At 39.4% G+C, this 1,153,433-nt stretch overlaps 11 protein-coding genes, 1 non-coding gene and 2 pseudogenes across 20 annotated transcripts; 4 read left to right on the top strand and 10 right to left on the bottom strand.

The window, feature by feature from the left end:
- Window positions 1-49,090: 49,090 nt before the first annotated feature.
- SLC26A3 (solute carrier family 26 member 3) lies at window positions 49,091-74,607 on the top strand. Its single transcript, XM_068972926.1, has 20 exons — window positions 49,091-49,221; window positions 49,701-49,840; window positions 51,077-51,187; window positions 51,674-51,846; window positions 53,652-53,816; window positions 55,352-55,504; window positions 56,246-56,328; window positions 59,790-59,937; window positions 60,049-60,162; window positions 60,270-60,347; window positions 63,500-63,595; window positions 64,792-64,898; window positions 66,185-66,254; window positions 66,343-66,435; window positions 67,987-68,082; window positions 68,396-68,629; window positions 70,062-70,116; window positions 72,557-72,699; window positions 72,823-72,891; window positions 74,584-74,607. Exons 1-20 carry the CDS (start codon window positions 49,091-49,093, stop codon window positions 74,605-74,607), a joined length of 2,283 nt encoding a protein of 760 aa, XP_068829027.1.
- A 7,229-nt stretch (window positions 74,608-81,836) lies between these two features.
- Window positions 81,837-95,214, bottom strand: CBLL1 (Cbl proto-oncogene like 1). Of its 2 annotated transcripts, none has more exons than XM_068972767.1 (6): window positions 95,202-95,214; window positions 90,267-90,434; window positions 87,252-87,352; window positions 86,779-86,862; window positions 85,720-85,793; window positions 81,837-83,137 (listed from the first exon to the last, which is right to left on the bottom strand). In XM_068972767.1, exons 1-6 carry the CDS (start codon window positions 95,212-95,214, stop codon window positions 82,099-82,101), a joined length of 1,479 nt encoding a protein of 492 aa, XP_068828868.1. In that variant the 3' UTR covers window positions 81,837-82,098. The 2 variants fall into 2 exon arrangements, with proteins under 2 accessions (XP_068828868.1, XP_068828869.1); XM_068972768.1 differs by having other exon boundaries at window positions 87,252-87,349.
- Window positions 95,215-118,485: 23,271 nt separating this feature from the next.
- On the bottom strand, window positions 118,486-177,751 carry SLC26A4 (solute carrier family 26 member 4). The gene is made up of 20 exons (XM_068973067.1): window positions 177,588-177,751; window positions 175,696-175,835; window positions 163,963-164,073; window positions 162,021-162,205; window positions 161,344-161,508; window positions 154,571-154,723; window positions 154,388-154,470; window positions 150,787-150,934; window positions 148,850-148,963; window positions 139,528-139,605; window positions 139,291-139,386; window positions 137,830-137,936; window positions 135,743-135,812; window positions 129,969-130,061; window positions 128,526-128,621; window positions 127,662-127,892; window positions 125,884-125,938; window positions 122,406-122,554; window positions 120,294-120,377; window positions 118,486-118,509 (listed from the first exon to the last, which is right to left on the bottom strand). Exons 1-20 carry the CDS (start codon window positions 177,749-177,751, stop codon window positions 118,486-118,488), a joined length of 2,346 nt encoding a protein of 781 aa, XP_068829168.1.
- A 30,341-nt stretch (window positions 177,752-208,092) lies between these two features.
- On the bottom strand, window positions 208,093-256,734 carry LOC138079906 (B-cell receptor-associated protein 29). The gene is made up of 8 exons (XM_068972678.1): window positions 256,687-256,734; window positions 256,125-256,231; window positions 250,482-250,582; window positions 241,929-242,079; window positions 240,363-240,498; window positions 235,608-235,716; window positions 215,780-215,880; window positions 208,093-209,698 (listed from the first exon to the last, which is right to left on the bottom strand). Exons 2-8 carry the CDS (start codon window positions 256,214-256,216, stop codon window positions 209,666-209,668), a joined length of 723 nt encoding a protein of 240 aa, XP_068828779.1. The 5' UTR covers window positions 256,217-256,231; window positions 256,687-256,734; the 3' UTR covers window positions 208,093-209,665.
- LOC138080498 (small nucleolar RNA U109) lies at window positions 232,570-232,697 on the bottom strand. Its single transcript, XR_011144962.1, has one exon. It is a non-coding gene; the product is annotated as a small nucleolar RNA U109 (small nucleolar RNA).
- A 2,320-nt stretch (window positions 256,735-259,054) lies between the features above and the next one.
- On the bottom strand, window positions 259,055-269,424 carry DUS4L (dihydrouridine synthase 4 like). The gene is made up of 6 exons (XM_068972677.1): window positions 269,309-269,424; window positions 264,996-265,117; window positions 262,918-263,035; window positions 261,734-261,856; window positions 260,517-260,743; window positions 259,055-259,814 (listed from the first exon to the last, which is right to left on the bottom strand). Exons 1-6 carry the CDS (start codon window positions 269,422-269,424, stop codon window positions 259,555-259,557), a joined length of 966 nt encoding a protein of 321 aa, XP_068828778.1. The 3' UTR covers window positions 259,055-259,554.
- A 5,482-nt stretch (window positions 269,425-274,906) lies between these two features.
- On the top strand, window positions 274,907-550,512 carry COG5 (component of oligomeric golgi complex 5). Of its 8 annotated transcripts, XM_068973069.1 has the most exons (22): window positions 274,907-275,000; window positions 281,335-281,474; window positions 284,382-284,439; window positions 290,563-290,617; window positions 290,717-290,786; window positions 306,344-306,464; window positions 394,188-394,318; window positions 418,359-418,524; window positions 437,174-437,286; window positions 438,471-438,548; window positions 458,340-458,421; window positions 479,354-479,558; window positions 486,684-486,845; window positions 488,999-489,098; window positions 509,580-509,690; window positions 511,134-511,196; window positions 518,806-518,909; window positions 522,014-522,251; window positions 527,970-528,046; window positions 538,884-539,010; window positions 539,503-539,582; window positions 548,732-550,512. In XM_068973069.1, exons 1-22 carry the CDS (start codon window positions 274,907-274,909, stop codon window positions 548,844-548,846), a joined length of 2,490 nt encoding a protein of 829 aa, XP_068829170.1. In that variant the 3' UTR covers window positions 548,847-550,512. The 8 variants fall into 8 exon arrangements, with proteins under 8 accessions (XP_068829170.1, XP_068829172.1, XP_068829171.1 ...); XM_068973071.1 differs by lacking the exon at window positions 486,684-486,845; XM_068973070.1 differs by lacking the exon at window positions 511,134-511,196.
- GPR22 (G protein-coupled receptor 22) lies at window positions 338,909-341,912 on the bottom strand. Its single transcript, XM_068973398.1, has 2 exons — window positions 341,837-341,912; window positions 338,909-340,234 (listed from the first exon to the last, which is right to left on the bottom strand). Exon 2 carries the CDS (start codon window positions 340,208-340,210, stop codon window positions 338,909-338,911), a length of 1,302 nt encoding a protein of 433 aa, XP_068829499.1. The 5' UTR covers window positions 340,211-340,234; window positions 341,837-341,912.
- HBP1 (HMG-box transcription factor 1) lies at window positions 549,771-580,575 on the bottom strand. Its single transcript, XM_068973078.1, has 11 exons — window positions 580,548-580,575; window positions 571,024-571,207; window positions 568,752-568,980; window positions 564,659-564,794; window positions 564,196-564,307; window positions 563,996-564,108; window positions 561,730-561,886; window positions 560,914-561,058; window positions 554,371-554,688; window positions 551,870-552,011; window positions 549,771-550,792 (listed from the first exon to the last, which is right to left on the bottom strand). Exons 1-11 carry the CDS (start codon window positions 580,560-580,562, stop codon window positions 550,775-550,777), a joined length of 1,569 nt encoding a protein of 522 aa, XP_068829179.1. The 5' UTR covers window positions 580,563-580,575; the 3' UTR covers window positions 549,771-550,774.
- A 9,410-nt stretch (window positions 580,576-589,985) lies between these two features.
- PRKAR2B (protein kinase cAMP-dependent type II regulatory subunit beta) lies at window positions 589,986-702,572 on the bottom strand. The gene is made up of 11 exons (XM_068972643.1): window positions 702,269-702,572; window positions 677,249-677,284; window positions 632,636-632,688; window positions 624,982-625,065; window positions 606,833-606,939; window positions 603,502-603,655; window positions 598,526-598,627; window positions 596,848-596,922; window positions 594,436-594,501; window positions 594,166-594,304; window positions 589,986-591,912 (listed from the first exon to the last, which is right to left on the bottom strand). Exons 1-11 carry the CDS (start codon window positions 702,570-702,572, stop codon window positions 591,779-591,781), a joined length of 1,254 nt encoding a protein of 417 aa, XP_068828744.1. The 3' UTR covers window positions 589,986-591,778.
- Window positions 702,573-768,135: 65,563 nt separating this feature from the next.
- LOC138079692 (large ribosomal subunit protein uL22m pseudogene) lies at window positions 768,136-768,748 on the top strand (annotated as a pseudogene).
- A 61,563-nt stretch (window positions 768,749-830,311) lies between these two features.
- On the bottom strand, window positions 830,312-860,686 carry PIK3CG (phosphatidylinositol-4,5-bisphosphate 3-kinase catalytic subunit gamma). Its single transcript, XM_068973080.1, has 10 exons — window positions 858,692-860,686; window positions 855,013-855,078; window positions 854,676-854,901; window positions 853,173-853,276; window positions 850,626-850,772; window positions 848,996-849,086; window positions 847,951-848,081; window positions 846,861-846,972; window positions 845,212-845,369; window positions 830,312-830,590 (listed from the first exon to the last, which is right to left on the bottom strand). The coding sequence occupies exons 1-10, from the start codon at window positions 860,684-860,686 to the stop codon at window positions 830,312-830,314; spliced, it is 3,309 nt and encodes a 1,102-aa protein (XP_068829181.1).
- A 180,175-nt stretch (window positions 860,687-1,040,861) lies between these two features.
- CCDC71L (coiled-coil domain containing 71 like) lies at window positions 1,040,862-1,041,694 on the top strand. The gene has a single exon (XM_068972330.1). It carries the CDS (start codon window positions 1,040,862-1,040,864, stop codon window positions 1,041,561-1,041,563), a length of 702 nt encoding a protein of 233 aa, XP_068828431.1. The 3' UTR covers window positions 1,041,564-1,041,694.
- Window positions 1,041,695-1,057,655: 15,961 nt separating this feature from the next.
- LOC138080360 (large ribosomal subunit protein eL31-like) lies at window positions 1,057,656-1,058,026 on the bottom strand (annotated as a pseudogene).
- Between the last annotated feature and the right edge of the window lie 95,407 nt (window positions 1,058,027-1,153,433).

Below are 1,153,433 nucleotides of genomic sequence, written 5' to 3'. Positions count from 1 at the left end.
TCTTCCCTGCAAATAAAGTTTCCATGATGCCACATTCATTTGGTAAGAATATGAAAGGAATACAGGGCACAGAAACAAAGGAATATGCAAGAGGCATATTTTTTAAAATATTTATTTATTATGTGGCCATACCATGTGGCTTGTGAGATCTTAGTTTCCTGACCAGGGTTTGAACCCGTGCGCCCTGTAATGAACCTGCAGAGCTATAATCACTGGACCACCACGATTCCCTGCCAAAGACACTTTGATGCATAAAACTGAAGCGGCAGTTCAATTCCAATTTCACCTCACGTATGCGTGCTACGTTGCTTCAGTGTGTCTGATTTTTTGTGACACTATGGACTGTAGCCCCCCAGGCTCCTCTGTGAGATTCTCCAGGCAAGAATACTGGAGTGGGTTACCATGCCTTCCTCCAGGGGATCGTCGCAACCCAGGGATCAAACCTTGTCTCTTATGTCTCCTGCATCGGCAGTCTGGTTCTTTAACACTAGTACCACCTCATTGAAACCAAAGCGCACTGTTAGCCTGGTAGTACATCCTATCACCTGAATTTCCCCCAACTCTACTCCCCTGGACTCTTTCCACGCCTCCAACAGTTATCTTCTTATTTCCCCTCTGACTAGATCTTATCTCTAGATGTGGTGTCAGGAGTACATGAAGTTAGCGTGCCTTGCTGAGGTCAAAGCCCTGAAGACCTGACAATTCTTGACTCTGCCACCACTCCACCACCACTGTCTCACCTGTAGGTGACCTTGGGATTTCACCAGGAGAGAAGCAGAAGCCAACTTTAAGAGCGGGGAGACGCTCCCTGGCTAAAGGCTTCGCTAGGCTGGCTGGACAGCCAGAACAGTACAAGGGACTGAGTAACACCCTACCATCTCCCACACCCTAGTTTGGACTTGGCAAGTGTTAATAATCCTCCTCTTTGGAGTTTACCTCCAGAAAAATGTCAAGGTTCCTCACTCCTTCTTTGGGCAGCTCAGGCTTCCGCTTGGAAGATGAAAGAGACAGATAGTTACTAAAATGGTTAATCAGTAATTTCAAGCTAATTGACATGTGACCTTGACAGCACTTCATGAAGGATAACCTGGCACACAGTAAACACTTAAAAGAGATAGCCATATCCTGATAAAGGCCACGTGATTAACACATTGCTGCAGTTATGACAAACTCTATTTCTCCTGCACCTTAAGAAACGTGTTCACCCATACTAAAGTAGGCAAAAGATTTTTGGCACAGTTGGCCTGATATGTGGCCTTCACCTCGAGCTATTGAAAACAATGGCAACTAGGTATTAACTGGTAAGCATGAGTCAGAGCCTGGGCTAACCACTGCGTCTCATTTATTCATCTTGCCTACCCTACACAGTAACCCTGTAAGGTAGGTTCTATTACCATTTCTATTTTAGAGATGAAAAAGATGAGACAAGAAGAAGGTTTGAAACTTGTGCATTTTATACCCCTAATAAGTGGTGAACGTGGGAGTCAAACTCAGGGAGTGTGATGCCAGATCCATGCACTCATCCCATTTAAATTACTTAGTGTCATCTATATTTGCTGGCACTAGAGGGGATCTGGTGTGCTTTCTTCCAGTCCCCTGAATTGGGCTGAAGTGAAGTGAAGTTGCTCAGTCCTGTCCGACTCTTTGCGACCCCATGGACTGTAGCCTACCAGGCTCCTCCTTCCATGAGATTTTCCAGGCAATAGTACTGGAGTGGATTGCCATTTCCTTCTCCAGGGGATCTTCCCAACCCAGGGATTGAACCCGGGTCTCTCGCATGGTAGACAGACGCGTTACCATCTGAGCCACCAGGGGAGTCTGAATTCAGGGCAGTAGAAGGTAAACGGGATGCAGCCATCATGGAAAACTGTATGGAGGTTACTCAAAAAGCAAAAAACTAAAAGGAGAACTACCATATGCTCCAGCAATCTCACACCTGGACATATATCTGGACAAAACTGTAATTCAGAAAGATACATGTACCGTTATGTTCATAGCCACACTATTTACAATAACCAAGACATGGAGACAACCTAAATGTCCATGACAGATGAAAGGATAAAGAATATGTGGTATGTATTATATACAATGGAATACTTGTTGCTGTTGTTTAGTCGCTAGGTTGTGTCCAATACTTTTGGGACCCCATGGACTATAGCTCACCAGGCTCCTCCTATGAGTAGGATTTCCCAGGCAAAAATATTGGAGTGGGTTGCCATTTCCTTCTCCAGGGGATCTTCCCGACCCCGGGATCGAACCCCTGTCTCCCACACAGGCGGGCAGATGCTTTCCCACTGAGCCACCAGGTTAGCCCATAAAAAAGAATGAAATAATGCCATTTACAGCAATACGAATGGACCTAGAAATTATCATGAAATAAGTCTGAAAAAGAAAGACAAATACCATATGATATCACTTATATATGGAATCTAAAATATGGCACAAATAAACTTATCTATGAAACAGAAATAGACTCACAGACATAGAGAACAACAGACTTGTGGTTGCCAAGAGGGAAGGTAAGTCGGGGAGGGATGGAATTTGGGATTAGCAGCTGCAAACTATTATTTATAGAATGGATAACAGCAAGATCCTACTGTATAGCACAGGGAACTATATTCAATATCCTGTGATAGAGACTTCGCTGGTGGTCCAGTTGTTAAGATTCTGCACTTCCAATGCAGGGGGAACAGGCTGGAATCCTGGTCATGGAATGAAGATCTCACATGCTTCACAGCATAGGCAAAAAAAAAAAAGATAAAATAAAATAAAGGCAAATTGTTTCACAAAAAGAATATCCTATGATAAACCATAGTGGAAAAGAACAGGAAAAAAGATTGTGTGTGTGTGTGTGTGTACAACTGAATCATTCTGCTGTGCAGCAGAAATTAGCACAACATTGTAAATCAGCTATAATTCAATCAAATAAAACATTTTTTAATTAACTGAAAATCACAGGAGAATAGAGGTGATCTGGTGACTGGGAGAAGTGGAGGGAGGACTCTTGATTTCCCCTCGTGTACAGCTCTCCACTGTCATTCATGGATGTTTCTCCATCCAGGATTTCTGCCTATCCAATTTTTGACTTTTGGATTGTAAGCATTGTGCCAAATATGGGAAGAAATAACTTTTTAAAATCACGAAGTTTGGTTTCATACTGCTAATGAAGTGTGTGAAAAGAAAGGGTGTGTTCCACCTCCGTTAGTTTGGAAAGGGGCAAAAACACTTGCCTCACTCCCTTACTCTACACTCTGCGCTCAGTTCACACACAAAAGGATGAACATGGCAGTAACTTTCCAGCTCCTGATCTTTTACTGTCCCCCTCGATCTCTCTTCTGGGTAACTGATTTAATCAACATACCAAGCATATACCACACAGACATTCCAGAAGTTTTGAGCTTTGGAAGCTGTTAAAAAGTTAACAATGAAATTATTAGACCATTTGTCACTACTCTTAAGATTGTCTTAGGAAAAAAAAACCTTTTTGCATTGGTGAAAGCAGACTATGAATGAGGGATTGAAGAGCCTAGTCCAAGTGGACTTGGACGTACCCTGATGGAGAAAGAGGAGCTAAGGAAACAGTCATTCTTCTCATCTGGGGCATCTGAGGAGTTGAGACAGGGGAAGATATCCACAGTTTATGAATCCCTCCATGAGCCAGGCACTGGGCTAGGAGCTTTTACAAATATTTTACAACTTAATTGTTTATAATTTTATAGCTAAAAGCTAACACCTTCTAGCATAGTCTTCTAAGTACTTTGAAAATCCCATGGATGGAGGAGCCTGGTGGGCTCCAGTCCATGGGGTCGCAAAGAGTTGGACACGACTGAGCGACTTCACTTTCACTTTTCACTTTCATGCATTGGAGAAGGGAATGGCAACCACTCCCATGTTCTTGCCTGGAGAATCCCAGGGACAGGGGAGCCTGGTGGGCTGCCGTCCATGGGGTTGCACAGAGTCGGACACGACTGAAGCGACTTAACAGCAGCAGCAGTAGCTCATTTAAGAGTCACAACAACCAGATAGAGCAGATTCTGTTGTCCTCACTATAAAACATGGGGAAATCAAGTCATTAAGCAGTTAACTAACTTGGCCCCATCACTTCATGGGAAATAGATGGGGAAAGAGTGGAAACAGTGGCTTACTTTATTTTTGGGGGCTCCAAAATCACTGCAGATGGTGACTGCAGCCATGAAATTAAAAGATGCTTACTCCTTGGAGGGAAAGTTATGACCAACCTAGAGAGCATATTAAAAAGCAGAGATATTACTTTGCCAACAAAGGTCTGTCTAGTCAAGGCTATGGTTTTTCCAGTGGTCACGTATGGATGTGAGAGTTGGACTGTGAAGAAGGCTGAGTGCTGAAGAATTGATGCTTTTGAACTGTGGTGTTGGAGAAGACTCCTGAGAGCCCCTTGGACTGCAAGGAGATCTCACCAGTCCATCCTAAAGGAGATCAGCCCTTGAAGGGCTGATGCTAAGGCTGAAACTCCAATACTCTGGCCACCTCATGCAAAGAGTTGACTCATTGGAAAAGACCCTGATGCTGGGAGGGAATGGGGGCAGGAGGAGAAGGGGGCAACAGAGGATGAGATGGCTGGATGGCACTCCATCACTGACTCGATGCACATGAATTTGGGTGAACTCCAGGAGTTGGTGATGGACAGGGAGGCCTGGTGTACTGCGGTTCATGGGGTTGCAAAGAGTCGGACACGACTGAGCAACTGAACTGAAGTGAACTTGCCCAGGGTCCTACAGCTGGTATGTGTTAGAATAAGGAATTAAACCTAGTTCCAGAAACACAGCTCTTCCTCTCTGGACCACATTACCTCTCAGGATGCTCAGAGAGGTTACCTGGTGCAATGTTGCACAGCTAGAATGGCAGAACCAGGGCTCAGAGCCCAGGTTTGTCTGGCATCAGAATGCATGCTTCCTACTATACTTTTCTGCCACCTACGCCTACTACATCTTTCCTGTTTGATCTTGTGATCGCAGGGAAGTTTTCATCCTACCCTCGAGGAACAAATTCAGATACACCGCTTCCTCTTTTGTTTCTCTTCTCTCTGCTTCACCTCTTCCCTCCACTTTCCTCTCCCCCTTTCTCTTTTTCTCTGGTAATTTTTCCTTTCCTTGTTTTTCCTCCTTCTTTTTCCCCGTTTCCTCCTAGAGTCTGCCAGGTAACGCACAGAAAGGGCAAGGAGGAGATAAGAGGTTACTAAGCTTTGACCTCACTAGTTTAAGCCCAACTTACCAAGGTTAAGAATAATTGCAATCTGACCAGAAGTTAAAATGAAAAATTAAATGTTTATCTCAAGAAACATGTACATGGAGAATTGGTCCAACTGTTGTGACAAATGGGGCATTTTGAATTTTAATACATTCAACCTATTGACAAATTAGATGGATCATTACGTGTTCACTGTATTGTTTAATGATTCTATCAGGGGGTTAGTTATTGATGTCAGTGTTCAGATTAACCAAATTACACAGCCTTACACTTAGGCTAGATCCTAGGAAGCCAGTAGGCTCAGACGTACAGAGTGCCAACAAGTTTCCGGTTTATTGGCCTGGAGACAGCTACAGTTTCTAAGACACCCACAAGTGCTTCAAATAAAGGCATGTATAGAACTCATTAACACCTCAAAGACTCCATAATACTAATTCACGTCATAACCTTTTTGGTATATTATACAGTGTGTGTGGATCACAATAAATTGTGGAAAATTCTGAAAGAGATGGGAATACCAGACCACCTAACCTGCCTCTTGAGAAATCTGTATGCAGGTCAGGAAGCAACAGTTAGAACTGGACATGGAACAACACACTGGTTCCAAATAGGAAAAGGAGTACATCAAGGCTGTACATTGTCACCCTGCTTATTTAACTTCTATGCAGAGTACATCATGAGAAATGCTGGACTGGAAGAAGCACAAGCTGGAATCAAGATTGCCGGGAGAAATATCAATCACCTCAGATATGCAGATGACACCACCCTTATGGCAGAAAGTGAAGAAAAACTAAAAAGCCTCTTGATGAAAGTGAAAGGGGAGTGTGAAAAAGTTGGCTTAAAGCTCAACATTCAGAAACTAAGATCATGGCATCCGGTCCCATCACTTCATGGCAAATAGATGGGGAAACAGTGGAAACAGTGTCAGACTTTATTTTTGGGGGCTCCAAAATCACTGCAGATGGTGACTGCAGCCATGAAATTAAAAGACTCTTACTCCTTGGAAGAAAAGTTATGACCAACCTAGATAGCATATTCAAAAGCAGAGACATTACTTTGCCGACTAAGGTCCGTCTAGTCAAGGCTATGGTTTTTCCAGTAGTCATGTATGGGTGTGAGAGTTGGACTGTGAAGAAAGCTGAGCGCCAAAGAATTGATGCTTTTGAACTGTGGTGTTGGAGAAGACTCTTGAGAGTCCCTTAGACTGCAAGGAGATCCAACCAGTCCATTCTTAAGGAGATCAACCCTGGGATTTATTTGGAAGGAATGATGCTAAAGCTGAAACTCCAGTACTTTGGCTACCTCATGCGAAGAGTTGACTCATTGGAAAAGACTTTGATGCTGGGAGGAATTGGGGGCAGGAGGAGAAGGGGATGACAGAGGATAAGATGGCCGGATGGCATCATTGACTTGATGGACGTGAGTCTGAGTGAACTCCGGGAGTTGGTGATGGACAGGGAGGCCTGGCGTGCTGCGATTCATGGGGTCACGAAGAGTCAGACACGACTGAGTGACTGAACTGAACTGAAAATCACTGTAGAAGGTGATTGCAGTCATGAAATTAAAAGACGCTTACTCCTTGGAAGGAAAGCTATGACCAACCTAGACAAGCATATTAAAAAGCAGAGACATTACTTTTGTCAACAAAGGTCTGTCTTGTCAAGGCTATGGTTTTTCCAGTGGTCATGTATGGATGTGAGAGTTGGACTATAAAGAAAGCTGAGCCCTGAAGAACTGAAGCTTTTGAACTGTGGTGTTGGAGAAGACTCTTGAGAGTCCCTTGGACTGCAAGGAGACCCAACCAATACTTCCTAAAGGAGATCAGTGTTCATTGGAAGGACTGATGTTGAAGCTGAAACTCCAATACTTTGGCCACCTGATGCAAAGAGCTGACTCATTTGAAAAGACCCTGATGCTTCTTAAATGGATGAGATGGTTGGATGGCATCACTGACTCAATGGACATCAGTTTGGGTAAACTCTTGGAGCTGGTGATAGACAGGGAGGCCTGGCGTGCTGCAGTCCATGGGGTCACAAAGAGTTGGACATGACTGAGCTACTGAACTGAACATTATGTATTTCTTCTCCTACTCAAGGACTAGATCTGTCCAGGACTCTGATAGTGATCTTCTCTTCTCCATCTGCTAATGCTGTTTCATGCCTTCAAGTCCCATCTCCTGCTGATGATCTCCAGATCAGTGTCTATAGATTCTCAGCAACTCTAATTATTTCCCTGAAGTCATTACTTTACTATCCTTCTGGCATGTGAAATTGACCTGGAACTAGATTCCTAGAATTTTCCCCATACAATTCTGCTAATAGTATGTCTCCACCACACAGCTAAAATCCTTCATTCGTTCTGAGTCCTCCCTCTCCTATATTCCATATTCAGTAGGTCTCCAGATTCTTCAGGAGATTCTTCTCCAGGTCTTCCAGATTAGTTCAAATACCAAGGAGATGTCTTCCAAATATCTCCATTTCTCTATTCCTACTGTTATGGCCTCCGATTTTCATCTCTTCCAGGATTACTGACAGTCTTATGCATCTGGGACAGAGTGTGTCTTTGTCTCCCTGTATGTGTCATTTCACAGTCTCTAAGTTAGTTACATCTGTCTTGTGCACCTTGAGATACAGTTACAAGCAGCACTGAGCTGGCCTCACCTCACTCTAGTCCACTATTCATGACACTGCAGAACTTTATTTCCCACACATAAGTTATCCCTGTATTTCCATTAGTTTCCTATCACTTACAGAAAAGGTGAAGCACATTGATATGACATGCAAGGCACTTCACAACTTGTTTACAATTTAATTCTCTCCCTCCCTCCTTATTTTCCATCATTCTTCTCCATCTACCTGACACTCCAGCTGAATGAACTCGGATGTTCCTGAACATGCTGCTGGGGCCAGTTCAGTTCAGTCACTCAGTGGTGTCTGACTCTTTGTGACCCCATGAACTGCAGCACGCCAGGCCTCCCTGTCTATTACCAACTCCCAGAGTTCACTCAAATTCATGTCCATCGAGTCAGTGATGCCATCCAGCCATCTCATCCTCTGTCGTCCCCTTCTCCTCCTGCTCCCAATCCCTCCCAGCATCAGGGTCTTTTCCAATGAGTCAACTCTTTGCATGAGGTGGCCAAAGTACTGGAGTTTCAGCTTCAGCATCATTTCCTCCAAAGAAATCCCAGGGCTGATCTCCTTGCAGTCTGAAGGACTCTCAAGAGTCTTCTCCAACACCACAGTTCAAAAGCATCAATTCTTCGGCGCTCAGCTTTCTTCACAATCCAACTCTCACATCCATACATAACCACTGGAAAAACCATAGCCTTGACTAGATGGACCTTTGTTGGCAAAGTAATGTCTCTGCTTTTCAATATGCTATCTAGGTTGGTCATAACTTAGGTGACCCCAAAACACGCCTCAATGGCATATTGATTATTCTGAATTAAAGTTACTTAAGAAATGGTCAGTGCAAGAGGGACACTCTGACCTTCCCATCTCCCTCAAAGCAGGAAATCAATCTCTCATGTGAAAAGTACACTCACTGTATCTGGAGGTAAAAGGATATCCCTGTCACCAGAGGTTGAGGACTCAGGCCAAAGGGACTTACATACACAAAACTTGCTGCTTCTTTAATTTATTAACCCATTCCCAAACTCTGTTTAGATGCGTCACTAACTTCAAACCCCAAACTTAAGTTTGTCCTGTCAATTCCTCACAAATGCATCGTTTCTTTGTCTAAAAAGTATAAAACCTGCCTGTTTTGGTCAGTTCTCAGGTCTCATTTCTATAATACCTCCATATGCATGAATTAAAATTCATTTCTTTTTTTTTCCTGTTAACCTGCCTTGTGTCCACTTTATTAGGTCCAGCTACCAGAACCTAAGAGTGATAAAGGGGGATATTTTTCCCTCCACAATAATGCCATACTCTGTTTATCCCTGGGTCTTTTTTTTTTTTTTCTCTCACTATTCCACATGGTATGTGAGATCTTAGTTCCCTGACCAGGTTCAAACCTGTGCCCCTTGCAGTGGAAGTGCAGAGTCTTAACCACTTAACCCTGGCAGTCTTCCACTGCCAGGGAATTCCTATCCTCAGGTCTTCACACATGCTGCAGTTCTGCCAAGAATGACCTCCCCTTGCTCCAGCCCTAGCAGTGCCTGGAAAATGTTTCCTTATCTTTCAAAACCCAATTCAGTGTCTCTTCTGGGACACCTTCCCAGACAGCTCTTTTCTCTGCAAACATACACCATCTGGATCTCCACAGAAGATGTTGTTTTTCAAGGATTTATTTACTTTTGTCACCATTTATATTGGTTTCCTGGGGCTGCTGTACCAAATTATCACAGACTGGGTGGCTTAAAGCAACAGAAGCATACTCTTTCACAGTTCTTGGGGCCAGGTGCATATACCTGGACTAAGATAAGGTGTCAGCAGGGCCACACTCTCTCCAGAAGTTCTAGAGGAGAATGTGTTCCTTGCCTCTTTCACCTTCTGGGGGCCGCTGCCATCCCTTGGCTTGTGGCCTCATCACTTCAATCCCTGCCTCCACCTTCACATCATCTTCTCCTCTGTGTGTTGTAAGCTCTCTCTCTACTTTCCTCTTATAAAGATAATGTGATGGAATTCAGTGCTCACCTCACCTGGACAGTCCAGTCTAATCTCTCCATCTCAAGATTCTTAATCATATCTGCAAAGACTGTTTTTCTAAATAAGTTAACACTGAAAGGTTTAAGAATTTGGGTCTAATATTTTGGGGACCAACATTTAGGTCACTATGCTGTCCCAATAGTCTAGGACTTCAGAACAGGTAGAGGATATGTTTTATTCCTTTTTTATTCCCAGCACTAATAGAAATTCAATACTTGTTTACTGGATGACTAGGGAGTAAACAGAATTCAACATTCTCATCTTATAGATAATGGCTGTTTATTCACTCGACAAAGCATTTATTATTATATACCAGATACTACGACAGGAAGTACAGTGACAACACAAAACAAACATGACTCGTCTCATAGAACTTATATTCTAGTGAAAGAAATAAGCATTTTAAAAAGGGCAGATATTGGGACTTCCTTGGCAGGTCAGTGATTAGCATTCCAGGCTCCATTGCAGGCATCATGGGTTCAATTCCTGGTGAGGGAACTAAGAATATCAAGCCACACACTGAGGCCAAAGAAAGAGGGGCAGCTATTACAAAATACATAATTATGGAGTGTAATCAGGGTCAAGAAAGGAAAGAGCAAGGATCAACAAGAAAGAAAAAGGAGTGCAGATCAGCAAGTGCTTCTCTATGGAAGTAACATTGTAAGCTGAGATCAAAGAATGGATAACTGGAGAGTGAAGAGTCAGGGGTGGGGTGCAATTATTCCAGGCAGAGGGAACAATATATGCACAGGTTTTTTGCACTGTAAAGAGCTTGGTGAATCCAAGAAACAGGATCCAGAGAGGCTGGAAGGTAATCATCTACAGGCAAGAGAGGGAAGATGTTGGCAGGACACATCATGCAGGCTTTGGGCCTTCTTAACAATTTTGAATTTATCCTTTATTTATTTATTTTTAATTTTTATTATTATTTTTTAATTTTTATTTTTACTTTATTTTACTTTACAATACTGTATTGGTTTTGTCACACATCGACACGAATCCACCACAGGTGTACATGAGTTCCCAGACATGAACCGCCCTCCCACCTCCCACCCCATACCATCCCTCTGGATCATCCCCAAGTACCAGCCCCAAGCATCCTGTATCCTGCATCGGACACAGACTGGCGATTTGTTTCTTACATGATAGTATACCTGTTTCAATGCCATTCTCCCAAATCATCCCACCCTCTCCCTCTCCCTCAGAGTCCAAAAGTCCGCTCTACACATCTGTGTCTCCTTTGCTGTCTCGCATACAGGGTTATCATTGCCATCTTTCTAAATTCCATATATATGTGTTAGTATACTGTATTGGTGTTTTTCTTTCTGGCTTACTTCACTCTGTATAATTGGCTCCAGTTTCATCCATCTCATTAGAACGGATTCAAATGTATTCTTTTTAATGGCTAATACTCCATTGTGTATATGTACCACAGCTTTCTTATCCATTCATCTGCTGATGGACATCTAGGTTGCTTCCATGTCCTAGCTATTATAAACTGTGCTACGATGAACATTGGGGTACATGTATCTCTTTCTATTCTGGTTTCCTCAGTGTGTATGCCCAGCAGTGGGATTGCTGGGTCATAAGGCAGTTCTATTGGCAATTTTTAAAGGAATCTCCACACTGTTCTCCATAGTGGCTGTACTAGTTTGCATTCCCACCAACAGTGCAAGAGGGTTCCCTTTTCTCCACACCCTCTCCAGCATTTATTGCTTGCAGACTTTTGGATCACAGACATTCTGACTGGTGTGAAGTGGTACCTCATTGTGGTCTTGATTTGCATTTCTCTAATAATGAGTGATGTTGAGCATCTTTTCATGTGTTTGTTAGCCATCCGTATGTCTTCTTTGGAGAAATGTCTATTTAGTTCTTTGGCCCACTTTTTGATTGGGTCGTTTATTTTTCTGGAATTGAGCTGCATAAGTTGCTTGTATATTTTTGAGATTAGTTGTTTGTCAGTTGCTTCATTTGCTATTATTTTCTCCCATTCAGAAGGCTGTCTTTTCACCTTGCTTATAGTTTCCTTTGTTGTGCAGAAGCTTTTAATTTTAATTAGATCCCATTTGTTTATTTTTGCTTTTATTTCCAGAATTCTGGGAGGTGGATCATAGAGGATCCTGCTGTGATTTATGTCTGAGAGTGTTTTGCCTATGTTCTCCTCTAGGAGTTTTATAGTTTCTGGTCTTATGTTTAGATCTTTAATCCATTTTGAGTTTATTTTTGTGTATGGTGTTAGAAAGTAATCTAGTTTCATTCTTTTACAAGTGGTTGACCAGTTTTCCCAGCACCACTTGTTAAAGAGATTGTCTTTACTCCATTGTATATTCTTGCCTCCTTTGTCAAAGATAAGGTGTCCATATGTGTGTGGATTTATCTCTGGGCTTTCTATTTTGTTCCATTGATCTATATGTCTGTCTTTGTGCCAGTACCATACTGTCTTGATGACTGTGGCTTTGTAGTAGAGCCTGAAGTCAGGCAAGTTGATTCCTCCAGTTCCATTCTTCTTTCTCAAGATTGCTTTGGCTATTCTAGGTTTTTTGTATTTCCATACAAATCTTGAAATTATTTGTTCTAGCTCTGTGAAAAATACTGCTGGTAGCTTGATAGGGATTGCATTGAATCTGTAGATTGCTTTGGGTAGTATACTCATTTTCACTATATTGATTCTTCCAATCCATGAATATGGTATATTTCTCCATCTATTAGTGTCCTCTTTGATTTCTTTCATCAATTGTCTCTGCCTGCTGATTTGAAGACTGATTGAAACAATCAAGCAAGGAGAGGGAAGGCATGTGGGGAGGCCACTGGAGGGGTCCAGGGAGAGCTGCAGCTGGCTTGGACTAAAGTGATAGCCCCTGGTAAGGAGAGAAGTGCACAGACTGGAGATATAATTGGAAGTACAATAGATAAGCTTCACATGTTAAACCAGAAATGGGGTGTGTGTGTGTGTGTGTGCGCGTATGTGTGTCACCACGTAAAAATTTTACACAAAATAATCAAAGACCTAAATGTAACAGCTAAAACTACAAACAGAAAAAACTCAAGGATAACTCTTTATCACCCGGATTTGGCAATGGATTTATAGATGTGACATTTAAGGCATAAACAACAAAAGAAAAAATAGCTAAACTGGACTTCATCAAAATTAGAAACCTTTTAAAAATAATTTGGAACCCCCAAATTTCTAATTACACTGAGAAATAATGATGTCATAAAATGGCATGAAAAATCTTAGGAAAGAATAAAGGTATTGAATACAGAGGCTGGTAGAGATAAGAATTTGACTTGACAAAAGAATGAAAGCATAATATTCCAAATTGTCAATGGGTGGGATGGCAGGAGAGGGGTAGTGTCTGCTTCTGTTACCAAATAAACACACAGAAGTTTCATTGCTTAAGGATTTGGGGTGGGGGAGCCACAGGGAAGAAGAGCCTGCTATTGAGGAGGGCTGAGCATTGAAGACAGATGCTTACTTGTTTTTAATTCTATAATTTTCTCAACTGTTCAAAGTCAGGTCTAGTTCAGCAGTTTTAAAAAATAGTTCAGTTCAGTTGGGAAGTCCTGTTCGGCTCTTTGAGACCCCATGGACTGCACCACGCCCACCTTCCCTGTCCATCACCAACCCCCAGAGTTTGCTCAAACTCATGTCCATTGAGTTGGTGATGCCATCCAACCATCTAATCCTCTGTTGTCCCCTTCTCCTCCCACCTTCAGTCTTTCCCAGCATCAGGGTCTTTTTCAAGGAGTCAGTTCTTTGCTTCAGGTGGCCAAAGTATGGGAGTTTCAACTTCAGCATCAGTCCTTCTGATGAATATTCAGGACTGATTTCCTTTAGGATGGACTGGTTGGATCTCCTTTGCAGTCCAAGGGACTCTCCAGAGTCTTCTCCAATACCACAGTTCAAAAGCATCCATTCTTCAGTGCTCAGCTTTCTTTATAGTCCAACTCTCACATCCATACATGACTACTGGAAAAACCATAACTTTGACTAGATGGCAAAGTAATGTCTCTGCTTTTTAGTTTGCTGTCTAGATTGGTCATAGCTTTTCTTCCAAGGAGTAAGTATCTTTTAATTTCATGGCTGCAGTCACCACCTGCAGTAATTTTGGAGTCCTGAAAAATAAAGTCTGACACTGTTTCCCCATCTATTTGCCATAAAGTGATAGGACCGGATGCCATGATCTTAGTTTTCTGAATGTTGAGTTTTAAAAGCCAGCTTTTTCATGCTCTTCTTTCATTTTCATCAAGAGGCTCTTTAGTTCCTCTTTGCTTTCTGCCATAAGGGTGGTGTCACCTATGTATCTGAGGTTATTGGTATTTCTCCTGGCAATCTTGATTCCAGCTTGTGATTCATCCAGTCTGGCATTTCACATGATGTACTCTGCATATAAGTTAAATAAGCAGGGTGACAATACACAGCCTTGATGTACTTCTTTTCCTATTTGGAACCAGTCTGTTGTTCCATGTCCAATTCTAACTGTTGCTTCTTGACCTGCATACAGATTTCTTAGGGGGCAGGTCAGGTGGTCTGGTATTTCCATCTCTTGAAGAATTTTCCTCAGTTTGTAGTGATCTACACAGTCAAAGGCTTTGGCGTAGTCAATAAAGCAGAAGTAGATGTTTTTCTTGAACTCTCTTGCTTTTTTGATGATCCAATGGATGTTGGCAATATGGTCTCTGGTTCCTCTGCCTTTTCTAAATTCAGCTTGAACATCTGCAATTTCACAGTTCATATACTGTTGAAGCGTGGCTTGGAGAATTTTGAGCATTATTTTACTAGCATGTGAGATGAGTGCAATTCTGTGGCAGTTTGAATATTCTTTGGCATTGTCTTCCTTTGGGATTGGAATGAAAACTAAACTTTTCCAGTCCTTTTTCAGTCCTGTGGCCTGAAAACTCACTGCTGAGTTTTCCAAATTTGCTGGCATATTGAGCGTATCACTTTAACAGCATCATCTTTCAGGATTTGAAATAGCTCAACTGGAATTCCATCACCTCTGCTGCTGCTGCTGCTGCTGCTGCTGCTGCTGCTGCTGCTAAGTCGCTTCAGTCGTGTCCGACTCTGTGCAAGCAGATAGACAGCAGCCAACCAGGCTCTGCCGTCCCTGGGATTCTCCAGGCAAGAAGACTGGAGTGGGTTGCCATTTCCTTCTCCTCCATCACCTCTACTAGCTTTGTTTATAGTGATGATTCCTAATGCCCACTTGACTTCACACTTCAGGATGTCTGGCTCTGGGTGAGTGATCACACCATTGTGGTTATCTGGGTCATGAAGATCTTTTTTGCATAGTTCTTCCATGTATTGTTGCCACCTCTTCTTAATATCTTCTGCTTCTGTTAGGTCCATCCCATTTCTGTCTTAGGACAAATGCTCAGTCTGATTTTTACTGAGTGCATAAAGAACGACAGCAGAGCATAAGCAAGATATGGGGCCAATCTAAGAAAGATTTCCAGCAATCCCTTCATTCATTATTTCTGGTTCAGACATGAAAAAGGATTCATCATGCCTTCAGCTATTTTTTCTACCTAGCGAAAACTAACATTTGTCAAGCACTTATTTTACACTCAGGCATTACATTAAATATTATCCATACAATATCTTCTTTTATCCTGTCAAATATCCTACTAGGTAGATATTATTTACAAACTCACTTTGTTTTATTTGCCTGTTTTTTAAATTTTTATTGAAATATATTTGATTTACAATGTTGTGTTAGTTTCAGATGTACAGCAAAGTGATTCAAATATATATATATACACACACACATATTTTTTAGACTTTTCCATTATAAATAAGCTGGACTTCATCAAAATTAGAAGATAAATTACATTAAATTACAAGATATTGATAATAGTTCCCGGTACTATAAAACAGGTCCTTGTTGGTTATCTATTTTATATATAGTGTATATATGTTAATCCTAAACTAATTTATCTCCCTCCCTTTCCTGTTTGATAATCATAAGTTTGTTTTCTATACAAGCTCATTTATAAGTGATTAAAGCAGAGCAGTGAGTAAACAGCTTGTTGAAAGTCAGAGAGCACAGCCTGAATTGGAACCTGGGAAGTATGATTTCAGAGCATTGCTCTTAAAGCCACTTTCCTGTATGGTCTACTCTTTACTTTTCAGTGATTTAAATTTTACTTAGCTTCTCTAAAGAACACTAAGATATATAATAACAAGTGAGAAAATATCTTTTCTCTCAGAGATTCATGAAAATTCTCCATTTGAAAATTACTATAGAAAATTATTTAAAATAATCAGTTTATAACCCAAAGAATAAAAGCAGGTGAGTCAATACTGATATAAACACTTGGATAACTGAAGAGATAGAGGAGAAGGACTAGCTCTTCCTTACAGAAGATTTCAACTAATATTGTAGGAGAAATGAGGGAAATAGAAAATCATCATTAGAATACCAGAGTAATAAATACTGTTATTTACACCATAGGCAAGATCCACAAATTGATACTAAATTAGCATGTGCAGGTCAAGAAGAAACAAGATATTTGCATAACCCCAAATTATCTTCTTCCCAATCCCAACAAAAAGTTATTCATTATGAAGGCAAAAGTAGAAAAGAAATGTTAACTATACAGTGGAGAAATTTGGCAGATACCATCTTAACCTCATGATCAAGGTTAATGTTATCAGTAATAAGATGTATCTGTATCATGTACCCCAGTATGATACAGGAAGAGACATTACTTCTATGAGAGTCTTCCCAATGATGCATAACCTCTATCTAAGCCTAATATCAAACAATATCAGAAAATATCAGACAAACCAAACCAAGGGATGTTCTGAATAATGGACCAGAATCTTTTAAAAGTCTCAAGGTCATGAAAGATAAACTATCACAGATTGAAATAAACAATCCTTATGGCAGAAAGTGAAGACAAACTGAAGAGCCTTTTGATGAAAATGAAAGAGGAGTATGAAAAAGTTGGCTTAAAACTCAGGATTCAGAAAAATAAGATCATGGCATGTGGTCCCATCACTTCATGGCAAATAGATGGGGACACAATGGAAACAGTGAGAGATTTTATTTTTTTTGCACCCCCAAATCACTACAGATGGTGACTGTAGCCATGAAATTAAAAGACACTTGCTCCTTGGAAGAAAAGCTATGGCCAAACTAGACAGCACATTAAAAAGCAGAGATATTACTTTGCCAACAAAGGTCCATCTAGTCAAAGCGATGGTTTTTCCAGTAGTCATGTATGGATGTGAGAGTTGGACTATAAAGAAAGTTGAGCACTGAAGAACTGATGCTTTTGAACTGTGGTTTTGGAGAATACTCTTGAGAGTCCCTTGGACAGCAAGGAGATCCAACCAGTCAATCCTAAAGGAGATCAGTCCTGAATATTCATTGGAAGGACTGATGAATATTGAAGCTGAAACTCCAATACTTTGGCCACCTGATGCAAAGAAATGACTCATTTGAAAAGACCCTGATGTTGAGAAAGATTGAAGGCGGGAGGAGAAGGGGATGACAGAGGATGAGATGATCGGATGGCATCACTGACTCAATAGACATGAGTTTGAGTAAACTCCAGGAGTTGGTGATGGACAGGGAGGCCTGGCGTGCTGCAATCCATGGGGTTGCAAAGAGTCGGACAAGACTGAGCAACCAAACTGAACTGAATATTTTGTCACAAGTGAAAATTACATGGCATTCAAATGTTAGTACTCATCAGTAGTTTTATTGGTATACAGCTATGCTTGTTTATTTGCATATTGTCTATGGCTGCTTTCAGCTCCCACAGCAGAACTGAGCCTTTGTAATGGTGATGCTATGGTCCACAAAGCCTAAAATATTTATTATCTGCTCCTTTACAAAAAGTGTGCTGAGCCCTGGTATACGCGGTTGCCCACATCAGCTCCTTATGGGTATACAGTTGTGCATCAAAAACACTTTTCTTAGTGCTACAAAACAGGTCTGTGTTAGTCACAGAATCATAATTTCATGCCTATTTTATAGAAACTTGGAAAATGTTAATTGAATAAATTATGTAAACATCTAAATTGTCCATTAAAGATTCCCACAGTAACCCTACTGTCTTCACATTATGTGTAGAAGGATGTTTCTACATAAGGATTACAGCAGTCTTCATATTTGTCAATCAAGCTAGTACCAAAGATTGTAATAGATTGTGCAGCTTGTGTCTGCCTCCTTTTCTCCTTCCCTTTCAACCTCCCTCCATTTCTTCCTTTTTCCTCCTTTTCTTTCCATTCCAGCTTCTCCACAGCTCCAAGAAGAGTACAGCCACCTCCACCTGACAAAGATGTCCCCAAAGATGCAGAGATGTCACTATGCACAGTCTCTAAGAATTGTAAGGAACCGTTAGGAAGCAAAATGCTTGAAAAAGTGGTTTAACAAATCACTGAGTAATATTTTCTTATGGTATCAACTTAACCTAACCCTGAGCAGACACTACATGGTTAATTCAAGAACAATATGTATAGAATCACCAACATGTATGCTCACAGGGCAAGTACAGGATGAGTACATAAATGGGATTGACAAACAAGTGGTAAGCATATGCACTAATAATAAACATTAAATAAACTAATAAACATTTATGGAACACCTACTATGAGTTCCATAAATGTGATAAACATATGCACGAATAATACAGTAATAATTAGTATTACCCTCACAACAAATCTATAAGGTAGATACTGTGGTTTTCTCTGCACAATGAATACAGGAGCCAAAACCTAGAGATGTCAACCTACCCAAGGGCACATAACTCATAGGTAACAGTCAGGATTCTAAGCTAGGTTTGTCCATGTCCTGGGATAACCTTATTAACTGTATGACTGTGTCCATTCTCCCCCTGCATATGTATTTTCATGTTGCATACTTTTCTCTCATATGTATACAACGTTCCTCCTACAGTACCTAGGGCATATCAAGGGCATGAATGAGTCAGGGAGCAGGTGAGAATGTGAGTTTGGGATTGTTATACCAGAAAGAAGTCCAAAAAAAAAAAAAAAAGAGAGAGAGAGAGTTAATATTCAGCTTCCAATACCCCCAAATCAGATTTTCAATTCCTTAGCGCAACAGGCTTAAAGGCAGACTTTGCCAAGAGAAAAGTATTTTTCTAAATTATGTTACCTCTTCAAGAACCGTATCTGGAAGACTTAAGCACAACTTTAACAGAGGTGTAGGTAAATCAGAAAAGCCTCCTGTCTCTTCTCTCAGTGGCCTGTGGAGAGAACAGCAGAGTTAGAGAGTCAGGGAGAGATGCTGCAAAAGACCCTGAAGCTGGGAAAGATTGAAGATAAAAGGAGAAGGTGGGCAGCAGAGGATGAGATGGTTGGATAGCATCATCCACTCAACGGACATGAATTTGAATAAATCCCAGGAAATGATGAATGACAGGCGGCATGGAGTGCTGCAGTCAATGGGGTTTCAAACAGTCAGACATAACTTAGTGTCTGAACAACAACAACAACCTTCCCTCTCTGGGCCAATGCCCCTGTGAGAAGAGTAATAGTAGATAAGGTGAAGGGAAAGCCTGGATTTGAGGAGTTTCTGCTTTCTGCTGAGAGTGCTGAGAGGTGGAACTGCCTATGAATTGCCCTGCAGCCACGTGGAGGCCACCATGTTGACATAAAGTCAGGAGGTGGCGCGGTTAGACAGCAGGAAGGCCCCACTCCACTTTCCACAAGGTTGTCAGTTCACACATGATATTTTAGGGGTTGGGGGACAGGGATGTGTGTTATGGATATGAGTTTAGAGACTGGTTGAGGAATTTTCCAAAAATGTTGGTGTGCAAAGGCCCCTCCGGCCCAGTGAAGACCAAGGCAGGGTCCAGGCGTTAGCTGTGGTAAGGGCGGCCTAACCAAGCCAAGAGAGAAGACCGCTCCCCCACTTCAGCTCCGGACACTGGTGGAGTACTGGGGTGCTGGTCCACTACCCTCAGCAGTTGCCAGTCCAAGCTGTGGCTCTGAGGACCCCTTCTCCATCACAGACACTCCCTCACACTCCACACCCAGTCACCCAAAGACTTAGCACCATCTGGAAGAGGGTGATAGAAGTCTGACAGACTGAGCTCCGTTCCCAAAGAAACTGAATGTGTAAGTCTAAAGACACTATTCAATGAGACTAAAATAGTTTTGTTGAATGCAAAGTAGAATTTTCCCCACTAATGTGTATACTATGGGAGGTTATAAAGGCTAGCATACAGGTTATAGGTTAATCGTGAGGGATTATCAAGGATCTCAAGTAGGTTATTTTTCATCATCAAAAAATCTGGGCATAGTGTGAGTAAATTTGTCCAACTCCACAGCCTGAGCTCTAAACCATCACATTTTACTGCTAGTATATGCTAATGGTAAAGGTTTGGCTAAAATCTTAGGAAAGTGAAAGGTTTTAACATTCTCCAAGTATATTTCTTGGCTGAAGTGGGGACAGAGGGTGTATAATCTGTTTATATATTATTTTATATAATAAATAATAATACCTTTCTCAATGAGCAGCTATGAGAATTGAGGCTTAGAACAGAGCCTGGCAGGAAGTGCTACATGTTTGCTATCATTTTTATTTTCTATGGTAATTATGATAAATATTGTTGGCTGACTCTCTAGCATCCATATGTCCCTTCCTCCCAGTGAGTAGCGACCACACAGTCTAAGTGGAATTAAGCCCAACCCCAGGCATGGGTCCTGATTACTGAATGCTGCTGCTGCTAAGTCGCTTCAGTTGTGTCCGACTCTGTGCGACCCCAGAATGCAGAGTAAATCAGCCCCTTCTCAGAGTGATTGGTTTACAAGTAGGCAGAGATCCTAAGTTGGTTCAACCAGAATAAAAGTTGGGGCTTCTATCTGATGTTTTTGGGGAAAAGTTCTCTCTTTTCTTTGTATAGTATAGTGAATGAACTTGTGATTTAAAATTGCACCAGCCAATTTTGGTATTATATTATTTAGGATCTATTAGGGACGGGGGAGCCTGGTGGGCTGCCGTCCATGGGGTCGCACAGTCGGACACAACTGAAGCAACTTAGCAGCAGCAGCAGCAGCAGTGGGTCTCAATATTTTTTGGTTTAAGGATCATTTTGCATCCTTAAAAACTGAGAACCACAGAGAGCTCTTTTATGAGAGTTTTTATGTATGTGGATTACATTTATCAGTATACACTGTATTAGAAATTAAAACTGAGAATTTGAGAACTATTAACTCATGTAAATAATAATAAAAATATTTCTTTGAGATTAATCTAAAGATCATAGTTTTAAACTTCAAAAAAATGACATTTCCAAAACAAAAAAATCAGTGAGAAGAGTGGCATTTTTAAAACCTCTTTAGTATTCAGCTTAATGAAAGACAGCTGGATTCTCATAGCTGAGGTGCTCAGATTGATAAGATGTCTATCCTCTGGAAAACTTCACTCTTTGTTTGGGATAAAGGCAAATAATGTCCAAGCATTTGTGTCAGTTTCCTGTGGTTACTGTAATAACATAAACTTAGTTGCTTAAAACAACAGATTTTACCTTCTACTAAGTCCAAAATCAGCTTTGCTGGGCTAAAAACACAATGTCATCAGGGACGGTAACTTCTTGAGGCTCAGGGCTCCCCAGCTCCTGGTTAGGAATCCAGGTGCCGAGCAGGAGGCAAGCAGCAGCCTGAGTCATCACTGGCATATTACTGCCTGCACCATACCCCCTACTGTTCACATTATCGCCTGGACCTTCCCCTGCTCCACACCTCTGTCCATGAAAAAAATTATTTTCCACAAAATTTGTGCCAAAAAAGTTGGGGACTGCTGCTCTAGTGGACACTCCATTTCCTTACCTTTGCCAGCTTCTAGAGGCTGCCCCGGAGAAGGCAATGCCACCCCACTCCAGTACTCTTGCCTGGAAAATCCCATGGACTGAAGAGCCTGGTGGGCTGCAGTCCATGGGGTCGTGAAGAGTCGGACACGACTGAGCGACTTCACTTTCACTTTTCATTTTCATGCATTGGAGAAGGAAATGGCAACCCACTCCAGTGTTCTTGCCTGGAGAGTCCCAGGGACGGGGGAGCCTGGTGGGCTGCCGTCTATGGGGTCGCACAGAGTTGGACACGACTGAAGCGACTTAGCAGCAGCAGCAGAGGCTGCCCACATTTCTTGGCTTGTGGCTCTTTTTTCCCTTCTCCAAAACCAGCAAATCTGAATCATCACGGCTTCTCCTGTGACTCTGCTCTCTTGTAGCCCTCAGTGATTATGTATATATCCCACCTGGGTAATCCAAAGTAACTGCCTCAGCTTAATAGCCTTAACTTAATAACAGATGCAAAATCCCTTTTTGTCATGTAAAGTAACATAGTCACAGGTTCTAAGTATTAAAATATCAACATCTTTAGGGGACTCATTATTCAGCCTACAACAGCATTATTACAAAAATAGACTTGACCTCAGAGATCCACTAAAATGGTCTCAGGGATCCCAGGGATTCTAGATGGTTGCTCAAAATAATAGTAATGGTATAAACCATGGGTCTGCAACCTCTGGGATCTAATGCCTGATGATCTGAGGTGGAGCTGATGTAGTAATAATAGAAATAAAGTGCACAATAAACGTAATTTACTTAAATTAATCCCGAGACCATCCCTACCCCACCCACATTTGTGGAAAAACTATCTTCCATGAAACCAGTTTCTGGTGCCAAAAACATTGGGGCCCACTGGAATAAACAAAATACCCCATATTTTAGTTAAGGCATAAGCAGGTCAAAACTTTCATGGAAGTTCCAGTTTCAGGGACCCAGGATCCTTTCCTCTGATTCTGTCATGATCTGTAGGATTCAAGATAGTTTTGTCCTCACAAGTGTTGCCTTCCTCTGTATTAGTTCAGTGACTTGTTACGATGAAGAAGGATCTATCCACTTCCCCACCCCCGCTTCTAAAAGTAAGACTGAGAAATCACTTACATCCCTTCTGCTCATATCCTGTTGGCCAGATCTGGTCTGTTCATGTAGTCACATCCAGCTCCCAGGGGCCTTGGAAAAGTAGCTATGGCGGGGTCATCATGGACCCAGCTAAAAGTTCTACTAGAGTTGAGTAGTCTCTACTGCAGTTCTCGTAAGGAAAATCTAACCTGATGATGAAGGACAGCAGAGCCAAACACATGAAGCCAGACCAAACCTTAACTGAATCCCACCTCTGAGTTTTTCAACTACTTGGGCTATTACTTTTTTTTATGATAAAACCTATTTGACTTGGGGTTTCTATAATTTGCAGTCAAGAGCAATCTGCTTCAGTAACTGCATAGTATTTTCCTAATCAAAAAGTGGGAATACAGGATTTTATAGTTTCGTCTGAACTACAAGAACAGTGAGACAGGTGATTAGAAATTGGAGTCATGGCAAAAAGAAAAAAAAATATTCAGGGGTAGAGGGTGAGATACTTACTAGTTATTAATCCTAGTTGCAACACAGGCTACTCATTAGCTGAAACTCCAACCATAGAATTTTTTAAGATGATCTGAACAGCATGGATTACTGAATCAAACTTTTTTTTACCTGGATAAGCTGTACAATTATAAAGTGGCATCATTCAATATAAAGCTAAGGATGTTATTGGGGCTGATGCAGTCTTGTTATGGTATCAGGAACCTGGACTCCTTCCATCTCGTTCTACTTCCCTAAAGTAGCTGCTGGTATCCACACAATCCAGACCAGCACACCATCACATCTCAAGTCTCCCTAGCAAGAAAAAAGGAAAGGAAAATCATTCCCTGGCCCTCTAAGGGGCATGAATCATTGTCAAGGAAAATCATCTATCACTACTAGTCCTTTAGGTTTGACAAAATACATAAGAACATAGATAAGGATGATCAATTACATAATTTCTTTTGAATTTTAAAATACTGTTTTATTCTCATAAATAAAATATTGAATTACAATAGATATGGGCAAATGTTGAGACAAAGGCACATTTTAGGCATTCAAACAATTTTGGATAGTGAGATACAACATTGGATAATAAGAGACAAATCTTAGCAAACTTATTAGGAAATTGCACCCAAATAGTGAGATTCTGATTTGTTAAATGAGCCGCAGATCTTGAATCTGGTACCCATGAAACTCACAATAGATATGGGGATGTCATACTCCTGGATGTTCATACTCTTGGATGTCAAATTTTTCCCTATACAGACACAGAGAAAGAAAATGTCTAAAAACCTGCTGCTGCTGCTGCTGCTGCGTCGCTTCAGTCGTGTCCAATTCTGTGCGACCCCATAGACGGCAGCCCACCAGGCTCCCCCGTCCCTGGGATTCTCCAGGCAAGAATAGTGGAGTGGGTTGCTACTTCCTTCTCCAATGCATGAAAGTGAAAAGTGAAAGTGAAGTCACTCAGTTGTGCCCGACTCTTCACAACCCCATGGACTGCAGCCTACCAGGCTCCTCCATCCATGGGATTTTCCAGGCAAGAGTACTGGTGTGAGGTGCCATTGCTGAAAACCTGAATAGGAGAAAATAAGTTTTCTCAGGTTAACAAGGAAAGCAGGAATAAAGACAGAAATGAACATTTGCAGGCAGGCAAGTTTAACAAAGTGTTCCTAACCTTCATCCCTGAGCCTGGTCTCACTTAATAGCCTTCTTTTCTTCCCTCTTTGCCCCTCCCACCTGAGGCATGAGGGATCTTAGTCCCCCAACTAGGGGTCACCCTGCACCCCATGCAGTGGAAGAATGGAGTCTTAACCACTGGACCGCCAGGAAAGCCCTTCATGTTCCTCACTGAATATCTATTAAGATAGCACGTTTTTGGAAAGGGACCTCAGTCAAAACTTCTTTTATGACAACACTATGTTGGAGAGTGAAAAGAGAAGCCAGTGGGACCGAACACAATTTGGAATTTTTTCAAAGCTCTGCTGCTGCTAAGTCACTTCAGTCGTGTCCAGCTCTGTGCGACCCCAAAGACGCCAGCCCACCAGGCTCCCCAATCCCTGGGATTCCCCAGGCAAGAACACTGGAGTGGGTTGCCATTTCCTTCTCCGATGCATGAAAGTGAAAAGTGAAAGTGAAGTTGCTCAGTCGTTCAAAGCTCTATAAATGTTCAAAGAAGTAGAAGATGATGTTTGGGGTTGATAGCAAGTTTAAATTAAATGTAAGCTAAATAATTTTTGAGCTAACAGTTATGTCTCTATGGTTCACAGTAGTCTGTCCTCTGATCATGGCTGTGATACGTGCTGGGTTAGCTTAGATCAGAAATGCGCAACGGTAAAATACATTTTAATGTTACTGGAACAAAAGAGAAAAGCCGACAGGAGTCCTGTTTCCTATTTTGAGAAACAGAGCAATGGAGCAAAGTCAATTATTAATTAGGACTAGTGAATTTTGTCAAGAAAAGACCTTTTTCAATAAAAGAAGTCATTTTTCCTTCCCTTTCATACCCAGTTGCCCATGATTTATGTGTTCTTTCCGTCTGTTTCTAATATGTTGGTAAGGAACGCAGTAAAGTTGGCAGTACTTGCCTATTCAATCTCTTCATAATAAGCTCAAAAAACATCCAATGGTGATAAATACTAACCATACTAGAAGAAGCAGTTCTTAAACTTACAATGGGCTGTTTTATTCAGAAAGGCATAATAAATCATCAGATTGTGAATCAAATCTGATTTTCTCACAGGAACAATGCTACAAGAGCAGGGTTATGCTTGTAACCAGATGCCTCATGCTATACATGGTTTTTTTCTTTGAAAGAAATGACTGCGGTATCACATCTAATCAATTCTGAATTATATGCCTATATACAATGTGTACATAAATCAGTTGCCAATGCAGTCCAATAATCAAAGTATAAGATCTGTATTTATTCATGAAGTCCTATAGAGAATTTTGGCAAGATGAGCAGGGAGGCTTTGACAGAACAGTTGAGCATTCCTGGGAATGACTGTTCTTTAGACTCAGGAGACAGAGAGGCTCCTGAGAAATGAGCTATGTCCAGTGAGGTAAGCCTCACACACTAGAATGGGGAGCATGAGGCGGGGAGAGAGAACCCCCTGTCACGTGAGGCTCTCACGCCCTCTAGTCAGGGGGGCATGAGGAAGGGAGAGAGAACCTGAGGTCTTAAACGCATGGTCACACCAGATGGTATCTCCTTTCACTCATGCGTTGGTTGCCTTTGAGAACCTCTCCTATAAAGCTTCTCTGCTTCATTCATTTTACCTACTACTGGGTCCTCTGTTGAGCAGTAGAAATAGCCACGTCTCCCTCTGCCATGAGCACATGTGGAGGAAAAATGGGATGTTTGCATCACATCCATAAAACCCTTTAAAAGTCTTCAAAGGTCAGTGCTATTTAAACAGATACAAAAGGTAAAAGGTTCTTATAGTTTCTCCTCTTATCTAAATCTATCAATAACAAAAAATTCCATCTTTACTATCTCTTGATTGGCTTTGCTTGTTAACAAGTAAACTTGGGGTGGTGGAAGGGGACTAGCATTTTTATTCTGTATATTTCCATCAAATGTATATATATATATATATATATATTTTTATTTTTTTTTTTTTTTTACAATGTGCATGTGTAACTTTGTGCCACAGGAAATAAAAATAGAAGATGAACCTGAGAAGGACACTATAGAAATGGATTGACTAGGGCCAAATTAAGGGAAATTTTAAAAGAACATGAGATAGATACGATAAAGCAAGATTTTTTTCCTTCTAGTTTTATTGAGATGATGTATCAGTTTAAGGAATACAGCAAATGATGTGACTTGCATACATCACAAAATGATGACCACAGTAAGTTTAGCGAACATTCATTATCTCGTGTAGCTACAAAATTAAAGAAACAGAAAAAAAATTTTCCTTGTGATGAGAATTCATGATTTACACTCTAAAAACACTTTCATATATAATGCACAGCAATATTAATTATATTTAGTGTGTTATACATTACATACCTAATACTTATTTATCTTATAAATGGAAGTTTGTACCTTTTAACTACCTTCATCCAATTCAATTTCCTCCCACCCCCACTTCTGGTAACCCCAAATCTGATCTCTTTTTCTATGAGTTTGCTTATTTGTTTTTGAAGCACAATCAACTTACAACATTATATTAGTTTCTGGTATACATTTCAAAATTATCACCATAAGTCTGGTTGTCATCTGTTACTGTACAAAAATATTACATAATTATTGACTAAACTGCCAACATTTCAGACTTGTGACTCATTTATTTTGTAACTGAAAACTTGTACCTCTTAATTCCCTTCCCCTATTTCTCTCCTCCCCCCAGTTTTCTCTCTTCTAACCAGCACTTTATTCTCTGTGTCTATGATTCCATTTCTGTATAGTTGTTTCATTTGTCCTTCTGTTTTGTTTTTTTAGATTCCACATATAAGCCATACAGTATTTGTCTTTTTCTGTCTGACTTATTTCATGTTTTCACAATGATAAGATTTTACTTTTTTAAATGACTGAGTAGAATTCCATTATATATATATGGACCATATTTTGTCCAGTTCACCTATTGATGGACACTAAGGGTTTGCTTCTGTATCTTGGCTATTGTAAACAATGCTATAATGAATATAGGGGTGCATATATCTTTTCAAATTAGTGTTTTCATTTTCCTCAGATTAAAATCCAAAAGTGGAATCCTGGATTGCATGGTAGTTCTACATTTAGTTTATTGATCAATCTCCATGCTGTTTTCAATAGTAGCTGTACTGATTTACATTCCCACCAAGAGGGTATGAGGGTTCCCTTTTTTCCAGATCCTTGCCAATACCTTTTATTTGATGTCTTTTTGATAATAGCCATTCTGACAAGTGTGAGGTGATAACCTCATTGTGGTTTTGATTTGCATTTCCCTAATGATTAGCCATGCTGAGCATCACTGAGGGTGATGGGCAAAGCTGGGTCAGATTGCTGGCTAGGGGGGCCCCTGGGGTCTCAGGACTAGGGCTAACCTACTGCTAAGTGAGGCTGGGTCCTGAGTCCTCTGGTGGGCAAGGTCAGATTCTCTGTGTGGCCAAGGTAGCTGAGGGAATCCAAGGTTGCCTTTCTGCTGGTGGGTAGGGCTGTGTCCCCACACAGCTACATGCTTGGCCTGGGCTAAAGTATTTCCTTCCTTCCAGTATGAGGGTTATTATTTCCATTTTGCATATGAGGAATTTAAGTGGCTTGCCCAGATTCTCACAGGAAGTGAGTGGCAAAGAATCAGGACCAGGGCAGTCAGTCTTAACGGAGGGGGAAAGATAAGCTGTGACAATGGAAAGAAGGAAAGGGACTTGCCAAAGCAAAAATGAAAGAAGTAAAGGCTGATTCTCAGCCTTCAAGCTAGGTTCATCAGAGTGATGTGCACAAAGTGGGGAGAACCAGGAGATGCATCTGTAAAAAAGAATGAAGTTATTTTATTTTTCAGTATTATCATACTCTAGATTCTTATGTAATTGCCTTGAATGGTATAGTTTTAAGATAGCTTTCCAGAGATGCCTTATTCTTTTTAAAAGCCATATCGTATATCATTGTATGGACATACTATATTTAATCAGTCTTTCCTGATTAATATTTTACCTGTATTTAATGGGATTGCTTTGGTAGGTTGCTGTTGCTCCTATTTTTTAGAATTTATTTCATTGAAGTATGTTTGATTTACAATGTTGTGTTAATTTCTGTTGTACAGCAAAGTGACTCAGTTGTACATATATCAGTATTAGTTTTCATATTCTTTTCCAATATTGTTTATCAGAGAATATTGAACATAGTGCCCTGTGCCATACAATAAGACCTTCTTGTTGATCTGTTCTCTCTATAATAGCTTGCAACTGCTAACCACAAGCTGTCAATATACGTCATTCCCCCACCTCAAACCGCCCCCTTGCTATTACTGTCTGCAACTACACAACATTCCTGCAATGCAAATTCTTGTATGTAATTATTTTTACTTATTTACAAATACATATCACTAAGCTAAGTTCTTAGAAGAATTAGCTCAAATAATATTTCCTTTTAAATTTTTAATAATCTTTTAAATGTTGATAAGTACTGCTAATGGAGAAGGCAATGGCACCGCACTCCAATACTCTTGCCTGGAAAATCCCATGGACGGAGGAGCCTGGTAGGCTGTAGTCCATGGGGTCGCGAAGAGTTGGACACGACTGAGTGACTTAACTTCACTTTCATGCATTGGAGAAGGAAAGGGCAACCCACTTCAGTGTTCTTGCCTGGAGAATCCCAGGGGCAATGGAGCCTGGTGGGCTGCCATCTATGGGGTCACACAGAGTTGGACATGACTGAAGCGACTTAGCAGCAGCAGCAAGTACCGCCAAATAAATAACACGTACTAATAAACACCTGTATTCACAGAGCACAGATGGCCCTAATTCTCCACACTGTCATTAGAATGAATATTTTCAAGACTTTTGTCTTGGCAGACTAATGCAGGAATAATGTGACTGTATTGTAATTTTAAGTTCTGGATGAAATATTAGACATTCTGAGTTTCGGGAGCTGCAGGGTCACTTAAAGGGAACATTCATGTAGGTAGCTAGGAGTACAGGATCTGCATTTGAATGAGTGGGAAGTCAGCATAAATGTTGATTTTGGAATCACAACCTTGCAAAGAATAAAGTTCTCTCCAGACTTGAGGTTGCTGGAAGGAGAGGTGGTGAGATGGAGTGGGAGTTTGGAGTTACCATATGCAAACTATTATATATAAAATGGATAAACAAGAAGGTACGTGTGGCCTTCCCAGGTGTTGCAGTGGTAAGGAATCTGCCTATCAGTTCAGGAGATGCAAGAGATGCAGTTTCGATCCCTGGGTCAGGAAGATCCTCTGGAGTAGAATCCTCAGTATTCTTGCCTAGAAAATTTCATGGACAGAGGCATCTCTGTCTGATTTGACAGACAAATGAAAATGGATTAATTCAGTCTTATTATTATTCAGGTGTTGTGACTCTTGTGGACAACACATTATAACATTTACTCTTTACTAGAAAATTCTAGTGTTAGTCGCTCAGTTGTGTCCGACTCTTTGCAACCCGTGGACTATAGTCCACCAGGCTTCTCTGTCCATGGAATTCTTCACCAAGAATACTAGAGTGGGGCAGCCATTCCCTTCTCCAGAGGATCTTCCCAACTGAGGGATTGAACCCGGGTCTCCTGCATTGTAGACGGATTCTTTACCAGCTAAGTCACCAGGGAACCTTGATGAAGGTGGTACAAAACCCAGTCAGCCTTTAAACTCCCCTAAAGACGAAGTTGACTCATATTCAAAATATTAAATAATGTTGGCAATAAAGTAGAATATAGTTTCCAAATGACCAGTTTGGCCATCCCATCCCAATATACTCTGCACACTCATTCTTTTACTGGGAGTCCCACCTCGGAAATGAAGACAAGCCATGGGAGGGAAGTTGAAAATGATGAGGATGCAAGGTTGTAATGCTATATTTAAACACATAAAATGCAATCCTCCAGTCCAATATTGCTATAAGAAATCTTATACTACCACACATAATAAAATGAGTTGAAATAACAATAAACGATAAAGGAAATATGACTTATCCTTGAAATGAGAGTCATGAACCCTAGGTGACTGTTTCAAATTTGTACAAAGTGTACTTCCTGCAAAAGTTTCAGAATCACCTCCCACTCCCTTTTTCTACCACCCCTTCCTCTCCCCATTTATATCTGAGGATGACTTTGCCTCCACTTGGTCACTCTAATCGAAAATCTTCCAAAGGATTATATTCTACAGGATTGCTTCTTGTTTCCTTCTGTATTCTTTTCTAAATCTGATTGGTGATTACTGGTTTGTTTTATTCTTTTCTCTCTGTTCTAAAATTTGAGTTTCCCTCTGGGGTCTGTCTCATCTTGACACTAAGAGGGATAAATAGAGATTCATATTACATCAGGAATTATTTTCCTTGATGGACTGGAATCCTTTTGGGGTCAATCTTTGTGAAATGCAAGACAGTCTCATTTCCTAACTCCTCAAGGAAACAGAAAAAGATGATCTGCATGGGCTAATTGGAACTTTTGGCAGCCTGGGGTTCTATTAGAATCAGAATGATTTGATGTCTAGACATAATAGTCGATCTCAGGGAGGTGAACTTTTGTTATTCTCTCCATGACCAAGAGATTTGCCTCGTGGTATAACTTCTTTCCACTTTATCAGTGATGACTGGGGATGCACCTGCACTATGCCAGGAAATTTGTTTTGATTTATTCAGGCAAACACTTGAATGGTCAACTTAGAAGAAGAGTAATCGAATTAAGTGCTTAATGTAATGAGTCAACTCACTCTTGTCTGTGCACCACACACCGCACAGAACGCACATACTGACATCACTGGCCAGTCAATGCAGCCACAACATGAATCCTATTAACTCCGCTCTGTAATTGTTCATATTTCTTGTCTTTTGAAAATCTGATGAAAACTGGACAATCTTCCCTGAAAAATTCACACCCACACACACACACACATTTCTGTAGAACTTTAATAGAATCCCTGAGTTCTAATCACAGATCTGGAGGTATTGCCCAGAGCACCAGGATTTAGATTGAGTTTGAATCATGAAAATTTTATCCAGAGGTTTTTATCACTAGTAGAATTCAATACAGCTCAAAGATCGTGCCTTTGGTGTTGTAGAGTCAGGTGATTCCAGGTTACTAAAAATAATAACAGCTATTTAAAAGCATTGTGAGTCATGAGATATCACACCTGAAACAACCCTGTGGCTAGAAAATAGATGGATTAGGAGAAGATGGAGGTCAAATCACTGATTTTTTTTTTTTTTACAAATACTAATTTTCTTCTTACTGGAGAAGGGAATGGAAACCCACTCCAATATTCTTGCCTGGAGAATTCCATGGACAGAGGAGCCTGGTGAGCTCCAGTCCATGGGATCGCAAAGAGTCTGACACGACTGAAGCAACTAAACACGCAATTTTCTTCTTAAGCAATTTTTTTTTTCACTTTAAATGAGAAGTAGAATAAAAAACATTTTATCTCAATCCAAATTTGTAGCTAAGGTCAAACTAAGATTTAAGCACAAATTTGAAACTGGCTTTCTATTAAAACAGAGGTAAGTATTAATAGTTATTATATAATATTATAATTATATAATAGGTAATTATTATACAGTCATATAACAAGTATAATAATCATGATTATTATAACTGCATAATTATGATAATATAATATAATAATTCTAGTCTTTCATATTTATACTTTACATCAGTATGTTTATTTACTTGTTTATATACTCAACAGCTTTAACTGAATGCTGTACTAGGTACTAGAGATAGAAAGACAAATAAATAATAAAACACAGCTCATCTTCAGGAAGTGGGAGAATGTTGAAAAAACAGAAGTATTTAATTCAAGGCATCAGGTATTTAATTAAGAGAATAAAATTTGACAGGAGAGAAAAAGGTTCGTTTCCTAAGATATATCTATATCAATACATTTGTTATGTTAAACCTCAGCTGTTACTTATTTTTTTAAAACTGCCTCGATGTTACAGTCATGCAATGGCTATAAAAATAGCTTGCTAATATATACTATTAAAGGTTTATGTAATGAAACTTGGGCAAACTTTTTGAGAAATAGTCTTTATTTTGTTGTTTGAGGGGGAAACTTTTGCTTCTTTTTTTTCAAGATATAACCCACCTAATGGCTAAAACTGAAAAGATCAGTTATACTAAATGTTGACAAAGCTGAGGAGTAGCTGGAATTCTTATACATTAATGATGGGAGATTAAATTGGCAAAACCAGTTTGGGAAAACAATTTGGCAGTTTCCTATAAAGTTAAATATATTTCTATCCCCTGACTCACCAATCCACCTAGATTTTCACCCAATAGAAATTAAAACATGCATTCAAAAAAGACTTGTACATGAAAGTTTATGATGCCCCAAACCTGGGGAAAAAATGCAAATGTTTATCAAAAAACAGAATGTATAAACAAATTCTGGTATATTCATACCATGGAATATTATTCAAGAAGAAAAAAGAATGGGCAACTGATACATGTACAACATAGATGAACCTCAAAAATATTATGCAATGAGACAGAAGCTATATACAAAAGCAAAGATACTGTAAGTGCCACTTATATAAAGTTCTAGAACAGGCCAGTCTAATTGAAGATGATAGAAATCAGAACAGCATTTGCCTCTAGGGGTTGGTTGAGGTTGACAATAGAAAAAAGAGCAGAGAGATGTAACATTGCTGGCTTTGAAGATGAAGTAGAGGTATGAGACAAGCAATGTGGGTGGTCTCTAGAAGCTGGAACAGGTAAGGAGATAAGAGTCTCCTCTAGAGCACCCAGAAAGGAACACAGACCAATCAACACCTTGATTCTAGATCAGTGAGCTCTATCTCACACTTCTGACCTATAGAAGTATGAGATAATAAGTTTGAGTTGTTTAAGCCATTAAGTTTGTGGTAACTTGTTACAGGATCACTAGAAAACTAATACAACTGAGTATATGCATTTGTCAAAACCCAGCAAAATACACACTTTAGACCTGTATGTTTCACTGCATGTAAATTATATCTTGTGATGGATTGAATTGTGTCACCTGAAAAGATATGTTCAAGTCCTGGCTCCCAGAATTTCAGAATGACTGTATTTGAAAATAGGATAATTGCAGATGTAATTAGTTAAAATCAGGTCATAGAAAATAGGATGGACCCTTAATCCAAAGTGAATATCATCCTAATAAAAAGAGAAGGGACTTTTCTGGTGGTCCAATGGTTAAGAATTTGCACTTCCAATGCAAGGGGCATGAATTTGATCCCTAGTCAGGGAACTAGGATCCCACATGACACGGCCAGAAAGTAAAAATTAAAAAAACAAAGAAAGAAATTAAAAATAAAAAGAGAAGACAGAGACACACAGAACACCACGTGTTGACAGAAGGAGAGATGTGAGTGAAGCAGCTTCAAGACAAGAAATGCCAAGGACTGAGGTCACCAGAAGCTGGAAGAGGCTAGGGAGAGTTCTCAAGTTTCATAGGGAACATAGCCCTGCAACACCTTAAGTTCAGACTTTTGGCCTCCAAAACTGTAGGAGAATAAATTTCTGTTGTTTTAATCCACCTAGTCTGTGGTACTTTGTTAAAGTGGCACTAGAAAAATAATGCATATTTTAAAAGAAAAGAAAGAAATCTGCAGTAAAAAATAATATATTACAGATTCAGTTGAAGCCCTCTTCATAGTCCTTCCTGCTCCCACCGTGAATATCCTCCCTCTTAACACAGAGTTAACCACTATCCTTAATTTCTTATTTATCATTCCATTGCTTGTTTTTATATATTTGCCACGTATCTATGAATCATAAGCATTCTGTGTGTCTTTAAACTTTATATGAACAGAATCGTATTTATTCTTTCATACTTTTTTCCACTTGATTTGCGCTTGTCAGATACATTTGTGTCATCGTGTGTAGCTCTGATACATTAATTTTTATTATGCAGAATTCCACTGTATGAACAAAGCATAATTTTTTATTCATTGTCTTGTCAATAGACTTTTGCTGCTATGAACATCTTTGAACACATGTTTCTTAAAAATATATACCTAAAGAGTAGAATTGCCAAGTCTTAGAAATTGTGTATCTTTAGCTTGATAAGACAGTGCTAAGTGTCTCTCTGAAGTGATGCCCCAATTTATATTCACACCAGCAGTACAAGAGTTCCTATTGCTCCACATTCTCTGTAAGCTTAGGCATTTTCAGGCATGTCAGGTAAAAGAAATCTCAGTTCAGTCACTTAGTCTTGTCTGACTCTTTGTGACCCCATGGACTGCAGCACGCCCACCTGCCCTGTCCATCATCAACTCCCAGAGCTTGCTCAAACTCAGGTCTATTGAGCTGGTGATGCCACCCAACCATCTCTCCCTCCATTGTCCCCTTCTCCTCCTCCTTTCAATCTTTCCAAGCATTAGTTCAGTTCAGTTCAGTCGCTCAGTCGTATCTGACTCCTTGCGACCCCATGAACCACAGCACGCCAGGCCTCCCTGTCCATCACCAACTCCTGGAGTCCACCCAAACTCATGTCCATTGAGTCAGTGTTGCCAACCAACCATCATCCTCTGTCGTCCCCCTCTCCTCCTGCCCTCAATCTTTCCCAGCATCAGGGTCTTTTCAAATGAATCAGCTCTTCGCAATAGGTAGCCAAAGTATTGGAGTGTCAGCTTCAACATCAGTCCTTCCAATGAACACCGAGGACTGACCTCCTTTAGGATGGACTTGTTGGATCTCCTTGCAGTCCAAGGGACTCTCAAGAGTCTTCTCCAACACCACAGTTCAAAAGCATCAATTCTTCAGCACTCAGCTCAGATCTACCATGCAGCAAATGAAGCTTAAGGACCTCCCATGAACTTAGACTTCTTCAAGAGGCACATAATTAATTTTATATTTGTAATTTTATATTCTTTTTCTTAAAATGAGCCTCATAAATTCCATAAGCTTCAAGTTCCACCAAATCTAGCTCCACCCCTACTGATAACAGATATGAAATGGATCTCATTGTACTTTTAATTTACTTTTTCCTGATTGCTAGTGAAATGGAATATCTTTTCATATGTTAATTGGCACTTCAAGTTTTCTGTAAGTTGGTGTACTGGGTTTTGGGGCTTCCCAGGTTGCTCTGTGGTAAAAGAATCCACCTGTCAATGCAAGAGACACAGGAGACATGAGTTCCTTCTCTGGGTTGGTAGGATCCCCTGGAGAAGGAAATGGCAACCCATCCAAATATTCTTGCCTGGAAAATTCCATGGAGAGGAGCCTGGTGGGCTACAGTCTATGGGGTCACAAAGAGTTGGACACGACTAAGCACACTAGGCTTTTGCCTTTTGTCTTATTGACTTGTAGGAGTTCTTTATATATGCTGGACATTAATCCTTTTTAATTGTCCATTTTGGAGCTTGTCTTCACTATTGTTCTAGTATCTTTCATGTTTTAATTTTAGTGAAGTAGCAGGAAATGGCAACCCACTCCAGTGTTCTTGCCTGGAGAATCCCAGGGACAGGGGAGCCTGGTGGGCTTCCGCCTATGGGGTTGCACAGAGTCGGACACAACTGAAGCGACTTAGCAGCAGCAGCAGCAGCAGGGTTCATTAATCTTTTTCTTTATGTTGAGCACATATTTGTGACTTGTTTAAGAAATACTGCTAGCCCAAGATTATAATGGTATTCTTTTTTCTTATGAAGGTTTTCAAGACTTGCTTTTTACATTGATATCTTTAGTCAACTTGAAAAATTTTGTGTGTGTATGGTGTGAAATTTGATCTAAATTTGATTTGTTCCATGTGGATCACCAGTTGTCTCAGGACAAATTATTGAATGTTATTTAATAATGATAATCTTTTCATGACTGAAATACATCAACTGTATATCAAATTTCAATATGTTTCTGGGCCTTCTGTTCCATTGGTATATTGGTCTCCCACAGCACAATAGAGCACTGTCATATTTACTAAAGTTTTGTAATAGGGCTCTACATCTGCCTGAGTAAGTCTCTCTGCTTTTTCTTCTTCAAAATTGTCTTGACTTTCTTGGTTCTTTGTACTTTTATATAAGTCTTATGATGAAGATTTCCTATTAAAAAAACCTTTAGATTTTCATTGCAATAGCATTTAATATAATTAACTTGGGAAAAAATCTTTGTGATACTAGGTCCTCACATCCATGATGTATGGCTTTGTATTTTTCTCAGATTTCCTTTTTGTGTGTTAATGATGTTTTGCCATTTGTGTCCATAAGGTTCTTATATGTCTTCAGATTAAAATTTATTCCTACTTATCTTCATATCTTTTATTGCTATTACCAATGGTATCTTTCTATTATATATTTTTTTATTTGGTTATTGTTAGTATACAGGAATGCTTTTCTCTTAAATTCTTTTGTAAAAAAATTGATTTATTTTTAAATGGAAGATAATTGCTTTACAATATTGTGTTGGTTTCTGCCATTCATCAACATGAATCAGCCATAGCAATACCCATGTCCTTTCCCTCTTGAACGTCCCTCCCACCTCCCACCCTATGTAACCCCTCTAGGTTGTCACAGCACCAGGCTGAGTTCCTTGTGCTATACAGCAACTTCCTATTAGGCATCTCTTTTACACACAGTAATGTATATATTTCAGTGCTACTCTCTCAATCTGCCCCACCCTCTCTTGCCCCAGTTGTGTCCATAAGTCTGTGCTCTATGTCTGAGTCTCTACTGCTCTGCAAATAAGTTCACCCATTTTTCTAGGTTCCATATATTTGTGTTAATAAACAATATTTGTTTTACTCTTTCTGCTTTTACCCTGAATAAGAGGCTCTAGTTTCATCCACCTCATCAGAACTGAATCAAATTCATTCCTTTTTATGGCTGAGTAAAGGAATTCTTTTGACTTGTCTTTGTTCAGCTTGTATCCAAAAACCTTACACAACTTTTATTTGTTCTGAAATAAATAATTTTTAACTAGATCAGTGGTTCTGAGATTTTATCTTTACTTGCAATGTTTTCCAGTTCTTTCAGCAACCAAACCTAAAAACACAATTTGATCAATGCACAATAGTTCTGAATAAACACTGTACATTTTTTGAAGTATAATTGATGTACAATATTATATAAATTTCAGATGTACAACTTAGTAATTCAATTTTTTAAAGGCTGTATTCCATTTATTGTTATAAAATTGGCTATATTCTCTGCATTATACAATCGACATATTGTATAATATAATTTATTTTATACATAGTAGTTTGTACTCTGTATATTTTTTAAAACAAAAGCAGCCATTTTGTGTTTTAAATAATGCCATAACTCATTCTGTTGCACAGTTAGTGCATGTCTGAGCCAAAGTTAAAAATACAGGTTAGATTAATTTAGAATAAACATTAATGAGTTTTTCAAATTCTTTTGGAATTCCAAAATTGTACCACATATAACTCATTCATTTAACCATCGTTCAACCAGTTCTGTGGTAGATTCTTTCTAGGTATTGGGGATAGAGTCACGAATGAGATAGTCAAGATCACTGCCTGTATGGAGCTTTTACTCTAATGAGGGAGCCAAACACTAAACAAGCATTCACAAAAAAAACCTGCTTATTTTCCAACTATGACGCTACACTAGGAAAGTTGGTTAGTCGCGTCTGACTCTTTTGCGACCCTATGGATTGTAGCCCACCGGGCTCCTCTGTCCATGGAGTTTCCCAGGCAAGAATACTGGAGTGGGTTGCCAGTTCCTTCTCCAGGGGATCTTCCTGACCCAGGGATCAAACCTGTGTCTTCTGTATTGGCAGGCACTGGCAGGTGGATTCTTTACCGCTGAGCCAGCAGAGAAGCCCCACATTATGAAAGTACAAGACACTACGAGAGAATATCATGAAAGGAGTTCACTTAGATTTAGGAGTCAAAGAAGTTCTCTTTGAGGAAGTGATGTTGAAACTAGTTAACTGTCAGACAGAAAGGAAACAGCCAGGCAGAAGCAGAAAGAAAAGAACACTAAAGCAGCGGAAACCATGTCTGAAAGGGGCAGGCAAATTCAGGGCACTGAAGATGTCCCTGTGGATGGAGGGAAGAAAACAATAGGCAGAGCAGAGCTAAATAGGGTTGTGGAGTTGGGCAAGAGTTATCATGCAAGACTTTGGAGGCCTTTTATCCTAAGTACTCCCATTAGCTTTCTAATGAGACCTAGCATGAAAAAAATCATTCTAACTATTGGGTAGTGAGAAGACTGGAAGGGCTAAGAAAGGAAGAGAGAAGTACAGCGCGAGTCTATTGTGAGAGATGGTGGTGATTTAGGCTAGGAGGCAAGAGTGAGATGAAAATTTGTAATATATTTTGGAAGTAGATTGAGCAGGACTTGGTGATGATGCATTGGCTAGGGGTTGTGTTTGCATGAGAAAGTAACATGACTCTTGGATTGCTGACATGAGTAGAGGGGGTGTTCTTTACTTGAGTGGAGAAGATTAGAGATGAAGCATATTTTCGAGGAAAGATCAAGGGTTCAGATCTACATGTGTCAAGTGTGAGATGCCTGTGGGACTTCCAGAGAGATACCAGGTACACAGTTTAAATATGTGGATCTGGAGGGCTGAGGTTAGAAACATGAAACCCTCAGAGCCGTGGGACTCTTATTTAGTGTAGAGAGAATGACATGGGGTGGGGGGTGGGGGGCTGCTGCTGCTGCTGCTAAATCACTTCAGTCGTGTCTGACTCTGTGTGACCCCATGGACGGCAGCCCACCAGGCTCCCCTGTTCCTGGGATTCTCCAGGCAAGAACACTGGAGTGGATTGCCATTTCCTTCTCCAATGCATGAAAGTGAAGTTACTCAGTCATGTCCGACTTGTAGCGACCCCATGGACTGCAGCCTACCAGGCTCCTCCATCCATGGGATTTTCTAGGCAAGAGTACTGGATTGGTGTGCCGTTGCCTTCTCCGAGGCGTGGCAGGCAGGTGGGGGGGAGGACCTGGAACTCTCTACAGAGAGCTTGCACTTGCCCCTGAACAAATGTCTCCTAGAGTGGCAGAATACAAAGAAACTATAAGGAACTAAAAATAAGTACACACATGCACAGTTGGGGCAAATTATGAATAATAAGATACAAAGGCCACAAACCAACTGCCACTTCCAAGGTGCTGGGAATAAAAGCAGCGTACTACTATGCATGACTCCTGCAATAGCACAACCAACGGGGTGGGCAGACCACCTAAGCTAGCCCTCTGGTCTGACCCAGATGTATCAACTCACCCCTACCTTCACCCCATTTAAGGAACCAGCCCACCCTTCTCAGGGAGCAAGCAAAGGAACCCGTTACTTGTTCTCACTCCCTCGTGTAGCAGCACGAATCCCAGTAAAGCTTGCCTGAATTTCTCACCTTGTCTCTTATCAGTTTCTATTGATTCCAGAGTCCAAGGACTCAGACTGGTAACAAGAAGAAAAGGGAATCTAGGACAGAAGGGAATGCCAAGCAAGGAGTTGGATAAAGGTGGAGTTGGCAAAGACGCATCAGGTGAAAAATGGAGACAGGTGTGATGAAAAGAATTAACATTTTAAAAAGAGAGAATTCCTTGGAAGAGTAGTCAGCACATCAAATGCTAAGAGGTTGTGTAAGATAAGGATTTAAAATAAGATGAGGATTCAAAAACCCAGTGCTGAACCACTGGGTGCAGCAACATAGGGTTTGATGCTCTTAGTAGGAGCAATGGGCCGGACATATATTAGAGCCAAAACAGAGGCCTGTTGCCTGGAGTTAGGAGAGCTTCCTAACAAGGACCTTTATCACACCACAAGTTAGCCTGTACACCACTCTCTTGCAGCTCATGAACATTCCATGGAGTGACCCAGCCAAGAAGTAATACCTCTGAACTCCCATCCAAACTGCTAGGAAAAGTGTTAGGAAGATAACCCTCACTGAGATTTTTTTTTTTAACTGCTACATACACATCTGCTGTGTAAATCTCTGCAAACCTATGAAATGCACACACACACACACACACATACAAGTGCAATGAGAGGTATAATCTCACAAGGAACTTGAGGAAGCTGTTGTAATCATCCCATCTGCTGATCAGAGTCTCAAAGGTCAAGACGACACTGGAGTCTTTCCATTGTTGTAAAAGTTAATGAAAGTTAATTATTAAAGCTGACAGAAAGGTGATTTCCCCACTGCCTTACATAACCTATATATAGTCATCAATATACATATGGATGCATGCAGAACCTATAAAACTAAGTGGATGGACACTGCCTTTTAGAACTGGGCTATATTCCACCATCGCTGAAGGGCCTCAATGACTGTGTATCAGGTAGGAAATACATTTATGATTATTTTACTCAAATTGGTTTTCTGTTTCTTGCAAATGGTATATTTTCTGACTAAAACATATTCAAAAGTTAGGGTGGCATTCTTGAGTTTATTCCATGATCAGGAATATTTTTAAATCATACCTAACAATAGGCTTATGTATAAGGAAGTGGCAACCCACTCCAATATTCTTGCCTGAAAAATTCCATGGACAGAGGAGCATGGCAGGCTGCAGTCCATGGGGTTACATGACTGAGTATGCATGTATGAGGAGGGTGGAGGTAGATGGGTTGGTAGCAATAAACTGGTAGAACTAAAAAAAAAAAAGAAATATATATATATATATATATATATATATATACCTAACAATAGGCTTAAAATGTTTGTCTGTAGCCATAGCAATGTGATGTAAATATTTGAATAGATTTTGATATGACATTTGAGTAAACGTCTGTATGCATTTTTAGGACTTAAAATAACCCTTTCAATGATAGCAAGGTTTTTGTATTCATTATTCCCATATTCCTTTTATTCTACACCCAAATCTGATTTTATTAGTAGACCATCTGTTCTGAAGTTTAGCAAATAAAGCAGGCTTTTAGGAAAGGTTTTTCCAGAAGATAGGATGATCTATTAGAAGGTGTTGAGAAAAGTCTTTTGGTCCAGAAGTGAGGAATTTAAGTGCCAAACTCCCCAAATAGTCCAAGAAGGGAAAATGGGAGTGGAGCTGCTGCTGCTGCTAAGTCACTTCAGTCGTGTCTGACTCTGTGCAACGCCATAGACGGCAGCCCACCAGGCTCCCCCATCCCTGGGATTCTCCAGGCAAGAATACTGGAATGGGTTGCCATTTCCTTCTCCAATGCATGCACGCATGCTAAGTTGCTTCAGTCGTGTCTGCCTCTGTGCAACCCTACGGACAGCAGCCCACCAGGCTCCTCTGTCCACAGGACCCTCTGGGCAAGAATACTGGAGTGGTTGCCATTTCCTTCTCCAATGGGAGTGGTGGGGTGCAAAAAGGGAATAGAAACAAGTAGGACATACAGTAAAAAGGAAGAGAGAGAAAAAAATTGCCACTGGAAAGCAGCAGAGTGTCATATGCCACGATTAATACTATACTGTGCAGCAGTATTTTTCCTATGGATTACCAGCCCTAACAAAAAATTCATTTCATTCTTTAAAATGTCAGAAGATTACACAACATTCTCCTAAATATGAGCATGGGAAACAACTTATTAAATTTCTGGATTAAATAATTTTCTTTTCCAAAGAAAATTGTCATTCAGAAAAACAGTTTAATGAAAGTTGGCCACATAAAGATAATTTCTACTGAGAAATGAGGAAGCAACTATTTCATTTCAGACAAAAGTAGTTTTAGAGTGGGTTAGTTTTACAGCGGGTTAACACATATCTTGCCTCCTCCATCTTGATAAATGAATGAGTAAGTATATAAATAAATGAACAAATGTCTCAATGTCTACTAAACAGCTTATATTTGACTAAGGAACAAAATTCACAAAATCAGAATGGATGTTTTTAAATTCCTGAATAAATGAGTAATAACCTGGTTCAGCTTCTCTCCATGATGGAGGTCCTTGGTTCTCCAAACAAGAAGAAAAGAGTCTTCCTCCAGCCTCTGTTTCACTTTATTGGGTAGTAAAGGGGAGAATAATCAGGTTCACTTCAATGAGATTGAACTCCAGGCTACCTGGGCTCACATTTTGTGTATATGATATTGAGAGTGGGAGCGTGGCAGAGGGGACAAGAGGACAAGAGCATGTATGTGTCTCATCTGGAACTCTGTCCTCTTGTCTCTTAGGGATTCAGGGCTCATGGGCGCCCCTACATCAAAAGGCAGAGAACAGTACATACTGGAAAGAATCATTTACAAGACCTGGCTTCTTGTCCTAGCCCTGTCACTTGCTTAGCCGCGAAAATTGGGAAAGTCTTCTATTTTCTCTGATCCCAATTTCTTGATCTGTATGTTAACGATAATAATTTCTACCTTCTCTGCTCAAGGGAGAAAAGTGAAAGTGCTTAGAAAAATGTAAAGCCTTAGAGAAAGTCATGGGATTCTCTTTAATTTTGTCAGCTTCATGGGTCTGAGATGCCTTCTTAACAACTTAACACTTAACATTTTTCAAAATAGTTCATCCTTTTGGCCAACAAAATCCTCTGTTTCAGTATTTGTCTCACTAGCCTCTGAACATGATGTCTTAATCCCCCATTGCTTTCTTATCTTTTTCAAACTTATCTGTTCTTTAAGGCCTAACACAATTCCTAGATGAAATCTTTCTCAGTGCCAACCCACACTCACATCCTTTCTTCTTTCAATTTGTTATCTGTATCACTCATATTGGGCACTCCTTCTATGCAAGTAAACTTTGGAATTTAGAACTACATCATTTCTCTATCTCTTGTTTATCGTTCAATTTATCTCAAAAAATCTTCCTGAGTAATGACTACTTTAGAGGTACTCTGCAAAAGGGAAAGAAATGATTAAGTTTGGGCTTTGTCCTTGAGGAACTGAGTCTTACTGGCAAGAGAAACTTATAAACAAATAATGACAATACAGTTTACTATGGGAGAGAAATCCATACCAGGTGTGTACAAAAGGAAATGATTAACTCTTTTTAGAGGATTCCATGAAGTCTTTACAGCATCGTCATATCTTATACAGTTATGTTAAGAAGTTTTCCTAACAAACAATAGAATAATAAATGCTTGTTGAAGGAGCAAGTCATTGGTCATTGACAGCCAAGTATTTTAAAGGATGAATTGGAACTTACCAGGTGTTGGAGGAGAAAAACACAGGTAAAGGAAAAAGTGCATCCAAAGGAATGGGGGCGAAGGGATGTTAAATATCATTTGTTTGTTAAGAAACTTCTGTAATTATGAAGGAGGAGTTAAGAAACTTGTGAGATAGGCCAGAGCCAAAATATGCAGGGCCTTGTATACCATGCTAGGAAGCTTAGACAGGGAGACAGTTTAACATTACATTGAAATAAATGGGTGAGAACGGAAAACTGCCAATTTTGGAGAAGTTCAGAATAAATATGAAGTCACAGAAAAGATGTTAGCACTAATGTTTTCAGACAGGTTCCAGCTGACTGTGTCATGTAGAGTCTATTGGTCAATATTAAACTCAGTCCTGAAACTCTTACCTATGCAATTAAAGCTAAGAGGGCTCTCCTTATACACCTTAATTTCAGCCTTTACAATGGCCCTTGGTTGTTGTTGTTCAGTCGCTAAGTACTGTCTGACTCTTTTGCAACCCCATGATTTGTAGCCCACCAGGCTCCTCTGTCCATTGCATTTCCCAGGCAAGAATACTGGAGTGGGTTACCATTTCCTTCTCCAGGGAATCTTCCCCACCCAGGGATCGAACCCGCATCTCCCACCGTGGCGGGCTGCTTCTTTATCACTGGGTTGTCTGGGAAGCCCTTACAATGCCCCTACAAGGAAGGTAATGACATCCCTTTTCACCTTGAGAAAAACTAAGGATTGAAGCACTTGCCCAGAGCAACTCAAACTATGGCCAAGTAATGACATGAAGGCGGGTCTACTAAGCTGCCAAATTCTCACTTTTTTCAGCTGCACCTCCTGACTGAATTAGGCTTGACTTAGTTTCTCAGCAGTAAGACTGATAATAATGATTCCCAATAAAAAGAGCTGTCAATAACACTAATAATGTTTAGTGCCTGAACTAAGATGAAAACTGAACTAAGTTCCTAGAAGGTGTTAAGACCACTGTAATGCAGTTACATAAGCAAACTTCTTGACTAAGCAATACAGTTCAGTTCAGTCACTCAGTCGTGTCCAACTCTTTGTGACCCCATGAATCACAGCACGCCAGGCCTCCCTGTCCATCACAAACTCCCAGAGTTCACCCAGACTCAAGTCCATTGAGTCAGTGATGCCATCCAGCCATCTCATCCTCTGTCGTCGTCCCCTTCTCCTCCTGCCCCCAATCCCTCCTAGCATCAAAGTCTTTTTCAATGAATCAACTCTTCACATGAGGTGGCCAAAGTACTGGAGCTTCAGCTTCAGCATCATTCCTTCCAAAGAAATCCCAGGGCTGATCTCCTTCAGAATGGACTGGTTGGATCTCCTTGCAGTCCGAGGGACTCTCTAGAGTCTTCTCCAACACCACAGTTCAAAAACATCAATTCTTCGGCGCTCAGCCTTCTTCACAGTCCAACTCTCACATCCATACATGACCACTGGAAAAACCATAGCCTTGACTAGACGGACCTTAGTCGCCAAAGTAATGTCTCTGCTTTTGAATATGCTGTCTAGGTTGGTCATAACTTTTCTTCCAAGGAGTAAGAGTCTTTTAATTTCGTGGCTGCAGTCACCATCTGCAATGACTTGGGAGCCCAAGAAAATAAAGTCTGACACTGTTTCCACTGTTTCCCCATCTATTTCCCATGAAGTGATGGGACCGGATGCCATGATCTTTCTTTTCTGAATGTTGAGATTTAAGCCAACTTTTTCACTCTCCACTTTCACTTTCATCAAGAGGCTTTTTAGCTCCTCTTCACTTTCTGCCATAAGAGTGGTATCATCTGCGTATCTGAGGTGATTGTTATTTCTCCCGGCAATCTTGATTCCAGCTTGTACTTCTTCCAGCCCAGCGTTTCTCATGATGGACTCTGCATATAAGTTAAATAAGCAGGGTGACAATACACAGGCTTGATGTACTCCTTTTCCTATTTGGAACCAGTCTGTTGCTCCATGTCCAGTTCTAACTGTTGCTTCCTGACCTGCATACAGGTTTCTCAAGAGGCAGGTCAAGTGGTCTGGTATTCCCATCTCTTGAAGAATTTTCCACAGTTTATTGTGATCCACACAGTCAAAGGCTATAGTGTAGTCAATAAAGCAGAAATAGATGTTTTTCTGGAACTCTCTTGCTTTTTCCATGATCCAGCGGATGTTGGCAATTTGATCTCTGGTTCCTCTGCCTTTTCTAAAACCAGCTTGAACATCAGGAAGTTCACAGTTCAAGTATTGCTGAAGCCTGGCTTGGAGAATATTGAGCATTACTTTACTAGCATGTGAGATGAGTGCAATTGTGTGGTAGTTTGAGCATTCTTTGGTACTGCCTTTCTTTGGGATTGGAATGAAAACTGACCTTTTCCAGTCCTGTGGCCACTGCTGAGTTTTCCAAATTTGCTGGCAATACAGGATGCTCTTATATTCTTGCCCACCGAACTAGAGTTGTGTGCATCATCCATATTATTTTAGCAGAAAAAACATCCAAGATATTTTTCTATAGCCATTTGCTTTGGGACTCTTTAGAGAGCCCACACCCTCAGGATCCTCATTCCAACCCCATTACTTTTTTCTGAATAATATTTATTATTTTCATCTGTGCTAGGTCCTCACTGCTGCGTGTAGGCTCTCTCTAGTTGAGGTGAACAGGGAGCTACTCTCTAGTTGGGGTGCAAGCGCTTCTCATTGCAGTGGCTTCTTTTTGTTGCACAGCACAGGCTCTGGGGCAGGCAGTCTTTAGTAGCTGTGGCTTAGGATCAGTAGTTGCAGAGGCTCCAGACTGCAGGCTCATTAGTTCTGGTGCACTGGTTTCTCTTTGGCTGTGGATTGGGGTCCCTCTGAAAGTGTCCACTGGACCCATTATTCTGCTTTTCTCCCACCTCTCTCCCAGGTGTAGCTATCAAGACATGGCTGTATTTCCCATTGTCCAAAGACCTATTCATGAAAATAAGGCTGGCTTACTTCTGGTTTTCCACTGACTGGCACAGCGGTATTTTGAGATCTGGCTCAGGGTGGAGTCAATGACAGCCAACTTTGTGCAAGGGTGGTGGAGGTATCTACCGTGACTGGGGAGAGGCCAGGAAATATTCAGCACACCTGCTTGCCTCCTGGATTCAAATGACCACCAATTAAAGAAAAATACTAGCATCACTTATGCGCATCTTGTTTCAAAGTAGTTTCCCACAGGAAGGGCAGACGCTGAAAGAACAAAACACTGAATGGATAAATGTATAAATGCTGAGATATGCAAAGGTTAGGGCTATGGCCACTTTTCAGAGGAGTGGGGCAGGCAGAATGGAGGTGGCCAGGTAGCTGGAAGCCCAGTGGTGACACTTAGTTTTCCACAGCCCATTGTGGATGCGTGGAGTTTAAGGAGATTGGAGGGGAATGGGTAATGTACACGACTCTCCCTAATTCCTATAAAAATCAAAGTGTTATTAATAAATCAAAATAGTTAAATTGGAAAAAGCTGAACTCTATAAAATAATTCCAGGACTAAATTTGTGCTTGGGGCGGAGGTTGGTGGCAGGGAATGCAGAGAAAGACAAACTTGTATGCCTAAGTCACAGGACCAAAGAATGTAGGTATATGTATATATGTATATGTGTGTCTGTGTATGTAATTGGTATGAAATAAACCCAAAAAATTAAAAAGAACACATCATAGGAAAGGAGGTAAGAGTGGAAATGTATACAAATGAGACTTAAAGTTCAAAAATCATTAGGAGAAAAAGTGCCTAAGAATGAATTTCAATCCCCCAAAACCACTGATACCTTAACGAACCCAGAGAAAAATCTGAGGCATGAAGATAAAACAGAGATGAAAAGGTTGTACATTAATATGGGTGTCATATTTGAAACTGGAATTGTTACTCTAGGCACCAATAAAAAAAGTTTTCCAAGAATTTCTGAGGTAAAGGTAACATGTTCAGGTTGTTTTGTTTTTAAATTAAGAAAAATCACTTTTGAATTCCTAACTAAATTAGGTCATTCTCAAGAATCCCAGAAATGACGGACTGGGGAATGACATTAATTTATGAGTGTCAGGAGCTTTTTCTAGCAGAGGCACCATAGGGGTGGATGATTCGGTGGCTCAGATGGTTGGTTACATGGGGACCATGAGGCAGCTGCTTTCGGGAGCAGTGATGCCCGCCTAGGGAAGAGCCACAAGATGGGAATTGTGGCCCTCAAGCTCTCTCACTCTAAATTCTGTAAAGATTTCTTAAGCAACCCTGACTCTTGCCCTCAAGCACTCCCTTTGTAGACTGAGCCTTTGACCCACAAAAGAGCCAGACATGGTCCTCCTCAGGGAAGGAAGCCTCATAGAGATGGAGATGTAATCATATCTGCCATCCTTGTCACTAGCAAAAAAGATTAGACCATAACGTAACAGAGATAAAACATATAACAGCAAAAGGAAGGAGGAAAAAAAAATAAAATGACCAAGGGAAAGAACTAATGTGTTTCCATCAACAACCTGGTGAAAATATGAGTAAAGCAACAAAATGGTGGCTTTTTTTTTTTTTTTGTCCATGGCAGCATCTGCCATAAATAGAATGCACAGTACCTGAGTCATCTTCATTCTAAGGTTGGCTAGACTGGGGACATTCCGGGCAACCCAGTGGTTAAGACTTGGGGCTTCCCCCACAGGGGGTATTGGTTCAATCCCTGCTTGGGGAGCAAAGATCCCACATGCCTTGTGGGGCAGCCAAAAAGGAAAAGAGAGAGAAAATTTATTTATGGGACTTCCTTGCTGCAGTCCACCGGATCACAGAGTCAGACACAACTGAGTGACTGAACTGAACAGAACTTGGCTGTCCAGTGGTCAAGGCTTCGACTTCCAATGCCAGGGCATGGGTTTAATCCCTGGTCAGGAAACTAAGAGCTCACGTGCCTTGCAGCCAAAAAATCAAAACATAAAACAGAAAGAATACTGTAACAAATTCAACAAAGATTTTTTAAATGGTCCACATAAAGAAAGAATAGCGAAGAGGGTCTCACAGTCATAACAAAGTTCACAGGGACTCAAATGCTAGAGGTCAAGCCAGAGGTTGAGGCAGAAATGATAAGAAAATAACTTGAATGGGCAATATGCCTTGAAGTTCACAGATTAAAAGCATTTTAAAAGATATTACAAAAATTCTGATGGATCAAATGGAATAGCCTTGGTTCGAGTTATCAGCAATGAATAGACTTTGATTTAAATCTTATGTGGCCCAGTATCCACAATGCCATAACTTTGGGAACTTTGCTGAAAAAAAAAATTTGAGTAAATTCTTTTCTTGAGCTCTTGCTTTACAAATCAAAAATGCACTGACTAGTTAGTAAACTGAGTCACTCACTTCCTATTGTTCTTTGGCAATCTTTTAAAAATCAATCAATCAAAACCCTTGTTTACTTACCCAATGAATCCATGTCCAGCTCATTGCAGTAAAAAGAGATATCACTGTCACAAAACACAGTCTAGGTCCCTTAATCCAGCCTCTTTTGATCTCAAAAGGTGGTAACATTCAGTTCAGAGCTCACTCATCTGTAAATTGCATCACATTATCTCTGAGTTATTTAAGAAGCAAGCTGTGTTTGGTTTCAGGCATTTTAACCTGCTAAAGGCACGAAGCGTTTGCCACATAGTTTCAAAGGTCTTCCACTTACTACAACCGTCAGAGAAAGCAAAATGATCGAACCCATCGGGAATCAGTACGTTGTGGCCAGGCCAGTGTATTCTGCAAATGCTTTTGGGGAAGAACATAAGAAGAAACACAGACATCATAAGACACTTCTGGATCATCTCAAAAAGTTGTGCCGGTAAGATGTTTTCTAAAGAACTGGTATTAGGAGTAAATGAAGCACTTTCTCTGAAAATTTTAAGCTTCCAAGTTCTTTCTAGCCCAGTCTCCAGAGTCAGTCTTTCCATCTTTGATTTCCAAACCTCCTACTCCAGGGCTAGATAGGTAGTCTCTGAAATGAACACCATCTCAGCTCTCGACACAATCTTTCCATATCAGAAAACTGAGATGAGGACAGAGGAAAATTTTCTGTCAACTGTTGTACAAGTCAAGCTGAGGATGACAAATAAGTTCTATTGTAGCTAAAGAAAAGAAGTATTTTTCTTAAAAAAAAAAAAACCCTTTGGTGGTAGTCAGGGCAGCTAGTACATGCAAAGAGGTGAATATTAGTGGGAAGATTAGTGCAATGATATCATCTTTAACAAATTTCCATCTACAATAGGTACTAAACTTAAAATTGGATATTAATTAACTGACCTGTGGTTTTCATTGTTACAGCTGTTCTGCACAAAAGGCCAAGAAAATTGCCTTCTCGTTGTTCCCCATAGCATCTTGGTTGCCAGCATATCGCATAAAGGAATGGCTCCTCAGTGACATTGTTTCTGGAGTCAGCACAGGGCTGGTGGCTGTACTGCAAGGTAACTTTTTTTTGAGATGTAATTTATATATCATAAAATTCATCCTTTTAATGGGTAAATTCGGTATTGGGTTTGTTTGTTTGTTTGTTTTGGATATTTACAAAATCTTGTGCAACTAAGGTTGTGCAACTGTCATGGCTAAATAATTCTGAGACATTTTCACCATATCCATCCCCCCAGATCTCTTGCAAATCACTTCCCATCCTCCCTCCACCCAGCCCCTTGGCAAAAACTTTCTGTCTCATTGGAGTTATCTATTCTGGACGTTTCATGCAAACAGAATCACAGAACATATCAATCTTCTGTGTCTTGTTTCTTTCACTTAGCATAATGTTTGCAAGTTTCTCCCATGATGTACAAGTCCTTCATGCACTTTTATGGATGAATAAGATCCTACTCTGTAGATACACCACATTTTGTTTGTCCGTTCATGAGTTGATGGACATTGGGTTGTCTCCACCCTGTGGCTTTTATGAATAACACTGATACTATTATGAACACTTGCACACAAGTTTTTGTGTGAACGTATGTTTTAATCCTCTTGGGTATATACCTAGGAGTAAAATTGCTGTGTCATATAATAATTCACTAGCAATGGTGAAGATTCAAAGTCCTCCACATCCTTGTGAACACTTGTTACTGTCTGCCTTTGTTATTTTAGCTATCCTACTGAGTATGAAATGGTATCTCACTGTGGTTTTGATTTGCATTCTTCTAATGACTAATGATGTTGAGCATCTTTTCATGTGCTTACTGGCCATTTGTATATCTTTGGAGAAATGTCTTTTTAAATCTTTTGTATATTTTAAAATTACGTTATGTGTCTTTTATTTTTGAGTGGCAATGGTTGCTTACACATTCTGGATAATAGACCTTTATCCAACATATGATTTGCAGATAATTTCTCCCTTTCTGAGGGATGTCATTTCCCTTTTTCATAGTATCTTTGAAGTACCCATTTTTACATTTTGATGGAGTCCAGTTTATGTGTTTTAAATTTGGCCGCTTATGTTATAGGTGTCACTAAGAAACCCTTGCTTAATTCAAGGACACAAAGGTTTATACCTAAGTTTTCTTGCAATAGTTTTATAGATTTAGCTCTTACATTTACATCTTTGATACATTTGAGTTAATAAAACAAGTTTTAAGGTGCAATCTTAAATACTAGAAGACCCTAATTAAAACTTCTATGATCCTTTGCATGAAATAAGAACACTGATGCTTGTATATTTACAGGTTTAGCATTTGCACTGCTAGTCACCATCCCCCCAGGCTATGGGCTATATGCAGCCTTTTTCCCAGTCATCATCTACTTTTTCTTGGGCACTTCTAGACACATATCTGTGGGTAAGTGAATTACTGGGCTAATTAATGCTCATTGCTTTTTCTTTACGAATGACGTTCGCCATGCATTGTAGTATGCGTGCTAAGTTGCTTCAGTTGTGTCCGACTCTTTGCAAACCTATGGGCTGCAAAGGCTCCTCTGTCCATGGGATTTTCCAGGCAAGAATACTGGAGTGGGTTGCCGTGCCCTCCTCTAGAGGATCGTCCCAACCCAGGGATCAAACCCAGGTCGCTTATGTCTCCTGCACTGGCAGGCGGTCTCTTTACCACTGGCACCACCTGGGAAGCCCCAGTCATGAATTGTATCAATTCCATATTGTGCAACATCCAGAAGAGGAGTCATAATTTCTTGTAATTACAAATTAGAACTGAGGCTTGGGAAGGAGACCAGAACTCCAGATGGTAATCTTTCTACATGCTACATTTTGGTTGAAAGACAACTGTGCTATGAGGAAGCATAATGACCACAATTCACCCTCTCTTTATTAGGTCCATTTCCAGTTCTGAGTATGATGGTGGGAGCAGTAGTTGTGAGATTAACCGCAACAGACAATACAGCTGATTCAACATTCACTAATAGCTCAATGACTAATGATTCATCAATAGATGAGCAGAAGGTGATAGTGGCTGCAACAGTTACAATTCTTTCTGGAATCATCCAGGTGAGCATTTGTCCCATAATCTACCCTCCCCAATCTATGTGTCCTGACTGGTACACATCTTTCTGGTTTTTCTCCTTCTTGCCACCCCTCCCAACTCTTCCTGTTAGTTGGTGTGCCTCCCTCAGTGGCCCACTGGAAATAATTTAAGAAGAGTCACTCATGGCAACCATAAGAGGAGGGACAGATCCACTTTTCGAAGAGGAGTGAACATGGGTCTGGAGAGTAGGAAATATGAGAACATGGAGGCACATGTGATGACAAGTCAATGCTGAACTCAATAGAATACCTGGGAATTGATACACTCACAGTTCTTACTAAACAGAACTGTATGCAAGTAATAGAGAAACTGGAAGCTTGGAAATTTTTTCTCATTTCACATTGTGTGTGTGTGTTCAGTCACATCATTTGTTTCTGACTCTTTGCCACCCCATGGACTATAGGCTGCCGGGCTCTTCCATGGGACTATCCCAGCAAGAATACTGGAGGGGGTTGCCATTTCCTACTCCAAGTGATCTTCCCAACCCAGGGATAGAACTGGTGGCTCCTGCATTGGCAGGCAAGTTCTTTACCACTGAGTCAACTGGGAAGCCCAATTTCTTATTGAAAGTGAAAGTGTTAGTTGCTCAGTCGTGTTCAACTCTTTGTGACCCCATGGACTCTGTCCATGGAATTCTCTAGGCAAGAATACTGGAGTGGCTTGCCATTTCCTTCTCCAGGGGATCTTCCTGACCCAGGGATCGAACCTGGGTCTCCCACATTGCAAGCAGATTCTTTATCATTTCAGCCACCAGGGAAGCCCTGAAGCTTACCATCTGAGCCACCAGGAAAGCCCCAGACGGTAAAGAATCTACCTGCAATGTAGGATAACGGGGTTCGATCCCTGGGTTGGGAAGATACCCTGGAGAAGAGAATGGCTACGCACTCCAGTATCCTTGACTGGAGAATTCTATAGTCCACATAGATTAGGGAGGGGCTTAAAGACTTACTCCCAAGCCACACCCCCACCACCATGACTGGATTGTAAAAAATGTCCCTGTTCTCAAGATGTTAGATAGTGATAATGTCAAACGCCTCAAGGTGTTGCCTAAAGACAAAAGTGAAAAAAGAGTCAATTTAAACCAAGACAATAGTGATATGTCAGTTCAATGATGGGGTCTGAGTGCATCTCCGATTCTAGTGCTTTTGCAAACTCACAGTTCAGGTTGCATTCTGGTGACAGGAGTGGAGAGTCAGGCCAACTTTCTATACCCATTTACATTATTGCAAAATCCTAATGCTTTGGAGAAATGAATCAGTTTTGCCCTCAGTTAAAATCAAGCAGTTTTGATGTCATAAACAGTTATGTATTTTCCAACAAAAGTTGACCAACTTGTTTGAGGGAATCTGAATGGATGCTTGCCCATGCATGCAACAGCAACCAAAAAAAAGTAACTGACAATTCCCTGGGAAAAATTATGAGGACTGATGTTAGATAAAATTCTGCTATGAAAAGTTTATGGGGTGAGTCTCCTAAAAATACTTTGCCTTCAAAAGAGGGAAGAAAAGAAACATGCTAGTTCTTGGAGGTATACTGAAATGATGTGCTATTTGAACACCATGTAACATTTGGGGCTGCGGCGGGGAGGAGGGAAGCAGAGGGAGGTACCTTAATGGGAGGTGTTCCAAGAGGCTGAGACACTTTTTTCTTCCAGACCCAAGAGTGGAGGCTGAACCTCCACAGTTTGAACCATTTCAGTGGTTGATCTTTCAGATTGCCGAGGTATATTGTGAATCTACACTAACAAGGCTCTGTCCTCTCTTTGCAGTTGCTGATGGGGGTTCTACGGCTGGGCTTCGTGGTGATTTATCTATCTGAGTCCCTAATCAGTGGCTTCACCACCGCTGCCGCCATTCATGTTGTGGTATCCCAGCTCAAATTTATGCTTCAGCTGACAGTCCCCGCACATACCGATCCATTTTCACTTTTTAAAGTGAGTATTTTTTTTTGCTTCAAAGATAAGGAATACACGAAATTCACTATCATGTTTCCCAGAGAACTTTCTTTTTGTGCCTTTGCTACGGGGCTTACTTAACAACTTCCAGGAAATCAACAGGCTGAGAAATGTATTCACATGAAGAAAAAGTTAGTGGCAAAGAGAACAACACTGAAAATCTTTCACAACTCCCATGAAGCTGATGTAAACAACAGAAATTACGTATCACTTCTTCTAGGTTTGACTCTTCAGTATATTTCAAAAGAAAAAAAATGATGGCGCACATGATGAAAAGCTTTGTCCCGAGTTTTAAAATCTTTCTCAAAATCTTATGTTGAAAGAAATGTGCTAATTGGATGGCACTGCTTCCCTATTTCTAAAAAAGCAGGTCTTGTTTTTTTAGAATTGAAATTCTTCTGACTCTTATGTATCCTTGTTTATAAAGCAAAAGGAAATTGGCCAATATGTAAATAGAACAGTGGTTTTTCTCTCCTCTGGAGGATGTACTTTAGAACAAACAGTGTTCTTAGTGCCTCTGAATTTATATATTTAAGTCCTCACTCGTTTTTCTTTTGTGAGTCTAGCTAAAGGTTTGTCTCCTCTGTTTATCTTTTCAAAAAGCTAGCTTTTAGTTCCATTGATCTTTTCTATTTTTTTTTTTTAGTCTCTGCTTAAATTCTTCCCTCTCTGTTCTTTGTTATTTCCTTCTTTTTCCTGACTGTGGGGCTTGTTAGTGCTTCTATCAAGACAGTGTTTGGGAGTCTGAGGCAAAACTTGCTCCAAGTTGGAGCCAGACCTCTCTCACTCCCATTCAGAGCTATTCCAGAAGTGGAATCTTTAGGGAGTCATTTGGGATCCAGTCTGGGCCTGCTTGAGCTGTCCAGATCCCATAGATATGGAAATCCAACTGGCCTTGAGAATTAAGACTGTAAACAGTGCACAGCTAGCCAGGAAACTATTTTCCAAAGTGACAGAGAGAGTCAATGAAGCAATATCAGGGGTCTGAACCTTAATTTAAAAAGCCAGGAATTCAGGGGAAACATGCTAAGAAAAACTGTCAAAGGTGAAAGGTGATTCCCTGGACAGAGCAATAGTGTTGATTATGAAATGAAAAATGAAGTATACATATAGCTGATTCACTTCGTTGTGCAGGAGAAGCTAACACAGCATTGTAAAGCAATTTTATTCCAATAATAAAAACAAGAAACAACAAAAAAAAAAAACGATGGCAATGACACCTAAGAGTAGAAGAGACCAGTTCTAAAAATGTGAAAAGCATTCCAGAAAATCTGACACCAGATGAAGAGCATCGCTAAACCAGTGTGATGACAATGCTACGCTAACTTACTCTTCTCATATCTCCATGCTAGTCTCTACAATTACTAGTGTCTAACATGAGCAGAAGAGGCAACTGCTATCCATCTGTCAGTCCTTTCATGACTTAAGTTTATTTTTATGCATTTGGAATTAAATGTTGTATCCAAATTACACATTAATATAGCACTTGGGTTTTTTAATTTTTATACTTTCAGGTCCTAGAGTCCGTATTCTCACAAATAGAGAAGACTAATATTGCAGACCTTGTGACATCCTTGGTTATCCTGGTGGTAGTATTTGTGGTTAAAGAACTAAATCAGCGCTACAAAGCCAAGCTTCCTGTGCCCATCCCAATTGAGCTCATTGTGGTAAGTGATCATCTTCTGCTTTCCTTTCATAATTCGTTTGCCTTGTGTTTTTTTTTTAATTTCTTTTTTAAAAATTAATTTATTTATTTTAACTGGAGGCTAATTACTTTACAATATTGTGGTGGTTTTCGCGATACGTTGCCATGAATCAGCCACGGGTGTACCTGTGTCTCCCATCCTGAACCCCTCTCCCAACTCCCTCTGGGTTGTCCCAGTACACTGGCTTGGAGTGCCCCGTTTCATGCATCGAACTTGGACTGGTGATCTATTTCACATATGGTAATATACACGTTCCAATGCTATTCTCTCAAATCATCCCACCCTCACCTTCTGCCTTGTGTTTTTATGTTGAAAGCCCTCTCTATCTGTAAATTAGGAGGTTTTAGTGAGACAGGCAATCTCTCTGCAGTTTCTGGTATGATATTTAGTACGGTATTTTTCTTCATTCATACTTTAATAACTTGCTTTGATGATTTGAGGTTTATTCTTTCCATGTAAGGCAAGAGAGCTGCCCTCTGAAAAGCCTGGTGATAGACTCATTGGAATGAAGCTGTGGTTCTGTTTCAGCAGTACATTAGAATTGCCTTGGGACTTCTCAAAAAGTAGCCAAACCTGAGCTTGAGATTCCTATGTAATAAGTCACAGGGTGGCCTTTGGCAACGGTACTTTTTTTTTTTTTTCCAAAGCAAGATTCTTAGTGACATCTCCCATTTCTAACTTGGGCAATTTGCAACTTTGCAGACTGTGATCGCAACGGGTGTGTCCTATGGCTTTGACTTCAAAACCAGGTTTAATGTGGCTGTGATTGGGGAGATGAAACCTGGGTAAGTGTCTATCTCATGACGGCATCTCCAAGCACCAAGAGAGTTGGCAGTAGTGACAGAGGACTCTAAGCTGAAATGCATTAACCCTCCTCAGCACTCTCCCTGTATCTGGCATCCATCACGCATCCCGGAGGAAGGCTCACTTCTGTCCTTCTAGGAATAAGTCACGAAGGACATCAGGTCTGCAGTTCTTAATATCAAAAAGTGTCTCCAGGTGAAAGAACTCACAAATCAGAGAAGGGACTCACACGCCCGTAAAAGCAAGATAGTAGAAGTAGAAAAAGAGGTTAAACTTGTTCCTTCTCGTAAAAAAGAACCGAGAGAAACCAGATTTCCCTGGCCATTAATTACCATAAACACTATGTAGTGTTTTGTTTGAAGTTACTGGAGCCAAGTTCCAATAGTTCAAAGGAGACACTGAAGGAATACCTGCCACACACTGCTTGAGCAATCCAGATGGGCACACTCTGTCCTTTCTCAAGATCAAGTTCAAAACAAGCCCAGAGCAACTCTTACTGCTCCAAAAGGCTGGGAGGTGCAGCTTTTACAAGGAGTCTGAAAATGTAGTCCATTGCCTTTATTCAGTTGTTGAGAGAGATCCAGTTTTGTGCTCTCTCCTTTCTCTGTCTTCTGACCATTACATCAGTTTCTTCCAGCTTGCTTACCAAGGAAACGTTGTATTCCTGGTAACGAAATGAAATGAAAATGAAACAAAAATGAAAACCTTCCCTCCTTTCCATACCTAGGAATATTTAAGAATTATTCTAGGAATAAGAATTTATATGCATTTCATTGTTGACTTAAAAATAACTAACTTCTAATAGAAAGTGAAAGGTGAAAGTGAAGTCGCTCAGTCGTGTCTGACTCTTTGGGACTCCATGGACTGTAGCCTACCAGGTTCCTCCATCCATGGGATTTTCCAGGCAAGAATACTGGAGTGGGTTGCCATTTCCTTCTCCAGGAGATCTTCCCGACCCAGGGATTGAACCGGGGTCTCCTGCGTTGTAGGCAGATGCTTTACTGTCTGAGCCACAAGGGAACTTCTATTAGAAGCAAATATATATTTTTAAGCAAAAAATATTTTTATCACCAGATAAAAATGTGTTATACTTGTGATATTTAGATCACAAATATCACTTTAAATGGTAGAAATTAGGCTGAAGTTGAAAGACTATTTCTAGGGTTTCTCTCTACTCTGCAACTTTCAAGTGATTATACTTTATCTTGTCAGAAGATTTTGGAAATAAAAGATAAACTTAAGATCACTGAATTACAGTGACATTACTTAGCAAATGTATTTTAAATGTCAATGGACTTCTTTCCATAGTATGTGTGGGTGAAGAAGGGGGTGACATATTTATAGATCATCACACCCTACAGACAGGCAGTGTAGCCCAGTAAGCAAATTCATGCTTTCTAGAGGCAGAGTGCCTGGAATTTACTCCAGACTCACTTTCTGACCTTGAGCAAATAATTAAACTCTGTGCCTTAATATCTTTGGCTGTAAAAAATGGGGCTAAAACTAGTCATTATTACACAGGATTCTTGTAAGGATTAAGTGAGTTAATTAATGCATGTGATATCCTGAAGTGCCTGGCCTACTGTAAGTATTCAAACTGCACTACTGCTATTCTTAATTTATCACCTAAATTACTGTGCCAGACACTTTACATGCTTTTTACACTCCCACTTCTTCTGAGTGATGATTGAGTGGACATTTTAAATGCCCATTGGTGTTTGCAAATAGAATATAAGTGAAAGATAATGATTATTAATTATTGCTAATCTGCTATTAATGAATATGACATCTTAGAAGTGACTTTGTGAAGTCATGTACACTGAGGGCAAATACTTGGCTGAAGGAGAGAGATCATCGAAAGAGTAGACAGAACACCAAGGATATATTCAGATTCCAGAGGGACACTGTAATAGTAGCTAAGAGGCACTTTGTACTTTACAATGTGTGAATAGTATTCACATTCATTGTTTTATTTTATGAAGAAAAGAGAACAAGTGTTACTATCAGCACTTTACAAATGAGGAACCTGGGTGAGGAGCACAGCCAGGAAATCAGTCCAGTTTTCAGGCTGCAAACCCCCATCACATCATTCTGCCTATGGCATTAGAACAAAATAATAATAGCAGGCTTCTGGGTATTTTGGTATAAAATGCAAATTGTATCACTCATTTTATATTTTACATATATAATATTCCTAGCTAACTTTCTGATTTATAAAAGCTGCAGAATATGAAATAATAGTACTCCTTCAAAATTAGAGCTAAAACTGTATTAACACTTACAAAACATGAACAGCAATTAAAAAAGAATTGAATGGACCCAGTTAACCCAGTTGTAATAAGTTTTACATCAGAAACAGATGTTTATAGGAGCTGAACATTTTAGTAAATTTATTTAACTGCTCTAAGTCCATGCGGTATAAACACAGACATATCCTCTGTGACTTCAGTGTTTCCCTGACATAATCCCACTTTAAATGGAAGCCCACTCTCCATCACAGCTGCAGTTGGCTGTAGCCGATTAGTGGAGCTCAGGGCAGAGTCCAGCGCTTGTTTGCTAAGAGTTTGCCATGAAAGGTTATTGTTATCAATGGAGGGAAATATATCTTGCTTTCCTTGTCTCAGAACTGTATTTGCTCAAAGAGCCTTCATCCATGGATAACTATTGGCGGTATCATGAGTGATGCTTTGTAAACCAATGTAACAATACAACTGGGATCTGAGATGTTTTGCAGGAAGCTTATATTGATCTAAATGTACACTGTAATGCAGCTATACTAGCAAAATCATATCAGATTTATCACTATCATTGGACTAGTTTTACAATCTTATATCAAATCCAGGCAGCATTGCTTTTCAACATTAAGATAACAGATTGCAAGGTATTCAGTGGTGCTAAATTCTTGCTAGTCATACTTGAAAGGCACAACTCAGCCTAGAACGCATTCATTCATTCATTGACTTGCTCAACAAATACTGACCACCTGATATATGCTGTGAGAAGTGTTTGATTCTGGTCATAGAACAGTGAACTAGTCATTGTCCCTGCTCTGGGTCTGGGTGAGAGTTTCCGGTTGGGAGGGCAGGTGGAAAGAGGAGGAATCAAATACTGGAGAAGCACAGACAATCTCGCCTAACCCTGACCTTGGGGATGAGAAATGACTTTCTGGAGGGAAGGATGGGAATGAAGGGAATGGTTCAGGCAGAGGGAACAGCAACTTAGAAGCTCCCAAGGTGGGAGATGATGGGTGATGAGAAACAAAGAAAACTTGGTATAGCTGGAGTCTAAATTCTGAGAAATGGTAGTAATTAAGCACGATGTGGAGCAAGGGGTCATTGGGGCCTTGCTAAGGAATTTGGATTTTTTCTTGAGGATACAAGGATGCTGTTGAAGGCTTCTTACCAGGTGGGCAACATTCTGACTTGCTTAATTTCAATTTCAGGTTTCAGGCCCCTGTCACACCTAGCAGGCAGACTTTCCAAGATACCATTGGAGACTCCTTTGGCATTGCCATTGTTGGCTTTGCAGTGGCCTTTTCTGTGGCCAGCGTCTACTCCCTCAAGTATGATTATCCCATTGATGGCAATCAGGTAAGTATACAACTGACAATGGGTCTAATTAGGCAACTTGAACTGCTACTTTGCATACATAATATTGATGGTGCTGCATCTAAAAAAGATTCCTCCTTGCTCTCCTGTCAGGAGTTGATCGCCTTGGGAGCGAGTAACATATTCGGTGGATCATTCAAAGGATTTGCAGCAAGTACTTCTCTCTCCAGATCGGGGGTCCAGGAGAGTACAGGAGGCAAAACTCAGGTCCTGGGGGGTCTTTGCTAAGAGGCCCATCTTTGCATGAGTCCCTGGGGATTTGGAACCCTGGGGGAAAGTTGAGTTTGTGATGAGAAATGTTCTCGTCTCCACAGATAGCTGGCCTTCTCTCTGCTGTCATCGTACTGATTGTCATTGTTGCCATCGGATTTCTCTTGGAGCCTCTACAAAAGGTAGCACTCATCCCTCGGGCTGACATCTCTCTCCTTTGGATGATGAACAGAGAACTCTGGTTCTTAAACTCATGAGGCATAAACTAAACTAGGGAACATGAGTATCTACAAACTCTCAAGTACTTCTTAGCCAATATTCTATGGGCCAAAAATATTTCTTTCTCTCTTGGTACTACTTTATAAATGTTAGGAATGCAAATACCCAACAACGCTACTCTTAAAACTCTGCACTGCCTTATCAGCTCTACTCTGCTGATCAACTCTACTCTTGAGCCTCTATGTGTTTACCCCGGATATGATTAATGTTTAGGTTGGAAGGTACCCTGGCACTGAAGTTTCCATATGGGTTGACTAAAGTGAAGATTTTCTTAAAGGTTGATGCCATTGAGGCCTGTATGGAATTCAGAGAATGGCACTACCAACCACACAACTTGTTCTTAGGAGTACGCCCTGCGGCTCCCAGAGTGTGGTTTGACTCCAAGACCAAAACGGTCAAACTGATGGATGGGAGCAAACGGTTAGACTTTGACCTTGCACCTTTACCCTCATGCTCCTCTGTCTGCCTCTCCAGAATTGCTGTAATTTTTGAGGATGTAGTTTTATGCTTTGTCCACCACTGCAGTACCCAGGTTACAAAAATAGCAGCAGGCCCTAGGAAACACAGGATCTGTAGGAAACCAAATGATGGTCAATATATTGTTCTTTGCAGTGTTACTGTGATTTTGAGGTGGTACAGAGGGCACTGGCTCTAGTCCTATAGACATTCTTCTAATCCTGCTCTGCTGCTTATTATCTCTGTGATTTAGGCAGATCATTTAACCTCTTGAACCTCAAGTTGCCCATTTGTAAAATAGAGAGGGAAATAGCACCCACTTCACAGAGTTGTTGTGAAAATTAAATGAAATAGGGCATGTGAAGTATTAATATTTAGTCCAGGGTGTGGCACATGATAAACACTTAACCAATGATACCCTTTATTGGGAAGATTATTATTGTTGTTATTCTAAACATCCAATTATACCTCTGACTACAGAGGACACAGACATAGGACACAGTCCACCAAAGTCTGTTGGTTTTTATGTAGGCCTTTTTCTTTGTTGGTTGGTAGCTGGAACATGAGTTTTATCCCAGGTTTCTGGTGTCCTGATATGGTTATCCCAAACCTGGCCAAACAGTGCACAGTACTTGTTGTCAAAATTATGCATTTTTATTGTGCTAACCTGATTTCCAAAGGAATGGCATAAAAAGAGTCAAAAAGTCACCCCTAAAGAAATATTATGTGTAAGAATTGTATATCTCAATAAAAATAAATGCACACACAACCCCCCTACATAGAGAATTCGGCCCGGTGTACTTCTTCCTGTGTGTATCCTTGGTCTCTACCTCACCCACTTCAATTTGGAGAAACTAAAAAAAAAAGCAATTGCCACTTAAAATCCTATCTCTTTCGTAAATAAATGACACCAACAACACTGGCCAGGATGTTAATCAAAGGCCCTACTTTGTAGAGGATCCATCTGACAATTACTTCTTAGATCACTGTGTCTATAATGTTTTTGTTTCGTCTAAATAACTGGTCTGTTTTATCATATGAAGGCAAAATAACCTTTCATGATAGCTAAGAATGAATGCTCCTTAAGCACTTATTAAGCATCAGCGGAGTTCTAAGCGTTTTTTAGATAGTTAACCCTTAGGATCAGTTACAGTCAGGACAGCCAGTTCCTGGTAAATGATCCCCCCTTTCCCTGTCGGTGGCTTCTCAATGCTCTGTAATCTTTATTTTTTTTAAGGAGTTACTGCGTATGTATTTCATTGTAAACTGTTACAAATTTTTTTAATTTAAAAACATTTTAATCGACGTATAGTTAATTTACAATGCTGTATTAGTTTCATGTGTACAGGGAAGTGATTCAATTATATATTCTTTTTCAGATTCTTCTCCCTTATTGGAAGATACTGAGTATAGTTCCCTGTGTTATACCGTAGGTCCTTCTTATTTGTGGGTGTTTAGTCACTAAGTAGTCACTAAGTAGTTTAAGTCCGACTGTTTTGAGACCCCCATGGATTGTAGCCTCCCAGCCTCCTCTGTCCATCGGATTTCCCAGGCAAGAATACTGGAGTGGGTTGCCATTTCCTTCTCCAGGGAATCATCCTGATCCAGGGTTCGAACCTGAGTCTTTTCATTAGCAAGCAGATTCTTTGCCACTAAGCCACCAGGGAAGCCCCTTTGTTATTTACCTAGTTTCAAATTGTTTTTCCATGGAATACTGACTAGGTACGAATTAATGAAAAGAAAAAAATAACATGTCTCCTTTGCAAGTTGCACTTGACTTGTTTTATACTAAAGTTCCCCAAAGCAGGAGGCTTATTGTACAGAGTTCCGTGAACCATTCATCCAGCTCCCACAGGGGTGGCATCTTACACAGCTACAAGGCAATATCAAAACCAGTACATTAACGCTGGAAGGACAGGTGCTGAAACTGAAGCTCCAGTACTTTGGCCGCCTGATGCAAACAACTGACTCACTGGAAAAGACCCTGACGTTGGGAAAGATTGAAGGCAGGAGGAGAAGGGGACGACAGAGGATGAGATGGTTGGATGGCATCACCAACTCAATGGACATGAGTTTGAACAAGTTCCAGGAGTCGGTGATGGACAGAGAAGCCTGGTGTGCTTCAGTCCATGGGGTCAAAGAGAGTAGGACACAACTGAGTGACTGAACTGAACTGAGCTAAAGCTTTGAATTCTATTCCAAGACCCCCAAGCTCCCTGAGGTTTTTTTTTTTTTAAACAAAGAGCAACACCCACTCCCTACTACAGTAAATAGACACACACTAGACTATCTCTGATTAGAAAGAATTGCTTTCAGTCACAGGTCTTCAGATCTGCCTTTCTGTGTCCCCAGGTACAGATGAGTAAGTGCTATCAGATGGCACGTTCCTGTCACTGTAGTGGAGCCAAAATCATACCTGGGGATAGGTCAGAGTTCCAGGGCTGCTGTGCTATGCATTGGCATTGTACACAGGAAAAGGGTGTATCATTTGATAGGCTCTGAGGCCCTTGAAAGGATTCACTTATCTACAGCCTTCACCTTTGCTTCTATATGGTTATTGGATTATCTCAAAGTACATCTGCTCTTCATGTTTCCACAGTCTGTCCTGGCAGCTTTAGCACTTGGAAACTTGAAAGGAATGCTGATGCAGTTTGCGGAAATACGAAGATTGTGGCGAAAGGATAAGTATGATTGTGTAAGTAGAGGTGATATTATCTGAGAGAAGAATTGGAATTGCATTTTAATGCTGATGTAAAATGTCTATTTATATTGTAAACAAAGGGAAATCTTGTTCCTATCTACCTGTTCAAATAACCTGCTTGTTTTCTTTGCTATCTTGAAACTGCACACTCTAATGATTATTCTCTGGGATTTTAATGAAAAATGATGAGTTACTTACAAGTAGGAAATAGTCCATGAAGCACAAAGAGACCACTTCTTAGATCTCTTCTAAAAATTCTTGCAGTCAACTCTAATGCCACAGAAACTCTGAATCTTACGGTATTCATTGCTTCTGGTCTTCATTACCTCGTATGGCAGTGTCCAAAGAAGAACCCAAATTCTGAACATTCCTTTTGGAAACACTCTGTAAAGCCTCCCCTCATTCTCAACAAGCCTTGCTCTGAGAAGCTGTGTCCCTACATTATATCAGGGTCAACGTCTGTGGTGTAAAAAGGCTTGTTAACATAGCCTATGGTTCTTAACAAGCATAAAGTAATAAGCCAGGTTTAGTTTTGCTGCTGCTAGATCAGTGTTAGGGACTTTTACACGTCTGAGACATGCTAGGAGTCTGATAGAGATAAAAGTGTTAGTCGCTCAGTCATGTCCAACTTTTTGTGACTTTATGGACTATAGCCCACCCACTAGGCTCCTCTGTCCATGGAATTCTCCAGGCAAGAATACTGAAGTGGGTAGCCATTCTCTTCTCCAGGGCATCTTCCTGACTCAGGAATCGAACCCTGGTCTCCTGCATTGCAGGCAGATTCTTTAGCAGATGGGCTCCCCAGGGAAACCCCCAGCAGAGATAGTAGTCTTCATTAAATCAGCAGACCAAAAGTAAGATATTAGTCCAGATTCTCCCGATTAATAACAAACAGCAACTGGTTCTGGAATTTTAGCTGGGACAGATTCAGTCATTTCCTTAACTGGTTCAGGGATGGGGTTAGAAAATGGATACACTCTCTCGGGATTTTTAGAAAGATTTGCTTGTGCTTCTGCAGCATCTGAACCTGAGCCAGCAGAATGACCGGAAGGCAGCTCCCTTCTACTGTGTACTCCCGACCTCCGCTTTGGACACTAGAAGTTCATGCTTTCTTATACCTCTGAACCTAGGACACTGTATTTGAATCAGAGTAGTAAACGGTAATGTATGTGTTGCTCTTTTTTTGACAGCTAATCTGGGTCATGACCTTCATCTTTGCCGTTGTCCTGGGGCTCGGTTTGGGCCTGGCAGCTAGCGTGGCATTTCAGCTCCTGACTATCGTCTTCAGGACTCAGTTGTAAGTGCTCACTGTGGTCTGCATCCTTGCAGGCTTTGACTTGCCTGGGTCAGAGGAGGAAAAAACCTGTCACAGGTTAGGGGGAAAGCACTTTAGTTGATAGGTATGCAAATCTATCAAGACTGGCCAGACTGGGACTTCCCCTGGTGGTCCAGTGCTTGATTCTGCACTTTCAGTGCAGGGGGTGTGGGTTTGATTCTTGGTTGGGGAACTAAGATCCCACAAGCCTTACCATGCAAACCCCACCCCCCTAAAAGAAAAGAAAAGAAGATTGGCCAGTCTATTCTGCCTCACTCCAAGACCTGAAGGCAAAAGATGGCCCAACCTTACATCAGCCGAATCTCACCAGTTGTTGGTCTGCTTCCTTCTTTGACAATTCAAATAAATCATAATTCTCTAAGTCTGTTTACCCAGCTGTAAACGGGAAGTAATTCTGAGCGAGTTTACTGTCTTTGCCTCAGACTTGTTAAACACAGGGCAAGTGTTCCTGAGAAGATTCTGAGATTCTGTGTGTCTGAGGGAGGGTTGTTTCTCTGGGCAAGTTGTTAGATTGGACTCCCACCTGGAAATCATGAAGCTGGATTTAGAGAACTTTTCAAAGGCCCCTTTCAACTTAAAATGCCACAAAAGCCACTTAGAAGTCTTGATTTTTTAACAGAATTCAAACAGATTTCCTCTCCAAACATCTTCTGGATTCTTAAATTTGTTATAAAACATCACCACCATGTGGTCACTCAGCCTTTGATGGATCATATGATGTGACAGAGAGAGAAGGCTTCTTGGGATCTAAGGTGTCCTAGAATAGAAGGTGCTATCATACTTAACTCTGATGGACTGATGGAATACATTTACACGGAGATGTTCCCACACTCTTCTATTTACTTGTATTTTCATTCATTTCTTGGGGACTCATCAAACATGAGACAAATTGAGTGGTTGTAGGCAAGTCATAATAGTTCTCTATGTCCTCATCCATACAACAAGGTGATTGTATCTGCCTTATTTCACCCAATAACTGTAATATTCAGAATCAAAATGGCAAAGGCATATGGAAGTGCTTTGTAAACTGGATGTGGGAGATGGGAGAGGAGGCACAGTTTCGGAGCTGTGGGAGGGTCAGTCAAACAAGGTGTTTGCCCTCCAGGGCATGATGGCATGAGAATTTTCCAATCTTTAAACTTTGGATAAGCGAGCCTGCTTTGGGTTGCTAGGAAAACACCAGCGTTAGCCTTATAGGCTTAATAAATATGCATGAATGATTCACTTGGTGTTGATTTTCCCTACAGTCCCAAATGCAGCACCCTGGCTAATGTTGGAAGGAGCAACATCTATAAGAATAGAAAAGATTATTCTGAAGTAAGCTTCATTTTTTTACTCTTATTTGCTAAGTAATATTAACATAAATCGAATGGGCACCATCTAATATGATTTATCTGCCTTACAGATATATGAACCAGAAGGCGTGAAGATTTTCAGATGCCCATCTCCTATCTACTTTGCAAACATTAGTTTCTTTAAGCAGAAACTTATTGATGCTGTAAGGTTTGGGGTTATTAATTTTTTTTAATTCCACTGAATACCTAGGAATGAAACGCTTATTCTATAACAAGGAGGAGGGTCACTGATTTCACAAATACTGCAGATGGGTAGTGTTCATATTTTTGTATCTTGTCCCAGGTGGAACTATCTTAATAGGGGTCCATTAACATGTTAGGAAATGAGACTTTTTATCTAAGTTCCCATATAGAGACTCTTTTCATTATATATTGCTGTAAAGTAAAAAGATTTACCATAAGATAGATGGTCTCCTATAGATTTTCCTTGGGAATCAACTTCAGAAACAATAGGAGTCTTTAATGTTTGACTGCATCATTGAAGAGATTCAGGATAGCAAGTGAATACTTAAAAATGAATAAATAAAATATAAATGAATATTTAACACTAAATAACAACTAGTGTCCCTGGTGGACTGGAAAGAAGCTGACAAAAAAGCAGACTTTAAGGTTAAGAAACAAAAGCTCAGCACTCTTTCACGTTCCTTCTGGTCCGCTCTGTCCCTCACATAGAGCTTGCCTTACGCCCTAACTATTTTTAGTCATCTGTTATACATCAAATATCTTTCTACCCAAGTTTTTTTTTTTTTTTTTTACAAAAATGGGATCAGATTGTCTATCTGGCTTTAGATACTGTTCTTTTCACTTAATCTAGTATCTTTTCATCTCACTACATTTTTTGGTCAAGGGTTTTTTATTATATAATTTGATCCTCCTTATTACTCTGGGCTTCCCAGGTGGTGTTAATGGGTAAAGAACCCTCCTGCCAAAGCAGGAGACATAAGAGATGAGGATTTGATCCCTGGGTCAGAAAGGTCCTCTGGAGGAGGAAATGGCAACCCACTCCAGTATTCTTGCCTGGAGAATCCCATGGACAGAGGAGCCTGGCAGGCTACAGTCCATGGAGTCGCGAAGTCGACTTAGCACGCACACATGTACTTATTACTCTGGAGCTAAATATTACTGCGGTAAGAACACATTTGTTTTGGAAAGGAAAAAAATGAAGGTTACCCTCATATCTAACACTAAAATTATAGAAAGTTCATATAGTAGATATTATAATTCTATAAATTCTAATAGAATAAAAAATATCTAGAAGCAGGATACTAATTAGATACCACTCATATTCAACAAACGGAAAAAAATAAAATGAAATTCCCTAAGGGTTGTGTGGAAAGAAAACAAAAACTTCAAATAGTTTCGATCCATTTGTGGATACTCTAGGGATAAAACCTGGATGGTACAGAGGTTTTTCAATGTTAGTTAACTGCATACAGAATAGCAGACCATAGGTCTGATACAATGCCCTCAATGATGATGTTAAATTTTGAATTTCAAAGCAAATTTAAATTTTAATGTAAATATCTTTCATATATGTCCCAGTCCCTCAACCCATCCCATTTAATTATGCTATAATTATCCCATTTAATTAAGTAGAATTATGCTATAGCTAGAATTAGGTTATATAAGCAGAATTATGCTATATAAGTAGCAGAATATTCAGCATTCTTGTAACACAGCAATGGGTTTTTCAGATTGGCTTTCGTCCACTTCGAATTCTTCGCAAGCGCAACAAGGCTTTGAAGAAAATCCGAAAAATGCAGAAGAAAGGCCTGCTACAAGTAACACCAGTAAGTTCTTTCCCACATTTCTACGTATTACAGCTAAAAGCTTAGTAAAAGGTAGTTCAAGTGGTTGGTTCCATTTCTTTTAATGAAATGGCAGATAAACAAAGTACTTCATGTGTCAATTAGTGTCATGTTTTTAGAGGTCTCTTTAAAATTGTATTCTCCAGGGAAAATTTCTATTCTCCAAATAAAAGAATTAAAATCCCATCACTTGAGCCAACTTTGACTCTATGCTTCAGAAATTCACTGGTTAACCTTAACATTCAGTGCTTTTCTTGGTCACAGTTTTTACGCATGTTAGTATCCTCTCTTGCAGAAAGGATTTATATGTACTGTTGATGGCTTTAAAGATTCTGATGAAGAGCTGGACAATGATAAGATTGAAGAGCTGGATCAGCCCATCAATACCACAGACCTGCCTTTCCAAATAGACTGGAATGCTAATCTTCCTCTCAACATTGTGGTCCCTAAAATCAACCTCCACAGCCTCATTCTTGACTTTTCAGCAGTGTCATTTCTTGATGTTTCTTCAATGAGGGGTCTCAAAACGGTAATTTTTTTCTGAATGAAAACAACTAATCAGTGACTACAGGTTAAAAAAAAAGTTGTATTTGTGGATGGATGTTCCTTTAGATAACACATGCATGCTTAAGCAGAAGTAAAATTTAATCTTAGAATATTTCATGGAGGGAGTGCAGGTGGGGTGTGTTTGGTGGACTCTTTAAAGTGCATTTCCCATGAGACTGCATATAATTTCTGACATATGCTTATAGGCAATGCTGCTCACAATCCTATTAAATTCCAGTTCTGCTGTGTTTCAAATCCTTGTGGGTTTGAAAATTGTCCTGAAACAGAGATCTTGCAAGAAAGTAGAATAGTGGTCCTTTTATTTGCCAATGAACTTTAACTTGGCTATATAACAATTTGTCTTTTTTTTAAGTTAGATATATGAAAGAATATATGTCATGTATGATTTTAAAAAACAGAACTGTAACAATCTGGTTGCAAGCTGTTTCCTTACCACAGGTTTGTCAATGTTTCTAAAAGAGTTTCTAACAGAAATGTCGAAACAGATATAAAGAAAATTTAAGAATGTTAACATCCCCCTCTTTTGCATTTTTTTAAACAGAAATCTGCCTACATAAAAACTGAGCTAAGATCTATTAAGTATAGGTGAACTGGATATAAAATTAGAAAACAGGATTAATTTTATCTCCTTCAAACTTAACCTTTTAAAAAAATCTTAGTATCACATGACCTTGGAGACTGCTTTTTCTTCGTTTGCTTTTGTCTATTTTTGTTTTGAAGGAGAAAATACACATAACATTTATTTTTTGATCTTGGCATATAGCACAAAAGACAGGGACTCTACCTTAGGTTTTCTGAAGGTCCTAATTCTTACTTCAGCCCAGCAGAGCCTCCAGAAGTTTTTACTGATGATAATAGTGATATTAATGATCACTATTGATATTAATGTAAACAGGACAAGCTACTTTCCTTATCTTTTATAACCTTACTCACATCACTACTGGCATTTGTTCTGAGCCTCGAGACCAGGAAAATGGATAAAGATTCTTTGGTGCTAGACACATTCAGGCACTATGGACAGGAATAATGAACAACATATGGGTTATGGGTTTTTTAAAACGTTTATATATATAGAAAGCTCTCGTAAAGATCATTCCATAGAAGAAACTGTTTAAAAATTACATCAGGGTTCCTCTTTTGAGTCAAAGCAGACATTTTTTCGTTATACTTCCTTCAAGAATGATCGTCTTTGACTGAAGAGAAGAGTTCTTTCCTTTAGACTTCTGTCATAGAGCCTTGTTATTAATTCTAGTATCTCTATAGTATTATCTCTTTTAAAAATGTAAAGGGCTCTGAAAGCAACATATTAGCATAAGACACAATTATGATAGTTTTCTTTACGTTTCTGACAAGCGAAACTGTTCCCTAAGAAAGATCTGCTTTCTTTTTAACAGATTCTGCAAGAATTTATCAGGATCCAGGTAGATGTGTATATTGCTGGAACTGACGGTAAGTTGTTCTATTTTTATTTTCTGACAATCCCTTTACTGCTAGCTCTCAATCTACACAGCTTCTCCTAAGAACAGGCATTTATTATGATCACCAAGAAGGTCTAATTTGTAGATTTCCAACAGCAATCTCCAGGGAAACAGCATCTTTATATTTGAGTTGTGTTGATACATAATTGACTTTACAATTTTAATTCTAGTTTAACGGGCAGCAAAGGAGTGAATGTGTAGCCTAAGTTTACTCTAAACTTCCTAAAAAAGTAGGTTTACTCTCTTCCTTGCCTCCATTGAATTAGCAGCCCATAATTACCTGGTCTCTGCTTCACTTCACTGATGAGGCTGCCCTTGCCAAGGTCATCAATGATATCACGGTGATCAAAGATCAACCACCCCCATCCCAGCCTCATTCTCTCAGAGCTTTAACAGCGGGCTCTTTTTGGCCTCTGTCTCCCTGACTTTGGAAAGACCTGTCTTCTGAGTCCCTTCCCACCATTCTCAGAGCTCTGCAGTATCTCACACTGGCTCCTAGCCACACTGCTATCTATGTTAATGAACCCACAAACTGTATCTCCAGCTCAGACCTTTTTTCTGAGCAGCAGACCCGTGTATTCAACCATCTGGATGTCCTCCAACTACCTAAGATACACATATTCAAAACTAAATATACACATCCCCCCAACTACTACTTCTCCTTTTCTATCTTGGTCACTACATCACCACATACCCACCCAGTTGCCCGAAGTACAAACTTTGGAGCCATCTTTAATCTCTCCTCCCCATTCCTCTATATTCGGTGAGTCACCGTGAATATTTAATATTGAATCAGTCTCTTCCTCTCCATTTCTACAGCCTTAATCTAGCTCCTTATCCTTCCTCATCTAAGTCCTCTGAAAGAACTAATCAGTGTCCTTGTCCATCCCTAGAATGTTCTCCCATCCCATTTTCTGACTCATCTCATTAATCTTTCTCATGAAGCTTATAGTCCAGTGGGAAAGCCTGATAATAAACAAAGATATTTCAGGTAATGATAAATGCTGTCAAGAAAAAAATCAGGGTTGAGACATAGAGCCACAGGGGTAATGCTATTTTACACAGGTGATTAAGGATGTCCAGAAACTCAACATTTGAGCAGAGACTGGAATGAAGTGAAGGAATCAATCTTTAAAGTGTCTTGGGAGAAAGCATTTTAGGGAGGTATGAAGCAGGCATTAATTTTTGCTCTGTACTGGCTCCTGTCCATAAAATCTACAGATATACCCTAGTTTCAAGGGTTCCTTATAATTAAAAATATCCTCTTAATCTCAGTAATCCTTTAAACAATTTTACTCTTCCATCATCCCAGGTCTCTTGAAAGCATCTCATCCTGCTGCCTCTGCTGCCTGGCACCCCTCTAGGCCCTTAGCTAAGGTCGTCACCCTTGCTCACTGAATGCCACCTGCATCCTGACAACCGCAGTGCCCTCATCTCCCTCTGCTGCAGTTACTGCAAGGTCTTGTCCTTGCTGAAAGTTTCCCTGTGAACAGACTTCCCCACCTCCATGCTTTCATACCTTCCCTTCCTCCTCTTGCCCCAAATCCTAGGCATTCTTTAAATGGTATCTGCTTCATTAACTTTCCCAGAATCCTGCCAAGTGGAAACAATGTTTACCCTTCTCTCTCTGAATTTCCACGGCACATGATGTGTGACCCTCTTATTCATTTGACAACAATGTGAGAACCTACTATATTCTAGGCATTATTTTAAGAACCAAGAAAACATTAATTTTAAAAATTAGATTGCTTCCTGCCTCTATGATTCTACTTTTCATTAAGATAATATATATGCTCTGTCTTCCTCAAGGGCAAGATTCATATCTAATTTATCTTTTGATGCTACCCAGCCAGAGCTTTGCATATAATAGACATGAGGCAATATTTGATTGACTGATCTGAGCCAACGATGCTGGTTAGTTCTTCCAAGAATAGAAGTAATTCCTCAAAGATTACTGGAGAGGTAATGGAGGGAGCCAAGGATGATGTTTTCTGATGGTATCCAGCAGCTTTGGTAAAATGGACTACAGTAAGCTAATTGGTAAATCCAGAACCATGACATTGGTCCATGACTATATGTTCTATTTTGGCAGAATCTCCATTTTTAGTAATAAGCCACCTTTGAAGCTCCTGTTATTAACAAGAGAAATTAACCCACAAGGCTCCTGCCTAACAGTGTTTCTCATTTGATCCTTTTTGGTATTTCACATGCAATTTTATTACAAAGATGCCCTTCAGTTCCAGAAGATGTTGTACTAATGGTACACTAATATTGTACTGCTGCAACTCCCAAACACTTTACCGAACACCAGTGAAACGCACATTTGAAAACAGACATTCAAGTCCCCAACCTCAAGGAGAAGCCCATGGTCAAACACTTAACTTCTGTTATTCTTTCTTGCCTCTCTTCAGATGACTTCATTGAGAAGCTTACACGGTGTGAATTTTTTGATGATGAAGTCAAGGACTCAATATTTTTCTTAACAATCCATGATGCTGTTTTGCATATTTTGATGAAGAAAGATTACAGTACTTCAAAGTTTAATCCCAGTCAGGTATCAACTTTTGGGCAACTTTCATGTTTGTATAAACAACCACCAGTACTTCTTAAATTTCTCTTTATTTTTCAACATTAAAAAGCATATTTCTAATTCTTAATTCCATCCTGGTTTTCTCAGGAAGTAGAAGCAAAATCTGATGATTTCACCATCAGTACAAATGGAGGGTTACGTAATCGGGAATGTCAGGTAAGAATCTTCAGCAGGTTTATGTATACATAGACAGTATGACGAAGAACTTTCAAAATGCTGAGGCCTCTTCCAGCACGCCACAGAAAGTCCAGCACCTGTTTGAGCCTCTGTGCCTCATTCCTAGAAAACTGAAGCAATCCCCATCTAATAGGGACATTAGCGGAAAATAAACTCAGATCAATACAAAAAGAGATGGAAAACAGTAACACTAGACCTCTTATTGCAATAATGAGCATATAGAAAGAGAATGTTTTATGTTTTCAAAGTATTTACAACCAAGATCTTATTCTGGTCTTGTCATAATCCATGAGGCAGAGAAGGAAATACTATTTCCACCTACAGATGAATTCATGATGGAGCTGAGAAGCTAAGTACACTTCCTGACCCCTAGAGGCATGGGAAGCCCCTAGCCAGTATCTAGCTCAGTGCTGAATGTTAGGTTCCTTCACTTCCTTACTAGAAAGAGTTGCCAAATCATTTAACTGTATAGTGCCATTTCATTCTAGAACATTCATTTCTAGAATATTCAGTCCTTTAAAGGTCTGTCCCTAGTTTGGGAAAAGCAGAACTACAAATCAAAATGAGTATCCCCTATAAAGCAAGTATATGGTAAATGCCTTACATTCATGATACAACACGCAAAGAAGATATCTTCATTTCACAAATGAGGAAATTAGAAGGGCTCAGAGAGTTAAACTAATTTGCTTAGGGTCATGCACCAAATTGACAGCAACAGGATCTGAAGCAAGATCAGTCTGATGTCAAGATCTATGCTCTACAGACTATATTATACTGGCTCTATCCTTTGGTGAAAAACTACAAGGAAGAAGCCAATGCTTGTCTTCTCTCATATGAAGAAAGGTCTAAGAAGCGTATCAAAAAGGAATTTAAGTTAGAAGCAATGTATAGCATTAAGATAACCCTGCGTGATTATTAAGAGTTCAAACAGAAAAACCTTAGATAAAAGAGCCATTCCAGAAACCTTGATACACCTGAGGGGTGAGGGGAACCATAATTCTGCTTCCTGGGGCTGTTTTCCAGGGAAATTCACTCCTAGCACCGTGTCTGAGGACTCTATAAAGACAGCCTTACCAGAAACCCTCTGCCCAGCAGCTGGACTCAGAATTGTCACCAAGTTTTAAGGGATAAAGTAAAGGAACAGAATTTCAATCCAATGTCTGATCAAAGCTTTAGAATCAACTGTCAGACAGAATATAGTCAATACCATCCTGTATCTGTTTCTCTATATTTTTTAAAAAACAAGCATTTAACACAAGCCCCTTGTATTACTTAGAGGAAGATAAATTGGTGGTTGTGGTTATGCCACCAGTGGTGATTCATGTAAAAGCTGAGTGTCCCTAGCCAGCACACATAAGCCCTTGGAGTTTGTGTGGCCCCTGAAACAAATGTGAAGAAATAATTACTACAACACATTATATTATTTTGGTTAAATTAGGCCTTTGAAAAATACACTTCTACTACAACATGGTATCACATGGGTCTACATTAACCAAATATCCCTGGAAGATGTTTGATCATTAAAATTGAAGACAAATTTGTTGGTGAATCCAGTAAATTCTAGCTCCCAATTTTAATCAGATTTTACTCCTTTTACATACAAGATATGACTTTTAAAAGGGATAGAACTTAACAAGTCTTTTAAAACAAAAACTTTCTCTCTTCTTCCAGGTACCAATTGAAACAAAATTCTAAACAAAATGTAATTCAGAGATCCTCATCCCTCACATAAAGAAGAACTTTATACCCAGAAAGTTATTGCTAAGTTCATACATTGTATGAAGAGTATTTCTGACAGAAGTTATGTTTCAAACTTTGGAACGAGATTGTTCTAGCATGGTATATTTTTCACATATCTAGTAACCAATTATGTAAATGCTTTTAATTTTCTACTTTGTAGATTTATCAAAAGAAAATTATTTTGTTTATAAGTATTTTTATAGCACTGGCAGATTTCCATCCAAGCCACTGCTTTTGTGCATAGTTTGCAGTGCGTCTGCACCACTGCTTTGAATCTTGTAATTTATATAGTTCATACTGACATATACTCATTTAAAAAAATCAACTGTACAATAGGTGTGTCTTGCTTTATTAAGTTTCTTATTAGCTTTCTGAAACATGCTGAGTCCTCTTTACAGTGATCTGACTGGAAACCTGCTACATGAGAATCCTTCTAACCTTTCGGCAATGAGACTTGTATTTTATAAATTTATTTATTTTATGTAACAGAAATTAAACATCATCACCAACAGTAAAAGATTCAGTGGCCTCTGTTCAACATAAAGCCACTCTGTTAACGGGAAAAGTTGTCCCAATTGTTTTAGATCTCACTTCTAAATGTTTGTGAAAGTACTCTTTCATCCTTTATTAATAGTCTTACTGAGAGGGCTTGTCTACTTGACTTAAAACCAATTACAGAAAAATAAACGCTTATTCACATATCTTCTCTTAATTAAAAACTAGAATCTCAACACTTTTTATAGCAACCTCCATCACAATCCATTCAACCATAACATCTTGAGGTTCACTTTCCTCGTCCTTAAATGTTTTATTTTCTCTGAGGCCTCTAAGGTGAATATGCTGAGTAAGGGGTATGCATGGAGCTGGAGCTGGACCTTGACTTGCCTGCCTCGGAGCAAATACTGGAAATTGACTAGGACAAAAACTCTGATCTTTTATTTAGGAAGAGGTCAAGAGATTGGTGCTGGGAGATAAAAATAAAACTTACACAAATCAGAGCAAGACTGAAGGGGAGAGGACATCCAATGATCAACTGGGAGACAGAACCACTTGTCAAGAAGCAGCTATATTACTGAAATTACGAAAGGTTGGCACTCATCCATGCCAAGCAGGTTTATCTTCAAAATCATTTTCTAATACTAACTTGTGCATGTGATACATATTCTTGTTTAAACACAGTAATTTCTCATTGAGAAACATAATGTCTTAAATGCAAGCTGGACCACCCACTGCGTAAGCAAGAGAACAAAGAGGAATATTTCATATTTGCCTGCCATTTTTACCTGGACATCTACAGGCCAAAACTGATCTACTGATCTTCTCCCCCTCATCAGCTCTACTAGCATCTTTCCACCCCAGTTAATGGCAACTCCACAGTCTTCCAGCTGGTCAAGCTGAAATATCTGTCAGGAAATTCAGCTGACTCTACCTTGTATCTAGAACCAGCTCATTTAACTCTCAAAAAAGTCCCCATAAGGTAGGTTCTATGTTTATCCTCATTTTTCAGAAAAGCAAAATAAATCAAGGCTTAAAGATTAAATAATTAGTCTGAATTGCATATACTTGCTAGTTCTATAGGTAGTAGAACCAGAATTCAGTCCAGACAGTCCTGACTCCAGAGCTCAGGCTCTTAATCTTCAGGAAATATTCTCTCTCCAGAGAAACAAAAACCTATCTAAAATCTGATCTAGCACAAGGCAAGACTAAACTCAGGAACAATAGATGCATTCTACAGATATGTTCCAAAGTCACTTATTTAGCATTGCACAATTAAATATACCCAGAAAAGCAATTAGAAAACATTAATTCCAGAACCAAACAAATTATCTCATTATGGTTGTATATATATTCCATTTTTGTAATATTTTTTAATTTTTTTTTCCACCTGGCCACCATATTTTGAAAAAGAACATAAAATTTTTTGAGGAAAACTTAGGGACTACTAAATTTAGGGGTTAGAATATAAGCTCCTAATTGGTAGGGATCTTATCTATTTTATTCATCATTGTATACCTGTGACCATCATATAGGTGTTCAATTTATATGTAGAAATTGAACCCAATCATTACATTCCTTTGCTCAGAACTTCACAATGGCTTGCTATGTCGGAGCAGTAAGGTCCAAGTCTTTACAATGGCCTAGGAAGCCTGTGATCTTTCCATTCCGCTGTCATTACCTCTCTGACTTCTTCTTACTACTCACTCATTTGTGCTAGGCTTCTTTAAGGCCTTCATAGATTCTGTCCTCTGCTTGGAAAGTTCTTCCACATATAATATATGTGGTTAACTCTTACTTACTTCAAATCTTTGCTCAAATGTCAACTTTTCAATGAGTTCTATCCAGACTGCTAGATTTAAAATCGCAAACCTATCAACACATTATTCTTACTTTCCCTTTAATCTTATTTTCCTGACAAGTGTGATTTTATCACACTTCTAGCATGTTATATAATTTAACGAAATTTGCTGGGCTTTCCTGGTGGCTCAGAGGTTAAAGCATCTGCCTTCAATGCAGGAAACCTGGGTTCGATCCCTGGGTTGGGAAGATCCCCTGGAGAAGGAAATGGCAACCCACTCCAGTATTCTTGCCTGGAGAATCCCATGGACGGAGGAGCCTGGTGGGCTACAGTCCACAGGGTCACAAAGAGTTGGACACGACTAAGCAACTTCACACACACACACACACACATTGGTCATCTGTCTCTAAAGACTTGTGCATCCCAAGTGATTAGAATGGTGTCTGATCAAGTATACATATCATGTATCATTTATATGCAAAACCTAAAAATAGAAAAAATGAACTTATAAGCCAGAAAGAGAACAAACTTAGTTACCAGTGAGGAAGGGCAGTGAAAGCTGCTCAGTCTTGTCCAAGTCTTTGCTACCCCATGGACTACAGAGTCCATGGAATTCTCCAGGCCAGAATACTGTTGAGTGGCTGGCCATTCCCTCCTCCAGGGGATCTTCCCAACCCAGGGATCGAACCTGGGTCTCCTGCATTGCAGGCAGATTCTTTATCAGCTGAGCCACCAGGGAAGCCCAGGAAGGGTAGGGATATGTACAGACTGGGAGCTTAGATCAACATGTACACACTGCTATACTTAGAACAGATAACCAACGAGGACCTACTGTATAGCACAGGAGCTCTGCTTAACATTCTGCAATAACCTAAACCAGAAAAGAACTTGAAAATGGATGCATGTATATATGTAACTGAATCACTTTGTTGTATACTCAAAACTAACTAACACTATTAATCAACAATACTCCAATATAAAATCTTTAAAATTTGAAATGGCATCTAGCATATAAATGAATATATTCCACATGGTGTATGTTCAGTACATATCTGAGTACAGGCCACAAAATACTACATTTACCATGGATTATTAAGGTGCTTAACCAGAGCATGAAGCCTATTATTTAGTTGTCAGCTCTGCAACTAACATGATTTGTACACCAAAGTTATAACAGTGGTTATCTCTGGAAGGGAAAATTACGGTAGTGATCAAGGGGATCTTTATTTGTAATATGACATATTTCTCCCCAAAATTTAATGCTTGTATAACTGAAATGAATACAAATTTTAAAACAAAAAAAAATTAAAAGGTTTTGAAAGCAACACATAGGAAGAAGAGTAAAAGGGAGTAAGATTTTCAATGTGAAGACAGAGAACAATTTCAAAGGTAGATTAACGGGAAAAAGTGAAAGTGTTAAGTCACTCAGTCATGTCCAACTCTGTGTGACCCCACGGACTGTAGCCCACCAGGTTCCTCTGTCCATGGGATTCTCCAGGCAAGAATACTGGAGTGGGTTGCCATTTCCTTCTCCAGGGAATCTTCCCAACCCAGGGACTGAACCTGGGTCTCCCGCATTGTAGGCAGACTCTTAACCAACTGAGCCACCAAGAAAGACTAGATTAATAAGAAACAGACTTAAATACAGTATTAAAGTTGGTGCTTACAACTAACTTAAAATAGGATATTCTGAAGACACAGGCTAGATTTTTAGAAAGATGTGGTCCTGACCAAGTGATAAAAACTCATGACCCACCATTGTTCATTTAAATCCTGTGATTGTGTAATGCCTAAAATTTCAAATGGGAGATGAGGAAATTAAAGTTTAATATTAAAATGTTGCTTTAAGAATTCTGCCTTAACGCTTTTCCCCTCAAAGACAGAAAACTGAAGGGGCATGAATCAAAACAAAAAATGTTTGAAAATTCAAATATTTTTATTAGTATTATTACCAAGTATTTTAACTGGCTTACCTCTCTTTCCCCTTTAAGTCTAGTATATCCAATATTGCTTTATTAGATTGTGCATATACTGTAGTAAGTAAAGTCTGCTTGGTCTAGGCCACAACTGAACAGATTACAATTACAAATCAGTAAAGAAAAATAAATCCACTTCAGTTAGAATATAGTATGATTATGTCAAGCGTCAATTAACATCAATATACCAATTTGATGGTTGATCTAATAATCAGAAAAGTGTATTTTTGTTTCAGGTACTTGAGATTTTTCCACATACTTTTTTTTTTCCATTAACGTTTTTTCAAAAATAAGTTTACATGGTTTTTCCAAAAAGTCGTATGAAAGAGACCCTTCCAGTACATCAGAACAAAGCCAAAAGCAGCTCTGTATACTTCATATCATAAAATGACCTATTTCAAGTTTAAAAATATGGTCAAATTATCTTTTCCATTTGTATTAGTGTTAGTCTCTTATGCAATAACTTGAGCAAGTGGTTTTTTACAGGGCAAAATGAATATTAAGTAGTTTCTTACAATCTTTGCAACTGATCATTTTCTCCAATACTATATATTATACTTTGAACAAGCATATCACTTTAGAAATACTAACATTCACCCTGCTGGTTAATCTCCAAAAACGTGAAATTTTGCTGTAAAAGTTGTATCGACGTGGAAAATTCTGCAGTCTCCCAAATGTGTCATCATTAGGTAAAAACTCACCTAGGCAAAATAGTATTTATGCTTTCATTTTATTGTTTTTAAGAATTAAACTGCCACCTCAGTAGTCTTTTAAGAGCAATATAATGAAACATACATACATTTAATTTAGACTTACGTCCATCATAGCTTCAAAGGCTTCCCTGAAATAAGGCTGGGATTCACATCTTTTTCCTTAAGGAAAGAAACACTAACAGTAATTTTGTTATCCTTCTACCCACCCACCCTCATTCAAACAATAACTAGATGAATTCAAGTCTAACACCATTTAACAACAAAAAAAAACTGTCTGCTACAACACATTTATCTGAACTGCCTCCCTGCATAACACATATTTCTTTAACCTAACCAAAAAATTTTAAAGCCTACGAGACTTAACATGTGGAATTTTACCGTGATAACATTTTTTTGTTCAATACATTCAATTCTAGTGAATTTCAATTAAATCAGGTGAGCTCTTCATAAATAGCTGAGAAGCTTTAAAGTGAGTTTTGTTATTTCCTATTACATGAAACCAAATTATTGGTACTGAATTTTCAATAATATTTTAACAGCTCCAAAGAGGGCCATTAAAGGTAATCAAGTCTGCACCAGTCCAAGTACCTACAGTAATATGACAGACACACTCACCACCATTTCACACTATTTCACTCCTATGCTTCTAATAACAATTTCTCATTAGAAACACCGCATTAACACTGAACTCTCAAATTGCTAGGTGTGAAAAATCACGTACTTTCACTTAAAGAAAAAGTGTATTATTTTCAGCTGGTCATGGTTGAAAGGGCCATTTATATTATTTCAGCTCTAAATTTATAGATGACTTTGCATCAGATTATCTAAAGTGAGAAACTGCTTTGCCTGTTCCTGACAGAATTAAATGGTAAATTAGCCATCAGTTCACCTCTTGTCAAAAAGAAATGTTCTAAATTTATACACTACAAACTATTTAATAATAAATGGTATCTGTATACTACACATTTCATGTTTATGTTATGCACCATTTTAGGGGGGAGGAAGTACTTCACAGGGGTGTATTCAAAGGATATATAGTAATATCCTAAGAATGTTGATTTATACATATGAATTCTGTATAAACTGTAAGTGGTCATCTTAGCTGGACTGTAACAAGCCCCTAGAATGCAAAAGCTGACTCCGAAGGCACCTTATAATGCATTGAAATTCACAATTTAGACATTACTTTTCTCTTCAATACAAAATCATCTGGTAGTCTTCACTGTTGACTCTATGCTAAAAAAATGTTCCAAGTTTTAGACTGCTTAACCAATAAAAGAAACAGGAAGTCAGTAATAGTTTTTAAATGTTAAGTTAGAGAAAAACACCTTATCATACAGTAATGAAACCTGAGCAACGCAAGTATGTGATTACAAGAACATCCTTCATTAATACAGTATTCAAATTCCTCCATGGCATTCAAATTATACTTTAAAACCCAATAAACAAGAATCCACTTAAGCACAGGATCAAATTCTACCATGAAATGAGGAATTACATAAAGCCTATTCAGCCCTAAATATTTAGTTTCAGACAATGAGCAGAGAGGAACACACTTCATCTAAAGAATACCACTTATACAGTTCTATAAAATGTTACTTAAGGTTAATAAGTGTGATGCATATGACTCCAACCATTCGGTAAAAAGCATTAATGAGTAACAGCATCCCCAACAGCTTGGAGCCTAAAGAGTTGATTACTTTGGCCCTTTCTTTCCAAAAATACAAGCAATGCCTCTTAACATTACAGACATAAATATTCTTAGTACTGGAATTTCAATGTATTTTGGTGCTCCTGAGGCTGCCTATAAATGAAAAGGCATCCAAGTGAAGTGCATTATATACCTAATATACCTCAAAATTTCAGTGCCTAAAATGTGAAATAATTTTCTACCATTTAACAGTCTGCCTTACAGTAAATTCTATTAGATTTTTACTTTTAGGATTTTATTGTAACTTTGGGAAATTAGTGGTAAAACATATGGTTTAAAAAACAGTATGTGGCTGCACTTAAGTTCACATAAAAATAGTATTTTTACAACCATATTGAAGTTTAATCCTTTTACACAGGTTAACAAAATGTATCACAAGAAAAACTTAAACATTGGGTTTAACAAAAGACGTACTTTTGAAAGTGAAACAATGGAAAAATGTTTTCAATTTTTTTTTTTTTTTTTTTTTACAAATGGTCACCTCTGGGTCAATTTACCACACTAGGGGAACAAAGTTCTTAAAATATAGCTGTGCTCAACTGAGCCACTTAACTGCACTACAGTATAGTACTTGAAATCAATCCTAAGGTCAAGATTTAAAACCATTTTAAGAGACAAGACCCTAAGTGTTGTACAGCCACCTCAGCAAGAGGCGCTTTTCCTTCCCCGAACAGTCAAAGCTTAAAGAAAAGATTGACTATACATATAAGTTTTGTTTCCTCATCATATCATCAGTTCAGAATACTATTATCATTGGTAATACGGTCTATATCTTGTCTGATCTGGATGATGTGGTCCAGGTAGTGGGGTTTGAGAAGGCGGACCCTGCATTCGTGGAGGAGGAGGTGGCCCTCTCGGTGCAGGCCATATACCAGGACTCATTCCCCCTGGTTGTGTAAATGGAGGGCTCAGAGTTCCTTGATCTTCAGTGAACTGGGGTAAAGAGTTGGGATTGTAATGGTGAGGAGGGGGTGCAGTTACAGGTGGACCACCATGTTGAGGTGGGGGAGGTCCTGGAGGAGGATGATTCATATAAGGTGGCATCTGGGCAATAATATGTCCAGGGGGAGGGGTAATTGGTGGTGGAGCAGAGGTCATTGGTGGAGGTGGAGCTTGGCTATACACCAAGTGAGGAGTACCTGCAGCCTGGGGAGGATGTGGCATTGGATGGCTTATTGGTGGTGGAGGAGGTGGGGGTGGTGCATAATGTTGCTGTGGAGGCATAATATGATGAGGGTGCGAGACCACTGGTTGACCCTGATATTCAGGATGATGGTGAGCAGGTGCGGGGGCAGGAGGTGGTGGTTCTCTAGCACCTGGATTTGAGTCATCCTGAATAGGGACAGTTATTAAATTGCTGTGTTTTCTTGTTGAAATACGAAAGGTTTCCTGACTGACTGAGCGAGGTGGAGGAGGAGCCATGGACAATTCAGCTGGAGGAGCACGGATATCCTCGTGTGGCTGATTATAGTGCTCGTGGGGCACATGTTGCAAAGGAGGTGGTGGCATCATGATGTGCTGCTTTGGCGGAATATGGCTCATATGGTGCTTGTCTGGCGGCATGATAAAGCGATCGGGGATTTCAGCTGGTGGTGGGGCAATAGGAGGAGGATGAACATTTTCAAGTGAAGCCCGGGTAACAGGTTTTCCAGCTCTCATATGGCGGTGGTTGATATGAGCCTGTAAGTCTCTCTGAGACAAGTATGTTCTCTTGCACCCTTGAACAATGCTACACATGAAGAGAGAACCTCGTGTACACTGCTCAATTCGCTGCACAGGATCACTACAGCTAAATCAGAAGGGGAAAAAAGTTTGATTTACTAAAAACAGACTATAAAAATAAGGCACTAAATTTCAAAGATATGACTAGTTTTAAATTTTAATATGGAAAACATTGCAAAAAGTTCACAATTAAAAGTTATAGTTAATGTAAGTGAACCTTTAATCTTTTCCACTTTGTGGTTTGTTTGCTATTAAGCATCAGCATTTCTGTCAACATCAAAATTCTTAAGAAAAAAATTTAAAGTGTTTATCAAACAGAGTAGGTTTGAAGCAAAACCCTTTTCTTACCAAGATTTAGAATTTATCTGATTTCACAAACAATTCTATGTTTTGATTCCGTGTGCAAAAAACCCCAAAACTCCAGGAAGGGCAAACCAAAGGATCTTGTCAGAATCACAAAATGCAAACCTGTAGAGTATTTATTGACCAGTAAGCAATTTTCTGAGCAAATAATACTACGTAGAAGATACTAAGTGAAAGGTGTTGTAAGAACTACAAAAATAAACAGGATCATCCTAACCATCAAGGTTCTTAATATTAAACAATATTTTAAATTCAAACCATGAATGCCAAGAGTCCTTTCAAGGAGGGGGTCTTCCTGAATTGTCAGACAAATCTACTACTACAAAGTATTACACACTCCTACTTTTCTAAATTATAAACACTAAATTTAACTCAATTATTTTCTTAATAAGTCAGGGTCAAATTGTAACTATTCTTCATCTGCTGTTTTTTAATCCACTTTTGCCTTTAGAAGGCTTCTTGAAACAACAGAAAGAAGACTTATCTAGGAATTGGAACTGGGACCTAGTATTGGCTGAGATCTTGGAGAAGTCATTTAAACTTTGTTTCTTTATCTGTAAAATGGGTTATAACATCTAATCTAACTCATAATGCTTTTATATAGACTTCACCCTACTTAAAAGAACATTTGAAACATCAATGAAACAGTGAAAATGACAGGTCTTAATGATTAGTTAAGCACTAAACACGTATAAGCTATCATCATTGAATATGTGGATCAGGTCATATGACCTGTATCAAATGGCTCCATATTATTGATTTGGAGTAGTGGCTGGTGTTTCTTCCTCACTGTAGGCTGGTACTACTTCTTCATACTTAGGAGGCTTCCCTTTAGTGGCCATTTGGCACACTTCTCATTTTTTGCTTCTAATTTGCTATAAACTCTGAAATAGCTCCACAGTAACAGGATTGGGAGGTGGGGTGTATTTCTTTGGGTGATGCTTAAGCATTAGTATATAATATTTACATTAATTAGGGTTGTCATTTCTTCACTTTCTGACCCAGGTCTGTTAATCCAGATAAGCTTTTGTTTTAATATCCCTAACAGCCAACCAGTGATATGCTTACTGAAGTTACACTGAAAAACTTGAAAACTAAATTCCCTTTTAAATATTAACATCAAAACACTTACATAAAGGAGAAAACCTTCTGATGTCCTCTACATGGTGTTTTACAACATCCAAAATCCCTTATCTCAATGAGGCAATCAAATTTACTATAGAATTTAAGTGGATGTACACTGTGTTGGAAAATCAGGCACTACAGAAAATGAGGCAAATAGTGAATATGCACTGTCAATTTCCTAATTCTTTTGAATTTTAATTCTATTGAGAAAATACTCTTTAAACTCACACTATAAAATTTATAATATATGACTTTAAAGGCCTAATAAAATATGCTAAGAGAATTAGTTCTTACTGGTTTGTGAATGAATCTTCATTCTCTCCCACAGATGCTAATCTTCCCACACCATCAAAGAAAACTATCCCTTACAACTGTCCACAATTTTATCAACTAGTATTACAACCCTTGGGATAGGTTCTAACTTAGGTTATAAGTGACCTAGAAAGCCTACAGTTGTTCCCAAAGAAGTTTCTCTCAAGGTTTTTCTTAAATCTTCTATCAGGGGTTCTGAATTGATATAAAAATTCATAGTTTATTCTGGATCCTTACCATTCCCAAAAAGATCACTATCGATCAGCACCTCCCTATGGTCTTAATTTGTCTGAGCCTATCTTAGAACATGAAGGTGTTCTAAGATGTACTCAAGACATAATCAGATTTGAAGTCAATAAATAAAGAGTTTATACTTACATAGTACTTGCTATCTGCTACTCATTTACTTCTAATAATAACCCAGGGAGGTAAGTACTATTATTAGCTCCATTTTACAGATAAAGAAATCATCTATGTGACATAGTTAATAAATCACAAAATAAAGATTTGAATCCAATAATTCTAATTCCAGAGTCTTTGCTCTAATTCACTACGTGATACTACCTGTCTAGCATCCCATTAAAATAAGAAAGTATTTTTGGTTTACAATGCTAACTTTGTGATGTATTTAATATTGTTATTTTGGCCAATGTGAATTAACTGATAATAACTAATTAGCCCTATCCTAAGGAGAAGGTTATAGTCAACTCTAGGTTCACAGAGAAACATTTGCCAGGTCTACACACTTGACATCTTGCCAATGGTCTATATCATATCCTCACCTTTAACCTAGATCATAAATCATTATATCACAATCCTTATTATTTAAAAATTTAATGATGATCTTACCCCGGACACATCTTATCTCCCTTTTTTTCATGTAAAATAGCACAGTCATAGCAAAACACATGCTTGCATGGAATCTGCAAACAGAGACATGTTACAGTTAATATTCTAGAGCAAATTAAAATATTTCGATAAAAAGCAACAGTGAGCACAGTGACCTAGACATGGAAGGTACTTGAGAACTGTTGGTTAAAATGAACATATATTAAGTACTAGTTACATAAAAGCAACAGTTAACCTTCTTCAGTCACAAAGCTCTTTGTGAGAATGCAATGAAAACTTCGGCCCTTCCCCAAAAAACATATACATGCACATTCATGGTTCCTACAGGTTAAAAGCTCCTGAAGAATACTGTACAACGTTTCACCTAATCCTATCATCTCCACAAAGTATTTCATGGCAGTGAAAGAACACGTATCCTCTACATTTAATATAAGCAGCCTTCTTCCCTGGTAGTCTTAAGTTAATGAACTTACAAATATTTAAAATAAATCAGAAGGACACAGTAAAATAATGTTACACTATTTTAAAACTCACAATTCATTACTGTTATTTAGTTATGCCACACAGCAAAGCAACAGTGCAGAATCCACGGCTTCTACCACCACAGATTTAACAGTTAATTCAATTTTTTTCCAACAAAAATGTAAAACTATCTTTTCATATATGAAAATTACTATAAAATTACAGTATTTTAAGTGCTTAGAATACCCAGAAATCATAAATAATATTTAATTCAGTTTTATATTAAAAATTTTAGCCTTTAGAAATAACTAATTCTGTTAAAGAAAAAAAATTTTTTTCCTTAAGGATCAAACCATTCAAAGAAATTAGTTTCAGAATTCGTTTCCTTAATTAATATTTTATAAGCAATCCAAGAATCTGTCAAGATAATTTTATTAAATGCATATTATCCCCAAACTTTCCCTAGCTATTTTATACTTATTCATTATAAACTTTATTGTTAAACAATAATAAATCTATCTACTTAAATTTCAGAGTTCTCATCTCTACACAAATATATAAATTTATAAAAACAGAATTTAACTTAGTTATACTTACCATTCGCCCATAAATTTTAATAGGTAATCCACATTTGTCACAGAAATGAACTGGAGTATCATCCTTTTCACCTAAGATGTTTATCTGTTGAAATGATAAATTAAAATTTCCTTAAGCATTTCTAAAAATTATGTCTATAAATTACACAATGAATTGGTTAGTATAAAAGTTACTAAAACAATTAGAAATGAATATCTTTTGGTATAATACCACATATGCCACATTATCTGGGCAACCATCAGTTTTGGGTTTTTTCCCCCTTTGACAGTGTTATTACTTATTGATTTTACTTGACATCACTGAAAATTACTTCAGATCATTTTTGGAAATATGGCATTAACAAACGATTTATGGGTAATGAAAGATATAATTATAATAAAAGTTCACACTATTCTTTATGCAATCTAAATTGTCCTAATAAAGCATTTAAAATATTTTATTGTTCTAATAAATTTTTTTATTTTTACTTATACCTGAAAGTCCCAAAAAAGGTGTCCAGGAAATCTTCGTTGATTTCCAAACAGTTCACCCCCTTTACAGTCATACCGTTCTTCTTCATTATAATCAAATCCTTCTGAGGAAACAAAATGTTACCTATTAACTTTTTACATCTCAAATTTCATTTTGGAAATACAGGTACACAGACCTGTTATTTCTATTTTGTACATGGACAAAATAGACCTGTTCACTGACACCTTTCAAAGCTCCTCTAAGAACAGCATAATCAAGTCTTACTAAACAGCTGCTAGAAATGTAGTCCAATTCTCATGCCTGAGAATACTGCAGTACTGGAGACCATAGCAACACACAGAGGCCGAGCTAAGAAGGGATCTCTGATCTCTTCCCTCCTATTCAAGAGCTCATATTAACCCACCAGACTATTTCTGGTATAAAACTACTAATAATCACCATCATGATTATTACACAAAAGATACTGATTGTCATTTATTCCAATCATCTATAAAAGTGGTATTACATTGTAACTGGTATTAGTGCCAAAAGATTAACAAAGAATTCTGCAGGCTTTCTTCTTATGACTTAGAAAATTAGGTAACCTCTTCTTCAACTTTAAACTGAATCTGATTTTAGAAATCTCAACATACTTATACTTCATCATTTCAATTAAAACCTTTCCTTGGTTATTCACCCGAATAGCAAAATTTATATCCTACCTACAAGTCTCCTCCCCTACACTGTATGTAGCAGTATCAATAAACTTCAAGATAAAGATCAAATAGGCTCAATTTCTCTGACCTGATTAAAAAGTTGATGGCAATCCTCTCATCTTATACAAAAGAAAGGAAAATCAGTGAACAGTCTGATGGGGATTCTCAGTAGAATTCAATTACCTAAAGTAAAGCTGAGAAGACAAATCTATCCCTCCAATATGCCAGGCTTCTCACGACTTTTGGCCCTAGAACTGGTTAACATCTGCAGACAGACACACAGGCACAGATGCAATAATTTCTTGAAGCTGATACTGATACACCAGTGTACTGCTATCTAATTACCTGCAAAACCAATGTAGAGTTCTTCTAAGTTCCATCTGAGTGACCCTAGGCTCTTAGATGGCCCATTTATACCTTATAAAAGCTGCTGTCATCGAAAACTCAAAATAAGGAAAGTTAATTTTTCTACTTATCTAAAACTCAGAAAATTATTGAGCAGAACAAGAGCTAAGAAAATCATGAGCACATTATCATTATCCAGAGTGGTTCAACCTATACTCCCATCATTAAACTATACATATATCTGTATAGATAACAAAGCAGCAGCTGCTGCTCCATCAATAACCTAGGGTACTCTGTCTTTGGCCTTTCTAGTTTTAAAATAATTTTTTGAAACTATACAGTAATGTATAAATAAATTATTGTCTAACAGTAAAACAATGCAAAAAAGCTAAAATCCCCTTTCTAGCCCTTTCCTCTCAGATATCTCTTCATCCCCTCCCACTTCAAGTCACACCCCATTTTTGTTTTAACAACCAAATATACATCCATAAAAGTTCCAAAGCCACGATCAGCAAACTTTATCTGCCTAAAGACCAATTAAGTAAATACTGCCATACCTGCAATTACTCAACTATGCCAATATAGTGTGAAAGCAGCTATGCGTGGTGCGCCCTAAGCTCAGTCATGTCCAACTCCTTGTGACCCCAGGGACTATATACAGCCCACCAGGCTCCTCTGTCCATGGGATTTTCCAAGCAAGCACACTGGAACAGGCTGCCATATCCTACTCCAGGGCATCTTCCCAACCTAGGGATCAAACCCGAGACTCCTGCATTGGCAGGTGGATTCTTTACCACTGACCCACCTGGGAAGCCTGAAAACAGCCAGACAATACGTAAAAGAATGGGCATGCATGTGTTCCAATACAACTTTATTGATAAAACACAGCACTGGATTTGGCCCATAGGCCATAAAAACTGTTTTATAATCGAGAAATGGTGAAAGGCCTTTCTAAGGATGACATAAAACCCAGAAATTCAGTAGAAAAGACTGAATGTCTGACTACAAAGAATTGTCAAGCTTCTCTACAATAAAAATTTTATACATAAAATTCAAAAGACAAATAGAGAATATACACAACATATAACAAAAGCCAATTTTGTTAATCTATAAAGAACTCATAAAAATCAAGAGAAAGACAATCAAACAGGAAAAAAATGGAAAAGGATATGAACAGATAGAGCCTAGAAAAAAGAAATGACCAATACTATGGAAACATACAGCACCACTCATAAATTAAAGAAATGCGTATCAGTACAAAAATCTGCAAAGGATAATAGTACCAATACTGGTGTGGGAGTATAAAGTGATGTACTATTTTTTAAGAACCATTTGACAACATCTATTAAATTCTAAAATGCATAAATTCTAAATCCACCAAGTTCTAAAATGCCCAAATTCATGCAAAATTTAAGTTTCAAAATACACATACTAAGGTGTGTATTCTACAAAACATACATACTAAATAAATAAGGACACTTATTGCAAAATTGTCTTTAACAGCAAAATGTTTTAAAAAATTGTTAAAATAAATTATGGTATATCCATAAGTGAAATACCTAAACCCATCTTCTTAAATAAGATATATCTGAATCTGAGAAAGTGGAATCTCACATGCATCTTACAAAAAAGGGGGGGGGGGGTGCCAGTTATAAAGCAACTATGAAAATGTCATACCAGGGATTATTTGAGGGGAGAATAAAAATGGGAGGACAATTTTACTTTAGTATCATGTTTTCTGTGATACTGTTTAGATTTTTCTAAACAATAGACAGTGTTACTTTCAACAACAAAAGAAAATAAAACAATATTTATAAAGGGATAGCAAGTAAAATATGCCAAAATGAGAAGTCAAAAGACTGAAGAAGAGAATATTTAAGATAAAAAAAGAAGTGGCTAAAAGTAAATAAACTCACATGGCTTATTTGGTGGAATCAGATATAAAAGAAAGACTTTTGGACCTGTTAAACACATTACCTTCATCACCAGCTGGAGCCTTTGCAGGCATCCTGTTTAGAGTCCTTGGAGTTCGAGGTGAAGCTTTGGCTTTGTTCCCTTGTTTGGAGATGAGCTTTATAGGAATTCGTCTTCGAACATCAAGACCACCCAATGATCCAGAACTATTAGTGCCTTGTAACTCATTGTCTATGTTAGGAAAAAAAGTTGTAATTTCTTTTAGGTTTTCTTTTTGAAGGTTATTCTGCCACAGGTATTAAAGCAATATACCCAACATCATGAAGGGCTGAGTATCTGATTTTAAATACTATGCTATGTAAGTTCAAGTACTAATTTTCTCTATTTTGGATAAACTCTTAAAGCAATGTTTTTTAAGACATGGAGCCCTTTAAAAAGTTGACAAAAGTTACAGAACCCCTCCCTAAGAGGATGGACAATAAAATTTTCCATGTAATTCCAGAGGGGTTTATAGAAACATAAAATCCTTCATGAGCCTAAGGTAAGAAGCTCTGTCTAGCAACTGTAAGATTGTTTTTTTTTAAAAGAAGGAATAAAAGGTAAAGAAAGAACAGCAAAAAGAAAGAAAACCATCATTTCCATCAAGCATGCAAAGTAGGCACTCAATGAATTCAGTAATCTGCATCAGGACAATCAATACTGGAAACACAAACTAACACTGACAATGGTAGAATTACATAAAAAATACCCGGAAAAAGGAGTTAGTTTTAGGGATGTGATTATCCTGTTCGGTGTAAAATAGTTTTTCTAAAAAGCATTCAGGAATATAGTAAAAATTACCACACAATTTAGTAGTAAACACAGACACTAATGTACTATTACATTTCCAGATGTACAGGTGACTGCGTTATTCTTAGTCAGCACTGTAATGGTAAATTATAGGTGAGGAGGATGCAAGATTTCTATACTTCAACTAGGCCTAAACAACTGACACTTTCTATGTCTCTGTTATTAGCTTACGAAATAAATTTACTCATATCCTATGAGTAATATGAGCATTATTTCATAGAACTGACTCTATTTTAAGATTAAAAGCCACCTTTTTTTCAAGTCCATGACATATTACAATCCAGAAAATATTTACCTTTATCTGCTAAAAGCAGAAAGGCAAATGTCCTAAAGTAGGAAATGCAAATAATTTAAAATAGTAACATTTTAAACATGACAATTAGTGAGCAACGCTATGTAACTGCCACTGCAGGAGACAGCACAGAGACATAACCAAACTATCCACATGAAATTCACTAAAGCCAAATTTGGAAGTAGTATCCTACCCAGCAGTAATGATCTCTAAGGATACTAGAATAACACATAGATTTGCACTCTTTCTCAATAATACACAGAACAAAATTCAAAATCAGTCCTTAATTATTAATTTAAATATCTTTCAGTCTGCTTTCTAACATTATTTTCATAACAGCTAATCTGCAAAAAAAAAAAAAAATCATGGGAATGGGAATACATGGACAGTTAAAAGTCTTAAACTAGGATAAATCCATCTTGATTTAACTCTCAATACTTCACAAATGTATCAACAATCAGATAATGCTTTCATCTGCTTTCACTCCAGTTGCATTTAGTTGCTAAATATCTACAAGCAATGAAGTAGCAAAAAGATAATAATGTATTTCATCTGCTTTGACTCTAGCTGTGTAAAGTACCTGCAAACAATGTAACAGCAAAAAGGTATGGCAGAATGAGTTTTTTTTTTTTTTTTTTTTTTGCTTGGAAGGTATTCCTGATTTTTCAATGAATTAAAAAAATAGCAAGTTATCAGAGACAGTTCAATGTCATCTTTCCCAAAGTAAAAGGACTCTGAACGGTTTTTCCTTGGTGAACAACACTTCATTACTACAAGTCCTTTTCACACTACCCTAGACATCCGAAGTCACAATTATGACTTTCAAGAGCCTGCTGCCCTCTAACATCTTGCAGTCTGCCTCAGACTCCAAGTTCAAGCTGTTAACAGTGACATCACTCTGGGTTTATCCTGGGGGGTTTTATTATGAGTCAAAATATACAGTATATATGCAATATATTCAACAATATATTTAGTTGAATATCACAACTAAAAACCCTAAAACCCTAACAATGAAAAGTCCTTGGATATTATAGAGAGTGAGAATTAAGGATGTAACCACTCATATGAAGTGAAATCCACTGTAAAAGGCCTAATATGGAATACTGTATCATATAGGTTTTTAAAAGATTTGTGCAGAATTTTATCTTGAATTAAAGGAATCAAGAAATATTTTTACAAAATTTAGGTTACAGTTACAACTAAGTGCTAACTTTTAGAATGGCCAAAGACTCAATCAAGTGTTAATTAGGAGTTTCTTGAAGTAATTTTCTATTACAATACTACAGGATAGCCTTCATTTTATGACAGACAATTTCAGCACGTTCACAAAACCAGTCATTTTTGCATAACATTCGAGAGTTCCATCAATCTCCCCAAGGGCCTTTTTTAATCCTTTGATATTAGAATTTTCCTTTTGAGATGGCTATCCTGCCATGTGTTCAATTTACTGGCTATCTGGCACACCCTCATTTCCCAATGATTTTATTTGTGATTCAATTACCAAATTCACATTTATGAATATCATGAAAACTTGAATATTTTGTAAGGTCTGTAATCACAATCAGTATACAACATTTAATACCATTTTCTGACATGAAACTGGTAAGGACACTGCCTTATAAGGAAATTAACTAAAAAAAAAAAAAAAGAAAAGAGGTTCATGTTAAGCAGCAGGGATATCTGAGCAGGAACTATTTTTTCAAGAGGTCAGTTCATTAGTGAGTATTTTCATGTTAGGATGACTTTTACTTTCTTAGGCAAACTTTTAACTTAGAAAGTAGGATAATAAATACTCAGATACACACCAACCCACATTACAATTTCCTAACATAACATTTTTAAACTGTGAAAAGTGCTTGACTCTCAATTCCAGTAACAGGTTCAAATGAGAAACATTTCGCTAACGTGGCACGTTTGCTTCTCTAACACCAAGATTTCATGGTTTCAATTCTATAAAAGCTCCAAACACTAGAGTTCCCTAGAGCCTGCTGCTAGGCCCTCTTCTCTACTGTTTTCCCGTTCCTTAAGTGATCTCATCCATCCTCATGCCTTAAAATCATTCCAAACAAACTGCCCTATGATTTCCACTTGACATCTCCCCTTCTATGTCCCAACAAACACCTCATCCTTAGCAGTTCAAAGTCTTGTTGCCAAATTCCCATTTGTCACCTCTACTCCATTAAAAAAAAAAAAAAAAAAGGTATTTTTCTCCCAAGTCTTCCAATAAAGGACACCACTCAAAAACTAGAACCCTACGCACCTTTTCTTTCTCTCACATGCCTCCAAACCAATCCACCAGGGCCTGAGTCCTACCACCAAAATATTTACTGAATCTGCCCATTCCTGTTTTTACTAAACCAAGCCACCGTCACTAAACCAAGCTTCCCTTCTGGTCTACTGCAATCACTTCCTAAATTTTCTATTTATCTTGCCTCCTTCTCTTACACCATTCTTCATACAACAACCTGTTATACTTTAAAAAGAGATTATGTTCCTCCTCTACTTCTGTTCAATGGCTTCATACTGCACTTAAAATAACACTCAAATCTTTTCCATGGACTTCAAAGTCTTGCACCACCCGACTCATGCCTTCCTTACCAATCTTATCTTAGGGCTCTTTCCCTCTATGTAAGTGCAGCTGATTGGTTTTCTCTACATTTCCTCCCTCAGAGTCTTAGTACCTGTTATAAACATTTTCCACTTGATTTATGCCAAGCTGGATTCCTTTCATCCATCAGATCACAGCTTACAAATGTTACTTTCCTAAAAAGACTTCCTGACCACCGTCTCTGAAGCTTCTACCTTCCACAGCCCCATGTCTTCTTCAAAGCCCTCATAATAATCTGTATTTCTAAACACTTGTTCATTGTGGTTTTCCCAATAGAACGTAACTTCCCTGAGGACAGGGACTCAGTTCACCTTGTTTATCATTCCACCTCCAAGCCTAGAAGAATATGTGTATATACATACGTGTATGTGTGTGTGTATACATACACACATAACGTGCGTGTGTGTGTGTATATATATATATGAAATTAGGTAGACAGTTGATGACTGAGGAATCCTAACTAATACGTGATACTGGAAAAAAGCCTTTTATCACCCTACTAGTAATACAGCTGATAAACTGAACGGAGCAGTATCTAACTCCAAATGCACTCATTCAACATCCAAAAACTGCAAGGGAGCAAAAGACAAAAAACACTTAAGAAAGAATGGAGCCATTCTTACTTGGAGAAAGTGATGAGAATATCTTGATTTTAATCTCAAGACTGGTGGTTAAGGACCACAGATGAAGCGCGGGGCATGCTACAGGCTTAAGCAGAAAAGCTGCTCCCGGTATCATTCCAAACACCATATCCAACTCCCTTGTCCCACCTCTAGTCCAAGAAACACCGGAGAGACAACGACAGGCAGTGACCATCGCAGCACCCGCCCAAAGCTGATTGAAACAGCAGGAAGTCTCTAACCCACTCTAGCACATCGACTCGCAGCGTAATGACACTTCCCAGACTCTCTACCCGCCAGTCCCCATAACGTAGGGCAGAGCACCCAAAATGAGGGGGAAAACTGCCGGCGCTCTCTCCTCTCCGCGAAGCCCGCGCCCCCCGCGGTGCAGGCTCCGGGCTCAGGAGCTGCCGTTGCCGGCACCGAGGCTGTAGGTACCACATCGGAGGGTAGGCCAGGAAGTAGCAGGCCCTGGCCGGAGACGGGAAGGGGGTCTGTGAGATTCCTTCCTCGCCGCCACACCCCAGTGCTGTAAGGCGAATGTAACCCCTCTATGTTCGCTGGGCGACCAGTCCCAGGCCGGCCAAGGGGGCATGGAAACTGGACCCCCACTGCCTCCGCCTCCTTACCAGTGTGATCCATGATTCGACTCGCAGGGCACAGTGGGAGCGGAAGTCAACCGCGCCGGAGTCGCAGGGAGCGCGTGCGCGGTACCTTCCGGAGCCCGGGAGGCGGAAGTGTGATCAGGTGGAACCAGGTTGGTTCCCTCCAAAAGTTCCCTTCTCTCGCGTCCGCTAGCCGACTCCGGTGAGGGAGTCAGGCTCAGTTCGGGCAGAGAGAGAAAAAGCGAGTACGCGGGGAGCGTCAGTGTAGAGGCTGCTAAGGGTTCCTCTCATGTGCTTCCAGAGGAAGTAGCCTTTTAATGTGGAGCGGAGACTGACGGGAACGGGGGAGGGGGAGAGCCGGTAGTAGCCGGAGGACTAAGCTCGCGGCAGGTAAGGCAGCCGCCGCGCCCCGCCCCCCCCGCTCCCCCCGACCCCACGCGGAGCTTTGCCTTCTGGGACTTGTAGTGCGCCGGGACCCTGGTGCCGACCTAGCCCAACTGCGCAGGCTCAGCCGTTGGGCTGTCCCACCCCGGCGGGCGGAGTAACGGTTTGGAATCCCCCAGAGTCCGCGAGCGACGTTCTCCAGCACCCCCGGTCCAGGAAGAGTGTAAACACGCGCGCTCCGGAAAGCGTCCTCCAGCGGGAGGTTGCCTAGGGGACGGTTGAGCTGTGTAAGGCTCCCAGCTAGAGAGAAAAGCTCTGTGCATATATATCTACATTTTGCTTTGTCGTGATGAGCTGCACAGACCCACGCAGAAGCTGACTTGGGTATCTACCCCGGTTCCCATCTCAAGTTGCTAACAGCTGAAACCCATTTCTAACGCTTGATTAGCATTCATTTTCTAGGGAAACCTCCCCCTCCCCCTAGAACACCTGTCCTAAGGAGCGTACGCGGGGCCAGGTGGAGGACGGATGCAGCGCAGCCGCCTCTTACAAAGGTCAGCGGGGACTCCAGAGCGGAGTAGAGCTGAGGATGGGGAGAGGTTAGGGCTGGCCGCGATGGAGCCGTGAAAAAGGGGAAAGGCCTAAAATGAAAAGACAAGTTACCGCCACGGGCAGTACCTAGTTCCAGTTCTTGGTCCCAAGGGTTGGTGGTTGCTGCAGCTTTCATCGTCCTCAGTCGAAACAAAAGACAAGTGCCAAAGAGTGATTCCTGAGGACCTTCTGGGCCGTCTCCACCTCGCGACCCTGGCGCATGTGTCTACTCCCTTCTCCAGCCCCTCACACTTGATGCTCTCGAATGAGTAGAAAGGAGCACAATTAGTGGAAAACACAAGCTGGGGAGTCAAGGGATTTGGGTTCTATTCTTGTCGTCCCTCGGTGACGACATCATTACCTTGTGTTATGCACGCTTTCAGTGCCAGAGTTCCTAGATCAATTAAAGATTCTTGTGTCGACCTCTTAGAGAAGCGGTTTCATGGTGCTGAATTCGGAGTCAAGTATGTGTAGTGATGTGCTCCATCTGTATAGCTAACCAGTGAGAGCTTGGAATAATATGATGAGTAATACTGTAAGTGTTCTGTGTTATTTGGTGAATGTTTTGGTGGGATCTTTTAAAAGACTTACCGTTTGTGCAGTTTAATAAACAAGTTTTTAGGTGCATTCACAACTAATGACAATTGTGATTCAGAGTTACACTTGCTTTTGTTAAAATGTATGTTTCTGTATCCCTAAGTGGTTTTCAAGATGCTTTCAATTGCTGGGCATTTTTTGTGTTTCGCAAGTTGGGGGAAACAACCTTTCTTCCATAGCTCCCTGTTTCTCTAAATACAATATTGATATGAAAATCAAGCATTTTCCACCAGTTTTGTGTGTAGAAGAAAAGTAGTTGTCACCTAGAAAGTGTTTTGTTTTTTAAATTTTTTCGATCTTCATATTTAACCATCAACCATCCTTCAGATGAGGTCAGTTGCATTCAGGGTGGTATGGCCATAGACTCAGCCATACTTCAGATTGATGCAGATGCAGGTTCAGAGTAATAATATTAGTGTCTGCTGATGCTATTTAAAGAATTAGAATTTTTTAAAATGTCTTCAAACTGTGTTTTATGTAATTTAATATGTAAGTCAGAAGTTGCGTCAACATTTTATGGTGCATCAAGTTATGAAAATTTACTAAAAGGAAACTTACATGTTTAGATTTCTTATTGCTAAAATGTTAGGTAAACATTTATTTGATTTGACCTCGTGCTTTTATGCATTTCTATAGCATCTGTGCTCTATATTCACTTTTCCCTTAACTATAACCTCACTTTACTAGCACAGTGGCAATATGACAAATTAATTTCTTCCTCTAAAGTGATAAGAGAAACTGTATATAACATTGTATTACTGCCCTCTGGTATCCGTTGTTGTTAACCTTTGTGCTGTAAGCAGTCACAATTTTACTGAAAGTCAACATTTATACTTAATTTATAGCTTGGTACTATCGTAAGGTTTATAAAAATGAAACATTATGGTAATGGACAATCAGAAGCACTAAGGTGTATATCATATTTTCATCTTATTGACAGACATCTGCTAGTCAGTGCTCTTCAAGGTGTTTTGATGACCTTGCATTTAAATACATAGCACTATAGGATGTGTGTCAGAGAGCTTGAGACTCCTCAATGCCAGATCAAGGGCAATAACTTTCATTTCTTTAATGCTTTTTTTTTCCCCCCTCACTGCATGTATTATGGAATCTTAGTTCTGGAACCACTTATCAAATCCTGCCCCCTGCGGTGGAAATGCCAAGTCTTAACCACTGGACCACCAGTGAGGGCCCTCCTTAATGCTCTTTTAATTGTAACACTGTAGTGCCTAAGACCACAGAAGGAAAAAAACATAAATAATGGTTCCTATATGCAGAACCATATAGCCTAGCATTTATAGAAATAATTAAAAACATGGAATTACATTCTGTGTCTTTCAGGAGAATGCAGTGCTACCTACATTCAGAGAAAATTATGAGCTGAGGGCAGTTAGGTAGACTGACCTTATCTTGATGAACAGGATAGCATTTGAAGGTGAGAGAAATGAAAGAGGCACATCAAACCGGAAAGAGCAAGGCCACAGAGGTCATAACTTCTATAGGGAACAGGGATCAGCTTCACTTTGGTCCGTGTTTGGGAATACTGAAAAATAAGGTTTGAGTATAGAGAACCTTGAAAGGATTTCAGAGTAACAGTTCAGAAAGAGCATATAGACAAAACCTAGCATGTTATGTTTATAAAAAGAACACAATTCAGCAAGGTAGATTCAGAAACAATGAGCAGATCTTAAGTGTGCGTAGGAGGAAGTCAGTACTATTAACCTGTAAGAACAATTGACCAGGAAGCCTGAGACTCCCTGTGATGGCCAAAATGCCAGCAAGTGTGAGTGATCTGTTAATAAGAGAACCGATCAGGACACTGTCCACTAAACGTGAACAAGTTTGATAAGTAGATATGAATAGGAAAGGTAGTGGACTATAGTGATAGATATATGGACTTGGACGTTACAAACTGGGTTCTAAGCCCAACACAGCTGTAAGACTTTAGACAGATTACCTAATATCGTGGCTGGCTGATTTCATTTATAAAGTGGGAATGGTAATAGTACCTACCTGTAGGGCTATTTTGAGAATTAAATATTGTTTTCTATCTAAAGCAGTTAGTACCTACTGGCACCCAGTAAGCCCTCATAAAATGATAGTTTTTATTACCAGAGTAGTTCTATATTCATTGCTTCATGAGGTGATTAAGTGAGATAACAATATAGCACCTGGCCCATTATTAAATGAGTGTTAAATGTTAGCTGCAATTTCATTATTGCCTGTAAATATGGATTGGAGATAGGTTTTGACGATAAGGTCAGTAGGGCAGTTTTACACCTCCTAGCCTACTGATGCACACACCAAGCAAGCCTGATGTTTAGCCAAGGCTCTTTGACTTTTGTTTATTGGAGTAAATTGAGTGATCGGCCTTTAAGCGTCATTAGCAGACTTAACTAACTCCAGCCTCTCATGGTTCCAGCTTTCTCCTCTCCCTACCAGCTGCTGAAATGGCCCAAACATGTTACCACAGCTGAGCCTTATTAACTATGGCCCCCAGCTTTCCAAAAACTATCAAAAACTGGGCAAGAGACAGATTTGGGGAATAAGAAGGAAGCAAGACTACAAGGACTGAACATTACTGATTGAAGGCACTTCCCCACTCTGTCCTTTGAAGCCTGGCGATGTATTTACCCATTTGGATAGGAACGTTTGTTCTAGAGAACCTCTGCAGCCTTCCTTCTCTTCTGAGGACAGTTTTGCAGTGGATATCCTTTCAGCTTATAGGCCTGCTCCTCCCAACCACTCCTCTACTAAAAGATTCTTGTCTTTTTTTCTCTCCACGTCTCTGTTCAGCTCACACCTAAAAGAATGTTTAGCGGTTTTACACTACTCTGAGCAAACAGTGTGTCATACTAGTACATGAAAACAGTTTTTTGACCATAGATTTAACACCCACCTGTCCCTCAGGTGAGAAAAATACTAGGCCTGAATTTGCAGTTCTTACTCCCACCTTAAAACCTACCTACCCATCAAGGCTTCTGTTCATGTGCCATTTTCCCCATCAAGGTTTCTCTGACTCTTGCTTCCAATAGATAATATATATAGTAGAGAAAGAACATGAGCTTTGGGATGAGGCAAAATGGGGTTCAAATCTCAGCTCTTGCTGTGTGATATTGGAAGATTACTCAAGCTCAGTTTCTATGTCAGTAAAATGGTGACAGTAACATTCCTTGCAGAACTGGTCTGAAGATCATAGGAGATCCATCTGTGAAGGCTTCTTATTGCTTGCTAAATAACAGGCCCTCAATAAATGTTTGTTTCCGTCATTCCTCTTGGTAATCACTGCTCTTTCAGATCCATGTTTAGGACATCACTGTCTTTATTCATACTTTAGAAACGTTTTATCCAAGTCTGCCCCTAGAAGACAGCGTCCATTAGTAGCTCATATCTGTAGAATATACAGTATTTAGCAGAAGGCACAAAAATATTTGTTGACTTATTGCAGAATGCCATCAAACATGATATGAGCCTGTCAAAAAAAATTTAAACTTTTGACCACAAATGGATATGGCAAACAGCTGGATAAAACCTTGCAATAAAAAAACAACTGCAATAGAATGGCAATGACCACTAGAATTGTAAAGAATTAGTGACAATTTATTATACCAATTTTCACAGTTCATTCCATAAAATGAGCAAAGAACATTTCATTCCAGAAGACAACAACCCATATCTGCCAACATGAAGAAACTCAAGCAGTATAGCGAGCCTGAGGTTTTCTTGAGTGAGAAAAAAAAATATCTTAAATAGTAATGCATATATGTGGAATCTAGAAAAATGGTACAGTTAAACCTATTTGCAAAGCAAAAATAGATATGTAGATGAAGAGTACAGACATATAAACACCAGGGTTGGGGGAGGGGGAATGAACTGGGAGATTGGGTTGACATATATATACTATTGATTCTATTTATAAAATAGATAACTCAGGAAAAACCACTGCGTGGCACAGGGAACTCTGTTCTATGCTCATTGGTGACCTGAATGAGAAGGAAATCCAAAAAAGAGGGGATATATGTATTCATATAGCTGATTCACTTTGCTGTATACCAGAAACTAATGCAACATTGTAAAGCAACTATACTCCAATAAAAATTAAAAAAAAAAACTGTGTAGGTGTGTGCTTGTTTAAACGTATACACGTTTTGTTGTTCAGTTGCTAAGTCATGTCTAACTCTTTGCAACCCTGTGGACTGCAGCATGCCAGGCTTCCCTGTCCTTCACTATCTCCCAGAGTTTGCTCAAACTCATATCCATTGAGTCAATGATGCCATCCAGCCATCTCATCCTCTGTCGTCCCCTTCTGCCCTCAATCTTTCCCAGCATTGGGGTCTTTTTCCAATGAGTCAGCTCTCCACATCAGGTGGCCAAAGTATTGGAGCTTCAGCTTCAGTATCAGTCCTTCCAATGAATATTCAGGGTTAGTTTCCTTTAGGATTGACTGGTTTGATCTCCTTGCTGTTCAAGGGACTCTAAAGAGTCCTCTCCAGCACCACAGTTCGAAAGCAACAATTCTTTGACACTCTGCCTTGTTTATGGTCCAGCTCTCACATCTGTACATGACTACTGGAAAAACCATAGCTTTGATTATATGGACCTTTGTCAGCAAAGTGATGTCTCTGCTTTTTAATATGCTTGTCTGTGTTTGTCATAGTTTTCTTCCAGGGAGCAAGTGTCTTAATTTCATGGCTGCAGTCACCATCTGCAGTGATTTTGGAGCCCAAGAAAATAAAATCTGTCACTGTTTCCATTTTCCCCCATCTATTTGCATAAAGTAATGGGAATGGATGCCATGTTCTTAGTTTTTTGAATGTTGATTTTTAAGCCAGCTTTTTCACCATTAATTGGTCCTAGCTGTATGTCAGTTGGCACAGGAGCTAGGGGGAATGCAGTACTGATGGAGCAAAGGCCGTGCAAAAAATGGACACACAGGCCTTGCATTGAATATAGGCTACTGTATTGTCTTTATGAAAGTATCGCTACTGATATACTAGGTGTAAAGAGAGAGAGCTGAGCAAGCCGTTCAGCTTGTAATAATAATTATTTCTGTATAGACTGATATTTCACAGGAGATCACGAAGTCGCTCAGTCGTGTCTGACTCGTTGCGACCCCATGGACTGTAGCCTACCAGGCTCCTCCGTCCCTGGGATTCTCCAGGCAGGAATACTGGAGTGGGTTGCCATTTCCTTCTCCAGGAGATCTTCCCAACCCAGGGACTGAACCCGGGTCTCCCGTATTGCAGGCAGATGCTTTGCCATCTGAGCCACCAGGGAAGCTCAGACTGATATTTAGTGATTCCCAAAATTTTGTCCTTGTGTTTTTTTTTTTTTTTTTGTATTGTTGGAAAAGTTTTAGTTGGAATTTTAAAAACTTGTCATCCATATAGTTTGGTGAGCTGAATCATTAATGAACATAAGTTAAAAACTGGTAAATTTAGACAGAGTTCTAGAATTATGAACATACAGTGTTCTTTAGTATTACCACCATATCACAGTATGTTAACTACTGCAGTTGATAAACCTTCTGATTCCACTCAGGTAAGAAGTTTAAATCTGAGGTCTATTAATTATGCACTGTATTTTTGTAACAGCATTTTCCCTGTTGGTCAATATTTCTGTACAAATCTCTAAGAGATAATATAAGTCACATGGCCATTATCACACCTCAGTCTCTTGAGAAAGTCAGTGTCATGGGGGAAAAAGGGATAGGACTTTTCTAGATTAATAAAACTGAGGAACTATAATAACTAAATGCAATTCTTGCAGCTTCATTGGATCCAAACTCTGGAAAACAGCTATAAAAGGTATTAGGGAAGTTTTAATATGGATCGGCTGAAAGATGACATAAGGGAGTTATTTCTTCAGAGTAATAATTGTATTCTGACTAGGAGATGCATGCTGTCATAGCTGGAGATTGGATATCATGTCAGCAAGATACTTTAAACAAAATATATAGCTAATAGGCATAAAGTCATATAGATAAAAATATATAGCTAATAGGCATAAAGTTGTATAGATAAAAATATATAGCTAATAGGCATAAAGTCATGTAGATAAGGCAGATGAGGCAATTAATGAATCTAGGTGTGGTGTACTACTGTCTTTCCATTTTGCTGGTGTAAAAAATACATAATAAAAAGTTGGATAAATGCTCTGGAAAGACTCATTTGCAATATAAATAAATGTGCACGAAAGAAATTAAATATCTGGTACTATGGACTGAATGTGTTCGCATCTTCTCAAAATTCATATATTGAAGCCCTAAACCCCAATGTGATGGGGCCTTTGGAAAGTAATTAGGATTAGATGAGGTCATGAGATTGGGACCCTGATAATGGGATTAGTGCCCTTGTCAGAAAGAATCCACTCGCCAATGCAAGAGATGTCAGTCCCTAGGTTGGGAAGATCCTCTGGAACAGGAGATGGCACTTCACTCCAGTATTCTTGTCTGGAAAATTCCATGGGAAGAGGAACCTAGCGGGCTACAGTCCATGGGGCCACAAAGAGTCAGACATGACTGAGTGACTGAGCAAAGAGACAGCTGAGAATTTGTTCTCTCTATTCACGTGCACACCCCAAGGAAGGCCATGTAAGCAGACTGCAAGAAGGCAATGAGCTTGAGATCTCTCAGCAGAATCCAACCATGCTGACACCCTCAGAGACCTCAGAGGTCCAGGCTCCAGAACTGTGAAGAAATAACTTTCTATTGTTTAAGCCACCCCATCTAGGATATCCTGCTATGGTGGCCCAAGCTGGCTAAGACTGAGTTTGGTACCAGTGAGTGGGGTGCTGCTGCCACAAATACCTAAAGTTGTGAAAATGGGTGATTGGAAGAGGCTGGCAGAGTTCTGAGATGTGTACTAGGCATACAGACATTAAGAAGAAAGGTAGAATGTTATTGCACAAACATGCTTACAGGAAAAGGCAGTCCTCATTATCAAACGGTAAAAAACCTGGCTGTGCTGTAGTGCTTCGTGGAAGGTAGAACTGACATTTAGCAAAGGAGATTTCTAAGCAAACTATTGAAGGGGCAGCTTGGTTCTTCCTGACTGCATATAGTAAAATGCAAAAGGAAAGAACTGAATTGAAGAAGGAATTGTTAAGCAAAGAAAGGAGCCAGAACTTGAAGATTTGGAAAATCTTCAGCCTATTCATATTACAAAAAAATGAAAAAGCTTGTTCTGAAGAGAACACTAAGGCTATGGCTGAACAACCATCTGGTAGAGTCATGGACTCAGAGGCCATCTCAACAGAAACCAGGCAGAAAGATGGGATTATACAACAGAGACTGCCAGTTTGAAGTAAAACGAATAGACAAGATGGGATGGAATGAAGGAAGGTGGTTGAACTTGGATTTCAGAGGGTGGGACCATGAAACTATCCTTCAAGAAGCAAGAAGGATCCCTTAGGTGACTACACAGATTCTCAAGGCTGCCATGCCCATCACAGGTCCAGTGCACCCAAGGCAAGGCTGCCTCCGTCTTGTTTCAAAGGGCAGGACTGCCGTTCAGCAGAGCTGCATAGACAGGTCCCTCCTAGAGAGCCATGAGGGCAGGGCTGTCCCACTGAGCTGTGGGGCTGGAGGGCAAGAGCATCAAACCAAACAGCCGTAAGATCTAATGGAGGGAATTCCCTGGTGGTGCAATGGCTAAGACTAGGGGCTCTCAATGCAGAGGGCCCAGGTTCGCAGCGGCTAAGACTCTGTGCTCTCAAACCAGGGATGGAACCTGCTGGGGGAACTAGATCCCACACGCTGCAAGTAATAATCCTGCATGTCACAACGAAGACCTGGGACAAATGGAATTTGCCTTGTGGAGTTTGGACCTGCTTGATCCTTCCTGGAGAAACGCTGGGCTGGAGGAAGCACAAGCTGGAATCAAGATTGCCAGGAGAAATATCAATAACCTCAGATATGCAGATGACACCACCCTAATGGCAGAAAGTGAGGAAGAACTAAAGAGCCTCTTGATGAAAGTGAAAGAAGAGAGTGAAAAAGTTGACTTAAAGCTCAACAATCAGAAAACTAAGATCATGGCATCTAGTCCCATCACTTTATGACAAATAAGTGGGGAAACAGCAGCTGACTTGATTTTTCTGGGCTCCAAAATCACTGCAGATGGTGATTGCAGCCATGAAATTAAAAGATGCTTGCTCCTTGAAAGCTATGACCAACCTAGACAGCATATTAAAAAGCAGAGATATTACTTTGCCAACAAAGGTCCATCTAGTCAAGGCTATGGCTTTTCCAGTAGTCACGTATGGATGTGAGAGTTGGACGATAAAGAAAGCTGAGCGCAGAAGAATTGATACTTTTGAACTGTGGTGTTGGAGAAGACTCTTGAGAGTCCCTTGGCGTGCAAGGAGATCCAACCAGTCCATCCTAAAGGTCAGTCCTGGGTGTTCATTGGAGGGACTGATGTTGAAGCTGAAACTCCAATACTTTGGCCACCTGATGCGGAGAGCTAACTCATTTGAAAAGACCCTGATGCTGGGAAAGAATGAGGGCAGGAGGAGAAGGGGACGACAGAGGATGAGATGGTTGGATGGCATCACTGACACAATGGACATGGGTTTGGGTGGGCTCCAGGAGTCAGTGATGGACAGGGAGGCCTGGTGTACTGTGGTTCATAGGGTCACAAAGAGTTGGACACTACTGAGCGACTGAACTGAACTGATCCTTCCTTCTTAACTACTTCTCCCTCTTGGAATGGAAGTGTCTCTCCTGTGCCTGTCCTACAACTATATTTTGGGAGCACTTGTTTGGTTTTACTGCTGGAGAGGAATTCTGCCTCAGGATGAATCCTATCTACATTTTCACTTGTATTTAGATGATATTTAGGTGAGACTCTGGACTTTAGACATCAGAGTTGGGAAGTGTACTGAACTTCTCACTAAGAGGCTAGAGAGATATATACTTTTCCTTCATCTGGAGAAGGAAATGGCAACCCACTCCAGTACTCTTGCCTGGAAAATTCCATGGACTGAGGAGCCTGGTGGGCTATAGTCCATGGGGTCGCAAAGAATTGGACATGACTGAGCGACTTCACTTTCACTTTCATCAGGAAAGAATGAGTCCAGATGGCCTGGGTGGAATCTGAGCTTTCTAATTGGATATGGCGGGAGGGAAAGTGCCAGTCTTCGCCCTACTTCAGCTATCCCATTTATAGTGTTTGTTTATCTCTTGCAGTGAAAGACAATAAAAGTGATGGCCTGGCCCACCTGTATTCTTGCTTAGAGCACCAGAGGAATTCAGAATGAATCCTATCTGCCCAGTGTCCAGTGCAGGACATATCTTTAGTCTCTTTGTATTGCCCCAGGGGATAGCTGAGCTGCTTTCTTGGAACCTATCAGTCATCTCCCAGGTGCTAAATCCACCACCACCATCCACTCACCTCCCAATGTATTAACACGTGGACCCTGAAATTTATTTCCTGAACAGCCTCAGTCTCCATAGTCTGCAAAATGGTGTTGGCTGTTTCCAACTAATAAATAATAAGCATGTAGTGAATGTTATCCAGATCATCACCACCTTTGCCAGGTAGATAAAAATCCTGAACTCAAAGCTGTTTCAGAGATGATGTCCACTAGATGGCACTAGTCACAGGTAAATAAAGTCTCACATACATACTGTCTGTCTTCCATCAAAAGTTTGGAAGTCCTAAGGAAAGAGAAAAGTGTGGTAATAATAAGTGTGGTAATAAGGCAATGTGCATATATTGTGGCCCCAAAACTAAGCATTTGATCCATAATAATTATTAAAGCAGTTGTCCAAAATAGTTACAGGTCAAAATGTGTTCTGGTTTTTGATTCCCAGACTCCAGGAGATTCTAATGAAGTGTATCAAATCTCGACCATTTGAAAGATAATTCTCTCCATTTAGCATCTTGTAATTGCTATCCTCTCCTTTCTTTGCTTTGCAGCCACAGTTCTAGACAGGGCAGTCTCCCTGGCTCCCCTTCCTGTCCTCTCTTTCTATGCCCTCCCTGCAATTAGACCATTTTGCCAACACCCAATTGCAAATACCCCCACGCCAGTTACCAGTGAAATTCCTCATGTCAAGATCTTTGGGTGGTTTTTGGCGCTGATCTAAGAAAGCCAGCTGCAATATTTGATTGCAGCTGTTAGCATTTATCCAGTAATTACCTAGCACCTGCTGTGCATGAGCACTATGATGTTTAGCTAGATAAGGCTCTGTCTTGAGGGTGCAGCCAGGTTAGAACATTCATCAGAGATATCAGGCCCTGGGCTTGGGCAGGTGAGCCCCACTATTTGGATGAATAAGACAGCAAGCTCTGATAAATGTGCCCACTTTGACTCACTTCTCTGCATTGCAATCTGCCTTTCACACCACTTGCTCAAATATTATTTTCATCATATTAAATATTCCTTATATTTATTTATTTATTTGGCTGTGTCTGGGATTAGTTGTGGCACACAGGATGTTCTTTGCAGCCTGCGAACTCTTAATTGCAGAATCTAGTTTCCTGACCAGGAACTGAAGCCTCCTTTCTTCCCACCCCTGCATCGGGACCAGGGAGTCTTAAGCCACTGAACCACCAGAAAAGTCCCTCATCATATTCTTAACAACTCTCCTATCAACATAGCATCTTAAAATTGCTGAAAATAAATTTTAGGAGGAAATGATCCTTCCTTAAAGAGATCCCTTTGCCCCTTCCCCCGTGTAATGACACAGTGAAACGGCACCTTCTGTGAGCTGGGAAGTGAGCCCTCACCAGACACTGACTCTGCCAGAGCCATGATCTTTGCCTTCCCGGTCTCCAGAGCTGGGAGAAATGACTGTGTGTTGTTTACAAGTTACTGAGTTTTTGGCGTTTTTGTGACAGCAGCCCAAACAGGCTAAGACAAGCACCTATGGCTGAGGGAGAGCTGCTTTACATAGTATGGACAAAGAAGGCCTCTGAGAAGATGCCGTTTAAGCTGCAACATAAAAGTTGCAAAAGAGGTCATCTTTAGAAGACCCTGGGAGGAAGCCTCCAGGCGGAGAGAACAGTAAGCGCAAAGGCACCACAGAACTTGGAATGTTGGGAAACTGAAAGGAGAGCCATTTGCCTAAAGGTTTGTGAGGACAGTGGCTAAAGAGGAGGCCTTGTTTTATCAGAGGGGAGATCTCACTGAAGCATGTTTAAGAGCTAACAGAATTGATTCAGTAAACAGAGGAATTGAGGTTCAGAAGGGATGGGGCTCCACCATGAAAGTGGAAGCATTTGCATTGATAAGAGCAGAAATGTGCATACTTTTTAAAACTTTTAGTCTCCTTTCCAGACCCACCTTTAATTTTCACTGTCAGCAGGATTCTATCCATGACTGTCTCCGAGTCAGCCTCTGTAAATCTTCCTTATGTAGACACTCTCATGCCTACACCACTCTTGTGGACTTCTCATATCCAACTCCAGGTAGATATATTTTAATCTCTCAAATTATAGCTCCAGCCCAGACTTGTCCTCTGACCTGATTTAGCTGCTTATTTGACATTTCCACTTGGATAGAGGTATCTTTAATGTATGCAGAATACATTGGGATTCTTGAGTGGTTGGGATTCTTCTCCATACACAAAACAGCACACTGCAGAGGGTCGTTGGTGCTCATTGAGGACCCACGTTCCACCTCTCCTCTGACCTCTACCCCCATTCTTCAGTACAGATCTTTGAAGTGTCTTTATGCTTATGTAAGATACAATAGTAAGCATTACTAGAGTCACCGGCACTTCTGGCTCTCCTTCCTTTCCTAGACATCATATTTATTTATATAAAAGGATTATGTTTATCTGCCTCCTTGAAGGTAGGCTTAGCTCTGGCTCTTATGTTAGCCACTGAAATGCGGTTGAAAATTACATGTGCTGCTTCCGGGTAGAAACTATTTAAGATTAGGTGTTCAATTCTCCTTGCTGTCTTTTTTTCCCCCCTTCTTTGTTTTAAGGTTATCATTTGTTGAGATAAAGATACCTAAGATTAAAGCAACTTGCAATGCTGAACCATCACGTGGAAGAAAATTGCCCAGAGAGTCATTTGGACATGCAGCAAACTTTGAGCAAGAGGAAAACAATAAAAAAGAAGAAGAAGAAAAAACCCTTTGTTATATAAGTCACTGAGGTTTTGCTTTTTTTTTTTTTTTTAGTTCTCATGTGTGTGTTCAGTTCAGTTCAGTCGCTCAGTCGTGTCCGACTCTTTGAGACCCCATGAATCACAGCACACCAGGCCTCCCTGTCCATCACCAACTCCCAGAGTTCACTCAGACTCATGTCCATCGAGTCAGTGATGCCATCCAGCCATCTTATCCTCTGTCGTCCCCTTCTCCTCCTGCCCCCAATCCCTCCCAGCATCAGAATCTTTTCCAGTGAGTCAACTCTTCGCATGAGGTGGCCAAAGTACTGGAGTTTCAGCTTTAGCATCATTCCTTCCAAAGAAATCCCAGGGCTGATCTTCAGAATGGACTGGTTGGATCTCCTTGCAGTCCAAGGTACTCTCAAGCCTGTCTGTATTTTGGGGTTACTACGTATAATATGACATACCCTGACTGATTAAAAAAAAATTAAGAAAATTCATTGTTTAAGGCAAATCTCTTCTAGCCACTACTTCAACTAGCTGGGCACTCCTAAGCCTCTTTTAACTAGAAATTCTGGAGCTGCCAGTGCTCCCAAACTGTCCGTCTTCAACTCTCCCCAATTTGTTTTCATCACCATCTACTTTGTCATTCAGTCCTAAATCCAAAAACACAGATCAGCTTAATTCCTCCCTGTTCCTCACTCCCACAGTCTGATCACTGGATTTTTTTACGTCTGTCTCAGATTTGTCCCAGACATCTACATTAGCTTTCTTCCTATTCCTGTGTCTAGTCTTAGACTATATAATACCTTCAAAATCAGAAGTGAACAGATGGTCTACAAAGCTTCTTCCTCCTGCCCTTGCCCCCAGTCACCCCTAGTCCCTCTTCCTGAAGGCACCCAGGATGACCAGATCCTGTGTATTCCTTGAGAGATACTCTCTGCACATAGAAACAAACAATTCACCCAGAGTAATCTTCTGAAACCAAAGCTGGCCATCCCTTTCCCAGCTAAAAATCTTCCATTTACAAACTCTTGAGTATCTAGGACCTTCCTCCATCCTGCCGATCTTTCAGTCCCAAATGACCACTTCTCAGCTGAGCTTAATCCTGCCTCAGGGCTTTTCTTGACCTGTTCCCTCCGCAGGAACAGTTTTCCCCCAGGTCTGTGCTTGCTAGTTCCTTCCTCAAGCATTACCTCCCTGGAGAGCACACACAGCCTTCCCAAGCCAGTCATCCACCATGACAGAAGGCCCTTTGTGTGTCGCCTTCAAGCCTCTACCACAAGTAAAGTTGTCAGCCTCTATTTACCAGGCTCTTGGCCTGTTTATCGACCATCTCCCACATTAGACTTAAGCCCAGGAGGATAGAGATGGGCTCAGTTTTGTTGCCCACTGAATGTCTACCCAGCTTCTAGTTCCATACATGTCACAGAAAAGGCACTTGATGAATAAGGAGCTGATGGAAAAGCTAGTACCCTGAACAAAATAAAGGAAGATGAAACTAAAAAGAAAGTAGCCTCAGCTCTTTAAGCAGGCAGATCAGGCCTGCATGCTGTTTCTCCTCCAGATCTTCTTCCTGAGCATCTTCTCGCTGAGTGGTTGGCTGTATCTCTGGTTGGGCCACCACTCAGTGTAGAGGAGAGGTGGTGAGGGAATAAGAAAGCAGGCTTCATCCCCACAGCTTGGAAGCTTTCACTTCTTCCGGAGCAGGTAGCACAGAGTACTCGTTTGCACACTTGTATTTTGTCACAGACATTTAACAACTGCTTTAAACATAAATATTAAGCAATCACTTCCTCCTTTGTTTTAGGGACCAAAAGTTCTTTTTTTTTTTTAAGAAAAAAAAAAAGCAGGTAAAACCAGAAAAGACAGGGACTCCTGCATAGAAACAGCAACATGTTTGTTTATGAAGAAACATTGACTCCTCAATCTCAAGAAGTATCTACTTCTGCCTTAAATGTTTTAATATAGCACATACCTTCCTAATCATAAAAGCAATGCCTCATATCATTGTAGATGATAGAATTCTGAAATTGTCTTTAAAAATCCCTAAGCTTAATCCTCCATCTGTTACTCTGTCCTTGGAAACCAACAACAAGAGCTTCATTCATCTCTACTTTAATTTCACCTTCTGAATTTATTTCTAGGTATCCAGGTCAGCTGACTGGATTAGCTAGGTAATGTAACCCAGCCCATTTTGCTTTTATCTCTTACCAGAGTTGAGGATAGACAAAATCCAAGCTTCTTAATGTGGCATACGAGGTCCCTCGTAATCTGGCCCCAGTCCACCTCTCAGCTTTATTTCTCACCACTTCCTTCCTTTACCCACTTAACTGGGAGCTTACTGGAGAAAGGGCATAGGCACATCAATTGTTCTACTGGTCCAGACCGCTCCTATTCACCTGAATACTTCTGTGCCAGGGAATCAAAGGATGCCCAGGCCTCCTTTTGTATATGGTGTAAGCTTGGGGGAGTGGGTTAAAGGATCCTGAAGTGCTATACTCACCATGAATTGTTGAGCTCAGAAGTGAATTCACCTGGAAGCGATCGGGCTGACTACTCTGATCAGGACCCATCCTCAGGTGTGTAGCAATGCCACCGAGTTCACAGGTCTTTTGAAGAGAGCTGCAATGAACTGAATGTGTCCCTCTCCCAAATTCCAATGTTGAAACTGTAGCCCCAGAGTGATGGTATTTGGAGGTGGGACCCTTGGGAGGTAGTTAGGTCAGGAGAGTGGAGCCCTCATGATGGAATTAGGGTCTTCCTAGTAGGGAGCTAGCTACATGAGGAAACAGTAAGACAACACCTGAGTGTCCTCTATAAACCAGGAAGAGGGCATTCACTGACCATGCTGGCACAAGATCTCAGAATTCTAGCTTCTAGAACTGTGTGAAATAGAAATAAACTTTTGTTGTTTAAGCCACTCCATCTATGGTAATTTGTTATAGTAGCCTGAACTGACTAGGAAAAGAACCATACCTGTTCTCCATACTGAAGAGTCTCTGCCAACTTGTAGTACTGGTTGGTCAAGGACTTGTATCCTTCTTTTACATCCAAAGGGTGATTTTCACATGCTCCTCCTGTATGGCCCAGAGCTCCTCCATGCTGGGATAGTCATGAGTAAAAATGGAGAAAACTTCAAGTACATTCTAAAGTGGAATATTTGGTGGTCAATGTATCCTGGCCACAGGAAGTGTGTTATCAGAGGTGCTCCTCCAACTCAGAACGTCCTTGTTCAGTCTGGAGTGGTGGGATGTGGAGACATATATCTGTGCTTTTTTTTCAAGGCCCTTCAGAAGGAATTGTGTGTTCATGATACAGCTATGCATCTTGATTTCAATGGTGTGTACGTGGAGCTATGTGTGTGCATGCGTGCTCAGTCACTTCAGTCATGTCCCACTTTGCAACCTCATGGACTAGCCTATGAGGCTCCTCTGTCCATGGGATTCTCCAAGCAAGTGTACTAGAGTGGGTTGCCATACCCTCCTCCAGAGGATCTTCCCAACATAGGGACTGAACCCACATCTCCTGCAGGTCCTGCATTGACACACAGATTCTCTACCACTAGCACCATGTGGGAAGCCCCACATGAAGTTATACTTGGGATAAAAATAAGCTCTATGGTTTGTACCAATGTCAATTTCCTGGGTTCTGTATTGTACTGTAATTGTGCAAGATGTTAACATTGGGAGAGGCTGGGTGAAGGGTGCAAAGGAACCTTGCTGTACATGTCTTTGCAAATTCCTGCAAATCTATAATCATCTCAAAATAAAAGGGTCTTTTTTTTTTTTTAAACATAATGGGGAGGGATTCAGAATACTGGAGCACTTGGTCTAGAACAGTGACATGGGTTGGATCTTGCGCACAAATATTTCCTCTGTGTCTAGGCCTAAAGATGTTCCTGAAGAAAGAGATGAAGTGGGGTACCTTAGCAGATTTAAAATTAGTATAAAGTCTAGATAGGTCTTCAGCTTCTTGGAGCTCTGTGAGAATACTAGTGAATCCCCAGCTGCTTTTCTGAAGACCTGTAGGGAGAGCAGGCAGACAGGCAGGTGAGTTGTGTAGACCACAGGAACAGGCCAGAAAGCCCAGGACTTCCCTGGTGGTTCAGTGGTTAAGACCCTTTGCTTTCAATGCAGGGGATACAAGTTGATCCCTAGTTGGGGAACCAAGATCCCAAGTGCCATGTAGTGCAGCCAAAAAAAGAAAAAGAAAAGGCAGTTAGTCCAAAAAGAAAAATACACAAATGAGTCGGGTCAATGATTCCCTTGAGTATTAAATGATAATAAACATCTGAGGTGTTCAATTTCCTTAGTCATCAGACAAATGCAAATTAAAAACACAGTGTGATCCTAATACACAGCCACAAGCATAGCTCAGATGAAAAAGACACACAAACCAAGTGTAGATAAAAACATGTAGCAACTGAAACTCTCATATATGATGCAAGTGTGAGTCAGTGCAACCACTTTGGAAAATGGTCTGCCGTAGATACCTATTGCAGTATCTACTGAAGTTGGACATACGTATTGTTGTTGTAGTTTAGTCACTGAGTCGTGTCCAACTCTTCTGCAACCGCATGCACTGCAGCCCTTCTGGCTCCTCTGTCCCTGGGATTTCCCAGGCAAGAACATTGGAGTGGGTTGCCCTGTCTTTCTCTAGGAGATCTTCTCAACCCAGGGATGGAACCCCCACCTCCTGCACCGGCAGGCAGGTTCTTTATCACTGAGCCACCAGGGAAGCCCTGAACATAACCATATGACACAGCAACTCTGCTCCTAAGTATATAGAGTAGTCTGCATATGTTTACCAAAAAAATGTAACAATGTTCTCAGCAGCACTGTTCATGAAAGCTAAAAACTGGAAACAACCCAACTATTCATAAACAGTAGAACAGATAAATAAGTGGTGGTAAATTTATACAGTGGGATGTGCTGTGCCATGCTTAATCTCTCAGTCCTGTCCAGCTCTTTGCGACCCCATGGACTGTAGCCCGCCAGACTCCTCTGTCCACAGGGACTCTCCAGGCAAGAATACTGGAGAGGGTTGCCATGCCCTCCTCCAGGGAATCTTCCCAACCCAGGGATCAAACCCAGGTCCCTTGCATTGCCAGCAGATTCTTTACCATCTGAGCCACTGGGGAATCCCAGACAAAAGAATACTGTTTAACAATGAGAATTAATGAAGATTGTTATATACAATAACATGGATGAATCTTACATTTGTAATACTGAGTGCAAGAAGACAGACACCAAAGAGAAAGGGAAACAATCTTATGATTTTGATAGAAATCTTTCCATTTTGATTCCATTTATATGAAATTCAAAGGACAAGTGTTAGAAGTCAGGACAGTAATCATCCATTGAGGCAATTACTGGGAGAGAGCAGGAGAGGGCATCTGGGGAGCTGGCTATTTCCTGCTCCTTGATCTGGGTGCTGGCTGCACTAGTGTGCTTATTTTGTGAAAAATCATGCAGTACCCTAGGCTTTGCATCATTTTGATGTGTATTCGTACCAAAAAGAGAAGTTTGCTTAAAATAATGAAAATCATTGCACAGAACAAGCTGGAAATCATTGGGTAAGAATTATAAGATTGAACTGAGATATTTATGTGACATTGTTTATTGCATCAATAAGTCTTTTACAAAAAGAAATTACACCCAAAACAAATGGAAATAGAGCTATGAAGAATACATCAAAATGATGGCTGATAAGAATACTGAACCACTGCACAGCACAAGAAACCAGTGACAAAATATACTTGCAAATTATATGATCCACTGGAGTTATTATTAAAAATATATAAACATTTCATACAACTCAATATCAAAAAAACAACCCAATCAAAAAAAAATGGGCAGAAGGGCTTCTCCGGTGGTCCAGAGGTTATGCATCTGTCTGCAGTTACAGGGGACATGGGTTTGATCCCTGGTCCATGAAGATCCCACATGCTGTAGGGCAAGTGAGCCCATGGGCCACAGCTACTGAGCCCACGCATCACAGTTACTGAAGCCCCCATGCCTTAGAGCCTGTGCTCTGCAGCAAGAGGAGGCACCACAGTGGGAAGCCTGTGCATCACAGCCGAAGAGTAGCCCCACTCATCGCAACTAGAGAAAGCCCATGCACGGCAATAAAGACCCATTGCAGCCAAAAAGAAAGGAGGGAAGGAAGGAAGGAAGAGAGAGGAAAGAAACTGGGACCTAAAAGGTAAGTATTTTTTTAAAAAATGTGTAGAAGACCCAAATAGACATTTTGTCTAACGAAAACATACAGATGATCAATAGGCACATGGAAAGATGCTCAGCATCGTTAACCATCAGAGAAACGCAAACCAAAACTACGGTGAGATATCACCTCATACTTGGCAGAATGACTATCATGAAAAAGACCACAAATAACAAGTGCTGGTGAGGATGTGGAAAAGAGAGAACATTTTTACACCGCTGGTGGGAATGTAGGTAAGTGCAGCCACTGTAGAAAGCATTATGGAGGCTCCTCCAAAAATTAAAATTAGATCTACTATATGACCCAGAAATTCCACTGCTGGGTATTTATCTGAAGAAAATGAAAATACTAACTCGAAAAGAACATGCACCTCAGTGTTCACAGGAGCATTATTTGTAATAACCAATATGTAGAAGCAACCTACGTGTCCAAGAATAGATAAAGAAGACATGATATAGATATATATATATACATGAGTAATATTTCGTTCATTTTTTCATTCTTTTTTTACAGCTGAGTAATATTCCATGATATCATGGATTATATATATATCATGGAATATTATGATATATATATATCACTCAGCTGTAAAAAAAGAATGAAAAAATGCCACTGGAGCAACATGGATAGACCTGTTAGGTATGGTGCTTAGTGAAATAAAGACAAAGACAAAAACTGCATGTTATCACTTATATGCGGAATCTAAAAAATAAAGCAAACAAATGAATATAATGAAATAGAAGCAGACTCACAGATAAAGACAAAAAATGAGGGGTTACCAGTGGGGAGAGTAGAAAGGTAGGCAAAATAGCAGTGGGGACTTCTGAGGTAAAAACTACTATGTATAAAATATATAAGCTGCAAGGGTATATTGCACAGCACAGGAAATATAGCCAGTATTTTATAATAACTTTAAATAGAGTATATTCTATAAAAATTTTGAACCAGTATATGATATACCTGAAACTACTATAATATTGTAAGTCAACTATATCCCAACTAAAAAAAAAAGTACTGGCACACTTAAAATTTAGCATTTTTATTATATTTAATAGTTTCATTCAGAAGGGACACATCAGAGTAGTTTAAAAGGTAACATTATTTTTCATAAAAAATATGTGCAAATATTTCTGTATGTACATGATTTGACTTTTTCACTTATTGAAATTCATATACAATAGTAGAATCTTATCCTATAGGTTAAAAACATAACAAAAGCTTTAATTTCAAGTAAAATTTCTACTGAAAATATAGAATTAAAATTACGTTTACTATTCACAAGATGCATAAAGAGACGAAATTACTAGAGTGTGCTTGGGAAACAAGTCAAATAGACTGTGGTCTTATATAGCCACAAATGGACCCAAGATCTTACAAAACTCTAGCCTTTAAAATATAACTTTGGTATTTCCTTTGACTTTAAAAAAAAGAGAGAGCAGTGCATATTTCCTCTATTGAACAGAGGTATTCATCCATTTTCTGCAAGACTATTACATTCAGTCTTTAGAGCTATGACTTGTTGCCATTATAGAAAAGTATTACTGTAAATTGTAATGAGATAACATTACAATCCTGGTTATGCTGTACCCAACTAGGTGAGAAATCTGTCCCCTATCAGTTAAAGACAGTATAACTCATGAGCATCAAAGACTATTGTAACATCACAGGCCACTATAACTCACTGAAATTCTAACATGTAGTGCGGGTAGAAGGAAGAGAAGGATGCTTTTTAGTCAGCCAATTTGATCTGATCACTAATGATATCTCTTCAGAAGTAGATAGAGACCTCATTTCTGATTATATTTAAGAAGAAAACCAGAGATAAGATATGCTGCCTTTGGATAGCCAAATGCCATTAGGAACTCCACACATCTGTGCCAGAGGTACAATACCATTCTCAGTCAAGTTAAGACATTATCTCAATTGAAAACCTGAGTATTTTTCTCTAGAAATGAAGTACAACTTCATTCAGTCCAGTGTAAAATACATGCAACCAGTCCACAGGACCAAAGCCGATAGATTATACACAATGCCTGGAAATTGTTGGCCCTCAGAAAAGGTTCAGGAAAAAATATTTTTTGGCTTAACATATGGATTTTTTGAAACATCTATTTTCAATGTGTATATTCCAAACCAACGTTTTTCCTTTGATACTGGGCTCATTTAGAATGCTTTGTCTTCATATATATATATACACATAAGCAGTTCACTTTTCAGATTTTTTGAAAGGTGTCTAGAATTTAGTTAAAGATCACTTCACATACTTGCTAACATTTTAACAAAAAATATAAACTTGTTTTAGTCACCATGGTCTTATGAGCATATTAAAATTGATTTTTGTTCAAAATAACACAATTTTTTGTTAGATTTTAAATAGACCATACTTAAATATACTCTACACAATGCTCATTTCTATGCTGCTAAGTCAGTTCAGTTGTGTCCGACTCTGTGCGACTCCAGAGACGGCAGCCCACCAGGCTCCCCCGTCCCTGGGATTCTCCAGGCAAGAACACTGGAGTGGGTTGCCATTTCCTTCTCCAATGCATGAAAGTGAAAAGTGAAAGTGAAGTCGCTCAGTTGTGTCCAACTCTTTGCGACCCCATGGACTGCAGCTTTCCAGGCTCCTCTGTCCATGGGATTTTCCAGGCAAGAGTACTGGAGTAGGGTGCCACTGCCTTCTCCACATTTCTATAAACTAAGGTAAATTAAAACTGTATTTTTCAAGTGAGCTTTGCTTATATCAAAAAATAATATCAATAAACCACAATAATCTTATCACTTCACTTCTCTGAGTCAATTCTATAGCTTTTAAGTGAGCATTTTCCTTTATTCTAGTTACATATCTGGTCACATACAGCAATACTTCATTAACCAAATTTGTATTTTTAAAACTTTTTGGATGCATTTACCAAAAGGAATTTCTAAAGACCTTTACTGATAAGTACACTAATAATTCTATTTCAGCCTTTACTCACTGTGACCTTACACTGTGATCAGAGCAGCTCATAGGTATCAAGGTCAATCAGAAATAGATTTACAGGATAATCATTCCTGACTCACCTGCCCACAGAGACTGTTGGGTGACCCTTACCCCAGCTGCACAGAAGTACACATGTACCCACATGAACACTCCTAGCAAATCTGTTGTAGGAGCAGCAGTATGGTTCCCTCAGATCCTGCAAACCGCTAAACCCTGTTGACCATGTTGCACATTTTAGAAATAAAATACTCATTTTATAATTAAAGCCTAGAAACAATCTTTGTGCTTCTCTTTCCGTGGTTAAGAGGTTAAAAAAGAAAGATTTTTAAAAGTCTACTGGGAAAAGAATGAGTGTTTCAAGTTCAAAGGAAATAGTCAATGCAGAAAATATTTGCATAGAATTACATGGTGGGGAAATTCTGCCACGCAGTCAGTCTTTGCTTAGAGTGACCTCCTGAGCTCAATTTCAGGAAGCAAGTCTTCGAATAGCCTGTGGAAGCAAGGGGGAAACAGTGTTGATGCAACAGAATTCTCCTTAAGTCTACCTAATCTTTTTTGCAAATATGTCTCTGTAGTGTTGTTTGCTTACATTTACTTAGGCGTATAGCACCACGATGAAAGTAGGGTAAAAACTTAATTTTGTACCTCATCATATGCTAATTGGATGTAGTTTAAAAACAATCATTACTATTTCTTGAGCACTTACTATGTACAAGACTGTTTTATTCCTTTACATGTACCCATTAATGGTCACAACTCTGTAACGTATTATTTCTATTTTACATGAAGAAACTAAAATGAAGTCAGGATAAGTAAATTGTCCCAGGCTACTCAGATGGTAAGATGCAGAATCAGGGCCAGCACTCAAGTCTGTTGGTCTAAAGTTCAGTCCCTTAAAACCACTCTGCTTTACAGTTTCCTTATCTACAAGGGCCCTACCTGAATGATGCTTTTATGGGGCATCAAAAATACTTCTACAGTGTGGCAACTTCTTAAGTTCCAATTGTGATATATGAGTTTTCATTCAACTAACTTGTCCCTATAGCCTTAATCATAAACTAGTAAGCTGGAAGGACTTCACAGCTTCATAATGACATTCCTGGGCTCATTAAGCTGATGGGCTAAAATGCAGAACCCCTGATTTTCACTCTACTTAGTGATTTCTTCCCTAAAAATCTTCTCTGCCGGTAATCTAGCAGAAGATACGTAGTTCTGCATTAAGGTCAAAACCAATTCTATAACTGTAAATGGGGTGCCCACCTAGACCACAGTTCATGTGAAAATGCTCAAGTCTTTAGTGGACCCCTGCTCAATAGAAGCAAAAAATTTGATGTAGCTGTTATGAAAATAAACCCATTCTTAAGTCACAGTAATGTAAACATCTTGATGAGACCACGGGACATCACAGTTGACCCTGTCTGGGATTTTGTATCCCCTTCTTGTTCAGGGAAGAACTAACAAATTTCTTATCTGTGAGGAACAATAAAGAGAACAGAAGGAATCTCACTCAGGGTAGAGTCTGTTATAAACATGAAAGCTGCTCTCAAATATTTAAGGACTGTTCAGAGAAGGCAACCAGAATGATCTCAGTCCACTGGATGATTCTGAGAGGAAGGGTGAATCTAGTTTGTAAGCACAGCTGACACCTGGAGCCTTCCAGCTGTGTAGCAAACCCCCTTGAAAAGCTACTAATTGCCAATGTCTAGAAACATTCACACAAAAGCTGAGAGAACATCCTTAGAGGTGGGGTAGGAAGGATGTCTGCAGAGCTGAGGATGTGGGGCTACTTGATTTTGAAACATCTTTCAACTTGAATCTGTCTTGTTCTAAAGCCATCATCAGTCAGAGGAAGAGGTTCCTACTGTCCTCTTTGTCCCTAAGAGCTGGAAAACTCGAATGAACTTTTTGGCCAACTCAATATTTCTGAGGCTTATGGAACTCCTGGCTTAAAAATTCCCTCCATTCACCTTTCTCCTATCCCACTGGCCTTAGGTCTCTGAAAGAGAAAGTGTGCAGAAGTTTAGGTATAAAATCAAGACAAATGTGTGGGCTGCTTCCAGTTGCTGATCACATCTGTAGGCTTGAGGCAAAAGGCACCTCCCCATCCCCTGGTACTTAATGTCTTCAATAGAGAATCCTCGTTTTCCATTTTACCCTTTTTGTATTTTCTTAAAATTATTTTCCCTGGATAGTTTTTATCAAATATTTTTAATACTACAAGTATTATTCTGTTTAATTCAAATTCTTTTCTTTGAACAATAACAATGATCATACCTCATCTTGGACATCAAGTTCTTCTTCGATCATTTCTGCTTTCATTAATTCAAGAGGATCTTTACAGTCTTGGATGAGGGCGATCTTGACAAAGAGAACACAGAGACTATTTATTAGAAGTCTAATAGCATCAACCTACCTGGTTCTTCACTGAAAATGATTTGCAGCTTTGCTGGTGTCTCTCATCTAAAATCTGCATACTTCAAAATCCTTTTCAGCTTTCTGGTTCTTTCATATTTCCCACTTAGAATTCTCCCTCCACCATTTTTTTCACATTGAAGTGTGAGCTGGTATAGTTCATTGTCTAACCTTCTTCGCAACTCTTCCCCAACCTCTGAAGTGTACACTTAGCAAGTCATCCAGTTAGCCTAAATGATTCTGCAGTCAATGGTCATTTTCTTTCAATAACCAAGCTAAGAGCACTTAGTAAAGCATTGAGCATTCAGGGAACTCGAAGTGAAGGGCTCCTGACTGACGACAATAAACAATCTCAAGTTGAATTGAATGGGAATTAATTTTATTGGAGATAGAAACCAACATCTATGGATCAAGTAGGTTATTCAGGAAAATTCTGCTTTTTAGCCATAATGTGTAATTTAGTCTAAACACAAAAGAAACCAGTAACAATCTGGACTTTGTCTTACCCATAAAGCATATTCCCAAAGCAACTCTAAATGTACATCAAGATAAGAGTAACATTTCATTTTAGCTACTTTTAATCTCACAAATAAATAACTCAATTCTCTTTACACTATCCTGCTTTGTTATTGTTACCTATGGGGAAAACAATAAATTAATTTTCAGTTATATTAAAAAATTTTTTTTCATTAATTTATTTATTTGGCTACATTGGATCTTAATTGTGGCTCACCAGCTTTTCTCTTGTTGCGGCACAAGTACTCAGATGCCTCGTGGCATGCAGGAGCTTAGTTCCCTGACCGGGGATCAAACCCATATCCCCTGCATTAGAAGGTGGATTCCCAACCTCTAGACACCTGTGAAGTCCTTAGACTTTTTAAAAAATGTTTACAGGTTTTCAAAGCTGAGCATCTTGAGTGTAGCACCTTTTTTTTTTTTTTTAAGATCCATATCTTGGTATTTAGAAGTAGTATTTTTTCCAACAGCATTAAGTAGAACAATCTTTCTACTAACAATAGGTGAATTTAATAATTTACTAATTGTTTTCTAAATTAGTTTCACTTCAAATAGTAACTTTCAATCTACACTAATAATCTACTTATCTGACTTTTAGATAAAAAGGAAGCAATTTAAAATATAGTGGACTGTGTTATCAGAATAATTATTATTGTTGTCATTTTTATAGACATTTGTTTTAGTTTCCCAAATTCATGGTGAGACGGTCTATGAGAGATGACATTCTTGTATCAAGCAGTAGGCCCAGCCCAATGACACACATCAGAATCCTCAACTGTCCTGGGTATTTTACAGGAAAAATGATAAAATAAGGCAGCCTATGGGAAGTCAGGGTCTATCTTGTTTTTTGGAGAATAAACTCTAGGATGATTTGTGGCTTTCAATTTTTTTTTCTTTTTTCAAAGATCATTTATGACCTAATGAATCCTATTTAAAAATATTGATAGGAAATTTCCTGGCAGTCCAGTAGTTAGGACTCCACACTTCCAGTGCAGGGGGCACAGGTTCAATCCCTGGTCAGGGAACTAAGATCTCACAGTCACACGGTACGGCCAAAGGGAGAAAATACTGATAAGAGTTTACAGACTGCTGAGAATTTAAATTCCATTTACATACAAATCACAGACGATCCAAGGTTTGGTGCCTTTTTTCTTAAAAGTCATTACAGCTACTACCTACTTATATTAGTAAACCCCCACATTGTCGAGTTAATAATGTACCAGTTTCTACCAGGTGCTTTCCTATAAAGTGTCCCATTTAGTCTTCATATCTACCCAGCAAGGGGAATGTTTTACTCCCATTTTACTAATGAGAAAACTGAGGCTCTGAAAAGTTAAGCAAGTGGCTTAAAAACTTCACTGGGCTGGGATTCAAATTTAGGTTTGTGGAATTTTCTGCCATTTACAGAAACCATGGTCGTTTAGGAAAGCTATGTACGTAGAAAGTTTCAATGTTTACCGTTTCTAAAATGGAATCTTGAACCTCTTGAGATTTCACCTGGTTCTGGAGATGGAGGACAGCATCATGAACAGTCATAAAAAATATGTCCTTCCTGATGTTATTATCATTAAAGAAACCACATTTCTCCAGCTTTTCTATCACATGATCTTCAAAAGAAAAAGATAATGTTTAGTTCGTCTCTAGGAAAAGATAATTCTTATAACATCAACCAATGCTAAGTTTTGGAACCTCCTCCTTTTAAATCTTTTTTTTTTTTTTTTCTCATTTCCAGAATGTAATCCTGCTCTGTCAGTTTCTTTCCCAGTAGCACATGGAATGGTGACACCATAACTGGTTGTGGTGTTAATAGACGGTCTTGTTTCCCAGCCATATCTCTTTTTCCAGGGAACCCATCCTCCTGCTGCCGGGAGTCTGGCTGCTAACAGTTCACAGCTGTACCCTTCTCTGGAGAACATTCTTTGGCCAGTGGGAACTCTCTCACCTGAAGAAGGCCTAGGAGGTTTTACCCCCTCCCTTGGGTGGCCCGCAGCCATAGCTGGACTGATCTGGAGGTAAAAGGGCCAGCCCCCCACCCCTTGCCTCAAGAAAACCATCAGGTGCTCTTGAGGTATTCTCCCTGTGAAACCAAGCTAAGTAGATTCTGACGCCATCTCTTTATCTTCTCGTCCTGCCCTATCCTGCTCCTCTCAGTCCTTGATGAATTTTCCAGGGTACTGCCTTAATAAATCACTTGCGCTAGAATCCTTATCTCAGGCTCTGCTCCTAGAGAACTCAGTCTAACCACTACTATTCCTATACACCACTTGTACATCGACAGACACAGATTCGTGCCCTGCAAGTTCCTCTAGTTCTCAGGGATATGAGTCATTTCCAGCTCTGCTCTCCCCAGGACACTTTTTTGCCCATTGATCCTCCACTGCTAAAAGGACATAGGTTTCCAGGTGTTACCAGCTCTACGACACAAATTGGAAGTAATCTTTCCAGATTTAAAAAGACCTTCAGAGTAATTGTTTAATGGGTAGAGTTTCTGTTTGTGGCAATGGTATTTTTGAAAATAGGTAGTTGTGGTGATCTTTGGGACACACAGATCTTTCTAAATTAGTGTTTTTGTTTTTTTCCAGATACATACTAAGGAGTGTAATTGTTGGATCCAGTGGTACTTCTGTTTTCAGTTTTTTGAGAAACCGCCAAATTGTTTTCCACAGTGGTGGTACCAATTTACATTCCCACTTACAGTGTACCAGGGTGCCCTTTTTCTCTACATCCATACCAACATTTTTAACTGTAGACTTTATAATGACAGAAATTCTGACAGGTATGAAATGATATCTGATTGTTGTTTTGGTTTGCATTTCTCTAACAATTAGCATTGTTGAGCATCTTTTCATGTGCCTGTTAGCCATCTGTATGTTTTCTTTAGAAAAATGCCTGTTCAGGTCTTCTGCTCACTTTTTTTTGATTGGGTTGTTTGGTTTTTTGATATTGAGTTGCATGAGCTATCTGTATTTTTTCCAAATATTTTTTATTGAAGTATAGTTGATTTACAATGTTGCGTTAATTTCTGCTGTACAACAAAGTGATTCAGTTTATACATATCTATATCACAGAATATTGAATATAGCTCCCTGTGCTATACAGTAAGCCCTTATTGTTGATCCATTCTATACATAGTAGCTTGCATATGCTAACCCCAACTCCCAACTCATTTCTTCCCCACCCCTCATTCCAAGTCTGTTCTCTATGTCTATAAATCTGTTCTGTTTGTAGAAAGTTTCATTTGTGTCATATTTTAGATTCTGCACAAGTGATATCATATAGTACTTCTCTTTCTATGACTTACTTCAATTAGTAGGATAATCTCTAAGTCCATCCATGTTGCTGCAAACAGCATTATTTCATTCTTTTTATGGCTGCATAGTATTCCATTGTGTATAGGTATTAAACCACATCTTCTTTATCCATTCATCTGTTGATGCTCATTTAGGTTGCTGCCATGTCTTAGCTATTGTGAATAGTGCTGCTATGAACACAGAGCTGCACGTATCTTTTGAATTATAGTTTTGCCCAAGAGTGGGATTGCTGAATCACATGGCAACTCTGTTTTTAGTTTTTTGAGGAACCTCCACTCTGTTTTCCATAGTGGTTGCACCAACTTACATTCCCACCAACAGTCTAGAAGCATTCCTTTTTCTCCACAGCCTCTCTAGCATTTGTTCTTTGTAGCTGTCTATATGTTTTAGATATTAACTCCTTGTCAATCACATAATTTGCAAGTATTTTTTCCCACTCAGAAAGTTGTCTTTTCATTTTGTTGATGGTTTCCTTCGCTACACAAAAACTTTTAGGTTTAATTAGGTCTTGTTTTATTTACAATAGCATGGAAACAATGTAAGTGCCCATCAACAGATGATTAGATTAAAAGATGTGGCATAAATGAAATGGAATATTATTCAGCTATAAAAAAGAATGAAATTCTGCCACTTGCAGTAATGTGGATGGACCTAAGGAATATTATGTTTAGTGAAATAAGTCAGACAGAGAATGACAAATGCTTTATGATATCACTTATATGTGGAATCTTAAAAAAATACAAATGAATGTGTATGCAAAACAGAAACAGATCCACAGATATAGAAAACAAACTTACGGGACTCCCTGGTAGTCCAGTGGTTAGGACTTCACCTTCCAATGCAGGAGGTTTGGGTTCAATTCCCGGTCAGGGAGCTAAGATCCCAAATGCTTCATGGCCAAAAAACAGAACATAAAACAACCGAAGTGATATTGTAACAAATTAATGAAGACTTTTAAAAATGGTCCACATCAAAAAAAAAAAATACCACTTAAAAAAAAAGCAATAAAACAAACTCCTGGTCACCAAAAGGGAGGTAGAAGGACAAATTAAGTATATGAGACTAATTGATACAAACTACTAAGTATAAAATAGATAATCAACAAGGAAATCCTGTATAGCACAGGGGATTATAGCCATTATCTTGTAATAACCTATAATGAATTATAATCTGAAAAAATACTAAATCACTATGCTATATACCTGGAACTAATATAATGTTCTAAACCAACTAAACTTCAATTATAAAAAAAAAAACAATAACAACAGCAACAACAAAAAATGTGCAGTAAATGTAAAATACACACTGGATCTCAAAGATGTAAACAGAAGCAAATAGTGTAAAATATCTCAATAATAAATGTTATACTGACCAAAAAAAAAAAAAAAAAAAAGGAAAGAAAGCAAGAAAGGATAGTTGTGATTAATTGCACAACACAGTGAATGTACTTAATGCCACTGAATTAGTTGTATTCTTAACTAAAAGCGCAAGTCTTATATCTCTTTTACCACAATAAAAATAGTTTTTGGAAAAAAAGCCCTTTGGACATTATGTACTCACATTCCAAGGTAGGAGAAAAGGCTTAAAGAAAAGTCTTATAGATAGATACGTATATATGCAATTACCTTGAAGTGATGCAAAGTACACATTTACATCAATTCTTTGGAATTCTTTGACAATCTAAAAATTTAAAAAGGAGAATTTGTAACAATGAGTAACTTTACCTGCCTATAACTCAGTAGCATTCAACTACTTGCTCAGGAGAAACTCTGAACACTTTTATGGTGAATCAGAAGTCTGAAGAAAGTTCATTGTTGGAAATTGGAAAACCACCAAAGTTTCAACATACAGTTATGATGCTTAGGATGAAAAGACCATGTCTCAAGAGGTGGCAACATCCAGTGCTCAATAGCCCAGCACTGGATAGCACACAAGAGCTTCGTAAATATTTGTGGAAGGAAGGAAAGAAGGGATAAAGAAGGCTTCCTAATGCAACCTCTGCTGGTTGGAGAGAAGAGTAAGAGTTTATGTCTCTGAGTGGAAGAGATATGGCTGTGGCTATGCGGCCACCAGACACCAAGGGTAAACACTGACCTAGAAACCAGGGCCTCTGTATTTTGACTGTAGCAGTGTCAGTACAGTGATTGTGCTCTTACACTATAGTTTTGCAAGGTGTTACCACTGAAAGAAACTGGATAAGTGGTACTGAGGATCTCTCTGTATTATTTCTTATAGTTTTATGGGGATCTACAGTTATCTCAAAATAAAAAGTTTAATTAAAAGAATTAAGATGGAAGACCTATGGACAAAACAAAAGACCCATGGACAATAATAAAACAGAGCTTAAATTTTCTGGGGAAAAAAGATCAAGACCTCTATGCAAGTATAAAGTCTGGAGTTTTCAAAATTGTCACTTTAGCATTTGAAAGCAACAAGAAGCCCCAGCTAAGTTAAACCTCAGTTGAGAGTAGTTTGACATTATTACGTAAACCTGATTGTCGGTGCCTTGAACTTGCCTGCTTTTCTGCCCAATCCTCTTGATACCTACATGAGGCTTCACTTAAACTTGACACTCCTGGTCAAGTTGACATCATTAGTCTGTTTTGAGCACTTAATACAATTGTTATTTAAAAGATTATTTAACATTTTCCTTGCCCCCTAGATCGCTTAGTCCCAGGAGGGTAGAAACTATGGCTACTTCATAATTATTAATAGTTTCTGGTCCCCAGCCAAGTGCTTGGCACATCTGAGGTATTGCACATCTATTTGTTAAATGAATCACTGAACTTGAGCTTGCATACCTGCTTTCTGATAAGAACGTTTCTGTCCCGCATGCTCTTCATTCAACTCTTTGACTGCCTAGATGTCTGGCCTACTTCCTGCAGATCTAACCTTGATAATGCCTGGCTTTTCCAGCTCTACCGTGTTTCTCATTCTGCTGCTGTTCACATAACAGATAAAAACATAATACTTAAATTTTGCCCATTTTTCTTTTCATATTCCATGTATATTCTCAGGAAATGAAAATGTAACAAATGGTAATACTTGCTGACAGGTGACCATGTGCCAGACACTCTTCATTCTTCTCATTTAATCCTCATAACAAGCCTATGAAGGAGGTACCATCACTATCCCCACATTCAGATGGAGAAACTGAGGTACAGACAGATTAAGCGATTTGCCCACAGTCACACCACTAATAAGTTGTAGAGCCAGGATTCAAGCCTAGGGAGTCCAGCTCTGCAACCCATGCTTTAAGAATACATTCCATTGCAAAAGCATCCCCCTAGAAAAATTACAGAACCCGTGCAATCAGTTACCCTTCTGCAACACCAGGAAAAATAGTAATCGTTTTACTATTACCAAAGCTCCAAATCTGTAATTCGAAACACCAGAACCTTACCACACGCAATGATCTCACTCCAACAACATCCAAGAATGAGACGGCTCCACAGTCAAGTACGAGGCTATGGATTGGCACTTTGGGAACATTCACTTTGACTGGAAGCTCAGAGTTCCAATCCACTTGGATCTCTATTTCCTTGGTTGGGATATCAGGTTCTTCTGGATTTTCAATATCTTCATCAGGCTCAAAAGCATTATTTGATGAACCAGCACCACTTATAATGCCATTCTAAACAAAGAAAGCATTGCCAACTTAATTACCAATTAGCTGGGATGTCTTTCAACAATTAATCTAAAATGACTTAACAGTCCTACAAACTGTTCCTTGGTAAGCAAAACATCAAGAGGATGAACTCTTAGGGAATAAGATTTACCTCAGCCCAAATTTTGATGTTCTCTAGGAAGAAAAAGGGAAGAGCAGTGAAGCCAGGAAATGCTTGATTTCTGGAAGATGGTGGAACTTAGGCAAGAGATATATTGGCAGGAATGGTTGAATGAAAGGTAATACCGTAGCTCTAAAAGTCTATAAACCTATAACTGTCTTCTATTGTGAATAATTGTCTAGTATTGAATTAGCACTTGTTTTGTTCCTTTCAGTAAAAGTAAGATTTATTTCATGAAAGAGGAAGATAAATCACACCCTGTGTTTCCAAGGAGCTCTGCTGATGTCATTTTATTCTTTCCCATTCTCTCTTGCCTGAAAGAACAGCTCAGCTGTTCTCTGACATACGTGTGTCATCCGCCTGTTCACATCTGGGTACCAAAGAGAACACATTTAATTTTGGACAATCTAACTGCTCTAATGTCATCTGAGAAATGAGAGAATTTCAGAGGGGGAGTGGAAAGGATGACGTTGCCTTACCTTTGTTGCTCTTAACTGCCCTTTCTTGATGAGCTTTTGTATTTTTCTCAGTGCTTTCAGCCTCTTATTATATACTCTAATGGCATCAAATCCAACCTTTGGAAATAAATGTTAAGTTAGTTAGAACATTTGGTTTCTAATGGGCTCATTAATGACTGTTTTTACCTGGAAAGGCTATTCTCAAGCAGTATTACTCCCTTTTCCTGCTGCTGCTGCTGCTAATTTGCTTCAGTCGTGTCCGACTCTGTGTGACTCCATAGACGGCAGCCCACTAGGCTCTCCCGTCCCTGGAATTCTCCAGGCAAGAACACTGGAGTGGCTTGCCATTTCCTTCTCCAATGCAGGAAAGTGAAAAGTGAAAGTGAAGTTGCTCAGTCGTGTCTAACTCTTCACGACCCCATGGACTGTAGCCTACTAGGCCCCTCCATCCATGGGATTTTCCAGGGAAGAGTACTGGAGTGGGTTGCTATTGCCTTCTCTGTACTTCCTTCTATATCCTGCCAAAAAAGAAATTCTGAGGTCTGATAGAGGTCTCCACTACCAGGCCACCCTAACCCACCCACCCAGAGACTCAGGGAAAGTGAAAGTGAAAGTGAAGTCACTCAATCATGTCCAGCTCTTTGGGACCTCATGGACTGCAGCCTACCAGGCTCCTCTGCCCATGGGATTTTCCAGGCAAGAGTACTGGAGTGGGTTGCCACCTCCTTCTCCAGAGACTCAGGAAAGGTAGTAGTATATTGAAGACTCTAAGACTGTAAAAAAAAAAAAAAAAAAAAAACCAGCAAAAAATAACCTTTGTAGCTTTAAGTCTTAACAAATTTCCTTAACATAACAAAGCCCTCTTGTTGCAAAATTTAGGAACATTCCTTTGAACCTTAGGTTAAACACTGATCTAGAGGCAAATTCCACCTTCAAAGCATAGCATAGAATTCAAGACCAGAATTCCCTGTTTATATAACCCACTTATACTTCTTACCCTTTATTCCAACTGCCCCTCACCCCTTACCCAATATACATTCCCACATTTTCTTCTCAGCTCACACAGTTCCCAAACCCCTGCATTAATCTCCTTCCTTCTGCCCAACTGCCATGCAAAGCCCGATTGCTGACATCCAAAGCCTGACATGGATCGCTCCCTTCCATGAAATCTTAACACTTATTGTCTACACTTCTTATTTGGAACTTACTCAGATTCTGCCTGGAGACATCTCTTGTGGTTTTGTCCAGCACAATTATTGCTACCTGAATTTTAACATATGTGTTATTATTGGTTTTTTCCTGTCCCCAAATATTAACAGATTAAAAGTTATTTGAGGGCAAGGGTTTTATAATTATTAATGCCCTGTACAAAGGGAACATGGCATAGGGCCAAATAAATACCTGTAAAATGAATGAAGTCTCAAAGGTGGTTAGAAACCAAATTTCTAGGGATAAAATACTTACTGTGGACTTGATACATTTTTTCAAACCATCAACGTTGCCATAAAAAATAGGGCTAGAAAATCTCAGAATCTTCACACCTTCAAGTTCTTCAATCTAGTATTTAAAAAAAATTGTATGAGTTTAAATCATTTAAATATTCAATTAAGCTTTTGGCTATTCAGCTAGGAGCTGAGTTAGAATTGCTCCAAGGAGCTAGGCAGTGGCACTCAACTTTCCTTGAATAGGGCCTAGATCACAGTTGGGAGACAGAGTTACACAAATTCCTGAACTTCCACAGTCACAGAGAAGGTCAGAATAGAAACAGTCTTAGAAAGCAATTATTCAGCCCTCTAATTTCCAGATGACAAAACTGAGACTCCAAAACACAGATACTGTATATCCCTGTAATCCCACTCCTGGGGCACGGATCCAGAGAAAAACATGATCCAAAAAGAGACAGGCACCCCAGCATTCACTGCAGCACTGTTTACAACAGTCAGGACGTGGAAGCAACCTGAATGTCCATCGGCGGAGAACGTCCATCGACAAACAAGATGCAGCACATACATACAATGAAGCATTACTCAGGCATAAAAAGACTGGGAGAATGCCATTCGTAGCACCATGGATGGACTTAGAGAGTGTTACACTGAGTGAAGTCAGTCGGTCAGAGGAGGAGAAATATCCTATGACGTCCCTTATAAGTGGAATCCAAAAAGAAATGATACAAATGAACTTACGAAACACACTCACAGACTTTGAGAATGAGCTTATGGTTGTTGGTATGGGGGAAGAAGGAGGGGGCAGGGATAGTTAGGGAGTTTGGGATGGGCATGTACACACTGCTATATTTTAAATGGATAACCAGAATTCCATAGCACATGGAACTCTGCTCAGTGTTACATGGCAGCCTGGATAGGAGAGGTGTTTGGGGGAGAATATATACACATATATGTATGGCTGAGTCTCTTTGCTGTTCACCTGAAACTATCACAACATTGTTTGTCAATTGGCTATGTCCCAGTACAAAATGAAAAGTTAAAAAGAAGTGAAACTGAGGCTCCAAATCATCATATGAATTGCCTCAATTTCATATGACTGGCCTTCTCCCCATCTCCAACTATTTCAAAATAGTGAGGGGAAAAAAAGGAGCAAAATTTAAGGGACTTGCAGGAACTGAAGCCTATTATGATATTTGCTTGTTCTGGAGAAGGCAATGGCACCCCACTCCACCATTCTTGCCTGGAGAATCCCAGGGACGGAGGGGCCTGGTGGGCTGCAGTCCATGGGGTCGTGAAGAGTTGGACACGACTGAGCGACTTCACTTTCACTTTTCACTTTCATGCATTGGAGAAAGAAATGGCAACCCACTCCAGTGTTCTTGCCTGGAGAATCCCAGGGATGGAGGAGCCTGGTGGGCTGCCATTTATGGGGTCACACAAAGTTGGACACGACTGAAGTGACTTAGCAGCAGCAGCACCCTGACACAGAGGCCAGACAAAAATTGAACCTAACAGAATCATGGACTTTTCTACCCTTGAGGAATCACAGCAGTTTTCATCCAGCCCCTTCAGATGAGAAAACTGAGGCCCTGAGAGGCTGACTGACTTGTACAAGGTCTCCACAAGTTAGAGCCTAGAACTCAGAACCCCCAACTCACCAAAGGTTCCCTGCCTCAGACCATCATAGAATCATTTCTAGCTCTTGACAACACCTGGCTCAACACAACTGCCAGAGATTGTGAAAATAAATGAAGTAGCAGCTACTGGAATTTTAGATTCAGTATCTAATACCTAAAAAAATTTTTTCTTTGCTTTTAAAAACTATTTGTCGCTAAAATACATGTTTTCTTTATTTTGTTGTTTCTTTCTTTACTTTCTTTCACGGCAGGTCTACTTCCCACCATTAGAAATGTTTTAAATTGAGATAAAACTGGTATATAGCACTATATTAGTTCTGTATATGCAACATAATAATTCTATATTCATATACACCACAAAATGATCACCACAATAAATACCCTCTTCGCCCCCCTCATCCATTTCACCGAAACTCCAACCCCCTTCCCCACTGGTAATCACCAATCTGTCCTTTGTATCTGTGATTTTTGTTTCATTTTGTTTTTATTCATTTGTGTTGTTTTTTAGAATCTATACCTCTAATGGTATTTGTCTTTCCCTGTCTTCTTTCACTTTTCATAATAACCTTAAGATCCATCCATGTGGTTACAAATGGTAAGATTTTCTTTTTTATCACTGATTAGTATTCATGTGTGTATGTGCGTGCCCACGTGTGTGCGCATGCTCATTTCTTTATCCATTCATCTATCAGTGGACACTTAAGTTATTTTCATATCTTGGCTATGGTAAACAATGCTGCAGTGATCATAGGAGTGCATACATCTTTCTGAATTAGTGTTTTCATTTTCTTCACATAAATAGCAAGAACTGGAATAGGTGATGATGTTTGGAGCTAACGTCCCTTCTTTTCTTCTAGTTTTATGGTTTCAGGTCTTATATTCAAGTCTTTAATCCATTTTGAGTTCATTTTTGTATATTATACAAGATAGTGGTCCAGTTTCATTCTTTTGCATATGGCTGTTCAGTATCCCTAACATCACTGACTTCTGCTTTATTGACTATGCCAAAGCCTTTGACTGTGTGGACCACAAAAAACTCTGGAAAATTCTTAGAGAGATGGGAATACCAGACTACCTGACCTGCCTCTTGAGAAATCTGTACACAGGTCAGGAAGCAACAGTTAGAACTGGACATGGAACAACAGACTGGTTCTAAATCGAGAAAGGAGTACGTCAAGGCTGTATATTGTCACCCTGCTTATTTAACTTATATGCAGAGTACATCATGAGAAACGCTGGGCTGGAAGAAGCACAAGCTAGAATCAAGATTGCCAGGAGAAATATCAATAACCTCAGATGTGCAGATGACACCACCCTTATGGCAGAAAGCAAAGAAGAACTAAAGAGCCTCTTGATGAAAGTGAAAAGGAGAGTGAAAACTTGGCTTGAGGCTCAACATTCAAAAGACAAAGATCATGACATCCGGTTCCATCACTTCATGGCAAATAGATGGGGAAACAGCAGAAACAGTGTCAGACTTTATTTTGGGGTGCTCCAAAATCACTGCGGATGGTGACTGCAGCCATGAAATAAAAAGATGCTTACTCCTTGGAAGAAAAGTTATGACCAACCTAGACAGGATATTAAAACCAGAGACATTACTTTGCCAACAAAGGTCTGTCTAGTCAAAGCTATGGTTTTTCCAATAATCATGTACGGATGTGAGAGTTGAACTATAAAGAAAGCTGAGCATCGAAAAATTGACTCTTTTGAACTGTGGTGTTGGAGCAGACTCTTGAGGGTCCCTTGAACTGCAAGGAGATCCAACCAGTCCATCCTAAAGGATATCAGTCCTGAATGTTCATTGGAAGGACTGATGTTGAAGCTGAAACTCCAATACTTTGGCTAGCTGATGAGAAGAACTGACTCATTTGAAAAGACCCTGATGCTGGGAAAGATTGAAGGAATGAGGAGAAGGGGACAACAGAGGGTGAGATGATTGGATGGCATCATCAACTCAATGGACATGAGTTTGAGTAAACTCCGGGAGTTGGTGATGGACAGGGAGGCCTGGTGAACTGCAGTCCATGGGGTTGCAAAGAGTCAAACATGACTGAGCAACTGAACTGACTGAACTGAATATCACCAATTAAAGAGACTATCTTTTTTCCATTGTATATTCTTGTTATAAGCTGTCAATATAACTGTGAATTTATTTCTGGGCTCTCTATTATATTCCATTGATTTATATGTATTTTGATGCTAATACTATACTTTTTTGATTATAATAACTTTGGAGTAGAAAGGGGAAATATTTATATGATCTGAAGAGAAACCAGAGTATATGGCAATAGCTTTATAGCAGAGGGCTTCCCTGGTGGCTCAGAGGTTAAAGCATCTGCCTGGAATGCTGGAGACCTGAGTTCGATCCCTGGGTCAGGAAGATCCCTTGGAGAAGGAAATGGCAACCCACTCCAGTATTCTTGTCTGGAGAATCCCATGGAAGGGAGGAGCCTGGTAGGCTACAGTCCATGGGGTCACAAAGAGTCGGACACGACTGAGCGACTTCACTTTATAGCAGAACTTGAAATCAAGGAGCATGATGTCTCCTGCTTAGTTCTTTCTCGAGATTGCTTTCGCTACTCAGGGTCTTTTGTGATTCCATAGATATTTTACAGTTATTTGTTGGGCTTTGCTTCTAAATATATACCTGGTTAATCTACCTTTACTATATTTTCCTTTACCAGTGAGATTTTTACTTTTATATGTTTTCTTGTTGCTAGTAAGTAGCTGTAGATTGGGTGTGTCCTTAGGGGGAGGGGAGTTCAGAATCTTCCTACTCCAGAATCCATCTTGGACTACCCCTTTGAAATTTCTTTCTCTGTTTTTTCATCTTTGTTCCCTCTTGTCACTTAGCAATCTTTTTTTTTTTTGGCAGGGAATATAAGCCCATCAATGGAATGTTCATTTTCTTCATTTTTGATTTTCTGTATTATGTATTATTTCTTCCAATGCCAAGGATAAAGATGTCAAATAAGGTTCTTTGTGACAGAGAACATGACTTCACAGGGATTTCAGAGAATTTCATAAAGGATAATGATAACATAGAGAAATAGAAATTTTTTTCCTCTTGCTGCTTAAAAATTTTTTTTATTTCATGGCTTTCAACCCTATCACTGTAATATTTCTGGGTATGGATTTTTATGTGTACATTAACTGGGTTCAGTGGGCATTCTGGATTTGTACATATTTTTCTTCTAATTTGGGAACATTTTGATACTTATTCAAACATTTTATCTTTTTTTTTCTCTTCTCCTTTTTGGGGACTGCTGTTACTCATATGTTGATATATTTTATTTTGTCCTAGAGGTCTCTGAGGCTGTCTTTTTAAAGTTATAACTGACATATTAGTTTCATATGTTCACATTGTACATATTATGTACAACCTGATATTTGTATATATTGCAAAATGGTCACCACTATAAGTCTAGTTAACATCTGTCACAATATGTAATTACAAATTTTTTTGTGTGGTAAGGACTTTTTAAGATCTATTCTCTTAGCAATTTTGAGATATGCTATATAGTATTATTAACTTTGGTCACCATACTGTATATTACATCCCCGTGGCTTATTTTATACCTGGAAGTTTGTGTCTTTTGACCCCATTCACTCAGAGAAATAGAATTTTGATTCAACTTTTGGAAATAATTGAATTGCCTGTTTTTTAAAAACTACCTCTTACAGTGGTTTGACATTAAAATGACATCTTAACTAGCATGAACAAAATGCATATCAGAGAGCTTCCATGGTGGCTCAGAGGGCTTCACTGGGGGCTCAGACACTAAGGAATCTGCCTGCAGTGAGGGAGACCTGGGTTCAACCCCTGGGTTGGGAAGATCCCCTGGAGGAGGGCATGGCAACCCACTCCAGTATTCTTGCCTGGAGAATCCCTATGGACAGAGGAGCCTAGCAGGCTACAGTCCATGGGGTCGCAAAGGGTTGGACACAACTGAGCAAGCACACACAGGATATCAGAGGGCACACTGGAACAGAAGTTTTCCTAGTATGCCCAGTATCCTTATGGACTTTCCCAACAGAAGTAGCCTCCCTTTTCGGCTACCTTATCCCTAACACACTAGAAGAGAAATATGTAACCTCTGAAAATCCAGCTTAGCAAACCCAAATCTAGCCAGTGTCTCCCAAGGGCACTTACATTTTTGTAATTCTTGGTGCTTTTGTAGATGTCTGTGCTGGGGATACTTCCAAGGCTGTTCCAAGATGGACTAAAAGAAGAAAAATTAAGGTCAGGATTTTTTGGAACAGGCATATTTTAGAATAAAACATTAGAAGAAATGATAGAATCCAAAGAGCGCATAATTTGGATGTCTTGGGACTCTGTCCTTATTGCAGATGACATTTTCTGGTAGCTAACTCTGAAGTGAACAGCTGGTATTTGTGCAAGCCTGGGGGTAAAAAATGAAGTGTGCCTCTTTTCCAATGCCTGCAAGAAGTAATGAGCATCGTACTTTCATATGTGTGGCACTTTATAGGATAAGCAAAGAGTTTCACACATGTTAAATCTTATTTGAGCCCTGAATGGTCAACAGTATTATCCTCATTTTTAAGGGTGAGTAAACTGAGGTTTAGAGAAGTTCAAAAAAGCTCTGGAGGGAAGAGAAGCACAGCCTCTATCTTTAACCTGTGGGTCTTCATGGTTTGGCACAGTGCCTAGATCTACCTTGTGAGTTATAGCAACTTTCTGATGAAGTATGGGAAGTCTGCAGTGGTCCAATTAGTCTCATTTCATAGAAATAGGAGCCTGGGAGGACCAGATTGTTGATTTCCTGTTCCTGATGCAATCACATAAATTCCAGGATTCCTCAACTGTGACTAGGGACATATGCTAAATACTATGCCTAACAAAGAATGTCTGTTTGGGGTGCTCTCAGCAATGTGCTCTCTGGCCCAGGCTTATAATTACTGGAAATTAAATCCTGGGGAGGATACTGCTTTTGGTTGGGTCAAAGCCCCATTACCAAATCTGCAGGTAAAGGGTTTCATCCATTTCTCCTGGGCTTACTGTGCCATGCTGATTTTTACCTTAAAGCTCAGAAACTGTGTGGTCTTTCTCTAAAAACCCTTCTCCCCATCAATCACACACAAGTTACAGTAAATACGGAGGCAGCCAGAACTCAGAAGACATCGTCTTCCAAGGAGAGTTTCTGGGGTGTTTCCCAGAAGAAAACTGGGTGCTTTGGGAGCTTGAGAAGTCTTTCAGGCCCCTGGGCAACCACTTAAGGGTGTTGAGACGGTAAACACAAGCTTTTGGGTAGGCTCCAACATGCCAGGGGAGGGAAGGAGAACTGCTTGGTGGAACAGGAAAGATGGGCCCAGGCTAAGCTATAGACATCTGTGTTAGGTTTACCCAGGTTTTTCATTCCTTTGTGACCCAAGTGCAGGCCAAGAAGGAGCCAGAAGCCTGGGAAGATAGCAGAGGCTTCGAGAGAAGCTCTCTTCAACTCTCTGTTCAGAAAATGCCAGAGACATAGAAAGGTACCTACCGAAGGCTTCTCAAGAGTCCAAATGAAACAAACACACCTCCAAGCTGCCTCATAGATTGTTTTCCATTACTTTGAACTGTGTCTCTGCTGCTTTCACTCTCTACATGACCTGATTATATCTATTTTGCATTATTGGTATGGCTTATTAGGTACATACCTTATTTGGCAGATTTGAATGAATTTTGGCTACAATCAACTGTCTTAAAGTCTCCTATTCTGGGTTATTACATAACTTCTGGGTTACTAGCTTCAAAAGAAAATGAGCCATAATATATTTAGCAGCTGTCTGGGCCGAAGACTTGGGTCCCCAGGGCCTCTTAGACTTCATCTCATTTTAAAAAGAAACTACACGGCAACCTCAGTCTTTTGCTGATCATGTATCTTTCAGTCTTACCATGACTTGGAGGTGAACCTAGCAGTAGGGCCTGTGAGTAAGTGCATAGATTTTGGGGTGGGATACATCTTTGAAATGCTGGCTCTGCAAAATACTAGCTGTGTGATCTTAGGAAAGGTTCTTAACCTACTGAGTTTCAATTATCTTCCCTATCAAATGAGAATAATAAAACATATTCACAGGATTTTTTTAAAGACTAATTATGATAATGTCTAATTTGTAGAAGCACTAATAAATAGTCACTACTGTGAAAGGGAGTAGTTTTATGATACTTATCAAAATTGTATCAGAAATTTCAGGGTGTGCTGTCCTGTTTATCGGTACCTTGGATCTTATATTACTCACAATTGAACTCTCAGGACCACGGTGAGAAATCCGAACACAAGGCCAGCTAGTAAACCGAGGTCCAGTCCCAGAATGATGGATGCCATGCATGTAAATACCCAGATAACCTAGGAAAACATGAAAATGAAAAATGCTAATTCATCAGGTACCATGAAGTGGGTGACTACCTGTAAAAATAATATCAATTGTCCATGAACAAATCACAGCTTTGTAAAATATTCTGACATCTTTACACACTTTGAGTGGAAATTGGACTTCCAAATACAGGCCAACTGTCCCATTAAAATATTTTTAGATTTAATTTTTGAATAGGTGATATATTATTGTTTTAGTCACTGAGTTATGTCCAACTCTTTGCGACCCCATGGACGATAGTCCACCAGGTTCCTCTGTCCATGAAATTCCCCAGGCAAGAATACTGGAGTGGGTTGCCATTTCCTCCTCCAGGGGATCTTCACCATCCAGGGATCAAACCCCTGTTTCCTGCATTGGCAGGCAGATTCTTTACCACTGAGCCACCAGGGAAGCCCTGATATATATTAACATAGTTCAAAATAAAATTGGTATTAAAAAGGTGTGCAGAGGCACTTTCTTGGAGGTCCAGTGGTTAAGACTCCACACACCCACTGCAGGGGGTTCAGGTTTGAATTCTGGTTGGGGAACTAAGATCCCGCAAGCAACATGGTGTGACCAAAAAAATGTGCAGTGAAAAATCTTGGTTGCAACCCTCTCCTTTCTCCATTCATTCCCATCCTCTTTTCTCTCTTACATTCTCTTTTATTTCTGTGTGTGTGTGTGTGTGTGTGTGTGTACACATGTGCACATTTTTCACCAGCATTTTTTTTTTGCATATACCACTGCAAAACAGATTATTTTCCTTTCTTTTAGTGTGTTATACACACTCTTCAATTTGGACCAGTCTGTTTTTACTTAACAATTTGTCTTGGAGATCTTTCCGTATAGACAGATAGGGAATTTTTTCCCATTCTTTCTATCTGTTTTGGTTCAAATTATAGCAGATCTCTGAAGGGTTTAGCTTCTTCTTCTTCTTTTTTGTTTTTACAATTCCTCAGAAGAGTTGTAAAGATTATTTTAATCAAAATTATAATCAACATAGGGTTTTGCATTTTGTTTCTGCTTTGTGTTTTATTTGTCCTTCTAGATTAGAGGGTTTTTTTTTTTTTAATTTGTTCTTTGGCTTTAGAAGGCCAGTGGTTTATGAAGGAGCTCATATAGGATTCTTGTACAAAATGGATCTTCCCAGAGATATAGGACCTTCACAAATTGTAGCTCATGTGGAAGACTTCACAGTTTTGGCTTATCCACAAAATTCTAATTACTGCTCTGCTTCCCAAACTGCAAGTAAGACTCAGGAGATAAGGGGACATAATATTATGGCACAAAGCACATAAGTAATTCCTATTTCAGAAAAAAAAAAAAAAAGGATGGCAAGCAACTTACAGCATCAGTCTTATTCTGCCTCCACAGATGAGGAACATCACACACCTGCATAAACATCCCCTTCAGATTGGCAATTACAACAGCTGCCAAGACCGACTGCCAGGAAAGATGGGGAAGTCCAGGTTATTCAGTGAAATGGTTTGCCATTTGATGACTTTTAAATCCCCTGCTATTTCTTGGGTAGCAGAGCAGTGAAGGGAAAGTAAGCAGTCAGTGTGGCAAGAAGCAAGGTTATACCTTCTGCAGGGGTTCCAGCAACTTCCCCAGGGCAACGATGGCGATCATCACAACCCCAGCTGAGATGATGCCAGCGACCTGAAAGACACACACATCTCCCATAGTCAGGGTCTGTGCTTCCCACTCTGAATATGTGTTTGCTGCACGCATGTGTGCAAGAGCCTGTTCATGGGCACACAATGCTCCCCTAGCTCCCTCCTTCTGCTCAGTCCTGTTGAGAGAAATAAGAATTATTTGCTAAAACCAAATACATTTAGTAGCTATGGCAGAGAAAAAGAAAATATGGGGGCTAGGTCTGCTAGAGTAAAGCTAGTTTGGCTTGATTGCACTTGGGTACATGGCAGACCTCTATTTTTTGGTGTCAATTTAAGAGGTCAGTATTCCAGGAAACCCAGCCCATCCTTGTTCCTGGACAACAGAACCTTGAAGCATTCTTGGGAAATAACTTCTCATAGCACATAATTGATTCTTCTGCATTATGGAATCGGCAACCTGATAACGATTCTAATAACATTTTGCAGGCACGGTTGCCATGATAATCTCAGAGAAAATAAATTCACCAGTCCTGCAGATTCAAAAACACCACATGAGTCTGTTGAGAGGCAGGACCATGTCACCAGCATCCTCCTACAGCAGCCCGTGTGACGGGGCCAGTAGCAGGAGTAAAGGAAGCTTCAGAATCTTCACCTTCACTGGCAGAAAAGCTCTCCCAGGATTCACAACTAGCTAGGACAGAAGCTGAGGGGGTGGGGACTATGCTGTGGTATGATTAGATGACCAATGGATTCTCTGCTGAGACAGCTGGGGCCTGGCCAAGGTGAAGCCTAGAAACTCTAAAACAAAGGAGAGGAGAGAGGGAGCCAGAAACCAAGCGAGCAGACAGGAAGCAGTAGAGGTGGGTGCATTGGGCCCTGGTGCTGCCCAACGCACAATGCTTGCATTCAAGGAGACACATAAAGCCAATACAAATAAAAATCCAAAAACATAAGGAAATGTCATAGCCATACTCATCCACTCCATCTGGCAAATTGATCAGTCATGTTCAGAGGATAGCTAGGCTAGCCTGAGGCCATATTATGTATATGATACACTGAAAAGTCTGTTCTGTCCATCCACACCCCCATTTCTAGGTAATCTGTATCTTGCAGCACCACACGTCTAGGTTCCCAGTACCTTAGTGAGATTTTCCCCCCCTCTCCTATCTAAGCAGAGAATCTGGTATCTTTCCTTCATCTTTCCCTCCTTTCTTTCCTTCCTTTAGTTCTGTGGAATTACTTAACTAATATTTATTGTCTATCATGAGCCACTTGCATCTCACTGTGGGCTCTGTGGATTGGAGAAAGAGATGGAGATTTGGGAACAGGGACCAAAGCCAGCTCGAGGGTGGCCACCTACTCACCAAGGATAGGGAATAATTAGCCCTCAACTATAATGTGGTCCACTGGAGAAGGGAATGGCAAACCACTTCAGGATTCTTGCCTTGAGAACCCCTGAACAGTATGAAAAGGCAAAATGATAGGATACTGAAAGAGGAACTCCCCAGGTCAGTTAAGTGTCCAATATGCTGCTGGAGATCAGTGGAGAAATAACTCCAGAAAGAATGAAGGGATGGAGCCAAAGCAAAAACAATACCCAGTCGTGGATGTGACTGGTGATAGAAGCAAGGTCCGATGCTGTAAAGAGCAATATTGCATAGGAACCTGGAATGTTAGGTCCATGAATCAAGGCAAATTGGAAGTGATCAAACAGGAGATGGCAAGAGTCAACGTCGACATTCTAGGAATCAGCGAACTAAGATGGACTGGAACGGGTGAATTTAATTCAGATGACCATTATATCTACTACTGTAGGCAGGAATCCCTTAGAAGAAATGGAGTAGCCATTATGGTCAACAAAAGAGTCCGAAATGCAGCACTTGGATGCAATCTCAAAAATTACAGAATGATCTCTGTTCGTTTCCAAAGCAAACCATTCAATATCATGGTAATCCAAGCCCATGCCCTAACCAGTAATGCTGAAGAAGCTGAAGTTAAACGGTTCTATGAAGACCTACAAGACCTTTTAGAACTAACACCCAAAAAAGATGTCCTTTTCATTATAGGGGACTGGAATGCAAAAGTAGGAAGTCAAGAAACACCTGGAATAACAGGCAAATTTGGCCTTGGAGTATGGAATGAAGCAGGGCAAAGGCTAATAGAGTTTTGCCAAGAGAATGCACTGGTCATAGCAAACACCCTCTTCCAACAACACAAGAGAAGACTCTACACATGGACATCACCAGATGGTCAACACCAAAATCAGACTGATTATATTCTTTGCAGCCAAAGATGGAGAAGCTCTATACAGTCAGCAAAAACAAGACCAGGAGCTGACTGTGGCTCAGATCATGAACTCCTTATTGCCAAATTTAGAATTAAATTGAAGGAAGTAGGGAAAACCACTAGACCATTCAGGTAAGACCTTAATCAAATCTCTTATGATTATATGGTGGAAGTGAGAAATAGACTTAAGGGCCTAGATCTGATAGACAGAGTGCCTGATGAACTATGGAATGAGGTTTGTGACACTGTACAGGAGACAGGGATCAAGACCATCCCCATGGAAAAGAAATGCAAAAAAGCAAAATGGCTGTCTGGGGAGGCCTTACAAATAGCTGTGAAAAGAAGAGAAGTGAAAAGCAAAGGAGAAAAGGAAAGATATAAGCATCTGAATGCAGAGTTCCAGAGAATAGCAAGGAGAGATAAGAAAGCCTTTTTCAGTGATCAATGCAAAGAAATAGAGGAAAACAACAGAATGGGAAAGACTGGAGATCTCTTCAAGAAAATTAGAGATACCAAGGGAACATTTCATGCAAAGATGGGCTCAATAAAGGACAGAAATGGTATGGACCTAACAGAAGCAGAAGATATTAAGAAGAAGTGGCAAGAATACACAGAAAAACTGTACAGAAAAGATCTTCACGACCCAGATCATCACGATGGTGTGATCACTTACCTAGAGCCAGACATCCTGGAATGTGAAGTCAAGTGGGCCTTAGAAAGCATCACTAAGAACAAAGCTAGTGAAGGTGATGGAATTCCAGTGGAGCTATTTCAAATCCTGAAAGATGATGCTGTGAAAGTGCTGCACTCAATATGCCAGCAAATTTGGAAAACTCAGCAGTGGCCACAGGACTGGAAAAGGTCAGTTTTCATTCCAATCCCGAAGAAAGGAAATGCCAAAGAATGTTCAAACCACTGCACAATTGCACTCATCTCACAAGCTAGTAAAGTAATGCTCAAAATTCTCCAAGCCAAGCTTCAGCAATATGTGAACCGTGAACTTCCAGATGTTCAAGCTGGATTTAGAAAAGGCAGAGGAACCAGAGATCAAATTGCCAACATCTGCTGGATCATGGAAAAAGCAAGAGAGTTCCAGAAAAACATCTATTTCTGCTTTATTGATTGTGCCAAAGCCTTTGACTGTGCGGATCACAATAAACTGTGGAAAATTCTGAAAGAGATGGGAATACCAGACCACCTGACCTGCCTCTTGAGAAACCTCTATGCAGGTCAGGAAGGAAGAGTTAGAACTGGACATGGAACAACAGACTGGTTCCAAATAGGATAAGAAGTACATCAAGGCTGTATATTGTCACCATGCTTATTTAACGTCTATGCAGAGTACATCATGAGAAACGCTGGGATCAAGAATGCCGGGAGAAATATCAATAATCTCAGATATGCAGATGATACCACCCTTATGGCAGAAAGTGAAGAGGAACTAAAGAGCCTCTTGATGAAAGTGAAAGAGGAGAGTGAAAAAGTTGGCTTAAAGCTCAACATTCAGAAAACTCAGATCATGGCATCTGGTCCCATCAGTTCATGGGAAATAGATGGGGAAACAGTAGAAACAGTGTCAGACTTTATTTTGGGGGCTCCAAAATCACTGCAGATGGTGACTGCAGCCATGAAATTAAAAGACGCTTACCCCTTGGAAGGAAAGTTATGACCAACCTAGATAGCATATTCAAAAGCAGAGACATTACTTTGCCAACAAAGGTTCATCTAGTCAAGGTTCTGGTTTTTCCAGTGGTCATGTATGGATGTGAGAGTTGGACTGTGAAGAAAGCTGAGCACCGATAAATTGATGCTTTTGAACTGTGGTGTTGGAGAAGACTCTTGAGAGTCCCTTGGACTGCAAGGAGATCCAACCAGTCCATTCTAAAAGAGATCAGTCCTGGGTGTTCTCTGGAAGGAATGATGCTAAAGCTGAAACTCCTATAGTTTGGCCACCTCATGCTAAGAGTTTACTCATTGGAAAAGACCCTGATGCTGGGAGGGATTGGGGGCATGAGGAGAAGGGGACGACAGAGGATGAGATGGCTGGATGGCATCACTGACTCATGGACATAAGTCTGAGTGAACTCCAGGAGTTGTGATGGACAGGGAGGCCTGGCGTGCTGCAATTCATAGGGTTGCAAGGAGTCGGACACAACTGAGCTACTGAACTGAACTGATGGGGACTAAGACTAATTTTGGTTACTATTTTTTAAATCTCCCAGGGGACCCACTACCTGTACTTTATAAGGGAAAATTACTTGTTTGACAGGAAATGCTGTATATTTTTTATCTATGAGCAGATTCCATTGCTAGACAATTAATTCTTCTGTTAAGTGAGAGGATAACCAGGGCTGGAGAATAGTTTGTCATCAGAATTACTTTTTCATGAATCATTAGACGTCAGATGGGGATGAGAGAAAGCACAGGTTGCAGTCTTGAGCATCTATAGATGTGCTGAAAGCAGTTGATATCCACTGACACTCATGATTCCATCCATTCATTCAGCAAATATATGTTTCTTATGTGTCAGATACAATGTATGTGTCATAAGTACTAAGGCATTATTCTTACCTTGAGAACTTAATGACCGGAACAATCAACAGTCAACATGTATGTGCCAGAATTTTACAACCATTTGCTTATTTAATCTATACAATAAAAACCATATGATTATCTCAATAGATGCAGAGAAGGCCTTTGACAAAATTCAACATCCATTTATGATAAAAACTCTCCAGAAAGCAGGAATAGAAGGAACATACCTCAACATAATAAAAGCTATATATGACAAACCCACAGCAAACATTATCCTTAATGGTGAAAAATTGAAAGCATTTCCCCTAAAGTCAGGAACAAGACAAGGGTGTCCACTTTCACCGCTACTATTCAACATAGTTCTGGAAGTTTTGGCCACAGCAATCAGAGCAGAAAAAGAAATAAAAGGAATCCAAATTGGAAAAGAAGAAGTAAAACTCTCACTGTTTGCAGATGACATGATCCTCTACATGGAAAACCCTAAAGACTCCACCAGAAAATTACTAGAGCTAATCAATGAATATAGTAAAGTTGCAGGATATAAAATCAACACACAGAAATCCCTTGCATTCCTATACACTAATAATGAGAAAGTAGAAAAAGAAATTAAGGAAACAATTCCATTCACCATTGCAACAAAAAGAATAAAATATTTAGGAATATATCTACCCAAAGAAACTAAAGACCTATATATAGAAAACTATAAAACACTGATGAAAGAAATCAAAGAGGACACTAATAGATGGAGAAATATACCATGTTCATGGGTTGGAAGAATCAATATAGTGAAAATGAGTATACTACCCAAAGCAATTTACAAATTCAACGCAATCCCTATCAAGCTACCAGCCATATTTTTCACAGAACTAGAACAAATAATTTCAAGATTTATATGGAAATACAAAAAACCTCGAATAGCCAAAGCAATCTTGAGAAAGAAGAATGGAACTGGAGGAATCAACTTGCCTGACTTCAGGCTTTACTACAAAGCCACAGTCATCAAGACAGTATGGTACTGGCACAAAGACAGAAATATAGATCAATGGAACAAAATAGAAAGCCCAGAGATAAATCCACACACATATGGACACCTTATCTTTGACAAAGGAGGCAAGAATATACAATGGAGTAAAGACAATCTCTTTAACAAGTGGTGCTGGGAAAACTGGTCAACCACTTGTAGAAGAATGAAACTAGATCACTTTCTAACACCGCACACAAAAATAAACTCAAAATGGATTAAAGATCTAAATGTAAGACCAGAAACTATAAAACTCCTAGAGGAGAATATAGGCAAAACACTCTCAGACATAAATCACAGCAGGATCCTCTATGATCCACCTCCCAGAATTCTGGAAATAAAAGCAAAAATAAACAAATGGGATCTAATTAAAATTAAAAGCTTCTGCACAATAAAGGAAAATATACGCAAGGTGAAAAGACAGCCTTCTGAATGGGAGAAAATAATAGCAAATGAAGCAACTGACAAACAACTAATCTCAAAAATATACAAGCAACTTATGCAGCTCAATTCCAGAAAAATAAACGACCCAATCAAAAAATGGGCCAAAGAACTAAATAGACATTTCTCCAAAGACATACGGATGGCTAACAAACACATGAAAAGATGCTCAACATCACTCATTATCAGAGAAATGCAAATCAAAACCACAATGAGGTACCACTTCACACCAGTCAGAATGGCTGTGATCCAAAAATCTGCAAGCAATAAATGCTGGAGAGGGTGTGGAGAAAAGGGAACCCTCCTACACTGTTGGTGGGAATGCAAACTAGTACAGCCACTATGGAGAACAGTGTGGAGATTCCTTTAAAAATTGCAAATAGAACTACCTTATGACCCAGCAATCCCACTGCTGGGCATACACACCGAGGAAACCAGAATTGAAAGAGACACATGTACCCCAATGTTCATCGCAGCACTGTTTATAATAGCCAGGACATGGAAACAACCTAGATGTCCATCAGCAGATGAATGGATAAGAAAGCTTTGGTACATGTACACAATGGAGTATTACTCAGCCATTAAAAAGAATTCATTTGAATCAGTTCTGATGAGATGGATGAAACTGGAGCCGATTATACAGAGTGAAGTAAGCCAGAAAGAAAAACACCAATACAGTATACTAACACATATATATGGCATTTAGAAAGATGGCAATGACGACCCTGTACGCAAGACAGGAAAAAGACACAGCAGTGTATAACGGACTTTTGGACTCAGAGAGAGAGGGAGAGGGTGGGATGATTTGGGAGAATGGCATTCTATCATGTATACTATCATGTAAGAATTGAATCGCCAGTCTATGTCTGACGCAGGATACAGCATGCTTGGGGCTGGTGCATGGGGATGACCCACAGAGATGTTATGGGGAGGGAGGTGGGAGGGGGTTTCATGTTTGGGAACATATCTAAGAATTAAAGATTTTAAAATTAAAAAAATAAAATAAATAAATTTATATGGAAGAGAAAAAAAAATATAATCTATACAGTGTCCCTGTGAGGTGGATACCATGATTACTCCCCATTGCATACGTACTGAAACTGGGGCTCCAACATGAAAAGTGCAGGAAAAGTCAAACAAGGGAAGACTTGCCAGTTTAGTTGGTTATTAGTTCCTGGATTTTAGTCCAGACACATAGACTTTTAACCCCAGAACTTAGTATACATTTCAGTAATGAAATACCAAGTGATTTCTGTGCTTGCTTCATTCTTCAGTACTGAAATCCTGGCATCCTTCATTCCTAAATATAATACATGCCAGTGTGTGGCAGGGAGTATTAGCTTACCAGAACAGCATTATCCCCAAACCTTCTGCCAAGGGATCACTTTGCATGGGCATTCTTGAGGGGAAAGGAAGGGGGAGAGGGCTGTCCCCATCAGAGCCTGGAGTTAGCAGACAGTGAACATCAGCTCTTGGGGATCTGCCTGCACCCACTTATAGCCATGTGCCTTGGGGAGCTTGTCAGGTCTCCATGTCCAGTGGAAGCCGCAGAAAACTTCACTGCTAACAGTTGCCCCTGAACACAGGAGCAACTTTGGCAATCACCTCCAACCTCTTCCCCTTAACCACAGATCTCCGGTTATGCTTCCTATTTGAGGCTGTATTGTTTTATTTGCTCTCTCAGAGCTAGAAATGTGTTCAGAAAAATGGAGAAGGAAACTCAATCTTAAATAGGGTAATTCTGAAAATTAAAAGTAAATGTTTGTTCATCAGGAGCCAAGAAATTGGAGAAGGCCAATTCCTCTGACTCTGTCACGAAGGTCTGTTATGAATGGGAAAGGAGCATCGTGGGCACCTTGGAGACAATTCAGACTCTCCTTGGGCCACTCACAGTTGGAGTCATTCATTTTCTCAGTTACTCTCTTTTTTATATTTATTTGCATCTCTACCTGAAAAAGAAATCCTATTTGAAGACTGTGTGTAGATTGTATGTGTTAAACTATTTACTTTGGATTGTTGCTCCTTATAGTCTCAAAGTACTATTTACTCTTAAATAATAGTTCTTTCCGTGTTGGGAGGAGAAAACTCCCCAGGCGTAATAGAAGCACAATCCCTGAGCCTGCCCCTCACCCTCATCCATTTGGTTTGGCATAGCTGACTCACGTCCTGCTGAAAAGGATGGCCTGAGTACAGATCCTGAGCTATCTGGCCTAGTGAAGGAGGAGTTTTCCAGAGATTGACTGGGATGCTGGTTTGGGGGAAGGCCACAACTTAAAATCACAGTTAAAGGCAAGATCAAACCCACATTCAGAACTTCAAGAACAAAAGTCTTTCTCAGGAAGAAATGACAAAGTGTTTAGCAGAAATATGCTTAGCTAGCAAACTGTGGTTCTGTTGGATGCAAGGCCTCTGGAGGAAGTTCCTGATCCTTGGTAAAGGAAATGTAAATAGACAGCTTTTCATTTTCCTGAAAACAGAATAACTCATTAAGCCACAAAGAGATCTTACTAGGCCTTCTCTATTTCCAGATAACAAATAGAAAAAAATCAGCACCTTCATTATCAACTGTTATCATCCCTGCAAATGCAAGTAAGTGGAGCTATCTGCCAGCTGGGCAACGACACAAAAAGGTTTGAGACTTACTGCATCATAAAACTATAAAGAGGTTTACAGGGAGGGGGTAGATCATCGCCACAGAGACGGAGAGGTCCCAGGTGGAATCAGAACAGGATGTGCAAGTTTACTTTTCTCAAAGGCTAATGGTCCTGAGTTCTTTTGCAAGCCTTTCTGAGCCACCGTTCCCCTGACTCATACTTTACATCATTCTAGCTTTCACTTTTCACTTTCATGCATTGGAGAAGGAAATGGCAACCCACTCCAGTGTTCTTGCCTGGAGAATCCCAGGGACGGCAGAGCCAGGTGGGTTGCCATCTTTGGGGTCGCACACGACTGAAGAGACTTAGCAGCAGCAGCAGATGGATATTACCACACCGCCGCCCCGTACCTGTGTCTTTCCCCCAGTACTCTCCTGGACAGCAGTGCGGGACAGGGCAGTGGTAGCCACAAAGCAAGAGAATAATCCAGAGAAGATGTTGCTGATTCCAAAGGCGATGAATTCCTAAGAGAGAGAGAGAATGAATGGTAGTGATGCTACAAATCAAATCTTTGGAAGACTCTTGTCCAGCAAAGAGCATTAAGAAAGCAAACTCCCAAGCCCAGCCTGCCTGGGAGTCCCAGTTTAATTCTTACCATTAAAGGTGCTTGGAAACCTTGAAAGACATGTGGAATCTGGGCTCCGTAAAGCCTCAGAGAGGCTTCATTGCCCTCAACTCTTCTGAAGACTGACGTATCTTTTGCTGAAATGCTTTATCTTACTTTCTGGTGAGTGGCCTATCTGCAACTCTCACATAAAATATTTTTTCTGAGGTTGGATATTTGCTAGGAAGTATCTTATGACTTGGAGAATGATTATTCTGAGGGCTAATCATTTAATTGCTGTAATTGCTATGCTGTGTTTATAGACACAAGCCAGACTTGCAGATTTGCAAGCAGTGGAAAATCAGCGTGGTAATGGATCAGATGCTACAAAACCCATCTTGTATCTGTTACTGGTATCCCCTGCTTTTCAAAAGTTTGCTTTACACCAGTTGGCGTTTATAAAAGATCTGTCTAAGTTAGTTACTTGTTTTTGCTAACTCAAAGAAATCTCAAGAGAATTTTTGCTATTATGAAAAAAGGGAGAAAAATGTTTGTTTTTGCAGCAACCCCTCCCCAAGCAGAGAGAGTAGCAGCACTAAGCTCCTTCCTGGGAAGCTACACTCAGCATCTCAGCATCTCAGCACGGAGCCACCATTGCTCTGAACTGTGTTTGTGAGCACCTGTTCATCTCAGTGTATTTTGTGCATCCGTTTGCAAGATGTGTCTTAAGGTAACTGCTTCTTCACTTTACTGCCATTTCAGCTTAAGAAGATTTTCATAGGAACTCTCTCTTTTGGATATGGGGGAAACCTGTAATTAATTGCACAATAAACTACCTCAGTTTGAAGTGGTCACAACTATTATCATTGATGTTTGTGGCAATCTTTTGCCATATTATAGCTGCCTTTGAAAAAATTACCAGGAAAAAAAATTTTTTTTAATTACCAGGAGATACTAGATTACATGAAGAATTCTTATTCCAACTTGCTCCTAATACGTTAAGCTTAAATGTTATTTATGATCTAACTGAATTAAGTTTTTAAAAATTAGGATTACTTTGACTTTTTTCTTAAAAGGCGTGATGCAAACAGCACAGGGAATATAGCCAATTATTTTCTAAGAACCATAAATGGAGTATAACTTTTAAAGCTTGTGAATTGCTATGTTGCACACCTGAAACGTATAGTACTTCAACTATACCTCAATTAAAAAAATAAATCTTTTAAAAATGTAAAATAAAAAAGAGATGTATCTAGCTAATATAACACGTGGAGCTTTTTTGGATACTTAGCCAAACAAATCAACTGTTCAAAAAACTTAAGACAACCTAAAAACTGGCTAGATAGTTGATGTTATTAAAGAATTATTATTCATTTTTTTAGTTGTGATATGATATTGTGGTTATCTACCTAAAAACTGACTGGATATTAGATGATATTATGGAATTATAGCTAGTATTTCTAAAAATATAATGGTGTATCATGCATATGTGTTTTTTTTTACATTCTTATCTTTCAGATATATAATAAAATATGGATATATAAACAACAAAATATATTTTTAAAATGAAGTGATACAGCATGCATATTTCAAAATAACTTTAAATTAGCAGACGCAGGAGAGAAACCAACTCAGTAAAGATGGATGGGAGAAACCAATCCCTTCTTTAACAGACAACAAATTCTTTCCCATATTTTCTTATTTTCAGTCCTACAAACCAGTTCAGCCAAAAGGTGACCATACCTGGTTCCCATCGATGGTGTAATCATGCTTGATGGCGTATACTTTTCCTACAGACACTGCAATGGCATAAGCGACCACAGAGATGGAAAACGATGCAGTCAGCATCTCAGAAAACAGACTCACAGATGGCATTGCCGGAGGCAAAAACCTAGTTTTTAAATGAAAAATGCTGTGACAATTTGACTACAATGCTCTTCCCCCACCTCAGCAAATGCTGCATCGACCCAGCCACAAGTCAGACATGAAAGAATTTAACCCAAGAGGACAAGAGGTACATAAGAAGGATAAGTAGTGGCACCTGCTTTTACAATTCTGTCAGAAGTTGGTGCTCTCTCACTGGCTGATTGCTTTGTCCCCTATTTGAGAGACTAGGGATGCTGCCTTATCCACACTCTGACAAGAAAAACCTGTCATTACTGATTTTTGAATACCGCATAATCCTGTGCAGCACCATCTCACACAGTAGTGTTTCTCCTCACAGCTTCATCTTAGAGGTCTCTGATGTGTTTAATATCAAAGGTCTTTGATATCTAGGATATCTTTAAAAGATATCCTAGCCGTTAAATGAGATTTACCCTGTACAAGAAGCGGTCAGGTCTGTTACACAGACAAAGAATGTAAGATGCTGAAACAGCGAAGTGGAAAATCCTTATCGAAGAGCCATGATACTTAAAATCTTCTTGGGTACCCCCAAAAGAGTAAATGTATATGGTTATCAGAATGCTCCATCGTCACTATAGTTGTGGGATCAAACAGTTACTATTTACAAAACCAAAGCTACTCACCAACCATATAAAGAAATAAATTTACAAGTTTATAAGTACACAATCATGCCCAAGTATGAAAATCAGAGAGGATTCCTTTCTTGCGCCGCATCTTAATGATCATCCGTATGGCCAGTTCCCTGGCCAAAAATAATAAAAATAATAATCTTCCTGACCTACCTCATACCTGAAGCTCCTTTCATAGGAAACTACACTTTTTCCCCCTATAGTTGGAAGTGGTAATGTAGAAATAAGGTTCTCATAGAAATCCATAGAAATCTAGAACCTGCTAATATCTTAATATTATCCAAAGTATTATCCTAAATCTACTATCCTAGAAATTGTTGAATCTACCTTTCTCTCTTTGTTGATTAGGGAACTGAGGCCCAGAAGAGTGAAGTATTTAGTAGGTCCGAGTGTGAATGTTAGATATGAGATGATTTCCTGAGTAGCCAGATCTGATTTGCCCTCTTAGAGCCTGCTGGTTAAGAAAAAGAGTTAGTGAGAGAATAGGGGGCCCTGGTTTGGGTGAATCCCAGTGGGATGCTCAGAAGCTGACCACACTTGGAGAAACTGTGTATTTGGCCAAGAAAGGCAGTCAGGGAGTAGGGCAAGTGGTTATGGTTTGGGGGACGGTGTCACTGGACACTGAGCAATACTGACTTATGGCACTGACTCTCAATGGAATTAAAGAAAACTGCCAGTAATGGCTGTGCTTTTACTCCCTTCTTGGGGGATTGACATGGGGAGGAGATGAAGAGGTGGGCAGGCACAATCTATATTTTGTTTTGTTTTGTTTTGTTTTGGCTGTGCCACACAGCATGTGGCATCTTAGTTTCCTGGCCAGGCATAGAACCCACGCCCCCTGCATTGAAAGTGAGGAGTCTTAACCATTGGACTGTCAGGAAGTTCCACAACCATTCTTTTTGGTCCTCTTTCTTTCATCCTACTCATCTCATGCTCCTTTCCTTGTCCTTTTCCAATCTCTCCACATCATGGTTTCTTTTTCAGTTTTTGTTAATGTTATTATACTTATTTCTGGGGTATCAAAAAGCTGAACAAGACAAGTGAGATCACTACCCTGTGGAAGAGCTTATATATATCCTGGGTGCCAGGCAGGTGAGGCAGACGGACCAATCACAACAGGTGGTCTGTCAGAGCATTCAACTTGACTAACCCAACAGCAAGAGGCCAGAGATCCATTTTCAGCAGGAGAGCATCCAGGAAATCTCCTGATAGGGCCAGAAAGGATCACTTGTGGCAGCAAAAAGGAGTGCCCAAAATCTAGTAATAGAACCTGGACTTAGGGGACGGGGCCTTTGCCATGGACCTCCTCCAAGAGTTACACCTTAGGAAACCTGACAACGTCGATCTATAAAATATATTTTTAATGTAGCTGTTTGTAACTACTCAAATAATCTAGTTGTTAGGGTGAAAACACTGTAACTCAAGCAGCCACACTGTATCTTTTTATTACTAAATTTATACCAACATTAGGATTCACTATCAAAATGTTGATCCTCTAATGTAAAGTTTCCCAAACTTACCTAATCATTAGAATCATGTGAAGCCCCTTTGAAAAATATTAATTAGGTTCAGGATGAGAACCAGGAAGGAATTCGTGTTAACAAGGCCTTGTGTGATTCTTAGAAAAAAGTGAGTTTGTGAAACACTCGAATGGATGATACATAAATTAAGCCCCATGTAGCCAGTTGTAACTTTTCTTTCCTGTTTTTTAATAGATTAGAAGAAATCATGCAATTAATCTAATGTCATGGCAGCAGTTCCCTGTGGAATAAGCCCTGGGGCTGGGCTGGGCAGTGGAATTTCTATTAAGAGCATGAAAAACACAGTGTTAAGGTCCCTCAGCTAGTATTTAATGGAAGGGAAACCAGTACTTGTCATCTAATAGCAAGTCTAGTCATGAATGCTGTAAGTTAATGTTATAAATCTAATAAACATTTGTGTTTCTTTTTCATTGTCATATGATCAAATTATGCTATAGGGCCCTTGGTCCACTCTGCACTTTATGAGGGATCTCACTGGTGTTTTACAAGAAGCTGAAGTTGAGATTTCAGTGATTTGTCACTATCTTTGTGTCGCTGGCTCAGATGGTAAAGAATCAGCCTGCAACGCAGGAGACCTGGGTTTGATCCCCGGATCAGGAAGATCCCCTGGAGAAGGGAATGGCAACCCACTCCAGTATTCTTGCCTGGAGACCTCTATGGACAGAGGAGCCTGGTGGACTACAATCACAGGGTCACAAAGAGTCAGACACAACTGAACGGCTAACACTTACACTGTAGGAGAACCCCCCTCCGCCCCAGGGCCACAGAACTAGATGATGACAGAGGACAGACTCTTAGTTCCTTACTCTTTTAATTCACCAAATTGCCAAAATATCAAACCTTCCTTAAAGATCATGCATTTTATTTATAGGAAAAAATGATATAATTATTATCTTAAGCTGATTATATGGAAGAGAATTTAGGCCAGATCTCCCTTTTTCTTTAAGCAGATTGTTCTCGGTACAATAAGCGTTACACACCATGATTCTGCTTATACTGTAATTGTATATGTGAGTTTAAATCAGGAGTCTGGAGTTAACCGTGCATGTCCTGCCGTGTTTTAAGAATGTAAAGAAAAAGAAAGAGCATATAGTGCTGCTTTTAAACAAATGACTTGATCTTTACCTGATAGTTTGCACAAATGGGATATTTCTTTAAGATCATACACATGAGACTATTGAAGGATCAGCAGTGAAATGAAGCTTGTTTCATTTAAATAGGAAGTACTGACAATGTATTATTAATGCCTAAGAGGAACTCCATACTCACCCACTTGGGATGGATTTAACAATACCAGCATTATAGTTTTTTTCCAGGTCAACTCCATATGAAATGGCAGTAGCTGCTATTGTCTGAAATAAAAGAAAAGAGGTTTTAAAAAAGTTCATTTGAACAGTTCCTTTCTTACAAAGCTAATTAATGCTGAATTTTCTAATTACACATTCTACTTACCACAATCACTTCTATAGGAATAGGGACTGGGATTTTGTGTTTAAATCGATCATTTAATTCCTTAACTGCCATACAGATGATAATGGTGAGTAATCCAGCAATGAAATCAGCAAGATTAGTGTTACCAATATTTTGAAAAATCTCAATCAGTGTCTGTAAAAAAAATAATTTCATATACCTCCTGTATGAAAAATCATATCATCATCAAAGAGCACTTAAGAATTTCATGTAAAATTAAAAAAATTTTAATTTGTGTTTGTTAATACAGACACCATTAACGTCCAACTCTTGCAATATAAATACCAAGTTGCTAATGATGGTTAACTTGGAGTGGCAAAAGTATGGGTGATTTCTGCTTTCTTATTTTAGCTTATCTGTATTTTTTACAATAAAAATCAGATCTTTTAAAAGAAAGTATATCATTATATACTGTCTTTTGCTGGCAGAAAAGCTTTAAAATTTTATACCTTAAGTAGCTTTACAGGTGCTACTAAGTGACCTAATTTTCATCATGTTATATGTATTATTGAGATTAAAAACAGAAATCAAAAGTCCTGGTTAACCAATATTTTAGGTAAAATTCTTCACTAAACATGAATGATACAGATGTTAATAAAAATTCCTAAAATTCTTCATAGGTAGATACATATGGACTCATCCATTCCTTATGGCAAAAAAAAGCTATTGAATTGATATATAGGTCAAGTAGAAATTTTTGGAAATTAATTTGATACTTAGTTCAAACTTGAACTATGATCATTTAAATAAAACTCTTTCAAAAAAAAAAAAAAGCAAGAGAGTTCCAGAAAAACATCTATTTCTGCTTTAGTGACTATGCCAAAGCCTTTTACTGTGTGGATCACAATAAACTGTGGAAAATTCTGAAAGAGATGGGAATACCAGACCATCTGAGCTGCCCCTTGAGAAATCTGTATGCAGGTCAGGAAGCAACAGTTAGAACTGGACATGGAACAACAGACTGGTTCCAAGAAGGAAAGGGAGTATGCCAAGGCTGTGTATATTGTCACCCTGTTTATTTAACTTATATGCAGAGTACATCATGAGAAACGCTGGGTTGGAAGAAGCACAAGCTGGAATCAAGATTGCCGGCAGAAATATCAATATCCTCAGATATGCAGATGACACCACCCTTATGGCAGAAAGTGAAGAGGAACTAAAGAGCCTCTTGATGGAAGTGAAAGAAGATAGTGAAAAAGTTGGCTTAAAGCTCAACATTCAGAAGATGAAGATCATGGCATCCGGTCCCATCACTTCATGGCAAATAGATGGGGAAACAGTGGAAACAGTGGCTGACTTTACTTTTTGGAGCTCCAAAATCACTGCAGATGCTGATTGCAGCCATAAAATTAAAAGGTGCTTATTCCTTGGAAGGAAAGTTATGCCCAACCTAGACAGCATATTAAAAAGCAGAGACATTACTTTGTCAACAAAGGTCCATCTAGTAAAGGCTATGGTTTTTCCAGTGGTCATGTATGGATGTGAGAGTTGGACTATTAAAAAAAACTGAGTACAGACTCTTGAGAGTCCCTTGGACTGCAAGGAGATCCAACCAGTCCATCCTAAAGGAGATCAGTCCTGGGTGTTCACTGGAAGGACTGATGTTGAAGCTGAAACTCCAATACTTTGGCTACCTGATGAGAAGAACTGACTCATTTGAAAAGACCCTGATGCTGGGAAAGATTGAGGGTGGGAGGAGAAGGGGACGACAGAGGATGAGATGATTGGATGGCATCACTGACTCAATGGACTTGAGTTTGGGTGGACTCCGGGAGTTGGTGATGGACAGGGAGGCCTGCTGTGCTGCAGTCCATGGGGTTGCAAAGAGTTGGACATGACTGAGCAACTGAACTGAACTGAACTCTTTCCAAGTGGACATAAATCCAGCTCAAGAAAAATTAGTTTTGTTTTGTAAATAGGGTGTTTCTGGGAATCAAGGGAGATTAGCAAGGAAGACTCTCAATAGAGAACAATAATATCTTTGTTATAGGAACTTCCACAGAAGGCATGACTTTAGAAGGTTCTTCCAGACAAGTGAAGGTTACTTTCCTTTGAATGAGTCCTTTTATAGATATATATTTTATATGAAGATAAAAGATTACTTCAAATAATTATAACAACAATCTGGCAACAGTTATGTATAGTGATCACCAAGTAATATAGGAGTCATCTTGCCAACAACCTCATTCTTTGGAAAACATTCAAGAGTAAGGGATGAGAGGAGAAGCCACTGTGTAAGCAAAATATATTCTACCAAGTGCTTGAACTACAGTTCAAGAATCTGACTTGTGGGAAGCCTCTTGGATTTTCACTGAGTATGCTTGTCCTTGCTTTAAACCCAATACTAGCATGTTTACTCTGAACACTTTCCAGAGTCAGTAAAAATTGCTAGAGGCATATACATTGATAGTAACAAGATGAAGCCAGTGATAGCAAGGTGAAAAAGAAAACAAATCAGAAACTATACAAGCAGACACAACAACTCAAGAATTTAAGGCATCTACCATAGCAGTACAGGCTTCCCATGTAGTGCTAGTAGGAAAGAACCCACCTGCCAATGCAGGAGACATAAGAGACGTGGGTTCAATTCCCTGGTCAGGAAGATCCTCTGGAGGAGGAAATGGCCACCCACTCCAGTATTCTTGCCTGGAGAATCCAATGGACAGAGGAGCCTGGCCGGCTATCGTCCATCAGGTCAAAAAGAGTCAGATACGACTGAAGCAACTTAGCACACTTAGGGCTGAGTATTACAGCCCTAAATAACTTGGAGTCTTGAAGGTATTGCTATCCAGTTCTTTATATAATCAAATTTTCTGATGATGACCCTCATTAATTCATTAGCTAAACATAATACTTCAATTAACTGTCTACACAATAAAGGTTTACTTTCAACGCAAGATGGAAAAATTCAAACTTAAGAACAATATGAACAACTATCCCAATCCTAATTTTCACCTTACAAAAATGATCACTATAGGATTCTCATGTAATCTATGAGACGCACTTAGACCTTCGAATAAAAAGCATCTGTGACTGTATTAAAAATGTAATATGAAAAAAATAAAATAAATGTAATGTGAGTTGCAAAAACCAAAATCAGTTTACATTACACAGTTACATCAAACAAGGCTTATGAATGTATCAGTTGCCTATATTGAATATTTATTCAGAATCTCTTAGGAAAAGTTATACAAAAGAAAACTTAATATATGTGGAAATAAAACTCACCCATATAAACTGAAGTAGTCAGATTGTATTAATACTCCAAGATACAGAAACGTGACTTAAGAAAGCACTGAAAAGTAATTCTAACTTATTAATAGTTTAATAAATTAAAGTAAAATACTAACTAAAATATGTTTAAAATATGGATACACTTGTGATTCCATATTTTAGCCTAGTATTCTGACCAGGCAAATCAAGATAATAAAACTTTTCAGAAATGGGTAATATTTTATTATATTTCCTACTATGCTTGGAGAATTTTAGAACCATTTCATTTAAAGAATTTCTTCCTACTGGGTGTATGAAGCCATAAGTTAAAAATTATACCTGTATTACATATGAGGAAATTCATTAGTTAACTTTTGGTGTCAAATTTATTTTAATTCATCTTGTCTCTATGAATATAACAAACCCCTTGCTGTCAGGAATTTCCTCCTACCAGAACTTCGGTGCATATATAAGATCAACCTTAAAGTGTTACTTTTGTTTTATAATGGCTTCATTTTTACATACGGAAGCAAGTTATAAGTAACGAATCTGATCAAGCTTGGGGGTAGCTTTCAAAACTCTCACCATCTGGGCAGAATTTTTCAATGTGGTCTTCATTCTTGTTAGGAAAGAAATGGGGACACAGAGCCAACTTAGTCAGCAAGGAGAAAGACTTCCCTTGTCTATCAAGATGAACCATTCAGAGTGAATGGTAGGAAAACATAACCACTTTGAAATGGACTGCATGATTTACTTACATAATTGAGTAGCTACACAGTAGCTTGAGTATCACTAATTCTGAATTCTGCCAACACCTTGTCATTTTCCTTCTGTAGCCTCTATCTTTTTTTTTTCTTTTGGCCACACAGTATGTGGGATCTCAGTTTCCCAACCAGGGATAGAACCTGTGCCCTCTGAACTGGAGATATGGAATCTTAACCACTGGGCCACTAGGGACATCCCTCTCTTCTGCATCCTATGCCTAGCATCTCTGGCATTTGTAAAATGAAGTTTCTATTTTTCTTTCTTTTCCATTATTTCCTCCTCCAATTATTTATATTCATCATTTCCTTTTTCTTTTTCTTTTTTTTTTTGAGAGAGGAGCAGGCAGATGATCCAAAGCACAAGTTTATAACAAAAGGGATGTTAACTCCGTTCCAGGGAAATCTATCTTACAACAATCTTACAATCTTTCCTGGAGGAATCCACAAATGCCCTGCATTTGTTGAAGGATTCTTTCATGAATAATCACAACCGGTAATATCATGAGCAGAATTCTCTGTTCAGGTACTGAGCGGCTCTTTCAACTCTTATGCAATTATTTCCAGACCTGCTGTTTCTTCTTTTTTCAGAAAAGCAAGCTTATATTCACCCTCACACAAGGATGACTGAAGTATCTTTATCCAACTTGGCTGACCTGGGAGGAATGGCTTGCAGAATTCTCTAACACATTCTAACCTGAGGCTTCAAGAATAATGTTCAACACAACATAAGGCACATAATAGTTTAATAATTATTTTTGACCTTGTTCTATCTAGCATTTCCTAGTTTACTTTGGTCTCTGTTGAAAGTGGAGTTATTTCCAGCAAGCTCTATCTTAAACATGTCCTAAGAGACCAGAAAAAACTGTGAAATTTCATTCCCCCCATCTTCAGAAGTCCAACAGTGACCAAGGACCCAGATTACCTATCAGGCTAGGCCTCCTGTTATCTGTGAGGATGCAGGCCTAGCAATATTCATACAAGGAGGTGAGCACACTCAGTCAGGGGTGTCTTGGTGGATTCAGGAGTCAATGGCTTTGTACAAGGAGTGAGAAGTCCCTGGCACGTGGCAGGTTTCAATAAATACTTATTGAAAAGATGAATGGATGACAATAAAGGGATAGATGAATGAACAGTTGATAGAGAAAGTAAGAAAGCAAAACACAACAACAAAAACCGCAGTGCGTAAGCACTGCAAAAGTGAGAGAACCTGTCAGAAAAAGGCAGTCAGATGATCTCAAAGCAAACCTAGGACTTGGTAGGGAAAAAGAAGTCGAATATGACATGCCCAGAATCACATCACATTTAATCACAGGATCGTAAGTGGTAGACCCAAGACTCCAAAGTTCATAGTCTTAATCACTATGTTAAACTGCCTCCTCTACCTCGTCCTGGGCTTCTCTAATGGCTCGGCAGGTAAAGAATCCACCTGCAATGCAGGAGTGGAGAAGGCAACGGCACCCCACTCCAGCACTCTTGCCTGGAAAATCCTATGGACAGAGGAGCCTGGTGAGCTATAGTCCAAAGGGTTACAGAAAGTCAGGGATAATTGAGCTATTGGGCAAGTATGCATCTAGTCCCACTGCTCAGCATAGTATCTGGCTCATAATAGACACTTGGTAATATTTGTTGAATGGATAAAGTAATGCTAATGTTTAATGGAACTACGGCAATGCTGCAAACTTCAGCAAACCCTTGACCACCTCACAATTTTTAGATAGGTGTGCACAGCCTTACCTCATTTTAAAAGAAATTAAAGGTCATTAGAATACACGGGTCATTAAAGGACTCCATTCTTAATGCTAGCTCATTGTATTTGGTATCATTCTCCCCAAGCTAGAGTGACATCATGTTACTATTATCACCATTTTTCAAGCATCAATAATATGCCCTATATAGAACACATATTTAGATCCAAGAACTTTTTCAAATCTAATTAGTGTGAAATACATCCTTCTTTTGCATCTCTTTTGCATGTTGAATCATCTCTGAATCTAACGTTCCTTTTCATCTATAATTGCTGGGACATTTACATTATGCATTTTATGGACTCTCAGAGTTAAAAAAGGCTTTAGAGATACATCGCCAATCATTTCATTTTATAAATAAAAAAGAAAAGAAGTCTTGAGATGTGAAATAATAAATAATTTCAGCTTAGTTCCCCAACCAGAGATTGTACGCACCTCCCCTGCAGTATAAGCAGAGTCTTAACCTATGGACTGCCAGGAAAGCCCCTCAAAATAACACTGTTTTTCTGAGTACTTTGTTATTCACCAGCCCTTAGGGCATGGGCTTCTCATACAGCCTTATTTAACTTAATTTGTGGATATTATTACCAACTCCATTTTGCAGGGAAGGAAGCAGAGGCATAGCAATTTGCTCATGCAATAGAGCAAATAATAAATAGCAGAGTCAGGATATATGTGAATCTTGGTCATCCAAACTGAGTTTTCAGCCACTATCCTACACCCTGTGTCCAAAGTCACTTCGCTTGTCAGAGGCAAGGTTGAGAATGGAACTCAAGTGTGCTGCTTCCCAAACCCATCTTCAGTATAAAACTTTGCTTTTATTAATACTTTGAAGATTGATGACACTTCTGAAACCATACTGACCCACTGAAAACAAGGATTTGCAAACTCTGCCTTCTTCAGCGTGACTCCTGCTTCTTCAAGAGAAGAATGTTTCCAATGGCTCCCAAAGCGTGACATGGAGGAGCTTACACTCTCCAGACTCAGGTTCAATAGGAAAAGTGAGCCATCCCTGGAGGGAAGCAACACTTACATAGATGATGGAGAGAATTCCATTATAGTTTTTGGTTGAAACATTGAGGACGATCTTTAGCTGTGAGACCAACACTTGGAAGGCAGCAGCTGTTGTGAATCCACCAACCAAAGGATCTGCCAGATACCTCACTATGAATCCAATCTGCAAACCTCCAAATATCAACTAGAACAAGAAGGAAGGAAAAATTAAATGCTTGCCTGGGAGAAGGACCAACACTTTTGAACTGTTAATGAATTAAACTTAATACCAACTAAAACTCTGGCCCTATCTCTCCCATCCACCATTCTAAGATTTGAAAAACATGTGTAGATAGATAATAAGAAAATTCCATGTACGTTTTCTTCCTGTGACTTGTAGGTTTCATGGCTCCAGTGACCAGAATATTTTTTGTCTCTTTATGGGTTCTGGCACAACTCCCTTCTCCTATTCTCATTCTAATCACACATGTTCCTCTGTCTTATTTTTTATGTCTCTGACTTTGATGATTAAGTGAGCCTTCATAAGTGGAGGCTTGCTGACTATTTTCGCATCTGACCTAAAACAGTAAAAAAAAATAGCTTTGAGAGTCTTAAACTGATTTGTTTTGCTTTTAAGTGAATCTTGAAGTCCATGTGATTAACAGTTTTTTCAGATACAAATCCTGCCAACCTCTATATCACTTGTAAGCCCATTACCTGTATGATTCCAACCAAAAGAGTAAGGGTGCTCGCAATCAATACTCTTGCTGCATCTCTAGCTGCAAAGTCTATTATGGTGGTATTCAGTGCAGTTCCATTACTGCTGGATATGAGAAAGTGTTCGTCGGGGGCCATGCTCAGAACAACAGATCCCACCATTAAACTGACCACTGGGAAAGGTCCTGGGGGAAAAAAATCATTATCAATTAATAATTATTAATCACTTGTAAATCAACTATACTTCCATAAAAAAACTAAAAAATAATTATATTATTAATTGCAAATGTTTAGGTTCAACATGTCTACACAGGATTAAAGATGCATCTGAAGTAATTAGCTGTGATTGAGAAAATACTGTTTGTTCACAAAAGAAGCTAAAAAGCAGATGTTTCAAGGCATTCATGACCCAGTAATGAGCAAGAGAGACGTGCAGGTGGGTCACCATAATACAGCTTTCAGACACTTTGCAAGTACACAGGGAAGGCTGTCTAAACTGTGTGTGATCTTCTTGTGTATGGGTAGGAATAGGGGGATGGAGGGGGTAGTTGTCAAGAAAGGTTTCCCGGCAGAAATGGCATATTAGCTGAATCCTTACTTGTTCCATCTTATATTTATTCCATGTAAGTTTATTTCCTAGAGCATCCAGTGTCCTGATCTCTGTGGAGCTGAGGACCTTGATCAATATCACAAGGTCAAAATTTGGTTAAAGAAATAGCTAAAGTAAAAAACAAACAAAAAAAAATAGCAAAGGTAGTGTAGAGTTTCTGTTTTTCTTTTTCCAAGACAAATTATTTTTTCATAGCAAATATCACTCTGTAGGCTTCTACATTTCAAAAGTACTTTTCTTTCAGCAGCTGCTGTATCACTGCTGCTGCTAAGTCGCTTCAGTCGTGTCCAACTCTGTGTGACCCCATAGACGGCTACTGATATTTTTATCTATGATGATGAGGATCTTATCCTTTGGTCATGGAAGGCTTTGCCAATTAGGACTCAGTACCAAAATCCAGTAACCTGAAGTGTCTAAATGTATAGAATAGCAGAGAGAGAAAAAAAGTCAACTTCCATGTTCCTTACCTTGTCATGCATTTGGTACTAATCAGCTCTCCCGGGTAAGGAAGTTCTTTTAATCAATAATCTCCTTCTGATCTCCCTTTATAGACAAGGAAATATTCCAGACACTGGGGGAAATATTATACGACTAAGGATAAGGATAAGGGTTGGAGATAGAGCAGTAGATGGCTCTATTTGTTTCAAGAGGATTGCCCAGGTAGACATGTCTAGCCAGCAGATGGATGTAGGCGAAAACTTATCTCAAGTATAAATGTCAACGTTGCAAAATAGCATTAAAACATTCATTTACTAGAACATTCTAGGAGAAGAAAATTCAAATTTCAGGAACATCAGGAAATAAATCTATTTGGGGCTATACCAAGAAGGAAAGCCAAGCTTAGTTTCTAAATTGTTTTGGCACAATGTTCCCAGTGTTCAAATATTAGTGACTTAAAATAACTACGTTCTTTAATAAGACAATGAATATGTATTTGATGAACATAATTTAGTAAAGCTAATTTAATCTAGTAAAACAAGTTCAAAGACCTCTTCAAGATTATTTTCCATTATCATTTTTCATTTTAGAACACTTTCTAAATAGAGTCAAATGTATTAACATTTTTGAAAAGCCAAACATGCTAAGATTTGAATGTAGTCTATAATTTCTTAACCATCTTTCAATTTTCTCCTCTTCATTATGAAAAAAGTTGGGTGTAAAGCCACCTAATAGCATAGTATTTTGAAAGCTAAGAAGAAACCTTTGCATCACTGAATAGGAAAAGCCCTATCTTGCTAGAAAACACTAACAAAGAAAGGGAAGCAGAACACACATAATACAGTCCAAACATGTTCAATGTGAACAAACAGAATTGTATATGCTTATAATTACCAACTGAGATGTGTCTTGATGTTCCAAAAATAAAGTACGTCAGGATAGGAAAAAAAGCAGAGTAGAGACCATATCCGACAGGAACAGCAGCTAGTAGAGCATACGCCATGCCTGAAAATACATCCAAAATGGTCAAGTTCAGAAACAAACTTTGTGTCTACTGTACAGAGAAAAGCCTTTTCATAGGTCTCTTTAATTTGAAGCTCATCTTGAATGATCTCCTTACTTTGAGCATGGTCTGTGGCTATGCTAGGATGCAGAATGTGACTCAAATCACCTACTCAAAAGAACTGACACAACTGATCAGTCGGGGAAAAGCTGTCGATTAAAAACTTGATCAATTCTGTTCAAAGGTCTAGCCTGGCTTTGTCTGAATTCAGTGTTTCTATGTGTAATGAGGAACAGGTACTTTCTCCTTTCTTGTTGGGGAACAGAAGTTAGATCCAAAGAAAGAAAAAAATCTGCCCTTTGCACATAGGAGATCACACCTTCGCTAGGCTTCGCCAAGTGGTTTCTGGGTCCATGAATGTCACCCTGTATGGAGAATCTCAGCCTTCCCTCGTACGTGGGGGTTGGAAGGCAACAATGTGTTGGGGTTTGGGAGTTTTGTTTTGGGCCTTAAACAATGAACATTTATTTCTTAGAGTTCTGAAAGCTAAGAAGTTCAAGATCAAAGTACCAGCAGATTCAGTGTCCGGTGAGCACCCTTTCCCGGTTTGCAGATGGCTGCTTTCTTGCTGTAACCTCACACGGCACAGATTTCCTAAGGTCACTAAGCCCACCAAGAAGACTCTACCTGATTGCCTTCCAAAGGCATGTGTGTGTGCTTAGTTGCTAAAGTAGTGCCCAACTCTTTGCAACCCCATGGACTATAGCCTGCCAGGCTCCTCTGTCCGTGGGATTTCCCATGCAAGAGTACTGGAATGGGTTGCCATTTCCTTCTCCAGGGTATCTTTCTGACACAGAGATTGAACTAGAGTTTCCTGCATTGCAGGCAGATTCTTTTACCACTGAGCCACATGGGAAGCCCTACCTCCCAAAGGCTTCCGACCTCCAAATACTATCATACTGGGGATTAAGTCTTCAAGAGATGAATTTTGGAGGGATACAAACGTTCAGTCCTTAGCACTTTCCTTCTCCTGTGGGTTGTTTTTTTAAATACTTCATAGGTAGTCAGCATATCTTCTACCTCCCCACATGTCACTCACTCACAATGACAGAACATCAAGTTCTTTGACCTTTGGGTCATTAATAAAGGGTTACATGTATAACAGCTTTTTTAAAAAGTTATGGAAGCAGCTTAGATGTCAATAGATGAATGAGTAAAGAAGTTGTGGTACATATATATATTGTAGAATATTATTCAGCCATAAAAAGGAATGAATTTGAGTCAGTTGAACTGAGGCGGATGAACTTAGAGCTTGTTATACGGGTAAAGTAAGTCAGAGGGAGAAAAATATTGTATATTAATGCATATACAAAGAAAGGCAATGCCAAAGAATGCTCAAACTACCGCACAATTGCACTCATCTCACATGCTAGTAAAGTAATGCTCAAAATTCTCCAAACCAGGCTTCAGCAATATGTGAAGCGGGAACTCCCTGATGTTCAAGCTGGTTTTAGAAAAGGCAGAGGAACCAGAGATCAAATTGCCAACATCCGCTGGATCATGGAAAAAGCAAGAAAATTCCAGAAAAACATCTATTTCTGCTTTATTGAATATGCCAAAGCCTTTGACTGTGTGGATCACAATAAACTGGGGAAAATTCTTCAAGAGATGGGAATACCAGACCACCTAACCTGCCTCTTGAGAAATCTGTATGCAGGTCAGGAAGCAACAGTTAGAACTGGACATGGAATAACAGACTGGTAGCAAATAGGAAAAGGAGTACCTCAAGGCTGTATATTGTCACCCTGCTTATTTACCTTATATGCAGAGTACATCATGAGAAACGCTGGACTGGAAGAAACACAAGCTGGAATCAAGATTGCCAGGAGAAATATCAATAACCTCAGATATGCAGATGACACCACCCTTATGGCAGAAAGTGAAGAGGAACTAAAGAGCCTCTTGATGAAAGTGAAAGAGGAGAGTGAAAAAGTTGGCTTAAAGCTCAACATTCAGAAAACGAAGATCATGGCATCTGGTCCCATCAGTTCATGGGAAATAGATGGGGAAACAGTGGAAACAGTGTCAGACTTTATTTTTTGGGGCTCTCAAATCACTGCAGATGGTGACTGCAGCCATGAAATTAAAAGACACTTACTCCTTGGAAGAAAAGTTATGACCAACCTAGATAGTATATTCAAAGGTAGAGATATTACTTTGCCGACTAAGGTCCATCTAGTCAAGGCTATGGTTTTTCCTGTGGTCATGTGTGGATGTGAGAGTTGGACTGTGAAGAAGGCTGAGTGCTGAAGAATTGATGCTTTTGAAAGTGGTGTTGGAGAAGACTCTTGAGAGTCCCTTGGACTGCAAGGAGATCCAACCAGTCCATTCTGAAGGAGATCAGCCCTGGGATTTCTTTGGAAGGAATGATGCTGAAGCTGAAGCTCCAGTACTTTGGCCACCTCATGCGAAGAGTTGACTCATTGGAAAAGACTCTGATGCTGGGAGGGATTGGGGGCAGGAGGAGAAGGGGACGACCGAGGATGAGATGGCTGGATGGCATCACAGACTCGATGGACGTGAGTCTGGGTGAACTCGGGGAGATGGTGATGGACAGGGAGGCCTGGCATGCTGCGATTCATGGGGTCGCAGAGAGTCAGACACAACTGAGCGACTGAACTGACTGAATGCATATATATGGAATCTAGAAAAACAGTGCTGATGAATCTATTTTCAGGGCAGGAATAGAGACGCACAGAGAAGGCAATGGCACCCCACTCCAGTACTCTTGCCTGAAAATCCCATGGACAGAGGAGCCTGGTAGGCCGCAGTCCATGGGGTCGTGAAGAGTTGGACACGGCTAGTGACTTCACTTTCACTTTTTACTTTCATCCATTGGAGAAGGAAATGGCAACCCACTCCAGTGTTCTTGCCTGGACCATCCCAGGGATGGGGGAGCCTGGTGGGCTGCCGTCTCTGGGGTCACACAGAGTCGGACACGAGTGAAGCAACTTAGCAGCAGCAGCAGCAGCAGCAATAGAGACACAGGCAAAGAGAACAGATTTGTGGACACACCAGGGGAAGGAGAGGGTGGGACGAATTGAGAGTAGCTCTGAAACATATACATCACCGTATGTAAAATAGATAGCTAGTGGGAAGTTGCTATATAACACAAAGAGTTCATCCCCATCCTCTGGGACAACCTGGAGGGGTGGGTTGTGGGGGCTGGTAGAATAACAGGGAAGTTTGAGAGGGAGGGGATATATGCATACTTATGGGTGATTCCCATTGTTGTATGACAAAAACCAACATGACATTGTAAAGCAAGTATCCTCCAATTAAAAAAATATATATTTTTTAAAGTGGCAAAAACTTAAATTGGTGCCCCAAATGATGTTTTATCCCTGTCTCAAATCAGGGAAGTGGTTAACTACACTATATTTCATATACTGTAATCTATGAAATGAAGTTGATGTGCTGTATAGAAATAACTTACTACTAATAGTAATTTACCTCTCTCCAGTGCAATATAGTCCATATAAGAAATAAGTGAGAAAAGGCAGAATTCAAAATAGTGGTCAGGGAGCACGCTGGAAGTCCAGTGGCTAGGAGTCAGTGCACTCACTGCTGTGGTCCAGATTCAATCCCTGATCAGGGAGCTAAGACCCCACAGGCCAAGCAACATGGCCAAAACAACAGCACAAAACAGTGATCAGCACGCACGCTTCCACTTTCGTTAAAGTAAACATGCTTGTTGTATGAATTTTAAAATGTGGGAAGATTTCATACAATTTAGACATGTAAAAAGCATAATATAATAAACACCCAAGTATCTAACATCTAGTTTAAGAACTAGATCATTGCCGTACAGTTGAAACTTTCTGTATACTCTTTCTCAATCACATCCTTTTTCCTCCCTCCACCCTCAGGAGGCAACACTCTTTTGAATCTAGTGTGTATCATTCTCGGACATTTTTTTATACTTTTAAATAGATACTTATTTATGTGTCTGGTAGGCTATTTATTAAAATTTAGGTTTAGTGGACCATCTACAGGGCAGAATCAAAGGAGACTTCTGAAGAGGTATTTTTCATGTTCCTTATAATGTATTTTCTAGTTTCCCACAATAAGCATTCATTCATTCAACAACTATTGATTATGTACCCTTCATATGCCAGGCACTGTTCTAGGCTTGGGGGAATGTGGGAGTAGACAAAACAAAGTCTCTCCTTAGAGAGTGTGCAATCTAGAAAAGTCTGTATTACTGATGCAATTGTTTTCATATATAAATTACAGCAAGCAATCATCTCAAGGACATAGAATAGAAAGGTGAGGTCACAAAGGGAAGACAAGAAAAGAAGGAGCAAGAACAAAAGCAAAAAAAAAAATCCAAATTAAAAAATATTAGAAAAGAAAAGAAGGAGCAAGGAATGAGAACAGCCTATTTCCTATGTACATTTTTCAAGTCCTTCTCAAATTTCCACTTCCCTAAACTGGGCTCTGCAGTCCTCACAGATCTGGAGAAGGGGGGCTTTTTCAGTTTTCACATAATATCCTATTTCAGGACAACTGCTACTCAAATATACTGTAATCATATTGTAAGGGAATTTGGTACAACAATTTTGAAATTATACATAATTTGTAAAGAAATTTGTCATTGATTTAAACTATGGGATCTCTGTGTTGGTGCTCCTCCTATGTAGGACGGTGGCATGTATTGATAAAGGTGGTGTTAACAAACATTCAGAAGCATCTAGAAGGCATAAGTAGGAAGTAAGAGAGCAGGTCCCCATATCTATGAATAAAAAATAGCAATAATAGGGCTGCATCGATTTCTTGCTGCCTGGAGGGAATTTTTTGTTAATAATAAAAATGAAAAACATCCCATGGCAGCACTCACCTTCTGAGATGGACCACACTCTGTCTGTGGAGTGTGTTTCTCTCTAAATAAATCCACTTCTTAGAAAAAAGCAAAACAAAACCCATGATCCTTAGCATTTCTGGCTTCTCAGTAACATTACTGATGAGTTTTTTTCTACCCCTTAGCAGCCCAGCCAGTGGATAATCGCGGCCTTTGCCATCCCTAGAAACTGCAGCTCTGAAATCTCCTTTTTGAGCCTCCTTTTCTCCACCTACAGCCACATAGCCTTTCCGCTCACCTATCCAGAATCTTTAGTGCAACATTTTTTTGTCCTCATGAGGCTTCTAACCCATGAACTGATCCACTATCCTTAGCACCCTCCCATCTTCACTCGCCTCACTGTCCCTAGAATTTTCACGAATATTTTGTCCTCATGAGGCTTCTAACGCATGAACTGATCCACTATCTTTAGCACCCTCCCATCTTCATTTGCCTCACTGTCCCTAGAATTTTCACGAATATTTTGTCCTCATGAGGCTTCTAACGCATGAACTGATCCACTATCCTTAGCACCCTCCCATCTTCACTCGCCTCACTGTCCCTAGAATTTTCACAAATCCTCTGGATTTCTTTGCTTCACTCTCTCTCTCTTTCTCCTGTCTTCTCTGGTAAATCTCCAGTCTGGCCAAACTCAAGCATCACCCTTTTCCATGCCAGCATTCAAATAGCTGAATAACTGAACTAAAGACGTCTACATTTGGGCCGGCCAATTGCATGCAAATTTCATGATAGCAAGCCCCCAGATGGAATGCCACACTGCCTGGCCATCCAATTACATTTCGTCAGCAAGTGTGCTTTCCCTCTCCTCGAGACAGCTACTCAGACTTCCTCCACTTTCCTCAACCTCTCCATCCCCCTTCTCAGACATGGTTCAGAGATGAACCCTAGACTTCATCCAAAACCTGGAATCCATGAGATGCCCATTGTTTTTTTTACAATGCAGTGCTTTTCTCCTTTGAAAATGGAGGAAATATCCCACATATCTTTAAGGAGTAGCCTTCCCACTTCTATCCTTGTACCCATCTATACTTGTCCCTTCTTGTCACTTCTCTTGCTTGTGGACCACAGATTTTTCTATCAGCTAGGTCATTCCCAGTGGGTTACATCTATGTTCTAGTACCTCCTATATTAAAGAAGAGAAGTGAAAAGCAAAGGAGAAAAGGAAAGATATAAGCATCTGAATGCAGAGTTCCAGAGAAGAGCAAGAAGAGATAAGAAAGCCTTCCTCAGTGATGAGTGGAAAGAAATAGAGGAAAACAATAGAATGGGAAACACTAGAGATCTATTCAAGAAAATTAGAGATACCAACAGAACATTTCATGCAAAGATGGGCTCAATAAAGGACAGAAATGGTATGGACCTAACAAAAGCAGAAGATATTAAGAAGAGGTGGCAAGAATACACAGAAGAGCTGTACAAAAAAGATCTTCACGACGCAGATAACCACAATGGTGTGATCGCTCACCTAGAGCCAGACATCCTGGAATGTGAAGTCAAGTGGGCCTTAGAAAGCATCACTATGAACAAAGCTAGTGAAGGTGATGGAATTCCAGTGGAGCTATTTCAAATCCTGAAAGATGATGCTGTGAAAGTGCTGCACTCAATATGCCAGCAAATGTGGAAAACTCAGCAGTGGCTACAGGACTGGAAAAGGTCAGTTTTCATTCCAATTCCAAAGAAAGGCAATGCCAAAGAATGCTCAAACCACTGCACAATTGCACTCATCTCACATGCTAGTAAAGTAATGTTCAAAATTCTCCAAACCAGGCTTCAGCAATACGTGAACTATGAACTTCCAGATGTTCAAGCTGGTTTTAGAAAAGACAGAGGAACCAGAGATCAAATTGCCAACATCTGCTGGATCATCAAAGAACCAAGAGAGTTCCAGAAAAACATCTATTTCTGCTTTAGTGACTATGCCAAAGCCTTTGACTGTGTGGATCACAATAAACTGTGGAAAATTCTGAAAGAGATGGGAATATCAGACCACCTGACTTGCCTCTTGAGAAACCTGTATGCAGGTCAGGAAGCAACAGTTAGAACTGGACATGGAACAACAGACTGGTTCCAAATAGGAAAAGGAGTACATCAAGGCTGTATATTGTCACCCTGCTTATTTAACTTACATGCAGAGTACATCATGAGAAATTCTGGGCTGGAAGAAACACAAGCTGGAATCAAGACTGCTGGGAGAAATATCAATAAACTCAGATATGCAGATGATACCACCCTTATGGCAGAAAGTGAAGAGGAACTAAAAAGCCTCTTGATGAAAGTGAAAGAGGAGTGTGAAAAAGTTGGCTTAAAGCTCAACATTCAGAAAACTCAGATCATGGCATCTGGTCCCATCACTTCGTGGGAAATAGATGGGGAAACAGTGGAAATTGTCAGACTTTATTTTTTGGGGCTCCCAAATCACTGCAGATGGTGACTGCAGCCATGAAATTAAAAGACACTTACTCCTTGGAAGAAAAGTTATGACCAACCTAGATAGCATATTCAAAAGCAGAGACATTACTTTGCCAACAAAGGTTCATCTAGTCAAGGCTATGGTTTTTCCTGTGGTCATGTATGGATGTGAGAGTTGGACTGTGAAGAAAGCTGAGCACCGATAAATTGATGCTTTTGAACTGTGGTGTTGGAGAAGACTCTTGGGAGTCCTTTGGACTGCAAGGAGATCCAACCAGTCCATTCTAAAAGAGAGCAGTCCTGGGTGTTCATTGGAGGGAATGATGCTAAAGCTGAAGCTCCAGGACTTTGGTCACCTCATGTGAAGAGTTGACTCATTGGAAAAGACTCTGATGCTGGGAGGGATTAGGGGCAGGAGGAGAAGGGGACGACAGAGGATGAGATGGCTGGATGGCATCACGGACTCGATGGACGTAAGTCTGAGTGAACTCTGGGTGTTGATGATGGACAGGGAGGCCTGGTGTGCTGCAATTCATGGGGTCACAAAGAGTCAGACACGACTGAACGACTGAACTGAACTGAACTGATATTATAAGTAAAATAAATCCTCCCATTACTTTACCATTGTCTTTTATGCCTCTGGAGCCGTTTCTCTACTCTGCTTCATGGCAAACCTTCTTAAAATATTGCATGTGTTCCATCACCAAGAGTATTTCACACTACAGACAGGCCCCCCTTCCACCCATCCTTTAAAATAGAGCAGAAAACAATTCCTGTCTTGGTTTTGGAACCCACATCCTTCAGATTGTTCTTTTTCTCTACCTTCCTGAGCCCAACATCATGTTTCTTTGCGGCCCCTCCTCCTCTGCCCTGACTTTAAGTACTCCAGCCTGGTTCTTCTCCCCATCAACCTTTCTGCCTAGGTAGTCTCAAGGATTTCCACTCCTTTGAATATTATCTCTAGAGGGGTGCTTTCCTGACTTTTATGTCTAGTCCAAACCTCTCCAATGACCTTCCTGCTTCTAGTAGCTCCAGCTCTATATCTGGCATCTCAAATGTGACACGTGCAAAAGGAAACACTTGGTTTTCCATCCCAATTCTGCTTGTTAGCCAGTCCCTATCCATCAGTATGTTACCGGTGATTCCTGCTCCAAAATATATTTCAGATTTGTGCAGCTCTGCCTGCTACTTGATTAGCTTCAAGCTGAAATGTCTCTCCTCAGGGCCAGGACTAGGGAGAGGCAAGTGAGGTGCCCGGGGCACATTATTTAGAAGGTCCCTGGAGGACTCACTTACCTAATTTTAATCCTGGCCCTGCCTAACCTTATCTCCTCCTGTTCACTCCCCTAAACCTCTCTCCTCCACCCATACTGGAATTCTTCCTCCCTTGAAAATACTATGCTCTATTTGACCTCAGGGACTTTGCATCTTTGCCTGGTACACCCTGCTTACTGTTTCTTACCTGGCTATCTCCTTCCCATCCTCCCAACCCTGATTAAATTTCATCGCCTCAGAAAGGCCTTCCTTGACCATTCTATCTAAGACAAACACTCCCTCCCCAAATTAACCCGTATTAAAGCCAAAGAATTGATGCTTTGGAACTGTGGTGTTGGAGAAGACTCTTGAGAGTCCCTTGGACTGCAAGGAGATCCAACCAGTCCATCCTAAAGGAGATCAGTCCTGGGTGTTCATTGGAAGGACTGATGCTGAAGCTGAAACTCCAATACTTTGGCCACCTCACGTGAAGAGTTGACTCATTGGAAAAGACCCTGATGCTGGGAGGGATTGGGGGCAGGAGGAGAAGGGGACGACAGAGGATGAGATGGCTGGATGGCATCACACGACTGAGCAACTGAACTGACTGAACTGAAAGCCTATTTGATCAACCATAATAGATATCACAATCTGTAATTATTTTTCTATTTATCTGCTTATTTCATTCCTGAAGTCTCCCACTTAAAATGAGTGCCATGAGGTCAGTATCCATGCCTGTTAGTAAACCACTGAATCCCCGTGGTTGGACTATAAATATCGGTGGTGGTTTAGTTGCTAGTGAAATCGCTCAGTCATGTCCGACTCTTTGTGACCCCATGGACTGTAGCCTACCAGTCTCCTCAGTCTATGGAATTTTCCAGGCAAGAATACTGGAGTAGGTTGCCATTTCCTTCTCCAGGGGATCTTCTCGACTCAGGGATTGAACCCCGGTCTCCCGCATTGCGGGCAGACGCTTTACCGTCTGAGCCACCAGGGAAGCCCCATATCCAGCTCTTGTGACCCCCTGGACTGTAGCCCGCCAGGCTTCTCTGTCCATGGGGTTCTCCAGCCAAGAATACCGGAGTGGGTTGCCATTTCCTTCTCCAGGGGATCTTCCCGACACAGGAATAGAACCGGGGTTTCCACATTGCAGGCAGATTCTTTACCTACTGAACCATGAGGGAAGCCCATCCTACAAATATTAGATGAATGGGTTTATGAATGAACCACATTAACCTCTCAGATATTCACCATACAAAGATAACTTCACAGAGATCATGCTTCTGGAAAGCGCTATCACTCATAAAGTGAGGAACTGTATCCTTTATAAATTAAGACCCTGGGAATTAGATTCTGGGTTCAAATCCCACCTCCACCACTTACCAACTCCATGACCTTGAGCAGAATTTAATAGATTTTTTGACTATTGAAAAAGAGCTATTAAGAGTTGTCGTGAGGACTAAAGAGATAACTTGCCAAAGCCCTTAGCATTGTGTCTGATACTTAAACAAAACTCAAGTTAAAATTAATTTGTATAAGATACCTGTCTAGGAACACTTGCAGGACCCAGCTTGAAATACCATTTTTCATATATAAGGATGATTCATTATTCAGTCCTCTTCACTAAATGTTTACCAGGCTAAACATGAACTAGACAGTTCTCATCCCCCAGAAGCCAGAGGAGGTTGCCACGCCACAGTTCTTAAGAGTCTACTGTGTACACTTGGCACCACTTACTGTATGAACCACACCGTCCTGTCCAGCCCTCCCATCCACTTCCGTGACTGAGAATGCAGGCTGCTGCTCCACACGGGAGCCATGGAACATCCTCCTTCTCTGTGGGATTCTCCCTGGCTTGCTCAGAGTAATCCTGAGAGTTCTATAGGCAAATTTTGGTTCAGGACATTGCTCAACCACTGTTACTAACTTCTCAAATAGTCCATTTCAAGCCATCTCTCTACCCACATTTCTACCCCATCATACTTCCCATCACTTCGCAAAGTGAGACTTAACCTTCAGGGAAACAGCTCTGATGCCTCTTCCTCCAGGAAGCCATTCTCAGTCCCCTAAGGCCAGGTTGAGTGCCCCTGTGTACACTCCCTTCCCAAGCAATATTACCCCTACCCCTACAGTCAGTCCTTCCATTGAATCGTTGTCTGTTTCCTCATTGGACTACGAGCTCCTTGAAAGCAAGTGGTGCATCTTATTCATGTGAGAATACCTAGAGGCTGGCACCTACTAGATACGCCACGAAATAATAATAAGTAAAGTAGATTTTTGTTTTCATAGTCCAGAGGTTTTGTGAAGTTGAGGTGAGGGCAGCAGCAAGATGATGAGGATAGGGTACAAAGGAAAATGCCCATAATGCTATTCACTAGCTCTGCAACGGAGTTCCAAGATGTTCATGGAAATAAGGCTTAAAGGAAGTTTTAAAAATATCCTGTGTTGGGACATTCTGCCAGAAGATCAAAATACAGAGATGGATTTCAAATGGGGAGGGAGAGGCAAGAGCAGAAAAACCATTTACATGTAGTCTAGGCTAACATACTTCCTTCCCTTTCCTTTAAGAGAGTTTCAAATGGCATGTCAAGACCATATATGAAATGTAAATAATTTAATGAATTGCAATTATCCTTTTAAAAATCTAAGCCGAATAAAAAATATTAGAGAGTATTACTTGTAGTGAGGATAAGTATTATTTCACAAAACTTGAGATGCATGTGTACATATCATGATGTCATATAGATTTCTTACTGTGAGCTGTGACCACTGAAAATTGGGAAACAGCTGCTTAGGTGACAGGGCTCTAGTTGGAGCCAAGCAGATAGAGAAGCAACAGGGTTTCCTGAGAAGAGAAGTGTAAGGAAGATGAGGAAGAAGGGAATCTCACCACTAAGGGGCAGGCTCTAGAGGAAAGACGCAGGCTATGATGGGTGAGCAAGCCTTTGGTGCAGACCCATGGGAGGGAGGGGGGAGTTAGGAATGGCTGCTGGAGGCTGTGATTCTTCATCACTTCGCAGCTAGACCACAATCATCTTACCTTGAAGTGTTCCCACTAGACCAGTACTAACTCCCGAAATGATATCACTAAGTAGCCATTCCTTGATCTGGTATTTGGGAAGCCAGTCCAAGATGGGCAGGAGAGTCTTCACCATGCGAAGGGTTCTCTTTCTTGAACAACTGTCAAAAGGCAAGAAAAGGAGATTTCCAATCCAATCTTGGTCACAATCCACTGCAAATCACAAAGTTTTGAACCGAAGTCTGCTAATGTCTCTAACTATTTAGAAAAAAGCATAGGAATTGCATGAAAAAAATACTAACAGTGAAGTGCTTGCCATGTCTTTGCCAAGAACTCTTTTTACCCTTTTAAATGCACTGTACTAGAAAACACAGGATTAAGTGTTAACCACCCCATCCCCTTAATCCTCTGAGAAAATATCCCCAAATAGGAACCCATTTTCTGGTCCAGCCACAGATTGATCAGTGTGGAGTCTTTAAATGGAGATTACATTTGGACTTCTAACCTAGGTGTCTTCTTTTTCTTTCAAGAAACAAACTCTGTATATTCTGGCAATAGGAGAGCTTGGAGCCAGTTCTTACAAAACTCTTAACATGATGAATACATATCTTGTTGTATCTTACTACCTACTTTTTAAAATTCAACAACCTATAGGTAAAAGAAAAAACATATTTTGGGCTTCCCTGGTTGCTCAAATGCTAGAGAATCTGCCTGCAATGCAGAAGACCCAGGTTCAGTCCCTGAGTAGGGAAGATCCCTTGGAGAAGGGAATGGCTACTCCAGTATTTTTGCCTGGAGAATTCCATGGATCGAGGAGGGAGCCTGGAGGGCTACAGTCCATGGAGTCGCAAAGAGCTGGACATGACAGAGCAATTAACATTTTTAGTTTTTCAAACACTATTTGACTCTTGATTCAAATAAATTATTTTAAAAATTACATTTGTGAGACAATTTGAAATTTTTTTGACTTAATTTTTTAATATCAAGGAATTGCTTCATTCTTGTGTGTGATAATGGAATTGGGTTGCATTATCACATACAAAATGATAAGAGTTCCTAAAGATAAATACTGAAATAAATAGAGTCCAAAGGAAAAAAAAAAAAAACCCACTATGTGGAATTTGCTCCAAAAAAAAAAAGAAGTGGAGTGGGGCAAGTATGTGGTAAGACAAGATTAACTTTGACTTAATCATCCTTGAAGCCATGTGATGGGTAAAAACATGGGAGAGGGTTCATTGCACTACTGTGCCTGCTTTTGAATATATTTGAAATGTTTTTTAAACGGTTTGAAATGTTTTAAGAAAAGAAAAAAGAAATCTAGCAGCAGCTGACAATTCCTTCTGTTTGCGATATCTACTTACGGAGGCCCGAGTGGGTTTAGAGACTGATGGAGGTTCCTCTTGGAGAGCCCTACTTCCTGGACAGTGGACAACTCAGAGCACAGCGTGCTCTCTCGTGTTTCTCGCCTTCATCCATGCCTCTGAGTGTCATTCTTCCTGGATGAGCTTAGGGCTTTCAAGGACTCTTGGTCAGGTGACGAGTTACCCACTACCTCTTTGTAGTAAAGTCCCTTGTTCTCCCACTCTCCTCAGCCTAGCCTTCACAAGAAGACCGTAGGGACCCGCTGTACCCCCAAGGCACGCTCCAGGTGCCCTCAAGAGAGCAGCACAAAGGGACGGCGCTCCCCGAACACTCCCTCTCCAAAGTTGAGTTTCCGAGACTAGGGTCGATTCGGGCCGAGAGTGATGGAGCCACCTTCCCACCAGGGAGGCCAGAGTCCGTGACCTGACCGAAGCGGTCCCTGCAGGGCGGGAGCGGCATCCCACTCTCCGCCGCTGGGCATGCCGGCGGGTCTGCGCGCCCACATTCCGGGATTCACTGCGCCCCTCGCCCCGTCCGCCGCGGGCGCTAACCTGCAGCCCTGGGCCAGGTTCTCTCTCAGCGTCTTGCGCTCTTTCGGGCGCTGCTCGTACTGCTGCTGGAAGGCGAGCTCGTTGTAGACCGGCCGCGACACCACATAGCTGCAACTGTACTCGGGGAGCGGCGGCGGCTCCAACCTGTCGCCCGGCGCTGCCATGACCTGCGAGGCGGAGGGCGACGAGCAGGGAGGAGATGGGGCGAGGGAGGAGAAGAGGAGGTGAAGATCGCTAGTTAGCTGCCTCCCGGCCCCACCTGCTGCACCTGATCCCCGGGAGAGGGGTCCGCGCTCTGCCACACTCTCCGCCCAGGCCCGCCTCGGCTGGGCGCGCACCTCCAGCCTGCAGGAGGCCCTGAGGACCTCCGGTCCCCAGCCTACATCTGCTGCTCGGGGCTCCGGACTCTTAAGAGAGTGAGTCCTGCGCTGGGGGGCTGCCGGAGCCAGACCCAGTCCCCTCGGATGAGCAGCCAGGGCGCTGTCCGCGTCCTGAAATCTCCCCAAACCCGGGCTGGGGCCCGCGACGCGCGCGCGGCGGGCAGGAAAGGGCCCTTGTGAGCGTCCGCATCTCCCTAAACCCGAAGCAGCGCGCAGAGCCAGGAGAGCCCTGGGAGAGAAGCACAGCCCCCCGTGCCGGACGTGGGGCCTTCAGGCCACGTTCCCCGGATCCCAAGGCTGCGCGCACGCTGCAGGAAAATTCCAGCAGCCGGGCGCTCTCTCCCGGGGACAGAACTTTGGGGAGTGGAGTGTCTCACACCTCGGCGTGTTTCCTAGCTTCCTTCTTGCTCTCAGCTTCTCAGAAAGACTGTACTGTCCCCTGCCGGGCAGCTCCGTAGCGTGTCCACCCCCGCCCCCTCCACCCCCCGCCACCTCCACTAGTCCCATCCCCAACCAGCGATGCCTCCCCAGGAGTTAAGGCAGGGCGGCGTGGCGTGCGTTGCAAGCGACGATCTCACCTGCTTCGACTCACGACCAGCCTGGAATGCCCCCGGGACAGCCGTTCCGCCGCCTTTATAGCGCTCTCAGAAGGCAGTGAGACGTTTTATTTACTGAGCAACAGAGACACCTTAGTCCAAAAAAGGGACACACAGGCAGCGGTCTTTACCCACCTCTACCCCTCCCTAATTCTTTCCCTTTCCCGAAACAGGAAGGCTGAGAATCTTACTGGCTCTCACCCAAGAGCCACCCAAATCCACCGCCCCTCAATTACTAACGTGGGCTACGAGGTCAGGGGCGGAGCAGGCCCTGGGGAGCTTGTTACAGGAGACCAGAGCCCAGCGTGGAAGAAGAGGTCTGTGACTGCGAGGAGCGCTGGCCTTGACTCCCAGGTTGTATGAATCCGGAAGCTCCACAGCTCGACACACAGCTCTCAAACCAAGTGGGGAGGAGAAAAGGAGCAGTGGCCAGTTTTGCATTTAATAAGGCTCTGGATTTCTGGAAGGTCTTTCTTTGAAAGTACTCAGTGAGTGGTGTTTGTAGACAGTTCAGTAATTTATTCATAAAGCTTAGATACCGAACTTTTCTGTGCTTATGTGTGTTTTACTTCACAATCAAAATCAAGTGCCCAGGTTTTCTTATTTGACTGACCCTTTGGTTCTTTTATCTTTCTTCTCATTCGTCTGAACTGTGAAGGGGGGAATATGCTGAAGTAAACAAGAATCAAGACTAGAAGGGCGAAACTGGGGAGTAGGAATCTATCCTATCTCTTCAGTACTTTGTCTTCTGCTAGGATGAATCTTGTTAAAGCCGACTATTCTGGTTAGATGAGGGGAGGGAGAGTTCAGTAAACAAGAGAATCCTCTCCTGATTATCAACACCAGCTTTCAGTTACCCAGCTGGAAAATTCAGATAGTGGTCATTTCATAAGCATAAAGAAACAGAATCCTCTCAGGAGAACCCTTGGTGTAAATCCCCTGAAGCTGTATTTGACATGGTATTACCATGTGTGTGTTTTTCTGAGGAATGAATAAATCAGTAGCTTTCAACAGATCTTCCAAAGCTCGTGTCATTCATTCATGTCCAACTCTGTGACTCCATGAACTGTAGTGCTCCAGGCTTTTCTGTCCACGGGATTTTCCTGGCAAGAATACTAGAGTGGATTGCCATTTCCTTCTCTGGGGGGCGGGGGGGAATAAGCTGGCTCAGTGGTAAAGAATCCGCTTGCAATGCAGGAGATGCAGGTTCCATTGCTGAGTAAAGGTGATTTCCTGGAGAGGGAGATGACAACCCACTCCAGTATTCTTGGCTGGGAAATCCCACGGACAGAGGAGCCTGGTGAACTACATACAGTCCATGGGGTCACAAAGAGTCGGAAATGAATTAGCGACTAAACAACAAGAACAACAGACCAAGGTTAAGAACCCTTGAAGATACAACCTAAAAAGAAAATTCAAGGACTTACCTGGCTGTCCAGTGGTTAAGATTCTGTGCTTTCAAGGAAGATGTGGTTTTGATCCCTGGTTGAGGAACTAAGATCCCACATGCTTCATGGCCAAAATAAAAAAAAAAAAAAAAAGGAAAAGAAAATCCAGGTCCTTAAGTTTAGAATTTTTATCCATCTGCAGAGAATAATGTATTTGTATATAGGATTCCCCTACCCCGAGACATTTGGCAATGTCTAGAGACATTTTTGTTTGTCATGCTCAGGGGATGCTACTGAGATCTAGTAGAAAAAGGCCAGGGATGCTACTAACCATCCTATGATAAAGTTTTCAATCCCTCTAAGTTTCTACATGTTATTTGAATGTACATTTATTAATAAACCATTATGTATACTAAATATATGCATATCTCTCCATATTTATAGTGTGCATCCATTTTCTGTAAGTAGCACATTTATCATTGGATATCAGATTCAACTACACTGAAATAGAGGCAAGTTTTTTAATGTCTCCACTCCTCACACCCCCACAGATACCTTCAAGATTCAGTTAAAGCTCCTTCTCCTTCATGAACAGTGCTTGATGCTCTCAGGATTAATCCAATTACTTCTCTAAATTCTCTGGACAGCTTATCTGAACTTCTCCCTCAAGACACCTCTTGCTATCTACCTTAGGACCATACTTTTATTTACATACAAGTTTTATCTCCTTCACTAGACAAAACATCATGAGGGCAAACATGATGACTCCTTATATGGCCTATATTACCTTCTATAATGTATTCGAAAAAGATAAATCTTTGTCCCAAACATATTTTTTTAAATAACTAAAAATTATACTGTGTATTGGTCAACAGCTTTTATTTTCTTTGCAGTCAAGGCTGCGTCACGGATATTTTTCCAAGTGAGCACATATAGAAATTCGTTGATTTTGCTAATAGCTGCCTAGGATTTCACACTGTAGCTCAGTTCCATGGTAACTCCTCTAGATGATTCACAATTCTTCAATGATTTACCTTGGGGGCATTCTGTGCAAATATAAATGTAAACCATGTCCCATTCTGACAGGCTGTTCTGTTTGCTTTCACTTGCTGTTCTGAACATTTTTTAGTCTACTTCGTTCAGCTGTGGACTACTTTGTATCAGAACTTGGTGATCATATGTTGATGGCAGCAATTCAAAGGAACAAGGGTCTCAGAAGGACAGAGGACAAAAAAAGCTATCAAATAACACCAGGAGTCAATGGTGTAACTTTCCTTGGAGAATAGACGGGAATTCTTTGAAATGCATTTTTCTAGGTAAGGATTCAGTTTTAACAATTATCAAAATATAATAAGACTTGCATGTATCTGGATGAATATAGTGCCTTTTTTTCTTGGTTATTTGTTAAATGCCTTTTCTACTGAAGAAATAAGTGGTGCATGGACAGAATGGCCTCTCCCTTACAGGTTTCTATAAAAATATAGAAATACTTCTCTCATTGGTCTGAATTTGACCATCCTTTAAAAACAGAGAAGAGTAGGAGGTGGTAACAGCTGGCTCTCTCCACCCAATGTATTTGTTATATTAAACACCTCAAATTACTCACTTTAGAATTCACCTGTTTCACAGAGGTGGGTGGTTCTTATTTACCAGAATTTAATCATTTCCAGAACTTCTTTCCAAAGAGATAGATGTGTCATTTCAAAATACATGTCAGACAATATTATCGTTACTTTCCAGCACTTATTTAGCAGTTAATGCTGATTTAAAAGGCATTTTCTTATTTATATCCTTTCAGCATTTGGAGTGTAAGACAGAGTCCTCTATAAGATCTGCACACTCATTCATTCATTCATTCACTCATTTATTCATTCAAGGATTTATTAAGAATTACATTGGCCATGATACAATGATGAAGAAAGAAGTATTGGCCCTCATCTCATACCTGTAGGTGCAGCAAACATTTCTACATGGTCACAAAGTATATTACGTTTCACTGATTCTAAAATGCACATTTTTTGCAAATCAAAACTACCATCTCATGCTGGTCAGAATGCCTGCTATCAAAAAGTCTACAAACAATAAATGCTGGAGAGGATGCGGAGCAATCCCACTGCTGGGCATACATACCAAGGAAACCAGAATTGAAAGAGACATGTGTACCCCAATGTTCATCGCAGCACTGTTTACAATAGCCAGGACATGGAAGCAACCTAGATGTCCATCGGCAGATGAATGGATAAGAAAGCTGTGGTACATATACACAATGGAGTATTACTCAGCTATTAAAAAGAATGCATTTGAATCAGTTCTAATGAGGTGGATGAAACTGGAACCTATTATACAGAGTGAAGTAAGTCAGAAAGAAAAACATCAATACAGTATATCAATACATATATATGGAATTTAGAAAGATGGTAACGATGACCCTATATGCAAGACAGCAAGAGACACAGATGTAAAGAACAGAATTTGGACTCTGTGGGAGAAGGTGAAGGTGGGATAATTTGAGAGAATAGCATTGAAACAGGTATATTATCATATGTGAAACAGATCGCCAGGGTGCTCAGGGCTGGTGCACTGAGATGACCCTTAGGGATGGGATGGGGAGGGAGGTGGGAAGGGGGTTCAGGATGGAGATCACGTGTACAATCATGGCTGATTCATGTCAATGTATGGCAAAAACCACTACAATATTGTAAAGTAATTAGCCTCCAATTAAAATAAATAAAAAATAAAATAAAATGCACGTTTTTCACATTTTTATCAGGACTCATAATTGATGATGTGTTATAGTTCAATTAGCACTTTTTTTCTTAGTGGTTCATAAAATAATTGTGAGTTTTACAATTATTGGCATTATAGAATTGATAAAATATGAATATATGAAAAATCATAAGTGAGCTATATTTTTGAGTGATTTCCTGTTATATGAGAATGATTTGAGTTCTATGTTAGCCTAAATTGAGAGCAGTCAGTCTTGCTAACTTTTTCTGGTCTTGAGGGCAAATTTTTACATAGTTTCTTCTTCCTCTTTTTTTTTAACTTAAAAATTTCTTTAGTCAGAAGAATGGAAAAATAATGGAAATATACAAATAATGCCCCAAAGTCTATTTTTAAAAGCAATCTAGATTCTGATTTTTATCATTTTCTACCTTTGAATTGTAATGTTTGTAGCTTATTCCTTAATTTTTTTTTTAATGTAGAATTGAATTGACTCACTTCTGTTTGGATGCAGCCTTTGACCCACTGTTAATCACATTTCAAACAGAAACCACACCCTCTTCACACTGGCACTGGTGAAAAATCAGTTGCCCAGGGAAATCATTTTTCCCTGGGAAATTCAACTCTGATCCTGAGTTTTATTTTTATCTCATTTGTTAATTTTCTCAAGACAATGGATGCTAAGTTTCTGCCATATTTAAACAGAAAAAGAACTTTAACTTTCTTTTTCTCTGATCTCTCCTCTGAACAACTGATTTGGCTTGCTTTCAGTAATCATACAGCTTTATACACCATTGTTTTCTATTTATTTCCTGTATGTTACCTTTTTCCTCCTCTCCAGATATAAGATCTGCTCCTTAAAGTCAGAAATAGTATCTTATATTTCTTTTATGGTATTAAAAAATTACACATAGCCTGTAGTGAGCAACTTGGAAAATAGAGCAATCATTTCTTATTGCACCACCCAAATGGTCTCTGTTAAGTTTTTTGCTTATTTCCTTTTTGCTTTTTCTCCCTATGTGCACACATGTATATATTTCAAGCAGGTAAGATTACAATGCTAGTCTTAATGCTAGTCTTGTTTTGTATCTTTACACAATACCTTGGCAAATTATGACAATGTAATAAATAAGAAAATATTTGTTAAATTATTGATTGATTTATCATTTAATGATAGGATCTTGAGAAACTATTAGATAGAAATAAAACTTGTTAAAAAAAGAAGAGAATTTAGGCTTCTAAAGGAAAATCATTAAACAAAAGAATTCTTTCCAAACCAGTGTAGCAGTCCATTCCAATTTAAAGCAACTTCTGTTGTCAATAAAAATTTATTTGTATATAATTCAATAAATTTTCAGATAGTGGAGGAAACACCACATTCTTTAATATAAATCCAAATTTGATATTGTTTTAGTAAAATTATCTCTCATTAGATAAATGAAATAATGACACTTTTTTTAAGCAAAGAGTAATTTGAGGGCCCATTCAAGTTTTTATGATATTTGTCTTTCTCTTACTTCACTTACTATGATAATGTCTAGGACCATCCATATTGCCACAAATGACATTATTTTATTCCTTTCTATGCTGAATAATATTCCATTCTATATATCTAATACCACATTTTCTTTATCCTTTAACTTTTAAAGTTATCTTTGCACACCTATTCTGTGAACATGGTTTGTCAATGGAGGGAGAAAGGGAAACTTGAGAAATGTTTCAAGAAAACACTAATGTGCTGTGTTATCCTGAGTTGGATGTTTAAGTAATTCCATCCATTCATTCATCCATAGATACATAGATACATTTATTGATTCAGTGAATACTTATTGTCAAACACCATTTTAAGTTTTGGGGATACGGCACTGAACAAGTCTGAAGAAGTTTCTGCCCTCAAAATGTTACCAAACCAAAACATGTTCACAGTAAAGCCAATCTGCTGACATGGGGCTGTGATGAAGGGAAGAGCAGTGTTTCTTGCAGGCCCAAGCAGAGTCCAGGCAGCTGAAGTTTAAAAGGCCTGAATGCGGGGTTTCCCTGGTAGTAAAAATCCATCTATCAATGAAAGAGACAAGGTTCGATCCCTGGTGGGAAGATCCCACATGCCGCGGAGCAACTAAGCCGTGTACCACCACTACGGAGCTTGGGTTCCAGAGTCAGGGGGCCGCAACTGCTGAAGCCCCTGTTCCACTCGAGAGAAGCCGCTGCATCACACCTAGAGAGTAGCCCCTGCATCACGCCTAGAGAGGAGCCCCTGCATCACGCCTAGAGAGGAGCCCCAACTAGCTGCAACTAGAGGAAAGTCCAGGCAGCAGTATAGACCCAGCATAGCCAAAAAGATGAATAATAAAGCAAATTTTTTTTAAGGCCTAAACTCTCCAAAGGTTTTCAGGGAAAGCTTTTTAGGGAGGAGGTTCTAGGGTATGTGATCAGCTCATGGAAATTCTTCTGACTAGTTGGTGATGAAATAATCCAGAAACAATATCATCAGCCTTCTGATTCCAACCAATCTGAGGTCTATGTGCTTGTGGGCAGCATACAGTAAATTTCTTCTGCCTGGTGAGGGGTTTTGGTATGTGTGAAACAGCTCAAAGGACATGACTCAGTATATCATCTGTAGCACTTGAGGAGGAACTAATGGTCCTTGTCTTTGTTTAATGACTAAACTATTATTATTTGTCTTGTTTGACTTGTTCTTTCTGCATTGTCTCACTTCTCTAATTAAATTCATTCCTTGATTAAAGTTTTTCTATAGACTGAGCAACTAAACACAGCACACAGGCAAAAGGCAGGCAGAGGACATTGGTGGGGCGTGAGGGAGGCAGGGGCTGTTCTGGGAAGGCCTATAGCGTGCTGCTCGGTTACAAAAGAATTTATAGGCTAGTTGATGACAGTCATATACACGAATAAGTAAATCAGATAATACTCTGTGATGATAAAAATCTGTTAGAGAAACAGAACAATGTCATGTAAAATCACTGGTGGGCAGTGATAGCAGAGGGAGGAGAAAGGCTTTTTTTTTTTTTTTAAGGGTTTAATAATTATTTTATTTATAAATTTCCACCAATTCTTGCCATTCATATTATTCTGGCTATCACAGATGGATTAATAGCATTATATTTATCTACATGAAAATTAGGGGGAAAAAAGACATACAAACTGTATGAAAATGACACCTTAAAGCTCATATTTACAGTACTCTGTAAACACACAGGCCTATTAGCTGAAGTCAGCTCTTGTCCTATCGCCATCCAGCTATACAGTCTTGGGCAAATTATTTGTTTCCTCATTTTAAAATTACCTATCACCTGACTTTTCTAACTCATAGACTCAATTGGATGCATGCAAAAATACCTCTAAAAATACCATGCAGTTTAAGTGTGAAATAAGTTACCATAAAGTGCTTTATTTATGACTAGCCTTCCTCTTTTTAGAGTAACACTATTCATAGGAGAAAGGCTTTAAATGGAGTGGTCAGGAAAGTCCTCTCTCTCAGAAGGTGACCAGCCTTCTGGAAAAAGCAAACTGCAAATGCAGAAACTCAAAGTCAGGAAGGAGTCTGATGTGCTTGAGAAACTAAAGGGGAGGCAGTGTGGTTGAGATCCTGATAATGCAGACCTGGAGATACCAGAGTGAGAGACCTCAACAGCACGTGAAAATGACAACTCGGCACTTGGGGAGAGAGAGGGCAGACAGGTGAAACAAGGCCAGTGCAAGTTCCTGAGAGACCACCGGAGGAGGGAGAGGGGCTTTCTTCTTCTCTAAAATGCAGATAATCGAACTCAGCTGGTGAGGGAAAAAAGAAAATACTTTGAATGGTTTGGAGAACTATTCTCTCAATAAGAGGTTTTTGGTAGCTATGTTTTAAAATAACATATATCAAGTAAAGGGGAAAAATTAATGATTAAAATATATGGACTTCTCTGGTGACACAGTGAATAAGAATCCACCTGCCAATGCAGGGGACATGGGTTCAATCCCGAGGCTGAGAAGATCCCACATGCTGCGGAGCAACTAAGCCCGCGAGTCACAAGTACTGCGCCTATGCTCTAGAGCCTGCACACTGCAACTAGCGGCACCCGTGCATCTGGAGCTTGTGCTCTGCAACAAGAGAAGCCACTGCAATGAGAAGCTGGAGCACCGCAACAAAGAGAAGTCACTACCCCCCCCCCCCCACCTCCGCATCTAAAGAAAGCCCTGGCACAGCACTTTAGACCCGGTGCTGAACTCTCCCCACCACCACCAAAATGTGTCCTCCCTCTTGTTTCTAATTATTGCATGTGTGATTAATAATTTTATTGTTTTGGGATACTGGTAATGCCTTACGCTCAGGAAGTTTTCAGTTATCAAGGTAACTCCTGTTGATCTGAACAGAAATTGATCCAGTTAATCACACTAGCTTCTTTTGGTAGAAAACAACAGCCTATTGTCTGAGGCCATTTATCTTTCTTTTGTGGGGGAGGGGCGCTGGCTGACAGCTGCCTTGCTCTATAAAGAATATGCTTTCAAAATTCGTTCCTACCCCTACTGATTTACAAAATAGTAACAGCACAATTAACCCTAGAATCCACTGTTTAATTTTTCATTTAAGAGTGAATCTTAAATATCAACAGAAAGAAAGCCTGTCAAGGGACAGACAGATTGAAGAGGAGAAAAAAAAGAGGAAAGGATGAAGCTGAGGGAGGCTGAAGAGACAGAATCAAAGGACTGGGATGGGAGAGAGAGATGGGAGGGGAAGACTCATGACGTTTTTTCCACTGGATGAACTGAAAACTCAACTGCTTTTGAGCAGAAGTATTACCTTGAGGTGAATATTGTTATTCCCATTATATAGATAAGGAGATATACACAGTTAAGTAATTTGCCAAGGGTCACACAGCCTAGCTGAGCTGGAATCTGAACCCAAGCAGTTTGACTCCAAAAACCACTCTCTTAACTTCTGTAAAAATATCCTGGGGCTTTAGCAACACCTGCTCACCTCCCCACCCCCAACCATAGCATAGAATTTCTAGTTGTGTGTTAGCAGCCTAGGCTTCATGGTCCCTCTGCTAGTTTCAGCTTCTAATACTCCCCTTTTGATATGATATTTAGACATATGATTTACACAGACAATGGTATACCGTGGGATACTAACAAGGTGGGTTAATGTATAGGATATATAATGTATAGGAACACAGCAAGAAACCCAGAGTGTATTGTAGATGAAAAAAAAATGAGGTGCAAAAAAATGTGTAGAGTATACTCATATTTGCATTCCTGAAGGGCATATACATTTGCATATGATCTTTCAGAGTCCTAGGAAGAGTGAGAACACACTGAGACAGAGTTAATGAAGGCACTGTTTACAGAAGTGTGAGGTAGGCTTGAGGAAAACCAATCAGGCTTGGTGAAGCCCCTTGGGGTTACCTGAAGGGAAGTGTTAAAAATCTGGAGAAAAGCGCAGTCAGCAGTCCTAGCCTAAGGGAGCGGTGAGGAAGGAGCTGTTGGCAGACCCAGACTGTGGTTGGAGAGGGTTGCTCCACAGGTACTGGGGCTTTCAGTACGGGAATAGGGCCTGCTGGTTCCAGGTCCAAGGAGGAAGGAGCTAAGGACATACGCACCTCTACTTCTTCCCTCCCGTCTGATTGTCCTGCTGGTAGGGACTTCCCCAACCTCCCTTCTCCATTGCCCAAGTTCTACAGGAAGAAGTTAGAGAGCTGAGAAACCTGTTACCCATAAGGTTAGTCTCCAGGGCACACAGCAGAGCAGAGAAAGCTGCAGAGAAGATAGTGGGGCGGGGGGGTGGGGGTGGGGTGGGGTGGGGGTGGGGGTGGGGTGCCATGGAGACTCCATATACATAAAAGTAAAATGTTTCTGGAAAAATTCACAAGACATTAGGGCCTGATGGAAGCAAGGGTGCTTTTTTTTTTTTTTCCCTCATGGCTTGACTTTCAGGACCTCAGTTGCCTAACCAGGGGTTGAACATGGACCCTTGCCAGGCCAAGCCCTAACCACTGGACAACCAGAGAATTCCTGCAAGGGACTTTTTAAAAAGTATACTTTATTTTAGAGCAGTTTTATTTTATTTATTTTTGGCTGCGCCACATGACATATGGAACTTCCCCCACCAGGGATTGAACCTGTGTCTCCTGCAGTAGAAGCTTAGAGTCTTAACCACTGGACCACCAGGGAAGTCTCAGAGTAGTCTTAGATTTACAGAAAATTTAAGAAGATAATATGAAGAATTCTCATATTAACATTCACCAAAAGTCAATAGTTGGTTCAGATTTCCTTAGCTTTTAGCTAACACCTTTTTTGTTCCAGGATACTGCATTGCATTAAGTTTCATTAGGCTTCTTTAGAAACTAAGCAGGATCCTGTGGGGCCCTCCTGGATACAAAAGCCCCTCTAAGCCCCTCATTTCTGGTTTGTTGAAAAAGATCTGGTCTCCTAGACCTTCCCTGAGTTTCAAAAGGCAGACTCAAACAATTCCTAATTCTGGAAGGGAGGGAATGCAGAAACAAAGAAAAAGTAGTCAAGAAAAATAGTTCAAGGATAGCTTCCTTTTCTAATGTAAATCTGTGCTGCTCTGTTCCCCCTTACTCCTTCCTCTGGGTCTTGGAGTTGCAATAGGAGGGAAAGGGGCAGGACACAACTTTTGTAGCCCAAGGACACAACATAAACCACTTAGAACCAAATGGGACCAAGAACAACAGACTGGTTCCAAATCGAGAAAGGAGTATGTCAAGGCTGTATATTGTCACCCTGCTTATTTAACTTATATGCAGAGTACATCATGCACAATGCCAGGCTGGATGAAGCACAAGCTGGATCAAGATGGCCAAGAGAAATATTAAGTAACCTCAGATATGCCGATGACACCACCCTTATGGAAGAAAGAAAAGAGGAACTGAAGAGCCTCTTGATGAAAGTGAAAGAGAAGAGTGAAAAAGTTGGCTTAAAATTCAACATTCAAAAAATGAAGATCACGGCATCCAGTCCCATCACTTTGTGGCAAAGATGGGGAAACAATGGAAACAGTGACAGACTTTATTTTCTTGGGCTCCAAAATCACTGCAGATGGTGACTGCAGCCATGAAATTCAAAAGACACTTGCTCCTTGGAAGAAGAGCTATGACCAAACTAGACAGCATGTTAAAAAGCAGAGACATTCCTTTGCCGACAAAGGTCTGTCTAGTCAAAGCTATGCTTTTTCCAATAGTCATGTATGGATGTGAGAGTTGGACTATAACGAAAGCTGAGCACTGAAGAATTGATGCTTTTGAACTGTGGTGTTAGAGAAGACTCTTGAGAGTCCCTTGGACTGCAAGGAGATCTAACCAGTCAGTCCTAAATTCCTGAATATTCATTGGAAGGACTGATGTTGAAGCTGAAGCTCCAATACTTTGGCCACCTGATGCAAAGAACTAACTCTTTGGAAAAGACCCTGATGCTGGGAAAGACTGAAGGCAGGAGGAGAAGGGGATGACAGAGGATGAGATGATCAAATGGTATCACCAACTTGATGGACATGAGTTTGAGTAAGCTCCGGGAGTTGGTGATGGACAGGGAAGCCTGGCGTGCTGCAGTCCATGGGGTTGCAAAGAGTCAGACACGACTGAGCGACTGAACTGAATTGGGACCAAGATGGCAGACAAGACTAGAACTTAATCCTCAGTCAGCAAGTGAAGTGACACACTCAGAGGAGGAATTCCAAGGCAAAGTCAAAAGACCAAGAAGTGGGCAGTGGCGCAAATCCTGGAATTCTCCACCCTTTCCCAAAAATAGTTGGAATAATCCTCCCACTCATTAGCATATGAAATTACCCAGCGTATTTCCTAGTTGTACTCTCCCCCTGCAATGGCCCACACTCTGGGGTGTGCTTCTCTTTGAATCTGAATAAATCCACTTCTTACCTATCACTTTGTCTCTCACTGAATTCTTTCTGTGATAAGACATCAAGAACCTGTGCTTCATTAGGTCCAGAAACTAGGTACCATGGGTTTTGGCTGGATTCAAGTCCCAGCCATGTGGGTTTGAGTCCCAAACTGGGATTTGGCTGGGTTAGAGTCCGAGCACATGGGTTCAAGTCCCATTTAATGGTAAATGGTTTCAGAGTCACTATGAACACTAAATCCCCATACCTGAGGTTAAACCCCAGTAAATCCAGACCTCATGTTTACAGGATAGGCCTCTAAAGACTCATGATGCCTGATGAAGAAGCCTGGAAGAGAAAGAAGAAAGAAAAGGAGTCAGAAATTTATCTTTCTCAGTATGATATAATGTTGAGAACTTCTCTGGTGGTACAGCGGATAAGAATGCACCTGCCAATGCAGGGGACGTGGGTTCAACTCCTGGTACAGGAAGAGCCCACACACCTCAGAGCATCTGAGCCTGTGCACCACAACTACTGATGGCTGCGTGCCTAGAGTCTGTACTCTGCAACAAGAGAAGCCACCACAGTGAGAAGCCCACACACCTCAAGGAAGAGTGGCCCCCCTCGCCACAACTAGAGAAAGCACAGGAACAGCACTGAAGGCCCAGTGCAACAAAAATAAAGAAATAAATAAGCTTTATAAAAAGATAATGTTGACAAACAAGTACAATTGCTTCATTTTTATGGTCTCAATGATGCTGAAATACATATGAATAAAAATAATGAGAAAATCATTCAAAAAGAAAAATAGTTCAAGGATAAAGCAGAGTCCTAGTTCCTCTTCAAGGGATATACACAACAATTTGAAGCATGTCGTTGAGCTCCTATGCAGAAATTGAGACCACCCCTCACTCCCCCACCCCCACCAGGTGGAGGATGATGCCTACTTGGAGAGCCTAGATTGGCTGGAACCAGAAAGTTGATGATTGAGTTTTCTGAAACACTACCCTGTTACCTCACCACCAACCAATCAGAAGGAAGTCATGCACCCTGCCTCCCCCTAGCCAAATGCTAACTTTAAAAACCCTTCCCAGGGGGAATTCTGGAAGGGTTTGAGCACAGACCACCCATTCTCCTTGCTTAGTATCCTGCAAATAAATGCTTTCATTTACTACTTTCATTCACCACAACCCCGTGTCAATAGATTAGCTTTGTTGTATAGTAAGTGGACCCAAGTTCCCTTTGATAATACTCTGCTGTGACAGACTTCCCTTGGTTTTGATGACCTTGACAGTTTTGAGGAGTGCCGGCCAAGTATTTTGTAGGTTGTCCCTCTATTGGAATTTGTCTGGTTTTTCTCATACTTTAACAGGTGATATGTTTTTGGGGAGAGGAAAACCACAGAGGCAAATAGTCATTTTTATCACCTATCAAGCTTACATAGTATCAGCGTGACTTACTGTTGATATTGACCTTGAGCACCTGGCTGAGGTGGTGTTTGTGGGGTTTCTCCACTGTAACATGACTCTCTCCCACCACCATTCCCCTTTCTATGCTGTACTGCTTGAAGAAATTCACTACATGCAGCCCACACTTCAGGAGTAGGAAGCTAAACTCCATCTCCTCGAGGACAGATTATCTACATAAACTATTTGGAATTATTCTGCAAGGGAGATTTGTCTTCTCCTTTCCCCACTTATTAATTTATTCAGTCATTTCTTGATGTCTTTACGGATTATGTGTTTTTACTTTATGTGTCTATGTGCTCAGTCGCTTCAGTCCTGTCTGCCTCTTTGTGACGCTATGGACTGTAGCCTGCCAGGCTCCTCTGCCTATGAAATTTTTAAAGCAAGAATACTGGAATAGGGTGCCGTTTCCTTCTCCAGGGGACCTTCCTGACCCAGAGATCAAACCTGCATCTCCTGCTTTTCCTGCACTGCAGTCCGATTCTTTTCACTGAGCCACTGGGGAGGTCCTTGCCTTATAACCCAATGCTACTTTATTTGTTGATTACATTGTTCCTGCTTGGTTATTAGGAGATCTTCAATGTCAATGTGCTCCTTTGACATGCCCCATTAATGTAGGGTGGTTTTTTGTTTTTGGAGCATTCTCTTACTTTCTGGCATTACAACATGTTCCAGGCTTATATTATACATTTTCTGTGTCAGTCCTGAAATCAACCATTTCTCCAAGGAACTCTGGTTCACTTTATTGGGAAATGGTGATAGAAACCAAGATGTAGGTAATGGTTGTGCTCTTTGCTAAAGGAATGTCATTGCTTACAGGCCCTCTCAGGTGACAGAACAAAGAAACATATTTATTATATTATTAAATAACATTTTATATTATATATTATGAAACATATTATGTACCAGTTCAGTTAAGTCACTCAGTCCTGTCCGACTCTGCGACCCCATGGACTGCAGCATGCCAGGCCTCCCTGTCCATCACCAACTCCCAGAGCCTTCTCAAACTCATGTCCATCAAGTTGGTGATGGCATCCAACCATCTCATCCTCTGTCGTCCCCTTCTCCTCTCGCCTTCAATATTTCCCAGCATCAGGGTCTTTTAAATGAATCAGTCCTTTGTATCAGGTGGCCAAAGTATTGGAGCTTCAGCATCAGTCCTTCCAATGAATATTCAGGACTTTCCTGAATGATTTCCTTTAGGATTAACTGGTTTAAACTCCTTGCAGTCCAAGGGACTCTCAAGAGTCTTCTCCAACACCACAGTTCAAAAGCATCTGTTCTTCAGCACTCAGATTTCTTTATGTTTCAACTCTCAAATCCATACATGACTACTGGAAAAACCATAGCTTTGACTAGACAGACCTTTGTCAGCAAAGTAATGTCTCTGCTTCTTAATATGCTGCTTAGGTTGGTCATAGCTTTTCTTCCAAGGAGCAACCATCTTTTAATTTCATGGCTGCAGTCACCATCTGCAGTGCTCTTAAGTGAAAGTGAAGTCGCTCAGTCGTGCCCGACTCTTTGCGACCCCATGGACAGTGGCCTGCACCAACCTCCACTGTCCATGGGATTTTCCAGGCAAGAGTACTGGAGTGGGTTGACATTTCCTTCTCCAGGGAATCTTCCCGACCCAGGGATCGAACAGAGGTCTCCCGCATTGTAGACAGACACTTTACCGTCTGAGCCACCAGGGAAGTCCGCAGTGCTCTTGGAGCTGAAGAAATAAAGTCTGTCAGTTTCCACTGTTTCCCCATCTTTGCCATGAAGTGATGGGACTGGATGTCATGATCTTCTTTTTTTTAATGTTGAGCTTTAAGCCAGCTTTTTTCACTTTCCTCTTTCACTTTCATCAAGAGGCTCTTAGTTCCTCTTTGTTTTCTGCCATAAGGGTGGTGTCATCTGCATATCTGAGGTTATTGATATTTCTCCTGGCAGTCTTGATTACAGCTTGTGCTTCATCCAGCCTGGCATTTCACATGATATACTCTGCATGTAAGTTAAATAAGCAGGGCAAAAATATACAGCCTTGACGTACTCCTTTCCCAATTTGGAATCAGTCTGTTGTTCCATGTCCAGTTCTAACTGTTGCTTCCTGACCTGCATACAGATTTCTCAGGAGGCAGGTCAGGTGTTCTGGTATTCCCATCTCTTTCAGAATTTCCCACAGTTTGCTGTGATCCACACAATCAAAGACTTTGGCATAGTCAATAAAGCAGATGTTTTTCTGGATCTCTCTTGCTTTTTCAATGATCCAGAGGATTTTGGCAGTTTGATCTCTGGTTCCTCTGCCTTCTCTAAATCCAGCTTGAATATCTGGAAGTTCTTGGTTCATGTACTGTTGTTGAAGCCTGGCTTGGAGAATTTTGAGCATTACTTTGCTATTGTGTGAGATGAGTGCAATTGTGCAGTAGTTTGAACATTACCTGGCATTGTCCTTCCTTTGGATTGGAATGAAACTGACCTTTTCCAGTCCTGTGGCCACTGCTGAGTTTTCCAAATTTGCTGGCATATTGAGTGCAGCACTTTCACAACATCATCTTTTAGGATTTGAAATAGCTCAGCTGGAATTCTATCATCTCCACTAGCTTTGTTTGTAGTGAAGGCCCATTTGACTTCACACTCCAAAATCCCTGGCTCTAGAAGGGTGATCACACCATCGTGGTTATCTGGGTTATTAAGATTGTTTTTGTATAGTTCTGTGTATTCTTGCCACCTGTTCTTAATATCTTCTGCTTCTGTTAGGTCCATACCATTTCTGTCCTTTATTGGGCCCATTGCATGAAATGTTCCCTTGATATCTCTTTTTCTTGAAGAGATCTCTAGTCTTTCCCATTCTATTATTTTCCTCTATTTCTTTGCATTGATCACTGAGGAAGGCTTTCTTATGTCTCCTTGCTATTCTTTGGAACTCTGTATTCAGATGGATATATCTTTCCTTTTCTCCTTTGCCTTTTGCTCTCTCCTTTTCTCAGCTGTTTGTAAGGCCTCCTCAGACAACCATTTTGCCATTTTGCATTTCTTTTTCTTGGGGATACTTTTGATCACAGCTTCCGAGATACAAACCTCCATCCATAATTCTTCAGGCACTCTGTCTATCAGATAGAATCCCTTGAATCTATTTGTCACTTTCACTGTATAGTGTAAGGGATTTGATTTAGGTCATAACTGAATGGTCTAGTGGTTATCCCTATTTTCTTCAATTTCAGTCTGAATTTGTCAATAAGGAGTTCATGAGCTGACTGTGGCTCAGTCTTGTTTTTGCTGACGGTATAGTGCTTCTCCATCTGACTATTAGGCTTCAAAGAATATAATCAATCTGATTTCTGCGTTGACCATCTGGTGATGTCCATGTGTAGCGTCGTTTCTTTTGTTGTTGGAAGAGGGTGTTTGCTGTGACCAGAGCATTCTCTTGGCAAAACTCTGTTAGCTTTTGCCCTGTTTCATTTTCTACTCCAAGGCCAGACTTGCCTGTTACTCCAGGTATCTCTTGACTTCCTGCTTTTGCATTCCAGTCCCCTATAATGAAAACGACATCTTTCCTTAGTTTTAGTTCGAAATGCAGTACTTGCGTGTAGTCTCAAAAACAACAGAATGATTTCTGTTCGTTTCCAAGGCAAACCATTCAATATCATAGTAATCCAAGTCTATGCCCCAACCGCTAATGCTGAAGAAGCTGAAGTTGAATGGTTCTGTGAAGACCTACAAGACTCTAGAACTAATACCTTAAAAAGATATTATGTATATAGACATATATATATAATGTTTCTATATGTAACCATCTGTAATTATTAAGCTAACATGTGCATGCATGTATGCTAAATTGCTTCAGTTGTGTCCAACTCTGTGCGACCCTATGGACTGCAGCCTTACAGGCTCCTCAGTCCATGGGATTTTCCAGGCAAGAATACTAGAGTGGATTCCCATGCCCTCCTCCAGGGGATCTTTCCAACCTAGGGATCAGACCTGTGTCTCTTACGCCTACCTACACTGGCAGGTGGGTTCTTTACCACTAGCACCATCTGGGAAGCCCATTAAGCTAACATAAGTTTGAGCGACTAAGCACACATACACAAGAAACTAATACTTTTATTTTGCAGTATTTTGTGCAATTTGAGTTTATTTTTTTAGTCCCATATTTTAAGTTTTCAGTTATTTGAAAAGAAATAATATAGGAATTCCCTTGTGGTCCAGTAGTTAGCACTCCACTCTTCCATTGCAGGGGCCATGGGTTCCATCCCTGAGCAGGGAACTAAAATCCCACAAGCCATGCAGTACAGCCAAAATAATAATAATAATAATCATAATGTTTGAAATTCCCTAGTGGTAAGAAAAATTGTACGTATGTATATATATCTGTCTTGATAGTTGTGGATTACTAGATACAAAAAAAAAGTTCTATCAGAAAGACCATATAATCAAAATTTTGTGAATTAAGGTTTTAACAATATATTAGGAAAACTAAGTGATTAAAATGGCTTATATGAGTTATCCTTTTATAAAGTAGAAGAATGATCCCCCTTTGTGTCCATATGTTGCACAAGAACTTCCACACAGTTCAAATGGAATTTGTTATCTTCTTTCAACCCCATTATTGAACCTGTGCCTCTTTCAGTGTCTTCCACCTTGATGAATAGATTACCCCTAAGGCAATAGCCTCCTATCAGATCTCCCTCCTTTTCTTCTTGCTCTTCTCAAAAGTCATTCTCCAAACCAGTCAAAAACAGTTCTAGAAATGCAAATCAAGTTAGATCTATCCTTAGCTAAAATCTTTTAAAATAACTCTTCATTGCCATTAGCCCTCTCCTCTTACACACCTAAGATACTGATCTCTCTTTTATCTCTGAGCTTGGAGGTCTGCTTCTTCCTCTACTTGGAATTCCTTCCCACTTTGGCCATTCCCAGCTTCTGCCTTGGTTTTGTCGTTCCTTTCATGAATCCTTCCCCAGGAGCCAAAAGCAAGGTTAGATGATCTCCCTACACTGGTCCTAAGCAGTCTTACCACACTGAAGGGTACTTGTCTGAATTCACTATTAGACTTTAAACTCTTTTGAATGTAAGGACTTTATTCAGAGTGTAGTGAAGTCAGATTGAGTTTCAGCCAGAGCTCTGTTGTTTTCTACCTTTGTGATGTTGAACAGTTTAGCTTTCCCTTGATTGTCTTATAGTTTAAAAAATAAGGTTATGTGAGAATAGTACCTAATTCATTATGTTAGTGTGAGAATTAAACGCACTGCCTGGCACATAGTGAACACGTGATTAACGTTAACTCTTATAACTGAGTTTTGGAGCCTTGAGGAGCAGTTTGAGTTAGATCTTGGTATATTTTGAGCTTCATTTCAAAAAAAGGTACATGAGTGTGTGTATATGCTATTTGATGTTGCCAGGAATTGCTAATTTTATCTGTCAAAAATTTCTTCCTAGCACGCTCTTTTGAGTCATGGATTTTGGCTTTTAAGTAAGCTAAAGGTTGTTAATTGGGAGAATGGCCAGAAAAACTTATCCACGGCTTTTGAATCACACGTTGAGCAAATCTGGCATCACAAGTGTCAAGCTGCCTTCTGTTTCTAATCACTTCTCTTTCTAATTTAGTTTCTCCCACCAAAAGGGATTATAATTGATTTTCATTGCAGAGTCCATGGAAGATGTCACAAGATGTAAAGGCAATTATTTTCCAGTAGATGGAACCCATATTTGCTGAACGATGCTGCTGGCTTCATCCCAAATGCTAAGCAGTGGCAATACTTCCTAGATTGAGACGACGTGCCATTTATCTGGAGGAAATGCACACATCTTGGCTGAGAGAAAGCTTTCTTCTCCCTACATCTCTGAAATTCCTTTTTTTTTTTTTAAAGTGGCAGCGCTTTATTATTTATGAAAACCTCTCCAACAGCATAGAGGTCAATGGTCTGGGCCACAAAGGCTTTGAATCCAATTCTTGTCTCAAGATAGACTTCCCTCAGGGAATTGCACTTTCCCCCCTATACTCTGAATTTTCTTTTTCTTCCCTCCCTTCATTTCTCAGCATGTATCCTTTCCCTCCCTTTATTCTAACCTTAAGAGAACAGCCGCCCTTCTCTTAAGTTTCCATATTCTGCTCTTCCAATCATGCTTTTTATTTTAGTTTTTTAATTTTTTGAATGTATTCCACTCATGCTTACCATTTTCTAAGCTTAGGCATTTCTCTCTGCTTTGAAATTCCTATAAAAAGAAGAATCTAGAAATGAGTTTTTGTCATCAAAGCCAATATCATGAAAAATAGCGAACATTTACAAAAAGAGGAAAATTGCAAGTGCAGAAAAAAAACAGTGCTGTTCTCCCCTCCTCTCTATCAGAAATTGACACATCAAGCTTTTGCTCATCAACTTCCTCTAGGACATCTCCCAGCCTCTCCCTTGGATTGAATGCTCCTTCTTTGGAGATCTTATTATATATATATTTTTTCTACCACACATTTGACATCATCTGTAGTTGAGCCAGTTCCTTCTCTCTCTGTGTGTTAATTCCCAGTAGAAATAGGTTTCTTGAGGGCAGAAGCTTATCTCTGTGACCCTGGGAAAGTTTCCTAACCTGTCTCACAGGTATAAGGAAATAGTTATCTTTCATGGTATTGTTGTGATGATTAAACTCAAGAGAACTTCCTGGACCTTGGTAGTTCATTCCTTTCTCTTTCTGCTTTGGTTTTGTGGTCCCCTCCACGGTGCTCATGCTGGATTCCAGGGATGGGATTTGGGTTTGAGACCCTGCTCTGCCATTCCTTGGGAAACTCCGAGACTTCTTTTTCTTGCTTGCAAATTGGGGATAATAAAAGTATTTGCATCATAGGATTTCTGCAATAATCAAATGAGGAGTGGGTAAAGCAATGAAAAGTTAGCATACAGTGAGTACTCATCCAATGTTGGCTGTTACTATTATGATGATACTCAGTGTAGATTTGGTGCCTAAAAAAATACTTAAATTGGGGAAAAATTCATAGCACAGTCCTTTTAATAGATCAGCAGAGGTAACCTTGGTCACGATTTTCTACTCAATGGCTGTCTTCTATTTAGTTTGCCAATTCATCTGACACCTGGACCTTGTAAACCATTTGCTGGATCAGTTCAAACCTCATTCATGTAATAAAAATCAAAAATTGTTTGCAAGACAAAAGCCAGAACGAATTAGTAAGTGAAATCATAATCAAATAGGAAAGGTGTTTAACAGAGGGTGAATGAGAGATTCCCACTGGTATACATCTTCTTTAAAATCTTAATTAGAGTTCTGGAAAAGGCAAAGTCATATGCTGATATAATGTTAATCTAATTACACTAGGAACAAATGGAGATGCTAATATGGGAGCAAGACCAATATAAACAAATCTAAACGAGGCTTTCTTTCAAAGAGCTCGTAATTAAAACATTATAAGGCGTATTATAAACATCGCCTTCATCTCCACAGTACTTCTAGAAAAGTGAATTAGATTCCTAAGTTAGCAATATTGTTTTCTTTTTTTAATCAGTATTCTGATTTCAAGAATTGACTAGTTCTACAAGGGTGCTTCTCAGGCAGCACTAGTGGTAACAACTAAGCACCAGCACTTACCGCATGCAATATCTAACTTACCTGAAAAAACCCAATCACTTATACTTAAGAGGAAACTGAAGCTCACCGTGGTTAAATGATTTGGCTAAGGTTACACAGCTAATATGTGCTGATGGCGGCGTTTGGAGAGAAAAGGCTCCAAATCCAACCCAAAAAATGAGGATTCACGTCATTATAATTCTGTTTTCTATTCAGAATGAACTACACGGCAAGCTTCTATTACTTTTTATTTCCTGGACTTTTTTTGGATGTGTTCCTTTGAGGTTTTTGATTTTTTTTTAAAGGTTTATGTATTTATCTTGGGCTTTGCTAGGTCTTTATTGTTGAGCATGGGCTTTCTCTAGTTGCAGTGAGCAGGGGCTACTCCCTAGCTGCGGTGAGTGGGCTTCTTATCACCGTGGCTTCCCTTGTTGTGGAGCACAGGCTGTAGGGTGTGCAGGCTTCCATAGCTGTGGCGCATGGGTTCAATAGCTGTGGCGCACAGGCTTCGTTGCTCCTGAGCATGTGGGATCTTTCCAGACCAGCGATCGAATCTGTGTTCCCCGCACTGGCAGGCAGATTCCTAACCACTGGACTACCAGGGAAGCCTCTTGCTTTGAGTTTTTATTTTCTTGGGTATTTTTTAGTTTCCTTCTCTTGTGTTATTTGCCTAGTTTTCCATGACCACTGAAACATCACCGTTTAACCTCAAACACTCCTCCAGCATAATCAAAGTCTCCTTTCCATATGTTCCTTATATCCAGTATATTCATTCACAACAGGAATTTGATTAACAGCATCTTCCTGAAAAAGCCTCTCCTAGTCATCTGAGCTGCTTCCTAGCTAAGAATCTTCCTTCACCCTCCTCCTGCCCTCTGTCTCTCGCTGAGCTCATCTGTTTTCCTGGTTCCTGGCTTCCACCTTTTCAGCTTACTCATCACTTAGGTGGAGCACATCGTCTGGACGCAGTTCCCTGACGAGGGGTGTGTGGGAGGTAAAGTTTTTGAGAATTTAAGAGCCTGAAAACGTTTTTATTCTTCCTTCATACTTGATTTATGGTTGAGTATAGAATTCTGGGTTAGAAATGCTTTTCTCTCAGACTTTCGAAAGCTTTGCTCTATCATCTTCTGCCTTCCAGATTTCCTTTTGAGAAGTTTGGATTCCCTTCACCTTTGTGTGTTGATTTTCTCACTTGAAACTTGTCGAATCTTCTCTTTGGACTCAGGTCATTTGGGTGGGTCTATTTTAGGACAGTTTGCTAGGGATATGATGATATGATGGGCTCTCCTCTGTTTCTCCCGAAAAGGGCTCATTTTTTATTTTCTGCAAAAAAGATTTTTTTTTTATAGCTTCCAGTTCTGATTTTATGGGTGTATTGAAATAAGAATCCAGTTTTTCTGAAGACATTGAGTTGTTATTATTTTTACTGTACTTTTCTTTCTCCTGAATATTTTGTATTTTCATCACATTTTTTTTTCCAGCTTGTTTTTTTGGTTTCCATTTTTTCATATCAGAGGCTTTTCTTATTAGGTCTCCTAAGATTTGATTGCCTCCTTGTATTTACAAGTAGGGGCCTCAAGAGCTGCCCAGAATTTCTGAGCGAAAGGATGGGGTGTCCTGCAGGGAGAGTTGATGGGGAGCCCCTGATGTCTACACTCATGGCTGTGTCATAGTCTTTCCTCCAGGGTCCGAGAGAGCCCCACCTAGAAAAGACTTGTTTGGTCTTCTGCCTGGAAGTGAGGGACTGGCTGCTGTCATGGTGGGTTGAGGAAGAAGTTCTTCAATTAGTATGACGTGTCATTTACTTAACTCACGTGTTTTCTCTTTCGGAAAAAGATTTTCTGCTTTAGCCTCTTCAAACAGATGGATCATCTCTGTTGGGGTGAGGGAGGGCCATCTCCCAACAGGCCAAGAAGACTGGGGCATCTAGGGATCTAAAGGCTTTTCAAGCAGCTTTCAACGAACCCTCCTCGTTTCAGCCTATGCTTGCCCTCCTTTGCCGGGAGTAGCTGATGCCATCACTCCCAGAGCTTCTGTTATTTGGCCCTTTTCTTGACTTGCCCCATCTCCCCCCCGCTCCTCCCTCCCCGGAAAGTAGAATTCATTCTTTTTCAATTCTACCAAGTCAGTACGGCTTGTTCATCTGCTCTGCAGCTCCTAGAACATTGGTGCTCTTCCTTCTCATTCTCACTGTATTCTTAGAGGTGTATGCTTTTAAAAACTTTCTTTAGTTTTAGCGCAGTTTAGGAGAGAGTAAAAGTGTGTGTTCAATCAGCTATCTTTTTGAAATTCTGTTTTGTTTAGATAAAATCCTGCATCTGATATCTTCTAGTGTTGACAAAATTTTGCAACTGCCTTCATTAGGGAAAGCCAAAGGCAGGAGGCTCTGGGCATGGTGAGCTTGGGTCCTGCTCTGTTTCGGTTTTGAAATGTACAGCTGCGCTTTGGATTGCCTCATAGTCTAATTAAAAGTACAAATTCTCCTGGGAACTATACACAGTATTTTACAATAATCTTATAAGGGAAAATAATCTGAAAAATATGTATGTATAACTGAGTCACTTTGCTATATACCTGAAACTACACATTTATTTACACATTGTAAATCAACTAATACTTCAATTAAAAAAATAAAATTCCCTCTATACTCCAGCACCCCTCCCATACCCCACCAAATTCTCCACACTAAGAACTAATAAAATGTTAAGGGTATCTGATTACAAATCACACTTTCAAAAGTACTTGGCATTCACATAGTTTCCTCACTGTGGTAGTTAGAACAATAAAGTGAAGTGAAAGTGTTAGCCACTCAGTCATGTCTGACTCTTGCAATCCCATGAACTGTAGGCTGCCAGACTGCTCTGTCCATGGAATTCTCCAGGCAAGAATATTGGTGTGGGTAGTTATTCTCTTCTCCACGGGTTTTTCCTGTCTCAAGGTCGAACCCAGGTCTCCTGCATTGCAGGCAGATTCTTTATCATTTGAGCCACAAGGGGAGCTCGGATAGAAAAATAACACCCTCCTCCCCTAAAGATGACTATATTCTAATCCTCATAAACTGTTAAGTGTGTTAAATTATGTGGCAAAGAGGAATTAAGGTAGCAGGTAGAATTAAATCAAAAGAAGATGGTAAACAAATCAATTGCCTTTAAGATCAAGATTATCCTGGCTTTTCTGGGTAGGACACCATGTAACCACTGCTGCTGCTAAGTTGCTTCAGTCGTGTCCGACTGTGTGTGACCCCATAGACAGCAGCCTGCCACACTCCCCCGTCCCTGGGATTCTCCAGGCAAGAACACTGGAGTGGGTTGGCATTTCCTTCTCCAATGCATGAGAGTGAAAAGTAAAAGTGAAGTCGCTCAGTCGTGTCAGACTCTTAGCGACCCCACGGACTGTAGCCCACCAGGCTCCTCCATCCATGGGATTTTCTACTGGAGTGAGTTGCCATTGCCTTCTCAGACATGTAACCACAAGAGTCCTTAAATGTAAAAGGGGGAAGCAGAAGACCAATGTCAGAGTGCAACATGACATGAGGACTCCACTGGCCGTAACTGGCTCTGAGGATAGAATGGGGCCAGACAAGTGCAGAGCTCGAAAAGGTGGGAAAGAGGTCATCCACTAGAGCTTCCAGAAGGAACTCGCTCCTGCTGATATTTGGATTTTAGCTCCCTTACACTTGGAAGAAAAGTTATGACCAACCTAGACAGCATATTAAAAATCAGAGACATTACTTTGCCAACAAAGGTCCGTCTAGTCAAGGCTATGGTTTTTCCAGTGGTCATGTATGGATGTGAGAGTTGGACTGTGAAGAAAGCTAAGCACCGAAGAATTGATGTTTTTGAACTGTGGTGTTGGAGAAGACTCTTGAGAGTCCCTTGGACTGCAAGAAGATCCAACCAGTCCATCCTAAAGGAAATCAGTCCTGAATATTCACTGGAAGGACTGATGTTGAAGCTGAAACTCCAATACTTTGGCCACCTGATGAGAAGAACTTACTCACTGGAAAAGACCCTGATGCTGGGAAAGATTGAAGGCAAGAGGAGAAGGGGACAACAAAGGATGAGATGGCTGGATGGCATCACCGATTCAATGGACATGAGTTTGAGTGAACTCCAGGAGTTGGTGATGGACAGGGAGGCCTGGTGTGCTGCAGTCCACGGGGTTGCAAAGAGTTGGACACAACTGAGCGACTGAACTGAACCATCATTGCAGACTTCTAATCCCCCAGAATCTTAACAGAATACACTTGTTATGAGCAACATTTGTGATAATGTATGGCAGCAGCCCTGGGAAACTAATATACATATTATGAAGTAAAACAGCGATTGTGATGCATGTTCCACTAAATTTTGAAAAAGTTGATTACATTAACTTTTCCCTCTCATTTCTTGCCTAGAGGCAGATTCGCTTATTTTAATATTTACTTACTTGGCTGTGCCAGGTCTTAGCTGTGGCATGAGGGATCTTGGATCTTAGTTGTGGCATGTGAAATTTTGTTGTTGTTTAGTTGTGGCATGTGGGACCTATCTAGTTTCCTTACTAGGGATTGAACCCAAGTCCCTTGTATTGGGAGCACGAAGTCTTAGCTACTTGACCACCTAGAGGTAGATGTGTACGAGTTAATGAAGTTTAAGCTTTGGGCCTCTCACCTGACGTAGGTACCCTTGGAATACTGGAGTGGTCGAGTGCATCCAAGAAGCATTCCTGATAAATCGCCCAGGGAGAACTTAGTAGAAAGGGAGCTGGGACTCCAAGGCTCTAGCAACTTGTCATTTTTGTTCTTATTCTGAAGAATTCTCATGTTCAAACCTAATTTTGCTTTGGTAACTTTATATTGTTTTTCTTACAGAAATTTCCACAAATTTTATCTGCTCTGGGCAACCCCATGCCCCACCAACTGTAGATGTGGCCCTACCCTTGCCTCTCTTATTTTTCAAAGAGTGAGAAATATCACACATGCACAAGTGCACATATATATTTTAATCATCATGAAAGGAAAAATAAGAGTGGCAATAAAGGTTCAAGTGGATACTAAAACATCCCAGACCCAGGCCCTTCCACAAGATCAAATCTGCCAATGGGATTTGAAGGGAAATATGTCACTGGTCTGGAACAGGGATGTATTAAGACAGTTGGTCAAAATTGTAATTAATTTTGTTGTAATCTTCAAACAATAGGACATACTCTAAAGACAGGGGATGGGAAGAATTATCTGAAGAGAATCTGATACATTAGAAATAGAATTAAATTCAAATAAACATTTATTGCATTTCCATGCAAATCAGAGGCTGGGCTTTGCCTGGGGCAGGAGAAGAGCTGGCAGGAGAATGACAACCCAAAGTTGTCAGGAAAAAGTTCTTGGAAACTGCCTTATGGTGCATTTTCATTGTGTAGGACTAGGGGGTCCACTTTTCAAGCATATTTATAAATTCTCCTTTCAGATTATCTTTTTCTCCCTTTCTCTCTCTCCTTCCTTCTCATTCTCTTTCCTTCCCTCCCATTCCCTCTCTCCCTCCCTTTTCTTCCTCTCCTTTCCCCCTTTCTCTTTCTTTCCTTTCTCTCTTCCTTCCTTCTCTCTTCTTCTTTTCTTCACAAGGGCAAATTTCCACTGGGTACCAGTTTCTGTATAACTATTCAGTCACATTCTTCCAGAAGTTGTTTTACTTCATCTAATCCTCTAAGTCCCTGAGGTAGACTCTTGGTGGTGGTTTAGTTGCTCAGTCCTGTCTCTTTGTGACTCCATGGACTGTAGCCCACCAGGCTCCTCTGTCCATGGGATTTCCCAGGAAAGAATACTGGAATGAGTTGCCATTTCCTTCTCCAGAATCTTTCCCCAATCCAGGAATACAGCCTGTGTCTCCTGGATTGGAGGTGCTCTCGTGCATCGCAGGCAGGTTCTTACCCTGAGCCACCCCAGGTGGTGAGGTAGTCTTTCACTTTAAAAATGAAGAAACTAGGAGTCAAACTGGGATTTGTTTTCAGGTGATTTATGCATGTAATAATTATGCTTGTCTGCTTGGAGAGCATTTTCTGCCTGCAGAAAAATTTCTCATCAAATGTCCCACAACAGGGGATGGGTCACATGCTCTTTGTCGCAGGACAGTGGCTTTCATCTCTTTTTCGTCCTCACATAATGGGTGGTTATGGCACAGTCCTGTTGCTTGGGTGGGTAATTCTCAATGATGTAGTTAGCAGTGAATGGGGCATATGGGTATGACAGTATGTAACCTTAAAAAACCCTGACCCATCAGGTGATGGGTGATGTTTACACACCCTATTGGAGGTCCTGCTGTAGAAAAACATATATTGATGTGGAGGAATAAAAGCAGGTCATAAAATAGTATGGTATGATTTCATTTTTGCAAATATTTGTATATATATATATTTGTATGTAAGAGCATTAACGGAACTGTATTTTTGTCTGTTTTGTATGTTGTGTGCCAGTTTTGTTTCAAGAAAAAAAAACCCAAAAAAAAAAAAAAGCTTTCAGGAAGTAAATCCTTGTAGAGTGTTATTTCAGGAAGCCCTTGGCTGAGATGTGGCAGGAAGTCATCAGTGCACTGAGAATGAGAATGAAATTCTTTATCATGGGTGTTGCTTCAGGAAGAACAAAGTGATAATACAGTATGGAGAAACCTGGTTGACCAGGAATGCATCTGGCTTAGGGAGCAAAGCCAAAACTTCAAATATGTTCTTTGCTCAAATTTAGAACACCGGCGACCACGAAGAACAAAAAACCCTGTAGAAATTTTAGTCTCCTAATTTTGTCATAATCAGAAGTCAAGCTCTTATGTTGCGTGTGTGCGCACACAAGGGGTAACTGAATGCTCTTGTCTGTGTGCTTCGTCCTTCTTGTGGTGAAAGTCACAATAAAGATAAAAAAGGAGAGACCAGAAGTCTACTTCCCTTGTAAATTCTTGCTGTGTAAAATGCACAGATATTGTTGGGGCACACTGCATGCTGCTGATGGACTAATAACAGTTAAGTTAAATGTAAAAAGCTGGACTGCAGAGAAAGTAGAGGATGTAATTTAAAATCATGATCCAAATGTAAATGGCAGGCATGATGAGACTCTGAGTAGGAAAGAGATGGGCGGTCCCTCCCATCTACATACCACCAGAGCTGAACTATTAAACAATAAAATGCAGTAAATTGTTATTATTTAGTCACCAGGCCGTGTGCGATTGACTCTTCTGTGACCCCATGGCCTGTAGCTTGCCAGGATCCCCTGTCCGTGGATTTTCCAGGCAAGAATACTGCGGTGGGTTGTCATTTCCTTCTCCAGGGGATCTTCCCGGCCCATGAAGATGTCTCCTGCCCATGTCTCAGCCCAAGTCTCCTGCGTTTCAGGCGGATTCTTTACCACTGAGCCACTTGGGAAGCCTCGGTTAACTGATTTAAGGAATGCTAAAACAAAAAGCAAATTGAATTCTCACTAGTGGGGGTCAAGAACTCTAGGAAGGGTACGCTGAAGAATAAAAGAAATTCAAAAGGGCTTCATGGACTTCAGATAACTCATTCTAGACATGAGCAAGGCATAAAAAGCCCGCTGTATTTATACATTGCATCATGGGTCCTCAAACACATGGCGCCACATATGTTGGTTGGACCAGGCATGGCCATTCAGCTCTGGTGGTATGTAGATGCGAGGGACAGAGAAGGCAATGAACCAGATGGGAATGCAGAACCAGACCAAGCCACAGAGGTGGCGCAGGATAATGGGAGCAGGTGCATCCAGGAGGCTATAGCTGTGTGGTCTGACGAGGCAAGGCTCTCAGCAGAGCCCCACCGGGACTGCAGCGTGGGAGTTCACAGATCCAGGCAGGTTGGTGGCATCAAGACAGCACAATAGGAAGCAGTTAAATTCCGGGCTCTAGATGGGAGTTCCTAGTAATCTAGGTACCAGGACAGGGGCCCAATACAGAGTCAGACAAGCAATGAAGATGACTAATGCCAAATTCTAGATGCTCAGCTAGAACTTTTTTCTTTTCTTGGCCACACTGAGTGGCATGTGGGAATTAGTTCCCCAATCAGGGCTCAAACCCATGCTCTTTGCATTGGAAGTGCAGAGTCTTAACCACTGGACCGTCAGGGAAGTCCCTCAGCTAGAGCTTCTTAAGTGTGACTTTCTATTACTTGGAAGTTCAAGATACATTTGCAAGTAGGGAGAGAATCTGACAAAACTCGTAACTGATAGAAAAGGGCAAGTGTAACCCTTCTGTCTGAACCTCTAATACAGCCTAAGATATAAGGAAGTCATTACTGACAGGAGGAACTTGCAATTCAACTAGGTCTGTGTTTATTTATAATAGGATTTGCTAAACACCCTCACTGAGGCCTTCAGCGTGGTGTAAAACAGACACACTTGGGAGCCAGACTCCACGATCCAAACCTTGGTTAGTACATGGCAGTATTTTATTTAGCAAATTATAGCTAATTTGTGTATAAAAACAGGAGTAATACCTGGGGAACCAGGACACCTAAATTCTAGACTCAAATCCTAGCCCTGGATCTAACTACTCATGTTAACTTGGGAAAACTGCGTACACTTCTGAGGACTGTTTGCAGACCCGTACGACTGAGATGAGGACTAAGACTACCTGATTGTATAAAGTGCTTTCTGGGAATCTTTCAAATCCTTATGCTCTTCAAAGAGCACCTGGTCTTTCCCTTTGCTGTACAGTCTGCACAACTTCTGGGAATCACTGTGTTATCTCAATGTATATATTAATCCCGACCTAAATGTTATGATTCCCATTTCAGAGACGAGGAAATGGAAATCTAGCAAGTTTGATTTATCTGTGCTAAATTAGTGGTGAGAATAGGATTATTATTTGGTTCTGTCAGTTCTAAAGCGGTGTAATTTCTGTTTTTCTGTATGCTATTCTGTCATTAGACTCGATTTGCTGACCAGGCCAGGATCATAAATACTCAGAATCTGTATCTCACTCTGGTAGGCTGGCACTTTGGTATTTTTAAGTTGCTACTTGTTCAGTTCTCTCCTCTTGTCAGCATTCCCTTGCCTTGTTATTTATGGTTCTGTCAGCCCATATGGCCTAACTCCCATTTCTTACTCTGTTAAATGTCTCCTACATGTCTGTTTTCTAGCAGTGACTCCTTTTATCTGAAATAAAATTTTTCTTATGTACTTGCTCATTTCTCATGTACTTGCCACGTTACAATGAAAAAAATTAATTATGCATGAAGTTGGTGCTAAAATGATCATAATAAAGGATAAAACAAACATCAGGGAAGTAAGACTCCAGTAATTATTTTCCATTTTCTTTTATATCTAGGTCTTTAAGAAACAAGGAAGATAGCTTTCAAGTCTAAACACTGGAGCGACCTAAATCACATTAATATAACAATCATCCTCTCCTAAAGGAAACTAAATGAATATATGAATGGAAAATAGTATTTAATATGTAGCTTTCAGAATATAGAAACATCTCAGAGAAATTGTGACACCAGTGTATGTATATATGAGGTAATATCTGTATAATTTGCAACTCTCACAGCAATGGGAAACATTACTTTTTGGATACATTATACATAAACTTTCTATCTCAAGAACTCCACATTGTTGTAAAATTATTTCAGTTCAGTGCTATGGCAGTTATACAAATAGATGTAAACTCCATTCCCAGATGAACATTAAAAAAGCAGAATGCCTACTAATTATGTGTTAACATAAATGTCAACAAAAATAGTTTAACAGGTGCAGAATCACAATACTGAAAATATAATTATCAATACAGCTGTCTTAAGAGAGTTAACTAGTACCATCAGGCTTAAAAAGAAGCACTTATGGTCACTGTTTTCACGTTTCACTCTTTCAGCCACCACACACCAGTGTTACTATCAGCATCTAAATAAAGTGTTTAACATGCTTATATTTTATTTAAGAGCTGGAATACAGGCTTTACAATATATCTGAAACATCATCAATACTGTGATAACGCCATTATGATAAGTCCATGTGTATGGCATTAAAAAAATAATGGCTGGTCATAGTAGGTTTTTATGAACTGAATTTTAAGTTTTCTAGAGGCTAACATGATAACAAATTTTTCTTCTTGACATGGTATATTCACAATCTTCTTTCATAAAGTTCACAGGCATTTCTTGTCTTTCCCTGCACGATCCTGTAAGAAAAAAACATGACTTGGGTAGTTAGAGAAACAGATTCATAAATATGACAAGGACTTTTAAAAAACATTCTTTCAGTTCTGGTTTCCTCGGTGTGTATGCCCAGCAGTGGGATTGCTGGGTCGTATGGCATGGAAGCAACCTAGATATCCATCGGCATATGGATGGATAGGTAAGTTGTGGTACACATACACAGGAATATTACTCAGGTATAAAAAAGGATGCATTTGAGTCAGTTCTAAAGAGGTGGATGAAACTGGAGCCTATTACACAGAGTGAAGTAAGTCAGAAAGAAAAACACCAATACAGTATATTAATGTAAATATATGGAATTTAGAAAGATGGTAATGATGACCTTATATGCAAGATAGCAGAAGAGACACAGATGTAAAGAACAAACTTTTGGACTCTGTGGGAGAAGGTGAGGATGGGTGAGCATTGTATGTATGTTACCATATGTGAAATACATGACCAGTCCAAGTTTGATGCATGAAGCAGGGCACTCAAAGCTGGTGCACTGGGACAACCCAGAGGGATGGGATCGGGAGGGCGGTGGGAGGGGGTTCAGGATGGGGGACACACGTACACCCATGGCTGATTCATGTCAATGTATGGCAAAAACCACCACAATATCGTAAAATAACTAACCCCCAATTAAAATAAATTAAAAAAATAAAATCATTCTCTTTTCTGTGTATAGCTATTAATTACAAGGATAATCAAATGAAAATACAAAGTCTCATATTTAAAAAAACTACAAAATGTGTAGTTTTACTTGAAAAAGTGTTTAAAAGGAAAAGAAATAAAACTCTTGTTAAATTAATCTTTTCCCTTGCTTTAATCTATTTTGCTTTCATTTCACAGGTTATACAAGGAAAACAAAATTTCTGAAATTCCCCTCTTGCAAACCTATTTAAGATTTTTGGCAAAGAAAGAATGAAGGAAACAAAAAAATCCATATGGGTGGCTTTTTTGTTGTTGTTCTTCTGACATTTGCCAATAAAACTGGCTTCTCAAATTATACTCTTTGCTGATCATAAGACGACTATAATACATCATTTAAAACTGGAGGAAAATGGGATATAAATTAACTGTAAGAGATCATTTTATTGAGAAAAATAAAACAAACAATGGAGGTGTGTGGTTATTGCTGCAACAGAGAAGCTATCAAGCTCTCTTTTGGGCTAAGCATTCTTACTTTCATCTGGGCAACTTCAGTAACATTAACTTAAAGCAACTGAATCAGAGGACAGCATTAGAGGAGGCATCTGAACTGTTAACAAGGTGTAGCTCTTATGTGTTCACATATATCTTACCACTTTTGATAAAAATCGTAGCTTTAATGGAGCTGCTACCCTGACGAGTCCCTTAAGCAAAGGGTGATTTTCCAAAATGAAACTTTAAAAGTGGCTAGTGTTGACAAGTCTGTGCTATCAACCTGAGTACGCTCTGTGCTTTTTTTTTGTTTTCTAGAAGATAGTCAGGGCAAACAAGGAAAAGCAAAGACTACATGTTTTGAAGGTACTGTTTTCTAATATTTATTTAGTGCCTATAACAGGGAGGGGATCAGATGGGGAAATCCAAAGAGGCTTAAAAGATATAAAGTGACATTTGTTTAAACAGAGAAACAGGTTTCCCTTCTTCCATCTGTTTCCTTAATATTTTAACAGTTCTTTATATCATGATCTATTTTATCTAAAGTAAATAAAGTATATAAGACTAAAGTTTAGTTTCCCTAAGAAACTTTATGATGTAATTCAATTATTGAAGTTGGTCTGACATCAGAAGTAAAATTCATGAAGGACAATTTGGCACAGCTTTTTACTGTGGCTAGTCTAGAGCAATCTTGTGCTTCTCAAGTGGGTTCAGAAGACGAATATCAAAATGGTTCTGGCAAAGAAAGAATGAAGGGAACCGAAAAACCTATGTAGGTGGCCTTTTTTTTGTTCTTCTGATATTAGCCAATAGAACTGGCTTCTCAGTTCTGGCTTATACTGGCTTATACCCTTTGCTGATCATCAGATGACTATAATACATCATTTAAACTGCAGGAAAATGGGACAGATATTAACCATAAGAGATCATTTTCTGCACTAAGAAAAAAATATCACCAACAACAGAGTTGTGTGGCTGCACTGAGGAAACTATCAAGCTCTCTTTTGTACTGAGCATTCATGCTTTCAAAACAACTTCAGCAACATTAACTTCAGGACAAGTCAGAAGACAGCATTAGAGGAGGTATCTGAATAACAAGGTTTCCTTTGTGTTTTTACATGTATCTTATTTTAGAAAAAAACACAGCTTTAATGGAGCTGCTACTCTGACAAGTCCCTTAAGCGAAGGATGATTTTCCAAATGAAATTTTAAAAGTGGCTAGTGCTGACAGGTCTGTGCTGCCAATGACCCTGTATGTTCTGTGTTTTCTTTTCCAGAAGAGTGTCAGAGCAAACAAGGAATGGCAAAGACTATTAATACATATTTCCAAGGGACTGTTTTCTATTTTTTTTAATTTAGTGCCTATAACAGGGATAGCTCAGTGGTAAAGAATCCACTTCCAATGCAGGAGACATGGGTTTAATCCCTGGGTTGGGGAGATCCCCTGAAGAAGGAAATGGCAACCCACTCCAGTATTCTTGCCTGGGAAATCCTATGGACAGAGGAACCTGGCAGGCTACAGTCCATGGGATTGCAAGAGCTGGTCACGACTTAGCGACTAAACCACCACTACCACCGTAACAGGGAGTGGATTGGATGGGGAAATTCAAAGGGATTTAAAAGATGTAAAGTGGGATTTGTCTACAATAGAGAAACCAGTTTTCCCCTCTCTCATCATTAATATTTTAAGTCCTTTATTTTAAAATTATTTTATTTAAAATAAATCAAGTATATAAAACTGAAAAGTTGTTTCCCAATGAACTTTATGATGTAATTCAATTATTGAGGTTGGTCTGACAACAGAAGTAAAATTCATGAAGGACAATTTGGCACAGCTTTTTACTGTGGCTGGTCTAGAGCAATCTTTTGCTTCTCAAGTAGGTTCAGAAAGTGAATATCAAAGTGTAAGAGTGACTTTTAAGAAAATAGTTCTCATATAATGACACCTAAATCTCAGAGTATTATTCAGGCTCTCATATTGGATAATGAGGGGTTAAGTATAGGTGAATGGGAAAAAAATGTGTCCAATTAAGAAATAACTTCCCTACAGCAGTAGATATAATGGTCATCTGAGTTAAATTCACCCAACCAATCCATTTTAGTTTGTTGATTCCAAAAGCCACCACAGTCAAGAAAAGAGTCTGAAATGCAGTACTTGGATGCAATCTCAGAAAGAACAGAACAATCTCTGTTTGTATCCAAGGCAAACCACTCAATATCACAGTAATCCAAGTCTATGCCCTGACCAGTAATGCTGAAGAAGCTGAAGTTGAACGGTTCTATGAAGATCTACAAGACCTTCTGGAACTAATACCAAAAAAGGATGCCCTTTTCATTACAGAGGACTGGAATGCAAAAGTAGGAAGTTAAGAGATACCTAGAGTAACAGGCAAATTTGGCCTTGGAGTACAGAATGAAGCAGGTCAAGGTATAACAGAGTTTTGCCAAGAGAACGCACTGGTCATAGCAAACACCCTCTTCCAACAACACAAGAGAAGACTCTACACATGGACATCACCAGATGGTCAACACCGAAATCAGATTGATTATACTTTTTGCAGCCAAAGATGGAGAAGCTCTATAAGTCAGCAAAAACAAGACCGGGAGCTGACTGTGGCTCAGATCACGAACTTCTTATTGCCAAATTCAGACTGAAATTGAAGAAAGTAGGGAAAACCACTAGACCATTCAGGTATGACCTAAATCAAATCCCTTATAATTATTTAGTGGAAGTGACAAATAGAATCATGGGATTAAATCTGATAAGACAGTTCCTGAAGGACTATGGATGGAGGTTCATAACTCAGAGGCTGTGATCAAAACCATCCCCAAGAAAAAGAAATGCAATGGTTGTCTGAGGAGGCCTTACAAATAGCTGAGAAAAGAAAAGATGTGAAAGGTGAAGGAGAAAAGGAAAGATATAAGCATCTGAATGCAGAGTTCCAAAGAATAGCAAGGAGACATAAGAAAGCCTTCCTCAGAGATCAATGCAAAGAAATAGAGGAAAACAATAGAATGGGAAAGACTAGAGATCTCTTCAAGAAAATTAGAGATACCAAGGGAACATTTCATGCAAAGATGGGCTCAATAAAGGACAGAAATGGTATGGACCTAACAGAAGCAGAAGATATTAAGAAGAGGTGGCAAGAATACACAGAAGAATTGTACAAAAAAGAGCTTCATGACCCAGATAATCACGATGGGTTGAGTGACTCTCAGTAACATATATTTTTTAGGGATTAAGAGAATCATTGGCTGCTGCCACAATGGGATATTCAGCAATGAAGGAGTCTTCCTGCTGCTTCTCCATCTAGGGATCTAAATGTTTCTGACACCTAGGCAGAGTCCACTGGTGTAAGGTACTCATCCTTATTGCCTATACTCTGACCTCACACATGGGAAGGTGAAAAAGCTCTTTTTCCAGGCGAGAGGCTTCTAAAGTGGTTCTCCACTTTCCATGGAGGATCTTGAAGGATGCAAAGGAATAATTCTCATCTCATCATGCCATGATGAAGCCAACAATTTCAGGACCTCTGTTTTAGAGATGGGGAAAGGGTGGTCTTGCTGAAAATATAACTGGTTTCTCCAGACCCTGTGACCTGAGCTTTGGGTGTCCTGGGTCTGGAGCACATAAGGTATCTATCTGTCTCTGGCTGTCCTATTGTCAAAGTAGGTTAGTTAAACATGAAACTCGGCTGGGAATAACAGATTGCCAATGTGCTTTGGACCTTCTCTTGACTGGCTCTAATCAAGACCAGAGTGCCTGGATAAGAGTAATTCATTATTTCAAGAAAATTTCTACAGAGGAATTAATATCGATAATGGTGATAATTATGGTAAAAGCTCTCATTCCTTGGGTGTTTACTGGCCAGGTACAATGCTAAGTGGCCTACACATTTTCTTTAATCCTCCCAACAAGCTGGTGAGCCAGGTGCTATTATTGTTCTGATTCTACAGATGAAGAGAAGTGAGCCCCAGAAGGGTGACATAAACTGCTTGGGATCACAAAGCTAGCATGAGAGTTATTCCTGTTGTCCGACTCCAAGGCCTATGAGTAGCGTGCTTGCTTGTCTTGTACCAGGCACGTTGCTAGACCTTGAAGATACAGTGACCACTGACAAGCAGGGAAATGAGTCTTGGGACTAAGGTTTCTTGTACAGTGAAATAAGTGTAGAGCTGTAATTGCTAAAAAGCCTCGACTGAAGGCCACAAACGCTACCAAATTCTAAGGAAAAGACCAACCTGAAAGCAGAAGAGCAGAGACAGTCCATTTTGGGAGGAACTAGGAAAGCCAGGGTTGCCTCTGGAATGGGTGGGCTGGCAAATCAATTCAGGTTATGACCTGGTTGCCCAAGAGGGAAGGAAGATAAGCCCATTCCATGGGAGAAGGTAGGGAACTGGCTCTTGCTGAAGTGAAGGGGAAGAGAAAGAAAATCATGGCCCCAACTTTGTGACTTCAACGACAAAACGGTTTTCCCTATTTCCATCTTTCAACTCAACTCTGGAGGAAAAACATATTTGAATGCTTCAGGGTTTGTCCTAAGATGTTTAAAACATCAGGACAGAAGAGTAGTATGATGTAGGCCTTCGATTTTTGGTTGTATTTTGACATGCATATGGCAAACATGCCAAATGTCAAAACTAAATTATTCAGGACCAGCCTTTTTTTCAATGTTGCTCAATTCTTTTGCTTAAAACATCACCACAACAAGAGTGCTGTAAGTTAGCATGCTGTAAATCTCTATGTCATGATTATCTTGCATATTGATGTCCCAGTCTTAAGCCTCCAAGTAAAAATTGGCTTAATCATTTAGCAAAGTCAGAATTAAAAACACCTTGACTTGGGAAGGTGAACAGCCCAAATAATTGACTTAAGTAATTATTTTTTAAAAGCTGAGGCTCATAAAGTGGATGTCACCTACCTGAAGTCCTGAGTGTTCTCTCAGGAGCCGGTCATACTCTTTTGAAAGTCTCTCTGATTGCATCTTCATTATCATCACATCATTTTGTGCCTTAGAAAGGGCTAGAGAACATTGAATAGAATTAAAAAATCTTGGAATTTGAAATTATTTCAAATTTATGGGAAAGTTGCAAAGAGAACCCCTTTGTAGCCTTTGATATTGTATTCTTTCTGTACAAACACAATTATTTTCTTGAACCATCTGAGATCAAATTACAGACTTCATGCCCCTTTACCCTTAGGAAATCACTGTGTATTTCCTAAGAACAAAGATATTCATAGTATAGTTACAAATTTAGGAAATTCAACATCAATATAATACTTTTTATCTGATCTACCATCCATTTCCAATCTTCGCAACTGTACCACTTATGTCCTTTTTATCATTTTTTTCAGTTCTAGTCCAGATATCTAGTCCTATATTTAAGATTATCATTAAGATGTCATATCTCTTTAATTTCCACTAATCTGGGATAATTCATTAGCTTTCCCCCTTGCCTTCTTCTCCCTACTCGTCAATGACACTGATATTTTTAAGAACAGAGCCCCCTCTTTTTAATAGAATGCTTTCCATTTTGACTTTGCCTGATGTTCTCTGATTAAATTCAGATTATACCTCCCTCTTACATGCAAATATGACATAATGTTGAATATACGTTGATGTTGAATGTATCTCAAGGTTATCACATCCAAAGGCCCATCTGTCTCTGTTTTTTCCATTTTTACAGTTATTTTCCTCCTGTAACTAAGAAGTGGTGAGACAATTAAGGCTATGAAATGACACCACCTTATGGCAGAAAGCGAAGAGAAACATAAGAGCCTCTTGATGGAGGTGAAAGGAATGAAAAAGCTGGCTTAAAACTCAACATTCAAAAAACTAAGATCATGGCATCCGGTCCCATCACTTCATGGCAAACAGACGGGGAAAAAAATGGAAACAGTGACAACTTTATTTTCTTGGGCTCCAAAATCACTCCAATCTGTGAATGCAGCCATGAAATTAAAAAATGCTTGCTCCTTGGAAGAAAAGCTATGACAAACTTAGTGTATTAAAAAGCAGAGACATCACTTTCCTGATAAAGGTCCATATAGTCAAAGCTATGGTTTTTCCAACAGTCATGTATGGATGTGAGAGCTGGACCATAAAGAAGACTGAGTGTTGAAGAATTGATGCATTTGAACTGTGGTGCTGGAGAAGACTCTTGAGAGTCCCCTGGACAGCAAGGAGATGAAATTAGTCAATCCTAAAGGAAATCAACCCTGAATATTCATTGGAAGGACTGATGCTGAAGCTCTAATCCTCTGGCCAACTGATGCGAAGATCCGATTCACTGAAAGACTCTGATGCTGAGAAAGATTGAGGGCAGGAGAAGGGGGCGACAGAGGATGAAATGGTTGGATGGCATCATAGACTCAATGGAAATAAGTTTCAGCAAATTCCGGAAGACAGTGAAGGACAGGGGAGCCTGGCGTGCTGCAGTCCATGGGGTTGGGACATGACTGAGTGACTGAACAACAAAACATCCTGTTTCTTGTCAAAACTTCAAGCTTATATTCAGCATCTACAGATCATTCTTTCCCAAAACCTATCTTTGTTATGATGATTGCAAACTAGTGATTTTCCAACTTCACCATTCAATCCAAATTTATCAGTCAGCACTGGAGTATAGAGTCTTCCTTTCTTTCATATCCATCCATCCACCATCAGTATGAACTAGAAATAGATTCCTATTTTTAAAAATGATTTATAACTCATTAATATACTTAATTTCCCCCAGGTCTGGCCAGGGGGAACCCCTTTCAGGCTGGCATTTATGTCCCTTGACTATGCCCCCAACAGTTTCTGGCACAAGATATTCCAGATTTACCCTAACCTTTCCCAGGTTCAGCTTGGACTCAAGCATTACCAAATAGAACTTATCAGAAGGGTCTGCTTTTGAAAAAACTGAGGGTGGAAAAAATATTTTATCATTTTTACTAAGAGATGGGTGACCCTATTTCCTTAAGAATGATCACTTTCTTATACAAAGTAGAAAAATATGGGGTATATAAGTGGCGTTTAAAGACATTACTTCAACATCTAAGTCAACACTTTGTGTAGAAGCCAGTGAGCAAATGTGCAGAAGGGAAGAGTTGTGTAAGATGGACTGGAGAAATTCTGGGAATCCTGAACTAGCTCTACATACAATTCTGCACATGCAGCCTTCAGAAGTTCTGTATTTGTAAATCTTTGAGGGTAGGATTTGAGGAAAGAAAGTGAGATTTATAAAACTTAAGTCACTTTTTTTTGCAAAATGAAATTAAATTTTAGGTTCTCTTTGATGGTCTTCCCTCCTGAGAAGCCATCATATGGGTATTTTTATATATAAATGTGTAAGTCACTATCAACTGAAGTGTCTTTTGTATCAATACTTTCTTGACTATTTTGTCTAATTAAACTCTGCATTGTTCTACATCTGCGCTGTCCAATAGGTAGCCACTAGCTTTATATGGCTATCAAGCACTTTATTAAAAAAATTTTGTAATTGGAATATAACTGCTTCACAATGTTGTGTTACTTTCTGCTGTACAACACTGTATGAATTGGTTATATGTATACGTATGCTCCTTCCCTCGTGAGCCTCCCTCTTACCCCCTCCATCCTACTTCTCTAGGTCATCACAGAGCACTGGGCTGAGTTCCCTGTGCAACACTTTTAATATGGCAAGTGCAACAGAAGAACTGGGTTTTAAATTAAATTTAAATTAAATTCTGATTTAAATAGCCATACATAGCTAATGGCTAGTGATATTAGACAGCTCAGCTTTATAGTTTCCTCACATTACTTCTATAGATCCATAAATTTAAATTCGGTATTAAGAACTGAATTTGACAACTTTAATGTGTCACTTAGTAAAGAAAGGCATGGGTTGGATGTGAAAGAGAGATTTCTGGTAGTTAGATTTCATAAGGACCCATAGCCACAACATAAAGATAATGCATTAGTTTTCAATTTGGGGATAAGGCATTTCCTAGAATATACTCATGGAGAAGGCGATGGCACCCCACTCCAGTCCTCTTGCCTGGAAAATCCCATGGACGGAGGAGCCTGGTGGGCTGCAGTCCATGGGGTGGCTAACAGTTGGACACGACTGAACGACTTCACTTCCACTTTTCACTTTCATTCATTGGAGAAGGAAATGGCAACCCACTCCAGTGTTCTTGCCTGGAGAATCCTAGGGATGGCAGACCCTGGTGGGCTGCTGTCTATGGGGTTGCACAGAGTTGGACACGACTGAAGTGACTTGGCAGCAGCAGTAGCAGCAGAAGATACTCGAAAAAATAGAGCATGGTGTCATCTCCAGGACCTTCCTTACTAAACATGTTTAAGAGTCTTGAGTATATAAAGAGCAAAGAAGATTCTACAACTTAGTAATATCTGAGTAGTCTGTAATAGCGGTTTTAAAAATGTTGATCAGGAGCTTGTATTGAACAGTTCTTAATGTTAAAAATGACTTATACTTACATTTCTGACATGAATAAATTAATTAGATTTAATAAATCATATATCAACTCATTAAAAATACTATTACAACTTTCTTATTAAAAGATACTATTTTCTTATGAATTGTTAGGAGAAAGAATGAATCAGGTGACCCTATGAATCTGTCAGAAAAGCTAGAAACCATGTGTATAGCCTATTCAGAAGTTTCTTCTGATTATGAAGAAAGTACAAAGATATAACAAAACAAATGCAGGCAAATCCTGTTTTTCTAGCACTTATCAAGCCAAGGCATGACCTGTGTTTCTTATTTTATTTTGTATTTCAGTGGATATTAGTAAACCTAATGATTACTAGCTTACTGATTTACTCCAATTAGGACAGGCTGTTACTGTCTAGGAGTCTTCTGGACTGTTTTCCAGTCCTTTCTTTACCTCTCATTTTATAAAAACTACAATATTCTGTTTTGGTTGTCTTCTACCCACTTCTGGAACTGCCTTTATGACTAAGCGATTACATAAAGTTGTTATCTGACATTTGAATATGCTTCTTGTTTTATTTCAAACCATGTTATTTTGGAAACAGCATATATAGGGAAGACATCAGATAAGGAGGCTTGAGGTGATACATCTAAGTCACTATTTCAATTTTCCCATCTGCCAAAATGAACTATCACTTTCCAGTAGTGGTATGGAAATGTTAAGATATTTCATGAGATTACTGGACAGGTTCAGTTATGCTCACTGGGAACTTTTAGAGGCACAAATCATTAATATAAAGAAAAACTCTAACTAATATTACAGTGACATGTAGTAAGCCAAAATGTTTGTGTAAAACGACATGTAAGCAGGCCAAAAATATCTGTGGTTTTCCAAGTGACAAACTTACATTTATTGAGCTATTTGCACAGTTGGGAAGTTGGTGAGACCGATGCACTGTGTAAATGTATCACTATGATTTCTATCTGAGATAACAGACAGTATCAACTAAACTCTGCCAGGAACATAAAAAAAACATTTTTAGACCCACTGGCAAGAAAGCTCAAGGTGGCTGCGGTATACGAGGTATAAGGACTGCACTAGAGGAAAACTAATTTGAAAAGTGTTCATACATCTGGTTCTATTTTTGAGAACTCGAGAGTGACATACCAGACTATTCAGTATACTTACTCCTTATATGTACTGTTCCTTTACAGGGATCATCACTGGACCATTAATCTACAGTAAAAATTTCAAAATTCTTGGAAAGGACACACAAACATCTGTTCAGTAAGGGATGTAAGTTGTGGTTTTAATTATATTATGCTTGTTTTTGTATGTGACTATCTTGTCAGGTATATGCAGGTAAGGTCTGTTTTATTTATTACTTCAAACATTACCTACGTTCTTTTAACGCCACACCCATATGTCGATAAGGTGTGTTGGTTCTACCTCCTCTCTCTCTCTCCGATCTATCCACTTCACTCAGTCACTATCACCACTCTCTTCATCTCTACTGAAATGGATTCCTCACCTTGTTTCCTGGCCACTCTAGTTCACTGTCCACAGTGATGTCAAAGAGACTGCTCACTCCTATGCCTTAAGAACCCCACAACAGTGCCCCTCAGATGTAACATGTAAACATGGCACACGAGACCCTTTATGATGGATCTGAGACCTACTTTTCAACTTGTATCACTGTCTCCATCTTATTTTACGGTCCAGTCACAGTGAGTTCCTTGCAGTATTTCAGAAAGTACTACTCTTTCAGTTACATGCTCCTCATTTTCTTAAAACATCCTTGCTCACTCTTTTAACCTCCTTGCCTGACTCATTCTCTCCTACTTCATCTGGCTAATTAATATTTATTCTTTAAAATGTCAAGAAATTATTCTTGATCTCTTCTGTTGGTTTCTATTTAACCTTGAGCTTAATTTTATTATATCACTTATGCTGGAGTGTAACTATATCCCTGGGCTTCCCTGGTGGCTCAGTGGTAAAGAATATCCTTGCAATGCTGGAGATGTGGGTTTGATCCCTGGGTCAGGAAGAAACCCCTGGAGAAGGAAATGACAACCCATTCCAGTATTCTTGCCTGGAGAATCCCATAAACAGAGGAGCCTGGCGGGCTACAGTTCATGGGGTTGCAAAGAGCTGGACATGACTTAGCAACTCAACAACAACAGCAAACTATGTCCCCAGCAGATTGTGGACTACTCAAGAAACAAAGCTGGACTTTCCTGGTGGCCCAGTGGTTAAGAATCTGCCTGCGAATGTAGGGTATATGGGTTTGACCCCTGGTCCCAGGAAGATTCCACATGCCGCAGAGCAACTGATAAGCCTGTGCGCTGCAACTACTGAGCTCATGTGCCACTCTTGAAGCCCCTGCACCCTGGAGTCCATGTTCCACAACAAGAGAGCAGCCCCTGCTTGCCACAACTAGAGAAAGCCCGAGTGCAGCAACCAAGACCCAGGGTAGCCAACAATGTTTTTAAGAACTAAAATAAAAAAAAAATGAAGCTGTGTCTTGTCTTTCCATTTTGAGCACCCAGCACTGTGCCTAGTGTTTGTTGGGTATTTAAAATATGTTCCTTGAAGGAATTAAAGAGCCGACAAATGAAAAGTCTAAGCTTTAAGCATGTGAAAAATCCACTTGTGTGTAATCAGTTCAGTTTTGAAAATATGATAAATGTCAGGTAAACAATGGAGGACCATTTTAATCACTTGATAGGAATTTTGGTTTCAACTAAACCCAATTATATCTTTAATGAAAAAAAATTCAGGCTAGCTGGAAATTCACAAAGCAAATGGACTACTCATGATATTTTGATAAAAATATAATTGTCGCAAATATCTCATGCTAATTTAGAATTAAAAACCAAAAGTAAATACTATCACAGAATTGAGTTAAAAAAAAAAACAGAAAATACTTATTTTAGTAATGGGGCAAGATATATACAAGATAAGCCTGGAGTATCTTATAGAGTTAGAATGATGTACTCAAGAAAAAGATAAAACAACAACAACAAAAAAATCCACGATGATGAGGATACATCAAGGAGATACAGGAGTCAACTGAAGGAGTTCTCAATGACTAAAGCTGAAAAAAATGACCTGAGCAACAAAACAAGTAGTATTAAATTATAATCTGAAGTATAAAGTGGATATCCATGAGTTTTTCTGATATAAATAAATAGGGGTACGTAGACAAATCTGTGCAGAAGAGCTTCAATCATTTATTCAGATACTCTGTCCTCAAGGAGATAGGGCATGACCCCCTACTACTTCTTAATCTTAGGCCACAAATAGTGACTTTCCTTCCAAAGACTACACTGTGGAGATAAGGGTTTACAAAAGTAACTTTTTTTAGTGAGGTAGTGTCAAATACTACCTCAACCAAAAAATCAAGGTCAACATCAATAGTGTAAATCATGTTGATAATATATTCTTAAAATCATGTAGTAAAATGGCATTCTACCTCTGTGACTTTCCTCTCAAGTCCCATAACCCCAGTCTAATCATGAAAAATAGCAGATTCCAATTGAGAAACATTCTGCAAAAAGCCAGTACTTCTCAAAACTGTCAAGGTCTTCAAAAATAAGTCTGAAAAACTACTGTAGCCAAGAGAAACCTAAGGAGATATGAAACTAAATGTAACGTGGTATCCTGAATGGGATCCTAGAGTACAAAAAAGATCTCAGGTGAAAACTAAGGAAATCTGAATAAACTATGGAGTTTTTCAATAATAATATATCCATGTTGATTCATTAATTATATAAATATAACATATTAATGTAAGACATGAATATTAGGAGACACTGAGCATGGGGAATATGATAATTCTCCGTACTATATGCCTGTTGCTGCTAAGTCGCTTCAGTCGTGTCCGACTCTGTGTGACCCCATAGATGGCAGCCCACTAGGCTCCCCCATCCCTGGGATTCTCCAGGCAAGAACACTGGAGTGGGCTGCCATTTCCTTCTCCAACTATATTGCCTACTTTTGTATAAATCTCAATTATCCCGGTGGCTCAGATGGTAAAAGAATCTGCCTGCAATGCAGTAGACCCAGGTTCAATCCCTGGATGGGGAAGATCCCCTGGAGAAGGGCATGGCAAGCCACTCCAGTATTCTTGCCTGGAGAATCCCATGGACAGAGGAGCCTGGTGGGCACAAAGAGTCAGACATGACTGTAGCAACTTGGCACACAGCACACACATCCTAACATCAAGTTTAGTTTTAAAAAATTACAGTGGGAAAAAAGCCCACACAAAATACATATATATGGGACAAGATATAATAAAATTCATTAGGTTGTAAGTAATATCTTAGTAAGAACCTATCTAATATGATTTTTTAAATTCGTTTGCTTAAAGAAAGAAAAACTTAAATTTTTCTTTAGTGTAAAATCTTCTGATGTTTTAAAGTTATTATATATTTTAAAAACTCACCAAAGTGGTAATATTAAAAAAGTCACTGAGTGAGGAGTGAGGAAGGAGAGAAAAGCAAAAAATTTAGTAAAGCATGGACTTAATACATTTCAAGAATAACAAAAGTATAGGTTTCTTCATCTTCATGAGTAAGTCTTACATATAAACGGTTTAAGTTACTTAGGAGGGTTGAGGGACAGTATGATTATAAACATCTTAAAGAAATTTAAAGTTAGGGTTTGTAAAAATAGTTTTTATGAAATCTACATTAGAGTCAGTATGCACAACAAATATAGAAGGGTGGTGAGAATTAAGCTCCTTAACAATGATGATAAACCTTTACTACTTACATCAAGAATATGAAGAAGGAAAGTTTCTTCCAGTCTCTAACTAGTAAGAGTTCATGAAACCTAAGAGCCCCTCCAAAGATTCCTAGTCTTCACAACTAGAGAAGATGAAGCTGTTACACAGATGAAACTGCCATAAGACAAGGGAGTCATCCATTCATCTATCCATTCATCAACATATGGAATGCCTACTAGGCATCAGACTTTCTACTAAGTGAAAGGGTCTTTGTTCTCATAATACTCATTTTCTAGTCTGGGAGGAAGACACTCAGTAAAGAAGCCAACCAACCAACCAATAGTAAGTGATAAATATCACGCAGAAAGTTTGAACAGAGTGCCAGGATGGAGTACATACAGCCACACAGAGATGGAGTACTCAGGAAAAGTTTCTCTGAAGTGGTGAAATTTAAGCTACTATCAGTTCTGTCTGCTAAGGGCACCTAGAAGCAATGACACCCCAGCAGCACACTGAGGGTCCAGATCTTTCTTTCTATATACCATTCTTCTCTGTAAGGCTCACTAGAGAAATGGTTGGAGAAGGCAACGGCAACCCACTCCAGTACTCTTGCCTGGAGAATCCCATGGACGGCGGAGCCTGGTGGGCTGCAGTCCATGGAGTCGCTACAACTCGGACACAAATAAGCAACTTCACTTTCACTTTTTACTTTCACCCATTGGAGAAGGAAATGGCAACCCACTCCAGTGTTCTTGCCTGGAGAATCCCAGGGATGGGGGAGCCTGGTGGGCTGCCATCTATGGGGTCGCACAGAATCAGACATGACTGAAGCGACTTAGCAGCAGCAGCAGCAGAGAAATGGTTGATTCAAAGGATGGAGGAGGAAGAGTACAAGATAAGCTTGGAATATCTAAAGTTACACCAGAATGGAAACGCTTACAGAATGGAGGCATGACAAAATGATAGGGAACCCAGCTTGAAAAGACTCCCATTGGCCAAATCTGAGATAATTGGAACAATAAAATAAAATCTACTGAATATATTAAATAGGCAAATCAATAAATAACTGTGGGAAAAATGAAAAAGTTCCTCCTTTAACAACAGAATGGCATTTAATAAATGGAGAATAAGGAAATTAGAAAATCACCATTTGGAAACTGTAAAAATAATAAGGAAAATATAAAGAGAGAGAAAAGGATAGGGCAAATCATTTGGGTAACTGAGTGAGGACTACAGGGCTTTTCTTGGTAGTATTTCTGTGTCTCTTCTGTGATTTGAATTTATCATGTCTGAATAAAAAGTTAAAAGGAAAAAAAAAGTCTGCTGTGAAGCAGATCAGAGAAATGGGGCAGTAAGTGAAGGAATATGAAACAAAAGGTTTTTAACTTTTATTTTTGGGGATAGGAGGTGAGGAAGTAATTGCAGAAAACAAGAGCGCTTGAGAAGGATAATGGGGTTGAGAGTCACAGCAGGAGAAGAGGGACTAAAACTTGTAACCCAATGACATTCAGAGTTTGAGTTCAGTTGGGGGAGGATGGTAGTTTTGGTGGTAAGAAGATGAATTTTTTTTTAAATTAATTCTCTGAGTTCAATGAAGTAGGATGGATTTAGAATTTAGAAGTGAGATGAAAAGATCTAAAACAGGTCTGGAGAGTGAAAAAGTGAAGAATTTAGAGAAGTGCAATAGGACTGTCACAGTGTTTAGGGACCGTTTGAATGCAGTGACTGTATATTTAAAATAAGAAGCTGGTTCTTTCAGCCATGTTGAGATGCTTGTGTGCAGGTACAAAGTAGATGGATAAGTAGACTATCACCAAGGCTCAGACCTTGAGAGACACAAGGGAAATAGACGACGGGGGTTGGGGGCGGGGGGACATGGGAGGAGAAAGGAGGTAAGCAGTTTGCAAGAGCCTCATTATGATGAACCTTGAAATCTAAATTGGGTAAGGAGGGAAGAGAAAGCATCAGTACTTGGGGGTGAGATTTGTTAGTATCTGTTAGCAACCAGGCCTTGAATACTGTATGTACGCTAGGGACAAAGAGTTGATTTAGATGTGGCCCTGCCCTCCTAGAGAAGGCAACGGCACCTCACTCCAGTACTCTTGCCTGGAAAATTACATGGACAGAGGAACCCGGCAGGCTTCAGTCCATGAGGTCATGAACAGTCAGACACGACTGAGCAACTTCACTTTCACTTTTCACTTTTGTGCACTGGAGAAGGAAATGGCAACCCACTCCAGTGTTCTTGCCTGGAGAATCCCAGGAATGGCGGAGCCTAGTGGGCTGCCATTTATGGGGTCGCACAGAGCCAGACACGACTGAAGCGACTTAGCAGCAGCAGCTGCCTTCCCAGCACTTACAATCTAGTAAGAAAGATAAAAAATGAAAAATAATTTCTACAGAGTACACTACTAAATACATATCTACACAGAACTATGGAGGTCCAGAAGGAGGCCATTCAACCCAGCTTGAAAGGAGGCAGTTTCAGGGAGGCTTCTTAGAGGTGGTGACAGGGAAGCTGAAGGATGAGGGCAGTAGAGGCAGACAGACCTGCAGTCAAAAGGGTCAAAGGAGAAAAATGATGAAACACCACTGTTAGGACAACTACATGCTCCCATATTTAAAGAGTTCAGTTCAGTTCAGTTCAGTCGCTGAGTCGTGTCTGACTCTTTGTGACCCCATGAACCGCAGCATGCCAGGCCTGCCTAAAATTAAGACTGGACAAGGGTGGGGGTGGCAAAACTGGAGATGATGCTGGGGGCAGATCACAGAAGACCACGTGTGCCTTCCTGAAGTGCTCTTATAAGGGCAACAGGAACTAATACAGAGTTTTAAACACTGAAGACGCCAAATCAAATTGATGGTGTTGACCCTCTAGTGGCAAAGTAAAGATGCCAAATTAACAGGAGTGACATGCTTTAGAAGACTGCTTGCTTCGCACGAGAAGGAGTAAGATATTTTTTGGAATGGTAACAAAGGGGCAAAAATAATTATACTAAAGAGTAAACATTAATGAATAAAACAAAAAATAGCTCTATTTTTCATATGCAGAGAGAAAGGGGAAATGAATGATTTTGTGTGTGTTAGGTATTCTTCTACCTATTGTTAGGTATATGGTGCCTGCCCCTATCCTCTGGGGGACTATGAACATGAATGAGGTTTGTGGGTGAAATAAGCTATGATGATACTTTTAAAGATTACTGGGACTCTGGACCAAGGAACCAATGAGCAGGCTTTATAATTTAATAAATAAAATCAGACCTATGTTATGCTCTTGGCAAAAGAAACAATAAATACATAAAGACTTCTTTCATGAATCTTAAGTTAGGTTGCTAAGTAATATATTTAAGAAAATTTTGGCTCTGTTGCTTAGCAAAGAATAATTACAAATTATATAAATATGCTGGTTTTGCACTTGAAAATCAGGTGTATGTTTTAGGCAAAGCACTGTATCGGTATAGCTTATATATACTGCTTCGAAGAGTATGTTTTATAAAGCAATCTCATGTGAAAGCAGAAGCAACATGTGAAATCTCTGATTTACAAATCATCATGTATGCAGAACTGAAGGAATCAATTGACTCTGACTATAAAAAATATATATATAGTTTTACTATATATAAGCATACATAATTCCTTAAATTATCTGATCAACATTCATTCAACGAGTACTTAGGTGTATAGCAAAATTTATAATAATATATATTAAAGCAGAAATCAATCTCTTCAATATCATCTCATTTATACTGAAAAAGGTATTCTTTATTTAAAGACCCTTAACAGGAGTCAGTAAGGGCCAGATTGCAAACATTTTTAGCTTTCTAGGCCATGCAGCGTCTGCCCAGTTTGCTTAACTCTGTACCCAGAAAACATGTAAATGATTGAGCAGGGCTTTGTTCCAATAAAATTTAATTTCTAAAATCAAGGCAGCAAGCTGGAGTTGACCCATGGGCCACCGTTTGCTGATCCCTAAACTAAAACACACTTGTAAGTCTTATCAGATTCTCTTAGATTATCAATTTATGCAAAAGAACTATAAAATAAAGTAGCAGAACATGAGAGGAGAGGACTCAAATTACACTTGAAATTTTAAGAAACTGCCTAAGAAGTTCCCCATTTATCTATTTTTCCTATAGAAAGAACAAATACTATATAGATACAGGATGCTGCAATGAGATTTTGCTTTAGGAAGGAGAGGTTTTCTTCCTTTTTCAGCTCACTTTCCTGGCTGAATGCTTCCCATCCATTTTGAAAGTATCTTTAGAGTAGAGTTGTCCAGTTTAATTTCTGTACTGCATGCGGCAATTACACAGAAACCTGAAACAAACTGATTCAATCAATATGTCTATCAACATATTCAGAGAATTATGCTTGATTACATTTTAATCATCTGAACATTCCATTATTTGGTATGCATTTAACACTCTCTACTCCAGTTTTTTTTTTTTTTCCAGTAAACTAACTCATATGTCACACAGAGGAAGGAATAATTTGTAGTCACTTCATGTATGTATGTTGGCATTCATCAAGGTTATAATCTCTCCAGGGAAAAGAATATTTTCTCTTGCTGTAATGCCCCTTTGTAGAGCTAATGAAAGCTTTTCTTCAGGTAGCATCACTTATGCTTGCTGGCTTCCCGGGTAGTTAAGCTGGTAAAGAATCCACGTGCAATGCAGGAGACCCCAGTTTGATTCCTGGGTCAGGAAGTTCCCCTGGAGAAGGGATAGGCTACTCACTCCAGTATTTTGGGGCTTCGCTGGTGGCTCAGATGGTAAAGAATCTGCCTACATTGTGGGAGACCTGGGTTTGATCCTTGGATTGGGAAAATCCCCTGGAGGAGGGCACCATTCCAGTATTCTTGCTTGGAGAATCTCCATGGACAGAGGAGCCTGGTGGGCCACAGTCCATGGGGCCACAAAGAGTCGAACATGACTGAGTGACGAAGCACAGCACACATTGTCAGTGCTATGAAGGTCATCCTTGAGTTTCTGTCTTCAGTTACTATTTTCCCTGGAGCTATTCCTCTTGCTCACTGTATAACAATTATATAGTTTATTTTACATGAAAAGGGCCTGGAAACAGATAAGAAGCTCACAAAATGGAAAACATTACAACTAAATGGGAATGTGACAGGGAACCAAGCAGGAGAACATATCACTATGACATATTTGTTCCAGGAAATAGTCCACAGCAAGAAAGTCTCCTTCTTCTGGTTTGATAATAATGCTAACTGCATGTAGAGATAATATACACTAATCAATGGCAATATACCCTTTATTTAAAAATTAAAAAAACAACCTAAGAGTTAAAAGCTGACTAAAGGGATGGGTCATATATTTTATTTGATTTAAATAACTGATATATTGTTATTAACATATAGTCTATGGCAATATCCATCAAATAATCTATGCTATTTTTTAAAAATATGGACTTTGCTTCAAAGGAAAAGAAGGAGATATTAAAGAAGCAGAAATTTCCAGATAAGTAAACAGAGGAGAAAACACATGTGTTTTCTTACTCAAAGCGTAAAAACATTTGTTAAAAGGTCATAAAGCAAAAAACATAATATGACTAAACCTACCAATTTTTTAAAAAGCACTGCAAAATTAAAAATAAGATGGTGGCTTTGATATAAGTGCAAGTTAAAGATAGTTGAGTTTACACCCACAAGAATTTGCAACTGTAAGATATGCTTAGTTTGGACTTTGAGAATTTATTTTTAGCTAGATAGATGGCTCAAACAGTTAGTTTGCAAGAAACTAGAAACCCCACAGTTTTAAATCTGTCTTATTCTTGTTTAAGACTCAAGAGGCAGAAATACAGGGTTACTGATATACAGAATAGTAATTTTTCTGTAATTTTCTCTTATCTCTATCTTCAGTTTCTCTTGTAAAGCACTTCAACTATTTTTACTCTCTGGTCCCCATGTTAGCTATGACTTGTGTATTACTGGCTTTAGAGGACGATGATTAAAAAAAAAAAACAAAACTCAAACATGCTAAGGGTAGAGAAGCTGGTCTGTAAAAGGAAATGCTAGAATGTTATTTCTTTTCAAGGTAAGCCATGGTGAAATGGAAGCATTTATCCAGGAACAGAGTTGAGTAAACTAGTTGAGAGTTGAATAAAATAACTAGTTAATAAACTTGAAGTTTAAATAGGATTAGAAGATTCTGCTTCCTGATTCAAATCTAAGGTCCCCGTTATATGCTGCCAATACTTAGGTACACAGAATGGGCCTTTACACTCAGTTTCTGTTCTACTTGTATAGACTTTGAGTAACGTTTAAAATTTGCTTTATCTCCAGCAATAGCACTCCTCTGAAGAAAACTAAAACACCAATTAGAGAACATAAGATACATGTACCTCACTGTAGCATTAGTTACAACAACCAAGATATGGAAACAACCTAATCACCCATCAATAGATAAATGAGTAAAAAAAATGTGACACACACACACACACCCCCAAACACACACCATGGCATATTTGTTGTTGTTTAGTTGCTAAGTTGTGTCTGACTCTGTGATACCACGAACTGTAGTCTGCCAGGTTCCTCTTTTCATGGGATTTCCCAGGCAAGAATATTATTATTACTCAGCTATAAAAAAGAATGAGATCTTGCCATGTGTTACAACATGGTTGGACCTAGAAGGGTGTAATGTACAACCTAGAAGGTAGGCTAAGTGAGATAAGTCAGACAGAGAAAGACCAATACTGTATTATTTCACTTTTATGCGCAATAAAAAAGACAAACAAATGAACAAACATAACAAGGTACAAAGTTATATATAGAGAATAAACAAGTGTTTGCCAGGGGTGAGGATGGGGGAGGGGGAAGTTAAGGAGAAGAAAGAAACAGGTGAGGAGATTAAGAAGTACAAATTTCCAGACTTCCCAGGTGGTCTAGTGGTTAAGACTCAGCCCTTCCACTGCAAGGGGCATAGGTCAGATCCCTGGTTGGGGAACTAAGATCCTGCATCCTACATTATAACAATAACAATAATAATAATAATGATGATGATGAGAAGCCTAGAAGAAACTTAAAAAAAAGGAAGTACAAATTTTCAGTTGCAAAATAAATGAGCCACAGGTATGAAATGTACAGTGTGGGGGATACAGTCAATAATTATGTGTTATCTTTGTATGGTGACATGGTCATAAGACTTATTGTGGTGATCAGTTTGAAATGTTTAAAACATCACATTACTATGTTGTGTTAAAGGAACTAGTATAGTGCTGTAAGTCAATCACACTTCAAAACACACTCATAGAAAGAGAGCCGAGTGGGGGAGGGGGAATTAGAGGAAGGCAGTCAAAATGTGCCAACTTTCAGTTATAAGATAAGTAAGCTCTAGGGATGTAATGTGGAGAAGGCAATGGCACCCCACTCCAGTACTCTTGCCTGGAAAATCCCATGGACGGAGGAGCCTGGTGGGCTGCAGTCCATGGGGTCGCTAAGAGTCGGACAAGACTGAGCGACTTCCCTTTCACTTTTCACTTTCCTGCATTGGAGAAGGAAATGGCAACCCACTCCAGTGTTCTTGCCTGGAGAATCCCAGGGATGGGGGAGCCTGGTGGGCTGCCATCTGTGGGGTCGCACAGAGTCAGACATGACTGAAGCGACTTAGCAGCAGCAGCAGCAGCAGGGGTGTAATGTACAACATGATTAATACAATTAACACTGGTGTGTGTTAGTTTTGAAAGTTGTTAAGAGAGTAAATCCTAAGAGTTCTCAACACAAGAAAAAAATTTTTTTTCTATTCTTTAATTTTGTAATGAGATGAAGGATGTTCACTAAACATTGTGATAATCATTTCATGATGCATGTATTGATAAATCAAATTATTAAACTGTACACCTTAAACCTGCATGATATGTGCTCAGTTGCTAAGTCGTGTCTGACTCTTTGTGATCCTATGGACTATAATCTGCCAGGCTCCTCTGTTCATGGAACTTCCCAGGCAAGAATACTAGAGTAGCCTGCCATTTCCTACTCCAGGGGATCTTCCTGACCCAGGGATCGTACCGGTGTCTCCTGCATCTCTTGCACTGGTAGGTGATTCTTGACCACTGAGTCACCTGGGAATCCCATACCTTAAACTTATACAGTGCCATTTGTCAATTATATTTCAATAAAACTAGAAGAAAAAAACATAAAAATTTGCTTTATCCTCAATAGGTTGCTTTTTAAGGATAGTTATGCTCCATGTTAAATGATGTTACAATGAATAAGTTATTTGAATCAGTTTCCCTGGTAGCTCAGCTGGTAAAGAATCCACCTGCAATGCAAGAGACCCTGGTTCTATTCCTGGGTCAGGAAGATATGCTGGAGAAGGGATAGGCTACCCACTCCAGCATTTGTGGACTTCCCTGGTGGCTCAGCTAGTAAAGAATTCATCTGCAATGTGGCAGATTCTTACATTCCACCTTACAATGAATGTTATTTGAATAGTTCCCCCCAAAATTGCTGATGGAAAGAAAAAGAAAGGGAAGATAAAGAAGAAAGAATAATGGCAGGGTCAAGGAATTTGCCTCAGTCACTTTTTTTTTTTCTTTTCCCTTTATGAAGGAGACATACACTAGTACTCAACTTCTACTGTTAGACAGCCAGCCCTGAGAACTTTCAATGTAGCATGCTACGGATACTTCTGCTCCTAAAGGAATGAGGAAGAGACATTTTCATGTACAATTCAATCACACTTAAAATCATTGCCTGGATGCATGCAATGACTGAATGATACATATTTCCTCTAGTTTCAAGAGTAAGTACTGAGAAGGTATTAAGAGTAAATCCTGGGAAGCTCTCCTGGGAAGAATCTTTTGAAGTCAATCTCCTTGGATATCAGAAAGTTTCTGCTACATACAAGGTCTACTTTTATTATGAGGGCTTGTGAACTTTGTAAATTCTTCAGAGCTTAAGTTCTCATTTTTCATGGCAGTGCCCTTTCCCAATTACTCCACACACTGGGACATCAGAGCTACCATTAAACAGATCATTAAAAATGACAGATCAGGTTCTTACACCTGACTAAGTTAGTCTTGAGTGTAAATTGGATGCTTGGGGACATGCATGCTCTCTCTTTGGCTCACTAGGGTCATATGACTGCACTGGAGCACAGGTCATTTACTAACTAACTGGTGAAAAATGTGAGCTGGTGTTTAAAAACTGATGGAGGTTTTGGCACTGCTGATAGAGTGAGTGCTCTTAATACTGCTTTCAGATACTTTCCCAATTTGGATTGAATCAGTTTAAATAGACATTTGTATCTGTGCTTTACTTCCACTAATATATTTGGAGAAAATGTTTCACCAAGATTATAAAGAAACACTAAGGGTAAGACCATGCATAAGGACAATATTCTATTTACTTCTTTAAAAAAATATACCACACTGCCTTTCTACTCAATTTTTAAATATAAGAGAACTTCCTGAAACATTTCTTAAGCACCATTAGTCTTAATGCTCTCAATTTTTAGAAATCTATGAATATTATTTGAATGGTACTATATACAAAGCATTGTGCTGCTGAACTCATCCATACCTTGAACTACTAATTTATTTCTTAGTTCTTGTCTTAACAAATTTGACTGGTATAGGTCAAGAGAACACAGCCAAGGTTATACCTCCATTAGAAATGGAACTTGGATCTTCTCAAGGTCAGTAACAATGTTATCTAAAATAAAATGTGTTCATAAAATACTACACTCCTTGCAGAAACCAAACAGAACGTACTCAAACAGGTAAAATCTGCTTTACTTCCACCTTGATTCACTTTGAAAGTAGTTCTGCAGTCTATACTTCAAATAGGAAAATTGCAATCACTTGTTATCCGATCATAAACAAAATGCCTATATTATAAAAGAGTTCATCTTCAAACATCTGAATTGTCAAAGAAATATTGAGCTTCTTTATATTACTCAAAATAACACTGAGTTTAGGGTTATATATCCAACTTGTGAAGTTAAAACTCAAAATACATGAGTTGGATTTTTAAAAAGCAAAGGGAGGAAAAAACTAAGCTGGCCAGGGTTAAGAGAGGAAGTATGGCACACAACCTCCTCTTGTCTGCCTTTTATTTCTGTCCTACTCTGCTTACAACTAAAGGAAAAGGATTCTTGGCAGATATTAAAAAAAGCAGGAATTTAAAATAATTTTTTAAACTAATTAAAGGTATTTTGGAAATAGTCCCTTGCATTCTTCAGAAGGATTACCAGCAATATTTTGTGCTGGGTAAAAAAAGAACACTATTTCTCTTCTGAAATGTCTGATTACTAAATTTATTTTCATACAAATGTTAAAACTTCGTGATCATGTTCCAAATTATTTGGAACTGCAGAAAAGCCAAAAGTACAACTATGAGAAGATTTAGAATTTTGAGCTATACTATACCAAACACACCATCTACCACTTTGTCTGGAAGAGTAAATTATTTTTTAAGTTACTGCTTCTAAATGATTTTTTTTTACTTTAAATAAGAAGTAGGAAAGTGACTATACATTTTATATCAGATGAAATACCCTACGGATTTTTTTAAGCAATTAGCTTTTATCTTCAGGCTTTCCATTTCAAATGCAAATACATCTTGATGAACTCAACTCTGTCCAAACAATATACATAATCAACAATAGCAAGGTGTATTACAGAAAATTATACTGGGGCCTATTCTTTTTAATCTAAACTTACAAATGGCATAAAGTATTTTTATTCAATTACTGAATGTTTTCCAATTTATTTCCAACACAAAGCAGTGGAAGAGATCTGAAATTGGAGAAGGCCTATGCATTGATCACTATCTTGACTCTGCCTGAGAGGTTCCCAGTATTTGGACAACATCAAGGACTATCTGTCATAAGCTGGAATGTTGCTCAGGGGTCAAGCCATCACCTTTGAGGCAGTTTCTTGGATGACATCAGATTTAGAACTTTTCAGTGCTATGCAGCTGCAGGCAATAATAATTTGTTCCTTGTCTAAGAATAAGAAGATACTAAAAGAACTGTTTTTCAAAAAAACAAAAAATGCAGAAGAAATAGCTGCCTTCAGGGAAATGGGAGTTGGGATGTCCTACCCCAAGTCCTTACTGCAATGTATTTTGGAATCAGACACTGAACTCTACTGACATCCCAGTCTGTGGCTTACTCTGTCCATATCATTTCTTTCAAGGAACATTTTCCTTATATCTGGCAGGTAGAAAATATTAGGGCTTATCTCAAGCCCTAATATTATAACCTTATCTTATAACCAAAACTTTTCCCCTGTCATTGCTTCTTTTAGCAGCAATGTACTATGATGAAAAACTGTGATAATTTTCCAAATGTGTTTACAAGCAACTTTTCAGGAACATAGGTCTTTTGCTAAGGCAGGAACATTTGTATTTACAACACAGATCTGAAACACCTACATGTTTGTCTGTAAAACAGAGCATGTTTCTCATGGCTGAAACAATGTTTTATCTTCATATTTGAGCAGGAATTTGTAAATAGGTCACCCTTGGTATTTTAGCCAGAAGAACATGTAGCCACTGTTTTGTTTTAGCAAAAGCAGTGAAGTTTAACAGCATAAAATATGATACTTCTACTTTTGCGCAGGCATACAACGTTACCATCTGAAGCCTTCTTTAATTCAGTTTTCAGTTTTTCTTTGTCTTCTTCTAGTTTTTTATTTTCTGCTTCCAAAACGTGTTCTTCTTCCTTGCCATAGTTTTTCAAGAGCTATCAGAGAAGAGAGTTATAGAAAGAAGTAATCTTAGATTGTAATAGCCAGACTTTTTTTTAGGAAAAGAGCTAAATAACATTTTAAATTATTGGCCTTTATTCTTTGTCCTTTTTAGTGCTTTATACTTTTTTACAATGTAAACTTCTGTTAACAGAAACCTGGTTTTTGGCAAACACACACACACACACACACACACACACACACATACACACACTTTTTTCTACAATTGAAACCTCTGCAATGAAAATAACAAGAGTTTCTGGCTGGGCTACAATTAAAATTATATTTTCAGAAGTATTCAGATAAAACATATCTTTTCTTTAATATGTGATGTTAATCTAAGGAAAAAATAGTTCTGAGGATAATATTAATTGGAAAGCCTTTATGTTCCAACTGCAGAGCGGTCTACTCAGACTAGTTTTATATTGATGATTTGTAAAAAAAAAAACATGTTTTCAGGATAGAAATGGGTAAGTGGAGTATGACAGGGCCACCTCTATGCTTGGACAATTCTACCTAATTTACATTGAATGGTCTCCAAATTACTTTTATCCAGTTAATCTTTCATAATATTCTTTGTATTTTCAAATCTATTCTGGCTTTTAAAGTGTTTGTTTTATGTTTGTAGCTTATCTTTTATAGGCAAGAAAAATTAAGATCTGAATAGTAAAATATTTGATTAAAATAAAAACATCATGGGGTAAAAATTTCATAGCCTGGATGGAAATCATCAGTGTTAATAGAAGTAAGTAGCTGACATTAAAAAGAACATTTTCAGATGTTTAGTTAAAGATGTTAAATTAATGTTTGAAAAACAGAACATGTACATATTGACATGGGTTATTTGACTAAGTAAAAAGGCAGCAATTTGATACAGAAAACCTCAACAGTCAGGAAAAAAAAATTAACTCAGGACAATTTAAAATAGACTGACATAGAAAAGAATTTCTACTGCAGGGTGATTTCTTTCCTAATGTAAACTGACATATTAAAACACTGATATTAAACAAAACAAGACGATGTTCTACTTAGCACTGCTACTACTACATGCAAATATTCTACAATACTATGTAGTATAAGGAGTAAAAATATAACAGAAATACAATCTTTTGCTCTCAGGTTAACTCAGGCTTGAGGAGAAGGCAATGGCAACCCACTCCAGTACTCTTGCCTGGAAAATCCCATGGATGGAGGAGCCTGGTAGGCTGCAGTCCATGGAGTCGCTAGGAGTTGGACACGACTGAGAGACTTCACTTTCACATTTCACTTTCATGCACTGGAGAAGGAAACGGCAACCCACTCCAGTAGTCTTGCCTGGAGAATCCCAGGGACGGGAGAGCCTGGTGGGCTGCTGTCTATGGGGTCGCACAGAGTTGGACACGACTGAAGCAACTTAGCAAACTTAGGCTAGTGGAAATGATGAGATGAACATAAATACTGTAGCACAAGATCAAATACAATACTGCTGTGCTACAACAGAGATCAGGCAGATCAAAGGAGGGATTGAAACTCAAATGAATATGTCATCCCAAGAATACTTTTTTAAGAGATAAAGAACTGAAGTACTTACTAAAACTGAAGAAGTCTCATATCTTTAACATTTAAAAAAAAAACATTTTTTTTTTTTTAAGAGCAGAGACTAGGAAAAAAAAATCCCTCTGAATTCTACAGGTCTGTTGACCACTTCAACGCAATCCTTGCTATACTTCACTTGAATTCATTTCGCACAGTCTTCAGTGATTATCCAAATCGGAAGAGAACCAATGAATTACAGGAAAGCTTACACTGACTGCCTGAATTAATATGCCACTGACTTGGAAAAGTTGAATTTGGTGTTGGTCTTGTAAATAAGCTTTCACTAATGCACCTATAAACCTGTTCAACTTTATTATTGAATTATTATTATGTGTAACTTGATGCTGGAGAAAGACCAAGAGCCCTGGAATCTGAAATGCTATAGCTACCAGCTACAGTGATGCACATGTAAACTGTCCTGCCCACCTTACCCCACCAGGGTAAGTGGCTCGGAGAAAACAAGTAAGCAGTAAAGCTCCAGCATTGTTATTTTAAAGCAGGCATATATAAGTTAATTGGTCTTTCATAAGTATTTCATTAACTGAATATCATAGCAGAACGGGGTCCCATGCACCATCTGCAAGTCATTTCATGGGCTAGCATATGATCAAAGGGAACTAAACAATGTGGTTAAGAGTGTGGATTCTAGAGGAAGGCTACCTGCCTGGATTCAAACCTTAGTTCTGTCTCTTATTAGTGGAATGATTTTATATAAGTCACTTAACCTTTCTGTGCCTCCATTTCTTCATCTATAAAATGCAAATATTAACAGCACCAACCTCTTAGGGTGGTTGCAACAATTCAAAGAGTTAATACCTTACTGTAAAGCCTGTGAACAATGTGAGCTATTATTTATAAACTTGACACCCAGAACAAATGTGGTGACTTGCCCCAGATCACAATGCTAATTAATTACTGGCACCCAAATCTCTTGAACTTTAGGGTAAAACACTTTCCATTAGATAATGTGTCTCTTATAGAGAATGAAGAGATGTTTTTACCATTATAAAATGAGATCAAAGGACAGAAAATGAAGCAAATAATATTAACATACAAAATAAGTCTGACTGTATTGCTGAAACAATGGTGACATACTGTTTGTCTCTGGACACAGAAACACTGACACAGCTTAATGACCAACTGAAAGTTACATGATGTCTATGGACCAAAGCTTTTTTCAAAACAGAACAAAAAAAAGTAAAAATACAAACCAGTGCTTATTCTTTAAATGTTTCCTTAAAAGATGCTGTTAAAATCTACCCAAAGAAACATTTCTGAATCCTATTTGTGTAGTGGTAATAAGGCAGACATCGTAAATAAAACATGGGTTTTTGAACAGGTGACCATGATACTGTAGCATCAAAACTATTTTTTTTGCAATGAGTTTTCCCTTATTTAATAGGTGGTGGAGAAGACTCTTCAGAGTCCTTTAGACAGCAAGGAGATAAACCTTGTCAATCTTGAAGGAATCAACCCTGAATATTCATTGGAAGGACTGATGCTAAAGCTGACGCTCTAATACTTTGGCCATATGATGTGAAGAGTCAAATCATTGGGGAAAAAACTGATGCTGAGAAAGACTGAAGGCAGGAGGAGAAGGGGGTGACAGAGGATGAGTTGGTTGGATAGCATCACCAACTCAATGGACGTGAGTTTGAGCAAACTCCAGAGACAGTGAGGACAGGGAAGCCTGGCATGCTGCAGTCCATGGGGTGGCGAAGAATCAGACACGATTTAGCAAATGAACAGCAACAATAGTTTTAGAGAGCTTTATATTGTTCTAGTTAATAGGTAACTCTTTTAGAATAAAAGGTGATGCTTAGAGTTCTTTCTGTAAGAGGCTGGGCTTTAGGATTTGGGTAATTCTCTACTGTTAGACTTACAATGCTTTTTATGTGAAAGCCACTCAATCTTGTCCAGCTCTTTGCAACCCCATGGATTATGCAGTCCAGGAATTCTCCAGGCCAGAATACTGGAGTGGGTAGCCTTTCCCTTCTCCAGGCGATCTTCCCAATCTAGGGATCAAACACAGGTCTCCCACGTTGCAGGTGGATTCTTTACTAGCTGAGCCACAAGGGTAGTGCAAGAATACTGGAGTGGGTAGCCTATCCCTTCTCCAGCAGATCTTCCTGACCCAGGAATTGAACTGGGGTCTCCTGCATTGCAGGAGGATTCTTTACCAACTGAGCTATCAGGGAAGCCCTTACATAAATATAATTTGATGTAATTTATAATTGATTGCACTTCATTAATCTGTAATAGGGAAATAATCTTATTGCATTATGTTAGGAATTATTTAAAAAAATGTTTCACTTATGAATGGTTCTTTTGACTTTTTTTCCTAAGAGGCAGAATTAGGAAAACTTATAGGTTATAGGGCTTAACATGAACTGAAAACACTCAAGCTATGAAATCTGACTCCTAAATTTTAAAGTTAAGAAAAAAAATACCCAAAGTAATTTTTGTATCTTCCATTTTCTCATTTGTTCTTTTTACTTAACATGGAAAACATCAGTAAATGATTTTCACTCTCCCTGAGTAGCAGGGGAAAGACAGCATAGGGTTCTCAAAGAATTATTAGCAACATAACCCAAATTAAGAGACTGAAAATATTATATGCCATCTTCAATCTATATCAACTATTTTTCTCTGCTTCTTATATAAACATTATTTAAAGAAACACACACACACAAAGTCTTAACAGTAATTTAACTGAATGGGAAATGGAAACTTAAGAGAGACTTATTAAAACTTGCCTTATGTTATAAAGTAAAATTAATGGTAATAAAGGAACTAAAATTCATATTCTCAGAACTTTTTCTCCTTGAATCACAGGAAGTAGGTCCAATGGCATTAATCTACTACTGAGGGAAACTGTGAGAACTCAGGAATCTAAAGATAATAAAATACTTCTGGAACAATCATACTGTAGAATTCTGTTATTTATGGTCATTTTCTGCTTATAAAATATAAAAATGCTCTTTTTGAGGCTGAAAAAAAATATACCACCCCTTGGGAATACCAAAAAACATTTACACCAGTTTTTTTTTTTTTTTAATTTAAATACCCGTTTCAGTCTTTCATTTTCTTCCATGAATTTTTTGGCAGCCTGGTTAATGTTTTCTGCTTGACGTTTAAGTACTCCTTTGTTTGACAGCTCTTTTGCCAGCTGAGTGATAAGGGTAACCAGACGTCTCAACACTCTAAGAAAATAAAAAAAATGTCAGAGTAGTGTATAACTAGACTAATCCCCAAGAACTGTGACTTTAAGCACTAATCATTCAGTTACTCCCCTTCACGTGTGGGTGTGGTAGTATTTAAGCAAGGGAGGATGTTTAAAGAAGTGTGTGTTCAGTCACTCAGTCATGTCTGACTCCCTGTGACCTCATGGACGGTAGCCTGCCAGGCTCCTCTGTCCATGGCATTCTCTAGGCAAAAATACTGGAGTGGGTTGCCATTTCCTCCTCCAGGGTTTAAAGAAGACAAATACATAATCCAAGTCCTAGTTAAAAGAAGGCTGTGTCTCATTTCTTTGAAATTTTTGCCAGAAGACTAACTTTTAGAATGTGGGTTCAGTGGGACTTACTTATTTTTCTCTGAAGAGGACTTTGGCCAGGAGGAGAAGAAAGAGAATTTTGGACATTGTGGCAGGGCCAGTAAGAAATTATCCCCCTCAGTTCAAAATCTGCTATGTAAAGAGCACTGTGCAGGATTTCCCTTGTGGTCAGTGCTTAAGACTTGAGCCCCCGTGCTTCCAATGCAGGGGCATGGATTCAATCCCCGGCTGTGGAAATAAGATCTCACATGCCTCTTGGTCAAAGTAAATAAATAAAAAGAGCATTGTGGAAGGCTGTGGCTAAACCTAAAAACTACTCTCCTACTTCTATTGATGAGTAACCTCCATTGTTACTAATAGTAATTGTTATCTTCAAGTATCCAATTCAAGAACTGCTAAGTGTTAATTACTATGCCAGGCATTGGGGATATAATTGGAAACAAGACAATGGCTCTGCTCTCAAAGAGTTTAGGCTTTAGTTGGGGAGGCGAGAGTTAAAACAGTATTTAATTACAACCATGAGTAATTAAATGACACTTGGAAGAAAAGTATACACACTACACATTCTATGGGAGTGTACAATAGGAGACCTACCTACTTTGGGGGAAATGATGGTCACAGGTCTCAGCTTACCTGAGAAAGGAGCTACGGATGAGTAGAAATTAACCAGGGAGAGAAGGAAGGGAAGAGTGTTTTGGCAGAAGGAAAAGTTAGTGTGAAGACCCTGAAGTAGGAAGGAGTTGGGTACGCAAAAGGAACTCAATAAATATTTGTTGCAATAATGAATGAATGAGTTAAGGAGCAGCAAAGGACAGTGTGGGTGCAACGGTGGTATATGTGTCAGAAAAGAGTACAAAAGGAGGCTCCAGAGAGCAGCAGGGGTGAGATCCTGCAGGACCTTATGGGCCTATCCAACCTACAAGCCAGGATTATTATTTGTTATTTGGGTCTGCCATCTGAGTTCTTTCAAATAAGATGTTACTGTGTTAAATAGTACAGAAGAAAAATCTACACTGTAGGTGGAAAAAATGAGAAACATAAATCATGTTTTAAAATTGTGCTTTAAAGAAAACTTACAGCCAGAAAAATAATGAAAATCCAGAAATGTAAAGATTTCTTTGAGACCTGAAGAGTTTCATTTGTGTATGTTCATAGGCAGCAGGTCTGCTGGCTGAGCTCTTCTCAATAGTATGAGTTGAGGAATATTTTCTTACTTCTCTCACAGCATCTATTAAAGAAAAAGAGGAAACACATTGCTTTTGGCTTTTAAGAATATAAGATTATTAATATAATGGAAAGCAGATTTAGCCCAAGTGACCTAACTTTTAGATAATGAACTTTAGTTAGGGGGTCTCTTTATAATACATGGGAGGATATTATGTTCAAAATAGATGCCAGTGGTAAACCTTGAATGTAACAGTATTTTGCTTTTTTACTATTCATCTAGGAGTTACCATCACTGCACTGTCTCTAGTATCTAGCTACACTGCATTAAAATTAAACCTACTGACAATAACATATATAGGTCATATGCCATTACAATCAATTCCAGGCTAACCCATTTCTCTTATGCACTAGCATTTTTATTACATCTACTATAATTTTTTACAGTGGAAGTGACAAATAGATTCAAGGGATTAGATCTGGTGCCTGAACTATGGATGAAGGTTTGTGACATTGTACAGGAGGCAGTGATCAAGACTATCTCCAAGGAAAAGAAAACAGCAAAAAGGCAAAATGGTTGTCTAAGGTGGCCTTACAAATAGCTAAAAGACGAGAAGAGAAAGGCAAAAAAGAAAAGGAAACATATACCCATTTAAATGCAGAGTTCCAAAGAAAAGCAAGGAGAGATAGGAAAGCCTTCTGCAGTGATCAATGCAAAGAAATAGAGGAAAATAATAGAATGGGAAATCTCTTCAAGAAAATTAGAGATACCAAGGGAATATTTCATGCAAAGATGGGCACCGTAAAGGACAGAAATGGTATGGACCTAACAGAAGCAGAAGATATTAAGATGAGGTAGCAAGAATACACAGAAGAACTGTACAAAAAAAGATCTTCATGACCCAGACAACCACGATGGTGTGATCACTCACCTAGAGCCAGACATCCTGGAATGTGAAGTCAAGTGGGCCTTAGAAGCACCACTATGAACAAAGCTAGTGGAGGTGATGGAATTCCAGTTGAATTATTTTAAATCCTAAAAGATGATGTTGTGAAAGTGCTGCACTCAATATGCCAGCAAAACTGGAAAACTCAGCAGGCCACAGGACTGGAAAAGGTCAGTTTTCATTCCAATTCCAAAGAAAGGTAATGCCAAAGAATGTCAAACTACTGCACAATTGCACTCATCTTGCACACTAGCAAAGTAATGTTCAAAATTCTCCAAGCTAGGCTTCAATAGTATGTGAACCAAGAACTTTCAGACGTTCAAGCTGGATTTAGAAAAGGCAGAGGAACCAAAGATTAAATTGCCAACATCCATTGGATCATCGAAAAACCAGGAGAGTTCCAGAAAAACATCTACTTCTGCTTCATTGACTACACCAAAGCCTTTGATTGTGTGGATCACAACACACTGTGGAAAATTCTGAAAGAGACGGCAATACCAGACCATCTGACCTGCCTCCTGAGAAATCTGTATGCAGGTCAAGAAGCAATAGTTAGAACTGGACGTGGAACAAAGGACTCTTTCCACTGGGAAAGGAGTGTGTCAGGGATGTATACTGTCACCTTGCTTATTTAATTTACATGCAGAGTGCATCATGTGAAATGCTGGGCTGGATGAAGCACAAGCTGGAATCAAGATTGCTGGGAGAAATATCAATAGCCTCAGATATGCAGATGATACCACCCTTATGGCACAAAGTGAAGAACTAAAAGCCTCTTGATGAAAGTGAAAGAGGAAAGTGAAAAAGCTGGCCTAAAACTCAGCATTCAAAAAGTAAGATCATGGTATCCAGTCTCATCACATCATGGCAGATAGATGGGGAAACAATGGAAACAGTCACAGACTTTAATTTATTGGGCTCCAAAATTACTGCAGATGGTGACTGCAGCCATGAAATTAAAAGACGCTTGCTCCTTGGAAGAAAAGCTATGACCAACCTAGACAGCATATTAAAAAGCAGAGACATTACTTTGCTAACAAAGGTCCATCTCGTCAAAGCTATGGTTTTTCCAGTAGTCATGTATGGATGTGAGAGTTGGACTATAAAGAAAGCTGAGCACCGAGAACAGATGCTTTTGAACTGTGGTGTCAGAGAAGACTTTTGAGAGTCCCTTGGACTGCAAGGAGATCAAACCAGTCCATCCTAAAGGAAAGAATGCTGAATATTCATTGAAAGGACTGATGCTGAAGCTGAAACTCCAGTACTTTGGGGACTGGCCACCTGATGTGAAGAACTAATTCATTAGAAAAGACCCTGATGCTGGGCAATATTGAAGGCAGGAGGAGAAGGGGATGACAGTAGATGAGATGGGTAGATGGCATCACCGACTCAAAGGCCATGAGTTTGAGCAAGCTCCTGGAGTTGGTGGTGGACAGGGAGGCCTGGTGTGCTGCAGTCCATGGGGTCGCAGAGTCGGACACGACTGAGTGACTGAACTGAAGTATTACTCTTTAAAAAAAACCTGAAATATAGTTGATTCACAATGTTTCAGGTATACAGCAGAGTGATTCAGTTATATAGTTATCTTTATTTCTTTTTCAGATTTTTCCCATTATAGGTTATTATACTGAATATAATTCTGTGCTATACAGCGGGTCTTTGTTACTTACCTATCTTATGTATAGGCTACTATTATTTTAAATTATTGAGATTTTAGAAGTATTTGGTTACACTGAGATTTCTACTGGCAAAGATTTGTTGAAATGGGATTGACCTATGGTAGTATATGATCCCTCAAGTGTCCTATGGATGGAACCTGTTACTGATAATGTTCAGAGAGCTGCTCATTTGATACTTTCAGTTCTGTTAAGTCTCAGATTCAGAGGAATCACTTTTTTCTAGTAGGAGACAGATTTCAGATTATAGCATCTTTATTTGGTGTACTCTTCATCATTGGATTCTTGTAGTTTCCTGGGAAGGTATCTGCCTTTGATGTTACAAAGACCAGTGGAATATAAGCAAGTTCGGCTGCTCCTTTCATGTAGTCATAAGCATTTCTAGGGAAGAGTTACTGCCATATAGGAAAGAGATTATAGTTGAAAAACAGCTAATTTTAACCCCTATTTAATTTTTTTAACAGCACTTTGAGCTAAAACTCACATAACATTTACTCTTAAAAGTGTATTTAGTGGTTTTGAGTATATTCACAAAGTTGTGTAACCAACACCTGAATATTTTCATCAACCCAAAAAGAAAGCCCATATCCATTCTTGCCCTCCCTGCACCTCCTGGCAACCACCAATCTACTTTCTGTCTCTATGGATTTGGCTATTCTGGACATTTGATATAGATGGAATCATATTTTATGTGTTCTTTTGTGTCTGGCTCCCTTAACCTCGCTTAATATTTTCAAGGTTCATCTATGTTGCAGCAAGTTACATAGATGAACTTGCTTTATTACTTTTTATAACTGAATAATTCTCTGTTGTACAGCTACACCACATTTGGTTTATCCATTCAAGAGATGATGGATATTTGGATTTTCTCCATTTTTTAGCTATTATGAACCATGCTGCCATGAGGATTCATGTACAAGTTTTTATACTGACATGTTTTCATTTCTCTTAGTATATAACTATGAGTGGAACTGCTGGATCATATGGATCTACAGTCCATAGAATTGCAAAGAGCTGGACATGACTGAAGTAACTCAGCACGCATGCATGGTAACTCTATGTTTAACTTTTTGAGGAACTGCCAAACTCTTTTCCCAAAGCAGCTTTACCAGGTTACATTTCCAGTGTAATGTAAATTGGGATGGTTCCTATTTCTCCACATCTTCATCAGTGTTTGTTATTATCTGTCTTTTAGATTATAACTATCCTAGTGAGTATGAAGTGGTATTTCATTGCAATGATAGTGAGTTTTCCAACTGAAAAAAAAAATCGTTTATTTCCATTTTCTTTAATTGCTTCTAACAATGTTTTTGTAGCTTTAAGCATTGAGATCTTGTACATCCTTTATAAAGTTCTTTTCTAAAAACAAGAAGTTTTTAGGTTTCCTGTTGTACTTATAAAATTAATTTAAAAATTTCAATTTTGAATTGTTGCTTATAGCATAGAAATGCACTTCATTTTGTATATTGACCTTGTATTTTGCAATGCACTACATTTCTTTGACATAGTATTTTTCTTGTAGACATTTTAGGATTTTCTAAATTATCGTGTCATCTTCAAATGACTGTTTTACTTTTTAATTTAAAATCTTAACGCTTTGTATATTTTTCTTATCTTAATATTATCTCGGTTAGAAAGTCTATTACTTAATTGAACAAAAATAGTCAAAGTGAACACCCTTGCCTTGTTCCCAATCTTACGGGGCTAAGTTTCAATATCTGACTAAGGATGATGCTAGCTCTAGGCTTTTGTAGATGCTCTTCATCAGAACGAGGGAGCTTCCTTCTATTTGTAATTTGCTAATTAAAAATAATTCGATGTTTGTATATACTGTAAAATAGTTATAAATCCATCACCATACAGTTACAGAATTTCTTTTTTCTTGTGATGCAAAATTTCTTTCAACATCTACTCTCCTAGCAATTTTCAAATGTGCAATAGAGAATTATTAACGAAGTCACCATGCTGTTCATTATATCTCTATGACTTATTTATTTTATAACTGGAATCTTATATGTCTTGACTCCCTTCACCTATATTGCCCACCCCTACCCGTGGCAACCACCAATCTGTCCCCTGTATCTATGAGTTTGATTTCATTGTTTAAGATTCCACATATGAATGAGATCTTACAGTATTTGTCTTTCACTTAGCATAACGTCCTCAAGGTCAATTTATGTGGACACAAAAGGCAAGATTTCCTTTTTTTCTGGTTATTTCTAAGATTGCCTCAAAACAATAAGAGCATGCCAACCACTATAAAAACAACTGAAAAAAAAAAAGTCTTTATGAATTATTTTGAGCAGACCAGAGGAACCAGACAGTACTTTGAAGTCATTGTTGTTTTCCTTGTTGTTTAGTTGCTAAGTCGTGTCTGAATCTTGTGACCCCATGAACTGTAGCCCGCCTGGCTCCTCTATCCATGGGATTTCACAGGCAAGAATACTGGAGTGGGTTGCCATTTCCTTCTCCAGGGGATCTTCCCAACCAGGGACAGAACCTGTGTCTCCTACATTGGCAGGTGGATTCTCTACTTTACTGAGCCACCTGTGAAGTGGCTACTACTTGGCAATTAAACAGGAATAATACTCCTGGATCCATTATGCAGAAATGCTAAAGATTAAGCAGTACTACCCAAGAAAAACACAAACCCATTTGTAGAATGCACTGCTTGCATAATAATAAAGAAACTGTGTCTGAAAAGTGGGATGGGGGGCAACAATAAGAGGAGGATGTGACTCTTGGTCAATTTGGAGATCATCTTTTTGTGGGATCAGTTCTGTAAGTGTTCAAATTCCCGAGAAGCATTTCTGCTGACACTAAATAAACTCTCCTGGATTTCCTACTTCATTTCTGCCTGTTCCAACTTGCTAAAACATACTTTTCAGTTAGTATTGGCTCTAGGAATATAAACATCTAGTAATGACTATTAGACCAACAAGAAAAAAATTCCAAAATAAAAGATGAATTATGCTGAGTAATTCAAACCTACTGGGTCTGCATTATTTGCACCAATGTCATTTTAGTGGATGAGAACAGTGGACTACGTACTTTACATATGTAACTGCATGTTATTCTTTCAACACCTCAGTGAAGTAGGTGTTATTCCCCTGTTGAGAGATGGAAACACTGAGGCTTCATGGGTAAGTTCCTGTTTGACTGTCTTTATCATCCAGGGTTAATGGCCCCACATTAATCATCCATGATGTTCCTATTCTCTGGGAGTTAATTACTTTCCCTGCCCATAGATCTAGGCTCCTGCCAGCAGCCATGATTCTGCTCTGTGATCCTGGCCCCTGGCCATAGCTTCTCAGATGAGGATTGGATACCCAGTGTTAGCTGGTCAGATTTTTTCTTCCTTAGAATTGGAATTTAGAAATGGCTAGTTAATCCTCCAATATGGCTGGCATGACAAAACTTAGCAGCTGTATATAATTCTGGCCTGGAAATTGAGTATCAGAGCCTGCAGAGATAAGGAAGAAGAAGTAGACCGAGGGAGAAATACAGGGACACTAAAAGGACACTTCACTTCCTATGAATTTGGCTTCCTTCATTTTTCGGGCCACACTGAAACAACCCTATATTTTAATTTTCCCTTTCATGCTCAAGTGAGCTGATGCTGTTTTCTGATTTATGTAACCAAAAGAACCTTGGCTAAAGTTGTCATTCTTTATATGGCTATGTGGCAGTTTTCAGTAGAAACTCTTATGATAATTTTAGAGTTAGAAGGACACAGTACACTCTTAGAGCTACTAAGAGCTGAGGAGATTATTTCTTCTCTCTATTTTGCAAATGGCTAAACCAAACTCAGAGAGATGAAATGACATTCCAAAGGTCATTTAGTTAGCTGGTGACAAAGTTGGAACTTGGTTTTCCTTATTGTTTTTCACCTGCTTGGTGTGATTTTTTCTATGGCTAGAGATTCAATCAGTAACATTAAGAACATACCATGAGACAAACACAATTTGAAATGAATGAACTGCAAATCCATTCACATCCTGATGCACTGACTTACTCATACCTTCTCATGCCATTTATTTCCAGTTTATAAAGAGGATTCCCCTGCAGAGGTTAGTAATATGGAAGATGAGAAACATTTTCTCACAAGAGCGTGGCACACATGCTGGTTATGGCCTCAGGCTGACACGTGGGAAACCTGCCTAACTCAGAACACAACTCTGAGTGAATTCTGAGGGACAACACACTGCAGTGGTATCAAAAGCTGAATTGCCAAGAAGTAGCTGGGTGTTCTCTGACAAGTTACATAATCTCTCTGAGCTCAGTTCTTAAAAGCTCCTAAAAAGCATGGCAATTTACTCCTAAAAAGCATGGCAATTATTTTGACTCATGGAATTTCTAATTTGACAAAAACCTTAAAAGTCTACTTCAAGAGAAAAGTAGTGTCTGGGATGTTGCAATACCTCTGCCAGCATCTGGACAAACATAAAGGAGGCCTGTCACCAAGGGACAGGATTTATACCCATGGCAAGAAGCTGAATCACCCTGGCATCAAGGGAGATATTTTGACTATTAAGAGTTTTCTACTGAAGACCTATAATTAAATGGGGAAATGATGGAAAAACCTGCACGTTTTTGAGACAGACATCGAACCCCTGACTAGGTGAAAGAGGTTAACTGTATGCTGCAAACAAGCATGTAGACCCTAGACTGGCTGGAAACAGAAGGTTGATAATGCTGACTCCCACCTGCCTCCCACCAACCCCTGAAAGGATGTCCACAAGCTGATCACGCCCTCTTTGAAACATTACTATAAAACTCCTCACTACCCCTTCTAGGTTGGGACATGTAGTTTGGAGGGCATTAGCCCACTGTGGCCCCCCCTGCCTAACAAAGCAAATAAAGCTATTCTTTTCCACTTAAAAAAAAAGTCTGCTTCTAATTTCTAAGGTATTTGTTATGAAAATTTCAAACATACTGAAAAACTAGTACAATAAACATCCATATTTCCACTACCTAGATTTAACAATTGTTAGCATTTGCCATACTTGTTTTTTTTTTAATCAACTGAAATTAAGTTGTAAATATCATGAGACTTTACTTCTATGTATTTCAGCATGCAATGCCTAAGCATAAGGATGTAATCCTATGTAACAAGTGTTGCTAAACTTTTTCTGTAAAGAGCAGGTTGTGTATGTTAGGCCACATGGTCTCTGTTTCCACTACTGCACTCTGTAGTTGTTCATACATAGATGACACATAAACAGAATGGCATGGTATGTTCCAATAAAACTTTATTTACCAAAATAGGCAACTGGTCTGCAGGTTATAGGTTGCTGACTTCTTTTATATAATAATAACATTGATATCATAAATTAAGTTAACAAAAACTCCCTAATATTATCTAACAAACGGTCTATATTCAAATTTTTGCTGTAGGACGCAAATGTCTGTGCTATAGTTGTCTTTCAGCCAGGGTCCAATCAAGATTCACAGCCTGCATCTAAAACTTCTTTTGAGGGCCATTGCTCTGTTTGTCTCCCAAACAGTTAAACCTGTGCATAACTAAGACACCACAATAACAAAGGACTGTATATCTGCTAATTCTGCAAACTAGGCTATGCATCGCAGCATTTAAATCTTAAAACAACATAAAAGAGATTAAGAACCACTGTACTCTGATGCAATTTATGCTTGTATATATATAACTAATAATATCTATCAACATATCAATTATCTACTCCACATACTATCATATACTATATGAAGTCAACTGTATACCAATGGCAGCATCAAATTAATTAAAAGCCAATCAATAATAATTCATTAATGATAATATAAAAAATTATAGTTAAGCTTAGTCAAAGGAGGACGCTAGTACTTACCTAGAAACAGAACAATCAATAGGATTATAATAGTAAGAAAGGCCTTGTTCCAGAAACTTGCAATTTTACCCCAAACGCTAAAGGAAAATATCTTCTGCCATCTGTAAAGCAATACAATTGCATCAGGTGTAAAAAGTCAAGAGAACACTTTGAGATACTTTCTAAATACTAAATTAACATTTTGGCAATTGTGTAGTGAGTGAAAAGAACTACGGAAATTTAATTTTTTGTCATGTAAGAGAACTGTCAATTCTTATCAATAAGAATATCTCATGAAATAAAGAACAACTTTCAAATTTAATAATAATCCCACATTTGATTATTTTCTGTCTGGTGTCTTAAATATTCTTAAGTAAAAGTAACTTCTAAAGTAAATACACATGATCAAAACCTTAAATAGGAATTCTCACAGTAAAAATGTTAAATTACTGATAGAACTTATCACTTTATATCATTTTCCTTATCAGGATAGTAACTCAGAAATAACAAAGATCTATTGTTCTAACAACTAATAACATTTCAGGGCTAAGGGGTCTGACTTTCTACACTATTTATTTTTATAATTAAAAAAATAGATGAAGTTTCAATGTCTATTCTGAGTAAAAAAGTTTTTCTACTTTTACCATAAGGAAATTAAGAAAATCATTGGGCTATTATACACACATTGAATCACTGAGCTATTACATACACATTAAATCACTGAGCTGTTCTACAATGTGTGTGTAATACTGTGTACTACATACATAGTAAAGAGTAAAAATCTTAAATATATAGCTTGAAAGGGAATTCCCTGGTGGTCCAGTGGTTAGGACTCTGCACTTTCACTGCCGAGTGCCCAGTTTCAATCGCTGGTTGAGTAACTAAGATCCCACAAGATGCATGGCGTGGCAAAAAAGGAAAAAAAAAACCAAACATATATATCTATATATATATATATCTATATATATATATATAGATATATATATATCTTCAGGGATTTTTATGTGTGTTTATACCCAAGTAATTATATTCAGATCATTACTTGAACACAGAGAAAATGAAATAGGGAAACAGTCCAGATGGAATGAACAATATGAGCAAAGACACATAGGTAAGAAAGCATGAGTTATCAATGGCAAAGAGTGACAAAGTAATTTATCACACAACTGAAAAGGTAACAAATTTCACACAAGGGCATTTTAAATGAGTAACACATTAACTGAGTCCAAAGGAGATATATAAAGATAAGCACTTAAGTAAACTTCCAATTTCCTTTCATGGACCACAGCCTTTTAGTGGTGTGTGGGCCACTACACAAGTGTAGTGTGAAGTTGCTCAGTCGTGTCCGACTCTTTGCGACCCCATGGACTGTAGCCTACCAGGCTCCTCTGTCCATGGGACTTTCCAGGCAATAGTCCTGGAGTGGATTGCCATTTCCTTCTCCAGGGGATCTACCCAACCCAGGGATCAAACCTGGGTCTCCCGCATTGCAGACAGACGCTTTACTGTCTGAGCCACCAGGGAAGTCCTCACACAAGTGTAGGGCTTGTGTAATTCAATGAAGCCATGAGCCATGCCGTAAAGCGCCACCAAAGATGGACGGGTCATCGTGAAGAATTCTGACAAAACGTGGTCAACTGGAGGAAGAAATGACAAACCTCTCCAGTATTCTTGCTGCAAGAACCCCATAAACAGAATGAAAAGGAAAAAAGGATATGACACCGGAAGATGAGCACCACTCACCACTGCTCTCCTGGTTGAAAGGTGTCCAATATGCTAGTGGGGAAGAGCAGAGGGCAATTACTAATAGCTAAAGAAAGAATGATGAAGCTGGGCCAAAGCAGAAATGACGCTCAGTTGTGGATGTGTCTGGTGGTGAAAGTAAAGTGGGATACTGTAAAGAACATTGCATAGGAACCTGGAATGTTGGGTCCATGAATCAAGGTAAAATGGACGTGGTCAAGCAGGAGATGCCAAGAGTGAACATCCACATTTTAGGAATCAGTGAACTAAAATGGATGGGAATGGGTGAATTTAATTCAGATGACCACTGTATCTATGTGGGCAAGAATCCCTTAGAAAAAAGGGAGTAGGCCTTCAGAATCACCAACAAGAGTCTGAAATGCAGTACTTTGGTGAAATTTCAAAAATGAGAGAATGATTTCCAAGGCAAACCATTCAACATAACAGTATTCAAGTCTATGCCCCAACCACTAAATGCCAAAGAAGCTGAAGCTGCGTAGTACTATGAAGACCTTCCATAACTAACACCAAAAGAAACAATATGCTTTTCATCACAGGGGACTGGAATGCAAAAATAAGAAGTCAAGAGACACCTGAAGTAATAGGCAAACTTGCCTTGAAGTACAAAATGAAGCAGGGCAAAGGCTGACAGAGTTTTGTTAGGAGAACGCGCTGGTCATAGCAAACACCGTTTTCCAACAACACAAGAGATGACTCTACACATGGAATCATCAGATGGTCAATACCAAAATCAGGCTCTTTATTTTCTTTGCAGCCAATGATGGAGAAGCTCTATGCATGCTCAGTCGCTCAGTTGTTTCCGACTCTTTTGCTACCCCATGGACTGTAGCCCCCCAGGCTTTTCTATTGCAGCAAGTGAGTTCAGTAGTTGTGGCTTGCAGGGTATAGAACGCAGGCTCAGTAGTTGTGGTGCATGGGTTTAGTTGCTCAGTGGCATGTGGAATCTTCTCACACCAAGGACTGAACCCGTGTCCCCTGAACTGGCGAGCAAGATTCTTATTTACTGTGCCACCAGAGAAGTCCCTTAAGATTATGTTTTGAAAACAACTCTAATAATAACCTGAAGTTTGTGGGGAGACAGAGTTGATATGGATGCAGTTTCTTTTGCCTCTTTGATTCCTACTCCAAGAATACTGTTCAAATTTTACATTACAAAAATTTGTATTTTTACAAAGAGAACTAGCAATACCTTGCTGCTAAGTGCTAAGTAGCTTCAGTCGTGTTCGACTTTGTGCGACCCCATAGACGGCAGCCCACCAGGCTCCCCCGTCCCTGGGATTCTCCAGGCAAGAATACCGAAGTGGGTTGCCATTTCCTTCTCCAATGCATGAAAGTGAAAAGTGAAAGTGAAGTTTCTCAGTCGTGTCCGACTCCTAGCTACCCCATGGACTGCAGCCTACCAGGCTCCTCTGTCCATGGGATTTTCCAGGCAAGAGTACTGGAGTGGGTTGCCATTGCCTTCTCCTTGACCTAGGTCCTAATGTAAATTCACATTTCAAGTAAATCAACAGTATAAAAGGGAACACAAAAGGAGACCCACCCCCACCAGAGGGAACAATTAGCAGTTTATAAGGGTTGATTTAAGGAAGAGCTAATAACAGCTACTATATAGCGTCCTTACTATACTTCCCTTCTAAGCACTTTTACATGGCTTAGCTCATTTAATTACCACAACCACCATACGAGGTGGATGCTAGTATTACCTCCATTTTACAGATGAGGAAACTGGCCAGAGATGGTAAATAACTTGCCCAAAGTCATACAGTAGCATGCAGAGTTTTGATATAATCCTAGGCAGTCTACTTTGAATATGTGTCTTTCACTAGTGGGTTATGTGAGAAAAAAAAGAGTAGATTGCCAAAGTATGAAGCCTTTTCTTTGAAGAGTAAGGTGATTACACATGTAAAAGGATAAAAAGATGTGAATACACACAAGGACACATTGTAAATGATCTGTGGACATACATATATACACATACACCATGTTTTTCTAGTGTATATTTGTCCAAGAGGATATATTTATATAATGTGTATACATGTACTCAAATCTACCAAATAGCTACTTTATCAGGATAGAAAAAAAAATATATTTAATAAAAAGAAAAAGATCCATAATCTAGAAACCATTTTGAGGGAGAAAAGATCAACTGACAAAAAAACAATTTTTTTCTGCAAATCCTAAAGTTTTCTGTTAGATGTTTATAAATTACATCTTTCTTTCTCTTAAATATAGGCTTCTACTGTTGCAAGTATTACCAAAAAGTTGAAAAGGGTCTTACTGAGGATCTGAAACAAAATCAACAGGATGAGAGACAAGGTGATGAAACAGAAAGAGCACTAGACTGAAAGGCAGATTCTTGTCTTGAATCTGCAAAGCTCAACTAGATGACCTTAGGCCACCTTCTCATAGAATGAACAGGTTGAATAAAGTTCAAAAATCTCAACGTCCCCCTCCTATAATTCTATTTTTTCTTTCATAAGCAAGAAAATAGTGATGGCACAGCTGAGAGATAAAAATGGAAATGAGTAGAGATCCAGGCAGGTAAGAAGAAAGTTAAAAGTTGTGGAAGATTACTGGACCCTGAAGATGAACCAACCTGTCCACAGGGCAGGAAGAGAAACGCAGATGCAGAAAACAGCCTTGTGGACACAAGGTCAGGGTGCGGGTGGGGTGAGGGGTGAAATCGGAGACTGGGATTGATTTATATATTCACTACCACTCATCAAGTAGCTAGCTAGTGGGAACATGCGAAAGCACAGGAAGCTCAGCTCAGTCCTCTGATGATTCAGATGGGTAAGAAAAGGGGGTGGGGTGGGAGAGAGGCCCAAGAGGGAGGGAACATATGTATACATACAGGTGACTGACCACAATATTGTAAAGCAATTGTACCCCAATAAAAAAAAAAAGATAAAAACTTTCATAAGTCTCTTCAAGTCAAGGACTCTGACTAAATTTCAGTGGGTTATCTGTAGGATCAATTAATGAAAGATTTTCTTTTACATGAACAAATGTGTTGCAATATTTTTACACAAGAGTATTTCATCATTCACACTGCCAAGTCTGGATCTAACACCGAACTCCTAAAAAGTAGGTTACAATAGGGGTGGAGAGAGTTAAGGGTACAACTGAAATCCTACTGAAAGACCTTTGACGGTCTTTTGCTAAGAAACTAATGTTAAGGAATGGTTCTGATACTTTGCATATTCAGCACTTTTAATTTATACTCATTAATTCTGCATGGGGATAAAGTAGTAAAACTGCCATTAAATGAATACAAATAAATTATGTAAAACCAAAACTAAGAATCATTTATTGGCTTAAGTTTCCAAATTGTCTTTCCACTGCCCCAGTGAAATATTTCTGCATCATGGTGTACTGTAAACATCATTTATCCATTTACTTTTATTTGGCTCACTATTCTAACTCAGGGCAATAAAAGTAAAAGCTAACAAGACATGTAAAAAGGATGACCATCACTTTATGACATCTATAATTAACAGAACCAAAAGGAAGGGGGACGAGGACCTTCTCCTTTCAGAAGGGAGGGGGAAAAGTTAGTTGTACATATGTGTGTGCTCATTCACTCAGTCGTGTCTGACTCTGTGCTATCCCATGGACTGCAGCCCACCAGGCTCCTCTGTCCATGGAATTCTCCTGGCAAGAATACTGGAGTGGGTTGCCATGCCCTTCTCCAATTTGTACGTATAATAAAAAGCTTTATGAAGTGATACTTTAATATGGTCATTAGCTATTACTTAATTGCCGTGTGAATTTATTTTTAAAGAGCGCCTTTTATTGAATCAGCACTGAAATTCTTTTAAGAAAACTTTTTCCGTCACACACTCAACAGTCTAAAGAGCGCATCATATATGTTGCTGTAACGATTTGGAGGGTTCCTACCTCTGAGGAGGAATAAAAGGTAGACAGAAGATTAAAATGAGTCCTATTTCAGCGTAAAGAAAAGTTGCAACTGCCGCCCATTGGAGTGTCATTGTTTTTCTTCACACCTAAATAGAGAAACACTTATTTCACTCAGTTGCCTTTCAAAGAAAATTCGGTTTAAGGAGAGGCCCTTGGGGCGCGAGGTTTCCGTCCTGGAGGTTTCCGGGGGTCCGACACTCCCCTAAATGGGAGGCGCCCGGCAGTGACCCGGCGCGGGGAGGGGAAAGAGAGGAAGGAGCCGGTCGAGCGTGGGCCCAGAGGCCCGGGTCGGCACCTCCCCGGCGAGCCTTACGGAACCGGCCAGGCGCCACCGTGGTCGCGCTTTCGGTCCAGGTTCACGGCGTCAGCTGCCCAACGCCACCCTCCGCTAACGCCCAAGCCCGGTCCCCACCCCCGCCCCAGCTTCGCTCCGCGAACGCGCCAAGGGAAGGGCAGGCCCCGCGGACCAACCGCGGCGATAGCAGCGCGACCCCGCGCCCCACGCCGCCTGGAGGCCCGCGGGGCTCTCGCCCAGCCTTACCCCGCCTGCGGCCGCCTGGCTCCCCGCGCTGCTCCGCGGCCGCCGACGCGCGGGACGTCACACGCCGCGGCGGGGGGAGGGGAGCGTGCCCCACCCCCGCCAGCCCCGCCGGACCCTTCCCGAGCTTCGGCCTCGGGTGCGGGCCCCCGCTGACACGCCAGGCGGTGCGGACGCGATGAGGAGCATTAACTGGTTTCTAGTTGGGCGGTGGAGTTACGGGCTGACGGAGACTCTTCGATCTGCTGCTTAGGGGCTCCCAAGGGCAACGTCTTCTGAGGAGCCAGCTTAACATTTCTAATAAAGTGTGATTTGGGTGGAAGGCGTGCGGTTAACCGACGTTTTGAAAGAGCTTGTGGGGTCCGGCGAGAGAGAGTGGCATCGGGGCGAGCGAGTTAGACAGGGTGCTGCCAATTTAGTGACCGTGGTTAAAACACTCCTTCCTGGTCCGTAGTTTACTGTGGACAATTTCGTTGGCCGGAACAAGCTAGAAGTTACATATTAGAAAGGCCAGGATCTGGTGATTGTGCCGCATTCTCTGAAAATGTAGGGGAATCGGTAGCGTCCAACATTTCGTGTAAGGGTTTCCCCTTTTGTCCATGGGCTCGGAAGAGGAAACACACTTTGGAAAGGTAGCCGTGGGTACGGCTACCTTTTTTCAGTTACTCTTTTCCGGCATTCAGATTACGTGAATACACTCAAATTATGACAGTTTTTTACCCCAATATTAACAACATATTAGAAATGGACATCAGACTATTCTCCTGTAGAGGATTATTTTGGGAACATTAAATAAATGGTAAAAATGAGGTGGTTACTGAATATAAAAACATTTAAGTCAGTGTTTTCTCTTTGTCACAAATACAGACAACATAGGTTGACAGAGGAAACAAAAAATGAAGCGCGTTTAGAACTCCTTGCCCTTTACTCTATGCCATTGTCCTCACAACATGTAATTCACCTCAGAGTTACTTAACAAATTTAAAAATGACTACGTTTTGACTACAACTCCCTGTGTGCTAATATGGTACTCATATTTAATGAAAAACAGTTATCTTTAAAAACCCATTAACTGGAAAATGAAAGCACAGAGTGTACCTTAAAAATATTCCAACAGGGTGCTTATGTTAAAATGGACTTCTCTCATATTCCCAAATTCGTGAATCAACCAGTTCTAGATAACTGCTTGTAAGTTTTTTATGTTGGTGATATAGACCACTATCTTATAGAACTGTTTTTAATAAATCGAGGTAATTCTTGCAGTGGCACCTTCACCTCCAACAAAATTTCATTAGCAGTATCTCCAAACCATGAACTTTTAAAAAATTTTTCAATTTTTTGGCTGTGCCATGCCACTTGGCTTGTGACAATCTTAGTTCCCTGACCAGGAGACTGAACCAGCACACTTTATAGTGAAAGCTGGGAAAACTAACCACCGTACTGCCAAGGTATTCCCTAAGCCATGGAGCTCTAAAGTTAAAATTATCCTCAACTGCTGGGAGGCATAAAAATAACATTACTAAAAATGTTAGGAAAATTAGGTTTTTAAATAAAACCTGGTTACTCTTCTTCACGAAATAATATTTCAGGTACACAGTTGTCTTTTGGTATGTGTGGGGCATTGGTTCTAGGACTCTTGCAGGTACCAAAATTTGTGGATGCTCAAGTCCCATATATAAAATATTTTAGCACCAAGGGCCAACTGTGTAATTATCTCTAGACTATTGACCAAATTTTTTATTTAAGATGTAGGAGATAGAAATTAACAGTATCATTTATATATAGGACTGATGCTGAAACTCCAGTATTTTGCTACCTGATGTGAAGAACTGACTCATTGGAAAAGACCCTGATGCTGGGAAAGATTGAAGGTGACAGAAGGGGACGGCAGAGGATGAGATGGTTGGATGGCATCACTGACGTGATAGACATGAGTTTGAGTAGGCTTTAGGAGTTGGTGATAGACAGGGAAGCCTGGGGTGCTGCAGTCCATGGGTAGCAAAGAGTCAAACCTGACTGAGCAACTGAACTGATATTTACCAAGCTCTCAATCTTCTAAGAATTTAGAAGTCTTGAAATGTAACAAATATAATGTCATTTAAAGAATTTCACAGCATCTTAGCTTTTTTTAATAAAGATTTTTTATTTTTGATGTAGATCATTTGGGGTTTTAATGGCTGCGAGGCATTAAAGGTTGAGATCTTGGCTTCCAACCAGGAATTGAACCTGCACCTCCATGCACTGTAAGGAGTATTAACTACTGGATCACCAGGAAAGTCTCCCTTAGTTTTAAATTACAGAAAACATCACATCTAATTAATTTGTTACATACAATTTAAAACAAATACCATAAGGTGTGTAATTCATGAATTAGGAAGTAGTTTAATTTTCCAACCAAACTTTGAATTTAAGCCCTGAAAGCAATTCTATACAGAATTTTTTTCCTTTTCATTTCATATAGATGTTGGCATTTGCTGTTTCACTTTTCTGTACTGATTTTCATTTAAAACACTTCATGTTAACTAACAGATACCATATGAGCCATATTTTTAGTATTAAAAAAAGTTTTATTTATTTAAAAATGTTAAAAACGTGATTCCTTTAGGAAAAAAATTCTCACATTTTAATTCATAATAGGATTCAGAGCAAGGTCTGTCAATATTTGAAACACCTAGGATCTTTTTTAAAATTAAAATTTGGGTCTACCCTAGAGATCTACTGAACCAGAATCTATCTCTGAGGATGTGGTCTAGGAGTGATTTTTAAAAATTCTGTCAGGGCATTGTTTTTATATTAATGTTTTAGAGTCACTGATTCAAAGTAAAAACCAAGATGTGACCTTCGATGGTTTCATTGCAGAAAGAAAATAATTCACGAAGTCCGGTCAATCCCATAATGGTCTGTAAGATAATCTAAGACTGCTGATGTGCTTGACAAAGCATTAAATATTCTTTTTTCCTGCCTTGAAGTTATCTTTTCCATCATATACATTAAATGTTGATGGAAACACATATAAGGAGTTCCAAGTTCAAGAGCAATGTCAACCCAGTCCCAGATGCATTTCAGTGGGGTTTCCTCATATCCAGCAAACATGGCCGGGTTTGCTAAGAGTCCTCTTGCAACCATCACACCTACAAATTAAAGCATATTTCATTTGTCCACACATTAAGAACTCATGGTTATGGGGTCAAACTCAATGAAACAGACTGACAATATTAGAAAATAATTTATTACCAGATTTTACAATGCCCTTAGTCTCATTCTTATTAAACAATTCATTTTTATACTTTTTATAAACCAATCAAGTGTAAATGCAACTTGTAAGACTTTCTTTTTTAACGTTTTAAATACTTCTACATTAAAAATTAGTTTTGGGTTTTTTTTCAGGGTAAACCTGGATTGTTATAAATAGGATTTGCTTAAAGTTAAGTTTATTTGCATTCTCTCATGTAGCAATAGGTATCACAGGGCTTGATATGCCAAAGTTGAGGCGGATAATGAAGCTGCATAGCAGTCTGGGGTTTCTTTGGCTCCTGTAGCCACTCTTCCATTCACAAATTCTCATTTCTATTCTGTAGGCTCTACTGGTCACTCAGTGGATGAGACGGTGGCAGAGAAGTACCTGAACTAATTCCCCCCAATTAAAATAATCTGTTGTTCCTAAGTCAAAGGATTAACATTTTAGTAAACTGCTTAGCTTAAATTGGTACAACAGGAAAATATGGCTCCATTTGAAAGAAAAATAATGAAAACCACATTAACATTACTCTCCCACCCCCATTTTTTAATTTTTCTAATTAAAAAACAAAAAAGTCAAAGGACTTAGTTCTTACCATCTGTCCCAGTAATATGCCACACATTTTCTGCTTCTTTTAAGCTTCTGATGTCTCCGTTCGCAACTATAGGTATAGACATACTTTCCTTAATTATTTTAATGGCCTCATAGTGAACTGGCTGATGTCTTTCCTCAACAGTTCTTCCATGGACTGTAATCCAGGAAACTCCTGTTGCTTCAGCCTTTCGACAGAGATCTACAGTTCTTGTAAGGTCATCATGGATCCTATAATTTCAAAATCATATCTATCTTTTTACAGCACACAAATCTTAATTAATGCTAATATCAATAAACAGGACATTATTTCATCTACTACATTATTTAGTTTAGTTATGCTGTTCATATTATCACCACATACCACTATCAGTAAAGTTTTGTTCAGCTATCAGTTCCCATTCAAGATCTTGAATTTAGCTATTTCACCATTGGCAATAACAGGATGACAAAGAACTGTTACCTAGTGGCTCTTTTTTGGCTTTGATAACTGAAAGATTCATCACAGTACTATCACGGATGCATTGAAAGTTGCTATGTAATATTTGCTGTGCATGCTCCAATCCACAAGTGGGAGAATTATAATAATTTATCAAAATGTTTTTAAGCTGTCACCAAAAAACTATAATTTTTCATTTTTGATGTGAAATTTTAGTGCAAATATTATTCCTATTTTCTACTCTTGGTATCAGAAATGTTTCTTAGCATTAGTTATTTCAATAGTATGTGGAAAGAGTTGTTTCTTTTGGGAGTGAGTTTTTTAATAATAAAGGGCTATTTTCATTTTTGTTAAATAAGAAGAAATTGTTTTAAATTATAAATAAAAATTATGGTATCTATTAATTCACTAAGCATCTTTGTTTCAACATTTTCATATTCTAGATGCCTATGTGGGGCTTCCCAGGTGGCTCAGTGGCTAAAGAATCCGCCTGGCAATGTAGGAGACATAGGTTTGATCCCTGGGTCGGGAAGATCCCCTGGAGGAGGGTATGGGAACCCACTTCAGTATTCTTGCCTGGAGAATCCCATGGAGGAGGAGCCTGGTGGGCTATAGTCCATGAGGTCACAAAGAGTCATACATGCCTGAAGCAACTGAGCATGCACGCAGATGCCTGCATACTAAAAGGAGACATCTCCACATCTTCAGACAAAAGGAATATTCTTTTATTTCCTGAGTAATGGATGGACTATCATACCAAGAGATTAAAATATTACCTTTACCTTATTTTAATAGATACTGAAAATCTGGGGTTTTCCACTTGATTTCTTACTTGTTTCACCATGTCTCGAACAAGCTCTGGCTTGTTTATTAAGCAAGCTCCATAACCTTCTGCCAACGCCCACCTTCATAAAGTAAACATAACAACAAATAAACGGCAAACAACTGGAAGAGAAGATGCAATTCTAAAAGCACAGTAAATGCATTTATCTATTTCTCTACCTAGCAATCTGGAATGGAACCATAATTTTTAAAATTCATAGATCCAACATTTATAAGTGTATCAAGATTAGGAAAACATGTTCCCAGATCAAGAAGTGTTTAGGGGAAATGGTTTTCACTGGCAAGTGAGAAAATTAAAGTTCATTCAACCAAAACAGATTTAAGTATTTGTAATTAACTGTAATTACTTCAGATTTTTTCAACTCCAAATGTGATGTTTATTATACATAACAAGAAGTTTTATTAATCTTAAGAGTAGAAAGATATTTTTGGCTTACAGCATTCCAACACCACTAAACAGCTTACTGAACTCTACTAATGAGTATACAAACATGTCTAATCTGATTTGGATTATTCTATATGTATACAACCTTGGCTTCATTCTTTGAACATATTTTGAATTATTGACAGATAATCTAGTATGGTGCCAAGAGGTAAGGATATTATCATCAAATTAAGCACATTCTATCAACACCCAGTTACTCAGACTCAACCAAGTGACTGTAGTATAAGAAGAAAAGGTAATTATAAGAAGGTATTCTTACAACTAAAATTAAGTAAGAGAAAACAAGTGGTGATCTCCGAAATCATAGAATCACAGTGCTTGAAGCAAGTATGTCTAACACAGCAGTAAAAATACATTTTAGGAGTTGTTATAACATCAGAGTCTCACATAACTACTTTATGGATGAGGTTCAAGGCAGATGCACACATAAAAAAATTCTAGTGGTGAGGTGAGACAAAAACTTGTCAAGGGTCTATACATTGTTGCAGCCATCAGAAAATATCTTTGCTTGTGTATTTCTAACTAATATTTCCTTAGTTTTTCTTGCTGCTTAGAGCTCAAGTTCTTTATGTCTATTTTCCTTACTTTTCAGTTTTTGGAATACCAGAATGATAGTTTACCATGTTCACTAGTTTTTCCTAATCTTTTGAGAATTTTTCCAACTTCTTTGAGCTTTACCTCTGAGGGCAACCACAGTTAATGTCTATTCCATTCGCATAAGGACAGACTATACGAGCAGCATCAGATAAAAGTCTTGCATCATTAGCAGCAAACTGAACAATCAATGGGCAATCACCTGATAAAATGAATAGCTCAACATTAAAATTTACAGAAACACACACACACACGAGATAACAAATTTTAATGTTTGTACAGGATAAAATTCTATTTTTAGACTAAGAAGCATGTGTTCAAACCATATAGCATTAAAATAATTTAAAATATTTTAAATTATTACAATTTAATTTAATTGCAATTATTATTGCAATTTAGACTTGGTACAAATTCAAACAGTACAAAATTTGATAAAATGAAAAGTATAACACTTTTGCCAAACAGACTCCTTTCCTAAAGGTGAGATTATACTGCATTCTAAAACATTACGAAGACCTGTAAAATTTAAGCAAATGTGAACATTCTAAATACATTACTATCTCTATGGTGTTTTCCCCTGATGTACCTGAGATCTATATGCAGACCTATTTTCTTGTTTTTAGTGCATATTCCACTATGACGGTGAACTACAGACTGTTTTTTATTTGAGACTCTTGCAAACAATGATGAAGATACTTTATATACATATTTTTGTGAGTATATTCATGAAGTAAAATCCTAGGAGTATAACTCCTGGGCAGGTATTAACATCTTGAAAGATACTATAAAATTTTCTTAGAAGAGTTTACCGATATACATATACACCAATATGGATGACAGTTCTGGTTTCCTTACAACTTATCCTACACTGTATATGTAACAACATATTTTTTATTTGTAGCCTTTCTCTCCATACTTTTTGCAGAGTTCTCTATGTGCAATTTTTCTTTTGGTTGCTCCCTTTTTATTATTTAAATTTAAAAATAAAACAATTAGCTCTGCTATCTTATCATAAGCATAAAATTTTCTCCAGTTTTTAGTTTGTCTTTGAGTATTATCTGTGCCCTTTCCTTACTCCTGAGGATATAGGTAGGGTTCTTTCTGTTTCGTAAGTTGAGAGTTATAAAATTTCAATTTAACAATCATTTATTGGTCAAATGTATTTTCAGTGCTGGGCTAGAGGCTGAGGATACAAATCCACAAGAAAAAAATTCCAACCCTCAAGAAGCCCATAGTCTAGTGGGAGAGACAGACACGTAAGGAGGAAATCACAGTACAGTACGATTAAGTACAACAAAAAGTCTGTGCTTAGGCAATGGACATAAATGGAGTGTGATTAGGAGAGTTCCTTGGTCACAACTTTAGAGCATTAAGAAGTATGAAGTGTCCTTTCCCAAAGAGACAGGGATAAGGGACAGGCCTGACTAAGAAGGATACTCTAGGTGGAGCAGTGTGAGAGATTAGGGCATGTTCAGGGACTTAAAATAACTTAGTATTTTGAAGAATAAAGTCGGTGGGCCATGGAGAAAAACTGATGGAAGATAAAGCTGCAGAAAATGTGTTCAGTGTTCTAGATCATGAAGAACTTTCTATTATCTACACGTGCTGGAATTTTCCTCTTTAGGTCAGTGGCTCTCCATCTTTAGCAACCTCAGAAGCACCTGAAGAGCTTTTAAAAACACAGATTGCTTGTGACATACCCAGAGTTTCTGATTAAGCAGGCTTGGAGTGGAGTCTAGAATTTCCATTTCTAATGAGTTTTCAGATAATGCTGATGCTAAGTGGTCTGGGAAATCACTTTGAGAACCACTGGTTTAGGTGATGAGAGGTCTAAGGAAGATTTTGAGTTAGGGAAAAGAAGTGATCAAATTTAAGTTCTAGAGTGCTCACTTGGAGCTGTCTGCAGGACAGTTTGGGGTGGGATATGGCTGGTGGCAGTGAGACAGGAATCTGCCAGGTGACAGAATGGGGCCCTGAATGGAGGCTGACTTACACTTTGATAAATTATTCATAGTTTACAAGGCGCTGAGGAAAAACACATTAAAGATTTTAAAATAAACTCCTCAAATTCTGTTGTCTGATTAGACAAGAGTGTTGAGTATTTTTGTTGTTGTTTTGTTTTTTAAGTTTTACAAAGACAGCAAACTCTGGCTTTCACATACCTTGATTTGTGGTAAATTCACTGTCTCTGGCTTTTGCAGATCTGACAAAATCAGCAGCAACTATCATTGGTGTATAGCACAGATCACAATCGTATTTTCTGACTAGTGTTCTAAAAGACAACCTGTGAGCATATAAAACTTTAATTAGGCATTCAGAAAGCATGATAATCCTATCTTCTTCAGAGTTTAGTTATTCATTAAATATTAATAAAAGTTCTGTTACAGAAAGATGCAGTAGATGTACTCTTCCTATCCCTCCTGCTTAGTGTAACTAAAAACTCTGGATATTATATACAAAACAAACATAAGCAAACTCTGAAAGGGGGAGAGAAGAGAGCAGACAGGCTAGTGACCTTGGGCAGGACCTAAGGAATGACAATGGTGAGTTCTCCGAGTTTTGTTTTTCCCTCAAATATCCTAGGTTTGAAACTGAAGAAGCTGGCAACCTGGAAACAGCAATGGATGCAGACAAAAACATCCCCAGCAAAAGCCCGCTCATTTCACCCCAAGGACCAAGAAGGGTGCAGCTTAGCAAGCTTTTAGGTAATAATGACTCTACGCTGGCCCAACACCAGAGAAAAATCTGTGGCCTGCACCTCCACAAGTAAAGCTTGAGTAGGGAGCCTTGACTTCTAGCCTTCCAAAGCTGTCACAAAGTACTCTAACACCCCTCCACAGTGGTGTTAGGGAATGCCAGGTAGGAAACTGGAACTTTAATCCTTGCTGGCCAGAAACAAGGAGGCTACCAGTGGAGACCAAGTGGGGAGCCTGGAATTCCACACCAACAGTGCAGCAGCAAGGCAGCCTTCTCCCTCACCCCGGGAACAGTGTCAGAGAATGCTTAGTGAAGAGCCAGGCCTTTCATCATTGCCCAGCAGTTACCAGGCCACCCCCTGCATGTGGAGCTGGAACTCTTAGCCCTGCTCAGTGGTAATGAGGAGCCTTATGCCCCTGGGGTGTCAAAGGAGACCAAGTGGAAAACCTAGACTTCTACCTCTACCTAAGAGTAATGAGGTGGTGCTTTCTCATCCTTCCCCTGCTGTGGTGGTATCAGAAAAAGCTAGTTAGAGCAGAAGTTTCAACATTCAGAATCAAGCACTGTAATCCACCATATTAACAGGCTAGAGAAAAAAAAATCACATGACTGTATCAACTGATGCAGAAAAAGCACTTGACAAAACAACATTCAGGATTAAAAACTAAAACCTCCCAGAAAAACAGGAATAGAGGGAACTTTCTCAAGTTGATGAGGAACATACACAAAAAATTCTACACTTCATATGATACTTAAAGGTGAAAGAATACTTTCCCCACCAGATCAAGGACAAGGGAGAGATGTCTGCTCTCATCATTCTTATTCAGCACGGTGTTGGAACTTTAGGCAGTGCAATGAGCCATGAAAATGAAATAAAAGGCATCAGACAGAAAGGAAGAAGTAAAACTATCTCTATTTGCAAGTGACATAACTACTTAGATAATCCTAAGGAATTTATAAGAGGAATGTCCTAGAAGCAATAAGTAAACATAGCAAATTCACAGAATGTAAGAATAAAACACAAAAAGCAGTTTTACTTCTATATACCAGCAATGAACACATGAGCACCACAATTAAAAGTATAATAACTGAGTGTAAGCCTTACAAAATATGGACAGAATTTGTATGCTGAAAACTATATAACACTTAACACTAATGAAGGAAATCAAAGATCTAAATAAATGGAGAGATACTGTGTTTATAAGGAGACTCAACACAACAAGGAATTCAATTCTCCCCAAATTGATATGCATATTTAATACAATTCTTATGAAAATTCCACTAAGATTTTTTTTTGTAGGTAGAGAAAAGATCATCCTAAAATTCATTTGGAAAGGCAAAGAAACTAAACAGTTAAAACAATTTTGAAAAAGAAAAGTGGGATTTATCAGATTACTTAATTTCAAGATTTATTACAATAAACTGCGGAAAATTCTGAAAGAGATGGGAATACCAGACCACCTGACCTGTCTCTTGAGAAATCTGTATGCAGGTCAGGAAGCAACAGTTAGAACTGGACATGGAACAACAGACTGGTTCCAAATAGGAAAAGGAGTACGTCAAGGCTGTATGCATATTGTCACCCTGCTTATTTAACTTATATGCAGAGTACATCATGAGAAACGCTGGGCTGGAGGAAGCACAAGGTGGAATCAAGATTGCCGGGAGAAATATCAATCACCTCAGATATGCAGATGACACCACCCTAATGGCAGAAAGTGAAGAGGAACTAAAAAGCCTCTTGATGAAAGTGAAAGAGGAGAGTGAAAAAGTTGGCTTAAAGCTCAACATTCAGAAAACAAATATCATGGCATACAGTCCCATCACTTCACGGGAAATAGATGGGGAAACAGTGGAAACAGTGTCAACTTTATTTTTCTGGGCTCTAAAATCACTGCAGATGGTGACTGCAGCCATGAAATTAAAAGACACTTACTCCTTGGAAGGAATGTTATGACCAACCTAGACAGCATATTAAAAAGCAGAGACATTACTTTGCCAACAAAGGTCCATCTAGTCAAGGCTATGGTTTTTCCAGTGGTCATGTATGGATGTGAAAGTTGGACCATAAAAAAAGTTAAGCACCAAAGAACTGATGCTTTTGAACTGTGGTGTTGGAGAAGACTCTTGAGAGTCCCTTGGATTGCAAGGAGATCCAACCAGTCCATCCTAAAGGAGATCAGTCCTGGGTGTTCATTGGAAGGACTGATGTTGAAGCTAAAATTCCAATACTTTGGCCATCTGATACGAAGAGCTGACTCATCTGAAAAGACCCTGATGCTGGGAAAGATTGAGGGCAGGAGGAGAAGGGAACCACAGAGGATGAGATGGTTGGATGGCATCACCGATGCAATGCACATGGGTTTGGGTGGACTCTGGGAGTTGGTGATGGACAGGGAGGCCTGGCGTGCTGCAGTTTATGGGGTCGCAAAGAGCTGGACACGACCGAGCGACTGAACTGAACTGAATTGACAGTAATCAAGACTGTGTGGTACTGGTAGAGGGACACATAGATCAATAGACCAGAGAGTGCAGAAAAAGAACCATATAAACATGCTCAGCTGAGTTTTGATAAAGATGCAACAGTAATTCAATAATGGAAAGATAGCCTTTTCAACAAATGGTGCTGGAATAGACAACTGTCAGCAAAAACAATAAACCAACCAACCTGAGCCTATGTCTCATACTCACATAGAAATGAGGAATTATGAACTTAAATGTAAAACGTAAACTAGAAGACTTTAAGAAAAAAAAGGACACAATCTTTAATATCTAGAGCTACATAAAGATTTCTTATACTTGAAAACAAAAGCACAATCTGCAAAAGGAAATATTGATAAGATGGACTTCATCATTAAGTAAAAACTTTTGCTCTGCAAAAGACATGGTAAGAGAATGAAAAGACAAGCTACATGCCAGGAGAACACATATGTAAGCCACCTATCTGACAAAAGATCTGTCTATAAAATAAAAAGAGCTCTTAAAACTCAAGAGCAAGCAAAACTGGGGCAACAAAAAACCAAACAATCTTGATTAAAAAATGGGCAAAGGGTTTGAAGAGATTTCTCCCAAGATACCCAAATGGCCAATGAGCACAGGGAAAGATGCTTAACATCACTAGAAAAAGACAAATAAAAGCCACAATGAGATAATTCACATTCATTAGGATGGCTATTAAAACAATAACAACAACCCCCCAGAACAGTAAGTGCTGATGAGAATGCTGAGAAACTGAAACTCTTGTGCACTGCTGGTAGGAATGTAAAATGGTGTAGCTACTATAGTAAACAGCAGGGCAATTCCTCAAAAATTAAAAACAGAATTGCCACATAATCTAGCAATTCCACTTCTGGGCAAATACCCCAAAGAACAAAAAGCAAGGTCTCAAAAGATATTTATATATCCTTGTTCATGGAAGTATTATTCCCAAGAGTCAAAAGATGCAAGCAACTCAAGCTGGGCTGAATGAATGAATGGATAAACAAAATGTAATATATACACACAATGGAATATTATTCGTTCTTAAAAAGGAAGAAACACATGGGTGAACCTTGAGGATTACGCTCAGTGAAATAAGCCAGTCTTAAACAGACAAATACTGTGGCCACTTAGATCATACACATGCCAGGCAGGTAACAGCATCAGGACTCAAGCCTGTATCCTAGTCCCAAAGCTAGGCATTTGAAGATCCATGTGGTGGGGTGGTCTTACTTTTTAAAAAGTCAGAGCATAAAAAGGAAATCACACCTAAGCTCATTGACCATTTAACAACACTTACTTTGAATATCGCACCATTGGGGCACAGACTTTTACCAGCTGCCCAGAATGAAACATTTCTATAGGATCTTTTTTTCTTTCTTGACATGATGTAGTTTGTATGCAGTCACTCTTCATGAAAACAGATTTGTTTCAAATCTGAAAAAGACAATTAGTTTGCATGGAGGAAGGCACTTTCACTTGAATCTCATCATTCTTACAATTTCAATTACCAAGAACATGAATTTTTCATTAGGTTTTGTAGGCTTAGGAATCTTAGTTTCTTTTCACAGTATTGAATAGGATATTACCAAATTCTGACTTTATTTATAGGTCATGGATAGTTTTTAGCACACTGTGAAATTATAACATTTATATTTTATATAAATTATGCTTGTTCAAGTCAAAAACTAGCAGTTTTGACTTTTATACTTAACTGACTGTAGTAACAAATTAATAAGTGCTCAGGATGTGGAAAACTAAAACATGTTATTATTTTCCATGTTATTTTAGTTTTTCCATTTTACTTTGTTTGGCACTGATTTAACCAAGAAATTTGATTGAATCAATTCATATATAGTACTAAGTATGTCTGGCACTTTGAAATACCTTTTTTTATCCAGGAAAGTTAAATGGTAGTAACAGAACAGCTTAAGTACTGAGCATTTCAAAAGATATACTGGTATGTTTAATGTTTATTCTTATTCTCAAATCCTATTCTTTTTATTTGAATCAGAAGGCAAACAAACTTTTAATTATATTTTTAAACATTTAAATGTTTTGTGAACATTGTTTCATGAAAATCTCAATTGTAATCACATAGCTGCATAGTAAATCCACTATTATACCCAGAGGGACAAGTGATTAAATTAGGTAATTCCTAAGTGTTTTACAGTTGCTGTACTGTACTTAAAATCTTATCATTTCATAGTGTTGGCTGTTACTAATTCCAATTTGGGCCTTAGTAATTTAAAAACAAATAAAGGCCAACTTTAGAAAAGTCTAATTGCTCACCATGAAACTTTTTGGTTGGCTAAATCTGAAAGTATTGATATAGACTAAATATAAACTAATAATTTAATTTCCTTAGGTAGAATGTACAAGTGGAATAAGATAAACTAGTTTTACTGATCACTGTTTATCAGTTTATCACCATTTATCATTTGACAATAAACATTTAGAGGTGGGTGTGTCAACTAAGTGGTACCTTTAATTAAACCCTGAGCCCATCTTCGGCTCATAGTCCCTGTATTCTTAATTCCCCATCCTGAGGACCCCAACAATCTTCTTGGAATCCCAGTTGATCTTATTTGTTTCCATTCAACAAAGATTAATTTCCTGCTACATGCTGAGAACACAGATGAAAATATTTTTGGTGTCTTTAAAAATGTATTAAACAAACTTACACAATAACGTTAATACACACACTCAGACACAATTTCAGCATTGTAGAAATAACTGCCTAGAGGAGTCAGTGAAGTTGGGGAAGTGTCCAGTTACAAAGAACAGTACAAAAAACTCCATAGCAGCATGAAAATGCTTGTTTTTAGTGAACCATGAATAGTTCAGCACTGCCTGAGCTGTAACTAGACAGGATGTGAGAGTGCCTACATAGTAATGGGCTTTGTACACCAGGCTAAGACTTTTTAGATTTATACTCTAGGGCTTTTCCTGCTCTGTGGGTAATTTTTACATGTGCACTCAACATGTTAATGTGTGCATATGACATACTTCCATGGGAATGTATTCTTGTGTAAGTTGTCTCTCCTTGTACACTAGTTATAATTGAAAAAAATTTAGCAGGGAAATGAAGCATGATCAGATTTCTGACTTGGAAAGATTTCACTGGAGGGGTTAGGGGTGTTGATAAAATACTAGTAAGGAGGCCACTGTAGTAGACCAAGCCATGTGTAATGAGTATCTGATCTGGGAGTCTGGGAGTGAGGAAAGAGAATGCATTTAGGAGCTATTTAGAAATAAAAATAAACTAGCAAGACATTTAATGGTTGGAAATCACCTGATGACAGCACGAGTTATATGTGCTAAGAGAAAATATTAGGATGATGTCAACATTTTTGGCTTTAGAGCCTGGTGGATGGCAATTCCAATCAATGAGACAGAGAACCAGAAGGAAGAATGGACAGGCTTTGGCAGTAAAACATGAGTCAATGCTTGGGCACATCCAAGAGGTACTCAGCTGATTTCCAGGTGGTGATGCCTCAAAAGGGTTATATAGATATGGTTCTTAAGAAAAAGCTAGAGATATAGATTGAGTCTTTAACCTCTAGGTTAAACCAGAGATCAAACTGTCAACATCAGTTCGATCATTGAAAAAGCAAGAGAGTTCCATAGAATTCCAGCAAGAGAGTTCCTTTGACTGTGTGGATCACAATAAACCGTGGAAAATTCTTTCAGAGATGGGAAAACCAGACCACCTTACCTGCCTCCTGAGAAACCTGTATGCAGGTTAAGAAGCAAAAGTTGGAACTGAACATGGAACAACAGACTGGCTCCAAATTGGGAAGGGAGTACGTCAAGGCTGCATATTGTCACCTTGCTTATTTAACTTATATGCAGAGTACATCATGAGAAATGCTGGGCTGGAGGAAGCACAAACTGGAATCAAGACTGCTGGGAGAAATATCAATAAACTCAGATATGCAGATGACAGCACCCTGATGGCAGAAAGTGAAGAACTAAAAAGCCTCTTGATGAAGGTGAAAGAAGAGAGTGAAAAAGTTGGCTTAAAACAACATTCAGAAAACGAAGATTACAGCATCTGGTCCCATCACTTCATGGCAAATAGATGGGGAGATAATGGAAACAGTGAGAGACTTTATTTTCTTGGGCTCCAAAATCACTGCAGGTGGTGACTGCAGCCATGAAATTAAAAAGACGCTTGCTCCTTGGAAGAAAAGATATGACCAACTTAGACAGCATATTAAAAAGCAGAGACATTACTTGGCCAACAAAGCTATGGTTTTTCCAGTACTCACGTATGGATGTGCGAGTTGGAGTATAAAGAAAGCTGAGCGCTGAAGAATGGATGCTTTTGAACTGTGGTGTTGAAGACTCCTGGACTTCAAGGAGATCAAACCAGCCCATGTGAAAGGAAATCAGTCCTGAATATTCACTGGAAGGACTGATGCTGAAGCTGAAACTCCAATACTTTGGCCACCTTATGCAAAGAACTGACTCTTTGGAAAATACCCTGATGCTGGGGAAGATTGAATGCAGGAGGAGAAGGGGACAACAGAGGATGAGATGGCTGGATGGCATCACCGACTTGATGGATATGAGTTTGAGTTGACAGGGAAGTCTGGCATGCTGCAGTCCATGGGGTCTCAAAGCGTTGGACTGAGTGACTGAAGTGAACCTCTGGTAATATGTTGAAACTAAAAACATGGACAAAGTACTTATGGGTACCATACCATATGTGTAGAAATCATTAAAAGCACCAACATTTAAGTAAAAGGGAGAAAAAACTTGAATATAAAGGAGACAGTGAGATGAACTTCGGAGCTGGAAGGAATAAACCTGAAATGTGATATTCAGAAGCCAAGAGAGGGCTATTATTATTACAAAGGAAGGAGGGGATGGGCATCTTACACATCACAGAACAGTGAGAATGAGGTAAAGACTAAAAAGGTAGTCCAATGGCAACTGGGTCACTGTGACTTTAGCAGGAATAATTTCATTCTTATTCACTCTTGTTCCCTTACATGGCACAAAGAAGGGTTCCCCTTTTTTGCTGAATGAAGAAATCAGTAGTTCTCAATCTTGGTTGTACATTAGAATGAGGTAGGGAGATTTTAAGGAGGATGCCCAAATCATACCCTAGAACAATTACATGTGAATATCTGGGCTTAGGATACAGGTATCAGTGGTTGTTGAAGCTTTCCAGGTGATTTTAATGTGCAGTCAAGCTTCGGAATAAATAAATCCACATTCTCCAAAGCACGTGATATTATTGTTTTGTTTAAATGGGTTTATATGTATCTCTTAGCTCCTTCGGGATAAGACAGGAATTGAGTCCAATGTTTTACACTTAAGCTGGTATATACAGGTAGAGATTCAAAATTCTTCATTGAATGAATGTTCTGCAACTTTTTGGTAACAGCCAGGAAAGGAAAAATGATCCATAATTCAAAGACAATGCTTATTTAAAAATTATTAGTCAAATTTTGTGTATTATTGATAATGAAATCTAATGTGACTCTGGGCACATTGCTCTTGGCAATTTTCGAGACCTCCATTCAGAACAATCAATCCTATTCACACCAGGATTGATATCAAATATATTAGGGAAGAACCTCTGTGGAGGCTAAGCATAAAGCAGTGAGCTGAGGCTTGCTTGCTTGAGTTCTTATGCGTATCTAATACGTTTAGATATATAAAATACCTCGAACAGCGTTTGGCACCATTAAGTATTTGACATCCTCAAAGATCTGTTAGCAGAATCAAGAGAACCTGTAGCTCTGGCACTGGGAAAAATTGGTTCCGTGTACATACTTAATGTACACCAAGGAAGACGTATGATCTTTTTACAAAGAAATGCTTAACCTTCTTGCACACGTGTGGCTGACCTGTTAACTTACTATTAATTTATCGAGTGAGAAGCAGAGGTGAACAGTGCCGATGTAATGGGAACTAACTTGATCTTACAGCTCAAAAAAATGGAAAATTCATCAATTTGTAATAAGAAGTGTGGTGTCGCTCACTTGGCTGAAGCTAAGCAGTAGAAAAATCCTAAGGATACTGTCACATGGGAGAGTAGGTGTAGACTGAGTCCCACTTATTTCTTGTTTTTTGTTTGTTATTTTTTTGAGTCCCACTTATTTCTGTTTCAGTTGTCCTACTTCACCGATTTTCGGCTCTTCCTAATTCTCCCCAGTATTCATTCGTGGCAACTTTCCTCTCGAAGCTTTCTCCACCTGCCTTTATTCCAAGAATGCGAAGCAAGGCATGTGGCAGATACAGGTGACGTGAAAGTCGCTCAGTCGTGTCCTACTCTTTGCGACACCATCGCCTTGTACAGCCCATGGGATTCTCCAGGCCAGAATACTGGAGTGGGTAACCTTTCCCTTCTCCAGGGGATCTTCCGAACCCAGGGATCGAACCCATGTCTCCCTCATTGCAGGAGGATTCTTTCCCAGCTGAGCCACAAGGGAAGCAGATACAGGTAGGTAGCTATTAACACCCGCCAGCTGTACTTGAGGTGTGCAAAGGAAGTTCCCAGAAGCCTCCGCTCTCTTGCCTCCATCAAGAGGCCTCTGTTCTTAGGTTAATTAAATACTTGCTTCAGCGGGAAACGACGCGGCCACGTTTTGGCGCTCACCTTCTCCTCCGCCCGGAGAACGCTGCTAGCACCAGGGGTACGGCGGGACACGGAGGAAAGCGCCGCTCCCGCGACCTCGGCTTCCTCAACGCGCTGGGCTCTCAGTGCCCACCAGATCCGGGCCCTACGCCGCTCACAGGCAGGTTCGGTCCAGCACAGTAGAGCGGATCCTCCTAGTCCGCCGGGAGCCTCGGACTGGGCAGAGCGGGAGGCGCCCAAAATCTGCGTCATCATCTGGGCGGGGCGCGCAGCTGTGACAGCATCACTCCCGCACCAGCCAACATGGAAGGTGGTGACGGCGGCGTCTCTATGGCTGGCCGTGGGGCTCCGGGTTCCGGAGCTGCTGCAGCCACTGTCCGGGAGCTCCTGCAGGACGGTAAGGGGGCCGGGCTGTGGTCGGGCCATGGGGCTTGGGAGCTGTCTGCTCCGCACCTGGGCCTCGGTGGTGGATTCAACCCGTCGCTTTGCAGAAAGTTTTCCGTTTCGACGTGACCACTCCCCTCAGCCCGGCCCACTGGCACCTGGGTGCCAGCCTTGCCGACGTGTTTCCCCAGGGACTTGCTGACCCGTTTCTTTCCGGTTGTCCTGGGGACACCTGGTTTCTGGCGGCTCCTCATTTCAGCTCTACCCTCCACGCTCCTGAGGCTTCGCTGATGTCCCGAGTTTCCGCACTCGGGACCTACTGCTACCGCAGTTCTTGACCAAAGGGTGAAGCGTTTAATGTCATGAAAAGTGTAAGAACTAGGACAGATGACAAGCGCTTAATGAAGGGGGGCTCTTTTTATGTAGATTTGCAAACTTCCGCCCCTTTGACAAATTCTTAGACTGCACAGGTGGCCCCATTTACAAGCTCGCTTGTTTGTTACTAGTGGTTTATCCACAACCATACGTGGGGGAGGGTTCGGAGCATTCATTCAAGCTGGGATTAACCATATGTATTGAAAATAGCAGTCAAGTTCATTTATAGTTTTGGACAAATTGCTAGGAATAAGAAAAGTTAGAGAAGCGCACACAATTGTATTAGTGATGTTAACGTACTCCAAATCTGTTTTCTTTCAGAATAAAGTTCAAGTTTCTAAAGACCCTTCTCATCTGTTCTTAATTTCCTTCCCAAATTGACATCACGTTCTACCTTGTACAAAAATAATTTGTATACTTAGTCTTTTCTACTGCATTGTAACATCCCTTTTTATATTCTGCAGAGTTACCTGTGGTAGGTGCAGAGTGTTTTAAAAAACTGAACATCACACTGAGAAGCATACATACACATTTGTTGAACAAAACAGATTATAAATGAATGAAATAAAGTTCTAAATTGCTGTTTGTTTTCTGTGTTGTATGCTTTATTATTGCCCTTAGTTTCTTGCCTTCTGATTATAATTTATATACTTTTGCCAAGATTTACTAATGATGTTGTTTTCTGAACTAGATCCTGTTCTCTAGGATCTCTGGCTAATGCATCTTTATATCTTAATTTAAATTCAGTTTTACGAAGTCTTGACTCCTGTTACACATACAATTTCCACTCTTAAGTAGCTTATGATTTTGGTAGGGGAAATAGTCCTGTAAAATTATAAAATTAGACACTGTAATATAGCATTATAATGGTAGCAGTAGAATTATATATGAAGTAAAACATGAATACAAAGTGGATGATAACTTGGTGGTTAGGGAATGTCAAAAAAGACTAGTTGGAGTTGGTTTTGAAGTATAAATAGAACTTCTCCAGGTGAAGTGCATGGAGGTAGTACATGCCACCCATGGGTATTCATTTCAGTAGGTTTCACTCCAGGAATTGTAATCAGTTTTTGGACGGTACATAAGCCTCAGTTCTGCTTTCTGTATTTTCGTATTTAGTTGTCTTTCTTATCTTCAGCAGTAATGATTTAAATCTTCTTTACTTTTTTCAAGCCACTCCCTTTGAGCTCAACAAATGGTTTTCAAGTTCCCTGAAAGAATCTGACATGAGCTTCCTTGATTTCTTGCCATTAAATCTGTGAACTAGCCCGAACCTGTTGCCATCCTTTCTTCTTTTACATGGTGTTTTTAATTATAAAAGAAGTGTACTGCTTCCTAAAGACAGTTGCTCCTCTTGGTGTTCTGGATTTTCTTCCTGCCTCCTCCAGGACCAGTTACTCTCATTCTGTGCCATTGAGATCGCTTTGCTTCATGGATAAATCAAATGGACACTGTTTTGGTCCTTATCTTACTTGATCTTATGAAAAGTTTTGACTTTTGAAATACTTTTCCTCACGTGGCTTGTGAGTTGCATGGTTTTTGTTTGTTTTGTTTTTAAATTTCGGTATTCTTTAAGTGCTCTTTTTCAGCTTTCTTTAGATGCTTCTTGTCTTCATTGTGTCCCAATTCAGTGATGTACTCCACTCTTGTTCCCACAACATTCCTAAGGAAGTAAATATTCCCATCAATAACAGTGATTGACTGTGTCAGGGATCTGCCAGTGATGGAGATTAGGATTGATAGAGTTGGTGAGTAGATGCATAGTTTGAAATTTTGTGAGATGTTTCTGATGTGATGCCTGTAAGAATGAGAAAACTATAAAAGAGAAGCATTAGGGATGTTCTCTCCTCCGATTCCAAAACCAATGATTAGTATCCAGCCTTCACTATGTTTGATCTTTGAAATATCTTTGATACTACTGGCCATTTACTTTCTTTAAACTGTCCATTTTGGTTTTTGCCATTCTCTCCTCTTTTTCTTTCTGAACATTTAATTGCTTTCATTTTTATCTTTACCTCCAAATTTTGGTGTTTCCCTGCTTCTGAATTGTTGTCCCCATTTTTTTGTGCATTCTAAAGTGGCTTCCTAAATCATCTGGTCTTTTTCTCATTGTTTAACTATTAATATCTTTGTACACAAATATACACATATATGGTCCTTACCTCTCTTCTGAGCTATAGAACCACTGTCTACTGGACATTTCTATCTTAATAGTGAACAAGCACTACTAATTCTACATATGAAAAATCTGCATGTGGTACACACTGCTGTATTTAAAATGGGTAACCAGCAAGGACTTACTGTATAGCATATGGAACTCTGCTCAATGTTATGTGGCAGCCTGATGGCAAGGGGGTTTGGGGGAGACTGGATACATATATATGTGTGGCTGAATCCCTTTCAGCCACACATACATATGTGTGGCTATTCACATGAAACAACATTGTTAATCGGCTATACCCCAATACAAAATAAAAAGTTATTAAAAAGGCCCGTGTATGAACAGATAGTATAGATTCTGCACATGAAAAAGTGAAATCAATTTTTTTCACCCCTCTCCTCTAACCCTTTGCTCTAGTAGTCTCTGTCGTCCTTAATTGTATGTGGTAAGTTAGGTGTATGTTTGTTCTTCTATAGTTTATGTGTTCTATGGAGGCAGGGGTACATTCATATTCATGTTTATACAAAGATTACATGTCCGTTAATCAAGAAACTTGGAAATCATCTTTTAATCCTTGGTCTAACTAATCACCCATTTTCAGCTTGTGTCTAAGTCCTGTACATTGTAGTGTGTGAATATTTGCCACTTCCTTGACATTCTTACTGCCGCTATGTTTGGTTTCCATCCTGTCACTTGGGCTGTTAACATAGCACCCTACTGGCTCCTGTGGCTCTATTCAGTGAGTATGCTGGTAAACCAGCTTTCTGAGAAAATAGCAAAATCTCCGCTTTTGTATTATATGCCAATTTTCATGGTATAAATACCCTTAGCATGGTCAGTTTGAAGATGCCTACATGAGATGTCAACTGGCTCATACAATTCCTTAAAGTTTTAACAGTTGGCTCTGAGAAGTCAGTCTGAGCCAGCCCTAGTATACCACTGCATGGCTAATCCCTTTTCAGTCATCCTCCATCCTGCTGCCAGAAACTGTTCTACAACACAAGGCTCACAGCACTCTTTCTTGGCTGTAAAACCGTAAATGGGGTATAGGCTGAACATTTTGCTTGTTTTACCAGCCTCTTTTCAAACCACCCAGCCTTCCTTTGGAATCTCAAATCCTGCCATTCTTTACCCTTTCTGTCAATATCCATTGTGATCTAGACATACTGAAGTCAGTATTATCCTTATTCCTCAAAATATACAATCGTATTTGCTGCCTCTAAACCTTCACTTTTGGAATAACCTTCTCCACTTGTCTGCCTGGCGGGATCCTAGATTCTGAGAATTGCTTGGCAAACTGTAAGGAAATGGGGTTCTCAGGATTAAGGCCAAAGTAGTAGTTTTCTTCTTTCACTTCACTTCGAGAGTAGTCAAGAATGAATCTCTGCTTTTAGCAGAATGATACTTGTAGCTGATATATAGATTAATTCATTCAGCCAGTGTTGAATACCTGCTGTGTGTCAGGCATTGTTCAGGCTCTGTGGGTGTGGTAGTACAGAAAACAAAGACTTTGCCCTTGAGAAACAGTGAATATAGACAATTGAAGTTTTTATAAAAGTACTCTATATTATAGCTTGTTTTATAATCTCTTGTCAAGGCAGTCTTACCTATATCTACGATATGGCTAGGAGATAATCCTTTTTACCTACATTGACTTCACTTCTGTATATCTATTTTTAATTCATAATTCCATTTTCCTTTCACACATTTGTGAATTTCTATACAGAAAGTTATCTTAACAGCTATATTCACTCCTGTTTTCTTTCTCTTAAGGGCCTACATTCAACATGGTTTCTGCTTCCTTTTACTTATTTCACTCATAAATCCAAAATTTCAGTAATACCTGTAAGTTTGTATGTGCCTAGTTCTTTTAAAATTTCAGATTCACTTTATTGTAACAGTATTTGTGCATTGATCTGGAGATCCTGGAGACCATAATTTTCAGACACAGTCAGTTTTCTTATTGTTGACCTTGTTTTCTTGTGTTAAAAACTGTTGCTAGTATTTTTTTTCAATCTTTTCTCAATATTTTCTTTTACTGATAAAACTAGCTTTTTTGTTGTTTGCTAATCATGTCCAACTCTTTGTGGCCCCATGGACTGCAGTATGCCAGGCTTCCCTGTCTTTCACTGTTTAACAGTTTGCTCAAACTCATGTCCTTTGAGTCAGTGGTACTCTCCAGTTGTATCCCCTGCTGCCCTCTTCTGCTCCTGTCCTCAATCTTTCCTAGTATCGGTATTTTCCAGTGAATTGGGTCTTTTCATCAGGTGGTCAAAGTATTGCAGCTTCAGCATCAATCCTTCCAATGAATAGTCAGGATTGATTTCCTTTAGGATGACTGATTTGATCTCCTTGCAGTCCAAGGGACTCTCAAGAGTCTTTTCCAGCATCACAATTTGAAGGCATCAATTCTTTGGTGCTCCTAAAAACTAGCTTTTAGGAGTATGTGTAGTGGTCCAGAGGTGGGCTCTGGAGCTAGACTGCCTTGGGTTCAAACAATGAGATGGTCAAAGTTTCATGCCTTATCTCTTCCTGTCTCTTCACCCGTGAAATGGGGAGAATGATATTTCCAGCAGGGTTGTGAGCATATAGAGTAAATTAGTATGAGTTCCAACAGGTCTATGTGCATATTGAATGAGTTAGTATGTATAAAGTGCTTAGGTCAGTACCTGATATGTAGGAATATTCTTAGTAAATATTGCCACTATTCTGCTGTTGCCACCATGTATTCCTTCTTCATAACAGAAAGCCTTTTCGTTAGTTTTTGATGTATAGAAAGATCTCAAAATATGTTAACTGTGGTTACAATTGTTCTGTCGTTTAATTTCTGTGGTTTTGTTGTTTTTCAGTCACTAAGTTGTCTCTCACTCTTTGTGAGCGTGTGAACTGCAGCACACCAGATTTCCTGGTCCTTAACCGTCTCCCAGAGCTTGCGCAAACTCATGTCCATCGAGTCGGTGATGCCATCCAAACATCTCATCCTCTGTCATCCTTTTCTCCTCCTGTCCTCAGTCTTTCCTAATATTAGGGTCTTTTCCAATGAACGGACTCTTTCTATCAGGTGGCCAAAGTATTGGAGCTTCAGCATCAGTCCTTCCAATGAATATTCAGGGTTGATTTCCTTTAGGATTGACTGGTTTGATCTCTTTGCTGTCCAAAGGACTCTCAAGAGTCTTCTCCAGCATCACAGTTTGCAAGCATCAATTCTTTGGCACGCAGCTTTCTTTATGGTGTAACTCTTATTTTTGTACATGACTACAGGAAAAACCATAGCTTTGACTGTGTGTACCTTTGTCAGCAAAGTTATGTCTCTGCTTTTTAATACACTGTATAGGTTTGTCATAGCTTTTCTTCCAAGGAGCAAGCATCTTTTAATTTCATGGGTGCAGTCACCATCTGCAGTGATTTTGGAGCCCAAGAAAATAAAATGTGCCACTGTTTCCGTTTTTTGCCCATCCGCTTGCCATGAAGTGATGGGACCAGATCTTCGGTTGAATGTTGGGTTTTTAAGCTATCTTTTTCACTCTCTTCTTTCATTCTTATCTAGAAGCTCTTTAGTTCCTCTTCATTTTCTACCATTAGAGTGGTATCATCTGCATATCTGAGGTTGTTGATATTTCTCCCAGTAGTCTTGATTCCAACTTGTGATTCATCCAGCCCTGCATTTTGCATGGTGTACTCTGCATATGTTAAGTAAACAGGGTGACAATATACAACCTTGATGAATTCCTTTCCTAATTTTAGACCAGTCTGTTGTTCCATCTGTGGTTTGGTGCAATGTGATTAATACTTTTTCTTATATTTTCCCTAGAGTGTTACAGTGATTTTTTAAATGAAGACTTTGATGTAAAGACTTATACTTCTCAATCTATTCATCAAGCTGTAATTGCTGAACAACTAGCAAAACTTGCCCAAGGAATCAGTCAGTTGGATAAAGAACTACACTTACAGGTAATTCCAATCTTCTGGAGCATACAATTTATTCCAGAGTGATTATATATCATTTTATAATCCTTTTATTTAATCTAAATGCATATTTATATGAACAAATGTATATTTTCCCAAGTATGTATATATTTTTAAATTTTTGGCTGCACCACACAGCATGTGGGATCTTAGTTCCCCAACCATGGATTGAACTCATGTGTCCTGCCTTGGAAACATGGACTCTTTACCCCTGGACCACCAGGAAAGTCCCTCCAGATACATTTTTTAAAAGTTTTTTGGAAGCTACTTATTGTCAGTTGAAAAATGGATATCCCATCTCCCCAAGACCTTTTATTCATACTTTGTTTTCATCATCTCATCTGATATGGAGGGAATGTAGGTTGGCAAAAAATAGGATGTCTTAGGGCTTTCCTGCTGGCTCAGACGGTGAAGAATCCACTTGCAATGCAGGAGACTCAGGTTTGATCCCTGGGTCAGGAAGATCCCCTGGAGAAGGAAATGCAGCCCATTCCAGTGTTTTTGCCTGGAGAATTCGATGGATAGAGGAGCCTGACTGGCTACAGTTCTTGAGGTTGCAAAGAGTCAGACACAGCTGAGTGACTAACATTTGATAAAGATAATAGAAAATGGAATTTTGGAAGCAGAATAGTGTGAATAACGAAAACTGTTCCCATCAGGAGTTCATACTTCATGAACACAGAATGTAACATTTGATGAAATTGCAGAGAGTTGATACATTTGTGGTGGATAGGACACAAAAGGGGAGTTATGAGATAGGTCCAAGTCTCAGGTGTGCTGTTACCTTTCATATTATATAATACGCTTGAATCTTGCCTTTTTTTTCTGAGTAGGCACTTAAACATTTAAATTAATGAACAGTTGCATGAATAAATGAACAATTTACCAGGAAACCTAGATGTGGTATAAAATGAGACATGTTCCCTTAAACTTTTTTATATCTTGCTTTATCAATTAAAAGAGCTACTTGTTTAGGACTGGGATGACATCTAAGGTCAATTTAACTGTAAAATTCTGATTATATAGTTAGAGATCATTTATTTTTTGGGAAACATTTATAGTCAGTTTTAATAATCTGGTTTGCTGTAGTCTGTGGGAATAGAAAAATGAACATATTCCCTGGCTCTCTAAGCATTCACAGACCAGTGGCAGATACAGACAGAAATAACGACAGACAAGTGATGCCTGTTTTAAATAGAGTAATACACATTGTTTATGGGGGCAGGGGAAAACACTTTTAATTCTGCCTGTGTTTCTTGGGGTAGCTTTTTGCAGAAGCCACCTGAAATTCTTTCTGCCTTTTTGTGGTTGGCATTTTCCTTATCCTTCGCATGTAGTAACTTCTCTGAAGGAATCAGTAAAAACTATTTAACATCTACCAGAGAGGGCAAATTATACTTAACAGTAGTTTTGGATGTGGGACTGAGAAAAATCTCAGTCCTGGTATGAGATCTGAACCTGCTATAATTGTTTTTTTTTGCAGAAGCAAAATTGGGATAATGCTGACTGAACTCATAAATAAAATATAATCAAAATAATTTAAAATATCAGTGAGATGATTTAAATTACAAAAGATGTACAGAGATATGTATCAGTCAGGACTTTAGTACAGGAAACAGAAACCACTCTAGGTATTTAAAGCAGGAAGATACCTAATCCAGAGGATTGGATGGGCAGTTAATAGACAGGGTGGAAGGATCTACCATGGATTCCAGAGGCCTGCAAGCACCTGCTGTTAACTCCTACGTCCCCGCTGAAGTTCAGCTTCTGGGTGCTTGAACTCTGGTAACTGAACTCTGGAATGATGAATAGGGCTATCTTGGCTAGCTGTCTCTAAAGCCTCAGGTCTCAGGATCTGGCTTACTAGCTGAAACAGTAATGGGAAAATAGCTTTCCTCTTCTGTCTTCTAAATCTCTTGGAAATTCATCCAGTTGATTGCAGGGGAGACTATAACAGGGTAGTTTTAGGTTTTTCAAACTTTCCGCAGCATCACAAGGGACACAGAATAGAGAATTAGAAGAAAATCATTGTGTTAGGATGGATGCATTAATCACCATGTCAGTGGACTGGGGAAAACTGAGAAGTCTTCCAGATAAGAGACATAGGAGACTAAAAGTAACAGTTAGGTGATAGAGGAAATTGCTAGAATGACAGTGACATCTGGCACTGGACAGAGTGGAGGATTTAGGGTTCCAGTGAATGAATTTTTGCTGATGAGGAGCTTCAGTTTACAGATTAGACAGGAAACTTCTTATTCATTGTAATAAAGGATTCCTGGATTATTCTAAAGATTTGCTTGATTTCTTGATGTTTCTAGGATTCTCTTGCATGTAGCCTTTAATTCCTAACCTTTTTTTTTTTTTTTGATATAACATTTCACACTGCCCTAATATTCTTAGAAATATCAGTCTTCCATGGGAAAGAGGATTTGCTGTGACATGGGGAAGCTGGAAACAGAGAGATGTTCAGGGAGGTGCTGATTCTGCTTTATCTTTGCAAATTAGAATGTGGCTGTGATGATGCTGATTAAGTTCAAGAGCTAAAAGAACCTGCTGTTTGAAAACACTCTTTAAAAGGAAAACATGTATTAATTAGTGTGGTGAGAAGTAGCAGGTTTTTGTTGTTCAGTTTTGGCACATCTTCCTTCTGCACACCCTACTAGGAAAACATGCGGCTAATGAAAAGACTTCTTTGGCACCATGTCGAGCTTTAAGCATGTTTAGATTCCTGCCAATCAGACATCTCAAACACACCTTTCTTACCTGTATTTTTTTCTTTTGTATTAGCATTTTTCCCCTTTCCATATAGAGAGAGACCTTCAGTTCTACATTGTGGTTACAAATCAAAATACCTAATACTTGTAATGCTGATTATTCGTTCTTGATTTTCAGGTCGTTGCGAGACATGAAGATTTATTGGCACAAGCAACTGGAATTGAGTCTTTGGAAGGTACGTTTCCATTAACTGTTATACTTTGTATAGAGCTTGCCTAGGGCTTGGTAACTTTTCTTGTGAAGGATCAGAAAGTAAGTAATTTAAGATTTTGCAGGCCATATTATCTCTGTTACAGCTATTAAACTCTGCTGTTACAGAGTGAAACCAACTGAGTAATATGTAAATGAATGTGTGTGGCTGTGTTCCAACAAAACTTCAGTAAAACTTTGCGGTTTTATTAGCATGTGTGTCTGACTTTTTGTGACCCTGGACTGTAGCGTGTAAGGCTGCTCTGTCCCTAGGATTCTCCAGGCAAGAATACTAGAGTGGGTTGCCATGCCCTCCTCCAGGGGATCTTCCTCACCCAGCGATTGAACCTGTCTCTTACGTCTCCTGCATTGGCAAGCAGGTTCTCTGACCTTTGAGCTAAATTCTCTGGATTTAAATCATTGCTTAGCCTCCTACTAGATGTGTGAGTTTGGATAAGTTACTTTCTGTGCCTGTTTTATCCATAAAGGAGTGTTAATGTGTACTAATATGGTGCTAATTTGAATTAACAGAATGCTTAGAACCATTCCTAGTGCATATTTAGTGCTTTTATAATTGAGTTAATGAAAATAAGCAGAAAATTCCAGTGGTTAGAGGTTAGGACTCCGCAGTTTCACTGCTGAGGGTGCAGGTTCAATCCCTGGTCAGGAAACTAAGATTCAGCAAGTCACATTGTGGGGCTGAAACCACTGTCCCTCACCACGCCCTGCAAACCCCAAACAAAGTCAGCTCCACCAAAGTAATGGAAATAGGCTTCAATTCTTTCATTATGTTTGACTTCTTTGAAATGCTTTTCAAAACTGAAAGTATAGTAGAATAATGCATTGGATTTTTATTGTGAATTCTTCTATTTTTGTTTGACTACTTTTATGAATTTTTCATTCTGTTAAACTACATCTCATAAATATGAAATGAGGATACTGTGTTTTCCATCACCACTTATATTGTGATTATACTATTAATCACTGCGCATCAAAAGAAAGCTAAATGATTTTTCCCTTTGTTGGTTGAATTCTTGAGGAAGAAAGATATTGCCTTTTGTGAGGCAATATTCTTTAATGCTTCCCCAGTATTTCTTACACACACTCAAAGGTATTATTCTCAGCATGTACACTGTTTCTAATGCATCCTGATGAAGAACATAGTATTTTAAAAATATTAGTTTGTCTGTTACTTGAATATTTAGGATAGATCCTAAATTATGGGAAAATTAGGAGGCTCTAGGTACTGACTTACTATTGGAAGTTAATTTTTTTAATCTCATGGTATTTTATAAGTTTCTGGAAGCAAGAAACAATACCTTGTTTTTAATGGTAATTTTTGTAAACAAATGATAAATGATTTTTTTCCTTTATAAAATCTATAGGGATGTCATGGTAGTATGTTGATTTTGAGTTTAAATATTTGTAGATAAATCATCACAACAAAAATACTTCTTACTGTGGTTTTCGTATATATGCTTAGTTCTTTTTTTTTTTTTAATTGGCTGCATCATGCAGCTTGTGCGATCTTAGTTCCCCAACCAGGGACTGAACCCTGGGCTACGGCAGTGAAAGTGCTGAATTCTAATTGTCACAGTCTGTGCAGGGATTGGAAGATAATTTTCAGACATGAGGCAGAATGAGAGAATAGAGCTTATTATAGTGGGAGACACTTAGAACAGCAGGCCAGCTCAAGGGTGAGCTGATGGCTTTTGTGTGCTAGTAGCCAATTTTATGGCCTCAAGACCAAGTTCTTGCTGGGTGGCGTTAGGTGATTGTTTAGGGTGCTATAGGGAGGTTCTCAAAGAGTCGGACGTGACTGAGCAGAGCACAGGGTGCATATTTTTTTTTAATCTAATATGGGATCAGGGAACTGGAGCTGGCTGGTTTAGACGGGTGGAAGCTCATGGCAGCAATGGCTGTGGGGCTTGGTCAGTTCCGGAGATGACCTTGGTACAAGGCTCCTCATTTGTGACCTTGGTCAAAGGCTTTATACCAATGACTTTGGTATAGAGCTCCACATTAACCACTGGACCGCCAGGTAATTCTCTCTATGTGTTAAGTTCTGTAGTGCACTGATTTTCCCCTGAATGCTTTTCAGTGATTACAACATTTAAAATATGCTATTTGACTGAGTTAGAATGATTATCCATTGGATGAAAGTATGCAGTACAAAGGTTGACTTCTGTAAATTCCTATGATAATCTAAAAGTATTCTCCAGATTATTTGAACATAAGAAGTGAAGGTATGAATCAGTATTTATGTTAGCATGATGTGTATTTCTAAGCATATTAAAATTTTTAAGATGTGTGTTATGTATTTGAAAATGAGTAGTGTCCCAGCTTTTTACTTCGTCTGCTTTTTCTCCTGTATATGTAAAATTTTGTGCTATATAATTCATTTGGAGGTATGTTTATTTAGCCTATATTATTAAAATTTGCATTCTTGTAGAAACTAACAACATGGTTGAGCAACTACACTCCAGTAAAATTAATTAAAAAAGAAAACATTCAGTAAGATCTACTGTGCTTTATCTCCTAAAATGAAATAAAATTTACTCTCTCTGTTCTGTTCATGTATTCATTTAAATTTTAATTGAGAATTTGCTAGATTCCAGGCACCTGTAACCTTATTAAAAAATATCTGTCTTTATGGAGGTATGTTTAATTGTGCATGTGTGTGTGCCTGTCAGTCACTTAGTTGTGTCCAACTCTTGCGACCCCTTGGACTGTAGCCCTCCAGGCTCCTCAGTCCATGGCATTTTCCCAGCAAGAATACTGGCAGGTTGCCATTTCCTCCTCCAGGGGATCTTCCGAACCCAGGGATTGAACCCACATCTCCTGCATTGGCAGGAGGATTCTTGACAACTGAGCCACCCAGGAATCCCAATTAAGCCTATCTAATTAAAAAGAGATTGCTTAATTTATTAATTTATTTGCTCACTCAGTAATTGAGAAATTGTTAGATACCAGGCACCTGTGAACAAAAGTGACAATCACTGTTCATGTGACATTTATGTTCTAGGTAGGAAATTAGACCAAAAAAAAATGTTAGTAGGAAACTTGAGGTATTTGTAAGTTCTAAAAGAAAATAAAATAGATGATGAGATAGAAGGGGAGTCCCTTACTAGCTAGGATGAGCAGGGGATGTCTCTTTGAGAAGATGATATTTGAGCTGAGATCTGAGTAATGAGAAAGAGCTACCACATGACTCTCTGGGGAGAAGAGTGTGGTAAGCTGAGGGACCAATAAATGGAATTAGTGTGGCATGTTTGAAGGGAAGAAAGAAAAGTCTAGTACGATTAAGAGTTTAGTGAATGAGGAAAAGAATTATAGGTGAGGTTCTTGGAAAGGAATTTTGATTTTCATTCTAAATGCAATGGTAAGCCATTGGAGGATTTTAATTAGAGATATTATGTGATTAATGCTCTAAAATGTTTTCTCTGGTGGTTCTATAGGAAGGCAAGAGTAGAATCTGGGGTTCCCATTTAAAAGTTATTAGAGTAATAGAAGTTGATGGTGCCTTGAATTAGAGAGGTGGATGTAGAGAGAGAGAAGTGGATGGTATAAGACAGGAATAGAGTTGATAGGATTTGTTGATGGGAAATTAAAGGTCTGAGGGAAAAAAACTCACCAAGAGTGATTCCTGAAATTTTAGTCTGAAGAACTGGATAGTTGATGGTGTAAGTAACTGAAATGAGTTAGACTGGAGAGGATCATGACTTTGGTTGGGGCAGATCTTATCTTGGGTGTCTTAAACTTGTCATAAGAAAATTCTGAACTAAAGAGTTGTGTGTGTGTATAGTTAGGCAGATATAAAGAAAATAATGGATACAGGTACATATGTGTATATCTCAAATCAGTGTTTTATTGAACAGATCGAGATTTCATTCAGACCCCGTGTTTTAAATACTAAGAGAGACTCTGGATGGAGAAGTGAAGATGACTGAGGATCACCTCTGGGAGTACTCCAGCATGTAGAGATCTAATGGAGAAGGAGTAGGAGCAACTATTGTGATCGGAAGGAACCCAGGGGGTGTAATGATTTGGAAGGCTAGAGTAAAACATGTTTTAGGGAGGGAGTGGTTCGACGTGAAATGAATTTTTGAGAGTTTGAACAGGATCAAGACAGAACTGATAATAGAAGTTGGCACCTTGGAGATTTCTGGTGGCCTTGACAAGGTCTGTTTTAGTGGAATATGTGTGGAAGCTCTCATGAGTGGATTGTGGAGAGAAAAACATAGAAGGAAGCGATGGTAACAAGGAAGGTCGGTGAACCATAAAGCCAGCAGAAAAGCATAATCTCTGGGTCCAGAAAGGATTCTATTGAACTGAGCCAAATTAAAACATGTTCATTCCTATCAGCATACAAATATGTTTTAATTTGAATGTTCATTTGGAGAAGGCAATGGCACCCCACTCCAGTACTCTTGCCTGGAATGTCCCATGGACGGAGGAGCCTGGTAGGCTACAGTCCATGGGGTCGCTAAGAGTCGGATACGACTGAGCGACTTCACTTTCACTTTTCACTTTCATGCATTGGAGAAGGAAATGGCAACCCGCTCCAGTATTTTTGCCCTGGAGAATCCCAGGGACGGGGGAGCCTGGCGGGCTGCCGTCTACGGGGTCGCACAGAGTCGACACGACTAAAGCAACTTAGCAGCAGCAGCAGGAATGTTCATTAACCTTAAAATTACCTCATCTAATATGTGACAACATTCTCTACTTAAACTTATTTATAGAATGCTGTGTTTTAAAACTACAGCTATGTCAGTTGAATATAGAAACTGAGTTTTAAAGAATGGAGTTCAAAATAATTAGATCTGTAATACTGGAAAACCCATTTTTAGGCATATAGTCAAATTTAAGATCTGTCTTCCTGAAAATAGTTCTACAATTTTATAAATGGTTCTTCATTATGTTATGTAAATAGAGAGTGAAGGCAATAATATACTTGCTCTCCATATATATTATTTATCTATCATTGGTGGTTAGAAAGAGTATACCAGGAACAGAGTACATCACCCAAATTGTTCAGGGCCTTGGAGATCAAGCTGTGGACTTTAGTTTTAACCTAGGAATGAAGGGGAGACTGTGGATAGATTTCAGCAAATAAGTGTTAAGATATAATTTACATTTCTAAAGATCACACAGGCTTTATTTGGTGTATGTAATTATAGTACAGTGCACATTAACAACGGGTTTCCCTGGTAGCTCAGCTTGTAAAGAATCTGCCTGTGAGGCTGGGGACCACCATTCGATTCCTGGGTCCGGAAGATCTCCTGGAGAAGGGATAGGCTACCCAATCCAATATCCTTGGGCTTCCCTAGTGGCTCAGCTGGTAAAGAATCTGCCTGCAATGCGGAAGACCTGGGTTCAATCCCTGGATTGGGAAGATCCCCTGGTCAGAAGGAAGTAGATATCCACTCCAGTATTCTTGCCTGGAGGATCCCCACAAACAGAGGAGCCTGGCAGGCTACAGTCCATTGGGTTACAAAGAGTCTGACATGACTGAGTGACTTTCATTTTCACTTTTCACACATTAACATGGAATTTACCCCTTTCTTCATATTAATGCTAATTCAGTGCCATTAATAAGCATCACTATCCAGTTGCAGATTTTTTTCATCACTCCAAATGGAAACCTTGTAACCATTAAGCAGTCACTCCCCCTTCCTTGTGGTGGCGCTAGTGGTAAGGAACCTGTCTGCCGATGCAGGAGACACTGAGTCTTGGGTTCGATCACTGGGTTGGGAAAATCCCCTGGAGGAGGGCATGGCAACCCACTCCAGTACTCTTGCCTGGAGAAATCCCATGTTCAGAAGAGCCCTGTGGGCTACAGTCCATAGGATTGTAAAGAGGTGGACATGACTGAAGCAACTTAGCATGTGTGCACCCTATTGCTTGTAAGACTTCTTTAGTGAAGTAAGATTTGGAATAGAGGAAGACTAGGTAGAGGTTTTTGAATAGTCTAGGTAAAAGATATGGTTCGGTTATGATCATAGTAGAAAAAAATGGAAAATTTTTTCAGTTTTTTCCTTTTAACGTTTTACCCAACTTGAAACCCTTGTAAATTTGTAAAGTAATGTAAGCTGGTTTGTTTTCCTAGGTGTCCTTCAGATGATGCAGACAAGAATTGGGGCTTTACAGGGAGCCGTTGATAGGTACTGTTGTTCATTTTGTAAATAAGTGAAATGGAAAGATTTTTATCCATTGATATTTTGAAGATGATTTTATCTCTCCTCTTTTTGTTTTTCCTTTAGGATGAAAGCAAAAATTGTTGAGCCATACAATAAAATAGTAGCCCGTACTGCTCAACTAGCAAGACTTCAGGTAGGTTCTCATTTGTCATTTCTTTATAATTTTAGTTCATTTTGTCTTTATAAGGGGTAGATTTCAAGCGAATGAATTCTGAGGAAGTAAGAGAATATGAGAGAAAAAGAAAATATTCAAGTGCTTTAAAAGAAAATGTTCAGTTTAAAGAATAAAAATCAAAACTACTATTCAAGTGAATTATTTTCACTTTTATTACTATAGTATGTAATAATTGTACTAACTTTTTAGAATTCAAAATTATTTCTCTTGATAGAGAACAAGAAGAAACCTAACCTTTATCCTTACAGTTTTCTGTGGTCAAATGTAAATAACCTAGTCATATAATTGCTATAATAGATGGTTGCTGTTCAGTCACTAAGTCCTGTTGATTCTTTTAAGTCCATGGACTGCAGCACGCCAGGCTTCCCTGTTCTTCACTATCTCCTGGAGTTGGCTCAGAAACTCACATCCATAGAATCAGTGATGCCACCCAACCATCTCATCCTCAGTAGTCCCTTTCTTCTCTTGCCCTCAGTCTTTCCCAGCATGAAGGTCTTTTCCGGTGAGTTGGCTCTTTGCATCATCAGTTCAGTTCAGTTCAGTTGCTCAGTCATGTCCGACTCTTTGCGACCCCATGAACCGCAGCACGCCAGGCCTCCCTGTCCATCACCAACTCCCGGAGTTCCCTCAGACTCGCGTCCATCGAGTCAGTGACGCCATCCAGCCATCTCATCCTCTGTCGTCCCCTTCTCCTCCTGCCCCCAATCCCTCCCAGCATCAGAGTCTTTTCCAATGAGTCTGCTCTTTGCATGAGGTGGCCAAAATACTGGAGTTTCAGTTTTAGCATCATTCCTTCCAAAGAAATCCCAGGGCTGATCTCCTTCAGAATGGACTGGTTGGATCTCCTTGCAGTCCAAGGGACTCTCAAGAATCTTCTCCAACACCACAGTTCAAAAGCATCAATTCTTCAGCACTCAGCTTTCTTCACAGTCCAACTCTCACATCCATACATGACCACAGGAAAAACTATAGCCTTGACTAGACGGACCTTAGTCGCCAAAGTAATGTCTCTGCTTTTGAATATGCTGTCTAGGTTGGTCATAACTTTTCTTCCAAGGCGTAAGCGTCTTTTAATTTCATGGCTGTAATCACCATCTGCAGTGATTTTGGAGCCCCCCAAAATAAAATCTGACACTGTTTCCACTGTATCTCCATCTATTTCCCATGGAGTGATGGGACTGGATGCCATGATCTTAGTTTTCTGAATGTTGAGCTTTAAGCCAACTTTTTCACTTTGCTCTTTTACTTTCATCAAGAGGCTTTTTAGTTCCTCTTCACTTTCTGCCATAAGGGTGGTGTCATCTGCATATCTGAGGTTATTGATATTTCTCCCGGCAGTCTTGATTCCAGCTTGTGTTTCTTCCAGTCCAGTGTTTCTCATGATGTCCTCTGCGTATAAGTTAAATAAGCAGGGTGACAATATACAGCCTTGACGTACTCCTTTTCCTATTTGGAACCAGTCTGTTGTTCCATGTCCAGTTCTACTTGTGGCTTCCTGACCTGCATACAGATTTCTCAAGAGGCAGGTCAGGTGGTCTGGTATTCCCATCTCTTTCAGAATTTTCCCCAGTTTATTGTGATCCACACAGTCAAAGGCTTTGGCATAGTCAATAAAGCAGAAATAGATGTTTTTCTGGAACTCTCTTGCTTTTTCCATGATCCAGCGGATGTTGGCAATTTGATCTCTGGTTCCTCTGCCTTTTCTAAAACCAGCTTGAACATCTGGAAGTTCACGGTTCATGTATTGCTGAAGTCTAGCTTGGAGAATTTTGAGCATTACTTTACTAGCGTGTGAGATGAGTGCAATTGTGCGGTAGTTTGAGCATTCTTTGGCATTGCCTTTCTTTGGGATTGGAATGAAAACTGACCTTTTCCAGTCCTGTGGCCACTGCTGAGTTTTCCAAATGTGCTGGCATATTGAGTGCAGCACTTTCACAGCATCATCTTTTAGGATTTGGAATAGCTCCACTGGAATTCCATCATCTCCACTAGCTTTGTTCGTAGTGATGCTTTCTAAGGGCCACTTGACTTCACATTTATTGGAGCTTCAGCATCAGTCCTTCCAGTGAATATTCAGGGTTGATTTTCTTTAGGATTGACTGGTTTCATCTCCTTGGAGTCCAAGGGCCTCTCAGGTCTTCTCTAGTGCCACAATTTGAAAGCATCAATTCTTTAGCACTCAGCCTTCTATATGGTCCAACTTTCACATCCATACTACTATTGGAAAAACCATAGCTTTGGCTATACAGATCTTTGTTGGCAAAGTGATGTCTCTGCTTTCTAAAATACTGTATAGGTTTGTCATGCTTCTCTTTCAAAGGGAGCAATAGTCATATAGATGTGAAAGTTGGACCATAAAGAAGGCCGAGTGCTGAAGAATTGATATGTCAATACACCTTTCCTTTTTGTGACCAAATAATAATCCATTGTATGGATATGGCACATTTTTCTTTATCCGTTTATTTTACCTACCTATCAGTTGATATTTGGGTTGTTTCCTCTTATTGACTATTATGAGTAAGAATTCTTAGGAACATTTGTGTATAAGTTTTTGTATGTACATTTTTTTAAATTGGGTATGTATCTGAGATATGCTAGGTCATATCCTAACTTTGTGTTTAATATTTTAATGTATCAAATCATATACATATACCTAAACAATATTATGTGTGCTCAGTTGCTCTCATCTGTCCATGGAATTTTCCAGGCAAGAGTACTAGTGCAGGTTGCCATTTCCTTCTCCAGGGGATCCTCCCAACCCAGGGATTGAACCCGTGTCTCTCACATCTACTGCATTGGCAGGCGGATTCTCTACCACTGTGCCTTATATGTCAATTATATATCAATACAGCTGGAAAAAAGAACATTTTGGGAGTGCCAAAGTGTTTTCCCAGGAAGCTGTACCATTTTGCATTTCTATCAGCAATGTATGAGGGTTTCAATTTTTTCCTTTCCTGCCAATACTTCTTTTCTTTTTAATATAGCCATCCTACCAATTATGAAGTAGTGTATCGTTGTTTGGATACAAATTTTTCAAGTGACTAGTGATACTGAGCATCTCTTATTGTGCCTGTTGGTCACTGTGTATCTTCTCTGGAGAAATGTCTTTTAAAATCTTTTGGTCCCTTTTAAGTTATTTTTCTGTTTCCTTCCTCCCTCCCTCCCTTTGTTGTTAACTTTCTATATGTGTCATATATAATTCAATTCTGTTCTGGCTTCCAGTTTAGTTGTTGAGAAACTGTCATTCTGACCTGGTCTTTTCAAGGTAATCTGTAGATTTCCTCTGGTTTGTTTTAGGAATTTTTCACTTTAGCATAGTGTTTGGTGCGTGTGTGTTCTAAGTTGCTTCAGTCGTGTCTTACACTTTGCGACCCAATGCACTGTAGTCCGCTAGGCTCCTCTGTCCATGGGATTCTCCAGGCAAGGATACTGGTGTGGGTTGCTATTTCTTCCTCCAGGGGATCTTCCTGATGCAGGGATCAAACCTGCGTCTCTTAGGACTCCTACAATGGCAGACGGGTTCTTTACCACTGGTGCCACCTGGGAAGCCGAAGAATAGGGCTAGGTACCATATTAAATGGTTACGAATTGCAGCATCATGCACTTCATTTCCCCTCTTTGTTTAGTACAGTCTTTTGACAGTAACTTTTAAGAATCTCATTTTTGCTACCTCACTTGGTATTCATGATAAAAAAAATTTCTTTTTCAAATTTATGTGCGACTTTAATGTATGAAAATTTTCAAGTATTCTAATTCAATAATTGTGTTTAGAAGTTACATATCTCATCACTTTATGGGTGAATAAAAACTTAGGTTCTGAAAGTTACTTGCTGAAGTTCATATAGCCAATATGCAGCAGTGTTCAGACTGAAACAGAATTTCTTTTGCTAAATTTAGGATTCTGTGATTTTGATTCTATGGAATATATAAAAAAGTAGAAAGTATGGCTCCTGGTTTTCAGAAGCTTGCTTGTAGGTCGAAAAATTGAAACCAAATCTAGATTCGTAAAGCATGGATGGAGAGCAGTGGACTAGGTGTTATGAGACCTGACTACACTCTTCATCCTTCTAGCTTCATGGTCACAAACAAACTTTATTATTTTTTTGTTTGTAGCTTTGAGATATAATTGACATAACATGTACATTTAGGATGCACAGTGTGATAATTTGGTAGATGTATGTATTGTAAAATGGTTACCACAGTAAGGGTAGTAATACACATTTCACTTTACATAATTACTATATTTGTTGTGGTGTTCTTGGTGGTATAGTATCTTTATACAGTGAAAGTTTGGACTGGATCTGTGAATTCTCTTCCAGTTCTAAAATGCTGTGATTCTGTGACATTGTGATAGTTTCTTTTATGAGTGCTTTTATTCTTACGGTTATGTTAATGTGAGGTCAGGATTATTTGTGTTTAAAATAAACACTTTTTATATGTATTAGTGTTATTTTCTATACTCTTATTGTAAAAAATATTATACTACTGTATAGCAGCAACTTAGTTGAGTATCTGGTAAATTTATCATGAAGGAAGAAAGAGAAGGGAGAGAAAGAAAACAAAAATATGCCAGGTACATTTTGATTTCTTTATTTCTAGTATTTAATTTTTTCTAAATTGACTCCTTCCTTAGGATGAGTCTTACCTGTAAGAGGGATGTTCATCATGGAAATTCAAACTTCTTTGAAGTCCAAGGGCTCTTTGGAAATTTATTCATGTTTTAACCATTTTTATTCTGTTTACTTTGTCTAGACATTTCCATTTTAAATTTTGGAGAAACTTTTATGTTCCTGTTTAATCTTTTTATTCTTTGAGCTCTTAATTCATTTAAATGCATGTCATATAAGAAGAAGAAAGAAATAGCTCTGAACTTGTTTTTGCCTTGAACATAAAATCACTAAGCTGTACCCTCAATTAGAAGATAGTACTTTTACCTTTAATTTTTTTTTTTTTGCTTTTTATCCCCACTTTACTCTTTCCATAAGGCTTTTTCTTTCTCTGAGCAGAAGCTTCTGACTTCATCTATATACATGAAAACATGAGTTGAATTTAATTATCACCCCAAGAATCATCTCTGTCTTAGCTCTTTTTAGTAACGTTGTTTGCTTATGAACTGCCTTAGAGTTTTTCAGAAAGAATAATTTAAGAGCTTATTATCCTTTACATAGAATATATAAACTTTTTTAACTTAATGTTATATAAGAAAATGAGTTTTAACTTTCAAATCTTATGTTTTTAACACTTTGAATCATATGTTTTGAAAAATACAACAGCTTTATTGGGGTATAATTCACATATGTGCATATAAGTTTTTTTATCCTTTTAATTTTTTTTTCACTTTTTATCATTTTACTTTTAAAGTCACATATATTAGCTTTCCAATTTAAGGTTTTTAATTTAGTTTTTTAACTTTGAAATTATATAAGTAAAGTTTGAGAAAATGTTGATATGAAGGAGGAGGAAAGGGTTCTTAAAACCTTTTTTTATGTTCATGTTTTTTACATGTATGTGGTTTTCACCATATACATTTATAGGATTCTTTTTAGTTTTCAATTGATAACAATGTCAAATAATTTTATCTGCATTGTTCTGTGTGATGATTATGTAGTTAACTGGCTTTATAAATAATCCACCAAACAAGTAATATACCAGAAATGAAGGAAGGAAGGAAGAGGGAAGATAACAACAGCAGTCTAAGACGCCAGTGTCCCTAAACACTTTGAAAACACAGAGTAGGCAGGATAGCAAAAGGGGAGAACCGCTGCTGGTGGGAGTCCTGCTGGGCTAGTTTGGGAGTTAGCATTCAAGGGGCACAGCAGCTTTTGTTTGTGCTCTGGGAGAGCCACTCTCCGTTGAGAGTTCAGTCATTGTGAGACCATCATGGTGTGAGAAAGCACGTGCTGGTGGTGGGGAGATGAAGGTAGAGGAGCGTTGAGGCACCGGACAGGGGAGTGAAGCCTTGTCGTTAGCAGAGGGTAGCAGTATGAGTAATCCTGGGGATACCACATGAAGCACATGAACCCTGCCTAAATTCCTGACTCACAGAGTTGTGAGGAAGAACAAATTGTTTAAAACCACTATGTTTCGGGCTGGTTTCTTATGCAGCAAAAGATAATGGATTTAACAGCTGAACTGATTCTGATGTGTAGAGATTGCCATCCTCATAGAATCCAGGGACTTTTGCTCCTATAACCTTTTATTAGGACTCTGATAGATGATATACTTGAGACAATCAAATGACTAGAGAAACTTCAAAGTAAAACTAGCAATGACAGTAAGAACAAGGCTTAAATGAGGGATATAAAGTAGTATGTAATGGCTGTATGTTACTTTTAAAAAATATTCATTTTTTTAGTTTTGGCTGCATTGGGTCTTGTGACACATGAGATGTATCCTTGTGGCGCGCAGGCTTCTTTCTAGTTGAGGTGAGCAGGCTCAGGAGTTGTGGTGCATGGGCCTAGTTGCCCTGCAGCATGTGGGATCTTAGTTCTCCTAACAGGGATCGAACAGCTGTCCCCCACACTGGAAGGCAGACTCCAAACCACTAGACCTCCAAGGAAGTCGCTGGCTATATGTTTTGACCAAGAAATAAAATTCAACTCTAAGACATTATGGGGAGAGTATGCGACAGCTGTCCCCCATGCTGGAAGGCAGACTCCAAACCACTAGACCTCCAAGGAAGTCGCTGGCTATATGTTTTGACCAAGAAATAAAATTCAACTCTAAGACATTGTGGGGAGAGTATGCAGGGAACAGTTTTTTTAAATTGTCTTCAGTCATTTTTTTTTTGTTTTTTTTGTAGTTTTGGTTTTGAGTTCAGGTAATGTTGGTATCCTGGAGAAGGAAATGGCAACCCACTTCAATACTATTGCCTGGAAAATCCCATGGACAGAGGAGCCTGGAAGGCTACAGTCCATGGGGTCGCAAAGAGTCGGACACAACTGAGCGACTTCACATCGCTAATGTTTGTATCATGCAGCAAAGCAAATGAATAATTATACATATTCTAATTCTGTTATCTCTGATGTCTCTGGAACCAGGAGTCTCTGTGGAAGAAATAATTTACAGATGTAATTTAGAAGATTAAGTATAAATATTCTCTGTTCCTATTTAAGTGGAAGTATCAGTGTGAACTCATGAGGTGTTCTAATTTTATCTTAAAATAGTGTACACATCATATGTATATATTTTTGTACATATGTATATGTATAATGTTAATCTGAGACTGTTTTATGTGTATCGTGGAATCAAACAAATGAATATTTATGTGGTATTTTAATTTCAACATTTCCTAACTATGTGTACTCTGAAGTCTCAGAAATGAGCAGACCTGGTTTCCCCATCATGGTCTTCAAATGCTGCTGACTTCTAAAGGAAATGAGGGCTTCTTTGATAAATCTTTGATTCCAGGTCTGGGACATGAAATATACATTATAATATTTTTATACCTGTATATCCTAAGGAAACTATCAATAACTACTATGTAGAGTCATGACAAAAGGATTCAGGAGCCAACTTGAATAGGTTCTAGGGTGACCAGCTGTGTCATTTTTAACACTGCAACACCTGTATCCCAGGAAACCACTCAGTCCCAGGCAAATCAATAGACGTGATCAGCCTCAGAGGCTCCCATGGCCAAAAATGGGACATGGTGAGCACCTGCAAGGATAAGAGCTACAGTGGTTTCACATCTTTAAATCTATGAGTTCATAATGATATCTAAAACAGTGAACTTAATTGTTCATCTTTTATGGCTCTTAGGAAAATAAGCCATTGGTAAACCAATAGAAGGAACCCAGTGATAATTCTTACTTTTCTGTATGAACAGTACCACTGGATAAACTAATATAGATGAGGTAAAGCTTCTTCTAATAGGGACGTTTTATATGCTAGCAGATAAAGAAAAATGATAAAACTGGAGTAACACCATTTTGCAGTCATAATTATTATTATTATTGTTTTTATAAATTGGAGTATAGTTGCTTTATACTGCTGTCAGTTTCTGCTATACAGCAAAATGACAGCCATACATATACTTGGTGGTGGGAGTTTACTCGCTAAATTGTGTCTGACTCTTTGTGGTCCCCTGGACTGTAACCCGCCAGGCTCCTCTGCCCATGGGATTTTTCCAGTCAAGAAAACTGGAGTGGTTTGCCATTTCCTTCTTCGGGATTTTTCTGACCCAGGGATTGAACCCACATCTCCTGTGTCTCCTACTGTATCCCTTCTTTTTTGGATTGCCTTCCCATTTAGGTCACCACAGAGCTCTGAGTAGAGTTCCCTGTGCTATCCAGTAGGTTCTCAATAGTAACCTGTTAGTAGTGTATATATGTGTCACTCCTCATTTCCCAACTCATCCCACCCCCTCTTTTACCCTTTGGTATCAATATGTTTGTTCTCTACATCTGTTGTCTCATATATTATGTTTTAATGGATTTTGATGTTGAGTATCAGTGTTGGTAACAACAGTAATGAATAAATTTTCCCAGAATATTAACCTGAATCTGTTGAGGCTGCTGACATCCAACTGCTAGTGTTTAGGGAATATAAAAGATACAGGGACTTGTTAAACTAGAAGACAGTAATCAACTAAACCCAGTCCGTGGGAAACTATATAGGACAGATGATCCAACATATTTAGCAGATTGCAAAGGAAAAAAGATGCTAAGGGAACCGATACAGATTTAAAAAGAGTAAAATTAGACTATAGCATTTAGGTATATATACTTCAGTGATGAAGCTATAAATGAAAATAAGGATATGATTAAGACAAAAGCCAGAATGATGTCTCTCTTGGGCTGGGGGAAGTAGGGAGGTTGGATGGAGGATGTCATGACTGGAATGCAGAAGTAGGAAGTCAAGAGATACTTGGAGTAACAGGCAAGTTGGACCTTGGAGTACAAAATGAAGCAGGGCCAAGGCTAACAGTTTTGAAAGAGAAAGCACTGATCATACCAAACACCCTCTTCCAACAACACAGGAGACGATTCTATATAGGGACATCACCAGAATGGTTAATACTGAAATCAGATTGATTATGTTCTCTGCAGCGGAGATGGAGAAGCTCTATACAGTAAGCGAAAACAAGACCGGGAGCTGACTATGGCTCAGATTATGAACTCCTTATTGCAAAATTCATATTTGAATTGAAGAAAGTAGGGAAAACCACTAGGCCATTCAGGTATGACCTAAATCAAAGCCCTTACAATTATACAATGGAAGTGACAAATAGATTCAAGGGATTAGATCTGATAAGAATGTCTGAAAAACTATGGTTGGAGGTTCACAACATTGTACAGGAGGTGGTGATCAAAACCATTCCCAAGAAAAAAATGCAAAAAGGCAAAATGGTTGTCTGAGGAAGCCTTACAAATAGCTGAGAAAAGAAGTGAAAGGCAAAGGAGAAAAGGAAAGATAGACCCATCTGAATGCACAGTGACAAAGAATAGCAAGGAGAGATAAGGAAGCCTTCCTAAGTGATCAATGCAAAGAAATAGAGGAAAACAATAGAATGGGAAAGACTTAAGAAATCTTTTCGAGAAAATCAGAGATATCAAGGGAGCATTTCTTGAAAGATGGGCACAGTAAAGGACAGAAACAGTATGGACCTAACAGAAGCAGAAGATATTAAGAAGAGGTGGCAAGAATATGTAGAAGAACTATACAAAAAAGATCTTAATGATCCAGGTAACCACGATGGTGTGATCACTCACCTAGAGCTAGACATCTTTGGGGTGCAAAGTCAGGTGAGTCTCAGGAAGCATCACTATGAACAAAGCTAGTGGAGGTGATGGAATTCCAGCTGAGCTATTTGAAATCCTAAAAGATGATGCTGTGAAAGTGCTGCACTCAATATGTCAGCAAGTTTGGAAAACTCAGCAGTGGCCACAGGACTGGAAAAGGTCAGTTTTATTCCAGTCCCAAAGAAGAGCAGTGCCAAAGAATGTTCAGACTAAGCACAGTTGCACTCATTTCACATGCTACCAAAGTAATACTCAAAGTTCTCCAAGCTAGGCTTCAGCAGTATGTGAACTGAGAACTCCTAGATGTTCAGGCTGGATTTAGAAAAGGCAGAGGAACCAGAGATTTAATTGCCAACATCCGTCGGATCATAGAAAAAGCAACAGAGTTCCAGAAAAACATCTGCTTCATTGACTACTCCACAGCCTTTGACTGTGTGGATCACAACAAACTGTGGAAAATTCTTCAAGAGATGGGAATACCAGACCACCTGACCTGCCTCCTGCGAAACCTGTATGCAGGTCAAGAAGCAACAATTAGAACCGGACATGGAACAATAGACTGGTTCCAAATTGGGAAAGTCATACGTCAAGGCTGTGTGTTATCACCTTGCTTATTTAACTTATATGCAGAGTACATCATGCGAAATGCTCGATAGGCTGGATGAAGCTCAAGCTGGAATTAAGAATGCTGAGAGAAATGTCAGTAACGCAGATGATACCGTCCTTACGGCAGAAAGCGAAGAGGAGCTAAAGAGCCTCCTGGTGAAAGTGAAAGAGGAGAGTGAAAAAGCTGATGTAAAACTCAACATTGAAAAAACTAAGAAAATGGCATCTGGTCCCATCACTTCATTGTGAATAGATGGGGAAACAAAGGAAACAATGACAGACTTTATTTTCTTGGGCACCAAAATCACTGCAGAATGTGACTGCATTCATGAAATTAAAAGACGCTTGCTCCTCGGAAGAAAAGGTATGAGAAACTTAGCATATTAAAAAGCAGAGACATTACTTTGCTAACAAAGGTCCATATTGTCAAAGCTGTGGTTTTTCTAGTAGTCATGTATGGATGTGGAGAAGGCAGTGGCAACCCACTCCAGTACCCTTGCCTGGAAAATCCCATGGTCGGAGGAGCCTGATAGGCTGTAGTCCATGGGGCCGTTAAAAGTCAGACACGACTTCACTCTCACTTTTCACTTTCCTGCATTGGAGAAGGAAATACTGCATTGTTCTTGCCTGGAGAATCCCAGGGACAGGGGAGCCTCCTGGGCTGCTGTCTATGGGGTCACACAGAGTTGGACAGGACTGAAGTGACTTAGCAGCAGCAGCAGCATGTATGGATGTGAGTTTGGACCTTAAAAAATCTGAGCGCCAAAGAATTGATGCTTTTGAACTGTGGTGTTGGAGAAAACTCTTGAGAGTCCCTTGACCTACAAGGAGATCAAACTAGTCAATCCTAAAGGAAATCAACTTTGAATATTCATTGGAAGAACTGATACTGAAGCTGAAGCTCCAATACTTTGGCTACCTGATGCGAGGAACTGACTCATTTGAAAAGACCCTGATGCTGGGAAAGATTGAAGGCAGGAGGAGAAGTGGATGACAGAGGACAAGATGGTGTATGGCATCACCGACTCAACGGACATGAGTTTGAGCAAACTCTGGGAAACAGTGAAGGATAGGGAAGCCTGGCATGCTGCAGTCCATGGGGTCACAAAGAGTCGGACACAACTGAGTGACTGAACAGCAGCAACAACATGGAGGCCTTATGTAGTGGCAGAGAGAGTTTTGTTTCCTGATCCACATGGTAGTTCCAAGTTGATTTATTTAATCTCTGTATGTAATTTTCTATATATATAATATCTAAATATATTTTTACATACTGATTTTTTTTAGAGCAGTTTAGATTCATAGCAAAATTGAGAGGAAGATACAGATTTCTCACGTATCCCTTGCCCCCACACATGCATAGCCTCCCTGTTAGTCAACATCTGTCACCAGAGTGACACGTTTGTTAAAAATGATTGACTTACATTGATACATCATTATAAAAGTCCATAGTTCTCTCAGTGTATATTCTATGGCTTTTGCAAAATACATAATGACATATATCCGTCACTCTGGGGCTTCCCTGGCGGCTTTGTGGTTAAGAATCTGCCTGCAGTGCACGAGCTGCTGGAGATGTGAGTTCGATCCCCTGAGTCGGGAAGATCCCCTGAAGGAAGGCGTGGCAACCCATTCCAGTATTCTTGCCTTGGAGAAAGAATCTCATGGACAGAGGAGCCTGGTGGGCTACAGTCCATAGGGTTGCAAAGGGACAGACACAACTAAAAGGACATGCGCACATCCGTCTTTATATAGTATTTTCAGTGCCCTCAAAATCCTCTATACTTTATTCTGCCAACTCCTGGCAACGGCTTATCTTGTTAACCGTCTCCGTAGTTGTGTCTTTTCTAGAAAGTCATATAGTTGGAATCATATAATATATAGCCTTTTCAGATTGACTCTTTCCCATAGTAAAATGCATTCAAGATTCCTCTGTGTCTTTTTCTGTCTTGATAGATCATTTCTTGTCAATGCTGAATAATTGTATTATATTTGCTGATAAAAGTATGAAATAAAAAATAAGGAAATTGATTGGAGTGGAAGCAACTGTATTAGGAAATGGTGCGAGTTGGTGCCTTATAGATTATCTAAGATGTGTTGACTGAGGGTTTTATTAAATGCTGTTGAATTCAACATAATCTGTTAGTAGAGAGCCACTGAAATTTATTAAAGGGGGGGCTAAACTGCTGAAAATTGTTTCTAAGACGATAAAGCCAGCAAGATGGATTTCAGCAAGGGATTGAAAAGCTACCCAGGAGACCACAGTTTTAAGATAAAAGTGGTAAAGATTTGGATTAGGGTGATGCTTTTGGGAATAGAGGTAAAATAACTATTTTATTATGCAACAGAAGAATAATTGGTAAGACCTGGTGACAGATGAAGTATGGTTAAACAGAAAAGCATTAGAAATAAGCTCAAAGCGTTCATATTTGAGGGCATATCCTTTATTGGTTAGGTATTAGGGAATTCTGGAAGGACAGTTCATGCTGATTAGGCTAAAGTGAGATCTGGTATTTCTCCTCATGATGTGTTTAGAATCTTGAGAGGAATGATTGCTTGGGATTTTACATTCCAAATAGTATATCTATAGAATTCTGACAAGCAAGAAAGTGACAATAGTGGTTGTTTTTGGTGACTACATAGTTGAGACATAGAAATATGATGGTGACTTTTTATCTTCTGATCTTTTGAATTTTGAATTACATGCTTCCATGACCTATTCAGAAAATAAAACTAAAAGATTTTTCCACAGTTTATTGTGATCCATACAGTCAAAGGCTTTGGCATAGTCAATAAAGCAAATATAGATGTTTTTCTGGAACTCTCTTGCTTTTCCCATGATCCAGCAGATGTTGGCAATTTGATCTCTGGTTCCTCTGCCTTTTCTAAATCCAGCTTGAACATCTGGAAGTTCACGGTTCACATATTGCTGAAGCTTGGCTTGGAAAATTTTGAGCATTACTTTACTAGCATGTGAGATGAGTGCAATTGTGCAGTACTTTGAGCATTCTTTGGCATTTCCTATCTTTGGGATTGGAATGAAAACTGACCTTTTCCAGTCCTGTGGCCACTGCTGAGTTTTGCAAATTTGCTGGCATATTGAGTGCAGCACTTTCACAGCATCATCTTTCAGGATTTGAAACAGCTCAACTGGAATTCCATCACCTCCACTAGCTTTGTTCGTAGTGATGCTTTCTAAGGCCCAGTTGACTTCACATTCCAGGATGTCTGGCTCTAGGTATGCAGGTTAGGAAGCAACAGTTAGAATTAGACATGGAACAACAGACTGGTTCCAAATAGGAAAAGGAGTGCGTCAAGGCTGTATATTGTCACCCTGCTTATTTAACTTATATGCAGAGTACATCATGAGAAATGCTGGGCTGGAAGAAGCACAAGCTGGAATCAAGATTGCCGGGAGAAATATCAATCACTTCAGATATGCAGATGACACCACCCTTATGGCAGAAAGTGAAGAGGAGCTAAAAAGCCTCTTGATGAAAGTGAAAGAGGAGAGTGAAAAAGTTGGCTTAAAGCTCAACATTCAGAAAACTAACATCATGGCATCTAGTCTCATCACTTCGTGGGACATAGATGGGGAAACAGTGGGAACAGTGACGGACTTCATTTTTTTGGGCTCCAAAATCACTGCAGATGGTGATTGCAGCCATGAAATTAAAAGACGCTTACTCCTTGGAAGGAAAGTTATGACCAACCTAGATAAGCAGAGACATTACTTTGCCAACAAAGGTCTGTCTAGTCAAGGCTGTGGTTTTTCCAGTGGTCATTTATGGATGTGAGAGTTGGACTGTGAAGAAAGCTGAGCAGCAAAGAATTGATGCTTTTGAACTGTGGTGTTGGAGAAGACTCTTGAGAGTCCTTTGGATTTCAAGGAGATCCTACCTGTCCATTCTAAAGGAGATCAGTCATGGGTGTTCACTGGAAGGACTGATGCTGAAACTGAAACTCCAATACTTTGGCCACCTCATGTGAAGAGTTGCCTCATTGGAAAAGACTCTGATGCTGAGAGGGATTGAGGGCAGTAGGACAAGGGGACGACAGCGGATGAGATGGCTGGATGGCATCACTGACTCGATGGACATGAGTTTGAGTGAAACTTCGGGAGTTGGTGATGGACAGGGAGGCCTGGCGTGCTGCGATTCACGGGGTCGCAAAGAGTTGGACATGACTGAGCGACTGAACTGAACTAAAAGATTAAGATGCCTAAATTTTCCAGTTTGCAGGGGGAGGATTTTTATTTGACATTATTTTATTATTTTAAGTACTTCAGACTGTTGTTACTCAGAAAAGTAGTCAGTTAAACATGTTTAGTACTTGGCTGCCTTGATTTACATGTTTGTAAACATATATTTGATTGTACATTTGTGTATGTTGTATGTGCCCGAGTGGGACTGTGTGTGGCTCTGAGTTGTATGTGTATTTCATTCAGAAAAAATTTTTATAGTCGAAGCCTCAGGGACCCTGTCTTCCTAGAGCTTTTAATTATTATTGCCACCAGTTAGGTTGCTTCATCCAGCTTCAGGATCATGCAAAGATGGCTGTGATGTAGCAACATAGACTGTCTCTTTTTTCTTTATTGTCACCGCTGAAGCTGAAGGTAATTACATATATGTTACTCCATCAATCTCCTTTCTTGTCATTCTCCCCTGGCAGTCAGCCTGGGTTACCTCTGTCTAGAATACATGAGTCATTATTTCATGTCTTAGTCTTTTGGATAGGTAAAGACCCAGGATTGGATGTAATAACACAAAAGGGAATAGAAGGTGACATACAAATGATATGTTTATTTTTAAAATAGCTTTCTCTTTTACATTTAGTCATTAATGGTAAATTACGAAGAATCAATTAAGGGCATGCTTATTCTTTAAGGTCTAGTAAGTCTGTTCCCCTGGGGACATAGGAACAATAAACTAAGAAACAATAAGGAACAGTAGTAGGAAGCTAAGCAGCCCTAGCACAGTGGTTGTCAACCTTGGCTATACACTGGGACTGCATAAGGATATTAAAACAAAAACAAAAAACTGATTTTGCTTTAATTGGTCAGAGTTGTGTCTTGCCTGGATATTGGATCTCTAGCATCTGAAAAGATTAGACAGATTCACATAGTCATGAAACTTTATGGATTGACTTTACTTACTTAACATTTCATAGGTTGCCTGTGATTTGCTTCGGAGAATCATTCGCATCTTATATCTCAGTAAGAGACTCCAAGGACAACTGCAGGGGGGAAGTAGAGAGATAACAAAAGCTGCTCAGAGTCTCAATGAACTTGGTAAGTCCTCTTGTTCATCGATCCACTGGTTGAAGGATATTTGTGTTTCCAGCTTTTGGTGATTATAAATTTAAGCTACTTTAACATTTGTGTATAGGTCTTATGTGAACTTAAGTTTTCATTCCCTAGGAGGAAATGTTCAGAAGTGCTGTTTTTTAGGTCACAAGTCTCATGTTGATATGGTGCCTAGAAGGTCTTTTGAATTCATTTCTTATTCATCATTCTTTTCTCAAACATTTAGATCAGCCTCTTGACATTTGAGTGTTTAACAGTCACAGCTTTGATTATTAACAAGTTGCAAGGTCCATGATGAAGGAGTTCATAATTTTTTAGGCAAAATTTGAATATCTTCTAAGTACACAAAGAACCACCTAACACCTGCATTTTAATGAGGCTTTGTGATTTTCTTCTTTTCATTGGGTACCCAGTAATTTTTCTGAAGTGGATGTGGTTAGTGGAATTTGTACCATTTTAGGTTCAGAAAGTCCTTGATTACATCCATCTCAAATATCAAGAGTCTGCTTACTCTTAGTAATGTGTTTTGAAAGTAGTTGTGCCAAAAGACTATCAGAAAGATGTGCATTTTATGTTCTTTTTGAATTTTCCTATCTTTGATATTTAAATTATGCAGTCATATTGTAATGCTTATTGCTTGTTTTTGATTATAGAAATGTAATATCCTTCACAAATCATGCTTCAACAGCATTTCAATTTATAATGTTCAAATACATTGCTTAGGCACATCATTGGGAATATACAGAACTTGTAGTGTGCTTGGAATATGTTATATAAAAAGTTAATTTTTAAGCAGTGAGAAATACTTTCAGGTTTTTTCATAACATGTTCTAAATATAAAAGTGTAAAAAAATCCTAGTATCAGCTGTTATTTTTTGCTTTGTCACATTTAATTTCTGTGCTCCAAAAAATAAACTGTAGGGTGATAGAATCATTAAAAAGCAAACACACATTGTTCCAAGGCTTATTATATTTATCATCACTGACACTCTTCCTTAATAAAAAATCGCTAGGTTTTGATTTTGATTATCATCTCTTCTAGAAACAGCATATGCTTCGAGGCAAATGGTGATGTCTTCTTTTTTCTTCATTAAGGCACAATTATTCATCATCATGTTCTAAGTTGATGCAGTGCAGAATATAAGCTCATTATCTTTCCAATGAGGCTTTGGCTTTCCCCAAAGTTTTATAAATGTTAAATGATGATGAGTTGTTGAGAAAGTGTAGTAAATGGTAGAGGTATCTCAAAATGGATTGTATTAATTTAAATTCTTAAAGCTTTGCAGATTATATGCTATTCAAAAATTTCAGAGGCATCACGTCTTCATCACTCCCCACTGTATTCTTGGACAGTCCTGGCATTGATAAGGAGAGCTGAGAGAGATAAAGTTTCTACATTTGGAGTTAATGTTTTAATAACGTTAATAAGTTAGTAATCACAGTTACAGGTACACATGTACACTATAAATGACATTTCTATGATTGGAACGTCTGTGAAATTATCATGTTTATATTTGTATGGTTCTGGTTCTCATTAGAAAGAATACAATGATAAACAGTAGCAGGTACTTGAAATTAACTTAGAACCAGTCTCTCAAACTTGAAAGGTCTTGAGGCTTGAAATGTAGTGACCAGATGAAATACATTGTCATCTGGAAATTAATTATATTCTGAGGGACTGGGGGAAATGTCAGTGACTGCTAATGGGTGCCACTCTTTGGAGTGGTGAAAATGTTCTGGAATTAAATACTGGTGATTGTTGCATAACTTCTGTCACTACAAAAAGCCACTGAATTGTATGCTTCAAAAAGTTGAATTTTATAGTGTGTGAATTATTTATCAATTTAAAATTATTTATCAATTAAAAAGTCTATTCTGGGACCTAGCATGCTGGTACATTTTCTTTTTTTTAAAAGTTGAGGTCTAAGTGATGTACGGTAAACTGCAGCATATTGAAAATTTACATATTTGCAAGTTGTGACTTGAAACCATCAATATTAAGATAGTGAACATGACCATCTCCCTCAAAGTTTCCTTATGCCCCTTGATAATTTTTTCTCATGCGTTTATGGATCTGCTTTCTATGGAATCAGAGAGTTTGTATGTGGGTTTTTTTTTTTGGGGGGGGGGTCTTTCAATCAGCTTAATTATTTTGATGCGTCTGTGTTGTGTATATAAATAGCTCATTCTGTTTTATTGCTAAGTAGTTTTCCATTATATGGATATTCCCCAGTTGGTTTATTCATTCACCTGTAGATTTGTATTTGAGTTGTTCCTAATTTTTGGTTATTACAAACCAGGCTGTCATGAACATCCATATAAAGGTGTTTTTATAGACATTTGCTTTCATTTCTCTTTGATAAAAAATATAGGTATGGAACAACCAGATCATGTATATGATCTGAAATTGCCCAGGTATTCAACCCAAAGTTGATGAAAATTGCGCTTTCTCTACATCCTTGGTAACACTTGTTACTGTCAGTCACCTTAATATTAGCCATTCTAATAGGTATGTAGTAGTATCTTGCTTGGAAGGAGGCAATGGCAACCCTCTCCAGTACTCTTGCCTTGAAAATCCCTTGGACGGAGGAGCCTGGTAGGCTGCAGTCCATCGGGGTCGTGAAGAATTGGACACGACTGAGCGACTTCACTTTAATTAATGCATTGGAGAAGGAAATGGCAGCCCACTCCAGTGTTCTTTCCTGGAGAATCCCAGGTACAGCGGAGCCTGGTGGGCTGCTGTCTATGGGGTTGCACAGAGTCAGACATGACTGAAGCGACTTAGCAGCAGCAGCATCTTGCTTTGAGTTCACAGGAAGAAGTTAGTAGAGCTAATAAACAAATCTAGCAGGATTTCAGGATATATGATCAATATATAAAATTACTTTTATTTCTACATAGTAGTATTAACAAGCAATTGGAAATTGAAATTAAAAAATACCACTCATAATAACATCAAAAATATGAACTACTTAGGGTTGAATTTGACAAAAGAGGCAAATAGACGGGGAAACAGTGGAAACAGTGGCTGACTTTATTTTTCCGGGCTCCAAAATCACTGCAGATGGTGATTGCAGCCATGAAATTAAAAGATGCTTACTCCTTGGAAGGAAAGTTATGACCAACCTAGACAGCATATTAAAGAGCAGAGACATTACTTTGTCAACAAAGGTCCGTCTAGTCAAGGCTCTGGTTTTTCCAGTAGTCATGTATGGATGTGAAAGTTGGACTATAAAGAAAGCTGAGCACCGAAAAATTGATGCTTTTGAACTGTGGTGTTGTAGAAGACTCTTGAGAGTCCCTTGGACTGCAAGGAGAACAAACCAATCCATCCTAAAGGAGATCAGTCCTGGGTGTTCATTGGTAGGATTGATTTTGAAGCTGAAACTCCAGTACTTTGGCCACCTGATGGGAAGAGCTGACTCATTTGAAAAGACTCTGATGCTGAGAAGGATTGAGGTCAGGAGGAGAAGGGGACGACAGAGGATGAGATGGTTGGATGGCATCACCGACTCGATGGACATGGGTTTGAGTGGACTCCGGGAGATGGTGATGGACAGGGAGACCTGGCGTGCTGTGGTTCATGGGGTCGCAAAGAGTCCGACACGACTGAGTGACTGAACTGAACTGAACACAAGACATGTATACTGAGAACTAAAAACATTATTGAGAACAATTTTAAAAGACCTAAATAAGTGAGTAAATTTTGTCTGTGAATTGGAAGACTTGATCGTTTTTAATATGCTCAGTCTCTCTAAATTATTTGTATAGATTCAACACAATTATAGTCTGAGTCCCAGCAGGCTTTTATTAGACATTGACAAACTGATTTTAAAATTCATATGTGAATGCAAAGGATTTAGAATAGCTAGCACTTTTAAAAGAAAGTAAAATTGGAGCATTGACCATACCTGATTGGAAGACCTATTGCAATGACTTCTACTAACCAAGACAAAGAGATAGTCAGGTCGATGGAACGAAGTAGAGAGCCAAGAAGATCCACACATGTAAGAAAAATGGATTTTTGGCACATTTATTGAAGAAAAGATAGTGTTCTCAACAGATGGTACTGGAACAATTGGATAGCCATATGTAAAACAGGGAACTTGTGTTCAGACCTTACTTCATATTAAAAAATAAAGCAAAACTGAAAGTGGATCATAGTCCTAAATGTAAAACTTAAAACTATAAAACTTCTGAGAGGAAACATAGGACATTTTTATGACTTTGAAAATGATTTCTTAGATGTATAACCGAAAGCACAGTCCTCTCCATCCCCCCCACCACACACAGATTGGTAAATTAGATGTTCTCAAAATTTAAAACTTCTATGGGTGATTCTGTGTGTGTGTGATTCACACACACACACACACACACGTGTTCTTTTTAATATTCTTTTCCATCATGATTTATTTCATCATGGTTTATTGAATATAGTTCCCTATGCTACACGCAGTAGGACCTTGTTGTTTATCTGTTTTCTTTGTAGTAGTTTGTATCTGCTCATCCCAAACTCCTACTTTCTCTCTCCCTCATCCCCTTTCCTGTTTGATAACAATAAGTTTGTTCTCTATGTCTGTGAGTGTGTTTCTGTTTCATAGCTAAGTTCATTGTGCCATACTTCAGATTTAATCTGTAAATGATATCATGGTATTTGTCTTTCTTTTTCTGACTTAATTCACTTACTATGATAATCTTTAGGTGAGATGATATCTTAAATGCAGTTAAAACATAAATAGTTTCAACATAGCAAATTCAGTACATATCTTGTTAAAGCTACAGTGTTGGTCACATATGAGGGCAGATGTCTTCAGTGACTGTGTTTGCTCTATTGTTTTGGATTGCTGAGTTGTGTCAGACTCTTCGTGACCCCATGGGCTGCTGAGCACCAGGCACCTCTGTCCTCCGCGGTCTCCTATAGTTTGCTCAAATTCGTGTCCATTGAGTCGGTGATGCTATCCAACAATTTCATTCTCTGCTGCTCCCTTCTCTTGCCATCAGTCTTTTCTAGCATCAGGGTCTTTTCCAATGATTTAGATGGTCTCTGAAAGTGAAAGTGTTAGTCACTCAGTTGTGTCCGACTCTTTGTGACCACACGGACTGTAGCCCTCCAGGCTCCTCTGTCCATGGAATTCTCCAGGCAAGAATACTGGAGTGGGTAGCCATTCCTTTCTTCAGGAGATCCTCCTGACCCAGGGGTCCAACCCAGGTCTTCTACATTGCAGCCAGATTCTTTACTGTCTGAGCCACCAGGGAAAATACTTACATATGTGACTGAATTCAGCTACCCCCAGATTGGGGTGATGCTGTGCTGGATTCAAATCCAGAATAATGGGTTTATGCTGATATCAAGGGTTGCCAGTAGTTGAAGACATAATTGTGTTATCAATAAAAACACATACCAATAAACCCTCATTTTTTAACTAATTGAATTTAATGTTAGTCAAATTTATATTTAACATAATACCCATATGGCATTTTAAAATCTTATTTTACTAGTTTTCTCTTTCATCACATAGTGTCAAAAAACAAGAATACTATCCAGACAAAAACAGGCAGCTTAGGTTTTTGTAAACTTTAGTATGTTATTTGTAACATTTCAAAGTTTCTGTACATTTCAAAGTAGTATTTTTGGGTGTATAATTTATTTCATATGGTCAAGTAATGCTTATGGAAACTAGTTTCCCTTATTATTTGTCACCCTGTGTTGGAATATTCATCATTGTTTGAGAAAAATTAATTTAGTGTAAGATTCTTCAATGGGTAAAATTTTTGCACCAAATTTTTGATTTTTTTGTTCCTTAGGGATTTATTTCCTATTTGGTTGTTTAGGCCAGAGTATATACATTTTTTAAATGGTAGTGTATCTTAAATATAAACGATGCCCCAAATACCAGCATCTTATTTTATTGACAGTGCCTTTTTATTGATTATTTTATTGATTGTTCCTTAAAAATGGCGTCAGCCTGCTTCTAGTGAATTTCAGCTTTGAATTTCTAAATCTGATATTTTTGGGGAACATTAGGTGAGCTGTTCTACTTTTCATTGCCATTATACTTGATTGCTTTATATATAAAAATTTAAGAACTATGGTAAGGTTTTATCAATCTTTGGTTTAGTAAATTGAGATTGGTTACAGGTGAATTTAGAGGTTCATTGTATTTTTATGATCATAGTTATACTTCTAGAGTTCTTCATTTTAATACTATGTAAACAACAGGGCAAGTAGGCAGGCATGATCTTTTGAGAGACATGTTTCGTAAGACAGGATACAGTTTTAGTCATTTGTTTTAGTTTTTGGTTAGAGACTTGAAATCTATTTCAGCAAATTAGAAATGTATATATATTTTAACCATATCTAAGTAGAAGATAATGCTGCTAATGCAGTTTTATTATCACAATTAGGAATATATTCAGAGGTAAGTGGTGATGATCTGTATTATTTTCATATTAATTATATTAAAACTGAAATAATGTCCCTTTGAGGAAAAGGAATTCCCAAGTCATTGTATCTGGCAAATCATTCTCTAAAATCCAGTTGAATTAGAGCATATAACTCAAGAAGGCCAAGTTAGTTATCTAGGGATTTATCTTACATACATGGCTAGTTTATTCTGGTGAGTACATCAGAAAAGCATGATGTTCAGAATGAGGTCATTCATAGAGATTTACAAAGAATTTTCTGCAGCCTCTGTAGGGATTGATAACATTCAGTCTGCTTGGAAAAATCTCCATGTCTGTGTTTTATGTTTTGCATCACTTCTCAAGTTTACCCCGAGTAGCTTCCTGAAGAAAATGCTGAATTTATCAGCAACTGAAGACATCCTTCATCATTGCAGGAAAGAACAATTGGATAGGATCTTTACTTTTCAAAACAGGATGCCAGCTCTTACATTTTAATTTGGTTTCCAAAGTGTATGAATCTACACTTGGTCAGTCTAACATAACATTGTTGGTGGACTTCCCAGTTTCTTTCTCAGTCATCCTTTCTGGCAGAGTTCAGTATTTGTTGAGGTTTCACCTTAGCAGCAGCAGCATCTTCTTAGTAACACTGAGGACAAGGATGGGATTACTCCCCTGCTCCAGGGCTTAAGTCATGATTGGTCCTGATAGTTTCATTCTTTTCTGTTATTGTTTAGATGGAGACATGCGGCCTCATCTGGGTTGAGGAGACTTGAGGAAAGGGAACTGAAAAGTTCCAAACTTTTTGGAAAGGTTTTCTGTGCAAATAAATGCAGATGAAAAGGAGGAACGAGGTGGAGACTAGACACTATTCCTGTTTCTCAACTTATAAATTGAGATATTCTACTTAACTATTTGCACCAAATAAACAGTTTCCAGATCTCTTTACCATTTCATTCAGTTCTCTCACTTTATTTCACAAACTTAAGAAAAAAAAACCTCTTCTGAATGTTATTAATAATAGTAATACTTTATATTGGTATGGTCCTTATATGTTTGCTCATGTAGTCTTACCAGATTTTCTCCCTTCTTTCATTTCTCTCATCATCCTTATTTTCCCCCTTCTTCTGTCTTTCCAGGTTTCCCAATCTATTCTTTTCTCTTTTTCCCTGCCCACCCCCCCCCCTTTTTTTTTTGACTGCATTGTGCAGCTTGCAGTACCTTAGTTCCCTGACCAGGGATCAAACATACCCCCCATCTCCTCCCCCCGAGGTGAAATTGTGGAGTTCTAACCGCTGAGCTACCAGGGAATTCCCACATCTGTATTTATAAGAGATATTGGCCTGCAGTTTTCTTTTCTTGTAGTATCTCTGTCTGGCTTTGATGTTTGGAAGTATTCCCTTCTCTTCAGTTTTTAGAACGGTTTGGGAAGTGTTTGGTTTTTATTCTTTTTCAGATGTTTTTTAGAATCCAGCAGTGCAACTATCTGGTCCTGGGCTTTTCTTTGTTGGAATTTGTGTGTGTGTGTGTGTGTGTTCATCAGATAGCTTTGTATATTCCGTTTTAGTTTTTCTCTGAACTTTTTAGCTATAGGTTTGCATTATTTTTTTGTAGAAGTTTCTCTAGGGATTACAACATGCATCTTCAGCACAATCTACTTAGTATTTATGTTGAATTACTTCAGGGGAAATCAGGTGTTTTGAAGTCATTGTCTACCAAATCTCGTGTGAGCCCACTTGCAGAGTCAATTCCTATGGTCTGCCTTTTAATTTTTTCCCCATGAGTATGGGTTATGTACACCCATTTCTTTGCATGTGGAGTAATTTTCTTTATTGAAATATAGTTGATTTACAATATTGTGTTAGTTTCTGGTGTAAAGAGAAATGATTCAGTTTTATATGTATAATATATTCTTTTTAACGTTCTTTTCCATTATGGTTTCCATTATTACAGGATACTGAATATAGTTCCCTGTGCTATATAGTAGGACCTTGCTATTGATATATTTTATATATGGTAGTTTGTATTTGCTAATCCCAAACTCCTACTTTATCCCTCTGCCCTCCCCTTTCCCTTTTGGTCACCATTAGTTTGTTTTCTGTGTCTACAAGGCTGTTTCTGTTTTGTAAATGAATTCATTTGTGTTGTATTTCAGATTCAGATTCTGAATATCAGTGACACAGTATTTCTTTTTTCTTTCTGACTTCACTTAGTGTGGTATTCTTTAGGTCCATCTGTATTGCTGCAAATGGCATTATTTCTTTTTTTTCTTTACCCAATAGTATTTCTTTGGGTATATATACACCGCATCTTTATCCATTCTTCTGTCAGTGGACATTTAGGTTGCTTCCATGTCTTGGCTATTGTAAATATTGCTGCTGTGAACATTGGGGTACATGTACCTTTTTAATTATACTTTTCTTTGGATAAATATCCAGGAGTGGGATTGCTGGATCATATGGCAACTTTAGTTTTTTAAGGAACCTCTATTCAGTTCTCTACAGTGGTTGTACCAATTCACATTCCCATCAACAGTGTAGGAGGATTCCCTTTCTCCACACCCTCTCCCTTATTTGTTACTTGTAAACTTTTTGATGGCCCCTCTGACCAAAGTGAGGTGACAGCTCATTGTAGTTTTGATTTACATTTCTCATTTAAAAAAAAATTAATTAGTGATGTTGAGCATCTTTTCATGTGCCTGTTGACCAGTTGTGTGTCTTCTTTGGAGAATTGTGTTTAGGTCTTCTGCTTGTTTTTTTGATTGGATTGTTTGGGTTTTTGTTTTTGAGTTGTATGAGCTGTTTGTATATTTTGGAAATTAAGCCCTGGTCGGTTGCATTGTTTGCAGATAATTTTTTCCAATTTGTAGGTTTTCTTTTCTTTTTTATTTTTTTTTTAATGGTTTCCTTTGCTGTGCAAAAGCTTAAAAGTTTATTTTCCATTTGTTTATTTTTTAAAATTCATTTCTTGGGCTGTACTGGATCTTCGTTGCTGTGTGGGCTTTTCTCTAGTTGTGAAGAGTGGGGGCTACCCTCTAGTTGCTGTGTGTGGGCTTCTTAATGCAGTGGCTCTCTTGTTGCAGAGCATGGGCTCAGGGATATGGGGGCTTCAGTAGTCACCACACATGGGCTTTTGAGCACAGGCTCAACAGTCGTGGTCCATGGCCCCAGTTGCTCTGTGGCATGTGCGAGCCTTACAGATCAGGGATCAGACCTGTGCCTCCTGCACTGGTATGCGAATTCTCCACTGAACCACCAGAGAAGGCCCTGTTTGCTTTTATTTCTGTTGTACTGGGAGACTGACCTAGGAAGACTCTGGTAGAATTTATGTCAGAGAGTGTTTTGCCTATGTTCTCTTCTAGGAGTTTTATGGTATAGTGTCTTATATTTTTCTTCAAGCCATTTTGAACTTATTTTTGTATATGATATAAGGTATTCAACATTTATTTACCTGAAGAAACTGTCTTTTTCCCATTGTGTGTTCTTACCTCCTTTGTCAAAAGTAGATATGTGGATTTATTTCTAGGCTGTCTATTTTGTACCATTGACCCAACATATGGAGTAATTTTTGGTTGAAAACTGGACATTGTGGATAATATATTTGTCACTTTAGATTCTGTTATGTTCTGTGAGGATTGCTTTTTTGTTGTTATTCTTACAACCGGCAGTTAACTTGTTGATCTCACACTGCACAGTCTTCTTTCTGTACTGTGATATTCATCTCTGCTGTGTTCTTTTGGTTTATAGCTATTGCTTTATTAACCTGGTACTTTACAGATCTCCCTTGTACCTCTATTTAGATGTCACCAAGAATTTTGGCAGAGTTGATACTAAGATCATGGGCCTCAACTTTTGTGTTTCTTTTTTTCCTTCAAAGTTTCCTTCCTAAATTTCCAGGTGCTCTTTCAGCTCTGAGCTCTGTCCTGTGATACCTCAAGTTATAGTAAGGCTCCAGGTTTTTGCTGCTTGAGCTATGTAGTGTTTGGAGACAACTGTCAGTCTGAAAAGGGGATTCAAAAATGGTGCTAGTGGTAAAGAACCCATATGCCAATGCAGGAGACACAAGAGACATGAGTTCAATCCCTGGGTTGAGAAAATCCCCAGGAGGAGGGCATGGCAACCTCCAGTTTTCTTGCCTTGAAAATCCCATGGACAGAGAGGCCTGGTGGGCTATGGTCCATTGTGTTGCGAAGAGTCAGACATGATGGAGAGACTGAGGACATGGCATGAATGATCCATCTGAAAGATGGACTAAACTCACATGTCTTGCCTGTCTTTTAAGGGTACACACCCCTCTGATTTTTGCTTGCTTTTCCCTGCATCCTCCTGGATCCTTCTCACCCACATGTGTTATTCTAATGGCAAGCTATTAAAAGGAATTTGGGTTTTGTTCCTGGTGTGGGTCTGTTCTTTTTAGGAGTTTTGTTTCTAAATTTATAGCTAATCCGTTTACCTTAATACATGTTCTCTACCATCTCTGAACTGTAAACATGTAGTTTTCTGCTGTAAGAGCTATGGGCATTGGAATGGGAGTTGATGGCAGTAATGGCAGTCAGTGCTCTTAGGCAAAAAAGCCCAAACTTAGAACTCCCACCCTTTGCAATTTATGTATTTTAAATGTAACCCTTCCTTTGGTATGTTCCTCCCTTTGGTCTCTTTCCAGGGCCTTCAACGAAGTGTTTTTTAAAATGGCTTATCTAGACCAATAAACACTTGAAAAGATGCTCAACATCACTATTAGAGAAATGGAAATCAAAACTAAAATGAGGTATTACCTTGGATTAGTCAGAATGACCATCATCAAAAAATGTACAAACAATAAATGCTGGAGAGGATGTGGTAAAAAGGGAACTCTCTTACACTGTTGGTAGGAATGTAAACTGAAATAGTCTTTATGGAGAATAGTGTGGAGCTTCCTTAAAAAACTAGTAATAAACCTACCATATGACCCAGCAATCCACTACTGGTTATATACCCTGAGAAAGCTGCCATTCTAAAAGATACATGTACCCCAGTGTTCATTGCAACAGTGTTTACAATATCCAGGACATGGAAACAACCTAGAGTTCATCTACAGGTGAATAAGATGTGGCACACGTATGCAGTGGAGTTCAGTCAGTTCAGTCTCTCAGTTGGATCTGACACTTTGTGACCCCATGGACTGCAGCGCACCAGGCCTCCCTGTCCATCACCAACTCCCGGAGCTTACTCAAACTCATGTCCATCGAGTCGGTAATGCTGTCCAACCATCTCATCCTCTGTCGTCCCCTTCTCCTCCTGCCTTCAATCTTTCCAGCATCAGGGTCTTTTCCAGTGAGTCAGCTCTTCACATCAGGTGGCCAAAGTATTGGAGTTTCAGCTTCAGCATCAGTCCTTCCAATGAATATTCAGGACTGATTTTCTTTAGAATTGATTGGTTTGATCCTCCTTGCAGTCCAAGGGATTCTCAAGAGTCTTCTCCAACACCACAGTTCAAAAGCATCAATTCTTTGGTGCTCAGCTTTCTTTATGGTCTAACTCTCACATCCGCACATGACTACTGGAAAAACCATATCTTTGACTAGACGGACCTTTGTTGACAAAGTAATGTCTCTGCTTTTTAATATGCTGTCTAGTTTGGTCATAACTGTTCTTCCAAGGAGCAAGCGTCTTTTAATTTCATGGCTGCAGTCACCATCTGCAGTGATTTTGGAGCCCAAGAAAATAAAATCTCTCACTGTTTCCATTGTTTCCCTATCTATTTTCCATGAAGTAATGGGACTGGATGCCATGATCTTTGTTTTCTGAATGTTGAGCTTTAAGCCAACTTTTTCAGTGTCCTCTTTCACTTTCATCAGGAGGCTCTTTAGTTCTTCTTCACTTTCTGCCATAGGGTGGTGTCATCTGCAGATCTGAGGTTATTGATATTTCTCTCGGTAGTCTTGAGCCCAGCTTGTGCTTCCTCTAGCCCAGCATTTTGTATGATGTACTCTACATATAAGTTAAATAAGCAGAGTGACAAGATACAGCCTTGACGTACTCCTTTTCCTATTTGGAACCAGTCTGTTGTTCCATGTCCAGTTCTAACTGTTGCTTCTTGACCTGCATGCAGATTTCTCAAGAGGCAGGTCAGGTGGTCTGGTATTCCCATCTTTTTCAGAATTTTCCACAGTTTATTGTGATCCACACAGTCAAAGGCTTTGGCATAGTCAATAAAGCAGAAATAGATGTTTTTCTGGAACTCCCTTGCTTTTTTGATAATCCAGTGGATGTTGGCATTTTGATCTCTGGTTCCTCTGCCTTTTCTAAAACCAGCTTGAACATCAGGAAGTTCAAGGTTCATTCTCTCAAGCCTGGCTTGGAGAATTACTTTGCTAGCATGTGAGATGAATGCAGTTGTGCAGTTTGAGCATTCTTTGGCATTGCCTTTCTTTGGGATTGGAATGAAACCTGACCTTTTCCATTCCTGTGGCCACTGCTGAGTTTTCCAAATTTGCTGACATATTGAGTGCAGCACTTTCATAGCATCATCTTTTAGGATTTGAAATAGCTCAATAGTAGCAGAATACTACTCAGCCATGAAAAATGCATTTGAGTCGTTCTAGTGAGGTGGATGAACCTTGAGCCTGTTACACAGAGTGAAGTAAGTCAGAAAGAGAAAAACAAATGCCATATATTAAGTCATATATATCTGGAATCTAGCGAAGTGGTGATGATGAACCTGTTTGCAGGGAAAGAATAGAGATGCAGATGTAGAGAATGGACTTGTAGACACAGTAGGGGAAGGAGAGAGTGGGATGAATGGAGAAAATAGCATCAACATCTGTACACTCTCATGTGTAAAACAGATAGCTGGAGAAAAGTTTCTGTATAACACTGTTTTGACCTAGAGGGGTGGGATTGGAAGAGGAGAGGGAAACTCAAGAGGGAGAGGATATATGTATGATTATGGCTGATTTGTGTTGTTGTAGAGCAGAAACCAGCACAACATTGTAAAGCAGTTTTCTTGCAATTACAAAATAAAGACATAAAATGGCTTATCTAGGTTTAGAAATTACCTGTAGGAAACTATACTTGACCAGTTTACTCTGCCATTAGTGAAAGCTAGACTAAAATAATTTGTGTTTGCCTTTTATGCATATGCAGTCAAAGTCCATAAAGTCAGATGAGCTTCGTAAATTTGAATCACTTTGATAAAAATCTGTGTAGGTTGAGAATCCATGCATTCATATTAGTTTTTTTAATATGATTAGAGTTTTTTTTTGTATGATTAATGTTCAGTGCAGACTTGAATTTTATGTATACAAAATCTCTGTATTCCCAAGGAATGAATGGATACAAGAATGATTCATGGAGTCTTAAGTAATGTGCAAATACAGAACAATAAAGTTGCCAAGTCATTTTATCTTTACTTTGCCTTTTGGAGTCTACTACTATTAAAAGTTATTACTCTGTTTTGAAAGGATGACATATTTTGTGAAAATTTTTACTTAAAGTTTTATGGGATCTTTTTTCTGTCTGTTTAACTAAGATAAGTCAGTTCTCTAAGGCAAGTTCTCTGAGGCCAGTCTTTCATTTACTTACAAGAGAAACAGAAGAACTATACCCGTAGAAGTTATTCTTCCTTTTAGCCAAAGCTAGTTTAAAAGCAGCAACACCCTTTCTCTAGTCTTCAGATATATTTAATATGAGGATTCTAAGTTTTTGGATGGTTGTGTCTTGCACTGATGGGTCTTACCACGATTTTAACAAATTGATTTTTGTTTCTGTGCTATAAAAAATGTCATGCTTTCCAGAAGTTTTCATTTAACCCTTTGTATCTTTCAGGTTGTCTTTAGCTTTGTGGGAAGCTTTCTTCCAGATAAAGATTTGTGGAACATCAAGAAAGTGAAGCCAGAGAGTGGTAGAAACTAGTGCCAGTGGTAGAAACCAGTGCTATTTCACAGTGAGAAATATGGTTGGCTTTGAGTATGTTGTTAAGATAGTTAGATATTTTGTTGTTGAGTTGTTAAAAGATACTTAGTTTTTTTCCATTTAAGAAGAGATAAGGATTTAGTGATGTCTATCTAAGTTGATGGATTCTTTGATAATGGTAGTATTTGATGAAGATTGCTGAGTATTTTGAACTCTGTATTTTAGTCTAGGAAGTTTTTTTTTATTTAGCCAAAAGATGGTGACATGCTCTTTTGTTCCTTGCTTTAAGTCAGTGCAGTTCAACAAGTATGGTGCTGTATGGTGAAAGTGAAAGTGTTAGTTGCTTATTTGTATCCGACTCTTTGTGACCCCATGCACTGTAGCCCTCCAGGCTCCTCTGTCCATGTGATTTCCTAGGCAAGAATATTGGCATGGGTTGCCATTTCCTTCTCCAGGGGATCCTCCGAACCCAGGGATCTAACCCAGGTCTCCTGCATTACAGGCAAATTTTTTACCATCTGAGCCACCAGAGAAATCGGTTGTATAGTAGACACAATAATGCGTCTCCTCAAAGATAGTTTTATCTTACTCATTAGAACCTATGAATATAGTACCTTATATGGCAGAAGGAACTTCGCAGGTGTAGTTTCCTGTGGACCTTGAGATGAGATTACTCTGATTATCCAGATGGGACCATTCTAAATACTTGAGTTTTTTAACGTGAAAGCAGAAACCAGAAGAGTGAACCAGAGAAATGGAATGGTAGAAGAGGAGGCTGGAGAGATTTGAAGCGTGAAAGTACTTAACCTACCATAGATGGCTTTGAAATTAAAGGAAGGGAGGCATGGACATGCAGATGTCCTCTAGTAGCTGGGAACTGCCCCCAGATGACAGCAAGGAAATGGGAACCTCAGTGCTACAACCTGAAGGAATTAAATTCTGCCCACATAATGAATGAGCAAGGAGAGGGTATCTCCCTTAGAACTTCCAGAAAGGAATGTAGCTATGGTAACACCTTGATTCTCTCCCATTGAGACTCATTTTGAGTCCCCTAACCTTCAGAACTGGAAGATAATAAATTTGTAGTTTTCAGCCTTCTAAGTTTGTGGTAACTTGTTCTGGTAGCAAATAAAAAGCAAATGCATCTATACCATATCAGCTACCTGGATGAAGGATTATTTGTTATTGTAAGAAAGAGAGTGGCTGATCTGTGAAGTTCTGAACTAGGAAGACCTTAAGAGTCAAAACAAAATAAAATATACATACAAGCACAGAAGTGCCAAGCTATATAACTTTTTATTGGCAGGAAACAGGTACTGTCTTTATACACAGATATGAAATATTAACATGTTTTTAAAATTAACAGCTGTAATGGAATAGGGGTTGTAAAATATCCTGCATACTCTTCTGATATCATGGCTAATGATATCTCTTTTTCCCTGTTGCTCTTAAGAAACCTCAGGCCACATTAAAGATTTTATAGGTAAATGATTTGGGTATAAAAGAAAACTACTAATTATTCTAATCAAGCTTATGTGTGGCTTCCCTGATAGCTCAGTGGTAAAGAATCTGCCTGCAATGGAAGAGTGTGAGTTTGATCCCTGGGTGGTGAAGATCCCCTGGAGGAGAAAATGGCAACCTACTCCAGTATTGTTGCAGGGAAAATCCCATGGACAGAGGAGCCTGGTGGGCTATAGTCCATGGGTTGCAGAGTTGGACACAACTTAGCACATTCACTCAACACATACAAGCTTACATAATCAATTCTATACTGATAAATGTTTTAAAACCCTACTATGTGCTTGCCTCTAAGACTGTTTTAGAGTTATTGCCCTGATTAATAAATCCATTCTTGGTCTTTGGGATATTTGTAGGATGTTATTCCAGATCTGATTATAGGCACATGATGGAGCCTGGTTATGTGACATAGTTACTTCTAACAGAAATAAGAATAACATTTAGTCAGGATCTCAATACAATGAACAAGGCATTTTGCATATAATTAATTTCCTAGTAAAGTTAGTAGTTCAAAATCTTGTTTGCTTTTAAACTGATATGAGGAATTGTGCTTGGTCTTCTCCATAAATGCTGAGCTGTGGTAATTGCTGAACAGAGGGTAGAGGAGGAAGAGAAGGTATTTTTTGTTTTAATAAAGTTTGGCGGTGCTTAAGAATAGCCATCTATTTGATGTAGAGACTTTCTACCTAAAACAAAGGAATGAAAGTGATATTCCAGAGTGGGTAGCAATGAAGATAAAAACTGAAAAGGAGTAGCTGGGAAGACTTCTACTGAGGATAAATGACTTAAGAACAAATCTTGTTGAATGGGCACTTGGAGGCTGATTCTTTTAATGTCATAACTGGAACAACATAATATTCACAAACTTTTCTTTTGTCTTTACTGACACTTTAAAGACTTCAAAACATCCTAAAATTATACCATAACATAACATAATTGTTTCTGCTATGTATATAGTTTATGATTAAGAGAAAAGAGAACGTAGGCTTTGAAGCCATCTAGAGCTTGATTTAAAGACCATTTCCATCCCTCTTGCTAACTATCTTAGTTTTGACAAGGTAAATTCTCTCTCAGATTTCAAAGGACTGTTGGGTAGCTTTAATGAGACAAATTTATAGATTGTCTTCGACCTTGCCTAGCATGTAGTAGGCCCCCCAGTATTGCTTTCCCTTTGTCCTTCTTTCTTTAGAAATAGAACTAGGGGATGAATTTGTTAATATATATTTTGAAGTCACATTGGTTATTCATCATTATCTGTGGTTGTGTGTTCCACTTTTACGTGTTCAAAAACACCATCTTTTTCATTGATTTTTAAAAATCCCATACATTTTTTATGCATTTTTTTTCCTGGGAACAAAATAGTGAAGCATTACTATAAAACTTTTCAAGGTAAAGGTGGGCTCTGTGTCTCTGTGTGTTTGTGTGCTCAGTTGTGTCTTCCTCTTTGTGACCCCATGGACTATAGTCCACCAGGCTCGTCTGTCCATGGAATTTTCTAGGCAAGAATGCTAGAATGGGTTGTCATTACCTGTTCTGGGGGATGTTCTCAACATAGGAATCAAACCTGTGTCTTTTGGGTCTCCTGCATTGGCAGGCAGATTCTTTACCACTAGCACCACTGATGTGGTGAATAAACACATCTAAACGCATTAAGTCTCATATACTGAGGTGAGAAAAAATATTTTTTTGAATAACTAGACTAATCAATACATAATATATTTTTTTACAACCATAATACATCACATAATTGAAAACACATTAAAAAATAAAATTTCAGAAAAATGATAAAAGCTGTCATTGACTGCTTGTGGCAAGTACTGTGCTAACCATTATATTTCTTTTATCTCACTGAGGTTGCGCAACCTCAGTGAGATAAAGTAGATACTATCATTTTGCAAATGGGCAAACAGAACCTCGATGAGATTAAGTAGCGTTCCTAGGATCACACAGCTAATAAGAGGATTTCGACTTGCACTTATTTATTTCTTCTACTTGTTCTCTGGTGGAGGTGCTAATGAGAACCAAAGTGCTATAAGACAAAAAAATTTTGTCAAGTTGGGATTTTTGTTAATTTTGGGTACAGGCTTAGTTCAGTTGCTCAGTTGTGTCCAACTCTTGTGACCCCTTGGACTCCAGCACGTCAGGCCTCCCTGTTTATCACCAACTCCCGGGGCTTGCTCAGACTCATGTCCATCAAGTCGGTGATGCCATCCAACCATCTCATCCTCTGTTGTCCCCTTCTCCTCGTGCCTTCAATCTTTCCCAGCATTGGGGTCTTTTCCAATGAGTCAGTTCTTTGCATGAGGTGGCCAAAGTATTAGAACTTCAGCATCAGTCCTTCCAATGAATATTCAGGACTGATTTCCTTTAGGATTGGCTGGTTTGATTTCCTAGTACTCTAAAGGACTCTCGAGTCTTCTCCATCACCACAGTTCAAAAGCATCAATTCTTGGGCGCTCAGCTTCCTTTATAGTCCAACTCTCACATCCATACATGAGTACTGGAAAAGCCATAGGGTAGCAGCTATAACAATATTATTTGTGAGTAGAAGTTGAAGGACTTTTACAGCTTAAAAACAATTTAAAAATTTTTAATGGAATGATTCCTCTTCTCCATTGATGCTGCCTACATTTTTCTTTTGAGATATGAGATTGGTCTGGGATTTAAATGTGTTCATTCTGAGTATTCTAAGAAAACAAAAATACATCTAAGGGGTTTGTCTTTTGCTTCTGGTTATTCTAGAGAATATTTAAGAGCATAAAAGAGGCATCATTTAAAGAGATCTCAGTTTTATTTTTAACACTTTATTTAAAAAAGATGCACCAAGTATACACTTTAATGAATTTTTTTAGATTTGATAACCTGACCTAATTAAAAGTACAGGGTAATAATATCAGAAAACTTATAAAAGGAACATACCAAAGGCTGGAGAAACTGCAATTAATGTGCAGTGTTTATAGATTTGCCCAGAATTTTAAAAATGAAACATGTTTCATATATTTAACATTTTAAATTTGGGAAAATATGTTGTTTTAAATGTAGGAGTATTTTATAAAGTATGCTCATAAATTAAAGTAACATAAAGCTGAAGAGAAACAAGATCTGAATATTAAAAAAGCAGTCTCAATCTGCATAGTACCTTTGTGAAGATAATGACTATTTATAATATGTCCTAATGACCAATTAATTTGACTTTCAGTCTCAGTTTTACTTGTGTAAGTTTCATTTAATAATGTTTAAAAAATAATTTTTTTATCTTTATTCATTTATTTCTGGGTATGCTGGGTCTTCACTGCTGTGCAGGCTTTCCCCTGGTTGTGGAGAGCAGGGGCTGCACTCCAGCTGCAGTGCACAGGCTTCTCACTGTGGTGGCTTCTCTTGCTGCAAAGCACCGGTTCTAGGTGTGTGGGCTCAGTAGCTGTGGCTCCCCGGACTGTAGAGCACAGCCTCAGTGGTTGTGGGGTACAGGCTTAGTTGCTCCACAACATAGTAATATGATTTTATACTTATGTTTAGTGACTATTAAGTTCCTAAATTTGACCGAGGAAGGAATTTTGATAAGGTCTGCCATAGGTTATGTATTTTAATTTTTTTTCAGAATAATCAGCTCAATTCTAGTGTTATTTAAAAAATTAAGTGCTTCTGTCATACTACTGTCATACTGCTATCAATGGTTTAATAGAATAATTTTTGAATTTTTAAAATTATAATATTTGTGAAAACAATAAAGTTAAGGTATATATTAATTTCTGAAAAACTAGAAAGTATAGGTAAACATCACCTAGGAATTCATTTTGGGACATCTCTCAACTATTTCCTTGTACATTACAACATCTATTATATATATTCTTTTATATTAATATTATATTACTTCCATGTTAATAAACATAAATATATCATTTTAATGCTAAGTAATATATGAAAACTTTCTAAAAATTTCTGTAAATAGTCTATTATTGTTAACTGCTTTGTTCATTTTAATATTATTTACTGATGCCTGGAGATATATTTTTGCACAATTATTTCATTGTTAGGATAAATTTAAGAAGTTGAATTCCTGGTCAGAGGTTATATTTAAGGTTTTTGCTTAATGTTTCAAAATGAAACTTCTTTCTTGAACTAATGTGAGAGAATATACCTATAACTTTGTCATCATTAATAGGCGTTAGCTTTTAAAAATTATTTGCCAGTCACACATGTGAAAAACAGTATATTAACTTATTTTTTAACTTATTCTGATTTGCAGTTTGTTTTTGCTGTGTTTGTCATTTGCTTTTCATTGATGAATTAGTTGTTACTGGCCTGTTTTCCTGTTGCTGTATTGGTTTGTAGACATGTATTCTTTACAAAATAGAGGTAAAATTGCTCTGCTTTATAGACGTCCCAGTTTATCGTACTCTTTCCTTTTTTTAAGTATAATTTTTATAATTATACCTTACAACTTTATAGTTACACTTGTTACTGTCTATCAGCCAGTCTTATTCCTCAGTCAGTTATTTCAAGGCTGTTTCCTTTCTGCTGCTTATCCAGGGACATGTGCTCCATTGTTCTTTGTTTGCAGTCTTTAAAAAAAATTATTTATCATTTTTGGCTGCACTGAGTCTTTGTTCCTTTGCACAGGCTTTTTCTAGTTGTGAGCAGTGGGGGCCATTTCTCATTGCCATGTGTGGGCTTCTCGCGGTGGTTTCTCTCGTAGAGCATGGGCTCTAGGCACTCAGGCGTCAGAAGTTGCAGCCTGTGGGCTCTAGGGTATGCAGGCTTCAGTAGCTGTGGCACACAGGCTCAGTAGTTGCGGCTCGTGGGCCCTAGAGTGCTTGGGCTTCAGTGGTTGTGGCACACAGGCTCAGTTGTTGCGGCTCGTGGGCCCTAGAGTGCTTGGGCTTCGATAGTTGCAACACACAGGGTCGGTAGTTGAGGCTCACTGGCTCTGCAGTGTGAGCTAGTAGTTGTGGTGCACCAGTTTAGTTGTCTGAGGCATGTGGGATCTTCCTAGACCAGGGATTGAACCCATGTCCCCTGTATTGGCAGGTGGATTCTTATCCACTGTATCACCAGGGAAGTCCCATTTACACCCTCTTTGTAGTTATATTTGGCCTTGTGATATTGATGCTGACATTACAGTCTTATTGCCACTACTTTTGTAAGTGCCCGCAGCCCAAACCTTTTATGAAATGTTTGGGCAAGCGAGGGCTAAGTGCTATTATAATGAGCCTTATAAAAGTGCTTTTATGATTAAAAAAAAAATGCTTACAAGATAGGTGACTTATATATCATGGCAACTAGGATTTTATGGCTATTGCTGCTTGCTAGTTTTGACTGGGCATTTTATGACCTGTCTACTAGATCCTGTAACATGTTACTCATTAAGATTTTAAAAACGTTTATGTAGTTTGAGAAGTTGGTTGTGTTGTGGAACCAGTAAGTCTATTTGTTAATATAAATGATAGTGATAGAAGAAAAGAAGTAAAAGCTTCTCATCTTCTTTCTTGGATTTGACAATAGTAATAAAAATATTTAATGGTGTCCTTTATCGTGTGTTCAAAGTACAGTTTTATTTTTGTTTGTTTTTTAGTTCATTGTAATTATTCATATTGTATCTTTGAATCAGTGATAGGTAAGATGTTTTAATGAGGACTAGAAAATTTGGGTATAACAGATTTATCTTAAACTTAGTTGATGAAAATTCAGTTTATTAACTATTCATTTTGGAATTTTCTAGCAGCCATCTCTGCTAAGTGTCGTTCTCCTGATGTTAGTCTTTGCCTTAGCTTAGGTGGCTCTTTTGGTTTGTGGTTTTGCAATTAACCATTTTTCTGCCACTGAGTTTTTCTAGAACTTTGTTGAGAGAGAATACTTATGAAAGATTTTTCTGAAAGTTAATCATTTTTTCCATTTCTCTTAGTCAGTGAATCTTTGAAAGTAGGGAAGTGAGGAAAGGAATAAGTACATCATAATTACTGGGGTGCCTTTTTGTTTTGTTTTTGTTTTTAAGAATATCTATTTTCTTGTCAGTTGGAAGTGCCATCTTTCTCTTCCAACTGGTCTGATCTGCTCCATTGTTGTTATTGTTCAATAACTAAGTCATGTGTGACTCTTTGCGACGCCATGGACTGCAGCATTCCGGGCTTCCTTGTCTATCACTAACTACCAGGGCTTGCTCAAACTAATTAATGTCCATCGAATTGGTGATGCCATACAACCTCTCATCCTCTGTCATCCCCTTCTCCTCCTGCCTTCAATCTTTCCCAGGATCAGGGTCTTTTCCAGTGAGTCAGTTCTTTGCACTAGGTGGCCAAAGTATTGGACTTTCAGCTTCAGCATCAGTCCTTCCAATGAATATTCAGGACTGATTTCCTTTAAGGTGGACTGGTTTGAGCTCCTTGCAGTCCAAGGGACTCTCAGGAGTCTTCTCCAACACTGCAGTTCAAAAACATTAATTCTTCAGTTCTCAGCTTTCTTTAAGGTCCAACTCACATCCATACATGACTACTGGAAAAACCATAGCTGACTAGATGGACCTTAATGTCTCTGCTTTTTAATATGCTGTCTAGGTTGGTCATAGCTTTTCGCTCAAGGAGCAAGCATCTCAATTTCATGGCTGCATTTTGGAGCCCAAGAAAATAAAGTCTCTCACTGTTCCATTGTTTCCCCTTCTATCTGCCATGACATGATGGGACTGAATGCCATGATCTTAGTTTTTAGAATGCTAAGTTTTAAGCCAGTCTTTTCACACTTCTCTTTCACTTTCATCTAGAGGCTCTTTAGTTCCTCTTTGCTTTCTGCCATAAGGGTGGTGTCAGCTGCATATCTGAGGTTATTGACATTTCTCCCAGCAATCTTTATTCCAGCTTGTGCCTCATCCAGCCTGGCATTTCTCATGATGTACTCTGCATATAAATTAAGTAAGCAGGGTGACAATATACAGCCTTGACGTACTCCTTTCCCAATTTGGAACCAGTCCATTGTTCCATGTCTGGTTCTAACTGTTGCTTCTTGACCTGCATACAAGGTTTCTCAGGAGGCAGGTCAGGTGTCTGGTTATTCCCATCTCTTTCAGAATTTTTTAGTTTATTGTGATCCATATAATCAAAGACTTTGGTGTAGTCAGTAAAGAAGAAGTAGATGTTTTTTTGGAACTGTCTTGCTTTTTCTGTGATCTAATGGATATTGGCAATTTGATCTCTGGTTCCTCTGCCTCTTCTAAATCCAGCTTGAACATCTGGGAGTTCTTAGTTCATGTAGTTGAAACATATCTTGGTGAATTTTGAGTGTTACTTTGCTAGCGTGTGAAATGAGTGCAATTGTGTGGTAGTTTGCACTTTGTTTGGGACTGAAATGAAAAGTGACCTTTTCCAGTCCTGTGGCTACTGCTGAGTTTTTCAAGTTTGCTGGCATATTGAGTGTAGTACTTTCACAGTATCATCTTTTAGGATTTAAAATAGCTCAGCTGGAATTCCATCACCTCCATTAGCTTTGTTCATAGTGATGCTGCCTAAGGTCCACTTGACTTCACACTCCAGGATGTCTGGCTCTAGGTGAGTGATCACACCATCATGATTATCTGGGTCATGAAGCTCTTTTTTGTATAGTACTTCTGTGTTTTCTTGACACCTCTTCTTAATATCTTCTGCTTCTGTTAGGTCCATACCATTTCTGACCTTTATTGTGTCCATCTTTGCAGGAAATGTTCCCTTGGTATCTATAATTTTCTTGAGGACATCTCTAGTCTTTCCCATTCTGTTGTTTTCTTCTATTTCTTTGGATTAATCATTTGGGCTTTCTTATCTCTCCTGCTATTCTTTGGAACTCTGCATTCAGATGGGTGTATCTTTCCTTTTCTCCTTTTTAGTTTCTCTTCTTTTCTCAGCTGTTTGTAAGATCTCTTCAGACAACCATTCTTGCCTTTTTGCATTTCTTTTTCTTGAGAATGGTTTTGATCATTGCCTCCTATACAGTGTCACGAACCTTGCTTCATTGTTCTACAGACACACTATCAGATCTAATCCCTTGAATGTATTTGTCACTTCCACTGTATAATTGTATGGGATTTGATTTAAGTAATTGACCCCTTTTCTCTCTTATCTGACCTAGTGGAAAATAAAGGGAACAACATTTTACCCACTCTTGTAAGAATGCAAGACTTAATGATTAGTGTTTTGCATTTTTATTTTATACCAGTATTAATTTACTTTAATTTTTTTCATTCTGTTTGCTCTGATTTTTATTTTCTCATTTAATTTAATTGTATCTAAAGTTGAATGCTTTAAAATTTGTCTTGTATTTTCCTTGGGATGACATAGGATATAAATAATATTTACCAATTTTCCTTTCTTACTTCCTAACTTTAAGCATAGTTTTAGTTTTGGTTCACTTGCTTTTGTGAGAATCGTTTTGAGTTTGTAGATTTGTTCCAGAGAAACACATGCACACATATGCCTGTTAAATTTTATACACAATTTCAAAGGACTTAAGAGACTCCAGGAAATCCTGCACCAAAGTCATTGTTTATCTGAAATGTATTTTTTGGGAGATGTTTTTCTGTATGGTGTTTATATTCAATCACCTGAACTTTCTTTGTATATTTAAATTGTATTCATTAGCAGCCCATTTTCAGTAATACTAGTTTGCTCTGGAGTTCTGTGATTCACTGAAAATGCTAAAGAGCAAAAGAATTACAGCAGTAGATAATATCAGTGTTTTTGGAAAGAATTCTTAATGTAAGGTTAATAAGAAGTGTTCCCAGAGTAGTGTTTTTGTTCTACTCTTTGAAGTATTTAAATAACACTGATTACCAGTGTTACTTAAACTGTTACAGAATCACAGAGGAAATTAAAGTTGTCATAAACCACCAAAGAGTAGCTGATATTTCCTAAATTGTGTTGATGGCACAAAGGAAATTTCAGTAATAAAGGAAAAAATTTGAGTGAAACCATCTACCTAATTTGAGTGACATCTGTTCAAAAGATACACAGAATGAATTTTTTAGTATTTTCCTGTGAACTCAATTTAGAAGTAATCTATTTTGAATTGAAATGAGTAAAAACGTGCAAGTATAGTGCTTACCTTCTGGTCAGAATAAGATAACATTATGACAGACAGTAATGGTGCGATTTGTAATTAGCTGAGTATAATGGCTGAATGAAGTAACACTTTACAGTATCGTCTTTGTGTTTGGTATTATTTTATCTTAGCGTATGATTTTTAAAGAAAAATCCTCTGGAGGAGGACATGGCAACCCACTCCAGTATTCTTGCTTGGAAAATTCCACAGGCAGAGGAGCCTGGTGGGCTACAGTCCAATGGGTCACAAAGAGTTGGACATGACTAAGCATGTATGCACATGTTGCCTAGAAAACTTTTTAGAAAATAAAATTTTTTTTCCGTTGGTCATGCAGCACAGTTTGCAGGATCTTAGTTCCTGGCCCAGGGATTGAACCTGGACCCACAGCAGTGAGAGCACAAAGTCCTACCACTGATCCACTAGGAATTCCCAAATTTTAGTTCTTAAGGAAACAAATGTCCTGGGGAACTGTAGTATTGTTGCAGGAAAAGGGACCTCTTCCAAGAAACTTGGCTCTTGTCTAACACTCGGAAATGAATTGTCCGAGGAGACACAAGCGCCAACAAAGCAAGAGATTTTATTGGGAAAGGGCACCCAGGTGGAGAGCAGTAGGGTAAGGGAACCCAGGAGAACTGCTCTGTCAAGTGGCTCACAGTCTAGGATTTTATGGTGATGGGATTAGTTTCCGGTTGTCTTTAGCCAATCATTCTGACTCAGCCCTTCCTGGTGGTGCACGCCTTGTTCAGCCAAGATGGATGCAAGAGAGAAGGATTCTGGGAAGTGGTCAGACATGCGGTGTCTCCTTTTGACCTTTCCCGAACTCCTCCGGTTGGTGGTGGCTTATTAGTTCTGTGTTTCTTACCAGGACCTCCTGTCGTAAAACAACTCATGCGAATGGTTACTATGGCGCCTGGCCAGGGTGGGCAGTTTCAGTCGGTGTGCTTCCCCTAACTCTATATAGGTCCAACTAAGAATTTTATAAGGTAAAATGAAGTGTGCTTACTTTTTTTTTCCTTAAGAAGGCACTGTGGCCTGAATTGAGTTCAGAGTTGCTTCTGTATCTTTTCATTTAATAGTTATTCGAATGTCTGTCGCTGTGATAGTCTATCTTCTAGTATATAAAGTAATGGTTCTTAATCTTTAGCACACAAATCATCTAAGGGAACTTATTAAAACTTGTTATTTGGCTGCAGCCGTAGAGGTTCTGCTTCATTAAGTAAAAGTAGGGGCCAGAAATTGGAGTATTCAGATAAACACCATGGAGATTCTGATAAAGGGGGCTATATTTTGAGAAGCTCTCTCCTAAATAAGATGGTCACGGGAGCCTGACATGCTGCAGTCCATGGAGCTGCAAAGAGTTGGACATGATGGAGCGACTGAATTGAACTGAAACTGAAACAAGATTAATAAGTTTAAAAGTTGTTCCTTTCAGTTTCTCAAATATGTACTCATCCATTGGTATTTATCAGTCACTTTTTCTAGGGAAACATTATGAAAGGTTACATTAGTATTACAGACTTATTGTATTATTTGGGTTAAAGACAGTTTATAAAGTTAGGTAGCTACAGTTTGCTAGCATTTTGTTGTTTGTAAGAGGTGATACTTTGAAGAAATTTAATAGCCAAAGAAAGACTAAAGGTTTTTAAGAATTGGAAAGAAAATTCTTAAAGTGTAGCCATATAATTTGATTTTTTACATTTCAGCCTGCCCTGAGTGAGGTATTAACAATATTAGAGTGAAATATGTATTTTTGTTTCTTCTCTACCCCATCAGTATTCCATGAATAGTATGACATGTGGGATTGTGTGTGATATTAATGGCTGCTGTGTATGTGTCAGTTCCATGTATTAATATATTTCTCATTCCTATAGTCTGTATCTCATATGGCCCGAACTCTGATTAGTTAGTATGAACATTTAAAAAATTTTATGTTAAGTTAATATGTTTTCATTTTGCATCACTTACTAGTGTTGTATGTCCTAAACTGTCTCTGCAGAAACTGATTCCTCATAACCTTATTAGCTTCTCTTGTTCCTTTTTCTTTTCTCCCTGAAAAGTTGGTGATGTGTTTTGATAGTCTGCCTTGCTGAATGGCTCTCAGAAATATATGACATTAAATAATTGCTTACATGGAAGCAGGGTGAGGAAAATGACCTCACTCCCAGACAGATTCAGCTCTCCGTTTCTATCTTACTTGATGCTTCAGGGTTTGATACTGGTATGAAGTTAATATTGGTGGCCCTGACAGGAGTGACAGCACTTTTTACCACTTGTTGGTGTAAATACAAAGCTGTCATCCTTGAAAGCCATAGATACAGTGTATAGAGGTCTGTTAAAAAAAGAAAAGTGTGAATAGAAGGGTAGAGATACTTAGGGTTATTTTCACACGTTATTTTATCACGAGCCAGGGGAGAAATATTACTGTGTTAAATTTGCTCATCTTTTTCTCTCACAAAAATGAGTATTCTTTAGAAGGTGATAGCTTTCGTATAAATGATGAACCCAGTGTTCCATTTGTTTCTACATCTTAGTACTATTTTGTTCCAGTGTTTGTGAATTGTTATAGTATTCTTTCATTCTACTTATTATAATGTAATATAAGTTATCATATTACTGCTCTGTCTAGTCTGTTGACTGCATTTTAATACTTTCACTGTATTGAATGATTTTTAGAAAAAGTCTTCAAATTAATTGTCTTTTGTGAACTCAAATCTATAATTCTATGTTCTCTTTGTATTTCTCTAAGAGTTAAGCATCTCTGAGTTTTTGTGGATCTATTTCCTAGTTTTTCTGAGTTTAATTATCTCCTTGTATTTCTTGTTTATAATAGGATCTGAGCTTCTCTCTTCCCTAACATTTATTGTTCGTCATCTCATGTTTAGCTTTCTTTGAGTTCACTTCGGTCCCATAGGCAGCATTCAGAAGGGGTATATATGGGTATCCATCTCTAAGAAAATAACTGTCTAAAGTTTTCTCTGGTTTTTATATTTCTTATCTTACAGAGTGGAAATGAAGAAAAGAAATAGATTATTTTATGTATTTTTCCCTTGCTTTTAACTTCCATTTAGAAAACTAAGCTGTTCCACAATTTGTTATTACCTCCCTTACTTTTTGAAATGTAATTTGAAGCTATTTAATTATATTATAAAAAGTTTAAGTACTTGATATTTTATCAATACTGTTTTTCAGAAACTTTGCTTATATGATTTTTTTTAATTTTTAAAAATTATTTTTATGTAGCCATTGACAATGAAGGTGATATGTATATAATGAGTTGGATGGATAATTTATAATAAATTATTAGGAAAGACACAAAGGATCATATTTATATTTTTTACTTTGTATATGTCAAATTTTGCCAGTGTTTAAAATTTTTTATAATTAAAAAAATTACCAAAGAGGAAAATAATATGTTTAATGGAAAAACTCAATAAACCAATATGTGAAAAATATAAAGTAGATAATATAAAACATCGAATTGGAGTTTTCATTTTGAATATTCGTAATAACTAGAACATTCTTGAATAATGTTATTTTACTTAATTGAATTTTCTGCTTTGCCAGAAATTTTTGTCTTTGTTCTTGTTACCTATGTGTTAATGCTTTATTCAAAGCATAGTTTAAAACGTTCTTAGATCACTGAGGAAATCTCCTTTCTTGCGGCCCTTCTCTGGCCATCATTTTGAATTCTTCAGCCTCTTATGCCAGTTGGCCTTCTAGTCAGTTGGACACTTCATTGATTCTGCCTTTATGTTGCCTGTCACATGTATATGCTCCTTTGCAGAGCTGCAGCACTTTTTGCCAGGCCTTTCATTACCTATGGGGTGATGGCAGCAGCTTCCTATCCTCTGTGTTTTACCCAACCGTTTGGTTTTTCAGTTTCCCACTGCAGTGTCTTCATCAGCTCTTCTATTGCTTTTTTGTTGTTGTTGTTTGTTTTTTGTAGCTCACTTCCTACTGAGCTATTCCCCTGCTCAGATTTCTCTGCTGGCATTGAAGACCTCCATCTTTTGGTTCTAATTTAGCTTACCAGATAAGTTCTCACTGCTGTATTACTTTTCTTCTACAGAGAACTGTGTTTTCTGTTTCCAGAATATGCTTTTTTAGTAGCTTTCCTCAACAATCCTTTTATTTATACTGTTCTTAAATTCAGCATAATTCTTTTCTTATTAAGAATTTGACTCTTTTAAAATACCACATTCTGATTTTTTTATAGGTATTTTCATACTTTTTACTACGTTGATTCTATTTTTTAAGCTCTGAGGGTAATACATAAGTTTCTGCCATATAACTATCTTCCATAATGCCTTCTACTTTGTAAGGATTCAAATGTTAATAGAATTACGAAGTTTACTTGACTGTATAGTCGTAAAATATAATAAAGCCAAAAGTTTTATTGGCTTTGGAAAGTAGTCTTGAAGTTACTGTGTTGAAGAAAGCCCTATAAATAAAGCACTTGCTCTCTTATACTTTTAGGTTTTTGCGTTTAAAAGTCTAATCTCAGTGAAATCTCAGGAGTTTGATTTTTTAATGTCCAGAGAGCTGAATTTTGCTATAATTTTATTTGGGGGATTAAAAACAGACCACATACCTAAAAATTGACTTATCATGAGTGAGAAGTACAGAATTATTATGAATGGCATTTTTAATTAAAGCATAGTTGTAAATAATTCTTTTTTAATATGTTTGAACATCTGTTGGGTGCAAGTTGGTAGAATAACAATGACCTTAAATTAGGAAACAAATCAAAAAACAGTAGTTCCATATCTTGTTGAGTGTTCTTCTTTAGTTAGTTTTTAAAATAATAGTTGTTTCTGTAGTTTTTAAGAACTAACACAATAAGCTGTATAGAAATTGATATCTGTGAATGTGATTTGTGGCAAGTGGGTTAAAAAAAATGATTTTAAGAAGATCCCATATTGAATTTATTGTTATCTTTATTGCTTTTGCATTTAAAACTTCATTCTAACATGAAAAATTTGCATTAATGCTTTTAAAAATAAAATTATTTGAAGCAAAGTAAAAAGTTTACATGTTATGGTAAGAGCCATTGTAGGAAGAATAAAAATAATTCACCTTTTCATTGACTAAGCATTTAAAAAAAGGTTGTCTAAGCTTCTCATTCTTTCTTTTTAAGCTGAGATCAGCTATTGCAAACATATTTGTGACTTGTTTTTAAAAACTGAAGTTTTAACATAAATGTTTTAGTTTACAAGTTACATATTATTTAACACTTAAGCTATCAGAGGTTATCTAGTAAATATGAATATCCTTGATTATAGATCATTGGGTACACTTCTGTATATCTGAAAGATGACTACAGGTGGGCAGAAATGCTTGTTAGTTGTTCTTGTGTCAAGTGTAGAAATAGTAATAGTTTAGAGGGAAACATTATAATATTTGCTGTTTATTTATTTTGTTAGTTTTCTTATTACAGAGAACAAGAAGGCAATAAGACAGTTTAGACAGATTTATTAGAAAAGTGGTTTTTAACTGAGTTTTTTGGCGTGTTTATAGACTTGAAGATGAAAAATATTTAAAACATAAAGGGTTTTTCTTAATATGAAAGCTTTAAAAATAATCTGATTTTCACTTAGATTAAAAAGTCGATATTAAAATATTTATGCTCAGAAATCCAAGTATAAAATTAGTTTAAAGATTTTAAGGAGTATGTTAGAAGATACTCTGCTAGATATACTTATCAAACAAAAATTTTCTTGATGTTTTTATGAAATCCTGATATCTCTTTAGAGTTTCAAAATATTAGTCCTACTTGTTTATGCTTAATATTGTCAAATTGAGGCATTTCTTTAATTCTATTAAAGAGTACAAAGTAGGGCAGAAGGAAACTGTTCCTTTGCTAAGATTTGACATTATGTCAAAATTATTATCAGAAATATATCACTATTAAATTTCTCATGTAATCTCAATGAATTCAAGCTATTGCATGGTGCTCACTTCCCAAGGTATAAGATAGTTCAGTAAACTAGATTGGGTGAATGTTATTTATTTACACAAAAGTGGTGTATTACTATTTTTTTTCTTAAGAGTCCAACATTTGATTTTTAATTATAGAAGACCACCTGATGAAAACAGTTTCTTTCAATGAGAGATTGTTATTGAATTGTTTGACAAATTTTTTTTATTCAAAAATGAGTTGCTACTTGATTTAGTGAATACAGTATGAAAAAACAGAATAAAGAATTGTCCAGTTAACCAATTACAAGGTAGCAAGTATTTGCCTACTTTAAATAAATTATTGCTAGTTTTCGTATACAATGATAATTAGCACTTAATGATAGATTATTAGATTATAACAATTGGAAAATCCTTGTTTAATATAAGATTCTCAAACCTGATATCTATAGTTGGGATTAGTAATTTCATAGTTTTCTAATATGAATTGAGGATTGGAGGCAAACGCTTTAAGTTTATGTGTTGTAGAGTAAAAACCATTGGCAAGATTTATTGCCGCTTTAGTGATTTTCAGAGTTGAACTAGGGTATTTTGAAACACTTGGGAGCTCTGATAGTGTAGGAACATTGTATAAATTTTATTACTCTAAAGTTGCTATGTATCTGAAATTATAAGTAGGTGACTTTTCTATAATGACATAAAGTCTTTTTTCCCCCTGTTCCTAGAGCTCAGATTTCGTAGTTAGTTTCTGTTATACAAAAAGTCCAACTTGAATATAAAGTTAGGATGTCAGTTTATTTTAATGTACTGGCTTTTGCCTGTATACTGTATTAATCCAGAGCATTTTGTTTAACTCAACCAAAGTGAGGAAGGAAGAAAGAAGCTTTGGTTTTCTTCCTTCTTTTTATTGTCAGTTCATTTGTATATTATAGGCATAGTGCCCTTGATCTTAAAAAATCAAACTTTTCTTCATAATAAACTTGAATTTCAAAAATTTCCCTGTCTTGATGTACATATACAGAGTTGTTTGTTTTTTTTCTTTTTGAATTTTAAAATCCTGATAAATCCTGCAATTTCCTACATTCCAAAAAGGATAAAGTTTCATAAATAGGTCATTATTTTTGATGCATCAAACATTATAGCAAGTAGACTATGTTAGAAAACATAATATAGCAGTATAGAAAATCCTGGGTTGTTTTGATTGTTTGGAACCCATAATTTTGGTTTCTACGTTAAAACACTATTCCAGTTATTAACATATAAATATATCTATAGTTTGTGGCTTAGAAACAATACACTTTATAAAAAAATGCAAGGATACCTGTGTCAGTTATATTTTAAAGTTATACAGTGTTTTAAGGCTATGTATTTATTCTTTAGAAAAGATGACTTACATGAATATCATCTGATGGACATAATATTGACAAAATATACACATGATATTACCTTAACAAACTGCCATGCAACAAATACAGTAAGTAATGAAGAAATTGAATATATATGACCTAATCTAATCTTGACATTTACATTGAAAGTTTATAACATAACCTATACTTAAATTGTTTTTCTTATATTTGGCAGTAATTCATTTTTTACAATTTAAAAATTTTGAATGTGGGTTTGGTGAAACTTGGACTTTCCCTAGTCTGTGACAACCTGAGGTACTAAACATTTTTCTCTAATTTCGCTATCTTCAAAGGTGATTTTTTTGTTTCTTTTAGGATCTATCCAAGAGTTGTGTATTACAGCATTATTAGGCATGGGATCAGCTTCTACTATGGAAACAACTCGCTTTTTCATTTTACTTTTTAAGACCTTTTGAAATTTTTGTCTAGTAAATGCATATAATAGAGGGTGAAATATAGTTGTTCCATAACCCATGACTAGAAAACACAACCTTAATTTTACTAAAAGGTCACTTGGGCCTAAACATAAAATGGTGGTATTTAAAACAGAAATTGGTGTCCAGCAGAGAAGAAATGTAGAAATAATCAATAAAGACATTTTGAAGACTCTTTTTTGCCTTTCTCGTCGTTCACGGTGTCGTTTCATAGCTCGCCGGAGAGCAATTATTACAGACACTGAAGTTCTAACACCAAAGACTACATTTCTCCCAGCACTGCCTTGTGACATGTCTGTAGTCTCATGTTGTGTGGTTAGAGAAATTGTCTTTTTCTTTCTTGCTTTCTTCTTCTGCCCTGTTGAGAATCTTGTGCCTATTCGAATATTGAGAGCCTGAAGTATTTTGCTGTATGTGATTAACATCACTATGACAGTGAAAAAGAATATTGGAATCTGTACTAGCAGGTGATAATACATTCCCAGTTCTGTGTAGTATTCATTTGTGCTGACACACAAAAGTGTCTTGTTTTCCCATGTATTTCCACTTTGAAGGCTGAAAAAATTTACCTCAATAAAAGGAATCAGGAAAGAGAAAAACGAAAAAATCCAAATGGATATCATTAGCATTGCAGCTCTGCCCATTGTCAGAATTCGGTTTGCAGGCTTTACAGAGATGTCGTATCTGTCCAAAGTGATAGCGAAAACGTTGATTGCTGTTGAGACACTTGCAAAAGATACACAGGCCTCATGGAAACAGCAGATGAGAGCAGTGTTACTCTCCAGTGAAAGCAGAAGGATAACTATAGTTAGAGGAATACATCCCACACAAATGATTACATCAAGTACATGAAGATTCATTGTAATAATGTTACTGACAGAGTTGATTAAGTTGGATTTCATGCAGTAAAGTACCAATACGGTGAGGTTGCTGCCAAGTCCCAACACAATTTCTAACATAAGAAATCCGGTGAGAGACACTTGAAAGCTTAATGGATATGATAGTGGTTGGTACATATTGGTGTTGATGTCATCAATGTCATCTCGCACTGTAATGTTAGATTCAGACTGCATGTTGATTTCCAGAATGGGAGAAAAACACATTCTTTTGGAGCAGCTGTTTTTTCCCTAGAAAGTGAAATAGAATAAACTATTTGATATTCAGCAATTTAAATGACGTACAAAACCTGTGTTCATTGTGAAAAAAAAATTTTATTGTGTACTTAGTTTAATTTTTAACTTTATAAACTGTTAATGGAAAATGTAGAAACACCAAGATAACATTGTTTTGATGTAAAAGGAAATTGGCCCATTTGAAGAAATAACTATTGGGGATTGCTTCTGTATGGTTCGAAATTATTTAATAAACTAAAAAGGTTTTCCTTATTAGGGTTTTTCAAGGTTATTATTTGAGATGCAGTGTATTTTTGTATAATAAAACTACCCAGTATGCAAAAGTAATTTTAGCCCAGTGTTTTAAGATTTCATTTTAAATGTTGTGAGTAGGTGGGAAATAAATGCTGTTTTAACATGTTGTGGCACAGTTAGTGTAGGTGTAATTATTCCCATGAGATTTCAAATGAACAGGACAAATGTTCATTTAAAATGATAAATGGCACAGAGCCCTAGTTTGTTTTAAATCACTTTGTCCTTGTTCCTGATTGAAATTCATATTCAGAAGTCTACAGTGTGCTTGGGGATATCTGGAGTTTTTTCCCATTGAAGTAGGGAAAATGATAAATATTTCATATTTTGCAGTGAAAGTGCTCACTGAACTTTACAATGAGCAAAAATTGGAACAAAAAAGACAGTAGTTTGGAATAAAACACCACAAACCTTGGTAAAAGAGCACTAATCACTTCTATGAATGAATGATTTATTTTGTGACCACACCCTTTCATATCATGTAGAAGGAGAAAATGGAAATTTAATATCACTTAGGAAATAGCCATTTTTTCAGTGGTTTAAAAGAATATCTCAATTGATTTTTATTAAGCAGAATTTTTTTAAACAAAAAATAAAATTTTAGGGAAAAAGAGGTATCTGAAGCCCATATTCTGAGGAATCTATTAAATTTACACATTCCCTATGAAACCTTTTGTATAAATCAGCCAGTATATATCATTTTGAGGAACATTAAAAAAAAAAAACAACTCTTGCTAATTCATGCATATTTATGTTTTAATATAGAAGTTTAGAGTAATTTATAAAAATAATGTCTGATTTGCTGGGCTAAAATGCCAGTAATTTGTATATTAAAATATAAATGATACAACCAACTATATTTCACATTTCAAGTACAGCATTTTGCCTGCAAAATCATAACAAATTATAAAAGCTAACAATTTTCAGAACTTATGTTAGCCTTTCACTTGTAGTAACCTTTGACAAGTTTTAGAATACAGTTTTATTTATGCATATTATTTTAGAGGTAGTATTTCAGAAACACAAATGCTGATAACAATTTATTTTGAGCTTGATATAAAGTATTACTAAAGGCATATATTTGAGTAAGTGAAAGTCTTAGCCAGCATTGAAATCCTATAAAAATGAGAATTTTAAAGTGTGCCAGATTTTCAGAACTGACAGATTAAAACATCAGATCTTTGTCACAGCAGTTAGAAGTGTCAATTTTAGACAGTAACTGAGGGAAAGGCATTGAACTGTAGATCAAGATTCTTTTCTCTTGTAAATGTTAAACAGTGCTGTGGGCTGCATGCATCTTCTGACCTACCTGTTTGTTGCTGCCTTATGGGCCTTTTGGCTCACTATAGCAGTATTCCACAAAATGATAACATGATGTCATTGACAGATTTGGACATGATTTTTTTTTACCTGACAACATGAAGTAGCTGTGTTTTATTTCATGTCTTGGAGAAATTCTTTCATTTTTCTCTTCAGTACTTCAACTGCATGAATTGTAAGATTTAGTTGGCTGAAGGATTTCTAAAGATCAGTACAAAATACTTGTGTTTTGCCTTAAAAAGTCACAACGGAGAGAAACTTCCTCAAATGATAGGTGTTGTGTTTCCCTTTGAGAGAGTTTATGATGATGTTTCTTTATTTTCCAGAACATGTGAAAACAGAAAGAAAACATAAAGTTTCTAGCTTCTAAAATGTTTTTAGACATCCTTTTGTTACAAATGTAAATCTGTTTGTATAGCAGTCCTCATTACTTTGAAATGATTTCTTGGTCACATAACTTGCTTTGTTAGTCCAGTCCATGTTTCTTGATAAAAACCATCTGCTATTTAATTTGGTTTGTTTTCATTAGAAGAGGACACATAATTGGTCATAAAACTCAGATGGAAAAATTCTTCAGTAATATTAATTGATAGGAATATCTGAATATTTAGTGCAGAAAAATACTTGGTAAAGCTTCATTAGCTTGCTGATAATGTATGTCATTTCTTTTGGCAATCCACATTTCATTGTTTCTTCAAGAACTGGTGGCTCCACGATTCTGGTAATGTTGTAGTATAAAATTCTCCTTTAAAAATGCTCATCATTTTGTTTTCAGGGTTTTTCAGTTAAATTGTTTTTCATTTTGTGGCTATTTTATATGGCATCTTCTTAGGATTATTACTATTGATGTGTTATAATCCCAGCAATCATGTAGACCTCTATTCTCCAGTTTTAACTCCTTAATGTCTTAAAATCATGTGTTGTAAGAATATCCTGCAGTTTATGGTTCAGACAGCTAGGGAGATGATGGATCAGATGCATTCTTCATATTGTCAGTTGTAAATACTGAGTTTGCTGCTTTGAGCCCTTGTGAAAAAGAAAAAAGTAGTTAAGCAATAGGGTTCCTAATAATTTCAATTAATTGAAAGTTACTTTGGTTGTGCTTATTTAACACCATACACAATATTTGTTATCAAAGTAAGGAAACTGTATGTATTATTAGAGCCATAGCTTATGCATAAATTTAAAGGTTTCTTTAAATAAAAATATTCTCTTTTCCTAACGAAGATTAAAAATTATGTTATTCAGTAACAGAGTTAACATTACAGACATTGTGTTTTTTTAAACCAATTTCTGCTCTCATTTTAGAAGTTAAGGAGTATTTTCAGAGATTATGAGCGATTAGCATACATTGAAAGTACTGTCATTCCTTCTTGTCTTTATAATAATTTAATAGTATTTCCTGCTGTAAAATATTATAGCTTGCTTGTTAGCACAGGGTTTGAATTTTAACTGGTTAAAACAGATTCCATGATAAATACTATAAATTTCCTTGATGAACTGTTCATGTAGTTGAAATATAAAGGGTGATATACAATGTAACTGCAAATTAAATAATTTTCAGTGAACATGCCCAATAATAAACTTAAGCTAAAATTGAGTAATAATAACTAAATAATAAACCTGATTCTTTCAAGAAATATAATAGTTTTTTGAACACTTGAGAAAGACTAGTGATGACATTAGGATATTTAGTAATCTGAAGTGACTTAAAAAGCTGGGATCTTCATCGTGATTCAACAAAGAGTATTCTTTATATTTAACATACCATCCTAAAAAATTACATTTAAAACATATCATATCTTAAATAGATCTAAAAGATACATGTTTAGCAATAAGTAGAATTAAGCAAATAAACTCTTAAAATTTAGGCTAAAATTTTTCAAAGTAATTTTACCCCACTATGCTGGTTCAAAAGCAGCTGAATACTATAATAAGGAGCACAGCTTACCTCTGCTAAAGATTTGAAAGATTCTTGATGTAGTTGAAGCGTTTCCAGTTTTGATTGATTCATTTTGTTCACTGGTTAGTAGAGGACCGGGAAAGAGGGTCATAAACACCTCTTCGGAAGAGACCTTAATGAAAATATGTGTCTGTACTATGCCATTGTTTCAGCAGTACTGCTAATGTATGGAACATGTAGTGCTGCTTGGAGGCTGCTGCAGTCTCTCACTCTTCCTACTGTGGAATCAATAAGCATCTGAAAATACATAATGAAAGTAATTCAACATACTGAAGGCTTCTTGTCTCCAGAGACAACACTTAGATTCAGTCTTTCTAAAAGGGAATGGCACTGCTTTTCAGAGGAAAGCCTGTTCTGGGCAGCTTTTGCAGAATGACAGCCTACCTTGTCGCTTCTCTCCACTGCAGAGAGATGCAGTGCATTCACTAATTTTGATTGGTCAGTTGTATTGGGCTTAAATTGTGCTTCATATGTATAGCAGGGGTTTTTCATCCCCCACTGTTTTATATAAGGATGCTTTTTTAAAAGGCTATATTTATAAATGGTTGTGTGTTGCTCTTAAAAGAACATGAGTAAATCAGTCTTTAAAAATGCATATTCCTTTCTGGTTTGTTGTTCGCTTATGCCAAACATCAAAAAATACAGGGAGGTGGCAGGGGGAGGGGGTAAGAAAAAATTACATAGTAAAATGTATGTATTCTTTTTAAAGCCTTGGATAATTGCACTTGAAAATATTTTAGTTGTATATATGTTTTAGGTTGAGATTCTTTGTTCTACAAATAGAAAGCCATTGCATCTTTACTGTGAACCACATTGAATTTCAACTAGTTTGTTTGTATTCAAGTCATTTTCTCTGTGTATTCCAAATTTTTGTGAACATCCAAAGGTGTTAAATATTATTATGACTGCAGTAGTCATTCATTCAGGTATTCATTCATTTCATTCATTCATTCAAAATATTAATAAAACTTGATTTAAGGTTGTTATACCCTACAAATATTCTTTAAAATTCCATTGCTATTTTAAAAAAAGTATGTAAAGATTTAATCACCTGTATTACTTTTGTTATTACTACTCAACCTTCACCTCTGGTAACCCATTTTGCTCAGTAGATACATACTGGTCAAGTGCCATTGTATTTTATTTCAACTGATTGTTTCTGTTTTTAACATGTGTTCTTTTAGTGGATTGCTATACCTTAATATTATATGCAGCTGCATGTTAAAGTTATTGGGTGAATATATTGGTAAAGGAAGTTAATTATGTATCTTCATAAGTTACAAAGCTAAATTATTTTTGGGATATTCTGTCAAAGGAATTAAAAGCAATGATGGAAGTAACTTAACATATTTAAATTTAAATTTATATTAGTTTAGGTTGTTCAATTGCTAAGATGTGTCAAACTGAATAATTTTCTGTTTTCAGTATTGAACACATTTTATTGAGGAAAACCATATTTTTAGTCTTGAATATATAATATGACTGGATTATGTATCTCAATAAACAGAAGACATGTTTCAAATCATTGAATTATTAGAATATTGATTACCTGCTTCCATTATTTTAGGAATATTAATGATCTGCATTTTAAAGAAAATGTCTACTAGGTTTTTAATTTATAATTGTAATTATTATTTATATTTTGAAAGTCAGTATACATTTTAATAATCTTCCATTGCTAGTGTTTAAGCTGCACATGGAGCTGGCTAAATAATATGTGGATTGTGAGTTGGATTTCCATAGAAGTTGAGAATAATGTGGTAGAGAAATTTTGCTGTGAATTTCTAAAGTTTTTTGCACAGCTTTGGGTGGCAGAACTTCGGTAATGATAAAAATTAAAATATTGTGCCACTTTTTGTGCATTTTGAAAGTTGGAGAAAAGGATCTTAGAAAGACAGCCATGTTGAAAGATTGTACAGGCGTGCACACACACAGGCAATGTTGTTTGAAGCTTAAACCTAAAACCATAGAAAAGGTAGCATCAGTTGAAACTTATGGTAGAGCTAAGAAGTTTACTAACATGCTGGAATACATATAGGCTTTCCTGCCAGAGAATTGAAGTATTTGTTTATATTTATCCTCACAATATCACCATGAAGTCGAGGAAACAAAGGCATAGGGAAGTTTAATGACATGAAAAGAAAGTTAGTAGTAGAGCTGATGTTGGAACTCTGCAAACCCCCCTCCAACTGAATATAGCTGGCCGCCTCTCTTTGGAAAATTTCTGAGGGTTCTTTTGGCTTAAAATTGGATGATTTGGGTTTAGTCACTACTGAATAGTTAACATGACTTTCAAGTCATATATTCTCTGTGTCACCGTATAGCTTTTACTTTTTAAATTAACGTTTATTTATATGCTTTGTTTAGCTCTCTATGAGACAGTATTTCTAAGCTATACTCAGACTATTTTGAAAAAAACATAAATTCTGGAATCTCTCTAAGACATAATGGCAGCAAGAAAGTTCAGGTCTAGACAACACTTTTTATTCCCTGTGACTTGTGGTTAGGGATACACAAGATACTGCAAGTAATAATTACTTCTTACTGCATACATTGCTTGGTATAGTTTTCTGTTTCTTATTTTATTTTTTGGCTGTGCCCCACAGCTTGTGGCATTTCAATTCCTCTACCGGGAACTGAACTTGGGCCAAGATAGTGAAGGCCGAAATTGTAACCACTAAGCCACCAGGACTCTCCCCTATAGTTTTCTTTTTAAAAACCACAGATTGGTTTGGTGAATATAAGCTTCTCTGATTTCTTAGCAGAATAATTCTAAATTCCTTTGTTTTTAACAAAGAAGAAAATATCTAAACTCTTGGATTGAAAATCAGATTTATTTTTTTCATGAAAAAAAAATGAACATCAAATATAAATGTCAGAATTTACAGGATTCTTTTTTCCATAGAAACAGACTTTCACAGTTTTGTTTTTAATATTTTTTGTGTTCATGTAGGATACTAATTTTGAAAAATGCTGCAATTAGTGATTTAACACCAAATATAAAATCTGTAAAATTTTGTAAAAATCATTTTATAGATTACTTAATTAGTTAATGAATAACCTTGGAAGGCAGTTTAACTTTCCTAATAATGACTAAGCAACAGATATGAATCTAACCTTGAAATAGCTCTATTAAAATCCTTTTTCACAAATTGTATTTTTCTTTTGCTTAAAAGCATTTTGATTTTTATTTAGTTTAGGAATTAAAATTCCTGATATGAGAGTCTTTGGTTTCTAGTTTTATATATTTGCCTCCTTAAGTTTGGACAACTTTGAGTATGAGAGAGTAATTTACTGTTCACATTTAAACTTACTGTTCTTATCAGATCATTCTTATCTAGCTTCTGTCTGGTTCTGATGCTGCAGAATTTTTGATGATTTTCAAATTATAAATAAAAAACTCAGTTTTGTGAAATGTTGGAATTAACCACAACTGACGGTGCTTTGAAACTGTCTGCAAAGTATGTACGCAGTGTGCTGTGCTCAGTTGCTTCAGTTGTGTCTGACTCTTTGCAACCTGTGGACTATTGCCTGCCAGGCTCCTCTGTCCATGGGATTCTCCAGGCATGAATACTGGCGTGGGTTGCCATGCCCTCCTCCAGGGATCTTCCCAACCCAGGAGTTGAACCCATATCTCTGATGTCTCCTGCATTGTAGGCAGTTTCTTTACCCACTGAGCCACCTGGGAAACCCCTTAGCACACTAAGACCCCCTAAACCTTATTCCCATTAGCTCATGGTATCAAAATGTAGAGAAGCAAACCTACAGATGTGTCTCCTGACTACCTTCATAAGGCATGTAACTGGTCTGTTATCAACTACACACCAGCCTCCTGAATGCATGGTTTCTCCAGCCTTGCAGAGCCCCTTAAACTGCTGCTGCTGGCAACACATGCAGTAAGCAAGGGCACTGGTATAAAGACAAACGCTAATTGAATAGAGTCAGAGCAGCATTTCACATACTTTCATCAAGCACAAGATATGAAGTAAGTGAAGAACAGAACCTGGAGAAATCGTGTCCTAGAACAGGGCTGGTAGGCACTGCGAGTGGGCTGTGCACTAGTAGAAAGTCAAGAGATGCACACCATACCATGATTCTACTGAGAAATGAGAAGAATGGGGTCTGACAGGAAAGCATTCTATCCCTAAATAAAAACAGCATGGTACATGGACTCTGAATGCATATTTATGGTGTAAAAGAATTTCAGTTCTCTGATTTCATAAAGCAAAAATCTCAAGTCTTTGTGATTGAGTTTCAGATTAACTGGCTCTTTATTTTGCTTAAAACTTAAACATTGTCAGTTTGAGAAGAAATCCACTGTGATATATAGATCTCTCCATTTTGATTCTAGGGTTTCTTCTTTTGATCCTTGGTAAAATTTTTCATCCAAGAACAGAATAGATACTTGCTGCTGCTGCTGCTGCTGCTAAGTCGCTTCAATCGTGTCTGACTCTGTGCGACCCCAGAGACAGCAGCCCACCAGGCTCCCCCGGCCCTGGGATTCTCCAGGCAAGAACACTGGAGTGGGTTGCCATTTCCTTCTCCAATGCACTTATATATATTTAAAAACATGAACCACTAGAGAATGAAATAGGAAATCAAGAAAGATTTAAGTTTTGGCGGCCCTTGATTTTTTAAAAAATTCTTTAAAGACTGTAGCAGAATAAAAGGATCACAGGCTCTGAGTCTCCTAGAGATTACAAGTGATGAAACTAAAAACTAACAAACAAATCTGTGTTCTCAAACAGATAACTTCAATTCCCTGCCCTCCCCTACAGTAAAAAAACATGAATACCTTTAGTAGCAGTTCAGAATTCATCTTTTATCCTACCTGCCCCATCAGTGGAAGTTTAAAGTCAAGATTTTTTTAGACATCCATATGTTTGTATATAGAATATAAACTTGGATTAGATGACATCTGATTTTTTTTTTTTAAATTCAGGTAAAGAAAGAAGCAATAACTTTTAACTAAAACCTTCTACATTTTTTGATTGCCATTCAACTTGCTACCATTTAGCAAAAAGCAAAATTTTCATAGTGTTTACCTCAAATCTTATTGCTTTACAACTGTGGCATGCCCTCCATTAAAAATAAAAAGATGAAGCAGTCAATCCAGTGATTAATTTAACATGGCTTTCATTGAGAAAAGGGGGAGAGGGACAAGGTGATCATAACAAAGAGGAGACCAGTAGACAAAAAAGGTGAATTAAACACACAATGGTTTTCTTTAAGAAAAAAGAAGAAAATATTATTTTCAACAAGAGGGGAAAAAAGCATTGAAAGCACATAAGTCAAACCATATTCTATCTTAAGTAGCTTTTCTTTGTTTTTCCCTCTTTTTCTTCTTTTTCCTTTTCTCTCTTTCTCTCTGTTTTTAAAAATAAAATCTCTCCCCAAACCATCATCACTTTTAATATTCCCCAGACTGGGCTTCATCTTCAGACCCTTCATCCCTGGATTTCTCAGGTGGAGGGCTTGAAGATGTTTTCTTTTCCAGAGGACTTTCTGGTTCCTCATCTTCTTTGGGAAGAAGAGTCTTTTCCTTTGAGCGTTTGAAGCTATGGGGCGACCCACTTTCCCCTTGCCTTTCACAGGACTTGGTGTCACTGTGGCCTTTATTTATGTATGCAATAGCAGTTTCTAATTGCTGAAAAATCACTTTTAAGTTGTATTGTTTCAAGGGTACTTTTCAGCGAATACTTACTTAATGTGGCTAACTCTCAACTCTCTAATATTGGAGGCCAAGGTAGAAAGAATTATTTCAGTATACAGCTAATTCAAAATTTTCATTTGGCTTCTCAACTTTAAATTTCTTTCACAACAACTGTTTTATCAGAAAAATAGAAATAGACCATCTGCTGAAAACTCCCCATCAAATGAGGAGTAACCAGGGTAGTAGAAAGTCAACAATATTGGTGATTCATTACTTACAAAGGAGGATAATTGAAAACTGATTATAATTGAATAAAGTACATGCATCAGAATTATATACCTGAACTGAAAAACTCCACAAAGCCTTCTTTCCCATCCTTCCCTACCTCACCTAAGTTGGGCATTTTAATTTTTCGTTTTTATTTTTCACAGTATGTAATTGTAAGTCATTTGCCAGCATCTATTATAAAAACAAATATGTGGCATTTCTTTTTTGTTTTTCTCATCCAAACCTTGATTTTGGACCCTGTGATTATTACTACTTTTTAATCTCCGTCTGTTGTCCTACTGTTGGCATGTTGTTTTGGAGGCCTTGTCCAAATCATTACCACCCCTGACCCAGTTTTCTGGCTTACTCTTTTCACTGCCTGTATCCCTTTTTGCCTCTTGAAATATTATGGATTTTGTTGACATTTTCTCTTATATTTCAACCAAAGAATTACACAAACATATTTGTGCTTTTTTTCACTTTGGTTTCTTTTTTTTTCCCCTGTTGCTGCTTCACATATTCTTGTAATTCTGTAGGTTATACAGAATCAAATTCATTTCTGTGTTCTGAAACCAAGTGAGTTGATTAACTAGATGCTATATTTAGCAAAGCTATGGCAGATCCCCTCTTCTGTTCTGTAATGGGTCCTTTGCTTATTTCTTCTTTTTTTTTTTTTAGTATGGAGAAATGTAGTTATTTTTTGTATATTGACCTTGTGTCCTGCAAATTTACTAAACTGATATGTTAGTCTTGAGAAATTATTTTGTGAATTGCATGGTATTTTCTATACAGACAGTCAACGTTATTTGCAAATAGAGAAAGTTGACTCCCTTTCGAACCATGTATAACTTTTATTTCTTATCTTGCCTTATGCTGTGTAGGACATCTGTTACTAGATTTTATTAAAGTATATTAGGAGAAAGAATCTGCCATGGGCTCTGAGCATTCCTGAAGGTCTTAGGACATGCTGTTGCTGGGCATACTAAGAATGAAAAGACCGGACTGTTGTTTCCTTGATCCATTTCTCAGAGATCAAGAAGTTGTGTTTGAAGCTAGCATCCTTAAGTGATGCAATAATAACTCCGCAAAGAGCAGACTTTCTTCTGCTTGTTATAAAAACGGTAAATTGTCCAGCTTAGTGTTCTTTGGCTGTGATGCAATCCCACTGTGTCCAGAGTATCTGCCTAGGCTTCTCTGTCAGGAAGACTTGGATGGGAAGGTGAACTGTCAGTGACATATCCCTCATGCTGCTTGCTGTGTTTTGAGTCCTTTGTGTCTGATCCAGGCATCTTAAGTTTTCTGCCAGCATACATGACAGAAACAAGCTAGCTTTCATAGCTTGCAAATAGGGTAAAATCTAGACCCTTCATGATTTTTGACAATTTTGGGAACAAGAGCATAATGTTGACTGAAACATGGCTTCCTACAAAAGAGAAGACAAGGGCCCCTGTGGGCTGGTTTAGAGAGTATGAGATCTGATAGCACATTCTCTTGTTTAAGTGGTGGGCTAGGCACTACTGTCTTACCTGTTAAGGAGTCTTTAGAGGCTAAGCAGTGAGAGAACTAAACAAAGCTGCCCAAATGGTCCTTTGGTTTTTGCTCAGGCTCTAAGCCGTAGGAAGAAAGAATATTATTATATCAATGAGGCAGCAAGCCTCTCGGCCTAGACAAAAGGCAATATAGCTGTAGCTGCTGATTAAGGGCTCCCTAAAGCTAAAATAAAGGGTGCCAGCAATGAGAACAGAGCTTTGGGTAAACGTAATACATTTTAAGTTCATTTGTTGAGTCTAGGTAGGCAGCCACTTGAAATTGAATGTGGCTGTGAAGTCTTAGGGGGCAGAGCTACTTCTTCCCTTTGTGCCCTTCGATTCGTCTCCCCCCTCGACTCCAACCTCAGCTGCTTAAAGTAGACACCAAGTGTGGCAGGGACCTCAGGGAGAGGGGAGAGACTCAGACTTTTATAGCTCTGTTGGATAGAGGTGCCCAAGCACTTTCCAACCCGGTCCTGTGGGGGAGAAAGTACAGTAGGTGGCGGGGAGGCTGAAAGCACTGAGAACTGCAGGGTGGAGCTGTCGCAGTGTGCACATGGGCAAATTGACAGCCCCTAGGCTCAGGGGCTTAAAAGAGTTTTTAGGTAGGTGGGAGGAGGCGGCATTGACTCTGGGGTGAGGAGCCAAGCAGAAGAAAAGCCTCCCACCAGCTCAGCTGCTTCTATAAGCTGGCTTCCTCCACTGCCCTGTACTCCGCCTGCTCCTGGTCAGAAGGTAATGTCTCCTGGCAGCTGAGGCTATAGTCTCTTTCGTGTATGTGTTTAATTCCTTGGTTTGTGTTCCTGCACAGTGCTGAGTATGCGGGGGCCGGGGGGGTGGGGGGTGGGGGGCGGTGCACAACGACACTCAAATTGAAGAAAAGCTAAAGTGTGGGTGGAGTCTCTGGTCTTGTTTAGTGTATGTTGTTCTGGCTTCCTGTGCCAAATGTGTATTTGGTATTAACATTTTTCACATTCTCCTGTTATGAGTGTTCATAAATTCATAGGAGATTGACCCATTCATGGACTCCTGCATGATGCCCTCCCTGGTGATCTGGCACAATGTATCATCCTAGGGGGAAAGGAAAAAACCTTAGCTTTAGTTGAAGAATTTGAGGCTGCTAAAGTGCTGAGGCCATTTCTCAGCACAGCAGTGCCACCTGCCTTACCCAGCTGCCAAGTACACCTCTTTTGAACAGTCCTACTGCTTAAGGTCTTGTTAAAACCAGACACTTGACTCATAGTTGCCTTGTGACTCTCTGGTCCACTGTCACCATTTGGGGGTAGGTTAACTCAGACTTGACAGCTAACAAGGAAAGAGTCCAATAGACTTAAAGAAACAAATGAAAGTGGTTTGTTCAAGGGTGCAGCTGGCCTGGGCTTAGTGTACTTCCGGTTTTACATAAAGGAATAGAAGTGAACCCTTTTGGGGGAAACCTTTTCTTTCATTCCACCACCTGAAGCGAAGCACTCATTCCCTCAGGCCCTTGATGCACAGAAGTTCCTGTAAGTACATGGGCCTGGCTCACTGAAAGTTTGGCCAAGCTATAAGCTGATGATACTCATCGTGCTGCTGCAGCTGTTTAACCTCAGTGCCAGCTCCAGAAAACTGACACTGGATATGGCCACTCTGTTCCACTCTCATAGCTCTGGCCAGTGCTCCTCTTGATTAACATTGTATTTTTACTGATTGATAGGCTGTTGCCTATAGCATAGCTTTCATAGCACCACTTGGAAGATAGGTTAAAAGCATCTTTCTTTGGGACTGCAAACTGTGGAAACAAATTGCAACCACCAGTCAGTTTTGGTCACTGGGGTGTGTACATCCCAATAGCTGTCATTTCCACTTGGATCTATTATCAGAAACAGCAAGATATCTGCTTTTTCCTCCCCTAGGAAAGTAGTTTTTTTTTTTTTTTTTTTTGCTATATTTCCTTTTCCTACCTCAAATATATTTTCAACAATGTTCAGAAAATGAGAGGTTTTTTGTACCCCAATGGTTTTAGGCTTTTATTTTCCCTTATATTAGAGATGGAAGAAAGGACCAAGGCTGAACTTCATGCCTTTCTCGCATTAGCTGCTCTTGTCATTCCAAGCATGAGGGATGCTTTCTTAGACCTCACACTCTGCACCTGGTCTTTTTTTTTTTTCCTTTGATGCAAACCTGGTGAGGGTCTGAAGAACCTGTGAATGAGTTGTGGCCTCCATGGGTTCTGTGTTTTCTTGCTGGCACACACTCAGCCTTTAGGAATTCATTAACAATTTTAGCTGAATTATTCTTAATGGTGTCCAGGATTATCTTCTCAAGGTACTCAAGTACTCATGTCTATATTTATTCCCACAGGCCACCTGTTTTTCCTTAGAGTTTGGGTTGGTTGGTTGGTTGGTTACCTTGTTACCTCGGCTCTCCTGGCAGCTATTTACCATGATGATATAGATTAACTTAATGACTGTACTTGGTAGATTACCCTTTTAGAAATTGCATGGTTTTATTTATAGTTATTTGGACAAGGTATTTTGCCTGTATGTTCATGAGGGATTTTGGTTTGTTTTTTCTTTTATTGTATTTTTTTTCTCTGGTTTTGGAATCAGGACAATAATTTTGAGTTCATAATGAGTTGAAAAACGTTTCCTCTTCCTTTAGTTTTAAAAACATTTATGTAAGATCAGTGCTGCTGCTGCTGCTGCTGAGTCATTTCAGTCGTGTTCGACTCTGTGCGACTCCATAGACAGCAGCCCACCAGGATGCCCCGTCCCTGGGATTCTCCAGGCAAGAACACTGGAGTGGGTTGCCATTGCCTTCTCCAGTGCATGAAAGTGAAAAGTGAAAGTGAAGTCGCTCAGTCGTGTCCGACTCTTAGCGACCTCATGGACTGCAGCCTATCAGGCTCCTCCGTCCATGGGATTTTCCAGGCAAGAGTACTGGAGTGGGGTGCCATTGCCTTCTCCCAAGATCGGTGCTAGTCTTTCCTTAATTTTTTAATAGAATTCAATAGAGAAGACAATCCTAAACGAAATAAACCTTTAATATTCCCTGGAAGGACTGATGATGAAGCTGAAGCTCCAGTACTTTGGCTACCTAATGTGAAGAGCCAACTCATAGGAAAAGACTCTGATCCTGGGAAAGATTGAAGGCAAAGGGAGAAGGGGGCAGCAGAGGATGACCTGGTTTGATAGCATCACCAACTCAATGGACATGAATTTGAGCAAACTCTTGGAGATAGTGGAAGACAGAGGAGTCTGGCATGCTCCAGTCCATGTGGTAACAAAGAATCAGACACGACTTCGTGACTGAACAAAACAAGGAGAGAAAACATATGAGCCAGGAGGTTTTATATTGTTTAAAGATTTTAATTACAAATTCAAGTGATTTAATAGGTAATAGATACAGATTTTCTATTTTTCTTTTGTCTGTTTTGGTGATAAGTATCTTTCAAATAAAGTATTGTATCATTTGATTTGTCAAATTTATTGACATTGATTTGTTTTTCTCATATTTTAATATTTGTACCATTGTACTGATACCTTCCCTTTCATTACCAATATCGAAAATTTATATCTTCTTTTTTCTTGGTCAGTTTGCCTAGAAGTTTATCCGTTTTGCTAATCTTTTCAATAGCCAGCTTTCGGCTTCATTTTCTTAATGAATAGTGTTCTTATGGTTCTTATTCTGTCTTCATTTTTTACTTATTTTCATTTTACATAGAGAGCTATACTGACTTTTTTCTTTTGTCATTAAAAAAATTTTCTTTTTCCTGTAGGCATAATATCTTTCTTTTTTTTTTTTTAGGCATAATTTCTGATGAGAGGTCTGTGATGGATCTTACCTTTGTACGTTGCTATGTAATTTGTCTTTTTTCCTCCGGCCATTTTTAAGATTTTCTTTTTATTTCATTGTTTTATAGTCTCACTGTGATTTATGTTGGTGTAGTTTCTTTGTGTTTACCTTCTTTTGGGTTTGCTTACATTCTTGGGTTTGTGTTGTTGCTGCTGTTTTTGCTATTTGTTGTTTTTTTCCATCAGATTTGAAAAAAAGCCAGTCTTCAAGTACTTTTTCTTTTTTAAATCTTTCCATTTCTTCTGGGACTCTGATAACATGATTTTTGGCCTTTGGTGTGTGTGTTAGTCGCTCAGTCGTGTCTAACTGTTTGTGACCCCATGGACTGTAGCCCGCCAGGCTCCTCTGTCTATGGGGATTCTCCAGGCAAGAATACTGATGTTCCACATATTATTAAGGCTCTGTTCGCTTATATTTTGCAGCTTTAGTTTCGGTAGTTTTGCTGGCTCTGATTTCATCAGGTTCACTGGTCTTCTCTCTTGTAGTGTCTGATCTGTTTTGAGCTCTTCTAGTGAATTTTTCAGTTCAGGTACTGTTTTTTTCCAGCTCTAAAAGTTTTATTTGATCAGTTTTTATAGTTTCCATTTTCTCTTCATTGTGTTCATATTTTTTTTAAAAGCCTGTGGACATAATTAAAGTAGTATGTTAATATCTTTATCGCTTAATCTCATCATTCTTTTGCATCTTGGTATTTCTAATAATTTTTGATTGGATACTGGCCATTGTGTTTGAAAACTGCAAATGGATTTTGTTTTCTTCTTTTAGTCAATGGTGTATTTTGTTCCTTCAGGTAGTCAAGTTATTTATGGATCAACTTAATTCTTTAGAGGTTTGTTTTTAAGCTTTATTGAGGCAGTTTTAGAGCAACCTTTAAAGAAACATTTGAGAACCTTTAAAGGAACATTTAGAGGAACTTTTAAAGGAACATTTGAGGATCATATGAGGAATGTTTTCTCATATTTTAGTATTTGTAGGATCGTACTGATACTTTCTCTTTCATTACCAGTATTGGAAATTTGTTTGCCCTTACCACTAAGGCATAATCCTTCGTAGCTTTGTGATGAATTCCCCTGTGTTCAGTGATGTCTTTTCATTTTGGCTTTCCAAGCTGGAATATCTTGCTCAAATATCTCTTTGGAGCCCATAGAGTTGATTGGTTTGCAGATTTTCTAATAGTTCTTCACTTGACCTTTTTGAGTCTTACCATATATATTCATAGCATAATATTCCTTTGAATATTCAAGAAGCCCTGTGTAGAAATTTCTGGAGCTGTCTCTCTGCTGAGTTTATTTTTTTCTGCCTCAGCTTCTGGCTGCCTCAGCCTTCCTTAACTCGGATTCACCCCTTCAACTTCTCTAGACCCATTGTACTCCACTAGGGTTTTCTCTTGTGTTGTAGAGGGAAGTGTATTTAGGTAGAAAGGCTCAATCATTATTTCATTTCATTTGTTTCCAGGAATTATAGTCTTGCATCTGCTGTTGTCCAATATCTGAAGATAGTATTTTCGTAAATTTTGTCCTGTTTTCTAGTTGCTAGGGTAGGCCTTGTACTAATTACTCTTTAGCTTGCAAGCAGAAGTTCTAAATTTGTTTTAAATGTTAATTATCATGGAATTTTCTTTTAGCAATTGATTATGAACTGTCTTGTGGCATTCCTTCCTTTTATCATGGTCTTAAAATTATTAAAATCTTTGATTTTTACTTTCATGCTTAATTTCTTAAATTGTAGTCTTAATTATAGGCTGATAATATTTTGTATCATATAATTCCATTCTTTCCATTTAAGATATCTCTCCTCACAGTTTTCTTTCATAAGTGCCTCTGTTAATTTTTTTCCCTGTTGGAGAAGAAGATAACACTGCTGGAAAAGAGATCACATAGCTATAGAGATTGATGCTTTTGCAAATTTCTGTCTTCTAATCTCTATAGTCATTTCCCCACTTTCACAGGTGCTATTAGATAGACCAGGGATTGATATTTTTTCTGTAAACGGCCAGATGGTAAATATTTTAGGCTTTTGGAGCCACATACAGTCTGTAATATGTATTCTTTTTTCCTTGCTGACTCTTTAAAGATGTAAAAACAAAAACCCATTATATGTTTGGCCCATGGGCCTTAGTTTGATCACTCTGGACATGAACCATGACAACTTTGTTCAAGGAACTTTTCCCTCTGCCTCATTTTTACCAAAAGACCTTACTTCTTCACTGGAAAAAAAAGAAAAAGGAAACTTGAACTTTGTCACCTTCTTCCGTTCATCTAAAAGCCTTCCTAGATCTTCAGTTATTTGTCTACCTTTCATTCTGTGTCAAATGAAGAATCATTATGCTATTATTCTTTCATTTAAGCCTAAACCTACTACGTGGATTCCTGTTTCATCCTCTTCCAAGTTCATTTATATCTCCTTCCATCTTGCTCTCATATATGTTACCTTCCCTTGTTCTTCCAATTGTACTCAATCAGTATGTGCATATTTGCTATCTGTCCTGCTGTTTTGAACTTATATATTAAAATGTTGACTTTTAAGGGAAAAATCCAAACCATTGGAACAGTTTATCTTAGGTACTTTTAGTTGAACTTAAATTGAAAATATAAAAAGCTTGCTTTTACATGGTCATAAAGTATAGAGATATAAGGTGTTTTTATGGTACATACTCATTTCTGGGCTGATTTGGGCCATGTTTTTCTTCATTTTGTAAATTGACATCTCCTCCCTGCTCCCCCAGTGACAACATAAGACTAATAGATTAGAACATCTGAAGCAAAAATGTTCTGTTATGGGTAGGGATGTAGTTCTTTAAAAAGCAAAGCATCAAGTACAGAATTTTTTATTAAAAACATTTGAAATCAGACTAGATCTAGGCACATTGTGTTGCGAGCATCACCTCACAACCTGCCAACGCGTGTCCTTTCTGAGATTCAACACAGCTGCTGTCCCCACCAGTTTCTCTTCTCTCCTCTTGTTGGCAGTGGATTGCATTGGTGTTTTGGTTTATGACAGGGAAAGAAAAAATACAGAAGAATCCCTTCCTCATTTTTCTTATGCTACTACAGGTTTTAAAAAACCAGTAATGTGAGTTAATTAGCAGTGACTTCTGGCTCATTCTCGTGCTAAGAATCATGAAGGGCATTACGTGTTTTAAATATACATGAGTCCATTAATGTAAAAAATAAACATTAAAGAATAAGGTTACTTATAAAGAATGAAGATACATTTTAAAACTACATGTTCTTACAACAATTTGTTCTATTCTTTTTTCTGTAACACAGTTATTCCTCCCCCGCTCCCCACACAACAGATTTGTAATGTAAGAATAGAATCGTAGTTCAGCCTGCAACTCCCAGAGGTAAAACGCACAGTACTAGACTTCCATCTGTAGATGTTACTTTTCAGATTTCATGTCATTTTTTGTGTTAGATTAAGATTTGAAATCATCTTAAGCTTTCAAGGGCTGTATTTATGTTAGGTTGTTGTATTAAGTGACTACCTCATAGAGTGGTTATTTATACTTTGTAGTAAGACTTTGTATTTGTTATCTTTTGTTGCAGTCATATATACTACAGTTTGGCAATGCTTTGTGTCTTTTCAATTTTAATGGCTTGCTGTTGTCTTATTTGATTGCATTTTTCTTTGTAATAGTCTTTACTCTTGAATTTTACTGTCCCTCCCTCTTTTTAATGGATGTATAATAACACTGTTTATGAATATTTGATCTATTTGAGTAAATTTCTAAAATTTGCTTTGAATTAGATGTTTTAGATATGTAAATATAACTCTGAGTTATTAAAAATTGAAGAACAGTGTTGAGTGATCTGAAAGGAATCATAATATAATAATTTAATGTTTTAAAATGCATGTTTGACCTTACTCTTGGATTTGAGAGTATTTGAGTCTAGAATAAAGAAATACATTTACCAATATTATAATAGATGTGTCAGATATTTAAATCTGTTGACTCACAGATGAGCTCTTAAACTAGTAGAATCAACATGTGTGCCATGCTGTTATGCTCTTTTTTTGGACATGTGAGGTACTGAAGATATTTCAGATTAAGTTAAAAATATGGTTGTTTTCACTAGTTTTCGAAAGGAGACCAGTGAAAGGCTTAAGTTACCTGGGGAAATTGCTTTGTGAAAACATTAGATGACTTAACACATTAGGTTGTAAATGTTTTTTACTTGTCTTGGAAGATTCCTTGACTGTAAACTGATTTGTTTCTTTATTGAGACAAGTGTATGAAACACATGCTGGAGTTCCTGATGTTCAGGGAGCCATTTAGTTATAATAACTATATATGTGTGTATCTCCTGCATTGGCAGGTGGGTTCTTTACCACTAGTGCCACCTGGAAAGTGCTTTAGTTAATATGTGAGCCTAGCCCTGCCCTCCTACCCAGTCTCATCTTGGTTAGTTCTTTATATTTGTCTAATTTTCATTAATGATATTATATGTAGTAACTCTCCTAAGAGTCATATTTAAAAATTAGGGACTTCTTAAAGTTCCTATCATTTATATCTTTTGAATGTACTATATTAATAAGAGATTTTACTCTTGTACTTTGAGCTATAATTCTTACTTTTATTCATGGAGACTGGACTGGACTGTTATTCGGGAAGTTATTTTAAATGATATCAAAGTCACCAAAGGAAAGTCTGATAACTCAGCTAAACATTTAACAAACATTTATTACATTCTGTCTGTCAAATAGTACATAAAGTTCTAGGGAAGCAAAGAAGTTTGTAGTTTAGCAAGAAAGACAAATAAAATACACCATGATGGTACAAAGTAAGTACAGTGCTAAAGGTCCAGTATGAGATACTGTGGAATCCTAAGAGGGGTGGTGATATGGTGGAAGATGATCAGAGAAAGCTTTCCAGAGGAAGTGGATAAGCTGACATAGGATATTCAGATATTAGCCAGACCAAGGCAGTGGGTACTGGGCCAGATTAGTGAAAGCATACCAGACAAAAGAGACAGCCTTTCCTAGAAGAGGTTAGAGGAAGAGAGGACAAAGGAAGAGGAGAGGAAGAGGAAGGTGTGAGACAAGGAAGAGACAAGGCCAGACAGTAGTAAATGGTCATGTAAATTGCAAGCCTTGAATCTGAACTTCTACAGGAGAGCAATGATGACTTCAGTAAAGGCTTCTAAGTATTAGTAAGAGAATAACATAACAGAAAAAAGAATAACATGGTCAGACTTGAATTTTATTTTATTTATTTATTTTTTATTTTTTTATTTTTTTAATTTTAAAATCTTTAATTCTTACATGCGTTCCCAAACATGAACCCCCCTCCCACCTCCCTCCCCATAACATCTCTCTGGGTCATCCCCATGCACCAGCCCCAAGCATGCTGTATCCTGCGTCAGACATAGACTGGCGATTCAATTCTTACATGATAGTATACATGTTAGAATGCCATTCTCCCAAATCATCCCACCCTCTCCCTCTCCCTCTGAGTCCAAAAGTCCGTTATACACATCTGTGTCTTTTTTGCTGTCTTGCATACAGGGTCGTCATTGCCATCTTTCTAAATTCCATATATATGTGTTAGTATACTGTATTGGTGTTTTTCTTTCTGGCTTACTTCACTCTGTATAATCGGCTCCAGTTTCATCCATCTCATCAGAACTGATTCAAATGAATTCTTTTTAACGGCTGAGTAATACTCCATTGTGTATATGTACCACAGCTTTCTTATCCATTCATCTGCTGATGGACACCTAGGTTGCTTCCATGTCCTGGCTATTATAAACAGTGCTGCGATGAACATTGGGGTACATGTGTCTCTTTCAGTTCTGGTTTCCTCGGTGTGTATGCCCAGCAGTGGGATTGCTGGGTCATAAGGCAGTTCTATTTGCAATTTTTTAAGGAATCTCCACACTGTTCTCCATAGTGGCTGTACTAGTTTGCATTCCCACCAACAGTGTAAGAGGGTTCCCTTTTCTCCACACCCTCTCCAGCATTTATTGCTTGCAGATTTTTGGATCACAGCCATTATGACTGGTGTGAAGTGGTACCTCATTGTGGTTTTGATTTGCATTTCTCTGATAATGAGTGATGTTGAGCATCTTTTCATGTGTTTGTTAGCCATCCGTATGTCTTCTTTGGAGAAATGTCTATTTAGTTCTTTGGCCCATTTTTTGATTGGGTCTTTTATTTTTCTGGAATTGAGCTGCATAAGTTGCTTGTATATTTTTGAGATTAATTCTTTGTCAGTTGCTTCATTTGCTATTATTTTCTCCCATTCAGAAGGCTGTCTTTTCACCTTGCTTATAGTTTCCTTTGTTGTGCAGAAGCTTTTAATTTTAATTAGATCCCATTTGTTTATTTTTGCTTTTATTTCCAGAATTCTGGGAGGTGGATCATAGAGGATCCTGCTGTGATTTATGTCTGAGAGTGTTTTGCCTATGTTCTCCTCTAGGAGTTTTAGTTTCTGGTCTTACATTTAGATCTTTAATCCATTTTGAGTTTATTTTTGTGTGTGGTGTTAGAAAGTGATCTAGTTTCATTCTTTTACAAGTGGTTGACCAGTTTTCCCAGCACCACTTGTTAAAGAGATTGTCTTTACTCCATTGTATATTCTTGCCTCCTTTGTCAAAGATAAGGTGTCCATATGTGTGTGGATTTATCTATGGGCCTTCTATTTTGTTCCATTGATCTATATGTCTGTCTTTGTGCCAGTACCATACTGTTTTGATGACTGTGGCTTTGTAGTGGAGCCTGAAGTCAGGCAAGTTGATTCCTCCAGTTCCATTCTTATTTCTCAAGATTGCTTTGGCAATTTGAGGTTTTTTGTATTTCCATACAAATCTTGAAATGATTTGTTCTAGTTCTGTGAAAAATATGGCTGGTAGCTTGATAGGGATTGCATTGAATTTGTAAATTGCTTTGGGTAGTATACTCATTTTCACTATATTGATTCTTCAGTTCCATGAACATGGTATATTTCTCCATCTATTAGTGTCCTCTTTGATTTCTTTCATCAGTGTTTTATAGTTTTCTATATATAGGTCTTTAGTTTCTTTAGGAAGATATATTCCTAGGTATTTTATTCTTTTCGTTGCAATGGTGAATGGAATTGCTTCCTTAATTTCTTTTTCTACTTTCTCATTATTAGTGTATAGGAATGCAAGGGATTTCTGTGTGTTGATTTTATATCCTGCAACTTTACTATATTCATTGATGAGCTCTAGTAATTTTCTGGTGGAGTCTTTAGGGTTTTCCATGTAGAGGATCATGTCATCTGCAAACAGTGAGAGTTTTACTTCTTCTTTTCCAATTCGGATTCCTTTTATTTCTTTTTCTGCTCTGATTGCTGTGGCCAAAACTTCCAGAACTATGTTGAATAGTCAGACTTGAATTTTAGATGGCAATGTCAAATGGATAAGAAGGTGAAGATTGGGAGTGACAGGAAGTATGTTAGGCAGGAGTTGATGGTGGTAAGAATTATTGGAGTATTAAAGATGGAACACAGTAGTAGGATCCATTTTAAGGAGACACAGAGCAATGAGATTTAGTGAGAGGAGTAGGGCTATCTTGCCAGGTTACCTGGATAGCAGGGCTACTCCCTGATTGTGGCTCTTGGTTTTCTGAGGGGTAATTTTAAGTGTACACTGGAACTTGTTAAATTTGAGGTGCTTGTTGGACACCCAAATGTACGTGTCCAATAGGAAATTGTATGTGTGGATTTGAAGCCTGGGGGGGAAAAAAGGGCAGAAAGTGCAGATCTGAAAGTCAATTCTATGTATAGTTGGAGATTGAATATGAAGAGGTGTGGAGTTGGATCCCCCAAAGGGAGTGGAAGTAAGCTGTACTGCTGAAAAATTATCGTATGTAAGGGGTGTATATAGGAACAGAAGACCACAGAGAAAACATAGGCACAGTCGTGTCTGACTCTGTGCAACCCCATAGACGGCAGCCCACTAGGCTCCTCTGTCTCTGGGATTCTCCAGGCAGGAATACTGGAGTGGGTTGCCATTTCCTTCTCTATGGTGTATATGTGTGTGTGTAAATATGTGACATATTGACCACCTTATATGTAATCAATATCAGTTCAGTTCAGTCGCTCAGCCGTGTCCGACTCTCTGTGACCCCATGAATCTCAGCACACCAGGCCTCCCTGTCCATCACCAACTCCCGGAGTTCACTCAAACTTACGGCCATCGAGTCAGTGATGCCATCCAGCCATCTCATCCTCTGTCATCCCCTTCTCCTCCTGCCCCCAATCCCTTGCAGCATCAGAATCTTTTCCAGTGAGTCAGCTCTTCACATGAAGTGGCCAAAGTATTGGAGTTTCAGCTTTAGCATCAGTCCTTCCAGTGAACACCCAGGGCTGGTCTCCTTTAGAATGGACTGGTTGGTCTGGTTAGTAATTTCAGGGTACTTTTTCTCTGTTATCTGTTGTGTAATAAATTAGCTAAAAGTTTAAAACCATCAGCATTTATTAAATCACTCTGTTTCTGGGGATGTGGTAGGCAGAATAATGGCCCTGGAAAGATGTTCATGTTGTATTTCACAAAACCTGTGAATATATTAAATACCTAGTAAAAGAGGGGAGAAGGCAATGGCACCCCACTCCAGTACTCTTGCCTGGAAAATCCCATGGATGGAGGAGCCAGGAAGGCTGCAGTCCATGGGGTTGCTAAGAGTCAGACACGATTGAGCAACTTCACTTTCACTTTTCACTTTCATGCATTGGAGAAGGAAATGGCAACCCACTCCAGTGTTCTTGGCTGCAGAATCCCAGGGACGGGGGAGCCTGGTGGGCTGCCGTCTGTGGGGTCGCACAGAGTCGGACACGACTGAAGCAACTTAGCAGTAGCAGCAACAGTAAAAGAGACTTTGCAAATATGAATAAGATTATCGACCTTGAGATGGAAAGATTATCCTGGATTATCTGGACAGTTCAGTTCAGTCGCTTAGTCATGTCCGACTCTTTGTGACCCCATGAATCGCAGCATGCCAGGCCTCCCCGTCCATCACCAACTCCCGGAGTTCACTCAGACTCACGTCCATCGAGTCATCCAGCCATCTCATTCTCTGTTGTCCTCTTCTCCTCCTGCCCCCAATCCCTCGCAGCATCAGAGTCTTTTCCAATGAGTCAATTCTTCGCATGAGGTGGCCAAAGTACTGGAGTTTCAGCTTTAGCATCATTCCTTCCAAAGAAATCCCAGGACTGATCTCCTTCAGAATGGACTGGTTGGATCTCCTTGCAGTCCAAGGGACTCTCAAGAGTCTTTTCCAACAATGCAGTTCAAAAGCATCAATTCTTCGGTGCTTAGCCTTCTTCACAGTCCAACTCTCACATCCATACATGACCACAGGAAAAACCATAGCCTTGACTAGACGGACCTTAGTTGGCAAAGTAACGTCTCTGCTTTTGAATATGCTGTCTAGGTCGGTCATAACTTTTCTTCCAAGGAGTAAGCGTCTTTTAATTTCATGGCTGCAGTCACCATCTGCAGTGATTTTTGAGCCAAGAAAAATAAAGTCTGACACTGTTTCCACTGTTTCCCCATCTATTTCCCATGAAGTGATGGGACTGGATGCCATGATCTTCGTTTTCTGAATGTTGAGCTTTAAGCCAACTTTTTCATTCTCCTCTTTCACTTTCATCAAGAGGCTTTTTAGTTCCTCTTCACTTTCTGCCATTAGGGTGGTGTCATCTGCATATCTGAGGTGATTGATATTTCTCCTGGCAATCTTGATTCCAGCTTGTGTTTCTTCCAGTCCAGCGTTTCTCATGATGTACTCTGCATATAAGTTAAATAAGCAGGGTGAGAAGATACAGCCTTGACGTAATCCTTTTCCTATTTGGAACCAGTCTGTTGTTCCATGTCCAATTCTAATGGTTGCTTCCTGACCTGCATATAGAGGCAGGTCAGGTGGTCTGGTATTCCCATCTCTTTCAGAATTTTCCACAGTTTATTGTGATCCACACAGTCAAAGGCTTTGGCACAGTCAATAAAGCAGAAATAGATGTTTTTCTGGAACTCTCTTGCTTTTTCCATGATCCAGCGGATGTTGGCAATTTGATCTGTGGTTCCTCTGCCTTTTCTAAAACCAGCTTGAACATCAGGGAGTTCTCGGTTCACGTATTGCTGAAGCCTGGCTTGGAGAATTTTGAGCATTACTTTACTAGCATGTGAGATGAGTGCAATTGTACAGTAGTTTGAGCATTCTTTGGCTTTGCCTTTCTTTGGGATTGGACAGACTCAGGTTAATACATGAGCCCTTAAAAGTGAAGAACCTATCCCAGCTGGAGTCAGAAGAGATTCTAAACTATCCGTGCTTCTTTCTTTTTCAGAGACTTCTTCCTTTTTCAGAGACTTAGTCCTTGAAATTGTGGAAAGTTTCTTTTCCTTACATGTCGGATAATACGTTTACTCAAATCATGGGTCATAGTTTGGTGTAGAGGGAAATAGTCTTATTAAATTAATATAATGGTAGACATCACTTTGAGGAGTATTTTGAATTTTTAGAAGTTCACTTATTTTGCCAAGTAAATTTCTGACTGATGGAATTTAAGATGTTTTAGTGAGTGAATAACTTTGGGCAGTGGGGGAGATTTTTCAGCGTTAGTCATTAAAATTTAGCACATATGGTTTTAAGTAAATGCCAGAAGAAATACAAGTAATATGCTGTGAAAATTCAGAAGATAAATTATTTACAGTTTAGGAGAGTAGAAAAGATATGTGTAATTACCACCAAAGGTAGGATTTTATCAGGATTTTAGAAATTGGGAAGGTGCAAGCATTTAGGGTTAGAGTGTTTAGTATTCTAGTTGACTAAAATGTAAGCTCTAGATTACTGGTTAACTATAGTGGATTGAATGTGCACCTTTATTTCTGCCTCCTCCTTAAAATTCATTAACATGTCAGTAAAGGACTAAAAAGAAATAAACTCACAAGGACAAGACATGCAAAAAGTGATGAAGTAGATGAGAGAAATTAAAGAATTTTGAAATATGAAAATCAGATAGCTGAGGGGTGATTGAATTTTTAAAGGGTATAAAGTGGATATGTAAATACCTGCAAATGGTGAAGCCAGGAATAAGCTTGTCAATCCACAGAAATTTTCAAGACTCAGGATTAGACGTGACCTAGCTCTTGAGGAGAAGGCAGTGGCAACCCACTCCAGTACTCTTGCCTGGAAAATCCCATGGACGGAGGCGCCTGGAAGGCTGCAGTCCATGGGGTCGCTGAGGGTTGGACATGACTGAATGACTTCACTTTCACTTTTCACTTTCATGCATTGGAGAAGGAAATGGCAACCCACTCCAGTGTTCTTGCCTGGAGAATCCCAGGGACGGGGGAGCCTGGTGGGCTGCCGTCTATGGAGTCGCACAGAGTCTGACACGACTGAAGTGACTTAGCAGCAGCAGCAGTTTTTGAGGATGGAGTGAGGAATGGTGGGACTAGAAGGAAGGGGCTATGTTGAAGTTTTTATAAGTCACCACTTAGAGAAAAGCAGTTTGGTGTTGGAAAATAGGTGCATTGACTAGTAATATTCCCTTTATTAGCAACTAAACATTCCCTAAGGTCCAATTATATGGTCATTTGAAGGTTATCTGGACAGGTATGGAAAAACTGCAAAATAGGTATGTTGTATGCTTAGTCGCTTAGTCGTGTCCGACTCTTGTGACGCTGTGGACTGTAGCCTGCCTGGTACCTGTGTCCATGGGGATTCTCCAGGCAAGAATAGTGGAGTGGGTTGCCATGCCTTCCCCCAGGGGATCTTCCCAACCCAGGGATTGAATCCAGGTCTCCCGCATTGCAGGCAGATTCTTTACCAGCTGAACTACCCGGGATGCAAAATAGGATGGTGGCTCTGAATCTAGGTAAGATAAAAGAAAATGAAGTGGCATTCTCGCACACTGTTTAGTTCCCTGTGGGGTAAATTGTTTCTCCTCCTTAATGGCAAAGCCCTGTTGGTTTTAGCCATGGGTTTTCTTCTTACCAGAATCTGCTTTGAATAAAGTGTTTGCATGGTAAATCTCCTCTCTAATTGTGTACTGTAAGACTATAATCTTGTTAAGGCAGTTCTGGGCTCATCCATCATGATAATGGCCATAAATATATTTCAGTCACTTTATAAGTGTGTATGTGTGAGAGAGATGTGTGGGAAAGAGATGGGGTGTGTGTGTGTGTGTGTGTGCTTAATAAAGGAAACTTCTATTTTCTTCATACTTTTCTACCCTGTTTCCCTCTCTGCTTCATACTGAGCATATGCATGCACATTCTTCTTTGCTTCTTTTACCAGAAGGAAGAACTAAAACTAGTCTATCTTGTAGCTGCCAGAAGTTTCAATTCCTTTACTGATTTCTGTGGAAGAGTTTAGAATTAAGACTTTCCAGAATTAATCTGGTAATTAATTTAAACAAGTATTTATCAAACTTCTTCTCTTAGATATAGTCGTAACCTCTGGGAATACCCTGGTGGCTCAGACAGTAAAGAATTCACCTGCAGTGCAGGAGACCCAGGTTTGATCCCTGGGGCAGGAAGATCCCCTGGAGAAGGAAATGACAACCCACTCCAGTGTTCTTGTCTGGAGAATTCCATAGACATAGGAGCCTGGAAGGCTACAGTCCATGATGTTGCAAAGAGCTGGACATGGCTGAGAGACTAACATAACTAGGAATATCACAGCCACATTTCTACTCTCAAGGGGATTACAGGCATGATATATGGAGCAGTTTGATAAGTAAATAATACAATACGGTGCTTTTTACTGATATGGGGAATACTGAGGGAGGAACAGATGTATGGGGGAGATAACAGTTCATCTTAGACATAATTAAATTTGGAATACCTTTTAGCTACCCAAGAGGAGATGATTCAGTAAGGGAATTCAGTGGGGAGTTTGGGGCTGAGAATATAAATTTAGGGTCAGTAGTGTGTGGATGGTAGCGATCCTAGAAACTGAACTCTTCTCCAGCAAGAGCATAGTCCTCTTTTCTGGTCCCCTCGTCCATAGTCTCTCCCCTTTTCAGTTCACTTTACCAGACTTAGGCTGCTGCTCTCTTCCCATCACCCTCCTCTTTCTGCTCTTCTTCCTCCCCTTCCCCTCTCCTCCTTGTTTCCAGCCTATCTCATTTTGAAATCATTTTGGCACATTCCTCTTTTGCTCAGTTTTTTAGATTTTGGTAAAGTACAACCCATTCAGACTACTCTCTCATGCAGGATCCTGTGCCTCATAATTTCTAACCCATTACCACCATGTATGTGCTCAGCTGTGTCCAACTCTTCACAACCCACGGACTGTAGCCTTCCAGGCTTCTCTGTCCATGAAAATTTTCCAGGCAAGAATACTGGAGCGGATTGACATGTCCTTCTCCAAGGAATCTTTCCAACCCAGGAATTGAACCTATGTCTCTGCTCTCCTGCATTGGCAGGCAGATTCTTTACCCCTGAGCCACTTGGGAACCGATTGTGATTTAATTAATGCCTTGAGTTCAGAATGACATTTTTTCTGGCCTCAACACTGTAAGCCTCTACTTCCTGGAAACCTTGTGGATAAGGGAAAGTAATAAGACATTCTGCCTATATTGGATGCCTTATGGATACTTGATAGCCCAGAGAACTCTCTCCTTGGGTTAGAAATCTTGGAAACGGGCTTTGGGAGTGAGGGGGGAGTAGTGGGGCATCTAGCAGTGTTTAAAAAGGATATAGCATCATCACAGGAAAGTTGAGTTTGAGGACTGCAAATTTAATTCAGTATTGGGATAATCAGTTAGTTACATTTGACAATTAAAATGACAAAATAAAACATTATATCGATGGAGAAAAACTATTCAGTATATTGACATCTTCTTAAAAAGTTATGGTAACAAGAAATAGTAGGGAGCGTCTTTAATCTGTGATGAATATCTGTAAAACAAATGGGAGGAGAGCTAAGTTTCAGTTGGAGTAATAAGGTATAAATTTGTTTTCTTCATACAGTTTGTGACTTTCTATATTTCCTCTCATGGTCTTTTCTTTTTAAGAACTTAAATCATAGTTTGTAATTACTCATTTGTCAGTACCATGTATCAACACTTTGTTTAGCTCTGGATAACATACACCTTGACGTTGTTTTTCAGTTGCTCAGTCAGGTCTGACTCTTTGCAACCCCATGGACTGCAGCACGCCAGCCTGCCTTGTCCATCACCAACTACCAGAGTTTGCTCAAACTCATATCCATTGAGTCAGTGATGCCATTCAACCATCGTGCCCTCTGTTGTCTCCTCCTCCTCCTGCCTTCAATCTTTCCCATCCTCAGAGTCTTTTCCAATGAGTTGGCTCTTTGTATCAGGTAGTAGTAGAGCTTTACTTTCAGCATGAGTCCTTTCAATGAATGTTCAGGACTGATTTCCTTTAGGATTGACTAGTTTGATCTCCTTGCAGTCCAAGGGACTCTCAAGAGTCTTCTCCAACACTAGAGTTCAAAAGCATCATTCTTCAGCGCTCAGCTTTCGTTCTGGACTAACTCTCACATCCATACATGACTACTAGAAAAACCATAGCTTGGACTAGACGGACCTTTGTCAGCAAAGTAATGTCTCTGCTTTTTTAATACTCTGTCTAGTTTTGTCACAGCTTTTCTTCCAAGGAACAAGCATCTTTTAATTTCATGACTGTAGCTACTGTCTGCAGTGATTTTGGAGGCTAAGAAAATAAAGTCTATCACTGTTTCCATTGTTGCCCCATCTATTTGCCATGAAGTGATGGGACTGGATGTCATGATCTTAGTTTTTTGAATGTTGAGTTTTTAGCCAGCCTTTTCACCCTGCTCTTTCACTTTCATCAAGAGACTAATTCCTCTTTGCCTTCTGCCGTTTGGGTGGTGTCATCTGCGTGTCTGAGGTTATTCATATTTCTCCTTGGCAATGTTGATTCCAGCTTATGCTTCATCCAGCCTGGCATTTTGCATGATGTACTTTGCATATAAGTTAAATAAACAGGGTAACAATATACAGCCTTGACATACTCGTTTCCCAATTTGGAACCAGTCTGTTTTGTTCCATGTAAGGTTCTAACTGTTGCTTCTTGACCTGCCTACAGATCTCAGGAGGCAAGTAAGATGGTCTGGTGTACCCATCTCTCTAAGATTTTCCACAGTTTGTTGTGATCCACAGAGTCAAAGGCTTTAGTGTAGTCAATAAAGCAAAAGTAGATGTTTTTCCAGAATTCCCTTGCTTTTTTGATGATTCTGCGGATGATGGCAATTTGATCTCCTGTTCCTCTGCCTTTTCTAAAGCCAGCTTGTACATCTGGAAGTTCTCAGTTCACATACTGTTGAAGCCTAGCTTGAAGGATTTTGAACATTAGCCATACATTCCATGGCTTAAAAGTAACAGGTGCATCATTCTCATGTGGTAGTTCAGAAGTGGTATAAAGCAACTGTGGATAATGTCAAGGAACCAAGTTTCTTCTGTTTTTCTATTCCACCATTCTTATTTTTATCCTTAAGGCCTCAGTAAGATTGCTACAGTTCCAAATATCACATCTTTGTTCCAGGCAGGAAAAATAAGTTTACAAAGGAAAAAGTGTAGTCTATCTGAGGAAGTAAAACTTGCCCAGAAATCCTTGACAGATTGGATAACTCACTGCCCTGAACAAAAATGAAGTTCTGTTAGTAATGAAGAAGGGAAAAGTAGATATTGGTTTGGCAACCTGCCGTGACTACTGTTAACAGAAATCAATACTTAGAATACTACTGTTATGGGAAAATAGGAATTGTCATTTCCATTAGGAATATCTGATCCTGTTATTATTTTAAATAAAGCATTTTAGGATGCATGTTAAAATGAAGCTTTTAATCTAATAAATAATATTTAAGACATGATAAAGAAAGAAAACAGGCTTATAAAATTGTGTTAAAATCTTACAGTTTCTATCTCAACAGTGAGATCTAGAGGTGCAGTTTTTACACAGTGGCTATTCAGCAATAATTATCCAGCAAAAGGAAAGGCATATTCAATTCTATTCATTCACATTGGGTGTGGCTAAGAATTTCCTTTTAAAAATTTTTTTAAAAATTGATTTATTTTTTAATTGAAAGATAATTGCTTTACAAAATTTTGTTGGTTCTTCTCCCAAACATCAACATGAATTAGCCATAGGTATACATTTGTCCCCTCCCTCTTGAACGTCCCTTCCACCTCCTTCCCCATCCCACCCCTCTAGGTTGTTATAGAGCCCTTGTTTGAGTTCCCTGAGTTATATAACAAATTCCGATTGACTATCTGTTTTATATGTGGTAATGTAAGTTTCTATGTTACTGTCTCCATACATCTCACCTTTCCTTTTTAAGGCTGAATAATATTTATGCACATACCACATTTTCTTTATCCCTTTATCTCTTTGAACGTTTGGGTTGCTTCACTATTTAAATATTGTAAATAATGCTGCTGTGAACATAAGTATACAAATACTTGTTCAGGTTTCTGCTTTAGAATCTTCTGTGTTTATACTATAATTGGTCAATTATATGGTAATTTTATGTTTAGTCTTATGAGAAACATGTCTTATCATGTCTTATCTTCCACAGAGGCTTCCCCAGTTTGTATTCCCACCAGCAATGTAGAAGGGTTGCAGTTTTTCCATATCCTCTCCAACAATTGTTATTTTATTTTTTCTTTCAAAGTTGTGGTAAAAAAAAGGTAACACAAAATTTACCATCATCATCATTTTAAAGTTTATAGTTTAGTAGTGTTAATTGCGTTCTCAGTTCGGTTCAGTTCAGTCGCTCAGTCGTGTCCGACTCTCTGTGACCCCATGAACTGCAGCACGCCAGGCCTCCCTGTCCATCACCAACTCCCGGAGTTCACTCAGACTCACATCCATCGAGTCAGTGATGCCATCCAGCCATCTCATCCTCTGTCGTCCCCTTCTCCTCCTGCCCCCAACCCCTCCCAGCATCAGAGTCTTTTCCAATGAGTCAACTCTTCGCATGAAGTGGCCAAAGTACTGGAGTTTCAGCTTTAGCATCATTCCTTCCAAAGAAATCCCAGGGCTGATCTCCTTCAGAATGGACTGGTTGGATCTCGTTGCAGTCCAAGGGACTCTCTAGATTCTTCTCCAATACCACAGTTCAAAAGCATCAATTCTTTGGTGCTCAGCTTTCTTCACAGTCCAACTCTCACATCCACACCTGACCACTGAAAAAACCATAGCCTTGACTAGACGGACCTTAGTTGGCAAAGTAATGTCTCTGCGTTTGAATATGCTGTCTAGGTTGGTCGTAACTTTTCTTCCAAGGAATAAGCGTCTTTTAATTTCAAGGCTGCAGTCACCATCTGCAGTGATTTTGGAGCCCCCCAAAATAAAGTCTGACACTGTTTCCACTGTTTCCCCATGTATGTCCCATGAAGTGATGGGGCCATGATCTTAGTTTTCTGAATGTTGAGCTTTAAGCCAACTTTTTCACTCTCCTCTTTCACTTTCATCAAGAGGCTTTTTAGTTCCTCTTCACTATCTGCCATAAGGGTGGTGTCATCTGCACATCTGAGGTATTGATATTTCTCCCGGCAATCTTGATTCCAGCTTGTTCTCAGTGTTGTGCAAAATAAAATTCTATACCCATTAAACAACTTATTTCAGCCTACCAACTCCTGGCAACCACGATTCTTTCTGTTTCTATGATTTTTAACTGTAAATGGAATCATACCTCTTTTGTCTTTCTGTGTCTTAATGTTCAAACTATATCCATGTTGTAGCATGTGACAGGAATTCCTTCTTTTTTTTTTAAGTCTATTTTATATTTTAGTCTATGTATATACCACATTTCCTTTATCCATTCATCCATCAGTGGATACTTGAATTACTTCCACCTCTTGGTTATTGAGAATAAGGCTTTAATGAATATGAGATTGCAAATATGTTTTCTAGGTATTGTTTTCAATTTTTTGGATATATTTCCAGAAATTAGATTACTAGATCATATGGTAATTCTAATTTTTTTGTGGCTCTTCCATACCATTTTCCATTGTAGCAGCCCATTTTACATTCCTAGTAATGGTGCACAAGGTTTCCAATTTCTTCACATACTTGCCAACACTTATTTTCTGTTTTTTGATAGTGACCATCATAATGGATATAAGGTGATACCTCATTGTAGTTTTGATTTATATTCATCTAATGATTAATAATGTTGAACATCCTTACATATACTTGTTGGCCATTTGTATATCATCTTTGGAAAGGTGTCTACTTAAGTCCTTTGCCCTTTTTAAAATTGAGTATCTTTTGGTTACTGTTGTTCAGTTGTAGGAGTTCTTTACCAATTTAAAATAATAATCCCTTATCAGATACATGATTTACAAATATTTTCTCCCATTCTGTAGGTTGCCTTTACACTTAGTTCATTGTGTCCTTTAATGCATAGAAGTTTTTATTTTTGATGTAGTCCAATTTTATTCTAACTCGCCTGTATTTTTGGTGCCATATCTTAGAAAGCATTGTCAAATCTAGTATCATGAAGCTTTATCCTTTGTTTTCTTTTAAGAGTTTTTATAGTATTAGCTCATACTTTTAGGTTTTTAATCCATTTAGAGATATTTTTTGTGTATCGTGTAAGATCAGGGCCCAGCTTCATGTGAATGTCCAGTGTTCCCAGTTTCATTTACTGTAAAGACTGTTCTTTCCCCGGGCTTCCCTGGTGGCTCGGATGGTAAAGAATCTACTTGCAACGCAGAAGTCACTGGTTCAGTCCCTGAATTGGGAAGATCTCCTGGGAGAAGGAAATGACAACTCACTCCAGTATTCTTGACGTGGACAAAGAAGAAATCCCATGGATAGAGGAGCCTGATGGGCTACAGTCCATGGGGTGGCAAGAGTTGGACACGACTTAGCGACTACCATTCTTTCCCCACTGATAGCCTTGGGACCCTACCCTTGTAAATAAATCATTTGACCATATGTGTCATGATTTATTTGGAACTTTCTATTTTATTCAGTTGGTCTGTATGCCTATTTTTATGCCAGTATCAATAGTTTTGATTAGTGTAGTTTTGTAATAAGTTTTAAAATCAAAAAGTATGAAAACTCTATAATTTTTTTCAAGATTGTTTTGGCTATTCAGAGTCCCTTGAGATTGCATATTAATTTTAGATGACCTTTTCTGTTTTTGCAAAAAGTGCCCATTGGAATTGATAGGGATTACATTGATTCTGTACATCACTTTTTTTTAGTGTTTATATCTTAATACCATTAAATCTTCCAATTCATAAACACTCATATATCTTTTCATTTATTTTGTGTCATCTGAATTTCAGTAGCATTTTATAGTTTTCAGAGTATAAATTTTTTTCTCCTTCATTAATTCCTAAATAATTTTTTTTTTTCTTTTTGATGCTAGTGTAAATAGGACTGTGTTCTAAATTTCTTCTTCAGATTATTTGTTGCTGGTATACTGAAATGCAGTGATCTTTGTTAATTTTATATCTTTGAACTTTGGATGAATTCATTTATTAGTTCTAACAGGTTTTTTTGTTTTAACACTTCAGGGTTTTATTTATCAGATCATGTTTTTATGAGCAAAGATAATTTTGCTTCTGCCTTTGCAATTTAGATGTCTTTTATTTCTTTTTCTTGTCTAATTGCTTTTTCTGGGACTTCAGTACTTTATTTTCAGTACTTTATATTCAGTTGAATATAAAGATTTTTGTAGAATTTTTGCTACAAAAAATGATACTTATACATATATATATACACATATATATGTAGGTACAAGGTGACATATATATATATATGTAGGTACAAGGTGGCAAGCTGTGGTCCATAGGGTTGCAGAGAGTCAGACAAGACTGAAGCTACTTAGCATACATGCACAGAATATATGTAATATGGTATACTTCATTTTATTGTGCTTTGTGTTAGTGTGCTTCACAGATACTGTTTTTTTTGTTTTTAACAGATTGAAGCTTTGCAGTAACCTTGTGTTGTCAAATGATGGTTAGCTTTTTCTTTTTTTTTAGCAGTGCATTTTTTTAAAGTTAAGGATATGTACATAACTTTATATGCACTGGAAAGCTAAAAAAATTTGTTTGACTCTCTTTATTGTGATATTCATGTTATTGTGGTAGTTTGGAACTGAACCCACAATATCTCCTAAGCTTGCCTCTCTAAACATTACATCACTTTCAAAATCCTCATTTTTCTAGTTTGACTTGTTATTTAAGAAGGAAAGACACTTTTCATCAAGAGGCAGCTTTTCTTAACAAGGCTAGTTGTATATCTTTTTTGAGAATAATTCTTGATTAACTTGAGATACTTACACTGAAACTGTTGCCTTTTAGATGTACATTATAGTATTTGCCTTCTGGGCTATCTTCCAGTTATATTATTTTAGTATTCTAAGATTATACCCATAGTGCATTTGATGGTTCCATCTTGTTTACTCCATATGTGCATGTGTGTGTGTGATATGTCAGTTTGGAACTGACATAGTGTTTCCTGGCATGGTGTATTTTATCAGCTTAAATTTTATTTTCTTCTAGCAGTGTTTTTTGTCTGCTCTCCTTGTGCTTAATTTTTCAACTTTCTTTGACTAAAAAGCAACTAGTTTTATAGCATACTTTGGGCTTTTCACTTGACATATTCTTCTTGGTAATTCTTTTTGTACTTAATGTTTAATGCTTATGTTAAAGTATGTATGGGGAAAAACTTGATTTCTTAGATTTGCTTAAAATGCTTCAGCAAAACAAATAATGGAGTGGGGATATGGACAAAACAAAATTAGTTAGATAATGAGAGTTGCTGAAACAGGGGCCTTGTTATACCATTTCCTCTTCTTTTTAAGAAATTTCATGATGAAATGTTAAAGAAAATCCGCAGAATTGCTGTCCAAAATAACAGTTATTTAGACTTTGTTTGGAGGTTGAACCTTGTTTAAAAGTTAGTATAGCAAATAGTAGGACTTTTATAGTAAATAACAATACCTCAATGGTAAGATAATTGACTTTGATGCTCAAAATGAAAGTAGGCTGTCTTTTATATATTATATTCTCTTTACTTCAGTGAACGTTTTTCATCTTACTATTTTGAAAGTTTTTAAACTAGAGCGAAATTGAGGAAATAATAAAATGGGTCCCCTTATTTTGTAACCTGGATTTCAGTTGAGCTCAGTTCAGTTTCTCAGTTGTGTCCTACTGTTTGCGGCCCCATGGACTGCAGCATGCCAGGCTTCCCTGTCCTCAAACTCATATCCGTTGAGTTGGTGATGCCATCCAATCATCTCATCCTCTGTCGTCCCCTTCTCCTCCTGCCTTCAGTCTTTCCCAGCATCAGGGTCTTTTCCAGTGAGTCAGTTATTCACATCAGGTGGCCAGAATATTGGAGCTTCAGTCTCAGCATCAGTCCTTCCAATGAATATTCAGGACTGATTTCCTTTAGGATTGACTGGTTTGATCTCCTTGCAGTCCAAGGGACTCTCAAGAGTCTTCTCCAACACCACAGTTCAAAAGCATCAATTCTTTGGTGCTCAGCTTTCTTTATGATCCAACTCTCACATCCATACATGAGTACTGGAAAAATCATAGCTTTGACTAGATGGACCTTTTTCGGCAAAAAAAAAAAACTCTGCATTTTAATATGCTGTCTGGGTTGATCAAAGATTTTCTTTTAAGGAGCAAACGTCTTTTAGTTTCATGGCTGCAGTGACCGTCCAGAGTGATTTTGGAGCCCAAGAAATTAAAGTCTGTCACTGTTTCCATTGTTTCTCCATCTATTTGCCATCTAATTACTGGTAACATTAACCTTGATCATGAGGTTAAGATGATATCTGTCAGGCTTGGCCCCTTGTACAGTTAATATTTAGTTTCTATTTTTGCCTTTATTATTAATAACCTGGATTTACCCATTGTAAAAAATTGCAGTGTTTGTATTATCTCTCTCTCTCTAGATATCCTTACTGATTTTCCATTTGCCTGGTCTGTCACTTACTGAGAAAAGGATATAGAAACATCTAAGTATAGCTATAGTTTTTTTTTTTTTATTAGTTTTGTTTACATGTATATTGAACTCTTATGTGCAAAAACATTTGGAGTATGTTGTATTAGTTTATTAGGGCTGCTATAAGAAATTATCACAAATTTTGTGGTTTAAAGCAACACCAATTTATTACAATTCTGGAGAAGTTAAAAATGAGAGTTATGAGACTAAAAGTTTTAGCTGCTAGTTCTTTCTACATGCTAAAGGGGAGACTCCATTTTCTTTTCAAGTTTCTGGAGGCTCTCTTCATTCCTTAGCTCATTAAAGTGCTTCCCATCACCTTTCTCTCCCCATGCTTCCATTCTCACATTACCTTCTTCTATAGTCAAATCTCCCTTTGCCTTCCTCTTATAAGGACACTTGTTTTTTACCACGGGTTCACCCAGGTAATCAAGATAATCAGGAGATTATCTTAAGATTCTTAATTTATCACAGTTACCTGCACAGTCCCTTTTATTGTGGAAAGTGGCATATTTACAAATTGTGAGGATTAGGATATGGATATCTTTAAGACACCACTGATGGCTAAACTCTCCAAATTAATTGACAGGTTAAATGCAGTCCCTATCAAAATCCCAACTGATGTTTTTGCAGAAATTGACAGAATAATTCTGAAATTCATATTGAAATGCAAGCAACCCAGATTAGCTAAAACAAGTTTGAAAAAGAATAGTCAAAATACACTTGAAAAAGAACAAAGTTGGGAACCTGAGTTTTCTGACTTAAAAACCTACTACAGAGTTACAGTAATTAAGATAGTCTGGCACTGCCATAAGGATAGAACTCCAGATCAGTAAAGTAGAATTTAAAGTCCAGAAGCAAACTCTTACATTTATAGATTTCTTACAAAGCTGTAAAGACAATTCAGTGGGTAATGAATAGTCTCTTTACCAAGGACTATTGGGTAGTCACCATTTGCCACCAAGGCTAAATGGATATCTCTATGCAAACAAATAAATATGTACTTCTTTCTTATACCATGCAAAAAAGGAACTCAAAATATATAATATACCTAAATATAAGAGTTAAAGCCAAAAACTTCTAGAAGGAAACAAGTAAATTCTTGTGACCTTAGTTTCTTAGATGAGATACCAAGAGGTTAAATGAAAAAATAAAAAATAGATAAATTATGCTTCATCAAAATTAAAAACCTTTGTCCATGAAAGGACAGCATCAAGGAACAGGAAACTTGAGACACCATTAAGAAAGGATAAACATAACAAGTGGTGCTGGGAAAACTGGTCAACTACTTGGAAGGAATGAAACGAGAACACTTTCTAATACTACACACAAAAATAAAAACTCAAAATGGATTAAAGATCTAAATATAAGACCAGAAACTATGAAACTCCTAGAGTAAAACATAGGCAAAACACTCTCTGACATAAATCACAGCAGGATCCTCTATAACCCACCTCCCGGAGTAATGGAAATAAAAGCAAAAGTAAACAAATGGGACCTAATTAACTTAAAAGCTTTTGCACAGCAAAGGAAACTATAAGCAAGTTGAAAAGACAGCCTTCAGAATGGGAGAAAATAATAGCAAATGAAGCAACTGACAAAGAATTAATCTCAAAAATATACAAGCAACTCCCACAGCTCAAATCCAGAAAAATAAATGACCCAATCAAAAAATGGGCCAAAGAACTAAACAGACATTTCTCCAAAGAAGACATAGAGATGGCTAACAAACACATGAAAAGATGCTCAACATCACTCATTATCAGAGAAATGCAAATCAAAACCACAATGAGGTACCATCTCACTCTGGTCAGATGGCTACTATCAAAAAGTCTACAAACAATAAATGCTGAAGAGGGTGCGGAGAAAAAGGAACCCTCTTACACTGTTTGTGGGAATGCAAACTAGCACAGCCACTATGGAGAACAGTGTGGAGATTCCTTAAAAAACTGGACTAGAACTGCCATATGACCCAGCAGTCCCACTCACTGCTGGGCGTACACGCCGAGGAAACCAGAATTGAAAGAGACTCGTGTACCCCAGTGTTCATCGCAGCACTGTTTACAATAGCCAGGACATGGAAGCAACCTAGATTTCCATTGTCAGACGAATGGATAAGAAAGCAGTGATACATATACACAATGGGATATTACTCAGCTATTAACTGTTTATAATAGCCAGGACATGGAAACAACCTAGATGTCCATCAGCAGATGAATGGATAAGAAAGCTGTGGTACATATACACAATGGAGTATTACTCAGCCGTTAAAAAGAATTCATTTGAATCAGTTCTGATGAGATGGATGAAACTGGAGCCGATTATACAGAGTGAAGTAAGCCAGAAAGAAAAACACCAATACAGTATACTAACACATATATATGGAATTTAGAAAGATGGCAATGACGACCCTGTATGCAAGACAGGAAAAAAGACACAGCTGTGTATAACGGACTTTTGGACTCAGAGGGAGAGGGAGAGGGTGGGATGATTTTGGAGAATGGCATTCTATCATGTATGATATCATGTAAGAATTGAATCGCCAGTCCATGTCTGACGCAGGATATAGCATGCTTGGGGTTGGTGCATGGGGATGACCCACTGAGATGTTATGGGGAGGGAGGTGGGAGGGGGGTTCATGTTTGGGAACACATGTAAGAATTAAAGATTTTAAAATTTTTAAAAATAAATAAATAAATAAAAGAAAAAAAATAAAAAGAATGCATTTGAATCAGTTCTAATGAGGTGGATGAAATGAGCCTATTATACAGATTGAAGTAAGTCAGAAAGAAAAACACCAATACAGTATATTAAGGCATATATATAGAATTCAGAAAGATGGTAACGATGATCCTGTATGTGAGACAGCAAAAGAGACACAGGGATAAAGAACTGACCTTTGGACTCTATGGGAGAAGGCAAGGGTGGGATGATTTGAGAGAATAGCATTGAAACATATATATTACTGTATGTGAAATAGATCGCCAGTACAGGTTTGATACATGTGATGAGGCACTCAGGGCTGGTGCACTGGGATGACCCTGAGGGATAGGATGGGGAGTAAGGTGGCAAGGGGGTTCAGGATGGGGGAGACATGTACCCCCATGGCTGATTCATGTCAGTGTATGGCAAAAACCACTATAATATTGTAAAGTAATTAGCCTCCAATTAAAATTAATTAATTAAAAAAAGAAAGTATAAACAGCCCTTTGAATGGGAGATAATATTGACAAGAAATTTGTATGTAGAATATATAAAGTGCCTTTCAACTCAAAAGTTAAAAAAGAGAACCTAATTAAAAAATGGACAAAGGACTTGATGTTTCTTGAAAGAAGATATGCAAATGGCCAATAAGCACATGAAAAGATGCTCAACATCATTAGTCATTAGGGAAATGCAAATCAAAGCCATATAGAATATCACTTCATACTCCCTGGAGTGGCCAAAATTAAAAAGACATACTCTAGTAAGTGTTGGTGAGAACGTGAAGAAATTGGAACTCTCTTATCCTGCTGATGGAAATGTTAAATGGTGCACCCACTTGGAAAAGAGTTTGCTTGTTTCTCAAAATGCTAACCATAAGTAACCATACACCTCGTCAGTTCCACTCATAGTACCTAAGAGAAATGAAAGCATAAGTCTGCACAAAAACTTATACATGAATATTCATAGCAGCATTATTGATAATGGTCCCAAATTAGAAACAGTCTAAATGTCCATCAAATGGTGAATAAAGAAACATGGTACATTCATATGTGGAATATTATCTGGCAGTAAAAAGAAATGAAGTACTGATACATGCTGCCTTGTGGATAAACCTTGAAAACATTATGCTTAGTAAAAGAAGCCAATCATTAAAGACCAAATTATATCATTCTATTTATATGAAATATCCAGAATAGGAAAATCCATAAGAACAGCAAGTAGATTGTTTTAGGTTGGGGCAGAGTGTGTTGGAGGGGAAGCAGAAATAGGAAGTGACTTATAATCGGCATGGAGTTTGTTTTTGAAGGTGATAACAATGTTCTAAAGTTAGACTGTGGTGATGGTTATACAGCTCTGAATATGTAAATATTGGATGTATAGTCTTTATGTGTTATATATACACACATATCATTTACATGGGTGAATTTGATGGTATGTGATGTAAATCTCAATAAATAGGAAAAACAAAAAATACCTGAGAGATTATTTTATAAAATCATCTGGAAACTGTACCATTATTTCACTCATTTTTTGTTTTTTATTTCAAACTTTTCATTTTGTACTGGGTATAGCCAATTAATAATGTTGTTAATAATAGTTTCAGGTGAACAGTGAAGGGACTCAGCTGTACATATATATATACACACACACACTCATGCACCCTGAAGTTCCTCTCCCATCCAGGCTGCCATATAACATTGAGCAGAATTCTATGTGCTATGCAGTAGGTCCTTATTGGTTATCCATTTTAAGTCTTACTATACTCATTCTTTAAGTGGATGAATCATTGAATCATTAGAATATTTGGGTTTTTGAATTTTCTTTACCTCTTATAATGGGTAACAGCTTGTGTACATAGTTTATTTGATGTGATCATGGTTTAATGTATCATCTGGTCACCCCGAATTTCCTGGGACTATTGGAGGACTAATTCAGGACTTGTGTAATTAGAAACATTCTGCAGCTAAAGCGACTTAACACACATGACATGCACATAGCAATATATTCTAGTACTTAGTATCTTTCATTGTTCCAGTTGGTTTTTTATGCATAATTGTTGAGTATTTTCTTGCAGTATGAAGCAGATGGACGAAGAAACACTAGTAGTTGAACTGAGATCATGATCTCCATTTTATTTAGCAAAGTGTCTGATATCTGTGTTTTAAGCCTAAACAGTTTTCTGTTCCATTTTCCTAACTCCTTTTTACAAGCGTAATTCATTCATTGTGAAAATTGTATTCAGTAGCTCAAGAGCTCTTAAACTAAGAATACGGGAACGTGCTGGTAATGGGCCAGTGAATGTTGTGTAGAGGATTAAATGGCTCATCCTGCAGCTGCTCTGCTTGTAGAACCTTCGTTGACTTCAGTTCTCAATTAACTTGTTAGGTCTATAGCTTCAGGCCTAAATTGGGGCTTGATTAAAGATGGGAAAAAGTGAATATATTGGAGAGAAGATGTATTAGATGCCTAGGGCTACTCTAACAAATTACCACAAACCAAGTGACTTAAAACAACAGAAAATTATTCTCTCACAGTTCTGGAGGCTAATAGTCTGAAATCAACGTTATTTACATGGCTACGCTGTCTCTGAAGATTTTTCCTTACCTTTTCTAGTTTTTGGTTGGTGCTGGAAATCCTTTGTTTTACCTGGTTTATAAATGTGTCGTTCTCTTCTTTGCCTCTGTCTTCACATGGCCTTCTTCCCTGTGGGTCTTTGTTTTAATGTGGCATTTTCCTTTCTCTGTGTCTGTGTCTAAATTCCCCTCATTTTAGAAGGATTCTGGTCATTGGAGTGGAGCGTATCTTAATCCATTGTGACCCTGTCTTGACTTTATTACATCTGCAGAGAACCTGTTTCTGAATAAGGTCACATTTATAGGTACTGTGGGCTAAGATTTTAACATGTCTTTTTGTGGAACATAATTCAATCTATAATAGAATAATGCATTTTGTTTGAAAATATATTTAACTGTCAAGTTGTGAACTAATTTGTGTTCATAGTGGGCACAGTGTTTTCAAAGGGAGTTAACATGAAGTGAATTAGATAAAGAGCATGAAAGACAAAAAAGAGAAGAAATTATCAGCTTTGGGCCATTGTCAACTTTGTTATATAGGAAAAGCCAAGCTGTAACACTGATCTCTAGTCTTCCCTGGTAGTGTGAACTTTTGATTGCTCCCTACCCTCCCCCTCTCAATTGATCTATGTATATATAGCCTTGCTTTTAGAGAGAGATCTGGGAGTGTTTATGGTCATAATAGATGAAGTGCTTTAAGATCAGTCAGTCAGTTCAGTTCAGTTGCTCAGTCATATCCAACTGTTTGTGACCACATGGACTGCAGCACACCAGGCTTCCCTGTCCATCACCAACTCCCAGAGCGTGCTCAGACTCATTTCCATCAAGTTGGTGATGCCATATAACCATCTCATCCTCTGTTATCCCCTTCTCCTCCTGCCTTCCATCTTTCCCAGCATCAGGGGCTTTTCCAGTGAGTCAGTTCTTCACATCAGGTGGCCAAAATATTCGAGCTTTATCCTCATTCCTTCCGATGAATATTCAGGACTGGTTTCCTTTAGGATTGACTGGTTTGATCTCCTTGCAGTACAAGGGACTCTCAAGAGTCTTCTCCAACACTACAGTTCAAAAGCATCAATTTGTTGGCACTCAGCTTTCTTTATGGTCCAACTCTCACATCCACACCTGAGTACTGGAAAAACCATAGCTTTGACTAGATGGACCTTTGTTAGCAAAGTAATATCTCTGCTTTTTAATATGCTGTCTAGGTTGGTCTTAGCTTTTCTTCCAACTTCATGGCTGCAGTCACCATCTGCAGTGATTTTGGAGCCCAAGAAATTGTTTCCTTTGTTTCCTATCTGTTCCCCATGAAGTGATGGGACCGGATGTCATGATCTTAGTTTTTAGAATGTTGAGTTTTAAGCCAATTTTTTCACTCTCCTCTTTCGCTTTCATCAAGAGGCTCTTTAGTTCCTCTTTGCTTTGTGCCATAAGAGTGGTATCGTCTGTGTAGCTGAGGTTATTGATATTTCTCCTGGCAGTCTTGATTCCAGCTTGTCCTTCATCCAGCCCAGTGTTTCTCATGATGTACTCTGCATATACGTTAAATAAGCAGGGTGACAATATACAGCCTTGACATACTCCTTTCCCAGTTTGGACCCAGTGCGTTGTTTCACATCTGGTTCTAACTGTTGCTTCTTGACTTGTATACAGATGTCTCAGGAGGCATGTAAAGTGTCTGGTATTCGCATCTCTTTAAGAATTTTCCAGTTTGTTGTGATCCATACAGTCAAAGGCTTTAGCATAGTCAGTGAAGCAGAAGTTTTTCTGGAATTCTGTTGCTTTTTCGATGATCCAGTGGATGTTGGCAATTTGATCTCTGGTTTCTCTGCCTTTTCTAAATTCAGTTTGTACATTTGGGAGTTCTCAGTTTACGTACTGTTGAAACCTAGCTTGGAGAATTTTGGGCATTACTTGGTACTGTGTGAGATGAGTACAATTGTGTGGTAGTTTGAACATTCTTGGCATTTCCTTTCTTCGGGATTGGAATGAAAACTGACCTTTTCCAGTCCTGTGGCCACTGCTGAGTTTTCCAAATTTGCTGGCATATTGAGTGCAGCACTTTCACAGCATCATCTTTTAGGATTGAAATAGCTCAACTGGAATTGCATCATCTGCACTATCTTTATTCATAGTGATGCTTCTAAGGCCCACTTGACCTCGCACTTCAGGCCGTTTGGCTCTAGGTGAGTGATCACACCATCGTGATTATCTGGGTGATTAAGATCTTTTTTGAGGAACTAATTTTTGTGGCCAGGTTTGTCAGATGGGCCCTTCCCTACCTCACTGCACAACTCAAAACCTATATGACAAGCTGTAGTTAGAAACCACTTGGTTAGTTTTTGAGTCTGTGACCACTGCCAGATTTTGTAAGTAATTCAGCTTTCACCATCACTCCAGTTCCTAATGGAAATCTCCTTATCTATCAGTCCGGGTTCCTTGTTGAGGCCAACTGAATCTACTCCTGCTCTTTCAAGTAGAAAGGAATAATTAGAAGATTTTAGAGAGTATATGACGGGAATCAAGTTTTAGAGGTCCAGAGATTTGAACTTTGGTATTGTTAGCCAGAGAGTTGAAACATTCTGCCACCGCCATTTGTGTTACTTCCCTAATCCTGCGTTTTAAACCTAATAATTGCGATCTTCGGCAAGATAGGTAACTGCTCTGTGCTCAGTTTTGATGTCTATAAAACGAGATAGATGAAAATGCCTAACTGAAGGGTTGTTGCATTAAATGAATAATGTACAAGTTCCTGTAACAGTGTCTGGACACCTGGTATCACATGTTAGTGTGCTAGAGCTGCCTTAACAGTGTTGCAGACTGGGTGGCTTAAACAACAGTTACTGTCTCACAGATCTGGAGGCCAGAAGTTGTAGGAGAGAGACATTTTTCCCTTCTCATTTTGGGTTCTTTGGCTGGTCTAACAATTAAATTAACATAGAACAGGGGATTTATAGGAGAAAGATTAAATTTCGTATGTAAGAGACCCACAAAGGTATGAGGCCCTCAGTCAGGCAGTTGAGGCTTACATGCCATTGTTAGCTAAGGAGGAGAGAGACTAGAGGTCTGAGGCTTCACAGGAGGAAGGCAGTTAACAGGAAGATGGGAAGAACAAATGTTTGCCAAATAAATGTTCCCCATGCCATGCAGGTAAGCCTTTCTGATGTAAAATGTTATGTCTGGTTTTAACTTTCTTCTGGGTACAGACTCTCTGTCTAAATCCTTTGAGGTGGTTAAGGGAAGGGTAAAATAAACTCTTCTGTAGTCTGTTAGGTCTTGTTCACCTTCAGCTCAAAATGATCCACATGCCTGGTGGCACATTTTGGGATCACTTGTTCTGGTCCCTCTGAGAGTCCAAAATCAGGATGTTGGTAAGTCTTACTAGGACTTTGAGGGAAGAATGTTACGTGCTTCTCCATTACCAAAATAATATTACCAATATTTACATGTTTTTGGTGGTTTACAAAACATTCCTAATGCATATTATCTCATTTGATCTGTATAGTCCTATGAGATTGTAACACAGATTCTTTATTCTTTAATTTTGGAATCTCAAAAAGGTTAAGTGATTGTTTCCTCAGGTCATAAAATTGGGTAGAATAAAATTTAGATATTCTCATTCGTAATTAGCCTTCTTTCTATGATACTCTGCCTTTGAAAGGAAAAAATCTGTTTCCTTGAATAGAATTGACTTTACTTAAAGTATATTTTATTTATACTTTATATTTTATAGATTTTAAATGTACTCCAATGATCATGTATTATAATATTTAATTTTATAAAAGAATACATTTCAGAGATTATTAGAAAGGTTTAATAATTTTCAGACATTGACCTCATCCTGAATTTTCTCTTCCATGAACTTGTTTTTAGATATCCTTCAATTATTTGCCTATAGATAACTATGACTTCTTATATGTTTTTACCTTTATGTGTTGATTGCAAATTATTTTTATTCTTTTTCTGATTTTATTTTTATATTAGAACAAGTTAGAAAATGTATATGTTAGTATTTGTGAAGTTTCTCTTGTAATTTGTTTGGTTCAGTAATTACTTTCCCCTATAGTAGAAGCAGATATTTTTAAATTATTAACATTTCTTGTCTATGATTGGTGCTATATATTGTGAGATAACTTTTTAAAAGTAAATTTTCCGATCTGTTTAGTTGTATTTTGGTTATTATATGTTAAAATCTTATGCCTTTTAAACCCGTGTTATTTTGTTGTCTCTTCTGTCAGTTTTACTTTTATGCAAATGCCACATTACCTATGAAAGATTTTGCTTTATAATTTCAATTATATTTTCATATATTCAGATATTTCATATTTTGATATAATTATGTTTTCAATTGTATCACACATTATTGAAATCACTGTGTATGTATTAAACATTTTTCTTGAAAACGATTTTTCTTGTCAACCTGTTTTGTCATCAGATTCATGATGTAAACTTAAATATGATTAAAATATGTCAAATAAAAACAAATCAGTGAAAATCAGCATGTGTATGTAGATGTCATTGTTGAAGTTTAGTTGGAGTTTTTGACTTTTTCCTCTTTATGTCTTTTCTAAGATTTCTTTAGTGAAAGTTTTTTTCTTATTGAGGAGTGAGGGACTTGTAAAACAACCCTATCTTGGACTTAGCCATTGTAACAAGTAAAAAACTAGTATTCTGTGATGAAGATGATGATGTTGTTTTTATTATGATGGTGGTGATGATACCTTCAGTAATTGGACAGTAGATCTCATTATTGATTGGACAAGTTAATTTTATCAGTATTGTAACCCTGCAGCATCCATATTGTTCAGTGTTTTGTGATGGTTGTTTGTTTTGTCTTAATTTAAGTTTGTTATTGAGCTCAGTATTCTCTAGGAACTGTGTTTTTAGCAGAACAAGTTAAAATGTAGTTGTTGTAATAAGCCCTGATCTTGCAATACTATTTATTTTAATTTGAAGATAAACTTTTTGTTGGATGGAGTCTACAATGACAGCTTTCCTCTCCAAAGTATTATTCATCAGTGTGCTGGATAACTCTTTATAAATCATAGCTTTATATGTTGCTATTTGCTTTTGTAAAAGACAGGCTTTAATCTGAAATTTCTAAATAATCAGGGCTCTGTAAAAAAATCTAATGCAGAGCTTTTTAGATAATATAATTGAATGACTGTGTTCTGGAAATGATGTTAGGAAGTAATATATAAATAAATAAATTAACATGTTGCCAACAGGCTGGGAACATATTTATAGCAAATATGATAGGCAAACAGTGAATATTATTATATAATTAATACACAGTGATGTAATATAAAAAGATAGGGAGTAAAAATTACATAGAGATTCCCCAAAGAAAATACAGATAGTAAAAGTTACTCGGCCTTATCATTTAGGTCAGACCATCAATAAGAACCTTCTAGCAGCATATGAAATACTCAATACAGTGGTAATATCCAGTGCCATCCATGATTAAGTAACTCCCATAGATTATTGGGAGAATGTTTGGAGTAGTAGAGTCATTTTGAAAAGTACTTTGATAATTTTTATCAACAGGCTTAGAATTGTTACTTTGATCCATTAATTCTTTTTTGTTTCTCCAGGAAATAATTATAGATATTGAACTCTGGGAAATGGTGATGGACAGGGAGGCCTGGCGTGCTGCGATTCATGGGGTCGCAAAGAGTTGGACACGACTGAGCGACTGAACTATGAACTATTATAATAATTATTGCATTTAGGCAGATGATTAAGTAATTTTTAATCATTTGTTTGAAATATTGGGCAGTCGTCAAGAGCTGATATTTATAAGTATTTTCATATTATGGGTGAATGTTTATAACATTGTTAATAAAGAAGACATTATAAATAAATATAATTACAGATAAAAACAGGAACACAGTAACTTGTGGGTGGTTTAAAAAGTAGGGTAAGAATTTAAAGGAATGTAGTAGACCTTTTATTTTAAACACAAACAAGATTTTAAGTATTTTAGGAACATCTGAAGGTTGCTTGAAATTTCTCTGAGGCACTTATCTGCGTTGTGCTCTTTGCAAAGTTGGCGTGTAGGAGGGAGTCACTTTCATCAGTGTAGCTAGCTGCCCAGTCCCTGTATGTCAATTTTTGCTTTTTCTGCTCTTTTTTACATAAATATCCAGGGGGGAGGAAATATGCTATTTTAATGCTGCTTGAGAATTTGAGGATTCATAAATTTCTCAGACATATTCATGTATATTCCAATAATCCACTTGGCAGTTGTGACCTCTGTGTTCTAGGGTTATATAATTACCCCTTTTGAAATAGTTTCCTGATTTTCAAAAATTCTTTCAAGAGCACGATATTTTTAAAGGAAAAGGAAACCCTTTATTCAGTTATCAGTTAAGTATTCTGGCATCAAACTCTTCTTCGTGAGACAGTATATTCTGTTTTTCTTGCAGTGTCTCATATGCCATTAATCCCTTTTAGAATTTGAACTTAATCTCTAGAAGTTCAATTTGTGCCTTACTTTATTACCGTGTTTTTACTAATGTGTTTAGTCTTTTCTGTTTGAACACATGAAATACAGTTATAACTCTTGTAAGTTCTTGTTTATTGTACTGTAGTCTGTGCCATTGGCTCATGTATTTTAATATTCAATAGAAAAATGCAAAAATGCAAAAAACACTTAACAGGTACAAAATACAAATACTACCTGACAAGTTTGTTTTAGAATATTATAAGCATGTTGTATTGCCTATCTCTGTAACTTTTCTAAATGTTGTTTGTATGTGTATATAGTATATTGTTTATTCATACATGTTTTACTATAAATTACCTCTGGCTGTGTGTATTCTTCTAAAATGTTTTCTTCTTCCTTAATATTATGTTATTGAGAGACACGTTGACGTGTATACTTGTCATTGGTTTTACTCTTCTGTAGTAGTAATTTGAAGGAATGTTTTTGTTTGTTCTCCAGTTGATTTCAGTTATATACCTTATCTCAGTATATATACATTATTTCCATTTCAGTTATATATAATTTTGTTTTGTTTTTTACAGTGCTGTTACAAACATTCTTGTACATGTCTTCCAATGTACAAATCTAAGAATTTCTCTGAGTTATGTGGAATGAACTTAGTAATGGTATATTTTAGTAATGGGGTATTCATATGGAATCTTATTAGATTATCCAGGTTGATTTCCAGAGTGATTTTATCTCATTTACAATGTTTCTTTTTATATGTATATATACACGCACACATGTGTATATATATACACATATATACATGCATGTGCACATATATGCATGTATATATTTATTGTTGCAGTTAACATAGTAGAAAATATCTTTCTGTCTAAATTATTCACTTTTCCTTCTTTTTAAATATTACTTATTTTAGAAAAAAATCATTAATTAGAGGATACAAATTTTTTATTAACTAGCCATCTTTTTTAAAGTTCTGTTTTTCTTGACTTACCATGTACTCTTCCCATGTTTTATTTGTTATGAAAGTTATGCATGTGTAATATACTCAAATAGTTCTACAAAATTTATCATTAAAAATAGCAATCACTTGTCTTGTTTCTGCCCTTTTACTTTTCCCTGGAGGCCTCCATTTTCAGCATTTTTGCTGATTTTTTGGTATTTACCTCTATAGCTCTGAGTCACCTGCCTGTATTTCCACTTCTTAATTTTTATCTTCTTTGACTTCGCACTTTGAAACATGAAAATTTAGCTTCCTTTATTGCTTCCAGCTTCCAGCACAATCCAAACCTCACATGTGTACTCTTCCCTCATCTCTTTTATCCCAAGTAAATAATGTAGTGCTAACATTATTAAGAAAAGTAAATGTATCAGTTCAGTTCAGTTGCTCAGTCATGTCCGACTCTCTGCGACCCTGTGAATCGCAGCACACCAGGCCTCCCTGTCCATCACCATCTCCCGGAGTTCAGTCAAACTCACGTCCATTGAGTCGGTGATGCCATCCAGCCATCTCATCCTCTGTCGTCCCCTTTTCCTCATGCTCCCAATTCCTCCCAGCATCAGAGTCTTCTCCAGTGAGTCAGCTCTTCGCATGAGGTGGCCAAAGTACTGGAGTTTCAGCTTTAGCATCATTTCTTCCAAAGAACATTCAGGGCTAATCTCCTTTAGAATGGACTGGTTGGATCTCCTTGCAGTCCAAGGGACTCTCAAGAGTATTCTCCAACACCACCCTTCAAATGCATCAATTCTTTGGCGCTCAGCTTTCTTCACAGTCCAACTCTCGCATCCATACATGACCACAGGAAAAACCATAGCCTGGACTAAATGGACCTTTGTTGGCAAAGTAATATCTCTGCTTTTGATTATGCTATCTAGGTTGGTCCTAACTTTCCTTCCAAGGAGTAAGCGTCTTTTAATTTCATGGCTGCAATCACCATCTACAGTGATTTTGGAGCCCAGAAAGATAAAGTCTGACACTGTTTCCACTGTTTCCCCATCTATTTGCCATGAAGTGATGGGACCAGATGCCATGATCTTCATTTTCTGAATGTTGAGCTTGAAGCCAACTTTTTCACTCTCCTCTTTCACCTTCATCAAGAGGCTCTTTAGTTCCTCTTCACTTTCTGCCATAAGGGTGGTGTCATCTGCATATCTGAGGTTATTGATATTTCTCCCGGCAATCTTGCTTCTACCTTGTGCTTCTTCCAGCCCAGCGTTTCTCATGATGTACTCTGCATATAAGTTAAATAAGCAGGGTGACAGTATATAGCCTTGGCGTACTCCTTTTCCTATTTGGACCCAGTCTGTTGTTCCATGTCCAGTTCTACCTGTTGCTTCCTTGCCTGTATACAGATTTCTCAAGAGGCAGGTCAGGTGGTCTGGTATTCCCATCTCTTTCAGAATTTTCCACAGTTTATTGTGATCCACACAGTCAAAGGCTTTGGCATAGTCAATAAAGCAGAAATAGATATTTTTCTGGAACTCTCTTGCTTTTTCCATGATCGAGCGGATGTTGGCAATTTGATCTCTGGTTTCTCTGCCTTTTCTAAAACCAGCTTGAACATCTGGAAGTTCATGGTTCATGTATTGCTGAAGCCTGGCTTGGAGAATTTTGAGCATTACTTTACTAGCGTGTGAGATAAGTGCAATTGTGTGGTAGTTTGAGCATTCTTTGGCATTGCCTTTCTTTGGAATTGGAATGAAAACTGACCTTTTTCAGTCCTGTGGCCACTGCTGAATTTTCCAATTTTCTGGCATATTGAGTGCAGCACTTAGACAGCATCATCTTTCAGGAATGCATAGCTGAGTTATTTAGCAAACTATAATTTCTCTTCATTTTGTTTTCTTTTAAACAGAGGAGGATGCTAATAAAAGAAGAAGCAGTAAGAATTTTGAACTCTTAGAGGGGATTTGTGTTGCAGAGGAGGCTTTGTGGAAGGAGATAATACTGGTCACTAAGGAAGCCATAGATTCCATAAATGGAAGTGGAGCAAGATGAGTAAGAATGACTAACCAGCAGAAAGTACCTCGTTGTGTTTTGATTTCCATTTCTCTAATAATTAGTGATGTTGAAGAATCTTTTCATGTGCTTGTTGGCCATCTGTATGTCTTCTTTAGAAAAAACATCAATTTAGGTATTCTGTCAATTTTTTGATTGGTTTGCATGTTTTTACAGTACTGATTTATTTGAGCTGTTTATGTATGCTGGATATTAATACCTTGTTGGTTATTGTTTCCAAATATTTTCTCCTGGTCTGTAGGTTGTCTTTTCATTTATTGATGGTCCATTTTCTGGACAAAGCTTGTAACTTTGATTAGATCCCTTTTGTTTATTTTTGCTTCTATTTATTTTGCCTTGGGAGACTGGTCTAGGAAACTATTGCTATGATTTATGTCAAAGAATATCTTCCTTGTGTCCTCTCCTAGAAGTTTTACGTTGTCATGTCTACATTTAGGTCTTTAAGCCATTTTTAGTTTATTTTCAAATATGTTAGCGAATGTTCTGATTTCATTCTTTTACATATAACTGTCCAGTTTCCCCAGCATCACTTATTGAAGGGACTATCTTTTCTCCATTGCACATTTTTCTTTCTTGTTGTAGGGTAATTTACCATAAGTGCGTGGTTTTATTTCTGGGCTACCTATCCTGTTCTACTGATCTATGTGTTTTATACCAGTACTATACTGGACTCCCAGGTGGCTCAGTGGTTGAGAGTTCTCCTGCCAATGCAGGTGACACAAGAGACAAGGGTTTGCTCCCTAGGTTGGGAAGATCCCCTAGAGAAGGAAATAGCAACCGCCTCCAGTATTATTGCCTGGACAATTCCATGGATAGGGGAGCCTGGTGGGCTACAGTCCATGGGGTTGCAAGCATCAAACACGAATGAGCAGGCATGCATACATAAACTGTTTCAGTTACTATGACCTTGTAGTATAGTCTGAAGTCAGAGTGTATGATTCCTCCAGCTCCATTCTTCTTTCTTAAGATTGTTTGGTATTCAGGGTCTTCTGTGTTTCCATACAAAATAAAAACTTTTTTGTTTTAGTTCTGTGAAAAATGCCATTGGTGATTTCATAGAGATTGCATTGAACCTGTAGATTGCCTTGGGTAGTATAGTTTCTTTAACAGTAATGATTTTTCCAATTTAAGGATACGGTATATCTTTCCATTTGTTTGTATTGTCTTCAATTTATTTTACCAACATCTTACAGCTTTTGGAGTTTAGATCTTTTGCGTCCTTAGGTAGATTTATTCCTAGGTATTTTATTCTTTTTGGTACCGTGGTAAATGGGATTGTTTCCTTATTTCCTCTTTTGATAGTTCATCATTGGTTAATACAGATTTTTGTATGTTAATTTTGTATCCTGAAACTTTACCAAATCATTGATAACCTCTTGTAGTTTTCTGGTAGCATCTTTAGGGTTTCTATGTATAGTATCATGTCATTGGCAGACAGTGACATTTTTACTTCTTCCTTTCCAATTTGGATTCCTTTTATTTTTCTTCTCTGATTGCTATGGATAGGACCTCCAAACTATATTAAATAAAAGTCTTATTCCTTTTTTGATACCTATGTCAGGTCATTCAGTTGAATCTCTTTTTCTTTAGTCTATTAAATTAGATTTTCTCAATTTAAGTAAACATGGAGTTGAGTAATATCATTTCTTTTCTGCTAAAATTACTAGTCTTATCATTTTCTTACTAAAGAGAGGATAAATATGTTAAATCCAAGTAGATCACTTTCGTTTTCTCACATATATTCTTGGTACATAAAATGATTCAACAGGTTTTAGTATTAAGTGGCTAGAAAGGTAGTTCTGGCTTTCTATTCCACACTTATTAAGGTTTAATTGTTAAGTGTGAGTAGTGGTCTCATATTTCAAAATTTGGCATTTTAGCACATTTTATGCATTTTAAAACTTTTACTTGTTACTTTTTTGTTAAAATTTATTAAACTTAGAATGAAAGTGAAAAGTGTTAGTTGTCCAGTTGTGTCCAACTCTTTGTGACCCCATGGACTGTAGCCCACCTCTGTCCAAGGAATTCTCCAGGCAAAAAACTGGAGTGGGTAGCCATTCCCTGTCATGCAACTTGAGAAATTTCAAAGTTCATCAGGATATTTATTTATAGTAATTTGGCAGAGTTTTTTGGTAACCTGTTGACATTACTTTGAATTTCTAAGAATCATAATTCATTTCTTGCTTTATCAAATCTATAATGTTTGAAATATTTTCCTTCAGAGTAAAGTTCTCATTAGGTAGGGAATGTTTGGGTAATTCTATTTCTTAAAATATAGATTTTGAAAGGGAATAGTGTTCAACAGCAAGTTTTCAAGATTTTGCAGAAGTTAGACATGATGTTTTGATACCTTTATATTTATTCAGTATTGAAATATTTAAATGTGTGTATTTTTTTAAATAGATTATCTTTCTCAAGGAATAGACCTTTCTGGAATAGAAGTGATAGAAAACGATCTACTTTTTGTTGCAAGAGCTCGACTTGAAGTGGAAAATCAAGCTAAGCGCCTACTGGAGCAGGGTGTGGAGACTCAGGTAATAAAAATAATATTACTTTTTTAATGTGAAAAATGTCATAATATAGATGAACATTTGATTTCGTGTTTAAAATAATGTATGTTCCTATTACTAAGGAACTATGTCTATCATTTTAATTTGAGAGTAGGCATAATGTAAGTACAAGAAAAATTTAAAAAATACGTTTATTTAATTCTACTTAAAATAGGTTCTAAGATTTCTAATGTGTATTATTCAGTTCAGTTCAGTTCAGTCGCTCAGTCGTGTCCGACTCTCTGTGACCCCATGAATCGGCAGCACGCCAGGCCTCCCTGTCCATCACCATCTCCCGGAGTTCACTCAGACTCACTTCCATCGAGTCAGTGATGCCATCCAGCCATCTCATCCTCGGTTGTCCCCTTCTCCTCCTGCCCCCAATCCCACCCAGATCAGAGTCTTTTCCAGTGAGTCAACTCTTCGCATGAGGTGGCCAAAGTACTGGAGCTTCAGCTTTAGCATCATTCCTTCCAAAGAAATCCCAGGGTTGATCTCCTTCAGAATGGACTGGTTGGATCTCCTTGCAGTCCAAGGGACTCTCAAGAGTCTTCTCCAACACCACAGTTCAAAAGCATCAATTCTTCGGCTCTCAGCCTTCTTCACATATTTTAAATATCATATGTATATGTAGATAGATGGTTAATAGATGTTGAGTAGGCTCCCTTTGTCCAAGTTGCTGGTACTTATTTAAGCTTTTCAATGACCCAGTTAGGATGGTATTATTGCTATTTCCATTTTATAAATGGGGAAACTGAAAGCTTAATAATTGGTCAAAGGTCATACATCTAGTAAACGGTTTAGTTTGTCTGCCGGGGTCCAGCCCCCACAGGATCCAGGGGAACCCTCAGGAGAAATGGCGTTGGCGAATGAATGAATGAATGAGAGAGGAATAGAGGAGAGAAAGAGGCTGATGTTCCTTTGTTTACACAGAGAGCCAATAAAGCCCCGAGACAAGGAGCTTGCTCTTTTCTCAGAGGCCGCAGGTACCCTCCCGGTCTCCCAAGGGAGTGAAGATGCAGAACGTCTTCCCGGTTCAGGTCTTAGAAACCCCGGCGGATAAGTGAACGCAGAGAGCCGCTATGCTCCAAGGGATCAGCCTGAAAAAGAGAGTAAGGGAGAGAAAGAAAAAAAAAAAAGGACATGGGGTGATCAAGCTTCTTCGAGCGAGGCCCATAACTTTATTTTCAAACGGAACTTTTATACCTTAATTTGTACATAGAGGGAAATGAAAGGTGCAAGGTCACGCAGAGTCAGCCCAAACATTCCAGCAGTTTTGCCCTTATCGAAACCAGGATTTTTTTCTGCATACCTTTCCCACAAACGATGTTGTGTACATTATCTTCTGGCCTTGGAGGCCTGTGAACATTTATGACCCTCTTTTGATAAAGGCTGCTCAACAGAAAAATTATTTTCCCTCAGTGTTTTTTCTTTATATTTCTAATCTATGTCAGCCTCAGAAAATGCTAAACAGAGTTACATTTCTCATGGAGCAAAGGTGCAGTGAGTTACAAGAAAGAACCAATTAGCTCAAAGGTCTGATGTGGTTAATTTCAAGGCTACACTTGTTTTTCTTACATTCCAACTATGTTAACTAATGCACTCCCAGGTGCACAGTGGATAAGAGATATGGGAACTTACCAACAAGCATTGGCCCAATAATGAAATCTTAACCAGCAGTACTCTGATGCTGCTGCTGCTGCTAAGTCGCTTTAGTTGTGTCTGACTCTGCGACCCCAGCAGGCTCCCTCGTCCCTGGGATTCTCCAGGCAAGAACACTGGAGTGGGTTGCCGTTTCCTTCTCCAGTGCATGAAAGTGAAAAGTGAAAGTGAAGTCGCTCAGTGGTAATAGTTTTTAACTCTTTGAAAGGCTCTATGTTTTAGGCTTCCGGTGCCTCTCACAGTTGGGAGGCTGTGAATAATCATAGGCGTAGCTGCAAGAGTCTGGATAAACCTGTCAGACAAGCTAGAATGCTAACAGAGGGCGTTTGATTTGAAATATTCCTCTCATGTCCAGGAGACTTATTAGCTAGAGCCCTAAGTTGATTTTTTCAGAGAAAGGTGGTCGGGGATAGCCCCCTGTTAATGTCAGGAGAGCTGGTGAAAGGCACAAAATAGTAAGACGGACAGATTCTGGTTTTAGGGTAGATGCTCGAGCTGGTCCAGGGAGTCCCTTGAATTCTGATCTGCCTTTGCCCGTCAGATCTTCTCTGCATGACCTTTGTCATGGGTGGGATCTCCCGTGGTGGCTCCCGGCATTTGTCACTCTTAATAATCACGGTGCCATAAATTTTTTTAGAAATTTCTCAAGATTTCTCCTAAGATACCATTTTCCTGATGCTTAATTTTCTGAATTAGAAGAGCCTAATGGTATTGATATAATAGAATCAGGAAATTAAATATAAATCTCAGTTCTATATTTGCATTGCACCCAGATAGTTGCTCCATTTGTACTGGACCCAAATTTTTAATTCATATTCTTTAAACCAAAAATTTTATTTTGAAAAATAAAACTTTTATTTTATTTTGAAAAATAAAACTTTTATTTTGCACAAAATAGAAATGCACAAAAGTTTAATTTAGTGCATTTGTATTGGAAGGAAATAATTTTATACTCAGTTCTTCAGTCTCTAAATCAGGAAATATTTGATTTCTGATTCTTAGCTGTTGTAGTTATAAATAACTGAATGTCAGTTATGTTTAAATGAACTTTTAAAGTTGATTATCATATATATATAATGAAAAGTGAACAAATCGTAGACATACATATAGAATGAAATACTTCAAAGTTAGCACACTTGTGAAATCAAAACACAGGTCAAGATATGGGACATTACCAGCACTCCTGGTGTCTCTTCACTCTCACTCACAATCACTACTCTCTCCTTTCCCACAGATAACTTTGATTCTAACTTCTAACCTGGAGTTAAGTTTTGTCTGTCACCAATTATGTGTTAACTCTTGGTCTCACTATGAAGGTAAAATGCTCATATTGTTGAAAAATACTTGTCTACATCAAATAAGAGAGGATACCTCATTCTTAAAGAAATATTCAAGGAATTCCAAGTCAGTTTTGAATTAACATGAATATTTCTATAGAAAATTGGTGCTGACCCAGCTCATTTAGTTACAACAAAGGAAGTAACATTTCAGAGAGGGCAGTGTCACAGAATTTTTGTGTTCCTCTAATGTTCCTAATATCACTACATCAGAGATTAAACCTTTATTTATATGTACTGTTTAACATTTTTTACCTGTGAAGTTTTTATTGCTATGTATATATGTATATGTATGCATGTCTTTGGGTCTTCCCTGGTGGCTTAGACGGTAAATTGTCTGCTTGCAATGCGGGAGACCCGGGTTCGATTCCTGGGTTGGGAAGATCCCCTGGAGAAGGAAATGGCAATCCACTCCAGCGCTCTTGCCTGGAAAATCCCATGGATGGAGGAGCCTGAATAGGCTACAGTCTATGGGGTCGCAAAGAGTCGGACACGACTGAGCGACTTCACTTCACTTCATGCATGTCTTTGATTTATGCAATTCTTAATATTTTACTATATTTTAGAGTCATGGAAATGAAAACCAAAATGGTAGAAAGGAAATAGTATTACAGTTTGTAGAACTCAAATACTGTTTTTAATAGAGATGGGGGAAATGATTATCATTTAAAGGCTAATTTGTTTTATTACATTCTCATATGTTTAAAATGGGAAAATATTTTCTAGGATAATAGTTCCTAAGCAAACTCTATTTTATGTATGTTGTTACTTTATGTCCATTTTAATAATTGTCAAATATGACTTTGCTTCAGTTTTTAAATCACATTGAAATTAAACTGATCAACTTTTAAGAAATTAATATTCCTTAAATATTGGTAGTGTTATATATGCAGATTTATGAAGTTAACCAAAAGATTAGTTAAGTGGGTAAGTATTGTTGTTTAGCCAGTTACCTATATCTAATCAATGAAATTATGAGGATAAAGAAGAAAAAATTTTTAAATGTTGTACATCTACATGGGTAGATGTGGAATGATCTGCATGGAACTAAAGAATTATAATTTTGTTGTATGTTTCAGTGTGATTTGAAGGGAAATAGGTTCTGCTTAGTGGCTGGGAATATTGTCTCTTTGTTAAGGCTATGCTGTGCTTAGTCTCTCAGTCATGTCTGACTCTTTGCAGCCCCGTGGACTATAGCCCTCCAGGCTCCTTTGTCCATGGGATTCTCCAGGCAAGAATACCAGAGTGGGTTGCCATGCCCTCTTCCAGGGGATCTTCCCGACCTAGGGATCAGACCCAGGTCTTCTGCATAGCAAGCAGGTTCTTTACCATCTGAGCCACCAATTATAGTTTGCTGACATTAACCATTAATATTTTAAAATTCATTTTTCTTGTTAAATTCCATAGATACAAAGTAACCTTCTGAGTATAATTTGACCTTCTCCATAATTTTCCTAAAGGGAGAAAATGTACTGTCTTGCCAATATTATTAGCATTCTGGTTCATTTCACAATTTTTATAACATTGCTGCAGCTGCCACCGCTAAGTCGCTTCAGTCGTGTCCGACTCTGTGTGACCCCATAGACGGCAGCCCATCAGGCTGCCCCATCCCTGGGATTCTCCAGGCAAGAACACTGGAGTGGGTTGCCATTGCCCTCTCCAATGCATGAAAGTGAAGTTACTCAGTCGTGTCCGACTCTTAGCGGCCCCATGGACTGTAGCCTACCAGGCTCCTCCGTCCATGGGATTTTCCAGGCAAGAACACTGGAATGGGTTGCCATTGCCTTCTCTGTTTACGACATTCCTCATGTGTAAATTGATATTTGTATTTACAGCATTATTTATGTCTGAATTTAGTCATGTGTGTCTGTTTCCCTCAGACCTGTGTCCTTTGGGTTATTTTCACACAGTCAGGTTTCTGGCTTAGCAGGATGAGATTATACCCTTATCAGTAACTGTCCCTGAGATAATGTTCTCAGGAACCAGGATGTCTTGGCAGAAAGTGCTTGTGTTTTGGAGCCTCTTTCCTTTTCCTTTTAGAAAGCAGCACGTCAGAAATGTCCTATAGCTGTCCCAGCAGGCAGTATAGGAATTCAGGGTGAAGCTAACCTTTATTGAATGTTCCTTCTCTGCCAGGCTTTGTGTTAGTCACTTTACATTTGTTATCTCAACCACAGTAACAATTATGTGAGGAAGATATAATTATCCACTTTTTAAGTTAAGGAAACAAAGGCCTGGAAAGGTTAGGAAATTAACTGCAAGATGAGTCAGCTATCAGGTAGTAGAGTCATGGTCTGGGGTCACTGCTTTTCCTCTTTCTTCAGTAGGACCAAGCAGTTTATTCTAATTATGTTAAATAATTACATTTTAAATCATCTGACAATTTGTGAAGCAATTTATATAAAAACAGTAATTTTTATAGTGTTAAAGTTTCTTTGGGAATCCTCCATGGAATGACTAATCTAAACCAACTCCTCAGAATTTTTGTTTTTCTCTGGCCAACTCTCTTTTTTCCATTTTCTAAAATGACTATTTTAGACTCTCCACTTTCCGTCAACCTTCCCCTCTCACCCCAACTAAGGCAGATGCTCTTAATTTCTACTTCACAGAGATGCCTCTGTGATCCCGTTTTTTGGATCCCGTTTTCTTGGGAAACCTATCTCCTTCATATTTCTGTCTCTCATGTCTTCGTTCTTTTTTATTCTATTTCTTCTCCTCAGCATTTAATTATACTCCTTTTATGCCACTCTCCTCTGTATTCTCTGTTTTTCAGTCTCACAAGCTTTCTTTCATTTTCCACATGTGCATTTTCCTTTCTCCACTAGGGATTTCGAGTTCTTTTTATGCCTGGAACACTCTTTCTACTTCCCATTGTAACAGAAGCTGCAGGTTATATATATTGGATTCTCAAAATATATTTTCCCATTTATAAGAAATCATTGAAATAGTTAAATTTATTTTTAATATTTATTACAAACATAGACTAAGATAACTACCGCATTTTAATATTGATGTAATACTGCATACCTGAACTGTTACTTAGTTTATGGGCTCATAACCTGAATCAAGGTGTTCAGTAAACATGTGTCATTACTTGCATTTAATAATCAACTTCTGACATTAATTTGATTCCTCAGGAAAGTTAGTTATCTTCTTTAATTGAGTATATAGTTGGTGGCCATCATTTTTAATATCAGTTAACTGTAAAACTTAAATTTACTAAAAGAAAATTAGGGTAATTTATTTTTGTAGCATTCTTTTTCTGAAACCAAAATTTTTAAAATAAATGCAGGTAACCTCTTTTTGATCATTACTGTTTTTCCCTAGTTAATTGCTTAATTGTTCTTTATTCATTTGTAGATTTTTATAGCTTTGTAGTGTTACAAAGTCTCTACTATAGTATTATAAAATGTTTGTCTTGGAAGACATAAACTAAATAATTATTTAGATACTAAGGAACTGTGTTTTCTTCTTATAGTACAAAACTGTAAGTAAACTGGTGACCTCACAAACTCATACTGTTTCTGTATGGAAAAGATTCGTGGTGATACCACTGCCACATTCTTTCTGCAGTGTTTAGGATTGATGACCCAGAGTACTTCTTCTGGTGAAGCATACCGTTATCACCACATAAGAAAGAACATTCTTCAATTTGACAGGCAGTTTTTGTTCCAAATCTGGGGCTAGGTAAACGACCATCTGCAGCTCCTCCTTGACTCCGGTTTCTCTTTTTTACTGATCCTGAAAATCTTCCGTTGAAAGAAGCCAGACAAAGAAGAAGAGAACGTTATGGTATTTTCAGGATTGCATCAGACTCCATTACCTCAAGCTGTAACTAGCTTTCAAAATAGGTGACAGCGATTTTGATCTGGATGAGTTCCTACATCACCATAGATACCAGGCCCCCACAGTGAAATGATACATTTTAATTAGAAAGATGGCTTTAGCTTGTGAATTACAAGCTTTTCTGGTAAACAAGTACAGGGCTTTCTAGAGGTTCTAGGGTGGAAGGGGATCATGTGCTTACTTATCTTTAAGATTATCAGGAAGAGAGTCTCTCAGGTCTATGCCAGGCTGGAATCTCCCCTGTGGTAATTGTTGCCAGTACTAGGAGGTAAACATCCACAGTCTGCCTTTTCCCTGAGTCAGAAAGGCTCCTTGGTCAGGTCCACACAAAGTACTGGTGCTTATCAGTGGTCAGCTAAAAGTACCATGACAGCATGATCCAGACAAAATCTCAGAGGACAGTGTGGAATTGAAGTTCACTAAATAAATGTCTGCATAGCATCCAGTAACTGACAATGACGTTATGAACCCTTTTAACTTACATTGTTAAAGATTCTGAATTGTTTCCAGCACAGCTGTTGCTGCTGCCTGGTCACTTCAGTTGTGTCCAACTCTGTGTGACTCCATGGACTGCAGCCTGCCAGGGTCCTCTGTCCATGGAATTCTCTAGGCAAGAGTACTAAAGTGGGCTGTCATCCCCTTCTCCAGGGGCTCTTCCCAACCCAGGGATCAAACCCACGTCTCCCACATTGCAGGCAGATTCTTTACCATCTGAGCCACCAGAGAATCCCAAGAAGGCTGGAGTGGGTAGCCTATCCCTTCTCCAGAGGATCTTCCCAACTTGAATCGAACCAGAGTCTCCTGTATTGAAGGTGGATTCTTTACCAGCTGGTTACCAAGGAAGCCCCTTCTAGCACAGAGAGGGTACCAATTCAGATGTATTGTGTTGAAGGTTTATGGAGGTTAAGCATTTTTCTAAGCTACAAAAGGAACTTTTTGGCAAAGTTGAACTCATTGATTACTTTCGTAATTAGTTATGGGAGTTCAGTTTGCAACAGATTTTTGTTTTTAATGATCCTTTTCTTCTCTGCGTGCCCAATAAACACCATAGTTGACTCAGTGTCAGTTGAGTTAAGTTCAATACCTGCTTTAAGAGAGCTAGCTTTCCTACTGTTAGTTGCTGGTTTTCCTGGCTGGTCACCTGAATTCTAGAATAGATCTCATTATTTAAATTTACAGAAGCTCCTTTTGTATATTTGGTCCCATTGTTTTTGCTATTTACTAAATATAAAGTTCCAGTAATTTTTCAAAAATGTATGAAGCATTTTTCTCGACACCCAATAAACAATTTGAGGGAACGGGCGAGATGGGTGAAGGGGGCCAAAATCTTCTAGTTATAAAATAAACAAGTCATGAGGATATAATATACAGCATGGCCCTGTGGTTAATACTATGTTGTATATTTGAAAGTTGTTAAGATCTTAAATGGTGAGATCTTGTGGTGAGATCTTTCTCACCACAAGAAAAAGCATTTTTGTAACTATGTATGGTAACATGTTAACTAGACTTATTGTGGTAATCATTTTGCAATATATACAAGTTTCAAATTATGTTATATACATGAGACTAATATAATATATGTTAATTATATATCAAATTTAAAAATATATAAAAGATAATTACAGTAAGAGCTCTTCAAGTTACACAGATCCAAAGATTTCATTTATTTTCTTTATTTTACCAGCCACAATGGATAATTTGCCACCCACTCTCATCTGTTTGCTCCTATCACTGTAAGCTCTCCTTAGGTTTTAAACTGAGCATCTAAATGTTTTCCCTAAAGCTTAATAAATCTTGTTTAGTGTATATTTGCTATTTTATCCTTAAATTTGAGTGGACACTAACTTGAACTCTTAACTTTCTAAATCAAGGGTTGGTGAAACTACCGTCTTTGTGTTGTCAAGTGCTAATTGTTGTTACATTTTTGTATGGTTGGGGAAAAAATGGAAGAACAATATACAGCAGTGACCACATTTGGCCTGTGTGGCCGCCAAAACATGAACTGTTTACTGTCTTGCCCTTTAAGGACCCTAAGTGTGTGCTGATCCCTGCTTTAAATGATTGTATTATCTTCATGCTGGGTGCTTTATCATGTTCTGTCCTCACATCCTTTCTTCCAGCTCTGTTTCCTCTTTTACAGTATTTTAATTATCACATGGTATTTCTCTGTTTTTGTTTTATGCCAGATGTAAAGTAGTAGGATTTTTCTTGTTTTTATATTTTTCAGTCATGTTCTTTTCTTATTCTTGGGTATAATCTCTTGTCATCAACAACCCACAGTAACATTGGTTGCTTTGTTATTTTATTGCTGTTTTGCAGTGTAGATTCACATCTAACTAACTGCTTTCAGCCTTAAGGTCTTTTGGTGTTACTGCTTTCCATAGTTTTTCAGTTCACTGATCTGTGAATAATTTTTTTCAATAACTGCATGAATTTTTATTGTATTTCATACAGAGTTCTGTTGCTACTCTTTGCTTAAAATTTGGTAATCACTCTTTATGTGTAATTGTCTATTCTTCAAAAATTCAGAATTTTTGTACTTGGATAACTCTATTTTATTTTACTCAATTTAAACAATCTTATGCTGACTTTTTATTAGAGTAGTAAATACTAAAGTTTTTATTTTGTAGTTTGGAAACTACAAAGAACCAGAACCAGATAACCATTTTGCATCACTGTGGATTAATTTGCATTGTCTGTAGTTTTATATAATTGGAGGCATACAGTGTCTTCTTTCTTGTGTCTGGTTCTATCCATTCAATATTATTATTTTGAGATTGATTCCTGTTGTGTATATTGGTAGTTTTGTGTTATTTTTGTTGCTGACTAAAATTGCATTGTATTTAAGATCATGGCATCTGGTACCGTCACTTCATGGGGAATAGATGGGGAAACAGTGGAAACAACGTCAGATTTTATTTTTAGGGGGGCTCAAAAATCACTGCAGATGGTGATTGCAGCCATGAAATTAAAAGACGCTTACTCCTTGGAAGAAAAGTTAGGACCAACCTAGATAGCATAATCAAAAGCAGAGACATTACTTTGCCAACAAAGGTCCATCTATCTAGTTAAGGCTATGGTTTTTCCAGTGGTCATGTATGGAAATGAGAGTTGGACTGTGAAGAAAGCTGAGCGCCAAAGAATTGATGCTTTTGAACTGTGGTGTTGGAGAAGACTCTCGAGAGTCCCTTGGACTGCAAGGAGATCCAACCAGTCCATTCTAAAGGCAATCAGTCCTGGGTGTTCATTGGAAGGACTGATGCTAAAGCTGAAAATCCAATACTTTGGCCACCTCATGCGAAGAGTTGACTCATTGGAAAAGACTCTGATGCTGGGAGGAATTGGGAGCAGGAGGAGAAAGGGATGACAGAGGATGAGATGGCTGGATGGCATCACTGACTTGATGGATGTGAGTTTGAGTGACCTCCGGGAGATGGTGATGGACAGGGAGGCCTGGCGTGCTGCGATTCATGGGGTCGCAAAGAGTTGGACACAACTGAGCAACTGAACTGAACTGAACTAAGTTACATTTATCTGTTCACTTACTAACAGGCATTGGGTTATTTCTGGTTCAGGGCTACTGCAAACAAGTGGCCATGTACAGTCAGGTGCATGTCTCTGTGTCAGCATTTTTCCTTTTCCTTGAGTAAATGTCTAAGGCAAAAAATGGTTGGGTTTTTGCAAGGAATGATATGTTTACTTTCTATAGAGACTGCTAGGTTTGCAAAGTGGTTCCATCGTTTATAGCCCCACGTAAGTAGGTTAGAATTTTTGTTCCTCTAGACTGTCACCAAAATTTGATGTTGGCAGTCTTTTAAATTTTAGCCATCTTAACGGGGTTATAAGATTCTCACTGAAGTTTTAATTTGCCTTTTCTTAATTGCTGATGTAACCAACTTTTCAAGTGCCTAACAGTGAAAGATATTTGCCTAACATTTAAAGACTTTATTGTCTTCTTACTGATCTGTAAGAATTCTTAATGTATTCTGGGTACCAGTCTTTTGTCATACATGTGAACTGTAAATATTTTCTCCTATTCTATGGCTTTTTTTTTTCTTTTAGCATTGTTATTAAGGTATAATTTATATTTCATAACATTTGTACACTTAAGCATATAGTTTGATGAGTTACTAAATTTTTGCATTTGTGCAACTATTTCACAGTCCAGATTTTTTTTTTTTCTTAAGCTACTGTCACCACCAAATAGTTCCCTCATGACTCTTTGTAGTCAATTCTTCCTCCTGCCCCCAAACCCAGGGAATCACTGATTTGCTTTCTATCTCTCTACATAGTTGCCATTTTCTAAAAGTATCAAACAAATGGAACCATACAGTAGGTCAGCTTATGTATCTAGCTTGTTTCACTTAGCATGTTTATATAGCTTCATCTGTGTTGTTGCATGTATGGTGATGGTAGTTCAGTTGCTAAGTCATGTTTGACTCTTGTGACCCCATGGACTGTAACCCACCAGACTCCTCTGTCCATGCGATTTCCCAGGCAGGAATACTGGAGTGGGTTACCCTTTCCTTCTCCAGGGGGATCCTCTTGACCCAGCGATCAAACCCAGATCTTCTGTATTGCAGGTGAATTTTTAACCAACTGAGGCACAGTTCTTTCCCACTGTTGTGGGTGAAAGTACTCCTTTTTACTGCTGAGTAATTCTTACAGTTTTGGGCTGTTAAGAATAATGCTGCCTTGTTTTTCCCCTTGACATCATCTTTTATTTAAAAAAAATTTTTTTTTTGTTTGGATTGTGTCTTGTTTCTTCCTCCTGTTTTTTTAAAAATTTATTTATTTTGGGTGCATTGGGTTCAGTAGTTGAGATATGCAGACCCTAAAGGCTTAGTTCCCAGACCAGAGAGTGAGCTCATGTCCCCCGCATTGCAAGGCAGATTCTTAACCACTGGACCACCAGGGAAGTCCCTGTTTCTTGTATCTTTTTAAAAATGTTTTAAAAATTGAAGTGTAGTTGATTTATAATATTATATTGGTTTCAGGCATACAACACAGTGGTTCAGAATTTTTATAGATTATACTCAATTTAAATTTATTGTAAAATAATGGCTATTTTTCCCTATTCTGTACAGTATATCCTTGTTGCTATTTCCTGTTTCTTGATCAGGCCTACTTGATCAGGCTTTTATTAACTTATTTTTTTTTTCCAAAAGATGTAATCTTTTATGAAGAGCAAATTTCTTTAGTTTTGATAAAGGCCAGTTTACCCATGCTTTCATTTGCATGTTATATAAGAAAATTTTGCCTACCTTAATGTTGGAAAGCTTTATTCCTGTGTTTTATTTTAGAAGTTTATAATTTTATGTTTTAATTTTTATGTATACTGTTTAAGGTTCACCTTTTTCTTATCAGTTCAGTTCAGTCGCTCAGTTGTGTCCGACTCTTTGCAACCCCATGAATTGCAGCATCCCAGGCCTCCCTGTCCATCACCAACTCCTGGAGTTCTCCCAAACTCACGTCTATCGAGTCGGTGATGCCATCCAGCCATCTCATCCTCTGTCGTCCCCTTCTCCTCCTGCTCCCAATCCCTCCCAGCATCAGGGTCTTTTCCAGTGAGTCAGCTCTTCGCATGAGGTGGCCAAAGTATTGGATTTTCAGCTTTAGCATCAGTCCTTCCAATGAACACCCAGGACTGATTGCCTTTAGAATGGACTGGTTGGATCTCCTTGCAGTCCAAGGGACTCTCAAGAGTCTTCTCCAACACCACAGTTCAAAAGCATCAATTCTTTGGCGCTCAGCTTTCTTCACAGTCCAACTCTCGCATCCATACATGACCACTGGAAAAACCATAGCCTTGACTAGATGGACCTTTGTTGGCAAAGTAATATCTCTGCTTTTGATTATGCTATCTAGGTTGGTCCTAACTTTCCTTCCAAGGAGTAAGCGTCTTTTAATTTCATGGCTGCAGTCACCATCTGAAGTGACTTTGGAGGCCCCCAAAATAAAGTCTGACACTGTTTCCACTGTTTCCCCATCTATTTGCCATGAAGTGATGGGACCAGATGCCATGATCTTCGTTTTCTGAGTGTTGAGCTTTAAGCCAACTTTTTCACTCTCCTCTTTCACTTTCAAGAGGCTCTTTAGTTCTTCACTTTCTGCCATAAGGGTGGTGTCATCTGCATATCTGAAGTTATTGATATTTCTCTCAGGAATCTTGATTCCAGCTAGTGCTTCTTCCAGCCCAGCGTTTCTCATGATGTAGTCTGCATAGAAGTTAAATAAGCAGGTTACAATATACAACCTTGACGTACTCCTTTTCCTATTTGGAACCAGTCTGTTGTTCCATGACCAGTTCTAACTGTTGCTTCCTGACCTGCATACAGGTTTCTCAAGAGGCAGGTCAGGTGGTCTGGTATTCCCATCTCTTTCAGAATTTTCCACAGTTTATTGTGATCCACACAGTCAAAGGCTTTGGCATAGTCAGTAAAGCAGAAATAAATGTTTTTCTGGAACTCATGCTTTTTTGATGATCCAGCAGATGTTGGCAATTTGATCTCTGATTCCTCTGCCTTTTCTAAAACCAACTTGAACATCTGATACACAATTGTTTGAGCACCTTTTGTTGGAAAAGATTATTTTTTTCTTCCATTGAATTACTTCATTGTGAATTTGAATGTATTTTGGCACCTTGAGAACATTTAATTCACAGTCTTTCTCCTAATGGTCTTAATATCTATTGATGATTTTTGCCCAAATCTTTTTTTTCATCAGATATTGTGAAAGAGTGATTTGCTGTTTTTATTATTAGTTTGTACTTGTTAGCTGTGATTCTTTGTAAACAAGAATTTTTTCTTACTAATTGAAAGGGAGCTTGGTTACCTTGAACTGCAGTTCGTTTTTAAAATGATGGATAAATATTTAGATTTTGCACTTTTATTACCAACTTACAGAGTAAGGAGTTTATTTATTAAGTCACTTTCCTGGTAGCAAATGGGGCATAATTTTGTTCTCTTTTTTTTTTAAAGTATTATTATGGATTCACATGTTTTTATGTGTTGTGTTTTCATCAATTTGGTGATGGATGAAACTAAGAGTACTGTAGCAACAAGCTAGACTAACAGAGTTTTAAACAGGGTTTGTCTGGATGTGGGTGGTGGTAACATTGTTTCAGCTGCTTCACAAGCATGCAGTTCTCTCCATTCTGCCTTCCTTAGTGTCCCCTTGCTTGTCATATCATGGTCACAAGATAGTTGTCACACTGCAGGCATTAGTCTGTGTTCACAGTGTGGAGATGGAGCAGTGTCAGCTGCCAGCCAAAAGACATGTTACAGAATCCTTTTTCAAAATTGCCCCAGCAGACGTATTGTTATGTCTTACTGACCAGTTAGGTCTCACAGTCACCCCAAGTGTCTGGAGGACTATGAAGACAAGAACCTGACAGAGAGGAACAAATTTGTCACATTGGCTTAAGCTGCTCATGAAGCGTGTGCACATTGACTTCCATGGAGAAAATTAGGTTTCAATAATAAGAAAGGAGGAGGGAAAGAATTTTTAGGGAATACCTAATAATGGCTGCCATAAATATATTTGGTAAAACAAGGAATGGCCAGAATTATTATATTGTATTGCTTTATTTAAAAGTAAGCCAGAAATGCACATTTAAGTTAAAAATTTGTGTTCAAGTAAGATTTGGGTGCTTGCAATATTAATGTCTCATGATTGCTTTTGTTTTCCTATAAAATTCATTTTATTATTGAACACATCTTTAGTGTCCTTGAAATATTATCTACTATTATCTAAAGTGATGAGAATATTATTCTGAGTACTGGCATCACTTTAAAACTTTTACTTAATGCCAAACTATAATTTGTGTGGCCTGTGCTCTCCAGATTCATTTGATAAAAAAAATTTGAAAGTTAAAAGGACCATTTTTTGTATATTGATCGTTTTTACCTTCTCCATTTTTTAAGGCTCTCTCTGTGTTGTTCTTTTTTGCAGAACTTTCCTCTTTCAGTGCATGTTCACTTTCATTCTTTTTTCTCCTTTTTCTTTTTACGCTCATTTTCCCCCATCCTTTTTCCCTGCTCCACAGAAAGGGCTAGAATAAAGTTGATTTTTGGTTGATAAGATCATGCTGCACTATTAAGCGTTGTTCTTAGTTTCTTAATTTCATTTGGGTTATGCACTGTTGACTGCTGATTGTTAACAGGTTCTGAAATAATTATATTAGGTTAGCTGAGAAGTACATATCAAGCATTAGTGGACTGCATGCTACTGAATCAGAAAAGCCTCTGGTAAGCTCTGGATCACAACTGAGATAGTTAATATAATTCTTGCCTTTAAATTGCATTATTTAATGTGATTCTCCCTTCCTTCAATACTTGTAATCTCCCTTGGGGCTCCATTAAGTCTTCAGTGTTTTAGACATAGCTTCAAAAAAGTATCCAATGTATGTATCATGTTAGGGTACAGAGATATTATAAATTACTATAAATATTTTGACCTGTTATATACTTGTTATGTATGAAGTGTTGTGAATTTATTAACACTACTCTTGAGAAATAAAATATTTGGATTTTAGAGTTCCTTAGTTACTGTGCATGATTAAGTTGCTGTGCTTTTTACTGTATTAAATTTACCTGAAAACTAGCCTACTTCTATTAAATATGTATTCTACTGAGGGAGTGGTTTAAAAAATTATCTGCTTAGCGATAAAAATTCTTAGATTTGTATCCTTTCTATGCTATAAAAAAGAAAATAATAAGCTTTTTTTTTCAGCAGTAAGGATTTTCTGTATAGTGGAAGATACTTGTTCTTTAAATTTTTGCTTGAACTGAAATTGAAAAATTTTTGCATTTTTCGCACTATTAGTCTGTTTTTCAGAGATTGGGGACATGTAGATGATTTCCCTCCCCACCTCCCTCCCTACCTTTCTCTATCACTCCCCCTTTTAAATGTGATTCTGAGGGTTCTTATTTTTGTCTTATTTTAGTTGAGCATGAAATGGCTTACTAATGAAACTTTGAGGAAATCCTGTAGTCCTGAAACCACACTAATAACCAAAACTGAATAGCAGCAGGGAATTTTATTTTCTTTACCTGTCCTTTTCCTTCCCTCGGCTCATTGTATTTTTTTATATATTAAACCTGTGGCTCAGACAGTAAAGAATCTGCCTGCAATGCAGGATACCTGGCTTCTATCTGATCTCTGGGCTGGGAAGATCCCCTGGGGGAGGGCATGGCAACCCACTCCAGTATTCTTGCCTGGAGAATCCCCATGGACAGAAGAGCCTGGCAGGCTGCAGTCCATGGGGTCGCAGAGTCAGACACTACTGAGTAACTAAGCACATCTATTAATTATATGAAACCTAAAGAAAGAGAAGTTAACTGATAAAGAGCTAGTTCACTAGGGAAAAAAGTAAAAGGTGATGGTTAGTCTTTTTGGCACAGGATTATTTGATCCTTGCAGAGTGGAATCCTGGTCTTGAACATTTATATGATTTTTGCATTTTGTTTTCAATTAAATCAAACTCTGTCACCTTTTCCATTTCTAATTTCAGTTGTATGAAGCTTTTAAAATCCTGTCATAGTTTTGATTTAATACTGTATGCTCACAGAGGTCACCTCGTATTATCTATAGTTAACACAAGAACGTTGCTTGCTATTTTATGGCACAATCTTTGCAGCAGTCTTGCTATCTCTCCATTCCATTAGGTCAGCACCAGCTGTTACTTTGGTTACAGTGTTCCTGTTTTGGCAAGCTTTTTAGGGATCCTAAACAACTTTGCTTCTTTTCTGATTGTGTTCTTGTGGGTTTTTTTTTTTTTCCCTCCCATGTAATGCTACAGAAAGAAAAAAACTTATATGTATTCATTTCCAAAGCAGAAGAAGTAATTTTAGTTTAATAAGAAAATGCCATCTTCTGAAATGTTTTTGAAAAGGTAGAAGTCTGTTTTGATCTACTCCTGAAATAGATCTACTTTATTATATTGTCTTTCATCTCATTTTATATTACAGTTTATGAAGTTGGAAAATTTCATACATGGTTAAGTGATTTATTGAAGGTCTCATTGACAATTTGTAGAAAATTACTGTTAGAATATTGACTCTCATTTAAAGAGAAGACCTTGTCTATTAGGTTGGTGCAAAAGTAATTGCAATTTTGTGTTGTTGAACCTGGCCACTTGATATTGGAGTACATTCTTAGATAAATATGGTTATGCTATTTATCATTTTAATGTGCATTTCTCACTTTGTTTTTTGCTCATGACTTATTATTTGTTATTTATTTTATATTTATTTTAGACTATGAGAAATGAGGTTAGACAAAAAGCAAATTCGAGTTTTTTTTTTACTTCAAAATGGATCGTAAAGAATCAGAGACAACTTGTAACATCAGCAATGCTTTGGCCCAGGAATTGCTAACAAATGTACAGCACAGTGGTTGTTCAAGAACTTTTGCAAAGGGGAAAGCCTTGATGATGAAGAGAGAAGTGGCTTGCCATCAGAAGTTGACAACGGCCAACTGAGAGCCATCATTAAAGCTGATCCTCTCACCATTACATGAGAAATTGCCTAAGAACTCAGTGTCCACAATTCTGTGGTCATTTGACATTTGAAGCAAATTGGAAAAGTGGAAAAACTTGGTAAGTGGGTGCCTCTTGAACTGAGCAGAAATTAAAAAAATCATTATTTAAAGGTGTCATCGTCTCTTATTGTGCTCAACAACAGCAAACCATTTCTTGATCAGGTTGTGAAGTCTGACGAAAAGTGAATTTAATATAACAGTCATCAATGACCAGCTTAGTGGTTGGGCAGAGAAGAAGCTCCAAAGCACTTCTGAAAGCCCAACCTGCACCAAAAAAAGGTCATGGTCGCTGTTTGGTGGTTTGCGGCCCGTCTGATCCACTATAGCTTTCTGAATCCTGGAGAAACCATTACATCTGAGAAATATGTTCTGCAGTTAATGGATGAGATGCACCGAATGCAGCAACACCTGCAGATGGCATTGGTCAGCAGAAAGGGCCTGATCCTTCTGCATGACAGTGCCCAGCCACATGTCACGTGACACTTCAGACATTGAATGAATTGGGCAATGAAGTTTTGACTCATCTCCCGTATTCACCTGATCACTTCTTCAAGCATCTTGACAACTTTTTACAGGGAAAACACTTCCACAACCAGCAGGAGACAGAAAATACTTCCCAAGAGTTCATTGAGTCCTGAAGTATGGATTTTTATACTACAGGAATAAACCAACTTATTTCTCATTGGCAAAAATGTGTTGATTAAAAAAGATATGTTTGAGCCTAGTTTTAATGATTTAAAACTCACGGTCCAAAACTGCAATTACTTTTGTACCTAATAGAAGACATTGCTCCTTGTCAGTAGTTTATTTCTTTCTAGAAAGCATGGTATTTTTCAAATGTGTTCATTTTGTTTTGAGATCTCTTACAAATGCCCGAAAAACTGGTATATCTGGAGATCTAGAGTCGGGTGGTGACAGGGTGAGCTGTGGAAGAGTAGGGAGTGAAGGGACTGAGGCCTGAGACTGGCCTGCTAGGCCCGCTTTGGGCCTGTCTTCTTAGTACCTTAGTTACCTAACTGTAAAGTGCACTTTGTAATATTTATTCTACTTATGTTGTGTTGACAAAAGAAAATAAGTGGATACGGAGGCCATTTTAAACATTACTATCCAGGGGAGACTTCCCTGGTGGCTTAGACGGTAAAGCGTCTGTCTACAATGCGGGAGACCTGGGTTCGATCCCTGGGTCTGAAAGATCCCCTGAAGAAGGAAATGGCAATCCACTCCAGTACTATTGCTTGGAAAATCCCATGGACAGAGGAGCCTGGTAGGCTACAGTCTATGGGGTCGCAAAGAGTCAGACACGACTGAGCGACTTCACTTTCACTTTTCACCTAGGGGAGAAGGCATCTTCATGTAGTATACTGAATCCACAGATCAGGGTGGAACCTGCCAATGAATGTAGACCTCCTAAGAAGTACCAGGAATGGGTCTGATTTTGTAAAGAGGGATTTGGGTAGGTGGTGTAAAGAAACAGGGAAGTCCTAGAGCTAATCTTGGAATTTTGGGAAAATAGGCCCAAAGAATAGGCAGGTCCGAGAGGGGCAGTGAATTGTTCACGTTGTGTTTGCACAGTTTGCCTATGAGATGAGAAAGTGTTCTATTAAGGACAGTTTATGATTTTACTGATTTCAGCTTTGTTGAAGTTGGGATTTGCAGCAGAGCATGGGGAGCCAGGTGAGTGTGGCAAAGAGTTAACTGTTTGCTGCTGAATTTAAACCATCAAATTTCACAGAGAACACAGTGGCCCTGGGTACCAGGAAAGAAGGAATTTTTTTATGGGCAGTTTTCAGGGAAACTTGAAACTTGAGGATATTGTATGTACAGCACTTATTGGCCGTTTTCCTTAGTTACTTTCAAATTTTATTTTACTGCTTAAGGAAAGTCAGACTTTAATTGGTACTAATGGTTATTTGCAAATAACTGTTGTTATTTGGAAGAAGCATGAACTTTAAAATCCAGACATTTTAATGTTTGAATCCCTGCTCTGCCATTTATTCTTTGTTGTCTTGGAGCTTCTGCTGACTTCTCTATTCCTCAGTTTCCCTCTCTTTCAGTAGGGAACAGTACAGCTACTTTGAATGTTTTGTTGGGGAGGATTAGACCTCACATGTGTAAAAGCCCCTAAAATAATGCTTGGTTCATAATAAGGCCTTACTGGATGACTGCAGTAGAAAAATTAGGTTTATCATACTTATCCAGATTCTTTGGCCTCATTCCTAAACCTATCAAATTAGTGTATCTGAAGTTGAGATCCAAGCATATGCATTTTTAAATTCCAATGAAATACACCTAATATGAAATCAGTCACCGTTAGCATTCAGTAGCATTAGATATGTTTATATTAGTTGACATCACACATCTAGTCTCCAGAAGTCTCACTGGACTGAAACTGTGTCTACTGAACAATTCTTATCCCTCTCTATCCCTGAGTCCCTGGCAGCCACTGTTCTACTGTCTCTATGAATTTGTCTGTATACAGTCTTCATATAAATAATATATAAATAGTATTATCTTTATAATATGTAGCCACACAGTATTTTTTTGTGACTGGTCTATTTTGCATAGCATGATATGTTCACCCATGTTGTAGCTTGTGACAGGATTTCTTTTTAAGACTAAATAATATTTCATTATCTGAATAACACATTTTCTTCATCCATTCAGTGGACACTTGGGTGGCAAGCATGTGCATTTTTTTCCTGATGCTCTTAACCCTCTTATTTTAGCCTGTTTGGTGGAAATGTAATCAACAGGAAAGTACATAGCTCATAAGAGTACAGCTCAATGAATTTTTCACAAAGCGAACAAACATACATAACCAGCATTCAGATTAAAAAAATGAAAACTTACCAGCAATCGCAGGTCTTCCTTATGTGTCTGTTTTTAGTTAACAAGCTCCCTCAGGTAATTCTTTTATATTTACCAAAAGTTTGAGATTGATAGGGGCACCTGCATTGGTTTAGGTATTTGTGTAGTATATGATATTAGTCAATTTAATTTCCACAGTGTGCTCATTCACAGGCTTTTGTATGTGCTATTCCTCTGCTTGGAGTGGTTTTCCTGACTCCTTCTGTAAATCTTCGAGCCCTCCTTATCTCCAGCTCCTAACACCTTACCATGACAACTTCACTTTTGGTCTAGGCTGGGCCTTCTTCCTTTAAGGAGAATTTCTTGACTCCTCTATCCCTCTTTCCCTCCCCAATTCTGAGTTAATCACCTCTCCTATTAAACTATCCATTTCTCCTCTAATATATCATAGTACATTCTAATTGCTGCTTTAATTGTCTTTATCACCCATCAGACCATAGATACTGAAAAGTCAGACGGGACAGTATTTGCTTCAGTTTTTTTTAAATCCTCAGTACTTTGCACAGTGCTAGCACGAGTAAATGATGTACACTGAATGATAGTACAATCATATGTTAGTATTGGCAAGGGTACTAGAATTCATCTAGTCCAGTCCCCTCATCTTACAGATGAGGGAGCTGAAAGCCTGATGTTTATTACTAATAAGGACCCAGAAAATTCTGCTGGTCAAATATGTGGTATTTGTCTGTGATGAGAGAGGATGATGGAAAAAGAACACTAATGTTTATTATATTTAGGAGGTATTCTTTGCTGGAATCATAGCTAGACAAAATGATTTCATTCCCAGTTTTTCTAATGTTCTAGTTGTTACTCTGATTAGAGGATTCTATCACCCCATTTCTGTTCTCTCACTCTCACCAGTTCTCTTCTTTATTCCCTTTGTGATTAAAAGTTTCCAACATTCTGTATTATTTATTACATCAATTTAGCTTGCTACTCAGTCTAGGTTCCTATGATTATCCAGTTCAAAAGCGTTCTCCTCTCCAACTGAGAACGCTCCGTTGGCACCTGAGACTCCGCGTGTCTCACAGTGAGCACTTCATTAACAACAGCCGTTCACCCTCTCATCCCACCACTCGTCCACCCACTTGCCCAAATGATCTCCTTCTTTTGATTTTCTTTTTTCTTTTTCTGTCCTTTCAGGCCCCCACACTTGAAGAAGCTTCCATATATGGTAGACTCTTCCTTCCCTCTTGTCCATCATAGTCAGTCAGTAGACAGTTTCCTTTCAGTGTTTCAGAATCTCTCCTGTCTGTCCTGTTCTTTGTTTTTAATTGCAACTCCCTAGTTCAAGCTATTTTTCCTTCTTTTCTTTTTTAAAATTATTGTCAGAGCTGATGTAATTATTTTTATTTCCTCAAACATCTTAGATTATGATAATTTTATTACATGAATCATTTTTCTGTTACCAGTAATATTAAATAGAAATTTCACAGAATGCAGTCCAAGGTTGTCAGTGACCAGACGCTTATTTGCTTGTTCAATGTTATCTTTTTCCCCCCCCACATATGCAAAACTTCTGGCAGTAAAATCTATATACCACTCCTTAAGGATACACTGTAATTTTCCTGTCATTTCTCTGTGTATTTGCTTCTTTTTACCAGAAAATCCTATCTTTCACATGAACAAATGATTCTCATTTTTCAAAGTCTGGCAGAGTCATCTAGTCAAGTGGTTTCCAAATGTTGGTTCCCAGGTGGCTGCATCTGAAGAGCTTTAAAATGTAATAACCAGGCCTCAGTCTGATCCAGCTGAATCGGAATTTTAGAGTTGGGATCTTGTTGGCTACATTTTTATTAAAAAAAAAAAAAAGGAACTTCAGCCAGCTTTGGAAATCTATCTATCCTCATCATTTTAAGAGTTATGAATTCAGGATACAGAGGGGAAAGCGGAGTTCCTCAGAGTTACTTATGTAATTTTTTGAGGAACCCCCGTAGTGTTTTTCATAGTGGCTGCACTAATTTACATTCTCAACAACAGTGCATGAAGGTTCCCCTTTTTCCACATCTTTGCCAATACTTACTTGTTGTCTTTTTGATGATAACCATTCTGATACTTCTTTAATCTTGCCCTGTACATGTTACTGTTTTGAAAGTTTTTGGTGGTTAATTTTTGGGGTAGAAACTTAAGAAGACTGATCAATTTTGACTAGATCTCTCAAGTAAAATAAGACTCCAACTGTTTTCAGTTAACATATGCATATAACTTTCAATGTACATTCTTTGTAAGCTATTGAAGTTACATAATTATTGAAAGTTACTGAAAACCTGTATGTTGAAAAACTGTGATTTTCAGATCCTTTGAGGATAATAAAGGCAATAAATATAATGTTATAATATGTGTCTATATTCTGGTTTTTAAGGTGAAGATATTCTTTGAAATTGGTCAGGTAGTGCTTTCTTAGATTATATAGAATTTGAATAGTGATAAGGGAAATGTCTTTATAGCTGCCTAATTTTCATTCTTGATATCTACTAAAAGCAAAAACATGTTTTAATATGAAACAATGTCCATTTGCTACTTTTTCTTGTTTAATTAAAAAAGTCTAAAATGGGTGTTCACCAACCATGTTTCCTGATCTTGTCTCTAAGCTGATCCTACCCTACTGCTGAGTGTGTGTGTGCCACGTACTCTTACTATCACCAGTAGACTTCAGAAATAATATTTTGTGTTACTTATACTCAACAGTCAAGAAAATGTTAGTGAAATAATCTCACTTTTTAACTGTGTGCCTTTAATGACAGATGCTGAATCATAAATGAAAGAGGAATTTCATCTATTTGAACCTATAACTATGTTGATGTAGATATACCTTGTTAATTCAGTCATTTACTTAATGACAAATCCAGCAGCTTATTTATATCACTGTGAACTGAATCTACTCTCCGGTAGTGTTTCTATTTCCCCATCGTTGCTTACCCCTATCTGCTCCAGCCACCACCATGGCCTGATTGCTCTTTCATTAGCTTCCAAGCATATTTCCACCTTGGTTCTTTTGTTGATACCCCTGCTCAGATCTGTATTTCCCCATATTTTCCAGATGTTGATCTCTGTTTAAATACTGCCTTTGAGATGCATTCTCTGGCTCTTCCCTCTATAATAATCCACATCATTCTCTATTTTTATTCCCTGCTTTCTTTTTTATAGCATATATCACTACCTAATACGCTCTTATATTTATTGTTTATAGATTTCTCAGTAAATATAAGTTCCATAAGGGCAGAAACTCAACTGGTTTTATTTACTACTACAGTTGTCGCAGATAGAAGCAAGATAGACCCCATAGTGGGCACTCTCTCTATATATATATTCATAGTTTCAGTGAATGAATGAAAGAAGATAATACAGTGAATAGTAGTATCAGTTCACAAGGCTTAGCCTGCAGTTTACTGTGCACAATTTATTTCTTTCTAAACACATATAAGGGTTGTTAATTCTTACATGGCTCTCTTCATAGAGATTAATGGGAAATTTCAAGTAAGCTCCAGTAATATAACAGATTCTTTATTTTGTGATTATCCTTTAAAGGAGGAGGAAAAGGGAAAGGGAGGAAGTCATACACATGGTATTTAACTTTGTCTTTTATGAAGTAAGTAATGACTAAAAATAATACTTGTTCCAAATACATTATTTTTGTTCTTGTTTATAATAATTTAAAAAATATTATAGTAACTGCTCAAGTACCACTTAGATTTGTAGATTTATATTTATTTTGTTTCTTTTCCTATTTATATCTTTTCTCACCCCACCCCACCACCACCTTTTTAAAGAATCCAACCCAGGTCGGAACCGCTCTTCAGGTTTTCCATAATCTTGGAACTTTGAAGGACACTATTACCAATGTTGTGGATGGATATTGTGCTGCAATAGAAGAAAATATCAACAGTGCATTAGATATCAAAGTTTTGACTCAGCCTTCCCAGTCAGCTGTGAGAGGTATGGATGTGGTTTATATTTAGCTTCATTTATTTATTTATAACTGAAAAGTCCTTTGAATAGTATGTGAAGCATTCAAGTTTCAAAGTAAACTAATGACTCACTTTTTAGTAGACAGAAAATGAGAGAAGAAATTTTGCTTTAGAATTTATTTATAACTTTTGTCTAATCAGTGAGTTGAACTGGCCAATTGGTATATTCAGAACTTCTAGATAAAAACTATAAACTGTGGCTTTATTTAGTTCAGAGGAAACAGATGCAAGGGAAAAAAAGGAACACATTTTTCTTTCTGAAATCCTTATCCTCACATGTACTTCTTACTGAGGCAGAAAATATTTTTTAAGGAAATACAATCTCTATTATACTTTATCTTTCTGGACATGTATAATTCTGGTACTCAGGAGCAATAAAAGCTGAGTGTAGAGATAGATAGATGCTGATAAAGCTTTGGGAACATTACAACTATAGCAAAATCGAAGGAAAACCCAGGCAGGTAGATTCAAGACAGCAGTCCCCAACCCTTTTCCTGCAAAACCATGCCTGATGGTGACATTCACATATATAACACACTTCATAGAGAGGAGAGACTGCATGTCCTGGGTGCCTCCCATTTTCCTAAGCAACCCTAACTTTGCATTTCTCTCCTTAAAATCTTTCGTCTTTCCTGTTAATATGGGTGAACTGTACTTGCTCCTAAAAGAGTCAAATACTCTACTTTTGCCTTAGATCCCATCACTCAAAGAAAGGCATTGCTTTCATAGATCCCTTCTCTCTACCACATCATCAGCTTTTCATTGTATCTCTTTCCCATCACATACAATCATGCTATTTATTTTCTTCTACTTAAAGACAGACAAATCTGTCTTGACTCCATTTCTTTCTTCAGTTTTACTGCCTTATTTTATTCAGACTGTTGAAAAAATTCCCCAGAGTGTTTTTTAATGCCTATTAAAAAAGTTTTCTCCTCTTCCCATTTTTGTATTGAACAGGATACTCTAATATCATAGACTTGTCCATATCAAGTTAATAACAGTTCTTGATGCAGAGCTAATACTAAAACATTTCCAGCCATTGATTATTATTTTTATGTTTGCTATATAAACATAACTTTAAATAACAGAGTATGTCCCTCATAAATAATTTGTACAAGATAAAAAGAGATAAAAAAATCTTTGATCTTAAAGGGATTTTTAAAGGTTCGCCCTAGCCTCTGAATAAGTCTGTATTAAGACCATCCCAGGAGGACAGCTTTGAAAAGAAATTGCCAGAGGAGATTTCCCTCTCAGCTTTTCCCAGCAATTATTTTCAGAAAGTTTGATCTAATGTTTAAATTTCCAGAAGGAGTTTAGTCTCATTCTCTATTGTGTTGTCAAGAATGGGGGGAAAAAATTAAAGCAATTATTCACCTGCTGTCTGTCCTAATGTATGCTCCCCTTTTTGGAAAGAATGAAGTGTTTTCAAGCCTTATTGTCATCTGTTGAGGAGTGAATACCACGATTTAGTGTAGAAATCCTATTCTTTATTGTTTTTAAAAGAGTAATCACTGTTATTTTTAAAGATATTACATTGGCAGGGTTAATGTTAATTGCCTAATCTTGTTGGTTATTTTGAGATTATGTATAGCAATGTCATTTTTGTTGGAAATACACATTAAAGCATTCAGGGGTGATAGTGCATCATGTCAGCAACTTATTCCCTAATGATTCAAGAAAAAATGTTTTACTATAGTTTCAAATTTTCTTTATGTTTTTGTTTCAAAATTTAAAAAATAACATTATTATAATTACATGGGAAAATATGCTACCCAAGATGTACCTGAAAGTTTGTAATCCACTAAGAAAAAGGTAAATAACTCAGTTGAAAAATAGATAATGAATATGAATAGGCAAATCACAGAAGAACACATCCAATAAACACAAAAAGATGTTTAGCCTCTTCTTAGAGGATGTGAACTAATTATTAGAGAAATACAAATGATTCAAGATTCTATTTCTCTGTGAAATTGGCAAAATCTGAGACCAGAACTAAATATCTGATACTCTGATTGTAGGAGAAGAAAAGGTTTCAACCACTTAATTGAGTTTTATTGTACTGATCAATAAGGTTAAAAATGGGTGTACCTTATGATCTTATAATTGCCTTGGTAAGAGTATACCCTAAATAAACTCTGTCACATCTCTATAAGAATTTTTATTTTACTATTATTCATAATAGTTAAACAATGAAAACAGTCTCTCCTTCATTGGAAAATGAATAAGCCGGCTTATTTATTAGTTCAGTTCAGTCACTCAGTCGTGTCTGACTCTTTACGACCCCATGAATCACAGCACGCCAGGCCTCCCTGTCCATCACCAACTCCCGGAGTTCACTCAGACTTGCGTCCATCAAGTCAGTGATGCCATCCAGCCATCTCATCCTTGGTCGTCCCCTTCTCCTCCTGACCCCAATCCCTCCTGGCATCAGAGTCTTTTCCAATGAGTCCACTCTTCGCATGAGGTGGCCAAAGTACTGGAGTTTCAGCTTTAGCATCATTCCTTCCAAAGAAATCCCAGGGCTGATCTCCTTCAGAATGGACTGGTTGGATCTTCTTGCAGTCCAAGGGACTCAGTTAGACTGCTATATAATATTTATGGTAATAAATTTATCAATATAGATAATTCTCAGCATCCTTATATGAAAAATCAAGTTGCAGATTTGATTATTTGTCTCTTCCAGAATAGAAGTTTTTAATGAAGTCCAGCTTATCAGTTATTTCTTTCATATCATGTCTTTGGTATTCTATCTAGAAAGTCATTGCCATACCCAAGGTCGTCTGGGTCTTCTCATATGTTATCTCCTAGGCATGTTACAGTTTGATGTTTTTACTTTTAGGTCTGTGATCCATTTTGAATTAATTTTGGTGAGGTATGTGAGGTCTGTGTCACCTTGTTCAGCTGCTAAGTCATGTCCAGCTTTTTGCGAGTCCATGAACTGCAGCATGCCAGGGTTTTCTGTTCTTCACTATCTCCCTGAGTTTGCTGAAACTCATGTCGTTTGAGTCAGTGATGCCATCCAACCATCTCATCCTCTGTTGCCCTCTTTTCCTCTTGCCCTCAGTCTTTCCCAGCATCAGGGTCTTTTCCAATGAGTCAGCTCTTTATGTCAGATGGCCACAGTATTGGAGTTTCAGCTTCAGCATTAGTCCTTCCAATGAATATTCAGGATTGATTTCCTTTAGGATTGACTGGTGGGATCTCTTTGCTGTCCAAGGGACTCTCAAGAGTCTTCTCCAGCACCACAGTTGCTGGAGAACACATCAAGTGTTTGGCACTCAGCCTTCTTTATGGTCCAACTCTCACATCCATACATAACTACTAGAAAAACCATAGCTTTGACTATATGAGCCTTTGTCAGCAAAGTGCTTTTTAATATGCTGTCTAGTTTTGTCATAGCTTTTCTTCCAAAGGATCAAGTATCTTTTAATTTCACAACTGCAGTCAGTGTTTGCATTGATTTTGGAGCCCAAGAAAATGAAATCTGACAGTTTCCACATTTTTCCCATCTATTTGCCATAGTGATAGGACTGGATGCCATGATCTTAGTTTGTGTCTAATCTGTGTCTAGATTCTTTTTTTGCGTGTGGTTACCCAGTTATTCCAACATCATTTGTTGAAGATTCTGCCTTTGCCAAATTTATTGCCTTTGCTTCTTTGTAAAAGGGCATTGACTGTATTTATGTGGGTATATTTGGGAAGTCACTATTCTGTTCCATCGATCTATTTTTCTCTTCTTTTGCCAATACTACCTCATTGTGTTGATTACTAAAGCTTTATAGAATGTCTTGAAGTTGGCTAGTCAGTCTTCCAACTTTGTTCTTTTTTTTCAATATTGTGTGAGCTGTTCTGATTTTTTCCTCTCTATATAAACTTTAGAATCAGTTTGTTGATAGAAGAAACATTTTTTTCTAGAATTCAGATTTTGATTGCATTGAATCTGTAGATGCAATTGGAAAGAACTGACATCTTCATAATATTGTTTCTTCTGTCTGTGAACATGGAATATCTCTCTATATATTTAGTTCCTCTTTGATTTTTATCATCAGACTTCTCTAGTTTTCCTCATATAGTTTTTGTCTATATTTTGTTAGGTTTATTTATACCTGAGTGAAGTTGCTCAGTCGTGTCCAGCTCTTTGCTACCCCATGGACTGTAGCTTACCAGGCTCCTCAGTCCATGGAATTCTCCAGGCAAGAATACTGAAGTGGGTTGCCATTTCCTTCTCCAGGGGATCTTCCTGACCCAGGGATTGAACCCAGGTCTCCTGCATTGTAGGCAGATGCTTTACCATCTGAGCTACCAGGGAAGCCCTGTTTATACCTACGTATTTCATTTGGAATGAGGAGTAATGTAAATGGTATTTTGTTATCAAATTCAAATTCCCCTTGTTCATTGTTGGTATATATGAAAACAGTTGACTTATATTTATGAACCTTGTCTCTTACAACCTTGGTGTCAGTTCAGTTCAGTCGCTCAGTTGTGTCTGACTCTTTGCGACCCCATGAGTTGCAGCACGCCAGGCCTCCCTGTCCATCACCAACTCCTGGAGTTCACTCAGACTCATGTCCATCGAGTCGGTGATGCCATCCAGCCATCTCATCCTTGGTCGTCCCCTTCTCCTCCTGCCCCCAATCCCTCCCAGCATCAGACTCTTTCCCAGTGAGTCAACTCTTCAGATGAGGTGGCCAAAGTATTGGAGTTACAGCTTCAACATCAGTCCTTCCAATGAACACCCAGGACTGATCGCCTTTAGAATGGACTGGTTGGATCTCCTTGCAGTCCAAGGGATTCTCAAGAGTCTTCTCCAACACCACAGTTCAAAAGCATCAATTCTTCAGCACTCAGATTTCTTCACAGTCCAACTCTCATATCCATACATGACCACTGGAAAAACCATAGCCTTGACTAGACAGACCTTTGTTGACAAAGTAATGTCTCTGCTTTTGAATATGCTATCTAGGTTGGTCATAACTTTCCTTCCAAGGAGTAAGCGTCTTTTAATTTTATGGCTGCAATCACCATCTACAGTGATTTTTGAGCCCAGAAAAATACAGTCTGACACTGTCTCCACTGTTTCCCCATGAAATGATGGGACCAGATGCCATGATCTTCATTTTCTGAATGTTGAGCTTTAAGCCAACTTCTTCACTCTCCTCTTTCACTTTCATCAAGAGGCTTTTTAGTTCCTCTTCACTTTCTGCCATAAGGGTGGTGTCATCTGCATATCTGAGGTTATTGATATTTCTCCCGGCAATCTTGCTTCTAGCTTGTGCTTCTTCCAGCCCAGTGTTTCTCATGATATACTCTGCATATAACTGATTAATTCCAGGACGTCTTTGGCCGATTCTTCCTGAGTCTTCCAATCCCACTTGATTATAGTATAAAATTCTTTTAAGCATTCTTGGGTTTTAATTGCTAATATTTTGTTGAGTTTTACATCTCTGTTCATTAGGTAGTGGTCTCTAGTTTTATTTCTTTGTAATATCATTATTGTCTAGAATAACATTTCACCATCTTGTCATTTCCTATTAATTTTGGAATGCTTCTTGCCTCAAAATTTGAACCATTCTAGAGCTTATTTTGATTCTCAGTAAAGCCATTCAGACAGTTTCTTGTGGAAACCTTACATTCTTTCTTTCCTTTTCACCTCATTTTACCTTTCATAGTTTTCCTACCTTGTTGTTGTAGAGTTGCAGTCACATCCAGCTCTTTGCCACCTCGTGGACTGTAGCTTGCCAGGCTCCTCTGTTCTCCACTATCTCTCGGAGTTTGCTCAGATTTGTGTCCGTTGAGTCTGTGATGCTGTTTAACCATCTCATCCTCTGCTGCCTCCTTCTGCTTTGTCTTCAGTCTTTCTCAGCATCAAGATCTTTTCCAGTGATTGGCTCTTCACATCATGTGGCCAGATTATTGGAGCTTCAGCAGTAGTCTTTCCAATTAATATTCAGGATTGATTTCCTTTAGGATTGAGTGGTTGGTCTCCGTGCATTCCAGGGGACTCTCAAGAGTCTTCTCCAGCCACAGTTTGAAAGTGTCAGTTCTTCAGCACTCATCCTTCATGATCCAACTCTCATTTCTGTACATGATTACTGGAAAAACCGTAGCTTTAACTATGCAGACCTTTGTCAGCAAAGTGATGTCTCTGCTTTTTAATATGCTCTGTAGATTTGTCATAGCTTTACTTCCAAGGAGCAAGCGTCTTTTAGTTTCATGGTTACAGTCACTCTCCACTGTGATTTTGGAGCCCAGGAAAAGAAAATCTGTTACTGCTTTCACTTTTTCCTCATTTATTTGCCATGAAGTGATTGGATCAGCGCTTTCTCGGTGGCTTAGATGGGAAAGAATCCACCTACAGTGTAGGAGACCTAGGTTCGATCCCTTGGCTGGGAATGTCCCCTGGAGAAGAGAACGGAAACCTATTCCAATATTCTTGCCTGGGAAATCACATGGACAGAGGAGCCTGGTAGGCTACAGTCCATAGGATTGCAAAGAGTTGGATACGACTGAGTGAGTAACACTTATTGACTTACTGATGGGACCGGATGCCATGATCTTAGTATTTTAATGTTGAATTTTAAGCCAGATTTTTCACTCTCCTCTGTCACCCTTATCAAGAGGCTCTTTAGTTCCTGTTCACTTTCTGCCATTATAGTGATATCATCTGCATATCTGAGGTTGTTGATATTTTTCCTGACAATCTTGATTCCAGCTTGTGATTCATCCAGCCTCGCACTTTGCATGATGAACTCTGCATATAAGTTAAATTAGCAGAGTGACAGTACACGCCTTATATTGCTTCTTCCTCAATTTTGAACTAATGCATTGTTCCATGTCTACTTCTAACTGTTGCTTCTTCACCCACATACAGATTTCTCAGGAGACAGGTAAACTGTCTGGTACTCCCATCTCTTTAAGAATTTTCTGCAGTTTGTTGTGATCCACACAGTCAGCATTTCATGAAGTCAATGAAGCAGAAGTAGAGGTTTTTCTGGAATTCCCTTGCTTTCCCCATGATCCAGTAAATGGTGTCAATTTGATCTCTGGTTCCTCTGCCTCTCCAAAACCCAGCTTGTACATCTGGAAGATTTCGGTTCACGTACTGCTGAAGCCTAGCTTGGAGGATTTTGAGCATAACGTTGCTAGCATGTGAAAGGAGGGCAAATGAATGGTAGTTTGAACATTTTTGGCATTGCTCTTGTTTGGGATTGGAATGAAAACTGACCTTTTCCAGTCCTGTGGCCACTGCTAAATTTTCCAAATTTGTTGACATATAGAGTACAGTACTTTAACAGTATCATCTTTTAGAATTTTAAATAGCTCAGTTTCCTTATGCTTGAGGGTACTTCTTTTTTTTAATCAATTTATATTAATTGGAGGATAATTGCTACATTGTGATGGTTTTTCCCTGTATCAACATGAATTGGCCACAGGTATACATCTGTACCCCTCATCTGAACCGCTCTCCCATGTCCCTCCCAACCCTATCCCTCTAGGTTGTCCCAGAGCACTGGCTTTGGGTGCCCTGCTTCGTGCATAATTCTCATACACTGTAAATGTCATTTTATAATGGTTTCTCCTTCTGCTTTTCTCTCTTCCCTATTCTGCAACGTTGAACATTTTTCTGGCTTCTCTCCTGGCCCATCTATGTCTGTCCCTTTTCGCTCTAAGCAAAGAATTGGTGGATAGCTTATCTAAATTCTTACAGTTGATTTTAGGAGCAGATTGTTCCTTGCTAATGATCTAGGATGTCAGCTATCTGCTTCCTTGTTCATTTTGATTTATCTATAGCATTTGGCATATATGCTTCATAATCTAAAGTTTGAAGTTTTTAATTGATTTCTTTGTTTGTTAGAAATTGATATTTTTTTCTACTTTTTTTTCTTTTTTCCATTGTCCTTTAAGAGACAAAGGCAAGAAAATGATTTTATTCCATTAACTAGAAGTTACTCAAGTATTGTTTCTTTGAGTACTTCTTAGTTTCTTCTATTGCATTAATAAAACTTAGTTTAAAACACTTAATTTTGTTTTTTGAGGTTCATAAAACAGTGGATAATGGCATCAGTTTTTTGTTTTAGTTATTCTTGCTCCCTTTACAGGTGTTCTATGTTGATTATTTTTTATTATGTTTATTTCTTCAGCAAGATGTATTGAGTGTATGAGGATAAAAGTCCTTAAGTATTCAACTATAAACAAGAAAAATGAAGCCACTGGAACTAATGGAACCAGTGACTGTGATCTTAGTTTTTTTTGGTGCCTCAGTTCTTCCAAATAATTGCTGACAGGAAACAATACCTTTTTCTATTTCTGCTCGTACCTATTGTAAGAGTAGTGGGTTGATGCATTCTATAATTCTTTATAATAAAACAAAGCTATACATATTCGAGTAATTTGATATTTTCTACTTTTTACCAATGCACTACATGCCTTTTCCTCACTGTTACAAGCTCATTCTTTATGTAACATCTAAGATAACTGCATATTGTTTCAGTATTACCTCTCCAGTTCATGTACACTTTTACTTAATATTCTTTGTACAACATTGCAAATAATTTGAAAAATTAATTAGACCTAGATTTTGAACAGGAGTATTCATATTTTAAACTCCTAAATGTTTCTATTTGTTACTGCTTTCCACTATTATCAGAGTAAAAAAATAATAACATCTCTTTACTAAAGGAGCATGTAGGTAATTCCTTGGTGTTCTAGTGATTAGGACTTAGAAGTTCCATTGCTGGGGCTCGGGTTCAGTCCCTGTTCAGGGAACTAAGATCTCACAAGTCACAGGGCAAGGCAAAGAATAAAAAAAAGAAGCATGTAGTTCTTGCCTTAACTTGAAATTGTTGAGAAACTAGAGTGAAAAGCTTACTAACATAGCCTCTGGTTTTCTTGATTCTTGCCCTCTGTAAAAGTAGGATAGACTCTAACCATTGATGGGCTCTTGTACTACCTAGTCTTTAAGCTTAGCTTGAATTGAAATGTGTTCTTTTCAATTTGAGGTTAAAATCCTCATTTTATGTTGAAACATTCTAACATGTGCAAAGAGCTGTGCATGTATATCATATCCAGTAACATTCTTAGGCATTAGCCTCAAGAAATTTCACATTGATACATTAATATTATTTTGCATGTAATCCACATTCAGTATTTTTAAGTTAGTTCCATAAAATATTCTTTATGGCTGTTTCCCGTCCCAACTGGAACCAATTAGCCATTATGCTATTCCATTGGTTGTCTTGTTTATACTCTGCTTTAATAAAAAAAAAAAAAACAGCATCTTTTTTACCTTTTATGGCATTAACATGTTCAGCAAACCCCACACTCAGAATTTGTCTGATTGTTTCTTCATTATTACATTCAAGGTAAAAAACTGGTAAGATGATGTGTATTTCCCATTACATCATATCAGGAAGCATCAAAATCATGTCAGTCTGTCTCATTGTTGCTTGTTTGTTATTAAAGTGTATGCCAGATTGCTGCTTGTAAAAGTACTCTTTTCTTAGTAATCAGTAAGTAACTTTGGGTGCATAACTTTGCACCATGTGAAATATCCTGTTCCCCATAGCATTTTACACCTTATAATCATTTCCTCATTTCATTATTTTACTAGTTGGTAGTTGCAACAACAGACTGGTTCCAAATAGGAAAAGGAGTACGTCAAGGCTGTGTATTGTCACCCTGCTTATTTAACTTATATGCAGAGTACATCATGAGAAACGCTGGGCTGGAAGAAGCACAAGGTAGAATCAAGATTGCCGGGAGAAATATCAGTCACCTCACATGTGCAGATGACACCACCCTTATGGCAGAAAGTGAAGAGGAACTAAAAAGCCTCTGGATGAAAGTGAAAGAAGAGAGTGAAAAAGTTGGCTTAAAGCTCAACATTCCGAAAACGAAGATCATGGCATCTGGTCCCATCACTTCATGGCAAATAGATGGGGAAACAGTGGAAACAGTGTCAGACTTTATTTTGGGGGGCTCCAAAATCACTGCAGATGGTGACTGCAGCCATGAAATTAAAAGATGGTTACTCCTTGGAAGAAAAGTTATGACCAACCTAGATAGCATATTCAAAAGCAGAGACGTTACTTTGCCAACAAAGGTCCGTCTAGTCAAGGCTATGGTTTTTCCTGTGGTCATGTATGGATGTGAGAGTTGGACTGTGAAGAAAGCTGAGCGCCAAAGAATTGATGCTTTTAAATTGTGGTGTTGGAGAAGACTCTTGAGAGTCCCTTGGATTGTAGGGAGATCCAACCAGTCCATTCTAAAGGAGATCAGTCCTGGGTGTTCTTTGAAAGGAATGATGCTGAAGCTGAAACTCCAGTACTTTGGCTACCTCATGCGAAGAGTTGACTCATTGGAGAAGACTCTGATGCTGGGAGGGATTGGGGTCAGGAGGAGAAGGGGACGACCGAGGATGAGATGGCTGGATGGCATCACTGACTCGATGGACACGACTCTGAGTGACCTCTGGGAGATGGTGATGGACAGGGAGGCCTGGTGTGCTGAAATTCATGGGGTCGCAAAGAGTCAGACGCGACTGAGCAACTGAACTGATCATGTCTTTTGCTCTTATTAACTGACAGTCTACTGTAAAGAGCAGTTCCCACCCTTTTTAAACACTTGAGTTCTTAACTTTGAGCTCAGGGAATATTTTTAAATCAATATTTTATAATATTTTATATACTTTATATTTTAATGTTTCATATATAATATAGTATATATTTTATATATAATATATAATATTTTATAAACTATTATCATTGGTATTATTTTGACCCATCAGATACTCTCAGATTTGTTTTGTGGAAGCTTCCTAATCTCCATTGTTCTTTAAACACTTTTTTACTCTCTGGCCCATTGTGTTCCAGGTTGACCTTCTATTTTCACTGCTGTGGGTACAGAATGACTTTTTTATTCAATAAACCTTGTATTCTTTCATTGAGAATTGTTGCATAGATATCAGAATTTGAGTTTCAGCCATGTTCATTTCTAGTGAGGAGTTGTCTTATCTCTCTCCTTTACTGAGCAGCAGTAGGAAAGACCTCTAATCCCAATTATACACCTGTCATTGTTCTGTTTGTGAAGAGAAACTTCATTTGCAGCATCCTAAAATGCATCTCGTTTCATTATTGCTATGAAGCAACACAGTTCAGTTCAGTCGCTCAGTCATGTCTGACTCTTTGTGACCTCATGAACTGCAGCACGCCAGGCCTCCCTGGCCATCACCAACTCCCAGAGTTTACCCTCACTCATGTCCATTGAGTTGATGATGCCATCCAACCATCTCATCCTTTGTCGTCCCCTTCTCCTCCTACCCTCAATCTTTCCCAGCATCAGGGTCCTTTCAAATGAATCAGCTCTTTGCATCAGGTAGCCAAAGTATTGGAGTTTCAACTTCAACATCAGTCCTCAATGAACACCCAGGACTGATCTCTTTAGGGTGGACTGATTGGATCTCCTTGCAGTCCAAAGGACTCTCAAGAGTATTCTCCAACACCACAGTTCAAAAGCATCAATTCTTCTGTGCTCAGCTTTCTTTATAGTGCAACTCTCGTATCCACACATGACTACTGGAAAAACCATGGCCTTGACTAGACAGACCTTTGTTGACAAACTCATGTCTCTGCTTTTTAATATGCTGTCTATGTTGGTCATAACTTCCCTACCAAGAAGTGTCTTTTAATTTCATGGCTGCAGTCACCATCTGCAATGATTTTGGACCCCCCAAAATAAAGGCTCTCACTGTTTCCATTGTTTCCCCATCTCTTTGCCATGAAGTGATGGGACCGGATGCCATGATCTTAAGTTTTTAAAATGTTGAGTTTTAAGCCAACTTTTTCGCTCTCCTCTTTCACTTTCATCAAGAGGCTCTTTAGTTCCTTTTTGCTTTCTGCCATAAGGGTGGTGTCATCTGCATATCTGAGATTATTGATATTTCTCCTGGCAACCTTGATTCCAGCTTCTGCTTCTTCCAGCCCAGCGTTTCTCATGATGTACTCTGCGTATAAGTTAAATAAGCAGGGTGACAATATACAGCCTTGAGGTACTCCTTTCCCAATTTGGAACCAGTCTGTTGTTCCATGTCCAGTTCTAACAGTTGCTTCCTGGCCTGCATACAGGTTTCTCAAGAGACAGGTCAGGTGGTCTGGTATTCCCATCTCTTTCAGAATTTTCCACAGTTTATTGTGATCCACACAGTCAAAGGCTTTGGCATAGTCAATAAAGCAGAAATAGATGTGTTTCTGGAACTCTTTTGGTTTTTCTATGATCGAGCGGATGTTGGCAATTTGATCTCTGGTTCCTCTGCCTTTTCTAAAACCAGCTTGAACATCAGGAAGTTCACGGTTCACGTATTGCTGAAGGCTGGCTTGGAGAATTTTGAGCATTACTTTACTAGCATGTGAAATGAGTGCAATTGTGCGGTAGTTTGAGCATTCTTTGGCATTGCCTTTCTTTGGGATTGGAATGAAAACTGACCTTTTCCAGTCCTGTGGCCACTGCTGAGTTTTCCAAATTTGCTGGCATATTGAGTGCAGTGCTTTCACAGCATCATCTTTCAGAATTTGAAATAGGTTCACTGGAATTCCATCACCTCCACTAGCTTTGTTTGTAGTGATGCTTCCTAAAGCCCACTTGACTTCATATTCCAGGATGTCTGGCTCTAGGTGAGTGATCACTCCATCCTGATTATTTGGGTCATGAAGATCTTTTTGTACTGTTCTTCTGTGTATTCTTGCCACCTCTTCTTAATATCTTCTGCTTCTGTTAGGTTCATACCATTTATGTCCTTTTTTGAGCCCTTCTTTTCATGAAATGTTCTCTTGGTATCTCTTAATTTTCTTGAAGAGATCTCTAGTCTTTCTCATTCTATTGTTTTCATCTATTTCTATGCGTTGATTGCTGAGGAAGGGTTTCTTGTCTCTCCTTACTATACTTTGGAACTCTGCCCAGTTTTGAATGTGACTGGTGATAGAAGCAAGGTTTGATGACATAAAGAGCAGTATTGCGTAGGAACCTGGAATGTTAGGTCCATGAAACAAGGCAACTTGAAAGTGGTCAAAAAGGAAATGGCAAGAGTGAACACTGACCTTCTAGGAATCAGTGAAGTTTGATGGACTGGAACGTGTGAATTTAACTCAGATGACCACTGTATCTACTACTGTGGGCAGGAATCCTTTAGAAGAAATGGAGTAGCCATCATAGTCAACAAAAGAGTCTGAAATGCAGTATTTGGATGCAAACTCAAAAATAACAGAATGATCTCTGTTTGTTTCCATGGGAAATCATTCAATATCACAGTAATCCATGTCTGTTCCCTGACCAGTAATGCTGAAGAAGCTGAAGTTGAACAGTTCAATGAAGACCTACCTACAAGACCTTTTAGAACTAATACCCAAAAAGGATGTCCTTTTCATTGTAGGGGACTGGAATGCAAAAGTAGGAAATCAAGAAACAACTGGATTAACAGGCAAATTTGGCCTTGGAGTACAGAATGAAGCAGAGCAAAGGTTAATAGAGTTTTGCCAAGAGAATACACCGGTCATAGCAAACACCGTCTTCCAACAACACAAGAGAAGACTCTACACATAGACATCACCAGATGGTCAACACCGAAATCAGATTGATTCTATTCTTTGCAGCCAAAGATGGAGAAGCTCTATACACATAGCAAAAACAAGACCGGGAGCTAACTGTGGCTCAGATCATGAACTCCTTATTGCCACATTCAGACTTAAATTGAAGAAAGTGGGGAAAACCACTAGACCATTCAGGTGTGACCTAAATCAAATCCCTTATGATTATATAGTGGAAGTGAGAAATAGATTTAAGGGACTAGATCTGATAGAGTGACTGATGAACTATGGATGGAGGTTTGTGACATTGTACAGGAGACAGTTATCAAGACCATCCCCAAGAAAAAGAAATGAAAAAAAGCAAAATGGCTGTCTGAGGAGGCCTTACAAATAGCTGTGAAAAGAAGAGAAGTGAAAAGCAGAGAAAAGGAAAGATATAAGCATCTGAATGCAGAGTTCCAAAGAATAGCAAGGAGAGATAAGAAAGCCTTCTTCAGAGATCAGTGACGTAACACATCTGTTAAGCAAAGAGACGTGCAACTCTTCTTGCCCCTAAAATGTATCTTATTACAGTCAGAATGCTGTAATTAAAAATTTCTTGAAATAATTAATTTCCTGTGTATGGTTATCTGACTAATTTGACGTACCATTGGTTTTATGTGTTTCTGTATTTGTGCTTAGTTTGAGTTTGCTTTTTTCATTCCTGTAAATTTAAATTTACTTTGAAATATGTAAAATATTTGTATGATTCACAGAGACTCACTGCTTCTAACTCTATTCTTCTCACCTGGGCCTCCTTCCTAACACTGCAGCTGCCCCTTCTAGGAAACCATTTTTATTAATTCCTTTTTTTTGAAGGGGGGAAGAAATACTTTCTTCATTTGTTAGACACATCGTATATCAATTTATATGATTTAGTAAGTTATTTCCTTATTATGAAGACAAGATACAAAGAAAAATCTGCATTTTTGAAACTATAAGTGTTAGTTGTACATAGAACATAACTGAAGTCTGAACAAATACGGGAACATTCCTACTAAGAACATAATGACTAGGGCATCTTTCATTCCTACATGGCTTCATTAAGGGACTTCTTCCTCATACCAGCAACATGCTGAATAGTAAAACTAACCACATACATATTCAGCAGGTAATAACCTGAAACAAAACTCTGTTGATTAATGTGCCATAGTTACTGTCCCTATACTTTGCACTTTTAGGTCAAGCACAAATAAAGAACATAGCTCAAGTAACATAGCTTCTAAGAAGGCTAGAACTATACTTGGTGACTTGAATCTGCCTGTGTGCAAGATCCTTTATTTTTATAAATGTACATATTTTATGGAAGTGTAGTTGACTTACAGTGTTTCAGATGCACAACAAGTTGACTCAGTTATACACAATATTAATTTTTGTGTATGTGTATATATGTATAAAACAAGCTTGCTTCTAAATAACAAGGAACATCAAAACCTGGTATGATGAAGAGCTAAAGACAAGAGGTGGTTTCCCAAGTTTTTGAATGATAGAAATTCATGGCTCCTGTAGAATATCATGGAATGGGAAATGTTCTCTTTCAGTGTTACTGAGTTTTTGTTTCTTTGACAGACTGGTGAGCTGGGGGATATTCAAATGGATTCAAAAATACGTGATAAGTTTTCACTCACATGTGTTGGAGGCTGATACCTATGCTAGTATCCCTGGTTACAGTTTCATGAAGTTATTATATATCTATGGCTTTGGGGGCGCAAACTTATATTTAAAACTCTCTCACCCATAATAGTGATCTTCTCCCTTGTTTTACAAAAAAATATTGTCTTCCTCTACACTTTTAAGATTCTGGTTTGTTCAGTGTTCATGTTAAAGGCCTGAAGATCCCAAAAAAGAAAAAAACAGGTATCCAGAATTCTTATTTCTTTTCTAGCTTTTGTGGCTTTTAGACCTTACTTTATTTTCAGTAAGTACCAATATATTTCTACTGATTCTGCTTCAGATCTGCAAGGCCTGAACCCATTTGTGAGTGGAAAACAGTGAAATGACGTTATCTGAAATTAAGCAGAAAATCAGATATGTGATATCCCTTCATGGGATGTCAGGTATGAGGAAACAGGATCAGTTCAGTTCAGTTCAGTCGCTCAGTCGTGTCTGACCCTTTGCGACCCCATGAATCGCAGCACGCCAGGCCTTCCTGTCCATCACCATCTCCCGGAGTTCACTCAGACTCAGGTCCATCGAGTCCGTGATGCCATCCAGCCATCTCATCCTCGGTTGTCCCCTTCTCCTCCTGCCCCTAATCCCTCCCAGCATCAGAGTCTTTTCCAATGAGTCAACTCTTCGCATGAGGTGGCCAAAGTACTGGAGCTTCAGCTTTAGCATCATTCCTTCCAAAGAAATCCCAGGACTGATCTCCTTCAGAATGGACTGGTTGGATCTCCTTGCAGTCCAAGGGACTCTCAAGAGTCTTCTCCAACACCACGTTCAAAAGCATCAATTCTTCAGCACTCAGCCTTCTTCACAGTCCAACTCTCACATCCACACATGACCACAGGAAAAACCATAGCCTTGACTAGATGGACCTTAGTCGGCAAAGTAATATCTCTGGTTTTGAATATGCTATCTAGGTTGGTCATAACTTTTCTTTCAAGGAGTAAGCATCTTTTAATTTCATGGCTGCAGTCACCATCTGCAGTGATTTTGGAGCCCTAAAAAATAAAGTCTGACACTGTTTCCACTCTTTCCCCATCTATTTCCCATAAAGTGATGGGACCGGATGCCGTTATCTTCGTTTTCTGAATGTTGAGCTTTAAGCCAACTTTTTCACTCTCCTCTTTCACTTTCTTCAAGAGGCTTTTTACTTCCTCTTCACTTTCTGCCATAAGGGTCGTGTCATCTGCATATCTGAGGTTATTGATATTTCTCCCGGCAATCTTGATTCCAGCTTGTGCTTCTTCCAGCCCAGCGTTTCTCATGATGTCTTCTGCATAGAAGTTAAGTAAGCAGGGTGGCAATATACAGCCTTGACGTACTCCTTTTCCTATTTGGAACCAGTCTGTTGTTCCATGTCCAGTTCTACCTGTTGCTTCCTTACCTGCATACAGGTTTCTCCAGAGGCAGGTCAGGGGGTCTGGTATTCCCATCTCTTTCAGAATTTTCCACATTTTATTGTGATCCACACAGTCAAAGGTTTTGGCATAGTCAATAAAGCAGAAATAGATGTTTTTCTGGAACTCTCTTGGTTTTTCCATGATCCAGCTGATGTTGGCAATTTGATCTCTTGTTCCTCTGCCTTTTCTAAAACCAGCTTGAACATCTGGAAGTTCATGGTTTACGTATTGCTGAAGGCTGGCTTGGAGAATTTTGAGCATTACTTTACTAGCATGTGAAATGAGTGCAATTGTGCGGTAGTTTGAGCATTCTTTGGCATTGCCTTTCTTTGGAATTAGAATGAAAACTGACCTTTTCCAGTCCTGAGTTTTCCACATTTGCTGGCATATTGAGTGCAGTACTTTCACAGCATCATCTTTCAGGATTTGAAACAGCTCCACTGGAATTCCATCACCTCCACTAGCTTTGTTCTTAGTGATGCTTTCTAAGGCCCACTTGACTTCACTTTCCACGATGTCTGGCTCTAGATTAGTGATCACATCATCATGATTATCTGGGTCATGAAGATCTTTTTTGTAGTTCTTCCATGTATTCTTGCCACCTCTTCTTAATATCTTCTGCTTCTGTTAGGTCCATACCATGTCTGTCCTTTATTGAGCCCATCTTCGCATGAAATGTTCCCTTGGTGTCTCTAATTTTCTGGAAGAGATCTCTAGTCTTTCCCATTCTGTTGTTTTCCTCTATTTCTTTGCACTGATCACTGAGGAAGGCTTTCTTATCTCTCCTTGCTACTCTTTGGAACTCTGCATTCAGATGCTTATATCTTTCCTTTTCTCCTTTGCTTTTCGCCTCTCTTCCTTTCACAGCTATTTGTAAGGCCTCCCCAGACACCCATTTTGCTTTTTTGCATTTCTGTTCCATGGAGATGGTCTTGATCCCTGTCTCCTGTGCAATACCATGAACCTCATTCCATAGTTCATCAGGCACTCTATCTATCAGATCTAGGCCCTTAAATCTATTTCTCACTTCTACTGTATAATCATAAGGGATTTGATTTAGGTCATACCTGAATGGTCTAGCGGTTTTCCCTATTTTCTTCAATTTGAGTCTGAATTTGGTAATAAGGAGTTCATGATCTGAGCCAGAGTCAGCTCCTGGTCTTGTTTTTGCTAATTGTATAGAGCTTCTCCATCTTTGGTTGCGAAGAATATAATCAGTGTGATTTCGGTGTTGACCATCTGGTGATGTCCAAGTGTAGAGTCTTCTCTTGTGTTGTTGGAAGAAGATAAGTCACAGAAAATGGGAGCATAGTCTTAATTTGCAGGGGTTTTAAGTTTCCCTTTAAGAGTATTTATAATGGAGAGCTATTCTGATTGGGGGGAAAAGCTGCTATAAACAATTATAGAATAAATCAACTATATTCAAATTAAAAATATTTATAGAATGTTACATTTATCAAATAATTTATAGAGTCAAGATTATACTTTCATTTAACAAACGAGATATCTAAACTGCAGTATCTTGTTCTTTTTGTGGAGAGTGTTAGTGAATGCTTACTTAGTCGTGACTGACTCTTTGTGACCCCTTGGACTGTAACCTGCCAGGCTCCTCTGTCCATGCGGTTTCCCAAGCCAGAATACTGGAATGGGTGCCATTTCCTTCTCCAGGAAATTCTCGTTTTCTGTATTATCCTTGTTGGGTGTGTGTGTTGGTGGTGATGTGTTTGTGTGTGTATGTCTGTGTGTCTGTGTCGTTTTATTTCCTTTCTTAAAAACAAAAGGTTAAGATTCTGTTTTATATCACTCATGATAAATTATTATTTCTTCATAAAGGAACTTCTCATTTGGGAGCCTATATGTGCTTTTTTCATAATAGCATAAATTTTGTTAAATTTGAAAGATTTTATTTTGCTTAATTTTTGTCTCTCATAAACAGGGGGACCTGGACGATCTACCATGCCAACTCCAGGGAACACTGCAGCTTTTCGTGCTTCCCTCTGGACCAATATGGAGAAACTTGTGGATCATATTTTTACTGTTTGTGGTCAGGTAAATATTTTAGAGAGTGAAAAATAGTATTAATTATGAGTTAGCGTGCTGTGTGCTTAGCTATATCCGACCGTTTGCAACCCTTTGGAGTATAGTGCAATAGGCTCCTCTATTGATGATTGAGAAACATGGGGCCGTCCTCTGTACTGGATTGAGTTGCCATTTCCTCCTCCAAGAATCTTCCTGACCCAGGGGTTGAACCTGCATCTCCTGTGTCTCCTGCATTGCAGCCAGAATCTACCTGCTGAGCTGTGGGTTAATTCTTAGTTATTCAAAGTTGTGTGATCTTGGGCAGCTTTTTTAAAATCTCTGAAAATTTAAAATACCTCCTTAACTAATTATAATGTATGTAAGGGCTCTAGCAAAATGCTTTTTCCCTTCCCTTACTGTTTCTAGGAGAGTGAAAAAGTTGGCTTAAAGCTCAGCATTCAGAAAACGAAGATCATGGCATCTGATCCCATCACTTCATGGGAAATAGATGGGGAAACAGTGGAAACAGTGTCAGACTTTATTTTTGGGGGCTCCAACATCACTGCAGATGTTGATTGTAGCCATAAAATTAAAAGATTCTTACTCCTTGGAAGAAAAGTTATGACCAACCTAGATAGCATATTCAAAAGCAGAGACATTACTTTGCCAACAAACATCCGTCTAGTCAAGGCTATGATTTTTCATGTAGTCAGGTATGGATGTGAGAGTTGGACTGTGAAGAAGGCTGAGCACCGAAGAATTGATGCTTTTGAACTGTGGTGTTGGAGAAGACTCTTGAGAGTCCCTTGGACTGCAAGGAGATCCAACCAGTCCATTCTGAAGGAGATCAACCCTGGGATTTCTTTGAAGGGAATGATGCTAAAGCTGAAACTCCAGTACTTTAGCCACCTCATGCGAAGAGTGGACTCATTGGAAAAGACTGTGATGCTGGGAGGGATTGGGAGCAGGAGGAGAAGGGGACAACAGAGAATGAGATGGCTGGATGGCATCACTGACTCGATGTACGTTGAATCTGAGTGAGCTCCGGGAGATGGTGATGGACAGGGAGGCCTGGCGTGCTGCGATTCATGGGGTCGCAAAGAGTCGAACACGACTGAGTGACTGAACTGACTGTTTCTAGTACCTGTACTCTGTGCTTGTTACATTTGAAAATACTCAGTTATATATGTTTTCCCTCTTTTCCTTCTTTTTAGGTGCAACATCTACAAAAAATATTAGCCAAGAAGAGGGATCCTGTCTCTCACATTTGTTTCATTGAAGAAATAGTTAAGGTATGTCTAAATGAAAGTATTTTTGTCTCTTTATTAAATACTGAAAGATAATGAGCCATTGTTATTTGTGTTCCTGTCTTACAGAGAGACTACATGTCAAATAGCTAAAAGAATATGTATTTCTTGATAGCCACAGATTTTCTTTGCATGTTTGTTTATTGAGTAGTTGCTAAATGATTCTATTTATAGACTAATTTCTGAACTGTGTATAGTAATTTCCCATTTTCTGTCATACAAATGATGTGAAATAGATCACCAGTGGAAGTTCGATGCATTAAACAGGGCACTCAAAGCTGGTACACTGGGACAACCCAGAGGGATGGGATGGGAAGGGAAGTGGGAGGGGGGTTCTGGATAGGGGACACATGTACACACGTGGCTGATTTCATGTCAATGTATGGCAAAAACCACCACAATATTGTAAAGTAATTAGCCTCCAATTAAAATAAATTAATTAATTAAAAAGTTTTCAATGTCCTGATAGAGACTAAGATGAAAATTTTTGGTGTATGAGAGATTTAATTAGTGGTTATTAAACTGTCATATAATGTCTTCTCTGAAGATGGTATGATCCATTCAATTGTTAGTTTTTCCTATAAAGCACATTAATGTATTATTTTTTTATATTGTAAAGTTTCCCTTCTGTCATTTATCAGTCTCCTGGACTCATAGTCATCAGTTGTAACAAATGTACCACACCAATGCAGGATGCATAAGGCAGTATGCAAATATGTAATTTCCTGTCTCCACTATGATTGTTGTTCATTGTTCAGTTGCTAAGTCATGTCTGACTCTTTGCAACCCCATGAACTGTAGCATAGCAGGCTTCCCTGTTTTTCACCAACTCCCTGCGTTTGCTCAAACTCATGTCCGTTAAGTCAGTGATGCCATCCAACCATCTCATTCTCTGTTGCCTTCTTTTCCTCTTGCCTTCAGTCTTTCCCAGCATCAGGGTCTTTTCCAGTGAGTTAGCTGTTCTTATCAGATGGCCAAATTATTAGAGATTCAGCTTCAGCATCAGTCTTTCCAGTGAATATTCAGGATTGATTTCCTTTAGGATTGACTGGTTTGATTTCCTTGCTGTCCAAGGGACTCTTAAGAGTCTTCTCCAGCATAGCAGTTGAAAGCATCAATTCTTGGGTGCTCAGCCTTCTTTATGGTCCAACTCTCACATCTCTACATGACTACTGGCAAACCATAGCTTTGACTACAGACCTTTGTTGGATAAGTGATACCTCTGGTTTTGAATATGCTGTCTAGGTTTGTCACAGCTTTTCTTCCAAGGAGCAAGCATCATTTTTAAAAAAAAAATTTTATTTTTTTATTTTGGGGTGTGCTAGGTCTTTATTGCTGCACAGGCTTTCCTCTAGTTGTGGTGAGCTTCTCATTGCAGTGGCTCCTCTCGTTGTGGAGCTGGGATCTAGGGCACATGGGCTTCAGTTGTTGAAGCTCCTTGGACTCTAGAGCACAAGCTTAGTTGCTTTGGCACAAGTCCCACTGCATGTGAGATCTTCCCGGATCAGGGATCGAACCTGTGTCTCCTGCTTTGGCAGGCAAATTCTTTACCACTGAGCTACCAGGGAAGCCCAGCAAGCATCCTTTAAATTTCATGGCTGCCATCACCATCCACACTGACTTTGGAGCCCAAGAAAAGAAAATCTGTCAGTGTTTCCACTTTTCCCCCATCTATTTTGCCATGAAGTGATAGGACGGGATGACGTGATCTTTGTTTTTTTAATGTTGTGTTTTAAGCCACCTTTTCCACTCTTCTCTTTCACCTTCATCAAGAGGCTGTTTAGTTCTTCTTTGCTTTCTGCCATTAAAGTGGTATCATCTGCATATATGAGGTTGTTGATATTTCTTCCTGCAGTCTTGAGTCCAGCTTGTGAGTCATCCAGCCTGCCATTTCACATGATGTACTCTGCATGTACATTAAATAAGCAGCGTGACAGTATACAGCCTTGATATATACCTTCCCCAATTTTGAACCAATCCATTTTTCTATGTCCAGTTCTAACTGGTGCTTCTTGTCCTGCATATATGTTTCTCAAGAGACAGGTAAGGTGGTCTGGTATTCCCATTTCTTTATGAATTTCCCACAGCTTGTTGTGATCCACATAGTCAAAGCTTTCGTGTGGTCAATGAAGCAGAAGTAGATATTTTTTGCTTTTTCTATGATCTAGTGGGTGTATAGTATCATTCAAAAAAGGTACACTTAAAAATACTCAGTGCTGCACCTTTGCGTCCTTTCCACACTTCTCTCTTAACCCCTGGCAACCACTGATCTTTTTTCTGTCTTTAGAGTTTTATCTTTTATAGAATATCATATAATTGGAATCATACAGTTGGTTGCCTTTCATACTGGTTTCTCTTAGTAATATGCATTTAAGCTTTCTTCATGTCTTTGTTGCTTGATCCCTCATTTCTTTTAGTCACTGAATAATATTTTACTTTGTCCATAGACCTAGTCTATTTACCCATTCACCTGTTGAAGGATGTGTTGTCACTTCCATTTTTTTGACAGTGATGATTTCAGTTGTTATAAATGTCCATGTGCAGATTTTTGTGTGCATATAAACTTTTAGCTGATTTGAGTAAATACCAAAGCACATGATTGCTGTATATTATAGAGTATTTTTAGCTTTGTAAGAAACTGCCAAACTATCTGTCATCGTGGCTGTATTATTTTACATATCTATTAGCGAAGAAACAAAGTTCCTATTGCTCCACATCTTTGTCAGCATTTGATATTGTCAGAGTTTTGGATTTTATCTATTTTAGTAGGTGTGTAGTGGTATGTCATTGATTTATTTTGTATTTTCTATGAATTTTAAAAAGAATATATTTATAGGAAAAACTTGATTAGTTAAGTTTCTAAAACTTTATATGAAAAAAATTAACTGCCTTGCCATGTTCATTATTTAAAATTTATCTCTTACAATCAATACAAGTGGTTAAAAAATCTTAAAATATTCTAAAATAATTGTTATTGGATTAAGGATAGTTTTTTTTGAAAAAATCATTTGGATAGCCAGATATTTAATTTTAAGGTTACCTTTCTGAACATCTAGTCAAGGAATGTTACAGGAAGTATGATACAGTGATTAAGAACTGGGTCCTTGGACTTTAGTATCAGACAGAATTGAGATTTCCTTTGTTGATTATGCAACCTTGGGTAGGTCTTATAATGTTTCAGAATGTGAGATATCAAATGAGGGTGATAATATTACCCATTGAACTGAGGTTTTCTGAGGGAAAATTAGATAATGTAAACTTAATTCAGAGATTGGATCAATAATTTGCTATCCTAATTTTTATTTCAATCTTTTTTAAACTTTAAAAGTTAAATTATTTAGGGGTTAGAAATTTCCCATGTGCATGGTAACAAAGAACTTTAGTGTGCACGAAGGTCAGTTTTTTTTTTAACAGTTCTGATAACATGATATGCAAGTATATTAATTTATGCTGTTTCAGAAATTTAAGAATTGTTGCTTCCTTAAATAAGACAATAGCAAGGATTCACTCTAAATGTGTCATGATTACATGTCTCACTTCACTAAAGAATCACGAGTTTATGATCTAACATTTGGTAATTCTGTAGTTGTAGAAACAGTGATGATGATTTTCCTTCATTCAGTTCTGTGAGATTTTATGAGAATTGTTAAGTCGTTTATATTTTATTAGGCAAAAAAAAAATGGGTTTACTTTTAAAACTTTTAGTTTTGAAGTTAATATTGCCAAATGTGCTTTGTTGTCTGCTGTGGTATCTGATTTCAGTTGATAGACCTATACATAGTTTCTGGAACGGTTTATTAGTTCAGAATGTTTTGCAGTAAATGTTCATCATGCTGTAAATAATACATTGTAGTGTAAAAGGGGCATAAATGTATTGAGTATAAAATAAAATTGGGCCAATTATATCAGGTATAACAAATCTTAAGAATATATAGTTAATGTAGAGCCTTTTGAAAACTTTTCCTTAATTAAGATAACTAATTCTGCTTCTGCTTAATTTAATGAATGTTCTGGTTAACTTGTAAAATTAGTCTGTTAATTTCAGTTCATTCTGTAAATTTGAAAAGACAATTATGCTTGCAGTTATATTAACTATTTATATGATTTAACTGTGCAAAATACTTCTTTTCTCTTATTATTTTTATTTCCAAAGGTTAGTTGAATGGATATATCTTCTCAGTTTAAACAAGATTTCTAGACTGTTGATTAGACATCAAAAATTCAATTTTGGCAGCTTTTAAAAAACTTTTAAAACTTTTAAAGTTAAAAAGTTCTAGTATCGCTGTATACTCATCAATATTATATGTAGCACTTTGTTTGAAAGTGAGTGTGCCAAGGTATTGACAAATCATTCATGATCCAAACAGTAGCAAACAGGTTGTAGATTCTTAAGTGTATAATTAAGCCAGTTTAGCTGTATGTGGGGGTGTAGATATGATACCTTTATTTTCTAAGGCAGCATTTTTTTTTTTATCATTGAACAGAATCCTTTAATCATGTGTGTAGGATGCATTAGGCTATATTTGGAATATATTCAGCATTTTGAGCAGCTGTAGTACTAACAAGGATTTTAACTATGAAAAGGAATGTGTTTTCTTTTGCCCTTTTTAATGTATTAAATAATTTGATAATAGCATTTAAGACTCAAAAAAATTTTAGGACACCCAAATATGAAATATTTTTAGAGAGAAAAATGAGCAAAATCTTTAACTCATTTATCAGTGGCATCCCAATTTGATTAAAAAATAAAAAACAAGTGGTAGTAAGCTAATTTGTATGTCTTAAGTCATTTGTTATCAATAAATACTCTTATCTGTAAAGGTTTAGAAGATTTTTGCTTTACTATCTTGAGGACAAGTTATTTTTTATTTATTTTTTCATGATATAAATACATTTTAGTTTTTTTATTTTTTTAAAAAATTTATTTTAATTGGAGGCTAATTACTTTACAATATGTTGGTGGTTTTAGCCATACATTCACATGACTCAGCCATGGGTGCACATGTGTTCCCCATCTTGACTTTCCCTCCCACCTCCCTCCCCATCCCATCCCTTAGGGTCATCCCAGTGCACCAGCCCTGAGCACCCAGTCTCATACATCAAACTTGGACTGGCTGTCTGTTTCACATATGATAATATACATGTTTCAATGCTATTCTCTCAAATCGTTCCACTTTTGCCTTCTCTCAGAGTTCAGAAGTCTGTTCTTTACATCTGTGTCTCTTTTGCTGTCTTGCATATAGGGTCATCGTTACCATCTTTCTAAATTCCATATATATGTGTTAACATACTGTATTGGTGTTTTTCTTTCTGACTTACTTCACTCTGTATAATACGCTTCAGTTTCATCCACCTCATTAGAACTGATTCAAATGCATTCTTTTTAATAGCTGAGTAATATTCCATTGTGTATGTGTACCACAGCCTTCTTATCCATTTGCCTGCCGAAGGGAATCTAGGTTGCTTCCATGGCGGATGAGTTATTTTTAAGAGCCCTCTCCCTGCTAAAACAAATTTTAGATGTTAGAAAAGCATAATGTTTAATGCACTTTTGGCCCTGCCAAAAGTAAGGGAATCTCTGAGGGGCATATGCATATACAGATACGCATAAGCAGATAAAGTAGTTGAAACTGTAGTGGAGATCTGGGAGCTCTAAGTCATTGTAAATGCTGAAGTTGCTCTGAAGTCAAATGTTCATGTCAATGATGGGGTCAGTCCCCTAAGCTCTGGGTCTCTAGCATGGTGGGAGAATGAACCTTGGATTACACCTCCTGAGATATTGAGACCTATGACGCTGGCTAACATTTTCCTTGGTTGGCAACAGTACCTACTCTCCAAAAAGCAAGTGCAGATCCTCTGTAGAGGAAAGCATTTCTAGTTTTAGCTGTCAGAATTCTCCATGTTAAGGTCATCCAACTATGAGCTCATAGTTGAAAATCACCAGTCATATAAATAGACTAGAATCTGTGATTGAGAGTCAGCAGGAAAAATAAACACAATGCAAAACAGGTTTTAGACTCCTAAAGAACTTCTGAAGGATGCTGTGGACTTCAGATGTTAGAATTAATTGATAAAGAATCTAGAATACCTGCATAGGTTTTAGAAGTAAAGATGGAATAAAAAAATGACAAGTGACCGTTAAGAAATGATCAGGTAGGAGGACAAGTATTCTCTGTGCTCTTACTACTTCTGCTTAACATTTTCTTAACTAGTGCAATGAGAAAGAAAAAGAAATAAAAACTTCCAGTTTGGAAGTGAAAAGTTAAAATGATGTTTGTCATTTAAGTACATATCTAAAAGTTGAAAGACCTGAACATACCATGTGTTGATGAGGATATGGAGCAACTGTAACTCTCATATACTGCTGAAGGGAAATGTAAAATTGTACAACCACTTTGGAAAACAATTTGGCTTTTCCTTAAAAAGTTAAAATATATGTATTATATGACTTAAAATAAGCCCCTAGTTATTAATCCAAGAGAAATGAAAGAATATATCCAAAGACTTGTAGACAAATGTCCATAGAGCTGTCTTCTCCCTGTGTCTTTACATCATTTCCTTCTGTATGTGTCTGTGTTTCAGATTTCCTCTTCTTATAAGGACACCCTAATGACTGTTTTAACTTAATTACTTCTTTAAAGACCCAGTCTCCAAATATGATTACATTTTCATGTATGGTTGGTTTCAGTTAGGACTTCAACATATGACTTTTGTCAAGACAAAACAGCCTACAGCAGTAATTTACATTGATGCCAGTAAAAATGGAGACAGTTGCATTGATTTGAGAATTATTCAGGAGATAACACCAACACATCTTAGTAATAGATTAGAAGTGGTGAGATAGAGAAGGAGGTGTCAAGGCTGATATTGTATATTCAGTTTTGACAAGAGTTCTGGTGGATAGCAGTAAACTTCACTTGAGACCGTAAACTGAGAAGCACGTTAAACAAGGAAGATAGGTTCAGTATTCAAGTGCTCATGGCACATTCAAAGGAAGATTCAGTTAATATATGAGTCTGGAGCTCAGAAGAGGCATCCACTGGAGGCATAAATTTGGGAGATGTCCCTGCTTATTTAACTTATATGCAGAGTACATCATGAGAAATGGTGGGCTGGATGAAGCACAAGCTGGAATCAAGATTGCCGGGAAAAATTCAGTGATCTCGGATATGCAGATGACACCACCCATATGGTAGAAAGTGAAGAACTAAAGAGCCTTTTGATGAGAGTGAAAGAGGAGAGTGAAATGTTGGCTTAAAACTCAACATTCAGAAAGCTAAGATCATGGCATCCGGTCCCATCACTTCATGACAAATAGATGGAGAAACAATGGAAACAGTGGCAGACTTTATTTTTTGGGCTCCAAAATCACTGCAGATGGTGACTGCAGCCATGAAATTGAAAGACGCTTACTCCTTGGAAGAAAACCTAGACCAGCCTAGACAGGATATTAAAAAGCAAAGACATTACTTTGCCAACAAAGGTCCATCCAGTCAAAGCTATGGTTTTTTTCCAGTAGTCATGTATGGATGTGCGAGTTAGGCTTTAAAGAAAGCTGAGTGCTGAAGGATTGATGCTTTTGAACTGTAGTGTTTAAGAAAACTCTTGAGAGTCCCTTGGACTGTAAGGAGATCCAACCAGTCCATCCTAAAAGAAATCAGTCCTGAATATTCATTGGAAGGACTGATGCTGAGACTGAAGCTCCAATGCTTTGGCCACCTGATGCAAAGAAGTAACTCATTGGGAAAGACCCTGTTGCTGGGAAAGATTGAAGGCAGAAGGAGAAGCAGGTGACAGAGAATGAGATGGTTGGATGACATCACATCAGTTTGAGTAAGCTCTGGGAGTTGGTGATGGACAGGGAAGCCTGGTGTGCTGCAGTCCATGGGTTCACGAAGAGTCAGACATGACTGAGTGATTGAACTGAACTGAACCTCATAGATGGTGGTCAAAGTCATAGTAATAGGTAGAATTGGCTATGGAGAGAAAAGAAATGTACCTTGAAAATGCAACATATAAGATTTATATAGAGCTCTGCTTTTTCCAAAGTGTGTATATAGTTTTACATGGAAAAAGACAGTTCTAATTTCTACCCATCCTTTTTTCAAGTTTCATCCTTTAAACCATTTTTTGTACATTTTATATTGCACATATTTTATTAATATAGCAGTATTAATTTATAATTTTGGAGAAGGAAATGTCAACCCACTCCATTATTCTTGGGAAATCCCATGAACAAAGGATCCTGGTGGGCTGTAGGGCATGGGGTCGCAAAGAATTGGACATGATGTGGTGACTAAACAACAACCACAGATATATCATTTTAAACAAATAAGTAAACATATATTAGAATGTGTATTTAAAAATAATTTACATTCACTAAGTTTAGGAAACATTGTAACAGAGGATGCCATAGGGAGTACCTCAAGAGAATGAAGTCATATGGAATATGATAAAGGAAGCCAAGGGAAAAGTTTGAAGGAGAATATGGTTCATACTAAATCTAATTTGACTTATAGTCCATTTACAACACCAGTCCACCATGCATTCTCAACAAGGGAAGTATTGACCCCAAGAGGAAGAAATAGTTCTGTTTTTTGGGGAGAAGGATAAATACAATCATATATTACAATGGTTTTGAGTGCCCTCCAGAGTTCAATTCTGCTGCACCAAATTTTACTCCTTAGTATTTAGTATCTGTCATTAGGGAAAGACTAAGTTAAATTTAAATTAAGTTCAGTTACATTGAATAATTATTTTAGTATATATTACATATGTATAATTAGTTTTCACTTTTGAGGGGAAATAATGAAAAGAAAGGTTGAGAAACACTACAGTGAGCTATGTGGAAAGGATTTTAAAACCCTTTATTTTATTTTTAGCTCCTGTAACTTTAAAACCCTTTAACTTGATGATCTCTGGGGAAAAAGTGTGGGATAAGGGATTTGAATTTGAAGAAGAACTTTTAAGTTTTTGCCATGTGTATTTCAGTACTGAACTTTTTACCTCAAGAATTTATTCTTGCCTTTAGAATTAGTTAGATTATCTTAATTACTCCTCTAAAAAATTAAAAAGAATAAAGGAAGCATCATGTTTAAGCCTGTCACCCAGAGATAACTTATGTTAATATTTTGTGTATGTTTTTTCTATTTAGCTCTACATTTTCATACGTTTTAACAAGTCCTATCTGTTCAGTCATCAGAAGTTAACTGAAATCTGTCTACTTTTCACCTCTCCCACTGCCACCTTATCTAAGCCCTCATTTCTTAAAACAACAAGTAGCTTGTCCCATAAATATTCTTTTATTTTAGAACAATATGCATATAAAAGCCAGCATTTTGATTTTAAGTGGAATTCTTTTGGTTGCATAGGTGTTCTCATTTTGCTTTTTGGTGTTCATCTTAAAGTCCCTACTGAATTTCTGTTCCTTCCTTTATTGTAATTAGAGCAAAATGTTGCTCCCTGAAGGCTCTTTTCCAGTAAAGATAACTTTTTTCTTTGCTTTATATTTGCTTCCCTAGGCTCCCTCTGCTTTCATCCAGAAGATGATTAAGAGCTAATATAAAATTCATATCTGTTTGGTTTTTTTATTCGAGTCTTCAGGCTTTCTTACAATGTGATCTCTCCACAGAGATCTCTGGCACTGACTTGTTGCCAAACCTTTGACTTCCTCTTGTCCTTTGATTATAACTTAATTACACCTGGTTCCCTCTCACTTTGTCTCATCTAGTTCATCTGTCCGTCTGTCCTAAGTTGCTTCAGTTGTGTCTGACTCTTTGTGACCCTAGGACTATAGTTTACTGTCTTAAAAAAATCTCTCTGAATTGTTCTTTGCCTTCCCTTTCTGTATCAAAGATTGTAATCTTCTTTGAATTGTATTAGGTTGTTGGTTGTATCTTCTCTTTTCTCAGACTTGTCCTGCTACTTTTGTTTGTGTTCTATATTTTATCCGTGTCTGGGGCACACTCTGCTTTCTCCAATATCCACCTTTCCCACTTACTTCCTCCCAAGGACCTACCATCTAAACCCAAAACCAGAGCAAAATCCTTGGTCCTGTACCTCTCTGTAAGCATTTCTTCCCTTCATCCCAAGATTTCCGTAAACTACTTGGTATCTCTATTTCTTACTTGTTTTGTTCCAGACCATTGAAATCAAGCTTCTGCTCCACCAAAACAGTTCTTACTAAAAGAATTATGATGCCCCAACTACCAAATCTTTGTGCTTACTCCGCTTTGTTCCTTTGAGGTAGTAATGACTTCTGCTTTCCCCTGTCACAAATACTGCATCTTTTCAGAATCCTTCATCAGTTCCTCTACCTCCACCTGCCCTTCTTTGAAAAACATTTTATTATTAACATTTCAAATAAAAGCTAAAATAGAACCAAAATATAGGGCAGTGACTCCCTATGTATCCATCATTCAGTTTCATCAGTCACTAACTTGTGCCCAAGCTCTGCCCACTTGTCTTTCTTATTTATTTATTTCTTATTTATTTCCCAACCTTTAAGTAGTGTTGTTCCCCTGGATCCTATCCTTTTCTTCTTATGCCATATGCAATCTATAGAAAAGCTCACACATTCTAACAGTTTCTACCACCTCCAGATGATGATATCACCTAAATTTCTTTCTCTGGCTTAGATTTTATTCTTAAACAAGAGAGTTGTATCTTTTCCATGTCCTAGATCATCTTCACTCAGATGTCCCACAGGTTCTGTCAGTAGAGGTGGTAGAGTCTGGATTTGAACTTTAATACCCTACTTTCAGGCTTCCTCTTCTTGACCACTGTTCTGTTCCTTTATTTAAATGGGAAAATGTAATTATGATGGGGAATATGGGGTGCAATAGATGTATTTAATAGAGCACACCAAACATAGGGGAACCAAGAGAAATGATACCTAAATTGACTGATGAAGGTTCTAGTTTAAAGGCTAATAACTGGGAGAAACTACAAAAGAACCTTCAAGAGCCTGAAAGAAATGGAATGTGGTTGAATCTTTGACTCAGTGGGGTGTAACAAAAGAAATAGACTGGGACAATTGAGAGGTTGTTGCTGACGCATGAAAAGATGCCTGGATTCTTCGCCTCTGGAAGAGAAGAATTCAATCCGGGGCCAGAGACAAGGCTTGATTGCTCAGAGCTTTTGTGCAATAGAGTTTTATTAAAGTATAAAAGGGATAGAGAAAGCTTCTGATATCGACATCAGAAGGGGGCAGAAAGATTACCTTACTAGTGTTAGCAGTGGAGTTATATACTCTCCAATTAGTTATTACAGTGAGTCAAAACAATGTTCAGAGGTTGCAAAGAGACACACTCCCACAATCCACATTTGAAGATAACAGGATTAGCCAGAAGGCCCTCAGGAAGGAGAAACTGTCCTCAAGCAGGATACACTGCTGTATAATCCTTAGTACAGAATCCAAACTGAGTTGTTGGTTGTGTAATCATCAGTTCCAGGCTTAAAGATAAAAACGTTTTATGTGACTAAGACCAAGAAAAGTAGAGAGAAAGAAAAGTTTGTCCTTTCCTCCTCTTTGAGAATTCCAGACCCCTCTCCCCTTGGGAACCCCTGGACTTCTTATCAATCATACCATATAAGGTTTTATAAGTTAAGTTAAAGGGGACTAATACTTCGATAGGGGCTTCTCAGGTGGCACTAGTAGTAAAGAATCCACCTGGCAACCCACTCCAGTGTTCTTGGCTAGAGAATCCCATGGATAGAGGATTCTGGCAGGCTGCAGCCCATGGGGTGCACAGAATCAGACATGACTGAACCGACTTAGCACACACAATACTTTCAACCAAACAGACTTTAGATCAAATCCCAGCTCTCCCACTTTCTGTGTAATTCTAAGCAAGTCACGTTTTCTCTTTGACCTTTGTTTTTACTTCTGAAAAGTGAAGTGAAGTCGCTCAGTCGTGTCTGACTCTTTGCGACCCCATGGACTGTAGCCTACCAGGCTCCTCTGTCCATGGGATTTTCCAGGCAATAGTCCTGGAGTGGATTGCCATTTCCTTCTCCAGGGGATCTTCTCAACCCAGGGATCGAACCCAGGTCTCCCACATTGTAGACAGACGCTTTACCGTCTGAGCCACCAGGGAAGTCCTTTTACCCTGAAAAGGGACATAAAAATGTCATCCGCTCATTCTCAAAATAAATATTTATTATGTGCCTTTATGTCTAGGTCACAGACTCAATGTTGTAATTAGAGTGGTAAAAAAGACAAAATGAGGCCTCTACTATTGTGGACCTTATACTCTAGTGGTTGTTGTAAGATTTAAGTGAGATAACATTCAGCAATGCCTGTTACATAATGGATATTCAGAAAACATTAATTTCTTAGCCAAGGTTCACATACATTCTAGAGCATGGATACTCTGAGTTCTCTGAATAAGTTAAAAGTACATACTTTTTGGCTTTGAAGTTTTAAGTGACTTGTCACTAAAAAGGAAGAAGTAGCCAGATTATCTGGGACCCTATGTTTTCTTTTAAAATGGTGTGTCTATGTTTTATAATTTTCTTGTTTACTTTGGCAATTATAAAAAAGACTTGAAGATTTCCTGCTATTTCTAGGAATCTATTTCAGTAATTCTGTAGACTTACAAAGATGATTTGCCTCAAAGGAATTTATGGTTAGTTGTAGGAATAGATAATGACACATCCAAAATGAATAAATGAAAAGCCTCTAGAGAAGATAAAAGCAAACAAAAACAATCCACAGAACAAACACAGAAAACAAAGGAAACACAATGAGATGATAAAAGCTGAAACAACCTATTAGTTAAACATATTTGGTTTGTAGTTTCCTTATTAAAAGACAAAACAATGTTTAAAAATAAAATAGATTTATAAGAGTCACATCAAAAAACAAACAAGAAAGAATAAAATAAATGGATTGATAAACATTTCTAAATGAAAGCAATAGTGACAGTATTAATTTCAGATTAAAAAAAGACAAATAATGGTATGTAGAATAAAGAGGGTCACACAAACCTTGTATTACTAGTCCCTTCTAGAAATGATGCTGGAAAATTGGATGTTCCTGTGCAAAATAAAGAAATTAGACCCTTACCTTAAACTGTATTAAAACATCAATTCAAACTGAGTTAAAACCCTACTGTATTAAAAAATGAATTCAAAATAAATTAAAATCCTAAATGTAAGAACTAAAATTTTAAAACTCATAGTAGAAAACGGGGAAATCTTCATAACATTGCACTTGGCAGTGATTTCATGGATATAACACCAAAATCACAGGCTAGAAAAGCAAAAATAGGAGTACATCAAACTTTGAAACTTCTTTGTGACAAAGGAAACAATAGAATGAAAAGGCAACCCACAGAATGAGAGAAAATATTTGCAAGCTATATATTTGATAAGGGGTTGATGTTCATAATATATAAAGAACTCCTTCAACTCAACAACAGTAACAAGAAACCAAGTAACTCAACTAAAAAAATGTGTGAAGGACTTGAATAGACATACAAATAGACATTTCTTCAAAGAAGACATGCAAATGACCAACAAGCAATTAAAAGATCATCAGCACCACTAATCATCAGGAAGTACAAATCAAAATCATAATGAGATAGCACATGCACTGATCAGCATAACTTTTCAAAACAGAATACAAGTGTTGGTGAGGATGTGGAGAAATCAGTACCCTTGTACATTGTTATTAGGAATATAAAATGGTGCAGCTGCTAAGAAAAACAGTATAGCGTTTTCTCAAAAAAAGTAAAAATAGAATTAATATATAATCCAGCAATCTCTTTTCTGGAGATAGAAATCCAAAAGAGTTGTAAACAGGATCTTAAAGACAGATTTGCCCCGCCGTGTTCATTGCAGCATTATTCATAATAGCCAAGAGAGAAGCAATCGAACTGTCTGACCTAAAGAGACAAAAGACCCATATATAGAAAACTAAAAAACACTGATGAAAGAAATCAAAGATGACACAGGTAGATGGAGAAATATACCATGTTCATGAATCAGAAGAATCAATATAGTGAAAATGAGTATACTACCCAAAGCAATCTATAGATTCCGTGCAATCCCTATCAAGCTACCAACGGTATTTTTCACAGAACTAGAACAGATAATTTAACTAGAACAAATAATTTCACAGTTTGTATGGAAATACAAAAAATCTCAAATAGCCAAAGCAATCTTGAAAAAGAAGAATGGACCTGGAGGAATCAACCTGCCTGACTTCAGGGTATACTACAAAGCTACAGTCATAAGGTACTGGCACAAAGACAAAAATATAGATCAATGGAACAAAACAGAAAGCCCAGAGATAAATCCATGCACCTGTGGACACCTTATCTTTGACAAAGAAAGCAAGAATATACAATGGAGAAAAGACAATCTCTTTAACAAGTTATGCTGGGAAAACTAGTCAACCACTTGTAAAAGATGAAACTAGAACATTTTCTAAAACCATACACAAAAATAAACTCAAAATGGATTAAAGATCTAAACATAAGACCAGAAACTATAAAAGTCCTAGAGGAAAACATAGGAAAAACACTCTTTGACGTAAATCATAGCAGGATCCTCTATGACCCACCTCCCAGACTAGTGGAAATAAAAGCAAAAATAAGCAAATGGGACCTAATTAAACTTAAAAGCTTTTGCACAACAAAGGAAACTATAAGCAAGGTGAAAAGACAGCCTTCAGAATGGGAGAAAATAGCAAAAGAAGCAACTGACAAAGAATTAATCTCCAAAATATACAAGCAGCTCCTGCAGCTCAATTCCAGAAAAATAAACCACCCAATCAAAAAATGGGCCAAAGAACTAAACAAACATTTCTCCAAAGAAGACATACAGATGGCTAGCAAACACATGAAAAGATGCTCAACATCACTCATTATCAGAGAAATTCAAATCAAAACTACAGTGAGGTACCATTTCACACCAGTCAGAATGACTGCTATCCAAAAGTCTACAAGCAATAAATGCTGGAGAGGGTGTGGAGAAAAGGGAACCCTCTTACACTGTTGGTGGGAATGTACAGCCACTATGGAGAACATTGTGGAGATTCCTTAAAAAACTGGAAATAGAACTGCCATATGAAATCAAGAAAATTAAAGATACCAAGAGAACATTTCATGCAAAGATGGGCTCAATAAAGGACATAAATGGTAGGGACCTGACAGAAGCAGAAGATATTAAGAAGAGGGGGCAAGCATACACAGAAGAACTGTACAAAAAAGAGCTTCATGACGCAGATAATCACAATGGTGTGATCACTCACCTAGAGCCAGACATCCTGGAATGTGAAGTCAAGTGGGCCTTAGGAAGCATCACTACGAACAAAGCTAGTGGAGGTGATAGAATTCCAGTAGAGCTACTTCAAATTCTGAAAGATGATGCTGTGAAAGTGCTGCACTCAATATGCCAGCAAATTTGCAAAACTCAGCAGTGGCCACAGGACTGGAAAAGGTCAGTTTTCTTTCCAATCCCAAAGAAAGGCAATGCCAAAGAATGCTTAAACTACCACACAATTGTACTCATCTCACACTCTAGTAGAGTAATGCTCAAAATTCTCCAAGCCAGGCTTCAGCAATACGTGAACCGTGAACTTCCAGATGTTCAAGCTGGTTTTAGAAAAGGCAGAGGAACCAGAGATCAAATTGCCAACATCCGCTGGATCATGGAAAAGGCAAGAGAGTTCCAGAAAAACATCAATTTCTGCTTTATTGACTATGCCAAAGCCTTTGACTGTGTGGATCACAATAAACTGGAAAATTCTGAAAGAGATGGGAATACCAGACCACCTGACCTGCCTCTTGAGAAACCTGTATGCAGGTCAGGAAGCAACAGGTAGAACTGGACATGGAACAACAGACTGGTTCCAAGTAGGAAAAAGAGTATGTCAAGGCTGTATATTGTCACCCTGCTTATTTAACTTATATGCACAGTACATCATGAGAAATGGTGGGCTGGATGAAGCACAAGCTGGAATCAAGATTGCCGGGAGAAATATCAATAACCTCAGATATGCAGATGACACCACCCTTATGGCAGAAAGTGAAGAGGAACTAAAGAACCTCTTGATGAAATTGAAGGAGGAGAGCGAAAAAGTTGGCTTAAATCTCAGCATTCAGAAAACTAAGATCATGTCATCTGGTCCTATTACTTCATGGCAAATAGATGGGGAAACAGTGGCTAACTTTATTTTCTTGGGCTCCAAAATCACTGCAGATGGTGTGATTGCAGCCATGAAATTAAAAGATGCTTACTCCTTGGAAGGAAAGTTATGACCAAGCTAGACAGCATATTCAAAAGCAGAGACATTACTTTGCCAACAAAGTCCATCTAGTCAAGGCTTTGATTTTTCCAGTGATTATGTGTGGATGTGAGAGTTGGACTATAAAGAAAGCTGAGCACCGAAGAATTGATTCCTTTGAACTGTGGTGTTGGAGAAGACTCTTGAGAGTCCCTTGGACTGCAAAGAGATCCAACCAGTCCATCCTAAAGGATATCAATCCTGGGTATTCATTGGAAGGACTGATGCTAAAGCTAAAACTCCAATACTTTGGCCACCTCATGTGAAGAGTTGACTCATTGGAAAAGACCCTGATGCTGGGAGAGATCGGGGGCAGGAGGAGAAGGGGATGACAGAGGATGAGTTGGCTGGATGGCATCACCGACTCGAAGGACGTGAGTTTGAGTGAGCTCCGGGAGTTGCTGATGGACAGGGAGGCCTGGTGTGCTGTGATTCATGGGGTGGCAAAAAGTCAGACATGACTGAGGGACTGAACTGAACTCAACTGAGCACATATATATGAAATTTAGAAAGAATGTAACAATGACCCTATATACAAGACAGCAAAAGAGACACAGATGTATAGACCAGTCTTTGGACTCTGTGGGAGAAAGCAAGGGTGGGATGATTCGAAAGAATAGCATTGAAACATGTATATTATCATATGTGAAATAGACCACCAGCTCAGGTTTGATGCATGAGACAGGGTGCTCAGGGCTGATGCACTGGGATGACCGTAATGGATGGGATGGTGAGAGAGGTGGGAGGGGGGTTCAGGATGGGGAACATATGTACACCCATGGCTGATTCATGTGAATGCATGGCAAAAACCACTATAATATTGTAAAGTAATTAGCCTCCAATTAAAACAAGTAAATTTTTAAAAATGTCACTTAAAAAAAAGAAAATATTTTACAGGCACAGAAATACATGTGTACATAGATGCAATGGAATATTATTTAGTCTTTAACAAGATGCTAAAGATGGTTGAATCTTGACATCATGCTAAATGAAACAGTCTGATCACAAAAACGCGTATGTTTTTTATAGGTAAGTTCTTGGAAAGTAGATAGGTAGTTTGCAAGGGCTGGGGGAGAAAGAAAATGGGAGTAGTTCATTAGTTATAGAGTTTCAGTTTTGCAAGATGGAAAAATTGCAGGGATCTGTTGCACAAGGTACATGGAATTAACACTACTGTCATCTTCAAAGTGGCTAAGATTTTGTGTTTTTTAACCACGATTTTAAAAGGACAGGAATCATTTTATGCATCTTTTTCTATGAATTAAAAAAAAATGAGAACTGGGTATTAAGTATTTTGTTAATTTAAATGAACTGTATTAATTGCCTTTTGTTCACTCAGCTACATGATTCTGTAGATTTCCTTATTGGAAACATTGGGCTATTGCATTAATACATTTCCTAATATTTAATGATACTTACATTGCTGACATAAATCCAACTTGTTTAGATAGATAAGTAAAATACCAAAGTGAATTTACTGTTATACCTGAAAATTTTGTATTTGTATGCTTAAGCAAGATTGACCCATTTTCTTACTTAAGTGTGTGTGTAGAAGCATATATATATGCATGTGTAGATATGTATATATACTCATCAAATGTTCTGCATCTTAGCTTTCAGATTTTTACCATTATGATGTTACCTGTGGACTTGTCATATATGGCCTTTATTATGTTGTGATAATTTCCTAGCTTGTTGAGTGGTTTTATCATGAAAGTGTGTTGAACTTTGTCTAATGCTATTTTGTCTATCAGTTGAGATGATCATGTGGTTTTGTCCTTCATTTTGTTAATGTGATATAATGATTCTTTAATATGATGAAAAGTTTTAACTAAAATTTAAGCAGTTACAATGTTGCATTAGTTACAGTACAGCAAAGTGATTCAGTTCTACTTTTATATATAGTAGATATATATGCTTCTCCAGATTCTTTTCCATTAGAAGTTATTACAAGATATTGAATATAATTCCTTGTGGTATCATTGGTCCTTGTTGGAAAAGCATCCACTTTAAGCTATATGATATACAATGCATCTGCTTACCAATGCAGGAGACATAGGAGATGCAGGTTTGATCTTTGAGTTGGGAAAATCCCCTGGAGGAGGAAATGGCAACCCATTCCAGTTTTCTTACCTGGAACAAGAGGAGCCTGGCAGACTGCAGTCCATAGCATTGCAGAGTCGGACACCACTGAGCAACTGAGCATGCATATATACAATATACATATTGCATAAAATCTTGGTGATCTAAATCTACTTTCTGATCCCTGAGTAAGAAACTAGCAATTATTTGATTTGCCTCTTTTTGTGATACACAATACCTATTTGAAATCAAAACAAAAGACTTACTAAAGAAACAAATAACAAGGAAAATAGATATGTATGTAGATATAGGAATGAGAAATCAGTATTTTTCATAGTTCATTTTCTTTATAATCTTGAAAAGTAGAATTTCATTTTTGCAAGTGCAAAACTAAAACAGAATTAATGAGTTTCTTATTCTTTTTTATGAGAGTAGTCATATTTGAGCATTATACATATTTATGTGATTAAAGTGAACCATGTGAAATTGGCATTCTTGTACTTCAAAAATAGAATATCAACAATTTGATATTATATACCACGCATATAGAAGAAGTACCTTAAAGGACTTGGTAAAATTTCTAGAAGTTCATTTTGTTTTAACAGTATTAAAATACTTTTTTGTTTTAACAAATGATACTTAAACTAATGTTTATCCTTTCTTGTAGTAATTACTTTCTAAAATATGTATTAATAGTTGCATGATAGTGTCCTGCTAAGCTGAGTAATAATTTGTGCTCAGTTGTATCCTACTCTTTGTTACCCCATGGACTGTAACCTGCCAGGCTCCTCTGTCCATGAAATTTTCCCAGCAAGAATACTGGAGTGGGTTGCCATTTCTTATTCCACATAGTAATTTCTGTGACTTAAAAAAGAAAACAAAAAATTATATCTATTCTTCAGGCGGTTCTCTTTTGTAGTTGGTGAATTATATTCTGCTGGTCAATGTTAATTTAAGTATGCTTGTTCTTCATTTTCTTATGGTCACACAAATTGCCTTTTGTATATAAAATGAGGATGATAATTGTTATAGTAATAACTAACATTCACTGAGGGTTTATTATATGTAATAAGAACTGTCCCAAGAGTTCACTTTTATTAACTTTAAAAATCCTCTTAATAATTCTGCAGTGTAGGTACTGTTACCATAGTCATACAATGATTTAGCAATTTGCTCAAGCTCACACAGCTAGTAAGTAGCAGAGAAGGATGGTGACTGATTATCTGAACATGAGACGTGATTTGAATCATCTATATATTTCTACTTAGTTACTTAGTAATTTCATTGTTTGATAGATATCTTAGGAATTTCGATTTAATACATTTTTAATACATTTCAATGCTATATCTTATCCATTATCATTAAAAAAAATAATACACCCCCCTTTTTTTGGGCCACAGGATGGACAGGCTGAAATTTTATATACATTTTGGAATTCAGTTACTCAAGCACTTTCTTCTCAATTTCAGACAGCAACAAATTGTAAGTATAGTGTTTATTTTGCAAAATGATTCCAAAGTTTTTCAGTTACTTCAAGAAGTTTTGATCTATTGGTTTATAGAACATATCTTTCAGAAACTCCTGGGTAATTGTCATTTCTTATGTTACTTGTATATTCAGTTATATAAGCAATAAGTTCTTTTCTACGCTTTTAAAATACTTAGGATATGAAATGAAATTCTTCAAAAGAATAAGTTAATTCTCCATAATTCAATCAGGGGAACTCTGAATTTTTTCTGTGTAAAAGGATGTTTGATGTTGAAGAATTTTATTAATGCTTGTAGAGTATTTTAATTAGAGTATTTTAGTTCCTAACTAAGAGATATTAAGACACAGAGACATTATAGCTTTTTCCTTTTTGTAAAAATGATGATTTGATGAATGAACAGATGAAATGCCCGCATCATGAATTAAAAGTTGCTTAACCAAATATCATCCAAAAATTTTCTCTCTGTTTGTTTCTGTCATGAAATAACAGCACAGGGTAGTTCTAAATAGTGAAATATAAACTAGCTGATATCATGGAAGTGTTTTTGTTTAATCACTGAATGTAAGAGCATTAAATGTATGGAGGTTTTTTAAAAGAATTTTGAGAGTTTGTATGTAGTTAAATTTTTATTCAAAAACATTTAATGAAAGTACTAGTATATGTAAGCATTATTTAGTCCCTGGCAGTCCTGGGTGAATAAACCACAGTACCTGCTTCGCTGCTTCTATTTGTAAAGAACTGTGCAGCAGGTAGTGACCACAGAGGTCTTCATTCTTGTGTGGCCAGACAGAACTTATGCAGAGGATTTATTTAGGACTGATTCTCTCCATTTTCTTCTACAAATCACTCTACTCCGAGAATACTGTGCTTTTCTGTGCTTTACATATCTGTCTGGTCATCTTTTTTAATATGTAAAAATATGTGTGACCTCATAGACGGTAGCCCACCAGGCTCCCCCGTCCCTGGGATTCTCCAGGCAAGAACACTGGAGTGGGTTGCCATTTCCTTATCCAGTGCATGAAAGTGAAAAGTGAAAGGGAAGTTGCTCAGTCGTTTCCGACTCTTCGCGACCCCATGAACCGCAGCCTACCAGGCTCCTCTGTACATGGGATTTTCCAGGCAAGAGTACTGGAGTGGGGTGCCATCACCTTCTCCGTAGCTTTTCATAGATTGTTATAAAACTGGAATCATGCAGTATGAGAACTTTTATAGCAATGTGTAGTTATTTTAAGAATTATTCATGTTGTTGCACGTTCCAATAGTCTTATTTTTATTTCTGACTAAACTTTGATTGTATAGATATATGCTATTTGTCTATTCCTCAGTTGGAGGATAACTGGGTTATTAAAGTTTGAGGTTATTATGAGTAAAGCTGCTGTAATCATTTACATAGAAATCTTTTGTAGACATATGTCTTCATTTTCTTGGGTAAGTACTTGAGTGGAATTTCCTGATCATTTGATATGTATATGTTACCTTTAAATAACTGCTGAATTGTTTCCTAAGATGAATGTATGATTTTTCATCCACATCAACAATGTATGATAATTCCTCTACCTTTTTATCAATCCATGATATTGTTATTTTACTTTTAGCCATTCTTGTGTTTAGTAGATTTTCATTGTGGTTTTAACTTCCACTGGCCTAAAGACTAGTGATAACCATATTTTCACATTTATTTTCCATCTGTATGTCTTTATTAATCAAGTATTTGTAAAAAGTATTGACTTTTAAGCTTTATTTAATTTTTTAGCTTATTGCTTGTCCTCTTCTTCACGCTTCCCTGGTGGCACAGTGATAAAGAATCTGCCTGCAATTTAGGAGACCCAGGTTTGATGCCTGGATTGGAAAGATCCCTTGGAGGAGGAAATGGCAACCCACTCCAGTATTCTTGCCTGGAGAATTCCATGGACAGAGTAACCTGGCAGCCTACAGTCCATGGGGTCACAATGAGTTGGACATGACTGTGACTAACACTTTCACTTTCACTGTCTTCTAATTAAGTCTTAAGATAATTTTATATATCTGGATTCAAAGTCCTTTCTCAGATGTTTATTTTGCAGATACATCTGTCTGTGTTTGCCTTTTCATTTTCTTAATGGTATCTTCTAAATGACAAGTTTTATTTTTGAACCAGTATAACTTATAAATTTTTCTTTTATAACTTTTGGAGGATTGTTTGACCTAAGAAATCTTTGTCTAACCTAAGGCTGTAAGCATTTCCTCCTATATTTTATTGTAGAAGTTTTACTGGATTCATTTGGAGTTAATTTTTGTGTATGGTATGAGATATGGTTAAAGTTTATTTCTTTGCATGTGGATCTGAGATGTTATGCTTTGCCTGTTGACTGTCCTGGCACTTTAGTTAAACATCATGTGTTTATATATGTGTAAGACTGTTTTTGGCTCTGCTTTGTTTCAATTTTTTTAATGCACATCCATGTTTGTATAAATAACGTATGAGTTTCAGTCACTAAAGTAGAAATTATCTTTATTTATTTACTTAGTAATTTTAGTTATTCTAGCTTCTTACTCCATGCATGAAACTAATAGTTTTTCATGAAACCAATTATCATCATGAAATTTTCTTTAATACTTTCACACTGTAAGCCAATTATGTTTAAAGAAATACATTTATTAATACTTACATACCAGTACAGAAATGCAAAGATGTAAATTTACCTACAAAATATTAATAATTACAAAATTCGTTAAAATCTTGGTTTTCAGAATAAAAGAAGGCTAATGTAAAAGCTCATTTATGGCTATTATAATATTTCTGTTTTCAAGCATTCACTGAAAATGTACCTTATCACTTTAAAGCCTTTACAGAAACCTTGGAGTTGTTGTAAACCGTATTTTACTTTCTTTGTTTAATGAGTAAATTTAAATTTCATTTGTAATATTTTTTCTCTCAATATGGAAGGAGTGTACCAAAGAAATAGCCTTAGCATTACTGAAAAATTTCAAACCTTTAATCATTACATCTTCCAGTATTGTTTATGATTGGTTTACTTATCACATTTTAATAGAAACTGTATAAGGTAAGCTTCATCTCAAAAATCACACAAATACTAAGAGAGTGTAACTCTGATGCTGAAAACTCAGCCTCTGTACACTCGTACTGAATCAAATCTCAGAGACAGAATATTGGGTGAAGTAGAAAAGAATACCATTATTATTTTGTCAGACACAGGGCAACACAGTGGGCTCATACCCTGAAAAACTTTGTGTCCCAACCTGGAGAGATTTGGTGAGGAGTTCTATAGCAGTGGTTCAAGAGCAGGGTTGCTGACAAGGGTCAGGGTATGTGCAGGGCCTGGATTCCTTTAATCTGGTGGTCTCAGGTGGTCTCCCCATAAGAAATGGTTTTTTGTTGTTGTTTATTTTCTGGTTGCACTGGGTCTTCACTGTTACACCAGAGGGCTTACTCTCTAGGTGTGGTGGGCTTGTTTAGCTGTCCTGTGACATGTGGAATCTTCCCCGACCAGGAATCAAACGCGTGTCCCCAGCATTGGCAGGTGGATTCTTAACCACTGGACCACCAGGGAAGTCCTAAGCTGAGGTTCTTGAGGTTATCAAATTGTGACCTTTCTGCACTGAAGAATGCTTCATCAAGTAGTTCATCTTCCATTTTGGGGGTGTTTTAGTTCTGTAGAAGAGTTCAAAGATACTGTTACATGTATTCCTTAAAGCAGACCTTGCTTCAAATCTGCATGTTTGTTTCTTGCAAGCTCCTCCTTTGTCTCCGCATCTTCTCCCTTCCCTGATTAGCCACTGTTCAAATGTGCCCTCTGGAACTCAGGGAAGGTCAGGGAAGCAGGAGTCTACTCCCTACAAACACAGAATGGGGGGCCCAAAGGCTTCCATGTGTTGGAGCCCCACCCACATGATTCTGCGCATTTTCAACTCTAGGGAGTGGGACTGGAATGGAAATGCCCTTGTCTATAATTCAGTCCTGTGTCATTTCTGGGTCTGGTTGATTGAATTTTCTTCTCATCACTGATATTTTTCTCTACTTTTTTGTATATCTAATAATTTGTGATTGAGTATCAGACATGAATTTTACCTTGTTTGGTACTAGATACTTTTGTCTCCCAGTCAATATTCTTCCTCTCAGATACTGTCAAGTTGCTGAAAAATAATTTTGATCCCTTCGAGTCTTGCTTTTTAGATTTATTGGCAAAACCTGAGCAGGGTTTACTTTGGAGCTAATTATTTCCCACTACTGAGGCTAGACTTGTATACTCTACCAAACAGTTTTGGATTTTTAGTTTGGCTTTCAGGAACAGGCACTCTTCCCAGTCTTGCATGAGGAACAGGTATATTCTCTTTAATCTTATGCTTGTTTTTACCCCCCAAACTCTGGAAGTTTTCTCTCACATATACTGATTAGTGTTTTGCTGAATACTCAGGGTGAATCATTTGCAGATCTTTGCAGTTCTCTTTTTGTGCAGCTCTCTCTGGCATGTTGTCTTGTGAATTCTCGTTGTCTTCCTGGTCTTGAGGACCATAGAGGGAAAAAGATTGCTTCCTCTTTCCTGTGCCATAGCCTGGAAACAACTGCTGGCAACCACAGGGTCCACTCGTTTTGTCTCCTGTTTCTCAAGGATCACATTGTGTTCAGTGTTTTAAAAATCATTATATCATATATTTCACCTTGTTTGTTTTTCGGTTATTTCAGAGAAGAGAGTTAATTCTTGTTCATGTTACCTCATCTTACCAGAAGCAGAAGTCTCTCATCTAGCTTTATGAACAGTTTTTATAAGTGTATTTCAAAATACTGAGTTGGCCAGAAAGTTCATTCAGGTTTTTCTTAAGAAGTTATGGAAAAAACCCAAACAAACTTTTTTGGCCAACCCAATATTATGTAGGGTATGTGTGTGTGTGTGTGTGTGTGTGTGCACTTAATGGTACCATCATCTACTTATCTTTGGTCATCTGCTTTCTTATTTTCTGTAACCATTACAAACCCTTGGCTCTTTCCACATGCCCTCCTTTTTCCCATCTGCTCACTTTGAGTAACTAACCTTTCTCCTGGGTCAGCAGGACAGTTAATGTCATTAAGAAACTCAGAAGTCTGTAACTGTCCTCCGAAGAAAAACCTGATTTCCTCCCTGTGGGCCTTGAAGAGTAAGATAACTTTTTTCTTCAAAGCCACCCATTTACTGATGGATACCTGATCCTTTGTTTACCCCTTCCTCTCAGCAACATTATTCTTTTTTTTTGATTTTGCATTTCCACTTTTCTTTTGATCTTTCCCCCTTTGATATAAACCTATTTCAGTTGCTCTAATCTAATTAAAGCTATAGAGTTTCTTTTTAGTTACTGTCTAATCTCTCTTTTATTCTAACTTCTCAAAAGAGTAGTTTACATTTTTTGTCTTCAGTTTTATTCCATTGGTTTCTCAACTTGGTGAGCTCTTGCATTCTATTGAAATTGCTCTCAATGAAGCAAGCAATGACCTACCTCTTCATTACCAAATCCAGTGGATATGTTTCACTTCTTATCTTATGGAACCTATCTGACTTGTGTATGAGAGGAAATACAATATTTTTAGGCAGGAAACCCCATGAATATTTACATTTGGAGTAGTTGGTTGTTTCTATTAACATTATTACTGAAAAAACTTCCTTTGGGAGAACTCTTGGTGGCTCAGAGGGTAAAGAATCTATCTGCAGTGCAGGAGACCCAGGTTCGATTTATCCGTGGGTTGGGAAGATCCCCTGGAGAAGGGAATGGCTACCCACTCCAGTATTCTTGCCTGGGAAATCCCATGGACAGAGGAGCCTGTTAGAGTACAGTCCCTGGGTTGCAAAGAGTCGGACTCAACTGAGCAACTAACATAACACAAAATAAGTTAAAAAAAGCTTGTTTAAAATAAAAGTTTGAGGAAAATATTACAAAATTGAAATAAAGTGAGAAACACCCAAGAAGCTGTTGGGCTGCACCTTACAGGCCTACAAGACCTGTGCTTGCTTAGTTTCAAGACTAAAGAGAGAGCTGGAGTCTATTTATATAGCACAAACAGTCCGTGAAATGTAATGTAGTAATTGTGAAAATTATAGACAGGCAATATTAAGAAAATGCAGCCATCTGCAGAGTTGAATATTATACACAATGTAACAGATTGTATAAGTAAGATTTTGGCAGAAAATACCTAAAGGAAAAATTTTCTAGTTAGGAATATGTTCTTTCTGATTATAAATGTTCATGCTTAGTAAAAAGAATTTCTACTTGATATAATAAGATATATCTATGGGTTTGACAATGAATTCACTTTTTTAAAAAGGAAAGGGGCCTGAATTTGTGATTATGAAGATTCAGAGTAGCTTCTGCCAGACATGTGCAGCTTTAATTGTCTATGGCTGATAGTTATTTCCAAGATGATTTCTAAGATTTATGTCTGTTACCTCTCTATTGTAGTTTCCAGATAATAACGGTTGTTAGCCAGCCTGTTGGGTTATGGTACACATATTTTCAAGTCTCAGTAGAAACAAACAAAATAAATATTACATCGAAAAGATGCTAGTGCCCTTTTATAAAAGCTTTAAAAGATTTTTTGAGATATGCCTAAAATGTTCTGGCAAGCAAATCTGTTTTAAAATATTTAAAGCCCTTTGTGCAGTTTTAGTCTCTCAGAAGTCTTAAGCAACCGAAGGACTTGAGTCATAGAATTAAGAGAACTACACAGTATATATTTCTAGTGCTTTGGAAAATCATATGTGAATTGGAGAGATACTTTAGGAGATACACACATTTGAAGATTTAGAAAGCTTTCAGACTTAAAATGTATGCTAAAACTCATTACCTTTACTTTTAAAAAGTAAAGTAATAAATCAAGAGTCCAGTCTTGCCAGGAAATAGAGGGATAAACCAGCTATGCATTTATAAATACTTTATTTAATGTAGATTTTAAAAATGTTAGAATGCTTTCCCGGTTTGCCCCACCTATGCCTACCCCACTGTACCCACGTGTCCATTCTCTGTCTGCTTCTCTATTCCTGCCCTGCAGATAGATTTATATCTATACTGTTTTTTCCCCCTGGATTCCATATATATGCGTTAATATACAGTGTTTTTCTCTTTCTGACTTCAGTCTGTAGGACAGACTCTAGGTCCATCCACATCACTACAGATGACCCCGTTTCTTTCATTTGATGACTGAGTAATATTCCATTGTATGTGTGCACCACATCTTCTCTATCCATTCGTCTGTCAGTGGACGTTTAGAATGCTTCCATGTCCTGGCTGTTGTAAATAGTGCTGCAGTGAACGTTGAGATACATGTGTCTTTTTGAATTATGGTTTTCTCAGGGTATATGCCCAGTAGTGGGATTGCTGGATCATATGGTAGTTCTAATTTTAGTTTTTTAAGGAACCTCCATACTGTTCTCCATACTGGCTGCATCAATTTACAGTTCTACCAACAGTGTAAGAGAGCTCCCTTTTCTCCACACCTTCTCCAACAGTTATCGTTTGTAGATTTTTCGACGATGGCCGTTCTTACTTACCAGTGTGAGGTGGTACCTCATTGTAGTTTTGATTTGCATTTCTCTAATAATGAGAGATACTGAGCATTTTTTCAAGTGTTTGTTGGCCATCTGTATTTTCTGTGTTTTGTTTTAGCCATTCTGGTGGATGTTGAGTCAAATCACATTGTGCTTTAATTTTTATTTCCTTTGTGATTAATGATATTATTCACTTTTCCATATGTACGTTGGCCATCTGCATATACTCTTTTAAAAATGTTATTTTCTATAGCATTGTCTGTCTTACTGATTTGTAGGATTTCATTTACGTATTATGAAATATTTTGTTTGTTTCTTTTGTCTCCTTTTGGCTGACAGGTAATTGCTGTTTTAATAAGACAGTCTGTCTCTAATTCTCCCCTTTATTTAGGCATGCTTCTCCCAAGTTTTTTTTAATTTTGTTTTTATGATTTTTTTTTTTTTTTTTACCATTTTAAAAGTTTTCATTGACTTTGTTACAGTATTGCTTCTGTTTTATGTTTTGGTGTTTTGGCTGTGAGTTATCCAAACCAGGGATGAAACTCCCTCCCTCTGCAGTGAAACGTGAAGTCTTACCACCGGATTGTGAGGGAAGTCCCTTGTCCCAGGCTTTTTAATTGAGAGATTGGATGGTCTTTGTCCCCTCAGCCCTGAAATACTGAAGTTGATTTAGCTCTGTTCTCCAGAGTTTTCCAGACAAGCTCTTTAGGCTCCCACCAGAACCTGTTGGATGTCTTCATGGGAAGGAAGACCTGCCTCTCTCTGTTGGTAGGCGTGTTCTCTCATCTTAGGTTTCCTATGATGTGTTTCCACAAATATGAAGGATATTTTAACTTCTGTTCTTTGAAGCTTTGGACCTAGTTCCCCAGCTTCCCTTGCAACTACATAACTGAGTAGGTCTTCTATAGGCTACTCAGGTTGAGACTTGTTGAAGTTTCAAAATGTTCATTCCAGTCTCATAAATCACCAAAAGCCTTGCCTGTTTTCATCTTCTCCAGCAAAGGTTCTCTGTCTGGGGGCAAGCTTGACTTTTTAAAAACACGTCTGCCTTCTTTAGTTGTTACCTTGGGAGCACTGGTCTGCCACCACTCTTCTTCCCCCTGTCTCCCTCAGGATACAGTCCCAATGTGATGTTTTATTTGGTTCCTTCCTATCTGCTTAGCAGTATTTTTCTCCCTTCTAATTTTTTTTTTTTAGTTTCTGTCCTGGAGCTTTAGTTCTTGAATGAATCACCCTCTTTCTTCTCAGTGTTTACAAATACTGAAGCACCTGTCTGTAATCCTCTTCATCTGGATAATTCACATTCATCTTTTCAGCCTCAGTTTAGAAATAAAGTGTTCCTTGATTCTTCCCTCTTCATCAGTGTACTCAAATATGGGTATGGCATCCTCTATCTGCTCCCACAAAACTCCAACATGTTCCCAGTTTTAATGCTTACCTCACTGCATTGTTATGGCTCACCTCCTTGCTTGTCCGTATCTCCCACTAGGCTGTAGAGAAACCATCTCGTTGTACTTCTGTTCCATGTTATATTCCTGTCACTCACATGGCACAGTGCTCAATACAAAATAGACATCCTGTTGAAATGGATTCCTAAAGTGTTACTTTAACAGTAAAGGCTTTATGTATTAGGAAATCTGAGGAAAATGCAAACTGTAAAATAGAAATGCTTTTCACTAAAAAGATAGCACATTTAAGGTAAATGAGACCCTAAAATATGAAATACTTTTAGAAAACAAACAATATGTATATGGGATAAACAGGGATACAAAAGCATGATTATTATAGGATAGTAGGATATAACATAATTTTTACTTTTTTCCTTATGCCTTCATTTATTTGATATTTTAAAGTACTTTATATCATTAGTTATAAACTATGAAACAGTTTTCATTGAGGTAAAACAAGACTAGGCTACTTAATTAAATCTTTCATAAAAATTTGTTGAATGGATAAGTGTGATCCTGTAGTTACGAAAATGAGTAAAGTGCTCAGGGTTGAAGAGTAGATTGAGATAAAAAAGAGCTCAGAGGAGAAAATCCCTACTTTACCTCACATAGCAGGGTAAATTTCAAGTAGGCCAAAGAATTGTATATAAAATATAAAGCTATTCAAATGCTAGAAGAAACACAAGTGAGCAAGCTAGGTATAGGGAAAACTTTTCTGATTTAATTTGTAGAAGCAATGATGAGAAGTTTGATCATTTGACTGTTACATGGCCAAAAAACTCTTAAGCAAAATAAAATAAAAAATGAGAAAAATTTAACTTACCTCAATGAAAAAGGGTTAGTAATATATCTTGTTTGTAAAAGATTCTCAGTGTCACCATATATAGAAAAATGCAAAATAAAAGTGTACAGAAACATCATTTCTCATCTATCAAATTGTTTAGTCGCTCAGTCATGTCCTACTCTTTGTGACCCCATCAAATTAGCCATAAGTAAAAAGAAATTTGATAACACACTCTGCTGGCAAGCCTGTAGGGAAATAGTCACTCTCACACATTATTCTTAAGCATCCAAACCTTAGAAGAATTTCTAACAAAATTATCTAACAAAACAGATAAGGACCTAACAAAATTATATAAGTAGTTGCTTGGTGTCCCTTGTGGCTCAGCTGGTGAAGAATCTACCTGCAATGAGGGAGACCTGGGTTCAGTCCCTGAGTTGGGATGATCCCCTGGAGAAGGGAAAGGCTACCCACTCCAGTATTATGGCGTGGAGAATTCCATGGACTGTATAGTCCATGGGGTCACAGAGTCGGACATGACTGAGCAACTTTCACTTTCACTTTCTCTTTTTTGTATTCAGCAGTTCTACTTCAAAGGGTCTATTCCATAAATATACTATCAAAAATATGAAGAGATATATTCACAGGGCTGTTCATTGCATCATTATTTGGAAAAACCTGGAAACAGCCCAAATGTTCATCACTAGGGGGTTATTTTAATTATGGTGCATCCTAGAATGAAATGCCATGCAGCTATAAAAAGGAATGAGAAGCAAAAAAGGAATGAGGAATATCTTTATATACTACTATGGAACAATCTCCTAGTTATATTGTTAAGTTTAAAAATATAAGAAAAACATGTCTACAGTGTGCTAATAAGAAAGGCAGTGGTATAAATAAATGTACATTTTTGCTTATATTTTAGAAACAGAAGACTAAACCTTAAAATCCAGAACAAAATGGTTACTGATAGAGGGGGAGTGTGTGAAGAATACATTGGAGAGGTCAGGGATGAAAGCTAGACTCCTCTGAATATACAATATATTTGTGTAATATATATATACACACAATATATATTCTTTTCCAGATTCTTTTCCATTATAGGTTATTACAAGATATTGACTATAGTTCCTTGCACTATATAGTAATAGTAGGTCCTTGTTTATCTGTTTGACCATTTTACTTTTAAACAGAGTAATTTGTTTTTATAGCCCTACTAGGATATACTTATAGGATAATAACAACTTCCCCCAAACAGAGTAAATCTTCTAAACAGTCATGTTATTCTTGGTAGTGTTATTGTTATACTCAGACTGCTGTTTGTGCTGTATAGTGTGAAAGTCACTCAGTCGTGTCCAACTCTTTGTGACCTCGTGGACTTCTCCAGGCCAGAATACTGGAGTGGGTAGCCTTTCCCTTCTCCAGGGGATCTTTCTAACCCAGGGGTCGAACCCAGGTCTCCAACATTGCAGGCGGATTCTTTACCAGCCAAGCCACAAGGGAAGTCCAAGAATACTGGAGTGGGTAGCCTATCCCTTTTCCAGTGGATCATCCCGACCCAGGAATCAAACTGGGGTGTCCTGCACTGCAGGTGGATTCTTTATCAACTGAGCTATGAGCAAAGCCTTTGTGCCTTATGGTGTGGTGTAAATAAGTATACTGGTATTAGACTGAATCTGGATTTTCAGCATCAGTGAAACAAGATATAAAAATGGGTGAGATCAGCTGATATTTTTTCTTTAAAGATATATAATTTGATCTGCAAACATTTCATAGCTCTGTCCACTTGTAAAGACCTGAAAATAGTGACTGTTTCATTGGTCCTGAACCTCTCTAAAACCAGTGCTGTGGATTTAAAACTTGATTTCCCATTGAAAGAAATTCCAGTTCTTTGAAGAAGTGGCTAATTCAGGGTTAGAGGTAAAAAATGTGCAGGATAATTTTCTAAGCCTGTATACTAGAAAGCAAGAAAGATATGAAGACCAAGACTGTTAGGATTGAATTAGTAGGACCCAGGAAGCAATTTGAATAGATATCTACAAGAGAAGGAATAAATTTAGCGTCAATAAGAAGATAGTCAACGGTGGTTAAGTCCATCAAATCCATGGGCTCATAATGATGTAAGTAAAGAAATACTGATTACCCTTGGGGATACTATGGAAATCTACTCCTTGCTTTGAAAAGTGGTAAATAAAGGGGAAAAACATTTTTAATGACCTTCCTACAAATGATAAATTAGAGAAGTTGAATAATTGATGTCAGAAGTTTTATTTGTAAAAATATCACTTGTAATAAGTGTACAAAGAATGTTACAGATATTCAAAGAACATTCAAAGAATGTTATCTTCACCTTGAAATCTCTTAGTAGAACTGGGCAATGATTGTTAATGGACTGTCAATATAAAAAAGGCAAACAATATACAAATTAATGGTAGAGAATCTGCCTGCCAATGCAAGAGACGCAAGAGATGCAGGTTCAGTCCTTGGGTAGGATAGATCCCTTAGAGAAGGGAATGGCAGCCCACTCCAGTATTCTTGCCTGGAAAATCCCATGGACAGAGGAGCCTGGCATGCCACAGTCCATGGGGTCGCAAAGAGTTGGACACAACTGAGTACACATCATATTGCCATATAAATTCATATGATACATATGTAGTAGGCTCACCAGAAATTATAGACTGTGGAAACAGGTCAAATCTCTTAACTGCTGCAGTGGTTTTCAACTTAGTTGCATATTAAAAATCTCAGAGCCTATACTGCAATTGCATTAACGTCTCTGAGTTGAGACCCAAGCATCAGGACTTTTTTTTAGGCTTCCAAAGTTGTTTCAGTGTGCAGCCAAGGTTGAAATGTATTGTTTTAGATCCAGCTGATAATTTACAGGAAATACAGGGATCCAAGGGTGCAATAAGCAAAAATTCAGACTGGGAAGCTCTGGAGGATAAATGACCCAATTTCTTAAATAAAGAATTAAAAGGAATAAAAAAGAGAGGAACTATAGATGGGGCTTCATGATATATCAGATAATTATAATATATGGACTATTTATGGGTCCTAAATAAACAAGCTAAAAAAAAAATCACAGGTCAGTCATACAGATGCTGTCACTGATTGTTAATTTTGTAAAGTTTGATAAGAGAACTATGGTTACTTTTTAAAAATAGTCTTACCATCAGAGATACATGCTGAAGTATTTATGGATGAAATAATATGATGTTGTCGTTTGCTCCAAAATAACTGGCAGCAGTCAAGGAAAACTGGCTAGGGTTATGATAGATAAAACATCATCAAGCTGGTAAGGGGTGATAACCCCAGATACACAGTCTATCCCTCTCCTTCCCTGCTCCCCGCTGGCACCTGCAAGTCTGTCATCTATGTCTGTGAGTCTGTTTCTGTTCTGTAGATAGGTTCATTTGATACTGTGACTTTTACCAAAATAGTTTCAGTGGCATTGTGGCAGTTGAAAGTTGGGTTACAGCCTGGAGGAGGCAAGGAGATGTATGTAGAGTACGATTATAAGCAGTGACAGGACAGTGGCTACTCATTAACTGTTGGAAGGTCAAGAGGAAGTGTTTGCCATATTATTTATATTTTTTATTTTTTATACAATGAGAGCATGTTCAGTCTTTTTATAAAAAATTAATTGGAGGCTGAAAATACAGGAGAGAGTAGTAGAGGAGGAGCTGAAATAGAATGAGATTAAGTGTGGAAGTTGAATAATTGATCATGTATAGAATGGACACTTGTTCCTATGAAGAAAGTTAAAGACAAACATTTATAGGGGAATAGAGGGTAAGAAGTTGAAGGTGACCTTTATTTTTGTTGCAGCATTTATTGTGAGATAATGAGGGTGGTCATCTTCATATCATAAATGGATTCAAAGTTAACTAATTAAGAGTTTGGAGAAGAATGTGTATACTTTGTATTCCTGTTAAAAGGGAAGGGTATGGCATAGAATACATACCCAGTTGGTACTGGATACCATACTTTGTATTGCTGTTATTATGAAAAAACAAAACCTAAAAAATCTCTTCGGCTCCATATCTGGATATTTTCAGACAGTTATTGCATCTTAATTATGTGTGTGTGTAGTGTAGTTTGTGCAAGTGGTTGATATTAGATTGTGTGTGCTTTTTTTAAACTCAGTTTCTTCATTCAAAGCTTAATGTTTCAGGCTTTGGTCAGATTTTCCATCTAAAGCTTCCATTTTAATATCTGTTCATCTTAAATAGGGTTTCTCTGAGCTTTAAAAAGGTCTGTTTTGTATTCTGATTTTAGTTTTATTAAATCATAACTTTAAAATTAAATCAAAAGACATATTAATCCTCAATAAAATACATTTATAATTAGTTTTAGGTCATATAAACATTGATTGCTTTTAATATATAACTTGGACCATACATTTCTGGAACTTAGAAGGAAAAGTTCTTTTTATGAGTAATGGGAAAATTCATTACCTTGGGTGCAATTGACTTACCATTATTTTATTCTGGAACTATTTCTGTAGTGTATTTGGTCTATTTTTCAACAATACTGTAAATGATTTTTTATATGAAACTGTTAAATAGGAATAATATAGTCTGTGTTAGTTGCTCAGTTGACTAACTAACCATGGGGTCCATGCGACCCCATGGACTGTAGCCAACAGGATCGTCTGTCCATGGGAATCTTCAGGCAAGAATAATGGAGTGGGTTTTTATTCCCTTTTCCAGGGGATCTTCCTAACCCAGATATCGAACCCGGGTCTCCCACATTTCAGGCGGCTTCTTTACTGCCTGAGCCACCAGGTCTATAATGTATCAGTATTTGAAAAGTAGGTCTTTGTCAGACTGCTGGGTGGCCCTCAGCATTTGACTTTTTATCATTTTAATTGATGTGAATGAAGTATCGTTCATTTTATTGGGGCAGATAGATTCTAAGATGGCTCCCATTGATCCCTCCCTCCTGATATTTATACCCTTGTATAATCTTTTCCCCTTGAATACAGGTACAACTTGTTTGTAATCTCTAGACCATGCAAAGAAGAGGTCCCTTGTATGATTAGGTAACATAAGAGTGTAATTTCCATTTTACTAGCAAGCACTCTCTATTGCCTTCTTGGATTACAAGCTTTGATAAAATAAGCAGTCATATTGGAGTGGTCCACTTTGTATGGTTGACCCCTTGCCAACAGCAAACTAGGAACTGAGACCCTCAATCCAGTTCAGTTCATCAGGAACTGAATCCTGACAACAGCCAGCCACATGAGCTTGGAATCTTCTCCCCGAGTTAAGCCTTCTGATGAGACTCCAGCCATGGCTGACAGCTTGATTGGAGTCTTAGGAGAGACCCTAAAGCAGAGGACCCAGCATGTCTGACTCACAGAAACTGTGAGATAATACATGTATGTTTTTTAAAATAAGCAGCTACATTTGTGGCAGTTTATTGTGTAGCAAAATATAGCTAATGCAATTATGAAACAGAAAATACTTTCCAAGACATACCAAACCCTCCTTTACTTTCATAGTACTAGATGATTTAGGTGCAAGACAGGTTTTGGGAACTGAGCCTATTAGGAAAGGAATGAGCTAGAAATGAGTAGCAATGTACTTAAAAAGGAGGGACTTAACTTAGCTAGGAGGCTTATTCTCTCAGGCCAAGAACATGGCAGGTTGTTAAAATAAGAGCAGCAGTCTCTGCTGGGGTTGTCTACCTCACATCTTTTGCATTTGCTATTTCCTCTATCCAAATCACTCTTTCCCCAGGGATCCAAATGGGTCATATCCTTACTTCACTCAGAGAGGCCCTCCCTGTCATCAGTAAATAAAATGCTACTGCCTATCCCCAGATTACTATGATGGTGTGGTCAGCCACCCAGAGTCAGACATTCTGGAGTATGAAGTCAAGGGGGCCTTAGGAAGCACTGCTATTAATAAAGCTAGTGGATGTGATGGAATTCCAAGAGAGCTATTCAGAACCGAAAGGATGATGCCATCAAGGTGTTGCATTCAATATGCCAGCAAATCTGGAAGACCCTTCAGTGGTCATAGGGCTTGAAAAGGTCAATCCTCATCCCAGTTCCTAAGAAGGGTAGTACTAAAGAATGTGCTAACCATTGGACAATTGTGCTCATCTCCGTGATAGTAAGGTCAAGCTTAAAATCTTGCTGCTAGGTATCAGATTTATGTGAACCAAGAACTTCCAGATGTCCAAGTTGGGTTTAGAAAAGGCAGAGGAACCATAGATCAAATTGCCAGCATTTGCTTGATCATAGAGAAAGCAAGGGAATTCCAGAAAAACATCTACTTCTGTTTAATCGACTACAAAGGCTAAAGCCTTTGACTGTGTGGATCATAACAAACTGTGGAAAGTTCTTAAAGAGATGGGAATACCAGACCAGTACCTGTCTCCTGAGAAACCTGTATGTAAGTCAAGAAGCAACAGTTAGAACCCTGTATGGAACAACTGACTGGTTCAAGATTGAGAAAGGAGTATGACAGGACTATCTGCTGTCACCCTGTTTGTTTAATCTGTACGTGAGTGCATCATGAAGAATGCCGAGCTGGATGAGTTACAAGCTAGAATAGGCAGGAGATACATCAACAACCTCAGATACACAGATGATACCACTCTAATGGCAGGAAGTGAAGAGGAACTAAAGAGCCTCTTGTTGAGGGTGAAGGAGGAGAGTAAAAGAGCTGGCTTAAAACTAAATATTAAACAAAACTAAGATCATGGCATCCGGCCCCATTACTGCATGGCAAATAGAAGGGAAAAAGATGAAAGTAGTGACAGATTTCCTTTTCTTGGGCTCCAAAATCACCACGGACAGTGACTGCAGCCATGAAATCAGAAGACTATTGCTTCTTAGCAAGAAAGTGATGACAGACCTAGACAGTGTGTTGAAAAGCAGAGACATTACTCTGCTGACAGAGATCCATATAGTCAAGGCTGTGGTCTTCCCAGTGTCACATACGGTTATGAAAGCTGTACCATGAAGGCAGAATGGCAAAAAATAGATGCCTTCAAACTGTGGTGCTGGAGAAGACTCCTAAGAGTCCCTTGGACAGAAAGGAGATCAAACCAGTCAATCTTAAGGGAAGTCAATCCTGAATACTTGTTGGAAGGACTGATGCTGAAGCTGAAGCGCCAGTATTTTGATAATCTGATGTGAACAGTCGACTCATTGGAAAAGTCCCTGATGCTGGGAAAGATTGAGGGCAGAAGGAAAAGGGGGCATCAGAGGGTGAGATGGCTGGATGGCATCACCAATGCAGTGGACATGAACTTGGGCTAACTTTGAGAGATGGTGAAGTACTGGAAGGCCTGGCATGCTGCAGTCCATGGGGTTGCAAAGAGTCAGACATGACTGGGCTACTGAACAACAACATCACTATTCTCTAACCTTGATATTATGTTACATACTAATTTGTTTGCTGTTTTTCTCCTTCATTGGAGCATAAGCTCCTCATGGGTAGGAACTTTGCTTCTTTTTTTCACTGGTGCATATGCACCATTTACAACAGCATTTGTCATATAGTAAATGATCAGCAAATACTTGTTGAGTTGATTAGTCCACCTTCCAGATTTCACACTGACCAGGATTTGGTTGTCTGGAGGCTGATGGGAGTTTTTAGGAGTGATGCCCTTTCTTGGTCAGGACTCCAGTCAATGGCTGAGAGATGAGTTGTTGCGTCTTCACACAGGGAGATGTGCTGGCAGAGTCAGACACACAGGCTGAGATTAAGCACGGCTACTCAAGACTAAGGCCAGATCTGTGAGAGCTGCAGCTCTGGGATAAACTAGGGGGTCTAGGAGGAGTGAGGTAATGAAGTCTAGGCTATTAGAATCTAGGGGAAAGATTTAATTCCATACCCAGGTCCTCTTCATTCTCTTTTCAGTTTGTTCATTCAGTAATTCAATGCCTGGTGTTATTCTAGGTAAAGGAAATACAGAGACAAATCAAATAGTATCCCTGTCTCATTATACTTGCATTCTGAAGAGGGAGCGCAGACAGTCAACGCAAACTAATAAATAATTTCTTACAGTGTTCATTGCTATGAAGAAATCTTCATAAAACAAGCTACTGAAATAAAGATGAGTTTCCTCTCCATGTTAGTGTCTATGTTGGAGTCACTAGTTATTGCTCAAAAAGAATTGAGCAGTATTGCTCAATTGCTCGTATGAAGGCATAATCTGAGTAATGGATTACTTAGTAACTGGGAATTAGTAACCTGTCATTTTCTATCTATAAATGATTTGTTAGATTATTAGATATGCAGTTAAGTTCTACAGACATTTATCAAATAAATAATTGATTGTAATCAAGTTTATAGGTAATTGATGTGAACATTTTAAACCTACTGATAAAAGAAAGTAAAGTAGAATTTAACTTCAGGAATTACCACACAATATTTATTTGTAAACTTTAAATGTATTTGATTTAAGTAACTTAGAATCAGTGAGTCAGTCACATTTACTGAGATGATACAGTCACAGTTTGGCTTTCTGAAACTCTGAACAGTGGATTGTTCTGCATAGAAAAGATTTCTGTGAAAGTGAGCATACTGCCCAATGAAAAGCAAAACTTAATTTATTCTGTCATTAAGAGATACTTACTTAATTTCTACTATGTCAAGCACTGTGTTGAGTACCAAATATGCATTGAAGAAAATGAGTCTTGTCCTTGTTCTCATCGAGTTTATAGTCAAGTACGGGAAACATACGTTACATAAATAAAATTGGAAATTGTGGTAAATGGGAAGGCAAAAAGCAGATTCCTATAATGAAATGAATATGATTTAGCTTTGAGGAGCTCAGGAACTGTGAAAGATCTGAGATATTTACCCTACTTAGAAAGGGTAGCCTGCCAAAGTGCTCTGGATATTGTCAGAAGACATGAGACTCCTGGGTCAGAGCAGAAGGACCTTATTACTCAGCATACCAGGCTGCGTGAGCATTGGCATTTTTGTTTTTTGGCTCCCCACACCTCCAGGTCTCACAGGGAGACGCAAAACTCTTAAGAGAGTTTGTCTCTCTTAAGCTGGGAGAATCTGCCACTTTTTCTGTAAGCAGTAAGCAAGTCTGCTCTTTGTGTGCTGAAGAAGTTACTACAGCTTTCAAGGCTACTTGCTACAAGATGCAGACCTTGCTACAGATGCAAACCTTGCTACAGATGCAAACCTTGCTACAGATAAATGGCCTGGATAAGGAGCAACTAGGGCCTCTCATTGTTGACATAACCCACATAATATGTGGGTTCCCCATAATATGTGGGAACACTCAGGGCCATGGTGAATGGCTTCTTTATTGGGGAGGAGGGATTTCAAAGAAGTCCTCACTGAGATTTTTTTAAACAGTTTTTTTATTAAGGTATAATTGGTATACAATAACCTGAACATAATTAATGTGCACAGTTTTGTTAAGTTTCAACATACATGCACACCCATGAAAGTATCACAGCAGTGAAGATCAGTGAATATACTTGTCAGCAAAAGTTTCCATGTACCCCTTTATAATTCCTCTCCCTGCCATCTCCTTTCTCCTTCCCCAGGCAAATTCTTGACAAGCTTTTTGTCACTTTGAGCTAGTTTACTTTTCCTGGAACTATGTACAGATTGAATGATACAGCATGTATTATGGATTCTTATTTGCCTTTCATGCAGCATGATTGTATTTAGAATCATCCATATTGTAGTGTGTACTTCTGTATAGTATCCCGTTGTTAAGTATACTACAGTTCGTACATGCATTCACTTGTGGATGAACAATTTGGGTTGTTTCCAATTTTTGGCTATTACAAATCAAGGTGCTTTGAGTGTTCATATATAAATCTTTATATGGACATATACTTTTATTTTTGTTGAATAAACATGTAGAAGAGGAATGGTTTGACCATATGGTAGGTGTATTTTAACAGTTCAAGAAAATGCCAGACTTTTTTTGCAAAATGATCAGTTTTTCTTTTCTACCAACAGTATATAAGAGTTTTAGTATTTCTGTACTCACCAACATTTGATTTTTGTAATTTTAGCCAGTCTAACAGGTATATAGTTATGTTTCATTACGATTTTTTAAATTTGACTTCAAAAGTAAAGGCAACAAAAGGAAAAATAAACAAGTGGGACTATATCAAACAAAAAACCTCTATACAGCAAAGGAAACCATCAACAAAATGAGAGGACAACCCACTAAATGGGAAAAAATATTTGAAAATTACATACCTGATAAGGGGTTAATATCCAAAATATATAGAGAACTCATACAACTCAGTAGCAAAAAACCAAAGTATCCAGTAAAACAAAATGGACAGGATCTAAGTAGACGTTTTTCTATAGAAAACATATAGAAGGCCAATGGTACACGAAAAGATGCTTAGCATAACTAATCATCAGCAAAATGCAGATAAAAGCACAGTTAGATATCATCTCACACCTGTTAGAATGACTAGTATTAAAAAGAAAAGAAATAATAAGTGCTGATGAGGTTGTAGTGAAAAGGGAACCCTTGTACCTTCTTAGTGGGAATATAATTAACTGATGCAGTCACTATGAAGAACAGTATGGAGGTTTCTCAGAAAATTAAATATAGAACTGATCTAGCAATTCTACTTTTGGATTTTTACCCAGGATCGTTTAAATATATCTTTCTAACTTCTTATCTAAAACTATTTTGGTTTTTCATACTTTGTATGATTTGAAACCTTTCAAATTTATTCAGATGATTTCATGGCATTAACAGTTGTCATTTTTGGTAAATATTTCATGTGCACTGGAAAACAGTGGCTACTTTGCTGTTTTGGAAGAAGTATTCTGTAAATGTCAATTTAAGTAAATCATGGGTAAATCGGTTTTTTTTTTTTAATGCTTCCTGATTTTCTATGTATTTTATCAGTTTTTGAGAGAAAAAATTAAAGTCTTCAACTTTTTTCATCAATGTGTTTGTTTCCTTATAGATTAAGTTTCAAAAACCAAAGGAACTTTGTGGCCAACCCAATATATGGTACATATATCAAATGCAGTAAATAGTCTGGGAGGAAAATTACTGCTACTGGCATTATTTTGAAAAGCCTTATTAAAACACACTTTTGTTTTGTCCTGTGGTATAGGCTATTTGTAGTACTGTTTTCATATACAAAAGAAACTTTATTTGCTACATTTTATTGTTTTATCATTTATCTAATCCATTTTATTGTTTTGCTTGGCAGCTTCTGTGTTTTTGAAACAGGCATTTGAAGGAGAATACCCAAAATTATTGCGGCTTTATAATGACTTATGGAAGCGTCTTCAACAATACAGCCAAAATATTCAAGGAAGTTTTAATGCAAGTGGAACTGCAGACCTCTATGCTGACTTACAACACATGGAAGATGATACACAAGATATATTCATACCGAAAAAGCCAGATTATGAGTATGTTTGTGTAATCAAATCTGTTTGTTGGCACGTTAAGGATTTTGTCCTTTATTTTTATTACAAGTTAGAAATTGGGGAAATGTTAATCTTTCTGAATATTTGTAATGATTATTACTTATTTTTTTACCTTAAAAGATTTCACAACACTTTTAACTTAAGGAGTCGAACTTTTATCCTTAGTTGAGCAGCCTGATTCCTACTGAGAATTCGTCTTAAAGGATGTCACAAAGTTAGGTGAATAGAAGCTAAGAGATGAGCATGTGTAGTCACTGTCTTTCAATGGATACTATAATACATTTGTAATTATATAGCATCATTATTGATGGGCCACTGGCATAATGTGATATAAAAGGAACTGGTATGTTCAGGAACTATAGTGGAAACAAATCTTATGCTGGGATAGGTTCTCAGTCTGGTGGGCACAAACTAAGTACTGTCAAAATTAAACCTGAAAGTCTCTTAGATGAGTCATGCAGTATAGTATATGTAGTGATATTTATAAGCCACATTGGAAAACAATGTACCAACTCAATAAGTTTAAACCTGCCAGCTTTCCTCCCAAATTGAAAAGAAGTACTGTTTTCATATTTCTCTGTAAGTATCAAATCAATTGATTGGTTTGCACACTTCCTTTAAACACTTGAATCATTTATTGTGATGTGATTGACTCAAGTAACAACAGATTTTTATCACCTACCTTGTAAGAAAAATGATAGATTTATGAGTGGTTTTTTAATGTTTGTTTCAACTTTTTTTTTTTTTCCTGAGTACTTACAGTTGAATTGTAGCCACTGTAGTTAAGAAGTTCTGACTGGTAAAATACAGATTATATAAGTTTTGATTGGTAGAGTAAGTGCATAAGAGTAGGCTGAAGTGATAGAAGGGACATTGTTCTCTTCAGTTATTCTTTCACATTAAACATGAAGTAAACCTGAACATGGTTTTTGGCCAGTCCAGTATATTAAGGTTTTCTTTTAAGTAGTATAAAATATGTAGTATCATTTTATTTCTGGCTTAGTTTTATTTTTAAATTCATATGCTTGTACTGAGAAGCTCTGGAAACATACATAGCAGAAAGTAGTAATGCTTTATCTCCAATAGGTAGAGTTTTTATTTTGTATTCCTGCTTTTATTTAAAATGAGCATATGTTACTCATGGGGGTAGGGGAAAGACAAAATTCAATGTAGAGAAAAAAATCAGAATGAAAAAAAACTTTTATTTTGACTAGTGGGATATCATCGTCACCTTTTGGAGACTAACTTCAGTAAAGTAGTTGATGTGGAACAGGAGTTGTGACCTGTACCCTAAGAAACCAAAAAATAATGAGAATAGTAAGGAACAATTACATTATGTTTTACATATTCTTTTGAGGAGTGAGGCAAAGAGTCAAACATAAATTTGACCATGGTAGCTGAGCCAAAGGAAGATTTTTTTTTTTTTTTTAATTATAGAGGGAAACCTGAGAGTGTTTATAGATAGAAGTAGCCAGTGGAGAGAGCAAGAGGTAATGAACAAGATCTTGGAAGAATCTGAGTATAATCAAGGCACAAATAACCAGGTTAGCATTTTTCATCATTAAGTATTCATGCTGAATTTGAGAGCTGTTCTTGTTATGAAGAAAATAAAACAAGAATATTCCCTGATGGTCCAGTTGTTATGACTCAGTGCTTTCACTGCTGGGGCCTGGCTATAATCCCTGGTTGGGGAACTAAGGTCCTATAACCAGGCCCCCTCCACCCCCCACCCCCACCCCCCAAAAAAAGACAACATGATAGAGTGCCTTCTATAAGGTGGTGAGGGATGGTCTCTGTGAGAAGATAACTTTGACCCAACACCTCAGTAAGAAATCAGCTGTGGAGGATGTGGAGTAAGACTGCAGGCAGAGAGAACAGCAGATGTAGAGTCTCTGAGAAAACTACGGTGGAGATGTTGAGGAACAGAAAGCTGGAACACAGTGCAAGAGGGAGAGTGGGGGCTATGAAATTGGCTCGAAGAGGGAAGAAAGTGTAAGATCATGTAAGGCTTTATTCACTATGATATGGGATTTGGAGTTTATTCAAAACAGTAGAAACCATTGCTTTTAAACAGAAGAATGATATGAACTGATAAACACTTCAAAATTAACACTAGGGCTTCTATGTGGACAACTAGGGAAAGCATCACCACAGGGAAAGAGAAGTGGGAAATGGAAGCTATTTTGTTTATCCAGACAAGAAATGACAATGGCCTAAAACAGGATGAATGGATGAGGTGGTGAGAACTGGTCAGATTGATTCTAGATATACTTGCTAGTAGATTGGATTTGAAAGGAGAAGAAGAATCAAGGATATGTATGGACAGGTTGCAAGAAGACCAAAGATTGGAAGCCATGATCTCATCAAGTAGTGTTGAACAAAGGTTTTTCTTTTGAAACTGTTGAATCAAAGATACAAATAGAGATGTTATAGACTTTTTGAAAAGGTAGTTGACTGTGAATCAGGGCTAGAAATGCGTATTTGAGAATCATCACTATGCAGATCTTGAAAAATCATGGGTCTGGAGGAGATTCTTTAGGGAAGATATACATAAAGAGAAAAGGGAACTTTGGCCCAAGATATGCACTCCAGAATTTGTAACTTTCTTGGAGGACTGGCAGCCTGCAGGACTGAGACAGAAAAAAAGTGGTGAGATAGGAGGAAAACTCAAAGTTGTGTGGAACTCTTAAGGAATGAGTTCATTTAAGTCAGAGGAGGAATGGTTAACTGTGTCACATGCTGTTGAAAAGCTGAAGAAGCTTAGGACTGAGAATTGACCTCTTAATATAGCAAAATAAGGTGGTTCAAGGCCTAAGTGTGGAATGGTGGATACAAGAGCATTATCAGAATTGATGAAAGGCAGAATATGAGGAGATTGACTTCTGGGATGACAGCACTCCCCACTCTGCTGACCCATCCCCAGTGAATCCGGTGAAAACTATGACAACAAAACCCAAACAACTCAGTGCCTCTGGAAATGATTTTAAAAGCAAACAGCAAATGAAAAGTCATCAATGCAAGAAAGTTTATGAAAATTTGGTAGAAAGAATTCCATAAGAGTCTGTGTTACTAGAACCAAGACAGTTGTTTTCTCCCTTCCTCTTCCCAGTTCAGCAAGGCACAAGCTCCACTCCAAACTGTGGCAGCCAAGAACCAAGGGCTCCCTCTCCCACCATTCCCAACCAGAGGGCTTTCTGCCTAGGAAGAACAGCACTGCAGCGTTTCTCATGCTGCTCTCAGCTGCCAGTTAGCTGAAGCCAAGTGTCAGACAAATGAGATCAACATGTGGTGCTTCCTTATTGTGCACAACGCTCACGTGTTATGTATGCTATCACAATAAAAACAAAGCACATAAAGTGAATTTTTAAAAGTATGTTCACGCACAAATTTTTAATGAATGTTTAAAGCAGTATTCATAGTTACCAAAAGATAGAAACAAGCCAAATGTCCATCAGCAGACAAATGTTATATATCCACACAGTGGAATACTATTCAGCCATAAAAGGAATGAAGTACTAACACTTGTTACGGTGTGCCTGAACTTTGAAAAAGTCATGCTAAGTGAGAAAGGCCAGATACAAATGCATATACTGTATGATCCTATCCATATGAAAGTCAAGAACAGCAGATCTCTAGAGCTATAAAGCCTATATAAAGCCTATTGGTGGTTGCATAGGGCTGGGAATGGGGTGAGAAGGGTAAAGATTTTAAAGCTGAAGGGTGTGAGGTTTCTTTTGAAGGTGATAAAAATGTTCTAGGTTTGAGCTTGGTGATGGTGGCACATACCCATGAATATACTGAAAACCATCAAACTTACACTTTAAATGGCTGAATTGAATGTAAGTCTCGATAAAGCAGTTTTCTAAAAATAGGAAAGGAGGAGGTGGGTTCAATTCATCTGAGGTTTTGATATCAACAAAGGAATAAAGCTACTCTTTCTTTGGGATAAGAAGAAAATCAGATGCAGATGAAATTACAGAGGAAAAAGAAAAGCTGGCATCAAGTTGACTAAAGATCATTGCAGTAGTTTTGGTCTTCGTGTAGAAACAAATGGTCCGCTATGGAGAATGAAGGACTGCAAAGAAGGGTTTTAATACCTTGAGCTTCAGGTCTCTTGAAATCAAGGGGTTTGTATCAGTGTTCAATAGAAATAATTTCCTTTTTCTCTGGAATGCTTGGGCAGCTTAGCAGCAGGTACAGAGACCATCTAAATGAGATATTTCCTACAGTTTTGAAAGGAAGGTAGATTAGAAAAATCAGGATGCTCGTGAGAGCACTTGAAATGCTGGGCTGATGGAGGATGAGCACAGCAAAGGATTTCACAGCACTGATCACAGTCAGGTCAAAGAGCAAGTTCTTTTGAGTAAAATGTAGTGTTTTTATTGATGTACAAAACCCAGCATGTTTTGTTCCATCTGCTTGCTCTTATACCTCCTTTTGTACTGTTCTCCTGTCACTTAAGTGCTCTGCTCCTCTCACTCTGGCAAACTCAGCCAGGTATAAGTCCCCTCTCAGGGCCTTTGCACTTCTTCTCTCCTCATGAAAGTGCCTGTTCTGGAAATCTGTGTAACTTGCTCCCTCCTTTTTCCTCATATCTTCCCAGGAAGCCTTGCCTTGCCTCACTCTATCTAAAGTTGGATAAAAACTGCTCTCTGGCTTCTTTGCTTCCTTCTTCTCTTAGAATTTATTACTCTTCGTCATATTCCACAATTAAGTCATTTAAAAGTTTTATTTCTTCTTTTGTGTGTTGTGTCTTTAAGAGGGCAGGAAATTTTTTTAGCTGACTTCATTGCTACATTCCTCACTTCCAGGAAGTACTTGGCAAATTGTACACATTAAAGAGAACTTGTAGGAGGGAATGGGGTAGGGGCAAGTGGAGGTATGGAAAGTTGTCTTTAAGCTTGGAGACAGACCTTAGAGGTGGAGCAGTTCAAAATGATGACTCAAAAAGTAGACGTGTATTACAGGATGGGCTTCCCCGTGTGGCTCAGCAGTAAAGAATCCTCCTGCAATGCAGGAGATGCAGGTTTGATCCCTGGGTTGGGATGATCCACTGGAGAAGGGAGTGGCAGCCCACTCCAGTATTCTTGCCTGGAGAATCCTATGGACAGAGGAGCCTGGCGGGCTATAGTCCATAGGGTCGCAAAGAGTTGGGCACAACTGAAGTGATTTAGCATGCATGCAAGCACAGGATAGGTTTTAGAAAAGCTGTCTGTTTTGACATAATCACCAAGGATCCTACACCCACCATGCCTAGTTCTTCAGTTTTTCCAAAACTAACAGGGTGGAATAGGGTAGGGAGCAGGGGAAGCAGGCCGCCTTGGAAGCAGGGCTAGGGTGAGGCTAGGCTTCTGCTGCCACCTGAGGCTGGACCCTGTCACATTGTTCTTCTGTTGCATCTCTGTGTCAGTGGGTTGGTTTCCTGCAGCAACCACAGGCCTTGGCCTTGCTCTCAGCCAGGCTGTCAAACATAGAGCATAGACCTGCTTCTCCTGTGCAGCTACTCACAGATCTGCTGCTGGCAGATAGCCACCTAGGCCCTGGCAACTTTGTTTCTGAAGTAAAACTGTAGGACCTTCTGGGTGAATCCCTGGAGAAGAGGAAGAATGTCAATACTTGTAATTTAGTGCTGAAATTTCTGTGGAAGAAAGAAGAGGATTCTTACGGGCAGTAAATGATCAGAGCAGAAGTAGGAAAGATGTTTAAATAGCTGGTGTGGACCTCAGTAGAGGATTGACTCAGACAGATTTAGGCACTAGTTCTTCCCTGTTCCTACTGGGCTCTTTCATCATCTATTATAAAAATTATAGTTATCACTCCACCTGCACATTTCTTCACTGGGCTGTAAAGCAAATTTCATCTCTATCTTCATAGCACTTAACAAGGGCTGGTACATAGGATTCTCGGGAACTATGTGTTGACTGAAATACTTACATTGAATGAGAAAGTGTTGAGAGATAACCATGGAATTATGATGTAGGAGCCAAGAGCGTTGTGACCTCTAGGTCTTGTCATTTGACCAACAAGAGTGGAAAAGGAGAAAGCCAAGTTTCTGATACCAAAGGAGCAGGTCAGATGTTTTCAAGATGAACATTTAGGATGAATTTAGAGGGATTTGTTTTTTTGTTTTTTTTTTTAAGATAATGGAAAGGTAGGTAGAAGGATCATAATCAGGGGTGATGTGAGAAGACACAGAGTTAATTATATGGTTATAGACATTTGATCATAATTTTCAGAGGTAAAATATAAGTTCTAATAATTGGACAACTAAATAAAAAGCAACAAAAATAACTGAAAACATTGGAGGTCTGGGGGAGAAAGAAGTGTTTAGTAGGTTAAATTTTAGTTTGTGAAGAATGTTATGAAAGTAAGAACTCCAGTTGGGATTTTTTTGTGAGTTTGTGGGACTTGTACAAACACTTTTTATTTTGTCCTCATTTTTGTTAGTATCAGTTTTGGTATCAGAAGGGTGATAAACACCTACATTTGTATACTTCCCTCTCAGACGCTGAGCTTATGAGAGTGCATATGTGTGTGAAAAGGGTGGAACTGATGGGAGCCAGTCTTTGCAGACTTGCCTCTCTTGTATGTTGTGTAGAAACAGGCTAAGTGAAGACATGGCCCCATTAGAATTAATAAGATTTTACAGTGTTACTCTTATAGTTTCAAGTGACAAACTTGCTACAGTAGGTCCTGGGGCATATTATTTTACATTTATACCCAGGAATTATATATAAATTAGAATGTTTAATTCTTAATAAGCGTTTAATTATCAAATGTATATAAATATATTTATACATTTTTAAACAAAATTTTTCTGTTCTCCATATAAAGTTATCTTCTATAGAGATGTTTTTTATTTATTTTTATTTTTAATTGGAGGATAATTTACAATGTTGTATTGGTTTCTGTCCTACAACAATGTGAATCAGTCATAAGTATATATATATATGTGTGTGTGTGTGTGTGTGTATATATATATATATATATCCCTTTTTCTTGAGTCTTATGGAGGCTATATTTTTAAGAAAGGTATTTACAACCTGATACCATAGTATTTAGTCTTGTATAATTTAAGTTCATTTTTAATAAACTTTGTTCCCACAGTCCAGAAAAGGCTTTGAAAGACTCGCTACAACCCTATGAGGCTGCATATCTATCAAAATCATTATCTCGACTCTTTGATCCTATCAACTTGGTTTTTCCTCCTGGTGGTCGTAATCCTCCTTCTGCTGATGAGCTTGAAGGTATCATTAAAACTATAGCAAGGTATGTATTTTATATAATGGCATCCCATAAAATGCCCACCACATTTGTTAGTGATGTCTGATGGCAGTACATTTTAAATTTATCTCTAGTTGTTCAAGTAATTAGTCCAGCAATTAAATCAAGAGTTTTGCAGTGAATGAGTGCACATGTCCTAAGTACTTGAGATTCCAATTAATAAAACCATTTAAATACATCTAAAAATAGTCATTTGTAATTGTTCTTTATCTTGTCAAGGATGCAGAGTAAACCAACCTAATTCTTTATACCATAGCAAATTTCTGGTTTTATGTAGGACAGTAAATGTAAAAATAATTTTACAGATTGGGAAGCTAAAGCGTGGAGAGTAATTTTTTTTTTAATCTTAAATCCAGAAAGTACTTCATGGTGTACAAGTATTATAATCCTGATTAGTCTACTCGTGTTTGCTATTTTAAGCTTTCTAAGTTGAATGTGACAGCTTTTAAAACTCTTAAAAGGGAAGATATCCTAGCAGAGGTGCCACCTGAATGCTTGCAGACAATGTAGTTGTACTGTTGTCTTTAGACATTTTATGGTCACCCAGGCGACCAGTCTGCAGTTGAGACTCTCAGTTCCTGTCATAGTATATAAGTTGTCATAACAGTAGGTCTCTACATTTATAGGTGAACATTTTATGAGTGAAAATAGTTGTTAGGGCATATAGGACCAGAGTATAGAAGTTTAAATTCTTTTAGATTACACATCAGATAATGATTCTGAGGCATGTGAGAGTAAGACTAGAAAGCCACAGGTATAATCTGCAGAACCTTATACAGTGTTGAAAGAGCCCAGAATCTTGATCCTAAATCTCTCCACAGTTACTTTGACTTTCAAAATCCTGGCTCTGGATTGTTAAGCCCTGATTATATCTCCATTATTTGTTTAGTATAGTAGTGATCAAACCAGTCATTAATTCAACTTGATCTCTGACCTGTTTATGGAAATATTAAAAAAGTAACTCCCTTTCCCCTGTGCAACTTGACCACACTGTGATCAGTTGTAAGGTGGGACTTGAAAAAGCATACTCATGCCACTGACCAATAGAATGTGAATACCAGGGTTAATTATGTCTCACTGTTAATTATGTCGCACAGTGAGATTATGTCTAACTGTTAAATGAAAGGGCATTTTTGATGCACATGAAAGTGAAAGTGAAGTCGCTCAGTCGTGTCTGACTCTTTGCGACCCCATGGACTGTAGTTTGCCAGGCTCCTCTGTCCATGGGATTTTCCAGGCAAGAGTACTGGAGTGGGTTGCCATTGCCTTCTCCAAGGGATCTTCCTGACCCAGGGATCAAACTCAGGTCTCCTGCATTGCAAGCAGATGCTTTACCCTCTGAGCCACCAGGGAAGCCCCTTTGATGCACATAGTAAGCACTAATGTTAAAGTCTTTTGTTTTCTTCATAAAGGAAGTCTGAGAAATGCTACTTCAGAGACAGTAATTACTCTTCTTGCTTTCTACTTGTATATGCATTTTCATGCAGTTTTTAACTGCTGGTATACTTTACATGGTCTTGATAAATACTTTTTTTTGGAGCAGTCAGCTGAAGTGTCCCAAATAATCCAGTGTAAAAAATTGAAAATAAGCATGGCAGAGAAATACTTCAGGAATCTAGATTTTTAAAACTTCCAGTTAAATCCTTGTTGTGCTTTTGATATAAAAAAGCTACACTATCAAAATAACATGAATTGGCATAATTTCTACAGAAACTTAGTATCTTGATATATCATGTAATTTATATTTTTAGCCTATGTCCTTCCAAGGTCATCATTTCCATTCAAGAGCTGTCATTTCCTTGCAGATGTCTGTGATATGCAGTGTCTCTAATTGCACTTATCAGTATGAACAAGAGTGCTACTTGAAAAATCTGTACACAATTTACTCTTCTTAATCACAGCCTGAACCCACACATGACATGCTTTTATTAATGAGAAACTGGTCATTAACCAAACCATCTCAGGGCACTTTTTCCTAATGCTGAATTTAGGAGGGAAAATGAAACAGTCCGATCAATTCTTAGAGGCACCCAGGGAGATCTATAAAAAGAATCACCTTGTTGTTTAATGGGTTTAAGTTCATATACTTGTCTTTGTTGATAAGCTGTATTGCTACAGTCTGTTTTTGTTTTCTTCAGTGAACTAAACGTAGCTGCTGTTGATTCAAACCTCACATTAGCTGTGTCAAAAAATGTGGCAAAGACCATCCAGTTGTATGGGGTAAAATCAGAGCAGCTGGTAAGTGATAATCACTTCTGTAAACCTTGATTTTGTTTCAGATAACTAATTATACAATACTTGACTAGAAATATTGAATTGACTGAATAGTAATTTACTGTAAAATTTTAAAGTGAAATTTTGAAACTTTCTTATGAATTTAAATCAGAAAAAATTGTTAAATCTATTAAAAAATGGCCCTCCTATCATTGCCACACTTACAGAATGCAGGCAAATTTTGTAAGACTTTTGAAGAAATCTATGTGCCACATTATGAGTTAAATTATGTATATTTTTAAGTATATTAATAATTATTTCAAATTGGTCAAATTTCCTCTCCTGTGGTCACTCACTCCAGGTATCATTTATGTACTGTTACTTAGTGTGAAATTAAGTTGAACCACTAGAAAATGATTGGAGGATGTTAAGTGCTTAAACTGTAAAAGAAAAATATTGATTTACTTTCTAAAGTTTCTAGACCACGAAAGTTTAACTCCAAAATTACTCTATTTGAGACAGATGATTGTACATATTTAAACTAATAACTATATAACTGAATCATAATCTTAATTCTCTACATTAATGTGTTTAATTAAGTATACATATTTAACTAATTGAAATCCAAGTAATAAGACTGTAGTATATCTTTAACTGTCATTGAAGAATTTTAAAGAATGTGACAAAATGTGATCTGTCATTGTAGGGATCTCCAACCATGGTTTTTTTCTGTGGCCTCCCTTACTGCTCCAATTGAAACATGGTAAAATGAAGTATAGTTGACCCTTGAACAACTTGGGGGTTTGAGGCACCTACACTCCCTGCAATCAAAAAATCTACATATAATTTATAACAACATTTTCATTGTTCCTCCTTATCATCCCTTCTACCTCAGTGGAGTCAACCAACTGTGGATTATGTAGTATTTACTATTTACTAATACTTAGTATTTACTAAGTACTGTAGTATTTACTATTGAACAAAATCTGCATGTCTATAGACCATTGCAATTCAAACCCGTGTTGGTCAGGGATCAACTGTAATCCAGTTTTATCTGTATCCAAGTGGTTCAATTGGTTCTGGTATAATTTTTAGAGTTGGTTGGTAAAAGATTGAACTGAAGGAATTTGCATAAAATGACCCTTGGTGGTAACAGTCATACCCTGAGGCTTCCTGCTTTCAGTTCCAGTGGGTGGCCCCATTGTGTTTACATGTTAATATGGTGCTGTCTTCTATTCAGTTATTCTTGCAACCTTGACAGATTTGTTTTAAGCATTTTTTAAACATTGTTTATTGAGAAATGGCCCCACAGAGACCATGGAAGCTCTTCGTAGGTAATTAGATCATTAATTTTTCTCTCTTTCTTTGCTATAAAAGCTTTCTTATGATGTTTATTACTTTAAAAATATGGTTTATTATTATAAATGAAATTTAGTATTATATCCAATAGAAATCAATGTAATTACTAAAAGTGTCAAGAAAAAATAACCTCATGAGATGATCCCACCAGAAGATAACATAAGGAAGAGCCAACATATACATGGAAAATAGTTCACTTTTCCACGTCAGGCAAGGGCAGTAGTAAATGGAACATGTGACTTCAGTTAAGTCAGTAATGACAAAAAGCTTAAAAAAATTTAAAATATATCAAAAGCTTTTGATTGAGTTGATGTTCTTGGCCAAATTGTCTGTGATCCTAAATTACTCAAGCCTACCATCCTAAAGTGCTAAATTAAGGGTAAGAGAAAGTCACTGAATTAAAAATTTTTAAGTTAATTTTTTTTTAAGTAGTTTTACTTTTCTACTTTCATTTTAGTTTTTAAAGAAAGCTTAAGTATTACTTGGGCTTCCCTGATGGCTCAGAGGTTAAAGCGTCTGCCTGCAATGCAGGAGACCTGGGTCCAATCCCTGGGTCGGGGAGATTCCCCTGGAGAAGGAAATGGCAACCCAATCCAGTATTCTTGCCTGGAGAATCCCATGGACGGAGGAACCTGGTGGGCTACAGTCCACGGGGTTGCAAAGAGTTGGACACGACTGAGCAACTTCACTTCACTAAGTATTACTTAATAGTACAAAGAGCATCATTTGTTTTATTATTTTTTTAAATGCTATTGAGCATCGACAAGTAACGTTTTTTGTTTTTTGTTTTTTTGACAAGTAACGTTTTAATGTTCATCTCTTATTTTTTGGCTGTTAATAACATTATTTCTGCTACTCCTCTATGTGTTTATCAGTTCAGTCATTCAGTCGTGTCTGACTCTTTGCAACCCCATGAACCGCAGCACGCGAGGCTTCCCTGTCCATCACCAACTCCCAGAGCTTACTCAAACTCATGTCCATTGAGTCAGTGAATGTCATCCAACCATCTCATCCTCTGTCATCCCCTTCTGCTCCCACCTTCAATCATTCTCAGTGTCAGGGTCTTTTCAAATGAGTCAGTTCTTCACATCAGGTGGCCAAATTATTGGAGTTTCAGCTTCAGCATCAGTCCTTCCAGTGAGCACCCAAGACTGATTTCCTTTAGGATGGACTGATTGGATCTCCTTGCTGTTCAAGGGACTCTCAAGAGTCTTCTCCAATACCACAGTTCAAAAGCATCAATTCTTTGGCACTCAGCTTTCTTTATAGTCCAACTCTCACATCCATACATGACTACTGGAAAAACCATAGCTTTCACTAGATGGACCTTGGTTGGCAAAGTAATGTCTCTGCTTTTGAATATGCTATCTAGGTTGGTCATAGCTTTTCTTCCAAGGAGCAAGCATCTTTTAATTTCATGGCTGCAGTCACCATCTGCAGTGATTTTGGAGTCCCCCCAAAATAAAATCTCTTCACTGTTACCACTGTTTCCCCACCTATTTGCCATGAAGTGATGGGACCAGATGCCATGATCTTCATTTTCTGAATGTTGAGTTTTAAGCCAGCTTTTTCACTGCCTCAAGAGGCTCTTTAGTTCTTCTTCACTTTCTGCCATAAGTGTGGTGTCATCTGCATATTTGAGGTTATTAATATTTCTCCCAGCAATCTTATTTCCAGCTTGTGCTTCATCCAGCCCAGCATTTCAGTTAAGTAATTTATTTTTCTCAACCACTCACCCTATCCGTGAACTTGCATACGTCCTTTGCATTGTTTCCACCCTCAGTAAAACAAAAGAAAGTCATCTTAACCAAGTGTATGTTCTTAAACACAAGCCATCCTTCCCACTGTCCTGTCCACACTGAGCTGCTGTGCTCACTATACTGATAATCTGTATTGCATGGCCTGTGTCCTCTGTGTTTTTAAATTTGACAGGTTTTATTCTTTGATCTTGCCATATTTCTCTTTATAATTATTTTGCTGAAAACATTTAATGGAAAATAGACAAGTATTAAATCTTTAGTGGGAGAAAAATTGAAACAGATTTTAAAGTAGAATATCTATAAGTGGAAATGTTAACTTGAAATTTAGTATAACTAAGTCTGTAAAGGGAGAATTCTTTTTACGGATGAGATATTTAGGCCTCAAGTCCGCAAGGTTGAAAGAGACAAAAATTAGATCATTAATGGTTGAGTAGTGAGATAGATAAAGGAAAGCTAGAATTTTAATGACAGTGTGTTTCCAAAAAGGGTGACTTGAAAATACAAAACTTGAAATGTAAAATGAGCAGCTTTCCAGGATCCTATGTTTATTTTCCTAAAGGTTAGTTGTGGAAGTTTCTTGGCTATCAGAACATTTTAGTATACTTAACCATAGCCTTAATTCACAACAGGAGAAAGAATCATAAAATGATTTCTCAAGTTGGTCCTTTCTGTGGACTATCATTATGGTTTTCTAAACTTACTATGTGTATTTGGATATATTCTTCCATAAGCCTAAAAAAGCTATTTGTTGTTTCTTTTCAACCTTATCATTTGAATGTTTTAGGATATAATAGAATATATCATGTATGGATTTTATGCATAGTACATGTATTTGCTTATACACATGTGTAAGCCTTCTTTTTTACTAATCACCAGAGTTGTGTGTTATAAGAACCTAAAGTTCTATAGGGACAATTTCTTACATCCTATTTTCTGACTCTTAAATGGTACCAGAGAATTCATTTTTTACAGTTACAGTAGGGCCATAAAAATAACTGCCATTATTAAACATCTACAGTGTCTTGGATTGTACCATTTATTTTTTACAACAACCCTTGAAATGAAAGAATCTGCCACAGCAAAATGTGGAAATTGAGGCTGAGAAAGCTTTGTAGCCTGCCCACTATAGACTGCTAAAAACACAGTGCCAGCTAGCAAGTCTTGAAACTAGCATCAGACTCACGTTTGAGTCTAGACTGAGCTAAAACTCTCTTGTACCACAACACAAATATATCTTTCTTTTTTACTCAAGTATTATTTTGTGATTTACTTATTCACTTTGCAATATAACACAGAGATCTGTATCTACTGTTTTAACATTGAGTTGGCCAAAATGTTCATTTTGGTTTTTCCCAATGTTTGTTTGTTACATCGTGTGAAAAAACCCTGAATGGACCTTTTGGCCAAACCAATACATGCATAGTATGCTTATGTATCATAGTTTATTTCTTCATTCTTAATGGATAGTGTCTTAGACCTTTTGGCCTGCTATAACAAAATGCCATAAACTGGGTGACTTATAGACAACAGCAGTTTATTTCTCACAGTTTTGGAGGCTGGCAGGTGCAAGATCAAGGCACCAGCAGATTTGGTATTTGATGAGAGCCCCTTCCTGATTCATAGATGCCTATCTTTTTTTCTGTAAGCTCACAGGGTGGAAAGGGCAAAGGTGGCTTTCTGAAGCCTCTTTTATAAGGTCACTAATCCCATTCATGAGTGCTCTGCCTTCAAGTCCTAGTATTTCTCAAAGTTGCTCAGTCGTGTCCGACTCTGTGACCCCATGGACTGTAGCCTACCAGTCCATGGGATTTTCCAGGCAAGAGTACTGGAGTGGGTTGCCATTTCCTTCTCCAGAGCATCTTCCCAACCCAGGGATCTAACCCGTGTCTCCTGCATTGTAGGCAGACGCTTTACCATCTGAGCCACCACAGAAGTCCTCAAAGACTCCACCTCCTGATAAATATCACCACCTTGGGCATTAGGTTTCAACATATGAATTGCTTGGGTGCTTAGTCAGTCAGCCGTGATGCTTTGTGACACACCTTGGGCGGACTTTAGCCCACCAAGGTCCTCTGTCCATGGAATTGCCCAGGCGAGAATACTGGAGTGGCTTGCCATTTCCTACTCTAGGGATCTTCCTGACCCAGGGATCAAACCCACGTCTCCAGTATTGACAGGTGGATTCTTTATTGCTGTACTACCTGGGAAGCCCTTTAACATATGGGTGGGGAATTACAAGCATTTAGACTATAGCAGATATTTAGATAATGTAGTTATTTAATTTAGAAATAACAGGGATTTAGCCTTGAATTCTCATATGTGAGTTATAGGTCATGGGGTTTAGTTCCTTTCACATATATTTGATTTAGTATATGTCCTGTGAATATCAGCCTTTAAGGTGCTCTTTTATGAAAATGAGATCAGTGTTTTAGATTATCTTCATTTAAAAATTCTTATTTGTCTTGACAGCAGTTGTGAAGTTATAATTAATTTATTAAGCTAAGTAGAATTTTATGTTCCAAATATACACACACCTGTAGATGTTTATATTATAATATCTTATGATTGAGTTCAACAAATTGATCATTTAATGGTAATATAGTGGTAATTTATATAGGTCTGAAGTGTGACCATTAGTAGAAAATGTCACTAGACCTTGCTATTACAAGTTTGAATCAATGATATATTTAAAGGAAATTAGAATATTAGTATACAAGGAATTTTTATGGCACCTTGATAATTCATAGACTTACAAGCTATTGTGATAACAAAATTAGAGGCAAACATTCTTTTTAAAAGGTAAATTGTTAGGGCATTTTCCAATAATAACTATTATCTGATGGTTTTCAAAAATGACATGTAGAATCTTAGTGTAAATGTCAAATGTTATAAAGTGTAAAAAAGTAGATTGGCATTTAATTAAGTTGCAGACCATTTGAAACAGTAATAGGAATGACATTTAAGGGGAGGTTTCAACTTCAGTGCAGGTCAGTAGTTGTGTATGATGAGGTCAGTAGCCCTAGATGGCAGTAGGGTTTTTTAAAAGCTTTATAAATATATGCTTTATTCTTTGTATAGTTAATAACTTTTTTGGAGACTTGACATTCTTATAATGAAAGAAAGCCTACATGATACAGAAGCATAGGAGTTTGACTATTTTAATTTTAAAAGGATGACATACCTGGGTACTGCTCCATATAGCCTTCATATGGTAGTAACCTATGTTATTAACATTCAAGTAAAAGATTTTTTAAAATAGAAAATCACTTGGTTGAAAGAGTTTTCATATTATGTGCCAACAGGAAACATACCAGTAGATTCTCTTGGACCAAATACAGTTTAGCTGTGATACAAATACACTGATCCCTTTGGGCTTCTTACTCATTTGATTCTTTAGACAGCTTTCTGCTTTTTTCTCCCTCTGTTCTTACGTTGGACTTCTTTTCTTTAAGGTAGCTTTCTGACCTGCTTCCCAGACTTATAAGACCTTGATTTTCTGGGACTGTGGCAGATCAGTAGTAAATGGTCAGGTTGTCTAAGATTTAGTCAGCCATGGTGAAGACAGAGACAAATATCAAGTAATGGTTATTGTAATTAGGAAATATTTTCAGGAGAAAGTAAGCAACTTGGTTGTCACTTAAAGTCTGAAAGTCTGCATTATCTGTTGCCACAAAAATGCTGTATGATAGATAGCCACAAAATCTGAGTGGAATGCAGGAAGCATTTACTGCTCATACGTCCTGGGACCAATGAGGGGCAGCTAGATGGCTTTGCCAGTTTGGGCTGGGTTTACTCCAGAGCAGGCTGGCTGCTGATCAGGCTGGCTTTAACCATAGTCCATCCTCTGTTCTTCACATCTCTGATCCTGCAGCAGGCTTTTCTGAGCTTGATCTCATGGTGAAGGCAGAGGCACAAGAAAGGAGCCCCAGAAGTCTGGCTCACCAAAGCAACCCAGCCAAGGTGCAGATTCAGACAGCACAGGGTGTGCATGCAGAAAGAGATGAAGGACTGGGCCAGTTACGCCATCCGTCACAAAGTGAGAGTGGGAACTTGGCAAGAAAGAGAAAGCTTGTTAACTTTTCTTTTTTAATCACCAATTGCCTAATGTCCCTACTTGAATCCTAGTAATGTGTATTGCATTTTTAAGGTACCATGTATATATATATTGGGATATAATTGACATGTAACATTATGTTATTTTAAGGAGCAGAACGTATTTTTTTTTCTTGTGATAGGAACTTTCAAGATTTACTCGTTTAGCAACAAAAAACTCACCACATTCAGGTATGACCTAAATCAAATCCCTTATGATTATACAGTGGAAGTGACAAATAGATTCAAGGGATTAGATCTCATAGATAGAGTGCCTGAAGAACTATGGACAGAGGTTCACAACATTGTACAGGAGGTAGTGATCAAGAACATCCCCAAGAAAAAGAAATACAAAAAGGCAAAGTGATTGTCTGAGGAGACCTTACAAATAGCTGAGAAAAGAAGAGAAGCTAAAGGCAAAGGAGAAAAGGAAAGATATACCCATTTGAATGCAGAGTTCCAACGAATAGCAAGGAGAGATAGAAAGCCTTCCTCAGCAATCAGTGCAAAGAAATAGAGGAAAACAACAGAATGGGAACGACTAGAGATCTCTTCAAGAAAGTTAGAGATACCAAGAGAACATTTCATGCAAAGATGGGCTCAATAAAGGACAGAAATGGTATGGACCTAACAGAAGCAGAAGGTATTAAGAAAAGGTGGCAAGAATACACAGAAGAACTATACAAAAAAGATCTTCATGACTCAGATAATCATGATGGTGTGATCACTCACCTAGAGCCAGACATCCTGGAATGCAAAGTCAAGTGGTCCTTAGGAAACATCACTACGAACAAAGCTAGTGGAGGTGATGGAATTCCAGTTGAGCTGTTTCAGATCCTGAAAGATGATGCTCTGAAAGTGCTGCACCCAGTATGCCAGCAAATCTGGAAAACTCAGCAGTGGCCACAGGACTGGAAAAGGTCAGTTTTCATTCCAATCCCAAAGAAAGGCAATGCCAAAGAATGCTTGAACTACCACACAGTTGCACTCATCTCACACAGTAGCAAGGTAATGCTCAAAATTCTCCAAGCCAGGCTTCAGTAGTATGTGAGCTGTGAACTTCCAGATGTTCAAGCTGGATTTAGAAGAGCCAGAGGAATCAGAGATCAAATTGCCAGCATCCACTGGATCATCGAAAAAGCAATAGTTCCAGGAAAACATCTACTTCTGTTTTATTGATATGCCAAAGCCTTTGACTGTGTGGATCACAACAAACTGTGGAAAATTCTGAAAGAGATGGGAATACCAGACCACCTGACCTGCCTCCTGAGAAATCTGTTTGTAGGTCAGGAAGCAACAGGTAGAACTGGACATGGAACAACAGACTGGTTCCAAAGAGGAAAAGGAGTACGTCAAGGCTGTATATTGTCACCCTGCTTGTTTAACTTTTATACAGAGTACATCATGCGAAATGCTGGACTGGATGAACACAAGCTGGAAATAAGACTGCTGGGAGAAATATCAATAACCTCAGATATGCAGATGACACCACCCTTATGGCAGAAAGCGAAGAACTAAAGAGCCTCTTGATGAAAGTGAAAGAGTTGGCTTAAAACTCAACATTCAGAAAACGAAGATCATGGCATCTGGTCCCATCACTTCATGGGAAATAGGTGGGGAAGCAGTGGAAACAGTGAGAGACTTTATTTTGGGGGGCTCCATAATCACTGCAGATGGTGACTGCAGCCATGAAGTTAAAAGACGCTTGCTCCTTGGAAGAAAAGCTATGACCAACCTAGATAGCATATTCAAAAGCAGAGACATTACTTTGCCAACCAAGGTCCATCTAGTGAAAGCTATGGCTTTTCCAGTAGTCATGTATGGATGTGAGAGTTGGACTATAAAGAAAGCTGAGCGCCAAAGAATTGATGCTTTTGAACTGTGGTGTGTGAAAAGACTCTTGAGAGTCCCTTGGACTGCAAGGAGATGCAACCAGTCCTTCCTAAAGGAAATCAGTCCTGGGTGTTCATCGGAAGGACTGATGCTGAAGCTAAAACTCCAATAATTTGGCCACCTGGTGCAAAGGACTGACTCATTTGCAAAGACCCTGATGATGGGAAAGACTGAAGGTGGGAGGAGTAGGGGACGACAGGATGAGATGTTTGGATGGCATCGCTGACTCAGTGGATTTGAGTCTGAGTAAACTCTGGGAGTTGGTGATGCACAGGGAAGGCTGGTGTGCTCCAGTCCATGGGGTTGCAAAGAGTTGGACAGGACTGAGGGACTAAACGGAACTAATACAACCCAGTTTTGTTAGCTGTAGTCCCCCTAGTATACATTATATCCCTAGACTTACTTATCTTATAACTGGAAGTTTTTACGTTTTGATAGTCTTTACCCATTTACCACATCCCTTACACCTAATCTCTAGCAACCACCAATCTGTTCTTTGTATCTGTGAATTTGGTTTATTTTGTTTTTTGGATTCTACATATAAGTGAAATCATGCGGTATTTGTTTTTCTCCTCTCTCTGACTTATTTTCCTTAGCATAATGCCCTCAAAGTCCATCCATGTTGTCATACATGTTAGGGTTTCCTCCTTTTTTTGTGGTTGAATGATATTGCATTATACGTACGCACCACATTTCCTTTATCCATTCATTTGTCCATGGACCCTTACGTGGTTTCCATGTCTTGGCTAGTGTAAGTAATGCTGCAGTGAACACTGGTGCATATGTCTTTTCCAGATAGTGATTGTATTTTCTTCAGATTGCTGAATCATACAGTAGTTCTGTTGTTTATTTTCCCTCTGAGTGAGAGGGAAGCCCTGTGATGGTTGAACACTGAAGGAGGAAATCTAACTCTAAAGGAAGGTTTGAAATGCAAGAGGAATAGTAAGCACACTTGGTAATTATATGGGTAAATCTAAGCCCTAGTTGCATAAAATGAGAAACAATAGTGATTAATTCGGGACATGGAAACAAAACCCCTAAAATACAAATTCACGTTAAAGTTTATAGTGATGAAGAGATAATGAGTTTGAAAGCATTCTAAAATGCTTGTGTTATTCGGGAGGACTATAAAACTGTAGATACTTTGACCTAAGTTGAGCATGAATTTTAACAGCTTAATTATGTCCACTGAAAAAATAGAATGTGTATCTTCAGAGATAATTGATGGAAAAAATGGATATAAAGACAAGTACCAGTTCAGTAAAATGCTGAAAAGTAAACAGAATAAAAAGCAAAAAGTCATATGAAAGTTCATAGTAAGATGAATTCTAACTGTATCATTGATCACAGTAAATGTAATTACCTCAGTCAGGTAATTAAACTTTTTTTTTTCTGGTTTGACATTATAAACACTGCTATTAAGATTAATAATCAGAGAGAGCCTCATTAGCTTGGAGCTCAGTAATACAGTTTTTTTACTATTAAGACTGGTTAAATTGAAAGTTATCTGTAGACCTTATAAAGAACTTCTTGCTATGAAAATTAATAATGCATATAACATTATAGGTTTAATCACTTTAGACTTTATCTCTCAAAAACTGTGAAAGTAGTAGTCTATAATATACAAATAAATAAACAACTAATTATTTTTAAAAATCATATTGACTAGCTTAGGTCTTAATAGTTGGATGCTGAAATTTTAGTTTTTCTATATCTCTAAGGGCAATAAATTTTATTAGAAATTCTGTGGTTTGAATTTCAGTTTGTACTAAACCTAAACTACCGTAAATCAAAGAGATTTTATTCTCTATACTTTATATATTCAAAGAGGTTTTCTGTCAATTAATAAATTAGTATTTATTATTGGAAAATGAAAAAAGCTCAGTATAACTGACAGTAAACCATTTTCTCTTCTTCAAAGAATTAAAAATATAAAGACTTATAACTCTAAATTTAATTAACAAAGCCAGTGCTTTAGGAGCCAGTGATTGGGCATGGGTAGGTGGAAACTCCATCTGTTGTTCAAAAGCATAAGGTTCTTTGAAGAAAAATAAAATAAAAGTTTCAAGTGATCCATTCCTAGCAAATTGTGTTTGTCTTCCCGACCCGCTGTGGTTACCAAATCCCATGTGCTGGGTGGAGGTTTTGACTTAAAGGACAGGAGCATGGGAGCAGATCTAGAGGAGGTTGATGAGAAAGGTGGAGTGGTGACAGGGTCTTAAAGTAATCCAGGGTGTCTGAGCAATGCAGCTTTGAATTACAAAGCTGTGGTTGATTCCTGTGTGCTGGTTTTACTCATCTATAAACAAGATTTGACTCCCAGCTTTTAGTTTTATGTTAACTGTCCAAAAGGGAACCCATCTCAAGTTGTCATTTCTTTACTGTCAGATCTGTGTGACGTTCTAGTCTGATATCACGATGTAACATTACCATTGAGTCTATTCTGTAGTTGAATGGACTTGGCTTTATTTTTCGCTAAACAGATGTGTAGTAACAAGTGGTTTTTTTTTAATGAAGTAGTCAAATATTTGAGAAATTCAGTAGTCTGAAATATAAGAACCAGGAAAGAACTAAAACCATCCTCTGAACTTCTAGAATTGATGTCACAGTGTTCATGCACTAAAGTATAAACTTACTTCATGGAGAGGTCTCCCAGTTTGCATGTAGCCTGTCCTCTTGCTTCCCAATTTAAAGCAAGTTTGGCTCAGAGGTTAAAGCTTCTGCCCGCAATGCGGGAGACCTGGGTTCGATCCCTGGGTTGGGCAGATCCCCTGGAGAAGGAAATGGCAACCCAATCCAGTATTCTTGCCTGGAGAATCCCATGGATGGAGAAGCTTGGTGGGTTACAGTCCATGGGATTGCAAAGAGTCAGACACGACTGAGCGACTTCACTCACTCACTCAAACCAAGAAGAGGGGAGAGAGGATCAAAAAGAGGAAACTTACTTCTTAAGAGTAAGAGAAGGATTTGTAAAATCATCAAAATTTAAAAGGAAAAAGAAACACAAAATCTCAAAATATGTAATAGCCTAAAGCTGTTTAATGAGTGAAGAGACAAGCAGCCATATAGACACTGTGAAGATCTGATAGAATCACTTTTAAAACAAAGATGTGTAATAGCACAAAACTACCAGTCACTAGTGAACACACAGAAAGGGAAAGTAGAATTTGCCTTCTTAAGGTATATGGTCCCATCTTATTTATGAAACCAGAAAGTGTTGACGGACAGTGTAGCAAGATTTTCATGAAAATATTTTCTGATAGTTTCAACACCTAAGAAAATTAATTTTATTTGTCAAACAAGTTCAGTTAGGTTGACATGGCAGGAAAATGAAGAATTGCTGTGTAAACCTATGGGTTTGTCCTTTGCTGTATACATTGCAGAAACATGTCCTATCTCTGAATTTCAAATACAATACAATTTCTAATATATTACAAACTATGTAGTATTAGGGATGTTAGATAATTTAATTGTGAATGTGCATCTGTGTATAGATTTTTAATCAGATAATTGGCATGTTATAATAAGCTTAGTGATATTTAATTATGATTCTTCTTTACTCTAAACCAGGTAATTATAATGAAAGCATTTGATAAGTAAATATAAATAAAAATTAGCTATTTTAATCTGCGTCACAGATAAGTAGATCAAATGAGATTATCTTTCCCAAAATCCTTCTGGGGAAGTAAGCAGTAACCAAAGCAGTTTATTTTCTCATATTATATTAAATCTTTCAGGAATGGAATTGTACATCTTTTGTTTTTACAGTGGTGGAAATTGTGTGACAATTTTGAAGTGCGTTCTGTAAATTAAACTTTTAGATACTCTATGAAATTCCATAGTGCCTTTTACTAGTATATGGTAACCTTACACATTATATAATCCCTCATACTACTGTTTAACATTTTTGCTTTATTTCTCTCCAGTTTTTTTTGTGTGTGTTTGTGAGAGCAAATTGCTACACAGACAAATCTTTTTGTTTGTTTTATACAGTTAACACTATAATGTAAGCATCTTCCATTGTTATTTTTTCCAGCTTGTGAATTGCCTGATATACCCAGCTATTATCTTGTTCTTAGACATGTAGGGCTTTCTAGTTTCTCTGTTTTATAAATAACATCATCCTTTTGCGTATAGCTTTATTATTTTCTTAGGATGCATTTCTAATAGTGGACTATGAAGGGGCACAGCAGTTTTGAGACTCTTGGAATATATTGCTCATCAGCATCTCTTGACCTCAAAAGTGTTTAGATGAACCATAGGATACACTTAGACTCACTGTTCCATATGTCCAGAAAAACTGATATGACGTCACTCAGGGATTACAGATAGATTTCATCTCCTATGTCTAAGAGATCTATAGTGACTGGCTGGAACATGGTGTTACGAGGCCGTAACAGGACCACAGTTAATTGGTGATGTCTTCTCTGTGTGGGAGTGAGGAGTGACAATCTGAGAGCTAGATATTTGCCCTTTATACACTCCATTATTTTTGTTAAAAATAACAGTAGTAATAATACTTTGCCTTTTGTGAGTTTTTTTTTTCATTTTTTTAGAATTATTTTTATTAGGTATAGTTTTTGTGTTTGTTTCAGGCGTACAGCAAAGTGAATCCGTTTTGCTTATATACCTATATTCACTCTTTTAAGATTCTTTTCCTTACAGTTCGTTACAGAACATCAAGCAGAGCTCCTTTTGCTATACAGTAGCTGTTTATTAGTTATCTAATTTACATGTAGCAGTGTTTCTGTGTCGATCCCAGTCTCCCACTGTATCCCTTCTCCATTTTCTTCCTGGTAACTATAAGTTTGTTTTCTGCCTCTGTGACTGTATTTCTGTTTTGTGGCTAAATTCATTTGTACCCTTTTTATGGATTCCACATAAGCAATAGCATATGATATTTATCTTTTTGTGTGTAATTTAAAAAAATTTTTTGTGCTGTGAACTACAAAATTGGATAAAAAGCAAATTCAAGAGAATTTTAGAATTTGTTTTAATATAAATTTCACATTAAATATTAAATTTGGCAATTGTAATCCAAGTACATTCACCACTTTCAGAAAAACTAGTGTAGATGTAACTATAATTGAAGGTTCATCAGAACTTGTTTCAAGTTTTTGTTAAAAATATCTGATTTAATATAAAAATGTCTTGACTTTTTTTTTTCACTCAGAAGGATTGTAGATTAGTATACATTTTTTATTGTTCTAAGTCTGTGAAATTCTAATACATATTTTCCTCATTTGTTTTACATGTGATTGCAAAGAAATATTTAAAATTATTATGACCAAATCCACATTTAAAAAGAAAGTTATCCTGAACCCTTGACATATCCTTAGCAGTAATAGAAATTACAGATGAAAAGAACACTAGAACAGTAGAACATCTGGAACGTAACTTAGCTGTATGAAATTCATAACTAATCTGTAATATATTGTCTTGTTATTTTTAGACATTCTTCTAAGTCACCAACGTTATAATTCCCCAAAGAGTACATTATCTGAACGAAATTTAAAGCCCTCATCCAACTCATCTCTTGAATTGCCAGTTTTCTTTCTTTTACTTACAGCCCTCAACTGTGATCACAGGGGTGTCTTGGGATCATTTCGTCCACAAGTTAAAAATTATATAAAAATATTCTTCATGTTAACATAACTTATCATTGTTTCAACACTTGCATCTCAGTTGTTTCTCACACATTGAATTCACACAAAGTTCCTAGTGAGCATATTACAGAATTTCTGAAAAATATTTTCTTCAGATAGTCAACAAGAAATAATCTTATCATTAGCACATAGGAATCATTTTATTTATGAAGAATTCCTTCAGCCTTTGAATTCCCTTTCTTTCCATGTGTGTGTATGTGATTTTTAAAACCCAGATGCTGCTCTTTTGCTTTCTTGCATCATTCCAGGTTGTGTTAAATAGTGTAACTTTGAATAGTGTACCAGTGCTGGTATGTACACTTCTCATAGTTTAGAATATTGACTCTTTTACTGTGTTTACCTTTCTAATTCCCTAATTCCTAATGCTTCACAGCCAAAATGTTGTTTTTGCACCTCCATATGATTTTATTCACCTCAAATAAGGTGGACTTTGAAAAAGCAACAATGAGAAACCATTACTCTGACCCTTCGGTTGTTCAACAGGTACCTAAGAAGCATCTGCTACCTGCTGAGCATCTATGTGAACTCCTGAAAAGTGAGTTTTAAGGAGATCACCTGAAGGAAGTAGTTTGAAACAATGAAAGTTAAAAAGGCTTAAGATGAGTGGAGGCTTCTGAAATAGAGAATGCCTACTTTGTACAAGATACTTTGTTACCACAACCAAAAAGAAGCCAGAATATTATTCAGTCTGTACCTCCAAACAGTTTCATTGGCTTTTGGTTCTCATTCCTCAGTCCTACTGTGTGCCTGTGGTCCCGTGCCAGTACTGAGATAGGTAGAGCTTGGAGGAGTAGATTGTGGAGGAAAAAGACTAAGCAAAGGAGAGGTGAAAAGGAAATGAGAGCAAGACGGAATTATCTGGAGATAAAAATGGTAATGCCTTACGTTGCTAAGACACTTTACAGTTTACAGAGCATACTTTGGTGTTGACTAGACTGTTAGTTTCATGTTACAATGAAGAATTGAAGCCATATATTGAACTAGCAAGTGGTGGAAATAACATCTAGATGCCTTAAGTCGGTTGTTGTTATGTAGCTGCTAACTCATGTCCAACTCTGCAGCCCCATGGACTGTAGCCCACCAGGCTCCTCTGTCCCTCCTCTGTCCATGGGATCTCTGTCCATGGATCTCAAGAATACCGCAGTATTCTTGCCATTTCCTTCTCCAGAGGATCTTCCTGACTCAGGGGTCAAACCTGACCTCGCGTCTCCCACATTGCAGGGGGATTCTTTACCAGTGAGCCACCTTCCTAAGTCTAGTGTTCATTTTATTGCAAACATTTTAGAAACAGTAAGAGAATGGGTAAAATAAAATCAGATAAATTCATATAGTGGAATAGCACATAGCCATAGATAGGAACAAAAATGGATGAAAACCAGTAATACTATGCTGAAAGAAGCTTTATACTTGTATACACAAAATCTTTGTGTAAAGATATAGAATAGACAAAACTGATCAGTGAGATGAGGTCATTGGTAACAAATATAATGATGCCTATAAGTTGTTTTGAGATGCATCAAATATATAAAATGGATAGAGACATGAAAAAGATAAGCAAGTTTATAAAATGCTATTATAGAATCTAATTAGTATATTGGTGTTCATTGTGCAAGTCTTTAAGTGTTCATAATAAAATGTTAGAAAAAAGTTGTTCATTACTTTTAGTGGTTTTGAAAATAATATGTGTTAGTAAAAATAAAAATTTTCACCAAGAAGAACACACAGGGGATAGCAGGAGCTGGTAAAAGACTGGCTGATATGTGAAATATATCTTTGAAACCCATTAAAGGTATCCTTCCATATTGTCTGTGAATGTAGCCCCGCTTAAAAGTTAAGACTTACCAAACCAGAAGAGTGGTGTTGAGTGGAAATTGGGATGAAAGACCATCCTGGAATGATGTGGTTAGTGTTACACAAATAAAACAATTTATTAAAACTAATGACACTCTGTCTACATTACATTATATAAAATTTTCCTTAAAAGTAAAAAGAAACCTGAAAGTAAATATTGAATGCCAATTAATTATATGCATGAATAAGCATTTAGGGGTGAAGTGTACTGATGCCTAAAAAATGAGTTGAGGATAGGTGATAGGTAAGTGATATAAAGGACTTCCCAGGTGGCGCTAATGGTAAAGAAAAGTGAAAGTGAAGTCGCTCAGTCCTGTCTGACTCTTTGCGACCCCATGGATTTGTAGCCTACCAGGCTCCTCCGTCCATGGGATTTTCAAGGCAAGAGTACTGAAGTAGGTTGCCATTTCCTTCTCCAGGGGATCTTCCCAACCCAGGGATCAAATCCAGGTCTCCTGAGTTGTAGGCAGACGCTTTTACTGTCTGAGCCACCAGGAAAGTGGTAAAGAACTCACCTGCCAATGCCTGAGACGTGGATTCAGTTCTTGGGTTTGGAAGATCCCCTGAAGAAGGGCACAGCAATCCACTCCAGTATTCTTGCCTGGAGAATCCCATGGACAAAGGAGCTTGGTGGGCTATGTCCATAGGGTCGCCAAGAATCAGACACAACTGAAACAATTTAGCATGCACACATGTGATATAAAACAAATTGTAGAATGTTAATTATGAAGTCTAGTTTATCAGTATATGGGAATTTACTATATAGTTCTTATAACCTGATGAAGAAGAAGACAAGAACCTAAGTAAGAGTCCAGGGTATTCAAATAATCATTTTTTGTAAATATTGAATTAATTAAGAGTTATTGCAGCAGTAAGTAGCAACAAACTTCACCCAGGGCCCAGATCTTGGTCTCTAATACCACTTCTCACTAAAAGAAACTAGAATTTCTTGAAAACATGGCAGATTACAGATAGAAGAATTGCATCATTGTGAGTTTAAGAAATTAATGACCAAACTGAGCTTTTATAGTAGAATATTACTATGCTTAGAAAATAAAAATTCTTAGAGACAAAGGGCCATAATGTGTGTATGATTCAGAAAAAAATTATGCTCACACATGTGTGTATATGTGTATGAAAGGGGGAAAGAGACTACAGATAATAAAGCAAATGAGATAAAATGTTAGCAACAGGTAAATCTGAGTAAAGCATAAATGTGTGTTCCTTACACTATTTTTATTTTTATAACATTTTGTAAGTTTGAAATTACTTTTCCCCAAAAGATTAGACAGGAGTGGTGCTGGAGGGAAACCCAGGTGATCTACTTAGCTAGGGACTAATATTTAGTTGGACTAATTTTTATTTTTTGCTGAGGGATGTCCCATTGTATGGATATTCTACATCTTATTTATCCATCTCTAGTTGACATTTGGGTTGTTTCCATTTTGAGACTGTTATGCTATGGGATAATGATTCTGTGAAGAGTTGTGTACACATTTTTGTGTGAATGTACTTTTTATTTCTCTGTGTATATATATCTAAGAGTTGAATTGCTGGGCATGTTTTCACTTCTGTTTACCTTTGAGGAATGGCCAGGCTGTTTTCCAGAGCCTCTGTTTCATTTTAAATTCCCACTATCAATACATACGAGTTTCCAATTTCATGGCCAACATTTGTTACTATCTGTCTTTCTTTTGTTAAAGCATCCTCTTAGGTGTAAAGTGGGCCTCTCTCTATTTTTAAACCCTATAAGTATGATTAGGTCTTAGTAGTAATGAAATGGTCTCCACCCATTTCTAGCAGTGAGCCTCTTTATTAAATACGGAATACATATAATAAGTGGAAATAGGATAACATCAGAGAAATTCTTTTCCCATTTCTTTGTTAGTATTTCCAAATTATTTGGAGAAAATCTCAAGAGAAGAGAGATTGGAGTTTTAAAAGTGTAGAGCTAGAACTCACAGATTTTAAATGCCTGTTATAATCAAATACATATTTAGCATCTAACCCCCTGAGTCTATTGTAACCATTAATACCACTGCCACTGAAATCTCCACAGTGGTTTTGGGTGCCTTCCCTCACCCTCGCCATAGCATGGAGCTCATCATCTGCCTTCTTCTGGGAGCTCAGAGCTTCTGCTAGTATTAGTTCACCACACTATAGATTAAACTGGACCATGTCAGTTCATCTGAGGTCTAACCATTGGTTTTTAACATGGTTTCTATAGGGAAAATACGACATTTTTTTTCTCTCAACCCATCAACTTACAAATGACTGTTTAGAAAACAACTTGATTATAATTTGGTAACTATTTGTCCATGAGGAAAGGCAAAATAAGTTGAAATTATTTAACCTAATGTCAGAAAGCTTTATGTTGACTTAAATCATCATCATGGATTAAAACTTTAATGAAGGATCATTCTCTTTATTCTAATTGGAGTTTTTATATGTTGAAATTAAATATTATTGCCATAAATAGGAATTGAAAAAGTAGGAATTGAATTTAATTTTGAAAATGTATGTGTGAGTATCAAAGAGAATAGAAAGAACAATAGTATTTCTTTCACTCATATTTTATTTGTCTCACTTTAACAAAGGGAAGATGCTCTTAGTTTTGTCTGTTTCCTAAAAGGTCAGTTTTTCATATTTGATATGTGCATCCACCTATATACTTATTTCCTCATGTTTTATTTTCATAATCAAGTTTAATTGACCTTTAATAATTGTTAAAGAGGATTGGATTAAAATCTGATTAATATGACAATGGTTATATGTGGGCTTTTTTCTTAAATGGGACTATAATAGTTTTAGATTTGATTCGATAAAAATTTCATGTCCTTTTCCCTAATATGCATGTATTCAGTTCAGTTCAGTCGCTCAGTCGTGTCTGACTCTTTGCGACCCCATGAATCACAGCACGCCAGGCCTCCCTGTCCATCACCAACTCCCAGAGTTCACTCAGATTCACATCCATCGAGTCAGTGATGCCATCCAGCCATCTCATCCTCGTTCGTCCCCTTCTCCTCCTGCTCCCAATCCCTCCCAACATCAAAGTCTTTCCCAATGAGCCAACTCTTTGCATGAGGTGGCCAAAGTACTGGAGTTTCAGCTTTAGCATCATTCCTTCTAAAGAAATCCTAGGGCTGATCTCCTTCAGAGTGGACTGGTTGGATCTCCTTGCAGTCCAAGGGACTCTCTGTAGAAGGAAATGGCAACCCACTCCAGTGTTCTTGCCTGGAAAACCCCAGGAACGGGGCAGCCTGGTGGGCTGCCGTCTATGGGGTCGTACAGTCAGATACGACTGAAGCGACTTAGCAGCAGCAATACCACTTCTACTGATCATCCATACACAGTATAATCCTACACAACTTTCTTTTTAATCTACAAAATAAAGAGTGCAATGCTCTCTGTTTATCTCTCATTTCATTAGACTATTATGACTGTCAAATGTCAAATAGGATGTAGGTTTATTTTTAATACTCCCACTCTCTCTCCTTTCTTTTTTTGGAGGGATGTTTTTGTGTTTTGTTGTTTTTTTTTTCTGAGTTTTTGAGTAGAAAAAAAGACGGTTGGCAGAAGGTGTTCCTCAGAAACACTATGCTGATGTATCAGAATAACAGCACATCCTGGACTTTTGGGTCACACTTGCCTGAGGAGTCCACCAGCTATGAAGGACTGATGAAGGGTGTTCTTCCTGTGTGAGACTAATTAGGCTTCTAGGCTCATCATGTTATCTCTACAGAGGTTCCTGGCTATGCCTGAAGTCCAGAGCTTGACTTGAATATTTTCAGTTAACATTTGCTTTGTCAGAGGACCATAAACTTCCCCCTAGTTAAATATGAGCTGTCGTTTTGGTAATGTCTTTTTGTGTTGGATTCTTACAGCTCTCCACACAGGGGGATGCAAGTCAGGTGATTGGACCTCTTACCGAAGGACAGAGAAGAAATGTGGCTGTAGTAAACTCACTATATAAGTTGCACCAATCCGTAACAAAGGTAACCTTTATTTTATTTAAGCTCTGTTGACTTAATTTCAGGTTCTTTCTTCTGGCCTCGAATTTAGACAGTCATGAATTTTTAGTGTTTTGCCAAGGAATACAGTGAAAATGTGATTGTAAACTAAGCTGAGGACTGAACTCTTTCTAAACAGTCTTCGATCCTGGCCTTTATTATTTGCCTGTACAGTTAGTTTAAAATACATGAGGGACTCAAGGTTGCTTGGTAAAGTCAAGTTTATTGAACAGTTGATTTAAGGGTAAATTATATGTGTTTTATACCTATAATAACATAATTTGATACCATATGGGTGGTAGCAAATTATAGCAAAGGCAGTAACAATATAAGAACTCATAAGCTCCCTAACATGTCAGAAAGCTTCTATCTTTGCCCAAAAAAATGAGGGAGAAGATGCATTTAAAACAGTAATATATAATCTTATGATATATAATCACTAAAGACTACTTGTGAGTAGAAAACAAATTTTGCTATTGTTCTACTAACTCTTTTTAAAAAAAATGACTGAACTTTAACTTGTTTGCCATCATGTATTATGTCTAAGATGAACTATAAACATAACTAAGTATTAGGAAAGCAACATTTTCAACCCCATCTTTGATTCTTGAGTCACTTGTGTTTACTCTACTTATGATTTTCAAAATATTTGGTAAGTAGGGAGATAGTTAGAAGACATGAAGAAGCCAATGGTTAGTTGATATTCCTAAAAACTTGACCTCTGGTATGAGCTTTTATATGCTAGACGGTATTTTAGAATACTTTTAATGACTTACTGGTAAGTATATTTTCCATTTACTTAAATTTTTGAGCAAGTCATTTTTATCAATTAAGGGTTTCCAAACTGTGTCTTTGGTATGCTAAACAAAATATATTTTTAAAGAGTTATTAACAGGTAAATGTCAGGCAAGTAAATAACAAAAATAAATAAAAAGAATATATATTTTCCATTTCCTTTCGTTGTTACTCTACAGACTCACAAGCAATGAAAAGTTGCACTTATTTAGCCTGATTTAAATGTCTTCATTGATACTTTCAGAATTTTCATAGTGTTGGTATTGATTTGTAGAAAGGGAAACATTTGACATTTGACTTGTTAAAAATTATAGTCAACTTAGAAAAGGTGATTTTTTTAAAAAATAAATAAATATGGCTTTAAACTGATCTTTTCAAGTTAAAACTATATCATTAAGGAAAGCTAGCTTTTAAAATTCTTAATGTTTTCATTATTTTAAGTATATAATTGCTTTATACAGGAAAACTTTTTAAAACTTGTCCTACCTATTGCATACTAATGGACTTTTAAAACAGGTATGAGATGCTACTCTAAAGTAATGATAATGTGAAAACAATTTTATCATGTTAGGATCAAAATTAGTATTTATAAAAATAAGTAACTTACTCAGAACATAACTGGATTTGTTCTAGGTGGTTTCCAGTCAGAGCTCATTCCCACCAGCAGCTGAGCAAACTATAATTTCAGCCCTAAAGGTAAAAGAATTTAATTTAATCTTTGACTCTGTAGATCAGAGTCAGTTTTAGAATTGTTTGGATGAGTGGGAGATGTCACATTTAAAAATAATTCAGAATCTTCTCCATATGCCAAAAGTAGCATGTTGATGATTATCCTAAAGAGAGAGGCTACTTGTGTGTTTATATTTTCGAGAATTTAAAAATAGACCCTGTTGGTGTCTACAGATTGTGTTCCAGTTATGATAATTGTATCATAAGCAAGAGAAGCAAGAGTCTTATAAATATTCACTGTATCTTAGGGCAGTGCTGCCCAGTATTATCCCAACAAAGCAGTGGTTCTCCATCAAGGCAATTTTGTCCCCTTGGGGCACTGAGTGATATCTGGAAACATTTTTAATCATCATGACCGGGAGCAGGGTGCTACTGGCCTCTCGTGCCAGGGATTCTGTCACGCATCGTGCAGTGCACAGTCCCGCATGACACAGAATTACCAGGCCCCACATCTCAGTAATGCCAAGGCTGGGGAACTCTACTGTGTACCTGTAAGATATGACACCAGCGCACATTCCCACTTTTTAATGTACTAACATAGGTTTTGCCTTGAGAAGAGTAAGAGAAGATGCAGTCAGTCCAAAGCCTTCCTGCAGTGACCCTGCCAAGTACGGACTAAATTGCTTATGTTAACAGACCTCAGTGAAACAGTTTTGTCCTTGTTTTTTAATTAAATTTCATTAAAAGTCTTTATGGCATAATAAGTGAAGAACAAACAGAATCCTCTGACTCAAAGGGAAAAAGAGAATCTTGAATTTTCGTAAGACTGTAGGAAGCTTACTACGTCACTTTGATTTAGGATGTTATGATGCATAAATGCAACCCAAGAACCAAAAATCTCCATGCTTTTATTATTTGATGGAAAAGATATTAAACATACTTTTTTACTTACTACAAAATATAAAGACACATAGTAGTCTTCTCTACCTTGTTGAGATTTTATCCAAAATTAAATGTTATTTTAGGTTCAAAGTTCATCATTTCATAGTACCAGCATTAACTCCTATGTCATCAATGACATAATTAATGATTGTACATTTAGAGTCATTTCATTATAACCACCTCAGCTATAAGTAGTTTTAAACACCTTAGGCCAGTAGTTCTGGTGCATTTATTACTGAGATCATCTTGCACAGATAGTGAATATATTATTCAGTTTGTATAAGTTTTTATTGTGTGGGTTTGATATTCTTTATATTGAAATATTTTGCATTGTCGAGACTTCAGTATTTTTGTAATCTTAGTTATTTTAGGTAAGTACTTCCCTTACCAAAAAATCACTGTTTTGTAAAGAGCTTGTGAAATATAATCTAACATCGTTTCTCAGTTTCCTCTGGCAGTTACCAGTCCTGTACCCATCGTTTCCACGAAGGCTTTCTCCATAATGCAGTCTTCTCTGTTTTATGTTTCCCATGAGTTGGAAACCTTGCCTGACTACAAAGTTCTCTGAGTATACCATCATATTATAATACAGATAGAGGCAGTTTTATTTCTTCCTTTCTGATCTTGATGCCTGCTTTCCATGCTTTTTTCACCTGCTAGAACACCTAGTACCACGTTGCCTAGAACTGGTGAGAGTGGACTTGTCTGCTTGTTTCTAACGTGGGGAAAAGCACTGAGTATTTATTTTACTGTTTGAAGTAGGATATGTTCTCAGATGGCTTTTATCAGATTAAACAGTTTCTTTTTTATTCCTGATTTAATGAGATTTTTAAAAGTTATAAGTGGGGGTTCATGTTTGGGAACACATGTAAGAATTAAAGATTTTAAAATTTAAAAAAAAATAAATAAAAATAAAAAATAAAAAATAAAAAAAGAAGTGGACTTTCCAGGTAATGTAACGCTAAAAAATCCTTCTGCCAGGGCAGGAGACAGAGATGCAAAAAAAAAAAAAAAAAAGTTATAAGTGGTGGTGTTTCATCAAACAGCCTTTTCTGTATAAAATGATCACATGGTTTCACCTCTTTATTCTGTTAATAAAATACTGAATGTATTTTCAGATATCAAACCAACTTCGATCATGATGTATTACCCTCTTTATGTATTTCTTTCTGGATTTGATTTACTTAATTTGTATTGAAGATGTTTGTATCTGTAATCATAAGTGATATTGGTATATAGGTTTCTTTTTTGTAATTCTTTGTCTGGTTTTGAAACTGTTTCCTCCTTTTCTGTTTTCTGAAAGAATTTGTGTAGAATTCGTATTGTTTTCTCCTTAAATGCTTAATACAATTCTCCAGTGAAGCCATCTGGGCCTGTAGGTCTTTTTTGTAGAAAGTTTACAACTACAAATTTAATTTGTTTAATAGATAGAGGGCTATTCAGATAATCTGTTGTTTGTTTTTTTTTCTAGATTGAGCTTTGATTCTTTGATTCTTTATTAGGTATCTGTCTGTTCATCTAAATTACCTAATTTGTCAGAATAAAGCTGTATATGATATTCTCTAACTGTCTAGTTAAAGTCTATAGGACCTATAGTGATAACCTCTTTTTCTTACTGATGATTTGTGTTCTCTTATCTTTTTAAACTCAGTTTAGTCATGGGTTTACCAATTTCATAATCTTGTTAAAGAAACATCTTTGGGCTTTATTAATTTTCTCTACTGTTTGTCTTTGTATTTTCCTGATTTCTGATTTTAGATTTTTTTATTTCCTTCTTATTTTGAATTTTCTTTGCCTTTTGTTGTTTGTTTTTTGGAGACCATATACCATTGATTTTAGACCCCTCCCATCCTCTAAATTTAAAGTTGTAAACGTCCCTTGAACTTTAATTTTGATATGGCATGCTTTTATCTTCATTCATTTTGAAATATTTTTTATTTCCTTTGTGGTTTCTTATTTGATTCATTTTTTAAAATTTTTGATTATTTGTGGTATTTCTAGATATCTTATTGATTTTTTTTTCTTATCACTTTTTTATTGAAGTATAGTTGATTTGTGACATTGATTTCTGATTTAATTCTATTATCATCAGGAAACATATTCTGTATGGTTTCAATCCTTTTAAATTTATTGAGTATTATGGTCTAATATGCGGTCTGTCTTGGTGAATGAACCATGTATGCTTGATAAAAACTTGTAATCCTCAGTTGTTTAGTATCATGTTTGTAAATATCTGGTAAGTCAAAGTGTAGTGATGTGTTCAGATTTCATGTGCCTCTACTGATATTTTGATAGTGGTTCTATCACTAGATGAAAGATATGAGTTACAGTTTTCCATGATTGTGGACTTGCTTCTGTCTCCCTTCCATTCTGTTGATTCTTGACTCTTCAGTTGTGAAGCTATATAACTAATTGTGCTGAGGCTCTGTTCTATAAGTATTTATCATTTTTATGCCTTCTGATGAACTGACCCTTTTGTCATTAGGAGAGATCCTTCTTTAGCTTTGTTAATACTTATTGTCATGCATAATTTTATCTGATAATAAATTACTCCAGTCTTTTTATCCTTAATGTTTACAGAAGAAGATGTATCTTCTTTTGTCCATTTACTTTCAACTCCTCTGCGTCTTTAGTTTTTAAATGCATTTCTTGTAGAGAGTAGAGTTGGGTCTTGTCTTTTGTCTGTTCCCATAATCTCTGCCTTTGCATTGGAGTGTTTAGTCTGTTAACATAATACAGTTATCAATAAGGTTTTATTTAGGTGTATAGTTTTATTGTGTTTTGTTTGTTCCCTTTGTTTTTTTATTGCCTCTTTTCCTCCTTTTCTGCCACCTGTTGGATTCTTTGATTGTTATTTTTTTGAATTTCACTTAAGTTTATTTCTTAAATCTTTGTCTGTATCTCTGTGATTTTTTCCCCATTGTTCTTCTGTGGATATATGCATTCTTAACTTCCCACAGTCTTTTAGAGTTAATATTGTATCGTTTCATGTAAAATCTAGAAAGTTTGCATTAATTGAAGTACATTTACATCTACTTGCATGGAGTATCCTTTTTTTATTTTAAAATTTCCATGTTGGTTCTTTTTTACATTTTAAATCATTCTGTTGAGATTTCCTATTATTTATGATGGGCATTTTTTCCTTTATCTCATTGAGGTTCTTGCCTGATAACTGTAGAGTGGGTCATTTCAGAATTGGCAGCTATTGATTGTCTTTTCCCTTTACAATTGATAACATCTCCTTAGTTCAGTTCAGTCGTTCAGTCGCTCAGTCGTGCCTGACTCTTTGCAACCCCATGGACTGCAGCCCACCAGGCTTCCCTGTCCTTCACCAGCTCCCGGAGCTTGCTCAGACTCATGTCCATCGAGTTGGTGATGCCATCCAACAGTCTCCTAGCTTTTTATTATTTAGTCATTTTAATATATCCTAGACAATGTAAACATTATGTTTTGTAGACTCAGTATTTTTATATATTGCTCCTATAAACATGTTGACCATTTCTTTAGCAGATAAGTAGCTTGTTGAGACTCAAATTGTACACTGTCAGATCTGCAGCTGGCCATGTCGAAGATCTCAGTTCTTTAAGCCTCAGTTGCAAGCCACTTGTTTGCTTTGCACACACATGGTTGAACCAGCTGAAGACTAGTGCTGAGTTCACACATGGAAAAATAGGCTTGTTTCTTCTCTGGCTCTCTCCTCTCTGAAGCCTGGGTTGAACCACAGCCCCTTCCCATGTTCCTTTGACCTGAAAGACCTGGAAGGTTTGGCTTGCTTTTTCTCTCAGCATTTTAGCCACCTAGGCTTGCCACTGCCATGACTAATCACTCTCATTGCAGAGGCACAAAAAAGGAAAACTCACCCTCTTCTGATTGTTATATATTTCCACACCCCTCTAAAACTACTTGCTTTTTTTTCCATCTCCAGAAGCCTCCAGTAGGTTTTTTTTTTGTTGTTTTTTTTGGGTATTTTTCCACAATTATGTGTAGGAGGATCTGTAGTTAGGCACTCACTCCTTCATACTGTGTAGAAAACTTGCCCTTCCTTCTTGAAATCTCCTGTCTGTTTGTTTCACTATATTCCAGGGTCTCTTCTTACTTCTTTGCCCAGTGGCAAAGAATAACCAAAAGCTCATTGGAGTCAAATGCACCTAGAAAATCCCAGCTTTTCAACTTGATGGCTTCAGATAACCTTCTTAACTTGACTTTAGTTTCCCCGTCTACAAATTACTTTTAATTCCGCATCAGTAAGTTAGAGATTCTCTTAATTCTTAGAGGAAGGAACAATTGAGTTTTCAGTGGCATGGTTACCTGTGAAACCCAAAGCACAGTATCCAGCACGTGACATCTACTAAATAAGTACTACTACCCCGCTTAATCTGTCAAGGGCTCCTCTTCTGCATGACATGAAAATGGTATTCCTTACTCTGTGACCTGTCCTCTGGGATCTCAATGACTCATTTGGCTTCATCTTCTATCTTAAAAGCCAAAGACAACCATATCTAGTTAAAACGTGTTAGAAACTACAACTGTGAAGCCCTCAGTCCCTGCTGGAGAGCCCATGTGGGTTTCCCTGTAAGTCCTTCCAACTTGTGTCCAAAACTGAGCTCAGTATTTCCTCCCTCCATCCCTAAATCAGCCAATTGCTTATGCATTTACACATTCAGTTGATAATGCCACCAAGTCATTAAAGGAGGAAAAAAATCTGAGTGTACCCTTCCGTATTTCCATTCCGTATTTTTCACATCTGATTCCCAAGTCCTCTGTTCTCCTTTCCCAGTGTCTCTACCTCATCTCATCTCTGTTCCTGCTGCCTCTGATTTGGTTCAGGCACTCACCACTTTGCATCCTACTATGTCCTCTTGCCTTTAGTGTAATTTATCCAGTCTGCTGTCCCAGCATGAATTTTCCCAGATTCAAATCTTTAACCACGTTTTGTTTTGTTTTGTTTTTTTCCCATTGCTTAATACCCATCGTTGGTTTCCCAGTCCTTTCAGGATATATTCCTGTCTCCTTAGCAGCCTGCACAGAGTACATCTGCTCTGTCTCTCTTCCACATCGGCAGCCACCACATACTCTGTTAAACTCCTTACAGTTTCCCAAATGTATCACTTTCCCCAGGCTCCTGTGCTCTTGACATATGCTCCTCGCAGTCTCACACCCTCCCTCCCAGCACATACACTTAGCTTTTAACCTATTTTAACCTTTGAAAACTCAGTTCACGCAACACTTTTTGTTTTTTAATCCTCTAAGTATAATTTGGGTGTCTCTCCCATGTTTCCCTATCAACTTCCCTGGTGGCTCAGACGGTAAAGCATCTGTCTACAATGTGGGAGACCCAGGTTTGAGCCCTGGGTTGGGAAGATCCCCTGGAGAAGGAAATGGCAATCCACTCCAGTACTATTGCCTGGAAAATCCCATGGACAGAGGAGCCTGGTAGGCTACAGTCTATGGGGTCACAAAGAGTGGGACACGACCGAGCGACCCATGTTCCCTAGCTCTCGGAGCTCTGATACCACCACAGCTTATCTGTTGTCATTAGATTGTGAGCTCCCTGAGGGCACACTGTATGTGTGCATACACACAAACACTCTCTTTTATCTTGTTTCATTTTCATCCTTTATTTCCGAAAGGAGAGCCGAGGGATTGTGGGGCAGAAGGCTTAGAGAGAAAACACAGAGCCCATGTCCCTGTCAGTCCTGTACACATATCTTTATTTTTATCAGCAAATTAAGGCTTGAGATGACATTTAGGAATCTTATGCATAAGCATCCTATTTAACCTTTTTTCATTGATTTCAATTATTTATGTGAGCCAAAGTCATCCATCTTCCTTGTATGTAATCATGATTACATGATTACATATATAATATACTTAAGCATATATAATATACTTAAAATTTAGATTTTGAAAGTTTACTGAGGTCCAGTCATATTTTCACATAAAAACCGTAACTGTGGCCTAGGATCATAATGTAACTAATGAGTATACTTCACAATAGAACAGTTTCTCAACCTTGGCACTATTGATGTTTTTGGCTGGATGGTTCTTTGTCATGGGGGACTGTCTGTTGCATTGTAGGGTGTTTAGCAGTGTCTCTGTCCTCTTATTTACTGGATGCTGGAAGCATACCCCTCCCCCACCCCAGCCATGACAATCAGAAATGTCTCTAAACATTGCCCCCAGTTGAGACTCACTGCTGTCAAACTTTAAATAGAAATCTGACCCACAAAATGCCTAACTGTTCTGCCCTTTGAGAGTCACTAATATATTTATTATATCCAGTTTGGTCTAAAGCATATGATGTTGCTCCAGTTTTGAAGAATTACTTTTGGTCTTGCCTCAGTCTTTCCAGAAACTTTAAAAATGTGTTCAGATTATCCTTGCTTCATAAGTGACATTACCCTTCTCTTCTCCTTTCTCCAGAGGCTCATTTGAGTGTTAAACTTTTTGAAAATATGAGAAAAGTGGGGGAGTTGAAATTTTTCAGTGCCGTGTTCCACATATTTTAAACTTTAAAAATCATTACTGACAGCAGTTATGAGAAGAACAGACTTCTGTTGGGTTATTATAGTTAAACTGTAGATAGTCTGAATTTGATATAATGTGAAAACTTTTAGTCAAAATGCTTCTCACAACCTCAGATTTCTTTGTATTTGATCTATTTAAATTTTGCCTCTTCTTAATCTCCTTTCAGGCAATCTGTGTCCTTATGGGAAACGCTGTGCAACCCTTGCTGACTTCCGTGGGCGACGCCATCGAGGCCATCATCATCACTATGCACCAGGAAGACTTTTCTGGGTAATGGCTTCCAGCTGCAGGCTTTGCCGGCCTCCATAGCATTTGTGTTCCGTTCCCACCTCCACCTCTGCTCCCTAAGCCTCGACCATCTAGACCATCTGGAGCCGTGTTCCTCTTGTGATGGAGCTGGCCTCCGCCCTTATCCTACTTTATTCGTTGTGCACCGTTACCTGATGTTTTCAGCCTTTCCTGTCATCGTTTGTCTCCTGTTATTCAGATATGGAACCATTAACATCTGTGGGACTCAGCTGGTTATTAATGCTTCAGGACGTTTGGTACCATCTTGTTTTTGCAATTATATTTTTTCCCTTACTTCTCACAAATAGCCTGTACTTGAGCCTTTGGTGTTGGTATAGTATTTCTTGTATAAAATGTCCTGTCTCTATTGCTCTGCTAGTCTGATTCCTACTCTGGCTTTGAGAGCAAGGTCCTGCCCAGCCCTCTGCAAAAAAAAGATTTTCCTTCATCAGAGTCTTAGTGCAGTCTAATGTGGTCATATCACTCCTAAACACTCCATAAACACTGGTATTATTCTGTAGCTATTTCATATATGAACTGGTTATCCATATCTATGTGTTTTGAGAATAAAAATCATAGTTCGTAGCTTAGTGTTTACTGAAATCTTTTTAAGTAAAATGGCTTTGACTTAGTGTATTAGAAAATGAGAATTTGAAACAGTTTGCACATGTTCAAAGTGATTTAAAAAAAACATACTTTAGAACTAAGCATTCATATATTTTGTATGTAGATATATATTCTTTATTTCTAGTTTATAGTTAATTTTTATTTTTAATTGCCCTGTTTCTTTATATTCATGTTGTTTAATAGAGTGCCTACTTTACTGAATTTCTAGCCACTGGTCTATCTGTTTATGGAAAAATTATGTGACTATTGCACTGTCTTTTAGTTTTTCAGATCACTTATTATTTCATTAAGAAAATATCTTTTGAAAGGTGAAAAGGTCAGTCTATTTTTAATAATAATATGAAGCACAGAATGGTAAAGTGGGTTCTACACAAAAATGCTGTAATATTTGGATACAGGAATATGAAACTACTGATTACCAGTATTTGGAAATAAATGGATTTTGTTCAAAAGTGATCTGAAATGTCCCAGTTAGACCAATCATCATTGCCTCTGAAAAGGAAGCAAAACTAAAGTAATTTTTAAAGGCTTGTTCTAAGAGTGGTTCGATACTTCCTTCAGTAATTGTGTTTATGAGCCACGGCTGGTGCCTGCAGATAACTGACTAGCCATTAAAAGTTGGGTTCCCAAAGAGATATGTTTTTATTAGTTTGCTTGAATACCAGTGAACCAGATTGGTCCTTTATCTGATAGGTTACCCCAGGAGGACCCTAGGTCCTTGATGTGGTGGACAAATACCTCAGAGGAGGGGAGAGCACACACAGAGCCCAGAATGACTGGTGCTGCTTCTCAGGCTCGCACTTGTTCATAGGCCTGCTGCCTCTGTATGTGGGCTCTTATTGCAAAGACCCATTTCTGCTCACCTTTCTGCTGCGCTTTATCACTTGAGAACCTCTTACTAAAAACTTTTGACATAACTGGGAAAACTGAGTTTTAGCAATTGCCAGGCAAGGTTTATATTCTAGTAAATTTAAATCAGGCTTCTAATCCACGTTGAAAATTGGTGATAGCATATTTCAGAATTTTGTCTAGTAGAGCATTTTACTTATATTGACACATGTTTATGAAACTTGTTTTAGTGAGTTATTTCCTAATCCTCAAGGAAATCATATCATCTGGCCAGATTAAAATTCTTAAAGCAGTCCTCCAGAGTACTACCAAGATAATGACAGTGCTTTTGATAAAGCATAAGAAGGTTAGAAAGAGATTTGGTGCCTTCCCCACCACCCCCAGTATAGCCTTTTAGACTGACAAAATCTGAATAAAGATAGGCCATGATGGTCTGAATCTGGCAAAACCAACTCCATGTGAAGACTGCCATCACCTACTGAGGCTGTCCCTTTGCTCTGTTCCAAGCAGCACTGTGCCCTATGATACTGCAGACACCAGTGTTCCACCGGGCCCCTTCCATGGCCTTGCCATAGTTAGGATGCTGTTTCTTACACCCAAAGAAAATCTCTTCCTCCTAGAACCTAGCCTGTTTTCTCTATTTCTGTCTGCTTTCTGGAAATGCAAGACCTTCAGTTAGCATTCCACTTAAAATAACCACTGTTGTATTTTAAAATAATTAAGTTCACCTCATTCTCTTGCTTTAGGCGTTTGAATCATGTCTGTTGTTCTTCCCTAAACCTTTGCCAATTTCACTACATCATTCTCAGAATATGATTTATTTTTTGAAAAAGATACAGCATTATATAGCCAGTGATCTCATTGGCTCTCTAATTAATATCAGGTGATTTCTAATTTTGCCATAACTCTTCTTTTCTATAAATATTGCACATGTTTTTCATATATTCTTTAAAGAGCAATTATAAACACTTATGAATTATAAATAGTATTTCATGGAGCATCAGCTGGCATCATCTGTTGATCCAAATTAAAGCCTTTCCAAACATCTTCTGGGAGGAAAAAATTGCATACCATGTGTATTGTTACATAACCAGTTCCACAGTCAGAATTCTACTATTGGACTGATTGGATTAAATAGCACAAGAGCAGAGATATTTTTGCCAAGAATTTGTTTGGGGAAGGCAGTGTTTTCTGTTGCTACCGAGTGTAAAATCCTGTTTTAGTATCTAATATTGATTTATTCACTAACCAGGCAAACCATGTGAGTGGATGGAGAATTGTAAAGCTGGAAGAGTCCTTGAGAGGTCAGAGTGCATAAGGCATTCTGTGAATCATCCAAGACAGATGGTTGTTGGTTTCATTCTTCATAGTCTTTCAGTAAACAGATTCAAACATTCCTTCAGTCATCTTCCTAGCATCCTAAATCAGTCTTTAAAATATGATTTAAACATTGTATGACGTTTTTTAACTCTTAACAAAAATAAACAATGCCTTTTCTACCATTATGGAAAAAAAATTGCTTAGGAGTGAAATAGCAGGCAGAGGGGGAAAGGAAATGTCCAACAGTGCCTTTTAGTGAACTGGCTGATTTTTTTTTTTTTCTTTTGCAGATCATTACCCAGTTCAGGAAAGCCTGATGTTCCCTGTTCTCTCTACATGAAGGAGCTTCAAGGTTTCATTGTCAGAGTTATGAGTGACTACTTTAAACACTTTGAATGCTCGGATTTTGTCTTTGACAACACTGAAGCTATTGCCCAAAGAGCGATCGAACTTTTTATCCGCAATGCCAGTCTCATTAGACCTCTTGGTGAAGGTGGGAAAATGCGACTTGCTGCTGATTTTGCACAGGTAAAAAGGGAGAATATTTCAACCTCAGTATTATCCATTTAAATAAAAGACCATCTGTGTATTATTCAGTGTTTTAAAGAATTGAAACGTGAAGAAAAGTAAAAGTAAACTTAATAGGTAAGAAAGGAAAGAATTTAAAGCTACTTTCGTACAAGATATTTTTTACTTTAACAGAAGAATCGTCACTCCGCTTTGATAGTTCAAGGTACATCAAGTAGCTCATTCCACAGTAAAGTAACTTTTCCCATTTTTCATAATATGGGACTTTCTTATGATTTTATTATCCTGCCAGGTCAGTAATGATAAGAATAACTGATTAACCTTGTTGGAAAATAATGAAGAGAATGAAATTTATCCTTCAAAGAGTGGGAAAGCGCAGTCTGCTCATGTGCAGTCCTCCAGGGTCAGCTCAGCATTCCAGGGCAGGTTCTAATTCGTTTACATGTACAGAGGTCCACGTAGATTGTTTGATCCTCGTCTGTTAAATAAGAATACCTTTCTTATGCACGGCCAGCCTTAAAGTCATTCCACACTATCTGATGTGAATGAAGTAGAGTCACATTAAAATAGCAGAATAATAATCAGCTCTTATGGAAAGGTTTTTTTTTTCCCTTTGTCCTTTAGACAGACTTTTAAAAAAGCCTTATAAATATAGTATCAGAAGCAGATAAGAACTACCTCACAAATCTGCTTTCATTAAAAAAAAATTAGAAACAAATAATTCGTATTTACATAGCATGTCAAAGGTGAACTCATTTTTTAAGCCTTTGAAAGCTGTTAGCCCTACTGGTCTAAACAGTAATCCAAATGGATTATTCCCAGTGGTGTGCCCCATCCTCCCTGTTTATAAAGGTAGACAAGTTGTAATGTCCCTCCTCTTTATTCCTGGGCATATCTGGGATCAAGTCTTGGTTCATATTCCTACTCCCAGGATAGAACGTGTTGGGCTACTTACACCAGGCAGGGGTTTTAGAGGCTCCTTCACACCCAGTAGTTACAACAAGGTACATATCCTGATGTTTCAAGAACCAGGCTGTCTTCATGTTAATTGGTCTAGAGTTAGTCATTTTCATCCCCAAATGATGTGCCCGAGAGCCTTCCTTTGTGAAATATGCCTTTAGTAACCTCAGCGTGACAATGCGTATGTCACCTTTGTGTGGCTCCTTTTACCCTTTCCATTTTTGTCAATTTAGTTCTTAGGCACCTGTACATTTTGTTGTTACAAGTAAACTTCAGCTTAAAGAGAATTATATGTTGTGTCACACTTGTGGGTATGACAAATTTATTGGGGTTACAGGGGTTACAGGCTGATTATCAAATGAAAGCACAGTGATGTACCAAGGCCTGCTCATATTTGTTAAAAACACTGTGAGCTGTACCCCAGTGATTGTCTGTTCTTCTTTCCCCCTTTCCTCCTTCATTTTGTTTTTCTTTCCCTGTCCTCTTCTCTCTCCTGGGCTCCCTCCCCCACCGGTTTATTTGCATTCTGCTCCAGCTGGTTCTTGAGTCACTTTCCTGGAGGCAGCACTTCAAGTCCAATTAGAGTGGCAGCCGAGCAGGAGATGGCCGACATGAGAGTGCTGCAGGAAGAAGGCTCTTTTTTGTTTGTTTTAATGATATATCATGAGTCCTGGGAGTTGGAGAGTGCTATCCTGTGACCCTTGCTATCATAGCCGGCACCTGCTTAAAATGCCTAGCTTCCAGGGGCAGGATTGAGCTTCTACCTTCCTTGAACCACAGATTCAGAATTTTATTTTATTTGGCATTTCCTTCTTTCTGAAGATGTGTTGCCCATGAATCAGACCTTTTTCCAGGTCCCTTCTCTTAAGATAAATGAAACGCATCAATCGTTATTATATACTAACTTATTATACACCAAGGCCACCTCTGTTTTCCATCTCTTACTCAGTGTTAGAGTATGTTTTCCAGCCCTGCAGTGACCCTGGTGGCTGCACCCTCTGTGAGCTGATTCCTTCACTCCTGGACAGTGTCCCTGCTTCACAACACCCTGCCCCTCACTGTGCGGCTTCTTCCCAGCCCTGCAGGTCATGGGCAGAGGAATGGCAGCCACAGGCACTTTGGAAGTTAGTCGTGGGTGTGGCCAGCAGCTTTGGCAAATATTCCAGCTATTGTATCTTTTCCTATATTTTACAAATATTAAAGTGAGTTTGGGGCTTCATTTCATTTAATGTAGTTTCTTACCACAACTACAATTATGTGATATTCTACCTCAGCTTTTGTACTTGGTTGGAAATACTTTTCTGAGGTAAGTCAAAACACTTAGATGGCATTACCCTGATATTTATATTCATGACAGGCATCACCTGGGACTATAAAGCCTTTTGGCTGCCTCATTACTGAAAGTTCTATCAACTTGTATTCAAAATTAAACAAAACCTTAGCAGCTATTGGAATCAAGAACACACTTATCCTTGATGAGTTTCAAAAAAGTTCTTGTGATAAAAGTGCCTGCTATTCTGGCATAAATAACAGAAAGAGAAAGAACTCAGAAGAGAGTAGTTTGGGATTACTGATAATTATTAGTCATCAAGTCCAGTTTGCAAAGGCAGACAGATAATGATATATCTATGATATATCTATTTATATATCTATATATCTTTTTAAAGATTTATGTAGGAATCCTAACGTCTCCTCACTGGCACCATTACACAGGTGAAAGAGAAAATATTTTCAGGGAGCCATCTGGTGGGTTCATGATGAGGAACGTGCCCAGCGCATAGCCCCTTAGGAATCAGGTCATGGGCATGAGGTGGTTTCCTCATGGTAATTAATTCCCTGCTGTGACCACATGGTCTCTGGGTTTACACTAATCACACAGCAATCCTCAAGCACTAGGCTTGTCCAAGCCACTGGGGTTCTGCTGATGCAGAATCTCTCTGGGGACCTGTCCACACTGTCCTTTGAACCGCACATTCCCCTCTGCTCCTCAATTGTGTTTCTTTCCCAGAGAGAAGGATGGTGTTTTTTTTTAAAAAAAACATTAACATTTTATTTATTTATTTTTGGCTGTGCTGGGTCTCTGTTGCTGTGCAGGCTTTTCTCCAGTTGTGGCGAGTGGGGGCTTCTCGCTAGTTGCTGGGTTTCTCATTGCAGTGGCTTCTCTTATTTCAGAGCACAGCCTGTACCACATGTGGGCTCAAAAGCTGTGGCTCCCGGGCCCTAGAGCACAGGTTCAGTAGTTGTGGCATGGGCTTAGTTGTTCTGCGGCCTGTGGGTTCTTCCCAGATCAGGGATCGAGCCTGTGTCTCCTGCACAGGCTCACAAATTCTTAACCACCGAGCCACCAGGGAATCCCTAGAGAAGGATGACTTTTGATGTTGGCATTAAATTATTTACTCAGTGGCATTCTGAGCAGTTTCTGTTTATTTCTGGTTCCCTTTAAATATATATTTATATCTCTCTTGCTTTTTGCCTGAAAATGATAAATTTAGGGGGAAAATCTGCAAATAATCAAGATTCCAATTCCTGTTGCCTTTCCTTCTGAGCAGTGTCAGGGCAGGAATGCCCAGGAGTATCTGAAGATGCCCTGTGGTTAGCCAGATGTCCGCGGTGGGCATGGAGCAGCTATGTAATTAGTTAACCATGCCTGCTGCTAACTGTTTGTTGCCTCCAAACAGGAGAGCTGGAGAGAGGCAGTTGCAGGTGCCGTTTTGTATTGACAGCTAACGGCAGAGTTACCTCTAAAAGGAACACTCCTGCCCTTCAGAAGCATGGCCTTTATTGTTTAGTGGAACTCTGGCGGAAGAAAATGGTTTTTAGTACCCTAGGGGTCCTTGATGGATGAAAAATTTATATTAAACATTTAACGTTTTGAAATTGTCATATGGCATAGAAATCTCCTGCAGTCATCAGAGATGACACAGCCATTCGAGGTCATATTCTCATACTGTAATTTTCTCCTAGCTGTTTTATTTAACATTCAGTCCTGCTCAAGTGCTAAGGCAAAGGTTGTTGGCTGTAATCTTTGAAAATGATAAAGCCCACTGGGGTAACTTAAAAAAAAATTGACAAATTTCAGCATGTAAAAAAGCATTATAAATGCACCTCCACAGAGAAACAGATAGGCATAGGTACATGTTACAAATCACATTTTTACTTTGTGCTCACTGTAAAATAAGTACTACATTCTGTAGGAAACCAGAGACTCCTATCTAAACTGAATAGGTCCCAAGGAACAGCCCATTGCCCACAGTCTTCAAGAACATTGGCTTGAAACTGCTCTCTTTTGTAATGTTGGAAAGAATCTGACTTTTCTTCTTCAGATTTCTCGTTTTATTTACTTATTCTTTTGTGTTTTAGAAAGTTTGTTGACCATGTAAGGTCTCCCTCTAGGACATACAGTACACTCTGTGTCTTCTGTATGCTGAGAGAGAAATCCACCAGTCACGAGTCACCCTCAAGACCATCTGAAGAAAGGAAGCTGCTTTGTAATTCTCCCCTGACACTCAGTTCACACAGTTGATTTCACACTTGTTTGTTGTTTCTCTTAATAATAATCAATATGTGTGTGCGTCTGTGTTTACACACACAGATCTCTCATAAGCTAGATGAGTGAAGATTATACTATTTAAATATTTATCCTCTTCAATAAATTTGAGAGCTCCTCAGAGGTAAGACTGTCTAATTCATCTTCTTATCTCCATGTCTAGTTTGGTGCCTGATAATTAGTAGGGAGTAAAAAATATTTCTCAAATGAGTGATTACGTCTCCATGGTCTTCCAATGGCAAGAAGATTTGAATAGTTTTTCAGAAAGATGGCCAGCAAGACAGATACCCCATTTTTCATTCATATGTTTTTCTTGAAGAAAGATGTTGATTTACCAGGGAGCAGGCTTTTCTCAGAAATTTTCTAAACTATTCTTTACCAGGTCTCTGTTCATAGCAAGCATAGTGAAATGGCTTACCATCTGCTATATATCCAAAAACTTTGCATATTCACTTGGTAGATAAAGAACAGGTAACCTAAAACTCCAATTAATGACAACATTTCCAGTCAAAGGAGGACAATAAAGAGAAGTAGTAGTTGCTGAATTCTTCAGTCAGGAAGCAAATTAATCCACTTAACAATTTAAAAGGGGGAAATTAAAAAAAAAAGTAATTGCTGACACTTAATAAGCACTTACTATATGGCATGCACATAGTGCTTTGTGAAATTATCTATTTTGTTTGCATAATTTTATGATGGTTATTATCTGTGTTTGACAGAAGATGGAACTTGGAACATAAAGAGGTTAAGCCCAGAGCCACACAACTAGTCACTGTAGATCAGAAACTGACACACATGTGCTGCCTCCAGAGTCAGTGCTTTTAATCGCTTTTCACCAGCCTGCTGAAAACTGTCATCATTTCCGTTTAATAGAAAAAGACTTGTGATGCCCACTTAAAGTACAGACACATAGGCAGTCTTGAAAACATTTTTTTCTGATTTTTCAATGGAGAAAAAAAATCTAAACCTCCTCATACACAACAAAAGCTGCTTTTCTATTCTTGAAGGAATTATCTTATGACCTTTTTAGTAAATAAATGCAAAAGCTATCTAAGTTCTTGCCTTTTAATAAACTTGACATTCAGAACTGCCTTACAGTGCAGATCCAATTAAGTTTACTTCAAGTTGCAACTTTCTGTGATCCAAGTGGGTCCCCAGTTCACTTCAAGATTCTGATATAAAAAGCTATGGGATATCTTTTAATATTTCAGATGGAGTTGGCTGTGGGTCCATTCTGCAGAAGAGTATCTGATTTGGGAAAGTCCTATCGAATGCTGAGGTCATTCAGGTGAGGCATAATTCTGTTATCACTGTTAATATAGCCATACCCTATTAGCAGATAAATCCGTACCTATTCACGTTGATCTACATGAAATTGCCATTATTCAACCATTTTGTGATATACAGCAAATAATGACACTTTCATATGGTTCATCTTGAAAGTTATCCAAACCAGAAATTTATAATGTTATATTTAATAAGGTGTGTGTGTGTGTGTGTATTGCAGTTCAGTTGCAGTTCACAAGATTGAGCTGTTAAATTTTTTATTATACTCTTCCTAGGGGAATTTTTTAAATTCTCCATTCTTACAGAAATATATTGAATAATACCAGGCAGGTCATAACTATATAGACATCTTTTTCTGGAAATGTTATTGGTTCATTTATCATTTCCAACCCAGTTTACTTATAAAAAGGTTATAGGCTGCATGCCATTAAAAAAACAAAAACAAACTATTAGAGTATTTGAAGAACCGAGTTTAGTGTTGAAATGCAGAGAATGACTGTAAATGTAGTAGATACTTTAAGGTAACCATGGCTAATGCAATTGAGCACAAAATTTGGGATTGAACTTCCTAGAAATCAATTCAAAAAGAAAAATGAGTTAATTCAAACCCATGATCTAAGAATGTATCAATTTAATAGGAAAATCCTTTTCAGTGCTGAATGCTTAGGTAGACCTTTTACCAGCTCAAATTTTAAGGACCATTGAATAGCTTAATGTCTAGGTCTTAAGTATCAGATTTTAGAAAATAAAAAGATGTTGTGCATATGGCTGTTTATTCCATAAGCCAGACTTCCCAAACTTTTCACTTCATGGCACACATAGAAAACGTATATGTACAAAAAGATGACCAACCCTGAGAGCCAAGGAGATCAGCATAATAGTTATAACTTGTGACTGAAGCATGCCAGATGGGAAGCCTTGATGTCACCTATCCATAATATCCTGGAGCGTGGTGTTTTTTAATATTTCTTTCTAAAGATAGGTTAGAGAGTCCAGGCATGTGGCTTTCTATAAACTGACTCAGTACTAGAAACTAGAATAATCAATAAGTAGTATATTCTTTAAAAGGTTGCTTCACTTGCTTATGTCACCCAAGATCTTCATAGAAAATTCAGTTATAATAGCACTTGAAATATAAGAACCTAAGGTTGTTGATTGAAAGGGGAGGCTTATCCTTTTCTTTGCCTATGTGTACTTGGCAAAGATATTTTTAATGCCAACACAAGAGCCTGAACTTGTATTTTTCTCAAATGCCTTATGTGTACAAAGTTGGATTTCAGAAAAAGTGGGGTCACAAGTGTTTCAGATACCTTCTTTGGATTAGCTCATACCTTTTATAAGTGTTCAAATATTTTGGAAGCCTTTGGGTTTGGCACTACCAAATATGGACAAGTTGAAAGAGGCACTGAGCTTACTGATCTTCCAGTCATCTCTATGTACCATTAAAAACAACCTGCCGGGGTCCTGCCCCGGTGGATCCAGGGTAATTCAAAGGGGAGATGGACTAGGTGAGGAAAAACTTAGTTATTTCTGAAATATGAAAGAGAGATTAGGAAAGAATAGTGTAGTGGGAAATTTAGTGGAGAAAAGATGCTGAATAACTTGGTTTACATGGAAAACTAATAAAGTTCCAAGACAAGGAACTTGCACTGTCTACGTTAGGCCACTGGCGCCCACTTGAATAGCGGAGGGTGCCCCATCTTAGGCTCCCTCTCACGTGGATCTTAGAAGCCAGGGCGGATCTTAGAAGCCAGGGCAAGTAAGTAGACTCAGAGAGCCTCCATGCCCCAGATGGGAATTCAGCCTGAAAAGGAGAGAGAGAGAGAGAGAGAGAGAGAGATTAGACACGGGGGAGCCAGATTTCCAAGAAACCAGTTTCAGAAGCTGGTCTGAGAAACTGGTCCATCCTTTATTGTCCGGAAATGCCTTTTATACTTTTTATTGTACATAGAGATCAATGGATGATACGAACTTATGCAGTGTCAGCAGCCCTGACTCTTATCGAGACCAGGCTTTCTCTCTGCATACCTAGTTGTATACACAAGTCTTAGGTAATTTACATCATCTTCTGGCCAGAAGGCCAGTTAACATTTTACGGCCCTTTTCTGATAAGGGTTTGTCAACCAGAAGACTTATTTGCCTTAATAGTGTTGTTCTTCCCAAAGTCTGGTACCACTCTCAGAAAGCACTAAATAAAGTTACATTCTTACATAGCAAGGATACAACAATTTATAACAAGGAAAAGGAGTACAGTGATTTATAACAAAGAGAAAAGTAATTAACTCAAAAGTCTAGTGTTGCTAACATCAAAACTACTATATTCCTTTTTCTATATCCCGATTACATTGATTAATATCATCCCAGGTGCCTAAAAGATAAAAGATATGGAGGCCTGGCAGCAGTCATTGACTCAACAGTGAAACCCGTCACCAATATAATTTTTAGCTCTTTAGAAAAGGCTCTGTATCTTTAAGATGCTTTAAGCTTTGTGCCTCTCACGGTTGGGGGACTGTAAACAATTCACAAGTTGTAAAACTCCAGGCAGACTGGTCAGGTAAGTTAGAAAGCCATCAAAGGGGTTTAAACCGAGACATTCTTTTTATATGCAGGAGACTGTTAACTGGAGCCCTAAGTTAATTCCTTTTAGAGGCAGAAGAGTAGAAAGCACAGTACAGTAAGGCAGGCAGACTCTGGTTTTGGGGGGTAGATGTTCAGGAAAATCCAGGGGGAACCCCTGAAGCCAGATCACGCCTTTGCATATGTCTGGCTTCCATCCTCATGACCTTTGCCACAGGTGGGATTCCTCATGCTGGCTCCCGGCAACAACCTTAATAAAACTCCTATAAAGAGATGGTTGGATGGCATCACTGACTCAATGGACATGAGTTTGGGTAAACTCCGGGAGTTGGTGATGGACGGGGAGGCCTGGCATGCTGCAGTCCATGGGGTTGCCAAGAGTCAGACACAACTGAGCAGCTGAACTGAACTGAACTGAAAGTTACTCTGAGTAAGATGGAAACACAGCAGTCCCAGTTGGATGATAAAATGCTGCCCTGAGTCACAGAATCTTAGCATGCTAGAGGACATTAACCAACTAGTTATTTTAAAAGGCATGGAAAAAGCCATGATTTGGGATTTGCTAGTTTAAGATTAGATAAATATTTTTGATAGCCCTGCCTCCCATATTTGGTTGATTATTCCACGTGCGTGTATTAAAACAGTGTTTATCTTCCCATTTGCTAATGCAAGACAATCTTTATCCAGGTACTTGCTGTTGTTTTTTTTACTTTTTGGCCCTACTGCGCAGCATGTGGGAACTTAATTCCCCAACCAGGAATCGAACCTGTTCCCCCTACGATGGAAGTGCAGAGTCTTAACTGCTGGATCAGCAAGGAAGTCCCTATCCAAGTGCTTTTAAAGTTGTGTCACAGTATGGAGATACATGTTCTGAGGGTTTCACGTAAGATTTTCTGTCAACCCACCCCAGTTTCCACATGAGAAAAAGAATCTTTAAAGGAGTGTTTAAAGTTTGAATAGTAACACCTTTTAGTATCTATTTAGGGAATAAAAAATTAATGATTGGTGTATAATTTTTTTTAATCCTTGGTTTTTTATAACTACCTTCTGTCTTGAGGCAATGGTCAATCTAGATGTGTTTCAAAACTTCAACTCTCACAGTAAGAGAGATTTTATGTTCAGTTCAGTTCAGTCGCTCAGTCGTGTCTAGCCAGGGAAAGGTTTTACGACCTGTCTTTGGAGAAGAGAGATGACAGTTCTGCTGCCTCTGCCTGTAAACGTGATTGAGCAAGGCCCTGGCCCTGCCAGTTTCTCTGCAGTTGTCCTCAGAGGGGAGTTGACTTACAACAGCATGCCCATGTGGAAGTCCCGCAGAGGCCCTTCCTAGAGAGGAGTCAGTCAGTACAGAGTCATCTTTATTCCAGTAACTCACTTCTAGGCCCTCCTCTTGCTTCCTGCAAAAACTTGATAAGAGGTCCGTATCTTCTTCAGAACTTAGTCCTGAGCAGTTGCAGTGGGAGGGCCCACTCTTGTTCATCTTCTTGTCTGTGCTGTGACAAGGAAAAGGCATCATCTAGTGGTCATTTCCATAATGAGCTGGACTCTTGTTCCTGGACTGAAGGTTCTAAGTCATATCCAAACCAGCTCAGTGGCCATCAGTAGGAAACTGGCTAAAATAGGCCACATTCATCAGATCAAATATATGCAGCCAATTAAAAATTTATACTGTTAGTTAATGTCCAAGAAAAAGAAAAATACTTTCTGGTGTATCAGAAAATGAAAAAACAGACTACTCACCAGTATATACAATAGGCATCGCTGCTGTTTTAAAAATAATGACCTGTGGCTTTGGAGAGAAGTCAAGGGTGAGCATCAAAATATTACCTTTGGAGAGTAGCATTGTTTCTAGTGGTTTTTTTTTAAAGAGATTCCTAAAATTTTCAAATTTTTTGCTTTGGTTGTTGTATATTTATAGTTAGAAATGTCAACAAATATATTTAAAAATGCCTCTTACAGTATTTCTCCCATTTAAAAATAACAAGTGAGCCTAAAAATAACATAAAATATACTAAAATATTATATAGTAGGGGGTTGGGAGGGCAAGAAAGACAGCCAGACAACCAAAGCCCCAGCAGATTTAGAGGCAGTGGCTACAGGAGGGGCAACAGGCCCAGTGCCAGGGAGGGTGACAGAGCCGGGCGGGGCGCCTCCAGCCTGGACCTCAGGTGCAGCCTCCCCACCTCCCCAGACACCCTCGCCTTGGCAAGCACCCCCTTCCCCCATCAGGCAGCCATCTGCCTCAGGGCGTTCTCCTTGATGGTGATATTAGTGGACTCTTTAATTAGGCCGGTGAGCTTCTTGCATGCATTTCCATTTTCCTGTCTACATTAGAGTTTCTCAGGCAGCCGGAATCTTTTACCCCAGAGAGAAGGCTGCCTCAGAAAGCTGCTGACGTTAGGAACTTGCCCCTGGGTATTTGTGTTGTAGCTGCACACGGGACGCGTGACCCCCCATCTTTGTCCATCCTTCTGCAGCATGGTGGTGTGCCCCACGTGGCGTTCGTGTGGGAGGTTACCTTGCCTCCACCTGGCCAAGGGCCTGACTGTGCAGATCACTAAAGACCCTGCCTTCTATCAGGCCCCAGCATCCTCACTCCCCAGGGAACAGCCTGGTCCCTGAATTACATTCACAGCCTGCTCTGCTGAAAGCCTCCTCAGATTTAATGAAAACCCACTGAGAGCTGTCAGGAGATAGGGGCTGTTCTGATGGGTCTGTTAGCATGCGGGGCACTGGAGAAGGGGACTCTGTAGAAGTAACCCTACAGAGTGTAGCGTTCATGTCAGCTGTCTTCAGCTGGAGGAATGGTGAGGGTTCCCCATAGCTACAGTTTACCTCCCTGATCACCTGATGCTTGAGATTCAGGGCAAGGTCTGGCCTGTGTGTCTGTAGACCCGAGGGTGACCATCTCCACAGCCTCCAGGATGAGCGCTCCCAGCCCCAGGACCCCAGGTGGGCTCTGCTCCTCCTTTCCACTTAGGCCACGCTCTGCAGTCACGATTTCCGTGTTCTTAATTCCAAGTTTCTAATGTCAGCATTGGAGCCAGAAGCCAGCCACATCTGGGGCTTGGTTTGCTTTGCTGCCTGCCAGTACTTCAGCAGTTCCGGGAGCTCCCGGGTGAACATGCAGGGCTGGACGTTTCATTTTTGTCATCTTTATTCAGCAGTCATTGTTTGGTTATTTGTTGTATGTTAGCCTGTACTGAGCATTGTCCTGGGATTTTCTCCTTCCATCTTCAGGATGACAGTTGAGAGTCGGGGGCTCATTTGGGGCTGAGGGGTCAGTTTTCAGACTGCATGTGTGAGAGCTGTGAGCTGTGGGGCTGCATTTGAGACCCCCAGCCTGCCTGACCCCACCGCCCATGCTCGCAGCCACCATGCCCGATGTCTTATTCCAGAAGTTCTCCTTTGTTCTCACTGGGACGGGTCCTAGCACACAGTGTGAAACATCCAGGTAAACATTAGAAAGTGTTACAGACCGTCTAGGCCCCCACTCTGGCCATGCCCTCCTGATCTGAAATGCCCTGTCTCCCTGATTTCCACTGCAGACAGCCTGCCAGGAGATGCCTCAGGAGTCTTGAACCACATGTGCAGTTTTATTCCTAGAGAATGTCTGAAATCCCCACCTCCTTTCCATCCTAGTCCCCTGGGACAACCTTGGACTCCAAGACAGGGACCTGGGAGGCCTCTCACCTCTCTGCTCTGAGCCCTGACTCACCCCCAGGCGTCAGCCTCCTGCTTTGTCCTCTCCTGGGACACACAGCCCCTCCAGCCACCATATGTGGACCTCTTCCCATCTCTCTGAAATTCCCACCACGTCCAGTGCAGGGAGAAGTCCTGTGTCCTCCCTGCCCCCTCATTTCTATGCTGATTTCGCTCTCAGTAGTCTGGCTTCCGTCCTGGCCCCTCACTAAAAGCAGCTTTGGAGTGGGGGTGGCGGCAGGCAGCAGACAGCACAGACCATCTCGGACGCTGGCTGTGGACATGCGCACAGGAGGCCTTGGGTCTTACTCCACCTCAGAACTGGCCTTAACAGAAGACTGACAGCTGCACAGATCCCTTAAATGTGGAGATCTGTACTAGAAGCATAATTTTTTTTTCTAATGAGACCTAATACTTGATTAATGAAGACTGCTAGCTGCCTATGAAGTTTAACCTTGAAAGTGCTGCTATTTGGAGTATTGTTTCAGAATAATTTTGTGGCATTGGGCTGTCTGCTTTCTGTAACATCTTAATTTGTTTCCTTTTGTTCCTTGTATCACCTCAGATGGTGATCCTTTTTTTTAACTCACTGGTATTTCAGATTCCACCTGCAATCAGGGAGGATGGGAGTTTCATGCTGTGTTCTTTCGGCTTCTTAAAACAAGCACCACAAACAAAATAGCTGCAGTCAGTGTTTACAGGTAATTGTGTCAGTGAGGCATAATACCAAGTCAAATCCAGTTTTGCTTCCCATGGCTTTTTTGGCAGTCCTGTTAGTGGCCACATTTGGTCTTGGCAGAAAAAGAACATCTGTGACTCAGAGCTCCAAAGGGACAGATGATTGACCAAAATATGCTATTTCAAAATGAGCTGGTTTCTCCCAGGCTTTGCCCTATGCTGGTTTCACCAGCAGCAGCCACGTGCATAGCTCAGCTGGGCTGCTGGACGGGGCACGTTTCAGATCGTTTCTCCCTCCCTGTCTCCTTCCCACTCCCTTTCTCACCCTTCTTCCCTTTCCATCCTTGTAGTGTTTGTATTGATGGATGGGACTTCCCTGGCGGTCCAGTGGCCAGGACTCAGCACTATCACTGCTATGGGCCTGGGCTCAGTCCCTGGTCAGGGAACGAAGATCCTGCAAGCCACATGGCACAGCCTCTATGTGTGTGTGTGTGTGTGTCACAGCCTGTGTGTGTGTGGGGCACAGCCTCAGGGAACGAAGATCCTGCAAGCCACATGGCACAGCCTCTGTGTGTGTGTGTGTGTGTGTGTGTGTGTCACAGCCTGTGTGTGTGTGTGGGGGGGACACAGCCTCTGTGTGTGTATGGGGGGGGACACAGCCTCTGTGTGTGTATGGGGGGGGGCCACAGCCTCTGTGTGTGTGTGGGGGGGCACAGCCTGTGTGTTGTAATTCCCATTTTCAGAAAGAAGAAAATGTATCAGTTCTTTGGAAAATAGTTTAGTGTTTCATTCTAAACCGTTTGTACGTGGGGCTTCAGATAGTGAGCACTGAGACATACTAGGGACCGAAATACCTGGTCATCTTCCTGTCATATGGCAGAAAGGATTCCATCTGGCTGCTTTTCAGTGAGTTGAGGACTGTCTTACAGGACTGGCCCTGCTCTGGCTGTCCTGTCATCAGCCAGGGTTCCCGGTGAATCCTCCCATGTCACATGCCATAGCAAAGAGTGGGCTTTACTGGGGCAGGGGAGGACCCTCACCGGACCAGGGGTGGCTGGAGAGAGGGGAAGGCATGAGCTCCCCGTCTTGGCACATGGCTCTGGGTGGCCTTTCACGTGTTCCGGACCTGCAGGGTGAGCCCATGACCCAGTAGAGGAGCCCCCTCCCGACTGGGTCTTCCCCCTGTTTAGTTCTAACCTGGAAACAGTCATGTCAGTGGTGCTCTTGGCCCCTGGCTGGACTTGGAGGATGGGAATGCCAGCTGTTCAGCTCCTGAGGACCTCAGGCTGTGAGGCGTTTTCAGCTTCCCCTGCCAGAACAGGTCTGCCGGCTACAGGAAGTGGAGCTCTGGGGTGTACTGCCATCCCCTCCATCCAGAGTCAGCTTCCAGAGGCCTCTGAGACCATGCCAGTCATCACCCCACAGGACCTTTCAGGTCATGCCAGGTGAAAATAATTCCACGAGAGAGTGTGATGAGATGGTTCAAGTAGGTGGGTGGCTGGAGATCCACTTTGACCCATAGAGAGAATCTGGGGTTCCTAAATAGATACTAACTGCATAGCCTTTAGACAGTGTACTGGGAACATTCATTTGCTCAGGTTATCACATTGGAGCTGTTGACAGTTTCAAGTTGTGCTTTCTCCAAGGGGTCTTTGTTTCTCTCTGAGAATAAGTCTGTTCTAAAAATAGATGCATAGTCGCTCCAGTTGATATCCTGAAAGAGGCTGCTGAGCAAAATGAAATTCGAGTCTGTGTTCTGCCCTTTCCTGGCTTTTACTTGCTCTCCTCCTCCTTTACTTATCTGTAAAATGGGGATATAACAGTGCCTACCTGATAGGGTTGTTTGGAGGAATAAATGAGTTCATGTTTATAAAGCTTTTCATAAGTGCTCTATGTGGTTAAAACTGGGAGCTTTGCTCCTATGGAGATGGGATTTTCCACGCACAAGAGAACGACTCACAGGGATGCCTCCAGGCAAACCAAAAGTTCCCACAGCAACGTTTTCATACCTGAGTAGGTGCTGAATGTGTTGCCTACAACCTGCAGCATAGAACCCCATGAGATGATTGACCTTGAGAATCTTTGAGGTAAGTGTACCTCCCAAGGCCGTGGGAAGACCCTAGTCTTGCTCCCACGGAGGACCTGGAGCAGAGCTTTGTGAATGTCTGCGAACAGCACAACTGAACTGAAGAGTTTCCACAGTAGCTGAAGACTATAAATTACAGAATGATGTTGTTTTATAGAACAGTTGAAGTTAGAAAAATTCCTACAAGGGGTAAATTTTACTTGTTTCGTCACTCAGTCATATCTGGCTCTTATGGGGCCTCATGGACTGTAGCCCACCAGGCTCCTCTGTCCATGGGATTTCCCAGGCAAGGATACTGGAGTGGGTTGCCATTTCCTTCTCCAGGGGATCTTCCCCACCGAGGGATTGAACTCACGTCTCCTGGTTGGCAAACGTATTCTTTGCCACTGAGCCTCCTGGGAGGCCCCAAATTTTACTTACAGAATAGTTAATATAAAGACATTCTTTCCAATAGTATTCTGGATCCAGCCAGAACCAGCTGTCTGGTGAGAGCTCTCCTGACTCTTGAGTGAGCCGTCACTGTGGTGAGGAAGCTTGTCCTGCTTTGTGCAGGCCCTTGGCTATAGACTGGAGTAAATAACGTGGCATGAAGTGCGAGGCCAGCATACAGAGCTGTTGTACAGGCTTCAGAATCTCTGCTCAGTCAGACGTTGCCATCTTACCTCTTGAGATTCAGCCTCTACAGCTTGGCCTTTATCAGAGCCCAAAGCCAAGGAGGAGTCAGTACAGGTTTCAAATTATTTTTGCCAGCATTTTGACAAGGTAGTAGGTGGTTAGTAACAGGGTAGATTTGCCTGCAGGTTTCTGTAAAATGCAAGCAGGCGTACACTGGAGATATTACAGGTTCGGTTCTAGCCCACTGCCTCACAGCAGCTCTCAGAGTAAAGCCAGTCACATGGATTGTTTGGTTTCCCAGTGCTTATTAAAGCTATTTTTAAACTATCCTCTAGTTAATTAAGGATGTAGTAACATTATGTCTAAAAAAATTGTATATATCTTAATTAAAAATATTGCCAAAAAAAGATGCTAACCATCATCTGACACCACAGAGCACGGTTGCACAAACCTTCAGTTTGTAAAAAATAAAAAGCAAACAAAAAAACCCCCACCAAATCTGTGAAGCACAGTAAAATGAGACGAGCCTATCTTGGATGGGAACCTGGACACACAGTGTTTTAAAGAGAGGAATGTGCAGTGGGGTGGTAATTTCATATATATATAAGGATATAATTTCCCTTTGAAAGCTGAATAGAAAATGATTGAATTTATCCACATTAGCTTATAGCCCATGCTGCTGCTGCTGCTGCTAAGTCGCTTCACTTGTGTCCGACTCTGTGACCGCATAGACGGCAGCCCACCAGGCTCCTCCGTCCCTGGCCCATGGGAGGATTATATATAAAATAGAAGCTGAAAGTTTTGGCTACCGTTAGAACCTTTTAGTTAGAATTACTTGAAGGCTTTAACTGTGTGCTTTCATTTTAGCCTGTTATCAGATGAGCTCTAAGGGGGGGAGGTGGGGGTTGCTGAATCACTTTGAAGTAAAGTCAGACCCAAAGGCAGTGAGTTGGGGGCCAAGGAAGGAGCTGAAGGGGGGGGTCAGCCTACATGTGTGTGTCTGTGTGTGTGTGTTAGGCTAAGAAATGGTCAAGAATTATCCAGTCTAGGAAGACTGCTATTATTCATTCTATTATGTATTATGCTATTACACTAATGCTAATATGCCATTACGATTCTTCTACTGAGTCACCTCTTTCCATATTGAACAGCATTAAATGACTTCTGCATTTCCTTCATTTAGACCACTGCTCTTCCAGACAAGTGAACATGTGGCCAGCAGCCCTGCACTGGGGGACATAATTCCATTCAGCATCATCATTCAGTTTTTGTTCACAAGAGCACCCCCTGAGCTGAAATCCCCCTTCCAGGTAAGGAGGTGAAGCCAGAATCCTCTTGTCTTCCTTCTGAACTCAGTGAATGTGGGGGACTCCCCCAACCCCACCCCTAACTCACTGAAGGTTCTGGCCTTCTCCTGCCAAGAGAAGTCATGAATTTGTGTCTTAGCAGCGAATGATTCAGCAGGGAAGATTCCCACTACCCAGGCCCTACTTTCTCATCAACGTGTAGATCACCTGCCGCTTCTAGAATTAGCCCTTTAAATAACAGTGATGCAAGTAATTTATGTTCATAAAGGTTTTTTGACAGAGGCCCCATTTCCTTTGCTGACCCACCTTCCATTGACAAACCCGAAAGGCCCCCTGGGGCTGGGAAGGTGCACCAAGGGCCGTGCTGCCCGCCTCTGGGGCCAGTGTCTGGGGTCCTCTGACCCCGGGAGTCCCAGAGATCTCTCCGAGCCCACGAACGCCCCACAGGATAGGACAGGGTGTAGCCACTCTCTCTGACTGTGTTTCCACCCGCAGAGGGCAGAGTGGTCCCACGCACGCTTCTCCCAGTGGCTGGATGATCACCCTTCTGAAAAGGACAGGCTCCTCCTCATCAGGTAAAGCCACGTGTGGCGGGTGCACCTGCGTGTTCTCGAAGCCTGGGGCCTGGGGGATGTTGGGGAGGAGTGGGGCCCAGGCAGGTGTCCACATGGTGCGCCCGGGCCTCACCTGCCGAGCGCTGCCAGGAGAGCTGGTGGCCCAGCAGGCTTTGCTTTCCGTGTCCCTTGCATCCGCTAGTGCTGTCCTGTGCCTGATGCAGCCTAAGAACCTTGCACTTTGAAAACCATCCTCAGCTATGAAGCGACTCCTGGCCTTGGCTCCGCATTTTCCGCTCCATTTCCATGTGGGGCAGCTACTGAAGTGGTGGAACGCAGGTGCGAGTAAACGTGGCATAGTTGCTAGTGGACGCCCCGCAGCCTGGTGCCTCTCAGGTGTATTTATGCACGTGTGCACGCACATGCAGACACACACACCCCGCGTACCCCCGCACACAAACACACGCACCTTGCGCACACCTACCATGCTCAGGGAAGGATGTTTCCACCCTCTACGTGTATGCACACACCCCACGCACCCCCGCACGCACACACCCCCCACGCACACCTGCCATGCTCAGGGAGGAATGTTTCCACCCTCTACGTGTATGCATACCCCCCATGCACCCCCGCACACGCACCCTGCGCACACCTACCATGCTCAGGGAAGGATGTTTCCACCCTCTACGTGTATGCACACCCCCCACGCACCCCCGCACGCACACACCCCCCACGCATACCTGCCATGCTCAGGGAGGGATGTTTCCACCCTCTACGTGTATGCACACCCCCCACGCACCCCTGCATGCACACACCCCCCGTGCACACCTGCCATGCTCAGGGAGGGATGTTTCCATTGTCACATATGCACAGACACCGTGCGCCCCCGCACGCACACACCCCCAATGCACACCTGCCATGCTCAGGGAGGGATGTTTCCATTGTCACATATGCATAGACACCGCGCGCCCCCGCACGCACATACCTGCACACCCTGCATGCGCATACACGTACATACACACATACACACACCCCGCGCGCCCCCACCATGGGTGCATGAAGCAGGGAGGGACGCTTCCACCGTCACATGTAACTTACTAAGCATCTCTCCTGCATCAGCACCACTCCTTTGAAATTTCTCTCACCAAGACCTTCCGAGACCTCTTAGCCACCAAATCCCAGTGTTTCTGTTCTCTCAGTATCACTCTGCAGCTTTAGCTGAAATTGACCACCACTTTCTTCTTCAAACTCATCCCCTGAACAACTCCACACATTTTTATTAATGCCCACTATGTGCAAGGCCCTTAGGACACAAAGCAAGCCAAGACAGGCCCCGCCTTCTCGGCTCTTTCCTGACCCCTTGGTCGTTTGTTCCTGCTCTGACTTCTGTGACTGCTTTTCCCTCAGTCTCGTTTTCGGAATTGTCTTCTCCTGCCCACTCCTTGAATGCCATCGCCTCCCACGGTGTGTCCCTGGCTCCTCTTCCTTCACGTCCAGCCTGTGTTTCGGTTCCCCAGTGAGCTCCCTCAGGCCGGTGACTCTAGCGGCTCTTCTGTCCTGGGACCCCGGGACTGTGGTGCATCTTGGTTGCTCGGGGTCTCAGGCCAGCAGAGTTGCTGTTACATGTCACCACTCAAAATCCCACAGAAATCTCAACCCCAAAATGTCAAAAATAAATCATTTTTCCTCTCAAACCTGCTCATTCTCCTAGACTCACCATCTTGGCTGGGGTATCACTGTCACCTGTATTCAGCCAAGCTAGAAAACCTTTAAGCCATCATCCACCTCCTTGGTCACCCTCATTCTCCAAAGCCCATCAGCTGTACCTCTTAAATCACTCTGGGAACCATCCTCAGCTCTTTGAAGGGCTCCTAATGCTGCTGGTCTGGGCAACAGCAGCGAACATGTTCGCCTAGGCCTGAACTCGGGGTGAGTTGGGTTGTCCAAGGGCAGTGTGGGGCTCATGTGTGAAGCGATTCTCAACTGTGCTGGCACCCGAGAGTCAGTTACAAAGCTTTGAAAAATCCTGGTGTTGAGACCACACCCTCAACTCCCTCAGAATCTCTGGGGTTGGGTCCTGGTGTCAGGATTTCTTAAAGTGGCTTGGGCAGCTCTTTACAGCATCAGTTCAGTTCAGTTCAGTCGCTCAGTCATGTCCAACTCTTTGCGACCCCATGAATTGCAGCATTCCAGGCCTCCCTGTCCATCACCAACTCCCAGAGTCTACCCAAACCCATGTCCATTGAGTCAGTGATGCCATCCAGCCATCTCATCCTCGGTCGTCCCCTTCTCCTCCTGCCCCCAATCCCTCCCAGCATCAGGGTCTTTTCCAATGAGTCAACTCTTCGCATGAGGTGGCCAAAGTACTGGAGTCTCAGCTTTAGCATCAGTCCTTCCAAAGAAATCCCAGGGCTGCTCTCCTTCAGAATGGACTGGTTGGATCTCCTTGCAGTCCAAGGGACTCTCAAGAGTCTTCTCCAACACCACAGTTCAAAAGCATCGATTCTTCGGTGCTCAGCTTTCTTCACAGTCCAACTCTCACATCCATACATGACCACTGGAAAAACCATAGTATTTACAGCATAGCCAGGACTAAAACTGAGTTGCCAGGTGAGAGACCCCATGGAGGAAGGAAGCTGTGGGAGGTCACAGGAGGAAACGGCAGCCCACCAGGTCCTGGGAGGGGAACTGAGCTCAAGCATGGTGACTGGAGCCCAGGGAGCCCCCGGCCCCACCAGCACCTGTGTGGGTACAGTGAAGCTTGGCCCGCACCTGCTCTTCTTCCTTGCTGTCTGCTACCCTCTCAGCCAAGAGCATCTGATCCAGAAACCGGGCAGGACGTGCGGTGATCTGTCACTGTCAGCACAGTGTCTGGTTGAACTGGTTTCAGAAAAGGCTTCAGGTGCGAATGAGGGACTCCGCTTGGGGCTGCCGTGGGGGTTGTGATGTCTGTGAGTTTCCCCTGAGGCCCGTAGACTTGCCCAGCTGCAGCGCACCGGGTGATAGAAGAGGACTCAGGACTCAGTGAATCGAACAGGGTGCATTTTTGTCTCCTTAAAGAGTTGGATGGACTTCATCTACAACAGTTGTCCTGCTGTGGGCACATCGCAGCTCTGTTTTCTTTTGCTTCTTTTTAAAAATGTCTCCTGAGTGATATCATCAGCAGTGCTGTTGCTAAGCCTATATTTAGCAACCGAAAATCACGCTCAGAAATACTGTCATGCTTTCTGAAGAAGGCCTGCCCATCACTGCACACATGGCTGCGATTAGAGCCTTCCACCCTGAGCGGGGAGTGAAGCCCTCCTTGAGGGATTTCAAAACACTGCTTCTCCTCCAGCCCAGGCTGGTGGCAGGGAGGGGCGCTTTGTCCTAGAGTACACTCTTCTTGTCTGTCATGGCAAAACTGGTTTCGTCCCTGCACACTGAAGCACCACTGGATGAATTTCTTGCCCCTGTAGATAAACCCAGGGTGAGTACTGTCCTTTAAATGTCAGTAAGTTTGTTTTAGCTTTGGGGCAAACCTTGCTGTAGACTCATCTGCTGCTCCCGGCACGGTGTGTTGTCATAAGTGGTTGTCATAAGTAGGGCAGATCGAGGCTACAGCAGCTACTGCGGAACTAATGGCAAGCAATGACCTCTCTTCTGCCTTCCTTCTGACGCCAGATATTTTCTTTAGAGCTTGAATGAATCCTAGTCAACTTAATAAACAGTGACTCCTGGGGCCTTGTGGGGTAAGTGGGGACAGTGGGGAAGAAGGCACCTCCCCAGCCCCCAGCAGGCAGGCGTGTGTGCCCACGGCGGGAGGGCGGCAGCGGGAGAGCCTGCAAGTGTTGCCTGTGTTCTCCGCAAAGGTGAAGGCTGAGGTTTTGATGCAAAGATTCCTCAAGCTCTGCAGAAGAGGTAGGATTGGCCGCAAACCCACCAGCTCTTGATACTGGCAGTGGGGCAGCGGCTCTTTTCTGGCCTCCCTGCCTTTGCTCCTCCTGACTCTCGGTAGGGGAGCACCTTTATGGTGTCACAACTGTCTACAGACTTTATTTGCTGATTGGTACTTTGCATCTGTACGATTGTCAGTTCTTTGTGCCAAGTGCATCCTTGGACCCCGCCCCCCACCCTCCTGCAGGCATCCAGGACCCACAGACTGGGAACGATTCCCTCAGCTCCTCCACTTCTGTAGGACCACACAACCCTTATGGATGGAAGGTGAAGTTTGGTCTCATAGGAGCTGATGTTCTGGTGGCACGAGATCCCTACCCATTCTGGGAACTGGGTGCCTAAGATGAAATCCTGGGGTGGACGGAGCCAGGGGAGAGCCTGTGAAGGCACAGGTAGTTTTTTAAGTCATTTATGTGTTTTAGTATTAAGCACACTGATATTTCATGGCTGACAAAAATCAGTTTGGTTTCTATAAAAATCTCCACGTATATCACAATGCAGTGTTGTCAACACCACCCCTTCCTCTACTAAATGTTTGCAGAATTCCTGTGCTTTTTCTTCAATAAGGATAAGTTTAATAATCTTCCTATTTTGGATACAAACCAGAGTTGAGAGTCTTACATAATGTTTGGCCCAATTTCCAAGAAAGCTGATGTTTTTTGCTCAGGCAAATGAAGTAATATAATAATTGCTTGAAAATCTTGCTCTGATTTTACGTGGGAGGGCAGCTTTAATCCTTTTTCTCTCCATAGTTCTCATAGTGTTTTTGATGAACAAAACCAAAAGCACTAACCACACTGATTTCTGTTCTTCCACATACTGTGTGGTTTTATGTAATGTCTCACCGTTTTAAAGCAGACAAAACCGCTACATGGATTTTTGTCCAAATATTAGATAAAATGACTCTAACCCTCTAACCCATTCACTGCAGAATGATGACAGTCTGTGAATTTCAGTGCTCTGATTTCTTAGGCTGATACATCCACACCATCGACCGTCTCAGACAGTGGGCCCTTGGGGGTTTCTCTGCTGTGTGTGAGTCTGCAGGGCCTGCACGGTGGGAGTGGGCCGAGTGCCTGGGATGCCATGGCAACTGGAATAGTATCACTAAAAGAAGCACGTTCTCCTCACAGAGAAACGGCTTCGTTTAAGCCTCAGCTTTGACGTGAATAAGGCATCTCACAGAACATTGCTCTCTCAGGGCATTCATTAGATTTCATTTTGCGTGCACGTACTTTTGCGGATCCCCTACACTCATGCTTCTCTTCTGTTTACTTTTTTCAGCGCTTTTGTCCTTTTCATCATAGTCCTATCTTCCTGTATCTGATTCATTTTTAAAATTCATTCACTGTGCATTTGTCAAGCACTAGTCCTGGGGCTACATTCATGCATGAAACAGTTGTTGATCGTAAGAGAGAAACTACCCAGCACAGAGAGCCTTGCACTGCAGTGTGATCGTGCGGGCAGAAGGGTAAAGACCTGCCCTTTACGCAGAGAATCCGAGGCCATCAGGAGTGCAGTGAGGGGACCTCCCTGGTGGTCCAGTGGCTGAGACTCTGAGCTCCCAATGCAGAGGTGCAGTGGGAAAACTGTGTTGGAGGGCTTCATAGGTGCAGAGGTGTACCTAGGAGAGCCAGGTGCCTCACAGGGCAAGCCTTTAATTCTAACTAAATCTTGTGGGTATTCTTCCCACTTTGCCGATGGACAGGTCAAGACACAGTCTAGATCACACAGCTTGGTCGGGAGGCAGAGCCTAATGTACCAGCTGTGCTTTTTAAAAAATACTTATTTATGGTGGGGGCTGGGTCTTTATTGCTGTGCATGGGCTTTCTCGAGTTGCGGCGAGCAGGGGCTGCCCTCTAGCTGCGGTGCCTGGGCTTCTCAATGCCGCGGGCTGTAGAGTGCACACTCAGTAGCTGTGGCACACAGACTTGGTTGTCCTGCAGCATGTGGGATCCTCCCGAATCAGAGATGGAACCCACATCCGCGTTGGCAGATAGATTCTTAACCACTGGGCCACCAGGGAGGTCCCCAGCTGTGCCTGCCAGGCTTCCACACCCCCCACCCCCACCCCCTGCCCTGCTGGTTTCTGGGTTGATTACTTTATTGTGAGTGGTGAAGTATGAAGCCGGCTTTCAGAGATCCATCCCCAAATGCTGGGGTCCTGCTAAGCTGTGCTATTGGCGCAGAAGTCCTAGACTTTTCCACTTCTTGTGACTCCAGGGTGGTTTGTTTTGTGCTGCCTGGAGTCAGGAACTGCTAAGTCACTTCAGTCGTGTCCGACTCTATGTGATTCCATAGACAGCAGCCCACCAGGCTCCCCCATCCCTGGGATTCTCCAGGCAAGAACACTGGAATCAGGAAAGGCTTTATCAAAAACAAGGCACTTGAGCTGGTCCTAAGTAAAAGCTCTACAAGAAGTGGGGCAGGGTGGGGGGTTGCGTGTTGGCATTCCAAAGATAAGGACAGCTGGTCCTGAGGAAGGCTCTCACTAACTTAAAGACTGGCTCTCACTAACAATGAGATGGTGTGGACAAAGGGAAACAGGCCTTTTTTTGGAGCTCGACTTTATTTTAGAGTATTTGCACAGGCACCCCAGTCTCTCAATGGGTGAGCATAGGGGTTGGGCTCTGCCTGTGTCGGTAACACAGACAGCAGAAATGAATGATTTGAGGGTCTTTTTAGGTACAGCAGAGGCTGGGACCCAGCAGTGACACAGTTGGGAAAGGCTGGCAGTGAAACGTGTTCAGTGGAGTTGTGAACGTAGACACTGTCCCGGGGGCAGGAGGGCACGGCAGGAGGTGGACCACAGGCGGCCGCACTGGCTATGGTGTAGCAGGTACCCTAGCGCAGGGCTGATGGCACTGGGGTGACCACCACCCACAAGGCTGCGCCAGTATTAGGGCACAAAATGGCAGGATTCAGACTGAAGCAAAGGTGGGAGGAGGGACCACATGTGGTAATATGTTGTTCAGTTATTAGGTCATGTCCTACTCTTGTTTCCCCATCAACTGTGGCACACCAGGCTCCTCTGCCCTTCACTATCTCCCTGAGTTCGCTCAAACTCCTGTCCATTGGGTCAGTGATGCCATCCAACCATCTCATCTTCTGTCGCCCCTTCTCCTCCGGCCTCCAGTTTTTCCCAGCATCAGGGTCTTTTACAATGAGTGGGCTCTTTGCATCTGGTGGCCACAGTATTGGAGCTTCAGCTTCAGCATCAGTCCTTCCAATGAATACTGAGGGCTGATTTCCTTTAGGATTGACTGGTTTGATCTCCAGCACAATTTGAAAGCATCAATTCTTGGGTGCTCAGCCTTCTTTATAGTCCAACTCTCACATCTTTACATGACTACTGGAAAAGCCATAGCTTTGACTATACAGACCTTTTTCGGGCAAGTGATGGCTGTGCTTTTTAATACATCTAGGTTTGTCATAGATTTCCTTCCAAGGAGCAAGCATCTTAAATTTTGTGGCTGCTGTCACCATTCACAGTGATTTTGGAGACCAAGAAAATAAAATCTGCCAGTTTCCACTTTTTCCCCATCTATTTGCCATGAAGTGATGGGACTAGATGCCATGATTTTAATGTGTTGAATGTTGAGTTTTAATCCATCTTTTTCACTCTCCTCTTTCATCAAGCTCTAGTTCCTCTTTGCTTTCTGCTGTTAGAGTGGTATCATCTGCATGTCTGAGATTGTTGATATTTTTCACGGCAATCTTGCTTCCAGCTTGTGATTCATGTAGCCTAGCATTTTGCATAATGTACTCTGGCTATCAGTTAAATAAGCAGGGTGACTATACAGCTTTTGACATACTCCTTTCCCAGTTCTGAACCAGTCCTTTGTTCCATGTCCAACTGTGTTGCTTCTTGACCTGCATACAGGTTTCTCAGGAGGCAGGTAAGGTGGCAATATGTAGGGTAAATTAACAGGATCTGAAAACTGGTTACGTGCAGGACTTAGAGTTTTAGACATAGACTGGGGAGATGATGGTCACTTTACTGAAGTAGTTAAGGGGGCAAATACTACTCTTCATGTAGGTTTTTTACCAGAGGTTTGTCTTTTTCTTTTTATGGTTATTTTATTTTTTAGAGCAGGTTCAGGTTCACAGCCAATTTGAGAAGGTACAGATATTCTTCCCATATGCCCCCTACCCCTACATGCTCCACTACCAGCACCCCTCCTCCAGAGTGGCCTTCATGTCTACACTGACACACGGTCACCTGGAGTCCATAGCTTACACTGGGTTCCCTCTTGGTGGTGTACATCTTGTGGGTTTGGGTGGCCCTAGGTTTCTGACAGGTGAGTCTGAGGGAATCCTGGAAGGAATCACATAAAGATGTCCAGAAGGCAGATGAGGAGCGAGGTCAGGACAGGAAATTATAAAACCCTGCCAGTGGGTAGCAAGGTTGAGGGGTGCTATGGCCTGAGCACTGAACTGGCTACACTCCCATCAAATATAGTCCGTGTAGTTGAATGAAAATAATGACCAAACCTGACAGAGGACTATGTTTTTCAGTGTTTGGGAGCAAATAATACAGGTAGGAATTGCGTATGAGACTTGAGACAGTATGTGAGCTATGATAGCTGTGGAAATGCTCCGGAGTGTGTGATTTCATGATTATAACAAAAATTTGATTGTTTTACTTGGAACATAGATAGACCAATAATTAAAAGTATGCATAAATGGACAAGCATAGGGCTGGACTTGATCTGTGCTGTAGTTTGGAGACCCCCGATCTAATTAATTGAGAACATTGATCATACCTATCACTAAATTCAGGCTGTCTTATCACAATCTGGCAACAACTGGAGCCTACAAAGTTTACCCTACTTGTGGGTTCACATTCAAGTAACAGGAGTATAAAGCCCCTGCAGCATTAGTGTGCAGTGAGGGCCCTGCCCCTCTAGGGCAGTCCCCTCTGCGGAGTGGGGCGCCCCCTTGTGAGCTCTGTGCAGACACAGCCTGCACTTGGCTCTGCAGAAGTCTCTGCAATAGGAAAGGGAAACAAATCTTAGCTGCCAGAGCACCTGGATTGTGTGATGAGACCACTACGTGCAATGCGGGTTGAAAACTGCACAGCTCTGCACCTTGGCCACAGGAACCCTGACAAAAGTTTTGAGGGCCATCCGTTGACTAAGCAAAGCAGAAACAAGCTGCTTTCAAGCGCTGGCACCCTTCAGGCTGCTGTTTCATCTGTATGCCTTCTGACACTGTTTCCCTTTGGTTTTCAGGGGTGCTCTGGAAGCTTATGTTCAATCAGTAAGAAGCAGAGAAGGCAAAGAATTTGCACCAGTTTATCCCATAATGGTTCAGCTGCTTCAGAAAGCTATGTCTGCTCTTCAGTAAGAATGTGAAGTATTTCTTAATCTCCATTTTGTGCTAACCCATCCAGGGGTGGCAAACACATACTCTAAAAGACAGCTACCATCTACTGTTTCAGAATCTAAGTGACTTTTCTGTATTTCCCTGTTGACCTCTTCTGTTTACCTCTTAAGCACTTCTACCTTAAGTATCATAAAATGTCAAAATAGATTCATCACCACCTTGAAACTCTGCAGAGCTTATTTTTCCAAAAAGATACCAAACTCTTCTCTCCCATCGGGTTTTTCTATGAAGCTATCTAAAACTTCTTTCCCATCACAGAGTCCCCACAGCTTAAGGGACGGGGTCAAGTTCTATAGTAAATATGCTGCTTCTTCCCAGCCGTCGTCCTTTCTTGCTGGGTAAGGAGTTAACCCAGTAGCTTCCGTTATTTGGCTGCACATTAGAATCACTGGTAGCTTTAAATAATCCTGATGCCCAATTTGTACTCCATATTAATAAGTATGGGGGTAGGTAGCAGGCATTATTATTTTTTTTAATAAAATGTTTCCAATGTGCAACAGTTCGGCAACCACTGGCATATCCCAAAGCATATCTGAAGCTCAATGTTGTTTAACCGCATCTTACTGTATCTTTACTAATAGAGCAAGACTGTCTCCGTACTTTGTGTGTCACTCTATTAACAGCAGACTTTGGGGGCTTTTCTACTTTACTACGGAGATGCCAAGCTAAAAATTAGATTTTACTCTGAAAGGAGTCTTATAAATAGTAATCTGGGTCCTTCTTTCTATTGCCCTTGCCTTGTCATTAACATTTTAAAGTTTGAAATCCCACAAGCCACTTGTAAAAATATTTTCCATTTCCTGAACCTATTATTTGGATGACTCATTCATAAAGTTCCATCAGGATAAATCAGAAGTCAGAGATAAACAATTTTTTTCATTTTATTTGAAATAATATACAAGAATATAGTGTGCAAAATTTAGGGGCAACATCATGAAGAAGTGTAATGAACTGAAATCAGTTTTATAGCTGTGATTCCTAACCAGAAACACCACTTGGTGAGTAACATGAAAAGCCATGATTGTAGCTCAGAGCAGACGCAGCTCTACTGCCGTTGTGTTTGCTCTCGTTGTAGACAGCTGGAGGAAAGTAAAGTGCGAGTGTTGCACTGCTTGAGTGCAAAGTCCGCCCCCACCATAGACACGGTGACAAAAACGGTATTAAGATACGTGGCTGAGGAGATATAGGACACAAAGTTAAAAAGACAATGGTGTCAACTGTTAACAGCACCATTACAGTGACTATATCCCAATGCTATTAACTAACTTTACCTTGGCCTGGGCTGGGTCTCCACTGAAGTCGAGGGTGGGCGCCGCCCAGTGTGTCCAACTCAGCTCGGGAGCCGCGGCAGGTGGCTCATAGGCTGGCACTGGCACCATCCACCGGCCCTGTGTCCTGGCAACCTCTTGGCACTGGCCAGACTAGGAGCCCCCATGTTTGGCACAGATGCTGAGCCATGTGGTGGCTGCAAGGCCAGCTCCCGGCTTCTGCTTCACCCCATTATGTGTACAATACAGATTAATAAGCAGTAAGGAGCCAATGTATAAACAGCAGTTACATATTTTTAAATTCCCCTTTTGTACAATTTAAAATAAAACATGTATACACTTCTCCTCTCTTTTCTACTGTACTTTAGCACCACAGGATATCAATTTTCAAGCCTATATTACCTGATAGACATATATGAAGTTTGGAAGAAAAATAAGGCAATTTGGTTTACAATGTTGATAGTTTTAGCTTGCTTAATGCTCTAATGGAGAAAGCAAATCCTCACTCATTATTAAATCATTTCAAGACTCAATGCTATCGGTATCTTATGGTCACACGGATTCAGGACAAATGGTGAGACCTTCATCTTAAATCTTTCCATCAACAGTCAAGCATCCTGTTTAATGTTGCTGTGAGCCCTGTGGAGATAAAATTAAAACTCAGTGAATGCTTACAAATCAATACATAATTTCACAAATGAAAGCTAAGATGGGTAATATATATTAGTAACAATACTATTAAAAAAGATTGCTTTCTCAAAAGTGGTACATTTTTTAAAGTTGGCTAATACCCAGTGGTCCAAGCAACCAGAAAATTTATGAAAATGAGATGAGAGAGATGGACTAGGATGAGCAGAAATTAAAGGGGATCCAGGCAAAGTTCTACCACATGGAATCCTAAGGTAATAACTTAAAAAACCCAGTCCAGTCATATTCTTATATTGGAATCTGACTACTTTTTATAAAGAAATTCTTAAGTGGATGTGAACGACGTGTTACTTTAACAGAAACAGATAAATACACGGGGTGAATTAGAACATCCTTGGCCAGCACTCCTGCTGCAAAATACTGTCGTCCCTTTTAGTGAAATTTCAAATTAAGCTCACTCTATCATGTGAAGTTTTCTTGTAATTAATCAAAAACACAACTTAAAAAAATGCCAGTCTAGTAATGGAGAAGTTCTAAGAATCAAGTCTGTCCGATACAGCATTATTATGGTGCGAACTTGTTTACTAGCCTTCCCAATTTTCTATTTCTTCTCCATCCTGAGATTTTTTTAACCTAGAAATTCTGGGCAAATGTCAGAAGTCCCCATGAAAGTTGGTTAACTTATCTCTACCTCCACCATCCTTACCCATCACCAACTAAGAAAAGCTGTTGAGACATACCACCCCAAATTAGAAAATTTTTCTGCTGTGTGATATTAATGAGTTAATAATCCTTATCTTTCAACCCAACTAGAAATACATTCCAAATCTATCCACTTCAGCATCTCCACCAAACATTTCTACTTTCCATGCTAAAGTAAATGGCACTAATGATGAAAGGCAGCCTACCTTACATGATGATGGACAAACATTATGAGGCTTTGAAAGATAAAAAGGCTGAGAAACAGCTTCAACACCCTTTTAAAGGTTCTAACAAATGCTCTAATCTGATAGTAGAGTTTTGGAGTTACGTCAAGATCACTTTAAGGAACTACTTTTTGAAACATACTGAATTGGTTCTTTTCCTTTTCCAACAGTCAGGATTTAAACGTTTTTGTTCTTCAGCCAAAGCCTTTGCTTCTAATGTATACATCCTCCTCTCCTCATTCTTCATTTTCTTCCACCTGTCACCAAGGATCACACTTATGGCTCTATAAAAGAAACATTTACACAATGCTGAAGGCAAGAATTTTTCAAAAACTCATGTCAAGTGCTCCTACTTCAGGAAGAAATACAAAGTTGAAAAACAAAAATCTTGTCCAACACAGAGAACAGGAAAAGTCAAGACTATAGTAGTCATTTCCAGTAAAATCCTAAGTCATATGGTCCATTCATCATAATCTTGGCAATTAAAGCCTCCTGGAGTAGGACCAATATTTCAAATTGTCAGAGAATATCTAAAATGGCTAAAAATTGGGTATTTTACACAGCTTTGATTTGAAGAAGAAAAAAAAGTATTCAGAGAAACAGTTTAAATTATCATTGGGTACATCAGTTTTTCAAAACTGAGATATTAAGGCAGAGTGTCAGCAGCATGAAGTATTCACCTTCTATTAAAAGCTCTTCTTTTTCTTGGTGCCCATAACCCATCAAGTAGTCTTTTTTCTTTCATGCAACCATAAAGAAAATAGAATGGCATTAACTATGTACTTACTGCTTATCTCCTAAAGACACCACCAAATAAACCTTAGGCATCATCTGTACTTTAAAATGGATTAATTCAAGGAGGACAATTCAGACTGGTTAAGACATCAGGATTGAAATCTGAAGCTGTTTCCTATTTACGAATCGAAGGGCTTCGCTGGTGGCTCAAATGGTAACGGATCTGGCTGCAATGCAGGAGACCCAGGTCCAGTCTCTGGGTGGGGAAGAGCCCCTGGAGAAGGGAATGGCAGCCCACTCCAGTATTCTTGCCTGGAGAATCTCATGGACAGAGGAGTCTCATAAATGGGGTCGCGAAGAGTGGGACACAACTGAGCGACTAACACTTTAATTTCATTTACTAATCTGCTCCCAAACCTACTAAAATAGTCACATCCAGAACAAGCAGACATAACTGTTTTCCTTCTGTGAAGAGCTTAACCCTTAGTTAACTCCCAATTTCATGACACGCAACATGAAAAAGTCCGCAATGACTGTGTGTAGTACATACAAAAGATTTCACACTGGCTGATATGGAGGCTAAAAAACTGGCCTCTAAGCTTTAGAAAAACAGTCACCACAGATGCTCTACTCCTTGAAATTTAAAATGTTATAAATGTATGTTATTTTTTAATATAATAAGCTGATGCAATTAATCATTGCATCTGATTAAAATAAAAACCAGTTTTTATAGTCTCTGGGTTAAAGGTACCATATAATGGTTGACACATGTACTATTTGATTACAAAGCATTCACATATGTATCAATTCCCAACACAGATACATTTGGTAAAAGAAGCTTCTCTTTTTAATAAAAATAAAAATACTGGGGATGGGCAAAATGGGTGAAGCTGGTGAACAGGTACAAACTTCCAGATATAAAATAAGTGATCGGCTGTAATATGCAGAAGGGTGAGCACAGTGAGTAATAAATACTGCGGTGTATTTGAAAACTGCTAAGAAAGCTGATCTTAAAAGATCTCATCACAAGAAAAAAAATCCCTAATCATGGTGATGTATATTAATTAGACTTATTGTTGAAGTATGAAGTCACTCAGTCATGTCCGACTCTTGGTGACCCCATGGACTGTAGCCTACCAGGCTCCTCAGTCCGTGGAATCTTCCAGGCACGAGTACTGGAATGGGTTGCCATTTCCTTCTCCAAGACTTACTGTTGCTATCATTATATACAAATAGCAAAGCATTATGCTGTACACCTGAAACTCAGTATGTAATATGTCAGTAGCATCTCAAATATATGTATATAAAAAGAGATGAGTCATTCAAACCTGATTCAAAGCTGAATTATTCTATGTGCATAATCATTTGACTTTTCTCATAATACTAATATGGGTAAGGGAACTAGGAAGAATGGGAAAGATAATTTGTGGAGAACTTGGTTTGAGCAAGTGAATAGTAGAAGATTCCACGATGAGGTAAGGGTACGAGGAAACGGTAGGAAGGGCTAGCATTAACTTTTATTCCTGAGCTCGACTGAGGGTGCCTCTGCGTTTAGTCTTTTGGCAAATCTGGCAGTCATTAGAAACTGCCAACGCCTGCCCGTCCATTGTAAAGTACCTCCTTGAGGTCTGACAAAAGAAGGTGCTAGTCTTTCCTATAAAAGTGGACCAGCTGTTAAAACTAAGTCCTCTAACAGGCAAGTGACATTTAATATTATTTTAGATGGCAGACCTTTACCTCTTAGGTAACCTAATTATCTGTCTTAACTTTTACTTTAAAGCCAACCTGGACAACAGAATTCAATAATGAAAGCTACTGAAGAATAAGTTGATTTAATTATCGCAGTTCCTGTGAACCCCACAGAAGTATTATTCAAATTATCACACTCAGAATCATCACTATTTTTACCTGTTATCTTTCCCTGGATACATCTGAGTATATTCAACTCTGTATTTTTTGGCAAAAAGCATGAAGGCATTCATTGGTCTTTTGCACTTGTTAGGAGAAGTGGCACTCACAGTCCCTGAGCTGTGGGTTTTGACAGCTTTAGCATACAAAGAACTGGAAGAGAGCTGTGATGATCCCGGTGAACCACAGTTTTTACTGAATCCAGATCTTTCAAAGTCTTGACCTCCAGGTCCTCCACAAGACAAAGACGCACGACGCTGACGAGCCATACTACTTAGCACGTAAACGGCAGAAGAATCCATAGGCGTGAAGTCATAGCTATAAATAAATAAGTTAGCTATAAATAAATAAGTTTAATTCAGTACAATTATCTGATTTGTAAAAACAGGATTAAAAAAGAAGTATCCTTAAGATCTGATTGGAAACTTCTGTGTATTTTACCTTAAATACTACCAACACTACTTTAACAACTTCACCTTTGACAGTTGGTTATAACAGGAAAGCTTATGTGTGCATTTACTAAAATTAGTTTTTTTAATCTTGAGAATACAAAAAGTTTTCTTTTATAAAGTACTTCACCCCTCCCCACCCCAAAGAAACTTATAATAATCCACATTAAGATCCCATACAACTCACTTATTCCTACTTTAGATTTATTTTTGGACAAATCTGATAACCTATTTTGTTGAGCTACAGAAACCTGAAACTAAAAAAATTTAAACAGTAGCAGGCATACATACCAGACCTAAGGACTAACTGCTACAGAAGGTAAGATGTTGGCTAAGGACAGGGAGAATTGGTTAAATGTAGCTGAAGGAACTTAAAATGCACAGTAGCCCGATCATTTGTTTAGGTACAAGCAGTCATACATGCATACATCTCCCCTAAAGGCGATCGACATAACACAGCCTAAAACTTAAACACCCACACTTGTCAGAAAGACTACATTTCGCCTGCTATATTCAGTTTATACAGGTATCAAAATAAGTTCTCTATATTATCTTACTTTCTCAATTATCTTGCTTGTTGATTATCCTCTCTATATGAAGAAACAGGCTAAAAAAAGGTAAAGTATCATTCACCCACAGCCTCACAGCTATTAGCTCTCAATCCTCATGTCTGTCCATCTCCAAAGCCCCAGGCTGCCTCAGCAATATCATAATACTCTGTACCATTGTTGGCAAACCTCAAGGTGAACAATCATCAGACTTACTGAAAACATTGTCTGAAAATTAGAGATAATGAGGACCATAGCCTAAAGATAACCTATTAAAAGAGCTCTCTTGTTCCAACTGTGTAAATTTTTTTAACTTTCCGCTTACATTTTTAATCTTAGCAGAAAATCTTTTACTCTAAACCCAACTCTCTCTCCCCCTGAAAACATAAATTCTAGCAATACATCAACAGGTTGATATGAGCTACAGGAATAGTATCTGCCTACAGGTAAAATATAAGATTACAGATGATTCTAGACACATACGGAGAGCTACATGAGTGGGGTCCACACCATTCACTGCACACAATAAAAATGACTTTTACCAATTTTCACAACATCTGTTTTAAAAGGTATCACAACGAGCAACAAAGGTTTACTGTATAGCGCAGGGAACTAGTCAGTATCTTGTAATAACCTATAATGGAAAATAATCTCAAAAATAAGTGTATAACTCAATCACTTTGCTGGGTACCTGAAACATTATAAATCAACTGCACCTCAATAAAATATATTAAGGAAATAAAAGGTATTACATGAAATAAGTGTACTTGAAGAAGTATGACTCCAAAATCATCCAGTAAATGCTTAGCAATCAGTATTAAGCCAGAGAAATAATTTTTGCTACCTCAATCTCCTCCCATTTGTAATTTAGAAAAACAGCAAACCTAACTACTGTAAATGAACCTGACACAAAATTATTAATCTCTACTGTGCTTGTGTGCTAAGCTGCTTCAGTCATGTTCGATTCTTAGGGATCCCATGGACTGTAGCCCACCATCCTCCAGGCAAGAATACTGGAGTGGGTTGCCATGCCCTCCCTTCAGGGCAATCTTCCCATCCCAGGTATCAAATCCCTAACTGAAGGAAAATATTTAATTACAATTTGAAATACCAAGAGATTTAAAAATAGGGTAAGCTAACTGACTACTGAAATTTGAAAATACCACCATCTAGTGGTACAACCAACCATCCATTTCCACTATGGGTAAAATCTGTAGTTTGAAATATTCAATCACAGAATTCAGATTTTGACATGACCATAGCATTACAATATCACATAAAATCAATCTTTAAAAAGTTTAATTTTTTTGCTATATTGAACATTCACTGCCTTCACAATCTGCAGTTCCTAAAATATGCTTTTATTTCACACCTCACTTTTTCTACATACCATTCCTCAAGCTTACAACGCCCCCTTTCCCACCATCATTGTCTATCACTCGTAAAGAAAAACTCTACAATATTGTAGTGTATATTAAGCAAATCACAAAAATGAACTCCCTTAACCCTTCTACAGCTTGTTTTTTCTTTTTTCAAAGACCCACAGAAAAATTGAAAAATTAGCTTATCCCAATTTCCACAGCAAATCTATCACAAAGCCAGGACCTGAATCCTGGCAGTCAGCTCCAGAACCAAGGTGCCATTAGACTACACTGCCTCTCAACCAGCACATCACACCCCATACACACGGACTCACTCATCACTTCTTTCTTTAGACTGGAAGCAGAGAGGCAAGCTTATGTTTTAACTGATTTTAAAATCCCCAATTCCAGCACATTCTAGGCGCTCAAAATGTCTGATGACTGACCAAGAGGGTAAAGGAAACAAATCTGGAGAACGTAAAAACTGGGCTCAAAGCCCATCTCTGCCACTTACCAATAATACAGCCTTGGGCAGGTAATCCTGTAGCCTGTTTACTCATCTCTAAAATGAAGAGAATACATGCTATGCAATGCTGCATAGCTGGAAGAATAGACTATATAAGACAGGCAAGCTCACAGGTACTCAAGTGAAGGATCAATTATTATTGACAAAGTAGCCTAGATTGGTAAAGTGACTATCCCTAAACCTGCCCAGGGATGCCTAGAAGATTGGCCTCAATGCCCAATTGTCTCAAATGGGCTTCTTCAAGTCAAATTCTCACTTGGAAGCTTCCTTTCTACAGCAGAGCCACAAATTGTGTTTAAGAGCTCATCAGTTTATTGCTGACTTCTGGTCCTCTGCAAGCCGACGTCGACTCACATGCCCTTCTCCAACAAGCATGACCCAAAAGCACCTATCGTGTTGCCAGCAATGTCTAGCTGGGTACTATAAATTCTAGTCTTCACAACAAGGAGTAGAGTTAGGTGGTGTTATTAAATCCATCTTACAGCTAAAGCACTGAGGCTTGCATCTGCAATAAGAGAGTAAGTCGAATCTAAAATACAACACATGGAATTCCTTGGCCATCCAGCACTTAGGACTCTGTGATTTCACTTCCTAAAGCCTGGGTGGGCACTAAGATCCTGCAAGCCAGATGGCATGGCCAAAACAGAACAGACTTGCCAAGGGGGAGGAAGGGTGTGGGAGGGAAGAACTGGGAATTAGGAAATGCAAAAATTATTATATACAGAATGGATAAACAGCAAGGTCCTACTGTACAGCACAGGGAACTATATTCAATACATTGTGATAAGCCATGTGTAAAAGAATATATGTATGTATAATAAAACTTAAAAAAACAACAAATAAATAGGATATTTCTAATATTACTGAAGTTCTACATTGGCCACACCCAGAGATAACCACTCTCCTGAAATGTTTATCATTCCCCCTTCCAGTAATTTTATTATAAAATATTCATAAACGATAAAACTGTAACACTGTTAAAATGGCAACTATATTAACATGTTATGTTACTTAGAATGTTTAACTGTGCAGAATAAAGAACATCACAGGCTTGCTGTCCTTTCAAACGGTTACTTACAGGCTGGCAATGACTAGCATTTGGAATTAGGATTTCAAGAGGGTTCCCCTCATTCCCACAACTGGTAAAGTGGCTCATTGTTCCTAAACTGTGGGTACTGAAAATACTGTTTACCCTAAACACCTGCTTTCGTTCAGGAAGCTTTTGGTACATGCCAGGCAGAGAGCCTGTGCACCCAGCTCCCAATAAAACCTCTAGTGTTGCATGTCTAATAAGCTTCCTGGCAGATGACAACTCCTACGTGTTGTTACAACTCCCTGCTGAGGGAAATAAGCCTGTCCTGTGTGACTCCACAGGGAGAGGACTCCTGGAAATCGGGCTTCATGAGACTTAAGCCCACGCCTTTCCTTTTCACAATTTTGCTTCATATCCCCCCTTCACTGTAAGAAATCATAGCTATACATGTGACTCAGTACTGAATCCTGTGAGTCCTCCCAGTAAGACACTGAACCTGGGGGTTAACCTGAGGATCCCTAACTGTATATATTTTATATACAACGTGTGTTAGTCACTTAGTCGTGTCCAATCCTTTGTAACCCCATGGATAGTAGCCAGCCAGCCTCCTCTGTCCATGAGATTTTCCAGGCAAGAATACTGGAGTGGATTGTCATTTCCTTCTCCAGGGGATCTTCCTGACCCAGGGACTGAACCTGGGTCTCCTACATTGCTGGCAGATTCTTTACCATCTGAGTCATAGAAAGAATATATAAATTTTTACTTAACATTTCTAAAGTTGATCCATGTTTAAAAATGTATGTCTAAGGTGGCACTAGTGATAAAGAATCTGGTTCAATCCCTGTGTCGGGAAGATCCCCTGGAGAAGGGAATGGCAACCCACACCAGTATTCTTGCCTGGGAAATCCAAGGACAGAGGAGCCTGACAGGCTACAGTCCATGGGGTCGCAAAAGAATCAGACACGAATGAGCACACACAAGATTCACTTCTTTTCCACTGACGAAAAGGGTTCCATTGCATGAATGTATCGCATCCGGTTTCCAGCGAATGAGTGCTGACACTGTGTCCATGCTCTCGCTGTCATGAGCTTCACAGAGCTCCTAGTGCACGTCTACAAGCACTCACTCCCTCTGGTGTACATACAGAGGAATGGAACTGCTGATATTCGGGGGTGACAATAAAGCCAAATTATCTTCCAAAATTTTTGTGTCAGTTTACACTCTCACCAAAACATTAGAGGCATCATGAATCTACATCCTAAGAATACTGAGTATCGGACCTTAACATTGTCTTGTTTTTCAAAGATGACTGTATATGAAAGAATCAAACAGCATTTAGATTCCAATCGTAGGGACGTTTAATGAGCATACACTCTGGGTCAGGCCCTGTGCTGGTTACCTTTTTTTCCTTTTTAACAGTCTCACTTATGCTTTCAAAATAAAAACATATTAACCTTATATTAAACTGAATGAATTGTCAGCCCAGCAAAACTCCTCAGAATTCTCTACTTAAATGCTTATGAATTTGTTAATTATCACAAAGAAACAATGGGTCTTAAAATCCTAGATATTATATTCAGACTTTCTCTGCATTCCTTCTGGGAGAAGGGTGACCCAACTGCCCCCATCTTCCCAAGACTGAGGGGTTTCCAGGGATGCAGGACTTTCAGTCCTAAAACCAGAAAAGTTCCGCAAAAATTCAGTTGGTCAACCTCCTTGAGTGTCAGCACACATGGGTTCTTATCCTGTTCTACAACTTGTTAAACAAGGTGATCTCAAGAAAAAATCACTTTATTCAAGTCATTCCAAATATTAACTTTTTTGCTATTCTCACAATTGTTAATCCATACAACTAAAGATCTTGGTCAAACTGAGTATTAAAGAGTTAACTAAAGGAAAAAGGATACAATTAAAAGATTAATGAACTGGTTCAAAACAACTGGCCAGATTTAACAAATTTTTTTAAACTATCAAAGCTGATCTATTTCAGTAGGATCTTGTTGTTTATCTATTATATGTATACAATTTGTATCTGCTAATCCCAAACTAATTTATCCCTCCCCATCCCCCTCAGGTAACTTTTTCAGGTAAGTTTGTCTATCTGTTTTGTAATAAGTTCATTTGTATCTTTTTTTAAAGATTCCACATATACGTGATATGGTATTTGTCTTTCACTTACTTCACTTAGTATAATCATCATTGCATCCATCCATGTTGCTCCAAATGGCATTATTTCATCCTTTGTAAAACTTCTCTAGAATTACTATTTTAATTACCAAGTATTTTTTCATTTATTCTTATACTGTTGACCCTTAAACAATATGGGTTTTAACTGCATGGGTCCACTTAAACATGGATTTATTTTTTTCAATAGTGAACACTACTCAGTCCATGGTTGGTCAAATTTGCCTACACGAAAAGCTGGCTATAAGTTATATGTGGATTTTCAACTGTGTGGGGTAGTGTCCCTAACACTTGTGTTGTTCAAGGGTTGACAGTACATACTTCTTCTAAGTAGTCCTTTTTAATTCTCACATCTTTAAAGGTTTAACCTCCTAAATAGCAATCATTAGGGAGATTAAGAGTTAACTTTAACAGAGGAAAAAAAAGAATTATTTACTATTACCTTTTAAATGTATCAAAAACACCTGAATCATCAAAATTAATGGCATCGGGGTGTCCAGGAGGTAGACATACATCACCAATATGAATTTCACAACATGGAATGCCATGCTGTACCACAGTCAAGCTTGGATAAAATGATGACCAACCTAAAGTTAAATCAAACAATCATTACATAAAGGATAGAGACTGAAAGAAGGCACCCAAATTATTTCTTAGACATGTCACCTCTGAGTGTTAGAAACAAAAAATAATATTTCAGAGATTTGTAACACAAGTCATATATCTTTGCCACAAAACAAATCCAAGTATTTTATTTAAGCAATGCAAAAAGCCCTCCAAAACTAGTTTAATTCAGCATTTTACTAATGTATAAGTTCTATCAATCAGTACTCCATCTACCTACAAGATAGTAAGTGATAAATGATGATGACTGAGACCATGAAATAGTCTCTGAATCATTACATTTGATACTGTGTTAATGTGACTCAGGTATAAAGCATAGTTGGCCTAAACCAAATTTCAATTACCAGAATATTTCATTCCCCAAATTATATCAAGACAATAGAGAGCTTATTATGGTATACCCTACATGAATCTACAAGTTCATACCCACAGGAAGTAGAGCTCCACCTGATTACTGCTAAGAGATTTAAACATCAGTAGGTATTGTAAGGCACTTCCTATGGTAGTTTTAGTGTGAAAGAAGATTTCCCTTCAAAAGTTGTTTTTTAATCATCAAAAATCACGCCATAAGACATAACTACAAGTTTAAGAAGCTTTCTTTAAAAGTTATGACAAATTCAAATTGAAGCCCTACCTTTATTTTTAACATAGAAAGGGTGGTCCAGTTTACACTCTACAGTAAGTAAACCATCTTCCACTGTACCAGGATCAAAAGTCAACTTCAGTACAGACTCACCAAATGATACACTTTCTTCATGTGATAACAACTTTAGACCATCAGAACCATAGCCCTGGAAATACATGCATAGAGCAAATAAATTGGCAATGTTCAGTTCAGCATGGAGTGATGTTCCTATTGTGTGTAAGATTTTGTAGAAAAGGTAAAAATAAGATGGGATTCTTGCCACTGAGGAGCTATCAACCCAGTAGTGAAGAAAGGCAAATATATAAATTACTACAATATAAAACAGACTGGAATCAGTACTTCAATGTAAAAATAAATAGTGCTATATGGAGTTTAAAGGGAGATATTAACTCCAGGAGATTAGGAGGGCTTTAAATTCCCATGTGAAATGGAATCTAGAAACACTCTCCTTATACCAGGAATAGTTTTAACTAGAAACTTCTTTGGAGAATGCTGAGTATTTGCTAAATTACAAGATGAATTCAGAGTTGGGGCAAATAAGGCTGCGAAGAAGGGCCCAGTTAGTAAGTAAGTAAAGAGGTCTTAAAGACTGGCAAAGTGCTCAAGCTTTCCTTTGAGAAGGATCTGGGAAGTCAATGAAAGTATTATTGTTAATGACTCAATTTTATGATGATGACAAAGACTACAGATAAAAGCTATCTCTAGTATTCAATTTATTTGAAGATTCAACAGGAGAAACCCACTACAGTCTTGAATCTGACAACTGCAATGGTGGTAGAACTGGGCTGAATAAATTCAACCAGTATTTATTGAGTGCTCAGTAGATGCTAGGTGCTAGGCTCTGAAAACACATGATCCCTACCCTTAAATTCACAGAAAGACAAAGGAGACAGACATGCCAATGGCTAGCTGTAATATCCAATCAAAGTTAACTAATAAAAGAAAATAATAAACGTAAAAAGTCTTGAAGGAAATAGAATGGATCAACTGAATATGAAGGGAGGAAAGGAAACAGTCAACTTCATGTTTTGAATGAAGCGAACAAGATAGATTTTGAATCTGGCAATCAAGAAAAGATAATAATACTCCTAAAAGAAAGGAGGAAAACAGCCTGGAGGGGAAGATAAAGGCAGTCCAGTGTTGGTTATACTAATAACTAGATTAAAGAATCTTCTGATTCTTCGCTCTGTAAGAACTTAAAATCAATCCAATTCCATCTTACAAAATAGGAAGCCAACACCCAGTGGGGCAGACAAACTGCCCAAGGCCAGTCACAAAAATGTTAATAGCTGCTGGTAGAGCAAAAAAGAAGAGCACAGCTCTCCTGACTCCAAGACCAGAGCAGTTTCCACAGGCCACAAGGAATTGCTTTGAACATTATCATCAGTGAGGAAGTGTAAATAGAGTGAGGAGGGGTAGAATCTTATCTAACATTCAACATCACGGGCAGACAAGTCAACAGTAAAAAAAACCCAAGACATCAGAAAGAAAATCAGGGCAGCACCATGCTATACAAATCAAAAGAAGACAATCCACTGTGCAGAATGCTGCAGAAATGACAAACAAACCAAGCAGATTTCTAAATCAGAATGAAACCAGTAACCTTTGACACAATTTTAGTAGAGCTACAGAGCCCAAGGAAAGACTACAGTGAACTTTACAATACAGTGCTTACAGCATGAAGGAAAACTGAAGGCATCAAGACTATCTTTCTCAAGGACTTAACAGATAGCACGGTCAAAACAGGAATTTTTAAACAAGCACACTTCACAGGCCCATTTTCTCTGCCCAAAGTGGAGATGGAGAAAGTGAAGATTTCAAAGATAGTTTCATCAGTATTTATCCACTGCTACCCATTCCTGCCTTTGCTTACCAACTCAGAAAATAGCAGCATTTTATTGGGTCATTTTAAAAGTAACTCAACTCTCTATCCACGGGGGAATTAACCACTTTGTAGATTACCTAAGATAAGGCTTTGGTTTATTTATTCATTTTATGTTTAATGCCAGTTTAGTTTTCCCTAAAATGCAATGTGTAAAAAGTGCTAAGAAACTTTTTTCCCATCTAAGAAAGCTTCATTATCAAGGTAGGATCTCAAGTCACTGTTGTTCACACCAAGAGGATTCACAAAAGCTCCTCCCAAAACGCAGGATGCCATGTAACATAAAGCAAGTGGAGGATACATCTGTAGATTAATAAAAAACCTGTGCTCCCTTTGAAAGACTTGGAAAAGTTTAAAGAATTTTAAATCAACCTTGTGAGTGCCCATCTGGACATCCTCCTCATTATCACAGCCTTCGGTTCTAGCAAAATCTTCCACATTCTGCCATTCCTTATTGCTTCCCTTATGAAAGCATAGTCGTGTGCCTAAAGTTGAAATAAAAAACAAATATTAGATATGTGATCAGTGTGTTTGCTACACTAGTAAACTAAAAATTCAAGCCTTTTTTTAACCTTTCAAAAAACAGTGCCAAGCAGTTGAAGGCCAGGAATTGCACCACCCCAAGTCATCATCATCTGAAAGGGAGGACATGCAGAAAATGCCAGATTCCGACTCACTGTTTGCCTGTGGAAAAAAGCATTACAAACTGTTTAGTTTTTATTTTCAATGTATTTTGTAAATATGTGTCTTCAGACTTTATTAGTAGGTAACTTACTAATTTTAAACTGTGGGAGAAAAAACTGCCTTCTGATGTTTTGGGAAGTTTAGTTAAATGCATTTTCTTACTGGTAATTCTGAATTTTTCTAACAGTTATTAGAGCTATACATATAAAATCAAACTCAGATCACTAGCAGAAAAACAAGACTATTTTCCATCTGTATGTACTTCAGAAGACACTCTTAGTGAGGGACAAGTTAATGTTTTTCAGCTGCCGTGCAAACGTCATAAAAGCTTAATTTCATGAATGAACTTACCCTTTCATGTCTGACTGGTGTTTGCTCCTTCCAGTGATGAGGGAAGGCCGGCTCACCCTTAGAAGAGGCCACCGGTGGAGGGCGTGCGTAGGAATGTAAACTTTTGCTAGTAGCTATGATGTGTACAGGAGATGATCTAAAATAAATCAGCCACTTTAGTTACAAAGCAAAGGTCCTTAAACTAGGGCTTTCCTTTTGATGAAAAGAACTTCACATTCACCATACCAGTGTTATTACATGTAAGACACCTATGGGAAACACTGGTGAAGATAACAAAAATTTCATCTATAGTGTGTTGTTGTATAACTTCTTTCCCTCTTCACACATTTTAAACACTTTTTTTCAGATGAGATAATATACTTCGAATTCCAAATTACTGTTTCCTTCATTTATTCACTCATTTTTGTGTCACTAGTGAAAGTGAAGTCGCTCAGTCGTGTCTGACTCTTTGCGACCCGTGGACTGTAGCCCACCAAGCTCCTCTGTCCATGGGATTCTCCAGGCAAGAATATACTGGAGTTGGTTGCCATTTCCTATGTATCACTAAATACAAACAAATATACAGCTGCCTTCATGAAAGATGATGCTCCTCATGCAGGGCTCCCTGTCCCTTTCTGTCTTACTCTGATGTGGTCACTAAATCTCATTCTGAACAGGGCCTCCAAGCTCTATGTGACAAACTTGGAACTCCTTAGCTACCAACCACTTGCAGATTCAATGAATTACCTGAAGCTGAAATGTTTAAACGTATTATAGTAGAAAACAGCCTATTTGCAAAGCAGGTACACATAAAGCCAGCTACTTCAACCCCCAGGATCACCTTAAAAGAGTAAGCTACCTCTTCCCCTTCTTTCCTGTCAAAGGTCTCTTTACCAGGCAGCACTCCCTTCAGACTACATGGGGCTCTCAAGAACACACTAAGAGCCTTCCCCCACAGGCCCGTACAGGGCAAGCACTAATGTGCACTGATTCAGGAGATTGGAAAGTAGCAGAGAAGACTTAGGGTCAACTGAAGGTCCCCAATCAGGACAATTCTTCATGTCAGCTAGGGATTTGGTCTTTAACAAAAAAATGTTTACAGTGTCTGTACTAATCCTCTTTCTAACAAGAGGAGGGCATCTTACTTTCCAATTTTGCACTTACTCCGTGAGAAATCTATTAGTCCCTCGATTTTTCTAATCTTAAGTAACATTTTTATTATACCTTTGCAGAAATTACTCTCTATATAAAACTATACTGTTTTCATATTCACATAACTTAAGTAAAAACCCAAGTTAGTTTCCACATATTTTAGCATACTCTCCAACCAATTTTCAAAATATAAATGCTTAAATGTTTCATCTTTTATTTCTTCCTTTTATTACACATTTACATATTTATTGAGTGGCCAAACTGTTGAAAATTGCTTAAGCTTGTCCCTGCTTTCTTAATAAAAGAAAATTAAGTTTATCAGTTCTTCTGTATAACCATTTAAAAGAGAACAATGAAAAAAATGAGAGGACAACGTAGTGTTCTAAAGCATGTGGCCTAAATGCTCTAAAAACTAATATGCTGATGTGTCTGAATGACTGACACCATTGTCTCCTCATCCCTCTATGCAAGCATAATATAAATTTTATCTGTCCTCAACCCCTTGACACTCTATAGTTACAACTTCAGACATCCAAAAGCTCAATAACTAACAGTTTGACAATCTACACAAAGTTGTATAGAATAGCTATGGACCACTGACAGGGTTAGAAGCCAGGCAGAACAGCAGAGTGTTACCGAGCCTCGTTCCCGAGGAAGAAGGGAAGCACAGAAAATGCGGTGGGGAATTTACACCTTTAAGGAGCTACTCCTTTTAACTATTTTTTTTAACATTAATTTCCTTCTGAGGGCTTTACTCAGCTTTCCATGAATTATTAATCCTCTAGTTTGCTGTGAAAAATGAAAATTACTATCTCAACTAGAATTGGGGGAAAAGGAATTCCAATAGTAAAATCTGGATTTTCTGTTTTTAATTATAAAATAATTTTTCATTTTTTGACTCTTAAAGATTACAATAAAAACTGGGACAATAAAGGAAGAAATACTTTGAAAAGTCAACTTTTCATCCTTGTGGAAATTATCATCGACTTAAACTGAAGTTAATTAAATTGAATTTGCTCTAATCAAGACCAATATCCTGCTGAAGAGAAGAAAAGGATAACTTGCTGGGATGCAAGAAAATCAAGGCTCCACACCTAACAAGTTTATTTTTTAGCAAAGAATTGTACTAACTTACAAGCACTACCAAAATTCGGTTATTCCTACATCACTGTATATGGACCCTGGTCTACCCACCCACATGAGTGCAAATCTGGGTTACTTCTCTTCCTCATAAACTATCATATTTATCTATGTCTTTTTAACTAGTCAACTTTATAATCTGGGGGATAATTAATAAAATATTATCCATTTCTCTCTCTAGAAACCTATATGCAGGTCAGGAAGCAACAGTTAGAACTGGACATGGAACAACAGACTGGTTCCAAATAGGCAAAGGAGTATGTCAAGGCTGTATACTGTCACCCTGCTTATTTAACTTATATGCATCATGAGAAACGCTGGGCTGGAAGAAGCACAAGCTGGAATCAAGGTTGCCGGGAGAAATATCAATAACCTCAGATATGCAGATGACACCACTCTTATGGGAGAAAGTGAAAAGGAACTAAAAAGCCTCTTGATGAAAGTCAAAGAGGAGAGTGGAAAAGTTGGCTTAAAGTTCAATGTTCAGAAAACTTAAGATCATGGCATCTGGTCCCATCACTTCATGGCAAATAGATGGGGAAACTGTGGAAACAGTGTCAGACTTTATTTTTTAGGGCTCCAAAATCACTGCAGATGGTGACTGCAGCCATGAAATTAAAAGACATTTACTCCTTGGAAGGAAAGTTATGACCAACCTAGATAGCATACTAAAAAGCAGAGACATTACTTTGCCAACAAAGATCTGTCTAGTCAAGGCTATGGTTTTTCCAGTGGTCATGTATGGATGTGACAGTTGGACTGTGAAGAAAGCTGAGCACCGAAGAATTGATGCTTTTGAACTGTGGTGTTGGAGAAGACTCTTGAGAGTCCCTTGGACTGCAAGGAGATCCAATCGGTCCATCCTAAAGGAGATCAGTCCTGGGTGTTCACTGGAAGGACTGATGCTAAAGCTGAAACTCCAATACTTTGGCCACCTCATGTGAAGAGCTGACTCATTGGAAAAGACTCTTGATGCTAGGAGGGATTGGGTGCAAGAGGAGAAGGGGATGACAGGATGAGATGGCTGGATGACATCACTGACTCGATGGACATGAGTGTGAGTGAACTCGGGAGTTGGTGACGGACAGGGAGGCCTGGTGTGCTGCAATTCATGGGGTCGCAAAAGAGTCGGACACGACTGAGCAACTGAACTGAGGAATATTAGTTGGAAAATTCCATAATTTTACAGCACAATAAGTCATTTTCTTAAACTCTGGTCTGGGTAAATGAAACTGGTTTTTTTTTTTTTTTTACCAATGAGAGTCTACTTCGAGAAATTCAAGATATCAATATCAGCAAACGTATACATAAGGCCACATACACTGTGGGAAAAAAAAATAAACGCAGACCAAAAGGAACCAAATTCAAGGTTGACTAAGTTTAAAATATAATGTTTAATTATGGCTCTTTAGAAAATTTTCATTTATCTAAGCAAAAAATATAAATAAAAGTATTCTTGGTCTGATGTATTTCCTGATGACTTTAAACCATTTAAGACTCAGTTCTCATATTACTTTTATCTAATCATCAAAGTATGAAATAATGACTGGGGGTTGACTACCTCATTGATCATTTTAAGATAAAGAGCTCAATTTTAATGACTTTAATAAAAAAAACTTTATTTAAATGATCAACAGCATTATTACTTTTAAAACTGCTGCTGCTAAGTCGCTTCAGTTGTGTCTGACTCTGTGCGACCCCACAGATGGCAGCCCACCACGCTCCCCGTCCCTGAGATTCTCCAGGCAACTTTTAAAACTAGGGAGGGAAAAGTGTTTTGTAATAACAAAGTTTTCAATTAAAACACAGCCAATGTTCCCACCTGTTGTAAAATGAGCACTGCATAAGTGGACTTTGTGGGCTGGTGGCAATATTTGCTAGTTCTGTTAGCCAATCCACTTCATTTTCACCGTAAGTATTTTCTGATAGTTCTGAGGTATTCTGGTTCCAAGATGGTCTTGGATATTCTTGATGAGACACATCTGAACTCAGCTGGTAAATGGCAGATTGAGCAGGATCACTCTGAACAGCCTGAAGTTCAGGAAGATCATCTGCAAATAAGCACACTCAAGATTATCAGAAGGAAATCACTAATACAGGGGACAATACTGTAGTCACAGCTGGGAAAGAGGGCCTCAAATTTAGCTAGTTAATTTTGTGAGAGGAAAGGTGTAAATTCAAAATGTTTTTTGAAAGAAACAAGTTTCAACTGAAAAAACAATGACAGCTTATACATTTAAGGGTCAACAAAGCTTAACAGAAAAGTACACTTAAATGGATTAATGACCTCACTACACAAACCATGTATTTACAACTGTTCACAAACTGTTCTGTTTGTGTTTTCTGACTCTCCGCCCCCAGTTTTTCACAGGCTCACCTGGGAATAATCCATATGCTACTCAGACATTTTTATGTTACCACATTAATAAGGAAAAAGGTATTTTATGGGGGTATATATATACTTAACAAGATTACTACAATAAATGAAAACAACAATTTTCAAAGATGAAACTTAGATCACAGCAATTTTTAGGTACCACTTATTCAACTTTATCTACACCAAATTATTTATTTTTAATGAGAAAGTCTAAACTCAGTAATATTTATTATTTTCCAAAAAGTGTGTTCTCAAAAGGTAGTTCATGACAGACTTTCAGCTACCCAAGAAAGAAAACCAGAAAGAGTACCCAAGGACCACCCTTGTTCATGCCAAAACTACACTGCAAGGTAGACTGAATTCTAAAACACTGAACTGGAAAAAAAAAGCCTCTTGTAGCCTTAAAAACAACAACAAAATCCGTTTGTGAAAGACACGCCTGTAAACTCTATGGATCTAATGGGTCTCTTCAATATATAAACCCAGAAGCTCTTGCAGACTTGAGAGCTCTCCTATATGGTCACAATAAAAGCACATACTCATTCCTATACAGGGACTATCCCAGAATAACTCACTAAAACGGAAATGTCTGACAAGTACTAATTCAGGATATCCATTCATAAAACCTACTAGAAGGTATCCCTCCCTTCACAAAGAAGCCAAAATACACCAACTTAAGATAATTCCACTCTGCAATGCTCATGATGGTGTAGCTATTTCCCTTCCCTCACTGCCAACATCATTCTTTGACTATCACCTGTATATTTACTGTGAAAGGTTCATTTCTGTCTTTCAAATTGAGGAAACTACTTTTAAACTGAAGTCATGAGGGGCTGTAAAGTTTTTGACCTCCTGAGCCCTAGGTTCCTGATTTCCTTCTGAAACCAACTAAAATGTGACAATGAAGAACCAAGTAATTGACTGAAATGATATTTCCCACAATAGTAACCACAATTCAGTAAATATTTTGAGCTTAGCAAACCCTTAGCATGTCAACAGGTTATGTCTCAAGACCTTCAAGATCTTCAAATTCCCAAAGAAGACTACAGTATAACCTCCTTTACTTCATTATTTATAAAATGAGGACAATCACATCTCGGATTTTGTGAACATCAGGGGAAAACGCATTTTAAATGGGGACAAAGCCAAGACGAAAAGTGGGCAGCAAGACAAGCTCACTCATCGGCTGTTTATTCTCTTCAACACTTACCTCAAAGCAGTAACATTCAAAGTCATACCTCAACAAACCTACACAGTTCTATGTATCATGCATCTTTGGGGTAGCTCAGCAGTACTGATAATTACAAATGTCTGATCCTCCAGTTTCAAGTGTCCACTGGAATTTCCCCCATCATACCAACAAACCAGGCATAAAGGCATAGCCAGCATAATTTGCTGAGCTTACAAGGCTATTTCAAAAGTAACAGCTTTTGAAAAGCCACACCACAAGGTTTTCATAAGATGTTTAAAGGCTCATTTTTACCCACAAAGACAGTTGAGTTTGAATTTGTAAATGAGTCTCTATGATAACTAACATAATCAACATAAAGTTATGTTGGTTTAAATAATACTTTATAAGCAATAACAAGAGAACATTGAAAGTTCCTAGTGAACAAAACTTAGCATACTTTTCAGCAATTCAAGGTGGGTGGAAAAGTTAAACATGAAAATTAATCCACATCTCAGTGAAGATCCCTAAAAACTGAATTTTGTTTACCAAGTTCCATGTGCTCATCACAAGAGTTGTACCCGGGCGAGGAGGGCAGCGTCTCCTTGCACTGCAGCAGCTGCAGCGAGTCGCTCACTCCGGGCGCTCTCTTGTCCATGACTAGCAGGAGCTTCTGCACTGCATCAGGCATCTGGTTGCTCTTCACTTCCCACACCATGTTATGGCGCTCCGACTAAAAATGACACAAGAAAAAAAAGTCACGTGGTCTATGAAAGCATAAAATCAATCAGAGACATCACAATGTTGTATCTTTAATCATATATTGCCATCTGTATCCCCCTCAAAATCACTACACATGGACGACTGAAGGTCCATCCTATTTGGCACCTTTTTTGGAAGATTTGAATTTCTCTATCAATTGTGTTCACTATTTTGTTTTCTCATCTTATGAAAGTGAACAAGTGTAATGTTACAGTCTCTAAAGAACATTTGAGAAAGAGTTTTTTGGGATTTCCAGTGGTTAAGACTCCATGCTTCCATTGCAGGGTCACAAGTTCAGTCTCTGGTCGGGGATCTAAGATCTTATGGCTAAAACAAAAACATAAAGTAAAATAGAGTTTCTTCAAATGGACATATATTATACTTCTCATAAAAGTAAGAATATTTTCTTAATGATAATTTGGAATCTAATCATAATAAAAAGGCTACTATTTTTACAAAGATGTATAATAATAATGGGAAATTTAGCTAAACATTATCTAAATCTACCATTATCTCAAGCATACAAAATTGAAACAATGAAGAAAACAATATAAACTGATACATCTAAATAATTTCTCACCTATGTCTGCCAACTAAATTGTTATGAAAGTAAAACGTGGTTATACCTTTTACATTCTTGCCTTTGAACAGTGATCAAATTAGTTATTTAATACGAGTGACAGCAGCAGGAAGATTTCCTGATTCCTCAGGCTCTACCCCAAATTTCAGTTTTAAAAGTTCTAATGAAACATACCAACACACAAAATTCTAACATTTTTTTTTCCTCGAAATAAAACAATAAAATATACTGCTGTTAAAAGTCACTTAAAAAAATGAAGTTGGGAATTCCCTGCCAGTTCAGTGTTAGGAGTCAGTGCTTTCACTGCCAGGAGCCTGGGTCCAATCACTGGTCAGGGAACTAAGACCCCACAAGCCACATGTAGTATGGCCAAAAAAAAACAGGCATTAAAAGTCAATTACCGTAGCCTAGGCTAATCAAAAAATGCAGTGAAAAGATATTTAAACCAAAAGCTAAGTCATGACATAATCACCAACAAACACTGACATTTTTTCTACAAAGGCTTTTTTCATGAATTTTCTTATGAAACATTATCCTGACTATAAAACATATGATCACTGTGGGAAAAAAAAAAAAAAGAGCTTTTCTTAAGAAAAAAGGAATACAGTAATTATTTCTAATTCCACCAACCTGAGTTACTGGGACATTTTGATGTTACTATCTAATGATCCAATCTCTTTTTCACACAGACATCTACATTTTACCTAAACAAAATCATTTCTTTTTCTTCATATGTCATATTATATATAAATGAGACCTTTTCTTAACATTAAGTTCATAAGCATTTGCCTGTTCATAAGCATTAATTCTTTCAAAGATCTGTTTTTAAAAATTAAATTATATATAATCACAGGAATTACCAAAACTTACTTATCCCTCCTACTACTAAACATGTTCCCAGTTTTTTCACTCTTACTTTATACATTCTTTTTTTAAAGTATTTGTTTACACCTGGTTATTTCTTTGGACTTCTAAGAGATAGATTAGTGGTTGGATGGCAATTAAATATCTTCTAAGGCTTACTCCTTGGAAGGAAAGTTATGACCAACCTAGACAGCATATTAAAAAGCAGAGACATTATTTTGCCAACAAAGGTCCGTCTAGTCTAGGCTTTGGTTTTTCCAGTAGTCATGTATGGATGTGAGAGTTGGACTCTAAAGAAAACTGAGCTCTGAAGAATGGATGCTTTTGAACTGTGGTGTTGGAGAAGACTCTTGAGAGTCCCTTAGACTGCAAGGAGATCCAACCAGTACATCCTAAAGGAGATCAGCCCTGGGTGTTCACTGGAAGGACTGATGCTGAAGCTGAAACTCCAATACTTTGGCCACCTGATGCATAAGGGCTGACTCATTTGAAAAGACCCTGATGCTGGGAAAGATTGAAGGCAGGAGAAGGGGACGACAGAGGAGATGGTTGGATGGTATCACCGACTCAATGGAGTTTGGGTGGACTCCGGAGTTGGTGATGGACAGGGAGGCCTGGCGTGCTGCGGTTTATGGGGTCGCAAAGAGTGGGACACGACTGAGCAACTGAATTCAACTGAAAGCTTTTGACACATACAGCTAAACTGACCATTGTCTTACTTTATTTCTAGTATTTTATTTCAGCTTTCATATTTCTGCCTCAAATATGACTCATTTCTTGGGTACTTGGAGCCTTACATAATGTAAACTGTAAGATGTACTGTGGAGTAGTGGGCAAGTAGTGGAGAAGAGGGCACTGGGTTAGGTGTAAGGAAATGGGTTTGACTCCAGCTTGATCACTTATTAAATCTATGACCTAAATGACTGAGCTTCTCACTAATTCAGTATGTCCATATGGAAACAGGGCTCATGACACCTGCTCTCTCTTCTTCCCAGAGCAGTTGTAAAGATGAAACAAAATGAGCAAAATAAAGTAAAATGATCTTTAAAAAATTTTTATCCCTAGACCGACATAGGGCAATATTATTCATATTTTGGATACTTAATCTCTTAACAGAACAGTTACTGAAAATAATTAACAATAGGAACCAGACAGGCAGTTATTCAGCTTTGGTAATTTCCTCCCTGCAAAATATGACAAATTATCCAACACATTTCAATAAACGTCACAGATCATACCATTACTTTAAGCAAGTAACAGTTTATCTAAAAGATGTTTGAGGCATTCCCAAGAAATGAACACTTTTCAGTAAGTACAATCTATTATGTAATAATCACAGTCTTATGATATAATTACAGCAAATACGCTAGTGTATAACAAATAGCTTCCTACCAAATTGGTGGCCACAAGAGATGTGGTTAGTAACACAAATTGACTTCTCAAGCATAAATGGCAAAATCCTGATTCTGAGCCTCCACTTTCTCATTGCAAAAGCTCAGCAAACTTAGCTTGATCTGTGATGTGCAACCCTGGGGGCACACAGGACCATGTCTGCTTCAAACCAATGATGCTCAAGCCCTGCCTTCCAGAGCATGTGATTTATTTGAACTGAGGTACAATCCTGTGCACTGGTTTTTACTTGTTTTCATTCAAACAAACTCCTGGTGCACTGGGAGAAGGAGCAGGCTAAAAATGATTGCCATATTCTTTTCTTATCTAAACATATGTGTGTGTATATATATAATATATTCAGTCATTTAATACATATTATGTACAAGGTACTCTACTAGGTATTACGTTGAAACTCAATGATGAACAGTTTATCATGAATCTCAAGGAACCTACACTTGAGTAGAAAGACAGAAGCAAACAACTGCAGTTCTATGGAGGCAGGGCTTGGCTATGAATGGGTAAAAAAGGAAGGAAGGGAAGCTCCTAATGAGAGAAACTCACATGAGCAAACTCAGAATTAGCAAAGTACTGGATGAAATCAGAAGGACATAGAAGCCAGAGGCTAGGATATCTCCTGGTTGTCAATAACAAGGCTGGAAGGTAGACTGGGATCAGAAACTTCAATTCTAGCTCAGGAAAACTGGTGTGCTGCTTTTTTTTTTTTTTTTTTGAAACTAGGCTCCTGAGTTTATACATTTGCTACCTGCCAGCTATGTGCCCTGGACAACTTATTTAAAATCTTCATGCCTTCTTCATAAAATGGAAATAATAAAAGCACCTACATAGGTTGTTATAAAAACTCAGTGAGCTCATAAATGTCAAAAGCTTACAATAGTGCCTAACAGAGCAAACTCTCAACATAGAGTGGCCAGTATTATTATTGGCGACTAGCGAACAATGGGAACCACTGCAAATTTTTTAACATAATCAGAACTATACTTCAAACATTTTTTGTCTATTTTAAAAAATCATACTGAAATACAATGAGTATGCAAAAACATCTATAATAAAACCTTAAGGGAGAGTGTTTTGAGAGCACAATATATTCACATTCCCAGTTTCTGTCTACGCCACTCACTCCCAGCTTCCTTTCCAAGAGTCCTCATGAGGGACTTCCCTGGTGGCCCAGTGGTTAGGACAATGCTTCCACTGCAGGGGGCACGGGTTCAATCCCTGGTCAGGGAACTAAGATCCCACAAGCTCAGGGCAAGGCCACCCTTCCCCCAAAAAAGGCAAAATAAGGCCCCCCGGTGAAAGCCCCCTCCAGAAAAGCAGCAAGGTGCTCCCCTCCCCATGAAATAAGTGGTAACTGGTAGTATCAGTGCAGATTCCTCACTTAGTAATGCCCCAACAAGGGAAAACTAGTTATTCTATGTGGGTTCTTGGCACAGCTAATATTAAGTTTAGTCGATTTTAACCCTTTCCATAGAAAACTTTCTGACATCCTAAGGATACGAGACACAATTTAACCTGACTTAATGACTCAAATTTCATATGAACATCTACTGGACATTTCACACATGGAAGTGATCGGCATAAATCAGTGCAAGCTGCAATCTCAAACATGAAAAACTTCTCACTTTTCCCCAGAGTTGCACTGGCCACGTGTACCTCCTCAGCAGAGCTGCAGCTGGTCTGTCGTGTCCCATCGCCTGCAGAGCCCTTCCCAGCGAGGTCTGCTCTCCCCTCAGCAGGTCCCAGGTGCCCAGTCACCATTCATAATGCACTCACATCTCCTTACAACTGCTAGCATCTCTTCAGCACTCTTAGAAACCTACCAACATCCCATCACAACACACCTTAAATGAAATTGGAAGAAACATTTTGGTTTCAAATCAAAGAACAAAAGTATCAAAGAAATATTTGTTGAACTTGAGTTCTACGTGTCTGTACCTCTCACTGTTTGTACCTTATTGCACAAGGCTATCAAAAGTTTGGTCTAGATAGTGGAGATTCTCCTTCTCTAAACCTGTAAACAGGAGCAACAGACTTGAAAATCAGACCATTTTCTCTAAAAAATATAAAATAAAAATTGAGAAAAAGGTAATCTGAGGTAGGTCGCTTAACCTCAAGGTACCTCTACTATCTCAGAAGAGCTATTTCGAGGGGAAAAAAAAAAAAAAAGGCCTCTGATACAATAAAGGAACACCAGAGAATCCATATTCAAAATAACTCCTCACATACATCACACCAATTAGACATTCATTTTGAGAAACAAGCTTCTCTTTCCAACTTTTCCTGGGAGAGCTAACACTGTTGCTCATTCATGCTGTTGTATGCTGCTTTGGCATTACAGGATTTGACACAGCTCATACTGTGTTTTAGTTGTCTCTGCACATGTCAGCTCTCAACTAGACTGGTGATTTTCAAAGAGTAAAATTCTCCAGCAGTTGTACTCTGAAATGTCATGATCAATATTACAAATTTTTACTGGGTGGAGATGAGACAGCCCTATTGCATCTGTTTTGCAAACTTTCAGAAGTAAATATCCACAAAGTCTCAATGAAAGGAAAGGAAGAGATGACTAGAAATAACCAGGTTTCAGTGAAAGAAAAAGGAAATTAGGTTTTACTAAATGCCTACCTGCTATTTGCCAAGCATTTCCACATACTTCATCTAATTTTGTATAAACTTCAAATCACATAAAGCTCAGAACAAAGTACTGTTCTGGATCAGGAGGGAATTCCCTGGCAATTCAGTGGTTAAGACTTCTGTGCTCCCACTGGACGGGGCAAGGGTTCAATCCCTGGTCCCTGGTCGGGGAACTAAGATCTCACATGGTGTGCGGTGTGACCCCAAAAAATAAATACTATTCTGGATGATGAAAACAGGGCTCTGATGACTGAATCAGACCATTTTCCCTCCCCACGCCCCCAAAATGAGAAAAAGGACAAAAGATATAGACCAACACAGAGACATCTAATTTCAATTACATTCAACTGCCTGTCCTTCCCTGAATCTTTATCTTTTCAGCATTATGGATAAAGGAAAAGGATCTTCTCTGTGCCTCCCATAATCCCGAAGGACTTCTTTTTTTTTCCGAAGGACTTCTGTATGAAGCTCCAACTCTTTGGGGGAAGGAGGTGAAGAAACGGTAATTTGCAATTATTTTATATCTCTAACATGAGAAATTGAGGTGGTATTTAAAATGTATTACACAACTGCAAGCTAAAATCAACCTCCATAACAAACCAGATTAAACACAAACTACACCAAAAGCAGTTAAGGGCCTCTATGCGGTTCTTTCAGAAACTTCAAACCAAAGAGTTCAGAGAGATTTCTACAACTCTAGTTTCCCATAATGTTAACAAGGAAAAAAATCCACATCCCAATAGTGGGTGGTATTCTTTCCATAAAATGTTACTGTAGAGTATCACTTACAGTGTCATTTCTATATATAAAGTACAAAAAATAATTTTCTTCTCTAATTTAGTTGATCGAATTTTTTACAGCTATTGGTAGTAGTTTAGAAAAGCTATATGACTATTAACAATTTAACTTCTATGCCTCAGTTTTCTTTTTCGTAAAATGGGACCAGTCTACCTGTCTACCTGTGTCTACCTGTATCATAATTACCGGAAGTATTAAAGACACTACGTGACACACCCTCGTAATGGTTCCAAAGCATTCCCTTAACTCATCAGTCGCTGCTGCTAAGTCGTTTCAGTCGTGTCCGACTCTGTGCGACTCCACAGACAGCAGCCCACCAGGCTCCCTCGTCCCTGGGATTCTCCAGGCAAGAACACTGGAGTGGGTTGCTACTGCCTTCTCCTCAGTCACTGCTGCCCAGTGCTAAATACATCTATACAAGTTCTTATTCTTTTTGTGCTGACCTGACACAAAATACTGAAACCTGAAGAAGAGAACACCAAACACACCACTACAAGCCATCTGTAAACCTGTTCAAAGGTACTATCAATATAAACAGTACACAAGGTAAGTCACTGCACAAAAAAACTTGAATCTTTACATCATGTGTAACAACCTGTGAGAAAAGTTTTTCTAAACTACCAATAACTTTAGAGAAGAAAATTATTTTTTCTAATTTACAGAAAATGACAGTTAATATGATATGAAATACCAAAGTAAATGCAGGTCAAAATATGAAAGGTATACGATTACTGTTGATGAGTTAGGCACAAACAAGAATATAAAATATCATTAAGAGAATATTATTTTTCCTGAATTTTTTAATATACAAAGTATTTGTCAACTTAAAAATATCTGGTGTGATCTCATTCCAGGTAAATATTCACTTTCATAATTAAAAGATAATACATGTAAAATACATGGCATCGTTTCATTAACATGGTACTAACTTAATGAATGGCAGAAAAAAGAAGTACTAATATTTTCATTTCAAACAGAAATAAGGAGACGAGCTAGCTTCTCCCTCATAAAGCCCAGGTTATTTGCACTGAGCATTTAGGTAGTGAGGAAACGGTCCGAAAAAATTAAAATACAGTGGCGGAAACAACTCTTAAAGCGATAGTACCATTTCTGAAGTCTGAGAAGCAGGCATTGTGAAACATGGAAAAATGTGGGAAATCCCGGGAGAAGGTTACTTTGAACTAAGGGGAAGATTTTTCTAAGCTGAAAAAGGTAACTGGGGGACCAGTGGTTCGGGCTCCGTACTTCCTCTGAAGGGGGCAAGGGTCTGATCCTTGGTTGGCGTGGCCGGGGAGCCAAATAAATAAAATCTTTAAATTTTTTATAAGTAACTGGGCTTATAAAACTAAGTAAAATGGAAACCAGGAAGTGAAATCAAAATTTCACCCTATAATGTACTGTCAATTTAGAATTTAAATATTTTGTTTTGGTTTCCTCAAAAGTATAAAACAGCTCCAAAATGTATTGGGTGTATTGAATTCTTTTGAATATAATTAAAATTTCCTTAAAACTTTGTCAACTATTACCTACTCAGCAAGAACTGAGGAGTTCAATCGTGGAAACTCAACAGTTGACCCTAGTACTCAGCAAGTTAAATCGGAAAACAGCAGAAACAGTAACAACAAAAAGCAGAGACTGAAAGAACTAGCAGTACATTATAAATTTATTATCAGTAGTTAATAGAAAAATATTTACAAATGTTACAACTATTCTAATTCTCCAAACGTAACTTTAATTTCACTAAATCATTGTTAGGAATCACCTGTTACTGCTAGTTAGAGGGAAATAAATCTATAGCACTCAGTCGGAATTGTTGGTAGGACTCCAACACTTCCTGGTATACGCACAACTGACTTTTAACCTCCTCCCCCTTAGCATCACTGGCTCCCAGAATTAAAGACTCTTGAGTGTTTCCCTGCAGTCAGAGCTTCCTTTACAAAAGATTCTTGCTGAAAACTCCTGAAGAATTAACTCTAGGTGATGTGTTCAAAAGAATGCACGGTGGCGAGCGAATTCCCCTAAGACAGCATGCAGCGTTTGAAGGAGCTACAAAAACCCGGCCCCGACAGTCGATTTCGCTAGTCGTCTTTTTTATTTTAATCCGCCTGGGGCAGCAGCATAGGTTGGAAGGCGGAGACTGAAATCGCCTGCCAAGCCTCGATCTCGGTCACACAGAGGCAGTGCCTTCCCGGTTCAAGCCAAGTCCATCCCCCACCCTCTTTCGCCATTCATCGCGTTCCCCTCCCCTCCCCCCATCATGTGACCGCAGCCTGGACTCCAGGCTTGTTTTTCCCCTCGGCTCAACTCCACCGCGCAGGCGCCAAGGAGTCCATTCATTCGAACTGCGTAACAATGAGCCCCGGGGCCCAAGGGCTCCGCGAGCTTCCCAGTTCGGCCCGAGCCCCTCTCGGCCCCCGAAGAGGCGGCGCCTCACAGGAGTCCTCCACCAGCGGCCGGCCGCCCACCCTGGGCCAACCTCCGACCCTCCGCCCACTCGCGGGGAGTTGAAGTCAAACTTTCCTGGGCAGCCCCAGAGTCGCGTCGGCCCCCTTTCCCCCGCCCAGGCCCGCCCCATCTCCTCACCCGGCCCGGCCACCCACCGCGCCACCCGGCCCAGAGCGCCGTCCTCGCAGACGCCTCCCAGCCCTCGCCCCAAGACCCCCACGGACCGTGCCGACGCGAAGCCCAGGTGAGCTCGCGGGAAGCGCCAGTCCGGTGGGTTCGCCGCAGGCCGGTATCGGACGGTTAACTGCCCCCGCCGTCAGGAAGACGACAGCCGACCTGAGTTCACCCGGCCGCCAGATACCCTCGGGATCCTGCCCCTCCCTTCCCCACCCCCACCCCTTCCCGAACAGAAAGACAACAAACCGCCGCGGAGTATAAGCAGCCCCGGCGCGGGCCGCTCCGGCCGCGACAACACCACCAGCAACTCGCGTATCCCCTCTACAACTGACGCCGGCCTCCCCCGGGCGCGTTACTGCTCCCGCCGCCGCTCTTAGTCCTCCACCGAAACTTTCCTACTTACCAAACCCGTCGCCATTACCAAGTCTTTCAAGCTTCGTCTTCCCCCTCCCCTCAAACCCCCGGGGGGTTGAGCCTCCGCCCAGCTCCTTCGCCTTCTTATTGGCCCGCCGCACTGCCATTTGATCGTTTCTCCTTCCTATTGGTTGGTACCGTGGTCCGTCTCGGTGGGCGGGCTTGTGTTGACTTTTGCCTTGTCTTTATTGGGGAAGATGGAGTGTCAATCGCCAGGGTGAGGGCTTCGGATTGGATTGCTGCCGAGACTCCCGGGACTCCAGCCAAACGTTGCCGCCGAAATGGGTTGTGGGTTCGTAGTCTGGGTCTGGCTGTGTTTCTCTCCGAGACTGCACGTCGGAGTAACGGGTTGGACTACATTTCCCAGAAGTGCGTGCACGGTGCAGTCTTGATAGTAAACAAGAGTCATAGGGACACGTGTATCAGCTCGTTTGTTTTGGTGTCTGGGACAAAAAGGAGGGGGCGGAGGAAGGGAGTGTTTTAAAGCTTTGGCTTCTTCTCTTCCTCTGGGCCTGTGCTAGCACTCAGAGCAGCCTCAAGCCTCTCGCAGCACCCATTCCGGGCCATAAACCACCAGAGTCGCTTGCAGCTCAGAATTTGGCAAGAGGCCAAGGTATTGTTTTAGTGCGAGGGGAAGGAGATGACTGCACAAGCGGAAGCAGTGCTGCCTCGAAGGGGACCCAGTCACCCAGAAATCACGGCCCCAGGCATGATGGGGATAATAAAGGTGGCGCTGGGGTCCAGTGGGAAGACTTAGCATTCCTTTATCCTGAGCCTGGCTTCGCCCCTCCCTGGACAGCAGCTTGAGGTTTCTCTGCGGACTCTGTTCAGTTCACCCGAGATTTTTTGAATGCCGGCTGCGTGCCAGGCACCGAGAGGCTTGGGGATGAACAATGAGAGAGAAGCTCGGAGGTCTGGACAATTTACAAAACTGTGAAGCGGGAGGTGGGGTCGTTACTGTTGACTTAGGAATTGAGGAAAGGCAAATTGATGTTTTCTATATTTGACCAGCTTACTCGTTGTTTAAGATAATACGGAGGGGTATAATGTGTGACTTAAACTGATGTAATTTGTGAATCGTTATCAGGGTTTCTCTGGTGAGTTTCAGTTTAACCATTTTTCCTCTCCAGAGGTCTTCCCATTGATGAAAGAATGTCTTCCTACTTTGTTTCCACTAGGAGTTCCTCCTCAAGTTACGAATTCTCTGACTCAAAGAGAGGAGAATGGCTTCTCTGGCGTTATAGTTACCTTCATTTTAAACGAGGCTGTCCAGTTCCTAGTCTATAATTGATGTTTTTACCATTCCCATTACAAAGGCATTATTAAGCTTTTTTCCCTTTGAACTTTTAGTGTTTAGTCATTTAAGCTATGCTTTAGGTTTTATATCTTTAGATCACTGTATTATGTTTAAGAGGAGGAAAACATACTAGAGAGAAATCTATAAAGTCAAACTTTTGGAAAGGAGCCTTAAATCCTTGCTGGTGATTCCTTTAAAACCCCTACTTTTCTGGAATTTTTAAATCTGAAAGCCACGGAACAAATAAGGAAATCCAAAGTAACTTTCCTATACTGAAACAAGTTTTCAAATTCTTTTAGGGATTCCCTGTTTGAATCCTTAAAGGGAATTATAAAATAGTCCTCCCTACCATGTGATCAAAGATGGTATTCAGATCAAATACAGATCAAAGATTCTGTATTCACAAATACTAATCAAATTATTTTGTTTCTTAAAAATAATTGAGAAGGCCAGTAAAATGCCTAAATTTTTCCCTGAATAAAAAGGACAATATTTGTATTTATCTTCGTTCAGAGATTAATGGAGTGACCCCAAGACTCAACTGTGGCCCTGCTCTTTTGTGTATTTTTATTTTCTTTCTTCACTCTTTTTTTTTTACAGTGGAGGTTCATTGTGCCTCAGAATTGAAAAATTGAAAATATGAACTCCAATGTTTAATTTCCTGACAAAAAGAAAAATCCGTGGAATTCACTTGATCATTGGAAAACTAAAATCTCAGCTATTAATGACTAGCTCCCTCCAGGAAACTAAAAACCTTTCCCACCATCCAAAAAATGAACTCTTAAGAGCTGGTACCACACCATCTCCCCCGCCCTCTGCCCCCACACACACACACTCCATGAACCATGAGATCTGCTTTTGGCTGAACCTTAACTCACTTTAAAAGGTTTTCTGTTTCAACGCGGTTAGTAAAAGCCTTAGTGGAGATATTTTTTTATTTGTGAACACAGTGGTAGGAAGAATAGCACCTTCAGATCAAGGTGTACATTATTAGAAATGATTATCCTTTAATTAGCACTATAAGATTTTCCTATCCATTCATTCAGAAATACCTGTTCAGTTCCTACTATTGGTTGACCACTGTGCTAATTCATATGGATACAAAGATACAAAATATTTTCACATACTCTCATTTTTGTCCAGGTCATTAAATGGAAGAGTAAAATTCTCTTGAGTTAATTCAGTCATAACTGATTAAATGTCAGTGTTAGAATCTCTGTACCTTTAAGTGGACAATTAGTCCATCTTTGGACTCTGCTGGGAAGCTAAATGCTTACCTTATGCACCTATGTATATGTAACAGGAACCTCATTATTCATTTTTGGATGACTAAGAAAACCAGACAACTCAGCCAGAACTAAGATCAAAGTACAAAACCAGTAAGATCTCCTTAGAATTCTTTACTTATATAAATTCTACTACTTCACTAAAATATATATAAAGAATTTTTTTACCAATTACTTATTATTTATATATGATAAAATATAAAATGACAATTATATTTTATATAGTATAAAACATTTTAGCTCCGTGGTGAAGGATCTGCCTGCCAATGCAGGGGACACAGGAGGCATAGGTTCCATCCCTGGGTCAGGAAGATCCCCTGCAGAAGGAAATGACAACCTACTCCCGTCTTCTTGCATGGGAAATCTCATGGTCAGAGGAGCCTGATGGGCTACAGTTCATAGGTTTGCAGAGTCGGACACGACTGAACCTGTAAGGGATTTTTATATATACTAAAGAACATTTGTTCATAACATACTTCCATGATAAAACTGACATTAAAATCAATTTTGGGAATTCCTTGGCAGTCCACTGGTTAGGACTCAAAGCTCTCACTGCCAAGGGTGTGGGTTCAGTTCCTGGTCAGTGAATGAAAATCCTACAAGCTGTAACTGAAAGAAAGTTCAAAAATAAAATTTTCTTTAAATAGCATCTACTTCTGGTCAGTGCAAATACCATACACACACACACATATTCCACATAAACTATGCCCAAATATGTCAAGAGTTGTCATCCAAAATCAAAATGTCTTCAGCAATTTGTAAAATACTTCTGTATTCATAAAGAAACATCAAATTCTAATTTGTTTTTTAAAAACTAGATAAAGGTTATTTAGGGGTGAAATTACTGTATTCCAACACAGTTGGCATAACAATGACTACTGGGCTAAGAAACATAGAAGTTAAAGTACCTGGCATTGCTTAAATATTTAAAATATCGCTGTTCAAAATGTTAAAAGGTAAGCAAGCAAATGAAGTCAAGTATTCAAATTAGGAAATGGAGCACAGATTCCTACACATTCTCTCTCATGTCTGTCTGGTATGCTAGGCCTTTCTCTGTGTAATTTCTTTTAGTTACCAATCCAAGGTAGCGAATTTTAGGTACAAAGCCATTAAGATCCCAGGAGTAACATGTACCTAACTGTGCGGCATTGTGCTCAGTCACTCAGTCTGATTCTTTGCGGCCCCATGGACTGTAGCCCACCAGGCTCCTCTGTCCGTAGGACTTCCCAGGCAAGAATACTGGAGTGCGGTGCCACTTCCTTCTCCAAGGGATCTTCGTGACCCAGGGATTGAACCCATGTCTCTTTTGTCTCCTGCACTGACGGACGGATTCTTTACCACTACACTGAGCCACCTAGCAAGTCACTTAAATGTGCTACACTTAACCATTTTTGCTTACATTTACCTCCCCCCAAATTCACATTATTTATTCCTTCCACATTTCTTATGCATCTTTTTGTCTGGTCCATATCATATGCATCGTTTTGCCCAGGCAGTCAATAAATATTATAGATACCTGCTGAACAGATGACTAAAAAGAAATAAGATGCATTTTCTTACTTATAGTATATGTTATTTTGTATGTCATAAGTTGCTTTGAACACTGACCTCATTAAATATAGTTTCTGTATGCTTTGTGTCACTTGCTGTGTCTACTCATCACCATTTTTTTTGAAAACAGATCTCATCTTACTCTCATAAGAACTATCTTGTAATTCATTTTGATTCCCTTATGTACCAGTCACACAAAGGCAGACAATATTTGTCTAATTAATATACTCCAGCTCCTTCAAATTACATTGCACATCATAATGTGCAATATAGTAAGAAAAAAGTGGAGGATATTTCAGTTCAGCTTTGAAAAGCAGTTAAGAAAAGACTTGCCAAAGATGTCTTTATAGTGAGCACCTCTCCTAATTAAGATATTTGGCTTTTAAAAATGTCATTTGTATACATTTCAAGAATAACAGTCATTTTGTAAAGAGAGATTCACTTGTATTAAATGTCAGCCTTCCACCTAAATGCAGCAGTGCAGTTCCAGGGATCCGGGACTCTCTCTTGTTCCTCAGCAGGACTGTGGTCATGGTAGGTTTTAGGGCAGAGATGGAAAATCAGGAGTTGGAAGCAACTTTATCCAAGGTTGTGCCTGGGCATATTTACTGCTCATGAACTCATTCAGAAGTTCTACTTGGTAAGCTTTTATCATGTGAAATATATAAGGCATTGAGGGTTCCATTTCTAGGTGGTTACAGTCAAAAACGAAGGCAGCTTTTGTTATTTCAGAGTCCATTTCCAGCTCATTGAGCTTCCCTGGTGGCTCAGTAGGTAAGAGTCCACCTGCAATGCTGGAGACCTGAGTTCAGTCGTGGGTCAGGAAGATGATGCGAAGGAAATGGCAACCCACTCAAGTTTTCTTGCTTGAGAAATCACACAGACAGAGGAGCCTGGCGGGCTACTGTCTATGGGGTCATAAGAGTCAGACAAGACTTAGCAACTAAACCACCCTAACCCCCTCACGCCTGGGGAATAAAACCATCTTTCCAGTTTTTTCCAAAGGCAAGTGCCTGATGCACGTGAGACCAAAGGGGTTGGGAACAGAGAAAGGTTTAAGGTTTACTGCAGGCCAAGCAAGGAGAATGGGCACCTCATGTTCAAAGAACCCCAGACTCCCTGGTGGGGTTCAGGGAAGAGTCTCTAAGGGCAAAATTTGGGGTGAGGACACAGGTTGTGTGACTTTCCACTGATTTGCTGGTGATGAGGTAACAGAAATCTTGGGTTCAGCCTGAAGTTACCATCCTCCTCCCGGGTGGGAGCCTTCAGTTCAGTTCAGTTCAGTTGCTCAGTCGTGTCCGACTCTTTGCGACCCCATGAACTGCAGCACACCAGGCCTCCCTGTCCAGAGATGCATACATGGGTTATAAAAACATAAAGAAACGCAAATGTCTATCATCACAGTCAGGAGGGAGGAAGAAGGCTACAACTGTGATTGAACGTGGAGGGACATCTGGGATGCTGGAAAAGCACTGTTTATAGTGATCAAGGTGGTCTTTGCCTTACAATAATTCACTAAGATAAATATTTATTCCATATAGTTTTCTGTATTTGAGCTTTATTATAAAAAGTTATACAAAGCTAATTGTTAGGGAATATATTTTTATATGTATATATAAACATATGCATAGATAGGTATGAAGGTAAATAGAAAAAGAAATACATAGGTAGATCAGTCAGTCAGTCAGTTCAGTCACTCAGTCGTTGTCTGACTCTTTGGGACCCCATGAATTGCAGCACGCTAGGCCTCCCTGTTCACTCAAACTCCTGTCCATCGAGTCAGTGATGCCATCCAGCCATCTCATCCTCTGTCTTCCCCTTCTCCTCCTGCCCCCAATCCCTCCCAGCATCAGAGTCTTTTCCAGTGAGTCAACTCTTCGCATGAGGTGGCCAAAGTACTGGAGTTTCAGCTTTAGCATCATTCCTTCCAAAGAAATCCCAGGGCTGATCTCCTTTAGAATGGACTGGTTGGATCTCCTTGCAGTCCAAGGGACTCTCAAGAGTCTTCTCCAACACCGCAATTAAAAAGCACCAATTCTTCGGCGCTCAGCTTTTTTCACAGTCCAACTGTCACATCCATACGTGACCACTGGAAAAACCATAGCCTTGACTAGATGGACCTTTGTTGGCAAAGTAATGTCTCTGCTTTTGAATATACTATCTAGGTTGGTCATAACTTTCCTTCCAAGGACTAAGTGTCTTTTAATTTCATGGCTTCAATCACCATCTGCAGTGATGTGGAGCCCCAAAATATAAAGTCTGACACTGTTTCCACTGTTTCCCCATCTATTTGTCATGAAGTGATGGGACCAGATGCCATGATCTTTGTTTTCTGAATGTTGAGCTTTAAGCCAACTTTTTCACTCTCCTCTTTCACTTTCACAGGAGGCTTTTTAGTTCCTCTTCACTTTCTGCCATAAGGGTGGTGTCATTTGCATATCTGAGGTTATTGAGGTGGGAGCCTTAGTTCCTGCAAAAGAACTCAGAGATGTATCAGATGGTTATGAATGTATCTCTTCAAGAGAAACCACATCTTGCCCTTTCTCTGCACTGTTATTCACTGCTTTTCCTTTCTTTTGGCATTCCCTTGTTTCCCTAATGAGTAACTTTGAATCTGCCCTCAGAAGATCAGGAAAGGTCTAGGAAGCTGAAGCTTTTCCCTACAAACAAGAAACAGGACATGAAAAGTTTCCGTACCCCATAGGTCCTGCTTAGTTTCACAACTGAGTAATAAATGCATCTACTTTAAAGATTCAATTATAATTGGTACTAACAAAACATTTCATGTATTTACATGTTGTAGTGGCTTGAGTTTTTCAGGAAGATAGCAATACCCAAGCTGTGGTTAAATCAAAATGTGGGAACACCACCTAAGAGATGGCACTTCATTTTTATGCCGGAGACAGTCACTTCCGTAAGGTCTACCATCACATCTTTCCATATATAAATGTTACCTTTTCAGGACTTACAAACTTAAAGCATAAAAAGGGACAGAAAGACCCAGATCTGTTGGTCAAATAAAGTCTTCCTTGGAAACTCTGTACACATTTGTCTATATACCAGGCTCAATTACATCATTATTCAGAGAGTATGAGTGTGGACAAAAATAAAAATGTTACCTACCATTTCAGTAAACAAAGAATGTTGCCTGCCCTCAAGCCAGCAGCCATTGCAGTCACTGCACCCTGAGAGGAATTCAGGATGGAAGAAAACCAGATACCGTCCCAAGAGGAGAAAACGACTAAAATCTTTTGACTTGAAATATCTTTTTGTGTGTGATTAGCAATGATCTTTTCATATCTGACTACATTTTTCGTCTTTTTTCAGCAAAAACTCCTATGTATCCTGGCTCCTCCCTTCCCTCTCTGAAACAGTCCCTCAGGGTTATCTGAAAGGCTGTTTCCCTAGGCTATAGTCCTCAGTTAAATTCCCCAGATAAATATCTCTCTCAACTTTTAGGCTGTTTTGGGCTCCCCACCCCCCCACCCCCCCACCCCCCCGCCCCCCGCCCAGTTGAAGTATGAAGCCAAGAACTGCAGGGGGGAAGCGAGAGAGTCATGACTGCCCATGAGTTCTGCCATGGATGCTCAAAGCAAATGGTTTTGGTGGAGTCATGGATCTTTCTCACTTATACAAATGAAACTGATCTAACTTCTTGTAGTGACTAATGGCGGAGAAGGCAGTGGCACTCCACTCCAGTACTCTTGCCTGGAAAATCCCATGGATGGAGGGGCCTGGTGGGCTGCAGTCCATGGGGTCGCTAAGAGTCGGACACGGCTGAGCGACTTCACTTTCACTTTTCACTTTCATGCATTGGAGAAGGAAATGGCAGCCCACTCCAGTCTCTTGCCTGGAGAATCCCAGGGACGGGGGAACCTGGTTGGCTTCCATCTATGGGATCGCACAGAGTTGGACACGACTGAAGCGACTTAGCAGCAGCAGCAGTGACTAATGGGCACACAAGTCCTCCACAAACACCTGGTTTACCTTACTGCTTTCATTTCCGTAATTCATTTTACTTTCAAGGTTTTTTTTTTTTAATACCTGTAAAGATTATTTACTAACAACTGTATAGTTTCAGTTGCTCAACCAGTTTTGCTGCCTTGAGAAGTATCCTGGAGCAGGTTAAGAGTTTGTCTTAACTCTTGCTCCAATTTCTTTTTTTTTTTTTTTTCCCTTCAATTTCTTAGCAGAATTCTTTCTGATACTCAACATGAGGCTGTACCTCACACATTTATTTTAGAAGCCAGGATTCCTTATTTTTCTATTTCTCCCTTATGTATTTTCTCCCACATGTGTTAGTAATTCTGTTTCTCCCTTAGTTATTAACATTTTATTTAGATTTGAGACTCTCCTTTCCAGTTGTTTAAGCTGGACAGTACAGCTCATCCAGATGTGTTACTTAGTACTCTAGGCTTATACATTATTAATGTTCTTTAAGAATGCCAAAGGCCATCTAGTCCTTGTTAGAAATGTAACACTTCTTGAACAAAGTTAGGAAAAATTATATCCATATTTTAAAGATGCTTTAGAAAGAAAAAGGACTCAGCACTTAATCCTACATATTCCAGTAAAATCCCAAGTTCCTTGCTTCGTGCTGTATGTTTTACTTGCAGAATTATAAAGCATTTTAAAGAGTCTGCTCACCAGGTTTGTAAGAATAAACCAAACACATTCACAGAGCATGCGTCCCAGGTAGTGTTTTACGTTTATACACACCAAGCCCTAGTTTGTATCAACAGGACACACACATATACACATATAAAACAAAGAAAAGCACCTTTGTATTAAAATTGAGAGTCCTCCCAGAATTCTTAGTATTAAAATTGGGAGTCCTCCCAGAATTCTTAGTATTAAAATTGGGAGTCCTCCCAGAATTCTTAGTCATACATGATGCATGCTTGAATGAAACATCGACAGAGAATTTCCAAACAGAAAGACTCTTGGCTAGTGATTAAACAGTGGCATCCACAACTCAAGCTTGTGGTGTTTTACATTCCCTAGTTAGCCAGCCAGACTTGGTTATTCTAAATGGCTGAATGAGTCTGCAATATATCACAACTATCTGTATCACATATAACCAAGAGCTAAGATTTTTAAAAACCTCTTGTCCTACAGAACCACACTTTCTTGCTGCAAGATGCCCAGATCTTACCTTTCTTTTCACACATGCCGCACCTTCTGTCACACATTTCACATAGTATAATGTGCACTATGGAAGTCACAGTAAAGAACAGGAAAGAAAAAGACACCTCAGTAATAACATTTTATTATAAAACTGTGCTTTATTATAAGGAAATTTTAAATATAACCAACAATACTGAAAATAATATAACTGGCATTTACAGCCTTGGTCAGAGTTCTTTATTAAACAGGCATTTGTAGTTAATAATTAGCTTATGCAACAAAATAGGTAACTTGAAAAAGTGAAGGAAGTTGAAAATACAGAATGATAAACCAGGAATTTGTGGTTCTTTGTGTTTTTTTCTTGTTCGGTAGACATGACTTTTAAAATCTGAAATATTATAGAAAACAAGTCTGCACGCAGTAAGCTGTCTTCCCGTGGGAAAGTTTGCAAAGTAGTTAAAACTGTCCTAAAATGTGGCTGAAGGTATATTTTACATACTTCTTATATATACATTATCCAATTCACGTATCTTTACCACATTTTCATTATACAAGCAAGACCAGAAACATTCTCTAATAAGACCACACTAGCCACAGAATTTTTTTACCCATGTATATATTTCTTTGAAACATATTTCCCAAAATGAAACCACTGATTTAAAAGGGAACAACTGGTTAGAATTAATGTCTCTAGACACTGGGGTCACATAGTCCTAGAACTCATGTAAGAGTATACTGCTTTGGTGGAATATAATTAATTCATTCTATGTAGCAGGATACTAAGCATTATCAATTATCAACAAAAATCTATTCAGCTGAGTTCATTCTGCATTTGCAGAATGAAGTGAATGCAGTTGAGAGTCTATATTAAAGCAAGTGGAGGGGCCTAATGGTATACTTGGAATGGGCAGAAATTCCTTTTATCCTTATATATGTTTTACTTACAAGGATTTATTTCTCCCACTTTGGAGGAAACCCATGGGAGCAGATGTCTGCAAGGATTTTATTACACATGTCTAGTGAAGAACAAAGAAATATCTATGGGCATGTTGATAAGGACCCCAAATATTTTTGGTATAGGAGACTTTTTTTTTTTTTTTTAGCATTTATAATAAGATCTTAGGCTTTTAGAAGACAACAATTAAGTTTAAAGAGCATTTAAAAATATTTGTGACATTAAATGTCAAACAAATTTTTAAAGATAACAGAGAACTGCAAAAATGAAAAAAGGAAGCATAGATAGATGCTTTATGAGGAAAATAATGACCTTTCATCTAAAGACGCTTTCCTGTTGTTGTAATGACTAAACTGCCTGTCCTTAAAACCACTAGAATATGTAGGCTACTGACATTATACCCAAGAAATCAAAAGGTACTTTATTGCAAAAATATAAAAGATTTTAAAATTGCATAAGATGTTTTATACCATTTCACCAATAGGCCAAGGCCAGCACATAACTTATCAAGCCAGAAAAACTTTAAAACAAAAATGGTTAAATTGTACTTACTATATATAGTGAGTTGTAAAAAGAATGTGATGCCATGCTGTATAGCATGATTCACTGCCAAGTTCCCTTTTACATGGGTGTAGTCATAACATATCAATCTGAGTAAGTCAAAATGAATACACATTGCCTATGATAACATCCTTTAATTATCTTCTTAAACAGATACTTTCAATATATTACAATCATCTGAATCTTCAGTCAAATCATAATTTTGTGGAGTAGAAAGTCATTTTATCAGTATGTTGATTTTTTTTTTTGATCTATTTAGAAAGTGATGTTAAAGCCTATTGACTATTAAATATCTATTCTGTTTACTGATACATTGTAAATGTAAAAAAAGGAAAAAACCTGAAATCACAGAAAATGCTTGGCATCTACACAAACACATTCTCAGTGGACTAACCACTACTGAGTAATTTTGTCACTAGAGGTCTTGCTCCAATACTTTTGCTTCATGCAGTGGGTTCAACAATATCCATGTTCGTTCCAAACAGGGCAACCAATTGCTCTTCATAGGTAGCGATGTTCCTTTTCATAATTTCCATGCAAGGTCCCAAAAGCCTTTCAAACGCTTGCACATCCATGGCTAAGAAGAGTGGAGAATAAAAGAAAAATAACATTCTTTACAAATCTGGAATTTCTAAGTCACTTATGGTACCTATTTCACATACATCAGTGATGCAATGGCATTTTTGCATAAATAACAGATACAAGAAAAAGGCATAAAGATAAAAACATTCCACTTCAAAAAGGAAGCAGCCAGTGGCCCGTGGCCCTATGACATTGTATTGGAAGTTCCTGATCCAGGTTAAAAGAATGAGGGATTGTTATGGCAAGACCTTAGAATTTTAAAAAAACAAATACATTTTTATGTCACCACTTTAGCAGTATGAACTCAGGGGTGCAAGGTAGTGTTTTCTATCTTGTTTTCCCTCCTCAGGGCTTACAATGCAATGTTGTGAAGACCAAATGTTGCCTTTTATAATTTTTTATACTAGGGTCTAGTCAATTCAAAATGGTAGCCCAAGTAGTGGTTTTGTCCGCTTCTGTAAGTATATGCTCTATGTTGCTTAGATTGCTTGTCTCGAGCATTTTTAAAAACCGAATTTATATGAAAATATGATCATGCTATCATTGAAATTAAAATTCTTTTTTTTTCTTCTTAAATTTACAGAACTAAAAAAGGCAGTGTTTACAGTAGAGTGAATGGAAATTCTTGCACTGCTGGCAGCATGTAAATAAGTGCAAATACAAGTGATCTGGCAATAGGTATCAAAAACCATAAAAAGAAAACCCACTTCCAAAAAGCATTTCTCAGGAAATATCCTATTATGTGAAAAAGTAGATATGCATACACCCCCACAGAAAAGCTCTCCCCCACAGCACAAAATGGAGCCCAAACTCAAAAATTATGTAACAGTCGGAAGTGAGTAAATAATTCAGCGTGTATTTAACCAATGTTAATATCTGATGTAATAAACATGAGAAAATGCCTAAGCTATAATGAATGAAAGAAGCAGTTTACAAAACTGATTTAAAACTGAAAACATACAAATAAAAAAGGACAATAAATTATAATAGGATGTGGAAATTGCTGGGTGGTGGTGGTACTGGGTAACTCTTAGTTTTTCCTACCTTTCTATATTTCTCAAATTTAATGTGACTATACATTTTATTGGAGAAGGAAATGGCAACCCACTCCAGTATTCTTGCCTGGAGAATCCCATGGACGGAGGAGCTTGGTGGGCTATAGTCCACGGGTCGCAAAGAGTCGGACACAACTGAGCGAGCGATACATTTCGTTATAGAAAAAAAGTAATGGGATTTCACTCACATCATCTTTACTCTCTACTATCTAACACGTCTACTCAGAGAAATTACCTGTCCGCGTCCAAATTTTTCTTTTTCATCCAAGTGTAACACTAGAGTAATATTATACTTATTTAAAACCATTTAAAAAACAACTTCTCTAAGAAAATTCTGGGGATACTTGCAAATCTTAACACTGAAGCTAAATTTATTCTACTGAACAGTGGATGAAGACTATGGAGTAGCTAATTACTTTTAAAATTAATTTTTATTGGTGTATAGTTGATTTGCAATGTTTATTACTTTCTGCTACACAGCAAAGTGAATCAGTTTATACATACACATATATCCACTTTTTTTAGATTCTTTTCCCATACAGGTCATTACAGAGTATTGACTAGTTTTCTTAAAGAAAATGTCACCTGTATTAATATCTCCTGAGTTATATTTTTCATTACTAAAATAAGTTATTTCTTACATATAAAATCTCTGCTATATATAGATGTCTTCCAGCTGAAGATGGCACTTCTGTTCATGGCATTTCTGTGTGGTACACAGAAGTAATAAACAGCTGAACAAGATTTTTATTGTGCTATGACAAACTTGAACTTTTATTTCCTAATCCTAGATGAGTAAGTATTCCTACAGACATTTCAGCTTCCCCTGCAGAACAGTATATCTTATAAAAGTGCTGTTTGAGGTATTTTTTTTTTAGCAGAAATGGAACATAGTGCATGTCGTTCATTTGAAAAATTAGATGTAAAGCTTGGTACTCAGAATTCTTATCTTAACGACATACTAAAATGTTATTTCATGTCTATAAAAAAGGACAATGTGTATGTGTGTGAAAATTTTCTAAGAAGTTGACTTCTACAAATTGACTTGACTGTGCAATGAATCCTAATCTTGTATTTTGTTCGGACCATAAAACCTGTGAAGCCAGTAAAATAATCAGTGTGACGCTGAATACGTACAATGCACACAGAAGGATTTCAACTGGGGCAAGTGCGCCCTGGGCTGTGAGTCCTACCTAAACATTTGACGGTCCCGATGGCGTGTGCGGAAGCTGCTCGGGGCTTGTTTGTTACCAGAGCCAATTCGCCGAAGTACTGCCCTCGAGAGCACCGAGCGATTTCAACTGCACCGTTCTCCTCCACCTCTGACTTACCCTGAACAAGGTGATGGAAAGTGTTAGCATTCACTCAGCTTAAGAAAAACAGAATGAAGCTTAGTCAGGAAAAAAAAAAAAAAAAGGTCTATTATGTTACTTGCTAATATTTCATGGATTTTTAGGACTTACCTTCCTTTTCATAGTAATTTTCACTTCTCCAGATTCTACAATGAAAAAAGAATCAGCCAAATCTCCCTGTCAGAATAGAACAAAAAACAGAGGGTGAAAAATACAACTTCAGTTGACAGCAATCCTGCTGCCCACCACACCTCTGAAATCAATCCCATGCCAGTTTACAGATCATCTCCCGAAAGCTGAAACCCTGCAGAACAGGTTATGGCCCCTCCTAAGTTGAGATGTTATGATCAACAATTATAGTGTAACAATTTCATTTGTAAAATTATCTGCAATGATATACTGTCTACTATAGCATTTCTGCTAAAACTAGCAAGAAAATATAGCAACCAACACCAAGGTAAGGATTTCACTCAAACTGCAGCCTGGATAAAGCAGACATGGTCAGAGATGCAAGCACTGTTTCCCAGCAGCGTTGCCTCTGTCGGCTGCTCCTATGCTGAAATGTGCCACGCTGGGTCGTTCCTAACCTACGAAGCCAGAGTGTGGCAACCCCAGATAATCCAGCAGCTCCGGCAAGTGGAGGAAGCAGGCAGACTAAGCCGTACGTGTGGGCCCTGATGCCTGTCCTGCAGGTGGCTGGGGACCGAAGTTTAGATGCTGAGTTACTGAAAGCCCACCTCAAGGCCCAGAAAGACTCCTCAAAGAAAGTGTTGCCATTTCAAACTACATAGCTGCGTTTTCTTGTTTTCTTTTTTGAACAAACTTCCTTGACTTCCAATGATGCCTTATGAATTAAGTAATGTAATACGAATGATGACATTGACTTTCCTAAGCCTCTCAAAGTGATTCTGGAGAAACTCAGGTATTTCAAAACTCTTTACTACAATTCAAGAAATACAGTATCAGATTATATTACATCATAAGGAATGCAGAGTCTCCATTATACTATAGTGCAGACATGTATGTTTATAAATGCTTAAAAGACAACTATCTAAAGATACCTTTAATAAACTCTCAGTATACATATATCTTTTCTCTTATCTTTTTATCAGGCTTTCTATAAGAGCTTCATGCAAAATATTCAAGTGTCTTAAATCATAAAAGGTCTATCAACTGCCATGTAATGTCATTTTTAAAACATGCTCAAATTGCATGTAAAATTAATGAGTTAAGTTCTGTTGGTTGTGTCGATGTCAGTTTGCTAGTTTTGATGTTGTACTAGTGATACAAAATGCACTGGGAGAGACTGGGTCAAGAGCACATGGGACTTCTTTTTTTTTGCAGCATGATGTGAATCTATAATTATTTCAAAATAATTGGGAAAAGTCATTTCAAAAGCGCTCTATGCTTTGCAGATCTTCGGTTTGTATCACGGAATCTCAGCCTTGTTCTCTAATTTGACAGACTGGGGGTGGCAGTGGGGAAGACTGACTGATTTACTTGTTTCTCTGCCTTCTAAACTAATTCTCTTCTCAGCCTCCCAGACCTTGAATCTTGTTTCACATGTATGAAAAGAGACAATATATTACAATATAGTATAATGTTGATAGGAAAATTACCCAATTTGTTAAAAACCTGTTTTTTTTTAAGTCTTTATTGAAAATGTTACAAATTCAATTTGTTATAAACTGCTTCTCTTTTTTTTTTTTTTTTTATGTTTTGGGTTTTTGGCCATGAGGCATGTGGGATCTTAGCTCCCCAACCAGGGACTGAACCCGCACCCCTAGCTTTGGAAGGTGAAGTCTTAACTACTGAACTACCAGGGAAGTCCCTAAAAAACCTGTTTAAAGCATGCAGTCAATGCCTCATACTATAACTAGCAAGTTGGTAGTATCATCGATATACTTTTACCTGTAAACTCTAACCGTCTCTGTAAATCCTACTTCTGGGTAGGTCTGTTCTAACCAATATGTGTGTGTATTGCTTCAGGTTCGAAATGGGATTTGAGAAAAGCATTATGGGTTCAAGAGCACGCTGGCCCCCTCAGTGCCTGGCAGCCAGTGAAGTACATGGTGCAACATGTCCCCTTCTTGGTTAATTTCACCAGGAGGGGGTTTCACCAATGAACCGATTGTGCAGAACTTTACACCTTCCAATGCACCTTCTGGGTCCTTATTAATAAATCTTATGGAACGACTACTAGTTTTTTCCCCCCTCTTATAAATGACATCTTAATTCTCTATATACATATGACCTTCATGTCTGGTACAAACATAAAATTATGCCTAAATCCATTGGATGATTTAATATATATTCCTTAAGATTTAATTAAAAAAAACAAAAACAGTCAGATAGCTTGATGGCTATAAATTAAGCCATTTTTAATAGATTTGGCAGGAAATAATTATATTAATCCATCACTACATACTAATTATGGATACACGAAAATGTTATTAAGACTTAGAATATATAAGAATCTTTTGGAAAATAACCTCAAACTGAGCTCCATAAAAAGTATTATACCTGAGCAATGATTTGTTCTCCATCGTTGTATACTTTGGTGCCTATCACATCTACCACTTTCAGGCGTTCAGAAACCTATAAAGGAAAAAAGATAATACAGTTGACCCCTCAATGATATGGGTTTGAACTGTGCACAGTCCACTTATCTACAGATTCTTTCCAGTAAATATACAGTTGCCCCTCCATACCCACAAATGTGGAACCCAGGGCCACGGAGGGTCTGCTGTAAAGGACTTGAGCATCTGCAGACTTTGGTATCCACTAAGGTCCTAGAATCAATCCCTTGGAAACGGATGAACAACTGTATGAAACAAACTAATCAGGTAAATCTTAACTATTTCATGGGTTTAAAAATGGTAGCCTATAGGCCAAATAAACTGAGCAATGTGTGTGTTTATGTGTGTGTTTATATTAATAAACCTAAATAATATAAAAAGCACAATTACTCAGTGGTGTCCAACTCTTTGTGACTCCATGGACACAAGGCTCTTCTGTCCATGGATTTTACCAGGCAAGAATACTTGAGTGGGTTGCCATTTCCTACTCCAGGGGGATCCTCCCAACCCAGGGATTGAACCCATGTCTCCTGTGTCTCCTGCATTTGTAGGCAGATTCTTTACTCGCTGAGCTATCAGGGAAGCCCCATTATATAAATTACTTGCCAGCATTTTAAACAAATTTTTCATAAAAACTTGAATTTCCAGCTTCTCTTGAAAAATCAGAACTGTCAGCAACACTCAGCCTATATTTTCATGTGTCATAAATAAACTCTGCTGCACTAACAGCCGTTTCCTAAGACGGAGCACATGCTCTCCAGTTTACCAAAGTCCCATCCTGGCTTGGTTTTCTTCTTTGTTACTTGCCTAGCTCTGAAGGCATTTGAATTTCCAACTCTGACCTATTTTTACTTAAACAGATCTGCTGGTGGAGAAGGTGAGCTGCCCGATATGCATTCTGAAATGAGGCCCGAATTTCTACCAGGTGAATACTGACAAGCCAACACAGGGACATGACAGAAGGTAGGTCTGTCAACCTCAAGGATTCTGGTCAAGAGGCTGGAAGGATGGTATTGCTGTCACTCAGGTGGGGAAGAGAAGGAAGGATGTTTGGGACATATCCGTTTGAGATATCTTTTAGATATCCCAGAGGAAATGTTAAATATGCAGTCAGATAAACAAGGCTGGCTTCAAGGGTGGGGCCTTGCACAGTGATGTCAATTTTAAGAGGCACTGACATAATAGACATTTAAAGCCAGGGGATTTGACAAGTACAGCACAGGAATAAGTGCAGCCTGCAAGAAAGAAAAGAGACACCTTGGGATGCCAATTTTAAGAGGAAAGGAATAAGGAAGGAGAGGCCAGTGAGGACATTCTGTATTTAGATAACCTCTTCCTGTAAAGGCTACTGCCTACATTTATGTGATTAGTTTAAGTCTGCTTTTAGAAAGAGACCTCATATAAATCTGCTGTAGCTGCTCCCAGGAGTCTATTATGTGTAAATAACAAAATAGATAGTTACAGGCAGTAAAAGAAATACTAAGCTATTAAAACAAAGTAATCTTTTTAAGTGAAAATATGGATAGATTATTATTCAAAGAAACCTTCTACAAAGCTAAGCATTCCTAACAAAACAGAAACTTTTAAAGCAAAATAAAATAAAAGCAGAAACATATACTTACTTCCAAAGATTTAAGAAATGGCAGTGACTCGATAAAGCTTTCATACATTTTTCTCTTTTTGGCATTATTTTTTACAATTATCCTCCTGAAGGTTACCCTGTCCTAAAGGCAGAATATCAAATATGAAGACAATTAAAAGGTAGACTTTATGAGGAAAGAAAGTTTGAAGAGATAGTTTCATTTATTCCCTGTAAGAAACAAACAATAATTGAAGATTTTCAAAATAAAAGATTAATATTATTATACTTCTAATACAACTCATTTCAGATTTTTATTTCCATAAGCATCAACATAGAACCATATAAAATGTTATTTTCATGCTTTTGAAGGAAAGCAACAGTTTACTTTTAATTAAGAACAGAGATCTGACCAACATGTAACTAGTGGGCTAACTCACGAGGTGGCGCTGTTGCACTATTAAAGAAATACCAGCTTCTTTTTTATTTTTCTCCTCAGCTTTTTGAGATACAGTTGACTTGTAATATTGTTTAAAGGTAGACGACATGTTGATTTGATATACTTATATATTGTAAAATTATTACCACAGTAGAATTACTTAGTACCACAAATAATTGTCATTTCTTTTTTTGTGGTGACATTTAAGATTTATTCTCTTGGCAGCTTTCAAATATATATTGACAGTATTGTTAACTATAATCAGGTACACTGGATCTTCAGAACATATTCCTTTTATAATTACGCCCCCCAGCCCCTGGCGACCAACATTCTACTCAGTTTTTATGAGGTGAAACTAGCACTGAGTTCTTCTGTTATAGATAACAGCCCTCGAGTGTTAAAATTCAGTGGGAAGTGGTGAGCTTTTTAAAATTTTTAAAATTTAAATTTATTTTAATTAGAGGCTAATTACTTTACAATATTGTATTGGTTTTGCTATACATCAACATGAATCCGCCACGTGTGTACACGTGTTCCCAATCCTGAACCCCCCTCCCACCTCCCTCCCCATACCTAGATGTCCATCAGCAGATGAATGGATAAGAAAGCTGTGGTACATATACACAATGGAGTATTACTCGGCCGTTAAGAAGAATACATTTGAATCAGCTCTAATGAGGTGGATGAAACTGGAGCCAATTATACAGAGTGAAGTAAGCTTTTTTTCTTTTTGAGGTATAACTGGTATACGTCATACTAGTTTCAGGCGCAGGACATGATGATTCAGTATTTGTATCTGTTGTGAAATGATCACTACAATGAGTAGTTAACATCTGTCACCATAAATAGTCACAGAATTCTTTTTCTTGTGATGCGAACTTTAAACATCTACTCTCATAGCCACTTTCAACTATACAATACAGTAGTATTAACTGTAGACACCATACTGTACGTTACGTCCCTAGGATGTATTTTTAACTGGAAGTTTGTACCTTTTGACCCCCTTCACCCATGACCAGCCTTTTATTTAAAAAACAAAACAGAAAATCTGGGTGTGCATCCCTTTTAGTAAAGTGTTGTTATATGTATGTTTCAGTTTTAACACAAAAGCTCACACACATATGCACTGGTTTGACATTTCCTCATGTTTCTTGTGGGCTGCAGTTAAAAAAAAATACATGGAAACCAGTAGTATTAGAAAATGTTTTTAAATCATGCAATTACAATGTAAAGAGAGCTTGAAAAATTACTGACTCTAGGATTTTATGTCACATCCACATATCAGTTTTCTTTTTTAAAACTGTGCACAGAGAAACTACAACTTTCTTGAGTAGACTTTGATTCCAGTGTTTATCATGTTCATTGCCCTCAAATGTTCCTAGGTTTATACTACTTAACCCCAAGGTTCCAACACTGAATTGAGGAACGAGGGAAAACTTTATAGGTAATGGCTCAAAAAATGGTCTTCCTACAAATTTTACATTTTAAAAATTCCTACAAAACATTATATTAGTTCTCAGTGAAGAGCTCTCAGAATTATGTTAGTTTGGCATACACTGATCAACAACTATACTCTTTTAATACAAAATAAAATTAACAGGGATATGTTCTTTAATTAATAGATTACTAGGACAAATATTAAGGAATTTAAATGAACCGATAGGATAGAGAAAAATGCCAGTGTGGATGTAAGTATCTAGGAAATTAAACATCCTGTTCTCTAATTTAGTTTACTACAATTTTATAAGGGCTGTGATTTGGACTTGCACTCAATCATTTTTTAAAAAAGAAAAAAAATTTTCAAGATAACAAGTAAAATTATTGAAATAATTTGCAAGCCTGGCTTTGCATTGGAATCAGTTGTGTTTTTTTCAAAAAGGTTTCTAAGATCCCAGACTTTAATGACTGAAAATCTCTGCAAATAGCACTCTATAATAATCTTCATTTCATGAAAGCTCCCCAAGTGACTCTGATATATAAGCAGGTCTGGGAAGCAGCTGCAACACCATTTTATGAACAAGGTTTATTACAAAACAGAGAAGCCAAGAAATGGGTTAGCAATTTAGAAATTAACCACAGCAACAAGCTATGTGTCTCAAGAAAAATCTACTAGTGGCCCGCCTCTTCACACTCACTGTGACATATCAATAAAATCCAGAAAGTCCCATTTCAAATGTTTTCACCCCCGTCATTTCAGTCGTCACCTCTCTAAATCACCAGCATGGTCATGTAGATCAGCTAATCCCCCAAGGCTAACAGTGACCTAGACTTATTTACAAAGTTGGACTATTCTACAAAGGACTTTTCTCTTGAGATTTGCTTATCTTTGCACCTGCACTTACACGGCAGAGTTCCAACCTGTTGGTCTCAAAAGCAAAATTCCTTTTCTATTTGACTTTGTCTAAAAGGGGGCTAGTTAGGCCAGCTGCTAAGAAAGCAGATTTGAAGTATTAATTATGTTAATGACTATAATTTTAGAAAAACACCCACTTCACTTATACACATACCCTAAGGTGATCATCACAAACTGTTCACTTCTACAGAGCTTAAAACGGGTGTGTGCTTAAGTCGCTTAGTTGTGTCCGACTCTTTGCAACCCCATGGACTGTAGCCCGCCAGGCTCGTCTGTCTGTGGGGATTCTCCAGACAAAAATACTGGAGTGAGTTGCCATGCCCTCCTCCAAGATATCTTCAAACAGGTACAGATTAGTAAAAAAAAAAACTCTGAAAAATCCTTCACCCTTCCTGAGAACATAAGTATCACATATACCTGGAAATTGCTGGACCTCTGTCCCTAGTTTAAGGTTCCTTCCAGGGCTGAGAACTATCAGTACTCAAAAGGCCAACCCGCTAAGTATGGGGCCTTGTTCCAAGGATGTGCATGAGGAGGCCTCCTTATCCTGTGACAATCTGACCCTGCCTGGCAACCCCACCAAGATGATTACATTTTAAATGGTACCTTCTTTAAGGAAACAGATCACAACCCACCCTTGTGACAGTAGGCAAACACTTCCTAAGGGCCAAGTCTACTCGGGTTTTGAGTGTTTATTTTGCCGGCTTTAGGTATTCAAATCTCTGATTATCCTTAAGACACTTCAGAGGACAAGCTCCCTTCCACCTGAAACAATTCCAATTTTGCTTGCACCACTTAAAAAGTGACTCATGACATTTTTAAGAAGTCAACAGTAGCTGCCTGGGTCTCAGAAGAAGAAATGCACAACAGGTCTTGTTTCTCTGATCAAGAGAGATTTTTATTGGCTGAATTCACCTCGGAATCAAAGGCTGAGTGGTGACTGAACCACGCGTAACTTCTGTGAGGCTACAGTTCTTGAAAAGGAGGTTTTAACAAACTTCCTGTTACTTCAACCTTGCCTCCTTCCACAAAAGGATTTGAGAGAAATAACCAAATAAACTCATGTCAGAACCATAGGGTGGGATGTTATCAACAATTTTAAAAGAAAACATTAGTAGTATCAACAGTCCCTTAAATCAGGCTACTTAAAGTGTGTTCTAGGCACCAGCAGCCCCTGGTGCCTCCTGGGAGTGTAAGAGAAATGCAGAATCACAGACCTCATGCCAGACCCCGTAAGTCAGATTCTGCTTTTTAACTAGATTTCCAGGTGACCCCTAAGCACCAGCTTAACCAGAGTCCAGAATCAGCTTTACTCGGATCTGCTACTTGGTCTCCCAAGATCATTTATGAAAAGAATGTCCCCCCTTTCCCTCACTCAAGTCTTTAAACCAAATTTTAAGCCTTATAGAAAAGGCATCAAGAAATTTATTTTTCTTTTTGGATGGATTTTTTAAAAACTGGAGTATAATTGCTTTATAATGTTGTGTTAGTTTCTGTTGTACAACAACGTGAATCAGCTATAACTATACATATATTCCCTCCCTTGTGAGCCTCCCTCAAGAAGTTTACTTTAAAAGCCCAGGTCTGAGAGTTCCAACCCTGAGAGTTGAATAAGTTTGTCTGTAATGGAGCCTAGGTAAGAGAATTTCTTTTTTAACACCTCTAAGTAACTCTGACATGCATCCACGTGAGAAACACAGACACTGAGTATTTTTTCTCTACACAGTTGCTTGCCAATGCAGGGTTGTTACCAATCAATTTATACGACACAGAGAGTCTCAGTTTACAGTGGTTATCTCAAGCAGGCATGAGACTCGTGCGATGGGCTTGCTCCAATACAGATTGTGGAGTCCCATAGCCAGTGTCTGAGTCAGCAGACCTGAATCAGTAAGTGGGGCCTCAACGGGCATTTCCAGCAAGTTCCCAGTTGATAGAGATGCTACAAGGCAGGGGACCCTGCTTCGAACCACAGATATTATACCTACCACAGAAACCTACCAGAAAAAACAGCACTGAAGCCTCTGCTTATTTGTGTGACTGGCTGGTTTTTAAGAATGGTAAAAGAGGAGCATTTAGGAGCACCTGTTAGTTGCTTAATAAATTCTCTGATGACCGATGGTGATCCCCAAACCATCTACCTATTAAAACTAAAATACTGCAGCTACCTGGCTGCTGGCATAATGATTTTTCACAAATGACATTCAGGTCAAATAAATACTTCACTCACCAAACCCCACAGAGCACCAGGAGAGGTAGCAGTGATTGTAGCTGCTCTGGGTGTGTTGTACATTAAGGCCAGTTCGCCAAAACTCCCACGATTGTCATAGTTGCCAACACACCGTCCAACACCATCGCATTTCACATAAATATCAAATGTTCCTCTGGTGGATGCATGAAAAAGAAGAAGTAAAAGTAATTCAAATCAAGTCTCATCACAACAAAACATGAGCCTTTGGCAATAAAATCTCATTTAAAAAAAAAAAATACTTATTGCTTGGTCTTCTTGCTCAGACATCATAACACATTGACTTGATTAGAATTTTAAATGTCTAGAAGGATGAACAGTGGGAAGTTCCCTTTTGCCCTGGTCCAGCCATTCAGTTTTCTCCAAAAAAGCCACTGCTCCCAGCTGCTACATCCTTGCAGAGGTCTTTACACCTGGGAGCAGCGGAAGCTGGATGGATGCACTGGAAGCCTTCCAAAGGTGCTGGAAGTAACAGGAGCCGTCCCTGAGACTGAGGGCACATCCCCAAGGGTGACAGCTGGGGATGGGCTCTCACTTTCCTTTCCTCTCTGATGACAAACAGTAATAAAAGGGCATCAATACATGACAAAGACACCGCCTATTCCGGACCAGCAGGAGGAAGAGACCAGCAATGGGACTAGGGTAAAGTCTGTACATGGGCCTGCTGGGGCAAATGAGGGTAAACAACACACATGTAAGATAGAAAAATAAGGGATGAAAATATAACTGACTGAAGCCAAAGAGAACAGGCAAAGAAAACCATCTGAAGGCATGCATGTGAATCTGCTGACTTCAATGAGCTCTGAGTTTAAGCATCATGGAGGCTAGTGACGTTCACTATGTAACTGAAAAGCTTTTGTTTCCAAAACGAACATGCATTACTTCTGAGATCAGAAGAAAATAATCTTAAAAAAGAATATAGCTCTAACAGTCTGGTCAGCCATTACTGTACAGTACCTACAGGGTCCTTTATGATCTAAAGGGTGGGGGCCGGCAAGCTGGGGCCCAAGACTGGTTGCCTGCTGCTGTAAATCAAGCTTCACTGGAAAGACAAACACACTGGCTGTTTCTGCACTCTGCAGCTGACCTGCGCCACGAGAGCAGACATGGGTAGTTGCAACACAGACCTTATGGCCTGCAAAGCCTGCAAAATTTATTCTGTGGCACTTTATATCTCCTGGCCCTATATGTTAGACCGACTGCCCATCTAAAGGTGGTAGAAATTCAGACTAAATATCCAATCCCGGTCTTCTAGATTTTTTGTGCTTATCTTTTAATTGGGTTCCTTTTTCTAGCAAATAAAATGCTGTTTGCATGTCACTGCACTCCTGATCCTTTATTTCTATTAACTTCATTCTCTCTGTGGAAGACTGTCTTTTCATGTACTGTATCTATTCAGGGAACATGGCTTCATGGCTTGCTGAAACACCTGTGAGGTCAGACAGGAGAAAATTCTTTGGCCTTATTCTATTGGCTAAAGTCTGGCAAAGACAAAACAGGGAGTGCTGTTAAGGTCAGGAAAGGATTACAGATGGTAAAGATACAACAAAAGCAAACACATGAGGTACTGGACAAAAGATATTCATGAATTAAGAATCACCGGTTTTTAATATAATTCATGACTAGAATGGCTGTTTCAGGGATTCCTTCAAGAATTTGTCTCATGGACAGTTATTTTTCAAGTACAGATTAATTTTTCTATTTATACATTTGCACTAGAACCGTTTTCTACATTTTTCTACTTTGAGTAGGATAAAATATACAACAAATGTGCTGATGAGAAGTGCAGTGAGCTACCAGTCCTGTTAAAATCACAGCAGTCTAAAAATCGGCTAAAACACTACATGCCGCTTTTCCTGCAGATTTCTCCCCCTGAGAACATAAGGCCAAAGGCAGCGCAGAGTCACAGAAAGACACACACGGTGGCCAAGAGATCCGGGTGCTGGGTCGGCCGGCACTCACTTGCGTGACCTTCCAGACTCGCATCACTTTTGTGTGCCTGAGAATTTTCATCTGTCAAAAGGGTGATGAGGAACTAAGGGCAGGCACTGTGCACTAATGTAAGGAGGTTTTACAGTCAAAATACCAACTAAACCAAAGTGATTCCTGTACGGTATTTGGGGTTCTCATATACTCCTACTATTCAGTACAATAAACAGTGAATTTCTGAGGTGTTTCGTTGATGAAAGCTGCTAATGGTACCAGAATCGTGACTTCAATTTACACGTGAGACCATTCTAAAATCACAGAGTCCCCCTCCAGCCCTGGCTATTGCAGCCCCTATAGGTCACCAAGGTCTAAGGGATGAGGGGCTGAAGGATTCACAGAGCATGCGGTGCTGATGCATGAAAGGTACCTCCCACAGCCCAGAGTGGGGAACAGAGCCGACACAGACAGCTGAGGGGACTTCCTGTGAGGCCTCTGAGTAGAACACAGCTGGGCCCAGAGAAGCCAGTGTAACCCAACAAGTCAAGACTGGGAGATGATCCATGTTCTACATAAACGGGAGAGGCTAAGGATTCCAAACATCTCATAAAGGCTTCCTCACTGCTTAAAAGAAGCGGAGAAATGAAGGCTCGGCTCAGGCTGCTCTCCTTTAACATTTTAGGGCTGTTACCCAAGTTTTGCTTAAAACCTACTACTCTCTGATGAAGTGAAACACAACTTCAGTTTTCTGAAATTGTATTTTCAATATAAATACAAACCTTCTCATGTAAATAATTTATCTGCAGAGTTTTTAACAGGCAAATAGAATAATGCATAAACAATTTCTGGAAGGACACACAAATTACTCACTCTGCTGATGAGATGATGCTAAAGCAGTAGGAAGAGAGACTAACTTTTCACCTTAGGTCCCTCTGAGTTTGAATTTTTTAAACCATGAGCCTGCTTCACTTCATTAAGCAATAATAAAGGAAACTTTTTAGAAAACATAATAACAGATTGAGTTATATGGATTCAATATCCCAGATGCTGTATCACACTGCTGTTTGCCTGTTGACAGGAGTATCCAATTCTGTGACAGGTGTAACTAGCCCTCAAGTAAACTTAACAGATGAGGAGGCTCCCAGTAAATGACTGAGATTTATTGATTCACCAAAAGTCAACAGTCATCCATACATTATACCTCTTTCCTTGATCTAGCACAGTTTCATTACACAAGTTCAAAGCAGGTTTATAGGCCCAGTTACATAGGAATAAGGGCAGACAGGCAATAGCAATTATTGTATGTTAATCTGTCAGTCTTTATAACATATTAAGATTTTCACAAAAGGTTCATTACATTTCAGGAGCAAAGTTACACAAAACTTACCTATCAATTACATAAAAGTTGTCGCCATCATCACCTTGATCAATTACATGTTCCCCTTCTTTAACCAATTTTTCAAACATGGCATCTAATACTTGAGACATCTGCTCCTATTTTGCAAAAATAAAAGACATAATCTTGTTTATGTAGACCATGTTTTCTTAAAGAACCACAATTAGCTCTATATTTTTGTGAACAAGCTCAAAAAAATGGAAATATCACGACTGCCATTGAGTCTTGTAAAAAAACCTACAGAACAGTCCCCTTCTCATCACATACAAACCAGATGATTATATATTTACTCTAATATTCACTACCTGAATAAAAGTAATTATAACTGGTCTATTTCAGAATCTTTGCAACTCTCACCACTTTAATACAAAAGGAAACTAGCCATCGAATCATCATATACCTTGTGAAATATAACCTTAGCAACTAAAATTATCAGGTTAATAAAGAACTATTGCAAATGCCTTTTAAAGATATCTAAACTTTAAAAAACCTTTCCTATTTTAATCATCACTGTAATTTATAAATACTTAGCCAATGTAAACCCTGACGCCAATCCTTCTTGGTTTAGCACCGAAAACAATACAGAACCAAAAAAAAAAAAAAAACCTAAAAGTAAAACCAAAAATGATTGTAGCAAACATTCCATCCATGTCCTTTATCACTAAAGTTCTCTTCAGGAAGCAACCATGTACCTCCCTAGGACAGATGTATTAAAACTGAATCCAGAGACATCAAACCTATCAGTCAACAACTATCTTGAAACTTTGTTCTTCTAAAGTGTGCTTGACAAGGGTTAAAAATCAACCCTGGATAGTGAGAATAAATTAGAAGGCCAATGAAATCCTTCTTCAGAACAAGTCCTGGGACAATTCACAGGTCTTTGAAGTTAGAACAAATGGGTGTGGAGGAACAGTGTGGTGATGGTAACAGGAAACTCAGAAGCTGTAGGAAGGGTTTACGTCACTCTCTATGGATATAAAAAGGTAGCAACTCCAACCGCCCAGGCCAAAACCAATTATTACTATAAGCAAATTAAGGATCTGAAGATAGAGGGCGGGGGAGATCCAAGTGGAAAACACAGGTTGAAGAAACAAAATTTTCTGTATCAAAAGCACAAACAGACTACGCGTGACTCTCTTCTTCTTGAGACCCCATTAATATTTCACAGGGACCATGAAGGTACCACTCCACCAAGATGAGAACAGGAAGAGGAAAAGTGGAGGAGAGATTTCTAGAGCAAAGAGAAGTTACACAAGGGCAGAGAGAGGGTGCCGCCCAGAGATGGGCAGGGGGCCTGCAGCGTGGAGAGGCCAGCCACCTGTCAGAGCACCAGAAGCTCCAGACTGGGAGACACCTGGCCTGGTCAGAATGGGACTGAGGCACTGCTGAAAACAGAGGGACTGATTGGAAGTCCTCCACGATCAGCTGATACTCTCCTCCACATGTCTGCATCCTGAACACAGAACACTAGCAACCAAGTGTTAATCCCAACTCTTCCCAGACAAGAGATCAGAGTCAGGTTCTTAGGAGAAACTAAGTAAATAAGACAGAACTAGAAGAGTTACTGTGAAGACTGGTACCCTGGAACAAGGACCTGCAGCTGCTTGGATGAGGGGTTCCTCCACGTGAACAGCTGGCTCCTTGCCACCCAACCAGCACGACACTGATGGTCAGGCCTGCCCCACTTACTCAGGGGTCCTCGTCAGCTTTGCATAGCCCCTCTGGGAGCCTACAAGACTAAGATAAACAGCAGTAAAACACCAATGAGCTAGAAAACTCAAGAACAGTGATGAGCTTTCAGAAAGTTTTACTCTATACACCCAGAGATGTTCAAGATGATGTCATAATCATGAGATGAAAAAAACAGGATTAGAAAAAGTGCAAGAGAAAAATAGATAAGCTCAAAACTGAAAACATCATTACCAAATTTTTTCCCTTTCAACTATTTTAATTTTTAGATCAGTTTTAGGTTCACAGCAAAATGGAGCAAAAAAGCATAAAGAACTGTCCTAAACCCGCTGTACCCAGAAGAGGGTACGCTTATTACAAGTGATAAACGTACAATGACATCAATATCACTCAGAGTCCACAGCTGACATCTGGGTTCAGTCTTGGTGCTATACACTCAGTGGTTTAAACAAAGGTACCCACAAAGGTAAAAACGTACCCACCACTACAGAATCTTCTGTAAGTAAATAAAGAACTAAGAAGGTAAAATAAAAAACTTCAAAGAAAGTCGACAGATGAAAAGATAAGAGGAACAAAGTGATATCACAGACAACAAATGTAAGAAAATAATTAGGAAACTAAGGAATGAATTTTCCAGTACCAAAGGATGTAAGTTTTCAGACTGAAAGGGCTCACTCACAGGCCGGCACCTCCACACTCACACGACAGTGTAGCTTCAGGAAACCAAAGATACAGAACTGACTGCAGAGCTTCCAGTAAAAGAGGAAGGAACCCTTAAAAATATAAAACAATGTTCAATTTCTTGCAGTTCAGTTCAGTTCACTCAGTCATGTCCAACTCTTTGCGACCCCATGAACTGCAGCACACAAGTCCTCCCTGTCCATCACCAACTCCCAGAGTTCACTCAAACTCATGTCCATCGAGTCAGTGATGCCATCCAGCCAGCTCATCCTCTGTCTTCCCCTTCTCCTCCTGCCCCCAATCCCTCCCAGCATCAGGGTCTTTTCCAATGAGTTAACTCTTTGCATGAGGTGGCCAAAGTATTGGACTTTCAGCCTCAGTATCAATCCTTCCAATGAACACCCACGGCTGATCTCCTTTAGAATGTACTGGTTGGATCTCCTTGCAGTCCAAGGGACTCTCAAGAGTCTTCTCCAACACCACAGTTCAAAAGCATCAATTCTTCAGCGCTCAGCTTTCTTCACAGTCCAACTTTCACGTCCATACATGACGACTGGAAAAACCATAGCCTTGACTAGACAGACCTTTGTTGGCAAAGTAATGTCTCTGCTTTTGAATATGCTGTCTAAGTTGGTCATAATGTTCCTTCCATGGAGTGTCTTTTAATTTCATGGCTGCAATCACCATCTGCAGTGATTCTGGAGCCCCCAAAATAAAGTCTAACACTGTTTCCACTGTTTCACCATCTATTTCCCATGAAGTGATGGGACCAGATGCCATGATCTTTATCTTCTGAATGTTGAGCTTTAAGCCAACTTTTTCACTGTCCTCTTTCACTTTCATCAAGAGGCTTGTTAGTTTCTCTTCACCTTCTGCCATAAGGGTGGTGTCATCTGCAAATCTGAGGTTATTGATATTTCTCCTGGCAATCTTGATTCCAGCTTATGCTTCCTCCAGCCCAGCGTTTCTCATGATGTTCTGCATATAAGTTAAATAAGCAGGGTGACAATATACAGCCTTGACGTATTCCTTTGCCTATTTGGAACCAGTCTGTTGTTCCATGTCCAGTTCTAACTGTTGCTTCCTGACCTGCATATAGGTTTCTCAAGAGGCAGGTCAGGTGGTCTGGTATTCCCATCTCTTGACGAATTTTCCACAGTTTATTGTGATCCACACAGTCAAAGGCTTTGGCATAGTCAATAAAGCAGAAATAGATGTTTTTCTGGAACTCTCTTGCTTTTTCCATGATCCAGCAGATGTTGGCAATTTGATCTCTGGTTCCTCTGTCTTTTCTAAAACCAGCATGAACATCTGGAAGTTCACGGTTCACATATTGCTGAAGCCTGGCTTGGAGAATTTTGAGCATTACTTTACTAGAGTGTGAGATGAGTGCAGTTGTGTGGTAGTCTGAGCATTCTTTGGCATTGCCTTTCTTTGGGATTGGAATGCAAACTGACCTTTTCCAGTCCTGTGGCCACTGCTGAGTTTTCCAAATATGCTGGCATATTGAGTGCAGCACTTTCACAGCATCATCTTTCAGGATTTGAAATAGCTCAACTGGAATTCCATCACCTCCACTAGCTTAGTTTGTAGTGATGCTTTCTAAGGCCCACTTGACTTCACATTCCAGGATGTCTGGCTCTAGATGAGTGATCACACCATCGTGATTATCTGGGTCATGAAGATCTTTTTTGTACAGTTCTTCTGTGTATTCTTGCCACCTCTTCTTAATATCTTCTGCTCCTGTTAGGTCCATACCATTTCTGTCCTTTATTGAGCCCATCTTTGCATGAAATGTTCCCTTGGTATCTCTAATTTTCTTGAAGAGAAGTCCAGTCTTTCCCATTCTGTCGTTTTCCTCTATTTCTTTGCACTGATCGCTGAAGAATGCTTTCTTATCTCTCCTTGCTATTTTTTGGAACTCTGCATTCAGATGCTTATATCTTTCCTTTTCTCCTTTGCTTTTCACTTCTCTCTTTTCACAGCTACTTGTAAGGCCTCCCCAGAGAGCCATTTTGCTTTTTTGCATTTCTGTTCCATGGGGATGGTCTTGATGCCTGTCTCCTGTACAATGTCAGGAACCTCCGTCCATAGTTCATCAGGCACTCTATCAGATCTAGTCCCTTAAATCTATTTCTCACTTCCTCTGTATAATCATAAGGGATTTGATTTAGGTCATACCTGAATGGTCTAGTGGTTTCCCCTCCTTTCTTCAATTTAAGTCTGAATTTGGCAATAACGAGTTCATGATCTGAGCCACAGTCAGCTCCTGGTCTTGTTTTTGCTGAGTGGCGCTTCTCCATCTTTGGCTGCAAAGAATATAATCAGTCTGATTTCGGCGTTGACCATCTGGTGATGTCCATGTGTAGAGTCTTGTCTTGTGTTGTTGGAAGAGGGTGTTTGCTATGACCAGTGCGTTCTCTTGGCAAAACTCTATTAGCCTTTGCCCTGCTTCACTCCGTATTTCAAGGCCTAATTTGCCTGTTCCTTTAGGTGTTTCTTGACTTCCTGCTTTTGCATTCCAGTCCCCTATAATGAAAAGGACATCTTTTTTGGGTGTTAGTTCTAGAAGGTCTTGTAGGTCTTCATAGAACCGTTTATCTTCACTCAGAGGAATGCAAATTAAAATGGAAAGGAGATACTCTTTTTATTAGACTGTTGGATATGGTGCGGGCAGGAGTCCTCCTCCTGAAGATGGTTGATGGAACAGGCCTCCAAGGGAGTGCTGGCCACAGCCAATAACATTTTGAAGGTGTTCCCTGTCACCTCATCATTCCTTGTCTAGGATGATATTCTACGCACATTTTTGAAATGACGTGTGCACAGGTGTTTTTTCATTGCAAAATGTGCATCGTAACAGCAAAGAACTGAAAAAGCACGTTCATCAGCAAGGCTGTGTATAATTAAGTTTCGTACATCCATACATCAGAAAGCAATGAAGCTAATAAGAAAAGAACATGAGGCTTTTAAGATCCCTGTCTTTTACTGGAATTGCTGGCAAGCATGAGAACACTCAATGAAGGGCAACCGGAAGTCTGAAACCCTGTGCTAGGAGGAGCTCCAGTGAATGCACCTGCTGTCTGCTGTCACACTGATGATGTGCATGATTGCAGAGGCCAGAACTGGTATGGCTGGGTAGACATTTCTGGAGATTTTGGGAACAAAGTGAAGACCTGCCTAAGGAGGAGAGCTGTCTAGCGGTGATGGAGCAAAGACATGAGTTCCCTGCTCCTGTCAAGGCAGGCTCCCCACCTTATACATGCTGTCAAAAGGGCTCAACGTTTCTCAAATTGTTTACTGGAACCCAGGACTTTGTAGAGGCGCTTCAAGGATCAATTCTGTAAACAGCTCTTTTTTTTTTAACCATTTTTAAAATATTGAAACATAGCTGATTTACAGTGTATTTGTTTCAGGTGTACAGCAAAGTGATTCAGGTATACATATATATTTCAGATTTTTTTCCCTCATAGGTTATTTCCAGATATTGAATATAGGTCCCTGTTCTATATAGTAGATCCTGACTGATTATCTGTTATATAGAATAGTGTGTACATGTTAACTCCAAACTTATCCTTGAAGTGTATTCTAACCATTAAATATTAAAACTAAAGTAAATGAACACATTCAGATGGCTATATACATAAATACAAAATTTTTTATAAAGTGAAATTTCATATAACATAAAATTTACCTCTTTAAAGTGAACATGTTAGTATCCATAAAGTTGTGCAACCACCATCTGTATCTAGTTCCCAAACATTTTCATCACCCCAAAAGGAAACCCTGTGTCCATTAAGCAGTCAGTTCCCATTTTTCTCTCCTACTAGGCCCTGGCAATTACCAACCTGTTTTCTGTCTTTTTTGGATATTTCATATGATGGGGCTTTCTTTGTGGCTCAGACAGCAAAGAATTTACCTGAAATGCAGGAGACTCAGGTTTGATCCTTGGGTTTGGAAGATCCCCTGGAGAAGGGAATGGCTACCCACTCCAGTGTTCTTGCCTGGAGAATTCCCTGGACAGAGGAGCCTGGTGGGCTGCAGTACACAGGGTCACAAAGAGTCAGACATACACTGGAATCACACAATATGTGACTTTTAGTGCTTGGCTTACCTTAGTCATTCTAAGGTTTTTGAAGTTCAGCTATGTTGTAGGATATATTCTTGTTGTTTAATCACTAAGTTGTATCTGACTCTTTACAACCCCATGGATTGGTAGCCCTACCAGCCTCCTCTGTCCATGGGATTTCCCAGGCAAGAATGCAGGAGTGGGTTGCCATTTCCTTCTCCAGGGGATCTTCTTGACCAGGGATCGAACCCGCATCTTCTTGTTGGCAGATGGTTCTTTACCACTGAGCCACCAGGGAAGCTTCATTCCTTTCAATGGATGAATAATATTCCACTTTGTGTAGAAAGTGGAGTGTGGTAAAACTACATATATGTATATATATTATATGTAAACTTTGCTCTATGTATATACATGCGCACAAACACACCACAAATTACTTTTCCATTCATCTTCAATGGGCAGTCGGGTTACTTCCACCTTTTGACAATTGTGAACAGTGCGACTATGAACAATCATATACAACTATTTGTTGGAACACCTTTTTCAGTTCTTCTGGATTTAAACCTAGGAGTGAAACTGCTGAGTCATATGGTAATTCTGTGTTTAACTCTGAAAAGCCGTCAACCTATTTTCCACAGTGCCTGAACTATTTTACTTTACCACCAGCAATGTACTAGGTTCTGATTTCTCCACATCACCACCAACACCTGTTATTTTCCTTTTTTAAAAACTGATACCATCCTAGTGGGGGTGAAGTGGTATTTCATTGTGGTTCTGACCTGTATTTTCACTCGTGACTAACCATTTTAACAATCTTTTCATGTGCTTATTGGTCATTTGTATGTTATCTTTGGAGAAAAGTCTATTTAAGAACTCCACACATTTTTAAGTTAGGTTGTCTTTTTGTTGCTGAGTTACTAGTCCTTTCTATATTCTAGATATGAGGCCTTATCATTTATATATGATACAAATACATATATATGTATTTGTGGTGTGTATGTGTATACACTTGATTTGCAAATACTCCATTCTATACATTGTCTTTTTACTTTAGTGCCTGATGTCTTTTGATGTACAAAATTTGCTACCTTTCTGAAGTCCAATTTATCTTTTTCTTTTCTTACTCTTGACTTCAGTGTCTGTCTAAGAAATACTGCTAACTTGAAGGTCATGAAGGCTTACCCTTGTGTTTTCTTCTAAGAGTTTTACAATTTCAGAGCTTATATATAGATCTTTGGTCCATTTTGAGTTAATTCTTCTACATGAAGTAGAAGTGAAGTAGGAGTCCTACCTTGTTCTTTTGCATGTGGAAATCCAGTTGTCCTTTCACCATTTATTGAAAAGACTATTCTTTTCCAATGAGTGATCTTGGCATTTTTGTTGAAATCAAATGACTACTGATGTATGGGTTTGTTTCTAGACTATCAGTTCTATTCCATTGTTCTATATGCCTGTCTGATTTCGGTGCTGACCATCTGGTGATGTCCATGTGTAGAGTATTCTCTTGTGTTGTTGGAAGAGGGTGTTTGCTATGACCAGTGCGTTCTCTTGGCAAAACTCTATTAGCCTTTGCCCTGCTTCATTCCGTATTCCAAGGCAAAATTTGCCCGTTACTCCAGGTGTTTCTTGACTTCCTACTTTTGCATTCCAGTCCCCTATAATGAAAAGGACATCTTTCTTTGGGTGTTAGTTCTAGAAGGTCTCGTAGGTCTTCATAGAACCATTCAACTTCAGCTTCTTCAGCATTATTGGTTGGGGCATAGGCTTGGATCACTGTGATGTTGAATGGTTTGCTTTGGAAACGAACAGAGATCATTCTGAAGTTTTTGAGATTGCATCCAAGTACTACATTTCGGACTCTTTGTTGACCATGATGGCTACTCCATTTCTTCTAAGGGATTCCTGCCCACAGTAGTAGATATAATGGTCATCTGAGTTAAATTCACCCATTCCAGTCCATTTTAGTTCGCTGATTCCTAGAATGTCGAGGTTCACTCTTGCCATCTCCTGTTTGACCACTTCCAACTTGCCTTGATTCATGGACCTAACATTCCAGGTTCCTATGCAATATTGCTCTTTACAGCATCAGACCATGCTTCATCACCAGTCACATCCACAGCTGGGTATTGTTTTTGCTTTGGCTCCATCCCTTCATTCTTTCTGGAGTTATTTCTCCACTGATCTCCTGTAGCATACTGGGCACCTACAGACCTGGGGAGTTCCTCTTTCGGTATCCTATCATTTTCCCTTTTCATACTGTTCATGGGCTTCTCAAGGCAACAATACTGAAGTGGTCTGCCATTCCCTTCTCCAGTGGACCACATTCTGTCAGACTTCTCCACCATGACCCGCCCATCTTGGGTTGCCTCACACGGCATGGCTTAGTTTCATTGAGTTAGACAAGGCTGTGGTCCATGTGATCAGATTGGCTAGTTTTCTGTGATTATGGTTTCAGTGTGTCTGCCCTCTGATGCCCAAGACCGGGAGCTGACTGTGGCTCAGATAATGAACCCCTTATTGCCAAATCCAGACTTAAATTGAAGAAAGTAGGGTAATCCACTAGACCATTCAGGTATAACCTAAATCAAATCCCTTATGATTATACAGTGGAAGTGAGAAATAGATTTAAGGGCCTAGATCTGATAGACAGAGTGCCTGATGAACTATGGATGGAGGTTTGTGACACTGTACAGGAGACAGGCATCAAGACCATCCCCATGGAACAGAAATGCAAAAAAGCAAAATGGCTCTCTGGGGAGGCCTTACAAATAACTGTGAAAAGAGAGAAGCAAAAAGCAAAGGAGAAAAGGAAAGATATAAGCATCTGAATGCAGAGTTCCAAAGAATAGCAAGGAGAGATAAGAAAGCCTTCCTCAGCAATCAATGCAAAGAAATAGAGGAAAAGAACAGAATGGAAAAGACTAGAGATCTCTTCAAGAAAATCAGAGATACCAATGGAACATTTCAAGCAAAGATGGGCTCAATAAAGGACAGAAATGGTATGGACCTAACAGGAGCAGAAGATATTAAGAAGAGGTGGCAAGAATACACAGAAGAACTGTACAAAAAAGATCTTTAGATAATCATGACCCAGATAATCATGATGGTGTGATCACTCACCTAGAGCCAGACATCCTGGAATGTGAAATCAAGTGGGCCTTAGAAAGCATCACTACAAACTAAGCTAGTGGAGGTGATGGAATTCCAGTTGAGCTTTTTCAAATCCTGAAAGATGATGCTGTGAAAGTGCTGCACTCAATATGCCAGCAAATTTGGAAAACTCAGCAGTGGCCACAGGACTGGAAAAGGTCAGTTTTCATTCCAATCCCAAAGAAAGGCAATGCCAAAGAATGTTCAGACTACTGCACAATTGCACTCATCTCACACTCTAGTAAAGTAATGCTCAAAATTCTCCAAGCCAGGCTTCAGCAATATGTGAACCGTGAACTTCCAGATGTTTAAGCTGGTTTTAGAAAAGACACAGGAACCAGAGATCAAATTGCCAACATCCGCTGGAAAAAGCAAGAGTTCCAGAAAAACATCTATTTCTGCTTTATTGACTATGCCAAAGCCTTTGACTGTGTGGATCAAAATAAACTGTGTAAAATTCGTCAAGAGATGGGAATACCAGACCACCTGACCTGCCTTTTGAGAAACCTATATGCAGGTCAGGAAGCAACAGTTAGAACTGGACATAGAACAACAGACTGGTTCTAAACAGGAAAAGGAGTACGTCAAGGCTGTATCTTATCACCCTGCTTATTTAACTTCTATGCAGAGTACATCATGAGAAGCACTGGGCTGGAGGAAGCACAAGCTGGAATCAAGATTGCCAGGAGAAATACCAGTAACCTCAGATATGCAGATGACACCACCCTTATGGTAGAAAGTGAAAAGGAACTAACAAGCCTCTTGATGCAAGTGAAAGAGGAGAGTGAAAAAGTTAGCTTAAAGCTCAACATACAGAAAATGAAGATCATGGCATCTGGTCCCATCACTTCATGGGAAATAGATGGCGAAACAGTGGAAACAGTGGCTGACTTTATTTTTCTGGGCTCCAAAATCACTGTGGATGGTGATTACAGCCATGAAATTAAAAGACATTTACTCCATGGAAGGAATGTTATGAGCAACCTAGACACCATATTCAAAAGCAGAGACATTACTTTGCCAACAAAGGTCTGTCTAGTCAAGGCTATGGTTTTTCCTATGGTCATGTATGGATGTGAGAGTTGGACTGTGAAGAAAGCTGAGTGCCGAAGAATTGATGCTTTTGAACTGTGGTGTTGGAGAAGACTCTTGAGAGTCCCTTGGACTGCAAGGAGATCCAACCAGTCCATCCTAAAGGAGACCAGTCCTGGGTGTTCATTGGAAGGATAATGCTGAGGCTGAAACTCCAATACTTTGGCCACCTCATGTGAAGAGTTGACCTACTGGAAAAGACCCTGATGCTGTGAGGGATTGGGGGCAGGAGGAGAAGGGGACGACAGAGGATGAGATGGCTGGATGGCATCACCGACTCGATTCACATGAGCTTGAGTGAACTCTGGGAGTTGGTGATGGACAGGGAGGCCTGGCATGCTGCGATTCATGGGGTCGCATAGAGTCGGACACGACTGAGCGACTGAACTGAACTGACTGATATGCCTAACTGTATGTCAGTAACACATTGTTTTGAATACTGTAGCTTTGTAGTACTTTGCAAAATTTATTTATTTATTAATGTATAGTTGATACATAATATCGGGTTAGATTCAGGTGGTAGAGTAAAAGTTTTGAAATTTGCAAGTGTGAGTCTTCCAACTTTGTTCTTTTTCAACATTATTTTGACTTTGTATGGGGCCCCTCTTGTATGTACAATGTTAAAACATTAGACAATAGCAAAACATAATGTGTGTCCATGGTTTAGCTTTATACACATAAATGTTACCAATTTAAACTTTTATAAATAATTTTTAAAAAGAATATGTAATCTCTGTAAATACAAATCTACTGTGTAGTTAAAAAAAAAAAAAAAAGAACCAGGCAGAACACTGTGTAGAGTTTGCTGCCACTAAAATTTTTAAAAGAATTACCTGTATATACATAGCATAACCCTGGAAAAATATGCATCTTAGTGCTAAAAGAACTTGACTCCTGAGAAACTGGATTGCTGGGAAACAGGGATAGAAGGGAGATTCCCTTTCACTGACTATTTTTTGTTCCTTTTGAATTTTTGTAAATTACATATGCATACGTTGTTGTTGTTTAGTCACTAAGTCTGTCCTACTCTTTGCAACCCCATGGACTTAACCTGCCAGGCTCCTCTGTTCATGGAATTTCCAGGCAAGAATACTGGAGTGGGTTCCCATTTCCTTCTCCAGGGGATCTTCCGGCCAAAGGATTGAACCCCGTCTCCTGAGTCTCCTGCATTGTCAGGCAGATTCTTTACCAATGAGCCACCAAGGAAGCCCATTTATGCATACTAATTTAAATTTAATTAATTAAATTGACAAACTCTCCATCTGAACCCAGAATGTTATACTGCATCTTTATGTGAGTTAAGAAAAACTTTTGGAAGAAAGATGGTGATCAGTTTACAGGCAGTGGCTTTCATCCCCTTCCTGGGTCCCTATGTGAGCTCTGGCACCTACTTGTGGAAGAACAGCCAGGGCTGGAGATGAAGCCAATGGGTCTGTAAAACAGTGCTTTCTTGATGTGATGCTAATTGGCCCCATGGGGACCAAATGAGTTCATCAATCCAGGTCACCTATCAAAATTACAAAGTTTGATTAAATGGTTTACAAATATTTTATTTTTGCTTACTATTTATATTTCAACTTGTTTAGAGCAGGTGGAGGGGAAATATCAGCTTCATTGATTAGCTCTAGTCCTGGATGTTAAATGTAAAAAAGGATGAAATATAGTGCTATATAATAACTTTCTGTTATCTTGGAATTAGCTGCATTTTAGAATATTATAAAGCTTAAGAATTCATACTTGGATGTATGAAAAAGTAATCCCTGCTAAAATACAGAACAGTTATTTCTTTTAGAACTTCTCTGTGTGACAGGTATCTGTTCTAGTCAATCAAAATGTTAATTTCCCCATAATTATGCACAGAGTGCAAAGAATGTAGGAAATATTTAATATGCAGAGGCTTATCTCAGGGACTGACAGCTCCTGTAGGAAAACCACATCTTATTCGCCTACAGAATGCAAATTCGAGACTGAGCTCAGTAAAAGGGCCCTGACTCCCTTAAAAAACAACAATTTACTCTCCATTAATGAAAGAGCCTATCATATAGCATAGGACAATTATTTCAGTTTGCCTCAAATTAGAAGTATTTCAGAAGAAACATGGCCTACTGAATTGAGCATTAAAATATTCATGAAAAGAATATCTTCAAAGAGATTAATAATTATAAATGCTGGGCTCAATGTATGAATATATAGAACTCCAGGAAAAAATGTTCTGAGGTCTAAGAGGTGCTAGATTTTCAAGCTAAATAACGCCTTTAAGGAAGTCAAATGAGATAGTGGATACAAAGCCACGACCATGCTTCTTGCCAGTCCGTAATCATGGCTTCCCCTTCCTCCTCCCAAGTTCTCCCTTTTCAGGGAAAGGCACCAGACACTGGGGCTCATCCAAGACTCTTTCTGTTAGGCCTCAATTCATGTGATCACCAAGGACCAACTTCTGCTCGTCCTGAGTACTTTATGAAACCATTACTCTCTCCCCTTCCTCAGCTGAGTCTGTTTCTTTCCCCCTTAACAAGGCATGGATCGCTGTTTCCTCACTGAGCTCCGTCCTTTTGTTCCTGACCTGTCCCTCTCTCACCTTTAATTCCACCCCTACACTGTCACCACAGTGACCTTAGCCACCCCTGACTGTTACTGTCTCTGCTTAAAACGCTACTGCCTACGTAGAGCGCGTGTCCACTGCTCCTGTGTGGCACGCCGCACGGGTCCTTCCTGACACAGCATGTACATCTCAGCCTCCACCAATGGTTGTCTTCCACTTCAGACTCCAGTGTTGACACTCTCCAGTTTTTTCTTTCAACTGGCAATTCCTGACTCATTTCCTGAGGCTCAGTTCAAGTGTCTCTCTGGCTTCCTGGATCCTCAGGTGGGGCTGAGAAGCCCTCATCCTTCCCTAGCCCTGACCATATTACAGCATTTATCACATTTTACCAAATGGATTTTTACATGTATTTGAATCCCTCACCAAGTATAAGTTCCAAGAGCACAAGAACTATGTCTGAGTATTTTTGTGGCATCCTACGCTTTATACAGGCCCTGGAACACAGTGGGTGGTCAAGGAATTGACCTGAAAGGAGCTGCTATATGATATGCAGATTATATAAATGAAGTATGTAATTCAATTTACATGCATTTGGGTTATGGCAAAAATATACATATGATAAAAAACTAGAAATTTGCTTAAAATATGAACTTAAAATCTTCAACCTGCTATATTTGGGGATAAATTTCTGATTTCAAGTGGTTATTTTCTGAGAAAAATTAATTTTTACTTATTTATATTCTGTATCGTTCTTAGAAGGATTTAAGATAGTAGAGAAATAAATCAAGATGGTATGAGATCAAATTCAAAAAAAGGATCTTTTGGAAACAACTATACAAATACGTTTACTTCTTCCCAATAAAATATTCAACAGTGGTAATTTATGAACTTGCTAATTTCATGGACTTTTTCTTTTTTGTCCTTACAAACTGTGACCTTTAAATATATATATATATATATATATATATATATATATATATATATATGACCTTCAACAGAGCAGTAAAATCTTTAAAAAGTCTAAAAAAATCCTATGTTTATAAAAATAACCACTGTATTTAAGTAAAGATGCTCCCTGTCAGAATACATAGGAAAAGATTTATTATTATTTAAAATGCAATCAAACTCTTCACAATGCTTTGAAAGAATTAAAGTTGCAACGGTAAGAAAAATCAATTTACTGTAGAGGATGGAACAGAACAGGCAGCATCCGAGGAAACTATAACTGGCAGCTATTTCACTGATGCCTGTCATCACTGCTGAAGCATTAAAATACTGGCTGGAATGAATAGGAAAGTAAACAAAGTAACATATGGCAGTACCAAAACACTGCCCTGGAGGGTCTTCACATTGGGTTCTAGTCCTTCCTCCTCAAAGTGTGGCTGTGAGAGGAGAGCACTGCCATCACCTGGGAGCCTGTGAGAAATACAGACTCAGGCCCCACCACTGATCTACCCATCAGAATCTGCATTTTATTTTATTATTATTTTTTTTTTTAAATTTTAAAATCTTTAATTCTTACATGTGTTCCCAAACATGAAACCCCCTCCCACCTCCCTCCCCATAACATCTCTGTGGGTGATCCCCATGCACCAGCCCCAAGCATGCTGTATCCTGTGTCAGACATAGACTGGCGATTCAATTCTTACATGATAGTATACATGATAGAATGCCATTCTCCCAAATCATCCCGCCCTCTCCCTCTCCCTCTGAGTCCAAAAGTCCGTTATACACAGCCGTGTCTTTTTTCCTGTCTTGCATACAGGGTCGTCATTGCCATCTTTCTAAATTCCATATATATGTGTTAGTATACTGTATTGGTGTTTTTCTTTCTGGCTTACTTCACTCTGTATAATTGGCTCCAGTTTCATCCATCTCATCAGAACTGATTCAAATGAATTCTTTTTAACGGCTGAGTAATACTCCATTGTGTACATGTACCAAAGCTTTCTTATCCATTCATCTGCTGATGGACATCTAGGTTGTTTCCATGTCCTGGCTATTATAAACAGTGCTGCGATGAACATTGGGGTACATGTGTCTCTTTCAATTCTGGTTTCCTCGGTGTGTATACCCAGCAGTGGGATTGCTGGGTCATAAGGTAGTTCTATTTGCAATTTTTTAAGGAATCTCCACACTGTTCTCCATAGTGGCTGTACTAGTTTGCATTCCCACCAACAGTGTAGGAGGGTTCCCTTTTCTCCACACCCTCTCCAGCATTTATTGCTTGCAGATTTTTGGATCGCAGCCATTCTGACTGGTGTGAAGTGGTACCTCATTGTGGTTTTGATTTGCATTTCTCTGATAATGAGTGATGTTGAGCATCTTTTCATGTGTTTGTTAGCCATCCGTATGTCTTCTTTGGAGAAATGTCTATTTAGTTCTTTGGCCCATTTTTTGATTGGGTCGTTTATTTTTCTGGAATTGAGCTGCATAAGTTGCTTGTATAATTTTGAGATTAGTTGTTTGTCAGTTGTTTCATTTGCTATTATTTTCTCCCATTCAGAAGGCTGTCTTTTCACCTTGCGTATATTTTCCTTTGTTGTGCAGAAGCTTTTAATTTTAATTAGATCCCATTTGTTTATTTTTGCTTTTATTTCCAGAATTCTGGGAGGTGGATCATAGAGGATCCTGCTGTGATTTATGTCTGAGAGTGTTTTGCCTATATTCTCCTCTAGGAGTTTTATAGTTTCTGGTCTTACATTTAGATCTTTAATCCATTTTGAGTTTATTTTTGTGTGCGGTGTTAGAAAGTGATCTAGTTTCATTCTTTTACAAGTGGTTGACCAGTTTTCCCAGCACCACTTGTTAAAGAGATTGTCTTTACTCCATTGTATATTCTTGCCTCCTTTGTCAAAGATAAGGTGTCCATATGTGTGTGGATTTATCTCTGGGCTTTCTATTTTGTTCCATTGATCTATAAACAATTCCATTCACCATTGCAACAAAAAGAATAAAATACTTAGGAATATATCTACCCAAAGAAACTAAAGACCTATATATAGAAAACTATAAAACACTGATGAAAGAAATCAAAGAGGACACTAATAGGTGGAGAAATATACCATGTTCATGGTTTGGAAGAATCAATATAGTGAAAATGAGTATACTACCCAAAGCAATTTACAAATTCAACGCAATCCCTATCAAGCTACCAGCCATATTTTTCACAGAACTAGAACAAATAATTTCAAGATTTGTATGGAAATACAAAAAACCTCGAATAGCCAAAGCAATCTTGAGAAAGAAGAATGGAACTGGAGGACTCAACTTGCCTGACTTCAGGCTCTACTACAAAGCCACAGTCATCAAAACAGTATGGTACTGGCACAAAGACAGAATCTGCATTTTAAACAAGGCCCTCCGATGATGTATAGGCATATTAAAGCTTGAGAAACTGGTTTTGGTGACCCTGCAATTTTCTCATGCAAAGTTCTGGCCTGAAAATAGAATCTCCCTGCTGAAGCCTACCCCTAAGGATAAAACTAAGGGTTAATTTCATAGCTGTCTTCTAGGTCTATCTGAAGCAAAAGAATTAAATACTAAATTAATTTAATTCCAATACCAAAATTACCATCTTAAGACACACACACTGACAATGCTGTATCTTTTCACTAACAATTATTTGAATTCATTTTGGTGAAAGATCACTAGAGATCATAGTTTTCATGTCCTTTGTTTCATAGAATCATTATCATTCTAGATAAAAGAAACCTAAGATTATCTGGAAGCCCATCAAAATCTTTTAGTTGCTTATTCTACTATTTAATACTACCAGGAAATGTTTTTCACTCATAAACTAAATTCCTACACTTTCTATCTTAATTCCATTTCTTCTTCTTCCATCATTAGTTACCAGCAACCCCATTCTTAGTTTAGGTGATAATTCTGGAGGACCTGGATCAAAGTGGGCAAAACTTGTACTATGTGGTCCTAAAATAAAATCTCCAAAGTTACAAAATGTAATCTGTGATCCTGGAGGATATAACATAAACATAACTGGTATCAGACAAGGAGCTTTAAAAAGTAATTTCAGGGTATAATATGACCCAGCATAGAAGACTTGGTATAATGCAGCATGAAGTGTATTATAACGTATTCTTTATAAAAATGGCCTTCTAAAAAAGACTTCATCTTGTAAGAGCAGGTTTTGATTTAATGTTTTCTTCTCTGGCATCAATCTGAAAACTATTAAGATGTTCAGTCTGACCAAAAAAAGAACTGAAATAAGTTATACAAGTTGATTCAGGTTTCACATGAGAACTTGGTAGCAAGGGTTCTTCCCCAAATGACCAAACAGCAATGAATGAGCATAATCTGCAAAGAAGGGAGCAGGGCACTGAGGTCAGGGTTCAGGGCACTGATGTCAGGGAGCAGGGCAAAGTCTGAACAGCATGATCACTCCTTCTGAGAGAGGGGATTCTAGAAATACATCCCAAACCAAAGATGAGAGATTTCAAAACTTTTATGAAGAAAAAAAAAAAAAATCCTTCTACCTTTAAAGTCAAGTAGAAGTTTACTTTTAAAATATGTATAATATAAAAGTCACACATTAAAATATAATACTGGCTGGTGAGAGAGGCACTCCCCCATGGACCTTGCATACCCCTACTGAGTGGACGAAGAATGCAGTCTTAGCCTCTCTTCATCCGGGCCAGTTCTCAGGGCTGTGTCTGCAGTAACCTTTGATGAATAACCTAATGCCTTCCCCCGACACACAGCAGGCACTCATACTTGCTCTGACAGCAGTCACCCCTCAGCAACCAGAACACAACCCAATGCACACGCAGGCATCTGTGGTGGGGCCTTTACACTGCCCTGGGTGATGTCAGCTTGTAAAGAGGGTGAAATCCAAGGCCCTTCACAGTTCTTCATACGGACACTGAAAAAAATCATCTCTATTATTGAGATTTATCTTACCGGATCCAGGTTCTTGAATAGCAGGATGTCTTTGCAAGCCTCTTGCAATCGATTTCTCTGATCATCAGTTTTGGGATGTATAATCTACAAGAACACCAAATCCACAATTAGACTAGTCTCCTTACTCATAATGGATAAAATTTCCTAGCAGGACATTAGAAGGAAGAATGGTTACAGTTGAGGTTCACTTTAGTGACTAGACATTAACTACCAGCCTGCTAATAGGGGAAAGTAATACAACTTGTCTCAGGGAGGTGGTGGGCATTAATCAATACAGCACTTGAATGTTTTCCAAAGAAGTATTTCCCCCAGGTTAGCAAGTTCATTCTGTAAAGGTCTGGATGGGCTAATCACTAAAGACTCTGAAGGTCCAGCGGGAACATGAAAAAGGACTAAGTGCTGTAACAGTTATGTTGAAAATCTACAGACTGTCTTTATTCTGTTTGCATGCTAAGTCCCCTCAGGTCTATCTGACTCTTTGCGACCTCACCTGGAAGCCCATCAAAATCTTTTAGTCCCTATTCTACTATTTAATACTACCAGGAAATTTTTCCACTAATAGTCTGCCAGGCTCCTCTGTTCACAGGATTCTCCAGGCAAGAATACTCAAGTGGATTGCCATGCCCTCCTCCAGGGGATCTTCCCGACCCAGGGATCAAACCCTTATCTCATGTGTCTCACATTGGCAGGCAGATTCTTTGCCTCGAGCACCACCTGAGAAGCCCTTATGCTGTTTAATACTCTTAATATTCTTTAATACTGTTTCATAATTTTTACCACTAAACTTAATACTCTTTCAGAATGTAGCCCCTTTCTTCAAAACTTGATAAAATGTCTAGACGTGAGTAAATTCATACCTGTATATTCAATATTAAATACATTTTATGCACGACACATTTAACCGAGCCCACAGGGAGTGATTTTGCACAGGGAGCAAGCAATCGTGTACTGTCACATCAGGAGACTATGGATTTAAGGGAAAAGGAATGTAACACTCCTGCTGCACTCATTTAAGAATGAGCTCAAAGAAGACCACTGCCCGAGGTGCTCAAACTTTCAACCTGGCGGGCGAAGGCCAAGAGAATGCCCTCGGTAAGTGAGCTGGCCAGCTCTTCAGAGTCCCATCTGACCACCGGAAGGCTCAACTGACTTGGACCCAAAGGCCCGTTCTTTTGTGAACATGGGTACCATATAACTATAAAATGGGCTAACGAGGCAAGAGATGGTCCTAAAAGCAGAAGACACCTCGTGGGTCTCCTGGAGACCCTTACATCACCTTTTCCTACTCTAATGTCACACACACAGTGACCGGAGGACGTGATGATGAGTAGGGGCCCCACCATCAGAACAACCAGGGTCAGCCGGTGCTGAGCTTTGTGTCCATGACTATATCAAAACTCACAATGGGAAATTAAAACCAGCGTTTCAAACCCATCTCAGATGGCTAAAAGCCAGAGGCCCAAGAAGAACTGAGGAAATGCACAGTATATGTGTACTATTCATATGTGTACTGTTCACATACTATTAGCCAGTGAGAGAAGGCAGCTGTTGCAGATTTTTCTTTAAAAGGGTAAGGGATATGCAAACTAGTGTTTCCTATCTAACCAATATTCACATCAAACTAGATTCTATTATGGTGTGTGGACCTAGAAAAAGCAGATCCTGCTGCCTAAGAACTCACTGCTGTTTAAGAAACTTTAAAAATTTGGATATGAACTAAATCATGCCAACCAAAATTCATATCTGCCTATGTCAAATAAGGATGATTTTAACACAAGCAAACAAAACAAAAAGTTATTTCTCACTTCACAAAAACCATCTGGAACTTCAAACTGAAGTGATCATAAATGTTTGCCTACTGAGAAGCTCTCTCCTCAGAAAGAAAAGGTTGGGGATACCATGTCACAGATGTTGAAAATAATTTCCTGAGCCCAAGATGGAGCCACCCCTGCCCAGGGTGCCACATCAGCAAAGCAAAGCTGAGATCACTCCCCTGTCTCTAGAAACGCTCCACTTCGCCAGCAATACAGTGTATCCAGTCAGCCGATCCCCAAAGGCCAAGCCAGATCTGGGCTCCATGCTCACTTCCTTGTTCCTCATTCACTTTCTGTTTTTCTCTTCCTTGTTCCTTATTCTTTATCCTCTAAAAGCTTCCTGCCCTCCACCCCATTGTGCAGTTCTCTGGACCCTCAGGAATGGAGACTGCCTGCTTCATGCAGCATTAAATAAAATGTATATCACTGAAACTGTCTTCTTCAATAATTTTCAACACCATATTGCACCTGATTTACTTTTGCCATCAATTTAAGTCTTTCTCCCCCAACCCATTCACTTTGTACGAACACGTCACACAAAAACCTGTCTTCTTCTTCTCTCTCTTTCTCCTGCTACTTCTCTTATGGATTCACAGTTCCAAATTTTGTTTCTCCATCCTGCTACCGCTGCTACTGTGTACTGCTCTCCTCCCTGCTTTCTTTATTCCCCTCTCTTCCTTCTGCCTGCCATCACTCGTCAGGGTCTTTTATCTACCATACTCGCCGCTCACCCTCAACCTCTGCCATTAAAATTCCTGCTCTGCATGCTGAAAAGCAAACAGTCAGAAACAGGTGAATCTTTGAAGCTCTGCCCTCCCTGCCCTGTACCAACTGTTCAGATGCTCTCCTCCTCCTACAGACTCATTTCCTTCTGTTGGCTTTGGTGGGATCTGACATCTGAGATCGGCCTCTGGGCAATTAAGGTCTTCTATGTGCCCAAGCGTGATTTCTACTAGGGGTAATTTTGGTTTTTATTATTTATTTCTGATTTCAAGATAAAAATCTTTTTGTTCAAACAAATATTGATATGGCATTTACCATGTGCCAGGCACTGTTTTAAGGGCTTCACAAACATTAGTTTCATTCTAGTAATAGGGAGTGTAGATGGCACAGTGGTAAAGAATCTGCCTGCCAATGCAGGAGACCCAAGAGACATGGGTTTAATCTCTGGGTCAGAAAGATTCCCTGGAGTAGGAAATGGCAACCCACTCCAGTATTCTTGCCTGGAAAATTCCATGGACAGAGGAGCTTGGCAGGCTATAGTCCATAGGGTCACATTCCGCTGGATTCAACTGAGCATACGCACACACACATCCTAGTAACAGGCTCCATGAAGCAGGTGACTGCTCAGTGAAATAAGTCAGACAGAGAAAGACAAACAATGCATGGCCTCTCAAAAGGAAAGACGTAAGAAAATCAACTTGCCCAGGCAACTTCTTCAGTGTGACACAGTTGAGAAGCTGTAGTGCTGGGATTCACCCCAGGCAGGCTAGCCACAGAGTTCTTACTATAAGCCAAGGTCAGCACACCATTGCCTGAAGGCCACATTTCTTTCTGTAGGATCCCTACACTGACAATGATTTTCTTAATGACTGTGGGAGGATAATCAAAAGAATGTTTCCTAAAATATGAAAAGTATAAGAAATTCAAATCTCCACAAGTAAAGTTTCATGGGTCACAGCCACACGTGTTTATGTATGTATTATCTACAGCTGCTTTTAAGCTGAAACAGCAGAGCTGAAGAGTTGTGACAGAAACTGAAAGGCCCCCAAAGCATGAAGTATTGATTATTTGAAAATAGAATTCCCAGGAAAAAAAAAACTTTACAGGAAAAGTTTGTCAACTACTGCTATAAACCTCTGTAGCCTTTCAATTTAAAAAAAATAGAAGAAACAATAAGACTGACACCTTTTCTTTAAAGAAAACACTGTGTGTCTATTTTGCTAAGCAAGGGAAGTCTGTACAAGATGTTTTCCTATCTGTCCAATATGTTCTCCACACAGAGCTGAAAGTAATCTTTTAAAAGTTTAAATCAGAACACCCCATTCTCCAGAGTAAACCCTTGGTAGAGGCCATCACATTCCCACCTCCTCCATCTTCCGCTCAGCCACTCAGCTCCAGCCACACCAGCCCTCACTCAGAGCCTCCGATTCTTCCCACTCTGATGGGCGTGGGTCAACCCAAAATGCACTCCCAGACTTTTGGCAAGATTCTCTCCATGTTCATCCTCTGGTCTCACTTCAAGGAGCCCTTCTCCCTCTATTCTGTTTCATTAGGGACCTAGTTGATCTCGGGGGTTTGGTTTTAATTCCTACACCCTATCACACTGTCCTTTCAACAGTTCATATTTTGTGACTGCTAATTTGCTAGCTTTCTGTTAGCTTCTGTTATTAGACTCTGAGCTCTAAGACGGCAAGGACTTGTCCATCATGTTCACCACTGTATACTTAGCATTCGACCAGATACGCAGAAAGCACTTCCAAAACATTTCATGGAGTACAAAATGAAGAAGTACTCCACTCTTAAATTTACTAGCTCTTCTCTGCCCGTTTCTACATGCTAGATGTACATAACCCTTACATTTTCATTTATTAAAGGTATTCCAAGTAAAATCTAATTTGTTATTTTCCAAAGTCAATCTTAAATACTTAAGTTTTCTTTGAATACATATTATTTGATAAAAAATATATATATATATTTACACAGCTCTGAGATTACACGTTGTTGTTGTTGGTTAGTCACTAAGTTGTATCCAACTCTTCATGACCTTACAGACTGTAGCCCACCAGGCTCCTCTATCCATGGGATTCTCTAGGTAAGAATACTGGAGTGGGTTGCCATTTCCTTCTTCAGGGGATCTCTCAGACACAGGGATCAAACTTGTGTCTCCTGCTTGGCAGGCTGGCAGGCAGATTTTTTTTTTTACCACTGACCCACCAGGGAAGCCCAATAAAATAAACAGTCTTTGAAATAAGGCAAAATGTCCAAATGAAAAGTTAATTTATCAAAATGCACTGTGTGTTTTCCTTATGGACATTTTCTAAAGCCAATTAATTTTGAAATCTATAATAATCATTTCTAAAGGCTATGGTACAAACTGCCTTATAGTATCTATTAGTAAGACAAAAAATTGTAGTTTTTAGCAACATGTTTAGAGAACAGTCAACTTAATGAAAACACCAAGACACTTTATTATAATGATTAATCATGAATTAATTACCAAAAATCTACTAAAGTAACATCGAAGGGTGACAGGCACAACTTGGGTTGAATGTCCAACCCACAAGATGCCTCCTTCACCAGGAACTGCCCTTATCTATCTATTTATATACCTTTAAAAAAATTATAGTTAATTTACAAAGTTGTGTTAGTTTCAGATGTAAAGCAATTGTTTTATATATATATATATATGTTTTTCAGATTATTTTCCATTATAGGTTATTACAAATACTGAATACAGTTCACTGTGCTATGTCGGTTATTGTTCTTTACCTATTTTATAAATACATATATACAGTAGTGTGTATATGTTAATCCCAAACACCTAATTTCTCTCTCCCCCAACTCCCACTATCTGCTATGGTAACCATAAATTTGTTTTCTATGTCTACGAGTCTATTTCTGTTTTGTAAATAAATTGACTTATACAGTTTTTTAAGATTTCATATACAAGTGATGTCATATGGTATCTGTCTTTGTCTTACTTCACTCAGTATAGCAATTTCTAGGTTTATCTGTGTTGCTACAGATGGCACTGCTCCATTCTTTTTTGTGGCTCAGTAGTATCCATTGTATGTATCTGCCACATCTTTATCCATTCACCTGTGGAGGGACATTTAGGTTGTTTCCAAGTCTTGGCTATTATATAAGTGGTGCTGCTATCAACACCAGGGTACATGCATCTTTCTGAATTAAAGTTTTCTCTGGATATATGCCCAGGAGTGGGACTGCAGGATATCCTCATTTTAAGTGAGGCCAGTTAAGTCTGTACTCCTTGGCCTGGCCCCCAACCCCAAAGTCAGGTCTGTGAAAACTCTCCACAAGGAAACTAGGATTGTGAACTGAGAGACATAAGAGCTAGTGGCAGCTGAGTCCCTTTCAGTGTTGATACTCTTAAGTGCTACACCAGTGCGTGAAAGGGCCCCAGAGGGGGCTGGCTCCTGCCTGCTAGCCACAGCCTGGGGTTTTCTTTAACTCTCTCAGGAATTCTGTAAGATCTCCAAGCACATATGTGTCCAATAGTTCCCTAATGTTTTTGTTTTTTAATCTCAATGTGATTAGGGGTTTCTTTCCCTCAGCCAGATGATTCTTATCTGGTATAGTCCTCCCAACAAGACTGTCAGCAATTAGTTGGGGTGATCCAGTCAAACCACTTTACCTATGGCATGGACCAAATGGTAGCTAACAGTCATCGAGTCCATGAGATACCATATATTGCTTTCAAACTATATTTTTAAATGTTCTTTTTAATTTAAATTTTTACTAAGTCAAACCAGCTCATCAAACATCTCAATTACTAAGCTTTATCATATACATTTATACACAAATACAAAGTATGATTGGAGTAGGAAATGGCAACCCACTTCAGCATTCTTGCCTGGAAAATTGCATGGAAAGAGGAGTCTGGAGGGCTACAGTCCATGGGGTTGCAAAGAGTCGGACATGACTGAGCACATATACATACACACATACGCACACACACACAATGCTGTCTTCAAAGTAGCCTATTATTGTTTCGTTGAAATACATAAATAGGATAGGGGAGGGTTGCTTGGACCACATTATGGTGGTTATAGCACATTAAACATAGTGATGATACCTTGACCCTAAGGCAACATAATTTTCAGACTGGAATTTATGGATTTCATAAAAATATGTAAGTTTTGGTTCTCAGAAGTGAATACTGCAAGTCTGGTCCTGTCTCCATCATGGACAATTGTGAAATGAGATTTCCTTCAAAATCTTCTGTGTCATTTAAGGTTCCTGATCTTTCTATCACTGGATTTTATTTACATTTCAGGGAGCCTAATGATGTAATGTCTTAGGGACTCAAGTATTCTGCTTTTCTATAAAACTCAATCTTATTGAAGTATTTTTCAGAGCTACAGAAACAGATTTTCTTTTCATTTTTTAACACCAAATGAAAAAAAAGAAACGTTTGCAATGTACTCAAAAATAAATAAATAAATGATTACTTTCCATTTCCAGGCTCAGTAATCTCCTATTTAGTTTACTTTCTACTAAATAAGTAATAGGAGAATGGAACAAAAGGACACAGCTTAAAAAGTGTTTCAAAGCAGACAAATTCTTACAAAAACATTAGGCTCTCCAAATCAGTTTCTGAGCAAACAATCAGATGGATTTTAAAAAATAATAACTTCTGTACTGACACTCTAGATGTAATTTTATTGTGTCTGTTGTTGTTTCAGAGTAAGCATCTGTTGTGATAAATTAGTAGGAGCAAAAGTCTTTTCCCAATATTTTTCTTTGCTAGAAATACTTACTTATCTAAGAAAAATAACATTATCACTTTGGGAAAGATAGCTAAAAACATTTTTCATCACAGGCTGTATTTTTCAAGAGAAATGAAAGCACAACTTCAGTGAGATATGATGTCCATCTTTCGTTTTATCCAAAGAGAGAGATGCTTTGGATCAAAGTAACTACACAGAACATGAAGCAGTAAGCTATCAGAGAGAAGACTACAAAAAGAAACAGTCAAAATAATTCCATTATGCTTTCTGTTAATCTATAAGCCTGTTAACATCTTTTCTATTACTATTTTCCTTATCCAAGACAAGAGTATAATGTAAAATTAATGTATTCAGTAAGTTACATACCCTGGATTCAGCATCATCTTCTTCTTCATCAGGGTTATAAGCTTCTGCACATACTGTAAAGATAAACATGGACATTTTAAAGAGTCTTTCACCAAGAAACATGCTACAATAAATATATCTTAAAAAATTAATGAACAAAAAGAATGCTGTGGTGTGAAAAAGCATGAATCCACCTCATCCAGGGCAAGTACTCTACCCCCCAAAGCCAGTCTGCTATTGCAATTTATACGTTATTTACTAAAATATAAAGCTGTCCTTTTAGGCACTGATAACTTCTTTTCTTTCTTTTACTCAGAGAAACATAGCTAACCTCTTTCACCTTCATTTCCAAGCTGGAGAAATGGTTAAGATCAAAAATTACTGGAAAGAACAGACACACACAAAATCTAAGTCTGCTTTGAAATGGTCAATTTAATCATGCAGTTATGAGTAACTTGCATAAATTATCCATAATTCAATCTTCCAGGAATAAATACTATTAATATTTTGCATATTCCTTTCCAGTCTTTATTCTGAGCTCAGTTCATACTGCATTCAAAATTTTAAAACTTGATTTTTCATTTAACACTGTAAGAATTCTGCATGCCATTGGAAATATTTTATAAATATTTTTTAAAGACTGCTAATTATTTATCATAAGCTCCAATTTACTACTCCCCTTAACGCTAGACAGAAAACTGGCTTCTATTGAAACAACCTTGCAGTAAATATCTTAATGCACAAATATTTGTCGACATTTCAGATTATGTTGTGGAATTATTCCCAAATGTTATTTTGGGGGCTAAAAGGTATGACAACTTTTAAGGCATATTTATCACGACATTTCTTCGCAGGGGGATTATACCCATCCAGTGTTCTATAAGGAATGTGTGAGGAGACTCCCCTAAATGGTACCACAGAGTTAGATATTATTGACAATTTAAATGAAAAAAAGATTTAAATTTTTAAGTATTATTGAATTTGAACAATTTTCAAATGTTTGTAGGCAGACTGTATATCCTCTTTTGTCCCTATGCCTGAGATATTTACTTCTGTATTTTATTTTCTTTTTGATTTACACTGGTTTCTCAATACAAGTTTGACATATCTCTTATAATCATTTTATCCAATTTTCTTTTTTTCTTTGGCTATGTTATGTGCTTGCAGGATCTTAGTTCCGAGACTATGGATTAAACTCAGACCAAGGCAGTGAAAGCACGGAGTCCTAACTACTGGAGGGCAGGAAATTCCGTCCAGTTTGCTTTTTAACTATAATTACTGGAGAAGGAAATGGCAACCCACTCCAGTGTTCTTGCCTGGAGAATCCCAGGGACGGGGGAGCCTGGTGGGCTGCCATCTATGGGGTCGCACAGAGTCAGACACAACTGAAGCAACTTAGCAGCAGCAACTCATGTTTTTTGTTTTTAATGTAATGGCATCAAGAAAAAAAATTCCCCAATATGATTTAAACCCAATGTTAAACATCACAAAAGTACCATTGCTTCTGAGTTTGGTATTTGCAAATCTTTTTTATTTGCAAATTTACAGATCTGTAACTTCTCTTCTTTCAGTTTGTAAAGGAAGACCTTTTTACATTTATGCTTTAATCCAGGTGGTGCTAGTGGTAAAAAAACCCACCTGTCAATGCTGGAGATACTAAGAGTCACGTGTTCAATCCCTAGGTCGGCAAGATCCCCTAGAGGAGGGGATGGGAACCCACTCCAGTACTCTTGCCTGCAGAATCTCATGGACAGAGAAGCCTGCCAGGCTACAGTCCATAGGGTCGCAAGGAGCCAGACATAACTGAAGAGACTTAGCACACACACTTTAATCCATGTGGACTTGATTCTGGCATGGACATAGAAATTTAAAGAGCAGAGGACAGATGAAAGGCTGACAAACATCTTTCCAGGGGCCTCAGAAGTACTGTCATCTTTAGTCCAAGGACTGTCAATATTATGAAGTCTGCCAGTAGCTTTCTTTTTACAGGCATTGTTCTACACACCTTAGCCAGCGAGTGATTCTTAACCAGGGCCTTTTCTGTCCCCCAGCATGACATTTAAGCAACACCTGGAGACATTTTGGCTGTTACATCTGTAGGGGGTTAAGCTGCTGGGGGAAGCTAGGAGACACCCCATCACGCACAGGACAGCTCTCCCTCATCCCTCCTTCCAACAAAGAATGATCTGATCCAAAACGTCAACAGTGCTGAGGATGAGAAGCCTTGACCAGGTGTATATTTTCTCCTTCAGTCTCACAACCCTAGGTGTCATATCACCACTTGGGAGATGAAAGAACAGGGCATAGTTATATATCTTGGCTAAGATCACACAATGTGGTACAACCACAGGATTTGATTCCAGGCCTGTCTAGCTCACTCCAAACGCCCTATTCTTCTGTTTTAATGTTTTAAAAAGCAGCTTTATTGAGATATAATTCACATGCCATACAATTCACCCATGTAAAGTGTACACTCAATGTTTTTGGTATATTACATTATTAATTTATTGTAGCAGGTCCTGGAACTTCATTCCTTTTTATGGAAAGGGCTTGTTCTCAACCACTGTTCTGCCCTTGCTGGCTTCGGTGAATTCACCAACAACAGAAGGCTGGACCTCAGCCTTCTGCCTCAGAAATCTAACAGGAGGAGGCCATCTCCCAGGGACAGGCTCCCATTAAAGAACCTCACTGATGAATATCACCAGGATGCCAGCTTAGTAACTAACTTCCTGAATTATTACAGAGTCACCATAACCAGCCAGCTCTCTCCCTGAAGGAAGACCACAGAAGTCAAATCACAATTAAAAGCTTCCTTGGTGAGAAGGAGATGGGAGGAGGAGAGAGTCTGTCAAATAAACTGTTTAATGCATCAGTCTGGGACAGCCTAATGTGGATGAAAGTGAAAGAGGAGAGTGAAAAAGTTGGCTTAAAGCTCAACATTCGGAAAACTAAGATCATGGCATCTGGTCCCATCACTTCATGGCAGATAGATGAGGAAACAGTGGAAACAGTGGCTGACTTTATTTTTCTGAGCTCCAAAATCACTGCAGATGGCGATTGCAGCAATGAAATTAAAAGATGCTTACTCCTTGGAAGGAAAGTTATGACCAACCTAGACAGCATATTAAAAACCAGAGACATTACTTTGCCAACAAACGTCCGTCTAGTCAAGGCTATCATTTTTCCAGTGGTCATGTATGGATGTGAGAGTTGGACTGTAAAGAAAGCTGAGTGCCGAAGAATTGATGCTTTTGAACTGTGGTGCTGGAGAAGACTCTTGAGAGTCCCTTGGGCTGCAAGGAGATCCAACCAGTCCATCCTAGAGGAGGTCAGTCCTGGGTATTCACTGGAAGGACAGATACTAAAGCTGAAACTCCAATACTTTGGCCACCTGATGCAAAGAGCTGACTCACTGGCAAAGACCCTGATGCTGGGAAAGATGGAAGGCAGGAGGAGAAGGGGACGACAGAGGATGAGATGGTTGGATGGCATCATCGACTTGATGGACATGGGTTTGGGTGAACTCAGGGAGTTGGTGATGGACAGGGAGGCCTGGCGTGCTGCAGTTCACGGGGTTGCAAAGAGTCGGACACGACTGAGCGACTGAACTGAACTGAACTGAACTGGGACAGCCCAAGGCACACACATGCAACACACACAGTCCTGAGAACGTGGCCCAGACTCTAGAACTGTGTTGCCGCAACTTTCCTAAAAGCAGGAGAGTATCTACCTCTAAAGCTTGGCTCTGTAATTTTCTTTATCCCTGTCTGACCAGCCTCACAGGCAGGACTGATATATAACTCGCAGGGCTCAGTGCACAGTGAAAATACAGGCCCATTTTCATAAATTAAAAAACTTAAGAGAACACGAGCAGAACACTAAACCAAAGCCGAGGCTCTTGGGAGTGTGGATACCACAAAGTCAACCATTCTAATGGTGTCTGTATGTTCAGTGAGGTGATATTGTAAGATATTATGTTCTTCAAGGTAACCTGTTATATATAGCACCTTGACCCATTAATGTGGATCTTCAGTTTTAGTTCACAGAAGGAAATCTTAATCCTCTAATTTCTAAGTTTCAAGCCCCTAAATACTGACTAAAAATCGTCACTAGCAAGAATGTATTCTCCTTCTAAATAATTTATCAATTGCTTCAGTATTATTACTTAATACTCTTCTGATTTGTGAAACCTACCTTATCACATATTTATTTCTTTCTGGACTATTCATTCCATTGAATCATTTGTTGTTCCAATATTATAAGGTTTAGCTCTGGCACTGAAGTGCAGTAGTTTCACTATATTAAAACTCATCAAAAAAAAAAAAACTCATCTACTGCACCTCTTACACTGCCATGGGGCCCTCACGCCTCCTTACTTTCACTGACACAGTCTCTTCTGATTGGAATTTCCCCCACATAGTCCTTTCCAAGCCATCCCTTCTCTTCAGCCCCAGCCGAAAAATCAGATCAATGGCAGAGTTGTGAGTTCCAACAGAAACTTTATGGCCTACAAGCCTAAAATATTTACAATCTGGTTTTTTCAAGCTGAATTTTGTCCCTCCAAGTTATATATTGAAGCCCTAACCCCTAATGCCTCAAAATGTGACGGTATTTGGAGGCAGAGCCTTTAAATGGGTGATTAACTTAAAATCAAACAATTAGGTTGGGCCCTAATCCAATCTGACTGGTGTCTTTATAATAAGAGGAACTCTGGACACAGAGACACACCAGGGATGCACACTAGTGGAGGAAGGACCATGAGACAGCACAGTGAGAAGGTGGTCTTCTGCAAACCAAGGAGAGAAGCCTTATGAGACACTAAATATGCTGACACGTTGCTCTTAGCTTTCTACCCTCCAGGACTGTGAGAAAATACATTTCTGTGGTTTAAGCCAAAAAAATAAAGTGAGATCAAGAGTCAAACACTGACCTCTTGCTTAGACAGGGCTAACTTAGGATACGCCACTCTGTGTTCCCTTTGCAGTGTGGACAGAGTCCATTACCATCACCTACTGCTGCTGCTGCTGCTAAGTCACTTCAGCCGTGTCCAACTCTGTGCTACCCCATAGACGGCAGCCCACCAGGCTCCTCCATCCTTGGGATTCTCCAGGCAAGAACACTGGAGGGGGGTGCCACTGCCTTCTCCAGTGCATGAAAGTGAAAAGTGAAAGTGAAGTCGCTCAGTCGTGTCCAACACTTTACCAAACAGGTTACCACCTATGCCCCGCCCAGGCAGAACTGTAGCCCTTCGGAAACTATGTTCATTTCTCTATGTCCCTAGTACTGACCAGTGGCTTAGTGGTAAAGAATCCACCTGCAATGCAGGAGACGCAGGTTCAATCCCTGGGTTGGGAAGAACCCCTGGAGAAGGAAATGGCAACCCATTCCAGTATTCTTGCCTGGGAAATCCCACAGACACAGGAGCCCAGCAGGTTACAGTCCATGGGGTTGCAAAAGAGTCAGACACAACTTAGCAACTAAACAACCATGAAAAGCGCCAACCTGGCACAGTGACTGGCTCAGTGCACATTTTTTGAAAGAATGACTGAAGAACAAACAAGCTTGAAGGTCCTCGAGGGCAGAGATGATGTCTCTTTTAAATATCACCCAATAATCTACCTGTATTATAGATTCTCAAACAAAAATACGTAGAATGAATGAATAAAAAGTTGTTCTTTGTATACTATTTGTCCAAAAAAATGGGAACAGAGAGGATGAGTGAAAATGAGGACCTTCCATCTTGTTCACCAAAGGACCTGGCACAGAGGTTAGGAGCTTAGTGAATACCTATGCAAGAAATGAATGAATGAAAGACTCTATATCTGGATAGACCCTTAAGCCCAAGCCTCCAGATATCCTGAGCTGCCTTGAATTTTTTTTTCAAGTGTACCCCATCCCTCCTGGGAAATCTGAAATTGAGCCTGAAACTATATACTCTATTCTGTTTGGCAATTACACAGTTAAGAGAAAAAGAGCCTTCTTCTTTAGGTGAACCCTATGTTGAGTTTTCCTGCCAAGTTGTGTATATATGTATTTGGATAATACATTAGTAATCTAGAATGCTCCAAGAATTTTAGTAGTTTCCCACATTGCAGACAGTATAATGTGTACTAGCATAGCCAGACAAATGCCAGGGTTTGCAGGACAGAAAAGTGAAAACTATATATTGGGTCTGCATCTTGTGGGACTTGGCCCTCAATCTTTTCATACACTACCCACCCACCCACCCACCCACCCACCCACCCACACACACACACACACACACACACACACACACAATGTGACAGACAAGGGCCAAATATTCCTATATTTATTCCATTTTCCTATATTTAAAATCACATTGTCTTTTCCAACATCATTTCCAATAGGGTGTCCAAAAACTCACTCCAATTCTGACACTACCTACCCCAAAGTTAGCATTATATCCCAAGAGTTGAAGCAGTAGTCCCACAAGACTGCCCCCACTTTAGGCATCAATCACAATTCCCAGGCTACCATACTTCTGACCAACCGGCTATAAACTGAGGGTTCCCACAACACCCTCCTCTAGTTTGATAATTCAGTAGAATGACTCACAAAACTCGGGAAGTACTTGCCTTTCTCTTACTGGTTTATTATAAAGAATACAACTCAAGAATAGCCAAAAGGATGAGAAGTACAGGGTGAGATATGGTGGGAGGGGCGCAGCCTCCACGCCCTCTCTGGATGCCACCCTCCCAGCTTCGTGCTGTGCTCCCCAGTCTGCAAGCTCTCTGCAGCTGGTTGTTTAGGGGTTTCTATGGAGGTTTTGTTACATGGGCACAAACCAGTGGCCTTTGGTTAAACCAGTGGCCTTTGGTGATTAACCTCCATCTCCAGTCCCTTTCCCATACTCCGAGGCTGGACTGAGTTCCAAGCTTCCAATCATAGTTTGGTCTTTCTGGGACCAGGCCCCATTCTGAAGCTATCCAGAAGCCCCTCAGCCTAGAAACTCTGGTGAGCACACCAAAGAAATCAGGAGATCCCCAGGGTTTTAGGAACTCTGTGCCAGGCACCAGGACCAAGTATCTTTTTCTTTTTATACTGCACAAGGGATTACACCAACTCCCAGGGTTTTTCACCAAGTGCCCACTATACTTTATTGGGGAATATATAAAAATCAGTACAGTCAAAACAATTGTGCCCTGGACAAGTTTACGCTGTGAGTTCTGAAAAAGCCAAACAAGAATAAAGGAAGCAGGCCCAGCTCCATGAGCCACTGGGCCTCAGCACCTGGCACGGAGCCCTGCACACAGTACAGCCTCAATAAATATTTGCGGAAGGAATCAAAAGCAAATGTGGCCTGCAGAGAAAGGCTGCGTGCTTCAGAGGTCGAAAACCTAGGGGAAAAATGGACTTCTGCAAAATATGTAAAATTTACTTCCCCAGTGTTCTCAACGCACTAAGATTTCAGCATACTTATTTAAATGATAATCAGCTTGAAATAAAGCTATTATGAAAGCACAGGTGTATTAGACAACAGAGTTCTGATGCAATGTGGTTAAACTTAGCTTATTGAAGTGGAAATGAGCTCCTACAAAGAGAAAAAAAAATGTACCTTTTACAAATACTAGTTTAAGGCATGCATTTTCAAACAAGATTAGTTGGGGGAAGGGGCAAAAACCAAACTTCACTTTTACTTTACTTTTCTTCCATATAAACCATAGATATACACACAATTGTTGTTTAGTTGCTCAGTAGTGTCCTTCTCTTCTGTGACCCCATGGACTATAGCCCGCCAGGCTCCTCTCTCTGTGGGATTTCCCAGGCAAGAATACTGGAGTGGGTTGCCATTTCCTTCTCTAGGGGATCTTCCCAACCCCAGGGATCAAACCTGGGTCTCCTGCATTGACAGGTGGATTCTTACCACTGAACCACCAGGGGAGCCCTTTTTTCCATATAAAGAATAGGTATTCATACAATACTTAACCAGATACACAGTATTATCTGGTACTAAAATCTCATGGAGGCGACAGGGGGAAAAAAGACTAAAACAGACTTGGAGGCAGAGGCAATAATAAATATAAGACTGAGACACACTGGTAGAGGAGTACACTAGTTATAACTAAGTAAAAGGAAGAGGCATGACGACAAGCCATAGACACCCCCTCCCCTCTTCAGTCACATTTCTGCCCAGACAATCTGGTACCTATCCACTGTGACACATAAGCTATCATCTTAACATGTAATTCTCAAAGCAAAGGCATTTGGATAATACGTCCAAAAACAGAAGTTCACACTTTGATCCCAAATCACATCCAAGCAAAATGACCCACGGGAAGTCTGAACTTACTCACTTAAAAAAATAGTGTTTGAAATGTGGGAGGTGATGCAGGGAGAGCAATGCAAAGTATATGTATTATCACTCTATATTAGACTATGTAATTTGCTACGTCTATATATTTATAGTACTTTTTAAATATTTACTAAAATATAGTTGATCTATAATATTGTGGTAGTTTCAGGTAATAGCAAAGTGACTCAGTTATATATATATATTATTATTATATATTCTGCATATATAATTTTTAATTTATATAAATTAATCCAAATGGAATCTTTTCCCATTTTAGTCATTGGAAGTATTGAGTACCACTGCCTGTGCTGTAAGTAGATCCTTGTTTCCCTGTTGGTAAATACTACATATAACGATGTACCATGTATAAACTACTTGTTCTCTGGGCGATCACAGCCTAGAAAGCAAGACAGAATAACCACGACACCATCAAAGCCACAACGAAGGTGTGTACAAAGTGCACAGGAGCGAGGAAGAGAAAGAGGTGGCCTGCTGCTCAGAGAGCAAGGCTTTGCAGAAGAAGGGACTCCCTAAACTAACAATGAAGGATGGGAAGACGTTTCTTGAGAAGAGAAGATTTTGTTCACTGCTCTATTTCTAGAACTTGGAAGAATGAATGGCACGTAGTAAATGTTAACAAAAATAGTGGAAGACATGAATAGTTATTCTGGTATCTCTTTTTTGACGCTTAGACCTAAGGAAATTGCATCTGTCAGGGTAGACTAGCTTATGCTACAGTAACAAGCATCCCCAAATCATCATGACTTAAAAAAACAGAAGTTTATATCTTGTTTACTCCGAACGTCTATCTCAGGATGGTGGGAAACCCCTGTGGTCTTCATAGAGGCCTGAAGGTCCACAGAACTGCCTCCATTTAGAATGTCACCAGTCTCCAAGACAGTGCCAAGTTACTCGCTACTAATGCGGCTCAAGACATGGCACCCCAAAACACAGTACCTCAAAACGTGGCACTTTGACATACCATTTAAGACTGAAGGAGTTTGCGAAAATGTCAAAAGCAGGAAAGTCACTCTGACCTTCACCCCTCTCCCCAGCCCTCTTCCCTGAAAGAAGAGATAACCTCCCATGTGAAAAGTACCTTCTTCTGCCTATACCAGGAGGAAAAGGAACATTCTTACTACGGGCAGAGAAGGCTGTATAAACAAACCTTGCTTCTCCTTCACCAGTTACTGCCCACAGCTCAAATTCCTCTGTCATGTCAACTCTTCACAAATTTATTTTTCCTTTGTCTAAAAGATATTAAAGTCTCCTGTTCTGGTCACTTCTTTGGGTCTTCATTTTCTTGTGAAGGCTCCTGCTGCGGCTAAGTTGCTTCAGTCGTATCCAACTCTTTCAGACCTCAAGGACGCCCACCAGGCTTCTCTGTTCATGGGATTCTCCAGGCAGGAATATTAGAGTGGGTTGCCAGGCCCCTCTAGGGGATCTTCCCGACCCAGGGATCAAACCCATGTCTCTTATGTCTCCTGCATTGACAGGTGGGTTCTTTACCACTAGCACCAACTGGGCAGTCCCAAAGGTTCCTATATATATGTAAAAATTCAATAAAAATGTGTATGCTTTTCTTGTGTTAATCTTGTATCAGTTTGATTCTTAAGCCCTGCCAGAGACCCAAAGAGGGTACTGGAGAAATTTTCCTCCCCTATGTTCCCAAAGCATCAGTGTGGAAGTGACACGTCACCTCTGCCAAGAAGGTATGTACACCACATTTCACAGGACAAGCAGCATGATCTTTCCAGAGAGACAGGGAAGTGCAATCCTACCTTGTAAAGGCCCTGAACCCACGCCTTCCTATCCCTGTTTCTTTTTAGGGGCTTATAAGGTGAGAGAAGAGATACTGAAATCAACCTCACAGTTTACGTACAAATAGGGAGAAAAACTTCCTAACTTAAAAATCTATAAAATAAGGCTCATCAACTCTGAAAAGAATCATTACCATTTCCTTAAAAGTGCTTTTCAAATATTAATTGACCATTCAGCTATTTAATGTACAACTTAATATCCTATTTCCTGCATCAAAATATTAGAAGCTGTTATAATCTACCATGTTACTGCCTAGATTTTAGCTACAAAACGAGCAATATAAATACAACCTGTACCTATCTTGCAGTAATGCTGGCAGGCTTCACTGAATAGTACTTAAGTTAATATTTAATTTCCAGATCAATTATGTTCATGTCAGAAAAATTAATTTAAAGATTTTAGCCAAGGTACTTAACTGTATAATCTTGTCTTGGTGAAACGATTAAACACACACCTTCCACTTAATCTAGTTGGTTTTACCTCTCCCCAAGGATATCAACAGGGCTTTAAAAATCAGCCCCTCAAAACCACCTTCTGGTTCTGCATAAATTTCTGAATTTAAAAAAATTTATTTTATATTAGAGTATAGCTGATTTATGATGTTGTCTTAGTTTCAGAAATACAGCAAAATGATTCAGTTATCCATATACATATATTTATTCTTTATCAGACTATTTTCCCATGTAGGTTATTATGGAGTATTGAGTAGAATTCCCTGTAGTATACAGTCGGTCATTGTTGATTATCTATTTTATATATATAATAGTGGCATGTATATGTTAATCCCAACATCCTAATTTATCCCTCCCCCTCTTTCCCCTCTTAACCATAAATCTGTTTTCTAAATCTATGAGTCTGTTTCTGTTTTGTTTGTAAATAAGTTCATTACTATCATTTTTAAAGATTCTACATATAAGTGATATCATATATTTGTCTTTGTCTGACTGACTTCACTTCATTTACAGCCATGTTGCTGTAAATGGCTTTACTTCACTCTTTTTATAAAACATTGTTTTAAATCTTCATTCATGTAGGCTCCTAAAGTGTCAAACATATAATTACCAATTTAAAAAAATTTTTACAAATTTTTTCCTGTTACTTCCACTAGAAAATATATTATCTCATAAGTATTTTAGAAGCCCTGGTGGCTCAGACGGTAAAGCGTCTGCCTACAATGTGGGAGACCTGGGTTCGATCCCTGGGTCGGAAGATCCCCTGGAGAAGGAAATGGCAATCCACTCCAGTACTCTTGGCTGGAAAATCCCATGGACGTAGGGGCCTGGTTGGCTACTGTCCATGGGGTCGCAAAGAGTCAGACACGACTAAGCAACTTCACTATCTATATATCTATTCAACACTTCACTAAACCACCCTGATTCATCACAAAGTCATTATTTTTGTTGCCCTTTAAGAGAGAGATTTAGAATAAGATTATATAATTGACCCATTCCTATCCACAGTTTGTTTCTAAAAACAATTTTCCTCCACCTGTATACCACGCTTCAAGTGATTATACTCTCAGGAACCATTCATACCTCACAAGTAAAGCAACAGAACTCAAAACATTCTTTAATCTGTTTTTAAAAGACATGTAGAAACAACCTAAGTGTCCATTAATAGACAAATGGATAGAGATGTGCAATATTCCACAGACAGTGAAATATTGCACAGCCATTCAAAATGTAATCTTGCCGTTTGTGACAACATGCAAGGATCTAGAGGGCATTATGTTAAGTGAGGTAATTCAGATAAATAATGACAAATACTGTATGACTTGATTTACATGCAGAATCTAAGAAGCAAAACAACCAAACCAAACCTAAAACAGACTCACAGACACAGAGAACAAACAGGTGAATGTCAGAAGGGAGGCATTGGGGTGGATGAAATAAGTGAAGAGCATTAACAGGTTCAAATTCCAGTTATATAATAAATAAGTCATAGGGATGTAATATACAGCATAAGAAAATGGTCAACAGTATTATAAGAACTTTGTGTGCAGACATGATTAATAGACTTATCCTAGTGATCATTTCATAATATATGCAAAATCAAGTCATTATGTAGTAAACTCAAAACTAACATAATATTATGTATCAACTATATATTTTTTAACTGTAAATTTTTCTTCAAGAATGTCTCCAAAGGAAAAGCAATGAACTAACTATGTCACAACCCATATATACATGATAAGTAAATTTTTATTCTAGATTTGGGTTCCTAAGTAATTAAAAACTTTAGTTATGAAGTATGTGGGCTTCCTAGGTGGCACAGTTGTAAAGAATCTGCCTGTCAATGCAGGAGATCCAAGACATGTGCGTTCAATCCCTGGGTTGGGAAGACCCCCGGAGTAGGAAATGACAACCCACTCCAGCATTCTGCCTGGGAAATCCCAGGGAGACAGGAGCCTGCCCAGCAACAGCCCATGGGTTCGCAAAGAGCTGGATACAACTGGGCACCACCACCACCACCACATGGACTCTGTCACTGAATCTATTCCCAAGCCATGTTCTTTCCACTACATACTGAATATACATTCAATCTATAAAACATCCATCACTTCTTTTAATAATTAACTCAGTCGTAAGGAGTATGGTACAATTAAGAGGACAGAGCAATCGACAGATTTATAAAAAGAATCATGTCGATCAACATGACGTGTTTCTGTGAGAAACAGGACAGGCTCAACTATTCTACACAGTGATACTGTTCAGAGACCATGAATAACCTGTGGGATTCAGAGAATGGAGGATATACCATATGAGCCCTCACTCTCTTTCACAGGAAACAATGGTCCCCCTGTAGCTACAGATGTTCCTTCCTTCAGAAAGAATACACGAAAATCAACAACGTGAAGATCTGAGAAAGGTCAAGTGCAGGTAATCAAAGGACCTAATTTCTGGGTATTTTCCAGATCATATATTCCAAATAAATTTTCTTTAAGAAAAAGAGTAATACCTTACATATGAACAAAGGTGAAATAAACAGATACAATAATAGAGGTTTAAAAATATTTCTGAGGAGAACATATTTTGCAAACCATTAATATTTTAAAGCCCATGTATGTGCTTGCTGTTAGTCACTAAAATTCCTCCAGAACTGTTAAGCAGTGGACAGCAAGTGGATCTGTTTGTACTATAGGACTGTAGCGCAATAAACCTTATGTTTATGCCCTGCTGAAAATAGTCTAAGAAAGACTTCAAACAGTGTACTTGATGCATATTGTCGACTTTCGGAAATTAATAGCTGAGGAGAAATCAGAAAAGAATTCTAACCTTCTGATCAAAAGACCAGCAAATAGTTTCTTAAGAGTTTGTGCAAATGTTCTATTGTTCAGATAATGTGATCACCTCTTGGCACTTTATTTTGCTCTGAGATCTTGAATCACATTAAAGTAATATAAATAAATTCCAGCTGATAATGAACGGTACACTTATATTTATCAAAATATTATTTTGCCCTTCAGATACAGCAGACATTTTTTAAATTTATCTTAAAGCTTAAAATAAGTTTTAAATATTTAAGACTTAAAAATAATTTTGCCTATTGTTTTTGAGACCAACATTGCCTAACATGTACCTATAAGAGAATTACAGGAACAGAAAAACTACAGATTCTTCTAATTTATTAATAAATTTTCAAAACCAGTATCATTTGACAATTCTTAGATGTGAAATCTGGACTTAAATATAGTCAGAGTTACAGGAAAATAGTTCTCAGCTTTCAGATTCAGTAAAAAAAAAAACTAAATGTAGTATTACAGGAATATCTTTCAATTAATTCTATGTGATTATCAGAAGTCTAATAAGAATTTTGATTTTATTTTAGAAAAATATCATCTAAATATAACAGAACAAATCATATTAACATTTAAAGACATATATATATGAAAGTAATCTAATCTAGCATATTCATTATTTAAAATCAAAAGAAATTAATCCTAATAAATAGTTTAATAGGATTTTCTTCTCTGAGAAAAGAAAAATTCCATTTCTATTTTTTAAAAAGCCAAGATGCATTAGACAATAAATTATTATGAATTTTAAAGAATTTTAAATTTTAACAAATGATATAAAGATAGGATATATAGAAATAAAATAGCACTTAGACATTTTTTTTTTTAATTTTTAAGTGAAGGATAATTGCTTTATAGTATTGCACTGGTTTCTTCTACCAAACATCAACATGAATCAGCCATAGGTTTCTTTTCTAATTTTTATTTATTTGGCTACGTCTGGTCTTAGTTGCAGCATGTTGGGTGCACGGGCTTCTTTCTAGTTGTGGCTCGAGGGCTTAGTTGTCCCTTGGTATGTGGGATCTTAGTTCCCCAACCAGGGATGGAACTTGCATCCCCTGTATTGGAAGGTGGATTCTTAACCACTGGACCACTAGGGAAGTCCCACACTTAGACATTTTAAGTTTAATTAATTAGCACAATTATATGATTTCACTAAAATTTAGTTTTGAAGAGGATGCACATCTTAGTGTGAACTTTTGCACATATTGCTGGTGAAACTCTAAGCAGGGGTTAGGGTGGAGATGGAGGAGTTTGTCTAAAAATATTTATTAAAAGCCTTGAAAATGTTCATGCCCAATTCAACAAGTGCTCTTGAAGTAATCTAATCTGAAGAGATGCTGACAGCTGAAAGCAGAAGAAACATAAATTGCCAACAGAAAACAAATTATGATAGTTATCCTTAGGCAGTACTGATGTACTATGCAGCCATTTAAAAACCTGTGTTTTACAAAAATATCTAACAACATAGGAAGATGTTCACCAAATCAGAATTAGGTTTTTATTTTGTTCGTTTTTTAAAAAGCAAGTTTCAAGATAGATGAATGACTCAAGAAGACGGACTGTATGCACGAGGCCTGTAGAAGAGACACCAGCGTTCTTCATAAGGTGGTTGTTTCTTGGCAGTGTGACTGTGATGCTTCTGATTTTCCTATTTGTGCCTTCCTAGGTTTTCTTCTTTTCAACAAAGAATATACTATATGTTTATAATAAGAAGTAAAGGATTTCTTTCCCATAAAGAGATGACTGTAAAACGCTATGAAACAATATCTTAAACACAAAAGGACTTAAAAACAAAACAAATGTTACTTTGCTAAAAATCAGTCTTTTTTTTTAAATGCATCTAATCTCTCTTCAAAATTATTTTTATAATTTAATACTTCCTAAAACACATATCTTCAACTGGCAGAATCCAGGTATGAAAACTTATTAGAAAGCAGTTATAAAAAACTCATTCATCATACTATTATAAACCTGAACTCTTTCTAATAAAGCTTTTCACATAAAATAAAAATACTGACTTGGTGCTACCTCAATCTGATACTAAAATGGCTTGCTCTACACCTGAATACTTTAAAAACATCTTCAGGCGTTCAGAACAAGAGAGGAAGGAGTATGGTAAATCCTCACTCCCAAAACAATGATAAAATATGATTTTCACAAAAAATATAAAACAAAAACATTTCAGGACTCTGGAAATCAATTAAAGGCCTACAAATTGAGAAGCATTTATTCATGAAATACTACTGAACCCTATGTTAGAACAGTGGGGCTGTGAAAACACTCCTGAGTTCTTCCTTTACCCCCTCCACCACCACATCTACAGCACTCTTGATACCCAAGTGAGAGCTGATTCCCACACTGACCAATCCTCTTTCAATAGCCAGGTGTCCAACAGTTCCCTTCAGTTCTGACACTAGCTCCTTGGAGTGAGCATCAGATTCCACAAGTCAAGAATTCAGTCCCACAACACCACCCCCACTTCAGATGCCAAACACAGGTAGTGAGTCCCCAGATTACCCACAACTTCTGTCCAAAGTGGCTATATATGGGAGGTCTCCATGACCCCCTCCCTGGACTTGATCATTTGCTAGCCCAGCTCATAAAACTCAGGGAAACATGCTTAGCAGTTTATTATATACTAAAGGATACAATAAAGGGTCCAGGCAGAAGAGAGAGAGAGGACACGGCTGGAAGGGCTCCGAGTGCAGGAACTTCTGTCCCCAGGGAGTTGGGGTGCATCACCCTCTCAGCATACAGATGTGTTCACTGAACCCTGTACTTTGGCAACTTATGCAGAAGCTTCATCATGTAGCCATGATTAATGATAATTGACTTAATCTCCAGCACCTTTCCCATTCCCAGAGGACGGCAGATGGGGCTGCAAGTCCCAAGCTTCTAATCCTGGCGGGGTGTTTCAGGTAACCAGCTCCCATCCTGAAGCTATCCCCAAGCCCATCCAAAGTCTTCTCTTTAGAACTAAGACATTCCTATCACTCAGGAAAGTTCAAAGGATTTGGGAGCTCTGTGTTAGGAACCAAGATCAAAGACCAAACATTAGAACAAAAGATGCGTCTAGTGCTCTTGCAACCTAGAATATCACAAAGGTTTTAGGAACCCAGTACCAGGAAATGGGGATAGAGACCAATATACGTTTTTTCAATTATTTCACAGAGAATCTATGGCATTCCTGCTTGGGACTGCAATCCTGGCCCCCCAAGTCCAGCATGATCAGCAGCATAGTTCTACCTGCTTTGCTGCTGAGGGAGTCTAACTTGATGAAAAGTAAAGTGCAAAAAATCCATGCCCAGCAACACAGTTGGTAATGGCAATCACGGAGGCAGACAAACAGCAAGACTAGCAGGTTACCTAGCTGGAGGTTGTGGTCTCAGCTGCAGCAAGCATCAGACCAACAGACTAAACAAATTTTAAAAAGTGAGACAACCACAGAAGAGCTTCGAAATCTATCCAAACAACCATGGCCCACTGGAAGGCTGTGTGCGCACACAGGAGAAATGGGACAGGGTCCAAGCTATCTACCTCTCTGGGTCCATGAGGCGACAGCACATGCAGAGAAGACAAACATGGCAGCCAGAAGCTGGGAAACACTGTAAAACTACCTGTAACAACTAAAGAGAAAAAAATCCAATTAAAATATGGGCACAGGATCTAAAGAGACTTTTTTTTTTTCCCCAAAAAAGGCATACAAATGGCCAACAGGTACATGAAAAGATGCTCAACATCACTAACTACTAGGGAAATGCAAATCAAAACCACAATAAAGTATCACTTCACATCTGTTAGAATGGCTATTATTAAGAAGACAAGAAATAACAAGTGATGCTGAGAATGTGGAGAAAAGAGACCCCTTGTGCTAAACTGGACCCCTGCTGAATTGGTACAGCCACTATGGAAAATAGTATGGAAGTTCTTCAAAAAATTAAAAATAGAACTACCATCCAATCTAGCAATTCCACTTCTGGGTATTTACCTGAAGAAAATGAAATCTTTCTCACAAAGATATTTGCACCCCAATGTTCACTGTATTTATTTACAATAGCCAAGACTTGGAAGCAATCTAAATCTCCACCCATGGATGAATGCACAAAGAACATGTGATATTTATATACAATGGAATACTATTCAGCATAAAGGAAGGAAATCTTGACATTTGCAACAACACGGATGGACCATGAGGCCATTATGCTAAGTGAAGTAAGGCAGACATAGATAAAAGCTGTTATGATATCACATGTTGAGAATCTTCAAACAAAAAAACAACTTAGAAACACAGAAGATAGACTGATGGTTATCAGAGGGGGGGAAAACCTGTCTGAAATTTGAACATGCTCCCCAACTCACACACACATCCATCAGCTCAAGGCATTTGCAAATAACCTCTAACCAATGATGGACTTACCACTAAGCCATGCAGATACACGAGCTATTACTGGAGATCCAGGGTTAATGTTTCTTTAATTAAAAATTTTATAAATCAGAGACATTAGCATTCACACACCATGGTGGAAACAGAGTCCATAAATTCAGCCCAGCAAAGCTGTTAAACGAAAAAAGAGCAACAAGAAGTCTGAGAGGGAGCAAATCAGAATTAAGAATTACTACAAAATAAAATCTGAAATGCTGGTTCTCAGCAAACTTTCAAGGCATATAAAGAAACAGGAAAGTGTGTTCCATGCTCAGGAAAAAAGCAGTCCACAGATACTGACTCTAAGTGGATCCAGCTGTTAATACTTCCCAAAGACTTCAAAATAAACCATGATGCTTTGTAACTAAAGGAATCATATTTAAAGAATTATAGTATGATGACAATAACTCAACAAAGAGATCTCAATAAAGCGGAAGAAATTATGAAAAAGAACCAAATGAAAATTTGAAATTGAAAAGTACAATAATTGAGATGAAAAATTCACTAGATGGGTTCACTAGGTTTAAGCTGGGAGAAGGAAGAATCTAGAAACGTGAAGAAAGATCAATAGAAACAATTCCATCTAAAAAACGGAGAGAAAAAAGAATGAATAAAAAAGGAAGAAAGCCTCAAAGACCCATAAGATAACATCAAGCATACTAACCTGCATATAATGGCAGTTCCACAAAAAGAGGGAAAGGGTAGGAAACACAAGAAGAAATAATGGCTAAAAAACTCCCAAACTTTATGAAAACTGAACTTACAGATCCAAGAAGTTCAATGAGCCCTACCCTAGAATAAATACAAACAAACACATACCTAGGCACATTTCAGTTAAACTGTTAAAGTCAAAAACAAATTAAAATTTCAAAATAGTAAAAAAAAAAAAACAGTTATCATATATAAGAGAATAATAAAACAATGGTTAACTTCTCTTCAGAAACAACAGAAATAAGAAGGTGCTGATAGCATATTCAAATTGCTAAATGGGAAAAAAAAAATTGTCTCACAAGAATTCCATATCCAGCAAAACTATCCTTTAAAAATGAAGGTAGAATGAATTCATTCTCAGAAGAACAAAGACTAACAAGTTTTGCTGCCAGCAGATGGGCCCTACAAGAGACACTAAAGGAAGCCTTTCAGGCGGAAAGGAAATGACACCAGATGCTAACTCAAATTAGCAAGAAGAAAGGAAGAGCAGCAGAAAAAGGTTAACACTTGAATAAATATAAAAGACTGCATAAATACATTTGCTTGCTCTTTTTTCTCTTAATTTTACTTTAAAAGACAAGATTGCACAAAGCAACAAATGTAACACCAAACTGTCAGGTTTGTAACACACATAATACATATGTCAATAACAGCACGATGGGCTGACAGTCTAACCCTACTTACTTCAATTCTTCCTGGTTCACACACCTGAGTAAGGCAGTCTAAATGTTCCAGGTGGCTATCCCTAGGAAGAGATCACCACTTCTCAATCTGTTTCCAGGTAACAGCTAAGGTAAAAGGGGTGAGGAGGACAGTATTGATCTATTTTGAAATGTCAAGATTCTACCTTGACCATTCCTAGGCATGATATATCTCTGACCAAAAAAAATTTAACATTTCCCATAACATACTGAATAAGGTTGTTAGAACCTTATAGTTAGAAATGTATGGGGTTTTTTTTTATAGTAGGAGGAAGGCTCTCAAAAGTCTTGGTAAGAATTTGGGCTATTGTGTGTGTTATAGGAAGCACTGACGGGCTTTCCAGGCGGCACAGTTCAGTTCAATTCAGTTGCTCACTTGTGTCCAACTCTTTGTCACCCCATGGACTACAGCACGCCAGCCCTCCCTGTCCATCACCAACTCCTGGAGCTTACTCACACTCATGTCCATTGAGTCGGTGATGCCATCCTGTCCATCACCAACTCCTGGAGCTTACTCAAACTCATGTCCATTGAGTCGGTGATGCCATCCAACCATCTCATCCTCTGTCATCCCCTTCTCCTCCTTCCTTCAATCTTTCCCAGCATCAGGGTCTTTTCGAATAAGTCAGTTCTTCACATCAGGTGGCCAAAGTATTGGAATTTCAGCTTCAACATCAGTCCTTCCAATGAATATTCAGGACCGATTTCCATTAGGATTGACTGGTTGGATCTCCTTTCTGTCCAAGGGACTCTCAAGAGTCTTCTCCAACACCACAATTCAAAAGCATCAATTTTTCAGCACTCAGCTTTCTTTATCGTCCAACTCTCACATACACACAACTAGCGGAAAAACCATAGCTTTGACTAGATGGAACTTCACTGGCAAAGTAATGTCTCTGCTTTTCAATAAGCTGTCTAGCTTGGTCATAGGTTTTCTTCCAAGAAGCAAGCATCTTTTAATTTCATGGCTGCAATCACCATCTGCAGTGATTTTGGAGCCCACCAAAATAAAGTCTGTCACTGTTTCCATTCTTTCCCATCTATTTGCCATGAAGTGATGTGACCAGATGCCATGATCTTAGTTTTCTGAATGTTGAGTTTTAAGCCAACTTTTTCACTCTCCTCTTTCACTTTCATCAAGAGACTCTTTAGTTCTTCTGCACTTTCTGCCATAAGGGTGGCATCATCTGTATATCTGTGATTATTGCTATTTCTCCTGGCAATCTTGATTCCGGCTTGTGCTTCATCCAGCCCAGCATTTTGCATGATGTACTCTGCATATGTTAAATAAGCAGAGTGACAATATACAGCCTTGACGTAGTCCTTTCCCAATTTGGAACCAGTCTGTTGTTCCATGTCCAGTTTTAACTGTTGCTTCTTGACCTGCATACAGATTTCTCAGGAGGCAGGTGAAGTGATCTGCTATTACCATCTCTTGAAGAATCTCCCACAGTTTGTTGTGATCCACACAGTCAAAGGCTTTGATGTAGTCAATTAAAACAGAAGTACATGTTTTTCTGGAACTCTCTTGCTTTTTCGATGATCCAATGGATGCTGTCAATTTGATCTCTGGTTCCTCTTCCTTTTCTAAATCCAGCTTGAACATCTGGAAGTTCACGGTTCACATACTGTTGAAGCCTGGCTTGGAGAATTTTGAGCACTACTTGGCTAGCGTGTGAATTGAGTGCAACTGTACGGTATTTTGAACATTCTTTGGCACTGCCTTTCTTTGGGATTAGAATGCAAACTGACCTTTTCCAGTCCTGTGGCCACTGCTGAGTTTTCCAAATTTGCTGGCATATTGAGTGCAGCACTTTCACAGAATCATCTTTTAGGATTTGAAATAGCTCAACTGGAATTCCATCACCTTCACTAGCTTAGTTTGTAGTGATGCTTCCTAAGGCCCACTTGACTTCACATTCCAGGATGTCTGGCTCTAGGTGAGTGATCACACCATCGTGGTTATCTGGGTCAGGAAGATCTTTTTGTATAGTTCTGTGCCACCTGTTCTTAATATCATCTGCTTCTGTTAAGTCTATACCATTTCTGTCCTTTATTGTGTCCATCTTTGCATGAAATGTTTCCTTGGTATCTCTAATTTCTTTTAAGAGATCTCTAGTCTTTCCCATTCTATTGTTTTCCTCTGTTTCTTTGCATTCATCACTGAGAAAGGCTTTCTTATCTCACCTTGCTATTCTTTGGAACTCTGCATTCAAATGGGTATATCTTTCCTTTTCTCCTTTGCCTTTAGCTTCTCTTCTTTTCTCAGCTATTTGTAAGGCCTCCTCAGACAACCAATTTGCCTTTTTGTATTTCTTTTATTGGGGATGGTCTTGATCACTGCCTTCTGTACAATGTCACGAGCCTCCATCCATAGTTCTTCAGGTACTCTGTCTCTCAGATCTAACTCCCTGAATCTATTTGTTACTTCTATTGTATAATCATAAGGGATTTGATCAGGTTATACCTGAGTGGTCTAGTGGTTTTCCCTACTTTCTTCAATTTAAGTATGGTGGCACAGTGGAGAACTGGCCTGCCAATGTAGGAGACACAAACTCAGGTTTGATCCCTGGGTTGGGAAAACCCCCTGGAGCAGAAAATGGCAACCCACTCTAGTATTCTTGCCTGGAGAAATCCATGGACAGAGTAGCCTGGCGGGCTACAGTCCATGGGTTCACAGAGTCGGACAGAACCGAGCACACACAGGCTGGGCTATTATCTCAACACATTATTATTTCACAGCTTTGGTCACTGGAAATGTATCCCTTCCATTTCCCATCCCCACCTGTCAAAATCTTTCCCTTCAAAGCTCTCCACAAATGCCACATCCTTCCTGACACTTACCTCAAACACACAAGTTAGAATTAAAGTCTCCTTTTATGCAGGAACACTGCACCTTATTTGCATCTTCCTTTCAGTGGAATCAAAAACTACGTGGGGGCCAAATTCTAAACACAATATATGAAGCAAAATCTCCAACAGCAAATGCTATTCTTGAAAATCTCATAGAAAGCCTTTGCCGAAGACAGTCATATGGTCCTGCAATAAGTCCACAACAATGGGTTTTCCCTCCAGCATTCAAATAGATTGCTTTTTCTTTTGTTGAGTAGCAGAAGTTGTTGTTGGCTACATTCAGAAGCCATGTTGTATAGAAAATGGATATCTTTTAATCCTACAAATGGTCTTACTCTGAGAGGCATGCAAGAACTGAACAAGCCAGCATAAAGGGTAGACTTCCTTTTCTTTCTCACTCACTGAGGGTACAAACTCACTGAGTGGACTGTCCATCTGTTCCTTTGCACACGTGCTCTGTGTAGAGTGTGTACTGTGAAATCAGAGGACCCAATTCTGCTGTGCTGCCCTACAACTGTCCGGTAGGTCAGTCATGAGTACATGGTCAGTTCTTCCAGGGACCTGGGCACAAGCTAAATCTTACTCATCTTTAGCAATCTCTCTGAACAATGCTGTAAATGGTGAGTTAATGATAAATGCTTTTTAATCTAACTGAAGTGACAGCACAACCAATCAGATAGAAAGCCGTCTCTTCCACAGTTATCAGAGTATAAACATTTCCAAAACAAACATTGTTGCACAAAAAAAGCAGTTCTCTCTAAAATTAAAAACTTTGCAAGTCTAGAAAAAAAATCCAATCTCATTTAAAAACACAGTTTGCAGAATATGAGTGAGCCAGGGGGTTGGCTGCTCTTAATGTTGAGAAGAAAACAGCATCAATAAAAGTCTGTGAGAGGAAAATTACAGTGACCTTTAGCCTCCCACTGATCTCTTTGAAAAACTTGTGGTATAAATGTAAAGTATTATTTCTTTTTCGAGGCATTTTCCATTAGTACCCAGATGAACTGATATGCAAGATAATAGTTCCGTTCTTTTGAAGAGAAACAACATTTGTCTGCTATTGTTATTTATTGTCATTCTGTATGTAACGCATTATTCAATCATAAAATGGAGATTTTCTCAACAGAAAAAGACAAATCCAAATGGGTCACCTGCAGTCATACAGGCAGGTGGTGAAACAAATGTCAGAGAATCCCTCACACACAGCTCAGGGCTCATCAACTGTCTCTGATTCAAAAAGGTACTGAGGACACTGCAGATGTCCCCTTAGGCTGGAAAGGAAGCTCAGGAACCAAGGGAAAAGCTGCCTTCAACAAAAAGAGAGGGCTTCCTAGGGGCAGCCAATCTAACCTAGGAATCAGCTAGCAGACGAGATCCTATAACCCAAAATAGGGCAGACAAACTTATTCCCCAGGTGAGGTCAGGGTTTTGAGTCCGGTATCCTAGCAAACGAGACAACTTCTAGGCAACTTCCCAGACAAATGAGACAACTTCTAGGTCAGTCCAGGATGACTGGGCTAATTAATCAGAACACTTTCTTGGGATCTTTGTGGGGCTTGAATCAGAGGGAATGTCAGGTGGGTCTCTTTCTGGTGGCTACTGCTGTGAAGTGTAGAGCTGTGGTGGTCATATTCCCATCACATGGAGAACGTAGCCTACAGTAGAGGAGAGAATTGGAGGCAAGAGATGGAGCGATCCCTACCTGTGTTCAAAACCCAGGTACCCAGCTGCACTCCTGCCCTCCGCTTGTGGCTGGATGATTTTGTGAGACTCCCACCATTATTTCAATAAACTTCCAAATTTCACTTCATGGAATTCAATGTGCCTTTCAGTCACTCACAATCAGGGAGACATCAGAAATTAAGGGGAACACTGGTACAGAAAGATTAGGACAAGAAAAAAATATAATAAAGGTCCAAAGAATACCAAAAATAATTAAAAATAAAATCATACACCTGTCATTGATAAGGAAGTAGTATTTGGAAAATAACAAGTTCAAATTCTAGTGAATTCAGTGGAATTCTAACAACAGAAGTGAGTGATACTTAACTCAGGGACCACGTGCAGTTCTGACAGGAGTACCCACAATTCTTTATCGATGATATTAGAGAATATAAATGATAAAGTAGTCTGCAAAACTGATGGAGAAGGAAATGGCAACTCACTCTAGTATTCTTGCCCAGAGAATCCTGTGGACGGAGGAGCCTGGTGTGCTGCTGTCCATAGGGTTGCACAGAGTCAGACACAACTGAAGCGACTTAGCACGCATGCATGCATTGGCGAAGGAAATGGCAACCCACTCCAGTATTCCTGCCTGGAGAATCCCAGGGACAGAGGAGCCTGGCAGGCTGCCGTCTATGGGGTTGCACAGAGTCGGACACAACTAAAGTGACTTAGCAGCAGCAGCAGCAGCTGCTAAACTGAAATTCTTTTCTTCCACCAAGTTTTGCTGTTTCGCAGAACAAGTAAGGTTGGCCTGTGGTCTTTAGTTTTTGTTTCATGGATTTCAGAACAACTGGCTGGTCAATAGTTTTATTCTTTTTATGATGATGATACATACACTTTTTAAACAGCTCATTTTTAACTATTAAAATTTTGTCTTACTGTATGCAAAATGCCTCTAACTTTAGTGAAACTAACACATGGAAACAACTCAATTATTAACTCTTTATTTGTAAAGTTGTGGTTGGTGTTCATGACCATAAATGTAGTACAAAGTGTCCCTGCACTCTGGTTAGGGAGATTAATCATCTAAGGGAGAAATATAAATTATTATTCAAGGCTACACACAGTGGCTGATGTACAGTGTGGGGAAAGAGCATGGGATTCAGACAAACTGAGGCATACCCCAGCTCTGCCATTTTTTTTCCTGCTACTTATTAACTGTGTGACCTTTGTACATTAGCAACTACTATGAGTCTCAATTTTTTCAGCAATAAAGTGTAGCTATTAAGATCTACCTCAGAGAGTTGCTGTGATTAAATAAATGCCAGCTGTAGAGACATCACAAGAGATATAAACCCTGAAAAACAGACTGAAATATTTGGCTTAAGCTATCGAAAGATGTAAGGATGAAGTAGACTAGATAAACATTCACACTTGCGAAGGAGACTAAGTTTTGGTCCTTTGCACACACAATCCTCCTGGAATGCTACCCTCCGAGACCCACTACCTTCTTCCTACATGTTGCCTCAAATGTCACCTTCTGGGAGAGGCATTCTCCCGCATGCCACAGGTGTCAGAAGCCACTCAATGAAGAACTGAGTCACCCAAACATTCTTATTCAGGATGATACCTGAGTTGGGCTTTAGTCCCTAAAAGCGTCTGTGCTGAAGAGCACACATCCAGTGGGAAATTCACTAGGTTCAAGCTTTAACTGCTCCCTAGAAAACCTGAAGATTATGGACCAGTTAGTTAACTTCTCTGTGCCTCAACTTTCCTTGTCTACAATACGGGGTTAAAATAATACCTTACTCACATGACATTTTAAAACAAAGAATGTTTAGAATACAATAGGGAGTCACAGCTTGACTGGATGGAAAAGTTTATGCTGCGGTAACAAAAGACAGGGTTACAGCGTTAATTGAGTCTAAGTTCTTCAGGGCCTTGAATCGAATATCACTTTAAAATGTACAGACTTCATGATGTACAGGGTATCATGACAAAGATCTGCTAGATGAATTAGAAAAAAAGAGGAAGACAAGAGCAAGAGAGATTACCTAGCCTTGCTACAGCAACCTACATGTGTTGTAACTGGTACAGGTGCCAACAGAAACAGAGAGGAAGGGAAAGCAACAGTAAAAGTCAGCACTAATCCAGTGACAGACGAGACACAGGGCCAGAGTTATTCAGTGTACACATTAATAACTTAATTAACACGTATGGTTCCCATCAAGAACTCATTACAGAACAAAAAAAATTGATTGTCACAGTATACTGAGTGACGATCAAGAAACAAATGTGGTTATTACCAAGTACAAGCAAGTAAGAAGCAATATCTTTTTAAAACAAGATGAAATTAAAATGTATTATTTTTATGGTACAAAACACAGAAGTAAACTTTGGCATACTAATGTAATATACCACTGGAAATTTTGAGAAAATAGGCAATTAGGATGCATTTTTTTTTGTACTTAACTCTCAGGTCAGTTCAGTCACTCAGTCATGTCGAACTCTGCGACCCCATGAACCGCAGCACGCCAGGCCTCCCTGTCCATCACCAACTCCCAGAGTTCACCCAAACCCATGTCCATCGAATCAGTGATGCCATCCAACCATCTCATCCTCTGTCATCCCCTTCTCCTCCTGCCCTCAATCCCTCCCAGCATCAGGGTCTTTGCCAATGAGTCAGCTCTTCGCATCAGGTGGCCAAAGTGTTGGAATTTCAGCTTCAACATCAGTCCCTCCAATGTACACCCAGGACTGATCTCCTTTAGGATGGACTGGTTGGATCTCCTTGCAGTCCAAGGAACTCTCAAGAGTCTTCTCCAACACCACAGTTCAAAAGCATCAATTCTTCGGTGCTCAGCTTTCTTCACAGTCCAACTCTCACATCATACATGACCACTGGAAAAACGATAGCCTTGACTAGATGGACCTTTGTTAGCAAAGTAATGTCTCTGCTTTTTAATATGCTATCTAGGTTGGTCATAACTTTCCTTCCAAGAAGCAAGCGTCTTTTAATTTCATGGCTGCAATCACCATCCGCAGTGATTTTGGAGCCCAGAAAAACAAAGTCAGTCACTGTTTCCACTGTTTCCCCATCTATTTCCCATGAAGTGATGGGACCGGATGCCATGATCTTAGTTTTCTGAATGTTGAGCTTTAAGCCAACTTCTTCACTCTCCTCTTTCACTTTCATCAAGAGGCTCTTTAGTTCTTCTTCCCTTTCTGCCATAAGGGTGGTATCATCTGCATATCTGAGGTTACTGGTATTTCTCCCAGCAATCTTGAATCCAGCTTGTGCTTCTTCCAGCCCAGCATTTCTCATGATGTACTCTGCATAGAAGTTAAATAAGCAGGGTGACAAGATATAGCCTTGACAAACTCCTTTTCCAATTTGGAACCAGTCTGTTGTTCCATATCCAGTTCTAACTGCTGCTTCCTGACTTCCATACAGGTTTCTCAAGAGGCAGTTCAGGTGGTCTGGTATTGCCATCTCTTCAAGAATTTTCCACAGTTTATTGTGATCCACGCAGTTAAGGGCTTTGGCATAGTCAATAAAGCAGAAATAGATGTTTTTCTGGAACTCTCTTGCTTTTTCCATGATCCAGTGGATGTTGGCAACTTGATCTCTGGTTCCTCTACCTTTTCTAAAACTAGCTTGAACATCTGGAAGTTCATGGTTCATGCGTTGCTGAAGCCTGGCTTGGAGAATTTTGAGCATTACTTTACTAGCAAGTGAGATGAGTGCAATAGTGCAGTAGTTTGAACATTCCTTGGCATTACCTTTCTTTGGGATTGGAATGAAAACTGACCTTTTCCAGTCCTGTGGCCACTGCTGAGTTTTCCAAATTTGCTGGCGCATTGAGTGCAGCACTTTCACAGCATCATCTTTTAGAATTTGAAGTAGCTCAACTGGAATTCCTTCACCTCCACTAGCTTTGTTCATAGTGATGCTTACTAAGGCCCAGTTGACTTCACATTCCAGGATGTCCGGTTCTAGGTGAGTGGGAGTGATCACACCTTCGTGATTATCTGGGTCGTGAAGATCTTTTTTGTACAGTTCTTCTGTGTATTCTTGCCACCTCTTCTTAGTCTCTTCTGCTTCTGTTAGTTTCATACCATTTCTGTCCTTTATTGAGCCCATCTTTGTATGAAATGTTCCCTTGGTATCTCTAATTTTCAGAAAGATATTCTTATGAATATTAATTGTAATTTTTCTGCAACATTGACTCTCAAAGTTTGCCTAAATAATGATTTCAAACAAAAATTACTCGACCAAATATAGCATTCTGTTGAGAGAAAAAAGTTAAACATCATCGATAGGTAACTCAATTGACACCCTCTACCTGCATTTTTATCTTTCACTGAAAAATATTAAGACTAGAAAATGTATAGAAAGTAGGAAACAGATGATCCTTCTACATTATACTGAGTTCATTTAATTGTAGGGACCTAAGTTCATTTCATAACAACCACTGTAGAGAGCAGGGCAGCCAATGCCCAGTTTATAAATGAAGACACCAAAGCTCAGAGTTCACACACAGCTGGTACACAATGGAGCACTGGGGTTCCCCCTACCCAGGGCTTCAGGTGTCAAAGCCTGGGAATTTCCCCCTACACTGCCCAGTCTCCTGGGTCTACATAAGAACACAGTATATCACAGATAGCCAAGACAGGGATTTCATGAACCAACTAGTAAATGGAGAAAGGGGAGAAAACATTCATCATTATTGTAAAACACCTTTGCAAAACACAGCTGGCTATAGTGATGAAGGATCTTTATAAACTATGAAGTTTGTACCTTTATTTTGCTTCCACAAGAACGTACTCCTCATGACAGCAGGGAGCTTGTGTGCCTTGCTCACAATGGCAATGCCCTAGATCTTCAATTAAGAATTTCTAGCACACTGAAGACATTCAATAAATATTTGCTGAATGGCAGTAATTCCATCTTTGTCTGCAGAATGGGGTTTTTAAAAGAGTACAGGATTGGCAGACAGGATGCCTGAACGTGAATCCTATCTCTGCCCCTCAGTCACCGTTACCTTGGGTAAAGGCTTAACCTCTATGTATCAGTTCCCTTAGTTATAGTGCTGGAACAATACAGTAGCTGTGCTATGAGCTCAGTTGCTCAGTCATGTCATACTCTTTGAGATAACATGGAATGCAGCCCGCCAGGCTCCTCTGTCCATGGAGGCTATTATGATCATTCAAAGGACTTCTCAGTGGAATTCTAGGTTCTAATTCTGTACACAGAATGCACCCATAACATGGAACCCAAATTCTAACTTTATCAATATAGAAAATCTTTACCTCATGTATATTACATTTCTAATGTCCTTAGTACTTCTGAAGTTAAAAAAGAAGAATTCTTTTTAAAAATCAGTATTTGATAAGCAAAAATGATTTTGAAAACAAAATAAGGAGAAGTCATTGACACAAATGCTCCTTATGTATTTATTTCATTTCTCTGCTGGATTCTCAATCTAAAATTAACCTTAAGCAACAGGGTTTGAGTCACTGAAACAATATAACATACTATTTCAGAGTTACTATTGAGCTGCACAAGTCCTTGAAAGGCACAAATCAGAGCATACTCTCCTTTCCTATATATGAAGAAGTGTTCTTATAGCTTTATAAAATATACTAAGGTCATTGTTGTAAAAACTCTAAAGTATATACAATCTCAATGGACAAGAAAAAACGACGCAGAAACAAAAAGTCATTTCCCTATGCCTTTTCTTGCTCCATAGTTTAGACATAACCATGGTGACAGAGGATGAGATGGTTGGATGGCATCCCCAACTCAATGGACATGAATCTGAGCAAGGCCTGGGAGATGGTGATGGACAGGGAAGACTACGTGCTGCATGCAGTCCACAGGGTCACAAAGGGTCGGACACAACTGCGTCACTGAACAGCAACAACGAAGCACGTGTGAGTCATAACAAATGCTTCTTGTCGGGGTTTCTAAATAGATCATTCCCAGCTCTGACCCCTAATTACTCACCCAAAATGGAAACCATACTCAATAATGTTGTCTGAAGTATATCCAAAATCCAGACCTTGATTCTATGTTAAAAAATGTGTTTTGATTTGTACTAAAATAATAGTTGACAGTGTTAGTTATATTTAAGAATACAATTAATAATCAATACCATGACCAAGCAGAGTTCATTCTAGGAATATAAGATTAGTTCAATATTAGAATATCTATTAATACAATTTACCACATCATTATGTTAAAAGAGAAAAACCAAACGATCATGTGAATGCTATGAAGGCATTTGACACATTCTACTCTTAATTTTTTAAGATTATGATTAAAAAAAATTTTTTTTTAATCTTAATCTTCTTTAAAAAATCTTAGTAGTATTACTAATACTACTAGGAAACATATTATTATATTGTATTATTATATATAATAATATTTTTCATTATATATAATAATATTTTATTATTATATTCCTACCACTTCATTACATTCTACTATTCTCCCTACATGGTGGACTAGATGGTGAAGAATCTGCCTGCAATGTGGGAGACCTGGGTTTGATCCCTGGGTCAGGAAGATCCCCTGGAGAAGGAAATGGCAACCCACTCCAGTATTCTTGCCTAGAGAATTCTATGAACAGAGGAGCCTGATGGGCTACAGTCTATGGGGTAGCAAAGAGTCAGACACGACTGAGCGACTAACACACAAACACACGCACACTATTCTTTAGGAAATGGATTAAGTATTCTACATTGATTATCTCATCAATCAACAATACCCCATGAGTAAGTTACTCTCACAGCCCCAGAAAATGAACTGAAGGTCAAAGAGCCTAAACAACCCTCTCAAGGTAAAACAGCTAGTGAATGGCAAAGCTCAAATTTGAACCCAAAGCTCTGTGACCTTAGAGCTCAAACACTTAACAAAGCAGTAAAAGGGGAAAAAATTGAATAAGCAGTTAGAAAAATACAAATGGCCAAAAAAAAAAAACACAAAGTAATGCCAAGCCTCACTCAAACTTTAAAAAATGCCAACTAAAACATACTGATCTGTTGAATTGATACACATTTTAAAGTTCTGCAAGTATATGCGAAACATAATTTGAAAATATAAATTAATATACTATTTTAAAGGCCAACTAGACAATGCTTACACAAATGTCACATGCTTATACCTTTGACTTCTAGAAATAGATCCACTTCTAGAAATATATCCTATAGATGTACTTGCACAATTATGCAAAGATACGTTTACCTAAAATGTAAACAGCCTTGTTATTTATATAAACTTTAATACATTCATATAGTAGAACACTATTCAGTCATTAAAGTAAGAATGGGGTACCTCTAGATGTTAAGGACATGAAAAGTGTTACAGGGCACACTGTTAAGTGAAAAAGGCAATGTACAAAGCTGGATATAATTTTAATTCAAACTAAATATGCACATGCATAAAAATGCCCATGGAAGTACTCAAGAAACCATTAACTGCATTACCTCTAGGGCTAGGAATGAGGGGAGAAACAAGCACCTTTAGTGTTCACTTTACACTTCTTTGTACTATATGACTTTTTACCATGAGCACGTATCAATTTAATAATAAAAAAACTTTAAATGATACAAAAGGTACATGTATACACTGATTACAATATAAAACATGGGTACATATAAAAACAGGGACACCCATTCATAAAGGTTCCGTTTTAGAAATATTTTAATAGTTGAACTTAATCCAGTACTCTTGCCTGGAAAATCCCATGGATGGAGGAGCCTGGTGGGCTGCAGTCCATGAGGTTGCCAAGAGTCGGACATGACTGAGTGACTTCACTTTCACTTTTCACTTTCATGCATTGGAGAAGGAAATACCAACCCACTCCAGTGTTCTTGCCTGGAGAATCCCAGGGACAGGGGAGCCTGGTGGGCTGCCATCTCTGGGGTCGCACAGAGTTGGACACAACTGAAGCGACTTAGCAGCAGCAGCAGCAATACAGTGGGAAATGACTTCATCATTAAAAAGGCCAAAAAAAAGAAGAAAAAAAGATACTGACTTTCCATTGCTGAAGACAGAGAGGAGAGCAGGAAATGATTTCAAATTAACACAGAGAAAATGAACAAGCCATGGCCAGTCAGCCCTCCCCCTCCACGTGTACCCATGTCTCTATGTGCTTCTCATTTCATCCTCTCCCTTCCGAATCACCATGAGGCATTTCACATACTGTTTTTAGACTGCTCAGAGTGCTGGACTCATTGGTTTCTAGTTTATACAAATAGATGTAACTAGATCTTTTTTTATTTATAATATTCATAATTACAATAATAAAATTCTGCAAACCAAGAAAACTTGGCTCATTCACTTCTAAGCATGTTCCTTAGGTATCCCTGCATCATCAATCTTCCAGTCTGATTTGCACACATCCAAAAAGCATATAGATGGTGGTCATGACAATATAAATTAAATTGATTCTTCCCAATATTAAAGAGTTTTTTTCCCTTCTCTAGGGAGAAACAAAGAGAAATAATAAACCTCACTAAACTTCAAGCAAATTATTTCTACCAATGTAGTTAATTCTATATAAAAACAAGTAGTATTATAGTTTATAATATTTCCAGATACTTATCCATTAATTTGAGTGGTAACATAGTATTTTCAGATACCTAGCTGAAATGGAAAGGAAGTACTTAAATTTAGATCAAAATTAATCTGAATCAAGATGTCAAGGGGCAAAGGCAGAGAGCAAGTCACATCAGGAACTGCTTTTTATATATTTTGTATAAGGACCACTTTGGAAAAGTTGGTTTTAATAAATGGTAGAATCACATGCTATATCACAAGTTCAGGGTGAGGATTTTTTAATAAACCTTTTCTGCTATTAAGAAGGAAAAATAAGAGGGAAAAAAAATCTGAATCACTTGAATTGACTGCTAAAAGTATCAGAATGTAAACCATTCTCTAATTTGGGACACAGAAAACTTGACTAACCTTGGCTGTTGAAGAACAACAACAATAAATGCTTCATTTGCAAGTATGTGTAGAAATAATGCTCATACTAGAAACCATTGCTTTTTCTTTCCTTTGATGGAATTTAGTGTATAAAATATTTAACATAATTTCAAAATTCAGGATGAATTATAAAGAAAACATAGCTAGTTGTCCGATTTAGTGTTCTCCAGAATCCTCACAAACAAGGGGATGATTGGCTGTGACATAGCCAAATATTTTATAGTTCTACTAGCCTATATCTCTCATTTAATAAAACTGTTAAAAACTAGTTTGATTCAATTTTGAAGTATAAATTAACCATATTTTAAAAAATGAAAACATGACCTTAGGTATGCTAAACTCTTTGTGCCTCAGTTTTCCACACCTGTAAAACGGTGGGGACCAAAAGAAAACTTCCTTCGAAGCCGGCAGCAGTGATTCTTGTGGGTTATCATAAGCAAGGAGGCTAAACAGCAGTGCCTGGCACATGATCCACCCTGCATAGATCGTAGTGTCATCATCCCCACCTACTTTCACAAGAAGTTAGACTGCTAGGGCTCATAACCAAAACAAGTGCTCCTTACTCAAGCTCCCTTGTTAGAGAAATGTATTCTTTGACAAAAGCAAAGGGGAAAGCTCAGGGAATTAAAAATTCATGAGAAACATTTAGCACTGGTGAAAACAAGACAACAGGCCCAACATGAAGTTGCTTCTACTAAGCCTCAAGTCATCAAACTGAGACTTAATTACAGTTTCTGCTCTCCCAGAAACGGAATCTTAAACCAGCCAATCAGGAGTCACTCGGTCTGCCTCACAGACCCTGCTACTCCCTTAAGGAAAGTGACCTTGCAAATAACCAATTCACTTTTTTTCCTAGTGTAACTTCCTCAGCTCCACCCCCTTCTGCCTATAAAAAGTGTTTCATTTCGTGCAGCTCCTCAGGGCCCCTTCCTATCTGCTAGAAGGGATGCTACCGGATTCAAATCAATCTTTGCTCAAGGTAACTTTTAAAGTGTTTAGTATGCTTCACCTTCTCTTCTAACAGGATGCACAGGCTGCCTTCAGGACACACAACGATCTCTGCCTCAGAATCTCTGTCCAGGATGAGACAACCAACCAAGAAACACCAGGACCTCTGCCTACACGGTTTAACAATAAGAATCCCTTCTAAAAGATGTAATTCAAGAAATGATTTAACTCAAGAAAAACTCTGATTTTATTTAAATTCTAATTTAATTGCCTCGGTGATACAATATGAATGTTTATTTTTTAATCAATAAAAATATATAATTCTGGATTATAAGCCTTTTTTATTATTCTCATTCCAAGAATAGCTCTCAACTCTAAGAAATGTACTTAAAAATAGATTAAACAGTTTAATCTATTTTTCTTTTCTGAAAAAAAGAAAACCAACACTGTAACAGTCACAGAATCTGAATAAAGTGAAAATATCAAATAAAAAGGTAACTTAAATGTAGCAGTTTATTTTTAGAAACCCACAGAGTTGAAGTTTTCAGTTTCTACTGCAGCACACCACTCTCAGCAACCTGTTGAAACTCAGCTCTGAAAATAACCCCACAGCATAAAAGTCATGTACATTTTCTGGAGCACCATGGGTCTGCTACCTCATCTATGTTATGCAATGAGCGTATCAAACTACCTACATCTGCTTTTAAATGGGAGCTATAACTTGGAATTCTCTTTTAAAATATCTAACGAGAGGGTCAGTTCCACCTTTTTTGATGGAGGCCAGTAAAGATGACTAACATTCACAATTCCTTGAAACAAGTATAATGATATACTTATTTAAGCTGCTCAGTCTTTCAAATGAAAGGCTCTTTTCTATGGTCCTGAAAACAAAACACTATTAATTTGTATTTTCATTTTTTTAGCAATTTGATTATACTATCTTATGTAAAATAACAGCAACAAAATCAATAATCTCTGGTTTTAATGCAAAACCGAATGTAGGAAAAAATGGTGGTAGTGGTGGTGAAACCCACTTGTTAATGTTTTCAGTTGCACCATTAATTTTCAGAAAACATGACCAAACGATTAGCTAGTGTAAAATACACTGCTGAGCTCTTGGTGTCAGAATGCAATGACAGTTACATTTTCCAGTAATCAGCTCCCAGAAGCAACTGGTTCAATCTGATTAAGAGGGCTGGGGGGTAGGGGTGGGGAGGCGAAGGTTATACACACACCCATCTAAAATTAAAGGTTAAATCTTAAAAAGTGGATCAACTCATTTTGAAAATAACCATCTACAAGCGCAGCTTATAATTTAGGGGAGACTGAAGTTGCTTTCTGTTTTTACTTGAAGCTAAAGGATGTTACATTTGAGAGCAATCTCTCCCATCTCCCCACAAATACTGACATGGTGTTAATTAAGTTAATCCAAATTTGCAGTAAGGGAATTAGCTGTAAGAGATACACAGAATTATGCACTTTGGTCAATTAAAATTAAGTGGGAGGGATTATCGGAGAAAATAACATAGATACTAATATTGTGACATTCTGATTAGATTAAAATTTGACAAATTGAGCCTAAAGATATATAAAAGTTTATTTAGCACCCATTGTGCGTCAGGTGTCACGCATTTTTTTTTTTTTAAGCTTTGCCTACATCTCTTCATGGATTATACCAACCCAGTTTTACAAAAGAGGGCTTAAGGAAGTTGTCCACGGCCACACAGCTAAAAAATAATGCAACTGAAATCCTAAATTACATTTATCGACCTCTGGCCCAGCCCAGTGCCAAACACAGTGCAGGCTCTTGTTGAATATTTGGTCAATAAATGGAAGAATGGCCTCAAATACAAGCTCTTTGCTTCTATACCTCCTGCCTTCTGTAATCATGATAAACATGAGGTTAAGGTGCTCTCACTGGGAACCTGATAGAGTTAGCCTTACAGGAAGTTTAGCTGAACAAGCATTCAAAGTGAATGAATTACAACCAAAAGACCCTCCATCCAACTCTGTCCTCATTGTTCTGCCATCCTTGGTCACCCACAAGATGCAAGACCGTCTAGACAGCCAGCTTTCCCCAGTTTCATCCCCATGCTTCTCTAAGCTTCCCCGTTGGTTCTGGAAGGCAGAGCATGTTTACTGCTGCTCTGCCCAGTGCCTAACACCGTGCCTGGTGATGCTAAGTGCTCAATAAATATCTACTCAATAGCTGACCTGTGGGACAGCCCCTGCCCCCAACCACTGTAAGAGCACCACTGCTGTCAAAGGTCCTATGCTCTGCACACAGTGGGATCCAAATGATGGTGAGGGACGGCCCTGGCTCCCCACTCTGGCATCCAGACCATACAGGTACTCCCTGCTGATGCCCTGCTTCTGAGATTCATGACATTCTGGCACCCTTGGACCAGCATCTAGCTCTGTCTTATTTCCACCCCAGTTCTGCCATACTCACAGAACACATCAATGTCCACAGCCACCCTCAATTTTTTTCTGCTTCCTCAACCCCAGTAAAGCTTCATCCAGTATCTACTTTAGCAGTCTCACTCCACAACTGATGCATATTCCTCTGGAATCTTAAAGCACATTACAACACAGCTGACCCAATCTTCCCATCCTTCCGGGACTCCCATTTCCTTACCTCCCATTCTCCTTTTTTCTTCGACTTCACCCAGAAATGCCCTTTTCCCACAGTTCACTAATTAGTATGCTCATAGTTTAGTAGAAGAGAGACATTTGAACAGCCACAATATCAAACAACGTGTAACAGTAACAGCAGCTTGGGTGCACACATAGATGGCACAGCTTATAATTAAGAAAGAGTGCTGAGGGGTGGGGTACATGGCGCGGGGTGAGTTGTCACAAGGCCAGACAAGCAAACCTCATGGAGTGTTTCCAACGTGAAGAGGCACATGGATGCCAGGAACAGAGGTAAGAACACACACGCCATGAATCAGGGCCAGGGGCCCCCACATACCAGCATCCTGCCTGTCCAAGGGTGCCACTCACGTTCAGCCTGCTCTCATAAAAATGCCCAAATGGTAAAATATACTTTTTGGTTTTGTTTTAATCATCAGTTCCTCCAGATAAATGTGCAATTTCCCTTTTGAAAAGCTTCTTATGAGAACTTTCATATCTCATACAGACCACGTCAAGGTCATGACACCTAAACCTCGGCATCCATAGTGAGATAACTCCAGACAGCAGCAGCTTCTAGAAGATATTACAATTATTCAGTAGTACAGCTTTGTGATACCACCCTGGCAATTTCACTACAGTTTACAAAAGGGCAGGTCTGCAATGGATTGGGGGTGAAGGGGCAGGGAGAACTGGTCCTTCACACAGCTGTGGAGTGGTGACCTCCACTCTGATCATCCTTATGGAACAGCTGCAGTTAGTTCAAATGTCCACCCTATGCCCTCCTGTCTGTTTCACAGGCAGTATCTAGGGACCTGACACACAAGGGGCTCAGCAAGCTGCACAGGCCTCCCTGCCATCTTCCAAGCACTTGGCATCTGCTGGCCCCAAGTCTGAGGACACATTTAGGAGCAGGAGGAGACACCCCACCCAGCCCTGAACTACAGACCAAGGTTTTACTATTGTCCTTCTCTTTCCTTTCCTGGGGGTCTCCAAGAGAACTTGGGAGAAATTGCAATAAACGTCAGGAGCTAATCTCCTACTGGCCATAGACAGTTTATCAGCATTCTTAGGCCTAACAAAAAAGAATCAGAGATGGAACACCTGCCGTGGTCCACTGGGCTGTCTTGCACTGCAAGTCAGAAGCACCAGTCAGCTAGGACTGCCAGGGAGGGCAGAGGTGGGGAAGAAACTGGGGCAGAAGGGGAGCAGCACTGGCTCTGGTCCCCTCCTCTGACTTGTGATGGATCCCAAGGGAGAATCCACTTTAACACAAGCCTGAGAACACAGAGCGAACAAGTGGCTTGGAATCACTCCCCCAACGAGAAGTCCCAGGGCCTGTGCACTGGCCTCTCAGAGACCACCCCGCCCCCGGCAGGTCCATCCTCCACCCTCCCCTCACCTCCCTGCCCAGTGCTGGCACTCTGGTTTCATCTGGCTGCCTCCACGGAGCTGTCTGACTCTTGACTTCAGCCCCATCCCTGGGTGTTATCTTTCTAAACAATTCTTGGTGTCCCACTGTGCAGTCGACAAGATACCTCGGACAACCTTAAATCCAGTCCAGGCTCCTGGAGGCCCCTGCCTATTTTGAAGACTCATGTCAAACTCAGGCTGAGATTGTGGAACCAAACTGGGGTGAATACTGTATCAAGTGACTTTCATGTATTATCTACTGTTTAATCATTACAATCTTTTTGTGAGATAGCTCTTATCTCCATTTTATAGCTGGAGAAACAGAGGTACCTAAGACCAACACACACACACACACACACTTTTAATAAGCGGCTATATGAGTAGCAGAGTAAATACTCCAGCCTAGGTCCATCTGAAAGCAGAGCCCACACGGCCTCCCCTGGTAAGAGAGACGCTAAACATTTTGCAGCAATGGTTTTGTTAAAGGCAGAAATAACTCCTGGCCTTCAAGCCTCTGCTGTCCATGGCCTTGAGCATCTGCTTACTTCAGGCCACAGGTGCCTGATGGCAGAGGTCAAATGTAGAGCACCAGACTATAAAAAAGGATTTATAATAAAAATAGCTGGCTACTAGTGACAAAGTACAGATACTGCCCTTATCTACCTGCTGAAACCCACATCATAAGCCTTAAAGACCAGCTCAATGGCACCTTTGTGTGACCCCCATACCCTGGAAGAACTATATCTTTTCTCCTTCTCACTCTTTGGATATTGTGGTACTAAGCACATGCCTACTAGACTCTGAACTTCCTAAGGGGCCCTATCCTGCTCCTCTTGCATCTTTAGCACTATAACTGGCACAAAATAAAGACTCAGTAACCTTTGCTAAATGAATTAGTAAATTAAAGCAGGATTCTCACAGAATGCATTATCTAGTGTTTTTGACTATCAAACCTGAAATGAGCTTCTAAGCACAAAATATAAATGTAAATATATTCATACCAGCAAATCAGTTTGAAAATACGAGAATGACCTCGGGGAGAAAACAATTTGGGGGCTAAAAGCTCTTGTCAAATAACTTTAAAATAAAAACAATGAACACCAAGGCTACAAAATATTTTCAAAACAAAACAAAAGGAAGCATATGCTCCCTGAATCAAGGAAGCATATGTTCCCTGAATCAGATTCAAGACGAGATCTGAACTTCTGCTATTTCACTACTTTTCTTGGGAATTAACCATGCTCTGTTTGAGGCTGATATTACTGAGTTTTTAATGTGCCATTTTACACAGTGGGTGTGTGAGATTCAAAGACTTAATTTCACCTCTGAATTATTCCACACGCTGGTTTAGGGAAAATTAGATCTTAGCTCTGTTAAAAATATACTATAAAATTCAGTTGCTCATGTTATGGCTAAAAATTGAACAGCAGCTAATTCTCAACATGAGAAAAGAAAATTAGCTAATTCATAATTTGGAGTTTCATTTTCACTTCTATTTTAAGGAAAAAAAAATGATGTACTAGATCAAGTGATGCTCAATAGCTGTTCATGAAAGCAATACTAAATGTCCAGGCAAAGACTTCATGGTCTTCAATGGGGCATCGTGACCAGACAGTGGATATGTCCGTACAATCTAAGAACAGGTCACAGGGGGAAGTGCCTCACTGTTGGGGACAACTGTCAGAACTCTAGAAAAGCAGTTTTCAAAATTTCAGGGAGCCAACTTATGAAAGACAAGAAAAGTGGAGTCATGACAATTAAATGCAATGTCAAATCCTTGAATGTGCTTGAATGAAGGGAAAAAAAAAAGACATACCAAGACAACTGAGGAAATCGGACTCTAGACAGTAGATTAGATAACAGCATTATATCAAGGTTAAATTCCCTGCATGTTATATTATGTAGAAAATGTCCTTGTTCTCAGGAGATATGCATGAACTATTTATGATTCCTAAAAGGTTCAGTTAAAAATAAATAAACACAAGTATTTATCTGGGCATGTGCAAGGAAAAAAAGAAAAGAGCATATAAATGTGGCAAAATAGTAGTAACACCTGGGAAATCTAGATAAAGGTGTTCATTGAACTATTCCTCAAACTTTTCTATAAGCTTGACTTTTTCAAAATAAAATTCTGAGGTTAAAAAAAATTCAGAGAGGTCTGACCTCCTGAGAAGGCATTGTCTCAAGATTAATGGGTCATTTCTATTTGTTTTTCAATTCAGAGCCAAAACCACAAAGGAAAACCATTAAGCTCTTAAAAAAATAAAAAACCTTGCAATGTATAAACAATAAAAAGAGAGACCCATATGAAAGGATGAATATCGAATACTGTTATGACTCTTTAAGGCTTTTTGACAGACTAAGACACAGAGTTGAGCATTTTATCGTTTTGTTCTAAACTATGTTCCAGGGGGCTCACCACCAACTTTTTTGAGAGCCTTGATACTCTGCTTCACAAAAACCAACTAACTTACCCATAACAAGGTGATTATTGCTGCTATGACCTCAAAGTGAAAGAAAATGAAAATAAGAAACACTCAATGAGATAAAGAACTCATCTACAAATTCACACAGTAAATGGGTGGGTTGAACTCAAGTCTGTGTAACTCTACATTCTAGGGTCTTTCCCATACAATATACCAGATAAAACACAATGCAACAGAGTTGCTGTTTGCTTTAAGTTTTAGTCTTCAAAGATTTATTCAGCCACTATCTCTATACTACCACTAATTTTAATAGTAATTAAACAATAAATGGGCTTCCCCAGTGGCTCAGTGGTAAAGAATCCGTCGGCCAAGCAAGAGATGGGGGTTTGATCCTTGGGTGGGGAAGATCCCCTGATCCCCTCCAGTACAGTATTCTTGCCTGAGAAATCCCATGGACAGAGGAAACCTGGCAGGCTACATTGCCTAAGGCTGCGAAGAGGCAGATATGACTTCACAACTAAACAACAACAACAAACAATAAATGGTATATTTCCTGTCTTTTCCATCAAAAAAACAATCTTCCAAAACAAAGTCCATAAGCTTTAAGAAAATGAAACCCCAAATTGTCAGTGTTATTTCTATCAAAAGTCTAAAACAGATTATGTATATGACTTTCGTATATCTGAAAAGACATACCAATAAGAAGTGATTACTCAGAGGAGAAATGGATCATAAAAGAATGAAAGAACAAAACAAAAAAAAATTGTTTAAAAATAGGATTAGGATCATGGGATGCTGTTTAAAAATAAGTTTATGGATAATCATATTGTAATATATAAATGTATTGAATCAACACACTGTCCATTTTAAACATACGCAATGTTACTAATACAGGCCTTTCATTTCTGAACCAAATGGAAAACTAGTTTATGAAACTTCTAAAAACTCTTAAAATTCTAAGAATTTTGTTTGAAAACTGAGTGAAACTAATTCCTTTTATAGAAAGAAAAACCAACAGGTTTATGGGCGGGCACTGGAAACACATGAAGACAGATCAACAGATACAATGCTATTAAAAGTATAAAAAGGATCCAGAATAATGTATCTGTTAGACACACTCTTAATATAAAAGTCCCCTCATCCTCCTGAACCATAACATTCTTAATATAAAAGTCCCCTCATCCTCCTGAACCATAACAACAACAACAAAAGGCATGAAAAGGAAACATGTTTTGTTTGAAGCACTCGGGTTGAAATATCTACTTTTGACAGACGCAGTATGAACTGCAAAGCCAAAACCTCAAAGATTTAGGAAACTCAGTCAGATAAGGACTATGTATATAATAGTCCTAAGCTTTCATTCAATCAAAAGTGACTGAATACCTAGCACTATCAAATTGTTTTTGATTGTTGTAATGTATACACACATTATTTGTTGTTATAACTATTATTTTAAAATAGTAGTGGTAGTGTTAGTCAGTTGTGCCCCACTCTTTGCGACCCCGTGGACTGTAGCCCATGAGGCTCCTCTGTCCATGGGATTCTCCAGGCAAGAATATTGGAGTGGGTTGCCATTCCCTTCTCAGATAACTTCCCAATCCAGGGATCGAACTCAGGTCTCCTGCATTGCAGACAGATTTTTTTTACCATCTGAACTACAGGGAAGCCCTCATTTAAAAATAATAGATGAATAAGAAATAAATTCTTATATCCTATACGTCTGGTTGATTTTACCTGATGTAATTTTTTTTCCCTTAAATTACAGGTCTCACATTACAAATTTAAATTTATAGTTTATTTCTAGAAAGTATTTCTGAACTAAAATGTCATCAAAAAAAGATATCCAAAGAAATATTTTTAACTATCAAATATGAATTTCTCTATTTTAAGTGGGTATCTATTTTTGTTATTTTTTGGAAATGCTATTTCAAAAGAAATTGAAGTCTATCTCCACTTCTAAATTAAATTACTTTTAGCCACTAAATTAAATTTACAAAGAGAAATAAAGAATTTCCTCCTCAAGATGCCTTAAGACTGTTTCTGTTTTCTTCTTTGTCAAAAAAGTTTTAGTGATCTTTTTATCTAAGGTAGTAAATATTTCATTTCCCTTGCCCGAAAGACTGAAAATGTATATAAGATATACATGTATATAAGATATAAATGTATATAATGAGATGCTTAGCATAGTCCCTGACCTACCAGGGTACTCCACAAGCCAGTTGTCTTTTCCTCCCAATAATCACTGTCAAAGTTCATTCCTACAGTGGTCTCCAGCATGTTATATTATTAGGGTTGTAAAGAATCTGACACGAGTGAGCGACTAAGCACAGCACTACGATACTTATACCTTTAAAAGCTTTTGTAACACGGCTCTGAACTTGATATCACTTCATTTCTCTTTCAACTGCTTCCTGCTGTTTTCACATTTCCTATTACCTGTCACTCTAGGGAAAAAATGCAACATTTGACTTGAATGCGTATTTCTTTGCTGGGGTTCCATCTTACCTGCATTTCCAGCCAATTTTGCTAAGATACAATGGACACAGATTTAGCCGCAGTGGTAGGGGCTGAAACAATGCTGTTTCAAAATGAACCGACATTGGGACTTCCCTGGTAGTCGTAAAGACTCCACTCAGGAACCTACTGAGCCCTGGATCTATCAAACCAATGGTAAGTATATTGAACAACAAATGTTAATGGAATTTGCCCAGAAATAATGTCTCACGTCAGGCAGAAAGGGAGATAATTTATTCTAAGAGTCTTAATTACATTTCTATGGAAAGACTCTCACATCATGAAGACAAGATATCACACTACTGATTCTCTTATTGTTCCTCTCTGTTTTCATCACTGTTGACAAAGACTATGTATTACACCAGAATAAAATCATTCTTGATTACTCTACTTTGGGATAAAGTCTGATTGATGCCTTACTAACAAAAACATAATTTCTCACTCCACAAAAGGCATTATAATCTACTCTTTGTTTCCAACATTTAAAATAGATACGCCTTGACATTACAAAAAGCTCACAAGGATAAAGCAGATACCATCCCAATAGAACATATTTTCCTAATCTCTGTCTTATTCCTTATAGACCTGGTCACCACATAATAAGAGTATATTATACCAGTAACTGTTGACAAATTAAATACAAAACTTAATTTTAAAATACTCTTAATAATATAGCACATATGGAAAGGAGGTAATTTTATGAAATAAATGACTCATTTGTATTGTATAAATGTCAAAGATGATCTATTTGAATTTTATCTTACTTTTCAACCAAAAAACTTAGTTATAAATAAAAGAATGTTGTTGTTTTTTAAACCAAACATGGTAGTACTTCATTTGTCCTGTATCTTTAGAGAAGAAGGTATTTCACAGAGGTGAATTTTCCAAACAATAATTTATCCATTTCAGTGCCCAAACTCACTTAGGATAGAAATGCTTTCAGCTGTGTCCTGTACTTACCCACCCATGTAATGTAGGTGGTACCCAGTATGAGTGCGTGTTAAGTCGCTTGAATCACATCTAACTCTTTGCAACCCTATGGACTATAGCCCGCCAAGCTCCTCTGCCCAGGGTTTTCCAGGCAAGAATACTGGAGTTGGTTGCCATACCTTCCTCTAGGGGATCTCCCCACCCCAGGGATCGAACTTGCATCTCCTGCATTGCAGGCAAGAGTCTTTACTGCTGAGCCACGGGGGAAGTATCCAGTGTAGGGAACCAAATCTAAATTCTTGCCAATGGCTAAGGTCTCCCTCATTGTGAATATGCAAGAGGTTACTAGGGTATCTCTAGGATACCAACAAATATAAAGCAATTTGCTCCTATTCTAAATGGCTCCATGATGACAAGTTCTTACATCTCAGTGTTATGAGTCTTCATGTCTTTATTAAAAACTATCATCCCTTCCCGTTTTGAGTCTCCTTCCCTGGTGGTTCAGACAGTAAAGCATCTGGCTGCAACGCAGAAGACCCAGGTTCGATCCCTGGGTGGGGAAGATCTCCTGGAGAAGGGAATGGCAACCCACTCCAGTATTCTTGCCTGGAGAAGCCCACGGACAGAGGAGCCTGGTGGGGTCACAAAGAATCGGAGAAACTGAGTGATTTCACTTTTACCCAAGTTCTAAATCACTTCTTCTAAACGGTGGCTGGCAAACCAGATAACCATTAGTAATTTATCAAGTGCAGAAATAAACAAATTTGGGTAAGAGTCTCCATACATTAGCCACAGTGGGATTTTAAATTCAGCCACTCAGAGGATATTTCCATTTACTTCCTAGTTCTTGACTTTATCATATGGCTGTTTTGGGAAAATGACTGATAAATAAGTTATTACTCTATAGCAATTATTCTTTTCATACCTTCTTATCCAGTCCATTTTTAAAATGTCACCATTAGTCAGCAAAATCCGTAAGGAGACTTACCTGAGGCACGCCTTGTAAATCGGTTTATTACTGGAGCTGAAAGAGAAAAGTGGGATAATATGCTTTTAGATAAAATTCTAATTTATCCAAAACCCTGAAAAGGAACTAAATTGTTAATGATCCCATAAGTTAAATAGGAGAAAGATATGAATGAATAACAAGTGCTAGAAGAAATACATAAATATATGAAAATTAAATGTTTAAATTTAATACTAGACAAGGAAATATAAATTAAAACCAATATTTCATCTGTTAAATTAGTGCCTCCAAAACTCTTTAAATGAAAAGCCCTAGCTATGTGTGGCTGAATCTACTTAACTAGTATAGTACAAATCTATACAATATTTTTATAAACAATTTGGCGATTACATGAAGTATCATAAAAGGTTTATCTTCTTTAAAAAAGTAATTCAACTTTTAAGAGAGTTGTCTCAAAGAAATATTACTAGAAAAGGAAAAAGCTATTTAACAGCATCATTTTCACAGTGAAAAAATCTGGAAACAAAACTAATGTTCACATATGCTGATATCATTATTAGGTAAAGATAGTATATTGTTGATATTCTCAGATTTAATGTTTGTAGTGTTGACAATTTTTGTGTTCAACCCGGAAGTCCATGACATGCAAATATGTCTGCAGAAGGCTATAATTTCAGGCTGGGTGTGGGAGTGTACTGCTCTACTGGTGAGCCCACCCTTGGCCCACTTCCCACACTCAACTCAGCTCTGTTGTTTCCTCTTGGTTTTGTTTCTAACTATCTCAAGAAATGAAGGTTTTGTGTTTTTTTTAAAGCTTTTTTTCTTGATAGAAGCAGGTAAGTTTACAGTTCATATTATATACAGAAAGAACACCAGGTACTAACTACAGAGTGTATTTTAGTAGCAGGATGTCATGGGTCCACTATAATACTTTCTAATACTTCAATACTTTTAAAACAGTCATTATAAAGACAGTTTACACTATGGATAGAGGTCAAGTAAAAAAAGAAGACAAATTTTTGTCAACATTATGTCAAACAGCACAAAAATTACCAACGCTTAGGAATAACTACTAGAAGAAAATTCTGTCAGATGTTTTACACTAATCCTTGCAACTATGCCTTTAAATATCAGCACCTCCACATTACTGATGACAACATTTTACAGTAAGGCTCGGACATACTGATTAGTTTGCTTTAGATCACACAGCCACACTGTGGCAGAACTTGAGTATTTGAACTTAAGCACTTCTAGCCCCAAAATGCTTTCCACCAAGAGCAGAAAGCAAAAATACTGACACTTGAAATCACAAATAGGTTATTTCCTCCCATATTGATCTCCACTTTTAATAAGGATTAATTCTGTAAAATAATTCACAAACCCTATTATTAAAATACTATAGTTTATAGCAAAATTATATCCTCTCAAATGATCAAGGTACAAAATTGCCACTATTTACATACCAAATTAATTCAGCCATATAGCTGCAAAGTCACAAATCCCTTAAATAAAAATCTTTCATCAGATAAACTGTAGTTATATTTTAGATATCACACACACACAAAAATGTCCACCAGTTTTCCTGGATATTTTCCAATCTCTTTTTCACAACTTCTTTAGAACCTAGTCTAAAGGAAGCCTCCCCAAGCCAGCCATAAGGATGGGAAAGGAGAGAGTAACAAAAACTTCAACCACAAGAATGCAGAATAGACACTGCAGGCTGACCAGAGCAAGATGAAGGTAAAAAGCATATCTCAGCTCCGGGGTGAAAACACAGCAGATACTCTCTGCCTCCTGCTCCAGACTCTCCTCTAGACAATGAAGTCACAGCAAAATGAGCTTCTGGTTTGTATTTCTGGGATGTCTTTGTTCTCTTGGGGTCCCTCAGGTTTGTGTGTCTTTCTGAAGTGTTAGAGGCAGAGACAGATTTTCAAGGTAGTGACACTGCCTTCTTGGAGGTGTACTCTAAGTTTGTGGGAGCAATTTTTTCAACCGTCTTAATAATTCAGAGGAGATCTTTGACATTTGACAGACGATTTGACATTGACAGTTCTATACAACAAAGAACTGTCCTAAATCTCACAACTTTCATGCTTTCACATATCCAACTGGACATTCATGTTGGCAAGCAAGTCAACTTGCAACCATCTGAGACTAGATTCCAACACTGTTTATTATGTAAGTACAGTACTTCCCTGGTGGCTCAGTGGTAAAGAATCCACCGGCCAATGCAGGAGACATGGGTTTAATCCCTGGTCCAGGAAGCCCCCACATGCCGTGGAGCAACTAAGCTCATGCACCACAACTACTGAGCCTGTGTTCCAGAGCCTGGGGCTCAGCAACAAGAGAAGCCACCACAAAGAGAAGCCTGCACACTGCAACCAGAGAGTAGCTCCTGCTTGTTGCAACTACAGAGAAGCCCAGCCCATGCAGCAACGAAGACCCACCCAGCACAGCCAAAAAATAAATAAGATTTTTTTTTTAATATGCTGCTGCTGCTAAGTAGCTTCAGTCGGGTGTGACTCTGTGTGACTCCATGATGGAAGCCCACCAGGCTCCGCCGTCCCTGGGATTCTCCAGGCAAGAACACTGGAGTGGGTTGCCATTTCCTTCTCCAATGCATGAAAGTGAAAAGTGAAAGTGAAGTCGCTCAGTCGTGTCCGACTCTTCGAGACCCCATGGACTGCAGCCCACCAGGCTCCTCCATCCATGGGATTTTCCAGGCAAGAGTACTGGAGTGGTGTGCCATTGCCTTCTCTGTTTTTTAATATATACAAGTACAATTATTAGATGCAGTTTTAATATACATAAAACTTTCTGCAACACAAACACGACATAAATCAAAGGAACTGGGCGGGCTTCTGGTATTTTGTTGGGAATTACATTAATATTTGTTCATCATTTCAAAAAATCATGTCACTACTCTATTTGGGGTATCTGAATGGCCAGTAGAATACACCTGATTAGACTACATTTACAGCTTTCATATTCTTAGGGATTCAACAAGTGGGAGAATCTAACTATGTCTCCCTGTGAACATGTAAGCACATGCCTACTGCAACACATTAGTATAAATTACTTGCCTTTGTTTCTCTATATTTTTGCTAGAAATTATGTAAAATTTTAAATTGTGGGTAGAGAGGTTCTATGACAATGACTTCTGTCTCCCATTGTAAACGGGGCACAGGACTGGGTAGTTAAAAAGATGGGGGCACTAAGCATATGTTATGCAGTTGTCAAGGTAAACACTGGGTTTTGACAAAATTACCAAAACTCCATCCAATCCCTCATAACCATATCCCTTCATACCTACTTGTAGGGATAAAACACAAGTGTTTCCTACGTCAGCTCTTGGCAAACCAACAGTAACCTTCACCATTTTTCTTGTTTTGTTTTTTTTTTTAAGTCCAGCAGCCAAAATCGGGAAGAAGGCTGAGATTTTGGGTGGAGGCCTCGCTGGAAGTAAAGCAATGTGCATCTGGGCAGGGTGTGCCTGGTGTTTTCTCTCACAGGAACCCAAGTACAGGGAAGAGGAGCAGGGGGAAGGTGAAGAAGGACGCACCACTGGGCACCAACTAGGGTCAGGAGGCGTGGGCTCCACCAGCTCCATTGCCTTCTAGGAAACCGTGGATGAATCATGTAACTTTAAATTCTCAATTTAAAAAAAATGCAAGGTAACATCAGCCCTCATTAATTCAAGAGGGTTTTAAGAAAAAATAAACATCTTTTTGAAAGTGCCTATAAACTATAAATTCCTATTCAAATATAAAAGATTGATGTTTATTTATTGTGACCTAATATTACCAATTTTAACATTACCACTTTTTAAATACACAAAGTAAAGAGCAGAAAAAATTCACAAAAAAGTTAACAGATGATGTTTTAAAATCTACTAAGTCAAAGTAGGCTTTCGCAGAGTCTTGGTTTCCACCTTTAGATTTTCTTATTCTATGGATCCCTGATGGCTCAGTTGGTAAAGAATCCGCCTGCAATGCAGGAGACCCCAGTTTGACTCCTGGGTCGGGAAGATCCGCTGGAGAAGGGATAGGCTACCCACTCCAGTAATCTTGGGCTTCCCCTGTGGCTCAGCTGGTAAAGAAAGCACGCCACAATGCAGGAGACCTGGGTTCAATCTCTGGGATGGGAAGATCCCTGGAGAAGGGAAAGGCTACCCACTCCAGTATTCTGGCCTGGAGAATTCGATGGACTAGTCCATGGGGTCACAAAGAGTGGGACATGACTGAGTGACTTTCACTTTCACTTTCCTATTCTATGGATATTCCAGGAGTGTATTTACACACACACACACACACACACACACACACACACACACACACACACACAATATTAGGAGAATACAGAAGGAAAAATATAGCTTGCCTGGAGAAACAAATATGATTTAAGAATATACTAAATGCCTCTAACATTTGAAACAGATATAACCTATGATTTTAATGAATCCTCAAGGGAAAATGCAGAAATGTGTATATAGGTTTGACTTTCTCCCAAGTGCCATTCCAGCAGAATACTGAGAGTCCTGTGTTCCTATGAATATCTTTCGTGCTTATCTAACCAGAGATTCTGTCAGTTTCCAAACTAGATGGGTCTTAATTCCTCCGCCCCCAGGAGACACAGAAGTGTAGCTGATTCAAATCGTCTTTAATCCTGGAGCATCCTTACAAGAAAAATGCTCCATTACTTGAAGATGGCTGAATAAGCCTCTCTATTCCTAGCAGAGAAAACAACCTCCCACACCTGTGACTCCCCACCAGTGCCAGTGGGACCTGCTTATCTTCTCACTTCTTTTTGCCTGAAGCCCAAGATAAGCAGTGCCTGGCAGATAAGAGGCACTGATTCAACAGCTGAGGGTTAATCCATCAATTCTGTGAAGTAAACAGAGCCAAGTCTCCTTGTCCCACTTACTCTGCTATTTATTGGATGTGGACGCTGGGCACTGGGAATGTGACAGAGTCCTTGCCTCTGAAGAGCTTGACCAAGTCGGGAGGTATTTTCAAATACTATGTCTGCAAGGGCTTACACCACATAAGCAGCTACTCTAACAGGAAAATTTAGATAAAAGAGAAATTTCACAGAAAACTAGAAAACTGAAGAAATTCTATGAAAACAAATGCAGTCAACTGCAAGCATGAACCAATGAATTTGGCCTTCAAAAAGAAAAGCCAGGTTGATAATCATACAGATAGTCTGCATCTCTGAGCATAATGCTGGGAAAGAAGTTGTGATTTATGGTCATTAAACACACACACACACACACACACACACAGAGCCACTCTATCTATACGGTAGCCACATTGGTTAAATACTCTTTGCAGAAAAGAGTTCATGTACCCTGAAGTAAGATGTACACAACAGTCTTGGAGTCAGCGCAATAATTAACATCCCCAGCCTCATGAGTCACCTTTTCTAGAATAAACATTTTCCAAATCTGCTCTCTAAATAAAAGATTCTAGAAAATTATGTCAACTGAAACCATGTTAGGTAATTATTTTTGACAGAATAAATACTTGGCTCAGAGTAAATTTCTCTTATGCCTGAGTTATAAGGCTCACCTTTGAAGGAAGGAAAATTTAACTTTTTTAAAAGATCAACAGCCACTAAAGCAAATAAACAACAAAACCTGAAATATTGTGCTAATTAACCGAACAAACACAACTTTCAAACTTCTTTATACATGCTTACTTTCTGACATTGCAAAGGACCACTTATTTATTTCCTGTGTCTTTGTTAAAGCTATGTCCCCTCAAAGTACTTCTGATCAGACATGATGGGAACTGTTTGAGAAGCAAGTGTTTGAGGGACCAGTTTTCTTTCTCCTTTTCAATTATATGTGAGATTTAGGTGTCCTATCTACCCATATACATGGAGCATGGCTGGAGTAGGGCAGAATGAGATGAAATACAGACATTCAGCTTTTTTTAAATGCCACCTTTAAGGACCACTAAAGAGATGCACAGTCTCATTCTTTCTATTCACAAAACAAACTCCTCAAAATATAACTGATATTCTAAAATACCGATGTAATAGAATATAACTATTACTTTAGGGGAAAAAACACTCTTGGTTTACTTTTGCTTATGAATGAACTTGATTCTCCACTTTTTAATTCATGAGGACTTTACCAAAAATACCCTCTTAGGACCAGAAGAAAATTTGGCTTCAGCTACAAGAGTCTTAAGGTAGCTAAGCTTATAAAGCCACACAAAGAGTTGATGTAATAACAATGTCCAGAAAGAGGCTCCCAATACTTTAAGGATTTTGAAATGTAGACTCCGAAATAAAATTGGAGATGGGAAAGGCCATTTCCAAAACTACATCAATGTAATCTCTGCTTCTGCATATGCTAAAACTGTCTCTTCTAAACCTGCAAGATCAAATATGTGTAAAGGGCAGATTTACAGAGACTAATGTTTTGTTCCTAATGTTTTTTTTTGTTAAGAGTGAACAATCCAGACTAGACCACTAAGAATACTACAAAAACCAAAAGCTAGGAGAGTTCAAATCCTCACACGTCCCTGAAGGCACAGTAAAATCAGACCCAGAAAAGAGTAGTTAAGAAAAATATAAGGGCTCTGAAATGAAGACAAAACCATCAGGAAATGTGATTAAGGTTGGCCTAATCACAAAAGTACAGAAAACACCACCTTGTCTTCACAGAATGATGTTCCTGCTATTCTAGGCTCAGCTTAAATGCCTCCTAAAAAAGGGAGGACATTCTCTGAATACTCAGTTTAACCCCGTGCAGGTCCTCTCAAATGTCAGCACTATCTAAAGATACTTTTCGTTGCTGTTGTTCAGTAGCTCAGTAGTGTCCAACTCTGTGACCCCATGGACTACGGCACGCCAGGCTTATCTGTCCTTCCTTATCTCCTGGAGTTTGTTCAAACTCATGTCCTCTGATTTGGTGATGCCATCCAATCATCTTGTGTATTATGTTTACTGCGTGATTCCTCCCGTGCTACCGAGAGGGCAGCATCCTTCCTTGTCTGTCTCACTACTACATATACCCAGCACCTAGAACTCTGCTTAATACGTATTTACCTCAACAAATACTGAATGAATAGTGCTATTGAAAATTTAATATAATAAGGTTATTTCCTGATACTTTAAGATTATTTGGACAAATGTAAGTGATAATTTATACACACACTAAATTTATGAAACTCATAAAATACTGTACTGGCTGGAACATAAAATCAACTTTCAAACGGTAGAGTTACACTGGCCTTTGACTTTTTGTACAAGCAGTAAAATGCAATCCCATTTATGACCCATAATTAGAAAAATTCAACCCAGCTGCTAGTTTCCAACAAAAATAATGAAAAATTTCACAAGTTAATCAGTGCAGAAAGCAAAGGCACTTTTCAATTAAAATGTGGGAAAGAGGCTTTTAAGAACATCCATGTTTCGAAGTTTTATTTTTAATCAAGGTGAAAATGACATACAGTGAAGTGCACAATTCACTGAGTTCTGACAAATGTGTACAGCTATGTAACCAACATTCCAACCAATATACAAAACATTTCCAACACCCTGGAAAGTTTCCCCAACTCCTTACAGTCAATACCTAACATCCCTTAGTAGTTTAGAACCATATCTAACCATAGCTTAGTTTTGCCTGTCTCTGAATTTCATACAAATCTGAGATTTATTCTCACTCCTGAGAAGATCGATAGTTTGTTCTTTTTTATTGCTGAGTAGTATTTCATTGTGTGAATGCCCTACAATTTGTCTATCCATTCTCCTGTTGATGATTTTTTCCAATCTGGGCCATTCTGAATAAAACTTCTATAAATATTTTTATACAAATCTTTTTGTGAACATATGCATTTCTTATGTGGCTACCTAGAAGGAGCTTCCCTGGTAGCTCAGCTGGTAAAACAGCTGCCTGCAATGCAGGAAACCCTAGTTCGATTCCTGGGTCAGGAAGATACCCTGAAGAAAGCACAGGCTTCCCCCTCCAGTATTCAAGGGCTTCCCTGGTGTCTCAGGTGGTAAAGAATCTGCCTGGAATGTGGAAGACAGGGGTTTGATCCCTGGGTTGGGAAGATCCCCTGGAGAAGGGAATGATAACCCACTTCAGTATTCTTGCCTGGAGAATCCCCATGGACAGAGGTGCCTGGCAGGCTATGGTCCATAGGGGTTGCCAAGAGTCGGACACAACTGAGTAAGCAAGTACAGCACCTAGTGTGGGACTGCTGGGTCACAGGTAAACGAATATTTAACCTTATAAAAAATCTGCTGATTTCTCGTTTCTACCACTTCATCCTCTCATGTAATAAACAAGAATTTCAGTTACCTTATATCTTTGCTAACGTAAGACATGTCTTCTATTTTAGCTATTCTTGTATGTTTAGTGGAATCTCATTGTGATTTTAATGTTAATTTCCTTAATAACGAAAGATACTGAGCACTCTCCCATGGGTTTACTGGCCATTCTCATGTCTTCTTTATTAAACTGTTTAAGTCTTTTGCTCAGTTTGATTAGAGCCTTTTTATTATTGAGATTTAACAGCTCCTTATATATTTTCCAATAAAAATAAATTAGAATACATAAGGGAAAAAAACCACAATTATAAGAGCAACAAAAAATAATAGGTAACTTAGAAATAAGGTTAAGAAAAGACAAGAAAACCCTTTATGAAGAAAATTACAGAACACTGATGAAAGGAAAACTGAATAAATGGAGATAGGCAATGTTCATGGACAGGAAGATTCAATATCATTTAAAGAAGCTTATCCTAAAAGTTCTGTGGAATAATAAAAGCCCATGGGTAGTTAAACAATTCTGAAGAAAAATAAGGTAAAAATTACTTCAGTTCAGTTCAGTCGCTCAGTCATGTCCGACTCTTTGCAACCCCACAGACTGCAGCACTCCAGGCCTCCCTGTCCATCACAAACTCCTGGAGTTTACTCAGATTCATGTCCATTGAGTTGGCGATGCCATCCAACCATCTCGTCCTCTGTTGTCCCCTTCTCCTCTCGCCTTCAATCTTTCACAGCATCAGAGTCTTTTCAAATGAGTCAGTTCTTCGCATTAGGTGGCCAAAGTACTGGAGTTTCAGCTTCAGCATCAGTCCTTCCAATGAATATTCAGGACTAATTTCCTTTAGGATGGACTGGTTGGATCTTCTTACAGTCCAAGGGACTCTCAAGAGTCTTCTCCAACACCACAGTTCAAAAGTATCAATTCTTCGGTGCTCGGCTTTCTTTGCAGTCCAACTTTCACATCCACATCACAACTTTCCATACTACTGGAAAAACCATAGCCTTGACTAGATGGATCTTTGTTGGCAAAGTAATGTCTCTGCTTCTTAATATGCTGTCTAGGTTGGTCATTGGAGAAGGCAATGGCAGCCCACTCCAGTACTCTTGCCTGGAAAATCCCATGGACGGAGGAGCCTGGTGGGCTGCAGTCCATGGCGTCGCTATAAGTCAGACACGATTGAGCGATTTCATTTTCACTTTTCACTTTCATGCATTGGAGAAGGAAATGGCAAACCACTCCAGTGTCCTTCCCTGGAGAATCCCAGGGACGGCAGAGCCTGGTGGGCTGCCGTCTATGGGGTCGCAGAGTCGGACACGACTGAAGCGACTTAGCAGCAGCAGCAGGTTGATCATAACTTTTCTTCCAAGGAGTAAGCATCTTTTAATTTTATGGCTGCAGTCACCATCTGCAATGATTTTGGAGCCCAAATAAAGAAAGTAAAAATTACTTACCCTACCACATATCAGGACCATATAAACTCGTATTAAGATAAAAATATTAAAATGAAGGAATGGACAAATGAATAGACGAGAATAGCCTTTAAGTACATTCACATAAAAATGAGAAACTGATGTTTAAAAGTCAGTGAGGGAAAAAGTAAAAAAATGATGCATATTTTAAAAAAATGAAATGAGATTCTCATCTCTCACCATGCACAAAAATAAATTATAGATAGATTAAAACCTTAAGTGTGAAACTCAAGACTTTTTCATTTTTACAAGAAAATGAAGAGATTATCTTTTTAATGTGGGGCAGAGATGGATTTCTTAAGGCACAAAAAAGTGTAAGTATAAAGGAAACGATTGTTAGCCTATAATAAAATCAAGAAATTATGTTCTTGAGTGAAAAGGCATGAACATGAGTGAAAAGAGTGAAACAAGTGAAGGAAATTAAGAGGTAAACTTCCATTTACAAAACAAGTGAGTCATGGGGATGGAATATACAGCAAGGAGACTATAATCAATAATAATGTATTGATAATATCTTTGTACGATGACAAATGTTAACTAGACTTAATGTAGTGATCAGTCTGCAACGTATAGAAATATCAAATCTCTCTGTTATGCATCAGGAACTCACAGAGTGTTTGCTGTAGGTCAATTATTCTTCAACAAACAAACAAACAAACAAACTCAGAGAGAGACCAGATTTATGGTTACCAGAGGCAGAGGCTGAGAGGAGGAGCAATTGGATGAAGACAGTCAAATGGCTTAAACTTCCAGTTAGAGGAAGCGTAAGTATTAGGGATGTAATGCACAATAAGATCTATATAATTAACACTACTCTATCTTATATATGAACGTTGTTAAGAGAGTGAATCCTAAGAGTTCTCATCATAAGGAAAAAAATATTTTTTCTTTCATTTTACATCTATATGAGATGATGGATGTTCACTAAACCTAGTGTGGTAGTCATTTTATGATGTACATAAATCAAACCATCATGCTGGACACCTTAAACTTACACAGTGCTGTAGGTTGATTATATCTCAATAACACTAGAGGGCAAAACAAAGAAAACTCTGTTCAAACTACGCTACTGTAAATAAAATGAAGAAAAGCCCAAGATAGGGAGAAGATATTTTTTAATGCATGTTACCAACAAAGAATTAGTAACCAGAAGATAAATGGATGGATGGGTGGATGGATGGATGGAAGGGGAAAGAAAAGGAACACCCTTACAAATCAGTAAGAGCAACACAGTCAGACAGGAAAAAGGGCAATAAAAAATTATTTTTCACAGAAGACGAACTACAAATATGATCAGTGAACATAAAAAAGGTGTTCAAGATCAACAGCAATCAAGGAAAAGCAAATTCAATTCACAAGATCGCAAGGTAACATCCATCCTATTGGCAAAGCTGCTTAAAATCTGACAACATCAAATGGTAGCTTGAATGTGCACAACTAGAAATTCTCACACTACTGCTGAGGGTGAAAACTGGATAATAGCTTTGCAGAGCAAATAAGGTAAAATGAGGTACAGTGAAAGCTGTGTGTTCCCTCCAGCCAGCCTTTCTACACTTAGATATGTAACCTGGAGCAGCAATCCTCAAACTTCAGTCTCAAAACCTCTTTACATTCTTAAAAATTATTTGTTTATATGAATGATAGTCATGAATATATATTGTATAATAAATTACAATTGTTTTAAAATTATTTCACTTAAAAATGAACAGTATGACAACTACATATTATTATACATAACATATTCTTTTTTTGCACTTATTTATTTATTTTTTACTTTACAATACTGTACTGGTTTTGCCATACACTGACATGAATCCACCACAGGTGTACATGAGTTCCCAACCCTGAACCCCCCTCCCACCATCCTCCCCATATCATCTCTCTGGGTCATCCCAGTGAAATAACATATTCTTATGGAAAATAACTACATCCTCCAAAACAAAAAAAATTAATAAAAAGAATGGCTATTTTACATTTTTTACAAATCTGGCATAATAGAAGACAGTTGGGTTCTCACATCTACTTCTGCATTCAATCTGCTGCAATAGCATACATTATGTACCCTCTGGAAAATTCCATTATATACTTAGCAGAAAATGAGGGGGAGGGCAAAGAACTTATTATATATTATTATTATTGTTATTTTCAATCCATAGACTCCCTGAAAAGGTCAAGGAGTAGGAGAGGAATGGTCCTCCAGGGGTCCCCACACTTTAAAAAACTCGAGTACATTTGCATAATACACATACATGCACACACACATCATGCTCATCACATCACTGTAATAACAAATAATTAGAAACAAGCAAAATATTTATCAAAGAACGGATAAACTGTCTATTTACATAAGGGTATACTAACAGTTTAAAAGCAGTAAACAAGGGCTACATGAATCAATGTAATATCTCAAACACTGTTCTCAAAAACAAGCTGAAGGATGATAATTTACATAAATGAAACTTTTATAAGTGGTACAATTATACAAACTTGGAATATATGCAAAATAGCCTTATTCCTAATCTATAAATAGATGCCTTTGTAGTAACAGTACAGAAACAAAAATAGGAAATAAAGACAAGAAATTCATCATAATGGTGGTTATCTATGGAGAAGGAAGTTAAGAGAATGGGTAAGAGAGGGACACACAAGGACTCCTACTGCATGTATGATTATTTTCTTAAAAGAAAAAAAAACCGTGAAGGGTTAAAATGTTACAATCTATCTGTTAGAGCCAGGGGATGGTTTATATGAGTTTTCATTTTTGTATATTGGAAACACCTCATAATTTAAAAAAAGAGAAAGAAAGAGAGAACAAGAAAGAGTGAAAAAATTTCTCCTCTACTTGGTTTTGGAGATAAAAATCTCTCGGTACATAAAAATCTCTCAATACTCTCAGTCCAACCAGATTAGTCTACACTGTGTTTTTTTTTTATTTTTTTTTTTACTTTGTTACCTTTGACATATAAAAACAATATATGTAAGGCATGCAACTTGATATTTTGGCATAGTATATACTGTACAAAAAAATCACAATGAAGCTAAATAATTTAATTATCACCTCTATATAGTCACCATTCTGTATGTGTGAAGATTTCAATTAAGATCAATTTTCTCAGCCAATTTCAAGCATCCAGTACAGTACTGGTAACTGTCACCCTGCTATATACTTAAAGATTCCCAGAACTTATTCATTTTGCATAACTGAAGCTTTGTACTCTTTCAATGCTAAATGTGCTCCTAAAATATATTTTACAAAATATCCTTTTACAAATGAGTTTTTCTTAAAATTTGAACACTAAAATATCCTTTGAATTCTTTTTAAGGAATTATTAGGAATCAAAGATCCTAATATTGCTTAGTTGGTAAACTGTTGTTAATGACAGTCAAATAAGATATCAAAGACCTGTGAAAAACTCCATGTAAAAACAAAGATCCAAAAGAACTGTCTTTTTCTTTCTAAAAATCTACTAAGATAGTAATTTGTAGTGGAGCAAGTATAGAATGATGGGTTTTCAGAATAAAATCATTTTAACATAAAACTTAGGTACAAAAGTTTGTCCCACCATAAGCTTTCTTTCATAAATATTATGACATAAGGAAATGGCAACAAGCTGTCAATTTAATGCAACCAATTTTTCCAATTTATATTTCAGGCACACATTCATGTTTTTACTATAAGCATCTGCCTCACTTAAATAAAGTACCTACTATCAATACCCCTACCTACTCTTCCCAAGTTGTTTTAAAATGACTTATTAAAACTTGAATAAAACCATAAACTGGGAGATTTTACACACACAAATTTATTTATTCTACCAGTTAAACACTGATTGTCAAGGAAGGAGATGGTGTGAAAACAAAGCAAAGCGTTATCCCATTGCTTTTTTTTCCCCTAATTTTTTTTTAAAGTCAGACTATTTACCTTGCATTTTAAATAGAATCAAAGGAGGACTTTAGATTTAGAAGAGCAAGGGTTTTTTTAAAGTTTGAAACACTTAGCTGAAAGATCTAAAAACTTTAGTTTTATACTTTTCATTAATAACTTTTTATTTAAGTATTATTACTCTACTGACTTGAAAGTAATCTCCCGTGTCTTACATTCTCAATCAACTTTCATTTTTTTAAATTTATTTTTAATTGAAGGATAACTGCTTTACAATGTTGTGTTGGTTTCTGCTGTACAAAAATGTGAATCAGCCATAAGTGTATATATATCCCCTCCCTCTTGAGCCTCCCTTCCACACCCTCATCCTACCCACCTAGGTCATCACAGGGCACCAGGGTGAGCTCCCTGTGTTCAAACTTCATTTTTATGAACTATAATGTTCTGACTTCTAAAACCTGCCTTTCCTTCCTTCCTTCCTTTTCTTATTTTTTAACAAACCCATATATAAGGCTAGTATATGTCAGACACTGTTAACTCATTTAACCCTCTGAGGTAAGTAGTGTCATAATTCCCATTTCACAGATGAGGAAACTGAGGCATAGATGGTAAAGTAACTTGCTCAAGGTTCCAAAAGTTATAAATGGCAGAATCAAGATTCAAACCCAGAGCTTATGTCAAAGCAAGGGCATATTTTTTAAAAGTTTTCACTGTTTCTGATTTTTCAGCATTACTTAAACATTTTTCAGCACTAAAAGCAATCTGTTTTCCATAAACTACCAGGCTTAAGAAGTATAAGGCAGAGGAAAGGGGATCTACTGACCATGTTTATCAAATGAGCGGAGGGGAAAAGTGGAAGGAATAATAATTGAGGGAGATGACTGTAACACATTCAGTTTAGGGCAAAATTATTTGAGTTGCTTGAAGAATATGCAAGCAGAGGTGGCTGGTAAGCAGGTAGACACACTGAATCTTAAGGAGAGGGGAGGGCTGTGCTGGAACTACAGTTAAAACTGGAGGGCTCCAAAAAGCAAGTCAGCCCTAGGGGGCGAGCAGGATTCTCGTAATAAAGGTAAGAAGGCAGTGTCTTTCAAGGTGGTTAGGAATGAGGCAAGATGGAGAGAAAAAAAGGCAAAGCAGGTTCATGGCAACAGATGCATTTGAGATGTAACACAGGGCTCACAGACGCAGAAGGAGAGATCCGAACATCTACTCAGTGAGAATATGCAATTCTCAGCTGCAAGACAAGCCTGTATGCTTGTGTTCTTTGCATTTTGCAGAATGATCAAATATCAGGCCAAAATATAATGCCGCCTTATTTTGTTTAATATAATGAAGTCTAAACCTACGAAACTGAAGATTAGCAAAGGCTTTTACATTTCATGAAAACACTTTAAAATGTTTAAAATATAAAGGATTATCAAGAGGGTATTTTTAATATTCACATGCCCAAGAAGGTTTTGATCACTTCAGAAATATACGTTTACAGACATTTACTATTATTAGACATTCAGTATTCAACTTGAGGTTAATTAAAATGTACTTGGCCACCTAATGTGAGCAAAGCGAGATGCACACAGGAAAGTCTAGGAGGGAGGGAGCTTATTACTGCATATCCCTGCCTGCCTGTGCTGGGCACATCTGACAGCCACCGAGCTTTCTTTCTGCCATTTTGACACCTTTCATGTCAACCAGAGAATTTTGTAAGGATCTTTTGGAAGGGTGAAATGAAGCTAACCTTTGGAGAAAAACTGGGATTTGGCAGAAAACTAAGGAAAGACGACTGGGTACCTAGGACCAAGAGAATAATTCAGGCAAGAATATTTGAATACATCAATTTTGAACCACACTATATGCCTCTACAGTGTTTTATCTACTACTCAAGGGCTGCTTACAAATGAATAGACTTTCTTTCATGTCTTTTTTCACTTAAAATGTACTTAATAGGTAATACAAGTATATGATAAGCTTTTAATCAAGTTACAAAAAGGGGGACAGTGAAGAGTCTCCCTTCTAAACAACTGTCCTCTCCAGAGACTGCTTTCCTGAGATACCCTGTGCATGTGTGCATGCTAAGTAGCTTCAGTTGTGTCCGACTCTTTGTGACCTTATGGACTGTAGCCTGCCAGGCTCTTCTGTCCATGGGATTCTCCAGGCAAGAATACCGCAGTGGGTTGCCACAGGCTCCTCCAGGACATCTTCCTGACCCAGGGATCGCACCCATGTCTCTTGCATCTCCTGCATGGGCAAACAGGTTCCTTACCACTATACCCTATGTAACTGCATTTCTTTTGAACTATTTTAAACTTTTTTCTCCTTACGGTGTTGCCCGGTCCTAATCTTTTAAAATATTTTAAACTTTAGATTTTCTTCTAATTCAGATAGCATCTCCATGACTTAGTGATTCTTAACTAAACACCTATAACATGGTATGATTCTGTTTGTCACATCCCCAAAATGTGTATCAAGAACCTTAGTACTCTATAATCTAAATGGAGTTCAAGGTACAGAGGGGAATACAAATTTAAAAGAAAAAGCCTGGATCTTATCTGTCATGTAGTATGATTTTATTTCCTCCTTATAAGATAGAATTTTCCTCTTTATTCTGCCAAACTTTGGTTGAGTTAAACAATTAGCTTACCTAATGAGGGTCTATTTAAAAAGACAAACACAAATACACTAGGACCCTATAATTCAGGAGCTTAAAAGAGGAAGCCAAAGTTTATTACAGCCAGCTTATATATTAATAGAGTATCAGTTTAGTCTCCAAAATGGGGTCGTGTACCACAAGACAGAGTATAAGGCAGTCTTTAAGGGCGTAGGAAAAAATTAGAACTTGTTTACAATGACTTCTTCTTCCTTTCAAAATTTATATTGTAGAATCCTTTCTCATGGGACTCCTCTGATAGCTCAGTGGTAAAGAATCTGCCTGCAATGCAGAAGACACAGGTTTGATCCCTGGGCTCAGAAGATCCCCTGGGGAAGGGAACGGCAACCTACTCCAGTTATCCTGCCTGGGAAATCCCATGGACAGAGAAGCCTGGTGGGCTAAAACAACAACAACACTTTCTCATATACTGGTACCTGCACAATATTTATAAAGACATACTTGGGATATGTATACTCATTATGTTCCCTCATTAGCAAAACTGCTATTTTGCAAATGAGGGTACATAATCAAAAAAATTTGATAATTAAACAGCTCAGTATACGAGGTGTTCATTTCTAAAAATAAATAAGTTTATTGATTTTCGAAAGTACACCAAGTACTGGGGCTTCCCTGATGGTCCAGTGGTTAGGACTTCGTTCTTTCACTGCTGAACACCCAGGTTTGATCCCTGGTTGAGGGACTAAGATCTCACAAGCTGCAGAGCATAGCAAAATAAAATAAACCAAAGCTCATGTAAGAAAAGTATACCAAGTGCTAATTTGGATAGAACAGAGAGAAAAAGCAAATTGTAAAAGGGACAGATCAATGCTGAGCTAGACTAAATTTTAGAGGGAAAAGTAGGTGGCTTAATTTTTGATACATGGTTCTTTTCAGCCCTGTTATTGCTGTAAGAGTTACTAACACTGAAGTGTGTGGTCAAGCAGATGGGCTTGAACTTAAGACTGCCAGGTTCAAATCCTGACTCTACCACTCACTCCGGGGAGGGCTGAATGAAGTGTATAATAGTCTTATTCAGGGCCTGGCAGTTACGTAGCCAAAAATGTTAACAATGACTAAATAAAAAGAATATCATTTAACAGACATTAGCTTTCTACAGCAACTGAAACGAAACAGCTGAGTCATGTTTTAATTAAGAACCTTTCGGAAAGATGCTTTTTGAGTCTAACATATTTAAACAAATGGAAGTTTTTCCTTCTTTTTTATCCAAAAAAGAAAAAAAATATATTCCCCTCAGTAAAACTCCCATGAACTATTCTATCTTGGAACAGCTAATGTAAATTAAACAGTGTCAGTCCCCAGCCAAACGGATACCGGAATCACTGTATACAGTATATCTTTTTGGCTTCACTTTTATGTGGAACATGTGTTTATATTTTGACCTTTTGTCTTTTTTTTTTAAATACAGAACATTTTTAAACAGCAGCAACTGGAATGATTTTTTTTTTCTAGCTTCCAAACATACTAAGCTACACATGGCAAAGCCTATTGCTGAAACATTTATAAATGTTACACCAACTGTGTTTATATTTCTGATTTTTTTAGATTGTTGTTTTCATGTAAGCCATGACCTGAAAATTTAAGCTCAAATTCTTTCCACAAAATAATTACATAATGGAACAGTCTGAGTCATTTCTAATTTCCGAAACACAAAAACTTGCTCCCATAAAATAAAGATAATAATCAGTATCACAGTGAAGTTTTCATACAGGGTTTTGTAACCATGACCATCTCAATCACAGCTAAGTAGTAAGGATAAGGCTGGAAGGACAATAAGAACAGGACCAAGAACACGATGGCAACCACCCATCCAACTCAGAAAAGTCACTGCACTCTTTTTTCTTTTCCATTGCCTCTTCTTAAGCAACTGATACAAAAATAAACTCTAATATTAAATTTCACGGCAATGAAAAAATCAAAGAGAAAAAAAGTTGGTGACTCTGAAGGGAAAAGTACAAAAGCACTTCTTGTTAGCCTGGCCTTTCAGACCTTATCTATCACCCTGGTGGAAGGCAGGAAGGATTTATAGTAGGTAAGTTAATATCAAAAGGCACACAAAATGTAAAGTGATAATTCTATGAACAAAAAGACCAAAACGGACTAAATCTGGGCAAGGAACGTCTCTGGCTCTCAGCGGCTCCATCTGTTAAATGTTATAGACAACATATTCTATCTATGAGACAGTCTGTGACAAAAGGATTGTCTCTTAAGGAGTCTAGAGATGGTAAACTTAAAAGAATAATTACTTCTTTTTTCTTAAGAAAAAGAAAAGGAGTTGGTTCTCAATAAATATGTCTGCAGTGAGTGAATAAGCAGAGGATCCTCCCTTTCAACTTTACATGTTCTTTCTCCTCACGGGCTGCTCCAGGTCTCAGCTCTGTTACTCTGTGACTCTGAACACTGCTAAGGCAGACCCCAAGGTCAGTCAACTCAGACAGCTTCGCTGAATCCCTTACCTCAAATATTCCACCAACCACTACTTCCACCACAGGCTTTCTCTATTCCTACTACTCTCATTAAGATCTCTTTTTTTAAGGGATCACAAATAAATTCCTCCTTGACAATTTCAAAGATCTTTTGTTAGTATCCACATGGTTGAAAAAGATACACAATTTTTTTTTTCTTTTGACACAGCTATGGACATAACTTTGACAGCTAGAAATTTACTGGAATCCAGGGAATGAGATTTGCCACAGTGAATAACCATTAAATATTTACTCTGTCCCACCCAGTTACAATACATCACTTTATGTACAAACTCAAAGGGAAAGCTTACATGCCTTCAAATGGAAAGCTTGTAACAGTCTTAAGTTAAATAACAGCTACAGTTTGATCTCTTAAGATAGGCAGGTAAACATATGAAAGCATCCAGTGCTGCAGTTTTTGTTGAGATGCTTTGATTCTATGCCACTGCTTAAGAAAAGATATCAGTTTCTCAAAGAACCCTTCACAAGTTGCAACAGATGTTACTCCTCTTCCTCCTCCTCTCTCTCTCTTCCCATCCCTCCTCTCCCCTCTCCCTCCCTTTTCCCAAGTTTAAAGTAATAGATGGATAAAAGTTTGAGAAAGGACACCCAAAGTCCTTTGATTTCCCAATTTCAATCCCTAAAGTAATCCATTTAATGCTACTATTAAAATGAATAATGTTCTTAACTGTTCTTTGAAAAACATAATTGCCATCTCTAATGCAAAATATTTTTTTAAATCTTCTCTAATGTTGTTTTAAGCCCCTAACTAAAATAATGGCTTTAATATTTTAGCCATTGTCATGAATGATGTAATCCATTTCAGGAGGAGGATTTAAAACTACTATATAAATTTCCAGTAGCCAAAGACCAGAAAAGTCTCATTAACTACAAAATCCTAAAGTGCTTGCTTAGCTACAAATTATGAGTTGAAAGGATGTGGGTTTTACTACTATGCAACATAACTTCACATTAAATCCTAAGAGAAACTGCCCAGCAAGCTCATTTCCTATTTCATCTGTGTAAAAAGTGCAAACATTAGATTCACCTCCACCAAACACAATGAAAGCCTCATTGTGAAGAAAATACTTCTGGAAGACCTCTTGTAAATAAGGTTATTTGTTTAACAGGTAACTGATGCTTGTTGGGTGCAGTATCCTAAGGGCCTTGCAAATATTACTCCATTTATCCTCATTAAAACTTCACAAAGCAAGTACTATTATTATGCCATGTCAACATGCTGAGCACAGCATTTCATACATTAAAAAAAAAGACACTAAGTTGCAAGTTAACCCTCCAAAATCAACTTCATGAATGCTTTTCAAACTGATTAAATGGATTTAAGAGGTTGATTATATACTAAAAAATATTTTAACTTTCAGTCCATTGCACAAGTACCATCACTAAAATAAATTTCTTTCTTTAGCTGTATGCTGATGGCTACATGCAGTAGGAGACTAAGGATTGGCTGCTTTGTTGCCCAACAGTCTCCAGGAGCCCTCCACAGAGCAAGTTCTTAAAAAAGGGCTCACACAAATGAGCCTAAAAAACCAACCAAAGCAACTCTCCTTTAAAGCTCTAATTCCTCTCTACAATTTCCTACTGTCAGTTAGGCCATGAATGTCAACGTTTTTTTACTTCCAGTATGAACAAGGTTAAGAACTTTTTCACAGCAGATTCTTAGCAAGTCAATCTATTACCCTCACTGCTTTGTCATCTCATTTTAAAGGAAGACCACACACGTCATTCCAGACAGATGAATTTCTGACTTTTATTCTTCAAGTTACAATGAAGCTTAGCTCTTCCCATTCTGTATTTAATAGAGATGAAGAACATTTGTTCTTAATCCTCTTAAAAAATTTCAGACACATGCATGCTATTCTCAGCTCTTTCAACCATTCCCTCTCATACTATGCACCTTTGTTCCCTTAATCTCTCACCATAAGCTCCAACTTTCCAATATTTTGCATAATTTTCCAGATCTCTGGTAAACTCTACACAATCCCCTTAAATTGTAAAAATGTAAAGGCAGATAAAGTTCTCCTAAAAGACTTGACGTAAATCAGAGTTAAGAGGATTAAGTCACAGATTTTACATGCTAAATTTCTATTTATATACCTTTGACATCAAGCTTATAAGCCATGGTTCTATAGTTTTGCCTTGTAAATTAACCTGACCTTGATATCTTTGCCTTCGATAATTTAGTATATTAGTTCTTCCATATTTTACATTAGTCTATTTTTCTTCCAGTTTGATTCCTCTTCATGGGTCCATGTGTAATTTGTTTCCAACTACTTGTCAATTTTGGAGATGGAAATGGTAACCCACTCCAGCATTCCTGTTGCGATAATTCCATGGACAGAGGAGCCTGGCGGGCTACAGTCCATGGGGTCGCAAAGAGCTGGACATGACTGAGCAGCACTTCTCATTTACTTCATTTTGTTATTTGAGTTATTTCGCTTAAGAAATAATTGAGCAACACAAGATCTCCCAATGATGCCTGTATTAATTGCCACAGATTTCACTCCAAATTGGTACTGATCCAACTCTTTGGCTTATTGCAACCCTCCTAATAATTCCAAGCCTGGGGACATGGCCCTTGCGGAAGAGACAGGTCAAGTTTCATTTCTGTAGGACGGGGAGGAGGGAGGCAGTCTCAATTATAGCTTTTTTCAGGACTTTAAGAGTTCCCAGAAAGGGGATCACAATATGCCACTATCATTCTAACACCTAAAGGTTACCCTTTTAACAAGAATTGACACCAAGCTGGAAGTAAACATCAGAAGTGATAAACTTAGAAGAGAATAGGAGGGGAACAAGAAAGCAATCAGCAGAGGAAGAGAGAAAGGGAAGGGAAAGGGAAAAGAGAAGTAAAGACCACCTTCACCCATCAGACTTTTGGCCAAGGTCCCAAATGCTGGTTCACTTGCTTGATTCAACCACACTATGAGTTCAAGGTCACATATGCTTGATCTCTCTGGGGGAGTCAATGGCAACCAGTTTCAGGGTCAAAAACTTGCCTTTTTGAACAACCCCTCGCAAATACGATCACTTGTCCTAAGGGATTCGTGAGAGTAAGTATGAATTAATCAATGCAAATTCATCACCATTACTGAAAAAAAAAAAAAAAAAAAGCAGGAACACTTGACCTCTGATTCAGCCAGCTGGACAAATTTCATTAAGGGGGAGACCTCTGATGATCTTAGGTCAGACAGATGTGAGTAAGAAACCAGGCTCTACTCCTCACTAGTCCTGTGTGTGACCTTGGACAAATTTATTTTTCTAAACCTTAAAGACAAAATATATTAAGGGCCTCAAGCAGAGCTTGACATAAAAGGGATGCTCAAGGGATGCCAGGCCCACCCCCTTCCCAGAGATAAAAGCCGGAACTTAAGAGCACAAGCATGGCGCCAGGCCCACCGCTCTTACAACCTCTGCAGCCTACCAGCTGTGAAACACTGAACAACTGTTAGTCTCATCTTTCTTATAAAGCTGGGATAATGAATCCAGGCATTTAGATAGTGTTTAGCACACAATCTCAATAAATAGCAGCTATTTTTTAACTGTTAATAAGAGAAAGTGATATTATAATCATCATTATTATCATTATCTGTTGACCACCTTTCTCAAAGTAGGATCAGGCAACAGTAGATATCATCTGTTAAAAAAAGATCCCAAGTCCACCCCAACCTATTCAAAAAAGCTCCAAAAGCGTAGTACCAGGTAATAATCATTTCAGAATCAAACTTCCTTGAGAGGTATACTAAAATTTAAGAATGACTTATCCTTTTCATCTTGCGCTATGTTTCAGTAAATTAAGACTTGCCTTCTAGTATTTTCCCCATTCTTTAGTACTTTTCTTATTCTTTACTATGTCATGAGGATTACCCAGTATCAGGTGTATTTTTATATTTCAGTACTTTTTTAGACTTAGGCATTAAACTGATAGGCTTATTCCCATTGTTTCCCTCCCTCTCCCCAAGAGTATTATTTTGACTTTTTCCTCCTTTGACTGAGGGTTGACAGACTATGGCCTTGGTCTGTGGCCAGTTTTGTACAGAGGGAATACATGTTTAAAGGACCGTTTAAAAAAAGAGAAATATGCGATGAAGACCATACGTTGCTCACAAAGCCTGAAATATTTACTCTCTGACCCTTTACAAAAAAGTTTGCCAACCCCTCAGGAGTCTAGAATTCTCTTTAAATTGGGGGTCTCAACATAAATTACTTTTAAAAAATTGAGAAATGATTAGAATAGAAACTACTCTAAATGTATATTTTTCACTGCACCTAGAAAAGGGAAGCACCGTTGCCAAAGTTTCTGTTATACACAGACACGTATGTGTGCATTGGATAATGACCAAACTGGTTGCAGTCATAAAAGTCTTGGAGGGTGTGGAGGGGTAGGAATGAGGAATAAATTGGGCAATTGGTTAACCAGTATATAGTAAAACTGACACTGAGTAATTTTTACAATAAAAGTGCTTTGGAGACTATAAAACCATAGTAAATGATCCCTACTACTCAGAAGGTAATGGCTTCTTTCTTCATTGCTAAATGGAAATGAAATCTGTTCTGTGTACAATATACATTGTTTTAAAGAGAAAACAAAATCATAAATGCAAAGTACTTCTAAACAGTACACAAGCAAAATATTTTAGTTATACTAACAATATATTGCACTGAACAAATGTAGGCTCTTTACCAAGTCCTTAGTCTTTGGTTTTCTCCAATCTGAAAAACCAGTCCTTTTTGTTTTCTTTGTGTGTGTCCATGTGCATGTGGATGTACTCGTGTGTGGATGTGTGTCTCAAGCAGTAAAGAGGTATTAGATTTCTCTACCCTTTGTGTCATTCATCAGTGGCTTCTCCTGCCCATCTACTTAAAATGTGCACTCTTTCCTTCTCATGCCATTTCTAATAAGAAAAGCATTAGATTAAGTTTTTGTGCAAAATGAAGACTATGATTATCCTACCCCTGGAAACATTACAAAGTCCAAAATAAAAATTTTTAAAGTAACAATCTTCCATTTTATCTTCAGAGAGCATTAATTTCCAGGGCTTTCTGTGACTGCTTCAGATAAGCTAAAAATACCTTAATTTTATAATACATTTCAACAATTTTGCAAAGAAAAGAAACACCTTCCTAGAAAGGTACACAAGAAATGACACTTTAAAATATGAAATGTACTGTGGACACACAAACCACGAGTAGTGTAAATAAATAAAAGCTGGTGTGATGCTGAATGCACGTTTGTCTTGTACCACAAAGAAAAAGCACTTGCACATTTGCACACCCGGGTATTTTAGCTTGGGATGCCACAAAGATGGGATTTAGGCATGCTGTGTAAATGTAGGAGGCTGTTAATGTGTAAGCGTGTCTGCGTGTGTCAGGGAAAGAGGGTTATAAGCGGGAGGGGTGGGACCTGCCAGGAGCAGCTACTGGAGAAAACCCCCTTTTCTTTCCCATTCATTCTTTCTAGCTTCAGTGTCTGGCACAGTCCTTACAATTACTCACTGCTTTTCATTCTAAAGACAACCAACAAGCTTTCAGAACGTCCTACAGTGTTTTTCCCACAGTTTTTTTTTTTTTTAAGACATTAAATCATCCAAAATTTGTTTTAAATCAAACCCGTTTCCTCATTCCAAAGACCCCACGGGTTGCAGGCTAAACAGGATCCTTTGTTGTGTGTCCCAAAAGAATACAACACGCTATCGGTAAACTGGAAAATAATAGATGACTCTCGTTTCCAAGAATGCCAAAGCTATCACCATAAATTCTATTCTGCCCCGTGAGTCCAATTTCACGCTCCTTTTAGTGAATCTGCCGTCCTTACAAGAGTGAAGTCAATGCGATTGACCACCCCTCCACCTTTTCGTTTTGGACAGTCCTCTAATACACATAAGGGCTGAAAGAGGATGCCAAATGGGCCAGCTTCATTTATGCAACCCCAGTGAAAGTTGTTTCTCAGATGCCCACTCCAATCCTGCCGGCCTCTGCCTCCGAGCCCAGGAAGAGAGGAGGGCGAGTGGGCAGAGAAGCCTCACCTCTCGGCTCCCCACCTCCACAGGAGGGAACGCGGGGGAGGGCACGACGAGAGCGCGGAGGAAGAAAGTGGGCGAGTGGAAGAGACAGAAATGGATGCTGAGGGGGTGGGCGCAAGGGGAAGGTAGGGAAGGCAGGGAGAGGTGGGTGAGTGTAGCTCTGGGATCTAAGGACCGAGGGGGAGCGGCGAGGGTGGGGGCCCGCGCGGGGAATCCGGTCCTCACCGTTGAATGCCCCTGCATCCGCGGCCTCTTCCTCCTCCTCGCCGTTCTCCGAATCGCTGTGCCTGGGCTCCTCGGCGAAGTTGACCCCCTTGCTGGGGGTGCCGCCCCCGCTGGCGGCGCCCGCGTCCCCCCAGGTCCTGCCTTCATGGCCGAAGCGCGCGGCGCCTTTGCGCTCGTTCTCCTCCTGCAGGCGCGTGAAGTGCTGCAGCGCGAACTCCAGCAGGTCCGCGGGCTGGTGCCTCAGGACCTCCACGGTGAAGCCCTGCAGCAGCTCCGTCAGTCCCGCCGGGATCTCGATGCTCATCCTGCCTCCCCTGCCGGCGGGCGCCCGGGCGCCGCCCTCGCCCCCTCGCTGAACCGGCCTCGGGCCCAGCGGCGGCCAAGCGAGCGCAGACGGACGCTGGCGGGGCTACCGGCTGCGAGCGCGGCGCACTGGGCCCCGGCAGCCAGGCTGGCCCGGCCCGCGGCTCCCGGCGCGCGGCTGTTCCGTGCGGCGGCGGCGGCTGAGCAAGCTCGGCCCGGGGAGGGCTGGCAGCATCTCCGGCTCCTCCCGCTCCTGCCGCGGCCGCTCCTCTCCCCCGCCCGGGCCGCCCCGCCCCCGCCCCACCGCTGCACGCGGGAGGGGGCTCCGGCGCGCCCCCACGTGACCCACGGAAACCATGGCAACCCTGCCGGCGGGCGCCGAGCACCCGCCACTTGCACAGCTGAGGGGCTGAAGACGCAACGCAGGCCGGCGCCACCAGGCTGGCGGGGCTCTCTCCTAGGGGGCGCGGCCCGGGCGGGTCCACCCACCCCCCAACTCGGCACTCCCCGGGTCACCCTCGGGCCAGGCGCGCCTTGGTAGTCCACCTGTCCGCACGCCCCAGAGAGGACGGGCCACTCGGCCAAATTCCCACGCCTCTTTCACCACCCCGAGTCCAAGCAGAACTGCTGCCACGCGGTTTGCCCTGAAACTTGGGCCTCCACCTTGTTAGCGTCATTTTCTTTTCCTCTGAGAATCTAGTTGTAGTAATACGTGCGCGTGCGGGTGATGTCTTTTGTTTAAAGTCGGGTAGTACTGGTTCTTTTGGACAAAGAAATAATGCCCCATCTTTGTGACACCTTTCTGTTTCTTTCGCCATGTGTTCTACAGCCTTTCTCCACTCAACCTGTTTTATTGTTTTGGTTCTCTGATAGTACCCCATTGTCCACTTGGTGCAGTTACTACTTGTTGAGACAAATGCACGATGTATTGTGAGGCCCTTAGAAGTTAGTCGATGGCCTTCAAACAGGATAGTGCAGCAATTTGAATAAAATGTCAATGTCAGGACAGACGGCCCTCAAGCAAAAGAACCTTTGCCTGATTAAACTGTTATTGTTTATTTTAAAACATTCCCTTATGCTTTGAGTGGTTTTGAATTATATCTCCAAAAATAGGAATACGTAGTTCAATATAAAGAGAAATAGAATCCAAGATGTGTGCTTTTCAAGAAGCCCTTGACTTTGAAACAAGGCTTATTCTGTTTACAGTTTCGAATTAGAAAATGTCTTTTGCCAATTAAATGGTGTTTAAAAACATTTCATTTTTCATCATGACCATCATTGTAAAATAAAATATCTCAAGAGCAAGCTCAGTTAAGTTATTGTGATTTCTGTCTACACACAAAAAACGGTAAATACATGGTTCAGAAACCTCAAAGACTAGAAATCAAGATATAACAAACTAGTCCCTTTAATAAAAATACATTTGGCAAATAACCCTTTGTTTATAATACAACTGATAGTCACTCCATGAGTGACTATTTGATTTATTTGCATTTCTTAATCTCATAATAATTTTATTTTTAAATATAGTACGGTACTTCCGATGATGAGGGTCAAGAATTTTAAGAAGTATGCTTTTATGAAACACCATGATCCTCACTGCATGGTCCACAGTATTAGTCAAACTTTAACCATATAAATATTATATAGACAATATAAGCATTATCATCTTTATAGACCCAGTAATTTAAGACAAGTTTGCATCATCTATCTTCATTTATGATTTTTTTTTTAGGAATAACAAGAAAATGGTAAATACAGTAACTTAAGACAGAAGTTCATTTCTCTGTAATGTAAATGTCAGCAGTTCAGGGCTCACATGGTGGTTCTAGGATCCTTAGGCAACCCAGCCTCCTTCCAGCTTGTTGCTCTGTAATCCTCAATTTGTTGTCCAAATTGCTGCTCTACCTCCAGTCTATTCATCCATATTTCAGTCAAGAGGAAAGTAAAAAAGAGAAGGGAACTTCTCCTCTCACCACACACACATCCCCCATCTAAGAATACTTCCAGGAAGCTAAACACACCAATTCCTCTTATATCATCTTGTCCAGAACTTGGTCACTGGCCATACCTGTAGTGTGACCAACTGCGTGTTCCAAACGTGACTGCAGAAATCTCACCTGTTCCATGTGCTCTTCAGCAGTGTGCCTTGCCATACCCCATCAAGAGCTGAAGCCTTAATTCCCCTCCTCTTGAATCTGGGTGGGCTCATGACTGCTCTGATAGAAGTCATCCCAGAATGACAGAAGAAGCCAGCCCTGTGATGCCCCATCCCATATCTTTGAGCACAATAAAAACTCTGTTTTCAACCTCTACATTTTAAGGTGATTTATTATACAACAACAGTAACTCAGATACATGGCTACAAGGAAAGCTTGGGAATGGAAATCCTATTTTGAGCAGTTGTGTGCCAAGCAAATATTTGGAGATGAAGTAGAACAAATTCTGGGAGCAATAATTAGTGTCTGCCACAATGCTCAACACCCGGGGATGACAGAAGAAAAAACACTACTTTCCCAAACATTAACAAGAGCCATATTTCAAAGTAGCATTCTTTATTTTTGTTTCAAAATGCCATTATTCTTCCTTGTAGTTTTACTCTGTGAGGCACGGTAGATGACTCTGTTATGAACCACAATGTGAGGGCATGTGGCTGTCATTTCTTTAGGGGTATAGAGGTGAGTCAAGCATGAAATGCATGATTGGGTTAGATGACCTCTATGGTCTCTCCCATCCTAGGATATTCTGCAATAGTATAATAACAGAAGACATATTGGATTTAAAGCATCTTTGCAAACAGCTCTCTGATAACATTTTTTACTTCCGTCAGTTTTTAAACCAATAACCATGACCTGCAAAAAGTAAAGTTTGATGCTGATATTCCTATTATGTTAATACTGTTCTCAGAACAGACATTCACAAAAAAAAAAAAAAAAGAACAGACATTCACTGCTCAAATCATATTCTTGCTTTTATTTACTACCCCAAAGCCCTTTTGGTAATATAATATTACCAAATTATGGTAATAATAACCAATATTATTGGTTATTATTTGTTATAACCAATATTATGCTTTCTCCTGCTTTCATTTTCAGAATATTTCCTTTTGAACCTTGGAGTGCAGTGACAGTGACTTATAGGGACTGTTTATCTTTGAATTCTTTGAAAGAACATCACTGATATTGATTCTTTGGTTGTTGATTTACACAGCAATCTGCACTAGTTTCTCAGAAAATCAGAAGCAGTTGTAAAAGAACTCCAAGAGTTCAGTACTAGAATAAAATAAGAGTGCTACAAAATTTGTTTTCACACATGGGAAACGAAACATATTGGACAGAAACAAAAGTTTGTTGATATGTAACAGCTAAAACAAGACAACAGCGTGGATAAGCCAATAGTTTGGACAACTTCTATAATGCATAATAATAACTATGGCCAATCCTTTGTCCTATTGTACAGCAAAGGGAACTATATTCAATATCGCATGGTAAACTTAGTGGAAAAAAATTTAAAAATAAAGTGGTCAGGTAGTATAAATATATGACAGTCTGCCCCTTCAGTGGAGAAGAAAGTCCCAAACACAGTCACTTGGTGGTATAGGCACCTCACACTTATTTGCTGAAAGATGTTCATCTCATAGCCTGAAAAATCTTTTAAATGTTTGGGCTGAGACTAAATAAATGTTTAGTTTCTAGATGCAGCTTTACGAAGAACGGCTGCTAGATGACTGATGGTTCTCCAGCTTTAGGGAGCACCAGAAGCACCTGCAGGACTTGTTAAAATACAGTTGCTGGCCCCACCCACAGATTTTCAGATTCAGTAGGTCCAAGGTAGAGCCTGAGAATTTGCTTTTCTCTCAAACTCCTGGGGATGCTTATGCTGCAGATGTAGGGACCACACTTTGAGAGCCTCTACACTACTTACCCAGGGAAGAGTGTATACACATATTATTTGTATTCCAAGAAGGTAACTATTTGAAGTACCCTTTTTGCTTAACGTCAAAATGTAATTTCTTCTTTGGTTAGATGAGCACTAGAAGCAACTTCATTATTTTTTTCTCCTGTAACAAGTCTTGCAAAGTTTTGAGATTCTCAAAAGCTACAGAGAATGTATCCTTAAATGCTAGTTTTCATAAATGGATTGTGGGTTTCTTAGGACTAAGTTGGACTCACAAGTTTATCTCTGCTTTCTGAAAGTCCACTAAACTAATGGCTAAAGGAAAGGGGAAAATAAAATAAAACTATAAACTCATAAGAATAAAAGGACAAGTGAATCATAATAAAAATATAAAATAATAATATAAAATTTAAATTATTCAGCTTTAAGAAGGAAGGAAATTTGGACACATGCTATAGCATGGGTGAACTTTGAAGACAGTATACTGTGTGAAATAAGCCAGACACAAAGGACAAACACTGTGTGATTCCACTTATGTGACTTATCTTATTATTGTTATTGTTTACTTGTTAAGTTGTGTCTGACTCTTTGCGACCCCATGGACTATGGCCCGCCAGGCTCCTCTGTCCATGAGACTTCCCAGGCATGAAGACTAGAGCGGGTGGCTATTTCTTTCTCTGGGGGATCTTCTCGACCCAGGGATCGGACCCAGGGATTGAACCCAAGTCTCTTGCCTTGCAGGCACATTTTTTTACCCCTGAGCCAGCAGGGAAGCATCTAGAGAGTCAAGATTCATAGAAACAGAGAGTGGAACAGTGGTTGCCAGGAGCCTAGGGGAGGGGAAAATGAGTTGTTTAATTGGTAAGAGTTTCAGTTTAGCAAGATGAAAACATTCTGGGGTTGGTTGCGCAACAACGTGAATATACTTAACACCACTGAACGATAGACTTGACAATGATTACAATCATAAAATTTGATACCGGTATTTTACCACAGTTAAAAGCTTAAAAAAATTACTTTTTTAGAATGAAAAAATGGGAGAAGAGACAAGAGCAAATGACTATTGTCTACTAGAACTTTGGAGCTTTCTGAGCAGACTAGAGAACGTTGGAACACAAGCTTGAGGAAACACAAACCAGCACGATGCAAGAGCATTTCTGTGTCCCAGGGCTCCGAAGCAGAGAATTTGAAGACACTGGGTGCTCCTAGAGAGGGAGAAGGAGCAAGAGTTAGCGTAATGTTTGTAACAGGTGCTGAAAACACTGTCCACCTGCTGGCCACTCCTCTGTCCTACAGAGGTGAGCAACTGCTCTCCTTCACTCCCAGCAGGAGATGGAGGAGTTGACTTTCTGTACAGGTTGGCACAGCTGATGCCAGTTCAGTCGCTCAGACATCTCCGACTCTTTGCAACCCCATGGACTGCAGTATGCCAGGCCTCCCTGTCCATCACCAACTCCCAGAGTTTACTCAAACTCATGTCCATTGAGTTGGTGATGCCATCCAACCATCTTATCCTCTGTCATCCCCTTCTCCTCCCACCTTGAATCTTTACCAGCATCATGGTCTTTTCAAATGAGTCATCTCTTCACATCAGATGGCCAAAGTTTTGGAGTTTCAGCTTCAACATCAGTCCTTCCAATGAATATTCAGGACTGATTTCCTTTAGGATGGACTGGTTGGATCTCCTTGCAGTCCAAGGGACTCTCAAAAGTCTTCTCCATCACCACAGTTCAAAAGCATCAATTCTTTAGCGCTCAGCTTTCTTTATAGCCCAACTCTCATGTACATACATGACCACTGGAAAAACTATAGCTTTGGCTAGATGGACCTTTGTTGGCAAAGTAATGTCTCTGGTTTTTAATATGCTGTCTAGGTTGGACATAGCTTTTCTTCCAAGGAGCAAGTGTCTTTTAATTTCATGGCTGCAGTCACTATCTGCATTGATTTTGGAGCCCCCCAAAATAAAGTCTGTCACTGTTTCCATTGCTTCCCCAACTATTTGGCATGAAGGGATGGGACCAGATGCCATGATCTTAGTTTTCTGAATGCTGAGCCTTAAGCCAACTTTTTCACTCTCTTCTTTCACTTTCATCAAGAGGCTCTTTAGTTCTTCTTCACTTTCTGCCATAGCATGGTGTCATCTACATATCTGAGGTTATTGATATTTCTCCTGGCAATCTTGATTTCAGCTTTTGCTTCATCCAGTCCAGCATTTTTCATGATGTATTCTGCATATAAGTTAAATGAGCAGGGTGACAATATGCAGCCTTGAGTTACTCCTTTCTCGATTTGTAACCAGTCTATTGTTCTATGGTGGGGATAAGAGTCTCTACTAAAAAGAAGGGGACTGGTACAGGTGGTGCTAGTGGTAAAGAACCCTCCTGCCAATGCAGGAGATGTGGGTTCCATCCCTGGATTGGAAATATCCCCTGGAGTAGGGCATGGCAACCCACTCCACTATTCTTGCGTGGAGAATCCCGTGGAGAGAGGAGCTTGGTGGCCTAGAGTCCATAGGGTTGCACAGAGTTGGACACAACTGAAGCAACTTAGCATGCATGCACTGATTTGGTGAACTACTTATTGGTGGCTTCCTCCTCTACTGAACTCGCCAAATTCTAATTTGGAGCTTTACGCCCTTCTAGGCAAGGATTTGTTTTTAGAGGACTGACTAACCCAAGAAACAAGATCTACAGATGCTGACATCTGAGGCTCCCTCCATGAAAAACTCAGCTCTCTTTTTACCCCATTTTGAAATTCATCAGTGAATGACCATGTTCACCCCTACCTATCTCATAAACGTGAGTTCAGGTAGAAATCATCGTTTCCAAGGAAAACTTTTAGTATGAAAGACTGGGATGAAAGGAAATGAACTAAAAAAATTAACTCAGAGATGTAAAGACTGCAGTGAACAGAAGAAAATCAAGAAGCACTTTAATATCTTCTGATACACAATAATAGAAAAACAATTAACATTTACTTATCAGAACTGTTCTAAGCACTTTATGTCTGCCAACTCATTTAATATTCACAAAGACTCTATCAGATGCAAATATTATTATCCTCCAGATGAATAAACCAAGACATAGAAAAGTTAGGTAGTTGCCTGAGATCACAGAACTCACAAATGGTACTGGGATGGGACCCTAGGCAGTCTGGCTCTTTAGCTGTTGTTTTGTGTTTGAAGGGAATAAGACTCAATGAACTAAAAACTCCTTATAGAGGAGCCAGGGCCTCCCTGAAGGGAGCCATCTTGGGGAAGCCCAGGTAAACCATTTTCTTCACTTAGTTTTCAGGACATTGCTTTTCTTGGTTCTCTTCCTACCTCCCTGGCCACATACTCTCAGTCTCATTTTCCTGGATATGTCTTATCTTCCTGACCTCTAAATGCAGAAGCACCCCTGATATCTTCTTTCTCCACACTCACTTCTCCAAGGAGCAAGCCCAGGGGCATTCAATACCATTTATATCTGAATGATTCTCAGATTTCTATCTCCAGTCTTTCTGAACCCTATATCTTTCTCTGAACCCAATATCTCTATAGCCAACTGCAGTGAGATGTCTAATACAAACGTATGTGCATGCTCCGTTGTGTCCAACTCTTTGCGACGCCTTGGCTGTAGTCCGCCAGTCTCCTCTCTCCATGGGATTTCCTAGGCAAGAATGCTGGAGTGGGTTGCCATTTCCTCCTCCAGGGGATCTGCTTGTCCCAGGAATCGAAACCACATCTCCTGTATCTCCTACATTGGCAGGTGGATTCTTTACCATTGAGTCACCATGGAAGATGTCTAATAGGCACCACAAAATCATGCTGAACTCATTATTACTAGGTCTTCTCTATCCATGACACCTAGAACAATGCCTGGAACATAGGGGGCACTCAATATTTATTGAGTAAAAAGAAGGAAGAAAAGGTAAAAAAAAAAAAGAAGGAAGTTGTCTTAGGCGAGGGAATGCACACAGCAGAAAGGCTAAGAGAATTCTTAGAATAATGGTGAAGAGGGCCTGAGATAGCAGCTGTGTGCAGGCCCAGTTGAAAAAAGAAATCAGAGACATACAGAAGGAAGTTCCCAAAGAAGAAAAAAGCCCCTGACAAATTATGTAATGTGCTTGAATTTAGCTTGGTATATTTAGAAAACTACACCCTTAGAAGAGAGTTCCAGAAATGAATGAATAATAGTTTAAGAGAAAACCAGACAATTGACGACAACAGTGAGATCCACTCCAGGAGGTTGAAAAAGAAAGAAGGTAAAATCAAAGAACATTATGTGGCTTGGCCATGAGCAATATTTATGTAGTCATAACAATGAAAACAATGAGAATTCATTCAATCAAAAATTGTGGTATGACTATATCGGCCAGAAAAAGAAAAGGGAAGAGTGCGTGTGTATGTCTGTGTCTGCATTGTTGGAGGATGGAATAAGAGCACTAAATCCTGACATTTCATAACAGGGAGTCAATAGAAATATTTAATTGGAGAATCAAGAAATAGTAACATATATATTATTTAGAAATATGTCATTAACGAAACAGCTTAAATTTAACTGCAAGTGGTTGTTTCTGGGAACTGGGAATGACCTACACATATGAATTTCTACGGCAGGTGCTAAGTTACAGGGATCCCCACATTTCATGGAACTCTAATTTTCTCTGGGTCAGGGGAACCAATATAGCTGTGACTTTCAGTCTTTATTTAGTGGGCTGAACATTCTGTGAGAAATCCCAAGCCTGTATCAGGTCCTATGAATTTTAGAAATCGGTTGCTCCCAAGACAGGTAGCTATTTTTTTTTTTAAAGGAAAAAAAACAGGGAAGGACCTTCAAGGTATTCATTCTCTAAATATCCTATTTATTGTGTCACCGAGTTAAATGTTTATGAAATTTTCCTTTGTTTTATAACATCTTGTTCTACTTTCATTGTGTCCTTTGCTTCTTCCTCGTGTTCTGTCTCCAATTTAGTAAATCCATTCTCACTTGGGAAATTCTAGAACCAAGATTCCCAGGTGGGGAATTCTCTTGCTAATTAGCATACTTCTGGGATTGAATGTTCCATTTTTGCTTTCAGTCCTCTTAGAGCTAATGTGTACTTTATTTGAAGAATAGTTCACCCTTTACCCTGCTTCAGGGTCATACTATCTTTTGTTTGCTGAACTGTCTGGTCAAGGAAATTCTGGTTGGTCTTTTTCTTGCCAACAAACAAATTGCACGTGTATCAGAGCAGAAGGAGATACTTGGAAGTGTTAACTATATTTATTTACCATTTTAAAAGTAGATATTCAGTATTTTCTCAATCTCTTTTACTGCCCAAGTTCTAGAATTTGTAAAAACACATTTAAGCCAGGCCTACATGGGAAACATAAAGACAGACATCATTTTTGATAGACTTGGGGTCATTCAGATTTTTTGTGCATGAATGTATTTGTTCATCCATGAGCAGTCCTTGATGTTATCCCTCTGCAGAGGACTCCAAAATGGATTAGACTTTTAGTTCAGGCATCTCTCTTAACCACCAAACCCACAGTTTTGTCTATCTGCTAGAAGACTCTGCATGGCTATATTGCCAATGCCTCAAATTCAATCACCAAACATGTAGAAACAAAAATTAAGCTCTGCCCCCTCAGAACTGTTCTTTCCCTTCTGTTCTCTGTGTCTATGAATGGTATCAGAACACCTTCGAGTCATTGGCTTATAGTCACTGTTGACCTTTGCCTCCCACATCACGAAGTGGATTAGATGTCAAATCCTGTTGACTCTATTTCCGTGGCATCTTGCTGACATTCGTCCTCTCTCTGCCATTCCTAATGTCACTATCTTTGTATGCCAGCTTGGACTAGGTGGCTTAAAAAGCAAGAGTCTGTTTTCTCACAGTCCTGGACCGGGCTGGAAGTCTGAGATCAAGGTGCCAGCATGGTTGGGTTCTGTGAGAGATCTCTTCCTGGACGGCCGACAACCTTTTTCTCACTGAGCCCTCCCCTGGCCTTTCCTCAGCCTGTGTGCTTGGAGAAAGACAGTGATTTCCCTCTCTCTTTCTTTTTATAATACTACCTGATCCAATTGGATTGAGTCCCATCTTTATGACTTCTTTTAACCTTGCTGCTGCTGAGTCGCTTCAGTTGTGTCCGACTCTTTGTGACCCTATGGACTGTTGCCCATCAGGCTCTTCTGTCCATGGGGTTCTCCAGGCAAGAATGCTGGAGTGGGTTGCCATTTTCTTCTCCAGGGGATCTTCCCGACACAGGGATTGAACTCAGGTCTCTTACGTCTCCTGCATTGGGAGGTGGGTTCTTTACTACCTGGGAAGCTGTTAATGACCTCCTAAAAGTCCTGTCTCCAAATACTGTCACACTGGGAGTTAGAGCATCAACATACTAATAGATAATTTTGAGTGCCATATTTTGGTCCATAGCCCTGTGCCCAGGCTGGGTTTCCATCACTTCTTGCCAGACAATTGTCTTCTAATTAACCCTCCTGTCTCCAGTTTTTTTCATTTCTTACTATACCTTATTCTGAAAAATATTTTCTAGGTACATATCTATATATACCAACTTCTGCTAAAAAATAATTTTTTCCCCTCAATGGCTGTTTGTTTCCTGGAGAATAAAAGCAAACCTTATTATTGTGAAATTCAAGGACTTTGATAATCGATTCCAACCTAATTTCTTAGCTTTAGCTTTAAGTCCCTATTATGCCATTTACACCACAAGCAATGGTTGTGCCTTTCTCTTAAACTGCTTTTCAAATTCCTGCCTCTACACCTTCACTTACCGTGTTTGCTCGACCTGGAAACCCTTACATATCTTCCCCAGTTAAAAATCCTACCTCTTGGTCAAATGCTACCCCACATGAAAAAGTATTCAATACCCCGGTCAGAAGTAACCACTCCCTATTTTGTGTATCCTTTTGTACTTGTATCATAACTTTTTATTTTATTTATGGAATTAGTGTTCTCCCTCTGGAAAATAATATGCTAGGAGAAACAGGTCATGGTCTGGCTTGCATAAGCTACAGTAGATCATTGCAGAGCTTAATATCTGCAGATATTCAGTGAATACTTCTCAGGATGAACCATGAATACATCAATGGGAATTATAATATTTCATAGTCAAATTGACATAAGATTAAATCACTGATTTTCAAGCTATGTTAATTTGGGCCATATTCTATTCCATACCTTGCTGCTGCTGCTGCTAAGTCGCTTCAATTGAGTCCGACTCTGTGCGACCCCATAGATGGCAGCCCATCAGACTTTCTCGCCCCTGGAATTCTCCAGGCAAGAACACTGGAGTGGGTTGCCATTTCCTTCTCCAATGCATGAAAGTGAAAAGTGAAAGTGAAGTCGCTCAGTCGTGCCTGACTCTTAGTGACCCCATGGACTGCAGCCTACCAGGCTCTTCTGTCCATGGATTTTCCAGGCAAGAGTACTGGAGTGGGGTGCCATTGCCTTCTCTGATTCCATACCTTAGGCTCTGACAAAATATTTTACTTGAAGAAAAGGTTTTGTTGCCAAGTATGTTAATCATTGATCTTTCGCAACTCCTTCAATCTGTAAATGATGAAAATGAGGCCAGAAGGAAATTAAAATGACATTCCCAAGGTTTCCCAGCTATTCAATAGCAGAAACAGAATCAGCAAGATTATATATATAAACTGTATCAACTGGAAAGATGTATTTGTAGAGCAGCTTAGTGACCTCATCTTTTTCCAAGATATTACTCTTTTACTGGGAAAATGAAGATAACATCTGAAATGAATCATAAGAAGTCAGTGAAGGCATCTAAGGTCAAATCTTGTTAAGTCATCTCTTTCAGGCTCTGTTTGGTACTTCAAGATGAGGAAAGATGTCGTTTTCTCAGGAAATGTGTTATTCTCCATGGATCCTAATAGAATAATCCTGTTGTCTAAAAAGGCTGGACACAAGCTGAAAAATCACATGAACTCTACAAAATGTAAGGTTTGAGCAAAGATTTGAGCATATAGTGTTCCCGATGATTTCTCAGACACTGTATCAAAGTAAGATCACGCAAAATCAGGAAAGCAAATGTATTTACTGCTTGTGTATGCTTGCATGTATGATAATGGTAATGCTATAGTGGCATTTTTCTAGCTGTTGCTTAGTTCTTGATTTTTTTAAAAAATTTCTTTTAAGGCAGGCCCAGAGTTCACAAGGTCTCCAAAAAATGAGGAAGGATTAAGGAAATATGAAAAGCTACCAAAAGTATTGTTTTAACTGCAAAGATACTTTACAGTAGTACTGTACTCTTAATACAGCACTGCCTGACAAGGCCTATCCATGTTTTTAAATAGAACCTGCCACTTAAAGGACTCTGTGAGCTCTGTGAAGCATGCCTTTTTTGGTATGAAATACCAGGGAGGATGGGAAGCTATTGGGAAGAGAGTTTATCATCAGTAAGGATTATAATATATTCAAGAGACTACTTCCTGGTCCAATCTATGTATTTAGATTTGATTTCCTATTTTTGGAGTACATCCCAATGAATCAAGAATCCTAATGCTGAGAGCTGCACCAAGCAAAATGAATAAGCCTTAAAAGATATTTGAAACACAACCATTTTCCAGGAGTAAAAAATATGTGGCAAGTTACTTGTTTGACATAGATTAAGGAACATTTCTTCTCATAGCTGTACTGGCTCTTGGAGAGAATTCTTGCTCCATGAAGTCAGCATTACTGAAAGGACCTAGTTTGTGCCAGGCACTGTACTAGGAGTTATGGTTACACAGATGGACAATCAGGATAGAAGTAAATGATTCCTGTCCTTACTTTCTAGTTAGGGAGATTGACATTATATAAATAAATAGAAAACAAATTACATAATTATGAAGAAATAAGATGAATCTGAGAGCATATAAACTGGGAGACCTACTCAATTTGGAGGTAAGTAGAACTGCATCCTCCTAGTAGACTGCTGGTGTTTGGGATACTAGCTTCTGCTGTTAAACAAAGGCAGAGGATATTAGCAGCAGGGCCAGAGCAGCTGATATCATTGCACGGATACTTGGTTCAGAGCCAAAGCCCCTGAGACAGCAGCTGGAAAAATGTAGCTATCTTCCATAAAATTATCTCCCTTGAAATACATCTCCCCACAGTGTGCGGGGACCCTCTAAAGTCCCCCCTCAGCTGGCTTTACTGCATAATTGCAGGAGCCTCAGAATCTAAGGGGAAGTGGGATAAACAGGTCAGCATTAGTCATGAAAAAAATACTTGACAATTTTTTTTTTTAAGCTGGCCTATGCTATAGTCACAAAACTTCATAAATATTTTTAATTTAAAACAATTTTTCTGGGTGATATAAAAAGAGAAAACTTGAAACACAATTGTAATATTTATTCCAAGCTAATCTTTTCTTTCCAGCTGGTTTTAGAAAAGACAGAGGAACCAGAGATCAAATTGCCAACATCTGCTGGATCATTGAAAAAGCAAGAGAGTTCCAGAAAAACATCTATTTCTGCTTTCTTGACTATGCCAAAGCCTTTGACTGTGTGGATCACAATAAACCGTGGGAAATTCTGAAAGAGATGGGAATACCAGACCACCTGACCTGCCTCTTGAGAAACCTGTATGCAGGTCAGGAAGCAACAGTTAGAACTGGACATGGAACAACAGACTGGTTCCAAATAGGAAAAGGAGTACGTCAAGGCTGTATATTGTCACCCTGCTTATTTAACTTATATGCAGAGGACATCATGAGAAATGCTGGGCTGGAGGAAGCACAAGCTGGAATCAAGATTGCTGGGAGAAATATCAATCACCTCAGATATGCAGATGACACCACCCTTATGGCAGAAAGTGAAGAGGAACTAAAAAGCCTCTTGATGCAAGTGAAAGAGGAGAGTGAAAAAGTTGGCTTAAAGCTCAACATTCAGAAAACGAAGATCATGGCATCTGGTCTCATCCCTTCATGGCAAATAGATGGGGAAACAGTGGCAACAGTGTCAGACTTTATTTTTCTGGGCTCCAAAATCACTGCAGATGGTGACTGAAGCCATGAAATTAAAAAACCCTTACTCCTTGGAAGGAAAGTTATGACCAACCTAGATAGCATATTCAAAAGCAGAGACATTACTTTGCCAACAAAGGTCTGTCTAGTCAAGGCTATGGTTTTTCCAGTGGTCATGTATGGATGTGAGAGTTGGACTGTGAAGAAAGCTGAGCACCGAAGAATTGATGCTTTTGAACTGTGGTGTTGGAGAAGACTCTTGAGAGTCCCTTGGACTGCAAGGAGATCCAACCAGTCCACCCTAAAGGAGATCAGTCCTGGGTGTTCATGGAAGGACTGATGCTGAAGCTGAAATTCCAGTACTTTGGCCACCTCATGTGAAGAGCTGACTCACTGGAAAAGACTCTGATGCTGGGAGGGATTGGGGGCAGGAGGAGAAGGGGATGACCGAGGATGAGATGGCTGGATGGCATCATCGACTCGATGGACAAGAGTTTGGGTGAACTCTGGGAGCTGGTGATGGACAGAGAGGCCTGGCGTGCTGTGATTCATGGGGTCGCAAAGAGTTGGACATGACTGAGTGACTGAACTGAGCTGAACTGAGCTGAACTGAATCTTTTCTTTCAGTATTTATACATTGATGAGTTTCCCCCATGAAATTCCATTCATTTTTATAGTTCATATTTTATAACTGTTAACTGTGTGAATCATAACCAACTGTGAAAAATTCTTAAAGAGACGGGAGTACCAGATCACCTTACCTGTCTCCTAGCAGGTCAAGAAGTAACAGTTAGAACTGTAGATAGAACAATGGACTGGCTCCAAACTGGGAAAGGAGTATGACAAGGTGGTATACTGTCACCCTGCTTATTTAACTTATATGCAGAAATATGTGAAATACTGGGCTGGATGAATCACAAGCTGGAATCAAGACTGCTGCAGGGAGGGATATCAACAACCTCAGATATGCAGATGACACCACACTAATGGCAGAAAGAGAAGAGGAACTGAAGAGCCTCTCTATGAGGGTGAAAGAGGAAAGTGAAAAGCTGGTTTAAAACTCAACATTCAGAAAACTAAGATCATGGCATCCTGTCCCATCACTTCATGGCAAATAGAGGGGGAATAAGTGGAAGCAGTGATGGATCTTATTTTCTTGGTCTCCAAAATCACTGCCGACAGTGACTGCAGCCATGAAATTAAAAGATGCTTGCTCCTTGGAAGAAAAGCTATGACAAACCTAGACAGCATATTAAAAAGCACAGACATCACTTTGATGACAAAGGTCTGTATAACCAAAGCTAAAGTAGTCATGTACAGATGTGAGAGCTGGACCATAAAGGCTGGGTGCTGAAGAATTGATGCTTTTGAATTGTGGTGCCAGATAAGAGTCTTGAGAATCCCTTGGACTGCAAAGAGATCAAACCTGTACATTTTAAAGGAAAGCTATCCTGAAGATTCACTGGAAGGACTGATGCTGAAGCTGAAGCTCTAATACTCTGGCCACCTGATGCGAAGAGCCAACACATTGGAAAAGGCCCTGATGCTGGGAAAGATTGAGGGCAAAAGGAGAAAGGGGTGGCAGAAGATAAGATGATAAGATGGTTAGATAACACGAATCTGAGAAAATTCTGGGAGATAGTGATGTACAGGGAAGCCTGGTGTGCTGCAGTCCATGGGGTCACAGAATCAAACATAATTTAACAAATAAACAAAAACAATGTAACAGAAACCTAAATTTAAATATCTCTACCCACCCTCTTGGGTTGTTGTGCATTTTTGTTTCTGCTCAAAATTTTCTCCCTAAAGCTTGGATGCACTATTTTATGTCAAATAATTCCTTAAAGGTCTTCCCTTGTAGCTCAGTCAGTAAAGAATCTGCCTGCAATACAGGAGACCCGGGTTCGATTCCTGGGTTGGGAAGATCCCCTGGAGAAGGAAATGGCAACCCGCTCCATTATTCTTGCCTGGAGGTCTTGTCCATGGGGTCGCAAGAGTCGGACATGACTTAGCAACTAAACCACCACCACCAATTTCTTAAAAAGCCAGTTTATTTCTGTGTTCAGTGATTGACCTACCCTCTTTCTGCTTCCTATTTTTTATTTGTCATGGTTCCCTGAACAGAACTCCATTAACACTTTGTTCTCATTTATGACTTCCAGAAAACTTTGCTACTTTGCATGAAAAATTATTTCTGATTCTATCCATCTTTCTACAAACATAAACCCTAAACACCTACAGTGTCAGTATTTTTGCCAACCAGCAATGTTCTATAGGGAGCTGCCACATTCTCCCCTTGATTCAAGGTCAGTCTCAGTGGGCTAATCTCTTTTACTCATGCTTCCCAAGTTGTGTCTGAGTACACTGATATTTCTCATGCCCACCCCACCACTTTCCATTTTCTCCATGCAATTTATAAGTAGCTTACCATTTCTTTCAATTCCCTGTCAGTTATCCAATCCTCTTCACTTTTAGAAAAGCTGAACACATCCCTTTAAATATGCACTATTGTATCATGGCCCATCCCTAATGAATGCTCCTTCTCTTTTTTGAAAATTGTAAGAGGAAAACTGCAGTGCTCACATAGGGCATAAACCATAGCAGATGAAATGAGCAATAAATGCTGACAAGTAGGTTTGGGGCACTTTGCCTTTCTGGATCTTAGTTTCTTCTATAAAATGAAGGAATTAGATACTAGATAATCTCTAAGATTCTTTTAAGGCCTAGAGTCCTATGATCCTATATATGTTTCAGTAGAAATACTTCACATCTTGTTCAAGGTACATACATGTTTATAATTTTCAACTCTATAAGAAATCAGCTCTCTATGACATTCTCTTTAATACTTCTTCTCATTTTGTTTTGCTTCCTTTCATGTTTTTTTTTTAAATCTTACTTTTAAGATTATAATGAGAATTTAATTCATTTAAAAATATGATAGATGAAGGTGGTCAAAAGGCACAAACTTTGAGTTCTAAGATAAATATGTACTAGGGATGTAATATACAATAAGATAAATATAGTTAACACTGCTATACATCATATATGAAAGTGATTGAGAGGAAACCTTGAGTTGTTATTATAAGGAAAAAAAAAGTTTTTCTATGTTTTAGTTTTATATCTGCATGAGATGATGGATGGTCACTAAACTTATTGTGTTAATCATTTCATGATATATGTAAGTCAAATCATTATGTTGTATACCTTAAACATCCACAGTGCTGTACATCAATTATATCTCAATAAAACTGGAGGGAAAAAACTGAAAAAAAAAGGAAAAAAATTATAAAAATACTTTCTCATTTTAAAAATATTTTTTCCTCTCCTCTGCCTCAATCACTCTAAAGTTGCTTACACTGAATGTAGACCTACGTATTTGTCACCAAAATGAAAACAGAATCTGTCTGTTCTTGTCATCCTTATAAAAATATTATTTTTGTAGGTTACAACTTACATATGGTCTTTCCCTTATTTATACAGTGTACTGACCTTAAATCTGCAGCACAATTTTAAAAAATATTATTTTAAATAATAATACATGCTATTATTTGAAAAATAAAAAATTCAAAGGAAACATTAGAATTTCATATATTCCATATATCCAGAGACAATAGCTGCTATTTTTTTAAAACAAGACTGGGATCACACTTTATTCTTTTCTCCTGCTTCTTTGATCTACCAAAAAGATTGCTTGTACCATTTTTAATCCTGTCCTCTTTATTTATATAGCTGCACTCTTCCCTAAATAAGAGATTTCTAACCCTTAATAATGCCCTACTTTCACTGATCATGTACAGAAAATTTTGCTTATTAATGTTTCATTAGCATTTTACCATGGAGTATATTTTCAGACTTTCTATTGTTATGTATATTGCAGAGAGTTGCATGAATATTCTTGCCTTATTTCAAGCTTTATCCATAATGTATTGGAATTCTAATCATATTTTCCTAGTGATTTTATACATTTCACACAGTTGGAAGACAACCCATCTGCTGACTCTATTTTTAAAAGATGTATGTCTCAATGTATTGACGAATGTCTCCTCAGACCCAAGCACCATTCAAGCTCTTTTTGGTCATTCTGTTATTGGTTTTAAGATACTGGAATGTCTAAGTCTGTCACCTTCTTTTTGCAGCATAATTTTAGATATGAGGTATTATTCTGTCACTTGCTACTACTAGACTTCACAATAAAATTATGAAAAAAAAGTTCATCTGAATCAAAAGTTATGGAGCACCTCCAATTACTGCTATCTTTTGTTAGCTTCCTTCAATGAAATACTCAAAAGCACTGATGTCATGGATTTTATTATTTCCCTTTTTTTCCAGAAGCGAACTGAATCTGTCTGCCAAAGGCGTATTTTAACAGTAGGGGAATTATTTGTAAATGCAATGGTAAGCCAATCTGTTCCAGGAAGTTTTTTTTTTTCTTCCTGAACTTTATTATGCTTTCTAACTCTCAGACATTTGCCTCTGCCACTGAAAAATCAGTCTCCCATTAGGAAAATAAACAGTACGATCTCAGAGCACTAGAAGGAGTCCTGTTTCATCCCCTAATACTTGCATAATCCTAAGAGGCTCTCCTCCCAGAGCTGGACTGCATGGTCATGCAGCATCCCCTAGGAGAGTTGGTGTCTTGCCACTCACAAGTTATTGCAGACCTCTCTTTTCTCTGGGGGAAAAAACCACATGAGGTCAACTCTCCTACTTTTTGCATTTTCTCTTTTCACTGGTATTTATTTGTCTATTTACTAATGTAGTTACTACTTGCTTCCTCATTCAGCTATCAAACCAAGGACCGTTTTCTCCTCCATCTGATTTATATCTACGTTAGTCTGTCTTTCAGAAAGACTTACTCAAGTCAGTGACCTCTTTCACCTTTCCCAAACCTGCCTGACTCAATTCCTCTTTAATTTTGGAGATTTCTTCTTCTTGATTGATCCCCACTCTTTGGGCTGACCCCTCAAGGCCACGTGCTCAGACTCCCTTCCTTAGTCTGCCTGCTTTCTCTTCACGACTCTGTCTCACATCCTGCTCCCCTCCCCGCCACACCCAGTCTCACACATGTGAGGTTAGGCTTGGTACTTGCTGATTTTTCTGAATTCAAACATAAAATGTGGCTACTCTCTTATCACATGTCCTTGCTTGTTTGGGAACAAGTTATTATCTTTTATACAACACTGTTCAAAAAAATTTAACTTTCATTTTGATGATATTTATTCTTCTTTAATTTTGCTTTCCTCCTTTGATGTTGGTCCATTGTTGAGTCTGAGAAGATGAAAGCTGAATGGAAAAGAAATCAGAGACTTGAAAAGAAATAATCCATATTTAGGGTGAATGACATCCACAAATATCAGAGTCAGCAGAAAGTTCAGAGGGCTCCTCATCCTGTATTAAATGTAATGTAAAGCTACAAAAGGGTAGGTGCATAGGGAGGTATTTATATGTAACAAGAAGGACTAGCATCTTTCATGAAGGCTCAGACTATTGAATTAATGGACAGGATGATCAACTGATTTTCACTGAGATTAAATCTTTCATTGAGATGGGTAATGACTGCAACTTTGGTTATATTATGGAGGCTTATGTCTCTGACAGCCAACCCCTCCCCAAATATTATCACTGAACTAGCAGAGCTTCCTTTGCCTCTGAGCTCCCAGGTCTTCCTGCAAAGACTGTCATAAGGATTTTAGATGGAAGGATCAACTCTTGGAGCTAGGAGGCAGTTTTAAGGAAAAAATAAGATGATAGAAAACTCAACTTTTAAAAAAGTCTCTCTCTAAATAAATGTACATGTGTGCATATGTGTGTATGTATGTATATTTTAAACATATAGTGAAATTAGAAATAATGGGCATATTCTCTTGACTTCAGAGATTAGTGCCATAAAGAGTAATCATAGTCTCCCAAAAAATCTTCTTCTACCCCCATAAATAGAATATTGGGCTTGTATACATCTGATCAATATGATCAGAGTGGTGCTTTGCATGATTTTAAATTATACAACATTTTTGGGATGTATTCTTACAGAAACCATGACATTCTGGGCTCCAAATATGTTGATTTGGCACCTCCCTAACTCCTCAGGCTTCTGTGGTTTTTAGTTATTCTCTGAGCATTTTTTTGGCTGTGCTGTATAAGAATGTTTTATAAGCAGCATTTTTTCCTGGTTACTCTTTCTCCCTTCTTTTTCTTTTCTGCCTTCCTTCCTCTTCTCTACTGTATTTTCTATTGCTATGTAATGAATTACCCTCAAACTTTGCAGTTTAAAACAGCAAAGATTTATTATCTCACAATTTCTGTGGGTTCAAAATTCAAGAGAAGTTTAGAGGGGTGGTTCTGACTCTGGACAGAAGTCAAATAGGGCTGCAATCATCTGAAGGCCGTGCTGGTCTGGAGAATCTGCTTCCAAGATGGCGCACTCAAAGGGCTACGGGCAGTTGGTCCTAGTTTCTCTCCATAGAGCTACTTGAGAGTCCGTACAAATGGCAGCTGGCTTCCCTAGAGCAAACGTCCCAGAGAGAAAGAGTAATGGAAGAAGTCACATTTCCTTTCATGACCTAGTCGTGGAGTGATACACCATCTCTTCTACCATATTTTGTTAGAAGCAAGTCAACTCCTCTACACTCCAGAGGAGAGGAATCTAGCTCCACCTCATACAGGGAGAAGTAATGACACTGAGCCAGACTTTGGTCCACTCACTTCGGCACAGTAAAGCCAATCTACTGACACTAGGTCGTGGTGAAGGAAAGTGCAGCTTTTATTACAGGGTGCTTTATGAAGAGACCAGGACTGTTAATACTGTAACTGTAGTAATTATTAACTGTATCATTAACACAAAAAGCCTGAGCTCCCTGCTGAGTTTTAGGAAAGCATGTTAAAGGCCAGGTGAGGGAGATGGGTTCTGGGGTATCTGATTAGATTGTGGACAATTCTCGGGTTGATGGTGAAGTAACAGGGCAGTGTCACAGGGGTTGGCATCATCAATCCTCATCCTCTAGTAGCTCTGGGTGCTACACACTCTGGGTCTTCAAGTAGCTAAAACTTTCCATTTAGTGGAGTCTTAACATCTATAGAACAACCCAGGAAATGGACATCAGATACTGTGATGTAGGTACTTTAGAGAGGAGCTACAGCACTGGCTATGGGGGAAGAGTCTGTCCTGGGAAGGCCTCCAGAGGGTCCTGTAGACAAATCACGGGCATAGTTTAAAATCACCATGTCTACTTCCTTTTCCCTCCCTTTTTATGGAATTCTCTTTTGATGAAAGAAAGCTCTGAGACGTTCATGTTGCTTTGCTCTCTTAGAAACTAAAATTATGTTCCTGGGGGAAATAGAGCAGCAGAAGACCAAGAATCGGAAGGCTGATTTACCCTTAGTTCTCTAGTTAAGGAACTTTGTGATCTTAGGTGGGCCACGTAACCCTGACTGGCTTCAATCTCACACACTGTTATGAAACTTGAGACTCTTTAAAGCTTACTTTTAAATTCAAAGTTCTATTTTACTGCAGATGGCCAATAGGCATATAAAAAGAAGTTCAGCATCACCAATTATTAGAGAAATGCAAATCAAAACTACAATGAAGTACCACCTCACAGGGGTCAGAATGGCCTCATTAAAAAAAAATCTACAAATAACAAATGCTGATGAGGGTGTGGAGAAAAGGGAATCCTCCTACACTGTTGGTAGGAATGTAGGTTGGCACAGCCACCATGGAAAACAGTATGGAGGTTCCTCAGAAAACTAAAAAATAGAATTGACATGTGATTCAGCAATTCCACTCCTGAGCATATACCCAGACAAAACAATAATTTAAAAAGATACATGGCATTCTTATGTTTATAGCAGCACTATTCACAATAGCCAAGACATGGAAATAACCTAAATGTCCATCAACAGATGAATGGATAAAGACGTGGTACATATATACAATGGATTACTACCCAGCCACTAAAAAGAATGAATTAATGCCATTTGTAGCAACATGGATGCAACTGAAATTATCATACCAAGTGAAGTAAGCCATAAAGAGAAAAAGACAAATACCATATGATATCACTTATACGTGGAATCTAAAATATGATACAATGAACTTATCTACAAAAAAGAAACAGACTCACAGACACAGAGGACAGACTTGTGGTTGCTAGTGGAGAGGGAGTCGTGGAAGGAATAGAGTGGGAGGTTGGGATTAGCAATGTAAGCTTTTATATATAAAATGGATAAGCAATAAGGTCCTACTGTATAGCACAGGGAGCTATACTCAATATCCTGTGATAAAATGTAATGGAAAAGAATATTACAAATGTATATCTGAATCACTTTGCTATACAGCAGAAATTAACACAATATTGTAAATCAACTATATGTCAATAAAAAATTGAAAAAAACTATATTTTATTTCATTTCCTTGTTTTTTAGGAAAGTAATACCTAACATTTGTTCTTTCACAGCCCAAAGATTCCATTTCTGGGTCTTTGGGTTTTTATCACTATATAACTAGCTGGCTACACATCTGTGCTCTAGTCTTATTTACCTTACCTCCTATTGGAAATAGGAGATAAAGCTTTTTATCAGGTTTAGAGTCAACACCAATCTATATCAGGGTCCCAACAGGGAAGAGATGGCATGTCCAAAGTCTATAATTGAGGAGTATTTAACGAAGAGACTTTACAATGGTATAGACAGGATTTAGGGAGACCAACAAGGGATAGTACATTGTCTTGGGCCTAGCAACACCAGGGCACTGTTACCACCTCAACACCAAAAGGGGAAAAGGGGGGCAATATTCAATTTCATTTTCCTCCTCTCTAATCGCTGAGCTCCCATTCATTGGCCAAACACAACCTTACTTAGTTAAACAGTAGATTTCATAAAAGGAAAACAGGCAGCAAAGTCTCCAAGATGAAGTTAAAATTATACTTTGAACATGAAAATAGGAATAATTAAAACATTGCAGATAAAACTAGGCTTCTTAAAGAGGACCCAACAGACTATTAATTCCTCAAAATATGATCTGGATAACATCTGTATCACCGTAGGGGGGCAAGACTGAATGGTGATTATATCTAAGAAAATTATATTTAGTTAACTATTTTATATTGTGCCTAGGGAATGAATGTGTAAATAGAAGTAAACAGAAAGAATGTACAGCCTCTCCAAGAGTGGCCAGAGGGCATGGTGCTGTGACCCATGAACACCAGCATCTTCTGTGAGGTAGATAATGACTGCCTGGTGCATATGCATGCACTGGGCTATCGCGGCTTGGTGACACTGGGCAGGAAGAGCATCCATCTCATGCACCTTTGCTGTGACTCATTCTCTTTAGCAATCCTTTGATGATAATGTTGTGGGAGAAAAGGGAACAAGAGAATGAATGGTCACATTCCAGATCTCTAGCAAGTTCCTCAGATGGGCCACCAAGTGAGGGTCCTTGGCTTCTGGGCAGGAAAGAATGCAAAAGTGAGGCAAAGTAGAGTGAAAGCAGATTTACACAGGAAGATACTCATTCCCCTGATAGAATGTGGGCTGTCTCAGAAGGCGAGGTGCCCCCAGGGCCTGGGGTTGTTTTTATGGCTCACACTTGCATTCTTTCCTGCCCAAAGCCAAGGACAAGACTGTATATTGTCACTTTGTTTTTTTAATTTATATGCAGAGTACTTCATATGAAATGCCAGGCTGGATTAATCACAAGCTGGAATCAAGACTGCCAGGAGAAATATCAATAACCTCAGAACTAAAGAACCTTTTGATAAGAGTGAAAGAGGAGAGTGAAAAAGCTGGCTTAAAACGCAACATTCAAAAAACTAAGATCATGGCATCCGGGCCCATTACTTCATGGTAAATAGAAGACGGAAAAGTGGAAACAGTGACAGATTTCATTTTCTTGGGCTCCAAAATCACTCTGGACAGTGACTGCAGTCATGAAATTAAAAGATATTTGTTTCTTGGAAGAAAAGCTATGACAAATCTAGACAGCACATTAGAAAGCAGAGACGTCACTTTGCCAACAAAGATCTGTATAGTCAAAGAAATGGTTTTTCCAGTAGTCACATACAGATGGGAGAGTTGAATCATAAAGAAGGCTGAGTGCTGAAGAATCAATGCTTTTGAATTGTGGGGCTGGAGAAGACTCGAGAGTCCCTTGGACTGCAAGGAGATCAAACCAGTCAGTCCTAAAGGAAATCAACTCTGAATACTCATTGGAAGGACTGATGCTGAAGCTGAAGCATCAGTACTTTGACCACGTGATGCAGAGCTGACTCATTGGAAAAGAGCCTACTCATTGGAAAAGACTCTGATGCTGGGAAGGATTGAAGGCAAAAGGAGAAAAGGGTGGCAGAGGATGAGATAGTTAGCATCACTGACTCAAAGTACATGAATCTGAGCAAACTCTGGGAGAGAGCAAAGGACAGGGAAGCCTGGCATGCTGCAGTTAATGGGGGTGACAAGAGTCAGACACAACTTAGGGACTGAAAAATGAGTGGGTGGATTATTCCAACTATTTTGGGGAAGGGGTGAGATTTCCAGAAACTGGGTCACTCTCTACTTTCTGGCTTTTTATATTCAGCCTTGGAATTGTCTTGTTGCTGGTGGGTGTGTCATTTAGCATGCTAATGTTATTACAATGAGCCTATAATAAGGCTCAAAGTCTACTGGAAGTCAAATCTTCCATCATCTTGACCTTAGTTGGTTCCAACCAGTTTTTGTTATATTTTGTTTTTCTCGACTCTGTCCCCCTCCTCATTCTTTAAATGGTTGCGCCCTGCTCCCATTCCTTCCTATTGCATTGATCTGACTCCCACTTAGATTCATCTACCATGAAAGAATGTGTTCATCAGAGAAAACAAATCTCCAAATGTTTCATAGCTGTTTCTCTCACTATAAATCAATAACTTTGCCTTGAGGTGGTTATGTCTTTGTGACCTTGGCTAAAGTGTGTCCGTTGCCAAGAAATTGATGTTGGGAGCAGATCAGGTTTCTGCACCTATGAAGCCCAAGAGCCAGCCACTAGACCGGGGGAGACTCTGCATGGAAACAGGTAGCTCTGTGAGGATCTACCATGTGTGCTTACTTGTCTTGGCACTAGCACAGTTTATTATAATTGCTTGTTTAGTTGTTTGTCTCTGCTGCTAGGCTCTAAGCTCAGTGACAGACAGGTCCATCTAACTTTCTGGTTTGTCACCAGAGAAAAAGATTAATAACTACTTGTTGAAATGGAGGTAAGGAAGGCATGAACTTCTCAAGGTATCTACATGGATCTTCCCAAAAGTAACCCAACTTCACTCTGAAAATTTACACTGCAACACCTCAAATCAACATTGTGCTGTGTAGCTTATCTGAACTCTTACTCTCCTTCAGTACCTGGTTTCCTCATGGATGGTCCTTCTGCTTTATTTTTCCCATTTCTCATTTGGAGAACAATCCTAGTTTCTTTTCATTTCAGATAATAATTTTTCGCTTGTGCCCTTACCTTTGTTATTCAGCTTCACCAAAATGCTTTTATCTAGGTCTGCTTTGATCATATCTGCTTTTTTTCTTTCTTTCCTTCCTCTTTTTTCTTTCTGTTTTTGTTCTTTATAAGTGGGTGTTCAGAATTTCTGGTTTTTATTTGTTTTTCCCCTTTTTGCTCCCACTTGTGTTTTCATTTCTATTCCTTTCCCCTTGCTCTCCTTGCCTAAAGTGGTCTTTCTCAAGCCTCTAGCCCTCACTCTATTCTATTTACTCCTCTGTCCATATCAAGTGAGGATACTCAGTTTTCTCCTTTTGTCTAAGCATCTGTGTATTCCTGGTTATGGCTGCTACCAAGTGCTACATTGCCTCATTGCTCTTTTCTGGCTCTAAGACATTAGATTTCAATTGCCGTTAAAAATTTTTTTGAACTGCAAATCTTCAAAAATACGTAAAAATAGGGAGAATAATAGAAAGAATCCATATCACTCAGCTCCATCAATAATTAACCTTTGACAGTTTTGTTTCTAGAAGTGACCTTCTAAGATTATATGTTACTCAACTTTTTACCTCCAATCAGCAAATATGAAGCAGATTGTATTGAAACGCCACCTGGAGCCATAGAATGTTTAGGCAGAGTCGGCTGCTCACTGCTCTGTTCTCATCACACACTGAAGAAACCTTAGTTAGTTCTCTTCCTGCTGTTGTGATACCATTTATATTTTTCTTTCTCTGTCTCTCATAGACTGTTTGAGGCTGGGCATTTTATCTTTGTCTTTCTATCCCTAGTACCTTTTATGTAGTACCTGACACTTACTGGCTTTTAGGGAAAAAATTCTTGAATGAATGAATGAAAAAAATATACTGCAATGCCATTTCTATTTCAAGTAAAATATTCAGGTATTCTGGTCTACTCTCATTTAATTCTTGACTATTTTTTTCTCAGAGGCAATGCAGTTTTTCACTTAATTTAGGTTTCATGTTTTGATATCGTTCATACAAAATCTATGTAGTATCTATCAATTATTTTGTTTCTAAATAATAAGAACACCAGTATTTATGTACCCTTATTATGTGCTGGGCACTGTACAGGGTCCTTTGCAAATGTTATCTCTATTAACCCTAAATTGCAAAAGCCCATGAACTAGAAACTATTATCATTCTCATCTTCCATATGAGGAAACCAAGGTCCTGGGTGAACAAGTAACTTGTCAATGTTACATCATGAATGAATGAACAAGTTAGTATTTAAACCTATATTTATTTGATTCCAGAGTTTGAGCATCTAACCACTTACTATGCTATGCTACCATGGAAGTAATCTTTATATTTGGTTGGCTTAATGATATTTGTGTCCAGCCAACAGCTCTCTTTCTCTCTAGATACTGTGTCCAAAATAAATAGGAAATTGCTTTACTCTTAAGGCTCAAGTCTTGCTCTTTCTGCTCTTTCACCCTTGGCATCTGAAGCCTTGCAAAAATGTCTCTTGAAGTCTTCTGCAATGAGTTTACAATCTGAGTTCCCACACAGAATCCTCTTGCAGGCCCTTGACTACGTTCCATCTTTTCCTGATGATGACTATTCCTTTGGATGGCTTCATGCGTGATGTCTTTGCCTTCCCTCCAGGGATGGAAAGTCTTCTCCTTCTCCTTGTGGGAGCACGAGTCCACACTACCAACAATACACTCCTCCTGTCTTTTCTCTTTCCTTTTTGTCCCTGAATTCTACTTCTGCCTTTTTCTTACATCATCACTTCAGTCGGTGTGGTCCTCATATCTCCCTTTCCTGGGCTCATCACGATCATGTCTCTGAGCAGCAGAGTGGACACGCTTTTCTGTGCTTGGTATTACCTTTCACACCCATTCTTCTTGATCCATGTGTTCTGGTAGAATTGGCTTCCTCCCAGCTCTTAAGGGTGAGACCATGAACTAGCCCTGACCAACCATTTTCTGAATTACTCCAATCATAGTAACTGGATTGAAATAAGCACATCACTGATGATAAATCAATTAAATCCTTTAAGGAGACTTGTGCTACTAAGAGAGTCACTCTCCTGAGACTGTAGGGACTGAGGATGATCTAAGCCTGAAACTGCTGGGAGTCATTTCTGCCACAAGTAGAGAGAGCTTGTTTGAGAATGGAGTCTTCACAGAGAATGCAATGTTGAAAAATGGAGAGATGGATATTCCTAACCCTATCATTTAGAGCCTGAATCAAACTATGCCTAAGGATACCTCAGCCTCTGACTTCTGACTGTGTTAACCACCAACAGGAAAACATTTTACAGAGTAGATAGTTATACTGTTATTACAAAAAAAGAGAATAGTCCCCTTTATTAAATATACATAGTATGGTTGACAGCATGTTGAGGGAAGAGGCAGAAATATGAGCAGAAACTTTCAAATCATGAACTGAGCTAGCCTGGAGAGTTCCATTAAAGTTTCTTAGGGGACATCATGGAAGTCAGAGACCAGGGCTAAGAATAGCTCTGTATTTGTTTTCTATACTGGGCTTTACAAATTTTTTTCTGAAGAAAGGCTCTGTTGCTAACAAGCAGAAACAAAAATTCTTTGAAAATTGTTAATGGATTGTTTATGTTAGTTCTCCTAGAAACCCAACTTCGTCTATTCTCTGACTGCTGCTTTCCAACCCACTTTGACTGTTTATGCCCTTAATCATCACAGATGACTGTGCACTGCACAATCATTTAATTGCATTTCATACTTCTTTCTCTTCTCCTTCTCAAGGGTGATATATCAGGCATTTCCTCCACATATTCTTCTCTCTTTTCTCATGACTATCAGCCAGTTCAGATAGTCAACAAAATTCAAATTCAGCAAATCTTTACTGAGGGCAAGGTAGTGCTATGTGTTGTATTTTGTAACATTCATAAATTCTTTCTACTCCCTGAGAGGTGGGAAGCTATTTATATTTGTGTTTAATGAATGAGGTGAAGTGATCATCTCAAAGGTCACAGGGGAAATTGTTGATAGAACTAGCAATATTAATACATCCTTTACCATAGCCAGGTATACGATAAAGAGCCTGAAGTTTGGGAACAGACAGGCTTGGATTTGAATCTTGATTTATCACTTATGAATTTTTGGAACTCAAAAAAGTCACTCAAATTCCCAGAGCCTCAGTTTTCTACCCATAAAATGTAATATTCTCTATCTTATAATGACATATGTGGATTATATTAAATAATGTATGAAACACATTCGTGTAAAGTTGGCTCAGGAACTGTTAGTTTCCTTCTACTCTACTAGAAAGTACGTATATTCCTCTCCCCAGGATGATCTACATGGAAAACAGTTCTCGGTTACATGTTTAACTCTCTCAAATATTGTTTTCTGTTTAGACTGCTCAGATATGCAGAACAATATTTGCCACAAATCATAATATTTAATCATCTCATTATTGACTATGATCCTTGTCGGTCAGAAGAGAGCAAAGGCCTGTTACTGTGGATTCTCAACGCTAGGATTTGTAGTAGAAAAGAATCAACACCAAATTATTTTAAAATTTTGAATAAGGAAGGTTAAGGGAGGAGGATTTGAAGATTTTCCACAAATTGCAACTTCTTTCCAGCATTCTGAACCTAGCCATCATTTACTGAATCAACAATTATGGATTTAGGCCTAATGTTCACAAGGCATTGACCTAGGGGCTGGAGACACAGTGTGAATAAGCTGGACCAAATCTATGCAGAGGATCGTGGTGGGTATGGACGATCCATCCATTCTGCCCTCCTGCCTTTTATTGCCCTTATGCTTGCTGCAGTAGTTTAGGGCAGGGGTAGCAAATTATGTTTTGTACAGCTGAGTTAAGAATGATGTTTGCATTTTTAAAGAGCTCCTCTGTAGCCTGTAAAACCTAAAATATTTACCATCTGACCCTTTACAGAAAATATTTGCTGACCCTGGGTCAGAGTGACCCATAACTCTTTCATCAAGACCAGAGTAGACAGTTTCATGGTTAAATATCAGTCTTCTAAGTAATAATTTATATAAAGCATTATTAAATATTATGTACTATGATTATTAAAAAGTATTAAAGAATACAAAAGTAATGGCTAGTGGGAGGAATAGGATTTTTATATCAATTTTGTAATCAAATAATTCTTTTGTGTAAGTCAGTTGACTGTAACATTTTTTCCCCAGACTAACCGCCACATAAAATGTGGCCCTTCTGTATGTAGCTTCCCTGGGCTTTTTCTATTTTTTTTTCTCTTACCAAAAACAGAGGATTAGAAGATGACGTAAAGAAGGGCCACCACGCCTGTTGATGCTAGGGAAGACAGAAGTTACTCTGCTGTCACTACTGTCCTTTGACAACTGCTACTTAAAAATCTCTTAGCCTTTCCATCTAAATATCTGCATTTCTTCCCCGTGCCACATTTATTTAAAATGAAACAGCCCTCTGTTTACTTATCTGTTTCTCAGTACTCCCACTTCCTAGCACATGTACATTCCTTTCCCTTCCTGCTTGCCCTGGCTTCTCCTCCTGGGCAAAGCAAGGGTCACTAACTGGTGTTCACCTTCTCAGTGCCTTGGTTTGCTAGCTTCACCTTTAAGGGTAATGCAGAGCCTTGGAGTTGCACTCTCTTCTTCCTCTTGTAAACTGCTTCTAGTTATTACACCACTTCCCTGGTGGCACAGATGGTAAAGAATCTGCCTGCAATGCAGGAGACCCAGGTTTAATCCCTGGATCAGGAAGAGCCCCTGGAGAAGGAAATGGCAACCCACTCCAGTATTCTTGCCTGGAGAATACCATGGACAAGAGGAGCCTGGCGGGCTACACAGGATCACAGAGTCGGACACAACTGAGCCATAGCTGTCCTGGTATCACCCTAGTATTGAAGAGTCTATGCCAAGCCAAATTCACAGAGCACATGTGTTCAGGATGCTCCCAGCTCCAATGCCAGTTTCCCCGCTTAGGTGTCAGCAGGCTAGTTTCTGCTCTTCCTCAATTTGTTGTTGGATTTTAGCCAGCTACTTAGCTTTTGAATGCCTAAATCCTCACATCTGTAATGCTAAGATAATGCAGACATTTATTTCAGCTTCTGGGAACAGAATGAAACTGTATATGGACATCGATGTTCCCATAGTAACAATCACGTAGTATCTAGCATGCCACCAGAGGCAATAAATTATTTAGATAAGTACTTGTAAAAACTCCTGTCACTATAATAAAAGATTCTTACAGGAAATCCTGGGGATATACTTCACATTAATTTGTGTTCATTATTTCAAGGAGAGTTCGTTATTCTGCTCCAAACTACTTAATTCTAAATTTTCAGAATATAATCAATTAGCACTTGCTGAAGTTGCTGAATCCAAAACTAGTACAGAGTGCTCCCTGGCCTTTGTAAGGGGAGGGAAGAGACTGACTTCCTGGGGCTGTTTGTTAAAAGGAGGGAGGAGTTAATGGGTGTGGCTTGTCTGGGTAGTGCCATTTGCCAAGCTCAGTAGCTCAGTCCTGTCCCACTCTTTTGCGACCCCATAGACTGTAACCCACTAGGTGCCTCTGTCCTTGGCAAGAATATTGGAGTGACAGCTCCAAATTGGGACTGACTTGAAGAAAACAAGAATATTAGGGAGCTCTACCAAAACAAAAAATTAGTGCTATTATTACTATCATTATTTTGGAAAAATTAAAATACACAGTAAAATACAGAAAATGTAATAATAAATACCCATAATCAACATTTTTAGTTTACAGCCTTCCTATATTTTTCCTATACTTGTATTTTTCCAAATACTGTTTTGTGGCAACCCACTCCAGTGTTCTTGCCTGGAGAATCCCAGGGACGGGGAGTCTGGTGGGCTGCCGTCGATGGGGTTGCAGAGAGTCGGACACAGCTGAAGCGACTTAGCAGCAGCAGCAGCAGCCTGCTTTTTGATTTGTGAACATTTTTCCAAGTCATTAAATATTTTTCCAGATCATAATTGACAGAATATGCCATTGTAAGGATGTATTCATTTATTTAACCAATTTATAATTGTTAAAACAGTGAAGTAGTACCCTTACTTGTCGTTTATATAAAATCAATTCATGTGTCAACTTGAGATCTCATATTAACTTAGCCAACAAATCTTAGACTTAAAAATATCTTGATCCATCTGCAATGTTTCCATTACTATCAACACTCCCTTTCTTCCTTCAATTTTGCTATCAGCTTATAAGCACAAATAAACCCAAATTCCTCTTTAAAAGCAAATTCCCAGGTAAGTCTCAAAAGGAGAGGGTCAATGCCTGAATTTTGTTTTTCCATGTTCTTTGGTCCTTGCATGTGGATCTAGTGCCTAAAATATTTTTTTCCCCTTAATGTTACTGAAAATATCTTCTTTCTGAATTTTTTCTTCTTTTAATTACAACATTGAGCTCTTCATTTAAATTTCAAATCCATCCTGCTTATTCTCTTTTGATAATGGGATTTGATTTTCTCTTTTAATGGAATTTTAGTCTCTCACCTGCTGCTGCTGCTGCTGCTGTTAAGTCGCTTTAGTAGTGTCCGACTCTGTGCGACCCCATAGATGGCAGCCCACCAGGCTCCCCCGTCCCTGGGATTCTCCAGGCAAGAACACTGGAGTGGGTTGCCATTTCCTTCTCCAATGCATGAAAGTGAAAAGTGAAAGTGAAGTCGCTCAGTCGTGTCCGACTCTTCGAGACCCCATGGACTGCAGCCTGCCAGGCTCCTATGTCCATGGGATTTTCCAGGCAAGAGTACTGGAGTGGGGTGCCATCGCCTTCTCCAAATCCCTCACCTAGCAGATCTTATATGTTTTAGCATCATGGGACTTCCCTGGTGGTCCAATGGTTAAGATTTCACCTTCCAAAAAAAAAAATTTCACCTTCCAATATAGTAGGTGTGGGCTTGATCTCTGGTTGGGGAGCTAAGATCCCACATGCCTTGCGGCTAGAAAACCAAAACATGAAACAGAAGCAGTATTGTAGCAAATTCAGTAAAGACTTTAAAAAAGTTCCACATTAAAAAAAAAAAAACTGTTAAAAAAACTTATTGAGAACTGCAAAGAGCTTTTGTTTATGTAAGCTATACCTATTGCTATTTACCACATTAGAAAACAAAACATAAATTTTAAAATACTGTTTCATTTTAGAGCAACAATAATAAGTAATGCCTATTATATATTAACATAAATAACATATTTGATGACATATAACTACAGTTTTTCATAACTGTATCTTTATTACTCAGCAAATAAGTCACCAGTGGTGAGTGGTAAAGAACCTGCTAAAATGCAGGAGACAGATTTGAACCCTGGGTCAGGAAGATCCCCTGAAGTAGGAAATGGCAACCCACTCCAATATTCTTGCCTGGGAAATCCCATGAATGGAGGAGCCTGGTGGGTTTTAGTCCATGGGGTTGCAAAGAATCGGACACAACTTAGTGACTAAACAACAACCGTATTTTGCAGAGTGAAAAAAATTCAGTGTGAAAAAGAGCATTGTTTTATATTTTACAAATTTCTATAATGTCTCTGCCTTCAAAAGCAACTGGATTCTCCAATCTGCTTCTACATTGAACCATAGCCATATATAGTGTTGGTTGAAGTATCTGAAGAAAACCCTGCTTCACACAGACATGTAGTTGGAAAAGGAAGTACCTGGCAGATCCTCTGAAGGGTCTTGGGGACTCGCAGGGATCCTCTGCCCATACTAACAAACACAGCTCTAAACTGACTCTAACTGCTGGACAGTCTTTTCACGCTTGAGTTTCCTTTTTGTAAAACTATGGTGGTAATAACAGTATTTCAAATGTTTTGAAATTATAAAATGAAAAATTCTGCAGTGACAGACAGAAATCTTGACCCACACATAAAACAGGAAATCATTTCCTATGGGGCATTTGGGAGACATGATGCTACTGAAACCAAGCAGAACCCTGTTGGCTCCTGGGCTCCCATTTTTGTTTGTAGGGAACAGACTCCAGCCTCCATGACCTTCTTTGAGTTCCAAAGGGCAAATTCAAGCAGTTGCTCATTAAGGGAAGGAGGAGATGCAGAGACAAAGGAGGAACCGCCAAAAAACAAGAGTGCAGCCTTGCGGTGGAGTTCTGATTCCACCTAAAGGGATACACAAAATAATATCTCTGAGCTCTTTTTTCCAGTACTTATGCATGGATGTTGAGAGTTGGATCATAAAGAAAGAGGAGTGCCAAAGAATTAATGCTTTGGGCACTTCCCTGTGGCACAGTGGATAAGAATCTGCCTCCCAACACAGGGAACATGGGTTTGAGCCCTGGTCTGGGAAGATTCCACATGCCATGGGACAACTACGCTCGCGTGCCACAACTATAGAGCCTGTGTGCTGCAACTAATGAAGCCCAAGTGCCTAGAGCCTGTGCTCTGCTGCAAGAACAGCCACCACAGTTAGAAGCCCAAGCACAATAAAGAAGAGCAGCCCCTGATCGCTGCACTTAGAGAAAGTTCCTGCAAAGCAACAAAGACTCAGCACAGCCAAATATGAAAAAATAATAAATAAAAAAAATTTTTTTTAATTAATGCTTTTGAATTGTGGTGCTGGAGAAGACTCTTGAGAGTCCCTTGGCACAAGGAGATCAAACCAGTCAATCCTAAAGGAAATCAAACCTGAATATTCACTGGAGGGACTATTGCTAGCTGGGCTGCAATACTTTGGCCACCTATAAAGAGCTGATTCATTGAAAAAGACTCTGATGCTGGGAAAGACTGAAGGCAAAAGCAGAAGGGGGCAGCAGAGGATGAGATGGTTAGATAGCATTACTGACTCAATGGACATGAATTTGAGCAAACTTCGAGAGACACGGGGTCACAAAGAGTTGGACGTGACTTGGTAACTGAACAACAACAGCAGCAACTCTAGAGCACAGAGAACTATATTCAATATCCTATGACAAACCATCATGGAAAAGAATATTAAGGAAATTAAAGAACATTAAAGAAATATTAAAGAAGATATATATTATCTGTGTATGCATAAAGGAATCACTTTGTTGTACAGCAGAAGTTAACACAACATTGTAAATAGACTACACGTCAATTTTTTTTATTTATTTATTTTTTTATTTTTTTTCAATTTTTTTTAAAAAGTAACTGAATATTGGAGCAAACTCCGGGAAGATAGTGAAGGACAGGGAAACCTGGTATACTGCAGTCTGTGGGATCACAAACAGTCAGACACCACTTAGCAACTGAACAACAGAAATAAAATCCCCAACAAGTGGAAGATGTCAGCATTCTTCATTCCAGAGAAGACCACCTGAGTTCAGATTAAAGGAACCAGAGAAGCATCAAGAGATTACCTAAGACCAAATTAAAGGAGTGCAGGCCCCGCTGCTGCTGCGGCTAAGTCGCTTCAGTCGTGTCCGACTCTGTGCGACCCCATAGACGGCAGCCCACCAGGCTTCCCCATCCCTGGGATTCTCCAGGCAAGAACACTGGAGTGGGTTGCCATTTCCTTCTCCAGCGCATGACAGTGAAAAGGGAAAGTGAAGTCCCTCAGTTGTGTCCGACTCCTAGCAACCCCATGGACTACAGCCCATCAGGCTCCTCCATCCACAGGATTTTCCAGGCAAGGGTACTGGAGTGGGTTGCCATTGCCTTCTCCAGAGTGCAGGTCCTGCACACACCCTAATCTTGTCAGTAACTCCACCCTTGAACCATTGCTATAAAGCTCCTCACCAAGTTCTCCTGAGTTGGGACACAAGAGTTTTGAGGGCAAGAGTCTGCTGTGTCTCCCTTTGCCTGGCAAAGCAATAAAGCTATTCTACTGCACCCAGAACTTGGTCTCTGAGGTTCGATCTGGCACTGGTGTGCAGAGGCCAGGTTTTTGGCATCACAGTGTAATATGGGAGCCAAAGCAAGGTGGTCATTCCAATAGTCATCACCCTTTACTACTGTTACCAAAACTAGGAATTTTCTAAAGAAAATTTAAAAGTTTCTTATAAAGCTTTGGTTAAAACAGCAAATCTCTTTTTCAGGAGGGTAAGATGTGAATTTTGATTCAATTTCAAAATGAAGTATATCTCTCTGAAACCCACTGCCAGTTGTTATCTTGGTATTCTTTGATTTACAAAATGCACTTATGCTTTATTTTTTGGAAGATGTTGAATGTGTTTTGCTTTAACTTAATTTAGGACAGAGGTGAAACTAACCTCTATGGACATTTTGGAGTAAGAATGTCCAGTTTTTCATGGTGGATCTTGTAATGGGTTCTGTGTGCTACAACTGATCCAGTCTGAGCTACACTGACTGTTGTTGATGTCCGACTCTTTTGTGACCCAATGGACTGTATGTAGCCTGCTAGGCTCCTCTGTCCATTTCTCTAGACATACTCTGCCATGGGCTTGACTGTACCCATTCTGTGAATGGGACACCATGTTGGGACACCTCATATGGCCTATTTCACAACAGTATGCTGCTGCTGCTAAGTTACTTCAGTCGTGTCCGACTTTGTGTGACCCCAGAGACGGCAGCTCACCAGGCTCCCCCGTCCCTGGGATTCTCCAGGCAAGAACACTGGAGTGGGTTGCCATTTCCTTCTCCAATACATGAAAGTGAAAAGTGAAAGTGAAGTCCCTCAGTCGTGTCCGACTCCTCGCGACCCCATGGACTGCAGCCTACCAGGCTCCTACGTCCATGGGATTTTCCAGGCAAGAGCACTGGAGTGGGGTGCCATTGCCTTCTCCGTATACATCCCACTTAATCTGACGCAGTGTCTCAGCCTACAAAGTTGGGATGGAGGCAGCGGGAGAGCAGAGAGACTCCTGTCCCTAATCCCCACCCAGAGGCCCAGTAGACTGTCCACCCTTGCAAGAACCTCACACTGACAATCCAAAGGTTGTAGCTCTGCTCTCCACCTTTTAGGGGCCAGTGGTGAGGGGTGGGCACAGATGTTTTTCTCCTATCTGCCCACAGTTCTGGGTTGTATCTCAACACGGTGCTGAAGTAGGGTTGCAGCCTGGATTTTAGAGAGCCTGAACATGCCTGCATTTGGTAAAAGGAGATCATGGGCTGGGTGAGGACAAGAGAAGAGACGGTATGGTAGTGTTCTGAAACACTTTAAGTCCCTTCCACGTGTAAGAGCTGTTGTTTCTAAGTACCTAACCCATCCTTAGTGGGAGGAATAGTAGTGAATAGAGGAGACACACAAGGCCTGAGGAGACTCTCACTTGCTTCTATCAGGTCAGAGGAAAGAACGCGCTGGATCCTGCAGTTCTTCTCGTTATGCTATCCTCTCTGTGGAATTCCTGAACTTAAGTGGATCTTGGCTAAAAAACCTGTGGTTGATCCCCCACCCCTTCCCTCTGTCACAAATGAAAGGTATAGTCTAGTAATGAACATTTTTATTTCCCTATCTAACTGGGTAACTCCTGCCACACAACACTGATTGCAGCATTCTTTGCCAGTGACTTCATTCTTCAAGTCTTTTATACTTCTCTGACATCTAAAAGTGGCTAATAAAATCCCTGCATATATTTTTTATGAGAATATATTAAATACTTCCATGTGCATGTTCAACATTTTAAAAAAATTCTCTATTAAGTATTTTTCAATTAAATGTAAGCAGAGCTTTTGTGCTGAAATAATTTTTGGATTTAGATATTGATTCTTAAGTGAAACTGTAGCTTCCTTGTGTTTAATTAGACTTCAATTGCTCCGCTTAAAAAAGGTCACCTAAATTTGGAAAAGATAACTGATCCTAATTGTGACAACCTCATGCTTGTTGAATTCTATCAGAAAGGAAGCTGTTTCCATTGACTAAGGAGCATTTATCCTCACTTTTGATAAGCTCATTTTGTTGAGCATTGCCTCATTTATATTTTCACAGTGAAGGACCATCCGCAAAATCTTGGGTTCTAAGGAAACAAAGAAATCACATTTTAGTGCATTATTAGGCTCTGATTCCTTGTCTTAGAAGCTTTAACAACTTGGTATGTACAAATACTTTCAACTGTGCGTACTTAATTTTCCCTGTTGCAGTAATGGAACTGTGTATCCCCAGGGTCTAATAGAGGTGTTGCCTGTTGAATGAGAAAATGTCTCTAAAGCACCTGGAATTTCTAGCGAGAGCTGGGTCATAAATGAAAGTAACCTATTTTCTAAAGAGTCAAGGTAGAATAAACTGGTGGCTTAGGAAGTAGGCTCAATAGGAGTCAAGGCAGAAGAACCTGAAAGGAGCTCTGAGCAAGCTACGCAGGAGTAGCACGGGCTTCTTTGGTTTCCATGTTTCCTGTGGCAACGTGAAGCTCTTAGGCTACATGGGATTCATATTGTTCTTTGGTTCTAAGGTCAATGGAGATGGAGGAAGTTCAAGGTCATGGTTGAGCAATGGACAAAAGGTGCCAGCTATCCTGAGAACCATGTCAGCTTAGTTTATATCCAAGTATTGGAAAAAATGAGAAAAATAATTTGGTCAAAAACTATATTCCAGAACATCTCACATAGACCACTATTTAAGCATTGGCTGAATTGTTAGTACCATTTTTGACTCCTTACAATAAATAGGGATTTTTCCAGCTTTATTAAGGTATAATTGATATATAATATTACATAAGTTTAAAGTTACAGCATGATGACTTGACATATATGTATTGTGAAGTGGTTACTATAACAAATTTAGTTAATATCTATCTTCTCATATAGTTATAAAAAAAGAAATTTTTCCTCATGTTCAGAAGCTTGAGGATCAGTTTTTAAAGAGCAACTTTCCTATAAACCATACAGCAATGTTAACTTCAGTCATCTTGCTGTGATAATTGGAAGTTTGTACCTTATGGCTACCTCCATCCAATTACCTGCCTCCCCCTACTCCCTGACTTCTCTTTTCTCTTTGTGATGAGAACATTTAAGATCTACTCTTCAGGAACTTTCAAGTATACAATACAGTATTGTTAACTATAGTCGCCATCAGGGACTTTTTAAAGCAGATATCACCTTCATTTAGGTGACCTTTTTCACAATCCATAATATGTGAGATATAAATACAGCAATTTCAAATACCATGGAATCTATTACAATGCTTAAAATGTAGTTTTACATTACAGCAAAATAGCAGCCTGAGCTGTCATGTTCCTATAGGTGTGTCCGAGAGGAAAAGGGTGACCACATCCAAGTTTGGAATTAGGAGAAGAGGGACAGAGATAGGGAGGGCTATCAAAGCTGCCGCCACTGTAGCTCCTGCTGCAGTCACACTGAGAAAGACAGGAGGAAGTAAGCCAGCCTGAGCCCTGGTTCTTGAAGAACTTGATCTACCAGTAGGAGAGGAAAATAGAAGCACTAAAGAAGTTATCAGCAGTTTCTCCAGAGCTGTTGAACCATGTTGAACTTCTTTCTGTTCTCCAGTGTTTCTAGCAAAAAAAACTTGTGCTTCTGGTTAAGATGTAATGACCACACTAAGAATGTAGACTATCTCATAGGGATATCCTTCCAAAGCCTCTAGGATGTGAGTCATTATATCAGCATCTTGAGCAAAAGACAACTTAGTTATGGAGGACTTGCAGAAAATGACATTTCATCTCCAAGTCTAGCTAACACAACAATTCCTTTAAAGGACTAGTTCTAGGATTCTTTGCTAGTTAATAGTAAGAACATTCCCAGGACAGAGGGAACTATTTCACATGACCCAAGAGAAGTTGACCAGTCATTTTTCCCTCTTCTGTTTTCTGCTTAACCGATGGTCCTTATTCTTTATTTCACTGCTCTCAAGAAAGGATATGATCAAGTCCTTTCTCTTAAATAAAGGCTTGATGTGTTTTCTTTCTCAAGGGTTTTCTAACTAAGGGATAAAACTCTACTTGGTGAATTTCAAGCATTTGCTAGCCCAGTGTCAGGAGTTCAGGGTGGAAAAGAGAATGTTGTCTATTCTAACTACTTTTCTTTCTGTCATTAGCAAGGCAAATCCCAACGGGTTCCCACAAGCCTGGTGGACATCTCTCTTACAAGCCTCTCAGAAATCATACTTGTCTATGTGATTGATGATATAATGATTGACACAATCATACTTGTGTATCAGGAAGGAGGCATTTCCTCATGTCTTGTCTGGCCACTGCCTCAAGGACTGGGTCTAATGTGAGTCTACAGCAGTTATGCTTTTATATTTTTATGTGTAAGACACACTAAAAATGTAATTGCATTTACTTCTCTCCAAAAATCTATGAAATAATTATCCCTGCTTTATAGATACAGAAATTGAGGCTTAGATAAATGAGTTGTATAAGATGACACAAGTGGAAAAGGTAGACCCAAGATGTTGAGTCTAACATAAAAATCCATATTCTTTCTGCTCTGTCACCATACATCTCAGTAACAATGTTACACATATTGTAGAGATGTTCACTTTTGAGACACATTTTCCTTGATACTAGCTGTGACTCTGTGGCACCTCCACTGCCATTCAAAGACCATTGAGATGGGGAGACAGGAGCCCAGTGCACCAGTAAGAGTGAGGTCTTGTGGAGAACTCCTCTCTAGTCTGCTGGGACTCAGATGGACCTGGTCACCTGTCCTACCAATAGCAGCAAGCAGAATTCTTTTTTCTTATCTTTAGAAAGGATTAGAGAGTGGGGAATAACTCCATCCAAATATTTCCGAGGGCAAACCAGCTAACTTGACACTTATACACATACACAGATTGTTTGCATTTTATGTTTTCCTTACTGGAGCCTTTTCCTTCTAATATGTCTTAGGAGACTCTTCTCAGAGAACAAAGTAAGCACATTGGAATCATTCGTATATTTTAAATGACTATTATTTTTTAAGACACATATTCAGGATAAAGGATTTTTCCTGATTACTGAGCTTAATATATGAAAATTCTTGTAAATAAATAAAAACTACATAGCCATTTAGCTATGGTTATATATCAACTGCTAATACAGTAAAAATTACACGACAGTGGAAGGGGTTTGGGACTATGCTGTATTTACAGTAAACAAAGTGAACTTAAAATCTGATGGGATATTATCATCCTAATGTAAAAAAGGTAATGAACAATATACTCTGATCACATGATTCTTGTTTTAAAATCTGATTGTGTAACACAGTGTGGCCAAGCGCAGCTCTTACCGCAATACAGTGACTATGCCACCATTACTCCCCACCCTGTTACCAGGCAACAGGTCCTGCTCAACCATTGGTCGGTGCTGCAGTGGGCCCCTCCCATAAGCCACCAACTTGTCAAGGAGCAACCCTTACTGAGAGAATTCGATCAACTCTTGGCGGAATGGTGGTCATCAGGTGGAGAGTGAGGTGCCAGGCAGATCCTGGCATTCTTCCTAGGGCCCTCCAGCTCACCCAGCCTCAAGCTTGCAGCCTGGTGGGTGGGGAGGAGGTTGCCCAGAGACAGGCTGGGAGCTGTGTCCTAAGGGCTCCAGCCCTGGCCAAGGCTGCCTACTGGACTGGCCCAGTCCTTGAGGTGGTGAACCTCCCCCCCCATCCCTGCCTCTGTGACCTAATGGCAGCAGCAGTCTGCAAAGGATGCGGTTGACGGTACCTGGCCCCCAGCTTCTGGGTGGCATGAGGAGCCCGGGGGCCAGCTGGGCTCTAGGTGCCTGACTCCCTCAGCAATGACAGCCAGGAAGGCTCCAGCTGAGATCTGCTTCCTCTTAGCCAGGACTGGACCTCAGAGGGTGAAAGCTATGCCTGGGGGTTTGACTCTTTCTTGTCATAACAGAGAATAACATTCATTTGGTGGAGATTTACAGGAACATTGTTACCTGGCCATGACCTGACCTCATAAATAAAGGCTCTGACACCAAGAAATTTGCAACAAGAATACATAATGAGAAATGCTGGGCTGGAAGAAGTGCAAGCTGGAATCAACATTGCCAGGTGAAATATCAATAACCTCAGATATGCAGATGACACCACCCTTACAGCAGAAAGTGAAGAGGAGCTAAAAAGCCTCTTGATGAAAGTGAAAGAGGAGAATGAAACAGTTGGCTTAAAGCTCAACATTCAGAAAACGAAGATCATGGCCTCTGGTTCCATCACTTCATGGGAAATAGATGGGGAAACTGTGTCAGACTTTATATTTTGGGGCTCCAAAATCACTGCAGATTGTGACTGCACCCATGAAATTAAAAGACGCTTACTCCTTGGAAGGAAAGTTTTGACCAACCTAGATAGCATATTGAAAAGCAGAGATATTACTTTGCCAACAAAGGTCCATCTAGTCAAGGCTATGGATTTTCCAGTGGTCATGTATGGATGTGAGAGTTGGACTGTGAAGAAAGCTGAGTGCCCAAGAATTGATGCTTTTGAACTGTGGTATTGGAAAAGACTCTTGAGAGTCCCTTGGACTGCAAAGAGATCCAAGCAGTCCATCCTAAAGGAGATCAGTCCTGGGTGTTCATTGAAGGGACTGATGCTGAAGCTGAAACTCCAATATTTTGGCCACCTCATGTGAAGAGTTGACTCACTGGAAAAGACCCTGATGCTGTGAGGGATTGGGGGGAGGAGGAGAAGGGACGACCGAGGATGAGATGGCTGGATGGCATCACCAACTCTATGGGCATGAGTTTGAGTGAACTCCAGGAGTTGGTGATGGACAGGGAGGCCTGGCGTGCTGTGATTCATGGGGTAGCAAAGAGTTGGACACGACTGAGCGACTGAACTGAACTGAACTGAACCACACCCCACCATCACCTTTCCTAGAAAAGAACTTTGCTGAAAGCTTTTAGGGAGTTTGGGGTTTTTAAAGTATGAACCACCCATCTCCTTGCTTGGCCCTTAGTAAACCTCTCCCTGTTCCAAACTCTGATGTTTGGTATTGTTTGGCCTCCCTGTGTCTGGGGCCCTCGAATTTGCCTTTCAGTACATCAGCCCTGGGATATCTTTGGAGGGAATGATGCTGAAGCTGAAACTCCAGTACTTTGGCCACCTCATGCGAAGAGTTGACTCATTGGAAAAGACTCTGATGCCGGGAGGGATTGAGGGCAGGAGGAAGAGGGGACGACAGAGGATGAGATGGCTGGATGGCATCACTGACTCGATGGACGTGAGTCTGAGTGAACTCCGGGAGTTGGTGATGGACAGGGAGGCCTGGTGTGCTGCAAATCATGGGGTCGCAAAGAGTCGGCCACGACTGAGCGACTGAACTGACTGACTGAACAACAGAAGAAAAACCTTTGATTCATGGAATAAGATTTTAGAAACTATAGCACACAAACAAATTGTAATTGAGGAATGATTCTTTAGTAATCAGCACAAAACCTAAGTCTGTGGTGTCTGTATGATCCACTGTTAGTTTATTAAAAACTGAAAACACTGAGAAACTTTTCTTTTTCCAGTGTGGTCAGTAGCCTGAGTTCTCTGAAGCTCTGGTCACCAAGATAGTTCCAAGATGACTGCCACAGCTACAAAAAATGATAAATGATTCTACTGTTACCATTTTTTAAAGTTTTATGTTAGCCCTTGTCATGGAATTCAAATTGTGCCAGCCATCTTTTATTAGTCAATCCCATGGGATTTTTATTGTTATTTTGAACAAGGTCTATTTTTGTTTAATTCTATGGGAACCACACATAGTTTGTACATTTGCCAGAAATTTATTTTCCAATGACTATTACTCAACTCTTAAATAAGTACATTCTGCATTTTTATGCTGGGACAAAGTAGGATGAGTTCTATTAGGAACACCATTTAAAATTATACAAAGTAGCTTGGGCTTTTTTGTTACTCTAATATCCTGGTAAATAGAAGTGAGTTTGAGTTTTGTTTACTGTCTTTCAAAGTGACCCATTTTAAACAAAACTGTCTTCTGTTTAAAAGTTAAGAACTGGTCTGGTGGTAACTTACTGCCAACAACAGTAAGGCTTATTTGTTGATTTACATAACAGCATTGATTTGCATAGCTGCTCGCTGTGTTTACTCATGCCTGGAGACAAACATTATGTTAACTATAATAAGCAGATAATCAATATCACATGTTCAGTTTACAACAGTAAAAAAGGAAACATTTTCTTATGTGACTTTTGATGGGTGGTATATATGGAAATACTGAGCTTCTTTCCAGGTAGGAAGGCCTATGTTCTGCTGCACCGAATGTTAGAATACGGATATTTTGACTGTCTTTTTAACCTGAGAAAAGGAGAATATTTTTACTTGTAACAAAGTTTAACTCCCAGGACTAGGAGAAGAAAAAGTGGCAATCTTATTACAAGACAATCTTATTGCAAGGGCAATCTTCAAGTGTCTCATATCCTGAGGGATCCCTTGATATTATATCCTATTCAAGGGAACAATAGAATCTTTGAGTAAAACTGTCTAAGCAAAATCTATAGAAAATGATGAATCTTGTACTAAAGCTTAAAAAAGTAATAAAATTACAAAGTTTCTACAGAGACAGTTTGCAGAACATTAAGAAGGAAATGGGATTTTTAGTAAATGTCATTTATTGTCTTGTCAAAAAAGAAAATACAGTTTTCTTGGTTGATTTAGTTTGCTTTGGTTTTTTTTTTATTGTAGAGACATAAAACATGGAAGACTACATGGCTTAAACTGGTTATGAAAATAATTATTTGCCCAAATATCTAAGTTATGAAATAAAATTTCATGTTTTGTTATATTTTGATTGTCATATGAACAGAGTTTTTAAAAACATACTTCTTTATGTAAAGAAAATGATAAATAGTAAAGTTTAAAAGTTCCATAATCTCATTGACTAGATAATTATGTTGATATTTAAAATACTTTTAAAGTAATACAAGCCTATGTTTTTAAAAAATTCAAGTTGTACTGAGAGGTATAAATGAAAAACAGGTGTGTTCCTTCCCTCTGATACCCCTCCCAAATCACCAGCCTATTTTCCCAAAGGGGCAATTGTTAACAACAGCATGTTTATCCTTCCAGAAAAGAGAATATATTCTCAGACACCTATATATATGTGTGTGTGTATGTGTGTTTGTAATTACATTTTTTTCATTTCATTATATATATTTAAAATAATACACTTGCAGGTCTTCTCATATCAGCACACACAGAGCTATCACCTTGTTTTTAACAGTTGTATACTGGTTCACTGGGCCTCACTGGTGGCTCAGTGGTACAGAATCTGCCTGCCAACGCAGGAGACCTGGGTTAGATCCCTGGGTCAGGAAGATGCCTTAGAGAAGGAAATGGAAACCCACTCCTGTATTCTTGCCTGGGAAATCCCATGTATGGAGGACCCTGACAGGCTACAGTCCGTGGGGTCACAAAAGAGTCAGACACGATTTAGCAACCATACAGCAACGGCAATAATAGTTCATTAAATAGTATATGTAAGTATTTAACCAGTCCCCAACTGATGAATGATTAAGTCGTTTTTATTTTTACAAATGTATCTGTAAAGACTTGGCAGTTGATAGAGATTGTTTAATCTGTTGAACTGATTTTGTCTCGCACCGATATTTGACAGTTACTATTTCTTTAGCATGGGTATTACCAAACTTTTAGATTTTTCTCTCAAGAGAAATTTGATTTATAGTATTTCATTTTTATTCTTTTTTAAATGGACATTTTACTTAAAGAAAAATCAAAATGTACTTGCCTTTGGAGTAAGTGATGTCTTAGCTCAGTGATATGTGGACCAATTCAATGACATAGAAACTATTTTAATTCTGTAAGACTGGACTGGCAGATGTGGCTAAAACCAAGTAGATCAATGAATTTTAGGAAACTTTTTAAAGAGAAGATTAAACTGACAACTCATCTGTTTAAAAGATAATGTGTAGCTGTGGGGAGGGGAGAATGGGAATTTGTTGTTTAATGAATAAGAATTTTAGTTTTGCAAGATACAAAGAATTCTCGAGGTTTGTTGTTCAGTGTGAATGTACTTAACACTATTGATCTGTACACATAAAAGTGGCTTAGATAGAGCATTTTATATGTATTTTACCACCATTTGAAAAAAGATAATGTGCAAAATTTCACATGTATACGTAAAGATGGTTGTCTAAAGCCTAATTTCAAAAGTATAAGTGAAGAACCTTTACCAGAAATGCAGTCTAGTACCTTCAGGGGCCAATTAATATCATCATATAATCAGATAAGGTCCAGAATGCAAAAGTCCCTGGTAATGGACTTCAATTTAATCTAAGGCACAAATGGCTAATATCAGCAGAGTAACTGTCCTTATATGCAGGAATTGTCTGCTGTACTTGATAACCCCTAGGACATCTCCCCAACTGGGAAGCACTTGTTTTCTGGGTTCTGAGAAAATATGTCTTCAAATAAACTTGTACTCATAATCTTCAACTCTAGTGACCAAATTTGGTACCTGGAGTTGAAGGCAATGCCAGACCACTGAGAATAGGAAGACCACAGCAAGGACCAAGGGGCTCTGACATACACATCATTAAAAAGCATTGTATCATCTTTTTCTTTATCATACCTCCCAGTCACTGTGTGAGGAAAATCAGAATGAAAGGGAGAGTAGTCTCCAGAACTGAGAAAATAATAACTTTGTTCACAATAACTTTGAGTCTCAGATCCTGTTTAAGAGAACAGACAAATCACTTATGAAAATAAAATGCATTTATGTTGGAAAGATGATACAATGCATGTTAAGGAATTATCTAGTTAAAGAGTTTACAAACTTAAACATATTTGTCAACTATTCAGTGGAAGTTGGACAGTTGCTTGCTGGCATTTGTACATTATATTTTAGCACAAAGCGGAGGTTGTCAAACTTAGGTGTACATTACAATCATCTGAGGAACTTTTAATTTGGGTGTCTTGGAGTTAGCCCAGACCAGTTAATCAGAATCTCTGAGAAATGTCTTCAGGTAATTTCAACGTGCTACCAAGTCTGAGAACCACTGACAGAAATATTCTCCACTTCAGTGCATATAATCCTTGTGGGGCTTTCCCCTCCCTCAGCAGAAACTTGGTTTTGTAGGTTTGGGCTTTTCCCAAGATTTGTATTTCTTACATGCCTCTCAGGTAATGCTGATGCCTATGGCTCTGGTGCACACTTAGAGAAATACTACTATAGCGGCTGATATTCCTGATTTTTTTCATCCTAATCACAAATCACTTCGGCTTACCAACAAACCCTGTTCCCCTAGACTTTGCTAATAGGGCTCTTTAACCAAGCTAATAATTTTTATTGCTCGGCCTCTGGAACTTGCTCAAGATCTTCACATATGACTTGCATGACTCTAAAATGGCCATATAATCCAATGAAGTCCTGACAAAGGTTAAACAGAGTGGGACAATTACATCATGGCCTCTCCATGTTATGATTTTGTTAATAACTCTTTGAGTCATACTTTAGAAAATGACAACACAATATTCAACACTATTACCAACATCAAAATGTATCATTAGTGTTGTTCTACTGAGTCATTATGAACCTGAGAATATCTTTAAGTAAACTTTTGCATAAATAACCCTCTGAAGTAAGCATTTGCATTTTTTCTTCTGAAGTTTCTTGTTCATTAAATTTTACCATGATTATGTTTTACTGCTGCTCAATGAATCACCTTAATGTCACTGGCAAAGGATGGACATATGTCTGTTTCATGACTCAAGTTGCAAGAGAAATATGAAATATTCTGATGCTCACGGCAGGTCCTATACATTCACACCTTTTATTCCCAACTTTACCATCAAGTTGGTGGAGCAGAAGGATGTGCGCTCATCTCCTCCTGTGAGAACACCAAAATCTCAATTGACTGTTGAATAGCCATTGACAAGGGGCTGTTGGGACCCATTGAAAAAAGATAAACCACATCCAAGGACAAAGGAGAAGCTGCAAAGATGGTAGGGGCAAAATCACGATAAAATCAAATCCTATATCCATCAGATGGGTGACCTAGAAACTGGAGAACAATAATACCAAAGAAGTTCTTGCACTTTTGTGAAGGTTCTGCACCCCGCATCAGTCTTCCCAACCTGGGGGATCCAGCAAAAAGACTGGGAATCCCCAGGGAATCCGACTTGAAGGACAGTGGGATTTGATTACAGAACTTCCACAGGACTGGAGGAAACAGAGGGCACAAACAAAATCTTGTGCACATCAAGATCCAATAAAGAGAGCAGTGACCCCACAAGAGACTGAGATAGACTTGACTGTGAGTGTTTGAGGGTCTTTTGTGGAAGCGTGGGTCACAAGTAGCCTGCTGCAGGGGCAGGGGCACTGGCAGCAGCAGTCCTGGGAGGCACGTATTGGCATATGTCCTTTTTGGAGTTCACCAATAGCCCTGCCATAAAGCCTGTAGGCTCCAGGACTGAGTTTACAAATAGCAAACAACAAACAGGGTGGGAGCATAGCCCCACACATCAGCAGTTAGATTAAAGATTTACTGAGCATGGCCCTGCCCAACAAAGCAAGACTCAGTTCTTCCCAGAGCCAGTCCCTCATCAGAAATCTTGCTCAAGCCTCTTATCCTCATCCAGCAGAGTGTAGACAGAAGAATCAAGAATTGTAACCCTACAGCCTACAGAACAAAAATCTCAGTTACAGAGATATAACCAAAATGACCACATGGATCACAGCATTGTGTAACTCAGTGAAGCTATGAGCCATGCCTTCCAGGGCCACCCAAGCCACGTGGGTCATAGCGGAGAGTTATCACAAAGTGTGGTCCATTAGAAAAGGGAATGACAAACCACTTCAATATTCTTGCCTCAAGAACCCCATGAACATTATGAAAAGGCAAAAAGATATGATACTGGACTATGAGCCCCCCAGGTTGGTAGGTGTCCAATATGCTACTGGGGAAGAGTGGAGAAACAGCTCCAAAAAGAATGAAGAGGCTGGGCCAAAACAGAAATGATGTTCAGTTGTGTCTGGCAGTAAAAGAAAAGTCTGATCTGATGCTGTAAAAAATAATATTTCATAGGAGCTTGGAATGCTAGGCCCATGAATCAAGATACATTGGATGTGGTCAAGCAGAAGACGGTAAGAGTGAACATCAGCATTTTAGGAATCAGTGAACTAAAATGGACGGGAATGGGCGAATTTAATTCAGATGACTATTTTATCTACTACTGTGGGCAAGAATCCCTTAGGAGAAATGGAGTAGCCCTCATAGTCAACAAAAGAGTCCAAAATGCAGTATGGGTGCAATCTCAAAAATGACAGAATGATCTCAGTTCATTTCCAAGGTAAACGATTCAACATCAGAGTAATCCAAGTCTATGCCCCAACAACTAATGCCAAAGAAGCTACAGTCCAGTGGTTCTATGAAGACCTACAAGACCTTCTAGAACTAACACCAAGAAAAGATGTACTTCTTATCATAGGAGATTAGAATGCAAAAGTAGGAAGTCAAGAGATACCTGGAGTAACAGGCAAGTTTGGCCTTGGAGTACAAAATGAAGCAGGGCAAAGGCTAATAGTTTTTTGCCAAGAGAATGCACTGGTTATAGCAAACACCCCCTTCCAACGACACAAGAGAAGACTTTACACATGGACATCACCAGATGACAAATGGCAAAATCAGATTGATTATATTCTTTCCAATCAAAGATGGAGAGGCTCTATACAGTTAGCAAAAACAAGATGTGGAGCTGACTGTGGCTCAGATCATGAACTCCATATTGCAAAATTCAGGCTTAAATCTGAAAATTTAAGGGAAAATCATTAGACCATTCAGGTATGGCCTAAATCAAATCCCTTATAATTATACAGTGGAGGTGATAATTGATCCAAGGGATTAGATCTGGTAGACAGAATGCCTGAAGAACTTTAAACAGAGGTTCATAACCTTGTATAGGAGGTGGTGACCAAAACCATTCTTAAGAAAAATGCAAAAAGGCAAAGTGGTTGTCTGAGGAGGCTTACAAATGGCTGAGAAAAGAGAAATGAAAAGCAAAGGAGAAAGGGAAAGATATACCCAACTAAATGAGGAGTTTCAAAGAATAGCAAGGAGAGATAAGAAAGTCTGTTTAAGGGAGCAATGCAAAGAAATGGAGGAAAACAATAGAATGGGAAAGACTAGAGATATCTTCAAGAAAATTTCATGGGACTATTTCACAGAAAAACAGAAAGGACTTAACAGAAGCAGAGGAGATTAAGAAGAGGTGGCAAGAAGACACAGACGAACTGTATGAAAAAGATCTTAATGACCTGGTTAACCACATGGTGTGATCACTCACCTAAAGCCAGACATCCTGGAGTGTGAAGTCAAGTGGGCCTTAGAAAACATTACTACAAACAAGTTATCGAATTCCAGCTGAGCTGTTTAAAATCCTAAAAGATGTTGCTATTAAAGTGCTGCATTCAATATGCCAGCAAATTTGCAAAACTCAGCAGTGGCCATAAGACTGTAAAAGTCAGTTTTTATTCTAAACCCAAAGAAAGGCAATGCCAAAAAACGTTCAAACTACTATACAGTTGTGCTCATGCTAGCAAAGTAATGCTCACAATCCTTCAAACTAGGCTTCAGCAGTATGCGAACTGAGAATTTACAGATATACAAGCTGAATTTTAAAAAGGCAGAGGAACCAGAGATCAAATTGCCAACATCCATTGTGTCACAGAAGAAGCAAGAGAATTCCAAAACTAAAAATATACTCTGCTTCATTGACTATGCAAAAGCCTTTGACTGTGTGGATCACAACAAACTGTGGAAAACTCTTAAAGAGATGGGAATACCAGACCTCTCTAATGAGAAACCTGTATGTAGGACAAGAAGCAACAGCTAGGACTGGTCATGGAACAATGGACTGGTTCAAACTGGGAAAGGAAGTACATCAAGGCTATATATTGTCACCCTACTTGTTTAACTTCTTTGCAGAGTACACTATTTGAAATGCCAGGCTGGATGAATCACAAACTGGAATCAAGATAGCTGCCAGGAGGAATATCAACAACCTCAGATATGCAGATGATTCCATCTAATGGCAGAAAGCAAAGAGGAACTGAAGAGCCTCTTGATGAGGGTGCAAACACTGGGTTAAAACTCAGTATTCAAAAAACTTAGATCATAACATCCAGTTCCATCACTTCATGGCAAATAGATGGGAAAAAAGTGAAAGCAGTGACAGATTTTATCTTCTTGGGCTCCAAAATCACTGCAGATGGTGACTGCATCCATGAAATTAAAACACGCTTGCTCCTTGGAAGGAAAGCTATGACAAACCTAGACAGTGTATTAAAAAACAGAGACATCACTTTGCCAACAAAGGTCTCTATAGTTAAAGCTATGGATTTTCCAGTAGTCATGTTCAGATGTGAGAGTTGGGCCATAAAGAAGGCTGAGCACCAAAGTATTGATGTTTTGGAATTGTGGTGCTGATGAAGACTCTGAGAGTCCCTGGGACAGCAAGAAGGTCAAACCAGTCAATTGTAAAGGAAATCAACACTGAATACTCTCTGGAAGGACTGATGCTGAAGCTGAAGGTCCAATACTTTGCCCACCTGATGTGAAGAGCTCACTCATTGGAAAAGAACATGATGCTGGGAAAGATTGAGGGAAGGAGAAGAGGGTGACAGAGGGTGAGCTGCATAGATAGCATCACTGACTCAATGGACATGAGTTTGAGCAAACACCAGGAGATAGTGAGGGACAGGGAAGCCTGGCATGCTGCAGTCCATGAGGTCACAAAGAGTTGGACCCAACTGACGACTGGGCTACAACAACAGCATTTCCCCAGGCTCACCTAGAACTCTATATGCCTGTTTGAATAATCATACTGGAATGGAGTGGTCAGAGTTAGTTTAACACTATGGAGTGAAAGAGAATGGGCTTTGGAAAGAGATGAACCTGGTTCAGACTCCCTGCTCCACTCCTAGCTGTGTGATCTTAGGTAATAACTTCATCTTGTAGCACTTGTTTTTTTCTCCTGTAAATGTTCAGCTAAAATACCCCTCTCAAAGGAGCATTTTGTCAAGGAGTAAATGGAATGCAGACATGTTTAATACATTGGCTGACACATAGTAAGATGCTTGATAAATAGGGTCGTTTTCCTTTCCTGCTATATATGATCAATAACTTGAACAGCTGAGAGTATAAATACAGGTATTTTTCTAATCTGATGAACTCAAAGAAATTATGGGAAAGGAAGGATAATTCAAACTAGTGTTGGACTAACTCGCAGAAGTTCACTCAACCAAGGGTGACTGGGTTAACCCTAGCATCAGGTGATGTTGGGCATGGGCCATTTTGGGTCCTGGTTGGGATTTAAGGCAGGAGACCTAAGGCCAAGGCTGAGAATGAGGCACAGTATGAAGCCAAGGAGATCAACCTGAGCCAAGGGGAGACAGAGGCTGGTGCTCAAGGCAGCAGAGGTCAACACTGAGCGACAGCCAATCCTCAGAGAACCTGGAAGAAGCCTAGAAGGAGGCAAAGGGTTGGCCTCAAGGAATAAACCAGGAGCCCAAGATCTGCATGGGGAAGGTAGCAGAGCCTAGATAAGGTGGGACTCCAGAGCAGCAAGGCCAAAGCTAAGATCGTTTATGAGATGGCTTATAGTCTTCAAAAATCACTCTTGTCTTTTTATATTAGCCTGGCTAAACTTTTCTGTCCTCATCATAGTCTCTCTTTCTGGTAGGCTTTCTTTGATGGGCATAAAAGTATCCTTCTATAATTAGACCCTGTCCTAGGAAGTACAGGTTAAATAATGTAACTCCAAAATCTCAGTGGCTTAACATGATATAAGTTTATTTTAAGCTCCTATCACAGTTTCACCATAAGTCTGTGGAGGTGGGTAGGAAGGGGACTTTGCTTCATGTACTTACAAAAGGACATTATTGTTCATTCATCCTAAATATAATGGTTTCCCATTCTAACCCTCTCCTAAATCCCCCGTCCTTGGCAACCGCAAGTCTGTCTTCTATGTCTGTGAGTCTGTTTCTCTTTTGTAGATAAGTTCATTTGAGTCATATTCTAGATTCACACATAAGTAATATCATATGGTATTTGTCTTTCTCTTTGACTTACTTCACTTTGTATGATAATCTCAAGGTCCATCCATGTGGCTGAAAATGGCATTATTTCATTCTTTTTTATGACTGAGTAATATTCCATTGTTTACACACACACAAACACACTACATCTTCTTTATCCATTCATCTGTTGATGGGCATTTAGGTTGTTTGCATATTTTTGGCTATTATAAATAGTCCTGCTATGAACATAGGAATGCATGTATCATTTTAAATTATAGTTTTGTCCAAAAATATGCTCCAGGAATGGTACTGCTGGATTATATGGTTATTTTTTTTTTTAAGGAAGCTCCATACTGTTCTCCATAGTCACTGCACCAATTTACATTCCCACCAACAGTGTAGGAGGGTGTCCTTTTCTCCATACATTCTCCAGCATTTGTTATTCATAAACATTTTAATGATGGCATTCTGACTGGTGTGAGTGGGATCTCATTGTAGTTTTGACTTATATTTCTATAATAATTAGTAATCCAACAGGGATTCTTAATTATTTTCCTTATTCCTTTTTTGGTCACATATTCTTTTGGAAGTTAGTTGAAATTGTATGGACTTTATCTTAGCATAAGATTTAATTATATAAAAGAAAATGCACAGTATTACAAAGGAAACCAACTAAATCCTAATACTGTTAGCAAAATAGTAAGAATACAAAACTGTGATAAAAGTAATGTATGTGCTTCTTTATCAATGTATGATATCTTTCATCCAGGGTATCATCTTTGGAGGACTTCCAAAGTGTCACTGAGTGCTCACTGCTAAACCTGAATCAGGGTCAGCCCCACAGTTGAGTATTTATTTAGCACGTGGTTCTGTATACTGTTCTGATTATCTACCACTGTGCAAAACTACCCTTCCCCCAAAAACAGTTAGTGACTTAAAACAATCTTTTTATTGTGCCGGGCAATTTGTCTCGGATCTACATGGCATCCTTTAGGGAAGCTGGAGCTTCCACTGGGCATCTTCCAAGATGGCATCTGTATTCACATGCTTGGCATGACAGTGCTGCTCGACCCCCGTCTCCACATAGCTTAGGCTTCTCACAGCATGGTGGTCTCACGGTGCTCATACTTCCCAGACGGTACCTGGCTTCTGAGATCAAGTATTCCAAGAGACAGAAGTGGAAGATGAGAGCATGAATAAGGATACTTTGCTAACAGTCTAATTCTGGGAAATTATGAGAAAGGAAAAATAATTCAAGGTAGTATTATACTACGCTCAGAAGTTCACTCAATCAGTGGTGACCTGGTCAACTCTAGCATCAGGTGATGTTAAATAGGGGCCGCAGCCTCACTACTGCCATAGTTTCCTGGTCAAAATACTCAAAGGACTAACCTAGATTCAGCGGGGAACGAACACTGACCTCACCTCTCAATGGGAGGGATGTCAAAGAAATTGTGTTCATCTTTAATATGCCATATATTGAATATATAAAATCTCATTTAATCTGTGTAATAACACTATGAAGTAGACATCACTGTCTGCTTTTTACTGATGAGACAGACCACAAAGAAGTTAAGTATTTTGTCCAAAGTCACAAACCTAGTGAGTTTGAAGCTAGGCTAGTCTGATTGCGATGACTGGGCTCTTAACTACTTTGTATTCTTTATTCCACTCGACTTAAATCTACTACTTGAAAAGCGACACAGAATCTATCAGAAAAGTAAAACAGTAGTGCATTATAGAAGAACCGTTGGTTGCCTACCCAACATTCATTCTCTCCCTCCTCCCAGACTTATTCGGAAATGCAAATCATATCACTAAAGGGCCATATTCAACAGTTAGGTTTAACCGTGTTTTGTTCAATGAGATACAAGAAGCAGTATTGTGTAATTTTCAGACAGTGTCATTAAAAAGAGTTCTTGATCTTCTGGATGTCATGCCGATGTGATCACTGGCACTCAGTAGCAATTTTGTAATATGAGGAAACTTGCTAAAGTGACAGAGTACCAGGTGGCACTAGTAGTAAAGAACCCACCTGCCAGTGTAGGAGATATAAGAGACATGGGTTTGATCCCTGGGTCGGGAAGATCCCCTGGAGGAGGGCTCGGCAACCCACTCCAGTATTCTTGCCCACGGAATCCAATGGACCGAGAAGCCTGGCAGGCTTAGTCCATAGAGTTGCAAACACTTGAGTTGGACATGACTGAAGCGATATAGCATGCATAAAGCAACAGAGTAGTAACACAGTTGAAACCCGAATCTTGGTGATCATGGAGTTGCCATATTGGTCTTGGGCAGATGCCTCTGGACTCTGTTAATTGAGGGAGAAATAACATTATATCTTGGTCTGCATGCTCAGTTGCTGAGTTGTATCCAACTCTTTGTGACCCTATGAACTGTAGCCTCTGCCAGGCTACTCTATCCGTGGGACTCTCCAGGCAAGATATTGGAGTGGGTTGCCATTTCCTTCTCCAGGGGATTTTCCTGACACAGGGATAGAAACAACATCTCCTGCATTTGCAGGTGGATTCTTTACCACCAAGGCACCTGAGAAGCCCGTACTTGGTCTATGCCACAGTAACTTAGAGTTTTCTGTTTCTTACAGTTGAACCTAATCCTAAATAATATAGACGAGATGTGTGTATAAGTATAAACTTAGTCACGACAGCTTAAACTTAATGGAAGTTTAAGGTTACAGGAAATCATCAATAAACCAAAACTGCGTTATAAAGAAGAGGTGTATGAGAGTAGCTCAGGAAAGATTAGAACACTCTATGTATTTGTCCACTTTAAAATATTACAGAGTGTTGAGCATGTTTGCCAAAACATTGGAGACCAGTTCAGTGCAGTTCAGTCACTCAGTTATGTGCAACTCTTTGCAGCCCCATGAATTGCATCACACCAGGCCTCCCTGTCCATCACTAACTCCTGGAGTTCACCAAAACCCATGTCCATTGAATCAGCGATGCTATCCAACCATCTCATCCTCTGTTGTCCCCTTCTCCTCCTGCCCTTAATCTTTCCCAGCATCAGGGTCTTTTCAAATGAGTCTGCTCGTCACATCAGGTGGCCAAAGTATTGGAGTTTCAGCTTCAGCATCAGTCCCTCCAATGAACACCCAGGACTGATCTCCTTTAGGATGGACTGGTTGGATCTCCTTGCAGTCCAAGGGACTCTCAAGAGTCTTCTCCAACACCACAGTTCAAAAGCATCAATTCTTCAGGCTCAGCTTTCTTTATAGTCCAACTCTCACATCCATACATGACCATTAGAAAAACCATAGCCTTGACTAGACGGACCTTTGTTGGCAAAGTAGTATCTCTGCTTTTCAATATGCTATCTAGGTTGGTCATAACTTTCCTTCCAAGTGGTAAGGGTCTCTTAATTTCATGGCTGCAATCACCATGTGCAGTGATTTTGAAGCCCAGAAAAATAAAGTCTGAGACTGTTTCCACTGTTTCCCCATCTATTTCCCATGAAGTGATGGGACCAGATGCCATGATCTTCGTTTTCTGAATGTTGAGCTTTAAGCCAACTTTTTCACTCTCCTCTTTCACTTGCATCAAGAGGCTCTTTAGTTCTTCTTCACTTTCTGCCATAAGGGTGGTGTCATCTGCATATCTGAGGTTATTGATATTTCTCCCGGCAATCTTGATTCCAGGTTGTGTTTCTTCCAGTCCAGCGTTTCTCATGATGTACTCTGCATAGAAGTTAAATAAGCAGGGTGACAATATACAGCCTTGACGTACTCCTTTTCCTATTTGGAACCAGTCTCTGTTTCATGTCCAGTTCTAACTGCTGCTTCCTGACCTGCAAACAGGTTTCTCAAGAGGCAGGTCAGGTGGTCTGGTATTCCCATGTCTTTCAGAATTTTCCACAGTTTATTGTGATCCACACAGTCAAAGGCTTTGGCATAGTCAGTAAAGCAGAAATAGATGTTTTTCTGGAACTCACTTCCTTTTTCCATGATCCAGCGGATGTTGGCAATTTGATCTCTAGTTCCTTTGCTTTTTCTAAAATCAGCTTGAACATCTGGAAGTTCATGGTTCACATATTGCTGAAGCCTAGCTTGGAGAATTTTGAACATTACTAGAGTGTGAGATGAGTGCAACTGTGTGGTAGTTTGAGCATTCTTTGGCATTGCCTTTCTTTGGGATTGGAATGAAAACTGACCATTTCCAGTCCTGTGGCCACTGCTGAGTTTTCCAAATTTGCTGGCATATTGAGTGCAGCACTTTCACAGCATCATCTTTCAGGATTTGAAATAGCTCAACTGGAATTCCATCACCTCCACTAGCTTTGTTTGTAGTGATGCTTTCTAAGGCCCACTTGATTTCACATTCCAGGATGTCTGGCTCTAGGTGAGTGATCACACCATCGTGATTATCTTGGTCGTGAAGATCTTTCTTGTACAGTTCTTCTGTGTATTCTTGCCACCTCTTCTTAATATCTTCTGCTTCTGTTAGGTCCATACCATTTCTGTCCTTTATTGAGCCCATCTTTGCATAAAATGTTCCTTTGGTTTCTCTAATTTTCTTGAAGAGATCTCTAGTTTCCCATTCTATTGTTTTCCTCTATTTCTTTGCATTGATCACTGAGGAAGGCTTTTTTTTTATCTCTCCTTGCTATTCTTTGGAACTCTGCATTCAAATGGGTATATCTTTCCTTTTCTCCTTTGCTTTTTGCTTTCCTTCTTTTCACAGCTATTTGTAAGGCCTCTTCAGACAGCCATTTTGCTTTTTTTGCATTTCTTTTTCTTGGGGATGGTCTTGATACCTGTCTCCTGTACAGTGTCACAAACTTCCATCCATAGTTCATCAGGCACTCTATCAGATCTAGTCCCTTAAATCTATTTCTCACTTCCACTGTACAATCATAAGGGATTTGACTTAGGTCATACATGAATGGTCTAGTGGTTTTCTCCACTTTCTTCAATTTCAGTCTGAATTTGGCAATAACGAGTTAATGATCTGAGCCATAGTCAGCTCCCGCTCTTGTTTTTGCTAACTGTATAGAGCTTCTCCATCTTTGGCTACAAAGAATATAATCAATCTGATTACGTGTCGACCATCTGGTGATGTCCATGTGTAGAGTCTTCTCTTGTGTTGTTGGAAGAGGGTGTTAGCTATGACCAGTGCGTTCTCTTGGCAGAACTCTATTAGTCTTTGCCCTGCTTCATTTTGTACTCCAAGGCCAAATTTGTCTGTTACTCCAGGTGTTTCTTGACTTGCTACTTTTGCATTCCAGTCCCCTATAATGAAAAGGACATCTTTTTTGGGTGTTAGTTCTAGAAGGTGTTGCGCAAGCAAATCCAAAAGCCATGTTTGTCTTCAATACATAAAAATAGGGCTGCCTTGAGAGAAACTTATAAACTGTCTCCCTCCCATGTTTGTTGACTATTGGTGATGTTTTCTTAGGATTGGTTCTGGGTCCAATAGGCTTTTTATTTCCTTTGGTGGTTTATGTAATGGAATACAGAAGTAACTCATTATATTCCTAAAATAAAATTTCAGTGTAAGAAGAGACAGGCCCTTAATTTGGAATGGTTTTGATTTAGTTGGAGAAGTTATCAGAGACCATGCATAGAAATAAATTTCACCCACTGAAATGAGAACACCTCTTTGTGCCTCAGTGAAGGAGCTAGACAAGATAGTCCCCAGGGTTCATTCTAGTCTTAGTCTTTAGTATGAGGATGAAAAACCATATGACTATGATAGTCAAAGTTGAAAAATATTCAGTAGCTTTTAGCCGTTATATAGATATGTTATTAAACTGAAACAGTTGTAAAAGAAAAAACATAAAGTTTGGTTTTTTTTACCATAATTTTGTGGTAGCTCTCCCCTGAGCATATAGGTCAGAATTCTTGGTTGCAAATGGAAAATTCTGCCTGATTTAAGCAAAAAAGCAATTTCTCAAAAGGCTCTTGGAGCAACTCAAGCATCTCCAGGCAGGCCATGCTTAAAACCCAGGTGAGAATCAGAGCCGAAATCACATCTAAGGACATATGACAGCAACATGTCTGCTGCTCCCACAAAATGCCTGGCTGCCCCTGGAGGCTCCAGAGGGCACAGATGAATTCTTGACCCTTCCAGCTCTTTGCCTCACTCATTCCAGATTTGAAGTCTTGAGCAGAAACACCTGATTGGGGGGGATTACACCTGAGCCCAAACTTCCAGAGACAGTGAAATCAAGGATCATTCTCTGAAGTCTATAAAATAGGGAATTCCCCCAAACACACGCAAGGGCTCCTTCAAATTTCCACTACATCTGCTATACTTAGCGTTATCTCTATCAAGTGTACCTACAGATGTATTTATTATATAGGTTCTACTGCATATGTCAGAGACTCAAAGTAACTGTGACTTACATAAGGTAGACATTTATCTTTTCTCATGTTACAGTCAAGAAATAGATGGTTCCAGACATGGCATGGAGCCATAAATTCATTCAGGGATCCAAGTTTTTTGCATCCCATAGTTCTATGATACTTAGGATATTGCCTTTATCCAAACAGTCCAATATGACACACCAGCACATCCACGCCCACATTGCAAGGAGTATGATAGAAAATGGAAGAAAGATGGGCCTGTTCTTACATTAAGACACATCCCAGAGTTGAACATACCTCCTATCATATGCAGTTGGCCAGCTCTTAGTAACATGACGATGCTTAATGGTACAGGAGGTTGAACAATGCCGTCTTTGTACTGAACTTTATATTGGACGTCCCATGCAATGTCCACCAATCAAGGGTTCCATCACTATAAAAGAAGGGGAGAAAAGAAACTGGAGGACAACCAGTATTGAAGCAGTCGCTCTCTAGACAAATAGCAGGTTGAAATTTTAGCGAATAAGATTAGGTAAGAATATAATAGAATTTTCTGTGAAGGTTGCTGAACACAGTTAATTTAAAATGTGAGAAATGTTTCCAAATGTCTAAAAATGGGATAGTGTTTCATTTGCAAATGAGATGGGTTGAGAAAAGGGATAGTTCATGCTCAGTCTCAGACTTAATGTTTATATTCAGAAATGACAAAGGTTAACAGACTGGACTCAATGAAAGCTTAAGGGTCTTTCTTGAGGCAGATTGCTATAGTCAGGATTGTATGCTTGGCAGAATGTAGTGTGCCAATGCAAATGCCCCTCTGGGTCTTTGTAGAACATGCAGCAGCCCCTAAGGAGGTCAGAGAGACCTTGGGGTTAGAGGAAATGGAGAAAATACTGGGAAAAATTCACAGATGAGAAATACATGGGCAAACTGGGTGCAAGTTCAAAGCTGTGGAAATAGTATGGAGAGTTAGAGAGCACTTGTATGTCTGGATCATCTTGCAACATGCTTCTTGAGGCAAAGAGTAACGGGGCTCTAAGCCACTGGTGACAAGGGTGGAGCGCAGTGCCCAGAGAATGACAGCTAGGTCAGAACCTCCCAGGACCGCTGCTGCCTGGCTCAGAGGCTCCTGGGCTGACTATTCTGAACCACACTTTCAGAAGCAGTCTTCAAGGAACTGATCCTAGGATAGCAGTAACGCTTGGTTCATTTCCAGCACCGTACATGTCCCAAAAGCTTTTTATAGACATCCTGTATTCTCAAGATTTCAGGTTTATTATAAAGATATACATGTTATCCTAGCAAACTCTGTGTGTCACAGGGAGCTTTGGTTTAGCATTGGTGTTTTTGTTGCCTTCTACCCTTTTCCCACATTATATAAATATATTGAAAAACACTAATAAAAGCATAGATTCCGGGACTGTTACATTTCTAATATTAATTATAGTATTAATAGCAACTAGTACTTTTTATTGATTTAGTGCTTTACATGAACTTTCACATTTAAAAAACTTGAGGTGTAACTGACATGCAACATTATATTAGTTTCAGGTGTACAACAAAATGATTCTATAATTGTATACATTGAGAAATGATCACCACAGTAAGTCTTGTTCATGCTCATCACCACGCATACAGAATTGTGTGTGTGTGTGTGTGTGTGCGATAAGAACTTTTAAGATTTACTCTCTTAGCAAATTTCAAATGTGCGATACAGTATGATTAACTATAGTTACCATGCTTTACATTATATCCCCATGATTTATTTATTCTATAATTGGAAGTTTGTAACTTTTATCTCCCTTTACCCATTTGGCCCACTCCCAACCCCTTCCTCTGGCAACCACCAATCTGTATCTATGAGGCCGGGCTTTTAGATTGCACATATTAGAGAGATCGTATGCATTTGTCTTTCTCTAGTATTTCACTTAGCATAGTGCCCCCAAGGTCCATTGATGTTGTTATAAATGGTGAAATTCTGTTCTTTTTTAAATAATCTTCCGTTGTGTATATATACCCCATTTTCTTTACCATTCATATATAGATGGACATTTAGGTTTTTCTGTATCTTGGCTATTGTAAGCAATGCTGCAAAGAACATGGGGTTTCTTCTACTCTTGGTCTACCACAATTTGACTCAGTGGACGTGAGTTTGAGTGAACTCCGGGAGATGGTGATGGACAGGGAGGCCTGGCGTGCTGCGATTCATGGGGTTGCAAAGAGTCGGACACAACTGAGTGTCCAAACTGAACTGAACTGAACCACAATTAGTTTAAGTTGCGGCAAGTACAAGGAGTATTTTTCAGGAAAAGATGGATAACGACAATGGCCTATTTATTGCTTTCCTTAGTAAATAAAATAACATGTTTTAAATTCTTCTCTATTCCACCACTGAAGAATAACAAATCAACAGCCTTGTCCATTGATGGATGAATGGATAAGCAAAAATGTGGCAGATACACCCAATGGAATATTATTCAGCCTAAAATAGGACAGATATTCTGACATAAGGTATGATGTTGATAAACCTTGAAGGCATTATGCTAAGTGAAATAAGCCAGTCATAAAAAATCAAATACTGGGTAATTTCATTTATATGAGAACTAGAGTACTCACATTCACAGAGACAGAAAGTAGAATGGTGGTGCCCAGGGCCTGGAGACAGGAGGGGAATGGGGAATTAGTGTTTAACAGGTACCACCAATTTAATGGACAGAAATTTGAGCAGACTTTGGAAAACAGTGAAAGACAGAGGAACCTGGAATGCTACCATCCCTGGGATCACAAAGAGTTGGATACAAGTTACCAACTGAACAATAACTCAAGATTAAAAGAGATTTGCAGATGAATGGTGATGATATCTGTACAACAGTGTTAATATACCCAATAGCACTGAACTGTACACTTAAAAATGGTTAAGATGGTAAATTTTGTGTTATGTTTTTACCACAATAGCAAAAATTTGGAAAAAATTATCAGTAGCTTTATCTGAGTTCCCCATGGATACATTGGACTGGTCTTCTACATTATTCTTTTCTAGTACCTACCTTTGGACTTCTTCAAGCAGTGTTTTTATAACACTCTAAGTGCCTATGCTATAATATCTCAGGGTTTGATAGGTTTATACTTTCTTTTTGGGGTTTATTCAACCCTCCTTGTGGCTTCCTTTCAAACTCTATGTTTTTTCTTACTTGATTTTATGTTTATTTCTCAAATGTCTACTGCACTCAGATCCTGTGTCAGTGGCTGAGAGCACAGGATCTTCACTTAGACTGCCTGGATGAAGTCCTTGCTCTGCTGCTTCTTTCCTCTGGCCCTTGGGTGAATGACTTAACCTACCTGTGTCTGTTTCCTCTTCTGTATAAGGGTGATAATAATAGTATCCAGACATGCTAGGAGATTTGAAGATTTAATACACATAAAGGGCTTAGGACAGTGCCTGTCACATAGTAAACACTTAATGAATATTCTCTATTCAGTTCAGTTCAGTCGCTCAGTCGTGTCCTACTCTTTGCGACCCCATGAACTGCAGCACACCAGGCCTCCCTGTCCATCACCAACTCCTGGAGTACACCCAAAGTCATGTGCATCGAGTTGGTGATGCCATCCAGCCATCTCATCCTCTGTTGTCCCCTTCTCCTCCTGTCCCCAATCCCTCCCAGCATCAGGGTCTTTTCCAATGAGTTAACTCTTCGCATGAGGTGGCCAAAGTATTGGAGTTTCAGCTTCGACATCAGTCCTTCCAATGAACACCCAGGACTGATCTCCTTTAAGATGGACTAATTGGATCTCTTTGCAGTCCAAGGGGCTCTCAAGAGTCTTCTCCAACACCACAGTTCAAAAGCATCAATTCTTTGGGGCTCAGCTTTCTTCACAGTCCAACTCTCACATCCATACATGACCACTGGAAAAACCAGAGCCTTGACTAGACGGACCTTTGCTGGCAATGTAATATCTCTGCTTTTGAATATGCTATCTAGGTTGGTCATAACTTTCCTTCCAAGGAGTAAACATCTTTTAATTTCATGGCTGCAGTTACCATCTGCAGTGATTTTGGAGCCCCCAAAACAAAGTCTGACACTGTTTCCACTGTTTCCCCATCTATTTCCCATGAAGTGGTGAGACCGGATGCCATGATCTTCGTTTTCTGAATGTTGAGCTTTAAGCCAACTTCTTCACTCTCTTCTTTCACTTTCATCAAGAGACTTTTTAGTTCCTCTTCACTTTCTGCCATAAGGGTGGTGTCCTCTGCATATCTGAGGTTATTGATATTTCTCCCGGCAATCTTGACTCCAGCTTGTGCTTCCTCCAGCCCAGCGTTTCTCATGATGTACTCTGCATATAAGTTAAATAAGCAGGGTGACAATGTCCAGCCTTAACGTACTCCTTTTCCTATTTGGAACCAGTCTGTTGTTCCATGTCCAGTTCTAACTGTTGTTTCCTGACCTGCATATAGGTTTCTCAAGAGGCAGGTCAGGTGGTCTGGGATTCTCATCTCTTTCAGAATCTTCCAAAGTTTATTGTGAGCCACACAGTCAAAGGCTTTGGCATAGTCAATAAACCAGAAATAGATATTTTTCTGGAACTCTCTTGCTTTTTCGATGATCCAGCGGATGTTGGCAATTTGATCTCTGGTTCCTCTGCCTTTTCTAAAACCAGCTTGAACATCTGGAAGTTCACGGTTCATATATTGCTGAATTCTCTATTACTATAATTAAATTATTATTATTTCCAGAAGTTCTTTCTGAGAGTCTTCAGTAGGAAGCATCTCTTGATGTTTCTAGCAGCCCTGCCTGCCCTTATTCTGGTAAGAACACGTATCTTTACTCTGGATAACTGCCATCCTAAGTGATTCTATTAATCCTGGTTCCACCTAGATTCCCAAGCACTGTATGAACATTTAACTCAGGCCTGACCAGTCATACAATATTTCATCCCTCTAAAAGCAGTGACTGGTTCAAAGTGTGGGCCTGGGACCCAAGAAGGGCCAATCAGAGTTCTTCTTTGGTCATGACAAGGAGATTCTGGAATATGGTAGTCTGTGTTTATGCCAGGGCTGCCAAGCTGAGACAATGGAAGCTTTGCGATATAGGCAGCCATCTTCCCTGTCTGCACAGAGGAAGCCCATCTGAGATGGGAAGCAGTAAGGCCAACACCCAAAATGAAAAAGAGCCAAGAGATAGTGTGATGGGCTAGGGAGGAGAGAGCGAGATATGGGCCTATAACTTTGCATTTTGGGGGCTGGCAACCCTCTGTCAGCTCCTATCCTGACCGTTCCAGGTCTGGGAGCCCACAAAGTATCATTTTGGTTAAGGTGGTTTGAGCTCAGCTGTTGTCACTGTAACTAAAAGACTCATGGCCAGGGTGCCCTTTACATTCTGTTTGTCCTTCTCCCTTCTCTTCCCTCCCTTCCATTTCTTTCTTCTCAGATCCTTGAGTGACAAGGCCCTTGTCCTGAACTGGGACTGTCAGACTCCTACTCTGTAAAGATCCATCTCTTTTCTTTTCTTGGTTCTGGAGTTTTCCACCTCTGGCTAATTTTCCTAATTTTCTTTGCTGGGATCACTGGCTGTGACCTAAAACTTTTGTTTCTTCTTAAATCTCTCCTCCACCCTCCCTTTTTTTTTCACTTCAGACAACTTCTCTGTCTTCCTGTAAGCAGGTGTATCAAGTTTATTTTTTCTCCTTTGCTTTTCTTCTGCATCTTTGCAGCTGGTACCTTTATGCCCTTCTTCTCTGACATTAGTCTTTGGATATCTGCATAAATGTGTTTCTTTTTACTATAGAGGACACTGCTGTTTTATGTTTCATACCTGAAACACTTCCTGACTATGCATTCCTCATCTCTGGCTGTTCCCTATAACAAGTCAAATTATTGGTCCCTAAATGAAAACCACCAGCAAGTACCTAATTTCCCTCTCCTCACACCATCAGTTCTATTTCTCACTTATTCCTTTAGTCAAGCCTCAAACCAATACCTTTATCTAGAGCTGTTAAACTCTCAGAGGTATTTAAAGGCAAGTTTAGCTCTTACTTAGATTGTGATTCCAATTGATAAATGTAGAAGGAATGAAGAATACAGAAAGTCAACATTAGGCCAGTTTCTAGTAGGAAGTGTTATAGGTAAGAACCACTGATGTATACTAAATTCAATGAGCAAAGTATAAGGAGAAATAGGGTATTTGCATAGTCTCAAAGAATCTCCCCACAGGATATATATTGGTTATATAGGAGAAAATTAAAACTTCACACTAGAGAAACCTAGAAGACACCACCTTAACCAGATGATCAAGATGAACATCACCACTAGTAAGACACATCAACGTCCTATGATGCACTGAGAAGTGTGCAATATTTTTTCTGAGATGTTCTTGCCAAAAGTGTACAACCTCAGCTGAATCATGAAACATTATCAGGCAAACCCAAACTGAGTCACATTCTGTAAAATAACTGGCCAGTCCTCTTCAGCAGTGTCAAGGTCATGATAAGGAACCACTGAGGAACTATGCAGATCAGAGGACATGACGGAGCCAGGGGAACTGTGAGTACATTTGACCCCAGATTAGATCATGGATGAAAAAAAGGATAGGAGAGGACAAGTGGGAAAATTTGACCAACATCTATAAATTAGGTAACGCTGTTATAAATGTTAATTTTCTAACATGTCTTCCCCTTTGTAGACAGTTCAGAGGAGCTTTCCATCAGTTCTTCAGAAGGTCTGGGCAGGAGAAAGCACCAGTTGTCCTTAGCAATTGTCAGCTCAGTTTCATATCCTTGTGTTGATTCTCCTTCCCTCCCTGTTCCCCTTCCCTGTCCTGCCCTATTGCTCCCCAAATCATATTCCTAAACAAGCAACTTACAAGTCCCAGGAAGGATGGTGGCTGCAAGACCTGAATGTTTGGATGTGTTACGGAAGTGAGGGAGAAGCTGATCTTGGGGCTTCTTTCATCTTACAACATTTCACCCTAATCACATATCCACACCAGTGCTTCTCTTGAAATTTCTCGAAAACGGGAGAATAATAAAATTGTGTATCCTTCACAACTACCTGGAGAACTTTCTCAGATACCAGCTGAAATCTACCATTGTTGAAGACAAAGTACAGCAAAGATGTGGTATTTGGCAAAATTGATATGAGGAACGTCCTTTGACCAGACTTTGGCTCAACTGGAATTCAGTGACCAAAAAACAGGGGCCCGAATAATGAAAGAGGTTCTCTTAAAAGCCCACGATATAGCAGTGGGAGATCACAATTCAGATCCAACTCGTATACGGCTGAGTCCACTTCAGGGCAAGGCCAGTACTTGATACACATTGACATCACCAGGGGGGTGGCTTTGGGATCATGGGATTATTTTGTGAAGCTGGTGGATGGCCCCTCACCTCCACATGAGGCACCAAAGACAGTGTAACCCACACCAAAGAAGATATTCAGGAGTTTCAAAACCCAGCCATCACATTCACACTGTATGATGGGGGAATTCAGAATCCACAGTATAAACTTTACTATTGGTTTTCTAAAAACAAACAAAAAATTAGTTTCTATGAAACAAAACGACTTACTAGTTGCAAAGTCTCCATTTTTCAGAGAACCAAGGCCAAGATACCTTCCAAGAAAACAATAAAAGGACACAACATTGAGACCATCATGGAAGCTCCAGGATGTCTGATAAGATTCTCCTCTGCTCTTTGTGCTCTCTGTCCCCCTTGCTCTTCTTTTTAATGGAAGGCTAAAATGGCCAGTCCTTTTTGAACAGTCTTCCCTAATTCTTCAACTTTCCTCTGCTCGCCCTCCTCTTCCCTGGCTCCATTTGTAGCTGGTAGCTCATCCTCACTAGGCTCTAGGCCAAAGCCAGCAGAAAACCGGCTGCTTAAACAGCCTTCCTGATCCGATTAAACAAACTCCCCCTGATTCGCTGCCGCCGTCACTGCCCTTGCCACTCTCCCCTCCTCTAACATCTGCATATCTGCGTTCACATGTAGCTCTGGCCACCCTTCCCTTCTGACCAGTAAAACTTCCACCGCAACCCCCTCATCTGTACCTTCAGGCCTTGCGGCTTTCCTCCAGAGCATCACCACTGACGTTTTATCAGCTTCTTTTCACACAACGCCACTCAGGCACTCATGCTCTTTGAACAAGGGTAGCGATGCTGTGGGGCAAATAGGGGAAATAATCAGTGAAGAAATCGTCCCTAAGGACTGTCTGTTTGACTTCTTCAAGACAACACTAATATATTGATTCACTTGGAAAATATTTTTTCAGCGCCTGATAGTGCTTCGGTGCTGGGAATACGGCAGTGAGTAAAACGGACAAAAGGCCCTGCCACATACAGCTTACATTTCAGTGAATGAGGGTAACCGAGTGACAGAGTGGGGCTGAAGTGCTACATCTCTCTTTCCCTCTCTTTTTTTAATACCTTTTTTCCTCAATGGCAGGCAAAGCACTCAGTCTACATCTTAAGAGCTAAACTTTATCAGTCTTACCACTCACTCAAGCTTAGAATTTGTGTTTGACCCACTACCCACAAGCCACCGGGGTTCTCCCCTGTTGCCAGAAATGTTGATACCTAAATGGTCTTCAGCTGTAAACTATTAAAGGCTGTTCGACCTGCCTTTCCCTACCTCAGCTGGGACTGCACAATAGAAAGGGCAGAGATTGTCTCTTGGAGCAGGAGGGAGGCTCAGTTCTCCAGTGTTTTCACTCTGAGCTGCAGCTCTCTTTCATTGATGCCTCTTCTGTTTGTGGTTGAAAATATTCTCAACTCTGTAACTTAATATTTATTATAACAACAGAAGAAAACTCCTTACATAACAGCCTGCTTTAAAGCCATTGCTATTCTTAGTGGAGAGACAGTTAGTTAATGAGACCATGAATACCTGTGATATCTGCATTGGAAGCAGTTCAGCTTCAAAGATGGGTAAGCTGGTTCAGAACGAGGCCAAGGGAGAGACAGTCTTTCTTATTTCCCCTCATTCCCTGCAAAGATAATGGAAAATAACTGGTTACTTTTTCAGTTTGAGGTGCTCTCTCTTTGGGAATTTATTGTTGTTGTTTTTGAAGATAAAGAAATTTGTACTGCAGGCTCCAGGTATAATGCTATCTAACTTTTCTGTTTCAAACATCATCTTGGGGAAGGGCATTTCCATTTCTCAATGGGATTTTAACAGTAGAGAACTCTCCAGCTGATTCGTCTTTACAAGATACATCTTTCCAGGGCTTGCATTCTAACTACCCAAGATGATTTGGAGGGGTGGAAGATCTCCATCAGGGAGGTTTGGTCCTTGGAAATTTACCTTTACAGATCACTTATGTTGGATTAACAATTACCTTTCTGTTATTAACAGCTTCTTAAATATAAATATTTTCTGGAAGGAGGTGCAGGAAAGGAAAAATTATTTTCTCTCTATTCTTCTGGTTTCTTGGCTGAGAACCCCTAGTAATGAAAGACATATTAACAAGAGAAAAATGAATGTAATTACATATGTACCAGGTACACCTGGCATCTTTCTGACCCAGGGATCGAAGTTGTGTCTCTTGCATTACAGGGGAATTCATTACCACCTGAGCCAAGATGGAAGCCCACAGAGTATCTTTTACATGGGAGATTTATCTCTCTTTCAGGAGGTCATATGTAGGTCAGACTGTTCTTGCACCAACTCTCAAGTACCTTAATTCAAAATAATCAGGATGCCAAAGTGGCATATTTGGAGGTGATGTATTCTGAATCCCCACAAAGGTAACAAATTGCTTTTTTTATGCATTAGTGAGTTCTGTCACATTAATTTCCTCAACTTGAAAGAACTGAGCAGAATGAGCCTTGAATATCTCTCTTTTGGGGAGGGAGGTATAAAGCCTTGAACTCTATGAGGGATAGGCATTGAGACAAGGTATGAGAGTCCCAAGGACGAAAAAGGGTCTGGGTGGCCTTGTGTGATTATCAAGGATGTCAATAGGGTGATGTTGAGAGGATAGGGGAGGCCCTGGAGATGTTGTCTTTTCTGTCCTAAGGATTTTTGTAAAAAAATTTAGTTCTTTATGTAATGTTCTAAGGATTTTTGGTTTTTCATTTTGTTTTCTTTTTAAAAAAATTTTATTGGAGTACATTTAGCTTACAGTATTACGTTCTGCATACAGCCAAGTGAATCAGTTATACATATACATATATCCACTTTTTTTAAGCTTCTTTTCCATATAGGTCATTAAAGAGTAGTGAATAGAGTTCCCTGTGCTATATAGTAGGTCCTTATTAGTTATCTTGTCCTAAGGATTTTGATGGCTCTCCTTCCTCTGTGGATATGTGTTGCTGCTTCTGGGAGTGAACCCCTCAGAACGCTACTCCCCAGGGTAAACTCTGTCTCTCAACCTTTTTACTCACTCTGAGTTAGTCCATACCGTAGAAGCTTATCTAGGTTTGAGAATAAGCAATACTGTAATGGCAATTTGGCTTATGTATGGCTAGTTTAACTTTGGTTTCCTCCAAAAGAAATGAAAAAGGCTAGCACAAAGGTTATAAACAAGGTAAGTTCACCAGAGTGTGAACGCGTTCTCCAATGTCTCCTTTATCTTCTAGATGCCTTTCCAGAGTTCAGGGGGCTTGACAGTCTGCAAAATGCCTTTTACTCCCCAAGTCAGAAAAAACTTACTCTTGCAAACAAGGCAATAATTTTACTACCCAGGAAGTTGTTTCTCTCAAACTGCTTATCTGGGTTTACAGCCTTGAAATTCTTATTACATCAACCCAGGGACAGAGCTCCCCTTATCTGTACTTATGCTTCTGGGCTGAATTTTCCATTTATGTCCTAGGGATGATGACCACCACACATTCCTGACCTTCGGGGGGTGGGATGCACTTCTGTGAATAAGAGCAACTCCTTCTAGAGGGGACTTAATTGGACAGAGAAGAAGGAAAGTGTATCTATTGCCCTTTCTGGAATGAGGGAGCTTCTAATGCACCCCACAAGAGAGGGAGAGTTCCTGGCAGTATTTCTTTTAAAATTCACACTTTTAGGGTTAATGGAACATGACAAAACAAACTTACATACAGGTTGCTTTATAAAGCTTAAATTAGTTTCCCATGTACTGATAGTAAGGATATTTATAATTAATTCTCTTTAATTTCATATATCTCAATTTCAAATTCTTGAATTTGTGATACTTTAGGAATACAGATTGCCTTTAAAATTGTGATTTTTAGAGCTGATTTGTTTTTCATATTGATAAACTTTTAAAAAATACCTTCAGCAGTCTAGGAAATAATCTTTTCTACTTAAAGGGTAAAGCCTTGATGACAGTTTGTCTTCTTTATAACTCCCCTATCTTTTTGGAGCAGGTTGTGATTGTGGGTGGATTATTCTGATACTATTGCTTTGTCTCTGGAATATTTTGCAGCTGATAAGTTTTTTCTGTTATCATTAAACATGTATCCTTGCTAAACATGTGGTGGTAGTTCTCTAGATATAAATGAGTTCTTTAGATTCTATTATTTCATGTCAATAGCTCTTAGCTATTGCATTTTAGCATGCATTAACATCACCTGGGCGGATTTCTAAAATGTACATATCTGAGTGTTACTCACAGGGGCTAAGACTGAGTAGCCTGGTTGGGAACCCAAGGAGCTGCATTTTAAGCTTTGCCCGAGAGCGTCACTCTAGGTGTAAATCAGTGCCTTAGAGCTGATTTCTCAACCTCAGCACTATTGTCATTTTGATTGGATGAATATTTGCTGTGGGAACTGTTCTCTGCATTGTAGGACTCCACCTGCAATGTGGGAGACCTGGGTTTGATCCCTTGGTTGGGAAGATCCCCTAGAGAAGGGAACGGTTACCCACTCCAGTATTCTGGCCTGGAGAATTCCATGGACTCCATGGGTTCACAAAGAGTTGAACATGACTGAGCAACTTTCACTTTCAACTAGCCTCTGCCCACTAGATAAATGCCAGTAGCATTCCCACCCATCGTGGCAAACAAAAATGTCTCCAGACATTTTGTTCTTCCTCATTCAAACATCCTAGCCCCTTAAGTATTCTCAAGAGTGTGGATTCTTATGGGACTCTGGTCCAAACTTAGTTTTCTCAGAACTCTGTAGGATAAAATCAATCTTTTGTCATGGAGGGCTCAAGCTAAGGGCTCTCAAACCATTTCCAGCCCTCAGACAGTTCTTATTTGGCCGTATTTTTCTTGTAATTATTAAAATTAGTTGCTAATGTTTACAATTTGGGGTAAATCTATTTCCAGGTTTGCTTGAAAATTCAGAATTTCTGACCACACCAGTTCTCATTGGTGTGACGTAAGAACCAGCTGGACCAAGGGAACAGCTGCAGTAGAGACCCAGAAGTGCTCTCCAGTTTCCTGAATCCTCAGCTGGCTGACCTCACTTATCCATGTCTGGCTCCTAGAGGTACTGGATTTGCAATTCCTGGTTTAGAAACTCGATAACTACTGACTGAGAATGGGGCACTCCATATAGAATAATTTTGCTAGGGTTGGCAGCATTAAAAAATTTTTTTTTTAAATTTCTGTATTTATGGCTGCTCTGGGTCTTCACTGCTGTCCTTGGGCTTTCTCTGGTTGCAGTGAGTGGGGGCTGCTCTTCACTGTGGTGCACAGCCTCCTCATTGCAGTGGCTTCTCTTGTTGCAGAGCATGGTCTCTAGGGCTCAGGGCTGCAGTAGTTGCAGCCCTCAGGCTCAGTAGCTGTGGTTCAAGAGCCCAGAGCACTGGGCTCAGCAGCTGTGGTGCACAGGCCTAGTTACTCCTTGTCATGTAGGATCCTTCCCAGACCAGGGATAGAACCCATGTTCCCTGAATTGGCAGGAGGATTCTTAACCACTGGACCACCAAGAAGTCCATTGTTCATTTTTCTAAAGAAGAATAGTTGATTTATAATATGTTTCAGCTGTACAACATAATGATTAATATTTTCTATAGATTGTACTCCATATAAAGTTATTGTAAAATATTGGCTATATTTCTTATGCTGTATATTACATCCTTGTATCTTATTTATGTGTTATTTTTATTGAGGTATAGGTTACTTACTATATTAGTTTCAGGTGTACAATATAGTGAATCAAATTTTTATAGATTATACTTCATTTATAGTTATTATAAAATATTGACTATTTTTCACGTGCTGTACAATATAAACTTTTAGCTTATTTATTTTGTACATAGTAGTTTGTACCTGTTAATCCCCTACCCCTATCTTGCCCTCCCACCCTTTTCCCCACTGATAATCACTAGTTTGTGTCTATGAGTTTGTTTCTGTTTTATTATATTTGTTTTATTTTTAAAGTTCTACATGTAAGTGAAAACATATAATATTTCTCTTTCTCTGTTTGACTTATTTTACCCTCCATAATACCCTCCAGGTCCATCTGTGTTGTTGCAAATAGCAAAATTTTCTTCTTTTTATGGCTGAATAATTTTCCATTTTGTATGTATATATATGTGTGCGTGTGTGTGTATACATGTTTAAAATGTTATTGAATCAGTTATGTCTGACTCCTTGCGACCCCATGGACTATAGCCTGCCAGGCTCCTCTGTCCATGGAATTCTCCAGGCAAGAATACTGGAGTGGATAGCCATTCCTTTCTCCAGGAGAGCTTTCTAACCCAGGGATTGAACCAGAGTCTCCTGCATTGTACAGACCCACTTCTCCTTTGGTTGTCTAGTCCCTGAAAGTGGTTCATTTGTCTATCAAGAACCAGCACTTGACAGTGATTCAAAAAATATATGCACCCCAATATTCATAGCATTATTTACAATAGCCAAGATATGGAAGCAATCTAAATATCCATCAAACAGATGAAATGGATAAAGATAACCACTTTCCATAAAGAAAGAAGTAGGTGTGTGATGCACAATTACCCTTACTCTACCTGAACCTCTGCTCTTGTGTGACTAACAGTTTCGTATGTGATGATGAGAAACTTGGACTTATGATTGATTTCAAAAGAAAGGTAGCTGAAAATACTGCAGGTAGGGGCTTGGCTGGCTTCATGGACATGTGACTATACATTTACACAAGGGCCTGCGTGTAGAAGGGCCCTGCACTTCACTTAATGCCCTGCTGTTGCCATCTTGAATTCTTTTTTTCCTTAATTTACTGTAACTCTATTGTAATAGCAGAGGACTAGAAACAGGGAAAAAGTCTATCAGCATGGAGTGGGTGAATAAGCCACACAGTGGAGGACTCTGAGGCTGAAAAAGGAACGAGGAAGATCTCAACATATTGCTGCAGAGAGATTGATGGAGTGGGTTGTTCTCTGAATAATGCAAAGTGGGTGTCCAAAGTGGGAAATATTTACTGATTTATCATAAAAGGATTTAGCTGAGGAATGGCCAGCTGGAAGAGAAGCATAGGGCAAGGTATGTAGGAAGGAGCATGGAGCTTCCATGATGCACCATTCTCCCCAAATCTCCATGTATTCACCATCCTGGGAGCTCTTGAAATTCTTAATTTTTGAATAAGAGGCCCTGCAAATTCTTTTTGCACTGAGCTCTCTAAGTTATATAGATGGATCTGTCTGGAGGACAGGCTTTTACATTTTATTTCATTTTATTATCATGGGAGGTAGAAGGGTTCAAAAATACTAAGTTCAGGAATATATCATTGTAAAGAGAAACAGGTCCTTTTCCCTTGACGAGATTGGAATACATTTATCCAAGACATTGACTGGCGACTCCTCAAAATCAGCTTCATATAGGGAATTTCTAGGAGGCAAGGAAACAGAAGACAAAGAAGGCAGCACGAGAGTGTGGAGAATCTGAGTATAAATAGATTCTAATGAATTTAGACAAACCACATAATTTCTTCAAGGCTTAGTTTCTTTATTTGTAAAATGAGGGTAATAGTTCTGATGTTATAAAGTTGTGAGGTTTAAATGAGATAGTGTGTGATTATCTTGTACAGTGATTGGCACATAGTAAGTCCTCAAGACATGACAGCTATGTTAATTTGGGACTTTGCTCTCAGGAGTCTACAATCCAGAAGAAGAGACAGATGTATCAAGTCATGACGGTGAAATCTGGTATATTAGCTTAGGCTGTCATAGCAAATATCATAGACTGGGTGGCTTAAACAATAGGAAATTGCTTTTCTCACAGTTCTGGAGGCTAGGAATTAAGATCAGGGTACCTGCCTGGTCAAATGGTCAAGGCCTGGTAAGAACTCTTACCTTGCTTTCGAACAGCTGTCACTGTGCTGTGTCCTCACTTGGTGGAAACCTCTAGTGTCTTCCTTTTCTTGTAAGGACACCAGTTTTACTGTATTAGGGCTCTACCCTTAAGACTTCATGTAATCTTTTTTTAAAAATTTATTTTATTGAGGTATAGTTGATTTACTATGTTGTATCGATTTCTTCTGTACAGAAAAGTGATTAGTTATAAATACACGTATATATTCTTAATATTCTTTTCCATTATGGTTTATTATAGGATATTGAATATAGTTCCCTGTGCTATACAGTAGGACTGTGTTGTTTTCATTTAATCTTCATCCTTAAAAGCTCTAGTTCCAAAATATAGTCACATGGGGGGTTAGAGTCCCCCATATACATTTTTTTTGGGGGGTACAATTTAGGCCATAACATCTGGTATAACTACAACCAGGGCATAGATGAATGACCAGCTCTGCTAGTAGAGGGAGGTCAGAGGATGCATCACAGAGGAGATGATTCCTGAAATGTATGTAAAATGTTTTAATCAAAGAAGTATATGCTCAAAATAAGTCAAGGAGCAGAGAGGAGTATATAATAAAAAACACTTATCTCCCCACCTCTCTCCAGCCTCAGTTTTACTTTCCATAGTTGATGTTAGGGAGTGAATGTTTGTGTCCCCTAAAAATTAAAATATTGTAACCCTAATCCTCAATGTGGTGGTATTTGAAAGTGGAGTACTTGGGGGTTAATTAGGTCATGAGGGTGGAGCTGTTAAGATGGGCTTCAGTTCAGTTCAGTTCAGTCGCTCAGTTGTGTCTGACTCTTTGCAACCCCATGAATCACAGCATGCCAGGCCTCCCTTGTCCATCACCAACTCCTGGAGTTCACTCAAACTCATGTCCATCGAGTCAGTGATGCCATGCAGCCATCTCATCCTGTCGTCCCCTTCTCCTCCTGCCCCCAATCCCTCCCAGCATCAGAGTCTTTTCCAATGAGTCAACTCTTCACACGAGGTGGCCAAAGTACTGGAGTTTCAGCTTTAGCATCATTCCCCAAAGAACACCTAGGGCTGATCTCCTTTATAATGGATATCCTTGCAGTCCAAGGGACTCTCAAGAGTCTTCTCCAACACCACAGTTCAAAAGCATCAATTCTTCGGCGCTCAGCTTTCTTCACAGTCCAACTTTCACATCCATACATGACCACTGGAAAAACCATAGCCTTGACTAGACGAACCTTAGTCAGCAAAGTAATGTCTCTGCTTTTGAATAGGGTATCTAGGTTGGTCATAAATTTCCTTCTAAGGAGTAAGCATCTTTTAATCTCATGGCTGCAGTTACCATCTGCAGTGATTTTGGAGCCCCGAAAAATAAAGTCTGACACTGTTTCCACTGTTTCCCCATCTATTTCCCATGAAGTGATGGGACCAGATGCCATGATCTTCGTTTTCTGAATGTTGAGCTTTAAGCCAACTTTTTCACTCTCCTCTTTCACTTGCATCAAGAGGCTTTTCAGCTCCTCTTCACTTTCTGCCATAAGGGTGGTGTCCTCTGCATATCTGAGGTTATTGATATGTCTCCCGGCAATCTTGATTCCAGCTTGTGTTTCTTCCAGACCAGCGTTTCTCATGATGTCCTCTGCATATAAGTTAAATAAGCAGGGTGACAATATACAGCCTTGACGGACTCCTTTTCCTATTTGGAACCAGTCTGTTGTTCCCATGTCCAGTTCTAACTGTTACTTCCTGACCTGCATACAGGTTTCTCAAGAGGCAGGTCAGGTGGTCTGGTATTCCCATGTCTTTCAGGATTTTCCACAGTTTATTGTGATCCACACAAAGGCTTTGGCATGGTCAATAAAGCAGAAATAGATGTGCTTAGTGCCCTTATAAGAAGAGTAAAAAAAGGAGAGAACTTTCTCTCCCCCTCCCCCTTCTTCCCTCTCCTTCTGCTGTCCGTCCCTTCCCCTCCCCCTTGCCCATGAGGACACAGCCCTCAGCAAACCAGGAAGAATACTCTCACCAGACACTGGATCTGCTGGTACCTTGATCTTGGATTTCCCAACTTTCAGAAATGTGAAAAATAATTTCTTTTGTTTAAACCTACCAGTGCCAATGTGTAATATTCTGTCATAACAGCCTGAACTAAAGACAATGTTTTAAAATGTTTCTGTTTTAGTTCTCGTTTTTGACATTCTTCTCTACTTCTTCCAATGCTAGGTGTCTCTCTTGTTGTTTTCCCCCTAGTTCTTCTATTGGTTATCTTTTGACTGTACATGATTTACCTGCACCTGTTTGTTTTGTCATCACTTTTATGTGTTATCTATCAACTCCCAGCTTTATTAAAAGAGAGTCATGTTCCATTCTTTTCTCTAGCTTTCCTCCTGCCATGGCCCACCTTCTTTTATTTTAACCTTTTACATTATCAAGATTACCAATTTATTTTCTGTTCTGCTACTACAGTCTAGTTTTCCTTACAAATCAAAAAAAAGCAGCTTTTGTGTTATTAGGGCTGTGCAAATGCTGGTCTAAGTTACATGCTTGAAATACTTTCACTTCTTTACTGAGCCAAATGATATAAACTCAGCACCAGTAGGAGGATATCTTTTCCTCAAAGTCAAATGGAGTTCTCTTTTCTTACAATTTAGAAAATTTTAAAAACCATTATATACTTGAGTTTGCTACATATTTAGATATATTTTTCTTGTGGAGTTTTATTTTTAAGTTTCTAAATGTCTCTCTCTTTTCTCTGTTTTTTCTTAAAGTATTGGCTTGGAGAAATTCTATTCCATCTTACCATCTGTCTTAGGCCAGGCTGTTATATCAGCATATCGTAGACTGGGTGGCTTAAACAACAAAAACTTATTTCTCACAGTGCTGGAGTTTAGACGTCCAAAATCAGAGTGCCAGTACCACTGAGTTCTGATGAGGGCCCTCTTCTGGGTTGCAGAGTACAACTTCTTGTTGTGTCCTTACATGGTAGAGAGCAGAGAGAGGAAGCAAGGTGTCTTGACTCTTATAAGAACACTGATCCCATTCATGAAGCCTCTACCTACATGATCTTATCTAATCCTAATTACTTCCCAAAGATTCCAACTCTGAATACCATCATATTAAGGGATGGGATTTCAACATGTGAATTTTGGAGGCACAAACATTCTGTCCATACACCATCTTTTCCATCAGGATCACCCTCCTAAAGACCTTTCTTCCTTCCAAAGAACTCCATCCTTCTGCTTCTACAGGAACTGCTTATTTTCTAGGCCTGCAGTACAGCTATCATTCTGGGAATACTTGAACTTCTTTCCTTTACTGCTCCTTTGTGGTGCATCTACTGTTTCCTAAATTCCATATTTTCTTTCTTGATTCTATTCCTCATTTTGATAAAATAGATCAAGAAACATCTTAAGAATGGCATAAAACTAAGATATAAGTGTCTCAAATTATGTTTCATTAATGCATTTGATAGTTTGATTGGGTATAGTATTCAAGCATAACCAAAACACTGAAATTATCAGTTGGTTTTGTCCAGCCCTGTTTTTATATATTCATGTTACCAGCATCCCACAAAATGTCTTAAGTGTATACCGTCAGAGTGTGGGTGAGCCATTCATACTAATGAGTATCCCACCACATTAGACATTCAATAGATGATGACCAGCCATCATATCACAAGGGTAGAGTTTCTCACTGGAGACTGCAACGAGTGTGCACAACTCAGCAACAAATCAGTTTCCAGGCAACCAAACTTACTCCAACCCCATTCCTCTGAGCCTTTGTGATTCCTTTCTGAAGTGGTCCCTTTCCTCTTTTTTCCCCTTTCCTGGATCCATCTTTTATCTAGGCTTTCGAGTGGAAAAACTAGCTCTGCAAACATGAAGATATATCCTTCCATCTGATTGTCTAAAGGCTTTTTATTTTTAAGTTTATAGTCTTTGTTGCTGCTTACAAAGTGGGTGACTCATGCTTACCTGAATAGAAATATGGGGAAAAATATAGACCCTTGGGGTTCACATTAAGTAAAGAGGTTAAAGAAATGCATAGGAAATATCCAGATTAATACTTCAAGATATAATCTTACCACAACAGACTGGAAATTATTTGCCCTTAAACTTTTGAAAGCATAACTCTATTGCTTTTCAGCAGCCACTGTACTAATGAGAAATTAGATGCGTGTTCTTTTTTGGCTGACTTGTTTTGGAAGATTTGAAGATGTTCTTCTTATAATAAGTGAAAGTGAAGTCGCTCAGTCGTGTCCAACTCTTTGTGACCCCGTGGACTGTAGTCTACCAGGCTCCTCTGTCCATGAGATTCTCCAGGCAAGAATACTGGAGTGGGTTGCCATTTCCTTCTCCAGGGGATCTTCCCGACCCAGGGATCGAACCCGGGTCTCCTGCATTGGAGTCAGATGCTTTAACCTCTGAGCCACCAGGTGCTTGATGTTAAATTTCAGAGTAACATGTTTAGGAATAAGTATTTTTAAATTCTTGAATTAGGTATTTAGTAGATCCTCTCACTATGTGGATCACAATAAACTGTGGAAAATTCTGAGAGACATGGGAATACCAGACCACCTGACCTGCCTCTTGAGAAACCTGTATGCAGGTCAGGAAGCAACAGTTAGAACTGGACATGGAACAACAGACTGGTTCCAAATAGGAAAAGGAGTCCATCAAGGCTATATATTGTCACCCTGCTTATTTAACTTATATGCAGAGGACATCATGAGAAATGCTGGGCTGGAAGAAACACAAGCTGGAATCAAGATTGCCGGGAGAAATATCAATAACCTCAGATATGCAGACGACACCACCCTTATGGCAGAAAGTGAAGAGGAACTAAAAAGCCTCTTGATGCAAGTGAAAGAGGAGAGTGAAAAAGTTGGCTTAACGCTCAACATTCAGAAAACAAAGATCATGGCATCTGGTCCCATCACTTCATGGGAAATAGATGGGGAAACAGGGGAAACGGTGTCAGACTTTATTTTGGGGGGCTCCAAAATCACTGCAGATGGTGACTGCAGCCATGAAATTAAAAGACGCTTACTCCTTAGAAGGAAAGTTATGACCAACCTCGATAGTATATTCAAAAGCAGAGACATTACTTTGCCGACTAAGGTTCGTCTAGTCAAGGCTATGGTTTTTCCAGTGGTCATGTATGGATGTGAGAGCTGGACTGTGAAGAAGGCTGAGAGCCGAAGGATTGATGCTTTTGAACTGTGGTGTTGGAGAAGACTCTTGAGAGTCCCTTGGCCTGCAAGGAGATCCAACCAGTCCATTCTGAAGGAGATCAGCCCTGGGATTTCTTTGGAAGGAATGATGCTAAAGCTGAAACTCCAGTACTTTGGCCACCTCATGCGAAGAGTTGACTCATTGGAAAAGACTCTGATGCTGGGAGGGATTGGGGGCAGGAGGAGAAGGGGACGACAGAGGATGAGATGGCTGGATGGCATCATTGACTCGATGGACATGAGTTTGAGTGAACTCCAGGAGTTGGTGATGGACAAGGGAGGCCTGGCGTGCTGTGATGCATGGGGTCGCAAAGAGTCAGACACGACTGAGCGACTGAACTGAGCTGAACTGAGATCCTCTCAAGTGGAAGGTTTGTGACCACTTGGCTTTAAAAGATTTTCATTATTTCTTTGCTAATTTCCTCTTTATCATGGTCTCTGTGCTCTCTTGAAAGTTGATTTGTTGAATGCAAGACTTGCTGAGTTAGTCTTTTCTCAACTTAAAAAAGTTTTTTTATTGTGGTAAAATACACAAAAACATAAACTGGTCTCAGCTTTTATCTCACTTTAAAATCTCTATTTATTGTAAGACCTGAGCAACACCTTGACTCTTCCATTATTTTATTGTGTTTTTTAAAATATTAGTAACTAATAATTTCTAATGGTTAATTCTGTTTTTTTGATTGCTCCTTATTGATAGTACCTTCAACTTGGTTTACAGATAGATAATCTCTCTGAAGATTTTAACTATAATTGCTTTGTTTCCTGAATTATTTGTTTTCCAATTACTTATCTTGATATTGCTTTCTTGTTGCTGGTTTTCTTCCTATGCCTGGCAGTCCTAAATTGTCTATAGAAGAAGGAGAGACTAAATAACCAATGTGGGTTTCTTCTGCAGTAATGTAAGGACTCTTCAGGGTAACGCACTGCATGGGGTAACATTGAGAAGGCAGGGCTGTGGCTCATAGTCTTTGCTCCCAGATGAGCAGAATAGGGACTGTTCCTCAATCTATGGATCCTTCTAAGAAGTTAAATGTAAAGGGTTTCACTCACAGACACCATCATCCACACTAGAAACCTTAGCTTCTGTCAATTAGTTCATGTGGACTTAGGTAGGTAAAATGGTTCAAGCTTGAAAATATCTTACAGATCTTCCTGGACTTACGAAGGGGGGTTACATACTGATAAATCCAAAGTAAGTTGAAACTATTATAAGTCAAAAGTGCATTTAATAGCCCTAACCAACTGAATATCATAACGTAGCATAGCCTGCACATGCTCAGAGCACTTGTGCATGCGAAGTCACTTCAGTCGCGTCCAACTCTTTGCAACCGTATGGACTGTAGCCCACCAGGCTCCTCTGTCCATGGGCTTCTCCAGGCAAGAATGCTGGAGTGGACTGCCATGCCGGCCCCCAGGGATCAAACCTGTGTCTTTTACGTAGCCTGCATTGGCAGGCTGGTTGTTTACCACTCGTGCCACCTGGGAAGACCTCAGAACACTTACATTAGCCTACGGTTTGACAAAATCACCTAACACAGAGCCTATTTTATAATAAAGGGTTGAACATCCCATGTCATTTATTGCATATTGTACAAAATGAAAAAAAGGACAGTTTTCCAGATAGAGTGGGTGTAAGTGTATCAGTTGTTTACCCTCATGACTGGGAACTATGCTTCTGATCTGACCAGCATCAAGACAGAGAGAGAGTTTTGCACTGCTTATCGTGCCTGGAAAAGATCACAGTTCAAAATTCAAATAATGGTTCCAACTGAATGTATGTCACTTTCACACCATTTTAAAGTCAAAAAATCCTAAGTCAGGGACTGTCTGTATATACCAATGAGGTTTTTCCAGTGTGAATGCTTTGTTTCAAATTAGTGAGCTTTAAACTATCTTTTTTCAGAGAAGACAATGGCACCTCACTCCAGTACTCTTGCCTGGAAAATCCCATGGACGGAGGAGCCTGGTAGGCTACAGTCCATGGGGTCGCTAAGAGTTGGACACGACTGAGCGACTTCACTTTCATGCATTGGAGAAGGAAATGGCAACCCACTCCAGTGTTCTTGCCTGGAGAATCCCAGGGATGGGGGAGCCTGGTGGGCTGCCATCTATGGGGTCGCACAGAGTCGGACACAACTGAAGCGATTTAGCAGCAGCAACAGCAGCAGCAAACTATCTTTTTTAAAAATAGGATTCAAAATAGTTTTTAAATTTTGAATATGAATTTACTTGCAATAAAAAAACTACAAAATTAGAGAGGATAGATGAAAGACTGTATTTAATGCCATAATTGGTTTCTTTAAAAGATTATTCACCAATTCATATTGGGCTTCTACAGCTGTTCAGGTAGACATTTTTGTAGTAATTAAACTCAAATTCTGGAGTTCTTACCCCCTTCTACTTTTATTTGAATGTTGTTTCAGGCTATATACCTAGCTTTATTTTGTCTTTTGGCTGCACTTCAGAGCTTGCGGGATCTTAGTTCCCTGGCCAGGGATCCAACCAGTGAAAGCACCAAGTGGATGGACCACCAGGGAATTCCCTGTGCCAAGCCTTTTTCTGTCTCCAAATTAAACATTTTATTTGTGTGTATGTATATATATATATACATATATTTATACTATATATAAACTATGCCTTTATATTTTCACCAATTAGTCCAAGCAGAGTTGAGTAGCTTCAATGGTTCCACTTAAAAAGGAAGTAAAACTCTAGTACATCTAAAAGAAAAAAAAACATTTCCCAGCCTTTCAGCTTTTCCTTAGTTTCTTCTTCCTTCCTACATGGAAGTTTAATAATGGTTCAGAAAATGTCTATTCAATTAATTCTTTTCAGAATCCATTATGGGAATCCTGAATCCTACCCAACTTTATCTTGTTTCTACATTGCAAAATTTAAGGCAGTAGGATCTTTGCGGCCCCAAATTGGTATATCGTCCTTTCACTTATCTGGGTTGCCTCTCCTTAAGTCCTAGACTTTACCTTTGGGTAGACCCCAGGGCTGTCGTATCTTTTCCTTCCTGGGGTTACTCTGGAAACTGAAGAGAATACCCTGCCAACTTCACAGAGGATACTGGCATTTTCTCCTTTGTCATCAGCATGGCTCTCAATATGGCGAGTCAGGTTCAACAGCCCCAGACTCGTTCAGCAGAATCTTAAGACTCCTCTTGAAGGAGGGAACAGAACAGGTTCTATCTTGAAAGCAGGACTGCATCTCGGGCAGGGCTGTGGACTTTGAGTTATATGTCCAGTATCTATGAAAACGCCATACCAACTGGAAAGCCAGGCCCCCAGAAAAAGAGCCCCAGGGCTCTCTGTTGCCTAAAAGAATACCCTAATTATCTGTGTAACAGAAAAGAATCATACATTCTATTATGCCTATTGGGGTATGACCACAGTCCTATTGATAATTGCCCACTGTTAACTACCTAGGCTTAAGACATATGAATCACGGGTTATCTTTGTATCTTTCTTTTCCTTTGTTCAGACTAGTTTCAGGGAATTTGGGGAAGTGGGTTTGGGCACATACACTTAGGGTATATAATGTTTTCACAGAAACCTGGTCGGGGTCCTTGGCTAAAAGGAGACTCCACCTTCTGCCCGCTGGTGTAATAAACTGCACTCCACTATCTGAATTGTCCTTCTGAATGAGTTTGTTTCCCAGAATGCGTGGCTACAACGCTCTCATTTTGATGGGATCCCCAGTTTCCTGGAGATGGCGAAAGCCCATCCTGGAGTTCTCCAAACCTTCCAGTGGCTGCAGGGCCCCCCAAATGCCCTATGCAGGCCACTCCAGTCTGCTGTCTCTTGAGGGTGGAGGCTGAATGCTGAACTCACACTTTCCACCCAGAAATCTGCAGCCAAGAACTTGCAGGCTCTGCCTCACCCCAGGAGATGCACATGCCGGAAGCAGAGTTAAGGGTCCAAGGGCTGGGAATGCGGAGCCCAGACCCCTCAAATATGTTCCCACTCCTTGATGTGCCCACCCTACACATCTATCTTGGTATCTATGGATTTGTCACTGGCAGAGCTCTGGAATCCCTGGGGAAAATACAATGGAATCTGGGTGATAACGTCTAACCTCTTCTTTAGGGCTTAGTGTAGTTTCAGTTGCCTGTAGGCGTTAGTGTGCAGAGGCCTTGCATCTAACATATTGCATTAGAGTTCCCAGCACGGAACTGCTGCGCCTGACACTTCAGCTGGTGGGGTGGGCCTTGTGGAGAAAGACAGCCAGAGACATGGCAATTCCGGATGCTGGTGGCAGCAGGCTGTGTGCAGAGATGCTGTGCCAGGTATTTCAGCCTGGAGCTGTGAGCAGGGTTCCTGTGCCAGACCCAGAACTCTGTCCCCTCCAGCTCCCTAAAAAAGCAGCCCCACCCTCAGTCTGTCTGGGGGCAGAAAGACACTTGTAGGGCATAGATTAGGAAAGGAAGGTAAAGGCTGAGTGGCCCAGTTTATCTGTTTGTTTGTTTGTTTTTTTACATTCTGTTTCATTTTCCTAAACTGATCCTTTGTTTCTGGATGGTAGTTTCATTCCAGGCTAAAACTTTTAGAAAAACTTGGGTCCCCGGCTCCTTTCCCCTAGTAACCTAAAGAGAGCAGATGGCCTTTCAGTTCAGTTCAGTTCAGTTCAGTCACTCAGTCGTGTCTGACTCTTTGCGACCCCATGCACAGCAATATGCCAGGCTCTCCTGTCCATTACCAACTCCCAGAGCTTATTCAAACTCATGTCCATTGAGTTGGTCATGCTGTCTAGCCAGGTTATATAAAGTGCGTGTTCCCTCTTTCCTTCCATTTAGTAGAATTTATCTGAAAATGAGTAAGTTAGGTGTCAAATCAGGTACATTCATGCAATAGATGTTCAGTTCAACAAACAGAAGAATTTTAATAGAATAAATTGAAATAAATTCTTTAACTGGTCTGTTTGCTGCCTCCGCAGATGGACCCAGTGGACCTATGTTACCCTCTGCACCCTGTTGCTCAGCCTCTGCTTTATTCTCCTAACCCGTCAGCTGCCTCTAGTCCTTCCTCTCAGTTTAGGAGACAAGCATTCACCTAGCGGGTAACTGGTGATGGACATGTGGTAACTAGGGCAGGAGACAGACAAGGACAATAAGGAGGGTGGCTACCCTTAAGCAACCAGCGATGCCCCTGCAACAGCATTTGACAGTGGCTTGGCCCAGCTCCCTCTCAGAACCCTGCTAATGAAGAGATGGTTTGTGACTGTATTACTGTCTCCTCAAATACAAGCTGGAATCACTTGCAAACCTGAAGAAATGTAACACTGTACTCAGATATGTTGCCCACCTATTGGGAGCTTCAGAGAGGTTGCTCTTAAGAAACTGAATTAGGGTATCTGGCAAAGAGTTATTAAACTATAAAATCAATGCAGCACAGAATACAAAGCTGTTTAAAAGATGTTTCCTCCCCAACTCCCAGCCCCAGTTCACAAAACAAGACAGAGTAACCTGACTGATGTTAAGCAGAATCAAAGAAATAATATGCAAATCAGGAGCATGGTGATCAGCTTGGGAGCAAAGGAAATTGAGTCATCAGGAACAGTTAGCAAGGGCCTCCAAAGCATTGTCCTGGGGAGAGGGAACAATCCCCTCCCACTGGCCAGACCAATCCCATTTTGTAGGTAGAAGCGTCAGGCTATCTCAGCCTGATGCTATTAAGCACTGGATATGTCTGCAGAACTCTTTGTTCTGATTTCCTGCTCTCCAGGTGATCTCTGATCATTATCCGACTTCCTCTTTGGTTCTGCCTACAGAAATGAATCTGTTGCAAGGGCTTTTAGCATCCTGTTCCTTATAATGTTATTTCTTTTTTTTTTTTTTTATTGTAAATGAACAAAATGGCATTTTGACCACTAGATTATTTGGCTTCCCCTCTAGGTTGACCAACCAGGGAAGGAAGGGCTGGTTATATAATATGCATGTTCCTATCTCTCTGAGTTGTACTTCTCATTATCAGTGAATGATCTGGCATTCCATGTTTGGGGTTTTGTGGATGTGAGTCTGCCCCTGAGGAGATGAATATACTCAGGGAACACTTGGGTCTCAGAACCTGGAAGAGGGAAGGCCTGATTCTGGATTGAGGAGAGTTCCCTTGGTGAGGACACAGCCCACAGAGGCTTGTTTCCTATGTGATAAACACATATGCTTCTAGCTGCTGGTACTTTACCATTTTTAGACAAAGATAAAATGTTGAATTCATAATGTAAGATCCAGCGCTTACTGTGAATGGCATACCCAACATTAACTTCTGGGTTTCTAGAACAAAAGCGTGGCACTATTTCCCCTGATATTCATCCTTTAAAACCTTCCTGTTAACTCATGTAAAATAAACATTTTAAAATTTCAACTTAATATCCTGGTGCAGATGAATTTACAATTCAGCCTATTGATTTTAAGAAGGGAGAGGAAGAGAGAAAATGAATGATTTTAACCCTAAACCACCCTCTCCTATTCCTCTCCAAGCCAGAGGCAAGATGAGATTTGTGCCAAAAGATGAGAAGAATTTCCATCCTGTTTGGATTATGCTGAGATGCTTTTGGAAGACATGTAAGAGAAGAAAACACAGTGGCAGGAAAGCACAATTCCCTGTTTATTTCTCTTTTGGATACACATTTATAAACCCTCAGAACCATGCCCCAAGAAAGTAGGATTTCCAATTTGAAGCAAGCAGAAGCAGTAGCTTTTAAAATAGAACAGCAGGATTGCTGGGAGGGGATTCTATCTAGTGATAATGGCTGCCGTTTCCATGGCAATTGCAAGCAGAAGTCATACTCACCTGCAACCCTGGCATCTCTGCTCCTTTTGTTCAGGGTGAACTACCATTAAGTAGCAGACAGCACTGGTAGCGAAACACACACTGCAGTGAAGTGGATGCCACCCCTCTGTGTACAGATCTTTTGTCTGTAATGAATCTGCAGTTCCCTAAGTCCTTTTGTTGTTAACATAACAAGAGAGAGCTTGAAAAAACATAAATTCTGCTCTGAAAATGTTTGCAGTCTCACCTGGGCCAAATTTTTCTGAGAAAGAGTTTAAGTCTTTAATTCTCAAATCCAACAATTCCCAAACCCTCCCATGCCTCAGAAGCCCAATAACTCTGCAAAATGCAAATTCCGAGGTGTTACCGCCCAGAAAATCTGATTTAGTAAGCCTGAGATGAGGCCCAGGATTCTGAATTCTTAATAGGTACCCTAGCTAATTCAGATACAGATGGTTCAGACTATAGTTCTAAGAAGCCCTGTTTCAGGATACTGTTTCCTTAATGGAAAATTATGAATTGAATCTCAAGGGATTTCTTCCATGAGGAGTCTACTTTGAATGTATTCAGGCCATGTAGCTTTAGTCAGGGAGCAAAGTGGTTTAGAGTAGTCCTGAGCTTTACACTGTTTGCTTAGGGGCTTGGTTCATTATAATTAAGTGGCAGTACTCCCCCAAAGGGCACCCCATGCCTGCTGTTTTCATCTAGAGAAGAGGCAAGAAACACTCTTGTGCAGCACCTGGCCAGCTGGCTTCAGAGGAAAGGCGTTGGAGCTGTTATTTCCAAGTTCAAGACAAAGAGATGAAGTTCTTATTGCATTCTGCCCTTCTCATAACCGTGTGGGCTACAGCTTTAGGACGGAGAAGGCAATGGAACCCCACTCCAGTACTCTTGCCTGGAAAATACCATAGATGGAGGAGGCTGGTGGGCTTCCGCCTATGGGGTCGCACAGTCGGACACGACTGAGTGACTTCCCTTTCACTTTTCACTTTCACGCATTGGAGAAGGAAATGGCAACCCACTCCAGTGTTCTTGCCTGGAGAATCCCAGGGACGGGGGAGCCTGGTAGGCTGCCGTCTATGGAGTCGCACAGTGTCGGACACGACTGAAGCGACTTAGCAGCAGCAGCAGCTTTAGGAAGGCTACAGATTCACAGCTGTAGCTATGAAGTAGAAAGTGTCCATTTGAATTCCTGTTCTCACTGATGCTCTCCCCACTCCTTGGGCACATCTTGTAGCAACCTTTTCCTTCATCCTATTTTTTTAGCCTCTCAGCTTTATAGATGTGCAAAGACAACGTTTCTCCATTGCTTTCATTCAGTTTCTAGGTTGCCCTAGATGCTTCTGTTAGGTAGGTAGAATAGGGAAAAGTAGTCCAAAATGGCGGTGGCCAAAAGACAAGGAAGGGAAGGGAAGTGAAGTGAAGTCGCTCAGTCGTGACCGACTCTTTGCGATCCCATAGACTGTAGCCTACCAGCCTCCTCTGTCCACGGGATTTTCCAGGCAATAGTACTGGAGTGGCTTGCCATTTCCTTCTCCAGATCTTTCCAACCCAGGGCTTGAACCCAGGTCTCCCACATTAAAAGCCCGGGAAAATAAACAAAAGAAGGTCCGAGGACCTCAGGTAAAACAAACAACACTCCTGGCTGGCCCAACTTACATAGGACAGGCCCAGGGAGAGAGAAACATATAAATAGAGGAGCCAAAGCTAGCGCTCTCTCTCTTCTCACCACCCCCCCAACCCCCCCACCCCCTCTCTGACCCCCGCACCCGCCCCCTCACCGCCTTGCGTGCTGGGGTGCTCTTCTCCTCATGTCTTTGGATCGACATGCCCTAATGCCTCAAAGATGGATTTTCCTGCTATCTTCTAAATAAAATAGAGCTGTAACATGGATTTGTAACAGCTATAACATGGTCCATTCAAGACCTGAGAGCTATAACATGGTCCATTCAAGACCTGAGAGCTGTGACACACCGAGGGGGCTTTAATGTCCGTCACTTGTTGTGACGAGACAAAAAAACCGAGAAACACACTCGTGTGACACTTCTTTTAGCCATATTCTGTTTGTTAAATAGATACAGAATCCCCACAAGCACCTGCTTCCAGGGACAGCCTGGGAAAAGAGTCTGGCAAAGATAGGAAGCCTTTCTGTGCAAAGCCGGCATGGAAGGCAGACAGAATCAGAGACAGTGGCTCAGGTTGAAATTCAGAATATCCTTAGTGAAACTTTGCGGGAAGATGCTCCCCTTGCCCCAAGCCCACAGTCCTCGGTTTCAGGAGTAACTTCATGTGCACGTGCCAAGACACTGCAGGTGGTACTGATGCTTTTGTTCAAATGCAGTTTCTCTTTGAAGGAGAACAAAGTAGATCTGAATAAAAGTCCTATTTTTGGAAAAGTAAGTGGTGCACTGATAGATATTTGCAATGTGAAGACGCTTTCCTCAGGCTTTATCCTCAGTGACCTAACTTTTCTTACAGCAGGAGGAGCCCACATCACAGAGAGGACTTGGTGGCTGCTGTGTCACTGACACTTTGTGGCTTTTCTCATTTTCACAGAATGGGAACAACAGGAGCAGTTTCCAGAGCGATGAAAATTCAAAATAAAATAACACAAAGGCAATTGCTGTCAACCGCTTTATTTTTTAATCTACTAACTCTTGTGAACTGTCACCTCTCTTGCTGACAACCAAAGGGCCAGGTTTGTAAACAAGTCATAGTTAAGGGCGGAGCACAGGGGTGCTGGCCTATTACCCTTGTCAAAGGAACTCCATGGAGTTCTAAGAAGGTGACAGTAACAAGAAGCAGTAAAATGTGATAGTTAAGCTTTCGAGCTTTGGCACTGGGCTGCCTGAATACCAATCCATGCTCCTCACATACTCAGAGACTCCTTGTTCATAAAATGGGAACCATGAGAGCTACATCCTGTGATGATGGTGAGTATCAGGCAAGGGGATGCGTGTTAATCTTCTAGCAGAGGGTGGGCATGTCACCAAGTTTGCTATTCTAAATGTGGAGAATCAAATGTGTGATTTGATATCACTTCATGGAATGCTTGAATTTATTTGGAAGATCAAGGAGACAGAGCTGTCAACACATAGACTGGAAGAAGTAGCTCTCTGGTCACCATCTGTGTCTATGGGATGGAGCCTGGAATTAGCCATCATGAATCCCTTAATCAAGCAAATGGGAGAGAACATGTCAATAGCCTTGGACTTGGCTGTCATCATTCCTGCTTCCCGTGGACTAGGACCTCCCTTTCCTCTACACCCAACTTCCATTACCAGATCCTCTTTAGCAGATCTTGTGCCTCGCCCCTTTAGTATCCAAAAGGCCTATCTCTTCTCAAGATCTACTCACTGCCTAATGTAGAATGAGGAGACACTATGCCTCAATGGAGTCATTTCTTCCTTTGGAGCTGAATAAGGTGGAGAGATTTGAATAAACAAGGACAGATCAGCTCTCCTTGATGCCTCCCATCCCATCAGCTCTTCATCTCTTCTCCACTGCCTCATATTCCTTGAGTGGAGTCGTGAATGCTCAGGGCAATATGGTGGTGAGGAAAGCAGATGCAGTCCCTGTTCTCATGGAGCTTACAATCTAGAGGGAGAACAATCACAAACAGCTAAAGGACAAAGAAATAATTTCATGTTGTTGCAAACAGTCTCATGAAACACACAGTTACATGATGACTCTAGAATTGCTTATGGCTCTAGTTGCTTTCTGAACTACAGAATTAATATGAACAATTTTAAAATAGAACATTATCCTTTCCTTAATATACTATCTTTATTTCTCTACCACCTTGAAAACTTTGAGCTACCACAAATGTCAGATTTAAAAACATTCTCAACATTGAAAAAAGCTTAAAATACACATTAAAAAAAAAGCTTAAAAGCACAATAGCAAAGGAAAGTTATATTATTCAATAACAGATATACATTATGTATTTAGCATAGGCAATTATTAAAGATACAGATGTAACCATGATTTTAACCTTTTAAATGGACAAGTGGAATCGCTGCACTGGTTGTTAACATCAGTTGCTACACTGATCATCAGCAGGAAGGATAAAGTATTTTATCTCATTGATAATGTTTGTGTTGCAGAAAAATGCTACAATGCTAAATAATAATATAATAATTACCAATTAAAATATTGCAACAAAATATGAATATATATTTTAAATTAATTGTAAAAGCTAGAGAATATAGGGTAATTTTTAAATTATTATAAGACTAAAATATTCCACTAACATGTTTTAGTTAAAAAATAATAATTTCATGTTATAACAAGGGCTTCAAAGGAAGGAAGAGCTCAAAGAAGAGGGTTGTGGAAGAGAGTCAGGGGTACTTTAGATACAGAAGGTGAATCTGTGGGTGGTGAATATAAGCTGAGAAAAAGTTGCCTCTTTTAAAGAGGTTCTCAGTGAAAAGCCTGGAGAAGGCAATGGCAACCCACTCCAGTGTTCTTGCCTGGAGAATTCCCGGGATGGGGGTGCCTGGTGGGCTGCCGTCTCTGGGGTTGCACAGAGTCGGAAACGACTGAAGCGACTTAGCAGCAGCAGCAGCAGCAGCATCAGTGAAAAGCCAGGCTTGGCTTGAGGTGAAAAGGTAAAAAAAGACTGAAAAAAGCTGAGGTTCTGGTACTGACACTGAACTCAGAGCTGGTTCAGGGTTCCCAGACGGCTCAGGGAAGTTTGTTATGTGGTGGATCCCCAAGTGTTTAATGGATTAAGGACACAGTGAACAAAATGCAGATTCATTCATCTGTCACTCCACATGTGTTAATAGAGTATTACAACTTATTAGGAACTCTTTTGGGTCTTTGGGCTGCATCCACAAACAAAAGAAAGATTTCCACTTGGTGGAGCTTATATTCCAACTGGGTAAGAAAGAAAATAAAGAACAAAAGTAATCCCCAAGGAAATGATGTCCTAGGTTAGGAGGTGTTACATGTTATGGAAAAGGAGACAAACCAGGGAGAGCAGGATAAAGCGGGAGTGAGGAGCATGCAGGCAGAGGCATGTGCGTGCGCGCGTGTGGGTGTGATCTAAAACAGAGTGGCCGGCATAGGCCTCAGTTGGAGGTAAGGTTGAAGGATGTGAGAGATTTCACTGTGCAGATGGCCAGGGAAGAGGGGCCCAAGCAGACTGAACAGCCGGCACGAAGGCCCAGAGGTGGAAGCCTGAGACTCTGGGTGACGCTGAATGTCAGGGTCCCTGGACCTCTGGTGTCTGAGCTAAATGGGGAGGTGGGAACTGATGGTGTCTGGGATGAGGGTGGGGCTGCGTCCCCAGGGGCACATGGTGCTGGTGCTGAGTGGCAGCTGTCGTTGGTGTCACAGCGTTTATGGGCTGAGGCTCAGAAAGTGACAGTGCGATGCTGGGCCAGGTATTGGGATCAGGCGAAGACACTGTTTTCCCTGTGGCTCTGAGTTCTCCTGCACCCTCCATGGTGACACTGCCAGGCTCCCCTAATCTCCCCAGCAGGGCTGCTACGGCCCCCAGTACCCATTCTTTCCTTGTCCTAACCCGGACCCTAACTCCTCAGGGCAGAGCAGGCAGCCTGAGTTAAGCAGCATTGCTGATGAGTTAGGGAACTGACTGAACTTGACCTTGGGTAGAAGAAAAGCAGGTTACTCAGATTCAGACAACCTGTGGCTTACATTTTGCCTTTGTTACTTGTTAGCTGAGACCTTGTTGAACTTATTCTCAAGCTCCCCTAAGAGATTTGCTGTTGATGAGCAGTCAATGCCCACCTTTCCCCGAACTTGAGGTCTGTATACAAACACTTTTGCTTTTATTGGCTCTCAGGTTCCGGGTATACGTCTTCCTTGGCCTTCTGTTCAGATGTAAAACAGAGATCATAGTTGTTACCTCACAGGTTGTTGTGAGGATAACTGAAACAGGTTATAGGATCACCTACCCTCTCTCTTTGTATTGCCTATGCTGCAGAGACTGCTCTGTTGCCACATTAAAGAAGACCACATCTAGGGACTTTCCTGGCAGTCCGGTGGTTAAGACTCTGCAGGAGATGTGGGTTGGATCCCTGGTCTGGTAACTAAAATCCTACATGCCACCAAAACCTAAAGGTTTTTTTAAAAAAAAAAGACCACATTTTGTCTCTCTGCTCCTGTGACCTGATCTGGGCATGCGGCTCTCTGACGTTGTGGAAGTTATGACAAAACTGCTTCCTAGGTTCTAGGGTTGATTCTGACTGTGGCTCTTGCTTTAGCTCCAGGGAGGCAGTAAGCAGTAGGTGTTTGGGAGAAGCTTGGCTCAGAGTTTGTTAAATAAGTGCCTGGAGGGAAAGCTAATAAGTGTAAATGACTCTGTGAGGCCCCTCAGTCTCTGCTCAAAGTGCTGAGTGGCAGCTGGTATCTCTGGGCAGACAGTTCCTCGTCTTACGCTGTGGGTCTTTGGTTGGCCAGTCACTCTTCTTGCCTCTCCTCTCCATCGGGGAGTGATGCTTTGGAATTGGGGGGCCTCTAGAATAGACGGGGGACACTTCTTGGGCACTGAGACTTCGGGCTGGGCAGTGGGATTTGGCAGAAAGTGAGAGCCTAAACAAACCAGAACTGAAGGATTCAGAAATTCTAGTTAAAAGGGAATGGTTTGGGGAAAGAGTAGAGAAGAGAGGTGACCGCACACTGGTTCAGTTTCGGAGTACCCCTATTCTGTGACCCACCCTTATCATCCCAGGTCTGCCTCACGCATTCGCTTCACCTAAGGCAGTGGTTCTAAATCACCCCTGTGCAGCAGACCATCTGCAGAGATTTAAGTCACCTGGGGCCAGGTGGTCAGTGTGAAAAGTCCAATGAGGTCTCCAGGTGGTTCCACTGGGCACCACGTGGAGGGGCATGGCTTGGGCGTTACTCCTCGTGCCCCCCCGAGGAAACCTCCTACAGGTTGCCGCTGAACAGGCAGCAAGATGCAGTCTTCTGTACATTTGGGGAAAGCCAGCTCCAGGAGCAGAGAGGATTTCTGACCCACGGGGCCATCTTCAGAGGTGGTGCTGGGACTTCATTCTCACTCCTTTGGCCCCAGCGATTGCTCCACTGGCTCCGTGGCTCCGGCCATCCTGGAGCAGAAAAGTCTCTTCCCCAGAGCCCTCCTCAGGTCCAGAACTTCTGGAGGGGAAGTAATCAGAAGACAACTTAGGCTCCAGGACCATCTCTAGTCAGCTTGGGTGTCTGATGGGCAGGCTGTTTGACATTTGTGAGGTCCATTTCTAGTCTGAACAGCCTCCCTTATACGGTGGTTGTGGGGCTCCAGCAAAATAATGTGGTGAGCAAAGGACATTGGGAAGTACAATAAAATTCTATTATCGTGGAGCAGCCTCCATGCCCTTTTTCCCTCCAAAGGGCTTAAACATCTTGTCACAGGATGGAAACTCGTCTCTGCCCTGGCGTTGGGGGCTCAATACCAGGGAGTTGGGAGCAAACCTGTCGGGTGAGTAAACCTTGGTAAACACAGTACTGCCAAACTGGATGGCGGGCACAGTTTTTGTTGTTGTTGTTGTTTATTTTTAGTTGAAGGATAATTGCTTTACAATATTGCTTCAGATTCTGCCATACATCAACATGAATTAGCCATAGGTATACCTATGTTCCCTCCCTCTTGAACTTCCTTCCCATGCCCCACCCTTTGCCATCCTTTTAGGTTGTTATTGAACCCTGGTTTGAGTTAGTTTTTTGTTTTCTAGCAAAGAGCAAAAGGGAAAGAAAACAATGAGCCCTGTGTGACTGAATTTGTCGGAGTCCTTGGCTCCAATCTGGGTTCAAAAAGTGAAGCCTGCAGGGGGATGAGTCAGGGCTCTGGAGTCCACGGAGGCCAGGGGCTGGGGAGAACCCCTCCCAGGGTGGTGCCAAGAGGCTGTAGCCTGAGTGCACAGAGAGGACACGAAGACAGCCCTGCAGCCTCCTCTGCGGCCCCCCATAACACCCCAGCTGCCTCAGTGCCCCTAAGAGAGCTCTGAGAGGGCCTGGGGTGCTGGTGTAGCCCATCACAGGAAATCCTCACTGCTCTCTTTGACCTCTTCTGGCCAAGACAAACCCATGTCCCCCTCTGGCAAGAGACAGGGGCATCATTTTTGTTGCATCAAAGGCAGAGGAGAGTGGAGGGCACAGCAGACCATGTAGCAGGCTGGGTTCTAGGGCATCCTGGTCCCCTGATGGGGAAACAGGAGATGGGGAATCCGAGCTGGAGGAAGTAGGGGGGAGTGTGGGGGTCTGGAGGGTTCATAGTTCGTTGCACTGAGCAGGAGTCTGAGGGGGGAGGAAGAACAGAGCCTTGGGTGACAGGCACCACAGCCGCCTCTGTGCATGGCTTAGGCTCACCAGAAAGCGGGTGGTTCTGGGTAAAATGAACATCCTTGAGGCCCCCAGAGAGCTCGGACCTAAGCTTGAGTGTGCTCAAGTCCCCAGGATGAGGCTGTGTGGAAATACCTGTATCCACTCATGTGTGATTTCTTTCCATTTATGAAATGGTTTCTCTTAGAACACGTTTGATTCTCAGAACAACCCTAGAAGGCAAGCTGAACCAGTTTTATCAACTCATTTTATAGAGGGGAAAACTGGGGTCCTGAAACACAGTGACTTATCTCCAAGTCTTGGGAGCGGAGAGCTGGGGGTGGAGCGTGCATGTGCTGACCGGTAGTTGTCTGGTGCACTTTTTGGTTTTGCATCTCAGTATTTGGGCCTGTGATGCTGCCAGGCCCTTCAGTGCGGTATCCCTTCATCCCATCCCACTGAGCAAGCACTCCAACCAAGCACTTTTATGTCTTGGCTTCTCTGGTGAGAGACTGTGGTTTGGCTGATGTGTGAACTTGAGTTCCTGCTTTTGCTCTAGGCATCGTGTGTATTTAACCATTTTGATGGAATTTACTTTAGTCCAGATTCAGGCTGTTTACTTTCTTCCTTTCCTTGTTGCTTTCAATTTTATCCATGTTCAGGGCAAATGATTTGTCTTCTCTTAGGCCTTCAATATACATTCTCCTCCCCTTGTTACCCAATCCGAGCTGTACTGATCTCGGCACCACAAGCTAATAAATTGAAAGACAAGTCACTGGAGCAAGGGATAGAGTCTATTTGGAAAGCCAGTGGCCTGAGAAAATGAGGGTCTAGTGTTCTGAAGAACCACCTTGCCTGCGTTTGGATGCTAGTTTCTTTTATAGAATGAAGAGAGAGAGGTGGGGAGGTAAAGAAAGGCAGTAAGTTTTTGTAAATATTTTTTTGATTCTGGTTAGACTCTAGGAGGGACGTGCTAATTTCTTCTTTCCTGCAGCCATTCACAGGTGGGCCTAGTCAGGATGTCTCCCCTGTGCTAAACAAAGGTATTTTAGCTTAACATTCAGGCATTGGAGGCAGAGTCCCCCAGAGATGCGTCATTATGTATACTTGAGTTATAGGCAACATCTGTGGTGAGTGACTTGTAGCAAATGCAATGGAATACAAAAGTGAAAGAAACAGATCCAACATGGAGTCGGGTTTGTTCTTCCCTATGACACCCTCACCAGACCCCACAGCCAGAGAATATTCTCTCTCTCTTCCCCTTGGAAAGGCCTTTGCTCGCGGGACACAGGCTGTTTCCTTGGAAACAAAAGCCAGAGTTCTCTCCGCTTTTTGGCTCTATTCCTTCTTTAAATTACACATTTGTTTTACTCTTCCTTTCTCTGGCTAAGGTTTTCCAAGGTTTCCTCCTGGGCTGACTCCCTGGAATGGGCTGCCTGAAAATTTCCTGCTGCTTCTGGACGATTCCTCATGTAATTATTTCAACTAAGAATTATAGTAACTGTTTGTTCTGGGTGAAAAAGGAAGCGAGGAGCTGACATTCATAATGTGCAGCTGTCTTCTGGGCTCAGAAGGTGGCCAGGAGCCTGATCACGTGATGCTTGCATTTCCTAGTGCTTACAGGTTTGCAGAGCGTGTCCTTGTGTGTTTGATTGTCACAGCAATGATGTGAGGCTGGCAGAGCAGGAAATGTCATATCTGTTTTACAGGGGAGGAGACAGAGGATTACAGAGGATGACTTCACATTTCGGTCTTAAAACTGTGCATCTAAAGTTTGCATAAGAAAACATTGTTTCAGAGTACAGTATGAAAGTTCATATAGAGTAGTATGTAGGTTGATATTGGATGTTGTCTCAATTTGCTTGGGCTACCATAGTAAAGGAGCATAGACTGGGTATAACAACAGATATTCTAGGGAGCAATTAAACTCCAGGTGCTGTCTTGAAAGCCCAAGGTATTAGGAGACTAAGGTGGTCTATGAATGGCCTTTTGCAATGTGCTCTAGAAAGAAGTCGTAACAGAAGTCACTGAGTTTACGGTGAATGTGTGGTGAGGTCAGAGATGAGAATAACAGTGAGGGACTAACGGTGATATTAATGACATGGGAGTGGAAATGGCAGGAGTCTGGATTCAAGTACAGCTTGAAAATGCAGCGCAGCTTCTAGAGCAGATGACGGCAGAAAGGGGCGAGACTCTGAGAGTGGAGTTTCCTTCTACACAAGGAAAGCAGAGGACACAGAGGGTGGGGAACTTCTTTAATTAGATTAATTAAAAAAAAGGGTTTGTTTACCGTCACATGAGGAATGACAGCTGACAGTAGGTGAATAGTAGAAAATTGGATTTGAGAAGCAGAATGGGGAAGGGGATAGATGATGAGAGGGGTTTGCAATGTTGATAATGGCCAAGGATGACAGTGGGGTTGCTGGAACTTGGAAGAAAGTTGGGTTAATGCAGGTGCCACAGGCCTGGTTGTTCACCATGCACAGTGCCCTACACTGTTCTTTGTGCTTCCTTGGGGGGCAAAAGTAGCATCAGCTGGGATGCAGGGAATTCTGGGACTTTTGTTTCCTCCCTATAGAGTAATTTTGCCTAGGGAGGAACTCTCCTAAGAAGCAACTCTCCTAATAGGAATATCCACTAAGGGGTATTAAGTGTTAATCTGAAATTTTAATACTGTAAATATTTTAAACATTAAACATTTCTCAACTGTTTGCCTTGCTACACTCTATAAACTGAGGTCAGATACAAGTGTGCATCTATGAAACTATTTTCTGAAGTGCATCATTAATTATAATTTATATATATATTACATAATGTAAGTTTTTCCTAAAAAGATACATATTGTGGTTTTGTAACAAGAAGGAAGAATTGTCAGGGTAAATATAGGGCCTATTTGGTCTAAGCTGGCAAATCAGAAAATAACTTTCTTCCTTGTTCAGTTCAGTCTCTCAGTCGTGTCCGACTCTTTGCGACCCCATGGATGGCAGCACACCAGGCCTCCCTGTCCATCACCAACTCCTGGAGTTCACTCAAACTCATGTCCATTGAGTCGGTGATGTCATCCAGCCATTTCATCCTCTGTCGCCCCCTTCTCCTCCTGCCCCCAATCCCTCCTAGCATCAGGGGCTTTTCAAATGAGTCACCTCTTCGCATCTGGTGGCCAAAGTATCTGAGTTTCAGCTTCAACAGCTTTCACAGCTTCTTCCTTGTTAAAGGATTAAAAAAGATCTAAAATAGTCATAAAAACTGTCAGATCAGAAACATCTTTGTGCAATATACAAAAGGCTCATTAGCTTACTCATTGTCTTCTCTGTCATTCAGACCTACTCCTATATCACCAGGTGATGGGGAGTCAAAAATTACTTGGGGAAAACCCCAGTTCTCACAACAGATGAGAGGTGACCAGAGAAACAGAGCTGAGTGTTCTTGAGCTAATGACCAAATCCCTGAGTCTACTTCTAGTTTGTTAATTCTGGCCCTGGGGGTTGGTTTCCACAACTGCGCCTACACGCTGGGACGGGACACACATGACTACACTTCGGCTGACACTGTCTTTAAAAAGAACTTTCGCTGAACTGGAGCAAGAATGTGGAGCCATTTATTACCAAACCGAAGAGAAAAGTGGTATTAAAAGGCACCTCAAAGCGAAAGTGAGCTCATTAAAAAATAAAGGCCTTTGGAATTTACTGGCAATTACATTTCCTCAGAAAAGGATGCATTATTTATAGGATGGTTACAGAAGGCTCCATGATGAGGTGACTACTCCTCAGCTTTTCAAAGTAGAAAAAAAAAAAATTGATAACTCAGTAGCCAGTAAGGTGTTAGGCGATCGGCCTACAATGTCCCCTGCCACTGGAGTGTCTTTTTCAACACTGTACACAAAGTGCATTGGGATAATCCACTTGCTTCTACATGTGGTTGGAATGCAGGCTGCTGGTGAATATCTCTAAGACGTAGAAGAGGATTCCTGGAGAAGATAGGCTTTGAGCTGAGCTTTAGGGAATGAGTAAGTTTTTGACTGAAAGACAAAGGAAAGAATTACATTCCAGTCTGAGGGAATAACTTGAACAAAAGCCCAGCAGTACTGAAGTACTTGCTGGGCTTATTTATAATAAGGTAGAACAGACTGTGATGGTTTTTTATTACCCTAGGAAGAAGGAATAGGACATCATTCTCAGTCCAGAAAACACATAGCACTTCAGTTATCTCAAAAGGAGAAAACTGAATGCAGAGAAGTGGTGACATGGCCAGTGGAAGAGCTAGTAATTCCTCAGAGGTGGCGAGGCAGCTCCAAGTTTAGCAACCGCTAGGAAGCTGCTGCCTCCAGCTGGGCTGGAGAGAGGAAGAGAGATGTTACCAGCCCCTGGGCTCTGGGACCGTCTGGTGGGAGCAGCGGTGAACGTAGTCCTGCCTACGGGCACTAGGTCCATGAAAGATCATGTCCCATGGCATGCGTGCTGAGTTGTTTCAGTTGTGTCCAATTTTGTGCGACCCTAAGGAGTTTCAGATTTATTTTTTTTGCCACAAGGGGCCATTACAGGATTAATAATTTCTTTGAGTTGTAAAAATTATAAAAATAATACACATTCATTATAAAAATATCCTAATAGCACAAAGATGTATAAGATTAAAAAGTAAAGGTTTTTGATTTCCTTCCTGACTGCCTTGTTTCCTACCTACCACCCCATTCCGCAAAGGTTAGAGGTTGGGGATACCATATAGACGCTCTCAAAGTATACACAAACACGATCACCAACAGCACACCCCTACCTCCGCCACTACTACTTATAGATACACGCATAACATGCCTGATGCATATATTTTAGTATGAATATATTTTATGTACATATGAATATATATGGGACAGATCATGCTTATTTATACTGACATTGAAATAGTTATGTGGGTTATTAAAAATCCTCTTCTGCCATTTTGTTTTTTCCAGTGAAAATACATCTTGGGCATTTGCTGTGTCAGTGCACGTTCAGTTGTTTAGTCATGCCTTCCTCTTTGTGGCCCCATGAGCCGTAGCCCACCAGACTCCTCTGCCCACAGAATTTTCCAGGCAAGAATACTGGAGTGGGTTGCCATTTCTTACTCCAGTGGATCTTGCCGACCCAGGGATCGAACCCACCTCCCTTGTGTCTGCTGCATTGGCAGGTGAGCTCTTTACCACTAGCGCCATTATATCAGTACATGCAATATATACATCTACCCATGGTTTTATTAATGGCTATACAGTGTCCTTGCCTGGAGAATCCCAGGGACGGGGGAGCCTGGTGGGCTGCCGTCTATGGGGTCGCACAGAGGTGGACACAACTGATGCGACTTAGCAGCAGCAGCAGCATACAGTATTCTAGAGTATGGAATTTTTTAAACTAGTGCCTTATGAACAAGCTTCCCAGGTGGCACTAGTGGTAAAGAATCCACCTACAAATGTAACAGACATAAGACATGAAGGTTCGATCCTTGGCTCAGGTAGATCCCCTGGAGGAGAGCATGGCAACCCACTCAAGGCATTCTTGCCTGGAGAATCTCAAGGACAGAGGAGCCTGGTGGTCCCCAGTTCATAGGGCTGCAAAGAGTTGGACACCACTGAATGACCTAGCATTTATTCACAGGCATTTAGACTTGCATCACTGACTTGATGCACATGAGTTTGAGTGAACTCCAGGAGTTGGTGATGGACAGGGAGGCCTGGCGTGCTGCAATTCTTGGGGTCACAAACAGTCGGACACGACTGAGCAACTGAACTGAGACTGTTTCCAATATTTTGTTCTTAAGAACAATGTTGCAGTGAACATCTTTATATGTACTCTTGTATTTTTGTATGTAGAAAGAGAATTGCTAGGAAAAGGAAAATTGAAAATATATGATCCAATTGTCCCACTAGCAGTGAAGCAAATAGTTTCTCCCACATTCTCAACAACACAGATGGTTATAAATGAAGTCTTAGCTAATCTGATAATTTTGCAATGATACTGAATTTTGTTTAAAATTTACATGTATTGAATTATAAAGAGATTGAATATTTTCCCTATATTTGTTAGTTACGCCCTTTGTGCCTTTTCTTTTGAAAGAAAGAGAAAAATCATTCTTATTGAATTTTAAGAGCTCTTTGTATGTTTTAAAAGAGATGCTTGATTTTATTTATCTACTTTAGTTTTGGTTGCGCTGAGCCTTCATTGCTGCACCCGGGCTTTCTCTGGTTACAGTGCGCAGGGTTACTCTACACTGTGGTGCACAGGCTTTCCGCTGTGGTTGCAGAGCACAGACTCTAGGCGTGTGGGCCTCAGTAGCTGCAGCACAGGGACTCAGTATTTGTGGCCTGCGGGCTCTAGGGTGCACTAGCTTCAGTAGTTTCAGCACACAGGCTCAGCAGTTGTGGCTCCTGGGCCCTAGAGCACACAGACTGCAGTAGCTGGGACGCACGGGCTTAGTTGCTACAAGGCCTGTGGAATCTTCCCGGATCAGGGATTGGACCCGTGTCCCCTGTGTTGGCAGGCGGATTCCCATCCACTGTAGCACCTGGGAAGTCAGAGTTCTCTGTATTTTATAGGAATTAGTCCTCAGACTTTCATTTGTGTTGCAGATATTTCTATTTGCTATTTGCCTTTCACTTCATTATTTCTGCCCCCAAATATTTGCTTCTAACTTTTCTTCCAATGTTTGCTTTAATTACAGGTGTTTTGAATGCCTTCAGAATTTTTTCATCCTAGAAAAGCATCCTCTAATATTATAAAATATTCATCCACTTTCCTTCTATTACTTTCATTTTTTTATATTTAAATCTCTGACCCAACTAGAATTTTTTTATATCAGAGGTGAGTTAGAGATTTATTTTCCAAATAATTGCCAAGTTCTAAAAATAATTTATTAATGTACTTTTTCTTCACTCATTTGAAATACCACCTTTATCATATACTAAATTTCCATATATATTTGGATCAATTTCAAGAACAATTAATATCTGCCTCTGTCTAATGAATTATATATCATTTTATTTAAAATAGCTTTATTTTTCTTTTATTTTCACATCTGGTAGGGCTAATCATCTCTCATTCCTTTCATTTTCACCTCATTACACATATATACATATGCATTCTCAGGCAAGATTTTTTGAATAAATGACAATCACTCATGATGATGATGATGACAGTGTATTTATTGTATGTTTATTAAGTGCCAGATCTTATTCCAAATGCTTTACTATTATTGATTAATCCCTGCTATGTTGTGAATACTTATATTACCATTTCCATTATGAGCATGAGCAACTGAGAGTGTGAGATCATTATGCCCTTATCGTCTTGATATTTCTTAGTTAAAAACTTTCAAGACAAGGATTCATCAACTTCCCATGCTAGGATACCTCACAAGTCCTGAGCCAAGCTATGGACTGACTGGCTCATGTTCAACTGTCTCCAGGTGAAGTCACAGTCTCTTGGAGCAGAGCAGAGCTCCCTAGCTTGCACTGTGGTGGGACAGGCATCGTGGCTCATATATTTGGGACATCCTCTGAATTATCTCATGTGGACAGTGCTATCTCTTTTTGTTTGCTTGCTTGTTTTTTATTGTCTCCTCCTAGAAAAGAAACCCAGATCCATGTAGGGATTTTGAACATTAGCAAATAAACCTCAATAAAATTTATTGAGGGCAGAAACAACCTGCCTTAGGAGACATAGGTGAATTCGTACAGGATCAGGGATTTTTGCCATAGCAGTGCAACTAAGAAATATTGAACAGGTTCACTAGATCTGCTGGGCAGTCAGACTTACCAGCGAGCTCTATCTGGTTGGCCTATCTAAGACTAAACTCTCACATTTAATAGTGGGTAGCATCCTAGGTTGCAGCATTAGTAGTTGAAGCATTAGAGGAAAATGAGAAAATATAATGGATATGACGCATGCTTCAGATAGATGGCACGCACGTCTAGAGGATTAAGAGCCTTTGCAGCCACCTTCTAAAAGAAAACGCTTTTCTGTGTCTCTGCCAGAGAGAGACCTGATTGTCTGCTTTGTGAGAACACTCCATTAATTCTTTGGTATATAAGGGGAGTTGGAGTTTTTATTTGTGGAAGTTTCTAATATTTATGCATCATATTGGTGGATTTTAAGATGTTAGTATTACCTGTGTTTTTGTGAGCGCTGTCTAAAGAAGGATCCAACTGTTGAGGCAATCTAAAAACAGCTGAATCTTCTAAGATCATAGAGAATTAAACAGTTTTCTACTGGAGTCTCTGGCTTACTTTTGAGACTTCCTCTGCTTTTCTCACTTATCATGATTTGTTCTTTTAGAGGAAGTAAATCTACTGAAAAGAGATCAAAGTGCTAGAGTATTAGAGGGCTTGAGTATTGTTATTGAGCAGGACTGTAAACCGGAAAAAATAATATATAATAGTGTGTAGAAGGCCTCATATTGGGATAATTGTTAGCCAAAAAGTTCATTTGGGTTTTTCCATAATGTGGGACTGTCCTGGCAGTCCAGTGGTTAAGACTTTGCCTTCCAGTGCAGGGTTGTGAGTTTGATCTCTGGTGAGGGAGCTAAGATCCTCGGGGCTAAAAAGACAAAACACAGAACAGAAGCAAGGGCTTCTCCAGTGGCTCAGTGGTAAAGAATCCTGTTTGATACCTGAGTTGGGCAGATCCCCTGGAGAAGGAAATGGCAACCCACTCCAGTATTCTTGCCTGGAGAATCCCATAGACAGAGGAGCCTGCTGGTCCCCAGTCCATAGGGTCACAAACAGTCAGATATGACAGAGCATGTACCCAAAACAGAAGCAATATTGTCACAAATTCAATAAAGCCTGTCCACAATCAATAAAACTGGTCCACATCAAAAAAAAGAAAGAAAAAAGAAAAACCTGAACAAACTTTTGGCCAATGCAATATTTGCATTTTATTCAAATTCTTACTTGCCACTGGGAATTAAACAGGGAAGGAAAGTTTGGGGAAAATCATCAACTAAATACCAATATTGATGGCTGACACTTGTCATGCTCTGGCTCGTGTCTACGTTGTTTGTCCCTTTATCCCCTCCGTATACTCTAAGATCCTAGAGTGTTGTAACCAAGTCATCTTCTGTATCCTCACAGCGACAAAGCTTTCAATAAGCATTGTGCCGCAATGGAATTTCACTTAAAGACACAAACTTCACAGTTTTAAGGAAACAAGGATTTCATTAGGGTAAAAATCTGAAAAAAGCATAAATTAAGCACAACATAATCAGGAGAAAAAGCTATCATAGCGTGGCAATCTCTTATTGCATTAAAATAAATTATAGTTATTCCATGATCCATTATTAAAGTTTTCTAGATGGGAAACACCTCAGCCAGAACTCTCTAGGACAGCTTCAGAGGCAATGAATATAAAGAGTAAACTGAAGACAGACTCCCATCTAAATATGCTGGGTAGAAGGAAAATTGATAGAACGCCAAATTAAAAGCTTCATATTCGCTTTTACCTGTCACTCTTCTCTTCCTCCTTTCTATCTTCTCAGAGAACTCTCCTAAGAAAAGTTACTTTTTCAAACCTTTTCCTCACACTCTGCAGTCACCGTTGTTATTGTTCAGTTGCTAAGTCATGTCTGACTCTTTGCAACCCCAAGGACTGCAGCACACCAGCCTTCCTTGTTCTTCATTATCCTCTGGAGTTTGCTCAAACTCATGTCCATTGAGTCAGCAACACCATCCCACCATCTCATCCTCTGTCACCCTCTTCTCCTCCTGCCCTCAATCTTTCCCAGCATCAGGGCTTTTCCAATGAGTTGGCTCTTTGCGTTAGGTGGCCAAAGTAATTAGATGGAGCATCACCTTCATCATCAGTCCTACCAATGAATATTTAGGGTTAATTTCCTTTAGGATTGACTGGTTTGATCTCCTTGCTGTATCAGTGATTCTCAAGAGTCTTCTCCAGCACCACAGTTCAAAAGCATGAATTCTTTGGCACTTAGCCTTCTTTATGGTCCAACTCTCACGTCCGTACATGACTATTGGAAAAACAATAGCTTTGACTATACTAGTTTCAGATTTTCAGAAGGCTGTGGTATAGTAAAAAAGTTAATAACCTTTAATTAAGGCACTTAAAAGCACTCACGGAAAGAAGACAAGATCTTTTGGGTTTGGCAAAGCTGTAAAATAGTAATCAGTATCATATCGTGTTTTAAAATGATGCTGTTGCTACTAGGTAATCATTTTCTTTTTATATGTGATTCATTTATCATAGTATTCCTTGAAATTGACATGATCAGATAGTCTCATTTTATAATGACAGGGGGTCTTCCCTGGTGGTCCAGTGGCTAAGACTCTGCACTCCCAATGCAGGAGGCCTGGATTTAATTCCTTGTCGGGGAATAGATCCCACACACTGCAACTAAGAGTTTGCATTCCACAACTAAATATCCCCGTGCTGCAACAAAGACCTGTTACAGCCAAGTAAATAAATAAATATAAGGAAAAAAGGAATAATATCAGAGAGAAATGAAAGCAGGGAGCAAGTCACTTATCTGTACAGCATCGCTTTTGTCCTAAGATGAGGGACTTTTACTCAGTGTTTGCAATAAAGAATCAAGCCCAACATGACACCAATAGAGCAGAGGCATGGTGTGACCACAGTTATGGTTCTAGATTAGAAAGAGAAACACCAAAAAAAAAAAAAAAAAAAAGGAAAAGGAAGCATTGTAATTACTGCATTAATCTTTCTCCCTAAGGGAAATTAATCTTAGCCAAAAATCTAAGATGAGGTTGGTCTTAGGGAAGACTGTTGGTTCATAGAGCTGTTGTCAGAACTGGAGTGGTTTACTGAGGTACTTGATGGAGGCTCCTTTTCTTAAAGCCAGTAAACAGAACAGATTTTCATCTAGTGTCCATTCCAAAGAGGTCACTGATGAAAGCAAAATAGGTAAGTTGAAAACAATAAATTGTTAACTCTTCTGATCTTAAAGTTCAGAAAATGATAGAAGCATTGAAATTTCCTGATATTATCACCGCTTTACATTTATTTATTTATTTTTAAATTTTTGGTTTTCACTGAAGTATAGGTGATTTACAATTCTGTGCCAATCTCTGCCCTACAGCAAAGTGACTCATGTACACACATATAGACTTTCCTTTTTTATATATAATTTTGTTTGTTTATTTTTGGCTGTGCTGGGTCTTCGCTGCTGTGTGGGCATTTTCTCTAGTCGCAAAGAGCAGGGGCTGCTCTCTAGGGGTGGTGCATGGGCTGTTCACTGTGGTGACTACACGTGTTATGGAGCACGGGCCCTAGGGTGTATAGGCTTCAGGAGCTGTGGCACATGGAAGGGGTGTTGTGGCTCCCGAGCTCCAGAGCACAGGCTCAATAGCTGTGGCGCACTGGCTTACTTGTTTGCAGCATGTGGTATCCTCTGGAGTCAGGGAGGAAACGGGTGTCTCCTGTATTCACAGGCAGGCTCTTTACCACTGAGCCACCAGGGAAGCCCTACACATTCTTTTTGATTTACTTTTTTTTTTAATATAAAAGTTTTATTGAGATATAATTCACATGCCATACAATTCACCCACTTAAGTGTATACTTCATTAGTATAGTGACAGAATTATGTAACCATCATCACAATCAATTTTAGTTCATTTTTATCATGTCAAAAAGAAACCCCATTACCATGAACAGTCACTCCCCATTTCCTCCCTAGCACACCCTGCCCCTGGCCTGGGTAACTACTTATCTACTTTCTGTCTGTATATACTATATGTGTGTGTCAGATTTGCCAAATCTGGACATTAAATATCACTGAAATCATACAATACATGCCCTTTGTGACCCTTGTGACTGGCTTCTTTCACATAAACTGCACAGTGTTTTCAAGGTTCACCCATGCTATAGCATAATACTTTATTCTTTCTATTGCTGAATAATATTCAATTATAAACTACATTTTAATACATTCATCAACTGGTGAATTTTGTGTTGTTTCTAATTTTTGCCTGTTGTAAATAATGCTTCTATGAATATTTTGTACCAGTTTTTGTCTGGACATAGTTTTCATTTCTCTTATATCTCATTCTTATATTTCTAAGAATGGAATTGCTGGATCAGAATTCCATGGACAGAGGAGCCGGGCAGGCTCCTGTCCATGGGGTCACAAAGAGTCGGACCCGACTGAGGGACTGACACACACATATAGTAATTCGATGTTTGATCTTTTGAGGAACCACCAGACTGTTTTCCAAAGCAGCTGTGCCATTTTACATTTCCACCAGTAGTGTATGAGGGTTTCAGTTTCCCCACATCCTCACCAATGTTCATTATTCTTTTTTATTATAACTGTCCCAGTGGGTAGGAAGTGGCATTTAACTGAGAGTTTGATTTACATTTCCTTGATGGCTAAAAATCTGGAGCAACTTTTCCTGTGCTTATTGATATTTCATATTTTCTTTAGAGAAATGTCTACTCTGATCCTTTACTCATTTTTAAATTGGACTCAATTCTAGCCTATTGACCTATGTGTCTATTCTTTGTCAGTATCACATGGTATTGATTACTACACCTTTGTCAGTTCAGTTCAGTTCAGTCACTCAGTCATGTCCGACTCTTTGCGACCCCATGAATCGCAGCACGCCAGGCCTCCCTGTCCATCACCAACTCCCGGAGTTCACTCAGACTCATGTCGATTGAGTCGCTGATGCCATCCAGCCATCTCATCCTCTGTCATCCCTTTTTGCTCCTGTGCCGGGGGCCAGTGTGAGGAACTCCGCCCGTGGCAAAGGTCATGAGGAAGGAGGCTTGGCATACGCAAAGGCGTGATCAAGCCTCAGGAAACCCCCTGTTCCCGAGCATCTACCCCAAAATCAGAGTCTGTTTTATGCTGTCACCTACACCTCTGACTTTACGGGGGACTCTCCCCCATAACCGTTTCTCTCGGAGAAGGAATAAACGTGCAGCTCCAAGGCAATAAAAATTCTTGGGCGTGACAAGAGTGTTTCAGCTTACAGACTCCTCTGAAGGTTATCTAGCCCACTTGTATAGGTTCATCTGGCCACATGTGATTGTTTACAGCCTCCCAATCTGAGAGGCATGAGATGTTTTAGACTTACTAAAGGCAAATTCTTTAGGGGAGTTAGAAATTATTAGTATAGTGGGTTGATTAGGATTATATTGGTGAAGGGTTTTTCATTTGTTGTGTCAATAATTGCTGCTAATTCCCTGCTCTGGGTGGGACAAGGGTGTCTCAGGTCAAACCTCTCTGCTGACAGACTAGCTTGTGTGACAGGACTATCCATACTCCTGCCACATGATTGTTTACTACCTCTTAACCATAAACAGCACAGAGAGTTTTCAAGTATTTTGAGAGTCTTAATTAGCATAGGGCTTTTTCTTCTTGTTGAGTCAATGATTGCCACCAGGCCTCCATATCCTGAGGCACCTGGGAATATATTAATCAATGTATTTGGAATATAGAAAAGGAAATATAGTAGTTTTTTATGTTAGCAACACTAGACTTTTGAGTTAATGGATTTTCTCTTTTGTAATAGATCACTGTGCTTTGTTATAAATCACTGTGTCCTTGCTATGTAAAAATGTAACTTTATCACTATCTTAAGACTAAATAGATCTTAAGGGGAGCATTGGTGAAAGGATTTTCATTTGTTGGGCTGATGTTTGCTGCTAAATCTCCATATTCCCTGCCTTTATAATGAATATAACTAGCATATAGGAGAAATAAGCATTAACCTTTAAGATTAATCATGTTAACCTTGGGTTGAATAAATTCCTTTCTTGATTGTAACTCACTACACCCTCACCCTATAGGAATGTAACTTTATTTGGAGGGTGGTGGTGCCTGGTTTAAGAAAAAACACCCTTGGAAAAAATAAGTTTTTTGGTTATCAGAAAGAAAGGATCATAAAATGTCAGCAGGTCTCACTCATGGCCAGAAGAAGATGTAATATCCCTAAGATCTTTTTTTTTTATACATTTATGTGAAGCACCTGATTCTGATAAAGGTCAGGACTGCTGACCCCTGTGTGACTCTGTATTCATCCCTATGTGTAACAAAAGGTATATAAGCATACCCAAAAATATAGAAATGGGATCAGTTTCCAGAAAGACTGATACCCCCATGTCGTTCTTTCTTGCTCCTCGTTTTTCTGGCTGAATTCCCATCTGGAGCATGGATGCTATTCCACGTAATCCAAGTTATTCAGCCTCTTTTTCTCCACTAATCTTCCTACTACACTATCCATTTCTAATCTCTCTCTATATCTGTAATTAAATATGTATTTTTCCAAAGACGCCGACGCTGTCCTCCCACCTTCGAATCACCCTGGATCCACCGGGGCTGGACCCCGGCACTGCTGCCCCCAATCCCTCCCAGCATTAGAGTCTTTTCCAATGAGTCAACTCTTCCTCAGGGTATAGTGAGGTATCATCTTATGCAGGTCAGAATGGCCATCATCAAAAAATCTACAAGCAATAAATTCTGGAGAGGGTGTGGAGAAAAGGGAAACTTCTTGCACTGTTGGTGGGAATGTAAATTGATACAGTTGCTATGTAGACCATTCAGGTATGACCTAAATCAAATCCCTTATGACTAAACAGTAGAAGTGAGAAATAGATTTAAGGGACTAGATCTGATAGACAGAGTGCCTGATGAACTATGGACGGAGGTTCATGACATTGTACAGGAGACAGGGATCAAGACCATCCCCATGGAAAAGAAATGCAAAAAAGCAAAATGGCTGTCTGAGGAGGCCTTACAAATAGCTGTGAAAAGGAGAGAAGTGAAAAGCAGAGGAGGAAAGGAAAGATATAAGCATCTGAATGCAGAGTTCCAAAGAATAGCAAGGAGAGATAAGAAAGCCTTCCTCAGCGATCAACGCAAAGAAATAGAGGAAAACAATAGAATGGGAAAGACTAGAGATCTCCTCAAAAAAATTAGAGATACCAAGGAACATTTCATGCAAAATGGGCTCAAAAAAGGACAGAGATGGTAGGGACCTAACAGAAGCAGAAGATATTAAGAAGAGGTGGCAAGAATACACAGAAGGACTATACAAAAAAGAGCTTCACGACCCAGATATCATGATGGTGTGATCACTCATCTAGAGCCAGTCATCCTGGAATTCCAGTTAAGGTATTTCAAATCCTAAAAGATGATGCTGTGAAAGTGCTGCCCTCAATATGCCAGCAAATTTAGAAACCTCAGCAGTGGGCACAGGACTGGAAAAGGCCAGTTTTCATGCCAATCCCAAAGAAAGGCAATGCCAAAGAATGCTCAAACTACAAAGGACTGTTGTTGAAGCTGAAACTCCAATATTTTGGCCACCTGATGCAAACAGATGATTCATTTGAAAAGACTCTGATGCTGGGAAAGATTGAGGGTGGGAGGAAAAGGGTACGACATAGGATGGTATCACTGCCTCAATGGACATGAGTTTGGGTAAACTCCGGGAGTTGGTGATGGACAGTAAGGCCTGGCTTGTGCGATTCATGGAGTCGCAAAGAGTCAGACACGACTGAGTGACTGAACTGAATTGAACCACACAATTGCACTCATCTCACATGTTAGCAAAGTAATGCTCAAAATTCTCCATGCCAGGCTTCAACAGTACATGAACCGTGCACTTCTAGATGTTCAAACTGGATTTAGAAAAGGAAGAGGATCCAGAGGTCAAATTGCCAACATCCACTGGATCATTGAAAAGGCAAGAAAGTTCCAGAAAAACATTTATTTATGCTTTATTGACTATAACTAAGCCTTTAACTGTGTGGATCATAACAAACTGGAAAATTCTTCAAGAGATGGGAATACCAGACCACCTGACCTGCCTCCTGAGATATCTGTATGCAGGTCAGGAAGCAACAGTTAGAACTGAACTGTAACAACAGACTGGTTCCAAATAGGGATAGGAGTATGTCAAGGCTTATATGTAGAGTGAGTCAGTCAGTCAATTAATTCTCTCAGTTCTGTCTGACTGTGACCCCATGGACTGCAGCACGCCAGGCTTCCTTGTCCATCACCAACTCCAGAGTTCGCTCAAACTCATGTCCATCAAATTGGTGATGCCATCCACCATTTCATCCTCTGTCATCCCCTTCTCCTCCTGCCTTCAATCTTTCCCTGCATCAGGGTCTTTTCAAATGAGTCAGTTCTTTGCATCAGGTGGCCAAAGTATTGGAGTTTCAGCTTCAGCATCAGTCCTTCCAATGAATATTCAGGACTGATTTCCTTTAGGATGGACTGGTTGGATCTCCTTGAAGTCCAAGGGACTCTCAAGAGTCTTCTCCAACACCACAGTTCAAAAGCATCAATTCTTCGCGCTCTGCTTTCTCTATAGTCTGACACTCACATCCTTACATGACTACTGGCAAAACCACAGCTTTTACTAGACAGACATTTTTGGGCAAAGTAATGTCTCTGTGTTTTAATATGCTGTCTAGGTTGGTCATAACTTTCCTTCCAAGGAGCAAGTGTCTTTATTAATTTCATGGCTGCAGTTACCATCTACAGTGATTTTGGAGCCCCAAAATATAAAATCTGTCACTGTTTACACTGTTTACCCATGTATTTGCCATGAAGTAATGGGACTGGATGCTATGATCTTCGTTTTCTGAATGCTGAGCTTTAAGCCAACTTTTCCACTCTCCTCTTTCACTTTTATAAAGAAGCTCATTAGTTCTTCTTTGCTTTCTGCCATAAGGGTGGTGTCATCTGCATATCTGAGGTTATTGATATTTCCCCTGGCGATCTTGATTCCAGCTTGTGCTTCATCCAGCCCAGTGTTTCTCATGATGCACTCTGCATATAAGTTAAATAAGCAGAGTGTCAGAATACAGCCTTGACATACTCTTTTCCCTATTTACCTCTTGTAATCTTCATTTTAAGGTCTATTTTATCTGATATAAGGATTTCTATTCTAGCTCTCTGTTGCTTCCCATTTGCATGCAATATATTTTTCCATCCTCTCTCTTTCGATCTGTAGGTGTCTTGAGGTCTGAAGTGGGTTTCTTGCAGACAGCATATATATGGTCTTGTTTTTTTTTTTTTTTTATCTCTTCATCCAGTCTGTGTCTTTTGGTTGGAGCATTTAATCCATTTTTATTTGAAATAATTATTGATATATATGTTCCTATTGCCATTTGCTTAATTGTTTGGGGTTGCTTTTGTAGATCTTTTTTCTTCTGTTGTATATTTTGACTATATAAGTCCCTTTAACATTTGTTGTAAAGCTGGTTTGGTGGTACTGAATTCTCGTAACTTTTCCTTTTCTGAAAAGCTTTTGATTTCTCCATCAATTTTGAATGAGATCCTTGCTGGGTACAGTAATCTTGGTTGTAGATTTTTCCCTTTCCGTACTTTAAATATATCCTGCCATTCCCTTCTGGCCTGCAGAGTTTCTGCTGAAAGATCAGCTGTTAAATGTATGGGGTTCCCTTGTATGCCACTTATTGCTTCTCCCTTGCTGCTTTTAATATTCTTTCTTTGTGTTTAGTCTTTGTTAGTTTTCTTAGTATGTGTCTTGGGTGTTTCTCCTTGGGTTTATCCTATATGGGACTCTTTGTGCTTCTTGAACTTGACTATTTCCTTTTCCATGTTGGGGAAATTTTCAACTATAATCTCTTCAAAAATTTTCTCATAAAGTTTCTTTTTCTGTTCTTCTGGGACACCTATAATTTGAATGTTGGTGTGTTTTATATTGTCCCAGAGGTCTCTGAGGCTATCCTCGGTTCTTTTCATTCTTTCCACTTTATTCTGCTCTTCAGTGCATTCTGAAGCAGATCAGCCCTGGGATTTCTTTGGAAGGAATGATGCTAAAGCTGAAACTCCAATACTTTGGCCATCTCATGTGAAGAGTTGATTCATTGGAAAAGACTCTGATGCTGGGAGGGATTGGGGGCAGGAGGAGAAGGGGACGACAGAAGATGAGATGGCTGGATGGCATCACAGACTCAATGGACGTGAATCTGAGTGAACTCCGGGAGTTGGTGATGGACAGGGAGGCCTGGCGTGCTGCGATTCATGGAGTCGCAAAGAGTCAGACACGACTGAGCAACTGAACTGAACTGAAGATTGGTCCAGTGGTTTGTGTAAGCTTATTATAGGGTGAGATTTGTGCTGAGTGTTTGTTTATTTGTTTGTTTGTCCTCTGATAGGCAAGGCTGAGTGAAGTGGTTATCCTGTCTGCTGATGACTGGGCTTGTATTTTTGTTTTGTTTATTGTTTAGATGAGGTGTCCTGCACAGGGTGCTAGTGGTGGTGGGGTGATGCCCAATCTTGTATTCCAGTGGTTACCTTTGTGTGAGTTCTCACTATTCAATACTCCCTGGGGTTAGTTCTGTGGTAGTCTAGGGTCTTAGAGTTAGTGTTCCCACTCCAAAGGCTCAGGGCTTGATCTCTAGTCAGGCCTGAAAATCATGAAAATAAAACAAATATATTGAAAGGAAAGGAAACAAAAGAAAAAATGGATATGCAAAGTTTAATAGAAGTAGATAAAAATATTTGTATACATTAAAGATTAACTGCAAGGGGAAAATAATAGGAAAAGCAAACAAAGGAATATATTAGAAAAAATAATCATAGGTTTAAAAAATTAAAATTTAAAAAGAGAAAAGAAAAAAAAGGAAAACTCCCCAGAACTGCAAAAGCCCAACATAGAGGCAGAGGTTTATAATGACAACAACAACAAAAAAATGTGAGGGAAAAAAAAAGCTCAAAAGCTTAATTGGATTTCATAGTGCCAATAAAATCATCAACTACAACAGAGAGGGGAGGAAAAGGGGGGGAAAAAAGAAAAAGAAATCTAACAGAATCTACAGAACAAATCAAAACATAAGAATAATAAATGTTTTTCTTGAGTCACTGCCGTCAGAGTCCTTTCCTTTGCTGGGAGTCACAGTCCACCTCACCTCCCTAGGATGCCCTCCAATATCGTGCTGATCTCTGGACCTGTTGTGGGGGTAGCTCAGATTCTAATCTGGCGCTACTCCTCTGTGTTCTCCCCTCCAGTACCCGCAGCTACCAGAACTAGTGCGTTGTCTTTTGTGGAAGCTTTCAATGACCTTTTATGTGTTCCGTAGACCCAAGGTCTAGACCTAGACCCTAGTTGATCCTGTGGATTTAGTCTGCAGCTTGTACAGCTGGTGGAAAAGTTTTGGGTCTTATTCCTTAGTCAACTGTCCCTGGGTTTCAACTGTGGTTTTATTTCCACCTCTGCATGTGCGTCCTCCACTGGGGTTTGTTCCTGAGGCTGCCCTGGAGGGCTTGGGTTTGCCCCTGTGAGGGCCAGATGTGCAGGTGGTGCAGCTGCTTGAGTTGCAGGGGTTTTGGCAACACCAGGTACCAGGGGAGTTGGCAGCTAGGGCAGCAGGAAATATAGTGCTCTAGAAGGGTATGGCAACCAGTATTGGCCAATACACTCTAGTATTCTTGCCTGAAGAACCCGCTCCCTGACATAGAAGCCTGGAAGGCCACAGCATACAAAGAGTCAAACACTACAAAAGTGATCCTGCATGCCTAGACTCAAGACTTTTCTGTCTGTGGGAGCTCTGCCCCAGTGAGAGTTGAGTGTGAAGGTGGCACAGCTGCTTGGCTTATGGGGACCCTGACAGTGCCAAGTGTGCAGGGACATGGACTGCCTCTGCTGCAGGAGTTATGGCCCTATCAGAGTCTTTTTTTCTAGCCTCTTGTAGCCGGTGATCAGAAGGCCTCTTTGGCCAGTCTTTGTAACTCCACCGGTTCAGGCACTCAGGGCTCCCTTGCCTGGGGTCCTTCTCTATTGTTCCCTGTGTCAGGCACATAGAGTCGGGGGACCTGGCTGGGGTCCTACTCTGTAGATCAGCAAGTCAGGCACTTAAAGGGGCACCCTGGGTGGGGTCCTACTCTGTAGTTCAGTGCTTCAGGCATTTGATGGGCCAGCCTCTCTGTTGTTCAGCTGCCAATGCTGGCATGTTGGGGGAGAGAGGCTATGGTGATGGCTCCACCCCCTATGCATGACTCAGCCGTATCCCCTTGCTCCCATGGCTGCCGGGCTTTCCTCCGCAGGCATTTACCACCGCAATCTCCCCTCTCCCACCCTCTGGATCTGTCTCTCTGAAGTCAACAGTGGCTCTTGCCCTGGAATTGCTCCACGATTCCTAAACTCTAGTTCCCAGCCACTGTGTCTTCCAGGGGATCTATGTCCCTGTCTGGGGCATGTACGGCTGCGGCAGGGACTGTCTGATTCTCACTCCATTTAGGCTGCCACAGATCAGCTGTTTCCCTCTCAACCTTAAATGTTTCTCCTCTGACTGAGACAATTGCCCTGATGTGGGGATAGGACCCCTGCTTCAGTTCCCCCACCCGCCGAGGGCAGGTCCAGTCCTACTAACACTCTTTTTACCTCCTAGTTCTACTTCATCCCACTGAGTTTTGCATGGTTCTGTATATTCTTTTCCATTAGTCAGATATTCCTGTCCACTTTCAGCTGATGTTCTGCATGCATTTCTGTGTCTGAAGATGTATTCCTGATATATCCATGGAGAGAGATGTACTCCACATCCACCTACTTCTTTGCCACCTTGTTCTCTCCACAGGATGGCTTTTGATACTCAAGTACCCCTGGAATAGGTAAATAGCATCATCTACTTCTATAGGTACTTAGTTTTCTCCAGCAAAAGCTAATAATTAATTAGGGGCTGGCACCCTAATTCTCTTCCTTCAAGTCTTGGCTCAGATGTTAATTTCTTAGAAGGCCCTTCCTGACCCATTTATGCATAGTTGTCCTCCTGCATTTACTTAGTAACACATTACCCGGCTTATTTTTTTTAATCACAGATTACAGTCTGTAATTTTCTCATTTGTTTGCTTTCTATCTTTACCATATGATTTAAGTCCATGAGAACAGGGACTTTCCCTGTATTTGTTCACTACAGAATTCCCAATGACTAACTCATACTAATTTTTGATACACAAGTGAAAAAGTGGACTTTCCAACTGTAAAAGCATAATACAGACCACTACCAAACATGCAAAGCATGTGACGCTACATTATTTGTGTATGCTTTTGATGGATACCCAAAAGGATTATAGAGACATGGATGTGATGGGTCCTAACAGCTCACTAAATGCTAATTTAGATGAGCTAAATGCCTCAACTCTACATGAGCCTCAAAGCTTGGGTTCAAACTTGGTTTCCTATAAAATAATCAGTTAATGCATACCATGGATGGACCCTGACAGTTGCCCATCAGTAGTTGAACTCCTGGATGTTAGATCTGCAGGTTTTCATGGTGCATTTTGCACTTGTCTCATGAAAGTTTGAAATGAGTTTTTTTTAAATCTCAATATATTTAGATCCTAGTAATTCTAGTTGTCACAATATCAGTCCTTTGATTATTTAGTCCAATTATTCTGAAATCTTTGATTCTGTTCTGCAGTTTCTATAAAGTGAAAGTGAAGTCGCTCAGTTGTGTCCGACTCTTTGCGACCCTGTGGACTGTAGCCCACCAGTCTCCTCCGTCCATGGGATTCTCCAGGCAAGAATACTGGAGTGGGTTCCCATTTCTTTCTCCAGGGGATCTTCCCCACCCAGGGATCGAACCCAGGGCTCCTGCATTGCAGGCAGACGCTTTAACCTCTGAGCCACCAGGGAAGCCCCCACTGCATAACTTCAGACTATTGACTTAAGTCAATTGCCATACTTGGTGAAGACAAAATATTCCAAGAATTCAAAACATGCCCTACGTATTTTACTAAGATAAACATAAAATTTTAAGAGAGTTCCAGAAAATTTGAGGAAAAGGGAGCACAGCTTTTAGTTTTGAATCAACAGCATATTTCACTTGTGATTTGCAGAAACAGAGGATTGAATTTAAAGGGCAGAGCCACTAGAAAAATGATGAGCCTTTACTGAATTTTGCAGGAGAGTAGTGGTAGTTTTTGCTTATACAAATCCTATGTTAATTTGGGTTGCTTGCTCCATTTTCCTTCTAAGAAGAGCAAGGGACAGGAAAGATAACAGTCATTCATCAGTAATAATTTGAAGAACTTGAACTCTTGGGTTTTAGAAAATTTAAAAAGCCAAGTTGATACATGAAAGTTTTTCCTGAATACTGTTTTATCAGGATTAATTAGGCAATGTGATTTTTTTTCCCGAAAAGTTTGAGCCAGGAAAAGATATAGACAAGAGACTTAATTACTCTGTCTCTGAAGCAATTGTCTGTTGTCAATTCTGAGTTTCAAAGATTGCCCATGGTTCCTGACACATACATGTTTGATGATCGCATTGAAAAAACAAGGACATTATCTTGAAAGTAAGTTGGATGCTTTCAGCCTTGGCTTCATGGCATCCTAAGTGGTAAGGATGATGTCAAGTGGAAACAAGGCTATTGTCTTGGAGGCCTTGCTTAGTAAGGAATCTGTTGTAAGTGCTGTCCTAATATTTCTTTCTTTTGTCCATCCAAGACTAATCAATGTGAAACTTTTGCTCCTGATCTGTTAGCTAGAATCAAGCAGTCTCTTCCATATCTTAGAATGATACTCTCTTTTCCTATGTGGTTTGCTTGATTTTCATTTTTTTTCTCTTGCTTTAAACATGGGAGAGGACATTAAAACCAAGATATTGAGCTGATGCCTTAAAATGTCAAGAGTTCCCAAGGAAGAAATAACGTGGACCTCTCAAGATAAACATCCCTAAATTAGAGGCAAAGTTTGGAGAGGCAGGCTAATTTCTCCTAGATAAAAACCCTGATTATTATGAACATGGGAAGGGGAGGAAACAGGAAGAGAATTGTGAAGCGTTGCAGCAGGAGAAGGAGTTACTTATATAAACCTCATGATTTATAATATATTCCTTTGAGCCAAGTGAGACTCATTCTCGACCTTGATCCTGTGGCACTTTGGGAATCAAGGTCTCAGTAATTTCCTAAAATTATGCAAAATCTGATAGCTTGGGTTTGTTTTTGTAAGTTTACCCAAGAGCTCTATAAGGTCATAGCTATTGAAAAAAGTTACAGAACTGATGACAAATATGCATGGCTCTTTTCCAAGTCATTTTTATTCTAACCTGAACATGAGAGGATTGAGAATTCAGATTCAAATAGCTAATCATAATCCATGAGCTAGCTTGAGGAAGAGGAGGAATCCCCACCACCCATTCTGATGCATACTACAGGACTTCTACTTCCCTTCAGTAAGTCAAAACTTGCAAATGCTTCAGAAGATGCCAAAAGCTACCTGGGAAAAGTTTTCTTATACAACCAACTGGTAAAGAAAGACTTAATACTAGAGTGAGTGAGTGCTAGTCACTCAGTCATGTCCAACTCTTTGTGACCCCATGGACTGTAACCCTCCAAGCTCTGTCCACGGGATTCTCCAGGCAAGAATACTGGAGTGGGTAGCCATTTCCTTCTGCAGGGGATCTTCCTGACCCAGGGATCAAAACTGGGTCTCCTGCATTTCAGGAAGATTCTTTCCTGTCTGGGCCACCTGGGAAGCCCCTTGATACTACAATAACCTTCAGCAAGATAAGCAAGACCAATCACTGTTCCTGGAACTACAGCTGAGAAGCCTGGACTTGACCCTTTAATATATGGCTTCAGGGGTGGGGGACAGGGGAGAATTCTCAGGCTGTGACACCTGTTTCTTGAGAATATGCAGATGCAAGTTTCTTTAGAAAAGGTTTTCAGGTTAGTGATATAACTTCTATCCTTTTTTATTTAATATATTAAGAACTAAACATGCCTTTTAGTGTCTGGAGTTCTTATTTGAAGTCAGAAACTGCTGAAAAAAAGTGTTTGCGTGAAACACACCCACATGGCCAGAAATCATTTTTTATGTTTCCTGCCCTAAATGTCAGTGCACACTTAGCTGGTGAGAAGTAAATGACCTGGGTTCATTTGTGGGGCGAAAGGTAAAGAAGCCTAACTGGTTTGGTTGAATTGCCTCTGTTCCATGTTATTGTGATAGTTACCAATGAAAGATACACAGTGATGTTTGCATTCAGCAGCGGTGTCCTACCAGTTAGATTCTCTATTAGGCTATGTACAATATTTGAATACAATAGCATCTCTTTATGCATATTTTTTAATATTCAAAGGAATATTCAAGCAAGAAAATCAGAAAACTTGACCAAAATGATTCTACACCTACATATCTTCATTCAAGGTCAAACTCTTTCGGAAACTTAGCCTGTTACCCTGCCCTTGTTTCCACTGTAGCAGTGGTGAATCCCTGTAGCCATGTTTTCACCATGTGACTCTGCCTCCCTGGTCATAGCTGCTTGGCCTCGTGGTGGACACCTAACCAAACCTGAGTCAGTCACAACTTTAAGTGCAGTTTAATTGGATCGCAAATGTGCTGGAGGTTTAACTAGACAGTCATACCAGAAGAGAGCTGAGAAGTAGCCCTGCTTAGTTACCTGCTCAGCTAACAGGAGAAAAGCTGGTTTGCAGGGAGAGATTTTTTGGGCTCTAGAGTAAACTGCAGCAAATTTGTCCAGAAAGTGAGCCTTCCTAAATTATATTTTCAGTTAAGTTCAGTTCAGTCGCTCAGTCGTTTCTGACTCTTTGTGACCCCATGAATCGCAGCACGCCAGGCCTCCCTGTCCATCACCATCTCCCGGAGTTCACTCAACTCACGTCCATCGAGTCGGTGATGCCATCCAGCCATCTCATCCTCTGTCGTCCCCTTCTCCTCCTGCCTCCAATCCCTCCCAGCATCAGAGTCTTTTCCAATGAGTCAACTTTTCGCATGAGGTGTCCAAAGTATTGGAGTTTCAGCTTTAGCGTCATTCCTTCCAAAGAACACCCAGGGCTGATCTCCTTCAGAATGGACTGGTTGGATCTCCTTGCAGTCTGAGGGACTCTCAAGAGTCTTCTCCAACACCACAGTTCAAAAGCATCAGTTCTATGGTGCTCAGCTTTCTTCACAGTCCAGCTCTCACATCCATACATGACTACTGGAAAAACCATAGAGGTCACAGGAATGCACAGAAGAACTGCACAAAAAAGATCTTCATGACCCAGATAATCACGATGGTGTGATCACTCACCTAGAGCCAGACATCCTGGAATGTGAAGTTGAGTGGGCCTTAGAAAGTATCACTACGAACAAAGCTAGTGGAGGTGATGGAATTCCAGTTGAGCTATTTCAAATCCTGAAAGATGATGCTGTGAAAGTGCTGCATTCAATATGCCAGCAAATGTGGAAAACTCAGCACTGGCCACAGGACTGGAAAAGGTCAGTTTTCATTCCAATCCCAAAGAAAGGCAATGCCAACAAATGCTCAAACTACTGCATAATTGTACTCATCTCACACGCTGGTAAAATAATGCTCAAAATTCTCCAAGCCAGGCTTCAGCAGTACGTGAACTGTGAACTTCCCGATGTTCAAGCTGGTTTTAGAAAAGGCAGAGGTACCAGAGGTCAAATTGCCAACATCTGCTGGCTCATGGAAAAATCAAGAGAGTTCCAGAAAAAGATCTATTTCTGCTTTATTGACTATGCCAAAGCCTTTGACTGTGTGGATCACAATAAACTGTGGAAAAATTATATTTTACTAGTCAAAAGCATTATGCCATGTGAAAGAAGCCAGGCACAAAAGACCACATATTATGTTTCCATTTATATGAATTTCTAGAAAAGACAAAACTGTAGTCATAGGAAGCATTTCTGTGGGAGAGTATTGACTACAAAGAGGCATGAGAGGAAATTTTTGAATGATGAAACTGTTTGATATTTTGATTGTGGTGGTTGATACATGGATACATATATTTGTCAAAACTCATCAATTTGCACAGTTTAATTGATGAATTTTATGGGAACTGATTTTTAATAAAGCTGATGGAAGAATGTAAATAGAAAGCAGTAGCCTTGTCAATTGATTCTAGTTTATCTGACTTGCCTTAGGCCCAGAAAAACCCAGGGACTAATTTGTATTGATTGGAATAACTCATCAGAGAAAGATGATATTTAGATTTCTTTGGTATCTGATGTTGGCATAAAATAGAAATATTTTCTATTTCTATGATTTCTTCTTTGAAATCCTTTCTGGAAGACACCATACTTAGAAAGTTGTTAAGATTTCCATCATTGAAAATACTCTAAAAGGTCACACTCCAAGGATGATGCCATTGAACTTTTCATTTGTATTTCTCAAGATTCTTCAGCCTTCATTGAAAAGGAACAGAGAAATGACAGCTTCCGTTTATTGAATAATAGCAATAATATAGAGCCAGAAATGCAGTACTCTTGCCTGGGAAATCCCATGGGCAGAGGAGCCTGGTGGGCTGCAGTCCATGGGGTCGCGAAGAGTCGGACATGACTGAGCGACTTCACTTTCACTTTTCACTTTCCTACATTGGAGAAGGAAATGGCAACCCACTCCAGTGTTCTTGCCTGGAGAATCCCAGGGACGGGGGAGCCTGGTGGGCTGCCGTCTCTGGGGTCACACAGAGTCGGACACGACTGAAGTGACTTAGCAGCAGCAGCAGCAGCAGCAGACATTCTACTTAATGCTTCATTTTCATTATTTCATTTAATCGGCACAGTCAAATCTGCAAATGAGGGACTACTGTCCTCTCAGTTTCCAGAGGAGAGGGTTGAAATTTAGAGATTAGATAGTTTTTTCAAGAGACAATCATTGCTTGAATGTGGAATGATCTAATACCAAAGTTGCTTAACTGCTCTCTTTACTGCCCCACCTAATCCAAACTGCTGCTGCAGCATCTGGTTCAGACTCTCACATAGGTTATCGCCAAAATGCTGGCTTATGGTCCAGCACTTCTACCAGGATCTCTCAGATCTCAGACTCCTCTCAATCTGCATAGATTAAAGGAGTCAAAACCATCTACCCAGTGAAACCTGCAGAATGTGCTCTGTCACCACGAACAGTGATTATCTCAGCAAGGAGGTGCTTCCAAAATGAATAATGGTCTTCTCTGGTTTCCAGAACCGTGAGTTGGAGAAAGGTCAGGGGTTTGTCAGTGGTTTGTGGGCATGAGATTTCCCCAATGGAAGGCCTCCGTAGTCACAGACCAGCTGTTTTGTAGCACAGGTGCTTGGTGATGACGCAAACGCAAGCTGCTGGGTTGGAGGCCAGACTGGTCCCTGATAACTGGAGTCATATGACTGACGGTGGGAAATGCTATTCAGCCACAGACCTTGGCAGAAGGCTTTGACAGGGTCTTCTTCATGCCAAGAAGTTTCAACAACTTTAATGCCAGGGCTTGATAATTATTGACTTCACATGATTATTTTCCCTCTGAAAAACAAAATTTTCTTAGCTTTTAATGAGGCTCTATGGTAAGCTATAGGATAAGATTATCATGCAGACTGCATTTTCCCTCACAAAATGAATGACTTAATTTTTTTCCCTAGTTAAGAAATCCAACTAATAGAAACTCAAATTCCCCAAGATCTAAGAGAAAAAAATGACTGCAAGGTAAAAAATAGAGTCACTACTAATGGTTTGATATGAGTATATCCCCAGTCTTCAAGGCTTATACAAACCTACATTTTAGCTTGAATATAACTAAAGAAACACTGTTTTATTACCACGTTGTTTCATTCCTCAGCAGGTCATAGATCTACCTGGTTATCAATAGACTTTGCTCTACCTTTTCAAGGGTTCATAACAGTCCATTGTAAGGATGTGATTTTACCAGTCTGCTAGTGAGAGTGAATTTTCAGTTGTTTCCGATTTTTGGTTATTACAAAGAATGCTGGTAACTGTTTTTATCCAAAGTCGTTGTATACTTGTCCAAGAATTTCTGAAAGATAAATTTTGAATGTGGACTTGCTGGGCTAGAGAACACATTCCTTCTTCATGTTCTTAATTTTCACAAAATACCATATATGAATTTACCAACTTGCTCTGCTTTCAACAGTGTAATAGAGTGCACTTTCTCTCAAATTACCACTAATTCTGGGCATTACCAATATTTGTTTATTGGATGGTGAAAAGGAACTTAGGTTTTAATTTGCATTTGTTTAATCAGTAGTCATTTGGACTCTGCTGTGATGTGCTTAATAGCCACAGTGCATTTTTTTGTGTATGAATTAGATGTTTTCTAATGAGATACTTGTCTTTCACTTAGTGAATTATTAGAGCCTTTAAAATGCATTAATAATATAAGCACATTGTCATATATTTTGCTTACAATTCAATCTCTTTGGTAATAGCAGAAAAATATAAATAGATATAGTTACCTAAATTCTGTGATCCTCCTAGCCCCCCAAACCCCACACAATTTTTCATTATTGATACTGTATTATTTTCCTAGGGATGCCATAACAAAATATCACAAACTGGGTGGCATAAAGCAAAAAAGTGTATTCTTTCTCAGTTCTGGAGCCTATAAAGCTGAAACCAAGTTGCTGGTGGGGCCATGCTCCCTTGGAAGCTTTCAGAGGAGAACCCTTCTTTCCTGCTCTGGTTTATGGTGGCCCCAGGGGTTCCTTGGCTTGTAGACACATTCTTATGATCTCTAGCTCCTTCACAAGGCATTCTTTCTCCTCTTCTGTTAAGTAGATGATGGATTAGGGCCCACTTCATCTTTTTATTTAAAAAATTTTACATTCTTTTGTAAATTCCTTTCCATTATGGTTTATCTCAGGAATTGAATATAGTTACCTGTGCTATACATTAGGACATTGTTTCAGTTCAGTTCAGCCACTCAGTCGTGTTTGACTCTTGGCAACCCCATGGACTGCAGCACGCCAGGCCTCCCTGTCCATCACCAACTCCAGAGTTCACTCAAACTCATGTCCATTGAGTCAGTGATGCCATCCAACCATCTCATCCTCTGTCATTCCCCTTTTCCTCCAGCCTTCAATCTCTCCCAGCATCAGGGTCTTTTCAAATGAGTCAGTTCTTGGCATCAGGTGGCCAAAGTATTGGAGTTTCAGCTTCAGCATCAGTCCTTCCAATGAAGACTCTCAAGAGTCTTCTCCAACACCACAGTTCAAAAGCATCAATTCTTCAGTGCTCAGCTTTCTTCACAGTCCAAATCTCACATCCATTCATGACTACTGGAAAAACCATAGCCTTGACTAGACGAACATTAGTTAACAAAGTAATGTCTCAGCTTTTTATTATGCTGTCTAGGTTAGCCATAGCCTTTCTTCCAAGGAATAAGTGTCTTTTAATTTCATGGCTGCTGTTACCATCTGCAGTGATTTTGGAGCCCCCCCAAAATAGAATCTGCCACTGTTTCGCCATCTACTTACTATGAAGTGATGGGACCAGATGCCATGATCTTAGTTTTCTGACTGTTGAATTTTAAGTGAACTTTTTCACTATCCTCTTTCACTTTCATCAAAAGGCTCTTTAGTTCTTCTTTGCTTTCTGCCATAAGGGTGGTGTCATCTGCATATCTGAGATTATTGATATTTTCCTGGGAATCTTGATTCCAGCTTGTGCTTCATCCAGCCCAGCATTTCTCATGATATACTCTGCATAGAAGTTAAATAAGCAGGGTGACAATATACAGCCTTGACGTACTCCTTTTCCTGTTTGGAACCAGTCTGTTGTTCCATGTCCAGTTCTAACTGTTGCTTCCTGACCTGCATACAGATTTCTCAAGAGGCAGGTTAGGTGGTCTGGTATTCCCATCTGTTTCAGAATTTTCCACAGTTTGTTGTGATCCACTCAACCAAAGGCTTTGGCATAGTCAATAAAGCAGACATAGATGTTTTTCTGCTTTTTTGATGATCCAATGAATGTTGGCAATTTGATCTCTGGTTCCTCTGCCTTTTCTAAATCCAATTTGAATATCTGGAAGCTCACGGTTCATGTACTATTGAAGCCTGACCTTGTTTACGCATTGTAAATGCAGTAGTTTACATCTACTAACCCCAAACGTCCGGTCCATCCCTCTCCCTGCCCACTCCTCCTTGGCAATGGCAAGTCTGCTCTCTATGTCTGTTAGTCTGTTTTTGGATAGGTTCATTTAAGCCATATTTTAGATTCCACATATAAGTGATATCATATGGTATCTTTCTCTTTCAGACTTACTTTACTTAGATGGTAATCTCTAGTTCCTTCCATATTGCTGCAAATGGCATCATTTCACTCTTTTTAGGACTGAGTAGTATTCCATCACATACGTATACTATATCTTTTTTATCCACTAGTCTGTCTGTAGATGTTTAGGTTGCTTCCATGTCTTGGATGTTGTGAACAGTGTTGCAATGAATAGAGAAGTACGTGTATCTTTTTGAATTATAGTTTTGTGCAGGCAAATGTAGAGCCCTCCTCATCTTAACTTGATTACATGTGTAGACCCTATCTCCAAATAAGATCACATTCACAGATATCAGGGGTTAGGACCTCAGCATATGTTTTGGGGGGATATGCAACCCACAACAACCCCCATCATGAAGTGTCTGCTATCACCAACAAATTATAAATGTTTTAAGGACTGGGACTCGGTCAGCTTTGTCCATATCCAATACTTAACACAGCGCCTCATAGGTAGGGGGCACTCAGTAAAGATTTCTTGAAAGAAAGAATTTGAGTTTTAGGACTATCTTAACTTTCAGACATTAAAAAAATGCATGCAGAGAACACAAGATAAGATTCCTTCTTTTATTTAAATTTACATATAACAATTTACAATGGAAATACACACTCAAGTAGAGAGGATGGGGCTGTCTGGAGAGGGAGTGGACCAGCTCTCTGGACTCACTTAAGCCAAAGTATGTGCTTTAGTTCCCTAGCATCTGCCCTGAAAATAAATCTTTGATAAAATGCAGACAAGCACCTAGAATAAAACCATTTGATTTTGTGACCAGAGTTATTTGGTTGGATTAAACTTAAAGTAATACACCAGGACCTTTAAAATTCCAGATTTCTTTTTTCCTTATAAAGTATAATTGAAAATTTATTTCACAGGACAAAGGAGCCTCACTTAGCAAATAAATGCCAGAATTTGCTCCAGAAACTTACTTTCTAAATTGCTTTACAGACTCATTTCAAAAAATAATTTCCACTTATACAGAACTAACAGCCTCCAAATTATGCTGCAGAATTCTGACATCTAAACTTTTCTTTTTTAACTAATTCATCTCTTGTAAAGGATTTATTTAACAAAGTTAATTTTTTTTAAATCAAGAGTTTGCTCTAGGAGTTGATATATTTTATTACAATGTCTCCCTTCTCTCACCAGTATCACCAAAGCCAGGCAAATGCCAGGACAAGGTCTAGAATATTCTCTATGTTTTACTTTACGTTAGTGGCCATAGTCCCAGTTCCAAAGCCTTGGATCAGTGTTTAAAGACCTCATTTACAGCCATAGAGACGAAGTATTTCAATTAGAGCAGAAGCAACATTTTTATCGGGTCCATTGTTATCTGTACTCACGCAAATGTGGTCTAAATGTAAGCTGAGCACCAAAGCCATTATTCAGATATGCCTGGTGCCAGCTCCATAAAAGATGACATTTTCAAATGTATAAAAGTTATGGGTCATGTGATTCATTAGGGACAATGAAGGAAGCACACAAAGGTGATTTTTGTTTATTTGCAAGTCTATAGAATTAAACTTGTACCTTCATTGGAACCTGGAAAAATTAAGCTCAATGTGATATGCATAGGTATAGAATCAGCATAACTAAAGAACTTGTTCACTTGAGCAAGTTTGTACACACCTGCACCAATGGGCTAAATATAAATACATTCCTCTGTAATTCTATCAAGATGATTGCTTCAGCAAAGCAAATAAGTGGAATCTGTACAAGGTCTGGGCTTGACTATGTGTTATGAAATTAACAAAACATTCTCTTCTGAATGAGAAAGATCAATCTTCCTGTTATTGAGAAAGAATGGTGGGGAATAGATGGTCTAAAAATACTATAAAATAATACTAAAAATATTATAAAATAATATCCATCCTCCATTAACACAGAGGAATAAACATTTGATTACAGGTATGGTCTTATGTACAGGGCGATAAGTGTGATTATAAAAGGATGAGTTGTCAAGGAAGAGGAGTGTTTTCTAGATACGTTAGGAGTCAAGGAAAGGCTCAGTGGCAAGGAAGCAGTGTTATCTGCACCTTTAAAGGTCATGCAGGGTTTTTGAACGCTGGTTGCTTGTTAGAATCTCCCGGAGGTATTTAGAAAAACACTGATGTCTGGGCCTCATCCCAAACTAATTACAACCCAAGATGGGCACTCAGGCAGGGTATTTTTAAAGTATCCCTGGTTATTCTGATTTCCAGCTAGAGTTAAGACCACTGGACTTTTGTGTACTCATAAAGAAAAGTTTGGTGTACACCAAAGTCCAACATGTATCTATGTAGAACATTTGAAAATTAAATATTTATTTATATCCCAGTACGCTTAAACATAGGGCTTCCCACGTGGTGCTAGAGGTAAAGAACCCACCTGCTAATGCAGGAGATGTAAGATGCAGGTTTGATCTCTAGGTCAGGAAGACTCCCTGGAGGAGGGCATGGCAACTCACTCCAGTATTCTTGCCTGGAGAATCCAATGGACAGAGGAGCCTGGTGGGCTACAGTCCATGGGGTCACAAAGAGTTGGACATGAATGAAGTGACTTAGCATGCATGCATACTTAAACACAGACACCATTAACAGTTATTTCTATGTCAAGTATTAACTATAGATAATTCTAAAATATTTTATAAATAATCATCTTTCTCTGTTAACACTTCCAATAAATAGTAAAATGTTTAAGAGATGAAAGTAGTTTTTAAAGAAGACATTTTAATTATTTCTAGGAAATTTGAAGACTAAAGGTCCTTTAAGTTGTGAGATGCATAGGGCAAGTAGTGTTCTTCCTAACCTGGAGATCTTTTTAGATATTAAATATCTTCTTCCATTAAAAAGAAAGAAAAAACTTCTCAGGCCAAAATTTAAAATTAAGGCATTTGGAAATTCATGCATATTTTCTAGACTATCTCCTTTAATAATGTACCTTTCAAAAACCCCAACAAACATCTCTACAAGTACCTACAATTCTAGTATCCCTAGAGGAGAAATTGTTTTTCAACTAATTGTTGAGTTCTAGAGTGTTCTTGAAATTTTCACAACTCTGCATAAAGAACTTTGAGAAGGTTGAAAGTGAGGAAGAAGAGAGACAGGGAGGAAGGTGGGGAGGGCTCAGGGGGAGGAATATGAAGGCCCCAGATGAGTCCCTTTGGTTATTTGGAAGCAGGCTGTCATAATTGTACTTGAGAGGTTTACCCTGTGGGCAGAGTTGAGACAAATTTTGCAATTCATAATTGTGGAACCAGAGCAGCAGATGAGGGTCAGGGCACAAAAGTTCCAATTTTCCATTTGGTGTTTGTGAGTCTCTGTGGTAATAGAATCTGATGACCAAAGGCCCTGAAAAGAGGAGCTCGTTTTCCTTGCTTTTGGCACATTAGTAACATCTACAGACACAGAGGGGATGTTTAGAAGCATTAGATGAATGAGACAAAGGTTACAATGAGCATGTGTTTTGTTTTGCTTTTTTCTTTTTCCCATAAAGAATTTGAGAAAGAAAAGGATAACCAAAATTGAGAGGAAACCCAGATGAAGAGATGTTACCAATGATTCTGAAGAATTTCAGGAAGCACCCAATAATATGACAGTCAAAACATCAGTCACAGTGAGGGGGTAATTAGGCTGTTTAAACTTAGAATGTTCTCCAACGTCACTGAGACAAATGAGAAACAAACAAACCTGCAAATAAACCTAAAACTGAACAGCACTTAAACAAACACTCAGGACGATATTTCTCCAGTGAAGAGTTCAGCTACAAAAAGAACTATGTTTCTCAAGCGGCAGCTTTCATAATGTTCTAGGGCATTTAAAATCAAGTTCAATGACTGTTGTGCTTACTTAAAGCTTTTTAATTCTAACCCAAGTATTAGGCTGAATGTTTCTCTCCTTGTTTGATGCCAAGAACGAGATGTAGGAACCAGTTAAACTGCACAGTCCATCCTTTGTCCCTGCAAACTTCAATCTGATCCAGAAAATACTTTTTAGCATCCTCCTCGCTCTTCCCTACTGTTAGGGCATCCCGAATGTATTCGATATCTTCTTTGCTGGTTAACTGGGGCATTCCTGTCATCAGCATCATGGAGAACAGAATGATCAGTAGATTTGTGTGATGACGAAGGGCTAGGTAAGCCTTGACGCACACATCCTGGATAAAGGAAAAGAGAAAGCTATTAACTGTTGTTACAGTAACAAAGTAGGATAAGGACCAGCAGACTGTTTTGGAATTTACATGGCATTATCCTGTCCCTGTGAGAAAATCAGCACAAGCAAGGCAGTCCCCTGCCTCAGATGAAAAACACTTGACAAGAACACAGACCGCTTTTACAGTCTCTGAAGCAATGTAGAGTGGTTACAAACACCTAAGGTATGCTCAAAGAAAACGGATACAGAAAGTTTCATCTTATTTCTTATTCTGTCTTTTTACTTCGATTTCCTTCCTAGGGAATTGAGGGTGGACATTTCTGTAGTCTCTGAAGAGGAATGTGTCAGTTTTTGAACACCATGCTGGAATCAATTAAGTTTACGTAAGCATAAACAATGTTTGCTAAGAGCTAACGGAATGCAAAGAAGAGATGGAAACTCGGTTTTTGAGATCTAGCTAGTTTTCTTCTTTATTTCCCAATGCGTCCTATTTTAAGAAAACAGATGAATTAGCTTTCCAGTGTCTGACTCTCAAAGTTGTTGAATGACATTTGGAAATTTAATATAAACTCTGAATACTGAGATAGAATTTACAACAATGACATGGCTGCTGCCTCCTCTGAAAGCCTTAGAACAGGTGACACAGGTGATTTAAATTCATTTCTGAAGCAGCAGGCATGCGCGTCAAATTGTTCCAATGTGAAGAAAAGCTACAAGGTTCCCAATTTTACAACATGAGGACAGCCCAACCTTTATACCATAATTTGACAAAGATGGTGTGTTAAAGAAAACTGAAAGGAATGATTATGGGTTTAAATATTTTAAATCAAATACTGGATAAAGTGTTAAGAGAATAACACTCCATAGCCAACTAGGGTTTATCACAAAATTGCAAGGTAGTTCATCATAAGGTACTGGGATAAAATCCACTTTTGAGTTTTATAAAAGTAACATGTAACTTAATACATAATGAGCATATAATAATGTGAAGAATTATATGAAATTACCAGTAAAGATCATTTTGAATAATGAGTTGGGGGGAAGTGCATAAAATTAGAAAATTGAAGGTAAAATCATTAGTATTTACAAATAACTGTTGTCTTCTTAGAACATTGAAGGAGGGAAGAACTAAAATACTATTGAAACTAGTTTTTATTAAACTAACTTTCTATGAAATTAATAAATAGAATGCTATAAGTAGGAGCTACCAGTTAGAAAGAGAAAAGACATGCTGTGAATAACGGTAACAACTCCCCATGATTTCTGAGGTAAGCACCTATACAAAAATATGCAGAACTCATTTTTCAAAACTGTAAAAATTCACTGAAGCATGCAAAAGGAAACTTAAACATGTGAAGTGTCAAGGTATGTTCCTCACTGATAAAAGTGCTTATTATAAAGATAAATATTCTCAGATTAATATATAATGAAATTGAATAAAAATTCTTATTGGATATTTAAACTCAGATAAGTTTTCAAGTTTGTCTGGAATAATTAGGGCTTGAGACAACATTTTGAACAAGTATAGTAACAAAAAAAACAGTGCTTGTCATTAAAGCACATTATAAGGTTATGATATTTATAATTGTGTCTATTCTGTTCCAAAAAAGATAATGAATTTTGTGGAACAGTAGGGAAAGTTCAGAGATATCTAACTTTAAATATTATATATTACATAGTAAACATAAAGGCTACTTCTCAGATTAGTGGAGGAAATATCTATTATTTGGTCAATGGGTCTGGTACAATTGGCTCATAATTTGGAGTGGGGGAGAAATAGTTTATTCCATATGATATATCAAATTCCAAAATAATTAAACATTTAAATGTAAGAAGGGGAGACATCTCTGGTGGTCCGGTGGCTAAAACACCATGCTCTCAATGTGGGGGCCTGGGTTTGATCCCTGGTCAGGGAAGTAGGTCCCACGTGCTACAGCTAGAGTCTGAATGCCACAACTACAAGGTCCCACATTCTGCAGAAAAGATTGAAGGCCCTGCACGCCACTACTAAGACCCAGCGCAGTGAGACAAAAAATATTTTTTAAAAAAGTAAAATTTGAAAAAGAAAGTAAGAAGGGAAAATATTATTTAAACAATCAGGAAAGGAGAAAGGAAGGACTTTAAGAAGATGGTTTCCAAGGTGGAATTGAAAATGGAAGATGGAGAGATTATGGAAACTTCTAATTTTTGAGGAAAAAAGCTATAAACAATATTAAAAGAGGCAAAAAAAAAAAACCAAGAAAAACCATATTTGCAACATGACAGATCACTCCTTTATTCCTAGCCTCCCCCAGCCCATAGCTCTTACAAAGCAGTAAGAAAGAGACAAAGAGTTGGCTAGAAATATGGGCCGAGGTTACAGTAGACCATGCATGTATGCTAAGTTATTTCCGTCATGTCTGACTCTTCACAACATGGTCTGCAGCCCGCGAGCATCCTTTGTTCGTGGAATTCTCCAGGCAAGAATACTGGAGTGGGTTGCCATGCCCTTCCGCAGGGGATCTTCCCGACCCAAGGATTGAACTGCCTCTCATGTCTCCTGCATGAGGGTTCTTCACCACTAGTGCCACGCTGGAGGACCACAGTATATCATACTACAAGATGTAAAGCCAGATAATAGACATTTGAAAAAAAACATGCAACTTCATTAGTCCATCAAATAAATGTAACTTGAGATGAGGTGGAAACTTTCACCTACCAAACTGAAAAGTCTTTTTTTTTTAATTTTAAGGATACTATCCAATGTTCTCTTTCATAAACTGATGGTAGATGGGAATGGTTATACTTTCACTAGCAGACAACTTGCTAACAGGTATCAAAAGCTTTAAAATACTTATAAATGTTATAAGACTTAATTGTGATGGTTACATAACCGATACATTTGTAAAAATTCATAGAATTGTATACCTAAAAAGACTGAATTCTGTTCTCTGAATTATGTTTCAGTAAAAACTTGACTTAAAAAATGTCAGCATCTTTTTTTACTTGGCAATTTCCAGGCTAGGAATTTACCTTAAAATTTTTTGGTTAATATTGCAGTGATTTATCTATAAGGATTTTCATTAGAACATTGTTTAACATTGTAGAAACTTGAAAGCAACCTAAATATCCTACACTTGGAGGTTGATAAGGGTTTATGCAAGTTTTACGGCTTCATACTCTGAAACTACTGTAATGACTCTGTAGAAGGGTATATAAGAAGCATGTAAAAATGAGTTAAAAGGCAGGTACACACCAACACATATAGCATAATCCCATTTTGGTAAGTGGACACAAAATATTTACATAGGAAAAAAGAATGTAAATTTACAGGCCAAAATGTTAGTAGTGATTTTTCCTTTTGGCTTTAGAGATGGTCTTGTCTGTGTCGCCTGAATGGAGCAGTGTAACTGCACTGATAGCCGGGGTCAGGCCTCTGTCATTCTGTATGTTAAGGCTGGATTGTGTATACATCACTCTGTCCAGATACAAAATCCCATGGACTCTTCTTCTGGCATTTTTGAAGTCAGACAATATGTACCAAATGCCCAGCATAGAGGCTGGCCTATGGGGAGGATTCAATAAATGTTAGTTCTCTCCCTTCCCTACCTGGAGGGGAGAGCAACTCTGCCTCTCCTCTCTGCTTAGTCACCACAAAGCAGGAGGCCCACAGCACTGGTGGGGCTGTTCCTGCCGTGGCCCAGCCACCACCCTGGCCTGGAAGCAGCCCTGGTGCATTAGCACTCTTGCATTCTTAATGACTCCACTTACGGCTGGAAATCACTGTCTTTTGCTCATCCCTAGAACCCACTGACATCTCGCTCATCTCTTGGTAATGATACAGGCTAGAAGCAGACTTCACCCCAGGCAACAGTCTTGTTAATGTGCCAACTTGCACAGTCTTCACAAGGGCAGAGATGAGGATGCCTTCTGATTTTGAATTTAGGTGACGTTCTGATTTTTAATCATCTTCTAGCTTTCTGTACACGGAGGGCTCTGGGCAAACCCCTGCTCTCTGAGCCCACTGTGTGGTCAAGCTTTTTAACAGAATAATTTTGAGGAGGAAAATAAATCTAGAATCAGGTTATTATAACACCAATCCATAGGTGCTCAGAAAATATTTAGGCACCTATCCACTAATCGTTGTAGCCACAGAGACACATATAAAAGGAAAAAACCATTCTGCTGCTCTCCAGAGTCATCTCTTCTATATAAGGACTTTCTACTGGCTTGAATTTATTTGGTGAATTTTAACTTTCACAGGCAAGGGCCAGTTCTGTGAGAAAGACCACACACCCCATATTGGTAAGACGCAATGTCTGAGTTCTGACTGGTGGTGCAGACTTAGAGATGTAGTGCAGACTTAATTATCCTTTGCTTAAAGGTGTGTGGGGCAGTGGTTAAACACAGAGTCACACTTCACTGCTTGGATTGAACTCTTGGCTTTATTACCGACAAGCTGTTTGTCATCAGAGAGGTTATTTAACCTCTCTGGGCCTCAGTTTCCTCATCTCAGAATCTGAATAACAGTAACAGTAACCCCATGCCATGCAGTTGTGGTGAGATTCAAGTGCTGTTGTAAGAGGTTGGCTATTATTATTGACAGGATGAGCTGTTGCCTGACTGAGCACACACTTCTCAATGCTGAGGAGTTCACCTTGCCATCTAGACCTGTCCAAAATATCCCTCTGACAGCAGAGGCCTAGGGGTGGGGTGAGCTGGGGAGATAAGCCCTACTCCCACCAATGTCGATGGAGGAGGGGTCTTGGTCCTGGCCCCCGAGGTGGGCAGGATGATGGAAGCCTATGGCACACGGCTACATCTCTAGGAGGTTCTCACTCCTTCGACTCAAACCCCAGGGGTTTGATTTTAGACTCAGATGAAGGGTCTGTCCCAGCGTCCTGACCATGCTGTCTCAGCACAGGCCTCTGGTTTGAGCAGCTGTGAGGATGTGGCTTGGGGGAACTCAGGAGGAAGCACAGAATACAGAAATTGCTGGCTGTAGCAACAGAATTTTCCCTTGCGCCAGGACTGTGGGGCACTGACCTCAGGCATCCTCTTCAGCTGTTGGTTGAGGCTTTGTACTATTGAGTGGAGGAGAAGGGGGAAGGGAAGGCCCTGATTTGGAGGACTTGGTTTAAGGCACTTGTTAACAAGTGTGAGCCTGGGGAACAGTGTAACATTATTACTGTCGTTGGCTGGACCACTACTCATGAATAAGTAGATTGAGCCTACATAGTACCTCTGCTCTTTATTTCAGAGGTGATTCAAATACCTTAACTGACAATATCCAGAACCAAAAGAAAGATTCCTTTACAGAGCTACCCTTCTTGTAAGTCTTAGGAACAAAGGAATTCATAACCATTTCAGGGTCAACACTTGATTTGATATATCATCAACTTATCAGTTCACTGTACTGAAAACAAAGTCCTTTCTATGCATAATCTATTGATTTTTTTTAACCACCAGTGAGCTATGGCTGCTTAAATGGTCCAATGTCATGTGGAATAGTCCTACTTTTTCTTAAAACCAAATGCCTCCATTCTCAACTAGAAACAAAGAGGAAGTGAAATACTACTGTACAGCCACAAGAATGAGGAAGTAACCTCAGGGCCATAAAACAGAAACTCCAGAAGAAGAATTCAGTGCTGAGAGGAGAGGGAAAAATAACACTCACAAATACTCATCAATGAGAAAGAAATGCTCTCACCCTCCTAGTTTTCCTAATTAGTAATGTGGCCTCTGTCTGTTAGAGGAAGGAGATAAGGAGAAAATGATATTTCATTTGAAGAGGATTTCATTTCTTTAAATAAAAATCAATCACTTGACTCAGCAGTGCCTTTAGAAGTTATTTTGGCAAAACAGAGGTCGCTAATTAGCAGACCTAACAATGTAGGAATCTGGTAAATCCGAAAGAAGAGTGTGTCCAACTCTCTGCTGTGCATTTGCGGAGTTTGACGTAGGATTGTTTTAAGGACTTAGAATGATTCCCAGACTAGCTCTGTCTACCAGGGGAAGGGCTGTACTGCCTTCTTTTCAAGTACTTAGCTAGGCACTCGTTAGAAATCTAAAGGTTACAATTAAACTGTTCTACTTTAAATATTCTAAATAGACAGTATGTAGGGGTGTGTGCGTGTGTGTATTTGTCTTTTAGCTTTGTTCCAAAAGAGAGTTGAAGGTGGATTATTTAGATACATAAGAGTCACAATAACATTAATTAGAAGTGGGTATTAAAAGCAAAGGGAATAACACGGGAAATGAGCCACAATGCGTTTGGAAAAGAGACTAATTTAAAACTATATATCACAAATCCTACAGACTTGCTAAGAGCAGCCTTCAAATAAATCTTCAGTCAAAAGGAAAGGTGAATCTGTTACTTCATCCAATGTTCAGAAGATTAAAAAAAAAAAATCTATTTGTTTAGGAGAAACACAGCTTTTCTGGAGACCAAGACCTGATAGAACTTTTGCAAGAGGATCTTTATAAGGAGTACGCTTTGTAACATGGTGAATAATGTTTTCGATAATATTCTGATGGTAGACAAAACAGTTCTCTAAGAGAAACTAAACACAGAGAAGGATGCCAGTTGGAAGGTTACTCTTGATAAATGTTTAGAAGAAAAGGGGTCTGATCTTAGGAATGGAGTAACAGCACATGCTGGTGGATTAATGCACAAATCCAAACCAAGGCCATCTCTCCAGTCTTGTATTCCTATCTTTTCCATTAAAGTGATAAAATTCAGGAAAGCTTATCTTAAGTTCCAGCAATTCTACAAGCCCATGCATGCCTGTATCTGGCAGAGAAGTCACACCAACATATTCCAGTTCCTACCCATGGCTGATGCAAACCCTTCTCTGAGGGCATCTTCCCATGGAGAGAGTGAAGAAAGGGTGAAACTTCAGGCTTCAGACCTGGGTGGAGGAGGCTGAGCTCCACACCGTTAGTGAGCCAGGGTGCAAATCCCGAGAGGATGCAAATCCTTAATCAACTCAGTATAGTATGAGCAATTCAATGGATAAACTCATCTCCCTGTTGAGCTATAATAGGCCTTGATCACATTAATTTGTGATGAATCAATTGAGCTCCAAGTGGTTTCTTTGCTTAGCTCTCTACCCCCCCAATCCAGCCAATTCACTGCTTCAAATTGGACACAAAGTTCCCTCCTTGACTCAAATTCTGCCATACTCTCCCACATATACCTAGGTTCCCCAGACAACTATGCTTTTCATTCATAAAATATTGATACTAAATAACAACTCCATGCCCTTTTTCATGTTCTTCTTTCTGCCTGGCTGTGCCTTCCCCTCCCTGCATCTGCTTGGCAAAATAAAAGTGAACTCAGATCTTAAGGTCTCGGATAAAACACTTCCTTCATTGCCACACCCCTCTTCTACCCCCCCAGGGCAGGAGTCGTTGCCCCCTCTGCAAACCATGGGTAAAACCCGCAACCAGACAGCTGTGTGTGCATCTCTTCTGCGGTGCGCTGGGCCGATCCTCTGCTCATGTCAGCTGGACCCAGCAGTGTGACTACCACACCACTAATAATCTGCCAGTGCATGATGAATGAACGCTTTCTGTGCCAAAGCCAAGTTCAGTGTGGGGCAAGACTCACTGCTTTAAAATTAGGGTGGAGACTTCCCTGGTGGTTCAGTGGTTAGGACTTCACTTTCCAGTGCAGGGGGTGTGGGTTCAGTCCCTGTTCGGGAAGCTAAGATCCCACATATCACCAAAAAGCCAAAACATAAAACAGAAACAATATTGTAACAAATTCGGTAAAGATTTTAAACAAATGGTCCACATCAAAAAAATAATAATCCTAAAAAATAATAAAATGAGGGTGAATCAGGGACCAGTCATATATAAAGAGGGTTAAACTGTAAAGGTGCAAGCCTTGCCTGGACCTCGTACAGGTCCCGAAAGGTAGTCATGTGTTGAATGGGTGTATCCTCGTGGACTGGGAGAAACCACGTCTGGTGACTCCAACAGGATGGAGCAGGAGGCTGAGAAAGCCCGGCCTGGCAGGCAACAGGTATAGACAATCGGAGATGTAGACAAATGCAGGGGTCACAACACCAAGAAGGGAATGGGTGCCTAGGACGGGGGAGTGATGGTGAGGTGGCCTCAGTTCTCAGAGGAGTGTCAGATGCTGGGGTTTCTGTGGTGCCTGGTCCCTGTGGCTGGAGTCAGGGAGAGCACCTGACTCTCCACCAAGGCAGCAGCAGGAGGGAGCATGGTCCCAGTTCTAGACGCAAGTAAACAGGCAGGGCTAACAGGGCTAAAAGCTGAGGCTTTTCCTATAATAGCCTAGGATCTGAGATAAGAGTTAGACCACAGCAGAAATTGAATAAAAGTTCCTAGGCATTGGAGCTAGGACTCTGCGTAGTGACTTGGTGCAGGGCTGAGCCTGATGGTTGAGGGGCCTGGGGATGCCCTGGCTTGGGGACAACACTGCCTGTGGTGACGACACAGCAGGACCTCATATATTAAAGCAACACCATGAATAGACTCCAGACCTCTTATCAAACCCTTCTGAAGAGTGACACCTAGGGGCGAGTGCCTTTTAAGTATGCTTATCACCACCCGTGTGTGCACTGTGCATGTGAAGAGGTTATCTGACTCTCTAGACTTCTTCAGCTCCATCTGACACATATTGCTAAGTGCCTACTGTGTGCAAAGAACATCTTCAAAATGCTTGCCTCCACAAGGCCAAGTTTCATTCTCCTTGCAAACGATATTGAATGTACACGCTAGGTCTATACTGCACGTCCTATTGGTGTGACTACTGCTCTGATGGGGGTGGGGGGGTAGTCATGTTTATGTCAGTAAGGAAATCTCTACAAAAGTGATTAGGCATCAGATGACATTTACATGTCTGTATTATTTACCAAAACATTAGGTTTCATAATTAGGCTTACTTCCTCTCTGGATGTATGGTATTGAAAATGCATTGTAAGGGCTTATTAACTAACATCCAGGCAATGGCAGCCTGTGAATCTGTGCCTGTCACCACTTCATAAACTCACTAAATACAATGAATTGTGGGGAAGGAAGAAACCTGAGGGGTTCCCTAGTCTCATCTAACTCCTCCTGGGGCAGGATGCAGGTCAGACATGGTCCTGTTGTGATGGATCCTCTGAAGGCAACAGGCAGGGGACTGTGGCTGGGATAGCACCAGGGACCTCATCTAGAAGGGCAGTGAAGAATGTTCTAGGGAGCAGGCCCAAGCATGGGGCAGCTGAACTTGGTGGAAAAGCAGAGGAAGGCCTTCTTGACCCAGTAAGAGAAGGCAGGTGAGAGCCGTAGGGTAAGGCTGGAGGGGGGCAGGGTCTCTGAGGAACAGCGTCTGGCAGGGCAAGCTTAGATGTTCAGATTTAATTCAAAATGAGGTGAGAAGCCACTAAACAGTTTAAGTAAAGGGAGTAACACTGTGTCTGGTTCTTAGGTTCAGTTTTTAACCAAATTCTGATTCATTTGAAGGTGATAGTAGTTGAAATGGGATTAGAAGTCAGATCCAAACACAAATTCAGCATTTTCCCAATTACAATGTTCTCTTCTCATTCTTTTCCTAATCCAAATGACAAAAGAGAAGTAAAAAGTTTGAAATATTTAAAGCTACAATGATACCATTGATGAAAGAGCTTCTTTAGGTAAAAGATAAAATGCTTAATAGAATAAAGGAAACAATAGAAAGTTGAAATTCCAGGCTAGAAGAAGTACAGGCTAGAATAAAGATTGCTGGGAGAAATATCAATCACCTCAGATATGCAGATGACACCACTGTTATGGCAGAAAGTGAAGAGGAACTAAAGAGCCTCTTGATGAAAGTGAAAGAGGAAAGCGAAAAAGCTGGCGTAAAACTCAACATTCAAAAAACTAAGATCATGGTATCTGATCCCATCACTTCATGGCAAATAGATGGGGAACCAATGGAAACAGTGAGAGTCTTTATTTTCTTGGGCTTCAAAATCACTGCAGATGGTGACTGCAGCCATGAAATTAAAAGACGCTTGCTCCTCAGAAGAAAAGCTATGGCTAACCTAGACAGCATGTTAAAAAGTAGAGACATTACTTTGCCAACAAAGGTCTGTCTAGTCAAAGCTAGGGTTTTTCCAGTGGTCATGTATGGATGTGAGAGTTGGACCATAAAGAAGGTTGAGCACCGAAGAATTGATGCTTCTGAACTGTGGTGCTGAAGAAGACTCTTGGGAGTTCCTTGGACTGCAAGGAGATCAAATCAGTCAGTCCTGAAGGAGAACAATCCTGAATATTCATTGGAAGGTCTAATGCTGAAGCTGAAACTTTAATACTTTGGCCACCTGATGCGAAGAGCTGACTCATTGGAAAAAACTCTGATGCTGGGAAAGGTTGAAGGCAGGAGGAGAAGGGGATGACAGAGGATGAGATAGTTGGATGGCATCACCAACGCAATGGACATGAGTTTGAGCAAGCTTCAGGAGATGGTGATGGATAGGGAAGCCTGGCTTGCTGGAGTCCATGGGGTGGCAAAGAGTCAGACATGACTGAGCGATTGAACAACACCATCAACTAAAATGTTGGCAGTGTTTTTTGGAAGGTGGGATAGTGGGCAACATTTTATATCTGGATATTTTTAATATTTTATTGGCTTTTGTTTTTTTTAAGGAAACATTTACTACTTTTAAAATTTAGGGGACTTTCCTGGTGGTCCACTGGTTAAGACTCCACACTTCCAGTGCAGGGGGCCTGGGTTCCATCCTGGGTTGGAGAACTAAGATCTCACATGCTACGTGATAGGACCAAAAAACAAATTAAAATTTAGGAAAAAACCCTACATTCTTACATAAAGTAAATGGAAGCCAAATTTCATTTTCCAGTGATATCACTGTATTTGTTTGGGAGTATGTTCTATAATTGTTCAGGGACATTTCAAACAAAGTGATCCTTAAATACACCACCAGTGGGAAAACCATGGGTTTTTTTTTTTTTTTTAATCTCTTTAGTAAGAGAGAGTTATTTCCTCCCATGCACAGCATTTGTTGATCAAAATCATCATTGCAACGTATCTGTTTAGCACCTTGTGTGTAGGGTGCTACTGAAAGCAAACAGATGATCTTGGGTTCAAGAAGTGGGCCTTCGTGTGTCTTATTTCAGCTTGTTCCTGAACTCTGCCCTATTCTAGAAATGATTCATGAATCTGGTCCTAGGATCGACCAGCTACATTGGAAAGGAGAGGGGGTGGGACAGAGCCACGCTTTCCTCTTTCGGTTCCCCTGACTCCAGTCCTCTCATCACAAACTCAGTAGGCTTTTCCGTCTTTGTGGAGCAGGCTCCCCTCACCCTTGACAAAAGTGGGTCAGCTCTTTAAGGTGATTCAAATGTGCTGCGTGCATTCATGAACCTTATCAATTCAAATTTAGTGGTTCTCTGGAACCAAGGACACATTTCCTTCAAAGAATAAATATATACGACGCTTCCTACCCAACCTAGAAATGGCAGCTTTGTCATACAAGATCCCTGGATGCTCTTTAGAGAGTTGAAAGATGCTCCCCTCCCCTGACCTTGCAGGACTTCATCTCAAAAAGGAGCACAAGGTGAGAAACAGAAAATATTCTAGAAGGCTTAATAGTATGTAAACACACACACACATACACACACACACACACACACACACACACACACACACAACTGTCAGCAGGTCTGAGTCAAATGATGAAAAAACTTGCTGCTTATCTTTGTCAAGCTGGAAATTTTAGAAATTCTGCATATGTAACATTGTATCCATACATGTATAATGTAAGTGTTCAGCCTTTTTCCTCTTGAGAGTGAAGAGAGGAAAAGGCGGGGAGACCAGCAGAGAAGAGGGCAGGCTGGGCAGGCAGAACAAGCAGAGCTCACACCCCTAGTTGCTCCTTAATAGGAGCAATGCTATTCTTCATGTTTTCTATATTAACGTGCTGCTTGGGATCTCATTTCACAGAGGGCTTCTCATCCTAAAAGTGTTCAGCGTTTGAAGAGCTGCTGTTAAATATGTGACAATGGAGGCCTCGTTGATTGAGTTCCTGCTGTAGTCTGGGTCCTGAGCCAAGCATTCTACATATTTCATGTAAATACTCCCTAAAAACCCTACTTGAGGTGGGTCTTAGAGTTCCCACCCCACAGAGGAGGAAACCGAGGTTCTGAAGGGATAAGTAATTTGTATTATATTCGAGGTTTTAAGCAGCAGAGCCAAGATGCACGCTAAAGCTGGTCTGCTCCAAAGGCCATCCTTTCAGCTACAATGCCATGCTGATCTGTTTAAGGTTCATTTATAGGCACTTATAGAGTATAAAGCGTCTGCCTACAATGCGGGAGACCCGGGTTCAATCCCTGGGTCAGGAAGATCTCCTGGTGAAGGAAATGGTAACCCACTCCAGTATTCTTGCCTGGAAAATCCCATGGATGGAAGAGCCCAGTAGGCTACAGTCCCTGGGGTCGCAAAGAGTCGGACACGACCGAGCAACTTCACTTCACTGATAGAGTATGCCGGCACTGTAAAACAGTCATAGCTAAATACAATGAAATTGACAAAGGTATGTTTTTGGCAGCACATATGCACCTAGAATGTGCTTTAATGAAAGCAGTTCTAATGGCTCAAAAAATAAGCTTTCGGTCACAGAGGATGTAGAAATGCTTCTAGACTGAAGGGACAGACTCTCTGCAAAGAATTATTGCTTTGGGAGGAAGCTGTCCGGACAGGGAGTGAGCCTGTTTGTGGCCTCCCCAAACCCCAAGTCTTTTCATTAAAGAATATTTTGAAACTTAAAAATGACAACAAGGAAGACTAAAGTGGAAGTATTGCTGGGCTTTGTGGGGTGATATGGGCACTATAGGAGGGGAATTTTATCCACAATAGTTCAGATGAGCACTCATTTTAGGGACAACCTTTGGCCAGAAGGAAGGGAACATACATGGAGAAACACGGAGAGACTGTTGTGAGGTCAAGATCCTCGTGTCTGTCTGAGTGTTTAAATGGCACTATTGCTACTGTGTTTGTTCAAAGTAGATGCACCCCATCTCCAGGAGACGATAAATGAGGATTTATTATTTGTTGCTGTTTGGTTTCTAAGCCATGTCCAACTTTTTTGCTGCCCCATGGACTCTAGCCTGCCAGGCTCCTCTGTGCATGGAATTCTGCAAGCAAGAAAACTAGAGTGGGTTGCCATTTCCTTCTCTAGGGGATCTTCCCAACCCAGGGATCGAACCAGCAGCTCCCGCACTGCAGGTGGATTCTTTACCACTGAGCCGCCTGGGAAGCCCTAAATGAGTATTCCCTCACCCCTCCCCATGCCCCTCCTGCTTTAAATTAAATAGTAAAACTCTTCCAGGTTGTGTGTGTGTGTGTGTGTAACCATTTTTCTCTTCCAGAAAGCTGTCATAATATGTGATTTTTTTAACCCTAAAAGAAAAACAGGACTGAAATGTGTCAAATCCCTGGAAATAGTCTGCAACCCAGTTGAGTTTACACAGAAAAACATTAGCCCTAAGACCATCTGGCCACAGAGATCTCAGTTTCTCTGACAAGTCCCCTGGTGCTGTGGAAGGGGAAGTCCGGTAACCACCACATCGAAAATCAGCCAGGAGAACAAACAAGCACAGGCAGGTTTCAAAACAATACATTCCAGTTCCTGTTCCCCTGAATGTCAAGGCCCATGTCATCTCCCAAGGTTAATATGAGCCTCAAGAGGACCCTCAGAAAAGAGCGTGCGTCCTGAAAGGCTGGATGCCAATCAAACCGTGTTTCAAAGGTGTTAAGGGGGAGGCTGTTTAAAGGGAGCTCGAGACCAACATGCTTATAAAGTAATCACTGGTTGCCTCTGCTGGTCTGGTTTGTGTTTTGAGGGCTTTAAAATAGGTGTATTGCAATAGTCATGACAACTTTTCTGAGTTCATTCACAGTTATTACATTTGAAAGAGCAAACATTTTACTCCTCGGGTATGTGAAATACTATTTGATAGTCAAAAGTGGATGTAGACCAGGAAGGAATAAAAGAGAAAGTCAAATGTGGACACCCTTAGAGAGATGGGAGACCCACGGAGGAGTGGGTAGACAGGTGAGCGGGACAACCCAAAGCTCTTGGGACAACCTATAATAGAGCTGACAAGGTTTCCAATGAGAGAAGGAACCTTCCTTTATAGAAAGAGACAAGCAAGAATTCCTTGTGCTATTAATAGTAACTGATAAAAACACACCTGGAGCAAAAATCAAGAGAAGCTCACCATCATTGGTGAGTCCTGAAAAGACATGTAAAATCTGGATCTTCTAGGTGGCATCTTGATTAGGTAAATAGTCAAAGGCTAAACCTGCCTGCCAGGAGTTCTTCCTAAAAGCCCTGTCTTCAGGGCCGCATCATCCTGCTATATATCAACAGGACTATACTAACCAGTCCCATTGAGGATGGAATACTCCTACTTGCTGTTGGGTTTTAGGAGGGGGTGACTGAGAAGCATTATTTTGCGCTTGGGGAAGGGACAGAAGAGACTGGGAGGCGGGTGGGCGTGGGGGGCGGGGGAGCCATTTGAGAGGTGGGTGGACAGAGGCAAGAGGAGACTCAAAGCAAAGTGAGAGGGGAGGGCTGCAGCACCATCTGGTCGGTGTTCCCAGCAGGCAGTCAAGAGGGAAGCAATTACCTGAAATTTCTGGAAGTGTAGACTTGTCTTCTTTCCAGAAGTCCCCATCACAAACAGGAAGTCTGGAGTTAGCACGAATGGCACTCTCTCTTTATTAATGCCCAGGAAACTTTTATAATTCCCAAGAATGTGCCCAAAGTCAATATGAAATAGATTTCCTTAAGAAAAGGAAATGTCTAACGTCATTATACCGCAATGGCATTGCAAACAACACACTGGTCTGTTCATTTCTTGACATATTTTGCAGTTGACTGAAAATGAGCTATCTTGGGTGTGAGAGCTATTTTTACTCTCTGCTTGTGATATATTTTGTCTTAGCAGGTGTGTGCTGTAAGTAGCCACAAAGCACTCTTTGAAACATGCATAGTTTTGATATCCTTCTGATGCTCTTTAAATGACAGCCAAATATCATTAAAAAAATTCTTGTCTCAGAACTATTCTTACAAATATAACTCCAAACCCTCTGGCATATATATGTCATCATCATGCCCGAGACTCTCTCACACCGTTTATGGAACTCAGGAGAGACAGATGTCTCACTCTTACAAATAAAACGTTTGAATTTCCTTTGGGTCAGTTTCTACCACCGTCACCATCGCAGCTCCCTTCATCTCTTTTCATTTATTCAGCCCTCTGTCCTCTGAATGGTCCATAAGTGCATTATCTCTTGATTCCCAAAGATAATCATCAATTTATCCCAATATGGTGTTGTTGTTGTTGTTTTTTCTTTTTCCCCAGGCTTCACTCTTAAATTGGGCTTCCCTGGTGGCTCAGATGGTAAAGAATCAAATTTCTTAGAGAAAAATGTCATGGCATGCCACCAATACTGACCACTGTTAGACAGTGAACCATAAAGGATGGATAAATTAGGAAGGTGAAGCATTTTAGATTTAAGGGCACCAGTGACTCTAAAAACATTTTATTTATTTGGTTGAGCAGCATGTGGGATCTTAGTCCCCCTACTTGGGATCAAACCTGTGCTCTCTGCATTGGAAGAATGGAGTCCAACCACTGGACCCCCAGCCAAGTCCCTCACTGGTGACTTTTTTGTTGCTTCTCTGTACTATCTGACATTGTTGATCATATCCACCTTCCTAGCTTTCCAGCTACTGTCCAGCTTGTCCTTCTGAAGTCTCCTTTCCTGTATCTTCTTCCATTACTCACTCCTGGGTGCCCCCCTAGGGTGATCACAGCCTCTGTGTCCCTACACAATAATGACTACTAGATCTGTGCTCCAACCTTGACTTCCGTTTAAAAATTACTCTGTGCTGGGTGAGGGAGGGGAGGTGGGTGGAGTGAGGCTGGGAAGTTAGTATTTAATGAGTTCCCATTAGGTAAGACAGAGAAGGCAATGGCAACCCACTCCAGTATTCTTTCCTGGAGAATCCCAGGGACAGGGGAGCCTGGTGGGCTGCCGTCTATGGGGTCGCACAGAGTCGGACATGACTGAAGTGACTTAGCAGCAGCAGCAGCAGCATTAAGAAAGATGAAAAAGTTTTGGAGATGGATGGTGGTGATGGTTGTACAACAATGTGAGTGCAGTGAATGCCACCAAAATAGATACTTAAAACTGGTTAAAATGATAAATTTTATGTTAGGCATATTTTACCATAATCAGAAAATATTTCTCTATAATAAACAAAACTCACCTGTCTCTGAGATCATAATATTGTCATTGTGTCTGTCGCCTATCCCAAGAACAAAGGTTGCCACGCAGTAGCCAGCACAGGAATAAACAAATCTCTCCACTGCTGCCTGAAACTAATTAAAATGCATCTGAATATTAGTTGCATTCTTACTGCAAAGAGCAGCATGAATCTATTACAAAGGACTCCCCAAAAGATGCCATTCTGGGAATCATTTACAGGGAGCAAGTCAGTGGTGCCTGGTTTTATTAAAGTTTCGTCTTTGAGGTGCCAACTTTCTTCATTGCTCTCCTTACATTCTAGGTGAAGATACAGTGACTCAGCACGAGAAGGAAACAATAGTCAAAGGACAACAGTAATATAATCAAAGGGTTCACTGCCTCTGCATGCATCACTTGCCAGCAACAATCCAGACCCCATAATGATTCCTCCTTTGTTGGTGAACATATGTTTTGCTTGTGACCACTTAAAGTATGCATGGGTTCACAAATCCACACGTATAACAGACTAATAAATGCTACTAATTATATTCCCTCCCCCAAAAGGGGGCTACCCATGCAAATGAGAAGTGCTAATCCTGTACAGCAGAATTTTAACAAGCAGCCAAGCAGCCTAACCACACAGCTTGTGAAGGACTCACACATGTACTTCTGAGTAATGGAAGTAGCATTTTCAACATCCCTAATTTATCATTTAGATTAGGGTGCAGGGGTAAATTGCAAATTACTTTTTATGATCTGAAGTGTTTCCAGATCAGAAGGAGTTTGTCTGTGGTAACTAAATTTTTCTGCTGAATGACAAAAATAGATGGTGTGAAAAGATGCTAACAAATTATGTCCCAGAACCAAATTTTATGCAAAGCAGGCCTGATAATCAAAAGAGAAGCAAATGCTCAGTGAGGTCTGAATGAGCACCTCTGTTTTGCACAGATCTACAATGTCACCAGCATTTAAACCCCCATGAGCTCAGGAGGAAAGTGTTCCACAGTGTGTTAGGAGGCATGGCAATGCAGAGCCTTTGAAAACATGTCATTAGACTGCTGTGTCTCACAATTTCTCAGGAGCCTTTGGAGTGGGGAGAAGCAGGAGCTCACCTTTTCTTCAATAGGGCATTTTTCTTTGAGCCAGTGACTCAGCACTTCATCTTTAAAGGCTCCCGTGTTGCCCACTGTGCTTTGTTGAATTTTGGCGATCGTTGTAGCATCTTTTACAATCTCAATCATTCCTGTGGGAAGATGCACAGATCTGATGTGAACTGGAGCCAAGCACCGGACCCAGAGGAGAAATGGCTGTGTCTTTGTTCAGTAGAGGGCAGAGAGCTTTCTCAACCAGAAGGTTATTTTCCAGGTTCGTGCTGGTGGTTTCCTTATGAGGAAGAGAAAGAAAAGCAGGCGGATAGGGAAGTTGTGTGGGACCTGCTTTCAGTATCCATGAATGAAAAGAGGAAAGGGCTGGTTTCTGATAAGCAAAACCATTAATATGCCAAGCACATCTTTCTTCACTTGGCAACCTGTTCCTTTTTCTTTTTAAAATTCCAGAGTCAAATGAGAAGGCTGTTCTCTACTTCTCAAATTGGAAATTGAAATAAAAATTTGTTTAATTGAAATTAAAATGTGGAATGTCTACAAAAGCACCTAAGAGGAGAGTACATAATAGCTTTGATGATGTGAAGTCAGGCTCGTAAAACAAGTGGCAGATCTTTCCATCTACTTTTGAATGTTTTTTTGTGAGAGAGAAGTTTACTGTGCAATGAAAAGAGTGAAAGTTTAGAGGAGGGAACAAGTTCTTGTTAAAATCATTTCCATATATAGTCACAAGGAATTAAATCATGCATTCATGTATTTTCAACATGTCCATACTAAACTGAGAGTCACATTCATTAGCCTTGGAACATCTTCCTTTTACATGGATTATGATTGTAATTTTTCATTTATTAAAGGCCTACACTGAAGGGATGATGGTCTTTAAAAATCCTGGGGGGACCATGTGGTATGCAGAATCTTAGTTTCCCAACCAGAGATTGAACTCATGCCCCTTAAAATGGGAGTCTTAACCAGTGGACCACCAGGGATGTCCCATGGGATGATGGCCTTTTAAATGAGCTGAGCAGTATATTCATCTCCCAAGGCCCCCACATACCTATCTTGTCACCAGTTGAAATACAACCATATGGCAGGAGGCACAGGTCCAAAGATTCAGTCTCCCAAATGGACTCCATGATTCGCAGAATCTGGGCATCAAAACACAAAAACGTTTCTCTTACAGATGTCTATTTCTCTTCTCCATTAGAAATGACAACAATCTCTTCTGGCAACACAAACTATTGAAGTGAATGTGAAATATATAAGTAATGAATGTACTTTTATTTGTCAACCTGGTACTCTAGCATTTCCCTTCCTTGGGAGCCTCAGTTTTGGCTCCAGAGCGTGTACTTTGGAAAAGAGGAAAGTTGGATTTCTTTGGGGGTAGGTTTCAGCCATGATTCATCTATTATTCCTAGTTAGGTATATTTTGCCATAATGAATATAAGTTCCATTCTAACATCTTTACACATTTTTATCCAGAAGGCACTCTTGGGCTTCAATCAGGGCCACAGTGACGATGACAATAAAGATACCTGGCATTCACTGAGGCTGCATCAATGCATAATCCTTTGCATTAACCCTCCAGTGTGGGTGTGATTATTATTCCCAGTCTTTTTCGGATTATTTTCCATTATAGGTTATTACAAGATTAGCGAGTAGAGTTCCCTGTGCTATACAGTAGGTCTTGTTTACCTAGTTTATATGTAACAGTGTATATCTGTTAATTCCCAACTCCTACCTTATCCCCGTTACCCTTTCCCCTTTGGTAACCATAGTTTTGCTTTCTATGTCTGTGAGTCTATTTCTGTTTTGTAAATAAGTATTTGTACCATATTTTTGATACCATGGCTTTCCTATTTCAAATAAATCACATGACATATTAGAAATTATGTTACTTCTACAGTATTGAACAACTAGGGTACAAGCATATATTACTTTACAAATCTGCAAAGCTAAAATGTATGTTCAAAAATATGAAAATGATCAACACTGATACCTTTGTCATCCACCTTCTGTGCTAAAAATCTGTTCAATCTTGTTATGTCAACTGCATGAATTCTCCAGTCATCTCCCTATTCATCTTCTCCCTCCATCCTATCAGATCATTCACCTGAATCTGTGTGTGTGGATATATACCAAAGGTGACGTATGTAAGGAGGACATCTGTGAGTGTATGGTGCTCGTTGTTCAGTCGCTAAGTCGTGTCCAGCTCTTTGGAACCCCATGGACTGCAGCTAGTCTGTCTATTCTTTACCATCTCCTGGAGTTTGCTCAAATTCATGTCCATTGAGTGTGTAATGAATGAATGTGAATGAATCAATGAATGTCAATGAATGTGAATAAAGCGGATGCTTGGGGGTCAACGTATTTCCATTCCACGTTACCACACTAGGAATGGGGTATATAGAAAAGAAGTTAGGTGAGGGATGTGTTTCAGCTTATTTGGGAATGCTGGATATGCATCTCTTCAGGAGTGGATAGAACCATGAGGCTGACTAGATTCATATCTAATGGTCTGTGGCCATACTCCCCCAGTGAAAACTCTATTATGTTATCTTTGATCACTCTTCATTATACAAAATAGGAGACTGGAACAGGGTCAGTAGGAGGTATTTTTTTTTACAAGTAGTACAGATTTCTTTTTTTGAACAACTGAAAAAAAAAAATCCTTAACAGCAGTATACCTGTAAAATAAGCATGTCTTGGCGTAGATCATCGCCGTGTTTAAAGATAATTCCAATTGTTTCATTTGATAGAGCTGTAGGGTCAGCACATTTAAACTCAAGCCACAGGGGTTTTTTCTTAGAGGCCATCACTTTACATTTTTCAATCTGTAAGAAAACAGCCACATGTTTCCTACGCACAACTGAAAACACATTGTAGAGACATACATCTTCCTGTAAAGCATCACTATAAACACCTAGGAAAAAGTTTTCAGTTGGAGAAGGATTTTAGTGATTTGGGTAAAAATGCACATGGCATTTTCACCAAATCAAAAAATGCTAGTGAAAGCAATTCACAATGCTTAAACCAGTGGTTCTCAAAGTGTGTTCCCAGGAAACCCAAGCATCTGTGGAGGGCCTAAGAGGCATGGCATATCCTATCTTCTGATATTCCACTCTCATAGGACTCTTGCGCTTTTATGTTCCCTCTAACACAGGGCAATTTTGCTGTTATTTTTTTTATATATTTGGCCTCATTCTAAGAATTAATTTGAAAAAAGAGTTCTGTTGCTACCATAGTGTCTAAGCATGGTTGTTGCAAAATTAGATGCAATCTAATTCTAGGCCAAATCTAACAAGATGAAATTTAACAGCAATAAATGAAACTCTTGCACTCAGATATTACACAATGCCTTTCCCCTCCAAAAAACCCTACATAACATCGAAATGAATTCAAGGTGGGAGAAAGGTGATTTAGCAGCCACTCTTTCCAAATAGAAAATCTTAGGAATTTTAGCCAACAGTGAATTCATTATGGATCAAAAATGTGATCTTAAAAAAAAAGCAAATGATGTGAAGCCGTATTACTATATCATTATCCCTACCAAGTTCTAGGGCTTCCCCAGCGGCTAAGCAGTAAAGAATCCCCCTGCAGTGCAGGAGATGCAGATTTGACCCCTGGGTGGGGAAGACCCCTTGGAGGAGGGCACGGCAACCCACTCCCCTATTCTTGCCAGGAAAAGCCCATGGACAGAGGAGCCTGGCAAAGAGTCAGATAGGACTGAAGTGACTGAGCATGTACCAGTTTCTAACTTCAAAAGGACAGTAGGTAGTGTGTGCTTTTGCTAAAGGGCCAGCTTACTGCTAATTGTATATAAAACTAAACATGGATTAAAGGCTTAAATATGAGAATTAAAACTTTAGGAAAAAAATTTGTCACATTGAATTAGGAGGTGTTTCTCCACTTTGGCACTACTAACATTTTGGACTGGATAATGTTTTGTTTGTGGGGGGAAGGGGGAGGCTGTCCTGGGAATTGTAGGATATTTAGCAGCATCTCTGGTCTCTGCCCAGTGGATGCTGGTAGCATTGTCCCAGTTGGAACAATCAAAAATGTCTCCAGACATTACCAAACGTCCCTTGGTGGAGGAGGTGGGGGTTCACCCCTGGTTGAAAATCACTGGATGAAGCAAATATTTCTTAGGACACAAAATGTGTGAACCATAAAAGAAAAAATGATAAATTGAACTTAATCAGAATTAAAATCTTCTGCTCTTTGAAATACATTAAAATGAAAGAGTAATCCATAGACTGGGAGAAAATATTTGTAAACTATATACCTGATAAAGGATTTATATCCAGAATATATAAGTAACTCATAAATAAGAATAAAACGGTAGCCCAAATTAAAAATGATTGGAAGATATGAAAAGAAGCTTCTAAAAAAAATAAACACATGATAAGATGCTCAACATCATTAGGAAATGATGAAACTAAATGAAACTAAAAATAACAGTGAAGTACTACTTCATACTCATTTGAATGGCTAAAATTTAAAAGATTGATTATAAGAAAAAGTACATATTGTATGATTCCACTTTGTGACATTCTAGAAGGGGCAAAATTTCATGATGGAAAACAGATCTGTTATCCAGGATGGAGTACAGAAGGAGACTAATCACAGAGGGATACGAAAGAATTTTTTCTACAAATTTCTATGAAAATATTCTTTGTCTTGATTTTGTGATGGTTCAGTTCAGCTCAGTCACTCAGTCATGTCCGACTCTTCGCGACCCCATGGACGGCAGCATTCCAGGCTTCACTGTCCTTCACCGATATCCAGAGCTTGTTCAAACTCATGTCCATTGAGTCAGTGATGCCATCCAACCATCTCATCTTCTGTCATCCCCTTCTTCTCCTGCCTTCAACCTTTCCCAGCATGAGGGTCTTTTCTAACAAGTCAGCCCTTCACAGCAGGTGGCCAAAATAATTGGAAGTGGTGGTGATGGTTATGTGGTTGTGTACATTTGGTAAAGCTCACTGAATTGTAAACTTGCAATGGATACATTTTATTGTATACAAATGGTTCCTCAAGAAAGCTGACTTAAAATGGATGGGAGATTGCCCAGTGCTGAGGTTTTTAGTATCTAGCAGTTGAGGAACGGCTTGACAGAAGCCCATCCAGGGACTTTCCAGCTTCCCTGTCTCTCTGTAAATGTCAGCTTTCATCCACTAAGGCCTGGTGAAGCAGATAGAGACATTGTCAAGACATATCAAGACGATACCTACCACCAGTGCGCCTGCCTTCAGTCCAGGGTCATATGGAACTCTAAAGCTTTGGGGGAGATTCAAATTCTGCAGGATTTCAAGCTTTTGCTTTAGTTGGAAAATAACTGTAATTGTCAAAAGCACACAAGTGTTATATGAGTTCAAGAAATTACCAATATCACCTATAACATTTCCTGAAGTCACACATATTCACAACATTCTATACATTTGGTAAGGTGAAGAATAGGAGAAGAGGGAGTAGGTTTCTGTCCTTGAGGAACTAACCTTTCAGGGTGACAGGCTTACTGAGAGCAATAAACTCTGCACGCACATTAAAACAGGGGACAGAAGTATCTGAACATATATGGCATACCCAGACAGGCACAGAAGGACACTTTATGAATAATGCTAGGGAATTACTGTAGCTTTCTTTCCAACATGTGAAACTTTAAACTGCCATCTGATTTAGGACACATATCTGAAGACCATATTAAATGGAATTTGGTTAGGATTTGGTAAATTCTTTACAAAAGAGGAAGTTAGGTTGTATGGAAAAAATATGACAGCCTCAAAATTCTAAAGGCAAATATATAAATGGAAAATCACTGCCTGGGTAACAGACTGGCGGTTAGTACAAATTTTCCCCTTTCTTTCTTACAAGGACAAAAATGTTAAGATTATTATCACCATTATTTTTAGGAGAGAGCATTATTGGTATATCAGAAAAGAATCAAAGGGAAAAATGGAAAATCGAAATATTCAAAAGCTTAAAATTGGCTGAGTATGTTAGTGAGGGTCCATTATGAGCTATAATGCTGAATCTAGGTATACAAGCATGATAAGAGATAATTCCTAGCTCATGGCTCATACAGCTCAATAGACCAGAAAAATGTGTTAATAGCTTTAATTTAATGTAGTATCAACTAAAGCCAATGGGAATATAGATAAAGAGTAATTCATTTGGAATTTCTTAGAGATAAGACAACACTGGAACATAAAGGAGGTGATATATATATTTTATAAGAAGCACATATAGAAATAAATATACACACATCTTGCAACATATGATGTATGCATATACACATATATTAAAAAATTGAAAAAATTCTCAATAATTCATTACTTTGAAAGAGTGAAGATTTGAAAATTATCTGCATGTTTTGAAAGATGGGGTAGAAAGGGTAAATATTTGGGAATAACTAATCTTCGTGAGTGTGTGCGTGCACAGTTGCCCTTTAAAAATGCATCTTACATCTGCTTAATGCAGTTTTAACTTTTCAAAGAGTTTAGCATCTATTATAATACATTCATCATTAGAATATAAGTGTAGTTTCAAAACTTATTAACTTATAAAGGGAGAACTTGAAATTTGCTTACTGAAGAAAGACAGAAAATTTAAAAATATATTCTTGGCTACCCTGAGGAAGGTGTGACTTGCCCTCCAGAAGGAAGAAGGATCCCAGGGATGGTATTTGGAGACAAAGGCATTTGCAAAGAGCACCAAGAAAATCAAGCCACCCGTACCTTGGGAGCTGACGTCATACTTTTCGGCAGAGAGTGATTTAATATCAATGGTGACTTTTTGTAACATGTCAATTACTTGGACTTGTTGAGTGAAGTCCCGTAGCATGGCCGTGCCACAGCCCCTCAGGTAGGCCTCCAGAATCACTGCAAACCTCTGCTGATAGTGTCTCGACTGGGCAATCTCACTTCTCAAGAACCAAAACAAGAAGTGACCAATTCTTTTGTTCTGAGGGTGGAAACAAGAAGGTTAAAATTATTATGACTAATGCTCCAGATTATCAGTCAATTCTTGATAACCATTTAAAGGTCATGCTCTTATCAAAATGGAAGTACTTACTCTTAAACCACGCTTCAGCAGAAATCTGGCAAGGGCACTGTCATGGTATGGTTCGAATTTCACAGCCTAAGGAAAGAACACATTGGCATTGGTAGGACTGTGTTCTCCATTGGTTAATCAGGAAACAGGAGATGGGGAAAAACTGGTCTCTGCCTTAGTGGGTCTGTGTGGATAGGAGGATGAGAATCTGACCAGTCATTTAAGTTCAGCCCTTGCTCTTCAAGGACACTTTGGGCCAGAGTGAACCACTTGCTTAAGGACCAAGATTAGAAGCCAGAACTCTTGACTCACAATAATGTGCTTTTGATAACTTTAAAAATGAAGAGGTGAGGGCTTTTGTCCCCATGAAGGGCTTACCTGATTTTTATTGGAAGGATAGAAGAGAAAGATGGAGACAAATCTATAAAAGTGGAAGGAAAGAAAGGTTGTTGGGAAGAAAATAGACAGTGGGGATATTGTACACTTGGGGAGAAAAATATCTGTTAGATATAAAGATCCTGAAAATTGTGTAGCTCCTCTTCTGTTCAAGATATGTGCTTGGCATCTCACTAGCAAGTCAGTGAACTGCCTCCCAGGTTCTTACTGCAACAGACTAATCACCACTCCCTTCTACGATTCACAGTATATAGGGTTTTTTGCCTGAAAATCTCTTGTTTTATCTGCTTCCCCAGGTTTAGCAGTGTTTAGTAGTTTTTGCATCACTTGGCTAATATGGAGATTTTCACATAGGTGGCAGCCCTATGGCTGAAAAAGAAAAGAACAAAAGTTAAAAAAAAAGTAGGGCCCAGGTAGGTGACTGCCCCAAACTCTGCCCCCCGACCACCACCTCAACTGCTTCCCCAGGGTAGCCTGGGCAATTAAAAAATAAAATGTAGGGGCTTCCCTGATGGTCTAGTGGTTACGACTCTATGCTTCCAATTCAGAGGTCACGGGTTCATCCTTAGTGGGGGATCTAAGATCCCATATGCTACTTGGCCAAACAAATAAACAAAAAACCCTGAAAAATAATTAAATTCTAGTGGGTGCATGGATATTTATTACATCATTTTCTGTACTTTTCTGCATGTATGCAATAGATCGTAATTTTAGATGCAGTAAGACGACTAAGGTCTGTCTAGTCAAGGCTATGGTTTATCCAGTAGTCATGTATGGATGTGAGAGTTGGACTGTGAAGAAGGCTGAGTACTGAAGAATTGATGCTTTTGAACTGTGGTGTTGGAGAAGACTCTTGAGAGTCCCTTGGACTGCAAGGAGATCCAACCAGTACATTCTAAACAAGATCAGCCCCGGGATTTCTTTGGAAGGAATGATGCTAAAGCTGAAACTCCAGTACTTTGGCCACCTCATGCGAAGAGTTGACTCATTGGAAAAGACTTTGATGCTGGGAGGGATTGAGGGCAAGAGGAGAAGGGGACAACAGAGGGTGAGATGGCTGGATGGCATCACGGACTCGATGGACGTGAGTCTGAGTGAACTCTGGGAGTTGGTGATGGACAGGGAGGCCTGGTGTGCTGCGATTCATGGGGTCACAAAGAATCGGATACGAGTGAGAGACTGAACTGAACTAAACTGAAGACTAACAAATACTGTTTGATTATTAGAGGTGCATATATAAAGTTACAGGATAGATGGGATTTATAAGCATAAAGAGAAGTTTAAAATTCAATATCTCAGGAGTATTTCCTTTATAAATAGACATGGTCTATCCTTTTCCCTAAGAAAGAGGAGAAATTTCCATTCACTTTATGTTTTAGGGCCTGGGAACTTTTGGGTATGATTTCTAATCCTTACTTTGGTTTTCCAGTTTGGAAATGATCAATACTGACTTGATAATATTTCAATTATCCCCATGCTTTCAAAGATGATGTATGCTCAAATTGGTGCTGCTGTGACTGTAGTTAAGATCTTAATTCTGAGAATGTAGTTATTTAGCCACCAGTAGTCACTTCAGAAATGTTACTAAGTTTTTAACCCAAATGTTAGTCTTTTTGACCTTCTTCATGTTTCACTTCTGTAAAGATGATGCAGGTCTCAATCAGGAGACCATTTTAATCAGCAATGAATGAGTCATTTGGCCATATCTGCAAATGACTACTCTTCTTCAAATTTAGGACCACAAACTCAATGTTAATATCACTGACCTCTTTTATTTACATGTTTCTAAGAAGAATACTATTCATTTTCCAAGCCTGCAAAGTTCACTTGTGAAAATGACAATGTAAAATAATTCATGATGGCCTTGGGATTTGAAACAGATCCTCTGCAAATTTGCCTCATGTTCTTTTTGTTATGGAGAGCTATAAAACTGAGGATACTTTGATTTTTATTAAATTTTCATTAGTGTTTAGGCTAGTCTCTGAACTCATGGGCAGAGAAAAACTTTGGTTATATTTGATTAGATAAAGATAAAGGCCAACTATATTTCAACTCTCTGAGTAATGGGAAGGTGAAGATTCAAAGTTTAGACTATCCAAAATTTGCATCAGAAAACTCCAGAAAACTGCCTATAAATATAGATAATGATTAGACAGTTTGGTGTCCAACAGTTAGCCTGAAAAACATCACCTACTCAGAATTGTCCTTGGCTTCTTCAATGTAAATTAAGTGTTCTCAGGACCCCTGACAATTTTCTCATAACATTCTATAGCTTTTCCTCAAAGCATTTGTCACAGTAGGTTATTCAGTATCTGCCTGTATGTATACTCATTTGATGTCTTTCTCCATGAACTACAGGCTACATTAGGGCAGAGTCCAGCTGTGTTTTGATCACTTCTCTATATCCAGTAACCAGAAAAGGGGAAACACTCAGTGTGAGTTGTTGAAGTAATGAATGAGCACATCTGCTCTGTAAAATAGAATTCTCTTCCAATTCCTGTCTTCCCTCCTCCTCGTCAAGCAGCACAATACCCTATGAGAATGACTATAGTGAGCAGGAGAACCAGTCCTCCTTTATCTAACTTCCTAAGGAAACCTTTAACAAATGATTTAGTCTCTCTGGACACAGGGAAAGGCATATGAAGAAGAGTGGAAACAGAGTACCAGACGTGTCTAAAGAGAGGGGCTTTCAAGGTCCCATCCAGAATTGAGATGTTACTCTATGAATTGTGACAAACATGAGCAGAGAGTATGACCTTTTCTCTCTAGGACATGCTATCATGCATACTTGCAGACACTGGGAGGCAATAAAAAGAGCAGACCTGTCGCCGGACCTCTGGGTTTGAATTTGTCTTTCAAAATATGTGGCCTTGGGCACATTACTTAAACTCTCAGTGCCTCAGTTTCCTTATATATAAAATGCAAATATTAACTGGACTGCTATCAACATTGTTGGGAGAGTTAAACATGATAATACATGAAAAATACATAGATCACTTGGAGCTTTGGCGTAAGAGAGCATTCAGTAAGTCAAGTCTATCATTAACAGAGTAAACTCTCATTCCCACTGGGCCAGTTCTCCTAAAAAGGTGGAATTATTCATATCATCAAAATGCTGGTCAGAAAGCCCTCAAAGACAGAAAAAAAAGTAAAAGGGAACGTTTACTACTCTTTGAGTAGTAAAAAAGTAGATCTCCTTTGACTGATCATTGACTCTCTTTGGACAATGTGCACTGGAAGATGGCTTAATATGGTGCCTGTCTGCACAGGCAGATAAATTCCTTGCGATGAGTGCCTCCCCTACCTGGACCAGTTGGAGCAGGTAATGCAGAACGTCATCGTCTTCCAAGCTCTCCAGTTTCTGAACTGCAATGGCTCTTACGTTTTCATCCGAAAAGTTGCAGTCCAGGAGTTGCATCGTTAATCCAACATCCAAAGCGCTTTGATCCCAGACCTCCCTTCTGGCTAACAATTGATATGTTTTGGCCACAATTTCTTGCTGTCCCCATTTCACTGAGCTAAAGAGCTTAGGGTATGCTTTGGGATCCTTAAGGCTTTCATATCTGAAATGCCAAAGCAATTCTTTGTCTTCCACAGTGAGAGGGTTAAGTGGATCAGTAGCTATGATTGCCTCCAGTTGCTTCCGAAGTTGGTTGGGCATTTCTGCTCGTACGCGGTCCCCTTCCGGGTCAGGGGTGGGCTGATGCTTAGGCAAGGCTATGGGGTGACAGTAGTTGTCCAGGAGAATGGAGATGGACATTGAGTTCTCCTTGTCGGGGTTGGTGGCAGACGTGAGCTTGTCTGCATTGAAGCTCCCTTGGTCTTCCCCTTTCCCAGATAACTGCCACATGTGGAGCACATACTCGCCGTGGCGCAGGAGGAATCGGTGGTCGATGAGCAGCAAGTTCACGTAGTAGAGAAGCTGAGCTTTGCCTCTGGACTCGGGACTGGGAGTCTCTGCAGAGGCCTTACCAGACAGAGCTGGCGCTTTGCCACAGTAGATCTGGAGGTTGAGCAGAGCCCCTTTGGGTAAGTCTTTGATCTTGATACTGAATTCAAGCCACACATTCCAGAGCACCTCCTCCGTGAAGGGTTTGGGGCTGGTTCTTCTTTGGCAAAGGACTTGCTGCCCATACTGGATGTTTGCCTCCACAAAAACCGTGAGATCTGCATTCCGGGGCAGCACGGGGATATCGATGCCCCTGATCTTGACCCTGAACTTGCGGTCACAGTCCCACAGGGACACAGTGAACACGCTCTCATGGTCCTTCCCGTGGATGGTTAGCTGCTCATGGTACCCAGTGACTCCGGTGCAGTCATCCACCAGTGGCCACTCTTCCTTCCTCACCTCGTCCAGGGCTGGGTCTGGCGGAGTGTCAAGCACCAGGTGAATCTCTTCACCATTCTTAAGGCACTGCCGCACCCACTGAAAGTTTTTGATGGGCGTCTCGCCCACCAGGTACTCATCGCGGCCGCAGACACGCAGCACGAAGTCCTGTTCGTTCTGGCTCTCGGGGATATCCATCAGGGACTTCTTCTTGGCCATTTTGGTAAAGAAGCTTTGGAGGATGGTGCCCGGGGTATCATCAGCCGAGACCTTGATGGTCTGGCTGGTGGTACTGCGGTGAATGATGATGAAGACGCAGTTGTTGGTGATCTTCTTCAGCAGGTACTCCGGGAGAGGTTTAGACGTCACCCAGGGGTGCATGGCGTAGAGCTTGGGGTCACGGCCAGCCACCTCGGCCATACGCGGGGTGACCAGGCGGCGGCGTGTGAACTCCAGCTCGTCGTCGTGCACGTTGCTGACATCTGTGACATCGTAGCCGATGAGGGCAGTGAGCTGGCGCTGGAAGGCCAGCGTCTCCTCTGAGGGCGAGTGCCGCTGAACCAGGTGGATCTGCCCGGGGCTCCGGTGCAGCACCTTCCAGTAGTGCAGGCAGTCCAGGGTCTGCACCACCTGGTACTTGTCATAGATCTCATACCACTGCCCTTTCTTCTGGTAGAGCAGGAGGAAGTGGTCGGGGCCCAGCCGGTGGTAGAAGTCGGCGGCCACACTGGTCTCCAGCACGCGCAGCCACACTTGGGCCTTCATCTGCTCCACGTTGCCGTGGCCGGCCACATGCAGCAGCGCCGTTTCGGGGGTCTTGGTGTTGCGTTGGCTGGTGGGCAGCACGAACTCAATGGGGATGAGCTCCATGGAGGACAGGCTAGCCGCTGTGCTGCGGGGCTTCATCCTCCGGCGCCTGCGGCAGTTGTCCTCTCTCAGCACCACAGGCTGTTCATGGTTCTCCAGCTCCATGCCCTACGTGACCTGGGAGCAGAGAGAGGAACAGAGGGCTCTTCAGAGGGAAGGTGCTTGCCTTTTATGGTGGCCCATGAGCTGGCAAGGAGAAGGTGTAGACGAATGACAGGGATGTGTGCAGGAGGACACAGGAGGTTTGGAATAGGGGCCGAGGAATCCTGGCCCCACCACTTAGAAACTGGGGGAGGAGCTGCTTAAATAATCTCTGAGCCTGTTTCCTATCCATCAAATGGTGTTAGCAATACTTCAGAGGGTAGACAGGAGCATTAAATAAGGTAATAACTTGCTGAATGTGGGCCATGGGTAGATGGGGACTCATTGATTACTCTCTCTACTTCTGTTATGTTTGAAATTTTAATTTAAAAAAAGAGAGAGGTCAAGCACTGATCTAGCATGCTATCGGATGAACTGTAATGGCTCTAAGTGTTAATTGTTTTAAGCATATTGAAATGCATGGATGAGTCAAATAATCCAGTTAGAACATCAAGTCCTAGTTTACAAGGTGCCATGTAAGATGCTGAAACAACTCCCTTTGAAAACTGGTCTTTGGCTTATTTCCTCTTTGTTCAGTCTCACATGTCTCCTGGGGGACTCAGACACCTTATCCAAGTTACCTCATGATCCCTTTTCAAACTGTCTGGATCAGGTATCTGTGCCCTCGTCAACTTCCTGTCTATTTTTTTTTTCTCTTCATTTTTTTCTTTCTAGTGAGGAGAGGTAGTCATTTCACTGATAAAACTCAAAAAGATCAGAATTGGTGAAGCTCCTCTTAAGAACATTTGCAGATATTTATAACGTGAATCAGGAAGTATGTAAGTTTCTTGGCTGTCATTGCTCCATGAGGGCGATCTCTCAGGGCAGTCCCCAGGGCTGTACTCTCCAAATAGGAACTTTCAGGTAGTGTTACCTTTGTACCAGTTCATCTCATCTACCTCTGGAGAACCTGCAGGTTGGAAGGAAGGACCTGCTTTGGGACCCCTATTGACTGTTTAACTTCTTTTTGCTCTGATAGTTTCATCTCTATAACTAGAATTCACCAATATATTCTCAATAATTTATCCACTATTTCCACAAATAGTTAATAAGGACCTACTTTCACAAAGCATTTAAGTATAAATGTTACTTACTGTAGTGTGAAACTCTTCAAATAATGATTGAAATGCTTAACATGTTAAAATTGAAATACAAATAAGGTATTTTGATTTTACTACTTAGTAGTTCTTATTCTAAATAAGAATCAATTAGTAAAACAAAAATTAATGTCTAAGAAAATATTATTCTAAAAGGACTAATGTTAGTGTAATATATAAGTAATTATTTATTTCCTTAAGAAACAGTGGAATATTTGATATATACCAAAAAGAGTTTGACTAAAAGGTAAGAAAGGCAACTAGATCCAAACTTCTGTTCAAATCTTGACTTAAATTTACTTTTAAAGTCAACAGTCCCTCTCTCAACATATTATGAAGTTACACTTACTAAATACATGAAACCAACTGTCCCAAAGAACTGTCTCTTGCAGCTTAAGCCCTTCACTATTTGGTCTTTTGCTACTTTACAGAATGACAAAGAAGAGAACTGTAAGCTGTGAATACTGGGTTAACTTGAAACAAAATAGGTCCAAATTTAGGCAACATGCAAATACACAGCAATTACTTCTCCCTTCATGACATCAAACAGACTTACAGATAAGAGATGCAGAAGAAAACTGGCTGACTAAATACTCACTGCTTTCCTTCATGGTTGAGGCTGTGAAGCTTTCGCCTTTTACGAGAGAGAGACGTTAAAAACACTGTTTAGCACACTAATCACGAATTATGCGTTTGTAAGAGCTTGAAGCCTGGCTGGCCCTCCCTCTTCCTCCCAAACAAAAACAAAAAAGGACTGATGCACCTGCAAAGCTATTGCCGGAACCTTGTGGATATCCACACACACGGGTTGGACTAACGGGTTGGACTAGATGATGAAACAGACAGTCAGTGGCAGCATGGTCAGAAGAACGACAGCAGTTCCAGATAAAAATATTCTGGCCGAGAAGGAAGTGTCACTATTCTGAGTCAGACCCAACAAAGGGCAAAAAATAGAAGGAAGCAATACCTGATAAAGCAGCAGAAGCGACGATGTTGAAGGATCATTTGTTTAATTTCTAAAAACAAAACAAATTCAAACGTACCCAGTGTGCTTCTAAACTCTTCCGCTTTTCTGGGTCTCCCTTCACATCCAGATGCAGAGGAAGTGTTGCAGTTACCAGGAAGGAAGTTTTAACCAAGTTGATTATACGTGTGATTGCTCATTTTAAAAGTGTAAGAAATGCATTTCCTGTTAAAGCACACACAGAGAACTAAGCAGAAAAGTATATGTATTTTTTTACTCTACGAACTGTTTTTTTCTTTAATTTCGAGAGTGCAAACCAAATATAAAATGACATAGATTCAAACCAAATATGCATTCATGAGACACGCACACGTGAACTATTTTTCTGGTTAGTTCTCAGTAGAGAGAAAGGCCTCCTAGCTACAGTATTAGAGAGCCAGCTTGGTGGGAAGATTTTAAAGAGCCAAAGGAAACCCATTAGTCCTGCAAAGCCCATTCAATGAATTTTCCCTCATGGACTCCTTGTTCATACCCTGTATGACCCCTTGTTCATACCTTGTCACTGAGGGATGAGGGAAGAGAAACCTAAGTGATCCAGGGGACTGGTTAGCAAGCTGAACATTTTCAAAGACAAGGTCTGGAAGTTCATTTCCTTAGGTTGGTGAGACAGTTTTCTATTTTTCAAAACATTTAGGCTCCAAAATATCACTGGCTCAGACTGAAAATACAGTGTGTATGTATGCGTGTATATGTGTGCATGTGTGTGTGTGTGTTTCAGGGGGGGAGACTTCTTGAGAGCAGTGATTGACTGCAGATAAAATAGGTTCTTGGTGTCAGTGGACTGGGAGCTGAGTACTGCCCCACCAGTGAGGGTCTCTGGGAGGTGGCTCCTGATTCCCAGGGGAGTGAAGAATCCTTCGAAAAGCCATGCTCAGTCACTTTTATAGCAGCTCTGTATATTCCAGTAACCTCGTTTCCTTCTAGATCCTGAAACAGTGGCCCTTCTCCTCCATTCCAGGGTTTCCTGTACCAGAGTTCATCCTTCAACCTAGGCTCTCATGGACTCTACTGAGACCCAGGGACAACAGGTAAACATAACCTTGGCCTCACTGGTTCCTTGGAGATGGATAATTAAGAGTTTCTCTCAATTAATCTGAGAGATAAATGATTGTCTAATCTGTTTCCTTTCACTACAGGCCTCTTAGATCTTACCTTTCTATAAGCAGTGCTGTAAGAGTTGACATCAACAGGTAAGCCATTAACTCAAGGGCTGCCTCTCAAATATTTAGAGGGATCTTATCAGCTTTCCAAAGTATATTCCTGTAAAGGAATACTCCCATAGGAGCCTGGTGGCTTTTGAAGCTTCTAAGTTAGCCTTCTTGGCTGGTTTGAGGGAGGCACCAAGAAGCCACCCCACAGGAGCTGGCCAAGCTGTGATTTACCTGGAATGTGTGGAGAGGTAGGTGGGTAGAGTACAAGTGGCAGTTTGGGGCTGCTAGGGCTGACCACAGAGGGACCATAAGCTTGGGCAACTCTGTTCCCCAGATCATTCAACAGATAGAGGAGACTAAGTCCTGACAACCTCACACACACACACACACACACACGCATGCACGCATACACATTATTTCACAAATATTAGACTCCACCTCTTGAATCTTCTTGCTTCTGTAGGAACTACTCAGCTAAGTCCAATTATGCAAATATTGTCTGTTCTATGACTAAACTTGCAAATACTTCAGACTTTTTTTAGTGGTTTCAGATCAAGAACCCTGCTCTTCCCCAAGTCCTAATATAACCCCTAAAATTTGCCTATATGTAGTCATTGTTTCAGGGGAGAAATAATGGCCAGTGTCTCCTTCCTATAGGTAGATACTTCCTCCACACAAAGGAATTCTTTACTAGTTGTATCCCCAGATTTTTCAGGGTAGAACCCCCCCTTGGCCTTATCACTATCCCATTTTATTAATATGGTTTTCTCTCTTCTTCCTTTTTGCCCTTCTGTGAATCTCCATACATCCAGCACTATGTTTTCCATAGAGTAGACATACACTGTGTTGTGACTGAAAAAATATAATCAAATAGTCTGACCTTATTATCGCATTCAACATTACGGGAGCCACAAGATCAAGCAGATTAGAACGTAAGAACACAGTAAGATGTGCCAACGGTCAATAAATAGATGAAGAATGAATTATTTGCTTTGAGGAATTATTTGCTTCTAAGACAAGCTTTAGAGATATCATTTGTAGCCTAGAGAGAAAAGATATGCAGATAAAAAAACTGCAGTGTGATAGTATAGGCCAAGTGGTTTATATTTTATGTTCCTTCCATAACACAAAAGTTTACTGGAGGAGGTCACTTTGAGTGGAATTTCAAACATTTCAAATATGCAAGGGGACGTGCAGGGTGTAAGGCAAGAGGAATCAGAGGGGGAAGTCTTCAAGTCAAAAAGTATTTGGGGAACAGTGAACGGATCAGTTCTCTGACCTGGAAGATTTGTGAAAAACAGCAGTGGGAGATATGGAAAGGACATGGAAAAATAGGCCTGTGGTTCCCAAACTTCTTTCATGTCTCGGCACGTGTACATTGTAATGGTATTTGTATAGTACATTGGGTATAGTGGACTAAATGTCTGTGTTCCCCTCCACTCTTAATTCATCTACTGAAATCCTAAACCCCAATGTGATAGTATCAGGAGGTGGGGCCTTTGGGAGATAATTAGGTCTGGAGGGTGGTACCTTATGAATGGAATTTGTGCCTTTATAAAGGGGACCCCAAAGAATTCTCTTGCTAATTTTCTGCCTTGTGAGGACACAAAGAGAAGATAGCAGTCTGCAGACCAGAAGAGGACCCTCACTGGACCCTGAGCATGCAACTCATCTCAAGCACCTAACCTTCAGAACTATGAGAAATAAATTTGTTGTTTATGGCTGCCCCATCTAAGATATTTTGTTATAGCAGCCAGAACTGACTGTGACATGGGGATAAGGAAAGAGGTTCTTCAATGCATGAGACATTGTATTCCCCAGGGACCTTTGAGGCAAACTGATTGGGAAGCTGTTATTGTTCCTGGATAGGATAGCTCTCTGACTTGGATGCGTGTGTATCTTTCAACCTGACAAAACACTGGAATCCATCTTTTCATATTTTTGTAGATCAACCTCAGATGGTTTATATAATGATATAATCAATTTCAAGTCATTTTAATCTCATCTAATAATTTAGTTCACCTTCAAACTTAGCTTTGTTGTCTAGGTACAAATGCTAATCTTTTTAAAAATTTATTTTAAAAACTGTTATACAGTTTTTAACGGAGAAGGCAATGGCACCCCACTGCAGTACTCTTGCCTGGAAAATCCCATGGACGGAGGAGCCTGGAAGGCTGCAGTCCATGGGGTTGCTGAGGGTCAGACCCAACTGAGCGACTTCACTTTCACTTTTCACTTTCATACATTGGAGAAGGAAATGGCAACCCACTCCAGTGTTCTTGCCTGGAAAATCCCAGGGACAGGGGAGCCTGGTGGGCTGCCGTCAATAGGGTCGCACAGAGTCGGACATGACTGAAGTGACTTAGCAGCAGCAGCAGCATACAGTTTTTAAAGGTTATACTCCATTTGCAGCTATTGTAAAATATTGGCTAAATTCCCCATATTGTACAATGTATCCTTGTAGCCTGTCTTGTACTCAATAGTTTGTATCACCCACTCCGCCACCTCTGTATCCCTACCCACACCCCCTGGTAACCAGTAGTTCTCTGCGTCAGTAAATTTGCTTCTTTTTTGTTATAGGCACTAGTTTATTGTACTTTTAGATTCCACATATAAGTGATACGATACAGTATTTGTCTTTCTCTGTCTGAATTAATAAATGCCAATCTTTATGAAGCTTTTGGTCTGAATCTGACAAAAGAGAAGCATCCTGGTAATGTCAACGCACTAGCAATCATGAGACCTGGGTTTATTCCCACTTATTCTTTAGGCCTAATCTATGCTAATACATTTCTCTGAGTTTCCTAATCTACCAAAGAGATAACAGCCATCCTACTGACAGGAAGTCTTTAGACATTTTCAATGAAACGTAAACTTATATAACTACACTATGCAAGACATTGTGTTGGATGCTATAGAGGACAGGCAATTCCAGGTGTCATACACCAATTCAATGTACAAAGGAAGACAGTAGGCTTGTGTGTGTCTTTTGCAGAGAGGAAAACTTTCCCAGAAGCCTCCTGGGTTCCTTCTGTCAGTTGGCACATCTCTCCCTCAGCCAATCACAGGGAAATTGCTTGAGTGATTTAAGTTAATCCTGCTGGATTCCTAACTGGCAGAGAAGGATGGACACCAGAACAAGAAGTGAAGGCTCTGATGTGTTGGGGAGGATAACAGAAGAGTTTGTAGCAGCCTTGAATGTCATCATGCTATGTGGGTAGAGGGGAATCATTCCAGGATCTGAGAAAAGAAGTCACAGGAAATTAGTCACAGTCAACACATCCCCAAGGGTCCATAGTCAGATCCAGGGGTCTGTGGGGACCTTCCATTCTTATTATCAGAAATTGACCATTGAGGTCACTTTTCTCAGTTTTCTTGTTCAGCTCATCTTAGCAGATATAGGTTAGTTAGCCCTCTGCAAATTTCTAGAAAAGATTTTTCTGTCAATTGAGTTTTAAAAGTCCAAATTCCTTAGTGCGATACGTCAGAGCCTTTATAATCTATCCCTTATGGTCTATGATTGTACTAGCCATTTTCTGTAAGGAACTTGAGCATCCCTGGAGTTTGGTACCTGCTCAGGTCCTAAACCAATCCCCTGAGGATACCCACAGAGCACTGGATGCAGTTTGTATAACCTCCTCTGGGAGGGCTTTCTAGAATAGGGTTAGGAAAGCTTGTCTCCAAGGCAAACCTTTCAGTATCACACTAATCCAAGTCTATGCCCCAACCACTAATGCTGAAGAAACTGAACAGTTCTATGAGAACCTACAAGGCCTGCTAGAACTAATACCAAAAAAGAAGTCCTTTTCATCATAGAGGACTGGATTGCAAAACTAGGAAGTCAAGAGATACCTGGAGTAACAGGCAAGTTTGGCCTTGGAGTACAGAATGAAGCAGGGCAAAGGCTAACAGAGTTTTTCCAAGAGAAGGCACTGGCCATAGCTAACACCCTCTTCCAACAACATAAGAGATAACTCTGCACATGGACATCACCAGATGGTCAGTACCAAAATCAGAGTGATTATATTCTTTGCAGCCAAGGATGAAGAGGCTCTATACAGTCAGCAAGAACAAGACTGGGAGCTTACTGTGGCTCAGATCAGGAACTCATTGCAAAACTCAGACTTAAATTGAAGAAAGTATGGGAAACCACTAGACCATTCAGCTATGACCTAAATCAAATCCCTTACAATTATACAGGGGAAGTGTCAAATAGATTCAAGGGATTAGATCTGATAGACACAGTGCCTGAAGAACTATGTACAGAGTTTCGTGACATTGCACAGGAGGCAAGGATCAAGACCATCCCCAAGAAAAAGAAATGCAAAAGTCAAAGTGGTTGTCTGAGGAGGCCTTACAAACAGCTTTGAAAAGGAGAGAAGCTAAAGGCAAAGGAGAAAAGGAAAGATATACCCATCTGAATGCAGAGTTCCAAAGAATAGCAAGGAGAGATTAGAAAGCCTTCCTCAGTGATCAGTACAAAGAAATGGATGAAAACAATGGGAAAGACTAGAGAGCTCTTCAAGAAAATTAGGGATATCAAGGGTACATTTCATGCAAAGATGGGCACAATAAAGGACAGAAATGATATGGACCTAACGGAAGCAGAAGATATTAAGAAGAGGCAAGAATACACAGAAGAACTGTACAAAAAAAGATCTTAATGACCCAGATAACTACAATGGAGAGATCACTCACCTAGAGCCAGACCTCCTGGAGTCTGAAGTCAAGTGGGCCTTAGGAAGCATCCCTATGAACAAAACTAGTAGAGGTGATGGAATTCAAATCCTAAAAGGGATGATGCTGTTAAAGTGCTGCACTCAATATGCCAGCAAATTTGAAAAACTCAGCAGTGGTCACAGGACTGGAAAAGATCAGGTTTCATTCTAATATCAAAGAAAGGCAATGCCAAAGAATGTTCAAACTAACACACAATTGCTCTCATCTCGCATGCTAGCAAAGTAATGCTCATAATTCTCCAAGGAAGGCTTCAATAGTACATGAACCAAGAATTTCAAATGTTCAAGCTGGATTTAGGAAAAGAAGAGGAACCAAAGATTAAATTGCCAACATCTGTTGGATCATAGCAAAAGAAAGAGAATTCCAGAAAAACGTCTACTTCTGCTTCATTGACTTGGGCTTCCCTGGTGGCTCAGACGGTAAAGCGTCTGCCTGTAATGCAGGAGACCTGGGTTCGATTCCTGGGTCGGGAAGATCTCCTGGAGAAGGAAATGGCAACCCACTCCAGTACTCTTGTCTGGAAAATTCCACGGATGGAGGAGCCTGGTAGGTTACAGTTCAAGGGGTCGCAAAGAGTTGGACAAAACTAAGCAACTTCACTGCTATGCTGCTTCATTAACTGTGCCAAAGCCTTTGACTGTGTGGACCACAACACACTGTGGAAAATTTTTCAAGAGATGGGAATACCAGACCACCTTACCTGCCTCCTGAGAAATCTGTATGCAGGTCAAGAAGAAACAGAACTGGACTTGGAACAATAGACTGGTTCCAAATCGGGAAAAGAGTACATCAAGGCTGTATATTGTCACCCTGCTTATTTAACTTATATGCAGAGAATATCATGCGAAATACCAGGATGGAGAAAGCACAAGCTGAAGTCAAGATTGCCAGGAGAAATATTAATAACCTCAGATATGCAGATAACACCACCGTTATGGCAGAAAGCAAAGAGGAACTAAAGAGCCTTTTGATGACTGTGAAAGAGGAGAGCGAAAAAGCTGGCGTAAAACTCAACATTCAAAAAACTAAGATCATGGTATTTGATCACATCACTTCATGACAAATAGATGGAGAAACAATGGAAACAGCATGGGACTTTATTTTCTTGGGCTCCAAAATCACTGCAGATGGTGACTGCAGCCATGAAATTAAAAGACACTGCTCCTTGGAAGAAAACCTATGACAAACCTAGACAGCATTTTAAAAAGCAGAGACATTGCTTTGCCAACAAAGATCTGTTTAGGCAAAGCTATAGTTTTTCCAGTAGTAATGTATGGATGTGAGAGTTGGACCATAAAGAAAGCTGAGCACCAAAGAATCGATGCTTTTGAACTGTGTTGTTGGGGATGACTCTTGAGAGTCCCTTGGACTACAAGGAGGTCAAACCAGTCAATCCTAAGGGAGATCAATCCTGAATATTCATTGGAAGGACTGATGCTGAAGCTGAAACTCCAATACTTTGGCCACCTGATGCAAAGAACTGACTCATTTGAAAAGACCCTGATGCTGGGAAAGATTGAAGGCGGGAGGAGAAGGGGGTGACAGAGGATGAGATGGTTGGATGGCATCACTGACTTGATTAACATGAGTTTGAGCAGGCTCCAGGAGTTGGTGATGGACAGGGTAACCTGGCATGCTGCAGTCCATGGGATTGCAGAGTGGGACACAACTGAGCGACTGATCTGACAGGCTGACTGAGGAAAGCTTTCCTCCATTAGTTCAGTTCAGTTCAGTTCAGTTCAGTCACTCAGTCGTGTCCGACTCTTTGCAACCGCATGAATTGCAGCACGCCAGGCCTCCCTGTCCATCACCAACTCCCGGAGTTCACTCAGACTCACGTCCATTGAGTCAGTGATGCCATCCAGCCATCTCATTCTCTGTCGTCCCCTTCTCCTCCTGCCCCCAGTCCCTCCCAGCATCAGAGTCTTTTCCAGTGAGTCAACTCTTCACGTGAAGTGGCCAAAGTACTGGAGTTTCAGCTTTAGCATCATTCCTTCCAAAGAACACCCAGGGTTGATCTCCTTCAGAATGGACTGGTTGGATCTCCTTGCAGTCCAAGGGACTCTCAAGAGTCTTCTCCAACACCACAGTTCAAAAGCATCAATTCTTTGGTGCTCAGCCTTCTTCACAGTCCAACTCTCACATCCATACATGACCACAGGAAAAACCATAGCCTTGACTAGATGGACCTTAGTCGGCAAAGTAATGTCTCCATTAGGGATCACCACAAAAGTAATCGTAGTATCACCACTGCCAAGAACAAATTCTTCCATGGCACTTTCCAGGTGTCTTACATTATTCTAAGCACTTTAATTGTTGTTGTTCAGTCGCCTGCCAATGCAGGAAACACAGGAGATGTGGGTTTGATCCTTGGGTTGGGAAGATCCCTTGGAGTAGGAAATGTCAATCCACTCCAGTTTTCTGCCATGAAAAATCCCATGGACAGCCTGGTGGGCTAAAGTCCAAAGGGTCATAAAGAGTCAGACATGACTGAATAGTCAATCACAAGCACAAGCACTTTACTATATACATTCATTTAATTCTCACAACATCCCAAGGAGATGCCTCTGAGGAGAAGAGTATTACTACTATCCCCTCTAGGCTGCCTCCTTTATGAGTCTGAGTTCTTGGGGACAGTGAATGCTCTGTTTATCACTGAATTCCTCAAGACCTAACACAGTGCTTGGCAAAGCAAGGGCCTCAGTAAATGTTGAATGGATCATTTGTATGAACTATCTATTTTTTGAAAGTCAGTGGATTCCCTTGCATTTAAAGGAAGCAACAGGAATATTGGATGCTACCCTAAAGCCTCCCAGAGCAACCAAAACCCAGGCATCCCCTCCCTCCCATTGAACCACCTAACCCAAAGCCCTGCAGTCTACCGCCTCTTAGAACCTCAGCACAGAAATCTTCAGAGGATAATGATGTGTGTAGGACTTGGGATGGACCCCATTTTGACTAACATTTATTTTCATGAACGACAATGCTCAAGGGGCTCTTTATAGCCCCTCTGGCTGATCCAATGTGTTAGTTCTCTTTGTTGTTCCCTTATTAATAGTGAACAGAAATATAAGACCAAAAACTGCCTGTATATCCTTGTGAGCAAGAAATCCACCATATAATGGATATGAGGCCCATCCCTGGGACCCTGCCTTCCAGATTACCTGCAGACTGTCAAGTATTTGTATCTATTTACCTATACCTCTGTCTAGTCACCTACCTATCTCCATCTACCTCTTACACACATCCCATGATCCCGACAGAAACAAAGTTGTTTGTAATAAAGACGGAGTGAAGTTTCCAAGCCAAAGATAGATCTTGCACTCCTGAGATTTTTCCTGTTCAGGGGCAGAGCACAGTGGTTGAGAGAGAGGAAGACTCAGTGGACTAGGTTGGATGGAACTTGCTCTCAGAGCCCTGGTCCTGAGACCCCAGAAGTGACAAAGTACAATAGAAGCTGCTGCTGAGGCCATTACTCTAGAAGTTCTTCCTTCCCAAGCCCAGGCAGGATTCTGGCTAGAGTATGGCAGGAATCACATCCCACTGGAAGGAAGCACAGAGGATTCTCTGCCTCTCAGGTGTAGAGAAAGGGCCCAGGGGCACGGGCTGGGAGTGGGAAAGGATTGGGGGGCACTGGGCCTGAGCCAGGTTTTCCCAGGCTGGGGTTCAGCACATGCATCTCCTTGCTTTGTACCTGGTAGGATTCCTCATCACCTCCAAAGCTTGGGCCACCTTTGCTGCAGTTACCCATGATGTGGGTTTGATCAGTACCATGAGAATTTTCAGCAGATCGGAAGTCCTGATGGGTGTATCTCAGCGAGGCTGTGAATTCCCCTGGGCTGTCCCCTCCTCTCCCTGCCTGCCAGCGCTGGGTTTCTCCTTTTCTTTTCAAGTAGATGCCTGGTCACCCCTCCCCTCTCTCCTTCCTTCCTTTTCTTTTAAAATAGTATTTACTGACTCGAGGGGGAGGGGCTTCTGCACTGCTGGTAATGGTCTCTTTTTTGAGGAGATGCTGGCTGTACGGTATGACCAGTCTGTGAACAGTCACCCTGCTGTCCGCTCAGTGGTCCCTTTTCTGTGTGTTTGTGTTGTATGCCAATGAAAGTTCAAAAAATAATATTTACCTAAAATTATTTTTACTTGAAAATGTCTCAAATTCAAGCAACTTCCCCTATTTTCTTAAACGGTTTTTTTTGTTTGTTTCTTCCCTTCCCCCCCATATTCTAGTAGACTTTTATCTCCATCTGAATCTTGATATTTCAGTTGGAGGCCAGTGCTGAACAATCATGTCTGCTCCTCACAAGCAGTGACCTCTGCCCAGATGCTCCGTCTTTGTATAGGAGGGCCATCAGGCTGGGCAGAATGTCACAAAGGAAACATACTTTCACGTGGACTAATTTGGAGGAAAAGGGGTCTCTGATCCAAGCTGCCGTGTGGAATTCTACTTAAATATTCATTGACTTGTGCATTCATTACCATTTATTTGTGAGTTCATTTAACATTTGTTATAGAATATCATCTGAGTACTGGCACATGGATCCCTGCTGCAAGGAGCTTGCAACCTACCAAGCAGAGAAGATGTCTACTTGTCGCCATGACACAGCAGGAACATGAGTTGGACCCTCAGAGTCACACAGGGAAAGAAGAATGGGAGTTCAGAGCAGGAGGCAATCTTTTCCATCTGAGCCTTCCAGAAGGAAGGCCTCAATTGGGGTGGTGGGTAGAACAGGTAGGGCTCACAGGCAAAGATGGGGGAAAGAGCAGTCTAGTAGAAGGAATAATATATAGCATTTAAAGCTCAGAAGAGTGAAATTTCCTTAAATAGTCTGGAAAGGGAGAAGAGGCTGCGAGAGGGTGGGTGGTGATCAAGTCATGGTATTCCTGCCGGGACACTGGCAAGAGGCGTTCTGGAGGAGTTGTTGAACCACTGGGAAGAGCCAAACTGAACAGGGTGGGTGGCAGTAGGGGCAGGATTAGAGTACATCTTTAGGGCCCCCTAGGCTTTCTTATTTTGATTGACAGCTTTATTAAAGGTTACTTTGCAAACCACCCTCTTCAGTTTTAACCTTTCACAAGGTTCTCTAAGGCAAATGCGACCGTCCTAATGTATTCATTAAGGTATGCTGTGTCCTAATTAACATAGGAAGCCTGGCATGCTGCAGTCCACGGACTCGCAAAAAGTCAGACACAACTGAGCAACTGAACTGAAGTGAAATGTCCTAATTGCTGTAACAAAATATTAGTGGTTTCTTTCTTTCTCACATCATAGCCCCAAGCTGGTTGGGTGGGGGAGGTGATATTCTAAGCATTCGTTTAGGACACAGCTACTTCCAGTTAGTGTTTCTGCTTTCCTCTTGGGTCTTGAGTCCTTCATCGGGTCTGAGAAGGGCTCACATCTCATGTGCCCATATTTCGTTGGGCAGAAGTCTGTCACGTGATCCACCTTTCGCCAAGGGTGGCTGGGAAATACAGCCTATCCTTGTGCCTGGGGAGGTTGGGCGGGGTGGTTGGGGGGATAAGTTTGGCCAAGACAACATTACATTTGCAACAACATGTTAGAGAGGATAGGATTTGATGAGCATGATAAAAAGCTTCAGTGCTATCGTGTGTCTAATTTCATGCGTTATACATTATTTCTATCATGAGATGCTTAGAATATGGCCCATCAGCCTTAGGCAGTCACTGATGTTGGGGTTACATCTCTTTTCCTGTTGTGTGGTTAGTGATAACTGAAGACTTTTACAAAACCAGAAACTGGCAGGTCTCCCTCTGGCTGTCTCCAAATTCCTCTCTAATAATTCAGTTCCTCCTTTACTGACTGGGAAATTCTCTTGTAATCACACAGGGCAGCAGTTACACACTAACCAGCAGTTATGCAGAAGAGAACAGAGAGAGATTAATAGACTGCTAAGGAATTATATGAGCTGACTTTGCATTGTTGAGGACAACCAAAAAATTCACGTTTGAAGTATTTTGTCCATTTATCCTACTACCCCATCACTGTTAAAGCTTCTCTCTCATAATAAATGTTTATTTGTATAAACTTCAAAAGGAAAATTATTTTTTAATAAAAGTTTATATGTATCATTAACAGGATAGCGGATTGGTGGAAGGACTGGGTCCTGTAGTCGTTTGAAGAGCAGACTGACAGAGGCTCTGCCATCCCCACCATGGGTCTTTTTAGGTTGCCTCAGGCATCAACATCCAGCCAGGAGATGAGCGCATCAGATGGTGCAGGACATATTTGTGGGTTGGACCTGAAAGTGGTAAAGGTCATTTCCATCCACAATTATTTGATCAGAACTCAGTCATGTAACCACACCTAGTGCAAGGGTCTGAGAAAGACAGGCTCTGTAGCAACGCGGCAACTCTCTCCTACATGGTGTAAGGAGAGTCATCAGTCTGGTGAGCGAGTTGTCTCTGCCACAGTGGGGCTACCGGCTTCTCTTAAACTTGCATAGAGTACCCTGGGTCTGCCGATAGGAGATGTCCTAGGGATGCTGGTTTTAGGAAACAATGGATACCTTGCCTGAATACAATGGTTCTAAAAGACCGAAATGCTTTGTTGTTGTTGGAATGACAATGTAAGTTTATTGAATTGATACTATGAATTCCAAATGGGGGGGATAAAGTCAACTGTTATGTGGTGCAAAAGTCCAAAGGAGGAAAAATGCAAAATCAGATATGATAGTCATTAGGGCTGGTGACAAACACTCCAGACGGATGGTAAGACGATAATCCCCAACCCCTTTGAAGGTAGGATGATCGCTGATTTGCTTTGACCAATGAAATGTGGGCAGGAGTGTGTCACAAGTTACCGTATTTCCTTCCCTATGCTGTGGAGAACTTGGAAGGACATGTTGAGATGAAACTTTGTCAGCTCGGCCCCTGAAAGACTGGGATGAGCAGAACTCCCCTGGTTACTTATGATGAGCATGTATATGGTGGGTCAAGCTGCTGAAATCTTGAAGTGATTTGTAACTGCAGTCCAACCCAATATGTTCTGACTATTACATCCCGTAAATGTTCTTCTTGAAAAAAATAGGCTGACATAAGATTTTGCATCAGATTTTAAAAGTTAAACTTTACTTTATGGGATTGGAAATCTAAAGTTGCTTTAGGTGGAAGATTTTGCTGACGTCAACTTTAAGTGACATAAATCAATCATATTTATTCATTAAAATACAATATTCAATTGGAAAATGCTTCAAAAATGATGTTACAAAATTCATTATTATATAAAATATCAAAAAGCAAACATTTTATCTAATGTTTAAGGTACACAGTCATAGATAAATACTTGCTAATTTCTTTTTCCAGCTGTTTTAAAGTAAGATAATTATCAGAGGTTTAGATGTAGATTTTAGTAAAAGATTACACGTAATTCTTTTCTGTCTTTTTTCATGCTACTGTTCCTCTTTCCCCTCAGAGATTTTGTGTGGCTTTTCTTAGAACCTCCTCCTTTTTAATGGTATTGAAATAACTAGAATTAATACCAAAAGATCTTTTTCTTCTTTTGCTTCCTCAGTTCTGCTTTGAAAATTCTATGATTACTATATTTAAATTGCCATATCAGTCTATTTGCCACCAGTGCCAAGATTTACCATGGATGCCTTATATCCTCTGCCCCAACATGCTTCATGATGAACAAAGATGATGATGATACTAAGCTGTGTGCATCCACCTCAGTGTGAGACAGTAGGTCATGAGGCTTTCCTATCTCACAGGACAGCAGGAAGTTCAGTGTTTGGTAGGAAACAGGAGGGGCTATGCTAGTGTTTCCCAAAGGTCAGACAGTATCAGAACTCTCCAGGAGACTTGTTCAAAATATGGGTTCTTAGCTTCACTCCAGTCTCCATGAATCAAAACATCCAGAAAAAGAAACTGGGAATCTGCATTTTAAACTGTCTCTCCAGTTTGATGCTGGTGAACAGATGAGTCCATCTCAGCAAAGGTCATAGAGGACCCCAGAGGCCAGCACACAGGGGAACCAGCCCTCCCTTCCCTTCCTCCAAGAAAATGTATAGAACATGCCCCAGAGCCATCCTGCTGATAGGAAGTTGATTATTTATCCTTTACTGGTTGAGGGTTGCTCCTGGTCACATAAGTTCTTTGGCATTTCAGGCCTGTGCTATGTTTGGGGTGAGCATGCTCTGGGGCAGAAAGACACAGGTGCCTGTGGTTGGAAGCTGTTGGTGTGTGTGTAGAAACTGTTTCCTGAAGACCTTGGGGGTGGCCAAGAGTATATGACTGGATCATTGACAGTGTCTGCTATATCTAAGTTAAATCTCATCTTTTATTATCACTGTTTTTGCTCTTTTTGGCAAAAAGTTACCTCTTGTTCTGGACTTATGTTACCAGCTGGAACTGCCTATTTTGATCCCAACTGTATCATCAGTGGTAGCCTGTGATGCATTTTGAAAGCCCTGCCTTACAAATTAATTCTAAAGATATCTGTTCATCTTACGTTTCAGAAAACAATGGTTTCAAAAGTATCTGACCTATACGTAAAGTCTACATATAGGATGAAGCATAGACAGGACATTTGATGGCCAAGTCAGACCTTGTGATTAGAACCTGTCACTAGTGACCAGTGGTGGTCTCAGTCAAATCTAGCACCCTACGCTTATATATAACGTGACAGGCCATCATGCTAATAAAATGAAAATGAACTGAAAGGTAGTTGACTCATTTAAGCAAACATTTAATGAGTCCTTGTTGTGGCTTATAATAAAGAGCACACTGAAGGTGATTTTAAAATCATAGAATTTAGAGCTGGTGGGAATTATGCAGTATGTATCAGAAGTCTGTTTCCTGTATGGGACTAGGAACATGGGCTTAGGAACCAGACTACTGATGCTAAGTCACTTTAGTTGTGTTCGACTCTGTGTGACCTCCACTGGGCTCCCCCGTCCCTGGGATTCTCCAGCCAAGAACACCGGAGTGGGTTGCCATTTCCTTCTCCAATGCATGAAAGTGAAAAGTGAAAGTGAAGTGGCTCAGTCAAGTCTGACCCTCAGCAACCCCACGGACTGCAGCCTTCCAGGCTCCTCCGTCCATGGGATTTTCCAGGCAAGAGTATTGGAGTGGGGTGCCATCGCCTTCTCTGAGGAACCAGACTGCTTGGATTAAAATCCCAGTTCCAATGCTTGCAAGCCTGCCTTGGGCAATTTACCTTATATTTTTGAGTCTCAGTGTATTTTATATAGTTGTTGTTTAGTTGCTAAGTTATATCTGACTCTTTTGCGACCCCATGGACTGTAGCCTGCTAGGCTTGTCTGTCCATGAGATTTTCCAGGCAAGACTACTGGAGTGGGTAGCCATTTTCTTTTCCAGGGGATCTTCCTGACTTGGGGATCAAACCCGCATCTCCTGCATTGGCAGGCGGATTCTTTACCACTGAGCCACCTGGGAAACCTTCTATATATTAGCACCTACTTCATAAAATTTTAAGGATTAAGTGAGTGAATGAATGTATGTGAATGTCATAAGACAGTGCCTGGAACATGGTAAGCAATAAATAAATTTTAGCCATTAACTAGTTCTGTCCTGTTTTACAGATGAAGTAAATCCAGCCCAGAGATGCCTAGTGACCTTCCCAAAGAGGTGAGACTGGAACTCATGTCTCCTCATTTCCAGAGCAATTTGTTTTCAGTACAAGTTGTAGAATGATGGCAGACAAGCTCTAAAGGTGAGATCTTTATTAAAGATGGATAACATTTTGAGAGCAATTTAAGAAATCATAAATCTAGTATGACATAGTACATCCTATCTGTGAACATTAAATGTAGAAAGAATGAAAAGTAATGCATGGGGATCATCATGGCATCAAATTATAATAGAAGCTTCCTGAAAGAGACAAGCCTGAGCCTAGTGCCTTTAGGAAGCATTGCATTTTGTTGAGAAGATGAACTGGGAAGAAAAGTTGTTCCCAGTGGGAAAAGGGCACAATGGCAGCAATGACCTGGTGTGTGTGAAGCAGCAGCTCATGAGGAGATGAGCTGTGCTGTAGGGAACTGAGTTTCATACTGGTGGCTTGCAAGTAGGTTTCAGGTATATGTTCTGTTTGGCCTATGCTACTGCTACGGCTAAGTCGCTTCAGCCATGTCCGACTCTGTGCGACCCCATAGACGGCAGCCCACCAGGCTCCGCCGTCCCTGGGATTCTCCAGGTGAGAACACTGGAGTGGGTTGCTATTTCCTTCTCCAATGTATGAAAGTGAAAAGTGAAAGTGAAGTCACTGAGTTGTGTCCAACTCTCAGCGACCCCGTGGACTGCAGCCTACCAGGCTCCTCTGTCCATGGGATTTTTGTTTGGCCTATGGAGTTTGACAAAAATTTGAGTTGGCTACTTTATCTGTCAAGGTTCTACAGAGATACAGAACCAAGGATATGTATATATTATAGATTCTACTTCTAGTGATCGGTCTGTTCAAATTATTTCTTCTTGATTCAGTTTTGAGGGGGCTGTATACTTATAGAAAATTGTCCATTTCTTCTAGCTGCTGAATTTTTTGGCGTATAATTGTTCATAGTGTTCTCTTACGGTTTTTTGTATTTCTGCAGTTTCAGTTGGTATTTCTCCTTTTTCACTTATTTTGTTTATTTAAGAATATGTATATATGTGTGTGTTTGTGTGTATGTGTATATAAAGAGATTGATTGATTTTTAAGAATTGATTCATGTGATCATGAGGGTAGTATCTGAAATCTGAAGGGCAGACCAACTGACTGGAAATTCATGAGATTTCCATGTTGCATTTTTGAAGCAGAATCCTTCATTACTCCTCTCCAGGAAATGTAAGTTTTTCACTCTTAAGGTCTTCTACTGATTGTATGAGTCCCTCACACATTATTGAGAGTAATCTCCTTTGCTTAAAGTCAAGTGATTGTAAATGTTAGTCTACAAAATCCCTTCACCGCAACACCTAGACCAGTGTTTGATTAAACAGTGGGACACCACAGCTTAGTCAAGCTGACACATAAATTAACCGTTACAGCTACAAACATCAAGAGATTTGATTTTATAAGGAAGAGTCAGATTTCTAGCTTGTTTGGAAAACTGGAAAGATCTGGCAACTCTGGGCCTGTAAGTTCTTTGGATGAGGCTGAACTTTTGAGTTTTCTCAATCTCCATACTTTCCATGGGTAATTTGGGCTTGTGTCTTGAACCCTGAGCAGGGTAGAAAAACCCGAGTTTAGTAAAGAAAGAGAAGACTTTGTGACGGGGGACACTGGATCTAAGTTCAGGAGATAATCCCAGGTATTACAGCAGCAAGAGAGGAGCTTGGAGACTGTCAGATCAGTGATTTATCTAGGGAGGCTGCTTGGCAAGGGGAAGAGGCAGTGGTGTGAGTGGTAGGATCTGGTTTCTTTGTGTGCTTTAGTCTAGAAGCTCTCCTTTAATCTGGCTTGGGGCTGCTCAAAAGTTTGAAAATCACTCCTCAAGATCTGCATGGCCATTTTACAACTGAAGAAACTATAGCCCAGATTCAGTTTGGTTTTCATGTGACAGGTGATAGAAAGCCTTTGACTGCTTTTTCCCTAAAATATTGCAGTATACTTGATTTACAATGTTGTATTAGTTTCAGGTCTGAAGCAAAATGATTCATATATATATACTCTTTTCTAAATTATTACAAGGTATTGAATATAGTTCCCTGTGCTATATAGTAGGACCTTGTTCTCTACCTATTTTGTATATAGTAGCTTGTATCTTTTAATTCCAAACTCCTAATTTATCCCTCTCCACTTTGGTAACCATAACTTTGTTATCTCTATAGAGATAGGAATAGAAAAAAGAATATAAGATTATAAGAAAATAAGAAAGATTAGAAAATAAGAAAATAAGAATATAAGATCTTATAGAGATAAGAATAGAAATGTCTATTTCTGTTTTGTAAATAAGTTCATATGTATCAATTTTTTAGATTCCATATATAAGTGATATCATATGATACTTGTCTTTCTCTGACTTACTTTATTTAATATGATAATCTCTAGGCCCACCCATGTTGCTACAAGCGGCATTGTTTCATTCTTTTTATGGTAGGATAGTATTCTACTATATATACACACACACACACACACACACACACACACACACACATATATATATATATATACACCACATCTTCCTTAACTATTTGTCTATTGATGGGCACTTGGATTACTTCCATGTCCTGGCTATTGTAAGTATTGCTGCTTTGAACATTGGGGTGCATGTATTCTTTTGAATTAGAGTCTTCTCTGGATATATGCCCAGTAGTGGGATTGCTGGAATATATTGCAAGAAAACCTTGATGACTCTTAAACATGGAAAGCCATTCATCATATGTAAGGTTGATCAGGCGAGAAATAACTGAAGCAGTGAGAGACTGGGAGCAGGAGGGCTATGAAGAAACCATCTCACTCTCCATGTTGGAGTACTCAGTCTAGACCAGATAGTGGCTCTGAAAATAAAGAAAGAGCGGGAGTGGTAATTGGAGACAGGCCAGAGATAAGTAACAAAGGGGTGGGCAGAGGCAGAGGAATCTCCAAGCTATCAAGCCTGAGGACCAGTAAGAAAATGATACTTGTGGCAGAAATTGGAAAACTCGAAAAGAATTCCATTGAAGGGCCAACTTCTTTCATATCACTTACTCTATTCGGGCTGCACGTTTACTTTTGACTGGGCTTAACTGACTTCATCCATTCCATGAAACAAATTAACGCCTTTCTCTCTAAGGATTTGTTGACAGCAGGTGCCAGGCGAAATCTAGTATTTGATGGGAATGACAGAAAATGTTATAATATTATCAGTGTGCAATGTACACTTACACTTTAGATTCTAAAAGATTTATTTAAAGACTTTAAAGTCTTAATGCTTACAGATAAATTATAAACTTTAAATATGTAGAAGATAAACCTATGTAATATTAAATGACTTAAATTCTTGTTAAAGAAAGTGTTTGAAATAAATAATGTGCATTTAACCTCTGTGATGAATTGTAGAAATAGCTTTAATTAGCTTCGGTGTGACTGCCTTTATGCCGTTATGTCTATTAGCACCTACCGTGCGTGAAAGTGTGAAAGTGTTAGTTGCTCAGCCATGTCTGACTCTTTGCGACCCCATGGATTGTAGCCCACCAGGCTCCTCTGTCCATGGAAATCTCCAGGCAAGAATACTAGAGTGTGTAGCCATTTCGTTCTCAGGGGATCTGTCTGAGCCAGGGATTGAACCTGGGTCTCCTGCATTGCAGGCAGATTCTCTACCATCAGAGCCATCAGGGAAGCCCCAGCACCTACCATAGTGCCCTTCAATTAACAATTTAATTTTAATAAAATTTGATCTTAATATGATATAATTATAATAGAATATGTATTTTATTAATGGACTGGTCTTGTGCTCAATCTGGATTAAACTCTGCCCAATTTCATCCTTAGATACTTCTTAAATAGTCTTTTTCAATGTGCTTTGTTTATATATATATATATATATATAAACAAATATATATATATCCTAGGTCAGAACATCTTTAAATTCAATACAAAGGAATTCTCTAAGTTGACCACTGACCACTTAAACAAGCAGTGTCCTTACTAATACACTGTGTATATGTCATATTGTATATAGCATATATGTTATATATGCTCATGTTCTGTATAACAACATCATTGAAAGAATATGTAAACCATAAGACCAGTTAGAAGACTATAGGAGAATAGAGAAGCAGAGGAGACAAAGATGAGTTTAAGAGGATGAAGACTGAAGACTGGATTTTAGGAGAAGACTACAGTTAGGGACAGAAGAAAAAGGAAAATCCAGCCACTCAAAGAAATAAAGAAAAGCTATGTAGTGAAACAGGAGAACCTGATATCAGAGAAACCAAAGGAAATGAGCTTTCCGGGAGAGGGTAAAGGTAGACGGTAGCTAACAGATGAGAAGCAGCAAGTGAGAATGAACGGATCATTGAATTTGGTCAGGACGTGTTTGGTCCTGATGTGGAGAGAATAGTTTCAGGGGCTGATAGTTGTCAAATCGCGGATGAAAGACATTGGTTGAAATTCAAAGAAAGTTTTGAGCATCTTTAGCCAAGCATTCTCTGCTGAGTCTGTTGAAGAGCCTCATTAGCTCAATTAAGGACTGAAATAAACCTTTTAAGTGAACTCTGGGAGTTGGTGATGGACAGGGAGGCCTGGCATGCTGTGATCGCAAAGAGTCGGACAGGACTGAGTGACTGAATTATAGGAGGTTTTGCTTCCCTGGTGGTGCAGAGGTTAAAGCGTCTGCCTGCAATGCGGGAGACCTGGGTTTGATCCCTGGGTCGGGAAGATCCCCTGGAGAAGGAAATGGCAACCCACTCCAGTATTCTTGCCTGGAGAATCCCATGGACGGAGGAGCTTGGTGGGCTACAGTCCATGAGTCGCAAAGAGTCGGACACGACTGAGCGACTTCACTCTCACTTTCATACTCAAAACAAAGACTACATTTTTTTGTTGTTGTTGTTACATACCCAAGACAGGAGTTCATTAGTCAGGGAGCAAACAGCCTAAAGATCTGCCCAGGTTGTTTGTAGCTGTGGGGTTATTAAAATGGCTTGGATTAATATCCCCTTTACCACAAATTTATCTGTTCACAGAGACAACAGTGACTGTCAACTATAGAAATAAAGTTTTGGTCTCTAGATCTATGGATCTAAGAGCAGATCCAGAGCAGAAAACAAGCCTGGCAGAAAACAAGGAATCAGGTCATAGAAACTATAGCAAATTTTCTAAATTGTAATTGATGCTAAACAGTATGAGTCACATGGGCCCGTTTTAGAAACTCCTTGGGGGACCCCCTCACCACCTCTCCTATCACAAGCTTTTGGCTGTATCTGGATCTGTCGGCCACTCTCTCTGTTGAAAATATCCCGCCTTGGTTCCTCTGACACCAGCTCTTGTCTAGTTCTCTTCCTCTCTGACTGCCCCCAAGTCTCCTGGATTGCTTTTTCTCTGGCAACCCTATAAAGGGCGCTTTCTCCTCCCAGATACAGTCACCACCTCTCCTCTTTCTTGATGCCTTATCCTGGAAGATCTCAAATCCTCCTATGGCATCACCTGTTTCCTGTCCTCAGGTGATCTCAAATCTACCTGCTCTGTTCCTTTCTCCTAATCTTCATTTTTATATTCCTAGCTGCCTATTCAACAACTCCTTGAAGAGGCTTCCCAGGAACCTTGAACTCAGTATGTCAAAAATTAAACTTGCATCTCTTTACCCAATGCCTCATTCCCTGCGAAAACTGTTCTTCTCCCCATGGTTGATGGCTGCAGCATCTACCCAGCCATTTGAGCTAGGAAACTTGGAGTGATCCCTGGTGTTTTCCTCTGTCCACCTCTCATTTCCCATTTGTCTCTGAGTTGTGGCCACTGCCCTTTGACACTTGTCTATTCATTCGTTCATTTTTTCATTGAACAAATGTGTCTGTTGTGTGTCAGGTACTGGGGTTGCAGCAAGGAACAAGGCAGACAAAGTCCAAGTTCTTAAATAGGCAGTGGACAAATAGCTATAGAATGGTAGCTGGAATGGTAAGCTCTAGGAAGAAAAGTGAAGCAGGGTAAGGAGACAAAGACTCACAGAGGGGAGTTGCCATTTTAGAAACATTGATTAGAGAAGACTGCTCTGATGATAAGGTCACAAAGGAAGAGACATCTGAATAAGAGAGGTAATGATCTCTGGGAGTGTCTGGACATAATCTTGCTTTTGCAATCTTAGTGGCCCTGTCTGGGTTCAGCCTTCATCACTGCTCCCCTGAGAGTTATTGGGTTCCATGTTTCAAATTTCATATTTCTTGCTCTCCTGTGAACTCTCATTCCTTCCTGGGCCTGGAACATCCACCACATGGTCCAATACATGGAACTCTTTCTAATGCTCTGAACATACCACCCTCTTCACCTGCTTAGACTTGTTTTATGTGTGTTCTTACCTTTGCCTGGAATCTCCACTTTCCAACACCTCTGCTGTCTGCTGCATATCTTTGTAAACAGCCTTAAATTATTCCTCTTTGTGACCCTATGGACTGTAGCCTGCCAGGCTCCTCTGTCCTTAGGGATTCTTCAGGCAAGAATACTGGGGTGGGTTGCTGTGCCCTCCTCTAGGGGATGTTCCCAACCTAGGGATTGAACACAGGTCTCCTGCATTGAATTCTTTACTGCAATGAATTCTTTACTGTCTGAGCCACCAAGGAAGCCCCAAGCAAGGTAAATAAGAATAAATCATTAAATAAAAATTAGCTTAAATTTTTTCCTTTTTTGGGTGACATCTTTGAAATTTCCACAGAAGTTTTATTTTTCCCTCCTCAGTACTGCCAAAGCATTTTATACTAGAATCATCTGGAAGGGTGAGCACATTTTTTCTCTAAAGGACAAGTAAATAAATATTTTAGGCTTTGTGGGCCAAATGGTATCTGTCAAAATGACTCAGCTCTGCCACGGTTGCATGAGAGCGGCTGTAGACAATTGTAAATGAATAAGCATGGCTGTGTACTGATAAAAATTTATTTATAAAAACAGGCAATGAGCTTCAGTTTGCTGACCCCTGATCTATTGTCATCTTGTTTTAGACTGTAATTATTAGTTGATTTTTCCTGCTTGCACAACTAAATTATGAGTTATTTGAGGATAAGTACCCAGGGACTGTGTGTTACTCATTTTGGTATCCTAGCCTGTGTAGCTTGTGTTTTCCAAAGATGGGCTACCATGACATCTTCCATTCCCATCTGCTTTTCTACAGTGTAACCTTCCACTGCCCTTCTAGGGATGAGGTCCCACTCCCCTCCCTTGGATCTAGGGTGCCTCAGGACTTGCTTGTCACCATAGAACATTGCAGAGGTGAAGCTGTGCAATTTCTGAGTCTCTCATAGCACTAGCTCTGGGGGATCTCCCCCTGGAAGTCCAGACGCCATTCTGTCAGAAGCTCAGAACACATGGAGAGGCGAACTGTGGATGTTCAGCTTGGCAGTTCCAGCTGAGTCCGTTTGAGTCTTTGAAGTTTAGAACCAGGCAGGTGAGTCCAGAACTTCTGGAATTTAAGCTCCCCTCCCCCTTTCATTATTTCCAGTTCCTCAGCTAAGGCACCAGATGTCCTGTTGCAGAGGGGAATTGTGGCCCCCAACTAGCCATAACCAAATTGTAGATTTGTGATGAAATAAATGATTGTTCTTTTATTCTCTAAGTTTTTTTTAATAGATATAATTGGCACATTGTGTAAGTTTAAGGTGTACAACATGTTGAATTGATACACTTATCTATTGCAAAATGTTAATGACTATAAATCAGGTCACATAATTACCATTTCTTTTTTTGTGGTGTGCACATTTAAGATCTACTCCTTTAGCAACTTTCAAGTAAACAATACAGTATTATTAACCACAATCACCATGCTGTATGTCAGATTCCATTAAGCTTTGAGATGGTCTGTTACATAGCAAAAGATAATTGGAATATAACTCATGCTCTGAAGTTTTGGTTCTCTTTTTAACATCAAAGCAATAACAAAATTAAGAACCAGAATGTCATACTGCCTTTGTGTGATTTTTGCTTTAAAATATTTCTGTTTGTGATTTATAGAGGTTTAAGTTAACATTAATGTAAATCCTAGGGACCTTAAACTGACATTTGGAGATGCTTAAACTAAAAATACATTTTCCAGGCAAGGTTGGAAGCCTTCTAACTGGGAGTCTGTCTTCCAAGGAGCTTCCCTCTAGTGGTTGTTTTTCTGTTGTTGTTTGTTGGTTTTAATAGGATTGTGCTCTCTCTTATGTTTTTTTAAAAATATGGATCATTTTTAAAATCCTTATTGAATTTGTTACAATATTACTTCTATTTTACTTTTTTTTTTTTGACTGCGAGGCATATGGGATTTAGCTCCCCTAGCAGGAATCAAACCTGCATCCCCTGCCTTGAAAGGCAAATTCTTAACCCCTGGACCACCAGGAAAATTCCTAGGCATCTAAGCTGTACCATAGGACTTGATTAGCATAGGAGATGTTAGGAATAATATTTCACTGGTGGAATCCACAGTGTAAATGATATGTGGTTAGTTACAAAGACTTAATGGGTCCTGCCTCCCTTGATTAAATAAGCCGCAAGAATAAACAGGAACAGCAGGAAAACTTGTTTGAAGTTAGGACCCAAGATCTAGAATACCATTGTCCTGTGTTCCCTACTCAATGGATGCCACATGATAACCCTAGGATTATCATTGCCTCTGACTTAGAGGGCCCTCTTCTTGCAGTACACTAATTGGAGTATATTATTTAGGACAGAAAACAGGGACTTCTCTTAGAGTTACCAGGTTTTGCTCCTGATTATGAAGCTATTTCTGTATAGGGCAACATTTGGTCTGAGGTTTTGACTATAATATCCACCCAGTAGTGAGTTTGTAGAGACACAAGTCTTCCTTCTAATCTGACAGTTGTTGATTGATTGAATTAGCTTCAGTTGGTTTGCAACACCGAAATGCTGATATCCCTGTCTTAGAAAGGTGAACTCACCTCCAGCTTACATTGGGTTTCAAATTTCAGGAGAAAGGAAAGTTCTTTTTTGTCCGGCAGGGTATCGAATGAGGACAATTGCTATTGATGATGTGATAGTCAGTATACTAGGGGACGTTTATGAATCAGCACCATTTCTGATTGTGTCTGTGACTTCCCCTGGAAGGTGACACAGCACCACCTTGCCCAGGGTTGAAAATTGTGCCTAATGAACGATGACTGAGAGATTCATGAATAGTATCAGTTAGCACAGAAGAATCTCTTACATACCTTTGAGTGCCATTTTGTTGTTTTACTTCACATGTTACTCGACAACAAATTTTGATTTGCACATTCTAATGGATGTGGAATTGGCATTGATCTTTCAGATGTGCTATTTATTTGAGAGCAGTGTAAGCAAAGAGGGCTGCAGAGTGTGTTAATGGCCCTAAAGAAGATGCACTCCAATGTATGTAATTCCCAGTCAGCCCATACTTTAAAAAATTTTATTTTATGAAACTGTAGTTGATTTACAATGTATTAATTTCTTCTGTACAGAAGTGATTCGGTCATACATATATATACATTATTTTTTGTATTCTTTCCCATTGTGGTTTATCATAGGATATTGAGTGTAGTTCCCTTTGCTATGCAACAGGATACATAATAAGTTGCATTTGTTAATCCCAAACTCCCAACTCTTTGCTCCCCTATTCTCCCTCCCACTTGGCAACCACAAGTCTGTTCTGTATGTCTGTGAGTCTTTTATAGATAAGTTCATTTGTGTTATACTTTAGATTCTACGTGTAAGTCGTATCATATATTTGTTGTTCTCTTTCTGACTTTCTTCACTTAGCATGGTAATCTCTAGGCCCATCCATATTGCTGCAAATGGTAGTATTTCATTCTTTTTATGGCTGAGTAATATTCCATTGTCTCTATATACCGCATCTTCTTTATCCATTCATCTGTCAGTGGACATTGAGGATGTTTCCATGTCCTGGTTATTGTGAACACCGCTGGTATGAACATAGGTGTGCGTGTATCTTTTTGAATTATAGTTCTGTCTGGATATATGCCTAGGAGTGGGATAATCAGCCCATCTTTAAGAGACCTCTCTGGCTGCAAGAACAGAGGGCCATCTAGTTTGTCACCGCTGACATCAGTGGCTGCTTCTTCCTTGGATTCACAGCTGTATCCTCAAAGTCTGCTGAGGTGTCCCACAGGCATCTCGAAACCAATGGCCCAAAGCTGAACACCTCATTACTTCTGCTCAAACCTCTTCTTTCTGTGTTCCCTATGTCAATAAATGACTCTGACATCTACTCAGAGGCATAAGTCAGAAATCTGGGGCTTCTCTTTGACCCATCCTGCTTCTCATGCACTGCATCTGACCAACCTCACTTTCTGTTGATTTTATCTACAAAATAGCTTTCAGAATACCTCCACTTCATTCTGCCCCACAGCCACACCCCTGGTCCAGGGAGCCCCACTGTCACGCCTGGATGACCTAATACTACCTGACTTCCTGCATCCTCTTGCAGTAGGATATCATTTGGTTAAAAACATAGGTTTATTTTACTCCTATATTTTTCCTGTTCCCTTTTCCCCATTTAAAGTATGTGTAATAAAATCTACACTAAATATCTACCATAAAGAATTGAGAGAAGCAGAGTCTAAAAAATTCAATAATTTAAACTGTGTGGGTTGAGTTATTTCATGAGTAATGAAACACCTAGGGTGAGTCCAGGTAGCTAGCTGGCCAGGAGTTCTGTGGGTCTGCAGGACCATCTTGCTGGTAGTGGTTCATGCTAGCTTTCACGTCAGTGTGGACCTTTCGGAGTGTTCTGTGCCCACCTAGGACTTCCAGGACCATACCAGTGGTTGTAGAAATTTCTAAGTCTGTTGCAGAAATCTGCCCTCCTCCCTGCTCTCTCATTTGGGGTTGCCTGCCATCTTCCCATCTAGTCTTGCTCTTCCTTCCATGTCACTCTCTCCCACATCCTAGGAATTTTATGATCAACTTATCCTTGTTTGAGGATGGGGGCTGGATGGAGGACTGAAGTTCATCGCTGAATTAGGACCACAGAGGGTGTGAGTGAGGACAGCTCCCTGGTTACCCCAGCAATTGGTGGTCAGTCTTTGGACTAGGATCATTATTGTTTGGTTACATATGATGTTAGGGAAATATGTTAATATTGATATTTACAAACAGTATTAAATCACATGTACATATATAGTAAAAAACAAAGAAGCAACAAAAACTATAAAACATAGCTTGGTCAAAATAATCAGCAACTTACGAAAACTGCTTACAACTCATACATAATTACTATGCAACAAAATATTAAATAGACACACCCAGAAAGATTCCAGATGTGCTTTTCTGCACAGTCTTGATAATGCTAAACTCAAGTCGCAAATACACAGTTATCAAAGTTTTTGCTTGTGTCGCCTGATTCTTTGCATAAAATAAACAGAAGTTGCACTCTCTGTGACTATGTTAAATTCTTAGCATTTTTGTATCTTCATAGACATTTTGTGCTAGAAAGTTGGATGAGATGTTTGAAAATGGATACTCTGCTGTAGGCCAAACATGTGATGCCCTGGAAGCCCTATTGGAGCCCTTTAAAAGTGGGGGAAGAGCTGGGGTGAAGCCAATGAGTGGGCCCAGGGCTTCTGAAGAAGAGTAAGAGTCAGGACCAAAAATGACCACGATGAGCATGAGTTCACAGTAAGTCCATGGAAGCAGAGATCACTAAGTGAGCAAAGTCTCTTGAGGTGCAGACTCAGTTCCTCAGTTAGTTCCTCAGAACTAACCCCAGAGAGAGCAATCCCATGAAGTTGTAGTAGTATTGTCAGAGCCAGAACTATGCAGGCCTTGAGAGATGCATACCCAGTAAAATGAGACACTAGCTTTTTGATGATCTTGATTAGTATACTTTTGGTGTCAGGAGTGACATAAAGATTTTGCTACAGTAACAAGATGACTGAAGCTGTGGAGACTACATACCTGAAAACAGAAAGTATAAAAATGGAGGCATTCAAATTTTCTTACTAATTCCAGCTACTGCATATAAAAACTGTCATCTTTTATTTCCTTGAGTGTTAGTCATACTTCTAAAAGCGTTACTGGAAACTGCCTGCTGCCTGCATTGCTGCAAAATTCATAGGGCAGGAAAATGGAAACGTAAGTGGTTGTCTTTTTTATTAGAATTGATTTTAGAAAATTATTGTGACCTCTGCTCCAAAATGTGGGCCATTATCTATTTCTAAATCTGTCAGTTATGCTTGGGGTTTGACCTTTGACCTAGTGTCCTTTTTTACCGCACGAGTAGAAGAAAATGTGTTCTGAGAGACAGGCAAGCTAAGTAAAGGACATTTGCAGAGGCAAAGCTGGTGCTTAGATATTTAGATGAAGCACAATTTAATCAAAATTAGTCATGCAGATCTGCTCTCATTTTTGCTAATGATATTCTGGAGAATGCAGACTAAATTTCTTTTACCCACATTTCAACTGAAAAATGAAGACATTTGCAGGAAGTTACGAGAAGCAGGCAACATTAAAAGCAAATGCATTTTTAATTTTTCTTTGTTATAATTCTGTTTTTTAAAAAAGAGCAGTGCTTTTCAAATCACAGCATTAATCAAGAGAAGCCTAATTCTGCATAGTTAATGGGGGCTGACTCAGCCATTTCTTTTTTCCAGTGCTTATAGTTATTGTTTGTGAAATTACTTTTGAAGCCAAACCCTTTCTAAAATGCCCCAGATTGGACTTCCCTGGCAGTTCAGTGGTTAAGACTGTGCTTCCAATGCAGGGTACACAGGTTTGATCCCTGGTTAGGGAACTAAGATCCCACATGCCATGCAGCATGGCCAAAAAGAAAATGTCCCACATAATTCATTGTACCATAGATTCATGTTGTAAATATCAATCCTTTACTGTGGAATCAAGTGAAATGTGGTCAACATTTTTGCTATTATTGCAAACATTTTAAGGAATGATTCGAGTTTGTGTGAAATCTTAGAGTGCACATGTTTAATTACTCAGTGTTTTAGGTTTGGTTCCTTAGAAACAGATGCTGAGCTGAGGACTTTTGGGCAAGTAAGCTGGGCTGTCATCCTGCCGTATCAGTCAGTCACTGGCCGTGGGTGCCCAGGGGAGATGTAAGCACCCAGGCACTTAGGTCCTCTGCATGAGGTGGCAAAACAGCTTGGGTAACCCCAGAGCAGTGCCCTGAAGAAGGGTTGGAGGGGTGGGGCTACCAGAATCAAAGGCACATAAAGGGGTTCCCAGAAACAATATGGGAGCCAAAGGATATGATCAGGAAGGACAGCCAAAGCTGTCCACTGCACTCAGCACATGTTTACTGAGCACCTACTATGTGCTAATCCTGTTCAAAGCTCTGAGGATTCAGCGGAGTATAAGACCGTGGGGCTTCTGCGCTAGTGTGGGAGACTGATACTACCATAGTGAGGTAATATAACATGGATAGCATAACAGCAACTACATGACTCATGTTACGAAGAATATAAAGCAGGGCAAGAAAATAGACAGGGATTAGGGATGCTAGATTCGCTATGGTAATCAGGGTAAGTTAAATAAACACACTATATACAAAATGTACTTAAGTTTCCATGGGTCTATCCTTCAGGGAAGTACTGGCATTGTGTATTGTTTCTTCCTAGCCATGGGAACTCCTTTCACATGGAGCTCAGAGAAGGGAAGTATAAACCTCCTATTTGAATAAAACTATCACAATAGGTATTCTTGACATAGGAACAATAAACATAAAGTAAAAGACCTTAAAAATTTTCCCTTGGCATTTATTCCTAAATTCTGAATTCACATATTGGGGAAAGCAGGGAAAGAAAACTGGTTTTGTATGTTAAGAGTTCTGATAATAAATATCTGTTGGTAAGCTTCTCGATTCTGATTAAGAGCTTTAAAAAAAAATCCAAGTTGTTTGGGGGAGAATGAGTAAAAGAGGAGGAAAACACAGTCATTCGGCTTAGAACATAAAACTACCTGACATTTTAAGTGGAAGAGGCTGGACAATCTAAATGACACGGTAGGCTTTTGAAGAAGGATATGTGATGAGGCCGCGGTGTTGCAGAGGTGACAATCAAGGCCAAATGCTGTGTCTTCTGTTTCAGAGGTGACTGGACTCTTGGTCACTGACTCAAACTAAAACTCACAAGTGACTACCAACCTCTTAATACCTGGGGTTATGTTTGCAGGGGATCTTACTGGGGAGTGCCATTTTAGAAATTCTTTCCCCTCATTATTTCATCTCAGGCAACTTCTGGTAACCTCATTTAACTACTGTCTCACCATGCCCTAATTTTTCTTTGGTCTTCTGGGCCAGAGCAATAGACAAGAGGTGGTGGTAGATGGGGCCAAATAAGAATTTGCTAGAAGAAACAGAATAGTTTTCTTTCTCATTCATTCTCTATGATGAATGTTTCAGGGTTCTTCTAGTTGGGAAGAAATAAGGTAGGGCATAAATTATAATGGCCACACTGTGTAATTTTTAGTAGGTAATGCTTCCCAGCTCTGTTTTATTAGAAAAAACATATACAATGTTAAGAATTTAGACTAAGGTGGATTTTGAAGTTTCATCAATGAGCATTAATATTATCAAAATGCCACATTTTATTATAATTTAAAAATTAAATGTTATTTAGTCACCAAGTCATGTCTGACTCTTTGTGACCCTATGGACTGCAGCACACCATCCTGATTAATATTGGTTAAATAACAATCAATTAATTTAATGTAATAATCTTAAATTGTATGACAATGCCATTCAGACACCTATTTTTAAAGCAAAAATTTACTGTTAATGGCCAATGAAATATATTACAGCAAAGGAGATCACATATTTCCCTCCTTTGTTTATCCTAACTATAAAGACAGTCACCTGGGGACTGTAAAATTGGGATAAACCAAGAGCTATTTATCACTCAACAGTATTTATTAATTACTGGAACATTATTAAGGTCTTTTACATTATGCTTGTTGTTCCTATGTCAAGAATACCTATTGTGATCAATGCAAAGAAATAGAGGAAAACAATAGAATGGGAAAGACTAGCAATCTCTTCAAGAAAATTAGAGCTACCAAGGGAACATTTCATGCAGTGATGGGCACAATAAAGGACAGAGATGTTATGGACCTAACAGAAGCAGAAGATATTAAGAAAGGTGGCGAGAATACACAGAAGAAATATATAAAAAAGATCTTCACAATCTTCACAACCCAGATAATCACAATGGTGTGATCACTCACCTAGAGCCAGACATCCTGGAATGCAAAGTCAAGGGGGCCTTAGGAAGCATCCCTACAAACAAAGCTAGTGGAGATGAAGGAGTTCCAGTTGAGCTATTTCAAATCCTAAAAGATGATGCTGTGAAAGTGCTGCACTCAACATGCCAGTAAATTTGGAACACTCAGCAATGGCCACAGGTCTGGAAAATATCAGTTTTCATTCCAATCCCAAAGAAAGGCAATGCCAAAGAATGCTCAAACTACCACACAATTGCACTTATCTCACACGCTAGCAAAGTGATGCTCAAAATTCTCCAAGCCAGGCTTCAATAGTACATGAACTGTGAACTTCTATATGTTCAAGCTGGATTTAGAAAACACAGAGGAACCAGAGATCAAATTGCTAACATCTGCTGGATCATTAAAAGAGCAAGAGAGTTCCAGAAAAACATTTACTTCTGCTTTACTGACTATGCCAAAGCTTTTGACTGTGTGAATCACCACAAACTGGAAAATTCTGAAAGAGATGGGAATACCAGACCACCTTACCTGCCTCCTAAGAAATCTGTATGGAGGTCAAGAACCAACAATTAGAACTGGACGTGGAATAATAGACTGGTTCCAAATAGGAAAAGGAGTACGTCAAGGCTGTATCTTGTCACCTTGCTTATTTAACTTATATACAGAGTACATCATGAGAAACGCTGGGCTGGAAGAAACACAAGTTGGAATCAAGATTGCTGATATCAATAACCTCAGATATGCAGATGACACCACCCTTATGGCAGAAAGTGAAGAGGGACTCAAAAGCTTCTTGATGAAAGTGAAAGAGGAGAGTGAAAAAGTTGGCTTAAAACTCAACATTCAGAAAACGAAGATCATGGCATCTGGTCCCATCACTTCATGGGAAATAGATAGGGAAACAGTGGAAACAGGGACAGACTTTCTCAGGCTCCAAAATCACTGCAGATGGTGATTACAGCCATGAAATTAAGAGATTCTGACCAACCTAGACAGCATATTAAAAAACAGAGATGTTACTTTGCCAACAAATGTTTGTATAGTCAAAGCTGTGGTTTTTCCAGTAGTCATGTATGGATGTGAGAGTTGGACTATAAAGAAAGCTGAGCACTGAAGAATTGATGCTTTTGAACTGTGGTGTTGGAGAAGACTCTTGAGAGTCCCTTGGACAGCAAGGAGATCCAGCTAGTGCATCCTAAAGGAAATCAGTCCTGAATATTCATTGGAAGGACTGGTGCTGATGCTGAAATTCCAATAGTTTGGCTACTTGATGCAAAGAACTGACTCATTTGAAAAGACACTGATGCTGTGAAAGATTGAAGGCGGGAGGAGAAGAGGATGACTGAGTATGAGATGATTGGATGGCATCACCGACTCAATGGACATGAGTTTGAGTAAACCCTGGGAGCTGGTGATGGACAGGGAGGCTTGGCATGCTGCAGTCCATGGGATCACAAAGAGTTGGACAAGACTGAGTCCAAGACTGAACTGAATGGGCAATGAAATATATTACAGCAAAGGAGATCACATATATCCCTCGTTTGTTTATTCTAACTATATAAACAATCATCTGGGGACTGAAATTGGGATGAATCAAGAGCCATTTATCACTCAACAGTATTTATTGATCACCTAGGTGCTAGAGATACAATGGTGAAGACCGCAGATGAACCCTGCCCTCATGGAGCTTACATTCTAAAAGCAGGGACACACAGACACACATGTTATGAAAAGTGTTATCAAGAAAATGAATGGAGCAATGGGATAGAGCTAGGGCTGGCAAACTTTCTGTAAAAGGCCAGATAATAAATTTTTTAGATTTGTGGTTATACAATCTCTGTCTTAACTACTCAGTTCTGCAGTCGCGGTGGGAAGGCAACCACATATAGTATGTGAATGAATGGACGTGGCAGTGTTTCAATAAAATTGTATTTACAAAAATAGCAGGTGAACAGGTTGTGGGCCAGTTTTGCTTAAGGGATGTTTTAATACTTTAAAGCCTCCTGGGGTAGAGAGGCACTTGGGTTGGGGATGGTGACTTTAAATCTGAGCATTTAGAGAAGAGTCCTCTGGGGAGAAGCATTTGAGATGACAGCAGGATGATGAGAATCCAGCCAGGTGAAGCCTGGGGGAGGGGCGTTTTAAGCAGAGGGACAAGATCTATCAAAGATTTGTGGCAGAAATAGGCATGTCCCCTTGATGTGGGTGGCTGTCTCATTTTTGCTGTGTGATTTTGAGCAAGCCATTGAAATCCTCCAGCCCTTTCCTCATGAATAGAAGATAAGATAATAATACTCTGCTTATAGGCTTTTTATGAAGTAATGTGTATGTGTGAAAGCATTTTCTGGGCAAATTTAGGTAATATTGTTAATAACTGGGGTTTAGAAAAATAAGTGTGAATAAACTTTAACAGAATTAAGATTTGGGCATTAAAGTACTAATGATTTAGAGTAGCTCTTCATATTTAACTACTGGTATCTTATTTCATCTAATAATATTTAATACTAATATTTAATAGATTTAAGGGCCTAGATCTGATAGATAGAGTGCCTGATGAATTATGGAATGAGGTTCACGACATTGTACACGAGTCAGGGATCAAGACCATCCCCATGGAAAAGAAATGCAAAAAAGCAAAATGGCTGTCTGGGGAGGCCTTACAAATAGCTGTGAAAAGAAGAGAAGCAAAAAGCAAAGGAGAAAAGGAAAGATATAAGCATCTGAATGCAGAGTTCCAAAGAATAGCAAGAAGAGATAAGAAAGCCTTCTTCAGTGATCAATGCAAAGAAATAGAGGAAAAGAACAGAATGGGAAAACTAGAGATCTCTTCAAGAAAATTAGAGATACCAAGGGAACATTTCATGCAAAGATGGGCTCGATAAAGGACAGAAATGGTATGGACCTAACAGAAGCAGAAGATATTAAGAAGAGGAGGCAAGAATACACAGAAGAACTGTACAAAAAAGATCTTCATGACCTGGATAATCACGATGGTGTGATCACTCATCTAGAGCCAGACATCTTGGAATGTGACGTCAAGTGGGCCTTAGAAAGCATCACTACGAACAAAGCTAGTGGAGGTGATGGAATTCCAGGTGAGCTATTTCAGATCCTGAAAGATGATGCTGTGAAAGTGCTGCACTCAATATGCCAGCAAATTTGGAAAACTCAGCAGTGGCCACAGGACTGGAAAAGGTCAGTTTTCATTCCAATCCCAAAGAAAGGCAATGCCAAAGAATGCTCAAACTACCACACAATTGCACTCATCTCACACGCTAGTAAAGTCATGCTCAAAATTCTCCAATCCAGGCTTCAGCAATACGTGAACAGTGAACTCCCTGATGTTCAAGCTGGTTTTAGAGAAGGCAGAGGAACCAGTGATCAAATTGCCAACATCCACTGGATCATGGAAAAAGCAAGAGAGTTCCAGAAAAACATCTATTTCTGTTTTATTGAGTATGCCAAAGCCTTTGACTGTGTGGATCACAATAAACTGAGGAAAATTCTGAAAGAGATGGGAATACCAGACCACCTGACCTGCCTCTTACAAAATCTGTATGTAGGCCAGGAAGCAACAGTTAGAACTGGACATGGAACAACAGACTGGTTCCAAATAGGAAAAGGAGTACGTCAAGGCTGTATATTGTCAGCCTGCTTATTTAACTTCTATGCAGAGTACATCATGAGAAACGCTGGACTGGAAGAAACACAAGGTGGAATCAAGATTGCCGGGAGAAATATCAGTAACCTCAGATATGCAGATGACACCACCCTTATGGCAGAAAGCGAAGAGGAACTCAAAAGCCTCTTGATAAAAGTGAAAGAGGAGAATGAAAAAGTTGGCTTAAAGCTCAACATTCAAAAAACGAAGATCATGGCATCCAGTCCCATCACTTCATGGGAAATAGATGGGGAAACAGTGTCAGACTTTATTTTTTGGGGCTCCAAAATCACTGCAGATGGTGACTGCAGCCATGAAATTGAAAGACACTTACTCCTTGGAAGAAAAGTTATGAGCAAGCTAGATAACATATTGAAAAGCAGAGACAGTACTTTGCCGACTAAGGTCTGTCTAGTCAAGGCTATGGTTTTTCCAGTGGTCATGTATGGATGTGAGAGCTGGACTGTGAAGAAGGCTGAGTGCCGAAGGATAGATGCTTTTGAACTGTGGTGTTGGAGAAGACTCTTGAGAGTCCCTTGGACTGCAAGGAGATCCAACCAGTCCATTCTGAAGGAGATCAGCCCTGGGATTTCTTTGGAAGGAATGATGCTGAAGCTGAAACTCCAGTACTTTGGCCACCTCATGCGAAGAGTTGACTCATTGGAAAAGACTCTGATGCTGGGAGGGATTGGGGGCAGGAGAAGAAGGGGACGACAGAGGATGAGATGGCTGGATAGCATCAGTGACTCGATGGACTTGAATCTGAATGAACTCCGGGAGTTGGTGATGGACAGGGAGGCCTGGCGTGCTGCGATTCATGGGGTCGCAAAGAGTCAGACACGACTGAGCGACTGAACTGAACTGAACTGAACTGAATATTTAATAACCAGTTTACCCCTGGCCAACTACTTCTTGATTTTATTCACCATCTTATCAGTATTTTTAGATGTATATATGTTTAACAAATTGTTGTTGATTTGCTTTTTTATTTGTTATGCAGCAGCAAAGAAATTTTGTGAGTCTCACAGACCTCAAAGTTTTATTTTTATTTTATTTATTTATTTATTTGGCTGCACAGCTTATGGGATCTTAGTTCCTTGACCAGAGATTGAACCCTCACCTGCGGCAGTGAAAGCATAGAGTCCTAACTTCTGGAACTCCCTCAACATTTTATTTCTGTGAGAGCCTCCTGGCCAACTGATGAGCCAGCAGTCTGACTAAGATGGGCCTCAGAATTTCTTCCTCATGCAGTCAAAGGCCTGGGAGCAGTGTGGCCTGTAAATCCATTTGTGACCTGCTCTGTTATTACAGCTTGTCTCCTCTTGTGCCTCTCCCCTTATCGCATACTTTACCCTAGGTGTAGGTCCCCAGTCTTCAGTTTTGATGTCAAATACACACCTCTGGTGGCATCAGGCTATGCACCCATCTCTGCTCCACTCTGATCCTTTAAGGGAGATCAGCAGGAGGAGAGAGAAGGGTTCCCTGGGAAATGTATTACCCAGGTCTAACTAAGTACTCTCTCCTGGAAAACCCCATGGACGGAGGAGCCTGGTAGGCGGCAGTCCATGGGGTCGCTAAGAGTCAGACACGACTGAGCGACTTCACTTTCACTTTCCTTCATTGGAGAAGGAAATGGCTACCTACTGCAGTGTTCTTGCCTGGAGAATCCCAGGGACAGGGGAACCTGGTGGGCTGCCGTCTCTGGGGTCGCACAGAGTCGGACACGACTGAAGCGACTTAGCAGCAGCAGCAGCATCAGCGGCAGCAGCGAGCATCACCAGTGTGGAAACTAGCCAGAGACCACTGCCTCGCTTTACACAAGATAAGAACTCAGCAGAATGAGAGAAGACCCACAACAGAGGCTTGTCGCTAAGCTTTTCTTTTTAAATTTTATTAAAGTATAGTTGATTTATAGTGTGGTTTTAATATCTGCTGTACAGCAAAGTGACTGTATGTATTTGTAAAGTGACTGTACATGTATTTACACTTTTTCATATTCTTTTTTATTATGGTTTACCACAGGATATTGAATATAGTTCCCTGTTCTTTGCAGTAAGGTCTTGTTGTTTATCCATGCTCTGTATAATAGTTTGCATTTGCTAACCTCAAACTTCCAGTCCATCCCCCACCCCACCTCTGTCCCTTGGCAACTGCAAATCTGTTCTCTATATCTGTCAGTCTTTTTCTGTTTCATAGCTAAGTTTGTTTGTGTCGTATTTTAGACTCTACATATAAGTGATATAATACAATGTTTGTCATTCTCTTTCTGATTTGTTTCACTTAGTATGATAATCTCTAGGTCCATCCTTGTTGCTGCAAATGGCATCAGTCATTCTTTTTTTGTGGTTGAGTAGTGTTCCATTGTGTATATGTCCTACATCTTCTTAATCCATTCATCTGTCAGTGGACACTTCGGTTGCTCTCATATCTTGGCTATTGTAAATAGTGCTCCTATGAACACTGGGGTGCATGTATCTCAATGTTTTTCTTTGTCACCAAGGAACTGTGCATCAACAATGTGGGAGTGAGAGAGAAACTAGATTCTCTTCTGTATAGTAATACGACATCCTGACTCTGTGGAAGGAAAAATGTTGATTTTACTAAATAGTTTCTTTCTCACTATGGGTCTAGACTGTTCATGAGCAGTCGTGTTTGTCCCTGCAGGATGTGTGAATGGACTTGGTGTAATGGATCAACTTTTGAAATAATAGGTATTAGGAAACAAGTGAATGCCCTCGGCTCACCCTTGTGGGGAATCTGCAAAAGAAGGGTGAGTGGGAGGGCTATGCTCACTCTGGACAACCCTTGGTCATCTAGAGGACCATGAGGGTGTCAATGTCTAACTGTTGATTGTCTTGCTGAAGACCCTGCTGAAAGGCCTGGGTGAGGGACGTGCTCTAGTTAGGGGGAGGAGGGTAGATTCTGGGATGAAAATGGGTCCCTTTAGGTGAGGGGCACAATTTTCCAGAAGAGATGATTTTCCTTCTGAAAACGAAAGGCAAGAATCTCTTTGAGGGAGATGCTTAGATATGAGGGCATGGGATTCAAGATGTGATCAGATTGGGTCTGAGCCCAAGCAGAACCCTGTTGTGATCAGTCAACATCTTAGGTTCCTGTTGCCTTTGGACTCTGAAGGGAGTCCAACCTAACACTCAGCTTAACCTTTTTCTGCCTGCTGCTGCTGCTAAGTCTCTTCAGTTGTGTCTGACTCTGTGCAACCCCATAGATGGCAGCCCACCAGGCTCCCCCATCCCTGGGATTCTCCAGGCAAGTACACTGGAGTGGGCTGCCATTTCCTTCTCCAGTGAAGGAAAGTGAAAATGAAGTTGTTCAGCTGTGTCTGACTCTTAGCGACCCCATGGACTGCAGCCTACCAGGCTCCTCCGTCCATGCGATTTTCCAGGCAAGAGTACTGGAGTGGAGTGCCATTGCCTTCTCCTGCCTATGTTCCCTTTAAAATGACCTTGTGCGTGTTTGTGTGTTCGACTCTTTGCAACCCCATGGACTGTAGCCCATGGAACTTTCCAGGCAAGAAAGTAGCCATTTCCTTCTCCAGGGAATCTCACTGACCCAGGAACAGAATCCGCATCTCTCGTGTCTCCTCCACTGGCAGGTGAATTCTTTGCCAGTGGAGCCACTGGGGAAGCCACTTAGAAGCTGTCCCAAGCAGCTGGTGTGGATGCACTGGGGTGGGGGCGGGGTTTCAGGGTCAAGGAGCAAAAGGGAGCTCTTTGTTGTGTTTGCAGACCCAGCAAGGAGCAGTGGGACCATGAGTGGGGTCTTCAGCGAAGAGAGGGCCACCAAGGCTGTCAGTCTAAAGGCAAAACTCTTTGTCTTGGAACTTTCTCAACTCTTCATCCTTCTGTCCAAATGTGGGAGCTCAGAAAGTAGGAGGGGAGATTTCAAGTGTAAGGTATAATTTATTGATAACAAGATTCCTTGAATTTTAATTTTTGATTAAAACTTTAAGCTGGAACACTGTAATTCTTGTGACATTCAGATATTAGCCAAGACATCAGGCAAAATAAAGTTGCATTCAGAGGTAAGAAATTTGATTGCACTACTGAAATTTTATCTCCTGGACCATTATTCACTGCATTTACCGTGAGGTCAGTCCTGGCAGAAGACAATGGCAGAATTTACTACCTAAAACTCAGAAAAGCAAGGATAGACATGTCACTGGCTAAGTGGTGAATAGCCAGAGAATGTGCTTGTGTTGAATAATGTATTTCTGAGCTCGCAAAGAGGTGGGGGGCCCTTCAAAGAGCGCATGAATACATTTAACAGGATAAGATGCAATCAGAGATGATTAGAAGCATCGATGAAGCTGATTACCAGACAGATCAACAAGAAAGTGTTTTCTCTAAAATACATGAATGTTTCTACCTTGACAGTCAAGGAATCTATTTTAGTGTGCTAATGGATTTGATATTCAGTCCACACACTAGTCAGCCTTATTTTGAAAGCCACAATCGCTGCAATCAATCATTACAAACACTCCCTTGCATAGCTCTTTCACTTCACAAGACCTGTTTGGCATAACCAGAGTCCTATATCAACCCGACTCTGCCCTGTACCTGTACAGCTAAATGTGTGAGCTGAATAACACACCATCACCTGGATGTTAATTGAATTAATGACTATTAACCTAAAGTGGGCCTTTAACACCACACTTCTCCATCCATTTTTCCATTCTCCTGGGTGACTTTTCTCCTCTCCCTGTTCCCCTCCTTTTCCTCCTCTTCTTCTTGTTAAACTGAGGGGTAACTTATGCTCAGTGAAATGTGCAGATTATAAGTTTGATGGTTTGATGAATGCATGCACTGTGTAGCCCACACCCCATTAAGATAAATACTGCCATCTCACCCAGAAAGTTCCCTTAAGTCTCTTGCCAGTCCATTTCTATTCCACCACCTCCAGAGACAACCACTGCTCTGATTTCTGTCTGGAGTAAATATCTCACACTTTACCTTTCTCCTCAAATCTCTAACTCTTCTTCCCCATTTTTACTCTCAGCTGATGATCATGTTTCCTACTTCATGGAGAAAATGAAAGCAGCAAAAAGAGAACTTTCATATACTCGTCTTTTCTTCCCATCCACCCACACGGCATCTGCATCCTTCCTGTCTGTGCCTGGATGGACCATCTGTGTGTGTGTGTGTGTATTAGTTGCTCACTTAAGTCTGACTCTTTGCAATTCCATAGATTCTAGCCCGCCAGGCTCTGTCCATGGAATTCTACAGGCAAGAATACTGGAGTGGGTTGTCATTTCCTTCTCCAAGGGGTCTTCCTGACCCAGGGATTGAACCTGGGCCTCCTACATTGCAAGCAGATTCTTTACTGCCTGAACTACCAGGGAAGCCCATGGACCATCCCTGTTCCTGTCTAAAGCTGAGCCTTCCCATCCTCTCGCAGGTAGTCAAGAACAGCATGGTAGCAGTTCTTTCCTTTTCCTCTCATCTAACTTCCCACACACTACTGGATCCACTCCCATCAGCATTTATTTCTATGCTATTAGGTTGGTGCAAAAGTAAGTGCAATTTTGCGTTGTTGCACTTTGCTGTTTGATACTGGAGTACATTCTTAAATGTGATTATATTATACATCAGTTTAATGCACATTTCTTACTTTATGTTTTTTTTGCTAATGACTTATTACTTGCTATTTATTTTACATTTATTTTAGACTAGGAAAATTACATTAGACAAAAAGAAAATTTGAGCAATTTTCTTATTCAAGTTCCAAGTGGATTGAAAAACAGAAGAGACAACTCGCAACATCAACAATGCATTTGGCCCAGGAACTGCTAATGAGTGTACAGTGCAGAGGTGGTTCAAGAAAGTTTGCAAAGGAGACAACAGCCTTGAGGATGAGGAGCACAGTGGCTGGCTATCAGGAGTTGACAACAACCAAATGAGAGCAATCATTGAAGCTGATCCTCTTATAACTACACAAGAAGTTGTCAAAGAACTCAACATCAACCATTCTATGGTCTTTTGGCATTTGAAGCAAATTGGAAAGGTGGAAAAGCTCCATAAGCAGGTGTCTTGTGAACTGATTGAAAATCAAAACAATCGTTATTTTAAAACTGGTGTCTTCTCTTATTCTATGCAACAGCAATGAACCATTTCTCAATCAGATTGTGATATGCAACAAAAAGTGAATTTTGTACAACTGCCAGTGATGACCAGCTCAGTTGTTGGACCTACAAGAAGCTCCAAAGCACTTCCCAAAGCCAAACTTGCACCAAAAAAGTCACTGTTTGGTGGTCTGCTGTTGGTCTGATTCACTACAGCTTTCTGAATCCTGGAGAAACCATTACATCTGAGAAGTATGCTCTGCAAATCGATGACATGCTGAAAACTGCAGCACCTGCAGCTGCACTGGTCAACAGAAAGGGCCCAGTTCTTCTCCAGGACAATGCCTGACCACATGTCACACAACCAGTGCTTCAGAAACTTAAAGACTTGAGCTACAGAGTTTTGCCTCATCCACCATATTCACCTGACCTCTTGCCAGTTGAATACCATCTCTTTAAGAGTCTTGAGAACCTTTTGCAGGAAAAACACATCCACAACCAGCAGGAGGCAGAAAATGCTTCCCAAGAGTTTGTTGAATCCTGAAGCACGTATTTTTATGCGACAGGAATAAGCAAACTTATTTCTTGTTGGCAAAAATGTGTTGATTATCAGTTTAGTTCAGTCCAGTCTCTCAGTCTTGTCTGACTCTTTGCGACCCCATGGACTGCAGCATGCCAGGCTATTGGACAACTTGACACAATCATGCCCATGACTCAACTCTTAATCCTTTACTATAAACCACTTTACTTGTTGTTGTAGTTCAGTTGCTCAGCCGGGTCCAACTCTTTGTGGCCCCATGGGATACAGCATGCCAGGTTTCCCTGTCCTTCACTGTCTCCCGGAGTTTGCTCAAATTCGTGTCCACTGAGTCAGTGATGCCATCCAACCATCTCATCCTCTGTCACCCTCTTCTTTGGCCTTCAATCTCTTGCACCATCAGAATCTTTTCCAATGAGTCAGCTCTTGGCATCAGGTAGCCAAAGTATTGGAGCTTCAGCCTCAGCCTCCTTCCTTCCAATGAATATTCAGGGTTGATTTCCTTTAGGGTGGACTGGTTTGATCTCCTTGCTGTCCTTTAGTTGTAGCTTTGCCCTTTGGGTTGATGGTGATCCTTCTTTGTGGTTGCTCAGACCAACATCTCTACGTAATTCTTGACACTTTTCCTTCACTCATACTCCACATCCAATCCAGTAGGAGATTCTGTTGGCTCTCTATGGCTGATAGTATTACTTTTCACCCAATAATCCAGTTTCTCTCCTGATGTGCACCTCCTTGCAGGATTAAATATCCCCATTTTGTTGAGTTTAGGCATAGCCATATGACTTGCTTTAACTGAATAAATGTGGACAGAACTGATGGCTATCATTTCCAGAGGCTGCTCTAAGAGCCAGCAGGTGATAACCCATGATGGTCCAGACAGAGGTAGCTCTGCCAGTCTGAAACCAGAGCCAACTCACAGGGAGCAGAGCCACAGCTGACTCACACTGGACGTGAAGTGCAGTAAGCTGCTCCTTTGGGGGTGTCTTGTTAATACAGCATAACTGTCTCTTTTGACCAATATGCTCTTCCTTCTATGCCTGGTGAATTAGAGGTTCTTGACATCTCATTGCAGAAAGAATTCAGCAAGAGACAAAGTGACAGGTAAGAAGGGGATTTATAGAGAAACACAATCTATAGACAGAGTGTGGGTTGTCTTAGAAGGTGCTGCTGCTGCTGCTAAGTCGCTTCAGTCGTGTCCGACTCTGTGCGACCCCAGAGATGACAGCCCACCAGGCTCACCCGTCCCTGGGATTCTCCAGGCAAGAACACTGGAGTGGGTTGCCATTTGCCCCCCAAATATAGCATGGTTAGTTTTTATGTGCTGAGTAACTTAATAGGCTAATAATTGGGAGGGTTATTCCAGTTATTTTGGGGAAGAGATAGGGATTTCCAGGAATTGGGCCACTGTCCACTTTTTGACATTTTATGGTTGGTCTCAGAACTGTCATGGGGGGATTCTCCAGGCAAGAACACTGGAGTGGGTTGCCATTTGCCCCCCAAATATAGCATGGTTAGTTTTTATGTGCTGAGTAACTTAATAGGCTAATAATTGGGAGGGTTATTCCAGTTATTTTGGGGAAGAGATAGGGATTTCCAGGAATTGGGCCACTGTCCACTTTTTGACATTTTATGGTTGGTCTCAGAACTGTCATGGTGCTGGTGGGTGTGTCACTTAGCCTTTGCCAACATATTACAATGCATGTTTAATGAGGCCGAAGGTCTACTGGAAGTCAAATCTTCGGCCATCTTGGACCTAGTTGGTTCTAACCAGTTTTCATCATATCCTACAGCTGGGACATTCTTTTAAAGGTTATATCCTGCCCGCTTTTCACCTGTTTCATTTCCACAAGCATCCAAACTCTGATCATTTCTACTACTACACTGGCTCAAGCCATGGTCATCTCAAGCCTGGATTGCTACAATGGCCTCTTAACTGGTCTCCCTGCTCCTTTCCTCAGCCTCCTGTGATCAATTCTCAATAAAGCAGCCAGAGAGATCCTGTTAAAACCCTATTCACTTCCCTGTTCAAAACTCTGTAATGGGACTTTGCTGGTGGTCCAGTGGTTAAGACACCATGCTTCCAATGCAGGGAGCACAGGTTCAGTCTCTGGTTGGGGAACTGAGATCCCGCATGCTGCATGGCTCAGTCAAAAAATAAATAAATAAAATAAAAATGACTTTATCAAAAGAAAAAGAGAAAAACAAAAGCTCTGTAATGGCTCTTCATCCCACCTACAGGAGGAGCCAGTCCATGAGGGGTAAGCAGCCCAGCAGGTTTGGTGCACCGTTACCTCCCTCCTTAGCCTTGTATTCTCTGCCTTGCTTGGATATTCTGCCTTGCTGGATCTTTGGGATCCAGTCTCGCTGGTCTCCTTGCTGTTTGTCAGCTCAGCAAGCAACTTCCCACCTTAGGGCTTCCCTCACAAGTTTCCTTAAATACCACTCTCCCAGTGAGGCCTGCTTGATGCACCTCCTATCTAGAATCAATAATCGTACCCCTTTCCTCTGCTACGTCTGCACCTCTGACCTTTTGCTCTGGTTCCCCAGAGCACTTGTCACCATTTAACATCATTTGTTTTCTGCATTATATTGAGTGTTTCTAGTTTCTTGCCTTGGAGAAGGCAATGGCACCCCACTCCAGTACTCTTGCCTGGAAAATCCCATGGGCAGAGGAGCCTGGTGGGCTGCAGTCCATGGGGTCGCTAAGAGTCGAACACGACTGAGCAACTTCACTTTCACTTTTCACTTTCCTGCATTGGAGAAGGAAATGGCAACCCACTCCAGTGTTCTTGCCTGGAGAATCCCAGGGACAGGGGAGCCTGGTAGGCTGCCGTCTATGGGATTGCAGTGTCAGACATGACTGAAGCGACTTAGCAGCAGTAGCAGCAGTTTCTAGCCTGTCTCCCTTATTTGAATGTAAATTTCACATTGGCAGCAGATCTTTGTCTGTTGTGTTCACTGATTGTATTACAGTATGTCGCCTACATGGACTTACAGGAATGAGTTCCCTTCCAAGAGCATGTTGGTAAGTCCAATTTGTTCATACATCCAATGAAGTTAGCCTAGGTACTCAACTAACATGATTAACTATAACGGTACTGTATTGTAATAGGTTTATGATACATTTCACACAAGTAATACATAAAAAAACACAAAAAGTAGGGAAAACATTTTTTGATCTTATAGTACAGTACCTTGGAAAGTACAGTGGTACAGTACAGTAGCTGGCATACAGGAGCTGGGATTGAATGAAAAGTCAGGAAGAGTTACTGGCTGAAGGAGGGGGAGGAGGTGGGAGGTCGTAGAGCTGAAGTGTCATGAGCAATAGTAGATGGAGTGCAAGCTGCACTTTCACTCACGTATGACATCGATCGAATTTATGTTCGCATCTTTGAAAGTTCATATGTAGGGGACTTACTGTACTTGGCTATTTCAGGGATAACACATGAAAGCATTGAATACTTAGGCAAATTACAGAAACTATTCACTGTAGAAGGCAGTGAAGCTAGGAGGAGATGGTTATGCAAATCAGCCCCTTGAGACTAGGGCCCAGCATAGCCCAAAGCGCCAGCAGACATGGGTGCTGGGTGGATAACTGGCTCTGGGAATGGTAAGATTTGTGGCTCCTCTTGTTAGGAGTAAAACAAAGAATGCTTGCTTCACTGCCTGCATAGGACTTGCGTTTCTTATACTTTGAATATCCCATAGTTGGTCACATAGTACGCTGGTTTTAGAGCCAAGCTCACTTATTATATAGCAGGTTCCCACGTATGAGTATGCAGCCCATCCCCACTTGGCCCATCCATCCATGGCCGCGAATCCATAGAGGCTCACTCTTCCCATGTGGGTGAACAACACAGACCACTGATCTTTTGGGCCAAGAACCTAGGATAATGCCTGGCACATAGTAGTTGCTCAATAAATTTGTTGACTAAAGGAATTCAGGAGAACGATCAAGTCCAGAAAGTCTTGTACCGTAAGTTTCATGTTTGTTTACTTTTTGACAGGTGAGGCTAAACTGCAGAACAAGTTTTGTTCATTTAAAACAGCTTTAGATTCCTCTTCCCCTCAGTTCCCCTTCTCAATCTGTAATAATATGCCAGACTTCTCAGTAAAAAAAAGGGGAGGTTCAAAAGAAAATGAAGTCTGTTGATATAGCCCCCAGAAAGTCAGATCTTTCAGGATGTGTGAAAAAGTGCATTAAACAGGAAATGGGGATTACAGCTAAGTTTTCTTAATGCTTTTATTTTCTAAAATACACCCAAAGAATATATATATATATATATATATATTTAAAATTTAGAATAAAATATCATCTTTTATGAAATAGTAAATTTTTAAACAACTAAAAGTTCCAGTAAAAGAGGAGCAGATTGAAGGGGTGATGGGCAAGTTTAGTGACTTATGCAGATCTTAGAACAGAAGGGAGCCCAGGAGGGAAATATGAGTGAAGCAGGAATTAGACGCAGGCTTTCCTCCAAACCTCAAATCATTTGGAAGAGTAAAAAGAAAACCAGGAGATGGAAAAGACTCTTAGCTGACCAATCAACAATGTCTGAGCACCTACTGTATGCAAACTGCTATGCTAGATACTATAGGAGAGATTCCAATGAATATGACAGGGTTTCTATCACCATATAAACTTGTATTTTTGAGGAGGAAATAGACTCGATAGCAAGTACATCCTCCTCTTCTTCTTGAGGGAAGAAATCTTTTAAAATTATGATGCTAATTCTCCTCGAAGTATCCTTTCCATACCAAGTACATCAGGAGTATCAGGGCTGATAATGAAAATGCAGGTTCCCAAGCCTCTCCATCCTTGATGAATCAGCATGTCTGAAGCCTAGAGCCAAGGGATTTGGCTTTTTAAAAATTATTTATTTATTTTTAATCAAAGGAATATTGCTCTATAATATTTGTTGGTTTCTGTCAAACATCAACATGAATCAGCCATAGGTATATATATATATATATATGTCCCCTCCCTCTTGAACCTCCCTCCCTTCTCCCACCCCATCCCACCCCTCTCTGTTGTCACAGAGCCCCAGTTTGAGTGCCCTGAGTCACACAACAAATTCCCACTGGCTATCTGTTTTACATAGAGTAATGTAGATGTTTCGTGTTACTGTCTCCATACATCCCACCCCCTCCTTGGGATTTGGCTTTTAATCAAGCGCTTGGAGGTGATTCTTAGGCACAATTTAAAATGTTAGAACTCACGCCGCTTTGTGGTAGCTACTAAATGAATTCAAAGAGAAATTACTTTTGACTGGAGGATGAGGATGGATAGTTTCACAGAGGAGAATTTGAGCGAAGGCTTTGGCTGAGTTTTGCTGCCTGTGGCCAAGGGGATGTGCTGTTCCAGGGTGAGAAATGGCTGGTCCGAGGCAGTGCAACTCGTGAGCAACCAGTAACTGCAGCACAGGGTGGAGATGACGGCGCTGAGGTTTCTGGCAGACACGGGCTGCAGGCCCACCAGGCAACAGGTTTCCCATGCTGCAATTTCACTGGCACCTCTTCCATGCGCAACTAGCATGACGGCGAAGAAGAATGTCACCTCAGAAAGCTGGCTTGGCTTGGTGCCCACTTGTCCCCGAGTGAGCTCAGCTCACTCGCTTTTTGCCTTCTGTTAAGTCAGCTGTTTTCTGAATTCAAATAGAAGCTTGAGGATGTCTTGCCACTCGGGATGGGATTGTGCTGTTTTCCCTGCTTGAGATACCAAAAGTGGACTGCATTTCCAAATAGAAAGCTGCCCTCTCAATGCCTGCCTCACTAGGGCAGGCAGGCCAGCTGGGGGCCAGGCCAGCCCCAGGGACTCCAGGCAGGTTTGCCATCTCTGGTGGTGCCCGCAGAGACTGAGTGATGAGCAGCAGGGAGATCAGATGTTACCACAGAGCACAAGTGCCCAGACCAGCTGTTGGGTCTGCAAGTGGGTTGGTACCTCCTTTCTAGGCCACCTGGATGTTGTCAATCAACAACCAGCATTTGATGACCAACACTACTGTTGAGTCAGCACTGTCTGCTTCCACCCCTTTCTCAGTTTCTAGCTGATGCTATTCGAGGTATACCAGAGGTGAGAGTCTGGTGCTCATTCCCCTGGGGCCTGGGCTTACCACTCTGTGCTCACCATGACAACTCCAGCAAAGCTGACTGCCTGCCATTATCATGGTGGAGCAGAAGAACACAATGAGCTGCTACATGCAGGCACCATGTGAGGGACGTGGAGATGTCCCCTCCTGGAAGGAGTGCGGGCCGTCAGCCCTTCGGGGTCTGCTTCAGCCTCAGAGGGCTGCCTCCCGCAAGGCCACGTGCACATCCAGTGACTGAAGGCAGGTGTAGAAAAGCCTGGCTAATTGGCCCAACTCAGATGGGCCTCCTAATCCTGTTTTCATTCGTTTCCTTCCACAGGTGCCAATCCTACAGGCATTCCCTCCAAAACACTCAGAGTCTTAATTCTGTTTCAGAGTCAGTTTCAAGAGAATGCAGCTTGCAGCACATGAATCTGAGTTTGAGCTTGACTAATGAGGAGTTCAGTGACCTTGGAGAAGCAAGAACTTATTTTCTCTAAGACTTCATTTCCTTATCTGCAAAATGGGAATCCTAGAAACTTTTTCATAGGATGGTTGTAAGTGCATTCACACAGCTGGTGCAGGGTAATAACTCATCAATTCTAGATCTCATAATACTGGGCAAGTTACATAACTTCAGTGAGCCTTGGATACTTTACCTGCAAATAAGAACAATATCACTTGCATCTTAGGACTTCTTTTTAAACTGAAGTAATATAACTTATTGACAATATTGTGTTAGTTTCAAGTATACAGCGTAGTGATTCGGTGTATCTCAGGATTTTGGTAAGTATTGTATGATAGATGTACTGTGTTAGGTAGTCAATAGATATACCCTTTCCCCCTATTTTTTCCTTTAAAGTATCAATAGTATCTTTATGTGGTGGTGGTGGTTTAGTCACTAAGTTGTCTCCTACTCTTGCTACCCCATGGACTGCAGCCTGCCAGGCTCCTCTGTGCATGGGATTTTCCAGGCAAGAATACTGGAGTGGGTTGCCATTTCCTTCTCCAGGGGATCTTCCTGACCCACGCATCAAACCTGGGTCTGCTGCATTGCAGGTGGAGTCTTTACTGACTGAGCTAGGAGGAAAGCCACCTTTATGTGGTTAATTTGAAAAATAATTCCTGTTTATATTTATTGTTTGCCCTTTTTCTTTATTCTGAATACATTCAGAATAGAACACATTCATATTTGGAGGAGGAAAACTAAAGAGCAGAAAAGTGGAGTTAGGTTGGAGACCTGGTTTTGCGGCTCTCTTCTTTTCAATCAGGCCAAAGGCAGACTCCACCAGGAAGCTCACTCTGACTGACTCAACACATTCTGCAAACTGCTCATACGAACTTTAATTTCCTCCTTTTTCCTTGGTTCATTTTTGTAATCCTTCTGGGAATTAGAGGATTTTTATTTTTACACTGTAAATCTCTGAGAAGCTGGGAAGGTACCTGCTTTTTAAAGAGGGTCCCTCTACCTGAGCACTGTTATCTACGTTCCTTGGGAATGTTTATTTGTTTCTGTGCTAGTTAATAGTGACCCACTCTTCCAGTAACGCTGAGTATTGCTCGAGCTCTGGAAGACACTAACTTGGCAAAGAATATGAGAGCCAGATGGGGTCTTCTGAGCCACCTCATCCAACTGTCATCTTACCCATAAGGAAAGTTTGTTTATGTCAGCTCTGGTTTTAAATAGCTCCTGTGGAATTTTTCTAGTCCTGTCTTTATTATGTTTTCTCTATTTTATAACTTGATTGTCTATTAGTCTATTTTTTGTATCTGATTTAAAGCTTGGTCAGTTCTAGGAACACTGTCTTATGCTGACACCTACTGGACAGTTTGGAAAATAACCAGTTCCCAGAGCACTACCATTTGTTAGGAACAGAGGCAGAGAAATTATGTCTTCCTCCTTGCATTCATTTTTAATGACCGCCTTTCTTACAACTATCCTAGTTTCACATTTTTATTTCTCTCTTCTCCAACTAAACCTAATGTCCCATATTAGATTTCAGATTTCTTGGATGTGGAGATTCTGTCCAGTTAATATACTAAAACCTATAGTACCTTTAAACAATGTCCTTCTGTAGGTTTAAAGTGAAGTTGCTCAGTCGTGTCCGACTCTTTGCGACCCCATGGACTGTAACCTATCAGGCTCCACTGTCCATGGGATTTTCCAGGCAAGAGTGCTGGAGTGGATTGCCATTTCCTTCTCCAGGGGATCTTCCTGATCCAGGAATCAAACCCGGGTCTCCTGCATTGCAGGCAGACGCTTTACCGTCTGAGCCACCAGGGAAGCCCCCTGTAGGTTTACTTAAGGTTTAATGATGAGCAATAATCATAGTCATTACCTGTGACCATAATTCTGCAAGCACTGTAGCTCTGAACAGCTGGCATGCCAAGGAACGGCAAGAGGCCATCTGATCTGGATCAAAACCTCTCACCAATGGTAGTAAGAACCATCCGGGATGAAGGATGTACATTCTTTACTTGAAGGTTTCTCCAGGGATCACCATCCCAGAGAAAATTCATTCAAGTGTTTCACTGTCCTAATGCACCTCTCTCCTGCTTTTGACGTTTCCTTTGTTTGCTCTCCTGTGGTCTGGCAATGATTAATCAAACCTTATTCACAAAACATACCAGTAGATTATATTCTAATCACTTCCTTTCCCACTCCTTTTCGCTGTACTTTTCTTTAGTTGATAATTTAATTTTTTAAAGTATAATACTTTCTAGTGAGTTCTATAGTTTTCCCCATGAGGTAGATATATAGAATTGAATATTTTTTAGCCATAAAAAAGAAATCCTACTATTTACAATGACAACATAGATCAACTTGGAGGGCAAGATACTAAGTAAAATATGCCAGACAGAGAGATAAATGTTATATAGAATCTATGGGATCAAAAAAAAAAAAAAGTCAAACTCATAGAAACAGAGAGTAAAATGTTGTTTGCCAGGAGCTAAGGGTGGGGGAAATGGAAGTAGATATTGATCAAAGGGTATAAACTTGCAGTTGTGAGATAAGTTCTGAGGATCTGATGTACAGCATGGTGACTGTACTTAATGATGCTGTGCTGTATACTTGAAATTTACTGAGAGTAGCTCTTAAGCTTTCTCACCACACACACACATACACACACAACACACACACAAATATACACATACAGTAACTATGTGAGTTGTTGATGGTGTTAGCTTAATTGTGTAAACATTTTATAATGTACATATATATCATAAATTGTGTTGTATACTTTAAGTATATGTAATTTTATCTATCAATTACATCTCAATAAAGCTGAAAGGAAGACAGCACCCACAGTCTCAGCCTGATCTCCTCATCACCAGAAGTGGAGAACTGATAGATCCTATTGTTATCTGGGACTTGCAGGTGGAGCCGCTGAGGTACTGGGACCAGGTAATCTTGGAAGGTGCCTTGATACCTGGACTGAAGAGGTCAGGTAGGCTCAGGGAGAAGAAAGGGCATGGATTTGGCACTCCACAAGACTTAGGTTTGAAAACGTGCTCTGCCACTTCCCTGTGGATCTCAGGCTCCTCTTTGCCTCAGATTCTTCATCTGTAGGTGAGAACAAGACCACTCTGAATGGTGCTTGGGACAAGTTAATGACACAGCGCTTGACACATTGTAGTTATTTCTGTGCAAGGTATTTCTGTTCCCTGTTGCAAAAGCTGTGCTGTTTGCTTATGTCTGGCGCCGTGTGCTGTCTGAATAGCCCCCCGTTACCGGTTCTTTCATGTGATCAATGCCCGTTCTGGAGGTCCTCGGGGCTGAAGCCTTCGTCTCTCCAAGCTTTCTGGTTGCCATACACGAGAAACCAGGGTCTCTGCTTTCCTCTCAGACTTCTCAGTCATCCTGTGGTCCTTGAACTTTCAGACTTCTGAAAATGGTTCTGGGGGCTTATTTATTTAACCAGTATTTTTTGAGCTCCTGGAAAGTGGCAGCAGCATTGGTAGATCAGTGAATAAAACATACAAAATTCCTGTCCTCACTGAGCTTTTATTCCCGGAGAAGAGGACAGAGAAGCAAGTAAAGTAGACAGTTTGTCAGATCCACTGAAACAGATCATAAATGCTAAGTAAAAAACAGGCAAGATGGGTGATGGGGACTGTGTGTGTACAAGTGTGTGTGTAACTGGGGTGGTGGTTCCCTTGCTGTTTGGGGGACAGTGCTGCCCTGGGAGCCCTAGGCTTCTTGTGGTGACATAAATAGGGCTAAGAGTACACTGAGGCTGGTCCTGATGGTCTCAGGGAAGATAACGGCGTGGGCTGTGAGAAGCATGAATGGATCCCCTCTTCATTCATGTGAAAAGTGATGTGGAAGGGAGCAATGTGGGGAGGGCTTCCCTGATTTTAACTAGAGCCAGAGGAGTCAGTAGGTTTCCCTTTGATTTACAAAGTCCCTCCCTATGAAGTGGGGACTTCGTAAATGTTGACTTCTTGAAACTCAGACCCTGATAAGCATAGAAAAAGAAGAAGGAAATCAGATGTTGTCTTCTTCAAGAAGCCCATCGCATCCTTTGGAACATGAATCATCCCCTGAGAAAGCCCATCAGGGGACAGCCCTCTTCCTTCAGTGGCTACTGTAAGATGTGATAACCGGGAAATATCCCTAAGACAGTGTTGAGCAAATGAGACAGAGCAGAAGGGACACTGGCTGGGAGAGGAAAGTCTGCTTTTTCCATTTGGCCAACTCTTGGCTTGCTGCACTCATCCTTCCAAGTCTTTCTTTTCCACTTTGATGACGAGGCTGATCTCTAATATCCGTTTCTGATATGAAATCCATGACTTTTAGAAGTTAGAATTTTATCTCTGTTGGAGTTTTGAACAGAAGATAGAGGACTTGAGAGCATAGGCAGAGTTTTCATTTTTTTTCCTTTTCAGTTGATTTTGGAAGAAAAGGATGTAGGGAAATAAGAGTTGGCTTTTGTTGTCGGTTTAGAGAAGAAGATTAGATTTCTTGGATGATAGCCTAGCCTATCAGAGTAGATCTTTCAAAGACTGTGAAGAGTTTGTTTGGCAGGAAAATTGCTGATTCATTCAAGAGGTTTTTTTCTGTCTCAGTCTTCTGGAGGAGGAAGAAAAGAATTCTGGTAAACCAACTTAAATGCCCCCATTGTGCAGATGCCTGTTCCCTCTGGGCTAAATTAGGTGCTGTCTCCTCTGTTTCCACAGAGAGGTAAAGAGCAAGCTAGAACCATGGGATAGAGAAAGGCAAACGGCCCCATGCAGGAGCAGTGTTGCTTATAAGATGAGCATTACTTAAGTGTGTGATGAATGAATGAATACATAGAAGAACGTCAGGAAGCAAGACCAACGAATAGGTAAAGGGAACTGGAGAAATCAGGACACGTGACTAGGTTTTCATTAATCCTGGATCAAATTTAAGAATTACTAAATGTGGTTTATGAGAACACAGAAAAGAAATCAGCATCAGGAGCCAGCCTGGCCTCAACAGGACTGGTCCTGCTAACTATCTGACTTTTAGTCTCTAGACTTGTAGGTTGGGGGCAACCAGGAGACATAAGTCTATCTTAATTTCAGAAAAGCAACTAAAGTCCCCCTTGATCTTTTTTTGTTTAAGATGGTGAAATGAAGTCCTGGTGATCATACTGTTAGGTTAATTTAAAGGTGATAGAAATAACTTTGTTCAGTTAGTGTTGTGTGTATGCGTGTTAGTCTCTCAGTCGTGTCCAGCTCTTTGTGACCCAATGGACTGTAGCCTGCCAGGTTCCTCTGTCCATGGAATTCTCCAGGCAAGAATTCTCCAGGGTATTCCTGACCCAGGGACTGAACCCAAGTCTCTCATACGGCAGGCAGAGTCTTTACCATCTGAGCCACCAGGGAAGCCCCAGTTAGTGTTGATTATGGCATTTTTCTGACTGGAATGAGTTATCTAATAGAGGGCCTTAAGGTCAAGGTCTTGGTCTTAACTGTCCAACTTAAAAAAAAATCATTTTGAAATAATTATAGATTCACAGGAAATTGTAACAAAGAACATACAGGGAGATTGTATGTATGCTTTACTCCATTTCACCCAATGGCAACACTTTGCATAACTATAGTATGATATCACAACCAGAAATTGGTATTGGGACAATCCACCGAGCTTATACAAATGAGCAGATTTCACCATTGTTGCGTTTCCTCAAAAGTGTTTGTGTGTGTGTGTGTGTGTATCTGTATTTATATCTCTTTCTGTATAGTTCTGTGCAACCTTATTAATGTGTGAATTCATGTAACACTGTCATAATCAACATACCACTTGAAAACTGCTAATCTGTTCTCCATTTCTGGAATTTTGTTATTTCAAGAATGTTGTATAAATGGAATCATATAGCTTGCAATCTTCTGAGATTGGCTTTTCCCACTCAGCCTAATTCCCTTGTGATCCATCCAAGTTGTCTTGAATTTCAATACTTTGTTGCTTTTTGTTGCTGAGTATGATTCCACTGTATGGAAATACTATAGTTTTTTTAATTGTTTTTTTTTTTTTTTTTGCTGGAGGATATTTAGGTTGTTTCTTGTTTATGACTATTATGAATAAAGCTGTTATGAGCATTTTTGTATAGGTTTTGTTAGAACACAAGTTTTTGTTTCATTAGGATAAATGTCCAAGAGCGTATTTGCTGGATTATGTGGTAATTTTATGTTTAATTTCACAAGACTTTGACAAATTATTACCCAAAGTAGCTGTACTATTTTACATTCCTATTAGCAATGTGAGTGATTCAGTTTCTCTATATGCATGCCAGCATTTGACGTTTTCAGTATTTCTAATTTTAGTCACTCTCATATGTGTGTAGTAATACCTCACTGAGGTTTTAATTTGTATTTCCCTAATGGCTAAGACCTGAAAAATCCCATGGACGGAGGAGCCTGGTAGGCTGCAGTCCATGGGGTCGCTAAGTTGAACACGACTGAGCAACTTCACTTTCACTTTTCACTTTCCTGCATTGGAGAAGGAAATGGCAACCCACTCTAGCGTTCTTGCCTGGAGAATCCCAGGGACGGGGAGCCTGGTGGGCTGCTGTCTATGGGGTCGCACAGAGTCAGACACGACTGAAGTGACTCAGCAGCAGCAGCAGCAATGGCTAAGATGTTGAACATCTTTCATATGTGTATTTGCTCTCTGTATATCCTCTTCAATTAAATGTTTGTTTGTGTCTTTTGTGCATTTCTAATTGTATTGAATTGGATTATTTCTTACTGTTGAGTTTTGAGAGCTCTTCATATATTCTAGATACAAGTCTTTTATTGAATATATGATTTGTAAATACTTTCTCCTGATCTGTAATTTATCTTTATATACTCTTAACAGAGTCTTTGTTTCTTTTTTGATGCAATTTAATAAAAATTATTTATTTTTAATTGGAGGATAATTGGCAGGGTCTTTGACCGAGCAAAAGTTTTACACTTTGATGAAGTCCAGTTTATCAAATTTTTCTTTAAGGGATCATGTTTTTGTTGTCAAGTTTAAAAACTCTTCTCCTAATCCTAAAGGTACTCTTCTGTTTATTTTCTAAAAATTTTATTGTTTTATATTGTATTGGTCAAAAAGTTCATTCGAGTATGTCCATAAGTATTTATGGAAAAATCTGAATTAACTTTTTGGCCAACCCAATATTTTACCTTTAAGTCTGCAATTCATTATAACTTAATTTGTTTAATTTTTTTTTGGTGTGTGTGTGTTTACCTTTTCAAGTCAAAGAGGTTGAATATATGGGAGGCATGTAGGTGACACAAGCAGCTGGAATATAGTGATGAAACCAGTAAGACACAACATATAAGCATGCAATATCAGAGAGGGTTTAGTGTGGTGTCTAAGTAAGTGGGCTCTGGAGCCAGACTGCTTTGAATCAAATGCCTGAGCTGCCTAGAAGTCTTCAGGGGAAGTTCCGTAATCTTTCTTATGTCTTAGATTCTGCATCTGCAAAATGGGATTAGAGAAGAGTACTTGCCTTATATGATTATTGTGAGAGCTTAGCAAGAAAATGAACACTTAGATCCAAACTCCAAGAAATGACACTTATTATTATTGAAACCAGACATTGGTTTAAATGCTGGACAGTTACAGGGGAGATATGACAAAATAGGAAATCATGTGAAAAAATCAAGTATATAGAAAGAAGTAGAGAGATAGACTTAACTTAATTGAGAATTTTAACTTGAATGTCTGCTGAATTTTTGTCCAGTTGTATGTGTTTATAAATATATATCTTCATCCAGAAATGGCAAGATTTATGCAGGATCAAAATGACAAGGCATTTAAATCCATTCAGTGGAAATCAGAGTCCATTTAGGACTGTGCATGTACTCAAAATGCAATTTTTTTCCCTTATTCTTGTTGAGATTATATTAATACACAGCAAAGTCATTGTTTTAGGTTATCAGTTATAAGAAAACGGTCAGTCAGTATTTCTGTGCAAGTATAGGCTAAAAGGACACTGACAGAGTTCATTATCATAGTATAATGTGAAGTCAAACTGCATAGTTGAAATTCTCAGCTTCTTGTGGTGGGGACTTCTGGGTGCCCAGCCCTCAGCACCATGAACAGAGTGTTGGGGCGTGGGTCATAATTATGGGGTCTGCTTTTGCTGAAAATGAGGAATGAGGGAGATGTAGACAGAGGATGATTGCGTAGACGGAGAAGGGGTTACCAGAAGTGACAAGAAGAATCTATTACAAATACTAGATATTAGAAGGGTGTGGGAGAGCAAGCAGACAGTGCCTCAGATTACCAGAAAGAAGTGGGACCCCTTTGGACTGTCTGGTCATTACCAGAAGCAGCAGAGGGTCACTGGGCAATTCACACAGTCTCTCAGTGCCTGGGTTTCTTTTTCTGCCACATAATAAAAATAGTGTCTACCCCACAAACTCCATGGGCTGTTGTGAAGAATACATTTACATGAAATTTCCTTAAATAAAACATGAATATATGACATTGTTATTGTTTCATGGTGGATCTTTGGTCATTATTTTTACGGAATATATTCTTTTTAAACATTTTTACTGGAGTTAAAGTGTTGTGCTAGTTTCTGCTGTACAACGAAGTGAATCAGATATACATATACACAGACATAATCTTTTTTTAGCTTCTTTTCCAATATAGGTCATTACAGAGTATTGAGTAGAGTTCCTCGTGCTGTACAGTAAGTCCTTATTAGTGTTCTGTTTTTCTATTTTATATCTAGCAGTGTGTACATGTCAATCCCAAGCTCCCTGTTTATCCCCCCTGACCCCACTTACCCCCTGGTAACTATTAGTTTGTTTCCTACATCTGTAACTCTATTTCTGTTTTGTAGTTTGGAGGAGGGAGGGTTCCCTGCTCTGCCTCATTTAGCAGTGTCTCAGCCGTGTAGCAAAACTGGGTTTGCCAGATATACTCTTTTGTCTCAGTGACTGCTGCTTGATGTTTCCAGTCTGGGTAATTATGCTGACTCTCCTCTCCTAAATCTCTAATGTATGGAACTGAGATGGCTTCTTCACACTATGCCTTGCCACATCTCACATGTTTATGGGCCTGAAAAAATATGGATCCTAACTCTATGCAAGAAAACAGACTTTAGTTTGTTTTAATATTTTATAATATACTTATACTTTAAAGTATACTTATACTTCAATAAAAGTGTAAGCACCCAAGGTTAACAGATGTAAAGTATTATAAACAGAATGGATAAACAAGACCCTACTACAGAAATAGAGGAAAAGAATAGAATGAGGAACACTAGAGACCACTTCAAGAAAATTAGAAGTATCAAGGGAACATTTTTTAAATTCATTTTTTTTAATAGAAGGATAATTGCTTTACAGGATTGCACTGTTTTCTGTCAAACCTCAACATGAATCAGCCATAGGTATACATATATCCCCTCCCTTTTGAAACTCCCTCCCATATCCCTCCCCATCCCACCCCTCTGGGTTGATACAGAGCCCCTGTTTGAGTTTCCTGAGCCATACAGCAAATTCCTGTTGGCTATCTCTTTTACATATGGTAATGTAAGCTTCCATGTTACTCTTCCCGTACATCTCACCCTCTTCTGCCCTTTCCCAATGTCTGTAAGTCTATTCTCTATCTCTGTTTCTCCCTTATTGCCCTGTAAATAAATTTTTCAGTACCATTTTTCTAGATTCCGTATATATGTGTTAGAATATGGTATTTATCTTTCTCTTTCTGACTCACTTCACTCTGTGTAATAGGTTCTAGGTTCATCCACCTCATTAGAAATGACTCAAATGCATTCCTTTTTATGGCTGAATAATATTCCATTGTGTATACGTATTGCTCCTTCTTTATCCATTCATCTGTTGATGGGAGTCTAGGTTGGGCATGATAAAATACAGAAATGGTAAGGACCTAACTTAGAATGCAGTACTTGGATGCAATCTAAAAAATGACAAAATGATCTCTGTTCATTTCCAAGACAAACCATTCAATATCACAGTAATTGAAGTCTATGCCCCAACCAGTAACCTAAAGAAACTGAAGTTGAATAGTTCTATGAAGACCTACCTACAGGACCTTTTATAACTAACACCCCAAAAAGATGTCCTTTTCATTATATGGGATTGGAATGCAAAAGTAGGAAGTCAAGAAACAGGAGTAACAGGCAAATTTAGCCTTGCAGTACAGAATGAAGCAGGGCAAAGGCGAACAGAATTTTGACAAGAGAACACACTGGTCATAGCAAACACCCTCTTCCAAAAACACAAGAGAAGACTCTACACATGGACATCACCAGGTGGTCAACACTGAAATCAGATTGATTATATTCTTTGCAGCCAAAGATGGAGAAGCTCTATACAGTCAGCAAAAACAAGACCAGGAGCTGACTGTGGCTCAGATCATGAACTCCTTATTGCCCAATTCAGACTTAAATTGAAGAAAGCGGGGAAAACCACTAGACCATTCAGGTATGACCTAAATCAGATTGCTTATAATTATACAGTGGAAGTGAGAAATAGATTTAAGGGCCTAGATCTGATAGATAGAGTGCCTGATGAACTATGGACTGAGGTTCATGATATAGTACAGGAGATAGGGATCAAGACCATCCCCATGGAAAAGAAATGCAAAAAAGCAAAATGGCTGTCTAGGAAGGCCTTAGAAATAGCTGTGAAAAGAAGAGAAGCAAAAAGCAAAGGAGAAAAGGAAAGATATAAGCATCTGAATGCAGAGTTCCAAAGAATAGCAAGAAGAGATTAGAAAGCCTTCTTCAGCGATCAATGCAAAAAAATAGAGGAAAACAACAGAATGGGAAAGACTAGAGATCTCTTCAAGAAAATTAGAGATACCAAGGGAACATTTCATACAAAGATGGGCTCGATAAAGGACAGAAATGGTATGGACCTAACAGAAGCAGAAGATATTAAGAAGAGGTGGCAAGAGTACATAGAAGAACTGTACAAAAAAGATCTTCACGACCAAGGTAATCACGATGGTATGATCACTCACCTAGAGCCAGACATCCTGGAATGTGAAGTCAAGTGGGCCTTAGAAAGCATCACTACGAACAAAGCTAGTGGAGGTGATGGAATTCCAGTTGAGCTATTTCAAATCCTGAAAGATGATGCTGTGAAAGTGCTGCACTCAATATGCCAGCAAATGTGGAAAACTCAGCAGTGGCCACAGGACTGGAAAAGGTCAGTTTGCATTCCAATCCCAAAGAAAGGCAATTCCAAAGAATGCTCAAACTACCACACAATTGCCCTCATCTCACACGCTAGTAAAGGAATGCTCAAAATTCTCCAAGCCAGGCTTCAGCAATACGTGAACCGCGAACTTCCTGATGTTCAAACTGGCTTTAGAAAGGCAGAGGAACCAGAAATCAAATTGCCAACATCTGCTGGATCATGGAAAAAGGAGAAGAGTTCCAGAAAACATCTATTCTATTTTTTTGACTATGCCAAAGCCTTTGACTGTGTGGATCACAATAAACTGTGGAAAATTCTCAAGGAGATGGGAATAACAGACCACCTGATCTGCCTCTTGAGAAACCTATATGTAGGTCAGGAAGCAACAGTTAGAACTGGCCATGGAACAGAGACTGGTTCCAAATAGGAAAAGGAGTACGTCAAGGCTGTATATTGTCAGCCTGCTTATTTAACTTCTATGCAGAGTACATCATGAGAAACGCTGGACTGGAAGAAACACAAGCTGGAATCAAGATTGCATGGAGAAACTTCAATAACCTCAGATATGCAAATAACACCACCCTTATGGCAGAAAGTGAAGAGGAACTAAAAAACCTCTTGATGAGAGTGAAAGAGGAAAGTGAAAAAGTTGGCTTAAAGCTCAACATTCAGAAAACAAAGGTCATGGCATCTGGTCCCATCACTTCGTGGGAAATAAATGGGGAAACAGTGTCAGACTTTATTTTTTTGGGCTCCAAAATCACTGCAGATGGTGACTGCAGCCATGAAATTAAAAGACCCTTACCACTTGGAAGAAAAGCTATGACCAACCTATGTAGCATATTGAAAAGCAGAGACATTACTTTGCCAACAAAGGTCCTTCTAGTCAAGGCTATGGTTTTTCCAGTGGTCATGTATGGATGTGAGAGTTGGACTGTGAAGAAAGCTGAGTGCTGAAGGATTGATGCTTTTGAACTATGGTGTTGGAGAAGACTTTTGAGAGTCCCTTGAACTGCAAGGAGATCCAACCAGTCCATTCTGAAGGAGATCAGCCCTGTGATTTCTTTGGATGGAATGATGCTAAAGCTGAAACTCCAATACTTTGGCCACCTCATGCGAAGAGTTGACTCATTGGAAAAGACTGATGCTGGGAGGGATTGGGGGCAGGAGGAGAAGGGGAGGACAGAGGATGAGATGGCTGGATGGCATCACTGACTCGATGAACGTGAGTCTGAGTGAACTCTGGGAGTTGGTGATGGACAGGGAGGCCTGGCATGCTGCGATTCATGGGGTCGCAAAGAGTCGGACACGACTGAGCAACTGAACTGATCTGAACTGAAGGACCTAACAGAAGCAGAAGAGATTAAGAAGAGGTAGCAAGAATACAAAGAACTATACAAGAAAGATCTTAATGACCTGGATAATGACTATGGTGTGGTCATTCACTTAGAGCCAGACATTCTGGAGTGCGAAGTTAAGTGGGTCTTAGGAATCACTACTGCAAACAGAGCTAGTGGAGGTGATGGAATTCCAGCTAAGCTGTTTAAAATCCTAAAGGATGATGCTATTAAAGTACTGCACTGAATATGTGAGCAAATTTGGAAAACTCGGCAGTTGCCACAGGACTGGAAAAGCTGTTTTCATTCCAATCCCAGAGAATGGCAATGCCAAAGAATATTCAATCTACCATACAGTTGCACTCATTTCACATGCTGGCAGGTTATGCTTAAAATCCTTTAAGCTAGGCTTCAGCAGTATATGAACCCAGAACTTCCAGATGTATGCACTGGATTTCAAAGAGGCAGAGGAACCAAGATCAAATTGCCAACATTTGTTGAATCATGAAGAAAGCAAAGGAGTTTCAGAAAAATGCTTACTTCTGCTTCGTTGACTACTAAAAAGACTTTGACTGTGAGGATCACAACAAATTGGAAAGATCTTAAAGAGATGGGAATACCAGACCACCTTACCTGCTCCTGAGAAACCTGTGTGCAGGTCAAGAAGCAACAGTTAGAACTATACATGGAATAGCTGACTGTTTTGAAGTTGGGAAAGAAGTCCATTAGGGTATATATTGTCACCCTGTTTATTTAACTTCTATGCAGAGTACATTATGTGAAATGCCAGGCTGGATAAATCACAAGGTGGAATCAAGATTGCCAGAAGAAATATCAACAACCTGAGATATACAGATGATACCATTCTAATGGCAGAAAGTGAAGAGGAACTAAAGAGCATCTAGATGAGGGTGAAAGAGGAGAGTGAAAAAGCTGACTTAAAACTCAACATTTAAAAAGCTAAGATCATGGCATCTGGTCCCATCACTTCATGGCAAATATAAGGGAAAAAAATGGAAACAGTGACAGATTTTATTTTTTGGGGTTCCAGAATCACTGCAGATTGTGACTACAGCCATGTAATTAAAAGATACTTGCTCCTTGGAAGGAGAACTATGACAAACCAGACAGTATTAATAGGCAGAGATATCACTTTACTGACAAAGGTCCATCTAGTCAAAGCCATGGTTTTTCCACTAGTCATGTACAGATATGAGAGTTGGACCGAAAAGGAGGCTGAGTGCCAAAGAATTGGATACTTTGAACTGTGGTGCTGGAGAAGACTCTTGAGAGTTCCTTGGACAGCAAGGAGATCAAAATAGTCATCCAAAAGGAACTCAACTCTGAATATACTTTGGAAGGACTGATGCTGAAGCTGAAGCTCCAATACTTTGACCACCTGATGCGAAGAGTTGACTCATTGGAAAAGACCCTGGTGCTGGGAAAGATTGAAGACAAAAGAAGAAGGGGGCAGCAGAGGATAATATGGTCGATTCATGGACATGAATTTGAGCAGTCTCTGGGAAGTAGTGGAGGACAGAGGAGTCTGGGGTGCTGCAGTCCATGGGATTAAAAGAGTCAGACACGACTTAGTAACTGAACAACAACAACAACTGTACAGCACAGAGAACTATATTCAGTATCCTATGATAAACCATAATGGAAAAGAATATGAAAGAGTGTATCTTATGTATAACTGAATCACTTTGCTGTATAGTAAAAAATTAACACAGCATTGTAAATTGACTACATTTCAATGAAAAAGAGAATAAGTAGCTGAATATTAGCCCACATTCCATTATGAAGTACAAATATAGATTCACTTTACTTAGATACAGCTGAAAATTGTGTGTGTACATGTGTGGAATAGGTTGAAGAAGACACTATTTTTTTTAAGGTACCATAAATTTGTCTGTTTTTTGCAGAAAGCAGTATTCTTTCAGGTTTGCTGTTATGATCATTATTACCTTCAATTTTTAGCTATTTAACTGAGAGTTACAGAATTAATCTTTTGGGGAGGGTATTTTGAGGGAAGAAAGTCCACTGACCACAGAGTCCCTTAATCAAGTATGAAAACATGAGGAGAGAAATGCCAACAGTGGGCAAAATAAAGACCTTGCAATAATTTCAAATTTTCTTAATTTGAACATTTATTTACTATTCATATTTGATTTCCCCATTGTAACCTCATTAAAATAGGGTAATATGTATATCAAGAGAAGAGACATATATTTATTTAATGATTTGAGAAAGCACTGGGAAAGCTGTTTTGATGAAAATGTTTCTCAGAGCTCTGCTACATAATTTTGAAAATCCACCATTAGAGAATCCTTCATTTGGGAGTACCATTATCTAGGAGAGATACCTAATAAGCTGCTGTCAATCAAGAAAACATATTCAGTTCAGTTCAGTCACTCAGTGGTGTCCGACTCTTTGTGACCCCAAGAATCGCAGCAAGCCAGGTCTCACGGTCCATCACCGACTCCTGGAGTTCACTCAGATTCACATCCATCGAGTCAGTGATGCCATCCAGCCATCTCATCCTCTGTCGTCCCCTTCTCCTCCTGCCCTCAATCCCACCCAGCATCAAAGTCTTTTCCAACGAGTCAACTCTTCACATGAGGTAGCCAAAGTATTGGAGTTTCAGCTTTAGCATCATTCCTTCCAAAGAAATCCCAGGGCTGATCTCCTTCAGAATGGACTGGTTGGATCTCCTTGCAGTCCAAGGGACTCTCAAGAGTCTTCTCCAACACCACAGTTCAAAAGCATCAATTCTTTGGCGCTCAGCCATCTTCACAGTCCAACTCTTACATCCATACATGACCACTGGTAAAACCATAGCCTTGACTAGACAGACCTTAGTCAGCAAAGTAATGTCTCTCCTTTTCAATATACTGTCTAGGTTGGTCATAAGTTTTCTTCCAAGGAGTAAGCGTCTTTTAATTTCATGGCTGCAGTCACCATCTGCAGTGATTTTGGAACCCCCCAAAAATAAAGCCTGACACTGTTTCCACTGTTTCCCATCTATTTCCCATGAAGTGATGGGACCAGATGCCATGATCTTCATTTTCTGAATGTTGAGCTTTAAGCCAAATTTTTCACTTTCCTCTTTCACTTTCATCAAGAGGCTTTTTAGTTCCTCCTCACTTTCTGCCATAAGGGTGGTGTCATCTGCATATCTGAGGTGATTGATATTTCTCCCGGCAATCTTGATTCCAGCTTGTGTTTCTTCCAGTCCAGTGTTTCTCATGATGTACTCTGCATATAAGTTAAATAAGCAGGCTGACAAAATACAGCCTTGAAGTACTCCTTTTCCTATTTGGAACCAGTCTGTTGTTCCATGTCCAGTTCTAACTGCTGCTTCCTGACCTGCATACAGATTTCTCAAGAGGCAGGTCAGGTGGTCTGGTATTCCCATTTCTTGAAGAATTTTCCACAGTTTATTGTGATCCACACAGTCAAAGACTTTGGAATAGTCAAAAAAGCAGAAATAGATGTTTTTCTGGAACTCTCTTGCTTTTTCCATAATCCAGCAGATGTTGGCAATTTGATCTCTGGTTCCTCTGCCTTTTCTAAAACCAGCTTGAACATCAGAAAGTTCACGGTTCACGTATTGCTGAAGCCTGGCTTAGAGAATTTTGAGCATTCCTTTACTAGCGTGTGAGATGAGGACAATTGTGTGGTAGTTTGAGCATTCTTTGGCATTGCCTTTCTTTGGGATTGGAATGCAAACTGACTTTTTCCAGTCCTGTGGCCACTGCTGAGTTTTCCACATTTGCTGGCATATTGAGTGCAGCACTTTCACAGCATCATCTTTCAGGATTTGAAATAGCTCCACTGGAATTCCATCACCTCCACTAGCTTTGGTCATAGCGATGCTTTCTAAGGCCCACTTGACTTCACATTCCAGGATGTCTGGCTCTAGATGAGTTGATTACACCATCGTGATTATCCAGGTCGTGAAGATCTTTTTTGTACAGTTCTTCTGTGTATTCTTGCCACCTTTCTTAATATCTTCTGCTTCTGTTAGGTCCATACCATTTCTGTCCTTTATCGAGCCCATCTTTGTATGAAATGTTCCCTTGGTGTCTTTAATTTTCTTGAGGAGATCTCTAGTCTTTCCCATTCTGTTGTTTCCTCTATTTCTTTGCATTGATCACTGAGGAAGGCTTTCTTATCTCTTCTTGCTATTCTTTGGAACTCTGCATTCAGATGCTTTTATCTTTCCTTTTCTCCTTTGCTTTTCACTTCTCTTCTTTTCACAGCTATTTGTAAGGCCTCCCCAGACAGTCATTTTGCTTTTTTGCATATCTTTTCCATGGGGATGGTCTTGATCCCTGTCTCCTGTACCATGTCACGAACCTGAGTCCATAGTTCATCAGGCACTCTATCTATCAGATCTAGTCCCTTAAATCTATTTCTCACTTCCACTGTATAATCATAAGGGATTTGATTTAGGTCATACCTGAATGGTCTAGCGGTTTTCCCTACTTTCTTCAATTTAAGTCTGAATTTGGTAATAAGGGGTTTATGATCTGAGCCACAGTCAGCTCCCAGTCTTGTTTTTGCTGACTGTATAGAGCTTCTCCATCTTTGGCTGCAAAGAATGTAATCAATTACAAGACCACAAAAGATTATCACAAAGCACAGGCTCTGAAGTCAGAGGGAATAAGGATTGAATTTGGCTTTGGCACTTACTTAGTAACTGTGAGATTCTGGGAAAATTACTTATCTTTTCTGAGTCCCAATTTCTTCATCTGTAAAATGGGGTTAATAATGGCTACCACATGAAAGACATTATTTAAATGAGCTGATATATTTGAAGAACCTAATATAACACTTAAAGTAGGCTCTTAGTACATTGCAATGAAAATTATTAGCAATAGTAGGAATGTTTCATTTGAATTGGGGTCTGCATAGCTTTGGCGGTACATGAAGAAATTCCACGAGGTATACCGATTCAGAAAATTTCAAAGGAGTCCATTTCCAGATTTTACACACACACACATACACACATACATAAATGACTCTTTGTGATTCCATGGACTGTAGCCCACCAAGCTCTCTGTCTGTGGAATTCTCCAGGCAAGAATACTGGAGTGAATTGCCATTTCCTTCTCCAGAGGTCTTCCCAACCCAAGGACTGAACCTGGGTCTCCTGCATTGCAGGTGGATTCTTTACCATCTGAGCCACCAGGGAAGCCCTATATATATATATATATTTTTTTTTTTTCTTTCCTTTTCTGTATTTATCTGCTTCTTTACAAATGCACCTGTATCCAGCTGCTTCTCCTTTTCTATCTTCCAGAATTACCCTTCTGGTTTACAGGAGAGGTCTCATCCAACCCAAACCATATGTTCTCTTGGGTGTGGAAGCCTCTGGGACACCAAGCAGAGGCAACTGAAACTACAAGTATTTGAGAGCTCCCTTTAATCGAAATGGCACCATGAACCAAAAGTAATAGGGTATCATGTCTCTCCCTGTCCTGTGCTTATCTCTGTTAAGAGCAATGCATAACTATTACAAAATGAACGTATTCCCACAAAATTCGTATGTTGAAATCTTCACTCCCAATCTAATGGTATTTGGAGGCAAAGTCTTTGCAAAGTAATTAGGTCCTGAGGGTAGAGCCCTCATGGATAGAATTAATGCCTTTATAAGAAGACATATGGGAGCCTGCTCTCTCTTTCTCTGTTATATGGGATTACAGTAAGAAGATGACCCTCATCACATACCAGCTCTTCTGGGCCCTTGTTCTTAGACTTCTTGGGCTCCAGAACTGTGAGAAATAAGTGCTTCTTGTTTAAACAGCACAGTCTATGGTAATTTGTTATAGTAGCCTGCATGGATTCAGACAATGCCTTAAACAGATATGCTGCTTATATATTTGGATGTTTTTTATTTCAAGGATACAAAGGAATTATGCAGTGTGGGGTGTTGATTTTTTTTTTTTTTTTGTCTTAACTGGCAAAGAAGGTATTGTTCCTGAGAAAAGAAACTCTTGAGAACAGAGTAAAAAGAACATTACTTGGAAATATTGAAGATGGCAGCACCTTATTTGCCTAGGTGACAAACTTATGATGGATTTCTGTACTTAGCTAGTTAGCTATCTTGAAATATTCAAGATTTGTAAGAAGCATGCTGGGAAATGCCACTCTACTATGAAACACCCTTTCTCTGCAATTTTGCTATCTCAGTAATGAGGATGAGCTCAGTGAATATGCTCATTTACCTGCATTTTAGTCTAGTCTCACTGGTATAATTTGCATGATTTCAAGGTAAAAAGACCCACAATGCTCATTTTTTAAGAAGGTGAAAGTTTTCTGCTCTCTGTCACTCATCAGTCACTTTTATGCTCATTTATTAAATCCTATGATATGCTTATTACATGTCTTAGCTTGGACTACAGTAACAGAATATCAGAGAATAGGGGGCTTCAACAACAGAAATGTGTTTTCTTGTAGTTCTAGAAGCAAAAGTCTGAGATCAAGATGCCAGCATGGTCCAGGTCTAGTGAGGTCCCTCTTCCTGGCAAAACTTTATGACCTTCTCACAGGTGCTTTTCTCCAAATAAAGTCACATTGTGGGGTGGCATTAGGGCTTCAACCTAGGAGTGTTAGGGGGATAAAACTCAGTCCAAAGCATTAGGCTTAAGTAACTCAACAGGAATACGTTGCAGATTATACTTTAAATAATGTGCTCAATAGTTCTTAATGCACAGTTTTTAAGCCTGTACTTATTCACGACTGAGTTCTTTTTCTTGTAGTCAATTTACATAAAATATTTAAACTATATTCTTAATAGCAGAACATTTATTTAGCTTCAAAAGCAAATCAAAATTTTCCCCAAATGCAAATCTGTCTAAAACTGTATAAAATGACCTAAGCAAAATATGTTACATATTTAGAAAACAGCCTGATTTAATTAGCATTAATCTCTCCCTTGCAAATGTTAATATACTGATTCCAATTTGTGAAATGTGTAATTACATCAACATATTTGACTTTAACCAACTTTGGGAAGAAGTCACTTATATACCAATAAATATCCTCTACTATCTGTGTCTGTTTTTCTGTCATATCTTTGCTGTGCATTTTGAGATGTCCTTACAAATGAAATGCAATATTTATATATGTCCTTTTTTTACATAGGGAAAAGTCCTAAAATACACAATTTACAATTTTCTTTTTAACCCCAGTTTCATCTATTTTAGCTCCATAAGCAAGAAGCCTCTTAGAAAAAATTGAACAGTATAATCAATAGCATATGATAAGACTTGGTTAAGATTTTTTGGTTCGTATTTCCAAGAAATTGAGAAAATTATAAACTCTAGTGCTTGTGTTTTTTTTTTTTTCTCCCAATTCTTTGCTTTCAGTAAAATAAGAGGATTTATCCAAGTTGTCATTAGGTAGAAAATTAAAATTTTTTTTGATAATAGATCATTATGCTCTTTTTGACATATAATTAAGAAGGCACTCAAGTAACAGAGTGATATTTCCATAAGAAAATGCCTAACATTCCCATTACTTATTAATTAAGTTTTCTAAGGGCTTATATGTATAAAAATGAAAAGCAGGAATAGAATGTTTGCTGAATCCTGGGTCATTCAAATAGTAAGTCAAAGCCAAAGCTATAAGAGAAACTTACTAAAAAGATCCATCTACTCACTTAGATTAATTTTCCAATAAGACTTTACTTGCTATGTTTTATGATTACTTCTCAAAATATGTTGTAAATTTATATTGCTTTGGCTAATTGTGTACTAAAATCATTGTAAAGACAGCTCAACCTAGAAAACTTTAAAATTACTTAGAACTTTATGGTCATAAAAAATCACAATGTTTAAACTTCAACCCATAAACAATTATTTTTGCTATTGTAGAGAAGTTAAAAGGGTGATCAGATAAAATCTTTCAATTATAAAAATATTTCACATTAATAAGATTCTCTGGGGGAAAATATGAGATCACAGAGAAAAATTTTCCAGTTGTTAAAAAAGAGCTTGTCTGGGAAATTTTTAGTGAGTGGGAATAGATGTCAAATTGCTTTGGCATTTAGAGTTTGTTGCACACAAATTATAACACAAATATGCTAGAAAGTATATATTTTGAAGCTATTCAAACTTACCATGAAAAATTTTAGATATCTACTTGAAAAATGTAGGGGATGTATAGTTTTTCAAAATTCTTTTAGAGAGTATGAGAGGAAAAAGTTTGAAGATGAATAATTTAATGTGTCAAATCTTTACAGTTTTAACCATTGATGATAATGAACTTCATGGGGAAAAAGTGGACATAAAACTTTAGAGCACAGAGAAAACAGCAGACATAGGTATGCTGTTGATATGAGCTCTTCTGATCATAAAATAGAGCTGGAGAAATAGCAACAACAACAAAAAATTGTACAGTTTTCAAAATTCTTAATTTTGGGGCAGCACCTTGAGACATGGCCTCATCCATTATTTATGAACTTTGCAAGCAGATTTATGTTGAAGTCAGTTCTCTCCTCTGAAGGGATTAATGACTCCATTATCATACCCATGATTACTAGGTACCTGAAACTGGGCTGAGTGCCTGAGAAGCAAAGATGAACACACAGAAAGGTCCCTTAAGGAATTTACAGCACAGAAGAAAGCTGCTGCTGGTGCTGCCAACTCACTTCAGTCATGTCTGACTCTGTGCGACCCCATAGACGGCAGCCCACCAGGCTCCCCTATCCCTGGGATTCTCCAGGCAAGAACACTGGAGTGGGTTGCGATTTCCTTCTCCAGTGCATGAAAGTGAAAGTGAAGTCGCTAAGTCGTGTCCGACTCTTAGAGACCCCATGGACTGCAGCCTACCAGGCTCCTCTGTCCATGGGATTTTCCAGGCAAGAGTACTGGAGTGGATTGCCATTTCCTTCTCCAACAGAAGAAAGCTAGCAGTTGGTATATATATTCTTAAGTTGTAAGTCAATGATCATGTGCTTTTGAGTATTTTTCATCTATATCCCGTGATTCTCTGTGAAAAAATTAGAAGTATATGTCATTTGAATTATTTTAAAAGAAGGTGGTGATGGATTTGTGGTAATTGTAACAATTCCTTAATGTGTGTAGTATTTTATAGTTTATAAGATGATTTCATCAGAAAACTAAGATCATGGCATCTGGTCCCATCACTTCATGGCAAATAGATGGGAAAACAGTGGAAACAGTGACAGACTTTATTTTTTGGGGGCTCCAAAATCACTGCAGATGGTGACTGCAGCCATGAAATTAAAAGATGCTTACTCCTTGGAAGAAAAGTTATGACCAACCTAGACAGCATTAAAAAGCAGAGACATTGCTTTGCTGACAAAGGTCCATCTACTCAAAGCTAAGGTTTTTCTAGTGGTCATGTATGGATGTGAGAGTTGGACTATAAAGAAAGCTGAGCACTGAAGAACTGATGCTTTTGAACTGTGGTGTTGGAGAAGATTCTTGAGAGTCCCTTGGACAGCAAAGAGATCCAACCAGTCCATTCTAAAGAAAATCAACCCTGAATATTCATTGGAAGGACTGATGCTGAGGCTGAAACTCCAATACTTTGGCCACCTGATGTGAAGAACTGACTCACTTGAAAAGACCCTGATGCTGGGAAAGATTGAAGGCAAGAGGAGAAGGGAGCAGCAGAGGATGAGATGGTTGGATAGCATCTCCAACTCAATGGACATGAGTTTTGGTAAACTCCAGGAGTTGGTGATGGACAAGGAGGCCTGGCATGCTGCAGTCCACAAAGAGTTGGACATGACTAGGAGACTGGACTGACTCACTGAAGATGATTTCATATGAAGTAGATTGTTTGGTCTTAGTAACAGCCATTTGTAGTAGACAAGACACATGTGATTACTCTGCTCTTGACTTAGAGATGAGAACACTGTGTTCTAGAAGGACTAGGTTTGAAACATATCATATGGCCACTGAAAGGCAGAACAGGATGGAACCCTGGTCCCTCAGGCTCCTGGTTGGGAACTTTGCCCATGTTGTAGCCTGAATCACTGTTTCCTTTCCTGTATGTTGAGAAAGACAGCTTTCTCTGGGCCACTTCTGTTCCTCCACATCATGCTGGGTGTACCAAGTCTGCAAGGCCCTGACCACTCTTTTACCTGGACCATTTCTCAGGGTTGTTTATGCAGCTAGTAACTTTGAGAGGTCAGGTAAAAATTGCCCCAAGCAGAAAGTCTTGCTTACTATTTGCTGTAAAAATATACATTCTTCAAACTCAGCTGTGACACAAACCCACTGCATATTATTCACTGGGGCCCATCATGTTGCTCCTGGGTATCTTGAGGACAATGGAAACCAAGGCAAATATACTGATAATCATGCTTTTTATTGTTCTACGGGTAATAAAGACCTTTGTCTTTGGCCCAGATGCCTCTTGTTTTCTTCTAGCATCCACAAAATAGTAACAGGTCAGCCGAGCTCATGGGCAGGGTAAAATTAAATCTCAGCCATGACATAGCAAGGACACATACTTGTTAGATGTTTGAGGATGATGTGTAAGGATGTATAAAGCATGACAAGCCTTAAACAGGGCTTTAAATGGGGGTATAGCCCCAGAATCTAAATTCAGGAACCTGAGAGTCCAGAAATAGTTCTCAAAAGGAAGCTGGTAAAAATTGACACACCCTTGTCAATAGAACAGATTAGGTTCTAGGAATTTCTTGCTTATGTGGCAGGTTGGATATTTTATCTATGTTCCAATATCATGCTGTGTAACCCAGGTATGCAAAATCTATTTTTCTGTAATGAAATTTAACTTTGCCTATTGGCTTCCTTGAGGTTTTGGCATCATTACTTGAAAGTACTTGAAATGAGCAGTCTTCAGAACAAGGAAAGCTATCAGGGATAAAGACAGGTAACTCCACATCCAAGGAGCGGTGGCTGCGTGGGCACAGGAGGGCTGAGAGGAGCTATTCCACATTCAAGGTCAGGAGGGGCGTAAGGAGATACCCCTCCTCCAAGGTAAGGAGCAGCAGCTGCGCTTTGCTGGAGCAGCCGTGAAGAGATACCCCCTGTCCAAGCTAATAGAAACCCAAGTAAGACGGTAGGTGTTGCAAAAGGGCATCAGAGGGCAGACACATGAAACCATAATCACAGAAAACTCATCAATCTAGGACCACACTAGGACCACAGCCTTGTCTAACTCAATGAAACTAAACCATGCCCTGTGGTGCCACCCAAAATGGATGGGTCATGGTGAAGAGGTCTGACAGAATGCGGTTCACTGGAGAAGGGAATGGCAAACCACTTCAGTATTCTTGCCTTGAGAACCCCATGAACAGTATGGAAAGGGAAAATGATAGGATACTGAAAGTTGAACTCCCCAGGTTGGTAGGTGCCCAATATGCTACTGGAGATCAGTGGAGAAATAATTCCAGAAAGAATGAAGGGATGGAGCCAAAGCAAAAACAATACCCATTTGTGGATGTGACTGGTGATAGAAGCAAGGTCCAATGCTGTGAAGAGCAATATTGCATAGGAACCTGGAATGTCAGGTCTCTGAATCAAGGCAAATTGGAAGTGGTCAAACAGGAGATGGCAAGAGTGAATGTCAAAACTCTAGAAATCAGTGAACAAAAATGGACTGGAATGGGTGAATTTAACTCAGATGACCACTATATCTACTACTGCAGGCAGGAATCCCTTAGAAAAAATGGAGTAGACATCAAAACAGTTTGAAATGCAGTACTTGGATGCAATCTCAAAAGCAACAGAACGATCTCTGTTCGTTTCCAAGGCAAACCATTCAATATCACAGTAATCCAAGTCTATGCCCCAACCAGTAACACTAAAGAAGATGAAGTTGAATGGTTCTATGAAGACCTACAAGACCTTTTAAAACTAACACCCCAAAAAGATGTACTTTTCATTATAGAGGACTGGAATGCAAAAGTAGGAAGTCAAGAAACACCTGGAGTAACAAGCAAATTTGGCCTTGGAGTATGGAATGAAGCAGGACAAAGGCTAATAGAGTTTTGCCAAGAGAATGCACTGGTCATAGCAAACACCCTCTTCCAACAACACAAGAGAAGACTCTACACATGGACATCACCATATGGTCAACATCGAAATCAGATTAATTATATTTTTGCAGCCAAAGATGAAGAAGCTCTATACAGTCAGCAAAAACAAGACTGGGAGCTGACTGTGGCTCAGATCATGAACTCCGTATTGCCAAATTCAGACTTAAATTGAAGAAAGTAGGGAAAACCACTAGACCATTCAGGTATGACCTAAATCAAATCCCTTATGATTATACAGTGGAAGTGAGAAATAGATTTAAGGACCTAGATCTGATAGATAGAGTGCCTGATGAACTATGGACAGAAGTTCATGACATTGTACAGGAGACAGGGATCAAGACCATCCCCATGGAAAAGAAATGCAAAAAAGCAAAATGGCTGTCTGGGGAGGCCTTACAAATAGCTGTGAAAAGAGAGAAGTGAAAGCAAAGGAGAAAAGGAAAGATACAAACATCTGAATGCAGAGTTCCAAAGAATAGCAAGAAGAGATAAGAAAGCCTTCCTCAGTGACCAATGCAAAGAAATAGAGGAAAACAACAGAATGGGAAGGACTAGAAACCTCTTCAAGAAAATTAGAGATACCAAGGGAACAATTCATGCAAAGATGGGCTTGATAAAGAACAGAAATGGTATGGACCTAACAGAAGCAGAAGATATTAAGAAAGGTGGCAAGAATACACAGAAGAACTATACAAAAAAGATCTTCATAACCAAGATAATCATGATAGTATGATCACTCATCTACAGCCAGACATTCTGGAATGTGAAGTCAAGTGGGCCTTAGAAAGCATCACTATGAACAAAGCTAGTGGAGGTGATGGAATTCCAGTTGAGCTATTTCAAATCCTGAAAGATGATGCTGTGAAGGTGCTGCACTCAATATGTCAGCAAATTTGGAAAACTCAGCAGTGGCCACAGGACTGGAAAAGGTCAGTTTGCATTCCAATCCCAAAGAAAGGCAATTCCAAAGAATGCTCAAACTACCACACAATTGCACTCATCTCACACGCTAGTAAAGGAATGCTCAAAATTCTCCAAGCCAGGCTTCAGCAATACGTGAACCGTGAACTCCCTGATGTTCAAGCTGGTTTTAGAAAAGGCAGAGGAGCCAGAGATCAAATTGCCAACATCTGCTGGATCATGGAAAAAGCAAGAGAGTTCCAGAAAAACATCTATTTCTGCTTTTTTTTTTACTATGCCAATGCCTTTGACTGTGTGGATCCCAATAACCTGTGGAAAATTCTTCAAGAAATGGGAATACCAGACCACCTGACCTGCCTCTTGAGAAACCTATATGCAGGTCAGGAAGCAACAGTTAGAACTGGACATGGAACAGCAGACTGGTTCCAAACAGGAAAATGAGTACGTCAAGGCTGTATATTGTCACCCTGCTTATTTAATGTCTGTGCAGAGTACATCATGAGAAACGCTGGACTGGAAGAAGCACAAGCTGGAATCAAGATTGCCAGGAAAAATATCAATAACCTCAGATATGCAGATGACACCACCCTTATGGCAGAAAGTGAAGAGGAACTAAAAAGCCTCTTGACGAGAGTGAAAGAGGAGAGTGAAAAAGTTGGCTTAAAGCTCAACATTCAGAAAACGAAGATCATGGCATCTGGTCCCATCACTTCATGGGAAATAGATGGGGAAACAGTCGAAACAGTGTCAGACTTTATTTTTTGGGGCTCCAAAATCACTGCAGATGGTGACTGCAGCCATGAAATTAAAAGATGCTTACTCCTTGGAAGGAAAGTTATGATCAGCCTAGATAGCATATTGAAAAGCAGAGAGAGACATTACTTTGCCAACAAAGGTCCGTCTAGTCAAGGCTATGGTTTTTCCAGTGGTCATGTATGGATATGAGAGTTTGAATGTGAAGAAAGCTGAGTGCCAAAGAACTGATGCTTTTGAACTGTGGTGTTGGAGAAGACTCTTGAGAGTCCCTTGGACTACAAGGAGATCCAACCAGTCCATTCTAAAGGAGATTGGTCCTGAGTGTTCTTTGGATGGAATGATGCTAAAGCTGAAACTCCAGTACTTTGGCCAACTCATGTGAAGAGTTGATTCATTGAAAAAGACTCTGATGCTGGGAGGGATTGGGAGCAGGAGGAGAAGGGGATGACAGAGGTTGGCTGGATGACATCACCAACTTGATGGACATGAGTTTGATTGAACTCTGGGAGCTGGTGATGGACAGGGAGGCCTGGCGTGCTGCGATTTATTGGGTCACAAAGAGTCGGACACAACTGAGCAACTGAACTGAACTGAACTGAACTGACTGGCTTCCCTGGTGGGTCAAATTGTAAAGAATGCCTGCCAGTGCAGGAGACGCAAGAGATGTGTGGTTTGATCCCTGAGTTGGGAAGATCCCCTGGGGAACTCACTCCAGTATTCTTGCCTAGAAAATCCCATGGACAGAGGAGCCTGGTGGGCTACAGTTCATGGGGTCTCAAAGAGTCAGACACGACTGAGCAACTAACCCTTTTCTGATTCTAATGACAGTAATAGCAGCTTAATAAAGTGATTCAGTTATTTCAAGTTTAAAACTCAGGTTCCCTTCATCTTTATTCTTTATTTCTCCCAGATACATCAAAGAGGTGGAGTGGGATGAGGTAAATTTGGGCTAAGGTAGTTTCTGTGCCTGCTGGCCTCTGCTGAGGTGTGGTTTGTCCCACCCCATCTTTGGTACCTTGTCTCTTCCTGCTACATGAATGGTGATATCTCTAGCCCCATCACAGTCTTCAGTTGTCAAATTCATATATTCTGAGTTCTCTACCAGTCAGGTAGAGTGCCCTTTACCAGATTATAGTAGCTCCTAGTTCCATCTCTTGTGCCCTGTTGGGGTATGCGGGGCTCTCTGAGGCCCATCTGCTTGGCTGTTTGCCTCAGCCATTGCTCATCTCTCACTTAGGTACCATGTTGGACATGGGATTTCTCTATGAAGTTTGCAGACTCTCAGGAATTGGGCATCTCACTCAGAGGCTAGGCTCTGGTCCTTCTCCTTTACTGCCCTCCACAGACTCCTTTGGGGTTTCTACCTGGATTTCTAATTTGCTCTTTCCCACATCCCCTTCAGAACTCGGTGTTGGGGACGGAGAACTGGGTACTTTCTCAGGGACTTACCAGTGTCTGAATCCTAGTCATATCTGCTACGATTCTTGCCCCCTTCATTATGTTTTAACCTACTTTCAGTCAGCATTTACATTCTTCTCCCATTTATGGCTTATGGTATAAGATTCTTGAATCCGTGGGCTCTGGATCTTGATATTTAGAGTTAAGCCTTTAGTGTTTAAATTGTTTTAAAAAAGAGAAAGCCTCCTTTCTTCTCTCAAACTCGTGCCACTTATAATAGAAAACCATGCCTTGCAGACCATGGTTTCTGCTATAGATTAACCAAGTCTTCCTGGTAGCTCATAAGCCATGATTTTAGTTCTGCCTGGTTGATCCTACCCTGAAGGTGATATATACAGAAAGTGTTCACTGACTGCTGAATGGTGGGTGAAAGGAAAGGGTGACAGGAATTAAAAGGCACAGAGTTTAATGATAATTTAAAAATTACCCCACTACTACTGGGAAACCATGCATGTTTCCAGAATTCTCATTAAGAGATCATGGTGTTCCCAGGAAACTGCCTAGAAGGAAATTGCAACCTACTCAATTACACTGCAACTTGCCAGGAATTAAGTAATGGTGTTCTTGGAATTGGCGAGTACAGTGTGGGCAGTGTTTATCTAATGCTGTGCTGAAGAGTCTGACCTTAGCTTCTGAGGACCAGCAGGATTATCTGGATGGTAATGTCTCTAGAATGGAGAACGATCATCAGCTCATTCAGGGGGCCCAGCTTCTGGTAGAGTTGATGAATTCCATGTGAAAGACAGGGCCCTAGCTGTTTGATAGCAGTTCTCAACTTTTAAGAATCATTTAGAAAGAAAAATTTAAAATGTGAGTTGCTAGAAACAACATCCAGATAATGTACATTCATAGGTCTTGTAAGATTCATGAATTTACATTTTAACAGGCTTCTTCTGGACCACATTTTGATAAGATGAGATGCATAATTGGAGTGGCTAGAATAAAAATTAAATAATCAGTGACAATATCACCCTTAGGCCCAGACTAAAAGGTTTCTGCTTTGGGGTCTTAGGTTTAGAGGAGCCTGCTCTGCCCATGTGATGAGGAATCAGTAGACTTAAGGGGATATGCCACCGAGAGTCTAGGGCAAACTTTCTAGACCATGATCTGGGTACCGGGCTCCTGAAATCTTCTGCCCAGCTTGCACTGAGCTGCCTCCTAGGTTTTGCATGAAGTTCTTCCCTGGTCTGAGCTCCAGCGGGCAGATCCTGCTGCAGGCTGCCTTCAGCCTCAGTGTTGGCAAGGGGCAGCTGTTTGTGGGGATGTGGAGCATGGCTGTGTCAGCTGATGCACCCACCAGTGTCGGGAAGAAGCACCTCATGAAAGGCTGGCTGTGGTCCACAGGAGTGTGGCTGTGGGCCTGGAGCTGGCTCTCTCTGTACTGATGCATTCCTGTGCTGGGTGTTCTGGGTCCTTTTGAAGGTGCATTTATCGTGAAGAACAGAACATGTGTCATTCAGCAACTTGTTAGTATGGATTATAACTTCTAAATAAGCAGAAGTTTTAGGTTTGTGGGCCTTTATTGGATTCTTGCCTTAGGTCCCACAAACACTAAGGGAAGATCTGATCAATGTTTTCAAATGATTAACATCTTAAAACTGACTTCATCTGATCAAAAAACTGTCCTTCAAGCCAAGCCCCAGGGAAGGACAAAGGGAGGGAAAGGAAAGGAAATGTTACCTTGGGGCTTGACCACCCTGGGGGTCCCAGTGAGGAAGTGGGTCAGAACTAGGTGGAAGGATGAAGCTTGGTGCAGCCCTTCTGCGCCTGCCTGCTCTCCCATCTTCTAACAAGTCAGGAATGGGGTTCAGTGTAATTCTACCTGAGTGGGGGAGGGGCAAAGCCAGGTTGTCTAATCTCTGTCTCTCCAGGATTTCAGCCTCTCCCTCAGCAGTGAATTTGTCCCTAACTTCTTAGATTGAGATTGAGTGTGTAAATGTGAACACTTTCTAGAATGACTTTAAAATATTTTCAACCATGTGAAGTGAAGTCACTCAGTCGTGTCTGACTTTTTGCGACCCCATGGACTGTGGCCTATCAGGCTCCTCCATCCATGGGATTTTCCAGGCAAGAGTGCTGGAGAGGGGTGCCATTTCCTTCTCCAGGGGAACTTCCTGACCCAGGAATCGGACCTGGGTCTCCCGCATTGCAGGCAGACACTTTACCATCTGAGCCACCAGGGAAGCCATAGTTGCATGTTAAAAAAAAAAAAGCCTGTTCAGAGTTAGATCAACTATTTTATAAGTGGATAAATGAAAAAAAGTCTGACTGATTTTTCATGTTTCACACACACTGGATGGTGTAAGAGGCATCATTTCTTGACGTTCACTCTTCTTGATACTATATACCACATATTTTAATGGAAATATCCCTTTAAATATCCAATTACTTTTTTTTTTAAATTTACTGCTTCAATTTGGTCTTCTATATACTGTTGTCTAGGTTGTACACTGCATAACAGTACCTACCCTAAAAAAATGAGTGGGAGTTGAAATCCAGCCCACCTCCTCCTCATCAAGCTGAGTGTCCAAACACGAACCTACATCCACCAGAAGAAAGAGTGCCCTTTTCTAATCACACAAGATCACTGGTTACTCTTCTAATCGTGACTGCAGCCATGAAATTAAAAGACACTTGCTCCTTGGAAGAAAAGCTATGACAAACCTAGATAGCATATTAAAAAGCAGAGACATTACTGACAAAGGTCCATCTAGTCAGAGCTATGGTTTTCCCAGCAGTCATGTATGGATGTGAGAGTTGGACTATAAAGAAAGCTGAGCACCAAAGAATTGATGCATTTGAACTATGGTGTTGGAGAAGACTCTTGAGAGTCCCTTGGGCTGTAAGGAGATCCAAGCAGTCCATCCTAAAGGAAATCAGTCCTGAATATCCATTGGAAGGACTGATGCTGCAGCTGAAACTCCAATACTTTGTCCATCTGATGCAAAGAATTGACTCACTTGCAAATGTTAGGGACCAAATGACGGGCTCTAGGACCTGAGTCATGTTTACCAGAAAGAGACAGGATATGCGCTCATCCTGCCTGGCCAATCATGTAACGCCAGCTACTCCTGTAACTGAGACAAAGAACTGCCTGTATATAAGCCACCATACTCCTTTGTTCGGGGCTCTTGTCGGATTCCCTTGTGTGGGATGAGACTTGGGCCCTAGCGCGCTAGAGATAAACTCCCTTCTTGTTTTTGCATTACTGTGGTGGACTTGCTCTCTCGGTCGGTTCGGAGATAAGGGCTCGGAGCATAACAGGAAAGACCCTGATGCTGGGAAAGATTGAAGGCAGGAGAAGAAGGGGACAACAGAGGATGTGATGGTTGGATGCCATCACCAACTCAATGGACATGAGTTTGAGCAAGCTCTGGGAGTTGGTGATGGACAGGGAAACGTGGCGTACTGCAGTCCACGGGGTCGCAAAGAGTCAGACACAACTGAGTGAATGAACCGAACTCTTCTAATCACATACCTCCAGCCCTAGGTCCATGCAGGAGGGTCCCTATCAGTTGTCATAGTAGTCAAATATTTAAATATGAAATAATGTTTTTCTCTAAGAGGACTTCCCTGTCAGAAAAACATACCTGAGCAAAAAGCAGAGATATGGCTCCTATTATAGATCAAGTAATTAACACTGTGGCTTATAAAATATCTCCTTTTGTATGATTAGCTGAAAACAGCTCCTTAGAGTCTGATCCCCCTTGGGTAGATGGATAGAGTTGGATTTCTAGTTCAACAAAGTAAAGACGCTACACTTGTGGAGAGGACTTTTTACAGCCTCAGATGTCCCAGGCAGAACAAGAAACCTGTGGCACAAAATTTTCTGAAATCACTTGAAATCTGTTGCAGTATGATAGGGGTTTACCTTGTAGATGTTAAGAAAGGAAAACTGATGCTAAAATATCACTCCCTGCATGCATTTTCTACCCTCTTACTCTGCTATATTTTTCTCCATCTTCCTTATCACTGCCAAGTCCTATCAGTTGGTTTTTTGACTCAGTGCTTACTGAGTTCCTGCCACATTTAGAAGCACTCAGTAAATACTTGTTGAATGAAGAAATGAATGACCCACAAAGATGCAACCTTCAGCTTTGGAAAAGTTGCTGTGAGGTTTTGTAAATTAGGAATGAAGACTACCCTTTCATGGTCCATCCTAAGTGGTCATGAAATCAATAAACTCTGGGCTGTAGTGAGAAAGGACTTATCTGCTGGGAGACCCCAAGGCCACTACAGATTAAAAGTGCCATGATGATGCTTATGTTAGAGAATGATAGGAGTGTCTTAGGAGATGCTCAGCTGGATATTTGGTTTCTTTCCCCTTTGATCCCCATCTCAATTGTAGCAAAGAGATAGATTGCTTTTCAGGGCAAGAATAGGCATCCACAGCAGCCATAATTTCTATAAGTCCCAGAAGAAAACCAAGCTTCACTACTGCTTTTAACTGTGTAATGATCAGGTACTGAAACAGAATTAGCAACAGCCAGAAAATTGAGTTGATGAGAATTCTTGAAGAGAAAGTGTCTGAACAATTACAGTTGGAAACTGAATATAATATTGGCTTTTTATTATATATAATATATTGGCTAGTATTCAGGTGTTGAACAAAGGCATTAAATTAGTCCAGCTGAATCAGCATTGATTATGAACATAGAGGAGGACATCTCCTACTCTTCCTCAACCCTGCTCTCTTCGGGCCTGCTGGAGCTCAGAGTCTGTTCTTACAAATCCCAATATGCTCAGCCTCTCATCCCTGGATGTTCCCTCCATCATCCTGCTCTGATGGAGACATGACTCTTTTTTTTTTTTTTTTTTGTAAATTAATTACTTTATTTTAATTGGAGGCTAATTACTTTACAATATTGTCGTGGTTTTGCCATACATTCACATGAATCAGCCATGGGTGTACGTGTGTCCCCCATCCTGAATCCCCCTCCCACCTCCCTCCCCATCCCATCCCTCAGGATTGTCCCAGTGCACTGGCCCTGAGCACCCTGTCTTGTGCATTGAACCTGGACTGGTGATCTATTTCACATATGGTAATATACATGTTTCAATGCTATTCTCTCAAATCATCCCACCCTCGCCTTCTCCCAGAGTCCGAAAGTCTGTTCTTTACATCTGTGTTTCTTTTGCTGTCTCGCATATAGGGTCATTGTTACGGAGACATGACTCTTATTGAAAACTTTCCCTTTCTGTTCTCTTGCATTCCTGGTGCATGGTGACCATGGTTTCCTCCCCCAGTTTTATGTTATGGGGCCTGGAGGTATGATGCATTTCCTTTTCACTCTTCATTGCTACTTCTGGATCATCATTATCTTTCCCTAAATACATGTTGCATTACATGTCAGGTTGCCAGGTAATGTCACGCATTCCTCCCATTTTGCTGATGTCCATCATCTCAAGGTCATTCCTCTGTGCTCCTGCCTTATGGCCACAGTCCTATTCCCCTTTTGATTCTTGGCAATTTCAATACACACGTAGACTGTCTCTCCATCCCTCTAGCCCTTCACCTTTTGTCCCTCCTGTGGTCAAACTAGACCTCGTCATTACCCATCCCTGTATGCCCTCCATAATCTCCATATATGCACATCTTCTCTGACCCCCACCTCTTCTCTTCCCAGTACACATTCTCTAGCACCCTCTTTTCTGCATAACAAGGCACCGCAGACAGGGTGGGTTAAACAACAGACAGTTCTTTTCACACAGGTCAGAGGCTGGAAGTCCAAGGTCAGGGTGCCAGCAGGTGGATTCCTTCTGAGGGCTGTTGGGGGAGAATCTGCTCCACACTTCTCCCTTGGCTTCTGGTAGTGTGCTGGCAATCCTTGGGCTTCCTTGGCTTGCAGACACATGACACATTGGTTTCCATTCTCAGCCTTGGTCTTCAAATGGCATTCTCCCTGTGTGGGTATCTGTGTTGAAATCTTCATTTCTGAAAAGGCACCAGTCATATCAGATTTAGGGGCTCACTTTATTCCAATATGACCTCCCCTTAATGCAATGAATGACATTGGCAGTGACTCTATTTCCAAATAAGGTCACATTCTGAGGTACCAGGACTTTACCATATAGAATCTGAGAGGATACAGATGTAATCCACAATACATCCCATTTCCAGCAATCCTTCACCTCTACTAGGACCTATAATCTTATCCTGTGTGTTCCCTGATGCCTTCTTCCCTCCAAACCCAGTTGAAACACCACAGTATCTCATTAGAATCACTCCCTTGCCCACCCATGGCAACTCTCACTTTGTTGAACTTTCTTGGTTAAGCCACACCTTGGGGAGGTCAAGCTCTCTGCCTACTCAATGCTTTTTACAGTTATAAATAATGAATTAGATCTATGGATATTGGTTGAAGTTCCAAAAAAGTCCATACTGATAACAGGTGACATCTAAGATATGGGCACATTCATCAGCAGTAAAGAAAGGCCCTAAAACTGTGCAGCTGTTATCACACTGTCTGACTGTGGAGTCTCCCTCTGGCAGTTTCCTTGGATTTTCTGATTAGTAGTGGATCTTTTGAAAGTTTTTTCTTTCTTCTTTTTTTAAAAAAAATCTATTAGTCATTGATTTATTTATTTGACTGTGCCGAATCTTCTTTGTGGCAGGAGAGATCATTAGTTGCAGCATACAAACTCTTAGCTGTGGCATGTGGGATCTAGTTTCTTGACCAGGGGTGGAACCCAGGCCCCCTGCATTGGGATTGAGCAGTCTTAGCCACTAGACCATCAAGGAACTCCCAAACATTTGTCTTCTAGTCCTAGTGAATATCTTCTTTGGTGTTGGTGATCCTCAGCATATATTAACACAAAGCTGAACAATTGAACTTACTCCAATTTTTGGATGTGTTGAGTGATGTCGTTTGCCCAAAGCTCAGGAAAAGAATGCAAAGATGAAATCATGAACAATGGAAAGACTGGAGGGACAAATATGGAGTGAACAAATTGTTGAAAAGAAAGTAATTCTTTTACAAAATTGGTTGCTTGGAAAAGATGTAAATTTTAGCACTTTATATTTGTTAGTCATTTCCTTACCCACTTGGAATCCATGGGTAAATTTACATGAGCTACTCTGTCTTCCCAGGTTCTCTGTGTAAGGCTTTACTGACACCCCTAAATTTGGAACCCCAGGAACTTATTCTGATTATTACAGCCCTGGGGCAATCTTCTTTAGGGATGTGTGGTAGATGGAGGCAGGGTGGATGGGGTGGGTAGGAAGAGGGAGGAGTGGTGAGGAGGAGAAGGGAGCTGTATAAGGGAGCTACACGAGGGATACAGGGGTCCACTTAGTGGGGCAAATTGATGAGAGAAGAGGAAAAAACCTGTTCATGTTATTGAGGTAACATGCACTGGGTTAACAATATAGTTGAACTATGCAGTTCCATGGAGTTCTCCAGGCAAGAGTGTTGGAGTGGGTAGCCATTCCCTTCTCCAGGGGATCTTCCTGACCCAGGGATCAAAACCAGTTCTCCTGCATTGCAGGCAGATTCTTTACCATCTGAGCCACCAGGGAAGCCCTAATAAAATAATAGTAAAGTTAACAAAGTGTTTTCTGTGGCTGTTTGTTGCAACTACATTTTCAAAACATGCTTGCTTTTATTTTTTAATGAACAACTGCTGTGAAAGTGGTTGATATTATATTTTCTAATGTGTTATGGGGAGGAAAAGGTCCATTTCAGTACATTGTAGGCACACTTTGAATTGAGAATTCTACAGTTCTTCATTTCAGAAAACAGAAACAGGTGATAGAATTAAAAAAAAGAACTTTTGGGTGGCTCTCACTTTGCTTCCCTGTGATTCACTGAGCTAAGTCACAAATGTTGGATGTGTGGCTAAGATAGAATGACTTTTGATTTTGAGGATTCATGAGCTGATTCAGTCCTGTGTGTCTTTATGTTTTGATACCATTCGAGTGAAAGCTTTGTGGTGTTTGACATCACAAAGCAGCAGAGAGACAGGGTTCAAAGAAGGAAAAAAGTGAGCATGTGTGAGTTTGTTATCTAAAAGCATCCATTTCCTGCATAACATCAGAAAGCAAGGTTAGGTCACTGCTGATAGGGTACATGATGGAGAAAGCAAAACTGCTTTTTGTTTTTAAGCCCAGGAAGATCTAGCTACTTGCTCTCATATGACTATTCTTTGATTTGCAGTGAATACAGAATGGCAGCAAAATCAATATTCTTAGACTCCTCATGGAGTAAAAAGTCCCTCCAAAGTACACTTGTCATTGACACTTACTAAAGTTCATCCAAAGAAACACTAATATTTTACACTATTTATTTGGAAAATTTTGTATTGAATATGCAACTATATTAAGCAAGTTATTTAGTAATTAGTCTCTTTGTTTTAAAGTGATAAAAATTCTGACTACTTCATTTCCATTTATATTTATGGTAACAGATCATGATGTGCAAAAAATTGAACTTTACTAGGTCATGACATTCTGGAGATTTTCCTTAGAAAGAAGTCCTAATCTGAGCCCCCAGTCTGATAATAAATGTGAACATTCTTCTTAGTGTAGAATTAAACATAATGGGTGAGATGAAATTGCCATTTTTTAAAGTTTGTTTTCTTTTAAGAAATTAGTTCAAGGATGTTAGCATATACTTAATTTCTTTTTATTTGTTTTTGCAAAGCAACACTTTTTTTTTTTTTTTTTTCAACAGAACCTGTCTAGAGGTGGTGTCTGGACACTGGGGGTCTGAAGAGATAGATCAGAGTCGTGAGGACAACTCTGGCCAGTCTTGGGGCCTAGGTGGTTAGGAGCAGGGTCTGGGTGGGCAACAGGAACTTGGGAGCCTCCAGGAAACCAAGGAATGGGGTCTCAGCTCCCCTGGCTCACCTGTGGGAGACCAGCAAGGGCCATCAGCTCAGGCCTACTGAGCCAGGCAGTAGGGTTGCGATGGGGAGGACTTGGGAAATGTGATAGGAAGGGGGGTTATTTTGTTTCAGCTATGCACATTATTCAGTCATTTCCTACGAGTTAACCTCACTCAAAATGTACCTTTGTGCCTGGTAGTAAGTGCAAAGAACCTGAAGACAATGGAGATACTTGAACATCTACCAACCAAATATATAGACTTGAGGTCCGTGTAGATAGTTCTCAGATGGGAACAGTGGGTGACTGCTTATGGGTGCCAAAATATGAGACTTGGTATTAACCCTCCATGAGTCTCTTTTTTTTTTTTTTCATTAAAAATATTTATTGGTGTATAGTTGATTAACAATGTTGTATTAGTTTCAGGTGTACAGCAATATGATTCCATTATACATAAACATACATTCATTCTTTTTCAGATTCTTTTCTTATATAGGTTATCACAGAATTTTGAGGAAAATTACCTGTGCTTGTTGGTTATCTATCTTACATATAGTAGTGTGTGTATGTTAATCCCAAAGCTCTTGATTTATCCATCTGCCCATATGGTTACCGTAAATTTGTTTGCAATATCTGTAAGTCTGTTTCTATTTTGTAAATAAGTTCATTTATATAATTTTTTAAAAAATGAGATTCTAAATATTAGTAATATGATATTTATCTTTTTTTGTCTGACTTATTTCACTTAGTATGATAATCTCCAGGTTCATTGTTGCTGCAAATGACAGTATTTCATTCTTTTTACATATGTACCACAATTTTCTTTATCCATTCCTCTCTAGTTGGACATTTAGTTTCATTCCATATCTTGCCTATTGTAAATAGTGCTGCAATGAACAATGGATTTCATATATCTTTTTAAATTATGGTTTTCTCTGGATATATGTCCAGGAGTAGCATTGCTGAGTCATAGTGTAATTATATTTTAGTTTTTTAAGGAACCCCATACTCTTTCTTATAGTGGTTGTACCTGTTTACATTCCTACCAACAGTTCAGAGGAGCTCCTTTTTTCCACACCCTCTCCAGAATTTGTTTGTAGACTTCTTGATGATTGGCGTTCTGATTGGTGTGAGGCGATACCACACTGTAGTTTCAAGTTGCATTTCTCTAATAATAGTGATGTTGAGCATCTTTTCATATACTTTTTGGCCCTCTGTATGTCTTCTTTGGAGAAGTGTCTATTTAGATCTTCCCATTTTTTGATTGGGTTGTTTGTTTTTTGATTTAGATTTGCATGAGCTGTTTGTACACTTTGGAGATTAATCCCTTGTCAGTTGCTTCATTTGCAAATACTTTCTCCCATTCTGTGGGGTTTTTTTTGTTTGTTTGTTTTGTTGATGGTTTCCATTGCTGTGCAAAAGCTTTTAAGTTTAATTAGGTCCTATTTGTTTATTTTTATTTCCATTACTCTATGAGGTAGATCAAAGAAGATCTTGCTGCAATTTATGTCAGAAAGTTCTCTGCCTTCATGAGTCTTTTGTGTAGCAGGGTATTTTAACATTGTTGAATTCACTGAGGGAAAAAGGCATATTGCTAAATCAAAATACATGAATACAATGAAAAAGTTACAAAATTATTTTCCTATTTTTTAATTTATTCCAACCAAAAAGTTACTTGGTTAAGATTATTAGAGAAAAATATTGCTGAAATCAGGCTCAATAATCATGCAGAATTTGGGTTGATAGGACCTAAGTATGAAATATTAAAAATAAATATACAAATATCATATGATATCACTTATATGTGAAATCTAAAAAATTGTACAAATGAACTTATTTACAAAACAGAGAGTCACAAATGCAGAAGACAAAGTTATGGTTACCAGGAGGGAAAGAGGGGGCAGGATCATTTGGAAGATTAGGATTGACAGATATACATTACTATATATAAAACAGATAACTAGTAAAGGCCTACTATACAGCACAAGGAAGTCAATATTCTATAATAACTTAAATGTGGATATATGTATATGTATAACTGATTCACTTTGCTGTATACCTGGAACTAAAATAACATTGTAAATCAACTATACTCCAATAAATTTTTTAAAAAATCAGTGGGATTATAAACTAAACCATTTCCTTTGTGAAAGACAAAATGCTGTCACAAGTAAGCTAGTGTTCCTAATAGACCATGACTTAGAGATGTTACAACTTAGAGGAAACTTTAGAGATATATGTAGTTCAAGCACTATACATTTTAGAAACCAAGAAATTGAACCAAGAGTAGTTACTTGACTTGCCAAGGTCACATGGCCCAGCATCAGGACCAAGGGCTAGGGTACAACCCTGGATTTCTAGTACTAAGCTTCTTTAGTATTCCATGCCGTGCCCATGCCAACATTCCAAGACTGCCTTTGCAAAATTCCATTTAAACATGGCTCTTATTTACTGGCTGTGGGTGGGTTTGCACAAAACCATGTGGATGGAGATCTGAATCACATGAACACATGTTTGACAAAGTGGTATTAAATGACCAAAAGCCTTAAATAAATATGACTTTCGGTCTATTTGAAATTGTAATGACAAGGTTTTTTTCTTGAATGTTATCTTGTAAATATCACATATATACTTTAAAGAAAGGACTCAAAATTAACTTTTATTTATTTGGTTTTTAAAAATCTTGGCAAGATCTGTTAAGATAATTATTGCTGGGAAAGCAGTTAGGTGATAGAAAGATTACCAGATGCCTACAGGAACTGCCTTTCCATCCTGCCCACCACACATGAGCTGTGGGAGTCACTCCTATTTTCCAATCAAATAAAGCAGGGATACTAATGACTGCTTTACCTCCAAGAAACACTCTAAGGATGAATGACACATTAAGTGAAGTGCTCCAACTGTTTCATGCTTCCCAAGTACACTTAGAACAGAAGAATTAGGCTTTAGACTACAACTTCTTTAACCTGGAACTTCTTTACTGAATCTTAGCTTCGGAAGACTCCAAGAAGTCAATCTAGTGATTTTTCCTCATGCCTCAGGCACCCCTTCTCAGACAGTCCTGAGAAAGGCTGATAAGCAATTCACTCCAGGGCAAGGTGATTGTTCCATGACTTAGCAGACGCAAAAGAGAAATAAGTTCATCTTACTGAACAAAAATCTGTCTCTGTGTAATTTTTAAAAATAGTCCAAGTTTTTCATTTTGAGCTACGTGGGTTTTACCAATTCTTAAAATATTTGAACTCAACTACCATGTTCCTCATAAATTTTCAATATTATGGAAGGAAAGAAGATGATGTTATTGAGTGGCTACTATGCAGTATTAGCTGCTTTTTGTCTAGGTGTTTTCACTTAAAACTCAAAAAAAAAGGCTATACCACGTGTCTCCATTCCTGCATTGATGAGAATAACAAAGTGGGTCACAGACTCTGGAAATTAGGCAGACCTGGATTTGAGACCTGGCTTTACCACTTACTAGCTATGCAACTTACAAATGGTGACTGCAGCCATGAAATTAAAAGACGCTTACTACTTGGAAGAAAAGTTATGACCAACCTAGACAGCATATTCAAAAGCAGAGACATTACTTTGCCGACTAAGGTCTGTCTAGTCAAGGCTATGGTTTTTCCAGTGGTCATGCATGGATGTGAGAGTTGTACTGTGAAGAAGGCTGAGCACCGAAGAATTGATGCTTTTGAACTGTGGTGTTGGAGAAGACTCTTGAGAGTCCCTTGGACTGCAAGGAGATCCAACCAGTCCATTCTGAAGGAGATCAGCCCTGGGACTTCTTTGGAAGGAATGATGCTAAAGCTGAAACTTTGCTAAAGCCAGTACTTTGGCCACCTCATGCGAAGAGTTGACTCATTGGAAAAGACTCTGATGCTGGAGGGATTGGGGGCAGGAGGAGAAGGGGACGACAGAGGATGAGATGGCTGGATGGCATCACTGACTCGATGGACGTGAGTCTGAACTCCGGGAGATGGTGATGGACAGGGAGGCCTGGCATGCTGCGATTCATAGGGTCGCAAAGAGTCGGACACGACTGAGTGACTGAACTGAACTGAACTGATCCTTGGCCTCTGCGTGAATGATAATAATTACGACAAACCTAGACAGCATATTAAAAAACAGAGATATTACTTTGCTGACTGTGTAGTCAAAGCTATGGTTTTTCCAGTAGTCATGTATGGATGTTAGAGTTGGACCATAAAGAAGGTTGAGCACAGAAGAACTGAGGCTTTTGAACTATGATGTTGTAGAAGACTCTTGACGGTCCCTTGGAGTTCCCTATCAATGTTGAAGCCAAGCCTTTGACCAACACTCTTTGGGTGAGGTTGGTTTCCTAACTATGAAGCAAGCCACCCGACCATCTTCCTAACCCCTGACCTACATGTTTCCATTTTAACAATAAAAGTAGCACACCATGAGAATTGGTAACTGCTATGTTAAAACCAGTACTTTCTGTGCACATGTGTGTTTCTCTGAAAGACGGGCAACAAAATCTAAGAAAGGAAATGAGATGAGGTTGACATAACTTGCTCTTAGTGAATCCACTCTCATCACCAGTGTTCAGTATTCCTTATCATGTACTGCTTACAAATCATACATTCTAGAATTTTGCTTGGAATCTGCATGAGGCTCACTAATTTATATACAAATCTCACACCTTCACCCTTATGGGAATAGAGAGATTTTCCAGCCACTCAATACCTCTCTTATTCTTCATTCTCAGCAGCAGTTGTCTGATTTCATCTGCAAATTTTCTCCATACTTTGAGATAGAACTTGAACTTATTTAGAATGGATGAAATGTGAAAGTGCTGCACTCAATATGCCAGCAAATTTGGAAAACTCAGCAGTGGCCACAGGACTGGAAGAGGTCAGTTTTCATTCCAATCCCAAAGAAAGGCAATGTCAAAGAATGCTCAAACTACCGCACAATTGCACTCATCTCACACGCTAGTAAAGGAATGCTCAAAATTCTCCAAGCCAGGCTTCAGCAATATGTGAACCATGAACTTGCAGATGTTCAAGCTGGTTTTAGAAAAGGCAGAGGAACCAGAGATCAAATTGCCAACATCTGGATCATCAAAAAACAAGAGAGTTCCAGAAAAACATCTATTTCTGCTTTATTGCCTATGCCAAAGCCTTTGACTGTGTGGATCACAATCAACTGAGGAAAGTTCTGAAAGAGATGGGAATACCAGACCACCTGACCTGCCTCTTGAGAAACCTGTATGCAGGTCAGGAAGCAACAGTTAGAACTGGTCATGGAACAACAGACTGATTCCAACTAGGGAAAGGAGTACGTCAAGGCTGTATATTGTCACCCTGCTTATTTAACTTCTATGCAGAGTACATCATGATAAACACTGGGCTGGAAGAAGCACAAGCTGGAATCAAGATTGCCGGGAGAAATATCAATAACCTCAGATATGGAGATGACAGCACCCTTATGGCAGAAAGTGAAGAGGAGCTAAAAAGCTTCTTGATGAAAGTGAAAGAGGAGAATGAAAATGTTGGCTTAAAGCTCAACATTCAGAAAACGAAGATCATGGCATCTTAGTCCCATCACTTCGTGGGAAGTAGATGGGGAAACAGTGGAAACAGTGTTCGACTTTATTTTTTTGGGCTCCAAAATCACTGCAGATGGTGACTGCAACCATGAAATTAAAAGACGCTTACTACTTGGAAGGAAAGTTATGACCAACCTAGACAGCACGTTGAAAAGCAGAGACATTACTTTGCCAACAATGGTCCATTTAGTCAAGGCTATGGTTTTTCCAGTAGTCATGCATGGATGTGAGAGCTGGACTGTGAAGAAAGCTGAGTGCTGAAGGACTGATGCTTTTGAACTGTGGTGTTGGAGAAGACTCTTGAGAGTCTCTTGGACTGCAAGGAGATCCAACCAGTCCATTCTAAAGGAGATCAGCCCTGGGATTTCTTTGGAAGGAATGATGCTAAAGCTGAAACTCAGTACTTTGGCCACCTCATGCGAAGAGTTGACTCATGGAAAAGACTCTGATGCTGGAGGGATTGTGGGCAGGAGGAGAAGGGGACGACAGAGGATGAGATGGCTGGTCGGCATCACTGACTCGATGGACACGAGTCTGAGTGAACTCTGGGAGATGGTGATGGACAGGGAGGCCTGGCGTGCTGCGATTCATGGGGTCGCAAACAGTCGGACACGACTGAGCGACTGAACTGAACTGAACTGAACTGAGAGTGGGTGAGGGCTCTTTTACTAGCTATCTCTTTTCCTATTGTACATTTTAATTATCTCTTAATAATGTTTATTCTGTAACTGATGTACATTTTCCATGAGAGAGATTGATACTTCATGAGTAGAAAATTGATAAAGGAGAAAATTGAATAGTTCTTTTATTGTGCTATTATTTGTTAAGTTTATACTGCCTGAGATATAGCATGCCTATCCCTTCTCTGATCTTTTCCTAACTACAGAGAGTAAAAAGAAAAACAACTTTCTTGTTGTCTTCAGTGTTTATCTCAGTCCCAACTTATTTTGGCCCTTTAGTTTCTCATATTATGTACTCTAGTTTTTTTGTTTTTTTTCCTTCTCACACTCATGACTCTGTCCACCTCCATCCGTCTTTCTGAACTCATCAGAGAACCCTTTGGGCCATAGGAATTTGAAGTCTTATGATTCCAGATCCAGTGTTTCATCCAGTTCCTGTCAGAGAGCTATCTATTCGAAGGCCACCTCTCTACTCACACTGTTGACTTTTTCATTTCAACCCCAGGACCTCAGTTATGGTCAGTTATGAGAGACTATTGATCCTTAGTGCATTTGCTTTCCAGGCAGGATGTTTTCTTCCTCCGCAGTATCTATTTTTTATAATGCTGAAAGAATTCTATTTTTAAAGTCCACATCCCTCTTGTAAATATATCCGCTTGTCATTTTATTTTTTTGAAGACCCATTTTGAAGGCCTGACCACTACCTTTTTCACTGTTGTGAAATATCAAGACCACTTTCTTCCAAGGCTTCCGTGTTTTGACATTTGAAACTTCTTTCTTCTTGTTGGTCAAACTGGAATCCAGAATAAAAGTTTAAAAACTTCTTCCTTTCCCTTCAGAGGGAAAATTTTCAGCAACACAAGCCAAGAACAGGTCACTCATTCTGCTGTGTACTGACTTGAATGCCATGCTGTGTGTTAAGTTGCTTCAGTCATGTCTGACTCTTTGCAACCCTATGGACTGTAGGCTGCCAGACTTCTCTGTCCATGGGATTCTCTAGGGAAGAATACTGGAGTAGGTTGCCATGCTCTCCTCCAGGGGATCTTTCCAATCCAGGAATCGAACCTGTGACTCTTACGTCTCTTGTACTGGCAGGCGAGTTCTTTAGCATTAGTGCAACCTGAGTTGAATATGTCTCCTCAGATTTACGTCTACCTGGAACCTGTGGATGTGACCTTACTGAAAAATAGGGTCTTTGCAGATATAATCAAGTTAAGTCCTCCTGGACTGGGGTGGGGGTGGGGGAATAAATTCAGTGTGATTAGTGTTCCTATAAGAAGAGGGAAATTTGGACCCAGGGAGAACACCAGGGAGGCCAAGGTTGGAGTGATGTGTCTGCAAGCCAAAGAATGCCAAGAATTGCAAGCCAATGCCAAAAGCCAGAAAGAGGCAAGAAGGATTCTTCCCTAGAGCCTTCAGAGGGGGCATGACCCTGCCAACACCTTAAATTTAGATTTCTAGTTGCCAAACTGAGACAATACATTTCTGTTGTTTTAAGCCACCTAGTGTGTGGTAATGTACATGGCAACCTTAGGAAATTAATGATGCTGTTAATAGCGTAAAACCACCACCAGGATCCAGATGGCCAATGCTTTAGTAGTTTTGCTTTCTGTGTGAGAAGCCAGAGTGGTGAGGTGGCAAAAACATTGACTTTAGACTGAGAAGACTAATGCTCAAGCCTTGGATCTACTGTTTAAGAATTGGGTGATTTGGAAATTATAATTAACCTCACATAACTCCCATAAAATGGTGATAACACATAACTCATCTGCTAGGTTACTGTGAGGGTGTAAAATTAAAAAAAGAATTGAGAAAGCATGTTTAAAATTATGAAGTCCCCACAAAATGCTGTTCAGCATTTTTAAACCTTTCATCTGGCTGGATATCTCTATTATTTTCTCTTGAAGATAGTAGTTTTATTTCAGGGTTTGCTTTCTTTTAAATGCGTCTGCCCTCAGATTTTGAACTTCCATAGGAATATGTACATTCTTTCTTTCTTTCTTTTTTTTTATGAAATGCATGCCTAGAATAGAACAGTGTATCCCTATGTAGACATTCTGACACAGTTTTCCTATCTTATCCCTTCATTGAAACATTTTCCCTTTCAGTTCAGTTCAGTCACTTAGTCGTGTCCGACTCTTTGCGACCCCATGAACCGCAGCGTGCCAGGCCTCCCTGTCCATCACCAACTCCCGGAATTTACCCAAACCCATGTCCCACTGGTCTCCAGTAGCATGTTGGGCACCTACCGACTTGGGGAGTTCAACTTTCAACGTCCTATCTTTTTGTCTTTTCATACAGTTCATGGGGTTCTCAAGGCAAGAATACTGAAGTGGTTTGCCATTCCCTTCTCCAGTGGACCACATTCTGTCAGACCTCTCCACTATGACCTGGCCATTTTGGGTGGCCCCACATGGCATGGCTTAATTTCACTGAGTTAGACAAGGCTGTGGTCTGTGTGATCAGATTGGCTAGTGGTCTGTGATTGTAGTTTCAGTCTGTCTTCCCTTTGATCCCTTCTCTCAGTGCCTACCGTCTAACTTGGGTTTCTCTCACCTTGGACGAGAGCTCCCTTTGCACAAGGTATATTTCTATATTGTATTGTATGCATCTTATCAATGTCTTGATGTTTCTCAGACACTGTTTACCATTACTTATCTAAAAATCTTATATATAGAAAGCTGAGTGTTGAAGGACTGATGCTTTTGAACTGTGGTGTTGGAGAAGACTCTTGAGAGTCCCTTGGACTGCAAGGAGATCCAACCAGTCCATTCTGAAGGAGATCAGCCCTGGGGTTTCTTTGGAAGGAATGATGCTAAAGCTGAAACTCCAGTACTTTGGCCACCTCATGTGAAGAGTTGACTCATTGGAAAAGACTCTGTTGCTGGGAGGGATTGGGGGCAGGAGGAGAAAGGGACAACCGAGGATAAGATGGCTGGATGGCATCACTGACTCGATGGACGTGAGTCTGAGTGAACTCTGGGAGTTGGTGATGGACAGGGAGGCCTGGCATGCTGCGATTCGTGAGGTCGCAGTTGGACATGAATGAGTGACTGACCTGAACTGAACTGAAAGCTTTTGACTTCTCCTTCATATTTGAATGAGATCCTTGCTGCATACAGTAATCTGAGCTGTAGGTTATTTTCTTTCATCACTTTAAGTATGTCCTGCCATTCCGTCCTGGCCTGAAGAGTTTCTATTGAAAGATCAGCTGTTATCCTTATGGGAATCCTCTTGTGTGTTATTTGTAATTTGTTGTTTTGCTGCTTTTAATATTTGTTCTTTGTGTTTGATCTTTGTTAATTTGATTAATATGTGTCTTGGGGTGTTTCACCTTGGGTTTATCCTGTTTGAGACTCTCTGGGTTTCTTGGACTTGGGTGATTATTTCCTTCTCCATTTTATGGAAGTTTCAACTATTATCTCCTCAAGTATTTTCTCATGGTCTTTTTTTTTGTCTTCTTCTTCTGGGACTCCTATGATTCGAATGTTGGAGCGTTTAACACTGTCCTGGAGGTCTCTGAGATTGTCCTCTGATCTTTTAATTCATTTTTCTTTTTTCCTCTCTGATTCATTTATTTCTACCATTCTATCTTCTACCTCACTAATCCTATCTTCTGCTTCCCTTATTCTACTATTTGTTCCCTCCAGAGTGTTTTTATCTCATTTATTGCATTATTTATTATATATTGACTCTTTTTTATTTCTTCTAGGTCCTTGTTAAATCTTTCTTGCATCTTCTCAATCGTTGTCTCCAGGCTATTTATCTGTGATTTCATTTTGTTTTCAAGATTTTGGATCATTTTCACTATCGTTATTTGGAATTCTTTATCAGGTAGATTCCCTATCTCTTCCTCTTTTGTTTGGTTTGGTGGGCATTTATCTTGTTCCTTTACCTGTTGGGTATTCCTCTGTCTCTTCATCTTGTTTATATTGCTGTGTTTGGGGTGGCCTTTCTGTATCCTGGCAGTTTGTGGAGTTCTCTTTATTGTAGAGTTTCCTCGCTGTGGGTGGGGTTGTATAGGTGGCTTGTCAGGGTTTCCTGGTTAGGGAAGCTTGTGTCAGTGTTCTGGTGGGGAGCTGGATTTCTTATCTCTGGAGTGCAATGAAGTGTCCAGTAATGAGTTATGAGATGTCAATGGGTTTGGGGTGACTTTGGGCAGCCTGTATATTGAAGCTCAGGGCTGTGTTCCTGGAGAATTTGCGTGATATGTCTTGCTCTGGAACTTGTTGGCCCTTGAGTGGTGCTTGGTTTCAGTGTAGGTATGGAGGCATTTGATGAGCTCCTGTCAATTAATGTTCCCTGGAGTCAGGAGTTCTCTGGTATTCTCAGGATTTGGACTTAAGCCTCCTGCTTCTGGTTTTCAGTCTTATTTTTACAGTAGCCTCAAGACTTCTCCTTCTATACAGCACCATTTATAAAACATCTAGGTTAAAGATGAAAAGTTTCTCCACAGTGAGGGACACCCAGAGAGGTTCACAGAGTTACATGGAGAAGAGAAGAGGGAGGAGGGAGATAGAGGTGACTAGGATGAGATGAGGTGGAATCAAAAGAGGAGAGAGCAAGCTAGCCAGTAATCACTTCCTTATGTGCACTCCACAGTCTGGACCGCTCAGATATTTTCACGGAGTTAATCAGAGAAGAGAAGAGGGAGGAAGGAGACAGAGGTGGCCAGGAGGATAAGAGGGGAATCAAAAGGAGAGAGGCAGATCCAGCCAGTAATCAGTTCCCTAAGTGTTCTCCACCATCCAGAACACACAAAGAGATTCACAGAGTTGGGTAGAGAAGAGAAGGGGGAGGGATGAGAGAGAGGTGACCTGGTGGAGAAAAAGGAGAGTCCAAAGGGGGAGAGAGCAGTCAAGCCAATAATCTCACTCCAAGTAAAAATGCAGCCATGAAATTTAAAGATGCTTACTCCTTGGAAGAAAAGTTATGACCAACCTAGATAGCATATTGTAAAGCAGAGACATTACTTTGCCAACAAAGGTCCATCTAGTCAAGGCTATGGTTTTTCCAGTGGTCAAATATGGATGTGAGAGTTGGACTGTGAAGAAAGCTGAGTGCCAAAGAATTGATGCTTTTGAACTGTGGTGTTGGAGAAGACTCCTGAGAGTCCCTTGGACTGCAAGGAGATCCAACCAGTCCATTCTGAAGGAGATCAGCCCTGGGATTTCTTTGGAAGGAATGATGCTAAAGCTGAAACTCCAGTACTTTGGCCACCTCATGCGAAGAGTTGACTCATTGGAAAAGACTCTGATGCTGGGAGGGATTGGGGGCAGGAGGAGAAGGGGACGACCGAGGATAAGATGGCTGGATGGCATCACTGACTCGATGGACGTGAGTCTGAGTGAACTCTGGGAGTTGGTGATGGACAGGGAGGCCTGGCATGCTGCGATTCATGGGGTTGCAAAGAGTCAGACACAACTGAGCGATTGAACTGAACTGAACTAAGTAAAAATGGGTATTGAAGATTGGGTCTTAAAGGTACAAAATTGATAACAAATACCCAAAAGCAAAGATTATAAATCTAAAGTAGAGTTTGGATTTTCAAAAATATAATATTAAAGAAAAAAGTCACAAAAATTTTAAAATATATATATATGAAGTTTGCTTTAAAAAATAGGGTCTCTCTCATTTTTTTTTTTTTTTTGGCAAAGTAATAGTAGATTGCTGCTGCTGCTGCTATGTCACTTCAGTCGTGTCCAGCTCTTAGCGACCCCATAGATGGCAGCCCACCAGGCTCCCCTGTCCCTGGGATTCTCCAGGCAAGAGTACTGGAGTGGGGTGCCATTGCCTTCTCCAATAGTAGATTATAAAAATGAAAATTAAAGGAGTAATAGAGGACTTAAAAAAAAAAAGAATGATAGTAAAAATAGTAAAAATATATCTAGGACTTTCTCTGGTGTTGTGGGCAGTGTGGGATCAGTTCATTTTGGGGTAGTTCCTTGATCTGGCTTCTATTTCTCAAGATCTATAGGCCCCTTTCTATGTAGTCGGTACTAACTACAGGGTTTTAATCTATAGCACCTGTCACTTCCGAGGAGGTTTCCTCTGTTTTAGCTTCTTCTGTTTGCTGGTCTCTTCAGTGTCTAATTTCCACCCTGACATAAGGGGGCAGTGGTCGACACTCTTTTAGGCTCAGTTGTTCAGTCGTGCTGTGGGGAGGGAGGGACGCTGCAAACAACACTGGCGTGTGCTCGCAGTGTCTCAGCCACACTGGGTTTGCCCCTGCTCACGGCGTGTGTGCTTTCCCTGTCCACCCTGCTTAGGCTCCAGGTTGCTCTGTCGGGAACTGTCTGAGACCAGTCCTGGGTTGTAGGCACTTCCCAGGTCTAAGCTGCTCAGGTTCAGGTACTCGGGTAGTCCTCAGAGGTGCAGACTCGGTTGGGCCTGCGTTTTGTGCCCTTCCCAGGTCCAAGCAGCTCAGGTGACCAAGTGTTTGGCGAGTGTGGTCACTGTGACTTATCGCCTCCCCCATCCCTGCCGCTTGGTTTTCTGGGTGTACAACCAGCGCACCTTCTCAGGCAGATGTTGACTGTCTAGAATCCCAAGAAGTCTTGGTTAGCAACGAAGCCTGCTTGCAGTTTGGTAGATAATGCCTATCTGGGGCCGTGATTGCCCCCTTCCGGCCCTGGCTGCCCTCGCCTGCCTGTCACCAGAGGGGGATGGGCGATCTGCAGCCGGTTATGTCTGGTCAGTCCTTTGTTCTGTGAGCGGGCCTGGCGGTGTCTTAGGTTAGGGCTTTTCGCAGGGTAGCTATCTCACAATCTGGTTTGCTAGCCCAAGTTAGTTCCCTCAGATTGCTCTTGGGGCATTCAGGCTCAGTCCTTACTCTAAGCAATGCAGCCCGCACCTCCCTGCCCAGCCCCCGCTTGCTAGTGGCGGATGCAGGCGTCCGCACTGCTTCTCCATTGGGAGTTACTGTTGGGCGCGTAATTTGTGGTTTTAAATTATTTATTTATTTTTCCTCCCGGTTATGTTGCCCTCTGTGGTTCCAAAGCTCGCCACACACTTGGCAGTGAGAGTGTTTCCTGGTGTTTGGAAACGTCTCTCTTTTTTAAGACTCCCTTCCTGGGACAGAGCTCCGTCCCTACCTCTTCTGTCTCTCTTTTTATCTTTTATATTTTTTCCTACCTCCTTTCGAAGACAATGGGCTGCTTTTCTGGGTGCCTGATGTCCTCTGCCAGCATTCAGAGGTTGTTTTGTGGAATTTACTCAGCATTCAAATGTTCTTTTGATGAATTTGTGGGGGAGAAAGTGGTCTCCCCATCCTATTCCTCCGCCATCTTAGGACCTTGCCCTAGGTCATGTTCTTTAGAAGCAAAGCCTGAAATGGAGATTTTTGTGCAAGTGATTCATTGAGAATGTCCTCTCAGGAGGAAACTACAGAAGAATAGGGAAGCAGGATATGGCCAGAAAAGAAGCTGAGCAGATTTGAGTTCAACTAAAGTCTAATCTGAACTTGACCCTACAGGAAGTTCTGAAGCCATTACATCAGTCAGTCATTGCCTGTGGACTGCCCATGGGGGAGACGGGAGAGGCATAGCCCTCATGGGCATTTCCAGGAAACTAAGCTCTGCTGAAGGCAATTCTTGGGTAAAGGGTATAGCTGTGAGCTGTCAGCAGCAACACTCAATAGTTTTGGAGGATGGAGGCATCGGCCAGGTAAATGGGGTCTGAATAGGGCACCCATAGAACCTACTACAAAGGGGATGATTGGCCATATTCCAGAATAGTAAGGGAACAAGGAATCCAGACATGTGAGGTCTAGCTTTAGTTCTGCTACTGATATTTTTGGGGTGCTCCATAGCTAATATCTGGTAAAACGAGCGCACTGGAAATTGTATTCAGTAAAGTCCCTTTATCTCTAAAATTATCTTGTGGTGGCAAGTTGTAGAAGAGTAGTTCTTGACATATGGGCTGAAGACCACTGAGAGAGATGGGGTTAGCGAGAGGACAAAGACACTGGTTACTGGGTCTGTGAGATCATATACACCTCAAGCATTGTATTCATATTAGTGATGTGAATTATTATTTTTCAGTTATATATGATAAATGAAATAGATTTTCAATTTAAAAACGCTATGGAATGCATCCTAGTGGTTTTATATAATGTGTTTTCTCAATCACTGGATTCTAAAGGGACTTTTCTGAGGGTAAGTTGGAGAGTTTTCTAAAGTTATATTGACAAAAGGGAACATACATACAGCATTGAATTAGATAATACCTAAGAATTCGTGTGAATTTGTTTATATTACCTGGGTTTTACCAATTTGGGTTGTGATTTTCTTCATGGTAATTTTTCAGGCATGCATGGTCCATTTTGACATGTGAATATTCAGAAATAATGGGAATAATAAGGAAATAAACTAAATGCTTCTCTCTGAAGGGTATATATAGCATTTGAGAGCTGGAAATTGTGTGTGTCTCCTCATTTTAATGATGAGGAAACTTAGGCTCAAAGTCATACTGAGAAAATATACAATTATGTCCCAGACTCCTAGTTTGATTATTATGACTGCTATACCATGAAGGCAACTAATAATTCAAACTGTGAAAAATTAAAGATAATTGGTCAGAACCATGTGTCATTTTTTAAAAGCAGAATTAACTGATGACTTATGGCATCTTGAATTTTAGGGAACAGTTTTTATACGGATCCCTGAAGCTCATTTTTACAGTAAAGTTTACTATACTGTGGCTCCTTCTCTCTCTCTTTCCCTCTCTGTTTTTAGATTTCTATTTTTAATTGATACCTTCTCCCACTCCATACAGTTTTATCTAACCCCTTTCCCACAATTTTCTAGCAAAGACTTGTAACTTGTATTTTCATTTTTAACCTCTTTCAAATAAAGATAATTTTCCCCTCAGAGGTTACAACATTCAAGAATAAAACAAATATTGTAGTATGCTGATGTGGATTATTTCTATAATAATCATGTGAACAGTGACATAGAAATAATGTGAATATTTTTATTTTCATGTCTTCTGTGGCTCAAGTGACTGCATCTGGTTAATAGAAAATAAAGGATTTGTCCAGAGAGGAGAGGGCTCCTAGATGGGTGTTGGTTCTGATGAATAAATAGAACCGGGCTTGAACTGCTACCAGATGTCCACACCAAGCACTAAGAGAAAGAACAACTGAGTGCAAGAAAATTTTGCCCAATGTTCTTCCCATATTGGCTGTTCCCTGACCATGAACCTCAGAGGAGGCAGCCTAATGAAGCCCACTGTCCATTAACATAGAACCTGCAATGAGCCCTCCTTCATGAGAAGCAAGACTCCCTGGCTCTGGGGAGACCTAGATCACCCATTTGTGTGAATTCACCTCTCTTCACTCATAAACAGCAAAAGACAAAGGGGAGCTCTCAAACTGGTGTTTGGTGTGGATGCTCACTGAAGCATTATTTTTTTACAGCAAAAAGGAATGAATAGATGAAGGAAGGACGAGAGGAAGATGACAAATGTCTGCACCAATAGAGGAATACTTCTGTCACTGAACCAAACTTGGGTCCACTTGTCTGTGCACAGTAAAGTCTATCTACTGACATGGGGTTGTGTGGAAGGAAAGTGCAGCATTTATTGTAATGTGCTGTACAAAGAATTGGGGACAGTTAGTGCTCGAAAAGTCTGAGCTCCCCGATGGCTTCCAGGGAAAGGTTTTTAAAGAAGAGTGAGGGAGGGAGGTTGTCGGGTGTGTGATCAGCTTGTGGACATTCTCCTGATTGGTTGGTGGTGAGACACATGGGAGTTAACATCATCAACCATCTAGTCCCAATCCGTCTGGGGGTCCACGTGCTTGTGGGCAGCATACACCTTTTCTGCCTGGTGGTGGTTTCAGTGGCTGCAAAGCAGCTCAAAGGACATGGCTCAGAATATTATTTATAGTCCATGAGGAGGAACCAAAGGTCCTTGGGTTTGTTTAATTATAACTATTAGTATTTTGTCTTGCTTGACTATTTTCCTTTCTGCATTTTCTCATTTCTCTGATTAAATTTATTCTTTGACTAAAATTTTTCAAAAGGCGGGCAGAGCACACTGGGGAGAGTCCTGTTCTGGGCAGGTCCCATAGGTCTCAGTTACCTTTAGATGTAGTATGTAGTATGCTCCTGTTACAAAACTCTACATTAATTAAAAGACTCAGACAAATCTATATGTATTGATATGGTACTATTTTATTGAGGGAAAACCAGATTGTGAGACAGTATCTATATAGGATGCAGTCTTTGTTTTTTTTAAAGGTCTGATCGTCCAGGAAGGGTCTAGAATATTCTGCAAACCATGAACAATGATCACACGAGGTAGTAGAAGTTTGAAGAAGGTGTGAAGAGTTGAGTACGGGTCTTTAACTTTTTATTTCAAAGTTATTGCTTGAAACTTGTGTCAAGGAACAAGCATTGCTTTTGTAAATGAGTATTCACAAATAAGCAAAAACATTTTTTTTTACAGATAAGTATTATTTTGTAAAAATAATAGCTGCACTAGAAAAAAGAGGTTACATGACACAGACACACACACCTGGAAAGATCTGTATAAAAACAGCAGCACTGTTCCGCTCTAAGGCAGTAAACTTACAGTACAGATTTTTACATTCTTTATACTTTTCTGTATTTTTCCAGCCATATAGTCATCAAACCAGAAAAACCATTTCAATGAAAAAAAAAAAAAAAACTTTAGAGTGGAGTTTCCCTCTTGCTACTGTTTTTCAGCATTAGCCAGAAACACTAAACATTCATGTTGCCAGGAGCACCAGACTTAAATTTGGGCTTGTGCTTTCATAAATAGCTATGAGGGCACCTAGACATTGGAAGTACCCAGGCAAATATTTGGGTTGAGAGCAATGGTGTCCTGGTAAATTTCACAACTGGCTGCCCCAAAGAACCTGAGCCCTGATTTGTAATGTCTAGGTTTCTCTGTTAACATGCCCACCCTTCCAGCTGCCTTCAGGCTGCCTGCCGGCTACCCTTGTGATCACCACCATGCTGGTGGATTTGGACGGGATGCTCCAGCCAGTGGTACAAGCCGGCTCCAAAGCACCAGCGATGCTGGGGCGGGAGGGGGCCGGGGAGGTTCTTGACCTGGCTTGATTTTGTTCTCTTGTCTCATGTCCTTGGGCACATGGAGAGAGGCCCAAAGAAGAGGGGAAGTTGGAGGGGGTAGCTGCTAGATAAGTGTGGAGGAGTCTAGTTTAGCCAAGTCTAGTCTTACTGTCTGGCCTGGCAGTGGGAAAGGTGGAATGGAGATGGGGGCAGGGAGGGGTGATGGTGGTGTAAGTAGTGTGTGTGGGTGGGTGATGTGGGTGTGGGTATGTGTTGGTCACGGGCCTAATGCAAATTTGAGTCTCCATCTTGTTTTTTCAACAGAATGGTTAGAATAATACCCCTATCCCATTCCATGGGCCTTCTAAGCTTTGGGACCTTGACAGCCTGTTGAAGATACAGGCTGGGTAAACGTACTTAGAAAGCAGAAGTGAGGATTTGAGGACCAGACAGATAAAGCAAAAAAAAAAAAAAAAAAAAAAGCCAATTCAAGGACCACCTGTGTTCAATTCTAGTGAAGTCTGGCTGCTCAGGGTGTCTCAGTCACCCCCTCTTTGGTCATTCCTGTAAGCATCCCAGTGCTCATGGTTTTGTTCTGGCCACGCTTATCCGTTGGTGCTGCCCTTTAATTAGAAAGAAAAGGAAAAGAGGCTGGCACAAAGTTAGGTTGACTGTGCCTTCAAAAATGTAAAAGCAGGAAAGAAATTAGGTGTGATTTCCCTTTCCCCACACCCTGAATGCTTGTCTATATACTACACCCCACCCCCTGTAGAAATCTTGATTTGTACTGACTCATCACTTCATATAACATCTTCTCCATGGAGGAAATAAGCATCATCTTTTTTTTCTGGACAAATCAGGCCTTCTCCGATGCCCACCCTCTCTCCCCACCTCTACCCCCAGGCCATTTACCTCTATAAGTTCAGTTCAGTCTCTCAGTCGTGTCCAACTCTTTGTGACCCCATGAATCGCAGCACACCAGGCCTCCCTGTCCATCACCAACTCCTGGAGTTCACTCAGACTCACATCCATCGAGTCAGTGATGCCATCAGCCATCTCATCCTCTGTCGTCCCCTTCTCCTCCTGCCCCCAATCCCTCCCAGCATCAGAGTCTTTTCCAATGAGTCAACTCTTCGCATGAGGTGGCCAAAGTATTGGAGTTTCAGCTTTAGCATCATTCCTTCCAAAGAAATCCCAGGGCTGATCTCCTTCAGAATGGACTGGTTGGATCTCCTTGCAGTCCAAGGGACTCTCAAGAGTCTTCTCCAACACCACAGTTCAAAAGCATCAATTCTTCGGCGCTCAGCCTTCTTCACAGTCCAACTCTCACATCCATACATGACTACTGGAAAAACCATAGCCTTGACTAGATGGACCTTTGTTGGAAAAATAATGTCTCTGCTTTTAAATATGCTATCTAGGTTGGTCATAACTTTTCTTCCAAGAAGTAAGTGTCTTTTAATTTAATGGCTGCAATCACCATCTGCAGTGATTTTGGAGCCCCCAAAAATAAAGTCTGACACTGTTTCCACTGTTTCCCCATCTATTTGCCATGAAGTGATGGGACCTGGTGCCACGATCTTCGTTTTCTGTATGTTGAGCTTTAAGCCAACTTTTTCACTCTCCTCTTTTACTTTCATCAAGAGGCTTTTTAGTTCCTCTTCACTTTCTGCCATAAGGGTGGTGTCATCTGCATGCTGGGTATTTGCTTCTGTGGTCACCATTCTCATGGCTCCCGTCCCTTTTGCATGTAGCCTAAAGATGGGAGATGAACCAGCCTCTGGTCACAAAGCAAAGTGGGAGAGGGGTAGCCAGGACTCATTATATTCACAAAAAGAAATATAACTTTTTTTGCTTAACTTTCAGAGAATTGTTGCACTAGACTGGGATGAGCACCACCCTTAAAGTTTTACATTCTGAAACATCCAGGCTACATTTTAAAGTGCTTTATTTGTGTTAACAGTTGGTGTTAATTTTTGCAGCTTTTTTTTTTAAAGGAAGCCTATATGCAAAGTTGCTAGGTTGATGGACATGTATATGCATTTATATAAGTAGAAACATTTTTATCTGCACATACACTGTAAACCAGTATGAATATGTTAATATACAAAAGTGATTTTCCTTTAATTTTTAATTCAGATTTGAATAAATTTATTAGTACTGAATAATGGTGGTGGAATTGGGTGTGTGTGGAAGGGGGAGGGAAGATATTTGTGGTTTAAAAATAGAATTCTAGAGAATAGTTGTATTTCTTTGATGGAACAGTAGACCATTTCTGGAATGTTATGGTGAAAATAACAGGAAGTTCTGAACCAATAGCTCTCATCCAGTTTTCCTCCTGACCGTGAAGGAACAGTATGATACTGGCTCTCTAGTGGGTCACTGTGACAAGGAACAAAGGTGGTCCATGAGGTGGGCACAATGGTCCAGCTTAAGGAAGCTTAATAGAATAAAGTAGAGGTGGGGGTGAGGAGAAAGGGACTATTAGAACTTAATTTTATTAAGGAATAAAGATAATTAATACCATATGTGTGGATCAATAGGCATGTATAAAAATAACTCATAAATAAGTGTGCATATAATAATTTAAGACATGTTTATGGAGGGCCTGCTGTGTAGCCAGTGGTGGGGATGCATTTTTACATTAACAGGCAAAAAGGCAAATAACGTGCCATAATGTTACATTCTAGTTGGGTGGAGATGGGAGGAAAGAAAGAGAGAATGAAGTCTTCCAGGTGATGACATGCTTCTGGAGGACAACATATCAGGATAAAGGGGACCATTCTTTTTGACAGAGTGGTCAGGGAGGGCCTCTCTGATGACAGATTGAATTTGAGCAGAGATATAAAGAAAGAGGCCGAATCATGCAGATTCCTAGAAGAAGAGCATCTCAGGCAGAGGAAGCAGTGAAAGCAGAGTCTGTCTGTGGGCCTGACTCCATGCATTCAAGGACCAGTGGGGAGGCCAGGGGTGGGGTGAGGAGGCCTTGTTGCAGGAGCTGCAGTCAGAGCGGCTGCTGGCCTCCAGATCACGTCAGGTCTTCCGGCCACCACCAGGGCTTTGGATTTCGCTGAGTAGAGGAGAAGTCATTGGAGAGTTTTGTGTGAAGAAGGACCTCAGCTGATTTGCACTGGGAAAGAACTAGGACTGCTGTGTTGAGAGTATATGGTGCACGTGATATGGCAAAAAAGACCAGCGAGTTCATAAGTCACTGGAGCAGCTGAGACCAGCAGCAGTAGAGATGGTGAGAAGTGATTGGATGCTGTGTACACTTTTGAGGTAGAACCAGGACTTGATGAGGCCAGCAAGGTATCTGGGATGCAAAAATTAAGAAAGTCCTCACCTGAGACATGTCATGGGGTAGTTGAGAGGAGAGCAGTTGGGGTCTCAGACAGAAACAGTATCCCTAATACCTGGACAGAAAGCAGAGTGTAGGCCACAGAGTAGGTGGCTCAGGAGATGTGGGGGTAGAAGAAGAGGACTTTCTGTCTTGATGACTGTTTTATCAGAGATTAAAGGGCAGGATCATTAGCTGAGCAGGCCTGGGGAGAAGTAGAGGTTTGAGAAGAGTGAAGAGGGAATGAAATAATCCATAGGAGGGTAAAAGTGAAAGAACCAAGGATCTGTAGTCCGCTTGCCAGGGGTTACTCAAGCCCTCCCCTCCCCAAGTTAGCAGTCCTGGGGCTGCATGCACACAATTGTTGGGGCTATTTGCTCAGACTGATGGGTTGATAAGGAAGTCTGAAGAACGCAGCCCTAGACCAAGTAAGATCTTCCAAATTAGCTTTAAAGTCTACACTTGAAAATCTAATTTAAAAAAATCTAACAATAGCTACCACTCTATCTGATAAACCATGGCCCAGAATAATAGTTTAAAAATTATTAGCAGTAATAACATTGCTATACATATTTGGGCTTCTGATGAAAATGATTCACAGGATTCCTGAACATACTGGTCTGTCTGTTGCTAAACCAGCCTTCTGCTAAGCCAGCTTTTGTAAATTCCCAGCAGCTCTTACCTCCCTTTGGAACCAAGACTTGCCCAGAGAACCTCTGTCAGCATATTTACCCCGAGTATTTCAAAGTGTCCAACTAATGTACTATTAAGAATCATCATATTTATACTGAATGTATGAGATTCAGACTTTTATTAGTTTCTTGTGTATCAGCTCAGAACGACTATGCTCTGCTGATCTCAGGCATACAACATTCTCCCTCTGTTATTAATCTTACCTCAAGCTCCCATTTCTGCTGATGGCAAAAATGTGACCTAGTTATTTCCCATCAGATTCAGTCACTTCAGTGATTTCTCATTTATTTCAGAGAACTGTCTCTCCCATCTCCTGGAGTTCTATTTATGGGGGTGGGGTGGGGGTTGGGAAGGGAGTGGACGGGTGAGATGGGGAGAAGAGCTTAAGGCATTTGTGGGAAGGGGCATCAGATCCTGATGGTTCTGTGTCCTCTCCTGCCTCCTCTGAGATGTAATTGTCTGATCTTTGGTCAGCAGCTCTGTTGTGCTATGGAAACTAAGGGTCTGGCTGTAGACTCCAGCCTGTGTCATACAGACTTCTCCTTCTGATGGGATCCTCTCCTTGTGGCCACAGAGCCCCTTCTCATCCATCATCCCTCTTTCTGCCTTGCTGCAACTCTCCTGGCAGCCTGGGAAATCTTGGGAAGTCTTCTTGTCCCTCTGGATCCAAAGGAAACTTAGCAGACCAGCATGTGCCCTCTTGGACGACACAACTTGATGCCAAATTTCTGTCGCTTAGTTGCTGCTTCTGCTGCTGCACATTGTTGAAGACTGCTGCTGCACGTTGAAGGCTTCTCTGGGAAGCCTGCTGCCTCCCCAGGCTTCCCTGGGATGTGACTTGGGTCCTCTCCTGTGGCTATGCTTAGTGGGGGTGAAGCACAAGGTCAGAGACTAAATCTCCTTTGTCTCTTGTTGCTGGACTTACTTTAAGTCCTTAATCAAGGAATCTTCTCAGCTTTTCTGCTTATGGCATAAAGTTGATGCACAAAGTTCTTAACTTTTTGGATATGAACAGACACCCAAAGAATGTACTCTTGTTCTTGCTGTTGAATTTCTTGGCTTTGCAATATATTCTCTTTGGTATTAATTTCAAGGATCTTTTTTTTTTTTTTTAAATATATGAGCCCCAAATCTGTCTTTTGTCTGCCATGATCTGTCTTTCTTAGGGTCACTAATCTTTAGTCCCATAGTCTAGTTTTAATAATAGAAGGGACATAGGGTAGAAAGAACTTACTCCCAATTTAAATGAAATATTTTATTACATTTGCCCCTCCATAAACAAAAACTGTAACTTCAGGGACTCCAAGAGGATGAGAGGGGCTTCCCCAGTGGCTCAGTGGGTGCGATGCAGGAGACGTGGGTTCAATCCCTGAGTCAGGAAGATCCTCTGGAGAAGGAAATGGCAACCCACTCCAGTATTCTTGCCTGAAAAAATCCCATGAACTGAGGAGCTTGGCAGACTACAGTCCATGGGGTCACAAAGAGTTGGGTGTGACTTAGTGACTAGACAGCAACAACAAGGGGATAAGAGAGCAGAGTGATTCTGAAGGCGAATCAGCAAAGGTTGGAACATGTGTTTCCAACTCCGTTCATGTGATCAGAATTCTCTGGGGTCCTTTTTTTAAAAAATTGATTTTTCAATTGAAGGACAGTTGCTTTACAGAATTGTGTTGGTTTCTGCCAAACAACATGAATCAGCCATAGGTTTATATATGTCTCCTCCCCATCTCAGGGGTCCTTTTAATAAGACACAGTGCTGAGACCTGCTCCTAGGACTGCTAATTCAGAAGCCATCTATTTATTTTTTTAAATCCCAGATATTCACACCGGTGATTCTTATCCATACCTATCTCTGGAAGCTATAGGCCAGGGAACAGCAGTAGCTTTGAGGCCAATCACAAAGAGGGGAGGAGCTAGATGTGTCTAGAACCTTGTGTGTAATCTGAAGTGGAGATCCACCTATTGACACCACTCGTGGCAGAGTGTGCAGATAACCCCAAGCAGAGGATCAGGGGACAAAGGGGGAACCGAGCAGGAAATAAGCCAGAGCAAGGGAGCGGGTGCCAGCAAGCTCATGAGAACTGAGAGTGTGCAGAGAAGTTGGCAAGCAAAAGAATGGAGATGAGGAATCTGGAAGAAGGAGACCCTGATTTTCTTGAACCTTCTGCTCTCAATGAGGAAGATTCTAATATTTCTTCTGCTAATTCAAAATAAAAATGTTAGAGAGTCAACAATTCCCCGCTTGTTGAAGGGCATTGGCATAAGGCTGCTGAAACACAGCACTAGCCCATACCTGGCTGTGCAGTCCAAGACAAAAGGGAGAAAGAGCCCTTGTGACAAGGAAGTAGCCTGATGGGAAGCTAAGCTAGATTTGGGTAGGTTGACAGGTAGAAAGAGCCATTTTAGGTTGTAGGGATTCTGGAGTTGCTTGTTCTGCTAAGTGAAATAAGTCAGACAGAGAAAGACAAATACCGTATGAGATCACTTTTATGTGGAATATAAAAGATACAACAAACTAATGAATAGAACAAAAACGAAGCAGACTCACAGATATAGAGAACAAACTAGTAGTTACCAATGAGGGGAAGGAGGGGGCAGGGGCAGGATGGGGCAGGGGAAAACGTGCTATTATAAAATCATATGAAATCATGTCTGTGAACTTTCTGAGAATTGTAAAGCATTATAGAATTTAAATAATTTTTCATTTAATAATAAAAAAACAAAACCATATGCCTGTATGAGGGAACCATGTATGACATCTCCTACTTTCCATCTATGCCCGATAAACAGAAAAAAACACTGATTTTGAGTAACTTTGTTAATATTTGCTGGACACTAGTGATATTACAAATAAATTAAAAAAGAAACCTTCTTAGAAAACATTAAGTCTAGCAGATACCATATGCTGCCTACCATTCTGATTAAAGATAAACACAAAGCTGCCTTGAACTTGTAGTGCATGCTGCGCTGAGGTCACTTCAGTCATGTCCAAATCTGCGACCCCACAGACTATATCCCACCAGGTTCCTCTGTCCGTGGGATTCTCTGGGCAAGAATACTGGAGTGGGGTGTCATTCCTTTTTCCAGGTGGTCTTCCCAACCCAGGGATCAAACCCCAGTTTCTTATGTCTCCTGCATTGTCAGGTGGGTTCTTTACCCCAGCACCACCTGGGAAGCAAGAGCCTGCAATTAACATCTTTTTTTTTTTTTTTTTAAAGTAACAGTTATGCCAGTGGACAAGGGATCAATCACCCTATTCCGCCCAATATATATGGATTTGTTAATTATTTTATTTTTAATTGTAGTAAAATAAACATAAAATTTGCCATCTTTATCATTTTTAAGTGTATGATTTAGTAATGTTAGGTATGATTCAGTAATGTTAGGTATGTTCACATTGTTGTACAGCAAATCTCCAGAATTTTTCATCTTGCAAAACTGAAACTCTATAGCCCCTTTTCCTGAATAACCCCATTTTCCTTTCTCCTTCCAACCCCTTGCAACTACCAGTTTACTTTCTGTTTCTATGAATTTGGTGACTCCAGATACCTTAATCAAGTAGAATAAGACGGTATGTTTCATTTTGTGACTGGGTTAATTTACTTAGTGTAATGTCCTCCAAGTTCACTGATGTTATAGCATGTGTCAGAATTTCACTCCTTTTTAAGGCTGAATGATATTCCATTGCATGTAGATACCACATGTTGTTTATCCATTCCTCTACTGATGGAGATGTGGGTTGCTTCCACTTTTGGCTGCTGTGAATAATGCTGCTATGAACATGGGTGTACAAATATTCTTTTGAGACTTTGCTTTACATTCTTGGCACATGTGATCTCCAGTTTTCACTGTGGCCATGCAGGATCTAGTTCCCTGACCAGGGATTGAATTCAGGCCCCCTGCGTTGATTGGGAGTATGGGGTCTTAGCCACTGGGCCACCAGGGAAGCCCCTCACTGTGGTCTTGATTTGCATTTCCCAAATGTTAGTGATATTCAGCATCTTTTCACATGCTTGTGGGTCCTTTCCTATCTTTTTTGGAGAGATGTGTATTCAAGTCCTTTGTCCACTTTTAAATTGGGTTATTTTTTGTTTTAGGAGTTCTTTATATATTCTGGATATTAACCTCTTGCCAGGTATATTATTTGCATATCTTTTTCTCCTGTTCTGAAAGTTTCTTTTTCACTATGTTGCTTGTGTTCTTTGGTGTATATAACTTTTAAATTTAGATGTAGTAAAATTTATCTTAATATATTCACTTTTGTTGCCTGTTCTTTCATTGTCATATCCAAGAAATCATTGCCAAATCCAGTGAACTGAAGGCTTATCCCTGTGTTTTCTTCTAAGAGTTTTATGGTTTCAGATCTTTGATCTGTTTTGATTTAATTTTATATATGGTGTAAGATAAGGGTCCATATTAATTGTTTTGTATATGCATATCTAGCTTCCCTGACAAAATTTATTAGAAAGATGTTCTTTTCCCTCATTGAATGGGCTTGACACTCTTGTTGAAAATTATTTGACTTTATATGCAATGACTCATATACAGGTTTTAAAAACAGTTTTATTGAGATATAGTTCACCCATTTAAAGTGTACAATTCAATGTACATTTTATTTTGAATATACTTTTTAGTATATTAATTAAATACTGGGTGGTGTTGTGTATCCATCATCCCAATGAGTTTTAGAATACCCTCATCAACCCAAAAAGAGACCCAGGATCCCTTAGTTGTTACCCTCTACATGCAAATAACCCTCACTTTATAGGCAACTACTAATATACAATTTAAATAGATTTATCTGTTATGGACATTTCCTATAAATGAAATCACACAGTATGTATCCCTTCATAACTCCCTTCTATAACTTACCATAATGTTTTCAGTTTTCATCCATATTGTAATACATAATAGTATTTAATTTCTTTTTATGGCTGAAATGGCAACCCACTCCAGTACTCTTGCCTGGAAAATCCCATGGACAGAGGAACTTGGTAGGCTACAGTCCATGGGGTCACAAAAGGGTCAGACACGACTGAGCGACTTCACTTTCCTTTCTTTGCATGGATATGTCACATGTATTTATCCATTCATCTGCTGGTGAACGTTTGAGTTGTTTCCACCTTTTGGCTATTGTAATTAATGTTGCTGTAAGCATTTGTATACAAGTATTTACATGGACATCTTTTCATTCATGTTGGGTATCTATCTAGGAGTAGAATTGCTGGTTCATGGTAACTCTATGTTTCTTGTGTGCATTTTCTTTCTTTCCTTTTTTCTTGTTAATTTGCTAGGTATTGTTTTGTTTTGAAGTATAGTTGATTTATAATATTAATCTCAAGTGTTCAGCATAGTGATTCAATATTTTTATAGATTCAACACCCATTTAAACTTATTATTAAAATTGGCTCTATTTCCTAGGCTGTACAATACATCCTTGTAGCTTATTTATTTTATACATAGTAGTCTGTACGTCTTCATCCCTTATCCCTATCTTGCCCCTTTCCCCTTACTTCTCACTGGTGAACACTACTTTATTCTCTATATTTGTGAGTCTGTTTCTGATTTGTTATTTTTACTCATTTGTTTGATTTTTTAGATTCCACATATAAGTGATAACATATAGTTTGTCTTTGTCTGATTTACTTCACTAAGCATAATATTCTCCAGATTCAACATGTTGTTGTAAATGGCAAAATTTCATTCTTTCTTACAGCATATGTTTATGTGTGCCTATATATATAAACACATGTACCTGTTAGCCATCTGTATATTTTCTTTGGAAAAATGTCTATTCAGGTCTTCTGCCCATTTTTAAGTGAAGTTTTTTTTTTTTTTCATATTGAGTTGTATGAATTATTTTTAAATAAATATGACCCTTACTGGTCATGTGATTAGCAAACATTTTCTCCAATTCAGTAGGCTATCTTTTTGTTTTGTTGATGGTTTCCTTTGCTGTGCAAAAAGTTTTAAGTTTAATTAGGTCCCGTTTGGTTCTTTTTTGGTTTATCTTTGCCTGAGGAGACAGATCCAAACAAATATTGCTATGATTTTTCTCAAAAAATGTTCTGCCCATGTTTTCTTCTACGTGCTCTGTGGTTTCCAGCTCCTACATGTAGGTCTTTAATCCATTTTGAGTTTATTTTTGTATGTGATATGCAGAAATGTTCTGATTTCACTCTTTTACATGTAGCCGTCCAGTTTTCCTACCTCCAGGTGTTTTTGGGTCAGTACATACTGTCAGATTTTTGTAGCTTTATAGTATAGTCTGAAGTCAGGGAACTTTGTTTTTTTTCCTCAAGATTGCTTAGCTATTTGGGGCCTTTTGTGGTTTTATAGAAATTTTTTAATTATTTGTTCTAGTTCTGTAAAAACTATTATGAGTATTTTGATGAGGATTGCATTAAATCTATAGATTTCTTTGGGTACAATGGACATTTTAACGATATTAATCTTCCAATCCAAGATGGGGTATCTTCCATTTTTTTGGTATCATCTTCATTTTGCTTTATCAGTGTTTTATAGTTTTCAGAGTATAGGACTTTCAACTCCTTGGTTAATTATATTCCTAGTTATTTTATTCTTTTTGATGTGATGTTTAAATGGGATAGTTTCCTTGCTTTCTTTCTGGTATTATTAGTGTAAAGAAATGTAACAGATTTCTGTTTATTAATTTTATGCTTTGCTGAATTCATCTATTAGTGCTAAAAGTCTTTTGGGGGAGACATTAGTGTTTTTTCTCTATATAGTATCGTGTCATCTGCAAATAACGACTGTTTTACTTCTTCACTTTCAATTTGTATGCTTCCCTGAGTGGGCTTCCCTGGTGGTTCAGATGGTAAAGAATATGCCTGCAATGTGGGAGACCCAGGTTCAATCCCTAGCTCGGGAAGATCCCCTGGAGAAGAGAATGGCTGCCCGCTCCAGTATTTTTGCCTGGAGAATTCTAGGGACAGACCAGCCTGGTGAGCTACAGTCCATGGGGTCACAAAGAGTTTTACATGACTAAGTGACTAACCCACACACACACTTACTTTTTGTTTTTCTCTTGCTGCCTTTAGAATTCACTCTTTAATTTTTGCCTTTTTAATTATAGTATGTCTTGCTGTGGGTTTCTTTGGGCTTATCCTGTTTGGGACTCTGTGCTCCCTGTGTCTGGATATCTGTTTCATTTTTCAGGTTTAGGAAGTTTTCAGCCATAATTTCATCAATTACATTTTCAACCCCTTTCTCTATTTTCTCCTTCTGGAATCCCTATAAGGTGAATGTGAGTATACTCGATGTTGTTTCAGAGGTCCCTTAAACTTTCTCGTTTTAATTTGTTTTTCTTTTTGCTCTTCTGATTGGGTGATTTCCATCATCCTGTTTCCCAGATCACTTATGCATTCCTCTATACTATCTAGTCTGTTATTCATTCCATCTAATGTGCTTTTCATTTCAGTTATTGTATTCTTCAGTTCTGACTGTTTCTTTTTTATGTTTTTTAATTCCTTGTTAAACTTCTCCCTATAGTCATCTCTTCTTTTTCCCACTTCAGCTAACATTCTTACTACTAATGCTTTGACCTATTCATCTTTCAATTATTTATCTCTTTTCCTCTAGTTGTTTTTAACAAGTATTTTTTTTCCTTGCTCTTTCATTGGAATCAAATTCCTCAGTCTTCTCATTTTGCATAACTTTCTCTATCTCTATAAAATTAGGTGAAACTGTTCCCTATCCAACTCTTGAAGGGTTATCTTTGTGTCGCAGTGTCCCTCTGCAGTCTGTGTGCCCACGAGCTTTGGTGGGAAAGCTGGATCCAGAGTGAGCACAGTCCTGTCTTCCTTCAGTTTGTGCTGGCAGCTATCATTTTGGTGGAAGGTGGGGCTTGAGATAAAGGGGCTAGAGTCAGAACTAGGTGTGAGCTGGGGTTTCTCCTATGCTCAGTGACTGCCAGCACCCTGTCAAGCACAAGGTTGTTCCAGGGTACTGGAGCAGAAGTTCTGAGGGTTAGATCCTGATTGATGCTGTATCCTTCCAGTGTTCTTTCTCACCCCTCCCTGCATCAGCACCTTTGCCCCTGAGTGGAACAGTGCTGGAGCAAATGGGACCAGAGTAGGTGCCTGGTGTGGGCTGTGGAGCATGCTGGGGTAGTCCAAACCCACCAGCCATAGTTTCAGACTGCTCCCTCTCTGTTGCCTCCATGAGTACCAGCAACGGTTGCCCTGCCTCATTCAGGTGCAGAGCCAAGTCTAAGCCAGCTCTGTCCCCCACAACCATGCACTTTCCTCAGCAACAACAGTCTTTGCCCTAGTGGGACGCTGTGCCGAACTGGAGTGGTCTGGGGCAGGTGCTTGATGTGGTCTGGGACACAGGCTGGGACAGTCGTGGAAAACCAGCCACAGTCCCAGGCTGTTTCAGTCTGCTGCTTCCGACTTGTTTCTGGGACTAAGCAGCATGTGCACACTATTCATGAGCAAAGTCTAGGTTTCCTACAGCCCTCCTGTTGGTCCCACTGGCTTTCAAACCACCTAAGGGGACTCAGAGATCAGTCCTGGGTGTTCACTGGAAGGACTGATGTTGAAGCTGAAACTCCAATACTTTGGCCACCTCATGCGAAGAGTTGACTCATTGGAAAAGACCCTGATGCTGGGAGGGATTGGGGGCAGGAGGAGAAAGGGAAGACAGAGGATGAGATGGCTGGATGGCATCATCGATTCAATGCAAATGAGTTTGGGTGAACTCCGGGAGTTGGTGATGGACAGGGAGGCCTGGCATGCTGCGATTCATGGGGTCGCAAAGAGTCAGACACGACTGAGCAACTGAACTGAGCTGAACTGAAGGGGACTCATCTTCCTAGTGTCCAGTGCTCTTCTGCCCAATATATATTGAACTGCTCATACCCCAGGTTGGATCTCTGAGCCCATGCATTCTCCCTCCTCATCTGTGTCTTCTAGCTGCCCATGTCCTGACCTGATCACTTCTTTTTCTTTCCTAATGACTCTGGTGTGGAAGTTTCCTTACAACTGTGGTTGTGTAAGAATCTTTCTGCCAGTCTCCAGTTTGTTTTCAATGAGACTTGTGTCACATATGGATGTATTTTTGATGTGTTCATGGATGGAGGTGGGCTCAGAGTCTTCCTCCTCTGCCTTCTTGATCTCCTCCTTATGTGAACTTTTAGTATGAGAGGATCACTGGTTTCCAGGAAAATGAAAAACAATCTCCTGATAAATTATGGTGAGGAAAATAATACAACTGTGGGTCTCATAATATCAATGATGACTGAACTTAAGTCAGGTGCCAGGAATGATTAGTTACAAACTGTTTTAAAATTCAGATCCAGTAGTACCAGTTTTTCAGGTTCACATTGTAAAGAGACTAGGCTGGAGATGATGTAATATGAAAATTCCATTGAGTGAAAGGAAATAATTATGTCAGGAATCCGATAATATAAAATGAGGGAAAAAATAAAAAGGTCTTGGTCAATAGTAATACTTTAAATCCCTTTATAGAGGGGGCTGTATTCTTCCAGCAGGCAGAAGAAAAAGGAGCATTGCTTGATTCACTAATTCAAATGGGAAGTAGGGTAAACAAGTGAGTCAGCCTGGGCTGCTGCAAGATGGGTAGGAATTAGTAGGGAATGTGGTGGTCTCAAGAGTACACACTTATCTAAAGCCATTCAAATTCAGATTTTCTTAACTATGACAGCCAATCAAAACATATGAATCTAGGTCCTGGACAACTTGTTGCAACCCCTAAAATTAAAAAAAAAATAATAATAATGGAGAGGAGAAAGGAGGGGGGAAAGCAAAAGAGAAAGGGGGGATTGAAATTGAACCCTAGCAAATTCCAGGGACACCTCATTATATTATGTTGCTATTTTTTATCACAAATGGGGCTTCCTATAAATTGACTCTGTAGAGAAACTACTTCCTTGAATCCCTCTTAGAGAGTGGAGTGGATTGAAATGGGGAAGAGGAAAAGAGAGCTGCATTTTCATTTATTAATAATTCAAGGTCTGGAGGTAGGATTCTGACTTCTGAACCAGTATTTCCTGTTAAAATGTGTATTCTGATTCAGTAGGTGTCTAAGGCTGGGCCTGAGATCCTGCATTTCAGTAAGTTCCCAGGTGATGCTTGTCCTGTTGGTCCCCATAGTACACACTTTGAACACCAGGGTAGCAAATAACTCTCGGATGAAGAAAACTACTACCTCCACATATTTAGAACATCATAAGCAGTAAGGATATGGAACAATTAGGGATGTTTCCCTTTTCTAGGTCAGGCCACTCTTTGAATTTTGTAATCCTAATAAGATATTCAAGACATCAAGGGGCAGAGACCAGTCAAAAAGAGGTCATGTTCCTAGCAGCCAAGTTCTGGTCAATGGGATGTGAGCCTCAGTCACGTGAACAACTTTTGGGTTACGTCTTTGAATGGAAGATGTTCCATCCCCTTCCTTCTCTTCTCTCTGGCTGGAGTACAGACACAATGGAGAGCTATTTTTGACTGTGTGGGCAAGGGCAATAGCTGAGGAATATCAGAACAAAAAGATAGAAAGGGCCTCAACTCTGCAGAGTGAAACAGCAATACTAGCTCAGAAATTTATGTTAGAAACACAGTTGTCTTTTAAAAGCCACTGCTTATTTGGGTCTGTCAAGGGCAACCAACCTGTATCATAAGTAGTATGGAACCACACTGCTGATTTCATTTATTGTATTAGTCACGGTTCAATTACAGATAATAAAATTCATTCTGGCAAGTTTAGGGAGATTAGTATATGGAATTAAATGGCTTTCAGTAATGCTAAGAGTGAGCTGAAGACCAGATGCTAGCTTGAGTTTTCAGAAATGACTCTGAAAACCACACTGCAAATGGTGTCACCAAAGTAGCTGCCATGTCTTCCATCCTATAAAAGCTGCTGCTACCAAACAGACTGTCTTAGGGAGGATGCCACCACAAACAGGAAATTATCGTTACTAGCGCAGGCTCCAGAACCACACAGCCTCAGCTGTGGTCTACACCAGTGAAATGATGCCCTGTGCCTGCCTTACGGCATCTCTAAAATTAGTGACTGGCACCGGGACCAAAGCAAATTCAGCTGCAGAGAAATTTATCACTTCCCTGTATACCCAACAGTAGAAGATCTGTTTCTGTCTCTACCTCTGCCTTTCTTCTACGCTCCAAAATTTGCACAGCTGCATCTGATTGGCCAGATCTGAGTAACTTTCAAAACCCTATCTGCTAGGGAATCTGGGAAATGCAGTGTTCACCTTTCTGGGCTCTGATGTTCAGTAAGGCACAACAGAAGCACAATGGAATGAATATTAAGTACTGATCTACCATGTACACTGTAGCCTCTTACACAAACAAAATTGAGCCTGGCAAAACTTAAGGGTTACACCAGCACTGTACTAAAGGGAACTTCATAGCCTTCAATGCTATAATTACTAACCAGGAAAAGAAAATAAATGAACTAACTATTCATCTCTAGAAGCTGTACAAAGAACAACAAAATTGACCTAAAAAATACAAATGAATGAGTTATTTTAAAAATAAAAACTTAAATTACTCACTTTTAAAACAAAATAATTAGTAAATAAATTTAAAAATTTCTTTTCTGAAACAAAAGAATCTCCAGAAGACTAATTTAGAAGAAATGGAGAAAATATAAATAACATGCAGAATGATGAAAGGGATAATACAGATGGAGGAAAAAATTTTAGACATTTCCAATAATACAATATTTTGCCAAGTACTATCAGTCAGCTTGAACAGTTATCAACATTTTGCCACTTTTGTTATTTATTCCTCTCTCTTGTATTCTCTCCATTCCCCACTTCTCTTGGAGTACTTTAAGAAAATCCACAAACCATAGCCTTTCACCTATAAATACTTCATAATATATCACTAACAAATTAGGACTTTGAAAATATATACTTTAGCCATAATAGCATTACACTGAACAAATTAACAGTAGTTTTTTAATATCATCTAATATCCAGTATGTGTTCAACTTTCCCTGATGGTATCAAACTTTTAACAATTGTTTTATTAAAATAAGTATCCAGAGAAAGTCCACACATTCTATTTAGTTGATGTATTGCTTAAGTATCTCTAGTTTGTAACAGTTATCCTATCCCATATGCCATTTATTTGTTAAAAAAATGAAGTTATGTGTCCCTAGAATTTTCCACATTCTTAATTTGACTGATTGCATCCTCATGAAAAAGACAGGTTTTAAGTGAGAAAATATGATCGATGATTAGATGATGATAAATTTGAATATCCTAAGAAAATCCAGGATTTTCCAAGAAAATATTTCCAAAATTTTTTTAAACATGTAAAAAGCATGCATATATTCAGACTAGACATTGGAAAAATGTAAAGAATTACCCAAAACTTTCACACTCAGATGGTTTTAGAGGTAAATTGTTCCAAATATTCAAGTTGCAATTAATTTTTTTTTCATTATTAAACTATTTGAGAGCATGGAAGGAATATAGAACTTTTTCCAATTTATTTTACAAAATTACCATTAAAATGATTCCAAAATTGAAATAAAAAGCATAAAGACAAAAATTACACACAAGATGTGTCTCTCTTTTTCCTTTTTATTGGCCACTCTGTGGCATGCAAGATCTTAGTTCCCCAACCAGGAATCGAACCCTTGCCTCCTGCAGTGGAAACATGGAGTCCTAACCACTGGACCACCAGGGAATTCCTCACACAACTTTCTTATGGAAATATATTAGATTGGCTAAAAAGTTCGTGTGGGTTTTTTTCATATGATGTAATAGAAAAACCCAAATGAACTTTTGGCCAACTCTGTATGTAACTTAAAAATTGGAGAAGAAAATAATAGCAAGATATTAAAAGACCATACACCCTAAGCAAATAAGTCCTATTCTAATGTTTTGGAGATGGTTCAGTATAGCATAATATCCTCAAGGCTCCTCCATGTTGTACTGTGTAACAGGATTGTCTTCTTTTTCAAAGAATGAATATTCTGTTGCACAATACATTCTATTGTATGCTCCCATTCTATTGTACACCACATTTTTTTTAACTTGTTCATCTGTTGATGGACATTTGGGTTGCTTCCACTTCTTGGCTATTGTGAATAATGCTGCAATATACATGAGTGTGCAAATATCTCTTTGAGATTCTGCTTTGGATTCATTTGGGAAAAAATTTATATTATGAAAAAACAAAAAATCACCTCTCTGAAGGCCAAATAAAACAGAGCTTCTAGCCAGAATCAGACTATAAGCTGCCAATTTGCAATCCCTATTATCTTTTCTTAATATTTATTTACCTTTATAGTGGGGATAATGAAAGGGCAGTCTTAGCCTTGGTGGAGAACAGAAAGCTCTGAAAAGAAACTAGTTGGATGAGAAGGAATTTTCCAGATGAAGATGTTGCTGTTGTTTAGTCACTAAATCATGTCCAACTCTTTTGTGACCCCATGGACTGTAGCCCATCAGGCTCCTCTGTCCATGGGATTTCCCAGGAAAGAATACTGGAGTAAGTTGCCATTTCCTTTTCAGGGGATCTTCCCAACCCAGGGATCGAACCCATGTCTTCTGCAGCAGGATTCTTCACCATTGAGCCACCAGGGAAGCCCAATGAAGATGTTAAAGGTAGTTTATTCCAGGCAAAATGAGCAGTTTTAAGAAGAAAGTATGGGAGAAGACAGGTGGCTGGAGAGGTCTGAATTTGGGTTGGCAGTGAAGATCAACCATGATGAAAGGTAGGATAGTGGTATTAGTTGTTTGCCAGTAAATATCATTGGAACTAAAAGTCTCTGAACTTTGAAGATAGATCAGTTGTGCTCCCAGGTTTAAAGAGTTTTGAGATGAGGTCAAGGTACTAAACCAGGCATCAAGCTCCCAAAGAACATATCAGAGTTAAAAATAGACACAGATGACAGCAGCAAGTGACTGTGAATGAAACTGTCTTGTAGAAGGGTTTCATGTGGGTATGAGACATTAATCTGGATTTGCCAGTTGAGGAGAAAGGTGAATGTGGTCCCTGGGAGGAAGTGCTCTGAGAAGAACATTCCTGGGCATAGCAGAGCCCTAGTTAATTGAACCTCACCTAATCTTTTTCTCCAGAGAAGCCAAGTGTCCACTCAAGACAAAGAAATAGTCATTCTTCCTTGATTGTCTCTGTTGGCAGGGAACAAGGACTAACAGGAAGCAAGATGGGAGTCAGAGATGTATGCTATGGGGAGGTTGTGGAGTGGAGTATCTTGTGAACATTCCTCAGGGGCAAGATGGATGTTCAACTTTGTGGTTCTTACATCAAGAATGATAATGCCATGTGGGTCAAGAGGTATGAAAGATTTATCACTCCCACAATATGGCTTTCTTGGGCGAGTAGAACATGGTCCCAAATAGGTCTGAAAATGGTTTGAGAGAACAGGGAAGGGGGGCTGGCTTGGGGTTTTATAATTGTTAGAAGGTGGGGCTGGGGTGAGAGTTCCTTCACGATGGCCAAGATTTACCAGGTTTGAACTTCCTAACACTGCCAAAGGTGGGAGCACCTAGCCTTTTTTATCACCTTGCCCAGATGGGGGAGGTATAAGGGGAAGGGGGCATGGCAGGGCTTGAAAGCTGTCAACCTCAAATAATCAAAAATTAAGCCAAGACTGTTTATTACAGAGTATCAGAGAGCCTTGGTGAGCCTGGACCTCAAAAGGATTAAAAGCACAGAGCTGCCCCATCAGACATCTACATAATCTCTTAGAGAAAATCAGTAACCAGAAACTATAGAGGCCAGAACTATAGCTTATGTGAAATTCTCCATGTTTCTTATTATTTCTGTTTCGTTTTCTGCAAGCATTATTGAAAAATTCACATAACAAAAGGGGTTGTAATATAGTTATCATGGATTGTGTGTGTGTTGGATATAACTGACTGGTACTCAGTATCTATTTCCATCATGTTTGGGTGGTTTCCTGTACTGCCGATACTGGAAAGCAGGAAACTACATTTGTTTGACTCTTCTGGATGGATTTTATTATGTACATATTGGTTTATATGCCGAATGCAGAAGTGAAGTGGAAGCCTTCTACTATTTGGCAGATTTTCTGCTGGTGAACAAGATCTTGTGGTGGTGGTGGGGGCGGTTTCTGAAGTGGTTCTAGTACCCAGCCACTAGTTTCATGGGTGTGGAGAGGAAATTGTTGTGTGGCAGCCATAGCTTCCTCATCCTTCTTGTCCGATCCCTGCATCACAGCTATGGTTGTGAACGGTATGATTTACGAACTCAGTAGTTCCATCCAGTGTCCGCCTACAGATTGCTCACCATCCTGATTGTTGCAAGCTATCAGTTGCCTGGCTTGTCAGTTTTGCATTGTTCTGGGGGTTATTTCTGAAGGCCCACCCTAGAGCCTGCTCCTCCAGCCATTCTAGTTAACTTGCAGACACCTAATTCCTTTATTAATTCCTTTGTGCTTAATACAACAAGATTGGTTTCCATTTCTGGCCTTGACTGCTGATTGTCATTGTGTGTTTGTGTTAGTAAGGGGAGGCTGATTTGGCAGGGGTGAGGAGGGGGGGCAAAGAAGGTGTGGAGATTATATCAACTCCAAACTTTATTTAGGGTCCCTATACATCTATAGGGACCCTGACAGGTGAGACTGGTGACCTTTATAGAAAGAAAATTGTCTGATCATAGGGAGATCGACTGGGACCTGAGAAGGTCTGGATCAAGGTGGGGTGAGGAGGGAATGCCTTCAGAGTTCCCAGGTTCTGTTGACCTTGGAGCTGCAAAGAAAAAGGGTTTTAGGGAAATTTCTTCAATCATCAGTAGATAAAGGTGTTTAGTGTTTTATTCATTGTTCTGAATATTCATTGTTTTCTTCTAAATTTCTGGAAGTTCATGTTACAGAGTCCAAGCTTGTACTGCTCATTGCATGACAGGTCAATAAATGGAGAAATGAGGTGTTGGAGCAAGGAACAGTGACTCTATTTGGAAAGTCAGCATACCAAGAAGCTGGTAGAGTAGCATCCCAAAGAATCATCATACCTGAGTTAGAATTAAGGCTTCTTTTATACCAGAGGGGAGGAGGTGTGGCAGGTTGTTGCAGATTTCTTAGTACTAGCCAGACCCCAAAGGGAGTGCGATAATCCTTTATTCTTACAGGGGTCCAAGTGGGTCAGGTCACAGTGTTTCTGTAAACCTCCAATAAGACAAATGTTATTTTCCATTCTGCAACTTTTAATCTCTATATGAATGAAAAGTGTTATACCTTAAAAATCATGCCTGGGAGACAGAGTCTTGATAAAGGGCTATTAAGTATACTTCAGGCTCTAGGCAATATTCCTTTTCAAAAATGCAGAGCCAGCATGACTAAACATAGTAAAAGAGCACAAAGGTTAAAACTAAAGGAATAGATCACATATGGAGTCAGGTTTTCTGTTACATTTACTCTTCTCAGTAGCTTTTAATGTTCTTAATGCAATTTCAGTGTACTTGAAAAGTCTTTTTTTTTTCTCTTCCATAGATGAAACATAACTTGAGTATGGTCTCCATTTGAGCTCATACAACTATCCGTGAATTGAGTAGAATAAAAATGAAAATTGCCTAGAACAAATGATGTGATAATTTCTAAGATTTTAAAGATTATACTGATACCTTAATGCTGATACCTTAATGCTGACTCATAAAGTGCTAGCAAGGGAAGTAATTCTTTGATTCAGTTTAATAAATAGATGTGTAGTAACGGACTTCCTGGGTCTCCACCAGTTCTTTCCCCCACTTCACTTCAGCCACTCACTCTCATGATAGACCTTGGGAGTTGATTTCAAGAAACTGCACCACCTTGGTAGTCTTTACCTTGGACGTATTATAACTCCTTAGTAGATGGGTTTGCCTTCTGTTTCAATGAGAAAGCAAAGATTTTCAGTTGGGAATTTTGTCAATTTTCTTTTTTTACCCCAACCAGTGAACTTATTTAGACTGGCAACCTCTCTCACTTATTTAATTCAGTTTTAGAAATTCACTGTTAAAAAGTCCTTATTGAAATATAATTTACATGTCATTTAAAGTATAGTTTTGTGGGTTTTAGCATATTCAGAGTTGCATAGCCATCACCACAATCAGTTTTCAAAAAATTTATATCACCACAAAAAGAAACCCCTTGGCCACCGCTCCACCAGTTCTCCCAATACCCAATTCCTAGGAAACAACTAATCTACTTTCCTTTTCTATAGATTTGCCTGTTTGAGGAATTTCATATAATTGGAATCATACAATATGTGACCCTTTATGACTGGTTTCTTTAACTTAATGTCTCAGGGTTCATCCATATTTTAGCATGTATCAGTATTTTATTCCTTTTTCTGATTGAATAGTATTCCAATGTATGATTACACCTCATATTTTTATCTATTCATCACTTGATGCAAGCCATTTGGATTGAACAAACCCTATTATGAATAAAGTGTGAACATTAGGAGAAGGCAATGGCACCCCACTCCGGTATTCTTGCTTGGAAAATCCCATGGGCAGAGGAGCCTGGTAGGCTGCAGTCCATGGGGTCGCTAAGAGTCGAACACGACTGAGCAACTTCACTTTCACTTCTCCCTTTCATGCATTGGAGAAGGAAATGGCAGCCCACTCCAGCGTTTTTGCCTGGAGAATCCCAGGGACGGTGGAGCCTGATGGCTGCCATCTATGGGGTCGCACAGAGTTGGATACGACTGAAGTGATTTAGCAGCAGCAGCAGCAGTGTGAACATTCATGTATAAGATTTTCTGTAAACATATATTTTCTTTTATCTTGAGTATATGCCTAGAAGTGAAATTGCAGAGTCATATGGTAACTCTGTTTCATTATTTGAGGACTTGGCAGAGTGCTTTCCAAAGTGGCTGTACCATTTTATATTTCTACCAGTAGTGTATGATGGTTCCAATTTCTTCACATCCTTGTCAACACTTATCTGCCCTTCTGGTTATTGCATCATCATGGGTATGAAATAGCATCTCATTATGATTTTTTCTCTGATGGCTAATGATGTCTAACATTTTTAATGTATGTATTAGCCATTTGTATATCTTCTTTTGAGAAATGTCTGATAAGATCCTGTACCCTTTAAAAATTGGGTTATTTAATTTTTTTTATTTTTGAGTTGTAAGAGTTCGTTATGTATTGTTGAGACAAGTCCTTCATCAGATGTATGTAAGTACAGTTCTCCCTAGAATGAACTCCAAACCAGGTTTAAAGAACTCAAATGCACTCAGACTCAGAGCTTGAGCCCAAGCCCTTCTTTTCTGCACCTTCAGAAGCCAGTGGTAACCAACAGAGGAGAGCCTTGCAATAAGCATCTGGCTGAAGTCATGAGGCTTTACATATGTTAGCAAATATGGGAGGAGGCTAGGGAGGGCATAGTCTCCTAGGGAGTGAGACAGATTTTTTTCAGGGAGGTAAGTTGAGTCACCAAACTGAAATTGTGAAAGGGATACTGAGTGTTGGGTGATGGGAAATCAAGTGAGGCAGCAAGGCTGGGGTACAGGTTAACAAGCAGAGGGGAGGTGGCATCCTTATGAAAGCTGGTCTGGAAGGCTTCCTCTTTCAGAAGGTTAAAAGAAATAGCCATGTTTACTATTAATTTAATCTTTATTTTCCCTACCTGCTGATGTGGATGGCAAGTGCCTTTTTTAAAGGCAAGGGGCCTTTAAAAAGATTGGGGGGCATGATGTGGTTATGGAGAAGGTGGCTGTAACAATAGTTTCTGATGTGGCAGACAGTGTCCTGATTTTAAAGATGTCTGATTATTTTAACGGCACCAATATAGCCTTGGGAATTGTTATTCCCTACATCCCATCTGAGTTTGGGATGCAGGGTATTTATTAGAGATCAACATCTACGAAAGGAAAGGAGGTTAAGCAAGAGGAAGTAAAAAGAGAACTGCAGTGCAGGCTCAAGAAAGTTTCAGGGAACTTGCATGGAAGCTCTTGACCAAATATTGCATATCAGATACATCTTGCATCTGAGCAATATGGCCAGAATTTTATACCCCTGCTTTAGTTAGTCACTGCATGCAGGCTGCTTGGCAGTGGTGTGGGGTCAGATGAGGAAGCTCTGACATTGACACAGACTCTGAAGAGGATGTCAGCTGGAGGCCATTTGCTGTTTGTACTCCTGGCTGTTGGGCAGCAAATCATTTCTTAAAGGAGAATTTGAGCATCTGCATATCTCTTTATCATAACTGTGTCCTATTTGAAGAACAGAAGCTACCTACTTATTGGTCTAAATGATCAGTATAGTGAAGTCTATTGAGTCATGCTGACCCTGCCCCAAACAATTCATTTACTTGTGACCTTTTGTAACAAATGAAAAATAGATTAGAGGAGAGCCAGAGTCCACCGTGGCCATGCTCCACTTCCACCATGCATGGATAGTGATGTGGATGTCATCTTGTTTGTGGGCAGTGAGAGATGCCCAAGGCCCTCAGGGAGGGAGAATTCCCCTCTATCGATGGTCCTTGAGGAAGGACCCTATAGGAAACACCCATTGTTCTCTCCATCCTTTTCTTGGTTCTTCATGTTTTCCTACCAGACAGGGTTTTGTCTAAATCTTTTTTTCTTCTAAAAATTCCTTTTTCTACTGGCTTTCCTTGTATTGTGCTCACCATTGTGCTTACCATTCTGACCATGCTGTCTCTTTTTCCTTCCTCATTTCTCACACTTGCATTGTTCATTTTCCCAGTGTTCTGTTTTTATTCTCCTGGTAAGTAAAATGGTTGGCTCATTCATCATGCATTTCAGGCCAGCTTCCTTCTAATTATGGAAACTAGAAAGTCAAATAAAACCTCCAAATCCCTACTGCCCACCAAAAAAAAAAAAAAAAAGCATAACATTTTCTATTTTATAAATATCCTAGAATTCTAGATTTAAATTCTGCCAATCAGGTAGATGCATTTGTGCAAGACTTAGATTTCAGGCTAGTTTGAGAGGAGGGACTCAGGGCAAAGGGGCTTTAAAAAATTTGGGGGGCATGATGTGGTTATGGAGAAGGTGGCTATAATAATACCTTCTGATGTGGCAGACAGTTTCCTGATTTTACAGATGTCTGATTATTTTAATGGCAGCAATGTATCTTTGGGAATTGTTATTCCCAAATAATGAAAGCTTAAGAGAATCTTTTTCATTAGTTTTCCTAAGGAAGCCACTTAATTAGTCTATAATTATTCTGTAATGAATCTCTTTCCTTTAAAACTAATCACAGTAGAGTCTCTTCTTTGTATATACTTTGTAAATACTAACCAGTGTAGCACTGATGTTGGGGGATTTTTGTGTTTTTGGTTTGTTTTGATTTTATTTCTTGTTATAGGCTGGCTGTCCATGGGCCATCCAGTACCACGGATTGAGGGCTTCTGTGGTTACTCAATGGTAAAGAATCTGCCTGCCATTGTGGCAGATGAGGGTTCAGTCACTAGTTGGGGAAGATCCCCTGGAGAAGGAAATGGTAACCTACTCCAGTGTTCTTGGGAAATCCCATGGACAGCTGCAGCCTGCCGGGCTCCTCTGTCCATGGGGTTGCAAAAGAGTCAGATAAGACTTAGTGACTAAACAACAACAACAACAAAACTATAGATTGATGTCTCCCAATTTTATATCTGCCGACTAAGTAACTCCATTAAGCTCTAGATTTATATGTCCAATTACCTACTGGACATTTCTATCTGAATATCAAATGAAACCTCAAATTTATTGTATCCAAAAACTGAACTAATTTTCGCCCAATACTTTCTTTGCTGCCTATCCAGATATGTAACTTAAGAGTCTTGACAGTTATCCTCTACTCTCTTTTTGCCCTCATTCTCAACTTTCTATCAATACCAAGACCTGTTGATTGTAATTTCTAAATATACCTGTGTCCATTCTTCTTCTCTACATTCTTACGGCTTATGACTTAGTTGTCAGGATTGTTAGAATAGTCTTTCTCTTTTTCTTCATCCTCCTTTTCTTCCTCTTGAGTTTAAAGTCTGTATTGAAGATAATTTTGAGGCTTTTTTGTTTTTATGTTTTAACATATCTGAAATTGGGATACACTTATAATTAATGGGGTCTTCCACTTGCTGTCAGCAAAGAAGTCATTCTAACATAGTGATTATTATCTTCTTGCACAAACTTGATTATTATTTAAGGTGACATGACTAGACAACTGCAACTCCCTGATGTTTTATTCAGTAATCATTGAAGGACCATCTGAGGAAGGAATATAAGTCCTAAATGTTTTATAATAAACTTTTATTGATACCTCCTGGTAAAACTAAATTATGACAGTATGAAAAGGTGCAGAATGGATGTCAGCAGCTTGGAAGAAAACCCAAACACAATATTAAATTATTAAATGGTTTACTTAGGAAGTCTAAGTAAGCACTCTTTTAATAGATACCATATATTGCTAATACTCTAATAGCACTGAGATCAATACTGTCTGGAAAAATATGGAGATCAACAAGTTTGAGTCCAAGAGAACTCAGTAGAGTTCTCTGTAAGGACATTTTACAAATAATATGGGTAAATTTATTTAATTTACAGTTTCTTTTCTACGAATGTGTAACAGTGAGATATGAGAAAAATATCTAAGCCAAAATAGTTCTTTCAATCAATGTAAAACTTCCAAGTTATAGAAGAACATTACTACATTTTAGTATGTTGAAATTCAGTGAAGTATAGTAATTCTCCAAGTTTTGTTTTTTTCTTAATAAAACTCAGGTTTGTTGTTGTTGTTGTTGTTGTTGTTTTTGTAGGCACATATTTCTCCTTGGAAGCAACTACTTTCTAGTTTTTCAGATGTTTCTTCTGGTATTTGCTTCTTTTTCCCTAAGTATCATACTTATACTGCTTTCTTCTAATTTTCTTTTCCAGTTAGACCTCTCTATTGAATTCTCATTATAGAAAACAAGTATTTAATAAGTATTTCATGCTCTTTAAGCTTCCCTAGTGGCTCAGAGGTTAAAGCATCTGCCTGAAATGCGGGAGACCTGGGTTCGATCCCTGGGTCGGGAAGATCCCCTGGAGAAGGAAATGGCAACCCACTCCAGTACACTTGCCTGGAGAATCCCATGGAGGGAGGAGCCTGGTAGGCTACAGTCCATGGGGTCGCAAAGAGTCGGACATGACTGAGCAACTTCACTTTCACTTTCTTTCACTTTCATGCTCTTCTACCACCTCTCACCCCTCAAGACATCATGCATATTCTCCCCTTCTTTCTCTTCTCAATACAATTGTAATTCTTAGATTAGTGTTCACTGTTCACATTATTGTGGTTGTGTTACCAGTCTTCCCACTTGAATCATGTAGTGAACTATTTTATTTCTTGTATAATTTTCTGATTTCTTTTAATTAATAATTTCCCTCATCTGTTGGTTTAGTTTTCCATTTTTCTGTTTCTTGTCCAAACTGTTGGGAAAAACTGTATCTTTTATAAATACATTTAAATGCTCAGATATCCTATTCATTTTATTTTTAGGGTACTGTTTCTTTGAGTGCGATTTGTTTTGTTCCCATCTGGACTGGGTGCTCTCTAGGCTTGTATTAACTGCCATCCTGACATTTCCATTAGCTGTCACTCTGTGGTTTTCTTCACATCCCTCTTCTGTTAGATCTCAAAATTCTTGTATTGCATGCTTTTCTTTTTCTTGCCTTACTCTTTAGTTTTGGTGGAGAGTATGTTCTAGTAACAAATTCAAAAAGATGATGAAAAAGTAAATGTTTTGACTCCTTGTCTGTCTTAAAATGACTCTAGTCCCCTCTACCACTTGATTGATTCGTTTTTCTGAGTATAGAATTCTAGATTGAAGTAGATTTTTCTCCAGATTTTGGGAGCAGTGTTCATTCATTGTCTTTTTGCTACCAGCTTTGCAATGGAAGTCTGATGCCGTCTTGATTCTAGATTATTTGAATGTAATGCACCCACCACCCCTACCCCAGAAACTTTAAAGCTTTTCTCTTCTTCTGGATTCTGAAACTTTGTCATGCTGTGCTAGGCCCTCCGTGGACTCTCATAGTTTGAAATTTTGTCTTTAAATTCTGAAAGGTTTTTCACTGATTGATTGTTCCCTTTCTTTGTTTATTCTGTTCTCTTTTTGTAAAACTTGTGATTTCAGTGCTGGGTCATCTAGAATCTGACATCTCAAGCTTTACATTCTAGGACACCTCCTCACTTTTCTCATTTGACTCTTCTGCTGAGTTTCGTATTTCTAATATCATGAAATTTCTTTTAGTTTCTGTCCTTCTTCATACTGTTCCATCCCTTTCCGTGTTCCATCTTTCTTATTTTTCCTAAGAATGTCACTTTTGATATTTAGAAATTATTTCTCTTTCAATTGGATTTCCCCCCAGACTGCTCTTTTGGTTGTTTGTTTTGGATTGTGTCTTTCACACTGGAGGCTTTCCTCAAATATTTGGTGATTCTTGGCTGTGTGCCCATGTTTACGAGCAGGCACTAAATACTGATGCCAGGCTCTGTGTGGGGAGGCTGGGCTTCCTGTTTGCAGGATTTGCTGGTGGGCCACCAGGCAGGGCCCAGTCGTCTTGTGGAACTCTCAACTATCTCATTGTCTAGACATCTCTTCTGTGGGTCTGATCACTTTCCCCAGTGAGGAATCTTTGAATAAAATATGGGTCATGACACTTCTTGTGAAGTCTTTTCTAACCCATTGGACCCATTGGATGTTTCTGCATAATTGGTACTCTGTATCCTTTATCAATTTCTGATGCAACATCTATAAAACCTAGCTGTTAATGTATAGATCATGTCATTAAACTGTTTATTTATATATTTTTGGTGTTGGTCTTTATACACTCCAACAGAAAGTAGGTACCTTATTACCCATTCCTATGTCCTTATCCTCTAGCAAATGCCTACCACGCATTTGACCTCAAGAAATATTTCTTAAATAAATATGCATCAGGTACTGTATGAAATTGTGGAGTGGGTGAGATGGGTGGAAGCAGAATTTAAAAAGTGGATCAAAAACCCTTATTCTAAGAAAGATTGTCTATCCATGAAGGATAGATCTTAAAGGATTCTTAAGATCAAAAGTTTTATCTCAAGTTAGTTTTGCCTTTTGTTTGTATTTTTACAATTTAAATTCTTAACTTTTTCTTTAATTCTTAAATTAATTTAATTTTATATTCTTCATGTTTTTAAAGAATGGTCTCAAGTATTCAGAAAGGCAGGTTATCTACAAACTGAAGAACCTATCCTTGTGTTTGAGATTTTTTTCAGTAATGATGGTTTTGTTTCATTCAACTTCGATAGACTACACATGGCACTCAACAACTTGAGTTGTAACATTTAAAAAAATGATAATAACATGGCAGTGTACCCTTGCACAACAAAAGCAGAGGATGTTAAATATTTGTAAACAGTGCAAAAGTATTTGTCACCAATTACCAGTCATGCTTAGTAATTTCCTCTCTGTTCTTAACTCTGTTCAGATATCATTAAAGAAATGTAGAAAACTTCATAACCTATTATGAAACTAAACACGTTCTGGCATGAAAAATAAATGCTACTTTCTTAATCACAGTAAAAGGTGTTTTTAAAATTACTTGCTTCTCCTTTTTTCATCTTCTACCCAGTCCCACACCCTTCCCCCATACATGACTACAACTAAGTCAGAGTGAGTCCTCCTGTTGCTTCCTGCTCAGCTGAATCAACACTCCTGGAGGCTGTGACTAATAAAAGCCACAACCCATGGTTACACTTGACTTTTGAAAATCCTGGTTAGCTTCAAGGGCATAATTGTAAATGTCCATACTTACAGAATAAAAAAAAGCCAGACTTCATCAATGATTATTAACTTATTTGACTTATTAACTTATTTAGCTAACTATGTTTTGGTATTAACTGATTTCTTAGCTATTCTGAGATCATGAGTACGTAAACAAAAGTATTTGATTCACAGGTTCCTTACTGGCACTATGCTTTCCTATTTATGGTTCAAAATAATGAGGAATATAGAAAAGGAAAAATGTGATTTCTGAAAGGCAATCTAATAGAGTATGTGTCTCTGGAAAGCAGTCTAACAGAGAGTGTATCTCTGAATATTATTTCAACAGCTAATTGTTAAGGAGATCAATTAATCTCCAAGAAAAAGGGAATGTTTCCTTTATCCAGAAACAGAAGAATCTCTTCCAGTCATGTACTGTGCTTCTGTCATTGAACCATGAATAAATTCTTATTTCCCCCAAGAAGAGGTTCCACCAATAATGTCAGTGTTGTTACTTTAGGTGTCCCACCTCGATTGACATCTGTGCCCATAAAGTTCACTTCACCTTTTCTAGCGCCCACCCTTGTTCAGTAAGCAAGGCAGGGTCCCTGTACAATGGCCAGGGACCTTGGACCTAGTGGAGGTGACAGGTTTAGCGAACTGACCTGTTTTCTTCCACCACAGGCCAGTGTCTTGACAGCATAACTTTAAACTTTCTGTTTTCTGTGTCCCAAATTCCCCTCAGATCTTGGCTCCTTGCATCCTTGCTTGTCTTCAACACCCAGTTGAACCGCTCACCAAAGAGCCATTCTTGATGTCCTAGATGTCAAACGCAGCAGACTATTTTCTCTGCTTATGGTTCATGAGTTTTTAAAAGCAGTTGGTAGAGTTGACAGCTCTCCCTTCCCTTCGACCTCTTTGTTGGTTTTCCTTCTAATGCCTCAGTCACTCCTTAACCTCTTCTCTTTCCCATTTTTTTCAATTTCTCTACCACTGTTTTCTCCATAGGTTTTTTATTATGCTAAAACTTCTACCATATGAAAGGAAAATTCTCTCCCCCAAAGTTGTAATCCCTCTTAGAGATCACTTTATATTTTATCCACTTCATTATTTAACCCCATAAAAGAATATAAAACATTCCCTCACTTCTTCATTGCTCATTCACTTACAGCTCCCCATAATCAAGCCTATAACTCATCAATCTAGTGAAATGGCTCTGGCAAAGTCTTTAATGTCTTTCTGACTCCTGAAAACCCTCTCCTTATTTGTCTTTTCTTTCCAGCACTTGACCATATTGGTGACTTCCTTCTAGAAGCTCTCTCTTCCTTGGCTTCCAGTCATTGCACTTTGCTGGTTCTCTCACCACTCTGGGCTTTTTTTTTTTTTTTTCCCCAGGCTCCTTTGGTTCCATTGTTAACCTCTGAACACTGATGTTTCCCATCATCTTGGACTTTTTCTCCTCTTACCTTACAAGCAACCCTAGAGTAAGTTCACCCTTCTCCATGGCTTTAGCCACCCTACACATGCTGATGACCAATATGTAATGTGGAGAACTCAGCAATTTATACTTTTGTTTTCTGCTATGCAATCTTGCTTTTGACTCTGCCAGCTGCTCTAAGAGACATACAGCAATCCCCCTCCTAGCATCCCTCTTTGTTCTGCAGATTTTTTTTTCCCCCCAGGGGGCTCTTTTCCTACTCTCAAAGGCCATGGCACTTTTTGTTTATTTCCTCTTTCAATCCTCAGGGCCCCTTTGGCCCTTTAGAAATATAGCTATGATATTCCTATGGATTAAGGTTTGAAAACAAAATCATCTTAATTCTTTTCTAAGGCAATGAAATATCAGACCCAAGGATACTCTGCTTGGCTTCTGGGATAGGGTTTTTCTTTTCTTTTAATTTCTGCTGTGGTGTAGTTGCTTTACAATGTGTTAGCCCAATGTGTTTCTGCTGTATAACAAAGTGAATCAACTATATGGACATATATCCCTTTCCTCATGGATCTCCCTCCAACTAACCCCCCACCCCCAAATCCTCCCCTCGAGGTCACCATGGAGCACTGAGTAGGGGTCCCTGTGCTACACAGCAGGTCCCCACTAGCTATTTGTCTTATACATGGTAGGATATATATGTCAACCCTAATCTCTCAGTTCATCCCACCCCACTTTTGCCTCCTGTGTCTGTTTCTGTCTGAATCTCTGTTCCTGCCCCACAAATTGGTTCATCTATATTATTTTTCTAGATTATACATATATGCATTAAGATATTATATTTGTTTTTCTCTTTCTGACTTACTTCACTCTGTATGACAAACTCTAGGTCCATCCATATCTCTACAAATGACCCAATTTTGTTCCTTTTTACGGCTGAGTAACATTCCATTGTATATATATCACATCTTCTTTATTCATTCATCTGTCAATGGACATTTAAGTTGCTTCCATGTCCTGGCTATTGAAAATAGTGCTGCAATGAACACTGGGGGTACATGTGCCTTTTTGAATTATAGGGTTTTTTTCAGGGTATATGCCCAGTAGTAGGACTGCTGGGCCGTGTTGGGAAAATGTCTACTAATTGGTTGTTCTGCTCTCACTTCAACTATGTTCTCTGTTTAGTTGCTCAGTCATGTCCAACTCTTTGTGACCCCATGGACTGCAGCCCACTAGGCTCCTCTGTCCATGGGGATTTTTCAGGCAAAAATACTGTAGTGGGTTGCCATACCCTCCACCAGGGGATCTTCCCAATCCAAGGATAGATCCCAGGTCTCTCACATTGCAAGCAGATTCTTTACTGTCTGAGCCACCAGATAAGCCCAAGAATATTGGTGTGGGTAGCCTATCCCTTCTCAGGGGGATCTTGCTGACCCAGGAATTGAACTGGGGTCTCCTGCCTTGCAGGTGGATTCTTTATCAGCTGAGCTACCAGGGAAGCCCCACTTTAAATATAACATGACTAAAATGAACTTGCTTCTCTCTTCCATCATATCCTGTGCTGTATCTGCTTCTTTTTCTTTATCCACCAGACTGATAAATATTATCAGCATCTATTTAGCTACCAGGCCAGAATCCTATGTGTCATCTTGGGCTCCACACTCCTCCTCCCTGCCTTGTCCAGCCAATCTGCTAATTCTGTTGGCTAAATGTCTCTGAAAACCACCTTCTTAGTACAGTTCTTGGTGTCATCACCTGTATCCAGGCCCAATTTGTCTCCATCCCTAGCTGTTTACTCTGGTAGTGCTTCTTCCAATCTGTCCTCCACACTGTTGTCAGAGGGATCATTTCACTACAGATCAGGTTATATTTATCTCCTACTTAAATATCTTAATGGTTTATCCTTCCAGTGATTTTATGGGAAGTTTAGTGTGCTATCCAGAACCTTTCACACTCCTCCTTGTCTTCTCTATTGTCTCATCTCTTGCCATCCCCTGCACTTCCCACATCCATCATTATCTCCAGTCTTCAAGTCCTCCTCTTTGTGTTTCACTGTCTATAATGCACTTTCCTCCTCCCACTCTTCCCTGTTGTCTCCACCATCTACTCGTAAGAAAATGTAAATTAAAAACAGAATGTATATTACAACATATGACATATCTACCAGAATGGCTAAAGGGAGGACATTTGCAATAGTAAGAGTGGGTGAAGATTTGGAATCCACTGAAAGACAAATACATGGCTAGTAAAGAATGAGTTGGCCCAGCTACTTTGGGAAGCTGATATCTATGAAAGCTAAACATATTCAAAAGCATTCAAGGATCAGTTCCTGTTAGAAAGAGTTGGCTTCAGCTCCATGATCCCATAGCATTGTACTATGGCCTTTATCACACTATTGTACTTGTTTATTTTTTATTAATTTTTTTTCCCACTGGGCTGCCAGATGTTTCAAGACCAAATTCTGCCTCATCGTGTCTGTATTCTGAGAGATGAGGACAGGTCTGGCAGTAAATTCTTGCTTAATGGATTACATGTATACTTAAAAGAAATAGAAGTTAATGCTTGCTGGCCGTTCTAAGGAGAATTCTTTACTTTATGAACTTGTATGATTGCTTCTGATGGGAAGTGAAAACTGTAGCTCCAAACATGTTGCCTTTTGCATTAATTTTCAGAAAACTCTACAATTTTAAAAACTAGAGTTTAAAATATCAACACCAACTCACCTTTCTGTTAAAGGAATAAATAAAATGAACTGAAATCAGCATGTCACACTACTTACCCAATCAAAATTGCCAGAGGGAGAGTAGAATGGCACCAAGAGCCGTGTAGAGAAAGGTTAGCCTGGACTAGAGACATCAATAGAAGCATCAGTACATAAAAAGTATTTTTGATTCATACCTGATGACTTTATTTGGTTTAAAATAGACTGAAATGTCACCTGAGGCACTGGTGATCAAACACAGTAAAGATCATCTAAGGAAACAAAGGGAAAAGAACCTGCCAGCTCCTTGAAATAAGTCATCTGGTACAACAGAGTGATGGTTTAGCTCTAAATTTTCTGGAAACTAGGCGAAAAAAGGAAGAAATGAAGTTGAATAACTTTCAGTTTCTGTTGAAAGGATGTATAAATTCACACTCAAGGAAAATCAAACAGCTCATAATGGGCAGAGCCAGAGTTTGAGCGTATCTGCTCCCAGAGCGGTGTCCTGTCCAGCACTCCAGGCTGCCTCCTCCTCCCACAGTGGGAGGTGTGTCTGCACTGGTCACAGTGCATCTAATGTGGGGAGCAAGGCTGCTCCCAGGACAGTGAGGCTGGTTATGTCAGTTTCAGACTTTGTCATTAACAAGGATGTATGATGAGAACCTTAAAGGACTCTCATAAATGAAGACCAAAGTATATCAAGTTGCCCTAAATTATTGCATTAGTTTTGATAAAAAGAGTGGAATCATAAAATTCGTAGTCTCTTGGTGCTCTGTGCTGATTTTGAGTGTGAATGAAAGATCTTGGGTAGGAGACCTTGCTTTGTGACTGCATTGAGGAAGAATTTTTTTATCCCTAGTCAGTGCACCTGTATCTAAAAAGAGGAAAGAAAAGAGAAGGAAGTATTTGAAAGAGATGTATCTCCTCTCATTCATCTTATGGAAAACTTTTCTCTCCTTGTCACTGGTGTTTTGCCTTGATCTTTCCTCTGCCCCCAAAAGGTTGCAGCTAGTAAGATGGTGAAGGCACTGAGTCAAGAAAACCTCTTTTCCATCCTGCTCCCTCATTTTCTTGCATTGCATCCTGCACCTGATGGCAGCTAATCTGAGTACAGCGAGGAAAGTAAGCCAGTAAAGCAACCACAAGTTCACTCCTGATATAAGAAGGACATAGAGATTAACTGCAAGGCCGGCACTGGTCACCCAGTGCATTAGATCACTTGTTTTCTACTTTGCTGTCATCTGTGTTCTCTTTCAGATCCCGAATTATGCCTGGGAACAATATGTTCGTGTGATGTAAAGATATTTGGGACACAATGCCATGGGGAGGAATCAGGGAGGAAAGGAGGAATATACCCTTTGATGCAATCCTGCTTTGTCACTGTGGAGAATCAAGCAGAATTTAACTGAATTAAAACCAGTTCTCTAATGCATCAGATTAAAATACTGTATAGATAATTCAAACTACATTCAAAATACCACCTGTATAAAACATCATACCAATTTAAGCTGCTACCCACCCTAAATTTATTGCATAGTATTAGGATGGAGGATTGAAAATTCATTTGTGAAAATCATACATAAAATGTGACATTAAATATAGTCTTTTAAAAGCTTAAAAATCATGGTATCTATTAACATCTGGTAACCCCACCAAAGTAAAAATTTAAAAGCACATATCCCCCAAAGACAAAAAGAATGGAAAAGAAAGTGGTGGCAACAACATTGTGGGAGGGAAAATGCAAATAGTGGAACCACAGAAAGCTAGAGTCTAATTTAACAGTGAAGAGTGCTTGCTGCTGCTGCTAAGTCGCTTCAGTCGTATCCGACTCTGTGAGACCCCATAGACGGCAGCCCACCAGGCTCTTCCATCCCTGGGATTCTCCAGGCAAGAATACTAGAGTGGGTTGCTATTTCCTTCTCCAATGCATGCATGCATGCATGCTAAGTTGCTTCAGTCGTGTCCGACTCTGTGCCACCCTATGGATAGCAGCCCATCAGGCTCTTCCATCCACAGGATTCTCTAGGCAAGAATACTGGAGTGGGTTGCCATTTCCTTCTCTAGAAGAGTGCTTAGGAGTAGGTAAACTTTTGCTTGTGAACCTCCTAAACACCCAGAAATTGAATCTGAATGTGAATTGGATGGAAACTCCAAATGAGAATTAGTCAGGTCTTCTTATCATACTCAATGTGTGTGTTCAGTGTGTGTGTGTTCAGTTGCTCAGTTGTGTCCAACTCTTTGCAACCCCATGGACTGTAGCCCAACGGGCTCCCCTGCCCATGGGATTTTTCAGGTTTTCATTTGATCTTCTCAATCCATACTCCATACCCAGCAGCAGCTACTCTCCCAGAGATGGAAGTGAAGTCTTTGAATCAGATGGACTCTGGCATCAGGGACAGCAGACTTACCTGTGGGTAGAGGGCTGCCCTGAAGACAGGGTAAATCTATGTATTAGATGGATAAAATGATTCCTTCCTATAGCCTACACAGCTCTAAAAAATGTTGATAGCGAGGCTTATACACCCTAGGCAGGAGTTTGCAGAATTCCTCTCTGGGGGACGGTCAACCCCAGAGAAAAACCAACAGATCCTGATGGTTTAGAATTCCCCAAAAATGGCTGCATCCCTGTCCAATCAGTGAAGATAAAATCCTTACCACCCATTACCCAGGTTTCAGTGTTCCATCTTTAAATATGATCAAAGATCAAGGGTCACCAGAAAATTGAGGGTAAAACCCATTTAACATGAGATAGAGTATGAACATTGCCAAATGGGCACTACTGAAATCAGATTGATTATATTCTTTGCAGTCAAAGATGGAAAAGCTCTATACAGTCAACAAAAACAAGACCTGAAGCTGACTGTGGCTCAGGTCATGAGTTCCTTATTTCAAAATTCTGGCTTAAATTGAAAAAAGTAGGCAAAACCACTAGACCATTCTGGTATGACCTTAAAAAAATTACTTATGATTATATAGTGGAAGTGACGAATAGATTCAAGGGATTAGATCAGATAGACAAAGTGCCTGAAGAACTATTGACAGAGATTTGTAACATTGTACAGGAGGCAGTGACCAAAACCATCCCAAAGAGAAAGAAGTGCAAGAAGGCTAAGTGGTTGTCTGAGGAGGTTTTACACATAGCTGAGGAAAAAAATAGTGAAAAGCAAGGGAGAAAGGGAAAGATATATCTAACTAATACAGAGTTCCAGAGAATAGCAAAGAGAGATAAGAAGACCTTCTTAAATGAACAATGTAAAGAAGTAGAGGAAAACAATAGAATGGGAAAGATTAGAGATCTCTTCAAGAAAATTGGAGATATCAAGGGAACATTTCATGCAAGGATGGGCACGATAAAGGACAAAAATTGTAAGGACCTAACAGAAGCAGAAGAAATTAAGAAGAGGTGGCAAGAATACCTGCTGCTGCTGCTAAATTTCTTCAGTTGTGTCTGACTCTGTGAAACCCCATAGATGGCAGCCCACCAGGCTCCCCTGTCCATGGGATTCTCCAGGCAAGAACATTGGAGTGGGTTGCCATTTCCTTCTCCATTGCATGAAAGTGAAAAGTGAAAGTGAAGTCGCTCAGTCGTGCCTGACTCTTCACGACCCCATGGACTGCAGCCTACCAGGCTCCTCCGTTCATGGGATTTTCCAGGCAAGAGTACTAGAGTGGGTTGCCATTTTGCCTTCTTCAGGCAAGAATACATAGAATGATCCAAAAAAAGGTCTTAATGATCCAAAGAACCATGATGGTGTGGTCACTCACCTAGAGCAAGGCATCCTGAAATGTGAAGTCAACCAGGCCTTAAGAAGCATTACCACAAACAAAGGTAGTGGAGATGATGGAATTCCAGTTGAGCTATTTCAGATCCTAAAAGATGATGCTATTAAAGTGCTGCACTCAATATGCCAGCAAATTTGGAAAAGTTAGCAGAGGCCACAGGACTGGAAAAGGTCAGTTTTCATTCCAATCCCAAAGAAGGGCAATGCCAAAGAATGTTCAGACTACTATACAATTGTGTTCATTTTGCATGCTAGGAAGATTATGCTCAAAATCCTTCAAGCTAGTCTTCAGCAGCACTTGAACCAAAGAACTTCTAGATGTACAAGCTGGGTTATGAAGAAGCAGTGGAACCAGTGATCAAATTGCCAACATTTGTTGGATCACAGAGAAAGCAAGGGAATTCCAGAAAAACATCTACTTTTTGTTCATTGACTATGTTAAAGCCTTTGATTGCATGGATCACAACAAATTGTAGAAAATTCTTAAAAAACTTAAAGAGATGGGAATACCAGACCATCTTACATGTCTCCTGAGAATCTTGTATGCCAGTCAAGAAACAACAGTTAGAACCAAACATGGAATAGTGGTTCGAAATTGGGAAAGAAGTATGTCAAGACTATATATTGTCACCCTGCTTATTTAACTTATGTGCAGAGTACATCATATGAAATTCTGGGCTGGTTGACTCACAAGCTGGAATCAAGATTGCCCAGAGAAATATCTACAGTTTCAGATATACAGATGACACCACCCTAATGGCAGGAAGTGAAAAGGGACTAAAGAGTCTCTTGATGAGGATGAAAGAGGAGAATAAAAAAGCTGGCTCAAAACTCAACATTCAGAAAACTAAGATCATGGCATCCAGACCCATGATTTCATGGCAAATAGATGGGGAAAAAGTGGAAATGGTGCCATATTTTATTATCTTGGGCTCCAAAATCACTGCAGATGGTAATTGTAGCCATGAAATTAAAAAATGCTTGCTCCTTGGAAGGAAAGCATGGCCAACCTAGACAACATATTAAAAAACAGAGACATCATTTTGCCAAAGAAAGTCCATATAATTAAAACTATGGTTTTCCAGTAATCATGTTTGGATGTGAGAATTGGATCATAAAGAAAACTGAGCACCAAAGAACTGATGCTTTCGAATTATGGTGCTGGAGAAGTCTCTTGAAAGTCCCTTGGACAGCAAGGAGATCACACCAGTCAATCCTAAAGGAAATCACTGGAAGGACTGATGCTGAAGCTCTAATACTTTGGCCACCTTATGAGAAGAGCCGACTCATTGGAAAAGATGCTGATGATGGGAAGATTGAAGGCAAAAGGAGAAGCATGTGGCAGAGGATGAGATGGTTATATAGCATCAGTGACTCAATGGACATGAATTTGAGCAAACTCCAGGAGATAGTGAAGGACAGGGAAGCCTGGCATTCTGCAACCCATGGGGTTGAGAGTGTGACATGACCTAGCGACTACACAGCAATAACAAAAACAGTATACAGAACTGAAGGGAATTTTTTTTTTAAAGTAACTTGGAGGCTACATAGACAAGGCAGGAAGCAGAAAACACTAGAAAATTACAATGAAAATTTGAAAGGTAAGAGAAGATAATACATACATGAAAGGAAACATTCAGAAAATGACGACAGTGTCTTAACATTAAGTATATGATAGCAAAAATGAAAAATGTAATAGAAGGATAGAAGATAAAGGTAGGAAATATTTCAGTAGGCAGGAAAGAAACAGAGTTAGGAAGAAAGAAGAAAATAGTAAGAAAAATAGCCAAAGGAATAAGTTCTAGAAATAGAAAGGTAGGAAAGTAGAAGGGAGAAAATTAAGAAATAATATGAAAAATTCCCAGAATGAAAAGGTTTGAGTTTCCACATTAAGTACCCAGCATGATGCATGGGGAAAAAACCACAAACTATTGTAATCATTAATTTTTATGCCTCTCGAGAACAAAATGAAGATGCTAACAGTTACAGAAATAAAGAACAAGGTTCAGGAATCAGAATGGCATTAGATTTCTCAACAGAAAAATTGGAAACTAGAAGAAGATAGAACAGTCTTCTTAAAATGCTGAGGGAAAGTAATAGCCAACACATTTCCAGTCAAACTTTTAATCAGTTGTTAGAGTTAGGTACAAAGCTCTCCAAAGATTTAACTCACATCCACCTTCTTTTTAAAGAAACTACTGAAGGAGGTATTCCACTAAACAAAGGAGTAAACCAAGAAAGAAGATGAATGACATAAGATCCAGATATCTGAGAAGATCCATCCTAGGAAAAAGACAAAGGGAATTCCCAGTGGTGGAAGAGAGAGAACCCAGGATGATAGCAGAGAATCAGGTCAAGAGAAACACTAATTCAATTTGGCACAAGAAGGCTGAGGAGGTCAAGAGGGAGGTGTCTAAGAAGTAATGAAACTGACGTTTTGCCAGATGTGTTTAACAGTCTTGAGAGAGTATTTATAGCTCTGATGAACATATATATAAGAATAAGAGGTATATGTGGAAGCTAAAGAAATGAAAAAGAAGCTATATATAACTCCAGGATAACAGAAAAGAAGCAAAAATATATAATCATATTATCCTACTTGTTCAGCTGGAAATAAGTCATAGAGTCATTTAATCATAGTGATAAGTGATTTAGATAATTTTAATAGAAATGGGATTAGCTGTTGGAGTAGGGTGTGTGTGTGTGTGTGTGTGTGTGTGATGTAAGAGAGCTCAGTATTCATCTTTCATAGAAAAAAATAGATAATTTCTAAGATTCAACAAGTCAAGAAGTAGTGTAAGCATACTATCCATATTTTGAAATATGGAGCTAACTATGAATAACAGCTACAAACAGAATTTATAGTCTCACCTCTAAAATAATGTAAGCTTTTACTACTTTCCTTAGGGCATGGAAATTGGGGAGGGAAGAGGTAACATTTAGAATTTTGATTGTTTTTTTAAATTGTAGAATTATTTGAGTTTTAAAACTGCTTACAAGTATAACTGATACAAGGTAATTTAAAAATCATGTCGAAGTTAGAAAATTTGGGAACTGTGGAATCTTGGTGTTGGAAAAGATTTTAGCGAATCATTTGTTCAACAGCTTTCAAATTTTCTGGACCTCTACTCACCATCTGAATATATTCATATAATAACCTAGGAGATACACACACAGACACACAGACACACACAGACACACACAGACACACACACACACAGGCATACTCATCCCCTCTCTCTTCCCACACAACTAAGTCATATTTCATGAAGCAGTGCTTAGCTTTACTATTTGTAATATGCTGACACTTTCTCCTTTTCTCTGTTCTATTCTGTTTTTTTTTAAATGTGTTGGGTTGTGGCATTAAGTGATTTATAACCAGCAACTTAAAAAACTCCACCATTTGATGTTTTGGAATTCTTGCAGAAAATTCCCACTTAATATGATCCCTTGGCCAGTTTCAATCACGCTCTCATGGTGTGGGGTTGGGGAGGGTCCAATAGGACCATCTCACATTGAACCAGACAATTTCCCATCAGGTTCTCTGGAGACAAGCCTGGAGTTTCGGTTGTGCCTCAGTGAATGGAAAAGGTTTCTGGGTCCTACAGTAATATGAATATTTTCACTGATATTTTTGTACATAGAAGGTGCTCAATAAATATTTGCTGAGCTAGCTTGACTTGTTCTGAAAGATACACTAAAACCTCATCATGAGCATGCATTCATTCTCCTCCATTCTCCTCTGGCTATGTAAATAGAGCTGATGGTTTACCTTTGTGTGACCATTTGACTTGGCAGAGACTGCACCATTGCATCTTGAAGGGTTCAGTACTTAGAATGGAGCTGAAGCTCCGTCACCAGTGCCTTTCTTCTTAAGGGTATTCATACATCATTGCTTATTCAAGTGCATTCAGCTTCATTCACAGGGGATGGACTCTGGCAGACCAACCATGCCAGGCTTTTTGCTAAGCACGCCCAAAGGATGAACATTTCAGACATCTTAATGGACCAAATCCTCACAAAAGAATGAAAAGTATTTGAAAACAGGAAGCATAGGAGCGTAGAAGAATTTGGTTTAATCAAAATGTAGGTCTTGGAAACTCTACTCTGCCTTTAATTCTTATGCTTCAAATATTACAGATGAAGGCTAAACCCCTGATGCTATAAAGATTAGAGCCTGTCTTTGATTGGATAGCATACAGCTGCAAAGCAATCAGAGACTTATGGGAAGCCTGTCTGTTGTGCAGTGAACCTAGGATATATTCTTATCTGACTTAACTCTTTTTGTCAACTGTGAATTTTCCTGGAAGTTTTGTAGGGGGAAACACTAGTTTTTAAGTATTTATTTGAAATTAAGCAAACATTCATGAAGATGTATTGTATTATGAAGTTGTCAACCATTCTATTGGTTGTTTTTCCTTTTCTGTTTTAGGTTGTGGAAATTGTACATATTTTGTGTGTCTCAAATAAAGAAACACACCAAAGGAAAACATTTCTTTATGTATGAAAAATTTAAAATCCCTTAGAAGGTCTTCATACATCCTGAATATCCGTGGAGCACAGCACAAAAACTGCTGGTCTAGAGGAAAGCATACAGGAGACTTATTCAAAACAGAAGGGTCATAGCTCTATGTCTGCACCTAAATTATAGAGAAAACTAAGTTATAACCAAAGAAGTTTTCTAAAGAACTTAAGGAGGTCAGGGAAAGGGGAGTGAAAGATTGCTAGTGGATAGCTGCCAAAGAAAAGGTAAATAATAAAGCATAATTTAGTCTCTAATGAAGAGTTTCTCAAAGCATTACCTGTGGGCTACTTTGATCAGAATCACTCGAGGTGCTTGCTAAAATTGGAAGGTGAACTGGCGCCATTCTGGACTTATTAAGTTAGAATATCTAGGGGTAAGGGTCCAAGAATGTATGTTCAGCAAGCTCCTCGGGGGATTCTGATGTACACTAAGTGAACAAACCACTCTGATGATGGGGGTGTGCCCACAGAGGGCCCACAGTCAGGTCAGTGTTACAAATGCAGCTAGCATATTTCACACCCAGTCACTATTATGTAACAGGTAGATGATGTAGCAGGAAGGTTCTGGTGGCACAGTAGGTGATAGTATCAGCCCTCTCAATGAGAGATCCAGGGAACCTAGCTTGTGAGAAGCAGCTTTTTATTTCCACAAGCCAGTTAAGGAAATTATGCTGGAGTTTAAAAGTGACCTGGTTGGAGAACACTACAGGTTTGGTTAGGTTCAAGTGTTTCCTGCCCCTGGTAGGACCTTACCTTGGACAAGCAGATTGTTACTGCCATCAGCTGAAGTCTCCCACTTTAAGACTCAAGAAACCAAACTGAAATCCTGGTGTTCTTGGCTGAGAATCATCCCTTCATACTTACTGCAGTGAACTGTAACTACTGTAAGCTTCATGGTCCAGGCTGGGCATTTTGTCAAGTCTTCTGTGGGTTGACATCAGCTGCATAAACATCTTTAGAGGATGCCAAGTGAAAGGAGATGGTAGGGAAAACACACGCATGCACATGTGCACGCACACAGAGATACGCACAAGCATGCCCGAGCTTGGGCTTGAAACTAAGGAAGAGACCGATTATTTAGATTGTTTTAGGACACAAGTTTTAAAATGTGAACATTTGAGTAGTAATAGTTAATTACTTCAAAAGTTGCCTGTTGTATGATTAATGAATTGATATATTCATTCATTCAACAAATATTTACTGAACACCTAAATACCAAGTACTCTGTTAACAGCTGAGAATTTAAAGGAAATTGGACTTGATTCGTGTCTTCAAGACTTTTAGGGAAGAAACATGGAAGCAAACTACAAAATACTGTGATAAGTGCTAAAATACAGATATTAATTAATTAATGCAATAAAATATTACATAAGGAGTAATGCTAACAGTTGTAACAAAACAAGTTCCCAGGTATCAGCACACTGTTGTCCACATGATTCTGCATTGGAGTTTCTGGTTTTCTTGTTGAGGCATATTTTTTAGTGATTTACAAAGATCCTTATGGAATTCAGGGGAATGTTGTCCAGTGGTTTTAGTGCTGTACTATGTAATAGTTTTTCTAACATTAATTAATCATTCACTTAATGTAATCTTCATTGGTATCCTGTTGAATATATTTTCCATTGAGTTTCTGCCCTACCTTTTCAATAGGATTGATGCCTATCAGGGCTTTTGCCTCATAAATACTGTCCAAACGTTTTGCAAATAAAAACAGAAGACTAGTTTCAAGAAGACAGAGTCAAAAAAAGTGAATTGCTAGACAGCACCATGACAAAGCTGTGTCCATCACATGTGTTAAAAGTCTTCTCTAGTAGTATTACTCCCAATATAAGCCCTGTTTTTCAAATCACCAGAATGTGACTTCAGTTCCCTGAAGCTAGCCAAATCTTGGTCAGTACTGAAGTGGGGACAAGCAGTACCACCAGTACTAAGACCATAAACTTTGATCTGACAATCTTGAAATTTCATACAGTCCAAGGATTGTAGACTCACACATTGTTGAGGGCACATAGGTTACAAAACCTCAGCTCCAGCCCTTGTGACCATATTGAATGAGGACCCAGTAGTGACAGGAGTAACATTTTTCAAGACAGCCAGAAAACTGTAATTCTTTTAAACTTTCATGGTTATTGTAATTCCGTGCAGGTTCAAATGAAGCATTTTTGTAGATTTGCAATCCCTGGCCAAGGCTATAGTCCTATATCAAAATTGGAATTCATCTTATAGAAGATCTTGGGAGAGTCTATGTCCTGTCACTGAAAACCAATGTTATAACCAATGCTCAAAGTTAACAAAAATTTCAGGTTGGTTTCTTCTTGGTTTTCATGGTATATTACTTAAATATGTGTGGTAAAGCATCTAATTCAGAGGCTGGTGCTGTTGAATAAAAAATAACACTCTCTTCTCCTCCTCTATTTTATACTGAGAGACAAATTGATAGGTTCAATAAATGTAAATTTGAGTGAATGAAGGACTCATTGTTACTACAAAGTAAAGCTAGATAATGATCATAAAATCCCAGTAATAATACTTATCAAAAAGATGATCATGCCATAGGTCAAGATAGTGTCTTGAAAGTTACATTAAAGGCCCTGGCTTGATTCTGGTATGGCTCTTAGTTACATAAAATTGTCTCTGGTTCTACACAGAATCCCATTTCTTGCCCTGCTCCAAGTTCTGTTTGAACATTAGTAGAAATCCAGTCATTCTGATAGATTTAGATGTCATCCCAATACACAGAAATGAAAATGTCCTGAATCTAAATTAGACATCCTCTCTCTCTCTTTTTTTTTGGTACATATCTGTTTATTGCTTAAAGATAGTTCAGACAGAAGTTAAGCTGAGTGTGGTGTTCAAGTACATGACCTATTCTGCACATGCCACTTGAGTATCATTTTGCAAATACAAACATGTAAATATGATTTATGTTAGTATATCATCAGTAAATCCCCCATACTTAAAGGGTTTCTTTTTTCTTTTTTCAAATCTTAAAATTGTTTATCTTTTAAAAAAAAATCTGTGTACTGTATTTTCAGGGCAAAATTCAGGAAACATGTTTCCAGTCTAATTAGAGGAGTTAATCTCCTCAGAGATTAAGAGATTGGGCTTCCCAGGTAGCCTAGTGGTAAAGAATCAGCCTAACAATGCAGGAGACACAAGAGACGTGGGTTCAATCCCTGAGTGGGGAAGATCCTCTGGAGGAGGAAATGGCAACCCACTCTAGTATTCTTACCTGGAGAATCCCATGGACAGAGGAACCAGACAGGCTACAGTCCATGGGGTCACAAAGGGGTTGAACATGACTGAGTACTGAGCACCCACAATCTCCTCAGAAGCAACTAGCTAGCATCTTATATTTTTTTTCCTTTGGCCACTTTAATTTTTTAATTGAAGGATAATTGCCTTACAGAATTTTGTGGTTTTCTATCTTATATCAACAAGAATCAGCCATAGGTACACCCATGTCCTCTCCCTCCTGAAATTCCCTCCCATCTCCCTCCCCATCCCACCCTTCCAGCCTGTCACAGAGCTCCTGTTTGAGTTCCCTGAGTCATACAGCAAATTCCTATTGTCTATCTATTTTTCATATGAGATGATAAATTTCCATGTTACTGTCTCCATACATCTCACCCTCTCTCTCCACCCCCCACCCCCCACCATGTCCTTAAGTCTGTTTTCTATGTCTGTTTCTCCATTGTTCTCCTGAAAATAAATTCATCAGTACCCTCTGTCTAGTCCATATTTATGCGTTAGTATATGATATTTATATTTCTCTTTCTGACTTACTTCACTCTGTATAATAGGCTCTAGGTTCATCCACCTTATTAGAGCTGACTCAAATGCATTTCTTTTTATGGCTGAGTAGTATGGCAGAAGCCGAGAGTGCCAGGCTGGAACGGCACAGTAACGGCCGAGAGGAGCTACCCCGCATCTGAGGTCAGGGGCGGTGGCTGAGAGGAGCCACCCGGCGCCCAAGGCCAGGGGTGGCGGCCGGGAGGATCAACCCCACCTCCAAGGAGCGGTGGCTGCCTGGGTGCAGGAGGGCCTAGAGGAATCATCCCACACTGAAGGTCAGGAAGGGCAGCGGTAGGAGATACTCCTCATCCAAGGTAAGGAGCAGTGGCTGCGCTTTGCTGGAGCAGCCGTGAAGAGATACCCCACACCCAAGGTAAGAGAAACCCAAGTAAGATGGTAGGTGTTGCAAGAGGGCATCAGAGGGCAGACACATGGAAACCATAATTACAGAAAACTCATCAATCTAATCACTCTAGGACCACAGCCTTGTCTAACTCAATGAAACGAAACCATGCCTGTGGGGTAACCCAAGATGGGCGGGTCATGGTGAAGAGGTCTGACAGAATGTGGTCCACTGGAGAAGAGAATGGCAAGCCACTTCAGTATTCTTGCCTTGAGAACCCCATGAACAGTATGAAAAGCCAAAATGATAGGATACTGAAAGAGGAACTCCCCAGTCAGTAGGTGCCCAATATGCTACTGGAGATCAGTGGAGAAATAACTCCAGAAACAATGAAGGGATGGAGCCAAATAAAAACAATACCCAGTTGTGGATGTGACTGGTGATAGAAGCAAGGTCCAATGCTGTAAAGAGCAGTATTGCATAGGAACCTGGAATGTCAGGTCTCTGAATCAAGGCAAATTGGAAGTGGTCAAACAGGAGATGGCAAGAGTGAATGTCGAAACTCTAGAAATCAGTGAACAAAAATGGACTGGAATGGGTGAATTTAACTCAGATGACCATTATCTACTACTGTGGGCAGGAATCCCTCAGAAGAAATGGAGTAGCCATCATGGTCAACAAAAGAGTCTGAAATGCAGTACTTGGATGCAATCTCAAAAACAACAGAATGATCTCTGTTCGTCTCCAAGGCAAACCATTCAATATCACCATTCAATCCAAGTCTATGCCCCAACCAGTAATGCTGAAGAAGCTGAAGTTGAACGGTTCTATGAAGACCTACAAGACCTTTTAGAACTAACACCCAAAAAAGATGTCCTTTTCATTATAGGGGACTGGAATGCAAAAGTACGAATTTGCCTGGAGTAACAGGCAAATTTGGCCTTGGAATGCGGAATGAAGCAGGGCAAAGACTAATAGAGTTTTGCCAAGAAAATGCACTGGTCATAGCAAACACCCTCTTCCAACAACACAAGAGAAGACTCTACACATGAACATCACCAGATGGTCAACACCGAAATCAGATTGATTATATTCTTTGCAGCCAAAGGTGGAGAAGCTCTATACAGTCAACAAAAACCAGACCAGGAGTTGACTGTGGCTCAGATCATGAACTCCTTATTACCAAATTCAGACTCAAATTGAAGAAAGTATGGAAAACCGCTAGACCATTCAGGTATGACCTAAATCAAATCCCTTATGATTATACAGTGGAAGTGAGAAATAGATTTAAGGGCCTAGATCTGATAGATAGAGTGCTTGATGAACTATGGATGGAGGTTCTTGACATTGTAGAGGAGACAGGGATCAAGACCATCTCCATGGAAAAGAAATGCAAAAAAGCAAAATGGCTGTCTGGGGAGGCCTTACAAATAGCTGTGAAAAGAAGAGAAGCAAAAGCAAAGGAAAAAAGGAAAGATACAAACATCTGAATGCAGAGTTCCAGAGAATAGCAAGAAGAGATAACAAAGCCTTTTTCAGCAATCAATGCAAAGAAATAGAGGAAAAGAACAGAATGGGAAAGATTAGAGATGTCTTCAAGAATATTAGAGATACCAATGGAACATTTCATGCAAAGATGGGCTCGATAAAGGACAGAAATGGTATGGACCTAACAGAAGCAGAAGATATTAAGAAGAGGTGGCAAGAATACACAGAAGAACTGTACAAAAAAGATCTTCATGACCGGATAATCATGATGGTGTGATCACTCATCTAGAACCAGACATCCTGGAATGTGAAGTCAAGTGGGCCTTAGAAAGCATCACTACAAACAAAGCTAGTGAAGGTGATGGAATTCCAGTTGAGCTATTTCAAATCCTGAAAGATAATGCTGTGAAAGTGCTGTACTCAATATGCCAGTGAATTTGGAAATCTCAGCAGTGGCCACAGGACTGGAAAAGGTCAGTTTGCATTCCAATCCCAAAGAAAGGCAATACCAAAGAATACTCAAACTGCTGCACCATTGCACTCATCTCACATGCTAGTAAAGGAATGCTCAAAATTCTCCAAGCCAGGCTTGAGCAATACGTGAACCGTGAACTTCCTGATGTTCAAGCTGGTTTTAGAAAAGGCAGAGGAACCAGAGATCAAATTGCCAACATCTCCTGGATCATGGAAAAAGCAAGAGAGTTCCAGAAAAACATCTACTGCTTTATTGACTATGCCAAAGCCTTTGACTGTGTGGATCACAACAAAGTGTGGAAAATTCTGAGAGAGTTGGGAATACCAGACCACCTGACCTGCCTCTTGAGAAATCTGTATGCAGGTCAGGAAGCAACAGTTAGAACTGGACATGGAACAACAGACTGGTTCCAAATAGGAAAAGGAGTACGTCAAGGCTGTATATTGTCACCCTGCTTATTTAACTTCTATGCAGAGTACATCATGAGAAACGCTGGACTGGAAGAAACACAAGTTGGAATCAAGATTGCTGGGAGAAACTTCAATAACCTCAGATATGCAGATGACACCACTCTTATGGCAGAAAATGAAGAGGAACTATAAAGCCTCTTGATGAACGTGAAAGAAGAGAGTGAAAAATTGGCTTAAAGCTCAACATTCAGAAAACGAAGATCATGGCATCTGGTCCCATCATTTCATGGGAAATAGATGGGGAAACAGTGGAAACAGTGTCAGACTTTATTTTTGGGGGCTCCAAAATCACTGCAGATGGTGACTGCAGCCATGAAATTAAAAGACACTGACTCCTTGGAAGAAAAGTTATGACCAACCTAGATAGCATATTAAAAAGCAGAGACATTACTTTGCCGACTAAGGTCCATCTAGTTAAGGCTATGATTTTTCCTGTGGTCATGTATGGATATGAGAGTTGGCCTGTGAAGAAGGCTGAGTGCCAAAGAATTGGTACTTTTGAACTGTGGTGTTGGAGAACACTCTTGAGAGTCCCTTGGACTGCAAGGAGATCCAACCAATCCATTCTGAAAGAGATCAACCCTGGGATTTCTTTGGAAGGAATGATGCTGCAGCTGAAACTCCAGTACTTTGGCCACCTCATGTGAAGAGTTGACTCATTGGAAAAGACTCTTATGCTGGGAGGGATTGGGGGCAGGAGGAGACGGGGACGACAGAGGATGAGATGGCTGGAAGGCATCACTGACTTGATGGACGTGAGTCTGAGTGCACTCCGGAAGTTGGTGATGGACAGGGAGGCCTGGTTTGCTGAGATTCATGGGGTTACAAAGAGTCGGACACGACTGAGCGACGGAAATGAACTGAACTGAACTGAGTATTCCATTGTATATATATACACACACACACATACACACACACCACATATTCTTTATCCATTCATCTGTCGATGGACATCTAGGATGCTTCCATGTTCTAGCTATTGTAAATAGTGCTGCAATGAACATTGTGGTACACGTATCTTTTTCAGGTTTGATTTCCTCAGGGTATATGTCTAGTAGTGGGATTGAGGGGTCATATAAGATCTCCTGGAGAAGGAAACGGCAACCCACTCCAGTACTCTTGCTTGGAGAATCCCGTGGGCGGAGGAGCCTGGTAGGCTACAGTCCATGGGGTTGCAAAGAGTTGTACATGAATGAGCGATTTCTCTTTCACTTTCTTTTCTTTCATGCTACAGTCCATGGGGTTGCAAAGAGTCGGGCACAACTGAGAGACTTCACTTTCACTTTTCACTTTCATGCATTGGAGAAGGAAATGGCAACCCACTCCAGTATTCTTACCTGGAGAATCCCAGGGACAGAGGAGCCTAGTGGGCTGCCGTCTATGGTGTCGCACAGAGTCGGACACGACTGAAGTGACTTAGCAGCAGCAGCATACTGGTTTTTTCCCTAGTTTTTAAAGGAATCTCCATTCCTAGACTTCCTCTCTTTACTTGTATCCAAGCCACCATATCCATACACTGTGACATGTTGGTGCCATATCCATCCACACTTTCACAACCTCCAGATGCCATTGGAAACCTGAGCCCTAGAGAGTTTGCAGCACTTTTCCTCTTATCTACCATTCTCTGTGATCTCAGATCACAACAAAGAGTCAGGAAATCTAATAGACTTCTGATTTTATTTCCCCCATTAGGCTACTTTGATGCTTTCTTGGGAAATAGGAAATGCTAGACTCTTTCACAATAAACATTCCCATTTAAAGATTACCTCACATATACTGCAGCTGTAGCAGGTACTGGGGATATAAAGAGAAATAAGAAAATATCTGCCTTCCAGATATTTACAGGAACTTGCTAGCCTTGCAAAATATTTTTCCATTTTTGGAGGGCTTCAATGGTTAGAAAGTTTGGTTTATTTACATAGTCATGGCAGTGTAAATGCCAGATACAGGTTTAGCAAAAATATGCGATAGAAATATGTTAAGAGGTAGAGCAAAGGAGAATCCCCATCTTGCATAGTAAGAACTATATGAATAATATTTAAAACTAAAGAAGCAAGGAATATCAGAATAAGCATGTTATTTCAAAACATGGAGAGAAAATGCTAGTATTGAAAATGGTTGCTTCTGGGAAAATCAAGGAGTGAAAATTTTCCCCAAAATCTGTTTCTTAAAAACGAACATTTACCTTTAAATCCCTAATTGCCCCCCTCTCCAAATCCTTGCATTTGAGAGCAGAAGAAAATTAACTGGAGTTACTGTGGTGATTTTTTTTTTTTGTTACTCTAGTTTCTTTAATATATCTCAAAAATTTCCAATCCAAACAGAGATTATTAATTTCTTTTTTTAAAATTTTATTTATTTATTTATTTATTATTATTTTTTAATTTTAAAATCTTTAATTCTTACATGAACCCCCCTCCCACCTCCCTCCCCATAACATCTCAGTGGGTCATCCCCATGCACCAACCCCAAGCATGCTGTATCCTGCGTCAGACATAGACTGGCGATTCAATTCTTACATGATAGTATACATGATAGAATGCCATTCTCCCAAATCATCCCACCCTCTCCCTCTCCCTCTGAGTCCAAAAGTCCGTTATACACAGTTGTGTCTTTTTTCCTGTCTTGCATACAGGGTCGTCATTGCCATCTTTCTAAATTCCATATATATGTGTTAATATACTGTATTGGTGTTTTTCTTTCTGGCTTACTTCACTCTGTATAATCGGCTCCAGTTTCATCCATCTCATCAGAACTGATTCAAATGAATTCTTTTTAATGGCTGAGTAATACTCCATTGTGTATATGTACCACAGCTTTCTTATCCATTCATCTGCTAATGGACATCTAGGTTGTTTCCATGTCCTAGCTATTATAAACAGTGCTGCGATGAACATTGGGGTACATGTGTCTCTTTCGATTCTGGTTTCCTCGGTGTGTATGCCCAGCAGTGGGATTGCTGGGTCATAAGGTAGTTCTATTTGCAATTTTTTAAGGAATCTCCACACTGTTCTCCATAGTGGCTGTACTAGTTTGCATTCCCACCAACAGTGTAGGAGGGTTCCCTTTTCTCCACACCCTCTCCAGCATTTATTGCTTGCAGATTTTTGGATCGCAGCCATTCTGACTGGTGTGAAGTGGCACCTCATTGTGGTTTTGATTTGCATTTTTCTAATAATGAGTGATGTTGAGCATCTTTTCATGTGTTTGTTAGCCATCTGTATGTCTTCTTGGGAGAAATGTCTATTTAGTTCTTTGGCCCATTTTTTGATTGGGTCGTTTATTTTTCTGGAATTGAGCTGCATAAGTTGCTTGTATATTTTTGAGATTAGTTGTTTGTCAGTTGCTTCATTTGCTATTATTTTCTCCCATTCAGAAGGCTGTCGTTTCACCTTGCTTATAGTTTCCTTTGTTGTGCAGAAGCTTTTAATTTTAATTAGATCCCATTTGTTTATTTTTGCTTTTATTTCCAGAATTCTGGGAGGTGGGTCATAGAGGATCCTGCTGTGATTTATATCGGAGAGTGTTTTGCCTATGTTCTCCTCTAGGAGTTTTATAGTTTCTGGTCTTACATTTAGATCTTTAATCCATTTTGAGTTTATTTTTGTGTGCGGTGTTAGAAAGTGATCTAGTTTCATTCTTTTACAAGTGGTTGACCAGTTTTCCCAGCACCACTTGTTAAAGAGATTGTCTTTACTCCATTGTATATTCTTGCCTTCTTTGTCAAAGATAAGGTGTCCATATGTGTGTGGATTTATCTCTGGGCTTTCTATTTTGTTCCATTGATCTATATGTCTGTCTTTGTGCCAGTACCATACTGTTTTGATGACTGTGGCTTTGTAGTAGAGCCTGAAGTCAGGCAAGTTGATTCCTCCAGTTCCATTCTTGTTTCTCAAGATTGCTTTGGCTGTTCGAGGTTTTTTGTATTTCCATACAAATCTTGAAATTATTTGTTCTAGTTCTGTGAAAAATATGGCTGGTAGCTTGATAGGGATTGCATTGAATTTGTAAATTGCTTTGGGTAGTATACTCATTTTCACTATATTGATTCTTCCAATCCATGAACATGGTATATTTCTCCATCTATTAGTGTCCTCTTTGATTTCTTTCATCAGTGTTTTATAGTTTTCTATATATAGGTCTTTAGTTTCTTTGGGTATATATATTCCTAAGTATTTTATTCTTTTCATTGCAATGGTGAATGGAATTGTTTCCTTAATTTCTTTTTCTACTTTCTCATTATTAGTGTATAGGAATGCAAGGGATTTCTGTGTGTTGATTTTATATCCTGCTACTTTACTATATTCATTGATGAGCTCTAGTAATTTTCTGGTGGAGTCTTTAGGGTTTTCCATGTAGAGGATCATGTCATCTGCAAACAGTGAGAGTTTTACTTCTTCTTTTCCAATTTGGATTCCTTTTATTTCTTTTTCTGCTCTGATTGCTGTGGCCAAAACTTCCAGAACTATGTTGAATAGTAGCGGTGAAAGTGGGCACCCTTGTCTTGTTCCTGACTTTAGGGGAAATGCTTTCAATTTTTCACCATTGAGAATAATGTTTGCTGTGGGTTTGTCATATATAGCTTTTATTATGTTGAGGTATGTCCCTTCTATTCCTGTTTTCTGGAGAGTTTTTATCATAAATGGATGTTGAATTTTGTCAAAGGCCTTCTCTGCATCTATTGAGATAATCATATGGTTTTTATTTTTCAATTTGTTAATGTGGTGAATTACATTGATTGATTTGCGGATATTGAAGAATCCTTGCATCCCTGGGATAAAGCCCACTTGGTCATGGTGTATGATCTTTTTAATGTGTTGTTGGATTCTGATTGCTAGAATTTTGTTGAGGATTTTTGCATCTATGTTCATCAGTGATATTGGCCTGTAGTTTTCTTTTTTTGCGACATCTTTGTCAGGTTTTGGTATTAGGGTGATGGTGGCCTCATAGAATGACTTTGGAAGTTTACCTTCCTCTGCAATTTTCTGGAAGAGTTTGAGTAGGATAGGTGTTAGCTCTTCTCGAAATTTTTGGTAGAATTCAGCTGTGAAGCCGTCTGGACCTGGGCTTTTGTTTGCTGGAAGATTTCTGATTACAGTTTCAATTTCCGTGCTTGTGATGGGTCTGTTAAGATTTTCTATTTCTTCCTGGTTCAGTTTTGGAAAATTGTACTTTACTAAGAATTTGTCCATTTCTTCCACGTTGTCCATTTTATTGTTTCAAAATGTATAAAAATATTGAATCACTATGTTTTACATCTGAAACTAATATAATAGTATATGTCAAGTATAACTTAATAATTTTTTAAAAGCATTATATTGCAGGAGCTGGTAAACTTTTTCTATAAAAAGCCAGAGAGTAAATACTTGAGGCTTTGCAGGCCATACAGCCTTATTTGCACTGCTCATCTCTGCCATTGTAGTGGGAAAGCAGACACAGACAATATAGATGAATGTGGCTCTCATCCACCACATTTTATTTACAAAAACAGCCCATAGGCTTGATTTGGTCCATGACCATAGATTACTGACCCTACCATAGAGCTAGGGCCACTGCATAAAGCTGACTGATCTTTGCACAAAAATGAGTGACATAGGGGACAAGTGGGGACTGAAATGTACCCATATTTCCTTTGCCATATTCTGTACCAAAGTATGACATTCTATTTGCCCAGAGGCAGGGCACTTTTCTCTAACTCATTTGCCTAGATGTGGGGCTTTTTTCTAATCATACAAGAGCTCCATGACTAGTTGCTTTCTGTTTAGAGAGAACATGCAAATATTAAAATATTTGAGAGTTGTTAATAATATCCTATTGAGACTTCTGTTCTCCAAGCAAAATACTCCAAACTATCTATCCATTCTTTCCATGTCCTAGTGTTGAGTCATTTTATCTTCCACCTCATTCTTCTAGAGAGTAGGCTCCTGTGTGCCCCCAGGACTAGATACAGTACTCCAGGAATGGTCTGAAGGGTGCAGAGCCATAGTGATTATGATTAACAAAGTTGTAGGAATACATAAGGTCTTGGGCAAAATGTCTACCATATTAAGCTTGCTGCCAACTGAACCTTCTTGATATTTTATTATTTTTTTTTACAATAGGTCTTTGCTGGTTATCTGTTTTAAATATTGCAGTGTGTACATGTCAATCTCAAATCCCTAATCTATCCTTCTCCCTGACCCCTTTCCCCTCAGTTCAGTTCAGTTCAGTTCAGTCGCTCAGTCGTGTCCGACTCTTTGCAACCCCATGAATCGCAGCATGCCAGGCCTCCCTGTCCATCACCAACTCCTGGAGTTCACTCAGACTCACATCCATCGAGTCAGTGATGCCATCCAGCCATCTCATCCTCTGTCGTCCCCTTCTCCTCCTGCCTCCAATCCCTCCCAGCATCAAAGTCTTTTCCAATGAGTCAACTCTTTCGATGAGGTGGCCAAAGTACTAGAGTTTCAGCTTTAGCATCATTCCTTCCAAAGAAACCAGGGTTGATCTCTTGCAGAATGGATTGGTTAGATCTCCTTGCAGTCCAAGGAACTCTCAAAAGTCTTCTCCAACACCACAGTTCAAAAGCATCAATTCTTTGGTGCTCAGCCTTCTTCACAGTCTAACTCTCACATCCATACATGACCACTGGAAAAACCAGAGCCTTGACCAGATGGACCTTTGTTGGCAAAGTAATGTCTCTGCTTTTGAATATGCTGTCTAGATTGGTCATAACTTTTCTTCCAAGGAGTAAGCGTCCTCAGTAACCATAAATTCATTCCCTAAGACTGTGAATCTGTTTCTGTTTTGTAAATAAGTTCATTTGTATCATTTTTTTAAAAATTCTGCATATAAACCATAACATATGATACTTCTCTTTCTGTGTCTAACTTACTTTACTCAGTATAATCATCTCCAGGTCCATCCATGTTGCTGCAAATAACATTATTTCATTCTTTTTAATGCGTGAGTAACAAACGTGTATTACTATTAAGCTTAGTTCTCTTGTGTTATATCAATACTTCTACAGTTGAGTTGTTAGACTCCAGGTTTAGACTTTATACTTGTTTCTATGAAATTACATTTTTAAAAGAATTGGTTCATTGTTTTAGATGGCTTAGGAGGAGGTATTATCTATCTTAAATGGCTCCATGGAATCTCTAAGTTCAATAAGTTCACCACCCATCCTCTTATCTAAAGCACTGATCAAAGTGTTGAAAACAGTAAAAGACAGAGCATAGGAAATTACTCTTTCACATCCTAAACAGAAACTAGTTATTTAAAGCAAGGTATATACTTACCTAAGTGCAATTATAAAGAAGCTACACTTTAAAGAGAATACTGCCTCTGTTCACAAAGACAGAAATATAGATCAATGGAACAAAATAGAAAGCCCAGAGATAAATCCACACACATATGGACACCTTATCTTTGACAAAGGAGGCAAGAATATACAATGGAGTAAAGACAATCTCTTTAACAAGTGGTGCTGGGAAAACTGGTCAACCACTTGTAAAAGAATGAAACTAGATCACTTTCTAACACCGCACACAAAAATAAACTCAAAATGGATTAAAGATCTAAATGTAAGACCAGAAACTATAAAACTCCTAGAGGAGAATATAGGCAAAACACTCTCCGATATAAATCACAGCAGGATCCTCTATGATCCACCTCCCAGAATACTGGAAATAAAAGCAAAAATAAACAAATGGGATCTAATTAAAATTAAAAGCTTCTGCACAACAAAGGAAACTATAAGCAAGGTGAAAAGACAGCCTTCTGAATGGGAGAAAATAATAGCAAATGAAGCAACTGACAAACAACTAATCTCAAAAATATACAAGCAACTTATGCAGCTCAATTCCAGAAAAATAAACGACCCAATCAAAAAATGGACCAAAGAACTAAATAGACGTTTCTCCCAAGAAGACATACGGATGGCTAACAAACACATGAAAAGATGCTCAACATCACTCATTATTAGAAAAATGCAAATCAAAACCACAATGAGGTGCCACTTCACACCAGTCAGAATGGCTGCGATCCAAAAATCTGCAAGCAATAAATGCTGGAGAGGGTGTGGAGAAAAGGGAACCCTCCTACACTGTTGGTGGGAATGCAAACTAGTACAGCCACTATGGAGAACAGTGTGGAGATTCCTTAAAAAATTGCAAATAGAACTACCTTATGACCCAGCAATCCCACTGCTGGGCATACACACCGAGGAAACCAGAATCGAAAGAGACACATGTACCCCAATGTTCATCGCAGCACTGTTTATAATAGCCAGGACATGGAAACAACCTAGATGTCCATTAGCAGATGAATGGATAAGAAAGCTGTGGTACATATACACAATGGAGTATTACTCAGCCATTAAAAAGAATTCATTTGAATCAGTTCTGATGAGATGGATGAAACTGGAGCCGATTATACAGAGTGAAGTAAGCCAAAAAGAAAAATACCAATACAGTATACTAACACATATATATGGAATTTAGAAAGATGGCAATGACGACCCTTTATGCAAGACAGCAAAAGAGACACAGATGTGTATAACGGACTTTTGGACTCAGAGGGAGAGGGAGAGGGTGGGATGTTTTGGGAGAATGGCATTCTAACATGTATACTATCATGTAAGAATCGAATCGCCAGTCTACGTCTGACGCAGGATACAGCATGCTTGGGGCTGGTGCACGGTGATGACCCAGAGAGATGTTATGGGGAGGGAGGTGGGAGGGGGGTTCATGTTTGGGAATGCATGTACACCCGTGGTGGATTCATGTCAATGTATGGCAAAACCAATACAGTATTGTAAAGTAAAATAAAGTAAAAATAAAAATTAAAAAAAAATAAAGAGAATACTGCCTCTGTAGATCTTAATTACAAATTTCAGTGTATATATACATAGATATGTCATAAAGGAGTTAATATTTTAATAACATACTAGGTCAATAGTCAATATATTTTCTTTTAAGTGTTTACCACCAAGAGATCACAATAAATAATTGTGAGAGATCGTGAAGGGATAATTCAAATAACAGTAAGTACAAGTTAAGAAATATAAGAGAAAATGTTCACTCTCACTAGTAATGGAAGAAATACAAGTTAAAATAATAATAATTATGGCAGGCAAAAATGCTTAAAATACATAAAACACCTAGTTCTGGAAAGATAACATACATAGTCATATACTGCTGGAAGTATTGTAACTTGGTTGTGATCTTGTTAGAAATCAATATAACAATATGTATTAAGAAGTCTCAATTTTTTTACTTCTTGACCCAGGAAATTTATGCTAGGGAAGTAACGAAAAGAAGAAAAAATATTGGAAGAGGTGCTTTAGAACATTGTTTATAATCCTAAAAAAAAAAAAAGAAAACAATGTCCTTATGGCCTAAATATTCTACAAATATTATATATGAATATTCTGGTAAAAGAAATATTTATATGTTAAGTGAAAAACCATATGACACATAAAATTACACTAATGAAACATGAAAATAGACATTTGAATGTGGATAGAATGAAGTGAGTTTTTAATTTCTATCTTAAAAATCAGTGTTAATGTAATATTGTTTCCATAATAAATGTTTCTTATGTTAAATCTTACTATTAATACCATATAAAAATATATACTACAGCCTGATTAGTTTGAATAATCCTTGGTGAGGACAGTGCAACAGTGCAATAGAAGCTGGAAAAACCATCTGGGAAAGGATCCTTAATCCTGTGTCTGTATGGAAGGGAAGAGTCATTGAGATATAATCTAGGTTCTAGACAGAGGGTGGGGGTGGGTGACAAGATAGTAGAAATGTCTTGCTTGCCACAATTTGGAGAAAGCAATTCCAGCAAATCTAGCTGCAGATCTTTAAAACTCAGAGTTCAATAATTTAAATGGAAATATTTTACAAATGACATAACCCTGTGGTCTTTGATCTTTTCTTCTCCAACCTATTTTTGTAAATTAATTGTGTTTAGCTTGAGACAGTGATTATTTATTGTGAATTTCTACTTGAATGTGTGGGAAATGTCTCAGCAGGGTAATTTCCATATATTTTGAAATCTAAGCTTTGGCACAGTCCCTAACATTGGTAGTCAGTGGGGGAAGGGGGATTAGGGAATCTGTGAAAGGGGTGTGTGGTGCATTTGACAATCACCTGGTGTCTGTATCATTTAGGATGTGTTTGGCTTCAAGTAACAGCAGTTTAAGTTATACAGACATTTACTGATTCCTTAACTAGATGTCTGGAAAAGAGCCATCTCAGGGTTGATTTGACAGTTCAACAACGTGGTTGAGAATCTAGGCTCTTTTTCCCAGTCTTCCCCACCACCCCTCACCTCCACTCTCAGCTTAAATTTCATCCCCAGGATTTCTGCCTCACAGTTGCAAGAGGGCTACAAAAAGTTCAAGCATCATGGCTTTCCCACTGTAGAGCACAAAGCAGAAAGGACAAGAACTGTGTCGTATTCCTCAGATGTTGGTTAGATTGGATAAAGTGTTTCTTACGAAGGTAAAGTAGTAAAAACAAGTCTCTTAGTGGAAGGCTTCTGTGGACCTCCCTCTTGGTGAATGGCCAATAAAAAGTTCCTCTGTCAGAGGAAGTGAATTTGGCTAAGAAGCACAGGTTCTTGTATGGTGAAGAGACTAACAGAAGGGTCAGTGCTTTTTCTTTTTTTGGTAGCAGGAATTCACCATTGAGTGGCAGGCAAATACACAGTGTCTAAGGCAGCTTATCCCTTAAGGTTCTTGGTAGCTCTTACAAAGGGTCACACACTGGGATCTAAGCTAACTTCCCCCTTTCTTTTTCATACTCATAACAAATTTTATCCCCTGAGAATTCTCCACCAATTGTGTGCCCAGGCTGGGATGTGGTGGAAACTACTGGAAGGAGATCATTGCTGTGGGAGCCCCTGCCTTGGGATTGTCCAGTGTTCACTTGGGCTGGGGTTCTTCCTACACAGGATGCGCTTAACACAGGACCTGGGTCACTGCCTCAGCTGCCTGGGCTTGGATTCCTAACTGACTGAGAACCACTTGTTTAACTTTCTATGTCTAATCATTTTTTAAAAGGGCTTTATTTTCTATCCCTTTTGTTCAATGAATTTTAGAACTTAATGTCATCTTAATGGATTATCTAGTTTGTTCATGTCACCAAGTGATAAAATTAGAAGGAAATGAGAACGTGAAGGGTGAAGTTGTAAAGATAGCCATAAATCACTCTATAATATTTAAAAAGATTTGTTTAGAAATAATCGTTGAGTGTTTTTTTTTTTTTTTTTTTAAACCATGAGTAAGGAGAAACAGGTCTTTGAATCAGAAACCTTTGTTTCAGGATCCAGCATTATCATTTTCACCTTGAGCACATCAGTAACCCTTACTGGGCTTTAGTTTCCCCCTCCATAAAATGAGTATAATAACATTCTTTTCTTGTTTCACTGACTTGGCTCTTTGATGATCCAATAAGATAAAGTATTTTTTTAAACTATAAAGTACTATGTACAGAGCAAAATATTAAGACATTATTGTTATATATGTGACAAATGTGACAAATAGAAAGATGAGTAAGACACATCTTCAATATTTTTCCCTTTCCATGTGTCTTGCTGTAAAGGAATTTATAATCTAGATGGTTTGCAACTTTTCTTCTCTCCCATCACAACTGAGAGATACAATACATTCCACTAGGTAACAATGATTCTCCTGGAGGCAAGTTTAAAGAGGAATATAGAGATGGATGGCAAAGTGTGGAAGATGAAAGCAAAATGACACAGGCTTCAGAGAAGGAAGAGAGAACATAGGGGATAATATGGCTTTTTCTAGGGACCTCAAAGGATGGATAAGATTTGCAAAGAGGAAGATGGGAGAAATGAGCGGAAATGTAGATGGGAAAGAATAGTCCCAGTTTGCTCATTTGTAAAGCGGGGCAGATAGAACAGTATTTACCTCATGGGACTGTTATAAAGATTAAATGAAGTGATTCCTGTGACATGGTTAACATGGGGTCTGGCATAGAATATGAATATTCAGTTTATGTTAAAATTGTGCTATTACTAGTTAAACCTATAATTCTGTAGGCAAAATAATGGTTCCCCAAAGATGTTCACATTTAATCTTTGGACTGTGAAGGTATGTTAGATTACATGAAAAAGGGAAATTAAGATTGCAGATGGAATTGTTGTTCAGTCACTAGGTTGTATCTGACTCTTTTCAACCCCATGGACTGCAGCCTCCAAGGCTCCTCTGAACTTCATTATCTCCCAGAGTTCGCTCAAATTCATGTCCATTGAGTAAGTGATGCTATCTATGCAGCTCATCCTCTGTTACCCTCTTCTTGTATGCTTTCAGTCTTTCCCAGAATCAGGGTCTTTTCCAGTGAGTTGGCTCTTCCCATCAGGTAACCAAAGTATTAGAGCTTCAGCTTCAGCATCAGTCCTTCTAGTGAATATTCAGGGTTGATTTCCTTTAGGATTGACTGATTTGATCTCCTTGCAGTCCAAGGGACTCTGAAGAGCCTTCCAAAGCACCACAATTCAGAAGCATCAATTCTTTGGTGCTCAGTCTTCTTTATGGCCCAATTATCACATCCATTCATACTGAGTTCAGTTCAGTTCAGTTGCTCAGTCGTGTCCGATTCTTAGCGACCCGAAAAATTGCAGCAAACCAGGCCTCCCTGTCCATCACCAACTCCCGGAGTTCACTCAAACTCACATCCATCGAGTTGGTAATGCATCCAGCAATCTCATCCTTTGTAGTCTCCTGCGCCTTCTGCCCACAATCCCTCCATCAGGGTCTTTCCCTGTCAACAATTCACATGAGGTGGCCAAAATATTGGAGTTTCAGCTTTAGCATCATTCCTTCCAAAGAACATCCAGGACTGATCTCCTTTAGAACGGACTGGTTGGATCTCCTGGCAGTCCAAGGGACTCTCAAGAGTCTTCTCCAACACCACAGTTCAAAAGCATCAATTCTTCGGCGCTCAGCTTTCTTCACAGTCCAACTCTCACATCCATATATGACCATTGGAAAAACCAGAGCCTTGACTAGACGGACCTTTGTTGGCAAAGCAATGTCTCTGCTTTTGAATATGCTATCTAGGTTGGTCATAACTTTTCTTCCAAGGAGTAAACGTCTTTTCCTTTCATGGCTGCAATCACCATCTGCAGTGATTTTAGAGCCCCCAAAAATAAAGTCTGATACTGTTTCCACTGTTTCCTCATCTATTTGCCATGAAGTGATGAGACCAGATGCCATGATGTGAGTTTTCTGAATGTTGAGCTTTAAGCCAACCTTTTCATCCTCCTCTTTCACTTTCATCAAGAGGCTTTTTAGTTCTTCTTCATTTTCTGCCATAAGGGTGGTGTCATCTGCATATCTGAGGTTATTGATATTTCTCCCAACAATCTTGATTCCAGCTTGTGCTTCTTCCAGCCCAGCGTTTCTCATAATGTACTCTGCATAGAAGTTAAATAAGCAGGGTGACAAGATACATCCTTGATGTACTCCTTTTCCTATTTGGAACCAGTCTGTTGTTCCATGTCCAGTTCTAACTGTTGCTTCCTGACCTGCATGTAGGTTTCTCAAGAGGCAGGTCAGGTGGTCTGGTATTCCCATCTCTTTCAGAATCTTCCACAGTTTATTGAGATCCACACAGTCAGAGGCTTTGGCATAGTCAATACAGCAGAAGTAGATGTTTTTCTGGAACTCTCTTGCTTTTTCCATGATCCAGCGGATGTTGGCAATATGATCTCTGGTTCCTCTGCCTTTTCTAAAACCAGCTTGAACATCTGGAAGTTCACAGTTCACATACTGTTGAAGCCTGGCTTGGAGAATTTGGGGCATTACTTTACCAGCATGTGAGATTAATGCAATTGTGCAGTAGTTTGAGTATTCTTTGGCATTGCCTTTCTTTGGGATTGGAATGCAAACTGACCTTTTCCAGTCCTGTGGCCACTGCTGAGTTTTCCAAATTTGCTGGCATATTGAGTGCAGCACTTTCATAACATCATCTTTCAGAATTTGAAATAGCTCAACTGGAATTCCATCACCTCCACTAGCTTTGTTTGTAGTGATGCTTTCTAAGGCCCACTTGACTTCACACTCCAGGATGTCTGGCTCTAGATGAGTGATCACACCATTATGATTATCTGGGTCATGAAACTCTTTTTTGTACAGTTCTTCTGTGTATTCTTGCCACCTCTTCTTAATATCTTCTGCTTCTGTTAGGTCCAGACCATTTCTGTCCTTTATTGAGCCCATCTTTGCATGAAATGTTCCCTTGGTATCTCTAATTTTCTTCAAGAGATCTCTAGTCTTTCCCATTCTGTTCTTTTCCTCTATTTCTTTGCACTGATTGCTGAGGAAGGCTTTCTTATCTCTCCTTGCTATTCTTTGGAACTCTGCATTCAGATGCTTATATCTTTCCTTTTCTCCTTTGCTTTTTGCTTCTCTTCTTTTCACAGCTATTTGTAAGTCCACCTCAGACAACCATTTTGCTTTCTTGCATTTCTTTTCCATAGAGATGGTCTTGATCCCTGTCATGTCATGAACCTCAGTCCATAGTTCATCGGGCACTCTATCAGATCTAATCCCTTAATTCTATTTCTCACTTCCACTGTATAATCATAAGAGATTTGATTTAGGTCATACCTGAATGGTCTAGTGGTTTTCCAACTAGATCACCCATGCATGACTACTGGAAAAACCATAGCTTTGACTATATGGACTTTTGTCAGTAAAGTGATGTTTTTTCTTTTTAATGTGCTATTTAGGTTTGTCACAGTTCTCTTTCTGAGGAACAAGCATCTTTTAATGTCATGGCTGCAGTCATCATCAACAGTGATTTTGGAGCCCAGGAAAATAAAATTTGTAACTGGATTCCATTTTTCCCCCTTCTATTTGCATGAAGTAATGGGACCAGATGCCATGAACTTCATTTTTGAATGTTGAGTTTTAAGCCAGCTTTTCCACTCTCCTTTTTCACCTTCTGATATCAAGAGGCTCTTCAGTTTGTCTTCACCTTCTGCCATTAAAGTGGTATCAATTGCATATCTGGGGTTGTTGATATTTTTTCCAGCAATCTTGATTCCAGCCTGTGATTCATCCATCCCAGCATTTTGCATGATGTACTCTGCATGTAAATTAAATACAGCATGACAATATATAGCCTTGTCATACTCCTTTCCCAATTTTGAACTGGTCAGCTGTTCCATGTAAGGTTCTAGCTGTTGCTTCTTGACTTGCATATAGGTTTCTCAGGAGACAGGTAAGGTGGTCTGGTATTCCTATCTCTTTAAGAATTTTCCACAGTTTGTTGTTATCCACACAGTTAATGTCTTTAGCATAGTCAGTGAAGCAGAAGTAAATGTTTTTCCGAAATTCCCTTGCTTTCTCTATGATCCAAAGAATGTCAGCAATTTGATCTCTGGTTCCTCTGCCTTTTCTAAACCCAACTTGTACATGTGGAAGTTCTTAGTTCACATACTGCTGAAGCCTAACTTGTAGGGTTTTGAGATAGCCTTACTAGTAGGTTAAATAAACACAACTGTATGGTAGATGGTATTAAGTTTGTTAATCAGCTGACTTTAAAATAGAGATTATCCTTGATTATCCCTGGAAACCCAGTGTAATTGTAAGGGGTCTTAGTTCAAGAAGTAAGCAGAAGCATTAAGAGTCAGTAGGAAATATAACTATTGAAGAATGGTCACAGGTGTTTAATGTTGTTGCCTTTGAAGATGGAGAAAAGACCAAAGAAAATGGGTGGCTTCTAGAAGCTGGAAAAGAAAAGGAAATGGATTCACCCCTACAACCTCCAGGAAGGAATGAAGCCCTGTTTACAACTTGGTTTTAGCCCAGTTAGTCCAGTGTCAAACTGCAGACCTCTCAAACTGTAACATAATATATTTGTGTTAAGTCAAGTTTGTGGTAATTTGTTACAGCAGCAATAGGAAACTAATAACCCTAACCTATAAGCATCAAGAGAGAGGATCCTGATACAGTTCTGCTTACTGTTTATTGCCAGCACTTGGCTTGGTGTATAGTAGGTGCTAAAGAAATTATTTGAATGATTGAATGAATAGACATTCTAGAAATATATTATGGTGAAGTTTAGCAGGAAGTTTTGTTTTGGTCTAGGCAAAATAATGCTTGGATGTAGGTTAGGGTCATTTTTGAAACTTTTTGAATATCAGGCTACAGAATTTATTCTTAATTTGATAGGCAATGGAGATCCACTGAAGATTTCTCAGTGTTAGAGTGGTATTGGAATTGTGTGTTGAGATTAATCTGAGAAATAATAAGTAAGATTATAAAAAATTACTTTGTGATTCTAAAATTTTACATGTCTATGTATGTTTCCTACTTTTGTGTCCAAAAGACAATATTGTTTTTAAAGTTATGGTACTAGTTTTTTGACTCTCACTCATTTAGTTATTTATTTTACTTAGTTCTTTTTTACCCAATTATGGTTTAATATGTTAATATTTTTCCAATCTGTTGCTAACAGTCTCAAATTGGCTACTTATTTTTCCATGTAATTACAGCTGAGCTCCAAAATTATTAAGAAAATGAATAGGGCTAGTGGGTATCTTCAGTTGACGTCAAACAGAGATTATAAAAAATGTGATGACCTTATTTCACTTTTGATAGGGATATCAGTTTTAGCAGATTTGGGAAAAGCCCACAGTATATTTCGATTTCAGCATAGCATATTTTGTTTCAACGAGAATGTGACAATACTTTAATAACATTAAGATAGCATGAGCTGGGTGATGATGATATAAGGGAGGCTTGAGGCTAATGAACCAATCATGTCCAAAGAGTGGACATGTACCAGCAGGAACAAGTTTCCAGTAGAGTGACATAGGTCTTTCATCAAGTCTGTGCTAGTTGATTGTGTCATTGGTGACTTGGTTTAATGTGGAAGCATGCTTATTTAGTTTACTGAAAGGATTGATCAAAAGCAGACGTGATGGAATTCAGATTCAAAAGTATCACAGTAGGTAGGAATGCTGCACCAATATTAACAAAAGGAAACTGAACAAAGATAAATGTAAAGTCTTCCATGTATAGTACTATTCAGTATAGGCTACATGATTTTGGAAAAGTTCATAAGAGGAAATATTAAGGTTTTTATTTGACTTTAAATTTAATATAAATTAACAGTACCCTTGCCTGGAAAATCCCATGGATGGAGGAGCCTGGTGGGCTACAGTCCATGGGGTCGACAGAGTCAGACATGACTGAGAGACTTCACTTTCACTTTTGACTTTCATGCATTGGAGAAGGAAATGGCAACCCACTCAGTGTTCTTGCCTGGAGAATCCCAGGGACAGGGGAGTGTTGTGGGCTGCCATCTCTTGGGTCGCACAGAGTTGGACACAACTGAAGTGACTTAGCAGCAGCAGCAACACTATGAAGAAGTTGCTTACTTTGCAGTTTTGACCATCAGAAACTTAGTTTTCCAGATGGGTTCTATGAATACAGACAATGGGTAAATGATAGAAGAGATTTTAATTAAATATAAGAAAAATCTTTTTAACTGAACCTGAGGAAGAAAGAATTGACTATGCCAAAGCCTTTGACTGTGTGGATCACAATAATCTGTGAAAAATTCTGAAAGAGATGGGAATACCAGACCACCTGACCTGCCCCTTGAGAAACCTATATGCAGGACAGGGAGCAACAGATAGAATTAGACATGGAACAACAGACTGGTTCCAAATAGGAAAAGGAGTACATCAAGGCTGTATCTTGTCACCCTGCTTATTTAACTTATATGCAGAGTACATCATGAGAAACACTGGACTGGAAGAAGCAGAAGCTGGAATCAAGAAGATTGCTGGGAGAAACTTCAATAACCTCAGATATGCAGATGACACCACCCTTATGGAATAAAGTGAAGAGGACCTAAAAAGCCTCTTGATGAAAGTGAAAATGGAGAGTGAAAAAGTTGGCTTAAAGCTCAAAATTCAGAAAACAAAGATCATGGCATCCGGTCCCATCATTTCATGGGAAATAGATGGGGAAACAGTGGAAACAGTGTCAGACTTTATTTTTTGGGGGCTCCAAAATCACTGCAGATGGTGACTGCAGCTATAAAATTAAAAGATGCTTACTCCTTGGAAGGAAAGTTATGACCAACCCAGGTAGCATATTCAAGAGCACAGACGTTACTTTGCCAACAACAGTCTGTCTAGTCAAGGCTCTGGTTTTGCTAGCGGTCATGTATGGATGTGAAAGTTGGACTGTGAAGAAGGCTGAGCACCTAAGAATTGAGGCTTTTGAACTGTGGTGTTGGAGAACACTCTTGAGAGTCCCTTGGACTGCCAGGAGATCCAACCAGTCCATTCTAAAGGATATCAGTCCTGGATATCCTTTGGAAAGAATGATGCTAAAGCTGAAACTCCAGTACTTTGGCCACCTCATGCAAAGAGTTGACTCATTGGAAAAGACTCTGATGCTGGGAGGGATTGGGGGCAGGAGGAAAAGGGGGCGACAGAGGATGAGATGGCTGGATGGCATCACCGACTCGATGGACGTGAGTCTGAGTGAACTCTGGGAGTTGGTGATGGACAGGGAGTCCTGGCGGGCTGCAATTCATGGGGTCGCAAAGAGTCGGACATGACAGAGCGACTGAACTAAACTGAACTGAGTGAGGAACAAAGAACTGGGAGAAATATCAATAAACTCAGATATGCAGATGATACCACCCTTATGGCAGAAAGTGAAGAACTAAAGAGCCTCTTGAAGAATGAGAGAGAGGAGAGAAAAAAATTGGCTTAAAACTCAACTTTCAGAAAACTAAAATCATGGCATCTAGTCCCATCACTTCATGGCAAATAGATGGAGAAGCAATGGAGACAGTGACAGACTTTATTTTGGGGGCTCCAAAAATCACTGCAGATGGTGACTGCAGGTGTGAAATTAAAAGACGATTGCCTCTTGGAAGAAAAGTTATGACCAACCTAAATAGCATATTAAAAAGTAGAGACATTACTTTGCTAACAAAGGTCTGTCTAGTCAAGGCTATGGTTTTTCCAGTGGTCATGTATGGATGTGAGAGTTGGACTATAAAGAAAGCTGAGCGCTGAGGAATTGATGCTTTTGAACTGTGGTGTTGGAGAAGACTCTTGAGAGAGTCCCTTGGACTGCAAGGAGATCCAATCAGTCCATCCTAAAGGAAATCAGTCCTGATTATTCATTAGAAGGACTGGTGCTGAAGCTGAAACTCCACTTGGCCACTTGTTGTGAAGAAATGACTCCCTGGAAAAGACCCTGATGCTGGAAAAGATTGAAGGCAGGAGGAAAAGGGGACAACAGAGGATGAAATGGTTGGATGGCATCACCGATTCATTGGACATGAGTTTGAGTAAACTCTGGGATCTTCGTTTTCTGAATGTTGAGCTTTAAGCCAACTTTTTCACTCTCCTCTTTCACTTTCATCAAGAGGCTTTTTAGTTCCTCTTCATTTTCTGCCATAAGGGTGGTGTCATCTGCATATCTGAGGTTATTGATATTTCTTCCGGCAATCTTGATTCCAGGTTGTGCTTCTTCCAGCCCAGCGTTTCTCATGATGTACTCTGCATATAAGTTAAATAAGCAGGGTGACAAGATACATCCTTGACGTACTCCTTTTCCTATTTGGAACCAGTCTGTTGTTCCATGTCCCGTTCTAACTGTTGCTTCCTGTCCTGCATATAGGTTTCTCAAGAGGCAGGTCAGGTGGTCTGGTATTCCCATCTCTTTCAGAATTTTCCACAGTTGATTGTGATCCACACAGTCAAAGGCTTTGGCATAGTCAATAAAGCAGAAGTAGATGTTTTTATGGAACTCTCTTGCTTTTTTGATGATCCAGCAGATGTTGGCAATATGATCTCTCGATCCTCTGCCTTTTCTAAAACCAGCTTGACCATCTGGAAGTTCACAGTTCACATATTGCTCAAGCCTGGCTTGGAGAATTTTGAGCATTCCTTTACTAGCACGTGAGATGAGTGCAATTGTGCGGTAGTTTGAGCACTCTTTGCATTGCCTTTCTTTGGGATTGGAATGCAAACTGACCTTTTCCAGTCCTGTGGCCACTGCTGAGTTTTCCAAATTTGCTGGCATATTGAGTGCAGCACTTTCACAGCATCATCTTTCAGGATTTGAAATAGCTCAACTGGAATTCCATCACCTCTACTAGCTTTGCTTGTAGTGATGCTTTCTAAGGCCCACTTGACCTCACATTCCAGAATGTCTGGCTCTGGGTGAGTGATCACACCATCATGATTATCTGGGTCATGAAGATTTTTTTGTACAGTTCTTCTGTGTATTCTTGCCACCTCTTCTTAATATCTTCTGCTTCTGTTAGGTCCATACCATTTCTGTCCTTTATTGAGCCCATCTTTGCATGAAATGTTCCATTGGTATCTCTAATTTTCTTGAAGAGGTCTCTAGTCTCCCATTCTGTTGTTTTCCTCTATTTCTTTGCATTGATTGCTGAGGAAGGCTTTCTTATCTCTCCTTGCTATTCTTTGGAACTCTACATTCAGGTGCTTATATCTTTCCTTTCCTCCTTTGCTTTTTGCTTCTCTTCTTTTCAGACCTATTTCTAAGGCCTCCCCAGACAGCCATTTTGCTTTTCTGCATTTCTTTTTCATGGGGATGGTCTTGATCCCTGTCTCCTCTACAATGTCATGAACCTCATTCCATGGTTCATCAGACACTCTGTCTATCAGATCTAGGCCCTTATATCTATTTCTCACTTCCACTGTATAATCATAAGGGATTTGATTTAGGTCATACCTGAATGGTCTAGTGGATTTACCTACTTTCTTCAATTTAAGACTGAATTGGCAATAAGGAGTTCATGATCTGAGCCACAGTCAGCTCCTGGTCTTGTTTTTGCTGACTGTATATAGGTTCTCCATCTTTGGCTGCAAAGAATATAATCAATCTGATTTCGGTGTCGACCTTCTGGTGATGTCCATGTGTAGAGTCTTCTCTTTTGTTGTTGGAAGAGGGTGTTTGCTATGACCAGTGTGTTCTCTTGGCAAAACTGTATTAGCCTGTGCCCTGCTTCATTCTGTATTCCAAGGCCTTCCTACTTTTGCATTCCAGTCCCCTATAATGAAAAGGACATCTTTTGGGGGTGTTAGTTCTAGAAAGTCTTGTAGGTCATCATAGAACCGTTCAACTTCAGCTTGTTCAGTGTTACTGGTCAGGGCGTAGACTTGCATTACCGTCATATTGAATGGTTTGCCTTGGAAACAAACAGAGATCATTCTGTCATTTTTGAGATTGCATCCAGTACTGCATTTCAGACTCTTTTGTTGACCATGATGGCTACTCCATTTCTTCTGAGGTATTCCTGCCTGCAATAGTAGAGATAATGGTCATCTGAGTTAAATTCACCCATTCCAGTCCATCTTAGTTCACTGATTCCTAGAATGTCGATCTTCACTCTTGTCATCTCTGTTTGACCACTTCCAATTTGCCTTGATTCATGCACCTAACATTCCAGTTTCCAGTGCAATATATCACTTCATGGGAAATAGATGGGGAAACAGTGGAAACAGTGTCAGACTTTTTTTTGGTGCGGAGGCTCCAAAGTCACTGCAGATGGTGACTGTAGCAATGAATTAAATGACCCTTACTCCTTGGAAGGAAAGTTATGACCAACCTAGATAGCATATTGAAAAGCAAAGACATTACTTTGCCAACAAAGGTCGTCTAGTCAAGGCTATGTTTTTCCAGTAGTCAAGTATGGATGTGAGAGTTGGACTGTGAGGAAAGCTGAGTGCCAAAGAATTGATGCTTTTGAACTGTGGTGTTGGAGAAGACTCCTGAAAGTCCCTCAGACTGCAAGGAGATCCAACCAGTCCATCTGAAAGGAGATCAGTCCTGGGATTTCTTTGGAAGGATTGATGCTAAAGCTGAAACACCAGTACTTTGGCCACTTCATGTGAAGAGTTGACTCATTGGAAAAGACTTTGATGCTGGGAGAGATTGGGGGCAGGAGGAGAAGGGGACGACAGAGGATGAGATAGCTAGATGGCATCACTGACTCAATGGACATGAGTTTGAGTGAACTCTGGGAGTTGGTGACGGGCAGGGAGGCCTGGCGTGCTGCGATTCATGGGTTCGCAAAGAGTCGGACACGACTGAGTGACTGAACTGAACTGAACTCTGGGAGTTGGTGATGGATGGGAAGGCCTGGCATGCTGCAGTCCATGCAGCGTGGGTTTTTCAGATGGGTTGCAAAGAGTCAGACAAGACTGAGCGACTGAACTGCACTGAACTGAGCTAATTTCAAGTCTGATCTATTTCTTAGTCTGTTTCCCATCTGGGCAATTGCTGATTTGATTAATCATTTATAAGCAACTATTATTATATTAATTTAATGTTGTAGACTTAGCCTTTCATTTTATTTCATTTTCTGTCTTCTATTTTTCATTTATTTTCTTTTCCTGCCTTCCTGTGGGTTTCTTAAGCATTTTTTTAGAATTCTATTTTTATATACCTATATTATTTTAAGTATGTTTCTTTTCATATTTTTTAGTGAATTCTCTAGATATTATCCTATATAAACATAACTTATCCCAGTCAACTCATGTCATTTTATGAGTTACAGTGAAGTACGAGTTCCATTTTACCTCCCTTATGCCCCTTTATTCTCCATTTCTAATATATTTGTCTTAAATATTTCCTTTACATATATACTTGATGCATGCATTAGTGTTATGATATTTACTTCAACCATTGCATTAGTGCGCTTGGGTTGCCATAGAAAAATACTGCAAACAGGATGGCTCAACAGAAATTTACTTTCTCACAGTTCTGGAGGCTGAAAAGTCCCAGATCAAGGTGCCAGCTGGTTTAGTCCTGGTGAAAGCCCACTTCCTGACTTGCATATAATCTCCTTCTCTCTGTGTTCTCACATGTTAGAGAGAGAGATAGCACTCTGTAGTCTCTTCCTCCTCTTATAAGGATATCAGCCCTATCATAATAGGAATTCACCTTTATGACCTTTATTTAATCGTCAGCACCTCCACAATGAGGCTTAGGTCTTCAACAAATGAATTTGGCAGGAGGACACAAACATTCAGTTCATATTAATCATCAAAGATAATTTTGAAAAAGGAAGTTATACTTACTCATATTTTTGCTTATTGTGTTCTTTCTTCCTTCCCAATGTCCCAAGTTTCCTCATTTTATTGTTTTTTTTTGTTGTTGTTGTTGTTGTTCAGAGAACTTCCTTCAGCCATTCTTTTAGGTAGATCTGGTGGCAACAGATTCTCTTAGTTTTCCTTCGTTTGTGAATGTCTTGATTTCTTCTTCATTATTGAAGGATATTTTCACTGGATATAGAAATCTGGGCTGACAGCTCTTTTCTTTTAGGGCTTGAAAAATGTTGAGCTACTTCCTTCTGATACCTATGGTTTCTAGTGAGGATATCTATAGCTATTCAAATGGTTTTTCCCTCATCGGTAAGGTGTGCTTTTATCTTGTTACTTTCAAGACTTTTTTCTTTGTTTTTAGTTTTCAGATGTTTAACAATGATTTGTTTTGATGTGGATTTCTTTGGGTGTATCTTGCTTAGGCGTGTTCAGCTTCTTAAATCTATAGATTTATGTCTGGTTGCCTAATTTGGAAAATTTTTCAGCCATTATTTCAAGTACTTTTTCAGCTCAGCCTTCTTTCTCCTCTCCTTCCAGTCCTCTAATTACACTAATAATAGATCTTATAGTCCCATACGTCCCTGTGGCTCTGTTCTGATTTCTTAGCATATTTCCTCTTTTTTTTCAGATAGGATTAAATCTATTGTTTTATCTTTAAGTTTACTGATTTTTTTCTTTCTGCTGTTGAGACCATCCACTAAATTTTTTATTTCAATCATTGTATTTTTTAGTTCTAAAATTTCCATGTTTGTTCCTCTTAACATCTCCTGTTTCTTTGCTGAGATGTTTTATTTCTTCACTGCAACTCTTTACTTTTTCATTTGTTTCAAGTGTGCTGATACTGCTTGTTAAAATGTCTTCATAATGGCTATTTTAAAATATTTGCTACAGAATACTGACTTCTTTCTCATCTTAGTGTTGACATTTATTGATGATCCCTTTTTATTCAAGTTGAGATCTTCTTGGTTCTCAGCACTAGGTAACTTTCAGTTGCAACCTAGACATTTTGGCTATTATGAGACTCTGGATATTATTTAAACCACTTGTTTTTAGCAGGTTTCCTTTGACATTTTTACAGAAAGGAAAGGAAGGGATGCTTCCTCACTATTGCCAAGTAGAAGTCCAAGTTTCCCACTCTGCCTCATTGTTACTAGGTGGGGGTGGGAATGCTAGCTGGTTACTAGACCTCTACTGAGAGGAATAGGAGTGTCTTGTTGTTGGTCCCCACATGGTCTCCACTGACATTTTAGAAGAGAACAGCTTCTCTATTGCCCAGCAGGGATGAGATTGATGATTCTCTACTTGACCTTCTCTGACACTACTCCAGAAGGGGTGGTGGAGTGCCTACTTATAGCCTGGAAAGGGTAGAAGCCATAGTTGTTTGTTTTTTGGTGCTATTTTGCTGCAGTAGATTGATAATTTTGTAAAAGTTTCTGTCTTGGTAGGCTACATCTTTCTTGGTCATAAAGTTAGAGAGAACATGATCTTGTCAGCACTTTTATGTCTGTTGGTGTTTCTTGGTTGTGGACGTCTTCAGCCCCCAGTCTGAGGTGTGTGCAGAAAAGAGAAAATAGAAAACCCAGGGAACTCACTAATGTGTTGTTCTTTGGGTTCTGAAATCCTTAGCCTGGCTTTCTCCTCTCCATTCTTCAGTCTTCTTATGTTCCTTTTATATATAACACCCAGGGTTTTAAACTGAAAGTAGCAGGAGGAATAGGGAAAGTACATGCATTTTATTTTCTTGGAAGTGGAAGTCCTGGCCTCTCAGTTTATATGTGTATTTTGTGTATTTTAAATTAAAACGTTTGACTTCCCTGTGGCAAATTGTAAAGAATCTGCCTGCAATGCAGACCAGGGTTTGATCCCTGGGTTGGGAAGATCCTCTGGAGACAGGAATGGCAACCACTCCAGCATTCTTGCCTTTAATCCATGGACAGAGGAGCCTGGCAGGCTACATACAGTCCATGGGGTCACAGAAAGTTGGACACAACTGAGCAACTCACACACACACACACACACACACACACAGGAGCATATCAGAGGTTTGAGGTAACTTTTATAGAAAAATCTACATTACTTCATAATTATTTTAATGAAAAGGCTGAAATTGATGAATCATGTTCTAAGCAATTTCATTTGGACTACAAATTAATGCTATCTCCTTGGATTAAATACCAGAGTTGTTAGAAACAACTTTGGATGAACAGTTAGAGACCTAGGTTCTAGTTCCGAGTATTCCACATTCGGCTGTGTAAACTTTGGCAGCTCTCTTGGCATCTCAATATTCTCATCTGAATTAAGAATGTTTGACCCATTAGATGATCTCTAAATTTCCTTCTTGCTGTAACATTTTTCTTTTCCCCTCATCTATTTATTACTTAAAAAAATCTATAGACTCCCACTGTAATGTAGGATTTGAAATATGTAGGCTAAACCAAACAAAATCCTCATAATTAGATAAGACAAATAATGATAACTATTATCAGATGCCTACTGTGATCCAGACACTCAGTACAAGTTTTACTCATGTTTGCTCCTTCAATCCTCAAAATAATCTACTGAAGCAGAGATTACACCCATTTTATAAATGAAATAGGCTCAGAAAGATTGTTTTAAATATCTAAGGATATTATGTTATAAAGATCTGTTTGATTCCAAGTCTATTTGATTCCAGAGTGGATGCTCCCAACCATTTACAGATACTTTTTAATTTTTTGGCCACTTTGTAAGAAGCAAATTATTTTATAGAAGTGGAATCTTGTAGTACAAGTTCTGGATAGCAAAGAGATATATGTTATTTTTAATTTCTCTAATCACTTTATTCTTTTTGGTTTCATTTTTAAACTACATAAATTATAAACTACATTTTAAACTGCATAAATGCAGAAAATATACACATACAGCTAATTTTTTGTTCTGTATGTTCTTATTATTCACTACTATCAGATATAGGATGGACGCATCATTCTCCTTGAGAGGTAAAGGAATAAACTCAGCATTTTGAACAGTGTTTCCTCAAGAACAAGATTTTAATTTGCAATAAAATTAAATAAATTTAATTGTAACTTTCCAAAAACTTTGTAGTGTCTTAGGAGAGTCTCAGGAACTAAAAGAAATTATGTATAAGTTTTACTCACTTCTGGAGAATAGATAAGTACCATTTGTAGGACTATTTAAGCTAATCAAAAGGTGGAGGCAGGAAGAAATGTAAAAATAAGAAACAGAGAAATCAAACAATGCCAAGTTTAAAATTATACAATAATTTAAGCATTTGACATGATTTTAATTCCTAAAAATATTTCATAAAGATATTGTTTGGTTTAAGTAAATTAAATAAGTATGTATTATAAAATGAACTTTTGAATGCTCTACAATTTGTTGAGACCTATGTTTCCTTAGTATGAGAATAGTCGTATAAGATTTATCCTTTCAATCGAAATCAATTCTGTAAGTTTGTATAAATGTCTGGTATATTTATGTAGCAAATGACCCTAAGCATTTCCATACTTGAGAACCCTAAGTACTTAAAACAGGATTAACATGAGAGGGAAGAAATATCAAGACAAGAAGCTAGGAGTACATAAATCCTTATTTTTCTTTCACTATGAAGTCCCTTTACCATTCTGCTGGCTTACTCTATGAGATTTTCTGTCTGTCTTGCAGGGGCATTCCATTGGAAGTTACACAAATTTCACATTAGTATGTGTTCCCAAAATTACCAACAGAACTAATTGTGATGTAAAGAGTTGTAATATCATTTCTTTATAAGGACTTAGGAAGCCAATAATTGGCTCCATAATCTTGTTCTGAGATCAGGATATGCTTTTCTAGGAAACTGATTTTCTCTTCAGAAAGTTACCATGATTTAGGTAGGTTGAGAACTGGTCCTCTGGTAGGAAGCTTGGTTTTTGCATAAACCCAGTGCATGGACAAGATGCTGTGCTACAGAGAAGCAACTTTCAAAATATTTTTATTTTTTATTGAAATTAAACAAAATCTGGTTCTAAGAAAATATAATCTATAAGTCCAGTATACTGGACAGGTTAAAAACTGCTCAATTCTGGGAGGAGTCGGAAGTGGAATCAGGTGAACAGCCTGTTCCTTGGTCACTCCACTCTTACATAAAGCATTTTCTATTGAATCTCTTTGAGTCTGAGCAGTACAATTTGTAAAATCTCTATTGAAAAATAAAGATCACTAAGATTAGGAATCCAAAGACCTAAACTATAGTCCTATTCCTACAATCAAGAAGCCTTATTACCTAACTTCTGTGGATCCAAATTTCCTCATCCATGAAATGAGATTGAACTAGGTGTCTTTTAGCTCAAATATTCGAGGGAACCAATAGCAGCTGTGTGTGAATCACAAAACTCTGCTCTATCAGTTTTCTACTGCAAAATAAAGTGCTCACTCAGGGGTAAAATCTGCATGTCTACCTCACAGTTCTAACTCTTAGGAGTGTTTTTTTTGTTTGTTTGTTTGTTTTAACCTTAAAACTTTAATGGAGTTAAGAAAAAACCTGAAATGTAAAATGTGAAATTGTCCTGTTCTTAGCAATTTGAATACGTTTCTCACATCAGTATGTTTTTCATTGGTTCCCTCAACAGAAATAGAATGCCCACTGTCTGACAGGTGCTGAACCAAGTATTGAGGATGGAAAAGATGACAGAAGACTGTGCATTACTCTATAAACATTCAGTCCCCTCCTCTCAATACAAAAGGTGATGGGGTCTTAACAACCTGTTCTTTTCAATAGAAACCTTTTGATTGCGAAACTGCATCCTTTCTCTGCGCTAGAGATGGTACTGCAAAGGAACATACTAAAACTAAATGAAAGGTGAAGTGCACTCATTTAAAACCAACTGTATATTTAAAAATTATATTTTCTGTAAGGACAATGGCTTTGTTGTAATTGATCTTTGATCAACTTGAGCAAAGTTCTATGGGTATTATAGGCTTTACTTTCCTGATAAGCAGAGCATCTTTTACATGCGAAGATGGTTCCATTGTCTAGAAGGAGACTATGCCACTGACAGAGTCCGTATTATCTGAAAGATTCTGGATTACTAGCGTTGCTTGACATGGATTGGGGTCAAAGTGGGTAAGAGTTGGATGAAGATGCAAAAGAGGCCTCTGAAGGTTCAGAAGAGAATTGTGGAAGGCCCATTCGCTCTAGACTTACACCCAATTTCCCCTTCTGTGATACAAACTACAGCCTTTGGGTAGGTCTCCCTTTGTTATTCAGACTGGTAGACCTCCCAGCTCAATCCATAAATGCACATCCACTCATTCCGAGAGTAGAGTGACTCCCCCCAAAGTGGAGCTGATGTCCACTCTAGACGAGGCACCTTCCTCATGTACCTACCCAACTGTTGACTCGTGTCCAAGAGCCACCATCACCCACCCCAGCACCATCTTCCAGGAACTGGCCTCTCCCCCATCAGTCCCCGCCCTCTTCTGAGAGCACCCAATGGGTGGAGTCGGGGCTGCAGTAGGAGGGGCCAAAGGCGGGCACATTTAAAGAAAGGCAGAGGGCGAAAGGAGGCAAGAGAGGAGAAGAAAGAGAAACCAGGGGGGCGAGGCGCCGTCCAATGACAAAGCCCAGGGGTGGGCGCCGGCCGCCATCTTGTACCGGGCGGCAGGATCTTCACCCGCGTCCTCCGCCCTCGGAGGGGGAGGGGCAGCGGCGGCGGAGGCGAGAAAAGTAGCGAGAGACGCGCCGGGCGGGAGGTGCCAGCAGCGGCCGGCGACGCGGAGCCAAACACCGGCGGGGACGGCGGCGGCGGGACCCGGCGAGCGCGGGCGGCCCCGAGCGGCCTTCGATGCGGCGCAGCGTGAAGAGGCGGCGGCGCCGGCCCCCGGCGGCCCCGGCCGCGGCCGCCCGGGGCGGCGGCTTTAGGCTGGGAGGAGGGGCCGGTCTGGAGGCGCGGGAGGAGAAGGTGGTGTACTCGCGGTCGCAACTGTCGCTGGCCGACAGCACCAAGGCACTGGGCGACGCCTTCAAGCTGTTCATGCCCCGCAGCACGGAGTTCATGAGCTCGGACGCGGAGCTCTGGAGCTTCCTCTGCAGCCTCAAGCACCAGTTCTCCCCGCACATCCTGCGCAGCAAGGACGTCTACGGCTACTCCTCTTGCCGGGCACTCGTCCCCGAGCCCCCGGGGGGCCCCGCCGCCCGCGGCCCGACGCGCAGGCCGGCCCCGAGCGCGGCGGCCAGGAGGAGGCGCCGCGGAGCCCGGGTGCCAGCCGCTCGCCGGAGGAAGCTGCCGCCGCCCCCGCCGCCGGTCCCCGAGGAGAGCTGCCCGGTCAAGCCCGCGGACCCGGAACCCTGCTTCGGGGGCCGCACCCTGGAGGAGATCTGGAGGGCGGCCACCCCGACGCTGACCACCTTCCCCACCATCCGCGTCGGCGGCGACGTGTGGAGCGAGCGCAGCCTGGCGGCGGCACGGCGTAGAGCGCGCCAAATCCTGCGAGTGAACCTGGAACCCGTGGTGAGGCTCCGCCGCTTCCCGGTGCCCCGGGCATGACGCGCGGACCGCGTCACCCTCCCAGACCGGGACGGAGCTCCCGCCCGGAGGGATGGACAAGTGTCAGTCGAGTGTTTACAGATCCGGCCAGGACCCCGTCCCCTTACGCACTTTACAGGCGAAGAAGTCACCGGATGGTGTTCCCGGGCCCGCGGCACCGCCGTCTGGAACTCCGGGGCAGGTGCGCCCTCCACCCCCCCCCCCCCCCCCCCCCCCAGTGCGGGGCAGCAGAGGAGACCGCGGGACCCGCGGGGGAGGGCCGTTTGCTTCCGTACCCGGGACTGAGACGTCTCCAGGACTGAAGGGGCAGATCCGTTTTCTCCCTTTGGACTCTACCTCACTGGTCTGGAAGTCCTCCGAAGAAGTCGTTATTTTTTCCAAAGGAATTTGGTTTCGTGCTTGTGTAATAAAGCCAGAATCTACTTGCTTTTTACCCCGCCCTATCCCGGCCTCCTTCCCACCCCTTACCCTCATTTTTTTCTTTTCAACTGCCACCTCTCTTTCTGGACGATAGATCGAACCTGTTTTGTGCTGTTGTTGCACCCGTTTGTGCTCAGGGTATTCTGAATCCCACTCGTTTCCTAATTTTAACCGGATTCCAAAGCTTTGACCAAGGATATTTTTCAAACTTATGACTTTAATGTTAAGAGTGCAAGGATTTGTATGATTTGAATGCCATGGGCTCAGTGATTACAAACAAAGAGATGCAAAGTACAACTATTTCAACATTTTTGAAGTGTTTCTAAAGATTTTATATTGAGATTTAATGTTTATATATACTGAGCTCCTAAAGAAAATGGTAGAAACTCATATAAAGTTCTGTTTGGGAAAAGTTGATTTGTTAAAGTCTTTTTGATTAAATAAAAATTAAAGTACCTTGAAACCACATGGCTTGTGATAAAGAAAAAAATGAGTTACAAAGAACTGGTGTTGGTTAAAGAGATGGATGGAATCCTATTGGAAATGGTTTGGCCTCTTTGTACTGGTCTAACATACAAATCCAGGAGAAGTTCAAAGGTAACCTATTTTAAATTGGGAGCCACGTAGGAGAAATGAATGTGTGTAAACCTGGTGATTAAAATGGTAAACAGAATACCCATTAGAGTTCTCAGAACTGTTAGCTCTTTAGAGGGGTGGGGGCATTTCTTGGTATCTGGTAACTTGTTGAAATTACTCTGGGCAAAATAGATCTTTCTCTACTTTGTGCTGAATAGCAGAAAGTGCCCCGACTAACACCCATCACCTTTATAGACGTTGTGACATTTGTCTTTTTTCCTCCACGAGTATCCTTTTATATCTTAATTCCATTCATAATTATGTTTGCAGTTACCTGTCTTTGTTGACAGCTGAAGACCACAGGAATCCAACGGGCGATTCACACTGAGTACTGACCCTTCTTATACACTTTTATAATAGCGTTTATACCATATGGCCCAGAGTGGAATTCTTGATTATCCAAGTGCCTTTGGTCATTGGTGGCAGCAAGACTTAATGGTTTTTAGCCAGTGGTGCCACAGCCAGATTTTACTGCAATATCTAAAGGGTCAAGTGGTTTTTGTACCACAGTTTTTCAAATTTAAGTAGTCTGCCATGAAACTGCTTACACTGGCTGGAACTTAACATAGGAAGTCCTCAATATTAAGATTTCTCTCTGCTTGGCAGCTTCTTAGGAGAATAGTAAGAGTTGCAATTTCGACTCTTGTGTTCTTAGATTTCAAATGGCATAGCTTTCTGAATTGAATTTTTCAAGTTTAATAGTACATAAGTAGGAGTTTTGTGACTTTAATTTCAGTGTTCTTGTTTTGTAAAAAAGAAATATATATATATATATTATATACATGACTTGATGCCAGTTTCCCAGTATGCCTCATATTCTCTTATTCACTACTCAGTAATAATGCGTTGTAACAAACACTGTCACATGAGTAAATAAAAATGAATCATTACTTAGATGATGGAGAGTGTTACATTTGATCTCTGTGATAGGAAGCTTATATATATTCTTTTGGTTATTAGCTTCCATTGGCAGTTGTATTGCAGATACATAGGGTTTTCTCCCTTCTCTCACTCCCAAATTGTTCATTTTTTTTAGTTAACTAGCCCCTAAAAAAAACTATGTATTGGTACCACTTACTATTGTATATAGTTTTATAATAATTAAAAAAATAAATTCAATGGCCATATTAGAATGTAATTTCAACATACAGCTTATCCAGATAGTTTCCCAGAGGGTTTTGAAATTAAACTTAGCTGGGAGGATAACTGCTCAGCACAAAACTGAAACAACCATTGACATCATGCATTTTATTTTAACAGATTCTTAACATTTTTCCCTCCTGCCTTGTTACTTTAGTGCACTTAAACTAGCATAAATGCTTCTTTGAGTTATCTGGGCTGTCTGATTTCAGTTTGGATCTGATTGCCCATCTTGAATTCAATATGTTATTTATCTGGTCTGTTTAAAAATCATACCATTTCTAGTTTGTGAAATAGGTGTCAAAAAAGTCTTTATTTTTGCCAAGTGTTCTTTAGCAAAGCCTATGTTACAACTCCTAAAATGTGAAGAAACAACTAATATAGTTGGCTAGTATATTAATAGGAAAGTGAAAGTATTTTGTGGTTACATTGGGCAGAATGCGAAAAGAAACTTGGCAAGGTGGCCTTTATGGTGAGACATCCATTTTCTGTCCTCTAAGTCTGTAGTTTAGCATGTATATAGTTTTTTAAAAGATATCTCATGACTTGATTCATTCTCTTATAAGATTATCTTATATCTCATATGGCACAAGTAGAGGGAGAAGCTAGGAGGAAGTTGATCACCTCGCTATGCTTTTATTTCATTTTTAACTCTTGAGTGCCTAAATGTGGTGACTGTCACCTCAGCTAACCTTTGAATCTTCCTGATGTCATTTTTATCCTCCCTGTCAACCAACAACTTAATTTCCCTTCCTGAAACCAGTAATGTCATGATTGTTAAGGGCAAGCTCTGTTGTTGATAGTGCAAAGTGTCGCTGTTGTGGTGCGTATTTATTTTGTCAAAGTTTGAGTACCCTGTTGGACTTGTATAACTAAGCTGGTGGCTGACAACTATTGATTTGCTCCATGCAAATGATAGTACTATAAAATTCTTCAATAAAGAAACATTAAAATTATTTGAATACAAAAAACCTGAGCAATTCTGAACTCAAAGCCTTTTGTTGTTTTAAGGGTTGCCACGGCATTCTTTAAATTGGTGGTTTTTAGTGGACTTATAAACATAATATTTACTTTACTGGTGTGTTTCAAATATTTTTTGATAGCCTGTTATGTCTTAAGTACTTTAGAAGACAATTGTTTGTTAATGGAACTAAATTGTTTCCTTGGACAGTTTGATGTGCATATGATTAAGATTTACAATCTGGTTGTACTCTGCTTTTTAACTTATTAATTGTAAATAAATTTTAGAGAATACACGGTGACTGGTTTTTCTAATGATGTTGAAAGTTTTTGAAATGGGATTTTATGTTTTTATGTGAGTTGGAAAGCATCTTGGGATCAATTTTGACTTTTTTTGATGAACTTGAGACTCCTACCAGTCTTGAGATCTGTGTTTTGTGCTGTCTTGAGGCTCTTTTGGACATCACCTCTTAGATGATCTAGTGAATCTCCAGAATAGTACTTCATGGCCAATCTTGTCATTACCAAAATTTGCCAGCAAAAAAAAAAAAAAAAAAAAGACTTTAAAGATGCATCAAAATTCAGTTTTGAACCCTGGCCCCCAATCTTCCTGTGGTGGTGATAAAAAGTCTAAGTAAAGCTCACATTGTTCATGGTAGGAAAGAATGTCCGTGTCTCCTTGTGAGTAGCAGCAGTAAACGCTGTTCCACAGAATGAGTAAAGCCAGAATTTTCATTAGTCTGGAAGGTAGGAGTGGAGTATCACCTAAGGCAGGATTCGTAGTACTGCTACGTGGCCTGAAGTTCCTGTCAACAATTAGAAGCAGCACAGTGTAGTAAACTGAATCCCAGTGCCTGGAGTGGAATTATGGTTTCACCTCTCATAATTGGAACTTGAGATAAGTTGTGTAAACTATCCATGCTTTAGCTTCCTCAAGTATCATATGTGGTTAGTTTAAAAAAAGGGGGATATTAATGGTGGGCACATAGGAAATTCTTAATAAATGCTATTAATTGGAGATACCTGTGCTGAGAATATAAATGCTGAGAATGATTGATCCCCTGGGAATTTAGCACCCCAAGAGTAGAGTGTGGTCTGGGAAAGCTAAAAGATGGATTGAGATGGTAATTTTTGGGTGAATTAAATTGAAGACAAGAATCTCAAAATATCTTTAGCCTGCTGACAAACTATAAAGCAAGAGTTTGGATTAAGTTGACTTATTGGGTTGACCAAAAAATTGGTTCAGGATTTTTTCTGTAAGATGGGGAAAACCCTGAATGAGCTTTTTGGCCAACCCAGTACAAAACAGATTTTACTGTTGGAGTTTTCTTAGGCTCTCTTAAAATTTGGGGGGTCTCAATGTATGGCAAAACCAATACAGTATTGTAAAGTAAAATAAAGTAAAAATAAAAATAATTAAAAAAAAATTTGGGGGGTCTTCTTTAATCATAATGATATCTCTGAAAGATAATTCAGATGCACTGTTACATGTTTTAAACTATCTGAGAATTTATAAAAGTAATAGATTAACGTTGTTGATCTTAGAACTTGGCAGATTTCCGCTCTAAGTTTTCCCTTGGCATAAGTTCAGGAAGGGTTGCTTAAGAACCGTGTTACTTTGCATGTACAGAACTAAATTAGAATAAACTCCTGTGAAGTTTATAGTTCGGTTGTTCAAGGAAACAAATGAGTATGATATGTTTGAACAGCAAAAAATTATTACTGAAAGTAAAAAAATCATGTTTGAAATATTGACTCACTCATTTGCAGACTTGGGGTCTACAGCCTGTAGTTTAATTATAATTCTTTTTCTTGTTGTTGTTTAGTCACGAAGTCCAGTCTGACCCTTTGCAACCCCATGGACTGTAGCCCACCAGGCTCCTATTTTCAAGGGGTTTCCCAGGCAAGAATACTGGACTGGGTCGCCATTCCCTTGTCCCAGGAATCGTCCCAACCCAGGGATCAAACCCAGGTCTCTTGCACTGTGGGCGGATTCTTTACTGACTGAGCCACAAGGGTAGACATAATTCCTCATAGCACAAAGAATAACAGAGCATATTTTAACTTGATGAGAAAGCTGAGGCTTCAGTATCTAAAGGTGACACAAAGAACTGTGTTAGGTGGAAGTTATCTAGTAGTAAGAAGCTCAAAACAGAGCCTGATTGCTGATTTAAGAGCAATGACTTCTCACTGTCTTGGTAAATGTCATGCTAAACCATGATCTGAAACATGATAAACATATCCAGAAACCAACTGGAGGGTAATGATAATAACAACAGCAAACATTATGGCTGACCCAGCAAATTTGAATAAATATTCTGTTGGACTCAAAAGTGGACTTCTGCTTCTGAAAGTATTCATAGAAATGTTACACTGAGATTCTTACAAAAAGTAACTGTTTATATATACACACACAAAAACACACATATATATATATCTGCCAGGATTTTTAAAGTACATATTATTTGTTTAAATGTTTAGTGGCAAGAATTTAGAAAAAAAAGAGTGCAGCTTAGGGTTCAAAACTCTCAGATTAAATTATTGAGGCATAATACACATGCTAAAAAGTGGATGTATGAAAAGTATGAGCTCAGCTTGATACAGTTTCGTAAATTCAGTATACTCGGGGAACCAGCACTCAGACTGAAAAAACAAAATCTAGCCAGTATCATCAGAGGATTCTCCTATGCCCCTTTTAATCACTCACCATCTCCCCTCCAAGAGAATCTTTATTTTGACATCTTACTGCATAGACAACTTTACCTGTTTTTGGACTTTATATACATGGAATTATGTGTCCTATGCCTAGCTTCTTTCACTGAAAATTATTTGTGAGATTCCTTCATATTATTGCATGTAGTTCTTAATTATTTATTCTCATTGGTGTGTAAAATTACACTGTGAATATTCTACAAAGATTTTACAACTCTTGATGGGCATTTAGGTAGATTTCAATTTAGGGCAATTATGAATAAAGCTTCAGTGCATGTAAGAGAACATGTCCTTTGGTGAATTTTTTGTTTTTTCAATATTTGTCTTGGAGTGAGGCTTCCCAGGTGACTCAGTGGAAAAGAATCTGCCTGCCAATACAGGAGATGTAGGAGACGCAGTTTCGATCCCTAGCTTGGGAAGATCCCCTGGAGGAGGAAATAGCAACCCACTCCAGTATTCTTGCCTGGGAAATCCCATGAACAGAAGAGCCTGGTGGGCTACAGTCCTTAGGGTTGCAAAGAGTTGGATACAACTTTGGGACTGAGTATACGTGGATGCCCTAGGAGTGAATTTGCTGGGTCACATGCTGTGCAAATAATCAGTTTTGGTAGAGGCCGCCAGTTTTCTAAAGTTGTTGTTCATCACTCAGTCGTGTCCAACTCTTTGGGACCTCATGGACTGCAGCACACCAGGCCTCCCTGTCCTTCATCATCTCCTGGAGGCTGCTCAAACTCATGTCCATTGAGTCGGTGATGCCATCCAAGCATCTCATTCTCTGTCGTCCGCTTCTCCTCCAGCCTTTGATCTTTCCCAGAATCAGGGTCTTTTCAAATGAGTCAGCTCTTCACATCAGGTGGCCGAAGTATTCTAAAGTGGTTATACCAATTTACACAAACTTTCATAGTAGTATGTGAGTGTCCTAGATACGTCACATCCTTGCCTACACTTGGTATCTTTAGTCTTTTTCATTGTAGCCATCCTGGTGGGTAAACACATGTTTTAAAAAATTAAAAGCATTTTAATCTAAGTGATGTGTACATAATTTAAAAAAAACCATAAAAAGCACATGAGGACTACAATTATAAAGCCCCACCTTACCCACAAACACTCCTTTCCTAGACTTTTTTTTTTAAGTCAAGGTTTTGTAGAATTGGCTAATTTTTTTAGGGCAGTTTTAGGTTTACAGGCAAATTCCATAGAAAGTACAGAATTTTGTGCCACTCTCAGTTTCTACAGTTATTAATATCTTGCATTAATAGGAATACATTTATTATAATTGATGGAGGACCCATTTTTTAAATTAAAATTTTTCATCTAGTTTTATTGAGATGTAATTGACCTACAGAGGTAATTGACCTATATGTTTAGGGGGTTTCTCTGATAGTTCAGTAGATTAAGAATCCACATGCAAGGCAGGAGACCTCAGTTCAATTCCTGGGTTGGGAAGATCTGCTGGAGAAAGGATAGGCTACCCACTCCAGTATTCTTGGGCTTCCCTTGTGGCTCAGCTCGTAAAGAATCTGCCCGCAATGCAGGAGACTTGGGTTCAATCCCTGGGTTGGGAAGATCCCCTGGAGAAGGGAAAGGCTACCCACTCCAGTATTCTGGCCTGGAGAATACCGTGGACTGTATAGTCCATGGGGTCCCAAAGAGTCAGACATGACTGAGTGACTTTCACTTTCACACTGTACAAGTTTAAGGTGTACAGCAGAATTATTTGATACATACATCATGAAATGATTATCACAGTAAGCTTAGTGAACTTCATAAGTTTATGCATCATCTTATAGAGAAACAAAATTAAAAGAATCAGTTCAGTTCACTCGCTTAGTCATATCCAACTCTTTGCGACCCCTTGAATTGCAGCACGCCAGGCCTCCCTGTCCATCACCAACTCCCAGAGTTCACTCAGATTCATGTCCATCAAGTCAGTGATGCCATCTAGCCATCTCATCCTCTGTCCTCCCCTTCTCCTCCTGCCCCCAATCCCTCCCAGCATCAAAGTCTTTTCCAATGAGTCAACTCTTCGCATGAGGTGGCCAAAGTACTGGAGTTTCAGCTTTAGCATCATTCCTTCCAAAGAAATCCCAGGGTTGATCTCCTTCAGAATGGACTGGTTGGATCTCCTTGCAGTCCTAGGGACTCTCAAGAGTCGTCTCCAACACCACAGTTCAAAAGCATCAATTCTTTGGTGCTCAGCTTTCTTCACAGTCCAACTCTCACATCCATACATGACCACAGGAAAAACCATAGCCTTGACTAGACAGACCTTAGCGGGCAAAGTAATGTCTCTGCTTTTGAATGTGCTATCTAGGTTGGTCATAACTTTTCTTCCAAGGAGTAAGCGTCTTTTCATTTCATGGCTGCAGTCACCATCTGCAGTGATTTTGGGGCCCCCCAAAATAAAGTCTGACACTGTTTCCACTGTTTCCCCATCTATTTCCCATGAAATGATGGGACCGGATGCCATGATCTGAGTTTTCTGAATGTTGAGCTTTAAGCCAACTTTTTCACTCTCCTCTTTCACTTTTATCAAGAGGCTTTATAGTTCCTCTTCACTTTCTGCCATAAGGGTGGTGTCATCTGCATATCTGAGGTTACTGATATTTCTCCCAGCAATCTTGATTCCAGCTTGTGTTTCTTCCAGTCCAGCGTTACTCATGTTGTACTCTGCATATAAGTTAAATAAGCAGGGTGACAAGATACAGCCTTGATGTACTCCTTTTCCTATTTGGAACCAGTCTGTTGTTCCATGTCCAGTTCTAGCTGTTGCTTCCTCACCTCCATACAGATTTCTCAAGAGGCAGGTCGGGTGGTCTGGTATTCCCATCTCTTTCAGAATTTTCCACAGTTTATTGAGATCCACACAGTCAAAGGCTTTGGCATAGTCAATAAAGCAGAAATAGATGTTTTTCTGGAACTCTCTTGCTTTTTCCATGATCCAGCGGATGTTGGCAATTTGATCTCTGGTTCCTCTGTCTTTTCTAAAACCAGCTTGAACATCTGGAAGTTCATGGTTCACGTATTGCTGAAGCCTGGCGTGGAGAATTTTGAGCATTCCTTTACTAGCATGTGAGATGAGTGCAATTGTGTGGTAGTCTGAGCAGTCTTTGGCCTTGCCTTTCTTTGGAATTGGAACGAAAACTGACCTTTTCCAGTCCTGTGGCCACTGCTGAGTTTTCCACATTTGCTGGCATATTGAGTGCAGCACTTTCACAGCATCATCTTTCAGGATTTGAAACAGCTCACCTGGAATTCCATCACCTCCACTAGCTTTGTTTGTAGTGATGCTTTCTAAGGCCCACTTGACCTCACATTCCAGGATGTCTGGCTCTAGATGAGTGATCACACCATTGTGATTATCTGGGTCATGAAGATCTTTTTTGTACAGTTCTATGTATTCTTGCCACCTCTTCTTAATATCTTCTGCTTTTGTTAGGTCCATACCATTTCTGTCCTTTATTGAGCCCATCTTTGCTTGAAATGTTCCCTTGGTATCTCTCATTTTCTTGAAGAGATCTCTAGTCTTTCCCATTCTATTGTTTTCCTCTATTTCTTTGCATTAATTGCTGAAGAAGGCTTTCTTATCTCTCCTTACTATTCTTTGGAACTCTGCATTCAGATGCTTATATCTTTCCTTTTCTCCTTTGCTTTTCACTTCTCTTCTTTTCACAGCTATTTGTAAGGCCTTCCCAGACAGCCATTTTGCTTTTTTGCATTTCTTTTCCATGGCGATGGTCTTGATCCTTGCCTCCTATACAATGTCATGAACCTCATTCCATAGTTCATCAGGCACTCTATCTATCAGATCTAGGCCCTTAAATCTATTTCTCACTTCCACTGTATAATCATAAGGGGTTTGATTTAGGTCATACCTGAATGGTCTAGCGATTTTCCCTATTTTCTTCAATTTGAGTCTGAATTTGGTAATAAAGAGTTCATGATCTGAGCCACAGTCAACTCCTGGTCTGGTTTTTGTTGACTGTATAGAGCTTCTCCATCTTTGGCTGCAAAGAATCTAATCAATCTGATTTTGGTGTTGACCATCTGGTGATGTCCATGTGTAGAGTCTTCTCTTGTATTGTTGGAAGAGGTTGTTTGCTATGACCAGTGCATTTTCTTGGCAAAATTCTATTAGTCTTTGCCCTGCTTCATTCCACATTCCAAGGCCAAATTTACCTGTTACTCCAGGTGTTTCTTGACTTCCTACTTTTGCATTCCAGTCCCCTATAATGAAAAGGACATCTTTTTTAGATGTTAGTTCTAAAAGGTCTGTAGGTCTTCATAGAACCGTTTGCCTTCAGCTTCTTTAGCATTACTGGTTGGGGCATAGACTTGGATTGAATGGTGATATTGAATGGTTTGGCTTGGAGACGAACAAAGATCATTCTGTCATTTTTGAGACTGCATCCAAGTACTGCATTTCAGACTCTTTTGTTGACAATGATGGCTACTCCATTTCTTCTGAGGGATTCTGGCCCGCAGTATAGAAAAAACTATTTTTCCTTGTGGTGATAACTCTTAGAATTTACTCTCTCAATAACTTTGATATATTATCTGCTGCTGCTGCTGCTGCTGCTGCTGCTGCTATGTCGCTTCTGTCATGTCCAACTCTGTGTGACCCCTTAGATGCAGCCCACCAGGCTCCCCGATACCTGGGATTCTCCAGGCAAGAACACTGGAGTGGGTTGCCATTTCCTTCTCCAATGCAGGAAAGTGAAAAGTGAAAGTGAAGTCACTCAGTCGTGTCCGACTCTTCCCGACCCCATGGACTGCAGCCTACCAGGCTCCTCCATCCATGGGGTTTTCCAGGCAAGAGTACTGCAGTGTGTGATATATAACATACAGCAGTATTAATTATACTCATCACAGGGTACATTACATCTCAATATCTTATAATTAGAAGTTTGTAGCTTTTGACTGCCTTTATCCAGTTCTGGCTTCCCCTAGCCTACCATAACCACAAACCTGATTCTTTTTTCCTATCAATTTGTTTATTTTTGCAATATAGTTGACCTATACTATGTTAGCTCCTATTACACAGCAGAGATTTAATATTTCTATACATTTCAAAATGATCACCATAATAAATCTAATAACCATCTTTCACCATATAAACATAATTATTGACTCTACTTGCCACACTGTACACTTCATACCTGTGACTTATTTGTTTTACAACTTGTATATCTTAGTCTTCCTTACCTTTTTCTCTCCTTCCCTCACCTCCCACCCTCTAGCAGCTACTTGTTCTCTGTGTCTATAAATCTCTTTCTGCTTTGTTATGTTGATTTATTTGTTTTACTTTTTAGATTTCACAGATAAGGAAAATTGTTTTTGTCTTCCTTTTTAACTCACTTCACTTACCATAATATCCTCTAGGGTATGTTGTCACAAAAGAAAAGATTATTTTTTATAGCTGACTAATATTTGATCATATATACACCATAACCTACTTTATGCAATCATCTATGGATGGACACTTAGGCTACTGCCATATCTTGACTATTGTAAATAATGCAACAATGAACATGGGGATACATATATCCTTTCTAGTTAATGGTTTTGGTTTCTTTGGATTAATACTCAAGAGTAGAATTGCTGGATCATGTAGTAATTCTGGTTTTAATTTTTTGAGGAGTATCTATATTGTTTTCCATAGCAGCTGCACCATTATATTGCCAGTAACAGTATACCAGGATTCCTTTTACTTCATATCATCACCAGCACTTGTTCTTTTTTATCTTATTGATAATAGTCATTCTGACAATTGTAAGGTGATAGCTCATTGTGGTTTTGGTTTACTTTTCTTTGATGATGAGTCATATTGAGCATCATTCCATGTGCCTGTTGGCCATCTGTGTGTTTTTAGAAAAATGTGTAGTTTCTCTGCCTATTTTAAATTATTTTTTAATGTTGAGTTGAATAAACTCTTTATATATTTGGTATATTGATTCCTCATTATATATAGTTTGCAAATATCTTCTCCCATTCAGTAAGCAGCCTTCTCCTTTTGTTGATAGATCATGACATTTGGTCCCATCACTTCATGGGAAATAGATGGGGAAACAGTGGAAACAGTGGTTGACTTTATTTTTCTGGGCTCCAAAATCACTGTAAATGGTGATTACAGCCATGAAATTGAAAGATGCTTACTCCTTGGAAAGAAAGTTATGACCAACCTAGACAGCATATTGAAAAGCAGAGATGTTACTTTGTCAACAAAGGTCCATCTAGTCAAGGTTATGGTTTTTCCAGTGGTCATGTATGGACGTGAGAGTTGGACTATAAGGAAAGCTGAGCACTGAAGAATTGATGCTTTTGAACTGTGTTGTTGGAGAAGACTCTTGAGAGTCCCTTGGACTGCAAGGAGATCCAACCAGTCCATCCTAAAGGAAATCAGTCCTGAATATTCATTGGAAGGACTGATGCTGAAGCTGAAACTCCAATACTTTGGCCACCTGATGCAAAGAACTGACTCATTTAAAAAGACCTTGATGCTGGGAAAGATTGAGGGCAGGAGGAGAAGGGGATGACAGAGAATGAGATGGTTGGATGGCATCACCGACTCAATGGACATGGGTTTGGGTGAAGTCCGGGAGTTGGTGGTGGACAGGGAGGCCTGGTATGCTGCGGTTGGTTCATGGGGTCACAAAGAGTCAGATATGACTGAGCAACTGAACTGAACTGACTGATTCACTATGCAAAATCTTTTTAGTTTGATGTAGTCCCATTTGTTATTTTGCTTTTGTTGCCCTTGCCTTAGGAGACATATTCAAAAAATATTATGAAGACTGATGTCAAAGAGCATACTACCTGTGTTTTCTTCCATAAATTTTATGGCTTCAGGACTTGCATTTAAGTCTTTAAATCATTTGAATTAATTTTGTATATGATGTGAGAAATGGCCTAGTTTGACTCTTTTTCTTGTAAATGTCTAGGTTTTCCAACAGCATTTATTAAAGAAGCTGCCTTTACCTCATTGTATTTTTTTTGCCTTTGTCGTAGATTAACTGCCCATTTAAGTGTGGGTTCATTTCTGCACTTTTTATTTTGTTCCATAGAGCTGTGTGTCTGCTTTATTGTTTTGTTTTATTTTTGCCAGTACCATATTGTTTGATTACTGTAGCTTTGTATTATAGTTCACAAACAGGGAGCATGATACCTCCAGCTTTGTTCTTCTTTCTTGAGATTGTTTTGATCATTCAAAATCTTTTGTGTTTCCATACAAACTCTGTGAAATATGCCATTGGTATTAATATTTTGATGGGGATTTTATTGAATCTTTAGATTGCTTTGGGTAGTATGGTCATTTTAACAATATTATTTTTCCAATCCATGAATACAGTAGATCCTCCTATCTGTACATCTTCAGTTTCTTTAACCAATGTCTTATAGTTTTCTGAGTACAGCTGTTTTGCCTCCATAATTAGATTTATTCCTAGGTATTTTGTTCTTTTTGATGTGATTATAAATGGAATTATTTTCTTAATTTCTTTTTCTGATAGTTTGTTGTTAGTATATAGAAATGTAACACATTTAATGTATATTAATTTTGTATCCTGCAACTTTTCCAAATCCATTGATGAGCTCTATTAGTTTCTTGGTGGTGTCTTTAGGATTTTCTATGTTAAATCTTATGTCATCTGCAAACAGTGATAGTTTTACTTCTTTCCAAGAAAAGACAGAGGAACCAGAGATCAATTTGCCAACATCTGTTGGATCATAGAAAAAGCAAGGGAATTCCAGAAAAACATCTATTTCTGTTTCATCAACTGTGCTGAAGCCTTTCACTGTGTGGATCACAACAAACTGGAAAATTCTGAAAGAGATGGGAATACCAAACCACCTTTCCTGCCTCCTGAGAAACCTGTATGCAGGTTAAGAAGCAACAGTTAGGACCAGACATGGAACAATTTGAATGATTCAAAACTGGGAAAGGAGTACATCAAGGCTGTATATTGTCACCCTGCTTGTTTAACTTGTATGCAGAGTATTTCATGTGAAATGCCAGGGTGAATGAATCCCAAGCTGGAATCAAGATTGCCGGGAGAAATATCAATAACCTCAGATATGCAGACAATACCACCCAAAGACAGAAAGCAAAGAGGAACTAAAGAGCCTCTTGAATGTGAAAGAGAAGAGTGAAAAATCTGGCTAAAAACACAGCATCTAAAAAATGAAGATCATGGCATCTAGTCCCATCACCTCATGGCAAATAGATGGGGAAAAAAATGGAAACAGTGATAGATTTTATTTTCTTGGGCTCCAAAATCACTGTGGACAGTGACTGCAGCCATGAAATTAAAAGATGCTTGCTCCTTGGAAGAAAAGCTGTAATAAACCTAGACAGCGATATTAAAAAGCAGAGACATCACTTTGCCAACAAAAGTCAGTCTAGTCAAAGCTATGGTTTTTCCAGTAGTCATGTATGGTTGAGAGTGTCGGACCATAAAGAAGGCTGAAGGCCAAAGAACTGATGCTTTCAAAATGCGGTGCTGCAGAAGACTCTTGAGAGTCTCTTGAATGGCAAGGAGATCAAACCAGTCAATCCTGAAGGAAATCAGTCCTGAATATTCATAGGAAGGACTGATGCTGAAGTTAAAGCTCTAATACATTGGGCACCTGATGCAAAGAGCCAACTCATCAGAAAAGACCCTGATCCTGGGAAAGATTGAGGGCAGGAGGAGAAGCAGGCAGCAGAGGATGAGATGGTTGGATGGCATCATTGACTCAATGGACATGAGTTTGAGCAAACTCCAGGAGATAATGAAGGCTGTGGAGGCTTGGCTTGCTGCAGTCCATGGGGTCACAAGGAGTCAGATATGACTGTACAGTGACACTGACATTTCAGAGGGCAGTCTGCTTTACTCTGTCTACTTATTCAAATGTTACTCTTATCCAGAAACATCACTACAGATGCACGAGAAATAATGTTTAACCAAATATCTGGGCCCTCTGTGGCTTAGCCAAGTTGAAATATAAAATTAACCATCACATTATGTAATTTTAAGCTAGGTACTTAAATCTCTTACATGTTCTGTCCTTTTTTACTTCCTACATTGTCAGGTGTCTCCTTTATCCTTTGTGCATTTTTAATTTCTCCTCCACCTAGTATCAGCTTTGTTAGCTTTCACTTTCTTTCAGTGTTGTTAGTATTTTATTCTTCCTTGCAATCAATTCTTTTTTTTTAATTGTGCAGAGTTTAATTTTAAAAATTGAAAACCGATAAATGGTTTCTGTTCTTATGACTGTGTAAATAGCATTCAAATCTTAGAATTACTAATCCATGTTTGCAACACTTGTACCTCTTGAATGAGGACATCCTTAGTGTCAAGGTGAAATGAATTCTTTTTCACTATATACCGTCAATGCTTTAAAACATGCCATATTTTCGTTGGTTCACTCAGACTAAGACCATCTTGTGGATATTTTTCTTTTTTTTGGCCTCCAAGCTTTTTTAATAAGAAATTTTTCTATTATCTTGGTCTGTTTCAGTGTCTAAGGTCTGGATTGTGCCAGTGAATGGATAATCTGGAGATGTCCCCACCCCCTATTTTCATAGAAGAATAGTACATTACACTCCATGTGGCCCCCAGCCTCACTACTGTCATCAATAGGGCTTCAAAAGGGGATCTCTTTATGGCGTTTAATTCATGTCAGTGGTATAAACACCTTGCTTTCAGGTTGAATTTAGCATATTTTGTTAGTAACTTTTCTTAAAGGTTACTGTTGAGCTTTTGCTTCATGTAAACCAGGACTAAAAACACCTCATGGGGCCACTACAAGTAAGCAAACTAAAAAGGAACTGTACATGTTTAAATCTAAAACTATGAAATATATCATGTAAGTTTGTTAAAATGTGAAAAATAGCAGTTAACTTCTACATGCCAGTTTCTGGAAAACTGTTTATCTTAAAATCAACAAGACATGTATGTAAAAACATTAACATTAATACCCCCCAGTGTCCCTACTATAGTTGGGATAGTCATTCTCAAGCCACGTTGCACTTCAAAAACACCTTAGAACACCTGCCTAGTTCCTGTGCAAATATTCAGAAACTCCAGGGACTGGGGAGAAGAGGTCCAAGTACAGTACTTAGGAAACTCTCCAGATGATCCTGTAACTGGAAACTGCTTAAAGATATGCAAGCCTTTATGTTGGAACTTGAAAAGGAAAATCAAGATGTGAAGGCAGTTCTATAATTTTATTCAACAATCACAGTTAATTCTTTTCCACATTAACTGTCTATGGATTTTTAAAAGTGGTGACAGACAGGTATGTAGGTAACCAACGTATAAAGCTTGTTTGGTCAGTCTTCATCCTCATTACTTTTTCTGGAAGACCACATGTGGTTACAGTATGGGACATTCCTTATTCCTTTGGCCCAGTAGAGCTTGGTATCAATGTGCACATCTGGAGTTCCTATCTCCTTCATGGCAAATTTCTGGATTCCTTTATGTGCCCAAGGGGCCTGCTTCTTGAACCCCACTCCATGGATGCACATGTGAATTTTGGTTGTATATTCTCTAGTCACCACCTTGTTGATGGAGGACCAGCTTCTTCTTTTCACCACCCTCCTCTGCAGGAGCCATCTTGCGGGGCCCTGGTTGGGCCCAGTGATTTTCCATCTTATGGATATATTTTTTAAATTTTTCCTTGATTTTCTAACTGCTCTTTGTTTCCTTGCACTCTTTTAATGTTCTCAGATCATGCTATCTATGAAGTCATCTTCTTTTCCTCCTAGAGTTGTCTCATTTCTTCTCTTCTCCTGCCCCAGTTTATTACACTGATGATGATAGTCCTGCTTCTTAGCTTTCATCCTGCAGATTTCCTTCGCTGCTGCCCTGATTTGATCCCATGTTTCATGGTAACATGACTACCTGGAAAGATAGGGAGTGTTTAAGATCATGGGCCCTAGAGTCAGACAGATTGCCCAGGCTTAGATCTTAGTTCTACAACTTACCAATAACATAGGTAACTTATCTGGCTCCTTTATAACTCAATCTCTTATTCTATAAGGTAGTAATAGTATATTCTTCATAGGATTGTCGTGTGGTTAAATGGAATAATACATGAGCAAGACTCACCACAGTGCCTGGCATGAGTAAATGTTAGCTATTATTAATTATCTTCTTTATTCATTTCTCTTCTCTTCTATCTTTTGCTAGAGTACATCCTCAGTTGACTTCCTAATCATGAATGAATACAAATATTCTGAGGTTTTGTGAATCTGAAATATCTTTATTCTGCTCTCACACTTAATCGACAGTTTTGACAAGTTTAGAATTCTAGGTTGTGATGACTCATTGCCTACATAACCCCAGATTTTAACACTGTTGAAACTATCATATCTACTTTATACAGTATTTCTGACTCATATTGTCACTTTTACCTTATTTTATTCTTTTGAAATGATTTACTGGGTTCAACTCACACTCAAAGCAAGGGGAAATAGGCCCCACTCTTGGAGAACCTAAGAGAACGTGTGAACATATTTTAAGCCAAGTGCTTATTTTATGCCAGGCACTGTGGTGAGTCTTGTTCATGTATTATTCCCTTTAACCACACGACAATCCTATGAAGAATATACTATTACTACCTTATAGAATAAGAGATTGAGTTATAAAGGAGCCAAATAAGTTACCTATGTTATTGGTAGCCAATAGCTAGTCTGCCTTCTGGTACAAAATCATTTACATTCATCTGACATGCAAAATATCCTCAGCTCATAATGAGCATCCTCAAAGTTCCAGACCTTTATAACATCAGCTCAGTGTCCAGGATGCTTCATTTAAATTAGGTCCAGGTATGAATGAGGCTCCTCAGGTGCATTTTTTTTTTAACCCTGCTGCAGTGCATGTGGGATCTTAGTTCCCAGACCAGGGATCAAATCCACACTCCCTGCACTGGAAGGGCCAAGTCTTAACCACTGGACCACCAGGGAAGTTCCCTCAGGGGCAATTTCTTAAGCATAGGTCCTTGAGTACACTTCCTCTCAATCCAAATATTGCAACTTAAAGGTACAACCAACACAGGCATAGACTAATCAGAATAGTCATTGCTTTTCAAAAGGAAGCGAAGAGGTACTCAAAGGTCACTGATCCATAGCAAATCTGAAATTCAGCTGGACACAGGTTAACTCTTCCTTCATTGGAATGCAAAGCCTGAGAATCCTTTTCCATAGCTCCAGCTCTACCCTCTGGGCTATTGACTTCATCCTTGGAGTCATTTTTCCTTTTTTGTGGAGGATAGCCTATATCTGCAGCTACATAGCTGTCTCAGTCTACTAATTGTAGTAATTTGTGGCTGCAAAGCACTCTTTCACTGTGCTGTCTCCATGCTTTTAAGCAAGCTCTTCTCTATGCTGGGCTTCTGCTAAGACTCATGAGTAACAACATTCTTCTCCACTACCAGTTATATAGTAACATACAGTTTACTTCGCTTTATGAAAGTATGCGTATATTGCAGAATATTTGGATTCTCTAAGACTCTAATTCCTTTAGGAGACTTTCCTGACATCTTTTCTCAAATGTCATCTGTTCAATTCTGTTCTTAATAATTTTGTCTTTGATAAGGGCTGTATCATTAGTGTTATCTGTACTAATAAAATATGAAACTATATTTCAGTGGTATTCACTAAAATGCAAGTAGTATCAGTCAGAAGTGCATTCAGCTACAAAGAAACAGAAAGCCTGCCACCAGCGACTGAAACAAAGAGAGGGATGTTCTTGGCACACTTGGGTTTGTCTGCTTCTCTCCATTTTCCTCATCTCCCAGCCCCAGCAGCAGTGAGAATCTGATTAGTCTGTAGGTCTCTAGCAGGTATGAATATAGACTGTCTCACTGGATAACCTTTGTGCTGTGCTGTGACTAGAATAAGAGGGTTAGTTCTGACAGAAGCATCTGGTTTGTGGAGCCATAGAGCAGTGTCTGTGCACCTCTTTTGAAAGGGGCAGGATACATTTCAAGCACTCAGGGGCTTAACTGCTCCTCGAAGGCTGAGGTGTTTTTGGTCATCTTCATCCATTTACCAAACTAACATAAATTTTATCGTAAAGAAAGTGAGGTTTGTGTGTCCTTTGCAGATCGGAATTCTTGTCCTAGTTTTGAGTATTTTTCCAATAATTTGTGGATTTCCTAAAAATATTAGGAGTTGGACCTTAGAATCTCAGCACTTTGTGGTTCTGATGGGGGTGGGAGTGGGAGGGTCAGATCGTACTCTGAGAAACTCTGCCTTAGAAAGTTGTATCCCTTTAGATTTTCAAAGCACTGTATGCAACCTGGTTAGCAAAGCTCTGGAAAATTTTTATAAGTATAAATTTAGTGCTTTTTTTGAGATCTGAATCTTAGTCTCCACCTTTTCATTACCTCTCAATGTTTTTTCCCTTCAGATCTTTACTTCCTTTGCATTATTCCATTAGGCATTTGACCAAACTTATCAAATAAAGTTTTCCTTAAATTGAATATGAACATTTGGAAGAGCACTGACATGTTCAGTATCCAAATATTTTATGATCTCTGGTAGGAGTTGCTTCTCTCTGTGGAAGATGAATAAATAAACTAATGTCTTTTTCTGGTCCCAAGTGAAAACATCTTCTTTATTGATGAGCAAATAAATGTGCAATGAAACATGCTAGATACTACAGGGAGGAACAAGAAGATTAGGTATATAAATTATATTCCATTTGTGTCATAAAAAAAAGAGATAAACTATTTTTAATTGATTAGTGAGGATAAGATGTGCTTTAAGAATAAAAGGGAAGACAGACATAAGATCAGATAAAAGTTAAACAATAAAATATTTTTCCCCTTAGGGCAGGAAGGAGTTATTAGATATACCATAAGCTGTAAGTTTTATACTAAAAATGTTGCTGCTAATAAGATTATATGAGTTATTTTTAAAAATTTTGTGTAGTGCTGTTATTCCTTTGTTCCTCAAACCTGAAGACATATCTTCTTTCTGCTTTTAACATGAAATTAAAAGATATTTCCCCTCTATATTTCCTTCTTGCCATCTTAAAGCTGAGCTTTAAAAAAAAGCCTTTTGTGTATTAATTCTTCTCTTTCCATCCTTTGTACAAAACCAAAGAGATTGGGAATAATGTTTACTATTGTTAACCCAAGCCCAGTGAACTTAAATCATCATAAAAGGACGAAACTTTGAGTCATCTCTTAGAGTTCCATTTGTAGCCCTTGGGCAAAATTCTGTTGAAATCATCCATACATAGTGGAGACCCTGTCTCTGTAAGGAACTGTCTGATTTGACCTCAGATATGGCTTTTTCTAGAAGCCTAGGAGTTTAGAGGGTGGGAGGATTGGTGGAGGGAGATTGAGTCTTTGCAGAATACTCTCTCCTGGTTTACTTGAAGCCAGCTGAACTGAGGGAATTTCTATTAATATCTTGGAAGGGCTTGGATCAGCAGGACTCGGCCCTCAGTGGTTGTGGAATTAATGAAAAATACACCCATGAGAACTCATGTAAAGGGTACCTCCAGAAGTCTAAAAGGGACTTGTTCTTTTATTATTATTATCATTAAGTAAACAGTCTTGGAGGATATTTACTTCAGCCTTGTGTGTTGAGTACTTGTTTACACCAATGTAATGACCTCCTTGCTAGGTCTCTCTCTCCACTTCGGGACCACGAATTCCTCATTGGCAGGGCTCCTCTTTTTATCATTACAGTCAGTCAGTCAGTTCAGTTGCTCCGTCATATCTGACTCTTTGCGACCCCGTGAATCGCAGCACAGCAGGCCTCTATGTCCATTACCAACTCCCGGACAACACCCAAACCCATGTCCATCGAGTTGGTGATGCCTTCCAACCATTTCATCCTCTGTCATCTCCTTCTCCTCCTGCCCTCAATCTTTCCCAGCATCAGGGTCTTTTCAAATGAGTCAGTTCTTCGCATCAGGTGGCCAAAGTATTGGAGTTTCAGCTTCAACATCAGTCCTTCCAATGAACACCCAGGACTGATCTCCTTTAGAATGGACTGGTTGGATCTCCTGGCAATCCAAGGGACTCTCAAGAGTCTTCTCCAACACCACAGATCAAAAGCATCAATTCTTCAGGGCTCAGCTTTCTTTATAGTCCAACTCTCAGATCCATACATGACCACTGGAAAAACCATAGCCTTGACTAGACGGACCTTTGTTGGCAAAGTAATGTCTCTGCTTTTGAATATGCTATCTAGGTTGGTCATAAATTTCTTTCCAAGGAGAAAGCGTCTTTTCATTTCATGGCTGAATCACCATCTGTATTGATTTGGAGCCCAGAAAGTCAGCCACTCTTTCCACAGTTTCCCCATCTATTTGTCATGAAGTGATGGGACCAGATGCCATGATCTTCGTTTTCTGAATGTTGAGCTTTAAGCCAACTTTTTCACTCTCCTCTTTCACTTGCATCAAGAGGCTCTTTAGTTCGTCTTCACTTTCTTCCATAAGGGTGGTGTCATCTGCATATCTGAGGTTATTGATATTTCTCCTGGCAATCTTGATTCCAGCTTGAGCTTCCTCCAGCACAGCATTTCTCATGATGTACCCTGAATATAAGTTAAATAAGCAGAGTGACAATATACAGCCTTGATGTATTCCTTTTCCTGTTTGGAACCAATCTGTTGTTTCATATCCAGTTCTAACTATTGTTTCCTGACTTGCATACAGGTTTCTCAAGAGGCAGGTCAGGTGGTCTGGTTTTCCCATCTCTTTCAGAATTTTCCACAGTTTATTGTGATCCACACAGTCAAAGGGTTTGGCATAGTCAATAAAGCAGAAGTAGATATTTTTCTGGAACTCTCTTCCTTTTTCCATGATCCAGCGGATGTTGGCAATTTGATCTCTGGTTCCTCTGTCTTTTCTAAAACCAGCTTAACATCTGGAAGTTCACGGTTCACGTACTGCTGAAGCCTGGCTTGGAGAATTTTGAGCATTACTTTACTAGCGTGTGAGATGAGAGCAATTGTGCAGTAGTTTGAGCATTCTTTAGCATTGCCTTTCTTTGGAATTGGAATGAAAACTGACCTTTTCCAGTCCTGTGGCCACTGCTGAGTTTTCCAAATTTGCTGGCATATTGAGTGCAGCACTTTCACAGCATCATCTTTCAGGATTTGAAACAGCTCAACTGGAATTCCATCACCTCCACTAGCTTTGTTTGTAGTGATGCTTCCTAAGGCCCACTTGACTTCACATTCCAGGATGTCTGGCTCTAGGTGAGTGACCACACCATCGTGATTATCTGGGTTGTGAAGATCTGTTTTGTACAGTTCTTCTGTGTATTCTTGCCACCTCTGCTTAATATCTTCTGCTTTTGTTAGGTCCATACCATTTCTGCCCTTTATTGAGCCCATCTTTGCATGAAATGTTCCCTTGGTATCTCTAATTTTCTTCAAGAGATCTCTAGTCTTTCCCATTTCTTTGCATTGATCGCTGAGGAAGGCTTTCTTATCTCTCCTTGCTATTCTTTGGAACCCTGCATTCAGATGCTTATATCTTTCCTTTTCTCCTTTGCTTTTTGCTTCTCTTCTTTTCACAGCTATTTGTAAGGCCTCCTCAGACAGCCATTTTGCTTTTTTGCATTTATTTTTCTTGAGGATGGTCTTGAATGCTGTCTCCTGTTAATGTTATGAACCTCCATCCATAGTTCATCAGATACTCTTTCTATCAGATCTAGTCCCTTAAATCTATTTCTCACTTCCACTGTATAGTCATAAGGGATTTGATTTAGGTCATACCTGAATGGTCTAGTGGTTTTCTCCACTTTCTTGAATTTCAGTCTGTATTTGGGAATAAGGAGTTCATGATCTGAGCCACAGTCAGCTCCCATTCTTGTTTTTGCTGACTGTATAGAGCTTCTCCATCTTTGGCTGCAAAGAATATAATCAATCTGATTTTGGTGTCAACCCGACAAAATATGGTCCACTGGAGAAAGGAATGGCAAACTACTTCAGTATTCTTGCCTTGAGAACCCCATGAACAGTATGAAAAGCCAAAATGATAGGTCACTGAAAGATGAACTCCCCAGGTCAGTAGATGCCCAATATGGTACTGTAGATCAGTGGAGAAATAACTCCAGAAAGAATGAAGGGATGGAGCCAAAGCAAAAACAACACCCAGTTGTGAATGAGATTGGTGATGGAAGCAGGGTTCAATGCTGTAAAGAGCAATATAGCATAGGAAACTGGAATGTCAGGTCCATGAATCCAGGCAAATTGTAAGTGGTCAAACAAGAGATGGCAAGAGTGAACATTGACATTCTAGGAATCAGTGAACTAAGATGGACTGGAATGGGTGAATTTAACTCAGATGACCATTATATTTACTACTGTGGGCAGGAATCCCTTAGAAGAATTGGAGTAGCCATCATGGTCAACAAAAGAGTCCGAAATGCAGTACTTGGATGCAATCTCAAAAACAACAGAATGATCTCTGTTCGTTTCCAAGGCAAACCATTCAATATCATGGTAATCCAAGTCTATGCCCCAACCAGCAATACTGAAGAAGCTGAAATTGAACACTTCTATGAAGACCTACAAGACTTTCTAGAACTAACACCCAAAAAAGATGTCCTTTTCATTACAGGGGACTGGAATGCAAAAGTAGGAAGTCAAGAGCTACCTGGAGTAACAGGCAAATTTGGCCTTGGAGTACAGAATGAAGCAGGGCAAAGGCTAATAGCGTTCTGCCAAGAGAATGCACTGGTCATAGCAAACACCCTCTTCCAACAACACAAGAGAAGACTCTACACTTGGACATCATTACAGTAGCCCCGGTTATGTATTCAGTAGATACTGAATGAATGCATTGTGATTCTGGAGTTGATGAACTGAGAACACAGACTACCAAATTTTACAGAAAAACTACTGCATTGATTCAGTTCATTTTTAACAGAAGCCATCTGTGATGGAAATATGTCTATATATACCATATATATAGAGAGACAATATATGTAGACATACAAAATGCATAAGTATATATGTGTCTGTACGTATTTTCTTTACAGAAACCTATGTAATAAACTTTGGATGAATTCCTAGAATTTTGTGATCAAATGAATTGGCTGAAAACTTTGATCTCTCTTATGATCTTACTTGCAGCCCAGTACTACCTAGTAATCACCATAAAGGCAGCATAGTGTAGTGGGTAAGAGGGTGGCCTCTGGAACCAGGCTGCCAGAGTTCCAGAATCCTACCTTCCCTTCTGACCAGGAGCGTACCTTTGGGCAAACTCCTTAATCTCTCTGTTCCTCAGCTGTAAAAGCAGATGCAATATAGCACCTACTTCATAGAGCTCTTAAAAGAATTAAGTGAGGAGACACAGGTAAAACGCTGCATTGTGCCTGCAACTTGGCTAGGTTTGAGTTAATAGATGTCAGATTTTATTAGTACTAAAGTATAAAACAAAGTCAGAGTTAGCTCATTTGAAAGTTTCATATTGGCGTGTGTCAAAAGCACAGAACAGCTGCAGTACATAAAACAGCATATGAGAGTCAAACTTATTTGGGAGAAGGAGGTCAGATTTACTAAGAGTACTAAAAGTACAAAGCTAGGAAAAATGGTCAGAGGAAGAGAGGATACTAGAAGGAATAAATTAACTTTGATTGAATTCCTCCCAGGAATTATTTACAAAATCGAATGACTAATTTGCAATACTTACTGTTGCAAAAACTGTGGCAAAGACTGTTCTATGCATTTTATGCTTGTTTTCTTTTTCAAGCAAACATAACAGTCCTATGAGATAGTTATCATCATTAAAGATGAATAAGCTAAAGCTTAGAAAGGTTAAGAAATTTGCCAAATATCACACATCACTGTGACAGAGCCAAGATTTGAACCTACACCTTTTGAGTTTAGCTTTCTCCACTCATCTTTATAAACATATTTGGAGGAAGTTAAATAATTTAGTCACCCTTAGAGGAATCAACTATAGACTGTGACATCTCAAGGTGGAAAAAACTCAATTTCAAAACCCTGTTTTGTTCACCTTTGTATTTCTCCTGGTGTACAACAGAGATGCTCAGTGTTTGCGCAATGGATAAGTTATGAACGAATGAACAAAAGCCTGAATTCCTTACTCCTATGATTAGATTGTCTTGTTTGGCTGAGGATCTCAGGGCAATCTGGCTGACATGAAAGGCATTTTGTATGTGTCTCCTCTCTAAATGTCATAAGCAAGTGAAAGAGGTTATTTAATATAACAGTTGTCTTAAATGATTTGTAAGCCAGTAAAAAACAAAAAACAACCCACAGACTTCATGAATGTAACCACAAGGAGTCCTATAGAGTTTTAAACCCTTCCGCCTCCACCCCTCCCCAAGTTGTTGTGATCCTAGCGCCTCTCTGTATTTGAATCCTGCAGGCCCACTGCAGACACCTCTTCCAGTTTATGGTGGAAGCAGCTCTATTGGACTACTACCACATGACAATGTGGGTGGGGTTGCAAGTATCTTCAAATTCCCTTTTATCTCCTAAACACCTTCATAAGGTTTAAATCCAAGGTTTTACTTACACTGCAGAGCTGAGAAAATAAGACAAAATGGAATAATGGACAGAATTGGATACACAGAAATAAGGACAAGGTATATGGGAGTAAGTAGAGGAGATAAAAAAGGGTGAGCAGGCACCCAGAGTCTTCAAATGGAAGTTCAAATTCTAGCAAAGATGGGGAATTGATGCTTGCTTCTTTTTTATACCAGAACTCCTGGTAGTCATGCACTATCTACTTCCCAGCTGAAGGATGGATCAGCTGCTCCTGCATCATGTGGGAAAACACCACCAAGCAAACATGCTCATTCTCTTGCCCTGTAATGCTTACCCTCTGGCTGTTATTGCTAAAAGGACCTGTTTTTCTCATACTAAAACAGGTGGGTGGACCTCTGCTGAACTGGGATTCCTCGCTTCTTCTCTGTTCATTGATCCACCCACGGGTTTATTCAGACATTCAACAAAATATTATCAAGGACCTCTTTGTGCCAGGATCTGTCCTAGAGGTAAACCTTGCCCCCCAGGCACTGATAGGCTGGTGGGCAGTTCTCCTGATCTGTGCTTGCAGCTACTATATAGGTGAGGGCCCTCTGTAGCTTTCTTTTTCATTGTTATCTGGCAGGGATCTGCCTGCTGCTTTTCTTTGTACAGGGTGTAATTCAGCACTTTGGGGATATGACTATTATAGTGAAAGGACTCCTGGATGTGTCTATTAATTTGGTGAATTGCAAGCATTTTTTTCAGAAGCTATTTTACTTTTGAGCAAGTTTTTTTTTTTAATCCCATAAACTCATTCTGACTCAGGCCAATGTCTGGGGGAGGGCTGGAGCCAGAGCGGGGCCCACTTAACTCTGCCCCCACACTCCCTGGTGTTGGGCTAGATATTTTAAACAAGGCAAAACAAACCAGAAGGAGCTCATCAAAAGTCCTAAACGAATGACAAACATTCTGTGGCTTTTTTGTGGAAGCATTTGGCCAAGTTATTGGATGAGTCCCCATGCTGGAGGGCTCTTTATTCTGCTTAAAGGGCAGGCACCCTGGACCCTTGAAAGCTGCGACTCAGAGCAAGTTCTGAAAACAGCCTTGCCCGGCCCATCCATTTTCCTGTTTCAGCCCAAAGAGCCATAGTGCCTGCCCAGCCTTGCTCAGCTAATGAGTAGGGTACAGCTGGGATGAGAATCATCATAGTCTGTTCTCAGTCCAGCGTCTTTTTCTGCCAGTCCATTTGCCTGACTTAGCCCTTCTTGGACTTTTATTGCATTTTGCTGTAAAAATCAAATACTAGGTAGGTTTCTCAGGTAGCTGGAGCTGGGGGAAGGAGCTGTGTCAGCGGGTTGGGTGAGAGGCAGGGAGACCTGGAAGGAGAAGATGCTGAAAGATGAGGAGCATGGATGGGGGCCTGTACTCTGCCTCTTTCCGTTTTGTGCCAGGTTGATCTCAATGAGGATGTCTGGGCAGCCTGCTCCTGAGTGCAGGTGGAGTTTCATGCATTGGTGATGGCCTAGGGTAGGTTCCTGGCAGTCTGTGGGAAATAAGGATGTGTGTGTGTGTGTGTGTGTGTATGTATCTGAGAGAACTGAAGAGGATCACAGTGCAAGGATGTCATATTTATTCTGGTTGCCTGTTCAAGTCATTTTCAAATGTTTCAAATTTTAAGCATTTTTCTTTAAGTTCTAAATACTAACAATAGTAAATAACAGTAGAAATTGACATTCATTTCTACTAAAAATTTCTTCTAAATATATATACATATTTTAATTTTAGAAGCTGAATTTGGTGTCCTCTGAATCCTAGATGATATAATGAAATATTAAAAATTGTTTGGAATGGGAGACTGGGACTGACATATATACACTACTACGTATAAAATAGATAACTAACAAGAACCTATAGCACAGTCTAGCACTGAGCACTCTACTCCGTGCTCTATGGTGACCTAAACAGGAGGGAAATTCAAAAAGAAGGGATATATTTATTCATATATTTATGATTCGCTTTGCTGGATAGCAGAAACTAACACAACGTCGTGAAGTAACTCTACTCCAATAAAAACTAAAAAAAAAAAAAGACAAAAAACTAATCCACCAGAAATAGTGAAAGTTTTAATTTATTCAGTTCACCTGGAAAAATAATTATTTAACTATCTTTGAAAATATAGACAATCTATGGTTATGTTGAATAATAACAAAATATATATTTTCATAAAATATTTTATAATCTGTATTTAATTATTAGGTTAATAAATAAACTTCACCTGTAAGTTTAAAAAAATGGTTTGGAATGAAACCTTCATTGATGTGATTTTGGATTCATTTCACAGGTCAAACACTCTGGCAGGAGACATTTGCAATGTACAGTCAAGTGAATTATCCCAGCCAACGTGGAACAGAGAGCAAGGCAGGATGTGGTGAGTACAGAGAGTGTAAGGTTTAGAAGCTGAATCCACAGTTAGCACAACTACCAACCCACTGTGAGGATTTGGGCAAATCAAGGTTCTTTCTATTCTGAAGTTTCATGATACAAGTTCTACATGAATTCTGTACAATCAAAATTCATGCCTGCATGAATAATTCAGAAAAGAGGGTTTCAGATGGAGCTATTCAGACAGGCACTGTTCATCTTTCAAGTCAGTGATGGAAAATGATTAGAACTCCAGAATCATATGTCTGAGGTTCAGAAATTTTATTCATTCTTCATGAAGACATTTTTATACTGGATTTAATGTAGCTCAGGTTTAGTTCCTTGGACAGGTTTAGGTCCTTGGACAGCTAGGAGATTCAACCAGTCCATCCTAAAGGAAATCAGTCCTGAATATTCTTTGGAAAGACTGATGCTGAAGCTGAAACTCCAATACTTTGGCCACCTGATGCAAATAACTGACTCATTGAAAAAGACCCTGATGCTGGGAAAGGTTGTAGGCAGAAGGAGAAGGAGATGATAGATGATGAGATGGTTGGATGGCATCACCAATTCAATGGACATGAATTTGAGTGAACTCCGGGACCTAGTGATGGACAGGGAGGCCTGGCGTGCTGCAGTCCATGGGGTCACAAATAGTTGGACATGACTGAGTGACTGAACTGAACTGAGCTTTAGTTCTTTTATTTTTGTCCTTTTTGAGCTAAAATTTTAGTTATCTTAGTTATGTTTATCTTAGTTATAGTAGAGCTAATGTTTGAATAGAGAGACATCATTAGAAAATTAATAAGGTTTTTCCATTTCCATTGTAAAGTATAGTCATTGATTCATATATAATATGCCTTGATTATAGCGACCAACACATGAAAGAATATCAAGCCTAGGATTCTATTTTGGAATACAGGGTTTGTTACATTGAAAGATTATTATGAAAATTCCAACATTTTTACTCCTGATGGTTAAAAGGAGACATAATTGAAATAAATTATTGCTCTTGAAAATTTAAGTGTAAATCAGATTCTAACAAATTATTCTGCTAGTTGTTCTTCATTATGCAAAGTATTATAGATGGAGAAATGAATCCTCTTTCTTGAGAAAAAAATTTATTCAAGAAGCTCTTTGACCATAAAGAGCCCCTGGAAATTTCACTGAAAATCCTCTGTTCTGTAGATTTGTTTATTTTCTCACTACCTCGTAGACATTGTTTTCATGTTTTAGTTTGATGTTCTAGATCTGAGAGTTAGGTTGTTGCCTCCTTAAAATACTTTGAGAAAGTCTTTTCTTGTACGATTGATCCGTGTTCAAAAAACAGATATTTTTAAGATTTCTATTATAAACCCACTGTTATGATGATTGATATGTTAAGCTGTGTTTACCTTTTCTAGAGAGTAAACTGGCAATAAATATCCAGAACCTTAAGCTGCTGCTTATGCCCTTTGGCTCAGTAATTTCATGTCTAGAGTTTTGTCCTAATGCCATAATTAGAAATGAAAGGTGAAATTGGTATACAGAGATGCTTTTATAAAACTATATGTAAGAAAACTGGAAATAAGCAATGCTCAATAATGGGATGGTAATTGAGCTATGATATACACACACACGGAGAAGGCAATGGCACCCCACTCCAGTACTCTTGCCTGGAAAATCCCATGGATGGAGGAGCCTGGTGGGCTGCAGTCCCTGAGGTCGCTAAGAGTCCGACACGACTGAGTGACTTCACTTTCGCTTTTCACTTTCATGCATGGGAGAAGGAAATGGCAACCCACTCCAGTGTTCTTGCCTGGAGAATCCCAGGGACAGAGGAGCCTGGTAGGAAGCTGTCTATGGGGTCACACAGAGTCGGACACGACTGAAGCGACTTAGCAGCAGCAGCAGCAGGCACACACAATGAATTTTTTCTGTAGTCATTTAAGTCATATTGCCATAGCATTTTTAGTGCTCTGATGTTAACCAAAAAAGAGCAGCAGTATGTGAAGTTACATGGAAGACATATTTCGAAATTTTATTTTTTCAATCAAATACCTCAAAGTATTTTGAAGTATAATTTACATACAGAGGGTTTTCCCTTTACAGGTACATATCTTGATTCATTTTGACAAATGTACATATCATGTGATAACTACCACAATCAAGATATATACTACCACCCCCAAAAGCTTCTCTTGCCATTTTGTAGTCAAGCCTTTCCCTCTACTCCCCGTCCCTGCAAACCATAGTTTTGCATTTTCTAGAAACATCTAAATGGAGTCACGCAGGATGTTGCCTTTTGCATCTGCTTCTTTCACTTCTGAGATTCATTCATATTGTGTGCTGTGCATCAGTGTTTTCATTTTTTATTGTGGAGCATCATTACAATGTGTGGACACAGGGATTGTTTCCAGTTTCCATTATGCATCATTTGTTTACAGGACATAATGTTTTTACTTCTCTTGGTTACACGCTTTCAGAGAAGGATTACTGAGGTATATGATGAATGTATGCTTAAGAAGTTGCCAATCTCTTTTTCAAAGTGTACCATCTTGCATTCCTACCAGCAATGAGAATTCCAATTGCTTTGCATCTTCAAAGCCTACTGAAAAAATCCAGCCATTGTTATAAGTGTGCAGTGGTCACTCATTTTCCTGGTGACTGATGCCAAACTTCTTTTCATGTGCATATAAAGCCATCCATATACCTTCTCTGCTGCTGCTGCTGGTAAGTTGCTTCAGTCGTGTCCGACTCTGTGCGACCCCATAGATGGCAACCCACCAGGCTCCCCCGTCCCTGGGATTCTCCAGGCAAGAACACTGGAGTGGGTTGCTATTTCCTTCTCTAGTGAAATTTAAATCTTTGAAATCTATTTAAATCTTTTAAAATTAGCATTTGCTTATGATTGAGTTTTGAGAATTCTTTATATAAGTTGTATACAATTCCTTTGTCAGATATGTGATTTGAAAATATTTTTACCAGTTTATAGTTTATCTTTTCATTTGCATAATTGTGTCTTTTAAAAAACCAAAGTTAAAAATGTATCAACTTGGCTATTTTAAACTTTATGTTCCATCTTTTGTTAGAGTAAAATTTTAGTTGAGAATAGTTTTAGATTTACATAAAACAATTACAAAAATAGCACAGAGAGCTCCCATAAACCCAACACCCAACTTTCCCTCTTATCAATATTTATATGACTTATTTGACACAACCAATGAATATGGCTTATTTTTTTTTTGTGACCCATCTGGGAAGTCTTTGCCTGTCTCAAAGTCACAATGATTTCTATGGTTTTTATTTAGAAATTTTATAGTTTTAGTGTTTCGGTTTAGGTCTATGATACATTTTGAATTAATTTTTGTGTATGACCTGAAGGAATATTGAGGTTCATTTTTTTTTTTCTATTAGGAATTCAGTTGTTGAAGCACTATTTGCTTAATATAACTTTTATCTTAAAAATAAACATATAGCATGTATATAAAAATATATGTACACATATGTATGTACATAGTAATATATATCACTGAAGGGTATGCTTGAATAGTGGTTTTATTTCATTTTTTACCTCAGTTGTTTTCTATATGTCTCTACAATTAGCATGGGTAAGCAGAAGTTTTGAGTGAGCAGATGAAGTATGGGGGAGGGTGATAGTTAAGATAAAAGCAGTAGAAGCCGAGACTGAGAGAAGCTGGCCTCTGAAGGAGGGAAGCAGGTCATGTCGTTGAGAAGGTGATGAATACTCGGTCACCCATTTGTTGGTTTCTTAACTACCCTGCAGAGCCTGCAAGGCCTGCCTCTGCCATGGTTCCTCTTTTGCTCTGTGGTCTAGTCAGTCCAGTGGCTGAAAATCCTGTGACTTCCACTCCCACCATTATTATAAATATTATTTATAATAATAGTAAAGAATAATATTTATTATCATTATTACAAATACCCACTACTTAACTTGAGTGGCTGTCTGTTTTTGGCAATCTAAAGGAAACTTACCAGCCAATGCAGGCACGTAGAAAACCAGCAGCTCTTTCTGGGGTGAGGATGAATGACTAAAGGAAAACACGTGTTCCCCCCAAAGAAAGAAAGAAACAAACCGAAGGAGTGTGACCTCCATTGTGAAATTAGAGCTTTGGCTTTTATTATAACATTATATATCTTTTCAATATGTTCCTGAGATCAAGCGATAACATGTTAATATATTAACCACTTATTTTTTAAAATTTATTTTTCATATTGTTCTGGCCCAGAAACCAGAATTCTGGAAACAAGTAAATTCTGCTTGGAGATGGAGACAGAGGGCTGCAAATGTTAACAGAACATTTCTGAACATTGGCCAAGACTTGTACTTGTGATATTGGTTATAAGAGACAGCAGATGGGTCTGCATACCTGAGACGTAGCATGTCATGGTTAAGATCATGGGCTGGTCTGAGGGCCATCTCTGCGGCTTTCTTAGCTGTGTGACCTTGAGAGCAGGTTCCAAAGCTTCCTAAAGCCTCAGCTCCTCCCTGGGCACACAGGGGCGATTGGGAGGCAACTCTCAGGTAGTGTGCCTGGCACAGAGGAAGTGTCACTCAGCTCCTTGCTCCCTAATTGTCCCCAGCACTCATGCCAGGCGCCCAGAGGCCTTATGTGCATGCCTGAATTTTGAGGCTAATTGTTCACTTTGCAATGAAAGCTTCCCATTTCACTGAGCTCCTTAACCACCCCATCTGTTTAACCATCTCTGTCTCCCTGTGTGGGTTCCCTCCTCATTTTTAAGGTGCTTAATTATTAGGTATGGGTGATAGAATGATCAGTACCACATGCATCAGTTATTAGCAATAAATGTGCCTCCTCTGAGTAGCTATGGCATATAAGTTATTTCCACATAAAGGTAGTTTTCTGCAGTTCTGATTATACCTAAAATAATGCTAAATTTTACCCAGTGCATATTTACGGTTTTGTGGATTTTTGTTTTGAGATCATTCTTCTTAGATTTATCTAGTTGATCCAGGAACAACTACAGTGACATTGGGGATAAAATTCTTTTGTTCTGGGTTGTTTTTTTTTTCCTTTCAATTTTTAACTCCACTGCATTTTTGTAGCATCCCATTGGGAAGTTCTATTTCTTCTATTTTCTGGCTCATGTTTCCTAAATGGCCAGTTAATTTTCTAATAGACGCAATCTCTGGGAGGTTGTTGCTCTTTGGCAGGAGTTATTGTTGTCATGCCAGGCCTCGCATGTTAATTCTTTCGCTGACTTTCCCTCCAGGTTCACAGGACAGAGGCAGCAGGCCAAAGAAGCTATTGAGTTGCAACAGCTAGAAATTCAATTCAACTCAGATTAGATTAGCACCTGGTAGAGGCAGTGGGCATAGTGGTTAGAGCGGGAGACCTGAACATGAACCACAAACAAGACAATGAACTGCATGTGAGAAAAAAAAAACCTGTTTCCAGCCCTATGATCAAACTTTCCTTATTTTTGCTATACCATGGTGTAAGTGTGTAAGATGCTACAGACACATATCCTTTTGGAGGCTTATTTTAATTTTCACATTGGATCACAGTGTTGGGAATACCATAGGGGATGGTATACACACCCAGTGTAAAGAGAGGAGAGCTATTTAGATCTGATTTTTTTCTTTATACTGTTTTGCATCATAGAAATATCTCATAATTAATTAATTTTAAAATATATTTAAAGATTGCAATTGGGAGGCAATCTAGTCAAGACTCATTAGAGTAGTCCAGGAGAGGAGAAAGTACAGAGATTAGAGTGGAGGCAGGAAATGGAGAGATGAGGGCAGACTTGGAGTTTTCAAAAAGTGCTCTTTGTTGTTTAATTCACAGACTATAAACATAACCACTTTCGGTGTATAGTGCTATGAGTGTTGGGCTTCCCAGGTGGCTCAGTGGTAAAGAATTCACCTGCAATGCAGGAGACGTGGGTTTGATCCCTGGATCAGGAAGATTCCCCTGGAAAAGGAAATGGCAACCCACTCAAGTATTTTTGCCTGGCAAATCCCTTGGACAGAAGAGCTTGGTGACTACAGTCCATGCGGTCACAATTGAGTCAGACACGATAGTGACTAAACAACCTGAGTTTTAACAAACATACAGAGTCAAGTAAACACCTCCCCCCCATCATAATGTAAAATAGTTCTATCACCCCTTCTCCCCCCGGAAATCCCTCATACTGTAGTCACTCTTCATCCACCTCTAAGCCCTAACAACCATTCATCTTCATACCCACTAGCTTTGCCTTTTCTACAGTGTCAGAGAAGTGGAACCTTAGTGTAACTCTTCGAGGCTGGTTTCTTTCATTCAGCATAACACCTGTGAGAGATAGCCATGTTATTCATATATCAGTAGTTCTTTCTGTCTTTCCCAAGTAGAATTTCATTGTGTAGATACATCAGAGTTTGTTGAATCACTCATCTTCTGAAGAATATTTGTGTTATTACAAGCTTTTGTCAGTAATGAATAGAATTACTAGAGACAGTTATGTACAGGTTTTTCTGTGAATATAAGTTTTCATGTGTCTAGAATAAACATCTTGGTGTAGGATTAACAGGTCACACAACAAATGTATGTCTAGCTTTCCGAGAAACTGCCCAACTGTTCTCCATAGTAGATGTATCTTTACATTTCCACTAGCAATCCATGAACATTGTGGTTGCTCTGCCTCCTTTCAAGTATTTGGCACTGTCTTTAAAAAAATCATTTTAGTAGGTGTGCAGTACTTCATTGTGCTTTTAATCTGCATTCTTCTAAAGCCTAATGATGTTAAGCATCTCTCTAAAAACTTAAATATGTAATACTCAGGATATGAGACCTTTGTTGCATATATGATTTGCAAATATTTTCTCCTAGTCTGTAGCTTGTCTTTTTGTTCTCTCTGTGTCCTTGAGGCAACAAAAGTATTAATTTTGATGAAGTCCAATTTATTAGAGTCCAGTATTATTATTCAAATAAATCCAATTTTGATAAAGCTTATAATTTCAGACCTAAAATCGGTGCTCTTTGTTGGCATGCATTTGCTATTATATACTAGCATCAGAATGGTTTCAGGCTTGTTTATTGTTGCACAGGTTGTGTACTGCACAACTCTAGAGGGTATGATTTTTGTGGACCACAATGCATAGCAACCCCAAGAGCTGTGAAGTGAGCAGATTCTACAGCCATACATTTATCTTTCTGGCGTCTTGTATACTGCACAGATTGTAGTCATTGCTGTGGTTCCATCATTTATTTGTTGTTATGTGGAATGCATATTGGAGCTGTATTTAAGAAGCTCCTCTATATGAACCATCTAAAGCTAACTTGTTCACACCAACTCTTCCTGTTCTTGGGGTTTCAGCAACATCATCCTTTCAGAATGGTTTCCTCAGCTGACTCCATCAATTCACATGGAAATTGGAAACTTCTTGCACTTAACCAGTTTTCATAGTCTAGACAGCCATGATGTTGAAACTCATGTCTAAACAAATGACTAGAAACCTAAACCTAAGATTGGTAGCAACATCTATGACCCAACTCTGGATCTGCCTTAAAAAAAAAAAATAAATCAATAGACTATAAAGACAGAAATACAATTTGCAGGTAGTATTTTGGCTACATTATTAACTCCAAGTGGCTCTAACTAAACTGTGAGGTGGCACGTGACTTCCCTCTGATCATGTGAGCTAGCATTCAGTGGTTGAGATTTTTATATTCTGAATACTTGACTGGTTCTACTTTCTTGCTCCCAGTTAAAGGTGGGATTACAAGCTATAAACTGGTCAACAGTGAATGTCAGAGCAGAACCAGGAAAATTTCAACAGAACAGAATTGTTCTCAGTGTGTTTTGTCATCAGTTTCATCAGTTAATACAGGCTTTAAAATGCTGCAATGTGAGCCAGGGATAGGGAAGGAGAAGCAGTCATCCTATTTATGAGTTCTTATTCAAAATCAGGTTGATTATGTTTTCATCTAGGTAAAGTGCAGACTCTGATTGTATGTTGGGAATAAATGTAAGTTAAATGGGGAAATTGTTAAGAAGGATATCTTGGAAGGTGTGGACTTTGAAGGCTGAACGTTTGGGAGGAGTGGGTGTGTGTGTGGTCAGGTCACTCGGGATGGCTGTCTCTTGCTCTCTGTACATCCTCTGCTCAACCAGTCCCTGCTGCAGTTACACTATACTCACACGACTATCCAGTCCTCTTAATAATAGGCCTTAGTCGATAACTACCTACAAGCTTGCTTCCTCCCCCAGCCTCTGGTTTCCCTGGTAACTGATGAGCCAACTGGACATCAATTCCCCCTATAAATAAATGGTAGCCTCCGTCTCCCCTGAATAGCAAAGATGGCCGCTGAGTCTTTCCCACTGTCTGCTGCACCTGGTGGCCTGTTGCTCCAGTGCTTTGCTTCAGACTTATACGATTCCCTGCCCATTCAACCACTGGTGTCTCTCTCTGTTGCTGTCTCCAGGCTCTTTCTTCCCTCTGTGTCTGGGCAGTGTCAAGGCTTGCAGGACTGCAGGGTGCAGCCCAACAGTGTGTAATACTGCAGACAGGTAAAAAGATCAGGTAAGAAGGTATCACTGTTTGGAGGGTCCAGAGAAATGACTAGAAGAATAAGGGAAGGGAATAATTTATTTGAGGGACGCTTGATCCTCCTCTAAGAAGTGATGCAATTAAAAGAAATTTTTTTTAAGGTAGAACCAATGGGTGTTCTTTCGTAAGTAAGCCTGTGGAGAAGGGAATGGCTACTCACTCTGGTATTCTTGCCTGGGAAATCCCATGGACAGAGGAATCTGGTGGGCTATAGTCCACAGGGTCACAAAGAGTCAGACATGACTGAGTGACTAACCCTTTCACTTTCCATGAAAATATTAATATTATAGGGAAGGTGATCTTCCTTGTATGTTTTCCACCTGCCTGGCTTCTTCATAGTTATCTACAAAATGATTTAAAAAAAAATCCAGTTTTCCACCATTACATACAATGCTAGCTATAGAAGCTCTGGTTTGTTTTATAGATATTCTACTTTAAGTTGATTAAGTCTGCCTCTGTCTCTAGTTTGCTGGTAGTTTTTTATTTCTTTATAAATAGGTGTTGGATTTTGCCAAATGCTTTTTTTTTTTTACACCTATTGTTAAGATCATATGATTTTTCTTTAGCCCTTAGATGTGATGGATTACATTAATTGATTTTCAAATTTTAAAGCAGTCTTACCTACCTATAATAAACTTCACTTTGTCATGGTGTATAATCTTTTTATATGCTGTTGTTTTGATTTGCTAACATTTTATTAATAATTTTTGTTCCTATGTAAATGAAAGATACTAGTCTGTAGCTTTCTTATAATTCTGTAGCTTTCCTTTCTTATAATGTCTGCATCTTATTTTATTATTAGCTGGTTTTATTAATGCTAACTTCATAGAATGAATTAGGAACCCCTTTAAATGTTTCATAAAATTCACCAGTGAAATCATCTAGGCCTGTTACTTTCTTTTTTGGAAGGTTATTGATTCTTGATTAAATTTATGTAATAAGAATAGGTCTATCCAGGTAATCTATTTTCCCTTGTGTAAGTTTTAGCAGGAAATGTCTTTTAAGGATTGGTCCATTTCACTCATCTATCAAAATTTCGGATGTAGAGTTGTTCATAAGCTTCTTCTATTATCCTGTTGATGTTCATGGACTCAGTAGCAATCCTTTCATTTGTGATATTAGCAATTTGTGCCTTTCCCCTGCCCCCCACCCCGGGTAGCCTGGCTAGAAGTTTATCAATTTTATTGATCTTTTCAAAGAACCAGTTTCTCCATTGATTTTTCTCTATTAGTTAAAAAAAAATTTCATTGATTTCTACTCTAATTTTTATTTCTTTTTTTCTGCTTGATTGGCCTTCATTTGTCCATTTTCCTCTAGTTTCCTAAGGTGGAAATTTAGGCTACAAGTTTTAGATTTTCTTTTCTAGTATATGCATTCAATACTATAAATTTTACTCCAAGTAAAGGTTTCACTGCATCCCACACATTTTCATTTAGTTAAATACTTTAAAAATTTATCTCAAGACTTCTTTGACTCATGTGTTATTTAGAAGTATGATGTTTAATCTTCAAATATTTTGAGATTTTTCCAGCTATCTTTCTGATTTCTGGTTTAATTCTCATGTGGCCTAAGAGCATAGTATGATTTCTCTTCTTTTAAATGTGTAAAGATGTGTTTTATGGCTCAGAATGTTGTCTGTCTTTGTGAATGTTCTGTGTGAACTTGAAGCATGGCTTATCCAACTGTTTTGGCTAAATTATTCTATAAATATCAGTTGGATCCAGTTGATTGTGCTGCTGTTTGTCTAACTGTATCCTTACTGACTTTTCTGCCTTTTGTCAGTTACCAAAAGAGGGGTGTTGAAGTCTCCAACTATAATAGTGAATTTTCCCTTCTTGCATTTCTGTTTTTTCCTCAATCATTTTGATGCTTCTTTTGGGGAAATATATAAGTTATGGATTGTTATATCTTATTGGAGAATTTACACCTTTATCATTATATAATGCCCCTCTTTATCCTTCAGAGTTTTCCTTGTTCTTAGTAATATTTTTTTGGATATGAGTCCTCAAGCGATGGAAACAAAAGCAAAAATAAACAAATGGAATTACATCAAGCTAAAAAAGCTTTTGCACAGCAAAGGAAATTATCAGTAAAACAAAAAAGCTGCCTAGTGAATGGGAGAAGATATTTGCCAACAATATATCCAATAAAGGGTGAATATCCAAAATATGCATACAATATCAACATAAAAAAAAGACCTGATTTAAAAAAAAATGGGCAGAGAACTTAAATAGACACTTTCCCAAGGAAGACATCTGAATGGCCAACCAGCACGTAAAAAGATGCTCAGCATGACTTATCCTTCAGTTCAGTTCAGTCCTCAGTCATGTCCGACTCTCTGCAACCCCATGAATTGCAGCACACCAGGCCTCCCTGTCTATCACCAACTCCAAGAGTTCACTCAAACTAACCTCCATAGAGTCAATGATGCCATCCAGCCATCTCATCCTCTGTCGTCCCCTTTTCCTCCTGCCCCCAATCCCTCCCAGCATCAGAGTCTTTTCCAATGAGTCAACTCTTCGCATGAGGTGGCCAAAGTACTGGAGTTTGGGAAATGCAAAGCAAAACCACAATGAGATTTCACCTCACACCTGTCAGAATGGTTATTACCAAAAAAACAAGTAACAAGTGCTGGTAATGTGGATGAAAGGGACCCCCTGTGCACTGTTGGTGGGAATGTAAATTGGAGCAGCCACTATGGAAAATATTACTGAGATTCCTCAAAAAACTAAAAATAGATTTACCAACTCCATTCCTGCGTATTTCTCAAAGAAAATAAAAACACTAGAAAAGATACATGCACCTTTGTGTTCCATGTTATGTTTTTTACAATAGCTAATATATAGAAGCAACCTAAATACCCATTAGAATATGAATGTATAAAGAACATGTGGTATGTGTATATTTGTATATATATTTATTTGTGGCTTCCCTGGTGACTCAGATGGTAAAGCAATGCAGGAGACCTGGGTTTGATCCCTGGGTCAGGAAGATACCCTGGAGAAGGAAGTGGCAACCCACTCCAGTACTCTTGCCTGGAAAATTCAATGGACGGAGGAGCCTGGTAGGCTACAGTCCACGGGATCACAAAGAGTCGGACATGACTGAGCAACTTCACACAAACACACACAATTATATAAAATGGAATATTACTTGGCCATAAAAAGAATGAAACCTTGCCCTTTGTTCCAACATGAATGGACCTAGAGAGTATTATGCTAGTTGAAATAAGTCAGAGAAAGACATATACTGTATAGTTTCACTTACATATGTAATCTAAAAATAAAAAACAAATGGACAAACATAAAAAAAAAAGAGTTATAGATACAGAGGACAAACAGATGGTTAGCAGAGGACAGAGGGTCAGGGAGGAAAGAAATAGGTGAAGGAGAGTAAGAGGTACAATCTTCCATTTGCAAAATAAATGACATGAGTATGAAATTTACAGTGTGGGGAGTATAGTCTGTAACTATGTAATATCTTTGTATGATGACATATTGTAGCTAGACTTATCATAGTGATCAGTTTGAAAGAATGTATAGAAATATTGAATCACTCCAGTACTCTTGCCTGGAAAATCCCATGGGCGGAGGAGCCTGGTAGGCTGCAGTCCATAGGCTCACAAATAGCTGGACACGACTGAGCGACTTCACTTTCCCTTTTCCTTTTTCCCTTTTCCCTTTTCCTTTTTCCCATGCATTGGAGAAGGAAATGGCAACCCACTCCAGTATTCTTGCCTGGAGAATCCCAGGGACGGGGAAGCCTGGTGGGCTGCCGTCTATGGCGTTGCACAGAGTCGGACACGACTGAAGTGACGCAGCAGCATGTTCTATAACAGAAACTAACGTAGTGTTGTAGGTCAATTATACTTCAAAAACTAACCAACCAACCAAAAAACCAAACTTCGAGAAAAGATCAGATTTAAGGTTATCAGAGGTTGGGGTGGGGAAAGGGGGTATTGGATGAAGACAAAAGACACAAATTTGCAGTTATAGATAAATACTAGGGGTGTAATGTGCAGCATGATAAATATAAATAGCACTACTTTATGTTATACTGAAAGTTTGAGTAAATCCTAAGAGTTCTCATTGCAAGGAAAATATTTTTTCCAATTCTTTACTTTGTATCTCTATAAGATGATAGATATTCACTAAACTTTAGGTGATCATTTCATGATTTGTAAGTCAGTCATTATGTTGTACACCTTAAACCTGTACAATGCCCCATGTCATAGTATCTCAGTAAAACTGGAAGAATTTTCCTTGTTCTGAAACCTGCTTTGTCTGAAATTAATGTGATCATTCCAGCTTTCTTTAGATTAGTGTTTGCATGGGATTTCTTTCTTCACCCCTTTACTTTTAATCTAGCTGTGTCTTTTATTTAAAGTGAGTTTCTTGTAGACAACATATAGTTGGGTCTTTTTTCTTTTAATACACTCTGACAATCTCTCACTTCCAATTGTTATATATAGGTCATTCACATTTGGTGTGATTATTGATATGGTTGGAATAATATTTACCATGTTTATAACTATTTTCTATTCATTGCCCTTTTGCTTCCTTTTAAATTTTTCCTTTTTTTCTTCCTTCTCTGCTTTTAATTGAGTAGTTTATATTATTCCATTTTCTTTCCTCTCAGCATCAACTAGACTTCTTTGTAAAAAAGGTTTAATGGTTTACCCAGTGTTTGCATTATACATTTATAACTAATCTAAGTCCACTTTCAAATATCACTGTAACACTTCACGGTAGTGCAGGTACTTTATAATAGAGTGTTCCCAATTCCTCCCGCCTCTCCTGAGGGATGTTATAACACTGTTGTCATCTGTTCCACTTTTCCACATGTTATAATCATCCAATATGTTTCTGGTTCTGCTTTGAACAAATGATTCTCTATTAGATCTATTAAAGCTAAAAAAAAATGTTCTCTAATGCTCTTCCTTTCTTTATGTGGATCTGAATTTCTCTCCAATTTTGGTGACCATTTGCCATGTAATCTCAGTTTTCTACTGTATCTTAAGAAGTCATTGATTCTTAGTTTGTTCAGTTTTTATCTTGTTGTGAGGATAGGAGTGATGACTTCTAAGTTCTTTGCATGTTGGATCTGAAACTAAAAGGCCATATTGTATTTTTTTATGACTCATTTAAAAATTTACAAACAGTAAAATTCACTCTTTTGATATAAGGTTCTGCATTTTGACAAATTCACAGCATCACAGAGCCATCACTTTGATCAAGATACTGAGTTGTTCCCATATGTCCCAAATTTGCTTACGTTACCCCATCGTGGTCAGTTCTCTCCTACTCCAAAACCCTGACAACTAGTAATGTCTTAGAATTGTATTTTTTCTAATTTAAATTTATTATTTATTTATTTGCCATACTGGTCAGCATGCAAGATAGAGCCCGACCAGGGATTGAACCCATGCCGCCTTCAGTGGATGCATGGAGTCTCAACCACTGGACCATCAGGGAAGTCCCTTAGAACTATTTTTCTGAAATCACCTGTGGGATTTGGAAACTTCTGGCGTGGTCATAGGACATATAGGCCTAAAAAGAAACTGCCTTTGTGTAGATTTCAGGAAAATGTAAACAATTAGCAAACAAAGAAAAAGAATAATTTAGTAAAGTTAAAAAAAGATGAAGTGGTTTTTAAAAGTTCAGTATTAAAAACTCATAACCTTTTATTTGAAATATTTGAACAGTGATATACAGAAAGTGACTATGATGACTATACTCTCATAGCGTCTTATGATATTGAGTTGGGTGAACCATTAGAGATGGCCTAATGACTAAGGAGAATTCAGCAAGCTATAGCTCACCAGCCGCTTCTGGCACACCACCTATTTCTGTATAGTCCACAAGCTGAGAATGATTTTAATATTTATAAGTGATTCAAGAAAACTAAAAGAATATTTCATGACACATGAAACTTATATGAAACTTAAATTTCACTCTCTATAAATCTACAAATATAATAATAACATTTTATGGGAACCCTGCCTTGCTTATTTGTTTTCATCTTGTCTCTGTGCTTTTTTAAAAAAAATTATTAAGGAGTATAGTTGATTTACAATGTTGCATTAGTTTCAGGTGTGCAACAAAGTGATCAGATGTACATATGCATATATCCACTCTTTTTTTTTTTTTTATAAATTCTTTTCCCATACAGGCCATTACAGAAAATTGAATAAAGTTCCCTGTGCTATACAGTAGGTTTTCATTATCTATTTTATTTATACTAGTGTGTATATATCAATCCCAATTTCCCAATGTATTTACTTTCTACATCCATGACTCTTACTTCTGTTTTGTAAATAAGTTCATTTGTACCTTTTTTTTTTTTTAGATTCCACATATAAGTGAAACCATATTTATCTTTATCTGACTTAATTCACTCAGTATGGCAATCTCTAGGTCCATCCATGTTGCTGCAAATGGCATTATTTAATTCATTTTATGACTGAGTAATATTCCACTGTATTTATGTCCCACATCTTCTTTATCTATTTCTCTGTTGATGGACATTTAGGTTGTTTCCATGTCTTGGCTCTTGTAAATAGTGCTGCAATGAATGTTGGGATGCAAATGTCTTTTCCAATTATAGCTTTCTGCAGATAATATGCTTAAGAGCAGGATTGCCAGATTAAGTGGTACCTCTGTCTTTAGGAGTCTAAGGAACCTCCATACTGTTCTCCACTATACCAATTTACATTCCCATCAATAGCATAGAAGGGTTCCCTTTGCTCCACACCCTCCCCAGCATTTATTGTTTGTACACTTTTTAATGATGGTCAGTGGTTACACTTCATTGTACTACTTCATTGTAGTACGATTTGTATTTCTTGAATAATCGGTGATGTTGAGCATCTTTTCACGTACTTTTCAGCCATCTATGTGTCTTTGAAGAAATGTCTGTCTAGGTCTTTCACCCATTTTTTGGACTGGATTGTTTGCTTTCTTTTTAATATTAAGCTACATTAACTGTTTGCTAATTTTGGAGATTAATCCCTTGTTGGTTGCTTCATTTGCAAATGTTTTCTCCCATTCTGAGGGTTGTCTTCTTGTTTTGTTTGCTTATGGTTTCCTTTGCTATGCAAAAGCTTTTAAGTTTAATTAGAGCCCAGTTGTTGATTTTTGTTCTTATTTTCATTACACAAGCTGTTGCCTCTTCATGAAACACCCACCGGGAGAAATAATCAGTCTATGAGAGTTAATAAGCCTTTTTCTTATCAAGAAATACAAAGAATCAAGGAGGATCTGGGAGACTATTTAGAGGACCCAGAAAAATATATTAGAGCTTTTAAAGGTGTTACTCTGCTTTATGGGCTTCCCTGGGGGCTCAGAGGGTAAAGCGTCTGCCTGGAATGCAGGAGACCCAGGTTCGATCCCTGGGTCGGGAAGATCCCCTGGAGAAGGAAATGGCAACCCACTCCAGTACTCTTGCCTGGAGAATCCCATGGAGTGAGGAGCCTGATAGGCTACAGTCCATGGGGTCGCAAAGAGTCGGACACAACTGAGCGACTTCACTTTCACCAGGTGGATAAAAGAAGATTTTGCTATGATTTATGTCAAAAAGCATTCTGCCCATGTTTTCCTCTAAAAGTTTTATAGTGTTTGTGTTACATTTAGATCTTTAATTCGTTTTGCATTTATTTTGTGTACGGTGTTTGGGAGTATTCTAATTTCATTTTTTTACATGTGGCTATCCAGTTTTTCCTGTGCCACTTATTGAGGAGACAGTCTTTTCTCCATTGCATATTCTTGCCTCCTTTTTCATAGATTAGGTGACCATAGGTGCGGGGGTTTATCTCTGGACTTTCTTATTTGTATACTTTTAAGCTATAGTGGCAGAATTGAGTAGCTGCAATGGAGACTATATATGGCATTCTCATCACTTTGAACTGATACTTTGCATATTGCAATTGAAGTTAGAATTCAACAGTATTTAAAATGTCATATGATTTCATTCATCCCTCTTTCTCCCTCCCTCTCTCCTTCCCTTCCTCCCCTTCCTTCCCTCCTACCTTCCCTTCATTTCTCTCCCTTCCTTTCCCTTCCTTTCTCCTTCATTCCCTTCCTTTCTCTCCCTACTCCCCAGTTATTTATTTCAATTTAAAGTAGAGATCTGTCAAGTCAAACAAGAAATAAAAAGTGAACTTTGAATATCATGTTTTTAAGGCACAGTGGAGTACAATTATTTTGTTACAGAATTAGCTGGCGAAGCATTTCACCTACTATGCAACGACACTATCATTGTATTAAAAGAATACAATGTATGTTAACAAACCAAACAAAACAACCATCACAATATTCCCAGCTCACAGAGAAGCAATGGTTAGAAAAATTTGAAACAGTTTCTTATCACAGCAAAATTTCTTCATAAAAATAAAAGTGAGCCTTCAACCAGAGAAAGTGTCTTGAGTGGCTCGTTTGTTAGCTTACCAAGGAAAACTATTTACCAAGGGTGAATTAACTGAATTAACTAAATTGTGATTGATTGAAGCAGCCATTGAAATGGGACCAAGGAAACTAAACTTGTTTGAGATGTTTAGCCTTTCAATGAGTAAAGCTGCTCGGAGTGGAGGACATTGGGAGCAACATCATTAGTCGATTAAAACCCAAGGCAAATAATTTGGAGTGGTTTCCTTGATTCTTGTTGAACCCACAGATATTACTGATACTGCTAGGTTGTTATTTATTTAAGGAGTCAGTGCACAGTTTGAAATAACTAAACAATTACCTCCTATAAATAGATTGCTTGGAACAACTACAGAGGAGAACATATTCAAAGAATTTGAGAACACTAATTCTGTACAACCTGAACTGGAATTTGCTAAAATATGTTGCAGTTGATAGCATAAAAATATGTTTAGAGCAGTAAAGGCTTAGTTAGACAAATTTACAAGCTTGAGAAAATGTATGGTGTTAAAAGCTTGAGTTATTCTTCAGCAGGTACTTTTCTGAAATATTTGAGTCTTAGCCCATCCAGCCAGTAGTTCCACTGAAACACTCATTTGCTCTCACTGATATAACCATGGTGGGTTCTGTGAATTTTTGTCGAAAGAGAAGCTGAATATTCTGACTTGTGCCAACACAGCAAGTTCAAAGGCAGTGCTAAAATTCTATTGCTGTTTTTGAGCTCAGGATTGAGATTGAAAACTTTTAAGTGAGAAGAACTGCCTTCAACTACTGCTATTAACGCTGAATGGCTTTGAAAATTAGTTTTTGTTGCAGACTTGATGTTTCTTAATGAATTCAACTTAAAATCTCAAGGCCAAACAGCACCCATATGAGAAACTAAAACTGCAGTGAAGTCATTTCAACAACTAACATTATTTAAATATCAAGCTGCCTTGTACACCTCCAGGGGTGTTAAAAGATACAAAGAAAAGTGAGGTCTCCCTTCCATGAATATTTGCAGTGGATATATTCTCTGAGTTCAAACTTAAGTTCTAGCAGCAGTTTTTGGACCTCAATGCAAATGCAAAGAAAATTTCCATATTTCAAAATCCATTTAACTGAGCCTTGGAGGGCCTTCCATGAAACTTTCAATTGGAAATGATTAATCTGCAATGTAATGATGTGCTAAAAGAGAAGTATTGATAGAAAAATTTAATAGAACTCTATAAATGTCTTGCAAGCAATCAATACATTCAATTAAAATGCTCATAAATGGATAGCAGTTTTTGTAGTACTTTTCTGTGTGAAAAGACATTTTCAAAGATTCAGTTTTCATCCTTGAATTAAAATACTTCTTGAGATAAAATTATCACTACAGATCAGCATTAACAGATGAGCATTAGCATTCTGTGTTGGTGGTAGGCTAATTACATTTGAACCCCAAGTAAGTGAAATGCTATTATTCCCCAAAGAATTTTATTCTTCTTGTTATTAGACCTGTAATATAAAATAGTGGTACTAACATATTTATAATTTTGTCAATTAAAAAATGTGTGAAAATTGTTTTTTTTTTTTTCTTATTTTTTGAGGGACTATATAATGTCCTTGGGTTTCCCTGGTGGCTCAGTGGTAGAGAATCTGCCTGCCAGTGCAGGAGATGTGGGTTCGATCCCTTTGTTGGAAAGATCCCCTGGAGAAGGAAATGGCAACCTACCTGAGTATTCTTGCCTGGACAATTCCACGGACAGAAGAGCCTGGTGGGCTACAGTCCATGGGCCACAAAGAGTCAGACCTGACTTAATGACTGCTGCTGCTGCTGCTAAGACACTTTAGTCGTGTCCAACTCTGTGCAACCCCATAGATGGCAGCCCACCAGGCTCCTCCGTCCCTGGGATTCTCCAGGCAAGAACACTGGAGTGGGTTGCCATTTCCTTCTCCAACACAGAAAAGGAAAAGTGAAAGTGAAGTGGCTCAGTTGTCTCTGACTCTTAGCGACCTCATGGACTGCAGCCTACCAGGCTCCTCCATCCATGGGATTTTCCAGGCAAGAGTACTGGAGTGGGGTGCCATTGCCTTCTCCATACTTACAACAGCAAATATAATATCCTTAATTTCCCCCTGGTCCACAAAGCCTAAAAAATGTACTATCTATCCCTTTATAGAAATTGTATGCTGACCCCTGACCTAGATGGTTCTTACTTCCCATGTGATGGAAGACAGTCTGAGGTCCTCAAATGGGGAAGCCCCAGGCACAGAACCAATAATCCATAAAGACCCTTGTATGTTGCAAATGGAACAAGAAAGCTTTTAGTTGATCATCTGACATGTCAGTCAAAATGCCCCTTAGAATAACCTGACACATGAACAAAACAGATGCCTCTTTTCCAGTATATCTGTATTAGTTTCCTAGTCCAGCTGTGATAAAGTATGACAAACTGGGCACTTAAGAAAACAGAAATTATTTCTCCCATAGTTCCAGAGGCCATGAGTCAGAAGTATTTGCGGGGCCATGTTTCCTCTGAAGCTTCTAGAAAAGAATCCTGTTTTGTCTCTTTCTAGCTTCTGGTGGTTGCCAGCAATCCTCAGCATTCCTTGGCTTGTAGGTTTATCTATGTCCATTGTCATGTGGTCTGTTTCCTATGGCTCTCTGTGTTCAAATCTCCTCTTTTTATAAGGATACCAGTCATATTGGACTTAGGACTCACCCTAATCCAGTATGTTCAGTTCAGTTCAGTCGCTCAGTCATGTCTGATTCTTTGTGACACCGTGGACTGTGGCGTGCAGTCCTCCCTATCCATCACCAACTCCTGGAGCTTACTCAAACTCATGTCCATTGAATCAGTGATGCCATCCAACCATCTCATCCTCTGTCATCCCCTTCTCCTCCTGCCTTCTATCTTTCCCAGCATCAGGGTCTTTTCCAGTGAGTCAGTTCTTCATATCAGGTGGCCATAATATTGGAACTTAATTGCAGCATCAGTCTTTCCAATGAATATTCTGGACTGATTTCCTTTAGGATTGACTGGTTCAATTGCTATACTGTCCAAGGGACTCTCAAGAGTCTTCTCCAACACCACAGTTCAAAAACATCAATTCTTCGGCACTCAGCCTTCTTTATGGTCCAACTTTCACATCCATACATGACTACTGGAAAAACCATAGCTTTGACTATACAGACGTTGGTTGGTAAAGTAATGTCTCTGCTTTTTATTAATATGCTGGGATTTCTTTGGAAGGAATGATGCTAAAGCTGAAACCCCAGTACTTTGGCCACCTCATGCAAAGAGTTGACTCATTGGAAAAGACTCTGATGCTGGGAGGGATTGGGGGCAGGAGGAGAAGGGGATGACAGAGGATGAGTTGGCTGGATGGCATCACTGACTCGATGGACGTGAATCTGCGTGAACTCCAGGAGTTGGTGATGGACAGGGAGGCCTGGCGTGCTGCGATTCATGGGGTCACAAAGAGTCAGACACGACTGAGTGACTGAACTGAACTGAACTGAACTGTCTAAGTTGGTCATAGCTTTTCTTCCTGTATGACCTCATCTTAATTTAACTAATTGCGTCTGTGAAGACCCTATTTCCAAAAATGATCACCTTGTGAGGTTCCTAGGACATGAATTTGGTGTTGGTAGTGGATTCAACTCAGTACATTTAAGCAGTGAAACGAGGAAGTGATCAAAATGAGCCAAGGAATGCCTGCAGCCTCTGGAAGCTGAAAGAGAAAAGGGAATCAGTTCTTCCTGGAGTTTCCACGAGGAACACAACTCTCCTGAGACCTTGAACTTAACTTCATAAGAGTCATTTCAGACTTCTAACCCGTGGGACTGTGAGAGAACAAGTGTGTATTTTAGATTGTTTTAATCCATGAAGTTTGTGGTCATTTCTTATAGCAGCAATAGGAAAAGAACTCATTAAACTGGTTCCTGTAGATGGATGGAATGAGCACTGGCTGTGAAGGAAGAAAAAGTAACAGTGGAAAATGGAGGAAGGTTTGAAGGAAAATCATGCAGGAATGAGTGTGTTATCTGGGGCAAATGATAAGTCAGAGTAAGCTTTTGTGCTTTTGCCCTGTTACATAGGCATGGGTTCTAATTTAGGAGATAATTACAAAAATTTTCCATTGAAGTATTGTTGTTTTACAATGTTGTGTTAATTTCCAGTGTATGTGTATATATGGTGTATATATATATATACACACACTATATATATATTTTTAAAAAATATTCTTTTCCATTATGGCTCATCATAAGATATTGAATATAGTTCTATGTACAGTAGACCTTGTTGTTTATCCATCCTATGTATAAAAGCTTTCATCTGCTAATCCCATCACCCACTCAAGCTGTCCCCCAACCTCTCCTTCTTGACAACCACAAGTCTGTTCTCTATGTCCATGAATCTGTTGTTCTGTCATAGATAGGTTCTTTTGTGTCATATTTCAGATTTCTTTAGGAGATGATTTTAAAAGATTCTGTTCGGTCCTGAAATTTTAAATAAAAATGATTTAAGTTTGTAGAAAAGAGAAGGCATTATTTTAAACTAATGACAGAACTTAGGATGGACACACAGCTTTTCACATTCAAAACACTCCCAAGTGATCTTCATAATCATGTTCCTTCCAGATGGCCTCCCCCAGATGCCCTTGTTCACATTACAAAACACAAGCATGTTGAAAGAGCCCCTCAGCGTTTTGAATTAAAGGGTATTAAAGGCTCCACTTTGGCCTGGAGAGCTCAGAAATGTATGTAGCCAAGCAGACATTTCATAGGTGGGATGATCCCTGAAAAGGACGTTTACCCATGAGCATAGAAAAGTGTTAAGGCAGGAAAAAGAAGTTGGGTGTCACTATTCATTATCAAGTTTGGATCAGATTCTTGATTAAAAATAAACTCTCTGCTAGCCAGCTCATTCTGTCATGACCCCAGACTTCTTAAGAAAGTGTAATGTTGGAACTGTTTTTTCAAAGACATAGCAGATTGAGAGAGCTTCATGCCAAACAGGGGATAAAAGATCAGATACTCAGAAAAGGACTTCAAACCATTTAAAAATTATAAAAACAATCTTTAATTTGAAAAATAAATTATGGATAGTTACAAGTTTCTTTTAACACTTGATTTTATTTTAAGAGCACTGTTTTAGAAGGCAAGAGATTCTAGAATTGTGTCTCCAGAGATTCTTGAAAAGATAAAAATAAATGTTTGTCGTCCTGGGATGGATTCAGAAGTCACTGCCCACTCAGGTAAATAGGTGAGATCAGAGCTTTTAAAACATGGCTGCTATTGGTCTTGAAGTCCTTTTCTCCAGTTAGAAACCTTTATAATAGATATAATGATGTCCAAGCCCGAACCCCTGATGTTATGCTATAATTGAGGAGCAGGACTCAACGGACTAGATGGGTCTGGAGTTCCTTGAAAATGTGAAAATTCCTTAACAGACAGAAATTTTATAGTTATGGTCACTTAATTTTAATAAAATAATCATATTTATGAGCACTTTAATTTTAATGATTGCAATCACATTTTATGATTATTGTCAAAGTCTTATCAGTCCGACCACTTTAGTGAGCAGAACTCTTTAACAATTTCATTTATCCAGTATTTATCATAACTAAATATGCAGCCTTACCCTTAAGAAACTCCATTTCAGTAGGGAAGTGAGGCATGGAGTTCTCACACCTTGTGAACTGTACCAGCATAGAATTATGTTTAAATTAAAGGGGTTCTAGAGAGGGAGGAGAGATTAGATTTATTCAGAGTGGGGTGGAGTATGTTGCCATAAGAGAGGCTTTGGCCTTTGCTGAGTTTGGAAAGCTAACCAGAGTTTGTGAGGTTGACAAGCAAAGAGAGCATATCCAGACCCAGGCAAAGCAGGTGAAAAATCACAGACATGAGACAGCATGTTTAAAAAATGATCATTCATTTTTCTGGAGGCTGACATTTGAGACACACAGCAGGAATCAGGTGTTGGCAGGAGGTAGGAGGTGAGGCTGGAGAGTCAAGCTGGACCCAAGGATGAGGCTCCCTTTCAAGCCAAGGGAGGCACATCCCAGAGCCAATGGCCAACAGTTGGAGGGTTCTAAGACATGGGACATGAACAGACTTGCTTTCTGAAAGATCCCTCTGGCAGTCCTGGGGAGGATGAGTCCAGGAGGAGCAAGACAGGAGGCAGAGAGATGAGTAATGAGGGTGTTACCAAACACAGACAGAAGACTTGAAGTAAGGTGACCAAAGAGAAGGAGATAGACCGAGACTGCATCAGAGAAGCAGGGTGAACCAGACCTGGCCACTTGGTGATGGATACGAAGGAGACAGGGACTCAGGTTAACTTTCAGATTTTTTATTTGACTAGTCAGCTAACTTATGATACTCACTACACATTAAACACAGCTGGTTTTACAGAATCCATCTTACAGGAACAGGCATCTTCCACTTAGCTCAGCAGCATAGAAAGTGAACTGTGTTTCTGCAGGTCACCCCAGCCTCCAATGTGTGGATGTGGGTATAGGGATGTGGAGTGTGTCTGTGCACGTGTTCAGGGTAGAATAGTGGAATGGACTAATGCATTTTAATTGTGGTAAAACAACATAAAACTTACCATTTTAACTATTTTAAAAAGTGTAGTTCAGTGGTATATACTAGTTCAGTGGAATATAATACTGTTATATAATGTATATAACATGGTAGAGTGTGTGTGTGTGTGTGTGTGTGTGTGTGTGTGTGTGTATGTGTGTGTATCAGTTTCTTTCCCAGCATCAGGGTCTTTTCCACAGAGTCAGTTCTTCACATCAGGTGGCCAAAGTATTGGAGTTTCAGCTTCAGCATCAATCCTTCCAATGAATATTAAGGACTGATTTCCCTTAGGATTGACTGATTGGATCTCCTTGCCATCCAAGGGACTCTCAAGTGTCCTCTCCAACAACACAGTTCAAAAGCATCAATTCTTTGGCTCTCAGCTTTCTTATAGTCCAGCTCTCACAGCCATACATGACTACTGGTAAAACCATAGCTTTGGCCATATGGGCCTTTGTCAGCAAAGTGATGTCTTTGCTTTTTAATATACTGTCTAGGTTTGTCATAGTTTTTCTTCCAAGGAGCAAGTGTCTTTTAATTTTGTGGCTGCAGTTACCATCTTCAGTGATTTTGAAGCCCAAGAAAAATAAAATCTGTCACTATTTCCACTTTCCCCCATCTATTTGCCATATATTTAAATCTTCCATTGTATTTTATATCACATTTCGTTTACTCTTTCATCTGTTGATAGACCCGTGATAAGCAATACTGGCCGTTATGAATAACACTGCTATGAAATGGGTGTACCAATATCTCTTCAACACCTTGCTTTCAGTTCTTTTGAATATATATCCAGAAGTATTATTGCTGGATCATATGGTAATTTAATTCTACTTTTAATTTTTTGTAGAACCACCATACTTTTTTCCACAGTGGCTGTGCCTTTTTATTGCATCTCACCAATGATACGCAGAGGTTTCAGTTCCTCCACATCATCACCAGTACTCATTATTTTCTATTTTGTTTTTGTTTGCTTTTCAAAATAGTAATAACCATCCAGTGGCTATGAGGTGGGATCTCATTGTAGTTTAATAATGGCCTTTTCCTCCTGCTTCTATTAGCTAAAGCAGCTGAAACCTCAACCCTCAAATTATCCCTATAGTTGAGGGGTTCTTGAGATGTTCTGATGTCTCTCATACTATTGTTCTTGACCTTGCTTCTTCCAACAGCCATCAGGCCCAGGGGCAACCACCTCTTTCCCATGGTCTCTCAGTCCCAACAGAGCCTTGAACTCAAAGTCTCTTTTCCGCAAGTGCCATGAACCAATCATCTGCCCTGGTGTTTCAGTCCATTGCTGCTTCCTCTCTAACTACCTGACACAGAGGGAAAGGACAAAAAATGAGGTGGAAGGTACAGAGCTGGGCTTCACTTCAGCATCGTCCCCATTTGCAGGCTAGGCCTGTTTCCAATCTTTCCTTCCACCTCCCCAGGTGCTCAACTCTTTCCCAGCCTGAATGTCGTCCTGGAGGGGAAAGAGCCACTGGTCTCTACGCCTGTAGAGCTTTAGACCTGCAGGAAGGCCACCAGCACCCTAGGATCCAAACAATGTCCACATGAGGCTTACAAACTTACAGGATTTTATTTTCTGCAAGGACCTACCCAGGCATCCTGAATTCAACCAAGGCTGCACATGTAATCTGGCCTCTCTCTTTAATGTCATAGAGATTTCAGCAAATTACTGGAATGTTAACCTAGTCTTTTGTCTATATAGAAATTAGTCAATTGTATGTGTTGTATAAATCCTGGCAAACAAGTTCCTGCAGGAGCTCAGCGTAATACTTCCTGTAAGTCATTTCTGTTCACTTCTACACTGAGACATGATCCTTGGGGCCCATATTTGTTTCCAAGGGCTGCTACTACAAAGACCACAAGACTGATGGCTTAAAGCAACAGACATTGATTCTCTTACAATTCTAGAGACCTTAAGTCTGAAATCACAATGTCAGCAGGGTTAGTTCTTTCTGGAGGCTCTGAGCAAGTATCTGTTCCATGCTTCTAGGTTCTGGTGGCTGCAAGCAAGCCTTGGCATCCCTTGGCTTGTGACAGTGGGACTCTGGTATCTGCCTCTGTCTCCATGTGTTCTTCTTGGTGACCCTGTGTGAAGTCTGCCTTTCCTTTCTCTTACAAGAACATCAGTCATTGGTTTGGGGGCCACCCAAAATCCAGGATGATCTCATTTTAAGATCCTTAACTGAATTACATCTGTAAGACTCTGCTTCCAGGTAACGTCATATTCATAGGTATTGTTACCAAGTCCAAGTCTGATGAAGTCTGAAAGCTCTCAAGCAGTCTCCTCTCCATACCAGGTCAACTTGGAATATCACTCCCTAACAGTGCTCCATCTCTTGGAATATTTATGGTCTCACGGCATGCTAGAGCAGTGAAGATTTCCTCAGGAGCACTTATTGCTCTTATATGTCCTTAAATATTTGCTCAACTAGCCTATAGATTCACCAGCACATATTAGGGAGTCATATGGGTTTACAAGACATGTGGGTCAAGGGCCACTTTTTATCATGTGAATCACACACATTTATAATTTAATTTGAGGTTCAGTTCAGTTCAGTCACTCAGTCGTGTCCAACTCTTTGCGACCCCATGAATCGCAGCACGCCAGGCCTCCCTGTCCATCACCAACTCCCAGAGTTCACTCAGACTCACGTTCATTGAGTCAGTGATGCCATCCAGCCATCCCATCCTCTGTCGTCCCCTTCTCCTCCTGCCCCCAATCCCTCCCAGCATTAGAGTCTTTTCCAATGAGTCAACTCTTCGCATGAGGTGGCCAAAGTACTGGAGCTTCAGCTTTTGCATCATTCCTTTCAAAGAAATCCCAGGGTTGATCTCCTTCAGAATGGACTGGTTGGATCTCCTTGCAGTCCAGGGGACTCTCAAGAGTCTTCTCCAACACCACAGTTCAAAAGCATCCATTCTTTGGCACTCAGCTTTCTTCATAGTCCAATTCTCACATCCATACATGACCACTGGAAAAACCAGAGCCTTGACTAGACGGACTTTTGTTGGCAAAGTAATGTCTCTGCTTTTGAATATGCTATCTAGGTTGGTCATAACTTTTCTTCCAAGGAGTAAGCGTCTTTTAATTTCATGGCTGCAGTCACCATTTGCAGTGATTTTGGAGCCCCCAAAAATAAAGTCTGACACTGTTTCCACTGTTTCTCCATCTAGTTTCTTTTTAATCCTAAAGTCTCTCCAGCTGAAACTTTAGAATGAGACAATGTTGATTCTAAATGATATTCTTTATTATTTAAAATGCATCTATGGTTCTCCTGTCAACCAATATAGGATATATTAATAGATGTGGGAATTCTGCAATATGTTGCTAATTTCAATGAGATTACATTGTGTAAATTGTAGATCTTTTAAAGCCTGGCTTTATCAATCAGCCCTACTCTGAGATTAATGGAAAATAATCTTTTACTTCTATCATTTGTAAATGGAGGCTAGAATACCTGGTTTCAAAATAGTTGTAAGGTTACAGATAATGCCTCTAAAAAGTGTAACAGAAAGCCTGGAACATCACATGCAATAAAGACTGTACTATTATTATGATTTTCTTTTCATACTTCCCACTAATTCTAAATACACCACATCTCAAGAGTGGGCCCTTTTATTGTTCAGAATGGCATCCATATGAAGCTTAAGTGTGCTGCAGTCCATGGGGTCACAGTCATATACGACTTAAGTGACTGAACAACAACAAAGCTTTCAAAAATGCAATATTTTTCTTCTCTGCTTGAGAATTTAACCCTTCCTTTTTTTGTTTGAATAAAGACTGCTTATAAGTAATCAATCAAATGAATTATTAATTTGGTGGTAGAGATTATCAAGGACTTGAATTTAGGACACAGAAGTGTCAGAATTCCCTGTTTCATGCTCTATAGATTTTATTTGTTGTAAACCTTAAGTGTCAAGCTGCTAGGCCCAGTGATGATTTTCATGATGCTTTAAACACAAAAGTTACATGTATATTTACAAACTGTGCTAAGTGCCATGAAATAAAAGACTAAATGCTGTGAGCGTGAGTGGCATGGCTAGATTGAAGACCCAGAAAAGAGCAGGTTTCAATCACTTAATGAAGGGGAGCAGGAGGAAAGATGGCTTTAGAGAAGGGACAGGATGGGTCCCTCCAGGGCTGTGTGGGCATGTTATAGATTCTTTATGTCATCCTGAGTACAGTGGAGACCATAGATGTGTTTTAAAAGGGGGGATAATTATTTGCTCCAATTCAGGGTTTTTAGATGACATTCTAGCTGTTGTGTAAAGCATAGATTGAAACTGGGGTGGGAAGAGTGAGGTGGTCACAAAGGTTAACAAATAAAGCAGAGAGACCAGTTAGAAGGTAGTGGGAGATGAGCTGGCTTGCACTGGGGAGGAGGCAGAGCTGTGAGCTCTGTTACTGGACAGATCATAGGGAAGACGTTGATGAGGGGAGAATGGAAGACGAGGTTTCCTGCTTGAACAGCTAGGAAGAATGCCCTGAACAGAACATCATAAGAGTGGTCTTAAGTTGTTCATGGATTTCAATCACTGCTATTTGGGGAATTAATTCATATATGTAGAGGATTTTGCTTTGGATTTTCATTCTTGATTGTTTTGTTTCTATCAATTTGCTGCATTGTCACCATCTTGATTTCTACTCAATCATCCCAGATTTTTTGGCATCTTCTAACAAAGGGATATGGAATCGGTAGATTGTGAATATGCATAATCTTCTTCTCTGCCTCAGTCCCAATCCCAAAACTTTAATAACCACTGCTTTAGAAGAGTCTCAGATTCCCACAGGATTGTCCTCATTTTTCTCAGAACATCTGCCCCTCTCCTTTGCTGCACCTTTGCTCTAGTCTGTGCCCTCCTCCTTCCTGCCTGTTCATGAGAAGCCTGACCATCCTTTAAGATTCACTTCATACCTACTGCTTCAAAGAAGCCTATCCTGATCACTCAGCTTAGGGGTCTTCTTCTGACACATCATACTTGGCCTTGAAGCTTTATTTTTCTTTGTGTGAGCATTGGCCTTCCCCACCCATAAAAAACTGCAAGTTCTTTGAAGGCAAGGATGGAGTATTTATATGTCTACACTACCTTTGGCATATAAAGGTCAAAGTTCAAATAATGTTTCTTGGCCAAGAGGTTGAGTTCATACCAAGTCAGGCAGTAGGGGAGGCTGGTGAAGGAGTTATTCTGGGTCCAGTGGAAACTTAAAATAACTCTCACACTACAGATTGAAGGCATTGAACCATCTGACTACACATAAATACTATAAAGTTTCTAATACATTCTGCTGCTGCTGCTAAGTCGCTTCAGTCATGTCTGACTCTGTGCGACCCCATAGATGGCAGCCCACCAGGCTCCCCCATCCCTGGGATTCTCCAGGCAAGAACACTGGAGTGGGTTGCCATTTCCTTCTCCAATGCATGAAAGTGAAAAGTGAAAGTGAAGTCGCTCAGTCGTGTCCGACTCTTGGCGACCCCATGGACTATAGCCTACCAGGCTCCTCCATCCATGGAATTTTCCAGGCAAGAGTACTGGGGTGGGGTGCCATCGCCTTCTCCGAATATATTCTGCACATATCACAAAAGAATTGAGTGTATGGCTTCTGTTCTCTCCTATCTTCCAATGCACATTGGAGACTCATCCCAAAGAGGAACATATTCTTAGCATTTTGTGGTATTTCAGTACTTTCTATTGCTGTATTTTCTAGAGCTACACTGTTCATTTTTGTTTTTTCCCTTCTCTGAAATACATTCATCAAGACTGTTCCTGGGCATGAATCCAAAAAAACAGTTTCAAGAAACCAGGGAATTAAACAGTGCCAACCAAATTCTCAGTTGCAACAATGATTATTAAGCAGATTTCATTTCATTCCAGGTTGATCTGGACCACAGAAAATTAACTCTTGCCATTTTTGAAATCGCCCCACTTAAGGAGCTGGGACAGTTCACTAGTGTCTGTCTGAATTTTTGAAAGCCTAATCCCCTACCCCAAGTATGCCATATCATGACACATGTAACTTTAAAACATGTCTAAAACAACCTTACTTTGAGAATCTGGGGAATTTTCAAAATAATCTGGAGGCCACTGAAAGTATCATAAACTCAGTCCATGTAATCTTTTGCTTTTGGAACTTGAAGGAAAAAAAGGAAAGACAAAATAAAAATGAACACAGCTTATTTTTTACATTGCATTTTATGGTCCTCTTTCTGGAAACAATTCATCCAAAATCCCCTGAACTGGATTCCTCTCCTCCTTTTGTCTCAGAGTTTCAACATCTAGCTCAGTGGTTCTTAATCCCAGTTTAGGTTAGAATTCCCTGTGGAACTGATACCCAGTGAGAGAGCAATGTTGCCCAGTAAAAGGCACCAGGGAGATGCCAACGGACAGGTAGGGATTAGAACCAAATGGGTTAACATTAACACACTGAAGTGGAGATGCTTTTATCCAAGCACATGAACAGTCATGTGCATAGCACCCTTCCTTATAACAATTCCAGCCTGGATGAAACCATATATAAGCCCCTGTGCCTGGCCTTTGAAGTAAAAGGCTTTTGCTTTAGTCTCCCAGATCTCCCCTGAATCTCAGAAGGCTGGCTCAAGAGTTAATGATTAGGAAATGTGAAGACGAAGAAACAAAGAATAGTGCTTGACCGGGAAACTGGTAACACTTTAGTCTGTGAACCAGCCACAAGCAGAGTCTCCGAATTCCCAGTTCCCTGAAATACAGATAAAGGACTGACATGTGTTCCTAAGTTGTATTTATAGAAAGCATTCCCCCACCAGGTGAAAACTGCTGGCCACAAGCATGTAGACCCCAGAAGGGTTGAAACCAGAAGATGGGTGATGCTCAAAACTTTGCCTTGATGCCAACCAATAGGAGAATTGAGCACTAACTAATCACCTGCCCTGCAGCCCAGCTCTTCACACTGCCTTTAAAATCCTAAGGTGTTCAGATGGTTTTTAAGGACAGTAGTCCATCATCTTCTCAGTTACCTAGCTTTCCTTACCTCAACACATTATCACTTGACTTACTGGCCTGTCAGGCGGCCAGTAGTGGAACCCAAGTTCCATAACACAGAAATAGCTCAAATGTCTATATCGATGGTAAAATGGATCGCTAAATGGTAGAATACTCATCCAAACGAAGACAATATAGCAGTGAACATAGCTGAGTTACAGCTACAAAAAGCAGCACAGAGGAACATCATGATGTTGAATGAAAGAAGTCAGGCACACAAAAATGCATAGTTTCATTCTTGTTTATATAAACTTCAAACACAGACAAATCTCACCTATGATGTTGAAAACCAGGATATTGGTGAAGTTTAGAGTGGGAGATGGAGCATTGTCTGGGGGGTGATCACATGGAGAGACTCCATGGTGCTGGTAATATATATTTTTTAATGTATATATTTTTATTTATTTATTTACGTGGCTGTGTCATATCTTAGTTGCAGCACACGGGATCTTCAGCCTCATTGTGGCACACAGAATCCTTAGTTGCAGCATTCAAACTCTTAGTCGCAGCATGTGGGGTCTAGTTCCCTGACCATGGATTGAACCTGAGCCCCCTGCATTGAGTGCTCTGAGTCTTAGCTGCGGGACCACCAGGGAAGTCTCGTAATGTTTTATTTTCTGAGCATTGTGGAATTTAGAGGTCTAAGGTTATACAACATAAAATATGCTTTTGCTTTATCATTTCAGTATGTTCTAACCTCTACACACTGAAATAATTAAAGAGGTTCACCTGTCATATCAAGCATTATAATCTTTTGGAAAATACGTTTGTTTAAGAAAATAATGAGACTTTACAGTGACCATTTATCATTGTGACTCCTACTTTTCTAGCAGTCCTTGGTCTTTTAAATATAACACAGTCTTTGAGATGGACCTACTTGACAATATTATGGAAGTTAATGTATTAATCACAGTAAATGGGGGTCCAAGATGAAACTGTGTCACTGAATTCTTCTCTAGAGAAAATAGATAAAACCAATTATATGATCTTCAAATAAATGTATTATAGACTCATATTGTAACACAGACCTTAACATTATTAACACTGAATTATTTTAAACCCCTCCTTAACATCTTGAGGGCGTTTAATTAATTTATGAGATGAAATATTTTATTGATTCAAACAATACTGTACTGAATGATTAAATTCACTTCTAAGTGTTATTATTTTCAGATTATGACAGTAATATAGGTTTATTGTAGAAAAGTTAGAAAATAATAAAAGGAAATAAAAAATCTCATAATTCAGCCACCTGGAGGTAAACATTTTTAACACTGTGGTGTAATTCTCAGGGGAGGAGGAAGAATGTATACATACATGGATTTAATAAAAATGAATCACATAGCTTTGAGATCCACTTTTTTATCTACTCATAAGCATTTTCTTAAGTTGTAGATGTACTGCAGAACTATGAATTTTTTTAAGATTATTTTTTTGATGTTGACATTTTTTTTTAAAGTCTTGAAGTTGTTATAATATTGCTTCTGTTTTATGTTTTGGTTTTTGGGCACCAGGCATGTGGGATCTTAGCTCCCTGATCAGGGACTGAAACCATACACCCTGAGCTGAAAGGCGAAGTCTCAACCACTGGACCACCAGGAAAGTCCTTTGAACTATGAATTTTAAAAATCACATAGCATGCCATAATTTATTTAAACACAATTGTTGGACAAGAGAGTCCCTTGGACTGCAAAGAGATCAAACCAGTCCATCCTAAAGGAAATCAGTCCTGAATATTCATTGGAAGGACTGAGGCGGCAGCTGAAGCTCCAATACTTGGGCCACTTGTTGTGAAGAACTGACTCATTGGAAAAGACCCTGATGCTGGCAAAGATTGAAGGCAGGAGGAAAAGGGCATGACAGAGGATGAGATGGTTGGATGGCATCATCCACCGACTCAATGGACGTGAGTTTGAGTAAGCTCTGGGAGTTGGTGATGGACAGGGAAGCCTGGTGCGCTGCAGTCCATGGGATCGCAAAGAGTCGGACATGACTGAACAACTGAACTGAATTGAACTGTTAGACATTTAAATTATTTCCGTTTTCTTGCTTCCATTAAGTGCTAAAAATAGGATGAACCTTGAATGGTGGAGAAAATGGGTTAAAGGATGTCACTTGTAGCTCAATAAAAAATTTTAAAAAGAGAGAATTACAGCAGGTGACGTGAGGGAGAGGCGCTGGTATGGCCAGATTTTGCTGTGTCTTCCTTATCTATTGCTGGCAGGATTTGTATCTACTGTCCTTCTTCATATTTCCCCCCACATTTCCTCCTCTGCCTCCCCTTTCTCTCTTCCCCTCTCCCTCCCTCTCCTCCTCCCTTTCCTCCTTCTCTTCCTCCTCTTCCTCCTTCTCCTCTTCTTACTCTTTCTCCAGCCACACTGGCCTCCATGCTGTCCATCGGCACAGCAGTTACTCCTCTGCCTTTGGGGATTTGTGACTCCTGTCTGGATTCTTCTTTTTCCTCCTGTCACTACATGGCTCACTCATTTCCCTGAGGTCTTCATTCAGATTTGGCCTTTTTAGTGCAACCTTCTCTGATCACCTTGTCTAGCATTCAGACTCATAATTCCAGTTCTTCCGTCATTTCCCAAGATTTATTGGCTTCTTTTCCTCTTAACATTACCATCATTTCTATTTCGATTTATTTTTCCTTCTCAGTCTTCCCCACTAGACTGGAAGCACCAAGTGAGAACGAATCTTTGCCTGTTTTATTCAGTGCTGAGTCCTCAGTGTCTGGCTTGTGCCTGTCTCATACAGACTGCTCCAAAAATATTTGTTGGGTGAATCAGCAGGTCAACATCACTGCAATCACATCAACAATCTATATTCCTTTTTAGAATATCCAAGCTGTCTGGACAGGTGCAATCGAGTCAGAGGAAGGAGTATAGAATTTTACAGGCTCCATTATTTGAAGTGACCTGGGAATGAGTTTATCCTCCGAGACAGAGAAAACTGTGAAGTTGAAGAGATAGACTGTTTATGTCACTAAACATGAGATCGATGTTAAGAAGCTGGAAAAACTATTGTAAGTACAGAATTAACTGGATTAAAATGATCCAAAGGGGGTCTATGACGGAGAATGAAGTTCAGGATTAAGAAATCCCTTAAACTTCCCAATTCTTGCAGAATATAAGGGGTAATTTATTAAGGTGACAGTTTATCCTCTTTGTCCAGAAGAACAAGACAGCTTGACCATGTCCAGCTACTGCAACTCTGCCAAGTCCCATTATTGGATCAGCTCAACAATGCATTTTCTTTGTTCCTTCTCCTGCTCTAAAACCAATAGATGCTATTGAAGGAAACTGAGTAATCAGTTCCATTGCAAAATGCAGTACTCATTCTTAGGCAGGCCCACAACTCCGCTTAGCAATCCTGAAATGGAGTGGTTCTCAATTTTTTTTTGTCTCAGGACTTGTTTTTGCTAAATTGTTGAGGACCCCAAAGATCTTTTGTGTGTATGTCATAACTATTGATGTATACTATATCAGAATTTAAAACCAAGGAATTTCAAAAATATTTAAATCATTTAAAATAGCAATAATAAAACTAGTACATATGACCACAAATGACATTTTGTGAAAAATGACTGTTTTCCCAAAGAAATTGGTGAAAAGGGAAAACATGGCTTTACATTTTGTTAAGCTCATTAATGATTGGTTTAGTAAAAGCTGAATTTTCATATCTGCTTCTGCATTCAGTTGTTGAGACATAGCATACTATGTTGCTAGAAAACTCTACTATCTGCGCACACAAGAGTGAGAGTAAAAAAGTAAATGTCTTACTTTTGTTATATAGTTTACCCTTCATTCTGCTTCAATTTTGCATGTACATCGAATCTGTCTTCCCAAAGGTCCCTGATAGTTTTTGTTTGTATTACCCATAACCTCCTAATTGTTGTTAAATCCAGTGGTAAGTTTCATTGGCCAGAGAGCTTGAGGGTAGTTTTTCTAGGTATTAATGTAGGTGTTGAAGACTGACTCTGAATTTTCCAAGTCAAGGTGAAAGAAATGACAGAGAGGGCTAGGCATGCAGAGTAAGGAGTGCCTGTGACAGGGGTGAGGAGAGTGAGACTGAAAATGTCCTGATAAGGTGTTTGCATTCTACCTGGGGCATTAGGAAACCACGAGAGGGTGACAGGGAGGGTGACAGCTTGGAAAGAGCAACACTTCTTTAGGACAAGAGGAAAGGGAGCAAAGGATGCAGATAATTGATATTGGTAGGAGTAAAGTCTAGGAGAATGGAGAATGCTCCTTTCTCATTTTTCAGTACATACTTATTGAGCACCTACTAAGTACTGGATTCTTGATAATTTCTACTTATTTCATATAATGAATTCCATTTGTTAAGAATGAAAGGGAAGGGGTGTGGTTTTAGCTTAGATGAGCAGGCAGGATTTGGAATGACTTCTGGAAACGGGCATTGTTGAGGGCCTCACAAAGATTTGCAGTCATGGAACCATGACTAATCCATGGTTGGCAATTGTCAGAGCCAGTGGAGCAGAAGCCCTAAAGGATAGGTGAACCATGGAGTGCTTGTGAAAACATAGTTAAAATGACTGGTCCTGGATTCCTGGCTTTTAAACAAAATTAATTGAGATAAAATTCACATAAAATAAAATTAACCATTAACCATTTTAAAGTGTCTGATTCAGCACATTTAGTACATTCACAGTATTGCCAACCATCACTTCTACCTTATTCTAACACATTTTACCTCCTAAAAAGGAATCCTGCTCCCATTAAACTGACATTCCCCAAGTACCCCTCCTTCCGGTCTCAGGCAACCATCAGTCTACTATCTGCTCTATCTGTTTTGGATAATTCATATAAATAGGACCATGCAATATGTGACTGGCTTCTTTCATTTAGCATAAGAATTTAAAGTTTCTTTTGTGTTGTAGCATATATCAGTACTTGATTCCTTTTTGCTTCCCAATAATACTCCATTTATGGATATACAACATTTTATTTATTCATCATCAGTGGATATTTGGGTTGTTTCACTTTGGGGCTATTATGAATCATTCATATACAAGTTTTTGTATGGACATATATTTCCATTTCTGTGGGATATACACATAGCTATAGAATTTCTGGGTCATAGGGTAACTCTATGTTTAACTTTTTGAAGAACTGCCAACTGTTTTCCAGAATGTTTCTACCATTCTCCATTCCCACCAGCAGTATATGAGGCTTCTAAATTCTTCACATCTTTGCCAATTACTGGCAATTATCTGTCTTCTTTTAAAAAATTATATCCATCCCCAAGAGTGTAAAGTTGTGGTTTGATTTACAGTTCCTAATGACTAAGACTGTTAAGCAACTTTTCATGTGCTTATTCACCATGTATACAATTTCTCTGAAGGGTCTTTTCAAGTCCTGCCCATTTTCTCTTTGGATTGTTTGTTATTTTACTGTTGAGAGAGTTCTTAATATATTCTGAATGCTAACCTTTTGTCAGATATGTGATCTGAAAATATTTCCCCCTAGTTTGTGTTTTTTCATTCTCTCAATGGTGTCTTTTGAAAAGGAGAAGCTTTTTATTTTGTTGAAGCCCAATTTACTATTTTTTAAAAGTATATGTATCATGCTTTTTAAATTTTGCAGCTTAAAACTCTTTACCCTAACTCTAGTTTCTAAAGATTTTCTCCTATGATTTCTTCTAAGAATTTTATATTTTACATTTACATCTATGATCCATATCAGTTAATTTTTATGTTAAGTGTGAATTTAAGTCAAGATTTATTACTTATAAATATTTAATTGCTCCAGTAACATTTGTTAAAAGACTATCTGTTTTCCTTTAAAATGACTCTGTACATTTATCAAAAATTGACTATACTTATGTGTAGGATCAGTTTCTGGACTCTCTATTATGTCTCCTTGATCTGTGTATCTGTCTTTTCCTCAATACCATACAGTCTTGATTATGGTAGCTTATAGCAAGTCTTAAAATTGGGTAGAGTGAGTTGTCCACCTTTGTTCTTTTCCAAAACTGTTTTGTCTACTCTTGTTTCTTTGTCTTTCCATACATATTTTAGAATCAGCTTGTTGATATCTGCAAAAAAAATCCTGGACTTTTGATTGGGATTATGTTGAATCTCTAGATCAGCTGGAGGAGAATTGATGTCTTAACAATATTGAGGTTTCCATCCATGAACATGACAGATATCTCCATTTATTTATATCTTCCATGATAACTCATCAGTCTTCTGTAGCTTTCAGTGGATAGACCCTGTACATGGTTTGTTAACACTTAGATTTAAATCTAAATGTTATGTTATTTTGGTGTGATTTTAAATGGTACTTAAAATTGTTTTTCATATTTTAATTATTCATTGCTGGTGTATAAAAATAAAACTGATTTTCATATATAGACCTTATAGTCTAGGGTGTTATGAAGCTATTTATGAGTTCTAGAAACCTTTTGTCTGTATTCCTTAGGATTTTTTCATGTAGACCATCGTGTCATTCGGTAGTTGAGATAATTTTATCTTTTGTTTCCAATTTGTAAGCTGTTTCTGTGTTGCTCTGGGTCCATCCCATGCATGTGCTCAGGGGAAGTGCTGGTATTGAAGTTAGGTCATGCATAGAGCTGGGGATTCCCTTCTTCAGTTCTCCTCCTTGTTGGATTTCCCCACACTCTTCACATTCAAAGAGCTCTTCTTCTTGGACCTTTGCCCAGAAAGCTAGGATTTCTTTTGGAGTTTTAGCCAGCCTGTCTGTTGTACATTTCTGCTACATTCAACTGCCCTTGGGGCAATTGGCAAGAAAATAGAGAACAAAAGAATTAATGGAGATCCCCCCTCATACTCTTTAACCACTTTTCTTGGTTCTTCTGGCCAGAAAGGCAGCTTTTCTCTTGGAGTTTTAGGTGTCATTTCACTACAGTGTATCTCTGCAACTGAGACTATTCTTGGGACAGGGCAAAGAGAGGAACAAGGAGAAAAAGAAAAACACCCAGGAGATTTCCTCCACGTTCTTTTGATAATGGGAACCCCTTTTCCCAGTCCTCTGACCAGGAAAACAGGGTTTCTCTTTATATTGTAGCCCATACCCACTTAACACTAGGGCCACCCCCAGGTCAACCACAGGAGACAAGAGGAGAAAATACCATATAAGAGTCTGTATTAGTCTTGGTTCTCCAGAAAAACAGAAACAAGAGGAGAGACTGGTTGATTGACTGATGATTGATTATGAGGAATTAGCTCATGAAGTTATGGAAGTTGTGAAGTCTCTTGAGCTGCTGTCTGTCAGCAAAAGACCCAGCAATGCAATGGTACAATTCAGCCTGAATCTGAAGGCATGAAAACCAGAGGAGCCAATGATGTAAATCCAAGAGGACCGGTGTTCTACCTCAACAGTGAGGCAAGAGAAAATGGTCAAATTCTTCTTCTGCTGTTTTTTTTATTCAGATCCTCAACAGATTAGATCATGGCCACTCACTTTGTGTAGGGCAATCTGCTTTACTGTCCACTGAATCAGATGCTAATCTCATCCGAGAACACTCTCACAGACACACCCAGAAATAAGTTTTAATCTGGGCACAACATGGCCCATCCAAGTTGACACTTAATAAGAACTATCACAAGGTTATTCTTCAAATTTTTGTTGCTTTCCCCCACTTGCCTGTTGTTGTTAATTTTTCAGTTTCTCAAGTTGTTGCTCGTCATATTTTGACCAGTTTACAATTGCCATTAGTGGGAGAGTAGGCAGAAGTGGGCTTCCTCCTTGGCCCACCAGGATTCTGAGGTAGGCAGAAGTGGCAGAAGTGGAAGGAAGTCTAGGAGACTAGAGTGTTAGGTGAGTTGTCAGTGAAGATGTTGACAGGAATCTGAATGGAGAGTGACTGGGAGTCAGTGCCAAAGTTTTTAAGGAGTAGAGCTGAGTGGCTTGTGTAGAAGGAGATGACAGAGAGAAGGATGGGCAGAGGGATGCATGAAGACTGACAACTGATGAAGGAGGTTCACAGGAGAAATTGTTCAAAGCCATTCAAAGTAGTGGAACAGAATCCTGTATGAAGGTCCACCTCACCTTTATGTGAGGGGAGATAGGCAGATCATCTGAGAATGATCAGTTTGCTTTAAGAAGCATTTCATGTTGCATAGTGAGTGAGGTTTCAGGTAACTTGAGCATGTTCTGGGTGAGGAAAGGGAAGAACTCACTGAAGGAATAAATATGCTGCAAGTGACCTTAACACAGCCCTTATTCAGTGTATTCTTAGCATGCAGGTGACAAGGCAGGATAACACTGTGGTTGAGAGCATGCATGTTGGCATAGAAGCAGAGTTGAAACCCATCCCACAGAAGCATTAGAACCCATTCCAGCCATACCCCTTGTGCTGTGTGTGATCTTCTAACAAGTTACTTAACATCTCTAAGTCTCAGTTGCCTCTTCTAAGATGGGACTAACAACAAAATATTGTAAAGATTAAATGGGTGCTTGCATGCGCAGTCACTCAGTCATGTCTGACTCTCTGTGACCCCATGGACTGTAGCCCTCCAGACTTTTCTTTCTATGGGATTTCCCAGCCAAGAATACCAGAATAGGTTGCCATTTCTTTCTCCAGGGGATCTTCCTAATCCAGGGATCAAACTCGTGTCTCCTGTGGCTCTTGCATTGGCAGGCAGATTTCTTACCACTTAGCCACTTGGGAACCACAGAAGATTAAATGACAATATGTCAAATGTTAATGTATACCTGACAACACTGAACAAGTGCTCAATAAATGATAGCTATTATGATCCTCACTTTAACATCTAAAACAGGCTAAATAATCTGTCCAAGGTCAGATACCTAAAGTGTGAGCCTCACATCTTCTGACTTTAATTCTTTGATTTGAAGGGAGCCCAGGTCAGGGATGGCCTCTAGCCAGCTCTTATTTGACAGCCCATAAAGCAGATTCACCTCTTTGTTTAGGAGGTGAATGTCCTTCCATTAAAAAAAAAAAAAATTGCATGTCTCCCTACAAGAGATAATGCAGGGAAACTAACATGTAGCATTAAGTGTCAGGCACTATGTAAAACTTGATGGGCATCATCTCATTTAACCCTCGAAGGGACCCCTCACACTGGAGTTCTTATTCAGGTTTGTAGTTGAGGAAACTGAGACCTGGAGAACTGAGGTCAAGATCACATAGCTCATTAGTGACTGTGTTGAACTACAACCTTAGACTCCCACCCTAAGTCCAGCGTGTTTTCTTCTGTGCCACAGCTACTGTCTCCCAAGGTGAATGATGCTAGATAATCATTTGAACAAAGTTTTTTTAAAAAAAGATATACTTAAGATTTCTAGCTCTCACCCAGGCACACTGTTCTCTGAATGACTTTGAGTTTATCATTTACTTAATAGGCTTGGAGTTTTTCTCACTGGGAAACAGAGATGACAAACTCCTAAGCTTTACCTTTGTTGCTGTGCTTTGAAGACAAGTAAAATTAGTAAATCTCACTGACTGATTAAAGTTGAAGAGAGTAGTGTGAATCACTCTGCAATCATATATTAGATCTGTTAAAGGTGAGAACTATGATTTCAAACAGCTTTGATAATCTCTGTCAATTTCTTTCTCTAGGTTTTGATTCCTTATTCCCATTCCATTTCTAATTCTTTCCCTTTTTCCTTTTTAAACTCTACTTCCATCTGTCAGCTCATTCCCTCTAATTTCTCCCCATGTCTAGCAATTGTCATTCCCCATATGTCTATATGAAATCTACCATCTAAGAAGGAAAAAAAAAGAAAACAAAATGAAGGAAATAAGGCTCAGTGTTAAAATGTAATTTGGAGTTAACACTTCCACTTCTGGTCAAAATATAGTAACAAGGACCAGATTTATACACCTGCTGGAACAACTAAGTGGACAGAGTGTATGAAACCACTGTTCTCAAGACATCAAGTATCAGTCAGTGCAGGACAGTGATCTCTGAAACTGGGAAATAGATGAAGTGATCCCCACTGTGCATTAGCTTCCTGAAAGGATGGGGTTGTGAGGCTGTGGTGTAGAGAGGAGAAAACCAGCAGAGCTCAACAGTTTTCCAGAATTGTGGAGACAGAGTCAGTAGTTTGGGGATGCTGCTGGATTTCACAGGGCAGAGTATCAGAGAACAAAAAGCTATGCAGAGAGAAGTCCTGAGATCAACAGAGTGTCTGTCTGCCTTGTGTTTTCAGCTGAATGTTGGTCAGCTCATGTATATAAGGAAATTGTTAAAGGCCAGGGGAAGAAATAATTAAAAGAATTAGAGGGAACAATACCCAGGGTCACATAAGGCCAGGAATAATCCATGCTCCCTACAGTCAGTGTGGAACACCTCATAATTTACATGTCATTTGATGGAATTCTAAAGCGACTTTTGCAGCAGTAGTGGCAAAAAAATTATTCCTCAACTAAATGCTGCTCTTGTCATGTCTAAAAAAGCTCAAAATCAAGATCTGAAGAGGTAAGACTGTTTCTTAGTAACTTAATGTTACCCCAGAACAAAGACCAAGCATATTTATAGGGATACAAAAATATCTAGAACCCAACATGGTAAAATTCACAACTTTGGCATCCAATCAAAAATTACTAGACACACAAAGAAGCAGAAAAATACAACCCATAATGAGAAGGGAAGTCAATCAATCAAAACTAACTCAGAAATTATACAGATGATAGAATTAATAGATAAGGGCATTAAAGTAGTTATTATGACTATATTCCATATGTTCATGACATTAGAGGATGGATTGAGCATGTTAAATAGGGACAGGGTGGAAAATAGACACTGAAGAGACCAGCAAACAGAAGAAGGTAAAACAGAGGGAACCTTCTTGTAAGTAACAGGTGCACTAGATTAAAACCCTATAGTTAGTACTGACTACACAGGAAGGGGCCTATAGATCTTGAGAAATATAAGCTGGACCAAGGAAATATCCCATAATGAACTGACCCCACACTGTGCACACCACCACCAGAGAAAGTCCTAGATATTTCTTTAAGAAAGTGAAGAGGAGCTAAAAAGCCTCTTGATATAAGTGAAAGAGGAGAGCGAAAAAGTTGGCTTAAAGCTCAACATTCAGAAAATGAAGATCATGGCATCCAGTCCCATCACTTCATGGGAAATAGATGGGGAAACAGTAGAAACAGTGTCAGACTTTATTTTGGGGGGCTCCAAAATCACTGCAGATGGGGACTGCAGCCATGAAATTAAAAGACGCTTACTCCTTGGAAGAAAAGTTATGACCAACCTAGATAGCATATTCAAAAGCAGAGGCATTACTTTGCTGACTAAGGTCCATCTAGTCAAGGCTATGGTTTTTCCTGTGGTCATGTATGGATGTGAGAGTTGGACTGTGAAGAAGGCTGAGTGCCAAAGAATTGATGCTTTTGAACTGTGGTGTTGCAGAAGACTCTTGAGAGTCCCTTGGACTGCAAGGAGATCCAACCAGTCCATTCTGAAGGAGATCAACCCTGGGATTTCTTTGGAAGGAATGATGCTAAAGCTGAAGCTCCAGTACTTGGGCCACCTCATGCAAAGAGTTGACTCATTGGAAAAGACTCTAATGCTGGGAGGGATTGGGGGCAGGAGGAAAAGGGGACGACTGAGGATGAGATGGCTGGATGGCATCACGGACTCAATGGATGTGAGTCTGAGTGAACTCCGGGAGATGGTGATGAACAGGGAGGTCTGGCGTGCTGCAATTCATGTGGTCGCAAAGAATCGGACATGACTGAGCGACTGAACTGAACTGATTTTTACTATCATTCTTTAATTTTATTTTTAATTTTAAAAAATGTTTAAGTCCTCTATTACTCCTTTAATTTTCATTTTTATAACCTACTATTACTTGGCAAAAAAAAAAAAAGAGAGAGACCCTATTTTTTAAAACAAACTTCATATATATATATAGTTAATAATTTTTGTGACTTTTTTTTCTTTAATATTGAATTTTTGAAAATCCAACCTCTACTCTAGATTTTTAATCTTTGCTTCTTGGTATTTGTTATCAATTTTGTACCTTTAAGAACCCAATCCTCAGTACCCACTTTTACTTGGGAGTGAGATTACTGGCTTGACCGCTCTTTCCCCCTTTGGACTCTCCTTTTTCTCCACTAGGTTGCCTCTCTCTCCTCCCTCCCCCTTCTCTACTCTACCCAACTCTGTGAATCTCTTTCTGAGTTCCAGATGGTGGAGAACACTTAGGGAACTGATTACTGGCTGGATCTGTCTCTCTCCTTTTGATTCCCCCCTATATCCTCCTGGCCACCTCTGTCTCCTTACTCCATTTTCTCTTCTCTGTATAACCCTGTGAACATCTCTGAGCAGTCCAGACTGTGGAGCACATATAAGGAAGTGATTACTGCCTAGCTTTCACTCTTCTCTTTTGATTCCACCTCATCTCATCCTAGTCACCTCTATCTCCCTCCTCCCTCTTCTTGTCTCCAAGTAACTCTGTGAACCTCTCTGGGTGTCCATCACTGGGAAGAAACCTTTCATCTTTAACCTAGATGTTTTATCAATGGTGCTGTATAGATGGAGAAGTCTTGAGGCTACTGTAAAAATAAGACTGAAAACCATAAGCAGGAGGCTTAAGTCCAAATCCTGAGAAAACCAGAGAACTTCTGACTCCAGGGAACATTAATTGACAGGAGCTCATCAAACACCTCCATACCTACACTGAAACAAGGCACTACCCAAAGGCCAACAGTTTCAGAGCAAGACATACCATGCAAATTCTCCAGCAACACAGGAACACAGCCCTGAGCTTCAATATACAAGCTGCCCAAAGTCACTCCAAACCCATTGACATCTCATAACTCATTACTGGGTACTTCATTGCACTCCAGATGTAAGAAATCCAGCTCCACCCACCAGAACACAGACACAAGCTTTCCTAACCAGGAAACCTTGACAAGCTACCTATACAATCCCCCTCTCAGTGAGGAAACTCCACAATAAAGAGGACTCCACAAACTGCCAGAATACAGAAAGGACACCCCAAACACGACAATATAAACAAGATGAAGAGACAGAGGAATACCCAGCAGGTAAAGGAACAGGATAAATGCCCACCAAACCAAACAAAAGAGGAAGAGATAGGGAATCTACCTGATAAAGAATTCTGAATAATGATAGTGAAAATGATCCAAAATCTTGAAAACAAAATGGAATCACAGATAAATAGCCTGGAGACAAGGATTGAGAAGATGCAAGAAAGGTTTAACAAGGACCTAGAAGAGATTAAAAACAGAGTCAATAGATAATAAATAATGCAATAAATGAGATCAAAAACACTCTGGAGGGAACAAATAGTAGAATAAGGGAGGATAAGATAGTAGTAGAATAAGATAGGATTAGTGAGGTAGAAGATAGAATGGGAGAAATAAATGAATCAGAGAGGAAAAAAGAAAAACTAATTAAAAGAAATGAGGACAATCTCAGAGACCTCTGGGACAATGTTAAATGCCCCAACATTCGAATCATAGGAGTTCCAGAAGAAGAAGACAAAAAGAAAGATCATGAGAAAATACTTGAGGAGATAATAGTTGAAAACTTCCCTAAAATGGGGTAGGAAATAATCACCCAAGTCCAAGAAACCCAGAGAGTCCCAAAGAGGATAAACCCAAGGCGAAACACTCCAAGACACATATTAATAAACTTAACAAGGATCAAACACAAAGAACAAATATTAAAAGCAGCAAGGGAAAAACAACAAATAACACACAAGGGGATTCCCATAAGGATTACAGCTGATCTTTCAATAGAAACTCTTCAGGCCAGGAGGGAATGGCAGGACATACTTAAAGTGATGAAAGAAAATAAGCTACAGCCCAGATTACTGTACCCAGCAAGGATCTCATTCAAATATGAAGGAGAAATCAAAAGCTTTACAGACAAGCAAAAGTTGGAGAGAATTCAGCACCAGCAAACCAGCTCTCCAACAAATGCTAAAAGATATTCTCTAGACAGGAAACACAAAAAGGTTGTATAAACTCGAACCCAAAACAATAAAGTAAATGGCAACGGGATCATAGTTATCAATAATTACCTTAAATGTAAATGAGTTGAATGCCCCAAACAAAAGACAAAACTGGATGAATGGATATAAAAACACGGGCCCTATATGTTATCTACAAGAAACCCACCTCAAAACAAGGGACCCATTCAGACTGAAAGTGAAGGGCTGGAAAAAGATATTCCACGCAAATGGAGACCAAAAGAAAGCAGGAGTAGCAATACTCGTATCAGATAAAATAGACTTTAAAACAGAGGCTGTGGAAAGAGACAAAGAAGGGCACTACATACTGATCAAAGGATCAATCCAAGAAGATATAACAATTATAAATATATATGTACCCAACATAGGAGCACCACAATATGTAAGACAAATGCTAACAAGTATGAAAGGGGAAATTGACAATAACACAGTAACAGTGGGAAACTTTAATACCTCACTCACACCTATGGATAGATCAACTATACCGAAAATTAAAAAGGAAACACAAACTTTAAATGATACAATAGACCAGTTAGATCTAATTGACATCTATAGGACATTTCACCCCAAAACAATGAATTTCACCTTTTTCTCAAGTGCACATGGAACCTTCTCCAGGATAGATCACATTCTGGGCCATAAATCTAGCCTTGGTAAATTCAAAAAAATTGAAATTATTCCAAGCATCTTTTCTGACCACAATGCAATGTGATTATATCTCAATTACAGGAGAAAAACTATTGAAAATTCCAACATATGGAGGCTGAAAAACATGCTGCTGAGTAACCAACAAATCACAGAAGAAATCAAAAAAGAAATCAAAATATGCATCGAAATTAATGAAAATGAAAACACAACAACCCCAAACCTATGGGACACTGTAAAAGCAGTGCTAAGGGGAAGGTTCACAGCAATACAGGCATACCTCAAGAAACAAGAAAAAAGTCGAATAAATAACCTAACTCTACACCTAAAGCAACTAGAAAGGGAAGACATGAGGAACCCCAGGGTTAGTAGAAGGAAAGAAATCTTAAAAATTAGGGCAGAAATAAATGCAAAAGAAACAAAAGAGACCATAGCAAAAATCAACAAAGCCAAAAGCTGGTTCTTTAAGAGGATAAATAAAATTGACAAACCATCAGCCAGACTCATCAAGAAACAAGGGAGAAAAATCAAATCAATAAAATTAGAAATGAAAATGGAGAGATCGCAACATACAAGACAGAAATACAATGGATCATAGGAGACTACTATTAGCAATTATATGCCAATAAAATGGACAACTTGGAAGAAATGGACAAATTCTTAGAAAAGTACAACTTTCCAAAACTGAGCCAGGAAGAAATAGAAAATCTTAACAGACCCATCAAAAGCACGGAAATTGAAACTGTCATCAGAAATCTTCCAGCAAACAAAAGCCCAGGTCCAGACAGCTTCACAGCTGAATTCTACCAAACATTTAGAGAAGAGCTAACACCTATCCTACTCAAACTCTTCCAGAAAATTACAGAGGAAGGTAAACTTCCAAACTCATTCTGTGAGGCCACCATCACCCCAATACCAAAACCTGACAAAGATGTCACAAAAAAAGAAAACTACAGGCCAATATCACTGATGAACATAGATGCAAAAATCCTTAACAAAATTCTAGCATTCAGAATCCAACAACACATTAAAAAGATCATACACCATGACCAAGTGGGCTTTATCCCAGGGATGCAACGATGCATCAATATCAGCAAATCAATCAATGTAATACACCACATTAACAAATTGAAAAATAAAAGCCATATGATTATCTCGATAGATGCAGAGAAAGCCTTTGACAAAATTCAACATCCATTTATGATAAAAACTCTCCAGAAAGCAGAAATAGAAGGAACATAATAAAAGCTATATATGACAAACCCACAGCAAGCATTATCCTCAATGGTGATAAATTGAAAGCATTTCCCCTAAAGTCAGGAACAAGACAAGGGTGCCGACTTTCACCACTACTATTCAACATAGTTCTGGAAGTTTTGGCCACAGCAATCAGAGCAGAAAAAGAAAGAAAAGGAATCCAAATTGGAAAAGAAGAAGCAAAACCCTCACTGTTTGCAGATGACATGATCCTCTACATAGAAAAGCCTAAAGACTGCACCAGAAAATTACTAGAGATAATCAATGAATATAGTAAAGTTGCAGGATATAAAATCAACACATAGAAACCCCTTGCATTCTTATACACTAATAATGAGAAAATAGAAAGAGAAATTAAGGAAATAATTCCATTCACCATTGCAACAAAAAGAATAAAATACTTTATATCTACCTAAAGACACTAAAGACCTATATATAGAAAACTATAAAACACTGGTGAAAGAAATCAAAGAGGACACTAATAGATGAAGAAATATACCACGTTCATGGATCAGATGAATCAATATATTGAAAATGAGTATACTACCCAAAGCAATATATGGATTCAATGCAATCCCTATCAAGCTACCACTGGTATTTTTCACAGAGCTAGAACAAAATAATTTCAAAATTTGTATGGAAATACAAAAAACCTCTAATAGCCAAAGCAATCCTGAGAAAGAAGAATGGAACTGGAGGAATCAACCTGCCTGACTTCAGGCTCTACTGCAAAGCCACAGTCATCAAGACAGTATGGTACTGGCAGAAAGACAGAAATATAGACCAGTGGAACAAAATAGAAAGCCCAGAGATAAATCCACACACCTATGGACACCTTATCTTTGACAAAGGAGGCAAGAATATACAATGGAGAAAACACAATCTCTTTAACAAGTGGTGCTGGGAAAACTGGTCAACCACTTGTAAAAGAATGAAACTAGAACACTTTCTAACACCATACACAAAAATAAACTCAAAATGGATTAAAGATCTAAACATAAGGCCAGAAACTATCAAACTCCTAGAGGAGAACATAGGCAAACACACTCTCTGACATAAATCACAGCAGGATCCTCTATGACCGACCTCCCAGAATATTGGAAATAAAAGCAAAAATAAACAAATGGGACCTAATTAAAATTAAAAGCTTCTGCACAACAAAGGAAACTATAAGCAAGGTGAAAAGACAGCCTTCAGAATGGGAGAAAATAATAGCAAATGAAGCAACTGACAAACAACTAATCTCAAAAATACACAAGCAACTCCTGCAGCTCAATTCCAGAAAAATAAACAACCCAATCAAAAAATGGGCCAAAGAACTAAATAGATATTTTCCCAAAGAAGACATACAGATGGCTAACAAACACATGAAAAAAATGCTCAACATCACTCATTATCAGAGAAATGCAAATCAAAACCACAATGAGGTACCATTTTACACCAGTCAGAATGGCTACTATCCAAAAGTCGACAAGCAATAAATGCTGGAGAGGGTGTGGAGAAAAGGGAACCCTCTTACACTGTTGGTGGGAATGCAAACTAGTACAGCCACTATGGAGAACAGTGTGGAGATTCCTTAAAAAACTGGAAATAGAACTACCTTATGACCCAGCAATCCCACTGCTGGGCATACACACCAAGGAAACCAGAATTGAAAGAGACACGTGTATCCCAATGTTCATCGCAGCACTGTTTATAATAGAAAGGACATGGAAGCAACCTAGATGTCCATCAGCAGACAAATGGATAAGAAAGCTGTGGTACATATACACAATGGAGTATTACTCAGCCATTAAAAAGAATACATTTGAATCAGTTCTAATGAGGTGGATGAAAATGAAGCCTATTATACAGAGTGAAGTAAACCAGAAAGAAAAACACCAATACAGTATACTAACGTATATATATATGGAATTTAGAGAGATGTTAACGATAACCCTGTATGCGAGACAGCAAAAGAGACACAGATGTATAGAACAGTCTTTTGACTCTGTGGGAGAGGGCAAGGGTGGGATGATTTGGGAGAATGCATTGAAACATGTATAATATCATATGTGAAACAAATCGCTAGTCTAGATTCGATGCATGATACAGAATGCTCAGGGCTGGTGCACTGGGATGACACAGAGGGATGGTATGGGGAGGGAGGTGGGAGGGGGGTTCAAGATGGGGAACACGTCTATACCATGGTGGATTCATATTGATGTATGGCAAAACCAATACAATATTGTAAAATAATTAGCCTCCAATTAAAACAAATAAATTTATGTTAAAAATAAATAAATAAAATGAAACACAAAAAGAAGATTTCAAAGGGCCATGTATACATGTTTCTGGATCCTCAAAGGGGAGGGCAGGCAGCAAAACAAATTGAATAAACAATGGATAAGAATTTTCAAATTTGATGAGAGCTATAAATACAATTGCCAACATCTGCTGGATCATGAAAAAAGCAAGGGAATTAGAAAACAAAACATCTACTTCTGCTTCACGGAGCATGCTAAAGCCTTTGACTGTTTGGGTCACACAGACTGTGTAACATTCTTAAAGAGATAGGAATACCAGACCACCTACCATCTTCTGAGAAACCTGTATGCAGGTCAAGAAGCAATAGTTAGAACCGGACACAGAACAGACTAGTTCAAAAATGGGGAAGGAGTACATCAAGGCTGTATATTGCCACACTGCTTATTTAACTTATATGCAGAGTACATAATGAGAAATGCTGGGCTGGATGAATCCCAAGCTGAAATCAAGATTGCCGGGAGAAATATCAATAACCTCAGATATGCAGATGACACCACTCTAATGGTAGAAAGCAATGAGGAACTGAAGACCCTCTTGATAAGATGAAAGAGCAGAGTGAAAAAGCTGGCTTAAAATTCAACATTCAAAAAATGAAGATCATGGCATCCAGCCCCATCACTTCATGGCAAATAAATGGGGAAAAGGTGGAAACACTGACAGATTGTATTTTCTTGGGCTCCAAAATCACTGCAGATGGTGACTGCAGCCACGAAATTAAAAGACACTTGTTCCTTGGAAGAAAAGCTATGATAAACATAGACAACATATTAAAAAGCAGAGACATCACTTTGCCAACAATGGTTCATATAGTCAAACCTATGGTTTTTCCAGTAGTCATGTTTGGATGTGAGAGTTGGACCACAAAGAAAGCTGAGCGCCAAAGAATTGATGTTTTTGAACTATGGTGCTGGAGAAGACTTTTGAGTGTCCCTCAGTCAAGAAGATCAAATCAGCCAATCCTAAAGGAAATCAGCCCTGAATATTCATTGGAAGGACTGATGCTGAAGTTAAAGCTCCAATACATTGGCCACCTGATGCAAAGAGGTGACTCATTGGACAAGACCCTGATTCTGGGAAAGACTGAGGGAAAGAGGAGAATGGGGCAACTGAGGATGAGATGGTTGAATGGCATCACTGACTCAATGGACATGAATTTGAGCAAACGCCAGGAAATAGTAAAGGACAAGGAAGCCTGGTGTGCTGCAGGTTACGGGGGCGGAAAGAGTTGGACATGACTTAGCAACTGAACAACAACAACAAACATGAATACAATAAGCTCAATGAACCACAAATACTGGAAAGGTGCGGAAATCTACATCAAGGCATGCCATCATGAAATTGTTTCAATCCACAGATGAAGAGGAAATCTTAAAAGAAGCCAGAGGAAAAAGATAAAAATGAAAAAAAAAATTTCTCATCAAAACCAATGTAATCCAGAATACATTGGTGCAACATTTTAAAAGTACCCAAAGAAAAAAATCATTCTGATTTTGGATTGTGCAAAGATTTCTTAGCTATAAGGCCCAAAGCATGATTCATTAAAGGAAAAAAATAATTAGACCTCATCTAACTATGTACTTATGCTTTTTAAAACACTGTTAAGAGTATGGAATAAGACAGAGATTGGGAGAAAATATTTACAAATTATATATGTGATACAGAACTCATAACTGGAACATAGGAAGAACTCTCTAGACTCAATATCATGAAGATAATAAATAACACAATTAAAAGTGGACAAAAAGATTTTAAAAGACATATTACTGACAATAATATATGAATGTCACATAAAAAGCTGTTCAATATCATAAGGGGAAATGCAAATAAAAACTATAAGATAGCTCTACACAGCAATTAGAACGTCAAAAATTATGATTGCCCTACCAAGTGTTAACTAGAATATGAAACAATTGGAACTCGTACACTGTTGATGGAGTTATTTAGAAAGGCATGATCTCTTTGGACAACAGTCAGCAATTTCTCAAAAAGTTAAACATGCACCTGGTATATGACCCAGCCAATCTACTTTCATGTATTTTCCCAAAAGAGATCAAAGTCTATCTCCATGCAAAGAATTTTACATAAACATTCATAAATGCTTTGTTTATAATAGGCCAAATGTTTAAACAGCCCAAATGTTCTTTGACATGTTAATGGATAAACAATAAAGTAAAGGACTACTGTTACAGCAACAAGTATGAATTTAAAAATAATTATTCTGAGTGAAAGAAGGTGGATGTTCCTTTCTCAGAAAAAGAGTATGTCTTTATGATTTCATTTATATGATATTCTAGAAAATGCAAGTTATCTATGATAACAGAAAGCAGACTAGTGATTCCCTAAGAATAGAGGATGGAAAGGTGTGGGATAGAGGGATAACTGAGAACCAGGAAATTTTTGGAGGTGGCAAATATGTTCCTTGCCTTGAAGTGGTAATGTGTACATGGGTGTATCCACGTCAAAACCTATCAACTTGTAAACTATAAGTATGTGCAGTTCTGTGTGCCTCAGTTATACCCCTTAAAGCTGTTTGTAAGGAACTCATGTTTAGATATTCTGCTTCTTGACCTCCAGAGCTATTAATACTATTTCAAACCTAGTCCTCCAGAATCTGCTGATTCTCTGAATCCTTAGTATTGTTTCAATGAGTGAATCACACCATATCTTAAGGATAAACATAATTAGGAGAAAGGGAAAACACTCTGGAAGTTATAATGTGTTGCAATTAGAGATGTATCATAGACTTTGTAAGTGTGGTTCATAGATGGGATAAGCAACATATTATATGTTTGCTTTAAGCAACTCAGAACTGATGGCAGGTCTCAAATACTGAGTCCCAGTGAATCCTTTACTTTGCCATTCATTAGTTACTTGTTTACTGGTTAGTTATTCTCTACCTCTTCCTACTTGGTCTGTTTTGATCATTTCTGCAGTTATAGTAGAACTATAAACACCACAGAAGGTCCTCATTAAATCTTTTTATAAAAATTTATTGGAGTATAGTTGATATATGGTATTGTGTTAGTTTCAGGTATACAGCAAAGTGAACCTGTTATACATATACATATATCCACTCTTTTTTAGATTCTTTTCCTGTCTAGGCCATTACAGAGTATTGAGTGGAGTTCCCTGTGCTACACAATAGGTCCTTATTAGTCACCTGTTTTATAATGTTAGTGCGTATATGTCAATCCCAGTATTCCAAATTATCCTCCCTCTGCCTTACCCCTAGTATACATAGTTTGTTTTCTATTAAATCTTTATTAAGAGAATGATTGCATTTTACTGCTTCTGTAGAGAATGTATATCTAGATATTCAACAATCCTAATAGTAAAGATCCTCAAGTCATCACAGTTTCACTGGTTTCAAGGTTTTCTAGTCCTTAAGAAAATTTTAGGTTTTGTAACAATCACTACAAGGTAGCCCTAAAGCTTCACTTCCTAGATCACACAGTGCCCCTCTTTCTCTGCCATGTTCACATCTACTGTACCTGAATGAGGAAGACTGCAATGTGATCAGTGTCTAAAAAGCCCAAATTCTTAATTTTTTCCTAAGTCAGACAGAATTAAATCTGCATGAAGCTCCATCTAAAGGATCTTGCTGCCAGCTATGATGTTGTGAGAGGGCCTGTAAGAAAGCCCAGAAAGGAGCTGTGAATGGCCTCTAGGAGTTGAAGTGAAATAAAAGCGGGTATTTCCTGATGCTAACCAATAATCAGAAAACAAAGACCTCAGTCCTACAACTGTAAGGAACTGAATTCTGCCAAACCCAAATGAGCTCAGAAGAAGATCACTCCTTCCTCTGAGCCTCCAGATAAGGACCCAGCCTGCTGACACCCTGACTTCTGCCTGGTGAGACTCAGGGAAAGAACCCTGCCTGGGCTTTGGACCTGGATTGGGATAACAGAGTTTGTGATAGATTGTTTTACAGGAGTAGAAACGTGTGGTCACAGAGATGTGTTTTCCTGTGGCAATATTAGCAGGGATTTAGGGGCGGTCACTGGAATCCAGAGGCAGGGTGTAGGCCATCTGTTTCGACTGGTGCAGACCTAGCAGATGTAGTGGCTCTGGAGCCAAGAGTTCTGCTGATTGCCCTCTTGCTTTCAGCTTTACCATCATGGGAGAGGTTGGAATCATCTGGCAGAATAACTGCTCTGCCGTGTTGTCCTGGAGTCTAAACCCAACTTATCCAGCCCTTCTAATGTTCCTCCTATTAAATCACTGCTTAAACATAAGATAATTTCTGCTCTATGCTACTGAACCTTGACTGTTATATCTCCAAATCTCTCCTACTTCTTAAATACAATGACATCTGTCAGCTTATTTAAATCTCTCAAGTATTGACCACTGCTTACTTCTTAAACATCCTTCCTTTGGTTTTTAAGACATCTCACTGCCCTGGTTTCTCTTATATGTTCCCTCTACTAATTTTCATTCCACTTTGCTGGCTCCTTTTCATTTGACAAGCATGCATTGAGCATGCTTGAAGACACTGTGTGTGCAAAGTACAGGAGTCCCACCAAGAACTGATCATGGTAGGGACTTCCTTGGTGGTCCACTGGTTAAGAATCCATCTCTAATGCAGGGGATGTGGGTTCAGTCCCTGTTTGGGGAACTAAGACTGTGCATGTCTTGGGGCAACTAGGCCCATGTGCCACAACTAGAGAAAGTCCATACTCCACAATAAAGAGCCTGTGCACAGCAGTGAAGACCCAGTGGAGCCAAATTAAAAAAACACACGAAACTGATGATGGATCCTGTCCTCCAGGGACTTACCAATAAGTAAATTATAACTATACAAGGTGATAAAATCTATAACGGAGAAGGGCAAAATATACTCTGGAAGCCCAAAGAAGAAACCATATCACTCCCGAGGTGGTCAGGGAGTACTTCATAAGGATGATGGCACTGAGTGGAGTCCAGAAGGATGAGTAGACCTGTTTCAGACAAAGGAAGGAAAGGCATTCCTGACAGAAGGAACAGAGAAGGTGAAGGCATGGAACTTTGAAAATGTGACATATTATAGGAGCAGCAATGAGTCTGCTGAGGCTGGTTTTCCGGGTGCAAATGTGAGGTTAGTAGAGAAGTAAAGTCAGGATTTGTATAAAAGGTGACATGTGGACTGGATCCTAAAATAGAGAATTTATGGGTGATAGTTATTATACTAAAGTTCTTCAACTTTGATGATTACCCATTATATTCAAATAAAGTCTGAACTCTTTGGCTTGTTTAAAAAGGTCATTGATTACCTGACTCACTCTTCAGTGTCAAACCAGTTTCCTCTCCCTTAACATCCAATCATTCATTTCTTTGCTCATTCATTTGTGCTATGCTTAGTTGCTCAGTCGTGTCTGACTCTTTTTGACCCCATGGATTGTAGCCTGCCAGGCTCATCTGTGTATGGGGATTCTCCAGGCAAGAATACTACAGTGGATTTCTATGCCCTCCTCCAGGGAAATCTTCCCAACCTAGGGATCAAACCCAGGTCTCCCATATTGCAGGCAGATTCTTTATCATCTGAGCTACCAGGGAAGCCCAAGAATACTGGAGTGAGTAGACTATCCTTTCTTCAGGGGATCTTCTCACCTATGAATTAAATCAGGGTCTCCTGCATGGCAGGTGGATTCTTAACCAGCTGAGGTACCAGGGAAGCCTATCCATTTATTTTTTGGTCATGCCAAGCAACTTTCAGCATCTTAGTTCCCAGAAGAGGGATCAAACCTGGGACCTGGAATTGAAAACACCAGGTCACTGGACCACCAGGGAACTCCCTACTCATTCATTTATTTAGTTGAGGGGACATTGGGCAGTTGAGGGGAGTGGATGGAGGGAGGAGGTGATGTGAGAGGCTCAGGTCATTGAAAGGACTTTGGCTTTTATTCTAGATGAGACAGAAAGTTGGTTGAGGGGCCTGATCTATTTTACATTTTAAAAGAATCACCCTGACTACTCCCTGGAGAGTTGAATAGGGTGGGAGGAAGAGGGTAAGCAAGAAATAAATAAGGAAGTTATTTCCATAATGCAAAAGTGACTATAGCTTAGACCAGAATGAAAGTGGTAGAGATCTTGAGAAGGGTTATGATTCTGTATATATTTTAAAGTGGAGATAATAGGATTTGGTGGTGGATTGAATGCAGGGTATGAGAAAAAAATAGGGACCAAGAATGTTACCAAGGTTTTTGGCCTGAGCCACAAGATGCAGATAGTTTCAATTTGCATTAGAGATCATGGGAAGAGTAAGTTTTAGAGGAAATAGCAGGAGTTGTTTTTTTAGCATGCTGATTTTGAGATGTCCATCAGAGATCTAAGCTATGTTTTCAGTATGCAGTGGGATATAGGTGTCTGGAGTTAGAGGAAATGTTCAGGTGGGACTCGTGGGTGGTTTACTTGGTATTTAAAGCTTTGAGAAAAAATAAAGCTATGAGATTGGATGAGATCACCTAGCAAGTAAGAGTACGTGGGGAAGAAAAGTACAAGGACTGAGCCCTGGGGGCTCTAGCTCCTACAGTTCTGGACGATGTGGAGAAACCAGCAAAGGAAACAGGAGGGTGTGGCCACTGAAGGAGGAGGGGTGATCTCTGGGGGTTGTCAAGCCCTGGAAACCAAGTGAAGAATGTGTTTCAAGGAGAGAGGGATCAAAAGGGTCAAGTGCTGATGGCAGGTCAAGTAGGATGCAAGGTCAAAGAAATGATCTTTTGGAATTTGCAGAGTGGAGATCATTGGCACAGGGCAAGGACAGTTTCAGCAGCACTGGGGAGAAGCCTAATTGGAGTGGGTCAAACAGAGCTGGAGGAGAAGGCCTAGAGACAAGTGGATAAGGCTGTTCTTTCAAGGAGTTTTGCTATAAAATGAAGGAAAAATAGGCAGTGGTGGGGAAGGAAGGAAGTGGGGTCAAGAGAGGACTTTTCTTCTTTCTAAGGTTGGAGAAATAACAGCCATTTTGTATTGTCCATTTTGCTGATGGCAGTGATGATGTGGGAGAGTGGGGGAGAATTGCTGGCAGCAGTGTCCTTGAGAAGGCAGAATTGCCTCAAGTTAAGTATCCAGAGAAGAACTGACTCAGAGAGGGATGACAGGCCATCCAAGAACCATGGGAAGAGGTGAGATGGTAGATGTGGTAGTGGGTGATTTTGCAAGTTCCCTATTCACTGGTTCCATTTTCCCAGTGCAATAGTAAGCAGAGGTATAAGACGAGAGAGAATAGTTGGAGGTCTGCAGAGAAAGGAGTTGGGAAGTAGTCATCTAGAGGTATAACTGAGTAGCCCTGTGACCTTATCTGTGGTCAGTGTGCCTGAGGTAATCGTGTGTTTTTCTCCAGTCACATTGGGTGTTGACATGAATAAGAGGTGAGTTCAATTAAACCTCTTGCAGTTTCCTACCCCTTTATCATTTCACAGACTGTTCCATCTGGAATGGAATGTCCTGGAATGTCCTCTTTACCCTGTTTATTCATTTTCAACTTGTAACTCAACTGCCACTTATTTAAGCCTACTTGGCAGAGTTAATTAATGACTCCCTTCCTGGAGCTATTGTGGTACCCATGGATCTATCGTGATAGCTGCCATGTTATACTCATTTGTTTCTCTGTCTCCCTAGTTAGTTTGGCTTCTCCTTGAGGGTGTCAGCTCAGTAATCTGAATTCCCAGTATTATGTCTGGCTCATGGTTGGCATTCATAAATTGCCTATTGAATTGAATTCCATGGGGGAAATTAGCAGAAAAGAGTCAATAGGTAAGAGAGAGAGGCTCTGGAGATAGAAAGAAGGTGACATTTGGAACCAGGCTCAGCTGCTCTACGGGAGGGTAACTCCTCCTCCTGAGGATGAATAAGATAACTGCTGATGCAACTTTAGTGATGGTGTGAACTTGAAATGAAGCCTATGTAAATTGGGTCAATAATGTTCATTTCCGCGGAGTGTGCTTTGAGGATCAAATGACTTCATAGGTGTGGAAGAATTTTGTAAACGAACATGTACTACACAATGTACACAGTTTCTTACAACACTGTGTCATGGTAGTAGAAATGTATTAAATTTGTGTATCTTATTAGCATATAGGCTCTATAACGAAGTGGAGAAAGAGTTAAAGATAGCAAGTATGATGATAGAATCTTCTTTTAGTCTTTCTACTCGGAAAAGTCTCTACAAAAGATAATCATCATGGTCTCTTTCAGTTACAGCTTGTTCCCATGTCACTCACTGTCTCTGAGCCAGAAACTCTGGCATGAGCTACTTTGTCAGGCCAAGCGGTGTGTAGACAGCCAGACGTGCCAGTACATCTCTCAAGGGGCAGGAGGTGAGCCTGCTGATCTGACTGGTTGATGCCACGATGCACAAGTTCAGGACATGTCTGTGCTCAGGAAAGGCCAACCTTCTACAACATTCCAGCACTCGAGGGAACTTCCTAACGCATTGGCAATATTAACAATTCTAAAACAGGACAGTGTTTAATCCTTGATGCTGACAGGAATTACTTTAACACAGGTTCTGATTTTATTGCTAATTATCTATTTGTTTTAGGCTTTCCTCAACTTTCATGTTTTTTAAAGCAGGGACCATATTTTATACTTTATATCCTTGGTCCACACATGCCCATTACTGTATTTTACAGGCACTCAATTTCCATCTGTTATAGATGGGGTTGTTTTAGTAAGTGGCCAGCAGCATTCATGTGACCAGATACAGATAGAACATGAAAAGGAAAATGAGGTTGGAGCTTTTCAACTATTAAAGCACATGTTGTTTACCCTGAAATTCTAGGAAAACATGATGTCCTGAATAAATGACTGTGGGTACAGGACATTATAATTCAATCCCTTCTTCCCGTCAACTTAAAATGTCTTCCTGGCAGTTTATCTTTCTTTCACTCCCTTACTTTAAATAATTTACAGCTTTGCCTTTGGGCTACATATTCATGTGGGATTTAAGCTCATGAAAGAAGAAGCTCTAGAATATGTAGAGCTTTGAGTTTTGAGGCACACCAGGAAGGCCGCCTCTTTGCTGACTTTGTAGCATGGGTTGGGTTATGCTGTTATATTTCTGGGAGGACCTTCCAAGGTGCAAATATTACTGGAAAGAGTAGCTTGTGTGTCCTTGATCAACTGTCAGTGTAGTTGCAGTAGAATTGACCCTATCAGTCACAGTAAGGAATGAAAGACAAGACATTAGTTTTGATGAGAAAAGGCATCATAACATTCTAGGAACATGGAGTTATACTCATAGAAAAGCAAAATAAGAGCATGAGACTGGGAACTCAAATGAAAAGTTATCTCTGAAAGCAGAATCGAGATGCCAGAACAAAGTGCAAAAGTGAAAGCTGTCTAATCTCTCGAGGTTGGAGAGTTTGCTCCAGGGGGAAGAAAACTGCTTCAGAATTAGGAGACAGATTGGTCAGGATTCTACAGGCTCCCCATGACCACACTTGGCTGTTACCTTTCAACTCTCTTGCAGGAATCCTTTCTACTTTCCCATGAACTTTTTGCCTCCCCCCTTCTTATTCCATCTGTTTATTCCCCGAGTACCACCCATTTTTCACTGAACTTTCTAGAATCCTGTTCTTAGTCTTCTTTTTCACCCAGTTCCTGGGACTCACACAGCCTTACTTACAAGGTCCCTTTGGCAACTAACTTCTGTGACCACACCCTGGGCTCTGTTACCATTCAGACATTCAACTCTGGAATCACCTAAATTCTCAGGAGAGCCACCCCTGACCAGGTGTCCCAGGTTCTTTCCCACAACTTCTCTTCTTCAGCCTGAGAGGGCCTTGTGGTCCTCACTCTCATTTTTCTCAATCTCTGTCCCTCACAGCTCCACTTCCCTTCTTTATTCAGTCTACACCCCATGGTGTGTCACTTTGCATCAGAGCCTCTCTCGTCCTCTGCCAAATCTGCCTTGCTGGACTTGAATCTGGGATGAATTCCACTCTCAGTCTCCTCCTGTCATACTCAACCCACTGAGCTGCTGGAGAGAATCACATAGTCTTTGAGGTCATTGCTACTGTCACTTTATTGTTCCAAGGTCAACTGGACCCTTAAGGCTCCTTGCCAATCCTAAATAAATAATCTGGTCACCTTCTTTTCCCACTCCTTACAGAAGTTATTCCAAATCTCTGTCATTTTCCTCAAAGTGTCTTTCTCAGTTTTCTTTTGGGAAATGACTCTTATTTTGTGGATAGCACTTAGATTATTGACACTTTCAAGTTTTTACTGAGCCCCCTACACCCACAACCTTCAACACCGTCCATTCTTCACTCCAGTCTACGAGGAAGAAATGTTTCTTCTCCCACTTAAGACTTTCATTCATTCATTCAACAGCCACTGAGAGTCCATCTTAATGAATACACTTCCACTGTGCTATATATTGGAGATATTAGAGATGAAGATGTAGACCCTACCAACAAGGAGGTTAAAATCATGTTTAAGGGAGCTGCTGCTGCTGCTAAGTCACTTCAGTCGTGTCTGACTCTGTGCGACCCCATAGATCAGCCTACCAGGCTCCCCCGTCCCTGGGATTCTCCAGGCAAGAACATTAGAGTGGGTTGCCATTTCCTTCTCCAATGCAGGAAAGTGAAAAGTGAAAGTGAAGTCACTCAGTCATGTCTGACTCTTAGCAACCCCATGGACTGCAGCCTACCAGGCTCCTCCGTCCATGGGATTTTCCAGGCAAGAGTACTGGAATGGGTTGCCATTGCCTTCTCCAGTGTAAGGGAGACAGACCTGTAAATGAATTACAATTCAGTGTACATTTTGATGTAATGATAAAAACAAGCATAGGGACTTCCCTGGCAATCCAGTGATTAAGACTCTGCACTTGGACTATAAGTTCAATCCCTGGTCTGGGAGCTAAGATCTCATATGCCATGTGGTGTTGCCAAAAAGGAGAGAAAAAGAAAAGAAAAGGAAAAAAAAAAAGAAACAATCATTGATCATTTGAAAAGCATGAGGGGAAAACCACTTTTGTGAGGAGGTGATGTGTCATGAGGGAGTTTTTGGATGGAGTGTTGCTTGAGCTAATCTGTAAACAGTGAGTAAGTGTTAACTAAGCAAACTGGGGTGGGAAGGAGACAGCAGGGTCAAGGATTAGGGAGCAGTGACAAGAAAGACTGAGTAGACAAAGAGGATATGAGTAAAAGCTTGAAATTAAGTTATTCTCATTCTTCACTGTGTCCTAGACCTTGTTATGTGACTGTCCCACAAATTACCTCAAACTCAACATATTTTCCCCAGATTTCCTCCTCCTTTTTCTTTATCATGACATGTGACACCTCTCCTTGTTCAGGCACTAGAAAACTAGGAGAGTTCTTCAATCGTTCCCATTCCCTCACCCCTATCATTTAGCTAGTAACTAACTTCTGTTGATTCTACTGCATCAGTGCTGCTTGGCTGCCCCTCCCTTCTCCAGCTGTGCTCAGTACCAGTACAACAGTATCACTGTTGACCCCACTACCATACTTCCCCTACACTGATCTTTCTAACATACATAATTGATTGCATCACCATCTGACCAATCCATAGTCCCCCACTCTTCTAGCATGGTATGAAAAGCCTTTCCCACACAGGCCCTTCCCACTACTCTTTTTCAAATTGCATTCATGCACATTTTAAATTAAACTCTCCCAATACCCCATTAGGTGAGTCAGATATTTCCGAGAGATGACATTAACATGAAGACAGCTAGAAGCCAGGGGTAGAAGTGAGGTGGAACTCTCCTTACTGTGGTGCCCCCACCCTGCTTATTTAACTTATATGCAGAGTGCATGCATGTTCAGTCACTTTAGTTGTGTCCTACTTCCAACTCTTTGTAACTCTTATGGACTGTAGCCTGCCAGGCCCCTTGGTCCACGGGAATTCTCCAGGCAAGGATACTGGAGTGGGTTGCTATACCCTCCTCCAGGGGATCTTCTCTACCCAGGGATTGAAACCAATGTCTCCTGCATTGGCACACAAGTTCTTTACCACTAGCGCCACCTGGAAAGCCCTATATACAGAGAGTCATGTGAAACACCAAGCTGGATGATGCTCATGCTGGAATCAAGATTGCTGGGAGAAATATTAATAATATCAGATGTGCAGATAACATCACCCTAATGGCAGAAAGTGAAGAGGAACTAAAGAGCCCCTTGATGAAGGTGAAATAGGAGAGCAAAAAAGCTGGCTTAAAACTCACCATTCTAAAAACTAAGATCATGGCACCTGGTCCCATCACTTCAATGCAAATAGATGGGGAAACAATGGATGAAGTGATTGACCTTATTGTCTTGAGCTCCAAAATCACTGCAGGTGGTGACTACAGCCATGAAATTAAAAGATGCTTTATCCTTGGAAGAAAAGCAATGACAAACCTAGGTAGCATATTAAAAAGCAGAGACATCACTTTGCTGATAAAGGTCTGTGTAGTCAAAGCTGTGGTTTTTCCAGTAGTCCTGTACAGATGTGAATTGGACCGTAAAGAAAGCTGAACACTGAAAAATTAATGACTTTGAACTGTGGTGCTGGAGAAGACTCTTGAGAATCACTTGGACAGTGAGGAGATCAAACCAGTCAATCCTAAAGGAAATTAACCCTGGATATTCATTGGCAGGACTGATGCTGATGCTGAACCTCCAATACTTTGGCCACCTGATGGGAAGAGCTGACTCATTGGAAAAGACCGAGATATTGGGAAAGATTGAGGGCAGGAGGAGAAGGGGGCGACAGAGGATGAGATGGTTGGATGGCATCCCTGACTCAGTGGACATGAATTTGAGCAAACTCTGGGATAGTGAAGGACAGTGAAACCTGGTTTGCTGCTATCCACAGGGGTCACAAAGAGTCAGACATGACTGAGCAACTGGACAACAATAACCCCAATTCAGTGACTGCTTCCTTATCATTCCCTGGCCATTTATCCATGCCTCTAGGGTTTAGCACTATCCACAATCAGCAGTTTTTCAATATGCCTTATTATTTCATGCCTAGATGTCTTTCCCCTGCCACAGGTACAAGAATATTAAAGCAATATCTTAGTATGAATGCATTTTAAAGCAGTCTAAAGCAGCAGCCAAATATTTAACTATTCTTTTTTTTCTTTCCTAAATCATGACTGTGATAGGCGCTCTTAACTTATTCTTCCATCTTTCCCTTCTGATTCTCTGTAGGATAGGATGAGTCTTAATGAACTTTCAACATATTGACTTCCTGTTTTAATCTTTAAATCAACAGTTTTAAGTTACAGTTAAGTGTCTTGCTTCAAGTTGCATTGCTTCTGCTGTTTTAATTGCTCTTCCCTTTCACTTGTCTTCCCAGGGCACCCTTACCATCTTTTGTTACCACCACCCCATCACCCCATCTCACACTCTTAGGAAGTCCTTCTAGTCACCCATCCTGGTCTCTGATTACAATCAGCCACTGTCTCTGAGCCCTGACTCTCATCTCTATTTTCTCTTCTCTTGGCACCTCTTACACTTTTGTCCCCTCCATAAGACTTAATCTCTCTAGGACAGGATTCATTCATTTTCTTAACTGATGACACTTCCTAGAGTTTTGGAACAGAGAAGGTATAAGCAGATAGGGTAGGAAGGTCCCTGAAGGACCTGAAGGAAAAGAACCGGATATAGCTTTTTGACATTAGAGAAGCCATTTTGGCCTATACCATTTTGTGATCTAAGCTTGGCTACAATGCTTACCCTTTGAAAGGTCCCAGAAATAATGATCTTAAAGGAATAATAGAACAAACCACTGTTATCAGGCAAAAGAAGGAACAATAGCAAAGATAACAAATCAATTGTAAAGACTCCTAGTTCTGTTTCAATGGTAAAGATTAGCCTGAAGCACTTTCTTGAGCTGTTTTGCAGAATTTAAATCCCCCTTGAAAAGTCAACTTCCAGATCAACTGGAACCTAAGGGATGATGATGTTGACCTTTTCTGACCCTCATGGCTTCAGTCATCTAAAGCTTGGACTCTGTTGACCTTTGCCCCAACTCTATGCAGAATTTTCCTCTGCTCAAGTCCCTTCATGAATATGCATACACTGCTCTAGCCCCCCTTCATGAATAGCACATGACCTTGTAACTTTCCCCAATTTTGCTATTCAGATAGACATTGCTTTGGGAAAGCTCTCTGGTGTCCTCCTTACTTGCTCAAGTAATAAGTCCTTCCTTTTCCTGGTCTTTGGCTTGGTTATGTCTTTTGTCTTGACACTCACCAAGAGGTGAACCCAGTTTTTTGGGTAACACAGGTGCTTGATATATTGATGCTAAGTCAATAAATGAGGGAAGGAATGGGATCCAAAGACAAAAGCCACACCAAAACCCCAGTGCTTTTGAATTCAACCCTAAGTAAAATCAGATTTTCAAGATCCTTTTGATCAATCCTAGCAGAATTCACCACATTCCAAGAGCTGTAAATCTAGAATAAGATTTTTTTTTTCTTTCAGAAAACATGAAAGGCAGTTTCATTCTTAAGAGACCAGTCCTTGAAAGGTTAAAGAACAGTAAGCAAGTAAGGAGATTCTGGATCACAGAAAATCTTGACTGAGGTCAGAGCAATGGCCACCTGGGAGAGTCACAGTAAGAACCACTCCAGCCCTAAGAGGATGAGGTGCTGCCTTTTCTTAGAAGGAGGGTCTGAAGAGGAAAGGTTAAAATTTTACATAACCTCCTGCTTCTTCTGCCTCTGTAACTCAGCTTGCTCCTTGCAAAGTCTGGATTATGTATGTCTCAGAAAGTGGGGACTCACAATACTAGGAACTGGAGCTTATCTCACTCACCCTTGTCCTGCTCTTTGCAATCACCCAGCCCCTGCAAACCCTCAAACCTGCTTAATCATGCCTGTCCGTGTATAAAAACTCTGTAACCCATTTGTTCGGGGCTCAGAGCTTGGAGTGTTAACTCCTCTGGGCCCAGCGTAATAAACCTGAGTTCTCCAATTCTCCCAATGTGGTGCTTGGTTTCTCAAGTACTGGTTTCTGCAACAGGTCCTCAGTGTGGCCCTATATGGGGAGAGGGGATAAAAGGGAGGACAGAGAGTGGAGAGGAGAGGAAGTTGGAGTTCTAGTTAAATAATGGAATATCAAAGGAGTATTACCATCCTAGTCCTACACTTCCCTATATGTGCCCTAAAGAAAGCAATGATTTTTTCCCTAACTAGTTTCTGTTAAGGGTAATATATACATGGTAATCAAAAAAATATTTAGTAAATCTCTCTAGCCCTCCAGAAGTCACCACTATTGTCCACATGTCTACCTAAATATATATTTATATCTGTATTTTAAAAGTACTTGGTAGCATCTTATCATCAAGAGCTCTCCATATTAGCTCCTGGAAACCTACTTTTTATTTGTAATAAAAATATATAACATGATATTGACCCTCTTAGAATTTTCAGTATATACAGTGAGACATTATTTTTTAAACTGCTATATAATATTTCTACTCTGGTTGTACTATATGTGTTTACTCATACCCTTATTGATGAATATTTAATTCGTTTCTAGTCTATTGCGATCTGAAGCAATGTGGCAATGAAAATCCTTGTACATATTGTATCAGGGTCCAGGAGGAAGCAGATGGTACGTCCAAAGCTTACCTGAAGAGAATTTGATGGAGGGACTGTTGACACAGGTGCTGGCAGGATTAATGGACCAAACAATACATGGTTAAGTTGTCAGGAACAGGCAACAGTGAGAAGTCTTTACCTCCCCTAGGCATGAAAGGACAAGGGGAGGGAGAAGTGTTGGTAGAAGCCAGTGGGCCCTTAGCCCTACAAGAGAGGCCACCAAACTGGAGCTGTGGCCATAGATTGAGAAGTGTAGCCACTGCCAGAACGGTAGCCATCAGAGTAAATATACTGACTGTGCTCTCCTCTTGCTCTCTGGTTTCCTACTGATGTACCTGCTGAATATAAGTGGAATCTAGTAGACAAGGAAGCCCAAATGATGCTGATTCATGGGGGTGACACAGGCAGGCAGAGCAGAGTCAAAAATGTATCTGGAAGGATACGTAGAGAATAATCAGTCTAGTAAGTTTTTGAACAAATATGCCTTTCATCTGTTGGAAATTTTCCTAGAACTAGAATTGTGGTGTCAATAGGAAGGAAAGAGACCCCTCGATATCCATTCCTCTGATCTTCTGGGCTTATTACTGATACTTAGCTGTGCCTGTGGCTGCTCAGAATTAAGACCTTTCTCAGCCTCCCTTGCAGCCAAAGCAATGTAAGAGGAAGTGATGGTGCCTTTGTCCTTTATTATTTATTCCTTCCTGTAATTCACCTCCTGCCTTGGACTATGAGCTCTAGGGCCACACCCTTTGGGGAGTGAGAGGTGAGCTGGGAAAAAAATCAGATTCCTAAGCATTTCATATAATTGAGCTGCCCTACCAATTTTGGACTAGACTTTATTTACGTGGGAGAGAAATACACTTTTACCTTGATAGTTATATTCTTTTATGTGCTATATTACTAATTTTCACAAATAGGTATAGATAATAGGTTTAAACATTTAAAATTTTTATGGACATTGTCAAACTTGGCATTATAAACTGGATTTTTCAGACTTTTTCAGTTTGAACCCAGCTTCTCCATTTACTAGACATGTGATCTTGAACATGTCTTAATATGATTCATTTATCTTCCAATATGATTCATTTATCTTCTTTGCTTTTTAAAAAAATTTTTTGAAGCATAGTTAATTTACAGTGTTGTGCTAATTTCTTCTGTACAGCAAAGTGACTCATTTACACATATATGTATTCTTTATCATATTCTTTTCCATTATGATTTGTCACAGGATAGTCAATATAGTTCCCTGTGCTATACAGTAGGAACCTGTTGCTTTTCAAGTTTCTCAGTCTTTAAGTGCCTCAATGTTCTCAGAGGGATAACAATGAAAGCCACTTCATTTGGTTGTTATGAGGAGTATATGAATGAAAATATCTAAGCACACAGGCCACAGTCTATCCATTACAGCAAATTCTCAGTAAGTGTAAGCTGTGGACTCATTTGAAAAGACCCTGATGCTGGGAAAGATTGAAGGCAGGAGGAGAAGGGGATGACAGAGGATGAGATGGTTGGATGGCATCACTGACTCAATGGACATGGGTTTGGGTGGACTCTGGGAGTTGGTCATGGACAGGGAGGCCTGGCATGCTGCGGTTCACAGGTTCTCAAAGAGTCAGACACGACTGAGCGACTGAACTGACTGTAAACTATGGAAAAAAAAAAAGGTATCACTCATCACCCAGTTCTGCTAGGGTTGAGTCACAACATGCTGCATTCACCCAGGACATTTCACCTGCCCCTGAGAGCAATTCAGGATGGAAAACAGGATAGGGCACTTTATGCTTTAGATAAAGGCCCTAGAGAGTTAAGATGCATATCTTAGGAAGGATTTCAATAACCCCAGGTTCTTGCATCTTCCTGTATAGAGAAAAGCACTAATTATTCACTTGAGATATGTTCTTTGTGATTAGCAGTAAGCATTTACCAAGATGTATGGAATGGCAACCCACTCCAATATTCTTGCTAGGGAAATCCCATGGACGGAGGAGCTGGCAGGCTACAGAAGAGTCAGGCACAACTTAGTGACTAAACAGCCACAGCGTGCTTGTATTTTAATATGACTGCATGTATTTTCTAGCCAAAAACATACACATCTACTGGCTCCTCTCCTATTTCTCCTCCCCTACTCCTCTCCTACTTGGAGCAGTTTACTCTGAGCTACTGAGTAGCTATCTCCATGAGTTTGAGTAAGCTCTGGGAGTTGGTAATGGACAGGAAAGCCTGGCGTGCTGCAGTTCGTGGAGTCGCAAAGAGTCAGACATGACTGAGCAACTGGACTGAACTGAACTGATAGTCTTCAGAAAGAACCTGAATAACACTTAAGCTCACAACTCTCCTGTTGTGTGTTTTCCTTTAAGTCAATAAAGCTAGTGCTATTATGATTATTACTATGACCATGTTTAATTGCCCTCCAAAGAAGAAGTACCAGTTAATCTACTCAATGTTTTAAAGTGTCTCCTTCCTCTTCCCTCGACAATATTGTGCATTAGCAAAGATTTTTGTCCAATAGATGAATAGTGGTGTTTCATTTTTATTTTAAATTGCTTTCTAAATTATGATGTTGACCATCTTCTCATATTTGTTAAGCCATTTATATTTCTCTTCTGGTGCACTTCTTGTCTGTCCTCTGTTCATTCCACTGGTGTTTGTTTTGTTTTGTAATGCATTTTTTTTAAAGCTTTTAATGTATTATGGAAATTAGTCTTTTGTCTGTTGCCAGTGGTACAGATATTTTCCCTAATTTTCATTTACATTTTGACTTTATTTTTTTCTATACAAAAATTTTAAATTTTACTATAATAAAAATGATCCTTTTTCATCATAACATCTGAGCGTAATGTTTGAGTTTTGGAAAGATATATCTCACTCTGGATATTAAGAATAATTTTACCATGTTTTCTCCCAGACCTTTATAGATTGATTTATATCAGAAACCTTTCTCCATCTGGAATTTAATTGGGGTAAGCAGTGAGATAAGAATTGAAATGATTCTGTGGAGAACTGGGCTGGGGGGTTGATAAAAATAAGCCCCCTGATACATAAACCCTACAGAACTTGTAGCTTACTATTTGTAGTGAAATTGTGTTTTAATAAAAACACAATTCAGCCAAGTAAACTTGAAGCTCTAATTGGCTTATTAGGGGACTCATGAATCAGGTAGCATCCTACCTACTGAACAATAGGTCTCCTAGGAAGGATACAAAATGGATGACTTTTTGAGAAAGGAGAGTAGGGCAAGGAAGTCATTAGCAAAAGAAAAAGAAGGGTAATTTGGGGCCAAGCCTTCTTATTTTGTCAGGGGGACAGGCCAGGATTATATCCTGCAGATTATCTCTTCTTTTTCTGGAAGGGCCAGCCTATATGACAAATTACCTCATTGGTGCTGACTGGAAAATTCCAAACTGGTTGATTAAGAACACATTTCCAGGGAAGGCTGAAGCTACAATTAGTTTAAGTATTAAATCTAAGTTTTGGTCTCATGGACTTGAACACCAATCCCTGTGATTTTCCTCTTTAACACTGTGACCTACACAATAGACAGATTTTGAACAAAGCATGCCATGCACCATTAGGAATGCAGATGTTAGGTGTGCTTGCTCCTCTTCTTTGTGGAAGACACATGTGTGGTTTGTGGTGGTGTCTGTATTTGCAGGGTGAAGTCCTGCCACGTCCGGCATGCTTACCTCACCAGATTATTAAACTGCCTTTCTTAACACTTTTTATCACCTGATTCTTACTGCTTGGGCACAATTTCTCTGCTACCAGAGTCATCCTGCTACCCTATATCACAGGTTAGACATTTTATACCTGCTAGCAGTGAACTGTGATCTGTGCCATTGTAACAGTAGCACTGTTCTGTGAGCATATGCAGTCAGATACTGCCCATCTTTCAAGAGTAAGGATGAATTAAGCCCAGCAAGCTGGACCATCACTGGGTTCCACCTTTATTGCTTTTCCAAGTGGCTTGTCAGTTGCTTAGATGACTAGCTTATGGTGGTTGAGCACACAAGCTCTAGAGTGAAACTATCTGGCTGTGTACTTCCAGTCTGCCACTCTTGAGCCATAGGGTCAAGAGCTGACTTTCCTTCAGCTTCTTGTGCTTTGCTTTCTCCTTTGTCAATGGGGATGATAACATAGTGTGAGGATCAAATAAATAAATATATGTAAAGAGTTCAAACGGAGAAGGCAATGGCACCCTACTCCAGTACTCTTGCCTGGAAAATCCCATGGACGGAGGAGCCTGGTAGGCTGCAGTCCATGGGGTCGCTAAGAGTTGGACACGACTGAGTGACTTCACTTTCACTCTTCACTTTCATGCATTGGAGAAGGAAATGGAAACTCACTCCAATGTTCTTGCCTGGAGAATCCCAGGGATGGTGGAGCCTGATGGGCTGCCGTCTATGGGGTTGCACAGAATTGGACACGACTGAAGCGACTTAGCAGCAGCAAAATGTTTAAAAAGACTTTGGCGGTAAGGCCTCAGTAAACATGATAGATGTACAGCAGCAGAGGCATGTGTGTGCTCAATTAGTCATGTAGGATGCTTTGCAACCCTGCCAGGTACTTCCGTCCATGGAATTTTTCAGGCAAGGATACTGGAGTGGGTGGCAACTTCCTCCTCCAGGGGATCTTCCCGACCCAGGAATCAAACCTGAGTCTCCTGCATCTCCTGCATTGGCAGGTAGATTCTTCGCCACTGAGCTACCTGGGAAGCCCAAATATTAATAAGACCTTTCCTAATTCACAATATAAAAATAATTTTCCTTTCTCCTAGGAATTTACAGGTTCTTTTATGTAAAAATGTGTAACATAACAAATGTTATGACATATAAGTATAAAACATTATAATAAGAATTATAACGTTTATATGAAGAAAGTGTTATAATTCTGTGATCAGTTTCATTATTACTCTTCTTAGAATAATGCATTTGCTTTGAAATGTCACCTTTGTCATACACTAAATTTGCATCTGCATTTGATTCTAGTTCTGGATTTTCTCTCCTGACTCATTCATGTAGCTTAATCACATTTGCTTTGTAATACTTCATTATCTGGTAGAACTTGGCCTCTAATTCCTTATGCTTCCTTTTCAGAATTTTTTTTCTGGCTGAGTTTGAATTTGATATTTACAAAAAAGCTTAGAACCAGCTGGTCTAATTTTAAAAATCAATTAATATTTTCTTGGGGTTGCAACAAATTTGCATATTAATTTAGAGAAAATTGATGTTCTTACAATATTAGCTTTTCCTATTCCAATACAAGGAATAGCTCTCCATTTCTGTTCAAGCTGTTTTTCTTGTTAGTGTCGCTTAGATTTTTAGTTTTGTGAAAGTCTTCTTTATATAGTTTCTGCATGTTTCTGAAGTTTATTTCTTCCTGCCTGCTTACCTGCCTGCCTGCCTTCCCACCTTCCTCCTCTTTTTCTTTTTCCTTTTCCTTCTCCTTTTTCTTCTGTTAGATTTAATGGCACCAGATCTTTTATTATGTTTTCTAATTACTTCTTGTTTGTATGGAAAAACTATCAATGGTCCCTTTGTGAGCCTGGATTATGTAACTGGTTCAGAAAAATGAATGAAAAATCTAATCTCACCTCCATCATTGCAATTATATATAATCACCATATGTTGGAAGGAGATAAATTGAGTCAAGAGAATACATGTTTTAGAAGAGAGTCCCTAGAGCAGACAGTAGCCTGAGGGGGCAGATAGAGAGGGAATAAATCTGACTGAAAAGGGGGCTGACAAAGGGTGAACAAAATGATTGAGGTAACACCTCAAAAGAGGTTGATTAGAAATAGCACAACTAAAAAAATTATTGATGTGATCAAAGCCGCACAGAGAAAGAGCAATGTTGTTGGATTAAAATGAGATAAATGAAACCTTTTACTCAAGAATATAGATATAAAAAAACCAGAAATCATTATTTATAAAACAGAAAATTGATAGCACTATAGATCAATTCAAAGACTATTTTTTACAACAACCAAAATAAAATCACTGTAATCAAAACTAGTCTTTTTATAAACAGAAAATTCAAATAAACAAAATGAGTAAAAACTGATTACAGTATAGAATCTTTTATTATTAAAAAAAAATCTATGTGCCTAATGCTAATAAAATAGAAAATGAATGATGTGGGAGAAAACTGATTTAAGAAAAACTAGCAAGAGAGTGAAAGGTACTCCAGGCATTTTTAAGCTGGCATAACCCTGAGTCCAAAGATGTAATGGGTAAGACCCACAACCAGTTAGCCTGGCTAGGATCTATTTAACAGACACTTATGTGGTCCTTGCTCAGTGTCAGGCATAGTTCTGGGCACCTCATGAACGTTAATTCTTCTGACAACCCTGCAAAAGAGGGGTAACTATTAACCTCATTTTACCCATAAGCAAACTGAAGAAATTAGAGGTTAAGGAACTTGTCTGCTCCTCGAGCTCACACAGGAGATACACGAAAGACCTGAGAGTGCTCCCAACATTCTCCTGGAATTCTTTTTTTTTTTTTTTTGAAGCCCTTTCCTGTCCCTGAACCTTTGCTCTTCCCATCTCTGCTGTCTAGAATGCTGTTCCTTCAGATTCTTTTTTTTAAATTTATTTATTTTAATTGGAGGCTAATTACTTTACAATATTATATTGGTTTTGCCATACATTGACATGAATTCACCACGGGTGTACATGTGTTCCCCATCCTGAACCCCACTCCCACCTCCCTCCCCATCCCATCCCTCTGGGTCATCCCAGTGCACCAGCCCTGAGCACCCTGTCTCATGCATAAAACCTGGACTGGCGATCTGTTTCACATATGATAATATACATGTTTCAATGCTATTCTCTCAGATCATCCCACCCTCACCTTCTCCCACAGAGTCCAAAAGTCTGTTCTATACATCTGTGTCTCTTTTGCTGTCTCGCATATAGGGTTATCGTTACCATCTTTCTAAATTCCATATATATGCGTTAGTATACAGTATTAGTGTTTTTCTTTCTGGCTTACTTCACTCTGTATAATAGCCTCCAGTTTCATCCACCTCATTAGAACTGATTCAAATATATTCTTTTTAATGGCTGAGTAATATTCCATTGTGTATATGTACCACAGCTTTCTTCCATTCAATCCTGGCTCTCCCATGCTCTGAGCTCTGTGAGTGGGACAGAAAGTCCAAGCCTTTCGTGCTTCAGTTTTCTTATATGTAAGACTGAAAAATAAATGAAATAATCATAGAAGGGATTTCAAACAGTTTCTGGAAGATAAATACTTCTTAAACAGGCTATTTTTGTTGTTATCATTACTAAAGTAGGGCAGAGAATACATAGAAATACATCATTGTAAACATAAATGCAAACTGAATTCAATAAAATGATAAGGGGATTACCCACCTTGGTCAAGTTTAATGTGGAAATAAATGCAAGGATGTTTTATTCATCACTTTGATATAAATATACAAATATACATATATACAATAAGAATATACATGTATATATATATGTATATATAATGCAGTCATCCCAACAAATAATTGCAACACTGTTTCTAAACAAATGAAAAAGCCCAAAATAAACAAACAACAAAAAAATCTCAGATGTGTAGGCTAGCAAATCATTCCTAAACATGATAAAGAATATCTACATTAAATAAGCAGCCAACATACTTCTTGGTAAAATACCTGGAGCTCAGGGATCTCAATTCTCAGAATGTAAAAGTAACTGGAGCTTTTATAACCTACTGAAGCTTGTAATCTATCCCAGACAAATTAAATCAGAATCTCAGACTGGGACTCCAGCAACAAAATAGAGAATAACTGGTCTAGAAGAAAGCTAATTAAAATCAAGACCTAAACAAGGATATATACTAGGACCATTTTAAAATAACAGTATTTTCAGGTCTAGTGCATACACTGAAACATGAACCAAATAAGACATTAAAATATTGGCTAGGACAAGCTAAAAATCATCTTTTGTAACCAATGTGATTATGTACTAAGAAAATTCCAAGAGAGTGTACTGATACATTTGAATAATTTTTAAGAGAATTTATTTATCTACAAAGGCAGCTTTCCTAGGTTATCAACAACAAAACAAGTCAGAAGATATAATGACGGAGATTTCATTTATGTTATTAACAAACAGAAAATAGAACTAACAAAAATACATGGAACCTAGATAAAGGATATAACAAAATTTAGTTTTGAGAATATAGTCTAGCTTTGTGGTTTCTAATTGCACTTTTTGGAGTCTCAGGGCAAAGGTGATCTGGGATTTGATGAAGGAGACAAATGCATCTGAGTAGAGGGACGCAGACCCTCAGCCCTACTCTAACTGAAGAGGCTCCATTTTTCTTATTTTCAGTGTTGACTTTCAGATGCATTTGTCCCCTTCATAAAATTATATGCAAAAGAGTTAACACTAGACTATAGATCTAGACTATATTCTCAAAACTAAATTTTGTTGTATCCTTTATCTAGGTTCCACATAATTTTGTTAGTTCTTTTGCATATGATTTTACTTGAAAAAGGGCTACCCCTGGTGACTCAGATGGTGAAGAATCTGCTTGTAATGCAGAAGACCCAGGATTCAATCCCTGGGTCGAGAAGATCCTCTGGAGGAGGACATGTGTACCCAGTCCAGTATTCTTGCCTGGAGAATCCCATGGACAGAGGGCTACAGTCCATGGGGTCACATAGAGTGAGACACGACTGAGCAACTAACGCTTTCACTTTCACTTTACGTGAAGAAAGGGTTTTGCCACTAACACAAAAAACAAAAACTATTAAATGTTTGAAAGCCTTCTGTCTAAATGAACTATTCCTTGAAAACATCTGGTTCCTTTTACTCTCCAAGGAAATTTTGTTCATTCAGTTACTCATTGTGACATGTTCTGTGTTTATTGAGTACCACAGTATACCAAAATTACCAACATGTGTTGGACACCTACTAGGAGCCACTACTATCCTAGATCCTGTACATACTTGACCTTGTTTAACCTTTGTAAATACCATATGAAGAAGGTATGATCCCCATTATTTACAGATGAGGAAAAACATTCAAAATGAGGAACTTGCCCAAGCTCCCATAAATGGTGAGAGCTAGAGCTGTGATTTGAAAGTATTTCACCCTGATCTCAGAGCTCTTTTTCTTTTTCCACCATAGCCATGCAACTTCTTAAAATAATGATGGCATTTGAGGTAACCGTTGTATTGATGTCCATGACCCATTGAAATATTGATGCAAAGGTTAGTGTTGGTGGGTATGGAAAAAGCAATGAAGGTAATATTGATATTGGGGAGGGTGATGTGTATGGCATGAGTATGCCTCTGGCAGTAGAGCTGGAGCCGTTTTCTAAGATGACTTGTCCTTCTGTCAGTTGAGATGGAATGATGGGGCTGGCTCAGACACCTTCTGTCAAGAACACAAGTTCTAACTTTTGGGTCTGGAGAGTCAAATATATATCTGAGGCAACTGAGGGAGAAAAGGATGAGAGACGTGGGGTGAGGGGACTTAGGTCGAAATTTAGTCGTTAGCAGAGAGTGCTTGGGCAGTGCAGACGGCATGCTTAGAAGCACTTTCTCCACCCTGGGCAACTTGCTCTTACGTCTATCATATATGTGCCAATAAACTCTGCCGCTGTGCTTAAGTATTGATGCAAGGAATGGTCATTGTGCCTCCAAAGAAGACATATAGATGATCAATAGGCAGATGAAAATATGCTCAGTATCACTAATCATTAGAGAAATCCAAATCAAAACTACAATGAGGTATCACTTCATACCAATCAGAGTGGCCATCGTCAGAAAGTCTATAAACAAAAAATGCTAGAGAGGGTGTAGAGAAAGGAAAATCCTACACTGTTGGAGGAACGTAAATTGGTACAGCCACTATAGAGAACATTATGGAGGATCCTTAAATAAAGCAACAAATAGAATTACCATATGATCCAGCAATGCCACTCCTGGGCACATATCCAGAAGACTCTAATTTGAAAAGATATGGGCACCCAAATATTCATAGTAATATTTACAGTAGCCAAGACATATGTGTGCGTGCATACACCCACACACACACACACACACACACAATATGGAATAAAACTCTGCCATAAAAAAGAATGAAATAATGGCATTTGCAGCAACATAGACAGACCTTGAGATGATCATACTAAGTGTAGTAAGTCATAGAAAGACAAATATTATATGATATCACTTATATGTGGAATCTTAAAAAAGATACAAATGAACTTACCAAAAAAAAATCATAGATACAGAAAACAGACTTATTGTTACCAAAGAGGAAATGGGTGGGGGATAAATTAGGAGTTTGAAATTAGTAGATACACACTACTATATATAAAAGAAACAAGGACCCACTGTACAGCACAAGAAACCGTATTCAATGTCTCATAACAACCTATAATGGAAAAGATCTGAAAAAAGAATATATATATATGTATCTGAATTACTTTGCCATATTCCGGAAACTAGCATATTATGTCAACTATACTTTAACTTTTAGAAAGGTTATTCTGATCACTGATTACGTTGGTCTAAAATCTTGAAATTAGACATGCTTAGCATGATAGACGTAAAAGCTCTTATTACTTGAATGGGATGTTTTGCTGTAAATAATTACGGGTGTACAGCTTGTACCAGGAACTGATCATTTTTAAATAAAGTATCCACTTAAATTCTAGAGTCACAGAACGGAGCAAATAAATTCCAGTTTGTAGTAGTTCTGCCAACACAGAGCTCCCCAGGACCCCTCGACCCCCAGGATCCCAACATTCTGGCTAAAGCAATAAAACAATGAGTCTTTATTACAGTATGACCCGGAGAAGTTTGTGGAACATATTTTCTGATGAAACAACAATATGAAATAGAAAGCATGATGTCATAGGGTTCATGAAATAAAAGTTCTTATTTTAATGATGTCTATCGTCATTTCAAACCTGCATAAAGTTGAAATAAACACTCTGAACACTGGTATATATATAAGAATTAATAACTCAAAATATGAGGAAGTAGAGATGACCAGATGATTTAGTTGTGTCCCAACCAAGATGTCCTAATTTCAAAACTATTTGTGTATTCGAACAATGGAATACTCATTCTATTTAAGAAGAGTGGTTCTTTTCTAAAAAAGAAAAGTAAAAATACAGCACATACACCCAAATTGTAGACTGAAAATAGAAGATTATTAGCATTATAATTTATGTAAATGGTACTCTATTCATGAGAAAGTAATTAGTATCTTTCAGTCATATGTTAATTATTACATAAATAGGTTATAAATAATCATGTGAGATTTCATTTTTAAAGCTGAAACCCTACTTGTTTAAAGGGTCTACTGTTTTATTATATAAAATGTGAAAAGAATGACTCAAATATGTTCTACTGCTTTAAACATAAAATTTTTTCCCAGGTTTCAGAACCAAAAAAATAAAATAAAATCTCTGTTTGGTAATCTGAAAATTATGTTTAAGGTTTGGTAGACATAAGGATGTACTTAGGATCTAGAGTGATAATTTCCAGTCTTATTGTCATTTATTGAATATGCCTGTCTTGGTGGCAGTCCTTGGGAATGTAGGGATTTAGAATAGGCCTCCTCAATGTGTGATATTTTGACACGTGGATTATTGTTAGCTGAAGGTAAGTGAAAACCTTGTGGACTCTAGAGAAAACAACTGCGTCTCCCTTAACTACCTAAAAGAATTTAAACTGGAGATTTTTTTCCCACAAAAAGGGTATTGTTGTTCAGTCGCTAAATCGTGTGTGACCGCATGGATGCCAGGTTCCCCTGTCCTCCACTCTCTCCTAGAGTTTGCTCAAATTCATGTCCATTGAGTCAGTGATGCTATCTAACCACTTCATCCTCTGCTGCTCTCTTCTTCTTTTGCCTTTAATCTTTCCCAGAGTCAGGGAAACTGGAGACTTTTCCTACAAAAAGAGTTACTACTAGAGATCAGTTTTATCAAAGCGGTCCCATGTCTGTGGCTGGGCAAACATCTAATTACCAGAAATCTGCTCTTTTTCTTATCATCCTGTTTTTGACTCTCTCTGGCCTTGGAAGACACAGGACTCCATTCTATTCCTTTGCTCAGGATGGCATATAGACTTCACTTTATCTTTCTTGAATATTTTGTTAAAATTTGATTTTCTCCTGTTAATCGGTCACTTTAATTATTAGGCCAGTCAGGAAAACCTAGAAGGGTAGAAGGTTTTCTTCTTTCCCAGCAGGAGGAAGAATGAGTATAAAGTTCTCAAACTGAGTGTATCAGAATCACCTGGAAGGCTTGTTAAACGGGGTCCTGGTAGCCACCCCAGAGCACCTGGTTCGGGGAGGGCTGAGCTGGGCCCCAGGGATTTGCATTTCTAACGAGTTCCAGGTGATGCTGATACAGGTGATTATTCCAGCATCACACGTTGAGAGTCCACACTTATAAAGGATAAGTGTGGACTTGGACACCTAGGGCTGCAGGCGTGAGTGGAGTTGACAGTCTTCGGGGCCCCTTCTCCTAATGGTGAGTGAGGGGAAGCTGGTGTGGATGGTATGCTTTGCATCAGAGGCCTTGCCTTTGCATCCACCAGGTGCTCTGGGGTCTTGCCAACCAGGGACTCCTTTTATGCTTATTTATTTGCTTGCCTGCTCCAGTCTGAGCTGGAGAGGCCCATGTTTATGAATTCCCAGAGCCTTTGGTCCTTAATTCAGGGTGAAGACAAGACAGGCAAGTTTCTCTGCGGTCTCCCTTTGTGGACAGAATTTTTTTCAAGTCCCCTCTCTCCACTGAAGCTGTACATCTTCAAGGGCTCTAGTTTCAGCTGGCTTGCATGTGTTTGTTAATTTTTGCTCTTTGTTACTTTCTTAGGATTTAATTCGTGGTTAATTTCTCAACATGGATGCTGAGATCAGTTTTTTTCTGCTCCCCTCTGCTCTTTTCCCCTAATATAGGCATTTAAGTTCCAGCTTTTTATCTGGAGTTAGTTCAAGCCTTGGCCTTCTTTTCCCAAATGACTATTAAAATCCAGACTTCTTGGTTGGAAAAAACAGCCTACATCCCAGGGCAACTAAAACTATTGGGCTTGCTTACAACCCTGGCCTTTAGCTGCTTCTGTGTTGTTTTCAGTCCTAGGGAGTTCTCTCTTTCTCACCAGAGTTGCATTGACAAGTCAATCTGTTATAGTCTGAGTCATTTCTGGGTATCTTACATAAGCTTTTCAGGACCCCTGTTCTGTCAAAGTGCAGGAAATAATTGTCTATAGATAATGACCTCTACAGACTATGAGGATAAAATGAGATAATAAAGCCCATCGTGCTTGCCAGAGAAGAAGTTCTTGGTAAATATTAGCTGCTTTTATTATCATTAGTGTACCTACCTAGATCTCAGTTGGTAACTAGTGACAGAGGTTAAAAAAAAAAAAATCCTGATATAGAAGGCAAATCTTTCCAGGAATGGTGAGAGAGAGAGGAGGGATCATGGTACCATCAAATTATAAAAAGATTGTGTGTGTATGTGGTGTGTGTGTGTAAACTTCTAAATAGGCCCAGAAAACTGATCCAATAAAAAGAAATTTTTTTTCTTAAGAATTCTTTTATTGAAATACGGTTGATGTACACCTGTAACATACACACTCTGTGTCTTCTGTCATGTCTAACTCTTTGCGACCCCTTCAACTGTAGCCCAACAAGCTCCTCTGTCCATGGAATTTTCCGACAGTGATTCACAGTTTAGAAGGTTACACTCCATTTATGGTTAATATAAAATGTTTGCTATATTCCCTGTGTTGTACTAGATATCCTTCTAGCTTATTTTATACCTAATAGTTTGTACTTCTTATTCCCCATCCCCCTATCTTGTCCCCCCCTGCCACTCTCCCCCTACTGGTAACCACTAGCTTGTTGTCTATTTATCTATGAATCTGCCTCTTGTTTTGCTATATTCACTGGTTTGTTATATTTGTTAGATTCCACATATAGGTGATGTCATACAGTAGATTCCACATATAGGTGATGTCATACAGTATTTGTCTTTCTCTGTCTGACTTAGTTCACTTAGCACAATATCCTATGAGTCTTACACAGAGGGAGAAATTTGGAATTCAGTTCAGGGTCCTGTCCGTAGCTACTTGGGCTCAGCAGGCACAGGTCACGGAGCACCATTTGTAGACTGAGATGTCATAGTGGCTGTGACCAGACAGAAGACGCACTTCCCTGAGGATCGCACTTCGTCAGAGATAAAAAGGAAGCAAGGAAATTTTTTAAAACCTGGGCTATTTTAAGGCAGTAATTAGGAGTGTCCTTGCTGCTTTGCAGGTGCACACCCTTTGTTAAATTAACTGCTGAGAAGGAATGATTAGTGTAGCTTTCTGTGTTTTCTCCTGACCTTGCTCCAAGGGCCTGGGAGTCCCCTGATGAATCGGGTGGGCAAAACCAAGTTGTATTCAGTCCTCAAAACTATCTGAGGCAGGAGAGCTGAGTACTAGATTCCTAACAGCTGTGCTATTTGGCATCTCTCCAGCATTTTCTTTCTGAATGCTCTTTCCATGCTGTCTTTGCTTAGCCTTTATCTCTTCTCTTGTCTCCCCTCTTCCTGCCCATCTTCTCCCTATCTCCAGTAGGACATACCAGCTGCCCCCCACCCCACACAGCATCATATATCAAGTTCCAGCTGGGTTTTAAGATAGAGGCCATGGGTCCTCGGGAGGACTGGGCACACTAGGCAGCCCATCACCTCCAGAACTAAAGTATTAGGCAAATAATCAAGAGGCAGTGTGGGTGGACCTGGGAACAGATGGGGCCTCTTCACTGTATTCATGTGAAGGTCAGTTATCAGAATGAGAAGTCAACAAGGTCAGCCCAGCAAGGAAGCTGGTCATTTGAGCCAGGGCATAGTCTCCTTGGGTTTACTCTCCAGGTACAAGACTGGCCCATAGTGAACAGCAGTGGTGACTGGGGAAGGGGATGCAGCGCTTGGGCCGAGTGGCCACTCCCAGGGGCCTCTGGCTGGGCCCTGGGTTTAGCAAGAACAGAGGCCTTCCTGTCACCCCAACCCCACTCCACCCCAGCAGCTCCTCTAAACCCTGCTGGGAGGAAGGCCAGGAGTGGAGAAGCTCATCATAGCTGGCATAATGGTTCCACTCACTTGGGCTTTGGATCACCTCTGGGAATGTGTGCCTTTATTTCTGAAGAACTTCAACATAAAGCCTTCTAGAAAGATAACTTCTCCCGGAAGCCTGAAGACCTAGATATTACCAGGCCATTTCTGATAAGAGGAGAACCATGTGGACATTGGTCAAAAAGCCAGCAGAGCAGGAACAGTAGAAGGTGGTGAGGTGAGTGCCTTAGGACGCTAGCGGGAGAAGCTGCCCAGGGTGAGCACCTTTCTCTGCACTGAGGGGGGCCAGGGGTTGAGGCAGTTCATAGACTCGGGCTTGGGGCTCCCTGTGAAGATGAGGCCAAGCCAGGAGTCATCCCACCAAGAAGCATGGTCGCCTATGACTTATTCTTGCAAACGGGGATGGTTTTAGTGCGATCTTGCTGTTAAATAGCCTCATAATGCACCTGTCCAAGCATCGCTTCTTGACTACTTCTTTGGCTTTCTCATGAATTAATGGGAGTATAAGAAAGGGGATGTGGCAGGTGCTTGGGTCCCAAGTAATTCTATTTCAACCCTTGAAACTCATGGTGGTGGCACATGGACCACATGGACGGGAAGAAGAGAGAAGAAAGCATGTGGACACATACACCCAGAATCCTGATCAACACTGAAGGGGAAACAGAGGCTTTTAAATGGTGAGGAAGGTACTCAGGATCTAAGGATAGTGTTCATCCTCCAAGTAATAAGGTTGTAAATTAGTTATACTGTTAAGCTATTCAAAGAGCAATTAAAATTAAAGCATTTTACAAAGTGGGCTCCACATACCATCATATTTGCTCACAATAACTACCACTTAGAGAATGGTGAACCCAGCCCTTGCTGCAAATCATCTCATTCAGTTTTCACAACTTCTCTATGAAGGAGGCCTTGAATTTTTTCCAGTTTTATAGATGAGGAAACTGAGGCCCCTAAAGTTTAAATAACTTATCCACAGTTTACACAGCTGGTAGTCAGAGCTGGAATTCTCACCCAGTTCTGACCTCCAAGCTTTGAACTACAGTAGACCTGACAGATAGGGATTAATTAGCTGCATTTCACAGAGCAGATTTTACAGGTTAAATTATATGAAATTGGATTTTTTTCATTTTAACTTATATATGACAATGCTGTATGCTGCAACCTGAAAGAGACTAAGTGAATTCATGAAAGTTCTCCAGAGAAGTAAGTGTCCTCCTAAGACATTCTTTCTCCCACTGCCCTCAATCATCTGGGAGTAAATATCTAGTTTATTCCCAAATGATTGAAGGTTGTCACCCTTTGAAGTCTTGACACTTTGTGGGGACAGGTGTTGTGACAAAGATACAGGATTTGTAAAAGAATCCCTCAGTAGCAGTCTTTAGGTGAGGCACTGAGAACATAGAGAGCAAAGTCCTAGAGAGGGCAGGAATGGCTTACAGCCTGCATTCCAGATGGAGGGAGAAGTCCTGCACTCTGGGACATGAGGAAGAAGAGTGCCTTCAGGAACTTGAAGTGGTTAGAACGCTGGCCTTAGATTGGAGAACGAGGGATTATTGCAGGGGTACCTCACAAAGTGCCTGAAAATATTACACAGAGTGAAGTGAAGTGAAAGGCATTCAGGTGTGTCCAACTTTTTGCAACCCATGGACTATACAGTCCATGGAATTCTCTAGGCCAGAATACTGGAGAGGGTACCATTTCCTTTCTTGGGGATCTTCCCAATGAAGAGATTGAACCAGGTCTCCCTCATTGCAGACAGATTCTTTACCAGCTGAGCCACAGGGAAGCCCAAGGTTTACACAAAGCAGCCTTTAATTATTTTAAGCACTGAAATGACTCAGTCAAGTTTGTGCTTAGAATACCCTCCCTGTATGTGTTTGCGGGCTGGGTTACAAGGCATACCTGGGGGACTAGTTATAAGAAATCCAGACAAGACATAATGTGTGCCTCACCTAAGTCTCAGAGGGGACCAAAGGCCAGAATGATTTGAGACTACTTAGAAGATAGAGTTGACAGACCTTTGTGAGTGATTTAGAAGCTTAAGGGGCATTCTACAAATGATAAACATGTTTGGAATCTACAAATGAATTCTCAGCCTTAACCAAATCTTAAAGAGACTGTCCCTCAAACTTCCAGAGGGGGAAGGGTGAATTCTCTTAAAAAAAAAAAAAAGCCCCATGCCACAAAGAGGTATACCCTCTCTTTAAGAAAGGCAGTAACACAGGAGGAATGTCCTAGTCTGGATACTAGCCACCATGGGATGTCTCCCCACCCGTGATGGGGGTAACATTCTGCAGTATGTACTTACCTGACATACTGGCCAGCATTCATTTGGACATGCCTTTGTGTTGGCAAATACTCTAATCATCACCCCAGCTGTTTCACTGAGAGGATAGCCAAACCAACCTACTTTCTTAAAGAAGTGTTATACGAGGATATTACATTCTGAATCCTGTTACTCTATAGAAAACATTTTCAAATATCCCAACATTCTTGGGAGGAAAAGAAGGTTAGTTGCTAGAATCTCAGGACAGGACTTGTTGGCTGGTATTAAGTGCCCAGGAAAAACTGTTCAGAAAGATCTCTTGGGTAGGGTTTTAGGGCTTATCTGGTCATCGGAAGAGAAGGGAGCTCTAAGCTCTGCTGGAAGCCACTTGGATCTCACACTAGGAATCTCAGTACTCTGAGCCCCCTGTGTGTGTTAGTCCTTAATCTGTGCATATAGTTCCTGTTCTCAGAACCTTGTGATAGTGTCTGCACTATTCCAGCTTCCTCACAGGAAATGGCAGAAGGGCTTTACAGGGCTTTAATTCTCCCTCTGACCTCAAATTCAGTGAAAATTTAAAAAGTAATTTTGTATGTACCCATAGGAAAGTCCTCAGACTTTCCTTTTGATTGAAGTCAAGTCAAAACTCAACCTCTTGAAAGAAACGTAGTGCACTTGAGAAAAAAATGCCACTCAACCTCTTCCTGCTGTAAAACAAGTAAAAAGAAAGCTGTGTTATCATTAAGCAAGTCCTTTGGCCATTTAGCAAAGCAAATTTCTGAAGACTAGCCCACAAAAGACGTTAAGCCCATTTAAAGCTTGCCCCTGGAAACCTTTATCTCTCTACTCCATACTGTCTATAAGAATTTTTAGAAGGCTTGAAAATATGAAGACGTCTTAAAACTCCCCTAAGAAGCCCAGTAAAAAGATTACTAAGGTAGATGCATTAATCAATAGCTTTCAAAGGAGCAAGGCTCCCCGTGATTATCAGGAAAGACATCTGTCAAAGATGGAGAACTGCTTGGTGGGTGCAGAAAACACACTGCCCAATTAAGTCATTCTAGACATCTATGTGTTGGCAGTGCCTCATGGTCCATGTCCCCTACTATTTAGGCGTCTAGAAAATGACAGATCAACTGGCACGCGTCCTCACATTTTACTCTCTCTCTCTTGCCCTGCTCTCTATTGCTTGGTTCCTGTGTTTCTGGGGCCGTGGATATGTTTGTCACACACACAGTGTCTCCTCTGATGAAGCTAGTAATGCACGTGGTCAAAGGCTGGTCATTAAGGGGCTGGCCGTACATGCTGCTGCCCTTGGTGAAACCTGGAGCTGGGGCAGAGTGGAAGCAGAAGACTGCCTCCAACTGAGGACAGCTCAGGACTGCCCTTGTCTTCACATATTTTGTGAATATAACTGGGGCCACATAGTCTCCAGGAGGGCAATTCCCCCGCCAAATAAAAGAGGACTAAACTAAAATGGGATGGAGTGTGGTCCTAACCCTCTGGAGCGCCCTGTTCTCAAAGTCTGAATTTTATAGCATGACTAGTGTCTTGGGTAGACTATTTTCTGATGCAAATGTAGGGCATCCATGTGGCTCAAGAGGGGCGCCCTTTCTCTTCAAACTTTGCTGTTTCAGGAGGTTCCATTATGTTCCTGAGATAGAGACGGTCTGCAGTCATTAGGACTATATTTTTCTCTTGAAATAATTAACTATAGATGAAAAAACGTATTTCAAAGACACTGTAGGCTAAAATAGGTTTTGTTCATTGGTCTGGCAGCATAATCCTCAAACAATACTATTTCAGTGAGGAGCTACTTTCCAGGGTTACAAAACAACTGACGTGTAAATACAATTGAGAACACAGCTCATTTGAAAGTTAAAGATTCCCTTATTGACACTGAGTAAAATGTGTAATAAGATAGTAAACATTCTGTGACATTGTCTGTTGTGTTCCAACTTCCATAGTAATCCAGTTTTTAGCTAAACACTAGGTCTCTCAAAGATTCCCTTTCTGAGTCTTCTTGCAGCTAGCTGTGGCTTGGAGGAGACTAATAAAATGATGGCATTATATAATTTCAGCTATACAACATAGTGATTCAATAATTTTATAGATGATACTCCATTTCAAGTTACTACAAAATAATAGCTATATTTCTCTTACTGTACAGTATATGCTTGTTGCTTATTGATTTAATACATACAAATTTATGTCTCTTAATCCCATACCCATCTTATCTTGCCCCTCCAACCTTTCTTCTCTCCACTGGTGACTACTTGTTTGTTCTATCTGTGAGTCTGTGTCTCTTTTGTTGTATTCATTCATTTGTATTACTTTCTAGGTTCTGCATATAAGTGATACCACACAGTATTTGTCTTTCTCTGACTTACTTTACTAATCATAATGCTCTCCAGGTCCATCCACTTTATTGCAAATAGGACAATCTCGTATTTTTAATAGATAATGCATATGGTTTTTTTTTGTGTTTATA

This window comes from Capricornis sumatraensis, chromosome 5 (assembly GCF_032405125.1).
Source record: "Capricornis sumatraensis isolate serow.1 chromosome 5, serow.2, whole genome shotgun sequence".
NCBI lineage: Eukaryota > Metazoa > Chordata > Mammalia > Artiodactyla > Bovidae > Capricornis > Capricornis sumatraensis.
Note: the sequence above shows the minus strand (reverse complement) of the source record. Positions and strands in the feature narration are given on the sequence as shown.

Coding starts and splice junctions, on each gene's coding strand:
- PRKAR2B (XM_068972643.1), bottom strand. CDS start 702,572: ATGAGCATCGAGATCCCGGCGGGACTGACGGAGCTGCTGCAGGGCTTC. Junction 632,689..677,248: donor ATTTACAAGGCGTGCCTCAG/GTAAGTCTCCTT, acceptor TTATCTTTACAG/TATGTGCAGAAGCTTATAAC. Junction 594,305..594,435: donor AAATTACTATGAAAAGGAAG/GTAAGTCCTAAA, acceptor CACCTTGTTCAG/GGTAAGTCAGAGGTGGAGGA.
- CBLL1 (XM_068972767.1), bottom strand. Junction 86,863..87,251: donor ACCTTTTTTGGGACTTTCAG/GTATAAGTAAAA, acceptor TCATTTCAACAG/ATAAACATCTTAGGTGAAAA. Junction 83,138..85,719: donor GGAGATAAGATGTGTCCGGG/GTAAGATCATCA, acceptor CTTCTGATTTAG/CTGTAGTGATCCTGTGCAGC.
- COG5 (XM_068973069.1), top strand. CDS start 274,907: ATGGAAGGTGGTGACGGCGGCGTCTCTATGGCTGGCCGTGGGGCTCCG. Junction 284,440..290,562: donor TGGAATTGAGTCTTTGGAAG/GTACGTTTCCAT, acceptor TTGTTTTCCTAG/GTGTCCTTCAGATGATGCAG. Junction 290,618..290,716: donor TTACAGGGAGCCGTTGATAG/GTACTGTTGTTC, acceptor TTTTTCCTTTAG/GATGAAAGCAAAAATTGTTG.
- SLC26A4 (XM_068973067.1), bottom strand. CDS start 177,751: ATGGCAGCGCCGGGCGACAGGTTGGAGCCGCCGCCGCTCCCCGAGTAC. Junction 148,964..150,786: donor ACACCATCGATGGGAACCAG/GTATGGTCACCT, acceptor TCTCTCTCTTAG/GAATTCATCGCCTTTGGAAT. Junction 120,378..122,405: donor AAGATTCCATTTTAGAAACG/GTAAACATTGAA, acceptor CTCTTTGTCAAG/ATCGCCCTCATCCAAGACTG.
- PIK3CG (XM_068973080.1), bottom strand. CDS start 860,686: ATGGAGCTGGAGAACCATGAACAGCCTGTGGTGCTGAGAGAGGACAAC. Junction 848,082..848,995: donor TTCAACTGGTGACAAGATAG/GTATGTGGGGGC, acceptor ATCTTCCCACAG/GAATGATTGAGATTGTAAAA. Junction 845,370..846,860: donor TATTATGATCTCAGAGACAG/GTGAGTTTTGTT, acceptor CCTTTTCTTAAG/GAAATCTATTTCATATTGAC.
- CCDC71L (XM_068972330.1), top strand. CDS start 1,040,862: ATGCGGCGCAGCGTGAAGAGGCGGCGGCGCCGGCCCCCGGCGGCCCCG.
- DUS4L (XM_068972677.1), bottom strand. CDS start 269,424: ATGAAGAGTGACTGCATACAAACTACATCATGTCAAGAAAGAAAAAAA. Junction 263,036..264,995: donor TGAATTTACCACAAATCAAG/GTATGTGAAAGC, acceptor TCATTTTATCAG/GTGATTGCCCATTGATTGTT. Junction 259,815..260,516: donor GCATATTACTGGGACAGATG/GTAAGAACTAAG, acceptor TTTAATTTGTAG/GTGTGATGGTTGCAAGAGGA.
- SLC26A3 (XM_068972926.1), top strand. CDS start 49,091: ATGATCGAACCCATCGGGAATCAGTACGTTGTGGCCAGGCCAGTGTAT. Junction 60,348..63,499: donor TCTTGGAGCCTCTACAAAAG/GTAGCACTCATC, acceptor ATGTTTCCACAG/TCTGTCCTGGCAGCTTTAGC. Junction 64,899..66,184: donor ATCGTCTTCAGGACTCAGTT/GTAAGTGCTCAC, acceptor TTTTCCCTACAG/TCCCAAATGCAGCACCCTGG.
- LOC138079906 (XM_068972678.1), bottom strand. CDS start 256,216: ATGACACTCCAATGGGCGGCAGTTGCAACTTTTCTTTACGCTGAAATA. Junction 235,717..240,362: donor AAAATGAAAGACTGAAACGG/GTATTTAAATTA, acceptor CTTCTCTGATAG/CTCTTGAAAAACTATGGCAA. Junction 215,881..235,607: donor ATTAAAGAAGGCTTCAGATG/GTAACGTTGTAT, acceptor AATGTTCTCTAG/CCCTTTCTAAGGCACAAAAT.
- HBP1 (XM_068973078.1), bottom strand. Junction 564,109..564,195: donor TTGGCACTGTTTTTTGAAAG/GTTAAAAAAAGG, acceptor TTTCAACTTTAG/GCACACGACTATGCTTTCAT. Junction 554,689..560,913: donor GTTTTTGATACATTTAAAAG/GTAATAGTAAAT, acceptor ATTTATTTATAG/CTATGACTTCACGCCTATGG.
- GPR22 (XM_068973398.1), bottom strand. CDS start 340,210: ATGTGTTTTTCTCCCATTCTGGAAATCAACATGCAGTCTGAATCTAAC.